This window comes from Euwallacea similis, chromosome 28, assembly GCF_039881205.1.
Source record: "Euwallacea similis isolate ESF13 chromosome 28, ESF131.1, whole genome shotgun sequence".
Lineage (NCBI taxonomy): Eukaryota > Metazoa > Arthropoda > Insecta > Coleoptera > Curculionidae > Euwallacea > Euwallacea similis.
The window spans coordinates 1,056,021-2,182,513 of NC_089636.1; the positions used below are offsets into that span (position 1 = coordinate 1,056,021).

Sequence of the window (1,126,493 nt, forward strand, 5' to 3'; positions counted from 1 at the left end):
GAAATAGGTGTTTCCATTTGAAAAAACAAAGTTGGTGGTTATTTAGTTAGATTTAAATTAGAATTAGAGGCGTAATGCAAAAAAAATTAAGGAGGAGAAGAGGGGCCATGACGACAGAAAAAATATCTCCCTGTAGAATGTCATTGCTATATCTAATGATGTTAGTCCCACGGGGTAATCTATATTCCAAATTTGAATTAGATATCTCAAAAACTATAGGAAATATAATGAAAAACTAAACAAATTTTGAAATTTCAATATCCTGTAGATCGGTAACGAAACGGTTGCGGACTTATATTTATATGAAGTTTTAATCATGAAATAAGCTAAAGAATTGTCCTCTTTCGTATATACCTCATATTTAGGAACACCCTGTATATATAGTGAGTAAAACTCTTTTTACGCTGTATATTTGGTTGTGAATTAATTTACAAAGAATTTTATAAAGTTTAATGATGGATTAAATTAAAGTGTAGTTTAGTTTTCATTAATTTTTCTTTTTCCAGTGTTGATTTTCCTGTTAGATGCCGCTAGTTTTCTGCAATGTCGGCAAGTCGAGATGCACGACCCACCGCCACTCCAACTCAAAGTGGAAGCACCATTGTGCCGCATCGAGGCTCTGTACGAACGCCTAAAAGGCCTCGACCACAAACTGAGATATTCGAGGAAATCAACTCAGACTTCTCTTGCCCCGTTTGTTTCAATGTAATTGCAGAGGCATATATCACAAAATGTGGCCATACTTATTGCTATGAATGTATAAAAAAGTCATTAGAGATAGCCAAAAGATGCCCGAAATGTAATTTTGCTATAACCCTAGAAGACGTGTTTCCCAACTTCCTATTGAACGATCTCATTAAGAAATACAAAGCTAAGGCCAATGCTTGTGAAGCATTGACAGTGAATAGGGACAGTTCGGGTGAATTTAGTACTGGGGCCGATGATTTACGGGAGTTTGTAGCGCTGGAGTCCCAGAACTTATCGCTTCCAGATGTCAATGTTATGTTGGAGGTTCTTACACAGAGAAAGCAGTTGTTAGAGGCCGAATCGGTCGCTCTGCAAAACCGCCTGCTGCTGGAATTTTTGAGGCATTTACTGAAGGACAAGAAAGAGAAACAATCGCAGATTGCCAAGGAAATGTCCGTTATAGAAAAGGATATTCTAGAGGTGAGAAATTGCTTAAAGTGAAAAGATTGCTTGTTTTTTAATTTCATAAGAAAAAATATATAAAGTAGCTATTTATGTAACTAGTTGTTTTTTATACTGAGCGGGTTTCCGCAATATAGTATGAGTTACACAAAATAGCATTTCCTAATGAGTTTCATACATTATCCTTTCGTAATTTTGTTGTACGATGAATAAAGCACAAGAAACTATCCTAAATTTGAACGTATCCAACAACTACTGTCCGTACTAATACCATTGTTGTTATTCACGATATGACAGGAAGGTACTTTCTTTAATTATATAACTAGTTGCGAAATGAAACTGGTTTAGTCACTGGTTTTGAGTAGAAAAAGTGATGCACATTTTATTTGTCAAAATTATAAAAAGTCGCATAACAAGTAGTGAAAACCTAATAATGAAAATGGATTTTTCTTTTATTTTGTTTTGGAATACCGCCTTACGCGCATAATAAAAGTAGTAGGAGCGGAAATTTGGATGCTATGCTCAGTTAATACTGCTTGAGAATGATAATTAGCATTTGTTCAAGAGTGCAACCCCTTTGTTGACGATTTGGTGACAAATTTGTTATCATCTTCAGGTCCTAGGAAAAAAAACGTTCTAAAAACACTCTAGGCCTTACATGAATCGCATTTCCCCGCGTTAAACTGCAGTTTAACGTGGCGAATTAACATGGGAGAGCATGGATGGATACCTTGTTTTACTTAGCTGTGAGGGAGGAATGCACCAAGAGTGTGCATTGAGTGTGTAATGAGCATTACTTTCATCCCAAAAGAAGACAAAAGATTTTTCACTTACTAAATATCAGCAAAGCGACATGTACTTTCGTTCACTAAATTTCAGCTGCATTAATAACGTATCTCACGAGTCTTTGAAAAACAGAATAGATGATTATCCCGATTATTACTTCAGTCCGTATGACAAAACCTCGTTTGCCGCCGCGTTTGAGTGAATCGTCTAAAAAGCGATATCGGTACGAAAACATATAAAAAACTTTACAGCCTTTTTTGCAAACCTACGGTTCACCGTTTAAATGCCAATACGCGACAAAAAAATAATATACAACATTCCCAGATTTGGGCAAATAAAAAAAAGTTGCATGTTCAAGGGAGTAATTTTACGATGCACCCGTCTAACAGGTTTTTTGCCAATTTTAAGGCAGCTTTTTATTACAAATTTTAGTTTATTACAATAGCGAACGCTATCGCATTTTAATATAGTAATTTTGTTTTAATCTATTGTTAATTATTTAAAGGGATTTGGAGGAAGCCTTAGACAATTTCCCGTTATTAAATTAAAAATTTGGCGGGCATGCAAAATAGTAAAAAAAGTAAAGAAAAATCAAAACATTGCTTGTATCACTAAGCGCGATTCAATGATTATCTTGATGACGAACACCTATCACGGCCACGTTCAGAAAATAGGCCATACAAACGATTAGAAAATAAGGTCAATGTTAAAACAGTTTTTACGACACAAAGCACAATGCGTTCAAAATGTACAAAGACAAAATTACAAAACGAGAATGAAAACACAGATATCATTTATCGTTACCTATAGAACTTTAAAAAAAATAATTAAAGAAGGCCGAAATTACATTAAAAATAGATAATTTTGTAGGCCAAACATATACAAATATACCTTTACTTGTGGTCATACAAATTAAATAGATAGTTTTCTAATAACACTGTCTTTTCGAAAGAAACTGTTTTCTTTTATATTTATCTTTTTTTGTTTTACTTTGTTGTTTTTAATTCTTCAGCGATTACGAATAGAAATTTTGGAGCCTTTCACATAATTTAAATATTCCCATATCATACATATTATTTTATTATTTATTTTCGTTCCTTCTGCTCTTTTTTCCTAGGTCCTGAAGACTGTGACCATCGAACCGTTAACACGAGTGTTCGCCCGAATCCTTAGCAAAGGGTTAACGTTATTCTCAGTTAGTTTTAACTTCGCACACCAGTAGTGGTGCAATTCCACCACTATTGGTGTGCCAGGCGTTATTTCGAAAAATTAAAAACAAAAATGAACGACTCGCCTCAAACATGTAGAATATATTTATAAAAAATATCCAGAATTACTTAAAGATATTTGAGATATGGCTATACTGAATGTAATTTTGATTCGTTACTAAAATTTACCCATTCAGCTTTTTCGAGACAGGAAAAGCTACATTGGCCCCATCGTGTCGTTTACTTCAAAACTGGCTGATTCGAGTCAAAACTACTGGGAGTCATACTGCTTTGAACAAAATTGCTATGTTCTCGATTTTTGCCACTTTGTGTTTTGTTGTGTTCCTACTTTTGCTTTCCGTAATTCTAGTATCTATCCATTTGTCAGCTCCCAAGGAATCAATATCGAATATTCTTTCTCAAGGAATAATATCGAAATTAATATAAACTGTTGAATGTATTATTGCGAAATAAATTTGTACAAACGTTACGAGTTCCATTTTAAGTTAAGTTACGAGAAATCTTTTAAATTAATCCGAATGAAATTTGGATGATTCTCAGGTTACGACTAAGCTAAAAGATGTTCATAATAAGTGTCCCACTTTGGAGGATGTAGAGAGAACGTCGGCTGCAGCTTCTGAGTTGGACGCCATCGCTGCCAGTGCCCTGAAGAAAGAGATGATGCAGATGCTCGACAACGTGGCTCCCACAAGTAAGCCACTTAATAACGAAATCATATTAATACTCTAAGTCCTTCTTTCATCAGTATTTTTTACAAAAAACAAAGATGAAGCCCGTCCGCCAGAACCACCTTCGAGATTCTCAACGACGCTGGCAATCCGCCGCAAACGCATGTACGCTTATTTTGACGATTTTGTTTCGTCCTATTTCAGCTGTAAATCTAGAGATATACTTTTCGGAAAAGTTGATAAAAGCAAACCCGGTTCGCAGACAGACGACTCTTTGGATCAATTCCGAGAGAGTTTAATCAAATTTTCGACTTACAGTGCGCTACGGTTGATGACTTCTTTGAATTATTCAAATGACTTGTTTAATAATTCCACTATAGTGTCCAGTATCGAATTCGACAAAGACAGTGAGTATTTCGCGATTGCGGGAGTAACGAAACGGATAAAGGTTTTCGACTTCGAAAATGTAATTAAGGATGTGGTGAACATGCACTATCCGTGCCTGGAAATGACATCGAGGTCGAAGATCTCCTGCATCAGCTGGCACAGTTATCACAAGAACATGCTTGCGTCTAGTGATTACGAAGGGATGGTTACCATATGGGATGCTTCCACCGGCCAAAGGACCAAAACCTATCAGGAACACGAGAAGAGGTGTTGGAGCGTTGATTTTAATTCTGTTGACACGAGGCTGATAGCATCGGGTAAGTTGAATTTTCTGTGTTTTGTATAACACATTCTCTGCTACCATTGGTCATTGTCATCATGTCGCAATGATTGAGCACAGAAATGATCAATCCATCTCTCAGTTCAGGCTCATACACAGGTATCACCAGTTGAAGTCGGAACATAGGAATTGCGCAAGAGGGAGAAGGACCGCATAAGTTTTAATACACCTCCGACAAAGATCAACGAAGTGCATTGCGAGGCTAGGGAGTGAAGGAGGCGGAGTCAGTCTGGACGGCTTCTCCACTTCAGAACAATTCATTTATCATTTAAAAATATGGTCAGTACCGATGTACTGTCGTAAGGAGAATGTTAATGTCATTAATAAATTCCATCAAAATAATACGTAAATACCCACATTCATGTTCGTTTTTATTTCTTATCATTGTTTAATTTTGTCTCATCTTAAAAGAAATTAACTTCTTTTCTGTAATAAACTAACCAAGCAAAATTTTAATAAAAAAACAAAGAAATTGTAGAGCACAAAATCCGAATTATTTTAGGAGATTGTCGAACAAACCACCTCCTTGTGCCAAGCAGTATCCCAATTTGTTACAAAATGTACGTCGTGGCATATTAAAACTTATGCGGTCCTTCTCCCACTTGTGCAGTTCCCATGTTTCAACTTGAACTACTGATACATAGGGTGTCCCAAAATCTGTATTCAGTCGATTTCTTTTTTGCAATTATAGTGTTTCATTGTCGTGGCGTCAGAGACCACACTTGGAATTCCATGATTTTAAGGGTCTCGAAGAGCTCCCCCCTACCAAGCCTCCTTTACACTCCTATCCCTTTATCAAACTCTCCTTCAAGAGGCATTATCAGACCTCTTTCAGATGTCTGTTCCTATAAGGTTCTCCTTCAGGAGACCTCCTGTAGGAGGTCTGACTTCAGCCCTCCTTTATGAAACTCTTCAGGTACCCATTTAGAAGTTTTTCTGAAGTCTCCAAATGACCTTTTTGGTACAAATGATTTAACTCCTTTTTATGAAGTCCCCACTCCGGTCTATTAGGTCATTTTAACTGGCGTAATAGAGGAGTCAGCACTTACGGTGTCCGAAATGTACATGTAGAATCAATTTGGGACACTATATACACTTGCATATTGCAATTCTTTCTATTGATGAAAAATCGCTCTTCCAGGCTCAGATGACGCCAAAGTGAAACTCTACTCCCTAAACGAAGAACACTCTGTGGCAACTTTGGAAGCCAAAGCCAACGTTTGTTGCGTCAAGTTTAACCCAAATAGTTCCTCTCAACTGGCATTTGGAAGCGCTGACCACGGTGTCCATTACTACGACCTCCGCAACATGAAGGAACCCGTGCACGTTTTCAAGGCACACAAAAAGGCTGTTAGTTACGTAAAATTCCTGGATGCGGAACACATCGTTTCCGCTTCCACAGATTCCCATCTGAAATTGTGGAATGTGGAAACGCCCTTTTGCTTGCGGTCATTTGTGGGGCACATCAACGAAAAGAATTTTGTGGGGCTTGCCACGGACGGTGATTTTATTGCGTGCGGCTCTGAAAATAACTCCTTGTACGTGTACTACAAGGGGTTGAGCAAAAGGCTGTGTCAGTACAAATTCGAAACTGTCGAAGGCGTTTTGGAACCGGAGAGAAGAGAGGACGATAGCAACGAATTTGTTTCTGCGGTGTGCTGGAAGCAAGATTCCAACATCATCTTGGCTGCTAACAGTAGGGGAATCATTAATGTTTTAGAAATGGTGTAAATATGATTTTCGGTGGATAGAGAACACGATCGTACTCATGTACAAAGTAGGTTGTAAAATGTAATATAGAGATGATCATTAATTGAGGCAGTTGTATTTTTCATTTCCAAATCTAACATAGAATTAAATCGCGAACGGTTGCACTACACTTCGATTTTTCCGGTGATTGATCACTTTAATGGAAAGTTTCTCGATGCCAATAATCAGCATTGCGATGCAAAAACCTGCAACAAATTGGTGAATCAATGGGAAATAATAAAGAACTTATTACCAATAATCAAGACGAAGAAGCTGCCTTGCATGTCATCCAAATTTACTGTGTGATTGTTCACCTCCAAGCTATTCTTCCGTTTAAAACACTTATCCTTTTTGGGAAGATAGTTCTCAAGCCATTTTTGGATTAAGCCCACTTGGTGCAATCTTTTGATTCTAGAAATGGACGGTTTTGAAGACGAATGTGACTCGCTTTATTTTACTTTGTGTTGGTTCTACTTTATTTGTTCTCATTATTTATTTAGTTATTTTAATATTTATTTACCTATTAGTTCGCCTGGCCTAGGTGAAAAATAGTAAATAATTTAACTCTTCATTTTTCTAATGTTAAAGTTAAAAGTGCTTGGGCTAACATTGCTCCATTGAATTATCCATGAACGCCCGAGGTAGTACTGTGCCATGATAGGTGGTGCGGTTAATGTTCGCATTTCTTACCGTATTGTGAACATATGGGGTTTATGCACAAAACTCAAATAATAATTAGGTTTTAGAGTAAATTAAAATGAGAAGAAAAAATTAATAAAAAAATCTGTCAGGATATTAGCGTGAAAACTTTGTATGGCCACCTTGTATAGTAATTTATACGTTAAACTTACTCTTCGTTTATTTTATTCAAGTATGGAGTATCTGGAGCCACGATCAACGCTATGTGTTCTTCTGAAAATTCATCAGTTCCTAAAAATATTCACTTACAGTTGAAAAAGTCCAGAAATCATGCACCAGGTAACACAGGAATTGCTGCCCAGCGAATACCTGCTTCAGTCAAAGGTAAGATTTTTAAAAATTTTTGAAGTGAAAATGTCCAGATTCCGCAGTAACAGAATTATTGTTTTCCTAAAAAGTGCGAAAAGTGAAATTTTCCCTGGAATAGGCAGTTCTATGTGAAATACGGAAATTGCCTTTATTTCTGGTTAAACCGAAAATGCGACTTAGGCATCCATCCGCATAACATGTGAATGTCAACATGAGTAATCGTTTGGATAGTAATTCGTGCATCACCTGGTATACTTTCTTTAAATCCACTAACCCAAAGCATAACTACACAAATCATCCCTCTGAAACTGTTGCTTTACAACGTATTGCAGTTTCATTTTCCAATCTATGTGCACATGTCTGCCTGCTTTGATTTCATCCAGCATTACTTGCCCATTCTTCAGATGCTGGGCTCCTTGGTAAATGGTCTTATAAATATAATCACTAGACTCCTGAAACAGCTTCTACTGCATTTTTGCTCCAGAGCACTCCCCATGTCTTTACCTTTATGCGATCCTCAAAATAGCTGTTTTCTGCATAACTCCAAGAAATTGACTGGCGCTTCGATATCAGATCTTGTAAGGTGTTTACTGGAACCTCCATTTTCGGAAACGTTAGATATGCAACAAGATTTCCGCAATAAGTGGTACCTATTACCAGAACTACTAACCACCATGATCCTACTATTATGCGAGCGCTGTCCGCGTAGGGTAAGTGCATGCCCCCTAAAGGCAACAAGGTGAGAACCATCAGCTATGATAAGTACCCAAATATTAACCTTGTTGGAGAAGAGCACCATACATGTACCAAATGCAGTTCTGGATAGTTGCCAACCCCCCTTTTTTGCGAATTCCTTTGTATTCGTACGTGGGGCTATATTTATGTATGTAGTAGAGAATCGGGCCCATAGAGATGATTGTCATGGAAAGGCAGAACCAGGTCTAACAAAAAATCATTTTTTTAAGATATATTTTTGTCTTGTATTGAATTCTACTTACGTCTCCGCCAAAGGGCGAAATGAATAGCAAAGCTCTGCTAAGTTCCCTCGGACGGGCAACTAAGAAGGTATAAGGCTGAATGCTTATAGCGTTGGTAAAATTTATTATTTTCTTGCTTTCTTCAGTTACAGTAAACGCGCAGGCTCCCATCGCAGCAGATTTATTGTGAACCAGATCTAGTACCACCTGAGGTACCCTGAAATTATATAAAACTCATTTGCAAGAAGAAAGATAGTCACCGTGAAACATATTAAGACTCTGGATCGACAATATCTGGACTTAACTGGATGTTTTGGAGCTCTGTTGATGAACCACATGGCAAAGAGTCAAGTTTCCAAGGACGACAAGATCCATTTAATACGTGAATAGAATATATTACCTTTTATTACGTAAAAAATTAAGTAAAAATCAAGGTAATGATCCGCGATTAAATAAATTGCACAGAACTTACCTGTAAGTGGACACGTGTGATTTCGCAGTGACACTCAAGTGCTCCTCATTATCGGTCTTATTTTCAAACAACGTGACTGAGGTGTTAAAGAAATAACGCTGCGTTGGGATTACCTCCACATTATACGTGAAATTTAAGTTCCTGGAAAGTTCCTTGATTACATCAAATACAACTCCCTTAAATTCCACCACATCTCCCGAGGCGTTAGTTATGAGTATTTGCCAAGGAGGGTTCTAAAATAAAAAATTATCGTAAATTCGGACTAGGTATATAAGGTGTGCGTTTCTGGGACTGAGCATGAGGATTTTGGTAATCATAAAAGATAGGAGGTCGATTAAATTGAGGCAAATTTGCAGAACTAGGCGTCTGAGAACATGTGGTTTCAAAATTTGGAAAATGCCATTGATTTTCGGAGTTACTCGAGAAAAATTTAAATTATGAAAAAGTGTTTTTATTTTTTCCCGAGCTTATTTGGCGAGATAATTCAAAACGATCGATACTTCATAATTGCAATTTTTCCTCTTCTACAACGTGGGAACGCCACATTTAAAATCCCACGTTTTAGTTTTCGACAACCATCATTAACTTTGTTTTTCCTTACGGGCGCCATTTACTTGGTATTCAAAAATACAACAACCTTTTCAACAAGGTGGAGCTTTTCCACTTAATTCTAAGAGAACAACTATGTGTCTAAAATATTTCCCGGTAGAGGCGTTTCAAACAATGGAGACATACGTTAGCCGCCACGTTCACCAGATCTGTCCCCTTTAGACTATCATTTATGGAGAATGTTTCGATTTTCTACAATCATCGTCAATTTTGTTTCTTTTTATGGGAATTATATTGAATTTTCACATTTTTGAATAATGTATTTTTTCATAACTCACATGAAATGACACCAGCGGCAGCTTGCTCCTTCTAAATCCATGAGCTATATGAGGAAAAAGGGCATCAGTCATGCGCGGTCCGTCGCTAGGCCTCCAGGTACCCACAGATATCAGGTCAACTCCCGACAACTCCTCACGGTTGAGGTATTCTTTCCCCCAAGTTTCTCCAGCTTCCAGTTTCCATTGGGTGCAATTGTCGCATTTTCCGTATTTAGTCAAATAACTCTTAAGAAAACTCGACCTAATCATGATGGTCCTATTTGGTTTTTGTTCCTACCTGCACTTTGGCCAACAAGAAATTCCTCCTCTGAATTTTATTGGGCCTTATCGCCTCCCATTCTTCTTCAGACAGCGGTTCCGCTATCTCATATTCCTCCAAGATCGCTTTGTGCAGAGAGTCAAATATTGCCCCTAAACTCTCGTTTATGTGACAGATTATTCCAATCTTCGGATAGGAGTGTGATAAAATGAGTGTTGCATTAGGCAAAAGTTATACCTGGCAAATATCAGTGAGGACAGTGGTGTTGTAAATGAAAGCTATATTGTCCCCTTCCCTCAACAGCGGCTTAAACCTGTTCAAATTCTGCACCTTCTTATTGTTACTGTCGGATATTACGTATAGCCATTTAGTGTCGGTGTTGACCAGATTCTCCCTTTTGGCGTATTCCATGATTTTTTCCACCAATTCCAAGTGGACCACGACTTACCAAAAATACAATTGCCAAACTTTAATTAAATCCACGAGTCTTACCAACGAAGTTTCTGCTCAATTTTCGTGAGCGAATCCCCGATAAGCCACTTTTCAGATTTGCCTCAAGTTCGGAGGGATCGGATGATTTACCCACAAGACTTATGAGGGAAATCCCTGAAGCTCCAACACTGGTTACTTGTCTTGTTATGGACCTAATGACCCTGGTCAGCAAGTCCTCGGCTGCAACACAAAGTTGAGTTGCGCTCTTTAACTACCGGTAAAGTATTACATATACTGTCGTCATATAAGATGACCATGTTCTTCCATGTGTACACGCCCAATGTCCGGAGGTCTAAGAGCATTTGAGGGGTCTCCTGCCCTGTTTCGATGATTGGAATGGTAACTGCAGAGCTTTGAGGCAGTCTTGCGCAATCCTGTTCTAAAGTTACCGTACAATAAATAATTCTACCAGGCATTTTCCCATTTTACCTGAAATAGCGACGTGCAACAAATTTTCGCTTCTGGCAGCGCGAAATAATTTCCAAGTTTCAGTGCATGAAGTGATGCTCAACAGAATGCTCAAATCTGATATTTATTTAAAGCAAATTATCCTCCGCGTGGTAACGGCCAGGAGGACCCAAACATACCCTTCTTCACGCTAATCGCTGGCCAAGCAAAGAAATGAACATTAACACCTCCATGTTTAAGGATCTCTCTCTTGGCGTACACCAAGTACTCTTCAATCCCGGTTTTGATCCTCTCATAATCCTCTGCTAGATACTCCCTATCAATCACTATGGCTAAAAGCTTACGCATGAACTCAATTATTCTTCAGTTTTAGCCTAAGAATACCCATTGTGGCATTGGTGGTAAGCAACGAGGGAAAGTCTTCGCTATGACTCACTTTGCAGAACAGGAACAAGAAGAGCGCCACTCCAACCCACATTTTATGAAATACTCACTCATGCTTTCCGTGGTATCAGATTTATCATTCGTGGGACATTAAAATTGGAGGACTCTAATGAAAGTTAAATGTTGCCCAGCTGTATGTGATTTAACTGAACTAATAACTCCGTAAGTAGGTGTGCATGTCGTGTATAGGCCAATGGTGAAATAACGCAAAGGTTAGTAATCAATGATTCATAGAAATTGTCATGATAAGAACGTGTGTTCAGGAATATTCTGCAATTGGCCCAGATACAGAATGTCCCGAAATGGGGTTGTACGATTTTATTCAACAAGTGAGAATCTCATACGTACAAACTCCTCGTTTTCGAGATACCGAATGCCAAAGCCTTAATTTTCCCTTAGAACTCCCAGAGTTTATCAGATACTTTAGCTGACATTTGGAATGCTTCATGCGATTCTTTGGGATCTGCGGCAGGCACATATGCTAAAGATCACGATGATCTACGGGGTGCGTCTTGAGCTATGCTCCCCTTTGCATCAACCTGAACTAAGAGCGCATTCAGGTCGTTGATAAATTACGACAAAGATTAAAATCATGGAGTAGATGTCATCCAACCAATGGACTAAAACACCTCGGTTCTGAAAAACTCGAGGTGCCTGGGGCCATTCTTGCCTACGACGCTTCAGGCCAACACAAGGCCAGATGTGGCAGCGAGGAGAGTGCCGGGGTAAATCTCACACTTCTGGTGGCCGGAAGACAAGACCGTGAATCTTGAGAGATTTCACCTGGTGAGGGTTGAAAACTCTCAAGAATCTTTTAACACGTTCGTTACCGATCATGCTCCAATGCATGATCCTGTAGTTCCCCTGAATGTAGATTCCATTCTAAGGCAAGAAACGACTGCTCAGTTCAAACTATACAGGGTGATTCACAACTTATTTATAAAATTTTAGGGGTAGGTGTATATTATTTAGTACGGCATTACCACTTATGATGGATATTTGAGAAGGCATTATCTGAAAGTGAGAAGACAGCGTTTTACTTAATTGGTTTTAGGTACATTAAAATATCGTTAAAATCGTTAAAAATATCGAATAAAAGTGTGAATTTACCAGGGTCTGCCACCATTAAGGGTAAAAAATACGACATGAAAAAGTCTCTAACAGATAAAGAGTTATCAGATATTCTCGACGGCTATGAATCTGACAACGGGTGTGATGATTTTGATTCGGGTAACGATAATGAATATAATTCAGCAGAAGTTTCTGATGAGAGCTCGGATTCAGAAATCGATGCAATCCATTTAATTTCTGAACCTGAACTACCACAAGAAGAGCAACTATCTGTAAATGCCACGGGAGAAATAGGTTCACATTCTATGAATTATTTTCTGTTTACAAATGCTGAAAACCTGTTGCTGGAAATGATCTTATTGATTGCTTTCGGCACATATTGACTGACAATTTCCTAAACGGAATTGCACAAACAAATTTCTATGCTATTGAATTGTTGTTGGTTTTAGGTCTGCTTCTTCACGTGGGAAATATACTACGTGACAAAGAAAGGTAAACACCCATTAAAAACCATTTTATTTTGATAATTTTTTGCATGTTGACTTATCTTAAAAAAAGAAAGAAATTATCAAAATTTCAAGTTTATCTGTTAATTTTTTTTAGTTTCCATGGGTCGTTCCTTAAAAAAATAAAATTTTGTTTAAACATTTTTGTTCACATTTGCATCGCAACTTTTGTGAAGTGTGTTGCAATCGGTCATAATTTTTACTCATTATGCCTAGAGTGCGTAGAATTGAACAGATCCGGCAGCTTAGTGACTTTGAGAGGGGGCGGATTGTTGGGTTGCGCGAAGCAGGCCTGTCGGTCAGAGAAGCGTCTAGAAGAACTAACAGATCCTTAGGAACCATAGTGCGGTGTTACCAGGCGTGGACTCAGGAAGGCCGTGGGCACAGAGCCAGAGGCACTGGGCGACTCAGAGGAACCACAGAGCGCGAAGATCGTCGATTGCGACGTTTGGCTCTTAGAGGCCGATTTAGCAGCAGTCGAGCTATTGCAAATCAGTGGTTTGAAGAACATGGGAATAGGGTTGGTATGCGTACAGTATATCGCCGAATACGAAGTTTTGCCCTATCGTCCGCATTGGGTGCTGCCTCTCACTCGCGAACATCGATCTAACCGCTTACAATGGTGTAGAGAGAGGATTCAGTGGGACCAAGAATGGACTCGGGTGATCTTTAGTGATGAATCCCGCTTCTGTCTGGGGATGAACGACGGTCGGGCAAGGGTGAGAAGGCGACGGGGTGAAAGGCGAGATCCACAATTTGACAGAGAGTGTCATGTCCACCGTACTGTAGGCGTTATGGTATGGGGTGCTATCGCATATGGTAGCAGGTCACCCCTAGTTTTCATTAGAGGCAACATGACTGCCCAACGCTATATCCAAGAAGTGTTGGAGCAATATGTGATTCCATATTGTCGAACTATCCCGAACGCTATTTTCCAACAAGACAATGCTAGACCTCATGTTGCTAGGCAAACAATAACGTTCATGGATCAACATCAAATCAACCGTTTACCCTGGCCACCTCGATCGCCGGATCTGTCTCCTATTGAACATGTCTGGGACATGATTGGCCGCAGACTGTTGAATTTACAGCACCCTCCACAGACTTTAGCAGCCCTTACTCATGAAGTTCAGATTGCCTGGAATGAGATACCTCAAGGAGACATTGACAATCTTATTAGATCCGAGCCCAGGCGTATCAATGAGTGTATAAGGAACCGTGGATGCTCAACACACTATTGAAAAAAAAATGAAGTTCTTCCTCTGATCTTGCTGAAAATGTAATCATTGAATAAGTATGTGGTACTGAACACGTACAAAAAAAATTATCAAAATAAAATTATCTTTAATGGGTGTTTACCTTTCTTTGTCACGCAGTATATTAGCTTGAACAGAATTTAAGCTTACTGGAAGAAAGACTATTTATTTGGATTCGAGGTGTTTGCCAATAACATGAGCAGAAATTGATTATTGCTGATTTTGAGGGAGCTGCATTTTGTTGAAAATCCTAAAGACGGCGAAACAGCTCCACCAGATCCTTCTTATAAAGTGATGGGCATCGTTAACATCTTCAATTCGAGGATGATCGAGATATATTATTCATGCAGGGAATTGAGGATTGACGATCGATGGCATTGTGTTGAGGTCGACTCAATTTTCGGCAGTATATAAAAAATAAATGACATAAATATGGTATTAAACTATACAGAGGGAATCGCAATGGAACTAACACAAATCAGGTTCATGTAGGGGACCTCAAAATATGACAATTTGTCGAATATATTTTTTTCTACGATTAATAGTTGAGGAGATGTTGACCTCCGAAGCTGGCTTGTAAATTTCTAAAAAAACGGCATATTTCAGTAATCCGTTATCACACTGCAACCTTTGTAACATATTTTATTCTTATCGACATCTTTAATTGGTAGAAATGCGAAATCGATAGATACTCAATAAGGATTAGATTAGGGGTAAAAGGTAAGGGCTAAAAGTGTTTGGATTTTGTTATCTGCAAGGTAACTAACAAATAACCAACACCGAATAAATACCAACGAATTTTCAGGGGATGTAGAGCTCATAAAAGCAAATATTTAGATAGAACAACATTAGATCCGAAATCGCTTGGTTTCGCAGAATGTTGAATTTTTTAAATATTTTAAAAACGGTTTGGAATACGGACATGAAACTAGGAACACGCTATGGCGGGGTAGATGTGTATGTTCTGGGGCAGGCAGAATATTTCCATCCATACCAATGGGGTCTGTACGGCCTTTCAATGGGATGTTTCTAGTGAAAAAAAGGATACGCCACTGATTTTTTTTAGTACAAATATTTTTTAAATATTCCATCAATTCTTAATGAAAAAGGCTTCTTAGTGTTTCGTTGCTCAAGCAGCCATTTTCAAGATATAAAATAAATTCTCATTCCTGTGCCTACCAAAAAACCGGTATAAGTTTACAAATGCGATTTTGTAAAATTTTTAAGAGAAATTAATTTAATTTTTTTTAGTGGGGTAGAGGACATGAAGACAGACATTTTTTGTCTAATAAACTACGTCTGCAAATTATCGATTTTAACTGGAGGAAATGAGAGTCATGTGATAGCAAAATGTACTATAATCTAGTGTTTTATGTGAATTGGATAGTGTTTGAAATCTGTTTTTTTATTAACCATTTTGCTCCAAAATGAGAAATAAAGGTAGTTTACTCTTGATAGTATTTCATGTGTTCGTAGTTCTTGGCCACCCTGTATAAAAAAAAGCTCAAAGTTATCTTCGTATTTTTTTCGAGAAGCAGAGACTTTCATCAAGAGTGACTTTTTGTCGAAAAACGACTTTTTTGTCCATTTGTCCTCTTGCGCTCTCTATCTGTGGACGTACTGTATAATCCATAGGAAATGACTTCCCAGATAGAATGTATGTTAGAAATAATAACGTATAATTTTAAAAGGTTTTAACCAAAAAAGGAAATATATTCACAAATATTTGGCATGGTGGGCGAGCAATCACCTACAGACTGGCACCGAAAGTGTTAATGAAGTAGATTGGATTCACGCGTCCTCGTTGGAGGCAGGGGACGGAGCTCGGAATTCAACTTTATTAAATGAATAAATTCTGATTAAAAATTTATCTAAACGTTTCCTTTATTTTCGCACATTTCCCATTAACTTATTTAGATCGCCTAACAGCCCGGAACACGGAAAATTTATGCGCATGTGGAATGAAATCCACTCCGTTAGTGAATCGTTTAGCCACAAGAAACTCTTGAAAAATGTAGAACTAATCAATTCAGTGTTTACCGGCAATGCGGGACACGGGTTAACTGTTGTTTAGCTTATTCACTGTTGTAGTATGTAGGACTGCAAGCACAAATTCTGGACAATCCAGGAGCTGTTGCTGGATATATCCCAAGTTTTACGTACATATCTATACGCCTTAGGTAACCTCCAGTTGTAGTGTAGTTCCTTGCAGCTAAACTGTAGTTACGCTCAGCTCCGGAAGCGAAGCATTTGCTGGAAAATCGTAAAGATTCTGGCTGAAGTGGGCTCATCAATAAATCTCACAGACACACACACACACACTTAAGGTATGTTTTCGTTATTTGATCATATGCTGCTCATGTACTGCTTAGCAACGATGAAATTCAAAGGGCAGTTGAGGGTTTGCTTAATAGGCATTTATCAATATTATTAAATTATTAAACTATTTAATTAAAAATTTTGGGATATTTTTTAACGCAGAGGATTCTTATCAAACAAGTCCTGTATGCAGGAAATTCCATTTATTTTACAAAAATTACAATGAACATTACAAAAATTACAAATAAAATCATGTATTTCACATAACTGTCAAAATAATGCTTAAGTAATATGGTAGCTCCGCTCTAGCGCACGCATAACAGCACCTCTAAGGTATTCTAATACGCATGACAGCGTCTCTAAAGTATTTTAGCGCACTGTCAAAATTTAACATCTCTCTGTGCGCTACTGAAGGGTCTTTGTAAAAAAAGGCTTTAAGCACTAGCGAGAAACCAAAAGTAACCAGTGTAAATAAGTTTTAATAATATTCGGTTCCATATTCACGGAATTAAATTTCAGTTTTGAAGCTTTTTACTTTAATTTTCTGTTAAATCGCTCTTTATTGTCGACCTCATAAAGCCTGCTCCAAGGGAATACACAGGGAGGAGCTTGGTTTATAATTTTCCGGTGGTTCTAATTCCCCCTGTGTTTTGAACCAATAAAAAACTGAAATATTTCATGCCCTTTCAACTCGAACAATCTCTGGATTTCTATGAAACTAACGCAAAGTCCAATTATTAACTTTGAATTTTAGGTACACAAATAGAAACAAATTCCGAACTTTCAGGACATTAAGTATTTATTCGATTTTTCATTTAACTTTAAATTAAAATTTACGTAAAATTTGTCGTCGGAGATGTAGGTACCATTTTTTAATGCTACACGTGAACATGTGAAAGTTTTGTGGATAAAGTCGATCCAAATAAATACATAATGTCGCGTAAGCATACAAACAATACATGTACGGGGTGCGCCAAAAATTACCTATACATGGTAATATCTCCTCTCCCATAATTACCATCATGGAAATATTTCAGGGGGTGATAGTCCTTTGCAAAATAATTTTAATAATGTTAATAGACTCATGGTCAAAAACACACCATTTTCAATGCACAAGGTGGCAAAGTTTCACGTTTTTCTTATATTTTGCGATTTTCTCACCTATGCCTTAGGTTAGATTTTTGAAATCTCGTACATCTATTTTTCTTAAGACCTTCTACAACAAAATATCAAAATCATTGGCAGTTACATACAGGGTGTTATGTTTTTTGGATCACGTACTACTTTTTGCTTTGTATCTTTTTTTGGAATACTCTGTATGAATTATGATGCCAAATTTAAGTCAATTTTTCAATTCTTTAGCTTTTCGGTCTTTTACGTCATTTTCGTGTCTTTTACCGTTGTCGTAGAACTTGCAAGAATAACCGTCGATGCAAATGAAAAACGTAAAGTAAGTAAGTAAGGAAAAAGTGTCATCAGGCTCAGTTATCAATTATCTGAAGCAATTCTAACATTTAACCAAATTTCTTGAAAAAAAGATAAGTCTGAACGAAACCAACATTTTAAAAATTAAAAACGTGGAAGTTTGCCATTCAGCGTAACGAAAATGGTGCGTCTCAGACCATGGGTCTATTAGCATTTTTTTATTATTTTGCTAAGTACTACCACTCTCTAAAATATCTTTATAGTATAATAGATAAAAATGTAAGCAAATAAGCATCACTACAATACCTAAACTCTTTCCTTTTCACTCTTGTAATTTCTTATATTAAATGGATCTATACAAATTACCGCACGTTTACCCCATAATGGAGCGTTTACTTGCATTCTCATCCAAACCGGATCAATTCCACAACAACCAAGGAAAACAGTTCCTGGAAAACCGTGCCGTCGCACATAGTATTTTCCCTGATACATATTCAAATTCGAATCGATATATCAGCCATCTAATTAGTTAATTGACCCCCCCCCCCTCTCCTTCCTTGACCATTGCCGAAATCTGGATGGACGCTTTCCAGCTGCCTTAATTTAAGTCTTACATGGGACAGGGGGAAGTGAAGAACGTTGTCCCAAAATCTTCGCGTGTGCGAAGCCATGATTTATAAATTAACGTGGTGGAAATAAAGTATAAAACCTTGGACTTGTGTTGGCATAGATTAATCAATATGCCGCTATAAAGGTCGGACCGCAATAAAGAGTCATCATAATAGAGTACCTCCCAGGCCTCGTTATTAGCGTTAAAAATGAGTTTATACTGTGAAATAAGTTTCTTATTAAAATTTCTATGGGGCAATATCGATTGCTACACTAAACAATGTCTGGTGTAAGAAAATAATAGGAAATGCTATTCTCCTGGGGATTAATTTACCATTTAACCATCAGCATGGAAATATGTGTAATAAGCCTGCTGAATTAACTAACGTTTCTTTTTCGTGTTTTAGGAAACAATAGCGGAAAAGGTAGAATGACACGACGTTGTTGGGAACAATTAAGCGATAGAAGACAAGCGAAACAAAGACACATTGAAGACGGCCTGTTCCAAATTGCCTCGCAAACCTGTAGCTTATTCTTGCAAATTAATAATACGAATAACATCAATTACGGCGACAATAATTCGAATATTCAATTAAATGGGTAAGTGGTACTCAAATTTGTAGACGTTTAACCCTCCTGCAGACGGGCCACTTGTTCGCGCCACTGTGTAGCGGCGCCCGCTGGTCTTTTTTAAAATACACGGGGTGTTTCAGTTAAAGTGACACGAGTGGTTATTTCCACAACCAAATTTAAAATTAAAAAAAAAATCAAACAAACATTGCCTACCATGAAAAGGGATATCAAACGCACACAAGTAAACTTTTTCTCAAGATCATTTAAAGCATATTTCAAGACCAACTTTGTTTTTTTTAATGCAACACTAATTTTTTTTAGCAAATTTGTAAAGAGCTTAAAAAATTAAGTATTTTTTGCTAAAAAAGTTTTTTCCAAAACTCCTCGTTTTCCAGATGTCAACAAAAATTGAAGTGGCACATTTAAAATAACATAAGCATGGCTTAAATTACGAAAAAACCTTATTAATGGAGAATAAAAATTCACAAATTCCAAAAATTAACCCAAAACCATAGTAAAAATTAAAAAAAAAATTTATCAGTCCCGTACTTGGGAATATTTTTACTCACAAAGTTTTTACTCTGCCATGACGACAAATATCTCGCTAAATGATCGCTCAACCCATCCACTACGCGTTTTACATCACCGGAAGACGACCAGACATTACGAGTGAAATCAAAATTCCTGTGGTCCAACCAAGAAGAGTCCGTTCCTGGATGCAGGGTTCCGGTTATAGAGGAGGTCACCACTTGGAAGTGGGCGTGGCAATGAACTAATGTGGCGTCGCATTTAGGAGTCCTGCGAAAAATATAGAACTGCCCAGAGGTCAATCTGGTACTGATGCACCCAAAAGCAATGGGTAGATTGATGTCTCGGATGGGGCAATTCTACGTAATATTAATTCCCAAATACACCTCTGTTGATGGGCAGACGCTATTTGTCGCGCGCGGCAGCTACTCGACGTATCATCTGGACGAATTAGTTAAAAATCAATGGATTTGAATCAAAGACGTTTTACAAAATGTCACCTCTCGGTGGAGTGAAGCAAATCTTCCGTCTGCAAGGGCTCTCAATCGCAGTTATTGTGATATCTATACAGATTTTGAATTAAGGAACCTCTAAACTGGCGTTTAAATAACTTTTCAACTAAAATAAATCTGTTTTTTTTTAATTAATTTTAATTCCAACTTTAGGGCCGGATCGTCGTTTAGAGAGCCTCAATTTCCTTCACAAAGTGCCAGAGCGAAACCAAGTACGGATAGCAGATCTGAAAGCGATAGAGAACAGCTGGTAGTCTTAATACCTCCTAAGCAGGAAAATAAACGGAGATTGTCGTATTACCCCAGTGGATTTTTTCACAAACCGCGGTTGTCGGTAAGTTCCAGATATTTTACTTTTCTTCTTATATATACTGTTCCAATTTAGTAAAAATCTCGTCTGCTCATGAATGTTTTTTCTTGTATAAAAAAACGGTGACAGAGAGGCCAGATTTGACAAATGAAATGTAATTAGAAACTTATAAAACGTAAAATTTGATTAGGAATTTGCTAAATTTTTTAATCGTTTGCATCGAATGAGCACATTTAGAATTTAAGTTAAAGTAGGTTCAGGGTTGGCAAATTTTGATGTTTCTGGAAGTCTCAGTAACATCGACGATTTTGACGATTTTGGATAAACCCTCGTCATTTAGTCTAAGCCGAGATTAGTGATAAGATGGAACAGCATATACACCCAATCACATCTAGGGACTACAATGGGCCACTAAGAGATTCTTGTTTGTCGCCCCGTTTTCCTCATAAAACAGCCATAGAATCCAAAATTATGAATACCCAATTAAGGCACCATTGCTGATTAAGCTTGTTATACCTATTTTTTCCTGTAGTAGGTTCCAGTGCACTGGTACCCTGATTCCATTGGCTTTTAAAGACAACAATGTGCCAATATCAGTCATTTTCTATATCTTTGACTATCCTCTATCTGTACTGACAATGGTAGGTACCAGTGCTCTAACTGATGCCCCGATTCTGTATCCGATTTTGAATGGCAACAACGTGTCAGTGTTAGTTATTTTTTATATTTTTCACCATTCTCTACCTGTATTGGCTCTAATAAGTACCAGTACACTGATTGGCACCTTGGTTTCCTGATTACATCGGTTTTTGGATGGCAACACTGAACGCACTAAGACACTTTGACATCTATATCAATTTTGCCGTCAGTTATGTCAGTCACATTGGGCGCTTGCGCCTATGCTGGATACCATCTAAATTAGTATTCAGCTGTTTTTTGTTTGGAAACAAAGCCAAGCTAATGATGGAAAAAGTACTTGTTCTTCATATGTGGCACACCTAGTAATGCATACTGTGCTATTATAAATACAAGTTATAGTACCTAATAAATAAGATAAATTTACAGTGAAAATAAAATAAATTGATGGTGTAAGAATTTTATTTAAAATTTAGGTCTATTTAAGAAATCACTTCTGATCTGTTTTGTGAGAAAATGCGTGAAGGGGTTTAAGTATGAGAATAAAGTTAAATAGTAGCTTTAAAGTGCAGGTATGTAGTAAAGTAGATCATAGCGGCACTCAATAGGTAAGAAATTGGAAGAAACGAAAATGGAAAGTTAGGAATAAATGTGTATTATCAAGAGAATTATTCTGCCATTGTACAGGGTGTCCCATTTTTGTCGTAACCGTGGGATATCTCGGTTATTAGTAAAGATAGAGAGATGTGGTTTTCGCAAACATATGTCACTTTTTAGTGAAATTAATGACGACGTTGACAGAACTGATCCAGCTGTCTTAGTTTTTGCACTACAGGGCGTTTTTGAAAATGTTCTATTTTGGGACCTCCCCTATAGTTTGAATATGCGTCAAGTTATTGAAAATGTAAAAACGGTGTCGGGTAGAGATTTTCACGCAAACTCCAGTGGCGCATTCAGCTTTTACTTATAATTCATACTTTTAGAGATATGGACCAAACTTATGTTTTTTTAAATGGGATACCCTGTATATATTTACCTATTCTCATTCCCCTGATTTTCCCCATTCTAAAAATACAAAACTTGATACGGTTATTTCAAATAATAATGTCACAAATTGGCAATTTCTGCTAAAATAGTTACTAGCTATATTTGCCCAGTATTTTCAATTTAACAGAAATTATAAATCTAACATATTGGGCATTTTTATTGATTTAAGCATTGCTTAAGTTAATTAGCAATTAAATTGGGTATTAATTATCGTTTATTATTGAAATAAAAATATTTCCAGACCGTTCCCGAGACGCCTACATCCTTAATTCCTCCAGAAAATGAACTTTGGGCACAAACTTATTCTTTAACAGACCATGACGGTAGCCCCGACAGGTATGTACTTGCGTAATGCATTTGCACAGAGCTAATATACATAGCATGCTGATCCAACTTGACCCCGGATAATTAAAGTCAAATTATGAATGTCTTGTCTTAACTTCCTTAACCATAAACGTTATTTCTTGCATCCTAAATCTCCATTACCTCCTAAAATATTACTGCAATGCAAGGTCTTATCACAGCCTTTATACAGGGTTCGCCTTTGGGAGCTGACCCATCCGTATGTGGAAAATTACAAGTTTCATGTATTTTTGAAGTTTGTACTTTTGTTTTATGGAGAAACCCCGACATTTAAAAAATATTTTCAACCTGATACGACTTCCGCTTGCGCCGGAAGAAAAATACATTAAACTTGTAATTTTCCATATACGGACGGGTCAGCTCCCAAAGGCGGACCCTGTATAGAGGACTTCTCATGTTATTCTCTTATTCATGTCGTTTTGTAGGTGGGGTGCTAGAAACAAATGGTGCCGTCCTTCGTGCATCCCCATAACAATCATTTGCACCCTGATCTTCCTTGTAGTGTTACTGCCAGTACTGGATCATGCCACCGAACGAGCCTTACAACAACTTAATAGTTTTGAAAAAGCGTGTAATACCTGCAGGTAAATCGATCTTCTATACTGAGGAATAAATTACAATTACAAACCAAATACTTCCTGAATTGTTTAGTGTGTCCTTAGTGGAAAGCGTGCCCGAGGGACTGATTTACAACGACTCTTCAATTACAAATCCGGCAACCTTCGATGTGTGGATGGGATTAATAAACAATGCGCAAAAATCAATCGACATCGCTTCCTTATACTGGACATTGAGGCAGTCTGAGGTTTATCCAGATCCTTCTTCAATTAAAGTACGTCATGTTTAGTCTAGTCGTTTGCTTGGATATCGTTTTTAGGTATATTCTTTTAGGGTGAAAAAATCTTTCAAGCACTCCTGAAAGCGGGCACCGAGCGTGGAATATCCATTAGAATCGCGCAAAATGCTCCCTCACAGAACTACCCTAACGTAGATACGGAATTTCTTATTAAGAGAAAAGCTGCCCAAGTGAGAAGTCTGAATTTTGTTAGACTGCTTGGTGCGGGTGTTTTGCACACTAAAATGTGGATTATCGATAACAAGCACGTTTATATTGGAAGCGCTAATATGGATTGGAGAGCTTTGACACAGGTGAGTTTATCTCTCTGGTTAAATTGTAGAATTTTGATTGAAGACTATTTATTGCAGGTTAAAGAAATGGGTGTGGGCATCTTCAATTGTTCCGCACTAGCAGAAGATGCTTCAAAAATTTTTGAGGTAACTACGAGCCTTCAGAACTAAATGTTTGGACGACCTATAAATATAATTTTTTTTAAATTATAAAAATTTTAATTAGTTAATTAAATTAATACATTTTTGATTAAACATTTTAGAAACTGAGCGTTCGAACATTTAGCTGTTGTGGCTCGTATATGTACTTGCAAAATAACGTCTGACTATCCTCAATTTCTTGGAAATTTTATCATACACAGGGTAATCAATTTAAAATTTTATTACAGGTTTACTGGGCCTTAGGTGCAAATAACTCTGTAATCCCTGATCAGTGGCCCAGCAATTTTAGCACGCACTACAACATGCAGTCACCATTAAATATGATATACGAAAACGAAACGTTCCAGACATTTTTATCCGTAGGTTATGAAAAAATTTCTTTCAAATAACACACTCTGGAAGCTACATGTACAATAATTCTTTTTTCAGAGTTCTCCTCTTCCTTTTAATCCTTCCGGCCGTACAAACGACATCGATGCCTTACTAAATGTGATAAAGCATGCAGAAAAATTCGTATACATTGCAATAATGGACTATATTCCTTTAATGGTTTACACACCGAAACGGTTGTTTTGGCCTATAATTGACAACGCCATAAGAACCGTCGCGATCGAACACAAAGTCAAAGTAAAACTATTAATCAGTAAGTGGAACCACTCTAGACCTGCTGAGGACAACTTCCTGAGGAGCATTCAAGATGTTAATCAAGCTTATCCAGGGGTTTCCATTGAAGTTGTATGAATTTTTCCATTAGTTTCAAGAGACAAATACTATTAAATCACTTTCAGAAACGTTTTGTGGTGCCAGCGAATAATGAACAAAGAAAAATCCCTTTTGCACGGGTGAACCACAACAAGTATATGGTGACCGACAATACGGCCTACATAGGGACTTCTAACTGGTCCGGAGATTATTTCACTAATACCGCAGGAGTGGCCTTTGTTTTGCATGATCCAATATTCGACAGGAATGCGAAACATACGACAATTCGGAGTGAATTGCAGGCTGTGTTTGAGAGGGACTGGACCTCCGAGTTTGCGCATCCTCTATAGAATTCGAGGTACTGTTTATATTGAGGAATATTGTGGAAATATTACTAATTATAATAGAAATTTGTGATTGTTTCCCTGCGTTTGTTATTTAAATTTTTTCGTGTGAGTAACCAATAAAGGTACAAATTTCAGTCAACTGTTATCTTTCTTTAGTCGCTAGAACAAATCACCCAATTGACTCCATCTCTAGAACGAGCTTAAGTTTGATTAAAATCAAAACCATTACGCACTCAGTACATACGGTATATAGTCGACTTGCATGGTAGATAGGCGCAGTTAGGTGTTTTCAGTCGTACTACCGGTGTGCGCCCGAATGTGCCATCAATCTGAAACAGCCAACAGTAAAAGAAAGACGTATACTCTGCTCTACCTACTTCTTTATTTATTAGATGTTTGATATCACAATTTTGAAATTCGGAAACGTTACAAATAACAAGTTACACTATCACTTACTAATTAGGTATTACATATTTACATACAAGTTTCAACTTTCTAAATCCGATTGGTAATTCTCGGCAAAACAGATAACAATAAACATAACCGTGAATGAAGACTTTTACTTTGATGATCGTTGTTAATATAACACATTATATATCCATATGCGATTCTCGGTAAATATCGATGGATTCAGCAGGTTCAATGTGCTAGAAACTGATGGTGAAAGAGAGCGAGACTCAGAAAAGTGCGGTAGTATTCTAAAATCCAGCACCATTGAGGAAGAGAATTCTGATTCCTGCAGTATTTCAAATTCAAATTCACACATTATACTAAGGAACTTAAAAATTCTAGTACGGAATTGTAAAGTGCAATAAAAGACTAAAATATCTCCTACCTTAAGCTGCATTATAATGTCAGACTTTCGGTTTGGATCCGGAAGTTTTCCGGATAACTAACGACAAACCTCAAATTGAATTCCACACTCGTGAGTGCATATACTAACTAGGACTAGAATAACCGAAAGGTCTAGCAGTAGACTCTATCGTAATAACTATTATGATTATAATCAATAACCTTATTATTCTACTACGTCATAATACAATATATTAGCGGTACATCTAATACAAGCAACGAAATACCGATTACTAATTTGATTGAAACCAAGTGGAGCACAGTTCCAATTTTCTCTTATCTCAAGCTCAAAAAGTGGCTGAGTAATATTATTTCCTGTCAATGAGTCACAGGTTTTATGATATTGAATATCGAGTAATATCGATTTTAGATTAATGAATAAATCGGACAGAAAATTTTTAAATATCTCTATAAATTGCATTTCTTGTGAGAATTTACTAGGTTTACTACAAAAAAAGTAAGTTTGGAATTTTTACAGTTCACACAAAAGTAATTACACTAAATATAAAGTGAGTAATAAATTACAAAATGGAAATTTGCGAACAAGCCACATTTGCGATCATTATATTGGTCGCAACTGACTATTACAGGTAGATACATAATGATATTAAACATGAATAATCTCAAAATAAATCAGATCATTAAAGAAATGGAAGAAGATGAGAATGAGAAAATTTGCCAATTTTCGGGCAGACTAACAGAATCACTTTCTGCAGACACGTAAGTTCGTTTGCTTTATCGGTATCCTTGAACTAAATTTTAACAATAAAAAATTGCCATAGAAAAAGTTGCAAAAAATAGGATAGACATGAACATGAAGAGAAGTAACAGTAACAAAATATAAATTCACAAGCAAAATTAACTTTCTCGCAGAAAATATATGTTCTATTCAGTCAAAAAACTGATTAAATAAATGAAAAATTGAGGCAATGAGTGAGTTCCTCTTCGACAATAAAAGGAAAATGAAACAGCATGTAAAAAAATGTTTCATGCATTTTGCTCCCCATTTTAATGTCTGTATTTGGTACAGCTTTTAAAGTGCACGTAAAGATATTGGAATAATCGCAGAGAAAATGACTCAAGCTGGGTTTTTGCATGAATTTGATTTAAATGAAGATTCATCTTGGACCCGTTATTGATGTCGCTAGGTAGAGGAATTTCATATGAACACATGAATAATTCCATCATTAATCAATGGCAGCTCATTCTAGCGAGGCCAATGACAAACGGCATAGAAAGTATCAAGAACAGTCAGCAAGCTTTACAGTAAAACCCGCCCTGCTCGTGATGCTTTTTAATATTTTTTGTACGACCAAAGCCGCACAATTATAACATTTTAATATTAGAGTTTTTTGACACATAATTTAATCGTTTTAACCATCAATTTACTTACAGTCTTGGAACCATAAGTAAAACCCTTTAAGAAAATGTGCTTTACTCACCGCCTTAGAACGGTAAGTAAACTTTTCTACTCTTAGCAACTAGGAAATACACTTTCCTACGTTCTAAACGGACAACGTAAACATTTTAAAAACAGGTCGTACAAAAAAGAAACTAGACACTTTAAAATTGGGTGGGATATGCGCTTCTTCACATCTAATATCTTACCACAACAGTTAAGAGGCGATCGATTAAGGTGACAAATACTCGGGCGTCAAACTGGAGGTGCCACGACCCCGTCCTCGACCCCTGCCTCGTCCTCTACCTCGGCCTCTCCCACGTCCGCGTCACCTCCGTCCATCCGTCAGGCCCCCCACATAATCTTTGAGATAAAAACATAAGAGATAGGAATAGTTTGAAACTGTTAACATATCTGTAAGTCTGCGGTTAAAAAGCGATAACAAGTAGCCCTAAAGGAATACCATAATGAAAATCTATTTGTCCGGAACGTGAATTGTAATCTTTATAATGTCTTGACAATTTTAAGTTTTCACTACTATGATTATCAAATTTACAATTAGCAAATTGCTTGACAGGAGCTGAGGCCCCTTAGAAAAACTAAGTAAATGTAGGGTGATGAAATCCGATTGTGCAGAATCACATATAAAATTGGACGCGCTTTCGCCATATAATCTAATAAACGAATAAAGTTGTGACTTACCTATGTTGCTAGTGGTTTTCTCCAAATAAGCCAAGGGGCCCTGAAGCATACCTCCGGCGCTAGCTTGACCGAAATGTCCCGATTGACCCATTCCTTGCACAAGCATACTTTGATGTGGGGAAAGCATACCGGGGCCAACAGTACCTCCGCTCAAACCAGGAGGGACCTTAACAAATAACAAACATTTCATGTTGGGTCTTTTCTTACAAAGCGGGTAAACGAGGAAAGATACATAATTTAGCTGATTGTATATTTGCTAACCAACCCTCCTGGTTATGGCACAAGGCCTACCCCCAAAAAATTAAAGCAGCAAATGAGACGTGCACGTATTAAAAAATAATTTATTTTATCCCAAAATTTCACAAAAATATGCTTCAAAATCAATCACTTTAAGTCTAGGAAATAGTTGAAACATCTTTAACTGTAAGTAAATAATCAAATGGAGTAGGTAGGTGCACTCCATATAGAAAATATTCGGAGAGGCAACAAGTGAGTATAAAGCAACTTTTAAAACTTTAACTCTGAAAAATTAAAACCTTGAGAGTTAGTACACAAATATACACCGGGTAAGTTGCAGTGTTGCTACTTACAAAATGTCTTGCAACTTTGCCTTTGCAACCAACACTTTCTAAATCATTTGAATCATTAAAAAGTCCAGTATACATCAACCTACAGTTAAGAGAGAGACATTTTAATCTATCTATCTTCTTTATATGAACAAATCACAAACTATATTTAAAATCTAAAAAACTCATTGCCATATTAAAAATCCAATGTGACTTCTCAATGTAATAACGAAACAAAACAGTCATAAAATTCTTGGAAGAAATTATTGTCCACAGATCAAAACCTAACACCTTAATAGCACATTACTTCTACTCATACTCGTAGCAATATGTTTAAGGTTAAGGACATGTTCACTAATTCACCGTCTATCTACCTGCATCTGCTGTATTTGTTGCATTTGTTGCATCTGCTGTTGCTGTGGCACTTGCATTTGTTGGTGTTGTTGCATTTGTTGCTGTTGATGGTGCAACTGTTGCATGCTTGTCGGCATACTAGGCATCATTTGACTGGGAGGCTGAATACCTGGTAGATTTGTAACTGGTGAGGGAGGAATTGAGCCACCACTGGTTCCAGCACCGGAAGGGGTTGTTCCACCACCTTGAAAATACAAGTACAAAATAAATATATATATACAATATATACCATACAATACAAAGCTTACCTGCTTGTGCTGGACTCTTGGCGTAACTATGTAAATCTGCTAAAAGGTTCTGCCACACGACAATTTTATCATAATGTCTCTTAATTAGTTCCTCTTTTCTTCCTAATTCCAGCTTAAGTTCATTTATATCTTCTTTAACATTCATTTCGGGTTTTAATGCGGAGAGTAGGAATCTCTTTTGAAGGAAAAAAGCCTCCATTTGCCTTGCCAAGTCAATAAATCGGTGCATTGTATGCTCTACTTCCACTTTTATTTCATCTTTATCCACTGTGGGAACAGCTTCCTCTTTTGTGAGTACATTTAAGCAAGACTAAAAAGTAAGGAAGGCTAATTATTAATCAATATAGTTCAGTAATAAAGTATTCTTTAAATAAAGTTTATGTAGTAAACTAGCATTGTTGTTGGGTGTATAAAATGTAGTAAAAGTCTTGCTACACAAAAGTGGACCATAACAAAGAATATTCGGCAAAAAAGATTTTTGTCTAATGAGAAACTAATGCAGCTACTGAAGGATTTAATGTAGGATTAAATTAAAAAATTCTACTTTTGTACCCTCTTGTGAAGATGTATGGCGATGAGGCATACTAAGAAGGCAATAAGGGTGCACAACCTGTAACAAAACATACCTGAAACGCTTCTTCAAATTCGTCAACTAAATTTCCATTACCATTCGTTGGGGTTGCCATTGCTGATACAGGGGGTGATGGTTCTTTGAGAGGATTCATGGGAAATTCGTTTGAGGGTGGAGATGGCTTGAAGGCTGTTGGAGTTTTTCTTGGTGTGCTATCTATAGCATTACAATAAAGTTCTTTTTATTCTCACTAGTCATGAAAGGACTCGCCGCTTTTGACCTATTTGTTGTAAATATAGAATATTTCTCTATTAAATTGGGTTTTTATTTCTCTTAAGAGGGTTTTCCGGGTGGAGTTATGTATTGATTTAAATTTAAAGAAAGAAAAATGGTTGAAAGTGTGACTGTCAAAGAGTTTTTGGCGCCGGCGCCCATGCAACATAAAATATGAGAGAGATTGACAGAGTGAAGAGTTTACGCTTTTAGAACAGCCACTCGGGAATCATTTAGCTGTGTAGATAGAGCATCTAGAACTGGCGGGTACTCTCAATGGTACTATATATAGGATGGCCCAAAAGTATGTCAAACCGCAAAATTACCCATAACAGTGGTGTGAAGTGTCAGTAATATTTTATAGTTGGCATATCTAACAGGTTTATATATATGTAGGAAAGTTGTTCCAACTTTTAAACATTTCTTCTTAATGATTCTAAGATATTTTGCTGCAAATAACTGAAAAATGGTAAGAAATAAAGAGACAACGTAACGTAAGGAATGAAAAAAAGGTTTTAAATAGAACAGAGAAGTTTCATATTTCAGAATAAACGATCAGTGCGCCATAAAAGTTAAGAGTTGTAAAAAAGACCTCTAAGAAAAATATCACCGGAAAACAATAACTTTAAACTTTGCTATTCTGTATACTATACACGAAATATTTGCGAACCCATATTTACATGAACTTTTTACCTTATTTCTAGCCGTAGAATATGTTGTTTAAATTATGCAATCTAATTTCGGGACACCTTGTAGAATTAAGTCTGATTTTTCACCGTCCTCCGGCTCTTGATTGTAAAAGTTGCTTCAAATGCAGCTGTAGCAGCAGAATAACTGTCCTTACTGCAGCTGCTGGATAACCTTTACCTTTAGTTTCAACAACCTTGTATCTACTTGTTAGTTCAGGTTAACTAACGGCGGTCGGTCTTAACTTAGCTTTTAAAGAATTGCGGTTCTTACCTACAACAGGGAGCTGCCCCCAAGAGAGAGATCCTGCCAAAAGAGATGTTTCGAATGGAACATCGCACATGGGCTGGTGTCACCCCCTAAACGCATTCATTTATTCAAAATTGCTTTAATATACCGCCAACCCCACTTCGCAATACCTACTTCCAAAGAGATTATTTTTCAGTCGCTGCGTAGCCTTACAATAACATGCAAATTCACACGGTTAATAACAACACTTGATGGCTTAATTATTGAGCAATAAATTACTTTAGGCGACTAAAGCTGTAGGGGAAGGTCCGACGCTGTGGGTAATCCGGCTCACGGCAGCTTATCCGCTTTCCTAAATCCGGTCTTCCGGCCTCATTATGCTGCTCCCTGGGAATCCAGATATTGTTTTCTTGATTGCATTAGAATCTGCCTACTCGATTCTACGATAAAACTCGAAAAAGGTGACGGCGTCGCAGTCTTGCTTCCGCAAAGGTATACGTCCCGTTTCTAAGGAAGAACCATGCCCATCTGAGTAACCAGGTCGGTTAAACTGGGGCAAAGGTCAGAGTTCAAGAATATGAGTTTGATGAGTTGTAACCGGACTTTTCACGAAAATTAAAAAAAACTTTTTGCCAATCAAGCGCTTCTTTTACAGCGAAGTCTCAATTTACGTGTTTGAAAAGATAACTCGGTCAGTTACGACTATGGCGTCGACTTTATCCACTGAAAAGATTTTAATATTATTTTCTTTACGCGTAAAAAATTAAGCGCGTTTTACAATATCGTTAAAAAACTTAGTTAATTAGCTGAGCTACTGACCTGGCTTCAAACCACTGCACTTTTCACCTTCAAATCGGACATCGAAGCTCCTCCACCATTTTTTGCTTGACCGAGAGATTTTTGATGTGACGTAAACGCGGTAACAAATAGTCAATTGTTTCGAACCATCATGGCGGTTTAGAGCCGCCGTCGATAAAAATGCCAAAACAATTCAATGCGCAGAGACAATGCACAAAACTTCAATTTCTCTAAAAAATTGCGGGAATTTTTAGTACAAGAATATTTGTTTCTTGCTAATGGACTTGTGATATTTAGTGATGGTGTGAAACTAACGAGGATGCACGGAAGAGTGACAAATAGTTCACCCTTAAAGCGCTTTATTACGAATTGCGTCCCAGAAGTGATTCGTGAAGGCATCGGGAACTCAAGGTTAGTTCAGGCTAGTTGAAAGTTAAGGTAACCACTGTTTGTAATCATGTAACGGCACTTTTTGCGAAAATCAGAAAAATAAACTATTTTCCGGCATCAGCACCAAATCCGCCACTAACATATGCAAATCGATCTGCAGACCACTACTGGGCTACGGACACACGCTGGGGACAAATGCCTCGGTCAAGACAAAAAAACGCACATAAATAACAGAACAAATTGCACTAAGACTGATAACAAAGATCAGACACCCTCAAAACCCCCCACACAACCCATTCAACGAACACAACTAAAATTACGGAAAACTTACTACAATTACAAACTAATTGGAAAAACAACTCTATCAACTGGACCATACTTAACCCCCTTTGCCAGACGAAAATCCCGATATCTCTCCCCTCCCACGGCCCTGTTGGAGCATTATTCAAACTGAAAAATGTTCACTTTTCTTCTATCGCGTTTTAACACCTATTTTTTCAGTTAAGCAGATTCAAGAACAGTATTATAAAACACAACTTATTGTAACATAGGCAGAAAGACCAGGCAGAGAGAAGTTGGTTGATAGCCTGTTTCTAATGAAATGAAGATTTTATATATATGTATATACAGGGTGTTCGATTTATCATGCACATGCGATTTTCTCGAAAACCAAGAATTTAATACAAAAATGTTTGAAATAAAGTTTGTTCGGGGTAAAGGAGCGCTTCTTTTGACAGAATTTTTTTCCAAAACGCTGTCATTTAGAAGGTCTTTTCAAGGTCATCCGCATTTTTTCTAATGGAAACACTAGATTTTTTTGACAAAAATGGATACACCACTAAAAACTGAAAAACATTTGTTTGAAACATTTTTCGATTCAAAGCTTTTCTAATTAATTTATTCAAGGAAATAATCAAAAATTAAGTAAAGCATGGAATTGGAGTTGTTACCTATGTTTACTAGAAGGATATTAATATTACTTTCTTTCCGCAGAAAATTGAATGCGTTTTAGAACATTGTGCTAAAATTCAATTTGTTACCGGCGCCACTGATCTAGCTTCGAACCACTGTACTTTTCATTTTCAAATCGGGCCTTGCAACTCGATTATTCGTTCTAGTTTCCCAGAGATGTTTAATACGTCATATTGATTTAATTCGGTATAAAACCTGAATTGCTTTCCATCATGGTGTCTCAGTCACCTTCGGCAAAAATACCAAAATAATGCACTGCGTAGAGATAATGCAAAAGACGATGCAAAACCTTAATTTTTCAAAAAAATGACTTGAATTTTTACTGTAAGAATCTATATTTTCTGCTAATGGATATTCAGCAATAATATCAGTAGATATTTCTATACTGTTGAGACGAAAATTAAAGTCAAAGCAAACGCTAAAATTAAACAAACGTGAATGCATAAAAAAGTGTCAAATCACTCACCCTTGAAGAACTTCTTTAGGTAGTGCGTTCCAGAAAATTCGTGCAAGCATCAGAAATTTAAGATTAGTTTAAGTTAACTTAACTATCATTTATGATCATATAACGACACTTTTCGTGAAAACCAGAAAAATGAACTTTTTTCCATGCTCTCCATCAATCAAGTGCTTCTGGTATCATAGTATACCCAGTTCAGACGACTCTGAATATGGATCAACTTTTTAATATATCATCTTAATTAGTTACACGATTATAAGATATTTCTTGCTTAAAATGGCTTCAAGAATACGTCTCTTAAATTTATCAAGTAACTCATGCAACTCCTTGTATAAATGATTATGCGTATACAGCGTGTCTCACAATTCATGGGGCCACTCTCATATCTCAGGAACCGCTTACGCGGATTATTCCAAATTTGAGTTATTTACGTATCTTTAAATTGCGACTTTGATTTGATCAAGATCATTTCCTTTTGCCATTTACGTACGTTTTTATGTTAAAAAATAATTTAAACGTTTTAGCATTAAATAATTATATCTGAGGTTGCTAGGAGACATCAGCCAATTATAATTATTTTATTATTTTCAGTTTAAGGAACAAACTAGAGCGCTGAATGTCCACGGTCCAATCCCTGCTACCTTCATTACTTTTTTACATTATTTTTGTCAATAACAATAGCGCTATTTGCTAAAATAATTAGATATAATAAAAACGATTTATTTGCCGCATTTCATAATTATTTAACGCTAGTAACAAGACAATGTTAATGATTTGCATATTAAATTAAAGATTTTCATTTCAAATTTCATATTTCAAAGACGGTCGATCCTATTTCAACAAAATTTTACATCAGGGGGTCCTTGACGATGCTCTTTCACAAAACGTAAAAAAAATGGAGTTAGAACTGCCCTAATGATTGTTTTCTTATAATCGACATCTATTTTTTCTTCTAAAAACGTACGCCAATGGCAAAAAGAATGATCTTGACCAAATCAAAATCGCAATTAAAATACACTCAAATGACCCAAATTAGAAATAAATCGCTTAAGTAGTTTCTGAGATATGAAGGTGGCTCCGTGAATTGTAAAACACGCTGTATATGTATGCAATTTGAGTTCCTTTGTACAAACTTTAGAAACGAGGAAAATTTTAGTATATTTTTGTAATAGATTATAAAAAATATGTATTATGTGTTGTTCATATAGCCCATTTCTAGGCGCATGTTAAGAATAACGTTTTATTTCCTATTTTACCTACTTACGCCTTTCCTTTCTCCTCCTTAATGCAGCATTATTAATGGTTTTTGCCCAAATCCCTTGTGATTTAACGTAGCTAGGGAGAATTGCAAAACCTTAATTGAATTATTATACATTTATCTTCAGGGGAGATGTTAAATCAAATGACGCAAATATGGTACATAACAAATATATTATTGAGAGCAAAATAAACAATTAATATGAGTTTGTATGTAAATTACATCCTGTGTCATCTTTATTGGCTAAATTTTAAATTACGATTTTTATTAATTTTTGGCTAAAATAGTATTTACATTTCATAAAGGTACCTACTTACCTAATTATTGTTAAGAACCTCATAGTATAGGTCTGTTTTACATAACAATAATTATTATAACGTCATAATTGAGACAATACAACACATATTGATAAAAAAAGGGTGAATAAGATTCTTTGAAAGACCATTAAAAATTTACTTATATGAGGTGTTCCACTAGAATATTTAGACCAAAGATCCTACTTATAAAATTAACAGATCAGTATTTTCCCTTTTTGTTTAAAAGTTCTTCATTTAAGCTTTATATCAAGTTTAACCAATCTGTATAAGTATTTCAAGCAAGGTACCATTTACGTAGAAAACATGTAGAATCGTTGCTATTGGAATATGACGCATCCTAGCAAAAATCATCAAGAGGCAAAAGATTTTCAAATGAAATTAAGAATCAAATGGCGTAAATAATAAAAAAAATCTTTTAAGATATTATGGGCCCTTAAGTCCTTAGACCGATAATTATGGAAGAGCGGTATATTCTTTTCTTAAATTATATGATCAAAAAAGTAAGGCTGGCGAAATATCATCTCAATACGCGGAAAGATATTAAAAAAAAATCAAAAAGAGGCCTTTGTTCAAAAACCCCTGGAGCCTAGACAAGGAGTTTTTAGACTAAAAATTCAAAATACCGACGTATTAATTTTATTAGTACAATTTGGTCGGAACTGTTGTAGTTTAATTTAGGACACCCTGTAGAATCTTATCGACGCATATTATGAACTGTCATTGTCAACAAAGTGTGTATCATACAGCTTCAAATTATTATTAAAACATTTAAGAATATACAATTAACTCAATAAGCGTTGCTTTAATGGATTAAAAATTATTCAATAGATTACGTGTGCTCTTTAATAAAAGCTGGAGTACATTATCTAGAACATGCCATTTAAATTTTTGGTTAAAACCGGAACCAGCATAAAAAGTTTATTTATCGGGGAAAGCCAGGGCTATGTTCAGTTGACCAGCAAATTTCGAGAAACTAAAAGAATTGTATATTCAGTACCTACACTTCACCTTTATACTGAATATACAGGGTGCGGCAGGCGTTAATTTTATACCCCCCTCCCCCTCTCCCATGGTACCACACCCTAAAGGCCTAAAGGTAACACAGTCCCCCTAAAGGTACTACTTTAGGAACACATACGGATAAAAAAATGTATTAAAGGGTATCATAATTTCGTGTTGTAAACTTTTCTGTATCCATAATTGGTATCAACCAACCTATTCCTCTATAAGAAACCTGCGCATTCAAATTAATATTTTTGGAAGAAAATAAACAAAAATTTGGTGACAAATTTGATCAATAAACCAAGTTTGAAAGTGAAATTTGTCCAAGTTTTACTTGGCGAAAGTGCCTATAAAAGATTATTTTGGTCCTACTAAACGCTAATGAAATACCAGCATTGTTCCGCACACCTGCCGTTCCTTATGCGCAAAACTTAATAGACCATATTACTTTGACATCGCATAATTTCCAACATCCCTTTAACTGCTGTAAGTGTCCAAGGGTTCAATGCTACCCCCAGCACAAGGCCAATATGAAGCCGAATGGAACAAGCCCTGCTGCTGCGCCCTGGGCGGTAAGATCCGAGGGATCATTGCGTTGTGCTCATGGTGATTGGCTGAAAACATGGTCAATCCTAAGTCACTTTGGTGCGCTTGGTACTTGTAATGGGTAGAAATATCGCCCTGCCCTTGGAACTGAGCTTGGCAGGCTGCCATCAGTCCGTGAAAGTCGAACTTGTAAGCGTATCGCTTTCCGTGCACTTTGGACATTATGTTCTTGTCGTAATAGTACCTGAAATTGGTTTAGGTTTTGCGGAAAACAATGAGAAACGACAGACACTATGATGGTATTTACCGGGTGGTTCTGCAAAGGGTTTTCAACCTCCGCAAAATTTTGCAGAATTTTCCGAATAAAAATTTTAGTTTTTCGTCCTGTAATTTGCCATTTTTTGACACACACGAAAGTTATATACGACTTCGGATTGGAAATGGCCGTAAAATTTCCTTTGCAGTGATGTATCACAAAGTGATATTTGGATTCAAAACGGCGGCAACAGACGCTTGCACGGATCGGGTAATAAATATCTGCGGCCACCCCGAAGTCCCGATCTAAATACCTTAAATTTTTTTTTTGGGTTTTTTTGAAACTATTGGTATACAAATCTATACCACTTAGTGAAAAATATTTCGAAAATTATTAGAGACGCGTGTTCTGTCACAGGCTCCCCTTTGATGTAAAATAGTTGGGAGTATCAACTTATCGGCATTGGTAAGGAGCTAGGTCGACTTTTTACCTTGCTAAGGCGCAGGTGGTGTTACCTATCGGATAGCTTAAAACACTTAATTTTAAGCACCATTGCTTCGAAGACACCCTGTATAATCTTCGGGTCAGGGCGCTACTCCTCATAATAAACGGTCGGTTTTACGGGGGTTGTAGGGGGGTTTCTTACCTGAGCGCCCGACTAAGTTTGTCATAATTCATGTTGGGCTTCGATTTTCTTTCCCCCCATCGTCGGGCAACTTCGTCTGGATCCGTAAGCTTAAATTCTCCGTTGGAGCCTTCCCAAACTATACAGCTGGCATTAGACGAATCGCCGAGCAGCTCTAAGAGAAATTGCCACAGTTGGATCTGGCCGCTGCCTTGTGCGACCAATCGCTGTGTAGCTGCGTTGAAAAGTTGATGCGACTCTGTGGGTGTGGCTGAAAAAGTGTCAGCTCATTTGGGAAATATTTAAATTTGCGTAATCCCCGCTTAGGGGGCCGCAAATTTTGCGAGAGGTATTTCCAGTTATTTCAAGAATAGAATAAGGGCATATCGGTAAATTTGTTAATTGAGGTGCTGCTTTTCGTCCTGGATTATAGTCAATTTCCACCAGGGATTCTAAACTTTCAGAGTGGCGCAAATTGGCGGTGTGCCATTGAGAAACGTATTAAATTTTTTTCAATTTTGTCCTTCTATCTTTACTCTTCTTGAGAACTGTCTGGATATATACATGTATATACAATGTGATCATGTTATAAACTTTGAGGCTGGATTTACCTCAATAATCCTCTGGATCAGATCTGATCGCGAACATCTCAATTTCATAATACAGGATGTTAAAGTTTAAAATTTATATATTTTTTTTTACCTAATTTAACGGTATGGGCATATCATAACTAGAATGGCAGAACAACAATGTAAATTACGAAAAACAGGACTGGGCTTATGTTCTTTTCACTGATGTGTATAGATTAGATTTGAGGTCAGATTTTAGTAGAATTAGTATGTGGAGGAGATTCGAAGAATTGTTTTAAAACTAGTTGAGAAGTGGATCAATACCGAAGGGCAAAAATTGTGGTTTAGGCTGAAATCTAAATTTTTTCTACTCCTCTTATTTTCTAATTTTCTTCTCGTTTTCTTCTAATTTTACATCCCGTTGTCTGGCCACACACACAGTTTGTTCTGATACATGATAATCGTCATCTACACGTAAAGAAAAGCGAAGCATGAGTATATCCATATCAGGGCCACCTGTATCCCCCGATTTAAATCCAACAAACTAAAACTCAGTAGTTTCAAATTCAATAGAACGTATTTGCTGAGATATGCCTAAGATATGCTTTGTGGCATAATATTTCAAATAATAGAGGAGCTTATAAACTGTTTGCGTGCAGAATGACAGAATACTGATTAAAATGCCATCAACTATCTAGCGCCTAGGTATGCTGTAATTAACAACAGTGGTAGCTATACGAGTAGTAGCTGAGTGTTGAAAAAAGTTGTTTTTTACTTAAATAATTGGCATTCCCTACACCTTCTATGTGCCAAACGATAGAAAAACACACAAAGCACATATTCGTTTTTTATTTTCTGCAGATGCTAAGTAAACCCTAAACTTCATCGAATTTGAACAAGAAAATCTCATAAAATTCGTATAAACAGTGGACGAGGTATTGAGAGCATCCCAGACTTTGGTTACAGACTATAAAATTATAAATAGTTTCAAATTTTTAATAACACAGATTGGATGTTTTGTTACACTTTTCCGACAAAAGAGATTGCTGCTTTTCCTCCCTCTATAATTATTTAAGTTAAAATAATTGAAATTTAACATAAAATTGTGGTTACGATTAATTTTATTAGCAAATGCGATTTATAAAGGTAAAAGAAACTTACATTAGTACGTCAAAATGAATTTATCTTTGACAAAATGGAGGAGGTCTGTTAAATTATTGTTTAGCCTTATTTAATAATTATTATAATTAACGTAATTGGAAAGAGAAACATTTCCAAAATGTTCCCAGGATTGTTGCAGGATTATACACTTTCCCTTCCCTAGTATTTTTCCTGTATTGATGTCTTTTAGTATACATATTTTGAAGTACATCATAGATTGGAGACTTATGAGGTCATTTTAGAATATACACAAAATTTCCAGTAATCTATTGAATTAGAATAGGATAACAATATAAATTGGGAATAGAATAGAAATAAAATTGGATAGAAATGAAACTTAAAATTAATAAGATTGGTTCAATTTAGCGAAGAAAATACCTGACAAAGACAAATCGCTATCGGAGAAAATGTCCTTCTAGGGACAGTTCTAAACAGTATTTATTTCCTACATTACTTACCATGATAAATCATATTAGTAGATAATTTCCCATACAAGCAATGTTGCTCGACGGACGAGAATCTCCTTGCCACTAACAAATCCTCGGGAAAACACCTGGACGGCAGCCGCCACATGGCTGCCACTAATTACGAAACATCATTAAAAGACCAACGAAAAACGCGAAGAAAAATAGCCGTTCCGGAAAAGCCGAATTTCTGCATCAGCACCCTCGACGTTGACCCTTCAGCGTCTGGAAAACAAATGTTTAGGCGCCAAAGCGTTGCATCACGTAGCTACAGCTACTTCCGATAGAACCTTTTATAGTTACTTGGGCTTATGGAATTTTCCAGGATATATGAATTTTTAAAATGTACTGTGTGACATATATTATTCGTTCAAGATAAATTAATCTTAGACTATTTTCAAGAAAGTGATCAATGTGCTCTCTTAGCCACCCACAGCCCCAGATTTGTCACCTATTGAACACGCCTGGGACATTGTAGGTAAAATATTGCAAAATTTAACCCATCCCTCGTAAACTTCATTAGCGGCCCTTTGTAATGTTTTACAAATGGTCGGGAATTAAATCCCTCTCATTAAGTCGATGCGTAAACGTGTTTAGGAGTAAATACGAAATCGTGGAAGGCCGACTCGTTATTAATTTTTGTTGAGGATTTAACACTCAAATTTCGTTAATTTTTTTATGACAGAGAAAAAGAGAGAGGGGCAGAAGTGGGGAGAGAAAGAAAGCGAAAAATTCATATCAGAAACTAATGAGATAAAACAATTATTACTGGGTGTTCTATTTTCTATGTTACTCGGTATGTGCATTTATATTTATAGGAATGTGAGAAATTATTTCCTTCGTTCAAGAATGGCACTTCGCTCCTTAGGGAGACTTAGATTTGGATTGGAACAATTTTTTCAATATCACATTTTCAGACCAGTTCAAGAATTGAATAAATAATATACCCAGTGGCCTAGTTTTTAACAGAACTATGTGATTTATGAATGCTCTATTAGGAACTTTACCTAATAGTGTTCAGACTAATGGGGCTCATCCTGGTCCCTGCAGTAGATTTCTATGACCAAATTAAAATTTGTCTATATGTATATTCAAGGCACACCCTGTATATTGGGACATTTTCTTTTTTCTCGAGATTCTCCGTACACTAGTCATCGCTTCAGCAGTAAATCCTTTCAAGTGTTTTATTGTAGTTTCACATTTATTTAACTTCCTATATTTACTTTCCCCAATTGATTATACAGTCGATAAGGAGTTACGGGTTCTTATCTGGAATTTGCTCTTTTCTTTAGCTTAATGCGATCGTTTCCAATTCCGCTCATTTTCCGAGAAAATCGTTTCATGGCCGGGGGTGAGATTATATCGTTCGCATGAACGTCAATTATGGGAAGAGCTCGTATTTTTCACTCGTGTGGAAAGTGTGGTAGAGTGTGTGAGTGTTATGCTTTATTGCTACATTTCCAGGACATAAAACTCATTATCTAAATAGAGAGAGTTCCTCAGAGCATACCCATCACACCATAATATTCTATTGGCACCCTCGTGTAAATTTTAAACAATTTTCTTCGGGAATCCTTATTAAGATATGCTTGAAATTCCAGGCTATTGGCGGGACTTTAACACGAAATTCATGAAAAGTTATCATCTTGCCTGTGGGGCAAAGGCTTCGCCCTCGCAGCGGGGGTCCATCTAAAAGTCAAATGGGGCTCGGCTCTTTCGACTGTTCGAGGGATTTACTAAATGACAGGGCGCTCTCTCATGCAGGGAACGAACTCATTGTATTTATTTATCCGTCACACTTACCCGGGTCTTATGAACTTGATTTATGGTATTCGCACTTTAGTGAAAAACTGTTATTTTTGTTGCGTGGAATTGTTGAAAAAATTGTTTGAATGCGCCTGAAACACAAAGTGAAATTTTTTTTGGCCATGAAGAACGTCCACGAACAGAAAATGGAAATCGGCATCTTTCAAATGATGTGTCTGATTCCTCTACTTTCAATTTGAATTGAATTTCAATTTTTTAAATTAAAATTTAGAGGTTGTAGCTGATGGGAAAGGGGTGGGAAAAAGCCCTGAAATATGCAATAACAAAATCTGTATACCTATAATTCGTCAGTTTCCATCACGTTCATACTAATCACACATTGGATGTTTTATTTTAGGGGACACACTCTATAACTCCAATCAAAAATCTAATAAAAACTCAAAAATCACCAGAGAAATGCAGCTTTACAATATCGGTTTACCTACTTTCCGGTACATACAGAGTGATTCCATCGACAACTTTTTTTCTTTTTTCTTTTTTGGCCCTGTATTTCTAGGTCTTTTGGATTAAGATGTCCTGAGTTGAGTTACAACTTGGGCAATTTTGAGCGTCGATATCTCGGAAACTTTGGCCAATTCACTTAAAAAACAACGAATTAATGTAACCCGAACTAATTTAGTTGCAGAAATAAGCGGAACAATTCATCGCTGAAAAAACTCCAAAAAAAAACAAACATGAATGCATTTATAAACTGTTTATTGCTAATTAAATGAACAAGGGAATACATTTTTCATTAAACGAAAAAGTCCCCAATTAAAATACAGCAATAAAATTTCAATAATAAAATTTATATGATACAAATAATGCGGTGCTACTTTGTATGTTCCATTTGCTACGTATGACAGTTCATCTTAAAAGCATTAAAGCGCCGCATAAACAACTACAGAGTGGTTAAAAAAAATTACAACCCACGAGATTAATTATTTTTGACATATAACATGAGTAGAATCTAACAGAAGTGTTAATAGTAGTTGGTCAGTTCTTCTGTGCGAAAACACGTTTTTTACGCCCACAAATGTAGGAGTAAAATTGTACTTTAAGCCGGGAGATGCCGTAGGGCGTAAAGATGTCTTCTTATGTTGGCAAATGAAACAGCAAAATCATATTATATGTTAAGCTGGAACATGTCCCAAAGCGAAAAAATACCATTTTACTAAACAAAAGTTTACCTTGGGACGTACAAAAAATTCTTTTAAAGCTCGTCGATATAAAATTTGGAAAATTCAACTCACGTGCGATGCAATTATTTCTGAATCACTTCTGTTTTTAGAATATAGTCCTATTGTGGCTATTAAATATATGAACTCAACAATGTTTTTTAACAAAAGCGACATCATAACTAGTATATACCACAACATAACTAGTATATACTATAGTATGTTGATATACCTAGTACTGTAAAACAGTTAAGATTAAGTGAGTATAACACCTTCAGGATTTAATTGTAGCTGATTTTAGATTAACCTTCTTCCTGTCCAGTGAAACAAGGGAAATTTGAATAGCGATAGAGAATCGTATAGAGGCTTTAGCGTGGCTCTACAAAAAGTCACTATTATCTTAGTATGAAATTTGTATACTTGCTGTAAGCGGGATAGCAAGGTTCAACTTCTTTAGTATAATAAATATGCCCCTTAAGAAGCTCACCCTCATTTATTATACTTACCTTATTGTGTAACATGGTTTTGAATGAAATGAAAACTTACCCTATTAAACATTTACACACTTGGACTTTAAGTAATTACATACATAGCTGACTTTTGCATTGTTACACTTAGGAGTATACTTAGAAATACGCTACTTTTAATAACGATTCAGTATGACTTACATCGAATCTAAACAATAAATTACCATTATTTTTCAAAGCTTTCAAGTGAAACACGTAAGCCATCACGATGTTTGTTTTCTGCTCTAAGACCAAAAATTATTATGTCATAACATTAAATGGTGTCTAATAATAATAATATTAATAATAAAGATATAAATTCGCTCTTACAATTAACGAGGATGTATAATATACTTAAAGAGATAAAAACTTTATTAATTAAATAATTTTTGGGAGTATTTTTTAAGGATTACTCGAGCTTCTCTCCTTTTTTCCCGATGGGTACTGCTGCTTTAACCCTGTAAAATAAAAAAAATCCTACAGTTTCTAAAATTCGTCTTGATTTGATACATAAAACTAATATAAAACACTTTAAGCATCACATACGCAAATTTAATCAATAAATGGACCCCTAGATCACTAGATTTGACGTCACTTGATTATTTTCTATGAGGTCACTTAAAAGATAAAATGTTTGCCATTCCGTAAACATAGCCTTAATTAAAAGTTTATCGCTCACTGTGTATATTACTGCAAGTAACAGAACGGTAGAACGTTTAAAATTTCTCAACTTTTGTAATTCAATCCACTGTTATCCGATTTGCGCAAGTTGGAAGTTAACTTTCCAAGTGCAAGTTAACTTTAAATTGATTCACCTCGTATAATATAATATTACAATGAACTGTGATCAGTTTTCGGCATCGAAAAACTTCCAATTAGTACTTTAAATTCAGACATTGTAAAAACTTACTTTTCAGTGATTTCAGCAATCTTCACTCTTACGATCTCGAGATTAGCATCAATTTGAGCTTGGTTTGCTTGGTAGATCTTCGGAAGGGTGAACAAAGCAGCCCAGGCTGATGAGATAAACCAATGATTTAAGATATTTAAATGCAGTGCAGGTCTTGGAATAAACCTACCTATGATGACCAAACTCATCCCATTGAACCATGATCCTAAATAAGTGAGAACCCACAACAGAACTCCGAACTTGACCGAATCCACCAAGTCCTCCACCAGGAACAATCTCCTGAGCTCGACGAGGGCTGCATTCAAATGGGCAGTAGCCACTCTGCAGAAGTCTTGTACTTTTTCTTGAGGCAAAGCCACGTCAACGTCTAAGTATTCTCTGAAATTGATTTTATCCAGACATCGGTCAGCAAAAATCCAAATATTGAAACCAATAACTTACTTGAATGGATGGCCATCTCCAGTCTTCTGAATGGCTTGAATGATGTTTTTGTAAATCCTAAAGGCAGTGGTTCCAATTAAGGTAAATAGGGACAAATAGGCGATGACGCTGATGAGGGAAAAGTAGGTGAGGGCGAGGAGAATTATGAGGACTCCTGCGAAGATCGGTGCTGATTGTTTCGGGTCTCTCCAGTAAATCAGATTCTCCACTGAAATAGATGAGTTTAGTTGTTTGTAAAATGTCGATTCTTAATGAAAATTTGTCAGTTGTACAGAGCATAGAGGCTAAATTGAACACGATTGCTTGTTCAGGTTAGTTAATTATTGATAGTCAATACCCAAATCACCACTGGTACTCTTGATCAAAGAATTTGTTCATTTTGGCTATTCAATCATTTTGGAGAACAACTATGACCTACTTAGCTGAGATTTTCCTCCGATGTTGTATAGACCATAGAGGCCCCTAGATCACCAGATTTGACGCCACTTTATTATTTTCAATGAGGTCACTTAAAAAATAAGGCGTTGTATTTTTGAAAAAAATAGCCGATTGAAAAAATGTGGAGAGAACAATAAAAGAAGAATACTTCTAAAATATTAGAAAATGTTAGTGACATGCAGGTTTTATTACAATATAGGCCATTGTTAAGCAATCCAGGGAGACACTTAGATACGTAATTAAAGGAAAGTAAGTTTGTGTTAAAAATATGGTTTAAAAAGTAAGTGAGAGTGAGGGAGATGATGAGGACTCCTACAAGAATCGGTATCTATTGTTTCAGGTGTGTCCAGTAAATGAAATTCTTCACTAGGTAGGTGAATTTAGTGGTTTATAGAATGTTGATTCTTAACAAAAATTTGTCAGTTATGTTATACAGAGCAAAGGGACTAAATTTAGCTCGGCTGTTAGTTAGTCACGACTTCAAATCACTGAATATTAAAATCTACGAAAGATAACCTACTTTGAAGCTTTTAGGTCAATACCTTCCTGGGATTGTCCTAAAGCCAGGAATATACACAAACTCAAAATTAGTAGTTTTACTTTCACTTGAAAAATATCCGCTATTAAGGCCCGACACGTCTTACACGCTCAGTTTAATTTTAGAAAATGCATCAGACACTTTGGGACGCACAAACTATCGACTTACGGTTCAGTCCATCAGTGGGAACAAACTGGAATATTTTATCCATAATTAAACAGGGATTTAAACGAGTACCTCGAATTGCCTTAAATTTAATTGAATAGATTCGCACACATATTTTCAGACCTAAACTCTCACACTGAGACAAGGTCTATCTTTTTGGCAACCGGCCGTGTCCTATTCCGTTCTATATCCGTAACTATTATAGCTGTAGGTCCCGTTTGTCGTTGAGGATGCAACTAAATTGATGATTAATGCTCATTTGCCTAATTTAAATACCAATAGGTGTTTGGAGCTAATAAAATAGTGTCCGTAAGGGTTGGGCAGTTATAATCAGAGGGGCTGTATTTTCCTCTTTTTCCTGACCCATCTAGTCAAATTCTAACGAGACGATTTAAATAATTGAAAACAGCCTTAATAAAATTTCTGCCATGAAAGGAATGAAACTTGACGAATAAATTAAAGTCAGTGCTTCGCAAATGAAACCGAATATTTTTGTACCATGGAAAACGCTAAGTACTATTTATATATTTGCTCCTTACCACTTTCTATTTCAGTTTGCAGATGAGATTTAGACAATGGATAATGCGCTGGAACAGAGATACATTAAAGTGGGAATTGAGGCCAATTCAAGGCGCATTTCGTTCAAGAATGAAGTCACGGTGTCAAGGTTCAAACCAATTGGAAATTGCGACTATTGAAAAAGTGCAATTTTGTAAACGCATATTGAAAATCGGAATCCCGATTCAACTCCGAAATGAGATCCCGCCGGTCCAGGAGCCAAGGGGGAACCCCGGCTCCCAAGCCCAACAGGAAAGAATAAAAAATTCAACAATATACAACTCACACATATGTTTAAAACCATGTTCAGCTTTTGGCTCTGTCTTTACCTTAGCTTTTATTTTTAAGTTGTTCTTTTATGTTTATGAAGTTTTGAGGTATTTAATTGCTATAAATTAAAATCTAAGACACTCTCGATAGAATTTTAGAAAATTCTGGAATTGTATGTGGATAAAATGGTGACGGAAAAGTAAGATAGCCATAAAATGTCCGTTGGACTTGAGGGGACAAAAAATGTTGTTGTTCTATATGTCAGTGATCAACAGTTTTGAGAGTGGATGGGTGTCTTTAGGGGCTTCTTAGTAGCCTTAAATTCCTCAAAATTACATCTGGAATCTTCGAAATCTGGACGCTCTATTAACTTATTTATACAGATCTAAGGTAAGTGAAAAACTTACCTTTAGGATTTAATAATTTCTTATTGAACCAGACGTCTGGAAGAAAAAAAATATATTAATTTTGTCCGTATGAATTCATGTACGTGACTTACTAGATTTACTCTACAGGCTATTTTTTTAAGTGTGTTCGCTATTGCTATCTCCAAAACGACGGGAGCTACAAGGTGCGTTAAAGGAATTAAAAGTTGTCTTGTGTAGTTTATTAAAGAAATTTGCGATAGAAAAATAGGACAATTGCTTGAAATTTCAATCTCATTCATATAGTAGCTCTCACCGTTTCAGAGATAGTAACTATGCGCATAACTAAAAGAAAATACCTGCTATACAGGATGTCCCACTGTGATGGAATATTAGACATTTTTTGAGAATAATTTGGTTCCTGAAAAATGTTTAATGTTTCTTCAAATGTAGGACATCCTGTGTAGTTAAATCATTTTCATTGAATAATAGAATAGTTTATTAAACATAACAGATTTTATGTTATATTGGTCACTGAATTGCAGTATCAAACTTACTTGGACATATCATGCTACATAAAACAGATTTTTTAGCTGGTTCTTCCGCTTGCGACGAATCCACAATATTCGTCTGCAGACTTCCTGAAGCAGGAGCAGTCTTTAGCTCTGTTTCCACACCATCGATAACATTATCCACGATTTCGTTTGCCACTTTCTGTAAATCTTCCGCCATGTTATTGCAATACTGAGCACCTACCGCTAGTTAAATTCTGGATGAATTTCACACTTGACACTATGTCAACCGGAATAGCAAATATCCAGTTTCTAGGATAATGTTTGAGGCCAGTTATATTACTTTTTATTATTTCGATAAATTGTTCTTTGAAATCTGGCTGGATCAGCGCATTAAATCGCTTTCTGGATCACTGGCAGGAATGCGCTCGCGCCAAAATACGGCACAATCGATAGAGGAACGTGTGCATGTTAGAGGAAAATTATGATATTCATTGAAAAGAGGCAGATCGTCCGATTGTGTAGGAGAAATAAGGTAATAAAATGTTATCAGTTTGAGCCATAGAGGCCATTTTTTCGGAATTATGTCTCTGACTTATATAGAGTGTTTTTTAAATGGTCCATACAAAATCTTGCTACAAATGCCTAAGGTTGAAATATGATTGAACCCAATCCTGGATCGCATTTCTGATATTACACAGGGCGTCCCCTAAACAGTCTGTACAAAATCCTTATTTTTCTAAATCTGTCAAATCCCATTTTTTTGGGCATAATGTCTTTCGAGATTTATTATGCTATTCATATACTATTCATATTCAATTTCTTCTTTGACTTATCTACGATACTCAATTGGAATCTATGGAATACCCACAAAGTAGGTTTGCTTGTAAATTTCCGTTTTGTAATTTGATTACATTATACATTAAAAAATATGCAAGCAAATCTGAGCGTTTTTATAAAAAATTACATTCACAATTTTATTGAATCTCCCTGTATATGTATACTTTATGAACGGACTGTATATATATGTACTTACACCAAGAACTGGTGCTAGTGTTTATTTGAGAATTTGATTCTGCACTGAAAGGTTTAAAAGATCTAAAATATATCTAAAATCACCTAAAACAAAAGTTGGAGAATGTCAGTGTCAAAAATCTAATAGCAAATGTCATTGCTTTTGAAAATATAAATAAAAAATACTTATTTCTTGTTTATTTTTCTAATAATAATTTAATTTCTCTTCAAACCCAAAAATGGTTAATTTACAAGGAGACCCTTCGAAGGAAGAAGAGCCTTTCGGTCTAGGCTGTGCCTTGGATTACTTCTCTGAATACGAAGATGTATTACAAATGATTGATAACCTCAAAACTCTGGTGGAAGCCGCTCGCTCGGAACAAGAGAAGGCATATGAAAAATTTTCCTTCATTCTCAGCCAATATATCGAACAGCCCCATTTGCTGGACAGCCACATTGATTCTATATTGGAAAAGTTCATTAGTATAGTGAGAAACAACGAGAATTCCCTCTATCTAAAGCATGTAGCATTCAATTATATGTTTGCGCTTGTCAATGTTCGGGGGTATAAAGATATTGTAAAGCACCTGCCTCATGAAGTAGCCGATTTTGAGCCAGTGCTCTGTTTCTTAGAGGAACAGGATCCTCGTGATTCTGACACTTGGACAACTCGGTATATTCTGCTTTTATGGCTATCAATAATCATTATGATTCCTTTTGATCTGTCACGCTTTGATGGTTTTCATGAGAGTGAAACAGGCAAGAGGTCTGTCATGGATAGAGTTTTAGGTGTGATCAAAATGTATGCAATTGTTCCTGATAAATGCAGAGATGCAGCTGCCTTTTTGTCTTATAAATTCATAAATCGGTAAGTGTTTTATTAATGTGCTTTTTTTTTAAATTAATTGGTTTTTATATATTTCTTCCAAGGAATGATGTGAAAGAGAAACATCTTGTACCATTTTTTGATTGGGTCAGGGAGCAAAGCTTAGCACAAGAAAGCAATGTTTTTGTCAAGTATGGTGCCTTAGCTTGCATTGCCATGATTATTAAACATGGCAAAAGAGAGGATATTTTACCACATGCTCAGAAGCTGCTAGCATGGATAATTGATTCAGAATTTAAGGATAGCTCTGGAACTAGTGTTCAGAAACTTGTATATAAAATAGTTCAGAGAATTGGTAAGTTAAATTAAGATGAAAATAGGGATTTTAGTCCAATTTCACATTGCATAAAGAACACATTCACTCAAGTTCTTATTGAATTGAAGGCTTGACTTTCTTGCCTCCACAAATTGCATCATGGAGGTATCAAAGAGGCAATCGTTCCTTGGCAGCAAACCTGAATGCAGCTGGAGATTTGTCTTTAAATATAGAGGGTAATCATAGTGTTGACAGGCCAGAAGAAGTTGTAGATGTTCCAGATGAGGTTGAGGAAGTAATTGATCAACTCATACAGGGATTAAGATGTGCTGATGGTGTTGTTAGGTAAGATAAGTATTTGTATATGCAAGATAAGTTGTTGTGTAATAATGCAAAAGGGAACATATAAATTTTGAGGACTATCTCAGCTTATCTACTAACTTCCAGTTTAAACTGTTCATCCTGTATATTTATATCATTACCAGGCAAAACAATATGTCACTTTCAGATGGTCAGCCGCCAAAGGAGTTGGCAGAGTTACAGCTCGTCTACCTAAAGAATTGGCTGATGAGGTTGTAGGGTCTGTTTTGGAATTATTAGGACCTCGAGAAAATGATGCTGCCTGGCATGGTGGCTGTATTGCCTTGGCTGAATTAGGTATAATATTATAAAATCTCCTCTGCAAAAAAAAAATTGATAAACTAAATAGTTTGAATTTATTTATATAGGAAGACGAGGTCTTCTTCTTCGAGAAAGGTTACCCCAAGTGGTACCTTTAATTTTAAAAGCCCTAGTTTATGACGAACCAAAGGGCTATTCTTCAGTGGGGTCTCATATTAGAGACGCCGCTTGTTATGTTTGCTGGTCATTCGCACGCGCCTATGAACCTAAAGACTTGGCTCCTTACGTCTGCGATCTTGCCAGCACGTTACTAATTGTGACATGTTTTGATAAAGAGGTGAGAGTTGAGTTTGGGAAGATTTTCGCTGTTTAGCTCTCGAGTTTGTAGATAAATTGCCGAAGAGCCGCATCAGCGGCTTTTCAGGAAAATGTTGGCAGACAAGGCACCTTCCCTCATGGAATTGACATCCTGACTACTGCCGACTTTTACGCTGTGAGTGTCCGCAATAATTCATATTTAAGCATCAGCATTTTTATCGCGCAATTCGAAGAATATGCTATTCCGTTAATTGACCATTTGGTGGCCAGGAAAGTCGATCATTGGGATTGTTCTATCAGGGAGCTTACTGCAAAGGCTTTGCATAACCTTACGTCGCAGGTAAAATTAGTTATTAAGATGTTGGGGAACTTTTCTAGGTTTTTGTGTCATTGTGTAGGCTCCTCATTATTTGATCGAGAAAGTACTACCCAAGCTCTTTGAGAAAACTGAGAGTATAGATTTAAATTGCCGGCATGGGGCTGTTATTGCAGTTGGTCAAATTGTTTATGCTCTCTCCGTCTTAGGAAATAGTTCTGAGTTCCAATTAACAGATGTTTTACTGGAGAAAGTAAAGAACTTAATACCAAAATTCCGAGATCATTTGTATTTTCGTGGGTTGGGCGGAGAACTAATGAAACAGGCTTGTGCTGATTTCATAGAAAAATGTTCTTTGTCTAAGCTGCCATATCACAGTGATGTGGTTATTGGTATTGTATCATTCCTAAACTGGAAAGACCATTTTCTATTAAATTAATATAACTATAAAATTTAAAAAAAAACATTTTTGGTTATCGTAGTTTTGGTGTAGATGTAGGAAATGGTTTTTTTATAACAATTATGTATTTGTTGACAATTATAAGCTAAAGTACATAATTTTAGATTACTGGCTGGCACTATTAAACGAGTCACTGTCTTACGAAGTAGCCAACATCCGTGTGGTCGCAGTTACCGCCCTTCCAGTTCTCCTAAGCGAATATTATGTGTCTCCAGACAAATCTGATGTTAACACACTTTTAGTGAGAAATTATGTAGCAGAAATGTCTATGGAAGTCAAACAGTCGTCAAGAATGGGGCATGCTTTGGCTTTGGGGTCCCTGCCGAAACATATTCTGCATCCTAACTTTCGACTTGTGGTCGATTCTTTGATAGATTGCACAAAGATTTCAACGGCCACTGCGAAATGGGCGGAGAGCAGGAGAGATGGCATTAAAGCATTGACTGCGATTCTGTCCACAATGGCAGATGAGATTGGAAATGGTAAGATAAGTTGCTTTTGCAAAAAAGAAAAACAAAAAAAGCCTCAAGCTGTTGCCATCCCGTCACAACCCCTATTAAAAATTACAGATTTTAATGAAGACTACATCACAAAAATCTACAATACCTTCTTTCAAGGATTAAAAGATTATACTCAAGACAAAAGAGGCGATATTGGCGCATGGGTCAGGGAGGCTTGCGTTACAGGTTTACAGGTACTGATCTTCAATCGACCTTTAGTTATTGCTATATTAAATAATTACAACCGATTTAGATGTTGACGCTCCTGCTTTCTGAACGCTGCCCTCATTTGTTAATTTCTGACCTGATGAATAAAGTTCTCTCACAAATAGCTCAGCAAGCAGTAGAGAAAATTGACCGTACGAGAGCTCTCGCTGGCAAAGTTTTTTATAGCTTTATTTATAAGTAAGACTGCCTTCATATCTTAAGCAGTGCAATATGTGATTAATTCTAGCAATCCCCGAGTACCTAACATTGAACACTACGATCAACTGTCTCTAATATTCCCTAAAGAAGAATGTAATATTTTAAACTGGAACTCTGCAGGATCGACATTTCCAAAGTTCGTTCAACTTCTACAGTTCCCTCCCTACACCTATAATGTTTTACTAGGGCTGATATGTAGTGTTGGGGGATTGACGGAATCATTGGTGAGATATTTCATGCATAAATACCGCTATACATTACTTGGTATATTTTAGGTGAAAAGTTCTGGTCATTCGCTGTTTGATTATCTCAAAGATCAGGAACTATTGAAAGGGTCTCAGGAAATTAAACGGATTTGTGAAACCATTATTGGAATATTCGTAGATAATCAGAAGCAGGATCGAATAACCGTACCTTTATTTAGATTCTTAGATAAACTTTTCGATTCAGGCTGCATAACGTCCATTATAAGCGATTCCAGCTGCGATTTTGCTAAGCGAATCTTAAAGTTAGTTCAATTGGAAATTTCTGGGTGTAAAGACATCTATAAGTTAATAGATGGTATAAACGTTTTGTGTCAGTTTATTCAGGTGGGTTAAGTGATAACTTATGTTAAAATTTGTGGAAAGAGAATTTTCCGCTCCATCTCCCCTAATTGTATAAAATTATTTCCGCAGATTTCTGGTGAAATATGCCACACAGCATTGGTCCAAATAAGCATTTTGCTGTGTCATCGTCAGGCCTATGTGAGACGTTCTACCGCAGCAAAACTGTATGAATCTCTGTTGGTCACTGGTGACAGTAGCAGTATTCCTCAAGAAAATATGGATGAAATATTACAGGTTATAAGCGACACTAATTGGGAGGGTGCAATGGAAGAAGTTAAAGTCACGCGAAACAGTTTGTGTCAATTGATGGGGGTGCGGCTGCCCACTGTTGTTAAAAAGAAAGCTTTGTAGGCACAAAATATATTTTTAGACGCGGTTTCGTGTCGGTTATATAAGTATGAGAAAAATAAAGTATGTGTTTGACCTAACCGCACTTTGTTTTCAGTTAAAAAAACGCTTAATATTTGACTGAGAGTAATATTATTAAGGTTTGAATTAACTGTGGGATGATTTACCATCATTCCTTGGTTAAAAGAATCTGTATTTTATAATTAATCTTTAGAAAAACGTACGTGTAGTACTTTTTCACCGCTTTGTAATTGAATTTTCCCTCGAATTGTCCGTAATTTGACGACTGTGATATGACCTGTTAATGCGAAAGAAATGCTAAAAATATAATCTACACCTTACACCTTATTTATATGGATAACTTTTAATGAAATAGTACCCTTAAAGGAATAACTGTAAAGTGCATATTCTACAATGTAATTTTTATCTGGTAACCTTTCTATTTATAAGTTTTTGTTTAATAAAATTTTTACACCTGTAAATTTTTTTATATTAAAATATTTCGAAAGAAAATTTGAAAATTTTGGTTTTGGAATAACTAAAAAAACAAAAATAATTTTGTGGATGTGTTTGCACCGTGAAACCATTCCCTTGAATGCCCAACTTTTCTCTCCAAGTTTTTAACCAAGTCTGTATCTATTACCATTTTTGAGACCCCCATGCTAGATATTCTTATCTGGGGTACACCATATGTTACTACAGTGTGACCAAGATCGTAAAACCATTCCCTTAAATGCACAGATTTTTTTTGAAACAATGTACATTATTTCGTGTCTTGTATCGATTTTTAGACCGATGGACTGTGCGTTTACAAAAGACTATTGTTTTGTATGTTTCGAAGCTATAATATTTCTTAGATGAATTAGTTGAGTGTCAGCGCGGCAACAAGCGAGATATTTGATATATGGAATAAAATAATAATCGGGTGTTGTTTTGTTTCAAAAACTCGTGAGACATGTCACTAATCTTGCTGACATTTAATGGCTAGTATGAGTATTAGTGTTACTGTCACTTAGTTCACAGACATGCGCACATCAATCATTGTATTATCAGTTCATGTACCACCGGTAGCCCCCATCGTCGTGAACGCGTTAAGACTGTTAAAAAATCACAATTTTTTTCTCCATTTAATAACATTGTTGATATTTCATACCCTAAACATTTCGAAGATAGTAATAGTTGATACACCTAAAGAAAAAACACCCTACATATAGCGCATTCATTTTCAAATGAATGGCTCTTAATTATCAAGATTTGTAATGTTGTTATTTAAGTAATTTTGGATAATTTTTTTAAGATAAATAAATACAAGTTTCTAAGAAACAATATCCTATATTTCATATATACAAAATCAAATTCGTATAGTAGTACTAACACCTAAACTTTAACTGCTGGATGATCGTAAAGGTACTTTCTAATCAAAGTGGGAACTACCTCAACTAAGCAGTAACTAAATTAGTCAATTCTTAGAAATTGGTTTAAAAATGTTTAGACAATGTTTACAAATCAGTCCTTATTAAGTATATTGACAAGAAGTGTCTTGTGAGCTAAAAGTTCAAGTGAGAAATAGATCTTCGAATTTAAATTTAATTCATAGACCAAAACTGTTAAGGGACACTGTTATTTTTATTTACAAAAACTGCTCGCTGCACTTCAACTGCTTGAACATGATAGGAGTTACATGATATAAATAAAAATATGAAAAATATATACTTAACTGAACAACCTGTCTTCGAGGACTATGTAAATATATAGGTACAGAAATTTAACAATATATGGGAACCTGAAAATGTTGTGTGAGGTATAAAAATGAGGCATTAATCTTGAGAAATTAATGCTTGGATTACAGATATTAATACTGCAACATATTTGCATCACTGAAAATGCTCTTGAAGTATCTACTATTGCTATACAATTACATTATTATGTTTGGTAGAAACTGCATGTATTCCATTGACAACCACACCACTTACTGTGTTCATCTTTCTGTTTGCAAAGCTTAAGCATACATAATTGACCAGAGCTTGAAGAGGGAACATACTGAAGGTTCATGCTCTGATCATTTGTTATAGAGAACTTGGAAGCACAATCAACAAATAGCACAGTGAGTGTTCCCAGTGGTCAATAGGCAATAAACAAATCTCATTGAGCACTCCAAGTATTTCAGATTGTAAAAATGAACACAGTAACTATTGAGTTTTTATTTATTGATATGTTGTCATATGGTACAGTCCAGAAACTAAGAATTGACTATGAGGGATTGCATATTACTTGATATCTATTTAATTGAATGGAATAACAAAACCTATGATGTCATGGTCAATGCTTATTTCCATAGGCCATAGTCACTTTTTAGAGTAAGAGTGAAAACTCTTCCTGCAGTAATCGAAATGACTTGTATAGCAATGTCCAATTTGATGCAGTACTTAACCTGATTAAAATGAGGTAAACTGTGGTTGTTCAAATTACAGAGCAAAAAACAGATAGATTGTTAAGCAACAAAGTCCAGAGGCCTGTTGAACCCACCTTTTCGATTCATGTATTGTCTATACTTTCTCTTGAGAATAACGTGCACTCCACCCACGTCGTTCCCTTCTACTTTTTTACCTTTAGTGGTATCAAAATTACAAAAGCCCATCATTCTCATCATTTCCTGTTCTTCTTCGCTTTTTCCCACCAAGTCCGCTGCTGAAACTGAAGGTCTCTCTGAGATGGAATTATGCCCTTTGTTCCTGCCTATGGATCGGGATCGGGATCTGCTTCTTGACAGAGAGACTCGTCGTCTTTCGTGAGAATGACGTCTCCTTTCCCTATCCCTTTCTCGCGACCTATCCCTAGACCTTTTCCTTCTGTGTCGTTCCTTGTCTCTATCCCGTTCTCTGTCCCTTTCTTTATCCCGTCTTCTCCCAGATCCATAAGGAGACCTCGACCTACTACGACGGCCCATTGATGATAGCTGGAAAAAAAACAAGAGGTTTTTCACGTTAGGAAATTTTTAAAAACTGAGAAAAATTTAGTATTTTTACCTATGATTTTTTCCAGGTTTTTATAACGACAACAACAACATGAACATGAAGGCGGACATGTTAAAAATAACGTCAAAAAGAAATGTCGATTTTAGTTGCGATTTTTTACGCCGAGCGCTAGCGTCTGCTTTGTAAAAATGGACCAAAATAGATCTTCTGTGCGGCTGCATAGAGGCGAAAATCCTCTGGTGAGACCTCTAGCGCGGCATTGCCAGTGGACCATGTTTCTCCCCATCAACAAATCAACCTTTCAGACAAAAATCAGTTTTTTTTTTTTTTAAGGCTCATAAGGTTAATAAATTTTATTCCCCCCATTTTTAGCGCAAAAAGGGTGAAAGGCAATATTAAAAGAAACTGTAAAAATTGAAAACTGCCACGAAAAAATCCTGTATATAGGGAAACGTGGCAATGCTGTCTTAAAAAATTTCCACCTAATTGGGCGCCTGCGCCTTCCCGTGTTCATGGGCGTTTGAAAATGTCAAAAATCAAAAGGAGGTGCAAAAGGGATCTGTCTATCGAGTGTCGGTGTTGTTCAGACGCATTTTTATCATTTCAAACCGAGATTTTCTTAAATTCTGTTAACTGTACATAGAGTTTATACTGATTTCTATCGTTTCCATCGAATAACCCGGTCCAAACGTGGTTCAGCGACGTTAATGGGGCGTAGTTAATCGTCGCCTCAGTGACATTGTGTGTTGTTAACTTTTTCGGTTGTGCCGCCCTATAATTGCTTAACGGGGCTTTGTGGGTGATTCACATTGAACGGATACAGTTCAGACCAAAACCGAACGGTAAGATCATTTTCCGAGATTCCATGAGTTTCTGAAACATTTTGCTTTTCCTGAATTAATTTATTCGTATATCTTGCATGTTTATTGATAACCGCTACTTATGTTTTCTGTGGATGGCATTAATTGACGTCAGGGTGTGTCGGCCGAGTATTCATGATTATTTATACTCCCTCCGAGTTCCATTTATTCGGTTCCAGATAAAAATCATTTGATATTTATGTAATATTTATAAGATTTCATTTTAGATCCTTGTTTTAATGCATGGTCCAAATGTTGCTGCTTCGACTGTAGGCGGCGGTTGTTGCATTGAAGATTGAGCAAAAAGAGAATTACTGACTAAATCACCAACCTTCAGTTCTCTTCAAATCACCAGCCCTCACTCCCTCTCGGTTGATAAGATATCTTGCCATGTGATAAGTTTTTTCTCTCCCAGCCTCAGGATAATTTACAAAGGTTTAAAATTTTGTGTGTGTTATTCTACACTTTGCTCACTGCTATCAACGAACAGTTTTCAATACTGGATGTTTTTTCTTTGAGTGAATACATGCTTTGATACTCAATGGGCAGCCAACCTTGATTTCCTGACTTTTCTCAAATTTATCTTTAGTGATATAGTAAAAGTATCCATCTACGTACCTATTTTTTCTAAGTCTTCTTTCATGGATTTGCAGATTTATAAAGCGCATAACACAAGGGTTTATAGTTCGAGTGGGCCCATACCTTCACTCTAATGAAAAACATTTTTATACCTTTTATTGTCGTTTATCACTCATTTTCCTAACTTCACAAGGGCACATTACTTTCTCATATGTTTAGAATTATTTTGAAGTCAATTGAGAAGGAGATTGAGCAACTAAGGGCTAAACTATTAAAATCATGCTACATTTACCAGGAGAACATCAATTTACATTGATCAATTTACATTAATTTACATTGATGTTCTCTTGGTAATGATATACACTCTACTTCAGTTTGCCAGCCCATTTCCCTCTATGTCAGAAAGTTAGTAGCCTAAGTAGCTCTCAAGAAACTACTTAGTTACTGGAGAGCTTTTTTTTAGGAATAAAACCAATAAATCATTGATCCATCCGTCTTCTGCCCATATGACGCCCCCTCGCTCCCATCGCCCAGCGTGATGAATAGTACTGCCTCAGGTACTGCACTTAATATGCGTGTAAATGTAAATGAGGCGTTGCAAAAATGAAAAGCTGTACCTTTATGTATCTCCTATCCGGTCGTCATGTCACCCATACCTACACCATAAAGCGGACATCGACCGAATCGTTAATTCTTAGTACTTAACTAGCTGTAAACTTCTACCGGAGTACTCCTATATTGCAGTTATGTACATAAAATCACCTTCATTGGTCGATTTCATAAGGCAACTTTGGGCGTTTTTGTTTTGTGTAATTAACACGGTAAATATAAACTTATTACTTCATCCAACAGCTTTCGTCTTAAGAACGAAATCATGTAACAAATTTATCATTTTTCAGTCAAGACCCGAGTCAAAAGCTTTCCCTTGTTATTAGGAGTCTTGAATCCACCCGGAATTCACATTAAGATAATATTGATCAGTAAAGTCTAAACGATTAATTGTCTTCAGAAACTTGATAATACATGTTTAATATTAATATCTGCCTGGATATCTGAAGGTTTTCAGGCCCGTTTTGATGAAAAATCCTCACGTTAAATACAGTATAAACGCTCCCATTCCAGTTCTTTGTTATCAAGCTCGTATTATAACGGATGACCTCATCTTGTTTCCAATGCAAAAGGTTGTTTATTTATTACACAGCATTCAGGTCCTCTCCGTTTCTTTTGCATTAGTGTTTAGAGATAGAATGCACATGTGCTCTATGGATAAAGGTCTCTTTAAGTGAAGTATGCAGATATACAGAAAAGTGTTTGCTATTATCGAGTTATTACTAATACAGAGTGTGAGTTCTAGTGTAAACTCGTACACTCTTCATTTCCACTATTACTACTAACACTACTAATATCTTAATATCATTGATTCATGTGATTTATCGATGTTTTAATGTAGACTAAATAACCTGTAATCATTAAAAAAGAAACCTCGCAGTAGTTGGTCAACTCATTTCGATTGAAATATACTGAAATTGCAATTTTTTAAAATTGCCGCCAAACATTCAAATTGCAGATGATTTTCATATTGAGTGTTCTCTGAAACATGTTTAAGTAGAGTGTATTTGCCTCTCTTCCTTTCGCACGCTTTTAGAAAAGGACGGGAATAAATGAAGGAATGGCAGGATGTGCTGAGATTTATTTATTTTTCTTTCATAATACTAAGTTCCAAAATGGCTGCGAAGAACTTTTTTTGCGGTATTTATATGATTTTTCATCGTTTTTAAAGTGAAGTTTAAGTGCGTTTGAGACCAAAATGCGTGAAAACAGTGCGTAACACGTGTGTTTACCTTTTGAGAGCTGTCCCCCCTTCTAAGTTGGGCAAAGATCCCGAGGAACTTTTCGCAAATTGAGTCATTGTTGACACCACTTTACAATGCAATTTATAACGTGTTTCAGGAGCTTTTTTTGTCGAAATTGCTCAAAAAATGAGCTTTATTAAACGTACTACCTGCAGAAATGTATTACGCATTCATTGTTCTCAAATTATTTTACTTAATTTACTAAAAACAACTTTCAAAAAGAAAGTATAGCAGTTCGTATTTTGTAGCCCAAAAAGGCCCTTTTGCAGCCCAAAGGTCGTCAAGAAAAGATATGATAAATTCTTGTTTTGTAAATAACCTTGTGTGAGCTATTTGTGAAATATTTATTGGTGAATTTCAATATTTGATTTTGCTTCTAATCATTTAAATTTAAGACCTGCAGTTGAGCCATATACTGAGCGTATTCTTAAAAATATTTGAGTAAAGCCATGAGTAAAAGTTTTTCGGCGTGTTTAAAGTGCAGTTTATGTGCATTTGGGACTAAAATGCGTAAAACAGTGTGTAGAATATTTTGCACGTGTTTTAAGATAGTACTGTTAAGTCGCCTAAAATCCTAAGGAACTTTTTTGCAATATTGTACACTACAATTTATTAAGGTTTTCACGAGCTTCTTTTACTTTCAAAATTCTTTAAAAGAAAACAGTGTCCAAGCCTCCAAACCTTGACCATTCACTTATTTTCCTTAAACCATTTTACATATCCGGTGAAAAATGACCAAAAGAAACTTACAACTTGTTATAGGCTTATTTACTTACTTGTTACAGGCTATTAAATATTTAAGTTGTGTTTATATCCATGTAGATATTCCTTATAAGAACCACTTGCTTTACATTGAGTGTTCCGGTTTAATGTAATCTAGTAAAAAGCAAATTACAAATTTGGTTTTTTAGTATATGCAGATAATTCTCACTTAAAGGTTCTTACCTCGCTTTTTACCTTATATTAAAAACTCTATGTGGTGAGCATTCAGGATAAATCAAAGATGCAGTCAGATTTATCCGCCAAGGTGTGCTATCTTGTCTTGCAAGGTTGAATATATTTTGAAATCTTATCTAACTTTCTTATCGACATTGTTGGAAAATAATTGTTTCAAAGACTCTAATGGTACATGTATTTACTTTAATGATAAAGATATTAATGACGTGTGCAAATATGATTACAGTCCAGGATACATGAGAACCATAAAACCGCTATTTTTCCTACTAATGATGTTTACAGAGAACTTGGTAAACAATAAACTTGAAAGAAACAACCATTTTAGAGGTGATACTAACATTACTTGCTTAAGCAGTAGTTTGTCTCTAACCCACACTCAACCTGCACAGCCTATTTACTGTCATAGGTCGTCTTTCTAGGTTTGGACGACAGAGGACCACGGATGCCACTGCAAACCTAGTAGCATGCTCTAAGACTCTGTTGAATCTTCATCTTCCATCTTATTCGAAATGTCAGCCAGTAATTTAAAAATGCTCAGCGAAGAAAGTCTGACCAGGCAGCCTGATGAGGTGTTTGACATTATTTGTAAGCTAGGCGAGGGCGCCTATGGTAGTGTATATAAAGCATTGCATAAAGAGTCTGATAGTGTTGTGGCAATTAAACAAGTCCCTTTAGACACAGACTTGCATGAGATCATCAAAGAGATTTCAATAATGCAGCAGTGTGATAGTCCTTATGTCGTCAGGTATTACGGTAGTTATTTCAAGAACACAGATCTCTGGATTATAATGGAATATTGTGGAGCGGGCAGTGTCTCTGACATTATCCGTTTGAGAAAGAAGACTTTAACTGAATGCGAAATTGCTACTATTTTATCTGATGCACTCAAAGGCCTGGAATATCTACATGCCAATAGGAAGATCCATCGAGACATTAAAGCTGGAAATATTTTGCTAAACACTGATGGTCACGCTAAACTAGCCGACTTTGGGGTCGCTGGTCAGCTAACAGAAACCATTTCAAAAAGGAACACAGTTATTGGATCTCCGTTTTGGATGGCTCCAGAGATTATTCTGGAAATTGGTTATGACTGTGTGGCTGACATTTGGAGCATTGGTATTACAGCCCTCGAAATGGCTGAAGGAAAGCCGCCTTATGCAGATATTCATCCAATGAGGGCTGTCTTCATGATCCCTACAAAACCACCCCCATCATTTCGCGATCCAGATTGTTGGAGTGCAGAGTTCATAGACTTCGTTAGTGTGTGTCTTGTTAAGAATCCTTGCGATAGGGCTTCAGCCACAGATCTTATTCAACACGTATTTTTACAGAAGTCTGGTGGAGCCCAGGCGTTAACTCAAATGATTGCTGAGGCATGCGAAATCAGAAAAAATCAGAACTATAGCAGGGTAATCATGCACGGCCAAAATAAGCCAGCAACAACTGAGGCAGACTCTGAAGCCACTCTTGTACCCAACAAGAATAATAGTCAAAGTGCCACTATGGTAACAATTCAGTCTGATCTAGGCACGATGGTGGTTATCAATAGTGATGATGAAGATGGGGAGAAAACTATGAAATCCGAGGAAACCAAGAAATACAAGCCATGGTTTTTGGAGCACTTCAACCAAGCTGAGTCAGAGCATGAAGCTCAGAAAGGTGCTGTTGCAAGCACTAGTGGGCTTGCACTGGCTGCTGGAGGAAATGTAGCTCCACAGAAGTCCCAAGACAGCGAACCTTTAGATGTAAAGCTGCAGAGAATTAAGCCTGTAAACACGGATTTTAGCTTCTTGAAAAACTTGAGCTATGAGGAGTTGAAGGAGAGATTTGACTTACTGGATGCTGCAATGGAGAAGGAGATTGAGGAGTTGCAGACCCATTACATATTGAAAAAGCAGCCGGTGGAGAATGTGATTCATAATAAGAGAGAGAGGAATAGGAATTTTTGAGTTGTGTGTTGCTAATTTGTTAATTGTATTATGGATAATGACTCTGTGACGTTAACTAGTTTAGTTGGAAGTTTGATATGGATTATTAATAAACTCGTTTTCTGAAATTATGAGTTTTATTTACTTATTTTGTGAAGAATATGAAATAAGAGTAAGGACGTCGTATTTTCTTGGTCGAATATTATAATATACAGGGGGAGCCCAATATCCTAAAATTGTGTAGGTGGCCGATAGAGAAAAAATTAAAGAACTAAAAAAAGATTAAAATGCAAAGATATTTTTATTCTATTTTATGTGTGTGTGTGCTATTTTATAACTAGAGACTATTTTAATTCATACAATGAGTCCCAAATTACATGGTATTGGGGCTTTAGACATTAAAATATATATAAATAATTTTAAAATTATTTGATTTAAATAATAAATTTAAAATAATTGTTATATTAACACGATAATTTTGCCTTGGGTGCACCTATTGGTAAATTCTTTTCTTTAATTTTTAGGGTATTCCAGAATCGATGATTTTACGGGGTACTTTAGTAATTATTGAAGTTAGAGACATACGGTTTTCTGAGTCCTGTGCTCAATTTTTACGAAACGACTGTTTAGAGTGACAACAAAGACGTTTCCATCTTGGTTTCGTAAATACGGGATGTTTAAAAACGCTGCTATAAGGTACCACCCTCGGTATTTAATTTTTTCAACAAAATATCGTGAAAAGAAAAACGAGCTTTGATAGAGTTTATGCCATGAAATATATATATATATATATATATATATATATATATATATATATATCGTCATAATTGATTTTTTTATGAAATCGCGAATAAACTCATAGGAGTCCGAGGAGCTGTTAAATGGACACCCTGTATATGCTTATTTCAATTACGAAACTTTTCTAAAACTGAGATTACTTCTGATGGCGTTATCATAATTCTATTTTAATTGAAGATTAATTATTTGCGGAATTACTTGTAAGGATTTTTGTTTTTTAAAATTGTTATTAAAACCAGATAAATAAATTGGTTACCAAACATGGAAATGCATTCGTGATCCTCTTGCTTCTCCGAATCATTGTACATGTTTATTTTAGAAGGGAGAATTTTATGATCACAAAAATATTTGGTCTGCCAAAGAAATTAGGATTGTAATAATTGGAAATGAAAACTGAAAATCACGATCTCTGGACCATGACTTCACAAGTGTCAAATGGAAGCGACCTGCATGACTTCTCCTGCCATAATTTAACTTGTCAAGCCATAACCTAACTGACCTAGTATGTCATATGTCATCTCATAATCAAATTATGTCTCCTGTCAAAATCCTCATTTTCAAGTCATAACCCGAATGACCTTGTATATCATGTGTCGTGTCATAACTTAATTACTTCTCATGTCATAACCCATAAAACCTTTCATGTCATAATCCGAATGAGTTCTCACGCCATTAGTAGAATTATGCCATTACACCAATTCTCATGCTATAACTAGAACCACTTCTCATGTTATGTCCAGCAATCTTTTTAAAAAAATAACCAAATCGTTGCAAAAAAATAAGCCTGACGAATATCTCAATTCCTAAATTGGCTCCTACAGACTTACCCAGTATTTGCACGATTACGTTTAAAGTTTAAACAAATTATGAGATGTTTTCTATTAATAGACATTCCGTAAATTGTAAGTGAAGTCTTGTAAATAAATAATTGACCTTGTCGCATCGCAAAAATTAAATCGTCGAAGCGGAATTTAACATGCAACACTTTTGTGAAAGGGCGATGAGTAGTCTTAAATCTAAAATTTTGGGCTGCTTCACGTCTACTGGACATCACGAACCGGTTCTCTGAGGTCCTTTTTTGTAGAAGAGATGGTATAGTTGCTAGATCTTTCTCATTATCGATTTATTTTGATGCTGGAAAAACAATATCGTAACAAAAGCATGAGACGTTCAGAATAGAGGTCATCGACATTTAAATGTATATTCAGTCTTTGGTTTTATTTCATTCTTATAGCCGCTTTGTTGCAGCAACGCCTTTGGAAATGATCGGGCTTTGATGAAGTCATTTCGTGCCAGAGCTTTATTCAGTGCTCTAAGACGTTTAGGATTTCATTAAAACTCACGTTTTAATTGCTTCATTCCTTATTATTGAATGCTGTTTCAATGAAAATTGAGCAACAGGCATACGTTCAAGTTGAAGGGGTTTTCTAGAGTTTTGGCTTTCGCCATGATCAATCTATTTTAAAATTCTATGTCTGGGCGTAGTAGAAAAAATAACGAGTTTTTGTTCATAGTTGCAACGTTCTTAGACACACTGGAAAAGGGGTTTAGAAAGCCCTAATTGCGGCCTATTGGACAATTCTCTTTTGAAGGCAGCATGCTTGTATGGGCATTCCCACGTTTTTTGATGTTTGAATATATCAGAATGTGAACAAAGGGTAATTGTTTCTGACAAAAAACCTGTGGATTTCGAGGTTCTGTTTTCGCCTTCTGACCTCTTTTTCCGGGATGAATGAGAATTGTGTACTTTGATAAATGAGCTCTTGAAGATTAAGCTTCATAAATAACAATTATGCATACATCATTAAAAGAAACCCGTGACGTATTTTCTTATTGTTTCTAATTTGCTTTGCCGGTCCCAGTTGATCTTCAACAATAGATAAACTCGTATGTTCGCGTTTCGTGCTTTCGTCATTGATATTTCAATGAATTAAATTATGTTGATGCCTATTTCTGCTCGCTAACGGGGTGTTTATTAAATTAATACCGTAATCACTTGCAGCTAGCACCTACGAACCTAACATAATCGATAAACGACCGCAGTAATTTTTCCTTCAAAGTAAATAGTCCCTGTCCCTGTGTTTTCCGAATATATTCTTTTATGAAAGCAAAGCGTTTTATTACTATGTAGTTAACGCTATGTTTGAACCCTTAGCCCTTGTTTAAAACATGTTTAAACCAATAGTTTTTCAAACCTGTTGGTTTAAACAACATAACAGGTTTGAAAAACTGTTGGGTTAAACATGTTTTAAACAACACAACACAACAAGCTTGAAAAACGGTTGGTTTAAACATGTTTTAAACAACACAACATGTTTGAAAAACTGTTGGTTTAAACACGTTTTAAACAACACAACACAACAAGCTTGAAAAACTGTTGGTTTAAACATGTTTTAAACAAAATAACAGGTTTAAAAAATTGTTGGTTTAAACATGTTTTAAACAACACAACACAACAAGCTTGAAAAACTGTTGGTTTAAACATGTTTTAAACAAAATAACAGGTTTAAAAAATTGTTGGTTTAAACATGTTTTAAACAACACAACACAACAAGCTTGAAAAACGGTTGGTTTAAACATGTTTTAAACAACACAACATGTTTGAAAAACTGTTGGGTTAAACATGTTTTAAACAACACAACACAACAAGCTTGAAAAACTGTTGGTTTAAACATGTTTTAAACAAAATAACCCTGATATCCTCAATATTAGATAATAAAAACAAACACATACCATATCGAACGACTGATACCGTACCGATTTGAATTACAAATAGAAAATTACTATTAGGCAGCAATCCGCCATGATCTTCCACAATTAAGAGTCGGTTCTTGTTTGGTTTAGCGAATACCAATTGGGCAATTGCATGTTGTAAATTTAATTGGTATCGTTTACAAGAAGGGAACTTCTTTATTTATGCGCTGAGGCTCGTTTTATAGCCGTCCTGTTAACTGACGAGGTATCGAAGGCGTTGTATCTACTAAACGTGTCGATTTTGGTGGCCTAATACCGTTAAAATGAGTTAAACAAATTACGATAAGATGCGAAACTGCTAATAAACACTCGTAAAATATCTGGGTCTACGAAGGTATAAAATGGAAATGGTTGTCATTTAATGTTAGTGTGGGATTGATTGCCAATGGGGGTCGTTAACCTTCTTTTTAGATGGTACAAAATTGTGCCTGCTCTACCCAGCATTGTCCATTTTTTCCCGATAGTAATTAATATCTAATATCCGCAAAACTATCATACTGGCATAAATACCGATATAGTATGTCTTGTGGTGTGACTTCCAAATCCCTGGCGGATTAGTAGTTTAATGGGATTGCGTGTTGATAACCTATAAAAGGAGGGGTCAGTATAGCTATACGGTTACAGCCAGCTTTAATTCGTCTAATTAACCCAGTTTATGTCATCGCCCTTTTGGGTGCCATGATACTAATACATTAGCATTTTAAACACATACAGATGCGAGCAAAAAAATAGCGTCACTTACTTTTCGTTCATTTGTTTAATAATTAGGAAAAACCCAAGTGAGGTAAGGAAGTTTTGACGTTTGAATTAGCTCCAGGTAGGTTTCTAAGTATATCCAGAGAAGTTTTCATCCTTATAAAAGCTTTGAGTAATTTATAAATTAAATATTTCGGTTGAACTGTTTTTTTTGCTGTAAAACACTCTTGAAGTTTGTAAAGTGAATTTTGTCGAAATTTTTGAAATTTTCTTAACATTTTTTTGGTAAGTACTCTACTATTCTTTGAACTAATCTTCGGTACTTAATAGTGTAATTTTCTTAGTACCTATTATAAAAAATGGGTCGTGGCAAGCATTGTACGCCTTCACAAAGAAAGTTAATTCGAAAGTTGAAAAACGAAGGATATTCGTTAAGAGCAATTTCCAAAATTATTGGATGTTTTTTAAAAACGGTTCAAAATGCAATGAAGGACCTTCCGGAACAAGAAAATAGAGGAAGGCCGAGGAAAACCACCCCAAACGCAGATCGAATCATAATTAGAACATCGAAGCGGAATCCATTTATGAGTGCTCAAGGGATTCTTACAGAAATTAATTTGAATGTGAGCATGTGGACAGTTCGCAAAAGGTTACGCGAACAAAATTTAGTTGCTAGAAGCCCGCGTCAAGTGCCCTTGTTAAAAGACAGGATAAAATTTGCTCGAGATCGCCTAAAATGGACTGGGGAAGAAGATCAGAAAAAATGGCGCAACATACTGTGGAGCGATGAAAGTAAAATTATGCTTTATTCTTCAGACCATTCTGGACTAGTTAGGAGGCCCCCAGGTACTGCCTACGACCCTAAGTACACGAAAAAGACAATTAAGCATGGAGGTGGAAACATTACGATCTGGGGATGTTTTTCGTGGAATGGTGTTGCCCCCCTTGTGAAAATCGATGGGATTTTAACAAAAGAGTTATATTTGGGAATTATGGTGGACCACATGCTTCCGTATGCTGAGGACAATATGCCTATTCGATGGGTTTATCAACAGGACAACGATCCTAAGCATACAGCGAAGATTGTTAAAAACTGGTTCACCGAAAGTTCCATCAATGTTATAAGTTGGCCCGCACAATCTCCAGATCTGAATCCAATCGAAAACCTTTGGCAATACCTTAAACAGCAGGTTAAGGCCCGAAAACCGACAAATTTAAAAGATTTGTGGGCCATCACTCAAGAAGAATGGTATCGGATTCCTGTAGAGTACTGTCAACGACTGATCGCCTCTATGCCTAATCGTTGTCAAGCAGTTTTAAATGCAAAAGGGCATACAATCAAATATTGAATGTACATTTTTATAAATACACTAAAAAAAGTAGAATTATTTGTTGTAAATTTAATTTAAAGTATGAAGTAGAGAACCTTAATTTCCAAATAAAGCAGTTTTTGTGTTTTCTTCTAACTTTCCTTAATATTTTCTTTAATATACGACAGACCGACGTCAAATTACTTGTAGATAGTTCTTAAAAGTGTTCAAAGAACGTGTTGTATTTATAATTTCAATAATCTCAACTGGGAGAAAAATATTCTACTTGAAGCTGCAAGCGCATAGGTGACGCTATTTTTTTGCTCGCATCTGTATGTGTGTTTAAAAGGGCGTGGCCATGGGAACGATTGTTAGTGATTTTAGTTGCAATTACTAAAAATGTTTCTAAAACTGTTAAAGAATTTTGTAAAAAAATCCTGTTCAAAATGTGACGCAGTTTTGTTTCTCCCTGTAGAACGCTTTGATGTAAATATTAAGCATTGAGATAAAATCGTAAGAGTTTTTTGAGTAGAGTATTTACAAAAGATGTTGGGCGTGTGTACTTTTGTGATACCTTTAGTTAGATAATGCATGCGTTTGTTTACCTTCATTATTAATTTGTGATAACAGACGTTGAGAACCATTTATGTAAGAAAAGGGCTATCTAACCGTAATTTTTTCGCAACTATAAAGGTTACACATGTTTATTTCACTTTTTGCAATCATTTTGCAAATAATTCTGGCAAATATTATGAAACGTTCTTAAATAACTCTTATTACAAAAATAATCGAAGAATGGAAATTGCAGAAATTCTTATTAATTAATTAATAGGGAATCCTAAAACTTCCTCAGTAATTATAAGGAGACATTCTTGTCGTATTTCCACACACTGTTTCTGTTTATTGGCTTCATCAGGCGTGCATGAGTACAAAAAGGCACACGTCACATTACGCACGTTCGAAGATATACGCGCGGTGCAAGAACGGGCAGTGTAACCTGGAAAGGCAGTGTAATCTGGAACGAAGTAATTCTTGATAATTCCCAATATTTTTAGTAAATTCTGTATAATTCTCCAAAATTGTTATAATAATTTCAAATACTGTCTATTGTTTTTCCCCTCGAAACGTCCCTCCGCAAATTCAAAAAATATCGATTTAATAGGAATTTTGGAAGGAATTATTTGACTTGAGAGAGTAAATAACTGCATTTTAAATAATCTGTTGAAAAATCTGTTTTTAACCAGACCGACCAATGGTGTGACAGTAAAAATCAAATTGTAGGCGTAATTAATTGAACCTTTATTTTTACTATCAACGATCGTTATATAAACCCGACAGACGATAGACTAACTCTAGATTTTTAGACCACTCTTATCGCTAAGCCAGAAAAGGGGAAAAACACTAACCTAAGCAATAATCATGTTTAGGCCGATCGTTCTTTGAGGTATTGATAGCATTGCGTCATATATCTGTGAATAGGAATTTGTTGTTGAGTTTTGGACTGAACATTCCAACGTAATCTATAGTCTATTCAGAACACCAATAAGCACAAATTTTTACTAACAGGGTGAGTCGCCAAAATTTGAAAAGGCAATGGACGGTTCTCATAGTAAACAGGCAATTTTTGCAATTTAAGGTCGTGCTTACCCTAGACCCTTAAGAAACACAATAGGTCATGAAATTTAAACAATAGTGGTGCGGATGAAATGTAGTACCAGTGGCAGAGATTAAGAAGGGTGCAGCTTGAAATTAAACAATTTTTTTTTAATTTCTCGTAATGTTTATTTAAATATAAATATTTAAAATAACAACGCGACATAGTACAACAGAAAAAATTTACACTTATAAAAAATTTGCTATTGTGGAAAATAAAAATAGAACAATGGGGACAAAAATGTGGGAAAAAAAAGAAGAAATACAAATTTGAAAGCATTTAGTTCAGATTGTCCCACAAATCGTCGTCGTCCTGTGGATTTCTTTGGAGGAGCTACACTTCCATTGTTCCGTCCTTGCAGAAGCCTGTACACTGTCCTTTCACTAACTCCTGTCATGTGAGAACATTTTGTCACTAAACTTCTAACGGTGTCCTGTGGCGATTGATGAACTAGTGCATCATGTACATTGAGCACGATAGATTTTGCTTTCACATCTAACGCACCTTTACACTTAACTGGCATGAAAGATGACATTTTCACTTAAAATTTTTAACTGTATTCGCTTTAACTTCAACTCCGTACAAGGATGACACAGATACTGTTAATACAGGTATATTTCAAATTCGTTTTAAAAAGGCGAAACGACACTGGTTTATTGGGGTTTTAGGGCTTTCGGCCCTTAGTTGTGCCCGCCAAACATTTCCAAATAGACTATCAGTTCAGGAGTCTGAGAATTAATTAGGATTTTTGGTAATAAATTTGCACAATTCTTTGTCTTTAAGTTCAAGTCCAGGAGCCTCGCTACAATTCGCAGTCTTCACGCTCGTCTATGGATATAAAACCAATAGCCGTTGCACCAATGATTCCGTGAAATAACACATTGTTTGTATAGACTGGAGATAGTGTCGAAGCATTATGCTCGACCGTTGATTAGTTTCCGAGAGATAATTATTCGTTTTGCATCAAAGGTCAATGGCTTCAAATAATCCACATATGTGCCTTTAAAAAACCATTACTTCTCAAGATTCTAGGCCAACAATACTGTAAATATAATTTGCCGAGAATATTGACCTGGACGGTCGCATGGTTCCCTACGTAGTTTTGCTGGAAATGCGTATTTGTAGGGGTTGAAACCCCCTCTTTGACCTGAGCCGTCGACCTCCACCTGTTGGTGCAAAACCCATTTCCGAAGGATCGATAGTCCAGTCGCGTCGAGCCTTGGCGCCTGAAGTCTTGAATAAAATAGAGCTTGAGGCCAGGACAAAGAAAACCTATTAAAATACAGTTTCTAGAAATTAGGCAGGGGGAGAGATTCTGTTAGAAACGTGTGTGTAAGTTGAGCTATAGAGTTGGCAATTTTTCTAGCGAGGCATGTCCTATCTTTGGTGCGAATTTGGTTCACTCTGTACATCAACTTAATAGTAATACAAGGCCTAACGCCGGTGCCTTTCAAATCTAAATAAAACCAGCGCTCCATTTTGGCCTGGTAACCACACCAACACAATCAGCCTTAACAGGGGACCTTCCTTTTTCAAAGTCACGGTATTTTTAATTCACTCCTGTTTATTGCAAGTGTTGTGTTGCGTTTTAAAAATAACCTCTGGAATTCGTTTTTTTCCCCTTTTTTAATGCTGAAATTCCAACTTCAATAAACCCACATTTCGGTGCAATTATTAGTCGTTTTGCGAATCCCGCAATCAGCCAACCATGCGTTTTGTCGCCCAGCCATGAACAAAGGACATGTCTCTCAGAGTACACATTTTATATAATTTAACACTCACCCAAGCTTGAGAATAATCGAGGTTTAACCATCAAACCAGTGACTAATAGGTTAACAGTAGTGTGTTGTTCTGTGACCTCCGATTGCTTTTGCTCTTTAAGGCACTAGCCCGCATTGAAGCACTGTTTGACTTCGCTTCGCAGCATAGCGATAACCGTTATAACACGGTTAGAAATTATCTCTGATCAATATGACTTCAAAGATTTTGATTGTTTACGTGTAAAGATGAATTCGTTTTGGCCACCCGGTTTCAGGCACTAGGGCGCATTTGGTCGGGGCAGCAGGGCGTAGCAGAGTAACCGGGCCTCCACCACAACCTCTGCCATTAGCGAAATTAGTTCCAACTGGCCCAATTCACTCCACCATAAAAATTCCCTCTTTTTACTTTTTTTTTCCCCGCGTCACTTCTTCGAAATTGTTTGTGCAAACCAGCGAGAAGAAAAAAATCTGCATAAGTAAATAATTTTTGCTTATTCATTCGTAAACGTTGTTTCAGATCGGCTAAATCCGAATCACAATGACAGACACGAGCACGGCGGATGAGCTGCCGCCGCAGACCAATGGCATAGTGGACAATGGTCTACTGGACGAAGAAGAAAGGGCCCGAATGCGTCCCGCTGACATCGACGCCGACGTGCGTGAAATGGAACGAAGAAAGAGGGTCGAGCTAATTATGAACAGCAAGTTGTTTCGAGAGGTAATCAGAATTTCAATCAACGCTACAACTAGAACATTCTTTCACACAAATCATTACTGTTGCTTGGTGTGGATCTCTCCTTGAACTGACGATGTCAATCAACACAAGACATATTGACGTCATGGTCTATAGGTCTAAAATCTTGTACCTAGTTACATCCAACTTATCAAAAACTTGCTTCACCGTGCAAAGCGGGTGTTTTTCCCGGTATGAGCACAGCAGGGAATTTGATGAAAGTTGGAATAACTTATTTTAGTTTTTCATAATAACTCAGAAACTAAAAATCATTTGGCAACATTGTTTTCAGTTCTTAGAAGAGTATGAAATTTGGCACATTTTTTCTAATTTAATCGACCCAGTAACTCTTGCCGTGTAAGAGATCGCAATCGTAACACATCGAATTTGGAACACCCTGTATATACGATTTTTTGCAAGCTCTGCGATTTAGCACAAAATTAAGTTATTTATTGAATGTTTCAGGAACTTGAGAGGATCATTGAGACCCAGTTACGAGACGGCTCAGGCACCACTGGTTTATTACAACAAATCTCGGATATGGTCGGAGTGAACAAGCAGGCAGGAAACGTTTTCAAGAGCTCTAATTGCGTGGTACCAATTAATGATATACGAGGTAAAGAAAAACAGGTTTTTATTCTTTTTGGTTTTGGAGAATTCTCTAGGAGATTTTTTTAATAAAAATTTAAAAAAACCCACTTGCTATGAGATAAATTATAATGAAAAACGTCTTGGCAGACGCCAGATCGGTGCTGGGTTCAGTTTTTAAACTGGTATCATCTCCTAGATGTTACCTACCAAAGTTAAATTTCGCTGTAATGATGAGCTTTTTCACTTCCATAAGATTCATGTAAATAAATCATAAATCATCTTCTAAGGTCCAGGTTTTTGCGTGGGCCGAAACAATAGCTTTAAACTTAATCAACAAAGAAAGGTATTCGAGTCGAGAACAGACGCGAGAAAGTCCTGGCACTTGATCTCATTAATGTAGTGAGTCACGGTTATGTAATGCTTTAAGCAAATAATAACTTAACTCATGTACTTTAGAGCATATTTAATATTGAGTACTCGATTGACTATCGTTATATCGCATCACACGCAAGATTGAGTAACATATCCATTCCTATTTCGAGTCTCCTTCAATCTCTGGTATCAACTCAATAGCTGATCCCAATGGATCGGGCTTTGGTCCGGATTATCTTCAAAATGCATGTGGAAAAGAACTTTGTAATTGTAGAAAAGATGCAGCATTGGAAAAGGCGGCGAAACCACGACCTAAGTTGAAAAAATTAAACATCTCTTTGGAATTATCCATGAAATTCGTCTACAAAAGGACGATACAATGGAAGGCACGTCACCTTGAAGAAAGTAGAAAAATGATTATGCTTTTTGAAGCGATGTCCTGCAATGTGACGCGAGTTAGATAAAATAGCATTTCTTAATTTAATAAAATAAAATAAAAAAACTCACTCCACTCGTACCGCAAAATCATACTCGTTACAAAATTATGCATTTCCTAACTGGCTTAACATTAAAATGTCTAGTAGTGACTTAAGCTTATTTGTTTTCTTGAAGAATTTAGACCACTGGCGCTGACGTTCGTGGACTTAACTATCTAAAATATTCGAAAACAAGTGGAAAATATTAATGTCGCACTTAAAAACATGCGCCCAATGGAACGCTGGAAATCAATTTGCGTTGATACGAATGGAATTATTTATCCATCTATGGGGGCTGTTAGTTTATTTCCCATTGTATAAAAATTATAAATCTGCTGTTTAAGTCCAATTTGCTGTATGATTTTAACCTCAATGTCAAGCCTTGCCACTTCACAATGGCCTTAATCGGCCATTTCCTAAGTCTGCTTTCATTCATGTACTATTTGTGTTGGTTCATTTGTGCAATCAATTGTGGACGCTTGCAGTTTCTGCCTGGAGAGAAAAAAATAATTGATTTATGTTTTATAATCGGGCGATTACAACCAGGGCTTACAACACCGCGTTCATGTAAACATGATGTAACAACTTTTTCGATTATGTTGGAGAATGTTCGAAGTCACAGTCAGAATTAGTCTGCTAGAATTTTTTTTATTGCTTTAATTAGGTATCGAGTCCATGGGCTATGGCAAAGGGGAGAAAATCCTGAGATGCAAATTAGCTGCGGTATTCAGGCTCATCGACCTCTACGGCTGGACGCAAAGCGCTAACACTCTGATCACTGCCCGATTGAACCAGGAAGATGAGCAATTTTTGGTTAACCCCTACGGCATGCTATTCCACGAAATAACCGCCTCAAGTCTAATTAAAGTTGGCATGCAGGTAGAACACTAACGTGAGTAATAGGAACAATTGCTAGAATCATTTTTCAATTTTAGGGCAATGTTCTCGAGCAAGGAACGATGAATTTTTCAGTAAATGTGACGGCATTTTCGCTCCATGCAGCGGTCCACGCAGCTCGTCCGGACCTGCGCTGCATCATCCATGTTCACACTCCGTCCGTGGTCGCGATTTCTGCACTTAAGCACGGTCTTCTCCCTCTAAGCCAGGAGAGCGTGGTAGTGGGAGAAGCGAGCACGTACTCGTATTTGGGTGGTCTGTTAGATGCTGACGAGAAAGATAAACTGGCTAGAAATTTGGGACCCATCAATAAGGTGCTGTTGCTGTCTAATCAAGGCAAGTGGTCTTGAATGAAATGTGTTTTACCTTTAGGAGATGTTGACACTGACATGCTACATTGTTTTTTACCACCTTTTCATAGGAAAACTACTATTTTGTCATACATCACTAAGGTTATAAAAAATAAACTTTCTATATGTTTTCTTGACCATTAAGGTGCTCTTTGCTGTGGTGAAACCATCGAAGAAGCGTTCTACAACGCCAGAAATACCATCCTCGCTTCCGAGTCGCAGCTCAAGCTTCTTCCATTAGGTGTAGACAATTTAGTGTTACTCAACGACGAAGCTCGAAAGAAGATTTACGATGCCGCCCACAAAGCACCGGAAAGCACCCCAAGGTAATAATAATGTGGCGAATCGAGAGAATTGCTTAACACATTAATATATCAGGCCTGACCAACCTTCCATCCTGGAAGGGAAGGTGGAACGAAAATGGAGAGTGGGAGGGACGGAATTCGAGGCGCTCATGCGTATGTTGGACAATGCAGGGTTCCGGACCGGTTACATTTATCGACATCCATTAGTCAAGGGAGAGCCACCTAAGCCGAGAAATGACGTGGAGGTACCACCCGCGGTTTCTTCTCTTGGATATTTGTTGGAGGAAGAGGAGTTGTATAGGCAAGGGTAAGTTTGTCCTTAACTATGTGCTATATGCTTTTCAAAGTTTTTCTATCAATCCAGCAAGTTCCAAAGAGGAAATAAAGCGTCTTTGTGTTAATTAGCATCGGAGATGAATTAAAAACCTCTTCTTAACTTCCCTACACTCAATATAGGGAAGTGATTCAATTCCGGTTCTATCCTAACCAATCCAACAATTCTTCACTTCCTATAATGTGCACTATTTTATTTATTTATGTCGTATTCGCTTTTTTCGATTTCAGGTTTTGGAAAAAGTTGGAAGGTGGTAGAAAAGGCCATGACCGAAGCCGTTGGCTCAACTCACCAAATGTGTACCAGAAAGTTGAGATTTTAGAGACGGGAACTCCGGACCCAAAGAAAATTACTAAGGTAGAGGTTATTAAATTCGAAGATAAGTAGCTTTTAGGAGCAGGTTTTGTAGTTGGTTTTAAGGTTAAGCGATTTGGTAGTTTTAATGGAAGACTTTGCTTCATTTCTTAGTTGCAAGCAAAGTTTAATAATTATAATGCGGGATTATTTTCACTTTAACTCATTCCAACCAAAGCGCTCTATCCAAGAGAGCTCTGATCATTCCATGCGTTAGAGTGTGAAGTGTTGTATTTATTACTATTTATATTAAATCTCTATATACTCATATTTAGCAAAAATATTAGCTTATTGGAGTTTGCAATGTTGCGAAACATCATATTCTAGTCCTCCGAGAAGCGTTTATCTATATTTAAGTGATATATAACTTTATTGCTTGTGCAAAATAAATATGTATTCGAACAAAATTCGTTTATGTGCTCGAAAAAGGCATATTTTGATTAATTTCATTCATTAGTTATTATATATTTACACCCTTTTGATTTAAAGAATTTGCTATAGCTCCAAAATATTTAATCTAATATATTTACATTTTATAATACATTTTTTAATTATTGTACAGGGTGTTCTTCGTAAGTAGGACTTTGTCATATCTCTTTAGTGAAAATATACAAGATGGCTGAAAAAAATTGGTAAAACTGCAACTTACGTTTTTCAAATTCTCAATATTTTAGAAATTGTCAATAGTGGTATATGCTTCATATTAATTAATGATAACAGCTTATAGTATGCAAAATTTAAGGCAAAAATATTGAAGGTGTCACTTCCTTGATGTCTTTTGCTAAAAGAGATTGTGGAAAAATCCCGCTTAGGTGAATCATCGAGTATAATACACCGTTTTCTAACCTTTCTTTTTCCATCATACTCCTCTTGAATGAATACTATGTTAATGAGAAATTATAAAAAGTGTGTCCGTAGTGCGGTGCCTTTGTCACTCTTCCTCTTTTTTTCCTCCATCACCCCATGCGATTCAACGGCAAAGCCAGTATATTGGAGCCTTACTGACATAGCACAAATTACCGGCACACCTTTTTATAAGAACTTCTCATTGTAAAATTGCGCGTCTGAAAAGCGATTTCTGCTATTGCTTTATACCTGATATGCTGGTTTTGCCGTTTCAGTGGGTCGCCGAAGGCTCGCCCAGTCATTCCAGTACCCCCGTGAGAATCGAGGACGTGTTACAGTTTGTGCCGAAGGGTACCAACCCCAAGGAATTTAAACAAAAACAACAACAGGTACGTAAATGACTTCTGCACACGTGAGAGATTAAATATAAGACCATCTGTAGAACTATTGAAATAAACGATCACCTCTTCGGAATTAGTTGTTTTATGCATGCGCAAAATTAGTTTAAACTTTGATTAAAATCATTTATTAACGATTTAAACTTAGATCAAAGACTACAGAAGGGCGGACAAGATATCAGCAGGTCCTCAGTCGCACATCCTCGAAGGCGTCACGTGGGAAGAAGCGCGTAAAATGCAGGACGCGGCTGTTACTCAAACAGGTATGAAATCGAGGGGCAAATTAAAAACAATGCTTGAGCGTGCTCACACACGCTCAATTGAATTCATCAAATTTATATTCAATCGGAACCATTTCTGAATTTGTCCTTTACTCGTGCTGCTAAAGCTATATTTACAATTAACGGGTCCATAGGTGATCAAGTGGTATTGATGGGGGCAGCCTCTAAAGGAATCATTCAGAGGGGTCATCAGCACAACGCCACCGTGTATAAGAGTCCGTATGCCAAAAATCCGTTTGATTGTGTGACCGACGAGGAACTGGAAGACTATAAGAAGGTGGTTGAGAAGAAGGCGAAAGGGGAATGTAGGTTTTATTGACTGATTTAATTCTCTTTTAAATTTTCGTTTTATTGTTCTCAGACGACACAGATTACAGTGAATCGGAAGGATTGTCTTCAGCTCAAATTAATAAACGCTTAGATAACTTCCATCTCAGGTCCCCTACGTCGGTTACAAGTGAAACGGAGGAGGAAAGTAGAGACGGTACGTAGAACAGATTATTGTTAATTTTAGTTGTAAAATAGCTTGTAATCATAAAAAAATCTCATAGTAGGTAGTTTAAACCGTAGACGTAGGCCGTTGATTAAGCCATTTCCGAAATTTTTTTTTATCTAAAACATGCTTCTGATATTTTATGTCTTTTTGAGGATTTATTAATGATCACCATAATTAAGAGTTTTCCAAAAGCGGGATTTTTGAGCGCCTGTATCTCGGTAATGAAGTGTTTCTGCTAGTAAAGACGACGACCTAATAGAGCGACCGTAATGTGGCAATACTTTGAAATGTATATTACTGTCTTGCCTAGCGCTACTTAAAAATCTATTAATGTAAAATGTAGCTTATCCAAGTTTAAAGCATTTACAGAACTTTAGTCGAATGTCTTCATAAAAATTAAAAAGCTGTAAAAAGAGGAAATGAGCACTGAAAATTCTAAAATTCTGATCGAATAGGTCAAAATACGGAATTACGGCTTATTCTTAAATTATTTTGTGTGTCTAGGAAATGTAAAACAAGGATGTGAAATCATTCGTTACCATCGACAATAAGCTCGATGTTTCACGCAAACTTGCCTCACAACTTATTCTCCTATATTCTCCTATTCCAGAACCCCAAATTCTTCGGATAGAAACCACCACAGCTCCAAAGCCGAGCCAGCCGGAGGTTGTGTTAAGTGATGGTAAGTTCGTTGCACGTACATTTTGTTTCTCATCCGAAAAGTAGAACATTTGCATACTGTGCAGTTTAGGAATACACCATAATTGTGCACGAAAATATCTTTATTTTGCATGTATAGTCGATTCGCCAGTAGATCAATTCCTAAGAGCTGAACGAAGAACATCTTTCAACAGTTACGCAAGTATTCGTAAGTAGTAATTTCGCCTTTATCTTGAAAGCTTTGCATGCCGCATAGTTTTGCATGATGTGTTTTCTGGCTTTACAACCCTGATGTTGCCCCGCTTGAAATCCCCTTAGAAAGGCAGACTCATAGGAGCACAGATACAATTCACTCCGTTTATAGCATTTTTGATTCAATTCCAGGTTATGAAACACTAAAATTCCGATTCCCAAATTCACACTGCTATCGCTCAAGCAGTCATGCTGGATTTCCCAAGGGCTCGTACGCAATACCCAATCCAGTCCATTTTCATATCGCCCGCATTGTCAGTCGCACTCCTACTAACAGACCCATTATTAAAACCATGGCTAAATGCGTTAACAATCCTTATGTTAAAAGACGGACAATGAATAATGCTGTATCACTTAACCTCAACCAAACCCATTCAGTCGCCCTTAACATTTCCTTGCAGAGCGTGCAAGATTTCATCAGCCCTTTTGCAAGAGCTTTAAATTTTGTTGAAGTACCAGTTTTAAAAAATCGAAGTAGTCAGACGTCTTATTTAAATAATGAAATACCTCAGGTTCAGAGTGATGTCAAGTACACTCCCTTATATGTCGATACCTTTTCTGAGACTCTGCACGTTAAATCGCAATCTTATTCGTTTGAAAGAAGCATTTTGAGCTCGTTACAGAACAATTTGATGGGAGAAATGGCCGTTTTTAACGAAACTGCGGAATTTAACGAAGGAGATCAAGTTGGAGTAGGAGAGAGTTTGGCGGAATTTGCCGATGACCTGGAGATGCCTCTGAATAGCTCTAACGACAGTTCATCTGAGGGTAATAGTGCCGTGAATAATGATGCCCAGTTAAATGCATTGGAGGAGTTGAAACAAGTCAGATCCACTGTAGAAAACGCTGGAAATGTTATTGATTCTTCACTTTTACCAGACCACAGCGTCCAAGGCGGAGAGATGAAATCTAACAGTAGTCCTGAAGAACAGAAATCATCAGAGATATCTTCAAGTATATTTGATGGTGTCTCCAATGGTAAGAACAGTCCAAATACAACTACTTTTGTTATAAAACGGGACAGAAATTCTGAAGAAAAATACTCTCGGAATAATAGTTGCATTGATGCAGTTAATGACACGTTAAGTGATATTGGAAAAGAGAGTTTAAGCAATAAATCAGAAAATAAAGAGGAAGAATTTATAGAAGAAACACAAGTGAATAAACAAGTATTAAATCACTCCCCCAGCAGGTCTCCTTCGTTTAAAACATATGTAGTTGATGCTGGAGAATTGAGTGTCAAAGAGATAGCTGTAGAGGAGAATATTGGACAGGATTCGCTTGGAACTGTTGATGTTAATGATAAGATGAGCGTTAACGATGAAATTATCAAGGATGAGATTATTAAGAAATCGAGTTTAGATGATTTCGAACTGGACGTAAAGTTGAACAATAGAACATGCGTGTTGAAAGCTCCAACTGGTCTGATCGCAGAGAAAGAAGTTGTCGATAATGATCAAAATGTTTATGAACATGAAATTTTGAATGAAAAAGTAGATTTACATCTAGTACGGCCTGAAATGATACCTATTAGTGTATCAGCTAGCAACTTTGCGAATGAGTCTCGCTTACCGCACAAAGAAAATCCCTCTTGTGAACCCCTGAAACTTCACCTCAAACGTAAATTCTCGGAATTTCCTGAAATTTCTATTGCAGAAACAAAACAAACAGATTTTACGTCAAATTTCAATCAACACGAACTTCAAAACAACCCTCAAGTGCAACTATCCTCAGAAATATCTTCAAGTGTACTCAGTAATGGCTCCAGCAATGAAAACAGTTTAAACGAAGATACTTTCGTTGTAGATCATGAAGCTGAGCGCTCTCAGAATGATGGAGAATCCACTCTAGAATTTTACTGTTTAACAGCCAATGACATGTTGGATGATATTGAAGAAGAGAGTAGTGAGAATGGACATGAAGAAATAGCAAGTTCATGCGAAGCTTCCTGTCAAAAATCCCTTAGTAGCCCACAGCAACAAATAGCTGTGAATAAAGTGAATAAAGATAATTTTCTTGAGGATCAAAGTGGCCATCCTGCCAAAGTATCGGCCGAAGCAGAGATATTTGATGCTACTCGTTTAGAACACACAATGGAATTCTATTATGAAAACGAAGAGGGTACACTAGAAATCACTAAAACCAATGACACTTTTACAACAGCAGAAGAAACCGACATAGTAAGGCACTACCCCAGTTTCGCATCTGAAGGCAACGATTCAGTCAACTTGATCCAATCTCAAATTGAGTTAATTCCTCGTCCAGATTTCGCTAACCTCAGGGGCGACTTCATGAAAGTTGTGGACGGTTTCGAGACTGCAGAAGCAGATGCCAAGGTAGCGAAGCGCATTTCGCAACAGGAGACTTCGAGAAGCATTGATGAGGGTTTCGAAGATCCTTCAACAACCACTGATGTTATTGGTTGCATGCCAAATGTTGATGAAAGGGTTGTTCGTCTCGCTACAGCTATTGCCGATTATTTGCTTGATCAAGGATTTGAGGTTAAGGAGCTGGTGGTTTTTCCTGAGATTGATTGCGATGAACTTATCGTTAAGGTACTGTCGAAATTGAAGAATCTTTATGGGGAGCTTTATCCTGATGGATTGAGCAGTGAAGAATTAAATCGTCTTCGCCTTTCTGTTGGGAATTACGTAATAACATTGCTCTCTATCGATGAAAAACGATCTGACGATAGCTCAGATAATTTGTTGAATGTCTCGGACAAGGTTTTCACCATCTCAGAGTACGTTTCGGAAATCCTAGACGCTTTTTTTGGGTCCCTGGACGAGGACTTCACAGCATTTTCGAAAGACGTCTCCAACAAAAGCATTGCTAAGTCGACTCCAGATAAGCAAAGATTTGCCGAAGACCTGGACATGTCGATAACGACCTTCCAAAAGGAGTCGAAGGGTTGTTCTGAGAGTTTGTGGATAACGATAAGTCCAAGTGTGTCTGGCAAGGCTAAATCTTTAAGTTGTACCACTGGCAACTTGGATCAAATCCCTCTGAGACCGCCTTCAGATTTGTGGGATGAAATAAGGCGATTGTCGCCTATTAAGGAAGAACCGCGAAGCAATTTATTTGAGATCAACATGGCTCCAGACTGGGACTCAAAATCTACAGATTCATCGTCATTTGAAGAATACGAAGTTTTGGGAGGTTTCAGTTCCAATTGTGCAGGGGTCTCGAATAAAGACTCCTCAGTTTTGCAAAAGCGAAGGTTTCCAGATGTAAATGTTATTGTTTCCAATGAAGTTAACTTCTATCGTACGAAGTCTACTTCTTCGAGTTTCTCTCAAACCAGAAGTATTGCGTTTACCGCTGAAGTTGCGATACAGAAGTTCCAAGATACTGAGGAAAATAAGGAAAATCTTGACGATTCGGGCGACTGGATGGGTTTCCAAGGTGCCAAATTTTAGCTTTTAAGTTCCATTAACTGTGTGTTTTAACTTTAGTATGACTCACTGTGTTTTTAGTTTTTGATAATAAAAGCGTGAATTCGTTGCTTTGGCGTTTTGGTTTATTTGTGTTTCACAAGGGCAGTAGTCGTGTTCAAAGTTGAGAGTTGGTGTTGGATGGTAACAGGTAACAACTTTATTGTTTTTTTTTTAGTTAAATATTTGTCGCAGTTATTCACTACTAATTCTTATTGGAAAATTATCATAATCATGTTTTGATTTAATAATTAATGAGTAACTGTTTTAGGTGAGAATACAGTGAATGGAGACCAGTCGGATGCCCATATGAGCACTTTGTCGCAGAGTAGTAAAGAGGTGAGTTGCCCACCACAGTAACTGGTGATCATTAAAAAAGAAAAAATCGAATTGGTGAACTGTAGCGCGTTAGGCACTATCAAACATATTGACATGCTTATTAAAGATATTTAAGACATACCTTCGATATTTTAACACTTGTTGGAGTTGACCAGAAAGTTCTTTAACCTTTTCACGGCGGCAAGTGTTTTATTGAGACGTGTCTCCTATGCGGCAATTTTCAGCTGGTGCTGATCAACACAGTTCCCGTAGCCATGCTAAGAAATGATACGGGCACTAATATGGTTCCCGCAGTGTATCAGTATAGCTTATCCAGAACCACATTTACTATAGTTATGTAATGAATCTTGAAACGGCAAACTATTTAAGAAGGAATTTATTTTATTGTGAAATAATGCACTTCAATCAGGTTTACAGAAATGACGTGGATAATTTAATGAGTAATAATAATAAATGCAAATTAGGGCAATGAAAATTTAAATAAAATCCGTAAAATTTAAATAAAAAAATAAAAAATATGTATGTCACTCCAGTGACTGAATATTTGTGTGTATTATAGTTAAGTACCTAGTCTTTATTTAGTTCTTTTCGCTCATGGACAGCATACGTTTTTAATTTGCTCTTACTGTGCCTCACGCATTTGTTTTAGCCTGATATGCAACAAAAGTCGACTCATGCACCAGTTGGCCACATACAAAATGCGCATTTTATTCAAATAAGACTTCATCAATGTATACATAATATTTCCTGTTACCCCCCATCATCAGAGAAGATTTTAAGTTCGGTGTTAGCTCCCATACAAACAATAAAGACTACATTGCAGCCTGTCTCACAGTCGCACAAAACGAATAATTTAATACCAACTCTATGTCTTTTAGAGGGTATAAATTGTTTACACGCCAATCTTCTCTTGAAAAGCATTAAGCTTTCATTGAGGCAAACATTTCTAAACGGATACTTGAATTGTTTATAAATAGACCTTAAATGATCTATAACCATTTGCAGTGTGAAAAGCCTTCTTCTCTTTCAATCTTATTGTTGTAGGCAAAATGCATGATTTGTAATAAAAGGAAATACCTGTCTTGTGGCATAAGTTGAGGGAAAATGGGTGTAGACAGAAAAGAGTCGCTGGACAATTAATCTGTTATTTTTTAACTTGAGTCATCAGTACTGACACAGTTAGAAAATAATACATCTCATCCACATTTGTATTTTTCCATTTTGTGACACGGGAGGTATTTGTAAAAATTGTTGAATTGAACAACAATTCATTCCATTTTGAATATATTGTAATAAAAAATAAAATAAAAATATGTAATAAATAAAATAAAATAGGAAAGGTAAAATTTTTGTGACATTTGATTCTGAAAATGCAGTGAGTTTCCACAACTCATAGCTTATTTTGACAAACTTCTAACTTGGCTCCACTTTAAATCTCGTCGTGTTTCAGGACCGCTCTATATCTGAAGGATCTCCGAAGAAAGACAAAAAGAAGAAGAAAGGCTTGAGAACTCCATCATTCCTGAAGAAGAAGAAAGAGAAGAAATCCCGCGATGTATAAGGTAAATAAGTCTATTCTATAACAAAATTCCATATTTAAAAGTTTGTACGGTTTTCAGGCACTGCCGACGACAATTAACGTTATAAGTAATTCTAAAACCGCCTCCTCCATCGAGACTGCCAGCGACATATTTCGTTCACATAGTACGTAGTGCAGCAGCTAAAAAGTCTTGCACTGCGATGTCGACAGCAGCGGACTGCTATGGTCTAATTTCATTAAAACAAACTTTATTATAATATATTACGACTATATTTTAGCTTTAATTGTACAGGGAAGATCAGAGTTATTTACTTTTTCAGTAGAACCTATTCATAACCGTTTTGTTCAGTTAGGGAAGCATAATAAACAATTTGAATTTTCCTGGAATTTACGCCTTAGAACTATCTAGGATAATGGCTAAGTCTAAGACGACTGTCACGAATGAACAAATTTTTACTCTTGTTGGTGCTTGCCATGGTAACTCAACCTTTAATACTCTTCATTGGTACATCTAAGAACGATTTGTTCATTTGCGGATATTGAATCCCGAATTTTTTGGTTAGCTGTGATTGACAGTGATAGTGATGAGTGTCATTATCACAGGGCATGTCAGTCCTAGCAATAGTAAATCTCTCTCCCTTTCTCTCTCTCTCTCTCTCTCACTGTAAAGTTTTGCGTGCAGCTCCTTGTAATCTTACATAGTTCTATGAGTTGGTTACAATATGATGGTCGCTGCCCTTTTTATTAGTGTTTGTTTTTTGGCTGAATAGGGGCTTTAAATTAATGCCTAAATTAAAGTCTAATGCCAGACTCCTGTAACATCCAATAACACGATTTAAGTTGTTTATTCTGTGCAATATGTTATACTACTGCTAAGTTGACAACGTGTCTCTATTTTTGGATGACATTTTTCTTCAATTAAGCTCGCTCGTGAGCGGCGCGTGCGTGGTAGCTGTGCTGTAATTTAAAGAAAGTTGAGACTTCTCGCTTAATTCGTGTTACCAAAAATAGAAACTTTAATTGTAACAATCGAAGACGAAATGCATTTATTTTTCCTTTTAATAATGCTAATTAGGTAGGGTATAACGTTTTTTATTATTATGTATTGTATAAAATTTTATTGCTTTCTGCGGACAGGATATTATAATTTCGCTGTTTTACGTTAAGCCTGATTGTGCGATGAAATTAAATTGTATTCTATTATTGTGCGGACGTAGGTTGGTATGACCGAAGACGTTGAAGTAATTAAAATGGCCATATTTGTAAGGGATTCGCAGTATCGTCGAATACGTTCGTCATTTGCATTGGGTGCGGGATTTAACACTTTTATAATTTTGTTTATATTTTACGTAGGTATTCTTCCATCTATAACAATTGATGTTTTGCACAAAACTATTCGTTTTATATATACAATATTTTTGTTTTTCTTAAAACATAAGAAATAAATAGCTTTTTTCTTGGTATTTAATATTTTATTTTCTCTTCTTTTATGTCCTTTTTCCTCAAACTACCAAAAACATTTTTACTATCAAACTTTCCTATGACAGGGGTTTTTCTCCCCTATCTGTGAAAAATACTCACTTAGATCACTTCTACATTACGAGGGTCAACGAGGAGCTATGCTACAATGCACCAACATGAGCATATGAAATATTACTAACCACTCTTCAAGAGGTTTTACGTAAAAACGTCGTTTCACATAAAAAAATTCGCCCTGTATTTCTTTTCACCTTCTCTTATACCTCAAACGCAAAACTACATTGATTTATCGTTATTACCGATGCTGTGTGAGTTTCTCCGAAAACGTGATTTCTCATCACTCCAATACTTACAGTTTGTTGTAGTCATCCGCGAATCCATTTAAGAAAAATCTAAGGTCGCCATTCTTATAACCATAGCGTCCTAAAACAGTGAATCGTCACGATAATTGTTTCTGGAGTGTTCGCCTAAGTGCAAGTTCATTTTATCCTGGAATCGATAAGGACGTCCCACAATAAGTGTGCCGTGCCTAACGTGACGATAGCCCATCTCTGCCCATGGTCTGAACCGAAGAGCCCTTGGTGAAATGATAGTCCGCACATGGATTTGGCCGAACCACACGAGGGTGGCATCTTCCTCGTCATTGCTGATAACTACAGTGGACGGATAAATCGGGCAGCAGTTATAGCTAGTTGTCGAATATTTACCTACAGCAGTTTTTCCCATGATCCAGCAAAAAGGAACGCTTTAACCCAGCAAACAGTTTTTCACCAATTTGGAGCTTCAGCCGAAACAGGAAGGGTGGTTATCACCTTGAAACTACACCTCCACAAGAACATTTTAAATTCGATGCAGTGTCAGCATTCTGCGGGGGGTTCGAGCCGCCTCCATGAAGCATGTTTTTAGTTATTTCCCCGCATGGGTTTAATAAGCTACTTCTAAGAAACAGATGGGCACCTGCCCAGCTAATCTCGTCGCACCAAAGTCATCTCATTTGCACTTCTATTACTTACTTTTGCGCTCGTTGGCAGGCGCCGACCTTAATCAATGTAGAGGTCACATCATTTTTATGTGTTATGCAGACATAAAAAATAATGTCTCTATAGTCCTATTAGCTCGTGCGTTGCATTAATGATTAATCGATACCCCGATAATCACTCAAATCGCAACTTGATTATAAAAACAATCAGTAGTTCCAGCGACATTTCAACGGGCTATTATGCACGAAAGCAGCCGGCACTTCCTCACGCTGGTTTATTCATGGAGTGGCTTATTTTTTATTCCGTTGGTAACTGTTTATATCCCATTATTCAGAGAAGTAATATCCGAAGTCATTATGCTGATCATTTATAACAATTGTTTTCCATGTGGCCCGTATCCATTATTGACGACCACCTGTATTTTTTCTATGCGCCAGAGGTTAATGCTTATGATCTCTTGGCGCCTTCAATCACACAACGTGTAATTAGGTGGCCCTAATAAATTATCATGTTTCGAAAAATGTGCATGTATGTAGAAAAACTGCCGTTCGTATGAAAGTTTAATGTTGGACAATCTAAAGGGTATTAGGTCGGCAAAAGTGTGGGTCAACATCCATCGGCCGGCGGGGGGTGAGGGGGGGGGGGGGGGGGGGGGAGAAGAGGAGGGGTCAGTTTTTGTGCCATTTCGGGGCTACAAAACCGGGAGTTTAATAATACCTCGTTAATAAAACCATTTAGCGTAAAATGACAAATGAGGGGAATTAATTGTAATTAAGACAGGTGATATGCAAAATATCAGGAAAGTCATTAGTGGGAGCCCTTAGGCGGTCCGCTTTAATCGGCGTGAAGAAATTGGTTCGACTTCGACCTCAACACGAGATAAAACGATAATTGTTTGCCACATTATAACGATTCGATTACCTTTTACAGTAATTAAATCAAATAAATACCTACAATGGAAATGATCAATATATAACTATTAATATTAAGGGATTTCTCGCTATCTTTCGCGGCTCAGAATGCTCCCTGTAATTAGATAAGGAAGGGTCTCCTTTGAGTGCGAACCAAATGGATGAAAGGTATATTTTTGATTCGCCCTTTGCGTGGATAACCACTAAGCTCGCTTAAAAAGGAGTCACAAAAGGACCCTTGACCCTTTGAGACGATAAAACTTTAAGCAACGACACTATTCATTATTACACGGTATGACCGAAGGGGTTAAATGAATACTACTGACGACGAATATGAATATTTTAAGTGTTTTTCTGGATTTATAAGGGATTCAATCAAAAGGAAACTCATGTAGGGTCGCCAAGTTCCTTATTAATTCCTTATTTATTATATATATTAAACATACATAGTGCCCGTTTCTGGAGCTCAACCGCGAGGATTTTGGTACCCATAAAAGATGCGAGATCGATCAAATGGGACGAAACTACGCAAATTGGAGTTTAAGAATGTGTGCCGTTTCCAAATTTGAAAAATTACCGTGACTTTCAGAGGTATTCGAAAAAAAATTGAAATTTTGCAAAAGCAGTTTTATTTTTTCCTTGACTTGTTTTGCGATATAATTCAATATGATCAAGTTGTCAGTGCAACTTTTTCTTTTCGACAATTTGGTGATCTCATGTTTGATATTCGACACCTACCATCCACTTTGTTTTTTTCTTATGGGCACCATCTATAGCGGTATTCGGGAAAACAAAAACCTTCGGTTCCAAAGAGACGGTGTTCCTCTACATGACGCAAAAAGAATGGCCGATTATTTGCCTGAAATATATTCCGGTAGAGTCGTTTGGCCGGCACGTTCACCAGATCTGTCCCTATTAGATTTTCTTTTTTAGAAGGAAACCTTGATAGGTACCCGGTCTGACGATCTAGTGCCTAGGTTATGTGGATTTTGTTCTTTTTCAGAACGCCTACTTACAAAAACATTCTCTCTTCGCCGTGCTTCCGACCGAAACTGCTGTTTAGTATTAATTCAAGCGGTGGTGGGTGTATCTACTGTTCTTAGTTTTTGGCTTTTCTAATTCTTTTATTATTTTTTGCTTCTCTGATGACTTCCCTTATGTAATTGCGGACCATCTCCTATGTATCCTCATTTTTAACATTTTATTCACTATCTTTTCAACATTTATTATTTTATTTATTTTTTCCTCCAGTTTGTCGTCTTGGACACTGGAACCTAGTATGCTTCGTTGTATCTACCGTCGTCCCACCGTACCAATACTCTGGCAACCGTTCTTGATCTATTCTGTATAGAGATTGTCCAAGTAATTAATCTGGCCGTGTCTCTGATTGTCCCATACTTTAACTCGCGGGACTCCAGGTTTTCTACCATTCATCCACAGCTTGCTTTCTTGCGTCCTTTTTTTCATCGTTTGTCCTTCTATGAATTTCGGCCCTATCTGCTATCAGAATGTTATCGCTTAATCCTGGTAATAACCTGCGCCGCTTTCATCGAAACGATTCAATATGCTGAACATACTTTTAATACCGCTTTTCTTTGCATTTTTCTTAATTTATTCTTATATTTGTCGACCTCGACAACTTCTTTCCGCACAGGCGAGGCGTGTGGTATAATAAAATAGACACTTTGTATGCACAATGTAAATGAAACAGAGAGACACATTTTTAAGACTGATGTTACATTCGAAAGTATAAAGAAAAGTTGGTTTAAACACGGGTCCGCAAAGCCTCTTAAGGGAGCTACGGCCTTTCGAAGGTGGCCTCCAAGAGGTGCAGAATGGCGTGCGGAACCAGAGGGGGCTATATATATTTATCACATGCCTGGATCCTTTAAGCCTTATGACGATTTGGCATCAGAATATGATTTCTTGTCTGAAATTACATAGAAAAGATTAGGATAAATTGTAGGGCGAAACGTTTAAGAGATATGCCGCTGAAAGGAAATTTTGCAAGGTGAGAAACAGAAATTGGAGAGCGAATTTGTCTATGGAGAAAAAGAATGTTTTTTTGATGGAAGGTGCAAAACGATAGCAAAACTTAAAAAAATCAAGTGCAAAATCAATTAAAAAAATTAATCAATAAAGAAAATTGCAGAACTATTTAAATTAAAAGTCTTAAAAGAGGTGTTCAAAATGGTCACCTTTCGGAGGGTCGCAACTCCCTTAGGAGGCGTTTGCGGACACGTTTGCACCTGCTTTTCTTCACACTTTCGAATGTAAAATCAGCCCTTAAAACGTGCCCTCCCGTTCCACGTACACTTTGTATACTACACCTCCTCATTTTACGCATCGCTCCCAAACTTTATTGCGCAAATAATTTGAAATTTAAAAAGCAATTTCATGTAAAAAACATGTTTTGCCCAGCACGTAACAACCTGCTCTTATTTACGCCTAACTTTATTTGACAAGCGTGGAACCCGAGTGAGTGAGTACCTCACAAACAAAACGTCTTAAATCAACGTGTTTACTTCGTACCAGCATAGAACTAGGCCACATTAATCATCGGACAATAACAAGAAAAAACAATTATTAAAATCACAATCTGACGGTCGACCTGCACGGATTGCAAGATAAAAACCAAAAAACTCATTAAAATTGAAAAATCCTCCTGATGTAATAGTCTGGGTGGATTGCTCGAAAAACGCATTCTTCACACGTATCTTTAACATAGTTTATTAATACGTCTCCAATTAATTTACATTCGAAATTGCACCATCATGGGTCGCCGAAAGGAGTGGCACGTCAGAGACCGTGATGGAACGACCATTTCAGGTATTTCGTAAGACCTGAAGATGCGGTTGAATTTCTTCGAGAGTGCGGAGTGTCATGTCTTCAAAGTGTCCCTGTTCAGGTAAGGATAGATTGGCGATTTCGTGGGAAATCAATTTGCCGGGAGTGAGTTGATTCGATGGAGAAAAGGGGAAATGTGTAAGAGCACGTGGAATAAGTTGGATTTTAAAGCGCCGCTTTCTAGGGGAATTTACCCAAACTAAGCTCCTTTCAAAGTCAAGGGGGAAAATTGCTCCACAGAAGGTCAAATTTTGCTTCCGCATTGTGGCCCACGGTCGACGATGTCGAAGAAGCTTTCAGGGTGCTGATTTTTAACCCAGGGTATTGCGCGGTTTCTAATCTCTATGCAAAGAAACAAATCAGTGGAACTTATTCAGATCTGAGTGCCCCACAAGGTCAATAAAAAAATACATCAAATTAGTCCTCGGAAGGTCAAATTTTAATTTCGCATTATTTTCCACATTTAATAACATTCTAGGGGTATTCAAAGCGTTGCTTTCCAATCCAGAATGTCGGATTTAGGAATGTGAGTGACTGAATAAGTAAGGAAGGCGGGAGGACAGCCTTATGTCGCGGACACCAACTGTCCAGCCATAAAGGAACATGCGTTTTATCATTAGAGCTTAATCCCTGGCGATGTATCAGAGTCGAGATGAAGCGCTAGATGTGTTAGAGTTAGATGTGTTAGTGATGTGTTAGAGCTCTCTCTTTTATTCCTTTCCTCTAGCACTGTGAGGAGGGACTAGACGGGGCCTCTTCGAGTTTGCTCGGGTGGGCTGCAAACTCTGGATGGCTGGAAAGAGGATTATCACGTTTACTCTTAAAGGGAAGTTAATGGAGGTGGGGAGGTACTGATTGGCAAGAATGCTGTGCGAGTTCTTCGCGTTAGAAATTAGCCACCGCGTAGGTTCCCAAAGGCAGTGGGCTCCATGTATAGTCTCACTATTTGGGCATCTGCGGCAATTGATAGTACTTTTACCAGGAGGACATTCTCCACCGCGAAGGCGCTTATGGTGACTTAGATGGAAGCGAATCTCTACCAAACCTCCTTCGAAGGAGTCAAATTGTTCTAAGTTGAGAGACGCCTGACTGGCCGCTTATCATACTGAGGGGAATTTTTATGAAGGTGTCCTCCCCACGTGCCAGCCATAGCAACAAGCACCCCGCTTCCTGATCATTTGAGGAATAATTACAGGTGGAAAGGGAGGTGACGAGCCTTCCCGACACGTGCTCCGAAAGACTTCTGTCCCGATCCAGGAAAACTTGTTCCCGACTGCAGCATGGAAAGGTCAATTGTGGGTGGCTTTTTGAGGGTCCTTCTGCTCCTCAAGTTCCCTTGAAGACGATTAATTCACGTAAATTTGACCTTTCAGTGCCTCGATGGTATAATTCATTTTTAATTTTTGTTTTGAAGAAATACTACCCTTACTGAGAGATCTCAATTTTTAGGGCTAGTTCAACCAAATTAGACCTTTTTGGGGCCTGCTTGACTCCCACAATTTGACCTTCTACAACACCCACGTTGTGTCGTGAAATTTCGAGTTCAAAAGGAAATTGGGGTGAAAAGAGGAAATTTACGTACGGAGATTTAGTTTTTGAAGACTCAAAATTCAGCCTCTTTTAGCTTTTTAAAAACACAAAAGCTTACGTTAGGAGTATTGAAGTGGACAATTTTGACCTTTTCGGGGTTATTTCCGCCCATATTTTGACCTTCATGCGAGAGTGTAAGAACGAATCAGCGCATGCTTGGCTTCTGGGCGCCCTTAGAATTTTGAACTTTCACGATCGAAATTTCGGAAATAAATTGTTTTGAGGGCAGTTTTGCCGAGCTGTTTTCGCTGCATTCGCATGCTTCATGACGGAACGGTCACATGCGAAACGTTCGGATCCGTAAAATACGTACAGCCCCTTCGATTACGTGCTGGGCGATGATCAATCACGCGTACCGCAAATTCCTACCGTGTGTAAAAAACAAGGCGGTCGGCGGCAATTTCACTAGAAATGATAAACTGTATGAAACAAACAGCAATAAAGTTATTAAATTCCTCCACATGGCCCTCCCACTTTTGCGTTGAATAACGTTTGTTTACATCAGGTAGAAGAAGCACGTAAACGTATAAAACAACCGGCAAATCCGCTCTTCAGTGCATTCACATATCACTACGAAAGTAGAAACTTGAAGTGTAATAATAGTGAACTATTTCCATACGTAATCTTTGGCCCCCGGCCAATAATAGATGAGCGGTTTGTTTAGTTATCTCACGCTTAAACAAAGTTTCACTTAAGTATGATGAATAATTTCATGGAAGAGTGCAGGAATTCGAGCATCTGCGACCTGCCGATCAGCGTGGCCGGACAGAAAATTACGGGAGAAGTGAGGGAAGACCTAGTGCAATTCATTAGGGGTCTAGGGAGGCTCTTCTACATTGTCGCTCCCGAGGACACCAGTTTCCCCGACGCCGAGGACGTGCCCAAATTCTTCTACAACGTAAGACCAATAAATTCCGAATAAAGTCGACGAAAAATCTGCCAGTGAATTGCTGCCTTCACCAAACAAACTTTCGATAAAAGCTTTATCTCGCGATTAGGAGTAAATAATTATTTTTGATTCGGGTATGACCCGTATTTATGCAAATATGCGGATAAGTCTCGGATACGTCGCCATGCAGTGCGTAAAGTTTGATTCAGTCTCGCTGGCATTTAAAAGGTCGCAACATGGAATTTTATCAGAATTTAGTAACCACAAGTGTTTTTTATTCCCATCAGGCCTGGCCGTACTTCCTCCTCTTTATGGTCATCGAGAACCTCGTTCTTTGGGTCGAATACAGGAGGACCGCACGGCTGAACGACAGCATTACAAGCCTGTCTCATGGGGTATTCCAAGAGTGCGGAAGGTGAGCTGTATTTTTGAGCTTTTAAGTTTGCCCCATAAACAATTTAATAAGCTGTTGTGCAGGGTGGTTGCAAGGGTTGGTTCGAAATTTAAGGGGGCGAAAGTAGGGCCAAAATTAGTAAAAAGGTTCTGGTAAGTATCGGTGAAGCATGAAAATGGTGGGGGTGTAAACCATTTCTCTTAAGCAACTGCCGTACATAAGTATCATTTGTCCTAAGCGACTGGATGGTCTTCGTACACTCGCAATGGGGTTGCAGCGCACAAACTCTTAAAATTTCTTCGTCTAAATCATGCCCACCTCTCCCTGGATAACCACATTCACCATATCTTGGAGTTAGGGCTGCTGATTGCATCGTTCTTGCTCGAATTTCCCTAAGCAATCTTGCAGAAGGTTGTCCTCTATCCGCGATACTCCCTTTGCGCCGCCAGACTATTTCCATTAGAGGATCCATGAATAAAATGCATATCGGCACGTTCGTGGCTAATAAAAGCTTGATGGTTTATGGTTGTGAAAAAATCAAATTAAATGGAAAATTGAGCGCAAAGATCACAATTAAGAGACGTAAGAATTTAAGTGATAACGCGCGAAAGTGACAATCACTACGGTGAAACTATCACCATCAAAGGTGTCTACTATGTGAAAACGTTACTGTTCTGATTATTTAAAAAAATAATATTTCTGAGTAAATTACGTGAACTAAAAAAAAACGTTGGGAAATTTTTTCTTTAAAAAAATCTAATTCGTTAAAAAATATTATTAGGTGTACAACTTTGCTTCCGCCGTTTTTTTTCCGAATTTCGCGATTTTATTGTAAAAAACTAATTATACCTTTAGGATCCAAAGTATTGTCCATCGCTGACCACTACTTTCTCCCATCTTTCGGGCAGCATACGAATCCCGTGTTGAAAAAATTGGACATCTTTTGAAGCGATCCACGATTCTATCCAATTTCTTACTTCTTCATAAGACCGGAAGTGTTGGTCAGCTAGCCCATGTGCCATGGATCGAAACAAGTGATAATCAGAAGGAGCTAGGTCAGGAGAATATGGCGGGTGGGGTAGGACTTCCCATTTCAATGTTTCCAAGTATTTCTTGACCACTTGCGCAACATGGGGTCGAGCATTATCGTGCTGCAAAATCACTTTATCATGTCTCTCGTTGTATTGCAGCCGTTTCTTTTTCAATGCTCGGCTCAAACGCATTAATTGGGTTCGATAAAGAGCACCTGTGATTGTTTCAGTTGGTTGTAACAGCTCATAATATATTACGCCGAGTTGATCCCACCAAATACAGAGCATGATTTTGGAACCATGAATAGACGGTTTGGCCGTCGACGTGGAAGCATGGCCGGGATATCCCCAAGTCTTTTTGCGTTTGGGATTATCGTAATGAACCCATTTCTCGTCCCCAGTCACAATACGATGCAGAAATCCCTTCCGTCTTTGCCTTGCAAGCAACTGTTCACAAGCGAACAGACGCCTGTCAATATCTCTTGGTTTCAACTCGTACGGCACCCAATATCCTTGCTTCTGAATCATTCCCATGTCTTTGAGGCGTTTTGAGATTGTTTGTTGAGTCACTCCCAATGATTGTGCCAATTCTTGTTGACTTTGACACGAGTCTTCGTCAAGTAATGCTTCCAAGTTCGCATCTTGGAAAACCTTCTTTCTTCCACCGCTATGTTGGTCTTCGACGTGAAAATCACCGTTCTTGAAGCGCTGAAACCACTCACGACATGTCCTTTCACTAATAGTGGCTTCCCCATAAGTATCTGAGAGCATTCGATGAGCCTCAGCAGCAGATTTCTTCATATTGAAGCAGAAAAGTAAAACCTCCCGCAAATGACGAGAATTTGGCTCGTACACTGACATTTTCAATCGCGAATAACTTTATGATGAAGACACAAATAGACTAATATTTTTATGAGGTTATGTTAACAGGTGCCCAAGGCTCCTGCATGCCCACATGGGGTTATTTATTTCGATCATTACTTACCGCTACATACATCTATTCAAAAACGGCGGAAGCAAAGTTGTACACCTAATATTTACTTGGTAATTCAAAGGAATTAAAAAACTTCGATAAATTTCCGTTAAGGGTAGTTAGAAAACTACCCTTATTTATAATCAACTTCGATGAAACTTACTTAATTACTACTACTTAGTTAAAGGTCCTTCTGGTGTACCTACAATTTTCATTCCATTATCTTAATCATAAGGAAAGTTATTTTAAAAAATATCCAAATGATAGGACTCCTTTGGAGGGCCACATCTCAGTAGCGGGGATTCATAGGAACTTTCTTTAGTATTTTTGGCTCTACTTCCACCTCCTTAAATTTTTCCCCGACTCTTTCAAACCCTTTTTAAAATTCGACCCGAACTGACCTATAAACTCGCTCTAAAGGTTGCTCTTCAGAGGCTCAGAAAGCTACCTCTACTTCTACATATACAAAAACTTCAGAATTTGCGACTTACCCTGGGACTGGCCCATCACATGGTACCTAGCAGCCATCGGGGTGGATTTCTGCTATTACTGGGTGCACAGAGCATGCCATGGTAATTTTTCTGCCGCTTTCCAGCAGCAAGTTCACTAACTAATCAATATCCTTGATCCAGAAGTGCACATCTTATGGGCTCAGCACCAAGTTCATCACAGCTCAGAAGACTACAACTTAGCAGTAGGTCTCAGGCAATCAGTGCTGCAGGGATGGTGCGGATTTGTAAGAATCTTCGTGATTATTTGAAATTCGCCTTGACTAAACCTTTTGCTTAGATATTCTACCTGCCGTTGGCCTTGGTGGTGCCTCCTTCGCAATTCATGACTCACCAATACTTCAATCTGCTCTACCAATTCTGGATTCATACCGAAACGGTGAAAACTCTGGGACCTTTGGAGTGGATCTTTAATACCCCTAACCACCACAGAGTGCACCATGGTAAGACTGTGCCTCTAGAATCGCTTATGGGTAGGTTAAGTTGGGTTATTCCAGGAAGTAACATCTACTGCCTGGACACCAACTACGGGGGTGTGTTAATAATTTGGGATCGCATTTTTGGAACTTTCGCCCGAGAGAGAGAAGATGAGGAGATTATTTATGGTTTAGTGTACAATCAGCCCTCCTTTAATCCCCTGCATTTGCAGGTGAGTTTGGCCTGTTAGCCCAAATAGAGCTTCATTTGACTCATAAGAGAAATTTCAGACTTTTTATACCAAATACGTAATTGACCGGTTTAGTGCCATGGAGGGCTGCAAAAACAAGCTGGCAGCCATATTTTATGGCCCCAGTTGGCAGCCTGGGAAGCCGCGTTTGGGGCTGGAGGAAGACAAAGTTAAAGTGACCAAACGGGATAAATTTGACGTCAAAATCCCGTTATGGTGCAACATCTACCTCCTCATCCATTTCACTGTGATGGTATATGGTTTTCATCAGTTGGCCCTCCGTTACTTGGTAATATGCCTATAAAGCCACTTAGTAAGTAAAAAAGTACTCAAAAGGGGCTTTTCCAGAACTTAAGCCCGGTCACAGTGCTAATCTTCGTGGTCTACATCATCGCCTCTCTGACCAACATCGGGCTGCTCTTCGAGAACCACAAGTACGCCCCTATCTATGAGGTTCTTCGGTGCATGATCTTAGTAACAGCGGTGCAGAGGTTGAAATTCCCCGACATCGAGTGCAGCACCCTGTTGGCTGCGGAGACCTTCTTTTTGGTCTCTGGAATTTTCTGGTTTTTGAAAAGTATCCGGATTCTGGATATTACTTGCACCTTGAAGCACAAGCCTACGTAGGAGAAATCAGTTCCTAGATACCAGGAAAATTCTGGTCAAGTGATATATTCCATGTGATTGATGTAAATAGTCGAAGTTAAGGTAGATTTAAGTGTTTCTGTTTACTAAGTAAATGGACGTAGTAAATTTAGTTTGTCTAATTTGGTTTGTTTTCCTTTAAAAATAGCCGCCGCAGAATAATAATCTATTGGGTCGTTTTGGGGATTACGAGGGTAAACAGCGTCACGTGCGATGATCCCACGATTGAATCAACCCCTAAGCAAAGGGTCTGATTGCTGTTTAAGTAATTTGGAACGTAAAAAATGGTCCGTTTCGGATTTTATGAAATCGCACCTTTTTTAGAAAGTTCAATTTGATTGAGATGGACGCAACGTCATTACGACGTAGTTTCGACGGAAATTTTTGCCAAAAAATCACGACAAGTTGACCTCACTTCTAGCACTTGACATTTCAGATAATCTCTAAAAAAATCGACTATTTTCCCATCAGACACTTCTTAAATTACACATCTTACAGCCACTATTTATCAAAATTTACCTTCAGTTTCAAGGCCCTAACATCCACCCTGCATAACATCATAAATGCGTTAGATCTCACACGACATCAAATTTGCGTCCAAGCTGATGAGTGACTTTAACGTTATTATAAGGTCGTATCAACGTCGCTTCAAGAGCTTTTAATGACATATTGGTTTTCTAGTGGAAATTTTCAAGTTGAAAATTGGGTCGAAAATGCGTTTCAAATTACACTGAAATTGGCCTTCAGGCGGTTAAATAGTGTGCTCTAAATAGTTCCCTTTCAATTATTACGTAGTATTCCTTACTCGTGAAAACCCAAATGAGTTTTTGCAGATTATCCTAAGTTACTCAGTGAGTATTTCTAACATTCCGCCTCAAGTTACTTAAAAATAATTAGAGATTATCAACTTATATAAAATAGTATGGTAAGTGGTATATGATAGTATGGTAACCATGTAGTATTTGCCAAAAAATGGCAACGCAGTAACGCTCCTTTGTTTTAAAATCATCAAGGCGATAAACTGCGTGACGTAGGTTGTCAAACGGTGACCAGTGTTACCGAAATAAGTTTTTCTTTAGCTTCAATCAGAATTGTTATTGCCAATCATTTACTGTAATAATGACCTCATGTTTAGCGTGAATTGAAAATGTCTGATTAATAGATTAATTATTATCGATTCCTGACGTTTGACGAAATTCATATATTTTTATGTACGTCCTATATATCTTTCTCACTGATTTGCATGTCGGAATTGGCAACATGGCCACGTTCTTTTGTTTCGAAACCGCAGTGACATAAGCTGTTAAGACTCCCACTGTTGCCAAACTGTTGGTGGGATTCACTGACAAAACAGTAGATTTTGCGATGCACTTAAGGAAAAATTGTCTTATTGTTCAAAATTCAGGGTCAATCGGATATCTGAATCCTTTTAAGATGGGTACATACTGAAAATTATTTCCTTAACTTTATTATGTCAATGTCAAAGCTCGTTGCAAATCAAATGTCTAGAAAAATGGCCTTCCGATTCAACCCACCCAATAGCGACGTTGGAAATTCGTATTAACTGACGTCCTGAATGGACGTCAAAGAACGTTACGTACGTACGTCACGTAACGTGATTTAGACGTCATCTTAATGCTTTATAGCTTTTTATAGTTAAAATTGATTTTCTAACTTTTCTGTAAGAACATCCTGGAATGTTTTCCGCCCAATTATCCACCCGCTTCACTTCTTTTGCTGTGTTGCCTCGTCATTATATGCAACACACGCAATCACTAAATTATGTCGCTATACGCTTTATAGTTATGGCACCAAACTCGTTATAATTACAAGGGAAAGTATTGAGGAAAAAGTTTTCTTTGAAGACGAATTTCTTGTTTTATTAATGCTCCTTATGGATTTTTCTCTCGCTCTTTTTCTCGCTTACTGCATTACTTGATTGAAGCAATAATAAAGAAAACAACCTTTAAGCAAATACTAATCAATTCGATTGAAGTGTTTTCGATTATATGTGGATCATTGTTCCAAAATTGAGCTTACATTACGTAATATTACACGAATGTTGATTTAACGATCACGGCGGAAGAATGTATCCCTAATGGCTATATAATTTTTTGAGGGGACAGACCAACAGGCTAATCAGATAAATATGCCCACAGTGTACCCACATAGGTAAAATTTAAAACTTCAGACTTCCTATCAGGCCTCTAATAAAGATCAATATTCCATTAACTATTCACACTGGAAGATTCAAATTTACCGTTTAAATGAAAGCTACTGTACAAAACTGCACCTAAAATATGTAAATCTGGGGCTCTAATGGGTAGTATTAGAGATGATGAGAAGTGAATCATATACAATGTACTTGTTAGGGATCCATGCCAGAAAGTCATAAGGCCTGAGAGAATATCGAACGTAAACAGGTGTTGCAGGTGACACGTAGGTTACGATCCCTTTTATTAGAGAAATCAGTCACCCTTCTATGGGGAAATATGCTTTTGACCGGAATTATAGGTTGAGGAGACGAAGAATTGTGAAAAACTCGCCTGACGGAAAAGGGATTGGAAATCATAAAAAAGAAATATACCTATTGCATATTAATAAAAAAATTCGAGTGATAAAACCTAAAAAAAAAAATGAATAATGTAAAATGAAAATCTCGATGGGTGAAAAGTCTGGAGATCTGGGTGGTCAAGATAAAAAAACTGATCTCATTTTGCTGAAAAAAGTGCAACGTAAGTCTAGCTGCATGTTATTGTGCGCTGTCTTGCTGAAGAACTGGATTTGGTAGGGTCCAAAGATAGGGTAGAATATGTTGTTCGAATACTTTCTGGATGTAACGCTAAGCGATCACGTTGATGAAGACCAAAGACAATCTGCTGCCATGAGCAGCTGATCCTCTCAGAGAGTCTGGTGCATAAAGCTTTATACTGAAAATTGAGGATTGCGTGTTTGACCCAACGGAATGCTTCCTTTTGCTCGGCCAACTTGCTATTCAAAGGGATTCATCGCTAAAGATAAAATCTGGATTAGTTACTGAAGATCACGGTATTCAAGTCGAAGTTCCATTTCAATCGTTCTAGTCGACTTCGTTAATGCTCGGGAGTATAAAGTATACTAATTATTGAGTTGTTCTATAAATGAAGAGGACGACGTCTTCGCCACGATTGGGGGTTTAAGGTTCAGCAGGTGTTGATGGCTAGGATCAAGGCTGAATTCATTTTGGGAATAGACCTTATCAGGAGATATTATCAGAAAACCAACGGAAACGTGGCAATTTCTCCCGAGAAATAGCAGATCAACAGGGGTTTGACGACGCACTCAATAGTTACACGAACTTTGACTGACGCGAAGAAAACTATACCACTGTGAAAAGCAAAGGACCGTCAAATTCGAGAAAGCAACCAACCACGAGTCTACGGAATGGGAAAATATTGGGAAAGGGAGCATTAAAATCAAGAAGGGAACCAACTATAAACCGGTGGAATGAGAAAATATTGGAAAAAGGAGTATCAGTCTTAAGGAAAAACCCGCTCTTGCAAACTATGAGGTTTTGCGATGACTCTGCAGGTGTCCAGGATCAAAACCATCTAAGATAAGGCCTGCAAACCGAGTTTGCCAGAAGGCTGTGGGTGTTTTCTGGCAGCAATGGCGCAACCTGGCGAAGCTTCGCTACTAAATTTATTACTAAATCCAATATTTTCAACATCAAGGGCAATCAACCTCAAACTGAGTGGGTGATGCTCGTCTCTGATGTTGATCACATACGTTAACACCCACGTAGGGTCTCTCTGGCTAATTAACAAGAGGTCGACAATTTATTGAATGAAGCGCTAGAGGAGGACGTCATAAGAGAAATTTTATGATTGTCCTTGTTAAGAAGAACGTTAGTTCAATACGGTTCTGCGTGGCAACTTCAGAAAACTGAGTGACGTAAGAAGGACAACTCCCCATTGCCCCCTAGAGATGAAGCTTTGCTAACTTCATGAGATTCGATACTTTAGATTCAAAGACTAAATTAATTGGAATCGCTCGAAATCGCAATAGCATGGAATGGAATCACTCCAAAAGTTTTTATCCAGCGGTAAATGGATCATAGACCTCCCTTATTTCGTAAACTATTGCTCTGCAAGCGCTCTCCTTGAAGTGAATCGGTCCCTTAAATATGGCGCTGATCCTAAGTTCATGTGGTTCTTCGACGACGTCCTATGCTTCTCTTGTGCTTCGCTTTCCTGGAACCGTGACCAAAAACAGCACAATGCCGTATTGAAACTTCTAATCATCTTCCAGTAGCAATATCTCTAAAGAAGAAACAATAAATGTAGAATGAGTAAATAAAATGATTACTACCTACTAGGTGCTCTGTTTTCTATGCTTTCATAATCTTTCATGAAGGATTATGCCAGGAAACAGTTATGATAAACATCAGGGATCATTAGTCTGAGTCAATTTAAACACCCCCACCCGACATTACGCCTTTACTGCACCTCAAATTGTGAGAATCTTCACCTGCCTCCCTTATAACCGAGTTGTGGAAACTTGAATTGCCATTAGGGGTGCTGGGGAAAAACTTTAATCATTAAGTAGGCACGTTATTAGGAGATTCTCATTAAGTTCAATAAATATTCATTAAATAAACAAATTTATTTTGAGCAGGGTGAGAATAACGAAGAGAAACACTTCCCAAACATAGTGGAGATTTGGGTAAAATCGCTGGGAGTGGTCAAGCCCTGAAATCCTGAAGTTTCAAGTAAACAGGACATTTTTATGTAATTTTCAGCCAATGAGGAGCGTTTCAGCTGCGCATAGTACAAATAGGCGGGCTCAATCTGTCCCCAACACTCCCCAATGGAAAAGTGGAGTTTTCGTATCACTAAAATTTAAACATGTTTCCAATAATTTACATTTTAGCAACAATTTTCTACAGACGCATTTACAACTATTGCTTTGTTTACGTGCAAAACAATGAATTCCAGGCCCTGCAGAGACCGTTTGCTTAAGGGTCGTTTTTAGGTAGTTGGTGTGAAAACTCCGCCTCTAAACAACTCTTAGCAACGTTATGTTTCTATAACATAATAATGTTATGACTTCTCAAAAGCTTGCATGATCATTCTTTGTCCAGTGTTTATTCAAAGGGTGATTGTTTGCTCGCGTCCCGGATTAATGGGTTTATGCCCTCTTCGCGAGTTTTTGGGGAGTGCTAGGATAGAGGATGCAGATTGCTTAGAGAGGATTTTAATGTTCGACGTAACACGTGGATTATGAACCCTGCGATCAGTGGGATAAGTTATCCTCTGGGAGGACTTTCCGAGTCCAATCCGTTGTTGTCACCCTCAATGGCTCACTTCTCCACCTACAACTTTATAAAGAATTGTAATTATTTGTTTGATACGCCTGGGCAAGGTAGGTTAACAGCACTATACAAGCAATATGCAGAGGGGTAATTGAAGGAAAAACAAATTGGTTTTTAACACCTGAGTACAGGGATGAAATCAGCTTCAATTAATGTTTAAGCTAGAAATCTTGGTACAGAAAAATACTCGAGTTTAAGTAGTTGACGCGACTTCTCGGAGTCTCGATAAGCACAAAAAACGAAAGGCGAATATTTTCACCTTCGTCATTAATATCAACAGAAACCAAAACTTTCCACAAAAATTCCTCCAAATTAAAGATAACCCTTGCAGTTTGGCAACACGCATCACCGCTTCACAGCTCACGTCACATGTCACATCGTTTGTGCAACAAAAGAACGTTGCCACGCTACCATTCTTTGGATGGAGTAATTTTGTAAGAAAAAGACGTCAACCCCGAGCAGATTATAAGATATCATAATTGCTCGATTAAATTAGGAGCAAAATTGCCACCTAGACCGTTTGAGTGATGATTTTGAAATGCACCATGATTTTTCGGCCGAATGTTGCAATGTTATCATTTTCTGTCCAAGATGTGTCAATATGTGTCTCCGTTTTTTCTGGATCGTGAAGAAATCCAGAAGAACTAAAGAACACTGCATGATAGTTTCTGTCAAAAAGAAAAGTGTAATTGCCTCTGAAGTTTATTGAAATATCCCAATTTGGCAACAGGGGTCACACTTTGTTCCACGGGGTCCCATCACATGTCAACCCTGAAACAAAAGAGTGTAGCCTCGTTGCCATTTTTCCTCTTGGAAAAAGCACACCAGGCGGCAAGATTTCACTGTGAGATTGTAAATTTTTGTACTTTAGAAATTCAATGGATGTTGGCTGTGTCAAGAATAGTTCAGAAAAGAGGATCAACATGGATCTGAAGGTGACTTGCCCGATGAAAAAGAAAAAAATGGAATATTAACATCAATTAATCACGTTAGCACGCAAAACGCCTTAATGTAATTTTCGTGCAAAATTCCAAAACTTAATTTTATTTTAAAGTTATCCGGTATCATCATAAAACATGGTTTCTGTCTGGTGTGATTTCATGTGACTGCATTAATTTGTTTCGGAACGAACCTATTTGCAAAATGTAAAATGATAGTCACGCAACACAAACCTCCCCAAGCTTTTACATCACATTATTTTCTCTATTTCAGAGGTTCATTTGAAGGCATTGAGGGAGATAGCGGCAGCAACTCACCACTCATCAAACACTGAAAATCATAGTTTATTTGCGAGTCAAGAAAACGACTCCGGAGTGCAAAATTTAATGCCAAAACACATATTTTCGCAGGCCAATTTACTACCCTATCCCCATCCCTTGCAATTGCTTCAAAGAGACTCTATTGGTACTTTACATGATTTTTTTCAAGCAGGAATTGTAACTGCAATATGATTGCAGGCTGTTCACTTAATTTAGATCAAAGCTTATCACCTTCTATGCCAGGCTACTGCGGTTTTAAGAAGCGTAGTGAAAAAAGGCCGATTCCAGATGATCAAAAAGATGATAAGTACTTTGAAAGGAGAAGAAGGAACAATCAGGCTGCCAAAAAGTCTAGAGACGCCCGAAAAATGAGGGAAGATCAGGTAAAAATAACAAATCAACGGTACAAACCTCTAAGGAATTATAAATGTCCTTAAAAACTTTAAAATCCCCTCAGATCAGGAAGCTTTGTGGAAATATTGATGAAAAACCATGCAAAATAAAAAAATATATATATGTAGATAGGAACGTGGCAAAACTCTATTTTTCTAACTTTTCCCCAGGAAGATACCTACTGAACTAAATAGGTACTCCTAAATCTGCAAACTTTGGATTTTCTGCATTATCAGGCAACAGTGCTTACGTATCTGTCAAAATAGTACTGAAACTGAAAATTGATATCCATATTTAATAACAAATGACAAACGCATTGTTGCCGGTTCTACCAGAAAATCCTAAACTGGTAGTTGATTCGATTCAAAGGTTATACCTTACACAAAATACTCAAAAACAGATATGCCGAACAAAAAGATATTTTGTGACGTTCCCCCTTTTTCCCTGTGCTCTTTAACTGATATTGAGATGTACTTTATCGTAGGTGGCCTTAAGGGCGACAATATTAGAACACGAAAATGCCATTTTAAGAGCTCAGGTGGTGACCTTAAGGGAGGAAGCTTCGTCTTTGAGGCAAATGCTCTTACACCGAAAGCCATATGAGATCAACACGACAGACGCTCAATTATGTGTGCTTAGCCAATAATTAAGGTTAATTTTGAATATTATGATAGTTAATTTAAATATAAATAACGTGTTACAAAGAGGTAATTTTTTAACATAGTGTTTATTTGGTGGCCCTAATTTTGGTAAATTCGTAGATTTTTTTCCAATAGAACTATGACAGTACTGAGCGCAAAGTAGCCCTCAAACGAGCCGAAATTGCAAGAAACGCCCGAGAACACTTTGTTTCCTTTAAGCACTTGTTATTTACCTAAGAGGTGTTTTGTTAGCTAAACAAACCCTGATTAAAAACTGCTTAATTTCTTTATTATATTAGATACAGCTCAGTCTTATGTAAGGGCTATAAATGTAGATAATAACGGGATAATAATTGTCGAAAACAAGAAATCGCTGAATTAACTCAAAGTCCAACAAATCGGTACACTTACTAATTCGTTTCCTAACGAATGAAGGTGTCACTGCGACCTCCGAAAATGCTTTTTAATTCATACATCCAAGGTGACTTTGGCAGCTTCTTCTGGGGATTTGTACGCCACCTCAACATTGTTCGTCAGATTGACCGGTGCTTCGTGCCCTTTTAAGTATGTCTTATGCAGCACTAAATGCGACACACTGCAAAGGACACCTAAAGCACTAAAGACCTGGAAGGTGTTTTTTCCACCTATGTACTTATAAAGTAGTCCTCCTATAATGCTCCCAATGGAATAACCTGATGAACAAAAAAACGAAATTTGAATAAAGGGCTAAATTACTTTCTCTCTAAAGAACAGCCGAAACTCCTCCATGTTCAAACAAGTTCTCATAATTTTTGGAAAATATCAATAACAGAGGTTCAAGAGTATCTAATTCCAGTCTCAAAGGTGGATTTTGCACCTTCTGAGTGGTTTTAATTCTCAGAAGGAGAATTGTTGTAACCATTTACCCTCTTCAACGCTAATGAAAAGTTAAATCTGCTGCCAACTATCCTGCCTTTATCGCAACTTCCAGAACAAGAAAGATTATAGGGAAAAACCAATCACAACTTACCGATGCCATCATCCATTCCTGCCGCAATTCCCTGCATTGTGGCTGACGCCCCCGGCGGGGCTAACTCATTGGCATACGCAACGATAGTGGTATACGTTAAAGCGTAAGTGGGACCCTGGAGTACCAACTCAATCGGCAGGACCCACCAGGGGTTGGGCACGATCGAAACTAACCCGAGCCGCAGCGCGTAGTTTATGAAGCACATGCTGAAGCAGTGAGTGTGTCCGAATTGTTCCAGAATTTTGCCTAAATGATTATATGGCATGTAATAAATGTTGTAAGGGGAAAATATGCGACAAACTACCTGAAATGGAGAAGAAAATAACTTCTCCCCCTAGAGTCTCTGCCGCGACAATTAAACCTTCCAGGAGTTTAATGTTTTCAGTGTTCGCAGTTACCGCGAGGTCTTCCACGTACCAGAAGAGAAAATAGATGATAAAACCGTCCAAAACCCCCACCAAAATTGCGTAACTCACGAATATGATTACATGTCTGTTATTCATTAGTTTTGTTATATCTTTTAAGAGGTTCTTCGGAGCCTCCATGATTGGCAGCTGCAATTGGGTCAATGTCGTGAATCATCTTTATTAGACGGTTCGTGGTATATACCTTCAATCTCAGGCAACATAACAAATCCATGGCAGAGAAGATAACCAGGACAATGATTGCGGGATTGTAAGAAATTGTCTGTTCGGAGAAAACATTGACGGCATATCCCGCTATTAGGGCCGTGATTCCGAAGCCTATGGTTCCCCATACACGCTGTTTTCCATAGTCATATTCATCGCCTGAAAAAAAGTCAGATTTTGTTCTATGCCTTGCTGGTAGTAAGATATCAATGGGATTAGAAAGGGGAGATATGCAGCGCTCTATACCTTACATCTTTTTCATATTTTTAAACCCCTATGTGAAATTCGCAATTGAAGTAATCAAGAGAAATACGAAACATGCTACGTGAAAATTGAAACGAACAGAATATCTCAGTTTTCTTGTTGAACATTTTCGTTAGCGATACTTAACAATAGTCTCCATCCTGACTTAAAAAATGAAGGCTGCTGTGACCGGATAACAAACTATGGTCAGAAAAGGTTGTCTTAGCCTTTATCACGTATATTTGTTCACCTGAGTGACATGTTGCGACAGGTACTTGTAGCCGGGAAGGCTCTTTACTCCATTGACCGAATTTTCACAAGGATTTTATCTGCAGTTTTCTACTGGATGTATTCTTTTCAGATATCTCACTTTCTTATAAAATTCTAATTGTACTCACCAATCACATCAAAGCAAATTGCATCGCTAATGGAATTAACCACATTGAATCCGATTGTCCCAATGGACATCAAGATCAAAAACCCCCAGAATGTCTCCGATTGAACGACAGTAGTGTCCTCCGTTTCCAAATTTTCCATACACCTGATTTTACAGCTGGAGTCTATGGCCGAAACATTAATTCTATCGTCAAGGGAGCAAAGCTTGAAAATTGACGATTCGGTCGAGTTAATGAAACCGTCAACGCTGCATGATCTCATATAGAAACTGTCAGGGTGGAAGAAACATTCTGAGTCACAGGTAACAGATTTAGTGTGGTTTTTGCAATTCAACGCATTTGAGTCCTAGAAAAAAATTAGTTTCTTCATCATTGTTCCGCAATTGATATACAATTAGATTACTACTATTAAAGAACCTCGGCAGTTTTCCACGTGTAAGTGAGCCGTTGAGAAATGGCTCTCTTTACATGTGAAAAGCACCTTGTCCCACTACTAACAACTACTGACTATCAAATTACATGTGTCCAAAAAGTAGTCCTGTAACGAACCATCCACTATGGCTCGGCTGATCACTTTCGGCACCGGGATGAAAGCGATCAAGGCATAGGACAATGTCATGATGAATATAAGGAGCATAAAAATGGTTTTTCTGTAGTCTCTGTAAACGTCTACCAAAACACCAAAGAGTGGCTTGGCAATGAGGAATGTTACGGGTAATATGCCGGTCACAGTGCCCATGACCACAGTTGAAATGCCCATTTCTTTACCGTAGACTGAGAGCTGAGGGAGAATTGGGCCCATGGCTAAAAACGTTAAAAGATGTGAGGAAAATGGAATATAAAAATATTAAAAAAAAGTAACCACTTACCCGACATGAAAAAAAAGTAGTGCGCCTTTATAGGCAATAAATAACGGTTGATCTTCATTGTGGCTTGATCGTAGTCATCTAGAAGCAAGATGCAGTTGCAAGAAATCGTTAAAAAATACAACAGGAAACTGACTCAAGGGTATGCGTGGAAATGTTATTAGCACAACCCCAAATTACTTATCTTATCCGTGATAACAAATAATTATGGGACTATTGTAGATTCTATACAGAAATCGCTATTTCGGGGAAAAAAAATGTGCGCAGATAATATAATATCGATTTTGTCGAGTTTTGAGGCAACTTAAATATTCTTATACATAGATTAGCTTATTGCTATGCAGAAGACTTGATTAACATTAAAAAAATTGGGAAATACAGAATTGTTGAAAACTGAAGGAAAAATCATGGTTGCAAATGAGGTAACATGAAGGAGTTCCTGCCAATTTATTGCGAAATGCAAATAACCACTTTATTTAATGAGCTGCTTTAGCTATATCACTACATTAATATTTCTCATTTGGTTGACCTTACTGATAATTTCATACAAAGCAAAATGCTTAAATAACTAAAAGAAACAAAAGACAAATTAATTTCCTTTCAAAAAAGTTATGAAATTCTGATGTAAATTTACATAAGTAGCAATAAATGGATTAATAAAAGCACCAGCAGCAGAGATCTATCCATCGTACCTTGCCCTCGTTTTCCGATCTCAACACACGAGCGTTCGTTCCCCCAAGGTCCAGGCCTAGTTTTAATTTCCGTACTTTTGCTCATAACCAAAATTACCCAGCATCTTTCACGCAACGTTCTTACTGTTAATATATTACTCACATCATTCGAGTTCCAATTCCTTAGCAAACAGAGGTCAAGCTGTTCTAAAATATGCTTGAACTTGACACCAAACTCACTGCTAGGCGCATGTGATACTCGCACCACGACACTAACTGACTGTTAAGTTTGCGCAACTAAGCATTAATATTTTCCATTTTAATTGAAAGGGGTTTTAAGCGGAACATCAAAGCATTAAATTTTCGTAAATGAGCGTTTTTATCTAACCTTGTCTGGAGATAGGTGAATGGTTATTTAAATGTGGAGGATGGTTATTAATAAGTGCAGGTGATAAAAACAGCTAATTGCAATTATTTAACGAAAATCAATTTCTTTTTGTGAGGAACGAGAACTGATATTGCTCGTGAAGCATTGATAATAATATCACTATGTCATTAAATCAACAGTATTAAACAGATATTATGTAGCAACCGATTAGAAGAGTAAATTTTGCATACAATTGCATAGGCAAGAGGGTAACAGTGAGATATAGGCTCCATGTAGGTTTTATCTCCTTAAATTAGTTTGTTAATACTTATATATGCCACATATAAGCATCATAAAACTTATGCTATATAAATTATACTATGATAAAATATCACAGTATGATTTATGACTCATAAATAACTGTAAACGACTGAATGATAGATCGGGAGATGAGCACATTAACCCGAATTTGTTTATTGGTAAACGTATCTTACCAACATTAAATGCAATATAAAGTCAAAATGGACCCTATTATGTACTAACATGTTCCTCTGTTACTATAACAGCTAATTACGGAATCACCAATTGGGAAATGCATAATTTTACGTAACGAGTTGGATTTACCGAGACATGCAAAGCTAAGTTTCGTAACATAACACGAGTTGCGGAGTGTTCACGGAACCATCAGTTAAAAATTGTATAATTTTATTTAACGACTTGGTCGAGTAATATCGGTCGAAGTTCCGCAATGACACGAGTTACACAAAATAAATTTCCTAACGAGTTTCATGCGTGATTTAAGCACAGTTGGCAAGGAGGAATATTAAACATTGCGCAAAAGAAGAGTTTAGAAGGGGTCAGGTTAGAGTCGAGAAGAGGTCAAAACGAGATTACCACGATTCTATAAATTCAGTAAATTTTTAAAGATAACAAGAACCATAACTTTTAAATTTCGAAGTGCTATCTCTAATAATTATGGACAATGCTTCTTACCATTCTCCAATTAATAGCAGCAGAAATAAATCTAGAGGCTGCGGCAAAAAAAAATAAATTTAAGCTATATCAAAAATAAATACCTTTTAGAAACTCTTTCATTTAAGACGAATTATGGAAAATGGCAATGCAAAACTGGCCTACTAAGAGATTCAAGTTAGCGTTCTAATGGTTCTTTGGTAAAATTTTATTCTATATCTATCTAACCATGTTATAAATACAAATAATCGGGTGTTTTAGAAGTCACACACGAGCTCTCTGAATCTGACTCAAGGCATGACTGAGCCATCCGGTATTTAGAATAATTGTCCTTTAAAGTATTCACACTGTAGTTCAATGAAGAATTGTTGTTAACAAACTAGTGCGCATAAAATGGCACTGAATTAACCCGATTTTTCATAATCAGTATTTTGGTGCCAGATTACTCATTAGGCACAGTAGATGTTCGCCCATTAGTTGCCAGAAAAATCAAAGTAGTAATTTTTAATTCTGAAACTAATTGTTGGATAAATTAGGTTTCTATTGTATCGGAAAATGTCCTCAGGAAAATTGCATTCGCCATATTCTCAAGATACATAATACAAACTTACAAGAAAAAAATACTTTTTTTATATATGATAATATTACATTATTTGTTTAGAAAAATATAAAAGCGCCCGTGGGATATTATTATTATTATTAAAGTACCCTTAAACCAGAACCATCACTGCCGCTTAGACGGAAAGTAACAAAAGTGCTGTTATTTTCTACCAGTGGTGCAAATTTGGTATTTTAATATAAATAGCAAAACATTTTCGGGATGTGCACATTTTCTGTTGTCACTCGGCAAAGTTAGAGTTTATAACAAGAAGCGCTCAATTGAAAATAAGAATTTACGAGCCTATACGATTGTGTCTAAGTGCGCTCTAGACTTCCTAGAGACTATTCATCATTTTCGTACAAAGCCATTGTAACTGAAGCCATCAATTTAAATCGTTATAATTCTACGCTTTAAGAGACATAATAAGATGTAAAAAACACAATTCCGAAGACCTCGTCAGTGACTGTTGGTTAACAACCTTTTAAGTACCTGGTTATACCAAACTAAATGTCAATACATATGCCGAATTCTCGGTAAAAGAACACTTGGGTAACTCAAAAGTTTAAAACCAGTAATTAGCGCGGAATTACCCCGGACCACATATACGAAGATTGGCATATCCGAGAATCCACGGTAGTTCCAGTCTGTGGCCTTCAAATAGACGCCTGACACACGAATAAATTGACCAGTGGTGATGAGCATTGACGGCGTAGATATTGTGGTCAAGAAAATTAAATATATTAGACGTATAATCATGATTTTTTTACTTAAGAATTTGCATGGGGACTATAGTCTTGTGTCCTTAGATACGTTTTTCATGATTATAAAAAATACCAAGGGGGACGTACCACAACCCCCTTCTGCAGCAGGTGCTCAAAATATTGGGGTTTGTCCGCAATCCCCCTAGGCACCAGTCTAAAACCACTATGTTACGCTCCTGCTCCGTCTCGGGAATAAACGTAAAAGAAATGAGCAACAAATCAAAACGAACGATTTGGAAGCATAATAATGAAAATTATCTGCATTGGCTTTCGGATTGTCCAGCCGGTCACAAGCAAGTACTTCTTGGCTTGGCGGCAACATGATCGCCTTCGAAAAAGTGTTTCAGGTCTGTTTTGTTTATTATATGTGTCTGATCGTGTCCACCCATGCTGAGAAATGTGAGTATATTTATTTAATTAATACAATATATTTAAATAATTATTTCTGAAATCCCGAGTCAATACGCCTACTTGAATGGTGTTTGTTAAATGATAATTAGTGATAATGATGTTAAATTAGCATTAAAACAATATAATTGGTGATCCCAGGGGTGTTGCAATTTAATACCAAAATATCGTTTTCGGATTTACTCCTTCAGTTCTTGTTATAGATTCTATCTCTTTTGCCACATTTTCGCTGTGTTGCTAAATACGCTTATAGCAATAAACACTGAAACCTGAACTACTTAAACTAAAAGAAATCATCTAATTAAGGCTGAAGATTATCGTATTCTTCATTTCTTCATTTATGGCGGGTTTAAAATTAGATATACCCCGAGATATGATTGTATGAAGAAATCTTTGTGAACGCAGTAGTACCTGCCAATATAGACTTTAATTAATCCTTTTATGCACACAGACAGAATCTGCGTGGTGGATGGCAAAGAGGATTACAAAAACTCAGCAAGGTACTGCCCAAAACTGGACGAACAAGATAGTCCAGTTGAGTGCGTCGTTGCCTTAGACAGGTCAGTTTTTACCATGATAAAGTTCGGCCTAGGTGTATTGTTAATACAATTTGATGTTATCAAGTTAGCATAACACCGAAGCGGAAATTCCATCTACAATAATATGATCTAATAAGAATAATTAAACCCGAGAGTTAATATGTGTGAAGGATGTCTGTCGACACACGGTTATGTTGATAGGGAAATACGTGTAGTTTTCCTTATTCAATTGTACGTAAGTAAAATTCTTGTAATTTATCAGGCTGGATTGCTTGAGGCGCATCCACAAAGGAAAAGCGGATTTTGGGGTCTTCACCGCCGAAGATCTGGTAGCAGCTTCAAATTCAGACATGGAGCTTTTGATTACCAACGAGCTGCGATTTTCCCCAGGTAAATATGTGCCCGCAAATGGTGTGAAAACGAGGCCCAAAATTTGTGTTTGAAAGTTTTGTAACTATAATTCAATATTCACTTTCCGCTCCGATAAAACAGGCAAACTCATATAGAGCGCGTTTCGGAAGGAAATATGTATTCAAACACTCAAAATCCAAAAATGAACCTGCTTCCTGTATATAACTTGGGTCAATTTAACGTCTAGTTGATCACCTAGAACCCTTCATTATTTCAGATCAGGCATTCGAATATGAAATTGTCGCTGTGATATCCAAGAGCTCTGGCATAAAAAGCAAGCACGACTTAAAAAGCAAACGGTACTGCCATCCTGGCTACGGGTATGAGGCTGATTGGACCAAGATCTTATCTAATGTAAGTCACTGCAGCACAAACAACTTTGAAGTTTATTTAAACGCATGCACAGTACTTTGAGGCATTAGTGGTTACCCCTCAATGCGACCCCCAGCTCACTATCGTTGAAAACCGCGTCAAAGCATCCTCCAACTTCTTTGGGGCTGCTTGTAAAGCTGGCCCTTGGACCAACGACGCTGTGTTGGACTTTCAACTAAGTAATTTTTGCTCTTATTTCATGAGAGAAACTTACCCAAAAGTCCTCGCTTCTAGAAAGAAAATATTCCAATCTTTGCAGCCTCTGTTATGACCCCAGAAAATGCTCCCAACAAGACAAATATTGGGGCAGAAGGGGGTCTCTGTTATGTTTAACTGATGGTGCTGGAGATGTGAGTTGGGCGCGCCTGGAAGATGTGAGGCAGCATTTCGGGATTACCCCAGGGGGGCAGGAAGGCAACCCTGAAGAATATAGTCTGTTGTGTCCTGATGACAGTGTGATGCCTTTAAACACCTCTTCGCCTTGCATTTGGGTGGTTAAACCTTGGTCTGTAGTCGCAAGTAGGATGTTAGTATTGATTTGCAGTAACCAGGGACTGGAAATTTGATTCGCTAATTTCCAGGTCAAAAACTTCAGGAGTTCAATCATTGATAGGCAGTTTGGACCATTCAATTCTGGACAAAAATGTTTCTTCATGGAAATTCAATCTTCTAAACCTTATAGAACCCATATATCTGACAGCTGAGATGATCAATCCTATCATATCCATTGAAACATACTTCCGCAGAGCTAAAGGTAGGTAGAATAATGCTTTTGCTGTCCCAGATTTTTTTTACTGTTTATTTAGGTTTTTTAAGCGCAAACAGCTTCTCGGCTTGTCACCCCCCCAGAACAATTCGCATTTGCACAACCTCTAACATTGAAACATCCAAATGCTCTTGGCTAAGGGAATCTGCAGCTGTTTATGGCATTGAGCCAGATCTTGATTGCTTGAAGGCAGATAATAAAAGCCACTGCATGATGGCGCTGAGTGATAGAGCTGCCGATATTGTGGTGGTACCTCCTGATTTAGTTAGCACTGCTACGAGGTAAGATGGGAGCCTGAAGAAACTATAAACGACATTTTCAAATTTCGTGAGATAACAGAGTTATCTATAATTTTCAAAGTTCGCTAAAATTTCAACAGTTTCTCAAAATTTAGGGCTTAACGATTCATTCAGCTTTTCTCTGTCAATTTCCAGAAACTACCCCCTGAAAACTCTATTCTATGAAACCGTATTAGAGCCATCCAAATACATCGTAGTGGCACTAACAAGGAAAGAGACCAAATTGAAAAGCCTCGAAGACCTACGAGGAATCAAAGCCTGTTTTCCCAGTTACGATGGAATCGCATGGCATTCGGTTGCTTATACCTTACAGCGGAACCATTTGATTGGTAAAGAACTTTAAATTCTTCACTAGATACGCCACTGAATGTGTCAATCTTACGGTGAAAAATTTCTAAATTCTTAAAAGTATATTGAAATTGAGGTAAATGTCGAAAATCAGGGACGTGCCGAAAGAAGTTGCTTATACGTACATTAGTCCTGTTTTGTTGCTTTCGAAAAATAAAAAACCAGGGGCGGTCCCCAAGGGGCAAATAGATATTTTAATAACAAAAATAAATTAATATTAGGATGCACCATCGACCGAGACATGGCTACTTTCTTTGGACCTTCTTGCGTTCCTAACAGCCCTGGAAATCTATCAGAAAATTTGAGAAAGGAATGCCAGCCAGACTTTCAGGGAGAAAATGGAGCGCTCCATTGTTTAGCCAGTGGAATTGGGGATGTTGCTTTTGTGTCCAGCAACTCTGTTAAAAAATTTGCAGAAGGTTTGTTAGTACAATATCATTATTCGATTTAAAACACGCCAAAATCGTTCCAGATCTGGTTAACGACTTTGATTATCCAGACATTCGGAACCAGGTTGAAAACTTCCAGGTCAACTGCCTGGAAAAGAACCAGCCCTGCCACTTAAGTTGGTCACCTCCGGGTCAAGCAATGATTAGGGCGTCCAGCTCGGACGTTTGGATTAAGGACACTTTAAACGTGTTTCTGAATCTGGATGGACTATTCGGAAAACACTTCAGAGACCCCACTAATGCGTTTACCATATTTGGAAGGTGGGTTTAATGTCCGGTGGGCGCTGGGTAGTAATTTTTGTGCATGTAGGTATGATGGGACTTCAAACGTGCTGTTTCACGATGCGACTGAAAAGCTGAGGGACGTACCCATGGTCAAGAACACAGATATAATGGATTTGTCTTTTGAGAGCGTTTTGAAAAGGGAAAAGGTGTGCTACCCTGCTTCAAGTAGCAATAGAATTGTATCTGTTGAAGAGTGGTTTATAGTAATATTAGGGGTTTGTTATTGGTATAATCATTTGTGATTGTGGAGACTCTATAGAACTCAGGTAAAAATTCTCGTCTGTGATATATGTATATAATATAAATATGATAATCAGCAAAAGATTGTTTTTGTTTGAATTTTCCGTGGAAAATTGCGGGGAGAACTCTATCCTCGGGAGCAGTTTAACTGTCAAAATTAGGAAAAAGCTTTAAGGTCAAATCCCCCAATAAAACAGTCCCAAAATCAGTGGATCTGAAATATCCCGGCTAAGCACTATTATATTTCATCAAAACGTTGAATATGAAAATAAACGACGCCTACGTGGCAACGCCATTGGAGGTAGAGCGCCTGCCACTCCAGACTCTCAGTTTATCCCAGCGATCGCGCGAAAAGCGGCGTCGAATTGACAGGTAAAAATCTCCAAAAAAGCGCTTTTTCATCCCAAAAGTGAATTATTTCCCTTATAACGTAATGTGATTGAAGTGGCGCGCGCACGTCGCTTCTTGTTCAATGTAACATTTGTGAATCACGTTATCGGCTTCTGATTGGCAGAGTACTTGTGATTGATTGGCAGGACACCGGACTGCTATTGGCTGCTACGCTTCTGACATTAGCAAATCCAGTAACAATTAACATTCAAATATATTTGTACCTAATCGGTTTGTCTGGAGTTCTAACTGGATGGTGCTTATTAAATCTTGCATAATCCAATAAATGTAATAAAAAACCCTTCCCTGGCCTTAAATTTATTTACTATACATAAGACTAGAAGTAAATTCGACCGAGCCTGGGAGCCAATTCACAAATTCTCCCTTGGTTCTAAACTCTTGAAATTCGATTTGGACAATTCTGTATTTGAATGATTCCAAAAATAAGAAGAATTTTACACCATATTAAGAAATCTTCATACTTTTGAAGTCATTTTCAAAGCGGAATTGCTCAATTGACATCTTCAGAATAAACCTCCTGGGATTCAATTCTGAAAATTTTAATTTAAAAAAAGGAATTCCCGTCAAATATGCATAAAAACTCACAAAATTGCATACTACAAACATCCATGTGCGTTACTGTGACATCTCTCGAAAATTATGTTCCTACTCCCATTTGAATCTACAAATTGGGTCCCTGAGGGTCAATTTGCTAAATCTGACTGGGATCAGTTTTATTGTACTGATGTCCAATAATATGAAATTAATGCAGTTTTGACGTGATTTGAATACATGCACATTTGCCTTATATGTACTGAAATTTCAAAAATTTGGTTTCTGAATCTCTATTTTCGAAATGCCATTCGAGCTCGTTCGAGCCGTGTTCAAATAATGTCAAAATTTCGCATTTTGTAGACTCTTATGAATGAATTTCTTCTCAATTTTAACGTCATTTAAATATAGAGTTGTCTTATTCGAATTTCAAGAATTTAGTGTCTAAAGATCTATTCTCGAAACACCATTCAATCAAATCTGACTTTGACTGACATCAACATGACGCACTTTCAAGAAATGTTCTTATTACTTTTGTAGTAATTTGAATAGGAAATTGTTTTCTTCGAATTTAAAAAATCAGGGCCTAGCCTCTTTGTGATATTCGAGTAATGATTTTAATTCTAGGGGGTCTACAGGTTCTTTAGGGGATCCTCTAAGCGAGTCAAATTACATCAAAATCTTTACGTTTTGTACGTTTCATTCATATCCATTACTTTCGTGTGGAGCTTTAAAAATATATCCATCTAAAATAATTCTCTTTTAGAATTTAGGTAGTAGAAGCTCTTTTTGAAATTTTAGTTTGGAAACCGAGAGTTATCACGTTCTTGTCTGTATCTTACCAGATTCATGCCATTTCTAAGCTTAATTAGGTAAACACCTACAAAAATGATTAATTATATAAATTTTTATTGGAGTCAGGTGCAAAGTGGAAAATTGCCCTTAAATTCAAATAGGCGTGTTCTTTTGCTGCAAAAATGATACCTTCATGTGGACACTAATTCTACTATTATCGCGTTTAAAACCAAAAGACAGAATTGAAAAAATCAAAGTCGGTGCCAAATGGTAGTAAAATCAACTACAGGGATTAGACAATTTATCAGACACCAACGCGAATAAGACATATGTATAACAAACCTTGAAAAAATGTAGGAATAAAATCTATAAGAAATGAAGTTTACAAATTTCAAATCAAACTATTCTTCTGTTCGCTTTTAAAATGTAAACTCTAACACCCAATTTTGAATCCTGAAAGTAGGCTATAGACCGCCACGTGCGTAACGAAGAGGAAATGCTGCAATAAAACGGCATTAAGAAATTTCATTGTGAAACTGCGGCAAATGTTTATGAAAAATGGAAAACTAGGTAGGTCCACACTATATCTATTTTAATGTCATAATAAAGTAGGTGGTCGTCGGAGACATTTGGTATTTTTAGAAACCATTTACGTGCGTACATTCTATAGGCACTCAGGTGTCCCAATTATATTCGAAGAATTCTTAGGTGGTAAACACGGGCCAAGATTTCAATGGCATAATTTGTCAACAGGTTAATTTCCCTGGAATGCAGTGACTGAATTCCAGAAACATTACCTTTTTTGCACAGCAGCTACACACAAATTACACAGACTTCGTTCAAAATTCAAAACATTTGAATTTTGATTTCACGGTACAATTTTTTTTATAACTACTACTCGCCAACGGGCATTTATAATGAGCAGCCATAATCATTTCTAACTTTAATTACTACAAAATTGTCATTAAAATGTGCATAATATCCAAAACTGATTGGACGCCCACACTATTTTGCAGGAAAGCTAATTTTAAATGCATGGGTCCAGGTATATTTATTTCAAGCTGGCATTGTCTCAAATTTGAAATCTCCAGATTCAAAACAATGAACTAAATATTTCAAGATTAAACGTCCTTTAAGCAGAATTACTCATTTAGATGTTTGGAAAAAGGTTGACTTTAAAGTGATTAATTGTATGACAAGCTGGAGCTATTGACAAAATTACACTGCAAGATTAGAATCACATTGGTTTGATATTTTTAATTGCAAAAAATTCTCAGAAAAATATGATCAAGGTTAGACAAGTCATTAATTTGTAGGACGTTTGTCGCATGATTGTGGAAACAGATGTTTGAGACGCAATAACACCATAATTCAATTTAGCTACAAAACGTAGCAGCCAAATAACTTTGGACGAAATATTCGACATTAAGTAGGTAACAGAATCTACAAATCTCACTAATGCAAAAATCATAACTCCATAGAATCGATTACTTCATAGAATCAAGACCAAATTTCACAATTTTCCATGATAACTTACCGACTCTGACCGACATCTATGCTCATTCTCGGTCATTGCGATTTGGAGTGCACGAATGGGTTTTAATTTTCCTGCACTGGCAGTTTCGCTTCTTCTTGTTAGTTCTGCTCCTTAAATTTGCTAACAAACATTTTTTTAGGTAGTTAAAAAACGAAACTATCCCCGACATGACGAACCAGCCCCGACTGGTGAACAAACAGTTCAATTCGCCCATCGGTCTGTACTCTGAGCAAAATATCAGGGAAGTACTGAACAGGGAGCAAAAGATTCTGGCTAATGGGGCTGTAGGGTAAGTTAAACTTCAAATTCTTCGCCATTTAAGAACCATAAATTTTGGCCCTAATATGACGAAAATGGCCATATTTCCTTGGATTTTGAGTTTTTGAAAAACACGTGCTAAACGATTTTATGTACCGTTGTGTAGACCTACTTAAGACCGCTAAATCGATGAATTAGAAAATTTACCTGGAAGATAAGTTCCATGGAAACCACGAAACTAGTCAGTACTCTGTCTTTATTTCAACGGAAACTAAGACAAGAATAAGAAGGCATGGATAGTATCCATGAGAATGTTATTCCCTTGATAAATTTGCTAAGACTTTAAGAGCCAATGGATCAAAGTCCTGGTAACTTTACTAACCAGGAAATTATCTATATGATTTCCGTAGAAACAATGAAATCGAAGCAGGACATTGGTTACTTTCTTCGCTTCTATGGCAATTATCTTCTTTGCCCATTTCACTTCCTTTGTCCGGGTTATATTTTTTACGCACAATTGTATCGAAACTGTTTCTTTACATTTTAGTTTCCATGGTGGAAACAATGAATTTTTGTGACTAGCGGATGTTGTTTTATTTCTACGGCCCGTCGCTCATGGCAGCGGGCCGTAAAGGTACAATAACACCCATAATTCTTGGCAACGGGCCGTTAAATATTAAAGTAAAATATGTTAAAGCAATCCGTGCGTAAAACTGAAATATCGTTGAAGCATAAAAAAAGAAGGCGAAAAGTCAGAAAAAATCGTCTCCGCAAGTATGAGCTGAAAGGAAAATAAAATTTAGGAAAACCCTACTGATGTACCAACATGCATAGGCAACCTGAAAATATCCAACCAAATGTGTGTTTTCAAGTTCAAAATCTAATTAAAAAATATTATTTGAAGCTTGAAAAAGAGAGGCCGCAAAGTTAAAAAATTGGAGGTAAATTTGATCTTTTTCAGGACCTAAACAGCAGCAAAGAACTGCAGTTTTCACATCTAATGTTAATCTTGAAGCAGCGCAAGGAAAGAATTTTACAACTTATATTTTCTGCGTTAAAAAAGTGTAATTTTTAAAAATAATTGAAAAGGAATTGTAGAACATACTTTGTATTATTCTATATAAAATTAAAGTTGAACAGAGAAAGAAACGGTGATTTGAATAGAGGGAAGAAAATAAGGTGAAATATTGAACTTCCAAACTTAAAAAGCAACGCGAATTAAGACATTTTTAATTTTGAAAATTCTTCATTTCCGGGTTGAAAAAGAGATATTTTTGAGGCTTCGATTTTCGAGTTCTAATAAATGTTGTTGAAAATGACATGCTGAAAAATAAAAAAGTAGACTGAAAACCTCAAAACAGTAGATTAAAATTTGAGTTAAAGATAAACTTTTTCCAAAATTGAAGAAGCTCGAGGGTAATCACTTGTTTTCGATCACAGCTGAAAGTGGGGTCGTTGTTGGCGAATTTGAGTTCCCTGAAGCCTAAGACTCCATCAGCTCGTGTCTAAACTAAGCTTTACCTGGCAAATTGAATGTCATTATTAATAAATTATTCTTCAACCCTTGAAATGTTCACTACAACATTGTAACGGGGTCATTATTTATTGTCCGTCATACCATATATTCACGAGTGAGTCACCGAGGAAAAATGTCAACCAGCAGCGACTCGAGACGAAAATTAATTACCAGTGGCAACGCGTAATTTACCTGGAACAGATTATGTTTACCTTAATTGAAAAACAATGACTTTTACGTTTTTCCATGCTCCACACTACGAAAACAATGCTTTTCTAATATCAAGCATATGTATATAGTGGAATGTTTATTTTTGCGTCTATGCAGAACTAGATGCCTAATTATTAACCGGCTAGACTTTTCTACAGTTCTAAGTGCTGCAAAGCCTTTCGAAATTTAAGACCTTGTTTATTATTCCCCAAAAACCATTTCGTAAGTTTTTGATTAAAATTTCAACAAGTCCGACAATCTCAAGAAGAGGTATAAACAAATATATACAGGGTTGGCATAAAACAATATAAAATTTTCGAAATGAGACTTTTGCTCACCTGGTCACTCAGTATGCACTTAATTTCTATGCATCCCTAGATGGACAAGTAAGGGTGGCCCCATCTGAAAGCCCGGTCCTGTAGGCATATTTCTGAAATTCGAAATTAGATCTGGAACTATTTTTGAGCCATTCGCGTATTTTTAGACCGAGATGTAAACGAACATTTGGTCAGGAGAGGCTTGAATTACAAAAAAAAATTGATTTGAGTGTTGTGGTGTAATATTTCTGGCAGTGAGAAATTTGGGTTACTGCACCGACTTCTTCTTGAGACCAACCGAAATTGTTAAAGCTGAGGAATATTCGCCTTCAGCTTTATGTTCAATTTAGGGTTCAAAATTGGATTTTTCACAACTAATAATCGCAATTCTACAAAAGTTTGGTTGAAAACCATTGGGCCCCTCTGTGGTCCCCTCCTAAAAGCCGTAGTCACAAACTGCAATTTCTCCCCTTTGTTTTTGATCTTGAACCCTTGTCACCACAATAATCATTATTTCGAGCCAAATGATTCATCGTGTATACTTCAAAAATAACTCACTCGATGAAAATCTGCTTACTTTTCTGGATCATGTGATCAGTCTACTTGGGATATTTGTAGAAGTTCCGAACCGACTTTAATGACCGTTCGACAACGAAAGATATAGTGTTAAGTTTGTACGAAGTTCGAAAAGCGTGTATCTGTTTATTTAACTTACTAATTAAACCTCCTATTTCGTCTGTGATATTGATTGTATCTCGAAACCAACATGGGGCCCGCAGTTGAAAGGTACTTCTTACGCAGTTATTTTTTGATCTGATGTGAGATGATTGAGTGCTTTTCCGGATTTCAGGATTGATTTCCACAGCTCACAAGCCGGGAAACCGACCAACCTGCAGAATTCCGCAGTGCTGCGCATGCTAGAGGAAGAGGAGCATAGACGTGGTGTCACTCCTGGTGAGTAACTTCATTAGCTCTTTCCCCCTCACTACCCTCCCAAAAAATCCCTCAACCAATTGCGTATTAGGCTTAAACCAGGAAGTTATGAGTTAAGTGTGCGATGGTGACATAGGTAACGAGGTTTACTATCCGAGACCCCTCCGAGACGTGTCCTGGCCACCCCCAGAACACGAGCAACAAATCCAACGATCCTCTTTTAAAGATGTCGTCACTCCAGGTAAAAACCATGAGCGTGCGCATCTGCATCACCTTCCACCACCATGTTCTCTCAATTATCCTTCATCTGAGCCTCTAATTGAAAGTGTTCGTTACATGTAAACCCAGTCAGTCGACGCAGCTACATTTTCTGTGTTAACCTAGTTCATTGATTAGGAGTGATATTTTTGTGCATTGTGTCCTCGTTATTGGATATTGCATAAAAAAGGTATAATTTTGTCAATGCATTAGCATTTTTTTGCATTTGCCATCAGTCATTTTCTGTTTAGTAACAATTACGCCAAGCAGATAATTTTGCAACGAAATGCGCTCATCATCGAAAATAAACGAAATATCCACCTATTTCCTGTTTTTCCTACAATGTGCAATAATTGCACCGTGTTGGTCCAGATACTACGAAAGTGACAAATAAGCGTGGTAATGAGTGAATAATCTGGCATGAAGGGGGATATTTGTTTCTCCCATATGAATCAGATTTTTTTGACACCCAGCCAGAAGTTTCGTCAGTTTGTTAGTCAGACCGCCCATTTTGCAGGATATTTAAATACGATCGCATTTTTGAGGCTTTGCTCGTTAACTTACGTTTTTTGTGAGGATAAAACTCGGATGAGGGCAATCCAATTTGGCGGAGATTGTGAGTTACTTCAAGGGATCATCTAGAGGTGTCGGCACCTGGAAATAAACAAATACTCAATAAGATTGAGAAATGAAAACCGTCTTTACAGAGCTGCACATGGTGTATGAAACCTTAAACCCTCACGCAAATAAGAGATTCTATCCTGCCAAGGCCGGAATGAAGTTGTTTTTGAAACTTGGAATTTGAATTTGGGACCTCAAATTCTGGAAACCTGGAAAATTGAAACTTCTTGCATTCAAAGAGTTGACTGTAGCGTTAAGTATCAAATTACTGGATGCCAACTTTAACTGCCAGTTAATTTTCATGGAAACGGTGAAATACTACATGTGTAGTGGAAACTTTAATTGGGACGGCTTGACGTTAAAGTTAACTGGAATTGATCAATGAGCCTTAACAGATATGCGATTAAAGGAGGGAAATTCTGGTGATGCGGTAACTGCCGGCATTATCTTATATTAGGAAGTTCTGATAAACAACAGTCATTAGCAGAATCGTTGCCAAGATAAAAGGTTAAATTTTTATTAAAAACATTAGAAATTTACTAATTTCTGCGAGACCGATTAAGATATTTTAATAAAGTTTTGTAGATGGAAATAGTTATGGAATACGCATATTTTGCAACAAAAAATACTGACATGTGTCGTTTGATAACTTTCAAGAAAAAATGGTACGCCAATGGTTTTTCGAAGGGGAAAAATTATTTAATTACTTGTTCAATTTTGATGAAAAAGACTCTTGATATTTATTCGGACGATGAACTATTTATGAGTAAAAAATTAAAACCACTGAAGTGAGATAATCCGTGGAATAATCAGTCATTATATTGCCAATGTGCTCCCATGTAAGAAAAAAACGAGGCCTAACTTGTAACAACTGGAACATATAATCCTTTTTTTTTATTTTGAGAAAACCCCCTTATGTTTCAACAAAACTTGAACACCCTGTAAATTTCTCCGTAATGATGCTACAAGGACGTTGGTTTTCAGAGCTTTTTATCAATAACGCCTTCCAATCATTAAGTTCATCAAACTATTTTCGAACTTTATAAGTATGCGAGCTTTTCGTTACCGAGATACGGGGTGTTAAAATTTTAAACTGAATTTAGATTTTACCTCACAGCGCCTACATATTTGTTTAAAATTCGAGATCATCGAGACAAAGAAATAAAACATACAGACGAAAAAATGAAAAAGAAATAATTGATGGAGACAGGAGTTTAAACTGCAAGAAAGTGATATCTATGCAATACCGGGAAGTACAGGTCTAGCTTCGAAAGTGCATAAATTTGCAGAAAGACATTTAAATTGAGGATTTTGTGTATTGAGGAGTCTGTTACTAAGATTAAACGCAAAACAGGTTCCTAAATTTTCATCCCATAAGGAAATATTCGTTCGATTATTTCTTCCACTGAAATTCACTTATTTTTTAGGCTCCAAGAGAGTCGCTTGGCCTCCACCACAAGAAGGCATCTTAGACCCGGCTGACGTGACCCAACAGAGTGCTGCAGAAACCCAGGTAATCAACCCATTTAATTGATAATTCAGCGATTTGTCCTAACTTTGTTTCACATATAAAATTAGTTTTGGCACTTCGCGCAGGATTAATTATGACTAACATATTTTTAGCACAAACCGAAATACCTTTGGAAATTCAATATAACGATACGCTGTTATTAGTTTGGGGTCGAAAGCACTAAAAATATCCCAAAACAGCAGGAATAATCAAATAAATTCTGTTTATACTATAGGGAGGAGCACCCCAATATTACACCCGATCCCCAGGTTTGCAGTACCAGAGCAATTCCGCTCCCCAACAGGGCGCCCCCTACCAGCAACCTGCTTCGCAACAATCCTATCGCCCCCTGAAACCTTTAGACGTTAGTTCCGTAAGCGCGGGATCGCCCCTGACCTCCCCCGCCCTTAATCAGAGTCCCCAAGGTTTCCGACCGGCAACCCCTGGTAAAGGGTGGGCTCCAGTGCAGTCACCTTTAGGGGCTGGGGCGCAGAAGTATTTCGGAGCAACCCCCGCTCAGTCATATTCTAGCCAACCACCCTATCAACAGGCAAGTCAGCCTTGGCAGCAACAAGGGTATCAGACTCCTGGACAGTATCAACAACCCGGAACTAACCAGCCTTATCAACAACCGGGTCAAGGGTATCAGACGCCCGGACAATACCAACAGTCAGGTTATCAGGTGCCTGGTCATCAGTACCAACCCGGTGGTCAACAGTACCAACCAGGTGGTCAGCAATATCAACCTCAGCAGCCAAGCCAACAGCAATTTAACCAATCACAGCAACAGTCCCCTTATCAATCCCAACCGGTAGCCCAAGCAAATCAGTACCAATCAAGCCCATCCCAAAACCAGTTTTCTTCTCAACCTAAACCGACGGTTGCTCAAACACAGGTACGGGATCTGTTTGATTTTGATTTTTGATGATGAATTTCGAAATTTTCAACAGCTTTTTTTTCATTTAACCGATATTATTACTCCCACCATTTCAGCGATAGCAACAGTAAACGCAATTAAAAAAGACACCCTGTATAATATGTTGCCTTCCAGAAGAGTATTTTTACCATTTACTAGCATTTCTTTTTGTAAACTATCAATAATAAGATTTAGGTTAGTTAAAAAAATAATATCCACATTTTAGGTAGCAGCTTCCAGACCACAGTCAGCCAAACCTGTAGAACCACCCCCATCTACCATCACTCTGAGGCAGACGGCCCCAGTGAGTCAAGCTCCAGCACCTGTTTTTTCAGCACAACCAGCCACGGCGTCCCTTAAAGGTTTGTATAAGGTCATACCTTATAACCACCCAAAACGACTTACTTCACACTACATGACTAATAGCCAAAATCACTTTGAGCATTTTAATCATAAGAATCAATACCACACTGAATCCTCTTGATTAATACAGATATCGCGAGTATAATGAACCCGTCTTTCATGGATGTGAACTCACATTTGATACAACTTTTGGCCTTATTTACAAACTATGTTCGGCGTTGAATCTTCTGACACGACTTAACCCACCTGTACCTAAACTCGCACATAATTCTAAACTAGCATAAAATTTTGATTTATGTTAGGTAGGTTATCACCATCAGGTCACCCAGTTAACCTCCCATAGTTCTTACAGGCATCTCCATATATGTTCAGAAAATCAAAATTTTATGTGCATTATATTTAATCCCTGCATACTAAACAGTCACCGTAGGAGGCAAGCACCTTCGGGGTGACCTGAAATGGCCCCCAGACAACGTCAGACAAAGAATGGCCGATGAAGAGAGGCATCTCGTGGAACTGTCCAAAGGGCCTGCCTGCAGGTAAGATTTAATGCTGCGTGACTGTGGGGCAGAGTAAATATTGTGAATTTCAGGCCTCTTAAGAAGGACAAGGACTACACTCCCTTCTTCGATGCGCATGCCTTGAACCACGCTTACCCCGGATACAAAATCCCCCCTGGAACCCAGTTCTACAGGCCGGAGTATTAAAAAATGTGATATTTATTAGAAGCGTTTTTATTTGTTGTGTTTTGATGAATAGAAATGCCATTTTTAGGAACTAGAAATGAGATTACTGTTCGGAAGATGCCACATGTTTTTGTAAATACTTTTGTGTTTAATAACTGAAAGCTGCAAAAAATCTTACAGCTAAAACGGTAAAAAACCATCTCTACCTACGGGCAGAAATTTTGGAAAATCATTTCTAAATAACAAATTTATATTGTCAGGGTTGCAACCCCAAGATTTCCGCCCTTGGTCTAAAATTGTCAAGTGAAAGCTTTACTACTTTTCATAGATCCTAAGCCCTCATACTATGTCGTTCAATATTGAGTTCTGCAGAATGTAGGTAGGTACTTGTATGTAGTAAACATTGTCTACTTATAAATAATAGTGTTCTGGCGCTGAACTAACACTCAATACGATTTTTAAGTTTGTAATGATGTATATTATAGCTAGATTACGAGTTTCGCCGCTTTTCGACAAATCAACGTATCGATACGAGCTTTTGCTTCATTTCGCCAAGTTCTCATTGAAATGGATTAAATTTCAAATTTATATAATTTTAAAATTAACAATGTACTATGTACGATACGAAATAAAGAAAAAAAGTTCCTGTTGCCTGTGATTGTCTAATGACCCAAAATGGTCTTAGTTTCTCAGCGTCCCTATTTTAGAAGACCTCTTCGTCCCATTCCCTGTCAGAATTACATTAATCCTTTCCTCAATGGATACTTCTCATTTAGAATTTTCCGTAGGTACTTTTTCTTCAATTTTTCTTTCTTCATTATCAGAATTAATATATACTATCTCTTTTTGACCTTCGTACAAATGTTTTTTCTGCTCCGCTTGCATAGTCCCGCAAATTGTACTCAAACCCTCAATTCAACAGAGATACGTGAATCGCGCACCTCTTTTTCCAATATCTCTGGCGTAATAATTATTATTCACTAGAGCACGCTAGTTTCCCCCAATATCGATTATTTCGGAGCAGTCTAGTTCCATGTTACAAACAAGAATGACACATTATTTTGTACCAGATCGTGATGGTTAGAAAAGCTTTATAAAGCGTTCTAATTACCGTCCTATCTCCCATTTTTATGTCCACCTTCAAGGTAAGTCGAGAAGATTAAACCACAGGCGAAATAATATCAGTTTCCACGGTGTTTGTATCGTCAACACCTCATAAATATTTTGATTATCCACAAACATAAAGGTTTCTTCACAAAATCAATAGCGGGGCTTGATACACATACATAGATCTTTTAGGATGCAGCTGCAAAAAGAAAATCGACAACGACCAAAGCCAAAACTTCAATATCGAAAACGAGCACACGTAAAACGAAGGAAGAAGACTCTATAGAACGAGAAAAGAAATTAAACGAGGGAGATCAGAAGGAGCTTAAAAAGAAAAAAGTTTTAGGCAAAAATGCTCCTTCAAGACAATCTGCCTTGGAAAAGAGCAAAGAAAATGCCTCTGCGGCATCCAAAAAGATTCAAGCTAAGTCTGAAACCCCGTCTAGCAATCGAGTACAAAAAACTCAATATTTTCCAAGCAAAAATTTATATTCTAATGCCCTCAAATCCATGGAAAAAACTGGCAAAAATTTTAGTGTATCAGACAAAAAAAAATCTCCATCGTTAGTGAAAAAACCCACTTCTACTGTTAGCCTAAAAACCACCAATAATAGAAAACCTAAAGAAGGTCCTATTTCGAGCAAAAGCAGCATAAAATCAATTACAAAAACTAGAGACTCGTCCCCAGAAACCACCAGCTCGTCTTTGGGGAGACCTAGAACTGCCACCTTAAGAAAAGGCAGCATCGTCAACGCCAACATAGTAGGACCAGATGCAGGAACTCCACAAAGTCTGTCTATGAATGAATCTGTAAACAATCCTGAAGAAACTTATGAGGAAGACTTCGAGTCCTATGAGTCAGACTTCGAAGCTGCAACCTCTAGCAGCGACGAAACGAATTCGGGCTTGCTCATTTCCGGTGCTAGCGGCTCTATGAGCACTAGCAGCGAAAATATTGAAGGCCAACCAGGAATAACCAGTATCGCCAAGCGACTTTCTTCAGCTGAAAGCGATGAAAGAAAACTGGATTCTGGAACATTCGAGCTTACAGATTTCAAGCATCGCCAAATCCTCAAGTACATTGAAGACACAGTTAAAAAGGAAGACCCAATCATGGAACTCCAGCAAGAAAAATGCGCTCACCACTCATTATCCGATGAAGGCTTTGAGGATCAAAAGTCATTGCAATTTATCAATTTTGCAGATGCCAAAAAGAAATGCGAAAAAAGGAGGGCCAGTGCCGCTAGAAAGAAGAGAGGCGAAGAACTGCTCAGTATGATTAAGCTAGATGCTATGAATTTCACAATTTTCGACTCGCCTTCAGTGCCTTATGAAGATTATATAATAAATTATGGACGGGGCTGTGCTGTGCAGGCCTCCGTGCAAACTGGAGAGGACAACATTAGCGAAGAAGTGCAGACGGAGAATGTTGAAGTGAGAGAAATGTGGACCCAAATGCCTGCAAGGTTTTCTAATTTTAATCTAAATGTGAAAGGGTTTTGGAATCAGTATAAATACGAACTTAAAGGCGTAGGTGAAAGCAAAAGTGTTGAAGACTTGCAATTGGACACCAATGAAGGTCACCTGGAAAGCTTTCTCAAACATTCTGCAAATTTAGTCATGGAAATTTTGTCTGAGGAGCGGTTTAAACAGCTTGAGACCTTTCATCAAAATAAAACTGAGCTGCCATTCAGCAGAGGTTACCTTGAGCTCAATACTTCTGGTGGCTTGCTCAAGGACACAACACTTCAAACCATGTCGGTACATCCACGAAACATAGGCAAAATCCTGACAGTCCACTCGAACAACAACATAAACTTCGACCCTGTAAAATCATTGGTGTGCATTTGGAACTTGAGCAACTTAGATACACCTTCGAAAACTTTGGTTTCTTTCGGAGAGGTGTCTTGTGCCACGTTTTGCTTGGATGGGGATAACAGCATTATAGCGGGTCAAAATGACGGGTTGGTATAATTAGATAAATTTTAATGGGACTAATTAGTGTTTTATAGAGCCCTAGCGGTTTGGAATACTGAGAAAAAGCACGGGGCACATGACATAATTAACAGAACTCCCTCGTTCATAACCCCGATAGGGACGAGCCATTTGTGGAGAGTTATGACGGTATGCCAGAAAGGGAGCGATAGAGAGGTGGAAGAGATATTGCCACGTAATGAGGTAAATAGGTATAAGTAGTAAACGGCATATTTTCCCGTAATATTTGATTTTTTTCTTTTCATTGAATATTCCCTACCTATGAGAACTGTCCACTTGAGAAATACAATTATTGAAAAATTACAGAGGTAATTGTGCAGCAGGTACCGATAATTGCCTCAATAATACAAAAACTTTATTTATACTGAGCCTTATTTTAACTTCTTTGAGATTCAGAGGTTATGGATTTGTTTGATATCACCTCATATTGAAGTGAGAAAGTATTCCCCGTGAAAAAGTCGAAAAATTTTAATAACTTAGGAACAGTAACATTCAGTACGATATTAAACTTTTAATCCAGAAATATGCCACCTAAAAATTTTGTGTCAGTTCATAATACGAGGCAATTGTCATGGATCCAAATACGTGAAAAATGGACTTATGTTCCCTAATTTACAGGTGCTCTCTATGGACGATTCCGGCAAGATAATAATATGGACTTTGTATTCAAGAACAAAGGATGTGGTCCTCCTTAACAGTCAAATTATCAATTTAACGCAAGTGTACCCCCATTTATCTGAATTTGTTTGTACTGATTGTTTGGTAGTAGACCACCATATTTATGTTTCCACAAGCAATGGATTTATTTTGCACTGTTTAGATAGTGGGAAACCTGGAAGCACCAAGATGTTTCACTCAGGTTTGTCTCCCATTTTAATAATTTTCCTAACATTTCACAATTTTTTTTCTCCTCCAGAATCCAAGAGTGAGGCTATCTGCTTAGAAAACTGCCCCTTCTCTTCATCCCACTTTCTGGCAGGGTACGCAAATGGGGACATAATACTGTTCTCTAAAACAACTGATCAACCGCTCCTGGTTTTGCAAAACAAAGACCAAATAGACATTTCGAAAGTGCAGATAATTCATTGGTCTAAAACAAAACCGTTCCTTTTTTATGCCAAAGATTCCACGGACACAATACACGTATGGGACCTGAGCAAAAGCGACATGTGCTCGCAATACTCGGTGCATTTCCCTGAGAAAATCAGCTGTTTGAAACTGTCACCGGCACTAAATGTGGAAGATAAACATGGGGAAATATCTTATATGGTGAGATTCACTTAGATAATTGGTCGAGTAGGATAAAAATATTTCTTCTTTCTAGTTGATTGGGACTGCAAGTGGAAAAATTTCTTTGCATTTGCTCCACAAAGAACACGGAAGAGAATCTATCGAGAAATACGAAGAGGACGTTAAGGTGTTTTTGAGTTATGTTAGTCGATTGTAAATTGAAGTTTACGTTAAATTTAAAATAAAGTAATCATTAAAATTTGGGTATATTTATTTAAATATGTAGGGGGAATTCGACCAAAGGTAAAATTAATCAGAATCCAAAAAAATCCTTTCCCTGAAGGTTTAATATTTTTTTTTTTTAATTTTTAGTTTTTTTATATTTAACTGCAATACGAGTAACATCAACTATATCAAGTCAACCTATTGGAATGACCACATGACTTATAGAAAAAATTGTCATGTTTCCGCGACTGAGCAGAAAAATTTTTAGTGATTCATCTATTTTACATATTCAGAATCCATACAATTTCATTGTTATTTTCTATAACTTTTTCATAGGTTTTGAAGATGGTGACATTTTGGATGGCAGTTATTTGTCATAGAGACGTTAACAAGGATTTTCACGCGAATTCTTACTAAAGGGTAAATGCTTACCTTCTAAATATCGAAAAACATATCCAATGAACTTGAAATTCCTCAAATTCTGATAATCGGCATACTAATCAAGTGTTCCGGCTGCATCAAAACGGCGAATGGTGGATAGACATTTTCGTGTGATGTACATACCTAGGCGAAAGGGACTAAGTTTTAGATATTTTTATACGCAGAATCGAATTAGACCCATTGAAATTCTAAAGCAAAATATTAGAAATTTATTAATCAAAATTAAAATTATCTTAATATTAAATGTTATTGGAAAACAGTTGCTGAAAATGTGTAGAAACCATGGAAAAAAGGTTCAAAGACTAAAAGGAAAAACAATACCTTTACAAAAGTTAAAATAATTTAACATTAGCTGTCGTGACCGGTCTGCAAATGATGCCGCCTCAAGGAACTTTTGTCTGTGAACGTTTTGTCACACTCTTGACATTTGAACGTCTTCCCCGTATGCGTGAGCAGATGTCTACTCAAACCAGAAGCGTGGCAAAATACTTTCGGACACAAAGTGCAATAGTGCAGTTGAATGTCGTTGGGGGCGTTGGCGTGCGTGCGCATATGAAGTCTTAGTAATTCTTTTTGATTGAAACCTACAAAAAAAAAACAGTTTAAAAAATCCCACCTGAGTCAAAATTAATGTCGTCATATAAAAACAATATAAAAAAACATTTTCCAGACCTTTCGGACAGTGTGGACATGTGTAAGGTCGTTGTCCCGTGTGCGTCATTAAATGCCGGTACAAAATTTCCTTCTGAGCGAAACTCTTCGAGCATACTTCGCACTGAAACGGTCGTTCACCTGTATGGATACGTTCATGTCGAACTAAAGCTGATCTTGTAGGAAACCATTTTTCGCAAATTCCACATGTGAAACCTGTAGCATGTCAGAAAATGTTCGATATATAGACCCAATTCGTTAAATGTTTGTTAACTCACCTCTCTGTTGCATATGCACTGAAGAATGTCTCCTAAGTTGAATTCTCCGTGCAAAAGCTTTCGGACATTCTGGACACTGGAATACCTTCAATTCGCCATCTTCATTAAATTCCGCTTGGTCTGAATGTAAAAATGACCATTTCATGTATTTACGATTTAACACAATTTTAAACAAAAAACATTGCCTTACCTTCAGGAATCCTGGCACAATCCTCCTTCTGTTGCGTTTCACGCTCTTCTGTCAAAATCTCCATTACAATAACATGACCGTCCTCCGTCGTAACTTCCACTTGAGTGCTTTTCCCCTCCAAAGGATTTAATTTCAACTGCAACTGCCCGCCAACGTTAATTCCTTTTGAAAGTAATATATAAGGCTTTTCAAAGAACTCTCTCTTTAACCATTAGTTTACCTGGCTGGCTGGCTAAGGTCGCCTTGACTGCATCCGCAATAGCGCCCATGTTCGCGTGTTCAGCACTAGTTTCATCGTTTTCCTCTATAATGAATATACCATCTCCGGTTTCTCCTTCCTCAGGTTCAGACTTTACTTCATCTATTGACTTTAATGTACAAGCTTCCCTATTTTCTACATCCGTTTCCAGTGACAGTGTAATGTTGTTCGGAGAATTTTCAATTTCTTCTTTGGCAGCTTCAACATAAGTCACTTTCGTGACACCTAATGCAATATTATAATTATCGGTCCTTCAGTGATAGCCAAAGATGAGCTTTTAGTACTTACCTACAAGATCCTCTTCAGTGCTGGGTTCAATACTTCTACTCTCAATTTCCACATGACTTTCACTCTGAGAAAATGTAGTATCTTCATCTAATGACTCCCCAGGTGGCACATGAGATGAGACTGCCATTTCATTTTCAACAAACACATCGCCCAATTTGTTTAACTCTTTCAAATGCGATCTGAGCTTCATGTCGGATTGTTCGCATTTTTTTCGAAAATTGTACGACTTCTCCAGCTGAAATTTGCATGGATTGCAAATCTTCTCTGGGAGACCATCACCTTCAAATACCTATAAATGCAGGTTAAATTTAATGAGTTGCCTCAAAATTGAAGTAGAAAATTTTAACACAATAAACTTCCTCAGAAAGTGGGGTAAAAGGTTTGTAAGGATATGGCTACAAACACTTCATTGATGATATATACAGTGTTAAAATTTAATTTCTTTTTGTTTTGATGGCTATACAGGGTGTCCAAATCAAAGAGGCACTGCATGAGAGTAAAGAAACTAAATAGAGGAGAGGACACTGTCACCTCGGCCAAGATCCATATTGATATCGGCCCCAGTAAGAGCTTAACGGAAAGTTGAGATTGTAAGTATAGAATCTAGCAAGGAACCAAGCAAGAACAACCTGTTTATACCACAAAACATTGATATTTTGTAGATTCCTTGCAGTTTTACAACTCTCTTTTACTGCATCCTCTCCTGTGTCTTAGTGATATCCTACTTCACTTATTATAACTTTCTGAAAATTGCCTAGAGGCTCCCAGAGTCAGACAGCCCCAGAGACAGCTACCTTTATAGAGCATCTTTGCTAAATCAATTTTTATTATTACTCACTTCAAGAGCGACACAAGCCATAATTCGCAAGGTTAAAGGTACAGGATCCTCGTTACTGAATATCGATATCATCTCGTCCTCCGTTTCCATACAAAGCCTACAGACCTCCTCAAATTCCACGATTTCCTCAACCTCAAAGGAATCTTCCATTTTTTTCCGGCTGTAGGTTTTCATTGAATCGTATTTATTTGTTGATAACTCAGAAACCTATTAGTGAAGGTGATTTTAAATCGTGTTTTTAGATAAATGAGAATTGTAAACTGTATTACCTTAACAATATTTTTCGAGGTGACACAAGTCCGTGCAGAAATCAACCTGAGCTTAGACTCAAAACACAAAATGGCCGCCACGAATGATGGAATCTACAAAACAATTAAGAATGTACAGGAATCGCTCATACCGGCCCTGCGCAGCACAACGAAACTGGGACTGGAAGGAAATTGTTTTAGAGATAAGAAATCGATCAATACTCTTTAAATTTTATGACACTATTCAATTTCTCCCGTAATTTTCAATTTTCTTAGTAAACATTCCAGGAGGTCTCGAAATAATTCAAATGTGAAATTGCCAGACGCATTAAATAACAATACATCCCACTCCAGTAGACAGATTTCCCTTCGGTATTCATTTTAAAAGATGGAGCCACAATAAATTTAATAAAAGTGAAGCAATGCCCACCTTCACCTGTTTAAAACTGGATGCTGGAACGTCGCACAGGGAGCAATAATGTCCTCAATAAGCTCCCAAATTCTATTCTATTTGGAGGATTATTCAGCAGAAACCTCAACAGTTGCACGTTACATAGTTTACTCTTACCCAATCAATCGCTCTCAACGTCACAAAATGTCTTTCATATAATTAATAAGGTGCTGCTCTCTCTCGACGAGGCTATCAAGCTCCTCTTACATTTGTTTTTTCTTCAGATTGTAGATCGAGACCAATCTTGACAGCTTGTAATTTGTAATTTTGTCTTTTGTCACGTTAAAGTTTCGTTGTGCGCGAAGGGTGTGTGTGGCAATTAAAAACCCCCTAATTTCGGGTTCATGTGGTGGTCGGGATACCTGTTAACTCTTTAAATATTTATATTTCAACGGTAAGTACCACTGTAACTGAGACTTGCATGATATTATTCCTTGGAGCGCCATTATAGTAAACAAGTGCCGGCAGCAGGTTTCATGGCCTTCTTGCTTAAAAATTCAAAGAATGTTCTGTTGGACAAAATTAACTGTGATATGAGGTGGCGATGGCAGCTTTTTTGTCTTGTTTCTATTTGATTTCTTAATTAATAAATAATTACTTGCTCACCTTCAGAATTTAGGGCTTAGGCCTTAAGGGTTAAAAACTCCTGCAAAGTCTTCACTGGTAGAATGTATCATCAGGTATTTCCTAATGGTAGTATATTTAGCTGGTCACGGGCCTTCAATTACCCGTTCGGATCAAGATGGAACCTACCAGAGTATTTACTTCTAACAAGTTGTAATACAAGTTAAAGGTACCTATAGACTTCTACTTACAGTTATTAAAATAATAACCCATGTTTAATTAGCAGTTAGAGCCTTGAGAAGTGGTAAAAACTGTGACATGGTATAACTAACCAATTTGTTCAAATCATGGGACCTAATAATGTGGAAAACCTGTTTTTAACGTCACTAAGTAGGTACCATACTGTGGTGTACATGTTGCCTATTGGTTTGATTTCATTACTAATTTAATCCCTAATGGATGAGACCCCATTTTGCCAAAACACCATTCTTTCCTTAAACAAGAAGAACTTAATTTTTCCTTGAAAATCTGTATTTAAATTTTTATATGTATAAAAAGTGATCATTAAAACAAATCCAATTAGGTCTTGAAATGTCAGCATAATCTCTTTGATAGACTCGTCAACTGTTATCTAGCTGTCAGATGTTCGATGGTAAAAAGCACATGGTTCAATCAAAGCCCTACAATAATGACACAGCAATATTGGAAACAAAGTGTTACAACATTAGTGAATTAAGTATGTGCTAAGTGGTTCGAATAGTAAATTGAAAAGAATGTAACATTTTTTTTCAAATAGAAGAACCTTGACATGTCATTTAAATATATTGTCATTTGAGTATAGTGGAGCTTGGCAGGTAACAAGTTATAAGCTTTTCTAGTGACATAGAGAGGGCTTTTTTTTTCAAAAAAAGGTACTGTAGTGAGGAAAGATGCTTGGCACATCACTATATCAGTTATCATTGTCATGTTTGAGCATATTCATCAGCATTCATTCTAAATAGTGAACTGACAAATGTTGCTAATGTCAAAAAGAAAATTGAAGGAACAAGAAGACTGTTGCATAATTGAGAGAAATATGGATGGTATGACTCTGCCACTCTCAGACAAAATACATTTGGAAGGATTTTCTTTCAAGCTCTGAAGATGGAAATTGAATTGGCTCTGAAACTTTAAAAAAGCATTCTATAACATATACATGTATAATTGAACATTTGAGAGGTAAAGAAAGTTATAATGTCGGTAATAAATTGACCTATGAGCCGTCAAATTAATCCACAAAAATTTAATTTTAATTTGCAAATATGAGACTCCTAACTTTAAACCTGGTCCCCCACCTGATTCTGAACTCAACTCCTCCCTTTAAACCTGAACTGACCTACATTCCCAGAGATTCGGCATTTCCCTCTAAAGATAAAAATCTACTGTACATAGACACATATTAAAGTTAGTCATCTTATGGTCCTTGAAATCGTCACACTTTACTCTTTTTATAATTACCCTATAAGAATAGCACTGCTGTGATTAAGTGTGACAAATGAAATTAATTTGACAGCTGAAACAGTTTTGGTTAAGCTAAATCAACTTTTGAACCCTGATTGTACAACTCGGTTTTAGAGCTACATTAATTGTTATTTTAAGTGAAACATTGAAAATTACATAACATTTTGTTTAATTTCAGGTGTGGGAACCCATAGAAGACTTTCAAGATGCCAAAACAGGTACGGAATTCCTTCCTTAAAAAGATCCTCTATTATTTTCCGATGCGTCTCCTTCATTAAGACCAAAATCAAGCTTCAACAGCTTTTGTTTTACCCAATTAAATTATTTCTTATTTTCTGTTCCTACAGTATCACACTGAGACTTATCTGTGTATAAATATGTGCGCTCGTAGGCCTCTGTTCAAATATGTATTCTTCCAACCAAGTAGATATGTCAGGTTATAAAACGAAACGACCTAGAAAATTTTTTGTAAAATAGTTTTTCCAGTGTGTTAGATTATTTGAGAGTCTGCGTTTTGTCTCACTGTTTTAGTCGTTTTGTCAATATTTTGGATAATGGTGTTATTTAAACAGAAAAATGACTGGTGGAAATGTGTAGTCCCCAATAGATTTTTCAGGAAAACCCCTGAGGCAGGGAACGAGTCTGCGGTAAGTTACAGAAGGCTAATAATTTTTGCCAAGTTTCATTGCATAAAATCATGATCGCTGCTCAACAAGGTTCGATTCAAAGGAAAATTCGCAAAAAATGAAAATATGCATCGCAGCAATCAATCAGCTAAAGCCGACAATAATAATATAGAAATATTGTCATTGTCTATTTTTACGCTTAGCTTGGCTCAACCATACAAACAGGTGGTTCAAGATCATCGGCATTTATTGTCAGGTGGTCTATCTATACCTATATAAGAGATGAACATGGTTGCCATACTGTCAACTTAGGACCAGATCTTCATGTTGAATATGGCATTCTGTGCATGCCCCAATCAACAGTTAAAAGGTTTATGATGTCTACTCTACAATAAGTGCAAAATAGATGAAGAAGTATTAGCAGAAGGTGGGCTTTGGATCCCGTAACCAACCACATGTAAAAACGCGTCTAACGGGCATAAGGATAAACCAAAAAAAATCATAAAAATTAAAAGATAAAATATCTGTCACTTTTTGAAAATTCCCAATAGAAACTTTGAGAAAGCATATATGCCACAGATTTTTCTGTAATTTAAGGCTTTAAAGGGTTGTTTACAAAATCCATATTTTCAGAGGAACTAATGAAAACCCATAATCTTCTCATGAAAGACTTGAAAAAGATAGTAAAAAGCGAAAAGTGTTGAAATTTCTTAGAAATACACCACTGATTTTTAACGGATTTGAAAGCCTACATATATATCTATAAAACGCAGCGCTTCATATTGGAATAGATGTAACAGTGTTTTGATAAGGGAAGTTAGAGAAATTTGATGGAACCAATGAAAACTGTCTATGCTACTGGCTTCTAGATTTTTATAGAAAATCTTCCTTTTATAAGCACAATTAGAGAAATTAAAGCCGTCCCACAAAGGGCTTAAAAATATCTTAGCAATTAAAAAAAAACCCGAGGGTTATTTTGAAATACCTGAAAGCCTGTATAGCAACCTGTACGACTCATATTCAACTCAAAAATGCTTAAATTGTCTGTACAGCGTCATAGTTTAATATGTAACTAAAATTTTAAAACAATCAAGGTCGTACCATAAGGAAATTTAAAAAACGGAGGTACGAAACACCTTGTTTTTTGAAATTTTTGGATTTAACAAAATTTTGAATCTGAAATGAAATAAAAATACAATTAATTCCATTAAAAGGATTCCAAAATCGTCCTTTTGTAGATAAATGGTTTGGTAAAACCAAAATATAAAAAAAAAATACCGGGTGCGCCATTTAAAATTCAAAACTGGGTAGTTTCGGTCGAGCCGGAAATAGTGTAACATTCAATTTTTTTTTAAATAGCAAAAAAGTGGCACTTTTTGTTGTCTTCCGGTATATCAATTGTTGGTGGCAACATCGCCATTCTCAATTATCTCGACCACTTTAAAAATTATCGTCGTTCCGCCATTGGCTGGGCCGTCAACATGTGCCGGTTATTTGCGGCTACGGTCCCCTTTGCATCCAACAAATGTGTTCCTTTACCTCACATATGGCCTCTGAGCACATCTTTCTCCTTGTCTTACCCATGGTAAAGATGGTTTATAGGTGAACGATATGACCACCAGCTTGCTTTTGGTTGGCGGTTACCGTTTGAATTTCGTATGTATTTCGTTGCTGGGCCTGGACTGACGGCTACTTGGCTATATTATTTTCAGTCCAAGGCGTACCGCGTTACAATTCAAACGAATTTTGATAGGTTTGGCTATTATCGTTGATAGTAGGACTTTGATAGTAGTTTATTGTGTAGGAGTGTAGGATTACCTAGGCCAGTGTAGTTGGTACTTACGGAGCACCGGATACAGTGGTTTTCGTCAGGGTCAAAATGGTGTCCAGTAAGTTGGTGAGTTCGGTTGTGACCTGATGGTATATTAACTTTTAGAAGCGACTCGAATTGAAATTTGAAACCAAATAAAATGACCAAAGTCCCAATCTTAATTTTCTTATTATAAATATATTTTAACTGAGTTGTCGATCAATTGCTTAAATTCGGTTCTGCTGAGTCCGACCACCGTACATACGATTACGCAAAAGGAATTTGTTTATATCAAATTATTATTATTATGACAGCAATGCATTTCTTATAGATATCATAATTTACGAAGGTCGGATTTAGTTGAACTAAGATTAAACCATGATTAAACAGCTCAGCCTTAATGTTTGCCCACTTGCTGCAACAGTGACATCATTCAGAAAATAAGACTTTAGAACGAACTATTAATTTTTTTCTCTCCAAATGGCAAAAACAGTCACTTTTCAATTACGTAATACAGGCTGTAAAGTGTCACTTTTAATGCCCAAGCTGTAAAATAACACTTTTGCTACCTGTTATGCGTTATTAGTCACGTTTTCGCAGAACAAAAAACAGATCCATTGGCACGAACTTGAGAAAAAATTATGTGTTTTATCCAACAGTATAACCAAATACCCCGCCTCTATTTCAACGTTTCTATGAAATTTAGCTTGTAGTTAAAAGTTGACAGTACATTAATAATTGTACCCTAATCGGTTAAATCCAAGGTGATGACGCAAATCTACTGTTTTAGGTTAAACAGGATTTGGAGGTGTATGGTTTATTGGCGCCAGTGTAATTAATGGTGCCAAAAAGTTCAACTGCTTTTTATCGCCACGAAGTATTGGCGTTAATTTACTAGAACTTGAAAATTTACCTATCTACACATATAAAACACTTGCACCAATAATTTATGCATGTCTGAACCCATTTTTAGTTCATAGCCGAGTCAAAGATGAAATGTCTATGGCGTGTAATAACATAAATTCAGATTCTGTGATTCAATATTCTATGCCCTATATCTAAAAGTTAACTTAAATTATGGTATGATGCTGATAATTCAGGGTCACTATTCAGATCAATGTTCTGGCAACATTACCCGGAAAACAGTTTAGGTGAAAACCACAAGACAGACTATAATACTCTGCCCTTATTTCAACATGTTTATGGATATTATCCCAAGTGTTATCCTCTTGATGAAGTTGTCAGGACTATAGTCTATTGCCCCTTTGGGGAGGATAGATTTTCTGATTCACATTTCTAAGAGCACTGGAAATAGTCTGATTGATAACTAGATACTTATAAGAATGACAAACATTTTTAGGAACATTATTTTAAAGAAGGGAGAATCTTATACAGGATGTCGAACATAAACAAGCGCTGGGGTATCAAGTGGGCAATATTGAACATTATGTTTTAACATTAAAAGATTGTCGGTAATTTAAAATTAAATTATTAGACCATCTTATATGGGAGAAAATGCCAAGTTACTTTTTGCCACATTAATGTGAAATTTACTATTATGAAATATATCTTCAAATAATATTTAAAAAGTACTCAAATAGAGCGAATCCTTAGATTAAACACACTGTAAGGGATGATCGAGTAAAAATATTTCTTAGAATGCTTTGGAACTTATCGGTTCAATGTATTTTAGAGACAAACTTTTATTCTAGAGGTTTTTTATTTATTTACTTGATCGCACATTATACTAGAGTGGACCTGCAACTACAACACATTCATGTTGCATATAATCATATATTATTTTAAATTCTGAAATAAAAATTTGTCTTGCTATTTGCAAGCTTTGCCCAATAATAATAGCTGTTATTGACAGTCATTAACATGACATCATCAGTTTCTAGGTAATACTATTGTTTTACAAGCAACAAATCGATAATGTTAGAAAAGTACTTCAGCCGAATTATTTTGGACATTAGAGTGATGCCATACAAAGCGATTGTTTTCCCTGCAATACTGTGTCCAATCATCGCTTTGTGTCAACTAAACAATGGTTTATCCCATTCCTATTTTCTGTATAGAGGGATTCACAAATTCGTGGGATTATACATATAAGTTATTAAATAAATACATGGGGATCCCTGGCCTTGCAGTCGCGAAAGCCAAACTCCGGCTGTCTGGGTCGAAAGGGGGAACCTTAGTCTGAAACTGGACCCCGGCGATGGAGGCCCAAAGGGGGAAGAGAGAAGTCAGGAATAATGTAAAAATGTTTGGAGAAATAATGTACGCCTTGGCCCAGACATATTCAAAAGAAACCTGCTGGATCCTCCGATTTGTCAACAACAAACTTTGCTTTACATGTCATTGCGTAGCATCATTGATTTTCTTCACTTAATTCTTATAATTAGTGAACTTCGCATCAGCCAGTGAAGGCCCGTTTCGTCCATATTTTTGTTACAAGTGACTAATTCCCGAATTTGAAAATCATTAAGTTGACCTTGAACGAAGTTGCTTTTAATTTATACACAGTGGAACGGGAAAAGGGCATCACTACCACCCATGTAACGATGTAGTTAAAAGCGCAAGAGAAGTTGTCTTGAAGTGAAGCAATAACGTCATCGCCACTTATCTTCTTGCATGGCCATACATGCATGTGCATTGAAAATTATCGACAAACTCTAGGGCAGTATGTGCAAATGCAATTTGGGACGAAAAAAGCGCGACTGTGCGTAGTGCACGAGTGTTTTCCTGATCCAGTCTGCATGAATGCATATTGGTCTAAAATTTTATCGAATTGTCGTTGCACGAGTTATATTCGGATGAGAACTGAATTAATCAAATGCTATATATTTTTACCATCTTTATGGAATTTTAGACTCGTGAATATTGATAGAAATTTCAGTCAGTCAGTGTCAAAAATCAGTCCTATCAATGTAAATTTTTAAGCTTATTTTTTAAGATTCAACAAAAGGTTTTCTAGAAATGTAGCTTGATAGGCGACCTCGTTCATATGTCATAGCGATAGCAGACGAACTACACGAGGTTGTCAGAGCGGTTATTAAAAAACTGGTTTTATTTGAACAATATTGTGAATAATGTGTCTGGCCACTGATTCCCACCTAAATATAACTAGAAAATAAATGATTAAACTTTCCTTCAACTCGTTTATTTTGAATTTCTCCCAATGTCCCTTTTTGTGCCAATTCTGCACCTTGATCAAACATATTTTGGCACCAAATAATTGCAATCCATCCTTGCCCACCTACGCAAGGCTGAAAGTCAGGCTTGAGAGCTGACCTGTTAGTGACCACTAAATTATTAAATCGACCTCGAGTAAAATTGTTTTTAATTTATATCCATTGAGGTAGTACATACTTCAATTAAAAAATGCTTGTTTAACGTGTGAAGTTAATTTTGATAGGAAGAAATTTGCATTTAGCTTGAACAATGTTGTGAATGAAAACCCGAATGGGGAATTTAAATGCTGGTTTTTTTTTTTGTATTAATTTGTATTGTCAGATGTTGCTTTTAATTTTTTCTATTGAAATTACTTTAGAATTATGTACACATCATAATTTAGTTTTGGTTTGATTACAGCGATTTTACAAAGAATTTTTGTCTTATATATTTTCCTGTTTTTGAAGGGAGTTTTTTTTTCTAGATGAATGTTCGGGTGACGACTATGGACGCGGAACTGGAATTCGCGATCCAGCAGTCGACATCTGGAAAGCAACTCTTCGATCAGGTGGTGAAGACCATTGGTCTTCGAGAAGTCTGGTTCTTCGGGCTCCAGTATACGGACTCCAAGGGGGACCTGACATGGGTCAAACTGTACAGAAAGGTAGGTTTTTATTGGATTTTGCTAAGCATAATGTTTTGATAGAAACACTTTCCGAGCGCTCCATTGAATAGCTACCAATTAGGCCACTTTATGCTAGTTTCGCCTAAAACGTGGATATTTTTCGTCCAAGCAAACGATTTCAAATTATCACAGGAAGTTGCGAACAAATAATCTTTATCTTGCAATTCTGCCGAAAAATTAAATTTTTGTTATACTAAATTATTTTTGATAGTCCGCCGACCACATTTGGCAGTTGCACCACATGTTATTTATATACGATTCATTGATGAGACGGAAATAGACTTCCAGACCCCGGTGGGTGATTTTAATGATGATGTCAGATACATATAAATGACTGAACGCTTTGAATGACGACTATGTATATTGTGTGTACTCAATAATGCGGGTATTCTAGAACTCTTTCACACACATTAGTCATGTTTGTTCTTTATTTATTCTGCCTGAATATATAAATCGCAGTAAAATGCATCGTTATTAATTACCGATTATTTACGTTCACAAATGGGATTAATGAGAAGTCGGTCATTGAAAGAAAGGTGCCCCTTCGCTTTGAGTAATGATGACGTCGCCGTATCAAGGTTTCTCATTGGAATCGAATTTCCATCGAAAAATTTAACATGTTCACTTTTTTTGTTACATTGTATCTGTTATTAGTAAAAACCAAAGCAACCTAGACTAACTGATTTATTCAGTCTCTTAGTTCTAGTTAGCAATGGCAAAAGTCACGTTTTCCTTAACGAACCCCGATAATTTATTTCGCACTTTAATTGCCGTTTCGCAAATATGTTATTATCCTGTTCTCAGGTTGCCACATTCGACAAATAACTCGGAACATTACAAGAATAGGCAAATTTATTATTATGAAAAACACTTGAAACAATTTAAACTGGAATTGACCAACATTTTAGAAAAACAAACTAAAGTCTATATTCTAATGATACCGACGAAAAGTGGTTCTAATATTAAGATATAAATTACAATAAATGGGAATACTAGTACTTCGTTGGTACAGCTTTGTTTTGTTCAGCTTACGTCAACATAGAGATTTAATTAGCACATTATACAGGAGCTGATAAAATTTGTGATAACCATGTGAAAAAATATGTAGTTTATCTCCGCTATAATATGATATCTATGCATTTTAATGTTGGCTAGTTTAAGAGGCGCAAAATCTTAAAACACAATATAGACGATTCGGTAAAGCGAAGATTATTCATTCGTGCATGATAAATGAATCATCACCTCCGAACCTGTTTGGTTTAACGACGGCGTCCTTTCGAGGCCAATCCCGTAGACTCTGATGAAAATACGAAGGTTTTTCTCATAGATTTAAACAAGTGGAATGTCTAGACGCTATTTTTTCAAATTTTTTTAAGTAAAACGCCGAACGGGCAATGCATAGACATTTATTCCTACCTCGTCGCCTTAGTACATTTCCAACTTTCTACAATAAAATATCCACAACATGTGCCAGTGTTCACATTCTAAATTGATAAATGTGTACACTCAGACTTAGCAATAGCTAGGTACTATCGTGTTCTGATAAGACACAACAATGCCCACGCATTATTTGTAAAATATTTAGAAGTACACCCATGCCCAAGTGGGTTTACTTAATGGTGATTCACGGGCACTGAATTTATTCACTCCCCTGTGTTGCCTTTTAATTCGTACAAATGAGGCATTTACCGTTTCGAAATTGGTATAAGTAATGGGATGTTCCTGATGTTTAATTCAAGTTTATTGCTTATGATGCCGTGGGTAAATATTAGTTTTGTTCATGAAAATTAGCGGTGCATAACTTTTGAAGGAACAATTAATAACTATTTTTTTACGATATCGGCAAGCATTTGAATTTTGATTAGGAAAAAAATTATATCTGGGTCTGGATTGCAGATTTTAATGCGCAAAACGGTACTTAAATACTTCGATTGATGTGTCATATAAAGTGAACATGCGTATTATTTACAGGAAGATCTAAACTTTGCATTCGGCCATCTGCATTTATTAAAAAGGAGCGGTAAATGCGATTTTATAACATTTAACCCCCATTAAAACTTACCATTTATATTCCGACTAGTAATATCCTGAATATACGATTTTACATTTAAAATTGGCAAATACTCAAAAACGTCAGTCCTACATGATATTTATTCTAAAACAACTTGAATAATATAATCAAGTCATGTTAATCAAAATTAACAAGTGAATTTGGATTATAAATAATCTAATATAGGTATATCTAACCGCATCTATAAGTTCGTAAAGCAGATTGTTCACGACTATCATTCACTTTGAAGCTAATACCTCCATTTGATTGGCCCGCTAGCAGGGTGCAGGCCAACTGCATAAAGATTTGAATATAGTGAAGTGATGTAACTTTATAATATTACAGTAATTTATCGTAACAGCGAAACTTCACATTCAACAGCATGTGCATTTATTACAAAGCAATTTTACAGTCGTTGAAAAGACCAACGCTGAATTTTTTTTGGCTACAATGAAATGTGGAAACCTACATATTATAGTGAAATTCCACAATAAATCTGACAACTGAATTAATAAATAAATTAACATAAAAAATATGGCAACAATTAATAATCCAAATATATTAGAGACGATCATAATATGTGATTAAACTATTAATAATCGAATCGAGAATAACGTGATTAATATCAGAGGTGGGACACAGGGTGTTAAAATTGTCAATAGGGCTATACTGGAAAATGTGAAGGTTCGCTAAAGTAAAGTGGAAATAATTACGCTTTCATCAGACCCGGGTAAATTTAGCCACATATATCTGCTTGTAGAGCAGTTTGTCCATGTCCATAATTGACCTTGACACTCAAGCATTGATTGGTCCGATTGTGGTCTCGTCATACATCTGTGGTAACGACCGCAGACAAACTATACGAAGTTTTAAATAGGTGATTATATTATTGTGGATTTTGGTGACCTATGGACTAGATTAGGCTCGATTAAAAAAATTGTTGTCATAACTTAGTCATTTTTAGAAAATGTATTTAGTAACTGTACTAATCAGTCTTCTTCATGCTTGATAGGCCTGGAAACTTAGTTGTTGGTAAGTTAGGCATGGCTTAGCACCCCAACCCCCCAACAACGTTTTTGAAATATTTTAACCGCTTTATTTAACTCTGTGACAAAAAAACTGCTGAAGTAAAAGTCTTATTAAATTAATTTCATGCAGCCGGATTCCTTAAAGTTGAAGTGCACGAAATGCTTAAAAAGTCTTAAAGATAAGTATGCGTCCAACGTTGATAGCGACGACAGTGCTGGGAGTGATAGTGAAATGGTAAGTTATTAGGGTTTTTTGAGGTATTAAAAACTAGAATAGTTTAGCTGAAAATTCCTTAGCTAGAAAAGTGCCCCCGAACTATTCCAATTTCAGCGCTTCAGGCCTGAAAGATAGAGGAAATAGGAGGAAAACGAAACAGCGGATACCTCTCTTTGGTGATGAATTCTGTAAAAGCCGACGATGAAATTTCATATCATCAAGCGATGCAGGTTGATTTTTTTTTTGCTTCAACGCATAACGGAATAACGGTCATTGACGACTGTGCCCAGCCAACTAAAAAAATTCTTATTGTGCCATGTTTATTTATAAAAGCTTTGAAGACACACAGTTTGTGATTGGTAGGACAAGCCAATAAAGCTATTTGTTAATGTACTCTTCTAGGGAAGTTCTAAAGTGGCCATCTTTGTATAGCCATTGACCCACTGACACACAATAAGGATCTGTTTAAAAAATCTCAATCGCTCTATATGTAGATTGTTCTTGTTGTGGCATAAATCAAGGATGGTGATTAACGTATCCTGCCATGGTGCGTTAAGTGGAAAACGTCATTAGGTATAAATAATTGAAAATAGTCCATGTACAAACAAACATAACTAGATAATCGATAACTGAAGCACGTTCTTTTAGGTTTTTAATGGTCATTTACGGTAGTAACTGGAATTTTCAGTAAAAAAAAATACTGGGTTTTTGTGAAACGAATTTCAAATGAGATTAAGTTATTGCTGATACTGGGTGGTTACTGATAGAATATTCTAGGTGATTTTTTGAGCTAGGGATTTCCTGCCACAATGGAGGAAACTTAGCACAAAAAGCTCCATATTTTTGTTCAAAAATATTCAATTCCTCGTCGGTACTCTCGCCACTGCTGGAATATAACTATCACCCTGTAGATTCTCAGCTCCATCTGAGATGCCATGTAGCCAATACCCTGAGAATAATACATTTGCGATGTTTATTTATTTATTTTGACAACGTTGAAATAAATGAATAATAGCGTGCGGTAAAATCTTTATAGATGCACGTGAAGGTTTACCGCACGCACGTGCCTCACGTTTCGTTTTGCGTGCGTTACCGCACTGATGGGAGGGTGGTAAGTAGTGCATTACCACACTTCATGCGTTAATGAACAATTGCGTGGTGTACAAGTCATGATATTTTATTACCGAACCGTGCAATTACCTCATTGCACGCCATTTTATTTTTAACATTGGTATGGTAAACGGTCGGTTTTTTAAAATTATTAGCAAGAGCTATTCCATAGCCGTATGCTGAGGCTATTAGCACTTCCGAAGGTATCAGTTTTGGTTTCAAATGGCAAACACACACAATTCGCATCTTCATTATTACGTAACAAGACATGGAACGAGGTTTTTATATAAAACTGCAATTAGCCACTACCTTGAATTATTATTGGCATGGCCACTTGTCGGTTACCATTCAGTCAAAGGTCATGCAGGTTCGATTCGTTGTTTGTTCGACTTGGTGTGGAAGGTAGTTTGTTAGCACAGCAGCATCACTAAACGAACGTTATGCATTTTCAGTTTTTAATGGTTTTATAACCGCAATAATCGCGACTTTTAATTAGGGATTCCGAGAAATGTACGTCATCAAGTCATGGCTGGCCTTTGAATAACACAGACGTGTGGGTTCTTCAAGCATGGGCCTTATTTACCGATACATCTGTATGCAACGAAGGTCATTTGACCTCAAACATACTCTCTCTCGCTGCATTTACATTACAATCACATATTACGAGATGATGCTTCGGACAGGGCCGGCCTTAACGGTACTACCCGGCATCTTTGTTGCCAGTTTATGCTACACCCATTTTCTCACATGTAGCTATTATGTCTTGCCGATTTGCTACTGATTTGAAATATCGGGTATCTGATATAATAGTGACTAGTATCTCGATTCACAGAATTGTACAAGTTGGAAATCAAATATTAGCATTATTATGCTAATGCATTGGTTGGCCTGAGATGATCTAATAGTTGGATTGTTATTAATTTGCAGGATTGTTTGTTTTAGCGTGAGATTTCATTGTCAGGATGTTTGAATATTTTTTCGTTTAAATGAGCTTTGAAGATCTCCGAATGAAGTGAGGACCATTGTGAACCTCTAAAAAGACAAAATATACAAATTCGTTTTAGTTTTAGCTCACTATTTGAATTTTGATATGCTTAAAGTAAAAATTTAAGGTGTCATCCTTTCTTATAAGTTCAAGTTTTGTTAACGCTGGCGGTGGGCGTCGTAGGTAAATGACCGATGCAAAAAAAAGAGTTTATCGTGGACGATACGGATATTAGAGTGTTTAGTAGTGAAAAAATTAGTGGACTTTTAGTTGGCAAATTGTAGTTTTTTTCATTTATTGAGTTAATAGTCAAAGGGTTCACGTCGAAAGCGAATATAGTTGAACCATTCGAACTCCGAAGTCCTAACAGTATATTAAGTATCAAGAACAATAAGGAAGTTTTACTGATTAAACACTAAGTTTGGAGACCAAGCAAAGCCTCCAAAGAAGAGCAGTCTATATACATACACTGTAACGAGTTGCATATTCTCCAAATTCCAACGCAATACCTCAAAAAGTGTTGCGAAATTGAAATTGAACTTAGTGGGTGGGTTTCCTTTTTCGGGATACCCTGTGTTGTTTATTTTGAATATTAATCCACATATTGTAAACCATGTAAATGTAGTCAATAATATAATGGGTACAAATAAGTTTCCACCGTTTGATATCAAAAATTAGGAATTTATTGTGAAAAAAGGGTGCGTTATGTTTTATTTAAAGTATTGTCCATCGCTAGCCACTACTTTTTCCCATGTTTCTGGCAGCATTCGAATACCACGTCGGAAGAACTCTTCATTTTTTGAGAGTATCCATGAATCAACTCAATTTTTGGTATCTTCATATTATGTAAAACGCTGCTCAGACAGCATGTGCCATCGACTGGAATAAATGATAGTCGGATGGGGCAAGATCTGGTGAATATGGCGGATGGGGTAGGACTTTCCAATTAAGTGTTTCCAAATAGGTTTTAACTGGCACCGCAACATGCGGACGAACATTATCATGTAGGAGAATAATTTTGTCGTATCTGGAGTAGTAATGGGCGCGTTTTTCCTTGAGTGCGCAGCTAAACTCATTAATTATGTTCGGTAGAGAGTACCAGTAATGGTTGTGTTCGGTTTGAACAACTCATAATATATGACACCAAGCTGATGTCACCAAATACACAACATGAGTTTTTTTCCTATGAGTATTTGGTGTGGCTATCAATGTTGAAGCATTACCAGGTGGTCCCCATGATTTTCTCTTCACTGGGTTATTGTAATGGATCTATATTTCATCGCCAGTGACTACTCAATGCAAAAAAACCTTTTTTTATGCTTGGAAAGCAGTATTTCACTCATGCAAAATCGGCGTTGACTTCAATTCATAAGGAACCCTATTTCCAACACTTTTAAACGATGCGAAATTGCTTGTTGAGTCGCTTCTAATGTAAGTGCAAATTTTTTTTGCGTTTGGGATGAATCTTCCTCCAATAATACTTCCAATTCCGTATCTTCGTATACTTTAGGTCTTCCACTGCGTTCTTTATCTTCTACGTCAAATTCCTGTTTTTAAATTTATGAAACCACTCGCGACAACTTCTCTCACTTAAAGTAGCCTCACCATATGTTTCTACAAGCAATCGATACGTCTCAACAGCAGATTTCTTCAAATTAAAGAAGTAAATTAAAAGTTTCCGCAAATGATGTTTATTCAGCGCAAAACTTGACATTATTGAACAAAATAAATTATGTGATGCCAATAAGGATTCACAAGGTTATGTTGTTACTAGATGACCAAACTTGCGATAGTACGTTTTACATCTGACAACTTCAAGATGATCTTCTGGTTGGGCTATGTTTTGTCAAATGACGGAAACTTACTTATACATCTTATAGTAAAAAAACAGTTGATGATAAGCTACTCAACATACTTACCTACATAGAAAAATGTTTGTTGAGCATTTAGCTACTTTTATTTTCAAAGAATTTAATTTCAGAATTTAAAAAATTAATGCTGGAAAAATATAAAAAAGAACATTTTTGAGGCAAAATAGATCTATTGGTAGCTTTCTGTGATTAATTTGACTTTGTGAATTAATTTGAATTGAATGATGTATATATTTTTATTCAGATTTTGAGGAATTAATTTTTATTCCTTCTTTGATATCAATGTTCTTAATAGTGATCCATTTTTTAATTTGCGTAACTCCAAAGATTGTAATGCATTAGGATCAAAAACCATGTAAATATAACTAATAATAGTGAAAACAGCTATAAACAACTTGAACCAATCATTTGTGCGCCACTACATGGAAGAAAGTGGATTTGAGCTCTTGGCAAGGTTTTTTGGTGGGTTAGATTTTTTGGAACTTGAAAATTTTAAAAAAATGAAAGAGAAATTATTGAGATTCATACATTTGTACGACTAAAATTCGTTTAAAAAAATCTGCTTGATCGTGCAGTTCCAACCTAGCCAAAACTGTAGATTCGGCAATTATTAAGGATGAAGGCCGTATTTAGTTATACTATGAATCAGTTTATTCTACAAATTTACAACCATCTAAATTGATTTATTTGATTATAGGTGATGGCCCAAGACGTCAAAAAAGAAAACCCCCTTCAATTCAAGTTCCGTGCCAAATTTTACCCGGAAGACGTTGCCGAAGAACTAATCCAGGACATCACCCTTCGACTCTTCTACCTCCAAGTAAAAAACGCCATTCTCTCAGACGAAATCTACTGCCCTCCTGAAACCTCCGTACTTCTAGCATCTTATGCCGTCCAAGCCAGACATGGAGACTACAATAAGGCCTCTCACAGCCCTGGTTTTTTGACCAATGATCGACTCCTACCGCAGAGGTAGATTTTCAAGTTTTTCTATTACAGTGTTTAATGTTTAGCGATTCAGAGTTATGGACCAACACAAAATGTCAAAGGAAGAATGGGAGAATAGTATAATGACGTGGTGGAAAGAGCACCGGGGAATGCTGCGCGAGGATGCCATGATGGAGTACCTTAAAATAGCTCAAGACCTCGAAATGTATGGGGTTAATTATTTCGAGATTCGCAACAAAAAGGGCACAGAGCTGTACTTAGGGGTTGACGCATTGGGTCTCAACATTTATGAAAAAGACGATCAGTAAGTTTCATTTTCTCACCACATAGCTACAGTTTTAGAGAAAAATATCTACAGGCTCACTCCTAAGATCGGTTTTCCTTGGTCGGAGATCAGGAACATCTCATTCAACGATCGTAAGTTTATCATTAAGCCCATCGACAAGAAGGCTCCAGATTTCGTGTTTTTCGCCCCACGCGTAAGGATCAACAAACGAATTTTGGCTCTTTGTATGGGCAACCACGAACTTTATATGCGACGAAGAAAGCCCGATACGATAGGTTTGGCAATTAATACTGTATTGGGTTTGTATATTTGTAAATTTGCCTTTTTTGCAGATGTGCAGCAAATGAAAGCTCAAGCTAGAGAAGAAAAGCTGGCTAAACAGGCTCAGAGAGAGAAATTGCAGTTTGAGATCGCTGCCCGCGAAAGGGCGGAAAAGAAACAGCAAGAATATGAAGATAGGCTTAAAGGTTGGATTTTGTTTGGTTTTTTTTGTCTTAGTTCAATCATCAATTTTTTTTTTAGCTATGCAAGAAGAGATGGAGCGTAGTCAAGCTAATCTCCAGGAAGCACAGGAAATGATTCGCCGACTGGAAGAGCAACTGCGACAGCTGCAAGCCGCAAAGGACGAGCTTGAAAAGCGGCAAAACGAACTGCAAGCTATGATGGAGCGACTGGAGGAGAGCAAAAACATGGAGGCTGCCGAGAGGCAAAAACTGGAAGACGAGATCCTGACCAAACAGCAAGAAGTGCAAAGGATCAAGGAAGAAGTCGAGGCTAAGGATTCGGAGACTAAGCGGCTACAGGAAGAGGTAGACTTTGCTTTTTCTCTTCTGTTTTACGTTTTTTTTTTCATGCCATCAATTCGAACCAAGAAATTAACTAAGATGATAAACATATTTAAGGTTGAGAATGCTCGACGCAAGGAAGAAGAGCTTAGGCAACAGCAACTGGCTAATGCGACCAAAGGCCACCTGGAGGAGAACAACCACGATGAGGATGATGAAATGGTGAATGGAGATGTGAGCAAAGACCTCAACACCGACGAGAGCATCGTGGATCCCATCGAAGACAGGCGTACGTTAGCTGAACGTAATGAGCGTTTACAAGATCAACTGCAGGTGAGTTTTCGTTCCTGTGACAGGGAATAAACTTATTTTTCACTACTTTTAAGAAGGAAAGGATAAAAATTTTCGATTTTCCATTGTAGGTATTGGCACGATTTTTAACTGTGGTTTAAAGAGAGAGAAAAAATAAATTTCCATTTTTTCGTGTTTTTGAGATGAAACGTTAATCGTTAATGGGAATTTAAAATCAAATATTCTGGGTTACCAAATTGGACACTTTAAAAGGAAAACTTTCTATGGCAAACATGTGAAAAGTGTCTGTAGCAAAATTGGGTACAGGCTCTGTACACAGAAGGTACGGACAATTGGAATTTTCAAGTTTTTTGTTTCCATTATTTTGCTACTTGCTGAGAAACTCTTAATGTTTCGAAATGTGTGTAAGCTGTATGGAAATTTTGATGATGGGAAAAAAAGCATATACAGTGTGGCCGAAATTGGGCCTACAAGTATGGGCACTCAAGATGCCCATACATATAGAACTCATTTGAGACACACTGTATAAAAATGACTTTCCTGACTTTAGCAAGCTATTATTTCAGGGCCCAATTTGTTGCAAGTTGTGCAAAGACAAAACAAAGAGATTGGAGGTATATTGCTTGTTGTTTGTATTTTTTTCTTACAAAATAGAAAGCTTTTCCTCAGTAATTGAACTATATTTTTCATGATTTTTAATAGCCAAGTAATGTCTAAAATTACTAAATTATGTTATAAGCAGATACACACAAATCTTATGTAAAAATATGGTTTAAACGTATATTGATAGACTAATATTATTGCATGGATTGTGTTGTACCTACTGCCTAATTAACAAAACCAAATACACATTTAGTTCGACTCTTGGCAGATCAAACAAACGCGATTTCTCAATTTATAGCCAAATCTAAACAAATAGCAACAATTAGTTCATTATTTGGCTTCTTTTTTTCTACTGATTCAAATTATGGAGTGAGACTGCTGCAATAAAGCCGCGATGGCCATAGCTTTCATACGGTTACTCAAAAAATAGTAGTTTTACACTTTGCTTTTACAAGTTAGCAGCTTAGGATGAGAAAGTTGAATGAAAACAACCTCTAATGAACTTAATCTGAGTGCCAAAGTATTGACTGCAATGGAATAAGATGGTACCATTAGTGATTATGTTCAAGTCACCGACTCATGCATCAACCATTTCTCCATGGTACAAATTCAATACCTTTTTCAGAATTAAGCCACCTCTGAATGTCATAAGTTCTATCTGAATCCAAAATTTAACATGGTTGTGCACTGAATTTCGCATATCTGTGTTGCTTAAAAATAATTGTTACTTTTTCTATCTATTCCAGGCTTTGAAGAAGGACCTCGCTCAATCCCGGGACGAAACCAAGGAAACCGCCATGGATAAGATCCACAGAGAGAACGTCCGCCAAGGACGGGACAAATACAAGACTCTCCGTGAGATTCGTAAGGGCAATACCAAACGTCGCGTCGACCAATTCGAAAACATGTAAAAGAAAACAATCACGATAAGCCTAATTTACGACCAACCTACTAACTGAATCCAAAATTGGAATTATTCATCTAAAGGAATTTTTCTGCTGCTACCAGTTCATTTTTAATCTGCGCAGCCTTTAGTACGACAGCTTTTTCGTAATGTGCAACTTAAGAATCAAAATTTGAATTGCTCAATTTTAACTGCTTTCTGGTTTATTTGGTCGTCGTTTTATGGGCACTTGTGGGTAAGTCAATTTTCCTTTCGTTTGTTGTACATTTCATAAGTGTTCGATAACTGTATAAGTTACAAGTGGCCTTAAATACTTTAAGACCAATCAGCATCATTTTAAATTTAGACATGCGTATTTCCAAGAAGCATGAAAATATATTCTCAATAGATCTGCGTTGGCGTATTCATGTTATATTTTTCTCTGTTTTTTTACTACTTATCGATTTTACTTAATAAAAATGAACGCATTCCATTCGACGGTAGTCTTCATTTTAAGTTTAGTGCCATTAATGGTAAAAGGGCGTTGAAACTAATCAAATAATAGCATTTCTTATTATAGTAAGTATGTATTTCGACTTAAGATTGTGCGCGGTAAAGTATTAGATCGTTACATTGCTCCGTATTTATTTTTAATAATGTAGGCAGTATTTTAGGACCCGCGTCGGTTCTAAATGGAATTTTTTAACCGTCAACGTTAGGTGTAGTTTTCTTTTACTTATCACTCTCTTATTATATTACTGTTCTAGATCTGTTGCACTACAAAACCTGGGGCTGTTCTTCGGCAGGACATCCCTAGAGTTTGCTTTTAAATTCCTACTTGGTGCATATTATATCTTTAATCATGTTAAATTTACTTAAGAGCTTCCATTGTGCATTGTAAATAACGAACTAATAAAGTGACAAAATTAATACATATTTTTCTATATAAACTTTTGCTAGAGTTCTGTGTATATAGACAAATCTATACCATGTTGCCTTTCTGTATTAACCTTAAGAGATTTTCTTTAGATTTGTAGTAACGCCAGGCTACTCAGTAAGGTTGAGGGTCCTGTCCCAGTTCAAGCACGTCCCCATTTCCTCATGTCGAATAACAAATAGTTTTGTTTTTTAATTCGTTGGGTTCCCGTTTAGATGTTTATTATTATTATTATTCGCGAGGGACCGTTAAAATTGTATTGTTTTATGATTATTATTTCGGGTAGTTTAAAAGCAGTTTACTTATTCATTTATATACTATAGGGTTATCAATAAACATTTTTATTAGGAATTTTGCGTATTTTTGTTCGCCTTCTTGGCAATCTGCAGCCCTAGTTTAATCTGTTGGTAAGAACGTAACTCCCGTACTTTTGTAAACTAAAATAAAATTGTAATTTCATTCGTCTGGAAAATATTTTGTTTGAAAAACTTTGTGCTTTTACCAGGGCAACAATCGTTATTATCAGCCCTTTAAGCGCTCTCCCTGTAGTCGATTTCTATAGAAACAGGAATATATAATTGCTGGAGCTGTTTTACATTTTTTTTTCAAGCTTTTAGTGTGTCTCCGCTATCTGTTCAATTTCGGTTTCAAACTTCGAGTCGTCTCGAGCGGTGTTTTCATAAGAATGTTGTCCTGTCTGATTTCTCGTAGTCCCAAGAGTTTTTTACGTCTTTTCTGTTGTATTCGATTCAGACTATTACATACAGTGTGTCCCACATAACAATTAATAACACGAGAATCTTGAAAACAATAAGAGATATAGAGTTGGTTGAATCGAAAAAGACCCTAACAAAATCCATCGTCTTCATTTTTTTAAATACTAATTACCTCTTATTGCTTAATTATCTCTTATCTTTTACCTGTTAAATAATATAAGGATAACTTTAATTCTTAGTAATAGATCAGAATTTGAGCATCTCAGCTATGAAAATTTCACAAAAGTTCAAGATACGTAACGTACCACGTGCTATTTAAAAAGTGGCTGATTTCCTGACGGCGATGAAATGCAACGCGTGCGCAGTTATTCTGTTTCGGTCAGTTGTAGACGATTATTTAGGATTCATTACTACCAGCTATATTTACAGTTTATTTACATTTGTCAATCAAAACTCGCGACAGTGACAGTGGACAGATTCGGCTTTGTATCGGCCATTTTGCTTTAAAGTTCTGTTAGCGTCCTTTTTTTTGGGAAAATCGGAATCGTTGTTTATGCAAATTTAAAGAATTTGGTATATTTTTTCATCGATTTGGTAAGTTTTCTATCCCAGTTTCTATACAAAACCTCCCCCATTTAGGAAGATTACTGAGTTTACCCCGATTGTGATCAAATTCTACTTTTACCAGGCATAATGAGTCAAGAAAGAGAAAGGTCTCGCGATCGTTCCCGGCGTGAAAACCGGCCGAGGGTCTCAGACTCCAGCAGGGACCGCAGTCCCGACAGGGGCCGTGATCGCGGAAGCGCAAAATCATCCTCTAGCAGAGTGTATGTATCCAATATTCCCTATGAGTTTCGTTGGCAAGATATGAAAGATCTTTTCCGCGACCAAGTCGGTGATGTCTCTTTTGTGGAAATGTTTGTCGATGATAATGATAAACCCAAGGGTGTCGGTATTGTCGAATTCACTGATCCTTCTTCTGTTAAAAAATGTCTGGAAGTCATGCAGCGATATGAGGTTAAAGGGCGGAAACTTGTCATTAAGGAAGATAGTGGCAACATGCGAGACAAGCAGGGCAATGTTATCGGACGGGGTGGGGGTGGTGGTGGAGACAGAAAGTCTCGCCGGGATGACGGGTCTCGCATAAGGGATGATAGGGATCGACGAAATGGTGGTGCAAATATTTTGTCGATGGATGAAGGCAAGTGGGGCAACACCTATGGTTTGAGTCCTCAGTTTCTCGAATCTCTGCATATTGACGCCCCCCTTTCTAACAGGGTTTTTGTCGCCAATGTAAGTACTCTTTATTTTATTTGCTTGATCTAAAGTGATGTTATTGAAAAGCCTTCGGCAGGCTGTTAGATGTGTTTTGTTTAAAGGGGTTTTGTTCAATTACAAACTGTTGTAGTTGTTGGTTTTGAGGTAAATTTATCATGTGCATATTCACTATGATTTTGGAGACATTTAGTGAGAAAAGAGTGGGTCCATAGAGCCATTCTACATGTGGTAAGGTGACCACCCAGTCTCTTTTATTTGGCGAGTTCAATGAGAAACTTCACCTACAAGGTTTGAGTTCATGTGAAATCTCTCATTGAACTCTTGATCTGTTGACCAAATAAATAGTGTCATTCAGAAGGTTATTCTATGAAATTGTGCTTAATAAGCCATATTATTTTGTTGACAAGTATATGTTGTGAATTCCTATTTTTTGGCAAAATCATTATACAAATTCTTAAAATGATGGGGTGGATTCTTGATACTTACCAATATGTTTTATGGTTGTATTTGGATCTGGAATTTTGTATTGAAATATTCACAATATGGAGGTTTAAGTCAGATATGTGTTGGAGATTGATGGGGTAATAATTACACAGACCTCTTGCTTGTTTGAATTCTGGACTCAATTATTCAGAATAGTGAGATCTAAATCAGATGTACCAGTTTGATCTTAAACAGAATAGGAATTACATTATATGTTTCCTCATATCCTATATGATGTTTTTTCGCAAATTGGTCAATTAAGTAGTATGGTCAATATTGCCCATGAAGTTTTTGTTTGAGGACATAGTTTGAGATGTTGAAAGAAGATTTTTATCTGTCTGCAAAGAACTAAAAGAATCAATATCATTGATGCGTTCGTAGAGGAAATACTTAGGACTGTCCTTTTCACCTTTGTACAATTTGAATTGAATCAAAATAGTGGGGTCCGTCAGATGTTGGTCAACTTACTCTCAGATGTCAATCAATTGAGAAACAAATCAAATGGGGAAGAAACCATACATTTGTGTGGCGCATAATTCAAGACTAAGTATCTTAGTGATTTGGCAACAGTTGAGTGCACTTGAAGTTTTGCCTTTCATTTTGGGTTCTATGACAAGTTGTAAGGATTACTTTTAAAATTGCCGCTGCAGTAGTGTCTTTGTCTAATCTAAATCAGATGTCTACCAATGGCTTAAAGATCTTGGAGGAATTTTATTCGGGGAATGGTCGGGGTTCTTTCAAATTCATAATAATGTTGATGTTTTTCCTACAAATTTTTGTGCAAAATACCTCATGCAACACATCAAACAAATATCCGACTGAGGGCTCATTCTGAAGGACTCATTCTAATCTGAGCATATGTTTCGAAGCCCATAGAACTAGGTAGGCTCATAGAAACATCAAAATTCTTCTCCCTTCTTTGCTTTTTTGATTGCTAATTTGCTTAAAGGAAATCTGGGAGGGGCTCCTCGCAGGATTGATAGATTAATGCCCTATTTGCTTGATTAGAGCAGAGATCGTCTTTTGATACCAAAACAAGATGAGCTTCTCGATGATTAGAGAAGGCTCTAAAACTACATAACTCATTAACCCCTGATTTCCATATCATTTATTATCCTATGATGAAATTGACGCAATTCTCATAGTGCTAAATTGACTTTTAATGCCCAAATAATTTCCATTGATGGTTTAAACTTTTTACACCATTTTCCTTAAACTTCATTAGGGCCACCATAAACTACAGTCTTTTGGTCGGTTCACAGTTTAGTCGTGAGGCAATTCCTTCGTGTGGACGCACATTCACTGATGTTAAATTGGCTGGACTACACAAGTACACCCCAGTCTGACTAAACTGTTGCCCAACTGTGAGAATGTGGGGGCCCTTACTATTCTTAACTACAGCAGCCTCTTACACCAGACTGTTGTTAATTCTTCTGTTTGTGTTATAGCTGGACTACAATGTGGATAAACAGAAATTGAAAGATGTGTTTAGACTAGCTGGACGGATTGTAAGTATTGAGGTGTCCTTGGATAAAGATGGAAGGAGCCGAGGTTTTGGTGTGGTTGAATATGATCATCCCGTGGAGGCTGTCCAGTCCATTTCGATGTTCCACAATCAAGTATGTAAAACTTTATCTTATAGGTATCTGAACAGATATGGAATGTGTTCAATGGGTCTTATATCTTAAAAGACAAATAAATCAAGGCAGTGAATTATGAATTTTGTGCTAAAACTTGCAATTCTGTATATAGAATATCAACTGAGAGGAGCTTGGCCCGATAGTTTTTTGTGTTATCAGGGATGTTCTTCATATGAGGTCCATGAGTCCCAACACTTTGACAAAATATCATTATGCTATAGCTTTACCACATAGTTAAATGAGAATATTGTAATGTATTGGTGTTCTTGATCAACCTGGTTATATACCCCAATTTTAAATTCAATTTAGAAGTAACAGATTTGACGCATATTGTATTGTTTATCTGTCAAAATCTCCATTTTAAGTGGTACATCCCAAACTTCACCTGAAATTTGAAATTAAAACATGTCATTGGGTTTTAAAGAATTTAGTCTCCGATCAGATCCCAATTTGTTTGGTCTTGCAATAAACGTACTCAAGAAATGGAAAATGGCCCTTCGTGAATCATCTTAACATAAATTATGACGTGTCACTGTGAGGTCTTTAACAGCTGCCAAATTCTCTTTGTTTCAGCTCCTTTTTGATCGTCAAATGACCGTGCGTATGGACAGAGTGAACGACCATCTCAAACTACCTGAAGGCTTGAAGTCGATCGGTATGGGATTAGGCCAGAATGGCGAGCCATTGAAGAATGTCGCCTACAACTTACCGAATTCCAACCAGGGCATTGGTCCTGGAGCGGCTGGGGCCGGCATTTTAGGGGCAGTGCCTGGAGCCAGTGCTCTGCAGGTCGCAAACGCTTTGAGCGGCTTGAACAGTGTGTCTGCGTTAGGCAATTTAAATCCATCCGTTTTGGGGGCCGCAGGCCTGTCTAGTTTAACCTCGAATCTTCTGCAAAACAGTTTAGGCGGAGCCTCGGATTTGCAGTCTTTGATGAACCAAAATACCAGCAATCTATTGGCGCAATCGCAGCAGCTATCGGCTTTACAAAACACGGGTGAGGAATGGAGATTTATACAACTAGTTGGGGAAAAGATTATTTTGTGTAAAAGGGGGGATTCCTGTGATATAAACATGTCACTAGTTTCATCCATAAAGTTTTCGATTTTTATGTTTAGGGAGTGGCAATATGGGGGCTTCGCAATCTGGAATGAATTCGCTTGGAGGATCTGGTGGCGGAAATTCCAACGCAGGGGCATTTTCCCGTCCTGCGTCCGACAGTTACAACCCTAACGCTCCTGTCACGTACCCCACTAACTACGGAAGCAATGCGAGGTAAGTTGGAATTATTCGCAAAGCGGCAGCCTTTTAAAATTTGACTTTGCCCACCGCTTAACAAATAAAAGTAACTGGAAATTTTGGTACACATTTCCAGAATAAGTCTCGAAATGCTTAGTCGAGAAAAGGGAAATTGTAGTAAAAGCTCAGCAAATTTTCGTTTTTTGCTATTTGAATCATATGATACTGCTGCATCTAACCGCAGTGGCAAATGAGTGATATTTTTGTTTTCCCGTCGTTGTTATTCCACGGAATTTTCCTGGAAGTCCATCGAATTTCAAGAAGATCTGTACTCGTGCAAATCCTTCTGTTCAGCACAAATCAAGAACTTAATATTTATCGTTTTTGAAGTAGTAAAGCAGAAACTCCTAATAAAAAATAATAATCGGATCTTATTAATATTTGCAATTACATACTGTTGTCATATACGGTTCATAGAGGGTAGAGTATGATTTTTATGCTACAAGATCAAAAATCAACCATAATATATTTAAATATCAGTTGTTTCTATTTAATAGTGGATAGTGGTTTTTACATAACGTTCGAAATGCGGAAAGCCGCGAGGGTCCGGAAATAGCACGCATAACATACTTATACAGTGACAATTTAAAAACTTACAATGGCTATATCTGAGGAACAAAAAGATATCAAATAGTTTCTGAAATATGAGGGAAGCACAAATGATTGTGGTATTTCGTGTTGAAAAGAGGAATCTAGTGAAAGTCTACAAGAATAAATGAATAATATAAGTTGCTATTTTCTGTAAATTCGGGAAATAAAATCGATATTTCGCGGCACTTATCAAAAGTGGGTTTTTAGTGTATAAATTTAGGTAACTGATCCTCCTTCTCGATTCAATCTGACAGCTGAAATTTCTTCTCCCTTCTAATACAGGAAAATTTTCATACGGTTAATACTGAATACACCTTAAACGATTATTTCATAATTTTCAAGTTTTCAGCGTGCGTTAACCATATAATTTGAGAATTTTCGAGAAATTGCATAATTAGAAATTACATCCCTTGCAATTTGAATGTGTTTATTTCAGAGGATCAGCAGGCTACGGCCAAATGGATATAAGATCTAATATGATGAAATCAGTAGCTGAAAATAAGCAGTTCTCCAGAAAAGTTTTAATCTCCAACGTAAGTGAACCAACTACCGATTTTTATGTGTAAGTCACATAGTGAGAACCTTTTGTATTACCTACGACGGAGATATTTTAAATGGTTACATTGTAGTGCTTGTTAAATGGGGAAAAAAGGTACACAATGCTCTTTAAGACCATGCCTGACATCCAAAATATCTATAGTGGGTTTTCATATGGTTTTAAATCCTCTGTGGTTAATTTCGATTTCAAGGCATGCTCATAATGAACTCTTAGCCATGCGTTGTTTTCTCTATAGCACTAGAACTGTAACTATGTCAGTATAAAAGACGTCAATAGTAGTACAAAAAGTTCTATATTACATATAGCGAATGTCGCTAACTAGGCTAGTAATTCCGTAAACATTTGAAGCTCACTAAAAGCAACGAAATATTTCTTGTTTTTAGCTGCCCCCATCTGCCTCATTCAAACTTTTGCAAGACAAATTGAATGAGTTTGGTGAAGTATCTTACTGGGAAGAAAAGGGTACCGGAAGTTATCTCGTGGTGTACGGAAATGAATGGCAGGCGGAACGTGCCATCAAAAATTTAGACAAAGCCCGAATTGACGGCAGATATATTGAAGCCAGGACATACTATTGAAACTCTGACAAAAATAATTTTAATTTAAAGTATCTTATCCATTTTGTCACATGTTTTTTCTTCCTGTCCTAAAAAGTTTAAAGCTCTTTAAATATAGCAAATATCTTTTGTTTCGTTGTAAGCTGACTATAAGTTTGATTATTTTATTATAAAAACTTTTTGGTAAATAAATCGCCATCTGTGGTATTTTTTGTAATTTTATTAAATCCTAAAACAAACTATAAAGTTTAGTAACGGATAACACTCAGAAATCACACTCCATTATAGATAAAAGGTAAGTATTTCCATAATTGATTTCCAATTGTGACGAAATCAATAAGATTTTTTCCCAATTTCTCAACGGGAAGGGAACCCAGATAAGGGTACGATTCTGTAACATACGATTAGCGGACATAAGTGGAGCAACAAAAGTATTTATGAAAATTCATTCTTTTTATAATGCCTCATTCAAACTTTATTACTATAAACATAAATTTTAAATTCAAATAAACAATTAAAAAAAAATTAGAGGATCATTTATATTCACAATCAAGTTATAGAAGAAAACACGAAGGACAAAAATGAAGCAACATCATCAAAAACAAGTTTTTATCTCTATGGTTAAATTTTTTTAAAAATAGGATTTAGTATTATTGTAAAGACTTTGCTAAAATGCCACAATAAAACATTCTCAGCAAATATTAAACAATGAATTGTAAATAAGTTCTTTTAGAACTTTGCACACTTACAAGGTCAGAAAAATGATTAAAAGCCTGACAAAGACAGGTTATCCCAGAAAAATCACTCGTAATCAAGACGATAAAATGTTTAATATTTCAAAAAATGTCCCATGTAAAACGGCAATGGATACCTCTGAAGAGTACAGTGAGTTTGGCATTTCTGTTAAAACTTCGAAGACGACTGAGAGTGAATATAATGACTAAACTGTTAAAAAATCCGTCATTTCAAGAAAAAATAGAATGGTCCGATTTCGTTTCGCCAACGAACAAATTCACTAGTCCATTGAAAAGTGAAAAATAGTGCTATTTTCAAATGAAAACAAGTTTAATGCGTTTTTTTTTATGGCATTCAATATATTCAACGTTCTCCAAAGAAACAGTATAATCCAAAGTATACAAAAGACAATAAAATTTGGTTGCGGAAACGTTATGGTTTGGGAGTTCTTTTCAAAATTTGGCATCGGACCATTAATGTAAATTCAGGATATTATAGACCACAGAGATCATATGTTGCCTTTTGCTGAGGAGAACATGTCGTTGTCATAGATTTTTCAATATGATAACTATTCCAAGCACACTGCAGATATGATTAAAGAATTTTTTTGGAGACAAAAAGTGGAGGTAATGAATTGGCCCGCTCAAAGTCCTGGTATCAATCCGATAGAAAATTTGTGGGAAATAGTGGACAGAAAAATAAGAAAAGATAATTTCAAAAAAATTGAGAAATTCCGAAGAATAGTGTACACAGTAATTTCAAATGCATGGAATTCCGTTTTCCAAAAAAAGGTTATTAAATTATTAGAGCACATAAGAAATATGTATGTAAATGCATAGAGATAATAGAAAACAAATGTTATGGCTAATATTAGTTGGAAAAACAATTTTTTTTAACTTAAATTGTTGCTCTAGTTTTGTTCGCGTTGTAAATTTATTTTTTTTATAATAAGCTTGAATAAACGTTTCATTTTTTGAAGTATTATTTCTCAATCCTTTGTGATAATGTTGGCAACATCAAGTATGAACAAAATTGTTGTAACATTCGAAAATTTACATAAAATATTTGTTGCTCCATTTATGTCCACTACTGTATCTTTACAGCGGTGTATGGCTGCAACTTTCCTCGTTTTACGTCCAAGTTACAGTTATACGTCGGACATAAATAATTACAGAATCCGAGCTTAAAGCACAGCAAAAAACTACCCAGCAAAACCACTCGAGCGTCGACGCTTTGATATTTTTCAGACACCACCAACACAACTAACGGTGCGGATGACATAACATATAGATTGCAAGCTAACTATCGTCAATATGCTAGGACCCCATTTAATAAAATGTTATTGTAAAGAGAAATTCGTCTAAAAACGAATTCCATCTCAATTATTCTTTAGTCTTTTATTTCCCTGAAATCTGAAGGATTAGTTCTAATAAAGTCGCTATCTGTGTGGCTTTGCTGGATGACCAGCCGTGCTTAAGGTTAAGCACAATACACACATTACTGGGTAAATGGAGACCGTTCAATTATAGAAAACCCTTGGGTAGTTTACTAGCTAAAAATCGTATAAAGGGTGATCATTAAAAAAAACAAAGTAGGCGTTAAGAATCTTGCCTTGGGCAGATTCATCAACGCTGTTGTATGATCACCCGTTATAACATGAGAACTCAGTACGGGACAGTGTTAATCATTTAATTGAATAAAAAATTTATTTTCTGCAAGAAATAATTTAAGTTTAGAATTTTCAGGGTTCACACAGAAACATTTATTCATATGCTGGCATTATTTCCAATCTCATATTTTGCTTAATTTCTTCAATTATCTGCTTTATTTTGTGGCTATTTTTGTTCAACTTCTTTGTCTATCGGTAATAGTCAACTGCGATCAATGGAATACTCGCTAATTATTTAAATAAGCAAATCTGCTCGCAAATTTCTATTTTCTAATTCATAAGTACTCCTCCGTAATCCCTAAAAATTCCAAACTTAAAGTGTTAATAATTTATCGTACAACCTAATTAAGACTAAAATTTGTGTTAGACATTTTGATTTATCCTAAAAATAGGAAGAACTCTCCGTTGTAACGCGCGCAAATAATTCAGCTAAATGTTACGTGGTTATGGGCATTTCCTTAGGTAATTTTTAATTGAACTTTTCTTTAATTCGACGGGTGCTTGATGGGTGCTAATGGGAAGGTAAAAATGTAACTCGAGCGAGTACAAAATTGTATAAAAATTAAAAATGAAGAAGTTGGATACCAAAGGATACAAGATTTTCACATTTCTTCCCTTTGCACATGTGAAGAAAATATGCAAAAAATATTGCAACTCATAACGTTTCTAACAATAACCTCTAATGCTTTATGAGAGTTTCATCTAAGTAAACTCTTATGTGAAGTTTACTTTTAACCACTGAAATATTCGCTTCTAGAAAATTGTAATTATTTAAGTAAAATTGTCTCCTTTCGTATCTTCCTTTGCTCAAAAAATACATCAACTTCCCACTATTCCTATATTTGCAACATCAAAAGCACCCCCAGCCGAATTTAATAGCGAATAAACGTAACCGGTAAGCCCTTAAAGTATTCTTTAAAACAAAAATATCACATTCCTAATCGTTAATGCTTTCTCGGCCAAAGTAAGATTTCAATCCGTTCTTGCGACTAGTTATTTGCACAAGAAGGGAGGAAAGTGCTACTTTTATTCCCGTAAATAATTTCAAGCCCAACGCAAAATAGAGGGCATAAATATTGCAGGGTGTAAAAGGGACTTTACTCCAGAGCTATGCATTTAATTTTTTCTACAACCAATGTCCTATTTAATAAAAAAGAAGCAGGAATTATGTATGCGTAGGGTGGAAATATTTTTCTCCTTAGGGCGCAAATGGTAGTAGACAAAAACCAATTATTCAACTATCCGAAACCCTCATTCGTTAAATACAGGTATAACTAGTCCCCAAATGTAAATAATCGACAGCAAATGAAAGGCCTCGACGCTCGGTACAAACTCTAACGGAAAGCAGGACCTAATACCTTAAAATGCGTACGGCCGAGTGTACAGGGTGCAGCTAAAATGAGCCACAAAAGAAATCAAGTTACGCATGATACTCTAATTAGGTCCACCCTGTACTTAAGTATATGACTAATTCAAGCACTGACTACGCTGAAATCTGGGATGTTCTCATTAGGACACCCAAGGTACATCAGAGATTGCGACTTTGTATTTAGAGGTACATTAAACCTAACAACAATTAAGTACTGACTTTAATGAATTTCAATAAAGGATTCTAAGGCCTTCGGCACCACCCCTCTGTACGGAATCTTGAACTGTTTGATAATTTTAGCGGCAGAGCACTTTAAGCTAGAATACTGCAGCACGTCAACTAATTCGTGGACCTGCTGACATCGCAGCAGACTCGAGAAAGTTTCCAAGTTATTGTTCACTTGATCTAAGTGCGCACCGCTCTCGAGCAGGTGATTGATTACTCTAGGGCATGGATTGGCTAGAGCGGCTAAATGGAGGGGCGTGTTGCCTTCGTCATCTTGCGCCGTGACGTCTGCCCCCACTGTCAGTAGTACTTTTATCAAGTGAGGAGATGGAAATGCGCATACTGGATACCTGAAGATACGAACTAATACCATAATATTCACACAAAACTAACCTATGTCCTACCTAACTAAAAGAGCAACATCTCTGCAGCAGGCTAAATGCAGTAACGTCCGCCCAAGACGCGCTTTAATGCCTAATTTGTTTAAACTGTAAACGGCTTTGTGGATCTCGTGTTGAACTTCTTCACTGACTGACTTGTGTTGCAGCATCCTGGTTAGTAGGGACGCAAGATGAAGTGTGATCACTGTGACCTGGAAATATGACAAAATCAAGGTCATTGATGAATTCGAAAAGTGATTTTTCAGAGTTTAGTAGTCAAAATTGTTCTCTGTTAAGAACTAAATAACACTTTTGTTTCGAGAATTTGATTTGGACTTTATACAGAACTTGGATAACTCATTTGAGGTCCCTAAGCTACAACAGGGTGATTTTAAACGGTTTTGACAAACTTCGGCAGATTTAACACCGCTCCATCCTGTATATCCGCAACGATAAGGAATTTTATTTATCATAAATTTTAATCTTAAAATAATGCAAGAAATCACTTCGTGAAGTCAACAAAGTTTTATATTTTTGATGAATCACCCTGTATAAAACCGTACTTAAATTCTCACTATCCCTCAATATACATATTTCTCTCTCGAAGGCTCCTCTTCAACTTACCCTCGTCAGATACGTCATGTCTTTCTCCTGCCCCGGCAGCCTACTTAACGCCTGATTGCCCAAATTCACTTCGTTGACGGCCTTCTTGAATACTCGCAATATTTCGTAAACGTCCACGGGCGGCACCAACCGGCCTCTGGTTGTCTGCTTCCCCTCCTCGCCCATCATGAAGGAAAACAACTCCGTAAAGCTGAACAAACTACTTTGAGTCATCGGATTTAGGCAGTCTAACATGTTCTGCTGCATGTCAAGAGCGTAATTCCATAATTCGATACATCTAAAAAATTAAGTTAAGTCAAGTTTTAGTTAATTAGTTATAGTAATTTTAATGTATTAAATAACTGCAGGACTCTTGGCTAGTAACTGTTTGAAAACAAATTTACCTGTCAAATTTTCCAGCATCTGCATACACCGCTCCTCTGTATCGAATGTAATAACTGGTGTCAGGATGTGCGGGCCCTAAAATTCGTTCCCGTATCACCAGTGCTTGCATACGCATTTCATCGGGATCAGCCATGAGATCATTTAAAGCCTGAGGATCTGAGATCTCTACCACGTAGTCATATGCGGCTACAGGCTTCACCTTCGGTTTTAGCATAGGAACTCTGTCTCCGTGGTACCTAAATACATGGTTGGTTATTGTTAAATTACATTTTAATCCATAGTACCTTTCGATCATGGCACGTCTCCACAGTTCCAACGCCCCTATTATATCTCTTTTTTTATCTACGCACGTGGCACCCAAAAGCTCTAAGGAGGCAACCCGCTCCTCCCGTGAAACTATATGGGGAAGTTTAATTAAATATTCTACTATGTGATTATGGCCGGTCACTGCAGCTGCCAGCAGTGGAGTCATTCCTAAAGAGAAAATAGCCGTTCACAAAAATATTAATCGAGAATCTGTGGGAATACCGTAAGAGTCCACATCCATCGTGGCGCCTTGTTCGATGAGCAATTTCAGGATCTCTAAGCTGCCGCTTTCGGCACAGTCGTGTAACGCCGTATTTCCTTTCACGCTTTTTCGATTAATACTGGCTTTAAGGCTTAATAAATATTTAACAATCTTGATATTTCCTTTGTAACAAGCTATCATTAGGCATGTGTGACCATGTTTGTTTGCTACCTAAAAGCGAATCATATGTGATAAGTTTATTTATTCGAAAGCCAGACTATCTTTTAGGACCGGTTGTGTACTACGCCTTTAAACTCTAACTGAAGTTTAAGTTCCCGGTTCGACATAGAGAAAGTTCCAGGAACAACACGTTTCGTAGTCTAATTCAATACATTTTTCATTACTCGCACAAAGCAATAGACATAAATCGAAGTCCGCACAAGATCCGAATAAATTCCCATCATGCTCAGAACCTCTCTAACGCCTTCCCGTATAAATTGCATTGATATGTCGCATCAACACAGTGCGAAGTCCGGAAGAACTTCTAAGGTTACATGTATCTCCCATGGTCAGGACACCTAGCTAATTAGGCAAATGGGGGACCGCTTTGGTCCCCAAGGCACTTCACATGTTAGGCCTAGTTGCACCGGATCAGTCTAAAATCCACCTCCACTTACCAATGGAGAGTTTTCTAAGTCAATATGAGAAATTCGATATTTAAATTTAAATTCAAATTTAAATTTTAAAATAGGGTACAAAACCCGGTCTAAAAGATATTTTGGGATTAATAAAGTTTGCTGAGCACTTACTTCTACGTCAGCTCCATGTTGAATCAGGTACTTAACAATTTCTAAATGCCCATCGAAACAGGCCGCTCTCAAAGGAGTCGAGTTAGTTCGCGTGGTCGTATTAACTCGAGACCCGTGGCTGATTAACAATTTCACTATGTCCATATGTCCAGCGGCTGCTGCACACCATAGGGGGGGCGCTCCTTCGATGGTCTCACCGTCGAACATAACTGGATGTTGAAAAACAATAAGCACAGGAACTTTTTTGATATTTCAGAACAATTTCAAAACCAAGGTTAAGCGAAGGAGGGAATTTGGTGAGCTTAGGAGAGCGATGCGACCCGGAGTGAAATATGTATCAAGTACTTTTGAAGAATTGTCTGATGGCAATAATTGAATGTGTATTTTTGTAACATTGTTTGTTGTTTAACGCATTTTTAGCTGTTCTGACGCGGAAAAATAGAAGCAGAGAGAGAGAGATTTGAGTCAACTGCTTAAGCCGATCCTGACAAACTGAACTTTAGTCGCCGAAGCCATTGTAATCAACGGAAGTGGGGTGGGTCTGTTCCGGTCCTGTTTGATTCAGGAATTTGACAAAGCAAACGCTCTTTATGGTCGTTTGCACTTATCACTGACCAACATCTTCTAGCCCCTGGCTATTTTTATTGTCTTGCTGTTGACACAGTGGGGCCCTAACTTGGCAACACCACCACTTAACACAGTTCGATAGCTACTTTTGCAGGAAATCTAACTACGTGCATCTGGCAAAATGAATTTGTGTTGAGCGTAAATTGCCGCATACAGAACCGTGGCTTTCTCGACGCAGCCACCATAGCAAACCTTCTAATCAGCCGCATCTATGCCCGCCAACTGGTATTCCGACACTCACCAGATCCAGGTTGTTCGATATCAGCATGGCACTTCTCAATCAGATATTCGGCGACGTCGTAGTGGCCATTTCGGCAAGCGATCACCAAAGGAGTGGCCCCTGCCGTCTTGGACGCTACCAACATCGAGACCTCGTCTTTTCCTTTGTTGCAATGCAAATATATCTGAAACAAAGATTTCCATTAATAATCGACGGCGCAACAGAATTCAAGTACATCATAGAACCCATATCGACTTAATTACTATCCAATCGCCTATCCGGGGATTAACGGAAATATTTTATTGCGCTGTTAATGAGCGATATATATCTTTTCTATCGGTGATCAATTTTAATGCGCACTCCACTTCCTATGTGCGAGAAATCTGAAGAGTGAAAAAGTGACGCTTCCAGCACGAAAAGTGAAATGTTAAGGTCAGCTGAAAATTGTATAATCGTTATTAACCCTGACCTAGCGTACTGCGAGTATCGAGCTTACAACACCTGCATTGGGAGATTGTGGTTACCACACGAATTAATTAAAGCGTCTTTTTACTGTCCGAATTTACCTTAAAACTATATTGCCAAACTGGCTCGTTCGGTCGCTACCAGATGAAAGATCTTAACAGCGCTAACGTGTCAGTGAGGTGGCAGCCACACAAAGGAACCCGTGCACTTACATTTGCAAAAAACATTATGTCCATATACTCGGTGGTACTCCTTTATAAGGCGAGTGTCCTTCGTGTCCCACACTGGAAGTCATTTTCGCCAGTTCCGCGTTCTCGCCCTTTGTACTACGTCATTGATGTTAATATGTGGTTCGAGCTTTATTTATGCACAATAAATCTATGAGATAGTAAAGGTCAGGAACACTGATATTTTGTTGCACGCAAGCGGTTCTCCTATATAGATATTTTGCATGTTCCTAATCATTTTAAGTCCTCGTTAGTTCAGGTGGTACTTCCCAAACTCGATAAGCACTATTTGACTGCGGTTAATTAAAATAAATTCGATTTCTAGAAAATAAATAATTTTTTTTAGTAATAATTCGCAAACGCCGCGCCGGCTAAAAATACCAAAATCGGGAAAGGACAAAGAAGTAGCGCTTGGCGTCCCAAATATAGTTGTCAGCGAAATAAAAGAAAAGTAGAGGTGCTTATGCCTTAAATGCCCATCTGCCAGATGAATCAGATTGGAGAAATTTCAGGCCTCCCGAGAGGATGTTCCAAAAATAGGCGGGTTGTTGGACAAAAGGAGCGATTTTCTATTAAAATCTTAACTCTTGAGTTGGACGCTAAAGCCAATGTTGACAATCGGTCACCTTGGGTACCTCTTGCTCGGACTAGCCAAAAAGTGCCAGGACTAAAATGATCCGTCCGAGTGGTGACGAAGTCAGCGGGATTTGACAATTTTCTTCTGTTAAATCTATAACTCAATCAAACACGTCACCTGCACGCATTAAAGGCTCGATTGGCGGATTGACTAACCTGAACTAACCTGAACCGAAAAACTGCCTAAGATAAGCAGTGGAAGGAAAGGGAAAAACGTCTATATTATCCTCTTTATTTTCGGTTATCTTACTTCAATCCTGGTGGATCGCTGGGACAGAACAGTTAATCAAAACCAAAAAAAAAAAGAGGAAATTGCGAGTCCGTCGCACTGTTTAAAACATTATGATTACATCACAATGTTTAAATTCTGTTAAAACCTGTTTTAAACTCTATTCCTTCTGTTTAAAACATACTTTTAAAACAAACTGATTTAAACAGAACAATCCTGACCATTGTCTCCTGAACAAAAACGACCGTTACCTGGGAGCATAAGGGAAATTCATAAGTGTCTCTTATTGATTTGTTTACTTAATGGCCTGTTAAGGCAAATTTTAAGAAAACACGTGAGATACTGAATACACCTCTTAGAACCTTTTTCTGACTATATTCACAACATATGGGGATAAATGGAGCTGAAGGGAATTTGTAACATTTATTAAATATCATTTGACATCCACTCTGATGAAGAAGGGAGTGAAAAGCGAGAGATCGCGGGGTATCTAAAAGGAGCATCTAAGATCTGAGGATGACAAGTCTACTTAAAAATTGATTAAATTCTAAACGCAAAAAGATAACGTTTCATTTGGCATTCACCCCCATAAAGAAAAGGAGGGGACGACGACGACATTGTGGTCAGCTCCCTGGTCAGCTTGCTTTCAGGAAATAAATAAATAACAGGCCATATACACGTCATTATTAACTTGTTGCATTGAATTCTTCTAGAAAAAAAGGTGAGAAAACATACTTCACAGCAATTCAGCACGCCCAATAATGGTGACTTTTAAATCTGGTAGTGGGAAAAATTGTTTTTCCTAATAATGAATACGAGTAAAGTACGTTTTGTGCCCATTTTTCTAAAACCATTAAATAATGGGACAATAATGACATAGATTATATGGCTCATTTTTACCAAGGATATCAAATGTCCCCCCCCCCCCCCTCCCAAGAGTTTAATATTGTGCTAAAACTCCCGCTGGGGGCGTTTTGGATTTAACCAAAGGAATAAGGATGAATTTGGGGGAAGAATGAAACTGGAAAAAAAACTATCGTAATAATATAAAAAAATTATTACCTCTCTTGAGAAATAAACAATATAAATCAAGAAAAACATATAAACAATAGCTACTTATGCAAAATTCCTACAAAACAAATGACTCATTTTAAATTATTGAAATTTTGCAGTCACTTTAAACTTCAAAACGATTTTGCTGGTGAGGAGGACTCGGAAGGGAGTGATTTCACCACAATTTTGCAGAGCTGAAAGAGACATGTGTCAAAATGATCATGCAACTGTTAGAAGTGATATATGGGTTGGTGCTAGGAGTGATATAATAAGACTTAAATTGAATGTAAATAATCGTTTATGAGTTTGCTTCGTCAACATTGTTGCATTTGACAATAAAGCATTTAAATGATAGATTCAAACATTTATGCTAAAATAACATCAAAGCGACTTAATTGTGTATATTTTTTATAAGTGTTTGGGCCCTTGCACTAAAATCTTTTATTGGTAATTCAACAACCAAATTTGCAGAGACTGAAAAAGCTTATAGTGGCTATGCAGTAAAAGGGTTAGTTTACAGCCTAGGTATTAAAGATAATACTTTACTGCCCATTTTATCACATTAAAACGTCACATTTTCTGTCAATCAGGGAAAAATGAATTAAGTATTATGCCTTTCCCTAAAACATAGTGTTAGGTAGTTGCACATGAAGATTTTTATATTAAGGTAGCTTCATTAATATTTTGGGTAAATTTACACTGTTCCCAATTCAGTTTCAATGACAACCACAATGCTTTGGCACAGCTAGGCTTAGAACTATTTGCAGAACGTGATCAAATGGACATGGGCTCAGATATGGGCCTCATAATGACTATTTCTGGATATTGTGTAGGTGTAACAGGTCAGCCAAGAGGTCAGATGTTGATTTCCTATATACCCAACTTCATATAGAAGACTCTATAGTGAAACTTTTTGAATGAAACATTTTTAAGGAAAGTAAACAATGGAGTTTTCAACTGCAGAATATGATCAAATGAATAAGGGCTCAGGCATGGGTCTGATTATGAGTAGATGCCACCCTTATAGCTACTTTTAATTTAAGGTACTATTTCCAAAACTATTTCTAATCATTGTGTAATAGTGTAATGGATCAGTCAAGGGGTCAGTTGAAGATATTTGTGTAGACTCAATTCCTAACCTCCATAAAGGTTTTTTTAAATAAGAAACTTCTAGAAAGTGCCAACAATAGTTTTCAATTTCAGAATGTGATCAAATGAATATGGCCTCAGACATGGTTCCCATAATGAATAATGTCACACTTAAAGCTATTCTTAATTTAAGGCACCATTTCCAAGACTATTTCTGACCATTATCTAGGTGTAATGGGTGGGTCAAGAGGTCAGATGTTGTTCTCCTATATACCCAACTTCATAACGGACCTTTGTCAATGAAAGATTTCTAAGAAAATTTAACAATAAAGTTTTCAATTTCAGAATGTGATCTAATGAATAGGAGCTCAGACATCAGTTTCATTATGAATAGTTGCCACACTTACAGTGACTTTTAATTTAGGGCACTTTTTCTAAGAGTATTTCTGACAATTGTGCAGATGTAATAGGTCAGTGAAGGGGTCAGTTGTTGATCTCTATGTAGACTCAATCCCTAACCTTTATAAAGGTTGGCGTTAACAAGAAACTTCTAGAGAATGTAAACAATAAAATTTTGAATAGCAGAATGTGATCAAATGGATAGCAGCTCAGACATGGGTCTCATAATGAGGAGTTCCCACGCTTCTAGAAACTTTTAATTTAAGATACTACTTCCAAAACTATATCTGACTATTGTGTAGGTCAGTCAAAAGGTCAGTTGCTGATCTCTATGCAGATCCAATTCCTGTCCTCTATACAAGGGTTTTTTGGACTAGAACCTCCTAGAGAAAGTAAACAATCGAGTTTCCATTAAAAACATGTGGCTGAATAGTGCTATCAGGTCATATCTAATAAAATTCCCAGGGTATTAAAGTATGTCAAAACAACTGGCCAAGTGTGCACTGATTACAACAGCATTGGGGCAACAAGAAAAACTTACTTTCAGTCTGTTTAAATTTCCATCTCGAGCGGCATTGTAAACTACACTTTTATAATCCATTCTTGGCAAACTGGTAACGGGTTAAATCCGCAGAAAAAATCGTGGCTGAAATTTGGTCTTGTTGGTCTGGTTTCAGTCTGAATTCTCACAAAGAACGAGCGCCGAATCTTCGCATAATGTAATGCAAACATCTACGCCGATCTACGCTCTTTAAAGCAGTACAAAGCAAAACAAATAAGCATAAGCGAGATTGGTATTTATTGCGTTCGGGACAACAACAAAGACTCGGATTTAAAAAAATAATAAGAAAAGGAATTCTCCGTTCACTGGTTCACTACTACCACTACCGTGAAGAGTCCATTTTCTACTTTTGCTGCGATTACAGGTCAATCTTCAGAGAGCATAATCTCATAACATAATCACTATTTGATCTTGATTTGATCATGAACATTGATCATATGGTTATTGAACAGTGAACACTAGACACTACTAGAACAGTGAACAAGCCATTTCGGTATTGCACCTCGAAGTTCGGAACTAACTGTTATCTCCCTCTTTGCTGCTATTCGTGACAAGTCGGAGTAAGATGGGTTGATGTGCGGAACGCTCGGAATATAATCACAGAACTGAATAACAGAAACACTTATTTACGGAACCAATGTTGGAATTTGACAGTGACAGTTATCACATTCGGCTTTTTCGAGAACGATTCAATTGATCCTTATCCACTGACTTTCAATCAGTCGGATTGCTCCCTTGTCGTAATCAGTTAATCCGATAAGTTGAAAATCATCTGATAAGGATCCAAAGACCTGATTTATGATACCGCGTTTCGATTGCCATTCTATCAAGTTTAATCACTTTATTCATTAATTTCCTATTTGAAAAGACAGTCAAATTTGATAAAATGAGAATCGAAGTCGAACAGAAGTTCCAGAAATTCGTCCTCAGATTACAGTTTCCGAAAAGGCCTATTGACGTAATGCCTATTATTTTATTCATGACTTTTATTTAAGCTGCGAATAAGAAAGGCAACAGCGCGCCGCTTTATAACTATCCTTTAACGCAGAAATAAATCCCGCGAAATAAGGTATCGTGTTTTTAATATGAATTTCAGTGCATATAGGAATGGGCGTCATAAAACAATATACATGGTGCTATAAACTGGCGGGAATGCATGGGGACTGTTAGTCTAAACTGTTAAGAGATACCGGATCGGTTAAATTAGTACCACGCGTAATCTAATGTTCGTCTAAAATACGGTTTCAGATTGGAAATGTTCCGAATGCTTTCAGAGATATCCGCAAACAGCTAAGTAATTGAATTTCGTGTTTTTTCATTGCATTATTGTTAAGACACGCTGTCTTTACAGGGAATCTAATATAATTCGCTGCCAAATTTTGTATTTTTTTAATTAAATTTCAACACCCTATAGTTTCTTAAAAAAAACATTTTTGGAATACAATTTATACAATGTGTCCGTTTCTGGAGCTCAACTAAGAAGCTTTCTCCAACACTTTGAAATATTATGACTGAAACATCACCTGTGTGCCATTTCATCAAAAACACTATTTCAAAACTCTAGAAATGGTGAAATTCGAACTGGTGTTTAGTTAAAGCTTAATCTTAAAGATTAATTGCATGAAATACAACGGATTTGAGATATAAATTTTTCTTTTGCACAAATTTTAATGCATGAGCAGTAAGATTTCGCGACATTTGTTTGTATTCGTCGCGCTTCTTGAATCCTTGCCCCTTTTTATCCAACGTTGCTACTTCATAAATCGTGATGCATGTATATTAATTATTATGTCTAAAATTTGCAACTGTCATTAATGTCAATGTCACTTCTGTAATTTTCAGTGAGTGGAATGAGTAATGTCTGAATTCTTATTTCTTAAAAACTAAAAACTAGATTTTTCACCAAAAAGTAGATTTTAAAGGTAAGATTTATCATATAAACGTTTCAAAAAACACATATTTACGCTTTTGTTATCAGCTCAAGCACCATTTGTAAGAATTTTTTTCAGTTTCCCACAGGGGATGTGTTCTTCATTGGCAAATTCCACTACATTTTGCTTCTGCATGTCATCACCAAAAAAATCTTATTCATTGCTCATGGGCTTAATATTCACATTTTTTATCGATTGATTTACACGACTGTTTTAGCGTACAAATCGGCAAAACCTGTAACTCACTTATACAGGTCAGGTCCATTGATCTATATGGACCACCTTACACCCTGTTCCTTATCTCACCTATATGTTTATTATTACAAACTTCATTTGATGCCCCAAGGCCCAGTAGATGTTAGAAGGCGGAGCTTTTTGTGCCGAGGTCTGTATTATTCAATTCTAACAGCTTATAAAGGGTGATCATTAAAAACACCCTCAAGGCTTTCATATTGAGGTCTGTATTATTCACTCCTAGCTACTTACAAAGGGTGATTGTTAAAAAACCTCGAGTAGGCTTTGTAAGTATTAAAAGGCCTCAAAAGTATTAAGACTTAATTATTAGGCTGTGAAAAAAAATAAGCAGTGTCCTAAATTGAGTTATTTGCTTTAAAAGTGGCAAGAAAACTGCCCTTTTCTTTTATTTGGTTGTTTATATTTACAGCCCAAATGGACCCCAAAGGATATTTTCCTGTACCTTTATGGAAAATGTGTATTTTTAATACACTTAATTAATTAAAAATTTTACAACAGTGTCACCAATATATAGCATTTGATTCATGAAAATCTCCATCAAAAATAACTCGTGCATCGAAAATTTTAGATAATATTAGACGAATGTGCATTCCGGATCTGGATTAGAAAAAACCACTCATGCACCTGCTGCTAAGAAAATAACTATTTTGATACTATGTTATTATGTTTATTGTCATATTTATTATTATATGTTATTAATTGAGATATTTTAGTGTGACCTAGAGACATAATGCCATACTCAGATGGTGTTATACCTCAAGTGTTAAGTATTTGTTTGCATTGCAGTAAAAAGCAATCAGATTAGTGAGGAGTCTGAGTTACATGGAGACTGCAGGGCATATTTTGGACAATTAGTCATAGTGACTTTGTCATTGATATGTACATTAAAGAATTACCCATTGTAACGAATATGCAATTTTGTTTTGTATTTTCAATTTTAATTTATAAGTTTTTAATTTTAATTGTAGCACAGCCACTGAAAAGAATTTTAATATAATCTGTAGTCCTTCCCATTTTGACCTATGTGCAATGTACCTCTTGTGATTTTTAACTACAAAAATACATTTGATTTAATTTAAGTTTATTTTAAAATTTTGTTTCTATTCAGATGTCAGGCTCAGGTCATAAACATCGTTACAAGAACACTGCATTGGACAGTGTGGAATTACGTAGGCGTAGAGAGGAGGAAGGAATCCAGTTAAGGAAACAGAAGCGTGATCAACAGCTCAGCAAAAGACGGAATGTCAACGCCACACAAGTGCTGCCAGATGAAGATAGTTTTCAGGTCGGTTCATTAGTTCTAAGATTAATGATCACAAGCTAACAAGTTTTTATCAGTTTGAGGGAAATACGTCATCTCCAGACATGCCTGGAATTACCCAGGAGATGGTTCAGGATTTGTATAGTTCAAATCCTCCTAACCAGTTATCAGCCACTCAACAATTCAGAAAGTTGCTGAGCCGAGAACCCAATCCTCCTATAGACGAAGTGATACAAACAGGCATTGTTCCGCGATTTGTGGAATTTTTACAGGATACCTCAAACTGCACCTTACAAGTAAGTATAGCAATTTCTGATGTTTGCTTTATTCAGGTTTTACTCAAGTATATAACACTTAAATTATACACATTTGTAACTTATATTACCTTATAACTGGGCCATATGCCAAATCAATTGTTAAAAGTATCTCTCCAGGTAAAATATTAATATACAGGCTATCTCTTTTAAAATTCAAGCATTACCTTATTCCTTTTTAATCGTATTTCTTTCAAATCATGAAAAAAGGGCGTATTTTATACATCAACAAAATATGGGGTGTTTCACTTAACAAATAAGCAAAAATGTTTCATTTAGTTCGAAGCTGCATGGGCGCTCACAAATATAGCTTCGGGAACGTCTCAGCAGACTCGGATGGTGATCGATGCGGGAGCGGTACCTATTTTTATTGCTCTTCTTGGTAGTCAGTATGAAGATGTTCAAGAGCAAGCCGTGTGGGCACTTGGAAATATTGCCGGAGATTCACCGGAATGCAGAGATCATGTATTAGACGCCGGGATTTTGGTCCCATTACTACAGTTTGTTATTTATGCTTAGTACATTAGCCCTTTTTAAGTGAGCGCGTTTGCAGATTATTGGGCAAAGCAACAAGGTTGACAATGATTAGGAACGCAGTATGGGCTTTGTCGAATTTGTGTCGAGGCAAGAATCCGCCTCCGGATTTCTCAAAAATATCGCCTTGCCTTCCTGTGTTGGCGAGGTTGCTCTTTCACACCGATGCGGACGTGCTTTCTGATGCCTGTTGGGCGTTGAGCTACCTGTCGGACGGGCCAAATGAAAAAATACAGGTATGTTTATCGATGAAACGCGACGGTAGTAAAGAAAATAAGCGATTTTAGGCTGTGATCGATGCGGGAGTCTGTCGACGTCTTGTGGAACATTTAATGGCCCCACAACCCAGTGTGGTATCGGCGGCGTTGCGAGCTGTCGGCAACATCGTTACCGGGGACGATGTACAAACTCAAATTATCCTCAATTGTCAGGCGTTGCCATGTTTACTACATTTACTCTCTTCATCTAAAGAGACTGTCAGAAAGGAGGCGTGTTGGACGATCAGTAATATTACGGCGGGCAATCGATCACAAATCCAGGTAAGTTCAAATTTTTTTATAAGGAACTAGCTTCATTATAATTATTTGCAGGCTGTTATAGACGCGAATATATTTCCGGTCTTGATTGAAATACTCTCGAAAGGCGACTTCAAAACGAGAAAAGAGGCTGCCTGGGCCATAACTAATGCCACAAGCGGAGGAACTCCCGATCAAATAAGGTCAGCATTTTGTTTCACAGAATCAACATTGCAGTTTACATTATTTTTCTTAGGTATTTGGTAAATCAAGGATGTATTGGCCCTCTCTGTGATCTTCTCACTGTAATGGACACCAAGATTATCCAGGTTGCCTTAAACGGTCTGGAAAATATCTTGCGCTTAGGAGAGCAAGAGGCCAAAGCGCACGCTGGCACCAATCCGTACGCCGTATTGATCGAAGAGTGTTACGGTTTGGACAAAATCGAGTTCCTTCAGTCGCACGAGCACATGGAAGTCTACCAAAAAGCCTTCGATATCATCGAACACTTCTTCGGCACCGAAGAGGAGGATGTAAATCTGGCACCCGCCATCGATGCGCACCAGGAACAATTCCAATTCAGTTCGGATCAGTCTGTACCGATGGGCGGGTTTCAGTTTTAAAGTGCTGCGCGAGAGTTCTGAGTCCTCGCGTGCAGCTATTAGGTCCGACCCTTCCTCTGAATTTGTTTAACGCGAGAAATAATTTAAAACCAAAATGAATGTTCGTATATGATGATATGTAACATAGAAATGTATAGGATATTGTTTAGGTAAACCAGTCGACCGATCCTTTTTCACCGAATTTTTTTCTCGTACTAAATGACACTATCTCAAATCGCTCCTTGTATATATACTTTTTTTTGAAGTTGTTTTATTTAATGACCAAGATACTAAACAATAAAATATTGATTGTTATTTAGTGTTTTTTTTTCTGTGATTGGGAATTCTTTGCTACAAATTGGAAGCGTATCTAGTTGCTGTTAAAAGACTAATCAAAAAGAGATGAATACTACAGTTCAGTGTAAATTTTATAGTTCAGGCTTAAACTCGCCATCCCTTAAATGTAACCGCGTATGAAAAAAAAACGCTCTTTGGAATTTGGAACACTTTCCGGCGGCTCAATTCGCTGTGTTTTATTCGATCGTCCATTGTCGTACCAGGTAAACGTCAACGGGACTGTCAAAAAGATGTAAATAAACAAATGGACCATATACACGCCCATTTTATGATACTACTACACATTACCAGATATATTATACTGTTATCAATGAATTGTTATTAATATTAATTAGTGATTTTCTCCAGGCTTTGTTTTGGTGATTTTTGTATTAATTCGCCTTACACGGCAAAGTTTCAAATTATAGAATTACATTTAGTGAAAGTTGCAGAAGCAAATAGTTTATGTTCACCAAAGATGTCCAGTGCGCTAATAACAGCAGACTGGTTTCGCTTAGGCCAAGATTTGTATTATAGGTTAAATATGTTTGTTTCTATTAGCTAATTATTAAATGCTCAAATGCCCAGTATTCATTAAGATACTACTATTTTGCCTCTGTATGTACTCAATCAAACACTCAAATTAGCAACTCATAAGTAAATTGGTATTACTAACGTAGAAATAGAAATATTTCAGGAATTAACTTCTATTCTAGTTGCACAGAACTAAGTAGTTCTACAGACAAATACTTTCATACATTTGAACAGATTATAATGATACAAAATCAAAATAGATCTATTACCAACAGAGTGTTTCAAATTAAATGATGCAAATCTGGACTTGTGTATATAATAGTAACTTTTTTCTTATTTTAATTCAAGGAATGCCCCCTTAAATTTGCACCATATATTTAGGAAACACTCTGTATGTAGTATAGCCAAAACAGAACAATTTATAAAAAAGGTCTTATATTCTTTGCAGAAAGATTGAAATATATTCCATGCAATGGAATCAGGAAATCAAGCTAGAAAACTTTATTGTAGTGTCAGCTTTATATGGTGGTCCTCTGGCAATCAGGCGAGATGAAAGGAAAGTCACCAAAGTCCGTGGACCTGGTCAATCAGTAATTTCAATTTTCTCTGGATCAGGACAGACCTTGACTTCATTTAAAGTAAATAATTATAGCTATCACATATTGCTAACTGTTAAAAGTTTTATAAATTTATTAAGTATCTTTTGGGCTTTTTCACCTATTGAGTAACAAATTGTTTGGCTTTTCCGCAGGCACATATATAATAATTATATTTTAGTGGACCCATCGACCAATTGTACACATGGGCTGGTCGAACGACGAAAATCTCATCTGCGTCCAAGACGACGGCAATGTTGTGGTCTATGACATGTTTGGGAAATTTGTTCACAAGTTTAATATTTTCCAAAAAGCCCATGATTGTAAAATAGTAGATGCCCGTGTGTTCATCAATACAAAGAATATTGCTGGCGTGGCTGTGATGACTTCCAACTTTAACGTTTTTATTGTCAATAGCATTACTACCACTAACATTAAAACTAGACAACTTAGTGATGTTCCTAGTAAGTTGTTGTCATAAATTTGTCGTAAGCCTGTTAACATTAAAGGCATTTTTAGGGTCAAACCTGGAACCCACTGCTTGGGAGGTTGTTTCAGATGAAATATCCACAGATGTGTTATTTGCCAGGGGTAAAGAGTTTTATAGGCTTAAACAAGATGAACATCATACAAGCGTAATGGTTAGTCTTGTTAATGTTCCTAGGACATTCTTAATTTTTTGACTATTATAGCTTCAACCAGATATTTCTGTTCAGTACACAGCAATATTGGAAATGTCAGTCTCATTTAATGCTCGTCATTTATGTTTTTTCACTGATTCAGGGCATTTATGGCTCGGTTCCACCGACTTGCGACATAAATATTGCGAAATTGAGACAGATACTATACATAGGCCGAAGCAACTTGTGTGGTATGTAGTTTTATAAAAATAAAATAGATATTCAGGTGTATTGTTCAATTTAGTAATGAGTGGTAGAGGTAATCCCTCTTTATACTTACTTCTCCATCTGTACTTGAAAAGTTCTTGGTAAATCGTCGATTGCGCAACACAAGTGCAGCCGGCGATTATCAATTTAAAATTACTTCAAATTTGGCCAAAAAAGTTTATAAGTCTATTCACATTACTAAATTTTGACTTTTTGATCTTTTCTTGATCATTTTCCCTCTTTTAGGTGTGGCAATGAAACCGTCGTGGCCTACTGGGAGAACGACAATTCCATCTTGATAGTAGGCAAAAATGGAAAAACTCAATCCTATACGTACGATAGCCCAGTTTATTTGGTTGCTGAAATTGACGGGGTTCGGATCATCTCAAATGCCCATCACGAGCTGTTGCAAAAAGTACCTGAAGTAGTTCAAAAAATATTTCGCATAAATAGCACGGAACCTGGGAGTTTTCTCTTAGAAGCTTCGAAGCAATTCCAAAAGGGCAGTCACAAAGCAAATGAATACATAACTTTGGTGAAAAGTAAGCTTGAGGAGGCAGTTAATCAGTGCCTTGATGCAGTGGGGTACGAGTTTGATCCGGAGATACAAAAAATGTTGATAAGGGCCGCGCAATTTGGGAAATGTTTCGTAGCGGAAATCAATCCGAATAAATATGTGAAAATGTGCCGGCTTTTGAGAGTTTTAAACGCCATTCGAGACGAAAAAGTGGGAATTCCTTTAACCATCGAGCAGTATCCTTTTTGGGGAAACATAGTTTTGCATTTTTAAATCCCCCTGCATGCTCCTTAACTTCTCTCGCATAGACTGCGCTATATGAAGACTAAAGAATCTGGCTATGGAGATGAGACAGAACCATTGAAGAATTTGCTTGATAGATTAATTGTCAGAAACATGTATTTTTTAGCCCTGCAAATAGCGAAGTATCTAAAACTACCCGAAAGCTCCGGTAGCAGTTATATTTTGGTACATTGGGCCAAGTATAAGGTGAGTAGTATAAACCAATCTTAGTATCAAAATCATAGGATTTTTTTAGGTTGGACAGCATCACGACGATCAAGAGACTGTAGCTAGAGAAATTGCCGAAAAGCTCGGTTACTCATCAGGCGTCTCCTATAGGGAGATTGCGGAAAAAGCTTCGGAATTCGGAAAAAATAAACTCGCAATTAAGGTATCAATTCGTTCTTAAGTATCTTACTTGTTTAATTGTTCTTTTGGCTTTTTAGCTACTTGATTACGAGTCGAAAGCAAGCGAACAAGTGGGCCTTTTATTGAAATTAAATGAGCACAAATCGGCTTTACACAAGGCCATCGAGAGCGGGGATACAGATTTAGTTTATATGGTTGTCTTGAAATTAAGGGAGAAAATGCCTTTAGGAGACTTCAAGGTGCTGCAGTTGTTTGCTAATCACTCAAGGACTGAGATATTTCACTTTTTAGATGACCATTCGAAATTTCCCAGTTGCCCAGTCGCTTTACATCAAGTACTGTAAGGAGTATTACAAACCTGCATTATCAGAAATTTACATCCAGGAAGACGATTTCGCGGCTCAAGCTCAGCTTGTACTAGAAGAATGTCTAACTGATAATGTAGGTGTATATGTAAGAAATTTTAGTTTAAATAAATGTAAAAGTAATGTTCTTTGTGATTTCCTTAAAAATATGTCATGGCATGGCTGTATAAGAACTTTATGTATCTTAGAAACTAAGCGTTTTCGGATCTGGGTTTATATGACCTTTTTTACTTAAAAAAAAACCTCAGCAATCACTCATTAAAATCTTTTGCACTTATTTACTAACACCCTATATAATAGACCTATTCTTCAACTGACTTTTAGGTATCATTCACCATCGATTCAAAACTGACTGCAGCGGCTGATTTTTACAAGAAAGGAAGAAAAGATTTGAATGCGAGTCTCTGCGAGGAAAACTTGAAGCTCTTAAAGCTGCAAAGAGAATTCGATGAAAGGTTGCAAGTTGAGGATAAAATCACAGGCAAAAGCGTGCATGACACATGCAAGATTTTGCTGGAATTGAAGGAGATCAAACTAGCTGAGAAAGTAAAGAACGACTTCAAGATTCCCGATAAGAGGTAATTAATTCTTGGTTAAGAGTTTACAATTGATGATGTCTGATTCTTAAAGATATTGGTATTTGCGAATCAATACGTTGGCGCGTCAGAAAGAATGGGTGGAGTTGGATAAGTTCTCTAAGCTAAAAAAGTCGCCGGTTGGGTATGGGCCCTTTGTGGATGCATGCTGGGCAAATGGAAATAGAGACGAGTCTCTTAAGTATCTGACTAAGATGCCCGAGGAACTGAAAGCCAAATATTATCTTAAAATTGAGTAAGTAATTAGCAGTTATTTGCTTATCGCTGGAAGTGCATTGTCTAATGATTAAATCACTACTATATTTTAAATGATATGCAACGAGTAAAGTTTCACGAAACCGAGACTTGAGTAATTTGGTTTTCAGTTTGGAACTTACAATTAAGTCTCGATATTGAATGTTCTCAAGGAAAGCTAGAATTTATTTGAAGTAAATCTTAACCCAGTGAATTGTTTCCCAATCCCATTCCGGCAATTTCCAAAAAAGTGATTGCTCAGAAATTATAAGGACCATTGGCTTAGGTTAGTTCAGATTAGACTGTTGATCCTTGTAATTTCTGAGTATTCACAACGAAACGAATACTTTAAGTTTTCAATAAGAAACCAATTTAAATTATTCCTATCTCTATGCTCGTATAACTTTATAAGTATCTCTTTATCACTCTTTATTACAACTCTAATTTGATCACTAAATATCTCATCATTGTATAATGTTGCTTCCAACGTACTTAATCTCGCTTTTCTTAGAAGGCCTCGAGTTGTTTATTAGACTTTCCGTTCATATCAGTTTACTATTTATTCATCGTCATATTGATTCAATTTTACGTAAATGGTCTTCCGTTAATTATTATTCCAAGAAAATGAGTCAAAAATATAATATCACTGAAATTTTGAGGGAAAATTATAAGTCACAGCTAATTTTGGTAGTAACATAACTATCATGGCAATAAAATAATTTGATGATTTGACTCGCTTATTTCTATAGAAAGTGCGAGGAAGCGGAAATTATAGAAATTGGTAGTTGTTTCGCATTAAAAATTGGATTTTACAGACTATTTAAAAAAAAACAACAAAATGTTGGGAAAAACATGTTTGAAATATAATGATAATATGTGAAATTTCTAAGTCGTAGTAATAATTCACATGCAGTTTCAAAATTTAAGAAAAAACATGCTATGTTTGGTTCACTCAGTATGTCACAAAGGATGCCCTAGACATATTTGAGTGAGTATAGCGTGCTAGTGAATAAAAGAACATTTCGACATTTAGAGAATTTACTTTAGTTGATTTTTCACGTAGGATTTAAAATGCACGGAATCACTTAATTGAAAATACCTTGAAAACCGTTAAAGATACGATTTTTTTGTGGAAGACCTGTAATGTACCTCGATGCTGGAAAAATAACGAAAACGTACTTTGGGTTTGGTACTACTATAATCAGCGTTTTGACGGTCTTAATTCTACATATATTGGAAGTGTCCTATAACTGACTTAGACCTATATTTATATCTAAAGCTACCAATTAGGAGAGTTGTTTTGTGCTGATATCTTAATTATTGTTGAATTTTTCCAAGCTAACCTTTGGTTTGTCTTAATTACTTTATTATTGAGCTAAAGATTGAGTTTGCTTATACTAATGGTGCCTTTTCGTGGGAAAGATAAATAGATCTGGATGGAAAAATATTAATAACCGATTTAGCTTATTCTAAGAACATTGCATTACTAATAGCATTCGATGGGTACACTACAGATCTTTTTGATGCAGAAGACTTCAGAGTATCAGAGTTCGTAAAAATATTGAAGTTATCGATACTGATGAAGGACAAACGTTTTAAATTAATTTATCGGAGCTAAAAACCCCCTGGCAGCAATTTCAAGTCTGTAAATAAAAAATTGTAAAAGAACACAATTCATGCATCCAACGGCGTCTCTCTTTACCTAAAGTAATCCCCCCAAAGGCAATAGCTCTTACATCCTATCGCACTCTCCCACGTCAAACCGCGGTTTAACATGGCGCTTTAACGTAAGAGCACGGGTAGAGACGTTGTTCTTCTTAGCCTTGAGGGAGAAGTGCATCTCCGAGCACCAACAGCATGAACACTACAACATCCACTTTTGCCACAAAAGGAGAAAAAACTACTACTACTAACTAAATATGAGCTACACAACACGCACTTTCAGGCACTAAATGCTAGCTACGTTAGTGATGTATCTCACGAGTTTTTGAAATAAAATAACTCCAAAATATCGAGTATTATACACGTTTCGGCTGTCGCTGCACTAATACTCGATTGAATCATCATCTCAAGGGCGATAAACATACAAAAACTCTTTGAAACATAAAAAAGACCTTACAGCTCACCTTTAGCAAAAGTTAAGTTTTCATTCCAAGAAAATTTCTTAAAAAAAAAAAATTATTTATTTCAAAAATAATAATAAGAATTACAATTGTTGGCAAAACTTTGTACTCGATGTAGTAGCAACTAGACTAACTGATGATTATGACAATAATAATAATCCTATGCTGAATACCTGACTTTATATAATAAAAAGATGCTGAAGGTGCTGAATTCTGGAGCGTGTTATGGTTTTTGTTTATACATGTGGTACATGTGTTATGGGTTCCTATGGGAAATGACCATATAATTCAAAGGTACAGCTCGTAGGTCGTACGGCGACGAACGATCGACACGCGACACGAAATTATACATTTATTGGAATTTTCTATTGAAACTTTTGGAGTTATGGACCGTTGATTTAGTAAATAATATTAAACTTGAAGAGAAGCAAAGAACGAAGTCTGGCAACGCCTTTAAACCTCTTACTAGAAAATCTCAAACACTTTAATGGCGGTTTGATAAGACCGCCAGGATTCCAGGTTATAGAGAATAGGGAAGCCACGTCAAAATAATTAAGTTTTTTTTGGTAATAATAAAATTTTTGGTTAAGCATTGGGGGGAACCCGCAATTTGAAAAATTCTCGAACGTAACTGACGACAAATTTACATTGTGGGCATAGACCGAGGTTAAATATTTTAAGCGACTGTGTTCCAAATGACACTTATGTTACCACACACACAAAATCAGCACAACCTTTTGTGTGGCGTCGATATCATCAATATTTTTACGAATTCCAATATCCTGAATTCATCAGTAAACCAAGAATTAAAAAAACAAAAAACTCATATCTCTAAGCATTTTCACGATGTTTTCAATTAAGTTTTTCGATGCACTGCTACAGATTTAAGTCTACGGTCAATTCATTAACTGCTTGCATTATGAGGTGGGCCATAAAAGGTCACACGGGCGCCATTTTTGACCTTTTGCCTGACGATTGAGTATTCCGATGTTCTATGATGTTGACGATAGTTATCCATAACGAACTCTATACTCGTTTGTACCTTTATTCTGTGACACCCGCATATGATAATGGCCTGTCGCTAAAAATGCAAGAATGTGAGGTGATTCATAGAGAATATATTAGATTTATGTGGTTTAGATTCAAAAAGGAATAGATAATAATATAAGGTTTTATTTAACAGCAAACTCATTAAGAATATTGACGATTAGATAAAATAAGCAAAAATGTTAAATAAGATGTATGTACATACCCCATGTAGAAGAGATTTGTTCGTCAGTCTTCGAAAAGACATTGCCCTCGCCTTTTTGATAATAAAACGTAAGCGCTCCAGTTTGCATTAACAACTAATGCCGTGTTTTATTAAACACCCATTTTCCTATGAAAATCAAATAAAACAAACCCGCAATTTAATGGCAATTCTATGGTAGATACTTTTACAAAATCCGTTTTTTTCCTCGATATCTTGCTGGATAAGTGAAATATAGAAGAGGGATCGAGGGGCAGTGTTTTGAAAAACACCCTGTATCTACAAAAACAAGATGGCGATGGCTTTTTGTCACTGCCACCTTTTATTTCATTCAATTCAGCGCATGTCTCTAAATGAGAATACTGCAAAATTATCGTATTTGGGACATCCTGTAAATACCCTTGCTCCATGCGCTTCAAGTTCCTACTATTTAAAAATGAGCTTTAATGGAAATTATGCAGGAAATCTTAATATGCTTTTTCAAAGAGCTAAAAATGTATTAAGTTCTGGAATAATATGTCGAAATTAAAAGTAAGCGTTTAGCAAGACCCTGAATGCGTTTCCATGAAAAGTAGCTATGTAAACATTGTGATTTTGACGATTTTATCTTCTTAAACAGTATCTAAAGGAGTAACATATTTTTGTTTACTCATTCATTAATGGGGATTATTCTTTCTTGCACCTGGAGGACATTACCTAACAACAAGATTAATTTATCGGATTAGAATTTATAGTACGCCTAATACCTTATTCCAGGTGATTATTTTCAATTAATATCATTCGTTAATAATGTTTATTTTAGATAATGTTCTTAAAATAGACTATAAATAGCATTAAAAGTAGAATTTGGATTGCTATTATTAGGCGTGCAAATTAATCAGAAGCAACATATAGATATCACCAGTTTGTTTAGGAATATAGGGATTGTGCAAGTAAAAGAAGGACCGCATAAGATTTAATATGCTTCCGACAAAGACCAACGAAGTGGGTTGCGAGGCTAGCGGTTGACGTGGGCGAAGTCAGTTCTGCCAACGTTTCCACTTCTATGCTTAGATTAGTATCGATGTCACTGCCTTTACAGCAATGGAGATTTAAAAAAATATTGAAGTAAAAAATAGTAATGTAAATTAATAAAAAAAAACGATGAATTCATCACTAGAACTTATATTAGTAAAAATTCTGAAACAGTGAGAAATCTGGTGACGTTGAACTAACTCCGCCCACGTCAGTCGCTAGCCTCGCGACTCACTTTGTTGATCTCTGGCGGAAACATTAAATCTTATGTGGTATTTCTCTTATTTGCACAATCTCTGTTTCCACTTTAACTGGTAATACCTGTATATTTCTGCATCAAGGACCCTCACAATCCCGCGATTTAATCAGTTTGCAACTGCAAATATTGAGTCATTCCTTCTCTTTTAAAATTTGCCAATTTAAATAAATTCCCCAGGATTGTTTTTTTACCACCGAAAAAAATAGCATTTTTAATAATATTTCAATTTCTGACCATTCGACGCATTTCAAATTAGTGAAAGATAGATATTTACAGTCCGACTGCAACCAGCTGAAAGGCAATACGTTACAAAAATCAAGTTTGGTGTGTCGCAAAAATAATAGAATTTCGTTATTTTTAAAGCTGCTATTATTTTTAAACATTGCAGTTTAATTTTAAGTGCTTTCAAATTTCACTTGCTACGCCTCTGATTTTTAGCGTTTTAAATAACAAATTTTAGAGTTTTAAGAGACGTTATGGTTCAGATGGTGACAGTGGCGTATTATGATTTTCGAAGCGTTTTTTATAGCAATAATTATGGCATCAAAGAATATATTTCTTTTTTAAGTGCTTTAAAATTCCCCTCGCTGCTCCAATCCGCCCAATGGCAGTGGCGTATCTTGTTCTTGGGTCTCTCATACATTTATAATAATACTCGTTTGTATAACGTCAATAAATGTTCCTTTATTAATTATCAAAATTTAGAATATCAACATTTTTGGTCTATAACTGAATGCTCGTTTTTAGTACTTTCCTTCTTTATTTCGATATTAGTACTCAATATCGGTAATTCCGCCACTGGCGGACTTGTTTATTTATTTTGGTGATACCTCATGTGAGCATCCTGTATATCGAATTTGGTTCGACGCGCTTTGATAGTTCTGAAAAAAATATATAAACACAATGGATGATGTGCTCTTGGAATGGGAAAATTAATTTTCAATCTTGTAATGTTTCCACGGTATATAATGGAAAATTAAATAACTCAACAGTTTAGCCCAGAAAGCATTTTTTTTAATTCAACAAAAACTTTTAAAAAAGATTTTAAAAAATTAAAAATTAGAAATTAAAAAAATAATTTTAAAAAGTGCCAAAATAGTTAATTATTTTCACAAACTCTTTATAAAATTATTCGCATTTTATAAAACTAAAATAAACCAAACTATATTGGTTCTTAAAAGAGACTCCCTGGCGTTTTCCTTTGCCTTTCTCTCTATCAAGGCGAAATATCGACAGGTGAAGGTTACTCGAGGCACTCTTAAGAGCGTTTTGGCGAGCGATTTATTAGGTCAAGTGAAGTCGATATTAAATTCAAACAAATTAAATTAAAAAAAAAAGGAAATTCAAGAAAGCTTATTACAGATCCTACGAAGAGGCCGCAGATACAGCGTTTCAACAGAGAGACGTCCAGACATTAATAAACATCCAATGCCGTTTGTCCAACAAGCATCCCGAACTTTTGGACAAAGTTTCCGATATGCTGAGCAGGCTAGACTACAAAAATTCGTAAAAAATTTATTAAATTGTCCGCAAACCAAAAATATTATTAAACGTCTAATGTATGTGATCGTAAATTTAAGTCGTATGTATCCTAATCGCCGAAAATTTTTGAGTTTTAAATTGAATTGAATTATATTCTAGTCGAATGTATCCACCGATTGATTTAAATTATCGAAATACATTTCTACAGGCTGAAGGAAGTTGTTTTTGTTCGCAAATGCCCCGATTTTTTTAAAAATGAATTTAAAAAATACCAAGCGAGAGAGCGCCCATAGCGTGAAGATCCGAATGCGACATCTACTTAATGTAATAAATAAATAAAAAATCCATAGACAAAGTGGGGCGAGGTGGAATGTTATCATCATCGGACATTCAACGGACATGGAGTGTTCTGCAGTTACCTGCACAGAAGAGGACGCTGGTTTTGCGATTTAGGAGCCCACGGTGTTTGGGTCCATGAGATTTGACTTTCTTCGCGAGGAGGCTGCAAGAGCATGTGGGAGAGAGTCGCAAGGGCGAAGCTGCTGCTCAGGAGTGAGGATGGCTGTGATGGGGACGCTCTGAAAGATCACGAGATTGAAGGAAATTGGGAAAAGAAGAGACGATTAGCCGAGGAAATGTTGAAGACGTCAATTAGGAGGTCACCATCCCCCTGAAAAAATGTTTCTCTGAGGTTTTAAGGGCTGGGGTGGTGGGCGAGATAGGAGTGGAAAGATGATAATGAGTTTTTAGTGGGTATTTCACAAAATTTCTCCAGTTGTGTTCCACATACCTAGATCACACTGCATAAGACCAATCATAACTTGAGATGCCTGAATGCATTTTTCCTATGCCTCTATAAAAATAGCTATTTAATAATTATAACTATTAATAAAATAATAAAATAAAATAAAATTGACAAATGAATAAAATAAAATTGATTAATAATGTTAAAATGCTAATAAAATTCTCCGTTGGCAATGTAAATTCCGAAATACTCATAATTATCCAGAATTGAATGCTGAAATCTAGATATTGCTAAGCGATGTTTCTGAAGTAGTTCGCAAATAGTACGTGTGGTTTATCTGGCATAAGTGCAACTTCAAAATGAGGACCTAAATTTAATCTCAGCTGGTATATCCATCCTTTAATTGATTAGATAACCGATTAGTATTAAGTGTCGAGTGCATGTCCGTCGCCAGTTAGTGTAGCTGAAGACTGAGTTAGCCGTAATTGAAAAATAGCAAACATGGCCGGTAAGTGCGTATCATATACTGGACCTCGAAAACTTGGATCCAAATGGCCAAAGCGATGCAGATAGTTTTTCAGTGACTAAGATGAAATTTATTTATTTTTAGCATATTATTGGGTAGACACTAAAGCTAGACATGGACACGTTCCATCCACAGCTCTGCTAGGAGGTAATGACATCGATGGTTCTCCAATCTACGTGGGAAGGGCTTTTCATGAAGGAGACTGGATTCCGGCTAAAGTTATTCCTTCGAAACATATCGCCTATGTCCCCTACGGAGGTAATGAGGTGGGAGTAGAGAAGTTTCAGGTGAGGAGAATTGAAAACTGAAAAATTGAAATGAATGTTTGTCGATATCTCAAGAACCGGAAAAAAGAGGCGGATGAAGTCATCAGGGCGATTAATCTGGACGGCATTTTTAGCGCAATTTCTCTTCGGGTTCCCAAAAGATCGGAATTTATATTTTGGAAAGTGGTTAAAAATGGGCACATCCTGCCGCTTTGAAAGTTTTCTGGAAAAATTCTGATCTTTTGAAGGGGTGTTATTAAAGGGATGTCTAATCGGCAGATGTGCTTTCTATATTGATCCTGGATACTTCCATTGAGGCTCTGAAAACTAAAAAATCCAATTTAAAAAACCTTATCAGATCTCGGGAACTGAACGTATTTACCCTGGATACCACCATTAAAGCTCTGAAAAATCAGTATCGAGGATAGTCCATATCTCGGAAACTGAAAGCAAGAAAGAAGTCCATCCAGTACAGGGTCTCCATGACCGTTACAAGTCGGACGGCTTCTTCTCTTTCTTCCAGTTCCCTAGATATGGACTAAGTTTAATACCGAATTCCCAGAGCTTCACTAGAAGTATCCAGGGTGAATATAAGATCCATATCTGGGATTAGATTGCACAGTAGGTACTATTTGTTCTGTTTAGGTCTTATGTGAACAACACTTTGAGTGGCTTCCTAACCATGATGGGCGAGTTCCCCCAAATGCTGTAGTCGGGGGAAAGACTTCTGATGGGGAGGATTTGTATATTGGGAGGGTTGGTCATGATGGGGCTTGGACTGTTGGAAAAGCAAGTATTTGTTACTACTCTAAATGAGTTTTTAGCGCCAGTGTTTCAATTAATTTAGGTGCAACCAAGTCATAACACTTGCTACATCCCCTTCGACGGTAAAGAGGTAGCGCACAAAGAGTACGAAATTCTGGTTTTGAAAGGATAATTATAGTATTTTTATACTTTGTTTTTATACTTTATTTTTTAATTAAATTTAATTAAATCGAAAAATGCACAAATGTAGTTTTTTCGCTATTCACAGGGTGTATTGATTCGAACAAGCTGATAATAGTCCAACATGGGACAGGTTTATGTTCTCTACTGGTTAATAATTATTGCGAGGTATTTCTAAACTGTCGCCAACCGTTTATCAGTTTCCATACGCATCAAAACTAGTGCCAGCGATGTAAAGCAGTTTAAATCGGTTTAAAGCAGAGTTCGCGAATGCATGGTTTATTGGCGCTAGGTAGCTACCAACGATTCTTGCGTGTGTGGACACGCAAATTTTGATGTAAATTTGTTTGAATAATTCGTGCCAAAAATTAATTAATTAAAAAAGTTAAAATCAGTTGAACTGTTTGGCGCCAGCAAGCCGGCAATGGTGCCAATAAACCATGCAGGTCTAAAGATTGCTTAAGTCTAGCTAAGTGCTTAAGTGCAAATCTTTAAAAAGGAAAGAGGTATGGATTTGTATTCTACTACCGATTGCTAGTATCCGATTACTAGCGACAGATTATTAGCCACTAGATTAAAAACCGGTATAGAATTGCGGTTTCTGCTAGCAATCGACGATACGACTTGTTTCTGATTTCGGAAATCGAGATGTACAGTTCGTGCCAAAATTTGCGGCCATTACTCTTTTGCATCGAAATTTTTATCTATTTTCCTCATCGTCTTTTACGTCCCCATCCTTCCTCCCCGTTTGAATTATATTTGGCCTTCTTGGCACTGTTTTCAGATTAAAATTCTTTTTATTTACAACGAAACGCGCTCTTTTGAAAAACAAAATAGGTCAAATGTCGTTTTGGACCTGTTCCAACACTAATGGACACATGATCTATGTTTGCCACGTTTTGATTGCGAGGGCTCTCTTCAGATTACAGTTTTGTGGCATGGCTGTGTGTGTATCGTACGAATTGCGATCCGATCGTACGGCAGTTAAGGGTAGCGTAAAAGTTGACGAGATTTATCAACTTGTCTATTGAAAGGTAGAATAAAAAAGGCGAAAAAAAAGACAACGAAGATGAAAAAAAAGACGAAAAAGATGGAAAAAAAGATGAAAGAGATGAATGAAAAAAAGGAACATGAGAAAGAAAAATGTAAAAGAGAATCTGGTTGAAATTTCTATTCTTCTCGTAATATTGATGTTTTTCAAGAGAATTGATCTTTATCTGATAGTAAAATCGGAACAGATTCCTAGACAAATACACGATATGTGTGATATTATGACTTTCAATCTTTAACCTTTTTGATTTGATGAATTTTTTAAAGGATCATAGAAGCTCAATGAGGCGCTTGAGACGCAGAAACGTTGGAAACATGAGTATAATTTTAAATGCTTTCTAGAAAATCGTATATTTAGATAAGATATAAGTTATGGAAGATAAATAGATACGTAAAACCTAGGAGAGTCGAATGATTATTACCATTTTATCATTGAAAGCGTAATTAGTACGTACAGCGAAGGTTCGATAGGGGAGTGGATTGGTAACTTGTTTTAGGTGGGCTTACCTGAAACTAATTTGCGGAAAGGATCACGATGGGTAAGCAAGCGATTTTACCTTTTTTTGCTTTACTCTACAACTTCATTTTTCCTAGAATAAAGCGTATACTTTATTCTAGAATGATATTTCTCATAAAGCACTTTAAGTCAGATTCGCGCTCTCTCCATCAAATCAATAAAACTTTCCTTCTTCGAGGAGATTTGTTGATTTTTTAAAACATCAAAGTCGGTGCTTTAAGTGCTGAAAAATCACATACTCGATAACCAAGACACATAAGAATGACGCAATAACTGCACATATTTAATTAGTTTCTTTGTTTCCATGGAAATTCTCTTCGGCATAAAGTTGCCAGAAAGCACCTACTTTTATCTGTTGACCCTAAGAGAATCATTTCAAATTTCACCTTCCACAGCTTATCGCTGGGTCGACGTGGCACCAGGTGCAATGTTCCCCGCCTTCGCAATCCAAGGGGGCAAAGATGTCGACGGATCCCCAATTTACGTGGGTCAAGGTTTCCACAATGGAGACTGGCTGCCAGCTAAAGTTATCCCCAACAAGAGAGCTGTGTACGTCCCTTATGGAGGAAAAGAAATTGCAGTGCCGACTTTTAAAGTATACAATTATTCAGCGTTGACGAGCATTGTTGTCTGATTTTAATTGCCTAAAAAGGTATTGACTGGAAGAATGCCGCACCGTTTCGTCTGGGTTTCCTGTGCAGGAGGAAATGTGCCCCCAGGGGCTGTACCAGGGGGCAGGACTTCGGGCGGGGAAATCTTGTATGTTGGGAGAGTTCATCATGGGGGATCTTTGACTATTGGCAAGGTAAATTGGCTAATTCATGGAATCAGTTAAAAAATGCGTAGTTGTAAATGCTGAGTTTCACACATTGGTTCCAAAATCATGGATAAAACATTTTTGTTGCTGGTCCTGTTTGCTAAGTGAGTATATGAAACGAAGATGCTGGTTTTTGGAATATGTCACTAGTTATGAAATGAATCCCATTCAGTCTCTAGTTTAGATTAGAAAAACTGTCGCTGTATCTATTGATCATAATTAGAAAAAATGGTCTATTAAAAGCTCGTTATTGCTTCACGAGTGCTTTCCTTACAGGTGCACCCCACGCATGGTTCGTGTTATATTCCGTTTGGAGGAAGGGAGCATCCATACAAAAGTTACGAAATCCTTACATATAGATAGAATGAAAAAATAATTTTATACAAATAAGTGAAATAAGTGAAATAAATAACTTCGCTTTTTTATGCCTTTTTTCTATAATTTAAATCTATAATTTAATTTACATATACAGCGTGTCCGCTCCAATACTTCATCCGTGATGGTTTCCACAACCATAAAATATAAGAGGTCGGTTAAACTGGAAACGTGTCGACCAGTACGTTCACCAGATTTTGCCCCAAGTGAATATCATTTATGAGCAACTATGAAAGACTTCATTTATAAATTTGCACTCCTCTATATTAATAAGCTGCGAAAGGTAGATCTTGGCGACTTTAAGGACCAAAATAAGTAGGGAGGTTTTAAGCTCAATGTGAAATTTAAGAGGTGCACGGAGCTGTGTTTGAACGTGGAGAGTAAACTTTTCGAGCATCTCTTATAATTTTCTTTATTTGCTCATTGCTTCACTTTTTGCAAAAACAAAATTTTTGATAATTCCAATACTGTGAATATCCTCTCTGTTATATGAGCTATAAAATATTTATTTTCTCTGATGGGTCGTAAAGATGAGGTGCCTTGTCAATAACTTTCCTTAACGATTTAAACATACATTTATTTTTATAGTAATCTAATTTATTATTAGAAAAAAATCACCATTTTATGGCTACATTAATATAATATCTTAATCTGTTTAGCTACACTTGTACCCTTCAGAAAGTCGTAATAAGATCGATATCCTATAAACTACACACAGTTACACTTACTCCTCCATACGGAGGTACTGATGAGGTACTGACAGTAATCATCTAGTAATAATATCAATTTCATCCTTAAAATCTACACAGAGTATTAACTGGCGTATTGACAAATTTTGAAAATAATACATTTTCTTCAACTGTTATTAAGATCAATTTCGAACTAGGGGGTTACTTTGGGGAGATGCTTAATATCATGATTCGTAAATTGTATGTACAGTCACAATGAATAATGTATAAGTTGAACACGCAGGTGATGACAATTTATACACGAAACACGAGAAAAAGTTTATTAATGGTCGAAGAACTTACTTTATATTGCCAAATCTTTGTTCTTCCCCATGTAGAAACAAGTGAAAAATTTTGACAGGCTCTATTGTCGGTTTACAATAACGCGTCAAATGTCTTTAACTTGTCAAAAATGTTTAATATGGCTTAATAAAAAATTTTGACAGGTCTTACTGTCAGTTTACAATAACGTATCGAGCGTCTGGAACTTGTCAAAAACGTTTAATATGGTTTCTTAAAAAATTTGACAGGACCTACTATCAGTTTACAATGGCGTAATGAGTGCTTTCAACTTGTCAAAAATGGTTTGGTGCTTTATCACCTTTCTACAGGGATCAGGTTTTTCAATGGATTTTTCGACAGATTTAACTTCCTTTCCATGTCAATGCTTTATGTCAATACTTTGTTGTTGGCAATTAAAACTTGTTAAAAAAGTTTTCATCTGTTTGATGATGCCATTTTAGTAGTAAATTACTCTGCAGTCTGGCAATGAGAGACCATTTCAGAGCATTTTTCCAGATTCTACCATTCTACGTAAAATTGTCCGTTTTGACTAACGCTGCCAGTTTTGGGTTGCTGATAAATGAACTGGTCAAGATTATTTATTGTTATCAAGATCTTTAACAACAAATTTCCAAAGCGTGTGAAACAAACAAGCGTACAATTCCTATGTAAAACTATGGCTGAGGATTATCGAGAAAATTCACAAAACTGTACAGATTTTGACTGAAACAACTCACCTTCAGCCTTAAAAGTGAGTTTCACCACCGTTGACAGATTTTTCTGACACACACAAGTTCTCTGTTTGACAAAAATGTTCGCTAAACGCGGTGATTCAAAAATACTTTGACAAGCTTTAGGAGGAAAACCAGTGGCGTACCAACAAACCTTCCAATCGATAATTTGAAGAGAACCAGTAGCGTACTTCGTAACGATGACTGCAGCAAAACCAGTGCCGTACTAACAAAACCTGAAGATCCTGCACCGATTACAGTTGTTTATCACAACTTTCTATCTTAAACTGATTCCAGCAGTGGCAACCTGAAATTCGTCAAAGTACTTTTGAATTACCCTGTATAGGGTCGGTGTACAGGAGAGGTGATCTGATAACCTTGTTCTCTCCTGATCCGAGATTTATTCTCCAATTATCCTATAGGACGGATTAATATCAACATTTCAACGAAGCCCCATGATATCAAAATTTAAAAAAAATTATTACTGAGTGTACCGGCGACCATCAACAAACTTCTAACGCTCGAGAAACAGGGATTGATTATACAAAATATGCAGTGGCGTGACGCAGTTTCGAACAATTTCCAGTCAAATTCAGTCTATAACGGAATGTTATCAATCTTCAAGTTGTCGCGTTTGCGTTATCAAATCCATTGACCAACGTTTCTATAATAAACTTAATCGTTAGTTTATAAATATTTTCTACGTTGGACGTGTAACGGTCTCCTAGCGTGGTCTCAACCGCCTCCAAGAAGGGCTTTTCGATCCTCTGGAAAACAGCCAAATACACCAAAAAGGGCGCAATTAAAAAGGCACTTTCTTACCCAAAAGTACTCCCCTTTGAATCCGGGTATCCTGCGATGACTGGCCCCCACTTGGTGCAGGTACTCAAAGAACGTATCTAAGTCGTCAAGTCCTTTGATGCCCTCATCCAATGTGCTCATGACGGTCGTGGCGTGTTCGGCTAATTCCAAACTCGTGGCCTGCTCCTCTTTAGACTTGAGCGTTTTGAATTTTTCAAAAAGCATGAGCAGTTCGCCATGCTCCTCAAAAAGCCTGAAATTACATGGATGCGTTAAGCACCAGAACGGTGTTGAATTATGTATTTAGTTCCCCCCTTTTGGCTCCAATAAAAACGTATTTTGTCTTTAAATGAAGATTAGAGACGCTCCGCATGGTACATCACAATCATTAAAGCTTTTGATACGAATATTTTGCACCAATGTACGGGCAGGTTTTCATTAAAGCTGAAGCGTGGGGATTTAGCTTGTACAAGATCTCGGAAAATTGTTCGGGGAACAAAAAACTCTCTTCGGGGTAGTTCAGGTAAGTTACAAGAAAGTTCAGGCTAGTTCAGTTTAGTGATTAGTCAGCGCCTCAGTTCAGGTTAAAGGGCGACCCATATACAGGGTGGTTCAAAAGTACGGGCCTCCGCGTCACGGGTATATTAGTGATATTTATAAATAAGAAAAAATTTGAAATTGAAATTTTTTCCTAAGTCGTTTCTTAAGGACGTTATGACGATTCACAGGGGGGGCCGTCGAAGCAGTTTTTCGACCCTAATTGGTGAACGAAGCGTCGAAATTTGGTAGATAGCTTTAAAATTGGATCTGAAATATTTTTACAAAAAGACAATTTTTAAATAATCAGTGGCGTGACGTTTATTTTTCGGTAGAACTTTTGTAATATAAAATTTTGGACGCGATTTCTTAAAACCCATTTTTCTGGAAAACCATAGGTTTAAGCGAATTTAGGAGAGCACCTTCTTATTGCAAAAAAGGTTATTTTCTACGAACGCGATCTTTTCATGTCAAAATTATATATCGCAAAAAGGTCTTTTTGTAAAAATATTCCAGATCCAATTTTATGGTCATCTACCAAACTGCAACACTTCCCGTTCACTAACTAGAGTCAAAAAACCACTTTATCGGCCCCATTCTTAAATCGTCATAACTTCCTTAGAAAACGATTTAGAAAAAGAGCCATTTAAAATTTCATCGTATATTAATGCGTAGAACACTCCCCTGAAGTAGCGGCCTGCACTTTTGAATCATCCTGTATACATATCAATCAGGTCCCGGTCCGATCGTGGTCAGTTAAAATATCCAATTTATATTATTTGACCGTGTTTTGTCGGATATTTGACGTGACTGTGACCGGATCGTGATGTGACTATGACCGGAACGTGACATGACTGATAATATCGCTCATCTTTATTTGATTTAGGAACTTTATGCTAAAAAAAATCATTCATGTTAGTTCAGTTGATATGACCAGATCATTAAGGGGAGTCAGAAATTATCCGAAACACTACGTCATTCTTATGCATTATATTTACTGCACATGCCAAGTGTCTGTTTCTGGAACCTCACCGTCAGGATCTCGGGAACCATAAAAGACGCGAGGTCGTCTCGTTTTACAATTTGAAAAGTTCCGATGATTTTTATGAAAAATACTGAAATTCTGGAAAAACCTCGTTTTTATTTGTACCTTTCCCTCAGTTTATTTAGCCATATAATTATTGACAAAATGATTGACATTTAATCAATGCAACTTTTCGTCTTTTACGACGTCAAACGTCAAATCAACGTCAAAGTTGAAATTGGACGTTTCGCCTTTCAACAACTATAATCAATTTTGTTTTTTCGTATCTGCAAAAAAATAATTAATTAATATAAAATAATTAAATTATTAAAAAAAATAAAATAATTAAATTATTTAACAAAATGAAATCATTGAATTATTTAAAAAAATGAAATAATTAAACTGTAGTAAAAAAACACGAACTTTTCTTATTTGCATTATGTTTCTCTCGTATCATATCAAATGTAAATGAGTCTCGGGAACGTACATCGAAATGTTACTAAAAGACCATGTTCATTCATTACATTACAAGACGACGGTAAGTTAATATTTGCTTATCCTCTGTTTCGTAAAGTAGGGGAGGGTGGGGTAGAGTGGAATAACTTACTCTTAAATTAGTTCAGGTAATACATAATTTAACTGTGAAATTCAAAATTTTCCAGGTTAGTTCAGATTATTATATATATATATTCATTTTGCTAGGAGATTTCAAGGCAATCTATTTAGGGTTGGCGTGTAAAAACTACTTAGGGTGAAACGATAACCTTTCAATTTGCCCCAGACATGCGGGCAAAGTCTTTGCTGAAGCCCCAGGACGTGTTTATACTTATTTCCTGTTCTCGTTCCATTGTAAAAACAGTTTTGAATCTACCTACTTTTTTCTCACTTTCCCCTTTTTCCTTTTTCCCCACTTTCATACGGCGGTTTTGGGTAAAAACAGGAACACTAAATTACTTTGAGGCAGCATTTTGGCTTAATTCGTTTATTCTCACAGATCTAATTGCAGGTTTTATTGTTTCTTTGGATCAGGAATTTTGGTTGGATTTTCTTTTGTAGTTTTACATCTAAACTGGGCTATAAAAGTGAAATAGTGTTTCGCTTTGTTCCTAAATAAAAATTCTAGTTTACCCCCAGTGCATCATAATTAAAAATGTTTAAATTTAATCTTTGCTTCCTTCAACTGCTTTATTTAAAGTCGGGCCAATGGGTAGCTAAAACCAACAACTTTCTCAACAATATTATAATTTGTTACGTTGGAAACTTACGACATAAATGGTAAATATCATATGAATTTATAAGAAGGGCATCTTGGAAACTAGGCAAATGGCAGTGATCTTCTGAGTAAATTGCAGCAGCTAAACGTTATTTACCTTAGATGGCACGATAAAAAAGACAAAATATGGCTACCCTTCTCTTCTTTTACCCAGTGGAGAGATATTCAAAAACTTTTGAGATCAAACTTGTTTTGAATATATCAAAAGAGTATTTGTTTGATCTTATGCCATTTTTTGCTGTACTCTTTGCCGTTTTTACTTAATAAGCTTTACATCTTGGTAGCGTTTTTTGCCGGCAAAACTAGTTTGCCAAGAAATTTTTCACTCAAAAGTAGAAAAGAGCGGATTTACTGCAATCTAGTGCAATTTCAGTCGTACATGAAATTTATGACACACTTACAGTGCGCTGTTGCAAAAATCATAAATTATGTAATTTAATTTTTGTTCAAATAGGGAAGCATCAGACGTAGAACATATAATATAGAAAAAAATCCTACTGACAAAAATTGTTCCTTTAACGCTACAAACACGCTGGAAAGTAACACTTTTCCTGCTTAAGCTATAATTTTTTTTAATTACTGCGAATTTGAGAGACAAGCGGCAGTGAAAGGAAAGAAATTAAAATATAACAAAAATTAAATAAAAAGGGACTTAATCTATATTAATAGGTAAAAATTGAGGTGTTTTCTTGGTGAAAACACAAATTGCTGCTTTAATTATTTAGTGATTTTATTTAATGATGCCTCTTTGGGATATAAATACCTATTTTGCGCAAGCGTCAAAAGATGCCCATGGGCAAGGTGAAAAATGGACTTAAAAATCTCTCGTTTTTTCTCTAACCTGTGGACAGTTAAAAAACTTCCAAACTGGATGAATTTTTCAAAAATGCCCGTTTTGAAAGTAAAATTACTCGCTTACTTTAAACAGAACGTCCTGTATTTTTTGTCACAATTAGAAATTATTTTACTGATGAAAAATGTATTATTGCCGTTAACTTAACGTCTTTCCCCATCCCTCGTCGCTGGTTGGAGAATTCTTCAGACCGAGACCGAGCAGTATGCAAGTTGGTTCAGCAGAACTGGTACTTGAACCATTACATTAGGACGGCAGTATTGTTTTTTTTTGGATGGTTCAAGCACCACTTCTGGTCTAACTTAACCAACTTCCATTCAGCCGGACCTGAAAGGCACCAAACGCTGCCCGGGCATTGTAATAAAATACGCTAAAAAAGGATAAATTTAAGATCAATATTTCATGATAGTAAACAAGGTAATTAGCGGACATAGTGACCGTCATGGAAGGAGCAAGCAAATCTAGAGTATATTAAAATTTCAATCATGTGGCGTTGGCTGCATTTTTTATGGGAAATAACCGTCCGGTACTCTGATACTCATAAAATATTCAGGCTAATTGATTTAAAACAAGTTGGCAGTTTTACGTATAAAATGGTCTTCTTCAGAAGGGCACCATATGCGGCCCTTTCGATGCAACACTCTATGTATGGATGGTACTCACTTCAGAAACATGCAGACTCCAGTGCTCTCCATTGCCCTGCTTATGCCTTTCCACGAGGCCATCATGCTGTACTTCTGCTTGGCGCTCAGGGGCAACCTGGGATCCACCTGCTGGGGCGGTGGAGGGTCCTCCAACTTCCGATCAGCGTTCCTATGGTCGCTCCCGGCTAATTTTCCCAATTCACAGCCCATCTTCCCTTTTCGAACACTTCAAATTCACTTTTCAATTTTCAAGTACCACACTCACTGAAATAACCCCGTTTAAAGTTCGTTTACGCTGGGACTATATGGACATTTGAACTTATTGGTCTTGGTCTTGGAGGTCTCTTATTAGGACAACATTTCCATGCTGCTGGCTTTAGCATGGCAGGAAATAGAAGCGTCCTTGTGTTGAAAACTTGCGTGTAGTTCGTTGTAGGTTGTTTTAATCATTAGCACTTTGTACCGACAGTGTATGGCCGACGTTACGTCCATGGTGAAATCCATATTTCAATTGGGCATCTGCAAGAGGATTAAGGATTCAATTAATGCTTGTTGTAACGAAATAGACGTATTCTTGAAAAAGGGCTCGATGTAACCTACATAAAAGCGTTAACCAATAAAACGTCTATTTCTGGCTATCGCAAAGGTGCGCCTCGGAGAATGTTACGTAATATATTTTAGGTATTTTAGTACTGTTCGATAATTAGCAAGTTTACTTACGACCTCAGAAATGGTTCAAATATTTACGTTAATTGCGGTTTTGTTATGTCGGTTCTGGCAGACCAGATGTTTTCTAATGCGAATACGTGGAATTTGGTAAACTTAACTTACTTTGATATGTTGACTATAACTGCTCGTCGATTTCAGGATGCAACACTTCCCTTTCTTACTCTATAATTCGCAAAGCGTAATTCAAAGAGTTAAATGTGCCTAATTCAGAAAGTGTCAAGTGCAATCCAGTATAGTCATATGTACCTCATTCAGAAAGTATCAAGTGTAATTTAGTCAGATGTACCTAATTCTGAAAGTGTCAAGTACAGTCACATGTACTTCATCCAGAAAGTGTCAAGTGTAATTCAGAGAGTCAGATCTACCTAATTCTGAAAGTGTCAAGTGCAGTCCAGTATAGTCACATGTACCTCATTCAGAAAGTATCAAGTGTAATTCAGAGAGTCAAATGTACCTAATTCTGAAAGTGTCAAGTGCAATTTAACATAGTCACATGTACTTAATCCAGAAAGTATCAAGTGTAATTCAGAGAGTCAGTTGTACCAAATTCTGAAAGTGTCAAGTGTATTTAAGAGAATTAAATGTACTTAATTCAGAAAGTGTCAAGTATAGTTTAGAATTGTCAAGTGTCATTTCACATTCTACTCGTAACATTTCAAAAGACAAAGAGATCGAAATATTGAGTGTGCTCCATTTAAAATAACGCGGTTTTAGATTGCTATTACACTTTTTGAGCCATCCTGTATACATATGTAAATCCGACAATATGCCTGCTCTCAAGGGAATAATGACACGTTGCGGTTAATAATAACTGGCACGTAGCGTAAAATTGTCTTTATCGTCCGGTGGTGCAAAAAGTAAATTTTCGTTCTTTTTATTTGGTGACCAATATGTCTACAAGAAATGGATTTAGGTGCTGCGCAAAAATATTGTAAATTTCTTAAATATTTCAAAAAACCGATAAGATATAGGGTGCGCCATTTAAGGAGATAGAAATAAAAATACCAACTATGTTCCATTAAAAAGAACGGGGGTTTAGATTGCCGCACTTTTCGAGTCGCTCAGTACAAACATTTCGCTATGATTTTGAAATATACCCCGCATTGATCCATAGATCAGCTCTGAATTTAATTTTTAATAAGAAATGTGGAATTGCCGAGGTGGAAAACCACTTATATCCTACAGGTGAAATTTCTTTTCCGAAATATGGACTGAAAAGCCTTGGGTGGTCTTGGACGACAGAAAAATAAACCATTTTAGCTACTATTAGGTGCTCGACAATCCCTATTACCCTTACCCCAGGGTTTCGGAAAGACAATTTGCGGCCTTCCAAGACTTTCCAGTCCGCGCTACCAAATAAATCCATCTACTTACGTTCAGGCGACTCCGAAGTGTTTAACAAAAAAACGAAATATGCATTGATTATTATAATACTGGATGTCGTAAAAGTCGTACCTCGCCACGGTGCACAGGCACAACTAAAAATAACAATTCGCTTAAGACTGTAGAAGACCGTGATTTGATATCCCATTAGGAAGTGAATAATAAATATTTTAATGTTAATAATATTACTTATACGCAAGTAGTACTTAAGTAGTGTCTCCACTATTGTTTAGAGGATCACGTAGGCAGCGCTTTAAATGGTTGCGTTTTTAATCAGGTGTTTTTGGGCATAGGCTCATTATCAGGGTCAGTACTTTCGTACGACACCCCCAGCCAATTTTGAGCGCAGACCACTCTCAGGATCGGGGAAGTTTCATCCCCATTGACTACTTTTATCGGCGCGCCCTCCCCTGTTAATGCTTTATCCAAGGAAGCATATTTTATTACCGGTAATTGCCAAGTCATTACTCACAAGAAAAACTCACCAATAAAGGAAATCGGAAGCCGCTAATCAAATATTTGCTTAACATACAATTATTGAGATCCCCCTACGTAAGTGGCGACTTATAAGGTTGTCGCGTATTTAGCGAGTCCTGGCGTGAAATGCAAAAAAGCTACGATAAATTGCATTGATGAGCAATTTGTCACGAAGCACTTACTGAGGAACCGACATTATGTGGTAAGAAAATAAGCGACTTTAATGCATGTGGGGGCTGGAAAAAGTTTTACGACTGAGAACGGAGAGAGCCCCTCAGCCACAGTCCTCCAGCCAAATTTAACAATTTATGGCCAGCTCCCAAGTTGGGGCGATGACGATGTAAAATAAGAAGGTCGAGTGCAATATTTAAACTTGTGTTTCATAAGGGAAAACAGAGCTGAGGTACATTTTCTAAAAATTACGTATACTTCATGTAAGAATTAACGAGAAGAGCGCCACAGCAAGGTGGCTTAATACGTATAATCAAGCGACGGTATTTGCTATAAGAAAAATGAGACTTTTCTGGGTGCTTCGTGAGGAACCTGAACGATCATCAATTACAGCGGTCTTTGCACTATCTCCCTAATGCCCCCAACAAAACGTCTTACTCTTTAGACCCGATCCAGGCTAGAGAAATCCATCATCACATATGTTTGTGCTCAGGGTATGTCGAATGCGTACAAATCTGAAGGGATTTCCAAAATAGATAAATTACTAAGTTTTAAAAAAGAGAAGTTTGGTTGATTTATGCACTGTTTATGGAGGGTGCGTAATAAAAAGTATCAAAAAATTATTCGTTATGTTTCTAATATTTTTTATTACTTTTATAATTTTTAGTCTCGCAAATGCGGCGATTTATACCAGACCCTCCTGGAGCTCCACCATAAAAATCTCGGTAACCGTTAAAGGTTGCCAAGTTTTATTGGGGTAAAGTTGCGCAATTTGAAATTCAAAAATATTCCATTTCGAAATTTGAAAATTTCCAATTACTTTCCGAGATATTTGAAAAAAACTAAAAATTTGGGAAAAACGACCTCAATTTGTCCTCAGTTTGTTTGAAATGGTAATTCGAAATTATTGACACTTCATCAAAGCAACTTCTTCCTTTCTACAATGTGGCGATCTAATATTTAAATCCGGCATTTTTATTTTCAATAGCCATCAACACCTTCTTTTTCTTATGAGTATGATTTTGAACTTGTATATTTTTGAATTCATCTTTTTTGCTGACTACGATGATACATCACATATCATAATACAGTTTCGCACTTTGGTTCAAACATAAAAACAGTTTTTGAAAATAATACTAAATATAATAGATATATTAATGATTAATAAGAAAAAAATAAATTAAAAAAAAATTACATTAATTACTGCATTTAATATTATAGGCAGAGGAATAGGCACAGCATAATTTTAAATGTACGAGGTGGCTCAAAAAAGGTAATTTTTTTGCTCTTGCATACCCTCAAAGAATCACCCTGAATTGCCCAAATTTGCTATTTCTAACTTTTAAATTTTGTTGAGAATACTTTAAATTTTCAGAATATACGAAACCCGTTGGTGATTTCTCTTATTTTTCCGATCTGCCAAGAATTAAAAAATATACAGGGTGTCCCAGGTTCCATTGTCCTTACAGCAATGATCTCGAAATCTAGAGATAGTGGAACAGCTTAAATGGAAAATGTAAGTATGAAATGGAAACTGATGTTTAGGCTTAGAACAATTTTAAATATACGGAGCGATTCAAAAAACTACATTTTTAATGCTCTTTTATACTATCGGAGAACCACCCTGAACTGCCCAAATCTACTTCTTCCCAGTTTTGAACTTTATTGAAAATTCTTTAAGATGTCAAAATAAACGAAATTTTTTTGTGATTTCTCTCGCAGATCTGCCAGGAACTTTCAAAATATACAGGGAGTCCCAATAATATCTGTTTTAGAACTAGAATTAGAGGTAAGTAACGTAAGTTAGGGTAGTAGAACAAAGGGCCATGCATATTTTAAAATTATGTTATACAGGGTGCCCCAAAAAAATCATGATATTCCAAAATGATATATTCTGAACTCAGCTATCCTCAATAGTATCATTCTTTTGTGTTATATTTCCGACTTTGCGCAATTCCCACGGCGCACATTTTATATCTTTTTACAAACAGTTTCAGAAATAATTTAGTGCGAAGTTTTCCGTTTTCCCGATTTTAAAGGACTGAAAGCTCTTTTAAATTTCCTGAAATAGCGAAAAACGTTTCCAATATCAGTTTTTTGAAGGTTTAAAAATGATGCTATAATGGGCCTTCTGGAACTAAAATAGAAAAGGGCAAACCGCTATTTTCTATTATTAAATTGTGTTCCACCCTATTTCGACCGCAGATAATCTCTCTAAATCTCCCCAAGACTCATAAAAATTGCAATGCCTGCATTTGCCATGAGTCTAGGGGGGATTTAGAAGGATTATTAGGAGACACGAAGTGAGGGACCCTAAATTTAAGTATCAAGCAAATTGAAAATACGTAATATCAAGTCAAGTAATGCTCTGGGAAAACCGCTTAAAGTCAAGTAGGTACTAAATAGATGCATGAAAATATCAAGCTAAGTGAGTTATTCCTATCCTTAAGCATCGTAATTGAGTTGATGTGGGCGAAAAACGTATAAAAATTAAGTACCTGAGGGAGAAAGGCTTGTTTAATAATTTCCGATTACACGTTAGCGCTATTTTCAGCACTAATGCTGAGTCCGACACGTAGTAGTAATCTGTAGCTTCGCTTTTAATTCGACGCATGTGTTCCCATGTATCAAAAAAATGTACTTTGATATTAAACATTTTTAGAAATGTTGCTAAAAAAAGAGCAATTGTTTAAAAAATTTGAAGAAAAAAGAGAAAAAGAGAGAGCACTGAGAAAAATTACAAATTAATCAATTAATTAAACAAAGTTTCGTCGGTTTAATCAAGTTCAGCTTTTTTAATCAAAATAAGAAAAAATAATGAAGAATCTCGACAAGCCTCGAGAGCACCCCTTCCACTCAAACTCTAATGAAAAATGGCACAACTAAAGTCGATGATGAGAAAGTCCCATTAATTTCCGCTGGAAGAATCTGCTCCTATCTGCTTGACCTACTTATTTTTTCCAGCTTTCCCTAAATAATCAGTTGCAAACAAAATTTCGCCCCAAATTAAAAAAATTTATTATGGACGCACATTTTTAACTGACCATGACCCAAATTACAAGTCCGCGGAAGATAATCGTAATGGACACAACAATGGAAGCGCCGAAAGTGGATTATGCCGAGTGAGGCCTTAGGGCAACGTCATTTGCAATTGGGGTGGAAATTGAGATATAAAAATAAGTAGAGTGTTCGCAGCACATTTAAAAGCATTGAAAGGTGGAAACGTTACCCAGGAAGAGTGAGTGATCGAAGATGGACGTTAGCATTTACATTTCCATCGTTCGTCGACGACACACTTCTAAACCACTCAAACGCGTCAGTGCCACGATTTATCGTGGAAAAGATGGAAACTTATCGTACAAAGGAGCGAGTCGCTTCGGAAAACTGCCGATTTTCCGAGGAAAATCCAGCCTGCTGGCCGGATATTTTCCCGACATGCGCTTTGGCCTGATAAATATGCGTAGGCATGGGCGATGTTTTAGGCTTCCTATGAGGGTGATTGGATTGATTTACATAACACTCTATGAGTAAACACATATTTTATGAATAAAGAGCTCCGAAACTTTGGATAAATGTATTCCTTTCTCTTCTTCGAGCAAAGAGAGTCTCCGAAACTCGATACGTATAATGTAAATTAGTCAACTTATGGCAAGGCTTTCAGTTGATCCAGCTTTAAAGCACAGGGCGAATTTATGCCGCCTAGATAAAATATATCCAGGGAGTGAAATGCCGATTTCCTTACTCTTTTTTAATGTAGTCCCACGCACTTCAAGTCGGTCTATAAAAGGGATTATTTCAGGTATGCCCAATGTCGCTATCTCCGGAACGGTGAGAGTTGCAGAGTTCGTTAAGCGAGACAGAAGATTCCCCTTGTGAAGCTCAATAAGGGGACAATTTATTTAGGAATAGCTGGAGAAATGTGAGAACTAGTTGTCACAGAGGAAATTTGTTAATATCCCGGAAACTATTGAAAATGTGGCGGCCTTAAGGGTTTCCTCGATAAGCTCCGCAAGGCGCAAATTTTTCGGTCTAATATACCGACTTCGTAACACTCATAGTTCCGATTGAACCAAAATACAACCTGTATAAGATGATGCATAGGACTATTTAAACACCAATAAACCGCTCATTCTTTGTATTATTCAAACTGATAAGATAAGTTTATTATATATAGCACCTATGATGTTTATAGATCAGGAACGTTAGACTTATGATAAAGTAAAGGTGAAAGCAATAATTTACGGACATGGCTGGTAAGTTTTTATGTTGTTAAATACATTTTTAAAGTTAACGGAAGTACAGTTTTCATCAGAAAATTTATTAAATCTACGTAAGACATTACTATATTTTCTCCTACGAGTAGCCAAATAAATAGTATAAATTTTAAAAAATAAATAAATAAAATAAAAAGTAACACAAAACTCTTAGTTATACTTTTCGATGAATATCTGTCAAATTACAACAAATATTACCTCAATCGATTAAACACGAAAAAGGTCCCTCTAAATTGTTCTAAATAACGATTAAAACGTGTTTTTCAATTAATTGCCTGAGTGATAGATAACCTGCGTATTATTTATTTTGTTATATGTACCTACGTATAATAACTCAGGAATACAAGATATTCAGGTCAATAAAAATATGATGGGTAGAAGGTGTGAATTTAAATTTCCATAAAAATTTTGTAGATATTATTGACCGGAATGCAGTGAGGGCGAAAAAAAATGTACGTTAAAATAGGTAAATTCAAAAGGGGTTGCTGAATTGAAAGCTTATCAACGCATTTATTTATTTCTTTAATTTGTTTTTATTATATTTTTTATATATTATCATTATACAGGGTGTTCTCAAAGTTGAGTCGCTTATTTTAATAGCTGGTAGAACTCGTAAAGAAAAGTCAATTTACCAAAAATTGTTTATATAAAAATTGCAGAATAAAGCAATTATTAACAATTATTTAGAAAAATTGGAATTTAAAAGAGGAGTTCGCGAATACTTAAACAATGAGTTTCCTAATAGATAGATGGAACGAAATGGACCCATTTCTCGGCCTGCACGTTCCCCAGATCTGACGCCCTGCGACTTTTTCTATGAGGCTATTTAAAACAGTTAGTTTATCACTATGGATAAGTAAATAATGTGGAAGAACTACAACACCGCATTGAAAATGCTTGTGATGTTATTCGTGGAACATCGGGATTTTATTTTTGATGCATGTAGTCACTCATGGGTACGCCGAGCAAGACTGCATTAACCGAACAAATGGTGACAATTTTGAACAATTTTTGTAGAACAGAATGCTTTTTACCGGTGAGCATAGCATTATTTTTTAATTTTTATTGCAACTTGGAGCTTACAATCTAATATTATTTAACTCTGTTATTCTGCAACTTTTATATAAACAATTTTTTGTAAACCAGCTTCTCTTTAAGAGTCCTATCGGCTGTTAAAATAAATGACTGAACTTTGAAAACACCCTGTATATATAATTTTATTTCATATTTATTTTTTTCTTTTCTTACTCATATTATGTTTATTTAAATATATATAATTTTAATTCTTGCCTACCGTAATGTGCTCTCCGTTCTCCCTTACACTTAATGCCATTTAAGTTTTGTACATTTTCCACGACTTTCTACACACGACTTCTTATTTCCGTCAGATTACGGGAATACCCTATGATTTTCCTTTATCGTTTTCCCAATTCTTCAGTATTACTCTGCAAATGTTCCGCGTCTTATAGCACCCAAACCGCATGTGTGTGGAACAAAATTACGAGTTTAAATCATTTGCAGACAAGGAACTACCACACCTACTTTAGTTTAGTTTAATTGTCTCTATATTCCGTTGTATCGTCTCCAGGCTTATCCCAGGAATGATCCCACGAACTACACATGTAGGTCCAAAATTATAATTAAAACTAACTTAATTTTAAATTTAATTAGTCCGAAGTTTTTTTATAAATGTAATTACGTACTGCTGCTACGACTGTGGTTTAATGAGTGATTTAACTTATGTAAGGACAAAAGAGGTTGATTAATAATTACTTAAGTCTCATGAGACTGTTGGTCCACACCTCGCCTTTTATTACATGCAGCGATCCTATCTAGGGTCGCGCAATACCTGCTCCCCAAAGGGGTTGCTAGAAAGGGGAATTTCCCCTCGCATTTCTTTTAATTAGACTTTAATTACACTTAATTTAAATTAAATTTTCTACGGCCCTAGTTACACAAGCAGATGATAACTAAATGCATAACATAAACAACTGTAAACACTTCATAACCGTTTAAAAAGAACATTTTTCCATGATATTTCGATAAGTTATCGTAGATAATTAGCCATTGCAAATAAAGATAATACCTCCAGTTTATTACATAACCCTGGCTGTTTATTGACTTTTCCCATTGCTTGTTTTTTTATTATCTTTGCACCTTATTTGAGGAAATTCATCCATGAAATCTAAAACAGAGTCTACTAAAATTGTTTTTTTACAATTCTTGACTAGATCATTATACCGAATTTTCATTTCGTCTGCCTCCCAATCCCGTAGCCAAATCCGGTCTTAATTGGTCCGAGGTTTAACGACGAATCACAGCTGGACAGACATGGACAATCAAAATGTCTGCCCTTATTCACCCATATGGCTAATATGCGATAATTAAATAACTAAAAACTAAATAAATGAAAACAATTAACTGAAAAAGAATTTAATTCGAGTTCTAAAGTAGTTTTTTTAGTTAATTAAAAATTCTATTGTCAGATAGCTTAACACGTCAACACGAAATCAGTCGCGATTGCCATTTTGTAGGTATTATACAGGGTGTCCGGAATAAACGTGTACAAAATTTTACTATTTATTATTTATTATTATTGTACAATATTAAAAAATCGCAAATTAGAGCAAAAGCGTTAATTTTAGGTATAGGGATGCTTAATAGTAATCGATTCGGAATTAAATTTAGATTCTAGACATATAAAAATATATGGGGTATTCCATTTGAAATAAGCGACTTTTTTGCTATCAAAGTTCTTTAAATATGACGTGGTTTTTTGGATACCCTGTATGATGTTTATAAAAACTTTTCACATTAACCAAATCTACCATATCTAGTTAACATGTGAGCAAATTTTCGTAAAGCCAGCTTCAATAATAGCTGAGAATTTTAAATTTTATAGAAATGGTGTTTTAGAAAGATTTTTCTTTTACACCAAAATATCTTCAAAACGGTTAGGTTTAGGTATAGGAGTACCTAATAAGAATTTAATCAGCTTAATCACTAGATTCCAAAAATGCAAAAATATACTGGGTGTTCCATGTGAAATAAGGAAGTTGACCTCGACTTCCGGTATAACCAGAAGTGATTTGACCTTCAAAATATTTAAAAAAAGTAGAGTATATCTATATTAGTTTAACCCCCAAATATGAAACATTTAGATTTGTTACAAGTACAAAAGTTTCTAATGAAACAGTTGCGTGAATCACCCTGTATTCTTTGGTCAAAAATAAATAGAACGATTCGCGTTAAGTTAGTTATGTCCGAAATTGCTTCCTTTAGCCACTAGAGATCTTTAAAAAAAATTTTTTTTTAAAGGATTTTTCCTATTTTACATGTCGGTAAATTTTATAACAACCCCGAAACTCTAGGAGCAGTTCAAATCTATTTATTAAAAAGTGTTTTCATTTTACTTTAGGTCCACTTACCTCCATTTTTAACCCCAGCTGATGTCTTTCTTCCTTCCTTGTGCAGAATTACACAAATCAAACTATTTCTTTCTATAGCATCTCATGTCATTCCACATGTTTGTAAATAGGTTTTTCTAGTTTCCTTTATTTTTAATCATTTTTTTCATCTCTTCAGCATACTATTGGGTAGACACTTTTGCTCGAAGTGGGATTGTTCCCTCCACAGCCCTTCACGGAGGCCACGACATTGATGGCACTCAAATATACGTGGGAAGGGCTTTCCACGAAGGAGACTGGATACCTGCAAAAGTCATCCCCGAGAAACAAGTCGCCTATGTTGCTTATGGTGGAGCTGAACATCCTAAAGACCATTATCAGGTAAAAAGGATACATGATACTTGTTGATGGAGAATTCCATTCAGAATTTTGTAAGATTCTTCAATTCAGAACTCTGGAAGATTCTTCAATTCATAACTCTGGAAGATTCTTCAATCCAGAATTTTGGAATATTCTTCAATCAAGAATTTTGGAATATTGTTCAATCCAGAATTCTGGAAGATTTTTCTTATAGATCTTTTTGGTATAAATAAAAGAACATAATGTTGGACTTTTGAAGAATTTTAGAGTCCGAATAAAGGCATTTTTCGGTACTCTATCTACTCGTAGTGGCTCTAGATTAGCACCATTTAATGAAATCTTTCATCCAATGTTCCAACTTTGTTTTCTTAACAATAAATTCATATTTTAAAAAGGTGTTTTTGGGATACTTAAAGATTAAAGGACAACCGATGACGATTTATCGATAAAAATTATTATTGGACACGAGCTAGAAAAATTTCAGTAGTAAGTTTACCAAATTTATGACTTTGCATTAAACAGTATGAGTTGTTTGCAAATTCTGGAAAAAAAATTAATGACCTCTATTTATATCTTCGAAAAGTAACTACTCATAGCTTATTTGAAAATTTCAGAATTTTCTCGTATAGTCGATAAACCTGTGGGTAATAAATAATTTTTAGTCCTTTTTTATTTGATTTTTTTTTCCATTAAACTACCAACCTGCCACAAAACAAAAATATGATTTTTCTGGACTTAAAAATAACATTCAAGTATGCAACAATTATTTCAAAAAGTCCTAATAAAGATGGTGGTTATGTTCACCTCAGCTCATAGACAAAAACGTTTATTCCATATTTTCTTTTAATAAAAATTTCTAATATTAGTAATAGTTTATAGTAATATTTTCTTCAAATAGATTTTGTGTGAACAAAGATTTGACTGGGTGCCCAGTTCTGGAGGACACATTCCACCAGGCGCAGTTGAAGGAGGAAAGACATCTGATGGAGAATCTCTATATATTGGTAGGGTCCACCATGATGGAGCCCTTTCAGTCGGAAAGGTAAATTGTTTAAATTATAAATTTTTAGATCAACATTTGATAATGTGAAATCACCGGAAACCCATAAAATTCCTCTTTACGCTATTCGTTCCACGTTTTCCTGCCAATTATTACAAATACCCCATGGGTTTATTTGATTTATCAAAAACCTTGAATTCGATATCTTATTTATCAGAAATGTATATTAAATATTTAATCAAAATTTCAGGAAGTCTTAATAATTTATTTTCGGTTTTTCCGACATATGTACCATTTTTTGAGTGAATTATTAAGAAATCTCGCTTAGAGATAACTTAAATATGGTTTACGCAATACAGTGCTACTTTTTCGAGAAATAAATCATGGTGTAAACAGGTTTTTCATGGGCCTCTTTGTATCTGTAATACAGAGTGAAATTGGAGTTGTTACATTTCGGAATCCTTTGTGTAACTTTTTTTATCTAAAAGAACTTTGTAATTTTGAAAACGGATTCTCATAAATTTTTTGCGTAGAATTCAGTGATAATATAAGATCTAAGATATTATCTAACCTGAACTAACCTGAACTAACCATTTTTGAGATGTGATGTACCTCAGGTTACGCCTATGCGTTTTCCTCTTATATGGAAACCTAAGGGCAATGTTATAACATAAGTAAAATGTATATTTATTTAGAAACACAATTTCTTTGTCTGATATAGCTAAATCAAATTATAAAGTTCTTTTAAATAAAAAAATTACAGAAACAGTGCCAAAATGTAACAATTTCAATTTCACTCTGTATTACAGAGACAAAGAGACCTATGAAAAACTTTATACTGTGATTTATTTCTTGAAAAAGTAGCACATTTTTGCGTAAACCACTTTGCAATATCTTTATTTCTAAGCGAAATTTTCTAATCCCATCAAAAACGGGTCACCCTGTATATACATGTGAACTTTCATAAAGAAAGTGATACAGGGTTGCTTATCAAATCGTTTAACGTAAGTGTAAAAAACATGATGTCTCATAAAGATAGTGTTGTGGGTTATCTCTTTTCATATACAGTATGTCAAAGGCACCTGCTGACGCCCTGTTGCACGTTGAAAATGGAACTTTCTACGTGCGAAAAGGAAACTTGTACTAGTTAAAATAGATCATTTGCGGTAAAAGATAAGGAAGGTCTGTTCATCATCTCGTCGAAAACATATGGAGGTGTGAAGACAATGATTAGGGGATGAAAGCATGTGGAGAATGTGGAAGGTTGGATGTCTGTTCTTGAGAGAAAAATAGATGCCCTTGGGGTGACTTCCACGCATTGTATGGGAGATTCATTCAATTCCCGATTTGGAAAGAGTAAAGAAGTACTACCTAGATTTGTGTTTGTTTTTTTTTCTACCTAAGGAATACCAATCTGACATACATATCTGTGTCCGATTCGTGCTAGTTGCGACCTTCTTTACGTGTTTTGGAGTGTAATTTTTCCATGGTTTTCATCCATGGTTCATTACACCCCATAAAGATACGTTTAGGGATAAGAACTTTAATTGATAATTATTACATAATTCTTGTTTATTTTCAGATTCAACCCAGTCATGGTGTCTGTTATGTCCCGTTTAATGGGAACGAGAACGCACATTCCTCCTATGAGGTGCTTGTGCTGAGAAGTTAAAAAAAAAGATTGCTCCTATAGAACGTAAATTATATGATGTTTAATAAATTTCTGTACTGTTAATCAACATTTTATACTACTGATTGCCCCCAGATTTCATTATTTACTTAATTTCATCACATTCCTAAATTGCGCTGCAATTAATAAAAATTCGTATGTCGAGCATTTTCAAGCATTAGAAAAAACTTCTCTTTTCCTTTCATGAGGTTCTTCAGCAACAAATGCGAAAGATCGTTAAGTCATTTCAAGTGCCCCCAAAATTAGTAGAGCCTTCCTTACAGGGTGTCCTAAATGCAACGTCCAACATACGGATTATGGGAACAATAAGAGATAGAGCGTCGGTTGAGGGGAGATAAAGTTATGTTTTTCAGTGGTGGTTAATCTCAGTGGTAGACCTTTTACCTTATTTCTAAAAGGGGCAGAGTAAAATACCGAATCAAGAATCGTCGTAAAACAGGAAGAGGCAAGAGAGCATGCAATTATGTACAATCTCCTGTGTATGCCTTGAGTTACGTGTCCAAACGTAGCAAAATTGCAAGAAAAACATGGAACTGGAAGATGAAAGACAAGCAAAATGGAAAAAACGTGAATAGAAAGTTTCCAAACGGTCGATTACATTATTTCCCAATTGGAATGTTTCCTGAATTTGGGTAAGAGTAAAAAGAAGTTCAAATATGGGTTGCAAATCAAAAATATGTAAAAACGTTTTAAAAACTGAATTTATTTTTTCTTACGAGCGTGTAACAATGCGGTGTTTCATCTGAAACCTCTTAACGCACGTGCTTTTTACCGCACGCAAAAAATTAATTGAACTTTCATAAGACCGCAAAGTTAACCCAGACGCACTCATCGAAGTACTATATCTAACACATTGGAAAGTGCTTTACCGCACTCGATTGCGGACCGCACTCCGTTTCGCATCGTTCAGTTGCAAGCAGCGTACAGTAAAGTATCACTTTCTGCGCTCGTTAGGTAAATAATGACTGCGATCACAAATTTACTTTTTGCCATCAACAAAAATCCATAGAATGTCCGTATTACATGGCAAACGAATCGTCTCTAACACTACTCGCGGACATGTCAACCTCCTCATCTTCCTCTTCATCACACTCCATTTCGAATAGCTTCACTTTCCTCCTGTTCTCGGCCAAGACTATGCTCACTCGTCGAGTTCCAGAAACTGAGAATTTAGATACGGGCATGTTTACGTTCTTAAAATGCGTCGGTCCTAAATTCCAGGCATTCACGCTACGAAGTGCCTCAGAACGATTCGAAAAATCGATCTCCTGCAGCTGCTCAATGGCTGCCTGAGCGGATAACTGGAAAATGCCTCCTCTCCGCGAATTGAAACTCTCTTGCAGAAGCACTGATAGACTGTTGGAGGAATAGAACTGAATGTCTATTACGTCGAAGGGTTCTGGTTGTAATTCTCTTTGATTTGAATCGGGTGCAGATTCTGGAGAGAAAAAGAAATTGGCACCAGTGGCGTGATAGTCGCCCTTATTGTTGAGCAATATTTGAAATATGTTAATGCTTTTAGGAGGTTGTAAGACTGCTAAAAGTGGCGATCCATTGGAGACGTTCACCGAGGAGAGGATGACGCGGGGACTGCCCATGGTGGGGCAATCCAGACTCGCAACTGGAAGAACCACTTTTTCAATCTCTCTCGAAGGGGCATCGAACACTTTTTCAATGTCACGCTTCAGCTCCTTGAAAACCTGTATCAAAGACTTCTCAGTGTAATGAGTCAACAGTTGTGGACAATTCTTCAGGCACTCATTCTCCTCGATAAATTGAGTCCAGTCGTTGCCGGTCATATCAGGCTTAATTGTGAGATTCTCGTCCATTAAATACTGTCCCAATCTCTCCATTACAAACTTCCCCCCGCCGCCGCTACTCTTCTCGCTTTGCCCATAGTTATCGAAGTTCTCAAGAAATTCAGTTATACAAACGAGGTCCTGCTGAGTCATTTTCTGGAGATCGGCGGGGATAGGTTCGTCCATTAAGTGCATTATGGCGGAATACAACCACCGGAAAAAGGCCTTGTAGGTGATCACAGAATGGTTGATGATTTGTTGCATTTCGCTGGCTTTGATCACGAAAGCGCCGTTGGATTGGATGGCCTTTTGGATTTGGACCTCGTTGAGTCCGATAATCTAGGAAAAAGAAGTTACATGAATGTAGGAAAGCAAAAATTTCTACAGCCTTGCGGCATAAGAGTTTTCACGAACGAGTTCGTGAATCTAGTAAACGGAAAGTATCTTACGGTGAGTTTTGCGTCTAAAAGCGTAAACATTTTTATAGATGAAAAAATTGTAAGGGGGAGTACAACGTTCCAGCACAATAAAAGGTTATAGCCAGTACTGCCAAGAGTTTCTTATAATAATATTCGTTTAAAAAACAAAAAAGGTCCGCAGCTAGCGAAGTAAAGTACATGGGCCATAAAATAACGCCCGAAAGTCTAAAATCAGAGGAGTCTAAAGTTGAGGCAATTAAAGACATGCCCGACCCCAAGAATGTGGGAAACGCACAGCGGTTTTTGGGACGTGATATATTTGGGTCGTTTTTATTCCAAACTTGAGTGAGAAAAGGGCACTTATCACAGAATTATTTTCAAAAGGTATATTTTTCACATGGAATGCACAGCAGCAGAATATCACATTTTCAAAGAAAGTTTATGGTCGAAATTGTTCGGAATTTATTTTTTGCTTGCCCCCAGTTTATTTTTCACGTGCTCAAAACAATTAAGTCAATTCGGATTGTTTGTTTACTTAAAAAACTCAAACGAACCCAAAATCATCAAGTTCGCTTTTAGACCCAGAAAAACGAAATCAGATAACGCTCTTGAAATGCTGTTCGGAGTTCAATCGACCGTCAACAAAATACTTCACTTAGCAATAATTCTATTATTTCTCAATTTCATTTATTTACATTATTGACCTTCAACCCTATTTGATTAAAATTAAACAATGAACTACTGAGGGAAAACCACTAAGGAAAAACCGGAATACTGCCTTATCATCGAGCAAATAATGCTCAATGAAGATGTTAACCTAAATTTCCTCATCTTTAATTAACGACCCAGCAAAACAACTACTTGAATTAATTTGAGATAATTGATGCAAAAATGCTGCTAAAATTCCCGGACCAAGAATATCTGCGTGCTTTGCGGCTTTGGGATTTTCACCAAGCAAAAATTACAATTATTTTCTTGATTGGCTTCAAACACATTGAAAACAATAAATAATATTAAAGAAACCCTTTATTCATTCTGACACGCGTTCTAAGCTGCGTAAACACGAACGTAATCAATGATCAAGTGTGAATCGTCGGTTCCCATATTCCACGTGGGTATCCATTGAGACTTTCCCTTCCAGAAGTCTGAAGGGGCCGTAGGTGAGGTATTAGACCAGGGTTTACCCCCAGCGTTGATGAAATCATCGCTAAAGAAGTTGACTCCTCCCACAGCCAAGTTTATAATCAAATAGAACTCTTGGTCAAAAGGTGCCATTTTGGACCCACCAGCCCAGGGGTTATCTACCGAGGTCTTGTCGAATTCGCCTAGTTCCCAGAAGCCACCGTCAGGCGGGGTGATGGTTCCGGTAGCTTCATCATCAATAAAGTACTTAATGCCTTCGGAAGTCCACTCCATCTTGTAAACGTGGAAATCAGTGTCGTAACCAGCAGCGTTGTTCTTCTCAAAGTGGGTCCTGTTCCATTGGTTAGTGGCAACAGAGGGTGCCCAGTGAAGGGTGTGGGAAACCTGCTGGGCACCCACGTTGACACCGGAAGTGTCCACCAGATCCTTATTTCCACGGCTTTCCATTATATCGATTTCTCCAGACGCGGGCCAAGTTCCATAGTTGTTGTAACGAGGCACAAGCCAAATGGCGGGCCAAAGCCAGTCGCCTGAGGGCAATTTAGCCTTGACCTCGATAGTTCCGTACTTAAAAGTGAAAGAATCTACGGTCCTAATTCTAGCACTTTTGATTGGGTTCAAAGCGTTGGTATCGCTACCAGTACGGCTGCATCCGTAGAAGGCTGCGTTAGTGCACTCATCCACAGGGAAACATCCGTTGATGTCCAAGGTACCAGAAAAAATGAAATCCTCACCATAGTCATCAGTTAACAAAGTGGGTTTAATGTGCAGGTTCCCATCTTTGGCAAAACTGTTGGTTCTGTTGTTAAGATACCACTCAAATTCCCAATTTCCTCCTCCCCCAAGGGTGCTCTCATGGTTCCACCGCGATAGGTCGAAAGTGTCAAAATTATCTTCGAAAATTAGATCTCCTGAGCAGATCTTTGAGGAGGAGAGGAGGTGGGATCCGCTAGCCACAGTTTGACTAGCGACATCACATTCAGCCCGTGAGGACTGCACCAGAATTAAAAATACCGACAAAAAGAGGAGTAATAACTTCATGATGAGGTTCTAGATAGAGCAGAGTAAAATCAAATTAGTACTGTTTAGCATCCCCCGATTCAACGCTTTATAGTGACTTAATCTCAACAATTTATCGTATCTCAAAAATATTTAACAATAGAGAAATAGCGTTTTTAATACAGCGTATGTAATCGAGTTATTTTGTTAATCGAAACACCTGATTAAATCAGTGAAGAATGGAGTTGCGTTCTAATAGATAAACATCCTCGAGATATGAGGATTGGTTCAAATAAAGCAGCAATAACAATTGGAATTTTATTTGAAGATTGATTTGGATAAAGTTATCGGAAGTTTATCTAATGAATATGAAAATTTTCCAACTAAGGAAATGATACGTAAAACGGCACTCCTGAACACTTCTAATCTACGCTGATAGTCTAACGGAATATTCTCAGCAAATGTGGGGAAAATGTTATAAAATAGTATATGCAGGGATTTTTTTATGTCAAACTAAGAAAAGGAAATCCTATATAAACTTCCAAAATCGCTTAATTTCCGAAATACAGAATGTTGAAGTATAGAAATAAATCGGTTTCCACTATTTTTGTCCACCATATATAATATAATGATGTGTCTGTTAGACATATCAGAGTTGATTCAGAAAATTCAGAGCCGTTCACATGGGGACGCTCTGTCAGAATTATACACAAATACAATAACGTCCAATAGATTTTGACAATTTTCATAATTATTTCTAATAGAGCAACTGAATATTGATACGCAAGAAGGAGTTATTGTTGAGAAAGTTATCACCCTTTCAATTATCTAATCACAAAATGACCTAAACTGAAGAAGGGTATAAATTTCAACTATTTAAGCTGACACTATATCGCCTACCAACTATTGACTGTTAATAAGGAAATCATCAAACAACTACTGAAAAACAAATACAAAGATTACATTGAATCTTCAGAGTCTGTGGCAGTTTTATCATCTGACAAGCAAAGAACAAAGATAATTACGCTCCAAAAGATTAATCCGCAGCAATGGGGAAGATATGGATACTAGATATGGTACATTATTGAGAAATTCATTAACTAACAATTCAAAACTGTGCACAATTTTGTTACAACTATTGAAAACATCGTAAGATCTGAAGATTCCTCATAGTGAATCTTCTTATGCAGGACAATCATCAATGACGATATCTCTCCTCAAAATTCTCCAATGAAGAAGTTTGAGCAAAATTAGAAATAACTTTTTGTCCACCTTACCTCGACCCCTTTGGAAAATTGTCTTTGTATGTTTCTTTCAGAATGCACCTATTTGAAATTATCTCTCACTAAATCGTTTGATATTAAAGTTCACACGGAATATTTACATAGATTCATAAACAGTTTATCTCTGATTGATGAAGGTGCCAATAACACTAATATAATTCATCTATAAATACATGCAGGCTCTTTTTTCCCATTATTCCGCAATATGCTCTTGTTACTTCCGAATATATTGCTGGTTCTGAAGGTGAAACCTTCAAAAGAAGCCTAGAACCTTCCCACCAAACTGTGCCCTGAAGACCTGATTTTCGACAACTTCGACAATTCCAACCTAAACAGAATGAGCCAGGAAATGATCCTTTTAGGGGGAGATAATGGGGAGTTTGAATACTACCGTGGCAATAAGAATAACAGCTACACTCAAGAGAGACACTTGCATATTATATCTGCATACTTAGCTAATGATTATAGTGAAGAGTTCCCATACTCGGATACTCTGGATCTTGGTGATGAGTGCAATAATCCTAGTTATGAAGGTTGTGTCCAAACTGAAAGTGCCAGCTACGTGTTGAACCCCATCGAAAGTGCCTGAATTAGAACCATCGACTCTTTTTCTTTTAAATACGGTACTGTGGAGGTTCGAGCGAAAATGCCTGGAGATGGTTTTGGCCGGCAGTCTGGCTTCTGCCTCATAACAATGCTTATGGTGACTGGTCCATATTAGGAGAAATTGATTTTCTGGAAACCCTTGGAAATAGAGACTTATCCAACACTTCAGGAGTTCGAGTGAGAGAACAGCAAGTTTTCAGTACATTACTATGGGTTCCATGTATGGCGACAATTCAGTGGAGGGTAACTTACTATGAATTAAACAGGGCTGCCAGACATAATGAAGACTTCCACACTTTCAAGCTGGTTTGGGCATCTAAGAGCGCGATTCTTTATCTGGATGATGAAAAAGTGGGTTCAGTGTACGCTCCAACAGAAGGCTTTTGGGAGTATAGTGGATACGACAAAACTGGAAATTCAAATCTGTGGAGCGGTGGAGGCATTATGGCCCCTTTCGATGGGGAGTTTTACTTGGCCATTGGGGGCACCAACGGATACTTCACTGCTAACTTCGCTAATAAAGGAGGAAAACTTTGGAGTAATGGTTGGCCCTCGAGTATCATTGAATTCTGGAAATCTCGGTCACGGTGGGAACCAACTTGGAATTTGTATACCGAGAATTCGAGAATTATCTTAGACTACGCTGCCTAATGCATAAATGAAAATAAAATCTTCTGCCGATGTTGTAAAATTATGATTTGTTGCCGTGCGGCTGCATATGCACCTATGAAGTTCTTTGAATTGTTTAAGTTTTCCCAGCTCGATAACCGAAGCTAAATCCAATAAACTCGATATGAAATTTAGCTTCGGCGTCAGCTATGAATGTTGGCACTGCATTAGCCGCGCAGCTTGACAGCCCAACGTATGTTCTTGAAATTGGATTTAACGTTAGATCGCTGACGAAGTTAGGCTATTAATCTGCGAGATTTAGAACTCTTCGGAATTAGCCCGAGAAGGATATGTCTCTCTATTTGTTCGCCAGAAAATTTCCACACTATTCTTTTTTATGGGCTAATCCCTAAGACTGAGCCCTCTCAGATGAATGGCCGAAATTTGCCACAAAAATACATGTTTCTTTCGTTTATTTAAAATTACAAACAAAATGGTATCAGGTATTCAATTAACGCACATGTTGGTTAACATGATTTATTAATTACTATTTATTAAATTAACGGATCTAGAATACAACGTTATAAGCACTATGAAGCAGTGTACCGTACAACAGAATTAGTAAGTGTGAAAATAAAGTGTCACAAGTGACCGTTCGTGATGTGTACAGAATGAATAGTCCGTTGGGAAGTGAGGTTTCAAATATCGGTGGCATTTTCCCAACCTCATCGGTGAGAAAGTCGGGAAGCATTTTATTGGACCCGAAAAATGGAATTTGTAGTTATAGACCAGAAAAGATCGATGTTTGATCTTAGGTGCAATTTGCAACGAGCCGCCCGAAACGTCAATGATAGTTACCCTGAGAAAGTACCCGATGGTACCACCAGAACATGCCTTCACGGGCCAAATTGTGATATTGTAGGCTAGCGATCCCTACTAATAGAATCTCTGTCGAAAGATCTCAATGAATTGAATATACAGGGTATTTCAAATTCGACCCTCACCATTGGAATCTCGGAAACTAGAAGAGATACGAAGAAGGTTAAATGGGGGCAAAGTTGCGCAGTCTAGCGCTTGATCGAATACCATTTTCGAAATTTTAATTTTCCGAGTACTTCTGAAGATATCCGAGAAAAACTAAAAATTAGAGAATCCATTTTTATTTTTTTCTAGCGTTATTTGACAAGGAAGGTTAAATCCGTAAGCACATTTTCATTGCCACTTTTTCTCAGCTACACGATGACATATTCAGATTTGCCATCCGACGTTTCGTCTTTCGGCTACCATTATCAACTTGATTTTTTCTTATGGATGCCATATTGGATTTTTCGACAGAAAAATAGTACGTTTCATTCTGATTTCATTGATATAAAACTTCTTATAATTTACTTTTATAAAAACCAAAATATTTAAATAAAAAGAAATATTATATAGTTGGCCTTGACTCCATCGAAAGACTTTCTTTTGTTCGCGCTATAAGACAGAACTCCTCAAACGAGATTAGAGCGTGCGCAGATTTCCAATGAAAATGAGCTTCAGAAATGAAGAGAAACAAGATATGTTAAGACTTTATTGCAAATTTGATAGGAACAGTACGAAAACAGCTCAAATGTATTTTGAGTTATATCCGAAAAGACAACAGCCGCATAGAACATTATTTAAAACTTTGGATGAACATTTCAAAAGCACCAAACTCACCAAACTGACCAAAAACCTTAAATGAAGTATGGATGCAAAATGGAAGATTTTAAAAGATACCAAACTCAGCTAAATGTTGATCCAAAGTTTTAAATGTTTTATGCGGAAGCGGAAGGCTGAAGCGTTTTTAAGCTATTAATGAAAAACTAAATTTTTTCTTAAACTTTAACACCCTGTATCTCGGAAACCTGTATGTGCGGAAACGAAGCATTTCCGCACTCATGTTCACATGAACTTTTATTCATATTTTGTTGAGATGAATGCTCCCTAGGCTTTTGGCACCACAACTCTGAATCACCCTGTATGTATACGGAAGTACGTAACAATATAACTCATACATATATCGCAATTCTTCAAAAATCGAAACACATCCATGTCGGGAACGACGAATTTCATTCATTGGACCATCACGCCATGCTGCGGTTTTACTACGAGCGCCAAAGATACAATTGGTTTGTGCTTGACGGCAACTCGATGGCGGATCAGCGATAAATCCGACGGCGAATATAAATGGAGCAAGTACATTTATTGATATTTACCTTTCAGTTCCGCAGTCAATGCAAAATCTGAATTCAACGTCAAGTGTACAACTCAGGTTTCAGACTTTTTAAAGCAAAATCGAGGCTGTTGTTACATTAGGAAATGTGATTTATCCAGACGTTGAAAGTTGTTTGACATCTTCCTATGATATGTGCAAAACGCATGCGCAATTTTTAAGTCCCGTGTTAGAAACAAATGACAAGCGCGGCGTTGCCATATCTCTAATTAGCCAAAGTGGCCGGATTTAGGAATTTGCTATTTAACTAGGTTTTTCAACAGTGTGCTCAAGAACTACGTGAGTTTTCCTGTTTCTGTATCAAAAATTATAAAACTTTTAAACCTTCAACTTTTGCGCAAGTTAATAAATTGTTAAACTTTGGGAAATAATTTCCTGTTGCCCGACTTTCTTCAAACACTGTATAAAATATCATATTTTTCCTTTATCGCGTCTATTTCTTATAAAATTTTAAGTATTTTTCCCCGAGTTTGAGCCAAATGGTGATCAAAAAACCTAGAAAAGATAAAAAAATCCATATAAAAAAAGGAATTTCCAACCAGTCATTTATCAAGTTTACACATACCGACTTCCCAATTGACACGTCAAAGAGGCCAGCAAAAACTACAATGAACCGTTTTGTTAATTAAACGATACAGCAAAATCCCAACAATGCCAATTACCCGGCAATAAACATACATCTCATCTGCATAAACTTGTATTGATCCCACCGACTGAAATACCAGTTTTACTACTATAGTAGTGGCGACTAACACATGTTAAGCTCGCATTAGAAGTGCTGTTCAAATAAACTATGATAAATATTTGCTATAGGGCACTGCTAGTACTGGCAGCTCTTTATCATACACGCGGCATGATAAAAGGTGAGTGTGACATACCAAGTGTTACCACCGGTAGTGGTACTCACTACCTCACCCACACCAAACTATGTCCTAACGACCTGATCTTTGAGGACGACTTCAAAATTTTTGATCTCTCGAAATGGCAGCACGAAATCACCCTCGCAGGGGGTGGGAATGGGGAATTTCAATACTATTTGAATAACAGAAGCAACAGTTACGTGGAAAACTCTCAACTGCACATTAGACCCACATTTTTATCTGATGATTATGGTGAGGAGTTTTTGCACTCTGGAATTTTGGATTTAGGAGCTCAATGTACTAACAATCACAGCTATGGTTGCAGGCGGATTGGATCCACGAAGCACATTCTCAATCCGATTAAAAGCGCCAGAATAAGAACCATCGAGTCGTTTTCTTTCAAATATGGGACTGTTGTTGTGAGAGCAAAATTACCCTCTGGAGACTGGTTGTGGCCGGCAATTTGGCTTCTGCCCACAGACTCCGTTTACGGAAATCATCCAGTTTCTGGAGAAATCGACTTATTAGAAGGGCGCGGAAATGCGAACTTTTCTACCCCAGACGGAGTCAACATAGGCACTGAACAAGTGGATAGTACCCTCCATTGGGGAGTCAATTATGCTACCAATCAATATTACCGTACTCACTTCACGAAACGTAACACTATTGGGTATAACCACGATTTCCATGTATTCAAGCTAGTTTGGAGGCCTGATAGGTTGGAGTTTTGGGTTGATGATGAAGAAGTTGGAAGAGTTACACCCCCTGAAGGAGGTTTTTATGAATTTGGAGAATTTGCTAGAAGCGGATTAGCAAATCCTTGGGCCAATGGTACCAAAATGGCCCCGTTTGATGAGAAGTTTCATATGATTATTAATCTTGCCATTGGGGGAGTTGGATATTTTCCAGACGGCAATATTAATCCTGGAGGAAAGCCTTGGAACAATACATCACCTTCAGCGATGACTGAGTTTTGGGAAGGTAGAGGACAATGGGAAAATTCGTGGAATGTTGGAACTAATGAGTCGCACTTTGTTATTGATTATGTCAAAATATACGCTGTTTAACAGGTATTTGGTTCACAAAAATGATATCAACACTTGAATTTTAAATGGGACACTCTGTATTTTTCCCTTTTTTTTAATGTTGTAATCCAATGTTATTTATCCAATTGTGTTTTCTGATATATTCTTTTGCATGATGTGACAGTAAAAAAACTCATCCAGGATCCCTTCTCGCATCCTGATGATTAAATAATAAATTGCGAAATATCGATAGTGAACATCCAAAATTTTGTTTTTTTGCTCCCTTACCACTTAAAGAAAGTCAGCTTAGAAAGCCTCTATGAAGCATGTGCGATTCACAATGAACCAATCTTAGAAATTTCAATTTCGGCATGTCGAAATACTGACAAATTCATAACACTTCTTGACACTCAAAAGCGTCAGCTAATAGTATTGTTGATGCATGTGCAATTAACAATATTGCATAATGCTCATATATCAGTCATGATTTTCTATAACTTTGCGTCTTCGATGCATCCTGATTTGTTACGCGCGTTCGGTAATGTCGTACGTTAAAGGCCTTCGTATACACTTATTATACCGCGCGATTCAAGAAGGTGGCTTACCCTTATAACTTTTTTGTTTTTGAACTTAGAAAGTTGAAATTTGGATGGAAGTTATATGAGAATAGGGCCGATTGATTGACATTAATGAAGTTTATCTAGCACTTCCGATATAACCGGAAATGACCTCAATCATAGTGGCGTAGCTCAACACGAAAAAACACATTTTTTTTTAATTACATACTTTTAGACTAAAAATGACCTCTAGATTCCAAAAAAGAAAAAAATTATAGGATATTATATTTAAAAATCAAAAATTGAGGTCATTTTCGGTTAAACTGGAAGTGCTAGGCAAACGTCATTAATGTCATTCAATCGGTTCTATTCTCATATAGCTTCCATCCAAATTTCAACTTTCTAAGTTTAAAAACAAAAAAGCTATAAGGGCGAGCCACCTTTTGGAATCGCCCGGTATAAAATACTATTTTTTTAACGTTTCAAAGCTGCATTACTATATGTATTTTATTTGTTGTCAAGGTACAAAAAATATTGAGCAATTCGATTTTATGCTAATAATAGCCGTCGAGATATCTTAAACTAACTTAATTGATACCTAATTTGTTTACATTTGAGTGAAAGATAAAAATTAAAATGGCAAGATAATTTTTAATTTCCTACATGCAGTGTTTCTCCTAGATCTACCTTGACATCTACTTCCTACATGTGCGACATTTCTAAATGGCATACACCTTAACGTAATCTATAATCAAATGAGTATCGCTATTCTCCATGTTCCACGTCGGCAGCCACTGTTCCTTACCCTTCCAGAAATCTCTATACGAGGTCGTCGAATTGTTTTTCCAAGGTTTTCCGCCCTTATTAAAATTATCATCTGCGAAGTAACTAACTCCGCCTACAGCCAGATTGATTATTATATAAAATTTCTGGTCAAACGGAGCCATGTAGGAGCCACCTTTCCAAGGGTTCTCTACATCAGTTTGGTTGAACGCTCCTAATTCCCAAAAACCCCCTTCAGGAGGGTTTACGACTCCGATCGCCTCATCATCTACATAGAATGTGATATTTTGTGAGGACCATTCCAATGTGTACTCATGGAAATCATCATCGAATCCAACTTTGTTGTTTTTCTCATAATGCGTGCTCGGCCACTTGTTGAATTGCGAGAAAGGCCCCCAATGCAGGGTACTCCCAACTTGCTGCGTCCCTACGCTCACCCCATTTCGATCCAACAAGTTCTTATTGCCTCTTGCTTCCAATATGTCAATTTCTCCAGAAGCAGGCCATCCGCCGTAGCTATTGTAGAGAGGCATCATCCAGACAGCAGGCCACAACCAGTCGCCGGAGGGAATTTTCGCCCTCACCACTACCTTCCCATATGTGAACCCAAATGAATCGCATGTTTTGATTTTGGCGCTTTTTATGGGATTTACGTAATAGGTTGAAGTTCCAGTCCTGGTGCAGCCATAATGCGAGGCATCGGTACACTGGCCTGCAGGCATGGCCCCATTTACGTCCAAAGTTCCAGATTTCAAGAACTTTTCCCCGTAATCGTCCATTAGGAGTGTAGGCCTAATGTGCAGATGACCCTGCTCCACGTAGCTGTTTGACCGATTATTGGTGTAGTATTGGAACTCCCAGTTGCCTCCACCAGATAAGGTGATATCGTGCTTCCATTTTTCCAGATCAAAAACGTCAAAGTTGTCCTCGAATATTAGATCTCCCGCACACAAGGGCTGTTGTGCAGATTTCCCAGTAACACTGGTTTCTGCAGGAATACAGTCTTGGGGTAAACTAAAAGTGCAACTGCACAACACTGAGAGAACTATGAGGAGAGACTCCATCTTTGGGTTCTAGAACCAGTCGATCGTTTTGGCTTTGTGGTAGGAATATATACCAAAAGTGTATTGGAATACTTCTTCATACTGTATTAGACATATTCAGCATGTTCAACACAGACTGAAGTGATCTGGTCTGAAATCTGGAATTTCTATGCTTTCTCGCGGAAATCACGCTCAACTTATGCGATTTGTTCGACAAAACTGCAATATAATGTGAATATTCTATATCCTCGTTACCGTCAATATATTCGATTAATTGCAAAATCCCTATCGGGAGGGGTTGCTTTAATGGAGATTTTAGCGCCGTTGAATTACCACACGTTGCGAAACTTCTCTATTAAATATTATTGATATAATAATGGTTTGATCCTTCTCTTTAAATATGTGCTATTCAGAAATGGGTGTTTGGGGAATTCTAATTTGCTGCATGTACTGTTAACGGAAATTATAAAACTTTATAACAATTTGACTCGAAAAATGCGTCTATTTAGCTATTGTTGGTCAATTTAGTTATGTTCTCTTTGTGGACTAAAAATCAGTAAACCAAAATAATAAAATGTACAGAGTAGGAGTTGGGGGTTATTCAAAATGTTGAGACTCCCAAGATTCAGATATGAGCTGTTAAACCAGGCAGGAAAAAATCACCTATGTAAGAAGGCGGCAATTTCTTCCTCAAATGAGAAAACAAATTCAAAACGTGAACAAATAAACAAATTACATTTAAAAAAATTGTTCCAAAACTAGCTTGTGAAAGTTTCCAAGACATAAAGCAATTTCTTAGTACTTTTTTCCAAAATGGTACATAATGATAACTGTTGATATCTTAAGACTCTGTGGAGTCCAAAATCGAATTCAAATCGACCTTGTTTATATAAACATCCATATAAACATGGAGCCATAAGAACAGCTCTTCCTTTCCAAAATTGCAATAATGAAATCGGGAACAGTACTTTATGTTATTTTCAATACATTAATGTTTTTTTTTTATTCTGGCTCTTCAGGCCAAGAATATATGTTCAAAAGCAATACATAATTATCGTTAAGATAGTGGTCAATGATACCGGTTTTCCCGCAAAAGAATATCGCTGGAGGTTGGTAAATTTTATATGTCGCAAGGTTTCTCGGTCTGCGCTTTTTCGACGTATAGTGAAGACCTCGAAATTACACATATTGGGAATTTGTGAACCCCTTTGGTTTATTGCTTTGCCACCAACATTCTTTTAGTGTCAGATTATTCTTTATCCCAGTAAAATTCAACGTACTATTTTAAACTCTGTCTGGCTTTAATAATGTTTTAACTATTTATGAAATTAAACTTTGAAATTGTCAAAATGTGAAGACCGACGCTGCATACATTTTCACCATTGAATTTATGTTTACATCATAAAAACAGACTTACACAAGGCAGTTAAATAAATATTGAAGATCTCAAATAATATCTAATTTACGACAAAAAATTCTTAAAACTTCTTCAGTCTCTTTCAACGACAATTATTATATACATGGTACCCAAGATAAGTATGTCCAGCCCGGTAACAGATGCAAAAGTTGCGCATTCGAGGGAGCATTTTCATGATGTAAATAGATCTACAATTTTTTCTTATTTTTCAATTATTAAAAAAAAAGCGAAATTTTCAAAATTTTTTTCTCGAGTTATGGTAAAAGATGAACACTAAAACTACTTTTCCATTAAAGTTTTTTTGAGTTCCAACATGACGGTTTTGGTTTAATTCTCTGGAAATTCATTTGTCAAAAGAAACATAAAAATGTCTCATTTTAAGACCAATTTTTATTACAAAATCGTTGATATATATATCACACTTTGTAGTTTTCAATTACTTTTCCGAAAATTCAATATACGCCAGGTATTTCAAAATCAACAGTGATGACCAAAGGCAAATAACGTTTTGCAAATGACAAACACAAAATAATCAAAATTTTCCACATAAGATTATTTGATCAGATGACACACAACGTAATTTTCAGCAGAAATACTTATTACTGACCCAAGGAAATCCCCCGTGTATACAGAAAAGAGTGTCACCAACATTGAAGTAACAGCTTTGATTTTAACATGTGGGTTGGAATATTGACATTCGAATAATTGGCCCTTTCTTTTTTAAACACTTTACTTGAAAAGCATTTCAAGGAAGCCTTAGATAGTCTCCCGTTGGCTTTAACACATATTTGTTGGTTCCAACAGGATGGTGCAACCGCACATAATGCAAGAGTTGTGCAGGAATATCTATCACATAGATTTTCTGGAAGACGGACAGACATCCACTCAAATGTCACACTACACACACGTGGCCAGCCCAAGTGGTCCGAAGACCACTTCGTTAGATTTTTTCTTTGAGGCTATATCCCTGGTGCCCGCATAGTAATCTTGACCTAAAGACCCGATTGTGGGGTGCAGAACATTTCCCGGGGAATGACGTCAAAATGCCCCAGCGAAAAAGAAACTCTGACATCAAGGGTAACAAATACATGCAATTCCCACGTTCGCCTTAAATTTATAACGTCGTTTTGCTTTGAAATTGTATTCCATTTCAGTTACAAGCTGTTGAAGTACTGCTACAAGAAAAAAACAAAAAACAGATACTTTGTAGGTATGGAAGTTGCACTTTGAGTGGGTTTGGCCTCGTACACTCCCAATTACACTGTATTACCACAAAAATTCCAAAATAATCTACATTAATCCCACTTGAACCCATTTAAAATGTTTGGCCTGTACATTCGTAACCCCACATCTCAAAAACTTGGGTTTTCCCCCCCATAGAAACCTGAATTATTAAATCATTCGTTAATTAATTCATTAGTCTCATAAAGATTTGCGAATATAAATTAAAAGACGCAAAGAAACGTCTAACATATATAATAAATTTGTTAAGTTCGGTTCTGTTTTACATAGTTATTTGGGCTGAATAAACCGCTTAAAGTATTCTCGCAAAGTTTTTCGCAAACCGCGGAGATTTCGGGACGCTTCTTTGGCTGTGTGTTGTGAAACCCTTGCCAACAGCAAACCCTTTAGGTGACGTACCAGTGTTAAAACACTTATACGCAAATTTTACTTAAGTGATCAATTTATTTAGTGTAATAGGCACCCTTTAACGTAAAAACACTCGGAAAGAAATTGGTCTAGATACGTAGGTAGAGCTACTTGAGATAAGGTGTCACATATAAAAACACTTTAAATACTTCGTGCGCTATAGTCGGTCCTATTAACTTCGTTCAGTTATTATATTAACCATCGTCAAATATGAAGTTGATTGTTACCAACTCACTTGTGGTGCTTATTCTCGCCGCTCACGCATATGCGGATTGTGACGTTGCTAGTTTAACTGAAGCTAGTGGTACTCACTATAATCCCCCTGCAAAGCTGTGTCCTGGAGACTTGATTTTCGAAGAGCAGTTCGACACTTTGGACCTCACCATATGGCAGCACGAAGTCACCCTGGCCGGTGGAGGAAATTACGAGTTTGAGTACTACCTCAACAACAGAACCAACAGTTATGTGCAAGACGGGAACCTCCACATTAAGCCAACGTATCTTTCCGAGGACTACGGAGAAAATTTCCTGTATTCGGGAGTTTTGGATCTAGGGAACGAATGCACTAACAACGACAACAACGGCTGCTACCGCCAGGGGTCCGAAACCAACGTTTTAAACCCCATCGAAAGTGCCAGAATCAGAACCATAGAGTCATTCTCTTTCTTATATGGTACGGCAATAGTGCGCGCCAAGGTCCCAGCCGGTGACTGGCTTTGGCCAGCTCTATGGTTCCTGCCCACCGACTTTTCTTACGGGGGATGGCCCATTTCCGGAGAAATTGACCTCATGGAAAGCCGAGGAAACAAGCAATTTACCTCGCCTGACGGTGTCAATATCGGGGTCACTCAAATGGGCAGCACCCTCCATTGGGGTACTTCCAGTGAAACCAACCAGTACCCCCGAACTCATTACGAGCAAAACAACGCTGCAGGCTACGACCAAGATTTCCACATCTACAAGGTAGTTTGGAACCCTGATGGATTCCAATTCTTCGTGGATGATGCATTAATTGGCACGGTTACACCGCCAGACGGTGGCTTTTATGAAATGGGACAATTTGCGGACAGCGGGATACCGAATCCATGGACCAGCGGCACCAAAATGGCACCCTTTGACAAGAGATTCCATATGATTATCAATCTCGCCATTGGAGGAACTTCCTACTTCCCCGACGGGTTTACCAACCCTGGGGGTAAGCCATGGAGCAATACTTCACCCACTGCGATGACCGACTTCTGGAAGGGTAAAAGCCAATGGGAGTCCTCTTGGAACAGAGGAACGGACCAGTCTCACTTTATTATTGATTATGTACAAATATATGCCATTTAAGATTGCTATAATTACGGGTGATTAATTAAACAAAAAAACCTCGCAATGAGTAGTGAATTGTAAACGTACGGCATTGTTCGCGCTAATTGCTATATACCATTTAAGGGTTTTTTTTAGTCATCATCCTTTATTATGCAAATAGATAATTGAGGAAATGTGCAGGTTTTTATTTTTTCGTTCACTTTTTATACATTGACATTACCGTTAAAGCCAAAGCCTCGTGCATTCAAATTTTTGTCCCTTTGTCATGTCATGAAAAGAAACTTTGATTCAGAGACTTATAATGCCAATTACGGTTATTGATATCCATGTTTATATTTATGTTATTCCTCTCATTTCGGTTTTTTAAACCATAAGGATTCCCATGATTTTTAAATTGATTTTTTTCAAGTCAAACCGGATTTCCAGCGCATGAGACTCCGGCTTCCCTGTGTATTATATAGGTACTCCTAAATTTAAAATTTGCTCTATGAGTGTTACTAAGTAAATAGTGTCACACAAACAACGATTACCATTTGAGCCAAATCAATGAATCATGGTATAAACATGATATACATCAGACCTTCAGCACTTCTTTCACATTTTGGCGAAGCCTCTGTACCTGGAAGAATACAATGGAGATATTTATGGCAAAAATATGCGAATCACTCCGAGTAGACTAATTTTTAAATCCATCGAAATCTGGCCCGAAGATATTTTCTCTACGCGTTTGGAGATCTTAACCCTTAAAACTACACCACTACTAATTTTGTTAAAATCCATTTTCCCTGATTTTTTACAAATCTAAAACCCTTATTTAATTTACCCTAATTTACCTTAGGATCCTGAATTATTCACCTTAATTTAGTCATTGAGCTTCTCTTGAAATTTCACTACACGTAATATCCAAAAAAAATTTAGCGTCCCATTGCGTGAGGGAAAAAAAATTCTCGCCGCTTTTTCATTCTTGAGAAGACTTTACTTAACCATAATACAAGAAAGTACAATATAATTTAATTTGTTTCTAGCGCGCTAGGTTTTGTTGGGGAAGACGCTTCTTTCTTTTAAAAAATCTATATTTTTAAATTACAAGGTATTTATTTAATGAATTCTTAAACTAATTGAACAGATTTTATTCATCTGCAAACATATAAAAAAACTATTTTTTTCTTTTTCCTCATTTCAAATAACTTAAACTATAATATTATATTCAGCTTTTAGCAAAAGGTAAAAGTGGCCTTCGATACATATACATTTTTTTACTTTTTTTTAAGAAATGCTTGTTTAGTTGACTTCCTTTTATGAGTAGTGTTTGTCGAGCTTTTCCGTTTGAGAAACTAGCAATAATCTACTATTACACTACCGTCTCACAGCCCTTTGTGTCTATGCTCCATCCTCTTGACATTTTGATGACTCGGTGAAAGCGTCCTCTCTTTTTTTGTTGCAGAAGAAAACTACCATAAACGTTGTAAAACATATATATAAACATCCTATTAGCAATATTTAGGGTGAATGCGCTAAAAAGCTGCTCTAAACAAACATTTCAACACTTCACTGATAAGTATTTCACTATGAAACGGTTCGACAAATTATACACGATATAATAATGGTAAAATTAGGTTTCAGGACCTCAATTGAGGCATCGGTGATCAATATAGAATTCACAAAAATAATTCCGAAATTTTTCCGACACTTTTCAAAGAGGGGGAGGTATCTACTTTTTGTCTGTTTTCAATCTTTAAACACTGATATCTCGAAAACTCGCGGAGCAACTGCCTTAAAAAATTGCTTAAATTAATCGAATCATTGCACTCTATGACCCTACATAAACAGATTTGTAAAACTTCTTGATTTCCAAGATACGGAGTCACATTAGTACCTATTTTTTTTATATTTTGACGGTGCTGTAAAATGAGTGTCACTACAAACGCTTCTTCAGGGACATTAATAATTAGAAAAAGGGAACTTACCCCAAACCTCTCTTCAAAGGCCGCCATTCCCTTTAACTCTGCCAAATGAAAAGTGCCGTTCTGAGAAAACTTGATAATGTGCCTGAACAAATGCGACTGCATATTTGAATAACTGACTTCCATGGTTTGTCCAAATTTCTCTAATCCCTTTTTGGTCAGGTCACATATAAGAAACTCCTGCATTCGATCTGAGCACACTCCAAACATCAGGAGGTCCAAGAAATCAGCAGTTACGCCTTAAAAACGCACATTAGGTACTCTGCATGGGTCATCTCTGATATCGTCACTCACCTCCCTCAGGAACTTGACTGGCATATTTAGCTAACTTCTTGTCAACCTCCAACAAGATACTTTCCCATGTCTCAGTGATATTAGCCAAAATCTTCTCTAAATACAAAATCAATTCATACAGTTTGATATATTTCATAGTCACATGGTAAAACTCAGCACTGTGTGCTTTGAATATGTTCGTATCAAACACATAAATCTTGATATTGCTCTCAATATCAGCCACAGTTACAAAAAGCTTGCTCAGGTTTTCAGTGAAGTGCACGTTTTGGATTTGGCATTGAAAGCCCAATTTATCGTTTATATTCAATTCCAAACAATTCCAGCAACCAAATATTCGGATACTAATCCAGCCAGTTTTAGTACCCACAACCAGCAGGTTGAAGTCAGACTGTTCCTGTAGAAAGCTGCTCAAGCCTTTGATGTCTTCGAAATTTATGGAACCTTCTAGATGTGAAACAGGGGGAGGGTCTCTTATGTATGGTTTTGATAAATCCTGCAAATGAGGTGGCAATTAGAAGAATGGTAACAAAATGGTGAAAATATATATTTCAACAGAAAAACACAATGAAAATTCCACTTCAGTGGCTTTTTCTTTCTTTCTATTCCCACTATTATATTACACATTTCATGGACTACAAAACCCCAACTTACCACAAAAGTAACGACTTCTTTATCTTCATCCTTAATTTTATAAATGTTCTTAGGTCGAATTTCCGGTTTTTCTTGAATCCAAGAAATGAAACTTACTTCGCCACTGACCTCAAATTTCGTTAGAGTGGACTTGGTTTCCACATTTATAAGACATACATTGCCATCACTGTACGCTATGGCCAGAACCTTCCCATCCGGTCTCCAGACAATTCCATTTACGATTATTCCTTCTTTTGGAGGTGCTAGAACCCATGCCCTAGTCCAAGAGAGACGATGCAGAGCTACTTCACCTAGAAAAAATTGACATTCTTACACTGCGTTCGTTTTTGCGCTCGCAAAGTTAGTGGACATGGTAGTCAACAGTGATTGCATCATCAAAGGTGTGGAACAGATATTCATTTGACGAACTGTTCATACAGTATAAAAAATAATATTTATACAGGATATTCCAGAAACAATAGTAAATATAAAGGACCTATATATGACAAGACGGTAAAAAAAATTAAGCAATTCAGCTAAACTTACTTCATAGAAAAGTTGCTTGTTTTTATTCTATAGGGTATCAAAATAATTTTTTTAATTCTGTACAGTGGGAATAAATCTCACGTAGACTTAAAATTGCTCCTTATGGAGTTTTGCATGCTACAAAAACTTAACTAAAGCAAATTATCAAAACGTTGAGCACCTACATCAATAATTTTCCAAGTTTGAAACCAAAAATTCGTCCCTATTGTCATTATTATTATATCAATATTTAATGTTTGATGAAGCCCTCAGTTAGTATTAGCTAAGAATGGTGAGTAGTTCCACTTTTAATGCTAATAGAGAGGGTGATCTATTTAAACAAAGCATTTACACAGGAGTGTCTAACCATACTTATTTTTTGAAGTTTATAAAGAAGTTTACAGGTAAATGTAACTCATTTCCATATTAAATTTTTCTCCTATCTCCATCTAAACTATATCAAATCTGTAAATTTCGTTTTCTTTGAAATAATTCAGAAATCAAAACTAATTTTATAGTAATTAAAAAAAAATTAAATAATATTACATAAATTTATGCAAAATATTTTGCATGGTGAAACTTCTCCCTTAAACACGCAACTTTTCTTCAATTTAACCGAGTTTGTATCTCTTACCACTTACTAAATCCCAATGCCAGACACCTGTATCTTGGACATATTCTATATGTACATGTTTGAGCCAGATTTGTAAATTTTATCATTTTCTGTGTTAGTAATTCTGTATGTGACATTTGCTAATGTATAGCATTTTTGTATGTGTCCATGGTTGACCTCTTGTTCCTCCATAGGTATCAAAATGTCATCCATGCCTACTCAAAGAGGATCCACACATCTTTTTTTTTAGTAAAATATATACAATTCCTTTGATTTCACAAAAAGAAAGACTATTCTTGTTCACTGTATGTCTACTATTTATATTAGTGTTGTGTTTCATTGTACTATATTTTTTAGTTGGGTTATTGCCATACTTCAAACACTGCTATACATTAGACAATTACTGTTCAGCAGCCTGCATTGGCAATTTGTTTGATAATATATAGGCGCTTTTAGGTTTATATTAACTTTACACCCTGTATAATAAATCAGATAAAGAGTGAATGAATTGTGTGTCACACCAGGGCTATTTGACCAAGAAGGCAAGGAAGTTGCTAATTACTGTTGCTATATCTTCATCATTTTTACCTTGCAGGACCTCCGTTGATTGTAGCTGATAACAATCATTTCTCATTCAAATAGCCCTATAGTGTTGTTGCAAGTTTTGAAGCTTCATCTAAAGGTATTGGCTTATTCTAAGGACATTTTCTTTATGAACGTGAAGTCATGTCCCACTCTGAATTAATAAATACTTAATTAATAATGACCTTTTGTGTTTGAAAATGCTACCAAGTCCATCCGACTGCTCCATACCATGTATGTGATTTCATTAGCAACATTTTTCTCTTCCAACTGCTTGATTCCTTGAAACATGATCTATTCAGATTGTGGCTCATAAGTGCTGCCTTCAAGATGTACATTAATTTTATGAGTTTTAATAAATAAATGGTAAAAATGTATCTTATTTTAAACTATCAAAGTTTACCATTTTAAGTTACAGATACGATTTAACCTATTATTTTTCCTATACCTGTTATAATTCTTGTTCCCGGTTTCCGTTACTTGACAGTATAAGATAATCCTGACATTTACTTGGAATAGGTGTATCTCTCTCGGGCTTATTACAAATGATGATGAAATGTGAAATAGAAATAGGCTCTGAGTTTTATTTGTTTTTTTGTTTTTTTTTAGGTTAAACTATTGTAAATATTTATTTAAGATCCAAGAAAAGATATCTGGTAAAAGTCTTATATTTATAAATTACCTGTGCCGTCAGCTATTCGGTTCATACCTTTATCAAAATGGCAAAAAACAATGAAAGAATCATACCAATCCAAATAGAAGGTCGAGATGAGTTTGTGGAAAGAGCACCTGAAAAAATTGAAACAGATAAAGTTCAAAACGAACTTTCAAAGTCCTTAGAAGAATTGCAAGTCACCACTAAGGAAACTCCAAATAACGAAAACTGTAACTCCCAAGAGGAAAGCTCTAAAGTTAAAGTAAAAGTTAAACCTGCGCCACCACCAGTCAATGATGAACATGAGTATCTGAAAGAATTTGATGTATTTGAAAAACGAGATGGAAGTATCGGGAACAATTCTTATCCTACAAGTGATGTTAAGGAGCACATTGTTCTTGTGATTGACCGAGCACAAGATGAGAATTTTACTTCTTTCGTAGTAGGAAATCAGAGATATACACCACTGAGCATGGTTCTAAGATCTATAAGCATCTTGATAAAATTGAAACTGGGCATAAACCCTCATCATGAATTTGCTATAATGGTAATGAATGGCAACAGAGCAAACTTAATTCAAGAGTTCACCAATGACTTAAAGAAACTAAACGATTGTTTGTCCCATATTAAAGAATGTGAGGCCGAAGACATTTTTGACTTGAACACTGTATTTGATATAATACAAAAATTTGATATGCCATCCCCTTTGGCTGAAGGCCTCCCACCACCTTTTGTACTGAGAACTATACTGTTTTATGGAAGATCATACACCCTGCCACAAATTACTAGGACCGAGTCATTGGAGGCATTTCTAAAACATCCGTTTACAGTCTGTGACATTTTGATGACACATGAGCCTGTGGAGGTCAGCAACCATTGTCAAGCAATCTTTGATAATTTGCAGACATTAGATCAGAAGGGCATAGCTTACTTTTTTCCTGTGTGCCGTAATATAAGAAGGATGCAGAAATGCATGGGCAAACTGTTGGGGCATCCATTTCAAAGACCTTTTCAAAAGTTAATTAAACAATAATTCTATTTCCTGTTACGGAAATAAAATTCTTAGGAGGATTTCTTGATGAGTTATTATTGTTTTTTCTTTTGTGCAAATATTAAAATTCAAATAAAAACAAGTTTGATTTATTATTTCTTATTATTTTGATCAGCCAATTTATGAAATTAATAGTCTTGACATGTATATTCTATGATTTCCAAAACTGACAACTATTTACCAAATATAAGCGCTGATCTTTCTCCAATTAAATAAGGAGAAACAGGAAACGTATGGTCAGAAAACTATAAGGCAAAAAAGAATGACCAATGGCAATAAAACACTCCATCTACTTTAAAAGTAATTAATTTATTAACTTAAATTACACCAACATATAATTTATCAACAACTAAAAACTTTAATTCACAAACTATATTACATTCACCAAGTTGGTGACTATGACTACAAATACTAACAAACTTGTCTTAACACAACAGCTATATGACTGAGTCTATCCACTGCTATGCAGTAATAAGAACAAGAAAGTTGTACTCACACCCTATATTTAGTGTCTTCGGCGCTAGCAATAACAGTTAACTTCAACGTGAAGGGGAGTAAATAAATGTGTATGGAGCAAAATGTATCATTTTCTGATTATATTAGTGGTTGTTGCCGAAAATGGAATGTTTATCAATATCAATTTTTCACACTGAAACTATAAAAACGACCACTTGTTACTGTTGATTCAGTTGTCTTTCTTCATTCTAGTGCTGGTCATCCTATAAATAATTGAATCGCGGCCAGGATCCATGTTAGCAGTAACATAGCAGATGGCCAATATCGAAAAGAACATAGCCACACAAAACCACAGGATAATATTGAAAATTGCAGGATAATCAGTTGAATAAGTTGATGCAAGGTTGTATGTGGACTTCTAAAATATCAATAAATACTAATCAGTATAAAGCTGGAAAATACCGAGCAGTGATACTTACATTATTATTGCTATCATAGAGAGTAGCAGCAAGAACATTTCTCCTTAGCCTGGTGTGACTAGCATCACTTGTGATTACAGTCACAAGAACATGGTTACTGTAATGTTTTATGAAGGCATTTGAAAGTGTTGCAATGGCTTCTTGTAGCAGTTGTTTAGCTTCTTGTGTTTCTGTGGCATTAGATCCATGCAGGTCAGAGAGGGCATGAAGAGATGAGATGCTGAACCAATAAACATCAGGTATGAAATCTTCTTTCACAGCACCAGCCTCAATCTACAGTTCATATATGTCAAAATACAGGTATAAATATTCAAATAAAGATTGTTTTCACAAATGATTCTTACCTTAGCTTCTATTTCATGAAGAAGTGCAATATCCTTCAAGAAATTTCGGTCCTCCTCCAAATCAACCTTAAGATGTTTATGAATAACAGATTTAGGATTTCCCCTTTTTATTCCATTGAATATTTCATACTGATGAATCTAAGGATGAGAAAAATATATAGAAATTCCATAAATCTCATTTATATAAAGCTAACATCATCTAAACCATTAGAAAAATCGACCCGAACTAAAGTGGGTTTCTCGTTCACATATCTCTCAGATATTTTCCTCGACAAGGCACTGAATACCTCACTCTCATCCTCATTGGTCAAAAGCGGATAGTGATGGCCATTATTCTGGCCTATATCCTGAACACCATCAATGGCAATAGTCACTATGGCCTCGGGGATATTGAAAGGGTTTTCAATGTAAAAACCCTGCCAATGCGAAAACTGCTCAGTTGATAATCCTAGGGCTGCACTATATACTTCAGGTAGGGCACTTTCCTTAAGGGAATCGTGCCCTTTGAATACCAAACTGCCTGGGTGATGAATGATGGATAGTTCTCCCGCTCCGTACACTGAGAAGTTGGTACTATTAGTTCGATTATGAACTATAAAAATTGTAAGAAAACTTACCTGAGCTTACTAAGCCTACAAGGAAAGCTGCTAACAACATTTTTAGAGGGGTAATTTGGGGTTGTGGTAGGATGAACTGACCAAGCCTCCGATTTAACTGGGGCTGAAGGAAATCATATGACTGATACGACTCGAAATGACATGCCTCCCACCTAGAGATCAGTCACATGGTTGTGATAGAGTAGTAACCGGTTATTTGAAGGTTATAACGCTGTTGCAACCGTTTTCTTTCCACTTTTAACTTCAGTTCAAAACACAGTACCATTTAACAACGAAGTGATCTTTAAATCTTACTAATATTAAATATCACTTGATTTTTGATCTTATATAGTAGCGGCGCAACGCCGTTGCAAATAAAAATGCAGTAAACCGTGAAACTTAACAAAAATTTATAAACCTTGATGAGAAATTTGAATTCCCATGTAAACACACGGTAACTAACTCGAACTAACCTTAACTAATAGGTTATGTTGTCCTTCCAGACATGCTAACTGCCAGTCTGTGACGTCACTTGCACTAAATCAATTACTATTTATCATTGTTTATTGTTTTTCTTCTTTCAGAAGAGAAGCCGCAAATGCACTTAAACTTCTCAAGGAAATACATAAATCCGAAGAGAAATAAGAAAAATTTGCGGAAAAATCTCGTTAAGGACCCTTTTTCAATAAAGTCGCCTGCTTGATTAATTGTAATTGCCACAAGCCAAGAAAAACAATTAAAACAATGGACAATCTAGAAGCAAACATCATGGACAAGTCCATGCGATCTGTCTTTGGTAAGTACCTTTCCCTTAATACTGAGTTAAAACTATTAAAATCAAGGGTCAAACCTTTTCTTTTCAAGTGGGAAACATTCCTTACGAAGCCACAGAGGAAAAGCTAAAAGACATATTTGGAGAAGTTGGTCAAGTTCTCTCATTCAAGTGAGTCAACATGCTACATTACTTCTTTAACTAAAACAAATTTTATTTACTGCACACTTATCATAGATTTACCCCTTTTGCTTAAAGAGGACAAAAACCTTTTATTTGAAGTGTTACATGACTCTTGCCCCCATTTGAATTCTTCTCAACATTATATTTCTTAAACTATCAACTTTCAGATGAGGAGTGCTTGCCCCAATGATTCACCATGCAGTATCTCAAGTTTTTGGACTTGGCATTGATAATGTATTACCCTGTATAAAATTGGGATTCTTAAGTTTAACAGAATTGCCATTTGGCCAAAATAACTTTAAGATGTTTTGGAGGTGTACTGTTACAGAGTACATTACCCCTACCTGTTACTTCTGTTAAAGAGCAAGCTCACACATACATATAATATAACCCTGTATATATACATATATTGCATTTTTGGATTCTATGTTCAATTTTAATACAAGTTTATTAATATGTTGGTAGTCTTAGAATTAATACTTTACAAGATATGTGCAATTGAATGTTGAAAGTGAAAGTTACAGATGTCTGCAAAATTGCAAGTTCTTAACAAACGGAAAGGTATTTTGGTACTCTTTTTTGCCACAATACAGTAGAAAGTCCATATTTCAGTATACTATTAGTTTCATGTAATACTTTCTGCAGAGCGTCCACAAAAATAAAACCAACCTGATCATTAATAAATGGTCAAAACTTAAAAACTCATCACCTCTCTGTAGCAATTATTATCTCTATGATAACCTCTGAATGTTCTCCACATGGCAGTGCTCGAGGCAAATCCCTTTATCTTAACCCAAGGTATTTAGAACATTCTTACCCCCATAACCCAGCAAAACTTGAAGTGTCAATATTTTTGGTTTAACTTGTCCAAATTTGCGCTCGTTCAATCACATGCATTGTTCCTTAGCCTCTAATAACGCGGTTAATACGTTTCGTGTAAAGACCGCTAATATGTCGTATAAAAGAAGTTGTTAGTTAACATTTTATTTTCATTTTAAAATAGGTTAGTGTTCGATCGAGAAACTGGCAAACCTAAAGGCTATGGCTTTTGTGAATATCGCGACCAAGAAACTGCACTTAGTGCCATGCGGAACTTAAATGGATATGAAATTGGGGGTCGCAATCTTCGTGTTGACAATGCTTGTACTGAAAAATCCAGAATGGAAATGCAAAATTTGCTTAACCAACCGCCTGTAGAGAACCCTTATGGGGAGCCGGTTCAGGCCGAAAAAGCCCCAGAGGCCATTAGTAAGGCAGTAGCGTCCTTACCTCCAGAGCAGATGTTTGAGCTTATGAAGCAAATGAAGGCTACCATACAGGTAAGCAACAAGAATGAAAATATTTCACACAAGAAAGTTATAGTCTCAATTCTAATTAAAAAAATATGTCAGTGAATTGGAAAAAGTTATCTAGCCTGACAGATTTTTTTTAGCAAATTCCTTGTTTTCTGAACCTTTTTTAATGTTTGTTAGAGTTGTCTACGTTGTGTCTTCTACGTTCTAATTATATGTTAGAACGAGCAGTTATTTTTTGAAATAAATTTCCTGCATTGAAATTTTCAGTAAATTTATTTTGTTAAAGTGGAAATATATAATTATTGACGTTTTAAAAACAGTTCTAAATCATTTTTGTTTGAAAATCATAAATATCTTTTTAAGTAACATTTTAAATAAGTATCTTTGTCGAAAATCACTGACAACTAAATATTGGAACAAGTAATAAATTTTAAATTATAAATATTAATTCATAGGATGTAATATCTCCTTTAGCTTTTATAAATGCTTGAAATTACTAAAAATCTCAGTCCAGAAGATTTATTTAAAAAAATAACTGTTTGTTCCAACATATAGTTGTTAAAGCTCGTATTGCGTTATTAGTTACTCTCTTTAATTTGATTCTCGGATGAAGAACAATCCTACCGAAGCGAGACAGATGTTGTTGCAGAATCCGCAGCTCGCCTATGCCCTGCTCCAAGCTCAAGTAGTGATGAAGATAATAGATCCCCATACAGCGGCGGTAAAAAAATTCCATTGCAACCCTTGCCGTAAGATTAATTCAGGTATTTTAGTCTTTGTTGCATCCTGTAAATCAAGTGCCCGCGACTCTCATGCCAGGAGATAAAAATGTTCCAGTGCAAGTGCCGATCAACAGAGAATATCAGGCACCGCCCGTTCCAGTCGCCCCGCCTCGACAGGAGTTCCAACCGGTTCCTCCCCCAATAATGCCACCTGTGAATTCTTCGGTTCCAGTATTTTCAGGTAAAATAGGAAGTCCTCAAGCAGTGCACGTTAGGTATTCCCTTGCGGCATTTATTATCTATCGTTAGCAGTTAAAGTTAAACTTTATTTCATGAGACTGCGAGAATCAAAAATTGATAGGGAAAGATCTAATAATCGACTGATTACATCTTCGTCGAATTGTGGATTACTAAGAACTAAATTCGAACAATCTGAATTACTTGTGTTCTCTAGGTCAAGATATCGATTTACGAGCTTTAGATCCCAGAGGAGCAATAGATCCCCGATTGAGCAGGATGGCAGATCAAGATATGAGGCAACTACCCTCAGTTCAGCTATCAAACCCATTGCCTCCGATAGGAGAAAAGTAAGTGGATTTAATTCATCTGTGCATAGCCTTCCATCGACGACATCAACTTTAAAATTAACCCCTAAAAAACTTTCTTCATTAAATTACTTTAGTTTCTTAAGGTTCTTATCGAAAGTTGAATAGGGCAATTCGGATTTTTTTTTATCTCAGAAATTGTCCTTCAATCATACGTAAAGATGCAAACACGTTTAATTTTGCAACTTTTTCACAGCTTCCAAAGAGAAACTAGAAATGGACCTGCAGCGTTTCCGAACGATCCACGCCAAGCTGGGAGAGTCGATCCACGTCAAAAAGCAGCACGTAAGTTTCAAAACAGAGCTTTAAAGTAGATATAAAATCAAGAAATTTTCTCCAATATCCCACAGCTCCACCTGTCGCTGCAGCCCCCACTCAACCTCCAAGACCTGCAGCGTCAACTGCTTCTCAGTCCCCGGTTGCGTCAGCCAGTGCCATGGGTGCCAATGGTGCTATGCCTCCAGGAGCCTCTGACCAAGAGAAGGTACCCTTTTACCGTAACCACTTCTTTGTTTTAATTTCTTTTAAATATTTTTGTTGCAGGCGGCATTGATAATGCAGGTGTTACAGTTATCAGACGAGCAAATTGCCATGCTGCCGCCCGAACAGCGGAACAGTATTCTGGTTTTGAAAGAGCAAATTGCGAAGAGTGCGCAAGGGCGCTAGTCGTTTTTTGATTGTTAGGGATATGGGTATTTCTGCCTAATGTGAATGTTTTGAATAGAGATTTGTATTCTTTTTGTTGTCTGATTATTTGAGAGTGGGGGTTTGAAGCTTTTTGCTCTATACCTGTTCCAGTTAAATTTTAATATTTTCAGTGAAATTAATTTATATATTTTCGTTTCCATCTTAATTTAACACATGTTTAATTGAGTTTCATCGCTACAAAAATATTCTGCTCGCTCAATTCGCGTAAGATGACCCTGTACATAATGGTCATTCACCCATAATTTGTTTATAAGCCATTCATCTTCGGTTTTTATAACTTATTACTTCTGTGGTTTAAGCCCGGTTTTTCAAATCCTGGTAACTTGCACCTAAATAATGTTTAAAGAAAATCAGAGCAAAACTTCTCAAGTCAATTTTTTCGTTTTTCGGTATGACGTGTCTTTTTTACATGTTTAAAGCGTGCTTTTTATTGGATTTACGCTAACGACAATGCATGTATTTTCTTTGTTTTTCGAACTTAAACAATGAAAAATCCTCTACACGCTACTCTTCAGCTAGCTTTTTTAATAACAATTATTATTCCTTCAAAGTTCGTTCCCCTTAAAAGTCATTAATGATAATGAAGAAGTTATACCTTTCTCACCGCTCGGAGAAATCTTTATACATCCATTTCAGCATGATAATTGCCCTCACCTCGAACCATTCCTCGAACCATTTCCTTTCTGTCGAGCCGACCAAGTACGATCTTCTTCGGTCTGCGCTCGGTACCACCTTCTTGTGGAACCAACGCACGTCACGACGTCAGGTGCTATTCTCAAGCAGCTTATAATCAATGAGGTGCACCTTTGTTTCGGTGAAAAGAATGCCGGAGTCGATTACGTTTTCAGTTTTTGTTCAGATATTTTCTGACTGGTCGCAAAATTAAGGCGTAACAAACGAAAATATTGTTTGTTTCGGTGCCCAGTGACTCAAACTGAACTCATCCTGGATTTTAAAGGTTTGACTGACACCGGTAAGTCCGTCTGTGTAACAGAGACCGTTATAGTTAGCGCTTAAGTTTAAAGTTCATGTGTACCTTTTTGCTTACTTACTATAGCTCTAGGATTATGTGTTATTTTTATGCTAATGGGGTGGCGGATGAGGAGTGCATTGCTCTCAACTCTATCTGCTACCTAAGGCTTGCGTTTCTTATCTATGTTATTGCGATCTCAAGTGTACAAATCACAATCTTGAATCTGGAGTACTACTGACAACCGGAAATGAGCATTTTTTATTTGTACCGAAGTCGCACAATTTTCCCACACAATTATTCTTGCGGAATTTACTTTCCAGTTGTGTAGTCAAATTGTTTAAAAAATTGTGTTAAAAGTAATTTAAAATTTAAATTTATAGGGCAATTAAGTGTAAGTAAGACCATATAGAGACTTTGCTGTTACTCGGCTGATTTAATTGATTTTATTCAATTTGCATGTTTTTGTGGGCGCATAAATAAAGATCTTTAAAGGCGAAATAACGAAACACTTCCTTTTCAGTGGTGGTAGGCTTGAAGTAGTAGTTGTAGCTTTAGCAATTCGTTAAAATCCGCATGAGTTACAAAGTACCCTTTGCCTCAAAGATTAATGGTTATTTACGTAACAAGCGAAGAAATGATCTTTTAACGCACGAGCCACAAGCAAGGGCAGCAACCATTCAAATTGCGACTATGCACTATATAAAAAAAAATTTTTCGAAAAGTTACCCGACTAGAACTCGAGTTGGAGTGGAAATTTGACTCTTATCGTTGCAGGTCTGCGCAAGATCACTTTCATAATGGCCGACTAAGTGATGCTTTTGACGTTTTGTTGATATCCCAAATAGCATCTTTTATCTATTTTGGAGACGCGTGGAATGTAGTTAAATTGTTGGTAGAGACATATTTTGCCTAGTTGACTCATACAATTGCATAATAATTCTTTTAGTCAGACTAGTTCATTGCGCTATGTCCATTTGTCACTCGTTTTCCCTAGCACACACGTGTGTTACCATTTTTATTTCCTAACGCATGTGTTTGTTACATTTTTTTCGACCACCGTTTTCGCTGGTTACGTTTACTTTCGGAAGGAGTCGTGGAAAAATTATTTTAATGGTTTTCATAGCTTATTTTCACCAGATAGTACTGGTTGAGATTTTATTACCGGGTACAAATACATTCAGATTATCCCCCAAGCTTTTCAAACGAAAGGCGATGCATGTTTGGTTAAAGCCATAAAAATGGCATGAAAAATCGATTTTCAAACTGCAAACCTTGAATATCAAGACTGAAGAAAATTGATTTTTCAATGCAATTTACTTTTGTTCCGATGATGAATCAGAAGTTCGCAAATCAGGCAATGATCTTTTTAATAGGGAGATAATTTTATTGAGTAAAGTTGGAATATTTTCAGCATTTTCCTTGGCAATTTAACGTTTTCTGAGCTTCAAAACGACATGAAGGAGAAGGAGTCTCGCTACTCTGTACATGCACAAACGCTGAATAATTCAAAATTGCTTGTTACTTATGTTAGGTAATATATCTTAGATAAAGATGTAAATGGCGTAGGTATCAACTAAAATTTCGCAAAGTATAATTAGTTCCATATATCGTTAATTGTGCAAGCAAACATTTATAGACTCTAATCGCGTGGGTACCAATTATTTGCTAGAAAAAAGACGCGAAATAAACCCTGAAACGGACTTCTAAACTTCATACAATATTACTGGATGCATCCTATCCTCTTTCATCTCTGCTCGCAACTATTTTCATTTTAGTGTACCGGGGCACGCACGAACCACCACAATCAAAAGTATCGGTACCTAAATCACCGTCTTATCGGATGCCCCCGCTTCCACCCTTTGCCGAACCTGGTATACCTGGATCTACAGTTCCAGCCTTTTCATCCTCTGCACAGCTATACACCCACTCGACAAAGTTCCCGGTAAGTGCGTTACTTCAGTTAAATCAATTAATCAACCCTTTAAACTCCTTAGATTGAACGCCAAATCACTCTCTCCAGCACCGAGAAAAACTTCAAAATTCCAATTTTAAATGATATTAAAAAGCGGTCTAAAGGAGCTGTGATTGCACCAGACGCGCCACCCAAGAGATTAACGGCCTGGACGTATGAAGAACATATGCAGCCACATCAAACTTACTCTGAACATGTAAGTGAAAAGAAGATCACCCCAAACACGTACATGCAACGTTCTCTTTTTTTCAAGACTCATGTCGGATTAAACCAAAGAACTGTGCAACATCCAGATGGTAACATGGTGTATCGAGCTTCGTATGTCCCGGAAGTGGAAATGTACGGGAATCACTCTTTGATGCGAGACAACTTACCACCAATTCCCCCCAATGAGATTCAGCCTGAAAACGAGGTACTGCAGAAAACAGCCCAAAGCGTAATCTATCAGACGCCTCAAAAGTACGAACCTCCTCGAGATCATGACGACAAAGCTATGAAAGGATCGAGGTGTGTATTATGTGGCCGTGGAAGAGGTAGATATTATACGAACGTTTTGCAGAGGTGTGACCAAGACTTATCACGCATTAAAAGACATAATTTCCGGGAAATTCCGCGGCAGAGACCCAGAAAAGGCGGTCTCTGAACTGAACAACATCACCGAGAACGTTAAAAATCCCATGGAGTCGAAAACTAGAGATGTTGAAGTTGCTCAACTCAATGGTAGTCAAGGTTTGGATCATATGTCTAAAGTCACATGTGTGATTTATTGTAACTGGAAGGAGGAGTTATAGTTGTGGTTTTAGCTTATGCATCCCCAGTAGCAGAACCGCAGCAATTTAACCAACAAGTAATCCAACAACATAACTTGCAGCAGCAGCAGCAGCAACCGCATCAGTTTTATGCACAGCAATTACGCAGTCATCAGCAACAACAGCAACTTCACCATTTTCTACCCGCCAGGTAGGAACATTGCTAGAATTTGTTCGCACAATATTTTTCTCCTTATTTCAGGCCTCAGGCTCAGGGCCTAAGACATAGACCTGATAATCAAATAACGTATCAAGTCCATGGAAATACCCCCTTTATGTATTCACCGTCCGCTCAAATGAGACAACCTAGTGGTTTCAGTAATGTGGAAAATATATCACAGGTATCATCAGAGGATCTTTACATATTAAGCAATGTTTATTAATTTGTTGGTAGGAGAATTTTCTCATATTCGAGGAGCAACTCAAAAGTTCGAATTATCCCTTAGGGTTTCTATTCAGACGAGATTTGTTAAACGAATACTTATCAGTTTTTTAATAGGGTGCCTTACCCGAGTTTTGTCCATAAGGACATCATCAGATTCACCCTCTAAAAGGCATTAAACAATAAGAACATATTATATAAAATGAGATAAAAACGGATTTACAGATGGTTAAACTACATGCACACAAAACTATGTATAAAAACAAATTTTGCTAACAAATTCTCCCCAAAGAACTTTAGTCTGTTTGCCAAGGAGTTGTTTGCTGTGTTTGAGCACTTTCGGCATTCTTAGAGCAAGCTTTTGATGTAGCTTAACCCGTAATGTCCTTTTAGGTTCATCAGACTGAATATTCCAATAATGGAATCTCCACGGGGTTCGAACGTCGAAGTGCCCAACAAATAGAGAGAGACAATCTGAAGCAAAAGAACCTAGAAGCGCGCCGCACACTCTCTCATCCACATCTACTTCTAGATACTGATGGGTCCGATTTACGTGAGAGATAAATAAAATAATCCAGGTTTGTAATGTGTAATATATTGGTACTTTAGATAGCGGACCCATGCAGCAGTCTGTTAATATCAGAAGGGGATCCCTGGGGAACATCCTTGACGCTAACATAAATTTAACTAACAAAATTATTTCAAATCAAGAGGATAAAGAGAGTGATGAAGGAGGTTTTGTGAACAGAATTGCCTCGAGGAGAAGTTGTGCAAATGTGCCTGCGGATCAAAAAGAAGTTCAAGGAGATAATAAAGGAGCAGCGACAGAGCATCCTCCTCCTGAAGTCAAAAGACGAATCGAAAACGAAGGTTGTTCTCATCAAATAGGAAAGTTCCTAGTTCTGGATAAATGAGTGTTTTGTAGGAGATCGGGAACGTGCTTCGTCAAATTTGGATTCGGGTAGAGGAAGTGCAGCCTATAGCAGTGGACGAAGGCCTCCTTTGGACGATGGTACTGATACTGCTCGAACCTCTCCGAGGGGTTACGATGACCCTAACGATCAAGGTAAAATCAAACCGATTTGCATACCTACTAGACTTCATTCATTCATTTTGCAGAAAATGATTCAGAGTGGGTGGACATAGTCGAAAAAGAGCTGAGGCACATACTTGAACCGAAATTATTGGAATTGTCCATGCGCAATAATAATCATGGAATTACAATGTCCACAGTCAGTGGAAGTATATCGTCCATCACTCCCCCTCTTCCTCCTTTGTCGGGAGGAGACAATTTATCGCCCACATTAACGCCAAAGTCCATTGGAAAGTGTAAAGGGTTAGTGAAAACTCTTGGGAACAAGGAGATATGTGTGTTTAATATATTTTTTTCTTCAGCTCTGAGAGAGACCGGAACGCGCATTATGAAACATATAAAGGAAAAATCCATCCACGAGACTCGATGTACGAGTCTAAAATGGATAAACATTCCAAGAAAATTGACTACAACATTGCTTTAAGAGGGAAACAAAGTAATGGGCAAATCCTGTAACTCGAACCACGCAGCAAATATATCATTTATTTCAGTTTTTGGTTTGGACAGCACCGACTTCACTTCGACAACGACGAGATCCCTTGACCTCGAATCAATTTTGGATGGCCAAAGCGATTCCGACGCAAACTTGAGCGTTGCAGACACCAAAGCAATTAGAAAACAGCTGGAAGGATTAGAAAATATGTACTCAGAAGTTCTAAAGTTTCTAGGAGTTAATAAACGAACAGGTGGACGATATCAACCATCTGATCCGAGGGTACATAAAAAGCGGTAAGTGGAATATTATCTGTTATGACGAAAGCAAATTCGCCAATTTGTGCATGTCTAAAATATTAGTTGCTTTTACAATTTTGCCAAATGAAATGCTCATAGTCAGGGGAGTATGTCTTCTCTACCAACATCTTCGGTAAGTTCCGTAAGGCGTGAAAGACGATATGTGAGAGGGTCTTCGGAAGACAGAAGAAGAGGTCGGGAACCCCGAGCCACAAATCGCCGGTTTCAGAGATTGGAGGCTCATGTGGTGACTCTCGCTAGGAGCGTCGCCCATTTGTCTAGCGAAATGAGGACACAACATTTAGTGATCCAAGAAATTGAGTCGGTGAGGCAGGAGGTCGCGGCCCTACGAGCTCAAACCAACATGCTCAACATCCGGTAATGAAAAAATATTAAATATGCGATGATTTTGTTTATTGGCGTTTTAGGTCTCAGTCCTCGAGACCCGCCATTAATGTTGAATTGCCCACACTAGCGAATCCTAGCAGGGTGAAAAAACTGACCAAGTTTTTCGGAGATGAGCCGCCCTTAGTTCGGTTATTCCTACGAAAACTTGGATATGAGGTATGCCATATACTTTTCCGTTTAAGTTATTCAAGACAAGAATAACATGTTTTGTCCTCAGAAATACGCGAACTTATTCGAAAATGAGAAGATTGGAATGGTCGAGTTGCCTTACTTATGTGAAGAAAGACTGCAAAAGATGGGCATCCCTCTGGGTCCCCGACTTAGAATTATGCAGGAAGCCCAAATATCTGTGTACAAAGACAACACGTTGTGTATTGTGTAAAAATATATCATAAGTTTATAAAGGAAAAGTAGAATTATAAGACATAAAATTTGTATATAATTTTATATGATCATAAAATAAAGATGAGTAATTTTTTATGTTAGTATTTATCTAAAGTTAGTGCAAAAGTATTCAAGCCTAAGGTTGACACCGCAATATGTTAGATATGTTACGATCGATACTTTTCTCTTTTATATCCGTTAAAAGCTTAGGCTTAGGGCCACCGTGAGATTAGGGTATTATCTTCCAAACACAATCAAGAATATAAGACTGAGAACTTTTAAGCCTCTAGTTAGAAATATTTCGATTATTAAATAGCTACTGTAAAAGAGGTGATGGAGATTGCAGGAGTGAATGAAAAAATTGAACTATTTGATACTTTAGTTTTTATTTTATCTTAGAAGTAGTCTTAGTTAGACTGACTAAAGTCTACTTCTAAGTTTATTAAAAAATATATATAAGTTAAATATATTTTAAAATATTTAACTTAAGCTGAGAGCACGCAAGCACCCCCTGCAGATTTAATTTTTTCTTCAGCTTTCCTGGAGAAAAATTTCGCTTTTACGATTACGGGCTGCTCTGGCAGACGCCCTTTACCCAAGAGTTTGTAATAGCCCTGAAAAATCAATTTTGTACATCAAAATTATTCTAGGACTAGATATTTCACTAACTTACAGCCTTCACAATATCAATTACTGGCGCTTTTCCTTCCGGATGGTCTTTGTATTTCAATCTCGTCTGCTCACTAACAAGGGTCCACAGTTTATCAATGTTAATTGATGGGGACCACTTGGTGTTCTTACGAACGTGGTAATTCCTCATACCTAACTAAAACAAAAAAAAGATTTATTTTTAACTTACTACCTCTTTTCAATGTTCTTTTGAGATTTAGACAGTTTACTTCAGAAAAAGAACATGAATCACAGAGCAATTTCATACCGCCCGTTCAAAAAATCATCATTATTGCCAATTTAATTGCAACATATTTGTAGAATGTAAAATTCATTACCTTTCCAAAATACCCAGGATGGTATTTGTCAAAGTTTATTCTATGATGGTGCATACCACCGGCATTACCACGACCACCAGGATGCTTGCGATGTTTACCTGGGAAACAATTCATATTAGATATGTGCTTATTGACAATAATTGCTAACAATTTTAATACTATAAATTTTTCAGAGTTAGAACATTAATCAGTGTATTTTCATACCGCCCGTTCATACATATCATCACAACATTACTTTTCAGTTTAGGTGATAAAAAAATCTTATAACATTATCAGAAATTGCCTTTTTCATGACTTGTTACAGAGAAATATTAAATTTAAATGGAGCAGCTTGGAAATATTTTTTACATAAGAAGAAATTAAATTAACCCTCAATTGGGTTGGCACACCAAAAACTGAACATTTTAATAAGAATTGGGGCCATTTGAGGAATTTTCTGAAGTAAAGTGTTGTAACACTTAAAACTTCAAACACTCAATTCTTCTTAAAATTAAATTTGAGAATTAAAGCCCTAAACATCTTGGATAATATTTTTAATGTTATTTGTCATTTCAACCTCTTTTCTTTTTTAATTTCTGGTAATATCAACTCACACACAAGAACAGGTAGTTATGTGAAGAAATTGCACATTATTCTCACTGAAAACTAAGAATAACATTCACCCTTTACTAAGGGCTTGGATAAACACGTTTGTTGACATACTATTGATGTCATTCTCAGTGAGTTTTAATTGAGAATAGTGTGCAATTTTACTGTAACAACAATGTTTACTGGTGTGAAGTGTTATTCCCAAAAATGTTTAAAATTTAGAAGTATAGCCCATAGTTTAAGTCCTTCACTCTTCCAGTATAATTTGATAGATTTAATAAGCATGATATGTCTTAGAAATTTTACCCAAAATTACTTTACTCCGAATATGTTTTATATTTTCTATAATAAATCACAGCTCTGTATATAGTAGAAAATATATGAAAGAAAGTGCTGCATGGAAACTTGGGAGTTTGAAAGCCAAACCATCACTGCTACAGCAGCTAAGAGCGGAAAATGTAACAGGAAGAATCAAAGACAAACATATTTAACGAAAATTGCAATTTCACTTACCAATACGTCCATGTCCATGGGATACATGTCCCCTCAACTTCCTAGTCTTTTTCTTGTGTGTGGACTGAAAAATTGAAGAAAGGTTAACGTACAAGCCGCTTTGCTGCTAGGATATAGACACAAATAATATCGTACAATCTCAGTGGTTGTTTTGCGAGCCTTTATGGCATATTTTATTAACAGATGGTTAAGATTTTTCCGAAAAATTAAAGGAAGGAACGGATAACCTACCATTATACACCCTGATGTTTTCAGAAGAAAGAGAACCCAGAATGAAGACAGAGACGGCAATTCAACATGAAAGTTTTTGAGATATGTCATAACGTCATTATTGACGTTAAAGAATCCATTCTCCGTGTCCAGGTGCTGCAAAACTAGATTTATCTCACTTGCACCTATAGAAAGACACAGAGAAATGCTAAACAAAACCCTCAGGGAAATGTCAATGTCATTTCAATCAACTTTGACAAACAAAACGACCAAAGCATAGAAAGAAAACAGAGGACGATCCCAATAAATAAATATAAATCAGAAGCCGGGAGAACCTGGTAAATCTGGATTCATCCTGCAAATTATAGCTTTAATATCCAGTTTTCGCGTGTGATCCAAATTTTCCATTATGACTCCACCCAAAGCTTCAGGAGATTCCAACCGGAATCGAAGTTTAGCTTACAAGGATAAAAGCAAACCCGCAGATGTAAGATCCAGTAACATTAATGCCGCTAAAGGTAAAATTAGTGATGCCAATTTAATTGGGTTTTTTTGGGGTGCTAAACGTGAATTGTGAAGTCAGAATATGGCCCCTTGATGCCCTGTATAGGTTGCTGAAAAGCTCTAAGAGCTCCTTGTAAATCAGCTCATTGATTTATTCCAGAACTATGAAACTCCTGACTGTAGGGTGTGGACGTTTAATTGCAGTGTGATCTAACTAAAACAATTTAGGGTCAAATTATCGAAGAGCTAGTAAATTTAATAGCAGGCCAAACCTATAGTTAAAGGGGTAAATTTTGTCACCCATTTCAATAGAAACCTATGCCTTTCACAAACCAAACTTACTGACATTTAATTTTGGCTCTTAAGACTCTTTAAGTTATCAACATATTAAACATAGCCATGTAGAAACATAATTCTGCTTGTCAATCAATAATTGTTTCAGCTACTTAAAGTTTAGGGGTTTTATTTAATCTGGAAATTACTGAAAATTTGGATAGATGAACACTAATAGTTATTGAAAAGTCATGTCTTCTTTGTTTCAATTCCCAATTGAGAAATAAAACCACTTTATTTTACCAATATAGTAGCTTTTGTGGCTACCTTCCATCAAACCAAACAAACTTTAATTTCTAAGGGGTCCAATATCAAAAAAATTATAATTAAGATGATATCATTAACAAGACAAAAGTCCTCAAAATAAATTACTTATTACAATTAAATTACGGTATTGATTATTTCTATGCCAATTTCTATAATTGTTTGTCTTTTTATGATGTAAATGGGGGTCCATTTTTGTATTCCTGAATTGTTTGTAATCCTAATAATGTGTCTTCCAATTTTAGCTGTATGTGATGCCATCCGAACAAGTTTAGGTCCACGAGGAATGGACAAAATGGTACGTTCATTAATAGATATTTTATTATTTTTATTTATATTACTGTAAGAATTCTGAATCAAGTATTCAAATTCCAGTAAATTTAATGGAGACATAAGTTCATGTTAACTTCTTCAATGTAGACTAGGCTTTCAAAACTAGTGCTAAAATAAAAGAAAATTCCCATGAAAGTGGAGACCAATGCATTCTTTTAATTGTTTCTTTTCTATGGAAATTATTTTGCTGGCAAAGTAATTAGGTTTTTAAAAAACTAAACCACTGAAAACAACGTTCTTGTTAAAGTTATTATAATTATAATATAAGTCCTTCAATCATTAGGCTGTTAGATGTTACATAAAAAAAATTCATTAGGCCCAAATTGTAATGTCTTTTAACTTCAAAATTAAGTCTAAAACCAGTAAATTCCTATGAAAACATCCAAGCCGACATAATGCTTTATTTTTGTGACAAATATATTGCAAATAGAGATCTGATATAATATTGTGTTTATATGTAGATCCAAGCTGGTAATGGAGAAGTAACAATTACCAATGATGGAGCTACAATTTTGAAACAGATGAATGTTATACATCCTGCAGCCAAGATGGTGAGTAGAAAAGCGTGTTTGTCGCTGAATTTTAATTTGAGGAATGATTCCAATTATTCCTATTATTTCCCTCTACATTCTCAGATTCAAAAAATAACACATTCTTTTTCAGTTAGTGGAACTCTCAAGGGCTCAAGACGTAGAAGCTGGAGATGGCACTACTTCAGTTGTAGTTATTGCTGGCGCCTTTTTAGATGCCGCTGAGAAGCTTTTAAACCGCGGTATACATCCCACTGTAATTTCAGAGTCGTTCCAAAGAGCTGCTGTTCATGCTTTACTGGTATGAAACAAAATATACATATTTCGTCTCTTTTTTGCTATTTTTCATCGATATTAATTAATGAAAATTTTAAACCTAAAAATTATATAAAATAAATCTTAAAATCGTTATAGATTTTAAACGAAATTGCCACTCCCGTTGAGCTCAGCAATCGAGAACAGTTGATCAAAAGCGCCTCTACATCACTGAACTCAAAAGTCGTATCTCAACAATCCAGTCAGTTAGCTCCTTTAGCCGTAGACGCCGTTCTAAAAATCATAGAACCAGGTACTATACCTGTATTTTAATTATTGACTATTTTTATGTTTTTCTCAAACGCGTCTCTAACAGGAAGAGAGAGCGCTTGCAATCTCTCCGATATCAAGGTGCTCAAACAATTGGGAGGAACTGTCGAGGATACAGAACTCATTAACGGTCTAGTTTTCCCCCAAAAGTTGGCTAATGTTTCCGGTCCGAAACGGGTAGAAAAGGCGAAAATTGGACTGATTCAATTCTGCATATCGCCACCAAAAACGGACATGGACCATAATATTATAGTGTCGGACTATGCGGCAATGGACAGGGTACTTAAAGAAGAACGGGCTTACATTTTGAATATTGTAAAACAGATTAAGAAGACTGGGTGTAATGTTTTGCTGGTGAGTTTTATTGCATTTTCATTGGAAATATTAGATATTCCTATAAAAGTACATTATTGATTTTGTTGTGGTAAGTCACATCTATAATTGAGAATTTTGTTTGTGTCTTCAGTACTAATTCGAAGTTTATAGCTGACTGTTATGTGTTTTCACCAGATTCAAAAATCGATACTTCGAGATGCGGTGTCTGACTTGGCTATTCACTTTTTGGATAAAATTAAATGTATGGTCATCAAAGATATCGAGCGAGAAGACATTGAGTTTGTCTGCAAAACTCTGAGCTGCCGCCCTATTGCCTCTTTAGATCACTTTGTCCCAGAAAATCTAGTCTCCGCTGAACTAGTAGAAGAGGTCGGATTTGGAGGAAATAGGATGGTCAGGGTAACAGGTGAGTTTTTTGAAAAAAAAGTGAAAAGTCCCTTATTTCAGACTTATAAAATGCTGATTCCTTCAAAATGTTCAGGAGAACGTTCAATTTACTAAACACTTGACAATTTGTTTTAGGAATTCAAAATCCCGGCCATACAATCACGCTCCTTGTCCGTGGCTCAAACAAGTTGGTGTTGGAAGAAGCTGAACGTTCCCTACACGATGCTTTGTGTGTAGTGCGCTGTTTAGTTCGGAAGAAGGCGGTCATCGCGGGTGGAGGCGCGCCCGAAACTGAGCTGGCTCTCAAATTGGCCGCTTTGGCGGATAAAATTGAGGGAATTGACGCGATTTGTTTGAGAGCATACGCTGCCGCTTTGGAGATAATCCCGTTTACGCTTGCGGAAAATGCGGGGCTTAACGCAATTCAGGTTTGTAGGTCTAAAAAAATCCGAGTTTAAATGTTTTGAAAGTGTTTTTCAACACTAGACAGTGACTGAATTACGAAACCGTCATGCTAAAGGGGAAATCTCTGCGGGTATCAATGTACGGAAAGGTTGTATCTCGGACATTCTCGAAGAAAATGTGGTGCAACCATTGCTGGTTACTACTTCAGCACTGTCCTTCGCCACCGAAACCGTTCAGTCCATTCTGAAAATTGATGACATTGTAAGTAATCTTAATCTAAAATATTCAGCTGTTTGCGATGTATTTCGTTCGACTTGGAAATTTGATTTTAACTGCTTCTTTCACGGTCTGTATCTCTAAAACTATTATAAAACTTGGTTTAGAGTATAATTAAAAAGTAGCGAGCAAAGGAATCTATTGCTGAAAGCTTAAATTTGCAAGGAATAAATGTCATATTATTTCACGAAAGGTCATCATCATATGTGTCATTTTAATAGACATGGGCAAAGGGCCATAGAGAAATTTTCATGAATAGATTCCATCGGAATACGTCGCTTCACTCAGTCTAAAAGAATATGTTATTTTATATTGGAAAGTTCATTGATTGTTTTATTTTCAGATCAACACGTTAACATAAACATCTGCGAATCTCGTATTTTGTAGTGTTAATATTAACTGAGCATTAAGTGGCAGTAATATTATATTTTTCACATTACAAACAGCAGCTTGTTCATATTGTTTCAAATTTCACATTTAACTTTATTAATAAAATTAAGCATTTTAAATACAATTTCGAGTTTTTCTTAACTCCTTATTTTGCTTTTGGTATATGTGCTCAAATTAAAAGTCTTCAAATAGTCAACATCTGTTATATTAATTTATACACAAAACAAATCTATTAATTCTATTTAACTATTGTACAGCAGTTTCTTGAAAATTTACCGTGTTAAAACTTATGATATATAAGTTAAAAAGTACTCTGCAGCTACGTAGTTAGCAAACTTAGAAAATACTATTCTTTAGCCTTTAACTGCTTAAGTATCTGCTCCGAGACTACTTTTGTGGCTTTATCGGCGTTTGGAATTAAAAACCGATCCATGTCTGAAATTTTAAGGTCTTCACCATCGGGTACCCCATATTTAAAGGTGATCAGTTCGGGATGCCGTTTCCTCGCAGTTATTTTTACAATTGCTGAGAGGGGACGTTTTACTATCACTTCCGCTGAACCTCTGGGCTCAAACACTTCCCGCAGTACGACCAGTTCATTGTCCGTGATCATGAGATGGCTTTTGAACATAGAACCATTCGTACGCACTTCTTTGCACGGAAAGTGTTGAATTATCTCAGGTTTCTTGAGGTAGGCTTGGATGTTCACCACTTCATGATTGTCATAGTCATCTATGGCCTGAAAAGGTTACACTTGGTTATCAAGCGAAGTATAGGTTCTTTATTCGAAAGTTTTTCAGTTTTACCCAACATTTTTTTAAACAAACATTCCTTATAGTAAACTTAAATTTAAGTACTGACCTCCAGACTGGCGACATTGTCGTGGTCATCGTCGATACTGAACACGGGGGCTACATCTCTATATCGTTTTCCGATTTTATCCGTACTGGAAACGTGTCGTTCCTGCAAGGGACTGCTGCTGGGGTTTACTATGTATTCAATTAGTTTCCCAGTTACTTCAGCTGATTTTGACCTCATCGCCGCAGAAAGTTTTCCTAAAAAATACATTTCTTCCCAGTCGCAAGGAAACTAGAGCAGGGTTTGGCCTTTCGTAATGATTGTAATTACGGCTTACCAATGAAATCACCACTGTGGCCCGTCTTCACGTTCGATGGGCTCTCAGCTTTAACGGGATGAAGCGGCGCACACACAATGCATTGCTGCGGATTGTGGTCTTGCAAGTAATTTAAGTTCTCTGATAGATATTCGTGCAAGGCTATATAGCCACCAGTAAGTAACGAGACGTATTGAGTGTGTTTTTGCAGGAAAGACGATACGATCATGTGCGTGTATTGGTCCTCTTCGTTACGGCCGGACCCAAGGAAGCATAGATGATCTCCACCTAAGCGAAAATACTGGAAATTATTTAGCTGAAACCAGGTACCAGTAACTTCTTTCTTTGTAGTTTTTTTATCATTTACGTGTTACGAAGTGCTTGTTACCTGCTGAAGAGTTATGTGCAATGGCCTGTTTTTGGGCGCTCAGCAGACCTCGAATTGCAGTAGCAAATGCGCTTGGTTCCTGCAACATCAGATTGCAGTCCAAGTGAAATGCCGTGGGTAAGTGTCCCGCGTTGTAATGTTCAACTGGTCGACAGTCCACCAGAAAGAACCTAATACAGACTGTTAATACTGCCCAAAACACTATTTTTGACAATCATTATAGGTCAATTTGGTGTCTGTTAAACTTACCTGACAGAATCAATGCTTGTGGAGTCTCTGGAAATATTTTCAACCAGTTCATGAACAGAGACTGGCAAACACAGAGCTTGGGATACCAAAACATTCGATACATTGAGACCTAAGAACGGATTAAGGAATAGATATAAATCCTCGAACTCCAGTCGAAAACTTCTTAGTTACCATTGTATATCGTTTGCATGAGATCATTTCTGAAGGACATAGGCGTTTTCAAGGCGTAATATTGAGCCAACGAACAAAAATCTGCCACATCATCCGCTTCAAGACCGCAAGGCATATTAGCGAGTGTGGCAATAACATCTTCCCTATTTTTACCCTTCATGGATATTATTTGATCTCTGGCATTCACCACCATTATCAGCGACAAAAAGAATATGAAAAACGGGTCCGATTGTTGGAAATAATAATCCCACATATTTATCACAACAGGTAGGCTGCATGTAGCTGCAAACAGTGACTGAAACCATGTAAGGCAGTAGTCCTCGGGGGTGACGCGCTTGGTGTCAAGAAACGAGCATAATTCCGGGTCGTGGTACAAAAGCAAAAGCCGCAAGATGTGAAACGAGTTCCCATCTTTCTCACAACTTTGTGGGATAAATGTATCTCTCACTGCTTCAAAAAGATTGTAGGTAGTTGATTTGGAAACTTTCAAGGTTAAAATTGGAAGAAGTAATTCGATCCATCCATTATTTCGAGAATATGGAAGGTTCCTACTCTTGCAATAGAAAGTCACAATTGATTCCAATTCAGAAGTGACCTGGATCTTATCTTCCTCCTCATTACCCAATTTTGAAACAAAGTTTTGACAGTCTTCTCTCAATACTGTTTGATTTGGTAGATCATATACTTCGTTGAAGTGGTCCAGTTGGTTTCCTTTATCCCTAACATCTAGGCATATCTGGAGAAAAAAATGCATTAAAATTGAGGCCCTCACTACAGAGTGTTTTGAGTTTCCTGCCTCCCGTTTTATGTAAAGAAATGAAAAATAGAATTGTTTATCATAATAGTGGAATTTAGTGGTCTTTCATTGAGACCTCACAATAAAATCTTCAATTTTATTGCTTATTTCTTCAAACAAGACATGAGGTGCAAAGTTGGAAACACCTTGTATCTTTAGAGAGTCTCATGCATCAGATGATGCATAACAATGCAGGTTTATACAGAGAAATTATTTAAATTATATATCCAGCTAGCTGTAGGATTTTTCACATGAGAAATGGAAAATAAAAAGTAGGTCGTAGCTTGATCATATGCCACAAAATAGACGTTAAAATTAATTTTTGATAAAGGAGCCGAGTGACGTTATGTTGCTTTATTTACTTTTAATTTTCAAGATTTCAATTAAACATTAAGGCTATTTTTTAACAACACAAATCTAATTGTTTGAAAAAATCATAATTGCTGAAAATATTGTCCATTCACTTCAATACACAAATGTACCCGACGCTTCATATTCTTGAAGACGTTGCCGAAAACTTCTGGGGTAACATTTGCACACTCTGCTCTAATCCGTTCCTTAAGGTCTTCGATTGTGTATACTGGTTGTCTAAAAATGTTATTTTTTTAAGTTGGGACCAAGAAGTAATCCAGTGATGTAAGGTCTGGGGATTGAGGTGCTAGATATGCTTTCTATGTGAACTTATCAAATGATTGACATAATATTCTCTTAGATAATCTAAGGTCATAGAAGCAAAAAGTTGTTGCAACTTCAGGGAATTTTTCATGAAATTCTCAAAAACGGGGTTGAACTTCATAAACCCATTCTCCATTAAGAAAATAAGCTTCAATCATAAATGTTTTCTGCTTGTCTGTGGACACCATTTTGCGGTGGGTACAGGAAACTGAATTTAAACACAAACGATACTGTGATCTTAAAATACACCGACTTTTTATAAAACGGATAAAATTAATAAAATAATAGAAGAAAACAAAAAAATGCAAAGGCCAAATGGCAAATAATCAGAATAATAAATAATGATTGGCCAAATGTCTCTGGAAGAAGTGTTTTGGCATGAAAAATTAGCAAATGATGTATGTAACCAAATATCCACAAACGATAATCGACATACATTCTTTTCTTCAACAAACTTTACAGCTGACTACAAATGAAATTTAAATGATCTCTCTGTTTAATAAAAAGGGTTATTAAAAAGATGAGGAAGAGTTTTCTCTATGCTAAAATGAGTGATATTCAGGGTGTGTCCAATGGTTGGAGCAAGCTTCCTTTGCAAATTTAAATTTTATACACACAATTATTGTTTCAGTCCCCAATATTTTCATTTCAATTCCAGGAACATTGGAGCAGAATCAAATAAAGGATTTGTCTGCTTTTGCTAGGTATCACAAGCTTTAAAAATGAAGTGAAATTATGTCCCTCACTAACGTTGCTAATATTACTCACTTGTCTCAGATTACTCGTAAGCCACAGATAACATACCTTTATCACACCTTTATTAAAAAAAGACTTAACTACCATTCCAAAGTACAAACCTGCCAAACCTCTGGGCGAAGACTTTCTGGCAACGGTTTTCCCTTGCAAATGCAGTAGATCTCCGTAGCAGAACATTCTTCTAACAGGGCATTTTCCAACTCAGTAACCCTTGTGAGGAAGATAAAGTTGAGTGAAAATGGGACATAGAACGATGAAATTTGTGTTTCACTTACCACAAATTTCCCTCGTCTCCTATCGCCATTTTACATCACTTTTTAGCTGTATTAAATTTACAAATTTCAGGAAATGGTGCAAAAAATTTCAAGAGCCCTTATCTATTAAAATCATAAATAAATAAATATAAATAACAATAAAGAAGCCACCGTCCAAATTACGTCAGTGTCAGTGACAACGTTCTGTCACAACTTGGCACTTCCCATATGACTGGAAAATAGGGGTATACGCTTTGATTACGCTCCAGGAATGAGTGACGAGTGAATATCATTAATCATTCAATCTTAGAGAAGGTAAAGCTACATAATTTGGGCTATATAGTTTATCGTCCATTAGGCCTGATATATGGAAATTATGGAGATAGTTGTGTAACGTGATAAAAGTCATAAAGAAATAGCGATTGGCTTATTTCTCAAGCCTTCTCTTTACTGCAAATGTCCATCAGGGACTCCAAGTAGTCATAGAACCACTGGGCCAGCATTCATATTTCTTTCTAGCCAAAACGTGTCACCATATCACTTTATTTAGGAAATTTAATTTATCTCCAGATTATTTATCATTTTATGTGGCCCAGAGACATAAAGAGTTCAACGTGTACTTGTAATAGTGCTAGAAGACAATGTTATCACTTAAAGGTCAATTGTAAAGTTTGGTATTTCCTCAAGCACCAACGGACCTGAAGGTGTGGAAATGTGCAACCAACGTAAACCTAATTGTGAGGAAGTGTGGGCATTTAACTCCTCTAGAAGTGAGGCAATCGTCGCTCTAGTGATGCGCTACTAAACTCACTAACGCATCACTAGGGTGGTGCATACGCCATCAGTCCTGACTTGTGATAACGAAGTCGAGCGCTTTTTGCTCTGTCTTCACCATAAATAGAACCGGCATTTTTCGAGAAAATTCGCCCCCTATTTTACCCCTTGCTCAGTCTTCTGAGTGTTTAACCGTGAATCTACGGCGTTTTCTATATCCTAATCTGAAGCTCCTCCGTGGATTGGAGGCTCTCCGGCTAGTTTCCTAGTGGGTTATCGGTTAAGAATAGTGAAGTTAAAATTCCAAAAAGCTGCCTGGCTTTTTTCTTGATTATTCCAGGTAAAGGATGTTTTATTAGCGTTGGTGGGGAAGTTGGCCCCTCCCGGATGAAGGGATGTGGGATTACAGTCAGAGATAGTTATATCCAGATTTTTGGGAATAAATTCACTCAATCTGAGAGGATTTGTCATCGGGAAGTGATTTGGTAGATGTCTCTTCTTTCTAGTTGGTCTTGGGTGGGACCACCAGCACCATAATTAAAGCGGACTAACGTGGTAGTTCTGGGTAGTCTAGGATCGAAAGACGTTAATGAGAAGTCTGAAAACAGGGAGGATTTATATTAATGTCGCATCATCTTTTCCATGAGCCACTTGCAGAGGACTCCGATCTAAGCCCATTGATATAGCACTAGCACCATAACTTCAATGGATTAATGGAACATCTATGATTGGCGTTAATGACGAATCTGGGCAAAAAAAAACAACAAAATTAGTAAGTAAATTTCATTTTACTGTTTTACTCTGTAGTAACATCGAATATCTGGAAGTTTTAATTTCCTAAAGCGCTGACCGATTACTCAAGGGACTACAATCTATACTGCGAATTCTCGGTCAGGATCACTTTTTTCTGCTTAAGTGAACTAACATTAATTCCTGTTGTGATTTAATATATTGCTGCAAGTAGACCAGAGAAAGATCTCATGATATGTCGTGGGTACCCAGTTTTAAACGAAATCTGGGGGTGGATCCCAAGTAAGCATTTGCAAGCTGGTCGATTTGTTCAAGCCGGAACTGGACGGCCGGTCAATGTAGCTGGGCATCGCCATATTATGCTTTTTGGTCGTTGATTTAAGACTGCGGGTGTACAATTTTAATATTTGACGGTTGCATGTGACCAACATTGTCATTAGGATCCCCTGTAGGGCCTGGAAAATGTGAAAGGAAATCCATATTCCTTCGGAATTCATCAACTTGGACAGAGTGGCCAGGGCAAGGTATATGCTACTCACGACGTTGATCTGAAAGCAATACAGAAATATTGGCTTTTTCATCTAGGTCGCAAAACAATATAGTAAAACACTCAGACATGATAAAACCAGCGCTTTTTAATGGGATTAAGATGAATATGAATAATTATTGTATATCTCAATTTAAGGCTAAAAGCGGATCTTTTTAAGAGATAAATTACCTCTATAAATATTGATAAGTTATCTCGAAACCGCATATAGATTACCGCTTCTAATTCCGAGCTAATGATGTGCGAGCTTGTAAAAATCTTCTTCTCCAGGAATTTCTTGAGCAGTTCATAGTAACGTGGGAGTAAATTTCCAAATTGGGAGGTAAGCTATTAGGGATAGCCATTAACTCTATTGAAAGATGATGTCCAAAGAAGATTTATTTGAATTTCTAACTCGTCTTTTCCTCGTTAAAAAGTCGTTACGAGTCTTTATTTTCAATGTAAGGTAAGCCAGAAAAGGTACCATTAAAACTACGTGAAACTCCTTTTCCCTGAAAGCCACTTTCTCTTTATTAACTTCGCATTAGTGTCACGAGAATGTCATGGGGAGCAAATAAAGGGGAAAGTTGGGGGTATTTATGCGGTAGCTGTACGTTAAGACCACACAAAGACACTTCAGCTTGCTTTATTGCTTAAGTTCCAATGTAAGTACGTGAGGATATTCAGGGCAGTCCCCACTTATGGACCGAACATCATCCACATAATATTTCCTCTAGAAAAATGTTACAGTTGAGCTAAAGTGGTCTTACACTTAGTATATACTTAAGGTTGTGAGTCTTGTATGTAGCCACATAATATTTTTTTCAGTGCTGCATACATCCACATAATACTTTTTCAAGCGCTTGACTCACACGTGACGTTGTGTCGCCAATCTTGCACGCGTCCACGTGCCACTTTTTCTTACTTTTAGTTCATCTTAACGCTTTGTTGTCAGTCTTGCATGTGTTACCGTCAAAACCCGATCTAATTAGGGAAAACTGATATTACCTATCAGTTTTAGAGAATTCTAGATTCTTCTAGCCAAAACTACAGTTTCCTAAGAAGGTTAGTTTAGGTTAGTGCCGGAATTTTCCTAAATAAAAACATCCCTAACCGAAAGATAATGGATGCAAGAATTGAGTCATTGTCAAGCATATTACCAAGAATGGCGGTCTACAGAGGCGTACCATAAGGGCACATTACATAATATGTTTAATAGTTACACAAAAATTCATGAGACACTTTTGTACATATTCCGAAAATTCTAAATAATCTACCAGTTAAAACTAGTTTTAACTAGATAAAACCGTTATAAAGTGAATATTCACTTTTAGCTAAGATTTTCAGTTAAATCTAGTTTTGACTAGGAAATTCTAGAACTGTCCGAGGCTGATGGTTAACATTAGTTTTTCCTAGTTAGATCGGGTTTTGACGGTAACACATGCATTCACATAATATTCCTTTTGCAAAAATCATCGGAATTTTCCAAATGATTCTTAAACGACACATTCTTGAATTTCAAATAGAGTTATTTTGAGTTATAATTTAACTGACCACCTATCGTTTACGGTTGCCACGGCAGAGCTCCAGAAATGGATGCCCTGTATAGTGTATGAGGTGTAAAAGTTTAATTTTTTTAGTTTTGCCCATTAAAAAATTTAAAACGTTTTAACAGTTTTAGAAATATTTAATTTAAATTTTGACGTGATCATATCCATTTAGGTTTATTTCACTACTACTTTTACACTCCATAAGTGCGCTACTGCTAGTATCCGAAATGTCGAATTCACTGTTTTGCCTAGAAACTCATTTGCTTTTTGCGCCGTTTTAAAATGCAAAAATATGCAAAGACAATACTTGTTGATTTTTTATTGATGCTTGCCTATTGAATTGTTCCATTTCTACATTCTGTGCCTTATTAGTACCGAATCCTAAAAAAATATATGAATAGAAATCTTTTGTTTCATATTTTTGCGAATAACTCTAAAACTGTTGGGAGCCACGCAGTGAAATGAAAAGGGGAAAAAAGGTTCTAAATTAAACATGGAATTTGATTTATTTTTTAAAAGAAATTTCGAGTGACAAACTACAAAAAATTGGGAAAGGAAAAAGGGCGTCTAATCCCATCGAAAGTGTCATCTTGTAAACTTTAATTTCTAATACTCCGCTTGTTCAGTCTAGCGGAGTAATAATTTTGATTCCATAATCTAAAATTTGAATTAGACATCTCAACAACAGTTACAGCAAAAGTAAAAGAAATAAGCGAACTCTGTATGAAACCCTATCTGTCGAAATCTATAAGGGAACTCGGAAAAGTTTTGTATAGGGTAAATTTACTGAAAGGGCAGCATTTTCCGAGAAATAATATGCGAAATTAGGTCCATTATGTGAAAATCACCCCGCATAAATCACAGGCATACATTAAGGGCGCCCACAGAGGACCGTGCAGCAAGGAATCATCATCTAAAGTAAACTTTTAATAAAATATCGAAAACTTTGAATTGATTTCCTTTTTGAGAAAAGTTTTGGGGCATATGCTACCTGCAGCTCTTGGCCAGGTCTTCATCCCTAAATTCTTAAATGAAAAGGGACTCAGTCGCACATTGTAAGAAAGGTCGCTCCATTCTCTTTACGGCCATACAGGGGTTTAGGCCCTTTTGCATAAGCGGCTTCCGAATTATTTAGTTTCAGAATTCTAAAATTTGTTTTTATTGCGCAAACCTTTAATGTATAAGGGGAGCTCGTTTGTAGTCTTTATTTTTCTTTTTTAGAGGCTAAAACCTCCCTATAGAGAGGGCCGAAGGAGGAAATGTTTTCTTTTTCATTATACATATACAAGGTGTCCCCGAAATTACTCAACGCTTCACCAAAAATTCTTTAACCGAACATAAGGCATTCTAGGCAAACTTTCCTATATCAAATGTTGCTTCGTTTTGCCGCTGCAGGACGCTAAAATTTTCAAATGAGTATTTTCACTAATTTTGGAATTAACAATTACTGCATAAATTGGCGTGTTTTGACGCAAGCGGGATCTTTTTTTTCATGCATGAAAATGTTAAAAATGGCGGCTGGTTCTTAAATAAAAGTTTGTACTTTTGCTACACCCTGTACTAATGACGTTCATTTTTTTTCTACTACTAGCTGACTTGATTTTGAAGCTTTTTTGTCTTTTTTAACATTTTCCCCAGACATGGAGTTTCTCTACAGAAAAAATATTTACGATGCCTTGCAATTCATCATTGTTCTGGAAACAACTTAAAAAAAATGTGTTTTGGATTCCCCACGCAACTCTAAAATAAATATTCCGTACATTTGACATACCGATAATGTTTTCTATGGATGTTTTTGATCGGAGTGGAGTTTATCGCAAATTGAATCATTTTCGGTCTTTTAAAACGGAACATCATTCTATAACTGAGAAGGTTTGATATGCTTCTAGTATATAGATTCTGCAAGGAAAATGAACATAAGAGTGTCAGAGTCTATCGTAACCAGTATCCAAACTGCAGAATTTCGAATAATCAAACTTTCGCGAGCATTTGAAGGCAACTTAGGGAAACGGGAAGTTTTAATCTAAATAATGTTAATCGAGGACGCCAACGTACAATTAAGACTATGGATCTCGAAGAGGTCGTTTTAAACAGAATTGAAGATGATTCCAAATCAAGCTGTAGACGCTTGGGGATCAAATTGACAGTTTCCAAAAATACCGTTTTACGAATTGCTTAAAATTTTGATGCATAAAATGTTAATAACATTTTACGAAAGCAGCTATTTGATTCGTGCCATGTGCAACACTTGCAAAATTCTTTTGAATATGGATCCTAAAAGTTAGCTGACGTTTTGCCATCTCATCGAAATAATAAGAATATCAAATATAACCTTTTCTAAGAAAATTTTATTTACGGTTGAAGCTGTGTTCATGAGATCGGAAATTACAAATGTACATAACGAACATTTGTGTGTAGCGATGAAAATTCTTTTGCAATCAGGGAAAAACATTTTCAGCATGAATTTAAATTTAATGTTTGGGCAGGTATGATTAACAATTTTATTATTGGACCAGTTGTAATGTCAAATCTGTGAAATTTAACTATTTATCCTTTTTGCAAAACACTTTACGTGATTTATCGGAGGATCTTTCGTTATTACTTCGTGTCGAAATGTGATTTGTGCACGACAGGGCGCTACCCCACTTGAGTGCAAATGTTCGTAAATTTTTAAATGAAACATGTCCTAACAGATGGATGGGAAGAGGCAACGATGCATCCGTAAATTGGCCAGTAAGATCACCCGATTTAACGCTTCTAGACTTTTTCCTGTGGCGAGCTCTTAAATCAAAAGTGCATACTTCCCCCATCGCTACGGAAGCTAAGTTACTGGAAAGAACTTTCAACGCTGCAGAATATTTGAAATATAAACCTGACACGATATCCATAGTGCAGATTAATTTTTTGAAACAAATTTATTTATCTATTCAGGAAAATGGTCAACATTTGTTATAAGAACTAAATTAAGTCGGTAGTTACTTGGAATTAAAACTTTTTTCACATTTTTGTTCCGACTAAACAACAATCATGAATTGCAAGGTATCGTAAATAATTTTTTTGTAGAAAAACTGTGTGTCTGGTGAAACTTTTACAAGAGACAAAAAAGTTTCAAAGTGAGGTCAGCTAGTGGCAGAGGAAAAATTAAAGTGATTGGTACAGGGCGTAACAGAAATACAACTTTTTATTTACAAACCATGTGTCATTTAAAATATTTTATCGCATTAAAAAATCCTGTTTAGGTCAAAACACATCGATTTATGCAATTTCAAAATTAGTGAAAATTGATAAAAGGGTTTAGCAATTATTTCGAAAAAACGATATTAATTTGAGAACTTTAGCGCTATGTAGTGCCAAAACGAAGCAATATTGGATATAGGTAAGTTTGCCTAGGACGCTTTATTTTTGATTAAGGAATTTCTAGTGAAGCGTTGCATAGTTACTTCAGGTTCGTACTGTATACATATAACATCCTTCACTTACCTTGCTTAAAAACACTATTTGTACATTGGTTTTTCTTTTGATTTTTTCACGCTTTCGCTCATCAGAATTCATCCCAATTATGTATCGGGACAAAAGGGCCGTTCGCAGTAAATAGTAGAAGGTAACCCCGACCATGAAGTAACTGGGAAGCACCAACCCGTAAATGAAAGCTTTTTCATCCAGGAACCTACAAATATTACACTTTTAATATACATGTTGGTTAATGAGCTTATATTATGATTTAGGGTAAGTTTCACGTTCTAAAAGTGCCTTGTTTTATTGTAGGAAATTGATGAATTGTTCCACTGCGATTTCACGTGTCTGCCAGCACCGAACTTTCACGTATAAATACATAATACATCATCTTTAACTAAAAGTGGCTGTTTCCAGATAAAAATACCTAAATAACTTTCCCATGTGGCGCAGACATTACCGGCGTTATTAGGTATTCTTACCAGCAGATTTTCTTCCTCAAATTCGACACGTCCATAGATATTTGCTTTTTATCACAGTATTGAATTAATAAGCTTGTCAAAAGCAGCATTGATGGAATTCCCCATCCCAGCAGAGAGCACCTGAAATAAATTTAAATTTTTGCAGAATATAGTTAGCAAATAAATCAATTGTTAACGTATCAGTAACTTTAATATTTAATTAAGGTTACTAACACGTGAAGGTCAGTTAAGGTTACTTGTTAGTAACCTCAATTTACTGTTAAGGTTACTAATAATACGAAATCGCATCCCGGAAGTCACGGATACCTAATTATTTATTTATTATTATAAACTCATGCTAAATCAGTACATTAAAAGGATAACTGTTGCTGACCTTCAATTTATCAACTAAAAATAGCTGAAACGATGCATAGTTAGGACGCGAAGCTAAAAATTAGAAGCGCTACTGTTTTGTATGTGCAAGTCATGCAATGAATCCTTTGTGTCAGTAAATTAGGTGAAATCGCCGGAGTTTCAGCAATAAGAGGTAAATTATTGATTTGCAAATAAAATTTATTGACCTAAAATCATTATTAACTAACGATATGATCGTTCATTTCAGTGTGCGAGCCTAACTTAACGCATGATTGCAGTCAAAGAATCATCCTGCGGTTTTCCTCCCATGTGAGTTATGGTTGTGTCATAGAGTTCACAATGGTGTTTTTTTAAATCCCTGGAAAAATGGGAAAAAAAGGGGATTGCGAGCTTCATCTTTTCCAGAGGAGAAAAAACACTTCTTTTAACACTAAAGCCAGACAAAGCCGCTGGATCTCTGAATCTTTAGAAGTTATGAAACCCCCTCGTTTAACAAACGTTGTCTTCGATACTTATTCTAATTTACTCCTTGGATCCAGATTCGACGGAGTCGTGTGACTTTCTTGTTTGGATATGTAGTGGAAATGCATGTTATTTTTCCATTAGTTCGAGAAAAAGGGAATACTTTGAAACTTTTAAGCGAAGACTGATCCTCAGGATTTTTCCTGAAAATCGAAAAAGGGGCGAGAGCTTCGGTTGTTTTTTCCTACTCCTTAAACTGCGCTTGAAAAATGTGGAATTTTTCCTAAACATCTCTAATAGGAGTTCAAAGTCAGTTTAGTTGCAATAAACGCCTACTTCAGTTAGTTTAGCATCTTCGATTTGTCTCTGCTCGATGTCTTCAGCTTGAACGATCGAGTAAATTCTTCATGATACATCATTTAATTCTTGAGCTCCAATGACCGATTCTTCGAGATCAAACGAGGTCGATTCTCAATTCAATTGTTTCAATTAATTCTTCAGATCAGATCCTGCAACAAATTCTTCAGACATTCAGTTGAAATTACTTGGTTTCTTCATTGCTATTCATTTTCTCATGTTTGGTCAGTCTTTGAAGTGATTCTTCTTCGTGATGATTGAGGCCACATCAGATTACTTCAACGCCATCTTCCACCTCAGTGAGCCCTTTAGGTTTGCCCTAGTCGAGTCAATGTCGTCAGCTTCGTTCAGTCTTCTTCAGTTGGTGTTTAATTAGTATTTCGATTTCCCTGGATTTTTCACGTTAGCCGGTGGTCACTTGCATTGCCTAATGTGTTACGATCGTGGACTCTCCAGCTTGAGAATTTTTCGTTGCAGCTAAGTCTTCTCCATTTTCTCGTGGTTCTTTGGAATAATTAAAGAAAAATTAAGAGTTCAACAGGTCTTTATCAATTTCAATGGGTTTTCATGGACTGATACGCTGATTCTGTGATTGATTCATTCCTCTCGGTGTCAATGGATTCCTTAGTGTTCCAGTTACAGTGGATTTTCAATATGTTCACTTTAAATTGATTTTTCCAGTTCTCGCTCCATTTCTTTAGTTTGAATGGCTTCACGACATGTCACTGCTTTCTTGGTTCCGAGGCGTCTCCGAAGTTTTTGGAAGTTTCAAGGGTTCGATTTTACAAAAAAATAATTACAAAATTCTAATCTTTTCGAGACCATTTGGAAAGCGTGATCATTTTCTATTTGCTGCATACAATTATTTAAACAAAAATTTCCATCTAAGTTCACATGTCGTTATCAGCAATAAGTTTAAAGATAATAATAAATATTTGGTACTTTATTCATAAATATGTGACACTGTTGATAATATCACATAATTTGCGTGTCTTGGCTTAAGCAGGTTATTGATACTCCATATTCAAGATAATCAAGTCTCTGGAACAAAAACCATGTAGAAAGGTAAGTTACTATTCTTCTTAATTACTGCTAGATGTTAGTTTCTTGCACAGACATATCTACATCTACATCTGCATCTATTTGACTTTTGTGGGTTTTATCACTGATATCAATAATTCATGACTTGATAAAAAATTATACTGAGTATGAGCAGGTTTTCTGACTAACTTTGCCAGAAGTGGTGATATTAAGGAGGATGGACCTTCAAATGATCAGATACTGTGTATTTGATGACTGTCTCCTTTCGCAATCCAGAATTTTTTACACAGTGGATATAATGAATTATTTATATCGGGCTAATAACGGAAGCTGAACATACGATTATTAATTTTTTAAAGAACTTTGAAAGCGATTTCAATCTATTATGAGTAATGAATTTACTTTCTGGTAACACCGTATGTATCTGTATTGAGTTACGCAGCTTTCATACATATTTTTGATAACACTGACTTAACTAACCGGAGTGAGTAAAATCTATTAGTCCCACATTTTCCATTTTTAGGCGAAGTGCTGCAGCAGTGAAAACGAGTTATGGGTAAAATAGAGATTCCAGTTTTCATTACCACTTTTGGTTTCATGCTAACAGGTAAAATCATTTACATTTCTTATTCCATGTTAGTTCAGGTTAGTTGAGGTCTTCACCTGTCGTCCATTCCGGAAACCGTCGCCAGGTACTGTAGCAAGTGAGGGGAGGTGGTAAAATTACCTCCATTTTTGGCTTCTTTCCAAGTCCGGCTTGGTCTTCATCATGCTGATGATCACGTCATTCACGGTTTCAAGACCGAAAGGGTGCTGGAACAGCGTGAGCAACTTGATCATCAGGATAATGAAGACCGAGATGCATTTCGAAAGAAACCAAGAATGGTGGTAATTTTACCATCCCCCGTCTGATGTAGTGCTTAGTGGAGGTTTCCGTGGAGCGGGCAAAGGGTGAAGAGCGAGAAGGGTGTTTAGTGGGTATTTCTTAAAAACCTTAGGGCGAACCCCACACTCGGAGGTCGAATAACATCGACAATGACCTCCGATTAGTGTTTACCGCATTCATCTCATCCGCTGGGAAAGAAGGTTAGTTCAGGTTAGTTTTCACAATCACCAAATGTCTTTTCCAGTTAGTGTGACCAACAATCTCCTGCTCTATCGAATATGCTACGAAACTCTGCATTTCAACAAAACTGAGTGCGCCGAACTGGGATTCGTCGTTAACAATTTTACCAAACATCTGGAAGAATTGGCAGAACCTACTGCTACCAATATCACTTTAGTCAAGACTATAATCGACTCGATTTTTGGGTCTATTTTGGGGTTGTTTATCGCACCATGGAGCGATAGATTTGGAAGGAAGCCTGCCATTGTTGTTGGATTTATTGGTTTGAGGATAAACTTGGAGGAAATGGGATAAAACGTATGGGATTTGTAGGAGGTTCTGTGGCAATGCTCCTGCACATTATTTTCGCAACCATCGAAAACCTCACTCCATGGTTCTTGTTGGTGCCGTCTATACCGGTTTTATTGACCGGTGGACAGGTCAGTATGCTGACCATTCTGTCTGCATATGTAATTGACACGGCCTCGAAGGAGTCAAGAGGATTAAGGTATGGTTTTTTGATAAATTCCAGCAGGTATCTCAACAATTTAAATGCTTTTCTTAGGATTGGTATTTTTGACATAACACTCGGAATAGCTACTTTGCTAGGAAATTCATTGAGTTCCTACCTATTAATTGCCACAAACTATGTAGTGTTGTATTCTATATCTTTAGCATGCCACCTTATTGCTATTGCTTATACTATTATCTTCATTCCAGAATCTTTAAGAGAGAGAGAAACTGAGGTGAATAGTTTTTGGATGTCAAACTGTTATAATACCTTTTTGTGTTTAGAACCTCGTTGCTGGTTTCTTTAGCATATCAAACTTGGCTGAGATGTTTAAAGCTCCTTTTAAGTTCAGGGAAAATTCAAAGAGAGCGATTCTTTTACTTTCAATGGGGTCAATGTTTCTTTTGTGTCTGACAGATGGATCTGGAAAATTGTTTTTTTACTTCTTGCGAGAAAAGCTTCAATGGACGTTGGTCCAGTACACGTGGTTCTCCACTGTCATTATCATGGTGGATATGGTTGGTAAGTGGGTCGTTTTGGAGTCTTCAAGGGGTTTAGAATTGTTATTTTAAGGTGCCTTTATTGTGGTTTATTTGATGCATACGGTATTGAAAATCAGAGAATCGGTGCTGATTTTGGTTGGAGTAGTTTTTGTAGTTGGAGCAAGTGTAACTTACGGGTTTGCCTCTCAGAATTGGCAAATATATTTAGGTAAGTCATACTGGGTAACCAGAAGTGTTGGCCTCAGCTCACAGCAGTTTTTAGAAATTATTTCTTCCTTATCTACACGTTTCGCTTGTTTCTCGACTCGAAATTTCGCCCAGTATGGCTCTGCTTTTACTAAACCTATAGGGTAACTTCTCAAATTATTGCAAACATTTATATTCACCTTTACAACATAAAAGTGATAAGCGATAACGAATGATATAGTACGGTCCTGGATTTTCCTATCACAGTTTTCATAGGCGCAGCCAGATATGTTTTAGAGGGGGAGGAGTTCAGGAAAGTATAGATAAAAAAATAACCGATCTTAATAAGAAATTAGAAGTTTCCCTTCGGATGCGAAGTAATATTCAGGAAGAATTAAATATTATCTACGATCTTGCCGCCCTGCCCTTGGCTGCGCCTATGGCGGTGCTCACAAATTAGAATTTTTGAGCTTATGAGACTCCGTGGTGTACATTTCTACATAATTCTAGGTTCGATATTAAGCGTGCCATCCTCGAGCCGCTTCACTTTACTCCGATCTTTCATTACAAAACTGGTCTGTAAGGAAGAAGTTGCCAAAATATTAACAGCTTTCAGCATAGGTTCCACTATTTTGGCACCTCTCAGCTCAGCTGGTTACACTGAGTTGTACAACGCAACTATACATTCTGATCCCGGATTCTTCAACTTCGTCACAGCAGGAATAATATGCTGTTGCTCCATGGTTCTCATGTAAGAATATGCCTCAGTTATGCGGCTCAGTCGATCTGAGATTCGTTTTTAGGGCTGTTGTTATTATCGAGTATAGATCGATTGTTAGCAGCTATTCGCGCTTGGAAAGTGAACCCGATGGACCGATTGCGAATGCAGAAGACGATGTGTCTAATGGCCCAAGTGACTCACATAGGAGAGACCTCTGAATACATTATTTTTGAGCAATGTGATAATTTCTTAATATACACATTTACAAGTTAAGATGGAAGTTGCTATTATACAGACATTTGTATTATTTGTAAATAAAAGGAATAAATATAATAAAAAAAGAGTAAAAATAAATAAAAGTGTTTTACCTTATGAAATGTTTCCTAATACTGGAATCGGTGTCCGGAACCAAGGTTCCGGTCTTATATTGTACGTACATGTCGTGTGTCAAGAGCAGCGTCCACGAAAACACACATAGCCGCACAAAATGAAGAGCTGAAGCCAGGACCATGCACAGACTCGAGTCCTGAAACAAGGAAATCCAATTTTTACGCTTAATTAACAATCAAAAATAATAAATTGAAGCAGATTTCTTCTTGTTCTTGGCAATTTCTGAGAGGCACCATTAAAACAAAATTTCCCATTCAACATTCAACTTTGGGAAGTTTTTTATGCGAGAACTGCTCGTATATCATAACTCATTTTTATTTCGTTTCTTATCTTTCGCATTTTAGCACACCGCAGACATTGCGATATATCACGAGAGCGGAATATCGCAGCATAGGAAATCAGTTTATAGGCGCGTAATGTATTTTTGCGAGCAGACGAATCGCAGACAGGCATTGACTATCTAGAGTCCTCAGGATTTTTTTCTGAGTCCGCTGGCTAGCGATGGGACGCGAAATGCGTGGCCGGGTCCAGGACTAGCCCTTAACTCCCATGGGAAACTTTGTGAGTTGTAAAGAAAACTCATTATGTGGACAAAACTTTTTCCAAACCATCGCGCATATGCTGCAAACGGATAAATGTTGGAATTATCCGAATTTGTGAGGGTGCGGAATGGTGAGGATATCCAGAGCGGGAATGACTGATCCATGGCGAAAATTGAATTGAAAAAAAAAATGATACGCCCTTCAGACTTTTTTGTCGTAAAATAATCCTCGATTATGTTTTCCCTACCCAAGAGCACAATAATTTATGTCGACATTTTCTTGTAAAGCCCCTCGATTTTAATCTTTCTTGCTTAATAAATTTGAATGTCAGAGAGGAAAGTGCCCAATAATATTCGCATCTGGTTGCTGGAGTAGATACCCATTTAACAGGGGGTTTAATCATTGTTCAGACAGTTTGTCCTAGATTAGGATGAACAGCATGGCAAATGTCATAAGTCCTGATAAACTGGAGAAAACGTCCGTATCGGCTTCCGACCGTTTGTTTGAATGTGATGGGCAATCATGCGATATCAAATGAGGACTTTTATTGTCTTAATTGAGTCTTTACATGCCGCTTAAAGTGGCGTGATATGCTCTTGAGTGTCTTCGACTCTTTATGGACAGGACTAGCAATGGCTCTCACCTTCCGGCCCTGTTCCGCACAAATGTTTACCTAAGATCCCATGTCCTGCAAACATCCGTGTCGCTGCATCATTGCACCGCATTCATCCTGCTTTGTACCGTTCATTCAGGCTTGGCACTAAAACTTTTGTCCATCCTTCGCATCGCTCAGGAATATTCTCCTTCCCATTTTCCCACATAAACCTTAATTTCCAGGCCCTTAGGTACACCCCCGTATTATGCAGTCTGTCTCAGATAAGAATGAACAGCATGGGAATCATAGATATAAAATCGCTTAAATTAGGAAAAAGTTGCGCAATTTAAAGTAAATTAATGATCTCTTTTTATGGTCGCTAAATTCGGAATGGTTACGAAGATATAAAAAAAAAAACGATTTTCGCAGTTTTCTTTTTTTGCAAATAACTCTTATACGGCTACAGTTAGAGGAATGAAAGTTTTACATTGTTAAGGTACTTTTTTTAGAACTTTTTAGCAGTGTTGCCAGTTTTCTTGTTATCTCCTTATTTTTCGAGATAAATTGTGAAACTTTTGATTTTCATATAGGCGCAATATCGAGTATTTATATTTTTAAAATCGTCATAAACTTTGCTTGTCAGTTACGCTCGTATATGCTACAATTGGTATGTTTCTCAAAAACTATGAATTATAGCCATTGAAACATTTTTTGATAAGTCGGTTACGAATTTGATTTATAGCAATGGTATACAATAAACAAATAAATGCCATGGAAACGATGAAAACAGCATATTTATGTTTGGAAAATAATGGAGGTTATTTGAACATTTGTTATAATTGAAACTTCCATTCGATCCAAATTTAGCCGTATTGTTCTTATTAAAAGCGTAATTTAATTAATTTTTTTTCTTATTTTATGCTAATTTTAAGAATTCGCGTAAATAGACATAATTACGTATACATCAAAGAAATTTAAGGTTTTACCACTTTGAAACTCTTTTTCATGGTTCTATAGCATTAGTGTACCATTGCTATAAGTCAAAACCATAGCTGACTTATCAAAAAATGTCTTAATGGCTGTAACTCATAGAGTTTCTCAGAAAAATATTAAATGTAATATATGGTTGAAAAGGGAATTTCATGACGATATTAAAAATGTGTGTAACAAATATTTGGTATTATGTCTATATGAAAATAAAAAGTTTAACAATTTATCTCCGAAAGTAAAAACTTAACAAGAAAAGTGGCAAAATTTTCATTTCTCTAATTGTAACCGCATAAGGGTTATTTGCAAATAACGAAAACCACCAAATTCGTTTTTTCCGAATATTTTCGTAACCGTTCAGAATTTAGCCAGTATAAAAAGAGGTTATTAATTTGCTTTGAATTGCGTAACTTTTTCCCAATTTAACCAATTTTCATCTATTAGCGTTTTCGATGTCCCCATGTTGTTCACCCTTATTTGGGACAGACTGTATAATGTCTTTCGACGCTATTATACAACATATAGGGCATCTGTTTAACAGCCTTTGAGATTCCTATGAGTTTATTTGTGATTTCATAAAAAAATCAATTAAGGAGATTTGTATAAGGCTAATGAAGGTATATTTTAAAAAGTAGGTGCAACCCTGTAGGGTGCTTCAAAAAGGTGGGAAGTCCTAAAATGTAATTTTTTTAAAATGGGACCACCTGTATTTTCTTCACGTGATAGAATACTCTTTTGAGTCTGTATTAGTTTCCAGATTTTTTTACCTTGGGGCGAAGTGATTCGAAACTATAATGTTTTAATAGAAATTTTAGACATTTGCTGTGCCTGATAAAAAAGAAATTATATTGCAGTTAGTTTAAGTTAGATTTTAATAATTTTAGGATGGATTCTTACGTAAAATCCCCTTAGCAAACACGATTACTCATTTAGCCAAAAATGCGTATAATAACAACTTTAAATTTCACCTTTTGAACTTCAGTTTTCTCGATTTTTTTCAAATAGGATTATGTATTTTTATGACGTAGGACGAAAGAAAGTTCAGTTTTCTTAATTTTTGTATAAATTGTCTTAAATGCTAATGAAATGATTACTTTTTTCAGGAAAACCTGCATTCATGGCCAAGTGCCTTAATGGTTAGCATGTGTTACCATGATTTCGATGTTGTTAAGTTTTGGTAGCTCATTGGCCTCCTGACTAACTTCTTTTACGCTAACACTTGGGTTTTCTACTACTAATAAAGTCATTTCCAGTTCATTTTCTTCTCCCAAGACCCACTTCTTTCGCCTTTTCTTTTCATAATTAACACTTCTTGTCTATTCAAAAACGCCACTTTAGATTTTCTAGGCTTCTTACATCAGGATGTCTTTTATTAGGACATTTTTGTGTGCAAACCTGAAATGCTAATAAACAATTTTTATTACATGAATCATTCGAATTAGTTCTTGTTGAGTATATTTCATACTGAAAGTTTTGAAATAAACAGATTCTGAAGGAACAGAAAACCGTCAAAATTTAAAACAAACAACGTCGAAACCATGGCACGCATGCTAACCATTAAGGCACTTGGCCATGAATGCAAGTTTTCCTGAAACGACTAATAATTCCATTACCATTTAAGACAAATATGGCACTATTTTATACTAAAATGAAGAAAACTGAACCTTCCTTCGTCCTACGTCATAAAAATGCTCAATCCTATTGGAAAAAAATTAAGAAAACTAAAGTTCAGAAGGCGAAATTTAAAGTTGTTATTGTATGCATTTTTTGCTAAATGAGTAATTGTGCTTGCTCAGGGGATCTTACATGAAAATCCGTCCAAAAATTACCAAAATCTAACCTGAACTAACTGCAACATAATTTTTTTTTATCAGGCACAGCAAATGCCTAAAATTTCCATTAAAACGTCATAGTTTCGAATCACTTCGCCCTAAGGTAAAAAAATCTGGAAACTGATACAAGCTCAAGAGAGTATTCTATCACGTGGAAAAAAATGCAGGTAGTCCCATTTGAGGAGGCTCCGCCTTTTTGGGACACCCCGTAGCTAATTTTAAAATCTAGCCTCAAATGCATCCCCGCAATTGATTTTTTTTTGTAAAATCACAAATAAACTCATAAGGAGACCGAGGGGCTGTTAAATAGACACCCTGTGTATTACTATCGGGACCCGGTAGCTTTTTGTGCTTAGGCCCTTTGACTGCCCGAGCGATTTCCCCAAGGGTGATTCCTTCTACTTCCCCCTCTAGAATCCGCTCAACTTGAACTAACTCGAATTGACCTGACCCAACCGGACTAACCTACAAGTTTGGATACGTTTAAGGCCCTTCCCTCATATGGGACGGAAATCACAGGATTTTTTAAATCAGCTAAACAATGCTAAACCAACCTTAAAATGCACAATGGAAACAGAAATGAATAGCTTTTTGCCGTTTCTGTAGGTATTGTGAGTAAAACGAGTAAAACCCACGCATCCGGGACAATACCTAAATTTCCTTTCAGCCCATTTTGCGCCAACAAAAATAGGAATAATCAAAACTTTATATAAGATTACCACCACAATATGCAGTCACAAAGAGACCATAAATTTGAAACTGAAAAATATGACTTTTTTTGGAACTAACACTTCACACGCAAGCAGGAGTGGCTGCGACGGTGAAATTGCATACAGGATGATACTCTCCAGGAGGTCGCGCGCCCTTTTCCCCTCCCTAACGTCTTTGTAGAACGTTATTGAGCATTCTTGCCGAAAAATCTAACTCACTGTTCAATTTAGAAACTTTTTCATTCGCTTCATTTTCCTGTTCAGTTGACACCGTTTTAGGATTATTTGCAAATATAGCTGGCAATGTGTAGTACTTGCAAATATGCCGTATACGTTTGAGGCGGATTGTTCATTTTCTCTTTCATTTGTGTGTTTTTATGTGTGTGTCGGTCCTTTTTTGCGTCCTCTTTTAGCTTAGATTTCTTGATCAAATTTGCCAGTGGGCATACATAAACTTCAATTTTCTGTTTAATTGAAATCCAATTTGCTGCCTCGGATCTCTTCACGCTCAAAGAATCAAATACAACTTATTTAGTCCAATTGACTGAGGAGAAGTGGTTCAAGACCGTGCACCACCGCTGTCATCCAATTTAATGATTCATTAGTTAGGAACCCGAAAAATGCTGCTCAATGCAAATAGCTGAAAATGCGTTTTTTACCTTATGAAAACAAATACGTTAATTGATTGCGGTTAGAGTCGAAAATTGCGTTGTTGTTAATTTAGCATTATCATTTTAATTTTTAATAAATTTCATTAGTTTACACTTTTTTACTCCCATAAATTCCTTATAAAATTAGCACCCAATTAAAATTCGAGTTAGTTACATACATGCAAATGAAGCAGTATGAGTTATTAAAATAAAAGTGAAATCTACCATGCATATTTTGGCCGAATGGGAAATATCAAGGGGTGCTCAAATGACACAAGGGGAGTGAAATATTTCAAAAGGGCACATACTCTTTAGATAAAACGGGCCATATACCAGGTATGTGAAAAAACCCCTGTTACACGTGTGAATTTATTCTTTTTGCCTCAAACCTTCTTGTGTGGAACTCACACATACAGATGGCGCTGCATGAAATAACTATCTGGCGGTACTGTAAAATCTGTGTTTGAATGTCGTGCAAGTAGACTTGGCTAGTGTCTCGACTGCTCGAAATGTCGTGTGAAGGTTATAAATTCTAAATCACTTGGGGAATCGATGGGCAAAAGTCTTTTCATGGGCTCTCTTACTCCTCAAAATATGTTTACAGTATGGACAATATGAAGGTTCGTTAGCTATAATTCTATTCTCCTCAGTTCTAACAAATGAAAAAAATCTCCCCGCAGATAAACAGCGGTTTAATTAACTTGTGTGTAAATATAATATTATTCCGATATTTCATTCTTTAGTGTATTTTACCTTTGTCGGTATCATTAATTCTGGCCACTCCTTGTAGGTACTAAAATATGATTCCGAATTTGCCCTTATTCCATTCAAGTGGGTCCACGTCACGAAAAAGATGAGCTTCCCACTAAAAGGTCGTTAGGGGAGTGTTATACGAGTGGAGGAAAGAAATGTCGTACATTCTTAGATTTTATACGTGACCGGATTATGGGAACTGTCCCTTCGTCGATTTCACATAAAACGCGGACATTTTTATGCCTCTTTCCCCATTACTTAGTGCACTAAATGTCATTTGAAGATACGACGTTTATAACCATTTGGGGACACTTTTGTAGGTATATTTAGTAGCTTTTCAGTTCTTTACGATAATATTAGCTTTTCCGTTTTGCATTTGAAACGACGGTTTTTGTGCCTTATCAGGTTCTCAAACTATGTAGAAATGGAGTGATTTCCGACACAGTCCTGCCAGTGAATTAAATATTCCTATATGTGCGAAGCATCTTCAAATTTATCGTCGTAAAGTTTTCTTTGTTCGAAAGTTAGAGGTTTCGGATGATTACCTTAATACGCACTAAAATATGGAACAAACTAAGTTATGACTTACCATAATTTCTCCAACCCCAATAACGTAGAGAAGTTGGGTCATGAATAAAGAGGACAATAAGTTCATCAGGGCCGTACCGGATAAGTTTCGCAGATCAGAAAACAGGCTGAAAAAAATAAACGTACTTGATATTTATATTCTGGGAGTTTGTTTTTGGAGAGCAGCAAGGGGGTCTCGGTATAATACGAGGTCGGTTAAATTGGAGCAAAGTTGCGCAATTCAAGAATTTGCTGTTTAAAAATTTTAATTGAAATTTCAGGCATATTCGAGAAAACGTGTTTATATTTTCTCGAATACCATTAAAGCCAAATTGGTTGAATAGTCAAAAAGGCGAGATAACAAAATGATTTATTCGACATTTCATCACTGCTGCTTTTCCTTTTTCACAACAGCGATGTTAAACTTAAAATCCGATGTTTTAATTTTTTTATAAAAATCTAATAGGGAAAGATCTAGTTAACATGCCGGCCAACGTATATCTCCATTGCTTAAATTCACTCTACCGAGAAATACTTTATGCAAATATACAGGGTGTAACATTTAACTTGGAATATCGAAATATCTCGAATACTAGGCATCCTATAAAGAAATGCTTAGTATCAAACTTTAATCACTCTGAGAGGGAAATGTATTGGTGCTAAAATTTATTCCCTTTCACCTTCCGTAGGGGCGGGGTGAAGGTTAATTTTTTAATTTTAAACGGCAATTCCCATTTTTTTACAAATTCGGATAATACGATTAAAAATAAGAAAAAATTGTCTGAAATATTTTTTTCGATTCATGCTAGAAAACACTGTAATTAACGAAATTCAATTTCTCTTATGATTTACCGAAAGGTTTGATGATATTTGCTTTAGAATTAATTAAAACGTGAATTTTTATATAGTTTTTATTTAAAGTAAATGTTCAAAATGGCGTCCCCGAACTTCAATGCACTTATTTGTCCGTACTTTAAAGAAGTGTGTCTTCTAAAATATTGACACAAGCATAGTAAGTAATTCGCAGAATCATATCCTCACGTGTCGTTAGTATTTATTTATAAACCTGTTCTATGATGCATCCTTAGAAAAAGTAATCCGGTGAAGTAAAATCTGGAGATCTAGCAGGCCGATTCACCGGACCAGATCTGCTGCTCCATCGACCGTTACAATTACAGTTAACAACTTTCCGTGCCACCGCAGAATAGTGAGCCGGACAACCGTCATGTTAAAACCACACGATCTAGCGCACTTCTAAGTTTAAGTCCTGGATTAATACGGACAGTTCATTTTCCAAGATATTCCGGCACATTTCACCATTCAGGCTGCTTTCAATTATCTGGGGAACGATAAGTTTACTGCCAACGATTCCACACCATACATTGGCAGTCCAAGCACGTTGGTGCTCAACTTGTCGAAGTCAATGCGGATTTTCGACACTCCAGTAATGCATGTCATGCCTATTAACTGTACCATGATTTGTAAACGATGACCCGTCAGAGGATAATACACAACGGGAAAAGTTGGGATTTCGTTCTCTCTGTCCAGATGTCCACTCACAAAAGTTTAAACGATTTTGAAAATCTTCCTCGTGGAGCTCTTGATGTAAAGAGATAAGGATGAAACTTGTGCATCCTCAGCATTTTTCACGCGCTCATATGAGAAATACCTGTTAATCCTGATATTTCTCTTGTGCCCACTTGGGGATTGCAAGCCACCGCACTAGGACTGCAATTTGATTGTTTTCTCCACATGCAGTAGACTTCTTTTCTTCTGATTTACAGTCCCTTTATTAATAAATTTTTTTATCAAATGATAGAAAGAAGTCCGGGATCGTGGTCTTTCAGGAAGACGCTGAGCGTAGAGATTGAGAGTATTATCCAAATGCCTACCAGCTTCTACATACACCAAAACCATTTCGACTTCTAAGGTCAGATACTCCATCCTGAAGCAGTACTAACAATATAATACTTGAAAGTCGATATTTTATTTATTTACGTCGTTGTTTATTTATTATATTTTATTATTATAAAATTTGTTTTGTCCCATAGATTTTTTTTTAAATTGGAGGTTCCCATTTAACCCTAGATTGCCAGCGTTACTCCGTAGTTGCTCGTTGCCAGCAATATGTAAATTTTACGTGTGGAGGTTAAAAGAGGAAAACAGTTCATTTAAAGATTTTATTTTAAAAAAAACACGTTATTTTTTACAACAAAAAAGTGAATATCCGAAAAAAGAACAATGGCTTCTTGCTTGACTTGGAAAACGCTTAATACCTCAACACTGGGAACATCTCTTATTTTGATGCTCACCACATGTGTATGTGCTTTTTGCATATGATGCATCCTACTTTTGTGATCCTTTTTTTATAGAGACAAAGGTAGCAGGGGGGTGAAGGGCTATATAGACAAAGGTAACAGTATTTTCTAGACCCAATCGCACCCTGTGCTGAAATAGATGACTGCTCTGTATTTCCTCCGGAAATCTTAGTAATGGTTTCCTTCAACTGACGGCTTAAAGTTGGAATGGTTAGTCTGAAATCTGAGGATGATTTTGTCACGGTTTTTAAGCATATTAGCGGAATAGTTCAAAGAGAGGATAGCTGTCAGCTGAGGTTAATTTAATAAGCGGATGAAGATTTACGCGCTATATTTGAAATTATACAGGGTGTCCGGAAATTAGGGGACCAAAAAGAAATGGTGGATAATGTGGTCGAAAATAAGAAAAAAATTCTTACAAGGATATTCCCAAAAATTCCTTCCAGAGGAGCTATAGTTCTTTGAAGGAGGATCTGTGGTAAAGATTTTTTGCGATTACAGCAAAACAGCAGCAGTTGAAATCACCTTTGGGGTATTAATATCACTTGACACACTGGAGAAGCTGATGTATCCTGTTTTGCAAAATGTCAATCAGAGGCGTGCATTTTGGGGGGATCTGAGAAAGATTTTGCTGCAACTTTTTTGGACACCGTTTTTTCAGTGGCATAAAGACAAATTATGAATTTCAAACTACTTTTCATGAAAAAGGTACTCTTTATTGACATCTCTAGGGTGCACCGTTTTCGAGTTAATGCGGTGTACAGAATTTGGAAACGATGTTGCTTAAGCAGTTCTTCACACAATTCCTATCCCGAATTTATTTCTGTTGAAAAAACTATACTCCTTATATTATTTATTTATTTGTTCCGTTGTGTTATCAATTTATTAAACGTTTATCTGCAGTGTTTCTTTCAATATCAAAAACATTTCATGTTTCAATATTTCAAATCATAATAATTAGGCATCAAATTAGACAAGAAATTTCTGTACACAATTCGAAAACGGTGAACCCTAGAGATGTCAATCAAGAGTACATTTTTCATGAAAAATAATTTGAAATTACATAATTTGTTTTTATGCCACTGCAAAACGGTGTCCAAAAAAGTTAGAGCAAAATTTTCCTCAGCCCCCCCAAAATGCACGCCTCTGGTTGACATTGTGTCAAGTGATATTAATATTCCAAATTTGGTGATTTCAACTGCTGCTGTTTTGCTGTAATCGCAAAAAAATCTTTACCACAGGTCCTCCTTCAAAGAGTTGTAGCTCCTCTGGAAGCAATTTTTGGGCATATGTTTATAAGAATTTTTTTCTTATCTTCAACCACATAATCCACCATTTCTTTTTGGTCCCCTAATTCCCGGACACCCTGTATACATCAAATTCATGTACATACACTAGCAAACTAGAGATAAGATATGAATTGAATTTCGTTACTGTGTTTTTAAGCATTGATAAAAAAAAATAGTTTCGGAGAATTTTTTTTAACATTAAGCTATATTATCCGAATCTTTAAAGAACATGGGGGTTGCTATTTGAATTTAAAAAAATAACTCTCATCGCACCCACACGGGGAGAGGAGGGTGAGTAGGGAGGGGCGGGGGGGGTGAGAGAAGGGGTGAGCAGGGAGGGGAAGGTAAGGGGATATGAGGGGTGGGAGGGGAGAGGAGGGTGAGGGGGTAGCAACTTTAGTACCAACACATTTTCTTCTTAAAGTGCTTAAAGTTTCATACTAATTATTTCTTTATAAGATGCCTAGTATTCGAGATATTTCGATAGTCCAGGTTAAATTACACACACTGTATAGACTAATGATCGTATCGCCATATAAACCAACCCATACATTTAGCCCGAAACGTGCTTGTGGTCAACGTCCTTGGTGTTCATGTGGATTTGCAGTGGACCGGACACGTTCATTGTGACGATTGAACGTGCCTGAGTAGGTAATCTTGCATTCATCCGTGAATATCACGTTGGAAAGAAAATGGGGCTTTCGTTCCAAAAGTGCCATGATATTCCTAGAAAACGCTTCGGTGTCTCTTGGATACAAGACTTGGGTGAAATGAATTTTAAACGGTCGATTTTTATGTCTTTTCGACACTCTTCACGTCGCCCGATGAGACGTGTGAATTTCTTCTGCTGCACCCCTCGTCGAAGCAGAAAGATTTTTCTGAATTTAACGCAAAACGAAATTCACTGCCGTTTTTTTGCCAAAATGTAGTTGATGATGGTTGCCGAAAATCGAAACGTCGGATTTCCGATATGGTATTGCCGCGTTGCATAAGTGGAAAAGTTACATTGACCAAGGGTCAATAATTTTGAATTGTATCGTGAAATAAGTTGAGGACAAAGTAAAAACGTTTTTTCAAAATTTCAGGTTTTTTTCGAATGTCTCTGAAAATTATCGGAATTTTGCAAATTGTAAAGCGGCGCCCTCTCGAACTTAAAATTGCGCAATTTCGTCGCAATTTAATTGACCTTAGACCTTTTGCGGTTACCGAGATCCTCATGGTTGAGCTTCAAAAAGAGACACCCTGTGAAGTGTATAGAGTGTAAAAGTTTCACATAGTTTTACCAATTTTCTAAAACATCTTGTATAAGCGAAAAATACTTGTGATGTTTTAGGAATGACACTAATAGAGAGAAAATTACGGTTTAAACTCCCAGATCCATTCATAAGTTACCCCAACACTGCCGAACCTGCTAAACTCCTTACAATAATCGCCCTTCAAACCATCGTTTCATTCCCCATTCTCTCTCCCGTCTATATGGCCAGCAAATTTGGAAAGCGCACAAAATGGTTTTCCCAAGAGATTATAGCAATGAGGTGACTACTGGTAATGGAGTTTAGCGTTTCCTACCAAAGGTTAACGTGTGAATCCGTCCTAAACTCTTAGTAAAGCGAAGGAAGAAAACCATAATTAAACCAGACACCAATTATTAATTAGTCGCAGCCATTATCCCCCTACAAAGGGTGAATAACGTTTTCCTCCCTTAAGGGCGATAATATCATCATCCCTCAAGGAATAAGCTACTCTGGTGGATCATGAAAAGACGTCATGCAAGGGCAATAGCGGACTGGGGACTAATACGGATATGCCTGGAATCCTTAGGTTTCAATGGATGTTTTGGTCTGGTCGGGTGTCTGTTGAGAAAAATTTTAATATGTTTTAGTACAGAAAAGAACATTTAATCATAACGAAAGAAAAAAGAGCAGAAATCACACGGTGGTTGAGGTAGGGTCCGTTTTTATGCCCTGAAATATATTTAACTTCTTTGTTTCCTACAAAAAACAGAGTAAGAAACGATGCGACGGCTCTCGAATCGATAACGTGAAACTTGTGTTGAATAAATGCGGATAAAAGCTCATGGCTATTTGAATGTTCCCTAGAACATTCCAATACTAAGTCTAGTGGCGCTTTAAAAGGAGAAACGAAAATAAAACTTTTCCTCTTATCCCATTTTACAACGTTCAACGACGATTTATTTAGCATAGAAAAAATAAATGGCATTTTACAGTGAAGGAACCTCTGTTTCAATGAGCTTAAGGGGAGCTTCAATGAGGTTTAAATATCCTTAAAAAAATATTATATAAAAAACCAGTATTTCTTTTGGCAAAAACCCGCAGATACTCAAGATTTTTGTTAAAAATCGTCCATCCTTGGTGCATACCGTGTTCAAAATTTCAAATATTCCAGCACTAGTGAGCTTTAGAAGTCGATTTCCGAAAGTGAGTGTCGATCACAAAAATTGAAATTACAAAAATTACATATTTTATTATTCAAATTACATCAAATTGTATACACGCGACAAAAATTACAAAAATATAGTCCTATTTGTAGGAAGTTTTGTGCAATTCGAGGAACAGGGCACTTACGAGGTTTACTTCAGTGGGAATCCCCAAAGATTTTTCTGCAAAGTCTCTGCATTTCACAGGATCCGAAACAGAGTAAAATATGTCTGATAATCACCTAAACATAATTTTATTTGTAGAAAATTGCATGCATTTTCCGGATTTGAATTTTCGAATATGCCGAGATTCTGATGGAAAATGCGAGTTTTTTTAAATAGATTTTCCCAAAGCGTCAGAGGTATTATAACAGGGTTTGACAATAAGAAGAAACGGGAATACACAGGGTGATTCATTAACAATTGGTTGACTGAAAATTGAAAATACTACTCATTAAATGGTGACGATTAGAAAAAATATGTCTTGTCCAAAAGTTGATAGTTTCGGATATACAGGGTATTGAAAGAAAAAATTTTAATTAATTTTTTTTGCCATTTTTCTGAAAATATCTAGGTTAGACAATTGAAAATTTGTAAAGTTATATTTTTTTAGGTGAGGAATAGAATACGTTTTGCAATTTCCGCATTGCTAATAAAGAGCGCCACTTGCGAAATGTAAATGTAAATTAAAAAAAAAATTTAATGTAGATTTTACACAATTTATAATTAATAACTTTTTATTTTGTATTTATAACATGAAGTTTTATTTAAAATTTGAAAGACCAACGATTTTTCTATTAATTATGGATTCTTGCTTAATTTCGAGATCTCGATGCATATTCTAGAAGAACCTATTTAACGAACATTATGTTGAAAGTTGATAACACGGGAAATGAAAAGCGAAACGAAGTGTATTTTCATTTTCTAGAACGCATAATTTGCCACCTAAAAAACAAAACTTTACAAACTTTCATGTATCTAACCTAGATATTTTCAAAATAATGGCAATAAAATGAATTAAAATTTTAACTTTCGACATTTTATCCGAAACTACCAACTTTTGGATGAGGCATATTATCTCTAATTGTCGCTCTTTAACGTGTGGTATCTCCAGTTTTTGGTTGTCTCATTATTAATGAATCACCTTGCAGATTAGGGAAATAAAAATGAAAATGAGTCCCATTCCAATTAACTTACATCGCTTCTTTATAATTAACGGTATCGCCGTTTTTTAGATTTTTTACATTTACGTATAAAAATGTCTTTACGCGTAAACAACGTAAAAAATGTAAATAATATAATAAACACTTTGATTGACAAAGACGGTTTTTAAATCAATCAAACAGGAGCATTACATGTTTGATCTTTTCCACATTCCTCTGTTTTTGACCATTTTGCACTATATGTGGTAGCGATCTCAGGCCGTTGTCACTTTTTGTCACATATAGTGGAAAATATCTAAAAGCGGAATGGAATGCAACCTGAAAATCCATTTTAAACCAATCAAATTTTTGTTTGATATTTCCGCGTTTGATCACTTTCCGCTGTATATGACGGCGGCCTCATGGATCCAATCAGAATATTTATTAGTTTCCTAATAGACGTTTATTTGCATTTTTCACGTGAATATGCTGAGAATGCGTATGAAAAAATTAATTGCTGATCAGTAAATACATTTTTTTTTGCGGCGTATTTGTTTACGTTCCCATCTCTGCTTTTGACCAGGGAATCCTTGATGCACCCTTTATGCCACAAGGGAGTAAAGATTTGTAGCTAGTTCCTACAGGTTTTAGCTGTACAGGGTGTCCGGAAATAACGTCGAAATATTTTGGGGGGGGTCATTCTAGGGATTAAAATATTAAAAAAGTTATAAAAATACCCCAAAAATTGCGCCTTAAAGGGACTAGAATCCCTTAAAGAGAAAACTCTGAAGGTGGCTTTTTCGCAATATTTTCGAAACGATTTGCGCTAAAATTATCAAATTCAGTACACTGTAATAAGTTGGAACGGATTTTTTTTTGTGTTAATAATTGCAGATTTTAGTCAGGGGCTTCACATATAGGGGGTCTCCTACGTAAATGTTGCCCTAACATTTTTGTTTATGACATTTTTTAATTTTTGAAATGAAATTGCTAAGTCGCAAATATTTTTAAATAGAGATTTTCTTACTTCATCTCGTTAGGATAGACCGTTTTTCAGAAAAATGGGTTTTTATGTCCAACGCACCATTATAAAGACATCGAAATATATTTTAATAAACATAATAGGCATTCTTGTAATATAATTTATTTTTATTAGCCAGCAATAACATGACTAATATTATTAAGGATTTATCACTTATTCATAACAAATGTTGAAAATGGTTTCCGTTCATCTCAATGTACCCTCTAATGCTTTTCTTCATAGATTTTGATATTCATGCAATCGTTCATCGGTTCATAAAAGCCCATTTTTCTGGAAATCGGTCTATTCCAACGAAATGAAATAAGAGGACCTTCTTGACTTAAAAATATTTGCGATTCAGTAATTTGATTTGAAAAATTAAGAAATGCCATAAACAAAAAAGTTAGGGCAACATTTATGTAGAAGAAGGCTCTTTGTGACGCCCTTGATTGAAATCTTCAATTATTAACACAAATAAAGTTTTCGTATTCCAACTTATTGTAGTATATGTCGGAGATTTATTAGTCCTTAAGTTTAGGAATGTAACATTAGAAGTGGCAATAAGATGAGGGGCAGGCTGACAGAGCTATCTTGAAGATAAAGCACTTTCGAAGGAGGTCACCACTATCGACTCAATTAAGCGGCCATGTGTGAGAGTTGTGCATGAGAAACAGGGATGAGCAGGTACTACTCCTTTGGGTCTGAAGGACCACCAGAACTCGAAAAAGTCAAGAAAAATAAATGAGAAACAAGCAGTTAATAGATAGAAGGGCGGAGAAGCGGACGCTTAGTAATATTACGTTAGTAGTAATATTACGCTTAGTAAAATTCCTTAGTTTGCCTTGCTACTTTTGCTTTTAAACAAATACAAGATTGTTGACTATGGAGAACGCCTCTAATATTACCCCGGTATATACTAAATTCCATAATTTGAATGAAGAGCGTTTCGAAAATATTATTAAAAAACTATCTTCAGAGCTCCCCCTTCCGGGGGTTTTAATCCCTTTAAGAAGCAGTTTTCGAGATATGTTTATAGGAACTTTTTTTATTATTTCAGCCTGTAGAATCACCTCCAAAAATATTTCAGTGTTATTTCCGGACACCTCGTATGCATGTTAGTGACCATAAACAATCAATTCCTAATCCATATTTTGGCTCAGAAGCAATGCAATATAGGATTGGTGAATGCTCGCACAAAGGGAAAATCCCATTTAGCATGGCCTAAGAGTTAAGGGTGGAAATATCAAAGGGGATGACAGGCAGCGTGTGGATATGACGGCAGCCCTGGCTATTCACATCAGGTCTCGAATAATGGCTTTTATATTTCAATGTCCTTTCGAAGTTATCCAAGAAATGTCAGGGCACTATAGTAGAAAATTGGATTTTCTCTGGAAACTAGCTACATAGCCTGACAAGGGACCGGACATTAAGGGATAAACGTAAACGTCACGGTTCTGATTGTTAGGAATAAGGGAATAAATTGGCTCGTTAGCTGCCTCAAATTTGAATCCATTTTGTCGGATAGATTTTTGTTTGAGGAAGGTTCTCAGTGGTGTCGCTAGGTACCTTAGATTTACAGGGTGTTTTAAGTGCCCTCATACGCGGTTAAACTTGCCTCCAAGCCTCTATTATTGGTTACGTAATAATTAAAATTTCGACAATGAAAACAACAGCTACCCTGGAATGTAATTATCAAAATCGATTTCCTGTTCAGTGTCCTGATAAGCAAAAAATTCCTTCCAATTTGTTAATTAAAAATTTTAATAAGAAGTTTAATGGAGGTATTATAACGCAATTCCAGTTGGAAGAGAGAAAGTGTATTTTCTAAATTTGTTAGTTAATCCTCTGCTCGAAATACGAGTTTTTTTTAATCAAAATTCGTGCAATTGCAGCTTGCATAATGTAAGTACAGATGGTATCCAAACATGAACTTCTCTAACGTTTGTGTTGCCGAACAATTCGCGTTCATATTCGTTCCAGTTTTGAATTTGTATGAAACTTTGAACATGGAATAATTTTATTAAAAAATACCCCGGACAGAGATAAACTGTATCTCCCTAAATACACCTACAACACCAACGAATTTCTATGACGACAACAAACATTTTATGGAGGTACGAGGAGCAATGGAGCAGGAATTTATTACAAATTTTTAGATTCTTTTTGATTCAAGATTTATGCTGCACATACTGCACAAAGGGCCAAGATGGAAACGAGCTTGTATGCCCCCCCTCCCCTTAAGCAAATCTAACTTCACAGACACCCTAATCATCTTATGGCATTTCAAATTGCAAAAGGAAAGTCGAAATTCCTTTATGTTATAGGTATGAATATTAAAAACGGGAAAGCGCGTTTTCAAGTAAAGGTACAGAGCATTAATGCAATTATCACTCTCCTACAATTGGTGTTAATTAGAACGATGCGAAAGACCGAATGCCCTCTCTCAATGGGCTTAAACGATAGAGCGCGCTCTAATTCATTTTTCTTGGAATGGAGAATGAAAGCTAACCAAAGGTATCGTCTCTGAAATTCCAATAAAGTTTTACAAATGTGAAAATTCTTTCAACATCGCAACAATTAATCCAGGCAATTTTACATACGAGTGCCTCAGTAACGTTAATTGTGGAGTCCCTGTTCACCCCCATCCTTTTCGAAGCACGCCATTGCCCGAAAAGAAAATTTAATTGCTTGAGCAATTAAGAAATTCCTATCCCTTCTGTTGCTTGCATATCAAAACATTAAAGTTTTAAAGATTTTAGGACTTCTCAAAGGAACTTTTGTCATTTTTGTAGTTTTAATTGCAGTTTCCAGAAGATCTAAGCAAGGTAATCACTGCGATTCCTGATTAAAGATTTCAGGGCAGTTTTGATGTTTCTTAGAACATTTTTCTGGCATTTCTGGACGTTTCGAGTAATTCTCAAAAATATGTAACGTTTCTGATGCTATTTAAATAGATTCCTCAGTCAATGAATAAGATGTAGATACCTGCGAAAGTATTACTCAGGTAGTTCAAGACGATTCTCCAGAGTCTCATAAATTTCGGGGACTTTCACATTTGCGAAAAATTTCCGAAAATTTTTGAGGTTTTGATTCATGCTCTGAACTCACATGTGTGTGCAAGAAATTTCGAAGAATGTTCGAGACAGTTTTTAGATTTTTAAAAATTTTTTAGAAACGTCCGGAGTTTTCTCCACAGATTTGAGCATGCACAAATCGATTATTAATTCATATTCATTATTTCGTTAAATGGTTTTATACGCGTTTATAATATTTCTTAGAAATTCTAGAATTTCCGAAAAATCTCACATTCTAGCAACAGCTTTTAGTAAAATTTTAAAACCTGGCAAGTCACATTTACTTAACTTTCTTTTTAATTATTGATTTAATTGCGTTTTCTCAGATTTCTCGAAATGTTTCTGAGAATTGTCAGGTCCGTTTCGTTGTTGAATTGAGATTTCTTTCATTTGTTAACGCCCCCAAATCAAGAAGGAATGGATGGTCGAAACAATAAAGCCAGTTCCCAAGAAAAATCGAGAGCATTAATCTACTTTTTACTCTCCTACATTGGATGTTAATTGGAACGACATGAAGAGGCACTTAAGTTCTCCATACGATTAAAATGATTCCCGGAATTAGGAATAAAATTTATGCACTCACACCGTTGCCGAGGTCCCAATGAAGTTTTACAAATTTCCAGCAACAAACTTCATCAATTTCCCAGAATACCGAATCGGATAATTACATTAATCAGTATCATTAATTTTATTCACGGGCCTATCTAGCTTTTCCCAAAGCGAATCCCCTTTGATAAGAACAATGACAATGGACAAATGGAACTCGGGAAATCGGTTGAAAGCAGAAACCATTAGCGCCTTAAAACCATTTGCAATTTGTCAAGTTTTTGGTACTTCATTCTAATGTGGTGCAATAAATTTAAGCAGCGAGGAAGAATTTGGAAACAATGAAAGAATTCGGGAACAGGAAAGAACAACAATTCAAATGATTCGATTTAGGCGCAAATTATGGCTGCTTTCGCTTTGGAATACCTAGCAAAGAGGTAGAATAATACTTATGATCATACGGAGGCCTTAGCTTGAAAGACAAAATCTAGTTCAAATATATTTCAGTTTTGGAGTTTAATAATTCCAAAATTTAATTACATTCTTGGATCAATATTTGACTCCTCTACATATAGGCTCGGGGTTAGGGAAAGATGGAAATAACTAAAACGAATTCGTGAATTCCCTCTTTTCGAAGGTAATGAAAAAATCCACAATTTATTTTATGAAATTATGACTATAAAGAAATCCAGGCAGAGGAAAGATCGGACGTTTATTTGAAACGACTTTGTTCTGATGTAAAGTTATTAACATAAAAGGGTGTTTGTTTGCTTTCCCACCCTTTCAGTCCCTTCTTCGGAGGATCCACTGGTGCACGACAAAGTAGCCTAATTTCGGGTTCAACCACCCAAGGGCTACGGCTACACCATGTTTTTATGTTATATAGGGTTGTAGATACGTCACGAAATTGCGCTTAACCAGATTGCTCCTATAATTTAGCCGAAGGCAACTAACGCCTAAGTGATATACTCGCAAGTGGTTTTCAGAGTGCTGTAAATTTCGCCTATTAAACGAGCCCCTTTAATATCGTTAGCAGTTCCCGCAATACCCTTCTAAAGCAAAACCACATGACCCTCTATTAGACGAGGTGAAAGGATCGAATTCGAATGTGAATATTCAATCGTCGAAAGTGGATAAGTTTTGTGAGCTAACACAGAGAAATAGAAAACGAGAATTCTCGCTTAATGGAGATTCGCAAATACGTGATATCAAAATGTGCCAAAAAAAAATTATATTGGGAAGACGTTTTTTTTGGAGGATGAGCCTTAACGCGGCCAATTAAAAATTTACAGGGTGGACCACTGCAACTACAGAATTTTTCTCTTAAATGTTTTTGACACTCCGGAAAAGAGCTTCGTTTTTCAAATCGAGGGATATCTAAATTCATTTTTCTCAGTTTCCAGCTTCAGTCCCATTTTTTCAGTTTTCTACAAATCAGTAAATTTATAAAACCCATATTCATCCTCAAATTCTATGCGAATATAGACTCGCGTTTTATCATCTAAAAGGGGTTTTCAGGCCTTTCAAGTATGTATTCATATACATGATTTAGTTTGTTTTTTTTAGGTTCACGCAAAAATACGCACAATAGATATGACAAAATAAAATTGCAAAGCGAAAATTTGCATGCAAATCTGCTTTGCGATTAGTTTAGGTGAATGAATTAAATTGGGCGGAAACGGTTCTTTAAAATATTGAAAAAATCTTTTGAACATTCTGAGAAATCTTACAAAACACTCCTCAATCTTTGATTACAAAATTGCGCAAATTGGTTGCTTTTGGTTTGTGGAAGCAGAAGTTACCGAGGTTTACAAAAATTTCTTGAAAAGTTAGAGAATTCCAAATGTTTCGATAATATCTCTTAAATGTCACCTGAAGTCTTTACAAATACTGCAATTCTTTTTTTACACGAATTTGATTTAACACGAGCTAAAGAGAAAAAAATTCTCTTTTTACACGAATTGTTTTGTTTTAATCCAATTTTCAATATTCTATGAATTTTTTTAATGAATTTTTCTTATGAATTTTTTAAATGTTTCTATGAATTTTTTCGTTCTCACTCCTCAGATATATGCATTGTAACTTCATCATTTTGATGGTAATTCTTTTTAACATGATTCTGATGAGGAACAAACTGCAAAATTTCAACGTGAAGTGAAATCATTAATGGCATCTTACAGGGAAGTGTATAACGGTTGATCACGAAATCAAACACAATTTTTAACGGTTGATTTTCTTCTAAAAACTACTAAATTATCAACACAGGAGATTAGAGATGATAGTACAGAAATAATTTCACAAAATGATGAACAAAATAATTATAGTGATAGCAGTGATATTGTAGTCTTACGTAAATGTGTGCGTTTATTGTCAAAAAGCGACAATGCATAAAATTCTATTATGTTTATATTATTTTTACTTTTTTTTCGAATTTTTATGAATTTCAGATTTTTTTAAGCATAATTTATTTTTTATAATATGTATTTAATGAATTAAAATGTGTAAATACGAAATAAATTCTTAAGTGAATTCTAACAAGAATTTTTTAATATAGTTTATTGTACTTTTCACTTGCTTTTTTAGATCTGGAACCAATCTACTATTTTTCCATTTAGCCAATATCTTTCTTTACACGAATTTTTTGGGAACGTATCTATCATGTAAAAAGAGAATTAGGTGTATTTACAAATACGAACACAATGTATTAGTCAGTTTGGATAATTTAGACACTAAGCAAATTTTCGAATATTTGAAATTCTCAGAAATTTATTGAAAATTTGAGAGAAAATTTTGAGAAATTTCTGTAATTTTATCCCGGAAGGTATTTTCGCTGAAAGCCTATTTCGGCTGCTTAAAATTTTGAGGATTCCTTTGTGTTTCTCTCGTACAGATTGGCTTCTCGGGTCCTGAAATACGGCTCGGATTCACCGCTGCATCCGCATCAAATAAGATTTTTTGTTTAAGCCTAAAAATTCAGAATGCGAGAAGTTGTGATGGTGCGAGAGGTGAATTTTAGGTACTAAACACAATTTTGCGCCAAAATGTTGAAAAATTTGCATTACTCATATTCACCTTCATTTCGCTACTGTTTCGTTGTCAATCAAGTTGCAACTTTAAGCCTTGTAAATACCACCCAGTTCCTTGGGTTCCCTGATTCAAGAATCTGACTAATCCCGAAACCTTAAAGCTTTTAAGGCAGCTCTCCGTCGCGTCGTGGCTGGCAGAAATCGTTCAAGTGGATTTATACTGAGATAGCTGAGCAAACTTTGTTGGAGCTAATAAATCATTACAAAGTTTGTTACAACACCCTTGCCAGTGGAAATTAAGTGGCATTTTTGGCCTCTTTCGCCGACCGAATGGAGCGCAATCAGCCGCAATTCAATTTAACTTTATTTAATTGCGGCTACGGATATTTCAGCAATATGGCCGGTTTCCGTAGGCCCGAAAGTGATTTGTGTCCCTGTATGAGCCCCATTCAATGGCTGAACCCATATGAATCACGAAATGCCATAGAAGCAATCGTGCCAAGCTAGGCATCCTACTAATCTTAATTTCCTCCCTAATGCACTAGAATCTGCTAATTCAGTCACTTCTAGCTGGAATTTCTTAATTGGTGCGAATGATAATAAACACTCGCGAATGCCAGGGCTTATTTAAGGGAAATGTGAGATAATATTGTCCGACTGGGTAATTGAAACCAAATTTTCTCTGGTATGAAATTCGAAGTGTGAGATGCACATGTGTATGTTAATGTGAAGTTTCACAGTGAAATATGCAATATTCCTGTAGAAACCATATAGAATTTCCCCGTCGAAAACTTTGATACTGAATATCATCCCCAATCGAATCAATCACATCAGAATCAATTTCATTAGTCCATTTATCAAATTCCCTAAAAATCGATTTTCTCCAATGTAAGTAGGTACGTATAAGGGAAACCGCTCGCTTGAAAAAATTCGAATATTATTCATAGCCGGGTTATTGCCAAAAGGCTTCCTTAATGTGCGTTTTCTTTTATGTGGGAAGCAGTTGAAATCCTACACTCGAGAATTCAATTTCAGCGGAGAAAATTAAACTGGAAAGGGGAAAGAAAAATGAATGTTACCTGAAGAGAAGCCGGAGAACCTCTGCGGTCTGCTGGGTATTGCCTTGGGAGCTCATTGCAAAGAATTACGGCTCGCTGCATCATCCACTCTTTGTTATACCCGTAAGAAACGTGTACAAAGCATCAAATATCTCAGACGTGGCTCATTCGATATTAACAGGTGTTTTCTTTATGTTCCTTCGATATCTCAGGGAAGTTTAAAGGACTCTGAAAATTCGGAGGTTGCAAAAAGGGCCTAATAAATCGAATTCATTGACAGTTAATGAGGCGAGTAATATCGCCCCAAGCCAGGTTTAAAATTTTAAGGATGAGCTCATGATTTTTTTTTCGGGGGGTTGCACCGAAACCTTTAAAAATGCGCTTATGATAAGCGTCTACCTACGTCATCTGTTAACTGAGACTATTCTATATAAATGGGACGATACTCTATATAGATGGGATGATATCCTATATAGATGGGAAACAGTTGGCACTATACCTGTCGGGCGACAGCTTACACTATGCACCCACTGTCGCCCAATATAGATTCATTGATGAAATCTAGATCCCCGATATGCTGAAATGGAGATTTTGAGATATACCTCGAAACCGGGATTTCTCTGAAAAGCTACTTGAAAACAAAATGATTCAGGGTGTTTTTTAAAACAAGAACAAGATGGGGTTGTTGCAGTAACGTTCAACAAAAACGTACTTAAGGCCCAGTTTTAACCTGAGCTCCTGGATAAGTTTGCTAGAAAAATCATTTTCATGGCAATGGAGAAATTGCCCAAGCTCTACTCTGGACGACATTGAAAAAGTGGACCTAAGGACTAGTTTTTCAAATTCGTGGTAACTTTGTCAGCAAGATAATTTCCGCTTAAGCGACGAAATCAGAGCCAAGCACTGGTCCATTTTTTTATTTATTTTTCTGTATGGACGCCACTTCCTGAAGCGTTCGCTAATCAATATCTAGACTTTTTCTTTCAAAATTTTATTTTGTGATCAGCTAGTCTTACAAGTAAATTGTTTAGCTGAAGATCAGTAGATCAATGTATTTGCAACTTTACGTGAAAAATATGTTTTCCTTTATTTGATCGTTTTCGTGGATATCATCCTTTTCGAAAAATTGCCAGCACTTGGGTCTGTTCCCATTAAATCAATTAACTCGGCATTGTTAAATTTTCTATCTCCTCTGGAAACATCATAAAAAGTAAAAACTGAACAAAAACAGAATTGCAGGATACTAAATTCAGCGGAAAAATTCCGTGGCCATTATATCCACTGCCACTTGATATTTATTTATTGATAAAGTCTGCATCCACGATATGCTGAAATTGAGGTTTTCAGAGATATTGAGAAGTTAGTTTTTCTGGAACGTTATCCGGAAATAAACTACAGAGGACTGTCAAACGGAATTTCGCCGGAAAGCTCTGGAAACTGGAATTTCTCTGCAAAGCTTCTTGTAAACAAAACAATTCATGGTATTTTTTAACAAGATCTACAATGATCTCTATGTGATGTATTTGGTTAATTTCACTAATTTTCCATTAGTTCTATAAAAGCGATTGACATTATTTCCAAGAACGTGCAATAGTTAAGGTTCGATTTTAACTGTAACTCCTGAGTAAGTTTACCAACAATACAGTTTCTATGGAAATGGAAGAATTCACCAAGCTCCACTCTGAAGGGGATTCCAAAACCGAGCCTGAAGCTTAATAAGGCCCAGTTTCAATCTGCTTGTAACTGTGCCAGAAAGATAATTTCTATCGAAACGACGAAATCAGAGTAGAGCAATAGCCAATTTCTCCATTTCCATAACAACGACGAAATCAGAGGAAAGAATCGGTCCATTTCTATGGAAATTATCTTGCTGGCAAAGTTACCAGAAATTTCAAAATTGGAACCAAGAGAAAATTCAATTCAATTCCTCATTAGCACCGAGTAGCAGCAAGTTAACACTAGTGTATTTATACAGTGTGGCGCAAATTGTGCCTTCATCTATAGGTATCTTGGGAGCTATAAGAGTTGGAGAAACAGTTAAGTGAAAAAATCGAAGTTTTCAACACGATTTTAATTTTTACATTTTTTAGTTTTTTTTTCAAAAAACCGAAAGCGTTTTCCAAAAAGTACTGAAGGATTTTTCTGTACTTAAAATATTTTTCAAATCCGTAAGAAGGTCTGTAAAAAATCTTGTTAGGGCAATTTTTTGTGAACTATGCTGTTGTGTCTTTTTTTGTGTGTATTCTGCCTCAGATTTCATTCACGATCATGAATAATTGAACACCTTGTATAATTGAGTCGAGTGAACATACCTGTAAGTTATAAATGCGAAAACCAGCGCTACCAGAGATAAACTACTTCCCAGCACAATCAGAAGCGAGATCACGCCTTCTTGGGTAAGATTTCCTCCCAGAATTGAATGAGATGAATTAAGGAATCCGTGTATGCGAGATGTATACATGGTATCCATCGTAGATCTGAAAATTGGAAAGAAAATTATCATTCCTTATTGAAAATATTTGAAAATTCTATTTGATTGATTTTTGCTTGTTTCACTGTCTTGTCAAAAAATTAAATATTTAAATAGAACACGCTGTATATTTTTTCTAATGTATGTTTAATGTTTGTGTTATGCCACTTTAATTAATACAAAAATATTTTGGACGCTCTGTAAGTCAGAGAAAGATAGGGATACTTCAACCGAAAATCATCTCTTTGGATTAGAATATATGAAAAAATATATATAGAGTGGTCAAAATAAATCTCAGGTCCTAGTGAAGGACTGTTACGAGACCATCTAGTACAATACAAATATAAATTCAAAAAGTCTATACAAAGGTATTTTTGCGTTTTAAAAAGCCTGAAACAATCGGAGATAAGCGTAGAAATTTTTGTAGTAGAAATCGTCCTGTTAAATCGAATAACAAAAGTATACAGGATGTCCTATATCGAATGTAGAACTGAAAATGTTGGTATTCTTCTTGAGGCTCTGCATCGTAAAGCGAATAGAAATAATGCCGAAGTCTATTCGTTTTGAAGTTATAAAGCTTCTAAGACACTTTTTGAATAGGAAAAATTAAAAAAGACGCCTGTTTCAATTATTTAAGCCAACCAACATATTTTTTAGATATGCAAAAACTTAACCTTACAAGGTGATCTTTAGGCCAGAAAGTTCTATATCTGATTCTAACCGTTTCGAAGTTTTTAAGGCTGAAAAATATTTTTAAATACCAAATGTCAGTTCTTTTCCTCATCTTCTACGACCCGAAAGTCCTCTATTTCAAATAGAGCACCATGTATATTTTTTGAAAGTCATAAACTTCAATTAAAAAGAATAATTTCTATTATTTTTCTTTCAGAGCAGAACTCAGTGTAGGGGCACTCCCGTAAAATTTTCTTGTAGTTTAACCAAAACTTCAATGCAAGGGGATGTTTTAATTTCTAATAATGGTTTCCTTTAGCACCCTCTAACCTCTAACTGTAGAGTTTTCGAGCCTCAAGAGGACTTTCCTCTAACGAGAATTTAGAATATTTTACCCTTACCTTCACGGAATCTGGGTAAAGTTATAGGTGAGGTAATATCATGGTAAAATATCAATTTCTTGACAAGAATAAAGCCCTATTTATAACTGAAATACGAGCAGGGGTGTGAATCTACATCCTTTTACTTTCCAGACACACAAAAGTGTCTTAGGGCACGACAATTTTTTTAGCTCCTCTTGGCAATATCCAAAAGGAGTGATAATGGCGTCTTTTATCTTTCTTCGTGTGCGGAAATAAAACGAATTAGGACCGAATAAGAATTCTACTACCTATTAAGGGTCTGAACGGTAATTGTTATTGCTAGCGAAGGACATAATAAGGAGAGCGACGAGACATGTATGAAGAAAATTATAACGAGTTTATGGCCCTCAAAATTACTACGAAATTGGGAAAAAAATGAAATTATTATTTTCGCTGTTAGAGATTTGCAAAATCCTAGCCAGATACACCCTCACAATTTTAATCAGTAATCAATGATGCAACGGTTAATGCAAATACATATATGAATTTTGTCTCATATTTCAAACAGCCGAATCCAGATTTTCAATTATGTCCAACAATTGGACTGTCAGTATGGATGAAACATTCGTCACATCTCATTTAAATTCAACGTGTCCGGTTACGGCAGGCCGCAATACATATACAATAGTCGTTGATTGAATTTTGTATGTCCATATTTCGGGGAATGTTTGATGACCTTAATAATAAGCTGGACCCTCAAAATGCATGGAACAAACCATAAAAAATACTCGTGTGGTTTGGGAGGCGGGAATGTATTTGAGCGACACCTGTCGGACGTTGTCCTAAATTGTAAAGCTGATGACTGGTTAATGGGGTTTCGGTCTAAAACGGGAAAATAGTAGTTTTGGTGATTTTTTTAAGGTTTAAAATCATGAATATTTAGCGAGGAAAATTTGGAAGACAACTCCTAATTTTATACTAAAACTCCTAATTTTATACTAAAACTTCTAATTTTATACTAAAACTCCTTATTTACCTTAGATTATTTTCCACTCCAACTTATTACACTATGACATCTATAGGTAAAATTTTAAATCGTTTCTTAAATGGCTTTCCAACACCTGACAAATCAGAAGATAAAATTGGCCTTATGTACATCGCACAATCGTCGGGGAGCAGAGAAACATCGAGTTCTCTCCTTAGCAAACGGACGCAAACTAACATTAGGAATTTTGGTCGTCGTCCGTTTTCGTATAGAGATAGAGATAAAAGCACGCTTTTAGTGCATTTAGTAGCCATGCGCTAAAAAGGGAAGCCTGTTACAGCCCTAGAGGTCACAAGAGATATAACTGTTTTCAACTCACAATCTTTGTGATTAATCATTGTTTTAATTGTTAATGCCATAGGATATTTTCCATTACGACCCATCTCCGGTTATTAGAAAAGTCTCAACCTGCATCGCTGTGATATAAAGTGTCAACATTGTGATTAATGTGTGTGATATAATGAGTTTGAAGTTTCCATATCGTTTCCATTACAATTGGCAAAATAACTCAATCTCGTCGCTTTTACAGTTTCCCAGTAGCCATTACACTTGCATGATTAAAGCCACTGCTTTTAATTAAACTTGCTGGAATAATTTGTAAAATTTAACCGGGTTGATGCCGAGAAGAGATTTACAAAGTTTAAGTCTACAAAAAAACTTTGAGAGAACTTGACCTGAATGAATAAAAAATACTCAATTTGTCATAAAATGAGCGTTGTGGAATTCATCGTAGAATGTCGCAATAAAATATATTTTACATCTATGTTTTGAGGAATGATAAAAAGTCTCAGAACAACACGATTTTGTAGGAAAACTGACCCCTAAAAAAATCCTTGTAGATTTTGGAACTGCCCTTGGGTGCCAGTTGATTTTATGATGATCGTGTTGATTAGAATGTATTCCACAAGAGATCGAGATATCATTCAGTGCCCTTAAATATTTTCCAATCTGCGCCACTGATGCTGCAAGAAGTTGGATTTCCGTCGGTGCGGTCCAAACTAGCGCAAGTCTGTCCATGCCGGGTATACAGAGTGATTCATTAAGCATTAAAAATCCGAAAGCTGGAGATGCTAGAAATCAAATGTTGACCATTGGCGCAAGCGTGCTTTATCCGCAAGTTACTATTTTTGAAAATATATAGAGTGTTGAAAAATAAATTTGAATTCATTTTTTCATCATTGTTTTAAAAACATAACTTTACAAATTTCAAGTGCCTAAGTTAGGTTCCAGAATATTAAAAAAATGAATTAAAATTTTAGCTTTCCACTTCCTCTATTTTGGACTCTGACCTTTTGAATCAACCATGTTTTCGCCACTATTTGACACGGAGTATCTCAAAGTTATTTATTGCTAATAAACCACTCTGTAGATGAATCGTACTTTATCGTGAATATCATGCGGTTATGAGCCAGCAATGGTAATTTAATGAAATTCATTCGATTAATAGCAATTCTGAAACCACAGAATTCAATCGGTTACAATATTATTAGTAAACTTTATCTACAAACACAGAGGGATCTCGATTTTAATTGAATTTCTCCAATTCGCACAGCGGAACTCTTTTGCGACCCAACTACAAGTTAAGAGATGCATAACGAGAGAATAAAATTTTAGAATTCAAAATCAAAAGAATCAGAAGATGATCCTTTAAAGGTTAAGAACTAGCAATATTCAAACTTCGTACTGAAACTCGTCAGAGCTAGTGAAATCGTGTTAAAATCTATGAAACGGACTTGCAAGCAAGATCTTGATTGTTTATGAAAATGCGCAAAGATATTCCCGAAACACGAGCTCACAAAACCGACGAGTAAATGAGTCGTTCTGACTATTTTGGCCAGCAGTTTATATGCAGGCATCACGATTTTAATCACCGAACATCCTGACCATTTCTGGCCAAATTGCTTCATTACTCTTGATTAATAACATCAGTCCCCAGATGAAATTAGCTAATTAAAAATTAATTATTTAGAGAATTCCCCCAAGCCCCCAAGCAATTTTTGCCATAAGTTTAGCAGTTAGGTTGAAGGGAAATTAAATATCGATTTTCTATAATATTTAGTATAAATGTAAGAAGCTTTGAATAAGAAATAAAGGGCTTACGCATTAGGATTTCAGTTCTTCTTGTAAGCTGCTATTTTAAGTATCTGAAAGAGATTTGCCTATTTAGACACGAGAAGAGGAATGTTGTGACTTCTTTGCTTGAAACGTGCTTAAACCCGGAAGTAAGATACAGTCCTAGATTAAGTCATAGATATTACATTCTATCAATGTGTACCTATGAGTTCCTTTATATTGTATCATTAGTTAATGACCCTCTTTAATTCGTAATTTTTCATTAAAACATTATTTTTCAAATTTGATAAGGCGTGTTAGGCGAGTAGAGCACACCGAAGAAACAGAACAATTATTAAAAGAAAAAGAATAATTATTTGAAAATATAACAATGGATTTAAAAAAACTATCTTCACTTCGAGTTACCCTGTATATTCTCATATCCAAATGTTGCTTAAACTCAGGATATGCCGCCGACTAAAAAAATTAACAATTCCGTTTCAAAAAGGCGGCTCACCCACATATCTTTATTTAGAGCCGCTCTGTATAATCCAAAGTCTTAGCAAAGATAAGCCTTTCTACAGCCAGAAACTTTTATATGAAACTTTCTTCTTAGTGTCTGTTTGCCGCGCCCTGTATGTGCATATGAGATTAAGAATTACTCCTCCATACGCCATCTGTTAAGAATTTCCATAGGGCTGACGGTGAGTTCATCGATCGGTTTTAGCCTTTAAATATCAAAATCCTTAAAAGATCTTTTTTATTATTATATATTATTATTATTATGTTTTCTATTATTATATTTCTATTATTATATCATTCTTTCTTTTATTGACTTTCTTAACCGCATGTTACAGATTTCTCTATTTTCTGACTCCAAAGGAAGTTCGATTTCTGCGGGAAGATTTTCTAGAGCTGCAGGAAACGGAGAATTGATGGCATTCGTGTAGCAGGATCGATAACGCTTGGCTAACAGGACCCAGCGACTGAAAAGTTGGTGAAATCTTAAAAATTCAGGACAAGAATTTTGATACCTTTGTTTTAATCAGTAGCTAAATACCGCTGATAATCTAATAATTGCGATTCAATAGTTTTAATACAGAAATAGAAAAAATAGCCTCTGATCGATTTTTTCTTTTTTGATGAGAGCGTTCAGATTTTAACCCGGTACTATTAGCTTTTGAGGTGAAAAGAAGTGTAATATGAGTGGTATGTGGAGAACATTTGCTCCTACTTTCCTGGATATTATGATAATAAAAACTCTTTTTATTTGGATTTTACTTATTGTTTAAATTCGATGAGATTCAAAAACTCTATTTCCACTTTCAGCGGTTAAATTCATGCCTGCTACTTCTGCGTATTAAGTCAAAAGAAAGTGTGAATTTTGTTTTTTATAGAGAAAATTTCTGCTTGTTTTCCAGGACATACGAAATATTTCTCATTCCGGGTGTGCAAATTCGATGTATTCCTCAGGTGTTCTATATAAGAGTTCTCAACAAAGACTTGAAGTTTGTAGAGAACATTTAATTTAGTCTCTCGAACGATATCACAAACAGAATATTCTCTTTTAGACATTTTCAGTTTTTGAGCACTTCAAGTTCATCTAATTTGTATAGTATCATAGAGCGCATCGAGATGATTAATTTGAGATATTTTTAAGGCAATTGCCTCACGTGTTCCTGAGATATCGGTGTTCGAAGTTTGAATGGTGGCAAAAAATAAGTACTTCCCCCTTTTTGAAACTTTTCAGAATATATAGAAATTTTCAATGTTCCGCTTTTCGGTGTAATGGAGTGATATGGATCCTATATTGATCTTGGATAACTCCATTGAATATCTGAAGATCTGCAAAAGCTTTCTTGGAGATTTTCAAGTTACAGCACCTTCAAAATCGTAAAAAATATTTGAATTTCAATTTGATTGTTTTTTGAAGTGTGTAGTTTAATGTTGATGTTTGGCTTTACATTTAGAACTTATCTCCATTCCAAGACGAACTCTATAATATTATTATTTTAAATTATAAAATATTCATAGTCACATAATCATCTTCAGTCTCTTCATTTGAAAACTTACCATCACAAATATTGTAAAAATGGAAATACATATGAAAGTATTGAGTAAAGTATCAGGTTGCAAGAGGGGACACTTGACATTATCTACGTAAATCTAATTGTCACTCCTTGCGACCTTGCTACCCCTATTTGAAAATTTTAAATGGCATTCCCCACCAAACTATGCCACATATTAAAGGTAATTAAAAGTACAAAATATCGGTGCATTAAAAAACTCGATTTTTCAAAGCGTTTTTTAAAAATTAAGGAAAAACGAAAAAAAAAGCCAATTTAATTCAATAGTCAATAGAACTGAAAACATTAACTCATTCGTAGCAAATGTGTAGGAATAATGTTTTTAGACTTGTAACTTTGTCACATTTAAGTCATTAGATGTTCAAAATGATTTTCATTTTGTGCTAAACACACATACAATTTGCTTTCGAATTCCTGTCGGATCCTTTGAAAAGTGTCTCTAGTAATGATCCGACATTCTGCGGTTACGCGATTTTTTAATTCATCAACATATTCAAGATCTGATTTATAAATAACTGATTTAAATTGGTCTCAAAGAAAATAATCAAGAAGCGTTAAATCAGGAGACCTTGGAGGCCAATCAATTGCCCCTCTACTGCCGATCCATCTACCGGGAAATCTGTCATAAAGCCTTGTCGCACCGGCTTGATAAAGTGTGTCAGTGCCCCGTGTTGTTGAAAGTACTAAATATTTTCTTTTAGTAGATAATTGCCATTGTGATCTACTTGCGTTGCTCTTTTACAAAATAATCAATTGATTCTTGTAACATATTAAGGTATATTTCATCATCAAGGTCGCTAAATAATGGTCCAATTACAACATTTCAGCCTATACATTATCTTTTTGAGACCCCTGAATATGGCTTTTCCGAAAAACACGAGGATTTTTGTCGTACCAATAACAACAATTCCGTTTACTAACAAAACTATTTAAATAAAATGTGCACTCATTGGAAAAATAGATATTTTTAACAAGATTTGCGGTAGTGGCAATCCGCGCTGTCATGCTTTCACAAAAGTTTATTCTGCGATCGGGATCATCCTCAGCCAGTGCCTGATGAATTTGCATTTTGTACGAGTGGAACTTGTGTATTTTTATCACTTTTGCAATAGAACCAATTAAAATTGCTGTTTGACGATACACTCTTCTAATTGATGTAGTTGGTTCAGCCACAATTTGCCCCAACACTTCAATTGTGGCAAACTCATTCAATACTTTCGTTTAATTTTATTTTAAATTGGCTACTGACCCTGTTGTAAATTTTTCTAGAAGTTGCTTTACGTAGACATGAGACATATTTTTGTGAGAATATTTCTTTGTTGAAAATTCTAGTGGTCTGCTAATTTTCATTCTTTCTTCCACAGAATATACCATGATTTAACACACACTAAATAGCTTAAATCTTGTAAAATGAATTTCGGTCCAAAAATGCTGAATGAGATTCGTTCCATCTAACGAGAAACATTTATTGATTTACTTGTTGAACAGAAAGGAGTGTCGAAAATTTATTATATGTATTTGAAAGAGTGGCATCAGTTTTTCCTTGATTTTTCGAAAACCCTTTTACAAATGGTTTCTTAATACACTAATATTTTGTACTTTTAGTTATCTTTGATATGAGATGAAACTCAGTGGGGGGTGCCATTTAAAATTTTCAGGTGGGGGTAGCGAGGTGGCAAGGGGTGAGAAATAGGTTTATGCAGATAACATCAAAAGTGTTCCCCCTCGCAATTTGGAAGACCACCTTCCTCAGTACTTTAAATATATTTCTGTTTTTACGATATTTGAGGTGGTGAGTTTTCAAATGAACACACTGTATAGTTTTGAGTAGGTTTTGTGGACTTATAAGAGTGCAAATGATTAAAGAGAATACACAGTAAAACCTAAAGTCAATACCTGATTTTCTAATGTTCCACTTGAACATGAAGTGAACATGAACATGAATACCATTGAAGCTTGCGACTGGGTAATAGTATGCAATTTTGGGTCTGAAAGCATCCAGTATTGCTTCGATATTCGGGAGGAAGGTGTTAATTTCTTGAGCTAAATAATGAGAACTTCATATTCAAAATATGTAAGCAACTTTGAGTTCAATTTTTCTATTTGATTAATGGAGTTATTAAAAGCTCTGAGCGTGCTTTAGAACCTTTGTTTCTGTAAATAGGAAATGAGATGAATGTTTTCTTTACTTAAGTTTCATTATCTTTGTTATTTGAAGGATTAGCAAGGTTCAGATTCACAATGGGAATTTATAGGTATCTACTTTTTGAGACCTACAATTAAGGATAATTAGAAAATAATTTATATTTTTTCTTCTTTTTGTCTGTTATTGAGATAAAGTACTATTGATGGGAGACACGCGACCCCCCATTAACTTCTTTATTCTGTTAGAAACTTCCAACTTGCATGCTATTGTCTCGTATCTCGAACACTAAATTAATTAATACACTTCCATTAATAATGCACATGCCACATTGAATTTCCACTAACCTCTTACAGTCTGCTTACAGGTCTTACAGCACAATGTATGGAATGCTACTGGAAGCCATCCAATATTACATCAAGGTGAGTTCTACCATTATTATTCTATGAGCTTGATTTACTATAAAAGATTTCTAGATTGAATATGGGGAGGAGCTATGGCATGAAATACTAAGAGTTTCCGACTGCAAACACACAGTTTTCAACACTCACCAGATTTATCCAGATAGTTTAGCTCTGGAGTTCGGGCAGGCTTGCGCTAAACTGACCGGAGGGTCTTACGACAAATTTGTCTCTTACTTCGGGAAATGTTTCATTAGATTTACATCAAAATTCGGGTATTATTGTTGCCTCGCTTTGGAAAGAGTATTTCCATATAATTTTTAGGTATGATGCGACTGTAAGAGCCACTGGCCGATATTTTACCGAGTTTCTTGAAAGCGTAGACAATATTCATCATCAGTTTTCCTTTACATATCCAAAAATGAGAAGCCCTTCTATGTATCTCACTGAAATTGATGAAAATGGATGTGTGCTTGTTTACAGAAGTAGTAGACCTGGGTACACTAAGTACCTCATGGGTAAGTATCTCTGTAAATGTGCCTAAGTAAATTCATGCGAAAGGTAGAGAGAACTTCATAAGTTTCCTTGTTTGGCTTTAATAAAAGATCTAAAATATTAACTTTAAAAAATTCAAGCTTTAAGATTCCATAAATTCCACTAGTCTGGAACTTTGAACCAACTGGGAAATGATAAACACTCAGTTCATATTATTTTTATCTCTTTTTCCTCTTTCAGCTAGTATTTTACGATAATTCCTGGATAATTTTCCCCAGGCAGTTTGATAACAAGTTCTGTTTAGGACATTTTGGATAATAGTTTCGTTTGCGCTCTCTTAGACGCTAATCCAGAGCTTTTTTAAATTAATTGTTTCGATGCGCTCTATGATCCCACATAAACGGATTTGCAAAATCTCTTTTATTTTCTAAGATAGGGGTTTGCGTCAGTACAATTTTTTGCGGTTTGGAAGATGCTGTAAAAGGCCGCTATACATGATATTCCAATGATTTAGAACCTTAATTGAGGTTTCCGAGATCGATATATTATAGGATTCACATCAATCCATTAAACTGAAAATCGCTTTGTCAAAAATTTCAAAAATAAAAAAAAAAAATTTCAAAAGGAGGAGAGGTACCTACTTTTTGCCAGTTTTGAAATTTTAAACGCCGACATCTTGGGAATAGGTAGAGCAGTTTTCTTTAAAAAAATGCTCAAATTAGTCGTTAAAATGCGCTCTATTATCGTACATAAACTGTATTCGAAGCCTAAAAGAAATATTGTAACCTTGTTCTATCGGACGCACTGGCAGATATAAAAGAAAAAAATCAATAAGTTCAATGGAACTAAATAAAGATGGTTTGGTCTCTGGTCTGTCTACTAAAGAATTTTTTGGTGAAAATCTCGTCAGTTCAATTATTTAAATGTCTCAGTGAAATAAACAGGTGAGACGTGGTTACTTATGAAGTTTGGCTGCGAATAAATTAAATTCAGTTCTGGTTAGCAACAAAAAACTGCCCGGTCGTGGCTATTAGACAATAATAAAGTACACTTTTTGCATATTAACATTACAACAACGTTCACCGTATGTATTTCCTTGTATTTCGAAAAAATTAAGTCTTGTTGGATTAGGTCGAGTTAATTTAAATCGTCGCATTTTTATTTCAAGCGTCTGTGGTAGAATTTGATATTTAGAGACACTCTGCGTATCGTGATATAGGGTGTTCCTGGGGTAATATGGCTGCACAATATTTTGTAACAAAAAGCAACATGCCTGATCATCTGCGGTGATGGTTAAAAAAAAAACAAATAAATTCAAATAAATAAATTTTATGACGCAATTTACATTTTAGTACCTTGAGCAGTCACAGTCAATTCTTGGATATTAACGTGATCTGGGGTGGATAAAACATACAAAACTGTGTCCCTGATATCTTCGCTTTCCAAGCCACGCATTTCAGCTAAGCCTGGAAATGGTGGCCCTCCGCTCGTAAAGGCACTAACGAATTCCGTTTTCACATATCCAGGACTAATGCTGGTAATCTTAATGGGCAGGTTCTCCTTAATGATTTCAAATCTGACCGTTTCAGTCATTGCTGTAAGTCCGTGCTTGGTGGCGGGGTACACGTTCAGAGTAGGAAGATCTGCGACAACATGCCCAAGTACACTGTTGATGTTGATGATGTGTCCTTTGATATTTGCGGATTTCATACTTGCAATCGCTTCTCTGATGCAAATAGTTGCTCCAAGTAAATTTGTATCCAACGCCAATTTCCACTTATCAATGTCTCCATCGATGATGGTGGTCATTCGCGACAAACCAGCGTTGTTAACCAAAATGTGAATAGGGCCTAATTCTGATGTGATCTTCTTGAATACGGAGATAATTTGATCTTGTTGGGAGACGTCGCATTGGTACGGGACCAGTTTACCTTTCTCGCCATTCAGTTGCTTGGACATTTGCTGAAGGCGATCAAATCTTCTGGCAAGTGCCGCTACCACCAGTCCTTGCTTCACTAATGACTCGGCTATTGATTTTCCTATGCCGGCAGATGCCCCAGTTACCACAGCCACTTTACCGACGAACTTGTTCAGTGAAAAAGAATAAGACATTTTTTATTGACTAAATCGACGCACCGCAATAACACGTGTAAAAACAACAGAAAATCCGTTTAGTATCGGTAAACATATGCGAATATGAATAAACTAAATGAATATGCCAGCTATATAAATGCTATACTGAGAGCGAACGATGATCACGCAAATAAATATTTGATGCGCCGTAGGATTAACAAGCAAGCTACAGGGTAGCTGAGTTAAATGCGTGCGCGGGTACTCTTAATGCCGCCATGCGATGCAGATTTTTACTGTTTCACGGTGTACATTGTTTATTTAATATCGGTTGGACCGGTAATGGCCGAGCAATTGCAACTTTGCTGAGTCACTAAAATTGTTTGTGTGCCTATTGCGAGGAAGCTGTCAAGGGCACTTACGTTTTTATGCAACATAACGTAATGTTTTCTCATGGAACATATTTATAATAGTTATCTTTGTCGGTATTAATTATGATTGAAGACACTGGTGCACAAAGGAGGCAGCTCCATTTTTATGAGTTTTCGAGGAACGCAAAAAAGTTATTGCCTGACCAGAAAGATTTTTTTATAATATTTAATTATGAATGGTCATGTGGTCCTACTATTACACACCCAAAATGAGTTGTAAAATTTGGTTTTGGTGCTGGATGACTTGCAAAAAAAAATAGCGGAGCTACCTATTTGTTGCACCGCAGAACTTGGTCGTTAAAAAAATTCAGGAAACAAGTGTTTATTAGAATGTTTAAACATTAAACGTACTTATTAGCTAATTTGTGATGCTTCCGTCCGAATCGTCCACACTTTCACGGGCGCCATTTTGGTCACTCCTTAGGCCGTAGAATCACAGACAATCCGGTGAGGCGTATTTTTTTGCAAGTTCAGTCAGAAAATCCGCCGGCGAATGTTGCAGAACTACGAGAAAGAATTTTAAAAAAATTCAACAGTTACGTTAACCATTTTTTATAAATATATTTAGAGGCTTAAAAAATCGATATGAAGCTTGTTGCGTTGAAATGGTGAACATTTAAGTTACAGAGATTAAAAAATAAATCTAATTTCTATTTTCGATACTATTTATTTTGGCGGATGTTGGAAATATGTATATGTATGTAAACAAATATATACAGCATATAAAACCCATTTAAAGAATATCCCCCTTGAAAATAAAATCGATGTGTTTTTGCATATTTTCCATAAGGACCGGAATATGGAGGGTGGTTCGTTTTCAAATTGACAAGCTGTATTTAATGCTAAAACAAAAAACTCGTACATTTCCATCATTTTCCAGAAAACGTACCGACTTTATTTATTTACGTTTTGATAAATCTTACTTAAAGCACCTGTCAGGGAATATTCTATTGAACTTAATCAACTTTTTATGATGAAAAATACTCCCTGGATTTTGTAGATATGAGAAAAAATGCTTTTCGCAGTCCAGGCAGTAAAAGCGACGCTTTACTCCCTATTTGATGATTTTAAAGAGTTAGTTTTTTGCTTCAAGCATATGGCTCAAATTTAAAAACAGCTTGTACGTCATCATATAAAACTTTTAACCCAAAATGGAATTAAAAAATAAGTTTTCTCACTTTGATTAAAGTTTCATGAATTCTTTAGGAGTGTTGGAACAATGCGCCCAAGACTTCTTTCAGCTGAAATTGAAGATTAAAATCCTTGAGGAGGCCAGTTCAGCTAATGGTTCCAAGAAGCAGATTTTGGTCAACTTCCGTCTAGATTTCGACAACAAGTCTTACGTAAGCTCACACTTTCATCTTCCCTTTTAAATGGAAATATTTAAATTTAATCTTCAGATGTTAAACAAGCAAAAGAAGGAAATTGACCAGCTCCACTTGGCCAAATTGGCCCCTTTTTCCGTAGACTTGATTATTACTCTGTTCCCGTTTGCGTTGCTTATAGACAGGAACCTCCAGATAATTGCTGTTGGTGAAAACTACGCCACCATATGGAACCCAGAGGAGCCTTGCATCAACAAGGCTGTGGGTCAGTATTTCCGGCTGCGAAGGCCTAAGGGAATAGCCTTGACATGGAAGAACGTAATTTTGCTCCTATATCATTATTGTAATGGAGAAGGTGAGGAAATGTGTTTGCAGATTAAGAATTTGCAAGCAGTCGTGTTTGAAATGGAGTGCAATCGAGGACATGAGTTGTTCGACGTTCGAGGAGAGGACTGTAAGGAAACTGAAGGACAGGGAGGAAACTATCTGCTGCTGAAGGGGCAAATGAAGTTTGTACAAGAAATAAACAGTATTGTTTTCCTTTGCAGTCCCATGTAAGTAAGAGAAACCTCTGGCCAGATGGGAGGTACCAAGCAACATCCCTTTAAAGTCGTTTTGTACGTATAAACGACATTCTGTATAAAAATTAATTCTAGAATCAACGACATTGGAGAATTAATCTCTCAATCACTCTGCCTCAACGACCTGAACTCACATGGATTGAGCAGGGAAATGGTCCTGGCAGGTTGGCAGCATAACTCTAAGTATGCAAAAACATTAATGCATATATTCTCCTTAACCATTTAAGCCGCCTTAACAATTAAAATTGATTTATGTTAATTCCAGGCCTAAGCCGGTTTTAATTAAATCGGCTTGTGACAATTATGGGCATAATCCGGCCTTTTTTTCGTCTCCTGTCCTAGAGGTTTACTTGTGAATTAAAATTTCTTTTTTTTAACCAAATTATTTTGGGACTTTGGGATTGTGTTTATTTGGATTCAGGACGCCAAATAATTCCGTTTTTTCCCGTATTCCACGGGATTATGCGTCTCGAATGCCGCGTTTCATACTTCTTTTTCGTTTGCCGTTTCAGGAATGGCGTTGCTGCATCAGTTCGATTTATCTTTATTTGTAAACAACGCCTCGATTAGGGGACTTCGGAGTTGGAGCTAAAATACGCACGTCCATAACTCGTTTCTTTGAGTTTCGAAAATTGGGCATTCGAAAATCGTCGATTCCGCATTCCTACTCCCGTTTTTCCGATGCGGCGGGTGAAAGCTCTAAAACTTCCGGGACCCCTCAGCTTCATAGTTAGGTAATAATTCAGGGGCTTGTGTTTGCACGAGACCCAAACTTCGAGGTTTAGGACTAATTTCTTAGTCCACTGAGCGTTGTTTTCTAGGTTTGTTCACAGCTGCTGCCATTTCTGAATGGTCAAAGCTCTGGTCGCTTTTCCAGCAGCCCCCGTTATTCTCGGAAAAGCGCCGAATTGCATCTTCTCTTCCGCCAGAAGATCTATGGGCGGAATGCCCGTCAATATTTGCACTGCTTTAGGTGCGTATGCTTTTCTTTGCCCGCTCATCATCAAGGGCGCGTATTTTTTATCTTCAACATTCGCGCCCAAATTGGGGCGGCGTAGAGGAACTCCAATTTGTTTGAGTGACTGAACCGCCCCGTAGAGCTTCTTATGAGTGATCGGCCCGGCTATCGTCGGCATAGTTCTTCGGAGCTGTCCTAGTTTATTTAAACCACTATGAGATCATTTAAATTTCATATCTGGCCAGCTGTGGAATTTTACACAATAAAAATATAAGATAAAAAGTAGGTCGTAGCTTGATCATATGCCGCAAAATAGACGTTAAAATGAATTTTTAATAAAAGAGCCGAGTGACGTTATGCTGCTTTATTTAATTTTTTCGGCATACGTTCTTTTCTTCGACAAGTTTTAAGCTGACTAGATATGAAATTTCTTGGGTATGGGGTTTAGAAACGATTTCACACAAGATATTTCAATTTAATTTTGCTTTCATTTAGTCGCAGTTAGAAGGCACGTTCGCGTTAGCGTTACAGAGACTTCTAACGAAACCGTTAGATTAGAAAATTCACCACCACTCTGTACTTAAGGACCAATATTGCAGACACCCTTTGATTTATCACTTCGGCCACCTGGTTCTCACATGAGGAAAAGATAAACTTTTAAGTGGTCCAAAAAAAGAACGATTTTCACTTATTTCTGTATAATAGAGAAAGAGTCATAAATTTAATAAACTTGACTCTTCCAGACAGTAAAGTAGAACAAGACATAAAGACTGTTGAATTTTGGACGAGATTGATTTTTACCAGAAATGCAACAAAATTTAAATGATCTCTTTGAATTTGTGCAAATATTTTCCACGTGTCGCGCGTGGCGCAGATTTTCATCACAGTTAACCCCCAAGTATCGTAGGGACTTTTTGAGTTTTATTTGTACTTCGCTTACCAGAAAAATTAAATTGTTCCTGTACTCTTTCCACTGAGAATAACCGCTCCGGTTTTTTCCGAGATTAACCTAAGTAAATGGTTCATCAACCAATGCTCGCAACGGCTGATAGTCGCATTCATTTTGCGCATTAGTTTTATCCCGTCCGCTCCGCAGATGACGAGGGCGATGTCGTCCGTATAGCCGATAGGCATGATTTTCTCGGATTTGTCCTCCTCCAAGATGGGGTCGTATATTAGGTTCTATAGGAGGAGACCGAGTATCGAACCTTGTGGTACGCTTATCGTCATATTAAACTCGGTGTCTGTTTATTTTCACTACTTTATTCGTGAAGTAATCTTTTATTACGTTCATCAGATAATTTGAGATGTTTCTTCTCGTTAATTCGTTTATTATGCACGCTTATGGAGTGCGTTCTTTGCGTCTAGTGTAATTAGTGCGCGCCGTCGTTTTCCGCGCTACTGATTTTTTGCTGCGCGGGTCACCTCTATTACTCGCTCCATGGCGTGCATTGCGGATCTACCTTTTCTGAAGCCAAACTGTGCTTCTGATGTTTTGCAGTCAGTTCCTCATCGAGACTGCTCTTGTTGAGGTGTTCATACAGTCTGGCCGCAGCATCGATTGGACAAATAGTCCTGTACTATTCCAGCTGTTCATTATCTTTGTTCGGTTTGAGAAGTAAGATCAGCTTTCGAAAATTCCTGGTTTTTCAGCATTTGATTTAGCAACCGAAGCCACACGTCCGAGTATGCCTCAAAGCTGAATTTGATCGCTTCCGCCCTTCGGCTGTCAAGTTCAGGGGCTGCTGTGTTCTTTAAATTTTTCGCTGCTGTCTGTAGCTCCTCTCGCACGAAAGGAGTGTAGACTACCGGCATTATTTTTGCCGGGATGTAGCTGAGGCCTCATGGAAAGAGGTGCTCCGCGACTTCTAATTTCCTTTTTGCCGTCAATTCGAAAGGATTTCCGGGTTTGAGTTGCCTCATGACGATCTTGTAACTGTCTCTCCAGATATCTTCGGTTCGCTTCTTGCACAACTCGGTCCAGTTCTCTTTCTCCGCGAGCTAATCTCCTTACGCAGGGACTTTCTGTCGTCTTTGTATTTTTGCTACAGCGCTTTTGTTCCTGCATCTGATAAATTTCTTTTATTAGAGGCCCGAAGCACAGGCCTTTCGGTCTATACACAATTTTTCCTAATCCGCTCAAATTGCTCTGACCATCAGTGCAGTAATTGGCTGCTCATCGCACCAGTCCGATTTGCATCGCACACTGTCCGAAATCCATTTTTCATGATTTTCGATAACTCTTTCCCGGCTGCTCGCTTCAGGATAACGGGTCAGGAATTAACGAAGACATTGATGAATTTTTACCTGTCCGACTTTGTTTAGCTTAGGCATAATCCGGCTTAAACTGTTAGAGAACATACGGGCACTTCACAACATAATCAGAATCTTACAAGGTATTTCGAAGATTGCAGACTATGTTTGACCATGCAGAGCAAAATACTGAAGATCTGGAAAATAGCCATGAACTCCTGGATCAGTGGAAAAAACGAAGCGATGATTTGTTGTATTCCATGATTCCAAAAGCTGTAGCTGACAGATTGAGGTCTGGGGACTCAGCACTAGATACCTGTGAAGTGCGTATAAAGTGTTCTGCAGTTTTTCATCTTCATTAGTCTCACGTTAATTTCTCTTTTAGACATTTAGCTCAGTTAGCATTCTATTTTGCGAGCTTGTGGGCCTTCAGTCTGAGACCGTTAAGGAAACCATGGAAATGGTATCTACGATGAACGAGGCTTTTTCCACGTTCGATAAACTCATGGACAAGTTCAATGTTTATAAAGTTCGTATTGATAAACAAACTTGCAATTCTTGTGCATATTTTTCTCTTTAGGTCGAGACTGTTGGTCAAATCTACATGGCGGCTTGTGGAGCACCAGAACGAACCGAAAACCATCCGGAAGTAATGGTAAAGGTAGCTTTCTCAATGCTTCAGGGTTCCAGGAGCATTAAGACCCCATCTGGGGCTTCAGTGGAGATTAAAATTGGTATTTTATGCTGAAAATTTTTAAACACGCTTTTCCATATTACTGTTAATAGGAGTACATTCCGGGCCTGCCGTAGCAGGGATTGTAGGAATCAAAGTGCCGAGGTACTGCTTTTTCGGGGACACTATCAACACAGCTTCAAGGATGCAATCTAGTGCAGAGGTTGTGGGATTATTCGATAGAGTTTTTATTAAGTAATGTGTGGAATGTGATTGTAGTCTGGAAAGATCCAGATATCATCTGATACTATGAAGCTGCTGCCCGCAGGCCAATTCAAAGCAATCAGCAGAGGGGAGGTGAATATTAAAGGAAAGGGGAATATGCGCACGTATTGGCTCTTAGAAGAGTAATTCGAGTGCTAGAGAGCAACACCTTTATTAGACAAGTTATCAACACCAAAAGAAATATAATTCATGTGGATTATTATAAAGGGTTTCCACCTGAACGAGTATTTCTATAAAACACTCCAGCTACATTAGTTCTGTTATTATTTTGTCCCATGGGGATAACCAGATCCATCGGAAGCTCGTCTAAAAACTACATTTGCTGGCAATGTAGCTGTAATTTGACATTGTCTTCGTGAAGAAGGTGAAAAGGTTCACGTTGTCTTGGGAGAGAGCGAATTGGTGGCTGCAAGAAACTGCAATCAGAATCCTTTAAAGTGGTCCATGATGAGCAAGTTTCTAGTTTGGTAGATGTACGAGTATTTTTGATCACCAACCTACCAGACACACCATAAAACTAGGATCATAATAAATTTTAATTTTTCAAATTAATACTTCACATTATTTTTATTTATTTTATTTTCTTATTGTAATGTTTGTCCTCTGAAAATAAGTGCATACTCGGTAGATGGCGCTGGTGAAAAATGTTTCTGCAGGCCCAACATACCGGTTGTTGGCATTGCCCTTTTCTGTGTGCGTTTATAATTGACTGACAAGTCCTAATAGGGTCGAAACTGGTCTTCGGGATGCTGGAGTTAGTTAAATTAATCTACGCCTCGCTTAGATAACAATATTTGTACATGTAAAAAGCAAAAGATCTTTAAGGAATAATCTATGAATAGTGCTTATCATTGATTAAATTTCACCACATCACAACGAGTTGCGACAATAGAAAGACATGTTTTTTTATTCATTACAGTGAAATTTTTCGTAATTTTTAACGGTTTGATTTTCTTCTAACATCAGAATCAGAGATTAATTTTAAATAAAAGCTATTTTTTTGACGACATACAAATTCCTGTTAATTATGGGGCTTCACTGCTTCACTACACACTTCACTACTCTCATTGTAAGAACATTTGATATCGAAGTTTTAGACTTGGCTTGGTTTATTGGAACCAGTGGCAGTATATTCGCGATACAGGGTAATATATCAGAGAGTGCGCACTTTTTAAAGACACTCTGTATTTTTTTTTGCCCAAAAAACTAAAAATCACCGTATATGTTTCGAGATATTAACCAAAGCAATTAAGCGTCATAAGACCTTTCTAAACTATCAAATGCAGTGGGGTGAAATGTAACGATTTCACAGTGCGGTTTACTTTACCTGGTATATCTTTAAAAAAATGATTTTTACTTAAAATCAACCACCGACCCTGATTCTAGAAGGAATCCTCTTTCAAAATAACTTTTACTTGTGAATTTCGGCTAAGGTATTTGTAAGAAAAAAAACGTCTTAAAAAAAGACGAAAAAAATTGTTTCATCTATCTCTTCCATAAGTAAGTTACTTTAACAAAGAAATCTGCGAGAGTTGATGATTGATGAGATGATTCTATGTAGGCGTGATATTCTAGAAGCAAATACACTAAAACTTTATAAACATATTTATTTTTCTTTCTATTCTTGCTTTTTATTACTTGTGCTGGTTTTTAACTAATCATACTTGCAATTTATTTTTAACTTCGTGGGCCATACAAAATTTCATGCAATTGGGACAGGATCTCCATTACTATCAGTATTACCATAAAACACGCCCGATATGTTTGTTCCATTATTATTTTGCCCCATTATAACAACTTCGTTACGTGAGCAAAGAAGGTAATTAAATCCCACGGGATTATATGCACATTTTCTTGAAGTATATTTATCGTTTGTAATGCTTTTGGTAAAGAATTTATGAGAGAACGTATGACTGCAATTCACTAAAAATCAAATGTTTACCTAAGCCCCAAATGCTGAAACTAAAGAAGTTACTTGCGGTGGTAACGATAATGTCGATGCAAAATGGCTGAATTGGACCTCCATTATTTAAATAAAAATCTTGGCTGCCAACTGGATTTAAATATCCCAGAAGCATTTTATTTGTGTGGTAAGCTTCCACGAAATCCGCATCTGTAGAACTGAGTCTGTCGGCATCATCAACCTTTATTGGATATTCAAAGAGAGGGGCAGCCACATCCAATCCTGTTCAAAATTCAGAAAATTTCCAAAATTTCATTTACCATGCAAACTTACCGGATATTCTCCCTACTTTAATTCCCCCCGTAAGATTAAAAATAGTTTTTCCAATAAATCCAGATACATGAGCTCCCAAAGAGTGCCCAACTAAATGAACATCACTGAAATTAAAATTTTCGCTCGTTTGAAGATCGAATAACCATTTTCCGACTAATTCTCCCACGTTTTTGGTTGCGTTAGCTGAACCGATATAGTTTTGATCCGCTGGGTTAGGCCAATTAACAGCCAAAGTATTGGTGATTCCAATTTGATGGTAGGCATTTGCCATATTTTTTACCCATGGGAAATATCCTGAAATAGAATTAGTTTGCAAGACTCTGTGATTCAGATTCATTCTACATACCGGATTCTGTATATCCATGAATGATAAAAACAATTGATGTACCAAAATCCAGGGTCATTGTGTTGGATCCAGATATTAAGTCTGATAAGACGAAAAATGTATTTGTGCCATTAGGTAAATACTGTATTATTGATATATCGTCTGTAGAAAGATCTGTGCGAAATTTGAATTGGGCTGCAATTAGGTTGATGTTTTCTGTAGCCGCATTGAAAAGATTTGCAAGGAACTGGGTTTGCGACGGAAGTGTGATGCTGACGGTGAAAGCTGAAGGAAAAATGTTGGTAAAATGCTAAATTTATTCAGAAATCCTTAGGGACAATAACAGTGACATAGATGTATCTTAAGGAAATCAAGATGACCAAATATAGTAGTAAACTGTTCTGCTAATACGATGCTGTAAGAAAAGATTCTGAAGGTTTTCCAGCAATTGATAATGAGAAAATCGTAACTACCTGTTTCGGAAGTTTTCTATAATTTTAAAAAGCTTTGAAAGAATTGTAGAAACGTTAGTAAGCCGAGGTAGTTGTGACGGTAATGTGCACTCAGTAGTAACTGAGTACGCCAGCAGATTTCCTCTTAAAAAATTGCCAGATCAGTAATATAATAATTTTGAAAAATTGAAATTTTTAAACAACCATTTGATTCAATTTAATTTTTGCACACAAATTTATAAATGTATCTTAAATGGTTTTAGAAACACAAAATAAAAATCAATTTCCGGTGGCCATCTTTGAAGGACTGTAGCGCTCTTAGTAAGCCTTTGTGGACACATTTTTATTTGAATTTTCTTGCTTAAAATGAAACTTCCAATGCATGATTTACATGTGACGGTTTAACTATGACTCACCCTGTATACAACACTTTTTTTTACAAATTTTAAACAATAAAAATCTTAATTAAGACTTGTAAAAACGAAAGTAATTATCGTTTTAAGACATTATTCAACAAGAGGAACAATTTGTGAAACTTCAAAACGATAGTTTCATTCTAAAGAATTTACATCTCTTTGCTCCAATTAATATTAAAAATTGAGACTTACCAAAGTGTAGAAGAGTGACTACAGTCAAAGCGTTTAAGGAAACTGTTCTGCCTTTCATGGTAAGTTAATATTTTAAAAAATTTCTATGAAATGAGTTGATATAAACGTCTGTAATAATATTTATATTATTTTCTAGAGCTAAAAACAATAATTTTTTATCAGTTTATCGATTTGTTAACATAGCATTTAAAACGCAGCTTACACGTTTTTATTGAAAAAATTGTTAAACAAGCACCTAAATTGACAAGTTAATTCGTATTTTTGGTAGGATTTTACTTGATAATATTTTCCTAGTAAGTACCAACAGCTATAGTTATTAAACAAGCAAAAAACACAAACTTATAAATTTATGTATAAATAAGAAATTTCAGGGTGTTAGATTATTTGGTTTTGAAATTCTCATTATTACATTATCACACCATATACAGGGAGACAACAGAAAGTGAGTAAGCTCTATCACTTTGTTGCTATTCATATATAAATTTGCTTTCGGGCCTTTTATACAAGACAACTTTACAAACTTTCCTGGACGCTGCATTTTTGGAAATGTTTGTATTCAGCAAATTATTTTAATTACGATACGGTCAGTTTGGAAATTTTTAATGAAAATAAGTTTTTCATTTAATTTAAGAATTATTTGATTTTAGGTTGTTATGTTAATTTTTTAACGAAATTTCTGGAGTTAAAATGTATATAAATAATTAGGTTTTACATGAGTCAACAAGAAAAAAATCATGTTTAGATTTTTCTCTCAAGGAGAACCAAAAATGGCGATTTATGAAAATGTCTGTTTCGTTATTAAGAATACTTAATTTCTCTAAAAAGTTTTCAATTTGTTCCCATCGTTGGTCAGTAAAATGATCTGCTGATCCGAAAAATGTTAAAAAATACAGAAGTTTCCATTAAAAAATAAAAAATTGCGGTCACTTTCAGTAAAACCGATAGAAGAATTATGGAGAAAAATTCATAATGTTTTATATAAGTTGTCCAAATTCCAAATTTTTACGTTAAATAGCAAAAAATCTTCAAGATGGACTATGTTCTGTTGTCACCCGGTATATATATAAATACTGGGCACATATATTCATTATCTGTTTTGTTGCATATATACACATTAATTACTACTGACAATACGACCAAAGAAAACTTCCATATCTACATAATTGATGTAATTCGGATGCATTATTATTAACTGTAGATGTTAATGACTCATTCTCTGACAGGTTTTTTTAAAATTTTGCAATATGTAAATAAGCCACTTTCAGATTTCAGAAAGAATAAATATCCGGGAAAGCTAAAATCAGCAATTATTTCAATGTTAAATATCTGGAAAACTATTTACTGAACAAAAATTAATAACTGTTCTTTGAAAACATTTCTTTCCATTTATCAGATTACATGGAAACATACTAACTAATTAAAAATAAATTTAACAATTTGGCGATTGTCAAAAATGCAATTTCATGACTTTTTTGGGGCTGCATACTGCAATAAAAAAAACCGTATTTCTTTTTTATTTTTGCGTCCTAAGAGATACAAATGATGAACTGTGATTAGCGATTAATTTTATTTCATTATATTCAAGAGATTGTATTTTGGATGAGTAAACAGATTTTTCTTTATGTAGTTAATATCTGTAGGTGTATGATAAATGATTTTAAGTTATGAAAAGCTTTAATTATTACATGGAAGATTTTGTTTGTATCAGATAAAAATTTTTAGACGTAACGAAAACAAATTCTGGGAATTAGAAAATTGTCTCGACACTTTTGGTTGATTAACCAAATGATCTGTTAAATATTATTAATTTAAACATAATTTCAATAACAATATGTTTATTATTCAGGCTTGCAATGCAATTATTTGCAGAATTATTTTTATTTAACACTTCCCCTTCTTGTCCTTTTATTAAACACTTTCATTTACAGCTGTTAATTTTTAAAAAATTAGGATTCGTCGTGATAATCTTTTGGCATACCGTGTACAATTTGAAAGATTGTTACAATGTGTCCCCTTTATAAACTCAAATATCATAACTCTTTAATTTCTACAAAATCAATAAAGTGTTTTGTATTATAACGCCAAAAAGAATTGTAGGGACACATTTTCTCTAAAAACACAAAATAATCGAGTATACATGTTCTAATCATTTGTGTGTCAACACTTATTAATTCACTATAAGTGGTTTAAAGTATCTTGTTTCACTTAAAAAAACACATACTACGGAGCAAGGATTTGGAAGTCATATTTCTTTGAATAATCTGGAATGCTCGAAAATATTATTAGTGTTAAATATTTGAGGATCTGAAAGCCTAATTTTCCGTTGTTTTTAATGGACGCTTCTGGAGTCCATCAAATATATATTTTAAACATCTGGAAGAGATTTTTTAAACATCGAAGCATTTATGAAAATTTCATGGACTTTAAGTAAGATAATCTTGGTTTCTAGAAATTCTTATTTCATGAAACTTTTAAGGGAAAACCGAGGTTACTCAGTTTTGCTTTTAAGAGAGAAGTCTTCATTGTAAACTGAATTTTCTGGGAATGCGCCGGATTTATTGCTAATTGTATTTAATGACTAGATTATTCTTCCAACGAATAGAAATAGAGTCAAGCGAACATTGAATAGAGAATTTAAAGGGACTTAGGTACGTCTAAATAAACATTTTCTCTTGGGTATGAATAATCAAAGGCAGAAATCACCACACATTGCTGTTTATCCAGATAATGTGGGACGCTTATAAATCCCAGATTTGCATATTAAAACAGTTCCTTCCCAGATTTCTCCTTCATGTAAATTTTTGCATTCGGACGTAACAATGCTTGATCAGCATAATTTTAGATGCATAAGAAGAGTATCAATAAGAAGGTCCGACGAGGAAATCAGTAGCATCCGTATAAAATGTTCCCCCAAAATTTGTCCCATTGTTATTTTCACCCATAATAACTGCTTTATTGTTCGAGTTCGCTTGAAGCAAATAAGAAACATCTGTGGCGTAAGTTCTGGATACATATTTAGTAGTCTCTATACTCTCGCTGAAGAATACACATGAAAGAGAGTGGCTACATATCACTGAAAGAAAATGGAAATAAAACTAAAATATGACTTAAGTTTTTATATAGAAAGGCTTTGATGATTCGGATTCAGTCACAATTAGCTTTCTGAGTAAACAGTTTCTGCAAGAGACATTGTCTCTGAATAGGGCCTCCAAGATTAACATAAAAATACTGTTTTCCAAGAAGTCCGGGGGAACCAAAAATCCCCTTTTCCGTGTGGTACGCCTTTACTTCAATAACGTCATACTGGGTAAACTGCCCTCTTGAAAATGGATTATTTCCGAATTGTATGCCAGCTGGAACTAACTCTGTAAGGAAATTCTGAGTAATTTAAGTAAGGTTTCTAGACAGTTTGTATATACTTAACTATTCTATTCGGTTAACGCTTCCCTAGTAGAATTTGATAGTTATCTATCTATATCTGACTCATGTACCTATCAGTTATTTTGCCCAGTTTTTTCCCACCTGAAAAATTAATCACTTTTTGTCCAATGAAGTTGGCGATATGCGCTCCAAGTGAATGACACACTGTATGGATATCAGGTAATGCTGTTAGGTTAGCCATTAAAAGACTTGTGAACAATAACTCTCTCACCAATTCTCCAATATTCTTCGTGGCACCTGCAGCAGCCAGATACCCGGTTCTGGCTATTCTAGGCCAACTTATAGCCAGAGTATTCTTTATTACTCCATCATGGTATTTTTTTGTTATGTTCTGGTTAGGTTCTGGACCAACTCACCATTAGTTGTTGATTTAATAGTAAAGGACTTTTCTCTAATACGAAACATTTACCAGAACCTGTTTAACAGTGAGTAAGAATCACGATTTTTAACTTCAATTGATGTCAAGAGACTCAGTATTTCCTGGTTGTGAAAGATTGAAGCTGTATCTAGTTTCATTAAACATACTGGATGACTGTGATTTCATCAGAAGTGATGTTTGTCCAAAATTTGAGTTGATTTATGCCATTTTCTATGTTATTTATGTTGATTCCCAGTAATTAGCAATAATAGTTCTTGCATCGACGTTAACCGCTGCGGATGTCCCTAAGGATAAACATTCAGTATCTCATAAAATAACCTATTTTATTACTCAATATTTAGTATATTTATGCACTCATAGTTCAGTTTTCCATAGTGTGACTATTTGCTTTACTTGAGGTGTAGAATATGAATAATATATGAATAAATCCATGATTATGAGGAATATTCAGTGTGAAATAATGCCACGAAAAAGTTAATAGGAAGTGAAGAAAAAATGGAGAATCTCACCTAACTGTAGACTAGCGATTAAGGCCAAAATGGTAAGTAAGGTGTTTCTGCCCTCATAGTGACGAATTTATCAAAGACTGCGGTTTAAGGAATTTTATAGGCATATACAGCTTAAGTGAAACTCCCATAGGTCGAAAGTCTATAATTCGGATATTTATATAACTCGAATTAATTCATAGACCCTTGTCCCTTCAATGTACTTTCCACGTTATTTCTTATCTATAACTCAAACTTCCATAAGTCGAAAGTTTCTATAATACAAAATAAATTACATGCACAACAACCCAAAAACGTTCATGATTCGAATTTTCACGAATAACATCGAAAAGGGTAGCGAAAGGGTTTGGCTCTTCGGGCAATCCCTCTTCAGAAATATTAACGGCGTGCGAACATAACTTATGTTCGGTGAGCTCATAACTACCAATTTTCAGTATTTTCATTTTATTTTTATGATTTGAAATAGCGCTTTCATGAAAATTTAAGTGCCTTACAATTGAACAAAAGCTCGAAAATTTTAAAGCGTAGATAGTAAAATGAAAAACAAGTTAATTACAGATAATATGAAATTCCGGCGAGTACCTTATCAACAATTATAAAAAATAGTATTTCTATGGTGGAATTTGGCGAAAGTGTTAATCTTAATAAATTCAAACGTAATAAGCCACAAAAAACTGTGAATACAGCTGTTCCAAGTAGTTTCTGTCTGTCACGCAACAGAACTTACCAGTTTCAATATGCAAGAAGCTTAGGTGATGGAAAAATCAAAGCAAGCAGTGGATGGCTTGACCAATTTAAAAAAAGGTATGTAGCATAGATAATTACCCATTTACATTACATAGATATCTAATTTTCTAATGTTTTTCTTATTTGAATCAAGTTATGGGATACTTCAGAAGAAAGAGAGTGCAGCTGTGAACAAAAATAGTGTTGAAACTTGAAAGTCAACCATTTTGCGGTCTAAAGCAATTTTTATCGCATTAGACTGCAAAAAATATTTTCAACACTGATAAAACCGTACTTTTTTTCAAATGCTTATCGGAGAAAACACTAGCTATAAAAAATGATAAATGCTATAGTGGAAAATTCAGTGATGAAAGAGTAACTTGTTTACTAGCAGTAAACATGGACGGCAGTGAAAAATTAAAAATTGTGTTGAAAAAGAAACAAAACCAAGATGTTTCAAAGGAGTGAAATGGTTACCAGTGGACTATTATAATAACAAAAAAGCTTGGATGACTGAAGGGATCTTTGAAAAATGGCTTCTGAAAATAGACGGTAAATTTATAAAATAAAAAGGAAAAGTTTTATCTCTAATAGATAATTGTTTTACTCACCCCCAAATTCAAGACAAACCTAAAGTAATTGAACTGAAGGTTTTTCCACCAAACATGATATCAAAACTGCAATTTCTTGATTAGGGCATTATAAAAAACTTTAAGGATCATTATAAACGATGAATCATAATTACATTGTTGGATTGATACGATCGATTCAATTAGGTACAATCTAGAATTGATCTATGTGATTGCGTAAAAGTTGCACAGTCGATGTGGCCGAACGATATTACAGAGAAAACTATCCAGAATTGCTTTAAAAAGGTAAATTTTGGAGAATTCTCAAGTGATGAAGATAATGTGAAGGACGACTTTCCATTGTCAGAATTGTGTCGCAAATTAATTTCTAACGCAGATTTATATATTGAAAATAATATTGAAAGCCTATTCAAAAACTGGATTAATATACGCAATAGATAATGGTTCAGTACAAAATTTTTTAAATGCTGATTAAGATATCATAATAATTCAATTCTGACTGATAGACATTATTGATAGTGTTAATGAAGCTTTTTCTTCAACCGAAGAACAAGAATTTCTATTTGAAGTACATGATGGCATCGAGGAAGTTGAAATGGCTAAACTGTCTCGTCAAGAAGCGCGAAGTGCAATTGAAGTACTAAAAAACTTTTTAATTATGAGTGAACGCAATAATTTCGTTTATTTTTTGCTAAATAATATTAAAAACTTTTTTGAAAGTACTAACAGCAAAATTGTTCGGTAAAGTTCAATTACTGATTATTTAATATAACTCTTGATAATAGTATAGCTTATATAAAGAGGCTGCAGTCATGCACATGTCATGTTCCTTGTGTTCTTTTACTCTTATGTTAATAAAACTTTCATTTAAAATTAAAATTTTATTTTTTCTCTAACTTGAACTTTCTATAACTCGAATGAATGTTGGCGGCCCTTGAAATTCAAGTTACGGAAGTTCAACTGTATTTGTTTCAGCTAAGAATTACAGTGAAAGTCGCGAATAACGACGTCAGTTATAACGGTAAGTCGCACATAGCGACAGAAATTCAAACGAAAATTTGGTTGGATTTGCATTTAGCTCATTGTAAAAAAGTTTGTCTATTACAACGTTCGTAGTAACGACGAAGTCATTTTTACGTTCGTAAAAAAGACATTTTTAGTGGTTTGCTAGCCGAGTATAACGACGCTACGGCATATAGTATAGTAATTGTAGTATGAAGTCGATATTGCGGGCATTCTTTGAAAAGTTTGGTTTCAAGATTTTTTTAAAGAATTCAAAGAGTGACCGATAGTTTTAAAAAAGTATTACCTTTAGCGTCTTTACAGAGAAATCCCAGAAAATTTGTTTTCAATATACATACATATATATTTGACACATCTATGTTATGTATGTATGATTTTTTTGCGATCTGTGTGTAAAGCTGCTAAAATACCGTTTTTTTATAAGTTTCGGTTTCTTTTTGCGACATGTCTAATTGAATGCTAGCAATGTCGATTTTATATTGTAATTACCATGAATACATAAAAAATTAATTTCTTTTAGCCATTTACCAATACTGAGTAATTAAAACTGCGACAAAGAGGTTTGTTGATTTAAGCCATCGAATCTGAATTTATTGTGTCGATATTTTCATTTACGTTTTGTGTCGGTAAATGGCTCAAAGAAATTGATTTTTAGTGTATTTTTTATAAAAGAGTGTTTAGAAAATAGAAATTATCAGGAAAATTCTTAAATTATGAACGAGAACTAAACATATACTATAAATTAGAATTAAAAAAAAATATATATATATATATATACAATATATAAAAGTATATATAACAAAAAAAAAGAAGAATTGTGTTCATTGTATGTATTCAGCGTATTTGCGGTAGTCTAATTTCGATGTGTTTTAAAAAATTACTTTAAAAAAAAGAAAAATTTTACCCATTGAGTAGAAAGTTATAATAATTTCCAGACTTGAAGCAGGTGAAAGGAACAATACCATTGCAAATGAGTCGCATTTATCGCATTCGACTGTTTCTACAATTTGGAAGAACCGAGAAGATATCAAGAATGAAGATATAATAAAAATGCGTATAATGAAAATTTGTTTTGTTGACTTTTACTGTATATGTTTTATAGGCTTAATATTTGCTGAAAGTTGTTTATTTTTAAAATCAGTACAGTGTCGTACATAAAGTAAAGATCATATGCAACTTTTTTGTTTATGAATGCTCATAAATTTAAGTGTTTTTGATTTTGCCTTCAGGTTCTGCTTAAAAAGCGACAAAAAATTACATTCAAATAAAAAAGTTTAAAAATTTACTCTTATTCTTCAAACAGAAAAACTACAAATGAAAAAGTTTCGTAATTTCTTACTTTTTACCAAATTCAAATTTGAAAGTTTCTAGAGAAATATAAAATTAAACTGTTTTTTGCACTACGCCTAAATTTTCAAGCTATTCAAACGAGTCTGCAACTTTATACCATAATGCTATCATATCAAAATAATTGTTTAAACGAATATAAACGGCTTTCATATCTACCGTTCCAACTAAGGCAAATATCATAGTTTTTAAAATAATTTTTCATTATTTCTTTGATATTTTAATTTTTTTGGTGTTTTTAGCTGTGAACGATATTCTTATCTCTCGGAATTTTTTACTCTAGACTATTTAGTAGAAATTTAGGGTTTAGAGTGCGTATGAACGTGCCCAATTAACGTTGTTTTCAAGAAATTGGCAAAACTGTGAATTTCACCCCAAACACAAAAGTTTCGACTTTTTAATGAATTCAAAACTTATCTTCCCATGTACAGTTTTATGATTTTAACATGTTGTCCTTAGCATAGTGCGACATCAATGTAATTTTAATAATGTAAGAATATTTCCTCATGAATAATTCTATCTAATTTCTAAAGTTTTAGTTAAAATGCACCGATTTAAATTCCGTATTAAAATTTCATTAGACTCTTACCAAACTGCAGGAAAGTCAACACAGCGAAAGTGGTTGATAAAACAGTTCTTCCCCTCATTACTATGCGTTTTTTCGAAACTTACTAAGGCCACGAACAAAATTCGAGTTCATATAAGTAGTTACAAGCTCAGCAATTTGAATCTTTTGTGCTATCAGTTTCTTTGCCCACTTCAGTTTTTATTGTGAGTGAATTTACAAGGTGTCTCAAACTCGATGCCTCTGTACCTATTTTATGGAAACGGAAAGTAATTTGAAAAATGTGAACTATGGGTCTTTAATGGAGGTGGATGACCTCCATTTCGACCTAAAAAATTCGTTTTTAAAATGTCGGAGTAGCGAGTTAGGACGTCATAAATGATATTTTTCATAGAAACATACCCAAATTGATCTTATTTTTCCACACAATTTTTGATAAAGAAAGTTTTTCTTATGGGTTATAGTTTAAAAGTTATAAGCAGAAATGTCTTAGGAACTCTCGCAAAAATATGTACAGAAATATCAACTTGGCCTTAATTTATTCTTATATCCAGTTTGTTAGACTCAGATTTCCACGGTTTTAAATTGTCATTAAAACGTGTTAGAATGTATTAGAATAAATTTTGAAGGAGAAAAGTTAAAAATTGATTCTCATGTGGAAAAAATGGACATGTTAATAATTTATGGAGAAGCAATTAAAAATTCTAAAAGAACTGTTAGTTTATACCAAGAAAGATATCCTGAGTGTCAAATTCTAGAACGAAAAATGTTTGCAAGGCTAGAGAGGATGTTAAGAGAAAATGAAAACGCATTTTGTGATTGAAGAGGGCAAGGAATATAACGAAGAGATCGAATAAAAAATAATACAGCTGCAGTATTACAATACTTTAACCAAAATCCATACAATTTAATAAGACAAGCATGAAATATTGATAAGTCAGGTATTCCGAGAATTCTGAAAGGGGACAAATATCACGATTTTAAAATTCGGAATCTGGAAAGTTTGTCAAAACTTCACCTGGATAAACGAGTTAACATTATCATTCAGATAATGGTGAATGGAGAAGAAGTAGACCACGACCTATCCTATTAGATTCTTTGGACGGATCAAAGCCTTTTTGTTAGCAACGTCTTACCAAATAAATGCGGTGAGGATTTTTGAGCCACTGAGAATAGACACTTTGTTAATGAGGTTCAAAACTAAAGTTATTTTGGAATTAGTGTATGATGTAGTATCGTTCGCAAATATCTAATTGGGTCTTACTTTTATGAAGGCATATTAGATAGTAGATATTACTTGAATTTTCTTCAAGAATAACTTTCAGTCCTACCTGAAGATGTTTCTCTATATTTAAGGAGCCTCCTTTGATTTCAATACAATGGTGCTCCATTTCACAAAGCTCGTATTGTGAAGCAATACCTAAATAACACGTTCAAACAAAATTGGATTGGCATCAACGGGCCCCCGCAGTGGTCAGAACAATCCCCCGACTTAACTTCCATGAACTTTTTCTTGTGGGGATTTCTTAAAAATAAAGTTTATAAAAGCTCTTTAAGGAATTTGGAACACTCAAAGACGAAAATAAGAATAGCTTGCAATGTGTTGATGTAAGAAATATTAAGAAAAGCTACTGAGGAGAAAGTTAGACGAAGACTCCAAATGTGCCTTGCAGAAGAGGGAAGTCACATTGAAAATATGTTAAATTAAATATAATATTTGTTTTGTTTCTTTTTTTATTTAGCTTTATTAAAATTAAATTATTACTGTTTGTTTAATTGTTGTTGTAGAATTAAATATTTTTACTATAATTCCTAAGACGTTTCCGCTTATAACTGTTAAACCGTAATACATAAGAAAAACTTTCTTTATCAAAAATTGTGTGGAAAAACAGGATCAATTTGGGTATATTTCTGGGAAAAATATCATTTATGACGTCATAACTCATTACTCCGACATTTTTGAAATTAATTTTTTAGGTCGAAATGAAGGTCATCCAAGCCTATTGAAGACTCATAGTTTACATTTTTTATATTACTTTCCATTTTCATAAAATAGGTACAGGGGTGTCGAGTTTGAGACACCCTGTACAGGATGACCTATAAGAGGGTATTATTTGATAGTCATACAACTATCCATAGAAATTTGTGATACTACTCTCTGTATAATGTAACTACTAAAAAAAGTCAGATTTAGAAGTTATAATTTTGTTCGCCATTGGGGTCCACCCTCTCTAAAATAATATAAATGCCTAACTGGTCACTTTTACGGATCGGTGCCCCTTTTAGCTACTTAATTTTCTCTCTGCTTATGACTAGAATTTACGGTAGAAGAATTGACATTACAAATGAACTCTAATGGAGCTTTTACCGATAAGGCTAAATCAGTAGGTTTCTTTCAAGGGCTATAGGAATTTATCGAAAATAGTCAAAATTGAACTTTTGCTTCTAGCTTAATACTTCAAAACGATTGAAAATTTTTAAACTCTCCACTAAAATTGTCCTCAAAAAAGAGGTAGATAGACGTTTCCCTTTTTCGCCTACAGTTACCGAGATTTCCTATATAAACATCGAAATTTGTCTACCCTGTACACCTTTCAAACATACCCAAAACCAACATTTATTAAACATTTTTTGGCAACGTTTGCTATGTAGTCTCCATCAAGACTAGACAAGATGAAACAGAACTTATTATCCAGAGTTCAAAATCAAAACAAGGATGAAAATCTGTTTTTTGAGAGCTAAATTTCTAAACCCATACTTAATGCTCCTGTCTGCCAATTTGAATACATATTCCAATTTTCGATTATTCGTCTTTATACTTTTGACGCTACAGCTTTCCCACTTTCCACGCACGTTTCCATTTCGAGGTCGTTGTCGAAAAATCTCTTCCTGGCGAAGGCGTCGCGTCTAGCGTCGCATAAGCGTTGAGGCGCTCCTGTGTGACAGTCGAAGTTCGCGGTTTGCAAAAGAAAATCTCGCGAGAGGATCGGCGCGAAAACTGAGATTTTTAAAGTCAATTAAATTATGTGGTAAGTACTTAGTTGTTGGTAAAGAATATAGTGTTTTTTTAATTAAATATTACTGCGGGAAACTGAGAAGAGTTCTTACCTGGTGATCGGGTTTGTTGAATTGTTTGTTTTTAAGGCTCACCATGAAAATTTAGCTTGTTTAAAAGCTATTGTAGTGTATGAATTACAAAAAACTGTGAGAAAGCTCACCATTTTGCTTATAGACATCTCAATTTCACAATATTGAGCCGCGATTTAGGCATCCTGGAAAAAATATTTTTTTGCTTTACCTTCTTATCTTCTTCCAAGTGACATATTATCGATTTTTCATACATTTTTCTTTTATTTATGTATTTGTTTTTTAGTGGTTCTCGTGAAAAGAAGATTTAAAATTTTAAAATCATCTGCAAAAAGAACATGTACGCGATTTATTAAGATCTTGAATTTAAAGAACCTCGGAGAGATAAAATTAGGTTTGATTTGATTTAAGTACTTTCAGTGGGTCTAAAGGGGCCTCGATCTGGAAAATCTTGGAAAATTTTCAACGCAAATCTGCTTTGTCGTCATTTAATAAATTGCAATTTATTATCGTAAATAGATAGAGAATGAAACTGAGCATAAACAATCGCTAAATAAAGCAAATAAAACATGAACCATTGACGGCTTTATTTCCAAATAAACTAAAAGAAAAAATGAACAATGTGTATCAACCGGATAGAGTATTTTTGAAAAAATCTGTCTTCATATTTTAAAACCTAATCTAATATTTTCCCTAATTTTTTAAATTATCTGCTTTATTTTGTGCCTATTCATGCTCAATTTCATTCTCTCTTTATCTTTAATAACCAATTTAAACCAATGCAATATATGCAAAACAGATCTGATTCACAAATGTTCATTTTGTAACTTAATTCCTTTATATTCATTGTACCTACTTCTGTGCAAATACTACACATTCCAAACGTAAATTACATTACAACTTGGGAAAAGACCATTATCCAGCGTCAGCTGCCTTGTGCCTTGAGACTCTATAATTTCCTGAATAGTATGTTCAATTAGGAACCCTTTAGGAGCTGATTTCCAATTTTTCCTAAACTCTTTTTCACTATATTTCATAATGCCTCAAACGTACCTGTAATAAATCCCTTTACACGAATTACTGAATGACCCCGTTCTACGTTCTAAACTTGTTATAGAATTATATACGCTCCAGCATTTCTGATAATATACTTACTATAATTTCTTTTAAAAAATAGGTCCTTTAAGGTGAAAGAAAATTTAATAATTGAAGTTCACAAAGAATGCAAAAGAAGTCGAGTATAGGAAAACTTGGATGGCATGCCTGGATATCTTACCAAACTGCAAACACATATTAGAATTGGGAAGAAGTTTCTTGTTTTGTTTTGTTTGTAAATCGAAGGAGGTGTAACGTCCAATGTTTTCAGGCTGTTTTCCCTGGTTCTCTCCTTCAAAGACGTTTAACTGTATTACTATAATTAGTCTTATATTCTTGATTCACGATTTACGATAAATACGATTAAATAAATAATCATAGATATGAACACCATACATAAAAAACTAGTACCACTTTACTCGGCTCAATACTTCACAACTTCACGTTGGGGATCGTACCATCCTTCTCCCTCTCACTTTTAAAATACACATTTTCGTATCCAGATTCCCTTACTCAGGCCCTTACTCAGTATTCAAATGACTACGAAGCGTTTGTACAACACTTTTACAGATCTTTAGCTTTTGTTATTTAACAGATAGTTACTTAAATATTATCTGAAACTTCTGCATTGTCAAAAACTGGTTTAATGATTAAAGTTAATAATAAATTAGTAAAATCTAAAGGTTTAGATGAAATATTTGCATTCCAGAACAACATAGCATTTTATCTAAAACACACATTTCGTATCTAGCACACCCATTTCTCTTGAAATTCCAGATACCCTGACCCTAATACTTTGAATTCAACTGAATACAAAGCGTTTCTTTTTCCTCTCAGTTACCTTAACACTTTTACAGATCTTTAGCTTTTGTTATTTAATGTTCGGCTTTCTTGGATATTATGTGAAACTTTTCCATTGTTATATGCTGATTGCATGATAAAATTTAATAACAAAATTAGTGAAATCTAAAGGTTTAATGAAATTTTAGATTTCATTCGAGCTTTTCTTTATCAAAAAATGTTATCAAAAATTTAGGATTTCAATTTTATATGGAATTCATAGATTTTACACGAAATTTTACATTTAATAGAAATATTAATTTTTTGCCATACACTTAAGACATCAGTCCTATAATTCGTTTCAGATTAACAACTGCTATAGACTTTGAGGTTCAAGATGTATGGAATGCTGTTGGAAAGTGTCCAGTATTTTGTTCAGGTAAGAGACGAGGATTTTTTGTTGAATATTTTTTTTTATTATTTCTATAAATATTTATTTATTTAGTTTGCTTACGAACAGCAATAAATCACAAAAATAAATTGTTTTTTCATAATGATTGCTGCTGAAAAAACATATTTTTGCAGTAGATATTTGAATTAAATTTTTTCGGGAATGTAGGTCATAAAAATAGTGAGTAATCACTTTTGGGTTCAAAGAACATGGCCTCTTTCAGGATAAGTTTGATATAGAAACCGCACATATTTCTATCTTCTGTTTTATTCGAAGCCTTTGACTTCCGGGGAATTATTTTCTCGCTGGTTTTATTGCCCCGTTTCCCACTTTGAAGCTCGACAATGTACGAGGAAAACTACTTCCTCATGAAATATATTCGCGTGAATTTTCATACCACCGGGATATAAATTATTTTAACTTTGTTCCAGAGTTTCGGGAAAGGTCCTGAATGGGAATTTCGCTTCGGCACTTTTTCTTGTTAGAAAATCATGCCTCCGCGTACTACATGTTGCAAGCTGAAAGGAATTAGATAGATTTCAGAATGTGCAGTATTTTTGTGGAAATCGCCTTCGATGTAGGGCAAATATTAGCCCTATTCGATATTCGTAACAGAAAGTCAATAGTAACGAATAGAAAACGAATTGAGTAATTGCCTTCTATTTTTGACTAAACTATATTTGGAACTTCCTTCCTTCGACTTTAATTAAATTAGCGTGTACCTTTGACCATCAGAAAAGCTCGTTTTATTGTTACGATTGAAATAAAACTAAATTAGGTACATTTACAAGCAAGGCGCTCACTTCAATACGAAGCTTAATTAAGTAAATTACCTCCTTCAATGGAAGTAATGAATCATAAATTATCTTTGGATATTTTTACGACCTACTTCCCTTATAATACCATATAAGACCGGATTATTTTGAGTGGTTTATAGTGCCATACTAGAACAATATATGTGCTAGTATAATACTCACTCAGTGGAGTATGGATTTAGCAGCTCATGAAAATTACTTTTTTGTAGAAAGAATATGGAGAAGAAATATGGAAAAAAGCTCTGGTGCTTGCAGAGTGCAAGCACACAGTCTTTAACACTCATCAGGTATACCCGGACTTCATAATGAGCAATATAGCTTCAGCCCTAGCGACACTTACTTCAAAGTCCTACGACAGTTTCATGAATTTTTTCGGACATTGTTTTGTACGATTTTTCAGCAACTACGGGTGAGTTGTATTTTCTCAACCAAAATTATGTTAACGACAAGTATTAAGTTAAAAAAGATTTCACCGAAAAATCTTAAAATCCCTTTAGAGCTTTTTTTAAGCTCAAAGGTGAACACTGACCCTGCTTATCTCGAAAGATTAGCAACTAAATAGGAAAGTTGAATTTTAAGGCGTCAGAAAAATCAGATTGGAACACATTAAGGGCACATTTAAGTGAAACTTTTTAGCATTTTTCGCAAATAAATCGCTTTCTCATTCCCACTTTTTTGTCCTTTTGTTTACACGGCAAAGTTATTTAAAAGAGGTAGGAAAATTTAAATTTCCAAGCTGCATTTTTCTTGTGCTATCAGAAGGGGTTTTCACTTGCTTTTGTTAGAATGAAAAATTTAATTTTCAGCCATCAATCAACCCAAAAATAGTTGTTATGGCTGAAACGTGCGCTGGAAGATTATTTATCGCTTATAAGCTAGGCCAGTGTCACCTTTGATAATAAAAACAAATAATGCACAACACCTGGATGGTTAATTATATACAGACATGAAATGCTATAACAATTAGCGTTCCTGCTCCTACATTAATTAAATTAATATTATTATTTGTGAAGGGTACCATTGCAGGCAAATGTTGATGGTTTGTACACAAACACATCTTCAGAAACAAAAAGTAGTATGTTCCTCAATGTAACCTTTCACTTTTACTGACTCACTAATCATATACACTCATTTTCCAATGGTTATTTCTGCTTATTCGAAGTTGGTACGTACTACTTTCAGTAGAGTCCCCACTACTTCACTCCGCTGTAAATAAAACCACGCTTCAGTGACTAGGCAGTAATAATAATTAGTCATTTCCTTGGATCTTGGATAAAATTTCCAACGCTGCCAGGCGCTTAATTCGATTTTTACACCTGAGTAAAGTTGATATAATGTATTTCTAGATGAAATGTAAGTGCGCCCTGTAAACGAAAACATATAAAAAAAACAAATATTAATGAAAGCTTTAAGATTCATTTTATTTTGCGATGAATGCCCGTCAATTCACATTGACAGTGGTGTTTCAATCTGAACCAACAGCAGCAAAGAGCAATTGGCCACATTCAGTAGAGGGAACAGTTGCGCAACTGCTTGGGAAAAAATGGAGGCAGCTCTCATGTAAATCTATATGGAAGGTACCAGAAATCCCAAAAGTTGCAGAACTCTTGACTCTGCTGAACGAAACCATTCTTTCCACAGGTTAAGGTTTATTAGACACTGCTCTTGAAAAATTTAATAAAATTTAGTTTGGTTCGAGTTACTGCTTCTGTAATTGAGAATTTACCATTTCCTGTAAAAATTGTGTCTGACGGAAGTCTGAAGCTTATTTACTATTAATTAAAAATATTCATAATTAAGAATTGAAAACTGTCGATCAAAGAGTTTAGAACGGCAATTTCAGCGAATAAATTCCTCTAAGTATATTCTACAAAAATTCAAATTTAGAATTTGTTTCGTTGGTTTATATTGGTCGTGGCCCTCTCAAGTTTCCGGTCGCCACAAAACCGCTTAAAATTGATTTGAGAGCGGAGCATAATTTAAAGTTTTCTAACTATTAAACCGAAAAAGTTAGAAGGATCGTATTTGGTCAATAAGGTCTTGTAAGTGTATGCTATAATAGTTGACAACTAGAGGTTGTTTTGTTGGTTTACATCGGAGTATCAAACTCAAGTTTCCGGTTGCTAAAAGACGCTGAAAACCTATTTGGGAGTGAAGTAAAATTTATGGATTTGTAACTGCCAAGCTGAAGTATTTACAAAGAAAAAGTGAATATTTCTTTTGAATTAAATAAGGAACTATCTTATCAAATATTTAAATTATTCCTCTTTATTGATGAGACGGTAGTAAAGTGCATTTTTAAATTCCTGTCAGATTTTATTTATTGTTTCAATGATTACCTGGTTTTTTGATCGTCATTACTTTGGAGCACACAACACCAGAACAAAAGAAGTTGAGGTGTATCAGATCCGGTGATCTTGCTGCCCACTCCGTAACACTTGTCTACCAATACATTTGTCAGAAAATCAATGGTTCAGTTACTTCTTAAGTGCTAAAGTGTAATGACGAGGAACTTCATCTTGTTAAAAATGGCAATTACTCTTATTTAGTTTTAGTTTTCATTAAAGTTTCATTTTGACCAACTTTTCTACAGATAAGGCTCTCAGTGCTTCTTTGATGTTTTCTAAGTTTCAAATACAAATGTTCTATTAGATTTTTTCGAAGAAAGAGTGAACCGATAATTTTTTTTTTCTAAAATGCTCTATCAAAAATTATGTGGATATTGCGCATGCAAACTTGATTTGGATATTATGTATGTTTATCACTGATTATGTGTGGATTTTTTTGCTTCACTAATCATAAATTAATTTAACCATAGATTTTTTGGCAAATACATTGTTAGATCAGATGACACAAAATGACCAGCCAAATCATCAGATCTGACACCTCTTAACTTTTTCTTTTACTGCTACTTGAATTATATGATTTATAGATACTTCCTGGAAATATTTACGATGCGAAAACCACAATATCACTGGAATTCTGGCGAATATCCAATGAAACTTTAATAAAGTTCCACAATTTAAGCTTCACTGAATGCTTAAATTTTTGTCTCTGTAAATAAATTACCTATGCAACAGGTATGACGCTACCATAAAAGCAACAGGAAGAAACTTCACGGACTTCTTGGAAAGCGTGGATAACATCCACTCTCAGTTCAGGTTATCCTACCCGAAAATGAAGAGCCCTTCCATGTATTTAACCAAAGTGGACAGGCATGGATGCATTCTGGTTTATAGGAGCAAGCGACAAGGCTTCACCCATTATTTAATGGGTAAGAAAAGCCCCTACATTATACTTATAGTCACGTTGGCAAACTTTCCTTAACTTTGTACTTAAAAGTGCAGGAGCTAAGGGTAACTTTCTTAATAATATTTTCCGTTCCCCTTTGTCTTGTAGGTCAGCTGGATCAGATTGCGACTGAAATTTATAACTTAAAGTTGGAGTGCCAAGTGTTATCGACTGAAACCGGGGAAGTAGATGGAAAGACTATTGTTATTGTTACTTTGAGGTTGAATTTCGATAATACTCATTATGTGCGTGTTTTGGAGAACTTTAATATTAAGTCCTTAAAGAGCATTTTATTAGGTTTTAGCCAAACAAGTAAAGGAGGAAGCTCACTTAAAGACCATAAGCAAACTGCCTCCATTTAACTGTGATTTGCTCCTGGTCCTGTTTCCATTTGCAATACTGTTTGATCCCGCTATGAATATTGTGGCTATTGGGGAAAAACTTACTCAGGTAAGTAAGATGTTTAAATATTTTCAAGCAAGCTCTAAAAACATCCAAGAAATTTCAAATTAATCATTAAAAGATAAGCACATTGTGCGGTATATCATGAAAGCACAGCGAAGAATTTAATAAACCTCAAACTTCCATAATTTAAGCTTGATGGATGCTGAGAGCTCTCTTAATAGGCAATTATGACTCACATTTACTTTAAAGTTTACAAAGTCGTGTTCTTTGCCAAAGGTTGCAGAAGGGGGGGACAAAATTTTGGGACAACCTGTCTCAAAGTTCTTCAGGCTTCGACGACCTAAAGGAATAACTTTCACCTGGAAAAATGTAAGACCATTTTTCATCAAACAGTTTGATATTCACGCTAGGGTAACTTTTATCTCTCTAAGGGTAGATTTGCAAATTGACACAAATTTCCATTTAAACTGGCTCCAGAAACTAGTTACGTGAGGGTACGTTTTATGCATGCACGTCCCTTCTAATCGAAAGAATATTGAACTGAAGTTAAAATTCTCATTTCGTTTTAGTGCTTCTATTTGAAATCAGTGATGTTTGAAATGGAAGTGCTCAGAAATGAATTAGTGAACCGACATCGAGACAATAAGGAGCTGCTGGTTGAGAAGGCGGAAAATTTGAAAGATTCGATTGAAATTGATGGGAAGAATATCTCTCCCTATGCCACCATTCGACGTGATAGTCAGCCAGGTCAGAAAAACATATTGCTGAAAGGGCAGATGCAATATTTGGCCGATGTAATTGGAATTATTTTCTTGTGCTGTCCTGTGTGAGTATCTGTGTTACACCATAAACTCTGCTTAGGGAGTAAATCCATTCCCTGAAGGTCAGCTAAAGAAGAAAGCATTATTGGTGACGAAATGTGTCCCATAAACAGCTTATACCTGCCATAACACTTATCGATTTTCCCAATCCCCTTACCGAATTTACTCATCTATCCAGATAATATTTGCTTTAATTGCATTTTCACGCTCCAAGCTCCCTCCTCTTCCCTCAATTTTCTATGCCCGATTAAAGCCTTTGGGGAATGTTATTATTTATTACATCACTAAGGGCTTTATTTTGAACGACGTGACATGGAAATGATTGAATAGAGCTTCGCTTTAGATTGAGTTTGAAATGTTTAATTTTTCAGTGTAAATGACATGGGGGAGCTCCCGGAGCAGGGGCTTTATTTGAATGACATGAATCCTCATGGATTGGCTAAGGAGATGGTCTTGGCAGGATGGCAGAACAACTCCAAGTGAGCAATCTGTTACTTAGTGTATTTAGAAAAAGAATTTTTGCTTTTTTTGTGTCGGTTAAGATGAAATTTAATTTTGAATTAAATAATTGATGATGATAGGAAATCCAGCGTTCTTTTAGATAACTGCAATGCAGGGCACTTGAAAAGTTTTCTACTTCCTGTTCTGGTAAATTCGATTTGCTTTTAATGGAATTTTCTTTACAGCAATGAGTGAGCGAATATTCTAAGGGACTTTACAACTGGAGCGGTAGATATCAAGCGAAATAACAGTTTTTTCAAATAAACACCAATACTGTTTGGTTTTATACCTACATAATTAATAAAATCTAAAAACATCTACTGGTTTGGCGTTAAGATCCTAGTATTTATGCCCTAAGGCATAATACTATACATTTTTTTTAGTAATTGTAAAATTTCCATAATAACCAAAATATTAAAATCAGAGCCATTATGGTTCCGCTTTATTTGGTCCATATATCGTTACTATATAGAAATTTCCGGGGTTTAAAACCACACTAGAGATAATTGCGCAACTTGACCCTAATGGCTGCGACGAGTTTTTAAGAATTTTGCAATTCTTTCTAAAAAATTTTTATATTGAAATTTATTTGAAAATACGATCTATTACGATCCTGCTTTTTCTATAAGAGAATAAGTATTTATAATATTCATAGCAAAAACAAAACGGAAACCTTCAGGGGTTATAAACATGTTAAAAATATTGGCGAAGGGTCACGCTCTGGGCAGTCATGAATTAATAAAATATATCAAATAAATCCTAAGCTTCTTTCAGATTATTCAAAAGAATTGAACGATTTGTGAAATACGTAAAATTTCCTGCATTATTTGAATACGAAAATTGGGAATTTCGTTCTATCAGGAAGTAAAACTAAGCAAATAAAAATTCTTTCTCTTGGTACTTTTCCTTAAAATATAAAAAAATCCACGGGGTTTAGCTTAGAAATATGCTTTTTAATACCTAAAAATGTTCGTTTTTTAAGTTTGTTTTTTGTAAAAAAAATACTTCAAATAAATATGCATTTCCAATGCAATTTGACTATGATTACTCATTAACATCGCTAATTTGAAATGTTTAATTAAATGAAATTTATTGTGATTTAGGTTAAAAGACAGCCGAATGCATTAAGAAGGTTTTTTCTTTCAACCTTTTCGAAATGTAGGCAACTCCAGAACTGTTTTCTTTCATATGAGTAAATTATCAATAGGACCTATAACTAAAAAATAATTTTCGAGGTTTAAAATCGAACCAAAAAGACCGTCCCACGTAGTTTCTTCCTAAAGACTATAACAAATTTTCCAAATCTGAATAAATTATAAATATTCATGATTAAAATCCTTTTAAAATCCCTTGCAGAGAGGGAAATTTGTTAGTGTCAGCAATAAGAGTGAAACCTCCGGAGTTTAAAATCATTCTAAAGTTTTGACTTTCGTATTATATTCTGCAAGATTTTAAAGTTTAAATCATTTGCTCATGAGTAATTGAGAAAATGTCTAATTCAACATTCTTGTCAAATGTACACCCTATATACAAATTCAGAGGTTTTGTAGATTGTACTGTAGTGATGGATGAGAACATTTTCTAATTAATTTATTAATGTATTTTTTAACAAATTTAATAAGGTGGCTAATCAATGGTCAATTGGCCTAAAACTGAAAAATAAATTTTGCAAGATTTCGTTCCAATCTTCAGCACAATGATTCTTATTTTGAATATTTAATTTTCATATAAACAAGACTATAAACAATCGTTACGAGGTGTGTATATACAAGGAGTTCGGTGAAGAATGCGCTAAAAAGGAATCTTATAATCTAGATATTAAAATAATAAGATTTAACCCAACTTGCTTTATGAAAATGTTATTCGTTTGGGATATACAGGGGGTCAAAGTTAATTTTTATATTTGAATTTCTTTAAATAAATCGAGTATTTTTGAAGATATATTGTCCAAATTTTGTATCTATGTTTTTTTTAAGACAAGTAAAAAAGAATACTTCATGAAATATGAGTTTCGCAAAAGAGGGTGCTAGTTGCAGCAGTTTTAAATGCAATTGTGATTTTAAGTAGTATTATTGATATATTTATCGCTTCTAAAGATAAAAGGTATATCTTATTTATTTCGCCATTCCAAGCTATTTTCGGAATATAACGAATTAAAATGTTCATAACTTGTTTAAGTAAATACGTGATATTTTATTAATACATATGTAAGTAGGTATTGCGGAATTGTAGAAAATAATTGAAAAGATATCACGTTGTTGATCAACTTAAAATTAACAACAAATAGTAAGTGGTTTATTTTGATTTGTATTAATACTTAAATGCTATTTTTTTAAAAATCCTAGGCATAATGATTTTTCTAATTATGGCATGAGAGACATGATTTGTGTTTACTCTGAAGAAAATTAGAATATTCGTGCCGCCGCAAGACGCTATCGACAAAAATACCCAAACAGGAAACAACTGGATCGTAATATTTTTCAACGAATGTTTACCAGGTTAGGAGAAATTTGATTATTTCGCTCTAAAAGTCAACATGGACCTGTTAAAGCAATTGCTGTTGACCTAGAAGAGGAATTGCTAGTTCGTGTTGCAGAAAATCCCGAAAAAAACATTAAGAAGTTGGTAAGAACTACTGGAGTAAAACAAACAAAGGTTTTTCGAATTTTAAAACAAGAAAAGTTATATTTACTCCTGTACAGAATTTACTGGAACACAATCTATCAGCAAGACTTCAATTTTCTCAAACAATTATTGATCGGCAAAATCAAGATTCAACTTTTATTAATTCAGTTTTATTCACTAATGAAGCAACTTTTACGAGGCGTGGTGTTTTCCACCGGTGAAATAGCCGTTATTGCTACTCTGAGAACCCAAGAGTAGTAAAAGAGCATTACTTTCAACATGAATTTTCTATTAATGTGTGGTGTGGAATTTTGGACGATTTTATTATTGGATCTGTTGAACTACCTGCAAGGCTTCACGCAGAACGACACTTAAAATTTTTAAGAACTGATTTAGGGAATTTACTTGAAGATGTACCGCTAAATTTAAGACAAAATATCATCTTTATGCATGACAACGCTCCTCCACATTATTTCATTATAGCTGGTAATTTTTTGAATAGACAATTTTCTAATGAATAATTTGGACGAAAAAGTGACATATCCTGCCCAACTCATAGCCCCGACCTTAACCCAATGAATTTCTCATTATGAGGATACATGAAATCCTTAATTTACGATAAAGATAAATACGTGTGACCAATTATTTCAACGCATCCAGGATACCGTCACAATGGTTAAAAATAATGACGGGAATTTATTTAGAATAAAACAACAATTAACAAAAAGAGTGCTTAAATGCATTAAAGTAAATGGTGAAAATTTTACACACTTGCTGAAATAAAAAATACTGTTTTGATAAATTAATAACTGTTACGAATAAATTGATTTTACTTAATATGGTGCACTTACTTAGGCACGTTATGGACATTTTAATTTGCCATATTCCGAAAATAGCTTAGATGAACGAAATAAATGAGATATACCGTTTATCTTTAAAAACGATAGATATATCAATAATACTACTTAAAATCACAATTGTATTTGAAATTGCTGCAACTAGCGCCCTCTTTTTCGAAACTCAAATTTCACGAACTATTCTTTTCACCTATCTTAAAAAAACATAGATACAAAATTTGGACAAGACATCTTCAATACTACTCGATTTATTTAAAGAAATTCAAATATAAAAATTAACTTTAACTCCCTCTATATCCTTAACGAATAATATTTTCATAAGGCAAGTTAGGTTAAATTTTATTATTTTAATGTCTAGATCGTAAGATTCGCTTTTGGCGCATTCTTCACGGAACACTCTGTATAACAAAAGCTTAATTTAAGCATTTTTAAAAGCTTTGTTGACATTAAGGAATTAGAACAAAGCTAGAAATGAAAAGCTTATCTTCACCAAGTTTGATAGCTGTAATTCATATAACATAACACAGTTCAACATGTGGTTAAAAATTTAACAAGTCAAATCTCATGTTCCTCGTTAAAAAACTGCACGGTATACGCTATAAGAAATTCAGTAAGGTGAACAGGGAGGTGAAAAATTTTAACGCCCTATTGAAATATAATATGAAATTTATTTTCCTAGAATTCCTTTAAAAGATTTTGTGGTAATTTAAAATTTTAAAAGTTAACGTTAACTAAAATTTAAAAATGTGAATATTAAAATTAACATAAAAATAAACTTGCAATCAAATATAATTAAAATTAACATAAAAATAAAGTTAAAAATACATACAACAGCACTGCGCTGCCGCTCTCTTTTCCGCCACACACTTTTTGCTGCGAAATGTAAAACTTATGTACTTACCATCAATGTAAGCTCTTCCCAGGCGTGTGGCTAAGCCCTCGTACGATTTCGGAGAACCGAAGGTAAACGATACGATCTTTCCAGTACTGTTAAGCAAATCGAATTTTAAATTTGCAGTTTTAACCTGTTTTCAGCTAGGCACAATTTCATACGAACACTCATTAGGCTTTTATGAAATTAACTTGTAACTCTGCACAAATTTTTGCAAAGTTTATCTACATTTTCACTGGAAATTTGCTATTTTTTACGAACGAGCCGGCAGGAAACTCGAAGACGCCATTAACGTTGACAACCCAAACGTTATTGTTTTGTTTCCAAAGGCTTCTTGGTAACAAATGTCGCTGGTGATATATTTTGGCAAAACCACGTGTTGATTTGTTTCTACCGATTTGAGAGTTGACTTCATTCAGGTTTTTTATTCTTCTTTTTAAATTTTATTTTTCTTCCTTCATATTCTTTTTGTTCTTTCATATTCCCATGTACGTATAAGATTCTAAAATGTAGGCTACGCCTTAAGGGATGTAATGATTTTTAAAATATGTAAAGGGTGTTTCTTCACAAAAATTGAAATTCTGAAAAAAACATTGTTAACGAAGACATATTCGTTCTAGGGCGGAAAGTCTGCACTTATTACACGACAAATCTTTCGTCTCACTTACGTGATTGCTTCTAAACACATTTGTGAAATGTAACCTAATTTCAGGTTAGAACTGATGTTCGACAAGGCCGAACAACGTGCCTCGGAGCTAGAAACCAACCTTAGCTTGCTGGAAGAATGGAAACAACGTGGAGATGACCTCCTTTATTCCATGATACCGAAACCTGTGGCGGAAAAGTTGAGAGCAGGGAATAATCCTTTAAGCACATGTCAAGTAATAAATTCTAGTAATATTTATATTCTCTTTGGGCTCATTTGCAATTTCGTGTCCCCTTTTTACTCGCAAACCCTTTTGGATCTCTTCGTACAGCTTTTTGCTCCGACAAAGCAAAAACGATTAAATAATTAAGTTAGAAAATCCAACTCATTGTCAACGTAGATGTACCATTGGAGAGATAAATTGTCTTTTATTAAATGGCCCTTTCAGAGTGTGGCTAGTTAGAGGAAATCCAGATGGGGTTAATTTTAATTCGCATTAATCGAAATACAGACTGCCACAGTAACAGCCTCCCTACTAATTAATATTCTATTGGCCGTTAGTTCAGGTTAGTTCAGGTTAATTTCCTGTTAATTAATATTGTATTGGTATTTACTAGTTAATGGGCTTTTTGCCTCAACAAATATTCCAGAAATAAGAGAATATGTAATAAATGCACAGACTTAAGTAATAAAAAATTGGATGGGCAGGTAATTCCAATTAACACTGTTCTATAAATAAATTCTGGAATCCTGCAATTTTCTTCATGAGAGTTTTAATTTTCCAGTCTTTCGATACCGTATCCGTAATGTTTTGTGAACTAGTGGGATTCAACTCCTCAACAGTGGAAGACGCAATGGAGCTGGTCAGTACTATGAATGCTGTCTTCTCCTGTTTCGATTCTCTGATGGATACTTTCAACGTCTACAAGGTACCAACCTATCTCAAGAATCCTTAACCAAAATCTATTATTTTTCCTGCAGGTCGAGACAGTGGGTCAGATTTACATGGCCGTTTGTGGTGCCCCTGAAGCGACCCCTCTTCACGCCCAAAATGTCTGCGATGCATCTCTATGCATGACGCGTCACGTGAAGCAACTGCAAATTCCTTCAGGAACTAAAGTCGATGTTCGCATTGGTATATTCGGTTAAGTAACGTAAATCTGCTTAATCTGCAAAATTATTCTTGTAGGGGTTCATTCAGGACCTGTGGTAGCAGGAGTAGTAGGAATCAAGGTTCCAAGGTATTGCTTCTTTGGTGATACCGTGAATACAGCTTCGAGGATGCAGTCTACAAGTTCGGTAAATATTTTGGGGAATGTAGAGGTGTTGCGTGATAATTAGGGATTGTAGCCTGGAATGGTGCATATATCACATTCCACTAAAATGATGCTGCCGAAGGAGAAGTACATAATCAGGAACAGAGGTGTGGTCAAATTAAAGGTAGGTGAACCGTGTCAATGTGATAAGTAAGTAATGAACCGCTGGCATAACATTTTTCCGGATTTTCTCCCGGAAGTTTCGGAGATTTTCAAGAATAGATTATGTAGTTTTGTTCGAATGAATACCATAAGAGATCAGAAAATAGGTTACTCAATTATATCCTGATCTCTTGGCTCAGATCCTTCAGATCCTAAAAACTCCTAATAAAGATAGAAATGCACTCTTTGTTCATATGGGGTTTTTGAACTTTCTGGAAAAAGTCGCCCTTCTAAGCTCTCCTCATGGAGGATTTCCTAGCCTCCTTGTGGATTTCCCAGATAATATTTTTGAGCACTTCTAGGCCCAAGTTTCGTCTGAGTTTCGGCTAATTTAAGAAGAATGTATTTCATAAATTCTATTCTCTTTTTTCGTCTTTTTTTAACGGTAAACATATCTGCATTATTTTTAGATTTTGACTCAATTAGACTAAAAAGCTTCTGATCCCATTAAATCCAGGTATTGAACATGCTTTTGAGCGTTCACTAGCTGGATTTCAGAAGTTCCCATGTCCTTGTAGGACTACGATTTCCTTTCAACATTTCGTGGGGTTTAGCAGGCCCGAGAACTTTTAACTCATTAATTTTCTTCTATGCCCATTTTTTTTAAATTGTATCTCTCTTCATTTTGATTTACATCATTTTCTAAGTATTTTCATAAATATATAAATTTGGATTTTTTTACCTGGAAAGATTAGCTTGTTGATTGGTCTTCATTACGGTATAAAAATTGTTATCTTAGTTGATACTTTTAATTCTGATAATTCCAGCAATTTCTGAGTAAATTTTTAAAGTAAAGAAACCGTTTTGGATAAAAGTTCGTCTGAAGGTTCATAAAAGATATTCTGGAATTGTTGAAGAAGGTTGTAACTTGAAGTGTTATTGTATAGTTTTTTTGATGATTCTAGGGGAAAGGAGATGTAGAGACCTACTGGATATTCGAAAACGACCTTACGGACTGTATGGACTGATTCCAGAAGAATTCTAAATACTGATTATTCATAAGCAGAATCATATTTTAATTCTTTATAGTAACAGCAATAGAAATTATCGTTTTCACACGTTCTTTTAATTCAAGTCATATGTTAATAAAGCTTTAATGTATTAAAATCATTATTCTATGAACTTGTTTCAGGTATCATAAACGTAGGATCATAATTATTGTCCTCATGTCGGGATAGCTTAATCAGAACCTCTTTAGAGCGCATGATTGCAACAAGGTCTTGAAAAATTTCGTTTTCCAATTCGAAGTTTTTCATATCTCGGGCAATATACACCTCCATACATTTCTGTAGCCAATTAAAATGTTGGTCGATTGATAACGAAATATTGATCGAAGAGACTTACTCGAAACAACTTATCGACACTGGGCAAATCTGTTATCCATATGTCACCCATATCGGCTCTACAGGCTCTAAATGCTTTAATGATCATCATAAAGTAAATGAGGTAGAGCCCAAAGATTCTGCAAAATAATATTGATACTGTTCGTGAGATATCGTAAGCCGCACATACCCTTTGCTAGCTATAACGTTTATAGTCCTAGAAAAGACTTTTTCATTGAAGATATACAAGACTAAGCTCTCACAGTCTTTATAGACCAAATTCGATAAATAATAAACATAGTTGTCGTCATCAGCTGAACACTTTTCCTTTACTTGCCACCTGCATGAATCAGACCTTTTAAGTTTTTATATTCTTTTAAATGCTACTAACCAGGCAGCTCTCCCTTTCTTTGAGAACAACTTGACAAGAACGTCTCTCAATCTTCCTCCATCCGGAGGAAGAGCTTCGTTGTCTTCATCATCTCCAGCTGCCAGACTTCCTTTAGGGCTGTGTGCCGCGCCATGATCTGTAAATACTCAATATAATTAATAGTTTAGTGATTCAGTTCTTACCTTTAAATGACTCCTCCATGAGAGTGAGTACTCGCGGATTCCCTTCTTTGCTGATGCTCATGAACTTGGGAAAAATCATCGGAAACCTTGCCACAATATCAGAGTCATTTTCGGATTTAACCATATCAATGAGCTTCTGCCTATCTTCATTGGGAAGAGGAGGAAGGTAAGTGTTCTGACCGAAGATTTTGTAGCCTTGTTCACCACCACCTCCAATGTGAACGTAATGGATTTCTAGACGAATTGGGAACTCTTGGTCTATCCAAAAGATATGTTAGGAGAGGAGTTGTATGTAGTGAATTTTAAGACAAACTATCAAGCAGTTCTTCTAGAAGTTCCATTTTACTCCCCAGGGAGATATCCCAGGTGGACAAGCTGTTTCCGGACCATTTAACCACAATGGTGTCTTCAGGTTGGAAGTTATCGAAAATTTCATTGGGTTGATATATATTGTTAAATGTGGATGACAAGTTCTTATAATCACGTTGAGACATCCTAAAATAAGCAATATTGCAGGAAATAAAGCCTCAGTATATGGAAAAAATATCACTGAATTATGTTGCTCTCCCGGACATAAGCTGTGAATATAGGCAGTGCTCTCCCCACGTAGAGCTCCAGCTTGATTTTTTGGGGCCGTGTGGTCACCCCCACTTTAGTGCTTAGGGAGAACAGCACTAAGGGAAATATCACTGTGAGGACCAAACAAACAGATAAAAACCCCCCGGTGAACAATTTGGACGTTCGGCTTTTGCATTGACCACTAGGAACGCTCCATTTGGATTCAAATTCTTGTTGACACTACAAAACAATACCCAATTATTTCAAATACAGGGTGTTCCTTAATGTTGTATTAATATTTGAGGGTGTGGTTTATCAGGTTATTTTATGAACAAAACTTCATATAAATATGTCCGCAACGGCCCCAATTTTTAGCTACACGGTGTTGAAATATTTCTTTCCAAATCGTTATTTTTAAATTTCTCAGGAAGTACTGTAGATATTAGTTTAAATTTTAATGTGTGTTAATGGGACATAAAACCCCGTATATTAATTTAAAAAAGTAATACTATTGCTCAACCAGTGGCATCCCTGCATATGTGTTTTCCTATATTATTTACGAAAAAAGTGGTGAATCATTGATATTTTTTCGCAGGAATATTTTTTCTGATTAAGCTAGTCATTTCTACGTGAAAAAGGCTTCTTACACTTTTTTCGTTAGATGAGCCGTTTTTGATTAAAGCAATAAAAATATCTTAATTAATTAGTTTATTTTAAGAGTTTAATATAAGTTAAAATTATATGTTAATATATTTTAGAATTTATTATAAAATACCTTTTTCATATAGAACTAGCCAGCCCAATCAGAAAAAATATTCCCGCAAAAAAATGCCAGTGGTGTACGACTTTTTTCGGAAATAATATCGGAAGATATGTATGTACCGACGCCATTTATTGAGCATTAGAATTGCTTTTCTTATTAAAATACTGTGTTTGATGTCCTATTAACAGACATTAAAATTGAAAGCACTATCTAAAGTACTTTCTGAGAAATTTAAAAATAACGATTCGAAAAGAAAAATTTCAACACCCTGTAGCTAAAAATTTAGGCCTTTGCGGATACATGTTCATGTGAACTTTTCTTCATAAATTAACCTGAGGAATCACATCCTGAAGTATTAACACGACATTAAAGACCATCTCGTATAATTCATTAGGAGTTTGCCTTCTGGTCAAACAAGCTTTCAGTTATTCCTTCAAATTTGAACCATGATTGAAACCCTAGGCAGCTATCGCTGCAAATCCAGTCCAGCAGGCAACGGATTTCCAGCAAGTATGGGATGAGGCGGTACATCTTGTAACCGATTCTGGAAGACGATTGATTTCAAATTGAAGTCCAGAAGGAGAAGAACTTGATTTGGTCGAAATGTCAATATGGAATGGAATGTTGGAGGGGCAGTAGTAGACAATTTGAGAGGAAAAACTCAAAAATTGGGGAAAAAATCCTAAGGAAGTAAAGAACTGAAACTCATGAGAGAGTAACTTGAGTTCCTTAAAATATAATGTGACCTTCAGGCTTTCAAGAGCTGAAACTAAACACTAGAAGACTGATCGTCTATGTACTTACCTATGGAATGAAGTATAACCATGCCAGAAGTAGTGATAAGTGATAATGGTTGGGTAGCCACTGCGAATCTGATAGGCCGAGAATAAGAAGTATAGGGTCTTAAAGAGGTAAAAACCCTGTAGCACCAACGAATCACGAAATTTTCTGCAAAACAGCAACTACATCCATTGAGCAATCAAAATTTCAAAAATTGCACAAACCTTTTCATCAATAAAGGATCCATGATGAAAAGCCATATGTGGATAGTAATTACTTGAAAGAAGTGGTAAACCAGTTTTCCATATCGGTTTTTCCTCATGTACAGGGCTCGATCTATCATCATGCTGAACATGTAAATGAGCATTATGATAATGTAGGAAATTGGCACAGTGTTGCTGTGGATGAATTGGATAAAACCTTGCGGCTTAGTAGAATTCTGGAAGAGTCCATTTATTCTCAGTTTCAAGCTAGTGCAAGTATTTACTATAAAGCTTCCAAAAGAGAAAACGATAAGGAATAAGTTCACTAGGTCGCAGAGGAACATGAGCATATATACATCCTTCGGGATCTGAGTTGAGGATGGGGAAATCAATTGCTGAATAAAAAGCTTAAACCCTTCAGCATATTTTGAGGCTCTAAGAAAAAGTAAAGATTTGTTGAAACGAGAGCTTAGGCTCAAAATGCGCCGCACCCATGGACAATAGATTTAGGGAAGTAATCTGTGATGGATATTGTCGTGGTGGATACTTGAATGATATCATCTTGGCTTCCACCAGTTTGCCTGGAATGTCATAGATATCAGTAATGTCAGGAAAGTCATCCTTACGTTAGAATTTACGGAGAAGTGAGGAGAAATTTTCCATTTTTGACCTGATACTGACCATCGGCTATCAAGGTAGTGGTCCTATATCTATAAGGTTTCCACAGTCCTAAATTCTGAAGGACGGCTCTATTTCAAAAGAAAATTATTTATACTTTCTACCTACTAAAAAATCACTGGTACTTAATGGGTTTCAATTGCAAGTTAATGAGGTGCTTCTGATCTGAAAATCTGATAACATTACTTAGAATTCTTGGCAGGGGGTTTACAGTCACCATGTCGTTTCAAATTATTCTTAAAAATTGAGGATGTGCGCCAATGTTCACACTAACTAATACCTTCTAATTTTCTTCCTAATTCTCTTTTTCTGATAGAATTTTCTAATAGAATTTTCTAATAGAATTTTCTAATACAGCCCTTGTAAAAAATATTTTAACATGTTTATAACTTTTTAAACCTCATATTTTTAAAAAATACTTAAAGTATAATTATTAAAACCAAAGTATAATTTTACTTTGGAAAAGGTATTTATTTCATAATTTTTGATTTTCATATTTTTCACCCCTATCCAGCTACTCCTACAAACTTTTTATTTTCAAAGGGAAAAATACCCAGTGTGGTACATCAAATGAAGGATAATTCAGTAAGGGATACAACGATATATTCAGAACTAAAATAGGATCTACAGTTTCCTTAAAAACAAAATAGAACAAAGTTCATATGTAAAAAAGATTCAAAGTTTTAATCTTTGTTTCCAAGATAGATAATCCGTTCTTATTTCGCTTTGGAAAAGAGTGCGACGTAGAAATTCCAAATAATTTTCAATGTAAACAAATTTTTTCCATCGAATTGTAGCAGTATTCAATTATTAGGCACCTACAGCAATTAGAATATAAAAAATGGATCGTTTTTCTCCGAAACAAAGAATTGGAATTTTAATTTTTTTAGGGTATGGAGATCACAAAAGAACTTATGAAGACGTGTATCTCATATTTAATGAGAAATATCGAAATCGACCTATTGATAAAAGTGTAGTTTGTCGAATTAATAAAAAGTTTCAACAAACTGGAAGTGTGAAAGCTGCTCTAAAATGTGAAAAACCTCAAACAGCAACTGGTGACTATAAAACACTAGACATTCTTTTATCTGTCGACAAAAAATCAATACAATCTATCAGCAAACTTGCCGATGAATTTGATATGTCTATAAAATCGGTAAGCAATCTCTTAAAATGAGAAAAATTTCATCCATATAAAATTTCCCTTACCCAAGAGTTGACGCCTGAACGTTTTGATCGTAGAATGGAATTTTGTGAATTGAGGCAAGAAAAAGGCTTTCACGATAATAGGTCCTTTTCTAGCATTTTATTTTCGGATGAAGTAACGCTTTGCTTAAATGGACCTATCCATCGACATAATTGTCGCTATTAGTCTACAGACAATCCTCGTTGCATGCAGACTCTGTATACACAACATCCGCAAAAACTCGATGCATGGATGGATATAATCGGCGACCAGTTGATCGATTTATTTTTCGTAGAGGGGAACTTAAATAATGCATTATACTTGCGCTTATTGCAAAACGAAATAGTTCCATCATTCGCCGTAATTTTTCCTGGGGAAAATGGAAAACACGTAGCCAATAATATTTGGTTCCAACAAGATGGTGCACCAGCACATTATGCTATGGCTGGGAGAATCTCTTGATGAGATTTCCCCTAGAAGATGGATCGGTAAAAGAGGCGAAATAGAGTGACCGTCACGATCTCCAGATCTTACGCCCCTCGATTTTTTTTTTGTAGGGGCACTTAAAGGGTTTCTTTTACAAAAATAGTCCACAAAATTTAGATGATTTACGTCTTACAATTCAAACAGAGTTAGAATTAATAACAGAAGTAACACTGGATAATTACATAAAAGATTTCGAGGAACGATTGAGTTATTGCCAAACTATTATTGGAGTCCAATTTGAGCATTTATTGTACGAATTTCAATTTTGTTTGATGTAATGGTGAGTTGCTTTATTTTGTATCTAATAATTTTATTTTTTAAAGAAACTGAAGATTCAATTTTAGTTCTGAGTATACCGCTGTATTCATTATTAAATTATTTTTCATTTGATATACTACAATAGGTACGTGTCCATTTGGAAATAAAAAATTAGTAAGGGCAGCTGGATAGGGGGAAAATTTTGAACAACGAAAATAATGTATTAAATGCCTCTTTTAAAGTATAATTATGTTTTCAAGCATTTTTAAAAAATCGGGTTTATGAAAGTTATAAACGTGTTGCAATAATTTTTATAAAGCGCTATGTAACATTCTAATAGAATTTTCTACTAGAACGTTAATCGTCGCGAAGAGTTCACAAGACACTGCTGCGACGCCAACTTACCTTACTTACACTATAGATATAATATATTTACGCTGATGAAGAAATAAGGGATTACTTCTTAAACGGTCCACTGACTGATAATTGAAAACCCATCACTAACTATCAATGATAACGATTAAATTGGAAACATCTAATTATTACATTAACCAGTAATTGAAAACTTATTACTAAACGCCTTAATGAATATTTAGGGATTTTGTCATTAAAACCTTATGGAAGCCGACTAGTTACCTGTGGAAAGACATGGAAATTAACATTAACAACGTCAATCCTTTTAAGTTATTGAACAATCCTATATGCCTCGGAGGAAAGAATGGATGATATTGATTCCAGTGTCCTTCCCATGGAGCTATTTCCAAATCGAAGAAGTTCTTAATGAGAGCCATGATCTAAAATTATTCCACATAGTAAGTCATGAGCTGGAAGGAGATGCATATGTGGAATCAAAATTCTACCAAAACATAAGCTATATTGATGGTCCAGTAAGTTTTCGAGGGCTTCGGAACTGTGAGAGCACCCCAGCAAAAAGTCATCAATAATATAGGAAGTGAGATGAAAGTGCTCCCCAGGATTTGGTAGACCAAGATCGTAAGGTAGCAAAGAGACTCTGAATAGGTCATGAGCAGGTACCAACAGGCTCTGAGGAGTTTTATGTAAATCGAATATTCCAGCAATTCGCGTTTCTTTTTCTGGTTTTGTCTCCTAAAAGATGCTGAGATAGAAGGATTTTAATGCTCTCAACGGGTTCTTACTCGTCATTTAAGACTTCTTCGTATGTCGCAGCTGGGTGCCAAATCTTGTTGGATCCCAACCTAACGCCTTTAGTATAATTTGTGTGTTCCTACAAGATAGTTCAAGTTCTGTCATTAACATCAGGAATCCAGGAGTACCTGAGTGGTATTTATCTAAAGCATATTAGCCTGCCTTAAGTGTTTTCTTGTCGAACTCCATCTCATCCAAAATCTTCCTAAAGTCCTTTGAGGCTTCATCGATAAGCAATATAATGCTGACTATCAGACTTTCAAATGCTCCCCATGTGAAATGCAGAATTTTCACTATTCTGATAGAATGGAAACTCTCTGAAATAAAAGTGTTTTAAGACTAAGGTTCAAGATGTTTATTACTAACCTGAATCATGAATCTTTTTGGCTTTAGCAGATTTTCCTTGAGCCTAAAGAGTAATTGTGTATGTGAATAGGTGCTTATTATAGAAAATCTACTCTCACCTTTCTAATCAGAGCTTCCTTGTTTCTCTTGCGAGTATCTGTAGTTTTTAAAACTGTGTCGATATCTGTGGTGTGGTACAACCCAAAGTACTGCAATAGAATTACAATCAATTGGGTTTAGTCAGTCAATAATGGTGTGTACCTCGCTTAAAGGCATATGATCGTACGATTCATGTTCACCCTCATTATCATTATCATTGCCATCATTATCACCATCATCATTATCTTCATTTACAGCAGGAAAAAGCGGTACATCAGTAGCCCGATCAACTTGATCAAAATTCGTGTAGATGCCATTTCGAATTTCTAAATAAAAATACTTAAATATCATATGCGATTTTCTAGAAGCATGCACCTAAAATTTTTGAAGCATTAGCTTTAATGGTCTCCATCTTCTTCTTTATGTTCTTCTCAATGATTCTTCTCTCATTATCCACTGTCTCTCTCTTTTTCCGCCTGTTTTCTTCTATCAGTTTGGCTCCTAAAATCGTAATAAATAACAATCCCTCGCTTTCTGCCAAGCCTTACCTCTGTCAGATAAAATGGTGTGGGCCTTTGCATCATTCACGATATGAATGAAGTAATATGATTTGAAAATGCGCTGCTGTCCTAGCAGGAAAAACAAATTAATGCAGTTCCACTCTAGCCCTAGAGGAACATCTGTGGAACACCAAGATGTTCTGGAAAGTTCAGCAGTTGTGTCGGTCATTTGGAATTTCTCCACGCAACCAACAGAAAAAAATCTAATAAAATCAGGAAAATTGGTCCTACATAGTATCTCACTTTAGTAGTCGACAACTGAAGTTTCTATGGCGTTCATGCACGAGGACACATCCGAAAATTTGGGATATAGTTTTAGCAACCATTACCAAGATGTTGTATGTCAGGAGCAGGTTCCATCTAAAAAAACTAGAACTAATTAGGGTGTAAGGCTAGGTCAGGGAAACCAACCTCAGTAAAATCGTCTTTGGGGGTCTTAAGAATATATTAGAACCTTCCCATAGAAACACAGAGGCGCCTAGGATGAATCCGTAGGAGTAGATTGAAGGACACATGGTGCCTACTAGGAATGTAACTAATAGAGATAGGTAAAACCAGATGGTGAAGAGGACGCTGGTGAAGTAATCTAGAGAGTTCCTGAAAGTTTTCTAAAATAAACATGAAGGAAAATTTACAGACATTTTGTTGCCTCTTGACGGTAGTGAAATCAGGTATCGGATTTTGAACGGTCAAGTCATCAATAAGATGATGAACGCTTGCGTTACTTCCTGCAAGCAGGTCTATTCCTGTCAGGATTCTTTCCATTTTGAAAGCCTTCCATTGTCTGGACATAATCAAAAGCAGGATAAAATCGTGGATAATTTTCTCTTTTATGGGCGGATTGGCCATGTTCATTAAGTGGCAGAAGTGTTGAAGACGGAGCAGGAAGTATTCCGAGTTCCAGTAAGAGGCCAAGGAGTCTGTAAATTTTGAATTTTTTTAAACATTTCGTAGCATTTTCTGATAAAGCTTACTATCAAAAAACGTAGGCCACCACCCCAAAGTGAACAAATACTGGATGAAAATTAACCCCACCAGAAACAGAATTGATGGTAGCCACAGGATCCTCATGAATTCTCTCTTGAATGGGAACATTGCCAACAGCCATAAGACCAAAATTATCGCTATAGCGTCCATTCTTATGACTATTACCACTCCGGCATACAACAGAGTAATCTGAAATATCTCATGATAATATTCTATGCATTTTCTTAGTAAACCCTACTTCACAGCCCAGCTTATAAAATCCATAATTTGCCAGAAATTTGAGCAAATTCTTTAAGTTGTCATGGGAATTTCCATAAGTAATCTCAGGAAAGATTACTGCCTGACGTGGCCTCTTTAACCTCCTGGAATCTCTATAGTTCTGCATTCTGATACTCACAATCCTACTTAGAGTGACTGTAAACACGAAGCCGAAGCACCAGACCAACTGCTGAAAATCTGCTTTGCTCTTTCCTAGTCTGGATTTGTGAAAACCCAACCAGTCCGCAGTGTTTAAAGTCACATTATATCGCACCCCATCCCTGGTCTGTATTTAAACTAGCTAGAGTAACTAAATGGAAAAATGATGATTGTCCTACGTAGTTGCCCACATAGTCCCAGTCGTGATGGTCATTGTACTGGTTCATGTAAATCAGTCTTAGGACTATAAAGACCTGGACAAGACATGAAATGGTGTACGTGATGATTTTGGAAAATCGTCTCCCCATGATGCAGGCCAATGTGAGGGGTAGTATCAAAAGGGCGAAAATTGCGCATAAATCAAATACGCACATCAACCACCCAATAAGGAGGATTATTTTTGGTAGATGAATTTCCAGAATGGTGAAGAAGATGTCTATGACGCTGTGAAAGGTTTTTGTCACCACTGCGAAATTTTTTGTGACAATGAACTCATTACTGGCAAAGAAAGTCATAATGCAAACCCTTCATTTCCATCGCCTTAAGTCTTTGAGTGAGTTCCTCAGGAGTTTTCGCCTCAGTAAGAACATTAAATGTGCTCTGGAAATAATTTTGCTGCACAGCTACAGCAATTTGAAAGAATATGGGAGTGGCCATTCCCACCAACTTTTCAGTATTGCCCGTCCAAATCCAGCACCCAAACTCCTTGTACCTGTTTAGCAATCACCATAAACGCAAGTGATTAATTACAATTAAAAAATATCACTGTTTTAAAGTGAACAGCTTGAGCATGTGACTTCTGATTACGTCGATCTGGAACATATACAGCACCACCAAGTTCAGCATGGCATAAACCATTACAATCCACCAGTAGAAAGGAAGGAAGTTTTTCCAAAGGGGGAAGGGGCATAGCTGAAGAGTAAAATGTTTGATACAGTAGATGGGGAAATTGACTGTTTTCACCTGAAAGGTCATCATAAACACTACAGCAAGACCGACGAAGGCGATTCTGAATAAGCTGCTGCTTGACCAGAATTCCATCCAAATCATTGTGAGTATAACGACCCACATCCACCACAAGGAAAGGAATTTGAGGCTGGCTGCTTGAATGGTATCCACAAGGGAAGGATCTGGTGGCTCTGGACCTTGATGAATAAAATCATGACAATCACAGGCAAGAAAAGGTAAAAGATCAGTAACTAGGCCCAGCTTCGGAAGCATCAGGTCTGGATTTTGCCAGTTCAGCCTCTTTTTTCCTTATAGATCTTTCTTGTATAAAATGCCTAAGTGTGACGAATATTACAAATCCCATTAAAGATTTAGCGAGCAGTGCTATCCACTTTTCGCTGTAAAATATCCGAAATCCTGAAAACCCCATTCAATGTTATATGATTAAACTGACGGCACTAGAAAGAACAACATCGATGCCCTTAATCCGGCATTCATTTACACGGTTTGCCGGATTTGTTCATAGGTGTACTTCAAATTTCCAGTGGAATACATCACTGAATATAAGCCATCTTTATATCCTATTCCTGTTGTAGGTTTCCGAACCAAGCACCTGAGCAGATGCTCATTTTCCTGCTCAAACATACGCATATCTTTGATGATCAATTTCTCATCATAACTCGCTAAGGAGTGGATGGTGCCGACAAAGCTGATTTATTTTTCCTTTTACATCCTCTCTCGTCAGAGTAAATTTACGAATGAGAAAGGTCATTCACGCTTATAAATTGTCCAAATTTGAGCCTAGACCTGCAAGCTGAAAGATTTGGTGGGTACAGCAGAAAAAATAGCCATTACCATCCACTCCAGTGAATTATGATGAAGAATTGTGCGCTGAAAATATGCAGATGTTTGAGCATGAAAATGAGCACCTGATCGAAGAACTTAACAGTATATTTACTGAGATAAAGGAAAATGGAAAAGTGTGCACATAGCAGCCATGTAGCAACCAAGAAAGCTCTTCCGCAGCAACAGGATATATAAAGGACCTCTGATACAGTAGCCGCTTCCACTGAGAATATGAACTATTCCAATGAAGCCTCGCAAAGGAATCTTAGCTTCAGAGTATAAATGCTGTTTTTTTTAAACTTTTGGTCAAAGTCTCACCAGGTCTCAAATCAAGAGCTCCCATTTTTGAGGGCAGCTCCTCCTCTGTTAAATTGAGAGAATAGAGATACTGGCCAAATAGCATTATGTACATGATAAGGGCCATAAGGGGGCTAATAGAAAGCATGGCCTGTTTTTTAGAGGGCATTAGCCACACGAGGTTGGCCAGAATTAGAAGGCCAAAGCTGGTCCAGGATAAGTAAGCTATCGCCCATATCTTAAATGTGAAAACTGAGATGATCATTTGATTCTATTGGCGTATTTTGCATGCAATAACCATCATCAAGAAGTTGCCCAGTAGTGGAGAAAAGTCGAACAAGAATGTTTGTAGATAATTCAAGCAAATTTTCAGTTTATCTACTAACAAGGCTTCTTCAGTAGCTGCTCCTTTCTCTAATTGAATCTTTCTCTTCAAGTGATATCCAGCATTAAAAGCTTTAATTAAATGATTAAAGCCACATACTTGCATTTCTTTGGTGACTAGTACCCATCCCTGTGTAGCCAGAGTTTCCTTTTTCCAATGAAAACTTGCCACCAACAAGTGGCGAATGCCATCCTGAAACATAAAAAATTTGAGCATATAGGGGTGTTCGGCGAAATATGGATAAAAGGAATTTGCGATAAATCAAGCTCGTATTAGTTGGATCGTTTGGAAAAATTATCTTTATTAATTTTATATTATTAAATTTTGAGAATTTGTAGATGTTCTGAGAATCCAAATACGTCACTGGTTTTCGAAAATACTGAAAGGTTATTACTACTAATTATGTAAATGATTTTGAATAAAAGTGAGGGGCCTACCTATGGGGATCCAAAGTCTCAAAATGTTAAGGAGAAAATTGTTTATTAGATACATTACTGATTTTCATGAAAATTTAAAGAATATTATATATCGATCTTGCGTATTGAACACTGCAGGATTTCTATCTAACTCGAATAAAAATAATTTTAATCAGTAAAACAGGGGCGTATAAAATGTTATTTTCAAGTAAGGACCAGCAAAAAAATCAAATGCGTAAAATAAATCATAAATTGGGAAAATTGTTGGGTTTTGCGATCAGATTTTTTCGACCAATTATTTAATGTTGGTTGAATACTGTAAAAGATCTACTGGGATGTGAGGTCTTATTCCCAAAATAGAATAAAAGAAAAAAAAAACAGGTTTTTGTAACACAATGTCGAATAACATAATTATTTTCCAAAATCATCATAAAACTTTATTTGCAATGTGCGCCACTGACGTGGATTAGAGCTACTACTTATCACATGCAATGAAATTCAATGGGAAAATGGGCTAATTTGGCTCAATCCAAAGGGTGAAATTATCAGTGCAAGTTTTGGGAAGTTTGCACGAATGCGAAAAAAGCACGCAGTTCTCGATTTCTTGACTGAACTTTAATATATGACACACCGTCGTAATTAGAAAAAACTGTAAATTTAAAAATGTAAAAGTCCAAAATGGGGCCTATAAGAAAAACCAAAGTTGTTGATGATGGTTGCCGAAAATCAAAACGTTGTGTTTCAAATATAACACATGCGCGTTGCAATATTTTTGAATTATCTCGCTAAATAAACCAAGGAAAAAATAAAGACGTTTTTCCAAAATCTCAATTTTTTAGAATATCTCTGAAACTCCTCAGGATTTGTCAAGTTTGAAAATGGCATGTCCTTGAACTCCAAATTGCGTAACTTCATCCCGATTTAACCGATCTCTTATCGATCTTTTATGGTTACCGAGATCCTCGTGGTTGAGTTCCAGACACACACAGCCTGTACAGGTAAATGTAATTAATCAATTAATGTAAAGCAAGAAAAAATAGAGTTCTAGTATCCCAAATGTAACAATTTTTTTCTAAGCACCCTGTATTATGAAACGTTAAATAGTTTTCCCGCAATTTCCCTTGTTAAATGGTCTGAACTACCTGGTAATTAAATGTATAGCTCTGATACCTCGGTTTGAAGCATCTGCCTGGCAATCAGAATGCTGACATGGTATATACCATACAAGACATATGGCAATGCATAAGTTGATTTTGGTTGAGAGTGCAAAACAAATATTCTGGGATCAGTGCAGTCTTTATATGTCCTCAAAGGCGCCAGCCCCAATAGTCTGCAAAGGCTGAGTTGAATATTTGGTGAGCTTTGAAGAAATCATGACGACCTAGCCCTAATAGTAGCAGCTTGAAACGCGTTGTGATCCTGCAAATACTGGAATTGGTATATGAACAACAACGTCAAATGGAACAAATAAATTGGGAAGAGGTAGGTGAGGGTGCACGCCAGAACTCTTCCCAATGGTTGGTTGAAGGCCCAATAGGTCACGATTCCCAAAAATGACAAGTAGTAGAAAGCTCCGATGATACTGGGGCTCAAGGCTGCTATCAAACATAGTAGAAAACAGGAGAAATACTTTCCTAAAAGTTAATGTCCAACTAAGCATAATCGAAAATGCTTAAATATATGAACCAAAGCTCAGGAGATAAGATACAATTTTCTTGCGTTTTCTCTCCTCCAGCTGGAAGATCCCAGCAGCAACAGCACTTTCTCCTAATTCTGCTGACACAGGTATCAATTTCTTGAAGGCTATGTATAGCCCTATGGAAGCAACCAGCATCAGAGGTTCTGAGGAATATTTCAGAATTAAAATTACCTTTTTTAATCGCTGATTTGGTACTCACCAGGAAGCACCCAGTTGATTGCGTCATTCATAGACAAACCGCTATACTTCACTATTCCCAATGTACGCATTGCCGTTTCCATGGGGCTGCAATACTATGGAGGGAAATAAGTTTTGCATTATCAGAGAAGACTATTCAATACCTCGACATCATATTTTTTGTTAGTAGAAAAATGCTGGATCAAATAGAAGCTGAGGACTAATGAAGCCGTGACAATACAGGAAGTAATTAGGGCTTTCATGTAGAACCCAGTTGCTTTGGTTATGGAGTCTTTTGCTGGGACCGAGAAAAACGGCGCGTAGCAGCCGAATATTAGGTAGATGTAGGAGGTCACAGTAGGGCGGTAGAAAGCAACTAAAAATGAGGAACCTTGAGAGAACCAGTTGAGCACTATAGGTCTATTTGAATCCTATTTTTTTCAGTCAAGACCACTAATGTTGCCTTTCCAAGCCATAAGATACTTGTTTCAATTTTGATCTTCTTTCTGGTCATCATTATCATCATGAGATAGTTTTTCAGCTATTCGCTAACGTTGGTTTGGCTCAGATCCTCTCTAAACTAACCTGCAGATTAAAGAAGTGCGAACTTACCAGTCACTATAATACTTGGTAAAACAATGCGGAATAATAGAGCACACCACCAAAAATGGTTTATTTTGTGATACATTTTGGGTGAATTCACAGGTATGGTTGACTGTAAATTCTAAAGGAGGTTGAAGTACTCTTGATAGTATTTTCAATAATTTGCTGGTGGTTTTTGATCGTCACTAATGATTACACGGGTGCATTGTGGAATGATAACATTCCTGCGGTTCATCTATTCTATCTGCAAGTTCGCATTAACAGCAGCACTTTCTTTTTGTTCTGTAGATGTAGATATAGAAATAGAATTGATAGAAATTGACAACGTGATGCACAGTTAATAATAGAATAATCGCTACTACAGTTATTAGAATTGTGGCACTAGTGAGTTCACTCCTAAGAAGACCAAACTATATTAACACAATTTATGTACTACATATGTATCATCAGTAGTTGTAGTAAATTTCAAAATCATCTAACTGATCTGGACCACCAGGGTCCATATTCAGACCTGGACAGTCGGGATGCCAGATTCGCACCTGACCGACCAGGATCCCTCTTTCAGGCTTGGACGATTGAGGTAAGGAATATTTGGGAATAGAAATTTTCTTCTTTAATAACTGATATGATACTTAACAGGAAGAAAATAGTTGATGGCATCACTCAAAGACAAATCACAATGTTCTTCTATCCCCAATATATAGCTTTTGCAAAAAGTATAGCAACACGTTTATAAATTTCATAAACCAGATATTTAAAAATATGCTTAAAGACGTATAGTTTTATAAAAAAAGGGCATTTAATGGATTATTTTCGATGTTCAAAATTTTCATCCCTATCCAGCTATATGTACCAACTTTTTATTTTCAAATGGAAAGGTTGGAAAGTAATTCAATAAGGGATATAACAGCATACTCAGAACTAAAATTGGATCTACAGTTTTCTACAAAAATAGAACAAAGTTCATATGTAAAAAAGATTAAAAGTTTTAATCTTTGCTTCCTAGATAGATAATCCGTTCTTACTGCACTTTGAAAAAGAATAAGACGTAGAAATTCCAAATTATTTTCTCTGTAAACAATTTTTTTTCATAGAATTGTAGTAGTATTCAATTATTTGGCACCTATCGCAATTATAATATAAAAAATGGATCGTTCATCTCAGAAGCAAAGAATTGGAATTTTAATCTTTTTAGGGTATGGAGATCACAAAAGAATTTATGAAGAGGTGTATCTCATATTTAATGAGAAATATCGAGATCGACCTATCGATAAAAGTGTAGTTTGTTGGATTAATAAAAAGTTTGAACAAACTGGAAATGTGAAAGCTGTTTTAAAATGTGGAAGACCTCAAACAGCAACTGGTGACGATAAAGCACTAGACATTCTTCTATCTGTCGACGAAAAATCAATACAACCTATCAGCAAACTTGCCGATGAATTTGATATGTCTACAAAAACAGTAAGCAATCTTTTAAAATGAGAAAAATTTCTCTTACCCAAGAGTTGACGCTTGAAGATTTTGATCACAGGATGAAATTTTGTGAATTGATGCAAGAAAAAAGCTTTCACGATAACAGGTTCTTTTGTAGAATTTTATTGTCGGATGAAGCAACGTTTTGCTTAAATGGACCTATCCATCGACATAATTGCCGCTACTAATCTACAGATAATCCTCGTTGCATGCAGACTCTATATATACAACATTCGCAAAAACTCAATGTACGGATGAATATAATCGATGAGCAGTTAATCGATTCATTTTTCATAAAGGGGAACTTAAACAATGCATTATACTTGCGCTTATTGCAAAACGAAATAGTTCCATCATTCGCCGTAATTTTTCCTGGAGAAAATGGGAAACACGTAGCCAATAATATTTGGTTCCAACAAGATGGTGCACCAGCACATTATGCTATGGCTGGGAGAGTCTCTTGATGAGATTTCCCCTAGAAGATGGATCGGTAAAAGAGGCGCAATAGAGTGACCGTCACGATCTCCAGATCTTACACCCCTCGATTTTTTTTTGTAGGGGCACTTAAAGGGTTTTTTTTTACAAAAATAGTCCACAAAATTTAGATGATTTACGTCTTACAATTCAAACAGAGTTAGAATTAATAACAGAAGTAACACTGGATAATTACATAAAAGATTTCGAGGAACGATTGAGTTATTGCCAAACTATTATTGGAGTCCAATTTGAGCATTTATTGTACGAATTTCAATTTTGTTTGATGTAATGGTGGGTTGCTTTATTTTGTATCTAATAATTTTATTTTTTAAGGAAACTAGAAAATTCAGTTTTAGTTCCGAGTATACCGCTGTATTCCTATTGAATTATTTTTCATTTAACATACTACAATAGGTACGTATACATTTGGAAAAAAAAAGTTAGTCAGGGCAGCTGAATAGGGGGAAAAACTTTAAACATCGAAAATAATATATTAAATGTATTTTTTTAAATAAAATTATACGTGTTTAAGCATTTTTTTAAAATCGGGTTTATGAAAGTTATAAACGTGTTGCAATACTTTTTACGAGCGCTATATACATACATATAGGCAGTGCTGTCTCTATAGGGTACCTCGAAGGGAAATAAATTCTCTACGATATTTATATAATTTGCTGGTACCCAAGCGCATTGTGGAATAATAATTATTTCCATGTTACATAACAATTGCGCTAAATTACCGATAAGACTTCGCTTTCACTTTATCAAAGTACAAGACTAATCACTTTAAGGTACATGTTCTTTGTAATTCTTCACTACACATTGAATTTTCAATGTATTTTCCCGCAAAATCTAACTTCACGCGCGTCACATTGTTATTGGATTTTGTGAGTGGTGTGCTAGTGCAATGCCATGGTAAGAGACATTTTGCTTTATATATTCATGACAATGTTTGATGCTGTTTCAGGTTGACACCATTTTTCTTTTCATTAGCACCGTCTTCACTATCAGTGTAGGACAATATGCTTCAGAGAATATTGGATATGATTATACTCCCCCGAAGTTAGTTTCAAGGGGATTAGACTTCCATCAAGGAAAATCATTTGACCCGGGTATTTAAGCTTTAATTACGGTTTAGGTCTGGCTTTCCACACCCCAGGTAGCTTTACCAGCACGATCACTTTCATGGCAATGGAGAAATTGATCAATGTTTTCTTCTGCTGTCGTCCTTCCTATGGAATTTTTTTTGCACGCTAAGTTATCAGGAGTTTGAAAAACAGAGCCTTAAGATAGCAATGTTGGATTTCTCTCATTTGAGATTTCAAATTTTAGTTGTGTCCTTTTATTGAATAGGGTCCATAGATCAAAGTCCTGACAACGTTAGCTGGAAAATAATTTTCATGGAACAAGGAATTATGCCAATAGCAACATGGCTTTAACAAATTTTTTTAGTTATGATTATGGTCCTTAACTTCTTGATAAAGTTATCAGAATAGTGAATTTATGTTCACTTCTGTTCTCAAATTATGCCAATAGCATGCTTTGGCATATTTTTTGCATATTTAATTTAATTTAATTGTTGTTATTATTATTAAATTAAACTTTCAGTTTATTATTTTTCCAGTTTATTAAATTTTACTTTTATTCGTCATCATATTTAAAACATTAGTAATCATTATTTACCTAAGACGTGCAAACGCATCTTTAACGCCTTCGACTGCAAACAGCGAGGAAATCCGCCTAACAAACACGTGTGTTAGAATCTGTTTTCACGTCGGCGTTGGTTATAGGGGTTATACGTATAATTATTTTCCAGCTGCAGGGTATCATCCCGTTGGAAATCCTTTGACGACAGCCCTTCTATTAAGTACCTTCTTAGAGGTTCCATCTACACAAATTGGGGTAAGCTCAATTTCTGCGGGTTCCTTAGTCAGTCACTTGGACATCACTTTTTACACAACTTAACCATAGTGTTTTAAATTTCTCTTATCATTTTTTATCCGCTTTCCAGGTTGGAAACCATCCAGATCAAGGCCCCGTTAACCCTTACATAGCATTGCTTTTATCTCAATATGGCCGCTATCTTCCCATACACATTGTGGGTTCCAGAGGTCTATATTACTATGCAGCTGCTAATAATTACCACAACAATAAGCCATTTGGGTCATATAAGGTTTATGAAAATGCTAAATAAACACTAGATGAAGAATACGTAGACTTTTATTTAAAAATTAATGCTAAATTGTCAAAACGTTTAGCTCTTTAGTTCCGCCATGAGTCACACGGCAGGCTAACATGGAATAATGGATTTGAGTCGGAGCTGGGTATGAACCCAATGAAACTTACACTGGATCTTTCATTCAATTAATCAGCTATCATAACCCAAAATCCAAATAGTATTAACTTAATAATTACCTTATCCAGGAGTTACCATGAAGCAATACCAACTGCAACTCATTTCACCTATAAAAAAAATGGCAGTTCCACTAGGAAAATTTCTTCCTCCTCTTGAATTTTGCTTAAAACATCTACCAAGTGTTCCGAATAACTCCTAAGAGAATTGAACAAAACATGTTCAATAATTATATTCTCAAACTAAATAACTGCTCTTCAGTTGTAGGACCTACTTGGCACTCATCCGGAAATTAGCAGCGTACATTTCCATCTGAGTTAATTAAACCAAGGATAAAAGCTTTCTAGAATCCTGGATAAGAGCTTTTAGGGCATCAAGCTCTAATGTTGAACTTTTGATATGAAGAATAATTCAAAGTTTAAGAAAAGACCGTACCTTTGGAGTTCCAGAAGTAATCGCAGATAAAGTCTTGAAAGGTGAAATTATCATGAAAATGTCTCCAGCGAGTTTAAGCTGAGGTACCACTTTTTCTATTCATCTAGCTTTCGTAAAATCTCAGGAAAAAAATTGATAACGCTGTTTATGATGACTTATTGAAAGCCCCTGCAAATGGAAACATTCCACATTATTTCACCGATGTCGTAACTCTCATCGGTTTAGCGATAGCAATAGTAAACAGATTTAAAAATATACCCTGTATATCCTTATTATTTAGTACATTCATGCTGCAAAAATTAACTCTCTTGACGAGATTTATCACTTCTCAATTTTTCGTCTATGAAAATTAATTTTATTTTGGCGGTTTGCCTTTATTTTGTGCGACATTTATTTGCTTTCAAGTTACGTAAGAAAGGAGATGTATAGTTGAAAAAATAAAATAACATTCTCTGTTGCAAGTTAATTATATCTAATGGTTCATTTATTTTTAATTTAGGAAAGTTTATTTAATTTGATGAGGTCTAGTGGTGGAAAAGTTATATCATATTGTTTACCATTCCTAGACAATTAACGAAGAATAAAAATACATTAGATTTAAAAAACTGCATCAGAGTATTGTCGTTTTTTACGCTACCTTTTTCATTGACTGATTGCGCCACTTATAAATTATCCTTAACACCAACTGTCAAACAGTAGTTTGGCAACTCACACATAGATGAAGATCTAAGAAAAATTACAAATATTTTTTAACAAAAAAGTAAAAGTGTATAGATCGCGCCACATAAAAAGATTCTTGATGAAATGGTGAAAGCGTTTTGGGCTCCGCCCCCAAAAATTTAATACCATATGACTACAACTGTATAACAGAAGGAAATAGTTGACGTAGCTCACCCTGATTCCATTTGATTATAAAGAATAATTATTTCTAGTGGCAAACAAAAATGGTTTTGACTCTTTTTTAAATTTGATAAACTACGGTTTAAAAAACGCTGAATTTTATGTATGTTTCGACCTAGAAGAAACATACATAAAATTCACACATACATACAAAAAACCAAATCAACTACAAGATGACTGAAAACCGTTAAAGACTGTAGGTACATCGATTTCAAATTAATAACTGGGAAGATTATGAAGGTTTTGGTAGTTGTTGAACTCATGACTTATGAAAAAAATATGGAAGGGACGAACGATGGACTGATAAAGAACAATTTCCCATAAATGTTGGTATGTGATAACACTAGAGGAGATCATATAAGATATCAAAAGCAAATTGTTTTTAAATTTTACATTGTTAAAGATGTTTGAAGTGAATCATTGATATCGATGGGATCTGTAGTTTTGAAACAGAGATACCCATACTCAACAGTGGAATAGGAAGTGGAAGTGGAATTATGGAAGCAATACAGGGCATGGCAAAAAAAACGTTTTTGGTCGTAAATTTGATTCAGATCGTAAATCAGAGAAACAGGAAAAACGAGCAGTATAAAATTTTGCTCTTTCGGGAAATTAAACACCAAATCGAATTCTTACAATAAAACGCAAGGACCTACATTATGAAAACTCTATTTTTAAATAAAAAAACGAATCTAGTTTCCCTCGGGATTATCAAGCCAGGGGTAGTTCTTCGGACACGGTACACAAGAGACCATTGTCCTAGTCTGATTCTTCTCATTCAGCAAGTTGCAGGTCGCTTCCACACAACCGGTGTCAATAGTTACTGGATTGGTCTTGAATTCCGAAACTGGAACTGGATTTTTCATCCATTCAATGACCTGTACAACTAAATATTGCACCTTCTATTATAAAAATCTTGGTAATACCAACCCTGGCTTGAGAAACCAAGAACACTTGTTGGTCCTTCTGAATCCTATCTAGAGCATCGACCAAACCATCCCAAGAGTTCTCAACTGATTGGAACAAGTTTTCCTCTACAATCAAAGTCATAGGAGCTTTGTTGCTCTTCCTCACGTTATCTACTTGTTCTACGAGCCAGTCGGAGAATTCTTCACTTGTAACACTATAATACAAATTCTCATTAAAATCAGTCTCAACAAAGAATTTCTTTATATACTCACGTGGAATTCTCACGGAAACAGCCGGCAATGGTGTTACATACATCTCCGTCACTACCAATCAAATCAATAATGGGAGCCTCCCAGAAGCCTGGATAAGATTCCTGAGGGCAGTTAGCACCAATGTTGCACTCTTGGTCGGATAGGTAATTCAAAGTGTAAGGGAACAGCCTATTCTTCGAAGGCCATGAGCTGTCGTAGGTGAACTCGCATGAAGTAAAGGCAGTGATGGAGTTGTCGCCAGCCAACTGGAGTTGGGGTGTTAGAACTCCATTGAGGTTCTCAACAGGAATATTGGCGAATTTCTCGATAATTTTACGTTGAGATCCGAATTCTTTTTCCAACAGTTCTTCAGAGGCTAACCTCCAGTAGGCCTGGTCATGGTAGTTGCTGCAAAATTCATTTAAAAAATCGCAAATAATTTTTGTATGAATAAACTTACGTTACTGAGTGAACCCCAATTTCAAATCCCATGGTAGCGAGATCGTGGACGATTTGGTAATTACTGTACTCGTGGTTGATGTAGAAGGAAGCAGAGACGAATTCACCATCTGGGTTCTTCCGCGATTCCACTAAAGGGGACCATATTTTCTCGTATATCTCGTCTTTGGCAGCATCGATGAATGCCAACACTATAAGCTTTAAAAATGCTTAAGTAAAAAATCTCTTTCTTCCTTGAAAACTAACCTGAGGAGAATTTTCAACATCTATAGGTCCTTCGGTGCTAGTACAACGGCAGTTATTCGCAATTTCACAGTCTGAAACGACACATTCCTTAGCTTTGTCTCCAAGGGACTTTTGCAGTAACACTGTTAACACCAACAAAGCAACAACGGCCACCTTCATATTGCAGAATCTTGAATGAATGAGCTTTCCTGGCTAAAGTTGCCTTCTCCACATGCACTGATTTTTGTCTACGCAATTTACAGTTTATATATCAAGGTTGTTACGAATCAAAGTGAAGTTTCAGTGTTGATTGGGTTTTCCGAGACCGCTAATACAATGACGATTGATTGGAGTCTTAAGTGCCCACTTAAGAGACTCAAAAATCAGTCCAGCGTAGGAAATTTTAATTGTGAGGTATTGCTGAATCTTTATGATTATGGAGGTTCTGATTTTTACAATATTGATCTTTGATCTGGTATGACTGAATCAACAATACTGTATTTTTTGCGGATTAGTGTGCCAGATAAACGAACTTTTTTCCATACATAAGTGACAAACTATCCGTCACAGTGATTAAAAAGGGAGCTTAAGGAAACTATACACCAATAAAAAAAGGTTACCTGTGTAGAATTTATTTCAGATATCCGCCAATCAATCTTTATTGATATTGAACGCAAATATTGAAATAACCATAAAGTACTTACTTGATATTATCATTAAAGTGATTTTTCTGACTTTGCCATCAGCACAAACAACAAACTTTATCCATTCAGACATTTTAAAAGCTTAATGTGACAAGAGGCTAATAAAGGGCGATCTGAGAGGCAGGTTAGTTTCTGCTGATGGATAAAGATGGTTTAAAATCCCTTATTGCTCTCTCATGAAGTTTCATGATGATTTCAAAAATTCGCACGAGAAAATCAAGCAAAGAGATGGTTGCAAATAACGCAGGTTTTAATGACTGAGATACATAAAGGAATCGTCATAAGAAAACAAAAAATCTAGTAACATACCTCTTTTACATATGATCATTTTCCACTCAATCTCTTCCATCTTGACTCCTCTGGGTTATCAGCAATCCACCAATCATGTCTACGTGAATCACTTTCAGTTCGAGCCTCACATCTTGACCTCTACAATTTCGGTGTGTTTCCTTTCTTATCTCAATAAATCTGTTAGAAAGAATGAAAATTCCAGGAACGAATTACATCAGTTCAAATCGAGTTTTGGATTTCGTCTAAAGGGGTGCTCAAAAACATCAATGGAGAGTTCCAACTCTTCATCGAATCGACCATGAATGTACTTTCATGGCTGTACTCAGTATCTATATACCATCAATGGCTCTATTTTGCACTGTGGGAACTAGAAAGTTTCCTGAAGAATGACGTCAAAATAGCATGTCACAACAACGCCCACATACGCAAGTTTAATAAACTCACGTCATTTTGACGTCATTTTGATGTCACCCCTAGGGGAACGTTTTGTACTTTACATAAAAGATCCACTGGATCCACACATGCCACGATTGTCATAACTCACCTGATATGACATACCGAAGCGACAGTAATACGACACTTCACTTAAGAGTCTATTTAAGCTTTTTACCTGACCCTTTTTCTGATAATGACAAATCTGCATCTTCTTCTATAAAAAAATGTTCACTTCTCACTCATCACCTCGCATTCTTATATGTCTTACGTTAACCACGGAGGACACGAGAGAGACATATGTGACACTTTCGAGCTTCCAGGAGCCAAAGTCTCTTCAACTCCCGGAAGGCCCGAGACCATTTTTGAGTCAAAAATCTTAGCTTTATATTATACAATGGAAAAAACTGCGCCTCAAAACCATTACATCCAGATCTATATCATCTTGATAAAGACACAGCTCAGCGTATAGGGTGATGCTCCCTTTTTTGTCTTGCAGAGAAACTAGAAGAAACACTGTTGCGTTTACTACCTAGCATGAGTTTCTGACTTATACGGGTACCGGAACTGGAATTGAAATTATTTCCCATGGGGATAAACAACGGTTAGATGGTGTCTTTGGATATATCGATCAAACCATATTTCAGGCTCAATCGATGTATTAGAGCGCATAATGAGCCATAATTTCACAACCTAACCTGGGTCCGACTCAGAGGTTTCGCGGTTCCCATTGTGTTCTGAAATCAAAGGTGCTGAATCTGAGGGTCCACTTGCAAGACTCAGAATGAAGGCGCCTACCCATATCAGCTTAGTGTTAAGTGAAACTTGTACATTCTTCATTTTGGATCTGCCTAGTTGTACTGCTTTAAAAGACACCGAAGAAGGTTTTTTTTTAATTTTTATCTTCGAAAATCTCCATTCAAGAATACTTAAAACAGGTGACGTGGTTAATCAGAAGAACAAAGACTACCTCTACCTTACAGAAGGCAAAGGGCGAAATAGAAAGGTGGTCAATGCAGAAACCCAGACCATGCAAATATTGAAGAAATCTCGAGGCACAGAAGCAGCAGCCATTCATGTGCACAATACAAAGTCTTTCGCTTCAAACTGGGAGATGTTTGATACTTACGATGCCTCGAGACAGCAAGCAGCGGAGTCCACATCACCTGAATGTAGGTATGTTGACAAATTAGCCAAAAGTTGTTGAGATTGCTGAAAAATAATTGTATTATCTTAAAAAATAGAAAGTGCATACTTAAAAATGGCGTAATTCGCGTAGTAGCTGAGTAAATATAATGATTTGATTCAGCCAGATAAACAGATAATGTAGTGTCTATTCCGCAGAAAGTGATAATTTACACGCCTTCTTCAACTTCATCTTCTCGAGATGTAACGAAAACATATGTTTTTTCTTGCAATGGAACATCCAGTTTATTATTATTTTCTAGATTTAGAGTTTTTCATTCTGACCTGTATTAATCATTTTTGTATAACAAACTTCGTTAAGCCTTGAAATAAATAAGATAAAGGTGATATTCATTCTCACATGAAAACCTTGTAGGTTAGTTTGCGTATTCTTATTTTTTGGGAATTATAATTATGATACGAATTTATTGATATTGCAATATTTCAAGTATTTGCTGTCGATGTGTTAAATATGTCTCATTATAGTTTTATAATTTTGACGTTGATGTTTTTAGTATACCTTCTCAAGTTCTGTAAAAGGGAGATGAATAAAAGAAAAATTAAGATTTCAAGCATAATGAAATACATTTAATTTTTAAGTATGATAAAGCAGATAACATCAATTGAAATTTTTTACTTATACATAATTTGTTTGCTATCCGATCCAGAATTCACTGAAAGAGACATTGTTATAGTGATCTTTTATATTGTAAACATCAGCCAACTGGGTAAATAGGAAAATCAAGACGAAATTCGTTAATATGCGCTAAAACCCTTAAAACCAAAATTAAACGTTTAAATGACGTAAAGTTGATATTTTCAAATCAAAAGGATCTACGTAGGCAAATCTGTATTACTAGACATGACGATGATAGGCACGATAAAAAGGCGTAATTTCCGTAACAATTAAGTAACAAAAATTATTTCATTCAGCAAAATAAAGAGGTTTAATGATTAGTTGGAATATCGCTTTTTCGAGGTGGGATAAGAATGTATACTTCGTGTATGTGAGACCTTTTATTTACAGAAATTTTCCTTCACCATCCGATCCAGAATTTTTTGAAAGAGGCATTTTTTAAAATGATTAATTATAATATATGAAGCTATATTAAGAATGTTTTTGAGTGCAACATCCAAAAACAAATAAATTTTTTATCAACAAACAAATTTTTTCCTTGTTTACGTACTATTTAACTGAGTTTGTATTGCATTTTTTACGAAATGTATAGCTGTTTTTCTCAAAAACTAATCGATAGATTTTGAATCGCATTACAGCATTGAATGTAGTTCTAAAAGATTTTTAATTTAAGGTGACCCCAAGTGTTATTTAAAATTTTTGAGAGGGTTGTTGTGATGCGCATAAAAGTGAAGTTTGGGGGTTGAATTTTATATAAAAATTCATTCCCCTCAAAAACTGTTTCGACGTATTTTGAACATTTTCCGAAAAGTCGTTATTTTTCAAGATTAAGAGGAGTCAAGTTTCCCCTTGGATAACACTGTTATTGAGCGATAATTTATATGTTCCTTTTAACGTTTTTATGTGGAGAATTAGAAACGTATGTTAAATACAAAAGCTGTATAATATAGTCTCAAGAATCTGATAGCGTTGAAGAAAAACCAACGGAAGAACCCCTTCTTGAGGTATGACAAACATGTGTACCTCTTGTGTGAGTTCAGACCTTTTACTTGTAACATTCCTTCGCCATCCGATCCAGAATTGTCCGAAAAATGCATGTTTGTAATGAATAATTATACGTTAAACATGTTCCAACTCAGTGTAAATTCCTCAGGATCAACTAAAACTTTCGAAATCAAAATCAAACATCAAAATGACATTAATTTGATATTCATCTAACATTTAGAATTAACATCTATGAACTCTTCTAAAACTATCAACACGGATGCACTAGCTGCCTGTTCAAAAATGATAGTATATTCATTATTAAAGAAAATTTGAAGAATTGATCATATTCTTTCATTATTTTCTCTCAATTTTAATTGAGAAGAGTATGTAATTTCATCATTCAATATCCCTTATATATGAGGCGTTGAGAGCCAGACCGGACCATCCAACATGTATGTAGAAACTAAACCAAACAGCTTATTCTGCATACCAATATTTAATTTACAAGGCGGAAGTGAATTATCCGGAATTCATATAATCTATATGAAATTACGATACTTGAACACCATAGTTCACCTCATTATTTTGTTTATGAACCTATGCCATACTGAATCATGAGGCTTGCATCACTTTAACTCGGTAAAATTTTTTTGTTTATTGTGATTAAAATTTGAATCTACTCTCATACAGTTTTATTTGTCTATTGTGGTTAGTCAGCTGCATCGTTATCTTTTGTAAAACAGCACCAAGTGAAACTTTGAAATCTCATCGAAAAATTAAACTTATGGAATCTAGTGGTTATGCATGTGAAACTGCAAACCAGAATTGAAAAGGTATAAAGAGTAGAAAGTTGGTCATTTGTTTCATTTAAGTACGATTTTATAATTTTTTCATTCTTAACAAGATACAGAATCTGATTCTGACCCCTCAGTTTTTGGAAATAATGGAAGCTCCGATAATTACCAACCGTCAGACTTAGAAGCCGAGAGTGATTATGATCATAATTATGATGCTCATGGTGGCAGTTTGATACTAACAAGCAAAGTGCAAGAAATTTTTTTTTTAATCAAGAAAGCGTGTCAGAGATGTGAATCAGTGGAAAAAAAAACCGTAAATTTCTTCTGGCAAGTGGTAAGCAATACACCAATGTATAGGGAAAAATTATGCCTGCTATGTAATTTTCTCCTGCTAAAAGTTGTTGTTACTTATTACTTACTACTTATTTGATAATCACGGAAATGGCATGAAAGTATATAAAACCTTATTCAAAAAAGTACTTATGGTTTTCGATGGTAAACTAGACCATGCTCTGAAGAAGAAAATTAATATGATAATGTCAAATGATCAACGAAGAAATCACCCACCTGCTAATAGAACATCTGCTAAAGAAGTTGATGTGGTTAGTAGGTTTATAGAAAAGTTTTCAACATACATTTCCCACTATTCTCAACATAAAATCGAAAGAAAGTACTTTAGTCTAGATGTAAACATACGAATTCTTTATGAAGAATACAAGAAGTCAGCTTCCAATCCAGTGTCGGAGTATAAATTTCGCGACATATTTAACACGACATTTAACCTGCATTTCCATGCTACAATTGTAGACTCCCGCAAGACATGTGATTCTTTACATAATAAAATAAAACACGAGGTTGATGCAACAACCTGAACTAACCTGAACTAAAGATTTCCTTAGAAATGCACCAACGCAAAGCACAACAACTGAAAGATGCTATGGATTTAGATTTAAAACATTTACAAGAAGACGATGTTACAATCATTGCTTTTGATCTAATGAAAACCTTGTTGACACCTATCATATCCACTGGTATAACTTATTATAAAAAGCAGTTGTGGACATTCAGTCTTGGAACAACTTGCGGACCAACGAAGCCGTTGGTCCGCAAGTTGTTCGTGTGGTTGAGTCCATTGCCTCACGTGGATTCCAAGAAGTCCATTTTTGCTTCATGTATTATTTCCAAAGTTTTGTAAATACAAAAAAAGTTAAAATGTATTCTGATGGTTGCGGAGGCGAAAACAGAAACATCAAAATGGCTTTATTCTGCCAGTATATCGTTCAATCTAAAGAAGTGACGGTGGAGGAAATTCAACATAACTTCTTGGTAGGCGTCCACTCATTTCGATCCTGCGATAGGGATTTCGGTGTCATTGAAAAACACAAGAAATTTTTCCCTAATATTTACGTTCCAAGAAACTGGGTAGATGTCATTTATAAAGCAAGAAAAAAAATCCACTTCGAGTAGAGTTAATGAAAAAAGAAAATTTTCGTTCTGCAGCTGGGTTGGAAAAACTCATAACGAACCGAAAAATATCATTAGATTCTACTAAAGTTGAATAGTTAAAAATACATACTATTACAATGACCAAAGAGAATCCATTCTTAATTTTCTATAAACATGGGATTGGCGAATTACAACCTTTACGAACATGTAACATCAGAAAATGTAATATCAGAAAAAGGAACGTTTCAGTAGAAAACTTACAGGATGCGCTGCCTTTGTTGTATTCTAATGGAAACTCTATAACAACTGCAAAGAAAAAAGATTTGTTGCAGCTAATCGAGTTTATTCCGCCAATCTACCACCACTTTTACCAATCGTTAAAGAGTTCGACAGTAGCGGAGGATGCTAATCCCGTTCCAGCAATTGATGACGAATAAGATTTAAATTTACAATTTTGGTCCTTAATAAAAAAAATTCTAAATACACTTTTGCTCGTTTTTGTTTTGATCCATATTGATACAATTTAATTTATTATAAAACCAAAGTGGACCAACACACAATAAAATTTTACATTGGCGTATTAAAATAGTGATTTTATAGTTTATCAAAAGAACATAAATTTCTATCTTGATCACAAAACTAAAATCTTGAAAAATCTCAATAGATATTACTAGAATAAAAAATAAATATTTCAACATTTTTCAACCCTTATTATCTCAATAATAAATAAACCGGGGATGGTCTGGTCTGGTTCTCAACGCCTCATATATGTAACACGTTATTTTCAAAAATGCACAATCCGGCCTCAAGGGAATAGAAAATGTTTACAAATCGCCATTTCAGTATTTTATTAATTAGAGCAGATGAGCACGAACTCTGTTTGATTTTCCTATCCACCTAATTGGATGATTTGTTCTGTATACCCTTTCTTATCACCACAAGTAAAATGTTCATTTCGAACATTTGGATTTAAAGCATTTTCTCTTTATAGGGACAGCGATTCTTTGATAACAGAAGTCTCATTGACCGATAGCGACAAAATGGACCCAAATGAGAGACAGCTATCCAAATTATTCAAAAATTCAAAATTCCAAGAAGCAGTTTGTGTTATTGAACGCTTACTAGCCAACAACTGCTTCAACGAAGAACAGAAGCGATTCAGAGGCCTCTCGGATCCCGAGCTCTTCAGAGATGATATCGAGTATAAGTATCGATTGAATTTGTTATGGACCTTCGCTAATAATTCCACCAAAGGTCTTGAACACTGCTTGAGACTCGGGAATGTTTTTAGAATTCATGAATTTTAGATCGTTGTGTGACAGCTTTTGAATGGAACCCCTGCAACCAAGACCTAGTAGCTGTAGGCTATGGAAAGTTTTATTTCGACCAGAATACCACTGGAATGGTCTATATTTGGAATATTAAGAATCCAGTTCAACCGGAGAGGACCTACAATTTTACCAACCCTGTTACGACCTTAAGTTTCTCAACCAAGGTTGGTCTTGCCTCGTAGTCTGCTTCAAAATAATAATAAGAAAAGCATTGAAGGATCCTAATCTATTGGCTATCGGCTTCCACAATGGTCACGTAATGGTCATAAGCATATCAAGCAGAGAAACCCATATAATTGGAAAGAACGTCCCAGGATTTGATCCTGTGTGGAACGTAGTCTGGAAGACCAACTTAGATACATCTAAAGCTTCTGAACAAATTTGTGCTACCTTTGATGATGGAAGAGTGGTGTTTTACACCATTGAAAATACTAAGTATATGCAGGTGTTTTCAACTAGTATTAGTCTTCGTTGCTCATAAGAATTTAAATACCATTTAAGTCTCAGCAAATGATGAGGGTAGCCAAAGCTGATGGAAAACTCAAAGGATTCAACGCCATGAGACAGTGCTCTAATCTCAACATCCCTGTGTCCAAATACGTTGGCGCAAGATTCCTGCGTTGGCACCCAGAAGATGATAATATTTATCTGGTGGGTACCAGCGAGGGAGTCGTTCATAAATGCTCTACAAATTTCTTGAACCAACACTTGGATCTTTTCTTGGCTCACTATGGACCTGTGAATGACCTGAAGTACTCTCCCTTCAGCAAGAAGATATATGCCACTTACGGGGATGACTGGCATCTCCGCATTTGGGCCGAAGGTACCATGTTCTTGTTTTTTTTATTTAAATAAAAATACATTGTCAGCATGTTACAGGCATTCCTGAGCCCTTACATGAACTATTCGTGACCATGAATTCAGTTCAAGGGATGGATTGGAGTCCTACACACTCAACAATTCTGGCGACAATCTACGGAACGACAATTCTGTTATGGGACTTCCAAAGGAAAGTTTGGAAACCGCAATCAGAGACACAATCTCCAACCGGATCTAGAAACACAGTGGTGAAGTTCATTGAAACTGGTCGTTGCTTGGTGGTCGGAGATATAGATGGGAATGTACATGTGTTTTCCCTGGAAGACATGCCCTTCCAGGCAGTATTTCAAGAGAACTTGCTTTTTGATGCTTTGGAGAAAAGTCTGACTATTAATTTAGCTTTGATGGAGAAGGTAAGGAAGTTGCGAAGGACCACTCTGAGGAATGTCGATATTAGTGCTTCCAAGGTTTAGTTGATGAATATAATTGTCTTGACAATATATTTATGTTGTTACACCAATTGAATTATATTTCTAATCTGCGAATCTCTAAAATTGGTCTGGATAAGGTCCAGATCCAGAGATTCGTCTATCTGGAGATAATAGGAAGAGTAAAAATTCTGGAGATTTTCTAGTATTTGAAATCGGCATTTGATGGACAATGTAGTCTTCGATGCAGAGTGATTCAGAACGCAATGGACACAAAATGCGAACGTAGGTAGAGGACCTCAACATAACTCAATTTTTCTCCCATGCCTATGGTTGCTAGGTATTGACCTCAGACCAGGTCTACAAAAAATCGAAAAACTCTGTATTTTAGCAATGCCTTAACATGTCTGTTGCTTCTTGATTTCAACCCAACCTCACGTATTTTCATGATACTTCTACAATCCAAATTTCCAGAATTTCTCACATACACATTCCATTGTCATCGCCTATGTTGTATTTTAATGGTCGGCTGTGAGGGTTTGACTAACCATTACAGAATAACATTCTGTAACAAGTGATGGAATTTGTTCATTGTGCAATAAGTTTTTAGCTCAGAACGGATAATTTCTGAGGTAGTGTGAGAAAATTAGTCTATTTGATACAATAATTACGATTGTTTAAAGAACAAAAAACAATTTTATTGTATGTATTTTAGTAATTACGTTATTAATTAATAAAGTAAATAATGAAGCCAATGCTCAAAAGGTATAAACTAACACCGATAGATGAAGCAGAATCTGGCTCTCTCACTTCATCAATTCCAAGCCATATTCCAGTCAATCTGTGAATTTCCGCCTTAGCATTTGCCAGATCCTCAGAGTCAGTTGATGATATAGCGTACAAACTGGCACAATGCGAAGCCCCTAAATATTATGATAAGTTCTTTAAGTATCTGATCATAAGGTTAATTGTAAAACTCTAACCATCAACTATGATAACCGAGTCTCCTACATCATCAGTGGTTTCCAGCTTTCCAAGAGCATGCCAAGGGTCGATTCTTCCATGAAAATGAACAACTTTGCTAACAGGGGCGGTGACGCCTCCATATAGCACGTTTGTAGCGTTAATGCCTGCGAAGATTTTTTCTTATGATGGTTTTATGTTACTTTTACTATTTTACCTGCGGAAATGAGCTCCTCATTGAATTGACTGCCGAATATGCCTGAACACAAATCTGTGAAGAATGACACATTGAAGCGTGAACCGAATATGGGATTTTCTTGTGAGCTTGTCTGATAGAATCCATATTCTGTACAGGTTTGGTAGTACCATTGACGGGCTTCAAAATATTTTTTTGCGTTCTGAGAAGCTTATGAAAATTAAATGTTCCTCACCCATCGAACTAGTTGATATGGCAGTGTTTTGATAATAAGTCACAATTTCTTCATAGCTATAGGAAGTGCAGTTGTAGCCAAAATACTGTAGTATGAGACTGTTTACTTGCCCCAATCTCTGCAGAGGAGTGCCTGACCATCCAAATCAATAGTAATTTTGTTGACAATTTTTTAGGTATTACCTTTGGATTCGTCATTCATAATATTACAAACACCATTCATAGAAATCGAAAGCATTCCGTTATATTGGACAATGTAAGCGAAGTTAGAACCAGCTAGGGTTTCGAAGAGGGAAGACAGATCTTTCTCATTGCCCTCGCTTTGTTCGATGGATGTGCACAACTGAAATTGTTAAAAACAAATAATCTTGAGTCATGATCAGATGCAGGATATCAATACCGAAAACATGGAGTTCAGGTCCTCATACACTGCTGTATCCTCTAAACATCCCCCTACCAATTCTTCCAATTCATCAAAAGCTTCTTTGATATTGTTGACGCAACTGTCGCTCTGAGTGGCCAGGCTTTCTCTTACCACTTGGAAGTATTCTGCGTTGAAAAAACTCATTAAAAACTAAATTAGCTTTGAGGAAGTTGGTTTCAGCGAACCATGGAAGTCGAGTTTTGCTTCTAAAGGACCGCTGGAATCCACAGCACCAGCTACAAGATGAGGATATTTCTGTCTTATCCAGGAAGCTAAAGTTCCAGCGTACGATCCACCGAAAACTATCCATTTCGCCTCTGTGGTCTCAATGTTATACTTTTTATTCATGCCTCTGATGAAGTTAGCAGCATCTTCTAGGGCTTGGGGTGCGTTTAGGTATCGCAGATTCTCAGTGCTCAAGTTTCTGTTTGGTAAAAATATATTTAAAATTGCGCGTTTAGATGGTTAAGATCTTTACTCGAATGGATGACTTTTGCCATAATATCTGTGCTCTAGGTAAAAGAGGAGAGCTCCATATTTTGTGGCACTCTGAATCCAGGCTCCAGAATTCAGCCAGTTAATCGTGGCTTCCCACTCGCCCCCGAGCATAAGGAACACGTGATTTTTGGAGCTTTCATTGTAGTAATCCTCGTTGATATGGTATCGCTGGAAAGGTATTAAGCAGATATTTATAAAGGATAATCACCCTTTAATAGAAATAAATCACAATATTTATTTGCGAGGCGAATAATGCTTAGCGCAGCTCATTTGGGGTGATAACAACTAAGCTTAGCATCTAATCATTCATCAAAGCATCCGTCGGTAATGCAGATATTTTATTGGCGATGAAAATATAATAAAATTTTGAATTGCTGCTAATTGAATATCTCCTATAAATGTTAATAGCGGAGAAAACCCTCATGTTCAGCTAAATGCAGAGGATCTATTGAGTTATGATTGAGATAATGCAGGATTTCTTTCTTTGGTACATGAATAGCTGTAAATAGGAGTAGTAATTACCTGATTCCAAACTCGTGTGTCCGTTGGGTTAAAATGATCAATTTTCTGCTCAAAGTACTGATCGGCGATTATTCTTACACCAACTGATGTAGTTTCTGGAGGGTCCAAGAGCCTCAACCTGGTAAGATCGATGAGAGGAATGTTTTCAGCTTGAACCGTGCTTAACAAAAATAGCAACAGATAAACGGAATATATGAGGGTCATTTCTATATCTTGGATGGCAGTGTGCATCTGCCGCAAATGAATGAACAGTGTTAAAAACTTATCAATATCTCCTTCTTATGATAGTACCTATAAAAATATTTATCCGCGTTGATCCCTAAATCTCTTTATGATTTAAAATGAGAACTATCCCTTCAAAAACACATCTCATTTAATCCAAATTTATGAACTATTTACCCTTTATGAATCATTTACATTAATTTTAAGTAGTTTGTAATACGAGATGATACAATTATGATTTAGAATACTACTTTTGTGACTTCATAAAAATATAATATATATATAAATAATATGTATACGAGGTGAAACATTGCACAATAAAACTTCCAAATTACTAGATGAAGTCATTGAATTTGTTGATTTCGTGGGCCATTCTTAATTAAGGTAAATTCAAATTAACCCATGGTAAGAGGTTATCTTCACTTTGAATTTGCCACTTCTTCAGAATCATGATCTATCTTTGAGTTAAGTTTGGTGGCTTCAGACTCGGAGGTATTCTTGCTCTGCAAGTTTGTAATGGCTAGAAATGGTCATTGTGACTGGGACGTCATTCAAACAAAAGTCATCAAACAAAACACTTAAGCGTCTTACCGCAAGACTAAACTTCTGGAACAACATACTCATGAAAGTAAATCTAAAAATAACGTTAAGAAAAAAATAGTCACTGTAAAAAATGAAAGTGCATGCTATTGCCGACTGATAAACGCGTCGAGACGGCTGTTGACCGCGATGCCGGCTAGCAGCTGTATTTGAAAACTTATTGCCTTCCTTCAAATACTCGAAGTTCCCATTTAATGGGCACAGGGTCAATGCGGGCGGTGAGTTGATATTGCTGTTACGAGTTTAACGCTGTCGATAATTTTTTTGCCCCATTTCAAAAATATTTCTGGTGGAATCATCGACCAATTGGTTTTATGAAGTAGCCGCCACTGTAAGTTTGGATAACCGGTGTCAACTTTATTTATCTGTGACGTTATTATTTGCTTAAATTACTTATTGTTGCATTGTTAGCCGTAGATTTATAACAAGGAAATGAAAGCTTTACTCCCTGAAGGTCATATCTCATACAACTACGTTGTAATATTTGTTTCATTTCCTGAGATAGGTAGTCACTTTGACACAATTTTTTACGAGTTTCGAATGCCTTTAGAATAAAAGTACCCGCTCAAATGGCTTAGGAAAGACTCCAGGACGTCAAGTGAGGTATTCAAATTCGATATAGGATACATATCTGTATATTAGACTGAAAAACAGCAACTCAGAAATTCCAATTTTATTCAGAAAATTTCCAAAAGTGGAATATAGCCATATATTTCAAAATGTCGATCAATGATATCTCGACAACCTCTAGATTAATTGTCATAAAAAAAATTATAAAATTATGGAATCATTGCGATTAGTTCGAAAAATCTGAACATGTCGGGTTTACATGTACAGTTTCTGCTTCACCTACGTCACATTTTTCCTTACATGCACGTAGTTTGTGCTTTACGCGACGTCATATTTTTGTTTACGCACACGTACTTTTTGCTTTACTTGCTCGTAATTTCCATTTTAAATAATTAAAGTCTGTACTAGACGTGCCCATACTTCTGGTGTCAGATGGCGGCTGAGGATGGCCAATCCACACACTATAGGTACGTAGATTAGAAATGTATAGTGACATCCCGAGCATTAACTACTCATTTTATACCAGGTTTCAATTCATTCATCTTCAATCACCATTCAACTCCGAATCATGTCCATGAAATCTGGATACATGAGTTTGTTGAATATGTGGTAGTCTTGCAGGAGCCTAAAGGAACCATGGCGTGGGTTCCTGTTTAGAAAGACGAAGAATTGTAAAGGACTGTAAAGGATATCCTAAATTAGTCCCAAGCGACTGTAAAGCTATGGATCAGATTTCGTTCAGACCTGGTTGTGATGTCTCTTTTACTTTCGAAGGTATGGGGCCAGTTATGTCTTATGCTATTTTACTGGAAAAATGAACCTTTGGGCGTCATATCAAACCCATCAAGTGATGATAAAGTGAAATTGTATAGATATTAATGCATCACATAAATAGCAATTAACCCTAAATGTATCATACAAAAAGTTGAAACTCTGGAAGTTGCAGAACTGTCTTCAGCGGTAACTCTCAGCCATGTTCCTATCAACCTATCAATTTCCTTCTGCGCATTGGCCGATTTAGTTCAATCCAGGTAGAACTCAGTATATCGTGTGTCCTGTTTACAGAGGGCACTGGCTGTATCTCTAAAACTATTGGAGCTGAAGGTTTGAAATAAAAAATGGTATCAGGTGTCCAGGCGAACACTGGACATAGGAGATTAACATGGGAAATCGGTTTTCATTTTTTTGTGCCTGCACGGATTATCCAAATGAAAAACTTTTACATAGAAGTCATAGTATTCAAGATCGGCCATCGTTCCGTAATTTTTCGAATCTTCTAATTAGAGCCGTTTTGGCTCAAAATGCTTCCAAATTTAAAAAAATTTGAATGTCCCGTGTAATCGTTTGAGGCCACGGTTGGTCAGAAGGAAATAAATACAAAGTCGCCAACAACATAAGCGTAAAAATTAAAAAAATGTGTACTTTGTACTTTTATTAAATTTAAAATCTCCCGCGGAGAGTCTGTCTAGTGAGTGAAATAAAAGATATAGGTTATGTGTTTTTGTTATCATCCAAGGTTAATAAGAAACGTGTTTATTTACCGTGGCGTCATTAAAACAAATCACATAGTAATTATCTTCAGGTTTTCTATTCATTTTTCACTAAATGAACTCGTAAATAAATTAAAAATTACTTAGAAATTAGAGAAAATTCATCACTTGATATGGAGTTTTTGCGCTTGTGTCGTTGACGACTTTAAATTTGTTTAATTCTGACCTTGACTCTGACCAATCTTGGCCTCGAACGGTTACGCGGAACATTCAAATTTTTGAAATTTCGAGGCGTTTTAAGCCAAAATGGCAACTAGAGTAAAAATTACAATCAGCGATAATAACGAAATTCCCAGTTTTTTCAATGGTTTCGAACTACCCTAGAATACGCCATGGGTCAGTTGTTCCATGGAAATGTACAATATTGCTAGAGGTCCTTTAGCTCCTTCATATCGAATATTGGTGTTTTTGATACCTACATTGTCGCTTAGAAAACCATATTTGGATTAAGATTTTGGATTTACTTGCCAAAGCAAGTGCTTTATTAAACTGACTGCCAAACACATTTACACAAAAATCCACGAAGAATGTTGCATTAAATCGTAAACTGAACATTGGATCTGCTTGAGAAGATGTTTGGAAAAAATCGTATTCGGTGCTAGTTTGGTACAGCCATTGACGACCTAAGTTCACCAGAAACTTGAACTTTAAATTCTCTGTTACTTTAAATTGTTTCTTTAAAGGCTTAAAGGCACATCAGTAAAAATCTAAATCAACTTACTTATTGAACTAGAGTACACAACTGCATATTAGTGAGGTGCGACCAAGTCTTCATACTTATATGAAGTACAGTCTGTGCCACTGTCTAGCAACAGAAGACTGTTGAAGTCAGATAATTTTGGGAGAGGAGATGAATCTGGAATATAGAAATACTGAGGTTATTCAGCCAGGTGGTGCCGTGAGTAAAAAATTACTATCGGTTTCGTTGGTGAGAATGTCACAGATGATGTCAATGGTGATATCAATCCTTCCATTGTATTGGAATACGTGCGCAAAATTATCATTGGATAGAACTTCGAGGAGATTTATCAGGCCCTTCTCGTTTCCTTCACTGACCTCAACAGGATCACAAAGCTGCAATTGTGAGTGAAATTAAGTGTTTGACAACAAATAATTCCTCATTGGTCAAACAGCTCGCATATGAAAGGGAAGTTTCGAGTTCGCAAGAGTTGAAGCTATATACAGGATGTTACTAAGGTAGCTAGATTATATAATTCAACCAGAACGTTTATTACTGCCTAAAATCATTACATCAAACGGACAATTGTGGCTATAAACAACACGTAAAAACTTGCAACAACCGAGGAAGCACTTCCTGTAGAATCATCAGCTACCACTTTTAGCCATACCCCAACCAACCTATCAATTTCCCTCTTTGCATTAGCAAGATCTACTGAGTCGGTATTCGAAATATCGTACATACTGGCACAATGAGATGCATCTAAAAACGAATGAATTATACGGTCAACTGATCATTAACCTCTCATAATCATCACCATCGACAATTATCACCCGGTCTCCTGCATCATCCGTGGTCTCCAGTTTTCCAAGGGCATGCCATGGGTCGATCCTTCCATGAAAATGCACCACATTGCTGATAGGAGCGTTAACGCCTCCATATTGAACATTTGTGGCATGGATAGCTACACAATCTCATGTAAGGAAATAAAAGCTTTATCGAATAGCAACTCTACCTGCGGATGTGAAAGATGGAGTGAATTGGGCACCAAACACATCAGCACAGAGATCGGTGAAGAAAGTTACATCAAAGCGGGAACTAAAAATTGGGTTTGTTTGGGAGGAGGTTTGAAAGAAACCGTATTCAGTGCAAGTTTGGTATAACCATTGGCGGCCTACAAGTGATCAGTGATTATATTTGGATAATTTTCCATCAAAGCTTTCTTACTCATTGAGCTACTGGGAAGCCTGGTATTTTGGTGAGAAAGCACAAATTCCTCATACTGAAAAGACAAGCAATCGGACTTAGAGCTGTTCAATACTAAACTGTTTACTTCGCCCAATCTTTGCAGTGGATCTGTGTCTAAAAGCAACATCCTCCTCAATACGCAAAAAGCATTACGTGGGCGCGCAGGTTCGTACCAGCCAAGTCATTAGTCATAATGTTACAAACAGTATCAATGGAAAGTTCTGATCTTCCATTGTACTGAACTGCATATGCAAAGTCGTTATCGACTATCAACTCGAATAGAGCTGAAAGGTCTTTCGCGCTGCTTTGATCGAGTTCTATTGAGTCACAAAGCTGAAATTATGTAAGTTTTCTACAGAGCATAAAGCCTTGAGGCATTGGTGAGAAAGATTTCGCGAAAGATCATTAGAGGATTCGTCAAATACTGAAAATTACCTGAAACATGCTTTTGAGCTCTGTGTATATTTCTGAATCCTCTAAGCAACCCTCCACTAACTCATCGAGTTTATCGAAAGCAGCCTTAACATTAGTCACACAGCTCTCGCTGTGAGTTCCCAAACCGTCTCGTACTACTTGTAAATATTCTGCCAAATTTTGATACCTTTAAACATGGTGATTGGGATGAAAATTCTAATTACTTACCATGGAAATCAAGCACGGCCTCCAAAGGCCCACTAGAATCTACAGATCCAGTAACTAGATGGGGGAACTTATGCCTAATCCATGAGGCCAAAGTTCCTGCATAAGACCCACCATACACGATCCATTTTGCTTCTGAGGTGGACATGTTATACTTATCGTTCATGCCCTGTATAAAGTTGGCCGCATCTGCCAAGGCCTGATGTGCACTGAGGTACTGAAGATTTTCAGTGCTTAAATCTCTGCAAAGGGCTTATCATGGAGCTGAGCGTGATGTATAACATTGAATTTTTACTCAAAAGGTTGACTTTGGCCATAATATCGATGCTCAAGATAAAATAAGAGTGCTCCATATTTCTTGGCACTCTTAATCCATGCTCCAGAACTGAGCCAAATTGTAGTTGCCTCCCATTCACCGCCTAGCATAAGAAAAACGTGGTTCGAGCTTTCATCGTAGTACTCCTCATTAACGTGATATCTCTAGAAAAACGTTATTGCTGTCTGTGATAAAGCCATTAAGTACTGGATGTGATTTAATTGGAGTAATGGTGTGTACACTCACGAGGTGCTAAAAATCATAGGAATTTTCATGGACGAAGCTTGGCCAAGGTGAATACTTTATTGGGTTGTTATTCGGAGTTTTTTGTGATATTATTCAAAAGCAGAATGTTGAAAAGTTAGTAAACGTTTATGAATTTATTTGTTTTCTTGCTCCTTTATTGCAGTCAGCGTTTGAATTTGGAAAGTTTGTACTTATTAGTTTATGAATATTTATGTGATTCAAGGTGATTGTTGGATTTCATTACATTTCCTAGGAAGATTTATCGAGAAAGCATAATTTGAATCAACGTTTACCAGCTGTAACGCTTTCACCATTAATTAATGCGAATTTGTTCAGTCCTCCCTCAATTCGACTGTGATTTCCACAAAAATTGCTCAAAAGTTTAAATACAATTAAATAAAAATAAATATCTGCCGTATCTGCTTTTTGTAAAGAGTAAGGAACTATCCTGACATACAGTGAGTCTTAAAAGATTTTTTCTACAAACATGCGAAAATTGACCACTTTCTGAACCCATTTCGGTGCAGAAACTTCTTTTCGCGCACATAGGGAGTCTGTGGTGTAATTCTGTACGACTAATTATGGATCAACCTGTATAAATAGTTTAGGATATTTTTAGTATTGTATGGTTCACTCTGATGCTAGTTATCCCTATGGAATAAATGGATCAAAGACTTAGCCATTTTTGTTCCCAAAGAACATCCGCACTTCCATAAAATAGAATATGAAAAATAGACATTGATTTAAAAACATAAATCTGCCTGGCAATTTCATCTGAGGGTGGAGGAAAGAGGGAGAGGAAAATATATGAAAAGGAGGTAGTAATGACACCCTGCAGATTAAAATAATATAAATTACTCAGCAATCAGCTCAATCAAGACCTGCAAGAGAAGACGTATTATTAAATATAGAAAGGGAAAGGATCAAATGGATAAAACTTTGAAATTGCTTCATTTACACAACACAGGAATTTCATACTTGAAAAAAAATCCATATGTTATTATCAAAAAAAGTTTAGGTCAATTTAAATAAAATTTTCGACGGTTAATAAAAATATTTTGATATGTCTCTAAGGCACATAAAAATTGGTCCAGAAATTTCGGGGGGGGGGGGGGGAGCTCTCTCGAAATTTTGCATGAAAACACGGTTTTTCTTTTTTCTTTGTCTACTCATTTACCCAATCTCAAATCTTCGAGTTTTTCATTAGATAATTCAATAATTCCAGATTCTCTGTTATAAATATATGTCGAAAACTAGATATTTACATGTTATAATCATGGTTTATTACCCATAAGCTATGATTCCATTATTTAGGCTACTTATCTTAAAAATTACTTTATCTACTGAAGATCACAAGATAAATGATCGTCTTATAATTTTTATTACCTCTAGATATAGGTGCCGAACGTGTGTTGTTATTGTCGATTACTTTCTATATACAGATTTTATTAAAATTCTGAGTATTTTGAAATTTTTGACTGACGAGTCTGACTTAAAAACAACAGAATATATAGAATCAATGAAAAATATTGACTACTAAAACCAGTCTAACTAACCTGAATTAACTCTAATATTTAAAAAGGTTTAAAGTCCTTCTTTGAGTATCTTTTTGAACACTTCTTTTTAAATACCGTAGTGAAAATTTTCACAAGACCATGTGATGCTGTTGGCAACATGCTGCTTAAATTATTCTGTCACGTGCAAACTCAGTGTTTTAGCAAGCTATAGATTTAATTTTAAATAATTATATGGAGTATTACTATTTATTGCAAGTTTACTTGCCAGTTGCAAGATCAGTTAATCATTTCGTAAAAATTTCCTGCATTTTCCAAAAAATCGGACATCGATTTTCCGTTCCATTTTCGTGCGGGTTTTCTTCTTTTTATTATTTATTTACTTATTTCTTTTTGATTTTACTTTAACTTTCAAGCTACTAGTAGAAACATACGTAAAACACGCAGAAAACGTACACAGTTTGTCTCAAATAGGGATGAACATCACGGGGATCTCGAAAACGTAATAGAAACAAAATGGTTTAAATTAGGAAAAAGATGTGCAATTTAAAGTAAATTAATAATCTGTTTTTATGCCAACTCAATTCAGAATAGCTACGAAGATATCTGGAAAAACACGAATTTGGCAGTTTTCGTCTTTTGCAAATAACTCTTATACGGTTACAGTTAGAGGAATCAAAGTTTCAGGTTATTAACACACTTTTTTGCGAACTTCTTCACAGTGTTACTATTTTTTGCTAAATTCTTACTTTTAGAGATACTTTTGATTTTTTGATTTTCATATAGGCGCGATATAGAATATTTACATTTTTAAAGTCGTCATAAAATTCCCTTTTTAGGCATCTATTACAGTTGGTATTTTTTTCACAAACCCCATGAGTTATAACCATTAAAACATGTTTTGATAAGTCGGCTATGATTTGATTAATAGGAATGGTACACATTAAATGAATAAATTCTGTGGAAACGTCAAAAATGTTTTAAAGTTGTAAAACTTTTAATTTGTTTGAAGTGTGCATAATTATATTTACTTATGCGTATCCCTGAAATCAGCATAAAATTTAAAACATAATTATATTAAATTATACATTTAATAACGACAATACGGCTAAATTTGGATCAAATAGAAATTTCAAATTATAATAAATGTTCAAGTAAACCGCAATTATTTTCCAAGCATAGATATGCTCTTTTCATCGTCGAATCTAAAACCCTTTTTAATATTTCTGGGGTAATAGTGTTAAATGTCTCTCTTACATGTATTTGTAATTGTTCTTCGTTTTCAAAACTTTGTTTTTTATGTAATCCTAGAGAAAAAATCCAATGGGGTTATATCCGGAGATCGCGCTGGCCACAAAACGTTATCGTGAGTTCCAATAGATTTTCCTGAAAACTATCCAGTAAGATATTTCCTTACTATCCTCGCATTATGTGCCGAAGCCCCATCTTGCTGGAACTAACAGTCACGAATTTCCGCTAATGGTAAATTGTCAAACGCATCTTCAAAACTATGTTGCAGTATGTTGAGATACCGGTCTGAAGTGAGAGAATTGTAATAGATAACTGGTCTGATAATACTATTTTCACATATTCAACACCACATATTAAACCCAAAGCTATATTGGTGTCCTAATGATGTTTTTAACCGTGGATTTTGTTGTGATCAATAATGAGTATGTCGGTTAAAAATTTCATTGTTGGTTTCATCCATCAAAATTATTTTAGAAAGAAAATTTATATTATCTTCATATTTTCTTGTATACTATTCACAAAAACTTCTACGCCTAACTTCATAATCTTGTACAAGAGCATGAGAAACTTTAAATTTATAAGGACGAAAATTGCTCTTTTTTAAAGTGCGATGGGCCGTTGACTTAGCAACACCAGTACTTTTTTCAATGTACCTAAATGATGTTTCTGGAGTTTCTATTACAGATTGTAAAACAGCATATTGTATGCCTCCGATGAACTTCTTTTGGTGAGCATTTACAGTTTGCTTAAATGAACCATATTTCTTTAAATTAGACCCCACTCTTCTAAATATGAATTTTCCGAGTTGCTTTCTTTCTGGGAACTGATTTAAAACATACAGTGCCATCATTTCGAAACTTCCCGCCCACAATATTTTGTACAGCAAAAGAAATTAGTTTTAGCCAAAAAATACGTCAACTTAGATATCGAGGGGGGCGTTTAAAACCAGCGTACGTTGTATTTTAGGTTTCGCTCCTTTGTCCTCTTTGTCGAAACATTAATGAATCGGATATTTTAAGACCTTTAAAATTATGTGCTACAAGTTGGGGGTGCCATTTAATAATTTGAAGTGGGGGTACTTGGGCACAAAGGGGCGAAATTTAAAATACAAGGCACGCTGGTTTTAAGCTTTCCCCTAGACATCTGACGTGTTTTCTGGTTAAAATTAATTTCCTTTGTTGCAAAAAATATTGGGAGTGGGAAGTTTTGAAATGATCGCACTATATGTTCAGCGTCTACACAATTTCTGTGACGTAATATGTAGCATGACAACATATCAAATATCTCTTCATTGGAGAAGCAATTTTGAGCCATAATTAATATAATATAATAAAATATAATAATATATAAATATAATAAAAATAAAACAACGCATCAAGCCAATTTAAAATTCTACAACTTTAAACATTTTTAATGTTTACATGGCATTTATTTATTTAATGTGTACCATTCCTGTAAGTCAAAATCATAGCCGATTTATCAAAACATGTTTTAATTGCTATAACTCATAGAGTTTCTGAGAAAAATACCAACTGTAATAGATGCCTGAAAAGGGAATTTTATGACGGTTTTAAAAATGTAAATATTCTATATTGCGCCTATATGAAAATTAAAGGTTTAACAATTTATCTCCAAAAGTAAGGATTTAACAAGGAAACTGGCAACACTGCTAAGAAGTTCTCAAAAAAGTGTCTTAATAATGTAAAACTTTGATTCCTCTAATTGAAACCGTATAAGAGTTATTTGCAAAAAACGAAAACCGCCAAATTCGTTTTTTTTTTCTGATATTTTCATAACCATTCGGAATTTAGCTGGTATAAAAACAGATTATTAATTTACTTTAAATTGCACATCATTTTCCTAATTTAAACCATTTTGTTTTTATTATCGTTTCTGAGATCCCCATGCTGTTTATCCTTATCTGGGACAGACTGTGCATATAAGCAAAGTTGATACAGGTATTATTTTCCACTTTATTAGTTGGACTTTATCTGTATGCTGTAATGATCTTGCATAATGCAATAGAATATTGACAAAATTGCATAAAACTTGAGTAATGTTCTCTTGGCTGCAAGCACCTAAACGAACTCACCTGATCGTACACTCTTGTGTCTGTGGTGCTAAAATGATCAATTCTCTGTTTGAAGTATTGATCGCTGATGATTCGTGTGCTGACCTCACCATCAGTTGGTGGGTCTAAAAGCCTAAGTCTTTTGGTCAAATCAAACGAGTTATAAGAACTTTCAATCTCGATGCTACATAGCAATAGCATGACTGACAGACAAATTAGGGCCATTCTTATTGTTTCAGTTATCTCTAGTCAACTGACGAGAATTGATGGAGATGAGTTATTAAAAATAAATCGATAACTGTAATAAAGTGATTTAAAATCATTTATTTATTATGCGATATCTGTGAATTTTTAGTCCCTTTTATGAACTATTTCAATCTCATTGTTAAGTATAGTCATCAGTAATTAGGAAAAACATGTAATAAGGTGTAGAATAATAATAACCGTAGACAAGTTTAATTTAAAGGAAAATGTGTTGCTTTTCACTTTCGTGATAAAGATGTGCTTGCGATAAATTAAGGTGATTAAAGCTTGAAATATGATTTATCATTTTGTCGCGTTAATTACTCAATGGGAATTACAAGGCAAGTCATAAAGATCACCTAAACTAATAAAACAAGCAGTTGAAAGGACTGGTGTGTCATATTATGCCAAATTATAACGTTAAAATTTCAAGTACTCAGCTCGAGTCGAAGAGCTTCAAATATTTAACAATGTAGTCATTTAGACTAAAAGAGATAGACATTTTTATGATCAAAACAAATATAAAATTTCGTAATTGCTTATCAGCGCTATCATCTTCCAAATCAAGACATAGATTGTTGATTCAGTCAGATAACATTTTTGGTTCTTTGTTTACCGTTTATTAATTTAATTTTTTTTAATAACTAACAAGCGAAAAATTTGGTAATATTCCCTAATCCTCTTCTTCTTTAGTTTTAGGAGTCAGATGTGAATCTCCCCAGACATGGGTGATGGGACTCAAAATGGCGAGATCTGACATGATTACTATCTGAACGTAGATACCAGAGGTAAATATACGTAAGTATAATAATGAACTCATTATTTCAATAATCTGCAACAATTGTGACTTTGAGTCATCTTAAGAAATAGTTACCTCATTACCTTAAAGAATTTAAAGACCTTCAAAAGGGAGATAGTCGGGATGTTAAATCATGTACGTCTGTAATCAAGTAAAACGGAGCTTAGAAAGGCCACTTTGCTGGATGTTAGAGCACATCTAGAGATTTATTCTAAAGATGAGCCCTATGGTATGGTCAGGAAAATGAGGAAGAAACTGAACAGGAGCACGACTCATCTTAGTACCACTATGGGGATCCAATTTCTGTATTTAAATCCCGACTAGGAAACACACTGAAGGAGAAAAAACTGCAATTCCACACACACAACAAGGATAAACTAGCTACAAAACTGTGTTAAGGCTGAAGCAATCTAAAATCTCTCGAAATCTACAAGAAATATGCTGGATATAAGAGGAAGATTCTCTTTCATGTTTGTGAAATAGAGGTTATTGAAGTAGTAAAAAAATTGTATAACGAATAGATTCAATTTTGATTAGCATAAATAAATTAAATATTTACTTGCGTAAACCCAGACGAAACTCAATATTAACACATCTTTGGTTTTTAGAATCAGGAATAGTCTCTTGTAAGCATCAAAGCAACTCGCTCACCATGGTGATTGGAGGATGAGGTGTAGTTGTGTGCGGGAGGAAATACTATTATCACTAATCTAATTATAGTCAAGGCGAATAAACTAGAATTTTATCTTGTGAATAAACAATACGGTTGGTATCTTCGAGTTTGAAAAACATGGTAATGTTGATAAAAAGAATGCTGAAATCATTTTTCTTATTAAAGCTTTGATTTTCTATGAACTTCTTCTTACTTTATAGTATAAAAAATCTAAAAATCTCAGCAATTCCAGTTTCACAACCTGGAAATGATGCTTGAGTAAATTCTACGATGTGGGAGCATTAACACTATCTTTTGTTGTCTGCCTGTCTATTATGATCGCCCAGGTCCCCATGGCTAAGCTCCAGAAACGGGCACCCTGTATAATGAGCATCGCTATTGTTCTAAGAAGAATCTAAGGGTTGTTCCCTTATTACCCTCTCCCTCATTTGAAAGTCACCGATTAGAGTTAAATCTTACAACTTAAAGCTTCCAGGCTCGAACTTAAGAAATTGCAATTTTGAGTGACTAGGAAGTGGCCTCCATCAAACACAATGCACCTCAATATCTTCCCTTTTGTTGGGGTCACATTTGCTTTATTTTCCCGTTACATTTCATTGCGCAATTTATCCTGGGATGGTAATTTATTCAGCACGAGTAGTGTAAAAGACATTATTCTAACGATGAATGAAAGCAATTAAAACTTTTCCAGTCCGTCATTCTTCATAAATACTCGTTATTTTCCAGATAATGTTTGAAGGAGGTAGAAAATTCGCTGCACATTAAAACCTTCCTAAAATAACAAAGAAAATTTCGAAAGAAAGTTTTGTAGAAACGAATATAATCCATTATAAATTCAGTTGTTGCCGTGATCGGTGTAAGTGGCAGTTTCGATTATATCGGGGCCGCTTTAACACGAGGTTCATTTATTTTGGCTCACTACGGCCTGAAATTAAATAATACATGAGTACATGATAAAGCTTGCTGAAAGTTCATATTTTATTCTATAAAATTTTAATAAATATCAAAAGGTCTTTGCCCATAAATATTGAAAACATTTTCTCATTTCGAGAAGCCCTTCTTTGGGCCCACCTCGATGCTCAATGAGTCACTGATGTTGAGGTATTTGTAATCAGTGGGCTCTATCACCGGCCATGTCGGGTTTTGGAGCAGTTGATCAGCCTCAAGGGTGAGATTTTTTTAACAAAAATAAATCCTAATAAATCGTGGATATTATCGCCTGAGGGAATCACCCATATTTGACAAACTTGGACTACAACTGGATCAGCCTATTGTGAGTAAGGGCATTGGATGGGCTGCTTTCACTCAGCCTCCTATTAGGTAACACGTAATAGAGCTCTTCTGTGTGTTCTATTTCTTCTGCGTCTAGAAGTGTACGTTGGGCTATTTTAGCATCAGAGAAAATACCAGAAAATATAATACAAATATGATAAAATATAATAAAATACAATAAAATACAATACGTTCAACTACAACGTCCTATCCTCCCACAGCCTCATCATAGAAAAACTGGTAGAAGTAAATAGGAAAGTGTTGGGATAACAGTTTTCCCTGTCTGATAATTGACTTGCGGAATCTTTGGTCACTAAAGTGCTATACCAGAACATAAAATAGTACTAAAAGACTAGAGGATCTATACCCGCACAACTCTTCCTAGATGCTCCTTCCTAATTTCACTACTTTTTGGGTAAATCTCCTTAATCGCCTCTACAATTCTATTTTTACCAAACTTCTCATTAGGGGGGAAAATATCAGGTACCACCAAGGACGTATCTGCAATCGTACCTCCAAGTTTCTTCAGGTATCTTTCAGCTAAATAAAGCTCCTGGATAAATTGAAAAACTAAGACAATTCCTTACAGCATGCTATGAATAAAGTTTCTTCTGCATGAATCCCCATGAGCACTAGAACTCTGGAAAAATCTTATGAGTCAAACATTTCATACATCGTCTCAGTAACTTTACCAGAAGGAGTTTTTGACTCGATTACTGTTACAGGTTGAGCCTGGAACAAAGCTGAATTAGCCTATTGTTAATTAAATTTGGAAATTTTAGCAATCTTTGGAGCCTTGGAACAGCTATCTTTAGTTTTTCCCTTACGGCTTAGCAAAAAGTCTCTTAGTTTTTCACTAGAAGCATTTAAAGTTATATTAGAGTCAATGGCTTGTGCCAATTGTATTGTATGTTTTTCAAGATTCTCTATGAAGGAATACATGTTTATTGGAGTACCGCTTTCAACTGAAAGTGGCATTCAGATCAGTCATAGTTATGACCATCATATCCGGTATCATACCATCATATCCAGTATCATACCATCATATCAGATCGGTGATAACTATAACCGATCTGAATAAACTTGGATTGGATATTAGAGTTGCTGGAATAGTTTTGGGAAGCTCTTTTATCTGCTAACTACTTCATCAAAAGATAGAAGCTAGAAAATACAGTTCCAGCACTCTGACCATGCATTGTGATTTTTTCTTTTTCTTCTTCGAATAAATGGACATTCTCATATGTCCATTGAAGAGTCAAATTTTGGTCCTTCAATCCAGCACTTCCTTCAAGTCAATATTCAGCATGTACAATGATATTAAGTAAAATATTCATCAGGAATAATTTCATCCCCATTCGAGAGATACTCAAAGATCTGTACTCTGTAACTGTGTGTGTCCAAGATAACGTCCTCACCTATCCAGTAATCAGACCTATAAGTCTGAAATCTGGCTGTTCCATTTCTCAATCCTCCCCCATAGATACAAAAAATTACTAGTAATTTAGAGTGATTCCCTTTCTTTGAAATTCCAGTCCATACAAGATAATGACTGTTGCAAACACATATTTTTCATACCCGGTCGAGGACAGGGATGAACATATTCACATAAAGACAATCTTCGCTTTCTCTGAATCATCATACTAAAGCTGACAGCACATATGGCTGTCTTCAGTGGCATTTATAACCTTTGTCCAGTTATTGGTAATCACTGGAGCTTTCAAAATGAAGATGATATAGTTGAGGAAGGTCTAAATAATTTTTGTTTGCATCTGAAACCGTAGATTTCCTGTTGGTGGTGAAGCAAAAGGTATGGCTTGGAAAATTTGTTAATGAGTAGTTCATTGAGTAGATTGACCCAGAATTGTGATTGCTGGATATGGGAAAGATAGTTCTTGATTAGGTGGATTTCTGAGAATGGCCCTGAATTTTCTGATGATAATTACAGATAGCGATATTAAGAAACTAAGAAATAGCACCACATTCATCTCGGGTGTTCTGGTAGCATTCAATGAAAATAAGCTATTGTTTGTTTTTCTGATTCTTTATGTGAAGTAAGTGAAATTGTTGATAAAATTTGCTGAATGGTTTTACATGGGATGATATAGGTCTAAGTAAAATATCGGTTTGAAATTGTACAGTGTATTCAAGACACGCTCCTCTAAAGCTGCTCATATAACGGTCATAAAATTTTTAGTCGCTTGACCGCTTTCGTAGTAAACTTTCCAGGAATGTTTTTATTTGTTTTTCAGGTTATTTTGTCAGGTAATTTAAAATGATTGATACTTCATCGTTACAACTTTTTTTTCTCTACAACGAGGCGATGTCATATTTGAAATCGAACGTTTTGATTTTCGGCAATTATCATCAATTTGGTTTTTTTTTATGGGCGCCATCTTGAATTTTCATGTTATTGTATTCAGCCTTTTTTCTAATTACGATGATTTTTACATGTTGAAGTTCAGCCTTGCAGTTTGATGAAAATATCACAAATTCTGTTTTTGCAACTAGTGGGTTCGAAATCATCGTTCATCAAAATATCCATACTCCATAGATCACAACCAGCTCATAATTATGTTCTATTTTTTAATAGAAATTAACCGAGTTTGGTGCATTTTTTAAAGATTGGAGTAATTTGAAACAATGTAGATCTACGTTGGCCGGTACGTTCACTAGATTTGGCCCCTTCAGATTTTTATTTATAGGGACCTCTGGACGACCTCATGTATAAATCTGTATCTGTATAGAGCTGTGGTTGGAAGTGGAGGATGAACCATTCAAGCACCTCTTATAAATTTATTTATTTAGTTGTTTCTTATTTTATTATTCCCAAGGCACCTTTTGCAAAATCAGGATATTTGATATTTTTTCCAAATTGCAAAGCAAAACATTGACAGACGTAATCGTAACCAGGGAAATAGTTGAATTTAAAAATGCGAAAATTTAAAACGACGCCCATGACAAAAAACAAAGTTGATGATGGTTGCTAAAAATCGAATCGTCGGATTTCAAATATGATATCGCTACGTCTCGGAAGCAGATGCGTTCAATACAGGTAAACCATTTAAAAGAAACTTTCAGGCACTATTCACAGCTCAAAAACTGTTCCGTAATTACCTATCTACATACACATATAATTAGTGCCTACCGAATTTAGCTTGTTCATTAAATATTACTGCACCTCTCTATTATATGCATATTATTACATAATCTATTTTTAGTTGTAAAACATGCATTCAAAACAGCTCAGCTATGTGTGGGAACGTTAAATAAACTAGCAATTCATCGATTCAGGACCGTACTTAAAACATTCGTAGACACGCACCTCAACAACTTCACAGTTCATATTCCTGTGTACGACTCATATACCTATTAAAAAGTATTAGTGTTGTTAGTTTGATAATTTAAAGATAAATTGGCCAAGGATGATATTACATGCATGCTGGTGTTTGACATAGTAGTTTGCCGGCGGTGGTCATACTGGTAGAACCTAAAGATGGGATTATTTTTGCAAGGGCTGATAGGGCTTCTAGCTTTAACAGTTGGATATGTGATTTACGAGAAATTTAATAATGTGCCGGAAGTTCCAAGTTTCCCTGATACTTGGTGGGGAAAAGGAGACCCCTCAAAGGAGGAAACTGCGATTAAGCCATTTAAAATCGACGTATCCAAAGAGGTATCTGATAATATTAAGCATTCTCTCAGCTTGTGCAATTTAAATTATTAGATTCTCGATGATTTGAAATATCGCTTAGACAACGCCATCCCCCTTCAACCATCCCTAGAGGGTGTTCAACAAAACTATGGAATTAACTCAAAACTACTACAAACCGTTATTGACTATTGGAAGAAGGATTACAACTGGTAAGTTCGCACATGTACAATCTACAAAATATAAACAGGGAATTTCAGGACTGAAAGGCAAAAATTCCTCAATAAGTTCCCTCAATATACTGTGAGTGTTCAAGGCCTAAAAATCCATTACATTCATGTCAAGCCGAAATTAAGCCCGCAATCCAAAGTGAAGGTGCTGCCATTGCTGCTACTCCATGGGTGGCCCGGTTCTGTAAGAGAGTTCTATGACATAATTCCCTTATTAACAGAGCCTCAGAAAGGTTTCAACACTTAACACTTTTTATTCCCCCCAAAAATTATATATTTTTAGGGAGAAATATCGTCTTCGAGGTTATAGTCCCACATTTGCCAGGTTATGGATTCTCTGAGGCTACAAGTAAGCCCGGATTATCTGTAGTGCGCATCTCCCAAATCATGAAGAACTTGATGCACAGAATTGGGTTTAAGAAGTTTTATGTGCAAGTAAGGTTTGCAGGTTTTGAGAGCTGATTTCTGGTAAAGTTTTGATTCAATTAGGGAGGCGATTGGGGCTCTGCGGTAGTCATGTTTATGTCAATTTTGTATCCAGAAGTTTTACTGGGAGCGCACTCTAATTCCTGTTTCTGCATGATGCAGTCGTGTCAACTTAAAATGTTTTTATTAGGTATCAGATTCTAAAAATGCGCCTTCAGATTTTTAACGCTTTCATCTCTTTAGGATCGACATTTCCCTCTTTAATAGCGAATAAAGAGGAAATACCTTTCTTCACTCCCATCTTAGACAAGATGGTGTTTTCAACTTTGTTGGAATCGGGTTATATGCATATTCAATCCACAAAACCAGACACAGTCGGTGAGACCTTCCTTTTTACTTACTTATGATCGTAGCAACTTCACTCTCTGTATATCCTCAGGAACTGCATTACGAGACAGCCCGGTAGGGCTTGCAGCCTACCTCGTCGAAAAATTCACTTCTTGGACTAACCCCGCGTGGAGAGACTTAGAGGATGGAGGCCTGACTAAGCGATACACCTACGAAAATATTCTGGACAATGTCATGATCTACTGGGTGACCAGGTCCATCACCACTTCGCAAAGAATTTATGCCGAGACATTTAACAAGGCTGTGATGGGATCTGGAATATTGGAGTCAGTATTGTTCAGCAATTGATAATGTGGTCACATGCAGATTTTGTTTCATATAGAATTCCATCCACGGTTCCTACTGCCTGTGCAGTGTTCAAAAATGATCTGCTGTCATACCCAAGTTCCCTTCTGAAGAAGCAATTTACGAATTTAGTGAAAGCGAGGTATTACACTGATGGGGGACATTTCGCAGCATTCGAAGTACCTGATGTGTTAGCTGAGGATGTATATGATTTTATTGAGCAAGTTGAAATTCTGTAGAAGCGGTTGTGATTGTGGTTAAAGTTTTTGTAGTAAATTATTATTTTTATTATATTTTAAAAATATTTTTTATATAATTATTTTTTGTTAGTGAGAGATTATCGGATCAGAAATACTGAATGTTGGAAAGAAACTAATTTTTCGAAGAAGGAAACGTAAAAATCTTTTTCAATTTTAACTTGCTAGTACAGGCAGTATCATACTTTTCTCTTTTCTTTTCCTATCTGATAGCTACTTTGAACGTTTGATTTGCGAGGGTTACATTTCTAAAGTTTATTGACATTATTTTTTATTAATTTTATTAATGTTCTGTTTAATGATGTGCGTTAACTCTAATTGATTCCTCTTCTTAATTTTTTTATAAATTTTATTCAAGTTAAGTTGAAATTTTGCCGGCAAACACAGGGTCAAAGTTGAAATTAAAATTTTGGGACAAATATCGAATGAGTTGTTTTTGTGTTGCTCGTCGCTTTTTTACAATTATGATTAAATTTTTCGATAAAAAATGCCACAAAATATTGCTCCTTTGTTAAGTTCGGTGAAGCCTGTTTCGTTCCTCAGCTTCTCTAGCAATCAGGTTGAAAAATTTTATATCTAAATAAGATGTTTCTGTGAAAATGATGAAGGAAGCATCGATTTCTGGTTCGTGTCAGTCCAGACTCGTCTTTCTCCTTTGTTTCTTTACAGAGTGAATCGAAGTCAGATAGAAATTTCGCCTCGGCTGCGCAGATCTAGATGTCGCTAGGATTAAAGTTTATGTTAAAACTTTAGTCCTAGCAATATTTAAGCCTAAAGTCATCGCCAGGACTAAAGTTTTAACACAAACTTTAGTCTAAGTTTTAACACAAATTCTAGTCCTAGCGATGTCTAGCAAAACAAGCGCATGCGTTCTTTTGGGTTAGGCCCTTCTCACTTTCTCTACAAATGTGATTAAAATTATTAAAATGTTTTGATAAAAAATGCGCCCAAAATTGCTGTTTTACCGCGTTAGTTCAAGTAACGTTTTTACAAATCAGGTTGAAAAAATTCGTCTACAAATAAAGAAAAGTTTATGCCATAGCGATGAAGCGAGTAACCTCTCTGGTCTCTCTCCATAATTTCTCTACAGATTTTATCGCATTCTTTAATTAAAAATATGGCACTACAGCATGTCAGTTTCGTTTTTTTTCGATAACTTTTTTACACCTCCTGTTGAAATTTTACCTATAAATCAACATCAAATTTTACGCCTCACGTATGATTTAACGACAGTTTAAGGTGTTTTCCCTCATTAACTGCCCAAACATTTAATTGATTTTTCAAGGGAACGTGTAACAAAATAACGCTTTCCTCTTAAATTATTTCAGGTTAGTTCGTGCTACATTTTTGCATTTCGCACGTTTTCCTGTATTATTAATTTGTTCGGTGCCTGGCATAAAGACTGAAATGTGTAATAAATGTTATTAAAATAGCATATATATTCTAAACGAGACTTATAAATAGACGCTTCTAATCAGACACAGTCTGAAGTGATCGTAAGCATGCAGTCTCCTTCTAGTGTTTGCAAACCTGCTTATCTCCTTTCAATTACATGTTTTCTGACTCGGACTTTTCAATCTAACAATCACATACTTCTATGTGTATCCGTATGATGTAACGCGTATTATAGCGGAATTTACGATCAAAACACTATCATGCATTCAAAATAAAACTTAGCAGGAGCAATCTTTGGCAGGAGGCTTGTTTATTTCTATACTTCATTTAATATTGACTAGTACGTGCCAACAGGGTCGGACTTAGCAAGTAATTCGTGATCATTTGGAACGTTATTTAGTATTACTAGTTAATTTTTTGTCAAAAAAACATCGAGTGAGAACTACCCAAAAGACCATTTTTTGGTCCGTCCAACCAATTTTAAAGGCTTAATTCAGTTTAAACGATCGTTCAAAAGGTTTCGGGTTTAATTATCTATTTGAACCCAGATTCCCCTAACAAGAACATAAGAGTAATAACGAGAAATAAAAAGAAAAATAACGAAAAAACAAATAACTAATTTCTGATATTATCGGTCAATAAAACCCGATTTCTTCGTTTTCACATCTAGTGTTGCGGTGACTGAATTACTAAGTACAGTCCATATCTTCTATGAGGAATATTAAGTAGTAGTATTAGATAAGTGGTTTGTAATTTTACGTAATTAAGGGTATTATTTTTTGCTAGTAGTTGGACTCTCAATTGTGTACCATGGGACTCCGGCAAGGATTATTTGGCTTTTTCCTTTTAGGAATATCCTACATGATTTACAATAAGTTGAGTTCGACCCAAACTCCCACATTTCCTGAAACATGGTGGGGCCAAGGGGATGCCTCAAAAGAAGATATTGAAGTTAGACCATTAAAAATCGATATCTCTAAAGAGGTGCGGGGTATATTATTTCCGGCAACCATCCAGTATGCAACTATCCATTACAGGTACTTAAAGATTTGAAATATCGCTTGGACAATGCTATACCCCTGCAGCCGCCTTTAGAAGGGGTCCAACAAAATTATGGCATGAATTCGAGGCTTCTCCGAAAGGTCATCGACTATTGGAAGAGAGATTACAACTGGTCAGCAATCCTTAATATAATTTTCCATTAAGTTTGGATTGTGACTGTAAAATTAGTTAACTGTAAAATTTCAGGACTCAAAGACAGCAATTCCTGAATAAATTTCCTCAATACACAATCAGTGTACAAGGCTTGAAGATCCACTACATACACGTTAAACCTAAATTAATCCCTCAATATGCACTTAAAGTATTGCCCTTGCTGCTACTCCATGGATGGCCCGGGTCTGTTAGAGAGTACTACGAGATGATACCTCTTTTAACTGAACTTCAGAAAGGTTTTTACTTCAGAACAGTCCAGAAGAAATATCTTCTTTATTACCTTTAGGTAGAAATATTGTTTTCGAAGCTATAGCAGCTAGCTTGCCAGGTTATGGATTCTCTGAAGCGACTAATAAGCCTGGAATGTCTATTGCTCGTCAAGCACAGATAATGAAGAACCTGATGATCAGATTAGGGTACAAGAAGTTTTATATACAGGGAGGGGACATTGGATCTGGAATTGCAACTCAAATGTCAGTCTTGTATCCAGAAGTTCTATTAGGAGTCCATTCAAATACGTGCCTGTGTTTCATGATGTCTTGTCAACTAAAATTAATGTTGCTGGGTAGGAAGGTGTGATAATTTGGTTTGGGACAACATTGATCTTCAATCATTAGGAACTACTTTTCCCTCCTTATTGGGAACTGAAGAGGAGCTTCCTTTCTTCACACCTGTAGGAGAAAAGTACATTTATAAGACTCTACTGGAAACTGGATATATGCATATCCAAGCTACAAAGCCTGACACAATCGGTGAGACCTCACTTTGTTTGTTAAAACTTTGCATTTCAGCTGACTGATTTAGGCACTGGCTTACGGGACAACCCCGTGGGACTTGCCGCCTATATTCTGGAAAAATTCACCACCTGGACAAATCCTGATTGGAAAGCTTTGGAGGACGGAGGCTTGACCAAGCGCTACCCTTTGGACAGTCTTCTGGATAATGTGATGATCTACTGGATCACTAAATCCATCACAACCTCGCAAAGACTTTATTCTGAAACTATGAATGCAGCTACATTGGGACTGGGAATTGATCAGTGGGTAGCTTAAGAAAAACTGGTTGCTGAGAGTAAAATATCTTGTCCCTTAGGATTCCATCTTCAGTTCCTACAGCTTGTGCAGTGTTCAAAAATGATATTTGGACTTATCCAAAATCGCTTCTGCACACGCAGTATAGGAATTTGGTTCAGGCGAATTATTATATGGATGGAGGACACTTTGCAGCTTTTGAGCTGCCTGAGGTTCTAGCTAAGGATGTTTATGATTTTGTAGAAAAAATTATTGATTAATAAATTTTTTAAATCGATTTCTAGTAAAAATTGTTTTTTTGCACTTAGTAAATTATTTACTCATAATAGAATGTATTAAATATTGTAAAGTGTTTTGTACTCTTGGAAAGTAGTTCGAGACAGTCAAATTTATGATCATTTATTCTTTGACCCCATGAGCTTCAATCATTTACGACTGAAAAAACCTACAGCATTTAAAGAAAATCACAGTTAATTTAGATCTAGAAGAGTAGCTTCTACTCTTCTCTTTCGGGCAATTTTCGAGTCAACAACTTTCCTCAACATCCTTTTCCCTTCATTTTCCTAAACTTCCTCTCTTCTTGGCTCTATTCCTGTCCAGGTTTTACTTTTATCTAATTTCTTTTACCACCGCTATCTGTGTTCATTCGCAATGCCCAGGATTAGCATGGATTAGTATACGTTACGTCCAGACCTTTGTGGACTTTGGCATCTTGGAAAATCTGAGGATTCTTCCGATTTTTATTTTCCACTTGATCTCTCGTTTTCTTTGATCCAACATTGTTGTTAACAATTGGCAGTGGTGGTGATTGGTTTCTCAATTCACGTGGGAGGGTATGAAATATCGGTGGCCAATTGTTTTGAATCCCTGCTTAGTTTATCGAGACTTCTGGCATGTTTTTCTGTTAATTTCACCTTACAAGAGGTTAAATTTTTTATTGTCTTATTTAATTTTTTTATTGCCTTATTTAATTTTTTATTGTCTTATTTAATTTTTTATTGTTTTATTTAATTTTTTTATTGCCTTATTTAATGTTTTTATTATTATTTTTTTTCATGTTTTGTTTTATTGTTCTTTAAGAATTTTTATTGTCTTGATATTGCTGACAGGTTTCTGAATTTCACTGGATGTTTATAACGCGTTTCTTTAAATTTTTGAGATCTGAAAAAACTTTTAGAAGTTTCTTTTGTAACTAAATAGAATTATATATCTACTCGTTGAATGAGAAAATCGTAAAATCCATTAACCTATAGCGACATAAATGTTTTCCTTGAAGCTATATCAATATTAATAACCGGCAAGTTATTTTTCACTTGAGTATCTCGAATACACAGTTCAAGTCATGACACGACTATAATTATTTAGTATTGTAAACAACTTTTAATCGACTACGGTTCACGCAGTATGCACGAATAGAGTGACACATATTCCTTAGAAGCTTAGTAGAAGCAATACCTCGTTGGTAAAATTGTTGTGTGGGAATACCTTAGTGCAAAAATATGGGCTTAATCTTGCAAGGCCTTGTCGGGCTTTTATTCCTTACTGTAGGGTATGTATTATTCAATAAGTTCACCGTTCAAGAGATACCGCAATATCCAGATACCTGGTGGGGCAAAGGTGATCCATCAAAGGAGGATACTACAATTAGGCCCTTCAAAATCGATATCTCCAATGAGGTTTATGCCGCTGAATTTGATTCAGGTTGTGAGTGATTTAGATGAATATTTCTAGATTATTGACGATTTGAAACTTCGACTTGCCAGGACATTACCATTGCAGCCCGCATTGGAAGGTGTGCAGCAAAATTATGGCATGAACTCGCAACTTCTGGGATCCATCATTGATTACTGGAAGACCAGTTACAACTGGTAATTTTTTATTTTGGCCTCCCTTCTCGAAATTAATTGTATTGTTTCAGGACCGACAGGCAGCAGTTCTTGAATAAGTATCCCCAATACACCGTAAGCGTCCAAGGCTTAAAAATCCATTACATCCACGTAAAGCCTACAATAAACAAACAAGCAAAGTTGAAGGTTGTTCCCGTGCTTTTACTCCATGGCTGGCCCGGTTCTGTAAGAGAGTTTTACGAGATAATCCCGCTGCTTACTGAGCTTCAAAAAGGTGAATTTCCAGTAAAAAGAACTCACAAAACTGATTTCCCCTTTTCGCTTATCTAGACAGGAGTGTCGTTTTCGAAGTTATAGCCCCAAGCTTGCCTGGATATGGTTTTTCTGAAGCTACAACGAAACCGGGATTATCACCAATGCGCGTGGCGCAAATAATGAAGAACTTGATGCATAGGATTGGATTCAAAAAGTTCTATGTTCAGGTACGATAAGGTTATTTATTAAAGCGAACGATCACGAAATTGCCCATTAATTTCTTATTTACAGGCGATATAATTTGTGTCAGTTCAAGTTAATTCAGAAACTTGCGTGAACGGCATGGTGATATGCCTCGCAGTTTTCCAAATAGTGAAAATGTTTTTCTTTAAGGACAAGCACTCTCAATTTCCAAGATCTCATATGATTCCTCCTCGCAGTCTAATTTCATTTAAAGCAACGCTCTATAGCTTTGTCTTTTGAATTTAAATATTTTAATAAATAAATATTTATTAATATTAATAATATTTAATATATCTTAAAAATTTCATTTGATAGGGAGGAGATTGGGGAGCTATCATCCTCACGTACATGTCAATGCTCTATCCAGAAAGTCTCCTGGGAGCCCACTCCAACATGTGTGTCTGTGAGATGACTTCATGTCACCTCAAATTATGGCTTTTGGGTATAATGATTATACGTAACTGGATTTGAAGTAAATTTCAATTGATTTTAGGCACAACATTCCCATCCTTGATAGCGGAAAAAGAGGAAATCCCCTACTTTACTCCCATAGGGGAAAAAATCACAAACTTTTTATTATTGGAAACTGGATATATGCACATTCAAGCCACCAAGCCAGACACCATTGGTAAAATGATTCATTTTTAAGTAATGTTGACTGGAATTTCAAAAATTAGGGGCCGGTTTGCGTGACAGTCCTGCAGGACTCGCAGCCTACATCTTGGAGAAATTTACCTCTTGGACTAATTCTGAATGGAAAAATCTGGAAGACGGTGGCTTAACTAGACGTTACACCCTGGACAAGCTATTGGACAATGTGATGATATATTGGGTTTCAAGGTCTATTACGACTTCTCAAAGGATTTATGCGGAACACTTCAATAAAGAGGTGTTTACGTCCGGATTGAACAAGTATGAGCCATGAGGATTCAGTGACGTGTGCAATAAGCAAATTGTGTTACAGCATTCCTTCGGAGGTCCCAACTGCATGTGCATTGTTCAAGAATGAGCTGACAATTCAACCAAAATCTCTTCTTCAGATGAAGTACCCAAAATTGATTCAAGCGACCTATTACCCCGATGGAGGGCATTTTGCCGCATTTGAGCAACCAGATGTTTTAGCTAAGGATATTTATAATTTTGTGGAAAAAATGGAGAAAAAGTAAAGAAAAAGCGGAAAAGAGAACTGTTTTTCAAAAATAAAATCTGATAATACCACCTATATTCCCGAGCTTCTAAATTTCTCCCACTGACAAAAAGCTCCAAATCAACTCTCTAAATCTAACCAGGATTTATTTCACTTTGGAAAACAATTCGAACATGAAACTACTGCTTTAAGCAATACATTTAACTGGCAATTTTCACGGGGTGCATCTGGAAAAATGTTCCCATCACAGTCGGATAAAATCGTTTCGGAATTTATAGCACCAGGAATTTTGCACGTACCAGCTGATACAAAGCGATAAGATTCATAATTTAGAAAAAAATCTATTTGCCTGGATCGCTCCGTAGGGAAATTTCACCTATGAACTCGGAGTTGAAATTCAGAGTCAGGAGACATTTTGCATGCTGCTTGAGTTTATTATTAATATGGGCAAAATTATCGGAGTTTAAAAGCGGCAGTGTTTAAAACGGGTAGAATGTCTTAAGTGAGGTAGAAGAAGTCGTGAAGGGAACAAAATTCTACACATCCTGCAACTGGGGTGTGACTTGAGCAACAAGGGTCCGATAATCGTCGTGAAATACGAGGGTGGATCAAATATAAACGAGACTTTGTTTATACAAAGTTTTTTATACATAGTAACAAAAAAAGATGTATGTATCATTTTTCTACATAAACTCCCCTTTATTAAGTCATTTTTCCCACCGTATTGGAAGTTTTATGATGCCTTTATCGTAGAAAGAAGAAGGTCGTGTCAGCAGCCAATTGCGCACATACACTTCTACTGCTGCATCATTGTCAAATCGGTGGCCTCCCAGCGCCTCTTTGAGTGGTCCGAAGAAGTAAAAATCGCAGGGGGAAAACTCAGGACTGTATGGAGGATGTTCAAGAGTTTATGTTCAAAACACCATACCGATTAAAAAACACAGTCACAAGCACTTTGCCAACTGAAAGCCGGGACTTGGCTTTCACTGGGGCTACATCCTCCTTTCTTCGCCACTCCATACTGGCTTGCTTGGACTCGCACATGTAGTGGTGGACCTAAGTTTCATCACAGGTGATAATGTGATCTAAAAATTAGTCACCTTCTTGTATAAACCGTGTTGAGAGTCGCTCACAAATCTGCAAACATGCCAACTTCTATTCGGCGGTCAAAAGACGAGGGACCCACCTGGCACACACTTTACGAAACCCTAGCTGGTCTATGATAAGGGCTTGAGTATTCCCATAACTTATTGCTACAACGAAAGAAATTTCGGCAACGGTTAAACGTCGGTCTCCTTCCACGAGTTGACGAATGGCACGAATATTGTTCTCTGTAATACTCGACCGAGGGCGACGATTGTGAGTTTCATTCTCAACTTTTTCACGGCCCTGGTTGAACTCCTTATGCCAGACAAATACACGAGGTCTTAACAATATTTCATTATCGAACTGTGCTATCAATCTATGCAAGATTTTGTCGGGCTTGATGCCTTCCCAAGAAAGAAATTTAATTATTATGCACTGCGCAACGGAAAACGGTACTTCTTTCTCCGATATTGCGCAACAGAGACCTGAAGCGATCGGCGAAGTTCGGAAAACCGATCCCCCTTCTCCTGACATTCCTCCACAACGTTACCTAAAGCCGCCCCACTGACCCTTGACTGTAAAACGCTCAGAACGAAAAATCTCGATTATATTTGATCCACCCTCGTATCCTCAAGGAAAATATAGACTTTTGCATATTATGTTGCTCCCTAAAAATAACAGAAAATAGCTACCTTGGCGTCATGTACACAATCAATACTGATCAATTCAAAGAGCAAATATGGTTCACATGGAGGACATTCTCCTTTTCCCGTTCGAGATCATCAACTTTCCTCTGGCTGCTAATTAAAATCTTGTGCAGCAGTACCTTCCAAAAGATTTTCTTCAGATACCATGTAAGAGGTTGTGGATTCAGCCCAAGCTAGTGTTAATCCTAGAAAGGATTATTCAATAAAATAATAATATTCCTGCAACACAAATCATCTGTAGAGGAAGAATCACTACGATATTCAGAACTCCTCATTAAGCGATCGTCTTCTCATTGCCTTGATTCAAGGTTTGTATGAGGTCATCATAAGCGCTCAGCCTTTGTATATTTTTCTCGCCTTCATTGATTAAAGGATGACCATGTTAAAGAATAAGAGAAGAGAATTTGTGATATTAAAGTTGAAGAATTGAATTTCAAGTAGTCGGTCTACGATTTGAAGAAGAAAATTCTGCAGTCAACGAGCTAACCCAGCAAGAGAAATGCTAATTTTATTTAATTTTTGTATACTACTTAATTTAATTTAATTATTTATTATTGTCTTTTAAATTTATAATTTAATATTTAACTGATTTTTAATTAAATTCCATGTTTAATTAAACAGAAGAAGTCCTCGAAACATCATAAAACTTTTCAAATTATTTACAAAATCTCAAAAAGCTCTGAACGTGCATAAATGTGTAGCATAAAATCGCAACATTTAAGAGTCTATAGAACTACTTGAATGCTAATTTGAGAGGACTTAAGATGACTTGAGAAAACTCAAGAAGCACTTAGAGAAGGGAGTCGTCAATCTAATAACCTGAATCAGTCTAATCTAAACGAGATAAATCTATAAAAACAAGTTTAAAGATATTTCATAACACTTTAGAATATTGTTTCGAAAATTATTATATATAGAAGAATTATATATATAACTAGTTGGACAATTTCAGGTAAGTCCAGGCTATTTTGAATACCTTATGGCCTCAAAATTTTTGAAAATGCATCTATTTTTGTACTTTTCAAAGAGATATAAAACTAATGATTTACAGACGATCAAGAGCTTTTCTTACCACATGAATCAGCTCCAGAGCTTTGGAAATCACTTCTTCAGCTATATGTCTAGCATTGGCATACCACCAAAAAAGAGGGTAGGTAATGCTAAGCATTTATACGTACGTTAGCCTCCACTTGCTGGATATTAGAGCATATCGATACTAGTGCGTCTATGGAACGAGGGTGTATTTATAGCATATAGCCATTATGACAAATCAAAACTAACCCAAAAAAAGGATCTAAATTCGGTAAATTACTTGTGCAGCAACATCATAATAACACTAAATTCCATAATATTTTCCAATATTACAAATTGTTGTTCATGCTTCCATTAGCCAATTTAGCCGATGCTCCGGTTTGATTTAAATTTTTGGGGCAGTAGATAAAAAGCTGTGAAGCATTAAAACGCGAGGAATGCTCAGTGCAAATTAGGTGCAACATGTGCACAATTTAGAAAAGCTGCACCAAATATGTATCTTGCCGTTTAATTAAATGCTTCCCACCACGTATGGCAAATATCCCGGACTCATAACGGTCTAATTAAAATGGGCCGGCTCAGTTATCCATAAGGTTTTGCGGTTGGGATATCAGGGTGGAACGATTTCGGGCAATATGTTGCTATGGGGACAGTGTGATGAATTTGCAGTATTTTCATTGAAAAATATAAAATAAATAATCAAATTAAATCGTCGAAATGCGGCAAGAGAATGGTTGACCATGTGGGCAGTTGGGTAGATGGAAGGAGGGGGGGGGGGGGGGGGGGGGGGGATGGCGAAAATGGTAGAAGAAAATAAGAAAAGAAATGGTTGACTAAATGGTTCGGTAAAAGAGAAATGAGAGAGGAAATTTTCTATTGATTTTTTCAAACATTTTACAGCCAATTTTTGTTAGTTCCGTAAGCACCAATATAGAAACCTATTGAGGGAAAGGTCGTGATGGAAACTGTCTTCCTACAAAGAAATATTTATTTCTGTTTCAGTGGGAAATTCAAATGTACATTAGATATTTTACACTCAGAAAGCTTCTTCTTATATTAATCTTTACACTATTAAACAATGTAGATACCACCAATACTATTTTGAAGGTACTACTTAGTATATTCAGTTCTATTTACATCTTAAGCAATAACTCTGAATTATCCTTTTCCTTAGGAGATATATACACGGCCTTAGAAAATACATTAGTTATAGTGGAATTTTACCGTTCTGATTACAATGCCTTATTCATCCGTCACCTCCTTCATTACATACTGTATAGACTTCAAAATATATCATTTTTTTACACTGAACTCAAATTAAGGAGGTATTGCCACACTTCGCGTAAAAAATTTTTTTTTACAACTCCCAAACTAATGCTAAGGCCTCATTAACTAAGTGTTAGTTATTGTTACAATAAATATTGCTAACGTGATGTGGAAGCTTAAATTTCGTCGTGTACATATAGTCTCAGATGAGGAGAATGTTAGACCCCCTTCAGAATCACTCAATTTTCCCATTTGTCGCCCATCAGATCTATCACTTGTGAGAGTGTGATCTAGAAAAAAAATAAAGTTATTGTTGTAACTGTTGAATTGGGGCGATATTTAACGCAATTTGTTATTTATCTGTAGATACGTAAACGTTTTAAGTTCTACCACGAAGTGCCAGAATTTAGGTCAAAAAAGAACACATTTTACTTTATATACAGTGTAGCCCAAATTGAAACTATGGGTATTTTAAGAACTACAATAGACAGAAAAACGATGGAATAAAAGAAATTGAAGGGAATTTAATGGCCAGTTCGATTACGTTTTAAAATCGTGTTTTGTTCTTTCGTTATTCAGTGATTTTTTTAAAAACTCAAAATTTGTATTTTCGAAAAAGCGCTATAAGTTTTCAAATAAAAAAAAATTAAAACTTGTAAAACAGGAAAAAGCAATTTCTTGCGAGCTATTCACTTGTACATTTAATTTTCAGTTATGATGTTTCTGTTCTAAGAATGACAGTGCAAGTACTATCAAAACCGCAAACGAAAAATCAAGTTGATGCTGATACTTAGAACCGAACCGTTGTAAGTAAAAGGTTAATGCACAGGTGACTAGCTCGCAAAATGTTACCTCAACAATGTTGTTACAGATTTCAAAATATTTTAAATTGGGAAAATTACAGCACTTTTTCGAAAATGCAACTTTTTTGATTTTTGAAAAAAAAATCAAACAGAAAAAACAAAATTTTTTTGTAAACCTACTCGAACAACCATTGAGCTTTGCACATTTAACCATTTGCCTATCTCTTATATTTTTCAAGATACACGTATTTCCAATTTGAACCACCCTGTATAAAACCACTTTCTGCACAAGGTTCAAGGTAAGTATTATCGTCAATGACATCTATTACCAGAATCCACGTGTTTTATTTTATACTACTCCGTTCTTGCTCTTTCTTGCGATCTTCATCATGTGGGAGTTATCATCAGTTTTATTTAATGTCTGTGACTGGTATTTGGCACAGACATTAAATAAAACTTGGCCCTAAGGAAATTTAATTCAACGCAGGATTTTTCTTTTCCTTCTTCAGAATTTCTTCCTCATTTCTGCGTCGTATTTCCTGTTTGGTAGCAACCCCCAACATTTTAAAAAGTGAAACAAAGAGTAAGACGTGAAATTCAAAAATGATTCGACATAAATGATTTTAAAGATCCTTTTAAAGCCACCACAAACTTTTCGTCTTAATTCAAATCCTTAAGGACTACAAGTTTTTTTCAAGTCCACCAGGAAAACGTGCTCATTGTCTTGGAATTACATAAAATAATGGAAGGGGTTTCGATTTTTATAATTTAGCCCTTGCTATAGAAACTTTTGTCAATTTGGCTTCATGTATTTTCAAAACGACTTCCTAATTTGTTACACAAAAACTCAAGGCTTGGGAATTAATTAAGCCTGTTTTCCCACCAATTTGAGTCTGTTATATTTCGCATACATTTGCATTCCTTAAGCTATATTATAACTTCCACGTAGTTTTCCAAATTTCCTTTTCCTTCCCTTCGTATTTTATTTATGGAAATGCAACTTGCATGACGAAGCCACCTTAATTAAGGTAGGTACTCCAACAAACAATGAGGAAAAATAACATATAATATGCAAGTAGAAGGGGACAATGTAATCAAAACAAGGGGACAGGAAAAACGTGACCCTATAACGGTGTCGCTAATTTCCGGGTCCTTTAACAGGGTCAAAAATCAGCGGACACATGAAAGCTTGAAATTTAGAAGAAAAATATACCATGTGTCCCCGGATAGGTAGGTAAGTTGGAGCTTGTAAAAGGTAAGAAATGCTCGATTTAAATTTTAATTTTCTGGGGGCTGCCTTACTTGGTTAAAAATTAATTTCTAACATAATTTCACTTTTAGAAAATCACGTATGTCTTGCAAATTTTCAAAAAACCTATTTTTCTACAGAACAAAGTTTTTTTTTGTGTCAAATACGACATAATGTTATTAAGGAAAGTTGTTTAGAATCGGGACTTACGCCTATAAATCAAATTTGATTTGTCACATTTTCTTGTATTTTTCAAATTAAAGAATTTAGCTTTTACAAATTTTTTTTTCATTAAAATGATAAACTATTATCATTAGGTAATTTAAAAAAAGTAATAATTCCGCATTAACTCTAAAGCTCCGCTAAATCTCCTCTTAAATTTGCATATTTTTCAATACGGTGTCGGAATTCTTTAAAAGCTGCCTGTACGTGTTCTCTAGGAATTAATCACGTTGCCTGTGTTATCCTAGTTTTTAATATTTTTGTTTCGTTTGAAATGTATTCTTCATAAATTATTTGTTGCATTATTTTCCAAATAAAAAAATCCATTATCGTAAGGTCTGGGGATCTGGGTGGCCAAGATGTCTGGTTCATTATCCCAAACCATCTTTTACTACATTGATCATATAGCTAATTAGTAATCATTTGTGAAGAATGGGTAAGGCAACCGCCATTTTGAAAGAAATGCGACTGTTGAATATTTCAAGGAAGTTTGTCAATAAACCTTTCGAGAATTTGTAAATAACTATGCTGAATTAATCTTCCTTCGACGAAGAAATGTTGATGCCTAGCTCGTATGACATGGCATATCAAATATTCACATTTTTAAAATATTGCCTTTTTGCATTAATTATATAGCAGGGGTTGCTTCACTCCAATATCGAGAGTTTTGCGACAACGGGACACCATTTGTGGTAAAAGTACCTTTGTCAGGAAAAATTATTAGTTTATGAAAATTTCTGTTTTCCAAAATTACCTCTAAAGAAGACAAAAAAAACTGGAACTGTTTTGCTTTGTCACCTTCTTTCAAAGGGTAACAAAATTTGGTTTTATGTGGATAAATATGGTTTGCTTTATAAATTGTTTGTAACTGTGTTTTACTTATGTTCGTATATACACTTTGCTTTTTTACTGATGTTTTTAGATTTGTGTCTATTGAATTTAAAGCAATTAAAGTACTAGCATCAGATTCATCATAGGTTTTTGGTTGTTTCTTCTTATAATGAACGTTTCCTGTTGTAAGAAATCTCTTGACTAAACGCCTATCAGTACTTTTGTTAATGGCAACGTTTGGATATTTTTTTATTAAGTAAAGCAATAACCATATTTATTGATTTTTCGTCAGTTTCATAGCACCAAATCAAGTAAATCTTTTTATCTAATGTTAATATTGTGTCTGAGAAATAGTTTAATTTTAATAAAGTAACGTGCGTGTCTTAAATTTAACAGATTCATATTGCTATGGATACAATACAATACAACAAAATGTGAGAAATCAAAGGTGGTCGAGGATTTTCAAATTTGGTGTTTGGGCCAAAGTCCCGATTCTAAACAACTTTTCTTAATAAAATTATATAGTATTTACCACAGAAAAGACACTTTGCAAAAAATAGGTTTTTTGAAAATTTTGAAAACATACTTGATTTTCTAAAAGTGAAATTATGTTAGAAATTAGTTTTTAACCAAACAGAGTTAAATTCCAAGAAATGAACGTTTAAATCGAATTTTTTTACCTTTTATAAGACTCGGTTTACTTATCTGGGGACACACGGTAAATTTTCTATCTCATTCACACTTATATGTCTTAATTTCGACCAGGCCATATTTGTTTAACGAGGTCTGGAGTGACGGAAAAGGGATCCTAAAATAGTGGCTTCCGCCGTCCGTTCATTTTATGAAGGAGATAGACAACGATCCTTCCTGCTTTATTTAAGTAATAAATGTAGTGATAAAATAGGCAATCTATTTATTTATTGGTGACAGTCATCTTGCTTTACAGGTAATATGCGAACCAGTACCTACTCTATCATGTGCAAGGCAAAGCTGGTGGGCTAAGAGATGTGGTGGGAGGGTGCTCCCATTAAATTCTCTTTGAACAAAACCTGTGCGAAAACTTGTGACTTAGTTTCAAGTAGAGAAGACATGGATTTGTACTTAAAAGAAAATCAAGTTTTCTTTCAGTTTGACAAAGGAATCAGCCCGAATTTCAATAATTTTCTCTTTAACATTCTTTTTAACCGCTTTACTACCTTCTTAGTGAACGTTTTTCTACTCGTAAGTATCTTGCTGCATTATTACCACGACAAGACATCTGTTTCGTACAAATTCTATAGAAAATAGGCATCCAGTAAGCAAATTACACACACACACACAGGCTTCACAACTTCACAGCTTCAGCAGCTTCACAGCACACAGTTACACAGCTTCTGAAGTGGATGGAGTTAAATAAAAAAATTAAGTACTGAAGAATCCAACCATCTTTTGGCAAAGTTTGCTATTAATTCTCTTGTACAGGGTGTTCCAAGTAAGATGTAAAACCTTTTCTAATACCCCTGCATTTAGAGCAAAGACCTACGAGATAAAACTGCGACTGTTATAACTTAACGTCCTGTGTATTAACGAGGTGAATATATTATTATTGTATTAGATGCGCATCTTTATCCTGATTAAAAAAAATGTTTTTTGGTATTAACTCTAAGCGTCTTCACTTGAACCAACTATTTTTGTTTCATGAAGATAACGTGTAAACCGAGGAATTTAAAACTTTTAAATTTAGACACCCTTATATAATTCTTCTTAAAACTGATACGGCTTCGTCTAAGCTATGAAAAGCTGCCTAAGTCCCACGTTTTTCGCAATTTCCACATTTAAAGCTCTTCTGAATGACAGATTTATTGTTAGACGACAAATAGATTTAATAATTTTTTAGATACGCACTAATTTACGTTTTATAGGCTCTAAAATATCTTCAGGTAAAGTTTAATTGGGTTTTTTTACCTTTTTCTTTGACGATTTCTTGGGTTTTGATTTCATTGACGTTGAGGTCTAAGCTGTCTTTCTGTTGCCTAATCCGAGGCTTTGGAACAGCTAAAATAAGATAGAAGTCTGATTTAAAAAAAAAACATACAAATTCTTGCACTATTTTTTAAATCATAATTTTTGCGGTTTCCGAGATCTGTGACTACTCATCGCGTTGTACTCACTTGTGCTTTTTGCAGATGGCAGCTTGGTTATCCTCGTGGTTGGCGGTTTTGTGGTTGATGGGCTAGGTAGGGCTGAAATTACCAAAAAAATTTGAGGCGATAAATTTTGCGCGTTCACCAGAGATTTCTGAAAGCTTCCACCATGTAAAGACCGCTTTTATAATCAACCTCCGCCTTGACAAACAGCTCAAAATTTAATATTAGCATGCCGTTGGAGGAGCACATATTTCCATATTATCTACATGCTCCAAATCAAATAAAAAGGAAAATTCGTTCCCTTAATGTAACGTTACGAAATAAAATACATAATATAAGTATTATTCATAAAAGTTGGTTTTATTATTTGTGCCTAAAAGCATCAGCACAGACGATCTTTTCATCTGACATTAAAAAATATGAATCGATATTTCATTATTTGACGTGACATTGTTTAATAAAAATATGAAAGTGCAGGATAAAGCTTTGTGAAAGTTTATTGTATCCCCGAGGGAAAAATCTTTTCCTCATGGGAAACAAGACAGTTTGAACAGGTTTTTAATAAAAATATATTTTAGCCCGAAGTGGTTTTAAATTTATGGCGCAACAGCTTCTTTATGTTTCATTCCGTTTCTCTTTTTATGAAATTTATACCCGGAATATGGAAACAAAATGAAATTAAGTTCACGGAGTCATTTCCTAGACTAATAAGCTGGCTCTATATACTCTATGATAAACGAATCATGACACTGCGCGGCCGGAAACAGTTTTATTTCAGCGCACTTGGCCATGTAAAAATTCATAATTATGAATTCGTTATACTACTTTAGGTATATGTTTCAATTTTATATGCAAATAAATTCCATTAACGAAATATTTTATTGCGCGATTCAAATATCAGTTGCTACAGGATTTATTATGCAGTGGCACTTGGAATATTATTGAAATTATATTTGAGCATTGAGCAATTACATTGGAGCATTGAGCATTTAATATTAATTCTCATTCATTATTTTTAACAAGATCGACGCCTATATTTTATCAGTTTGCAGGGACTTACAGTAAAGTTTTATAGTGCCATCAGTCTCTCCTAGCGAGTTTTTTGCCACACACTTGTAAGCTCCGTAATCAGTGGTGTTGACATCTCTTATGGTCAGTCTCATGAGGATTTTGTAGGCGTTGTCCACCAAAATTGGATCATATTTCTCATCTAAAGAAAGAATTGATTTTCAGTAGTTAAATTGTATCTTCGAATTTTGCGGCTTTGTGCTTGTAATTTTTTGTATTTGTATTACTGTACATTGAGGGATTCCGCATTGTACTCAAAGCAAAGCCGCTTTTGTGTCTTTTGTACTTTGTACTGCACCTATCTTGACGATGATCATAATCTTTATTCAAAAAAGTATGTTACAATATCATGTAATGGAGCTTTATCAGGAATCAGCATCGTGATCAAGCTTATTGCAGCCTATACTCGATATTAAGAAAATACCGCCATCAACATGGGTACTAATGGTACGTATCAAATCTAACCCAGTATGCTCCGTTGGGTGACTCCATGGTTGATTGTAAACCTTCTTGACATACTTCTATTGCAACCTGTATGAGTTACACCGATTTAGTCCCTAGCAAGCAAATAGGACTCTACCTATTTAAGAGGATTGCCCTTGATGCCAAGGTGTTCTATTAGAATTCTCTAGCTTATGATGTTGAAAGCCTTAAATAGAACTAGAAATATACCTGTGGGTATCTCTTTTAAGCATTGAAGGTCTGGCTGGAACTCCTCCTTTTTTGTTGGGGAGAATTAATCCATATTGCTTAGCAATGCCTTTTTGTACTGGTCAAAGCTTCTTTGAAACGCACGCACAAAATTTTAACAAAGTCGAAAAAGTAGGTAGAGAAAGTAAAGATATCCAGAAAATTCACAAGAAATTTGAAATGAAAAGAAGAGACTGCAGAAGCAAAAAGTATCATGGCAATAATGAGGATGGGGCTGGTCAAAAAATTTAACAATTTGAAAGGGACGTTTACCGCCAAATCTTAATGCCAATTCAGAGTCGGCGTTGATTCTTTAGACAGTAAAAGCAGCAAAGAGGAGAAAATTAAAAGTGAGCAAGAAAAATTGATAAAAGACAAAATGGACAAATATAAGGGAGAGATTTTGAAACTTTTAGGCAAAGTGACGATGCTGTGTTGATAAAGAAAAATAAAGAAAATCGTGTACTTCTAAAAAGGAACCTAAACTCAAACAGGAGAAACCCAAAAAACGAAAGTAGATATGTGGAAGAAGCATACTATAGAGGATGTTTTTGATGAAGCTCTAAGGAAGTTTTTGGATGAAAACTGAGTATCTTCGTTTCCTCTTATGAGATTAATATTTTGTAGAAGCGAACAATGCTGTTTGAGTTGATTTGCCCTTCACATAACTATACAAAATGCATATGCTTGAACTAGTAAATAAGTTGTTTAGGTGACTCTCTCAAATGCTTTCGGAAACGAATTGAGCAATACTGGAATAACTAATTCCTTTTCCACTTGATTTGGAAAAGCTCCAAATTTCAAAGAGCTGTTTAGAGAGTTTTAAAGGGTCTTCAAACAAAATCTCCTATTTAATGTTGATGGAACGTCAGTAAAGTTTTCGACCAAATTAGTTACTCCATTACTCCGCACTTACACCTCACTAACAATTTCTAATTGTGTGCGAGGCGTCAATGCTAAAAAAACCATAAAAACTTGACATAACAATTTTCTTGAACTCTGAATGAAAAATTGTCCAGTTTGTGGGTCCCTTATGGTTACGAAAAATTGCTTTGAAAAGCAACTATTTTCAGCCAGATCGAACAACTTCTAGCCACACTTTTAACCAATTTTGCCAGTGTTTGCTAGAGAATTTTCAATTGCCTATTCTGGTGGTAACAGCTCTTCTCGAACAATGCATGACTTCTGCTCCTCTTCATCATCACCATTATACGTGAGTAGAAATTCCACTCTAATTATAAAAATCCAGAACTGAAACTGACAAAGGGCAAACACTAATTATCCATTTCGAAGATATATCCGGTTTAAACTTCGGCAATGAATCACGTTTCCACTATTTCGCAGCTGCAGGTGTTGGATAAATAATATGAAGTTTACTTTAGCGAATGAGAGTTAGGGCAGAAAACGATGTGATAACCGAACTGCAATTGCAAACATCTCCCTCCTCCTCTTCTAAAAGCCTTTACTCAAATATTCCTCAAATTAATGCTCGTGCGTTCCGATTTCGCAGTATTGTCGAGAGTGGGTAAATACAACTTTAGTTGGAATTCGGATGTTGGGTGTTAACAGGTCTTATTTAGGTTGGTGAGGGGTTGTTTCAGGTTCTCACCTATCCGAATACTCACTTGATGAAATAATTTGTCCATTCTTATTGATCCAGTAGTTGATTGATTTGGGATAAGCCTCAGAGTTGCAATACAGGGTGATGGTTTGGGCTTGCTCAGCCCCCACCAGTTGGTTTGGGATCTCTATCATTGGTGGAACTGCAAGTTGGGCAAATTAGCTAAATGAGTTGTTGCAAAGTTATATTATTCCTGGAAAAGATGCAATTAATATTCATATCTAGGTCTCAGCTTCTCATTTTTAACTTCTAAGGGAATTCGTAATTTTTATTTGGACTTTAATTCAAAAACCAGACAAACTTTTGCCTAAAACTTCGAGGCCAAATCTTTCATTTTCCGCTCCGCAGTAAATAATTTACAATATGCAGAAGTTCCGGAATTATATGCTCCATGTGGATTAAAAAGTTTTATTGCCGTTATAAATTACTGCTCAAAATCTGAGAACTTTCTGCTTGTTTTATTTCGTTTTTCCAGGTAGTATTTCGAGTTCCGAAGCGATTACGGACTTACTATAATTAGACGAACTGGATAAAGCTAATTTACCCGGGAACGCTTTACTTTTCTTGCTTTGACGTAATTTTGTTAAATAAGAGATACTTACAATGAACGATCAGCATTATTCGTTTGCTCACTGAAGGAGGAACTCCGTTGGACGCGATGCATAAGTAGGGGCCCATGTGGAGGCGATTTACTTTAGTGATGTTCAGGGTGGGACCTTCGAAAGTTGGACCTGAAACGCAAGAAATTTTGGTTATTACAACATCGTATGGGTAAAAATTCTAATCCGCACCACAGTGTATAAAACGTTCGCAACACCTCGCAAATCAATTATTATACAGGGTAGCGATATCTCAAGTTTAAAGGTCTTCCTATCCTCATTTTGAAGTCTTATTGTGATAAATTAATTATTAACTAAAAACTTTTTTCCCCGCAGATTTTGACAAGGTGTCATATCAACGGGGATAATGGCAGTGACTTTAAACTTGGAGATTATAATAAGGGTACAACTACCTTAAAAATAAGGTATCACTCGACATCCCTTCCTATTGAAAATGTTGGAGGTAACTGTAGCCCCTGTTGAGGGATGGAAGTGAATGTTTGAGAGTACAATAGAAAATTGCCTCCTCAAAGCAAAAATCGACGAGTCTGAGCATTTTTACACATTTTCATTTTGAATACTGAAAATCGAGGTGCAAAGTTTTAATCGGGCTACCCTGTATATATTTTTGAAGATATTTAATATATACACTTCAGTATTAAAGTCCATAAGAAAAACTGTCAATTTAAGTCAATTCTAGACTCAAGATTCCCTTGTAGAGATATGGGACTATGAAGGTCATCATTTCTAAAATTATTTTTGTAGAAAATATTCAAAAGAAGAAATGATTCAAGATCAACTTAAATAGGAGTCTTAGCGAAAAAAGCAGAATCTTGGTTAAGAACAAAAAAAATCTAAGACTTTCACAGAAGAATAAAATCGATTAAAGAAGCTGCCAACGAAATATACCTAAGGATGAACGTTTCCAGTACATTTGGCCTAGCAGGAGCTTGTCGCCGAAAGGAACTTATCCACTTAACAAGTGAGAAAATTGAAGTTAAAGATCCTTTCGTCGTTGTTAAAATCCCGGATATCAAGATGCTCATAGAAAAGAAAACTGAAATATTGTAGAGACATTGAAAAACAAAACATGCCACTAATTTTGATAGATATTATAAGTTAATAATTTTAAATGTTGCACAAAAATCAATGCCGCGCCGAAAAAGGTAAAATATAAAACAGGCAAAAGTGTACCCCTAGCTCCGCCACTGCCTATAGAAAATTTAGCTTTTCCCTGTTTTTGACCGACTGAGGGGGTACTAAGATAGTGAGTATTAAAAAGGCAAATTCTCCCGTTATACGGGGAATACAAGACGCAATCGGATATTAAAACTGTAATAAAGCAGTGGCAGGTGCAAGGGATGAAAAAAATTACTTAAATCGATCTACGCCGCATACGAAAGCTAGAAAAAATGATGATACGCAGTAAAAAATATATTTCACTCGCTTGCAGAATTGGATCAAATGACTTTGATATTAGCATGTAATGGTGGATTTTGGGACGGATTAAGGGGCCATTAAATGGGGGCCCTCTTTTTATTAACAGAAGTTTCATAATTGCCAAAGGGGTAGAAAAGGGAGAATATTTCAACTTATGGAAGAAATACTCAAAGCTACGGCCATCATATGCCAAAGAACAGTTTTTTTTTGTAATGATAAGATGGGAAGACGGTTTAGGCGAAATTCTTAGTTTTCAGTGGTTGATTCCAAGAACTACCTCTGTACTTCTTTAAAGAATATGTCCTCTGCACAGTTCACTCCGACCAGTTTATGTATCCGAATTCCGCTTCGCGTCGTTCGGCCTTGCAGCCATCGCGTGCGCAAAACTACCACTTCCCACACTTGTTACGTATGTTTTTCGAAATAACTAACTAAAAGTCCAAATCGCACCGCGAAACGACTACCTTAAACGGACGACTTTTCTTCGATTTAACCAAGTCTGCATCTACTACAGTTGACGACATTCCCATATTGACTTTCTGCACGTCGGACACAGTATATAGAATGAAATTAATTGCAAATCTGCCCTAGATTTTTATCTCATTACACTAGTTGATTACTGTAAATAGCAAACGAGAACTGAAGCAATTTCGCAACAAGCTAAATTTACTCAAGCGGAACTAGAGATAAGTATTTCCTCCAGTTTACAAATTTCAATCGACAAGGAACTGTTTCTTGTTGGGGTACAAAATGAGTTAACACATTAGACAGTTTCTGTAAAGTAGTTTCGCAGGATGGTGCTTATTATAAAAGGAGAGTTCATTGGCGCACAAAAGGAAACAAATTGAAGGGTAAATTTTAACCCTGCTAACCAAAAAACGAGCCATTGTAAATTTAACACAATACCGACGGAGTTCGTTTCATTACTCCGTGTTTCATTACTTCGATATTGTAGGATAAAGCTTTCCCTTCTTTAAAAATTTAAAAGGATCCAACTCTAAAAAGCTTTTTGGGACAGAAATTCTCAAAGGAAATACTGTTTTATCAAGCGGATTAAGATTCTTCCACTGCCCGTGTTTCCACTCTTTATTCTTGGAATCACATCCCGATATAATATATTGTACAAGGGACAAATATTTGAAGTGTCGAAGCTGACTTTAATTTGATGTACAGGGATCTTAAGTCTCACTCCATTGTGCCGAGAACTTTGTTTTAAAACAAGTAAAAGCAACGGGAAAAATGTGGTTTCTTTGAAGTGGTTCCTAATTGAGTATAGCAAGTTAGGTACTTGCTCCAATTTTAGCGTTTTCATTGGACCACTCCTGAGAGATGAAGTCATATTGGATAATGAAGCACTCGAATATTCCCCAAGGGTATTTTGAATCCTGAAAAATCCCATTGAATTGATTTGTGTTCGGTCGAACTGAATCGCGGGAGCACATTCGTTATAAATTAGCACGAAATTCCTTTATTCTTTTGACGTGTTTCATTATCTGCCGCCGCTCAGGCGTTTCTACCAACTTAAATTGAAAGGCGCTTCTCGGGTTAAACGAATTTTAATGGGGAATTTGAGGATATTTATAAATGTGAATGGGAGAAATCGTAATTGTCTTGGATTAAGGACATCGATTTCCAATCAACTTTGGTTGAGTTCAAACAAGTCGTGAGAGGAAAAAACGTAATTGAATGGTGAAGCCCAGACGGATAACAGAAGGCGACAAAAACACGAAAACAAACTTTTTTTGTTTTAATAAACTAGTCCGGAAACGCAACTCCGGGTATAATAATAACTCCATGCGAGATGGGGAACTTTACATCTCATCAGGGCTTCCCAATTAAATCCGTGCAGTAATATTGCAAAGCAAACTTTTAATTAGTTAATGTATGTTTGCGTCGAGCTAACAATGTAAGAACTAATTCTCCAAAGTTCACCCTCCTACACTCTAACGCACTTGATGAGTTTTATTTGGGTTCAGAAGTGTGTATTAATTTTAAGTGAAACTTACCATCTTGACCGTTGGGTAAGGTAAGGACCTCTCCCCCCTCCCTCCTCCATGATATTGTGGGTATCGGAGAACCTGTTGCTGCGCATTGCAAAGACACATTCAAACCTTCCCTGACTACCATGTCAGCGCTTGTGGGGTAATCCAGGATATCCGGAGGAACTGGAAATTAATGGATTAACTCATCTCAAGCTAAGCAGCAAGAAAAAGGAGAAGAAATTATAGCTCAGGTTTTGTTTCCTAGAGGTCCACACAATTTACTCTTAATTACTATGCAGCTAGATATCTTACGACCCATGTTGTTGGAGGTGAAATTAAGCCTAGGTTTCCAGAGTTTACGAAGCTTAGTCCTCTTGAAAATTTAATTTCCAACGTAAGCCATTAAAACTTTGATTAGATTAAGAGGAGATTTTATATATTATTATGAGGATCTAGAAGCCGAATTTACTGTGATTAAAAAGTCGAAGTTTCGTATTTTAATACTTTTTGCATGCCGGGACATGGTATTACGAAATGCTCCAAAAAGTACATATTTTGTCTATTGTTGGATAGTTTTCTAGTTCGCAGATTTCAGCATCTTTTACATCCTGGCAAATTTCGTTTCCCCCTTCCTCATTTAATTCCTCAAAGGAGAGCTTGTGGAAACGTCGACAATAAAAAAAATTTACACCGAAGTATCTTGAAGCTTCCTGGAACAGGAGTATATTTGGATTGAGAAAAACTCATGATTTCCTGAGCAATTTGATTATGGAATGCTAAGGTTTTTTTCAAAATTTGTATACGATGTTGAAGTAAATCGATGTTTGACGGTAGTACAGCTCTGCAAATATCCATTTGGGAGTAGCAATTTTGCGAAAAATTCAGGATTTCCTGAACAGTCTGACTATAGAATGTTAAGAACATTTCAAAATCTTCTGGAAAATTTCATTTCCCTTCTCCACGTTTAATTCCTCAAAGGAAAACTCCTGGAAAAACCGACAATAAATATTTTTTTACATTAAAACGTCTTGAAGCTTACTGATAGGAAATAAACTTCGCCATGAGCTACTTAGAAGCAGTAATGTTGAGATCATTTTATGCCTTCCTGAATTTGTCGATACAAGATTAAACATTTTTCAAAAATTTTGGGATCGGAATTTTAATAATTCGATATTTCATAAGAACATAGCTATGCACTGATGTTTTTGGATTGAGAAAAGCTCATGATTTCCTTAGCAATTTGATTCTGGAATGTTAAGGTTTTCTCAATATTTGTATGAGATGTTGAAATAAGTCGATGTTTCATTGCTGCGCAGCTCAGCAAACAGCTATTTAGGAGTAGGAATTTTTAGAAAAAACTTATTTTCTAAGCAGTTTGTTTACAAAAAGTTTACAATATTTGGAAATTTTTAGGACATTGAAACAAATTGAAGTTACAATGCAGGACAGTTTTCAATGCAATTGCATATAATTCCATGTAAATGTTAAAGGTTTTTCAGCTATGAAAGAAATTGATGCAACTAGCTGGTTGAGAGGAAAAATGTTGAGAAAAACTGATGAAATCCTAAGCATCTCAATTATAGAATGTGAAAGATTCCCAAAATTTAAAAGATTTTAACCATCATACTATTTTACCCAGATGTGTTGAAATGCAGAGATTGTGAGAAACCTGTTGAAATCTTTAATCATTAAATTATAAAACATCAAATCAATGGAAACCTCATTGATGAAACTAAGAACATGGTTTTTACCCTTAAAAGATGTCTCTACACCTATCTTACGTCGCCCAATTTTTATAAAAATATTTTATGTTGCAACGGACTTATTAGATGAAAACTCGAAAAAAATGTTCTTATCACCCTCGGTTTTAGATAGAAAGCAAAAACGCACCCATATTCATATAAACTGTTTTTCTTAAAAGCATCCACAGATCCAACCCCTGAATTTTTGACATACTCTCATGATACTCTCTGTATAATAGAGGATTTTTAAGGATTTCTAAAAATCCATAATTTATTGGAGGGATTTGGAATTACAGTGAAGAGCAGTTTGCAGAGAAACGTTTAAAATAAGAAATGTTAAGAAATTATTGAAATTTTTTAAGTGTAAATTCAACTGTAGATGGTTTCTCAAAATTTCAGTGAAATCAAATTAATATGATGGGGGAGGTAAACATTTTTGAGAAAACTATGATTTTTTGAGATATTTAATTATAGAAGGTTATTATAATTTTTTAAATTTTGAAGATATTGAATTGAAATATTGCGTCATAGTGCTGTTGGTTTGGACAGAAGTTCTTGGAGGCAAAAACGTAAAGATATTCTCATGTTCTCTTGAGCAACTCGACGATGAAACCTTAATGCGAGTTTAAACGATGATTAAAAACATATTGAAGAAATTTCATTATTATCCGAGTAGTTCGATTTATTTATTTCTCAAATATTTGAGTATATTGGACTAAATTTCATGTTTTTTGGTAAAATAATTTTGTAGGTAATCAAAAGAAAGGGCAGTAATTCGAGTTGATAATTATACTAAGAATTAATGGAAAATGGAAAGTATAGTAATGGGAAAATTTTTAAGCAGGGCTCGAGTTTCTAAAGCAGAGGGGAAAAAACTCGTATCTTCTATAGACATTTTTGATTTAAACAGAAATTCATGATACTACAGCTCTGAAATATGGATTTCGTATGGACAAAGATGAATTATTTTTCCGTCGAAAATTCGAACAGTAGAAATTTTAGCATTTTCTGATTCTCTATCCACCTTTTTCTTTAACTTTGGGATTTTTTTGATGTACCTACTTAATTACTATTTTCGCTTCACCCCATTTGGTTGGGGCACAAAAACCTGAGGATCTTTACTGTCGAACTTATGAATTCAGTAATGATAGTGATGGAAATTAATGATTGATACCCTAAAAATGCATTTTTCATTTTCCCCCTCGTGTGAAATAAAATTAGAACAATCGTATTGTACCTGTCAAAGTCGTCGACCTCTTTAATAATGGGTTTCCTGTACGACACTATGGCCCTTTTTAGCAATTTTAGCGAGCGAAACTTGGAAGTTTTCAGTTTTCACTTCTCGGCGATCTAGGAGTGAAATTACCACTATCTAGCGTTAATGGTTCTAAAAGAATTGCCGCCATCGATATCCCACAGTACATTGACTAATATACACTGTTACCAGGTCCGTAGCACCCTCCAGGAAGTCATTATAGCGAAGTTTCGTCCTAAATGCCCTATTCGGCGGGTCCGTATAAAAGGGCTGCATAATCACATCAAAACCCCACGTATGAGCCTAACAATATACTTGCATGGAAAATTAAGCTTCGCCATGAAATAAAAAGAAAATTGAGGGCTGCTTTGTGCGTCAAATTGAAAATAATAAAGAAGCCACGATTTCGTAATTTTCCGATATAAGTTTCTGTACTTACCGACCACATTGAGGAATCCCACTTGGCTTTTCATGGGATCGGTGTTAATCTGACACATGTACCAACCCATGTCCGTTTGCTTAACGTCACGTATATGCAAATACCAATTCCGTCGTTCCGTGTGAGTGACCGCAATTCGGTGATTCTTCGTGATGACATGGCTGTGAATGGTTAGGATGGTTTGAGTGTCCACTCGAAGCCAGGCGACCTCAAATATAAAAATCTACTTTAGACGGCGCTCGAAACTTCCCAACTGGACACAAAAGAAAGTTTTCGCCATTGTCCCCCATTTATGCCATTTTCCAGGAGCGATTTTAAACTTGGCGGTTAAAAACCACAAAAAGCTTCTCCGACCGTGACCGAGCCTTGAAAAATGGCGCAGAGAGGAAGCAAAGTTTTTTTAAAATCCTAAAGCGCCCTTTAGTTACTTTTCACGGAAAAATTAACGAATTTAAAAAGTTTTCTAATTAAAGAAACGGCCTTAAATGCAGTGCCGGTATTCTTTATGGTGACAGGTGGAGTCCGACGTTTCCAGCTTAAGGAGAAATTAAAAGAATTTACCTGCAGAGGGCCAGGAAGCCTGGAAATTGTTAATTTAGAGACCGTGAATTAAAAATGGGTCTAAAAGGGGCTTAAAATTAAATTTTCCCTTTGAGGGCTCTTAGGAAAATTAGCCTGCATGATTGTTGGTTGATAACAAAATCCTAGGGCTTAAAACTTTTAATAGTTTGGACTTAATTAAAAATTGATTTATGCTATATTTTGCGATGCATGAATAAAATGTAGTATAAATACAGATTGATACTGATGGAATACGTGGATTAAATAAATACCATACGAAATATTTTTAATAATATTAAATAAATAACATAATCCAGCACTACAGATGATTTGTCTATATCCCGTTTTATCGAGCTTCATTTTTGTAAACTGAGTAATCTGAGTAATGGGGACTTAATTAAAATTTGCTGAGAATTCTATCTTTTACCAAACTGGGCTGACCAGAATGCCTCTCAATGAAAAAATTTTATTACATCCCCCTCATTAAAACGATACTAACCGAAATAACTTGATGCCCGATGGGCTCTGACTAACGTGAATTCACCAGAGTCATATTTTTATTAGTAACTACACACATCGCAAATGTCTGGGGATATTACTTCGTAACATGTTTTCGTAAAGTTAAAAATAATAAATTGTGGCTCCAAATATGAAATAACATAATTTCAAACCAAAGAACGGTTTTAAGGGATAATGGTCACTTTGAGAACCGCCATCAACTGTTTGAATGCCTACGTGAAGCATGGAGAGCTATCCCTCAAGATTTATTGGATAATTTAATTTTAAGTATGCCCGGCAGGTGTCAGGCGATAGCGAATGCCACAGGGGCACACACGAGATATTAATTTTAATTTCTTAAGTTTTTTTACGATGTTTCAAATGCTTCAATTATTTTTATATGAAAGAAAATTATCTTTTGTTTCACCCTTTATTTCTTTGGGGCACTAATAAATCCAAGTTTTTTTGTGTATCTAATAAAGAAATAAACATTCTTTATTAATGTATTCAAAATAATGTTTCATAATTGTTAATTATTTATTTTTTTAAACAATTCCTAGACATTTGCGATGTGTGTATTTACGCTCTTATTCATGGACGTTTGCTAATTTATTACGTCTCACATCTCATACACCACCACATTATCAATGCCTGATAATAATTTTTGCCATAAAAGTTGCACATTCAGGTGTTTTTGAGTTATTTCTTTTTAAAGTTTCAAATTTGCTTTTTTAGTTTTTTTCTCCGAGTTCTGTTGTGATATTAAAACTACAGCCCCACTGTACGTTCAATGACGTTTCGTTATTCAAGGAAATTCATCGGCTATCTCTTTGTTTAGATACTGCCCTAGTAAGTGATTAGTAGTAGAAAACCAATTATCGATAACGAGGATTAGGTCATAAAATTCTATCGTTTATTCGTTTTTATTGTTTGAGTTATGGTAAGAGGCTAAAACAACATTTCCACTGAACCCTCTACAACGTTTCGTTGCTCGAGCACCTTCATCAACTTTCTCTTTATCTAAATACGGCCATGGTAAGCTCTTTTCTGTATCCTTTGTTCTTTCTTTTTTTCCTGTACACTTATGAGGAATCTTCTTGAACAGCCCATTAATCGGTAACAGAAACTCAATTATCAAATACTAAAATACCAATAATGAGTATTAAGTAAGTCCTAAAATCGCATTACTGCATTTACCAATAATTGAAAGACCATTGCAGAATACCAATAAGGAGTTTTCAAGAATTGTGCCATAAACATCTCAACAACAGGTGATAGAAAACCAATTAAGTACCAGTCTTTGATAACCTTGAAGCAACTTTTTCCCAGATTTGGAGCAATTTTATCTAGAAAGCCTAAACTATTTCTTCAAGTATGGAATAGAGTGTCACGCAAGAGCGAAAATTTGTGCGCCTTCGCGAGTGCGTGAAATCAATACTATTCCTATATGAGCTAAATATTATATTACATACTTTCCGTAGCGCTACTTTCGAAAAATAAGTGATTTTGTTGTACGACTGGTTGCCGAACCAGCTGCAGTGAAAAGCAAAGCTTAGGCAGGGCGAAGTAAACAATATGTAGGTCCACAAAAAATTCAATTAAAATTAAATATTATTCAGTTGGTGTCATTACGTGTACAAAGTTTCACAAAAATCAAATAAAAAAGCCACAAGAAAAATAAAAATTCTTATTAACGCGCGAAACGTTTTCGTAACGATGTGACGTCACAGGGCGGTATGCTCGACTGTATACAGACAGCGTGACAGGTAATAAATTGGGGATTACGGGAGAAATTTGGATTTTACCGGTCTACATTTTCTTTGCATTATCTATAAAACCGTGTTTTAAACATTTTACTTCAAATTGCACAAAGTTTCAAATAATCAGATGTGCCGTGTGATCCTAAAAATACAAGCTTCCTTGCATATGACGCCTGAACTAACCTGACATCCGACTTAAAACTTTCTACAAAGATCTGACGGTATTCCACTAAAATTGGTACTACTTTTTGAATGGAAAACCGTAATGTATTAATGATTTTATAACGTCATTTTGAAACCAGTGATTTGGCATGTCAGGCGTAAGACATCCGGGTGACATCACTTTTTCTGATTTCGTTAACATGGACTAATATCTAATTTGCCAAAAAGGCCGAACAAATTAATAAAACATAATGCTACGTCCGCTTTTTCTGGAACATAATTTGATTCATTTATGAATAATTGAAATGAATAATCTAAAAACAACATTTACAATTTGTGCGTTATTACATTCAAAAACGAATCTCCCTCTTTCAAAAACCATCACATTTAAAACATTCAGTCGACCAGTGACGGCGTGACTATATTTCTTGTCCAAATATTTCATGAGCCGGTACCGAGGAAGATTGGAGCAACGAAGTTGCTACTCCACTGAAGTCGAAATTTGCAGCCTAAACTTAATTTGCTCATCCCTTAGATCTGAAATTACATTCTCAGAGTAGGTACTTTGGTAAATGTAAAATCTCCTTCGAAATCTCTAAAGAGATGTTAAGATAATAAGTATTTCGGACCCCTCTACTATATTTACACTAATGAAGAAACAAGGGATCATTTCTTAAACGGCCCATTGACCGGTAACTGAAAACCTAATGGCCATTGCAAATGCCAATAATGGGCATTAAAAGGTTGTGTCACTAACACCTTATTAACTGGCAATTAAAAACTCATTAGCTATCGTTAATAACTAAGAGCAACTCGCAGAAATTTTATGCAGAAAGCTCAAACTACACCTCCCCATACTTGTGATAGAATGTTGTGTTGTGGGAGGTATTTTCTATAAATGAAAAAAACGCTATATTTTCGGCAGTATCTTACGAAAATTATCTATTTTACTTAGAAGTGAATAGCTGCATTCATTGATATTTATCTTCAGTTTTTAAAATTTATTTCCAGATAAAACAAAACTTACTTTATATGCTGACAAATTGTCTATATCACATCCTAGTACTGCCTCCCTCCCTAACGGCACTGTCACATTCAATATTGGCCCAGTGAAATTGGGTATTTCTGAAAAAAATTATTAAATTAAAACATTTCCATGTAAAATTGCCAATATTTGACAAAAAATACAGAAATTCTTTATACTTTCCATCTCCAAAGAAAAGAAAACGCATAGTCAATAATAAAGCAATTAAGTTTAATTTTGTTTCGATTGTATACTGACAAACACATAAAACCAATTTCGACCATGTCGTGTAGGATTATGTAAATAGGAGCTGACCACTTTGGTAAAATTCAATAACGCCGAAAAACCCCGGATATAAATTCAAATGGACACAACCAGGCGTAATCGATTACGAAAAACGCTTTTAAATAAATACGGTTTTTTTCCAATTCATGGACATTTATATACTTTCAATTTGCCTTTATAAGGGAACGGTGGATAAGAAATATCCACAGAAAAGAAAAATTCCACAAAAAAGAAAAAACAAAAAAAAATGTATTTTTTCATATTTTTGAGGGTGAAACAGGGCATGCAAACAATCGTTAAAAGTTCTAGAAAACTTCTTTTTAGGCATGCCGATAATTTATACCTTTTCAGTTGAAAGATTATTTGAAAATATGCTTAAAAGATAATCTTATCATCACATTTCCTCCAAAAAAGGAGTTTTTTTTTGTGCCTCTCTGCATTGGATTATTTTGGCAGTTTTACCGAAGACGGCAATGGTGGTTGAAGAAAACAATTGAAGGTTTCTTTGCACTTTGACGTCATATCGAAAATTTCTCGGCCAGTCTAAAAATGATGTTCGTGCGGCAATATCTGAATTGAACGTGAAAATGCAGTGGCTCAAATGCAGGTCAGTAGCGCAGATAATGTAAAACAATATGTTTTTTTCTTTTATTCTATTTGGAATTCACATACGAACGGGAGTGGAACAACATACTATTCACAGTTGCCCTATACATTGGTAAATTCGCTGAAAGGCCATTAAATTGATTTTAAAACGACGTATCATGTTCCTATACCCGAAATTAAAAATTTAGCAAATAAATTCTGTAGCGTTTATTAGTGCTAAACGTTGGAGATCATTTTTGGTATATTTGCCGAAGGCGGCTCTGGAACGCCACAATGCTTGAAAACAATTGAAATTTGCGTTTGCGCGTACGGCTTCGAAGCATTATGACATATCAAACATCTCTCGGCCAAGCGAAAAATGATCATCGAGTTGCTGTTTCCCAATTGAGCGTGAAAAGTGCAGTGGCTCGAATCAAGTCAGTAGCGCAGAACACAAATTAAGTTTTATAACGATTTTGTAAAACAAATGTGTTATCTAGGGAGTGTAATTCATAAATTTTAGGTACATTCCTCAAATAACTGTATTTCGCTTTTAACGAAATAACTTCACTTCATATACAGAGTATCTCAGAAAAAATGGTACAAATGAATATTGGATGATAAAGGGCAAAAAATAGAGCGATTTAGCTAAATTTGTCCAATGCAAAAATTGCTTGTTTAATTTTACAAAGCGTTAAAGATTTTTTTGGTAAATGTCACAGTTTTTGATTTAGAAACTTGAAAATACCTCCAGGAATATTTTTTTGATTTGATAAATTTATTTAAAATATCTGTTTCAAGCTAGCTGATAGGTGGGATCACCTGCACCTTACCTAAGTACAAAAAAACGCCCTAAGCTTTTTATCATTGCCGATAATTTCAATTCTTTTACAAATTCTGATACTCTGGACTTTTCTACATAAAAAAAACATTATGCAAAAACTGCTACTCCTAACTGTTTTAGAAATGTTTTCAATTAAGTTTTTCGAGGCAAAGACTTATGAATATCATCAACTCATGCACATGGACGATATACAAATAGCGACTCCGATATATTAAATGGTGTGTATTATTTTATTTTTAGGTTCCCTACTTCCTTTTGATTATTTTTGCTTAATAATTCATAACTCAAGTGGCTTTCGAAATATGAATAAATGTTATTAGTTTTTAGTTCGGAATAAAGCTGTAATGAAACCTCTGACACGATGAGATTCGAATTCACAAAAAGCAGAACTTTTGAGGATTGTTTAGGAAAGATCCATGAATTTACCCCACGAATAAAAAAGTAAGTTTTTAAAAGTTAGTTAAATTTTTAAAAGTAAATCTACCTTGTCCAGGGTAGCTCAAAATTAATGCCTTCTCGGTTACATATTATACTAAAACTGTTTAAAGTAAGTTTATTTAAATTAAACACGCTGTATATTAGGAAATGTGCTGAAAAGCAATTAAATTTCCTTTAAAACCGATATATTGTATTATTCGCTAATAAATGCTGTTTTGAGTATCGACTCTAAACGTTGGATTATTTTGACGTTTTAGCCAAAAATGGTTTTGGGACGGCATGATGAGCGGCAAGTTATGAATGGGACAGAAATATTTCAGTGGCTCGAATCCAGACCAGTGGCGCCGACAAACAATTAAGTTTTATGACGATATGCAATGAAACGCATAAGTGCCTTAATTACACAACAGAACAGAAAAAAAAATTCAGCATTTGTTTTTGGAGTGAATTCAGATTCGCTCATATCTATTAATTCAGTAAAATAAGATTGAATTGTTTAATGCACTCTGGTTCTCAAGATAAACCCAAATACAAATTATTATATGTACATTTACTCCCCATGAAGTGTTTCGTTTACAGTATCCCGAGAGCAATGTTTATTGGCGTCTGAAAATTTTGCTTATCATAATTCATTTAAAGAATTTTATTGCTAAAAACTCTATAATTTAATTTATTTTTAGTATTGAGTGTTGCCGTCATTACAGAAAAAAAAAAGAATTTTTCACGTCGGTCTTGCGTTAATAATTCTGATCATTTTTGTTATATTATAAATATTGTCAATAAATAATTTAGTAAAAGAAGTCTATCAAACATATTTTGGGAAAAAAATTGGACAACAGGACAAATATTGGGTGTCGCACAATTTGCTAAAGTTGTGTAGAACACTTCGTTATTGGAGTCAAGGAAGGCGAAAAGGACTTTCACTTCGTGCTCCGATGACATGGCGTGAGCCGAGAAACCACTTTGATGATTGATTTTTGTGGCAGGTATGAACCTATATAAATAGCGGTCTTGGATTTATCCAAGCATTGAATAGGCCAAACCACCAACGCTGCATGTGAAGATTTAACTGTACCGGTATTTGATGCCTCATCAAAGGTTGATTGCGATGACGTTGAAATGTTAGACACTTAGAGCCGAAGTACCAGTGATGGTGAATTTGAAGAGTATAGTCCCATACCTCGGGTTTTTTTTTTTAAGTAAACTGAACGATTTGATTCGAGATTTAAATTTGTGGAAAAAATTAGCTGAGCTTTTTACGTCAAGACTTAAAGAAAAACGTTGTCTTCAACCTGGTGTTTCAATAACATCTTGTCAGACTAGAGAGTAAAACATTCTCCCATATTTATTGAAGAGAATAATATCGTATATTGTGAGAATGTTCCAGGGTTTTATAATTTAATGGGCCTCCAAGTTTATCGGACAGAAGATTGGCGGCTCTTTACAGAGAGCTTTAAAAAAAGGGGAAAGTTAACATCGTTCATAATCCATTAATAAGTCGAGAAAATATCATTTTATCGCCATTTCATATTAAACTTGGACTTATAAAACAGTTGGTAAAAGCTTTGGAGAGGAATGCTGATTATTTCAAATACATTTGTCAAGTATTTCCTAGCTTTGGTACAGAAAAATTAAAAGTGGGCATCTTTAACGGACCACAAATTCGTAGTCTTATAAAGAATATTAATATTAATTATATTATATATATATAATATAATAAATAATATATATAATTTTATTAATATTAATATAGAATAAAGAATATTGATTTTACAAATCACGTGACTAAGGTTGAATGGACAAGCTTTCAATCAGCGGTCGAAAACTTTTTGGGGAATTACAAAGCTGCAGAACATTCCAAAATAGTCGACAAAATGCTTGCAAATTTTAAACAACTAAGAGCTAATATGAGTATAAAACTGAATTATTTGCATAGCCATTTGGATAAATTTCTTGACAATTTGGGTGACTAAAGTAAAGAATAGGGGAACGGTTCCATTAGGATGCAAAGACAATGGAGAAAAGACATCAAGGCTGGTGGGATCGCCATATGACTGCTGGTCTTTACAACGGCACTGTCCTGATCAAAAATACAACAGACAATCACATACAAAACGTTTTTCCTAACTAACTAATGTTTGTTAATTTTTGTTAATTCTAATTAATATTGCAATATTCAATTATTCATAATAATGTTTCCATTAACGTTTGAATTCACATTTTCTGTTTAATTTAAATGGACTGCATTTATTTTGAAAAGCAGAATCAATTCAAAGAACCTTTTTTATTTTCGTATTTAGTAGATTATGGCAACCTAAACTCGATTCTGAAATGCCATGCTTCAATATTCTTGTTCGCCTGTGTTATTTGCGTATATAAAATGATATTAAAATTCTTCCAGTAGATAAAGATAACGTTACAGTCATAATGGACTGTATTGCCTATTCAAATACGTAAATTCAGATGTTGATCTTCAGTCAGGGTTATCTGATTCGTAGAGAGCATGAACAACAGTTTACTTTTCTGGTGTTCGTAATCTCATTACATGATCATGCATGGTGGTTACGTTAACCATAACTAACCTGAACTAACACTTTTTTGTGTACCTCTGTCTGTTTGTTTTCCCTTTAATATTTGTTTTAATGTTAAGCGGTCCACTTACATGCCCGCTTCTAACAGCTCCGCACCGGGTTCGTGCAATTGAGTTAACTAACTTTGCTACTTCGTTTTCTTTACTTGAAAAAGGCATTGACTTGACTTGACTTGAAAAAGACTCAATCTTAACAGATCATATATTATCGTAATCGGGAAACAAGGCTGAACTCAGAAATGTGAAAATCCTAGACTGCGTCCGTAGAAAAGCAAAGTTGATGATGGTTGTCGAAAATCGAAACGTCGAGTTGCAAAATGACATGGCTATGTTGCAGAAGAGGAAAACTTGCAATGTCGGAGTGCCAATCATTTTGAAATATCTCGCCAAAAAACCTAAGGGAAAAATAAAAAGGTTTTCGCCAATACCTCGAAACTCAACGGGATTAGTCAAATTTTGAACTGGCATATTCTTGAACTCCGAATTGCCCAAGTTTGCTCCAATTTAACCGACGTCTTACCTCTTATGGTTATCGAGATTCTCTTGGTAGAACTAGAGAAGGGGCTGTGTAATTATTAGGTATTTGCACCAACGGTCCTCTACATGTAGGCTGTAGGATATACTGAATGTCCGAATTCCCCCTGACAGCCTCGCTAGAAGCACCACTTTCCTGTTAGCCATTAAAAAGTTCCAAACAGGCGGGTTATGTGACGCCAACAGTGGTGGACAAAATTACTGAGTTAAAAAAATAAATAGAATTTCCAATATAATCTTTGCCAAACTGTATCCATGAAAAGTTGTTAGTTTTCTTTGAAGTTGGAAAATATATCTGTAGTAAGTATTGCAGTATCGGGGTCAGTTGTAGACCAGATAAATATGCAGCTCAAATATAACCGATGAAAGGACTGCGACCACTTTATGTTCAATCTTTCCCCTTTTGACTCTACTTCTATTTCTCTCCATTGAAAGGAATTTCTTTCATGTTAGCATTATTTCGCTGGATTCGCAGCCGTGCCCATATATTCCGTTAATATCCAACCGACATCTTAATTTGAAAGCAAATTGGAATTGAGTTCTGCGTACGACTTTTAATTAGACCCTAATCCGTGCATACAAAGTCTCTGAGCTCATTTTCTATTACCGGGATTTGCGAACAATTCGCGAGGGCTTAATGAAAGAATATAGGGAAATGGATTTAAATTAGTCTCCTAAATCCGCGCCCTGGAAAATGAATGGAATATGCGAAATTTGCACTCTACATTAAGCCGATTTTGAAATAAGTCTTTGATGAGAATTATCGGAAAACTATTATTGTTTGCCCTGTAAGATCACTTGTACCGTGTACGTTTTTAATTTAATTTGAAACTGTTGAAACTTGGGGCTATAAAGTTCAGGTTGCCACAGTTTCTAACTTGTGCAATGCAGCACGTAACTTGCAACTATTAGTGGTGAATCGCAATCAGGCATGGGAGAAAAACTCTACATTCCAATTTAAACGCTTCGTAGCCTGATGACAAAAACTGTGACAAATGCAAAATCTCCGAGAAAGCATTTTAGAGGGGTCTGGAACTAAAGTCATAAAAATAAGAAGGCCATAAAGCTGTTTCCTCGCGAAGGCACCACATTAACTAGATATTACATTTTTCAACTTCCTCGCTTTATCATGATATTTTATTTCACCTGGTTTACTGCAGCTTAATTCCTGCGCCCGAAGATAAAATCGTGTGCTGCTTATGTTACTGGGGCCTTCTGAAGTTTACTATAACAATAATTCCTGCAAGGACAAGAGCTTTTGCAGCCAGGAACTTTAATAGTTTGAGAGTTGGTTTTCCAATCATTGCTAGACTCAATATCCCTCCGATTAAAGCTGTCTTCCATAAGTCCCTTTCAAGACCGACGGCTGGCTTTTCTAGATACCAAAGCTCCTACCAGATTATATTATTCAAATATGAGAATAAATTTGTTAAAGTTCAGGGGTTTAAAATACAGCCAGTTGAAAAGCTGATAATTGAATCTGGAGAACTTTCCCTTAAAGATGGTGCACTGTCCTTCCGTTAGAATTTAGAGCATCTAGAAACGAAAACACATTTTTATTACTTATGCTTTGCCGAATGCTCGATTGAGAAAATTAGTTTCTGTCTTATTCGAATGGACGACATATTTTACCACAGATTTGGCCCCCCTTCTAAGCTGGGAAATTGCTTCTGAATGGAATATATTACCCCCATAAATGTCAGAAAAACAGAGCTTTTTCGTGGTGACGAAGAAACTATCTTTTTTCGATATACTCTATTTTCATTAAGGGATTCTTTCCATGTATCAGCAAACCTCAAGGCATCGCACGTAGGAAGAAGTACGTGCATTCGTTTAAAATAAACGTGGAGGAATATAGGTGGCTGCTTTATAAATAGCTGACAATTCTAAGGTTTTCGCAAAATTAAAAATATATCGAACTCCAGGTTTGATAGTTCATATGTTCCCACAAGTCGGTAATATTTCTTATAGCTGCTGTAAAAGTTTAGATTTACAGCAAAAATGGGAGATGATGAAAACGATAATTTATTCTCAGAATTTTTGCTTATTTTTCTGTATTGGAGCTCTATTTTGGGATCATTAAACCAAATTAAGGAGGAAAACTTAGGAATGTCTAATGAGTGATGAAATCTCACTCCCTTCTGAGATTCTACGAGATTCGACGTAATTGGAAATTACTGAAATCCAGAAGAAATATCTTGCTACTGTTGCTGCAAATGCCGAAATTATTTCATTAACTGAAAGTTCTCAGAACATTCTTCAAATTTTAGAGATCTGGGAAGTTCCAGCATTCTTGGATAATTGATGGTAAAATTATTGAAATAATTTTTACGAATAATTTCTTCATTTAATGTGATCTTCTTACCTAACTATCTTTCTTAAACTCGACGCCTCGAATGCATTCACTTCAATCATGACGATGATAAAAGGCCGGAACAGTGGGTATTTTTAATCGACATCATCATAATCAATTCCCTTCAGAATACAAGTAGAAGGGCCATCAAATAAGGTCCCTCTTTCATTTTATGCGTGATCCGGGCGTGTCTTCAAGTGTCTATAAATTCTGATTGACCCACAGATAAGTTCCCACCTTTTTCTTAAGTCTTTACTGAATTGGTCAAGTAAGTATCATGCTTTCTATATTTTGTGTATTTTTTTACCTTTTTCTAATGATAATTTATTTTCTTTTTTTGAGCTCTTGAGGAGTCCATTACATTTGCATCTGATAAAAGCATTTTTTTGAGCGTTTTTAACCTACACTAACATGGAATGCTATTTTGGAAGCAAATATTTACTGGCTTTTACCTGTAACTGCTAGTCTATGCTTGATCTCCATAATCTTCCGCCATGACTAAAAGTTTACTAATTGCTGTTGTTCATTTAACAATATTGGGAAAATCAATGTTAGGAAATCTTTTATGGATTACATGGACGAAAATTAAAGGATTTTCTGATCATTCCCGATTTTTTTAAAATTTGGTTGGAATTTGTTTACGTATGTAGATAATATAACAAAACCCGTACTCAATTTTCCTCTCTAGAATTTTTCGAAAATTTCAAACTAGCACCGTAATAAATGTGTTTACAGCCCACTATTCGAAGTTGTCAACACCCCCATACACTTCATTACACGCTTCATCCGCATAAACGCTCTTGTAGATTGTGCAATATAAATCATGTTTCATAAATAGTTGAGCGTTAATCCTGCAAAATAAATTTTCCACACAAATGGATTATAAATTGTTAAGCGCTTCCACAATAATAATTTCATGCGATAAATCACGAATCTTTCGCCTTTGAACATGTGTGTGTGCATATATGACAACCTGGCAAAATTTACGTTGTGTACATATTTTCTATGAAAAATGCAGAAAATGATATATTTGCCTCCAATTTTTGATGTCAATTTAAAAAAACGAGTCGGGAGCTGTGGTCAAGAAAAAAACTACAAAAATACTGCAATTCATCAGCATACGACTAGGAAGTCCGTCGTATACTGTCCGTCCTTCTTTCATTTTAGATGTCATCAGGGCGTGACTTCAAGTATGTTTAAATTCTGATTGGCCCACAGGTTCCCCGCCTTTTTCTAAATCTTTACTTAATTGGTTATGCATCTTTCATAAAGGCGGAGCACTGGGTGGTTCTAACACACCCTAGTTAACACCCCTCTAGAATACAAGTAGGGGGGCATCAGTTATTCTTGCTTCAATTTTTTGTGAGCGTGATCAAGGAGGTGATTCAAAAATTGAAATATTGATGTATTACTCGTATTTTGAACATGTCAATACATAAAAATGCAGCGAATGATATATTTGCTTCAGATTTTTTTGTCAGTTTAAAAGGAAAACCAGTCAGGTACTGTGGTCAAGAAAAAAAATTCCAAACCTATTGTGAATTGACAAATATTTCCAAGGAAACACCATTTCCAGATTACCAAATAATTGTTGCGTTTGGTTTAATTTATTCCCTGGCATTTAATGGTTCTATTGCCACAAAAGCAGGACACAATTTAAAGGACTAGGGCCCACCATTTATATTTACATTTTCCCACCTTTCACAATCCATTAAAAACCACTTTCTCCGCAATTTCCAAAGTAGCGCGCTCATAGCTGGAAAAGAAAAGTGGTTTTCTAATGAGCCAACCGGTTGCCCGGTTGCAAACCAGTTATTAATGGGAGGAGAGTGTCTGAGGCCCATTAAAATAATGCCTCTGCATCAAACCGGGATTCTGCAATCAATTTACGTCATAACTTACCCGACCAGAATGATAGATTAGCCGGCGACATTTTGAGGGCATTCCGAATTTGGCTGAAACGTTAATATGGGAAATGGCAATGGTAGTATCAATCGCCTCCATATCCGAACTACCTGACTTTAATAAATTTGATGTCGCCCCTAAGGAAGACCGGTGGGTTTATTTTTATAAAATAGAGCAGGAAAAGGGACACTTTTCGAGTTGTTCTCCTATAAATCACGGGCAATGAATGACTAACCGCAGTTTTATTGGGTAAATATGGAAATCTCCGCCTAGTTTCAATGACAAAGCTGAAATATATGCACAACAGACTAAGTTGCTTTTTACAGGGTGAAACTTAGCAATTTATTACTTTGAAGCATTTTGTCGCGATGAGACAAAACATGGCTAGAAATCACGCTGTATCTGCCCACTTCGTCCGATTATTTAGTAATAAATGGAGGCGGATGGTACTACATTACTTGAGGTGTCAGACCGGTTTTCCAGAGGAAAGGCTAATTTGAGTTGGAAATTTATTGCGGGCATCCTGAGGGATACAAAAGGTACTGTAATGATATAACCGTGTTAGAAACTTTAGCGTTGACCTTTCCTCGGCGAATAAATTACCATTTGATCACCACAAGAATTATTGGACAACACTAAATTATCGCCGAAAAAAAAATCTATTGAAAATAAATTCCGGATTTCAATTATTCAGATCACGCACCGACTCAGTACCTGACGAGCCGAAGAAAATCTGCAGATCGCACGATAAAGCTTCAAAACCTGGAGGTTTTCATATAAAATCTTAAATGTAAAATGTTTAAAATATACCAAATTAGAAAATTTACTTATAGTAGATTTTGTGAAAATTCATTGATAGAACTAACCAGAATTTTATGCGAATTAAAAAGAAAGTTCTTATGTGAGTTCTTGAATAACAAATTGTGGGTTGTGTTTAGAATGGTCCAATTTACCAACCCAGAAATAGCAAACATGCATTTGGCCTGCGGCATGGCTCACGGTAATGCTCAAGTTGCAAGACTAATGTAGCGAATGTATCAAGCGCGATTTCCCCACCGAGTATCCCTAAAGGTCCAAACTTTTATTAATATTCAAGCAAAATTTTGTGAAACTGGCAGTTTCAAAAGAGCAACATACATTTCAGGAAGGTCTGCAACTCCGTCTGAACAGTGGAGATTGAAGAAATTATCACAAATAAAATGAAGGAGCACCCTCAAACTAGCGCGCAAAAGTTTATAATTAATTGAATATTATACACGTAAATTTTAGAACCTCAACAACTTTATTTTTATCATATGCGACGTGAGAAAGCTTTACTATCTAGAGATTTTCTTCTCTCAGTAGGTTCTGGAACTTGGTACTCAATTCGCATCAAACCCAGATTTATCATTATTGGGCCCTTCCACAAATACTTCATGACGAACAGTATCGAAGGTTTAGTTTAGTTGCTTGTCAATTTCTGATTAACAACTAACCTAACCGTTGGATAGGAAAAGCAGGATCATCTACATGGCCTCCCAGATCACCCGACATAAACCCTTGGGATTATTTTTCCTGGCATCGCTTGAGATCACAAGTTTATAAAATGGCGGTCCCAAGTGAAACAGGCCTAAGATAGGGAATATTTGCGTTTCTTGCGATTATTAAACGTACACCAGGAATATTCGAAAGAGTTTGTCAATTAATGTAAGCTTATTAAGCTTTAACTAATCTCTCATGTCCATCAGTGCATTAACTCCCTTTACTCTTTTAATCTGATTAGCCCGAAATGTACCCTATAAATCTTAATTTATTTTGACAAAAATAGACCCGAATAAAGCAAAAAAAATCGCAGCAGAGAAAATATATCATTCAATCTGTCTCTCTTGGTCACCTTCTAACTTACTTTGCTGTAATAGATCACTTGTTTGGTAACTTTTAACCTGCTTGCTCTCGCTACGTTCGAGTCTCGTCGAATAGCTTAAAAATGTTTCGCTTTATAGATGGCGTGACGAATTGCAGCAATCCGGTCCGAAAAAGTTTCCCTTGTAACTATTTTACAGATTTCGCCCTTGGGTGTGTAACTTGGATAGATTTTCTTGCACAGTTCTGTGCATGAAGTTTTCATTTCCCCTTATAGGAAAGTAGAACAGAATTAAATAAGTGATTTGTCCAGGAAACTAATCGATATTTTCCAGGAAATCTGCAAAGTTTTCCTGTCTCTGCGGTATGGAAGTTTCAAAAACAGTATTCGCAATAAAGTTTTATAGAGAAACTTCAAGACTTAAATCAAGAAAGGAGCTATTTTTCATAAGGATAGCAAATTGAGGAAAACTATTGCCTTCAAGTTAAAGAAATTTGTGTGCTTTAGTAAACATGTGCTTAATGGATTCAGTAGATACTTATAGCTACAAAACGTTAGACAGTCGCGTTTAAGGGCAAACTTAAGAGGCAAATGATTTATTCGAGTTAGTTCAAGTTGCAGTGTAAATTATGGAATTAGTAACTTGTTGCTTTGACTAGATATAGTTTGGGCTCTAAACGCAGCATGGGAAAACTGTTAATAATCTGTTTTTGTTTGTGTTGTCCAGGTGTCACCTACAACAAGTGCCCCCTTTTAGAGGTGTTATATCGTTTTCGCGAATATTTTCACGATTAATAGGGGCACGCAAGCGATATTTGATTAAGTGAGATAAAAACTTGCTTTTATGCAAATCCCCGAAACTGAGCCTCTGTTATTCGGAATATACACGTATTCGTCTTATCTATCACCAGCCGTGTTGATTCATTTCAGAAATTTCTCCCCCAACAAAAATTTTTCTTCAGATGTATGATGCCAACCTGAATAATTACTAAAGTTATTTGATCATTTCACGCAAACGAACTTTCAGAAAAAAGAAGTACTAAGAGTAATTTTTTGTTAATACATTTTAAAAAATTAACAAATTAAAATAAGAAATAAATAAAAAATATGTGTAAGAGGGTCTTAGAAAGGTTTTATAAACGTTTTCTAGGTTAAATAATTCTTTTATCAATGATTTAAACAGGCTTTAGGAAAGACAGTAATACGGTTATGTGGTGGCTGACTTGAGAGTTTGTTTTACGATGGTGTCCTTCGGAAGCTGAACTCAGAATCTGATCAATGTGATAAGGCCACACACTTAATTGAATTTGTTGCGAATGCGCTAACTAAGCAGAGGTCGCAGTGGGGATGGAAGTGCATCATAAAAAAATCGCTTATCAGCTCCCACCAGTAATAAAGCCAGCTCTCATCTCTTATGCCTATCAACATTACCAAGTTAATTGAAATTCCGTAGCCTGATAAAAGCAAGCACAAGTTGGAACACGTGGGGAGTATAAAAAATAAAAGGAGAATCAGGCTCGTACAAATTATGCAGCAAATTCATTTAAAGCTGTTCTAGTGTAAAATGCCTGCAGTCCGTGTTTCGTAATTTATGCAAAAACCTGAGAATACAAAAACGAACTACACAAACCGGCATGTTTTTGGTTGGCTTTTTAAACTCTATAGAGCCCTCGAGATATTCCATTAATGCTTGAATGGGTAATTGGAGTAGGAGACATCCCAACGGGATCTAATGTGTAAACTAGATAGAAATTATTGAAATAATATAAATTTTCCAACTCCTTGGAAGGAGGTAAAGTTGCCGTGCTGAATTGTAAATTTCACCAACTTAGCACTTCGTTTTACCCGATGCGATTCTTCTAAGAATATTCGATATAACAATAAAAGTTTCTTTAAACTTGAAGTAAAATGGAATTGCCGCCATGAATCTTGTAGGAACTTATCGGAAAAGTTTAGAAACTTTAGAAAAATGATATACATACCTCTCGTATTGAGGCTGCTGCAATGTATTTCAGTGGATTATGAATGATCCCCATAGAAAGCGGCAGCTTTTCTTAACACCATCCGTCAAAATAAATCCAAATCAACCCATAACTTGAGCCAAAAACCTATAATCCCTTGCGACCAATTAATCATTGATTCTCTCTGCGGTATAATTTCCACAGCCAGTATTAAAAGCTTTATAAAATGACTGGACAAGAATGAGGAAGATGATTTATAATTCTCTCGATAACGCTTTCGCCGATTTTAAGCACTTTTTGTAATGATATTGTTTCATAAATTTGTCGGAATCCTTCGTCGGCAATTTGTCAACCGTGGAAAGTTTCCGATATTTTTTCAGAGCAAGAAACCAACTCCAGTAATTTATTATTTATCGAGGGAACAAATAAATAAATCTGAAAGCCGATTTTTTTCCTGCCACGATATGAGAGCAGCAGGCTTTATAGAGGTTTAATACTTAATGACCTTAATAATGGGGAGAAATAAATTATCAGGAAAACAATGGAATCAGGAAGATTTTGCCAAAAAAAACGAAAAATTAAGGAAAGTTTGAGCGAATTTTTTTAGTATTGCGTTAATAAAATTTCAATTTTGACATCCAATAAATTCTTCTTTCCTGGCTTGAACCGGGGGATTATGAAGGCTTAACCGATTTTATTTTTTACATTGTGGAAATTTTCTTTATTAATTGGAATTTTGCAGTGAAATGTCGTTTGACACGTCATTTAACCTAATCTAAAGTAAAATGAGGGACTTTTTGACCAAAAAACTGTATGAAAATTTAAGAAAATCTTTAGACTCTTTTCTTTAACATATATAGGTAATTCTTCTAAAAATGAAAAACCGTCGATGTATTTGGCATCAGTAAAATGGTGCTTAAAGCTCGGTAAAATTCCTCTGAAGATCGATTTAAGCGATTAAAACGTTGGAAACATTTTTCCTCGCCATTTAACTCCTCCCCTTTCAGAAATCTCTGAAATTTTAAGTATCCTCTAAAAAAAATATTTTAAAGTTGCTCAAATATCGCCACAAAATTCGCCGTGAAATTCTCATAAAATTATCTCGCAGCACGCTATTCAAACATAACAAAACCTGTTGTTCCATGTTGTTGTAAACAGCCATGTTGTTGAAAACAACATGGTCTTTGTATATGCCACCGAACATATAATCATTGAAAGTTCACCTGGCGAAACGCCTCGAAACGTCCGACGACAAAAGCAAAAAAGGTGTTATCGTCGCGCGCTCGACGAGCGATTTATTGCTCTTTTTTGTGTACGTATGTCGAATATTCTGTTATGTTTGTTTATGTTAATGTTCGTGATAAATTAGAATCACCAGGAGCTCAATCATGAGCTGTTTAGCCATGTAAGTGATACTAAAGTGGTTTAGTATTGAGATAGTGACTTATTACTATGCGATCAGTGGTGTTTATTTGTTAAGCTAATAAGTACTGTTTACGTTGAAAGCGAATATAAGGCGGAATCATCCGGATCTGGAAATCGCAACAATATTGTTGGTGGTAAAGTTCTCTGAAGTTCATGTTGATGAGTCGTGAGTACTTGAGGAGTGGGAGTAGTAACAACACAGATTTCTCTATAAATTCTAACACACTGCCTGTGAGGTCAGCGTATGTCAAGATCTCGTGTGAAGGTATGGGAATCAACGAAAAACATCATGGCCGCCATCGGAAAATATAGAAGTTAATGATGATGATGTCTCAGAACCGAAACGTCGTGACTGAGAATTAAATGCTTAGAATGCTAACTGATAATTGAATGTTTAGAATGTCAACTGATAATTGAATGCTAGAATTCGAAAAAATTTGTCTTAACAAGCGAGCGAAAATCGGAACATACACGACGAAGAAACAAAGAATTAGGAACGTTTGAAGAATTAAATTTAGTCAAAAGGACGCAAGAAAAGTGTCGAGACAAAGCGAGACAATGCTTCTCTTAAAATGCACAAGAGTTGAAACCACACGAGATGCATCCACAAATTTTTCTCGAAAAATTCCAGATTACTGGCAGCCCACCATTAGCGTTCCTTTATACTCCTAGCTTTCTGTCTGTTCTAGAATATCCCTCATCTATGAATCTTTATGCAATTCGATTTGAAAATAAAATGATTTCCACATTCCTCCACTGAAAGCTTTATTACAAAAACAATTCTGAATGGCTTTCTCGTAATCGATGCCCACAAGATACCCGAATAAGCCGTTGCGGTCAGCAGCGAGATTACCGAGAAGCCCTTCCGAAATAGAAACCTGCTGAAATGAAGTCTCGACCCAAGAGGAATGTAAACCTTATTGGGTGTAAAATAACAACGATTCGAATCATTTCTATTATGGCGGCAACAATGTTTGACGTCCGCCAGGGAGGATTGAAACTTGTCTGTATATCGTATTGTTAGAGAGCACTGATGTTCTGTGAATAACAAACAAGGGGAGAATGGAAACAATGGACTTACAGGAAGTGTGGTCAAACGAGGAATCAAAACAAAGTTCCATTTATACTGCCCAAAGTTCCCCTCTTGTTTACTTGTACGTTCATAATTGCCAGCAGAGCAAACAAAACTAGTCACAGTTCACAATAGTTGAAAATGTAAGAATTGAAATTCACTCAAGGAACATGTTCCCCTCTGTTACCGCAAATCCTATTTAGTTCCACTGAAATGATTTCGTATCGGTCCAAAATCGCCTTAGGTCAAGCATAATCTTGCAATGATCCGCACAAGCAGGATGGTGTCTGCGAGTTTACTTACAATTCGTTTGTTGGTTTATTGATTGTGGCTTAAAATCCAGGAAGACCGACAATAAAATAAGAGAACAAACGCTCGTATTAGTTCCACGTGGCTTCCCAAACCAGTCTAATGAAAAGCTCAAATGTTAGAAATACGTTTTTAAATGCTGCTGGGAATGGATGTTCCAACGACTGGAAACTGAAGTGGGTTTTTGCTATTGTGGCCAGTTATAGTTTTCCAGTTAATGGGAAAATGAGGCCATATATGTCTTTGTTCGTGCGGACTCCCTAACCAAATAATGTATGACTAAATAATGTAGACCGAACACGTAAAAAGGCAGATAATTAAAACACGAAATTTTAAACATTAAAAATAAGGTTTTATGTTTTGCCGGGGAAACTAGCTTCAACCGCAATTTTACTTCGTCAGAACGAGTTCCGAGCTACGTAAAACTCTTGCAAAAATTACATCTATCATTATTACGGAACGGGCTCTAATTACATACTATTAACAGTCAAAGTTATAGTATTAGTTGGTAGTATCTGGGGAGTTGCTTCGAGAAGTTTAGAAGTATCACTTGGAATTTATGATGTTAAATTACCTAGTTCAAAAAATTGGAATTCTGGTCGAGTTCATCTCTCAGGAATAATATTACATAATGGGAAGTGGCTTTGGACGTTAAAATTACAAAGAATGATGAAAATTTGTTCTATACGTTTCATGGGGATTGTTAATTTTTCTTCTGTTTTATTTGGAAATAACGGCTATTCTCATTATTCTGAGTTAAAACTAACGATTCCCAGTTAAAGCACTATTTTCAGTTAAAGCTAACTGAGAATAACATTCGCCTTTTACTAAAGGCTGGGGCGAGAAAACCCTTATTAATGCTTCGGAACCAAATCTGTGACCTTCAGCAAAACAGAAAAAATTCTCAAAAAACGAAAAATAACAAAAAATGTGTGTGGAATGCCAGCGTGTAAAATATGCGAAAAAGGATAATTTGAGGTAAATGATTGGTGTTTGCTCATATTGCCTTGTTTAACCCACCTTGCTTTAAAAAAGAAACTACTAAGAGAGGAACAAAAACTCGAGAGAAATCGTCAAATATTTCTAAATTTTCAAAATATTTGCTGCAATTCCCCTAAGTCACCTCCGTCCTCGATTTTAAAGGGTAAAGGGGCTCTGAAGATCGAGCTTCAGAAATTGTGACTTCCAAGAGATTCCAAGGCCGTGCCAGTTGGGGCTTAAAATCGGGTCAATAGCTCCGGGAAAATAACCAAACGTTTTCCTATTTCGTAAGAAATTTTATGCAAATCCGCAAAGGAATGTACGTTTCTGACTTTAGTAAGTGTAACACCCTGAAGATTTTGCTTGGGGTTGGAATTTAAAGAGAGTTTCTAGACATCAGAGTCATGCCAAACTGGACATAAAAATGGCTAAAAGCTCTAAGAAAATCATGGAATATCTCGCTGCTTTTTAAGATATTTGATATAAGTAATTTCCCCAAGAGAGTTACGCCTGTGGCTTTAGAGGCTATAACATCCTGGAGATTCAGCCTCGAAATTTAGGATTTACAAGGGAGGTTTGAAATATCAAGGTCACATTAAACACGGCGTGAAGACGGGTGAAAAACTCTAGAAAATGTATAAAATATTTTACTATTTTTAAAATATTTGATGCAAATTTTTAAAAGAAGCTACGCCTCTGACAGTTTTGAACATTCTGAAGATGCCGCTAAAAAATTTGGAATTTATAAGACAGTTTCTATACATAAAGATTGTACCAAACAAGCTTAAAAGAGGTTAAGAATTCCTGAAAAATCATGGAATATTTTGCAATTTTTAAAAAGTTGGTACAATTTCTCAAACAAACATATCTCTCATCTCAGACTTCAGCAAATAATAAAAATCACACACGTAAAAAGGCTTTAAAATGTCCACAAATTTTAAGATTGCTGTCAAAACACTGATATAAATTATTTTCAGCATTTATAAAATTAATAATGAATAAATAAATTTCAATTATATTTATTTTACTCAACCGAAAACTACTGAATCAATATATAGTTGTTTTGTGGGGTACCATTGAAAAGCATTTTTTGAGAGTTTTAAGATAATGTATCACAAATACAGTACAACCCCGATTATACGAAATAATGTGGACCGGAATTATTTCGTATAATCGAAATTTCCATTAATTCGAATTTTGAATGCTAATATGTGTTTATTCACGTAACAAGGTTTTGCATATTAATTTAAAAAAAATAGAATAAATACAAATTATTTTTACTTTGAAAATTTTGAAACTTTTGAAAGCTTTTTGAACATAGATATTTACGTACATAACAAAAATTTATTTCTAGTTTTAATTTTTTTAAAATGAGGTAATTTTTGATTTCACTCGTTTAGCGCTACTTCTGTTTTTGGCTGCAATGTCTCTCCATCGTTTGATAAGCAAAATGTCCGCGGCAGTTGCATTTTCTTGTTATTCATCATAATTTAAAGCTTTTTCTAGACCCTCTAGTCCTTCGGAATGTGACATTTTTATTGGAATGGCTTCTACTTCGTGATCATCATCGTCATCACTGTCTACTTCATCATTATTTTGTAAAACATTTTTGATTAATTCATGGTCAGTCATAACATCTTCCACACTATCACCATTTAACCATTCAGAAACATTTATTTCCGTAACAGTTTCACATCCTGATATTCTTGTGATAATTTCATATAAACTTTCATTTTCTTCAGTATCTGCATCTCCTCCTTTAGTTGCATTAATTTTGGCCAAGATTTCTGCAGGGTACTACTCTTTACTTGATTCCAGGTTGATGCTATCCAATAAACGACATTTCTTAAATTTACCTTTTTTAGACAATGAATTAAATTGCTGTCATTTTCATTTACTTCATCTAAAATATGCTTCAATAGCAATCGCCGGTAATTGTGTTTCAAATTTTCCAGTACACCCTGTTCCATGGGCTGGATGAGAGAAGTTACAATAGAAGGCAAAAACATTGTTTTTGTTTTCCCACTTTTAAGTTGCTCCACATTTGGGTGAGTTGGGGCATTATCTAATAATAAAATATATTTTCTAGGATAACCATTATTTAAAAAAAAAATGTCTACCTCTGGGACAAAATCATCGAAAAACCAGTTTTTAGAAAGTTTTGAATCCATTCAGGTACTTTTTTGATTCCTATATAGGACAGGAAAAGCATTGCGTCGGATATTTTTAAAGGCCTGGGGATGTGCAGATTTACCAACATATAATAATGGAAGTTTGTGTCTGCCAGAAGCGTTACCGCATGCAAAAACAGTGATATGTTCTTTGCTATGCTTGTGACCAAGTGCCCCAACTTCGGTTTTAGAAGCTAAGGTATTTGACGGCAACATTTTGTAATTTAAGCCTGTTTCGTCACAGTTGTAGATTTGGTCTGGTTGTAAGCCATGTTTTTTCATAAACATTTCAAAATTCTCTGCAAAATTTTGTGCGGCAGTTACATTGGCGGACAATTTTTCTTCACAGGCTTTCAGTTGGCGTACACCATGTCTTTTTTTCCACTTGTGTAACTATCCATCACTTGCAGAAAAATTTGCAGACGCACCAATGACCGGCAACTCTTCGCTTAAACTCACGGCTTTTTGTTTTAGAATGGCTCTGAAATTGGTATTCTCGACTTTGTGTAAACCATAAAAATAATGAATCATCCACTTTCGGATGATCTCCAATTTTCACGCTTCTTCGTGTCGGCGTGGGCGATGACAAAACACTACACCATTTTTCAAGTTTCTCGCGATTTTTTCTCCACTCTGCAACGGTACTAATGCCTACACCCAAATCTTTTGCTATATTTTTAAGCAGTTCACCATTATCCAAACGTCGAACAGCTTCAAGTTTTTCCTTTAAAATAATAACAACACGTTTAGGCTTAGTGTTATTATGACGTTCAACTTTGTAAAATATTTTATTTATTACAGCAAAACTACAACCTCTGCAATAATAACATGCGTTTTAGCTTATATGGTAAACCACCGAGCAATACTTTGTAAATGAACCTCGCGGCGAAATGTGAGCTTACGTAAAATGTGCTTTTAGGGAAGCTCCAAATGCATTTCGGATAATACGGATTTTTCCGTATAATTGGGATTTTTGATTTTTCAAATTTATTTCGGATAAACAAGATTTCGTATAACCGCGATTCGGATAATCGGGGTTGTACTGTAAGGGGTTGCTATTTTGCATTATTTATTTGGAGTATGGGGGGAATGAGGAGATAAGTGAGAACAGATTGGTTAATTTAGTACATTTTTGATTCCCCTTCGATATCGAAGAAATTAGTTGGAGGAATTTTTCATAACTTTTTTGTTCCTCACATATGGCCATTATAAGTTTTCAAACTGTTATCCCGTATATATTATATGTTGTACGTACAACCTGTCCGGTTTTCAATGGACAGCGGCTCTATCTCGGTAAGAGCAAGTAGCAACTTCGGGCAAAAAAATTTATTATTAAAGTGGCTATGAGAAATCTCTGGAAAATATTTTCTGCTTCGTGAAATCACCGTAAGGGGCCTAGGAAGGTCGATAGTTCCTTAAAATGGACAAATACTATACAAAATCACTAAATAAGTAGCATATTTTAATTTACTATTAATAAGATTATATAGTTCTGAACCTTTTTTGTTCGACACATAATTTCATGGATTTCATGACATGAGTAGGAGAAGCCGATGAATTATTCTGAATTCAAACTATTATATCTCCGTTCCTTATTATCCGATTTCAGTGATTCTGTGCTTCATCATGAAGTAATTACACGCTGATTTGATATCCACATAGATCAAAAACTCATAGTCAAGAACAAAATCGCTACAGGGCGTTTTTTCAAGTAGTGGCGATTTTCTTCATTTTTTTAAAATAAATCTAATGTGATCATACTATTTTCATAGAGCTTAAAAAACCTATATTTTTCCCAAAAACCGTATTTCAATATTCTTTTTCGTTTTCGAGGTATTGATAAACAAATGAAAATTTTAATTTATAGCGCGTTTTCCAATAAACGGTAAGTAGGCTTTGGAGTAAAACAAAAGGTTTCCATTATAATAAATGTCATGTATGTAAATGTCACTATTTTAGTTTCGTTAATATTATTGTTGAGTTGTTGATTACTGATAACATTCGTAATATTTCTAAGTATTTTGTAATGGCGTTTTCAAATGAAGAAACCTCCGATATGCGGGCGGTGAATTTTCAGTGTTATGAAAATGCGACAATTGTAGCAAGAGAATACCGTGTTAAGTATCCACTAAGAAAACATTAATGGAGAAAAGTTTTTAAACGATTGGGTAAAGGGCTTAAAGATATTGGAAATGTTTATTCTGCTCAACCTGTTACGTAAAACCGCAGAACCCGAAATCAGCAAAATGTCATTAACATTTTATCCCATATTAATTATGATCCTAAACAGAGTACAAAAGAGGTAGCACGAGAGTTTTCAAAAACAATAGTTCATGGAGTTTTAAAAGAGCATAAATTGCTTCCGTATTACATTGTTTTGCATCAAGCTTTGAGCGACAAGGATTTTGATAATCGACTAAATTTTTGTCATTTTGGTTAGAGAATATAATAAGCAATGAAGCTGATTTCGTGTCAAGACTACTTGGTTCGACGAAGCTACACTTTAAAGTAATGGACAATTAAATCTCCATAATAGCCATTATTGGTTGGAAAAAATCCCCATTAGATGCGTGAAGTGGATCATCAATATCGTTGGACTCTAAACGTATGGTGTGGAATAGTTGAGAGAAAAATTATTGGGCCATATTTTTTTGAACAACCTCTAAACGGGGAAAAATATTTGAAATTTTTGAACGATTTCTTACCCTCACTTTTCGATAATGTTACTTTGAGAACAAGACAAACCATGTGGTTGCAACACGATGGTTGTCCAGTTCATTACGATCGACACGTACAACGTTTTTTGGATGAGAAATTTCGCTATCGGTGGATTGGGAGGGGAAGTACTTTTCTACGGCCATCACGACCTCCTGACCTCACATATCTAGATTTCTATTTTTGGGGACGTATAAAAGATCTTTTATATAAAGAGAATCCTACAAGGACAATATGAAGATTCGAATGAGAAACGTCATCCTAAGGTTAAGTAGACATGAAATTGAGAGATCTGTAAACTCGGCTTTATCAAGAATTCGACGATGCATCGAGCGTGACAGAAAACATTTCGAACATTTATAGCTATGAATATTAGAACTAATTTTTTTTTTTTAACTTTTAAATTAACTTTTTTCTGAACATTGTTATAATTTTTTGAATAAAATAGATTAAGTTATGTGTTTGTAAATTAAGAATTTAATGAGATTTATTTGTCAAAATAATGGAAACTTTTTGTTTTACTCCAAAGTCTACTTACTGTTTATTGGAAAACTCGCTATAAATTAAAATTTTCATTTGTTTAACAATAACTCGAAAACGAAAAAGAATATTGAAATGCAGTTTTGGGGAAAAATATAGGTTTTTTTAGCTCTATGAAAATATAATAGTATGATCACATTTGATTTCTTTAAAAAAAATGAAGAAAATCGCTACTACTTGAAAAAACGCCCTGTAGCGATTTTGTTCTTGACTATGAGTTTTTGATCTATGTGGATATCAAATCAGCTTGTAATTACTTCATGATGAAGCACAGAATCACTGAAATCGGATAATAAGGAACGGAGATATAATAGTTTGAATTCAGAATAATTCATCGGCTTCTCCTACTCATGTCATGAAATCCATGAAATTATGTGTCGAACAAAAAAGGTTCAGAACTATATAATCTTATTAATAGTAAATTAAAATATGCTACTTATTTAGTGATTTTGTATAGTATTTGTCCATTTTAAGGAACTATCGTCCTTACTAGGCCCCTTAAGGTGATCTCATGAAGCAGAAAATATTTTCCAGAGATTTCTCATAGTCACTTTACTAATAAATTTTTTTGTCTGAAGTTGCTACTTGCTCTACTTACCGAGATAGAGCCGCTGTCCATCGAAAACCGGACACACTGTATATGCAGTAAGGTGTAAATATGTGAAATAAATTCATTCTATCTAAAATGCATGGCATTTGATAAAAATCCTAAAACACGTTTATTTACATTTTTAAGGGACCTCATTCTAGTAAATATTTTAGAGATGTGACGTCACCAGGATGGAGATAATGATATAATCAAAAACTTTTTTAAATATAAATAGGTGTCATGCGACACCTCTTTCGAAAAGTCTCCTCATCGCTTATTCAGCAGTATAATTATGTTTTCCTTAACTTTTGAATAAAACAATTTATTTAGTAAAGTTGTTTAATTTTATGATATGATGATAAGTTCATAAAATATCGTATAACTATTCTGTTTATGTTTTTGTTGGTTTTTGTGATTTAGAAAAAAAATACCTAAAAACATCGAAAAAATAATACCTATCTACTGACATGCAGAATGATAAAATGACAACATTCCAATTTCATATTTATTAGTTGATGTACTACGAGTAAAGTAATATAATTTTCATGAAGGTATTAAAACCATTAATCAAATAATTAAGTCTACAGAGACTGAACGAAGTGAAATTTTAATGATGATTGGCTATGGAGATAGAGCGAGGACTCAAGCAGATCTGTGTAATTTATTTAATGCGAAGTACCTTAACGGAGAACCCATTTCTCAATCAACAATTGATAAACTTGAGAAATTTCGCGATACCGGCCATGTTAAAGATCTCCCCAAAACTTCTAGAAAATCAGTTTTCGAAACCAAGAAACTTGACGTGTTTCTTGCCTTTCAAGATTGCCATACTAGCTCAAGGCAAGTCTTACTTGAGAACAATTTACATCATTCGACGAACCTTAAACCACGAAAAAAGGAAAAGTGGCATCCGTACAAAGTATATTTGGTCTAGAAGTCGTTAGGAGATGACTTTGATAGACGATTCGAATTCTGAGAGACCATTATGGAACATTGTAACAAAGATGAGGATTTTTTAGCAAAACTGAGTTTTTCAGACGAAGCTACCTTTTTGCTCAACGATCACGCCAACCGCCAAACAAACCAATACTGCACACGTGAAAATCCACACTGGGTGGAGAAGACTGGCCTGCAATATCCAGAAAAGGTGAATGTTTGGGCTATACTTATAAACAACCAGATCATGGGACCATACTTTTTTGAGGAAAGTTTAACTGGTGCTTGATATTTTCAATTTCTTCAGAGTTATATGCTGCCACAACTGAATCAGCGATTTCCAAGTAGAAATGATTTGTGGTTTCAACAACATGGGACGCCCTCACACTATGTCGTTGTTGTAAGCCTATTTAAATAATATTTTCCCAGGTAGATGGATTGGGAGGACAGGATCGATCTAATGGTCACCAAGATTACCCGATTTGACTCCGTTGCACTTTTTTACGGGGATACTTAAAAAGCAAAGTTTATAAAAAGTGCTAACACAATTTAGAAAACTTGAAGGTGTTCATCAGAACAAGAATTGGTCAAATAACCCCAGAGATTCTGGAAAATGTTAAAAAGAAATTTACTGCCCGCATTTCGCGTTGCATAATTGCTGAAGGTGGTTAGTTTGAGCATTCATTATAATATCGTAAAATTAAACAACTTTACTAAATAAATTGTTTCATTTAAAAGTTGAGGAAAACATAATTATACAGCTGAATAAGCGGTGAGGAGACTTTTTTAAGGAAGTGTCACATGATCCCTATTTATATTAAAAGAAGTTTTCGATTATAATATTACGGCTACCCTGGTGACGTTACGTCCCTATATTGTTTATTGCAATCAGACTCCCTAAAAATTAAAATAGATGTGTTTTAGGGTTTTTGGTAAATACTGTCCATTTTAGATATAATGAATTTATTCCACACATTTTCGCTACATTGTATGTATGTACATGTTTTGACGATTTTCCACTTTTGCTACCAAAAACAAGAATTTCAGAATATGGTAAGAACTTTATGCCATCAAATTTCCTCTATTTTTTTTTAACAAGCTAAACTGAACTAAACCAAGTTCCTTTAAATTTCTATTCCATGTTCCATTTCAACGGGAAATGGAGTATATTAAACTTATGAATTTTCCATGTTTGAATATACAGTCAGTGCAGAAAGTATTCGTACAGTGGATAATATTATATAAAACGTAGTGTTTCGATATTATTAGGCAATTTTTACAAAGAACACAAATAATCATAAATGTTCTTTTGTACGTTTATCATATATTTTTAATGAAAAATAACAAGTTAATAATATTGATTACTAAATGATTAATATAAATAACAAAATTGATTGGAATAGAAACGCAAAAAGTATTCGTACAGACCTAAATTAATAACAAAATGAGTAAAACAGCAACAATAAATTTTGCTTCAATAACGTGTTGGCTTTCCTTTCGTCTTTATTATTGCTTCTAGTCTTCTAGGCATGGAATTAACTAAATTTGATGATATTTTGTTCCGTTTTTCTTAGAGGGCATTCTTCAACCCTTTTCTCGATGAAATAACATGATTCCTAATTTTCTTTCGAGATAGTCCCAAAGATGTTCAATTGGGTCGCTGTCTGGTGACTGTGGAGGTGTTTTTAAATATTTTCGAGTATTGTACAAGATCAAGAGCCTGGTGTTGAGAGCTGCTTGTGTGTTTGGGATCTTTATCTTGGTTAAATATAAAATCACCCTTAATCCCCATTTTAGTTGCACTAGCATGGAAGTGGCTTTTTAAAATATTTATACACATTTAGGTTCATTATTCCGTCTATAAAATGAAGAGATCCTATTCCAGAAGCGCTCATACAGCCCCATACTAATACCGCACCTCCGCTGTGCTTTACGCTTGGTCGCAAATTTTCCTTATTAAATTCAGTGCCCTTTTTGCGCCATGCTTTAAAATGTTTTTTATTTCCAAAAACTTGAAATTTGCTCTCATCAGTGAAAATTACTTTATTCCAATATGTTATGGGGGTGTTAATATAAGTTCTAACGAACTCTAATCGTTTCTTTCGATTGATTTCGTTTATAAAGTACTTTTTACGACCTACTCTGCCATGGTACCCTTTATTTCTTAAATAATTCCTAATAGTATTGGCTGAGACGTTCTTATTGTTGAAAGTTTTTAGTTCTGCAGCGATTTTTTCTGCACTTATTCGTGGGCTTCCTTTTCTTTTTCGTGTGATTAAACGTTTCAAGTAATCATTTATTTTCCTTGGCCATCCTGAGAGTCGTCGATTTTTAAATTTTTTTCGCAGGAAATATCCGTCTATTATGCTTTGGATAGTAGATCTTGATCTATTTACTACTAGACTAATTTCTACCAATAATTTGCAGTCATTATGTAGTTTAAGAATTATTCGTCGCAATTCTTCTGATGTTTCTCTACCTTTACGTCCCATGATCACAATAGACCAAAAATTGCAAGTAATCACCCTGAACGAATCAAACTAACCACCTCTATTAATTGTTAATCAGCTTTTTTGGATAGATCACCTCTGAACTAGTTGAAGGTGCAAAATAGAGAAGTGTACGAATATTTTTTGCGAGCACATTCCTGTACATTTTTTTGCTTATATTGTTATTTTCGTATCGACTAAAAGTATTTTTTCTTTTTAGCAATTTTTTAATATATCGTAAAAAGGTCAAAGAACATTTATGGTTATTTGTGTTTTTTGTAGAAATTGCTTAATAGCATCAAAACAATACTATTAGGTCGTGTAGTATGAAATGAGTAGATTCTCGAAATGCCACATTCAACTGCGAATAACTTCACTCTAAATCTATATTTGGACTTGACTTTTTTATGTGGAAAAGGCACATTCTTCTTCTTTCGATCAGAGTTTAAAGTGTTAAAAATTATTGAAAACTTTTATTTTTATAAAAATTTTTGTGCAACCATGCAAAATAGTGAAATTCGTGTGTTGATGAAATATGAGTTCCACCGTGGAACCACAACAGCTCAGACGGCTCGCAATATTAATGATGTGTTTGGTACTGAAGTCACTTCACAGCAAACAGTATCTCGTTGGTTCATGAAATTTCGTTCTGGCAATTTTGACCTAACAAATGAACCACGTGGACGACCTGAAACTCAAGTGGATAACGATTATCTGAAAGTGTGGAAGCGTGGTGGAAGCGAATCCACATCAAAGTGCAAGCGAATTATCGTTAATATTCAGTGTAACCAAAAAAACAATATTGACTCATTTGGCTGAAATTGGTAAGGTGAAAAAGCTGGACAAGTGGGTACCGCATGAGTTGAGCGACATACAGAAAGAACGACGTCTCGAAGCTTGTTCTTTGTTGTTCTTTGTTGTGCCGGTATAATAACGATCCATTTTTGAATCGGATTGTTACTTGTGATGAGAAATGGATCCTATATGACAATACCAGACGTTCATCGCAGTGGTTGGATCAAGATGAACCACCAAAACATTGTGCGAAAAAAAATCTTCATCAAAAGAAGCTTATGATGTCCGTTTGGTGGTCCAACGCAGGTGTCATCCATCACAGCTTCATGAAACCTGGTGAATCGAATACGGCTGATGTCTACTGCCGACAACTGACCGAAATGATGAGGCAACTGACGGTTAAGCAGCCAAGATTAGTCAATCGAAGCGCACCGCTATTGTTGCACGACAACGCTCGGCCACACACCGCACAAATCACCTTGGCCAAGCTACAGGAGTTGGAATTGGAAACTCTTCGTCATCCACCGTATTCACCCGACTTAGCACCCACTGATTACCACTTCTTTCAAAATTTGGATAATTTCTTGGTAGGGAAAACATTCAACTCCGACGAGGCTGTCAAAGCTGTCTTCCAAGAGTTTATCGACTCCCGGCCTGCAGGCTTTTACAGCAGGGGAATCAATGAACTTCCCGTTAAATGGCAGAAGTGTATTGATAATGGTGGTGCATATTTCGATTGACAATAAAAACATTTCATATGAAAAAAAAATGATTAAAGTTTCAATTCAATTCTACTCATTTCATACTACACGACCTAATATTTATATAAAATTACATGGTGTACAAATACTTTCAGTACTTTCTGTACATATCTGCGAAGTCCAGTTTGATAGATTGGGTCCAATGAGAAGAATTTCGCCTTATCTTCATGATTCCTGGAACCTCTTCGACATCTGGTATATTTTTTTATTGGACAACCTGTACATTACTTTATTTTGCGCAGAGTTTCCGTATGGTGGGCTGCATGCCGCGAAAAAAGCTGGAAGTTTTTTGTATGTTTTCGTATCAATTTCGTTTTTTAGATGATTCAGCCGAGTAGTAGCGCAACAAAAAGATATTCGTTGTACGAAGTAAACCAATGATAAAAATAAAAGACTTGTGAGATACGTCGTTAGTGTAGTTGGCATTTACTGATTGAAAGTGTATGTCGCCATTAACTTTTTTTTCATTTTGGGGTGAAAGTGAAAGTTGTGGTGCCCGGAGGTGCGTTTCCCCCTCAAGGTAAAACAATAGGGACAATTGGACTCGACATAATAAACTAAACACCTGATTTTAGTCAATTTCTGTCCAAATTAAGACCGCTAAATTTCTAATGCTTGACCGGCTACCGAATCCCGGGCACAGACAGCCCCGGAGACCCGGCCTCTCGAGGTTTTTTATTTGCTGAAGGGCAATATTGGAATTAACTACATTGTTATGTATATTTACATATTCCTCTTATTTATTACTTATTTCTTATTACTCTAAGTGGTGTTTGTTAGTGTTTAGTTTTATCCTAAGTGACTCCTTGTTCAAGCATGGGTAACGGAGTGCCATCCGTGCTTACCAAACAAGACGGTTTTTATTAAGTAAAATATGTATGTGCGAATTATTTAATTTTACGCTTCTTTGATAATGGTTCCTTGCTAACGATGCAAGGGTCGTTGCATTTAATTCTTTGACGATTATCCGAGGCATGCTGGCATAATGTAACCTATGAAATTCTCTATTTTTAAATTAATTTTGATGTTTTTTAACGTTTCTAATTTTTATTCATTTCGCTGAAACGCCGATGGAACCTCTTCTGCCATCCAATTTGTAACAATCATTTTGAAACAGTAATACGAAATTGAAACATGGGCCGGTGTAAACGTGTAAAAGTAGTAGTCGCGAGGCACTCAGCATTGATCCTAACGTAGCTGTAAAATTCAATATGTCCAAAAAGGCAGCACGTGAATAATTTTGTAGACCGATCAACTCCGGCACCTACAAATTAAATTACTTACTTGACAATTTAAGCACAAAATGGTACAGTGGGCCACACATTGCCGCTATTAAACCATTAGAGTACTTGAATGTTCAAGTACAAAGTGGAAAAGTGAACCAATGTAAGCTATCCACATATTGGTCCACTTTTCCATTTTGTATTTTACTTTTCAAGTAGGTACTTGAAATGTATAAGTACCGGTGCCGAATGTCCCACACAATCACTCATTTACAAATTTTTTTGGCAAATTGAACTTTCGGGGCTTGTTGGGACTACTGCTGAGTGCTTCACCACTACGACATTTACACATCATTGTGCCACTGTGTAATCCACTCAGCACCAACAATATTTAAACTAAAAAGTTCTAAAAACTTCACATGTAGAAGCACATAATAATAAAAACCGTCCGCCCTATAGGGCGCCGAAGTTCAATGCACCACGGAAGGTCTGTAAATGGGCAAGTGGGTATCCACTTCAGCTCTTTCTATACAATATCTAAAGAATGTTTTTTAAAGGTCTAGAGGTTTCCTCTATATAAAATTCCTCACACTCATAAAAAAGTGTATATGTGATATTTTATGTATGTTCATTTCCGTTTTGTTATTTCGTCTTCGTAATTCTTAAATGTAGCACTTTCTTGTCCTAAAAACTAAAATTGAATCCTAACATTGAATTTATTCCCAAATGATTTTATTTGGCCTGTTACTCCTGTTATGTATCGCACCAAAATAAACCGAGAGAGTCCCTCATTTATTAAGGTAAAACCCATTTTCCATATTTTTCTTAATGTTTAGAATTTTAATAGAGCGATCAATTATTTCAATTTTATTATAATCCTGACTGTGTTCCAGAATTGCCTTTGAGTACTGAATTTTGTTTCATCCTAAGTTCTTCGAAAAATGGGCTGCTTTTACATATTTATGATAAAATCTGAGAGAAATAGTCTTTCACTAGTTAAATAAATAAACTTGATTTTCTGCCCGAATTGTCTGAAATTCTGATTCAAAATTTACTTCAAAGTTCACTCAGGCGAACATTCCTGTTCTGTCTAGTGTGTTTAACTTTCTATTAACTTTCATTCGGTCCAAAATTTTAATCTGAATCCTGATTAAAATAGACGTCCGATCTCGAATTAGTTCAGCTTTGTTTACTCCCTCTTTTGGATGTAATTTTGGGCCAGAAAAATAAGGAAACAGTCCTAGTCTGTCTAGTAAGTTCATCTTTCTCTTTATGTCTACAGTCAAAAAAAAAACAGAAACCTGATTAAAATGATCTTTCGACCTCTAATTGGGCCAGTTTTGTTACTACTAAAATGAGAGAACAATCTTAGTTTATTCAGTAAGTTCAGCCTTCTATTTATTCTTATTTAGATCAGGCGTATAGCAAAAAATCAAAGGGAAATATTCCCTCGCTTATATATGAAATCAATTCAATTTTGTACTCTCTCACACTTAGCTGTAAGAGGCAACTAAAATAGGGAAGGAAACAGCACTATTCTGTATAGAAAGTTCAATTTTCTATTAGCTCTAATTTGGGTCATGATTTGATTTTAAAATTTAAGGAAAATAGTCATTTCCCATCCAATCCAATTAATTCAAGTTTCTTCTCTCTCCTTCAATTGGCTATAGTTTTGAATTAAAACACCATCCTGGTAAATGTATGCTGTATAACAAGTTCAACTTTCTAATTAACTCTCATTTGGCTTAAGTAATTAACGTGAAACTTGGGGGAACAGTCCTTTTGGACCATCTTCATGTGGCGTTAATGCTCAATCAAAAGTAGTTAATACTTCAGGGATTTTAGTGAAATTTTCAAAACCAAAATATACCTCTTTCCTTGCCAGAATTCTGGATTTTCAACGAAATAGCTGGAGTTTAGATCTTTTAGGTGCAATATAGTCCCACAAGCTTCGGAAAGCAGGATTTCAACTAATTTTGTAGATGAAGTACTCATGTGATTTTCTAACTTCATGCGCCAAAAATTTCTTTTCGAGGAATGTAACTCAACATCAACATGTCGAATCAACCAATTTCCATTGGAGAGAAGAAGTATCTCTGTCACAAATCTATACTTACAATTGCTCTTACAGCCTTACATATTTTTCTTTTCCCTATCTATTTTATTTCTGATTAATCCTCCAGATTTTTTAGTTGCATCAAGCTTCCCATTTTATTTACTTAATAATTAATATTCTTGTTAGCTTTAAAAGTTTTTTTGAACGTCCTGCTTCAATAAGCCTTACCTTTACCTAAAAACGAGCATTCTCCTGCAGTAAGTTCGACATTTCTAAACAAGGAAACTTTGCGACAGCATCCGAGCAAAGCCGGATTAACCTGAATTTATGAACATGTAATTGGACAATCTTTTCTATCTTACTTTTTCTCGTCGAAAGGGATTTTCCAATTTAATGATTCCAGCGGCTTTCAAATCGCGAATGTTTATTTTCAGTAATGGAATTGAGATCTTTACAATCCAACGGCTTGCCCTCAGAGAGCAAAAAAGTGTATTAGAGGTACCTGTATTTGCAATGTTGGCTCTTAAATCTTTGTGTTATTATGGAAATTGGTTGTTGGGTTCTGGACCTTTACGTGATGAGGAAATAAAGTTCCTAAAAACGTTTTCAAATATCTAAACGTTTTAATGTTTATTGGGGCCTTTATCAATATATTAAAATATTAGGATCTCAAATCAGTAGTTCCAAAGGCAAAAAGAAAAAATAATATAACACATTTTTTTAAAATAATAAAAAACAATAAATAAAACTTATTACAAAACGCTTTTATGTAGCATCGGGTTTGATACGGTAAATATAGGATGATGCTTAAATCTTATAATGAAATCACAGGTCAGAAAAAGGATTATAAATGTGCGTTTATTAATACAAAGTGAATAAAGCGGGCGACAAAGTAACTTATGAATCTGAGAGCGCGGACGCGCCTTCTGAGTTGTCAACGACAACCAAACTCAGAAGAAAAGAGAGTTTGTATATGCCCTGCAAATCCTTAAATACTGAAACCCGTGGTGATAAACCATGGACGTATCCTGGTTAGGGTGCCATCTGCACCGCCCACATTATTAAACAGTGGCGTCTTAGCTGGGAATTGGAACTGCAATTATAAGGCTCACGGAATCTATCACGGGCAATTTAAATGCCGACAAAGCATATTACAGGCAGTTCTAATGCCGACCAAGTTTATTGGGGCGATTTCTAATGCCGACAAGGCATAGTGTGGGAAATTTCCATGCTCCAACTAATGCCTACCAGTGTCGTACCTCAGGGGTATATCAATCTTAAAGATAATATCTACTAACAGCTATCAAACGTAGAAGTAACACCTATCTACAAGAATACCCCAACAGTCAACTGCGATACCACAATAATGATGGAGAGAGGAATAAATATTTACTTCCCCTTTTTTAACCAATTCCTATTTTATCTTTTATTTTTTGGCAGGTATTTGAGAGTCATACGACCAAGAATGCTTTTATTTTAAATTATTGTAGCCTTTTTGATATGTACATGTTTAGCCCGCCACCACAATAATTTGTTTAAATCACCAGAACGTTGTGGCAAGCCGCAACTTGCGCTTTGTAGAATTAATTGAGAAATAATAGAGAATCGATAGAGATATAAAATAGATAATTGAGAAATGATAGAGTAAAAGTCATGGCATGTTTATTATCATTGATATATTTACTCAGGTGGCATGTCGCGTGAAACCGATACAGGGTTATTATAGCTATAAAATGCTGACACCTCAATTTACGAGCAAGATTTGATATCTATAATAAAATTCACTTTAACGTAAATTTTAAATTAACTAAATTAAAGGAATGAAAAGCAAAATAGGAAAACAAGTGGGCAGATGGGAAAATGTATTTCAGTTTATAGGAGTAAATTCTGGTTGAACCGTCAGTGACAGTATGACTGATTTTCTTTATATATACCATTCAATACAAATTTAATTTCTTTAATTCCAAATTTACCTTAATTAAACCGTAATTAAACAAATTTGATTTAAAGCTTGAGCATAAATTGAAATGTCAGCGTTTTACAACAATAAAAATTTAGCTTTTTATCAGTTGAAACTTTATTGATAATGAACTTGCCAAGATTTTAGGAAAAAACGCGCGTCTCTCCACGTTTCTCCGTCCTTTCTCAATTAATCTCCCAAAGTGCATGCTGCGGCCCGCCAGGACTTTCTTGTAATTTCCTCAGATTATGGTCATGGTGGGCCAAGCATGTAATTCACATCAAAAATTCTACAATAGTTTACATTAAAAGCATCTTCCAAGCAGCGCACATAGTTGGATGGCATGTTGTCTTGTAGCTTTCATCAGGCCAGTTGCCTGCTAAAAAAGTACTAAAATGAAGGAAACAATTAGGAAGTGGCTAAAAAAAGGAAAACAGGAAAGTTTTATTCGCGTTTTTATATTATTTGTTTTAGTTTATTTTCGTTTGTAATTTTATTTTTTTGTGCTTGACGTCACTGATTATGCTCCTTATAGTGTGACGATGCGGATACCATTCGGTGTCTAAGGATCTAAATACATATATGCAAAAGTTCGGAGGAATTTTATTTTCCCATTACACAATGGATCACGAGTCAAAAACCAATTTCCAATCGAAAAGATCATAATTTTTTCTTTTTTCAACTAGCTTGAGAATTTTGTTCACACATTCTGAAATGGAATGATGGCAGGTATTAAACGTCCCGTTTTGGAACTGGCATTCAAAACTCTCAATTCCCTATAGGAATTTATTTCCCTGGTCTCGTCTGTAAGACAGTTTCAGGGAAAAGTTCCTAAACCAATTATCTGGAGAACTGCAAATGTTCAAAATTCGACGCATATCCAATTACCAAACCGCACAAACAAAAACAAAGAGTTTAAACTGTAATCTCCCACGAAAGCCGGTTTCTATAAAATTTAATGCCTTTCCTGAACGTGCTTTTAGTTTTCGGGGTATAAAAAAATGATCCGTTTTATATTCGTATATCGGTTATGCAATTTTCCGGACAGAGAGTTGTAAAAACATAAAGCTAATATGGAATCAACATCCACTGTCATCTATTCGATTTTTTGCCTGTTTGTGTGTTTGTTAACATCCGTAGGACAAACAGAATGCAAATAGGTTGTGAAAATTGGCTTTGTTTTCCAACAGAGTTGGTCGTATGGAGCCAAAGAACCACAAATAAGTAGTTCTCTATGTAAAACCTTGCGTAAATATACAGAATTTGCATTCTAAAACAGAGCTTTCAAGCTCCCTTTAATTATATTCTAGTCAGAGCACTATAATATATCAGGAACGTAGTCATTTTGCATGCGTAGATTAAACTCGTAGTTTTAAACTCTTATTAACAACACTCACATTTCGCGGTAAGATCGTACAATTCAGGGCGAAACGACCGAGGTGCAAAAGCAACTAATTATGGTTCCTTTATATACCGAATATAAATGAGTTAATTTGCTCCCCGCGTCATTTCCATTTACGCACGTTCCTTTTTTAGGCCTATTTTTCTCTACTTAAAGCGCTATAAATAAAAAGGTACTAAAAAGATCTTAAGATGACATATTTATCTTTTTTTAGGGAGGCAGGAAGTTTTGCGGATCGTTCCGACGCCTATTTGCATTTTATTGCATTCGCGGATTATTTTTAATTGCAGGGAATTAGGTAAATGGATCAAGATGGACATAACAGTATATTTTGTTTAATAGCAGGTTAAAGTACCAAGTTTCAGAAGAGATGCGAAGCAACGAGGTGCCAATGCGAGAAAATTCCTATATCGTTCGTAGGTTTCTTTCAACAACAATATTACCAATCAAATTATTAGGGGTAACATAGTAAGTGCAACGAAAATTATCGATAATTTTTGCGAAACTTGCACCAATGCACATTAACTTGAAAACGACCACGAGTGCACGTATTGCACGAGTGCTTTTTTCAGTTTAACTTGCATGAGCGTAAAATCATCGAAAATCATAGATTAATTTTCGTTGCTCAAATTGTACTTAAGAAAAAATCTCATACATTCAAGAACACGCCCCAAAGGGTGAAATATTTTAGTTTGTTACAATATTGCCAGCGCGATCAAAGAAATTGTGGTGATAATTGCACTGGTGCAAATTATCGTTGTGCTTCGCCATTAATTGGTTCAGTGCAACAATGAGAAACCAATATTGCATTGTCGAAATATCAAATTTGGCAGATGAATTAAATTTTTATTGCTATAAAAGTACAATAGTAAATTCTACGAGTTCGGTAGTTTTCGTTTCTATAACTTTTAAGAAAGAGATTTATGAAAATCAAATGAAGGGCAAACTTCAAGAGACAGCATCGAAAAGAGATTTATTTTGGTTTTATTCTAGCTTAATAATAATGCCGAAAAATTTTAATGGAAAATATTCTTTTTGCAATTCGAATGGGCCAATGGGGCTCAAAATTATCTAAAATTTGCCAATAGCTATCACGGCCTCCATAAGCCAGTGAAAAATAAATGTAAATTTCCATACATAACATGACTGCAGAAAAATAATAATTACCTATTCAATTCCTGTTGTTGCATTTCAATCAGAGTTCTGCTCATGCCCTGTCGATTTTTGAACTTTCAGCGTTGTTTTAACTCAAAATGTTCTCAATTCAAGGGATATCAATTTCATAGATCATTTTGGAAGCTTTTAGGCTGTACTTCAGCGTTTTCAATCTATGTATTTTTCATCAAAAAATAATCAGGTTTCATTGTAATAATCCAGGTTGAACTATCTATACATTTATCTAAAGTGATGAGATAATAACTTAGGTATTTTTCTATTAAGCCCGTACGAACTTAAATAATCGAATGAACGTCTACATCCAAATTTAAAGTTGCACTATTTTACAGTGGTCAAATGAAAGAAGAAAATAGCTGGGAGTTTGATGCAGTGCGCTAAAGTAAATGAAATTTTCCAGAAAAAAAATTAAAATTTCTGTTCGTTAGCGAGGTACAGGGTGCTAAAAATTCACATTTTTACTGAACTTTTGCTCATAGATCCGAGTTCCTAGAACATTTGACCCAAATTTGGGTTGTAGGTTCTTTACGGCCTGCACACATGGAAATTTTACGGCCCGTATTTCACCACTGCAGGTTCCTTTGGAGCCCGTCATTCATTGTTTATTTTTCGACATTTGAATTTATAGTTTTACGTAGAACCTTTTTGGTCTCATGCATTTTTTTCTTATCTTCCATTGTTCATCAAGTGTCGCATGTAGTTTTCTTATTGATTAGGGTTATGCTCTATATGTTTACGCTCAAATTGCTCTTCTCTTGATTGTTATGCTTAAGTAAAACTTTAACATGATATTTTTAACACCCTGTGAAAATTTTCTTTTTCAACATTCGTCTTGGTTTAAGTCCCTGAGTCAAGTTCCAAGAGCTTGGGCGTGCCTTCTGAGACACTCTGTATTGTACCAAAAACTTCTAGAATATTTCAATATTTCCCATAATTCGTCGTTTATTGAAAACTCTCCAAAAAGCATTTCTTTCTGCTCGAGATAATTAAGTGACGTTCTGGAACTCTGAACCAACTCGGGAATTAATGGAGTTTTGACTAACTCTCAATTTTTCAATTAATCTAGAATGGCCAGAGACATTCTATATGATTATTATGCTTACTAGGCTTTGGAAGGAATATTCGTTCCAGTCATCTTTAAAAACTATTCGAATTCATGGAATCGTGATAATCCTCACTTTTTGACCCTGATTTGAAGATCACATTCGCATTTGAAATAAAGCCCTTTTTTATGTTTAATGCTCCGTCTTCCCAACCGTGCTTGAACGATCCTTTGCTGGAAATCGAAGTTTCGTCTAGAAACGCTGGTTTTAGGAGACATTCGATGTTTGAAGCAATTTATATTCTTTTAGAAGGTCTTGGGCTATGTTTGGATGATTTATGGATAAAAAATTTTCAATTCTCATCACTCAAAATGTCCCGTGATTTAATTATACGTACCATAGACGTGGACCCTCTGAGTACGGCACAATGGTTAAGCTACAGATATTTAACTCACCCGTGACATCTCTTTATGCCCAGCAAATATTTGTCACTAAGGAGGGCAAACATGTGCCATAACTGCACTAGTTCAATTTTCAGACTTAGTGTACGTTGTGGTAAATAAAACACATTCCGCACATCATATCGATAAATTTAATTCGCCCTTTTATCACCAGGTAACTGATGTCAAGTTCAAAAGAGTGTTGAATATAAATCTGGTCTGATGAAGCTTGAATATTTGAAAAATATGACGCAAGCTGGGTGCTCTATTGTATTTGGTATTCATTGGGCACATATTTTAGGGAAGGCCCATAAAAATGATCCACTTACCCTCTCGCTTTAGAATTCCGCTTTCATGGAGCTGACTCGGCAGAAGCAAATAACGTTAGGGCCCTTCCAACAATAGTTCACCGTAAATATTGATGATGGAATGAATAGGCTCTATTCGAAGAGTGGGTATTAAAATCAAATTTCTCAGAGACTCCGGAGCTGAAATATGAGATAGATTTCCTCTATGTTTGGGGCACCAGTCACGTATCTCGGGACAACTCAAACTATCGGACAATTCAAAACTTGCCAATAATCACAATGACTGATTTATGGTCGATGTGCAAAAGCTTGGATGCAATAAAGCGAGCTCGGTAATTCCACAATTTAAATAAAATTTGCTTTATATTCATGAAAGCATATTTCGAACTGGTTGCACCGCACATAAAATGGCTATTTCAGTTTATTTCGTCCTCGTATTCTACTTTTATAGACCCAATGTCGCAATATTCCTGCTACGTGGACAACGAGAGCACCGGAAGTTAGCTAAACCTTTGATTTAACGGACGATCGGCGAAGCTGAAAATTCGCATTGACGTGCAAATCTCTTGTATTCACTTTAAGCCCTCTTTGAGGAATAATAAAAAGTCGGTTTCATTATGCATGTAATCAACTGAGGGCGTAAAAGTGACAAAAACGACCTTTACAGGAAATTCCTGTCACTCGAACCCCTTGGAAATCTCGAAGGAATTCGTCGTTAATCTCGGTTGCCATTACGGACGCCCTGTCGAACATACCAATCAAGTATGTGAAAGAAATCGGACAATATCGATGTCACACAGTTCTATTCGGTTTCGAAATGATTATTTTCCTTTTGCATTGGGGAGGGTTTCACCCTCGGGCAAGTCGAGATGTGGTGGATGGCTTGGAAAGTGGGCCAAATCAACGACATATTCTTTAGAGATTTCTTTTCGAAGATATCGAGTCTCAGTAGTTATTTCTTCTGATGAAAATTAGTTTCAGTGAGTTTAAATATACAGGGTGATCGAGGCAGTTCGACGTAGTTGGCAAAACAGTCGTGATAGGATAACTTAAAGGGCGTATTTTCAAACATAAGAATTCAATGTGATGTATTTTGCCATTTTTTCCAATGGGCCATAGTCAAACTTACCCGACTAAGTTCTCGTATAATGAGAGGTGATTGCATAGAATGTGAAAGTGAAAACTGTGATTTGGGTCAAATCTCTCGGGAAGGCTAGTTGAGTTCAATTCACAAGATTCATACATTCAAGAATATTTCGAGGCTCATTTCAGTGTTCCTTTTGTCCATGATGATGACTGTCGATTTCGTAAGAAGCGATAGCTTCCTAGGAGAATTATCCAAAGGGAGAACGACTTTCAATTCTCGCGTCCCTTTCATAGAAATATTTTATATTTATCCTTAAATTACTTCGATCTACATTTTCATGCTCGAATGCACAATTTAAATGAATTTGACACGATACTTTGTTTCTCGGGAAGAAAGGAAAATTTTAAGATTTTTGTTTTAGTCCCTCGCACAAATTGTCATTCAAATAGCTTCAGAAATTTTCTGAATGGCGAATTTTTCTGAATTTCTGAAAAACTGCGCCCGAGCTTTATCATCCAAAAACGCTGATTTTAGTAGACACGGGGCAATGGTTTTATCGCCCACAGAGGACATTCTCCATTTGGCAACAAACGAGGGGCTCCTAGGAGAATAACCCAGAGAGAGGACGATCCTTACCTTTCCCACCCCTCTCTTAGGAACGCTCCACTGATTGATAGCATTATAGACAAATTTTCTCGCATAATTTCGTGAGAGAGGCAGAGAGAGTAGGTCAAGCATACGGTTTATTCGGAATCAATTGAACGCTGTTTCCCTTCTCAGGGTCCTTCTCATAAGAGTAATGTCAAGATTCGCAATCCAGGCATTGCTTCAAGGGCCGCATTTAACCTCTTCACTTGAACTGAAATTGAGAACTTATGGTCTGATTTCTTGATTGCGGCAGACTGATGACTTTATTAAGTTTAGACACCTGGAGTTTTTCTACAAAATTCTCTATTTTCTGAAACTATATAGAGGTCCAAACTTGGTGAACAAAAAGCGCCAGCTGTCCGAAAGTCTCTAAATATTCGGCATTGCTGGTGCGAACATCATTTAACACAGAAACGGTTTAGTTTTGTTTACTTAAAGTTTTAATGGACATACGGACCGTTTGTCGGGGAACGGAACGAAACCAGAAGGCCGGAAAATTTAGAGACACTGACACTTAGGGCAGTGCTTTCCGCTTTTCCTGTAAAACTTTATTCGTTCGATTTTCAATCACTTAAGTTAAGATTCATTCAGGGAATAAATTTAATTACACCTTAAATTAACGAGTCGAAACCTAAGGATTCTTCAAATTCTAGGAACCCGATGGTGTTAAAAATGCCATTGAACATAAAATTTATGTACATTTCGTTGAGTTTACATTCAAGTTCCTATCATTTGTGAGGACGTATGAGGCATGGTGAGAAGCATCCTCTCTCCGACGGAACTCACAAAGGAGGGAAAATTCATCCCATATTCCAGAGCGCCTCAAAATTGTTAAACTCCACATACAAGAACATATTCATTTATATTCATATTCAAAGTTGGCTCGAACCTTAAAACATTTCCCTCTTCCTTACCTAAAACTAGGAAAGTTGCCAACGGCAAACATCTTCGCGCCTCATAATAACGTTAATGTCAAAATTACTGTGGGAAATACAAGAGCGTGCTGTAGCAAAATTAGTCTCGTGTTCTCATTATGTTGTAAAGTGAGCAACAAATTGCATGCGACCTTTAAATTTTGCATAATATTTCTAATTATCCGCTCCTTAAACACGTTCACATGACAGATTCCGCTCCCATTTCGTCAAGAAAGTCAACAGCGGGATGTTCATACAATATAAAACAAATAGAAATTTAAAAAGTCATGGTAATTTTAGCCGAAGCGCACCTGCTCCGATGATGCTCTCGTATCCAGCTTCGCAGAATCTCAGTGCAAGCACTAAAATCAGGAATTCCGGGAACACGAGACCGCGTGTCGGCGTCGCAAGCGTTGCCGTAGAGAGCGTCGCGATGCCGCTATTCCAAACCGAACGGAACATGTCGACTGAATAGGGACGCACCTCGACGGCGACGGCAAAGGCGTCCAAGAAGCGACGCTTGCGTTGCTCTCCTGACCTACACAATCGGCCTGCAGGATGCAATCAAGTGCCAGAAATTGGGAATGGTGATCATTGTTATTAGGGCGGAAGATTGGATTAGGCCTGATTGTGTTAAGAGTGTTTAATATGTAACTATGTACCTCGATAGATTGGAAATGCTATAACGATCGTGTTTGGGGCTTTGGTTTAGTTTAAACACGTGCTCTGTTGTAATCGAGTGTGTGTATTCCATGGATTAACAGTGTATTTTAGATAATACTGCCAAAGCCTTGCAAGAACCGCATTTGATTTCGTTTCGATCGGGGAAGGCCGCAGGGTGGACTGGGTTAACATGGCTTGGTCTTAAAGTTATCCTATAAATTCAGAAACATAGAGCGCCAGTGTAGTGCACGCAGAATGCTCTATTTTATGTTTCATAAAAGAGCTCGTTAATCTACAGAGTGTCTGTTTCAAGCGCGGCGCAATTTTAAGAGGACATTCCTACGGTCAAAGCAAGGAAAAACTTTCTATAAAGAGATGCCTGAAATCGCTTCATTTCCAAAACACGTGCTGTTATAAAAATAACTTTTAGTATTTTCGAAAAAGTTTGCCAGCCACTTAGAAGTGTATTGCCCGGACCTGTCCTCTGGGCACGCGCCTGAAATTTTTGGACGAATTCCGATATATCGAAAAAGCGAAACGTTTTGTTTAATTGGCCTCAGTGACTTTCAAAAGAAATGTTAAAAATGATTAAAAAAAAAATTTTGACATCCCATATTTCGAAAGCGGAGCGCTCCCGGACTTCTTAAAGTTGCGCTATGTGTTTAGGAAACGCCTTGTATAAACGGTAGGAATTCCCCAATTAGGGGTCCCATGGTAGCTTGCCACCTTGCCAAACCACAGAACTACAGGAATGTTGCTTGGAACTAGTGAAATTTCCCTGACCATCAGCTTTCAACGTGCTTTAAGCCACTTCATTTCACCACCGTTTACAATAACACTAAAGCAATTCGTAGTAATTACAAAAGTTGTCACTTATGAGTAATTAGTGCGTGGCATTTTGTCAGCTACACCGGAGGGCTTAATAAAACGAGCTATTTAATGTATGAGGAATCTCTTCGCCTGTCTTTGTCGGGAACAGGTTTGCGTGATTCGCCCAAATTGGGTTTCTTGCGTGTCTAATTTTATTTACGACTCGGCTCCAGTGAATTCTATCATGTAGAGGTAACAGCAGAGCTGTTACGTAGTTAGACCTATTTAGACCGTTTCCTAGCTCGCAAATAGATTGAGGAACTGCAAACAGCAAGACAAGTTTGATTTAATAAAAATCCCGGAAATTGTCAATAAAATGACAAAATAATGATAAGGCTTTGCGTAACCCGCACATGAATTTGCCTTTATTCACCCAGGTCTAAAAGCACGTTTCATATGGAAACTAGAATTACGGCTTGCACCCCAAACCTATGAATATATTGGGAAGTCGTGTCAGATGCAGAGAGTTCAAGTTTTATGACATATGAAAGAGCTTTCCAAGTTATTTTTCACTTAGGGAGATAATCTTGTCGCATTCCGAGGACTGTCGATATCTCTCTGTCTAAATTTGCATTTTCATTGTGATGGGAAGGAATTGAAAAAAAATTACAACAAATGTCAGTTATTGCCCCACTAAGGCGCTTTTAAAATGCGAAGCAGACAAGATGCCTGCTTGTAACCCCACCATTTTTTCCCGGCTTTGCTTCCTTAGCGAATTTTAAAGGGCCAATAACGCTTTCCATAACCGTATCTTTTGGTCGTTATGACATACTCACAATCAACTTACACTCTACTTATTTTTTGAATAAATTGATATGAAGCTGAGTGGCTCGATGGAAGGGAAATAATGCGCCATTTTTTCGCAGTATTATACCCGTCTCAATACGCTCTTTTACTCAGACTGAATGGAGAAAAGGGCTTCAAAAAATCTTTCCATATATATACGAAATTCGATTGGGTGCCGCAGCTCAGGAGATTCGAGATGCATTAATCAGCATAGCATGTCTTTGGACAATTAATTTTCCACCCATTGGAGCACTGAAACTGCACATTGTTAATAACGCTTAATTGAGTTTAAGTTCACTCGGTTGCAGTTGAAACATCATAACTTTGAGAACTAACAACCCTATTCGGCTTAAGTCTGCCCTTAGATTATTCAATAAATTTTAGGGCAATCCGAAAATAGGTGGGTAGGTATGTTTTATGATATTGTACCTTGAAGTTTCCCTTCCAGCTGGAACAATTCCCGGTATCAACATGAGATCCCAACGCATTGTTTGCTAATAAATTGAACAAAACATTTCGCTTAATGAATGCATTGGTTTTATACTAAATTCAATTAAATGAGCACCGAATACTGCCCGTTCATCGAACGAACTTCCATCATTATTATTTGATTTCTAAATCGCAAATTATCCGTCAGATGTAATTAATCTATTAATTTCGAAGTGATTTGTCGATGACAGTAATCCCGGGTTTATGATGCCAGAGCAAATAACAATTTTATGTTACGTCCCCGTCGATAAATGCATTTTGGGTTATTAAACCGGGAAGCCGTCACTGCCATTTACCATGAAATAAAAGCTCCAAAAAGGCATTTTTGGACAAGACAAGATGAATCACATCTCTGACGTAAAATCCTGGTTGAATTGCTTTAATGGTCTTTAAAGACTGATGAGATAAGGTTTATTTAAACTTATAAAAATGCTTAGGAAGTGCCTTTCGGAAATATATTTCAACAGATTCCGTCGTGCGTGACTTTGGGACCCCCAGGAAATGTCACAGGCATGGCCTGGAATTGTTCTTGGCACGCGATATCTGGTGCTTGATTTTAACCCTAATAACTCAACGACAGGTTGGTATATTTATTTCCCAGAGACAGAGCAGACCAGACAAATAACAGATTAGAAAGATATCGTCCCTCCTAATTTATAACTTCAGTCCAGGCAGAGCTTTCACCATGGCCATGTTGACACGGAACCCAGAAATCACCAACTAGAGAAACTGGCAAATTTTTGGTCAGAATCTTGCAGATGAGCTTTCCCTTGCGAGACAATTTTGACAAAATTATGCATTTATTTGTTTATATGAAGTATTGCAAAAATTAAATTGAACGACATCAACAAAAAAATTAAACAATAAAATTAAAGTGTATAATTGATTTTTTCTAGAATTACAAATTTAATAATTCAGAATGGAAGTAAAATGCCTCTCAAATAAGGTATGATTCAAGCCTCAATGGAATGGATAAATTTCAAAGGGGTGGTCCCCAGGGGTAGAGGGATGAATATTAAAAAGTTATCCACTGAAAGATGAGACCCTTTCAACTTTAAAGATGAGGTGGTTTGACATTTTCTTAAAAAATTCATAAATAGAAAAAATATTCGGAGCGCTCCTTTTTCCCTGAAATACCAATGTTTTTATATACTGAGTGATTCTAAAAAAATGGGACAAGTAAAAATCTTAAAATCGAGAATATTTACAAAAAAAAAACGTTCAAATAAAGTCTTTGTTATTTCCGAGCGTTTAACTTTTTATGCTGTCAATTTTTTCTCTAAGCACACCTTCACGTGTCTTCTGGGATCAACATCGTTTTTTCAAATTGAACACTCAATTTTATTTGGTCTTTGTTGACAGTTAAAATGTTTTTACTTGAAACATTTTTTGCCAAATGATTATGATAAAACTCATAATAATACTAGATAAAAAATAAATGCTTTATTAAACTTTATTAAGATATTTGAGCAATATTATTTGTCATGTAGTAAATTTTACTTTCTTATAAAAAAAATCAGTCTAACAAATGTTCGGAATGGTGCCTCTACTATTCAAGGCCATTGACAATTCTGTTTTTAAATTATTGTTTCTGACATTTGAGGTGTTATTTTGACAAGCGTTTTTGATCCGACTTTTTATTTGTTCGGCAGTAGTTGGCATTCAGTCATAAACGATATGTTTCAAATGACCCCACAAAAAAATCTGGTGAAGTCGAATCAGGTGTTCGGGCTGGCTAGTTAGCTTCACTACCACGCTCAATCCATCTTTGAGGAAAATGTTCATTTAAAATTTCTCTGACATTTCGGGCATAATGAGCAGGGTAATCATCATGTTGAAACCATATTATCAACCTTCTCTCTAAATTAATTTCTTCAAGAAGGTGTGGCAAATATTCTAGCAAAAAATTTCTATATTTTTTATACATTAAGGTTTCCATCAATAAAGCATGCCCCAATCAAATGTCTACCTAAAATACCACACCAAATATTCAAAGTTCATGGTTGCTCTTTTTCTACTTCACGCAACCAATGTGGATTCTCAATCGACTAATAATGCATGTTGTAGCAATTCACCTGATCGTGGTTTGTGAAGCTTGATTCACCCGAAAATAGCACATTTGAAAAAAAAATACATTTTTGTGGAGTCTTTTTTGTACTCAAGTACGAAGAGATTATTTAAATTTCATACTTAGTAAGCTGTGGAATTTATTGAAGAAAAGAACGTATGTCGATTATCATTTATGTATATTTGGTTACCTAACTAACCCACATCACTTGCTAATTTTTCATGCCGAAACACTTCTTCCGGAGACAATCATTATTTACTATTTTGATTATTTACCATTCGGCTCTTGAATTTTTTCGTTTTTCTTTCTCTATTATTTTATTAGTTTTATCTGTTTCATAAAAAATTGGTCTTTTTTAAGACCACAGCATCGTTTGTTTAAATTCAGATTCCTGTACCTACCGCAAAACGGTGTTCACGGACGAGCAGAAAACATTTATGATTGAAGCCTATTTTCGTAATGGACATCAAATTAATGGAGAATGAGTTTATGAAGTTCAACCCTGTTTTCGAGAATTTCGTGAAAAATTCCCTGAAGTTATAACAAATGAACTGAACTTCGCAAATACGCTGAAGTATGTAGTAAATTCATTCCGTGAAACAGGCAGCATTCAGAGCAAGTCAGGCAGCGGAAGACCAAAAAAACGAACTCCGGATACTGTAGAAAACGTAAGACAGTTAATGCATGAAAATCCGAATACTTTCTTGAGGAAATTGTTACAGCAGATCGACTTATCTTATGGTACCTGCCGCAGAATTCTCAAAAGGGACCTAAATTTGTGAATGGATAAAATTTTCAGCAATTATTGTGAATTTTTCAAACAATGAGACTTTTGTTGTTAAAAAATAGCCTTAATGTTTAATTGAAATCTTGAAAATTAAAAGTAAATAAAGCAACATAACCTCACTCGGCTTCCTTATAAAAAATTAATTTTAACCTCATTTTACGGCATATGATCAAGCTACGACCTACTTTTCATCTTCTATTTCTCTTGTGTAAAATTCCACAGCTGGCCAGATATGAAATTTAAATGATTGCTCTGTACAAAAAATCGCACGAAAAACCATTTTCAAATGGATTTGTTTATTTTAGCGCAAATTTGATGAACTTGAACTTCTTGCACTGCCGCGAAAAGAATTTATTTTGTATCTAGTATTATTATGAATTTTGTCACTTTTAGCAAAAAATGTTTCAAGTAAAAACATTTTTATTATCAAGAAATAATTCGAATCTCCAAAAAAAAATTGGGTGTTCTATTTAAACAAACAAAGTTGACTCCAAAAGACACGTGAAGTTGACCTTGGGAACAACATAAAAACTTAGCCCTCAAAAATAAAAAAGACTTTATTTGAACATTTTTTTTGTAGATCTTCTTGATTTTAAGATATTTGTTTGTCTCATTTTTCTAGAATCACCCGGTGCAGTTAAGGTATTTAGAAGAGCCCAAAAACTCATAAATCCGAATATGGACCCCGGTCGTCCAGGTCTGAAGACGCAGCTCGGCGATTAGAAATTTTGTATGTTAGACTTGCCCTTTTAAGCAGATCTTCGGGTGAAAATCGATATATTTTCCCCTGAAGATTCCGCATCAGACCAAGGAACAGTTTTAAAATTGCGAAGTTGGATGTTCATAAATCCAGGGGGAAAGACCAGATTTTCAAAAAACAGTTTATTCACAATCAATTTTACCGTAAGTGCTGGTGCATTTGCGCCTCAAGTGCTGATTGAACGATCTTGACTTTTGTTCGCCCGCAGCAATCGAATTACTTGTCCTCATTTCAAGACAAAACTATGTAGCTTTGCATCAAGAAAGCCAGAAGCGTTTCAATTTTACGACACCCAATAATAAACCTGATTGGTCAATTCTCAGCGACATCCAGCTAAATAAGCTGCTGTTATCGCTGCCGTTGTGATGGTGCAATAGGAAATGAAATATTTATAACGGCACCAGCGATAAAATCGAGTCCACGTTCAATCGGAATTGATTCCCCATTATTGTGCTGCTTATAGCAATGTCGGTCCTGGATACTATCTTCTAATATGTAGCCGATTATATGCAGGAAATGGGATGTTGCCCGAATATGCTAAGAACTGTAATTCAGGCCGATGTAATAGAGAACTGTTTGTAGATACTTATTTCAAAGGAAAAGAAAATACAGAGGACCTAAACGCTAGTCATATCATCATCATAATTGATCAATGTAATGGAAATGATGGGGTGGCACCCCAGAGGATTATAGGGAGCGTTTTGTATTGAATCATGCAATCTGAATCCCCCTAAGGGAGTAAACGGAGCGTTACGAGGGAGCGAGAAAAATGAAATGAATTGTCTGTGTCAAGAACCATACGTATTATCTCCTGAAAAAGGAAATAACGAGTAACCGATATTTATATCGTAGAAATCGATACAGAATTTATTGTTATGTGCGAGAAATAATCATATTTTGACGCTCGAATTTATCAAAACAACACCTTTACGGTCTGAGAATTGAACTTGGAAAAAATATTTTTAACGCTTTTTGCCTCATAGAATTGATCTCATTGTGGCCAGATAAATGGGCCAACTTAGGAGGGAAAGAGGAGACAATGGCGAAATTGAAAACTGATTAACTGACTGAAAAATCATGAAAAAAAATTAGCGTGGATTATGGGAAAATTCAATCTCAAAATCAGCACTCTGATACCAAAGTAATCAAATTTTGAAAAGAAAACGAAAAACTAATGTGAATAAATGATATGGAAAGTAAACTTACGTACGCCAATGGAACGAAAATCCAAGGGAGACAAAACAGCTCTGCCTTCTGGTGCCCACACAATTTATGATGGGTAGTAAAACGATCATTTTTCTTAATAAAAAACATTTTTAGCAATGGAACATGTAAGAGTTTTTTGTTTTTAGACTTTGCTTCAAAAAAGACTTTTTAACATAATTGTTCTCAAAAGAAATCATTTTTGCTACCTAAAGTATGTTTCTTTTATCGGCAAAATCTACTAATACGAAAAAATCAGTTTGAAGTTAATACCTAAAACTGGTTTTCATCATTGTCGAATGAAAATTATTTCTTTTTTATTTTTACGTATCTTTCATTTAGATTCCTTTAGCTGTTTTAGAAAATCTTTTCTAAGTGTTTAATTTTTTTTCGCTCTATTTTCAGGAGCTCCGAAACGAGATATATCTCAAGGATAGTTAAAGCTTAGATGTCAAGGTAGCCCACTTATACACAACATGAAAAATATAAGTTATAAATTTGCAAATAGTGGTTGCTTTAATTAGAGCAAAGCCGGGCAGTTTAAAACCAGTTAAATAAACCCCCAGTGGTGGGGATAGTAAAACGAGCACCTTGTATACGCAAAATACATATATCAGCCACCAAGGAATTTCTCGTTTTACCTGTGGTTGTGTAAATATAAATAGGACAACACTATAAAATGTTTAGTGTTGCGAGGTTTGCAGTTTAATGAAGGTATGCGAATGATTCATTTATGCTTCCTAGGTAATTTATTTTAAGTGTACGCACTTACAGTGTGCAGGGGCCACGCAAGATGACTTTATCTGATGTGAAAGTATACTAAATGACATTGAAAAGGGAACACTTAGTATATGCCTTCTAATCTCAACAATTTTTTGTGAAGACATTCTTTAGGACTCCCGAAAAAAATTATGAAAATTTGAAACTTATCCGAGCAGTTTTTCTTGCACGCATTATTTTGTTGCAAAAATATACTACGTGACAAAGAAAGGTAAACACCCATTAAAAACTATTTTATTTTGATAATTTTTTGCATGTTGACTTATCTTAAAAAAAGAAAGAAATTATCAAAATTTCAAGTTTATCTGTTAATTTTTTTTTTAGTTTCCATGGGTCGTTCCTTAAAAAAATAAAATTTTGTTTAAACATTTTTGTTCACATTTGCATCGCAACTTTTGTGAAGTGTGTTGCAATCGGTCATAATGTTTACTCACTATGCCTAGAGTGCGTAGAATTGAACAGATCCGGCAGCTTAGTGACTTTGAGAGGGGGCGGATTGTTGGGTTGCGCGAAGCAGGCCTGTCGGTCAGAGAAGCGTCTAGAAGAACTAACAGATCCTTAGGAACCATAGTGCGGTGTTACCAGGCGTGGACTCAGGAAGGCCGTGGGCACAGAGCCAGAGGCACTGGGCGACTCAGAGGAACCACAGAGCGCGAAGATTGTCGATTGCAACTTTTGACTCTTAGAGACCGATTTAGCAGCAGTCGAGCTATTGCAAATCAGTGGTTTGAAGAACATGGGAATAGGGTTGGTATGCGTACAGTATATCGCCGAATATGAAGTTTTGGCCTTTTCTCCTATCGTCCGTATTGGGTGCTGTCTCTCACTCGCGAACATCGATCTAACCGCTTACAATGGTGTAAAGAGAGGATTCAGTGGGACCAAGAATGGACTCAGGTGATCTTTAGTGATGAATCCCGCTTCTGTCTGGGGATGAACGACGGTCGGGCAAGGGTGAGAAGGCGACGGGGTGAAAGGCGAGAGCCACAATTTGACAGAGAGCGTCATGTCCACCGTACTGTAGGCGTTATGGTATGGGGTGCTATCGCATATGGTAGCAGGTCACCCCTAGTTTTCATTAGAGGCAACATGACTGCCCAACGCTATATCCAAGAAGTGTTGGAGCAATATGCGATTCCATATTGTCGAACTATCCCGAACGCTATTTTCCAGCAAGACAATGCTAGACCTCATGTTGTTAGGCAAACAATAACGTTCATGGATCAACATCAAATCAACCGTTTACCCTGGCCACCTCGATCGCCGGATCGGTCTCCTATGTCCATATCCTATGTCCATCTCCTATGTCCTATATCCTCCAATATGTCTGGGACATGATTGGCCGCAGACTGTTGAATTTACAGCACCCTTCACAGACTTTAGCAGCCCTTACTCATGAAGTTCAGATTGCCTGGAATGAGATACCTCAAGAGACATTAACAATCTTATTAGATCCGAGCCCAGGCGTATCAATGAGTGTATAAGGAACCGTGGATGCTCAACACACTATTGAAAAAAAAATGAAGTTCTTCCTCTGATCTTGCTGAAAATGTAATCATTGAATAAGTATGTGGTACTGAACACGTACAAAAAAAATTATCAAAATAAAATTATCTTTAACGGGTGTTTACCTTTCTTTGTCACGCAGTATAAGTTAATCTCCATTAGTATTTTAGCACTTGATTTACACTCATTTAACGTTATTTGGTGATTTGTAGTGCTTTATTTCTCAATTTTTATTGAAACATTATTATGCCTCCTGTACGAAGACGGTCTAATTTTCATGAAGTTTCTGAATTTGATAGAGGTCGAATAGTCGGCATGAGAGAGGTTGGATTGGCGATTTGGGAAATAGCCCGAAGACTACAGAGATCGGTGCATACAATAGCAAGATGTTATCATACATGGTTCGTAGAAGGGCGCCAACAACGAGCTAGGGGTACAGAAAGTCGTGCAAGAACGACAGAACGTTAAGATCGTTATTTATGGTTGCTAGCAATAAGAGACCGTTTTGTCACCACAAGTGTCGTTGCTAATCAGTGGTTTCACGTGTATGGAAGGGCGATTCACATGCGAACGGTCTATCACAGAATAAGATCCTTTGGACTTTTTTCTTTTAGACCACATTTAGTTCTACCTTTGACGGGATATCACTGTCAGCTCTACCTAGAATGGTACAGAGAACGACTTCATTGGGATGTTTAGTGGAATAATGTAGTGCTTAGTGAAGAATCCCGATTTTGTGTGGGTAGTCATGGTGATTGCGCTAGGGATAGAAAACATCATGGAGAAAAACGCAATCTCGAATTTTTTGTCAAGAAGTCCATTTACCGCCTTGTGGGAATTATAGTTTGGGGTGCTATTTTTTATGGGCTTCTAGTTCACTTCTAGTCTTCATAAGATGTAGTATGACAACCCAACGCTATATCCGAGAAGTCGTAGATCCTTATTTGCTACTCTATCTAACAACTCTTGAAGCCCCTGTTTTCCAACAATGCACGTCTACATGTCGCCAGGGTTTCCTTACATCATTTGGAGGAGCGTCAAGTTCGTTTGTTGCCATAGCCCCCAAGATCCCCCGATTTATCGCTCATTGAACATTTGTGGGTATAACGGATCGAAGATTGAGATTATTGCCCGTGCAGTCATTGCCCATGGAGACACTAATACATCAGATCCAGGTAACATGGAATGAATTACCTCAGAAGAAAATCGATCACTTGATAAGATCAATGCCGAGGCGACTACATGAATACGTACAAAAACGAGGTACATCCACACATTATTAGCTATAGCAGCCAAACTCCTGCGTAAAAGCTTCTGATTTTTTCATCAATTCTATAAGTAGCAGCAATAATGAAACTATGCAACAGAAAGTTAATCTGATCATTATATCTGGGCGTTCCTTTTTCTATTTCACTTAGTATACCTGTATATCATGTCAAGATAGTTCTTGGAATAATGGTAACCTCTACATTTAGCCCTGATTTTAAGGTCAAACTGGAATTTGAAATAAAGCCATCTTCACAGTCATCGTGTAAAACAATGTGCTTGGCCCCATCTCTACTCTTCCTTTTCTGATGACAATCCATTGCTATAAATCCAAGTTCTACTTGAAAGAACTACTTTTAGTATACATTGGCTGTTTGGAAGTAATTTATGTTTCATTAAAGTGATCCTATTGAAATAGCAGATCTTTGATATTTAAATTGTAATTTTTTTAATGATTTGTGAAGTATTTACAGAAATTTCAATCTGGTGAATGTCTATATATTTAAATAAATAAATAATTCAATTATAATAAACTCATAACACTTATTGCATGTTTATGAGATTTAAATAGCCGTTGCCCACAGGATGATTTATGGGCAAGAAGTTTTGCACCCTCATCACTTAAAATATCCCATATTTTGACACTCCTAATACTTCCACAACTTTCTAAAGTCTCCAAAAAGTAGAACATTAAACATTAAGAAGGACAAATACTGGATTTCCTGCAATAGCATGGGAATCCCTCCAAAATAATTTATTAGTTTTTCCATTTTATTTAGTAAGTACATTTTAGTGGGAACGACAAACTATGCCACTGTTCCACAATTTCCATGTTCAGACTTTATAAAGAACAAATAAACCGACTGAGAATTATGATTGTGAATTGAACAAAAATATAAAAATGTACGGTGCTGCCTCACCTTGAATATTCGATATAAAAGTATAGTAAACATGTCTAATTGTAGGCGACTGCATCCTTTTTACGACTGTTTCCTGCATTTTCCACGAGTTCCCCATCTATACCATCAAAAGCAAGCTATTACCGCGTCAGTCGTAAAGTGAACATCTTACAACTTGCTTTGGAACTACTTTCCTAAGGACGTCAGAAATATACGGAGGAAACTGAATAAAAACTGTTCTGGATAGTATTATTTTTGAGGTAACATCCGAAAGTATGTCAAGAAAGAGATTATCATCTTTTAGCACGAATATGTATGTACATGGAAATTGAATCCAGAGTAACCCATGTCGAGGCAGGAAAAGATTACGAATCATCAAATCTCGTTGAGAGAGCCTGGGTGGACTATCCAATACAAATAAAGGAAACAAGGGGTCAAATAAGTGATAATCTCAGCAAATGCAGAAGGAAGGGACGATAAAGATAAATCCAAGCATGAAGTAAGACATTATTCGTCCAAAAAACTTCATTTTCGACCTGATGCACTACGAAATCAAACTATCTTTGTTGAGTCACCTTGCGCTTCATCACTAAATATTCTTCGAGGGATCATTTAACACTTCCACTGCCGGGTTGAATTTCAGTATTCATGGTATCTATCAAGATTAATGGTATTTTTGGAATTTCTGTATTTTGCATGCGCGTGTTAGTGATGTTCCTTACATTGCAATAAATTTAAATTAGTAGTACACGGTGGGTCTCACCGACTTTTCGCCGTTAGTGGTATACACGGTGGGCTCCGCTCGTGGAAACCTCACGGTACACACTGTATAACGCCGACGCTGAACGTGTTAAAAAATTTCAGCAGCAAAGAAGCGAAATATAGCACTCAATAATAAAAAAAAAAGGAATAAATAAATATTAATTGCAAAAAATACAATGAGAAGAACTTATCCAGTGATATTCAATGAGTCATATGTTTCTGATTAAGACATGAAGTCGGGCATCATTCATCCGAACCAATTTTATTTTTATCAGTTTGGATTCAATCTGTAGCAGTCGATAATTTAGTCAAATGGCGCAAATATCAATCAGTAGAAATGCAGAGAGAAGAAACTTAGAGATTGTGTGTGCACATGGCAGATAGAAACATGGGAAACAACGTCACTCATCCAAATGAATTTGATTTGTAGCTTTCTGGATTTAAACAATCCCAATGCGTCTTGTTCACTCATTATCATATCATGAGGATTATTCATCGCCAAATATCTTTGAGGCTTTCGGCTAGAAAATTGGACAGGCAATGATATTTAAATCTGGTTGTTAAAATCTACAAAGTATTTCTTTTTTTGAGGTCACCATTTGTTTACCCCAAATTTTTTTATGGTACGCCACTGGTGGTTCAGGTTCTGAATATTTAATTACTCATTCAACTTAACCTCTATTTATTTTTTTTTTGACTCTGTAGTTCTTTTTGACCTATTTGGGAAAATAATATGAAAAATCTCTAAATTTGAACCTAATTTGCTAGTATCCAGAAAACTATCGGAAAAATATGTGGACTTCAGTTCAATCAATGGAAAGACATCGTGCATGGTTTGCTGTTTTCGCTAGTAACTTGAAAACAGTTAAAGATAAGGAAAACAAAGGCAAAAAAATTAGAATTGAACAAAGAATTCGAATTCCGGGAGCGGAGAAGCCAGTGGCGCAGCACAAAAAATTTGGTATGGAAAAAAGGACTTGACCTCAAAACTAAAAGTTCCAACCTGTACATTTTAACAACGATTTTTTTTTCTTCTCTCTTCTTTAGTAGTTTAATTAAAGCAGTTCTGAATTTTTAAAAAAATTGAAATTTTAACACCCTGCACCTCAGTAACGGAGCGTTTGTGACTTTTTGCTTAAATGAAAAATCGTTTTTTTTTAACCTAAACACAAATAGAATTTTTATTAAATTTTAACGAAGAGCCGAAAAATATCCAATTACCAGGTATACCGGTATGAAATGAGCGTCACGATATAAATGTCTCGATATAGGGCATTTGTTGTAAACAAACCTATTTTTTTTGTTTGCTTGGTTGGTATACAAACTGACAAACATATTTAGTACAAATCAAGTCCTTGAACAAATAACACTATATTATTTCATTGTGCCAAAAATGTCGAATTTTCTACCACAAAATGATGATTTGCGGAAAGCATTAATTTTTTGTTTTCATTTGAAGAAAAGTGCTGCAGAGTCGCATCGCATGCTTGTCGAGGCATATGGTGATTATGCTTTATCAGAAGCAACATGCAAAAGATGGTTTCAACGATTCAGAAAAAACAATTTTGATATGCAAAATATAGAACGTGGCAGACCACCAAAAAAGTTTGAAGACGCCGAACTGCAATCAATATTGGATGAAGATGACACTTTAAGTCAAAAGCAAATGGCAGAAATGTTAAATGTTGCACAACAAACAATTTCTGATCGTTTAAAAGCTATGGGAAAGATCCAAAAATGTGGAAAATGGGTGCCGCATGAATTGAATGAAAGACGGATGGAGAACCGAAAAAACACCAGTGAAATGTTGCTTCAAAGGCACGAAAGAAAATCAGTTTTGCATCGAATTGTTACTGGAGATGAAAAATGGATTTATTTTCAAAGTCCTAAACGGAAAAAATCATGGGTTGATCCGGGACAACCATCAACATCGACTGCAAAACCTGATCGATTCAGCAAGAAGGCAATGCTGTGTATTTGGAGGGATCAGAAAGGTGTGGTGCACCACGAGCTTTTAAAACCTGGTGAAACTGTTAATACTGTTCACTACCGACAACAATTGATTAATTTAAACAATGCGTTGATCGAAAAACGATCAGAATGAGCCAGAAGACACGGGAAGGTAATTTTGCTCCATGACAACGCACCTCCACACAAAGCAACACCGGTTCATGATACCATCAAAACACTTGGCTGGGAGTTGCTACCCCATCCGCCGTATTCACCAGACTTGGCTTCTTCGGACTACCATTTGTTTTCATCGATGGGACACGCATTGGCTGAGCAGCACTTCGATTCCTACGAAGAAGTAGAAAATTGGGTGTCTAATTGGTTTGATGCCAAAGAGGCACATTTCTATTGGCGTGGTATCCATAAATTGCCAGAAAGGTGGTCAAAATGTGTAGAAAACAATGGTCAATATTTTGAATAAATTTTATTTTTCTTTCCTTGTTAAAATTGGTGTTTTATTTTCACAAAATAGCGCTCATTTCATACCGGTAGGCCTGGTATGTAGGGTGTTGTTGCGGGCTACCATGGCATTTTCCGATATCTGATGATTTTATTGGTGCTTCGGTTTTAAAGGTTATTGGAAAGCTTATTTAACATTTGTGGTTTGTGTGATAATATTTTCTATCGTTTCCATATATATATTTTATAACAAAGACCATGTATAGCCACGGTTTCATCTGTAGCAATTAGCCATTTGCTGCAGCTTAAACGTATCGATAGCGGAATTAGCCCTAAGGGCTGAACGTAACTCGACCCATGTGATTTCAGTTCCGATTTTTCCTTCTAGTTTCAGCTGTACTCCATTATTTACCACGATCTCAAAGTGCACACTCGCTCGAAATAGTTAACAGACATTATCTGGTGTTGTATTGTAACGGGACAACAAAAACATTCGCATTGCCAGCAATCCATAGCGACTAAAAGCTGAAGTCAGGAAAAGCAAACAGGAACATATTCATACCGTTGACTTCCATTCCCTTGACGTTTCCTCTATCGTGGCTTGTGAAAATAGCGCAGCTGAGAATACTGCAGCCGGTTAATAGACGTCTTACGGAAACCCTAAACTGCCCCTTGAGACAATCATTTAGTTCTTATAGGGCGTTTTATGTAGAACAACCAAATTGGAGAATAATTTCCTACCGCTCCGCTCCTCTGGCGTGTGAACTTGTTATTCTGATAAAGACGTAATCCGGCACAATTTGCTCAAATGAAAATTTAATGCTTCTGAAGTCACCAGTTTTACCATTAAATTAAGTTGTCCCATATGCATGACGTGAATCTCCTCGGCTAAAACTGGAGTTCTGTTATTTTTGCCTGCGTAGATAATTTTAATTCAATTTTAATGGAAAACCAACAGGTAACGTGTCAGACATTTTCAGAGTAAATATAAGTGTAAACGAATAATATATTTGCTAATTTTAATTTAGGATTAAATAAACAGAGTTTCAATTTACACAGAACACGTTTCATAATCTTGTTGCTCTTTAATTTATTGTGCGGATTTGCTTGCCCGCTATTGATCTTTCCCTTCGAGGAGCTCTGGAAACCATATTTCCGATATGTGATTTAATACGTCAAAACGGGGGAGGAGACCAGGAAGAAAAACTCGTATCTCCCCATTATATTTAAGCGAAAGAAGTAAAGGCCCATTACCTAAATCCACGAGTCGGTGACAGCCGATTTAAGGTAAATTTGCTTTATAGTATAAGCCTCAATGTTTCCAGGCTGCCACACTGGCCAAAATGGAAAATTTTCGTTTTTCACATAACTTAATTTTGGGGACGTTTACTCATTGCTAACAATAGAAAATGTGGAATTTGCTAACATACTGAAGAAACTATCCACTATTAAATTAAAATATTATCGAGCAAAGCCCTGTTAGCTTTACCCTCAGATTCATAAATTCCGTGGAAACCGCGAGACAGACCAATTCAATTCCAAAGCTAATAACAACTATGGATGTACTTTCCCTTTGAATTCCCAAAGAATCGGGGCTTAAAATTTGAAACTTGCTTAAAATTGGGTATCTTTCGTCAGTTTGGATATTTTCAGGAAAAATCCGAATTGTTTGAGAAGATGTTGGATGCATGTCTCAATGCCTCAAGGGATACAACCATGGAGGCTCTGGAATCTTAAAAATGCAATTTGAAGAATCCTGATTTCGAGACATTTTTAAAATGGAGAAAATCAGTATCAAAGTAAATCAATATCAGGGGAGCTGAAAGAGGCAGAGTAATCCGCGCAGTGCAAGCTGAGAGAACTCATCGACGCAGTTAATTAGATCTGTGTTTTTAATGAAATTGCTAGCCGGGTTCCCAATAGAGTGGATAAAACTGGCTACTTCCCGTCCCTTTGGAAATTTTCAGGAAAAATTCTAATCGCTTGAGAAGATGTTTATTGTTCTAATCGGTGAATACGGATTCCATGTCTACCTTGGATACATCTGTTGACGTTCTGGCACATTAAAAAATGCAATTTGATGAAGCTTAATTTCGAGACACTTTTAAAAGCGACAAAATCAAAATTAAAGTAAGCTAATATCACGGGAACCGAAAGAAACAGAGCAACCCGCGCCATACAAACTGATAGAGCTCATCGAAGCAATTAATTGATCTATGTTTTTAATGAAATTGCTAGTTGGGATCCCAATAGATCCACGCTTTGAAAAATTTGAAAAGTGGATAAAATTGGCTACTTTGCCTCCCTTTAACAATTTTCAGGAAAAATTGGACATTTGAGGCGATATTTATTGTTTTCATCGACAGATAGGGATATCACATTGACCCATGATGTTTCATTTTAAGTGAGTTTCAACATCCCTGCCAAACTAAGCAGAATTTGAATAATGTAGCCCTAGGTTCTCACTAGGTTAAAAAAAGCTGTTCTGAGCATTGAAAATACTGTACAAAACTCGGGGTGCGCATGGGACAACAACGCATAATCCTATCAGATATGTCCTCTTACTCTGTTCCTCCCCTCCCTCCTGCTCAGCTGATGAGTCAAGAATTCCATGATAACATCCTGTGGCCCCTATTCTTCCAATAAGAGCTTGTCAAGGTGCTACTTTTTGTGAGTTTTAAGTTTATTTGATATCGCTAGTAGTGTTCTTAAGAAAATCTAAACTATACCTGATCTCTCACAAATGTAAATATCACAATTTGCAGAATTTAGTTAAGAAGTGGGTTAAAAAGTCATGCTAACATTTTGTCTATATTTTTCTGGAACACTCTGAATGGGCGCGGCTGTTATATGTATAATCGTAAGCCAATTACTTTAGTAACTCCCTGTATGTGAACAGCTGTACCAGTAGCAATTTACTCGACTCGTTACTGGAATATCGACTAATATATCGGCCAGTTATGAATTTTTAGTGACTTTTTTGCCTCGAGGAAAATTTTCTAAACGTACCCGATATGGTGTTCTGGTGACTGGATGGTGCGGTATTCGCCAGGGCGCTAACCCACTAAAAACCTCGGATTTCCTTTTCCTGCAGCCTGCAACGATCCGGAACTGTGCCTGGAAGATAAAACGTAAGTGTCGAGGGATTTGGGGACTCAGCTGTCAATTTCCTTTAGGCCCGGGACTATCGCCTTTGTCACTTTGTTTTGCATCCCAACATTCCATTGATGAGGGATGTTGGAGCTAGGGTGCCCACGCATTCTTTTGGCACGTTTCACTGCTCTTCGAATAACGGACATTTGAAAATGCAGTGTACTGAAATATCGATCACTCCGTAGTTTCCGCAACTCGGGCCCGTTTTCCTTATTCTGTGGTTGTAGCTCTTGAAGCGGTCCGCTGAACACCTGAGTTAGATAGGAGTTCAGGCGCCTATGTTTGTACAACGCCCAAATGTCTTGGTCAGGGATCAATCGCTTGGCCCACTTGTCGGTCAGTCGTGACCATCATGTTTGTTACTTCTGGACGGGCGTTCGCCTGGCCTCCCGGCTATCTTCCTCCGTGACCTGAGGGAGAGCGCTAAGATTGGTGCGCTCCCCTGGAAGATGATCGATTGGTGGAGTACCCACCAAGACCTGGGTTGCCTCTAAGAATATCGTGCAGTACGCACAGATGATCCGTATCAGGGCTTTCCTTTGAACGCTCTAGAGGATCTGAGCGTACTTTATTACTGTTACTATATCTCCCCAAATGGGCGGCATAGAGAAGGGTCGGTTGGATGACCCCGTAGAGCATGTTGTTTCAAGAAAGTCAGCCCGTCTATCGTCAGCGTCATCCTCTGAAGCTGGCCTAGCTTTTTTAACTCTTCATAAGCAACATGGGCTATTGTAACATAGCTGGTGACGTCAGTCTCGTGCACAGCAGTATGGGGACAAAACGAGGCGAAAGAATAAAAATGAAAGAAAATATGTTAAATAAAAAAATTATGTATTTCTTCTCAACATGAAAAACAAAAAAATGAAAAACAAAACGGTTCATCTAATTAAGAACTAGAAAGTAAATATAAGAGAAAAATTGCTGCTACATTCACAGCATTTCTTTGAAGCAATTACTGCAAATAACGCTTGAATGTTCTAGACAAAGGAACTTATTATGTATTTGACAAAAGTATTTTATTTTTCTGTTTTGCTTGGAACTGCATACTTGACAACGTCCAAGTACTTGTAGTTCATCCCTTCTAAGTTTCTTATGGGGAAGTGTAAAAATTTGCTTAATTCTCTCTCTGATTAGATGAGTTAATGCTTGTCAATTTTTTTCCTTATCATGCAGTTTCTAGTTGAACCGACGAAAAGTTGGGTCAAAAATGTTCTTCTGAGTTGAGCTTTGCCTGCATTTTGTTAAATTTGTAAATTAAATTCAAGTTAATTCCGGTAACATTTAAGAGAGCATAAAATTTTATCATGGGCCACTTCTTACGGGCTACGCTGCATTTTGAAGATATCCATATCAACCCACCTCTCCACCATATCAATACAAATATTTGATTTGTTGCAGTTTGTCATAATCATTGGTTTTTCCGTGGATTGATGAATTTCATCTTTATTATGCATGGAAGATATTAGCAAAACCTTTTTCTTAGGTTTTGGGGCATGCGATACCAAGGTGCATCTCTAAATGCAAACATACTTGAGAGAATTTTCTTATCGCGGCCTTCTAAAAGCCTTACTGGTAGTTGCTTCTTATTTTTACAAATTGTCCCCAAAAACTTTAACTTGTGTTTTTTTAGTTAATAATTTCTCATAAATTTCAATACTTGTGAACCGCTGTAAGGTTCTTACGACTTCCGGTAATTGGTTAAACCATTCTGCTTACTACATTAATAGAAGATTTATGGATAACAAAAGGAGAATGTTCAGGTTGTTTGCCAACGTAAACTTCCATATTACCAGGATAGAAGATTTTTGCATCTGCTAATGCATAGATTTTGACACCATTGTTAGGACTCATAAATATACTTATCATCAAACACCGCCCATCTGATTAATTTGTCAACACGTAGGTCCAAGTTTGGTTTGGCAGTCATCTAAGAATGTTTTCAGTTATGGTCGATTTATTTTATTTCAGTTTAGTTTAGTCTATAAGTTATGCCCTTTGTATCAATAATTGATGAGTCTGGGGAAAAATTTAATTACGTCTCCTTCTTCGTTTTCCCAAGCTAATTTCTTGAGGGAAAAGTTAGTTAGGTTTGAGACACCATACGAAAGGTCTCCATCTTATTCTCTAATTCAATTGACAATTTACTCGATTTCTTAATAACCATTTGGTAATTAGTATTACGCAGTGGACTACAATAAACCTCAATTTAGAAAGTGAGAGTTGTAATTTCACGAACAGTGTCTCTGAGACTATAAAACTCAGAGTGGTCCGTGAGAGAACAATCCAGTCAAACTTAACTGCCAGGAAGAATCAACATTTGGTCTTCGAGCCGGAACATAAATTTGGTCCCTCGAATCTCTGTTCAAACCAAATTCTTCCACGGACCCAACAACTTACTTAGCAAGTTTTGAAGGTATACACTCCCTAATTACACGTCTCCTTCGAAACGTTTCCAGCATTTCATCTATGATCATTATTTGAGATAGACAGTTTATTTTGCAGTTCTCATTGACTATTACAAGCATGTCAGGAATTAGTGCTAATTTATCTGTTACTCTTCTGGTATTACTTGTTTCACTACCATCAAATCTTAGATGCCTCGAAAGGAAAAGGAAGCATTGCTGAGACTATCGCCAAACGAAAAGTTCTGAGAAAACTTCAGTAGTACTACACATTTCAAGGTAGTTAATCCTATTTATGTTCTTAGTCCCAACTAGATATAATAAGCCTATGAAAGTCTCTATTTCTAAGACATCAATTGGTTTTATATATGTTTCTCTAAAATAATTATACAGGGTGTCCATTTAATATCCCCTCGAACTTCTATGAATATATTTGTGATTTCATAAAAAAGTCAATTAGGGGGATGTATGTGGGGCTAATGAAAGTATATTTTAAAATTATTGACAATCATACAGGGTGTTCCAAAAAAGCGGAGCGTCATAAAGTGTAATTTTCGTAAATGGGATCACCTGCATTTTTTCTCGTGATAGAATCCTCTTTTAAACCTGTGTTAGTTCTAAGATTTGTTTTACCCTCGAATGCAGTGACTCAGAGCTATGCTGCTTTAAAAAAAATTTTAGACATTTGCAGTGCCTCATGACAAATTAATATTGTAGTTACCTTAAATTAGATTTTGATAATTTCTGAATGGATTCTCACGTAAGATCCCCTTAAAAGGTACTAATACTCATTCAGCCAAAAATATATACAGGGTGTCAACAATAACAACTTTAATTTTCACCTTTTCAACTCCATTTTTTTAAATTTTTTCAAATAGAATGGTGTATTTTTTTATCACATAGAACGAAAGAACATTCAATTTTCTTCATTTTGGTATAAAATAATGTCATATTTATCTTAAGTGTTAATGGAATTGTTAATTATTCCAAGAAAACTTGCATTCATAGCTAAGTGTCTGAGTGTTTAGCATGCGTTGTTATGGATTCATTGTCTTTTTTTTTAAGCTTTAGCAACTCCTTCACGGTTTTCTGGTTCTTCAAAATCTGCTTATGTTAAAATTTGCCATTAAAATGAAGTTTACTCAACACAAGAACTTATTAGTATGATTTATGTAATTGGTTCGCGTGATGAAAATTGTTGATTCGCATCTCGGGTTTACGCGCAACGATTTTCTAATTGAAGGCATCCTGATGTAGAATCTAGAAAGCCTAAAGGAGTGTTTTAAACAGTCAAGAAGTCTCAGTTATGAAAAGAAAAGTCGAAAGAAGAGGGTCTTAGGAGAAGGAAATAAACTGGATATTACTTTATTAGTAGTAGAAAACCCAAGCATTAACGTGCGAGAAATTAGCCAGGAACTGCAAATAGGAAAATCATCAGTTGCAAAATATTTGGAGGTCAATAAGTTGCATGCATGTCATTTGCAATTACATCAAGAATTATCTGATGCTGACTTTATTACTAGAATTCATTTTTACCAGTGGATGCAACAACAAAATAACAGGGAAGGCTTCTTAAAATTAATTCTTTTTACTGATGAGTGCACCTTTCATCGGAATGGATGAAGCAGAAAACCTCCATGCTATTCAAATAAATTATTTTCAACAGAATTGGAGTTTAAATGTTTGGCCAGCAATAATCGGCAATTATGTTGTTGGACCATATTTTTTTGAAGGAGTTGAGTGAGTGGAGATGTTTTCCTAAATTTTTAAATCAAGATCTTCCGCCTCTATTAGATCACATCCCGGAACACATAAAAGATGAAATGTGGCTTCAATTAGATAGAGCTCCATCCAATTTAGTTAACGTGTACAACAACATCTTTCAATACATTTTCCTGAAAAGTGGATTGGTAGGTAAGGTTTCGAACAAAAATACAGGCTTAGAATGTTGACAATAACATTATTAAATTCTGTTAGGCCCAGTTGCATGGCCACCAAGGAGTCCCGATTTAACTCCTTTGGACTACTAGTTTTGGAGCAAAGTGAAGTCAGATGTTTACAGAACATCACCAACAACGCATGAAAATATAAAATTGAGGATTCGAAAGTCATTTCAGAGTATTACTGCGGAAATGCTTTCTAAGATCAGAAGATCTTTTTTCTTAAGAGTTGCAGCGCGTTTGGAAGATGACAGAAAACATTTTGAACAACTGTTGCCCTAATTTTACGCTAATGCTTGGGTTTTGCACTACTAATAAAGTGATGTCTAGTTCATTTTCTTCTCCTAAGACCCTCTTCTTTCGACTTTTCTTTTCATAATTAAGACTTCCTGTTTGTTTAAAACGTTCCTTTAGACTTTCTAGATTCTACATCAGGATGCCTTCAATTAGAAAATCGTTGCGCGTAAATCCGAGATGCGAATAAACAATTTTCATCACGCGAACCAATTACATAAATCATACTAATAAGTTCTTGTGTTGAGTAAACTTCATTTTAATGGCAAATTTTAACATAAGCAGATTTTGAAGAACCAGAAAACCGTAAAGGAGGCAAAACTTAAAACAAAAGACATTGAAACCATGAGAGCTAAATACTCAGACACTTAGTTACGAATGCAGGTTTTCTTGGAATAATTAATAATTCCATTAGCACTTAAGATAAATATGACATTATTTTATACCAAAATGAAGAAAATTGAATGTTCTCGTTCTATGTGATAAAAAAAAACATACCATCCTATTTGAAAAAATCAAGAAAATTGGAGTTGAAAAGGTGAAAATTAAAGTTATTATTGTAGACACCCTGTATATATTTTTGGCTAAATGAGTATTAGTACCTTTTAAGGGGATCTTACGTGAAAATCCATCCTGAAACTATCAAAATCTAATTCAAGGTAATTGTTGAATTTGGGGGACCTATTGGTCGCGTTAACTTTTTGGGATGGTCGCACTGGATAGTTAAACTCATTGGTTGAAAAACAAAAAAGGGGTGGTATATCTAAGTGACTAAGTATATGTAAAAAAGGTATCAATGCGAATCATGAATGTCTCTCGCTCTCCCTTTGAAGAACGTCGCGTTTTAGATTGAGTGTCAGCAGTTTTTTAGTTCTCGCGTACGAGGACGCTTCGAAAACTGCACAGTAATTACGATATTATTTTTTTTATGAGACACTGCAAATGTCTAAAATTTCTTTTAAAACGGCATAGCTCCGAGTCACTGCATTCGAGGGTAAAACAAGTCTAGGAACTAACATAGGCTTAAGAGAGGATTCTATCACGAGAAAAAATGCAGGTGGTCCCATTTATGAAAATTAAATGAACTAAAAAGTGTTTATTATTTTTTGGAATTCTTGAAAGGTTTGTTATTTTGTTTTTTCAGCGTCGGCCTCTATTCCGGCTGTTAAATCTAAATGATCTAGTTCTTGCTTATTTGCTGAATTTTCATTTCTCGTTTCAACATATTTCTCTTCATTTCCGTCACTATAATCGTCGTAGAAAAATTAATTTTCTTCATTATCTATTAGAAATTCTCTTGCAAGTCTTTCTAAATGTGCTTGAGGTTTTTCGGGACTCACTTTCTTAGAATCCAATAAAAAATAATTAAAATTTATAATAATAATTTATCAGTCTATGTCATGTACGTTCTGGGGCACTGAAAGATGGGTACTATCCCTCGAAGTGCTCGTATTGGACTAAGACGTCGGAAAACGGTAGATGGTCAAAATTGATGGATGTGTCTCGACGCATATAGTCATCTAACGTGTACAATTACGAAATCAGCTTCATTTAACAGTGTTACTAATTTCTTACAGTGTATATCACTTATGGAGGGTTAAACTACTTTGCCAAAGGCAAATGACGTGCTGTGCAAAGTATATATTCTCTGCGAATTGAACCTTCAAATACCGAATGAATTTTTTCGGTTTTATCCGGAAATCGCGTTATTGGAAGTACACATTTTGTCTGTTTTTTTTCCAGTACAGAATGAGGGCCTCTATCTCTTCCGCGGCCAGCTTCAGCGAGTGATCTGAGACCCATTTCTCGTTTTGCGGATGACGGAGTTCCCTTTCTCCATCAATTCATATGTGTCGTCGTCATCAACGACAAAGGCTATGTCGTTGGCATATTCGATAGCAGTGATTTTTTGGGACTTTCTTGCATCTAGAATCGGGTTGTACAGGATGTTCCCCAGGAGAGGGCTGATGGCCAATCTCTGTAGAATTCCCATCGCCATACGGAACTTGGATTCTTTGATTGCTTGCTTGATAACGACACTAGTCTATTATGGGACTCCTTAGGTGATTCGATATCCGTTGATTGTCGAATTTTGCGACCAAACACGACCATAACGCACCATGACGCATAAGAACGCGCGTTTCTCACGCCTAGGGAGATTATTAACGCACACCAACGTTTTTCTTGACGTCTGAGGTTCTTACTTTTGACGGTGAATCTTAAGTGATTTGGTTTATTTACTGGCGCCAGTAGCTAGCATGTCATGCGTACGCTCCTTTCATCGGGGATGTTAAAAAAGCTTATAGGGAAAGTTCATAGGGGAAACTGAAAGATATTTTTCAACGCCGGTTTTGAAGGATACATATAAAACTGGTTAAAAACCGGATTTAGTCGCTCAATATTCTAATGAGGGTAATTATTCAGCTTTCCGCAAACCAGTGAACGTGATGTTAACTAGCAACACTGGAACACAATCAAATAGAGATTGTCATACCCGAGCGTATTTATCAATATATTGAAAGTTGGCCGAGGTACTGCATGACAAAATGCTGCTGCAAGAGCTTTGGAGGTCGTTTGACGATCCTGCTGATGACCATTCTTTTGGTAGCAAGATGGAGGATCCATGGCGCATAGAACTTAGATTGATTAAAAAATATATTATGTGTTAAATTTCTAGCTCTACCAAACGTTTAACTACGAATTATTGCCCTGGGTATTTTATTGAGATTTGAGGCATAAACTTAAAATTTCCAGGGCCGTTTTGGAGCAAAAACCGCGTCTGTAAGTACAGCTCGCTACGTAATGAAGCTGTTTACATGCGAGCCGTCAGATTCCGGTGAACCCGATAATTAGACCTTCCACTAAATTGCGGTTCCAGGAAGAATTAGCGATTCTGCAGGCGTGCTGGACGACACTTTTATAGCCTGTACTTCAACTTTCTTATCGTTTACCCTGTTTACTTCAAACCGAGGAAAAGCGACTTTCCCGAACAACATTGCGAACCAGATCCGTCTTTTAATATTCCATGGAAGTCCCTATTTAATTTATCAGGTTTTTAATACGGGCGGGATTTAACGCGTATTTTCCTTGTGTAAAAATTAATTAATGTAAAAGCAATAAAAGAGTAAATACTCTGCATGAGGGCCATTTGCCATTTTAATAATTATTATTGTTGCGGCGTGTGCGGAAAGAGTAAAGACGTACAAAGGCAATTTAATTCCCACTGTTAATTTCGGTTTATGAATACGAAATTGAAGGATCTAAGAAGGATTTTTTTCCAGTTTTCTTCCTCATTCAAAGCACTTTTCGAATTAACAGGCCTTGAAATGGAAACACCGCAAAGCTTTTAGTGATGTCGAGTTAAAACCGTGTAAAAAGACCGAAAAAATTCGTTCTCTCAATTGTCAATGGTAGAATTACCTTTTGCGGTAAAGGCAATTTGATTTACGGTTCTTAAACTTGGCTCTTTGATTTGGAAAATTATTTTAGAATAAAAACTGAAGAGCCCACCAACGCTGAAAGCCGAAATATGACTTTAGCGTCTGATTCATGTCAAGTTCCCATGTTATTTACAGTCAGCGGAAAGGTTTCTTTGTATGATGAAATGTAAATTTCAGACACAAAGCGAATGAGCTGAAATTTCATTGGATTTATTTCATCAACAGAAAAAGGAGAAAAAAAGCCTTATTGCTTAGGCGGCTTCGATAAAAACGAATTAAATGTAAACTTCAGGAAATGTAGAAATGCCGATACAAAAAGTTCGGTCCTTTTATGCCGAGTAAACTCTGGGGTATTGGTGCTACAGTCCATATCAATTAGTTTTGGAAATTCTATGAGTTTAGAGGAGAATTTTTATCGGGGCTTATGGGATTTCATTTATCGAGTTTAGAATTGCTGCTAATATATTCATTCAAACCCCCTTTTCTGCGCCTACAGAATTGCAGAATGTATATCGCAGTCTAAAATAGCAAAGGAATATTTTTGCCATTAAATAGTGAAGAGTTAAGCCAGCACGTATTTCTACGTGCTGGCTTAACTCTCAAGCGTGGCTTAAATTGACAATTTGGCATGTAGAAGTGTCACGCAACTGGAAAATAAACATGAACACATAAGCGTAATTTCGCAGATTGCCAATTATACACAAAAGTAGATCATGCACGCGTGCGCGCGCTTTGTACTCTCATATGCGAATGAAAAGTACACTTCACACCCGCTAATTAAAAAATAATAATATTACCCCTTTTCAGATTAAAAGATCTCGAGATAATCTTCCAGCCCTTGCTTAGTTGTTTAGGCTCCATACCCTCGTATATTTAAAGACTTTTATATTTTTATCAGTATTAAATTTTATTTTTTTCAAATTTTGAATTCAATCGAATTCAATTTCAACATGAAAAAACTCAACTTTTCAACGGCATTTATAACCACTCTATAAAATTTATAACTTCTCGCATTGTACCTGATCCCCGATTTTTCAGCGTTATTGTTTTGCTGCTATTTTTGGTATGCACGGTGTATAGTAATATTCGTTCGTTGTTCAATGTGGGTTTTTATTGGTCAAAAAATGATATATTCGCTAAATTAACAGATAATTAAAATTTTTTTGTCTAATCGTTGTGTGTGAAAGAAAGTGAAAAAATACAGTCATGTTCCAAAATGCAAAACTATGGCGTAAATAGCCGTCACAAAATCTCCTGTAGTGGAAAAATGTCAAGTGGTGTTTAATCATAAGTCTGTTCGAATATTAGTAAGAACTTGCCCACATGCATATCGGTGAAAGCAGTTATATGAAAGAGCGGATATTTAAGCAGTTAGTAAACTCACCAAAAATCTTCCTATAAGTTTATCGACTAACGCTCTGTAAGCATGAAGCATCGTTCTGTAATCTTATCAACCACTGACCTGTACGTTTACAGACCATCCTCCTGTAAGCAATACACCTATTAGCCGATATCTATTGACTTGACGAGATGTATTTTAATGTGTTATCTTCTCAGTTTTCACAATATTGCTTCTATTACCACCGATTCCATATAGTTTTACCCTTTATTTTCCTAGTCAATATTTCATCTAATTAGGCGGGGTACAGGCTAGACTATGTAGGAAATTAATCTGCTCCTTTGTTATGAAAAGAGTATTTGGTGTAACATCAAAACACACATCCTTCTCCCTTTTTCTCTTTTCTCCCTTTATGAGCTTATCATCAAGTATATATATATTTTACAGTTTCCATAATCCCACTACTTTATTTGAGACATCCTGAAGCTCTGACGATATAAAACTCACTCAAACGTTCACTCCTTAATAACCAGCATCCAATCTATATTAGCACTACTCCCGCACATTGTCTCCATGTAGGGAACGCCAGCCAGCACTTTCTAGCCCTCATATTGTCCATCCCGCTCACATTATTTTCAGGATGTTTAAAAATCCCCATATTTCTTATATCACTATATTCATAAAATCTAAAGTGCATTTCCGAAATTTTGTCGTAGCACTTGAACCGAGAATTGCATGAGTCATTACCCTTTCCATACTGAGGTCATCTTTAAGACGCTGCATATTCCGTTCAAACTCACTTAGACCAACGCGAATAATCAGTCTTTGCCTTTTCCTCTCCAGCATCTGAAATTTGCATAAGAGTCTCTAAATTACTTTCTTTCGACAGCAAAAGGCACCATTGTTGGGTGGATTGAATGACTGTAAAATACGACGCATTGACATCAATGGACTTAAATTTATGTTGTACATGCTTAATGAAAAGAATTCCGGATCCCGACGATTGCACAAGCAACTTACTAGCAAACATATGGTAAAGCAAATTGAGAAGAACCCCGAAAAAGTCGCATAATCTAATGAATTTTAAATGTCCTTGAGAGTTGATAAACATTTACTAAAGTTAAGGGATTAATTTTTAAACACCATCTTTGCGTTAATGCAGGCATATGATAACTGAGGGGATAAATCACGCTAAAGCGCTCAACTATAACTTCTTAGTACGTTCGTCTAGTGAATGCTCAAAACCTCTAGTTTCTATCCGGTTTTGTAGAATATCGTGGCACTATTAGAGCAAAATCCCCATTATCCCCTTAAATTCCGAAATAATTCCTGTTAGAGTCATTTTAAACAATGGAGGCATACGTTGGCCGCCACGTTCACCAGATCTGTCCTCATTAGATTATTATTTATGTTTAGTTGATTTCCAAGGCTTTTTCTGATTCAACTCTCATCGCTCTAGAAAGATATATGATATTTCATTCGAAAGTCTATAAAAATCTCGGCGGCATTGTCTTATGATATTGTAGTTAACACTGATTCAGCCCTATATTGCTAAACATTCCTAAATTGTTAAGCCCATAATAGGTGTGAATTTAGATAAATGATACACGCCAGATTATAAAGCGTTTCAAGCATATAATGACGCCTATTCCCTTCACGCCTCCATTGTTTTCTCCATTGTATTTCCCTACTACGTCCCGCTTTCAGTTCAGTCTGTGCCATATACTTCTTTGTTTACCCATGAAGTCAGTAATCAAGCATTTTTCGATTTTCCTTTTGGAGTCTAAGTGCTTCAGAAAGTAGACTGTTCCGTACTCAGTGCATTATTCGAGCAACATTCAATGAATCTTTCATTTAATTACGCTCGGAGGTAAAAATTATAAACTTTCCTAATAAACACAGAGGAGTCTTCAAAACAAACTGCAGCGAAATGCGAACTCTCATCTAGGGGAAACTTCGCTGATATTAGTTTTGACTTAACTACCTTATCCAGGACGTGCATCTCTTATAAATGTTGGTTTAAATTTCTCCCAGCAACTTTACGTCAATATGGCATAGGCCTGAATTTATGTTCATTACATGGATCTCTTTCTGTCAAGTTCGTTAGCCAATATTCCCCTAAAATAATGGCGGTTTCCTTTATCCAATTTAAATCCTGCTCTGGGGCATGCAAATGCTCATAACTAGAAATTGCATTTGTGGCAATCGGATTTAAGTACAATTGTAGATGGGAATTCATTCGAGTTGCTCCCAAAAGCTGCAACTACCAAAGATATGTGCTTTTGTGTTGAGTGTAGTTGGCATCAAAAATTCAAGGTAAATATTTTGTGACTCCCTACTCTACAGTCATGTCAGTCATTCAGAGTGGAATATTGAATTTTGAAGCGTGACATGGGCTGGGAAAGGAAATGGGAAATGAGAGGGTGTTTATGCAATATCCGGGATTTTGACGGCACTCAAATCAGGCTGATGCTTGAACCATTATCGGCGACTCTGGATATTCTATATTATTTATATTTGATACATTTCTTGATTGAACAGTAAGCAGAAACGCAATGCTTTGAATCCAAATAAAATTTGGCTGTAAATGCGTATAAGCAGATCATTTAGCGTCATTAGCTACGTAAGGGATGCTGATGATGTTGAGTTGATTTCAATTTAATTCGAGCACCTCGCATTGCATTCAGCTTCCGTCCAATTTCCTTCTTTGGTTCCGATTCATTTCCTGTTCTGTGTTTCTGGATTCCAGAAAACTTTCTGGTCAACAGACCCAAACTTCCAGGCATCAGTCCCTTGATGAGGTCTTATTGATATTGCGGTTAATTTCAAGGGTCTGTTTGAATTCCACCCCATTTCGCGTCCTTTATCGAAGTACATTGAGTGTAGAGGACTACCTTCTCGCAGAGAAAAACCTTTCATGAGATTTGAGTGAGTTCCGCTTACTTCAGATTAGTTTTTCACCAGAAGTAACACTTTGTGACGGCTTGTGTTGGGAGAAAAGGGAAACCTGAAGTGTTTCAGTGGGTAGATGTCTCGGGCGACTCTTGTCTACGATAAGTTTAGCCACAATAAAGCTAAAGGTGGCAGGTAGAAGAATGTCCGAGGTAAATCCCACTCTGCCCGATCCCCAAAAGAACAGACCGGGTATCTTAAGGAAATTTAATTTCGTGAGAAAATAAAAAAATGTTAGTTCTAGTTACTTCACTGTTTCAGGCGGGATTCTGGAAGACTATTTCTAAAAACGTCGCAACAGATCTATAATTTGGGAAAAAATATCATACGTAGCTGAAGGTGATAGCTGTTAGTTAACTCAGGTTAGTTCAAATTCCTCAGAGCGCATTCAGCTCTGTTAGCTCTCTATAATTGGTTACCTAGACTCGGGAAAGCTCATGGATTATCTCGTCGCAGATCTTTGATTCCCTAACTGAACTAACGTGCTACTGCTGAAATAGACCGGATACAGATCAATGCGGTTTAAATGATATTAGCGCCCAGTGCACATTTAAAAATTGATGTCCTTTTAGGCCAGATATCACCTGATGACACACCAAGGTTTCGCCATCATTTTTTGCCCATTTTGAAATCAGGTCTTGTGTACAAAAAAGTACAGCACGTTCCAAAATTGAGCACTGTATCTCAGGAACTATAGCACCCACTGAACTCTTGATAATTCAAACCGACTCATACCAAGTTCTTTATGATTAAAGTGTTTGGCAACTCCCTATCTTTGCACTTTCTAACCAAGTTGTCAACATAACGGATGTTTTTTTCATCACAACGAAGAACCTTATTAAATACTTCCACAGTTTCTGATGAAGTTACTCCAGTCGTTTCTTCTTCATCATTTTCAAGGTCATCTCCATCGTATCCCACATCCTCTTCATCTTCATTCTCATATTTATCACTGAAGCTTTACTGCTAATCTACACTATCATCGTCCCAGTTGTTGAGTCTGAAAATACAGTTTTAGAGCACGGCTATCACATAAAATCTGTTGAAAATTCATGGATATTCTTTTGGTCAATTGCTAATGCACCTGAATCCGGTTTTGACACTCAAGCTAGCTACATAATTTGGGAGAAATTTCCGTTCCACTCGCAGTTACTAAGAAGATGATTGTGAAATATTACTGAAGATGTCCTCTCACTCGATCTTCTTCACTATCAGGCTGATGTTTCCTTGACACCATTTGATGGTTAATTTTCGTGCGAGGACTCGAGTGATTGAATTGCAATGAAAACTGTTATTGACTGCAATGTTTATCCCCCAAAAAATGTTCACTTAACGTTCCTCTAACATTACAATTGAAATTCCTTAAAACAATGAGACAGACAAGGCTTTAAAACAGATAAAGGCTTTATGGCTGGCTGCATGCAACTTTAGGTGGAAATAGTTACGTTAATTAACAAAGTTCGTGTAGATGCTGTGTTGGATGAAATCTGATAAACTTTCTCATTCCCTTGTTGATCCGAGACTCCTCTGTTTATTAGCATGTTTTATGCCAAATCATTCCGTGCTAGATTAAGTCATTAGGGCCCCTATCAGATTATTATTAGGCCTATGGCGAGCGGCTAATATGCGCAATTTTCCAGAGGACGTATGCAATACGCGTTGCATGTAGGGGGGAAAGATAATACCCATAAATTCCCGAATGCACGTCCGTTTATTTCATTCCATAAATTATAAACATCTTCCTGTTGTATACGTACCCTAACTAGAACGACATGGAAATGCAAAAAATTACGTGCAAAGCCCTTTTATGCAGTTCCACTGATTTGCAAGGGCTGTTCAGGCGCGAATGGAAAAATCTGTTTTCGGATTGTGAACGATGATGCCTAGGTCGACACGACTAATAATTAGGTTAAAATGTTGCCTTTTGATTACTTTTTCGTCGATTCCCGATTCAGAAATTGAAGTATGTCAGCTGGAGCGGATGAGCTATTTCGCTCCGGCTTTAAAAAAAGGTAAATTTTAATGCAGCGTGTCTACTTCTAACAGATCTCTCGCAACACCTGAGGAATTTATTGCCTTAATTTTTCTGGAAATTGCATAATTTTAATCCTGTCTCCCTTTCGGTAACAAGTATCTTAGACCAATCTTCTCTGCCCGAGTTAAACCAATTATTATTTTCTACAATGGAACTATCCTCTATTAAAATGGAAATGCGAAGTGGAAGTTTTGCTAAGCCACAGCAACTTCTCATCTCTTAAGCCTTTGATAATTTTATTTAATGGAATTAACAGGCGACGATAACTGCTGTGGAATATTAGGCATTATATTCTATAAATTACCCGAGGCTTGTACGTATCGGTAAGCTTAACGACTACCTCTACAATGGCGCATCCAAGAATGGATATTAATAGTTTAAACGAGGAGCAAATGAGGAGATTTAAGTTAAATTTCTCTCTTATTATTTTCTGCAATTTCTCCATAACATGAGCATAAGTCTTGAACAATCTCTCGACGCAATACAGCACCTACAATGGCACTACAACCATGTAAATTGCCTCTAAATGTGTTTTAAACGTCTGGAGTAAATTTTATGAAAGGGCATTTACAGATGCTCCAGTTTGATGACCGCATTAAGCCCTCTATACATGAAACACTATATTGCCGCAACATAGCTCATAAATACGTTATTTAATAGCTCGGTGGTGTTAATTAGTTTGTGCTGCTATATGGGTAAACTTGCATGAGTAATATGTATGAACTTACGTCGGTTCAACCCTAATGGAGAATCAACTTAGTGGAATCGTGCTTTGAGTTGATTATTTTCATATTGTTGAGCGCATCGGGGAAGCCTGAAGTCCACTCCATTCTCCAGATTTATTCTCTTTTCATAGACTCAAGAAAATAATTTTTATCACCTGACAAATTGCAGAAGATTAAGAAAAGAAAAAGCGACGAGTTCCGAAAATCAATTTGAGCAGCCTTGGTTTGCGTGACTGGAATCATTCATCGATTTTCCCGTTAACGTGTTAAATCAGAAAGGATATCACCGCACGACACTGGCCTTAATGGTGGATATAACTTCGCTAGCGAATAAATAAATAGATTAATGAGGCCATTAAGGATCCCCTGGGTTATCATTTCGCAAGACGAGCCAGTTGACGTTTTAATATGAGGACAAACAAAGATTATTCTGTATTTATTTTTTCGGGAATTATTTCAGACATTTGTCCAGCTCGATGGGCTTACCGTCTTCCGTTTACCTTTTACTTGCTACCTTAATTACATCATAAACTTATAAAAATAAATATAGCACGTAGAGAGATGAAAAAGCAGATCTGGAGACATTCCATAACACTGAATATAAATTTACGAAGAAACATTTATCCAATTTTCCACTTTGAACAGCTATTTATGTAACTAATTAGGAAATGCATGATTTTATGTAACGCGTGGGATTCTGGGTACCAAGAGTTACATAAAACATCATTTTCTAACGAGTTACATACATGATTTTTTCTAATTTTGCTGTATGATTCAGAGATCACAAAAACTGGCGTTAATTTGAGCATTTTCAGTTAACAGCATGTATCCCTAGATCATTGCTTTCCTTGTCCCATTTGTTAACGGACTGGCATAATGAAGGTATCTGGTTTCATTATTGTGGTATCGCAGTTGACTGTTGGTGTATTCTTGTAGATAGGTGTTACTTTTAAGCTTGATATATGTTAGATAATAGGTGTTATCTTTAAGATTGATATACCTCTGAGGTACAACCCTGGTAGCCATTAGTTGGAGCATGGGAATTTCCCACACTATGCCTTGTCGGCATTGGAAATCCCCCCAATAAACTTGGTCGGCATTAGAACTGCCTGTAATAGACATCGTCGGCCCTATAGTTGAAGTTCTAATTCCCAGCTAAGACGCCACTGTTTAATGCTGCGGGTGGTGCAGATGGCACCCTAACCAAGATACGTCCATGGTTTGTCACCACGGGTTTTAGTATTTAAGGTTTTACAGGGCACGTGTAAGCTCTCTTTTCTTCTGGGTTCTTGGTCGTTGGCAACTCGGGAGTCGCGTCCGCGCTCGCAACTTAATAAATTACATTGTCCTCCGCTTTATTCACTTTGTATTAATAAACGCACATTTATAATCCTTTTTCTGACCTGTGATTTCATTATAAGATTTAAGCATCATCCTATATTTACCGTATCAAACCCGATGCTACATTATATAAAGGGGTAGGAAATGAAACCTCAGAAATTTTCATTAAAAATCTGCCACTTTATTTGCCAAAATTAAAAAAAGGCAAATTAGTTTAGAAACTTATACGGCGTGCCTTGTTACATAGAGTTGAAGGAAAGATGAAAATTGCGGGAAAACTATCAAAGAAATAGAAAAAGGAAATTTTGGAAAAAAGTTTGAAAAAATCTCGGAATATTCAGTTTTAAACTTGGATACTGCTGAAACTTACGAAAAATGTATGAATTATTGATTTTTGAGTGAAGATCAGGAGCGTAGTTTTCAATGTCAAATATTCCTTGAATTTACGAGAAATTTATGGAGTTTTCAACAGATTTTTAGAGTTTAGAAAAGTAGTTTTAGAATATCTTTTTCCCAGGACTTATTACAAATGTCTGGAGTTTTCACTTGATATATATGACCTCTATTCCGTTAAATTTGGAACTCGGCTATTTTTTAAAAATATTAAAAATTTATCGATTCATTTTCAACACATCTTGTTGGAGCTGTGAAAGGCAGTTTGGAAATCTCAGATTTTCCTTAAAATTTACAAGAAAATGTATAGATATTTTAACCAACTTTTTTTATACAGAAATGTTTTTTTAAACTGAAATATTATATCAAAGTGATTATAAATTTGGGGAAAAATTGCAATGGATTTTGAAAGCAAAAAATGTTATGTTTAATTAGGTGTCTAGAAAAAAATATTTTTTTGTGTATTCATGATCAATTTCCCAATAAAACTAGTGACTCAAGTAAATGCAATCATGGGAAATGAATTTCTGGACATGTAATGAACGTTTATTGCATCTAACGTTGTCTCTTTACATTTTGAATTGAGAATTCTGAATCGCAAATTTTGGAACTGAAACATTTTCAAAATTGATAAGAAATTTTTAATTTTTTTCAAAAAAATTTTTAGGATACGGTAGGAAGCTTTGGCACCCAGCTAATATTAGATATTGTTATTTAGAAAGGAGGGGACAAAGTTTTAAGGAAGGAGGCGGTTCAGTCAACATTTAGAAAGGAAGGGAAAGTAAATAGCATATTCTTGAGCGCTTGCGAGCAAATCTCATATGAGGCGAGCCATTCAAGGACATGCAAGTACGGGAAAGTGTATCTTTGGATGTGCAATGATCGTTTATTAAACGTAACGTTTTGTGTTCCAGTCTCAATGACTTTTTTTGGAACTTGGGATTCGAAAGCGAATCGCATTTTACAATGGTTATTTCCTTAATTTAGAGTAATTACATTAACGAAATATGTCCCAACAATAATTTCAAAGGCAGCGTTGTCTCCATCTCCTCCACTTTGAAGTCACCTACTTTAAACTAGAATTGCATCTCATCAAAATCATATTTTACTTTGATGCAATGCAAAGTCTAAAGTTATGTTATTAAGAGGACTTCTTTTGTTGCCGGCATGAGAGTACCCGACATAAAGTTGCTTCAACTTTGTAAACTGTGCACAATAATACAGCTCGTATGGTAACATCAGAAGCCATTTTCATTGAAATGAAACTTGGCCGAAAAGAATGCTCATTAGTATTTTCGCAACACTAATTTTTCGTAAAAATAATGGAGCATCACGTTTGAGAGTGCAGGTCCAAAACCAGAAATCATTTATCACAAGTTTAACACTTTAAGCGTGCTCCATGCAAGCGGCAGGGCTGAAAGCAAAAAGTCTATAATACAAGTGAAATTAATAATGCCGACTATATAAAATCATTAATCACTTGTCTGATTACCTTGCGAAATATTGCCCGCGTCATTCCAGGTCCGGTAATTAATCGATTTTGGATATGGTTCCGAGTGCCACTCGAAAATTATCTGCCGGCCCTCCATTAACCTGACCAGTTAGATTTGAATGTATTTTGACGAGGATTGAGATAAATTGTTTTCGTATGTGTTAACTAATGTCAGTCAGAATTTATTTGTTGGAAGCGATGGTGATGCTTTCCTGAAATCTACCTGAAATCCTCACTCTTGGCAATTAAGCGATAGTGCAGAAGTTTCCTCTGTGTTATGCCAATTTATTCGGCTTTCCCCTTTGAAATCCATTTTCGAAAAAAAACAGTCAAATCCTAACCATTTAAATGCATAACGTGGTCATTGTAGATTCAGCTATGCTGTTCCACAAGAGCCAGCAACTTCAAAGACATCGTTGAAATCACCGCGATGTGGTTTTCTTCAGTCCGACAGAACCAGTTCTAATGGCCGAAAGTTCCAGATTTTGGAGATACTTCTGCTTACTTCAGTATTGACTACACCTTCAAAACATGCAGATTTTCTCAAAACATCCTGAAGAAGTAGAACAACCTACCGAGTACGGCGAACTCCAAGAGGTTCCTGAGAGAACTCTCGCAGAGAAGTTCAATCCCTGATGCGATTGACGAGCAGCAAATGAGAATGATCATGGTTTGATCTGCTCAAACAATGCAATGTCCTAAGACACTCAAATTGATTCAGTGCATTGAATTTAACACGCGTTTCGTCACGATGTTCAATTTGAAATGAAACTCTGGTTGAACATGAAACAAGTTTCCTCAAAATTTTTGCTTAGAAACAATTCGGCTTCTGCAGAGCTTTTGAACTGCACAATGCTCAGCTTGAGAACAATTCTGGTTTAAATCTAGAACTAGTTCTTTCAGGATATTTTAGGAAATTTTAGGTTCAACCTGGCGCATATTCCTCAGCCAAGTTTGGCTTAAATGCAATTTTGACTTTACTTTGTCCCTTACAATGGTCCGCTTGATAGGAAGTGCGGGTTGAAGCTAAAACGTGTTTTTCTTCGATATTTTTTCAGAGTGCTCATGTTAAAAGAAAATTTAGGTTAGAAAATTCGTAATGCTCAAGTTAGCCGAGAGTTATGAATGAACCTGAGCCATGTTTCCCCACAAGGCTTGAAAGCAAATGATAGCTTATGCCGAGGTAGTTTATTTGAAAATGCTCAGTAAAAAAAAAAAAATCTTGAGCCTCAAACGTATTCTTCCACGATGATCGGATTGAAATTTATTCAGAGATTATTTCCCTTCTATGCACGATTTAAAAGTAATTTAAGAATGAAACTGGAACGTGTGTGGAATTAAGAAACGAATGAGAATAGAAACGATTTTTGGTTGAACCTGAAACGCGTTCGCCACGATGCTCGATTTGAAAAGAAATCCGAGTTGAAAGAACCTCAACCGAATCCGAAATAATAAATTTACTAAAAAATGAAAAATAGCGCACCTCTATACGTGCCCATTTTGACAATCAGTATTGCGGTTTACGTTGTTTTGAGAAAGGTCCAGGTTGGAAGGTGCCGTTTTTACGAGATTTACTGTTATAGCATATTTAACCGCTCCAAATGGAAAACATTGACGGTTTTTTCATTCAACGGAATCGCATGCCGTATATTAAAGCTGTTTACGTTCGGATTGCATCGATTGGTTCGAGATAAATATAGAGACCCTTTCCACATTTTCAAATTTCCTGCTTGGATTTGTTGATTTAGTATCCAGTATTTCCAGTCTAGTTTACTATTTAGTGCTTCAAAGGGATAATTTTCGATACGCTGCCAATTATGCATCGCTGAGTGTAGAATATAAAATATTCCATTCTGGAGGGAAGAAGAGCATAATAAAAATTTGTAAACTTTCCAATCTAAAACTTTCCTAAACCTTCGGCTTATACCTACATCGCTAACGAAGTGTGTTTTCCCGTCTTCAAAATTAACTATGAAATTGCAATAAGAGTTTACAAAGTACCGAAATCTCATTAAGCATATGAGCGAGAATTTTAATTATGTGCTTAGTTACTTTAAGCCTCGGCATCGTCAATGTCTAATAAGTTTGCTTATGAAGTTATTACTAAATTATTAGCAGGAACTCCGAGCGAAAAACCGGAACTGCTCAGAGATCAAACAGCCCGGAGAGATGGATACCGAATAGCTAAAAAACCGCAATAATTGCAATTAAGCGTAATTGCATCAAAGTTGCACCAGCAAGCCAAATCGGCTTTGTGGCGTCGGGACGCGTCTTTATTAGCGTCTCTTCTCCTAGATGTCAATTTCTCGTTCTCTAACAATAGCCAGATGTCCCATGGGATTGCGTCGCTTCGCTGCCTCCTTTATGCCAGTTCTCTGGAGCAGTCGCTGACTTAGCACTTGGTCAGATTTATTGTTACCAGAATAAATTAAGTATAAACGATTCCCAATCTATCTGGCACTTACCAATGCTTTTAATCATCGATGTAAGGAATTCGGCAGTTAATTCCAAAGCCGAAACTTTGCTGAAGCCCTTAGACTGTAATGAAAACAGTTCGGATATGCCTCGCATGTCAGTTCAATGGAGCTGAAGGCAATATCGCCATGTATATAGCTGAGTGGCTGATGCAAATGAGAAGTCTGTCCCTCTATTCTGTGTTAGAAAGTTTGGTCTTTGAGTGGCTCATGACGCAAAACAGATGAAGGTTTATTGGGTTCGAATTTCGTGGAACGAAGTTACGAAAGTTTGTAAAACAGTGATTGGGGAGTTGACGCTAACAGAAAAACGGGATTTCTTAAGGTGGCAGTATTGTAAAGCTCAAGTAGGATAAATGGATGGGCCCCGAACACCGAACGCAAAGACCGAGTTGGAAAACTTTGGATGTAATTGTATAATATCGTTTTTGGGGCGAAACCCGAACAATAATTAAGTGGATACTCCACCGGGGGTTGGGCATGATATATGAGTGTTCGCCATAAAGTTACTAGTGCAAAAAGCCTCTCACAGGATCCGCCACAGACATCCTCTTACTTCACAAAAATAACTTCAACTGTTTTAGGGAGATTAAACGAGATTTTTTCCGGGCTTTCGTTTTTAAAATCCTGATGGTTCATTTATAATTCTGCTTACTGAAACTGCGTCTACGATAATTAACTCTATCTAGGGAGAAACAAAGCCTACGATCCGGCCCTTGATGAGGTAAAACCTCTATTAGGCAAATATTTTAGGGAAATAGAAATTATGATTGATTACAACATAATGATTATTAATTAACTGGCAAACTGTAATGCATGAATTTATTTTGTGTATGTTTTCTACATTTACTGCCTTGGAAATCTGGATGGCGTGAAAATTCGGGTCTCGATGTAAAACCGGTGAATGCTGGGATCCATAATTGGATGGCATAATTACTCTATGTAGATACTAAAGTTTCCCGTAAAACTGTTTTTTATCTTATATCTATAATCGCCATTGATCGCCTATAAAAGGAACTCGGAATGCCTTCAGCAACTAGTGAGAGCGCTGGATTCGTCGAGTAATCACCTCGGAATGAACCAGTTTTCCAAAATCTCTCTTGCACTTTCTTTTGCATTATTAGCATTTAATCGAAACTTTAACGAGGGCATTAGTATCAAACATCCCTTAATTTTCCCAATTCGCTTCTCAAATAACCCGCTATCTTTTCTATTAAGGTTTCTCCATCTCCATGTATCTTTTATCGTAGAGCCCACGAATGTGAAAACATCTCTTTAAATTATGTAAATGCACCCAAGTTACAGTCAGACAACAATGTCTCTGCTATTTCCTCACGATTGAAATTTATGTTTGCTTTATAATATGAAATGTATCGTATGATTTAATTTGTCTATCCTGCCTGTTTCAGGGATCCTTCACGTTAACAATGCCAGTCTATTTGCATTTAATATGTTTAGCAGTCGGAAGAGGATTAATGCGGGAAAGTGGAAAGCATGAGTAAGATGATTAGTGAATTGGAAAATATTATTGCGGACACTTGACGCTCCATGGTTCTCGCCCTGTACACGTAGAACTGCCAGTAATTGAATTACATTAACTGACAAAAAGTAGTTCATCCACTTTCAGTCAATTGGACTAATTACTTTAATTCAATTACCTTAATCAGGGACTCGGGAAAAATACTTATAATTAGAAATTGCTAGTAGCTTTTATTCAGCAATTGTACTATTCGTACAGTTGTTAAACGTTCGTAGTATGATTATTGCATTACTCTCACGCTAATTCAATCAGTTTTCAAATGTAATTGAATTCTCATTGAGAAATTTTGACTACTTACTATCAGCAGTTTCTTTTAGTCTGTCATTATATCTAAACCAAATAACTGAATTTTATTATTTCACTGTAACATAAAACGAATTGCCAAAGCCATCTTTAGCCCGTCCTTGGTGTGCACTCCACAGCGTTTGTCATGCGTTCGTAAGTTTGTCCCTCTCTTTTATCCCGCAATCCCTTCCTTCCACGTGCAGTTTCTTTCGTCCCTTCACCAAGGAGTTTGGAAGGGGAACAGCAGTCAGCAATAGCGCTAAGTTGCTTTCGACGGTTCTATATGGCGATATACACTTAGTACTAATTCGCAGTCTCGGGCCTATCCCACTTATCGTGTTCCTATACAATATTTCCGGTATTGGAGTGCGTTTATTAGCACTCATCTCTTGTCTGCCGCGGACCCGCCTACATTTGACAGAACCCTTGATAACCCGAACTAACTCTTTAGTTAGCTGAGGAGACGGAAATCTTCAAAATACACTCGGCCGTTGCAGGTATTCCGCTAATGGCACGTTTGTAACAGCCGGGTAGTATGAGTTTCGAGACATCCCATCTACCCTCTGAAACCATCCCCTCTCTTATTTCTGATCTCAAAACGACCTTATCGGCAGTACTTAGAGACACAACATATGCAAGCTTCCTCTTGTTCCCTTTCCAGCTCTTTCCTCTATGGCGTTCCCATAATCGCCTCCACCATCTTTGTGAATGCCATCCACATCCCATTCTTCATGAGTTCTCTTTCTATTATTTCATGTTCCACTCCTACTGGAGAAACTGGAAATAGTCCTACTATCGCCCTACTAAGCTGGATTGGTCTGCCCTTCATCCATGAGGCTGTGATACGAGATGATATGAATGATGGCGAGAAGAGTCCGAGAGACCAAGATGACTGAGATAGGTGTATAGTAAAGATCGGTAGCTTAGAAGCTTTCTGCCTCCACAAGTCCGGATGAATCACCTAGGATTTCATCTTGAATACTGCAGTTGCTGGTTGGGGTAATTAAGGCATTCCAGGGACTGTGCATTTATTTTTAATAAATTTCTTGAAATTTCTTCATAGGTCTCTTTTTCTGAGTTCTTACTGGAACTGTATAACTTTTGTTCAGTGCCCCGAAGTACAATTACCCGTCCATATTCAGGAGCACGGTTCGTAAAATAAAAGGCTTCGAGAAAATTTAAGACAATAAACCCTTTATTTTATAACTACTGGATAAAATCCGAGAGAGTGTCGGTCTTACAAAATAACTGGTTAATATACTTATGTTAATGAACGTGTCACACCCGTGTTCAAAAAAGTGATTCCCTCCAAGGGCCTTGTCTGGAGGCGGCCAAGACTCCCGGCTCAGGCCCCCCCCTTTTGGGTACACCAATGAAGACACTCATAGACCAAACATATCACACCCGATGATTCTGTTTCCTGTCACTAATTGAGAAAACCAAAACCTTAAAAGGTTTTCGCAATTAGTGTCTGGTTATAATATTCACTGCAAGTGTCTGGTCAATGTAACAGACCTCCAGACTGTCTGAGGGCCACGTGTGGAATCCACCTGTGGTCTCTCATGGTGACTCCTAAACGACTCTTGGATTGATTTATCTACGGGCACTGATTATCAGTCAGTACCTATCACGATACCAGACATCTGGTGAAACGAGTTTCCCACATGGCTCTGACAACTTTAATAGAGAAAACAATTTAAGAGATCTCACGAATTCATTGTTTTCTTATACTTTAATTATAATTAATTAATCAACAACGAATTAATTAATAATGATTAACTAACGTGAACTATAACTACTTCGTCTGAGTACTTACCTAATTGGTAATTTAAATTAAATTAAAAAAAAAATTTAAATTAACAACTTTTTCCCTGGTACTTGCGACAGCTTGGGACGTTTATTTCTATGCAAAATGAACTTAATTCAAACTGAACCGATCCACCAAACTGATGACATTTGCCAAAGCAAACTTCAATTCACCGCAGAAATCATTACTTGATTTCATTAAGCAGATTCGCATTTTCGAACGAATACGGGTGACATTTAATCTCAAAAAGGACCTTTAAAGCTTGAATAAGAGAGTCGCTTTTGGTACATTAAGCACGGCCGAAGTCAGCAATTTACTTTCAGCTTAAATGTCAGGCTTCAATTTTGTCACTGTCGATGTTCCTTGGGGAAAATATTGTTTTCCACTGTTGTTCGTAGCTTGGGGAGGTTTCAAAGAACACACGCCAGTTACCAGACCTTTTGCTTAATGACATATATAAATTGAGTCCCGTGTGTTTTTAGCCCCCCGTTTGTTTTTAGGTTACGCACAAGATTTAAATTGTATAGGACAATCTTTAAGGAAATTCAATGAATAAATTTAGGAAGCAAAATATTTGATTTACAGTTACGTGGACGTAATGATAGTAACTGCTGCCTGTTCCTAATGAAAAACCGACCTCAGGAACTGATTAGAAAACGGTTATCGATTTGGCTTTAAACCACAGCACTCGACTGTTCATCCACTCATTGTTTTAACCGACAACCTACAAACCACACGTCTAAACGGCAAAAGATCAGCAAGCATATTTATTGCCATTAATAAGGCATTTGACAGCGTCTGGTGCAGTGGTCTACTTTGCGAATTACTACAAATTACTACAAATTACGAATTACTACGAACTCCGAACGGCAAGATATAATGCCTACTTCATTTCATTAAAAACCTATTGAAAAACAAACAACTAGAAGTAAGAATTGAATCTTCCCTTCCCATTTTCTCCTGCACAATGGCTCCCTGAGGGGTCGTTGCTTTCATCCTTCCTTCATAATATATACTTCCATGATATATACAACCACGGCTTAAAGGGCAAATCAGATATTGACAAAACAACATGCACGTAGCAATATGCTGACGATACTGCACTTAGTTTACGTGACAAAGCGACTGAGAAAGCGATGGAAAGAATTTGGACACTAACAGACAACACGAGAGGATTTATAAATGGAAACTAACACTAAGTGCAACCAAAAACCAGCCTCTTGTCTCAAGTCACCAAATTGTAACAGAATCCGCAATTTTAATGGCAGACACAACTAAAGTGAAAAGGATCCAAAATACTTGGGTAACAAGAACTCTATAAAAAAAAATTAAATTCGTTAAAAATGCTAGAAAGGTGAGAATAGAAGTTATTAAATGAGAAAAGGGCTTTCGGTGGCTGATGTACAAAGCTAAAGGGATTAGTGCGAGAAACGAGACAAAAATATATAGGTTCGTCTGCAGACCATTTATTGTAAAGCTATGGACACATACTGAAAGAAAATGCGACGGAAGAAACAAAAAATTACAGGAAAACTACAGAACAGATTGTCTTAAGACTAATGACCAGTTACTAGACGAACGCACACTCGTGAAAAAAATGACTGAAAGACAAATTCAGGCAAGAAGGAAAGACAATCATCACAATTTACCAGAGAAAGTAGGCAATCCTGCTACATTTTTACTTCAACCATCCTATTGGAACGTCTCCAAATTTTCTTTTCATTTTATGAACGATTATTTATGTATAGATGTAAGTGTTTTTATCACAAAAGCAGAAAGACCAAATGGTCGACAGCCCCTTTCTCTGGAAATCATATAAATTATCTGAAAATATAAATTTAGGGTGTCTTTTCAGGATCCTGAGCCATAAGAAACAGGAAATTTTCTGGATGACTATTTTCCTACGGTAACACAGCATTGTTGTAAATATTGAACGAGTCAACAAAATAATACTCAATGTGAAGCATACTTGTACCTTGGATGTTTGTTTCAAAATTAATTCCCGGATCGAAGGATTAACGTGGACGGTACACAGCAATTTAGCCACTCCGATTTGCAGGACGGATTACGTTTTAATTATTTTAGCCTTGTTATCCGTTATATGAATTCATTTTTTTGAGGCAACAAATTGAAACAACAACAAAGCTTTCGTGTATTTGTTTGTTAGAAAATTATGACCAAAAAATCGATATTGGAAATTGCATCCTCTTCCAGAACAATAAATATCAATTTTTATGGTGTTTTTGTTTAGCATAATATGATATAGGAAAACGTACACATAACAAAAAGAGCACATTGTGCGACCAAAAAACACTCAATTAGTTCCAAATGACCTCTCACCATTTGCTTTATGTTTTTTGGGAATCGATTTGTGACCGAAAAATATAGACAGCAACAGTACAATAGGCAGCATAAAAGCACTGAATCAGGCTCCAAATGATCCTTTACCAATGTTTTATTATTTTTTTTCGTTAATATTTCTTTTTATTACGCCTTTCCAGGTTTGGAAAAAGCAAAAACGCTATCCAAGAATTTTTTTCACGCCGAATTCTACAGCGTCACCCGTTTTCTTTTGTACCGAAAGGTTTAACTACAAAAAAACACAACAAATTGTCCAAAAACAAATTACATATATTATCAGGCTGGATATTGCTAGTGGTAAGCTCTAAATACTTCAGCATTGTTTAGTCCCAGTATTGCTATGAGATTAAGTGAAACAAAATGGTTTCAATTTATGTCTACTGTTCTCACTTCATAGTTGTCCCCTGCACATTCATGAAGATCCGGACATTAAATTTTCCCGGGATTTTGACATTGGTTAGTTTTCAATATTTCCGCGGGGTTTAACCAGAAAATTTCTGCTTTGCTGGATTCAATTAAACCAAAAAGGTCTTAGTTAGAACTGTTTTATTTTATGGTTTTGTATTTTTATTAGATTCTGGGCACTAAATTTCTCGAGATTCTGTTATTGGTAAAGCTCTAGTACTTTGCCAGAATTTTGTTGCATTCCAGTATTTAGAGTAATGCTATGGATTTCTATGCTCCGAATTTCCTACTTCATTAACCTTGCAGGGGGCACATGAAATATTTTTACATTAAGAGGCACATCAATCTCTGGTACCGACATAGATATGCTGAAAAATCCTACAAAGGTTAATATCAATAATTGTTCAGAATGAACATCTAAAGTTTTTAAAGTAGAAATTGTAGATAAATTTTTTTTTTTTTAATTTAAAACGACAACTCACAACAACTGAACAAAACTAAAAATCAATTTTCATTCAAAAATAAATAAAGTTCTAACTTCAACAACATATAACTAATCTTGCATATTATGTGATGCAATAGCAGACTTTACAAATCGCTATTATACCATGTGGCTCTACATTAACTTCCCCTGTTTTAACTGTGTAACATTGACTTTCCCTGTGTAAAACTTTTCAACAAATTATTATTTTAAAAAATTCAAAAGCAGCATTAAATTGGACAAAACACATTATCGCTTCACGTTTGTTTATTTTTTAAAAGTTGCTTACATCACCATTAACACGAAATGAACGATTTTTAAAAAATTAAGACATGGGTCAAGTGACATCTCAAATTAAAGGTATTTCAAAACTACGCTCAATGGTATATTGTGATACAAAATCTATCGATTAGTTCTTGAGAAAAACAGATATAAATTTGGTAAAAAATGCAATGTAAACTCAGTTAAATACTACGTAAACAATGAAAAAACTTGTTTGTTAATAGGAAATTGGTTGGTTTTCGATTTTGTACTTACAAACAGTCTTTGATTATTTTTATTTATTGATTTATTCTTTTATTTAACCAAAGACTTGTTTGTGAGCACAAAATGGAAAACAAACCAATTTTCTATCAACAAACAAGTTTTTTCATTGTTTACGTACTATTTACCTGAGTTTGTATTGCATTTTTTACCGAATTTATACCTGTTTTTCTTAAAAACTAACTGATAGGTTTTGAATCGCAATAAACCATTGAGTGTGACCTTGAAAGGTCTTTAATTTGAGGTATCGTTTGACTCACGTTTCAATTTAAATAAATCGGCCATTTTGTGCTACCAGTGCCGTAGCGAACATAAAAAAATAATAAAGGTCAGAACACAGTATTTTTTGTCGTATTTAATGCTGGTTTTCAATTTTTTGAAAATAATAATTTGTTAAAAAGTTATCGGGGGAAAGATGGGTACAATTTAGAGCCGCACGGTATATTATAAACAGAGGAACTGTGAGCATTCACAATAGAAATATCGCGTTTTTCTGCTCAATATGGAGCTGCATTTGGTACTTCTGCTTATTTTTTCTTGCCCCCTTTGATTTTGGTTACCTTCTTGAATGTAGCAAATCTCGCAAATCCTCCATTTTAATGAGTCTAACAGTTTAGAAATAGGGAGCCGTGCTAGCTTATTTTCGTTACGAGTTCGAGTGAACTTTCTGGGAATTAGTTTTGATCATTGAAATAATTTATTTTTCCAATACATAAAAGTTTATTAGTAGCCTCTGAACACTCATTGTCATTACAAGAAATCTCTTGTTCAGTTTCGCTATTGCCTTCTCTTGTTCCTAAAATATCTTTTATCTCCGAGTCCAATTCGTCATTATACTGTTTCTCGCTTTACGAGACATTCTGCATCAAACGAATAAAACGAGCCTCCTCAGTCTCAAAACTTGCCATTATCATTAAAACTGTTAAAATAATAGGTTAAAATCATTACCATGATATCTATTTCAAAATACAAACATTTTGTTCCTTTTTGTTGTAAAATGTTGTAGTTAGAAATATTTAAACACCAAGGGGCGCGTCGATTCCACGCACCAAAAATTAAAAAAAACAATATACCAGGTGCACTTCCTTTGAAATTTTACAGCATAATAAATTCAAATGGCTAAAATGGGCAGCTACAGCGTAGAAGAAGAAAACATAGACAAATACTACTAAAATAGATTAAAATAAATAATGCTCGGTGTGTAAAGCCGCATTCGCCTCCTGCGGAGTTAATAGCTCGCATGTGAATTTTTCATAGATCTTAAGCACCTTTTTCATATAACTTTTTTTATTTCATTTCATTTTTAGGAAATTACTTCATGGCATATACGGGATGTCGCAGAAACAATGGAATAAATGAGTATTGGGTGCTAGAGAAGTGAAACGATGATTATTTTGATTTTACAGAGTGTCAAATTTTACCAGGTCTAGAAGGGTTTTTTAGTTTGATAAATTCGTTTAAAATATTTGCTTCAAGCCAGCTGATAGGTGGTGTCAATTGCTTCTTACCAAGGTGCAAAATATCGATTTCTATCATGGTCGATAACATCGATATTTTTACGAATTCTAATACTCTGAACATCTAAAAGGCTTTTTGCAACAAAACTAGTATTTCTAATCGGTTTAGAGATGTGTTCGGGTTTTTTGTTACACTGCTAAGGATTTACGAATACCGTCAGTTCATGAAATTCGATATACAATTAACCACTTTTAGATATTAAATGAGGCACCCTGTATATTATTTGATTTTGAGAATCGGTATTTCCTATTGATAATTTTTACAGGAAACCCAAGAGTCTCCTACGGCTCTATCTTGCACTAGCGACGACTGACATATAATTTTTGTATTTTACTTTTTGGTTTTTATATTTAATTCTCACTAACACAATGTTGTCGAATCGCCTCACAAAAGCAGCTCGCATATTTTTCTCATAAATATATTACGAATAGGGCCTGATAAAAGTGAACTCAAACGAATGGTGATCTCGGAAGCCTGAATAGTTCAGCATCAAACAGCTCAAAATTGCTTTCTATTCCTTCATAGAAATTTAGTTGAGTTTGATGCCTTTGTTATTTTCTAATAGGTTGACCGGCTTTTCCGCCAGAGCTTGCCCCATTGGATTATTATTTATGGAAAGTTATGAAAGACCTCACTTATAAATCTGCATCTGTATAAAAAGAATCATAAGTTTCAAGATCAAAATAAGAAGAAGGGACGTTTTAGGATCAATGCCGAATTTAACAAAGACGCACAGAGTTATGCTTGAGAGTGGAAGGTGAATCCTTTGAGCACTTCGTACAAGTTTCTTTACTGACCTGTTTTTTTTTATGGCACAACAGCATATTTTATACTTCCATCGAACTACGAGACTGAGCCGTAACATGTAATGCATCATCCTAATCAGAAAAAAGCTTAATTAAATAACGAGGAAGCCCAATATGGCGCCTCTAATAAAAAACAAAGTTGATGGTGGTTGCCGACAGTCGAAACGTCGGATTTCGAATACGACATCGCCACTTTGTAAAAGAGGAAAAGTTGGAATGTTGACAAATTTTACATTTTACACAGCAAGGGAAATGAATGTCAACCAAAAAAAAATCTCCGAATTTTGCACACTTCTCCGAAGAAATACCGGTGAGTCCGACCTTGCTGACATTTCCATTAACACTCTGATTCATTCTTACTCATTAATAATCCATATCAACACGGCTACAGTTGTCAAGGCTAAAAAGTCACGGTGAATGCAAATCTTACATGAATGTGCTTTACGGAAGCCGGAAACCATTTATAGCGGGCCATTAACTAATTAGTTTCGCAGGATCGCCGGATATACCTACTCTGCGAAATTGGGCTTTTTAATTTTCCTGCTAGGCCGCAAATTCTCTAAAGAATTATCGCGTAAATGAAAAGGTGAATTTAGCGGAATGCATTTGAGTTCAAAATGGAACGTCGAGATGTGAGGGCCCTGATGTTTTGCATTTTGCAGCTGAAACAGGAAATGAGTAATTGGAGTTTGTACAGGTGCCAGGTGCAATTGTTTTATCCTGTAGGTCATAGAAATTCGGATTTGTAGTAGCTTTAATCGAATTAACAACTCATTGTCTTGCACAATTTTATTAGCAGTGTATCTTTAAAATTTCACTTTATTCCGCCTAAATTTGCATGAAGTCTAGAGAAATAATTTCTCTTCGGTGGGTTAAATTCAATTAGCGGCAGTTTTTTCAGTTTTTTACCCTCGAAAAATTACCTAATATTTTTGTCCAGATTTTGTTCTTCCGCCTATTATTTTGAAAGAGGAGCTTAATTGCTGCTGATGTATACATTAAGTTTGTAAAAATTTAGCTCTGCAATCCCATCAATTCCACCAACGTAATGATAAAGATCTCTCTTCTCAAATCACACTTCTTCTGGCGTCCTATAAATATCTCATACATTTGTCCAGCATAATTTTGTTATTGCACCCACTGTTATGACAAATTTCAAGCATAATTTCTACCATACCTTAAGTCAAAAGAAGTTCAGCACTCTCAGCTCCTAATTCATTTAGTAATTTCCTAGACGTCACTTTAGAACTCTGCTCAATCTAGAATCTAATAATTATTGGAAATATTCGTTCAAACATAATTGTATTATGATATTCTCTGTCGTGACAATTTGAGAATAATTTTTACTCAATTCACTCCTTAGGCTAACAAGAATTCAACTGAGTAATTCCTTCAATTCATTTAACAACTTTTGGGAATATCGCTGATATTTTTGCCCAGCACAATTTTGTTCTTTTACCCAGTGCCTTGAAAAGGTTTGCTTATTTTTTTCTAGATTGATATTGCATACCTAATCACTGTCTATCTAAATTTTAATTTTAAAATTTAGAACACATTGAACATTAGCATCCATATTTAAACAAGCATAATCTTTTTGTGAAGGTCGTGATCTCCACGTATTTTTCACGGCCACAAAAGTCACCTTATGATCTTCGACCTGCAACTTTAAAAAGTTGATTAAAATCTATAGAATATTTCCTATAGGGTGATTAAAAAACGTTTAAAAATCTATATGAGTGACTGATCTTGGAAACGTTAATTGAGGTCCTGGAGCCTCAAACCCTCTTTTCGTTACTATCAAACGGGGCTCCAGATAAAATTTTTTTGGAATCCATATCTACCAAGGTATTACTTAATCTTTCATTTCATGAAGGTTTCTTCATAGTCGATCCAGGTCATTTGGATATCGTACTCCTTGCCATTTAAAAACCAACTTACAGATTACAAGTTTCGCGTCCTCGGGCACGTCCACCAATTTCTACGTTGACACGATAACATAATCGGGAAAATCTTGTGATTTGTCATCTGTAGAGTCTGTAGACGTCTCAGTAAAAACAAAATTGGTGTCTGTTTGAGAACGCTCATTCCAGCTATCCTCCTCCGAAGCTATGCCCTCCTGAGTATCTTCGTTCTTGGGGTCGATTAAAATTGGGACGTACGTTTTCATCAATCAAGACACTTCGATTGATTATGGCGACGCCCTTTTCCGAATCAGATAATTGATATCCCTTTGAATGAGTCGCTATGGGCAACGAAAATCATTTATGTAGCTTTTTCCCATTTCATTAATCTGCCCTCCTTTGGAACGTGAAACATCACCGTAATTCCAAAAATTTCTGGTTTTAACTTCGTTGGACGCACAGACGAAGGCTCTCCACCCTGGCGGCAAAATCCGACCTTTAATTGGCTTATTATTTAACATAAGAGCTACATAATAAAATCAGAGAAAGACGTGCCCAATGGAGGAAATTCATGTGCTTACCTTGGTCGCACTGGGGGCATTCCTCTCCTCCATTAATCCATGTAATATATGGAGAGACATATTTTATATTACTCTCCGCCTTTATTGCTGATCGCAGGTGGTCATTTCCGTAAACACATAATTTAGGGGTTCAATATATTAGACCTCGGCAGCATTATAAGAGACTTACGAAACTCCGGGTGTAAGACCCGAGATTCAAGCAAAAGAAGTACGCTACACATCTGTCTTATTTTCTATTCTCGAGCCACAAGACATTTTTAGTGTGCTCACAGAAAATGATATAATAAAGAGTTTATATCACGTCTCCTATGGTTTTTGGTGTAGAATTTTTAAGTATGATTTCCTTCGGGGTTGTGCATATAAAAGTTTATTTTTAGCTCGTTATGCATAGGTACATATGGTCTCTATTAGATTCCGGCAAACAACAACGTATAGAGCACTCGAAAGGAAATCTTATCGAATCCATAAAATGTCATATGGAGTCATATTGAAGTCTGAATGGAGCATACATATATTGTTTTAACTTCGGCTGGGGGCAGATGTATATATTCTGCATAAGTCACTTTGTATTCCCTTTTGTCTCCAGTTGCCTAACAAATTGAGGAGTGTTTTGAGGTTTCCTATACCTTTATTCACTCAAATTTGCAAGAAAAATTGACTAATGTTGCAGTCATTGAAAATTTAATGGAACATTTGCATTAAATAATTAGACTCAATTTAACATGTTTTATTTCACTTATGCGTTAATGATATTTACACGTATGAACCTATATTTACATTTAACAGTTTAATTACAATTTTCGCGTTATAAAAATTAAACATCTATTAAATGATTGTAATTGAATTCTGAAATATTATGAATCATGCAATTAAGGCTAACATTTTAATTAACAAATATGCCTGCGAAGAGGAGCAATTTATGGATAATTTGGGAGTGATAAAAATCAAGCGCAGCTGCTGATGATATTGGGGAAAATGAATTGGATGGAGGAAGCCTCTCCAGTTTTTCCGTATTCGATCCTAAGGTTGACAAAACTAAAGTGAAGCCAAATTCAAGCCAAAACTCACCGTTTTTCTTTTTGCCTGGATTCTCCCTCACTTCATGACTTAAATCGTTTGGACCGCTTGCCTCCTTGACCTCCTTTTGTACACCTGAAAAACATCTGCTGAATATTTGGTATCGGATTAAAAGCTCTCTTACTTTTTGATGTTTCCGCAAGGCTGTGTGAGGTTGAGACTCTCGTGGAAGGTCTGAACGTTGAGGGCGAAGAAACCTCTTCAACAAACCCCTTTGGTTTTATCGGGAAAAGGAATTTTCGCCTCGAAACTTACCATACAATTTGATGCTCCCATCAGTTTCGCCTAAGGAGTTCTTCGCCACACATTTATAAATGCCGAAATCTGCCTTACCCACGTTCCGAATGGTCAACTTCATGTGGACTCTGTACGTGTTGTCCACGAAGATTGGTTCGTATTTGGTCCCTGAATTAAACGACATCCTGTCTATTACAACACCCTAACGACCCTCGTCATCACGCCTCAGCGAAGGGATTTCAATTTTAAACTTTCCTAACATGCAAGACATTAAAAAGCAAACTGTTATCGTAATCTCTAAGAAAGTCGATATTATATCGTTTAATGAGATTGCACTAAGCATCCGGAACACTCTGCGCCTGCATTATAGAATCCTAACCGAGGCTGTCGTTAGGTTTTATCTCTTCTATTACCCCTTGAGCATCACTATCGATAAACTGGCTTAAGAAAATACCTTGTGATATAATCCTGCCATCATCTCTAGTCCAGAAGCTAATGGATTTTGGAAATGCTTCGGAATGACATTCTAGGGTAACTTGCTGGTCCTCTTCAGCGCCAACTAGCTGGTTTTGGACCCATATCATCGGTGGAACTAGAGAGAAACGACTCCGATATATGCATGTAGTGAATTTTCATAATAAAGTCATTTGTTAAGGTTTTAATTTATTCTAGGGGAATGAAGCGGTATTACTGATAAAACTGTAGAGAAACCGTATTTGAATCGCAAATTAGAATCCACTTGATAAAATTGAGATTAGTGTTAATGTTTCAGGGAGCAGTGCCCCATTAACGGGACTGGAAAATTCAAATGAATACCATACAGTTCAGCTGATAATTTTTCATGCCAAGACGTGTGAAAATAATTTATTTAAATATATCTTGCAATCGTTTTGAGTTCATATACGCAGGGACAGTTGTAGATTGCAGGAAATATGAGGTGGGGAAATCAATAAGAGGCAAAGAAACGTAACGCATGTATTCAGAATCTTTCTATGAGGTCGCGGAATGCGTTAATAAACACGGATTTAAAAAGGTTGAAAGGAGAAATCCGGAGGAGCACAAAGAATATTAATAAAAGCTTTCAAAAATAATATCGTGACACTTCAAAAAGCTTGTGAGAAGTTCGAAGCACTGGACAAACAAAGACTAATAGCTGGGGCAAACTGCTGGAAGCTGTGTATTAGACCATCCCCTATGAATGACGTCAAACTGATGTGGTAAATAACCCTGCAATTTTCACTGCCACCAATTACACGTCACATAGACCTCATTCTTTGGTAAATATTCGGCCGTGAAGTTCCTTTGTGAGCTTTTTCACCGATTGCACGTAATAGGCACGTTGCAGACATATTCTATAAAAACCTTCCCTATAAGTACGTCGATTGAACATGAAAAGAACATGCATATACATTTTTTGTTATCTAAAATGGGCCTTTTCCCGTAAAAAAGCTTTTTCTCTGCGGTGATAAATTTTTGCACCCTGGTCCGCATTATTTATACTCCTTGTTCCCAAAAACTCTGGAATGGTCTTTGAGTTACAGTAAGTTCAGGTTAGTTACAATAAGAGTCAACATTGATGTATCGTCCTCATATTACCACTTTTTTAGTCAGACTATACACAACAGGTCAAAATAAGATTAGGATTTTCTTCTGGGGATATGAGTATAAAACAGGTGAATATGGAACTCACTGTTCTATGACTCTCATTTAAGACGCCTTTAAGTCGGACTGGAAGCGTGCGTTATGCCTTATCTGAGCCGACGTTGCTCCGATTTAACCTCATGTTATGTCTAATGCCCAGCAGAAACTTTCTAACCCCCTAATACATTGCAGAGTGATAAACTAGGGTTATTTTCAACAATTAGTAAACTGAACTTTGGTAGAAACGGATTTATTGCGGTATTACGTCCCTGTCTTCAACACAATAACAGAGAAAGAAATCTAAGGGGTTTAAGTCTGGCGACCTTGTCGGCCACTGCTAAGAAAATTCAGTTAACTAAAATTTGGTATAATAAAATAGAAAAAGCAATGAGAGAAAAACCTTTAACGAATGAAAAGCGACAACTCAAAATATCAAATGCGAGTCTCAAAGAAACTATCAAAAGAGAGACCCAGTTAACTATTCTTTATTCACTTTGTCCGATTCCGCATAGAGTGAAGGTTGCAAAAATCATAAAGGTAAGCAGCATAGTAACCATTGCGAAAGTTACAATTCATTATGACTTCCATTTTTGCTGCAAAGGAAATGTATTTAGTGTCCCGAAGGCTTCTTGTGGCTGGAGTGGAAAGGGCTCATAAACTGACTTGAAAGAACGGCCTTAAAGGGGACCCTCCTTGTAATCTCTTTGATTTATTAAGTAGGTTAATAAACATAATGTGGCAACTTACAGTGAACAATCAGCATAATTCTTTTGCTGACTGAGGGCGGTACGCCATTTGAAGCTATGCACAAGTATGGGCCCATTTGAAGTCTGTTCACTTTGCTAATGTTGAATACTGGCCCTTCGAGGAATGGAGCTGCAAAGCGCAAAAGAATTTTCCACGATAACAAAAGCTTGTTAAAAACACTTACCATCAAAATCTTGTCCAGTGCTCAAAAGCTCGCCACCCTCTCTTCTCCATGTGATGAGTGGTTGAGGTGACCCAGTGGCAGCGCACTGTAAGCTCACATTCGACCCTTCGCTCACCACCATGTCAGTACTCGTAGGATAATCCAAAATATCAGGAGGAACTGAAATGGCACATATATTTACCAATTTAATTAAAGCAGAAAACTAAAATTTAGCCTACCAACTACATTAAGATACCCCACTTGGCTCTTCATGGGGTCAGTGTTGATTTGACACATATACCAGCCCTTATCAGCACTCATGACGTCACGTATATGCAGATACCAGTTGCGATGCTCGGTATGAGTAACAGCAATGCGGTGATTCTTCGTGATAACGTGACTTTGGATGGTCAGTATGGTTTGTGTGTCCACCCGAAGCCAGGCGACCTGAAATGCATAAGGTCCGTATATCGCCGAAATGGAAGGGCCAATTTAGAGCGCCGTTTACTCGCTTTAACGGGAAATATATTCGGTCTTAAATTCTTTTAATGAATGCCCTTGAGGACCGTTCTTAAAGCTGTTTTCTCGGAGTTTACGTACTCTCGCAGGTGAGATATTGCAGTTTTATGCTTTACTCTTATATTATGGAAAGAATGTAGGTCCCTGTCGTAAAAACTATTATTGCCGGGCATAAGCAGAGGTTATTACTTGTGAAATTTGAGGGCGGAAAGCTTAATTTAACTGTAAAATTCTTGATCCGTTAAGGTTGGTATTATCTAGGAACGTTGGATGTCAATGAAGAGTTTGCGATTTGAGTTGGTCCAAGAATGAGATAAAATCAAAATAATTAAGTTTGCACGAAAAGTCGTTACAGATAGAGAGATGAAAATTTATTAAAATTATTTTAAAAGTTTTTCAACAAACGTCAAAAGAAGGAGCAAAAAATTGTTAATTTCTGAAAATGTTCCATTACTGTATTTAATAAAGCACAATTCTTTTCTCTTTGCTCGAATAGAGTACTCTAACCAAAAATTATATTAGAATATGCAGGATTTGCCTGCATTGCTTTTGCAAGTTACATGTTACCATATGCAAGGATTTTAGATCCATTTTGCGATTGAAATGTGTGCTACACTACTACTTCTTTTTGTCATAAAGTAACTTTAATTTTGAATGATGTTATGAATATTTAGATATTTGATGCCTTTAAAACCGTAAATATAGCAGCCAAGTTTTGGGAAACATTTAAGGTATTTTACAGAAACTAGTTTAGATAAAGGTTAACATAGCTTTTACGATTAAAAGTCTGTTACGGCGCTGCTTTTTCACAAGAGAAATAGTACATTTAAGTCCTGGTTACGTAAGGCAAATTTGGTAATTTGGACGCTGTAGAACCAAATGTAGACTAAAAGGTTTTAGAACCAAAGACTTTAGAGTCAAAGACTTGAGAACCAAACCAATTTTTTCAAATCATTTAAGGTATTTTTTGAAAATTACTGCACATCATATTTATATGCAACTTTTACGATTAAAACTGTATCACGCTGCTGCATTTTTAAGTAAGTTATACTACATTTATGTGCCAGTTATATTATCAAAATTAATTAACTCGAAGGCCTTAAAACCCTAGGCGCCCCAGCTAATTTTTTCTAATAATTTTAGAGGAGTTTCTTAATGTCTCAGATTATCAATCTAATCTCATAATTTGCAAGTCGAGGGCCATCTGAAATTTTTTTAATGGAATTTATGATTTAAAAAGTTAATAAAAAAAGATGAAAAATTATATTAAATGTACCATTGAAAAGCATGTTACTCCGTTGCGGTTATGCTTGGAAGATAGCACATTTAAATATCAAATATATAATGAATATGTGCTAATTTGGAGGCTTCAAACTTACAAATGTGGCCAGCCAAACTTGTCGGAATATTTAGAAATTTTCCGTTAAATAACTGAATTATAAAATTTTATAAAGGTAAAGTGTGTAACACCACTGTTTTTTTTTGCCTAAGGTTTTTGCCCAAGGCTAAATTATAATATTTCACGGCAGAGCAATCTATTTTGCTTTAAAACAGAGGCGTATTAATTAAGTTCTTAAACGATGAAGTAGATTTTGGTAAATTACTATAGCAGAATCTTTGGATAAACGTTACGGTTGAAAATGTGTTATGCTGCTTTTTGAATGGAATATTAGCTTTATATCTCGGTTATATCATGAATTTTCATGGATAATATGGATATCTTTGATATTTTCAGACCGATCTGAATTACCGTAAGGAATTTTATGATTGAAATTCTCACTCACCTTGAAAACAGAGAGATTGTCAACTTTGCATTCGAATACAGCCTCTCGCCCTACAGCCACAGTAACATTCGCTAGAGGGGCAGTAAAATTGGGGTTTTCTGGAAAAAACAAGGTAAGAAGGTTAGAATTTGCATGATTTAAATTTTAAAGAGACAATCAGGGTTAATAATGAAATTTACTCTAAAGATCGCTTCTGGTAGTTCTCTCATCGAGGCTTCATTCATTATAAATCAAATCTTTCCTTCCTCAACAAAGCTGCACAGAGCAGTCCTTGTTCCTAACACAAATATTCAATCATACATAATTCCTGATAAAAACCGCGTTTTCCACTATTTTGTTCACATAAACAAAGGAATATATTTGATGTTTAATTTAATTTTGAATACTGAAATCAATTAAATCCTAACTAAAAAGCATTACTCAAACAACCCTTCGCCAACGGCTGTTTTGCCATGTAATAAAAACTGAACGAATTGTAAATCCTCGTTGTTCTCTGTATTCTTCCATATACAATTTTTCACGTTGTCTGTATTGACAAAGCGAACATTGTTTGGAATCGTACTTCTGGTGTACATAAAAACATTAATAAATATATTGTTTCCCACGAGAGCTTTATAACTTTTCATGTTCATGTTTATCCAATAAACGAATAATGACAATGAAGGCCTTAAAGTATTAGACGTCAGTAATATTCATAATTCACTTTATGAATTTATAGCGAAGAAATAAGTGGTTTTCCTGGGCTCACCCACCTCAAAAGCTTTTTGCATCCGGCCCTTTGTCGAACCTTAATCTGGCCGATTCCCCGAGGATACCTAAAAGCCAGAAGAGAGATGTGACACCTCCCAACTTTAAATCTTTGCACTCTATTGATGTGGCGAGGAGGAAAATCTCGTCAAATTACCGAAGCTCTTGAACCGACCCGTCTAAAAGGAATTGCAAATATGTGGACCCAAGAAAACAAACCACATTTTTCTTTTGATTTAAGAGCGAGGAGAATGCCATCACGTTCAAGGGGATTACATTGAGGACATATTGGAGGTGCCACGATAAACCTGGATCGATTGTGTTGAATGGAAGTATCCAGGTATAACAATCATCTCTCTTTTTTTCAATTTTTTTTTAATTTCCCGGATGTCTCGAGAACCTGGGAAAAGGAGTGGATAAAGTGGAAATAAACGTTAAACCAAAATGCCCCAAAGCTGAATATTTAAAGTGCCTGAAACAAAAAAATTAACAACTCGTGTTGGAGGCATAAAACACTTACAATCACCTCGTTCATACATTGAAATAAAGAGCTCTAAAATAATTGAAAAATCACCTCACCAAGGCCCACAACTATCTTAGACGAAATCTTAATCACTTTCTGAACACTTTACAAACTCGATGTGTTTCGATGGAAATCGTTTAATCTTCAGAGCTTCAATGCCCCCTAAACGTGCTAATTCTCGCCCTTATTGGCACATGTTGCCCTGCGATACGACAACCCTTTGATGGGCGTGTATTTAATTGATTTGCATAAAGGCATGTAATGAACAATGATAAACAGACAAAGAGAACTCGTCTTTGAAGGCTGATAATGGACTTTTTGCGACTCGTAGATAATTTAGAATGAAGTGGCAATTGAGTTTCGATGAAACACCTGTGAGCTCGACTTTCAGAGTCATTCGTGAATGCGTATAATATGGAGTGAAAAATCAAGAAAACCGCTTTAAAGGGATCATGAATAATTTCTTTAGAATCTTATTGAAGGGAAAAAATGAAATTAAATAAATTATAAGGGGACATACAGTTTATTGACTGATAAATCATTTTACTCATTTACAAGACTTTAATACACTTTTCCCCTGCTAGCTGTAAAAAACACCTTTATTGACTGTGCTGAATGACTGTAAAGTAGTTTTCTCGCTTTTTTTCTAACACCAGTTGAACAACAGGTTAATACTGGCACGTATATGGCTCATTATTTACCTAGCGGGCTAATGGGCGGCAATGTCGTCATCATCCTTTGCTCTTTTCTTTATGGTGGCCACAGAAATGAAAGTTAAATGAAACATTACCGTTGATGTCCTGATTCAAGAATCGCCTTTTAATATTTCGGATTTAATTTATCTTTAGTTGAGGCAAGTTTATTGCAATTTTTATTTGATTGTTCACTGTAATTTATTTTGAATTTAAAGGTAATGTTCGGGTCATAATAATTGCCTTTACGACCTTGGTACATAATACGTTAATATATTATACAGACAACACTGGGTAATTATATAAGTTGTTACTGACATGATGGCATTCAAAAAATGAAGTTTGTTTGAAGTCGGAACTAATACTATCGCGTGACAACAAAGCATGGTTTAAATATTTAATATAATTTAGATGGGAATTGTCCATTTTATTTACAGCTAATGGCTTGTTTGTTAATTAAGCTGGTGCAGTTCTCATAGTAATAGAAACGTTTTAAAGTAATTTCTCTGTTTAGTATTTTATGATCTAGATATAATGATTATTGAGGTAAAAAATTCGCCGAAGGGAACTAAAATCTTATTTTGAAAATTTCGACATAAGAAAGGCCCTTAAAATTGCACACACCATACTTTACATCACCTCTTTATTACCCTCTTTATTACCCTTTCTCTGTCTAGCGTTTCGTGAATTGCATTGCCGCAAATATGAACAGTAACACCTGCTCTTTTCTCCAGAAATTCCCCTATTGATCCACAAAATCCTCTGAAGATACAATTTATTAGCGATCGACAATGCTGCTGAAATTGAACTTTATTAATGCGAACCTGAGAGTAATAAAGAAAGCATGACAACTGCCCACAATGCTTTCTTTCCATGAAGATGAAGTTTATACCACTTTTCAAAGACTGCACAAAGCCCCTTTGAGATCCGAAATCAAACAATCAATGTTCGCTTTAAATCGGTACTTCTTTAGATGGTTCTGAAACTTTTTTGGATGATTCGCACTCTCACGCCATATAAAAAGTATCTCGTCACTAATGCATTTGGGATCATTTTAGTTCATCAACCTCTATTCCTTTTTTATTAAAGGATATTTGGAATTTTCACCACTATGATATGCAAGATTTAAAATATTTTGTTTTGGACCCTAAAGATCCTTTGAGAGCTTCAAATCTTTTGGATTCAACATTAATTTTTTTAATTTACTTTAGTTTTAATGTTTATTTTCTACCACTGATGAAAACTATTCGTTATCAATTAGTGCTCCTTTGAAAGCTTCTAATTTTTACGTAATCTGCAGGCACTGCCATTTGTTACGTTTTCAAATTTTTGACTTTCAACAGTTTTTGACCATTGTCCATGAACGTATGGAGCCATCAAAGAGAGTGTGAAATAGGGGCTGGAAATCCGTATGTATTGATAGAACGCGCAGGCATTGACTCACACATATGAACTTTTAGGGGAATTTCTAGCTCTTATGGGGAATTCGCAAATTGGGGTCACCATTAAACAGAGCAAAGTGAAATAAAAAAATTCGCCACAGCTATAAATTCCATCTACTCAGTTCTATTTTTTTGCAAATTCCAGCTGGCATATGTGGAACATGTTTGAACATTTTTTAAAATTTCTAGTTCCTCATGTTCGAGACGTACAGAGTGGAATGTGGTGAAACGTCCACAATCGGACTTTGAAAGTGGAAAATTCAAAATTACCTGAAAAATTCTTCCGGTATGAAAGCTACACGGAGTCTGGCAATGGCTGGTTTTCCGAACTCTATGCCAGTACGATGGAATGAAATTTTTTCAGGTCCCTCGTGACCCTTGGCGAGCGAAAACGAGCTTAAAATTAGGTCAATTTTCAAGTCGAAATTTTCAACCCTGATTTGCATTCCTTAAACAGGCACCCTTGGGTAATTGCTAAATACGACGAACGAGAATATGCCCGGATGATGTCCTTTTCGGTGCCGCCGCACGGGCTTCCTGCGTCTCCCAGTAAGGGAGATGTTATGCCTCTGCGTGAGCTTCGTATTCGTAAAAATCTAAGCTTTTATGTGGTTTGTTTTTTTTTTTTTAATGAAACAACAACAAATTTAAATTTTGGCACGACTCTCTTTGCTCGACTGCCCTCATTCGAAGCATGCTAGAAAACCCAAACGTTTCTCTTCTTCAAGCTTCCTTAAGCCCCACACCCTCTGCGAACCCTTTACAATCCCCAAAGTTCAAAACTACACAAAATCGCATCAGAAGACCCACATATCGCATTATTACAGATAAACACTTCTCACAGTCATATAATATGTATGGGGAATTCAGAGAACAGACATAAAAAGAAATTTAAAAAAATAATAATAAAAACAGAAACAAAGATTACAATCCATGAAGAAACTGTTAAACTTGAAAATGTTTCTTAATGTTTTAGTAATAAGACTCTTTGGAAGTGCGTCAAGGATGATTTAAATCTCATGTGTTCACATCAATCCAGAAATTTAGACGGATGTGTATGGTAATAAGTTTGTGCCATCCCTCCGTATAATCTCCATGTTACTCCATTAATTTTATTTAAACGCATCATACCCCCGAGATGACAAACTATAATTTTTTAGAAATGGAAGATTTGAAGAGGAATTGAAAAAAGAAGAAAAGGAAGAGAAAGTTGTAGAAAACAGGAAAGAAAATCACAGAAAATGTGTTGTTTTATTGATCTCTAAAGTTTTTCTCAGTAGTAAGCAATTTAACCAATTTAAAATCCGAAAAGGATCCAATAAATTGTCATTTTCGAAGTTTAGATAAAGCTGTTCAGGAATTATTGGTGAGCTTTCTTCCTCATCACCCACATTGGAAGAGATTAAAATCTTTAAAAAAAATAATAAGACACCAAAGAGAATAAGAAACTACACGATCTTCCACGAAACCGCTAAATTAAAATGTGGCTCCACGTGTGAAACTCTAGCCAAAATCACCTTTCTTGGTGATCTCGATGATCTACCTAAGTCATAGAAAAAGTAGGGCAAATCCTGAAAATAGACTAATTGGCACTGGCTCATATATTTCACTCGGAAATTTTGTCAAGGAGAGCAATGATTATAATGTATGGCAAAGTGAACAAAGCTCAAAAATGATTTCGGCAATATTCAACCCTTTTAGGAACAATTCCTGACCTGCATTCAGGTGCGGCGTGCGGAACCAACTGCAAGAATGCATGCACATGCAAATTTTCGTGAACAAAATTACATTATCAACGTAACTACTTCTTTGATCCCTCGCATTCATACTGGGCCATTACTGCTACATAGGAAACCTTCAAACTTTCCACACCAATGAGTCATGCAAATTGTCTTATTTCGCCATCATTCAAGACTTCGCCCATGCTAATATTAACACTTATAACAAAATGCACAATATTTAGCACATTTACCATGTTACCGTTATTGCCCAGCAGCATAAACGGTAAATCACAGTTTGCCTTTATTGCGGAACTTTTATTCCCCACACACAATCTGCCCAGATCGCTATCGCTATTTACTGCTTTACGCTAAGTTTACGTTAATTACATATACGCCCATGAAGCAATAACAATATTTTCTTAATGTAGGAAAGGGAAATGTGCATTAGTGAATTCTTGCGTGTTTATTTTCTTGTGTAGGCACACGATCGATGAAGTCATTAGGCATGCATTGATAACACCCATTATCATGAAAGTTCGTGCTTATATCAGGGTGGATAATATGCTTGATGCAGAGGGAATAAATTGTTTTTATTGTAAACAAGGTATTGGAGGATTGTTTTTAAAGTTCTCTCCATTCTTGGTTTAGATTCAGCACCCCTAATTCCATGAAAATTGATGCTATAATCACAAGGCTTCCAAAGCTGGATATCCACATTGACCTGATATGCATATTAACTAACCCAATTTATAGTTCAGCATTTTGCATTTATTGCGGAAACAATACAATTAGCATTGTTTGATTGTTATTAAAATAATTTCGAATGTGCAAATGATGATGGATTGATGCATAATTTTACTATAATATTCTCTGGATAACAATACATCCGAAATCGTCACATTTCGTTTCAGGAACTGAATCTAACTGTGGGTATGTGCATTACCATACAAAAGGCCTTTACTTGTTTCGCCACTACCTCAATAAACTTGAACAAAGAGAAATGGAAAATGCCATTCTTGTGTGTCTTATTACAGCTGAACAATCCTTTTTCGTGGAGAGTATTTCAGGCAAGAGTGGTTATATAAAGATATTGATGGGACACATAGCAGCACCTGCATCTGGAACTTATGACATATATGCGGAGCCTTTCGGATCCAATAGGAACTTCTTATTGACTATTGAGTTTGCAGTTTCTTCCACTCGATACCTTAAGTTAGAATACAACATGTCATAAATTCCACTTGCGTTAAATTTATGATCTTTACTTGTTGGAATCCCTGGAAAGTTTATTTCCAGTGTTCGAAATTCGTTAATCAAATGTCTAAAAGGCAGGAAACTCTATGGCATACCTGAATACATCCATTTGTCAGAGATCATCTCGCGTCTGTTTATCTCCACAAGGAAAGTCGTGCCTATGATGCAAGAATCTTTCTGTGGGATTTTAAATGGATCATTTCTAGTGACTCAGCTGACGAGTAAAAGGATTCAAGGTGAATATAAAAGAGTTCCTCTTAAAAGCGATATTTTGCTTCTAAGCAATATTCCAAATGGCTTTCGGACATAGCTATATTTCTTCGGTTTTTTTAATGTTTGATAGGGCAGCTGAAGTACATGTAAATTATTTTGCGATGGGTTTGGGATCGGCAATGCGGTTTATACATTACACAGAGCCAATTTGCAGTAGCTGAATTATGGAGGCTTCAGAAGTTCAGAAAGAGATAAATTGAAAAGAATTGTTGCAGTTTTCCTACAGATTTCTTGCTATTCCTGAGGAATAGTTAATCTCAGTCATAGAAATCTACACTGCACGAATCGAAAAGTAGTTCAAACTACACATTATTAGGCCCTATATTGCATTTTTTATGGCTAACCACCACAATTGACCTAATGTCTTCAAAGGAGCACTGTAAATTTTCGCACTATGGCAAATCCTTTTCAATTGCAACTATTCGCTGGAATCTCGGTCGACAGCCGCCTCATCACGTCGACTGCGCTAATATGTAGCTTAGTTTCTTATAGTAACTATGTAGCTATGTTTTTAGATTTGGTTGTATGAGTGTGCAGTGTCTGGAGTTCCGTCTTGTGATAGAACGTTAATAAGTGTTTTTGCTTCGCTTAAATAACTCCAGATGCCCAATGACTGAAACTGCCCTGGATAATACAATCAAATAATAAATGCTTTACAAATAATGAATATAATTTATATTATACGAGGCGTCCCATAATTCGATCCCCATAGAGTTAGTTCTTAAGTTAACTTGGAGTCGAAAATATGTCATACACATATGTGCAAAAGTCTTTTATTTAAGCCTTTTGGACCGCATGAATTTGTCTGCCACAATGTATAACAAAAAAATTAAAATGCACACTTGTTGGATGCCACTAGACGCCTCGGAGGCGTGCAAAACTTTTTTAATTTGATGTTTATTTCACGCGAAATCACCTTTAAATGCATTTTTATTGAAAACCACATCAGACAATTGAAAATTATAAGCCGCACAGAATTGATCTATAAAATTCTAGAATGATCGCGAATCAATCCCAACGATGCTACGAGAGATTACAATCTGCGACGTAGTTAATATACATCAACACTGCATAGGCGGTCTTAACTACCCCACCCAACAGTCAAACGCCCATTACTACCCAAGGGGGCGTTTTAGGCGGTGCATATGTTAACATAGAATAGTTATCGGTTATATTAAAAATATAACAGAACATCATGATGTGTTACTAATCTTTTACTGAATTGGTTAATTTTCAAAAAAATTGTTTAACAAAAGTTACAGTACCTAATCGATCAAAATGATCTCCAGCTATCTGAATTCACCTTCTAAAAATTTCCGTCTCCGATTGCCTCTCACAAGTCTAACAGAAGCAAAAAAATAAAAGGTTTGGATATTTATCCATAAACAAATTTCGACTTGAAATTAACTAAGGAACTCACTTTTAGCTTATACAATCTGTCCCAGATAAGGATGAACAGCATGGGGATCTCGGAAACGGTGATAGATACAAAATTGTTTAAATTGAGAAAAAGTTGGGCAATTTAAAGCAAATTAATAAGCTGTTTTTATACCGGCTAAATTCCGAATGGTTACGAAGATATCCGGAAAAAAACGAATTTGGCGGTTTTCGTTTTTTGCAAGTAACTCTTATACGGTTATAGTTAGAGAAATGAAAGTTTTACATTATTAAAGCACTTTTTTGAGAACTGTTTAGCAGTGTTGCCAGTTTTTTTTTATTGAACTCTTACTTTCGGAGGAAAATTAGTAAACTTTTGATTTTCATATGGCTGTGATATCCATTATTTATATTTTCAAAATCGTCATAAAATTCCCTTTTCAGCCATGTATTACATTTAGTATTTTTCTCAGAAACTCTATGAGTTATAGCCCTTAAAGCATTTTTTGATAAGTCGGCCATGATTTTGACTTATAGTAATGGTACATATTAAATAAATGAATGCTGTGGAAACGTCAAAATTATTTAAAAGTGGTAAAGCCTTAAATTTGTTTGACGTGTGCATAATTATATTTACTTACGCGTATTACTGAGATCAGCATAAAATTTAAAAAATAATTGTTTCAAATTATGTATTTAATAACAACAATGCAGCTAAACTTGGATCGAATCGAAATCTCAAATTATAACAAATGTTCAAATAAACCATCATTATTTTCCAGGCATAGGTATGCTCTTTTCACCGTCGAATCTAAAACTCTGTTTAACATTTCCGAGGTAATCGTATTGAATGCCTCTCTTACACATATTTGTAATTCTTCTTCGTTTTCAAAATTTTGAGTATACACTTTTCCACAGCATTCATTTATTTAATATGTACCATTACGATCAGTCAAAATCATGGCCGATTTATCAAAAAATGCTTTAATGGCTATAACTCATAGAGTTTCTGAGAAAAATACTAAATGTAATACATGGCTGAAAAGGGAATTTTATGACGATTTTAAAAATATAAATAATCGGTATCACACCCATATGAAAATCAAAAGTTTACTAATTTTCCTCCGAAAGTAAGAGTTTAATAAAAAAAACTGGCAACACTGCTAAACAGTTCTCAAAAAAGTGCTTTAATAATGTAAAACTTTCATTTCTCTAACTATAATTGTATAAGAGTTACTTGCAAAAAGCGAAAACCGCCAAATTCGTTTTTTTCCGGATATCTTCGTAACCATTCGGAATTTAGCCGGTATAAAAATAGATTATTAATTTGCTTTAAATTGCTTAACTTTTTCCCAATTTAAACCATTTTGTATCTATTACCGTTTCTGAGATCCCCATGCTGGTCATTCTTATCTGGGACAGGCTGTATACTCAAGTCACCGGGCATCCTCTATATTCAGGTATCCCGGATTTTAAGATCAAGATTTCAGGAATGGCTAGAAAATGGAATTTTAAGATAGACTACTTTAATGAACATAGATCCTATTTCTTTTAACTTTTAAATAACAGGGTCAAAACAAGAGTCAATAATTTCAATAGCTTCCAGTCGGGACTTTCGGAGCAAGAACGAGGAGAAAAGAAAACTGGAAAGGGGGTTAAATCTGATCAAGTCAGAGGTGTAAATGAAGGTCTATGTGGGCTTATAAGAGGATCTACAATGAAGAGATACTGAATAAACGCTCTCTGAGATATCGTTTGAACACGAAGAGCCAGTTGACGGAGACTATTATGTACTTACTAAGAATGGAGATAGTGGGGCTGGCAGATATTAATATAGACAGGGGAAATGCCTTCAAAATAGTAGCAATTTTTTTCCTAAACTTTAAAAATCATTACAAACGGTTTTTCCATGATAGCTATAATCTTTATGATATCTTGGTAATTCATAATCATAGCTCAAATGCTACTGGCTCATGTGTAAGTTGAGCCAGTAGAGAGAGTAATTTGAGCTTAAATAACGGAAATCATGTTTACAGGGAAAACGGTGATAAGTGCGAAAAAATATCTAGGGACGTTATTGGTTTATAATTGAATGCTCTATCTTGTGATAATGTTCATTTTTTTTTCTGCCAATATTATTATTTTAACGAATTATTGGTATCCAAACCCATATCTCCCCGACTGGGGAATTTGGTCGCTCAATATTGTTTATGTTTGTGTCAATTTTTTTATATGATGAACCCATCCTAGTATATACTTTTTTGGCTATTTCCAATTTCCTGGTGGTGAAGTCTAGGCCACACTGTATATTATATTTATTTTTTTGTAAATAGCCATTAATCAATTTTCTTAAATCTTCCTTAAATCATTAATCGATTGAAGCCTAATCTCCAATTGATTAAAGGGCAGTCTGGAACTGCCCTGCTATTTCCAATCTTACTTCACAAAAAAAAATCTCTCAAAAACAGAGCCTGGGAAAATCTTCATTTCCCTCAGTAATTCAGCTGTAATATAGTTTCCAGTCGATGACAATCCAGCGTTGGATAAATTCGCTTGTTTATTGTGCATTAATAACTATCAAAATGGTTGGTTGGAAATTATTATTAAACAATGGATGGCGAACTTGTTTGTACACTAATTAAATATAATTTATCTCGTGTGCGTTATTAAAATAAATAGTTCATTAGGTTTTATTCCACTGTCAGGAAAATTCATTTAGCCGTCAGAGTAATGCTACATTACTCAGCACGTGCCTCGTGCTACGCATCCAGGGATTTTTATTAAACTTTTGACAATTATTATTTTAAAGTTTCTCTTATGGAATTGATCGCTGGAAAATAACGAAAAATAGGTAAAATCCTAGACATGCCAGGAAAGGAAGGATTAATTGCAGGAGCATTTTCCCTACAAGTTCTTTCTTAATCGTCTTGTTTCTTCCATTTTTACCTGCGCCTATTAAGTCAACAGCTGCACGAGTCCTCAATGAAGAAATGTCCGAGAAGCATAGAACCAGATTCACGACAAACAGTCCGCGTGGTCTTAAGGCCATGGTGGTAAGAGACGCGTCGAAACGCCCGCTGCATGTCGACTGGACGCTTTTGGTAGTTTGGAAACTCTGGACCGCCGGCATGTTTGAATTTTGCGACTGCGTCGTCGAACTGACCTACAGCAATGTTGCGGAGATTTTGCAATGCTTGATTTGGGGAGTCGGCATTATACGTAAACGTTATATTTTCAAGAAAGTGGATTCCGAAAGATGAACTATTTAAAATCGTTTATAAAATAATATACTTTCCTTCCTTCATTTCACTGATGGCACAACTTCATATCCCGATGAGGGCGTTTATTCGATTTGTACACGAATTTGAAATAAACATTATTCTATACCTAATATTGAATTTGTATATATAAATATTAGCTTAAATAAGATATGAGCAATATTAAGTTAAAATATTTTTTTGGAAGAAAGAGAATATTGATAAAGAACAATAAAATATGAAAATGTTCATTTATTCCTTTTTTACCTCTACTATTTATAATATAAGGCCTTAATTTTTTAATCTTTTCGTGTTAAATACGTGTTAAGTAACGTAAATCATGCGCACCAAAATATTTCATATAAAAAAATTAGATCTCATATCTACATAGTTGTAAATTCTAAACTGATTTATTTTTTCTTCATTGTTAATTCTTTTAAATATTTATTTAGCCCATATCTTTGCCCCATTTATCTTTGTTAAGTTGAATAAATGTATATTTTTATAAAAATGTTGGTGTAAATATTTTCCATGTCCAAAATACTGTGGGCGTGTCTATAAGGGTAATGAACACAGAAACCTAAAACAGTGCGATTATCTTTAAAGTATGCATAATACTTATAATGTATAATAAATGTGCAAGATAAATGATTAATGAAAAGACATTTTTAAATGACCTAAGAAAAACTTAATATTTTCTTCTCAGTTTTCAAAAAATAATCAAAATAAATACCCAATTCTTCAGTTACCGGACACCAGTAAAGGGACAAGGGACAATGAAAATTTGGTTCTTCCAGATTTTGAGATAGATAAGATTGAGGAGGCAAGTAGAAACATGACTCATCGGTACAATAGGTTAGAGTTATCAATTTATATATTTTTCTTCATAATTTCTTAAATTAACTTCGATGGGCCCACAAATGGTTGAATAACCTGGATAAATCCAAATTGTTATTGGAATTTTTTCGATTTTTTTCTTTGAGTATTGAATTTCGATTCAAACTGAGAAGAGCACAGCTCTATAAAAGCTCTAATAAGTCGTGAAAAAATGACCAAAGAACGTAGATTTTCTTGTCACTTTTACAACAAAATTTCTACAAAATTGGCAAAGGAAAGGAAGGAAATAAATTCGAGTCTAAAATAGCCCAAAAAAAGACTTTTGGGGTACCTAACCTGAACTATACTTTACTATAAGTGTATGGATCTGTAGACCAGTAGTCATAATTCCGATAATTAAAATACTTATAGAATTAGGTTCTGTTGTTGCATTTTGACCCGACTAGAAGCTCTGAGACTGAGTGAATTTTCTATGATAAATATATTTTCAATGGTCTTACCTTCTTCCTTCGACATAAAATTTTAATCAGAAACGAAAAAAGTAAACCCAACATCAAGCAATCGAAATTTACCTAAAAATCAATAATATTTAGTCGACTCTCTTTGTATTTTAAACTTGACCTGAAACCTTATTACCTAAAAAAAAATGAAGGGACAGATTGGGTGTTAATTAACTTAGAGAAAAGCGAAGTTTTTTCTTGGTTTGGTTAGAAACAGTTTACAGGATCCCCAAATATTATCAATATTTTCTTTTTTTTTTCTTTATTATTTAACAATTTGAAACTGAACTAAATCTTAAGAGAAACAGAAAACAGAAATAAAGCTGAATTATGCCAGCAGAGAACTGGAATTTGTCTCAGATTGTTAAAATAATATTTGAAGTCATTTTGAAAGAATAAAACCAGGAAAAGCGTAAATGTTCATTTTTTCGTAGCAATCCTGACATAAATATTTTACAAATTTTGAATAAAATGGATAATATTTAAAAGTAGAAATGAAATATGACGCAAATTAATTAACAAAAAAATGGATTTCTTTTTCACAGAAAATGGATTTTTTTGTCACTTCGAATAAAAAAAATGACTCTTTGAATAAAAATAACCAAAGTGGACATCAAATAATTAGAATTTCCATAAAACAAGTGCGAAGTTCTTCACTTGTTGGCCTCAAAACTTGACTAAATCTGAAGAAAATTGAAGGCTAACAATAATCCAATCTCAAGCAAAAAACCCAGCATCAAACAACCTAAATTAATTGAAATGAAGAGCGTTATTTTCTCCTCATCTTACCCCTCGGTCGCCACTACATATGAAGATAAAAATATAAAGGGACAAATCTCCACTAACGCTCGAAGAAAAAAGTGATCTCTACTGGCTTCTACGATCAAATCTATCACTATCGAAGATAAATGACGCATGAATAGCTAAGTCCACTTACCCTGAATTGGTCTGAAAGAAAAGCCATCTTTTCTGGACTGATTAAATTTTAAATTCGACTAAACCGGAGAACAAAGGAGAAATAAGCTTGAGCTGGCTTTGTATTTTCTCCACTTCCCTGCAATTCTAAGCACTGATTAAATCGCAATTTGACATTAAGTAAAACACAATTTCAGTCACAAAATTAACAATACCGTACCGTAAAATGTGCACCTTGCGAACACTCCTGCAGAAACTGCTGATGGATCCTGATACAGCGATGAGTGAGTGAAAACAAGATAATAGCTTCAGTCTCAATGAAAAGAATTTATCATCCCTTTGAAGAGCCATTCAACTGGTATGAAAATAGATTTTTATTAATTTCCTCACAGCCCAAATACCTAATTAATTATTTACCAAAGAATGTCCCTTGACAGTGATTATCAGCTTTAAAATATTTTAATAGCTCCACTCAAGCTACTTTCTAATAGGTTCGGAAACTTAGACTCTCATGCAGAAAACTTCCATAACGAAGGGAAGATTTATTACGCTATTTCCACTAACTCCGCTCTTCGAGTTATTAAAAACCCACCTTGTCAGAAAGAATTTCGCTCTGTAATTGAATTCAGTTGCGGCCCGGCTCGTATTTTACTTAAACGGACTTAGAGTTGAGGCTGTTCGACTTTCATAAGTTTGATAAGGCCTTTTCGTACTTCGCTGCCAAGCAAAGCAAAAACACAAATTTGATTATGTTTTGGAGAATTCCTGTCCGGCATCGCTCTAAATGGAGCCTCAGAGATATCTCAAAATTCGTAATTTGCAGAGGGAAGTTCAATTATAAATTTCAAATTAGGATGCCGCCCTGAAGCACGGACCTGTGCATTAATGACGACCATAAATATTCCCTTATCGTTCGTAGTTACAACGGCAAAACCAATTAAAAAGCCCCACTGCGTGCGGCGCAAAAATCAGCGACTAGTTGTAATGATTTTTCAGCGATCAGCTACCACTATTCTCAATTTTAGATTTAATCACGAAATTAATTGGAACGTAATCAGAACTAACTTTGGCTGAAACTGGTATGGCGAAAAAGGAAAATTCGATATCGACGCTGATGGTTTTTAGGTGCGAGTTAGTAATTCCTGGCATGGCCCTCTAATTCATCTGAAATATTCATAAATATAAATGACATAGAAGCAACACGAGGGACTTACAATCCCAGACGCATTCGATGGAATGACACACCATTACAATACATTGTCAGGCTGGTACTTATCTCTGACGTAATCATTCACGAACGGGTTTTAAATAAGCATTTAGATGTTAATGTGGTAGATTTACCTCTCGAGGCTTGAATTTCATTCGGCTAAAGCGTGAAACCCGTGAATGTGGTTATAAGCTAAATAAGCCACGCCGTCGGAGTCAATATAAGCTTATAATAGAGGCCCGGAGGAATAGCGTAGACAAAGGGCCTTATCGTGTCGACTCGTAATATCCCTTGGAATGCTGCTCTGACAACCCTCACCAAAGGAGACAATAGAATCAGCACGAGTGGAGAATCTCGATAACTGTGAAAATATTCTTATCTCCAGGTTATACCTATGGAGTTCAAATGCAAAGCGCCTTTGTGGATAACCAGGGCGGGCCCTGGGGATATTTTTGTTTCCAAATGACCCAAAAGGCGGGTAGGTAATCGAAGAAAAGGATGGGGAAAAATGCCCCACTCTACCCATTTAAATGAAATGAGTACCAGGAAGCATAGAAAACACACATTTATTCATAGTGTCAATACGTCTTTCTTAAAATTCTTAATCGAGGCGTTTTGTCTTCTCACACCAAGCTTGACCCTCAACAGAGTTTTGCACTATACATGGAAGAGAAATTCTTCAGATATACAGCAGCTGTTTCCAGAAACAATTCTTCCATGTTTAGTCACCCGATTTGGCCTTCTGGCGACCGGGTATTTACCGGTTGTGGGTCTTACCCCGGGCCCTCTCCCTTTCCTTTCGAAAAGGAAATTTTCCAATTGAATAAATACATAGACTATGGCTAAACTGAACAAACCAACAAAATATTACGGCTTTAAAACGAAAATTCAAGTTTTTCAGGAGTTTCCAATTTTTGGAAAGTGGAGGTTTTTTCAAGGATATCGTTTTTCCCAAATTAGACTCTATTGGTGGAAACGACTGAAATATATAAAATATCCATGGAATCCTTGAAAGTATAGTGAGGGGAATAAATATATTAATGTAAATTGTATATGTATATATGTAAAACATATTCCTCAATATAAGCAAAATACCACTGGTAACTCAATCAAAGATTAGAAATTGGAATCTGATCCGAAAATATCGATGAAGCTTTGAAGCAGTTTTTTTGCCGAATAAGAAAATCCTGTTGAAAACTACATTAATGTAGATTGACAAATATGTCGTAAGATGTCCAAGCTGTCGTTGATATCCATTAAATCCAAGCTCGGCTGGACCGCGTTGATGCCCAGGGGATTCAACTCGGTACAATAACATAGAAAAAGAAATCTTTTCAGATCTATAAGATTTCCCACTTAAAATCACCGTTGATAGATATTTTGTGTTAAAAAATGTACAAAAAAAATCTAAAAAAGTATCAAAGAGATACTTGTTTCTTAGCAGCCATAGAAAGCGGGTCACTCTGTATAATGAGATTTTTATCTGCATCAATTTTACTTGCCTCTCGTACATAATGTTGCCACAACATATTAAAATAAGTATGTCTATCTGTTTCATTGCAAACCATTCAATTTTCAATAGGTTCATTTCTGCCCAATTCGTATAAACATAGATAAGTATTCAATTTCCCACACTAGGCTCTCTATACATTGAGAAGTGTTCGGAAACTTTATTTCTCTAAGTTTGACCTAAACTACATATCTGGAATTTTTCACCTAAATGAAAAGTGTTTCATCAATTTCATGAACTTTCAGAAACATGAATTTGATTTAAAGTTTTCTAGAATCCTAAAATGATCTAAAAAGTTCACTCTTAGGACCTTTTTTGATTTTTCTGAATTTTTTTACTTCTTTTAATTTTTTTATGAATTTTCACGAAAATTGCAACTTATTGTTTTTCTATTGGCATTCTGAACTAGACATAATATCAGTTAACTTTAATTTCCTCGAAAATTTCCCGTTAACCTAGACGGACCTATATTTGATCCAAAATTTGCTAAAAAACCGAAGGGTCGGGGACGGGTGACGGATATGTTAAGAAATTATTGGCCTAGCACAGGCAGATGTAGCCTGTAAAGCAAGGAAAAGAGAAAATGGATATCTTCGGTAGACATTAACTCCAATTCATTCATCATTCATCATCAGAAACATTCAACATATTTCTATTTGTTGGAAATTTATCTAGGGCCTTTATGGTAGCATTGCCATGGATACCGGCGAAAGAAATGTTTAAGAAAACTGATTAAGATTACTGGGACAAAATACCAAATAATCTGAATAATTTATTTTCAAATGATTAATATATTTCTTAGAAACATCTGGAAACCACAGATTACCTTGAACGAGGATCACATATCAATTCCTTCACAAAAATTAAACGAATGCTCACCAAGCCAGGGGTATGCTGAAACTTTTGAGAAATCCAAAGCATGATGTTAGCTGAGTCATAAGAATTCAAAGCTATGAAGAGAACAATCCACCCATTGAGATCCACCCCAAAACGACGATCTACCTGCCCAATAGTTTGGATAAAGGTGGGCCTTGGGATGAAGGAGGTCTATGAGCCGATTTTTTTTGTTTAAATCGATCTTTCCTACAGGTGTAGAAATTGAGAGGAAAAGGCCTGAATCTGTGATTTTTAAGGGACTCGTCATTTTCATGTATTTTTTAGAGAATATAAGGCACATGTTGAGAAAAGAATAGGTATTAAGAGCAGTGAATTTGTTAAGATACTTGACATTATTAAGTACACGAGGTTGTTCTAGATTATCTTCTTCAATTATCTAGAAAAGACCACTAGAATATTTTTATTTTTCTTCAATTTCTTTAGTAACTCTCTATTCTATATTTGAGTCAGCCTTTGATCTATTAACTTCCTGGAAGTTTCAATTTTCTGACACCAAAATTATCTTAATCACATTCATTTTACACCAACATTTTGACTCTTCGTCCTTTATAATTAATTCTTCACTTTGACGGTCCAAAGATTAATTCATAAACTTGTAAATCGGTAAAGGTGAGTCACAGCAGTGATTAATAGTATCGCCTTGTTTGAGAAAGGTTCCTTGCTGACAAAGTTGCGGCCATCGTGCTAAAGAAGCAATGAATCTGTAGCCGCCATAACAAACTTCAGCCCTTCTTTAATAATAACTTTTCCTTGCTTATAATACCAATTAACCTCGGACTTTATTTCAGAAAAGTTTGCTAGAGACATATTTCTATACTACTAAAACTCGCGGTTATTTTTATCCATCTTCACCTACCTTAATGACAGTAAAAGTACTTTCGCCCAAGAAGGCGAAGTTTCATCCCCCAAATTAACCCCACTTTCGCGACAACACACTTTTATCATTCAACACTTGGCTTGATCGTCCGCAAGAAATCAGCGCATGTATTTCCTCAGCGCTTTGAGGTTGCTGAGCGCTGCTTTTAGCATCCACTTCAGTCGACATGCGGCACGTTGCTGGACCGTTGCTGGTTTCATGGCGGTCGCACGCAACTTTCTCGCAGTTTTGTTTACTTTCTCCTCTGTGTTTATCGCTGCGGTCGATTGTGTTGGTAAGTGCTTACCACTTTCTATTTTCTATGCTAATATTTGCCTGGTTTAGTTATTTTGGACTTGCTTCCGTCGAAGTTCGAACGCGAATCTAGTTTTAAAGCCGCCTGGGGGCTTTTAAATTAAAAATTAGACTTCAACACTATTAGCTTCCGGATGGTAAATTTATAATGAAAGTAGGAATTCAATTCATGTCAAATTTCATGTTTCTGCCCATTGTTACGCCAGGCCAATTATCGGTGAATTTCAGCAGTAATTTGCAGAAGTGCAATTATGTACATTGCGATTATTTTTGACAACTTTGCGCTCGTGCAAACTACCCAAAAGTTATACATTATTTTCGCTGCAATTATTATATTCTCCCTGATAATAAATATCTTCATCCCTAGACAAATGACACAAATGGCGGGCTTTCGCGATGATGCTCAGATTGAAATTCCACACTGAACCAAGAGTTGCACATCTCCATAATGGATGTCTACATTGTATAAATTTACTCGGAACGTCACGGCTAATGCATATCATTATTTACCGACCAAATACCGTACATTTCGCCGGATGTATTGAATGTGTCAAGTGTTATGTATTTCCTGTCGGATAAACAGGGCTGGACATGTTAAATGTTGTGTAAACTTTCGATGACGATGCGCCCTGCACATTGAGTTCATTTAGGATTAATTTATTTATTAGCCTTTAGAGGTCCAATCATTCTCATCCAGCTGGATTTGGCTTGATGTTACATTTTCTATTGAGGCAAACTAGGACTTCCGGACAAAGTCGCCTTTATACATGATTTTTGTTGCCAAAAAAGAAGAAAGGAGTTCTTGGGTTAATTAGTTTCAAAACCAAATTGAAAACAATCTCTTAAATTACTGAAGTTCTCATCATGTGTGCTAGCACTTTACCCAACAAGATTTATACCATTTTCTGGAAACATTGAAAGTTTTGTTCAAATTTACCTCTCGTTAATAAGGATGCAACAAGTCCAGAAATGTGATACTTTTATGATATATTTCGTTTGATTTAAAAACTGAATTATTTGAAACTTAGACACTTGACTTGGCTCTTCTATAGTAAAGTTTGACTTTATTTCGTTATATCTCACTGTTGTGTGCCTCGGATGATTTTAAACCGTTTTGGATTAGAAAGTTCAGGTTTTTTTAAGTTTCCTTAAAAGATTTATTCAAAACTGATCATAACACCCAGCTGTTGCATATCACAGACATGTGTTCTATAGAAGTAATGTAAACCTGAGTTCATCATATGTTTATAATGTATATTTATTATATTTACCATATATTTATTCATATTGTTTATCAAATTTTTTATATAAAATTTGCTATAAAATACTAACTGTTTCAATGTTTGGAGTAATTTCCTGAAAATGAGGAATCCATTAATGGTAAAGTCTTTTTGGATCTGGAAGTGTGAGACTCACGTACTCACAGGTGACTACCTACTAAAACCCATTCGTTTTGCCACACTTTCATATTCCCCTCGGTGCTTCGCAAAAGAATGTCAAACATCCCATAACGTTACAGATTCTTTTATTAGTCACGAACTTTTCTTTCGAAGAAATCGCGGAAGTGGACAAAAGTACCAAAATAGTCTTTTAGGTTATGTGAATTCAACATTTCGCAGAAAATTCCAAATTTTTCATAGACTGGAAATTTACCTGAAGGGAGGTCTTCCAAAGATCTACATAAAAGGACAAAACTGCTGGATCATTTGTAGAAAAGTACGGGAAAATTAATCAGGATTTTTGAAAAACCTTTAAAAAATGATAAAAATCACTAACAAAATTGTAAATCCCTTGAAAACTGTAACGTGCAGAGATGAAGTTCCCCATGTCCTTAAATATTTTATGAGGAAACTCTGTTAATTCTTTTCCAATAACTGCCACACATTCAAGTGTCAAGTAACACTACTGTGGACAGTTCTTGGAGACTTTGAATAAATTTTCAACGTGTGGCAAGACAGTGGAAGAATTCACAAACTGCTGTAACTGAGGGCTGTCTTTGATTTTCCTATTTTTTTGTGTCAGTGCATGTTTTTTAGAGAATATATCTCACAAGTAGGTGCTTCCCCTCATGAAATAAAATCTGAAAAATAACATACGAGTTCTACAGGCAGTAATTTATATTTCATCAATCGCTCTTCGAGGTCTTATCATTCCAGGATTTGTTGGGCTTAATCCAACACCCCTGCACAACTCGAACAATAGAACTCTCGGCATGTTTAATTTCAAACCAGCATTGTCTGTCCGAATTAAAACCTCTTTGAAGGTACTCCGACTCAAAACACCTTTTTATCCCTTTGAAGTTGCTGTCGACGAGTTGGAAATTAACTCTCGGTGTACTCTCTATTCTCACGTCCGTAACTACGCGAATTTCGATCCGATGAATGTGTTATTTAAACTTAATTTTCTTCAAATTAATTATCTGCTCGCAGGTGATTTTTTTTATTAATAATCATTGCTAATGCAGAGCAATGTAGCAACACGGAGCGCTTGTCAGCTCCTCATCATGTCTATTTAATGTAAATTGGATGTGCATGTTATAACATCCCTGTTCGAACGGGATATTGTGTTTGGTAACGGAATAACTATTTTGGATAGACATAGTGCTTTGTACAGGAATATTCAGTAGTCCGCTGAGGCGAGATGTGTAACTTCTTGACATTTAATATCTCACAAAAGCGCTGGATATGAAATGACCATCTAATTGGATTGTGTAGTAAACCTTTTTGTTGCCTTACCAGTTAAGGATTCATAATGTTTCCTTCCAGCTGGTTTACTACCAAAAAAAGTAAGAAAAGATAGACGACATTTGGCTTAGGGCTAAATAGGATTCTTGTTAATAAAAAATCCGATTTAACATGTACAGAAATGGATAATTTCATTAATATTTTCATCTTTTTGCTTGTTATTCGTGTAGTTTAATAGTCACTTATTTGTTTAATAAAAATATAAGCAAAATCGCAACGAACAAATTGGTTTACCTAAATTAAGAAAATATCGAATTTTACAAACTTATGAACTTAAAAACATCTAATGTTGTCCATTAATATTTAGTTTACACATTTACTTTTTTCCCTTTGTATTTCAGCTATCTAATTTTTGTATTTAAATCATCCTTCCATCTCTACTTGATTTTAACGTACTAATTGTTGGCTGAAGAAAATTTGTGCCGCCTTATCTAACGTTTGATGACCTTTCTGATACAGAGTGCTGAAATTTCTACATCTAAATTACTACAGTAATTTGTTCTTATCTATCTTATCTCATCAAATCAAAGTAACAATAAAACAAGTCCAGTGGAAACTTTTTCTTGTATTACAATTTGAATTTAAATACCGCTAAAACTAGGACACCCTGTATAATAAAAGTTTAGTTAATTATTTTTTAAATTTAATTCATAAGTTAATTAATATTATTAAATTAAAAATAAATATAGCAGACAAACCAATAACTAGATTTAAGTCGTAAATATAGCAATTAAAAAATATTGCCAAGTAAATAGATGGACAATCGGAAAAATTGTACTTTCAAAAAATAAATTAAATTTTTCTCTTCTAAGGCCGTAATCAAAAAACTGCCAGAAAAAGTCTAAAGGTATATGGCAGATCTTTACATTTCATCCTCGATGTTCATCATCAAATATGTAGCAACAAAATGCACCCTACTTGAATTTTCTTATTGTCTGTCGTAATTTTTTTGTCAATCTTGTACTATTTCGAAAAAGCCATAACACCACTATTATTGATCTTAGAAAAGTTAGATGCGATATGACCCAAAAACTGTTGAAAGATGAATTAAATGGTTTCTGAGTGATCTATTTTTGTGCAAAATGCAGCGTAAAATACCAATATTCGGACTTATTATTAAATTGTTAAACGACTGGAGAGAGCTTTTTCCTTAAAAAATGAATAGCGAATCCGGAAATATTTTTAATTTCTTGAAAAATTAATGGTATATTAATTGTTTTTTAAAAAACTTGGAATGAGCTGCTACTGCACGCGAAAAAACGTATAATTTTTAATTTTTTTATTGCAACCTAGGTCTATTTTTAGACGTAGAAAAAGCTTCTAAAGTTTGTGTATTAAAATTTCAAACACCCTATATGTCAATCATCGGTCGATAAGATTAGTGGTGGCAAATGAGAGTCTATAAAGAGAAAATTAAAGTTTTTGTTTCATTCACAACGAATAAATTTGCAGATATTGTTTTTTGAACTATTTCAATAAAATTGATGTGTTATTTTATTTGTTTAAATATTTACTTACTTATTTTTGGTTATCGCTACCTTGAATGCTAGATAAAATTCACGCAGAAAATGTCTTGAAGTTGGAATAAAAAGACGACAAAATGATTCATCCTGTTCGAATAGAGATTTCGCAACATTATTCAATTTGACAATAGTATTAATACACTTAACATGTACATATAAATTTGGCGAAAATTCATGCATGAAGGATTGTATAATGTAAATTATGCATAAATTACCATATACACATTTTTAAAATTTTGCCAAATGAAGCTATAGTTTTTGTAATCGAAAAGAGGTTCATTCTGCGACTATTAGTGAATATTTCTCAATTCAGTTAATAAACGAGCCCAACAACTTGACAATTGCGGCTGTTCTACACATACCGAGCGCAGCTCGAAAAAGGTTCTCATTTCTTCATCTTGCCATGAAATTAGCAAAAATCGTGTGTGAAACTCTCAAGACTAAAAGCTATTTTGCGCAACTTACATTACACATGACCATGTGATCAGTAATTACTTACGTAAACAGCTATTTCGACAGTTCAAAAGAAGCTGACTGATGAAGTAGTCGCTAATGAAGTGACTGAGGAAATGAATGCCTACGCTTGTTAACAGAATTTCGCGAAAGCTCCTAAATTACGATAGTAGATAGAGTGATTCACTAGAGGCAATCCGGAACATTGTAAATGCCTTTATGTTACTTTATGCTGTATCTCGAAAAGCCCACCATCACGGAGCTTTACGAATGGCGGCACAAATACGCCCGGACAGATAGCGAAGCTCGTATTCCATGGTAAATGCGATGTTAAAAATTTAGATGCAATATTGCAGCAGCTTTTTATTACCAATTTCGGAAAGTGCAGTAATTTACTAGTTAGTATAGGTGGGCGTATCGATCCTGAGCCTGAATTTCTGGCATGAAAATTTAGAGCTTCAGAGAGATTTTTGTTTCATGTTCGATAAGCACCATTTATTTTCAGTTCTACTTCGCAATTAATCAAAACTTGAGCAGATGCTAATTTGAACATTAACTCGGTTAGCAAACTTCTTAATTATTATTTCTTAACTGACGAAGCTTTGAATTGAAGCGTTACAAATTTCCAACGCTTTTAACTCTTGCGAATTTGTTCAGAACTTTAAACTGATGCCTTTGATTAGGGAACAAAAAAGCCTGGAACTTGCCTCATCTATGAAAATCAATTAAACTTGTATTGCATATTCAGCACTCAGTAATTTCGTATTCAACGGCCGAAGCTGATTTGCCAATAGAACAGTATTAGATAACTTGCTTTTGAAGCTGGCGAGGGCTGATATATTAAATTCTCGCTCCGGGATCCCCTTCAAGTTAACTCAACCGGAGTTTCTATGTAAGTTAGTAATTAAGTAAGTGCGGCGATAAAACTTGGTCTGTGCCCTCGAATAAATTTGATTCGAGTAAACACCAAATACTGCGGTTATTAATTAATTTCTCCTTCCACATGTTAAAGCAATTTAATCGAGTAAACCTGGAACCTGACAAAAAAGCTCCCCACTCACTTGAAGTTAAGCATTTATTAGTGAAACACAAAAGAAGTGTTTAATTTTTCATGACGACATAATAAGTTCGGGCTTCATTTGATCCCGCTGTTTTTCCTGGATAAAAACAGGCTTTGTTTGAAGACCGTGCAAACTGAGTAATTATTTTAGAAGCTGTCCTTTTATTTCCAGTTTTTAATACGCTACAGAGGAAGCTTTTTAGTTAATTACCAAGATGTTTTGCTGTTTTTCACTCAACAAAAAGTGAATATTTAATTAGAAATTTTGCAGAAGCTATTTGGTGAAAACATGTCAGCATCAGCAAAGATTTCATGGAAATGTATGTTCCGTTATTTCTGAAATCAGCTCCACTGTAGCATTTCTTCTTGCCTTTATTCGGCCTTTAGAAGACTTGAATTTCCTCGGTTATTATCAAATTTTCAACTCGCCAATTTTGCAGGCTTTAGGGCCGAGTTACAAGTGTCCTCTAAAAACGCATCAAATTTCCTTATAAAATTACTGAAAACTCTGAGGAGTCTTACTAATTTAACGAAGTTATCAACTATCCCAATGGTTCTGCTTAAATTGTCTCAAGAATTGCCAAATTAATAACATAAACTTCTGACCAATTTTAACATATTTAGGTTTATATTCAGTTTTCTTTGTATTCTCTATATAAATTTATCGCAAATTTTCAATTAATCAAAGCTTTCTACAATCTCAAGGATAGTTACCAAAAGTTCCTTCTTCTAGGATTAGGAAACTTTGAAGCGAAGCTGATAACGTTTAACCTGAACTTTGATTATTGTTTTAGAATTATTTGAGCTCGACAAAATCCTGCGTAACCATCAAAAAATCATATATAGCCAGGAAGATGTCTCAATAGGTTTTTATATTTCACTAGGAATATTCAAATTCCTAAGCAGATTCCGGCATTCCTAGTACCAGCTCAAAGCTACTTAGATATTGAAAAAGAATACTCATAATCCAAAAGGAGTTTGCCAATATTTCCATAACCCCAATAAAAACCTCAGAATTTCTGAGGAATTATCAAATTATACCGGCTGCCTCATAAGAAAAGGCGAAGCTATAACTCAATTATTTATAAACGGATTTTGATAAACTAAAAACTACATAAAATGATATTGTTCGGACTGCTAAATAACGTCAAATTTGATTCTTTTATTCAATTTCTTCTGCTTCAGATAACAACTTCAGAATTTTAAATAGAACTCTTTTTTTTTAATATTTTGATAAAAATAATTTTTTAAAATTTAATGACGTATAACGAGTTAATGTAAAAACAATTTTTAACCGAAAAAAATTGAAACATTTGAACAGTATGAGTTATATAGTCATCTATAGCTTCGTGGGACCATCTGTGTTATCCTGTAGTGGTCATCTGCATTTCATCCCATGTTATCCCGTTGTTTTATTCTGTCCAAAGATGCCTGGCGTCAGGAACAAGTGGAGCCCATTAGGATCCAGCGAAAAGGGACAAGATAAAATTGCCCTTAACCATTGGAATCACATAATTCTTCACAATAATTTTCTGTGAGCAGTTGTAAGTCTGATAATTGTAAAATAGTTGTTTACTGCTATTAAAATAGTTATTGGTGTCATTATTGGCGAGAATTATCAAGTCAATTTCAGTTGAAAATATTTGAAAATGAACAGTGAAATTACAGATGTACTTAAACCATATTTCCAAAACTATTTGGGTATGAGAGAAAGTAAGTTCCATTTTTTTTTGGTAAAAACAAACGTGTGTTTAGCACTTATATGATATAAGTACATTATTCAAAGTATGCTCCATCTGAAGCTACAATCTTTGCCCATCTTTCTGGCAATTTGCGGATTCCATCCCTGAAGAAGTGCTTGTCTTCGGAAGCAATCCAATTAATAAGCCAATATTTGATGTCTTCATAAGAACGGAACCATCCTCCACTAAGGGCTGACTGCATCGATCGAAATAAATAGTAATCTGAAGGAGCAATGTCGGGTGAATATGGCGGGTGCTGTAATATTTCCCACTTCTGCCCTTCTAAGTAGTTTTTAACCGGTTGAGCAATGTGTGGCCTAGCGTTGTCATGTTGAAAAATTACTTTGTTGTGTCTATTCTCTCATTCAGGTCGTTTTTTTTTCAATAGCTCGCTTTAAACGAATTAGTTGTCGTCGATACACATCGCCAGTAATAGTTTCGGAAGGTTTCAGCAGCTCATGATATACAACACCTTTCATATCCCATCAGATATAAAGCGTAACCTTGTCACAATGAATATCGCGCTTTGGCTGCGATGGACCAATCACACCAGGCTTTATTCAAGCTCTTTTACGTTTAGGATTCTCACAATAAATCCATTTTTCATCTCCTGTAATTAGTCTATGTAAAAAACCCTTTCTTTGTTGTTTGTGAAGCAGCCGTTCACAAATGCTTTTTCGATTCATTCATGTGGGACCCAATTTCCATGTTTTTGAACAAGTCCCATTACTTGTAAACGTTCTTCAACAGTTGATCGTTCAACATTTAATGCTGCTGCCAATTCTGCTTCATTTTGACAGGGATCTTCATTATGTAATGCTTCCAACTGTCCATCAAACTTTTTTGGCCTATCTTCACGTTCTGTGTCTTCAACATTAAAAATATCTTCTTTGGATTGTCTGAACCATCTTCTACACATACTATCAGATAGAGTATGTTCAACGTAAGCTTTTACAAGTAGACAATGACTTTCAGCAGCGGATTTCTTTAAATTATAGAAATATGACAAAACTTCCCGTAAATAGCGCTTACTAGGTTCAAAACCATCCATTTTCAATCAAAGAAATATTAAATGTTTTAATACTTTCATTGAATGATCGATAGTGCAATTTGAGATTACCATTAAGGTCTTTCAAATACATATTAAGCCGATTCACACGAAATACATACAGTATGCGTTAGGCCCTTTATTAGAAAACGGAACTTACTTTTTCTTATACCAAATAAGAACTCTAAGGAACCAGTACATCTTTATTTTACCCGTGTTCCTAATAGAAAATAACGTAGTTGTAATAAATTTAAAGGTTTAGAAGACCATTTACGACGCTATGGATCTTTTAAAAAGCTATTTGAAATATTTAAGACAATATATTAGTGCCAAAGAAATCAATGTTTTCATTTTTTCCCAGTGAAAAGTGGTTTAAACATCAACTTGCCATACATCATCAAATCCAGAAAAATACTTTCTATTAAAAAATTTAAAAAAATACGGAGATCTATTTAAAATTCTGAAGTTGACACCTGAAGTAGAAGAAATTGAATTAAAAAATATACTTTGAAGTTATTTAGTAGTCTGAACAATATCATTTTATTTAGTTCTTAGTTCATCAAAATCCGTTCGCAAATAACTGGGTTACAGTTTCACTCGTTTTTTATGAAACATCCTGTATATACAGGATGGTTGATAGAGCGATAGAACATTTTCAATGCGAGATAGATTGGATCATTTTGAATCTATATAACCATATTTATCCTTATACAAAGTCTCATCGTTTTTGAAATATCGGACTTTTTAGATGTTTATATGAAATTGTTGAGTTGTTACAAGTTTTTTTAGCAAAATATTCTTAATGTGCATATTGGCAAACCAAACTAATAATTAATTAAAAATTATTATTACAAACAAGTGTATAGATAAATTAATGCGTTAAAATGCTTTGGTTCCAATTTATTCTTCCATCTTAAACAAAATTTTCTCCAATGCGGTGCTAGCTCAAGAAAACTGAAATGCGAAATAGAGTACGTAAATGCATTAGAAATGGAGGGTCTGATTTTGAAAATAAAATTAATTAGTAGTATTATTGTTTAAGTTAGAACTAGCGCTAGAAGTTTTCAAATTCTTAATACTTACTTAAATTTAATGTCGCTTATTTTCTTGTTGTAATATTTCAATTTGGTTTTAGTTTTGTCATCTATAATTAGGTCACAATGTCATACACAATTCGAAGGAATATACAATAGAAAAGTTTTTAAGTATATTTAAATTTCTTAAGTTAGAGCTGCATTGGAGAAAATTTTATTTAAGACGAAAGAATAAATTGGAACCAAAGTACCTTAACACATTAATTTGTCTACATAGTTGTTTGCAATAATAATTTATAATTAATTATTGTTTTACTTTGTAAATGTGCATATTGAGAATATTTTTCTAGAAAAACTTAATTATATTAATTCAATCATTTCAAAAAAAAATCTAATAAAGCCGATATTTTAAAGATAGATTGTATACTGATAAATATTATTATACATATAGATTCAAAATAGTCCCATTTATCTCGCATTGAAAATATTCTGCCGCTGTACCAAACACCCTGTATATGTAAAAGATCTGACCTAAAAATTTTTAGAAAGCATCAAATTTAGGGCAGCAACTTTGAGAGAGAGGTGAATCCTAATAATTCTTATTGATCTCAAAACGTCCTCGGGGTATTAACTAAGAATTCGCTTACTCCCACAAGCAGGTAATTAGAAATCTTATTACAATTCCCAAGACATCTCCAAAAGGATTTAATTTCTTTGAAAATTATGAAGCTTTGAAGAGAAAAAGGAAAATTTTGATGATTCTTAATGGCAGAGAGTTTCACAGGTTTAAGTCGCAGTTCTCCACTAGTTGACAAAGAATTCCTAAATGTTTTCAGAAAAAAATATTCGCCAGGGCGCTTTAAACTTACTGGGGAATTGTGGAACTTTCAGGACAAATTGATAACTAAATTTTAGAAAGAATAGGGTGATATAGGAGCCGTTTCTGGTTAGTTCAGGTTAGCTCTATGTCTCTGACTACAACGCACAATCCATAAAGAATTCACAAAATGGCAAAAGTTGGTAGAAAATTTTCTACTCTCAAAACATTTGAATATTTTGTAAAATCTTCGAAAACTGCGTAAAATTAAAAGAGGAACTTTCCACCAATTTTAGATGCTTAACAGCCTAGCTAGAAGTGTCTTTCCTCATTACTTTCGACGTTCATAAAGCTCCTCAGGAATTGATAAAAATTCGTATAACCTTAAAAATCCATAGAATGCTCCCTCTAACCCTGAAGACACATAAAATGGTCTTAAATTTCCTGGATAATTATAAAACTTAGAATTTATAGGTGCTCCTTCGTGGTCTTAAAGTTGAAATTGCGAAACATGCAATGACATAAATCCGCATTATTCCAAAATTTCTTTCTTCTCTACAATTCTGAAAATCAGAAGCTGCAGAAATAAAAATAAGATTCATCAATTTTGGATATTTCCTTTTCTTCTTCTCTTTTAATGTAGGATATCAAAGTTCCTTCAGGAATTCAGATATGTAAATTCGTATATTCCCAGGAATCCTTGGAATGCTTGTTACAGGCTCAAAAAAATTGAAATCCCTTAAATTTTCTCGGGATTTTTTTTCAGGAATTTTAGATGCTGAAGGGGAGTTTGCAAAAAAATCCTGTCTAGAGTTGCAAAGGATCCTTTCAGAAATTCTTCAAATTTCCTTGGCAATTATCTGTGAATTTTATACATAGTGACGTTGATTTTTCATAATACCAAATTGTTCATTAAAATTGACGTAAAAGTTGCAAATTTTCAATAATTTTCGAAACTTTAGAAACGTTATTAGAATCCCAAAAAAATCCCTTACAAGCCCCTTCAATTTTCAAGGTAATTGCTAAACTTAGGTAAACAGACTCTTGCTACTGGTAGGCTTTTTAGGGACCACTTAGAGACGCTTTTTCACATCTAGTCAAATTATCATATATTCTAAAGTGATTTTAGATGAGGAGACGATGGGCGAGGAGGCAAGGGATGACGTGACTTTTACAACTTCTCAACAATGACAGAGGCCACATCTCAACCGACCGTCATATTTACACTCCATATATCGGCGAATTAATGTTTTTAGGGCGTTCCTGACTAATTCTTCATGATGGTACCCTAAGAGTGCCTTCGAACCTGCTTACTCCCATTATAAACGTTCTATGTTTGGTCACTTCATTGTGAATCTTTCCATGACCTACTTCAGACACTGTAGAGTGCACCAATAAAATATCACCAGTATATCGCACACAGTACTTAAATTCGAAACATTTAATGGAAATTTAATCTTATTACCCGTAGCAAACAAGACGGATGTGCTAAATAACATAGAAATAAAGCAGGTAGGTGGATTTAAAATAATTATCCATGGATTGATCGTCCTCTGGAGACCATAAATCACTAGTCCCAGATCGAGGATAATTTACTTTTCGTATTGCCTTTCTACCTTATATCGTACTATTCAGGCTCGTTTGTTAGCGCATTGGAATAATTTAATTATTTTGAATACTGGCAACTGTTGCGCCCTGACAAAGTGGTCAAGGGAGCGTGGTCCTTAAGTCGAAAATATGCCGTTTTCTAACCATCATAACAGGGATGTTAGATTCTAAAGTAATCTCTTTACCTGAACATGCCACTTCAATCCCCTTTCAATCTCCTCCCTTTAATTAAATCTCCCCTTTAAACATGTCGTTTTGCCGAAGATCTTCGATGAAAGGGATTTTCGAAACCGAAGCCCCCAGATATATAATAATTACATTTCATGAGAATCATTACATTTTTATCAGTAAATCCCCCGAAGCGATAACTATTCTGAAATGAGCGTCGAGCTTTGTGAAAACGTAAAGGTAAATTAAATCGAGAAACGATTCCATACCCTTAAAAGGCTTTTATCTAAATTAGTTTTCCGTTAAAAGGGAGCCCGAATAAAATTGATAAACTCAGTGTTGAATTAAAAATTGAACAATTGAACACTAGCAGCCAACAAGGTTATTTGTAGTCAAGCTCTGGATTACGGGGATTTAATTAGAACAGAAAGCGCCTTTGATCACTCATTTATTGCTTAAGTGATCTATGTGGAACGCATTATCCCATTATTGGAAATTGCGATACTAAATCTCCATACTTCGCCCTTTGAGGTTTCTTGAAACGAATGCCCTGGCAACTTTGAGGTTAACGGTACCTTACTATATTTCCATTTGGATAAATTGGACGCCTTTTGCGAGAAGGTTACATATATAAATATACAGCGAGACGGGGAAGATATATCTTTAGAGGTATCTAAAAAAAAATCTCAAGAATATCTTGTTTTTCAGAAGGGCCAATGTTCGTCCAGCCCATCGAAAACGTGACTGTCTCGATAGGACGAGATGCCATTTTGAAGTGCGTGGTACAGAACCTAAACGCTTACAAGGTACGTACATTTTTCATTTACATTAAATTTTCACTTAATGCTCCTTTCTGATTAACGACTTAAAAAAATTACATTGCTTCTTCTTCGCAGGAGCCGTAATGTGTTTGTGTGGGTTTATTCCTGCCTCCAAGGATTTATTCTTCATTAGACCCAATTTTCATGGAGCAGAGGTTATTAAGATAAAGCTTTTGTCTGAATAAGTGCTTTCGTTCTATTTTTACTCAAAAAGGGTCGTCTTACTGGGCTGTATTACCATGACACCATGAACGTGTGTTTATGGAAAATAAAAAGTATAAAATGGCAAGCTGTGGGTATGGAGATAACAGCTTCGTGGAAAACTCGTGCCCCAGATTATAGGGAAATGTTATTCTAAATTATTGGATTCACGTAGTTGGAACGAAATTTCCATTAGCACTTAACCCAGGGCGAGTTGCATTTTTATAAAATACGCCACCCTTTGCATACGTAAGTAGGAATATACCGAGTGATTTAGTGTATAACTTGATTAATCATATTTGTATGTGGGAGGAACCTCAAAGAAGGATATTAACCTACAACTATTGGGAAATTTTAAATCTGCGGTTTTTTCTTTTACCCTTCAAGTTCTTGCTGCCCACTTTTTCCTTTAAGAAAGAGCTCCCAAACCGAAAACTCCATTTCTTTCGAATTTAACCTACATATTTATAAATCAATAATCAAGAGATTTTCAATTTCAAACATTCAATATATTTTGTGACCTCTAAATGATTTTTAATGATTTTAATGAATTTTTGAGGCGCTATGTTATTCATAATTCCGGTAACGGCCCTTTAGCACAGAGATTTAGAAACGGCTTACCTAGAATTCACACTATATGAATGCAAGGCATATAAAACTGTAATTTACTTAACTTAATTTTGGGCAGGAATTGATTACCAAAAATATATTTGGAGTCATAATTAATTTTTTGAGCACACTGGGTATATGAAAACTACTTAGGAGTCAGGTACCTGGTGAGTTAAGTCCACGCCTTAAACCATAGTTCTTTAGCCAAAATTTTTTAATAAACTCAATAATTCTTTGAGTTCAGTGCTTTTTCAATGAAAAGTGGATATCCGAAACAGCATGTAGTCTAATGGGTGAAGTCGCCAAAAGGATAAAATAGCCAAATTTTGCGCTATTTCGCCTTCCTATATGTATACATGTGCCATTTTAAGAATCTAAGATATTTTCGAATGTAACATATCGCAAATATATTTTTTGCACTTCGAAGATTAAACTTTCACTTTGCTCCTTCCGAGGAGGGACCAAAATGGATCATTTACTCTCAAAAGCTGTAAAAAAATTTTGCTCCCCTCAACGTAATCATTCATTCATGTAACGAAATAAAAAGTCAATAAAACAAAAACACTTTTGTCTATTTCTAAATTATATTTACAACAATTCTCAAGTGGTCTTCGTCGAATCACAATTACAATCGCGTCACAGAAAAAGCAGAAGAAATCGAAATATTGGAAACTCAACAAGTTTTCTGAAGTTCAGCACTGAATTCTTGATCTAAAGGGTCGATGCTTAAGCTGCTTCGATTCTTACAAAACACATGCCAGGAACAGGCTTGCTGTATAATTTTCGTTTATTTCCTTGAAGTCTATAAATCGTTTCTCGTATTATTTTTTATTTTTTCCGTAAAAGTCCTGTAGTGGCTTCTTCGGCAGCGTTTTCAATAATAAAATTCATGACTTTGGACTTATGTAATTCAGCCACCATTTAATCGATTTAATTATGTCTATTTGATGTTTATTATTGATTTTTTTTAAATTTCCTATTGTTTTAGAGCAATCTACAATATGCCTTGCAGATACCTCAGAATATCAATCTACGGGCCAGCACTCAGCACTCAACATTAGTTTAGGTGAAAATGCAAGTGCAAAAAAGCGACTATGCCTCTAGACTAAAGTGTCTTTTAATCCCTTAGCGATTTGCTGCCTCCCTGTAGACGGGCGGTAAACTTCACCGCGGGATTAAAAGACTTACTTTAGTCTCTTGATTTATAATGCGCTCTGTAGCAAACGCAGCGAAATCAAGCCTGAACGTGTATTGATGCAAATGGGGCTGGCCCTGAGATAAATTTCTTTAGTTTTTACGTTATTATTTGTTAAATCTCACAAACTAAGCTAAAAATAGCGACAAAGGGCAAAACTAAAAGGCCAGATTCAGGTCTATTCGACAGTCATTTTAGTGCAAGATGTTTCGAAATTTTAGTTTAATCCTAACAAATCTGGTGTAGTCCTAGACGCCTGATACCAAACACAGAAGGATCTATTATACAATTCCACATGTTGACCCATCCAACTTTGCTCTATTTCCCGAATCTCTCACCATCTGTGCCTTTTCCTATCAAAATTGACCCATAATTAAATTCAACCAGAGGGAAGGCTTAATCATATTCGGTCAGTAGATTTCTATTGTGTTCAGTTGATAACGCTCCAATACTCCGTCATTGTTGCGTAGCGGAGTTTCACTATTCGGAAACTGTTACGTAACATAATAATCTGCGTACGCCAGTGAAGTTGGGACAGGTATTCAATTAATTCATCGAAGCTCATCAATGCTCCAATAGCTCGTCAAGGGTCCTTGCTTTTAACTTGTTTCACACATATTTAGTTAATCAATATTTTCATTTCATTGTTTGCGAAATTATAATGAAACTCTATTTGATTTCCTGCTCTTTTTCTTCGGCAATTTCAGAGAAGCGAAACAATTTCCTTGCTAATAATGTGAATTTTGTATCTCGTTTTATAGAAAACGAGGTAGACTCTCCCCGAGGCATTTAATTTTCCTTCCGCAAACAGCAGAGAAAAATAAACAATTGCGTTTTCTATTTGAACCAGGTTAGTAAGGAAAACTAAATGCTTCACCGAATTATTTATTATTAAATATTCCTATTTTATCGAAACTCTCTCTAATATAAACAAAATTGTAAAACTAATCAACTCGCTACTTTCGCCAACATTGTCTGTTCCTTTTAATTACTTTAACGACATGTTGAGCTCGCCCTTTGCTTATTCGAGCACTTAATCAACGCTTTTACGACTACAAATTAGAATTCGTAAATGAAGACATGAAATCACAGTTGCACGGATAAAAGCGCGAACTGAAACGAGTCAATTGCACGCCATAGGCTGGAAGGGCTCTCTCGTGAAGCTAATTAGCTTTCTAATTATTGGGAATTATGAAAGGTGCTTGAATAGATAAACGACTCTTGTTTTACATGGTTGGTAGACTAGGTTTGCTTTCAAAGGGGGCGATAATCACGTAAATAAATAAATATCACATGCATAACATGTATAATACCTTATCAACATTTACCACACTGGTTCATTACGGCATGCCGTACGGTTTAAACTTGGAATTGTATGATATCGCACTACGCACAGTAATGAATCACAGTGGCGAATGCTATTTATCGCACGCATAACTAACTTTGTAATTACTGGGAATTATGCAAGATGAATAGATAAACGACTCTTTTACATGGTTGATGACTAGCTAAATTGGGAAATAGATATTTATTGGGGTAGATAACATTTTAACTCCCAGTCCTCTCTCTCTTTCTCCCTCTTTCTTTCTCCCCTCTCTCTTTTTTCCCTCTCACCCCCTTTCTCTCCCTCCTCTCTCTTTTTTCCCTCTCACCCTCTTTCTCTATCCCCTCTCTCTTTTTTCTCTCTCACCCTCTTTCTCTCTCTCTCTCTCTCTCTCTCTCTATCACGAAATTATAAGAGAAGATTCATACTGCTATCAATTAGTGATTTGTTTTTTTAAGGACGAAAAAAGTGAAGATTGTTTTCTGTTTCAACTATTTCTTTAGGATCCCCTGGCTTCATACGAAAGGAAAAAACGCCACCATGGTCGAAAGGAACACTAAAATGAATCCTAAAATGATAATATAAAGTGACACATACAGGGTGTTAAAAAAGAAGAGTAAAATATTTAAAGAGGTAAAATTATAAACCAAAATAAACAAAAAGTCTTAGCAAATATGGGTTATTCTTTTATGAAGCATTTATTTGCAATTATTTTATATTTATTTATTATGTACAAACAAACACAAATTATTTCTTTTTACCTCCTTTTTTTGAAAAAACCTAGATATTCTTATCCTAGTATAAACATCAAGTATTAGTTTATTATCGCTGCATACGTTTTAGTTTGCGATCACTATTTACTTTAACGCAAAATTAATCGACACGCATTTTATGTATGGTCATGCTAATTGCATTGTCACCAAAGCGGAACGCCTTTATTCTGAAACTTATCTAAATCACCAAATTCCTTCACATCGTATATTTGGAAACATTCACTAAAGATTGCTTGATACCGGGTCAAAGTCAGTATCTACTCCTAAAGCAGAAGAAGAAATTCTAGCACAGATATACTATAATCCAGGAATGAGTGTACGGAGAATATCAGTCGCAGTAGGAATTAGTGCTCCTTTTCTTTAGAAATTCCTCAACGAGTAGCTGCTTTATTCGTACGATGTATAAAAAGTAAAAGTCTTAAATCCACTGAATCATCAATGACGTTTTATTTTTTGTTGCTGGTTTCTACGCAATGATACTGAAGACCTCCGTTTTCTTGCCAATATTCTTCTTATTGATGAGGCCGGGTTCATACGAAATGGAATTATTAATTTTCACAATACGCACGTTTTCGTCGACGAAAATCCCCATGTTTTAATGGAATCTGGACATCAGATACGTTTTTCATTAACCACAAAAAAATTTTTAAATTGGTATCGTTGGCAACAGGTTTTTAGGTCCTATTGTTTTACCAAATTGATTTAACAGGCGCTCCTAACTTAAACTCTCTGCAAAACACAATGGGTGATCTTTTGGACGACATTCCTTTATATCAAAGACAACAAATGTAGTTCCAACACGATGGTGCTCCAGCTCATTTTTCAATTGCTGTTAGAGAGCATTTACACCAAATTTTTCCATGTAGATGGGTAGGAAGGGGCGGACCTGTATTATGTCCTGCAAAATAGCCTGACTTAAACCCTCTAGATTTCTTTTTTTGAGATATTTGACAACACTAGACTACAGTACCCCTATAAATAGCCTTAAGGGGCTGCATCTACGAATAAATAAAAAAAAGCCAACAAATCCGAACCAACGAGAGAGTTTTAAGTAGAGTTCCAATATCCTTCAGACAAAGATGTTGTGCTTACGTAGAAATGAAAGAAAGGCACTTTGTACGTCTTATGTAACTTTATTTTTTGTTTTTGCTGAAAGCTTCTTTTGTTTGTTCATACATTATAAATACATAATAAATAATTGCAAATAAATTTTTCAAAAAAGAATAACATTCCATATCTTTGAAATTGTTACTTTACGGACCCATATTTACTAAGATTTTTTTGTTTATTTTGATCCATACTGTTACCTTTTTAAATATTTTACACTCTTTTTTTAATACCCTTTATAGAGAATAGAATTAAGAAACTCCTTAATGTCACAATATTGTTTATAGCTTAGTATATAATAAATGTGGTAAAGAAATTATAACCACATGCGAGTGAAATTTGCAAACCTAGATAGGAAAACTATGTTTAACAGGACAATAATGACGCAAATAAATAGATATGACACACATTATAGCTATTATTTTGTTAGTAACTATATTAACTTCATGAAGTTCCTGAATAGTTCAAATTGATGCGGTCACCGTGCTAAATTTAAAAAGAAAATGTCATGCGGAAAAATGGCATTACTGCACGCCATGACTGTTCAAACTTATTAACTTCACGAAATCGTTAACAAAAGGCTTCAATTTTCCTATGCAAATTACCATGTAAACCTAAATCTGGTACAAATGATTATCTGCAATATACAGGGGGTACTAGATTACCATGCAGATGCATCAGAGGGTGGTAGTACTCGATAAAATAAGTAGAAAGTACTGATATACTCATGGTTCAAAACGCATAATTTTTTATATACAGGGTGGCAAAGTTCGATTTTTTTTCATTTTTTGCTATTTTCTTTCATATGCTTAAAAAGAACTTAATGAAATTTCGTATCCCTATGTTTTTTAAAAATCTCTATCACAATCGTTGATTTCCATATACAGGGTCTTATGTTTTCCTGGGTCATGTGCTATTTTTTGCTTCTTAACTTTTTTTGGAACACCTTGTATGAATTCCAATTTCACATTTAGATTCCTTCTTCATTTCTTTAACTTTTTGATCTCTTGAACTATTCTCGTATTTTTCACCATTTACAAAAAATGTGCATAAATAGCTACCGATGCATATTAAGGAAGGAGTAAAAGAAACAAGTAAAGATTTGAAGCATTTCTTAATAATGAATCATATGTATTAATTCAGTGAAGTAACAGTAAAAGTAAGTGAATCTAAATAAAAACAAAACTATAGAAACTGCTGAAAATGTCTTCCTCTTCCTAAGATACAAGATTCCACTGTGTGCCTCATAGACCGACGGACTCTTTCAAAAATACTAGGAGTAGAGAGGAGAATTTTAATTCGAAATTTCTCCAGACTAGCAAAAATGAAACATTTAATGTTGCGGCAATTTTTCTCATGCTCGTAGCAGGGTCGGTTTCAACAATACTTACTGCTTCCTCGATTTCTGGAGTTCTCGTAGTTTTGTTTGCTCTTCTCAAACCACTGGACTTCTTAAATGTTCCAGTTTCATATAGCTGAATGTGAATATTTGTATATGTTCTTGAATCGGGTAGTATCTAATTAGTATATTTGCGTATGTAAAGTCTGCGGGCTTCATAGGAATTGCCATTGGTTTGGCCATAAGTCAAATGTACGTCTGTATACTTTTGGTTGGTGAACTCAACCATTATCGCTTAATAAACACCTTAAGAACACTTTGGAAATATCAAACGAAAAAAAGTACTGAATGATAAACGCCATAAAAACATAATTAATCTCGAACTTAACTTAAACTTACCCCACTCTACTTGGTTCTTTACCCTTATATTTTAATATGCATCGGTAGCTATTTATGTAAATTTTTCGAAAATGGTGAAAGGAACGAGAACAATACAAAAGATTAAAAAATTAAAGAAATAAAGAAGGAATCTAAATGTGAAATCAAAATTCATGCAGGGTGATCTAAAAAAAATTACGAAGAAAAAATAGCACTTGACTCAGGAAAACATAAAACCCTATACATATACAGTGTGTTCATTTGAAAACTTACTATCTCAATTATCATAAAAACGGAAATACATATGAAAGTACTGAGTAAGGTGGTCTTCTATTATAGGTATCGAGAGGGAACACTTTTGACATCATCTGTGTAAACCTAGAAGTCACTCCTTGCCATCCCGCTACCCCTCTTGACAATTTTAAATGGCACCCCCCACCAAGTTGCAGCTTATTTTAAAGATAATTAAAAGTGCAAATTACTGAAGTATTAAGAAACTCGATTTATCAAAGAGTTTTCGAAAAATCTAGAAAAAACTGATACCACGACTTCCAATACATGTAATAAGCTTTTGAACTTCTCAGATGTTCGGGCATTCTTTTCTGTTCAATAAGTAAATAAATAAATGTTTTTCATCAGATCAGACAGATTCTATTCATAATTTTCGGACAGAAACTCATTTTGCAAAGATTTTACCATTTGGTATTTGTTAAATGGTGTGCGAACATTAATATTTCGATTGACATGGTATATTCTGTAGAAGAAAGAAAGAAAATCAACAGACCACTAGAATTCTCAACAAGAAATACTCCCACAAAAATGTCTCATGTCTACGTGAAGCAACTTCTAGAAACATTTAGAACGACAGGGTCAGTAACCAATTTAAAATAAAACCAAACGAGAGTATTGAATGAGGCTGCCACAATTAAAGTGTTGGAGCAAATTGTGGCTGAACCAACTACATCAATTAGGAAAGTGTCTCGTCAAACTGCAATTTCAATTGGTTCTATTGCAAAAGTGACAAAAGTACACAAGTTCCACTTGTGCAAAATGCAAATTCATCAGGCACTGGCTGGGAATGATCTCGATCGCTGAATAGAGTTTTGTGAAAGCATGACAGCACTGATTACCACTACCCCAAATGTTGTTAAAAATATCTGTTTCTCCGATGAGTGCACATTTTATTGAAAAAATTTTCTTAACAAGCAGAATTGTTGCTATTGGTGCGACCAAAATTCTCATATTTTTTGGGAAAGCCATACTGGCCTCAAAAAGTTAATGTAAGTGCTGGAATATTGAGAGATACTGTAATTGGACCATTATTTATCGATGATAATTTTGATGGTGACATATATAGCTCAATATATTACAAAAGTCAATTGGTGATCATGTAACGGAGATATAGCTACGCAAATAGATCACAACAGCGATTATCTACTCAAGGAAAATATTTTACACTTTCAACAAAACGTGGTACATGGTACATTATATCATGCCAGTGCGACAATGGCTTGATGACCCACTTCCAGGTAGATGGATTGGCAGAAGTGGAGCAATTGAACGGCCTCCAAGGTCTCCTAATTTAACACCTCTTGATTTTTTTCTTTGAGGTCATCTTAAATCGGTTGTTTATAAATCAGATCCTGAAAATATTGATGAACTAAAAATCGCATAACCGCAGAATATTGGGCTATTACTAGAGATACTTTTCAAAGGGTCCGACAGGAATTCGCAAGCAGTTTGTATTTAGCACACAATGGAAACCATTTTGAACATCTAGGAACTTAAATGTGACAAGATTACAAGTCTAAAAACGTTATTCCTACACATCTGCTACGGGTGAGTTGATGTTTTTCGTCTCAGTGATAAATACGAGTAATATTAAATTGACTTTTTTTTTTAATTTTCCGTGATATTTCAAAAACGCTTTAACAAATTAAATTTTTTAATGCGCTAATATTTTATATTCTGAATTACTTTTAATATGAGGTGCAACTCGGTGGGGGGTACCATTTAAAATTTTCAAGCGGGGGTAGCGGAGTGACAAGGGGTGTCTATTAGGTTTACGCAGATAACGTCAAAAGTGTTCTCTTCCGCAACCTGGAAAACCATCTTACTAAGTACTTTCATATCATTTACATTTTTACAATATTTGGGGTGATAAGTTTTCAAATGAACACACTGTATGGAAACCTACGTCATTTTCTTGTAGAAGCTCTTAAAAAAAATAGGAATACGAAAGAAAATAGCAAAAATTGAAAATAAAATCCAACTTTGTTACCCCGTATATCAAAAATGGTGCCTTAACCATGGGTATATTAGCATCTTCTCATTTTACCGAGTACTACCACCCCCTGAAATATCTGCATGATGATCTGTTACACCTTGTATAATATAAAGACCAATACCGGTTGATTGTAAATGAGTGTTGCAGAATCTTAGTCAGAGAAAGGTTTAAGTGAATCACCCATAATTCCAGTAAGGGACGTGAAATATAACAAAAGAGAAATATTTGATCTGCCTCATAGTGCTCATGTGAAGCCGATCCGATGAGGAGAGCCGGAGGAGTCTGGCACAGGAAATTCCAAGCATTTAAACATCCGAAAGTGTCGTTTCAATAGACCCTTTCTATACGTCGCACATATCCCTTCATTAATTCATTCCTGTATAGCTGAGCATTGAAATCGTTCGAACAAGGAATTTGTAAGAAGCTCACAAAGCTTACGAACGAGTTCGTGAAATTTTTGGTCTTGCAGAGCTCGATCTCGGTCGCAGCATAAAACCTGGAAAAAGTCTCGAAAATTTCAATTTTAGGCCACATTGTAACTTTCTGGTTAAAGCTATCATAATACGTCCAGCTCTATAGAAATATTTCGAGTTTTCTCCATCGATTATCTATCTGTCACGTTTTCCGCAAAATGTCTAAAAATCGCTTTAAATTCAAGTCGAAGAAAAAAAGTCGTAAATTTTACCATTTATTGGACCCGAAGAAATTCGAGAGAAAATCGAGACATCGGGTGGATCATCTTTATACACCCAAGGGATTCTGGAAGTATTCGGGAATCGCCTTACAGATGGAGATGGCTATTGTTTGCTTATCATCAGGTGACAGTTCGATTTTATTCTTGTATTTACTCGCCTTAACATATTGTCAGACGAAAATGCGACCCGGAAGTGGAAAAAACACGGTAGATGCATTAAATTTAAAGTCTTGCAAGTTCTCTGCAGCAATCCCGGGCATTTGAGTCGCATTTTGACAAGATAATTCGCATAATAAATACTCGGAGTGTCGAAACGAAGAACATTCGGACTTAAGTCTCCAGTGTTTCGCGTGCATTAAACTGACAGAGCTTACTTCCAAGAATTAAAATAAGGAAAGCGGAGATTGAGAAACTGAAACTTTGGGACTTTAAAATCGCAGTATGTTCGAGTCGGATTTGAGGAAGAAATCATCTAATCAAAATTCAGAGGGTGCCATCTTCCCCCGTGAAACCTTCAAAGCACGCAATTATACACATTAGATCAAATATTTTGACGCCCTGTATTTCAAAAACAGTCAACTTTCGAACTAAGGCAAGTTTGGTGGAATCGTCGTGTGTCGACCTCAGGAATCGGTGGTAGGGATTTGTGCTTTTTGAGAGACACCTGAGACATAACCAGGATTACTCATTAACGATCAAATATTTAGCGGTGATCCCCTCACATAACTTTTCGCCTCACTGAATATTTATTATTTAAATGCGTGCACTCAGTTTTGCACGAGTTAATAAACCGAATTAAAAAGTTTTAATAAAGCTGAAAATTTGTATGAAAACGGCTTCTTCCAGTGGAGCACTTAATTATGTCGGGCCAGGTATCAGCTAAATAGACTCCTTTCTACATCAATAGCTTTAGTGTAAGGCTAATTTCAATTAAAACTTTTGCTCAGCTGCAAAGTGCAGTTAGGGCAGAACAAAAATATGGAAATATTGACCTGAGCTTAAATTAGTTTCACTACAGTGAAACTTGCTTTGAAGCTCCCCATTTTGCTGAAAACTTTATCCCACGCAGGCTGACAAATCGCACTTTCACACGAAGAGTCTCTGCATAAAGAGTGCACCCAAACATAATAAATTCGAATAAGGTTATTGATACAGAATTTTCGAGTGGCAGCCAGCATTATTTGCCCTTCTTGCAGACGCTCCTCCATTTTTCATACACGTCGACTCTCTTGGATATATTCTGGATATATTCAAAGGTTGACACACATGGCGAAGTTCGCAAATCAGCTTTTTCGATAGTAACTGGCAGGGCTCGATCGATCATCTTCCACTTTAGAGGGCTGTCTATTTGGGAGGTACGACGTATGATTTACCGTTTCACATCGGGAAGAGGGTAATGGGATCTGATTCAACAGTTTCCCCGACCCAAAGAATATATATGTATCAAAGGAAAGTGTGAAATAAATTGGTACTAGGAAGAAGTATTGATCAGGGGTATTTTTGGTTCGCTGACGTAAACTTAAGAAAAACGTTATTTTTCTCAGTCGACCGGCGAAAGAGTAATTATTCTCAGACACGAGGTGGAAAACTCAAAGATTAATTGCTTATTGGTGTGGGGTGACGTGGCAAATGGAAAGCACTCAGCCGCAAGATTAAATCTTATTTTAACTTTACACCTTGCCTATCAAAAGGATTACCAGGGAATCATTTATCGCCCTGTTATCAAGCCATTGAGGAACTAATTTACCAGAACTGTCACCGAATTGACGCTCAGGTAACACAGATAAAAGCCTTTAGTATTAACATGGGCAAGGAATCAATTATCTAGAACTACGAACAATGCAACTCGATTTAATCTACGAGTCAACAAATCATGTACTTATTGTTTGTGATAAGGACTAGAATACAAGACTGCAGAAACAGGCTTAGAGCTTAAGCATTATTATATAGACTTTCCAGATATTCTGCTCGGTTATGAATTTTATTATTATTTAGCTTTATCTCCTCCTTATTTCCTGCATATTCAGTTTTTCTATTTACTAACGGGTGATCATTAAATATCACTCTTTATGTCTCAACTAGTAATTCTACTCTTATACAGCAAATCATTATCTCGGAAATTTTATCAGTATCATGTGTGAACTTTGTTTCTTAAAAGTCTTAAACATAATTTGTATTTCAATTTTACTCTCTATTAGTTTCATCCTTCCCTTATTTCTCATACTACTTCTATTATACCACTATCATAGACTTTACATTGTTCCAGAACCTATCCTCTTTTTTTAATAACTAAAATTGTACGTTATTTCTATAGATGCAATTCCGCTCTGAATTATGCTAGTATCACATATAAGTTTCTCATTTTTTGTATTTCCACCTTCTTCAATTTCCTTATTTACTTCCTTGAATAAGATTTTAGGTAAGCTCTCCGAAATTATATTAATATCACACATGAATGTGTTTCCACTTTCTTTTCTCCTGTCTACTTGCACCTCTTGATCAGATATCATTTCTTTCTGTTGTTTAAGTACCCTTGCGTTCGTTAAAGAGTATCATTTTTACGTGAGCTCTACTACGGTTTGCAAATGAGCCACCGAACTTATACTATTATCATACCAAAAACTTCTTTTTTTCCCGTTTTTCCAATATCTCTGTATAGTAATTTAAATATTGCTCCTAGAGGGGCAATTGCCTCTAAATTTACACCGGCATCATCAGCAAATTGTTCAATTCAATATATACTACTATCGTACAGGTGGCTTTTTCACGTGATTACATCCTATTTATTTAGGCTACCAGACTATTACAAGGTGTTGGTGCAATTTGCAATGATCTTCTAAATTATACTATTATCATGAATGAAACTTTGCCATGCATACACATAGTCTTCATTCTCGCTCCCGGTGCACTCCTTTAAACGCTAATTCTAGGTGAGTAATTCTCTCTGCGGTTGAGCTGTAATCATATACCGGGTGATTCTAGATAAATGGGGCAAGCAAATATCTTAAAATCCAGAACATCTATAAAAAAAATTTTCAAATAAAGTCGTTTTGATTTTCGAGAGCTCAAGTTTTTATGATGTCAATTATTTTCACGTGTCTTTTGGGGTTAATTTTGTTTTTTCAAATGGAACACCCGATTTTTGTTGGAGGTTCAAATTCCTTGTTGACAGTAAAAATGTTTTTATTGAAAACATTTTTTGCTAAAAGTGAGAAAATTCATAATAATACTAGTTACAAACTAAACTCTTACCTAGGCAGCGCGACAAGTTCAATTTCATCAAATTTTTGTTAAAACAGACAAACCCAATTGCAAATAATTTACTATAGTTTTTCGTTGATTGTGTGTACTTGTAAAATCGACAAATCCATCGATGAACGTTTTAGGTTTTATTTTGTGTTTATTTGATTTGTTTACACACAGACCAAAGTTAGTCTAGTAATCAAGTACTCTTAAGTATATGTAGTTTATGCAATTAACATCAGAGAAATTTTAAATGAACATTTTCCACAAAGGTAGGTTAGCCGTGGTAGTGAAGTTTACTGGCCAGCCCGATTACCCTATTTGACTTCACCAGATTTTTTTTTGGGATCATTTGAAACACATCGTTTACGATCGAGTGCCAATTCCTGCCGAAGACATGAAAATTCTGGGCAAAAACGCTTGTCAAAACATCACACCTGAAATGTTAGAAAATACCACATAATCGTTTCAAAACAGAATTGTTGACTCCCTTGAACAGCACAGGCACCATTTCGAACATTTGTTTAACTGATTTTTTTTATAATGAAGTAAAATTTACTACATAACAAATAATATTACTCAAATGCTTTAATAAAGTTTAATAAAGCATTTAATTTGTATCTGATATTATTATGAATTTTATCGCTTTCAGCAAAAAATGTTTCCAGTAAAAACATTTTAACTGTTAACAAACAAATCGAATCACCTAAAAAAATTAGCTGCTCCATTTGAAAAAACTAAGTTGACCTCAAAAGGCAGGTGAAGATGAACTTGAGGAAAAAAATTGAGAGCATAAAAAGTTGAGCGCTGGAAAATAAAAAAGACTATTTGAACATTTTTTTTATAGATCTGCTCGATTTTAGGATATTTACATTTATCTAGAATCACCCGGAATCATGAATGAACACTCAGTAATATAAAAGACTCCCGAGTTCAAAAAATGTTGGCTTAATATTTCATCTAAATATATTAAAAATTAGGATCTGCCAATAAAAGTTTAATGAAAAAAAACATTTTTCACACCTTGCGCCTCGTGAATGATGTGAAATTTAAAAGTTTTTTCTGAAGCAATCGATGTGTTTTAGCTCCCTGAATCAAATTCCATTGGCTCTATTCTTCCTTTATTCGATTGCTGTAGAGTGAGGCAACTTTAAATTGGGATGTGGGCGTTTATTCGATTCGTATACGAACTTGAAATTGAAAAAAAAATTAAAATCCATTAATTTTTTTTGATTTCCTGGATTCTCGGAAATTTCTTTGGTAATTCATGGCTAATATTTAATTGAATCCTAAGAAAATTTCGTTCAATTTCTGATAATGTTTGCGAAGGACTATACATCTCCAGCAACATTAATCAAATTGGAAATTAATTAACAAATATCCCTTTCCAGGTCGCCTGGCTCAGAGTGGATACACAAACAATCCTGACGATCCACAGTCACGTAATCACGAAAAACCATCGAATCGCTGTCACCCACGTGGAACAAAAAACGTGGTATTTGCATATTCGAGATGTCCAGGAGTCCGACAAGGGCTGGTACATGTGTCAAATTAACACCGATCCCATGAAAAGTCAAGTCGGATATATGAACGTTGTGGGTAAGTCGAGTGGACACCGCAAACGTCCCAATTGGAATTTTTATTTCCAAAAGTCAAGACACGCCACACAGTATCATCAACTAATTCGGAATTCCTTCCCCATCGAAACTGAAATCATGAAAGAGAAACCCTTTAGCCAATTCGCCTTCAAGTTTCAACCTAATTTGAGGTGTGCCATCAAACAATGAGAGCGGGCTTCTGCATTTGCATATCGCATTTAGGCTCCTTTGAAGTACGTTAAGCATGCAGTCAGAAACTCAAACTGACGAACATCCTCAAAGGAATTTAGTGTCGAGTTGACAACACCCTAATTCAGTGCATGTTCCCAATGCCAGGTCAGATTGGAAATTTATTAGGGGTTTTGCCAATTCGGGGGTTGTCTTTATTGACTGAATTTCGACTTTGGAGGTCTAATGTCCTTTTGAATATGCAATTTGGTATTTACTTAAGGTTGCTTGGAGAGTATTGGGCACACTTATTTCGACTTTCTTTGACGTGAAAGTATGGAAAGATAAGTAATATCGAGAGCAACCCTGGTTAGGAGTTTCAAAGTTTGCAATTCCAAACGTGCCATATTAAATATCGAATACTTGGTAATTAATATTGAAAGTTTTGATGGCAGGAGCAGCCTGGGTATCTCCTCATGTGGCTGTTCCCTTAAAGAGCTGATATATTTCAGTAATATGAAAAAGGAAGGATTTATGATGGAGGGCTAGAAATAATGGGGCAATGGATAGCGGAGATGACTTCATTTAGTTCAAATAATATTTTCGATGATGTATCAGCTTTTAGTGAAATGTCAAGAATTAAATAGAGGAGAAGTAAAAGCAAAGTAAAGTTTATTCGGTAAAAGGGTAACCGAACCAGAACCGAAATATATCATATTATTGATTTTACCATTAGGTAGAGAAGCCTAATAGAAGAAGCCCCAAAAGAGGGTTTAAATGCGGCTTTAGAATTAAAATCAAAAAATGTACTTGGCATATGAATTTGTAGGAAATAGATACACATTTTGCATAAATACCCATTTCTCTAATCTATCCTCCTTAACATCCTGTATTTTTTGAACAGCGACAAAAAAAGTCCAAAAGATATAAGTCTGTAGATCTTGCTTGCCACCAAATTCGACTTCATCTCCCAATGACCTGGTCCGGAAAATGATTGTTCAGAAACTGCTTTACTAGAGTTACATAACATAGTGCTCTATCTTATTGGAAGCTATCACTGTTTGTGCCATGATTTTCTATTAATTCCGTAATTAATTGTTCTTCTATATTTACCAACATGATCAAGTACAACTAGCCCATTTAATTTCCAGGAATGAAATAAATTCTACAATATTACTCCTTAATATGCGAGTCCATAGTTTCTAAGGATGTTGCGAACGGACCTGTCTAAACAAACTTGTAATACCGTGACAACACTGTGTAAATAGACAATGTAAATATTTACAACACTGGACAATACCGTATAAACAGAACGTGCATTCATTCGAAAAACAAATATTATTAACAAACTGATTTCGATTACTGATTAGGCGTTTACTAATTTCTTCGCCAAACTTGATCCTCCTATCAATAGTTTTATCTTAGAAGGATGAATTTTATGAGCTTTAAGACTTCTTCTGAATCTTCTGATTGGTTCAAGTGTGTCTTGTCATTTTTGAAATTATTCGGGTACGGGGTTCTCTTACGGGAATTTTAGGAATTACCTGATTTCTGTGCAGACACCAAGTAGGTAATTGAGTCAGAAAAGAGAATTCTGAGTTAACGCCTAACATGATAATCTACCTGTGGTGAACATGCGATTTTTAAAATCCGAACTTTGTCCATTCCCCCTATCTTGTTCACCACCATTCCTCCCGCACTTCTACGAACAAAAACCGACAATAGCTTCATTGATATTCAGCTGTTCCTGTTTCAGTACCTCCAGACATTCTGGATTACCCTACCAGTGCTGACATGGTCATCGACGAGAACTCTGATGTATCCATGCGTTGTGCTGCTACTGGTTCTCCAGAACCCACAGTGACTTGGAAAAGAGAAGATGGAGTGCTGATTAAATTAGCCAACGGATCAACAGGCAAGTATATCCAGGTCAATGCATCCTAAAAATTATAAAACTCTCTGTTATAAAAGTGAATAGAAATTCTTGCTTGCACTGTAAAACCTTCCAGCCGTATAATTTATAGGGCCTATAAAATATTTGCGCACTTTAATGGACCATTTCAAAACCGTTTTCACAGCTTTACGAAGTACAAACGGATTCCAAAATTACGTAGAAAAGGTGCTGTTTTCTCATAACGACTGGACCTAGAAACTGAGTGAAACTGTAAAAAGCTGAATATAAATTTTAGTTCTATCGCCGGTACATACTCGAAATGTGTTCAATTTAATTTCTGCCGCTATGCACCAACAAACACAACAGTTTATTATTGAAATGGGGCCAAAGTTGGTCCCACAATCGCGCATTTGTTCTCTTTTCTTTTAATGGAATTGGACAGTTCACCGAGAGGGTCGCCGGATAAAAACATTTTGCTTTTTAACCCTTTTTGCTGGTAATTTATTTTATGATATAGCTTAAAAATGTTTTTAACAAGAAGACACCGCAATATCTAAAAAAATGGATTTATGTTTAGTGCCAAATATCACGGGGGAGACGCTAAATCTCACTAAAGTTGACCGGGAACATATGGCCATCTACCTCTGCATAGCATCAAACGGGATTCCTCCTTCAGTTAGTAAGAGGATATCACTTCTGGTTCAGTGTAAGTATCTGTTAAATGAGTTTCTGGAGTGCTACTGGCAAAAATAGGCAAAATGTAGAATTTCTAATATACTTTGAGGCGCAGCCACTATTTTTTGACAACTTCAATTGTACTCCACGTTTAAGGATTTGTTTCTAAAATTTCTGTGTAAAAATTGGAAAAAAATATCAAATTTTGCTTTCAAGCATCAACGTTCCTTCTTTTATTCTATTTTGTAATAACGCATATAGAATAATAAATAATAGAATAAATTTGTAAAACATATTTTTTTAAATTTCAACATAAGGTAATAAGGTCTTAATCGGAAAAATATTCTATTCTCTAGTGACTGAAAAAAAGGTCATCAAGTTTGCAATTCAATAATAACATTTCTGCTTTAAAGAATATATCGGTAAGCAAAGCAAAAACTTGAAAGTAACAGCTACTCCGAGCTGCAACCAGTTTTTGTTCTGGCATTAAAATTATGAAGATTTGTGACCTAAAAAGTCAGAAAAAATCACAAATTTTGAATTTCACAATCACATAGTCTTTGCGCAATGGCATAAAGCAGAAAACAATATAAAAGAAATGTTATGTATAAATATCAAAGCTTTTCAGCTACTTGTTGACAGCTTTAATCACACTCAAACTTTCTAGATTTGTGCCTCAACGTATTCTCGAAATACGAAGAAAAATTCACAAATTTTGATTTCAATATCGCATAATCTCTGGGCAATGGCATGAAAAAAAAACCAATGTAAAAGAAATGTTATATGTAAATATCAAAGCTTTTCAGCTATTTGTCAACAGCCTCAATTACATTCAAATGTTTGAAATCTATGCCTCAGCATATTCTCGAGATACTGAGAAGAATTCACAAATTTTGCGTTTCATTATCTAAGTCCCTGGCTAGAGAAATGTGGTTTTAAAGAAAGAAAATTTGATGAGAAAGATTTGCATGTTTTCATGACCCGTTATTAACTTTCCACAAACTCAAAGGCTCTCAGAAAAATTTTCCAGATCATGATCAACATTTTTATATTGGGCATTCAATGCAAAGAGTTCTGCTCCATAGAAACTATCCCAATTAACTTTTTAACGAAGGCCTGTTTTCAACTACTGCTTAGCTTAGGGAGGTGGGGAAGCTCGGGAAAAATTAAAATGAAAAGCCAATTAGTTTCTTTTATTACACTTGTATTATATTTTCCTCAGCGAGGAAGCTGTAATATTATTCAGTCTTGCTAGCACGAAAGAAGAAACCTTGAAATATATCTTTTCAGGTGAAAAAAACGTTGAAATAAATTAATTGGAATCCTGTTTGAAATTGGCTGCAGTAATGAAATGAGGAACCAGTCGATTGCTTTTTTGACTCGATTATAAACTTGCCAATTATCTTATTAATTCCCCATTTTTCTCAAAGCACAAGATGCTCGAAATATGCATTGTCAGCTTAAGCAAGCTTTTATAAGTTTTAAAACTTTCTAAGAAATCTCCATAATTAACAGCATTTATGCAAATTTCTCAGGACAATGAAACAAAACGAAACTTCCTGAAGGCTCAAATGATACCTAACACTAAACAAAACGAATTTTCCAGTTCCTCCTTCGGTTTGGATCCAGTTCCAACTAATAGGGGCGTATCAAGGGCAAAAAGTAACGTTGGAGTGTCACTGTCAGGCTTTCCCTAAGTCGATTAACTACTGGGCACGAGACAATGGAGAAATTATTCCTCACAGTAAGTAATTGTCAAGAACTAGTTTTCCAGAAGACGAATTGAAAATTTAATTTTGGCTAATCTGTGTGTCATTCCAATAAGGCGACTTATAAATTATATGATACAGAAACCGACGATCTGATTTTTAAATTGAGGCATCAAGAGGATATTGTTAACATTTTTCCTAGTCAGTTATTTCAGCTTATTGAAAGTATTCATTATTTCAGGCACGAAGTTCGTTCCTGAAATCATCGGAGACAATTACAAGGTTCACATGAAGTTGACTATTAACTACCTTGGCGAGCACGACTTTGGCATCTATAAATGCATATCTAAAAACTCTTTAGGAGATATGGAGGGATCAATCAACGTCTACAGTATTTTTTTAAAATTTAGCTATAGCACAACTAGTAATCGTTGTTCTCTTTCTAGAAATCCCCCATCCCAATTTGGCCGTACCAACAATCAAAGACAAGAGTAAGTAGGAAAGTTTCTCTGCACCCTAAGCTTAATCTTCGTTAACAGAAATGAAATATGTGAAACCTTAATTTCTTTCAGGTGCTGCTCATGATAAAGTGGACGAGCTGAGTTATCGGTCCGAAAATAATGAAAAAGGTATAGCAGTAGGAAACTGTAATAGCCCAGGACTTCATATAGGGCGTTATTGTTACAGATAAAGTGGGGAAACTTTTAAAGGAGACTCCTTCGAGTAGCGCTGGCAATCACTTCCGAGAGATTGGCTCCTGGAAACTTATTGGCATGGTTTTGTGCCGAACATTCCTGGATCAGTCTAAAATTTTTGTTATTTGAAATTGGGATTTCTCCGTAGGTGGATAATTTCGTCAATAACATTAAGTTCATACTCACCAGGTTTGTGATTGTCAAGCTATGGGCATTGATTTTGCCAAGCTTATAACTTTTGACGATATGATACGCACCTTTTGAATGATTGAGGAGCACGTTTAATTTATCGTAAGGGAAGCACCCAGATTGTAATATTTCAGAGAAACGAAGCCAAAAATCAAATTTAAAAGCGAATTCGCTGCCTACCAACTTACCTGACTAATATTTAATTAATAAATAGTTAAAGACATTAAAAGAAAGCTGGATTGTCTCTATGTGAAGAGTTTAGCGGCAAAGTAGATTAAGGACGTATAATATTTAAAATGTAAATTTAGGAAAATTTTCTTGGCTCATTATAGATATTAATTAATTATTATTTTTAAATATGTGAACTATAATTTAATGGCAATAAGGACGTGACAACTTAATCTAAATTGGGTAATACTACCTATGAGGAAAAGTATGCAATAAAGTGTTTCAAAGATATATTATGCCCGTTTTCTTAATTTCCCCATCTAATGGATCAAACCTCATTCGCATATTCTTTTTACAAAAATATTACTATTTGATAAAAATATGTCTCACATGCAAGTTTTTAGCGACAGCAGCAGTACATGTGTAGTTCAAACACAAAAAGTTAAGAAACATACAATCTGGAATTCTGATGTATGGAATGAAATAAAAAAAAGAAAAAGTCACATATCAATGTACTATATCCAGATTATTTGCATAACTACTGAATGACGCATGAAACTGGCAATAACTTGCAATACTTCTCTTGTAAATTGTAACGCATTCACTTGTAAATTGTTCGATTTGATCGTAAACGGTTACCACGTCTTTTCAGCGTTCAATTGAGTAACTTTTTAGTTCCGGACAATTTACTCATATACCGGGTGTCTCTGACAGGCCGCTTATTCTGAATAACCTTTTGGTGTTTTAGTCGATTCAAATGACTCAGAGCAGATATTTAGCATACGGCTGCATAAAATGAATATCGAAATAATTTTGTAACATTTCTGATTTAAGTGGATATAACACCACTACTTAAATTTTAAATGGGACGTACCCTTTATTTTAGTTTGGGATTTTATGCCTTTACACATAAGTACAATTAGAAATGCAATATAGTTACTAGATAGAATTTTACGAGCAAATGCGGCCATGCGATTAGTTGCTGTTAATAATTACAGATACATGGAGATTAAAATTGAGTATAAATAGTCATAAAATAAAGCAGATAATTTAATAAATATAACAAAAAGTAATGTTTTGCTTTTAAATGTAAATTAAAGTCTATCATCTAATATTACCTACAGATGTGTAAGTGAGCCTTCAGCAGGCGCACTCACGCATACTTTTCCTTACAAGCAGGCACCTTTACACACCTCCAAAAGTGAATAATTTTACAGTCACTGTGCCTAGCAATGGGTCAATTTTTTGTTTATATTTTGATGATATCTTACTGAATATTAATCGGTCTGGTCATCCTCAAGTGACGATAGAGGCGAAGCTCTACAAATAATTATCGATCACAATGGGTCGCCTAGGTAGAGGAATTGCTACCAATAAAAGAACTGCAAACAACTGTATAATTGGGAAGATGATATTCTTTCTGAATGTGATGGAATTTTAGGCTTATAGTTGAGGAATATTGTAGGAATGAAGGTCTCTAAAATCTTCTTAAGTCAATAGTCACTGACACCTTAAAAACAAAATTTGACAAACTCGTATATATATAGGTAAATAGCTTGATATCCACGCCTCTTAGGACATGAAAGGCAAAAGATAAATTCCAGAAGAAAATGAAGTCTGGCCAATCCTTGCTTGCTTAGCTACTTAATCATACTCATATTTTAGTTGACAGTTTCGGCTTAAATTGAAAACAAGATGAATGCTTATAATAATGCATAATAACGATAATAATTCTTGAATAATAGATATCTGTATATTTACAACCACCATTGTTCATATTCAGGTTCTAGCCTGTCCTCATGCATGTTCATGTCAGTTCGCTTTATTTACTGCATAATAAATTGCATCTTTTCCATGAACGCAATATATTCATATAAAACTGCGGAAACATTTTCCAATTGGCTGCAGCCAGCCTGGAAAATAAACAACAGCTTATAATAGTTTCTCGGCGCTGCATGTGCGCCATACTTAGTGTCAATGTAATCGTCCTCTAGAACCTTAACGTCCGTGCTTTGCAGCTTGTCGCAGTGAAATTTAATCTAAAATTAATAAAATTTCGAAGTGTTTGGAATTCCAATAGCAATGTTCGACTTTTTACAATCATTTTATACGAAGTGGCGGAAATTAACACAGAAAGACAAAATTTAGACCAGCTACATTCCGGGTGGACATGCAACTGTGTCTAACTACGTATTCGAAAGCAAAATACATAATTTGAATTCGCAACGTGACTGAAAGAAAGTCGTCGAACATACTTTGAGAGTTTAGTCAGTGTTCCGGAAACTAACACTAACTCGGTCAACTAAGACCCGAAGAGCGCCATGCGGAATATTTTAAGGGTAAATTGGCACAGTTGTCGATAAACCAGGAATATTATTGGCCAATAAAGGCAAATGTCGTAACGTGCCACAGGGAAAATTAACGTGGTATTGCACACGATGCAGGTGAGTGGAAAAATCAATGGAAAAGTGAATTACTTCAAGGTTTAAGATAAGTATACTAATTTCATTACCTGCATTGGACACGAAACTGTTTCTAGATCGAATGGCTCAAAGCAATCTTTCAGGACAGAATGGTGACTGAGAGTTTCCGCGTTGTTGGGATACTCTCGACCCTCATCAATCTAATATTTTTTTCTTCGAAAGTTTTTAAGAAGAAACACTAAGTTTTCCTGAATTCTTTATATTTACAAATAATAATAGGAATGTAATCACAACACTGTGTCCAATTGGTCATGATTTTTACAATGAACATGGAAGGTCAGTCATAATGATCTATGTAGAATGACTATTATGCTATTTCCTTAAAATTAGATATATTTACACCAGAACTATCCCTATGCGGCGTAATGTCCTGATAAGCAAGGAATTCAGAATTTTAGTATAAAATATTAACACAACAAACGTCAGATCTGATCTGATATTTTTAGTTATGAATCACATATTACAATAAGGAATATCGGCAATATTATCATGTAGGTAGATATTGCAAATTCCTGTTTTTAGCATTCGTTTTATGTACATTTTATAATTAATAGTTAAAATATACATCCCTACATTGGCGCTTGATAGCCACATAGCTATACAAATGGCGATTTTTACTCTGATGAAAACTCGAATTTGTCGAGTTAGTAAATTGCCCATAACATACCACATTATATTTAATCAATATCCTCAATTATTTTACATACAGTTGTGTGTGCCGGTTTAAACAATAGCGTCAAACGAGACTAAGAAGATTTGATAGAAACCAATGAAACTTAAGTCATAAATACCTACGAGCTATGACTGAGCTTTACTGAGCTCTCAACAAAGAGAAAAATGGTATTTTTAACCAGTAAAGTGGAGAGATATAATCATCTACATAATTTAACAATTTAGCTAAATAGCTAACAAGGGAGGGATGGTACTCTCAATCTCATAGCAAATTGAATTTTTTTTTGGTAGATTGCCAGGCTCTAGGATACGCCTCACATATCCTGAAACTCAGGAGGGAGAGAGAGGAAAATTCTTTTATTCCCAGGTGAAAAAATTGAGTAGAGTTTGTGCTGAACGAATTACTGAAATTATGATGCACTTACTCGCAAAATTCCAAGGGTATAATTTAAAACATTGGCGTCCCAACTGGGCACTTTATGTAGCAAACCTAGAATTTGAAAATTCATTACTCGGAAAGGTAATGTGCTACCATATTGCAACTTTGCTCATATCAGACTATAAATCAGTGGTATATGTAGAAAAGTTTCTGAAGGTGTGCGATCTAAATCAGAGGCCTGCGATTTGGAGAATTTCGGTTATGAATTGGAATTACGTATCGAAGTTATCTAAAATAATGTTTTGAAAGTACATAAGTCGGGAAATGGATGTGATAATAACTTATGACATTGCTCAGATTCGCTGTAAGTTAGACGTGTACGTACAAAGATCCCTGGAGGTATTCAATTTAATTTAGAGGCGTAGGATTTGAAGAATTTTATCGCGATCTGAAATTACACATCAAAATCCGATCAAACAGTAAATTTGAAAATTCATAACTTGAAAATCAAGTGTGGGGCCAAAATACGTCTTGATTAATTAAATGGTCGATGAAGTGTTAAGCATCTGCGTTCAAGAACTGGTCCTTCAATGTCCAATTGGACACTTTGGCTGACGTTACTCTTGACTGTAAGTTACTTCACGTGCAGTTTTAGGAAAACATTGAAAAATCGTCCATTAAAGCAGCTGCGGAATTTGGCTCGTCAACATTTTTTTAGCACATTTGAAAATTTCACTTTCCGGAAAAAAATTATTCAGGTCAAATCGGATTACTTTGTGTGAGTCTAACTTAAGAATAAGTTTAATTCAAATCTGGTATTCTCAATTCAGTTAGAGTTATTCCAGTTTAGTTGGGATTACATTTGTCCATTTCAGGTTTAAAATAAGGAAGGGGAGTATAAACCAGCCGGGAGAACTGCGTCCAGCTAAAAAATACATATATTTCCCAAGTGGCCACGATCAAATACCCGACAAGACCTTCTCAGTCCGATAGGTGTTTTTTATGAGAGAATAAATTAAACCTTTCATGAAAAACCTGAAAACATCGAGTGCCCCAAGATGAGAAAAAATCATGGTGTAAGTAATAAAGACACCTGTTCAAACTAACCAAGAGATGATATTGAAGGTTCTAAATCAGCTCCTAAAAGATCAAGAGTTTTCCGAGATCTGAAAAATAGCTCATCATCAAAAACCCAGAATGAGGTTGAAGATCCCAGCTTATTCAGATCATTATACCTAATTAACTACATAACCAAGATATACATATGAACATCTGATTGTGGCCCAGACACATTTAGGTGATATTGAATATTTCATGAATATTCTGTGAACATATTTTCGGGCTATTCAGCGTACCATGAATCATTTTAAAGAATATTCCATGGAGAACTGTTTGGAATCTTTTTGACTGTACCTAGAATATTACTTAGAATATCCAAGAATCTTCGCGTATAACACGTATTGGTTATTACATGTAGACACTACTTAACTGAACTAGCTATATACTAACTGATAAAATCAACAGGAAAGAACATTAAACACAATATCTGCCAATGCTGAACAAAATAAATTCACAAGGGAGACTTGAGCGTACATGCAATGTAACATTCCGAATATTCTATTAATCTCATTGTAAGCAACAGATAAATATATTCCAAACCAGACATTAATGGAATTATACCTGAATATCTTATAGCATTTCGAACACAGTTTGGTTTTCGAGGCTTTTAATGAAGAAGACATGGCAAATAAAATTCCAAGTCAGAGGGAAATGTAGTACATATTCATAACGTTGAAAATGTCGCAGACAGGAACGCATTGTGATATTTCTAATGTTTGATGCTGTTCCTAAATGGGCCAACTATTTAGAAGAGGCTGACGCTTTATGAAATGGTTCAATCAGCCCTCCTGTATTAGATCCCAATATGGAACGAAACGAGAGAATTTAAATACGAATATATGTAACATAATGCTTACAAATGAAGGAATTCCTCAGGATCATCTACGGATATACGACAATGATCCGAAAGGCGATGCAGGTCATGGAGTGCAGGTCATTGTAGGTGTTTAACCTATTGACCGTTCCTGAAAGACAAAACGAAAGTGAGCGACCTGCAACGCGTGACAAATTTCAAAAATCAAGAAATCCGAAAACAAACAATCAAAAATAATATGTAAAATATAAGAATTTCGAAGGGAAAGTCCAATAGACAAAGCGACTTATCCTGGATTTACGTAAATTAATAGACTGCTATTACAAAGCTTTAAATTATCATGTGACTGAAGTTTTCAGCGGCCCTGGAAGTTTTCGAAGATAGACGAGTCGTATAGGAGAGACCGAAGAGCCACTGTGGAGCACTGTGTCTTCAATTAACATCGAAGGACACAACCTAAAGAACAATGGTCAATATTCCGTCGCCACCTAATATACTGGACCGAATCAGGAGATATAGAGGACTAAAGGACAGTTCCGGAGACGATAAAGAAAAGAAACCCCACTACTAACCCGATGTGTTTTAGTCCGTAAGCGCATCGGGAGCATCTGGGGGCTCGTAAAAAATAAAATACGGGCACGTGATAAATAAACCGCGGGCGTATAGAAATGAACTACGAACATGTGAAAAATAATCTGGCGGCTCGTGAAAAATAAATTACGGGCACGTGGTAAATAAACTACGGGTACGTATAAATAATCTTCGGGCACGTACTCGTAGAAATAAACTCCGGGCACTTAGAAGTAAACTAAGAGCACGTGAAAAATAATCTGCGGCACATGAAAAATAAACTACCGGCACGTGAAAAACACACTGGAGGCACTTAAAAAATGAAGTACTGGCACCTTGAAATGAACATACACGTGAACTCGCGACACGTGATAAATAATCTACATAAATTATGGACACGTGAAAAATGTTCTGGGGACACGTAAAAAATTAATAACATAATAAATAAGTTACGGAGACATCTAAATAAACTAACGACACCTGAAATTTCATGTAATTTGGAGCAAAAATGGATTCTAGTTTAAGGGCAGTTTTGGTTCTCCCAGTAGAATGTGGTTGCTCTAAAATATTTAAACTAGTTGAATGATTCAAGTGAGTTCCGGAAATTTGAAGTGAGTTCGGGTTGTTTTAAATGAATTTGAACTTCCTCAAAGCCTCATCCAGACTTAGTTTTTTAGAAGCAATTAAAGCGATTATACCGAAAATTCTTTAAAGTGTTCAATTTCAGGCTGTATTCTTCTAAAACTTAGTTCTAAAGATATATATCTGAAAATTCCCTAGAACTGATGGAGGCATGTTCTATATGTTTGAGGCAGATTGTTCAATTTTTTAGAACATTGTTTGAGAATAACGCCTAAATAGAAGTTATTTAAAAGGTAACATTGCTGACTATTCTCAATTAACACTTCCTGAGAATATTCATCCTTTACTAAGGACTCCTAAAACATGGTAATAGTAAATATTGATGTAGAGGTCTCATAGTTTACTTAATTACTCTTTCTTTCACGAACACGATTAATTCCCGAATCTGCCTGCTATACTCTCCTCTTTGCTGGATTGTTTTTTCATTATTCTCCATCTTCCTCTCTCCTACACAATATTCCTCAATGTGGTTAACCTGGGCTTTTGACTACAAATCTCTAGTATTTTCTTAAGATTCAATATGGTGCATTGATGTATTTGGACGCAAGAGGAAAGCAAAATGGAGAACAATGGAAAATAGCATACTTGGTATACTCTATTTGACAATTTTTGACATAACTGGATGATAATTTACAGATTAACATAAACTTATCGTATTGCCATTATCACAGACAATACGACTAAATTTAAATCAAAATGGAAATAAAGCTTAAATTGGACTCAGGAGTTATTTCCCTCGAGTAGTAATGTCAATTAGATTCACAGGCGACTTCTGAGGAATTTGTATCTGAATCAGTACAATTTGCGACATTGGTACGGCTGCATAGGGCATTTTAATATATATTAATGTTCGGACTGTACTGATAATTTGTGAATGTCCGCATAGCCAACATAATTCCGTCTCGTTTGACTCTCATCTTCTGTTTAACACAACCTGTAGCTACATGATTGTCACGTCTTTTTACAGCACTGCCATTATGGAACCAATATTATGAACTTATATAACTAAAATCCGCAACTACATTAAAGGGAACGGAAGTTCCCAAAAGCGGGAAATATGGAACAAATCCTGTGTCGCCGCTACAAACGCATAAGCACAGCTGTAACACTGGCTCGCATCCTCTGCGCCAGTTGTTTTGAAATGTTCACAGAACTAAAACACATTCCCCAAATTAACCGGTCCACCATTCAGCAACACTTGTTACAGATCACAAAACCAAAGAGCGAATTTATCGCGCCAGGAGGAGTAAACTAAGGCACAGCAAAAAAGAATCCGTCCAAATCGTATTTCTGCCGGAATTCATATATTTCGCCTTGTCTTGGAAGAGGGAGCCCGTCTGGTCCTGGACATCTGGAAGCAAAATTTTTATTTATGATATTGTTAATAAAAAGGACTGTGCCTGAAAGGTGTGCAATAAATTCTCTGATATTATGCGGGTTATTATTAGGGAACAATTGAGATACCGAGGAACGATTGTATAAATCGCTTGAGGGACCTTTTTTTTATTAAGTTTGATTGATGATTTTTTTCCAACCGAATTAAGCTTAAAAAAGGTGATAAACGGTTTTGCATTGCACACTCGATCATAATAATATGATTACATAGAGAAATAATGGATGACGAACAGAGGGCTGGAAGTATAAATCAAGCTATCTGTTTGCCAACAAAAAGGCTGAAAACGATGTGAAAAAATGTCCCTTTATTTTAGCGCGAAAATTGACTCACCATTGGATAGTCCACTTCCAAACAGAGCTGGCCTGGTTATCCCTGAAGAAAAACCTAAGTTACATGCAACTAACTTTAACCAAAACTAACTCACTGTACAACTGAATAGTCCCATCAGTTTCCCCCAGAGCATTTTTGGCTACACATTTGTACTTTCCATAATCGCTTGTGGCAACTTTATTAATGGCCAGCCTCATATGGGTTTTGTAAGCATGCGTTTTCTGAGAGGCATCATATTTATCACCTGAAAATAAAGCCCTTAAGATTTTCATTACTAAAATACAAATCAATAATAAGAAGCTAAATATTAATTGGAGTAATTCGAAAGTTAAATAAACTGACCTTTTCAAATATTAATTAGTAAAAACCTTTCAAAGTGAAAAGTAAAGTAAACACTTCTGAAAACTGCTGGCAATACCTGCAAGCTTTAAAAGAAAATTAAATTATCGAAATGGAAACATGTATTTGGGTCAATGCATTCGTGTGTTGTATGGGAGTGTTTTGACAAAAAATCAAACTAACGAAAGGGTTCGAAAGAGATTGGATACTCACTATTGTGCGGAAGAATATCGCCCTCTTCGTTAGTCCAATAGTTTATGGGTTTCGGGAACGCTTCGGTGTGGCACTCTAGATGGACAGTTTGGCCATCGTAAGCTCCCACTAGTTGGTTTTTTATCCATACCATTGGAGGAACTAGAATTGCAAACAGAAGGAATGAATGTTAAAAAAATTGAAAAGAAAACAATAAAGGCCAAACTATTGAAACAGAAGAGAAATTCTTTTTCTCTTTTATTATTTTTTTTAATTCGCCTGAGACGTACAGTACATATTTAAGGGAAAGATTGACACGAAACGATACGTTTAGAACCATGGAAGCGCAAAATTGCAAAAAAATTAGAAAAAACGTAGCGAGAGCAGGAAATTAGGATGAGATGATACTACGACGATTGATTAATCTAATTAAATGTTGAACTTCTAATTCTACATCACACGAGGAATATTACAGCTAACAAACAACAGCAGGGGAGAAGCAGCAATAAAGGGAAATAGGAAATCCAGAGGGTTCTTGTCTTGCATATTCCAAATGATCCAGAAAGGTAACTGCCCTTGAAGCAGCAAATAATCGTATTTCATGTGAATCAAGGTTACTTTCCAGTTCCCATAAAATTGTGCCTGCAGATTAAGGAGAGAAAACAGTTTGAAGTCGTAGTGAAGATCAGTCATAGATCAAAAGACTCTTCAATAAAGCAATTTTAGTAAATTATTTTTCACAGATCAGGGACATAAATGAAGAAAAAATCTTTAAAATTCGCAGACATTCAGTTTTGTGGTAAACTGGCGTGGACTCGAATCCGAAGAAAAGGTGTGCGGATAAATAAGATTGTCTTGAGAGGAACGAGCCTGAAATTGGAGTCGTTGAAGTCGAAACATCCTAAGCTTGACACAAATATCCAAAACTTCCATTTTACATTCCTAATGAGGTATTAAGACGTTAAATGCAAATGAATTTATCCCTGGAAAGCTGTGGAGTCCTGGCCTGTCTGGGGCATGTAGAGACAATAAACCATCTCCATCCTCGTACAGTATTTGATGCTGAGTTAAAAATTCTAGAATTGCTTTCGCCAAAGCAAAACGGGCACTTACAGTTTGTGATGAGCATAATTCGCTTGCTAACCGAAGGTGGAACTCCGTTGGAGGCGATGCACAAATAAGGTCCCATGTGTTGCCTGCTCACCCGTGTCAAGTTCAGCAATGAGCCCTCAGCAACTGCAACTGAAACAGAAACGGGCAAAATTATAATGAGGTATTACGCACACTAAACTGGACCCAAAGAGATGTTTAGCAATTAAGCCCGTGCCGAACCGTTCCAGGCTTAATTCACAGGAAATGCCCTTTTAAGCTGTGAATTGGACCTTTTAATATTTATTTACCTCGATGGTGTCAGGAGTTTGCCTCAGCGATTTGAACGCTCTTGTATTTAAATTTGTGCATTTGCTTTTTAAACGTCCCGCAGAACAGGAGGAAATTGCGTTAAAAATAACAGAGCCGTATAAGGAAGTTAAATGTTCTTACGTAAAAATTGAAAACTCCCTGAGCGATCTGTTTATTTCCTTCTATTCCCGTCAGTTTTCGCGTTGAGCAAGAAATCTAAATTGGAGCCAAGTTATTTATTATTTACTGAAAAAGTGTTTTTCAACTTTTAAGATAAATTAATTATAACATCTGGCTCCCGCAATCCCTGCCAAGGGAGGCAATATAATTAAATCAAGTCGGAAGTGGCACGAACTCTTTTTCACGCGGCAGAAGTTGTCCGGACGGAAAACAGGATTAAACAATTAAAGTAGCCTTTCTGTAGGTAATTCGTAATTTCATTAACTTTATACAGTTTTCTATTGTACTCTTTCCTTGTCTGTTTTGTACCTGGATCTACAGCCAATTATCTACGAACGAAATTGCGCGAGTTTTGAACTTGACGAGATGTTCAAGTTTCAATTCCGTCCTCTTTAAAATTACTTGTTTATTGCCTTTCCTGAACATACAGAAATTGATGAAAGTTGAGAGGGGCTTTGAAGAAAAAAATTAATCCTTACCTTCCTTTCCATCGGCTAAAGTGATCAAATCCCCAGTCTCCCTCTTCCAAGCGATGGTAGGTCTGGGGAATCCCTCAGCTTCACATCGTAAATTCACACTGTCTCCCTCTCGCACTTCGATATCGCCGCTAGTGGCCCGATCCACGATATCAGGAGGAACTGCAAATGCAACATCATCTTATTTGAATAAATCTCAAGCTAAGGGGTAATATTGGCTAATGGAAGATTCATGCCGGGCCACTTCTTAATTAGAGGTCTTGCAGTTTAGATATCCGCAACCTGCGCGGAAATCCCAATTACGATATTTCAGAATAACCTATTTCCTATTCATTATATTTAGTGCAACTGCGGAAACCCTCGACGGTCAGCAAAACCAATGCTTCTCAAGGGAGTTTCCGTACGTTCGCAAACTGCCATTTCTCTTCCTTAAAACCTCCAGCAATTTCGCTTTTAGCAACGCTTTAGTTCTCATGAAATGCTACTTTATTTAATTTCGCCTCTGACCAGTTTGTGTCACGTTTTGTCTTAATTTTCATAATAATGTGACTAGCATAAACAAAAGTTCTCCAGGTGAAAACTGCACTGTTTAGGAGTAAAATATGAGTTTGTTGACAAATTTTCTATCAGCGTTGTAGAGACCAACTGTGAGAGAGAGAACCAATGGACAGTGGAGGCTCTCTTATTAATCATCAACCAAAAAGACCATAATAAAAGCTGCACAATAAAAGAGATATTAACTGACAATTCACTGGTATTTTGTACTGTCAAAGCGATTAAACGGATATGATTAATTATTTCTTCTGCAAGATTATTTGCAAGAGCTCTTGCAATGGCCTCCTCGATCACCCGATCTGACACCCCTCGATTTTTTATAGGACCGTTTGAAGAGTGTGGTATACACCAACGAAATATATGATATCGAGACAAAATAATTCCAAGGCAAAACCTAAGTTTTGTAAGTTATGCCCGATTCTTACTGTTAATTAGATAATCATCATTTACTTAAAAATATATAATTGAAAATTGTTAATTGATAAATTGTTTAAAAAATCAAATCTGTATTATGCATTTTTTATTATGCTGCTTCTAGTTAATCAACTTAATACGTTAAATATAAAATGCCAAGGCTTCATATACCCTGTACATGAAGAACCTATAGCCAGTTCAATTTATCTAAATTATGGAAAAAATCAGGCCTATTCTTCAGGTTATACGGATGAATTGAAAGTGTTGGAAAAAGTCTGGCAAGGTTCCTTTAAGGCAAATTGAAAAAGAGTAGGAGATTCCAGAATGTCGACAAGAAGGATTTTACATCGAAATAAATTTAAACGTGCTGCTGTCGAAAACTTCAACATTTACGATTAATTGATTACCCGAGAAGAAGAATGTTTTGTCGATGGATTCATGAACGAAGAATGCACGATTCTAATATTTACTGAAAACTTTTGTGAACTAACAACAGTAGATTATGCCATGAAAGTTAGTTTAACAGAAACATTCATTATCGCTGGACACAGGAAAATGAACACTTCAATTGAGAAACGGTTTTCCAAGAAGTGTTCGAGATAAACGATTGCTTGAGCTACTGGATTAAAAAGAAGTGGGTCCTTTTCTTTTTTGAACGAACACTTGACGAGCACGTTGTATCTAAATTTTTTAACAGATGCTTTGCAAGATTTGTTAGATGATCTTGGCTTTAATGTGATTAAAAATTTTACGTATTTTCAAGAAGATGGGGCAGCTCGCTACCGCTGACGTGGATAATTTTTTATTACTTTTAAGAGAAATTACTGGATTGGCAAAAATGGACCCACTAACTCGTCCACCCCTTCACCCGATCTTAGTTCCTGGACTTCGCAGCAAAATAGCACCCCTCGACTTGAATTAATTAATTTTAAAAATTTGAAGCGTGTGTAATAGAACCACTTAATGCAGTATTTTTGATAATTTAAAAAGCTTTATAAAAAATGCGCTTTTTGAACATTGGAACAAAATAGTGTTAAAATTGTTATTCTAAAAAAATGCAAAATACTAAGGATCGATTTTGCGCTCATGAAACTTCACGAATCATAATAGTTGTGCACATGGTTAGATTTCAAATTAAATGGGCTTCGCTTTAAAGTAAAAAATGCAGATGTGTATTCAAACAAGTCTGGTGGTACTGGTATTTCAAGGGTTAACTATTATTTTGAAAAAGTGATATGTAAAGTGGAAAGGAATGTTCAATATTAAACATAGTTTGACTGAACTTCTAGTTTTGGAAATTAGTAAAGTTTTATTAGGCAGCGCTGTGTATCGAAAATTAAGAGCTCAAAAAATGGCAGCTTTTCTCTAATTTCATCTTCGTAGCTTTTACCGTGTCAAAGACAGCATAACATTAAGGGCATTCTGTATTCTACCTACTTACTTCGTGTGCATTGTACCTTCTCTTGCGTAAACGCTAAAGAGAGATATTTCATATGTTAAATATTTGAGTATCTGGTAGCTCCAAAGAACGTCTAAACTATATTATCAAGTAAAGTCTGGATTCTCCGTTAAAATATAACCTGCAGAATCCTACTCTGACGCAGAAGTAGGAATTTCATTTAAAAATTTTCAAAAGAAATTCGAACCTACTTGCGCTTATTCCTGCGAGTATCTACATCGCAGATTCCAGATCCTGATTGAAGACAATATCCCCCTCAAATAAACAGTCTCCTCCATCTAAATTCTTGCACAGCCCCGTTACAATCCAGGTATTAAAGTATTGATTTTCACGCATCATTGTTGTTAGGGATAATTAGTGTCGAACTTAGTATGGTGTTGATAATACAGCCGCCCGATTAGATTTAATTCAAACCGCTTCAAATTGCAACAAACAATCAACGACAATTATCGCACAATACGTTCATTATGCAAAGGAGAGCTTTTCGCATGCACTGACGTTCAATAACCGATTCGTTCAATAGCTTTCCAAACTCAATTGTTCAATTATTCACCCCTGTTTAAGTGCCTTGCGTGGCTTTTGGGGCGCCAAGCGAAATCCAAGAAAAACATAAGTGGGCAATAAACCTTATGAAGATTTCAGTGATTCAAGTTCACTAGGACAACGTGTTTTCATTGAAATGTCGCATAGTTATCGAAGTTTACTGGAGATTTGAAGCGTGAACATCAAACATCCCTTAAAGTAGGATTAATCTTAATTACAATCCAGAAACTTAGGAAATATTCCTGATATCTAAACTAGATCTTCGGGGTTTAGATAAGTGCCCTAGTCAAGACCATCTTAAGGTCTTGGGGTCTAAGGAAGTTGCACCTTTTCAACTTATTATTAGCTCTATTAGAGCAAACTTACTGACGACGTCTAGGAATCCCACTTGACTCTTCATGGGGTCGGTGTTGATTTGACACATGTACCATCCCTTATCTGCAGCCTTGACTTCCCTTATGTGCAAGAACCACGTTTTATGTTCGCTGTGCGTTATTCCTATTCGGTGGTTTTTCGTAATGACGTGATTCTGTATGGTCAGTATCGTTTGCGTGTCCACTTGTAACCAGGCCACCTAAAAACACACTATTTAATGCATTTGCATTTTTATCAATTAAGCTTGGGCAAGCAGGGTTGGCATGTCGGCATTATAAGTTTCTTAAAAAAGCTTGTGACATTTTTAAGGGTTTTTGTTATTATTTATAGTTGCCTATTAGTGGGGTCCTTTACACCCACGAATAAACCGATATTTTCTCAATTAGGGTTGGTTTTTGTACTATGAAGGGCAAAAACTTGGTTACGGCCCTGCCGGGTTTAATGATACTAGCGATTACTATCACCCGCTATTAAGGAAAGCAGCAGAGAATTATTGTAATTTAGGCTTATATATATTTCCTGAAGGTCCACTTGATGTTTGATGTGTTTACAAAATGGGCCGTTGATTTCTAGATATTTATTTTTATAGGGCAAGAGCATGGCATAGAGCTATGTATTAACCCTATCAAACCCATTTGGTATTTTCTGATTACCTTAAAGTTCCCCAAATCGTTGACCAGGCAGGTTAGAATTGCTTCCCTACCTACTGCAGCAGTAACGTTTGTTATTGGGGCAGCAAAACTTGGACTTTCTAGAAAAAAGAAAGAAAATTATTAGTACAAAAGTGCAGACAAAAAAAGAAAAACAAGTTATGAAATAGAATTCTAAATTAATTTTTTTTACCTAATTAAGAGTAGAAAGAATAATATGGGAGATCCCATAGGATGGGCCACCTATATTATTATGCAACAGACTAGGCATGTCTATCCATACTACTTTTGAAGTGGTATGTTTTTTCCTATGACTTCCACAGTTTTATTATTTTGAGGTAAATCATTCTTAAATTTGATTTATTAGCACGGTTTATATTAAACGCAGTCGCTGATCGGTAACACACACAGATGGCGCCACTGTTACTAACTGTCTGATGGGGCAATACATCTGTGTTTGACTAGCTTATTTTGATGGCAACCAAAACTAAGAATAAAACTGTAAATGACAGTTCTTCAGAAAATTAAAAGCCGATAAATTTTAATTATTAAGTTGATTTTTCTTTAAAATATTGATGATCACAGGGGGCATGATCCATTTTTTTAAATGTAAAACAAGTTGCTTTTTGCTTAAAAATTGGAGTTCCTAAAGCTAAAGGCGTCACCTGTTCATTTTCCCCTAAATTTATGGTGGCACTGGGTTTCTACGAGCTACGGGGTTTGTGGTTTTCCACGTCCAGCCTTAAAAAAATATCTAACCACTTGCAGGGACAAAATGGCACTTTTATGCCTTATGACGTGAACTTCACAAAAAACCCTAATAAATCTATTTTTAAATGATTCGCGGACGTAAAATGTCATTTTTGCGTGCTGAAGCGTAAAGTTACAAAAAAGGCGGAGAAACTTATTTATTTATTTTAATTTGACAGCGTTTTTGCAAGAAATTTGTAGGAAAAATATGTACAAAATAACGTGATGGTGAAATCATCACGTTTGGTGTTCACGTGATATTGCCCAATCTGTGCGACTTTCCGCTGCGGGCGTAAAATTTTAGCTAGACTCCCTAAGAAAATAGCTATTTAACTGATGGCAAGAAATATTCCGCCATGGAAGAGCTAGTAAATGCACACAACAAAGGCAAATACTTATTTAACCTTTTTAGATTCTCATCCATAAACAGCTCATGTAAATTTATTTAAAGCTAAGAATGCTCCATATAAGTAAGCAATTCTCAGCTACAATGCCAAAGTACATTTGAATATACATATCGTTATTTCCGACATCAAAGAGCATCTCAGAGGCGAAACAAGATTATTCAGATGTTATTCTGTAGCACTTATCAGTTATCCCTTTTTATTGTCGAGCATAAAATTGAAGCTCTTTTTATCGTTGTCGTGTTCCGCCTATTATCAGGCCGGCAACTTCACTCTCTTGATAAGGGGGATGAAAACGATCCTGTGCTATTGTAACTGAAATGATGGCCTAACAATGGAGAATATATTGGAGCATATACAAGAATGGCCACAGTGATAAAACCAGATGTGTTAAGTAATGCGATATGGCTACTGGGTGGTCTATAGAATTTCGTAGGCTCTCTAACAACTATGGTGTTTAAAAGGTATTTCGAACCTCCAAACCACATCTTTATTGTTTAAATCAGGAACAAAACGTAATTATTTCCCTTCGAGGCAGATTTAAATAAATGTGGCTTTTTCAGCCGCAATAACATTTTTGTCAAATAGCCTAAAGGCACTGGAAATGATTAAATTCTGTTTGCTTCCGTACATGCATGATTACATTCGAATTCAAAAATAACAAACATATCACTAATAAGTCATGTTTAACTAAACAAATACCCATACTCTTTGTTATTTCCATTTTCCTATTGAATAGAAAAAGCTTTTATTGTTTCGTACAGCTCAGCCAGGTTGGTTAATTAACTTTTTTAATAAATATTACAATATTGGGATATTTCCCATTATCTGCCTCACAGGCAACTCTGGAAATGAATAAACATGTTCGTTTTAGAATCCCATCAAAGCTATCGATGCCGATTTAAGTATACATCGGGCAAATGGTGTCGACAAGCACCATCAACTTCTTGCTGATGTTATTATTCACGCTAATGCCAATTATCATGCAAACCGAATTAGAAAAGCAATGGAGAAATTGGAATTTCTGAAACTACTTTGCGATTCAATCAATATCGTTGATGTTGTCCCATTTTGCTATAATGGAGAACTCTAGGTGTTAATTAATCATGTGGCCCATGGAAATAACTCTTCCATTAATTTTTTCTCAGATTAACTTCTGATTAACCGGCCAAACTGCTTTTCGGGAAATGCAAATTGGAGTTTTCTTAACAGAAACCAGTGCAGGGAGCTAATGGCCCATATTCCAAAGATTTACGCAACCTTGTTCAAGAGTTCTAACTACAACAAAGGCCAGGTGCGATCTGTAATTTTATAGCAGGTATGGCGAGATATAAAATTAGGGATAAAGCTGAGGGCCTTTGCGGTGTTTATTATTCAATTATGTATAAGTTCGGGGTTTAGGGTAACTTTGTTAGTGCCAATACGGACAAGTATGATTAATAAGCGTTGTTAGCTGCTATCCGATTTGCGAATGCAAATTAGACAGGAAACTGAGAGGCAGGCAGTAGTGAGGAAGCAGGTACTTCTCCGCTCAATAGTTATACTACACTGGTATTCATGATTTTATTATATTTATTGGCCTATAGAGGCCAGTCGAAGGCTCTTTTGCCAAAATCTCACATCACCAGTCCACTCGTTACGAAAATGAAGCCTTTCCTAACTTTTTTTTTACCTGCCTAAAAATCTTAAGGTGTAAAGAATGCAAGATAAACAGATGCGATTTTGTGAATAACCACATAATTATTTTTCAAAATCGCGAACTTACAGCTAATTTTTTTAGCTGGGTTTGACCGTGATAACTAATTAGAACTTGAACGAAAAATTCTGGATTTCCTAGCTGGTTGCGTATCTAAGCAGCACACAAAGTTATTTTCGAAAATATCGGAATTACAATCCCTTTTCACCAAATTTAGAGGCGGTGTGCCCGGAAATCCGACAGATCCACTTAAGGTCCTCTCAGACTAGCAACTTTTCGTCGGCCGACAGTCGGTTGCTTAGTAGACATGGAAACATGCATGAGTGCGCACATAGACGAATTTCAAATGTACGCACGCAGGTGACGATGATGCATGATTCCGACTAAACTATTGACCGGCAAAAAGAGATTTATTGGGATTTTGTTTGGCACAAACGATTGACACAAAATAAGTTGTCACGGTGTTCCTTGGAAAATTCCCGAGAAAATTGAATTATAGTGCACTAACGGAAAAGTTCAATACGGATAAACATAAATGTAGGAAAAGGCAAATTCGCAAAAGTAATAGAGCATTCATGCAGAAATGGAGAGACAATGCTGAGTAAACGCGTGTTTCTACTTTTTGACTTCATCAGGCATGTACGCGTATAATATAAGATACCCACACGTAATGTTGCGCATATCCAAAAACATACGCACATGCGGGGGTAGAGTTGAAAAGATAAAAGATAAAAAAAGAGGGGACCACAAACAAGCATTAGTGCAGCCTATTGTGAACGCACCCCCCTAATTTCGGGGATGAGTTCAAAATATCCACAGCAGTTTCGCCATGGGGAATGTTAATGGCAAATCCGTAAAACTAATAGAGCATTCAAGTTCAAGTGTTATTGTGATTGCCTCTTTTTTCTTTCCATCCTTTCTAGGCACTTCCTTCGCACCTGCTTATACCCTCTTCAGATATGCGCAACACGAGCAACGAGTACTAAACGCCATTTAACAAATATGACGTTTGCCATCAAGCCACAAGAGAGCCACAAGATCACATGAGTCCAAATCTCTGTTGCCACAATTTGTACAAAATAACGGGAATTTATTGCCTTAAAGCTTTTGATGTTTGGTTACTTAGTCTCGTTGCCATGGACGCCGATACGAAGTCGTGGGAAATAGGCTTATTTCCTTACCGTTGCTTGGATGGGAAATGAAAGTATATAGAAATCGAGGGTTTTTCGATACCATTTTTCAGTCGGTAACGATAATATTTTGAGTTCTGAAAATTACAGAAGTTCGAATCAGCTGTTAAATTCCCTTAAACTTTTCCAGAATCCAGAATTCCTCCAGTGGTCAGGAGAAATCCGTAATCCCTCCCTGACCACAGACCATTATTAATTTCAGAAAGAAAACAGGCAGGTATTACTGTTATTGCTGTATATGCGCATGTTTTGCTACATAACAGCAATTTTCCACCGGGCAGTAATAATTTTCAACAATGGAATTTGTAGTCTACCACATTAATAGTATACATTTTTAAAACCCATTCATTGAGGATTTAACATTAATATTCTGTAAATAATTAAAAGAGGTTAATTAGGCCAATTAAAACATAAAAGTTCAGCTTAAACACTGGAAAAAATTTATTTCAAAGAGGTATTTTTCTAGTGCGATTTTTCATTGCTTGCAGAATTACTAAAATTTACTCTCAATTGAAAAATGGGCATTCCTTGATATTTCCTCCCTGTTGCCCGTATTGTTATTTTTCTATTATTCGCTTTCACCAAGAATAAACCAGCAAACTTGACCAATCCCTTCTAACTCCAGTATCATGTCTTCCTATGGATTTAATTGAATTACATTTCTTTTTCCTTAAAGCGTACGTAAACACTTTTCGGTTCTGTTTCCACAATTTATCTTCCAAATAATTGCAAAAATAAAATCTCTAACAACAGAGATTAATTTATCTAAGCCGCTTGAAAGTGGAAGAATAAATTTCGCCTTAATTTGGTGACAACAATGCCAAGATGCCCTCGCTCAAAACCATTTTTTTCTCTAATTTAAGAAAAATGGGATTTAGCAATCTTACTTTTACCGAGCATGGTACTGTGAGTAGATATTCAAATTGAGAACCACTGGAGAGAATTTACTCATGCAAGTTTCAACTGAATAATGCAGCCAACATTGTGGAAATTTATTACTTACTCACAATCCTTCACAATTCAGTCTTGACGGATTAGATAAAACTAAATGGAGCGATGATTACGGTCCCCAATGGTGCATTATTTATGTGTGATTAAATTCCAAGTATATATACTTTTTTGCTGTTTATGAGAGATCTATCAGAGCCGCATATTTTAGTCTATAACGCCAAAATATGTGTATAATTAAATTTTAATTAAATGCTCCAATGGAGTAACCAATACCAGTAAATTGGCTGTCAATGATTTATTATCCCTTTATTAACGCGTTTAATCACGGCAAAATTAAATACCTAATTATTGCGTCCGGAATGGGATAGAATTTATACAACTACATGAATCCTAACGCCATAGCGTTATTTTACAATGTAAAAGGATCTGAAGGAAAAAATCCACCCTCGTGCAAAATACGCGATTTATAAGTTATTAGTAACGACCAAGATATTGTTTTGGGATCGCACATTACGTGCAACCTAATTCCCACATTTACGGAAATTTAATATAAACTGAAAGAGAATTTTTCCCTATTTAGTAACCGAATATTGAGAATTCTCGCGGCGCAAGCTTCATTGAAATTTCTTTACTTGCCGGAATTTCAATCAAAAGGTGAATCGGTTGTTGAATTTCCAATCAGTTTTCATTCCTCTCTTTACCGAACTATGCTGAAAATTAGATCGTTTAAAAGGCAATCTTAATTAATATTGACATTAGAAATAAACATGATGGAAAGAATTTAAATGAATGTAATGAAGAAGTCGATTTTAAGCTCAAGGAGGATGTCTAGAAGCAAATTACTGGTGTTGCTGTACCTAAAAGAAACGGATGCAACTAGAAAAAGCAATATTTAATATAGGACTTAGGATCAAGAGCCAGAGCATCTAGACTCCACTTTCAGGATTACGGTAAAGAACAAAATCAGTGGAAAGCTCAGGTTAATAAAGGTCTCAAAAGCGTGTTCTTGAAGATTTTTCGATTTATATAAAGTTTGTGTCTGAATAAATTCTCTAATTTCTGTTGCTTTAATTTCCCACTAATTTATATTATTATTTTATGGGCAAATTTTCAAAACGCCTTCAACTAAAAAATATTTTAATAGTTTAATGGGCTCGTGCACCAATGAGCTTGGCACGGGCTTACCTGTAAACTCGGTTAATTTATCAAATTTGTAATGCAATTTTTGAGAATAAACCGAGTTTGGCGGTAAACTCGTATCGAGTTTATGATTTACACAATGTAAATGACAATGTAAATTTGTCGTACAGCTACGTTCGAAAATGTATCTTTCTAAACTCTGGATTCACAACGTTTAACGACAATTTAATTATAATATTATGATAAAAATTCAAGCGTTGCAACTTCGACCTCTTATGCTTTTTAACGTAGAAACCTCACTTATTGATTTCAGTGACACCTTTGTAAGTATTTGTGATTTTCCGATGAAGGGTTCAAAGAAGACGTTTTCCAGATTTTGCTTTTTGGTACTTGTCAAGTTAACCTTTATTAATTTATTTATATTATTAATTTTACAAATCTTCTCTTCATTGGCGCCACAACCCATTAACACAGTAGCATGACATCATGACGTGGAAACTGAATATGAAATGAACTATGGAACAGAAGCTTGACGTCGCTGAGGCCAGTAACCTTACTAAGTTAGCAAAATACTGAATTTGATATCGGTTCGATACTCATAATAAGCCGAAGAATGCCTTTGTAGTTGCGTTACCGATTATTCTTCCCATTGCTTTTTTAATATGCCACGTATGAAAGTTATAGCTATAGAAAGCTATAAATTTCTAACGAAATTCAAGCGACAGTTCAAATTTTTATGTTGTTTCAAACGGAAGTTGTAAATTTTGGAATTGAAATTGGAAATTAAATTTTTTTCATTTTTAAAAAGAAGACAATATAACCTGTAGTCGACCGGTTGTGTGGGTGTTTCTAGATATTTTCTGTGAAGCATGTTCTAGCTCTTACAACTTTTAGGTCAATAATGTCTAAACTTTTTACGACCTTAAGGATCTGTAACTCCTCAACGGTGTGGCACCTGTAAAACCTTACAAAACCAGTACCGAAAGTGATTAAAATCTTACCACCCTCTGATTGCAATTGCCCAATCTCGTATGGTAAAAGTTATTTACTTAACAAGTACGAAAAGTAATACATTATCACACGCTGATTGCAGTCCACTAAACGAACGCGAAGCCCAGTACGGTCAATAGTCCAGAGACCTTTACACGTGTTAAGCACAATATTTTTTGGTATGAGAGAACGTGTGGTAAATTGATGATTGTCTTTTGTAAGTTCAATTAGATAGTCAATAAACTATTTTACCGCACAAGAAGTTTCGAGGCCGAGACATGTTCCTTGGATTTAGGTGCGGCTAAAACTCAAAATGAAAGTGCTTCTTTCAGCGCCCAAAAATGTGCTACTTTCAGCTCACAAATGCTTGCGGTAAAACCAATTTACCATGCGCTTGTAGGAAAAGACGCTTTTGCACTTACTTCTGCGTAAACGCTAGAAATTCCAAAATTAAGCTATTTCTCCCTGAAAATAAATCTATTCAACTACATTAATAACAGCACTAGAGCTGCAGTTGGATTATTCAACGAAATGCATCTAAATACAGATTTATCTCATTAATATATTAATGTCGGATTTGATTAAAAGGGTCGATACTGGGTGAAAAATAGAGAATATTGAAATTCTAACAGGGATGGATCATTTGTAGATAACGTTTGTGTGTTTGTGTCTTTGTGCCATGGAACTTACATGAACAGAGAGGAAATTTCAAAAAGTCATCCCTAATAAATAGGTGTAGGAACAATCCAGAAATATTTAGAGAATAGCAAACGTCCGTATCGAGATTTTCAGGCCTGTTCTGTTAATATTTTTGTATGTCAAGAAAAAATTTTTTTGTTTGATGGAGTTTTAGTTGCAAGATGAGAAATCAACTAATGATGCCATCGTTCCTACACCTTTTCTTGCACTTGCAGTTCCGCATTCATAATTTATTACAATTACTGCGAACTTCGGTGACTTTTTAGTAACATTAAAGGTTGTATCATCCTGCAGCGATTTCCCCTTAAACTTCAATATTGCAATGTTGCAATAATAAATTGCAAGTGAGAGAATTGTAAACTATAGAGCTCCATCTAAAAAAATGAATCTAAAATTTCGCAGGACCTATTGCAACATTTGGTCGGAGCATTTAATAACGATGTTGCAATGATGCATTTTCGAGCAAAGTTGCAGGTGAAAAGCCATTCAGAACTACGAGGTAAAAAGACACATCAAATCACAATTCGTGCAAAAATAAACGAAAGGACATTGGAAATTCTGTAATATGCCATGCAATTTCTTGCTGTAAGAATTGTTGCAGTAGTGAATTGCACATGAAAAAATTGCCAAATTTAAAGTTTGAAATCTTTTCACGTGCAATTTATTGCTGCAACTTTTCTTGCAGCAGGGAATTATAGGGCTGATTTTACAGTGGGCGATTATTCTTTCCTTTATTTCGGCAATAAAATACTGTATCCAACGTGGTAAGTAGGTTTGAATTTGTAGTTTTGGGAGGAAGGAAGAAGGTTTTCCTTGAGTGTTTGTTCTGAGAAATAAGTTTTTTGTAGTTAAATGCCATAAAACAAACAACAACAGGAACTGACACAGATAAGTGACAAAATTGAGTAATAAAGTTATAGAAAAAAGTCACACCGGAAAAATCAAAAGTTGCATGTGTTGCAGTAAATTGCAAATCCAACACTGCAACTTACAAGTGCAAGATAAGATTGTTTCGATTTGCGTCCAATGGCATGCGTACAATTAAAATTCTTGCAATTTGTAGGAAAAAATGCAACCTATAAAGCACCCTAAACTACAACTGCAAAACAAATTCAGATCCATAGAAATTCAAAATTTTAATGGACTTTTTGTAACGCTAGTTCTTTAATATGCATATTTCAGAAAGGACAGAGAGCTCGGTTGCAAATTGTCCAAATATCACGGTAACCATATTGATCCAGAAAACATTACTGGCATCAAATTGGAAATAAAAAAGCAATCCAAAACTGCGAAATCAAAATTTCACCAGGCGATTTACAAAGCTGGCAAATACGAAGCAAAAAACACTCGCAAAATGTAAGTCCAGTGATGCATTTTCTTGCTGTATTGTAAATTGTGGTAACGTGGTAATAAGTTAAACATGAAAAAGTCATTCATCGGAAGAACGAAGTTAAAGTTTCACCAGTCTCTTTGCACCATTGGCTATGGTGTTTTACGATATTGCAAAAAAGACTGTAAAATAACCTGAAGCCATCTATAATTAGAGGTTCAATATTTCACAGGATTGTTTGCACTGTTGGTTACACCGTTCTACGATATTGCGAAAAAACAAGGAAAAGACAATCATTGCGATCCGTAAAATTGGCCATGGAATTCTTGCTGCGAGAGAAATTGCAGCAAAAGAATTGGTGGTGACATAATTGGAAACTTTGAAGGGTGCACAGAAAAAGGCAACCTGAAGAATGTGCTTGTACCTCACATTTGCATTTAGTATCACTAGAAAATTCTAAACGCCAATTAATTGTGATTTTATTGATATAATCGGCCAAGCTGCAAGGCTCCAAGGCAATTAGAGAGTTCCTCGACTTCCTCTCGAAGAGTTTTCGCCTCTTATTGCTTTTATCTCGGTACTTAGTTTGTTGAATAATGATATCCTCATGTTCCTTCAGTATTCTTGGTTTATGGTTGCTTTAGGCTCAGCATAAGTACAATTGATGTATGGATGCTTTACACGGCGTCCGTTTCTGGAGCTGTACCAAGCCATAACAGATCCGAGAACGGTTAAATTTAGACACAGTTGATGATGGATAATCGAAGGATGAAGCCATGACTTTGTTCAGGCACTTTCCTTATAGGCAATTTAAATACGTCGCAAAATTCAACCCCTGCTCGTGTGCGAGGCCTTATTCCCAAACAGAAAAAATGGAAAACAAAGCAGGTTGTTACATAACAATGTTGCACCATCAAAAAATTTTATTTGTTATCTACGCCACTGACCTGATTCAAGCCAGTGCAGTTTTCACGCTCAATTCGGAAGTTGCGGCTCGCCGATCATTTTTAGCTCGGTCCAGAGATGTTTGATACGTCACATCCGCTTTGAAGCCATATAAACGTGCAATTGTTTTCAGCCATCATGGCGTTCCAAAGCCACCTTTGGCAAAAATGCCAAATTAATCCAACATTTAGGGACAGTAAACAAACAGCAATTATTAGCGAAATATGTCGATTAAAGTATAGCAAGGTGATAAATCGTTTTAAGGGAAGTTTAATTGCCTTTCAGCGCATATACTAATCTACAGAAGATTCTACTTTAAAAAACGCGCTTTAGGCAGATTTAGTGTCTAACAAAAAAAACGTTAATTTTTAGCCCCGCTGTACAAGGTAGATCCACTTTTTATGCATGGGACAAATTCATAGACAAACAATTTCCAGAACTTCCGCTTTTTACGAATTTAAATCGCATTGCATCAGAAGTTTTATCAAGGCCTCGTTTTGGCCAAAAAAAAAAGGTTTTTTTTATATTCGAAAACCGCTACAGCTAGAAATTATTAAGTGAAAACGTTCAGAAGGAAATAGCGAATCTAAAAATCAAATAATGTACAGCATGTCCTATTTAGCATATCGGAGTTGCTATTGCTTTTTTCTACAAGGTGTCCCCGACCAACGCTACAAATTATTATTGGGTGCTAGAGAGTATAAAATAGAGGGTTTCAGCTACACTTGCCTTAAAGAGATGTTATTCGTTCTCCATCTATAGGGTCAGATTCTACAAAGTAGTAGAATTCTTTTTTGTTTTAAAACGACATATACTTGGACTCCAAATTGCGAGGCAACTTTGCTTCAATTTAACAGGCTTCGTATTTTCTATGATTATGGAGATTCAGAAACAGATGCCCTGTATAGATACAGATTCTACTGTTATTAGCTTTCCCATTAATTTTCCCATTTTTCACAATCTCTCCTTCAAACCTGACCTTCACTTTATCCACTTACAGTTGAGAATTTTCTTATTATTTCATGGAAATTTGAGTAGGGTTGTTTAGATTATATCTCTTCCTGCGTTTTGGTTTGAATATGTCCCTGGCGATTCCCTTTATTTCATATTAAAATTTTTATAATTGTATGTGATCTATCCATAGACTGAATATGTTTACGATAATTTCCTTAACTCTAAATTATCTCAAAATTATCCCATTTCGCAAATTTCTCACTCAAAACCGAACTTCATTCCAAAAGTTTCTTAGTCATTTTGCGAAGGTTTGTTCAAGCCATACTTGTGACCTCTTCGACCTGAATATGTATATATGCATGATGCCTTCCTTGATACATATATGTACATATGTACAATGCAGAATGCACACAGTTTCTCAAAGTTACCCTTCAACATCCCTCTTCGCTTGACTGGAATTGTAATGATTTCATGTTAATTTTGGTGAGTTTGTTCAGATTATATGATTTCATTATACAGGGTGGCGCATCGAAAACGAAACAGAGGCATTTTCAAGTATTTGAAAATTTATTTTCAAAAATTACACGGACACATAAACTTTATATTCGAGGGGAACACATTATGAACGTATACTCACTCCTTTCACATCAACCCTTTAGCCGGGGTGACTTAAACTCCTAAAATCTTAAATAAAAAATAGGGTCGAGTAGTACCTTGTTTGAAAAGTATTTCGATTCTCGTTATAATAATTCCCAATTTGACTAACTTTGATTCAGCACATTTCGAGAAATTTAATCAAAAGATATATCATCTGATATGAATTAATAATGTGAAATTGACAACAACTGAGGTAAAAATAACATAAAGCAGGTACTTTTGACTAATTTTTCAAAAATAACTCTGATAATTTCAACTACTTGAGAGAGTCAAATCCACCCGCAAAAGAAATTAATTTACAGTATTGAATTATTTAACGAGTGATGGTTTATTCATTTATTAACGCAAGACAATTTTTGAAAAGCACACATTCAATATTTACCTACGTATTAATTAGTTAGTTAAGTGTTCGAAGTGGAGACCACTAGTTTCTAAACAGTAATACGAATTTTGCTCAAATCGCTGTCGCACATTTTAGAGCATTTGAGGATTTATTTGACAGCATTCATTTATTATTCTTTGGCGAAGGTCTTCTAAAGAGTTCGATTGAGTCGCATAGATTTTGCTTTTTAAGTGATCCACAGAAAAAATCCAAAGGTGATAAATCTGGCGATCGTGGGGCCACTCAATGACGCCTCTCCTTCCCATCGAACGACCTGGAAACCGTTCATTTAAATATTTTCGGACACGTAATGCGTAATAGGGAAGGGCACCATCCTGCTGAAATTGTTTGGTCCAAATTTGGCGCGTGTACGTGGTTGGGTCGATTCACCCCTTTCGATACGATGACCGTGAACTACGTAGATCGTGGACTGGATTGATTGATTATGAAGGACCACCCTGAGTTCGCAGTCTCAGAGACACTGTTTTCGCGTATAAGAGAAACTAAACCTTCTTAACTTAACAAAGGTTTATTGGTAACATTAACAACTATACAATATCGAGAGATACGTTATTTAAAGAATGTTGACGAGAAGAATCTAGCGCGCACGAGTCCGTGATGAAGTAGCGAGAAAAGAGAGCCTCTTCAGTTTCGCACCCTCCTTAAGTACTGAGACGGAGGTGTAACACCCATAGACGTACTCCCAATAAGGCCCCATTAGCGGCTTCTAGGCTACCTTGTCGCGTTAAAGCGTAGCACTTAGAGGCATGGTCGCTGGGCTTTTATTGGAGCTCAGCCATTGCATTCGTTTGGCGGTACCTTTAATTTAGATTCGCAATTTTACTCCGACAAAGAATAGTGCTGGAAATCCCAATCATAAAATAACTTCCCTCGGCCGAAGATGGGTGTTAAGCGCTGGGAATTCCAACAGTATTACCCAATGGCTGGGGTTGTCCATGGTCGTAACATCAGTTTCTTAAACTCACTTTGAACATTTAAACTAATAAATAACATAACTATAATCCATGATATAACAATACGTCGCAGGTCCTAACAGAAATATCAACTGGTCCTCAATGTAATTTTCATTATTTCACATAATTCTGTTAATGCCGGATCAATTGATCTTGTCTTGTAATAATTCTAAGTCACTAGTGAGATTTGCGGGTAAGAAAAAAAGACCAACAAGATAATTGTCAAAGATGCCAGCCTAAACATTTAATTTTTGTGGATACTGGATATGAACCTCATGAAAAATTCTTGGATTTTCATCAGACCAATATCAACAGTTATGCCGATCCACCATACCGTTTAGAAAAAACGAACATTCATCAGAAAAGCAGATATTAAATACATGATTATTATTTCCAATTGCTCGTTCATTTATAAGTTCGCAAAATTATAAACGGCGGTCACAATCATCCTCGTTCAATTCTAGCAATAAGTGGATCTTATACGAATGAAAGTGATGGGCCTTTAATATTTTTTGAATATTGCGTGGACTGACTCCAGTTACAGTATCCAATTGACGAGTACTTAATATAGGATCCAGATGAACCTGTTCTAAAACCGCGACATCGATTTCTTCATTTCTGAGAGGATTTCCATCATTTCTTTTTTTATTAGCCACAGAGCCGGTCTGGCGAAATTTATGAACTAATTCCAAGAAGTATTTGCGTTGCATTTGATTATCTTCATGATTCTGGTTGAACAGTTGAGCGGTCCGGTTGGCACACTGATAATTTTCCAAAAATAATTGAATGATTTCTGCTCTCTCTGTAATCGAATGAACCATTCTTTATTTGAAAAACGTAAACGGAATTATGCATGTAGCCTAAGACGCGTTTATTTTGTGAGTGTGTGCCAAACAAGTTTCTTTTCTTCTTTTTTTCTAAAAATATTCAAAACATGAAAACGATGCATTATTTCTATTGTGTATCTTTACAGAATTTTTTTATCAGTATAAAAAAGGAGTCAAAAGTATCTGCTTTATGTTATTTTTACCTTAGTTGTTGCCAATTTCACATTATCAATTCATTTCAGACGATAAATCTTTTGATCAAATTTCTCAAAATCTGCTGAATCAAAGTTAGTCAAATTGGGGATGATTATAACTAGAATCGAAAGACCTTTCAAACAAGGTACTACTCGACCCTACTTTGCATTGAAGATTTTAGGGGTTTAACTCACCCTGGCGAGAGGGTTGATATGAAAGAAGCGAGTATACGTTCATAATGTGTCCTCTTCGAATATAAAATTTACGTGTCTGAGCATTTTTCGAAAATAAATATTCAAATATCTGAAAATGCCTCTGTTTCGTTTTCGATGCGCCACCCAGTATATCCCTCAAACAGGATATTAATTTGAAAACTTCCCGCCCTTATTATTTGGAAACGAGATAGATTTTTTTTAAATCCCCAGAACACGTCGATTTTATTATCGAGTGGAAACAATTTTTATGTAGAATTCACTGAGGCTCTTTCAGCCCTCTCAAGTATCTTAAATGGCACAGAGAGTTAAGTTAAACATAATTTTAAAGGGCTTTTGATTCTTTACATTTTGGTTCCTCATTTGTTACATTTGACTGTTGCGTTATCAAGTTAGGCTTCTTTAATCATTCTAAATTCATTTTTCCTATTAATATTTGGATAGCGTTGAAATTAAGACTTTTTTATTCAAATATGTCTTAAGATTAGGAAATTGTTGTAATAAATCTATTTACTATCGTATTGAGTTATTGTGTGTCGAAATGGCCATTAAAAGAAAAGATGCATTAATCACTAAAGCAAATGTTGATCAATCTAATAAATTTAGTGCGTACAGTCGCAAGTCAAACTAGAATGTCATATGAAACTGCACGAAAAGCACTGAAATTAAATAAATGTCATCCCTATCAAATGCAAATTCTACAGGAACTTTATGACGACGATTTTGATAAAAGAATTGAGTTTTGTGAAAGCATGACCAACTTAATTAATAATAACCACATTTTTTTAACAAACATTTGCTTCAGTGATGAGTGCACCTTTTCTCTTAATGGTCGAGTCAATAAACAAAACTGTCGATATTGGAGTGACGAAAATTCCAACATTTTTAGAGGGGGTGCTACAGAGGCCAGAAAAAATTCATGTTTAAGCTGGTATTCCCGGAAATGCCGTTATAGGACCTTTGTTTATTGAGGGAAACTTAACTGGAGAGCTGTACTTAAACTTACTTGAAAACATAAATGATCCTTTAATAACAACTCATTTAGAAGATTAAGTTGGTGGAAACATCTTGCAAGAAAACCAAATACATTTTCAGCAATATGGAGCTCCACCGCATTATTTTCGCCTAGTATGAAAATGATTGTATGACCGATTTCCCGACAAATGGATTGGTAGAAGGAGACCGATAAAATGGCTTGCAAGATCACCAGACTTAACGCCGTTAGATTATTTTTTATGAGAGCATATAAAATCGATTGTTTACAAAATCCAGGGTGATAACTTTGACGATTTGAATAGAAAAATCGCAGAGGCAAACAGGGCTATTCCAGAAGCGGTATTTGATAATGTCATGGAAGAGTTTCAAAATAGGTTTATTAGTATTTGGAAAACAATGGAAAACATTTCGAACATCTAATATAAAATATGAATTTCAATTTTGAATGTGTTTCTTTTAAAGACCAATAAGAAGAAAACTTATTTGTCGTAACATTTAAAACGACTATGTAGAAATTTATTTCAACAATTTCCTAATCGTAAGACATGTTTGAATAAAAGAGTCTTACTTTCAACGTTATTAAAACACTAATAGGAAAAATTAATTAAGAATGATCAAAGACGCCTATACTTGATAATGCAACAGTCAAATATAATAAATGAGGTGCCAAAATGTAGAGAATGAAAAGCTCTTTAAAATGATGTATCACTTAACTCCCTTTACCATTTAAGATATTTGAGAGGGTGCCTCTGCAGAGTAGAGGGTTGAAAGAGGCGCAGTAAATTCTACATAACAATTGCTTTCCCTCGATAACAAATTCAACGTGTTCTGACAATTTAAAAAAATTCCGTTTCGTAGGAAGTTTTCAAATTAACACCTTGTATATCTCCATAGTTGAATTCTAGAGCCGGAGGCCCTGTGTAGGTACAGATTCTAATGTTATTAATTTCAGCTTTGTTCTATATATTGAAAAAGAATTACTTCATAAATATATGGAAAATAACCAGTAGACAGAACTTTTTTTTAACCTTGTTACCCTCTATAGGGCTGCAGTATAATAAAATAAACGTAATGTCTGATATTATTCGATTTAAAATTATTACAGTAGACACACGAAATAAATCATGTCCGGACCCTGTCCCTGCCATTTTTTCAGTGGCATAGTTTTTTTCCAGGCATCCAGACGGGACTAAAATGAAATACGATAAATTATGAGACAGGTAACGCAAATGTTCGCGGATCGCATGCCACGGCGATTTTAATGTAGTTTCGATAAGGAAAAAATCAAATAAACCGACAGGCATTTTCGCTGCTAAACGCTTGATTGACAAGACATTTTGCCGAATCAGCGGAGTTAATCCTGAACGGGTGAAAAGGGAAATTCCAAATAGGTGTTGAGGGATGAATGATGACCGATTGATTTTTCTTTTTAAGTAAAATATGCTTTGATTCATAAGGGCTTTGTCCGTCAGACGACCAACAGCCGAAAATTCGCTTCGTGTCCAGAACTTCAAAAACTAGTTTCAGTTTTTATTGGATAATGATTCCGAGCTTACCGCGAGGATTAGTTCTTCTGCAACATAAAAGCAGGGTGTCTGCTAGCAAACATGTCAGAATCGGCTGTAAAACTTATCTTTACACCTTCCACGTATCAGTTTTATGACGTCTGTTTCCTGTTTTATTTCCTTTTACCTCATTTTGTTTCGCGAAATGCGCCATAAGACCTATTGGTTCGCTAGTGCTCAACTACAGCAAGAAAATTTAATTAGGCATCATCGAATTTTCGTTTCAGTAGCTCTTGTCGTCGTTCCTTTCGATTGGGTCTCTTTTTCAACTCATAAATAATTCCCTTTTGGTGGCTGTTTTATTGTTCTTGACAATTTTGTTACGATGTGTTTCTAAAATAGAAACTTAGTAGCTGCAACTCCCGTTCCTTATTTTTATATCAATATACAGCGCATTTTTTTTCGTACTTGTGGCAAGTTTCGTGACTACAACTCTGATGGGACAGATCTTAAAATAAGTGACCCTTAGGGCTTTTCTCTAAAGCTCCGCTCCCGTTTTGGACATAACCAACGTCCGATTCATGCTTTTCAAACAAATATCATAACAGAAATTGATCTGAGGCACTTTTCTTGAAGACCCATCCTAGATTCAACAGCCACTATGATGATCAGATCATCGGCATATGCAATCCGATTCACTTCTTCTTCTGTCTCCCTCTTTCTAACCTTAATGAGTCTGCATGACTTCCTTCTCCGACTCTCATGATGAATAAATTCATTTAATATTCAAAATTCTTTCACTTTCTCGTTTAAAATCTGCCTTCATTCAGTTGAAAATGTTAAAATCTCGTGCTATTTTAAATGGGTTTGTTTATTTGTTGTTGACCGCTATCTCGCTTCATTCGACTTGAGTATATCCTTTGATATTATATAAAATAAAACATTTTCGAATTTTCTTAATTTCTTGACTCATAAACGACCATTTTTTGGCTGAGAATTTCATAATAACTTCTGTGGGTTTATTCAGGTAATACGATACTTCATTTTTTTTCTCATTTTGAATACCTACTCGTATGTCCCGATTCCCATATTCGATTTCTCCAATCTCCATTCGGCTGAAAATTTGAGGATAATTTGAGTGAGTTTATTTAGGTTGTGGTTTCTCCCCCTTTTCGACCAGAATACGTTTCATCAAATATCACGTTCAATTCATTCACCAGAAAATTTCATTTGTTCGGGATATACTTACTCCTCTCTTCGATCTGAATATGTATATACAGTGTCCCCTATAAAATCTGCATCATATGGAAAGTTTTTTTACTTATCAATTTGGGTAAATTTCGAGTTTGCCTTCGATTTGCGCTTCCTCAATGATGACAAATGACATACAAATTCAATAACAAATAACTGTCTATAACTGTTAAATTGAAATATATTTTTTTAAACATTTAAAATTTACCATTATTTTTCAAAATTTTGAAAAGTCACAAAGGAAAAAGTTTCTTAGTTACTTATTTTCTACCCATATGCTAATTTGCAATTTTCTCGGACAACTTTCGTTTCCTTTAATCTTTTTGTATTTCTGCTTTTTCGATGTATTCAAATCGGCCAGCAATCTTCGAAGAATGATCATTTGAGTATATATCTAATTTTATGCCAATCAACTTTGCATCAAGACATATGTAGCGTCTATAATACATTTTACATCTTTTTTAAAAAAATGTATTTATTATAACTTTAACTAATAAGACTCATTCAAACAATTACTTTGATATACCATAATTGTTCTTACAAGGTTGCTGACCGATTCAAATATCTCGAAAATGCAGAAATACAACAAAAAATTTAAAAAAACGAAAGTCGTCCGAGAAAGTTGCAAATTGGCATATGGGTAGAAAATAAGAAACTAAGAAACTTTTCCTTTGTGACTTTTCAAAATTTTGAATGTTTTTGAAAAAAAATGCAATTCGACAGTTATAGGCAGTCATTTGTTTTTCAATTTGTATATCATCTCTCATCATTTGTGAAGCACAATCTGAAGGTAAAATCAAAATTTACCCAAATTCATAAGTAATAAAAGTTTCCATATAATTCGAACTTTATGGATAACACTGTGCATCTGATGATTACCTTGATATACCTATTCAATATATGTATAATGTTTACAGTTTCTCTAATCTATGGTTCAAAATCCGCCATTGCTTTTATGAAAATGAATAAAGATTTCGTGTTAATTTTGATGGGTTTGTTCAGGTTATATTATTTTGCCCATTTTCATCATGAACACCTTCTGGTATATTTACGATGATTCCCTTTATTTATATTCAAAATTTTTTACATTGTCGCAATCTATTCTTCAAAATCTACCTTCATTCTATTCATTTACGATTGACTTTTAAAAATGTTTTAATGATAATTTGAGTGGGTTTATTCAAGTCATGTCTCTTTCCCTCTTTACACCTAAATATATCCGTGACGATTCTCTTCATTTAATATTAAAAACTTTATCATTTTCTCTAATCTATCTGGGGACTGAATATGTCCGCGACAATTCCCTTAATTTAACATCCAAAATTACCCCATTTTCTCAAACCTCCCATTCAGAAGAGACCTTCATTTGGCGGGAAATTTCATGGTTATTTCAGTGGATTTGTGCATCTTATACTTCCCCCTCTCTTTTAAATTGATATGCTCATAATTAAATTCCTTCTAAGCTCATCTAACTTGTATGATTTAGACTCTTCTACTTTTTGGAATCTGCGTAAACTCAGCGCAAACATGTCGGTAAAAGTATCTGCTGGGGCAAAGTAGAGAGCTACATTGCTGATAAGTATTTCTTAACAATAATTGGCAATTAACTAACTTCGTTACAGGCGACCTGAACACTAGGGCTGAAACTCCTTTCAGGCAATATCAACGCAACTATTTATTTGATAAAGAACAATTTATGCACGATTGTAATGGAAATTCGATGCAGTCGCCACTTGAAAAACAAATTACCTACTATTTTAACCTTTAAGGGGATAGACCACTCTAAGGTTTAAGTTATGCGAGTCTTTTTGGCCGCACTAAGCATTACAACTGCGGAGATTTATAAGCATAATTATTGTCCTAAAAGGTACATTATAAATTGACTTACAATATTCTAGAGAATAAACTAGGGAAATAAAAAATTCCCAACGATTTTTCCCTTATGAAGATATCCCTTTAAAATATGCATCCGAGTGGTAACAATGAAGTCGGTTACACACGCGATATTATAATATTGCTGTATGGGAAATGGTCAGGTTAGTTGAATTTAATCGGGCTTATGTTTCTAAGAGTAGCAGTGGATTATTAATACGAAATAAATAACATGGGAGCCGATAAACTGAGCTAATTGACATGAAAAATGGGAAAGTTCTTGTATCTGCATACTTGTAAAGGTAATTTTCTTTCCTTTGAATTGGGAATAATTCCACAGGTCTCAAATTTATTTCTGTACGAAGGTCGACTTTTTTTGTAATATTATTTTATGGGAAGCAATGACGACTATATTAGAACTGGATAATGACATACCTACTTAGCATTTCCTCTACACGAGTTTGTCGCACAGATACTACTGAAATCAACAATATTTGATCAGATTTCAGAAAGCAGAAATTTCTCCCCGAGATTGTAAAGAAACCTAAAGGCAAAACCTGTTTTTCTTTCACCAAAGTGTGTAATTTATACTCCAAAGATTTCTAATAAGAAGTTTCTTTCACTTAAACTAACATGAATAAACCTGGAAAATAATCAATTCACAATGATTTTCTACAAAAATACTTCAATTTAAAAGATTTCTAACCAGAACAAGTATGTTTCTTCAATATGTTTTTCGCCTGAAGAAGTGGAAATCTTCAAAAGATACCCGTTTAGGATCCTCCGCAAATGGCCCAACGGTAACAATCAGGATTTGGGATAACCTCACGTACTTACTCAAACCATTCCCTCTTCTCTTCTTGTTCCCGGAACTGCTTAGTTGGTAGTACTTCAAAACAGAATACACGCATATTTACATATTTTCTCCCCCTATTCCCTTTCATTCTCTTTTTTTCCACGACTTTCCTTCTCAAAATCTCCTCCACTATCCTTTTCAACGCCACCCATGTCATCTCTGTTATCTCTGTCCTGTGCGTTATCTTCTCATTATTTCAAGTTCTTGTCTCAATCTACTCGCTTGTGCTCTTTTCTCCTTAGTTTTCCATTCAAAACCAACCACCAAAGTATAACCTGAAGTGTCTTCAACTCTCTCCTGGCAAAACTAGTAATGGGCCTAAGTTACCACCCCTATTCTATACAGATATTTGCCGAAAACTTCAAATCCTGTAAACATCTGTGTTAATGCATCATTGCACTGCATCCATTCTACTTTGTACCATTCATTCAAGTTGGGCACTGAAACTTTTGTCCATTCTCCGCATCTTCCACGTTTTTTCAATTTAAATTGACCTACACTAACCTGAACTAACCTAAATATCCAACGTGTCCATGTTAAGGACTTACCCTTGTAAAATCTTTATTTTTTGGCCGATTTTGAAGTTTTTTTTTCTTTATTAAATTTTCAAAATGCGCATTTATCTAGTGGATACGATAACGCTTCATCCATAATCGTGGCCAACTGCATGCATTTTTTTGAAATCAAATTTCAAAAAGTACTATTAGAGCCTTTTTAGGATAATGATGAAGGTAGATTCTCAATTCGAATGACCTAAAACCCACCTATACCGATTTTCATTTTTCTGCTATACAGGGTGTTCGAGAAAATCGATAAAACATGCTGTAAAAAACCTTTTAAACGAAAATTTCTTCATACACTTAAAACCGAACATCAAAATCTAAGAATGGAGTTCTATTTATGGCTGCAGAGTATGTATCTAAAAAATCCTAACTTTTTAAAAAACATCTTGTACACAGATGAAACTACGTTTATGACAGACAGTGTAGTATCGGTACAAAATATAATACTAGAATGTGGAGTATTCATAACCCGAATTGGACAATCGAATGTAAACAACAATACTTCTCAAAAGTAAACGTTTTCTGTAGAATTGCAAATCAAACGATTATTGAACCACATTTTTTTTTTTAAGTTTGAATGCTACTCATTTTCTGAGATTTTTACAAAATGAATTTAGTAACGTACTTGATGAGCTTCCTCTTAATTATCGCTACAGTTTACATTTCCAACTTGATGGAACGTCCATTCATAATGCGGTTAATGTTAGAAATTGGTTAAATGATAATTTTCCCAAACGCTGGATCGGGCGAAATAGTCCTCTTATTCGTTGGCCGCCGTAATCTGCGGATATTAAGCCCATGAACTTTTTTCTTTGGGGAACAATAAAAAATAAATTTTATACCACAAGACCCTAGACCCGCGAAGAACTTTGTGCACGCATTAGAGAAGCTTGTCGGGTCATAACTCGACATCAACTAAATGACGTATTGAGAAATAATCGTCGACGTATTGAAAAATGTATAAGAGAATTTGGGAAGTAAATTTAAAATACTAATATTTAGTCCAAAAACCTTTTGTTTACTCCCAGTTAATATTTTATTAAGCTTTTGATAACGTCTGGAACAGCGGTCTTCTGTACAAACCACATGAACTCCAAACACTAAAATACTTACTATACCTAATTAAAAATCTACTCGAAGAACGACAACTTGAAATACGAACTGATACCACTCTCTCTTTTCCTTTCTCTCCTGAACAAGGACTCCCACAGGGTTCGCTACTTTCAGCCCAACTTTATAATATACATATATTGCTACGACATATACAATTATGATCTACAGGATAAAATACATACGGGCAAAACATCATATACATATTATAATACGCTAACGACATCGCACTTATTATGCATGACAAAAGTACGAAGAAAGTTGTAGCAGGACTACAAACGCTGGAATAACAATCGACCAAAAAATAAAATTCACTAAACATGTACGAAACGTCAAATTGCAAATTATTAAAAGGACAAAACATTTCCAAATATTAACATACAAGGACCAAGGGATCAGCACTAAAACTGCTACACAAACATACAAAACCATCTGTAAACCACTGTTAGACTACGGACACATATTAACGACAAATGCAACAAAAAAAACTAAACAATACATGCTGACAACAGAACAGATTGCACTAAGGCTAATCACAAAAATAAGACACCCAGACAACTCGTTACACAACCCACCCAACTAATTACCATACAAACGCACACACAGGACAAAAATGACCGAAAGACTCCTACATCTGTAGAACAAATGAAAGGACAATCCTCACAACTTGACTATACTGAAACCGGTTAGCTTAACAAGACAGACAAAGTAATCCTGCTTCCTCTTTTCGTCGACCACCCTGTTGAAACACTTTCAGATCTAGATCATAAGTTTCGTTTGTAATAATGTTTTGTCTAAGTTAAAAATATGTATCATAGACAGAAACACCAGTTTAGTCAACAGCCTTTTTCCGCAAAAATAGAAATGGTTTATACAGGGTGTTTCCTAAATACGTGTAAAAAATTTAAGGGCGTAATCTTCGATTAATTTTAAGTAAAAAATATCTAATAAGCATATGTCCGCATATGCTTTGTTTCCAAGATACAGGGTGTTGAAATGTAACAAGAACAAACGGCTTTATTCAATATTTCCAAAATGACTCAAATTGGGTGTTTCAATTTTAGCACACAATTACATAGTAAAAAGCCCAATATTTACGCTTGTTTTGCTTTTCTTGTTCTTTTTTGATAGGGGCACTCCTTTTCAAAGAAAACACAATTTTTTGGGGGAATGCTTTCATGATTAATTATAAGAATTACTGAAAATAACCATAGTGGTTTTAATATGCATTATTATTTACTATCTTGTTTATGGTTGTGGCAGTAGCAAAAAAACAATAATAAACTTTATTTTGAATATCTAATAAACAAAAAAAAAATCGAAAACGTCCAAAAAACAAAGATTTTACAAGGATAAGTCCTTAACCCGGACACACTGTGTATATCTGCAACGTTTTAAATACACACACCGTCAAAAATCTTGGACCCTCTGTATAAACAAGATTTATAGTTTATTTATTTGGTTATACTTTATAATGGATAAAAGTTTGTTATTTTGCAAACAAAAAATAATAATAAACATGAAGGTAAAGATGTTGTTGGGCATTAGAATTTTTGTTTGCAAATATGGTTAACACGTAGTTGTATAATAATTAGGGGGTCTAAGATTTTTAACGGTGTGTATATTATAAAAATTCCTTGCAAGAGCTTCTGAAGGCTTTTTCAGTTGTTTCTCTGAAAGGAATTGCGTTGTTTGAATTTCAATGACACACCCTGTATTAAGCACCAAATTCAAATTACTTGCTAGCACTTGGCCTTCTGTGATACCATCCGCATTTCTCTATTTTGACTAAAGGTAAATTTACATGAACCTACAACTACTCTCCCTGGTGACCTACTTTACAGGGTTTTTCAGATATTTTAACTTTTCATAAATTTATAGTGCAGGCGATAAATTCGTAGCGTTACTATAAGGGATAAATCAACATCGTTGTATATTTCACTTATGGATAAAACCATCGGGGGATACTGGAATTTTGTAAACAATGGATGAATGTTGATTAGATCTGCGATAAGAGGAAGGGAAAAATGTGTGTCATGATGCACGAGATTATGGCTTTAACGGCGGTATTAGTCAGATTATAAAGACTCTTAGTAGGGAGTAAATATATCGGCTATAAGAAAAGGCGGAGTTGTTAGTAAATTGTTTCTATCCCCAAGAGAAATATAGTATAAAGGAGCGTAGCGGTGATAAGGCGGCATAAAAATGGAAACTGATACCTTAATTTATCAGATTGAACAAGGGGCCATGTTACTTTTGAAAACGTGATAAATATGTAACGTTTTAATACTGCTTGAGGAATAAATTACCAGTTAAAAAAGTAGGAAATCTCCACTGACTGAGGCGTTACCTCTAAGCACCTAAATTATACACTAGACATCGTTAGAGGTTTCCTCGAAGAAACGAACAAGATAAAAAGATAATTTGTTTTATGAGGATCGTGGCGAGCTTAATCAATTATTTTTATTCTCCAGGGATATATTTGGAGAAATCGTGATGTTGATAAAACGCCATAATAACGCGAACCGCTACTTTTATTAAGCAGATAGTCCATGCGGGAAATTTATGTGGATCATGAAGCGCCGTTATTTTCCTCAATGGCATTACTATATTTACGTCATAAGGGTTTAGAAGGTCCGTATTAATCATAAGGAAATCTGAAGACGTTCAGCTAACATTAATTGAATCCAAAATGAAAGAGCTTTCCCCGCTAATACCCGGTAGGATTGCCTAAAACGAAGTTATTGCAGCCGAATGTATTAATTTGGCCAGCTAATTAAGATGAATGCTGAGCAAGCTTTAATAACTCCACTAGCTGGATAAAGCGTTCTCGTTTCAACTAATATTGAAGTTAGTGAAGATTGAAATGCCAGCTAGTTTTCTGCCTACCCCTTTCGGTTGCAAAAGAGTCATGTAAGTACTGCAATGTTTCGCTTAAGTTAGGAAAATGAATGGTTAAATTAAAAAATCCCCGCGTCTGCAAAATACTCTTACATGAGACAAAAACTGATATTAAAACACCATTATGACCGTACGTGGAAGAGAGTAAATCCTACGCTTTATAGATCCACAGTGGAGCCTTTCCCAACCACTTATCCAGACGGAATTACCTTCTATGCTGTCTCCCTGCGATAGTCCTTGTGATGTAATAAATAAACCTAGTTCAGTAGAAACACCGTTTAACGAGTATATCCGCAAAGAAACCAAGCTTTATTAATGCCTAAAGAATTTTCCTGAACATCCTCCGTTCGCAGGAAATAGGCCAGGAATGTGGAATTTCTGAATATACAGTTTTAATGGTTATGTAATGTAATGTAATGGAGTGTAAAATCTGGATCCACCAAATTCTCGAATTTGTGTTGACTTATAATATTATTTCAAGAGGGTCATCAAACATTCATCAACATCAACTAGGAGGGTCATCAAACAAGCAGTTTTCACTTAAAACTTTATTTTCTCAAGTTCTCCCTTAGCAGTGATCTGCTCCCCAAAGTGGAGAATCTGACTCCAGGGAGGTAATCAAAATTCTGTTCTCACAGGAATCTGTCTTCTAGAGATTCTCAATCCATCTTGAGTGAGGACAAACATCAAATTGTGTCTTGTATTGATTACCTAAACTTGGCCAAGTCCTCATCTGTATTAATGATCGCGATTGAAAATGGTGGTAATTCGATGCCCTATTGATAGACGCTGTTGATACAGAACTATGCAGTTCGTTTCAATGATCAAAATATTCCTGGTTATTCACGTACAAATTTTTGAAAATATTTCACGCCAAAGCACACACTAGAAGCATATCAAGTGGCATCATTCAAACAAACACTAAACTCATTTGATTAAAACCTACAATATCCAATTAAAATTCATTAAATTTCCCCCACCAATATGTCCATTTTGGGAATATTTAGGTCTCTTCAGCTCCAAATTTGACCTCTAGAGATCTAAACTAATGTGGTTTTTTAAAGACCAGTTTTTTAGTCACTTGAGGTTTGACGTTAGATAACTTAAATTGTAACTCTCCTGAAATTCGCAACTCTAAAAAATCCGAATTCAAGTGCTTTTCATGCATATCCTCCTTTCTCTTTACAGCAACCTTTTCATTTAACAGCCACTAAGACATTATATGGGAAAAATGGCTGAACGGGGCTATAGAATATTGACCTACCATCGCAAATAATGAAACGTAAGAGGCTGATCTCATCCCTGTTCAATGTAAATTCGTCCTTAATTTTAAGAATGTCTTTTTTATCCCCGGGTATCCTGGAAAAAAACGGCCAATCATCTGAAGCATCTACGACCGGAAAAGAACACGCCGATGTGACCCTGTTCCTATTCCCTAATAAATTCAAAGGGTCCCTGAGGGTCTAGTTAAATTTTATCACTTTATGGCTCTTTTAGAGGCTTTACATACGATCTCAAATTACTGGAATATTGTCTGTGGATGCCTCACATCAATTCTACTTATCCCTATTTGGGTGTTGTTAAAATAGTCATTTCGGAAAAGAAATATATTTTTTAGAATCAGACATAAAGATCGTAAACTACGTCGGGGTTTCAGACCTTTTATGGAGTTTAAAGGGTGCATTAGGTGAATGGGAAAGAGGTTTCCATATATTTATTCTCTATAAATTTCTATTTCATAGGATGGCTCTCTCGGCCTCATGCAGGAACCTGTCCTTTTATAGATTTGTGTTATTGGCCCGGAATAACTGATGAACCGTGCTAAAATGTCGGAAAACAATTTTTGAACTGAATACAGTCAAACAGGACATAAACGATGCTGACATCGTTCCGGTTGATGCATAAAATATACACTGATATTTTGACACCGATAAAAATCCAGATTGAAGGTTTCCAGAGAACTGAGACCTGGATGTGACAGAGTGAAAATAATCACGTGAAAATTTCGCCAAGGAATCAAGTTGCGAAAGATGCAGAATAAGGTAAAATCCGGAAAACCGCAGCTAAATTATGCGACGGACCATTAAGGCTAAAAGACACGCGATTAAGATTTACACGGCTCGTTAGTAGTTTGCGAGTCTGCCAAGGCGTTAACCTAATTCCTTTTTCTCATTATTAGCATTTTTTATGACAGGACGAGGAGATAATTAACTGAGAATTGTTTTTCTATTAGGGTGTTTATTGTTTATATCCCCTTTGTCTCCAGAATACATCATTTATCCCCTATTGGGCTCATGCTGAGTCAAAAACGCCACCCATACGGACTACGGAATTATTGAAAATCCCCTCCCCCGCTACAGCCCATGGATGAAATACTGGGAAATTATAAATCAATTTATAACCGCTGGCAATCATACATTTGCAGCACACTTATCTACCAATCTCAGGTCTGGCCTTGGTAAAAAAATGCAACCAACCAATCATTCCTTGATATCGCCCCATTCGTGGTAGAATCGGTTCTTCACAGATTTAGCCAGCATTTCAGTTCCCAGCTGGATCTGATCTGTGAATAATAGAATCCCAAAATATGTGAATTCCACAATACTGCATGAGCCAAAATTGAATTATGAAGGAAATGCCGGAAAAATATGTGCAAAAGCAAGAAATAAGCTGGGCTTGGAGTTAGTGCCCGAAAAGGTCACAACATTGCATTATGCAATAAATAGGTCTATGGAATACTGGTTATATCGATTATTTCACATTCTGAAGATTTATGGTATAAACAGTTTACCCCCACGAAACTTCATTAAAACGAATTTTTACCAAAGGAGACTTTGAAGTGGCAACAATATCTCTTAGAAGTGCCTCGCTGTTGTTTCCAGTGCCTGGAAGGAAAACGGCATTTTGTATCGACTTTACAAAAAGTTACAAATTCCTCAATAAGTACCAAATTAATAAAAAACGTATAACATTGTTTTCTTGCTACCTAAAAATAACAAGACAAAACATAGCGGGGCCTTCCGATCTGGCTTGGGCGGGGGAGTTCCACGGTTACGCCTGAACGGCGGGGGGGTTCCCCGTTGATGGCTTAATTCTCTTATTTTCTGTCTTCGTTTGCATAATATTAGTTAAACTTCCAATAATTTATTTGATGTTTTGTCCTCGCGTCTCGTGGCACTCCTTGGAAACATTCGCGATGTTCTTGCAATCCTGAAGCTAAATCTGAGCCATTCACAAGCCTTAAGCCCTATAAAGCGTACAGCAACCTGTCTTTGCTAAGGAAAAATTACAAAATTCTGTAGGTTTTAAATTGCGATTTCGTATTGTGACTTTTATCTTATCTCTTGAATTTATGATTCTCAACAAAACTTTTTACGCTGTAGCGATCAATTCCACGTACTCTTTTGTCATAATTTTCATTTATTCACGATATCAGGCCACTGTTCAAACTTAAGCACCTCATATTGCACGCAACTGAACCTTTTTTAGAGGTCGCTCCACTTTGTGTCTTTATACACATATTATGGAAGCATTCGAAACGCCAAAGAACGCGACTTGTGCAGTCTATTAAATGCACTCTCCGGAACTTGAAATTCGCTTTGTTTCACTAATGCTGAAATATGCATCCACTTGCTTTATAATTTGCATAATTTATCAGTCCAAATGGGATTTCAGTCAACTGCAATTACACGGCGAATGCCTAAATTCAAAAAGCGAATAAGCAGGTAATAAGATTTCAAATCTAACTGAATAAGGATCCAGTAATTTTTTATGAGGAGCGTCCATGAGATTGTGTGAAAAGTGCCAGATAAATGCATTTTTTTCGCAATCAGGATTAAAACAGACTTGTGAACTTCTAAAAAAGATCACAAGACAATAATTTTACGAAGCAGGTTATCTATCAGCTTTTGGATAAGATTCTTCGCTTTTTTATAATTTAGCGCGCCTTTAAAATGTCGTGACCCATATTTAATATTTAACATTTTCATTTATTTGCATCCAATTTAATCAATTCAATATTATTTCGAAACAGACGATGGGCCCTACATAAATTATGTGGCTCCGGACTTGTCTAGCGTCTCATCGCCCACCAAACTTATGATTGCCCGATCGGTGCCGAATGGCCCAACATCAGCGCAACATTCTCAGGAAAAAAGAAAAAACTATGCAAACAGACGAAGAATACAATGAACGATAAGCGACGTAAGAAATCAAAAATAATGCGACATAGATACGAAGCTAAGCATCAGATATCCAAGATGCAACAAGAGAACCGGTCATATTTCAACAAGAAGAGGTGAGTGGCAGTTAATTACGTTGGAGGAGAGCTAGTGATAATAAAGCGAACACAATTAAAACTAGGACTGAAATTAAAAGATAAATACTTGAAACCATACAAAATTACATATGGCAAAAGTGCAAATAATACCTTGGACATCTGATTGTCCATTAAAGTAACAGGAAAACCTGTACCACAGACAGAAAGTGCACGACATCCAGGCAATGTATTTCAAATAACGATTTGAGCGACTCTCTACCTTGATAAAGGACAGATGCTAAATTTATGAACAAGTACAATGATCAGGCAGATGGTAATGACAAATTGGAGCTCAATTAAGTTAAGGTTAACCGAGTTGTAGGTTGCGGACTTGTGTAGCAATGATTGTCCGACCAACCATGGGAGCCTGAACAGCCCCAAACACGACAAATGACAAATAACGCAAAAAATTTTAAATAATAAGGCTACGAAGCTATTATTTACTTACGAAGTGTGTTTGGTGCTTTAAAAGTTATTTAGCGCGGAATTATGTACGAAGAAACGAAATAAATGCGCACATTCCATTTGTATCCTTTTATTTCAGTTACGGAACATGGAATCTCACATTAATTGTACGATTCGTTGTCGGTGTTTTTTTTTAAGAAAAAACGGATATTTCCAATGAAGGTAAAGCCAAGAAAGCAGAGGGATTGAGATTGTACGCCGAAAAGTCCATATCGTGTATGTAAAAATCTGTCGTTGGATGCTTAATGGAAACTTATATAAAAATGGATATTTCCAGTTCAGGTAAAGCCAGGAAGGCAGTGAGATTGGGATTGCGGCCACAAAAGTTCAGATAGCGCAAGTAAGTACTTTTCGTTGGGTGGTTAATAGGACCGGCGTGTAACATGCGGGCAACGTGTTAGGCATGTTCTCCAAGGTAATGAGAGGTTTTAATGTTATAAGTTTTTTTTTATGTAGTTACACAAATTAACGATTCTTCTTCTAACTCAATATTTACTTGTATGCTTCTAGAAAAAATCATGTTTAAAATTCAGGAACACACACAGGGAGGTTCTTAAGGGTGTTCCGATATTTAAGGAGCCGATTCTCTGGATTATTCTAATAGATGTTCTATAAACGTATGTCCTAAAATGAGCCATTTCCGAGATAGTCAGTGTTAAATGTTAAGGAAATTGAAATCTTTTTCATCGTATTTTCAAAATGGTGCAAGATATTTTGTTGAAACTCGGCTTACCTACACAGTAGTCCAAACACAGTACATTTCCTTTTCTGTTTAAGAAAAAAAAGAGACATTTTTGGTGTATTTTGAATCGGTTATTTAAAAAAAATATATCCAATTTGGAAAACACCAGTGGCGTATCCTCATTTCCCTATAAGAATTAGCATGGTAACCCCTACGCACGACAATGGTTACAGCATTTTTCTTTAAATAGAAGGGAAATGTACTGTTTAGACTACTGTGTAGGTATGCCTAGTTCCGATAAAATATCTTGTGCCATTTTGAAAATACGAAGAAAAATATTTTATTGTTCTTAATATTTAACACGCAGTATCTCAGAAACGACTCAATTTAGGATATACGTTTACATAATATTTTTGTCTTAGAACAATCCAGAAAATCAGCTCGTTAAATATCGGAACACCCTGGGGATCACCCTGTGCATTCATAATTTATGTGGTCAGTCTACCGTGTACCTTTTCGCATATAATACACAAATAGTTATCCTATCGTATTCTAAATAACAAATAATACGGCTAATGATAAATTTGAGAAGAATGTTTGCGAGATTCGTTAACGAGCTAAATTTAAAAAAAAAAGAAAAATCTTTCATTTTTTCCTAGCATGCCCAGTATTTACCTTACCAAGCAAAGCATTAAGACCTGGTCCAGTTTGAAAGACTAAACATTGCAGACAAGGCATGTTTAATTAGATCTTGAGGGACCCTAAAACAGCACGCAAACAAGTTTATATTTAAATACAATTTAACTTTCATAATTGGCGAATAAACAAACACGACTTTTGGTTGTTCTCAGAACTGACGGAAAACTTTTCCTAACCGCGTTTACATGTAAAAGTCTCATTAGTAATTTGTCTAGGGAATTAGGTGCAAGTCACCAAATTTTATTGGTAGTAGGCTTACAAAGAGACTTGAGTTAACATAGTAACATAGTTCTCAGCATCAAACATTTGAGATCCTTTGCCACAATTGTCCGGATTTGCATTGATTTAAGTCCAGGTTGCGGTAAATCAGATTATGAAGCAATGGAGGTTTACAAGCAAAAGTTTTCCTGTTTCACCGAAACTTTAAGCCGAAAAATATGATATTGTATCCGAATCAGAGACGTGGAGCAGCGGTAATTGGATATTCTCTATGTTTGCGAATTATACTTTTTTGCCACTCAACGTCCATGTTGCTTATAATAGCACTAATTACGAGGTACGAGTCCGGTGAAACTCAGCCGCCAATTTGGGAATAAAAAAGCTAAAAAATCATGCAGAAAAGAACACTCCCTCTCGGAAATGGTAATGCAGATCTTTCGTTTTCCACTACTACATTGTAATTCAAGGCAAATATTATTATTTCGAAACAAAAGCAAGATTTGGATGCCATAAAGTCCCTAATTGGCTGAATATTATTGTGTATACTTTCATACTCAAATTACTGCTTGTTTAACGGGAAAAGTAAATACTCACTTAATTCATTATTCCTCTAATTAGGACTTAAATACTTCTGCGGCTTATTATTTGATCAAACCAACTTCGACGTAAAATAAATGTTTCGCTAGAAAACTTTTCAAAGAGTTACTTAGAACTTGCGGTCGGAGATTATACAGCGGGTTGGTTTGATCTGGCAATAATTGTCCCTGATTGTCATGCTAATTACCTCCAGAATTTTCTACTTATGTTACAGCAAACTTCCTCCTCTATGTGCCCAAAACTTTTTCCTGTGGAAAACCTGTTTATTTTCGCCCATAATTCTGGAGCATAACTTTTAACAAATCTCCTATATGTAGAGTTGAAATGTTCCGATAGCTGAAAGCCATTTTAGGAAGTTTGCTAGTTTGTGTTTAGCGTATATGTGACGTATATAATTAAGCTTTAGTCATTCTTCACGTTTCCTGAAAGTTTTAATTGTTGCGTGTAAACTGTTTTATAATCTGAGCTGCATTACAACCTGTTAGGCTATTTGTTTATTACCAGCAGGTTAATGACTGTAATTAAAAGTCGTGTGTGTTTAATACCACTCAGGGTATGTTTTTTCTGCTTAATGTACTCAAATATTCAGCAACCCCATATGCATGTCTGTGACTGTAAGTTATACCATCAAGTAGATGATTAATTCGCAAGGTGAAAGCTACGTCGGTCTAGATATTGTAAGAAGTTTGGAATGTACGAAAAATCAAGATAAAATATATGCAAAATATTTCCTTTCCCTAGTTCCTTAACCGCTTAAAGCATTTGAGGGAACTTTTGCAGGTGCTCATAAACACAGGAGACGCAAATTTTTCAAGAAAAAAATCACTCAGATCAATTAGTGGCGCGAGCTTCAGCAGCTCAGTAATAACAGTAAATGAAAAACGATACGAAGATATGCAGGCTAAGGATTTTTGGCTTAGACTCCCTATACCTCATCATATACGGGCTTTGTTGCTTCGGCGAAATAGTTTATTAATATAATTCATAGACCTACATCCATCTCTACTATTTTACTCTAAAATATTTACTTGTGTTTGGGCCAAATTATTAATGTCCTGTCGACTTTAACTGCAGGCTAATTTCCATAGAGACGTGGAAATGGATCCCATACATAATTAAGTACGTAGACAAACTTCAAGGGGTGAATGTTTGACATATCTTAAGATAAAAACTCGTATTACTCGTAATACGTGTCTGAAACGTCTAAGTTCTCGAGATTCAGGGTGTTCAAATTAAAATAGAAAGCGTCGCAGACTGGGATTACCGGTACGATACCTGAATTTAAGTACTCACTACTTTTTTGCAGCTTACTGCATTTTATTTTGAATAACAAACTCAATCTGCCATCAATTTCGCATAAGAAGTCCTCTCAGTATTTCTCCTCAAAGGCATCCGTTCTGGAAAGAAACGGGTTTGAGCTGTGAACTTTAATTATCAAAATAATTAAACACAATGTATAATCTACCTCTAAAGCGCTGATGCACGAGAACGCACACGAGTCCATGGCAGCAAAATCAGAAAATTTATTCATAGTGGATTTGAAAAACCTGACAGTGATTATCAAAAACTGAGTTGTATGGGTCTTTTTTTAATTTTTTCGCGGGAGTTTTTGAGTAATAAATCGTGAGTTGCGCTTAAAATGCTCATTTTGCTAACGCACAAATGACAGATATGAATTTTGTCTACAGACATCGAGTGCCTCCAAACGTCCAAACTTTTATTAATATCCACGCAAGACGTCGTGAAACTGGCAGTTTCAAAAGTTTCAAATTGGAGAAGCTGTGATAAATAAAATCGAGGGAGACCCTCAAATCAGTAGACAAAAAATTGCCAGTGAATTTAATATTACACATGCAACTGTGTGACAAAAGGTTTAAAAGATCAACAACTTGTGCGTTATCATATGCAACGTGCGCAGATTCTATTATATAACCTAATACTTTCTATATAACCTAAACACTTTCCTCCCAGGGTAGATTTTTGAGCTTAGCAGCAACCCTGGATTTTATAAATAATGCGTTTTTTTTAAACACATTACGCCTTGATTCCTTGTAACGCCCAATTTTCGCTCAATAGCCACATTTGGATTCCAGAAAATCCGCACGCTTTAGTTGTTGTGCACTTAATGTTGATTCGATGATAATATGGTTCATGCACGATGGTGCACCACCACATTTTAGTTTGGTTGTGCGTTAATTTCTGGGCGGTAACCACCCTAACCGTGTGATAGGAAGAATATGGCCTCCCAGATCACCCGATATGAATCCTGTAGATTATTTTTGTGAGGACCACATGAAGTCGCTGGAATTCAGTAATGGAAAAGATATTTTGAAGGACACTGTTGTCCTGATATTATATACTTTTGGCTGGTATTGATGTTCGGCGCTGAGTCCCTCAAGAAAACATCCCCTCGTTGATATCTAAACACAAGCAGAATAAGTTCATATAACCCAATTTGGCGACGGCCTTGGGGGCTTTTATCCCATTCGTAACTTATTATGATCAACGATTGCCTTGGTCTACTTAATATTAAGTAAATACTAATCCTGATGGAGTAGATTAGACAGATTCTGTTTCCGTATGGTGCTCTTTGATTATGTTGGCCACCAAATTATTGTGAGGATTTGACTTAGCATGGAGAGGGAGGTGAATTTTTTGCTATCTTTATTGGAGATTGCACTGTTGATCGACAGAACCCCCACTCACCCATCATAGCAATGCTCTCCAACAATATCCCCCTCCCGCCGAATCTTCATCTCATCAAAATTGTTGAAAAGCCATTTTTTTAGTGCATAATTGTTCACCGTCTTCCCAAAGTCATAAGAACTGTTCAAAGCTTTACGTTAAAATTGTTGTCATCAGAACAGCATGCTTTTCTTATAATGTATTCTCGTCACTTACTGAACTTGTTGCAGCATGTTAATCTTGACTTTTACAATATCCGGATAGATTTTCTGCCTTGCGATTTCAAATTAATCCACTCTCATGTTATCTGAGAATTTCCTTCAACTTAAGACTGAATTTAATATGGCGCTATTGTGATTTTTCTGCCTCGCAATTTCCTAACAATCTTCGGAAGTAGAGTCGATTCTCAAAAAGAATTTTCGTGGATTCTCGAGTTAGAAAGTTTGTTGCAGACTTGTCTCACCTTGTGCGAAAACTTCTGTTGATATAAGTGAAGGAAGACAAATTAAAAAAGGTTAGTTCAGGTTAGGAAATTGTGTTTGTGGGTTTCTTTGAGATTTGAAATTTCGTCGAAAAGAAAATTGTGAGAGGTGTCGACTAAAGTGCAGTGTGGGGTAATTTATATCAACCAACCACATCAAGTTAAAAATGAAGGACTTTTAGAAAAATCGATGAGAGAAAGTTGGCAATTTTAGTTCAGGTTAGTTAAACATTCGAGAGCTGCTGATTCTGGATTAGTTCAGGTTAATACACTTTTCATTAGGTCGAAATGTAAGAACTGGCCTACATGGGTCAAATTTGTGACTTGCATAGAAATTGCCCTCCAAATTAATAATTTGGTCCTAAGCACCTGCAAGAGGTGCCAACACATACCCAATTTCGCTCATGAAATCGTCTAGATAACTTTAAACATAAGATTTCTTCAACATCATAGACGTCAGCCATACAGAACACTAATAGTGGAAAACTATAAGAAGGCACCTGTCGATTTCGGCTTCGGTTAAGATTTTCCTTTGCAGAGTTTCAACATTAATGTAGTTTCTGAGTTTTAGTCCCTTCTATTAACCGATGCTTTCTGCATATAAATGTAATTTTTAATGGAAAGCCATTCAGGCTCTTAATTTGTTTCAAAGGGATTTCCATTGCGTTCTCAAAGAGTGCGTTCGCAAGAAACGATACCTACGCGTTTTTTCCCATCGGAAAGCCCTACAAAGCTGCTTGTTTACGAACGTAAAAATACGAATGTTGTTAAGGAAACCCAAAGACATCAATTATTTTTAAATCAAATATGTATTGAGGAAAGCTTACTAATTTTAACGCCATGACCACGGAGTTTCCGATTTCCCAAATATCAGGTTTCCCCATTGTTCCCTCGATTTCAAGGCGTTTTATACCACCCATGTTTGCCCTGTTTATAATAATAATAACGTTTTCTAGTAATTGCTAAATAATATTTGTTTTGGACTTTGTTCAGTTTCGTTTAATTGGGAAAGTTTACACATTAGAAATTTGTGGCGACTCAAAGGCATAAACTTTCCCTTTCTAATGATTCCTATTTTAGGGGAAACACATTGTTCGTATCGATTGAAATAGATGAATTTACCCTTAAAGACATTGTTTACAGCAATTTTTCATATTCACTTTTCCAAATCAGCAGGTAAATCGAGGTTTCGTGCCATTGGAATTTTTTGACTTCTCCGTCGACATTTCCCCTTCAGTATTTTAGGCCGTCAGAGGAATGAAAAGCATAATATGACAACGTCCATGTTGTCCGTCCAAAACGGATAAACAACTGAAAGTTTTGAATAACGAATGATCATGGACATTGCTGCGTTGCGATTTGAGTTGTCCTGATGATGACTTAAAATGTAGAAGTCGAAACGTCGGCGAAGAAAACAATGCAGTTTCCATTAAGAAGTCCGGTGCTAGTCCCGCGGAGCGTCGATTTGTGCATTATTTATAATATTTTAATTGTTTTTCGTAAGGTGGCTTAATCTAATTTGTCACTGTAGCTGATCTCGGCTAATTAGCTGCTTGTGCGTAGGACGTCTTCGTAATTAAAGCAAATTCCTTAGAAGTCCTTGCGCTGCAGAGTAGGCGAAACGTTTCGACTTCTGCTTTGATATTTGATAACACTATTTTCCTAATTAGGGACGCTTAAGATCCTTTAAACGATGTAATTCACCTGTTTATACTTCATTTCAAGTTTGAGCAGAAATGTCGGAGGTGAATTTTCAAGCAGTCATCGGCTGTGAATATGTCGAAAAGAATGCCGTATACGTTTTACTTTATTGAAAGTTTCCCTATTTCCCCATATTTCACAATTTATTTCCCCACATATCATGACTACATGCAGGTAACACAGAGAAAACCACATAGCGAATTATGTTTTATGGCACTCCGCAAACTTGGTATTAGGTTCCTAAATTAGAAAGAAAATGCCCGGTTTTATTTAGGTTCTTATTTCAGTCGGTCACGCCAAATTTTAATTTCAAGAGTATTACTTTAGCTGTTCGTGGTTTTACCTCGGTCGGAAACTTTTCCGATTACTTTTGAGTGATTTTTATGAAAGGAAGCGTTATACTGAGCGATCAAACCAGGCACTATAAACGTGGATATTATTAGTGTCATGAATAATTCAAATGCAGTGTATATCTAGACATTATTACTGAGAAAACGAATTGTCTAGAGTCCCAAAAGTGACAATCGAGACTGAGAAACCGGTACGAGAACATCATTAACTAAATTGTTTCCCCACTCAAACGAACCGGTCTCGGGTAAAATGAATCAACTTATTATGCCATGCACGTCGATATTCGGTTTGGAGGTAAAAAATAATGGATTAATTGACGCCAAGTTAAAAAATTAGATTCCTGTAAAAGGTTCATTTGAATGATTGGTTGGGAATTGATGGTGCTTGTGTCTATTGGGTATATTAAACTTGGATAAGTTATTGTAGTGGTTTCACCGTAGGCTTAAATAGTTCTCCAGAGAATCAACTCATCATAGTCATAATCCTTTAATGACGGAAATAAATTAATCATGTTAATTTACCTAATGACCAGCTGCAGGAAATGTTTAGTTCCTAATGCAGGATGGATGTAAAGACAACTAAATGAGACCGCACAAAAAATAATCTGAAGGATTCATATCGGGTCATCTGGGAGGCCATGCAAGTGATCCTCCTCTTACAAACCAGAATCCCAGACATATTTAATTGATATTCAATTTTTTTTAACGGACATCCTTTGTTATGTACCATCACAAGACTTTTTTACTTCGAGTTGGGTATAATCCATCACCATCAGTTCGCTTTATTAGCCCAATGTCCCCCACAGCCCCTTCGGCAAGGAGGCAGTGGTTTCAACCTGCGCTGATGATGTGTAATCCAGAAATACTATAACCCTCAAAATGACCCATAAATATTCATAACGTTGATTTATATTAGTGGTCAAAATTTGAAATTTCTATAGTAAAAACATAGCAATGCGTACCGCCTTTTCAGTTGTCACACGGTATACATATTTCTTAAGAAACTTAAAAAAAGTCGAACCTTCTTTTTCTTCACAAGGGGCTGTAACTTGTAATCCGCAGAACGAGCAAGTTTCTTCAACCTAAACTTTCTTTGAAATAATCCTTAGTTCAGGTTAGTTCAGCTAGATGTAGAACGATGGATTCACAACTTTTCTTATAAAACCATATAGATTTGGGGCTGAGAAAACTCTTAAAGACTTAATTATTTTCTTCATAAGAAGATATAATCTGAATTCCTAAAATGTATTTTTTTTTCTTCCTTCACGAAATATATATTCCTTCACAATAAGCGATTACCCTTCAGCCAAAAGTTAAGAATTAGTAAGTTTCTTCAACGTGAAGTTACCTTAATTTAGGCCAAATAGATATTTGATCCAAAAAATCTAAATAAAAGATATAATAAATTTTTCTATAAGCTGGAATCCAAATGTCTATAACTTTTTTTAGATTTAAGCTAACCGGAAAATAAAATTTCTCTTAAATCCAAATAAATCTTTGAATAAAGAAACCTACAGGCACCGAACATACATAATCATAGAAAGTTTACTCAACTACGGTACTTTGATCTAGTCAAGTCAGCTGGCAACGACGACAACCAAAAGAGTCAGGCATGTGTGGGCTTGAAGTAGGCAAATTTTAGCGTTTATCGAAGAAATTTTGGTTGGGAAAAATGAATAGAACGCTCTCGAATTCTTTTTTAGATATAAGCCCAGTGGAGCAATTAGGAATGTTTGGCTATTTTCGACAAACTCTCATCATTTAGTTGTTAAATTAATTAGATAAATATAATTCTTGCGTTATTAGGACCATTTTTTGAGTAGATTACAACGATAAGAAAATTTTCATAATTCCACATAAAATTGTATTTTTTTAAATATAAGTCGTGGTTGATTTAGGAATTACTGGAAAGAGGATGTTTTCCCCTCCAAAATGAAGTGCGACATGTTGGAACTAGTGAGATACTCTCATTCTCACTCCTCCCCTTGTTTAAGTTTACAGCAGGTTTTATGCGAATAGTTAAAAATAAGATAATGAACGGGATATAGGCTTTCGCGGACACGTAAAAAAGCTTTTTATATAAATTTTATGACTACATAACGGATGGGTTTTATTATTATGCTCACTTTTACACTCAACTTCGAGTTTTAGCTCGGTTTTATTACCTCATTATACTCCAGTTCAGCAAATCTTTACGCTCATCAGATTAAATTTTTACTGCAATCGCCGTTAAAATTTGAAAGTATTATCATTATTTTAAAAGCTTGTTCGTCCTTCGATATGCATCATTTGAAATAATAACAGTAGCAGAGCAAAAGCAATTTCATTTCTATAGCTATCATCTACGTCAAGAATTAGATAGACATCGATTCCATTTATATGTGAAATGTATGTATGTCGCGTATACTTTCCATGGCTTTTTTTGTATAAGTAGAAAAAGCTGATTTGTTTGCTTTACAAATGTAGAAAATGGAATCAATATTCCATATTCAAAATTATATTTACCCCCCTATTTTGCTGCGCTGATGTGGACAAACATAAAAAAGTGTATCAGTTGAGATGCGTAGCTTGGCAGGCGGAAAATTCAATAAAGCATACGAGCTAAAAGCAACTCAACGCAAAAGTTATAAATTTCATCCCCTCTCAAACTTTATGAATTTTTTTAAACTAATCTTAAAAACCAATTACGGACTCAACGAGAATGTAATTTAAAAATAATGTCATAAAATATTGGAAGATTCCATGTAATGGGCAACAATAAATCCGTTTTGTCCACCCGGAATTCGAGTTTTATTATTTTCAATTTCATACAGCAGATGCTTGGAAGTTTATAGTAGTTAGTTATAACCTCGTAATATATGATACATACGATATTGTAAATTTCATTATCACGTAAATACAATTTTTCCTTTCCCCCATTCTATCCATGAACACCGACTTAGTAACATTCATGTCTGATATCTTTATTTAAATGAAGCGTTAGGTGTGAAAAGTTCTTGCACACTGGAGAACTTGTCTACCTATTTCATAAGAATTTGAATAGGTTGACGCCATTGAATTGGAATTAAGCACATGTTAAAAAGTTTGAGAATTCGAAAGGTGTTCGGTACGTGTTTGAAAATTAAAGCTTCAAACCCAATTTAAGTTTAATTAAACGTTTTCGTAGTGTACGATTTTAAAGTTAAAAGGAAAGGCAAATAATAGTTTAAATGTAACGGCGAAGTTTTGGTAGTTTAAAAATTTGCAGCTTTTTCTCGAGGTAAAAGGAATTTGCCAAGGGATCTAGAAAAGTGGTTCATGATGAGATGATAACACAGCTTTCGGTGGTCTAAGGCGAAAACAAATAATAATGTTTTGTGTGAGCTTTACGAAAAATGAAATTTTCGTGAGGTTTAATTTTCAGGGATAATGGATATTATTTTGGCTAAACGACTTTCACGAGTTTCCTTCGACTTCAACACATTTGAACATTAAACTAATTCGGAATTCACGACTTAACTTTTCAAACTTTTCGAATTGACTGCAAATTAAGATACATTAAAAGTCAGGCTTTGAACTAACAAAGAGTGGTGGAACTTATTTCACAAATTTATCAAAATTTTTCAAAATATTGCGAACATATATACAAATTATTTTATCTATAAAATTTCTTTTTTTTTAGTACTTAGTGCAATCGAAAATGTTAAACCTTTTTTTCTACTTAATGGTACATTTCACTACGAGTCAAGAAAATATCATTTGACCGTGCACGCCTGATGATAATTTTCCGTATGAGGTGAGGCCGACCATTGAAAAATCATGTAAGCACGAGAAAGCGCAGTTCAGACCTGTAATGAACGATACTTTTCCTTATCAGATTGAGAACGATAAGCAATGCCTCTAGTTGAGTTACTTGCTCCAGAAGTGATTCTTTTTGTTTATAAACTACGTTTTAAGACAATCCTGCTGTTTTAGTTTATCCTGCTGTTCATGCATATTTACCACAGGTATTGGCAGATTTAAGGCGTATTTTCAATACAGTTCCAACTGGGAAATGCTCATTTTCGACCTCATGTAATGAAAACATAATCATAGTGGTTGGAATAATGTTCTGGCAAATATTGCTTTATGGCAAAATTATTGCACATGGCCTCAATAAATTATTTTAAATCTACAAAAGGATAAATTTAGATTGCGTTACTTGGCCTACACCATAAAGAACGTAGACACATTTACAATTAAATTATTTACCTCCCAGGTATTTAAAGTGATTACTTTACCAAACACTAATTTTAGTTAACCGAACGAGACAAGTTCGATCCGCAATAGAGTGTGCTAAAGATTTTTTCGCCAGTTTTAAGCACCTACAGTAGCTTTTTCCAAGCGGGCTTAAACTGTAACATTATTTACCATAGAACATACAGATAATTGCTGTTTTTACGCCTAGGAAAAAAATAGTTTCATGAATTTCTGGATGCACTAAGCAGATTATTTTCAATTAGCAATATGGAAATGTTCGTTTGTAGTCGTCGAAACAGAATTTTCAAAAATTTACAGGTTGTCCTTAATTTCCCTTTTTAAAATCCAGATAATTTTGGACGTCCCTCCAATTTTGTATTTGACGTGGGACACCCCGCGTCGTTACTGTACTTTTCATTAAATTTTGGATTGTAAATTGGTTCAAAGTTACTTCTGTGAATTTCGAAATTAAGAAACAAAAACTTGAAGATACGCTTTTTGTTGAGGTTCTTGTCATTCCTATTTTACTTTTCTGTTTTGGGGGAAAATAACGTATGAACCTCACTTCATAATAAATTTTGATGCTTCATTCTATAGCGATGCTTCCGCTCTATACCAGCAAAGTTCAAAATTTAACGCTTCAAAGGTAATCATGGTGATCACATGAGAGGGGCGTCACGTGATTGCTCCCCAAATGAGAGCTGCGCTCATACGATTATGAGCGTCGTTTGACCAGTAGTATGAAACGGGCTCTATGATATTTAATTTGAAAATATGTGAAGATGAGTAGCTGCTATTTATCATTTTGCCATTACCAGCAGAGATTCGAGGAGAGTTTAGCATGGCCGGAAATTAGGGCCTAATTTCCGGCCATGAATGTGAGAAGCAGTTTGAATTTTTGGGTATATTGTCAAAAATGAAGGAGAAGGCATTTAATGAATTGGGAGGGGAAATTAATGAGAGTTAAGTGACTTGTAAGCCTTTTTACTATTGACTGTGTTTTCTCCTGCGTACATACCTCAAACGCACCCATAAAATAATATTCTATGCATTAAGTAAACGCGGCACATTACTTAATTCCCGAGGGTGCCATAAACTGGTACTAAGATGAACAAGAAACAGTGAAGAGGTAATGCAATGCCATAAATCAAACAAAGCAATCAGCCAGACTGGATATAAATATTCCAGGGGCTTTTCTGAAGGTTACTCGAGTTACTTACCCGAGTTAACTGTAAGAGTGTTAGTAACCTCAGTTCTACTCTATACATTTTAAATTTAGAGCAAATGAACATTCTAAAGTTTCCATGACGATTGAGTTATACAGATTATCATTTACCCGAGAACATCCTGTGGGAGTTTGGAGGTTTAGTGATATTATGTTACTTGGAGTAAAAGATTTTTACTGTGCTTCACCCTGTTGCCGGCCTCAATTTCGCTTCGCCCTTTAGTCACTGGGCTCAGCTCAAAAGAGCCATTTTTACTCCTGGTGGCATAATCTACTATTCTCTGCAAGAGCGGGTGTGAAATAATAACTTTTTTGCCTTCTGCAATTGTAATGGATAATAACGTTGAAACATTTACACGTACACGTGCGGTAAAAAGTTTTAAAGCGCTCCTGTCAATGGTCACGGCCTCACATTAACCACAAAGGTTTTTGGTACCTGCCAGGTTGATTTGCATGCCGCACACGTGCGGTATAGAACGACTTTCACCTCGCAAATGCATACAGCGCGGCCACTTTACCGCACACTCATGGGGGAAAACGATAGAAAAGCGCCTAGGAAAAAAATTGTGGGAATAATTGAGTGTAATCGATCAATAAATTTGCAATAAAAACTTGACAAAAATGGAACATCATGCAATGAAATCAAGGTCGGCGTGTTAAAGCTTCATAAAAAGTTTAATGGAAAAGCGATTCGGATTTTATTTATCTCTTTACACCACTCGAGAAAAAAATAAAAGATAAATTCTATCTTTTTTCGATATATCTCAAAAATTTTAAAAGCCTTTGTTGGGGTGTTTGAACCATGAAACTACTCCCTTGAAAGCGCAACTTTTCTTAGATCTAATGTCTGGGTCTATTACTGCTAACGAGACCCCCATACTGGCCCTCATTATATTTGACACAGAGTATACTTTAAATGGAACTTAAAAAGCGCTGAAGCCCTGTTAACTAGCAAATCATTCCTGCTTATGCACGACAGGAAGTAAAATTCGCTAAAATAAAATCTTTTAATTATCAACCGTTAATTAGTTAATGGGAAGAATCATGCCAGAAAATCAAGTTGAACTTTACAATGGAAAACTTTTTCCGCTAGCGCTGAAAAGCATCACAATCATCCGGAAAACTGCCGAGACTTTAAAACTTTATTCTCTTATCAGCTAAAGAAGAAGCAAAGAGTTTTCAAAATAGCAAAAAATCGCTTAACAACATTTTGTTTTTGTTTGATTTGATTTGAATCTTACGAATTAATTATCGATAATAACTGGGAAAAACTTACCTAAAGGGAGAGTGGACCCTTGCTGGAAAATCAACAATAGAAAAACGAAAATGCCGACCACAAATTGACGTAAAAATCGCGCTTTTCGCGCCATGGGCTTTGCGGGCTTCCACCCTTAGGATAGACGGCTTACTAACTGGAACAATTTCGCGCCAGAACCGTGTTCTTTCCAGCGCTTGCGTTCCAAATGGGCCCAATTATATTACGAAATCTGGAGACATTTTTTCTTTTACTTAAAATTGTCGTTAATTTCTTCTGCCGAGGGCGTTTGGCACGTATCGAAATAATATTCTTTAGAATTGGGTTGGGGGTATTATTGGTCCTGTTAAGGAGTGATTGAAACTTGAAACTCTCCCTCTTCGTTTTCCTTTCTCGCAAGCACGGAATAAAGATGACAGTTATAAAGGAGAAGAATGGTCGGAGCCGTAATTGGGCTGCTTTTTATGTTTTATATTAAAATTTTTAATTGATTTTTTCTAGCAAAATTCCTGTGTTGAAGCAAAAAAAACCTATAATACTTATTAATACCCTTGTTAAATTACTTATAATTAGCATAAAGTCCAATCCCCAAGTTAAACATTGTCTTGCCTCTGTAATGATAATTGGAAATACCTACATATGCCCTTCCATTAACTAACACTCAAAGTAAATTTATTCCTCGTAATCCACTCTCCGGTCCTTAATGTTATATTAATGACGTATTATGATTGGTTCGCTTTTGTTATTGGATGGAATTAAATCGCAACTTGTTGGCTTTGAATAAACCCTCTTATGGGTTTGTAAAGGACGACCGAATTGCTTTAGCCTAAATAAAAATTACAATAAATTAGCTTCAAACGAGGTGAGTAACTTAGCCGGGTAAAGCTCGATTTAACTAAATTAGGGAAATGTGGTGATTTCATGACAGGAGGTGTGAGAAGGGTCCAGAATAAAGACAATCGCGCAATGAGATAGAGAATATATATGCATGCTCTATCACTCATAGAGTACGACGGTATGTATGGCCTTCCAGATCACCCGATCTGAATCCCCTAGATTTTTTTATGAGGTCATCTGTAGTCGTTAGTTTTGTAGAGCGGCGGTCCCAAATGAAGGAAATCTAAGAAACAGGATGTTTGAGTCGCATGCCATTATTAAACATACATTAGGTTTATTTGGAAAAGTACGTTAATCAATGTTAAGGCGAGTTGACACATGCATTATGGAAGACGGTGGGTATTTTCACCAGCTATTGTGAATGTTATTAGTTTGTTATTGGTGATAGTATTTTGTTTTGTTATTTTAAAATAAAAAAAGGAAAAAAAAGGGTGATTTTCAGGATTTCCCAACCATCTTCGAGCACCAAAAATTACATACTTCTATCCCGACGAAATAAATCTCTCTAGCAACTGTTACCCTGTATTTATGGAAACATAATTTTTTCCTCGTGTAAGTGTAACATAAAAATTTGAAGGGCTCAGACGCAACGGCCTGTCCTGCGGCTATATAAATGAGGTAATAAAAAATACCTTCTGGACATATGTGGCCAATTTTATTCGAATAAATCGCTTGGGCCAGGATTTGGGGCCCACCAATTTATGAAAAGCTCGCCGACTAATCTTTTATTAAGTATATGGTTCGTTGCGACATGTTATCAGTATTGATAATTCAACTTTGAGGCTCCGTAGACAAGAGAAACTCCAGGTTTAGGAATTTAGAGCGTTGTGCGGTATTAGGCTAGAAGCCCGTGTAGTCACGACATGTTCCATCCACGAAATTCGCCGTCATATCAATTAAACGGTTATTTCTAAGCTTTTTTTAATGGGAGTTTACGCTCCTAACTTTCGGGGCGAAACGCTAAAGAAAACTTGGGAATATACATGTTCAGGGGACATTAACGTCGACATTCTCCGTAAAGGCATCATTAAGACGAATGGCGTGTAACCAGAAATCACGAACGTAAGGTATTTGGCTCGAGTTTCCTAAAATACCGCATTCTTGGAGTGTTTCCTGCAGTCTTTGAGTTCAAAATTGTCAATAATGATCAAGAGCACGTCGCGATTTAACAGATAATTCTCCAAAAGGAATTCACAATTTTATTTCCTACAAAGAGAAGTTTTCCAATAGCAGAAATTAGACTTGAGGTAAATCACAAAAAAAATCCAGTGTACAACTCAATTATGTAAGAATATGGCCTGCATAGGAATCCGCATATTCTATAACAAACTCCTTTCTACTATAACATTCTCTTGTATAAGTTTTTATATTTGGTCTTTATACGTTTCCGTAAAGCCCCAACACTAGCAAACCCTTTCATATACAATCAGAAGATGATTCTGTTGGGGAATATAAGCATCATCGTTAAGGTTGTATAGCACCACATACAAAATGGCAAATATGTTATCTATTGCATATTATTCTCATAATATGCAACGTTAAGGGCGGCATTCTCTGAATATATGAATATGCTCCAAGAGGATTTGAGTATAAGACAAAATTAAATTGAATTCTGGATAGAATGGTTACTTTCCAAAACTCAATGGATTAAAGTCAATAGTTAAAAGCTAAGTAACATAGCTTCAACTAATGGGTGAAATATTGCATATTCTTTACTTGCATTACTTAATTACAAGTACTCAGTGGTCCAATCACTTTCGAAGATCTAGTACCACTAACTATGTGGGATTCAATCTTCTTCTGAATTCTAATTAATGAATAAGTCGATTCCAGACATATTTATAAGAATTCCTTTCGCTATTTTACCTAAGGAATATGCTTTTAAATTTGAGCGTCAGGTTTACACACACTCTCTATAATTTTTCGCAGTACCTACTTGTATCTTATAAAATTCAGAAAAGGTTGGAACTCCAAATTAAGATTTCATTCAGAGTGAATTGACATTTTTGGCGTTAATAGGCGCACTCACCTGAATTACAGGGTAGTCAAAGTGAATTATGAGGCCAAGAGCGGTTTTCTTAAATAGAATTTCCTTACTTTCACATTCTTTTCAACTACTGCTAATATTTGAAATAATTCTTATGTAGCATCCTCTATACCGATTTTCGATCCTTTTTCTTAATATTTTCGAAAAAAATGCCGCTTAAATTTGTACATTATTTATGTTCTAAGGATCTGTACTTTTTAAATAATTTGCGAAAGAGCAATACGGCGTATTTTGGTTCCAACAAATTTATCAAACGACGCTAATTTTACAATTTTCAAAAAGTGTAAAAATTTTACAAATTTTGAAAATTCAAAATTTGTGTTATTTGATATATTTCACAAAATTAATATAGAACAGCGCAAGCTATCTCACTCTATCTCTAGCCGTTTAGAACCTATAGATCATTAAAACGTAAATAATTTCAAAGTTTAGGGGCTATTTTCTGAAAATAGTTAAAGTTAACTATAAGAGGAGGTACTTACGAAATAGTTGAAATATTGAACAACATTCAAAACTACTACGAAAATAAGGAAATTCCATTTGAAAAAATAGGCCTTGTGGTAGTAACTTTTTTGCTTACCCTGTAAAATTTCAAAAGGTGCCCCCATTAGCCCCAATATGTCTGTTAAATTTTATCAATCAACTATAAATTGCTTTAGAGTAATTGCCTTATAACACACACACACCTAAAAGAGTCACCCTTTATAATATGTCTAGCGTGTTTCAACTTTGACCCTCATCATTAGAATCTTGGAAACAGCAAAAACTGCGGGACTAAATGAAGACTAAATCCAAAAATATTCCGTACTTTTTCTAAAATATTGAAAAAATACCAAAATTGAGCAAAACTATTTACATTTTTTTCAATTTATTTGAAAAGATACCTGTTTACAGATGGATCTTTGATTTCAATTTTCAACGTTTCACTTATTAATTATCATCATCAAGTAATCAATGAAATACTCAGCATAGGTATAGCTAGAAGTAAAGAGAGCAGAGAATGTAAATATGTATAACACTAGATGAAAAAAAACTCAGTGAGAAGCCCTAACTGGCACCAAACATTAACTCAACCATCACTGAGATCAGTAACTGCATATCGATCACAGTTCACAATGACGCATTGTGGAGATGTGACGACCGTCACGGTGTCATCACCAAACTAAACGCCAAATGAATTGAAACACCCAAAAATTACACACAGTGTTTCAGTATAAATCTACCAATTGCTTATTGTGAGTTTGTGACTGAAATTAGAAAAAATATTCATACAAAACCCTTTTTCGCGTCTTCTGAAATACAGGATAATTAAAAATGATTGTTTTTTTAATTTTTTTTTAATTAAGTCCATTCCGATATTAAACATTTTTATGAAAACAGAAATCGTAAAATAGGTGCAGAAATACATTTTTTAAGAAGGATAAAATATTTTTCATTTCACCAGTGGCGTCCTCATTGATATAATCTGGAACATTTTAAATGAAAAATATACTACACCACTAGTTTAAAAAAATTAAAAATAATTCTCTGAACACTTCATATTTCTGTGAAAAAAAAGGTATTTTAAATATTTTTCATAACGTTAACCGTTTTTATGAAAAAAAAACATTATTTGTTAATATTAAAACTGCAGGACAAAAGAAGGTGCATTACGTTATTTATAAAAGAATAATTAAATAAGATGTTTAAAATCTCCTCCACCTGCAAGAATACATGCCTGGGCCGTTTTTCGCATATCATCGCGTACTATTTGAAAAATGTCTAGTGTATTTTTTATTGTGTTAAACGAATGAATTATACAATTTCTCAGTTGCAGATTGGTGCGTTTTATTTTTTCCATGAAAACGATTAACGTGGAATGAAAAATATTCAAAAGATCTTTTTCTTCACAGTAATATGAAGTATTCAGAAAATTATTTTTACTTTTTTTTAAGCCAGTAGCATATTTTTCGTTTAAAACTTTCAGGGTCACATCAATAGGGATGCCACGAGTAAAATTTAAAACACTTTTTTCCACTTAAAAAATTTGTCTCTACACCTACTTTACGCTCCCCAATTTTCATAAAAATATTTAACGTCGGGATAGACTTATTAGGAAAAAAAAATGTTTTAATTAATTTTTATAACCCTGTATTTCAGACAGAAAGCGAAAACGATCCCATATTTGTATGAACTTTATTTTTTACTTCGATCACAAGAACCTACAGTAAGCACGTGGCAGATTTATTCAGAAACACTCTATATAATTTTCACTCCCAATAACTTCAACATTTCTTGTTTGGTAATTTTTAGCAAAGACGCCGGGTATTCTTTCTCCTTATACTGGATTGTACAGGATGTGTCGTTATACAGGAACCACGAAACATTTCGAATCACTCATCCATAATTTGGGAAACATGGGGGATGCTAAAATTTCTTTTCGTTGTTGGATAAACTGGCAAGCCTCTACCACGGGAGAGAGAAATGCTTATGATATGTTGCGCTAGCACGCACATATCACCATTTTATGATGTTCGTCTTGACTATCTTAAAATATGTCTTTATTAATTAAACTGTAAAAAAAACAGGGTAACAAGGAATTATTTCAACATGTGTTTATACGAACGTTTTATCTTATTCAGACCAAAAGGAATATCTCCTAAAGTGACGTCGCATGTTTAGGAAGCACCTTGCATCAACAAAGAAAATGAGTACCACCGCTTTGTATAACAAAAAGATAAAGAGGTACAAGATGGCACGCACGATATTCCTGTTTATTCGTCTGAGAAAGCAATTCCATAAAACTCACTGGTTTATGGGAGGAGAGTCAATTTTTGCTAAAAATGTAATCAACAGTATAAACCAATAGAGCGGGATTTTCTTGCAAAGTAGTTTATTCAAATTAAGAAAAAAAACTAACTTCTTTGGAGCAAATACTTCACTTTAAGATATTGCTTATCGTTTTCAAAGTCTAATAATGAAAAGTATAGTTCATTACACGTCTAAAATGTATTTTCCCGTGTTTAGATCTTTTCCAAGAAATTGTCACGCACGCACGAGAAAATGCTATTTTCCGAACACGTCATGAAAATGCTATTTTAAGATCACACTTCCCAAACTCTTGGTCAAAAATTTGAAATGTATTATCACTCGAAATTCACACCCTGTACAATGGGAATAAATAATACAAAATATTCTAAGCATGGAAAAATAGTAATTTTCTTCTTTAGATGGAAATCTAATATCGGCGAGTTATAAGTACTTGTAGTCAAACTTAGACAACACAAACATAGATTTTTTCGTGGCAATTTATAATTCATATGTAATTCAAAAAAAAAACTATACTATGGGTAGATAGGTAGAATAAAGTAAACTCAATTATGGAGAAAACTTTAATACAACTTTTTCTAAAAGTGCCCCTAATGAAGGTAGGACTGTGCTCCCAAATATTAAGATCCTCAAAACTACTTTTCTCTAATTTATTTCTTATTTTTTGATAACAAAATTATGAAATCGTGTAACCATTTACCTGCAATAAGGTGGAACACATATTCAGCAATTAAAATTTTAAAATTGTAGTTGTAATAAAAAATATAGTTCTACCAGTGGCGTGCCCATTAGCAGGTCAATCATTTTTTAACACGATCACTTTTCTATTTTTGCTAGTTTCTCGAAAATGTTATTTGGGCTTGACAAATTTGTCTTGGAAAGGTTACATATAAAACAGCATGTACCTTCTCAGCAAATCTTTTATTTGAGATAATAAATAAAATCGTGCATTAAATGCTAACAAAAATATTGTTGTAATACGTTTAGGAAATATTTAAGTTTCAATTCAACATAATCAATAGTTTTTCTGGTAAATTATAGAATTTTGCAAAAAATGTTTAATCCAAATAAACCATTAAACTAGACACAGCAAATATTATACTTATCTAAGTTTCAGAATCGTTTCGAGGGGTACAGTTAACTGAATTAGAGGATTTTGCAAATAATAAGATAGTTTGATTTTTGTCATTGATTCTGCCCCACGATGCTGTACCCGGCAAACTCAAATCCATTTAAAAACTATCTCCAAGATGAACTCCGTAACCAAAAGTGTGTTTCAAGGCCTCCCAATAATAGCGCTCCCAGTTGGTCTTGGTTACTTCAATTTCACTAGTGGGAACTGCTGATTGAGTTAATAATACGTCTGTATGATCACTCTGAAAAGGAATAATAATCTTATAGAACCATAGAGAATTCGAAAACTATAAGAAATATACTTTTCTTTTTTCACCTCCTTTTTTCATTTATTGAAAGACATGCTAAACATGTCACAGAGAAAATCCTACAGGTAACAAAATGCTCTTAAATAGATGCAGAGCAAATAATTTTAATTAACTATAAAACATATAATGTTAACATTCTTTTAATTTCTGGCACAAATGGTGAATCAGACTTGAATCTGTGTAAACTCACTTTTTGATCTATATCAATGGTGACCAAAGAATAATGTCCCTCAGGCCACTGTTTATACCTCCAATGCTGCACAATCTTTTTATTAGGTACCAACTCTTCAAAACTCCCAGTAATATTACCCCCAAACAACTCAAATTTGCCTCCCTTAACAGCATCTAATTTCACATGTCCTCTTGTAAAAGCAGTTACCATTTCTATTCGAGTCAATGCACTATAAAATTCCTCAGCAGTGCATTGGAACTTGTTGTTTTGTTTAATAGTGGAAGTATCAACTTTGATGCCTACAGTTTTAATTTGGGACATTACTGGGGTCATGGTAACCTTTTTGTCAAAGTTGGTTGTCAGTGATTTCACATGGTCAGGCTTAGTTTCATCTTTTTTTGGAAGGATCATGCCTTTTGAGAATTCCTCTTTTAGGCTGGTGACATATTTGCCTAGCAGCTCTCGTACTACATTCCTGCCTTGTTGGAACATAATTTCTTTAAGCTTTTCAGCCTCTTCGCAAAAGTCCTTTACACTAATTTGAATCTAAAAATGCCTACTTGCTACAAAATATTTTTTTTAATACTAAATAACATATACTTACATCTAGATCTGACATATCATTTTCCTCAGATAAATTTGGTACTTTAATGCTACCGCTATATGTGCTACCAGTGCCTCCATTTAATCTTCCTTCCCAATTTAAAGTAATGTCCCACTCATAGAAAAAAATCAACTTTCCTTTCCTGTTGTTCGCGCATGCTTCACCCTCACACTTCTCAACTCCCTTAATTTTTAAATCTGCCAGGTCAGATTTTACTGGAAACATTAAAGATTGGGATGCTCTGATTACCCATGAATACAGGATGGCAATGAAAAAAAGAGTACACCTTATAATTGTTGTATCTGCAAATCTGTATTTAGTGGGTGCACACAGGTGCACCTACCCATTTTCCATTATCATCCTGTATAAAGCTTGAGATTGAATTATTCGACTACAATTTATTTCTTCTGATATTAACACACTCTATTTCCTAGTTCCTTTTATGGCTACCTGGGATGTTGTTAAACAGTTCCTTTATTCGTTCCTGAGACCATGGACTTGCATTTTTTTCTGTCCAGTGCCAGTTGTTAACATTTGTCGCATCTGGCCGCTCCTCAACAATCCACCTTGGGTCTCCTTCACCCCACTTGGCCATAGTGACAACTTAAGTAATAGATGTATTTGAAAAATATGTGTATGAGGTGCTGAAATTGTTATTTTCATAATAAGTACAAAAAGTGATATGTTTCTGCAAAGAGAAATGCAATCTAATTGCCTGAATAATATGAAGTGAAGTTAGGGCAAGCACTCAAGTGTAGGGAAGCTACTTCTGGCATCAGTTAGGAACAATAAGTTTTTCCTACTGCAGCAAATTATTTTCTTAATTTTTACAAAAACTCTAAATTTAGTAAAAAAACTGCTCTTCTTTTCAAGTAAAAATTAAAATTACAGATGTCCTAAATAATTTACCCATCTAATCTCAAATGGGAAAGATAATAAAGCTTGATTAATGTAAGAAATAAAAAAAGAAGACCGAATTTATACTCACAAAAGATAAAGCACAGTGTGAAGAAAAATTTTATAAGAAAAAGGAAAAGACTTTCTGCACTCAGAATAGGATAATACCAGCTAATAAATAATAATGAAACAAAAAATGCTCAAAAGAAGAACAGAGATTAATGCATCTCTGAATTGCTGAAAGAATTCCCACAGGTCTCATCACATTCAATTTTCTTTGCCTTTGCAGCTATTTAATCAAGGTAACGACAATATCAAAAAAATTCTCTATAAATAAGCAATACTATGTAATCATACCATGTCCCAGTAAGTTACTCTTCTTACTTTGGCGATAATTAAGTCAGACCAAATTGGTCATAATCTTTATTTAACTGGGATCTATGACAATACCAGATCTGGGAATGACATAATTAAAAGATTTATTTTGGATGACAAAAATGGTATTTCTCCCTTTTCAGGGTAAAACCCCAGGTTTTCAGGCATTGTAGAACCATTTGAGAGGCTTATCAAAGGTAGGAGTGGCAATAATAATATATTTCAAACACATCTGAACATAAAGTTCCAATTCTGGACCCAAAATTGACTTAATAAGACACTAAAAGTAACCTTAAAAGCAAAATAAAAGATATATTTAGCTGAACAAAAGATACAGCATCCACTGCTAGGCATCCTAGTACTGTGGAAATTTCACATTAAGGAATAAAAATTAATTTTTGTTATAACTTACAGAATATGGCATTCTCAGTAGATATAGTGATGCAAAAAATAACTACTTATTCTTTATTGCTGTTATGCAAAAGAGCATTTTATTCAGCAACAAGTATTAGTATTTTCAAGAAGGTACGAATATGTGCCAAGGGCTTCATTGAAATTTTGAAGCACAATAGTTTGAACAAATATATTGATTTCATAACTATGATGATATGGAAAATTGTGAGGTAAAAATTTGATGGTATTTTCCATGCAACATCAAATCTATAAGATATCAAATTTTAATATGGCTTGTATTATCATTAAATTTTAGGTTAAACACTAGGATAAAAAAATAGTGAATGCCTCTAATATAAGTATAACAGACAAATCTAACCTATATAAATTAACACATTAGATATTACTTAATAGCCGCTTTGGACTAAAATGCAACCTAACTTCTGCAAAAGTCAAAGCCCTATAAACATAAAGAATTCATATAGTGAATAGGCCTCACCTGAAGCAAATTGTGTATTTTTTAAGCACTGGATGAAAGGCTAATGAGCGTTTACGGTTCCAACAGTAAATTGAGTTTGCTCTATCGAATTGCGAATGAACACAACTTTCAGTATTATTCTAGAACCTCTAAAGGGAAAAATCTAGAATAATGAACATCCCAGAAACTCCAATGAAGTAATGTGGAAAGCTAGTCGGCGTTTTTGTCAGTTCAGTGTCAATTTTGACATTTATCAGCTGTTCACAGGAATGTTATCTTACTTTGTTTCTATGCAGTAAACAAAGATCTACATATAATACCGTTCACGCTTTTGATTGGTCTGCGAAAGCGGGGGTGGTACATTAACGCGGTTGCCAATTTTGCAGCAACGCGAGTTTAGCCGGTTTTCCTTAATAACGAACTTGTCCCTTTTTTATTTTTTATTTCTTATATTTTTTGCATCATAAATCTTCATTTATGTAACTAAGTACTTTAGTGCATTCATATAGCTCACCATCGGTGTATATCGAATACCTACTAAACCAACCTTAATTGATTTGAAGAAGTTATGAACCGCAAAACCTGAATTTTTGTAATAATAAAAAAATGTTCGAGGAACCTCGAACTTGGAAAAGGAATCGAGGAACGTAACCAGGTAGGTGCAATGTTCCAGAACTAGAATCAATCTTATATAGTAGATGAACAGGAGGTAAAAATTAAAAACAGAATTCTGGACTTTATGGCGTCCGACATCTGGTCATGCACAGGCAAATACGAGATTAGGTCAATGGTCTGCAGAAATTTCCGAAGTATAACTAGTTGAATATATATCAGACTATAACAATAAAGTATGATACGAAAATAGTATGAAAATAACACATTAAATAGGGCTTACGCAAAATATAATACAATACAAATTATATCACGACCATTTCAGCGTGTGAAGATTTCTTATTTCCTTAGTGGAAAATCCTGAAGAACGTAATTGTGAAGGAAAAACTTAATCTGGAAAGCTGCGAAGTTTTTCAAGTTAGCGGGTCAACAATGAAATTCCTAAAGATATCCCAAAGGAAAGATATTCCACCCCTTTTGTCAAAGGATATATGATTTACAGCCTTTCGGCAATTTTACTAATTTATCGCTTCCTTTCGAAGTACGAAGATATTTTTTAATACCGACCCGTCCGGAGCCCATAAATAACGAAACTAGAAACTTCTGTACATACGTTCTAAAAGATTATAATGAATCAAGAGCAAACCCGTTAAAAAACGAATCCAGAATTGTTTATTTTATAGCGACTACAATGTTGATATCTACAGGTAAATGCAAAATTAGCTCAATAGTCCGTAAAAACTCCAGAAGTACGGTTAATTGAACATATAGCGGACAATAACAGCAAAATAATATATATACCACATGTGTGTTAAACAAATACAATATAGAAACAACATTACCAATTCAACGTGTGAAGATTTTTGGTCTTGTTCAAATGAAAATTCTGAAGAAGCACTCACACATAGGAGGGAAAATTCGACCTGGAAAACTGGGAACCATGGAAAGTCCCTAAGAGACTGGGAAAATGAATATCTCGGGCGTATGGCAAATTAATCAGAAATTCAAAATTGAAAGAACAAACCGAATAGCCTCCGAGGAAAAATTAATGAAACAATTGATGATGCTTATGCTTTTGGGATTCGATTTAGAGTTCCCAAAGATGTATTTCTTTTCAAGAAGTCGCAACCAGCGTGCTTGCCACGCCTTATTTTCCTACAGTACTGCCTTTTTTTGTAAATAGACGATGGGCATTGGTTTAGATCTAACAAATCGAGAGGAATCCTATAAATTAGAATTTTATTGCCCCAGGTAGCATTCGAGCACGTTCGACCGATAAGTCATTTCAATGGATTTCATCCAAAAGCTTATGAAAAAATCGTTAAAAAATCAGAAACTAGAAATTTCTGTATGCAGTTGAAAACATAAAATTCTGCACTTTATGGCGACTGCGATTGATTGCGTATAGATAAATGCAAAATTAGATTAATAATCCCTTAAAAAGTCCATAGCGAATCAATTGCGCACCGCGTTGCCACATATGCATTGGTTACATGATTTATCATATGCCATATTGTGTTGTGTGTATGACAGTTTTGACACAGACAGAATTTAGTCCGTGCCGGCGTCATTTAGAAGTCATATCACAATGAAATGAAATAAATGTCAGAGCTTCCATAGCGGTCAGGTCAGGGAAGCCTATAAAATTATCTAGTTTTTTTTGCAAAATAAACTAAAATGATAAATAAAAATCTAAGTAAAGAGGACTAAAGTACATTTTAAACTGTATTTCACATTTAATACATCTTTCCGTGTGTCTGAAGACGCGCCCAAACATGACTGCTGCAGATGAAAGGGGCATCTTTGCCAAGCTGGAGGCCATTAAAGAAATCAGGTGCCCAAATATCCTACACCACCTTTCCTTATGATTTGATAAATAATAATATTCACTATCCAATAATCGCTAAGTTTTCTTTTTCATTTAGAGCAAAAACAATTCAACTTGAAAAGCTTAAAGCTCGGCTTATATGTGAAGTTGAGTCTCAAGACCAGGAGGAAAAGTCTCTCTCAGAATTCAAGCAGGAGATGGACCTCTTATTACAAGAAAAAATGTCTCATGTTGAGGAATTAAGGCAGATTCATGCTGATATTAATGCGGTAAACAAGCATTTTTAACTAAATATGTAGATAAATAAGTAACACTTAACAACATGATGATAACAGTTGATTGAGTTTATATAGTGCATAACACATAATGTAATGCATAAGAATTAGAAAGAAAATTACAGAGTTGCAAATTTTCTATCACATATATTTTATGTGTTATATATATAAATGGTAATAAGTGTAAATATATATAAATCCAACTTTCTATCTTAGGCATTATGTGCTGTATAAACCCCATTTTAGATACAGTACTCTTCATACAAGCATGTGATTTACCTTTACAATTTTTTTAACTTCAGTTAAATATTAACATGTGGTAAAAGCATACAAGTCCTTGCCTCATTTATCATGCAGCATTTCATTTGTGATACAAAACTATGCATTTCCTAATTTTCTGTTTTAGAAATTAAGGCTATGGTCAATTACCGTGAATACCCCTTTGTTCTTTTCAATTATGTATAAAAATAGCAGTATTTAAACATTTGATTATAAGTCACCAAGGAGTCAAGATATTGGGAAATTACTAGGTGATACAGTAGTACAACTTTTCTCCAATTTAATTGTTGTATGTTTCCAAATTATCCATAGTGGGTGTCATAATTTTCACAACCCTGTATGATCTTCGTTAGATGGAAGGCGTTATAAAACAGGCTGAAGAGAACCGGCAGAGGGCAATGAATGCAACTTTGCGTTTACATGAGGATTACATCCCATTGAAGAGTGAAATAGATCGATTGAGAAGGGATCATTTGGGTTTAGAAAGACTGCCAGAGCTGCATGAAGAAGAGGGCTCAACAATAACTCCAGAGTAAGTGTTCTACTGTACTCCGAATTAGAATGCCAAGAGAGATCTTTCCACACTAATTGCAAAAGTTTCATAAAAAATTTATAAATACAATATGGGACTGTTCTCTCTATTTCACATCTTTTCAGGAAATTTTCTCAGTTGTACACTTCAGTCAAGAGCCAAACACCTTCATACACTAAAACTGCTGACTGGACAAGACCCATTGCTCCTACTGAAAGTTCTTTGGGCTCTTTAGGCCCTCCACTGCCTCCAACTTTTCTGCCTCCTCCTAATCCTTTAAGATTAGTCACTAGCAAACCGGACCCGGGAAGATCAGCTGGATTGGGCCACTCTCCGCATCCTCCTACTCCTACTTTTAGGTTTGTTTTGGTTTTTCCCTGCTTTACCGTGTGAGATTGATTGTTAGTTGCAGGCAACAACCTCCGCCCATGAAGTCATGCCTAAGTTGTCACCAACAAATACATCGGAATGCCCCGATATGTCCGCTTTGCAAGGCCAAGTCGAGGTCGCGCAACCCTAAGAAGCCGAAGAAAAAGGATCATTAATTACGATCAGAGAATTTCTTCTCGTGTTTAGTTTTAGGTTTAAAGGTGAATATGTTTTTAATATTTGTAATTTTTCCTACGGAAAATGTTTATTATAGAATAGCTTTTATGTGTTGCAGACTATTGTGCTTTAACTTCTAAACTACTGAAATTTTGAAGTGAATGAAGGTAAATTTTGCCTTCATGCGCTTTAAAGTTTGATTGGCTTTACATAGGTTTGAACGTTTGATATATTTTGGGCTACTGTGCTTTGACTTTTCAACCTCTGGAACTTTGCAACATATGAAGGCACATTTTTTTCTTTATGCGCTTCAAGATTTATAATTTGCTTAATATAATACAGACGCCTTTATATGTTTGTGGGTTACTGTGCTTTGGCTTCTGAACTGCTGGGACTTTGAAACGCATGAAAGCAAACTTTTCATTCACATATTTTAAAGTTTATATTTTGACTAATATCATATGAGCGCCTTTATGTATTTATGGGCTACTGTGCGTTAACTTCTAAGCTACTAGAACTTTGAAGTGCATGAAGGCAAATTTTGCATTACTTTATTTTTTATCAGGTATTTTAGAATTAAAATTTCTTTAAACTAAAGTACTGATCTATTTTGTTGTATTATACACTTTAATGTACAGGATGGTTCAAATTCGAGGCGTATCATTAGAATCTCGGAAACTATAAGAGATACGAGGTCGCTTAAATTGATACAGTTGCGCAATTTAGTGTCCAAAAAAAATTCCATTTCAAATGTGGAAAAATTCCGAATTTTTAGACCTTTATTTTCTATTTTAAAAAGTATATAACATCTTAACATTTGGTTTAGCCGTTTTCGTGGTATTTGCATTTAAAAATCAGGATTATATTGTTTTCCCAAATCGCAGTTGTCATGAATAAAGAAATGGATTGAACGAATTAGTAATTATTGTTTATTAATTTGTTATTTTCATTTTGGAAATAATAAATTAATTTAGAACTAACATAAACAAATTATATTTTAAATCATGGAACCAAGATAATTTTTTTAAAAGAAATTATTTAAGGAAATTCAAAATTTACAAGTGCTGAACGTGTCCACTTTATTTTCAAAACATTTTTTTTTGTAATCTTCATTTAACTTAAACAAAGCATTACAAATAAACTCAGGATGTTCATTTAATAAATCAATACTTGTTTGGATTTTTTTTCTTAAATTTTCCAAATTTTGACTTTTTTCTTTATAGACTCCATCCTTTAAATACCTCCATAATAAATTATCTAAAGTGTTAGGACAAGACTATTTAGATACCATCCTGATACCATAGAATGTTAATATATTTCTTGAGAGGAAATCTTAACAAATATTCAATTTTACCGTTTAGAAATTGTAGGTATCTATTTCCTGTTAACAAGTGTTCAAATATAATAGGTTCAATTATTCGGTTTCTAAGAATACCAACCCAAACACTCAATGACCTATGACCCGGAGTTTTTATTTCAACATAAGCATGAGGGTTCCCTGTTGCCCACATGAGTAATTTTACTGTTATACATTTTTGCAATGGTGAACGTAACTTTATCGTTCCACAATATCTTATTAATAAGTGATTGTTTCCATATTTCTTCAGTAATATATCATTACAATATGCTACTCTTATAATTTTGTGATTATCTGTCAATTTTTGTAACAGCAACATTTTATAAGGATGATATCCATATTTATGTAAAAGTGTTCCTATATTTTTTGTAGATTTATCAAAGTATTTACTACCATTTACCGTACATAGATGTGGATTTTTTTTCAAAAATAATAACATATTTATAAATCTGATAAAAGAATTGCCAATTCCGTTCCTTCCTTCAAAATACAATAAAATTTCTAGTTCTTCATCGCCATTTGTAATAATTGTGCATTTTTTCCTTTGAAAGCTTTTGCACCCCCTTATGCTCCTTTCTGTATAATAAAAAGTAGACTTAACAGGAGCTGGCATGTGGAGATGAATGCACTGCTACCCCGCTTGCGCTTGAGCAACACTATTGTTGTTTTTGTAATACAGGCGAATTATTTCTAACTTTCTTTTTTTGTATAGCTCATTTTAAGGATGTGAAGAAGTAAATGTGACAGCCGAGTAAATAAAAATTACTAATGATGTTCGATCCATTTGTTTATGACAACTGCGATTTGGAAAAACAATGTAATCTCGATTTGTATATGCAAATATCGCGAAAACTGCAAAAGCAAATGTCACCATGTTATATGATATTTAAAGCAGAAAACAAAAGTCTATTCAATTTTTATTAAATATACAGGATATTCCATTATAAATTTACCGGTTTTGTATTCTTTTTTAACTTTTCAATGTTCATCTGTTGTGTTACGTGACATTTTCTGGAGATTTAAGATAAATCCTATAATTTTTATATTTAAAATTTTTCCTTTTTTATAATAAAAATAGTAGGCGTTGACTATATATATGGAGCATCCCTGTACATCAAATCACTTTTATGAAATATAAATATAAAGCTAAATAGGTTTATATTATGGAAATGAGTGCCAAAGTTCCAGCACTGTATTTTGGTTAATGGTTTTCGATGATTAATAATACCTAAAAATATGTAGGTTGATATAAATTTTTTATTATTATTTATAAAATTGTGTGTTATAACCTTGTTTTATAGCATTGATGGTTTTCTAATGTCTTAATTGTGTGTAACTGTACTGATTGTCTTAATTATTAATACGTAGTTGCAGGGTGTCCCATAGAAAAATGACCAGCGTGGAGATTTTGAAAATCACTAGAGATACGAAGTGGATTAAGTGGAAAAAAGTTGCGTACGTTAGAGTTAAGAAATGCTATTTTAAAATTTGGAAAAATTTTAAAGCACAATGCATGCCTAGATATTAAAAAAATGACATTTTCGTAAATTATTTATATCTTCCTGATTATAATGTGGTGCCCTCTGCCAACCATGGTTATTGTGATTTTTTAAATATGGTCTTAAATTTTTTGCAGACACTTTTCCATTTCACCGATCTTGTTCAAGATCTCCGTGCTTTTTATTCTTATGTGATACACTTTGTGTACATTAAATACTTTGTGAAAACTGATCTAATTGTTTTTGTCGATAATCTGCATTTAGTTTGATTAATGTCTATACGTTATTGATTATTGGGCTTCATTTATACAGAGTTGCTAGTTTTCTCATCAATCATATGTGTAAATTAGACAGGTCTAATTTGATATTTAATAATAATAATAGTAGAGAATTCCAGCTTCGCAATAAACATAAAAATGCTTTAATTCATGGTTAATCTTCTAACTGGCCTAATATATCTTAGGGAGGTCGGGAGAGTGGTGTAACAACGATATACAATGTGTAATATTTAACCGGGAATATCGAAATATCTCAAATATATATGCTATAAAAAAATGTTTAGTATTAAGCTTTAATAATTGAGGAGGAAATGTATTGGTGCTAAATTTGATTCCCCTCCAGCTACCGTATAGGCGGGGTGGGGATTAACTTTTTAATTTCAAATGGCAGCCATAATTTTTATTACAGATTCAAGTAATACGGCTAGAAGTAAGAAAAAAATTTCCGAAACATTTTTTTCGATTCATTCAAGAAAACATTAACTAACGAAATTCAATTTTTCTTTCACTTATGGTTTATTAAAAGATTTGATGACATCTGCTTTAGAATTAATGAAAACGTGAATTTTTGTATAGCTTTTATTTCAAGTAAATATTGAAAATAGTGTCCCTGAACTTTAAAGCACTTTTTTTATCTGTGTTCTAAAGGAGTCTCCACATATATGAAGTATGTTTTCTGGAATATTGGCTCAAAAGCTTATAATTCGTAGAATCATGCCCTCACGTATCGTTGGTATTTCTTTATAAACCTGATTTTTGAAATATCCCTACAAAAAGAAATCCAAGGAAGTAAGATCTGGAGATCTAGCAGGCCAATTCATCGAATCAAATCTGCCGATCGTTAAAATTAAGATTAAGAACTTCCCTTGCCACCGCAGAATAGCGAGCCGGTCATCCGTTATGTTGAAGCCACATGTTATGACGCACTTTTAAGTGTAAGTCCTAGAGTAACATAGACAGTTCATTTTCCAAAATATTCCGGTACATTTCACCATTCAAGTTGCCTTTAATTATGTAGGGACCGATAAGTCTACTGCCAATGATTTTACATTATACGTTGATAGTTTGAGGACGCTGGTGCTCAACTTGTCGAAGCCAATGTGGATTTTCAATACTCCAGTAATGCATGTTATACTTATTAACTGTACCATGATTTGTAAACGATGACCCGTCAGAGGATAATACACAACGGGAAAAATTGAGATTTTGTTCTGTGTCCAGATGCCCACTTCCAAAGTCTAAACGATTTTGAAAATCTTCCTCATGGAGTTCTTGATGTAAAAAGATAAGATAAGAATGAAACTTGGGCATCTTCGGCATTCTCCACACACTCACATGAGAAATTCTTGATAATCCTGATATTTCCCTTGTGCTTACTTGGGAATTGAAAGCCATAGGACCTAGAACTACAATTTGATTGTTTTCTCTCCACAAAGTAGCTGGAGGACTTGTTTTCTTCTGACTTATAGTCTCTCCATTAATATATTTTTTAATCACACAATAGAATGAAGTCCAGGATCGTGGTCTTTTAGGAAAACGTTGAGCGTAGAGATTAACAGCATCATCTAAATGCCTTCCAGCTTCTCCATATACCAAAACCATTTCGATTTTCTCTTCTACGATCAAATACTCCATCGTAAAGCAGTATTAACAACAGAATGTTTAAAAGTAGATGTTTTATTTATTTGTGTTATTGTTTATTTATCACACTTTATTACCATAGATTTTTTTCATCTCTTATAAATTTTTTAAAAGTAAAAATTACCATTTAAAATATGAATTGAATTTCGTCAATTACAGTACTTACTAACATGAATCGGAAAAATATTTCGGGCAGATTTTTCTTTTTTAGCCGTATTAGTCGAATCTGTAAAAAAATGGGGGTTGTCATTTGAAATTAAAAAATTAGCCCCCACCTCACCCATACGGGGGGTGGAAGGGAATCAACTTTAGCACCAATATATTTCCCCCTCAGTGTGATTAAAATTTGATACTAAACATTTCTTTATAGGATGCCTAGTATTCGAGATATTTCAATAATCCAGGTTAAATGTTAAACACTGTATATGGGCATGTCCGCGTAGCTTTTAAATTCAATCGTTATTTGGCGAATAAAATTTACTTGCAACTTGAATGAAATATCCAATAATCAGTGCAGCTGCAAGAAAATGTGCTAATGCCCTTTAAATTCAGGTTTTTAAAACCAAAATGCAGAATTGTGTGCAAATGTGCTCCACTCTCAGCTTATATCAAACATAAATGGATTTTCTCCGACTTAATACAAGAATTATTCTTTGACCTTAATATTAGAACTCTAATCTTGTATGATTTCAATTTATTTTCTACACGATATGTTTATTAAAAATGAGTATAAATACTTATACTGTTTATTTAACATGAAACATAGGGGTTTTAATACAATATATTTCACATTTTTTTTTCAAATGATCCATAGCCGGAATTACCTAACAGGTCACTATATCTGTAGGCGGTCCAGCTGCTCCTGCGGAAAAATAATGCTATAGACGTATATCGCAGGTGGGTAAAATACCTGTAACTTACCAATACTAGAAATATGTCTTGCGATATCCACTAAAATTATATTTAAAATAGGAATTACGTTTTCTGGAAAGAAGCCAGCTTTATTTTAGACCCAGTTAATTATTTTAATAAAGAAACAAGGGCAGGATGACCTCTTTCATCTCTAGCTGCAGTGCAGGAAGTAAGTACTTTCCTACCTATTATCTCACTCATTTAAATATTTTTGTTTTGGATTATTATATTTAATTTATGTCAAGAATGTTGAGAATTGAGGCATTCCAGGATATACATACATGTAGTTACTTTTTTTCTTAATTTTTTATGTTTGAATTTCTAGAGAGGTGCTGATGCATACTGGCTTTGAAGATGGTTTTGTTTCAAATGCCAATTTAGTCTTGCAAGCAGAGTCGAAAAATGTAGACGATTCATGAACCCGGAAATATTTAGAAGGGACGACAGTTCTTTCTAAATGCAGAAGAATTGTTTAGAATAATTATGGGTAATACATCTTATCATAGTTTTTATCATTGAGAGTTGGTCAAAATTCCAATTAATAGCAGAATCAAATACCTTTCAGAGAGTCTTGAATGAAAGACGCATTATGGAAAATTGTGATTCAAAATTTATTTACGAAAAGCTAGAAGTTAATATTCTGGGGCTTTGTGGTAAAATTATATCCGACACCTCCCTAACCAAATTATTTTTAGTCTAATTACAAATACAGGGTATCTCAGACGTAACTTCTGTGCTTTCTTCATTTATTCAAATACCCAACACTTGCTTTTTTTCCGCAAAACAATATTGGCTTGGAAGAGAGACACATTTGGTGAAAGGTGGCCTGAAATCTGAAATTATTTGAGGGAGTAAAAACAGTACTTTCCTCTCTTGTCGTGTATAAATAACTATTTTCCATAATTTTCTTTCCTCGAAATAACTTCACTTTATGATGAATTCTTTTTGCGACATTGAAAAATTGTTTTTTATTTTAAGAAAAGTTTTTATTTTTGATGCAGCGATGTTATATGCATGTAGGGTGTTTCAGGTTATATGATCCGCATGTCTGAGCACCTACAGTATGAGCACCCCAACTTCCGCTTTCACAATAAAAAGAGAAAAAGGTTTTTGGCGGCACCCATTTTCACTCACTAAATATCAGCTACACTAAAGACATATTTGAGAGTCTTTGAAACGATAGAACACCCGATTATTCCGGTTCTTATTTCAATCCGTATGACGAGCACCTTCTTTGCGGTCGAGCTGGCACTCGAATGAATCATCTAACAAGGAATTTCGAACGAAAACATACAAAAAATGTTACACTTTGGCTTTTGTAAAAGTACAGCTCAACGGTCTAAAAATCGATACGTGATAACACATTTTGCAAATGAAACGATTACGGATGTTTATATTCCTAGGAATTTTTTTCCTGATTGTGACCCGAGGAATATCTTATGGGTATAGTATGTTAAGTAAACGCCCTGTTTATGCATTTGGGGCTTTTTAGGTGCACTGCTGCAGATTTCGAGCTCAGTGTTGAAATATCTCGATTTTAGAGCTGTTCTCTAAGTACATACAATATTCTTTCTTGAATTAGCATATTTAATTTCATGACAAGCTCCTCAGACGTATTTCTTATCCTTTTTCTTCCTTAAAATTAAACTTCTGGGACTTCCTTGTGATTATCACATTTGAGGTGTGTCCAGTCGATCTCATTAGTTGTCCGAGTGAATGGTTGATCTCATCTTCATTCTTCAAAAAATCACTCCTTCATCAACTTAACACTTTTTTGTCATGCAGCAAACTAACTTGCTCCACCCTGTATATACCATGAGTATTATTTAAAACAAACGATTACAATTAATTTGCATTAGGTTCTGCTATTGGACTCTAATGGCAGAAGTCCCAGAAGACCTATTATGAGGTGGACTAATTGAATTAAAACTGTTAGTTAAATTTCCCATGACGGGTATCGCTCAAATTACCTCATGTAAGTAGGAAGCTAATGCTTGCTGCAATACCAACAGTTGTCCTTCCTATTTTTTTATCCTGCCACTGTGTATTTCTGTAGTAATAATGTTAAAACCAAAGAGCATTTATAAACCGCACGTCCGATTTAGTAAAGGTTTTGTTCAAATATGGGTACGTCTGGCAAACAAAAACGAAAAATTTGTTTGGGCAATACAAATCTCCCTCTCGATCCTACATGTTGTGATTTTGATATATAAATTAATTGGAAAATTCACTTATCTTTATCCAATGTCTGGAATAACGGAAAACATCGTTAAAATCGTGGATGTCGTGAGAGATGCTATTATGACACTGACCAACGTAGTAGGCCTGATTTGCCTGGGCAATTTTATATTGTACTTAGCGAACGGTTTCCCGATCCAGCCAAAAACAAATTATTTTGCCAAAAGCAAAATGGATATTCTAATGGTGATCTTCGTTCTATTAACTTTTGTTATATCTGCAATGCACGTATTTTATTTCGCCTATAATCTTGGAAGTTGGATAGCGTTTCAATACATCCTTCCAGGAAAAATTGAGTACATTTACTCAAATTTCGCAATTTTCTTCATTCTCCATTTCACTCAAATTGCCAAGGATTTCACAGAAGACATCAACGAATACCTTAGAACCTCAGTGTGCCCATATTTTGAAGGCAACTCGGTGCATTTTGTGAGAATAGAAATGAAGAGGTCACCAAACAACCTAAAGCACATGCAGAAGGGCATTGCGGGCTGTTACGAGATTTTGCAGGAAATTACCAGGCATCATGAGAAAGTTTGCGATTTACTGGATAAGATTAATGAAACTTTTAAGTTTGTTTTGGTTCTAATTATAGTGAGCGTTACTTTCAACATTTTATGGAATATAACTATAATCTTCCAGTTTGCAATGAAGAGTATGAATGTGCTGAAGTATAATTATTATATTTTTATGGTGTTTCCGCTGATGCTGATGGTTGAGGGGGTAAGAGTGAACTGTGCGAAGGAAACTGAATTAACCAAATTAAATACTAGGGCCAAGGAGCTTTAATTGCCTGCATAGGAGAGCAAATCGAGAAGCAGGCCCACCAGACTACGAAGATTTGCTATTCTCTGTTGAATAAAATTCCAAATTCGATACCTAAAGACTATCAAAATGTAATAGAAAAGCAACTAAAAATTTTCATGGATCAAACACAAGCTAGAAAAGTTTACCTCCACGCAGGAGGCTTCTTCAGGTTAAACTGGGGCATTCTGAGCTCAGTCGCCTCAACTGTCGTCACATACTCAATTATACTCCTACAGTTTTTGTTCAAAGGCACATTTTAATGCTCAATAAGTCCTATGCACCTTTGTTCGCTGTAGCTATTAATAAGTTATTCTAGGTAGCTCTCGACAAACCACAATACTGTTGACAAAGACAAGGAATCGAACAAAGATTGAACGGCGCAACTATGCCAAGAAGAAAGGACCATTGAAATCGGTGCAAAGCCCAACCATTGTGTCAACTTACATTAATAGCCACAATACGAGAAGATAAGATTGTCTTTATTTAACGAGCAACAGCGGCGGCGTAAGTGACAATAGGCTTAGGCGGAATATGCCTAGCGAAAGATAGCTACTCACCTATTATTAATACCAACCTGAAACTGGAGAATAAAAGCACTTCATATAAAGAGATCTGGCAATAGAGGACAATGCAAATATGCAGCAGGCTATTGAGAAATGCATGGTTCTTGAATTAAGTTCATTTTATAATGTAAACTGAAGAGCTGCGTATCATATATAGTCAGATTATGGAGAATCAATAGAAGTGTGTATCATATGCTTACAGATTATGATGCATTAGTTTTGGGGCTTCAGTCGGGATTTCAAAATTTAGTTTTTCTCCTTATTTCTGTTTTTTTCACCCTTGGGACAAAATTACAGTGCGGTAAAGACGAGAATTGATTCAAGTTAAAGCAAATTGCATGGCGAAACGAGAGAGGGCGTTTTCATCCATAACTTACCTTTCCATACCGAGATAACATTCCAGTTTCATCGTGCACATCGAGGCAATATAATCTTTTTCTCTTCTGGTTGGAGTGCAACTATTCCCTTAAGACTTTAAATTGATCATATTAATAGCGTACATTATCTATTGTCGTATCTGCAAGGTAATTTCAGATTATTCAAAAATTACTATGTAATTGGTCTTAAATTTCCATCAGGTCTCAAAATTTTATTGCTCACTAATTGGTTTGTAATTATACCCTCGTATACTTTACGTCCTTAGCTGGAAAAGATCAGAGAGACAATAAAACGTAAAGCTTAAACAAATTGTTTTCCAGTACTCCAGTGCAATCCTATTTCCCAAACAATTGCATTGTCAGGTCTATATGGAACGCCCTCTAGCTGGAAAATCGTCACCGGCAGCAAACGTTTAGGGCCGAATCAATGCACTCAGTGCACTGGAATTTCACGTGTGGGTGAAGGTTGAGCATAGTTAATGGGCTCTTTTTCCAGTTTTTAGGGCTAGATTGGGTTAATTCCAGTAACAAGCTTGATACTGAAGAAACAAGTTTGATATTCTATTAACTTATGAATCACACAAACAAGTGTGTATCATACCTTTTCAAAGTATGATGGATAGTGGGGTGAAGGTCGAGCACACTGAATGGACCCTTTTTTCAGTTTTTAGGGCTAGATTAGATTAATCCTAGTACTATACTTGATACTGAAGAGAAATGTTTCACATTCTCTCAACTTATTAGTCACACAAATAGATTTTTATCATATTTTCTCAAATTATGGTACGACTTTTTTGTTCGCATATGAAATAATTTTTAAAAAACCCAGTGCTGTGAATATGTCGAATAATGTTGATTATATGGGAAGTTCAATCAATTTGCGCAAATAAATTTCTGTGTTATTGTGTTTAAATTGGCAATAGATCCTCTGCAAATGAGTGCGTATTTAGTCATTATGGAGTTTATTAAATTTTATAGAATGTGTTATTAATTAATGTATGAACGCTTTCAGCAGGTGGTATAAATTTGTGAAATAAATCCCTTTAAAAAATTTTAATTAACATTTTTCATTTATCACTAAACAGTCAAAAACCTCAACTTGATTTCAACAGTTATGGACAGTACAGCAAGTAAAACCTGTTGCATTCTTTCAGAAGTGCTCTCCTTGTGGAGAGTTCGCAGTAGACGAAAAGGTCGAGAGATCTTGTAGAAGGACTTTTCAGCTTTCGACGGGACAATATGGGATAAGGTTTCGGTGCTCTTTTGAGTGTTTTGAAAGTTTTAATGTAAAAATTATGTAAGCTGCATCATAATAATGTACCTACTCTAGGTATTATCTTCTAAGTGAAGTTAAGCCCTATTGTAATGCAATTACGAATTTAACATTGACATAGAAAGATCTCATCATGATAAATTTTCAGCAATTCGGTATGACCTGCTTAAAACGGGAATTTTTAGGAAAGGATTTGACTGTGAATTCCCCGAAATTATTAAGTCTGTTTTTTAATTATTTTTGTAAGACATTTTTGATCTCATTTTCTCTAATTCATTTAATTCTTTCTTGTGCCATTTTCTGAGCATCTAGATTTGATATATAAACCATCATCTACTAATCGGATCAATCTGATGTCAAAACCGAAGAGGATCTAAGTAACCCCAACCGATCTGAAAAGGTTCTTGAATTTTCCTGGCAAGCCCAATCTCCTTGCTCATAACTCATCAGTTTTGGGATAATCCGGTCCGGTCTCAAATAACCGGCCTTATTAGGAATTTTTAAAATGTTTAATTTCACATTAAATTTCAAATTTCAGAAATCATGACGATATAAAAGAGAAAGAGAAACGGAAGATCATATGTCTGTAAGTTATGATATTTATTCCAGGGATTTTTTTGCCGAATGAGGAGAGGCACAATGACGCATTGAACTTATAAAAAACACCTTTTCAGGTACATTCTTGAACATATCCTATCTTCCTCATTTCAGATACGTTTTCTCTAGTCTTTTCTCATGGAGAAGCCTTATTTCAATATAAATTTATTTTATCCAGATTTTGCAGAAACGCATGAATCATTTGAAGCGTCCTTACATTCAGGAAGGTGCACTTTCTAAAAGTGTTCCTAACTATTCGCTACCTACGCAAATTTTGTATTCCCGAAAATCTCAACGGGGCCATTTGGTGTGGTTATTGCACCAGGAGTAGATATAATACGTCTATAAGTTATGGTATCTTTCCCCGAAATTTTTCCTCAGCACGAGCAAAAACAAGCCACAACGAAGTATTTAATTTATACTAACATCTTTTCTAGCATATTTTCGTTTGCACTTCGCTTTTCCTTCACCCTTTTCTTAGAAAGTCGCTAAATTCCTATACAAATTTATTTCAGACGTATTTTGCGGAAACACATGAATCACTTGAAGCATCCATATGTCCAAAAAGGTGCACTTTCTAAAAGAGTTCCTAACCACCCGCTACGCAAAGTTTGTATTCCCGAAAATCTCGATAGGGCCGTTTCAACCCCAATGCGCCCGTTCGGCGCAGCCTCCCAGGGAAGCGAGAACGCCCGATCTGCCAGTTCCCACTCTGGATGTGTATCCAGATTCCGGGAGGACGAAAGGGGGTGGGGGGCGACGACGAGCGACCCGCATCATAGTAGGCGCCCAGCCAGTCCACGCCTATGGACCGAGCTGCATCCTGGCAGCAACGTTGCACAGCAATTCAGCTACAGACACTCAGTGATGTGATGTGTGTTCGTTTTTGATCATGTCGGAACTATGTCCCGGACACAAAATGTGAGCCAGCAGGTAAGTTTCAAGCCTCATTTTGCACCGTTTTTGGGGGTTGCGCCTCGTGCAAGCAGATTAGGCAGCGCCTGGTCCAGGGAGGGTTGCTGCCCGGGAACATTTCGCGATTCACATGTTATTGTTTAACTTCGTTAACCCACACCGCATAATTGTTCAGCAATCCGATTAGCGCTTTTGCTGCCCGATTGGTAAGCCCTCTGTCCAAAGAGGAACGTCGGATTACATCACCGGATTCCTTAAAGGGATTGGAAATGACCGCCGTTTGGCGTCTTAATCAATATAAGTTTTTAATGCAATAATTTAATTCATGGCTTAGTTTTCCGGGGTTTGAATGGATGGCGATCCTGGACAAAAGCATAAAAAGGCAAAATTGCATGCATTAACCTTTTGGGTACATAATAACGATCTAGTGTAAAGTTCAAAAAGCCCACTCAAATATTTTTTGCAGGGTCCATTTCTCATTCATTAGTATACCGCGCAATTATTGAAATGTGTGTTATACATTAATAATTTATGAAAAAGTTCATTGATAAAAACCGACAAGCTCACTAAAATTTGGATGATACAAAATTTGAGACCACTAAAAACCCAAATGTTTTTGCAAGATTTATTTCTTATTTGTTATTGTACAGCACATTTATCGAAATATGTATTACATGTTAATAAGTTATAGAAAATGTTAAAATCAAGGATGCTAAATAGTCAAATTTTTTTTGTTTCTTGTTTATAGCTGATACAGTTTTTGAGATATTTAAGTCAACTTTTGAGTATTTCACAGATTTAGAACCTGCATAATTAAGTTGTCTGAATCAGAACCCAGGAAGTAATCATTTTTCTTCGATCTACCCCCTTTTATAACCCTCAATTTTTTTTTATAGTTGACGGATCATTTCTAAAATTAAAAATTTTTATTTTTAATATTTAAACATCTGGCTGAACATTGGATCTCTCTTATCCTAATCGTTTTTGAGGTATTTTAGTAAATAACCTCAATACATGAAATTATTATATTAATTCTATTTGACGAACATTGACTGATTAGAGTAAACATTGTGTGTTAGTGCTATTTTTAGAAACAGCCCAAAATGGTTACACATACGAAAAAAACTAAAGGAACAAGAAATTTCCTGCAACTGATGATCAATCGCGTACCACAAAAAGTTTGGTATGGTAAAAGGTTGCATATTTCTAAAAATGTGATCATCCTGCAGATTTTTCCAATGAATTGAATAACTTGATGATGTAAATTTCTTAAAGCTTATCAACTTTTCCTCATTAAACTAATGGTAATAAAAAGGATAATAATAATGTGTTTGTTGTGATTCAACTTTCATGAACAGATCTGCAAGTTCTTATAATGAATTGCAGTTCCCTCACTTTTTCGTCATAGTTTCGAAACTACCACCTATCAAAGTACAACAATGCCGTAAGATTCGTGCTCTCACAGCTTACAGCTTCTCTATCATTCCTCATAACATCACTATCACAAATGAATAAGTGGGCAGTCATTTGGTAATTGGTTAAATAATCTAAAAAAGGCTGTTTTTTTTTGTAAAGTTAACATTACAATTCTGTATTTAGTTTCTGTTCGCTGTTCACATCTTTCAAAATAATTCATCGTTTATTTTTCTGAAAATAGACAGCAATAATATCTGTCAAATTTATTATGGTAATTGAAAATATTTGTAGGTTAAAAAAATATTTTAAGCAAATTTTTAAATTATTCTTAGATCAAATATGTGCACATTGCATGAAAAGGAATAATGTTCTCCAGTGAACAAATTCATTACCGGAACTTAAAAAATTTAGGATTAAAAATTAGTAGACACAATATTTCTAACACAAAGTCTTTTAGAAAATGAGGCCCTGAATCGGACTGATTCCTATCAGCAAATTTCTAACCAATTGAACTGATCCCCGATAACTGCCAGCCAATCTCGTTCGTTCAATGTCAGCTGATAGGGCTCAATCGGGTCTGGATCAACTTTTCCGAAAAATAAACATGATGCCAAGATCACAATGTTACATCCCCTCGGTGAATTTGAATCAAAGTCTCAATTTTTCCATGATAGCCAACAATTCATATTTTTATGGTGAAATTCTTCTATATCTTACATTCTTTTTCAATTCAAAAAGCTTGGTGACCTTTAAAAATATAAATTCTTCGAAAATCAAATCATCACCAATTATCATCACTTGTCATGAAAAAAATATAAAACCTCATGGGTGTAAATCAGAATATTCAAAAGTTAATCATTTCTGAACTTTCACATTTATATCACACTAACAAGTTACTTTCGTATCTCATCATAATAATTAGAATCGACTTATAAAACCGCTGCACTATCACAGGTTATATATAATATAAATTAGTTTTACTCTATCATTTCTACGTTATCACACCCACACTATCACTGCTGTTATGATTAAATACTTACAAGATCATCACCTATCATAATTCGCATATATGTACCAAAAAAAAATGCTGACGATTCAGCTATATGTGAATATACCACAAAATATCTTAAAACCTGGAAAACAGGGGCAAATGTGGCAGTTCCTATGAATAGTGTGTGTGTATAATAGTGTGTAATAGTGACAACAAGTTGATATCAAATGTGAATTTAATTTAACCGAATTAGAAGCCAACAACGAAGTGGACTTCTCAAAGAGTTCATCATCGAGGAATAAGGGCGGTCTATCCATAACCAGCAGAATCTTGTAGAGATATTAAAACAACAAATCTAATAAACTCAATTCAAATAGCATATCCCCACGAGGCGAAGGTAAACGTCGGAATGGCAATTTATTTGTAACTTCGACAAGGCCGGGCATTAATTCCAAGTACGATGATACCTACGTTGACCTTGACAGTGAAAGTAATCATCCAACTGAAAAGGACCTAGGAGATATTGCCATTGATGGTGGCATAATCGCTGGCTCACAAGGATCTAGGCGGTGTTGCTGCTAATGACGACATAATCGCAAGCTCACAAAGATCTAGGCGGTGTTGCTGCTAATGGCGGCATAACCGCAAGCTCACAAGGATCTAGGCGGTGTTGCCGGCAATAGTGAGTGGATCCGGATCCGAATATTTTTTTTAGCCGCTGAAATGAATTCATGTGAAAAAATTTGGTTTGACTTCTCTAACTTCTCTAACCTGAACCAAACCAGAAGAAATTGAAAATGTTCTCATCAACAAATTTCCATCTCGTAGTTTGTCATAGAGCATTTTTATGAACTGTCTATTCATTACAATGCTTCGAATGTATCTTTCAAGATGGGTGAAGACATAAACCTGATGAATATTCTTTTTGACGAAGCAACCTTGTCGGAGGGGGTCGCTGTGAAGAAACTTAAGTTTTTTCGTCCAGGAAGAGAAGGCTCTCGAGGCAGTCATGAAACTCGTTTATGCCTTACTTCAATTGTCTTAGTTAATGTGCAAAGTTTGCATCATAAGGTAACTCGAACGGGATTTTTTCTAGGATAAGAAAACGCAGATATAGTTTGTTTGACAGAACATTGATGCTCGAAAGCTGATCACAAACTTTCGTAAGAGGAAAGGTAAGCATGGGAGATCATCAATATATCACAAGAAAAATTCTTGCAAATTTTCTGCATTTAGTGCTTTAAACTGTGTACTACATTAAAGGGGAGCATTTTTTCTGGATACCTTAATATGGCCATGATGTTGGATGGAAATTTTCTGCTGGACCTAGCTGAGGCTTTTTAGTTAGAGAAGGAAATTTTTGACCTGACAAGAGTACAACTGTCGTTGGCAGGGTGACCGCTACTTAAATACATTATTTTTTTAAAAGTTTTCAACACAAGAGCAATAGTTCTACAATTATTGCTAAACGGCTCAATCCCGGCGATCACATGATTATTACTCATAGTTTTGGGAAAGAGTACAGTTAGGAAAGATTAGCTCCCATAAACTATATCGTACTACACCTAAATTTAATTTATATATATTAAAATCATAAATCGAAAAATGATCGTTTGAAGAAGTGCTCAGCGCTTCAGGGGACGTAAGCCGTGCATACAACGCATTTATTTCCGATATATATCATGCAATCAGGGGTAATTGCCCATTAAAATGATATGATGGGCGATCAAAAATAAACAATAATTGGGTTAACAGTCACATAATCCTAAAGGACCGAGACGTGAAAAATGTATTCTGGCTATATAGGAGTTTTATACAATTGAAAATAGAGGCCACATCAATTTTTGGGTTCCTACAGAGCTTTGGCGGGAATTAGAAAATAAAACATCAAAACTAAGAAAGAAATGAAGATCGTAAACACCAAAGGAGAAATTTGGAAAAATATTATTTGTTTGTAACATGAATGAGCGTTACCATGAGTGAAAAAGCAACTTGGATTTAAAGCGTCTTGAGAATTTCATTTATCTTCCTCCTGGATCTTTATAGCCTTAATAAGCTCACAATGCTAGACTTCACATTTTCTATTTTCTTTATATTTAGTTCACAATTCAGTTGTTACAGTTCCCCAAAATCCCAAATATTCCGAAATAAGTGGGATGTAGAGGTCCAAATCGGTACTGGATAACATGTAAGCGGAGTAAAGTTCCAGACAACAATTTATCAAGAGACTTAAATATTCCTTGACCGCTATTGAACAAAAGGCATTAAAGGAAACTTTACCTATTTCTACGAGATATGTAATAGGAGTCAAAGATTTTAGTCTGAATATTTCTTCTGCTGCTCAGTTATCCCGAAGGGATTATTGGCGCTATTATCCCTTTGGGATAATAGTTCTCCACATCTTCAGCTGACGTTTCCAAGTCTGAATTGCTGCTATACGAAGGACTTATTTGTAAGAATATGCAATAGAAAATGAATATAAAACGATTTTCCATGTAAACCATCAGCATGTAGCATGCACCACAATTTATGTTCGATAATTAGAATGCATGCATTTTAATTGGTAAAGTTATGTTCGTGAATTAGCCCGACTATATAAGTTATAAATTAGTTTCAGGAGACGCCATTTTCGATTGGGGGTAGCTCGTGGCGTATAGATTTTAATATGATTATTCGGCCAATCCATCAAACGATTCCCCAATTGAAAGCCTTGACTTGTTAGTGTGGAATTCGTCTACACAAAGTTAACTTTATTCTTAATTTTCTCCGCTGACGGAGATACCTTTCAAAGCGAAACAATTTCGGAGTTCCGTGTTCCATAACAAAGTAACTCAAAAGTTCGTACATGGAAACATAAAAGTTTCTTGGCCATTGATAACAAAGTCTTGTTTCGCAGATTGAAGTGATTCGGACGAGAAGGTAATCGATAGTGCCGGGCAAATAAATAAGCTTAACCTAGAATGAGATGCAGCATTGATATACAGGGTCTCCGTTTTGGGAGCCAGCCTTGGTGATTTCGGTAACTATAAAAGGTACAAGGACGATTGGGAAAGGGCAATGTTACGTAATTTGGAATTCAACAATTCGCTGAATGATTTCGAGGATAAGTTCGAAATTAGACCTGAGCTGTAGACTGCAAACCTAGTAACTTAGACAGTTATTAGTTGCTTTGAACAAAATTGGTTCGTGTCTCAGAATAGGTTTCAGTATATCGATTAGCGGGTTCAGGACAAACAGCGAAACTCCTTGTTATTGAAAGAAAATCAACGTTTTGACTATATATTTGGTCTTTCTTAGAGCTAAAACACATACATACAACGGAGCGCTTAATAGCCAAATAACATGACCACGAGACGTAGAGGACAGAAAATTTGATATTAATTAAAAGAATAATTAACTTTTTTAACTAATTTAAAAAAATAAAAAACCTTTATACAAAAACATAAAAAAAATCAAACATAAAACAAAAAATATTTAAACTAAAAATTCATTACAAAGTGGTTGATTATGACTGACTCACAGAGTGAATTTCTCCATTAAAAATTTGGCAACCATGGGTCCAATTTTGTATTTTGAGAAACGGAACCTTCCCCAGAGAACGATGACCGAATGACTTGGGAAAGTAGCACCGACACGTACAAGGTTAACAAAGATCCAATGTAATTTTCGAAGAACATTGTAAATATAATATTTCCAAGGACCAAGAATTTTACCACTGAAATGTTGACCGGACGGAGAATTTGGCAACATTTTACATGATTTAATAAACTAGAGGCATCAACTTCCCATTCCTTCACCTTTCGTTTAATAGAAAGCAAATTTAAACAGAAGAGGATATACAGGGTTATTCACTCAACACATTAATTAAAATGTTTCAAGGATTTAAAAGGGATACGAATTTGAAAATTTGGAGTTAAGTTAGCTTCGACGTGAACAATTTTTAAAAAATATTTTAACTTTTTGTCACTTACGCTTTAACCGGAAATAGCTGTTAACTTGTTTATTTCAAATGGGACCTTGGAATGGGATACTGCTTAAAATTATAGGGGGTTGTATTAAAAAAATAGACTTCTGCAATTTAAAAAATGCGAATATTAGGGACTGAATTTTGAACACCCTCTATAAAAATAGCAAAAGTGTAAATTTAAGACTATGTATTGATATTCTGCAAAATATGAAGATTATGTCTTTAATAACTGCGTAGATATGCAATTTTAAATTTGATCATTACGGAGGCACTTAATATAAGGTCAAATATCTCAAAAACGGTAAGAGCTAAGTATAGGAGATTATACAGAAAATACGTATCAACTATTACGTAGAATCTAAAAATAAAATAATATACTGGGGTCCCATTTTAAGTAAGCAAGTTGATAGTTATTTCCAGTTAAACTGAAAGTGACATAAAGTTGAAAATATTTAAAAACGATAGTGCACGTCGAAATTAACTTAACTCCAAATTTTCAAATTCGTATCACTTTTAGATCTTAGTAAACTTTTAAATAAACGGGTTGGATGAATAACTCTGTATACCGAGTGTCCGTTTCTAGAAATTGATCATAAACACCTTGGTAACTACAAAAAAATGCAAGGTTAGTTGAATTGGGATCAAATTGATGACGGTTTCTGAAAATCGAAACGTAAGACTTCAAATATGACATCGCTTCGCCGTGGAAGAGGAAAAATTGTGATGATGCAGTCAATAACTTTTAGTTACCTCATCAAATAAATCGAGGAAGAAATCAATTATATTATATTTTATTAATAGATTTTTCCAAAAATTTCAGTTTTTTTTTAAACAACCCTAAGTCATCGAAATTTTTCGAATTTTGAAACGACATATTCTTAGACTTCAATTTGTGCAACTTTTTCCCAATTCAACTGTCCATCATATTAATTAGAGACACCCTGTATAAGGACACACAGATATGTAAAATAAGCCAAAAATGTTCTTTTAGGAGAACTGTCAGGCTTTTATTTTTACCAGGCTCGCTCCAGTGGATGAAATCGTTAATGTCAATTTGCTATAGTCTTAATATCGGATGACTACCTAAATCTTAGTAAAAGCCCAGACATAATGCATGCGACTTTGCTTTTCATCAATCATAAGAACGACAGCGAATTTGTCTTATGTGATATTGGTCAGGGTTAATGGTGTCATTAACGTGAATTCAAGTGAAGTGTTACTTAAAACAAAGATGTTTTCAGTGAACATTTCACGAAAACGTCTTTAAAGGCAATAAAATTAAATTCAAATTGAAAACTGTAAAAGCCAAATGTCTGCTGGCATACTCACCTCGTTTATTTGTCCAATTGTTGGACACGCGTGCGCAAATGTATGCAGGAGTAGAATCAGAGACGGTTCCTACCAAGATATTTGAAACGACTAATAATCTTATTAGGAAATACTGAAATGAAGGAAAGAGATTATTCGAAAATTAAGGAAACGAGAATAAATGGAATTTTCTCCTCTTTCTGTTTCCATTTCGGCTTAAGCGGCAGGGAAAAATAAACCGGCCTTTAATTGAATCGGGAAATCACCTATTTCCACTGACTCATATTTGTGAAATAATAAGACGTCTCCGAAAGTAGTTCAGAGGCGAATTTACGATTTATGTGGTGGGTTTGTAACCTTAATATGTATCGTTTTCATTGACAATCTATTGATCCGCTCGAGCTCGCTTAAGCTGAACAGTACTCGTACAAGCTGAATAGTACGAGTCCCTCTGACTTTTTAGCTCTTTGACGCAGTGTGAAAACTTTGACTAAGCCGAGAAAATGTATAGGGTATCCGTTTCCGGAGCTCAACTTTGAGGATCTCGATATTTACAAAAGATACGAGGTCAATAAAATTTAGGTGTAAAGTTGCGCAATTTAGAAACTGCACTTTAACGTGTAACACATCTTTATAATTAGAAAAAAATTGATTTCAAAAATGAGAAAATTAGAGATGGTGCTCTTAATAAAAAGCAAAGTTAATGATCGTCGTCAAAAATTAAAACGTTGGATTTCAAATGTGACATCGCCTCGTTGTGAAAGAGGAAAAGTTTCTATGATAAAATGTGAATAATTTTGAATTAATACGCCAAATAAGTTGAGGAAAAACAAAAAGGTTTTTTCCATAATTTTTTTTCAAATATCTTCGAGAGTCATCGGAATTTTAAAACGGCACATTCTTGAACTCCAAATTGCGCTATTTTTCCGTAATTTAACTGACCCCGTATTTTCTATGGTTATTGGAATTCTCAAGGTTGAGCTCCAGATAACCCATATACGCCTTAAAGTAAGGGTTTGTATCATATGCCTCAACCTTGTTAGTATAAATTGACTCACTATGTATAATAATACTTATTTTTACTGATACATAAAGAGCAAATTGGGTGTATAACATTCTCAAAATTAATCATAATCAATTAAACTTGGAATTAATAATACTTATTAGATTTTGATGACAGTGTGGCACATTTCACCGGATGAGGAGCATTTTCCATTTACGGGTGGCAGAGATGAACGTTAGTGTTATCGATTAGACCTAAAATTTCATTGCTGCCGGAACTAATCAACTTTGAAGGTCGTTTAATGTGAAATCAGGTGAATTTTAAATTACGAGAGGGAAAACTGTTGATTTTGCCCAAGGAAATCTCGGTTGAAAGAAGTCATAACTAATTTGAGATAAGCGGTCCTTGCAGCTTTAAATGCACATGTGCATTCATACTTTTTTCTGAGCCTCCAGGCGATTCGTAGGAGCCTCTTCATGTTCCCTGCCATTTGGGTCGTTTGCGTACCGGTGATTTTGAATTGGTAAGCATTTTTGTTTTAACACCTTTTATGCTACCATAAAAGCTTAAAAAAGGCTGATAAAACTTAATGGATGTTGCAGTTAACATTTGCTCTGCAAATTTCCTGATGAAAAAGCCCGACTGCACAACTCGTCAGCTCGTACCGTCATTAATAACAAATCAACTGTAAATCATTTCATTACATGCGGGATTGGTATCGTTTGTGTGTACTCATTAGAGCTTTAGCCAACTATTCTGTACATAAATCCACAAGTTTTTAATGGTTTTCCAGCTTCAGCGAGGGCGAGCAGGCGACATGCGGCGACATCCAGCCATAGGGTCCTCGTGACAACATGAACACCTCGTCACCGACGAACTTATCTGTCGACATCTTTGCTACCCACGAGGCAAAGTATACTATCACTCAAGTCGTCTTCTTAGGCACCATAGGTAAGAAGTCGAACAAATTATCTTTAAATCCGTACGAGGTAAATTTTCACTCCAACAACGCCACCCTATATCACCAAGGCAAGCAAGGATTCATGCTAGAAATATATCATAATATAAATATCCTGAAGAACATCTTTATTCAGATTTCTTAGGTATAACACCACTGAATTTTCCTCTCAAAGCAAGAGTAGGTATGCTTTTTTTTAAGAAGTTGATTTTTTCCTTTCGGCATGCCGATAATCTAAGGTCCGTCCCTCTCCTCGACATGCTGATAGCTTAAGTCCTCTTCCTCCCCTCACAAGGCTTTTTTGTCTGCCTCTTATATCAGCCATAAGTACCGAGATTCAGCATCGTTTACATCACTTAGTTAATTACAATCATCGATTCTCCGTTCCTTCTTCAACTTTCGTTTAATCAAAACGAAAGTTCAATTAGGAGTGAATATACAAGGTACCCATTTCTGGAGCTCACTCATTTGGATCTTGCTAACTATAAGCTAACTAAAGATTTGAAATCGATGAAATTGGGGCAATATTACGCAATTTGCAGTTTTCCAAAATTGAATTTTTTTTAATACCCTCGAAACTCATTGAAATTTTTCAAATTGTAAAACGGCATATCTTTGAATTTCAAATTGTGCAATTTTATCAGAATATAACCAGCCTAGCCTCTTTTATGATTATCGAGATTCTCATGGTTGAGGTTCCGAAACGGACATCCTGTACATTTCCACTCCTGATAGGCTTTCTTTCGATTAAACGAAAGAGCATGCCTTCTATTATGAGTCACATGATATTCTTTACATTGTAATAAAAGTATTGAAAACTAGTATCTTTTACGTATCTATTGGCGCATTTATGGTATCAGTAACTGCATACTACAATACATTCTCTAGAAACAAAAATTCTTGATTTGACAACTCCCGACCTTCATCGGTCTGAAAGTTTTAACCTACTAATTATAAATATATTTTAAATAAATGAATTAATAAAAAGTTCCTATAGAATTTTGTTTCCCTTTAGCTGCAATTTTGTCACTGGTAACAGTGGTGGGAAATATTATGGTAATGATTTCGTTCAAAATCGACAAGCAACTTCAAACAATAAGCAACTACTTCCTGTTCTCCCTCGCCGTCGCTGATTTCGCAGTCGGACTCATTTCAATGCCGCTCTTCACCATTTACACTTTACTAGGTAAGTTTCCTTCACCACTAAGCACTTTTAGGAAAACATTATTAACGTGTTACTATTAACGAGGAATTAATAGATTCTTTCTGCGGTAGACAGCGTATGGGCGTATGGCCTACATTAGCAGATTTAATTTTGTTTTCCCCCATCCAATTATGCACTGCCCTGAATACATAATATGACCTAAATACCTACTGGGTCGCATTAACAGCTCAACAATACATTTTTATTGACAACAAAAAAAATATGTCCATGACACGAAATTACTGCATTATGAATACTACTTTGATTTTCATGGTTTCTTAATTTTTTATCCTTTTCTTTACAATTTTCACTTTTTAGGTTATTGGCCCTTAGGCCCTTTAGTCTGTGACACGTGGCTGGCTCTGGACTACCTCGCTAGCAATGCTTCGGTGTTAAATCTCCTGATAATTAGTTTCGATCGTTATTTCTCTGTGACACGGCCACTTACTTATCGTGCCAAAAGGACCAATAAAAAGGCTGCATTTATGATAGGGTAAGATATACGACCTCCTTCTTAAGTCTATGCCCCGGATAACTTTCCGATTTCCAGGAGTGCGTGGGGTATAAGTTTGCTTTTATGGCCTCCGTGGATTTACAGCTGGCCTTATATCGAAGGACAGCGCACGGTGCCCGACAACGAGTGTTATATTCAGTTTATTGAAACCAACCATTATATCACATTTGGTGAGAAACCAAAAAAACTACCAATTGGCAGTGATGCTATGGTTATATTGTAGGTACGGCGATTGCGGCCTTTTACGTTCCAGTTTCAGTGATGATTTTTTTATACTGGCGAATCTGGAGAGAAACAGAAAAAAGACAGAAAGACTTGCCTAACCTGCAGGCGGGTAAAAAGGATAATAGTAAAAGAAGCAATTCTAGGTAAGGCTTGACATTAGAAAGGTCTGAGGTTCAAATTGATCATTGTATATGTTAAATGTCAGACATCGACAAGTTGGTCCATGTCTCGTAGAGTGTAGGCGATAGAAGAATGGTGTAGTTGCCCGTTTTTCATGTGTTACACAGACATTTAGAAACTGCACTCACACCTATTTGCAATTAACACCCTAAAGAGAAAATGTTGAGGACAAAATGATGTTGCCTATAATAATCGAAGTATCATCGAGAAAAATTTTAAGTAAATCCTTGTTGACGCTTTATAAAAAAAACATCATAGTTCTTGGTAAATTTTACCACTCTGAATGATCCAGGAATTTCCAAATTTAGTTTCTCAGACACCTTTTATGTTGCCTTTGAGTTCCTGGCGCAGAAAGATCCAGACAGTTAAAGTTTCAGGCAAATTGGGAATGCAGCAACCACCCAATCTGCTTTTATTGAAGTGTGGAGATCAAAATGTTTTGTGCCAAAGGTAAGAAATAATCACTGACCTACTTTAACTCGGAATAAATCCTAACATTCCGAAGCTCATAAACCTTGAAAACAACGGAAAAATATTGAATATTAAGGACCAAAGTCTATGGAAAGCAACAAATTTATGTCAAAAGCATTTGCATCACATTTATTCGCGCGGTTCCAAAAACCTTCATAGGCGAGCCATAAAGGTTTGTCACATCCACCGAATTCCTTTGATCGTCCAATGAGTACTCTTTTCGGTTTCTTGAAGTGAATCAAACTGGAAAAAGCATTAAGACCAATCAATTAGAAATAGAAAATATCAGGGAACAAAAGTCTTTCTATATTGGTTAACTGGTAATGGAGAGAGTCAGGGAAATTATATAGAGAAATGTCTACAGTTTTTAAGTTATAAAAGATGTTTCTCAATCCTGATCAGTGCTTTGAGGGAGTTCAATTCTATTGAACAAATGTTAAAATGTAAAAATTAAGAATCAAGGAATAAGAGTTACGATAATCCCAGTTCGTATTTGTTATTTGATCATAGAGAAAGCCAAGCAAGTCATTTATAGAGAATCCTCTGCAATGACATAAGATGTTTCTCAACTCTCCTCAGCAATTTGAATGAGTTCACTTCTATTCAGCCAGTTGAAAAATGAAGCAAGGCACCTACGTAAGCCCTAATGATGTTACATTAATCATATGAAAATCAAGCAGCAATTTGAAACTCACAGAGTACTCAAGAGAAGGCGAACTACAACCAGTTCCATTTAGAGCTTCCAGCACAGTCATTTAGAAGTTAATGTATTTGACTATCATCGTCATCAACAGTATTGGAAATTGCCGAAATTGGATTGTTAACTTCAAATAATTAAAAAAAAAAAAGAAAAATCTTTCTCGATGAACACCATCTTTTATATTTCATACTGGAGATAGAAATATAAAAATTGCAGAGGCCCTGGATAGGGATCGCCATAGGGGTGATTTTAGCGGCCTTAACAAAAATTCAACTATAAAAAAGCTCGAGAAGTAGCTTATTTTCTTAAAATAGTTATCCGCCATGACTTCACCAATAAGTCTTAAATGTAGAAAAAATATTTTGATGCCTGGCAAAATGATCAAAGATTGATTGACTGAAAGAGAGAAAACTTGATGTGGACCAGATGCAGCGCCTTGACAACAACCTCTGTTCCGTTCCAAAGATATTTGTACAGGGTTATCCAGGCAAAGGTTATTTTTTGAATCATCACTTGTCACTCTGCAATACAGTGTGTCCTCGGACTCCTATGAGTTAATTTGTGATTTCATAAAAAAAATCAATTATGGGGATGTACGTATATGAGGCTAATGAAGGTAAATTTTAAAATTAGTGATAACCTTACAGGGATCCAAAAAAAAAACGGGACATTATAAAGTGTTATTTTTTTAAATGGAACCATCTGCATTTTTTCACATGACAAAATCTTCTCTTGATTCTTTGTTAGTTCCTGGATTTTTTTTGCCCTGGGATGCAGTAGCTCGAAACTACGATTTTAAAGGAAACTTTAGATATTTGCACTGCCTCATAAAGAAATGCAAGTCGCAGTTAGCTTAGGTTAGATTTTGATAATTTTAGGACGGATTCTCCCGTAAGATCACCTTAGCAGGCACGAATATTCATTTACCCAAAAATACATACAGGGTGTTCACAATAACAACTTTAATTTTCACCTTTTGAATTTCAATTTTCTTGATTTTTTCAAATAGGATGGCGTGTTCTTTATGATGTACGACGAAAAAAATTCAATTTTTTTCATTTTGATACGAAATAATGTCATATTTATCTTAATATTAATGGAATTATTAATTATTTCAGGAAAATCTGCATTCATGGCTATGAGTATTTAGCATGCGTTGCTACAGTTTCGATGTTATATGTTTTAAATTTTGACAACTCTTTGACTTCCTGAATAATTCCTCTTATGCTATTGTTTGGGTTTTCTACTACTGATAAAGTGATGTCCAGTTCACTTTCTTCTCCTAAGATCCTCTTCGTTCGACTTTTCTTTTCATAATTAACACTTCCTGTCCATCCAAAACGTTCCTTTAGGCCGTTCAAGATTTCTTACATTAGAAAGTAATCTATTTAGAAATCGTTGTGCTTTGTTAGGAATCGTTATGTTGAGATATTAATAAACAGTGATGAACCAATTATATAAATCAGATTAATAAGTTCTTGTTGAATATACTTCATTCTAATGACCAGTTTTAAAATACATAGATTTCGAAGGAATAGAAAACCTAATAAAAAATATACAAGCTGCCAAAGTTTAAAATAAAAAACATCAAAACCATGGCAACGTATGTTTAACACTCAGGCACTTAGCCATGAATGAAGGTTTTCCCAAAATAATTAATAATTACAGACGTTTAAAATACAACAGACGTTTAAAATAAATAGACATTATTTTATGCCAAAATGAAGAAAATTGATTGAATTTCTTTTCGTCCTATGTCATAAAAACACACCATCTTATTTAAAAAAAATTAAATAATTCAAGTTGAAAAGGTGAAAACTAAAGTTTTTATTGTGAACACCCTGTATGTATTTTTGAACTAAATGAGTATTTGTGTCTGCTAAGGTAATCTTACGTGAAAACCCATGTTAAAATGATCAAAATCCACCTTAAGCTAACTGCGTTATTATTTTTTTTATGACGCACTGTAATTGTCTAAAATATCTTTTAAAACATCATAACTTCGAGCCACTGCATTCCAGGGTAAAAAAAATCGAGAAACTAACATAAGATCAAAAGAGAATTCTATCAAGTGAAAAAATACAAGTGGCTTCATTTAAAAAAATTAGGCTTTATGACGCCCCGCTTTTATGGTACACCCTGTAATAAAATTTAGTTTCATTAGTACCATATACATCCCCATAATTGATTTTTTTATGAAATCACAATTAAATTCATAGGAGTCCAAGGGTCTATTAAATGGACATCCTGTATAATAGCAGCCTTACTATATCCCATTAGAGATGAAAATTGGTAATAAAAGTTATGGTATATTCAAATTTAATCTATTGATTTGTTAGGGCAGGAATTTCGTATGCTTATTGAATTTCTGGACAAATCCTGGTTCTCTAATACAACTACTGACTTCTTTCTTCCCTTGAGGTGACAATTGTATTAATGGGGGCACTTTTCAACTTCTTGTACGGTAGCTTGCACATTTAGAAGCTTTCTAGGTAGCACTTTTAGACGTTCGATGTTCTAAATGTGAAAACTAACCCTTTTATTAGCTAATCACATGTATACAGTGTATTCGTGTGCAGCGACGAAGCGACCAACGTCTGTTCCACGGTTGACGTGGACGACTGGAGGAGACCAAGGTCGGAGTCTTCAGCTGCAGAGACGGACTCTGCTTACATGCAGGGTTCGGTCAGTGCAGGCCCCTTTCGCAGGAAGCGAGGGGTGAGGAATCACCAACAATTTGAGTCTTAATTAATTTGATTGTTGAGCTGCAGAGGACTCCTGCAGAGAGGGGTTTCACTGGAAGTGCAAGACGTTTGCGTGCCTGGTGCATCGCGTGGTGGCACTCTGGGAAGGACGATAGTGACACTGAGGACGAAAGTCCTAGTGAACAGGGTCAAGGCTACATCACTCCCATGTCTTTGGACACACCTCTGCCTAGTTCGGTTTCGAGGTGTACATCGCTCAATGTTATTAGGTCAGTAGAGTCCCAAACTCTCTTCCTGCCTCACTGTGATATGTGTTAGATCTCCCTACAGGGACCCGTACGCGACTCGTGATGGTGGTTGGTCAACCAGCAATCAAGCGAACATAACTCCCACCCGTTATACTCCCCGTGAATCGCGAACTCTTCCTATGGCCAATCGGATGGCGGGCAGATCAGGGTCTTCAGACAGTGTATATACTATCGTAATTAAGTTACCTGGGGACACGAAAGACAGCCACCATTCCGAGCAACCATCGATCAAAATGATTCCGGAGGATGGGACAGAGCAGACCTACAACAGTGCCAATAAGCTAAATTCAAATTCGACTGTCTTCTCCAATCATGTAAATAGGAGGCCGTCTGCCATGCCGGATGTGAGGATACCGCTAAATGCAAAAGGTATGTTTTTTCATGAAGGTTACAGTGTATTTATCAACCTGAAAATGAACGTTTTTGACGTACAGGGTGTCCTGAAAATGCATGCCAAAAATGGTACCGTGAGATTATCTGGGTCAGTACATTAAGATTCGGTTAAAAAATTATTTGAAAAACTATCTCGTTTAGACGTTATTGACGATTAAAGTTATTGAAAAAAAAAATGTTTTTTGCTATATCTGGAGAATGCTTGAATGGATATACAGGGTGATCCATCGGGAATGGGACATGGCGAAACCTGAGATAGAGGGAATATTTTTATTATTGTAACAAAATTATTTAAAAAATAATTTTTAAATAATTAAATTTAAAAATTTGTTTATATTTTTTTATAAAAATTTTTATATTTTTTTAATAAAATTTTTTTAAATAATTTTTTAAAAGTCACTTTACTTTTGTAAAATTGGATAAATAAACAATTTAAGTCTTTCTTTTATTCATGTTTTATTTAATGACTCCGGCTTTTTGTCTTAATAATTTGCATGCACGGTCAGCTTTAGATGCGTTTTTCTCGAAAACCGTTGCTTCTAGCGATTCGACTAAGGTATATCTTTTCTCAGCAGAAAAGGTGGAGAAATAGTTTTTTCTACTTGAAAGTGACATACATCGTGACACAAAAAAGTTGTAACTGTTTAAAGGCGTCCTAGTGGTCGCTGGTGGCGCCCTCTAGAAGATGCAGTCTAATCGTTCATAAATTTGAATTTCACATCTTAAGAAATCTACAGATACAAAATTTCATAAAATTAGTTTGATGGAGTTGAAAGTTATTAAAGAATACGTGATTTATTTTTTCAAAATTAACACCCTGTATCTCGGTTATTATTAACTTTTGGTAAAACATAAATTTATGCAAATCGGATTATTTTTACACCAAGAATCCGTCTATGCTCTGTGTCTCATTAATTAAGAACAACCCTGTATAGTGGAATCATATCACAAAGTTCTCTATAATTAGGTACTGGTAGCACCGAGGACTTAATTCAATGCAATAACTTGTCCTTATACTTCCGTAACTCCAACCATTTAGATATTTTTGAACCTTAAAAAGGAGTATTCTATAAGAAAAAAATATATATATTATAGAAAGGCGCAGACGCAAATAGAAGTAACTTTTCTATATTTTCCAGCTCATTAAAAAGTCATTCGTATGTATTTCCATAAACACCAACAATGCATCCAGAATGTCTAGTTAAGCAATTGCATAGTGAAAACAAACGTCTAGATCTTGCATAAAATTCTTAACAAAAAACAAAATTGTTGATGCAAAACAAGTCCATCATTAATAATGCAAACCTTCAACACAATAAGAAATAAAGAAAGCGACTCCGGGGATTTCAAATTTTGCATTGCAAGAGTCTTGCAGCTGGACCGGGATCAGACCTAGACTTAATCAAATACAAGGTGTCCGCTTCTATAACTTAAACATCTGGATCTCGGTAGCTATAAATGATACGAGGTTGGTTAAATTAGGGTAAAGTTATGCAACATGAAGTTTAAGAAAATGCTTTTTTAAAATTCTAAAGATTCTGATGACTCAGGTGAGTTCGAAAAAATTGACATTTTGGGAAAAAGTGTTTATTTTTTCGGCTTATTTGATGAGGTAACTCAAAATGATTGCTACTTCATCAATACAATTTTCTTCTTCTATTGTACAACGCGACGATGTCATATTGGAACCAATGTTTCTATTTTCGGTAACTATCATCAACTTTGCTTTTTATTATGGATGTCATCTTGAATTCCTACATTTTTTAAAGCTTATTAGGTTGATATAATGCAAAATGAATGCAGAAATTAAGAAGATGAATAATGCTTGGAAGTGGAGGGTTAAAGTCATTTTTTCAAATTTTGAAACGGTATATTATTGAACTCCAAATTGTGCAACTTTGACTCAACTGAACCGACCTTGTATCTTTGATGGTTACCAAGATCCTCATGGTAAGGCTCTAAAAATGGACACTCTGTATAGAAAATCGGGATTAAGATAAAGAGTCGAATAGGACCCCAAGGGAAAGTTCAATAAATAAATATCAATATCAAGATTATACATTTTATTCTTGAATTTGATTTAATGCCGTTTCACCGAAAAATCTTTGGTTTGAAAAGAGGTAAATTGAGGAGAAAAAAGGGCCCCTAAGAGGCTAATCGAAAAGCTCCCCGCCAAGCGTTTATACTACTACTACTGCTTTCACGGGGTCAAACACATTTTTATCCTTCCCAATTTTTTTGTCGTTTATCTCTGGCCATTTTTCCCGAAAATTAGAAATCCCATTCCAATTTACGCCTTTTGCTTCAAGATCTAAGAGACATTAGTAAGGGAGTGAAAGAGATATTTCTCTACAAGGTACCAGGATTAATCGAAGCTTGACTATTGGGTTCCGTGTACAATGGACATTGAATTTTTCCAGGTATTCCGAAACATTTGGCCGGGAAAGCATTGCTGGCAAATGCGACGAAGAATCACGGCAAGAAAAAGAAGAAAACTCAAGAGAAGAAGGCTGACAAAAAGGCGGCCAAAACGTTGTCCGCCATCTTGCTGACGTTCATCATCACGTGGACGCCGTACAACATATTGGTGCTGCTCAAGCCGGTCACTTTTACCAGCGACCGGATCTCTCCTAAACTGTGGGACTTTTTCTACTACTTATGCTACATAAACTCTACAATAAATCCCATGTGCTACGCCTTGTGCAATGCGAGCTTTCGCAGGACCTATCTGAGAATTTTGCAGTGCAAATGGCACAGTCGAAACCGGACGGGAGTAAATCGTGGGTTTTATAATAATTGAATTTCCTTTAGGTGACTTTTTAGAGAATATTTTTCTTTTTCGTCATTCTTGTAAAAGTAATAATCGATTTGTGGCTATATTAGCTAGAAAAGTGAGATTCTGTGACGAGGTTCTATGATAAAAAAGTTCGAGGTAAATGTTGATTTTTTCTTCAAAATTTGCTTCGAATTCATCAAAAATAACCCCCACGTAAGTGTCGTGAAACCACTCGTGTACCTACCACGTGATCAGTGTCACCCTCATAACCCAACCCACGAAAACCGCAAAAGTACCCAAAACCAATAGTAATTTTCCAAACCCTACCGAATAATTGGCTCTTTCTAGATGTTTTTTATATTTGTAATCGTATCTGACGCTCAATAAGTGTTCTAAATTGTGCGTAAAGGACTGAGAAATATTTTAATATAGCCCTTATTACGGTGCCCTCTTCAGGCTGTAAGGATTTTGCAGGGTTTACAGTAATTTAATTTAAGGAGCTTTTGGAGAATGAACGGTGGTTAGCTCAAGTTTAATGTGCCAAAAAATTGTCTTTCCTAGCAATATTGTACAGTAAGCGGTAAATGAGATGGTTCCTGAGGATCTTATCGAAAGTGTGCAAAACCCTTAGACCCTCCAGAGGTCACAGTACTATTGATTAAGCTTAGAAGTAAATAATGAAAAGAACAAAGATATTTATACTTATAGAGGCTGTGTGTTAGATTTAGTTTTGTTTGACAGTTTACGACCAAAAGAACAAGAATTGAAATGGTTAGTTCTTCCGCGTCCATTGTCCCAGGCAGGCTCAACTAGGACAATGGCCAGCGATCTTTATTTTCCAAGAAAGTAGACCCACTGAAGCAGTTCTCTGGCGAATAACAATAATTGAGGAGCTTTGGAGGAAAACGGCGGTAAAGACCATTTTTCTAAGTTGCAAAAATACTATACTTTTTTTTTGCTTTTACACGCGGATATTCGTTGAAGTCATTGGTTCGAAACGTCCAAATTAAATGTTCTCCTGTTACATACCGGATGTGCCAATATAGCATGTAATCTGTCGCTGTCTCTTTTCATCACTAGAGTTAAAGCAAAAAATTCAATTCAAGAATTGTAGAAAAAATGCATGTTTCAAAGTTACAAGAGAGCTTGCAGGTGGTTGCAAAAAAGCGTGGAATTCCAAAAATAGACTCTTTTTAACTGGGAAAAACAAACAGTTTTTTACTAAGTTATTTCCAAAATAGCTGAGGATAGGTGCAGAACATGCTCCATAAGAGTTGAACAGAACGAAGAATAGAACATCATAGAAGATGCAGAACATACATAGAGCGAACCATTGCGATCTGAGACCTATTGTAATTTACTTAATGTAAGGCGCCCTTTGTGCCTTACTGGTCGTCCCCTAATAGGTTCTCCGAGAACCTTAGCACGTTTCTGAAAGACGTCCTGTTTAGGCGTTCTGGCACGATTACTGCGGTCCTGAAGAGATCAAAATTTTCTCTAATAAAATAAAAAATTATAAAAATTCGTTATACCATTATGGGAAGTTCGCGCCACTTGCCACGAAAACAAGTTTCATTTTGTCTATCAGTTTTTTCATCCCCGGACAAATGAGTTTTTACCCTTTGCAACGTAAATTTATAAAATGAATTAAACCTACCGTCTTACTGTCATAGGTCGAATTCGATTATTTGCAACAATAGGCAGTTTGCGGTAAACCGAGTAAAATACAATATTTCTAGATAGGAAAATGTAAATCGGTAAAAACCAAATTACTCTCGTAATCTCTCACTTGCCACGATAATAAATCTCATTTTAATTATGAGTTTTTTCGCTCTCGAATGAATTTGGGATTTTCAGCTTCTACCACAAACTCCGTTTTATTTCAAGCTCAGTCTGATCCAGGTTAATCGACGAAAAATAAGAATTTTGCTGCAAATCTCCTCAATTGGCCCCAAAGCTATTCAGATTTTTTTACTATGCTCTTAAACCTGTGCAGAAACTTAAATCTGTTTTTGAACGCACTTTCACTATGCCTCAATCCGTCAAACCCATGCAAATTTCCATCATGCTTTTTCAAGAAATTGTCTTCCAGTGTTTACAAAGAATCTCTTTCAATTCTGTTCAAAACAAAAAAAAAACGATTAAATTTACTTTCACGAAAGTAGTTTTGAGGTTTAAGCCAAAATAGAATTTAACTGTTTTTACCACAATTAGTCGTGCTCGGTGCCACATTTCCCCTCTAATATTTTCATTTGTATAATTTGTATGTTGTACTGTAACTAGCTCTTCTCGTGTAACGTAATTTCTTACGTAATGTTAGAGGCTTCTTGAATTGATTTTGTACTTTTCTTACACTGTGAGTAACCAGATCTTTCTCGGAGAAAATATCATGTAAATGAGATCATTGACATTTGACCTAAAACCGACTTTTGATGATTTATTGGTAGATAATTAGTAAGTGAGATGCGGTGTACTTGCTCACTATATACATTATGATACATGGTACTTAATTTTAAGGAGCAATATATTTTTCAGCTGAATTAATATCAAGTATTATTAAACTATAAAAGAAATATCCCAAGGTTTTGATTTCACTATAGAGAAGGCCGTTCGGCCCGGTATAGTGTACTATAAAGGTAAATATAAAGAAAAATCATTCCTAAAATAATAAATACTTATTATCTTGTATAGCGATCAGGTAAGCCTACCATACTTACAAAGCCATTTAACGCACATTAGGTACACCAAAACCATTCAGAATGTAAACCCTTAACAAATATACTTTTACCAAAGTATAACGGTAAACTAGTGGTTTGTAAAAATGATGTTAATAAATAAAATGTTGTTTTATATATTAATTTTAAAAAGGAAATTTTATTAAGACTCCCACAGAATCACTGAAACTTATTACGGGTATTATTAAATAAATTAATATGTAAATGATTATTGAATTATTGTATAAAACTGAAGTAATAAAGGTGAAAAGACATCTGCAACACATTTTATTCATAATAGAATAAGGAAGGTTTGAACGATAAGTATAGGGCTTGATACTTTGCATGTAAGGACTAGCGACAGTGATGATCTTTCATTATAGTCCGGATCTTTTATTACACCATGAACTTTTGTGTGCAATACAGTCATCTTCTGTAAAATGGTACTGAAAAAGAAAAATCATATTGCAAGATTTCCCATTCTCGTACTGAAATGTTTGCTAATCTGGCCCATGGACTCCTTAAGTTACAAGCAAAATTTGTACCTGAAAACTTCTATTATTTGCTACGCTGCTATGAGTAGTATCCCTATATTTTCAGGAGTGATATACCAGGTATTTTGCATTTTCCAACTAATTTCCATTGCACGAATTAAATTATAGTTTTACATGGGTATTGACAGTCCCAACGTGTTGTTGGAACTTCTGGTTGGCTTGGGAGACTTAATGGGCTACGCAGTAGCTTACTACTGCTTCCTGAGACACCACCAACAAATTGAGAAGCTCATCAACGATTTCGAGGATTTTGCCCAATACAGTACCATTAAAGTTATCGAGGATACCGAGGAAAAGTCCACACGTTACACTAAATGTTAATAAATACACATGAAATTTTTAAATAACTAATTAATAAAAGTGTTTGTTTCAGATATGCTCTATTGCGTTTTAGGGTCCCTGACTTTGACTTATATCTGGGAGCTGCTTTCGATTAAAAGCTGCATTGCTCAAAGAGGTAAATTTTTTGATATCTAGGTACCTAAGGGATTTTAAGTGTTTCTTAAGGGTCTGATTATTATGTGAAACACGACCCTTGCGGGATGCCTGTGAGGAACTGGTATCCCTTCGATGCCAGACAACCAAGAATTTTCTGGAGTATTTACGTTATTGAAATCATGTTGGGCTACCACGTCTCTGTGTTTTTCTCTTTGGCCACTATTTTCATTATTGGTGAGTATCACAATTTCTAATTAAGAATAATATACACCAATGTTGTGAAATATATTATTATGACCCGAACGTGCAGCGCTGAGGGATTTAAAACGTAAGGATCAGAAATATTTCAAAACCACGCAATATATTCCATTTCTTTCACTTCTAGATTTAACTAAAGTTTTTTGTGAAATTGCAATAATCTTACCTAAACTAAATCTAAATTAAATACAAAGAACAAAAAGTTAACGCGTCTTGACCGTAACTTCGACGGTGACATTTGCTTTGACATTCATTTCCATGGCAACCGTAATTAAAACAATGCAATGATTATCTTCCTAGGTAAATAATAATTGATATAGTACTGTTATTCAATAATCTTAGAAAATAAGGAAAACACGTGTTTCCCATTCATTCGACACCCAATAATGGTGTCTTTTCATGCTAGTAATGGAAAACATATATTGTTAAATTTGAGGAATCGATACTACAAGGATATAATAGTATGCCTCTAAGGTAGTCCGCGGGATAAATAACTTACTCTCATTGCATTTTTTCAAGGTTTCTTGATGCATATAACCTCTCAACTTCAATGCTGCGCCAACAAGTTTGAGTACATTTTTGACTCTAATTCGCCCCCTGATTTAGTGAAAAAGGAATTTATTTACCTCAACGAATACCATTCAAAAATCCTAAAGTGAGTTTCCTCAAGACTGCATTAAAAATTACTAATGCATTGATTCTTAGGTATGCCGAAAGAGTGTTTAAGGTCTTCGACATCCTCATTATCGTCTACATAAGCCTGACTTCAGCTCTTATGGCCGTTATATCCTACCAGATAATTAATCCTGATATAGACACACAAGATAGGATTAAATACGCCGTGTTGTTGTCTGTTTGGTGCGCCTTGGTCTATTTAATTTGCTACAATGGGCAAATTGTTCAGGAGGAGGTTGGTTGTTGCATTATGGGTTTTAGGGTTGATTTTCATGGTTTGTTTCAGTCCATGAAGGTGGGTCGGTCCGTTTACAATAGCAGTTGGTATAAACATGATGGTGTTGCAATTAAGCTGAAATCGAACATAGTTTTCACGTTAGGCCGCAGTCAAAAGCCATTGGAATTCAGAACTCAGCTGTTTGGGAGTATTTCTTTATTCCAATTTATGAGAGTAAGTAGGTAAGTAATACATTTTACTTAACTGGAAAAAGAGGACATTTTCTTTTTTAGGTCTTAAAATTGGCTTACACAAGCCTTACACTCCTACTCGCGATTATTGGTGAAAAATGAAATTCGTAAAAAGTATACGCACAAAAGCATATTTAGCAGATACAGAAAAATTACAATGATTAAGAAATGTTCAACAACAGTAGTGATACAACAATAGTTGTACAATTATAGCGCAATTGCTTCCTTTACTGAATACGGCTAATTTTTTCCTTTCTTTCTTTTTATAATTCTAATTTCCTCAGCACTTTGTTTTAACAGACCTTCATATTTTATCATTAAACCAATTTTCTCCTCATATTTTTATATGTTATAATTATTAGCAGTATAGATGGAATTCAAGATATTGCTGCATTGAAATTGTAAAATTTTCATATGAGAGTTAATTTTTGATTGAAACAACACACTGCCATCAGCAATCCTCTTGGAATCTCCAAAAATAGAGTTAGAAATTCCTAATAAAGCTGCATGAAGCACTCAGTGTGAACAAATTGAGGGTCACTGTAGTAAGAACGAGCCATAAGTCTTTTGCATCATTGCGTAAAAGCTCCTGCAGCTTTTCACTTTTTTATAATGAACGCAGAGGGTCTGGATTAGAAACATTCTAAAGGCCCTTATTCATAGCTTTTTTCCATATGTCGGATAGCTAGAGCAATTGCAGCTGATGAAGTTGAAAAATTTACATTAAACTATTTTCCAAATCACAAGAAGAATCCCGATTAGCACGAATGATATCTCTTGGAGTTACCAGTTGTAACTGTAGCTAGAGCTCCAACAGAGCGTATCTGAAATTATTAAATGAATATTTTGCTTTCAAATGGCAAGAAAAGGGGCCTGCGTAGAGCTTTTAATGCACATGAACAGCCAATGCGTAAATTTTTAAAAATCATAACAGTATCGTGCAACAAACGTGTTGAGGCACAGTTAAAACTGACCGTTAATTTAGTCTATTATAGAAGGAGTTTCATAAATAACCACTCAAAAGGCGATTCCTCTCCATATATTGTAAAATTTTAAATAAGTTGATTATTAGAGATAGATAGAGATTAAAATTGAGAAACAATTTTTTTTATGGCAAAATAAAGTCATCAATTAAATTTAAATTAAATAAAAATTAAATTTAGTTCTGAATTAGTAATCAAGATCAACATATGCAATAACTAGATAAAAGCTTACACATTTTTAGACAGAGCAAGCATAAATTGCTTTCCGTAAATGCATAAGCGCGTCTGCTTCATCAAAGACTTTTTTAACACTTTGAACGCCAAGCCCATTTTTTTAATTTGGTAACCACAGGCCAACATATTATTTTTACGACAAAAGTTGTATTATGAATTTTTATGAATATCTTAAAGAGTCTTTTTGCCACGTTTCTTATTAATTCCGAATTTTGGCAGGTGTATCGCTGACGATCCACTCGGCGTGGGGTGAATTTTTTTTATGCTACGCCAGGTGTATTCCTAGCGATACTCTATACCAGCTTTGTTTTTCTCTCATGAGTATGTAACTCATGAAGCAAAAAAAAGAGCTAGATGTGTTAGCTGCTACAGCATGTATGGCAAGAATGGAAAAATCGTAGACGGAAAGAAAAAAATGGCATCACAAGTCATCACAGTGTTTGATGAATGTGAAGGAAACCCTCACTTTTGCAAAGATTGTTTCGACAATAATCACTAGCAATTAAGATTGTTCAAGATTTTTTTTATATTATCCTATTATTTATAGAAGACTTATTTGTTCCTACTTTTGGTTAGAAGTGAGTTATGTTTTCTTTTTATTATGCAAATATATACACAAAAAAAAATATTTGTTTATTTTTTTAACGATATAGAAACTTGCCATTCCCTCAGGCCAAAGTTCTCTATGCCATAGTATTTCGTCAGGCCAACACTACTATATGGCAATGCTAAAGGAACGGGACGGTGAGATCTAGAGATACACCGAGTAAAAATGCAACTTAATTCAAGTGTATCGCTAGAGATACACGCGGCCTGTCCTGGCCAAGCCGCGTGTATCATTAGCGATACACATGGCGTTCAAAGTGTTAACTATATTTCAATAATAAAATTTCAAGTTAGGTTTAACTTTCATGAATATTAAAGGTGCCATAGAAAAGTGACTAGAAAATATAGGATAGAAATAAATGAAATGAAAAGAATAGAATGAATGAAAGAAAAAAAATCCAGAATGAAGATATGCCAATAAATTATAAAGTAATTGGTTGGTAATTATATTTTTTCAACTCTGCAGAATATTCTAAATTGAAATATTCAGTTTACCCACCAGAATATCTCTCAATATATCTGGTATTTTTTATTTTTTAAAGATATTCTAATTTAACATTCAAACGCAAGTAACTTTCTCCCTTTAATCTTATTTCTAGTAATTTTCACAATTTAGAAGATTCCAAGATGTATCATTAAAATGTCCACCCTGTATAGGACATATGGCAGATTAATATCTCATAAGAGTACAAGGAGTACAAAACTCATGAATATTACAGTCACGCACGAGTCACAGGAGAGTCATATGAGTAGGAAATGCGAAAAGTATCATACTTCGGTCATTAAAAAAATTGTGTCCACAGAAAGGGATTAAAAGTACACATCGAGTAGGACCAGAAACAAAAACGAAGGAATATGGAAAAGAAATGATTGATTATGGAAAAGAAGGTAGACAAAGGCGAGCAGGATTGAGTCTGGAGATCCATTTTCACTCATTCAGGAACGAAAAATGGATATTCTGATTTATGGCCCGAAAGAAAAATATACGTTATATTCAATTATTTCAGACAGATGCATATCATTTCAAATTGCAGTGGTTACATTTCATCAATCATATCCGATTGCAAAGAGCGAAATACGTAAAATGATGTCAACCATACCCTTCTTCAAATATTACTTGACGCTGAACTTCAATTATTTAGTCCATCATTTTCATTTTCCATTTTTACATTTTATCTGTAATTTTTCATGCAATGAAACTTTAAGTGAACCATGTCATCCCATCAATCACCATAATTTCCTGCATCACTTTAACCTTCAATCAGCGTAGCATGCATATTTCAATTTTCACTATTTCCTCCAAAAGACCTACATAAGTTTAATTGGAGTTTTATTATCGTGGAAGAGAAAGCGTACAAAATCATGTATCTCCAAACGAAATTATTCAAATGGCTGTTTTTATGGTCTATTGACAATTTCGGCCAAAAACTGAGCTTCATCATCATTTACGGTTGGTTCTGCATCAGCATGTTATCCTCATTTCCCGTAGTGTGAGCTGCAGGACACCCGGTGACCACAAAATGATCAGGAACGTCCAGAATTCCATTTTTCCATGTTTCAGTTATGTCTAAGTTGGTGATGTTGGGATTCCAGTGGAGACTTCAACAGAAGTGCGTGACATTATTGGAGATACTGCAGCTTACATTTGCTTCTTGACTAGGCAGAGGGACATTCAAGAAATTAATGAAGGGATGAATGGGTTTGCTATGTATTGCGAAACATTGTATTGTGCAGGAATTATTCAAAAACTTGACCATCAGGTTACTAAATTTATTTGCAGATATTTGGGACTGTTTAGTATTTCCTTCTAATAGAAAAAGTTTTTGCACATGCTTTGCTTCATGTCACACTTGAGGTTATTTGTAATTTGTCTTAGCCGTTGCTGAACAAGCAAAACTTATATGGAATTGAAATATAGGAAGGCAGAATTCTTCTCTTAAAGAAATAAGTACTTTTTTGTGACATCAAAGTTTTACAAACAACACGATCTATGCGAAATGCCCACCCAGAACATATACCTATTCAACGCCCATCATCCCAAATTCTTTTACTTTATCTTTCTAATTGAAGCATATTACTGCCCAGCTCAAATGCTGCTGGTTTATGTTTGAACATGTTTTTGACCGTGAAACCAATCTTTGAACAAGGGACAGTTTATCTACATCATCAAGTACTACCAGGAAAATTTAAGATGAGTGTGCTTTATTTGACGTTAACGGGACGAAAAATGCATTTTTCAGTTATGCCTAAAAAATTTTTAATATCTTCGACATATTGATAGTGGTTTATGGACAACATATACCCATATATCAATTTGGATTCAAACGCAAACACTCAACGATCCACCCACTGTTTGTCCTGACGAACAACATACAGACAATACATCTAAACGGACAAGACAGAAAGCCTATTTATGGACATCAACAAGGCCTTCGACAGCGTCTAGCGTAGGGGTCTACTATACAAACTATACCAACTTCAAACACCAAAATACCTAATTCTTATCATCAAAAAACTGCTTGAGAACCGTCAACTGGAAGTACGAATCGACGATACTCTATCTTTCCCCTTCTTCCCCGAACAAGGACTCCCTCAGGGGTCCCCGCTCTCACCATTCCTATATAATGTATACTGCCACGATATGTACAATCACAACTTACATGACAAAAAACACATAGACCACAAAGCGTACATACTACAATACGCCGACGACACAGTGCTTGTGGTACACGACAGAACGACAAAGAAAGCCGTCAAAAAACTTCAGACACTAACGAACGACATCATGAAATGGTTCTACAAATGGAGACTATCACCAAATGCCACGAAAAACCAGCTATTATTGACACCCCACCAAATTAAAGAAAGCTCCCCTACAATTATAACAAATGGTCACATAACGATACCAAAATAAAACATAAAATACCTAGGAATAACACTAGATCAAAAATTAAAATTTACAAAACATGTACAAAACGTAAGAATAGAAATCACTAAAAGGATAAAGCACTTCAGGACACTCACGTACCAAGAGAAAGGAATCGGTACCAGAACCGCCGTTAAGATATACAAATCAATTTGCAGACCACTACTAAACTATGAACACACACTGAGGGCAAATGCTTCAATCAAGACAAAAAAACATATACAAACAACAGAACAAATTGCACTGAGGCTAATAACAAAGATCAGACACCCCAGGAGCTCCCTATACAACCCGCCCAACGAACTCCTATACGAACGAACTCAAATGACTAAAATTACGGAAAGACTATTACAACTACAAACTAAGTGGAAAAACAATCCTATCAACTGGACGATACTTAACCCGCTTTGCATAGAAAGACAGTCGAAACAATCCCAATATCTCTCCCCTCCTACAACCCTGTTGGAGCATTACTCCAACTAAAAAAAAGTTCACCTTCTCCTACTACTCCTAACACCGCTCCCTGAACTAAGCATTTCAAGAACAACACTGTGAAATAGATACATATAATTATATCATATAGTATATATTACAGATATTGTAACATAGGCAGAAAGACCAATCGGTCGATAGCCTGTTTCTAACGAAATAAAGACTGTATATACACTCACTTTCACATGAAATGCACCACTCAGTAATAATAATAATTAAATCTTGTAATTTTGGCAAAATAATGCTTCATAATAGAGTATCAAATGATCAGACTTTCAGTAAAAAAGAAAGAATGCTGGTGGTTTTTTTGTCATCGACCTATTAGATTTTTTATTCAATTGTAAATAAATAAAATAATATTTACATCGAAATATCAGTTTATTTTGTTGTTGAACTGTGAACAAGACATCTCTAAATGCCCCCAGTGAGACAGCGTCGAAAGTTTTCCCACGTTTCGGATTTTGATAGAGGGCGAATTATCGGCATGAAGGAGGGTGGACTTTCTTTTCTTGAGATTGCCCGAAGATGAATCGGAACCACACCACGATTGCGAGAATATGGTCTTCGTGGTCTGAAGAGAGGGTTCAGCGACATCGTCCAGCTGGACGTCCTCCCCGTAGCAGCAACGCCCGTGAAGATCGACTTCTTAGACGGATGGCCATTGGTGATCGATTTCAAACAACAATGTCTGTTGCAGTAGATTGGATGGGAGCTCTAAATCGTCGGGTGTCGATGGCAACAGTTTACAGAAGAATTTCGTCTTCTGGCCTGCATTCATACCGCCCAAATCTACGACTGCCACTAACCGCCCAACACCAAGCTTCCAGATTAGCCTGGTGTCAAGAACGAATTGATTAGAATCATGAGTGGAACAATATCGTCTTCAGTGACGAGTCGCGATTTTGTTTATGGATCAATGATGGTCGTAGAAGAGTAAGACGATACCGAGGTGAAAGAAGAAATTTGCAATTTTCTGAAAGGCGCCACACAGCTTTAACACCTAGTGTTATGGTCTGGGGTGCGATATGTGTTGGCCGAAGATCTTCTCTTGTGTTCGTTCCAGGCACCCTAAACGCATGTCGCTACATTGACAATGTTCTGAGGCCAGTATTAGTACCTTTCATGCAAACTTTACCAAATGGCATTTTCCAACAGGATAATGCAAGACCACATAGTGCGAACATTACTCGACGATACCTGGAAGAAGCACAATTGGAAATACTGCCTTGGCCTGCACGGTCACCGGACCTATCGCCCATCGAACAACTTTGGGATATGATGAGTCGCCGTCTTCGAAATTTACCGAGGCCTCCAAACAATGTGGATGACCTACGACATCATTTTGAGGTAGCATGGAATGAAATACCCCAGCAAGATATTGATCATTTGTTGCAAAGCGTACCGCGAAGACTACGTGCTTGCATTGCCGTACGAGGCGATGTCACTTATTATTAATTTTTTCATTATCAAATGTTGTATCTTTTAACTGAAAGTCTGATCATTTGATACTCTATTATGAAGCATTATTTTGCCAAAATCACAAGACTTAATTATTATTATTACTGGGTGGTGCATTTCATGTGAAAGTGAGTGTATATGATGTGGTCTATGTTGGAATGATCTCCTTTACATCGGTCATCATAGCCTATTATATTACGAGTCCAGCATCCAAACAAGAGGATAAACTAAGGAACACATTGCTTTCTATGGAATGGATGTTTCTTCTTCGGTCTATTTTCTTTTGTGGGCAGCAAATTTGTGAAGCGGCAAGTATGAAAATTCTGCCTCTAATAGATGAATGAATTGGATCTATTTTGTAGTCTAGTAAAATTCGGGATTCAATGTATAATAGTGACTGGTACCAAAATGTTTGTTCGTCAGCTTATCGAAGTGATACAATTATTCTAGTATTGAGGGCCCAGAGGGCATTGAATTTTAAGGTGAGGTTGCTAGGAATCCTTTTACTTATGGTCTTTGTCGCAGTGAGTATGAAAATTTAGCAAAAAAGCGTAGTTTTGAAGAAAGCTTTTTTCAGATGATGTAGCGTGCATTTAAGGTGCTGCATAACCTTGATGCTGACAAACACATCAAACGATTGGGAAACTTCTTTTTTAATAATTTTAGTGATATTTTCAGATATTTTTATATGCTTGATGAATTAATATACTGGACATTCAGGTTACGTCAAATTAGTTCATAGTATATTTGCAAATCCGTAAGAGCCAATGGCACAATTCTCGAAATTTTAAAGCTCAAATCCAGACTTACCTGCACTCCTAATACTTGATAGATGATTGTGTAATCTCCGAATTACTGTAAATTAAAACATGGGATACCCTGTATATATAACATAGTACTTAATTTTAACGAGCAATATATTTACAGCGGAATTAATATCAAGTGTTATTAAACTATAAAAGAAATATTCCAATGTTTTGATTTCACTATAGAGGGCCATCAGTCCGGGTATAATGTGCTATAAAAATAAATATAATGAACAATCATTTCTGAGATGATAGGTATTGTTATGATAGCGATCAGGCATTTAATTATTTATTTTCTTTCTTACTACCCGACTGGATTTGTTTACTCTGGGCTGCGATATATTTATTTGTTATGTCAGTAACTCGTGCATTACGGCCCCTGGTACTATAATACTATTGCTAAACAAGCTTTTCGGACTCTAATCATGGATGTGCCATTTAAAGAATTGCACACGCTGTTAATACGTCATATTCAATTTTCGACGTGCTTTCAAAAAATTATCTTCTACAAACTTTTGAATAAACCATTTATTTATGTCATACAACTTATAAGAATACAAGTACCGGTACGACTTTGGTTGAATACACTATGGCTTGTTTAAATAACTCCCTATTTTTCTATTTATTTCCATTAAAATGCTGACGTTTTGAACAGAGTGTAACATTTGATTTGGAATATCGAAATATCTCGAATACTAGACATCCTATAAAGAAATATTTACTATCAAACTTTAATGGCGGAGGGGGTTAACTTTTTAAATTTTAATGGCAAGCCATAATTTTTTTACAGATGCGAATAATACGGTTAAAAATAAGAAAAATTTGCCTTAAATATTTTTTCTGATTCATGCTAGAAAACACTATAATTAACGAAACTCCATTTTTCTTTCTCTTAGGATTTACCGAAAGGTTTAATAATATCTGCTTTACAATGAACGAAGACGTGCATTTTTGTATAGCTTTTATTAAAAGTAAATATTTAAAATGATATCCCCGAACTTCAATGCACATATTTTTTCGTGTTTTAAAGGACTCTTCACATGTACATATGAAGTGTGTCTTCTGAAATATTGGCACAAGCGTCTATAATTCTCAGAATGATATACTTACATGTCATTGGTATTTCATTATAAACCTGATTTTTGAAATATCCCTACAAAAAGAAATCCAAGGAAGTAAGATCTGGAGATCTAACAGGCCAATTCATGGAATCAAATCTGCCGATCGTTAAAATTAAGATTAAGAACTTCCCTTGCCACCGCAGAATAGCGAGCCGGTCAACCGTTATGTTGAAGCCACATGTTATGACGCACTTTTAAGTGTAAGTCCTGTTGGCAAAATAAACCATGCAGGGTGTGAGTGACCAGAATGATACACGTTGATAGTATATAAACTATTAGTATATTAAACAAGGAAAAAAGAGCTTGGTTGAGGTGACTCCGTAACCTCTTACAGACGACGACTAACTATTTCATATTCAAAAAGGTAAAGGGTACATAGAACCCGAAAATAAAAACACAACCTAGCCAGGAAAGAATCAGACTAAACATAAACAGTCTCCCTAGACGAAAGGTAATTAATATCAAGTATTTATTACCGAGAAAAGGGAGACTGTTCCCATAAACCATCTTTAATATTGTTATTTCTAACAAGTCCTAGAGTAACATAGACAGTTCATTTTCCAAAATATTCCGGTACATTTCACCATTCAAGTTGCCTTTAATTATGTGGGGACCGAGAAGTTTACTGCCAATGATTCCTCATCCGAGGACGTTGGTGCTCAACTTGTCGAAGCCAATGTGGATTTTCAATACTCCAGTAATACACGTTATGCCTATTAACTGTACGATGATTTATAAACGATGACTCGTCAGAGGATAATACACAACGGGAAAAATTGGGATTTTGTTCCATGTGTCCAGATGCCAACTTCCAAAGTCTAAACGATTTTGAAATTCTTCCTCACGGAGTTCTTGGTGTAAAAAGATAAGATAAGGATGAAACTTGTGCATCCTCGGCATTCTCCACACACCCATATGAAAAATTCTTGATAATCCTGATATTTCCCTTGTGCTTACTTGGGAATTAAAAGCCACAGGACCTATAACTGCAATTTGATTGTTTTCTCCACATACAGTAGTTGGGAGATTTCTTTTCTTCTGATTTACAGCCTATTTAGTAATACATTTTTTAATAAACACGATAGAAAGAAGTTTGGAATTATGGTTTTACAGGAAAACGCTGAACTACAACATTATCTAAAATACCTACCGGCTTCCCCATGCACTAAAACCATTTCGATTTTCTCTTCTACGGTCAAATACTCCATCGTAAAGAAGTATTAACAACATAATGTTTAAAAATAGATGTTTTATTTATTTATGTTATTGTTTATTTATCACACTTTATTACCATAAATTTTTTCATCTCTTATAAATTTTTTAAAAGTAAAAATTTCCATTTAAAATATTAATTGAATTTCGTCAATTAAAGTATTTTCTAGCATGAATCGAAAAAAAATGTTTCGGGCAGATTTTTCTTATTTTTAGCTGTATTATCCAAATCTGCAAAAAAGATAGGGGTACCATTTGAAATTAGAAAGTTAACTCCCACCCCGTCCACACGGGGGTGGAGAGGAATCAACTTTAGCTCCAATATCTTTTTCCCTCAGAGTGATTAAAGTTTGATACTAAACATTTCTTTATGGGACATCTGATATTTGAGATATTTTGATATTCCAGAATAAATGTTACACACTGCATATTAATTATAAAAAGGAAATTTTATTAAGTCTTATAGAATCACTGAAACTTATTACGAGTATTGTTAAATAAAATTAACAGGTGCAAATTATTATTGAAATATTGTTTCGAACTGAAGTAATAAAGGTGAAAAGATATCTAAAACACATTTCATTGATAATAGAATGTTTACTCGATAAGTATAGGGCTTGAACCACTGTATATAAAGACAAGTGATATTGATGATCTTTCATTACAGTTAGCATTTTGCATTCGGCCAACAACTTTTGTATGCAATACAGTCCTTGCCTATAAAATAGAACTAAAAAAGAAATATCACATTGCACAATTGCATTGTGCTGAAATGTTTGCTAATCTGGTTTATAGACTCGTTGAGTTGCATGCAAAATTTGCACCTGAAAACTGCTTTTATTTGCTGTATTTCTAAGCAGTTTCCACATCTTTTCAGAAAAAGGTTTACCAGGTGCTTTATACCAGTACTTTCAAGATGATACCCATCATACAACTTAAATTACAATTTTGCATGCATTTTGACAATCCCAATGTGTTGTTGGAACTTCTGGTTGGCTTGGGAGACTTAATGGGCTACGCAGTAGCTTACTACTGCTTCCTGAGGCACCGCCAACAAATTGAGAAGCTCATCAATGATTTCGAGGATTTTGCCCAATACAGTACCATCAAAGTTATCAAAAATGCTGAGAAAAAGTCCACACGTTACACTAAATGTTAATAAATACACTTGAATTTTTTAAATAAATAATTAATAAAAGTGTTTGTTTCAGATATGCTATATTGCGTTATAGGGTCCCTGACTTTGACTTATATCTGAGCTTATATCTGACTTATATCTAAGCTGCATTGCTCAGAGGGGTAAATTTCTTGATATATAGGTACCTAAGGGATTTTAAGTGTTTCTTAAGGGTCTGATTATTATGTGAAACCCAACCCTTGCGGGATGCCTGTGAAGAACTGATATCCCTTCGATACCAGCCAATCAAGAGCATCCTTAATCATTTATGTTATTGAAATTATACATGACTACCACGTATAGCTCTCTAATTTTCTCCTTAGCCACTAACATCTTCATTGGTAAGTATTCGAGGTTCCAATTAAGAAAATGTATTATTCAGATTTTAGTACACTCCTTTAGTCGTGGGGTTAATTTTACAAAGTCATATTTTCAAGGTTTCTGTTAAGGACTTTAGGTTATTCATGTTAAGGACTTTAGGTTATTGTTTCTTGGCGTAGTTTGCTTAGTTAATTTGTTTTGTACTTTTATCCCTTAAGTTACGCCCATGGTCATCGATACGTATTTGAAGGATTCCATCTGGGCGCCAGACCATCGTACCCATCAGGCCATATCGAAGGGCTCTTTATGGCTGGGAAATACGCTACTAGTCAAAGGAAGCTTTCTAAATTGGACCTTTGCCGCGATCCGCAATTCGGCGGATCGCAATACTTCAATGAAAGCGACTTGTATAGGTATTTGCCAGATGGCGGCGATTTTATGACCTTAGGGGCGACCATTGCCCGTAAGGACTTCTGGTAATGGTGCGCCCCTGGTTGGAGTTCCTCGGGTTTAGTACTTAAGGGATGATCGCAGTAATTTTGCTTTCTTTGACCAGTGCTCGCTCTAGACATGTGATCGTAAACGTAACTCGTAATCTTCCCAACTAAGCAAACTCCCACTTCATACTTAGACCAATACTTTACCATTATTTATATAAGTGAAATTTAATACAGTCCACTTTCGTAAACCAAATTGTTGTTTTCGTGGTTTTCGTTTATCGAAGGAACCTCAACAGTTTCTTAATGCACATAGCTTCTCAACTCCAATGTTGCGCCAGCAAATTTGAGTATACATATGTTTGACTCCAATGCAAAGTCCTTACTATCAGTGGAAATGGATTTTAATTATCTTAGTCAATACTATTCAAAAATCCTAGAGTGAGTTTCTTTAGTAGGCAGACTTTAGCCTTAAAAGGTACTACATCAACAATTTACTAAAGTGTTGATCGTAGTTATGTCGAAAGAGTTTTTAAAGTCTTCAATATCCTAATTATCGTCTACATAAGCCTGACCTCATCCCTCATGGCGGTGATATGCTACCAGATAATCAACCCTGAAATCAACTCCCAAGACAGGATTAAATATGCCATATTGTTGGTAGTTTGGTGCGTTTTGGTTTACTTGATGTGTTGCAATGGACAAATTATTCAAGAGGAGGTTGGTCGTTGCTTTATGTATTTTCGGTTGGTTTTCACAATTTATCTCAGTCTATTAAGGTGAGTCAGGCAATCTACAATAGCAGATGGTATAAACATGATGGTGTTGCAATTGAGCTGAAATCGAGCATAGTTTTCACGTCAGCTTGCAGTCAAAGACTCTTGGTGTTCAAGAGTCTGCTTTTTAGGAGTATTTATTTATTCCAGTTTATGAACGTAAGCAGTACTAGTACAGCAATGTAAGTACTAAGTAGTATTTTTATTAAATTTGAGAACATATTATCTTTGTAAGTCGTGAAGTTGGCTTACACATACCTTACAGTTCTACTTGCGCTTACTGGTGATAAATAAAATACATTCATGTGCATTAGTCGTTAAAATCGTATTGATGAGACACAAAAAATTATGTTTAAAAAATGCTTAATAAAAATGTAGAGAAAAAATACTTTCCCTACAAGTTGCAACTAATCCCACATTCTATGCACTTTTGCTAAGTTAAATATCTAGAATAATTCACATGACTCATTGGATTCAGTTCACGTAAAATATCATTTATAAAAATTACTGAGCAACGCCACATGCAGGCTGCCTCATTTACGTGTGCCCGCTATTCCAATCTGTGAAATTATAGGACTTACAAAATCGACTAAATGAAAAAAAGTGTTCATTTCCTTTGAGTTTTTTAATAGGTAGGCAATTCAAGGTTTTTATTCGTAAATTTGGGTCTTTACAAGCAGCCTTTTTAAAATATTTTGAATACTCGAAAGGCATTTAACAAAACAAAGAAACATGAAAATATTTAAAATTCCGATATAGCTCATTACAAGAATTATTTCTATACAAAGAGGTAAAAAGTTTACATCAAGTACGGTCAGAAACAAAAGTGGGAAAAGAAAAAATATATATTCATCATGAATAAAGTTAGACTTTCGTACATTACTCATATGAACAAAGGCAATGGAGAGCAAGATTGGCTCTAGAGATCCATTTTAATTCATTCAGGGACGAATTACGAATATTCTAAAATACGTCATGAAAGCAAAATATCCATGACTTTTGATTATTTCAAATAATTGCTCACAATTGCAAGTTGCATTACAAGTATTCCATTAATTATATCCGACTACAAAGACTCAAATATGTAATGATGTCAACTATGTCCCTCTTCAAATATTACCTGACCTAGAACTTCAATTATTTAGTCCATCATTTTCATTTGCCATGTTTGCATTTTGTCTGTAATTTTTCATGCAATGAAACTTTAAGTGAACCATGTCATCCCATCGATCACCATAATTTCCTGCATCACTTCAACCTTCAATCAGCTTCTCATCCTTATTTCAACAACTTTCACTACCTACTCCAAACGATTAATGTAAATTTAATTAGAATTTTGTTATCGTGGAAGATAAAACATACAAAATGAAATTATTCAAATGGCTGTTTTTATGGTCTATTGACAATTTCGGCCAAAAACTGAGCTTCATAATCGTTTACGGTTGGTTCTGCATCAGCATGTTATCCTCATTTCCCGTAGTGTCAGCTGCAGGACACCTGGTGACCACAAAATGATCAGAAACGTCCAGAATTCCATTTTTCCATGTTTCAGTTATGTCTAAGTTGGTGATGTTGGGATTCCAGTGGAGACTTCAACAGAAGTGCGTGACATTATTGGAGATACTGCAGCTTACATTTGCTTCTTGATTAGGCAGAGGGACATTCAGGAAATTATTGAAGGGATGAACGTGTTTGCCATGTATTGCAGTACAGAAAATATTCAGAAACATGACCATCAGATTACTAAATATATCAACTCTATTTGGAGATATTCGGGACTATTTATTATAGTTTCCTGGGGCTTTTTAAAAAGCTTTTGAACATATTTTGCGTTATATCACACTTGGGGTTATTTGCAATTAATGTTGACCGATGCTGAACGGAAAAAACTGCAGGAATCCAAATGTAAGAAGGCAAAATTCTTCTCTTAAAGAAATAAGTTTTTTTTTATGGCATCAGAATTTTACAAACACGATCCATGCGGAATGCCCATACAGAACAAACATACTGGGTAGCGCATATTAAACGGAACAGGCATTTTCAGATATTTGAATATTTATTTTCGAAAAATACTCAAACACATAAATTTTATATTCGAGGGGGACATATTATGAACGTATACTCACACCTTTCACATCAATCCTCTAGCCGGAATGAGTTAAACCCCTAAAGTCTTGAATGGAAAGTAGGATCGAGTAGTACCTTGTCTGAAAGGACTTTCGATTCTGGTTATAATGATCCCAATTTGACTAACTTTGATTCAGCAGATTTCGAAAAATTTGATCAAAAGATATATCGTCTGATATGAATTAATAATGTGAAATTAGTAACAACTGGGATAAAAATAATATAAAGCAGGTACTTTTGATTCCTTTTCTATTCTAATAAAAAAATTATATAAAGATACACAATAGAGATAATGCATCGTTTTCATGTTTTAAATATTTTGAACGGGGCAAGTTGACGTTTTGCTTGCTGTCTCACCCCAGACACAAGGGGGGCACAGTTGGTTGGCATTGCCGAGGTGAACTGCATCTCTTTTGTGTATATCTTATTTTTGTTCGAAGGACCACAGCTTATTTGGCGCTGAACCAATGCAGAGCAAACACACTTGATAACAAAACACTTATATTTATTTAACTAAATGTCCAACACTACTGCACAAGTGGCAAGAGTCATAACAAAGTGTAAAGTTAGGGTAAACTAGAGAACCACAAGCGACCACCGGTTATCAAGAACTTTTGACGATCGGGAGTTTTTTTTGGAACAAGGCAAATGTTATGTTTTAATTGAGAGCAGTATTGAGATCCTACTAAGGCTGTAGGAGTATAAAAAGAGAGTTGGAGAGGTGTTGAAGAGGCGTTGTGTGTTGTATGAGAGACTATATATGACTGTCTGAGACTGACTCAAAAACTTAATTTTCCCACCGAATGTGAACTTCATCTTATCCACATATATTTTTACCACCTCATAGTCATACCAATTAGTGTGAATTATTAGTGCAGGGGAATAAGGATTGCTTATCAATACGGTGCCATGAAGGTGTGAGAAAAATGATGGGTGAGAAGAGTTATGAGCGTGGGAAGAGTGTGGAATGTGTATGCATTTGGATAATATAAACACTGTCCTTAAGGGTGATTAAGAAGGGTTTACGTTAGCAAAGAAACAAATTTATTATTAGGTGAAGATGTTGGGTATTTTCCCAACATATTTTTACAAAAAAAAAGAAGAAAAGAAACCTGTTTGGCATACACTCACAAAGTAAACGCGTTTTAGACTACATGCATAATTCAGTTTATGTTTTGCAAATGAAAAATGGTTCATTCGATTGCAGAGAGAGCAGAAATCATTCAATCATTTTTTGAAAATCATCAGTGTGCCAACCGGACCGCCCAACTGTTCAATCAGAATCATGAAGATAATAAAGAGCAACGCGAGTATGTTTCGGAATTAGTACATAAATTTCGTCAGACCGGCTCTGTGGCTTATAAAAAAAGAAATGATGGAAATCCTCTTAGAAATGAAAAAATCGATGTCGCGGTTTTAGAACAGGTTCATCTGGATCCTATATTAAGTACTCGTCAATTGGATACTGTAACTGGAGTCAGTCGACGTACTATTCATAGAATATTAAAGTCCCATCATTTTCATCCATAAAAAATCCATTTATTGCAAGAATTGAACGAGGATCATTGTGGCCGCCGTATGCAATTTTGCGAACTTATAAATGAACGAGCAATTGAAAATAATAATCATGTATTTAATATTTGCTTTTCTGATGAACGTTCATTTTTTCTAAACGTACGGTGGATCGGCATAACTGTCGATATTGATCTGATGAAAATTCAAGATTTTTTCATGAGGAGCATACCCAGTATCCACGAAAATTAAATGTTTGGGCTAGCATCTTTGGCGTTCATCTTGTTTGTCCTTTTTTCTTACCTGGAAATTTCACTAGTGACTTAGAATTATTACAAGACAAGATCAATTGATCCGGCATTAACAGAATTATGTGAAATAATGAAAATTACATTGAGGACTAGTTGATATTTCAGTAGAATGGTGCCCCTCTCCATATTGTGGATATGCCTACTACAATATCTATAGTTCTTAACTAATCCTATACTTTTATCAAAAGCTGAAGAAAAATACTCGCTACAGGGTACCGCCTAGAGTTTCCCATGATCTAGTGAATTTCCCTGTTGAGTAACAGGATAGGGAGACTGTTAAAACCATTATAGTGTAAATTCTTGTTAATTTAATGTAGTTACGTATAGGGCAATTTAGAATTAAAACGTACAATTGTCGGGCACAGAATCCTCACGATACGTTTATGAGCGCCATTAGTTTCAGAGTCACTCTCGCTAAACACAGGGTTTTTTCACCCATTATCCTTGGATAATGGATGGGCTAAGTGGTGGAATTCCCTGCGGTTTCTCTAGTACTAAGGTGCAATCACGGTTACCGAAAGACTCAAAAAGCCAAATCGTGCTTCCTATGAGTTCCTTTTTAACGCGATAAGTAGTTATTGAATCAATAACTACCTATAGTGTAAGTACGCCTATGGTTGTTCCCCAATAGATTAAGTATTTAAGAACTCGCAACATGGGACAACTCTCTCTTGAAATCTTGCACTCCGTGACTTAGGACTTTGCTCTTGGTTCTTAACTACCGACTCATGTGTCCTCTTACTCGTTAAAAAAGTGCCTCCCGTAAATTAATCTGTGAAGTGGTTCCCGGAGGGTCGAACGGAAATCCCGGAGGAAGTAACTGATCCCGACTGGTTGGTCTTATGACAGATTCTTCGAAAATTCATGATCGACGCGCCATAAACAGTAAATTCGGGAAGTGTTAGCGCGACATCGGGCAACAAAGAAAAAACACAGGTTAGTTGTAGTTTACATAGCATAAGAACGCCCCCCCCCCCACACACACACACATTGCACAGTTAATTTTAAGTTGTAGAGTGTCCTAGAGAGAACTTTCTTTCTTGTAATTCGGTAAATTTCCAAAGTTTCCTAAGTTAAGCTGTAAAAATACCATTAAGGAATCTTTTAGAAAAATTTAGGGGGTACCTCTTGGCAAACAAAGATTATACACGATAAATTTTTCGTTTCATAAATAAATTCGTTATACAGTAAAAAAAATGGCTTACGATAATTCAAGAAGCAGCAAGCAGGCTTCCTTCGATTCGTTAAGAGGCGAGGGGGGTGATTCCCCAAGTACCATTGGGGAAAAGGTAAGTGTGGTCGGTAAGGCAGGGACAGGTTGGCCCGGACGACACCGGTGCCCCACCCGCCACGGTCAAATTTCACAATATACGCATTACGTATCCGAGAGTATTTAAATGAACGGTTTCCAGGTCGTTTGATTGCAAAGAGAGGCGCTATTGAGTGGCCCTCGCGATCGCCAGATTTTTAACCTTTGGGCTTTTTCTGTGGAGTTACTTAAAAATCATATTCTATGCAACTCAACTGAATTCTTCAGAACACTTTCGCCAAAAAATAATAAGTGAATGTCGTCAAATAAATCCTCAAATGCTCCAAAATGAGCAACAGTGATATGATCAAAATTTGTATACGCCACTTCGTCACTTCAAACACTTAATTAACTAATAAATACGTAGGTAAATGTTGGATGTATGCTTTTTAAAAATTACCTTGAATTAATAAATTAATAATCTATCACTTGTTCAATAATTCGGTACTTCAAATGAATTTCTTTTGGAGGAGGGTTTGATTCTCACAAGTGGTTGAATTTATCAGAATTCTTTAGAAAAATCAGTCATAAGTACTTGCTTTACGATATTTTTACCTCAATTGTTGCCAATTTCACATTATTAATTCATATCAGACCATACATCTTTTGATCAAATTTCTCAAAATCTGCTAAATCAAAGTTAGTCAAATTGGAGATCATAAAGAAAATAGAAAAACGTTTCAAACAAGGTACTACTCGATCCTACTTTCCATTTAAGATTTTAGGGGTTTAACTCATTCCGGCTAGGAGTTTGATGTGAAAGGAGCGAGTATACGTTCATGATGTGTCCCCCTCGAATATAAAGTTTACGTATCCGAGCATTTTTCGAAAATAAATTTTCAAATACCTGAAAATGCTTCTGTTTCGTTTTTGATGCGCCACGCTGTATCCGCATTCGACACCACTCTGCTTAAGTATTTTTGACTTACCTTTCTAATTGAAATACATTACTGCTGTCACATCTGCTGATTACTTTCTTTGGTTACAGTGACTATTATAGGTAAATACAGAAAAATACAATTTCGAGGCCCCAAAAAGTCGCAAGATTCCTAAAGGACATTATTAACCAGGTCGAATACTGCAGTTTTAAATTTGAGCACGCTTTTGATCAAAAGATCAATGTTTGATCAAGAGGAAGTTTACCTACATCATTAAATACGATCTGAAGATTTTAAGATGAGTGGACTTCATTTGACATTAACGGGACGAAAAATGTATTTTTCAGTTACGCCCAAAAAATTTTCAATATCTTCGCCATACTGATAGAGGTCTATGATGGAGTGACCTCCTTTACATCGGTCATCATAGCCTATTAAATTACGAGTCCAGCATCCAAACAAGAGAATAAACTAAGGTACACATTGCTTTCTATGGAATGGATGTTTCTTCTTCGATCTATTTACTTTTGTGAGCAGGAAATTTGTAAAGCGGCAAGTATGAAAAGTCTGCCTCTAATAGATGAATGAATTGGATCTATTTTGTAGTCTAACAAGATTTGGGATTCAATTTATAGGAGTGGCTGGTACCAAAACGTTCGTTTATCAGCTTATCAAAGTAATATAATTATTCCAATATTGAGGGCCCAAAAGGCATTGAATTTTAAGGTGAGGTTGCTAGGAACCCTTTTACTTATGGTTTTTGTCGCAGTGAGTACGAAAATTTAGTAAAAAAGTACAGTTTTGATGTGAAAATTTTTTCAGGTAATGAAGCGTGCATTTAAGGTGCCGCATAATGTTGCTGCCGATAAATACATCAAACTATTGAGAAATTTCTTTTTTTATAATATTAATGATATTTTCAGATATCTTTGTATGATTGATGAATTAATATACTGGCTACTCAGGTTACGTCAAGTTAGTTCATAGTATACAGGGTCTTTTTTAATGATTGCAAAAAATTTTAATCACAGATTCTACATCGAAAAATAATGCCAGTTTGCTATATAAATTATAATCCGACAATGCTTCGTTGAAGAAATACAGGGTGTTACAGATCATTTTATCCAAATGGTACCGTTAATAGACAGAAGAATTGTAGATATTGAGCTCCTACAAATCCATATTGGTTTGTCAATCATAAAACGCAATATCGGCAAAAAGTGAACGCCTGTGCTGGAATTATTCATGATAGGATTATAGGATCATATTATTTGGACGGCACATCGACTGGATCACGATATTTATTTTTTTTTACAAATAGAAGTAAATTCTTATTTGACTGCATTTTTTCCAATGCCGAAAATCCAACCATTCCTACAGATACATTGTGATTTCAACAGAACGGAGCTCTGCCATATTTCGCTCAACCACTAAGGGAGTATTTAAATTATGTATTTCTAAATCGATGAATTGGCCAAAAAGGTGATGTGGAATGGCCGGCAAGATCTCCTGATCTGTCATCTCTTGATTTCTTCTTATAGAGACATATAAAGAGCCAAGTCTATAAAGAGAAGCCAAATAATGTGGAGCACTTAAAAGATAAAGTTACAACAGTAATAAGAAGTATTATTTCGCAGGTCGTTCACATCGCAATTTACGAATTTGAAGCTAGACTAGCATAGTGTCAAAAAGTTAGTGGGGAGCATTTTGAATACTTACTGTAATAATGATTTTTGTTTTCAAAAGTTGTTTCTGTACATTTTATAGTGGTTTCGTAATAATTTTTTAATTAAAGAAATTAATTTTTTGAGTTTATATCAAAAATGTTATTTTCATTTACCATAGATTTTCTCGCAAACTAATGATCAAAATGAAAAAATAAAAACGTCGTTCGATAGAACAGTAAATTCTCTTTGACAAGAGGTAATGCACAGCCCCTATTCCCATTTAAAAAATTGTAAGGACTTGTTACCCCTCTTAGGGGGTTGAAAGCGATGGTAAGATATTTACATTAAAACAACCGTATTTTCAAAATAAAAATTGACGTGTCTCACGGTTTTTTCCAAAAGTAACAATTTCACATTTTATTGAGTTTAGATGGGACTTTACAATCTTAGTGTATATACTGTAACTTGTTTAAATATTTCCCTCAATTTTATCCATATACTTCCTTTTATTTTCATTAAAACACTGTTTTATATATGAATTTTAAAAATGAAATTTTATTAAAACTCTCACAGAATCACTAAAACTTACTACGGGTACCGTAAAATAAAGTTAAAAGATGTAAATTATTATTGAAATATTCTGTCAAACTGAATTAATAAAAGTGAGAAAATATCTGAAACACTTGTAATATGCCGTTGTGTTAAATCCATAATCATCGCTGCTTTTTTAGGTGATATACCTGACATCGCTAGATTTTAGTGCTAATTATCTCTAAATTAGTGTTGCCCTGTATAATCTCACTTTTACCCTTTTCCTTCGTAAACATTAGAGTATAAGCACATCCACGTTTCATTCAATTTATATGGCTGCAACACCCCAATAAAAGATCTTAGTCATAGCACGCCTATGTGTGTTAGCTCTCGGCTTTAGTACTTAAGAACTTTGTAAAACTAGAAAACTCTCTCTCTTGGTCGAATTAACGCGTTGGCATGTACTTTGTTAATCGAGTTTTTCATTTTGTTCACATGAATGAAGAGCATTATTTAACAGTGAAACAAATTACTTCGTAAGTTGCTCTTGAGTTTGTTGCTCCAAGATTCATTACACACTTTATTCATAATAGAATAAGCAAAGTTAATCGATAAGTGTAAGGCTTGATACACAGTACGTACGAACAGGTAATATTAATGACCCTTCATTACAGTTAGCATCTTTCATTCAGCCAAGAACTTTTGCGTAATACAGTTCTTATCTATAAAATGGCTCTAAAAAATAAAAATCATATTGGAAAATTTCACGTTCTCATACTGAAATGTTTGCTAATCTGGCCTTTAGACTCCCTAAGTTATATGCAAAATTTATTCGTGAAAACCGCTTTTATTTGCTACGCTATTATAACCAGTTCCCCTGTATTTTCAGGAGTGGTTTACCAGGTGCTTTTTACTAGCCCTTTCCAAATAATTTCCATTGCAAGATTTAAATTACAGTTTTACCTAGGTATTGATAATCTCAATATATTGTTAGAAATACTGGTGGGCTGTGGAGATTTAGTGGGCTACGCAATTGCTTACTACTGCTTCTTAAGTCACCAGCAAGATATCCAGAGTCTCATTGATGATTTTGACAAGTTTGTCCAATATAGTAACACCAAGGTTATCGAAGAAACTGAGGAGAAATCCACACGTTACACTAAATGTTAATAAATACACATGAAATTTTTAAATAACTAATAAAAGTGTTTGTTTCAGATATGCTCTATTGCGTTTTAGTGTCCCTGACTTCGACTTATGTCTGGGAGCTGCTTTCACTTGATAGCTGCATTGCTCAGAGAGGTAAATTTTTTGATATAAAGGTACTTAAGGCATTTTAAGCGTTTCTTAAGGATCCGATTATTATGTCAAACACGACCCTTGCGGAATGCCTGTGAGGAATTGGTATCCCTTCGATACCACCCATCCAGGAAGATTCTTGTTCCTTTATTTTATTGAAATCGTAATAGGCTACCACGTGTCTGTATTTTTTTCTTTGGCCACTATTATCATCATTGGTAAGCGTTCAAGGTTCCAATTAGGAAAATGTATTATTCAGATTTTTAGTATACTCCTTTAATCGTCGAGCTAATTTTACAAATTCATATTTTCAAGGTTTCTTAATGCACATTGCTTCTCAACTCCAATGTTGCGCCAGCAAATTTGAGTATATGTTTGACTCCCATGCAAAGTCCTTACTATCAGTGGAAATGGATTTTAACCATCTTAGTCAATACCATTCAAAAATCCTAGAGTGAGTTTCTTCAATAGGTAGAATTTAGCTTTATTAGGTACTACATCAAACAATTTACTAAAGCGTTGATCGTAGTTACGCCGAAAGGGTTTTTAAAGTCTTCAACATCCTAATTATCGTCTACATAAGCCTGACCTCATCCCTCATGGCGGTGATATGCTATCAGATAATCAACCCTGAAATCAACTCCCAAGACAGGATTAAATATGCCATATTGTTGTCATTTTGGTGCGTGTTAGTCTATTTGATATGTTACAATGGGCAAATTATTCAAGAGGAGGTTGGTCGTTGCTTTATGTATTTTCGGTTGGTTTTCACAATTTATCTCAGTCTGTTAAGGTGAGTCAGGCAATCTACAATAGCAGATGGTATAAACATGATGGTGTTGCAATTAAGCTGAAATCGAGCATAGTTTTCACGTTAGCTCGCAGTCAAAGGCCCTTGGTGTTTAAGAGTCCGCTTTTTGGGAGTATTTCTTTATTCCAGTTTATGAGCGTAAGTAGTACTTGTACAGCAATGTAAGTACTAAGTAGTATTTTTATTAAATTTGAGAACGAATTTCTTTTGTAGGTCGTGAAGTTGGCTTACACATACCTTACAGTTCTACTTGCGTTTACTGGTGATAAATAAAATACATTCATGTGCATTAGTCGTTAAAGTTGTGTTGATAAAACATAAAAAATAATGATGGTTTAGAAATAATCAATAAAAATTTAGAGAATAAATTGTTTCCCTGCAAATTTCAACTAATCCCACATTCTACGCACTTTTGCTAAGTTAAAAATCTGGAATTAATCACATGGCTCATTAAATTCAGTTCATGTAAAATATCGTTTATAAAAATTACTGAGCAACGCCACATGCAGGGCGCATCATTTAGGTACGTCCGCTATTGCGATCTCCGAAATTATGAGACTTACAAAATGGACTAAATGGCAAAAAAGTTTCAATTTTTTTGAAGTTTTTTAATAGAGAACAATTCAAGGATCATATTGAGAAATTTCTATCTTTATAAACAGCTTTTTTAAAGTTTGGCATTTAATAAAAAAAAAGAAACACAAATCCTTCCATGAAAATGTTCAAGATACTAATAGAGTTCATTATAAAAATTGTTTCCATAGAAGGGAACAAAAAAAGTACGTCAAGTAAGGTCAGGAGCAAAAATGGAGGGGAGAAGGAAAAAATGCTTCATTACGAATAAAGTAGGACTTCCATAATATATTATTCATGTGAACAAAGGCAAAGGATTGGGTCTAAAGATTCATTCTCATTCATTCAGGGACAGATTATCAATATTCTAAAATATGCTTCGAAACAAAATGTGTATGATATTTAATTTTTTCAAATAATTGCCCATAATTGAAAATTACTCTGCATGCAATTATATTCAACTACAAAGACCCAAATACGTAATGATGTCAATCATGCTTCCCTTTAAATACTACCTAAAACTGACCTTCAATTATTATGAAATTTTAAGTGAACCATATCATCATATCAGTCACCATAATCCTCTGCATGACTTCAACCTTCAATCAGCTTTTCATTCCTATTTCATCTTTCACTACCTACTCTAAATAACTTATGTAAATTTAAAATTTTGTTATCGTGGAAGATAAAACATACAAAATGAAATTATTTAAATGGCCGTTTTTATGACCACACCGGTTAAGAAAAAAATATGGGAGGTACAAAAAATCAAAATAGTGGTGTATATGTTAGAAAAGACCGAAAAACTAAGTAACAGACTTGTGACCATTGCAGTGGAATTTTACAGTTCTTACTGCAGCATAAAGTAGGGAACAAACTAAGCCGCGGTGCTTTTAACGAAGCTGCAACCAAATTCGACGTTACTCGATTAAGTGTGTCTCGTATTTGGCAAAGAGCTAAAGAGCAATATGATAAAGGATCTTTTTATGCAGATATTTCATCTAAAAAAAAATAATAAAAATGTGGTCCAAAACGTAAAAATTACTCGGAAAATTTGAACAAGATCCAGGATATACTGTTCAATAGTCGCAGTACAATCTGTAGTTTATCTTTTTTATCAGACATTCCAAGATCAACTCTGTTTTTCCCGTATGGTTGTAAACGAGATGATATTAATTGTTCAATCAATTCACAATGTTGGTAAACACTATTTATTAATTATTACTTATTATAACGTTAGATCTAACATATGATATGTTCGAATCACTATAATGTAAGCACTTATAGCATTAGTGAGTGTAAATAAGATGTTGTGAGTGTCCGATCGTGATGTGTACCGTCCGAAAGTTCTTGGAGAAGAGAACGAAAAAACGACTTGTCCCATCCCTTCGACCCTGTCAATGAAGGATCGGGAGGGAGGTTTATTGGATTCGACACTGGAAATTTTGGTCGTAAATCAAAAAAGCGGAACTCTTGTAATTAGACGCACATCTGTCCTCAATTCACCTTCGTAACAATAGCGTGAATAGGACAACAATCGGTATCTTCAAAGAAACTATATGACGGTACGAAACTGGGCGTGATATACTGTCTTGAACATCTTACGCTATAGTGGGAATATCAACCCCTATCAATGAACATTGCCGAAATAGAGATCACTGGACTGCAACCAAATTAAAGCATGTAACAACTCTTTTTCCCATATTTAAAGAAGGCACAGAGTTGAAGCGAATAACATCAACAGTGAAACCATTGCTAACAGAACAAAACAAATTAGCTCGAATGAAATTTTTCTTATCGAAGTTGAAGCCAAGAGGATTTTTTGAAGACATGTATGACTATGTACATATTGATGAAAAATGGTTTTACCTGACTGAAAGTAAACGATCTTATTATGTCTTGCTTGATGAGCAAGAACCTGAGAGATCTTGTAAAAGTAAGCGTTTTATTACTAAAGTTATGTTCATGGTTGCAGTGGCCAAACCGCGTTTCAATTATGCTAGAAAACAGTACTTTCACGGAAAGGTCGGAATTTGGTCTCTTGTTTATTAAGACCCGGCTCAACCAAACAGCAAAAACCGAAAAAAAGAATCGTTAATAAACAAACATATTGAATCTATCAATGCCGTTGAATGTAAAAAAATAATTGTTGAAAATATTTTGCCAGCTATTAAATCTAAGTTTCCAATGGCACATAAACTAAAACCCATATAGTATATTCAATAAGACAACGCCAACCACATGTACGTGATAATGATGAAGTTCTACTGGCTGAAGGATCAAAAGATGGATAGAACATTCAATTCCAATCACAGCCATCAAATAATCCAGACTTAAATGTTTTGGATCTTGGTTTCTTCAATTCGATTCAATCGCTCCAACATCAAGGATCCCCAAAAACTATCGACGAATTAATCGAATGTGTGCAAAATGCTTTCAATGCGTTAAGTAGAGACGAATCAGGTAATGTTTTCTTAACTCTTCAAAAGTGTATGGAGTCTATGTTGATGGCTAGGGGGGACAATAATGACAAAATTCAACACATGAACAAAGGAAAACTTCGCCGTGAAGGATGCTTACCAGTGTCAATAATGTGTAATGAAAGGGCTCTTGCCATAGCCCGAAATTTCGAATAACCTAACAAGTAGATCTATTTTATGTAAATTATATATTTGTAAAAAAAATGAATTAATTTGTTTTGTATACCATAATTTGGGACAAAATTAAAACAGAAATGTATACCATAATATGGGGTAGAGGGAGTAATAAATAACTGCTTTTGTTATTAATAGTATGTTTTTTTTCTAATAAATGGAAAGTAAGATCCTTTTTAGTAAAAATAAAAATAACATTTCCAAATACTCATGTGCGCAATTATATACATATATTTACAGAAGGGTTAAAGCGATCTGACCAACGGATCCCTCATTTATTTTTTCATTTCTATCGTTAATTTGCGAAAAAAATTAATTATAACGTTTTAAGAATGTCCGTGTCTAAAACCCGCACGTTTATCTTTTCATTTTCTGTTTCCTTTAACAAGTTATTTAAAAAATAAATTGTTTATTAGGGTTTGGAATATTGAGAAAAAATTTTAAAATATTTTGTGAGAAAAACAACGAGACTTTGTAAGTCAAAATTAAATGTTACTGTATTGTAAATCTTTACGTTAACAAATTGTGAATTGTTTTATCTATAAACACAAGTTTATTATTTTATTAGTTATGGCTAAGTTGAGTGAACGAAAAAGTATTGGAATTTTAATAATGATCGAGTATGGTGATAGAACAAGAACGCAACAATAAGGGTGCACTTTATTTAACAAAAACCATCCGGAAAGAAATCCTATCCGTCAATCTACTGTTACTAGAATTAAACAGAAATACCGTGAATTTGGTCACGTTAGAGACTTATCAAGAACAGCAAGTTCTGAAATAAATTAAGATACTCCTTTAAATATTTTGTTGAACTATCACGAAAATCTGCACAAGGCCAATCGAGCTGTGCCTGCTGATCAGAATGTTTGTCAAGCGACAGTATTAAAAACTACGAAACAACACAAATTGCACTCATACAAACTCACTTTATTACAATAATTGAACAAAGATGATTCCGATCAACGTTCATAATTTTGTGAAACCATGATGAATATGTTACAAATTAATCAGTTGCTATTAAACAACATACTATTTACAGATGAAGCATCGTTTTATCCAAACGGTACCATTAATAGACAGAATTGTAGCTATTGAGCCCCTAAAAATCCACATTGGTTTATCGATCATAAAACGCAATATCGGCAAAAAGTGAATGTCTGGGTTGGAATTATTCATGATAGGATTATAGGACCATATTATTTGGACGGCACATCGACTGGATCATGATATTTATTTTTTTACAAATAGAAGTAAATTCTTATTTTACTGCGTTCTTTCCAATGCCAAAAATCCAAACATTCCTACAGATACATTGTGGTTTCAACAGAACGGAGCTCTGCCACAGTTCGCACAGCCATTAAGGGAGTATTTAAATTATATATTTCTGAATCGATGGATTGGGCGAAGAGGGGATGTGGAGTGGCCGGCAAGATCTCCTGATCTGTCACCTCTTGATTTCTTCTTATGAAGACATGTAAAGAGCCAAGTCTATAAAGAGGAGCCAAATAATGTAGAGCACTTAAAAGATAAAGTTACAACAGTAATAAGAAGTATTATTCCGCGGGTTGTTCACATCGCAATTTAGGAATTTGAAGCCAGACTAGCATAGTGTCAAAAAGTTAGTGGGGAGCACTTCGTATACTTACTGTAATAATGATTTTTGTTACCAAAAGTTGTTTCAGTACATTTTATAGTGGTTTCATAATCATTTTTTAATTAAAGAAATTTGTTTTTTGGATTTATATCAAAAATATTATTGTCATTAAACACCGGTTTTCCCGCAAACTAATGATCAAAATGAAAAAATAAAAACGTCGTTAGATAAAACATTAAATTCTCTTTGATAAGAGGTGTTGCACAGCCCCTACTCCCATTTAAAACATTGTAAGGAGTTGTTACCCTTCATAAGGGGTTGAAAGGGATGGTAAGATATTTATAAAACGGATTAAATTCAAACATTTACATTAAAAAAACAGCGTTTTCAAAATAAAAATTGACGTGCTTCACTATTTTTTTCCAAAAGTAGCTGTTTTACATTTTATAGAGTATATGTAGGATTTTATAATCTTAGTGAATACAGGGTGTACCAGCTAAACATAATTATTAGAAATTTATGGACAACCATCAAATATAAAAATCTGAAAATATTCACATAAATCTTTATTGACCTGATCTACCTCTGGAATACATTTTCAACTTTGTGATACTTCCGGTTATACCGGAAGTAGCTACCAACTTCGTTATTTTAAATGAAACATCCCATGTTTTTGCAATTTTCGGATTTATCGTCAAATTTTAAGGTCACTTTATGTAAGGTGTCTTATCTTTAAAATTTACAGTTTTTGAGTTATTTCTGAAAATTTGAAAATTTTCGGAGCTGGAAGGTCCCGTAGAAATCAATGTTGTGCGCTAACTGTTATGAATTTTACAATCGGTCTTCTGGGATTCCAAGAGGACTTCACAAACTGCGTTTTGACGTATTTACAGTTCAAAAATTGCCCCCCAGAGCCCCTGAAATGGGCCTCCGAAATAGCATGACTTCAAACTTCATTAACTTGCTTATTTAAAAAGGAATGCCTCAATTTTTTCCACTGAATCGGGTTCATAATTCAAAAATCTACAACTTTTGTTAAGATTACCCTATCATTAAACTCAGGCATTTCCGAGTTTTCGAAAATGTACCCCTTTTTGGCCCCTAGATGTTTTGATAGGTGCACCGATAACGTCAGCATAAACAAATAATTAAGTTACCAACCGGAAGTGTCACAAAATTGAAAAAATTTTCCTGAGGTAGATCAAGTCGATAAAGATTTATGTGAATTTTTCAGATTTTTATATTTGATGGTTGTCCAGATACTTCTAATGATTATGTTTAGCTGGGACACCCTGTGTTATTCCCGTATGGTTGTAAACGAGATGATATTAATTGTTCAATTAATTCACAATGTTTGTTAACACTATTTATTAATTAATAACAATAAATCTAAAATACGATATGTTCGAATAACTATAATGTAATATATCTAGAGCATTAGTGAGTGTAATTTAAGGTGTTGTGAGTGACCGATCGCGATGTGTACCGTCCGAATGTTCGTGGAGAAGAGCCGAGACTTGTCTCATCTTTTTTAACCCCGTCGATGAGAAGTTCGGAAGGGAGGTTTATTGGACTCGACATTGGAAATTTCGGTTGTAAATCAAATAAGGCGAACATCTTGTAATTAGACGCACATCTGGCCTCAGTCCATCTTCGCAACAATCGCGTGAATAAGACAACAATAGGTGCCTTCAAAAACTGTATGACGGCATGAAACTGGACGTGCTATTCATGGTCTTGAACATTCTACGATATCGTGGGAATCTCAATCGCTATCAATAAAACCTTGCCGAAACAGAGCTCACTGGATCGTAAACTAATTTAAAGCATATAACACCCTGTATACTTTGTCTTGTTTACATATTTTCCTCAATTTTGTTCATATATTTCCTTTCATTTTCATTAAAACATTGATGTTTTATATGTGAAATTCAAAAATGAAATTTTATTAAAATTCTCACAGAATCACTAAAACTTACTACGGGTACCGTCAAATAAAGTTAAAAGGTGTAAGCTATTATCGAAATATTCCATCACACTGAAGTAATAAAGGTGAGAAGACATCTGAGACACTTGTAATATACCGTAATGTTAAGTCCATAATCATCGCTGCTTTTGAGGTGACATAACTGACAACGCTAGATTTTAGTATTAATTATCCATAAATTAGTGTTGCCCTGTATAATCTCACTTCCATCCTTTTTCTTGGTAAACATTAGAGTATAAGCACATCCACGTTTCATTCAATTTATATGGCTGCAACACCCCAATAAAAGATCTTAGTCATAGCACGCCTATGTGTGTTAGCTCTCGGCTTTAGTACTTAAGAACTTTGTAAAACTAGAAAACTCTCTCTCTTGGTCGAATTAACGCGTTGGCATGTACTTTGTTAATCGAGTTTTTCATTTTGTTCACATGAATGAAGAGCATTATTTAACAGTGAAACAAATTACTTCGTAAGTTGCTCTTGAGTTTGTTGCTCCAAGATTCATTACACACTTTATTCATAATAGAATAAGCAAAGTTAATCGATAAGTGTAAGGCTTGATACACAGTACGTACGAACAGGTAATATTAATGACCCTTCATTACAGTTAGCATCTTTCATTCAGCCAAGAACTTTTGCGTAATACAGTTCTTAACCATAAAATGACCCTAAGAAATCAAAATCACATTGGAAAATTTCACGTTTTCATATTGAAATGCTTGCTAATCTGGCCTTTAGACTCCTTAAGTCATATACAAAACTTATACCTGAAAACCGCTTTTATTTGCTACGCTATTATAACTAGTACCCCTATATTTTCAGGAGCGTTTTATCAGGTGCTTTATATCTGCCCTTATCAAACAATTTCCATTACATGGTTTAAATTACAGTTTTACCTAGGTATTGATAGTCTCAATATATTGTTGGAAATTCTGGTGGGCTGTGGAGATTTAGTGGGCTACGCAATTGCTTACTACTGCTTCTTGAGCCACCAGCAAGATATCCAGAGTCTCATTGATGATTTTGACAAGTTTGTCCAATATAGTAACACCAAGGTTATCGAAGAAACTGAGGAGAAATCCGCACGTTACACTAAATGTTATTAAAATACATATGACATTTTTAAATGACTAATTAATAAAATTGTTTATTTCAGCTATGCTCTATTGCGTTTTAGGGTCCCTGACTTCGACTTATGTCTGGGAGCTGCTTTCACTTGACAGCTGCATTGCTCAGAGAGGTAAATTTCTTGATATCTAGGTACCTAAGGGATTTTAAGTGTTTCTTAAGGGTCCGATTATTATGTCAAACACGACCCTTGCGGAATGCCTGTGAGGAATTGGTATCCCTTCGATACCACCCATCCAGGAAGATTCTTGTTCCTTTATTTTATTGAAATCATATTGGGTTATCACGTGTCTGTGTTTTTTTCTTTGGCCATTATTATCATCATTGGTAAGCGTTCAAGGTTCCAATTAGGAAAATGTATTATTCAGATTTTTAGTATACTCCTTTAATCGTCGAGCTAATTTTACAAATTCATATTTTCAAGGTTTCTTAATGCACATTGCTTCTCAACTCCAATGTTGCGCCAGCAAATTTGAGTGTATGTTTGACTCCTATACAAAGTCCTTACTATCAGTGGAAATGGACTTTAACCATCTTAGTCAATACTATTCAAAAATCCTAGAGTGAGTTTCTTTAGTAGGTAAGGCTTTAGGTTTGAAAGGTACTGCAGTTGCTACAAAAAGTATTCGTACACCAAGTGTTTTATCAGTAGAATTAATATAACAAATCTTAATGATAAAGTTAATTTGATTGGATACTTTATTAAGGTTACCACAACATTTTCTTACTGCAATATTAAAATATGGGACAGGAAAAACAATAGGTATTTCAGCATTACATAAAAATTTATTGGAAAGACAAAATCCGAAACCAAAAAAATATTCGTACATCTACTACTATAAGAAAAGCATAATAAATTAACAAATAAGAATATACTTTGTTGAGTACCCTTTGGAATCGATAATACTCTGCATTCGTCGTGGCATTGAAGAAACCAAATTTTCAGTAACTTCCTGAGGAATTAAGTACCATTGCTGCGAAAGAACTCTTCGCAAGGCTTCGTTGCTTGTTATATCATGCTTCTTAATTTGTTTTTCTAAGTACGACCACAAGTGTTCAATAGGATTGAGGTCTGAGAACTGCAGAGACATTTTTAATATGTAAGGGACGTTATACAGTAGCCATTATTGAACATATATTGAATAAGTTCAGAAAAGTGCTTGGGGTAGTTGCCTTGTTGGAACCAATAAACGTTATGAATTCTCAATTTAATGGCTATCTGCTTCAGATTTTCACTTAAAATATCTCGATACATAAACCTGTCCATGATTCCATCAATAAAATGAAGGTTTCCAACACCCCCTAGAGATATACAACCCCAAACCGTTTGGCTTCCGTCATCATGTTTCACAGTGGGTTTTAAATGCCGTTTTTTAGAGCTTCTCCTGGTTTTCTCCACACGTACAGATGTCCATCTGATCCAAAAATATTAAATTTTAATTTATCGGAGAAGATTACTCTACATCAGAACTCCATCGACTTATTCAGGCGCTCTTTTGCAAATTGAACTCTCTTGCGATTGGTTTTATTAATCCAAGGTTTTTTCTGGCTACTCTGCCATGGAATCCAGCTTCTTTTGGAAGATTTGTAATAGTTTGTGCAGATACTCTGGAGTCAGTAGCCATTTCAAGATCTGATGCGAGTTTAGCAGCACTAATTGAAGGATTTTCTTTTACTTTACGGATAATAAAATTGTGATGCCGATTCTTTATCTTTCTTGGTCGTCCTGTACGGACAGTTGATAGGACGTTTCCCGTATACGTAAATTTGTTTATGACGTACTGAACGGTGCTATGAGTTTTTTCTTCTACACTTTTCGCAATTTGGCGTAACGATTTTCCTTCTTTATGAAGGTCAACAATTAGATTACGCATATCAAGACTTAATTCGGACACTTTTCGAGGCATATTTTTAGTTGGTACTAGAGTTAAATTATTTAACATGTAGAACTCACTAGCAACAGACTTGTTCAGGACTGATCTTAAGGTTGTACATAGTGATTAGATAAGCACTTTAGCATAAAGCGAATTAGTACTGCTGTTTGCATTGCAACCTAGTAGCTTTATTTTAGTTTATCGTATTTTATCATGCACCCAGAGGCGACGCCTATGAACGTTAACAAATTGACACCATTCCAGAATGCCCAGATGTGGGGAATCCTTTGTCCTAAGAATGATGGTTCCTCGAAAGGGACAACTTTCTCTCCAGTAGCTTTGTTTTGCCATAGCACCACGTTTCTAACGGCTGCAATTAAGAGCACCCTCTTTGTCCACAAGGTTTCTACTGGAGTACGCCTATGGGTGCCGATTCCTGAATGTAGTATTTAAGGTTCCAAAGGGTAGTTTTTCGCGCTCTCTACGATTCGACTACACCGTGACTATCCCTTAATCACCATATTTATTGTTTGAAAGAGTACCCAAATATATCATCCTGAAGTGCAAGGAGAAACGTTTTTTTCTACAGTCCGTCAATCCAATAGGCAAGGTTTCTCTAAAGTAAAAGCAAGACTATTAATGCAGAAATCCAATACTTCAAGCAAGTAAAAAATGGCAAAAATTTATTATTTATTTTGTGTACGAACACTTTTTTGACGAGTGTTTTTGATGTTCATTCAAAAAAATATTATAACTAAACTCAGTGAATTTAAAATATGGTATTGATATGAAATATTACTGTAACAATAGTTAGAACGGATAATTTTATAAAATACATTTTCAAATACTTATTTCAAGGCAAATAAAATATTTACTATTTATTAGTCAAGTGTACAATAATTTTTGTAGCTGTTGTACAACAAAAAATTTATTAAAGAGTTGATCGTAGTTACGCCGAAAGGGTTTTTAAAGTCTTCAACATCCTCATTATCGTCTACATAAGCCTGACCTCATCCCTTATGGCGGTGATATGCTACCAGATAATCAACCCTGAGATGAACTCCCAAAACAGGATTAAATATGCCATACTGTTGGTAGTTTGGTGCGTTTTGGTCTACTTGATGTGTTGCAATGGGCAAATTATTCAAGAAGAGGTCGGTCGTTGCTTTGTGTATTTTCGGTTGGTTTTCACAGTTTGCCTCAGTCTATGAAGGTGGGTCAGGCAATCTATAATAGCAGATGGTATAAACATGATGGTGTTGCAATTAAGCTGAAATCGAACATAGTTTTCACGTTAGCCCGCAGTCAAAGGCCCTTGGAGTTCAGGAGTCCGCTTTTTGGGAGTGTTTCGTTATTTCAGTTTATGAGCGTAAGTAGTATCAATACACCAATTTAAGCATTAAATAGTATTTTAATTAAATTTGAGAACAAATTTCCTTTGCAGGTCGTGAAGTTGGCTTACACATACCTTACAGTTCTACTTGCGTTTACTGGTGATAAATAAAATACATTCATGTGCATTAGCCGTTAAAATCGTGTTGATAAGACACAAAAAATTATGTTTAAAAAATGTTCAATAAAAATTTGGAAAAAAAATGGTTTCCCTGCAAGTTCCAACTAACCCCACATTCTCCGTACTTATGCTGCGTTAAAAATCTGGAATTAATCACATGGCTCATTAAATTCAGTTCATGTAAAATATCGTTTATAAAAATTACTGAGCAACGCCACATGCAGGGCGCATCATTTAGGTACGTCCGCTATTGCAATCTCCGAAATTATGAGACTTACAAAATGGACTAAATGGCAAAAAAGTTTCCATTTTTTTAAAATTTTTTAATAGAGAACAATTCAAGGCTCATATTGGGAAATTTCTATCTTCACAAATAGCCTTTTTGAAGTTTGGCATATAATAAAAGAAAGAAACGCATGTCTTTCCATGAAAATCTTCGAGATACTAATAGAGTTCATTATAAAAATTGTTTCCATAGAAGGGAACAAAAAAAGTACGTCAAGTAAGGTCAGGAGCAAAAATGGAGGGGAGAAGGAAAAAATGCTTCATTACGAATAAAGTAGGACTTCCATAATATATTATTCATGTGAACAAAGGCAAAGGATTGGGTCTAAAGATTCATTCTCATTCATTCAGGGACAGATTATCAATATTCTAAAATATGCTTCGAAACAAAATGTGTATGATATTTAATTTTTTCAAATAATTGCCCATAATTGAAAATTACTCTGCATGCAATTATATTCAACTACAAAGACCCAAATACGTAATGATGTCAATCATGCTTCCCTTTAAATACTACCTAAAACTGGCCTTCAATTATTTAGTCGATCATTTTCATTTTGCGGCATATTCATTTTGTCTGTAATTTTTCTTATTATGAAATTTTAAGTGAACCATATCATCACATCAGTCACCACAATCCTCTGCATCACTTCAACCTTCAACCAGCTTCTCATTCCTATTTCAATTTTCACTACCTAGTCCAAATGACTAACGTAAGCTTAATTGAAGTCTTATTATAATGGAAGGCGCACAAAGTCATGTAACTCCAAATCAAATTATTCAAATGCCTGCTTTTTTAACCCATTGTAAATTTCAGCTAAAACTGAACTCCATCGTCATTTACTTTTGGTTCTACATCAACTGTGAGGACGGATTGAAAGGACCACATGTGAATTGAGGTTGAGGAACTAAATTTGTGTGGTGCGACGTGAGCATCACTTTGTTTGATCCTTCTTGTGGTCGAAATATAAGGCATCCACAAAGTAGCAGCCTCGATAATATTGGACTGGATATCACATTCGAACCATCTTAAACTTGCAGCCTCAGAGATGCTCTTTCATGTAAAATTAATCGACAAACATCACTATTTTAATTAAGGTTTATTGATTTCATGATACAATAATTCGAGAAATTATTTAAACGTGAGGACGTCTACAGGGTGTTTCTGAATAAATGGTAAGCATATTAATGGGTGAATCTTGAGATAAATTTAAGACGAAAGGTTCATATAAAGATATATCCAAAAATGCTTGGTTTTCGATCTACAAGATATTAAAAAACACTTTTTTCGTTTTTTTTAATTACTTGTTTATTTTTTATTGAAATTTGCTGAAAATTTGTACATATCATACACCGAGTGTTTCCTACAAATGGAAATTTACGGACTTTGATTCTATATACGGGGTAATGTGGATTGATGGGTCTTGACCTCTCATTTATCACACATTTTTTTCTGTTAATATTTTGATTCGTTTAGACAAATTTCTGATATCCACATTGAGTTTTCTAGCTTTTCAGTCTCCTGCAAAATTTCACTTAAATCGGTGGTTTAGGTAATATTCGCGATAATAAGAAACTGCTTCCTGCAGATGCAATTATTAACATCAATATTAATCAACCAAGCTTAAACAAGATTTTAACTTTATTTAATATGATAGTGTTTTAATTTTATAGCGGCTGCTGAAAATGACCCCCACCTGTTAATGTACATGAATCAAAATATTAACAGAAAAAAAAATGTGATAAATGAGAGCTCAAGGCCCATTAATCCGCATTACCCCGTATATGGAATCAAAGTCCGAAAATGTCCATTTGTAGGAAACACTCGGCGTATGATATGTACAAATTTTCAGCAACTTTCTATAAAAAATTCATAAGTAATTAAATAAAAAACGAAAAAAAAAGTGATTTTTAACGCCCTGTAGATCGAAGACGAAGCATTTTTGGACATGTTATTATATGAACTTTTTGTCTTAAATTTGGCTCAGGATTCACCCATTAAATGTTTTTATCATCTATTCAGAAACACCCTGAATATTCGAGACTAAACGCTTATCTAAACGTGTTTGAGTATAAGGTGTTACTAACTACTTCATAGAAATCTGATTGCCCATTTAAACTTAAACTAAGCATAAAAACACAACTAGACATTTTCCTAGGCTAACTAAATTTTAAAAAATGGTCTTGACTAAATCTAAATTTAAACAGTGATGAACTTAAGAAACGGCTGGCGCTAACTGCGTCCACTTGAAGCCTGATTGATTAATGGTCTATGTTAAATCGAAACGTAAACAAATTAATTATACACAAAAATCAAATGGGTATCGACGGATTTGTCGATTACTCAAGTCTTAACTTCAGCATATTGTATTTAATTCCCAATGTCAGCTGCAGGATACCAGGTGATCAACCAATCATCAAAAAAATCATATTCCTATTTTTCGATGGCCCTGTTGTATGTTGCAGTTGAGGATGTTGATATTCTAGCGGAGGCTTCAATAGGTTTGTATGACCTCATTGGAAATATTGAAATTCAAGTTTAATTTATGCTTAATGTAAGAATGTTTATGGTAATTTTATCAAATTTGGTTAAATCTAGTGGTGAAAAAAATTGCATATATACCGCCGTTGTGAAATACTTATGACCCTCACGTTTTAGATCTCTGAGCGCTGCGCGCTTCGGGATTTAAGCTTGACGTCCTGGCCATAATAATGTATTTCACAACCTTGGTGTGTAATATACTATAGTGCCAGTCTTGTCGCAAGAAACGGGGCCAAATTTATCGTTATACATGTACTCGAGTTAATGGGATTTTTTTATTTTTTGGATGTGCCAGTAAGCGCTGTGGTCTTTATGGCTGTAAATATGAAAATTTCGTTAAAAGTTCAGCTTTACTGGATATTTTTTTTGCTAACGATGAAGCATGCATATCAGATATTTGCCCCGCTGCTGGCGATCACATCAAAAATTGAGTAGCTCACACAGATCAATTTTTAAATTTATTTCTTTTGAATGTTTTTAGTGGTAGTTCCTAAATATCTTCGTGTGATTAGTGAATCGATGTACTGACCATTTGCCTGATTCGTGTAGGGAAAAATTCTCATGTTGTCATTGAATGGGGTAAAATCTACTCTACAAATTGCTTCAAAATTAGACCACCCAAACAAACCTATAGATACAGCATTAAACTATTCAAAAATTTAAAAAACACCAAAACTGCATAGACTGCAATAATTTATTCATATTTCATCACCTACATGCAAAGTGCTAATGGTTAAAATCGTCTTTAAAATAAATGTTCTTATCATACTGATGACACTCTCCGACGATCATCTATTCATCGTCAGTAACTGCCAGAAGTAAAGTTAATCCCGAATACGCCCATTTGACGACCTGAAAACGAACTGTAAACAATATCTCCAACCAACAACCATTGGGTTGGTTGTTTGTTGCAACATGTTGCAAGTTGAACAACCATTGGGATTCCTGCTCAATAGAATGCTACCCTTCACAATAGATTCACGAGGGAACTAATGTCATTTTTCCTACAAAGAGTACCCCCCATTAAGATAGTCAATATTGTACTGATAGACTGGTAGGGACAGGAGCACCGGCTCTGAAGATTCCACCCTGGTCCCGAAAGATCACGGACATAAATCCTAACGGTTTCGAAAATTAGTCTGGTTTGGATTCACCTCTAGCTGGATGAGTTTGAGCACGAGTAGAAGGAAGGATTCTGGTCTTTCTCTTCAATAGTCATGAAGTTCACGTGGACGAGCGACCAAGTAGAGGTGAAGTTGAGAATGATGAGGAGCATCAAAGGAAAAAAAAGGACGATAGGACACGCAGGAGCAAAAAAGGACAGCATTAAGGGGTCTAAAAGAGAACATCAACGGCCCCCCCTGCAATCACACTATCAGCCTACAGAAGGACCACAGAAGGAAACGCTCTGTGACGCAACAATGCCCTTTGATCTAAATTGAAAACCTAACTGAGTGGGCATATAAGTACATAAGTTATAATCCTCTAATGCTAATCAAAGTTTTTATTTTGTTTTCTTTCAAGCATCTTCTTATTCATGTTTTTATCATCTACTTTCTCTGAGTATATTAATGTCCAAACTAGCCACTCTAATACTATTTTGGGGATTGTCGTTAAAATATTGCAAAATTTGTATGTAATTTTGAAAAAGTTCACGACGTCCATTTTACTTCGTTTTAAGCAAATTTTTGGAACCCGATCCAGTTTCATCGAAAATATTATTTATGTGCTACACAGTACTTTGACTGACTGGTTTATTTGGACGTCTGATGTTGAATTCTGTTGAAACTTCTGCTGCCAATCCCATATTGTCGTCAATAAGACGAATAATTCCTATTTTTACTCTTACACTTAAATTTTCCATCATTATAATGATTAATAATTTTATTTGTATTATACAATCAAGTACAATCAAGTTCTAATATCGATTTATACTTTGTTTGACAGTTAATATAAATACTTCAATTGTTTCCATAGCCAGCTATGAATTTTTGAAAATAAATAAGTACTTAGTGTGCATTTTTAATTATTTTACAAAATCGTTATTACTTAAAATTTTGTACAGGTCCGATTTGAAGGGTGCTCAATCCAGTAGCGTGCACAGAATTTTTCTAAAAAATCGCTAATATGATTTATTAAAATTTTGCTTCTAGAAACTGTCATAGTAGGTACATAATTTTATATCAACCAGGCCATTTTTACCGAAAATGTGCAGTTTATCAAGATCTATAATTAAAGAAAAATCCGTGCTAAATCACACAATTAATAAATTTTTTACAGACTGACCCCAAAACAAATGGGTCTCACTGTATGTGAGATTTTTTAAAGATTTTTCGAAAAACCAGTTTTCAAGTTAAAAATTATAATTTAGAAGATAACGGTTTAAGGGTTTTTTGGTCTAGGGGTGGGTGTAAGGGTATTTTGCACTATTGATTGGCATTAAAGGGTCAACACTTATATGCCCATTCAGTTAGGTTGTCAATTAGATCAAAGGGCATTTTGACTGTGCTAATGGGGGGTACTTTTTCAAAGAGTTGCACGCAACTGTTACCAGTGTTGAATGTGGGTGATGATTCAACTTACCGCCATGAACTGAAACAAAGATATTGAGCCGAATAAATCAGTTTTAAACTCCACTCTTTTCTGCGTTCTGGCCAAAGTGAAAATAATGTACGTTTTCAACTTGACATCGATTCCATTCCTGTACCACTTGCTTTTGAAAATTCCCTCTCCAACTTTGACAGCCTAACAAACTACATATGAAACTGCCAAAGAATTTCAGCTTAGCCCACCTCATCCTGAACTTTTTGCCCATTATAGCATATCAAGTACACCAGCAGACACCAAGCAAACAGTAATATTGCATATTTGATCCTATCCTGAGTGCTTGTGTTCGGATTGACTATCTGGTAACAGATGATGGCCATCAAGAAAGAGGTCAAGCTGATGTACACCACTATGAGAATGTTGAAAATTTTAAACACCCGTTTGGCATATCTGGAAATGTGCTAATAAAATGGTGATAATGGAGTATTGTGGTGGAGTACTCCAGAATGTGAGTGTAGTATTTAATAAGGGAAATGTATTTTTGCTTTAGCTCTGTACAGGTTTCGACATGAACTTTGTCGAATATGTGCTCGAAGTTGTTTCCGCAGCATTTTAGTTGGGAGCTGATTTGCATTAAAAGACCTGCAAAGGAAAATCAGTGAATCAGCAATTGGCTTCAGTACTACCTACCAATTATGGTGGCAGTTGCCAAGCAGAAGAACATGCAAATGTGATACCCCAATAAAACTTCAACTGGAAAAATGATCCAGAACGTCTTTGATTTGCTCGCATTAAAGGGGTACCAATTCCGGACTGGTAGCCAACAAGGGTCATGTTTGACGTAGTACTGAGTGCCTTTAATGGATTAATATGGGTGAGAGAGTTTTAAGTTATTGACTCGGATACCTCTTTGAGTAAGGCATGTTTCAGACGAAGACATTTGCCATATGTATGTTATAATCTGTCCAATTGTAGCATAAGAGAGGAGGTCTAGAAAACGATAACAGTGAATGTACTTTTTAGTTCAAAGCCGAGTACCTACATTTAGCATGTTTTGTGGCCTTTTTCTCAGTTTTTTGTATCAGCTCTAGTCCGCTATACTGGATGAATCCTTGGAAATCTTCAACGAGCTCTCGTATTTTGTCCTGGTTCTTCAAGAAGCAAATGTAAGCGATAGTGTAACCCGTAATGTTCCCTACTCCTATAAGGGCTTCTAGGAGAATAGTCACATTGTCGATTCCCACATAAAACTGGTTAATAATTTTTCGTGGAAAATACAATTCGGTTTAAATTTTACCTGATACAAGGCCCCAGAGAAAACCGGGATGCTGCAAAACAGTGCATAGCAAAAGCACCCATGAGTGAGATAAAAATTCTGCCTTTCATTTAAAAAATCTAAAGGCCAAATTAATAGATATTTCAATACTCTTGTGTGATAACTTAGAATTTGGGTTTGACTAGTCCAAGACATTTCGAGGATGGCCCAAAAGGTAGTTTCAACTAATATGTTGCCCAGTGCATTAGGTAAGGATATCTCATTGTGCAGATATCATAAATTACATGCAAATTGTAATAAAAATTCTATAGGCATAAGCCATGTAGTCCCTTCGACTCTTTTATATCTGCAATAAATCACACATTTCTTTGTAGAGGGCTGTAATTCATGGGTTTTTTATATTGAGTTAATGGTATGATTTGTTATTCTCATGGTGCTTTGTGATCATAATGTCACCCTAATTTTAACATAATAAGCTTCTTTTAGCGTTTAATTTTGCAGTAGCGGGCCTTTTAGAGCAGTGCGCTGTTAAAAACAAGAATTAGAGTGCTCAAAGTACATTGAGTCATTAACGTCTCAGAATGTTTTTAAAACCAGCAAATTTTAGAAATTGTTTTTTCCATTTCTAATTGTTCACCCAACTTGAAAAAAATGCGTCCAGTACGCCTCTGCTTTCATTATACCACATTTTTGAAATTTCAGACAACCTTTACAACATTCAGTATACACTAATCAATTGAATGTCATAGTCTTTTAAAGTGCAGTAATTTTATAAACTTACATTTCATTTGTTTTATCGCTGATATTTCTTGAAATGAAATGAAACGTTGCTCTGATGTGCAATATCTCGTGCGACATCCATATGAATGTTCCTTGTGCTGGAGGGTCCATTTTTACACTAATACCCTGATGAAGCTTGCGAAGACCAATTTAATATGTACCGTTATTAGCTTATATTTTTAAAATTTAGAGAAAAGAAGTGGACTAAATAAGAGTATTTCTATAGCTCCTTATGCCCTCTCAATAGTAAATTCTGGACATTATCATTTTAAACGTTAGTATTGTAGGGAAAAAACATTGCCAAATAATAAATGAACAAACGTATAATGAAGTCTATCATCCCCGACAGGGAAGTTTGCACCTCGAGTGAAGCGAGCGACGCAGTTCTCCTTAGGGAATATTATTCATTAAGCGCGAGTACAATATTATAATAATTTGTTCACAGCTAAACATGCGTACGTTCAGAAAATTAGCTAAAGATACAATTTATGTAAATCGATTACAGAAAACAATTGCTGTTTGCCGTTTAATGTCAAATTCTAAAGCATAAACATACCACAAGTAAATCAACTTTTACTGACACCAAAAATCACCAAAACGTTAAAAAACTGCATTGTCATCAACAAAAGACACCACCATTCCAATTTACACATGAATATCAAAAAAAAGATATGGACCCAAGACGGAACCCAGCGGGACCCTAGCGTCGAGCCCCCTTTCTACGAAATTACATATCATTTTAAAAATAAAAGTAAAGGGTAAACAAATCAGATAAACCAAGTGCAATGAAAAATGGATTCTTAAGAGAATTCTTCCTAGGAGTAGCTTACTTCATGGAAATATCAATGAAGAAGATCTCTTACAGATTTTACTCGCATCTAAGCGAATAAGCATTTTCGCTGTGATGAAGAATAAGAGGGTCTTAATGTGACATTATTACATTTTTAGAGGGAGGTGGATTTCAACCAATTTTCAAAGTTTCTATTATATATTATATAATAAATGGGATATCAAACGATCTTGGAGAGTTATTTTTCCAAACTCACTGTAATCTTGTTGGGTTTATGAAAAAACCACAAAACAGAAAAATGTCTTTATCATCGTCATGCGCACTATTTTCTCGTATAAGTTCTCTCTGTCTGACTCATTGCCTTATGAAGCAAATTTTAACTGACACATCGAATCCCCGAGAGCTTTATCCAATTTTTGAAAACAAATTACTGCATTGATCCTTTAACATTCAATTCATTCGTAATCAACTAGACATTAAACTGATAGTTCTGTTTTTTAGAATTATGTCCTTGATTCGTCACGCATAAATACCAAACGTTTCCATTCTTAATAAGCAATATTACACATTTATTACACCCCGAAGGGCGAAAGGGCTCCATAGCGAGGGCCGTCAGTTAATATTACGGACAGTAACCTTATGTGATGGAATTAATTAACTTTGCTATCTAATGTTGCGATTTATCTCTCAGTATGGCACCGGAGTAATAGGGAACGTCACAGATAGAGTGTATATTAAGAGCTAAAATACAGGATGGATCATCATAAGGGATGAGCCTGAATCCCTTCTAAAAGAGGATTTTTGTAACCCCGCTTCAACGCTATTAATTTGAAATTTTGACCATAGACATGGAATGATATTTTTCAAGTCATAATTTCAGTTCAATGTCTGTTTTTGTTTTATTTTTAGTCTTTTGGTAGTTATTAGATACATGTGTGTCTCTCGAAATTGTTTCTGTGTTGTTCCTTGAAATCGCTTTCCCTGTGTGAACCCCATAGAAGGAGAGTTATTTTTCGGGAAAATTATGTGAATGAAGAAGTGTTTGATAATGCCTGGGGGGGGGGGAGGTAAATTCTGAAAAAAAATCTGGAAACATTATACAAATGACACAAAAATTATCACATTTATATAAAACATTTTATTATTTATTGTTATACGTATTATAATAAAGTTTCTTATTTCAAACTGATGGACATGAACTATTTTTTTATATGTTAAATAAATATTTTATTACTGCTTTGACATCTGTACAATAATGCAACTGAATGTATAATTGAAATTGCCTATTCAAACTTAACTGATAAACAGAAATTGAATTACATATACTATTTACACTTTTGTGCAGACAAAAAGTGAACTATAATACAGAATATAACAAGAATAATTTTAAAAAATCAAATTACTCGTAAACATCAACAAGGCTAAATATCTATTCGTAAAAGAGTATTAGGTATTATCAACCAACAAATTACATCCACATTTTTTAAAAACACACCTATATCTTGAAGACATTTACACCCAGCTTAAGATTACTCCTTAGTCGAATATTCTTTAGAAAATTAGGGCCACATCGTCGGTGGGGTGAGTACAGTCTATGATGTGCCTAGAAATTGCGGCTAATAATGAAGAAAAAGAAAAGTTAAGATAACTTACTTGAACAAATCCGGAGGTTGATGGACCTCCGGTCAAATCTCAAGGACGGAGTCGTGGTCTGGACGCAGGCTATCAGAGAGTGAGACGCTACTTCCGGGTATTGGGTCTGGGATGCCGTCATCCAGGACTTCGGTGATTTCTTCGAATCTACTACTGAAATATGAGAATTTTGCCACCCAAAGACAGTGCTGACTATCGGAAACGTACCAAACGAAATTTGTTATCGAATGTGGAACTTTATGGGTCGCCGCAAGTGATATAAATGATGCGGATTCCAAAAAGAACTTGGAGGATTTTTAAAATGCCGGAGATTTTTCAGGTTAGTTAAAATAAGTTTACCAACACACTTATGTGATTTTTGGTGAAATTTCTCCCCTGTACAATTTTGAAACAAATTGATGGAAATTTGAATAGTGGATTAAAGTCGACCTGGGTGTTCAGCGATATCGTGACATGGAAATTTTATTTAACATTGACTGCTATTAATTACCTTTTGCGTATTTTTTAATCTGTGAAGACAGAATTGTCCTGTTCCAATTTAGGAATATTCAAATTCGGATGTTCTAAGGAAAACTGTTCTAATTAAAAAAGCGTAATGAGGTTAAAAATGAAGAAGAGAATATGTAGAGGATGTTCTTCGACAAACCAAATATAACGTAATCTTAAAAAAAAGTAGATACTTTGAAGCGCTTCTTTTTTTTTATTAGACAAATAATTTTTAGAATGGAAAGACTTGAGAGAAGAAGCTGAAGATGGGTAATGATATTAGGGAATTTCTAGGAATGCCAGAAAAAGAAGGGAAAAGAATAAAAATCTTCAATAAAAAAAGCTCTAGAGCCTTTCTTGAAGTCATTGAGAAACTTACTGCAATTTGCATTTGTTTTTTAAAAGATGAGTGTGAGGCTTCTATAAAAGGAAAAAAAGGAGGTGAAGATCGAATAGAAGAAATACTAGAAAGATCCTCTTTTCTTTGGTGGATTTAGATCCTAAATCTCTCAATTTTCCAAAATTAGTAAGATCTTCAAATTGCTAAATTCAGAGGTAACAATTGCGAAAATAAAAAAAGTAATGTGTAAAGGGGATTCTACAATAAGTAATGTTAAAATGGACTTCGATTAAAGTACATTCACCTTAATATTTGTATGAGAAAACTCAGTTCATGATTTAATATAAATATAATTTCTTCCCAAAATTATTGTGCAGTGGATGAACTTGCACAATATTAAATTTATTTTTTACAAAAACTGTCAGTGTACTCGTATCTGGAAAAGACACACAATTTTTGATTAGTTCAGGTTAGGTTCTGAACGCAGTGGTGGTTCTCTGAGGTTCTCTGAACGAAGAACAGTTAGATTTTTGTACTAACATTCCCTTGGTTCGTTTCACATTGTCAGCAATTTATTTATATTTTGGCATCACTTTTAATTCAATAACTTTCACATTTATTTGACACTACATAAAACAACAAAATCGTTTTAACTCGCAGTGCATAAATATCAGAAATAAATGGAACTAATTTATGTTAATGTAATATAGCAACATCACTAATTGCATATTGAAATATTAACTCTATTAATGTTAATAAAGGAGAATAATAAAGGGTATAATGGAACGAGAATTTAGAATCGACGAGTTAATTCCATGCAACATTCACCTATCCATACATAAACCAAATCACCTCGCTGTTATGCTTTCAGCAATTTCAGCAACAAATCCATTCAGCGCATAAAACCGACCTTTCCAAACTATCCAAATCACTCTGACCCGATCTATGGTCCTTCTTTTTCCTCCGCCTTAAGATCTTGTGGAACATCGACATGGACAGATGAAGAAACCCCAGCAAGACGGTGCAGCCCCCAGCGAGGTAGACCAACCATAGTTTATATGGTTTGTACATGGTCATCAGTCCCATAAAAATGTAAAGGGGAGATTTCTTCCAGTCGTCTATAAGACTGCAGTACTTCCATATTTGCCATATTCTGTGGTCAGGCCTGAAATTAGAATTCACTGTTGGTTTTGGAATGCGACTAATTGCAAATTAAAATTCCTCAAGGGTGCAGTCATTAAACTTCGAGCTTGGTCAATAAAAGTAACCACCTATCCGATTAAATTAATGTGGCGTCTTCGTGACACAATTTTCCAGGCCATATTGTGCCTGGAATAAATAATGTTTGTAATTTGTCTGGGAAGTACTACGTGATAAATAGTACAATAAAATGGTGGTAAAATAGGTATTTCGTATTCTAGTTGTCTCTACCCCATTCCGTTTCGATTTACTCTCTATATCTGTGGCGAATATCAGTCCTTCTGTTTGAGAAAGGAAAACGCCTTTTCAATATTGAAAATCTGTGTTTTACTGGCAATAGTCAGGACTTGATAAAGAATTCCAATTTCCGAAGAGTGTCAAAATCCCATAAGAATCTCATTTAAACTTTCGAATACGGTAGGAGTGCATGTTACAAGTTCTCTCAGGGGACTTACATTGCAAACGCGTTTTTGCATTCATTTCCTCAACTTTAATGACTTTGGTGCTCTCAGTGCTGAAGATATTAATTAAATTTTCAGGATGACGAGCTTTCGAAGGAGCTTTATACTGGATTTGACTTATAAGTAAGTAATTATCAAACTGCTCTTACGCTGATTAGTATCCTAAGATAATGTAGTTTTTGGCGTAAATCGATCTGAAGGGCTAGAGACGAGAAAAGGGAACATTTTTTGTTATTGACTTTTACTGTCGGGCAAAGAAGGTCAGCAATTATGTTGAGTGACATGCTGTAACACGCTGTAACACGAGGAAAATTGGAAAAGATGGTGCGTTCTGCTGAATTAAACTGGCAAGTTAGCAGCTGAATTTCAATGTGAACTTACTATGAGAGGGAGAAGACATTATGATGAAATTATGTCTTTTTTTGAGATAATATATCGAATTTTTAGGTTCACGAGACTCGTCAGGAAATCATAATTTCTTGTTCAACAACACATCTGCATGTTTTTGAACGAATCTCACTATTCCCTGATCTACATTCCATTTAATACAAATACTCAATCTGACTTCTTATCCTGAACTCCCTAACCTGAACTAACTTCAGCTCTCCTCACTCTGTCTTAATTTCTGATCCAAATCGAACGTTGAACTCACTAACTTATTAATAGCGAATAACTTCGACATCAAATATGCTTTTGATTCCTCAATGCAACGCGAAATAACCTCACCACTTCCTCGCATGCAATTAGTAGTAGAAAATCTAACGCAAACTACTCTCAATGGGTCAAAATTTCTGATCTACTTCAGATTTTTTATTTGACTGACTTATTAATCTCGAAATGGAGTTGAAGCGAGCTTGGTAATATGAAATAACCTCGTATTCTCCGAATTATTTTGCACTAATAACACATAATCCAACCTGGAAGACTAACCTGAATTGATTTGAAAGAGAGTTATGTTATTGTGCCAAAATTTCTGATGTTCTTTGCATTTTGGACTCGTTTCACTAACTTGCGCTAAGCTCATAAAAATTATATAATTTCCGATTTTTGAATTCATATTAAGAGGGTTTTTTAAGAGAGATTAACTAATCACTAACCTAAATCCCCTACTCCTGCTACTATTAAGAGTAAGTGAAAAATTCTGGATAAATTTCATCATGACTTAAATTCCGATCCTTTTCCCTGATATGATATGAAACTATCTGAAATCTGAAACTTAAAGACTAACTCGATGTAAACTCATTGAAAATAACCAGTTTTTAAATCTTCTCATAATTCAGATTTGAGGATATTCCGGACGAACGTAGAAAATATAAATTTCAACGAATTTCATTGCTAAACTATCAAAGTGGTTCAGATTAAAAGGAAACATATCAATAATTAAAATGTCGATTGACTGAAGCTGATAATAAATGATCGCTGCAGACTTCTTCAGTAGGCACATCATATACAATGTCCCATTTAAAGCTGTGATTGAAGATTATTCAAAAACGGTACGTCATATGAAAAAAACTTTCAAAAAAAAGTTGTCCGGTAAAGAGGAGGACATGTCATGAATATAGTGAGTTAGCCAAAACGTCATTTTAAGGTAATTTTAAGGGCAACTTTTTTTCTAATGGTAACCCTGTGTTTTTTTTTACAGATCCTTGTAGACCTTCAAAAAATGAATATCTTTTATTTGAACAATTTTTTTATTAGACGTTTTGCTGCAGAGTTACCCTTGAATTTTGTCCAATTTTTGAGATTATCGAATTTATTGCATTTTTTTTCTAGAATTTAGAATATAGATATAGAAAATTTGCAATGCATATTCTGTTTAAAACTCGTAACAATGCTTCTATCTACTCAAAAAAAAATTATTTCTATGAACATTTTTTTTTATTTGACAAATTAATTTAAAATCCTGATTTGAGAAACTTATGGAAGCAAATGTTCAAAAGAATGTCCTTCCTGCTTTAAAGACATCTCAACTTTAATTCGAAAAGAATTAGATATTAGAATTATCAAAAAGAAAGTTTACTCTATGCAACATCTCCTCGTTTATCAATTGACACGCATTTTCAATGTCTTCTGCAGTTGTTGGTACTTCTGCATAAACTTTATCCCTTAAAAAACCCGAGAGGACAAAAATCTGGTGAGGTCAGATCAGCCGGCCTAGGAGGTCAGTTCACTGGATCGCCTTGTCTAATTCATCGATCTGGATACATTTCATCGAGAACCTCACGAGACACTTTATGGACTGTCCAGCCCATTTTTCTAGAGTCTGATACATCACCTGTCTAATCGCAAGTGGAACATTTTTTTAACAATTCCTGAAAATTATTACGCAAGAAATTGCGGTACATTTCTTCATTCAAGTTTCCTCCAATGAAGAAAGGTCCAATCAAGTATTCCCTACTAATACCGCACCATACATTCTCTGACCATAGTCTTTGATGTTCAACTTCTCTAAGTCAGTGTGGGTTTACACCACTTCAAAAATGCAGGTTATAGTGATTCACTGCACCATGGTTTGTGAATGTGGATTCATTCGATAACAAAATGTTGGAGAAGAAATTTGTATTTTGATTTAATTGCTGCCTTGCCCAACTACAAAAATTGACTCGGTTTTCAAAATCAGTTCCATGGAGTTCCTAATGTAGAGAAATATGGTAAGGATGGTATTTATTCCCTTTCAAAATTCTTTGGACACTTGTCTTTGATATTCCTGACGAAGCAGCAATTTGACGACAACTTATATGGGGATCGAAGGCAACAGGTGCAAGAATTGCTATTTGATTGCCTTCATATGTTGCACTTCGAGAATGATTGCGTTTTTTTGTTTCCAACGTTTTCGTTCCTTTGAAATTTTTAATGACACTGTTGAAAATCGTCTGATAGGGAACTCTTTCATCAGGAAATCTTTCAGCATAAAGTTCTACTTCCCGACTAACATTTCTTCCAGCGTTTCTATAAATAAAAGCCATTTCTAATTTTTCATCCAAAATGTAGCGATCCATTTCAATCATTGAATTTTGAAATGAAAATAATAATTTTTAATAATTTCACACAAAACAATTAGATTGATTGTCGAAAAAAGAATATGTATTTCCTGTAGACTTTGTTATAAGGTAGACTCTAACAAGAGGAAATTTAAGAAAATATTTTTTTCATAGAAATATTTTTTTTTGATTATATAGAAGAATTGTTATGAGTTTTAAACAGAATATGCATTGCAGAACTTTTCTAAAAGAAAAATGCAATAATTTGGCTTATCTCAAAAATCAAGGATAACTCTGCAGCAAAACGTCTAATAAAACAATTGTTGAAATAAAAGACATTCATTTTTTAAGCTCTACAAGAATTTGCAAAATAAATACAGGGTCGCCATTTGAAAAAAAAAGTTATCCTTGAAATTACCTTAAAATGACGTTTTGGCTATGTCACTACCTTCATGATATGTCTCCCTCTTTACCGGACAACTGTTATTTAAAACTTTTTTTCATACAACGTACCGGTTCTGAGTAATCTTGAATCGCAGCTTTAAATGAGGCACTCTGTATATTTATATCAAAAAAGGTATTTTCAAAAAAATTACGCTTGATAAAAGGAATCAAACTGTTGAAACTTAAGGGTGATTTTTTGCTCAAACAAACATGTAATTAAGCGTACAAAGTAAACTAAATTAGACCCCTATTTAAAAAAGCACAACGATCCATCTGTGAAACTGGCCACTTATATTCCCAATTTTCTTCGCACGCTATATCCCAATTAATCTTCGGGTAAAAACCAACTTTCCAGCCATTTATCTTCCATAGATTCCACGTGTTCTCGACTAAGGTGTTGAACTTGTACACTTCTAGTTGGAAAACTAATAGAAAGTTCTAAACATTCTATACGCCATTAATTAAGGCGGGATCATCTCGGCTTACGTACATGTTCTGAAACCGGTTGGAAATAAAGTTTAAGTATTGAAAAGTATCTGGAAACTGCGCAAGTAAAGGCTTTAAATTACCGTGCCAGGAGTGACATATCAAAATGGCGTAAGCAGCTATAATTACACACCTCACCTTTGGCAAATAAATCACCCGAAACCTCCACTGTATTACATCTGCCTACAACTGTTCTTTGGGGGACAATTTATGTTTAAACCCTAAGATTTATATATTCCAGTAGCGTCAGTGAAGAGCTGCCTTGCTTGTACGAAGACAGGACAATAAATTTTCATAAAAGAACAGAAAACCTTTTAGAGGAATAATAATTTATGATGCCTGTAGGGGAAACGTATGATATATGTTCAATTTTTTTAAACCAAATTTTGATTTAAATGTATTTTCACTTACCGGACTGTCAGTTTTAGGAAGAGGGTCAGCACCCATAAGGTTTCTACTAGGAAGATGGTTACTGCATAAGCTCTGAAATGAACGTATTCGATATAGTATAAAATTGAGTTAAAACGGTTAAGAAGTAAATGTTACAGCCCTGATATGAAATATAACAATAAAGTAAAACGAATCGCTTTAAATTTAGTGGAAATTCTTTGCTGATTGCACCAGAGAAATATTCAATAATTGTGTTTATAAAAGAATCATCCCAGGAGAAATGACTTCATTTCACAGAGCGATGAACGCCACTAGTTTTCCAATAATTTCGTTTTTGGGAGATTCGGGGGTCCATTTTTAGTCTCTTTTATCGGTTATAACATATATTCTGATAAATTTCACGAAGACATTTTAATGATTTTTGAAAATTTCAGGCAGCCGACATACAAAGGAAAATCTCCAGTCAGGGAAGGGCCCATTCTGCGGAGAATATTAAACAAAATGATATATTTATTTTCTTTCTCTCGTATAAAAGAATTTGCAGAAAGTACAAAGAAATTGCGAATATCTCTAAGTTTCTCATAGATTTTATTAATATCTTTAATGCCTGAAATAATAGTTTCACCTTCGTCTTCACTGTCTAAAGAATTTTCACTTATAGCGATTAAATTCGGTAAATCCAACCTTCTGAAAACCGTTATTGATAGCTCTTTCCACATTTTTCCAATCTGCACCAATCCGGATTAAAGCACTCAAAATATTGATGCTCCTCTCCAAATTTGCTGTCGATTCAGAGGACTACACGTGTATCAAAACTCTTCTAATTAAAAACTTTCTATATTTGTTTCTAAAAATTTCTGCGATTCTTTGATGAAAAGATCGTCAACGTCATATATAGTATTTGGCGCGAAAAACATTAGTCCTGCATTTTTTACTCAAGTTTCAGACCGCATGCGGCTTTGTTTTAGAAGAGCGGTAAATTTAGAATAACAAACCGGGAATTTATTTTTTTCTGTACTTCGCAAGCAGGAAAAAGTTGTAAATCTTTTCTTAGAAGCCTTCCTATCTGAGCAGTCCTCGCCTTTCGAGGTGAACGTATTATTTGCTTAAGCAAGCCGTAAAATCGCTTGTCGCCATTATAATTTTTTGAACCTAAATGTTAAGATTTTTCCAAGAGAAAACCAACTTACACAATTGAATGTTTACTCCAGAAAATCTCCGTTTTAATGTGGATTTTAAAATTCTCAAAAGGTACTATACGCGGGGAGTCCATAATTTCTGGAACCAACCCTCATACTATACTAAGCAGCATTCTCTTATTTTCCTCGTATAATTTAATTTTTATTTAAGGAAATCATTGACTGAATGCGTAATTTAAAACTGTTAAAAAGGTAAGACGCCTCAGACGTTCATCATTGTGATCAAATGACTTACCGATATATGTTACAACTTAAAATCGCACATACTCGGTACTTGCGCCATCACTAGTCGCAGTACTTTTTCGTACAGACAATATTACCAAATTTTCGATCGATTGATATTTTAAGTATTGAACTCTTATTCTAAAATCACCGTCGTTGGGTAGAACTAAAACTGCTCAAAAACGATGTCAAAAAGCGGAGTTTTTCCATGAAATTAGCATATTACATAATAAAATTAAAATGAAATTAAACAACTTTTTTCATAAAGAGTCTGTATATTTCTTTCTAAATCGTAAATTATTCAAACATCATGCTCAGCCCTTTCTGTTGAGCCGCCGATCACTCCAAACATGCGCTGTGACTGAAATTCATGCGTTTCATCTTCCGACTAACGCATAAAGTAGGTATTGTCAAGCACTGATATTCATTATTGAATTTTGTTAAAATAATTGGGAAAATGACTCTAATTTTATCGGAATTCCACTGTAAACTCTAGCTAAGACCTTAATTAAAAATTGCATAGTTTGAAGATTTTACAAAGGAACACGGCACAGTCCGAATTTTGACCATACCATTCTCCTTCAAATACGCCACAAACAACAAAGACCAAAGGTGACACGTCAGTTTTCCATATCTTGGTTCAGTTACCATAAAAAAATTTTCTTTAGGTTCGATGGTAACTATTTATGGATTGGACTACAGGTATTTTCAATAATCGTTTTATTTATAGAAGCACCATCCCTCAAGAATTTGGCAAAGTTTATAGAGCGATAAAGGCTAAAAGTTCTATAATTTTTTGGCCTCAAACATGGACACTTAAGAATTTTCCTCAGTCTTTTTTATCGATTATAATACACTTCTTCTAAAAAGTTTTATCAATTTATTAAACGTTTTTTTAATAAAGTGGAACTTTCGTTAATCGAAACTAAAAACAATGAGTTCTTAACCACAAAATCGTTAAGCATATTTGCGAAATGCATGTTAATCAGGTTATCAGAAATTATTAACGCAAACTTGATTCCAAAGTTTCCCTGCAAACTTTGAAAGTTTAACTCCCGACGTCCCACTCCGTTTACTTTCCAATAAAAATCCCTTGATATTTCGTTATTCTTACAAAATGTGAATCTAAAAAAGAATATTAACGTCCAATTTGGATGCAAAAACATATGCGAGTTGTCCAATTTTCATATGAATGCATCGTTGGCAAGAAATAAGGGTCGTCTTTCGTGTGGAGTGCAAAGTGTTCTTAGTGGAGGGGTTGAAAATGGCTGACTATGGTAATCCCGGCAGAATTTCCGCATGTATTTGTGGATTGTTGCGAAATTGACTCGAGTGGATGCTTTTATTAGCAACTACTTCTGGGAATATCCAAGGAAAAGCTCTTTCCGCTCACGCTGCAAATTAGGCATGTGCACCTGTTAAGGCTGTCCTCGGTGAACATAATGGCATTAAAGGTCATTAAAAATCCTCTTTTGTCAAATTTTACAATATTTCCGGTCTGCAAACAGCTTTTTAATTCCATTACAACGTAGGAAGCGTCCGAAAAATAGAATTAAAAATTAATTGGCTCGCTCCGTTCTCCCGAAGTTTACCCAATAATAGAACTTTTTAATTGCATTTACGATAAGATTAGGATTAACGGCATTGTTTATGGCAGATATTAAAGAAAACGTTTTTCGGATAAAGCCTGCATCTTCCATTGTATCTGCGGGGACGAAAAATTTGTCCATTTTTTTCCATTAAGCCCTGTCGTATCGACCAATAATGCCGAAAGCTCGAAGCGTCTTAAACCTGGACCTCCTCCGGTGTGACCTCGATTAAATGTTTTTCTGATAACCCCCAAAGAGATGGGTTTTGTAAGGAGGTTAGGATCGGATAAAGGGAAAACCTTCCTTAGGACCGTAATCAAATATTGTCTTGGAATATATCAAGGAAATTCTCGATCATACCTTTATGACTGAGAAACTGGGATATTTTCCGATACGTTGAGAAGGAACAGTTTTACGTAAAATGGGACTAAAGAAAACCAAACAATCTTTCATTTTACATTCATTGCATATTAACCAGTACTTAATACAGGGCATCTCAGAAAAATATGGAGACAAAGTTACCGCCAACGACTCGGTTAGATGTCGGCCGTTTAATTTAGAACGAAAATACTTAATTTTTGTCGAAAAATAGGGTTTTAATATAAGAGTGCTCGTTTCTTGAGTTTAAGCATCCCTGCTAACTGAAAAAGTTATGAGGTCGGTTAAATTAAACTTAAATGAAGATAAAAAAATGAAGGAAAATAATTCTAAATTGGCCATGAATAAAGGTTGCGATTGCAAATAGGCGGCCGATTGTTTTCTCCTTTTTATACCTTTGAGAGAATACTCTTACAGATGGATTTAAAGATATATCATTGCAACAAAGGCAAATTCTCAACAAACGCACCTAATGGATATTAAACGAAGTGTGTATAATCTTGCTAACACTCGTGTGAATAATGTTAATAACGTCTTCAAAATGACGTATCTATAACATCAAGTTTCTGATAATGGAAATTCTTCAATCTATAGATAAAATTGATTAATTTAATTCGCAATTACCCTCTGAGCGTAAAAGCTTCGTAGTCAACCTTTCTCTGAAGACATTCATTGAAGTATTATAATGTTATTAGATAAATTTAATTTTCTGTGTTTCTATCATTCCCTTTGCTTTCTTCCTAATACTCAGTGCATACAACTGGTAATATTTCATATGCTTTTTTAATATATTTAGGTTTTTATATCGTTCTCTAGGGTTTTGATATAATGGATATACTATTTTGATTTCTGCTCCATGGATAATAGGTACAGATGAGCCGCTCGAAAGAAAGAGGACCTTTTCGGCTCGGGGTGCTCTTAAATACTAAATCTAAGGGTAATAAAATAGTGTCGTACCCTGGCTAGAGAGCAATTATACATTTATAACATTACAGCGGTACTGATAGCTCTTGGTCGGTACTTCCTCATGAATGCCGACAAAAAGTGTAGTTAGGCATCAATCACCAAATATCAATATTACACGAAGATAACGATCGCAAAAACCTCTTAATTGACGAGAATGCTTCTAACCAGGTTGCGACACACATGGGTGTCCTATAGGGATGCAGCAACCCCCTCACATCTCTTCTCCTCTTAGAACTAACCGAGATAACTTAACACATAACTTAACATTTAACTAACAATACTAACGCTATCACTACATACAACTTAGCGATTTCCCGATCGTGCCTCGACCTTGTTGGAAGAAGGGAAATTATTTACATACAGGGTGTCTCAGAAATAAGTGCCATAATTTTAACAAGTAACAGAACTCATCAATAGTAACAACTTTTGTCAAAGAAGTTTTTTTTTAAGTCACATTTACCTCCGGTATTTTTACCTATTAAAGCCACTCTATGGCACCGCTTATGGATTTTAAAAAAATCCAAATACATACTGGATATTTTGTTGATGTTTTCTTATCGTAAAGTTTTTTACTAACGATGAGTCCAGCTCGATGCACCGCAAGACTTGTATTGTTTACGATTGATACGTGTCGTTTCTGTTGTGTTTGAAAGTGTTAAGAAATTTTCGTGTGAAATGCCGCGTTTTATGAACAATAAGTAGACTGATATGGTGTTAGCTTATGGGGAAGCCCGTGGAAATTCTAATCGGGCTCGTAGGAGGTTTAGGCTCGTAGGGTCTTTTGTAGGTAAGTCAAAAATTTAAATTATTTTAACAGTAAATAACGTAAAACCCCAATAACCTGTAACTCCTCCTACTTCGCTGTACGCGTTTATTGAATATTCGCAAAAAAAGACATGCACATCAGAAAGCAAACAAAAAATTCGGTAGGTATAGTTTCATCTCAGATTTGAGATTTTTCGTTTTTAAAAACTTTTTAACTAAAGAACGATTACAAGATTTAAGCATCTTCATCAAAGTCGACTTATTAACTAACTGCATTAAGGCACTCTTAGCTTTTATAATAAAATAATGCTGATTCCACTCTTGGTTTCATATTCTGTCTATCGTCACGTACACTGTGTATACAGATTGCGGCGACGATTAGTGTCTTTATCTATATACAGGATGTCTCTAAAAGGTCTTTACAACGCTCTACCATAGGTAGCTGAGATCAAAATAAAACGATTTAACCACATTTGCCTTAGTCCAAAAGTTGATAATAACCGAGTTACAGGGTGGCACACAGCAACACAGCAACAGAGCAATAGGGGTTAATTTTATTCGTCGCATTTTTGTGTGCGTATAAATGGTGGGCATTTTGAACAGTTTTTTAAGTAATTTTTTAATGTTATTTTTAATATTAAAAAATAAAAATTTAGAAAATTACATTCCTTTCCATTTACTTTACAAGCGTTTCTCTCGAAAATTATTACAGTTAGCGACTTGATTAAGGTATACCTTTTTTAAGCAAAAATACCGCACAAATACGTTTTTTTATCCAAAACTGGTTTACCGTTAAAAACGAAAAAGTTTGAAGGACCTAAACAAGCACCTAATGCGTATACGTGGGGCCCGCTGCGATTTACCGAAATTTTGTTTGTAGATATGAATTTCTCATCTCGAAAAACCCCCTTGTAGAAAATTTCATGAATTTTTCTCTTGCCATTTAATAATTATGGCTAAAAATTGAATTTTACATTTCAACTATGCCACCCTGCAGCTCGGTTATTATCAACTTTTGAACTAAGGCAAATATGGTTAAATCGATTTATTTTGATCTCAGCTACCTATGGTAGAGCGTTGTAAAGACCTTTTAGAGACACGCTGTATATTGTGACGTTTAATATCTATGAACGCGCATCCGGTACGATCGCTCTGAAGAAATTCCTGTACCTCTCGATTATTGTGGGCACGACAATCATCCTGTTGGAACCAGACGTTTTCTAACCAAATCTCCGAGGTATTAGTAATTTTAGTTGGGAAATTAGTATTTTTGTTTATTTTCGATATAAAAATAAACGATGTTGTCTACACGCAAATTTTTAATAGCGAACTCAAAATTTATTGCATTATTTGGCGAGCCATAACGCACCTCCTTCGAAAATTTTGGGTTTACTAAATTCGGTTCCCGTCGCTGCTGCACCACAAATGGTACCGGATGCGCGTTCATAGACATTAAACGTCACAATATATATAGATATAGACACTAATCGTCGCCGCAATCTGTATATCACATAGGTAATGCAACATTTCTAGGGGTAAATGGACATATAACTGTATCTATGCGAAGGATCCGAAATAGGATAAACAATTTTAGATGCCATAGGCGGGTAACGGAATAGTAATAAATCTTTTAATGAATTGAACTGGACAACTATACCTCTTACGCAAAAAATGTACTTGAAAAAAATTTTGCTTTTTACGAGTTCTATTATTGATTCAAATTATGGCACTTATTTCTGGGACACCCTGTATATACAGAAGGGCTAAACCGATCTGACTAACGTATTCCACATATTTATATTTTCATTTTAAGTTCTGCTTAGTTGTTATTTATTCCCTTCTATGATTCTTAAAGTGATTAAAAATTCAACGCAATTATCCACGTTCCAATTTATTATTCCTCTAGTCAACTGAAAAGGGCATTTTAAAGTGATCTTCTAGATTCCTTCCTGTTCTCAGTTTTTGGGTTATTCAAGGCAAATGGAAATTCCTACTGAATTGTTTTTGGATATTTCCAGAATATAGAAAATTTACTTCATTTTTTCTTGCTTCGTTTCATTTACGAACGGAGAAATGACGGCCCTCCATCCAGATTGAAAGCTCTATGCTATCTTATCCATCGCGTATGCCGAAGCCCTTTCTAGCATCGCGCACGCACAAATGTGCGCATGCACCTAGTATAAATATGACGAATTATGCTATTGCCGCGTTAACCATCGACGAGAAACACGGGAGATTTTTTGTCCATTGTCTCGTTGGCTTTGAATTGTAGTCCACTTCACATATGACCCAAATGTAGCAAACTTCTTTCGACCACAACTTCCAAACCCAGAACACATTATAGCATATTGTTTTACCAGTTGTGAAAGCCTTCACAGCGTGAGAACTGATATAATTTTTACGATTTCTGTGGTCACCTAAAATTTGCTTATAATTCCTCATAATGGATTCTCCTAGCTCAACCCTTTTATGTCGGATTTGACAAATATTATGACTCATAATTCTCCTTACTATTTCGTTACACGTCCTCTATCGTCGTAACTGAAATTATTCCCATCAAAAACAACGTTTTTTCCCTGTTTTAATAAAACTAAAAGCGCGGACAGAAAAACACATGTGTCTCTCTCTTAAATGGTTTTAGATAATCTCCAGTGATAGCCCCGTTCTCGAACAAGAAAAGGGATTCGCTTTGGCCTCTCTTTGGCCGGATAACTTTTTTCTGCCGGCAAAAACAACACATTTCATTTGTTAGAGTTCAATTTAATTCTTTGAATATTAGAAAGAAATACCGATTAAAGGACGTTCTGAATCGACAAAAATAATCAGTAGACAGGCAGCTTCGCCAGGAAGATGATTTTACTAGCAACACATTGTATTTTCTTAATTTTGCACTTGAAACGTGAATTGGAGCAAATTTTATCAAGAAGATATTTTGATTGATTGCTCAACAGTTCGCCTGAAGAGACTCCCCGATTACATGAAGCTTTAGGAAAGCAAATTCGATTTGACTCAAAATATTCCTGCGTTCTCAAAATTAAGGTTTCTAAGCTTCGGCGGTGTTAAAGCTCCTTTGATAACTAAATTGCCCGATTGATCAAGCCCGAATAAACACCCTATAAGCAATTTAGCGTAGACCCAATTAAAATAATTTCATAAAAAGGGGTGGGAAACAGGTACAAGAAAGCTTTTATCTCCCTTCTCAGAGAAAAACTCGATCCGATAAGTGAAGAATAAAATTTCAGTTGCAGGTAGACGAGGCGGTAAATAAAGATGAAGCCGACGTTAAACCTAAATAAAGTTCACGCTCTAAAATATTTATAGTCGTTCCAAAAGCATCCTATTTCCATCTAATATTTCTGATTATTTATGTGTATTACTGTTCCGGAGTTTCAATGCAAAGGGCTATGTCTGGATTTTTTGGAGAAAAATTCGGAACTCCTAGCAGGAATCCAGATGATAGCCGGAAGGCTAGATATTTTATACTATGAAATCGTATTAAATCATATTAAAGCCGATGGATTTTTGAATTTAGCCGCCGCTAAAAATAAGTTTCCTAAAACTTTACTGTTAAATAGATAAAGTTCTGGCATTTCAAGAGTTGAGGAGTCTTCACAAGAAATTTCTTCAAAAGTTTGAAAACTCTTAATTAATAAATTATCAAAAGTCACGGAGATATTTTTCACACAAATTTGAACTCTTGTCATCCGATAAATTCGCAAAACTGATAATGTCGCTGAACATATTCCTGTGTATTGACCCAGTTCGAGTTTACCTCAAATATTAAAGTAGAACCAGGGTGTCGGGGAAATAAAACTATAAAAAGACATTCTTTGAGTTTCTGCAATTGAAATGGAACGATATGTTTGCGGTGTCTATTTTGTTTCTGGTTGAATTTAAAAATCCAGTAGGAACCTATTCCCCCAGCTAGGATGGAGTGGGGTTATAAATCTCTGTTCCAAAGAATGACCATTTACCGAGTTGAAAATGTTATTACCTCTCGCGCCCTTTGGTGTATACATATAGAGCATGATTGAAAAATCCCTTTGCAAGAACCATGTGGTAAAAGCTGCAATTCCTGTTCTTGTTTAACGCATTCCATTTTTCAGCGCACTGCGTTGAAATCCTAGGGGGATGGATGTTTCAGAGTTGATACCCAAAATGAGAACTGCCGCATTCCTATACCGAACACGTAAAACTCCCATTAATAAAAATCACATACTTGCCAGCCCTGACTAGCACATTACAGCTACAAAATTGCTTCATATACGAGGTGACGCTTTTGCCATGATCTCAATAATCGGATCAAAAGGTCATGTATTCGTAAAACCGCCAAAAACGGCTACATTTTCACAGAAAATTATTCCCTCATTTGCTAAAACCAATTTCGCCCATCGCTGGCAGATTACAAAAAAGTACATTGCTCTGGCAGAAAAGGGGAAATTAGAAATAAAAGTGTTCTACAAAGTGGTTCCATTTATATAAACCCGTTTAATGCGTGTTGACGCTTGAAAAAGCGTCGGAGTGGGTCCGACCTAAAAACTGGCCCTAGGCGAATAACAAGAAGTCTAATTAGTGAAGAAGTTCTTGGGCTTTTTGGGCTCTTGTCATGTAAATTGTTTCAGTTTTAAGGGTTTTATACGTCCTGCCCTCAGGGGCGAACGAAGGAGAAACAGCTTTAAACAATATGAGCATGGAGTTCTTGCTAAGTAACCTTTTTGCCAGTTATTCAGCTATGTGCTTATCTACAAGATTTTGACAGAGAGAAAACACAAAAATGCTTTTTTGTTCGCAACGCAGACACATTTCAGCGGGGATAGAATTTCTCATTTCATTCCATGCCGGTATAACTATAATACATTTCCTGCAAAAATTTAGGATGCATTCAATTCACACAATATCTACCGAATTCGCGCAACAAAAGCGAGCCAAATAGCGCGTGACAACTCCATTTTATACAACATATTTCAACAGAAATTCATTATTTCAGCAGCCCGAAAACATTTATAAAACACGACAAATTAAAGTCGTTTTATATGTCCTGGCTAATTGTAAATCGGGATATTAATATTAATGCAGGGAATCGTGTCGCGCTGAATCAGGAATTAAGAAATGTTATTTATAAAAAACTCTTTATTGCAAATTATTTGAGAAATTTGAACAGACCAGAATACTTTTTTTAATAAGAGAACATATTTGGATATAGGGAGAGAGAAATAAGGTTCAAAACAGATCAGAAGAAATTTAAATTAAAGGCAAATTACCAAACTCTTAGAAAAACAGTCAATTTAGAGCATAAAGAAACAATTTGTATGGGGAAATAAAGAGCAAAGTAATTGAAAAAAAAAGATAAATTTGGTGTGAAAACAAAATTTCGGGAGGCCCAGTGCACGGTGATAAAACCCATGAATCGCTGTAGCTATGATCATTTAACGGAAAAGTGATCCAATAAAGATTGACCAAAAGCATGCTGCATATGCGTTTAGAACAGCCACTCTGCCTCAGAAGGTAAAAACGAAGAAACTTTTCCAATATAAATCATAAGTTAGACAGGAAGGAATGCTCTGAATTCAAGATACAGCTCGTCAAAGATCGGAAATTGAACCGCTTGAATTCATATACTAAACACAACTACGATACTGAAACTTCTAAACAAAATGGCAAGTAGGATCGTAAATAAAGGATTTATAAGAGTTCTGCAAATCCAATTTACTCATAAGAAATAATTTGCATTCATTTCGCCTTTAGAGGAGAAATGCTTTATTTTTTCACCGAGGCATGCACAATTTGGGAGATTATGATACACATGTTTTGTGAGAATTATCTTTGTCACTCACCATGCACTAGATTATCTCAGAAAGCTGTATATAAGCTAATGTGACAAAATGAAAAAACGAGATGGCCCTTCTTGCGAGACGTCGAAAAATCACAATTATGCAACTGGAACTGAACGGTGAACGAATTGAGAGTCAAGAATGTGTGAAGCTACTGGGTGTATATTTAAAAAGAAACATGAGGGTGGGCGCTCACGTGCAAAAGACGTGCGAAAGGGCGAACGCCATGATAAAATTGTTGACGAGGCCGATGCCTAGAACTGGAGGATGTTCCTCAACAAAGAGAAAAGTTCTATCGAGTGCGGTAATATCGGCAATCCTGTATGCGGCGCCCATATGAGAGGCCGCAGGGGAAAATAAAGGTGCATAAAGATGAACTTGCAAAAATTATAATAACAAAAGATTGGCTATGGAAATCACCTCAGCTATATACAGGATGTCCAAGATAAGGAGGGCCACTATGAGGATCTTCGAAACGGTAAAAGATACAGATTTGATTAAATGGGAGAAAAGTTGTGTAATCAAGGGCCTAAAAAAATGGCGTTTAGAAATCCCCGAAATATTTTTTGGTTTTTGAGATATTTGGAAAAAATTGGATTTTCCAATTTTACATATTATTTTTTTCTGGCGATAATATTAGACCTAGACCAAAACTGATGGCACTTCCCTACAGCAACTTTTAATGCGCTTTAACGTGGCGCTGTCAGTTTTTTAATCCGACGTTTTGTCATTGTGGAACCACCATCAATTTAATTATTTTTTTAATGCGGTCTGAATGTTGTGATATCAGATTTTGAAAACCCTTTTTATTCTGAATTTAACGATGTGTGACACTTTACAGTTTAATTGCGTCTTTTTTTGGCCCCAAACAAAAAAAAAATTGGGCACCTGTACATAGTTTTTTAATTTTTAAAAATAAATAATTAGCTATATCAATTAACAGTTTATGTCATTTAGATGTTTAATGATAATCTGATGGCTGAATTAATGCACTAATTTAATAGAATTAACCAAGTACAAATAAGTATTCCACTTGATTTACTGATTGAATGGAGAGCCACTGTATAGCGAAAGCGCGAAGAAGCAAGAAGTGAGACCAGGGAAAGTGTCCTACTCAAATGGCAAAAGAGGTGGAATGCATACCAAGAACACGCCAAAATATTTGTAAAGGTCATAAAGTCGTAGATGAGTAGGAAATTTGGAAACACCAATTATTATATAAGGCAGGCCATAAGCGGACACGGTATCTTTGGCAGTTACTTAAAGAAGATAGGCAAATTAAAGGATGACATATGCTGGTTTTATGGTGCTGTTGACACGCCGAAACATGCCGTTTTCGCTTGTAAACATTTTAGTAAAATCAGAGAAAATGCTAAGTCGAAATGTTTCTCAAACGTCAACAGGGAAACCGTGACTTACTTATTATTAAAAGACGAAAATAGCGGGAATATCATCGTCCAGATGTTGGAAACTATTATGCGATCCAAGGAAAAAGAAGAAAAACGAAGAGAAACGGAGAATTTAGTCACGCGTGAACCCCATGGGGCTGAACCGTAGGGGGGATGTAGAGGCTAATAATACTTAAGGGGTACACCTTCCCCCACCCGAAGGAATGTCTGATCGACGGTGCCGGGGGGGTTTTCACGGTGAAGAGGGGAAAGGGGGTTTAGTCGATCGGTGCTCCCCGGAAGAGGACGCCAACCCAACATAAAGTGGGCACACTAGACCGCCTTATACCAGGCCCACAATGTCTACTTGCAGATTCCCCTAAACCTCTATTAAAAAAAAGGAAAAAGAAAAGATTATCTCAGAAAAAAAACAAAAACAACTATTAATAAGTAGCATTAACTCCATAATTGACATGATGGCATTTAATTATTTTTTATCGCTTCTCATAATATTATTAACTATGATACGTACTGTTCTTTCAATCATTTGCTTGGAAGTGCTATCAATTAAAGCACATGAATGGTCATTCAGATAACCTTATCTAAGACTGAACTCCTAAAAGAATTCACGTTATCCTTTACAATTAATATTTTATCATTAGATAATAAAACAAAAGTTATTTAGACATAAGCAAAAGTATGAATTAACAGACTGTGTATATATGAGTAGTGGATTTTTATCGTTTTTTACTTTCTAAGTGGTGGAGTTATTGGGGTACTGCATTAAGATAATTCTAACATTACTAATCCTTCACGATTAAACCACTATCATCTCTCCAGATTTGGACGTTTGCTAAATTTTATATTCATCCCTGATCATCATAATAACCATCACCTTTTTACGGCGTAGTCGATACTCCACGAAAACCTCTTCCCAGCTGCTCAACATGCCTCAAAGGGTATAGAACAAGCGTCAGAACTGAAACTTTATTTTAGTAAAACCTTATGACGGTCTGGAAAACTTCATCTTAAAGTTAATGCAATGCAAAACCCTGGGTTTTAATATAAATAAGCAGAGTGAGAAAGCTTACCTATTCACTACATCTGACGTGGTTTAGTAAAGCATATTTAATGATATTGCAGCATATTGAATCTTGCAGGTATAATTTTGTTTGTTTTGTTAAAACCGAACCCCCCCCCCCCCCTCCCCCTCTCCCAACAGGTAGGTCTACATACTCTCAGCATTACTTTCCAAACTTATGCATAATTCACGCAAAACTTTCATGGTTTGAGGTGGAATCAACTTTGAATTGTAGATATAAATCTTTGTTGCGTCAAATCGTATTTTCAACCCAGTCTTTGTGCCTCAAAATGTTCACTGCGGAATTTTCAACAACTTTCCAAGTTGCATTTGGCCTCTTTGATCTCGGAATAACTGTTGGTTAAGGCAAAACAAGAGCACAGGTACAAAGGTTTTCGGAAGTTGCGGTTTTTTGCAGTTGGGGATTTTATTATCAATAATCAGAATTTGTTGGCGCAGTCTTGATATTTTGTAACATCGTTAGTAATGTCATATTTGCTGCATGAAAAGGACACTTCTTAACATGCACATTTCCAACTTCTGAGTAATTTCGCAAGAGTAAACAAATACTCCTCGCTTAGGTGACGGCTTTAACATTAAATGCTATTCGTTTGCTTAATTTGCATCCGAAAGCTTGTATTTGTGAAACAAACATACTAAATTGTGTAACATTATACGCTAGGAACGTGCTGCACGGACGGGTACATTTATTTATGAACGTTCCGAAGAATCAGCCATAGAGGAAACTTGGCTTGTGCATGAAAGAACATCAGAGCATAAAGTAGCCCAGCATAAATCATATCAAAACAGCTTGTGTAAGTAAGTGTTCCTGCCTCAGGATAGGAGAAATACTGAATGAAGAACCAACCCGAGTTGATCTTTGACTAACTAATTTAATATCGTATACGTATGACTTTAATTGCTTTGAAATAAACCGCTCTTCCAAGGCACTCAAATCAAGTCAATATTTCTAAACATACTGACACCACTTTTCCGGGTCGATGAATAACCTAAAATTCGATTTAACGACAAAAGTGTTTATTCACATCATTAAAAGATTTTTTCCTATAAATTTGGAATGCAAATGGCAGCGAGGAAATCCCGTATGCGCCTCAGGTATTGATGCTGCTAAATAAATTAAAATATCCTGCAACATTGGGATCTATGAGCTCTAAAATACCATGTTTGGGAGGCTTAATTTTGTTTCTTTCATATTCCAACACGTCCGCCTATATCCCAGAATATTCCCGGGCGAATTTGCCGTCGGATTCTCTGGAAATTCTAGGAAGTTATAGAAAATCAGTCGGCCGGTGAACGTTTGAGACGTGTGGAAAAACAGCGTTTTATCGCCCCATTTAACTCTATTCAAACGTGAAAATAAATAGTATATCTCTGTCGGTGGCATTTATTTGCGAGAAGATATAATTTATAGATACCTCCTCAAATGCACGTCATCGAAACTGAACTCTCGCATAGAGGAAATATTCCATTACCTAAACCAATAGCGTATTCAAAAAACAAATATTGCGACAAGACTAACCTTTAGAATGTGTTTACCTCTAGTTCAGTTTGTTTTGGAACAGGAAGAAAAAAGCGCTTTACCTTCCAATAACGTGAAAGAGCTGTTTATAGTTTATACGTTTACGTGTACCTATTTAAGCAAAACCCACATTAAGCAGGTTTTTGCCTTTACTACAGGGTGATTCACTGAGAATGGGACATGGCGAAACCCGAGATAGCGGACACCAAAACATGACGATTGGGCCCAATATTCCTTATATGTATAAATGTTGCGTGTGTCGGAATTACAGGCTGTTAAAGATTGAAATTTTATTTTAAAATTTCTTAATAACTTTTTGTGTTTTTGTAGTATCAACAAAAAAATGGGTATACTAAAGTTTTGTAAGATATCAAGTAAGAATTTTAATCTTATTTTTATGTAGCTCTTGGAGGGCGCTAGTTACAACTCACTGCTTTGGTATATTTGGTCATATCTTTGTATGAATGCAACTGAAAGCAAATTCTATTCCACATAATGAAAAAACGTCTATTTTTACTCAAAAAAGGTATTCTTATTTAATCCCGATATCTCTCTCCGTTTACGAGATTTTTACCCATTTCGTGTCATACCATTTGAAATCTTCAAAAACCATAGTGACTGTAAGTGCGTCAAGATTTCAAAAATATTTTTTGAATTTCCATGGCCCGCGACAAGCCCAGACCTAAAGATCAAATGCCATATCTTTATTTAAAAAAATAAATAATACATTTATTAACTTGATTTTATTGATTTTCAAATAAATCTTTTGCAGCATTAAAAACAAATGAAAAATAATTCTTATTTGAGCAGCTATTCAAAATGACCTCCTTCCACCTCAGTACACTTTATTATTCTCTTCCTCAAAGATCTTAATACTTTTTTATTTGAAATGGTACGGCATGAATTTGCTTATGGGTAAAAATCTCATAAACGAAGAGAGATATCGGGATTAAATAAGAATACCTTTTTTGAATAAAAATAAACGTTCTTTCATTATGTGGAATAGAATTTGCTTTCAGTTGCATTCATACAAAGATATGACCAAATATACCAAAGCAGTGAGTTGTAACTAGCGCCCTCCAAGAGCTACATAAAAATAAGATTGAAATTCTTACTTGATATCTTACAAAACTTTAGTATTCCCATTTTTTTGTTGATATTACAAAAACACAAAAGGTTATTAAGGAATTTTAAAATAAAATTTCAATCTTTAACATCCTGTAATACTGAAACACGCAACATTTATATAAAGAATATTGGGTCCAATCGTCATATTTTAGTGTCCACTATCTCAGGTTGCGCCATGTCCCATTCCCAATGAATCACCCTGTATATATATGTATATATATACATAGCGATTGTTCCAAAAAGTTACGATTTACTATTGTTGTTTTCAAGATTCACACTATCTTGCTACACTTATTTTAACCATTTTAATAAAAAATTAAAAAATTAGTCAATAAACATGTATGGCCTTGTATCTAAGGAACAAAGCATTTTTCCTAAAATTGTCACAGGACAAAAAATTCTTAAAATTACTCAGAGAATAGCCCCCTAAATTTTTGCGTAACATTTAGGAAATACCCTGTATACAGGGCGTCTCTAAAAGGTCTGTACAAAATCCTACTACAAATTTCTGAGGTTAAAACATAATGATTTAACCCAAATTACCTTAGTCCAAAAGTGGACGGTTTTCCTAATACAAGACATTAAAGTGAAAATTAAAAAAAGGAAAAAAATTAATTACTTCGTTGGTAATGCTACTATCTGCACTAAATATCGTAATGGGGGGGTTTTTAGGGGCGAGAAATCAGAATCCGTTGACATTTTCGATACACATTGTAGAGGACATTGTTAGCGCTAGATGAACTCTCTTTAAAAAGGCATCAATTTTTTATCACTCGGTATAAAATTTATTTATGATTAAATTTGTGTTTTCCTACATCTTTTGCGAAAAAAAGTTTTGTGGTAAAAGTCTCTACGGGCCTTCCTTCTTGAGATATTGAAAACTTAAAGTTTATTGCATTGTTTTGAACAATAATTTTAATATACACATTTATTCATACAGTTGGATCGAAATAAATCAAAACTTTCAAATAGTCTTCAATTCTTATTATCTTATTTAAATCTTCATGTTTTTATTTGACTATACCATTTTTTTATTATTTATTTTGTTTGAAGGAAATTACATCCGCTCGTACCTATTAAGAGTATAGGTGTTGATATGAAAAGTGTTTCAAAGTAGGGGATATATTTTCAAATTTTGGGCAATTTCAATTTTTAAAATGGCCGAAATGTACACAAAAGTAAAAAAACAGATATGTTATTAGTTTACGGATTTTGTGAAGGAAATGATCGCAAAAGTGTTAGAGTGTACAATGAAAGATTCCAAAATCGACGCATACCAAACTACCAAACATTTGGTGTCATCGAGAGGCGATTTCGCAAAATCTTATTCCTGTAACTACTAATTATGGACGGGAACATAGAATAAGGATTCCTGAAATTGAAGAAGAAATTTTAGTCGCTGAAAATCCAAAACTAAGCACCAAGCGCTTAGGTTTAAAAGTGGGGTATCGAAAGATGTTAATAGAATTTTAAAAGAACAATTGCTTTATCCATACCACATCCAAAAAGTACAAAACCTTTTATCTCCAGATCTTAATCTGCCACTGATTTTCTGCCGATTTATCCATGAGCAAAGAGAATACAACATGAATTTTGGTACTAATATTTTATTTACGGATAAAGCTTGTTGTACGAGAAGTGGAATTACTAACTTACACAATGAACATGTTCATGCTGATGAGAATCCGTTTGCTACGAAAGTGGTACATTATCAACATGAATTTAAGATTAATGCGTGGGCAGGAATAATTAATAATTTTATTATCGGTCCTGCCATTTTGCCGCTATGATTAAATGGTAAAAGTTATTTGGAATATTCAAAATACAATGCCAGAATTACTGGAAGATCTACCTTTACAACTTCGGCAAGATATGTGGTTTATGCACGACAATGCTCCACCACATTTTACTATAAATGTGCGCAACTATTTGCATTAACAGTATCCACGTCGATGAATCAGTAGAGGAAATGATGCTCCGGTACCTTGGCCACCGCGCTCACCGGATTTGACTCAGATGAATTATTTTTTATGGGAATCTTTAAAAACCATAATATACTCCACGGCCATTAATAGTGAAAGGGAACTGTGGACTGTGGGGACGAGTTCAAAATACAGTAAATATTTTAAAGAATGTCGAAAAGTTGATGAATGAAGTACATTTTAACTTTTTACGACGGATTAATCTTTGTATGAAAGTCAACGGAGGTAATTTCGAACACCTACTAAAAGTGTAATTATTTACGCAATTAAATTTATGTTTTCAAATAATTTGCAACGTATTTTTAAGTTTTCATTTCTTTCGATCCAACTGTATAAATAAATATGTATAATATATTAAATTTATTGTTCAAAACATGCAGTAAACTTTAAGCTTCAAATATTTCAAGAAGGAAGGCCCTTAGAGACTTTTTTTTTCCTAAAACATGCAGGAAAACACAAATTTAATCATAAATAAATTTTATACCGAGTGATAAAAAAGTTATATATATATATATATAAATAATTTTTATTTCCTAAAGGAAAGGCTATCGATCGTTGGATCTTTCTGCTCTTGTTACAATAGTTTGTCTAATGGTATATTGTTTTACTCAAATGTTCCATAAAAGTAATTGAAATGGAGGTTGAAATAACTCTAGCTTTGCTCAAAATACTTCTCTAGGTTAGATGGTGGGGTAATTATTCACTTATTGGAGTTTTTAATTCAATATCACACACTTTTCTATTTACGATTTTACAAGTTTTCACTTTTATTCAAGTGCATGTTCCGCCAAAATTTAGAAAGATTTATTTGATAGTTTTGAATAAGCAATTTTAAATAAGTAAACTTTCCATAAAACCCTATTTAATACAAATCTTTACAGACGTATAGCTGATCACAACAACATTTTTAAGTGGTTTTTTAACTGCAATTTTATATAGAGAGACGAGAGATTTAATGTATGCATTTGTATGTATTTAATGCATTTCAGACTTTTCTTAGAGGGTTTGAAAGGGTTTTTTTCGTCACATTTTGAGTAAAATGTAATGCATGAAATAAATAGTGAAGAAGAGCTTTTTACTTGAAAGTGACGGTAATTGAATGTTTAGATAAAAACTCAAGACGTATTACATTTTCTGTTGTTTTAATATAATAATTAAAAATTATATTCAGGCTAAATGGAAATATTGCAAAATACTAAATTTCTTTGAAAAATTAATTTAAAAAAGCATAAAACCTCAATGTGAAATCTATCTCAGGGCTAACAAAACAGCTACTCGTGACCGTCACAATGTCCGCGCCCTGTAAATTTTCAAAGAGATTAGTTCAGGTTTGATACACGTTTCGTTAAATTTTAGTCGAAATTCAGGGGTGCTTTGAGCTAATCTGAAATAATCTATATTAATTTCGTCTTTGGCGTCAAGATTTTTAAACTCTCTGTCTAGTCGTGCACAATCGGGAGGAGTATAATACACAGTTCTTTATGGATCTTATGCTTGGCAATTAGCATGCACCAAATTATCTCTGAGAAAACCTAAAATAGTCGTATTGTTCTCGAATGAAAAAAAAAGACACCGTAGTAAAGGGTGAATGTTATTCTCAATTAGTTTAAATTGAGAATAGTGTGCAGTTTCACCCCTACTAGTAGGTGAGACGTTATTCCTAAAAATTAAATAAACAAAAGTTTGTCGCATCACTCCTATTTATTTCATCTCCCAATCCCAAATGTCCTCATTCCTCATTCACTTTTAATGAAATTCTTTCTCGACATTTCTGTTTCTCACTTATTCAAACTTAGACATTCCATTGTATTTTTTCTGAAATTAGATATTATTCTTTTGGAAGATCTCTCTCAATATGAAAACTTTCAAAGCTGCGATAAAGGTATATGTAAAATAGATAATACACTGCGAATGTGTTCTCTTAACCTTGTGTTCGAATGACCTAGTTCGAGTTTGCCTCAAATATTAAAGCAGGCGAACGTGCAGGGCAAATAAAAGTACGGCAAAAGAGTTTTATTCCTCAAAATTGAACAATTTCACTGTTACGATGCTGTTTAGTTCAAAACAGAAAACCGGGAGAAATTCTATATAAGATGATTAAAAACCTCCTGTGTCCCAACATGCAAAGGAAACTCTTCCGCGATCATTAATTCAATTAAAACGTTCTTTGAAGTAATGGAGTGTCCCATTGACAAAGGTACGTATACCTTTTATTTATCTCGTATTTCCACCAATTCCACACAGTAAAACTTTAAAGTTTTAAATTCCCTTTCCTGAATAAATGAAACGTCTTTGTGCAGTGTTTACGCTGCAGTTTGTTCCGAAATAAATTTGGAACAGAATCGATTTCCCCAAAGTTTTATTATAGTTAAATGGGGCTTTGTTTGAGAAAATTGTTACAAGTCTCCTTAAATTAATATCTTTCATTTTTCCCCCTTTAATAGTTAGAATTTATTAATTTGAATTACACAAAATTCTACAACTCGGACTTACATGAGCCAATATCCAGGGAAACGTCCATGATATATGAAGTCCACCCCAACTCCGGCCAACACTGTAACAAATAATGAAATAAGGGTTAAACACATTATCAAAAATACTTTGGAATAATTCCGAGAGGTATGCATGAATTTCCCAATAAAATATACAATAAAATCCCCTATTTAAAAAGCTCTACATGTTCCCCATATATTTCCCGATTTATAGTTCAATATTTCCCAGATAAATGAAAATGTCGTTATATTTTCCATGTGAAAACCGTTTCCATCGCACCTCTTTGTTTGCGAAGCCTTTGGTTCTGACAGGTTATTGGCGCATCGCTAATGAATTAGTAATCTCATTTCCGTTCAATTAATATTTTACGAAAGCGAAGGAATTATCGTTTAGAACCGGATAATAAAAAATCCACTCCCAAACGGATCATTTAACCAGATCTTTTTTCTGATAATAGATCCAGCCGAAAAGATCCGAATATCGCTTGGCGAGCACAAAAAGGGGCCGGAAAGAAGCAAAGTGTTCAGTCCGCTAAATGACTGAGATAACGATTAAGTCTATAAATCAATCGAAGTCGAGCTGTATGTTGCATTTTTATTAGCGATCCCGAAAGAAATCGGTCCGTAATCGAATCTTATGGGATTTGCTCGTAATTTATATTTCTGTTCGAAAATTCCACGGGGAAACCATTGAGCTGAAAAAAATCGGTGAGGCATGCAATATGAAGATCAAACTCCACGAAAGGTCTTAATGAGAAGCGCAAGGGCTTTTGTTAAAATTTTGCGTTTGGGCAATTTTGCTAAAATTTAGATTTAATAATGATATCGACAACTTTTCCCAACTCCTCAAAATGTGGTTTTCATTAGTTAATTATAGCCAGGACTGCGGTTTTCGGCATCTGCTTTGTCCTATATTTCTCCCATAGGTGTAATTATTAGTAAACAAAATAATACAGTTATTGCTGTAGTCCAGAAATTAGAAAAACGTGAGGTCTTGAAAATCAAATGCGAGCCTTTCACGAAATTCTCAATACCGAATCGAATCATTCCATGCTCCATAATTTCGTTTTTAATGTCAAATTATTAGATGCGGCTCTGCAATGCTTAATTGCCAGTTGGTCTGCTCTGGCTTGAAGAAAGTAAATCTTTGACTGGAGATTATATCGTAGCAATATTATAGGATGATCCACATCGTAAAGTTTTCACCATTTCACTCAAATAACGCAGATTAAGTTAATAGCAATGAGAATTCCTTTGGTTTGATTAACTTCAAAACTGAAAAGGAGCTGCTGAGATTCCCCAAAATCTGTTATGTATAAAATTATTTACAATATCCACTAAAATATTGCGGATTTGCCGAGCCCCAGTCACTTTTACGCGATAAATTTCCACCAATATCAGCTCCCTCGTGGGACTTTTTCCAAGAATTTCGAGGTGCTAAATTCACAAATCACAGTTATCCCCTTATCCGATTAGCTTTAAAACTGGTCTGAGCCGTGAATACCAATCAACACGCTTTATTACTTTAAGTACTCAAAATATGCTTACTAGACAGCAGGGTGTCAATAGTATATTACATAACAAGTATGGTAAGTAGGTTGTTATGTCACGCGAGTTAAATTAAAACTTCAAAAAGAGATATAATTGCCGGTTTATGGTTCAATTCCCTTAAAAACTTCTGTATACGAGTTGCGTAATTGGGGAAAATGCGCTTTGTTTCGTTTTCGAGCATTAAAACGTAAATTAGAAAGCTTTTAGTAAGATGTGCAAGGAATTATGGTAGAGTACTGAAGTCTTGAGCATATGGTCTTGAATGGAAAGCCGTCATAGAAAAGTCCATACTTTCTGCCTTATCATATATAGTAGCAGTAGTAGTATAAAAGTGGAGCAATAAGCATATTCTTGAAAATATTCAAGAATTGTTACGACTTATTCATAAATTAGTAATATCAAAATTATGTTAGAATATCTAGAAATAACGCTGCAAAAAATTATAAGTTTATTCCTGAATTCAAGGCATTTAACAACAAAAACGAATAAATAATATATTAATAAAATTAATAATAAAAACGAAAAATGTGGCGGACAAAAGTAGAGCAACATATGAAATTTTGAATGATTACGAAAATTTTAACTAATACTTAGTAGCATTGTCATTGTTTTTAATAACTTCAATGCATCTATTCCTCATAGACTTTATTAATTTATTGATGGTTTCTTCTGAAATGGAATTCCATGTAGTTGAAATGGCAGTGATTAATTCTGCGGAGTTTCTAAATTTTTGTGGATTCTCTGTCCTTATCTTACGGTCTACTATCTTCTATAAATTCTCTATTGGATTAAGATCAGGACTGTGGGCAGGCCACTACATTACATTTACTCGTTGCTCTTTCAAATATTTTTTAATTATTTTTGCAGTTCTTCGGGTCATTGTCAAAAATCCATGACAATGACATGTTTTCCTCTGCAAACGGAAGCATATGATCCATTAATATCTGTAGATATTTAAACCGGTCCATAATTCCCTCTATTTTTATCAATGGTCCTATTCCAAACCCGGAATATGATCCCCACACTAATACGTTACCTCCACTAAATTTAATTGTGCCTTTAGTGTACTTTGGCTTGTACCTTTCATTTGGAGGACGCCTAACATATCGAATTCCATCCGAGGAATACAAATTAAATTTACTCTCATCGGAGAATAGCACAGTTTTCCATTTTTCGAAAATCCAGTTAAGATAGTCATTGGCAAAGCGGAGCCGGGCCATCCTGTTCTTCTTAGAAATGAAGGTTTTTTTAGCGGGTCTGCGGTCATTCAAACTTTTTTCTTGTAAGCGTCTTCGAATCGATCTTACAGAAACACCAAAGTCACTACATTCCTGTGCAATATCAACTGCTGCTTTATATAAATCCCCTTTCGAAATGTTCACAATTTTATTGTCTTGAACTCTTGTTGTCTTTTGAGGACGACCTGCTTTTGGAGGACTCACCACACTTTTGCGAATCTTGTAGGCACTCAATACTCTACAGATTATAGAGCGATTAAGATTTAATTCTCTAGCAATATCATTTTGGGATATTCTAGATTCAAATTTGGAAACAATTAATTGTTTCAATTGTACTGAGAGAGATTTAGCACGAGGCATGTTTGCTGGTTTTCACCAATAATACTAAACACAATAACTCAAAAGTGTTTGATAAAAAAAGACGTCAGAAAGAATTTTTATATCTTGTTGCTCTACTTTTGTCCTCTACATTTATTCGTTTTTCTTGTTAAACGCCTTGAATTCAGGAATAAAGAAACTTATAATTTTTTGCAGCGTTATTTCTAAATATCGTAACATAATTTTGATATTACTAATTTATGAATAAGTCGTAACAAACCTTGAATATTTTCAAGAATATGTTTGTTGCTCCACTTTTGTCCGCTACTGTATATCAAGCATATGTCGGAATAGCGTCGGACACGTTTTCCATGTTTGAAGAAAAGTATTTTTTAATAGCCAAAGGATGAAAAGACAGACCAGCGAATTCACTACTCCACGAGCGCTCTTCTGCCCATCAATCTATTAACTGCTTGTTCTTTGTCCCTGTTGTCTTAACTTTCCCAGCCCTGGTGAGCCCTTCAGAACCGTGGGAAAAGTATCTGCCAGTCCCTATTACAAAGGGACCAATAGTTTAATGTCACCCAAATAATTAGCACACATGGCCACTTAGGAGCGTCGTGGTATTGGTGACCTCGCTCGACAATGCTTTTTCTTAAGAAGGCTGTCAGCCTGCTTGCTTCTCATCTTATTGTCTCTTCTAATGTCGCATTCGCAAAACTTAAGAACTAATAAATCTCCGACGCATACAATATGCCATCAGGCTAGACCAAATTGCGAGTGGTATTCAATGCTTCGGCCCCTACAGACTCTGGGCTCTGGTGATCGTGAGTATGTGGGGGGATGACTTGATACATGAATTGCAGGCGTATGCCTTGAATATTATTACATATGGTACTAAGTAGGCCCCATATTCCGCTGCGAGATGTCTAGAACAATTGCGCAGGCATAAGCAATTACCTCAAATTTCCAAAAGCTTCAGATGTGATCATATACAGGGTGTTCCGGAATGATGGTCAAATCTTTTAACGTTGTATTCCACCAGCCATTTTAGAGGGGGATCTTCATATGAAATTTTTCAATTTGTGTCCTTCCTGTCGAGATATTCAAATTTCAAAATGGCGGGAAATATTAGGTCGTGTAGTATGAAATGAATAGATTCTCGAAATGCCACATTCAACTGCGAATAACTTCACTCTAAATCTATTAGGTGTACAACTTTGCTTCCGCCGTTTTTTTTCCGAATTTCGCGATTTTATTGTAAAAAACTAATTATACCTTTAGGATCCAAAGTATTGTCCATCGCTGGCCACTACTTTCTCCCATCTTTCGGGCAGCATACGAATCCCGTGTTGAAAAAATTGGACATCTTTTGAAGCGATCCACGATTCTATCCAATTTCTTACTTCTTCATAAGACCGGAAGTGTTGGTCAGCTAGCCCATGTGCCATGGATCGAAACAAGTGATAATCAGAAGGAGCTAGGTCAGGAGAATATGGCGGGTGGGGTAGGACTTCCCATTTCAATGTTTCCAAGTATTTCTTGACCACTTGCGCAACATGGGGTCGAGCATTATCGTGCTGCAAAATCACTTTATCATGTCTCTCGTTGTATTGCAGCCGTTTCTTTTTCAATGCTCGGCTCAAACGCATTAATTGGGTTCGATAAAGAGCACCTGTGATTGTTTCAGTTGGTTGTAACAGCTCATAATATATTACGCCGAGTTGATCCCACCAAATACAGAGCATGATTTTGGAACCATGAATAGACGGTTTGGCCGTCGACGTGGAAGCATGGCCGGGATATCCCCAAGTCTTTTTGCGTTTGGGATTATCGTAATGAACCCATTTCTCGTCCCCAGTCACAATACGATGCAGAAATCCCTTCCGTCTTTGCCTTGCAAGCAACTGTTCACAAGCGAACAGACGCCTGTCAATATCTCTTGGTTTCAACTCGTACGGCACCCAATATCCTTGCTTCTGAATCATTCCCATGTCTTTGAGGCGTTTTGAGATTGTTTGTTGAGTCACTCCCAATGATTGTGCCAATTCTTGTTGACTTTGACACGAGTCTTCGTCAAGTAATGCTTCCAAGTTCGCATCTTGGAAAACCTTCTTTCTTCCACCGCTATGTTGGTCTTCGACGTGAAAATCACCGTTCTTGAAGCGCTGAAACCACTCACGACATGTCCTTTCACTAATAGTGGCTTCCCCATAAGTATCTGAGAGCATTCGATGAGCCTCAGCAGCAGATTTCTTCATATTGAAGCAGAAAAGTAAAACCTCCCGCAAATGACGAGAATTTGGCTCGTACACTGACATTTTCAATTGCGAATAACTTTATGATGAAGACACAAATAGACTAATATTTTTATGAGGTTATGTTAACAGGTGCCCAAGGCTCCTGCATGCCCACATGGGGTTATTTATTTCGATCATTACTTACCGCTACATACATCTATTCAAAAACGGCGGAAGCAAAGTTGTACACCTAATATATTTGGACTTGACTTTTCTATGTGGAAAAGGCACATTCTTCCTCTTTCGATCAGAGTTTAAAGTGTTAAAAATTATTGAAAACTTTTATTTTTATAAAAATTTTTGTGCAGCCATAATCATTTTTCTCTTTTTTCTTAAAAATGGTAACACTTAGAAACTTCAATTTTGGTACACATTATCAGCTAATTCAACTCTATTTTTTAGTAGTGCTTTTTCTATGATTCACGTTTCTATAGAGCTGGAATCAGCAACTCCTAATTTTAAATCTTTCAGAATTTTTTTCTGCAATAGCCAATTTCGATAAAACTTTTTTTAATACTACACATAATTTTAAAACTTTTTTTACTCTTATCATTTTTGCATATAACCAACAGTTGGTGTAAAAAAAAATAAAAATCGTTTTTCTTACCCTATTAGGCATCTTCTCTACTTATGCCAAGAATGTGCCGACGACCATTTTGAACATTTGATGTAAATTTTATTATTATTCGGGGGATTAGATAAAGTTATTTCAATTTGTTCATATTGCTAATAATTGATTAAATTATTTATTTCTCAATTTTTGCTCTTAATTCCTGATTAGTTAAATATCGGCTTCATCTCTTAGATCTAAACTTAAAAAAATAAGAAAGACGTAATTTGGACAATTTTGTTGACAACACCAACACTCTCTACATAACAATCGCCCGCTGCATTTATCAGTAACCGGTGACGAAAAGATGCCTAATAGGGTATGAAAAATGATTTTTATTTATTTTACGCCAACTGTTGGTTATATACAAAAATGATAAGAGTAAAAAAAGTTTTAAAATTATGTGTAGTATTAAAAAAAAATTATCGAAATCGGCTATTGCAGAAAAAAGTTCTGAAAGAAATAAAATTAGGAGTTGCTGATTCCAGTCCTCCAGAAACGTGAATCACAGAAAAACACTACCAAAAAAATAAAGTTGAACCAACTGATAATGTGTACCAAAATTGAAATTTCTAAGTGTTGCCATTTTTAAGAAAAAAGAGAAAAACGATTATTTTTCACCATTTTGAAACTCGAATATCTCGACAGGAAGGACCCAAATTGAAAAATTTCATACGAAGATTCCCCCCTAAAATGGCTGATAGAATACCATGTTAAAAGATTTGACTATCATTCCGGAACCCCCTGTATGATTTTTACATGAATTTTCACTTTTTTTCACGACGTTTATCAAGGTTTTTTAAGTCTCATGAGAAAGTGGATCTTAAATTATGGATCTTAAGTATGTATATACTTCAGAGATTGACACATGAAAAAATTGATGATGAAGTTATTTTAGAAGAAAAAAGACAACAGATGTCTAGGAATCTTTTAGTCTTTCCAGAGTGACGGTCTAATATATCATATAAATCCAAACTCTCATACGAAATTTACAAAGCGGACAGTTCTCTCAGACATTGGAAATTCACAAAGCAAATATACATATTCAAAAGGCTTGGACGTGGTTACCAAATAAGTTTTCGCTATTGAATAAGCTTAATATTTCTCGGCAAGTAACGTCTAAAGCTCCTGTGAAAATTCAGATACACGGGTTTTATTGAATTGAGTTAAATTTAGAAATTTCTAACTGAATTTAACGTTATTGCCTCGTGTGACGGTAGTCATTTTAGAATTATATGGAGTCTTTGCGCAATTACTGGACAAAGCTCAGAAGTCAGAGCATTAAAATATCTCCAAAATGTGTTTACGATCAGATTCCATGGCCAGTTTTAGCTGGTTAGCAACGTCTCCTAATACAAACCAAACATTCATGGGCAATTGTGTTGCTAAAATCTCACCTCCATAACATACTTGTCTCTTTGACTAGAATTTTATGGTGATAGAAGAACTCATATTGGTTAGGGCTATTTCCAATCGAACAACCATCATCAGTAATAATCATTGGATTAAATTGCTGTTTGGACACTAAATTAATGTATTTAAATCGAATCGTGGCCTGCTCAGGGTGTGAGGTAGAGTTCGATTACATTCCGCAGTATTGGAAGCAAAGCATCCACTTATCCAGTGTCCATTTGAACATATTCCAGTCTTTCATGCTGACCCACAACTTTTATTGACATCATTTAGAGAAAATTTGAGAATATAAAATTTAACAAAATGGTGATGGTTTATCAGTGTGTTAGATGATTTAGAACAGAACCGACGATGGCCAACAAAATTATGGGCATTTACCAGGATTACCTGTTCGTCCAATGCCAATTTTTCGTACTTGTGAAGTAAATCGCGGTGGTCCCTTCCTCTTAAAGCGAAGAGACGGCGCAAGACCTAAATTGATCTAAATTATATAACAAACTTAATTTTTTTATTTTGTAACGAAGGCTCGACATTTGCAATTAGTGTCTGATGAGTACAAAAAGTTTTACAGCTCCGTTCCGCTGGTTTGTAGCTCGCGGTAAATTTTTGTTGGTGATGGGTGAAGGATGACAAGGTGAATCTCTTACCAACTTGTTTAGAAACGGAGGCAAAATATGAATTTATCCCATACAACCCACCAAATTTTACAAAATTAGGGGAGTCAGATGTCAAAACAGTATCCCAAGTGAGTGAAGTTAAACGCATCACCAACGGCGACGTTTACTTCTTAGCCTTGGATATGCTTGTCCTTAACCATTTTCTCATTGATCGTCGACCAACATTTTTGTCAGATCCTCACGTTATGGATATCCAAGAATTCAGACTTACCAAATTTCAGCAGATTCAGTAATTATGCTACTTTTGGAGTATATAGCTTGAGAAGTACTATACTGAGAAATAGTGAAGATTGAAGTGACCATCCTCTTGTTTTGTTTTTATTTAGATTATTTTTTTTGTTACAATTGGACAAATTATTCACCCGGAATGATGATCAGCTACCTCCATTGAGGTGGAAATTTATTTGGCAGATTACTAAAAGTCTTCGAGGACCTCGATAGAAAGTGTGGAGGAGCAGTACGATGATGCTTGAAAGTATGAGAGTTTCAAATTGTTCATTTAAGTTTTTTTTCGCAAATTTTTAGTCATTTTTATTATACACTTATCTAATTTTTGCTTTTATTCATTTGATTCATATTTTTATTTAAATTAATTGGTTTTCACATTAAATGGTGGAACAATGGTGAAATGGAGGTTCAGCCCTTGAAATTTCACATATGAATATTCATGGCAAATTTTCTGTTTATGAGAAAGGGAATTTGGTCAAAGAAAGAAGGTATTCGGAGTCATTAAATCTGGATTATGGGATCCAGAAACGAAGTAGGTAAACAAAATTTGAACTTCGTTTCCTCTGCGCCCCATTTCTCGACCTTTTCAATATGATTCGGTGCGTGTAATTCCTAAAATCCCGTCTTTTATCGTTAAACCTCCAGGACATGTTCAACGAAATATTAAATAAGTAAACGTCGGTAGTTCAACATGAACGATGTCGGCCTGTCTCGTGAAGGCAAACTTTTGTCGAATGATGGATTACCCACGCTGTCGCGTTTGATGTTTGCCAAGATTCCTCGGAGGAGTTTACGACTTTATTTAAGATCATGGAGAATCCTTTCTCAAACTTTTCCGTTCTGCAATTTGCAGTGCCACTTACAAGTTTCCTTCGCTATTTCGCTCTTGAAATTCGCAAATTTGTAATTTATGAAATCCCACCTTTAAGCTTCGCAACATCGTGCAATTTGTCAAATTTGAAGCTTTCCCTTTACTAGAGAAGTTCCTCTTGAGCTGCAAATAAAGTTATTGGCCAATTAAGCCTTTCAACGTTGTTTATGTAAATATTTATTTACACAAGCAAAATATTCATAAACTCCTAATTTACGAATTTCGAGAGTAGCAAGAGTCTCATTTCAGAAAGACGGCTATACGGTAAAGTAAATTGACGAAAAAACTTACGGCCGTCATGTTGTTATGATAGAACAAACTTCGCCCTCACGTTGAAGCGCAAAGTTGAACATAAACTTTGTTGATTTATATCTAAGGCGCCAGCAAAAGATAATAAACGTCTTTTAAATACTTTCATGGAAACATAGTGTTCTCGTTATTCTCTAAACAGAACCAGCAGTTAAGTGATTTTCTGGTATGACATATATTTAATTAAATACATGAAACTTTATCTCTCAGTTTAAAACACTATTTAAGCTCGACTTGAAGAATGAAAGTTGTAGTTAAGAGCTAAAGTGCCTAACAAGCAATAGAACTCAAATAAGGGACCAGTTTTAAACTTGTAAAGCGATATTCAGAGGATCAGCCACTTAAGCAGTCGTTTTATTAGGGTGAATAGTTGGAAAGTGTAACTACTCAGGACGAGTCCTCCAGTAATTTAACACGTTTCAAATTAGCCTTAAGGCCTACGTTATTACGTTTAGTGAAGTTGCTGCAGTCTGTGATCATCCATTTCCGCGGACTACAACATGTCAGGTTGATTTCACATACAGGGTATCATTTCTGATGCTTAGCCCTGGGCATTTCGATAAGATACGAGGACGGTTAAATTGGGGCAGAGTTGCGCAATTTGGAGTTCGAAAATATGCCGTTTTAACATTTGAATCATTTTAATGGTTTTCAGAGATATTAAAAAAATTAATTATAAATTGAGAAATTATAAGTTACATCATTCCTAGTTCCCCATAAATAAAAAATATAATGGAGAAAGATCTGGTGAACAAGCAGGCCAACTTATTAAAAATTAAAAAATACATTAAACTCAGCTAAATTCGTATAATGGAATGGAAAATACTTCTGAGGTGGTTGTTGTCTTTCTGGATACCGCTGTAAATATATTTCCATCCATGTAACTTCCACATTTTTATGCAAAGCGTAATTTATTTTTAACGTATTTCGTTTTTCTTCACTTCAAAAATGGAATTTTGTTAAGACATTTTTATCAATTTTGTAGCTGTAGGTGGCGTTAAGCGAAATTCAGTCAGCCTGTTAAAAAATCTTTATTAAGTAAAAGTATGGACGTATTTCCAAAGCGCTCTTTGCAAAAACAGGTTTTTGATATTCACATCTAACTACAGGACTAAATCTTAATATGTGATATATCATTATAACCAGAAAAACTGAATTAAAAAATGTGAAAATCCAACATGGCCATAAGGAAAAACAAAGTTGATGATGGTTGCCGAAAATCGAAACATCGGGTTTCAAATGTGACATCGCCACGTTGTAGAAGACGTAAAGTTGCAATGATAAAGCGTCAATCACTTCGAATTACCTCTTCAAATAAGTCGAGGAAAAAATCCAAAAGATTTTCCCAAAATTTCAGGTTTTTTCGTGCATCTCCAAAAATCATGGGTTTTTTAAAAATTTTAAAATAGCATACTTCTTAACTGCAAACTGCGCAACTCTGCTCTAATTTAACCGACCTCGTATATATCGAGATCTCCATGGTTAAGCTCTAAAAACGAGCACCGCGTATAAAACACATTAGGGGCACTAGTTTTACAATGACTTTCTTTTCTGCTGGTCAAAATGTCCCTGAACTTTTACCCTACGTGATAACTGGAATGGAATTAGCAAAACTGGACGTAGCTCCGAAACTGCAATACGCAATTCAAACTCCATATGGAGCTATTTGGGAAAGTTTCGAGTGTTCAGACCGTCATTAAAGGGTTTCATCAGGCAAAGCTCTCACATACGGCGAATTTCATTATTTTTCATGAATGGCCACTGAATTTCAGGAGCTGTTTGGAATTAGTAATATGGCTAGTTTTGAATAGAAAGTAGGATCTGGTTGTTGAGGCCACCCATTCAAACGAAAATACTTTACTAGCGAAGTTTATCATTGGGCGGAAATAACAAATATTTTAACAATTTTCAATCCCCCAATAACACGCGGATACGTTCCGAATTTAGTTTGAATGGACTTTCGGTGTAATAATGGAGACGATATCGAATTAATAATACTGGATATATTAGGCCATTCCAGTTATGACATTTGGATATTCTCCCAGGGCTGTACCGGCCTCCAGCTATATAGCATTATGTAGGAATAAATGCATTAGCCGCTGGGTATTATATCGAAGTTAATAGCTGAATACAAAGATAAGCGTGTAACACCATTTAACTGACGCTTATTCCCACTATTTGAATTTCGAGGGTTCTACGATTTCGCAGGTCTTAGAAATTTAAAGTCGGTTAATTATGAACCAAGCTCCAGTGCAGCCTCCCGTTTCCATAGGTCTAATTAATCTTGATAGCATTCGCTAGTGTTTCAATTAGCCACAAACAAGCAGACTTTCTTACCTACAAAGTTATGGAACACTTGCAGCACATCTTCCATCATAAAACACACTTTACTCCACAACAGCATTATCTCTCGACTTAATTAACAAGTCTGCAAGGGCATCAGCCCTAACGACCCTAATTAAGTTCCAAAACATAATTTTTACCATGCTGCCCGAATGCCGGGAACGCACAATGAATTCTAATTATTTAGAAGCAAAGCTTAAAAGCCCATTTTGTGAAACTTCTTCATGGAAGCTCCTTGACTTTTTAATATGGGATTTTCGAACAAAGCGAAAGCTTTTCTTTGCTAGTTCGGTTGCATATTTTACCCATTTCTCGTCTGAAAAGCATAGTTCCTAAGTTAGTTTACAGTGTAATTTGCTTGAGGCATGAGGCAGGATGTGTGTGAGTACGTATATATGATAGGAAGCTAAAGCTCTATATTAAATTCCATATTCAATGTTGCCAGCATGTCACGCTGATTTGGAATATGCTGGTAGAATATGTTTTGGTGGAAATAGCAAATTAGCATTTCCTTTTCCTCTCTTACCGAAAGTAGAGCGATATCTCAAAACTTGTATTGAGCTTGAATTGCACTATACATGTGTCAATTAGTTCATTCAAAGTAGATGACTTTGAATTACACAAGTTTCGTTTCCGTTCAATTTACTGAGCAGACCTCATTCCCCATTGCTCAGCTACCAAATTGAAACTAAATCCAACTTGGACTTACTAGTTGTTTGGAACATTTGAAACTTGTTTTCCCCATTATTCCCCATTCCATTAAATCAACAATTCTTTAATTTATTGGCTCGATTTGATAGTGGTTCAAATTGAAATAACATGGGAATTCTCTTTAATGAGAGAAGTCACAAAGGCCATTAAGAGCTATTTCAACTTACCGAATAAAATCACGTTAAAATCAGCGAGTTGTTTCAACGAAGGCAACATCGTCCTCAAAAACGCTCGATAAAAAATAATTTATTTAATCAATCCGTCGTCTAGTCAAAAAGCAAAATCTTGTAAGCAAATGATTCCCCCCCGTGCCCTGCGGGCTGAAATCTCGAAAATTTCCCTGAGGGGATCAAATTAGGTTTTGCACCAACGGAAAAGGCTTTTATTTAATAAATACAAAAAGAGATATTATGGCTTAACGTCTGGATATTTAAGGAAACGAGAGAGAGAGAGAACCATCCCCAGAGCTTCAATCCAATCATTATTAGTGCAGCCGGAATGAAATTCAATGCTGAATTTAATAAAGCGTCAGAGAGGACATAGATTCAATTTCAATCCAATTATTAGGTAAATTAATGAGGAATAATAGTTGCTCTAAAGCCGTAAAGATATTGAATAAAACTCATTTTTGAGCTCACGGGGAGCTATGGGATTTCATTGATTATTATAGAGCTTTTCACTAACGAAAAAAAGGATCTCGAAGTAAATGAATTTAATATTATCCAAGACCATCCGGTTATAATAACGCATGTAGAAAATAGTTGAAAAGACAATGTTTTACTAGTGCACAACAACTTTGTTCGGGTTTCCAAAACGTCTAAAAGTTCTTTCTCCCCGGGATGTTCGAAATTCCCAAATAACGGGAAAATACCTATCCGTAATAAAATAAATTTGTTAAATTCCTACAAATCCCCGTTAGCCCGACATATTCCTAAAGTCTATTAAATGTGACTAAGGGTTCTTAAGAGTTTTAAAACACAAGTTCACACAAGTGTTCCGACGTTCCAAAAATAGCTGACTCATGAATTGCTAGAAATTCCCGAAGCTCAGGAAAAGCGAGGATTGTTGATCAGCTTCGCTGATGACCTCCCCCCCCCTTAATCCAGACATGATTTCGCTTTAACCTGAACTAACCAAAATTCCCTTCGATTAATTTATTACATCAATATATCGAAAGATTGAAAATTCCCTAGTAAAATTTGTCAAAATCGACATGTGGATATAATCACTTCTACATCTTAGTAAATGTTAGCTTTAAAAGACATATCTGGCGTCCATTAAATCACTATTTAGCTATGCTTGAATCGTGTGCTCTTCCACATCCAATCCCAACATTACAATACACGTCGACGGGTTTGGTTATTTGCTGCAAAGGAAACAGAGATGAGAGGCAACGGAGCAATTATCCTGGATGTTAATTAATAGCTATTTGCTCTAGAAAGTTACACGGAGCTTATCAAGATAAATGGGAAATTATATAGGGTGAAACAAGTTTGGTTTTATTAATTGATTTCGGCTTAAAGGAATTTTTCGTTGGTTCTGGTTAAAATTCTGCAGCGGTGCAGGTATTAAATTTGTCTCGTGTCGCAGATCTTGTGCACCAAGTGCTACTATTGTCATCTCGAATTTCCATAACTTTTTTGCGGGTCGCGTCTAAAATAAATCTCCGGACCAGGCAATTCCGAGGAACTCAATTTGTTGTGGAAATTGTGCTTCCTTAAGTAACAGAATGAATAAACTTTATTCAATTTTATTTCGAATTCGTATCCAACTTCGTCCCTCCATTTTCATATATTAGGAAACTTGTTTAGAAGTTTAAAAGCGCCTCCGGAACTTTTCTTATTTAAGCATTAAAATGACACACCTGTCTGAAAGTTACAGGGGAGACGGGAGTGTTCCCTCCAAATGAGCCCCTGTATTTTATCCCACATTTAGAAGATAGAGCCCGTATTACGCGGAAAACATACGGTGTAAATAACTCAATTAAAACTCAATTTCCGCTATAAGCTATTCCCTCCCAGTATGGCGTAAGTAACGTCGTTTATGGTGCAGGATTCATTACTTCCTGCTAAACATGCTATGTAATGAGCACAAAAGAATTTATGTGGCAAAAATACCTTCCAAGCTTTATTTTACAGTGTTAAAAAATAAAAATTTTGCTCCAAATAGTCTTTTCTGTTCCACTGAACTTTGCAAACAATTTTTAGATTAAACTGGAACATTCCTCTATTTCTGCATTGTTGCTGGTGGAATTTAAGAGGAAAATTAGTTGAATGTAGTCGGAAAACCATAGTTCTGACTGGTAGATGTTCTGACCTTCATTGTTATGTAGTCTATCTCCCTTTTAAGGTACACTGATTTTCAAATTGTTGCTCCCATTCAACAGGATCCACTTTGAAAGGGATAATTTTTTATTCCATTACTGCAGCTTTAATATTCATTTAGGATTTAAATTTGCGGTGTCACTCCTCGGTCTGATAAACAGTTGTCCAATTTACGTGATGCGAATAATTTAAACGTTCTAATAATTCGAGAGGCAGTACCTACTTTTTTGTAGGCCCATCGAGCTGGGTAGGGAAATTATTCTCTAATTTGTTAGCATTTGATTTGCATTTTATCTTCGACAATGATGGTAATTTCCGCGACATGTTCATTAGCGTCATGCAATGGTTTTCAATGCGAACACAACTAATTTTTGATGCAAAATCAATTTTTTTTTCTTAAACTTTTTATTCACGTGTTTATTTATTCAGGTCTAAGTGTGATTTGAATTTATTATTTATAATCATATAGATTTGCTAGCGAATAACTGTGTCTGCCATCGATAAATGCACGATTTTTAACGCGATAAGGAACAGGCTTTTATTAGTGTTGTTAAAGTAATATGATCAGTTTGTTCTTTTTCTAAGTTAACTTTAATTAACCCGAACTAACCCGGTAATCGCTTATTTATTGTCAAACATTACGTCTTATCATCAGATAATCTTTCGCATAATGATTTCCACCATCGAAGGCATATTTCTGGCATCATTCTTCTATACCCTTTCTGGTTTTTGTTTCAACTGACCAAAAAATTCCGGAAATAGAGTAAGGACTGTTAAAACGTTTGCCCAAGAGGAGAGAAGATTTTTCAGGCATTTGTCCAACCGCAGATAACTCAGCCTCACGTTTCATCTCATAAATTTCGTTTCTATGCTAACTTAATGCCCTGTATCTCTAGACCATCGCTGTTGCTGACCCCATTTATTAACCGAGTTATGAAATGGAGATATCTGCTTTCATTATGGAACTAATAACTATGGACTAATACTTAACTAATAATTATGGAATGAGACCTGTTGCCAGTACAAAAACTTTGCTTAATGTCAAAAATGTGTTTAACAGGGCTTCCAGAGCGAGTTGGAGGGAAAGTTTGGCTCGCCCTGCAAAACACTGTTTCCGCTCTCGTAACGTAAATAACATTTTTATTGATATCACAATAACGTGTTGTACTAGAACTCACATCGTTTTTAAATCTAACTCTAGAAATATCAAAATTTCCAGCATATGCCTGAAGACATTTTAGAAACTGAATTTTAAGTGTCAGACTGCTACCTCAACATTCGATAGAAAGTAATAAAAATCGAGAAGAGAAAGGAGTAGCGATCCATTTGACAAGAAGAAAAGGAAATGTGAGATTATATGAACGGTTTTCGTGTTTACATTCATGTCTTTAGAGACAAAAGCCATGTTCATACACGTTTGGAAGGAAATTTAAAGAAACCTTTTGCTTTATGGAGTCCATTTTCGCTACTTGCAAAAAACTGGTATCAAAATGAAAATAATGCCAGCTTTTCTAAAACTGCAGAATTCTCTTGCAATGCTCCTTACAAGTAAACGAAGTAGTTTTCAGAAGTATCATTCATTAAACCACCCAAAATATATTTTCTCGGTCTCACAGGATTTTTCATGTTCGCTTTTCCCGCACATGGTTATTTGTCACCCGCGTACAGGAAAATTCCATTTTTCGGACTCCTAATGAATTATAGGTACCTACTATTAAAGTAGTCGAAATTATTTTAAACTGTGAACTAAGAGGGATATCAGAAGTCTTGCTAAGCCGTTAGAGAGATCTTACTTGAATGAATCCAATTGAATCTTTGTAATGTAGATAATAATCTTATATTGTGCACTGTTTAATGAGATAAGTACCCGAAGGAACTTATAGTGACATGATTGACCTAAAACATAATTTATAGAATGAGTGGACATGTGTGAAATGTAATGGAATAAATTGCGTTAAGTAACATAAAGAAAAATTACTAATCTGAACTGACCTCATATTTTTGTTGCTACCGTTGAAGTAATCTAATTAACTTTGAGAACTTGAATGCAGTTTAGAAAACTGAAGTGAACGTGACAATTTCAAGAGACTGAATAACATGAAACTCATTAGAACGAACTCGTTTACTAAGCTCAAGTAATCGAACAACTGTGAGCATTGAAACGACATGTTGCTGAAAGAATTCGCAGATTTTTGCATAGAAGAATCGTGCGATGACCATAATAAAGCCATATTTCACATCAAGAACCCCAGGCAGCGTTGTTGGTAATATTAAGCTGAGATTAATGCCCAACTGTAATCTAAATTAAAATCTTTCATGAAGGAAATATTCTAGCATTGTTGCTGAGTTTTATTACTAAGAGATTTCATTTGTTTTATTACGAGGTTAACCGTGGACAATCAAATTTTTACTTGCATGAGCTCTGAAAAATCCTTTGCACAAACATGCAAACACAATTAATAGACTAATTGAGTTTACACAACGTAACACGTTATATTTTAATCAATCGAGGCTTAATACAACAATCAGATCGATAGAGCCTAAAGAATATTAAATAGAGCCAATTAATGAAAAGCGAAATAATTACAATTTGAAACCATCAATGTGAGAAATAATGGAACAAGTCTTTAGCGAAACCATAAATAATGGAGATTTAAAAACTTAAAATTAACTTTTACAGAAACAAAGTTAAAATAGCATACAATCACCATAAAGTCGTTTTAAAGTCGCCTGAAGAATTAAAAGTTCCAACCGGAAGTCAAAAGTTGAGACCAAGAAGTTCGCTTTAATAGGATTTGCAAGGGGGCATGACCAAACTAATTGTTTGTTTGCCTGATTCTGTATATTAAACCCTCAAAGGGAAAAACTTTTAGTACCACATCGAGTTAGGCAAGCATGGAGGTCACTTTGAGCTGTAAACATCCCAACTTAAATTGACAGTGAAACTATTTTCATAAAGTTAACAGCTCAGCTTAGCAGCCGCTACTAAATTATCCAAAACTTGACACAATTTCGCCAACACAGGAACAACGTTAGTTACTAAATTGACGACGTGTGGAAAACAAACCAATTTGGAAACATAACGTGCCCTAAAATTGCTCTTGTTCCCTCTTCCCTCCACATCCAGCACTGGCAACTAGTTTCAGGGCTGAGTCACTTAAAACTTGATTAAGCTGGCAAACTCGGGATCTGATTGGGTTAATTTCATGTTTAATGGGGCATTACCGGAGAAGTTTGATTTGATTTCGATGTCTGGGTTGTGTGTTGGTTTGACAGATCGAAATTGGATTGGTTTTACTCGTTCAAGAATGAATTATTGAAATAGTTCCTCAGTTGTGAGTTCAGCATGTGCCACATCCTTTTTCACCTTAAAGGAATATATGGTGAATCGTTGAGATTATGACAGTCTTAAGTGCCGAAAAAAGGCATAAAACACATTTCAGGAGAAGCTCGATTTGTTTTTCTCCAATTGTGTCAAGCAAAACCGCTGAACTGGGGACTACTTAAGGAAGAACACAAAAGGGAACTGAGACAAGATAAATGCGGAATATTATGGTTAACCGCAGTGTGGGGCGAAACCTGACCTGAAAAATAGCAACCCAATAAAGGATTCTTTTAAATTCTCGAGAGGTATTGTGGCAATCTGTTCGGTTTCTAATTTGGGACCTCTTGGCAGTCATTTTTGTCACTGCCTTTGTCTGCGATAAAATTTAGTTCCTGCGGCAATTCTCCGATATTATCACATGATGTTACTAAAGGTGAAAGTTATAAAACCGTATTCAATAACAGCAATATCCCTGTGCACAAGCGGCTTATATGTTCGGATCGAAGGGTTTAGAGAACAGAAAAATGAGTGGCCTTTTCTGTATCTCATTCGGTGGAAAACGAAATAAAAAGGATTTGCCGGTGTTTACCGGAAAGGGAAGCGGAAAAGAGGTAAATTAGATCGGAACTGAATGAAATACAGGGAGGATTTCTATTATTACGACAATAGAACGACCCTCCTATGAGAACCTCTCCTTTTTCGGGCTAGAATTCGCATCAAAATTCCTTTGTAGAACTCACACTTTGTAAAATATGCCATTTATTTCTCACATTAAACGCCTGCTGCTCTAAAATATTAGGAGATAAACTCCATACGTAGACGTTAAGAGTGGTAAAATATGCGCGCTAGCTTCGGTTTCCATGGAATGCGATGTTTATACTTTTGTCGGATGATATTGCCTCGTTCATTATTCTTGCATTCTTGAAGCAGAAATGCTAAGAGAATAGAGCAAAATGATTTAGTGCCGCGGTTTTATTGTCGTTTTGCCCTAAATACGTAACAAATTGCTGTAAGAAGGATGCTGTGAATTCGTAACCATGAACGTCTCTAACAGATACCGCTTCCACGGGATACATTATGTCCATATGGAAACCATTTATATGTATAGTTGTTATCCGCCATTTTGACTCGAATCTACCCCTTTTCATTATCCTCTTAAAATTAGCCATGCTTATCTATTTATACGACCTGTGCGGGCAATAGTTAATGTAGATGGACGGGTTAGCATAGGTTAGTTTAAGTTAGTACCAATTCTATGATTTTAAACGTGCGAAGGAATTTTTGAGTAATTGATGCGGGCAATAAGCAACAAGAAAGATATTAAAGAGCTCTATCATAGTTCCTCATAAATAATAATCTAATAGGGAAAGACCTAGCGGGCGGGCCGGTGAACGTATTAAAAATTAAAAAATGGGCCAAACCTGGCTAAATTTCTATAAAGGAATATAAAGTAACTTTGATCCAGTTTTCGTCGTTCTAGATATTGCTTTAGATACAGTCTTGAGTAATGAGTACGAACATGAAGGCGCTAAATATGTTTTTTAAACGTGAGAGTTGCGACATGATCAAATTACCAGTGCATTAACAAAAAAATTACTCAAGTTATTGATTATTAATTTAGTTGTTAAAATTATTAAAAGTCAAATTATACATTACATCACACGCCCAGGACAGAACACCAGAATAAACAACAGATTAAAACTAATTTTACAATTCCCCGCGAATCGAAAAAGGCAGCATGTTGTTTGTTGTGGCAACAATTGATCAATTAATTTAATTGTTGAATTGTTGTGAATTGATGAATTGTTAACATGCTGCCTTTTTCGATTCCCGGGGAATTGTAACAAAATTAGTTTAAAACTGTTGTTTATTTTGGTGTCATGTCCGTGTGTCCTGTGTTAACTTTTAACGATTCTGACGACCTTAATTTGCAATCAGCAACGTGGCTAGTTTTGTAATTGGATTAATACACTGGTAATATAATTGCGACTCTCACCTTTAGAAGAAATATTGAGCACAGTTATGAGGTGCTCACTGCCTGCATCGATGACTGAAGACTATCCACAGCGATATCCAGAAAGATAACACCTAGCTCAAAATTATATTCTGTTCCTTTATAAAAATTCAGCTGAGTTAGGAGCATTTTCTAATTTATAATGCGTTGACCGGCACGTTCATCTTTCCCCATTGATTATCATTTATGAGGAACTACCTCATTTATAAACCTATGCCTACCGATATTAATGAGCTACGAAGGAAGATCATCATAACTTTAAGGACCCAAATAAGGAAAAGGGACGGTTCAAGATCAATGCAGAGTTATTGTTTTTATTTTAGTCTTTAGCCCCAATTTAACTGACCTCATACCATGGTGAGCTAGAACCCATGATTGAGCTCCAAACATGAACACCTTCATAGAAGATAACACACGGATGGAGGCCAGGAGTTTTCAAATCATAACATCTAACAAAACTATTTCCATTAAAAGGCCTGTTAGCTTAAGTGATATCAGCCGAGACTCGAAAACTTCGCTTGCATTTCTCGATTATGCAAGATAAAAAGGTAATACTGATTAAACAACTTTTAAGAAAAACATTTCCTCTGGCATCTCTTGCACATCAAAGAAGACATTCTTTTGAGTAACTTTTTAATGCAATCAGCCGTCAGTTTAAATTATAACTTGACTTAAGTTAATTTTAAAAATCAGGAAAATTTAAACGAGGTGATTACGAGGTTTATCCATTATTCATTATCTTCAGCTTGTTGCACTGAAGCTTAAAAATTGGGGAACGGATTCTTTGCGTCGAGAACACTAAAAAGAATTTTGGCCTACATCTAAGAAAATCTATAGTGGAGGCTAATAAAATGTTCCTTGAAAGCTTTCCAAACAATCTTCAACGAACGTTCGAATAAACAACTACGTTTTAGGCGAAAATCCTCAAGAATTCTTGATTAACTGAAATTTACACGCTTAATTAATGTATTGACGGTTAGTTCGGTTCCTCAGTTTAACTTTTCCAAGAATTAACTGTCACTTTAGCCTCTAGCCTAATAATTGGCCCTCATCAACAATTTTCAAAGGTGAACTCACTCACTTTATACAATATATTAATACAATATATGTATATAATTATTAGAAGCCAGTTCACAATGAGAGTCGAAACTTCAAATCCAATAACTCGAATCTACTAATAAATCCAGTATTAAATCGCGTTTATTACAGTGGAAGCACGCTGAATTCAATAGATTCTCACAATGTATACACGGGATACAAAATTGCTTCCATTACTTATAATTAGGCTTGGAGAAACAAAGCAGGACCCACAGCAGGAAGATAAGCAACAATAACAAGGTAATTTGTAGCGGTATTAGGTGTTAATATAGTATATTGCTTCGGACGCCCCCTGCATATGTAATATTTAATATGATTTTGAATGTAGGTCTGATTTACTGAATGATTAATAGAAATTGTGGTAAATTTTGTGCGTTTTATCGATACAGGAACCTAATTCAAACAGTCCTGGGAAAAACTTGAGACTATTAAGGTTTATTATGACATTATTCCTCATTCGAGTTCTGCGCTTAGGTGACTCGACCGTACCAAAGGCCGGATTTAACCCTATTAGATCTTGTCAGTAATATCACCGGTAAGTATATTGGCCCTACAGGAAAACATCCTACCAGTGTCATCTGCCATGTCGTGTTTATTGCATCTCGACCAAATCTTCGAGTGTAAACAGCCGATCTCAATGCATAGAGCCGCAGGTGCAGAGCAAAGAGTAACAAACATCAATGCAAATAGTCGTAGGAAAAATCTGAGAAAATTAAAGTGCCCCTCTTCATTGCATCTCTAGTTAATTAAACGCAGAGCTGGAATGAGGGAAAAAATTGTACAAACCTTAATGACATTGAAAAAACTGTATTAACATTTTGTCAATACTTCAGAATTGAAAAAATCATTTTTCGTTTTACTAAGAGTAAAGTGTGGTGGTGGTGATGATATGGACATAATAAAGGCAAGCTTCTGGGTATTCTGGATTATTTAATAATCAAATTTTGTCTGGAGGCACTACATGTCCTTAGTTTATTGCTGACTTACGTAAGGACACGTAACTCTCCTTCCTAGTATGTTTCTGGTTTTTTACATACTAAGTAGACTAGGTGTTCCCGACCCGAAAAAAAGTATCTAGGGTCAATACAAGATCCAATTATATTCATTACTCTAACGATATCGAATAATTTAATCTTTGCAATTCGAACGACTTGCCCTTCGCTATGTCAAAAATGTGTTATTTTAAAAAATAAATCAAATTTACCATCCTCGTGAGCTCCATGAGCCAGCACAGACGAGGTTAAAATAACTAATTTAGATCAAAATTATTAATGTGCTGTCAACTTTAACTGCAAGCTAGTTTCCATAGAAATGTTGGAATACAACATCGTTATTGGCCATATTCGTGGTTTATTTATAGCTTCACCATTCATTAAAATTAAGAGCGCATTAATAATGTGTTATTAAAAAGCTTGGCATGGAAGGCAAATGATTCTCTCTCATATAAATAATGGGGAGTGATAGTGGCCAATGTGGACAGATAAGTGAAGTTGAAAATTTAACAAACGTCAAATGATATTAGGTGTGTTGAATTTCTAACCTCATTCACTCGGTTAAACAGTCAGAAATTATTTATCACCTGACATATAAATTTGAGAGTTATTAAATTTCTAACCTCATTCATTTGTCAAATTCGGCCACTGTTACAATCAATTATTTATGCAAGGGAGAAATATCTTTTTCTTTTAAAATATTACCATAGTCCGATTTTTAAATCGTTTACGTATTATTGACGTTTCAAATTACAAGGCCAGAAAGCAGTATTTTTCAGGGCGTGTCGTAGGCGACACCGCAAAATTTGGAAAGCCCTGCTAAGCATATTTTCAGTCGCATGACATGTAACCTTTTCTTTTACAACCGAGTTTAGCTGGTATTTTATTCGATTTTATGTTGGTTTTTTTTTTTCAAAGTTGTACAGTATTATTTTGCAGACAGGAATTGGGAAAGCAAAATAACAGAGATCTAAAAATGGTTTTTCCGATTCTGGATCAACTTTCTGTAGGAAATGTTATTCTCAGGCAAAAAAACCCGACAGAAGGAGTGTGCTTTTCTTCTAATCATAAAAAAACCATTTCGCCATTACGCAACTCGTTCGCAAATTAGCGCTGCGTAAGATTAAGATAGAAAAGAATCTGAGAGGGAGACAAACAAAAACAACTACTTTGGAGCAGTATTTACCACATATTTCTGTTTGTCTCCTCAAATTTATTTCTGTCCTCTCTTTTACTGCAATCAATAAAATGGTCGAAAAGCAGATTTGCTTGCTAATTTTCATTTTATATTGTAATTTCTCTTGTTGCTTCCTTCATAAGCAGTTCTGCTCTCTATTTTCTAACTTTTTTCCTGTTACAACCCTACACACATGTAAATAAGTGTTTACGTGTAACGAAATTTAGAGAAGCGCTTGCTGATTTCCTTACAGTCAATGAATCCAATATACGGCGACTACCTATACTTTATTACGTAGGGCTTCATAGAATCTAAAACAGCGAAACTCATAGAGTCTAAAAGAATCCAGAAATGGTTCTGAAAATTTTGTTCGTTGTCTTGTTTTTTAAACTTTCAACTAATAATTATAAAATATTCAGAGCTCTTAGAATCGTCGATAAACAATCCACAGTTTAAGAGATTTCAAGAAGCACTTCCTGAGAGTTTTCTTGGATTCTACGAACCCCTATAAATTTGCTATAAAACGGCTCTTTCTTAAACCCTGGAAAATTTCTGGAATTGATGACATTCCTACTGAGGCTTGCTTGATCTTCGCTCCTTCAGACTTCCCTTTTAAATACTCGCACTAACTTTAGCAGTAACCTTCCGTTGATACTGAAATTTTCGTATTTACGGCAAACTCTCTCCGTTCAATAAGGAAACCCTAAATAAGTTATCAAAGCCGAGGCACTTTTAAAAGAGCAATATTTCACCTGAATTCTCCCAGTCACGAAGAATCCAATCTTTTTGCAACAAACTGGGTTACTTTACACTTCATTGGTCCCTCTCTAGCCAGGCGAGTCATATGACCAGTCTTATTACAGTGACGATCCCCATTGCAGCCCTCGTGAAATACCAAACCCGTAGGGAAATTTTCCTGCGGTCTATCCGGGACAAGTTCTTTTTTGCTGAAATTTACAACCAGCACGTTCCAGTTTAAGGGAATGAACTTGGAGACCTTAATCTGAACAAGTCGTCTTTTTTATTCAAAGCCATTTTCTGCTTTTCTAGAAAAAAAAATGCTTAAATAAGTTAAATGTATCTGTTTGATTTCACCCTGATCTCTATAGGTCAACGGGGAGAAATAAAACTACTGATCCCTAACAAAGAACGCTCGTTATTGGCAACGTAAACAGAGATTTTTCTTCTTGGCAATAATCCCTTGTCCAACAAATGGTTTGAGGAAATTTCCCGAATTTAAATGTTCAACTGACCCTTTTCCTTTTTTATTACAAATCGTTGGTATTTGATCCTAAAAAACCTGGCTTTCTTCACTTTACAGCGACAGCAAAATTAAATTAATCCGTTCCACTCGTCGAAGGAAGATGAATTCGAATCCAGCCATCGGGAAAATTGGCCTGTCCGATGTTTGAATAATTTGATGTGCTCGCTTCCTTGTCAATTTAATACCTCAGTTTTCAATAAAAAGAAATAGAGCAGGAAGAACGGATATACGACTTCAACTTTTCCGCAAAAATATCGAATTCAATTCTTCGTTAAATTGAATAAACAATTCGCACTTATATGAATTAATGCAGAAAATCCATTGAACAAAGCTTTGTCGCTTTTAAATGATGAAAATAAGCCATAAAATACATAGGTACGTTTTAATCCACCCAAAAGAATAACATATTTTTGTTGGAGGCGTAAAATGGTATTATATGACGTATTCCCTGTTTTGCAATTCAAATTCTGAATTTAGACTTTTAAATCGACCCCAATAAAATGGAAGATTTGTAATACCGACCTCGTCGGTCCCCTCACGAGCAAAAATATCTATCTTGAGGTGGCAAATTTGGTTTTTGAAATTTATGCCGTTTTCCACGTATACGGATTTATGAGCTGGAGTTGGAGATTTCGTACACGCGAATTTTCTTTTTTCAGTTATAGCAGAGAGAAGAGATAATGCTCAGCAACGATTCTACCAATGGCCAGAGGGAGATAAAGCAAGAATCGTCCTTTAGAAACTGGAGGCTACGTCAAATTTCCGGTTGCCTCAATCTCAGCCTTTTATATCCCATTTACTCTTCGAGGCTTTTGGCAAATAAGTTTATGGCCTATTTTATGGCTCTTCAGTCATTTCAACTCGAAGAAGTCGGTTAATAAACCCGAAATGGTAACAACACTTCTTTTTTTTAATAATTATTAGAAAACTTCGAGCCGGGCCCAAGTAGAGCAATTACTTCACATAACTGAAAGACCAGAAAAGGATTTTTTGCACGTTTTGAGGTTATTAGATTATACCGATTTTGTGTTTTTCCTTTGCAGCACAATACAAATTTAAATGAGACAATTCCTGTGCTGAAATTTCCAACAAAATCTTGAAGACTGGAACAATGTTTGTCGCGTTAACGGCCAATTCTCTGATATTCTGGATGTAGATAAATAAAAATAGTAAAGCTGGATTTATAAAATATGTTATTCCCGTTGCTCGTTATTCGTGATTACCACTGTTCGGAAAATAAACATACACGAAACCACGCGCATAAGTTGGCAATTCTTCATTGATGTATTGTTCGTTGTTTCCTTGTTTTTCGGCACTGTTTCCAATTATTGTTGTTCGTTATTCTCGTATTCGACAATGAGAAGGAAAGTTAGATCTCGTGATATTAATGAATTAAATCCTCACTACTTCCCAACTCCACAACAAAACAGTCTTGTTGGCTTGGTGTTCATTCTCCTTAAAATAATTTTCATGTTTTCATTTTTTGTCAATTCTCTGAACAATCTAAAGTCAGCAACTTCAATAACGAATAATGCAACCAAAATCATAACGCGACCTTCAATACAGGAACAAGGAACTTGGAGCAAATTGGAAACACCTGGAGCAGCCAGCAAGTTTAACACTTCAGCAAGATAAAGTAAGAAATAACATCTGCCAATTATGACGTCTAAGCAAGTTAAGGTTTTTCTTTTTTTTTAAGGTTTTTTAAGATTAACTTTAAGGTTAATCTTGCTTTAATGCGTCAGCAAGTTAACGTGAGAAATGATATATGCTAATTCTGAGATCTGAACAAGCTGAGGTTAGAAATCCAACTTTTTAAATTAAGTTTAAATTAGGTTTAAGTTAAGTTTAAGCAAGTTGACGTAACAAATGATACCTGCCCATTTTGACATCAATATAATAATCCCCAATCTCCTCAGAGCCACAACAAAACAGTCTTTTTGGTGGATCTTGAGTTTTAACTTATCATACCACTAGTGCCTGAATTATTTCCGGAAATTTAAATGAGAACACGGTGCCTGAATTATTTCCAGAAATTTAAATGAGAACACGAACTTAATTTTACCGAGCCGAAGGCGAGGGTAAATTTTATTACATAATACAGAATTTTAAAGATACGTCTTATGGCTTACGTGAACCAAAACTATAAATCCAGGGTTAGCGTTCAACATATTTGTTTTTACGTAACTATTTCTCTATTATTTGAGCATCTGTCTTCAAAAGAATTGTGCCGGTATGCGGCCAACGGAATACGCTTTGAAATTATGCTTGAAATGCGTGTGCAAAAGGGTAAAAGACACGGGACACCGGAAAAAAGTGGAAGAATTGCGCTTTGAGGCGTAAAATAGTCTGGAAAAAATTTACATCAGTCTTCAAAAGAATTGTGCTGACATGTGCCCAATGAAACATATTTCGGAATGCAAAATGATAATCCCGTGGAAGAAGAAATTGTTGCTTTTCCAATGCTAACGAAGCAATCGATATGGTTTAAAGATTACATCTTGCGGCTTATGTTAACGAGACTATAAATCCAGGTTACCACTTTACTTTAATAAGGTTTTCCTTTGTTTTGGAGCGTTGAACGCAAACATTTTCGTTGTATAATTTATTTATTCTGTCTTTGTGTATTTTACCAAGAATTGTAAAGAAGTCATAAGGTAGAAGTGTTAAATAATCTCTTAAGATCGTTCTTGATATTAAAGTTTTGAAGATAGACTTTTCTTACAAAATTTATAGTTGACCATTTTACAATAATTGCAAAGAAACAACAAGATAGGGAGAAGTGTTGACTTCGAATATTCTAATGGCTCTCCCAGCATTACTTTCTCCAAATACATGCAAGTCATTTTAAAAAAAATTTTTCGCAATTCTACAGAAGACAAAGAAAACCTCTTTATACAAAACCTTCGCAGTATTGTCCCTCTGCCTCATCAAAGGTTCAAATCTTCGGCAATGGAGCCTGAAAAACAAAATTGTACCTATATTAGTAAAGCGGAAAACTCATATTCAGTTCTCAATTTTCTCATCAGTTCTCATCATCAGTTTTTACAATATCGGGCTTCTTCCGAACAATTTTTCAGTTTTCTATAATATGTTCCACTTCGAAGAGCAATTCAAAAATCTTCATGGATTTCGAACAAAACAGATCATTGCATTTTTCATGCGATTCGTAATCATTATTTTGCACATCTGGACAATTCTTTTGAAGAGTCTTTCCTTTGATGTCCAATTTTCCACTTATTCTAATATTTTGCACTTCAAAACCGAGTTTTTGCAACTCACTCTCCAATATCGCGTCTATTTCACAGTATTGCCTCTTTACACTAGCATTTTGAGAATCATTTCAAAGAATATTTCATAGGGGTATGCCAGCACAACTCTTTTGAAAAGAGATATTCAAATATCCATATATTTCCAATATTTACACTTCAAAACGTGGTTTTCCTTTTTGCACACATATGTCGAAAATAATTCCAAAACACATTCCAATGGCCGCATGACTGAATAATTGTATTGAAGAGAAATGTTTAATTTTTCACTGTTTCCAATATTTTGCACGTCGAGATACAGTTTATCCATTTCTTTCCAATGTTGGAAATATTTCAATAAATTATCTTTTTACGCGCTCAGTTCGAACTTAATTAAACAGTAAATACTACTGGAAGCCTGTCGGCACAATTCTTCTTTTAATGAGAGATATTCAGTTTTTCAATGTTTTTAATCGCATTTTGTAACTCGAAACACAGTTTCTCTGCTCTTTTCCAACATTTCGTGTCGTCGATTGTGTGTCTCCAATGTGCCCTCATTTCGAACATGTAAATCCAAAGCTTTTACATAGGCGCATGGTGTCGGTACAATACTTTAAAGAAAATTATTGTTTTATCTATTTTTTCTATTTTTCTTCAATCTTTAAATTTCAATAATATCTTTACTTTTCTATTGTTGTTTATCTATTCTACGTTAATAATCTATCAAATATCTATCTAATTAAATAATCAATCACATTCGTTAGACGCAGGCATGATATCGCACGTCCAAGGGTTTTTGGATGCAACAAATTCGTAATTGAGAGAGGTAAAAAAATTGATATGACTTCGTTAGTGCCACTAACTTGAGTTTTTTTACGAACTCTGACACTTCGAACTCGTTGACATTGAAAAAGTATACTACATAAAACCTCATCTTTCTAAAGAATCTTGAGATATGTGAAAATTAATCCATAACTGGTGAGGTCATTTTTTGGAACATATGTAATCGTCACGGCCCCCATTTTTGTTTAAGATTTTTGACGAACAAAATTAAAAAAGTTCTTTTTTTAACAAAGTTTAAGCACTTTTAAGTATAGGTATAAAAACCAAAATTGACAAATAATGATCCTGTTTGTTCTTGATAATATAATAACAAATATCATGCCACTACATATCAAATCAAATAAAAAATAGTGTCACTGTTTGTCCTTGAAAATTTAACAAATATTAAAACTACTACATATTAAAAAAAAACATAAAACTACATATTTCTATTTAACAAATAAAAAAACAGAATCCTGAAAGTAACACTGAATTCATAAAAATTGCAACTAGTCATTATAAACAATCTTCACAAATTGCTTGTTGGCATGTACAACAGATTGGCTCTTTAGAGGCAATGCACAAAATTTTTGCCTTTTGTCGTTTACACGGGGACACTGCACATCTCACTCTTTTTTTATATTTTGCTGCATGTTTTTAAACATCTCTCTATTTAGAATTCTAGCTATATTTTGCCTTAATTCTTTTGGAAGATACCCGTAATTGTAAATTTTCTCTCCAAATGTTCTTTGACGAGCTATTGTTTGAAAGATTTTATGAAATCATATTTAGACTTGTTGGGATTTCCTGGAAGACTTGAATAGAATACAAATGCATTCACTGATGAAATGTTCAAAATGGTAAATAAAATGATAAGCGGCCATCTTCGACTCCTTCAGTTTGTGGAGTATACTGTAAACTTTTCATTGAGTGCATCTACACCTCCTTTGGTACAGTTATAAAACTCGATAATCTCAGGCTTCTTTGTAAGGTTGTTGAGATTTTTAGTGAAATGCATCGAAGATATCAATAAAACTGCTTTTCGTGGTTTTAAGGCATATAAAACTAACATTACGTTATTTCCGAAGCCAAACAGAGAGGAATCGGTTACTCTGATTGTTGAAGACAAAAATGATACAGAAATTTCTCTATTGTCCTTTTTATCGTTCCTACATAAGTCAGTCCCCGGGTTGATAGTTCTTGGGTAAGTTCTATAGATGAGAATCAATTGTCCGCAGTGACGTTTCGGTTACTTCCTTCCAGGCTCTTTACTAGACAAAGAACTCTTTGGGTAGGTATTCCGAGTTTTTTGCCTGTTTCTGATAAAGTTTTACCATCACTACCTGCGCCTGTATAGACATATTCATGCAAAAAATCTTGACTTCGGGCATCATTGAGGATGAGGATTTTAATGCCTTATTTATGAAGTTTCTGTGGCACATAGTACATATGAAAAGAACATTTCCCACGAAAACCAATTAATGTTTCATCAATGCAAATGTATTCTCCAGGAGAATAATTCTTTTTGCAATTTTCAACAAACTTATTGAATGTTCATGAAATAGGCGCCAGCTTATCGTTTTTTTTCTATTCTTCACGCGTGGTTACGTCGTTAAATCTAAGAAAAATTAGCAATACCTTGAAACGTTGCTGAAGCATCAAAAAATACTTCTGCTGAAACCATCACTTGAAAAAATTCAACTTACGTCTTCATTACTTGGCTTGAAAATGGCAGAATAAAAAAAATAACCCTGTAAAAGCCCCGACTTCTATTACATGTATAAATTTCGGTTTTAGTCTGCTCTGTTCTAATTTTATTCTGAGAATGTCCAGTTTCTCGTTACTTCTAAATACACTCACTTTCACATGAAATGCACCACCCAGTAATAAAAATAATTAGGTCTTGTAATTTTGGCAAAATAATGCTTCATAATAGAGTATCAAATGATCAGACTTTCAGTTAAAAGATACAACATTTGATAATGAAAAAAATAATAATAAGTGACATCGCCTCGTACGGCAATGCAAGCACGTACTCTTCGCGGTATGCTTTGCAATAAATTATCAATATTTTCCTGGGGTATTTCATTCCATGCTACCTCAAGATGATGTCGTAGGTCATCCACATTGTTTGGAGGCCTCGGTAAATTTCGAAGACGGCGACTCATCATATCCCAAAGATGTTCGATGGGCGATAGGTCCGGTGACCGTGCAGGCCAAGGCAGTATTTCCAATTTTGCTTCTTCCAGATATCTTCGAGTAATGTTCGCACTATGTGGTCTTGCATTATCCTGTTGGAAAATGCCATTTGGTAAAGTTTGCATGAAAGGTACTAATACTGGCCTCAGAACATTGTCAATGTAGCGACATGCGTTGAGGGTGCCTGGAACGAACACAAGAGAAGATCTTCGGCCAACACATATCGCACTCCAGACCATAACACCAGGTGTTAAAGCTGTGTGGCGCCTTTCAGAAAATTGCAAATTTCTTCTTTCACCTCGGTATCGTCTGACTTTTCTACGACCATCATTAATTCATAAACAAAATCGCGACTCGTCACTGAAGACGATATTGTTCCACTCATGATTCCAATCAATTCGTTCTTGACACCGGGCCAATCTGGAAGCTTGGTGTTGGACGGTTAGTGGCAGTCGTAGATTTGGGCGGTATGAATGCAGGCTAAAAGACGAAATTCTTCTGTAAACTGTTGCCATCGACACCCGACGATTTAGAGCTCCCATCCAATCTACTGCAACAGACATTGTTGATTGAAATCGATCACCAATGGCCATCCGTCTAAGAAGTCGATCTTCACGTGCGTTGCTGCTACGGGGAGGACGTCCAGCTGGACGATGTCGCTGAACCCTTTCTTCAGACCACGAAGACCATATTCTCGCAATTGTGGTGTGGTTCCGATTCATTCTTCGGGCAATCTTACGAAAAGAAAGTCCATCCTCCTTCATGCCGATAATTCGCCCTCTATCAAAATTCGAAACGTGGGAAAACTTTCGACGCTGTCTCACTGGGAGCATTTAGAGATGTCTTGTTCACAGTTCAACAACAAAATAAACTGATATTTCGATGTAAATATTATTTTATTTATTTACAATTGAATAAAAAATCTAATAGGTCGATGACAAAAAAACCACCAGCATTCTTTCTTTTTTACTGAAAGTCTGATCATTTGATACTCTATTATGAAGCATTATTTTGCCAAAATTACAAGACTTAATTATTATTATTACTGGGTGGTGCATTTCATGTGAAAGTGAGTGTATATACTATTTTTTGTAACATTTCTTTAGGTATTAAGCAATTCCAGATACTTTTCGCAGAGGACAAATAACCAAGAGATTTAGTTGATCCAATAACACCCAGAAGATAAGATACAATATTGAATCGTTATTTTTAATTTTGTGTTTTTGCAAAAAGGCCATTTTGACTAGAAATAAGAGATTAGCTATAGATTTCAGAGAAAAATTTCTAAGACATCTCGTTTTATGAAAGAATAACATAAAGAGTGACGCAGGGTCAGTCGGTCACCCACGCCCCTATAACTCGAAAGTCTCAGAAAAACGCTTTCCCGTCGAAAAACCGCTGCCATGCTTAAAAATGTTCGGAACATTAACGCGAAAGTATATAGAAGCGCAAGTACCTCTAACGAAAACTGTAAGAACTATGGTAAATTAGAGAATGACTGGGATTCCACATTTTTTTTTCGCTTCACCAGTTAAGTGTGCATTTTTCCATGCCTGACAAATTTCGTGAGGAAATATTCACGTACGTTTCATTTCCGTAATACAGAGTGCCAACTTTTTCAGTATAGGGAAATTGACTTGATGATCCACTAAATATTTTGAACGTTTAAAAGGCGGTTTTTTGTATTATTTTATATTAAATTGTATAACAAATGTAAATATAAATTAAATGAAAATTATATAAATACTGTTGCCATCAAAAAAGACCTCTATAAGGAAATATCCTTTTGCCTAAAGACAAACCACCCCTATCACTCATCCGTATTAGTGACTGCCGTCTGGGCTAAGTACGAAAAGTTAAAACAAAGAGAGAGAATGAATAAATATGAGTGTAGCTGAGAAGGGTCGCTATTTGCGATAAATGTCACGAGCTCCTTGAATTGGGCCCCTTGATATAAACAGCAGTCACAATTCATCCAGACGGCGGCCTTTTCAATATTAATTTTCCACTTTCCAGCCAGTCTGAAATTGAATGACACCCTGGAATTGTTTTATTTGCGAACATATCATTGTCTACTACAAACTTTTAATATCTTTGTGCACAACAGAATTTTTACACTCATCATTTACATCACTCAAGTCATAATATAATTTTAGCCCTATTTTCGCAGCATGTATTCGTCTTCCATCTAGACACCTCACTTCGTCTAGATATAACATTGTTTTCCTCTGTTCATGCGGAATATTCATGAATTATCTCCAAATTAAATTAGTTTAAGCCAATATCCAGGTCTCTCCATCACGAGTTATATTCCGTCTCGGGCTGGTGATTTGCGAGGATGAAAAATGCTTATAGAGCCGCTCATCTTCTTATGGATCACAATCTTCTGCACTGTGAGATAATCCATAGACACCTTTCAAATTCCGCTCATGCTTCTGGTCACCTTTTTCAGATCATCACCCTCCAGCTTCTTTTTTAACAGATTCTAAAATAATTTGAATTGCTCTGAGTGCGTTAAAGTAACCTCTTCTCGTGAGCTTATGGAGATATCACACTATGAAAAATGCAACTCAGTTTTTCGAATCGAGCAGATATATGTTTATTGCTGACTTATTGCTGAAATTCAGAGAAACGATACTTCACACTATATACAAAATTTGAAGGAATTCGAATAGCTCAATGGAACCGGAAAGCGATGTTTGTCGAAAATGCCGGGTTCCTGGAACAGGGATGAGCGTAGAAAGAAGTAATCACGAACATGAAAACAATAAGGAAATGATTAATAATAATACTATAGAAAATACTCAGATCAGGGATTTTATCGTATCCAAATTAACTTTTTCAGGATTTAAAGCAAACTTTGAATCAGTCTGCGGTCCTCACCAGATCCATTTCATCGTGTATCTCTGTTGGGAATTCTCGAATCGTTTTTTTCTGCACTTCTCGATATTTTCCAGTTTTGTTCGGTGCCGAGGAATTCTCTGGAAACTGAGTTAGGTGTCGGTCATGAATTTTGATAGATTACACTCTATTTGACTCAATTGAAAAGGAGATGTTTCGGCAGTGGGAAACAAGAATCCCCAATAGCGTGCAGAATATGGCTGGCAAAGCGAAGATTAGAAAAATACATTAAAGAGGTAAGAGGTCGTCCTAATTTAACTGTAATGGTTATATTGTGAGAAAATCCACATTTGATTGCAAGGAAAAGCCCCATTTCCGCATTTGAAGAACCCTTGCGTTTAAACCCGAGCTTCCATTTCCACTACGCCCATAAAATAAGGAATGACTGTCCCATTCCAAAATCCATTCCGAAAGCGCAGTTTCCAATCTAACAAGCAATATTTATTAGGTTTGCGGTGCTACTGGACGTTTTCTTTATGTTGTTTGTTGCCAGAATGCTTTTTCAAGCCTTGATAAATCAGACCCAACAACAGGCCCCGGTAACTAATGGGGAGGTATTTTGTAACTACCACAGGGCTCGATCGATGTATTCATGTTCCCGGATTATCCTCTAAAAAAACTGGGATTATTGGATTAAGGTTCTGGCTGCATGGCAACAAGGCTTTTTTACGATTTAAGCAGGGAATATGGCTGTTATTCCCCATCGAATCGGCGAGATCAATCTACAAGAAAATTCAATTTCTCTCCTCGATATCTTCGAGATTTTCAATCAAGCTATTCTTATTACCCGAACAATCGAGGAACTTTTCCTTAATTTAAATTGATAAATCGGACGCAAAATTTAAGTATCGTTCCGGATAAATTTTGATTTATTGCTAATGAACCGATTTTTATGGGAAGTTCTTTGAATTGAGTTGATTTTAACCAAAATATTTCGATTTAAAGTATATTTAAATATTTAATACATTTTTCGACAATCCCAAAAAACGCTTTTCTAGGAACTACCAATGGCAACGCAATTTCATTCCATTTTGATGGATTTCCTTTATTTGCTAGTTATTCCCGGCGAAACATCATTCATTTCGATTTAATTAAGAGTTTTACTTTAAATCAGCAAAGCAGTTACATAATTTAATTATTTAGTTAAAATATCTGAGCAATCTCGGTGGATTCATCTGGCACCAGGGTTGTTAAGAAGTTTAATCTATTAGGCAACCAGTGCCAGTGGCGTGAATGCTTTTCCAAGGCACATTCACTGGCTTCCTAATAATTAATTGTTTGTATTATTTGGTAATTACTTTTAAATCTAGATATGATATTCGAAATTTACAACTGAGTAAGTCTCACTGCGAGGATTGAAGTTATTTCAGATTAGTCCAATTGCATTAGATCATAAAAATTCCTATCAGTGGGCACAATTTTATGAAAAAATTGTGTGCCTATTTGATGGATGCCATCAAAAACCACATGGGTCTTTGACCAGCTTTTAACTGTGCAATGAATTTAATACCTTCGACAGATCAAGTGGACGTCGACAATATTGAAAATAACAGGTTTAATAATGCCTGTTTGGATACTCTGATTATGATAGATGGATAATACCCAAGCGAAATTAGGGGTTTAATAAACTTGAAATCGGATTGGTAGCTGTCACAATACTATAAAGGGATAGGAACGAACTTTATGTTGGAGAAATGATGAAAACGTTGGAATATTGAAGAGTCTTTACATCCTAATCGAGGTCATCAAGTGCAACTCCAGAAAAACAAGTAGATTCGGGAGATGTGCATAATGTTAAGGAAGTGAAAATCCAGAGAGCCAGAAAAGAGTTTAAGGAAGCTAACGTGGAGTTCAACTGATGTATCAAGATAAAATCAAATTAACGTTAATTGAAATTAACTCTCTTAAAGCACCAGTTTTCATTTATTCTGATAAATGTGAGACTACTCAAATCTCTAGCGTTGTTTATTTCGAACTGTAGAGCTAAATTGTTGCTGATTCAGATTCACTGAATTGTGGGCAATCCAAAAAGTTGTCATTTAAAGAGAGATATCGTTGATATTGTTGAACTGTTTGTTAAATATTTACTGTAACTGGAAGAGTGAAGTTTCTTCATGTTTTATATTAATTTGGTCAATATGTTTCGTGTGAATTAGAGATATTTTGCTAATAGATCTACCAGAAAAATGTAAGCCTATAGACATGGAATTGAAATACTTCGAGATTCCAGTAATTGCCGATGCTAGAAGAAAGAAACTGCTGTAAGATGTAGCGTATGGTATACCCAACAAGCGACTAAGGTCAAGAGGTAATCTCGACCTCTATAAGAAGTTTAACTGAGAGTTCAATGCAAAGATGGTTCGAGCCTTTCAATGTAACTAATATGAGCATATTGCAAACTATTTTCGAAGTAGAAAAAACGATGATGAACATGACGATAGTGGAACAAAATCCAAACATTTTATTTTAAAATTTTTTGTTGGAAAACAATAAAAAAGTGTAGGCAAAGGAGTAAAGGAAAAAAATGTAGGAAAAAGTGCAAAAATACTTATGATATCTTGGCTGCTGCAACGATGCATATTTCTAACGAATTGGACATTATTTACGGTATCACGGAAACTTTTCAGTGCAACATTTTTTAGTTTAGTTATAGTTAGGAGTGGTAGTGATGAGATGGAAGTTGGGAAGTATTCTGCAAAGAACATCTTAGACACATGTTCATTTTCCAGATCTACTTGGCCGCTACAATTTTAGTTGCTGAAATTTCTCGAGAAACTTCTTAACCCTGCACAAAATATTTATAAAAAATTCATAAACACATCCCGGAAACTTCACATTCTTCTGTTGTACGTCTTATTCTAGAAATATCCAACTACAAAATATCGAATTCCATCGAGAACACCGGAAAGGGGAAAGGTCTCGGTTAAAGCGCGTTTTCCTCCGATCATTTATTTCTCCTCTCCAAGAATAAGAGTGCATATTCCACTTGGAATTACTTCCATAACAGCCATTAAGGACAAATTTTAATAAATCTAAATGCGATGAAACGATGCTGTTGTGAAACCAAGTTATATTTAGCATTAATGCACTGGGTGGAGGAATTTCTCTTCATATATTATTACACTCTATTTGATTTGAATACGTTTTAAAAGGGAATTTTTCATTTACATTTAACGAGTATTAACTTTAGTTATTTTCATATCACGAGCGACTTTTCATACACCCTTCTCGGTGTTTTCTCTCCAATTGTCCATACACGAACTAATTCGACTTCGAACTGTATCTAAGCAAGACTGAAATCGATTATTATTGGCCATATCTATCAATACACCTGCTGATTTTATAGAACTTGCGTAATTTTTTTTTTGTAATTTTGTTTGCTATTAAATTTGATGAGGTTTTATAGGTGTCTTAGACCCCCTGAGCGCTTCTTTAAAAGTCCCTTATCTAAATTGATATTCTGGAGGAACGCTTTTTACAGAGACATGAAGCTGCTTGATTGGAAAACTTTCTTTATTTCAAACTTTATCGAGCTTAGTAGAAATTTTTGGCGAAAAATGTGTTTCCAAAACATATTGAGTTTAAGTTGAAAATGATTTAATGAACGGAATCGTTCGAATCAAGCTTTGTCTCTTTTATCACGGAACTTTTATGGAATCTATCGTTTTTTTTTCAGGTATACTGGTACCAACAGTACCTCCATTACAAAATTGAGTCACAGAAGTCATCCATATCTCAAATTCTTAAATTAACGAGAATTTAATCTTCTCGAAAATGTTTTGAAAAAGAAACAACGGGACAAAGCATTGTTTAATTATTTTTAAAAATTTGATGTTTAAGAAATGCCATGTTTTGAGAAATCGTTAGAAAGAAAAACTGAGAAATTATCCGTCAGTGCTTTAAAGTGGTTCTTGCCTTCAGTTATGATATATAGCGTAACGTATTTGACTGCATTTTTATAAAATTCCACTTTTACTGAAGATCTAACTTTATATTGTTTTTTATTATTTGAAGATAGTCCTTGACAAATTTAGAAAAAAAGGGGTTTCGTCATTTTCATGAATCGGTCTTCTGCTCGAAACTTCTCCCGTATTTATAAATAAGGAATATCTACGATTTTTGCATTTTAGCTCGCTGTGGGTCAGATGCTCTCGGCGACCTTTATAAAACTTTTTTATTAGGGTTGCCCGAAGAAATATTGGCTATTAAATTTGTGTACAAGATGTTGCGACTCAAAACCCCTTTAACCATTAATATCAATTAGCATGTTTTCTCACCAATTCCCTGACAAGTGTGTAATGACATGGTATCGAAAAAGTAATTTTTTGCATTTGATCTTAATGAGTTTGCACAGAAAATGGGGGATCTTAAAAATGCTTTCACTAAGAAACGGTGTAAATATCCAATGTAGAGTTGAAATGCTACAAATATCGAAAAATAATTAGGAAATGCATTTTAGACTCCTAAATGTGGAAAATATTTGAACACTGTCAGAATTATGCGGTCATCACTTCATACGGGATGAGTCGAGAAAGCGCTGGCTAGGGTGGACTAGTTGAATCTACAGGAAGTTCCAAATATAGTAAGCTAAGCTATATAGTCTCTCGAAACGGTGAAAAAAATTGTCGTCTCTAAGACTTTATTACCCTGTGAATAATCAATTCACTATTCGATGCTTTCCCATTTATTTTTCCATTCTCTCTCGCCAACACTATAGTTATTTACATTCTCAGATTTACATGAAGATTGTCATATGTGACACGTGATAGTTTCAATAAAATACTGCCCTTCTTACGTTTAAGAAAAAACATGTCTTGACAATAATACAGAATTTGTTATTATATTAGACTATCTGTCGGCCATACATCTTCGGTACTTTGGTGATAAATGATTGTGAGTGAAGGTAAGGTTCTTGAAGAGATGGACATCCATTTTCAATATCCTTTAACCTCGTTTTTCCAAATACTATATACAATATTTCTAAGAGAAGGATTTCCATCACGGGCATCTCCTAAGCGGTAAGAGCTACAGACTTGGTTAAATACGGGACAAGTTACCGATTCGAGGGAAGAGTTCCATGGTGTAAACAGATCTACATAATTAGTTTTGGTTTTTCAATTATTTAGAAAAAAAAAACATAAATAGGAGGTTCTGATTGTTATTTTTTGCTGTTTACAAGTAACTTTTGATGCCACGCCAGGATAAGCGTAAAGATCGAGCGTTTATGGTGTAAATTAAAAGAAAAGATTCTGATTGCTATGTTTAGGTTTTAAAGAAGAACAGCAACGAGAAGCTAACAAACGAAGTTCTCGTTGGCAGGTTGACGAGAACGACTTAATTGGAAATCTGGAGAAAAGTAGAAGTGTTAAATACACAGTCGGTTTGAACAACTGACAATGGCCCTATGCCGACAATGTAAATTTGTTTTTCAATGTTTGAGTTGTTGATCGTCAAGTTTCCTGGTATGCAAGCAGATTGCGATATTATCCAAAAATGTAATTAAAAAGCCAAAGGAAATTTAATTTTATTACCCCACATATGTTCTTTTTATCTTAAAATCCATCAAAGATTTACCTATAAAAGTTTTTCTACATACCTAAATGGCACTCTGTATTAAAGATCTATCAAGCAAGATGAAGGAATTAACTAAAGTAGAGTTTACCAGTAATAAATGAACCCTCACTCTGTTCTAGCCCCAAAAACAAAGGACGATTATAAAATATAACTGAAGGTAATCCAACAAAAGTCCTTTTTCGTATCTCTCCATTCGCATCTCACGACGTCTTTGTTTACTAACTTTAGAAGCTTAATGCTTTTGCTTGAGCCTGATTCAGCGACAAGGTTTCAATTTGTAGCTGGTAGCAACAACGGCAAGAAACAACGAGAGCTGTTCAGTGTAATGTGTCCGTAGAAAGTTGTTTGGGCGTGGTTGTGCCATTAAAAATGCATTGTTTCCTTAAAGTGCTATTGTTTTTTAAGTGATAAATTGCCCCTCAAAGTTGGGACAAAAACCATTCTTGGCAGCTCTGCTCATATAAATCAGCGACGTTTTCGGCTGAAAATGTCGAGTTATCAGGGGAGGATTGTTAGGAAACACACTCAAGGTGTTATTGTGCACGAGAAAATGGCACGTTTCTACCTGACATCAAAGCTTTAGACAATGTCTCTAAGCGACGGATAACTAAATTCCAGAACCCTTTCAGTTGCAACGACGTTAAAGGACATAATGCGCTCCAGCTTTATTCGCCCAAGGTGAAGTCTCTCTTCGCTCTATACAGCTCATTTTATTTTATGTTGGAGTATTCATTATTGTCCTTTCTGAGTGAACCGCTTTGATGAAAATGGTAAAAAAAATAAAGACATCTTCAGTCAATCTCTTAAATCGCAATACTTGATTAACCTAGAAAAGTTTCTCCGAGTTTCAGAGATAATTAATGGCCATTGGCGACAAATCAACTGCTACATAAATCAATCGCCATGTGGAAAAGTTCGGTGAACTCGTCTAGAAAAATGCACATGTTTTGAATCAAAGTAAATCAGAATTGCGAGAGGAATCGACGATCCAACTGAACTTTTAAAGGTAAAGTTTATGTGACAGTTTCAATAGGATGGAACGCATCACTTTCCTGAAAGCTTTATAAAATCATGGATACAATTTCTGTCTGCATGCTACCTTGATCCCAGACGAGAGTTAACGAGGAATCCTGCAGGACATTTTCGTAAATTTCATTCAAAAAATATCAAAACGAATTTTCACCAAACGACATCTGAAGTAAACAACTCACGAATTAATTGCCATCTGCGACAGTGTTAGATGGGCAATTTTGAATTTTATATTTGAATAGAATAAATTATCCGTCATTTTGTTACGTTTCACTTCATCTGCATGCGAGGAAAGTTCTGTGGCAATTTATGCTCAAATGGTAATAATAAGATAATAAGATAAATGAACGAGAGATGTACTTCGGGTTTCTTCCATATTTCTTGAATTCTGATGGCCAATAAGTAAATGAAATATAGAAGACACGATTGAAAAATGGGGAAAAAATAATAATCATCTAAGTAGAAGGTGAAAACTACATCAGGCAAAAGTCGCTAAAATTCCTCCACTCTTATTACTTCCATCCTGTTGTCTTTTTCTCGGAAAAAATAATATAAACGATAAAAATAGGGAGTTATAACCTAGATTTTTTTCATTTCTTCTCAGCCATTGTTAATACTTGAATCCTATCAGATCGATGTATTAGTTGTTAGTTGTTCAGTTTATAGGTTTAAGTCTATGTTACGCCCATGTATATCGCCATCTGTTTTAGAAATATTCCCAGCATGACTAAATTGCAGTACCATTCTGCTCCCATAAGGAGGTTCTTAGGCACTGGAATTTCAGCCACTTTTCTTTGGCGGAACTTGCTATTTGGGAGTAAGCACGTTTCGTAAAGTTAGTGAGACTGCAATAAACCAATGAAGAGTTAATCTAGCTTTTAACCTAAATATTTCGCTTTGAAACGATAAGAAGCAAGTTGGCCGACAGTACGCCTATGCCTGGGTTGCTCAGTTTTCGGTATTTAAGAACTGAGTGAAGCGACCGGGATGTCTTTCTCATTTCTCGTGAATCGATCGCATTACTCGATTTTGTCATTTTGTTTAAATCATTTTTTCTTGTAATTTTTGTCACGGAGACTTAGTCGACCGCTAATGTCATATAGTGGCTTGATATCAACTTTGTCTTACTTGTACTCGTATATATCGATACTTTTCAAATTAGTTAATAGTGCAATCAATAAACCTTGTTATCGTTACACGGGTTGTTGATTAATTTTGACCAGAAAATAGTGTTCCTGAGACTGCGACTTCAAGGTGGTTCGAGCATGAGTATCCAATCCTCGATTATTTTAAGGCCACGGGTGGATCCAACAAGCAATCCAAACCAAATCATTTTCAAACCTTCGTCCTGAACAAAACAATTATCAAGAAGAAACTTCGAGAAAATTTAGACTAGAACCTCAAAATCTTATAAAAAATTATAGAAAAAATAACTGAAAAAAATATAAATTTATATTTCTTCATTTTCTTTGAGAGAGGACATGTGAACATTTTTTCCCTCGAAAACGGGAAGATTATAAATATTAAGAGATTAGAGCTCATAGTTCTTCAATTTTGATAAGCAAGAATGCTAAAAACGGAGCAAAAACTCGGATTTCATTTTAATGACCGCGAAGGCAGAAAAACAAAAAATAAACAAGAATAGAGAAAATCAACAAACCATTAATCAGAAGATGGAAGCTGTAATAGGCTGAACTTATTCAAATTTCTTTAATTTTGAGGCAATGAGAATAAGATAAAAGAAGTAAAAAAGGAAATACGAAAAACAAGGATTTACAACAATCGTGTTATGAGAGAGAATAAAGAAGAAAGACAAAATAAATATAAGCATTTAGATTTAGAAAATAGCCATCTAGAATCAGATTTCCTTCATTTTATCCAGAGGGTAATAATAAATAGAATAGAGTAGAGAAAACCAGCTAGCGAGAGAAGTCAAACGCGAAATCTGAAATATACAAAACTTATTGAGGTGTATCTAATTTTTCTTTTCCGAGAATGAAAGAATATTAGAAAAAACAGATGAGAAGAAACAAAGAATTATAACTCGAATATCTTATCATTAGTTCCTTGTATTTATAAACGAATGTTACAATAAAAAAAATCGAACTAGTCCTATACGTTTAATTCTAATGTTCCTTCACTAATCTCAAGCAATCATAGCAAAACTATCTTACAAAGCCCTCAAGCCATAATTTCCATATTATTCATTAACAAAGCAATTTCAGCCCTGCTAGAGATTCCAGACTTGCAGAGAATAAAAGGCTAGTAAAAACAAAAATCACCTTCAAGTTAATACAAAAGCGACCTGAATATAAAGTACCTGCCCACGAGCACTATAACTAAAATTTGTCTGTAAAGGAAATGGCAGCAGAGCAATGCATATTTTCGAAAATTAGAATGTCCATTAATTTCAACTCGATAGTTACACAAAGAAACTCCTGTCTCCATGTCCTTGATTTCCCAGAAGATTGCTTGCCAGAGTTGTTTATTTTAGCATAATATGCCAGGAATTTGGGACAATTATGATTTATTTTTCTTGATCTAGTTTGTAGTCTGGTTTTAACCTCCAGCCCAGTTTAAATTGGAGGCAAAGAGACCTTATTCCAGAGGCTATCGGGATAATACGTTTAGTTATTCCCAATATACGTGGAGCAATTTCCTGAACTGCAGTTTGCCTTGGATGCGATTGAATGCGCTCTAAGCTAATTTCCAATATAAATTACTATTGATTGTGAGCTGCAGTGTACCTGGTGATATACACGAATTTTAAAAGCCTTCTTTTCAATTAAACAAGATAATGAGATATATCCTATTCATTACCATTCCATCCGCACACAACTTCTTCAAAGAATAATAAAAGTAAACTCTTGCATCCAGAACGATTCCATTTAAAACGTAAATTGCCTTCAAAGAAAAATAAGCATTACTATGGAAATATGGTGGCAAAAGTTGGTTGAATCTATAGAAAGAGAAAGGTTCGGAGTGTTTTAACAATCTCTAACAGGATGTGTTCCCCTTTATGTTTAGGTAAGTTGTTTCGACTAGGGGAATAAGAAACAACAATAAAGGTGAAATTCCACAAATAGCTTGAAACTGGCCATAGTAGCAAACAACATCATAAGACTTTTAACTTTATACCGATGAAAAAGAAAAGGAGAAATTCAGGTTAGTTCAGGTTACTACAAGATCGAAAAAACATCACGCCAGTCCCGGTTGCTACAATACCAAATGAACCTGAAGCTACATAATATTACGAGTACTAGGAAATCTAAGCCAACAAAGCATTGGAGTTAGTACAAAAGAAGTAGTTCAGGTTAGTTTATGGTACTACCCAAAAAACTCATAGAAACTGGACGGCTCAGGTTACTAAAAAATTATGTTAACTGAGTTTGCCACAAGAGTAAACGATAAATTCAGATTATTTCGAGTCAGTGCAAAATCAAAGAGATAATTCAAACGGAAGCAACAACAAGCTTAAAGCACAACAATTCCCAATAAAAGTTTATAGCTCTCTACAGGACTATAACGGTCGAAAACTCAAGAGTAATCTGTAAATAGGCAAATGTGTAGTCCAGCAAACGTTTAAAATCTAAAATAAAATGGAAAAAATCGAGCTTAAAATTTATAAATGGGTGAGTAAGTAGACCTCGCGAACCCATAAGCTTTCAAATAAGTTTTACACCATTTTGACTTTTATTATTATTAACATTTAACTTTGTTCATAATTAGATATATCCAGTTCATCATTATTCCATCTGCACGCCGCCTCTTCAAAGAACAATAAAAGAAACCATTCCCTTCCTAACGATCCAATTTAGAGGGTGAATTGCCTCCAAAGAAAAATATGTACTTTTATCCTTCAGATTTAGCAATTTTTTAGCATTTTTCATAACGAATTCTATATAATTGGCTCTCTACATTACAACTGAATCTCTTGAATTTTTCCCTGACAATAGGACGACCCGCTTGTTTACCTTTTAGCTCTTCAAAGCGTATATTTTATAGATGTTCGGACCCAAACAAGGCAAAAGGTAAAAGTTACAGGACCAAAGCTGTTAGAAATTCCCCAGTCACCTGAGAGTTTCACAACTTTACCCAAAAAGCAAAAACGCCGCGATATCCTCAAAGGGAATCCAATAACGGACATATCGCGATTGGTTTAATAAAAGTTACACAGAGTTTCCCTGAAACTTCATAACTAAGACAAGTCATGAAAGTTTCTTATATTTCCGTGGAAATGTCAAATTACCAGAATTTTGTACTTTTGCAAAGTTATTCGAAAAGCGCTTGCAAAGATGGAGCTTGTTAAATGTTTATTGCACTAGGAGTAAAAAGGCTTAATTTGGCTTAAAATTTCCAAAGCTTCGAGCTTTTAATAAAATTAGTTGTAAATTTGGGCTACTTTGTCGAACCCTTTTCATACTTCTGGGAAAACTTTTATCAAAGACTGTTACATGAAATACGGATTATAGTCGTTTGGTGCCTGGAAAGAGGAAAACTTTTCTAATAAATCCCAGTAAATTCTTATTAACATCCAACGAAGCGAGGAACCGACCGTGACATTAATTTTATTGTTTTAGGATTGAATCGATTTTTCTTGACAAGTTTGCGTTATAAGAAGATAGCTTTTTGAATAAATTTGTTTTTATTCTAAATAGCAAAATAAAACAGTTATACTTGAATTGTTTTAATTGAAAATCCGGAGATTAATTTTCTCGAAGATCCTTCCTTTTGCTTAGAGTTGCTCTTTAACCCAAATTAGGCCCCATTAAGGGATCTTATCTAAGTTCTGTAGGATCTCACTCGTGAGGAGTTTTCCCACGATTCAACCCCTGTTTTTCAGAAACAGAAAAGTGCTTTATATCAGTATTCAATATCTCGCATACTTTCCTGAAACCTCAGTCTATTCTCCTCATTTCCACGTGAAAACGTAATTTGAGACCCACTTAAACTCGGAGCGATAAAATTAATGGGAAACTATTTTAATGAACCCTCATCTTATTGGGACTTTCAAACTGTCCTAAAAGCATGGAAAGAGGTCTTTCCAAGACAGAGTTTTACAAATATTTATTAGGGAAGTTTCGCCAAGTTCCTTGGAGACACGTATTTATATACTAGGCCAACGTAACTCAAATAGTAATTTTTTTCTAGTCGAAACATAATCAATTAAAGTACGATATTAATATTTTGTTAAAACCTTCACCTTCCAGAGTTATCCCGAAATGAATTATCCGTAATTGAGGACCTTTATACGGTCGTTAATGGTTCTAGGCCGCGTTGGAAACCTAATGCCAACCTTAGCAAGCCCTATGCCTGTTTAAACGTGGAAAGCACTTAACGTTTTGATAATTAATCAGTGAAGTCGATTAATCATCAAGAGGGAAAGCGTTCAAAATTAAAAAATTGGTTTAGTAAAAGTACCACTTGTCAAGTTGCAGTGTAATTTTCTCCTACCCACAATGTTTTTATCCCCAGATTTTCAGTGAAGCAAAACTTGAGTTTTTAATTATTTCGGTTAAGACCTAACCTGAATTTTCATAAATATTTTATATCAACCGAAATAGCAAAGCATATTCGTGTAATTCCCCAGATGCCAAAATATATATTATTTCATTAACAACCACTGGTAATTCGGTTTGTCACACTCTGCCAGACAAAATGGTAATTTTTATATTAACTTGACTGATATAATCTTCGCGCAAACTATATTAAACCTCACAAGTGAGCGGCCACTGGAAAATACGTAGTAGAACTATCGGGAAATTTTCAAATCAAAAACACAAGATGAAGTTTCAAATAGGATATTATGTTCTTGGCACAATTAAACAGCCGATTATGCACTGATAATTATTTCAAATTCTAACTAACGCTCGAATTGCACTTCAAATTGCGCTTCACTATTTCAATCACAAAAAAGTGTAAGCGGAGAAACACGAGAAAATTAATATTAAGCCCTTTAAAGTTCAGGAAATATTATTTCGGAACGGGATAAATCAAGAACATTTTTGTTTTAGAAATATGTCTGTTGGCTATTTATAACACAGTGTTTACTCACAATTATTATTGCTCCACTTTATCCTTGAGTTAGTAAACAGATGTCTCTTTCAAAACTTTCTCCATTTTTACTCGTAACTATGTCGGACGTTAAATGCCCCTTAGTTGCGCAGTTTAAAATTGGAAGCAATAAAGTTCCAAGACAATTTATAGAATCACCTCGGGGAATCCAAAACTTGAAAACAACTAACGTAATTACTGTATATTGCCCCGAGGCATCTGCACTCAGTCTGCCTGTCTCTAAATTAAATGTTATTGTCCGAAACAGCGTTAGTCAACTAACGAAATAAAGGAGTTTCGAACTTACCTATTGAGGTGAGAACTCCCCAGGCTCTGGTGAAGTAATAGAGACTGTCGTAGATGTGATCACACGTCACCATGCAATGCTTTGGTGGTCTGATAGGATCCAGGTTCCTACCCCCCACACTGGCATCGATGTTGATGCCTATTGGATTGGTTCCTAGAGCTGGCAACATCGAACCACTTTCAAGCTTTCAGTATAGTTTTACACCATTTTTCAAATCACAAAGCACATTCAAATATCACAACATCCTATCGTCTCCATCTGAAAAATAAAGGATAAAAAATAGTCGCTTGAATCTCTGCAAGGAAGTATTTTTTCCAAATGAATGGATGAAAAAATGGCAATTAAAATTCATATAACTGGCTATGTCAACATAACACTCTTCCCTCATGAGGCCCACTGATTTAATTAACAGCAAACAATGTCAGCATAGAAGGTCGATACGGTTAAAGCCATTCAATAAACGACACAAACGATTTTGATGGCTATAGGGTCCGATCTTGAGCTTTGGAATCCGATTTTCATTGGCAGAAATTAAAGTGCCTTTTTAATTTGCTTGGTTTGGTGTTTGCTGCTATTGAGAATATTCAAATTACTTTAGAAGAAATGAAAAATATGTTTGTAAAACTTCGTTGACTCTATAGGGTATACGGAGTGATTAAGGTTGGGAGTTTTGTAATAATTTACAACATCGCCTTAAGTTGTAGTTAAAAAATTGGATTAGGAAAGTTAGAAAGTCAAGTAGACCCTAAATTGAGAACATTTTAAACTACACTATCGTCTCTAGAAATGCCTGAAAATTCAATATAAAAAAGGTCATCTAGTTATAGAAAACTATGGCATCCTGAGTTTTGGGTTTATCCCGATTGCGGGAAAATTTAGACTATAACTTAGAAACTTCGAAAATCATCTTTGAAAATATAATGAAACTTATAATTACTCTCGAAAAATAAAGATCAAATTGAATAAATATCACATGATTTTTAACAACGAGATCAAAAGGATAAAAAATCTAGTAAATAAGGACGGCAAATAGACGGTCTTAGACATTTTAAAGCTAAGTAAAATCTACATGAAGAAAATTGGAAGAGATCTATATCCAAGAGTGAAAACTTGTTTATGGTGTATATATTCTGAGAATATCTATGGATCAAATAATAATCAACTCTAGGGATTCCGTAGTGCAAATGAAAGTCGGTTTGAGTATGGAATATTTCCATTATTTTTAACCTTCTAAACAATGTTGCAGCATTCCCAGTAGTTAAACAAAGCAACCCTTTCTGAATCTCTAGAAAATATAGGGATTTGACAAGTAATTAACTGTTTAAATTTCTTTTTTAAAAATTGTCAGATTGCAGAAGAGCTTTTCTTTATTCTTCCACCCACATCTTGGAAATGAATTTCTGTTATTCAAACACTTTAATGAGGGATTAAGATACAGAAACCTTTGTATCCTTTACTAAGAATTTCTAGAAACCTATTTCTATTGAGAATTTTGATGTGAAAAAAAATGATTGAGAAAATTTGAAGAATTGAAATGGAGAAAATTGACAGAAATTAATTTTCAATTATAATGAATTGTTCTGAAGATACACTCTTTAAATATTTATTCGAACGGAAATCAAATTTTCCAAGCTTTCCGTAGACGAAGAAGCAGGTGAGTTCATTTTGAAATCAGACTTTCAAATGTTGATTTAGAGACCTGAAATAGAGGAATTGCATCTATTACTTCGAATTTCCGAGAATATATACTTGGTGAGTAAACGATGCTTGAAGATTAAAAAAACAGGGGTACAAGGTACGTTAAGATGATAAAAAAGAAACATAAAAGGAATTTTAAACAAAAAAAGAAGAATCAAGAGAGAATAGACATAGAAGGAATATGCAGGTGGCAGCATCCAAGAGTGGATAGAAAAACAAAGAAGAGTTATTTTAATTTTGCGCTGAGGCCTTTGTATATTCACCATCATACGCAATAACAGCATTGGAATTATGAAAAATTTTAAGGCAATACGCACGATTGCAATTTAGAATGAAAAAAGCGAGAGAACACAAAGGGTATGAATGCTTTTTTTGGTGTGAATTGCGTGAATGCATACTGATCTAAAATTATCTAGAATTTTCGATACACAAGCAATATTCAAATGAGAAGTTCATGAACCAAGTGCTACGTATTTTTAGCTACTCTGGGATTGACAAAAATTTAATTGCGATAAAATTTATATCAACAAATCTATCAGTGTATGGTACTGTACTTACAATTGTTACTTATTAATGAAAAATCTCATTTTTAGTATAAAGCACGTGGTGAATGAAATTCTCAGTAATTAAGCTCTCGATGGGTTCCATAAACTTAACAAAAATATTTGACAAACTCACAGCAATTAAAACTCAAGCAGGACAATAGCAGCAAACATTCAAATAGACCATTAATTATAAATTTAGCAATCCGTTGATGATTAAGTTGACCTCACTCTATAGCGAACTTTCGAGTCATTAGAGCGTTAGATCAATCGTGTAAATCCGATATTCCATAAATGTCCTGTATAATGTTGGTTATATAATGGTAGGTAATTTACCTCAGTAATGAAGAGAGATAATTAACAGGGATAATGCTGATCAGGGAAGACATATGTGTATCGATTGATGATACTGCCACCATTAATTAGAACGTGCGATTCGCACATTGGTTTACAACTTACGAAGCAGTTTATTTCGTTGTGTACTAAATAAATTTATTTCAATAGTGTCTGATACGAAATTTGATATAAAACTCATTAATAAAGGATACCTGGCCCGGCACACACTGCCAATAAATCAGCAGATTTCTCACTGGTATTGGTATTAAATCCTCTAAAATTGAAATATCAATTAGACCGAATCTGGCAATTTTTCTGGGAATATGCGGAATAACAGGGCCATATTTCAAACCGTATCAGATATGTATGAATTATTCGAATGGGTTAAATAGGAAGAGTGAAAGCAAAAGAATTTTTCCGTAATCAGCCATGAGTGAAATTGATGTTTTGATTAACTGAAACTGAATTTATCTGAAGTTAATAACTGGTCTGGTAATTCAACTGAATGGAAATGGCGTAAAACAGGTAATTTCCAATCAAAACTCGGCCCAATTTTCTGTTTATACAAATGAAATCTATTTCTGTGCAGAGGAAAAATCGTCAGAAATGTTATAAAATTTGAATAAAAAGGTGCCTTTTTGGATTGCTTTTGTTACAAATGTTTCCATGTAATTTCCATACCCTATATGCAATGAAACTCTGGACTTTGCCTTGAAAACAATATTATCCCAGTGCATTAACTTTTAGAGTCAAGTTATTGAAATTCTGATAAGTTTGGCACCAGTATAGAAACACAAAAATATGAAAGTCCAGGAACGTTACCAGAGGGATATAAATTCTATGTAGGAACTACGCAATCAGAAAGTTATCTTCCAGATAGTCAGCAATTTGATGCCTTTTCCGTTGCAGACGTAAAGGAAGAAATATAGTGCCATATTTATGCTTATGCCTACTTTGCAACCAACGAGAAACCGTCTGTTTATCCCTCAGAGATATATCACATTGTCTCCCCTAAGTCAAAAAGTCGTAATATTTCAGGAATCCTACATTGAAATATTTTATGGAGATAACAGACTCGGGTTTGAATGGGTTGTATGGGAAAAGCGATAAATGATACTGTCCGTCCGAAACATCAGCCTCGTACACCGCTGTCATGATATTTTGTCAATTTTAATGTCCGTTTTCCCAGCTTCCAGTTAAATGTCCCTTATGGAAAATAAATAATCAGGGCTGGCAAAGTTGTCCAAAACCTACTCACATGTGCAAATTTCTAATCTCAAAGTCCAACACTGCACTTATTCACTTGGCACTTGGTTTCCAGAGAGTTGCGAGTTTCGCGGTAGTTTTACCCAAAGTGAAAACGCCGGTCCAGAGGCGAAAGGTGCAAAGGGCATCATCCAACTGACATCCGTGGAGCGATTTCAAGACGCGAAAGATTTTCCGGGGTGGGGAAAATCTGATGATGCGGTCGGCGTTTTCCCACAGGCTCTACAATGGAGCGAAGGGTGGAGATTGTTTCGGGAAAGTGGAATTTGTCGTACGTCCAATTTTTCCATTAAAGGAGGCATAGTTGGTGAGAAACATGTTCATTTTCCTATACGTCGATGGCATTTTGGCCCACTGAGGGTCGCTCGTAGAGCATTTATCGTTCTGCCAAATTAAAAAAAAAAGGAATTTGGATCTGAAGAATTATTCATTTTAATTAAATCATTCAAAAAAACGCCAAATGATAAATATATTACTTTCATGTGTAGAATGGGCATAAAATTTATTGTAACGAAATAGTTATTTGAAATACGCATTTCACGAATTTATAAATTCTGTTTTGTTTATTTTTATTTTTGTTTGGAACAAAGATGGTTTCGCAAAAAACAGCAATTAATTGTTTTGTTAGAATAATTAGCAATTTAGTTCAAATTAGATAATTTACTATGATTAGACCCTGAGGTTAATATTCCTTGTCTATAATAATCCGAACTAAAGGGCCCAATATTGACTGTAAATAAATCTAACTTAACTCTTAAAGCGTTGTGAAGGTATCTCTATCATTAATTTGTTTCTAATGAGCCTGTGCATTGCCCTGGTGGGACCATTGAAAAAAAAATCAAACACTCTATAAGAATTTGAAAGGAATAAATATAAAAAAGTGAACGTTTCTCTCCAAGTTATGTAGATTTCCGTAACATACTCCTGCAAGTAATTATTACCTTGAAAACAATTTAATATACAATTTAGTAGTAGGTCTTCTATAAACATTCCAGTTGCTTAGTGGGACCTTTGCCACTCGTACTTTTCTTTTCCTCCCTCAATAAATGCGAATAACTCGTCCCTTGGGTCAAACATTTCTAGCATTGGCTGGGTCAACTATCATCACCATAAGGGTTTTCGAAAATACAACCCTAGATCGAATTGATCCCTATCAGCTGAGATTCAACCAAGGGGATTGGGTTGTTATATATAGGGTATGCCAGAAACAACGGTACAGATGAGCGTTAGGTGCTAGATGAAATACTGAAGTTATTATCACTGATGTAAAAGTTAGATTAGGACACAGGTGGGATTATCTATTAAATAACTTGAAACAGAGATTTTCAATGAATTTATCATGCTCAAAAGCCTCCTGAATGTATGGAAGGTGAACAGGCAAAATGCGTGATATACTATGTAGATTGTTTATTTAATAGAAAATTTTGGTTATTGGTCAGTGAATGGCTAAAAATGGGACTATTCCACGTCTTGTTGTAGCTCAGAGTCTCCTCTATCTGCAAGGCTCAAGCTTTCGCATCCTATCGTACTACGCCAAATCAATCCGCAGTTTAAGATGAGAAAGCACGAGTAGAAACCTCGATAGAAGAACAAACCTCTGAGCACCAACTGGAATTTTTTTTGTTCAATTCGAAACTTGCAGCTTGATCGGGAATTAGATCTCGGGCACTCGATGTCTCACCCCAAATACAAAAGGGGGCACAGTTAAAAGACAAGGCCAAAACATTTAATTTATGTCTTTACTCCTTAAACACTTGCCTAAGAACCACAGCTGATACTGCGCTGACCGGACACAAGAAGACACTTGGAACTTGATTGCATCCTAAGTTTATTTAACAAAATACGAAAACATACACTACACTAAATTAGTTAAACTAAATTGCTAAAATAGTGCTATGATAATTGCGAGGAAAAACAAGTGACCACCGATAACTCAAATTTTTCCAAAAATTGTGCTTTTCGTTTGAGAGAAGCGTCGGCTGTTAGTGGTAAAGAGCGAGTAATAAGGTCTTTACTAAGGTCGTCAACGAAGAAAGCGCAAGTCGTGATCTATTTTGTGTTTTCTAAAGAGGCTCAGGCCGCCTGTCCCTTTTTCTTCCCACTGTGTCATCATAAAGGGAGAATAATGACTAATTTATTTTGTCTAGGCCATAAATTAGTCTCATGGGTTGTCTATAGTGTGAATAGTGTTGGGTTTGTTTTCTTTCAACAAGTAGATTTATATCACTTGTAGACGGTGTTGGATATTTTTCCAACACAGCTCAATCACCATTTTTAGCTTTAAAACGCTTTAAATTTTTAACTTGGCCCAGAGATATTTGATACGTCATACTGCTTACGAACGCGCAAACGCAAATTTGAGTTGTTAATTTTCTAGGCATTTCAAGGCCACCTTTGATAAAAATGCCAAAATAATCTAATGTTTAGAGACAATACACAAAACTGGATTTATTAGTGAAACCTACCTTAAAGCCTTTAGGGAAAATACGTCTTTTAGCGCATTTGCTAATATAAAAGGTAACTGAAAATAAAATACAATTCTACCCCTACTTGTATATAAAGCCTTATTTTCAAACAGAATAAAAGAAAAAAAAAGATTGTTCCATAACAATTAAATAACACAGTTGTTCGACAACAACGTCATAAAACTGAATTTGTTACCTGCGTCACTGATATGGATTCGAGTCACTATATTTTTCACAATGACTTCGAAAATTGCGATTCGACCATAATTTTCAGCATGGCCCAAAAATCTTCGATGTCACGCGTTAACGAATGCTCACAATTATTTGAACGGTTGAATTATTTTCAACCATCATGGGCCACCTACGGCAAAATTGCCAAAATAATAAAATGTTTAGAGACAATACACGAAATAGCATTTAATGGTGAATCGTGACGGTTTAGGTATAGGAACATGATTCATCGTTTTAAAGTAAATTTAATTGTTTATCAGCGCGTTTACCAATATACAAAGTGTTCTATTTAAGCAAGCGCGCTCCAGGAGAAAAACAAGTAACTTTTTTATAAGGCATATTTAATTGAATCGTTTTATTCTTTTTACAAAAATGTCTAATACACTTTGTATAAAGGGATCAATCCGATCTAGATCGTTGTTTCCAAAAAAAGCTTATATTACCTTCGTTACGCGCATACGTTCTGTACACCTTAATACCATTTGGATCTTTTTACCAATGGGTGCAAGTCAGTTACGTGTTTCGCAGAATTATTGTCTGAAGACATCTAACATTTTATTCTTCATCACCATCTTAAGACTTCAATAAACCTTTCCCAAACTTTTCCATATGTGATGTCAGTGGCGGATTCAAATTCCATTTTATATCACAAATTTCTAGTTTCTGTTTAATTCAACGATTCTAACTTCCTCCTTTTCTGCTGAAAAGTTAGAGAATAAATCATGAAGCTTCGCATGATGTTTCTTGTAAAAATAGTAATTGTCCCATCAAAGGCGGCTGCGGCTGAACTCTATTGGTTTTGATGAAAGAAATTATTCTTTACTGCCCTTTTAAGTCTCAATTTTTTTTTTTCTTAATTTATTCACTGACTTCTTAGGCCTAATAAGAATTCTTTAGGCGAACATTGTCCCATCAAAATATAATTGCTTTCAATCCAAGTGAATTAATAAGTATGGCTGCTTTCCCTTTGTGTTCCACCCTGAATTTTAGGTACTTCCAATGAAAGAATGAGAAAAGTACTAGTCACTATTTTATCAAGAATTGGAAACCACTTCAAAAAGTTTGGAGTTTTTTAAATAGATGGCGCTAAAAATGTTATCGATTTATCTAGTTGCCTAAGCATCGAGTAAAATTGAGGTTAAAATCGAATTTGTTCTTCGCTTATAATTCATTACAATTTCCAAATTTGAAAATGTCCATTCTAGAAGAAAACTCAACTTTAAGCCAACGTAGAAAATTAAACAAGAAACTAACGAAATACCACCAATTCCTAGAACAAGATGCCAATATCGAAGTGTCAGATGCGCCAACCAAAAACTTAGTAATATGCAATACAGGCCTCGTAAATGGATTAACTGAAGAAACAATTTTTGAACATTTCGAGAAACATGGAGCGTTGTCCGGTATATGGATGCTCCCTGGAAAGTCCTTTTGCCACGTGTCCTACGAAATTCTGGACTCTGCTATCCAGGCATATAAATCATTTAATGGGAAACTAAAAATTGCACAAGACAACAAACCGATTTACTTACTTTATACTAATAAACCTGCAATCCAAAATTCTGCAACAACGTGGGGGGAATTGCCTCCAGGGTTGATACTTATCAACAATTTCATAAACCTCCATGAGGAACAACAACTGTTAGATTTGTGTATATTCAATAAAGATACCTCTAGCACAATGAAACACCGTCAAGTAAAACACTATGGATTCGAATTTCTCTATACTATTAACAATGTAGACAAAAACAAACCTTTAACTGAAGTCTTGCCTTCAGAAACTAACTTTCTATGGAGCAAATTAGGAAAGCATAAAAAGGATTTTGAATATTTTAAACCAGACCAATTGACAATAAACCATTACCTGCCAGGTCAAGGAATACCACATCACATTGACACTCACAGTGCCTTTGAAGACCCAATAGTATGCCTTTCACTTGGATCTGCAATAGTCATGGAATTCAAGACAGAAAACAAACATGTTAACATAATGTTGCCTCAAAGATCCCTACTTATAATGTCCAAGGAAAGTCGCTATAACTGGACTCATGGAATTGTGCCCAGAAAATTTGATGTGGTTAAAAATAAATCTCAAAGTGGCTTTACTTGCTTGAAACGAGGCACTCGTGTTTCGTTCACATTTCGAAAAGTATCAACTCAGCCTTGTTCTTGTGCTTATAAATCAAAGTGTGATTCTGCCAAAAAAGAACTTGCCATTGGAGAGGAAGTAGCTTCTCAATTAGAAGAATTGCATGTGCATAAAGTTTATAACAATATAGCTGATCATTTTAGTGATACTCGTCACAAGCCATGGCCTAATGTGTTACAATTTGTGCATTCATTCAAATCTGGTGATATTCTTGTCGACATTGGCTGTGGCAATGGCAAGTATTTAGCCAATAATCCTCTAATTTATGACCTAGGATGTGATCGAAGTGTAGGTTTAATTGATATATGCAGAAATAGGAATTTTGAAGCATTCATTGCTGACTGCCTATCCATCCCTTTAAAAGATAACAGTGCCGATGGAGTGATTAGCATTGCAGTTCTGCATCATTTGGCTACAGAAACAAGAAGAATTAAAGGACTTAAAGAGATTATCAGGATATTGAAATTGGGGGGTCAGGCTTTGATTTATGTGTGGGCACATGATCAGATGAATAATTACAAAAAATCTGCATATATCATGCAAGACAGAAAGAATAGAAAAAGTTTACCAAAAGTACAAACAGTAGAAGAGTCACAATTAGTTTCCTTATCTGGAGGGGAAATATCCTTACCTGTGCATACAAATAGAAGTAATTTTCAAGCAAACGACATTTTAGTGCCATGGAAGCTGAAGGATGAAGAAAAAACCACATTTTTACGATTTTACCATGTTTTTGAAAAAGGCGAATTAGATAATTTATGTAGAAAAATAGATAATGTCGAGATTGTTAAGAGTTATTATGATCAGGGAAATTGGTGTGTTTTGCTTAAGAAGGCAAATGTAAAAAGCATAATTGAAAATAAACTGGACGATCAAATTGAATGAATATGTCAAAATATATATATAAAACTAATTTTATTTCGACCTTATAAAACTAATTAACTTCTTTAATAACATGTTTGTCCCTTTCAGCCACATAAGGAACTTTCCCCTTCTTAGAATGCCTCCTTCTATTACTCTCCTTCTTCTTTTGCTTCTCCTTAATAGTCCTTAACTCCCTCTGTGCATTGTAAATGTGTTTCGGCACTTGCCTGTGTCTGCTAATCCTTTTAATTTGTGGGTAGCTAGCAAACTTCTCTTTCAATGCTTCAGCACAATCCAAAGCATTTCGCTCCTTTGTGGTTAACTAAAATAACAGCATAGTCATTAACTTCTCTTCAAATAATTACTTTTACACAAATAGATTGAAACTGTTTATTCACATCTTAGTTTTCAGTTATAACCAGCAGATGTTAAGTTTTTACAAACCGTCACTCACGGCAATGGGTAGGTAAAGTAAAAATAATGCCTTTCTTCCTGCCCTTAATCAAATAACTATGTAGGTAAATTATTCTACTGGCTTATAGAAGATTAAGCAAATATCATTTGTTCATAATATGCTGTATGTGTCTCACATTGAAAGATGGACAACGCCCTTAACTAAGCAAAGGTCCTCTGTTTTGCATTGAGCCTTAAGCTTTGACTATTGGCATAATCTTTTTTCAGGCCTATACACATAAATACCTAATAGTGTAATATAATAATAGCTTACCGGTCCTAGTTTTTCAGATGCCCGAGCCTTCCAAATACGAATATTCATTTCATCTGAGCCACTAATGATGAATTTATTATCTAATGTCCAGTGGACGCAGGTTAGTCTTTGCATTCGCTTTGTATGGTAGATTTCACGAGAATGTCCATGATCTGTTGGGAATATTCTTATGGTTTTATCATAACTACCAGAAACAAATTCTTTTCCAGTAGGAGCATAGTCTACAAAAGTCACTGCTTCCACATGATCCATATGAACATTTGCTGGTTTTTTTAAATTTCGACAGTCAAATGTATAAAGGCTGCAATAAAAATATACATTTTTTATTAAGTTAACTTTTCCATTTAGTACTTAAGATAAATCTTCACTGGAAAACATGCAGTATGACACACCAACAAACAAGGGCCCTTTTCTATCAAACCATGTGAGAATAATAATGAAAATTCTTTTTTCCATGAAATTGGCAATGACACTTTTTGGTGACCTAATGAACAAATATTTCTGAAATTTATGACTGCCTAACATTTGCAAAAAATGGTTAAGTTACAGTTATGAAATACTTCAGAGGTTGCTAGTATCACAGATTAGGTTCAAATTTTTACCACCAAAATTTATACTTACTTGTAATCTTCATTAGCCACTGTAAATATAAAAGCTTCCATGGGATTCCAAGCCAATTTGTTGGGTCTAAGCTTCATAATAACTTTCCTAAGAGGCCCATTATCTCTTGTGTCATATAAAATAATGCTTCTATCACTTGCACAAGCTCCAAGGACATTAGGTTCCACCATATTAAATGCTATATCATGAAGACTGTCTACACCCCACTGGTAGCTCTTCAAAGGCTCATTCCTAGTTTCCTCCCAAACTTGCAGCACTTCACCAGCAGTAGCAAACATGGCACTCTTTTTATGATGTGTAATTGATGTTATCACAGTCTTACTGAGAACTGTGTTTAAAGGTTCTTCCTCCTCTCCAAATTGGGGTGTTAAAGAGTTCCATGTTTTCACAGTTTTATCATCTCCAATAGTGATGAAATGGTCACCTTTTGGAGTGTAAACAATGCCTCGAACTATACCATTATGGGCAACAAATTCCCTGAGGCACAATCTTTGGGGAATATCCCAAACCCTCAACTCTCCATCAAAGGAGCCACTTGCAATTGTAGCAAGATGCCTTGGATGTTTTGCAATGCAAGACACACTATCACGGTGTCCATCCAAACTGCCCAAAAAGGGCTTTGCAAAAACTTTTTCCAATTTGACTGCATTCAAAGCTCTAGTGTATTCTCTTGCCGCTTCAAATGGATGCAAGGAAGGATCATAGTTGTGAAAAACTGTAAATGAAAAGGCGAAACAGGCGGTTTAAAGGGCTGTATTATGAGGTGTTATAGCCTCATAGTTTACCTTTATGGTTTTCTTTCTTGGTGCCCCGCAAATAGTCGTCTGCAGAACGGCTGATTATCTTGACTTTCATTGTTCTACTTGAATTTAAAAATGACTAATTATTATAATTTTTTGCACTTTTTCATTAAGTTAAATCACGGTAACACAGACGAAAACGAACAGACAAATACCAAAAAAGTTGGGTTAAGACTTAGAACAGGCCATGCCCTCTACATCACAAACCACGAAGTGGAAAGTTCATACAGTTTAAAGCAATATACAGGGCGTTCCAGTCCAAAATTAAAACAAAAAAGTTATAAGATAGAGTCAGAGGTATGGGTTTTAGTGCATTATAATTCGAATTTTTATTTTAATTGGAACCTCCTGTATATTATTACATTTTTGGATTGTCTCTTAAATTTTAAGATTATTTTGTTTAGGGTACTTTATTTCGATTTCTAACTATTTTCGAGATATCCATGCTTAAAATAGGGCAAAAATATACCAAAGGTTCTATTCAAGATTAAAAAAACTTGAATCCTAGTCTACTATATTTTGCCACCATATATATTGGTCACCACTTAGTTCTGTGGTGCCCCACTCAAGAAATCATCCATTCCGAGAACCTGCACCGGCAAGTGGTACTGTCAGGAAAGTATCAATTCACGGGTGACAGTGGCGGACGAACAGAAAAGGTTGCTGGCCTTTAAAAGCGAAAATAACCCCTTGAAAATCTTTCTTTCTGCCCTAAACTCTCTCGAGATGAAGTACCATAACATCACCCTTAGTATCAGAGATACCAAGCTGTGGTAATTACTGCAAACCTTAACTCTGTGCAAAATAAAGTAACTTAATAGGAAAAGCGCGTATTTAAGCTACTGGATCAGTTTCTCTGTCGGGTTAAATACTGATCCTTCCTGCATGTCTACCGAGAACTATAACACAGAACGAATCCATTCACTCCAAGTGCACGCTACACTATTACCGACATCTCAATCGGTAAACGCTTGCACACATAACCCCAACAGTTCATCCAACTGTCACTGTCATAATGTCAATGGTTTGAATTTTTCTTTGGAGGGATTTTTGTTTGGTTATATTTTCTTTCTCCGAACTCGAAACCCTAAAGTTTTCTTTCCTCGTAAAAGATAAATAATTGTTAAATTGTTATATTTAAACACTCTCATCTAGAAATGTTTTCTGACCGCAGTTCAACGGCATTGTCCCATAATTTGCATGGAACATTTATTTCACAAAAAGTGAATAAAATCCGTTGGAAGCCCGAAAGAATAGATGAGGCCCATTTCTTCGTCACAGGAAGTGTGGACAACGAAACAAACAAAATAACACTTTGGGATTTGTTTGAGAACCAAGAAGAGGAAGACATTTATCCATTTACAGTTTCTGAGTTCCCTTATTGTGGAGATGTCACAGAAATTAAGGTAAATACAGACTTAAAGTTCATCATAAACGTCAAGAAATCAGTTTTTGAATTTAATTACCTTAGCACATCTAATACTTTGTATCCCTCTATTTAGTTTTTAGACTATGATCATTTTGCCTGTAGTTCATCTTCAGGCTCTGCTCATTTAATGAAAGTAGCCATATCAGAAGTTGGCCTGTACAGCATTGAAAATTATACTAAATGGAAAGATATTCATTATTTTAAAAATGGAGAGTCAAGTCCCTGTACAGCATTAGCAACACATGAAAATGATGTCGTAACTGTGGGGGAAGATGGGAGGATTAATGTCTTGACTGCCCAATCTGCAGATGTGGTTAGATCTATTGGTTAGCAAATTTATATATTTTAGTACAATTTAATTCATAGAAATTAAAATATAATCTAGATCATGCAGATAGCTGTTCAATTCAATGTGTAATTTTTTTAAAACACAATGAAATTCTTACCAGTAATTTGAGAGGACAAATGAAGATATGGGATTTGCGATCTGGAAATAAACCATCTGGTGCATTTATGCTTAGTGGGGACCAAGTGACTGCCACATATTTAACATTTCATCCTACACAAAGGCATATTATAATTGCAGGTATGTTTGTTCTACAATAACTACAAAAGAGTTTCAGATTTAAGTGGGTACTATTGAATTCAGCATGGTAGAAAATAGAATATAGAAACTTAATTTTACTCTATTTATTTCACATCTACAAATGCATAGAAGATATCTGGAAAATGTCAAATTTACCCCTTATCTGGGTTGTCTAAGTAGTTTATGCAAAACTCTACCATTTGATGATTTATCCAAACTTGCCTTAAGTCAAAAATTGATGGTTTCGAAAAAACACAAAGTTTCAAAGTTAAGTTTTTGACCAGGGTCGCTTTTTCCTTTTATATTTTTCTAACTACAGTCATTACAAAAGGTATTAAAAAAAATTAACCATCAACTTTTGATGATGACTAAAGCAAGACTAAGAATCTGTTGTAGAATTTTGTATAGACCACTCTGTATTTATACAATTTCCATTAGGAGATGAACTTGGGGCTTTAACAACTTGGGATCTGCGCCAAAACACGTATCCAGTAAATGTATTAAATGCCCATGAAGGGTCAATAACAGAAATTCAATTCCATCCAGATAATCCTGACAATTTACTGAGTTGTTCCAGTGCAGGTGAAATTTGGCATTGGTTCACTAAGAGTAGGTCAAGATACCCTAAAAAGGGGGAGGCCCCAGAAACAAACGTGTGGTTGGCTCCTGAAAATGTTAAAAGTAAGATGGACGTATTGACACTAATGCCCACCTTGGGAAAACCAGTTAATTCTTTGGATTTAAATCGGAATAAGGTCGTATGTGGTTGTGACAATGAGGCCATTTATTTAATTAATGGGATTACAATTCAATAATAAAATCATTCTTATATACAATGTGGTTTTTATGACTTAGAAATTCAAGTTTATAACTGTTTTAGGGAAAACTAGAGATTTAAATATGCTACTTCTATGTGAGACTTTTGGCCGATCCACATGGGCAACTTTATCCTTTATATCAGACCTTGACAAATCTCCTCTCAAACTTAGAAGTCGCATCAAATGATCCTCAGTTATATCTGGGTATTTTTCAAGCACTCTGTGTAATTCAAAAGACACCATATCATCATCGCTTTTTAATACTTCAGACAACATGGTAATTGCCTCAAAATCATCATCACCATCTGCCAAATCCCCATTTTTAGATAAGTTATTAAATAAGTTATTCAATCTATCCACTTCCCTGACAATTTTACTTGCAGCCTTTATACAGTCCTCAAAGGTCTTAAATGAGGTCCTTCTTAACAACATTGCTGTTAAATATCTTTTGGCAACAGTGTTTTTGGCCTGTTCCACTATGTAGTTATAATTGGGATCTGTTAACCTATTGTAATCTTGGAAGTAGTCCTCTAAAGTAGCATAGATGGTTTCCAAAGAATCCAAACTTGCCAGCCATTGGGAATTGAACAATTTGTCAAAGTGTTGATCTAAATCAATGAACAACTCCTCTAAGAGATAATTGCCAGTTTCATTTCTTAATTGCAGGAAAGTGCCTCGTAACCTATTGAAATTCTCACCAGTGTGGCCTACAAACACACTGCTTGAATACTGTTTTTCCAGGTGATTCCCCAAATCAACAAACTGCAAGCAGTGATTCACGATAATGATCATGTATTGAGTGAAATAAGGCACCTGCTTCCTGTCCTCAAAATATTTGTTTTTAAAGTCGATGATAGCATCTCTAAAAGAGTCCCTGAACTTGATGACTTGCTCCACACTTAATATCAGCACTTTCAAAGCAATTTCATCACCAATGGTTTTGGCCACATCCAAATTTTGATTAATCATTTGGAAAATAATAATGGGAGCTGCAGTTCTTGTATAGGACTCTGAGTCTGGAGGATTTGTGGACCTCCATTCTTCCTTTTCTGACCTTAAAGCATTCTGCATCCATTCTAAATAATTTGACTCAATGTCTTTCAAGTAATTTGAAATTAATGACTCCAACAGGGGAGAAGGCAGTAAACAACCAACTTTTTTGGTATACTCAATTAAGTCTGGATGTCCTAGCATTTCCTCTGAATGATATGTTTTAAAAACCAGTGAAAGCATTGTCACATATTCAGTTGATTCTAAACCATTCTGGATGATTTCTTGAAGATGTATGGACAGTGATTTATGATACATTGTAACATACTTGCTTACAATTTCATATTCTGGTGGAAAGCAAGGAAGACACAGTGTTTTCACTACACGCAAGTCCTCCACAATAAGTTGTCTTATGAGCTCTAGATATCTTATTAACCATCTCTTGTTGTCTTTCCTTTCCTCCACTTGAGTGCCTTCAATGCGGCTTTCAACTGATTGTTCTAAGATATTGAACATCATTTGCTTCCACTTTTTAGGTCTCCCAGGTGCCAAAAACCCACTTTGCTTCTCCTGTTTCAAGGCAATTTCATCTGCTTTTTCCTCTCTCTTTATTATCCTCAGGACAGTAACCAGCTCAGCAGGATTTTTTCTTACAGTGTTCAGTGTTCGTGATAAAACAAAAACTAACTGTTTTTCCAGTAACTTTGATAGAACTTCTACTTCAGAAAAATATGCTTTTAGAAGAGACTTGTCATGTGGGGACTGGTTAGGCAGTTTGTGCAACTCAAACAATAAATCATCTCGAGAGTTTTCGAGGTCTCTTAAGCATTGATGTGTGTGCAATAACTTCCCTTCATTAATCCATTGCTTCGTCCTATCAACACTATCTGGTACTGTAAAAATGTGCTTCAAGTTCTCCCTGGCAGTGACATACTGAGAATGTCTCATATTTTCGTCCCTAACATCACCTAAAGACTCATAAAGTCTCTGCACTTCTGAGAACAAATTAAAGGTCTTTTTAACATTTGTGTTGATTTCTTTAGACTGCTCTACACATAAATGTAATTGGTTTATTCCAGTTCGAACTCCATCTAGCTGTTGCTGCATAGCTGATTTCAGCAGTGCTTCCACTGAACCCTTCTTTCTAGTGAATCGTTGATTAATTTGCTCAATTTTCTCTAACTGGCCAGGTCGGTTGAACATAGTTACTATTTTATTGGTGGCTGAAGCTTTTGCATTGGCCTCCCATTCTCTCATGTTGATCCCTCGAGATGTCATGTTTGGTTTTTATAAAGTGATCTGAAATATTTTATTTATTATTAGAAAGGGGATTTTGCATGACCTTACCTGGTGGTACTTTATTATGGTAGTTATAGGTAAAGGCGAAAGGTAGTAATATTTATGCAGGGATGTAAACCTGAAATATTTTTTTCACGAAAACGATTAGAGAGGTTTAGGGGTTTTTCGATATTCAGAATACATTGAAATTAGTAATGATCAATTAATTAAATAATTCGATTTGTCTACAATTTTACAATATTTACATGGCAGTTGTTAAGTTTTTTAGTTTGTTTCTATTTGAAGCTGTAGATCCGGAAAAAACTTCTTTTTCTTTTTACCATATGTAAATAAAGTAGTATGATTAATAATTTTGATTCATCACAAAACGTGCGAAATGTCACTAGCCTTAGTAGGTGACATTTATTATTTAACCTCAAAAGTTTCTCCTAGTGTTGGTTTTACCTTGATTTTTAGTGCATTTTGATTCAAAGAAAATTGTTTTTTTGTTTAATAATCATAGTTAAAGTACGATCCTTTGTAAATCTCGACAAATCAAAACTCTCACAATGCAGGTTCCGCCAGTATTCATTGATATTGCTTTAGAAGATCAGGTAAACATATTACTTTGCCCTGTAGGTATTTGCTAACACATGGGGCCCTAAAATGGGTGTATTCGTGTTTATATTCCTTTCCTGTATAACTTGAGTAACATGCTAATGCACAGTGTTGCTGTAAAGTTTATTCCTTTAAAAAACATTATTAGAAAGATAGTTATTTTTTTATGGACATTACTCAGTTCTTAGATATATTGGGGAACTTACAGATTTATAAGAACTATTCTCACATTGCCATTACTCTTCATCATCCAGATGCAATCAATAACACTAATCTGATATCGCAGGATAAACTGCTACTGAAACTTTTGAACACTTGTCAAAACTTTGTCAAAGTGTCTTGGAAATACCTTGAAATACCTTACAATATCTTAAGGTGTACACTCAAAAATATCTCAGCAATCTGCTCCTTGTCAGAAACAACTTGATGCCACTGGAGGAGCCTATGATAGAATCAATTATTATGATCCATCAAATTTTAATATTGTTTATATTGCTAAAAACTATGCTGTTTTTAACAAATTAAGCAATTATATTGGAGTGATATAAATATTATTTTTTTTAGACTCAAGAGCTCCGAGGGTATCTGAAAAGTCTAGGAGCTGAAATATCAGAAGAGAGATCACCAAAAGGAATTGAAGATGACTTACACAAAATAATTGGAGTTTGTGATACTTGCTTCAAGGAAGGCAATGAGCCTGAAGTGGAACTTGTATTAAATGACATTGTCTCCATTATGGTTCTTGTAAGTAGTGTACTGATTGACTCATGAGAAAACTGACTATGAAATTGAGCAAAAATCTTAATTAATTATGATCATGTTCATATTGTTAGTAGTTAATGAATGGGAACAACACTAAGCAGTTTATTTTTCCAAATTAGGTATCACCTGAAAGGGCAGAAAATATCATTTTGGCCTTCTGTGAAAAACTCACAAAGGCGCAAGGGCAAAAACTTGGAGAAGTTTGTTTAAAAGCGTAAGTTTAGAGCTTTATATCTCCTTTTGTATATAACATGAAATATATAATATGTATGTGATATATAAATACATTTGCAGCTTGTGGTTGTTGTATCAGTCCCTAGATGAGAAGTCTCCTATGAGGTATCCTGTTTATTACCATTTGCTTTTAATAGCCAAACAAACAGATCAAATTAAAGCTATTTTCCTGGATGTTGCTCGTTTAAAACAAGAATTTAGTCAATGCCCCCCTTCCAATGAGGATTTACAAAAGTTATACCGGCTTTTGCATGAAGTTTTATTAAAGGGTAATCAAAGGTTAGTGATTCAAATTGTGTTGTACAATGTAAATACAATAATTCTATAAACATTTTTAGTGAACAAGCTGCCAAAGTAATGATTGAACTCTTAGGAACCTACACAGACAAAACGGCTTCTCACGCCAGGGACGATGCGATTCGTTGCATTACCACCGCAATTGCCGATCCCAAAACGTTCTTATTAGACCCTCTACTTTCTCTTAAACCTGTTCACATCTTGAAAGGCCAACTAATTCATGATTTACTCAATATTTTCGTTAGCGAAAATCTGGCCGCTTACTTAAAATTCTACCAGGAGCACAAGGAGTTTGTGACAAATCAGGGGTTGAATCATGAACAGAATATGCGCAAAATGAGGCTGTTAAGCTTTATGCAGTTGGCGGAAGCGACACCCGAATTATCTTTTGAAGCCGTTGAGCAGGAATTGCAGATTAAAAGAGATGAAGTTGAGGCGTTTATTATTGAAGGTATGTTTTTGGTTTAATTTGTTTTCTGTTTGGGCGAATACCATGTATTTCTGCAGTATTAAAAACCAAACTCGTGTGTGCGCGTATGGATCAGTCAGCGAAAAAAGTCTATGTGTCGAGCACGATGCACAGGACATTTGGCCGCACTCAGTGGCAGCAACTGAGGGATTTGCTGCAATCTTGGAAGAATAACCTTTCGGTTGTTCAAGATGGAATGAGGTCTGTAACTGCAGAGCAGCTATAATCATGGTGCAATAAGCACACATAATATGCTTAAGAAAGTGTGTTTTTTTTAACGCATTAAGTAAGAATAAATGCCTTATCCTTAGAAAGTGTTTTGTTTTATGTCCTTATCATTTTTCATAATTCGTCACGTGCCATGAAAAAGATAATCTCTCGTATTTTTAAGCTCCTTAAACAGATTTCTGTTTGGAAGTGATGATTTCATCTTCTCGACGATGTATTTACAGATTAGATCTTTGAGGAGATTCAATGTTAAATCGCCGGCAAAATTCCCTGATTTAGGATATTTGAATTTCTCACATGCGGATATTTCAAAACTATAATAATAATATTTATTGTGTAAAATAAATGCTACTATATTTCTGAGCTTAACAAATTTTTCATGTTCTATTTTTTTTCTATTTAATTTAACTATTCATTTTATAGTTTTTGTTATATGTACAAAATAATTCCACAAACTGCATTTTAGTGAAGGAAATATAAACATTATCAGTATAATGAAATATGTTTATTGATTACATTATATACACGTTAATACAGCTCTATTAATCGTTTACCCTTTCTTTTTGCCTCTCCTGCCTACTATCATTAGCATTGTTGTTGTAACTGTCAAATCTAACAAATATTCCATGTTTGTTTATTTTATTCGTAAAAAATGATCGGAATAAGAAAATTCTTTTCTTTTAGAGATTTCTCATATTAATAATTTACAACAATAACTTCTAAGAAATAATATTGTGTTACTTCATGTTGATGTTATAATTTTGAGAATATTCGACGACGCTTTATCATTGTATTGTTTTTGTTGATGTAATTTGCGTCCCAAAGCTTTTCTCTGTGACTTCAAATTCCTTTATTCAAATTCGCAGGTACAGTAACGTAAATAAATATTATTTTGTTGTTTTGTTGAAACCACTGAATGTACGTTTATCATAGAAGAGTCGCTTTGCTTAGTACGGGAGTGTGTCCTTGATAACTAGATTGCACCTACCTCTTGCGTTGCTTACCCGCTGAAAGCAGCGAAAGCAGTGACCATTTACTTGTAAACGAAGGTGTTATAAATACAAGTCTTTGCAGATTATATCGTCGTTGCGCTTTAATCAGACCAGTTCTAAGCTTTGAAGCCAACTGAACTTTCTATGATAAATATATGTTTGGTGGTTGAAACGCGGCAATTTGCCAAGAAAGAAGTGTATTTTCATAAAAATAGACTGCAAGTTAGCCTTGATAATAGCTTTGTTCCAATAGGAAAGAAAACCTATTTTGGCTCTTCAAAGACCAACTGGCAAGTGTTTCAACTGGTGTATGTTTATCTGACTCTATAATCTGTTTTCCTCTATTGGAACTCACCTATTATTGTGTAAATTCACCAATGAACATCAAACACTGCTCTGTAACCATAATTTTGTTATACAAACAACAAACAAACTTATATTTATATATTAACTTTATTAGGTTTACTCAGCTGCATAAATTAGTCAATAAACCTGTAGATAAACCTATAAATCTCCTGGAAGACTGCAGGGCAATAATTTAACAAATCACTAATATGATACCAAACATCCAAATTAATATCTAAATGTTTCCGATGTATCCATTATCATGAAGTTTACGTTGAGAATTTTACAAAATATTATTGGAAAAATTTAATAATTTGTAATGTGTAGTAACAGAACATAAATTTTTAATATTCCTCATTTCAATGTTTCCAAATTATGCTTTCAGTGGGGGTAAATTTACAGTTCAAGTTCCCGAGGCAACCCCATACACCACAAAATGATGCAATCTTGCAATTGCCTTAATATTGTAATAGAAGTGGAAAAGGGTGATGAGATAATTAATAAGGAATTTTTGGAGCTCTCCGATGATGAGGATGATATTTTTGATGAAGTGAGTGTTAAGTTAATGTATCTATTGTTATATTACAATTGTGCCACATTTAGTGTAGACATTAAGTCTGTGATATTACCTGATAGAATTCAAAATACCTACACCAACCTACAAGAAATTTTTAGGATCACTGGTACATAGGTAAACTCTCCAATGTTCAGAAAATACTTCCAGGATTAATCACCACAAAGCATGTTGGCTTGTGGACTATTACAAAATGCTTAAATTGTGATGTGCATACACATGCTATACACAAGAAAAAAGGTGCCAATTATGTGCTAGTTTATTCTAAATTGTTGGTAATAACTTATCACCCTCCTTAAGTGATTTTTAATTAACTTGTTCTTGGCTGTTCTTTTAGAAGCGAGAGGCCATAAACAACATTAAATCAACTGATTTGGTGTCATCGATTTTTAATGTAGTAGTTAATCCTAATGCTCTAGATCTTGAGGGTTCTGCTATAAATAATTGTAAGAATCTGTTAGAAGTGTTTTATAGGAGTAATTATTAACATATTTCATGTGGTTAGATTCCAACAGAAATGTGGAAAAGTCGGTGAAAGATTTAAATGATGTGGTCTCAAATTTTATAAGGAGAGAACAGGCAGCTATAGATGAGCGAATACGGAAATACAGTGACGAACAGTTTGAACTATTGAATACCTTAAAAGATAAGGCATATAAAGAAAGAGAGGCCTTAGTTAAGTAAGTTGTATATGCAATTTGTATTGGTTGTAAATTTAAATTTCTAAAGTTTCCAATCAATTGAAGAAGGTAGGTATGTCAGTTGTTTATATTGTCCCTTTTAGTGTCAAATTATTAACATGCTGGCGCCTTTAACTACAAGCTAGTTTCTGTTTAAGGCCAATAAGACTTGACTATTGGTCATATTCTGGATTTTGATAAAAACTAGTTTGATGTTATAATCAACAGTAATTAATAGTATATCCTAATGGTAAAATTTCATTGGCAGAGAACTTAAATAAAGATAATAAAAAGAAAAATGCATATGGACTCAGGATGCCAAATGCTCCATTATTGGATGAATTAAGCATAATTTATCGCCCTATATTAATTACTTTGCATTAATATTAGTTGCTTTTTCTAGAATAGTCCAAAATGCAGCCAAAACTAATGATTTTGACTTATCTCCTAAATCCCCAAAACTGTTTGGAAATATGTCTTCCAACAGACATTCAAATACATCAGTAAGTAATTATGCATCAAATTATGTAGGTACCTGTCAAAAAATTATATAGCTAAGTGGTAATGTTTTCTGCTCTCTAATTCTCATTTAAATTATAAAGATGTAATTATTTCAATTTATTTTCATTAAAATTGTTAATACCTTGGTAAACTTTAGGATATTCCATTCTCTCCTAAAAGACCAAAGAGTACCAGTACAGACAAATCCAAACAAACTAATCAGAAAGATGATGAATCAGATATGATGTTCACTTTTGAAAATGAGGACTTTTCAGCAATGAAATCTTCATTTCATGAACGAAGCTTGGAAGATAGTGAAAGTGAGGAAATTGAGGAAGCAGAAGGTAAATTTATTGAACTCTATTTTCTGCGGGTTTTCATGTTCTTTTGAAATGATTCTTGTTAGTTTAAATTATAGGTTGGTTAAATTAGAAAAGAATTAGTAATTTAGAAAATAGTAGTAGAATATCTCAAATTTACATATTTAAGTCAGTCGTTTTTCCAGATGTTGTTAACACGGTTCTTGGAATCGAGATATCCCGAGACAAATCCAGTTCCACGCCCACGGTTGCTAAATCTTGCCCAGTTGATATACCAATATTTTCTCAGCCTGTTAAAATTAAAAGTAGTCGATCAGGGGTTGCGGAGGACGGGCACGGTTCGGTAAGTTTTCTATTTATTATTATTATAACTAACAAATCGGAAGAAAAGTGTTGATTACAAAATATTCCTGCCAGATACAAAATTCTCAGGAGCATAAAAAACGGGTACCTTAAAATTTTACTAAAATATGACCTTAATGTAATTTTTTGATTCTTTACTCGATTTTAATGATTTATTCAATAGGTAAGAGAAAAAATGTCCTGATTAATTTTTATTCAAATATCTGAATGAACCTGAATCTATATGTATTATACAAGGGCAAACAAAAGTATGTTTTCCAGCTAAATTAAAAATACTTTGCAATTAAATTTAGTCTTCCGATATCACTTAAACCGGGTCTACACAGGGTGGTGGTTTCACATTGTATTTGAGTAAAATTTTAAGGTGACGATATTTTTTGTTATCTAAATATACATATTATGTATATTATCGTTTCAGTCTCCGCAAGAAAAAGAAGAATTTGATATAGCAGCCAGCATCAAAGCTTTAGCGAAGAGTGTTCATGGAGATGCAATATTCGGGGAGCTGCCGAGGCCAAAATTCAGCACACAGATCTGATCACTTACGTTTCTTCCAGATGTCTAGGTTTAGGTCCCTCGTACTTCCCGCTAGACCTTTTAATTGCTTTTCTTTTTGTTAAGTAATAAGTTGTCCCCAAGTTTCGGAATGAGTTTGATATAATTCTTGTCAATAGGGTTATCATTTTGTGGGCTGAATTGTGTTATTTTGGTTAAGTTAGAAAACCATGTGCCATCGCGAGTTTTGTTCCATTAATTTCAGATAAGGATGTTCACAGCGAACATTTCTCGTTATCCGTTATCGGTTGGTCTGTTTTTCTTTATAGAATTTTCGTTTAATTTGGAACGTTGTTTCTGAGCGTGTTTTTACGGTTGGTGCAGTTTTCAAAAGCAAAAATTACCATGACATCGTTACGTATTCTTCAAAAGATTTTAGTTAATGAATTTTCACAAGTATTTGCTTTTGGACTCAGCATCGCTATCCCACCTTCAACATAATTTTGTTTCCAGCCAAAAATATTGTAAATACTTAAGCGATACCACGATAAGTAAGTGAAGTTATGACTAAAACGTACAACTTTTATAGTTTTGAAGATTTTACAATAAAATTACTGGTTAACTCTCTACAATATGAAAATTTTCTATTTTATAACACTAATTCCTTCATCTATAATTGCCAAAAGACCCGAAGAAGTATTGTAAAAAAACCATTTGTTACTGCTAGGTCCCGAAGACCAGTTGCGTGATTGATTGCACCGAAATACCATTAGTTAAGGTGAACCAGTTCATACTAGTAAGAATGGAAAACTTATAGATAGAGAAACAAAGATAACATCCGCTGAGATCGAATATTATGTGGGAAAAGATTCTGATAACCTTAAAGTGGCAGATTTTTAAAGAAATTTAAGAGGTTGGTTGACGCCAATTGTCTAGGAAGGTAGAGATCCAGTCGCGTGGCTTCTATAGTTCTGGGATTTAACATCGTTGTATTAACACACTTAATATCTCTTTTACTTATATTTAATTTTGATAACACATAAGTACATTATAAAACAGTTATTTACAAATTAATAAATACAACTCTCCACATTAATCAGTTGTAAAATAACGGCGTGGGGTGGCTTTTTTAGAAAAAAATATATAAGTATTGTTAAATGAGTTTCAAATGCTTCGCAGTAGTAGCACTACAGCTGCACTTGGTGAATTTCAATAAATCAATGATTCCTTTCTAAATCTTCTAATAAATTTATGAAAAAGTTCGTTTTAATTGGCCCCACCAACCGCTGTCAAGTAAGTACTATTGTGGTCCCATCATTCCCACCTGCATGTGAGACGGATATCCCGGGTTGCCACCTTGACCCGACATGGCCATGGCTGGAGATTGGATTTGTTGTACACCTTGTTGTGGATTCGGTTGTTGGGGATCAGATGGGAAAGTCAGATTCATCAAGATTTCCCGTAGCGCGGGAAAGACGGTGCATTCGACTGTACCGGCCTGGAAATTGATATAAATTTATAGTAAAACTCAATCTTAACACGTTGACTGCGTAAAACGGATCTGCGTTCGGTTGCAACTTGTCCAGACACGACAGACGCGAATCCGAGTCCTGGAATAGACTTGTATTCAATGCATCATTATAGATTTAGAGCTTGCATTGAGCGCACAAAATTTGATTAGCGTATAACTAAAGAGTTATTTTTTTTCAACTCCGATGCTAACGACGCTGATTCGTGTCCCAGTTCTAAGAACTGTCAAATCAATTAATTTGGCCATATATACATATACTATACGTTGAGATATTATGGTCATACGAACCCTTTATAGCCAAAAGTCTATGCCGTATCTAGCACGCGTATACATATGGTGATTCGTAGTCAACTGTGTTAACTAAATAAGTCTGAGATGCAGTGCACCCAGTGAAAACGAGCCATGAGTTAAAAGTTACAGAATGATTTGTTTTAATTGCATTCGAAATAGTTCACTTTGCTGCACATAAGTGAGAAACAACTCCTTAATTTTTCGATACAATGCATATTCAAATTCGTTCGTAAAAGTATGTACCTGCATTTGACAGAAATGCCGCAAAACTTGGCTGGCTGCAGTCATTGCTGGTGGAGATCCTATGTCGCGTTTTTCAGCTAATTGCGTCATATTACCCGTAATGTCGTAGATTAGGGGCAATACTATTGAGGGAGGATCCGCACTCGCTGGATACCCTAATCTGGTTATTTGAAGCTGAAAACAGTGACAAAGAACTTTCAGAAATGGCACTTGAATGAGATTACGGATCGGATATTTGACGCTTGCTTTAATAACCAGAACATTTTGAAACTACTTACGAAGAACAATATTTTATTCCTGATTCCCATAACTCCTTGCGTCCCTGTTGGAACAATGGGTAAAGCATTCGGGGGAATCCTCAACAACCATTGAACGGACCACTTCATTCCCTGTTGCTGCGCTAAATGCGGCCCTGCAATATCCAACCTCATAATCTGTATAAAGTCCTTTAGGACATTGGGCGGACTGTTCAGCATACTGCAAAATGTGAACGTATTCGTCGGCTTATAGGGCGGAGCCGCCACCCTGACCTCAAAGAACCGCTCCAAGATTTGAATTTCCTCGGCAGTATATATCTCTTTATGCTCCGTTACATGGGAAATCTTTATGTGCAAGCTCTGTAGGTATTGACTGTTCAATCCCACCCTGCACAGCAGCAAGTCGTTAACTTTAAAATGGTTCATTCCGGGTTCGTTTGTCGGAATGTTCGTCAAATATTGTTCGTTATGAACGTATCGTTGCAGTTGCTTTCTCATATAGACACATCCTAAAAATCGCTCAAGTGGACTCATTTCCGGACCAGGGATACCCAAAGGATGGTGCGAAGGGCAGCATAAAGTTTCCAAAGCTTCGTGACTGAGGAGAGTGGGGACGGCGCCTGCCCAGGAGCGCTGGGGTAGCACACGAGACAAGTGATTGCCAGCCCTCAGGTCTACTTGTTGGGGGCTATGCAAAATGGGACCACCAGGAGATTGGCCTGGTCTTGCGGGCGATGGTCGCGGCATACCGGGTGAACCTGGCCAGTTTGAGGCTGCGGGACTGTGAGATGCGGGGAAGGGACTTCCGTCGGTGTGACCTGATGGAATGTAGCTACCAACTGGTGAATGACCTAAAACATAAAAGCAAATTGCATTTGGGAACTAGGAACTCAAGATGAGGAGCGAGAAAATTTAAGTTAGTTTTATAATATACAGACTTACCGGGAATATTTGCGCCTTGTTGAGGTCCTGGGCTGGAGTTGTTCAGTAACCCTCCAGGACTAGCCAACTGCGGATTGAGAGGAGAATTGGGCACTAACCCCGAAGGACTTGGATGCGGCATCGGACTCGGATTAATATTATTCGAAATCGAAGTGGGCGAGGCTAAATTAAACGAAGTGGCGGGACTCGAACCGAACCCGTTATGAGCATTTTGCGTCATATTTGCAGTATGTGGCGATGCTGGTGTGTGCGGATTAGATCCCGAGGGAGGCGTTAATGGAGGGTGAAATCTGAGTCCCGGCTCTGCGCGAGACCCACTGGCTGGAGACTGTGGAGCTCGATGAGATCCTAGGAAATTCCCGCCACCATCGACTTCCATAGGACTTGGCGGGTTGTCGTCCTCGCTGTGGCTTCTTCGTCTAAATACAGCATTTTCGTCGATATATTTGGACAAAAATGCCTTAAGTAAGGGTGTGGGGAAGAAAACGCTGACAACATTGCACATATCGAACCGACTATAAGCTCCATCACGAATGGATACCAAACCGCCACCGCGTATCTTCAACTCCAGACAATACAACCCTTGATAAGTAATGCGAATCAGGATACATGACTGCGCCATAATAGTGAACGTTTGTACCGGTACTTTCTGGCTAACATTGTGTACTCCTAATTGCGGCAATGTAGGAAGCTTGCTTAAGGACACTAATGGCTCGTAAGTCTCACTCAACAACTGCACAATTTGGGCCAAATTTCTAAACTCATTAAGGTGAGATTCTAATTGTTCTTGGATTATCGAGTGGGCATTTAAAGAGCTCTGTGTTGCGCCGAAAGTTAGCTTGAACATGTTTAGTTTACAGTCCCACACTACTTGTGCTATTGCACCTTTATCTGGGCCATAGCAGAGCACCAATTTTCCGTAATTAAACGATCGCACCGAAAATAAATTGCTGAAGAAGGTGAATTTGTCGATTTTCAAGTACTCGCTTAGGTCGTGCACTAAAGTGTATAAATGCACTATTTTCCACCAGTCGTTTAGCAACATTTCCACGGTTTTTGCGGTCTGATCCGCAGTCAACATTTCGTACTGAAAGTAAATTGGCCTTCGCGATCCTTGTTCCTTGGCATGCAGACTGTTCAATGGAGAAGAGTAGAAAACGAACTCTACCAGCCAACTCTTCGCATTATTCTTCCCTACAACTCTTATTGAAACCGATAGAAGTCGCTTCAGCAACGCCTTCCATGCAGGAGAATGGCCAATTTCCCGTGTTGGTGGAGGTAATTGAATCAATTTTAACACTAAACCAGTGGCATTTGCTTCCACTTGTAGGCCTTGATGGAAGATTTCCTTTTTTGTCAGCTCTAAAGCCAAAGTGACATATGGTAATCGCTCGTCACACATGGCCACCACGTGTGCCAACTCTGCCATGAAATAAGCGGGCTGTTTGGATCTTCGGGTGGCCGATTCAGGTTTGATGCCCCCTTTACGTTTCAGCGAATTGATTTCAGTGTGGTCCGGATCAAAACTACCTGAAAAATACACAGTTGTTGATAAATAATTAAAAAATTATGAGAGAATACCTAATAAACTGACAAAGGGGTAACAACTTACCATCTATTGAAGTAAATGGTCCATGTGTTGCCACAAAGGAGTCAAATTCTATAAGAGTCTGAACTTTTAAAAAGACTTTCGGAATTTCCGTCTCTATAGTTTCATCTTTAGGATCGTCCTCAATGCTCGAATGCTTTACTACGCACATATAAAATGAACAATCAATCTCACAAGGATTTGCCTCTTTTTCTTTAAATTCAACAATCTATAAATTAAACATTATTATTCCAAAGACGAAAATTTTCCTAACGAGACATTACCAAAACCACATTACTGTGTCTATGGAACTGAATATATGTCTGATGTTTCCCAATTTTGTTGATGGGATGGTCAGGAGAATGCAACAGAGGCAATCTTTCGTGGGCCGATGCCGGTAAATGTTGTAAAGTTTTCTCACATCTTCTTTGTGTAATCCAATACCTTTATAAAACATTTATTACTTTATTTTTAAAACTATGACAAAAACCTACCTTAACTCCGAAATGTATGACGGAAGTTTTGCGTGATTTCCATTTAAAATATTGTTAATTTCCGGTATTAATGGTGGATCATATTGGGGCACATGGCTTTGCAACATTCCAGTATGAGTATCGACTGTAATCAACAATTGCTCTGCTCTAAGACAGGGTTGCAGAATAGCTACTGAAAGTATGGCTGGTGAACCTTGCAAGGTACCTTCATATGTCAAAAAAAATAATACAATTAAAAAATATATGCTACTGTAAAACGAAGAATTAATCTTACACTCAACATCTTTAAGTAAACCCTGCAATTCTAACTTAATATCGTCCAACCTGCTACGAGTTCTAACATAAATTGTATGTACTAATAGTCTTTCCATTGAAAGAACCTCGCTTCTGATAGCTCTATCGGCAATTTCCGACTCCTAAAACAACACATGCCGACATTGGTTCACTTTTTAAAGTATAGACCAGTTATTAAAACATGAAATTATTAGTTAACTATTTCAAAAATGAAAATGTACCAAAAGAAATTTCCATTACCTTATTTCCTACAGACGGAACATGAACAACCATGAAAGGTCTGGCAGGATTGTGTTGATCCACTTGAATAGACAATTTGTACCCCAACTCAGACCTTAACTCCCTCCAATATGATACTGTTAAAGTTCTTCCAGGAATATATTCATCCACATGAATGTGATCATCCAATCTATCACGCATTAATCGAAGAGTCTGAGAATATAGAACTTCCAGCTGCAATGACTGGCAGAAAAAATGCAGACAATTGTAAACTTCACCCAAAGGCTGGAGATTATCGACAAGTCTGGCCTGAATTAATTGGTGAATGTATTGTATTTGTAAAGAATGAACTAATGCCTTTCCGTCCCCAGTTTCCTTATCTTCAACAAGAATATTAATCTCCAGCAACCTCCATGGAATATTTGGTCCATCACCCATAACGGTCAGTGATACTTCAAATTCGTGATGAACTGTGAAAATCACTCTGCCATTCTCGATTTTTAAATTTCTCATTTGCGGCAACAGATTTCCAGTTACAAGTCTGTGCTGAATGATCTGATTCAATCTCAAAAGAGTGTTTTTTTTCTCCTGAGTTGTTATTGGGTCAGGGGGGACAATTTTTTCTTTAATACATGCCGGCAATCTACCATAGGTTCCAGTGGTTAACACTTCGACAGCCGCCGGAATGTGGAAATTGGGAAGACGGGCTTGTACCAGAGTTTCCCTGGCCATTCTGGCCAACATGTCAGCTGTCTCCACAAATAAAAGTGATTGCTTGTCTAGGAATACCATAATTCTCTGAAATGTTACATTACACGTAAATAATGTAAAACAAAGGTTCTTTTCTTTTTATCTTAAAAAAATGATATTTTACATAATATTTTCGTACAAAGAATTGCACTTTTATTCATTTGCTAAGCTTATATTCTACCCCAATACAAACCATTATTTTATACTTACGGCTGATTTTTCCACTTTTGAAGCACTGTTTGCCCATTTAACTAAAGCAAGAAGTCGAACAAACAACTGCCTTGTTCTTGTTGAGAAATTATATATCTCAATCTTCCTCTCCATGTCTGTTTTTCTTGGTAATCTATAGGTAAAGATAATTTTAGGTTAGTCTGGCAATATATTTAACCTTGAGTCACCCTGTACTTCATTGCTCTAAGTTCATTATACTTTAAAGAAAATGGGAAGGGTAACAAGTACCAAGATATTGTTCCATTAGTGCCAAGATAATCTAAATCTATGCAGCTCCGTACATGTAATTCCTTTCATCTATCCATTTCGTTGCAAATAAGCAATATCGTTTTTTTTTGTATGAAATAGTGTCTCTAAAACTGCTAACTCAAGATGGTCTAAGCATAATTCCATGGTTAATTTAATTGGCCATTTTGTAAATCTCAATCTCAGTAAACACCATCTGAATATGTTATTTTTTTGTTATTCTAAAAACCTTTCTGTTAAAATGTGTCTCCTGTGTATTTATAGAATCAAGAAATTGTACATTGGTGTGTCTTCAAAAATGAAAGGGTTAATCATATTATTTACTGAAATAATTTTAAATAGGGTACCCTCACCCCACCCAGATGGGTTTCAGGTACCTATACTTCAAGGGATATAAGAGTTTGACAAAAACTAAATAGTTCAAATTAATAATAATTAAGTATTCCTAGGTATTAAGGTAGCTAGTTATTTTCATATTGGAAAGAGTACTTACAATTCAGCCAACACAGTCAATTCATGGTAGGTCCTTTGGATGATAAAATCGATCAGCATGGCTAGAGACATCATTCCTCCTCGGTTTCCCTCTTGTGGCCCACCCAAAGCTCCCTGACCCAGAGTGTTGGCCACTGGAGTCTGGAGTCCTTCCAATGGCAACGGGGCCATTCTCCTTTTTTTTCAAATTATTAGTTATAATTTTTATTTATTGAGCTCACACCAGTCACAGTTAATTGAGAATAGTGTGCCTTCTTAAATTAGTGGCAAGTGAATTGTGAAGTTTAACTCATGCTCACGTTTAACAGGGCCACTACATACTTTTGACACTCTTATTATTAAAATTTAACCTTTTTAATACAAATTTGAAAATTTTAAGAAAAATGGAGTCCAACAATTGCAAAAACAAACACTCTGACAATGACCAGTGACGGTAACCAGTGAAACCAAACAAGTGAAGTCGAATATATGGAGTAGAATGACGTCTCGGAGGGATTGACAGATATGAAGTTAAATTAAATAAATAATAATAAAGTAATGATAATTAAAATATTAGAATTGCCAAACTCAGTTTTATCTCGTTTAGTAAACTGTGCTCTCAGAGACAAAAATGCTATTTTCATCAGTAGTTGAACAATACATGGTTTAACTTTTATACTGAGTGATCATTCAAATTTTATATCTAGCCAGCTGTGGAATTTTACATAAGAGAAATAGAAGATAAAAAGTAGGTCGTAGCTTGATCATATGCCGTAAAATAACATTAAAATTAATTTTTCATAAAAGAGCCGAGTGAGGTTATGTTACTTTATTTACTTTTAATTTCCAAGATTTAAATTAAACATTAAGGCTATTTTTTAACAACACAAGTCTAATTGTTTAAAAAATTCACAATTGCTGAAAATGTTGTCCATTCGCTTCAATGCACAAATTTATCCGACGCTTCATACTCTCGAAGACATTGTTGAGGACTTCTGGGATGATATTGCACACCCTGTTCTAATCAATTTTTTAAGGTCTTCGATGGTGTGTACTAATTATCTAAACATGTCATTTTTTAAAATTGGGAACAAGAAGTAATTCAGAGGCGTAAGGTCTGGGGACTGAGGTGGGCAGATGTGCTCCGTATATAAACTTATCAAATGATTGATAATATTCTCTTAGATAATCTAAGGTTGTACAAGCTGTATGACCTCTTACTCCATCATATTGGAAATCACCCTGTTGTAATTCGTCAGGGTGTAGTTGATTAATGAACTCGCCCAACATGTTTTGATAACGTTCTGCTGTAACACTCTTGTTGAAAAAAATTGGTCCAATTAAACGTCTTTGGGAATAACAGAAATCCAAATTTCAATTTTTTGGGGACGTAATGGAGATTCTTGAAATATGTGAGAATTATTTCCTCATTTGCGTATTTTGGGAGTTCACATATCCCAACAAATGAAATCAGGCTTCATTACTAAAAAAGATGATCCGAAAGATTGTTGTTCATAGTCTTGTTAAACCAGGTGCAATAAGTTATCCTCGTTTCATAATCTAAAGGCTAAATTTCTTGGAACAATTACATTTTGTAAGAAAACAAATTTAGATCCTTTTTGAGAATTCTGAGACAGATATCATAAGATAAGTTGATCTGCTGTGACAATTTCCTCAAGGAAGTATTCAGGTTTTCTTGCATTATCTGTCTTAGATTTTCTACAGTGTCTGGAGTTCGTTTTTTTGGTCTTCTGCTGTTTGACTTTCTCTGAATGTTGCCGGTTTCATGAAATAAATTTACAACATACTTCAGTGTATTTACGAAGTTTAGTTCATCTGTTACAATTTCAGGAAATTTTTCATGAAATTCTCGAAAACAGGATGAACTTCATAAACTCATTCTCCATTAATTTGATGTTCATTACGAAAATAAGTTTCAATCATAAATGTTTTCTGCTCGTCTGTGAACACCACTTTGCGGCAAGTACAGGAAACCAAATGATGCTGTGGTCTTAAAAAAGACTAATTTTTCATAAAATGGATAAAATTAATAAAATAATAGAGAAAAGAAAACGAAAAAATGCAAAGACCGGATGGTAAATAATCAAAATAATAAATCATGATTGACTAAATGCCTCTGGAAGATGCGTTTCGGCATGAAAAATTAACAAATGATGGAGGTTATTTAGGTAATTAAATATACACAAACGATAATCGACGTACGTTCTTTTCTTCAAAAAATTCCACAACTTACTAGATATGAAATTTAAATGATCACTCTGTATTTTAAATTACATGGTTGATTCCAAAACGTCACTGTCACTCCCTTATACTTTTGAAATTTTAAGGTTAGATATGTGAACATCATATAATACTTTCATCAGTCAAATTTTTAATCATATCGCATGTTTTAAGAAACCGTTTAAGTAGTCAGCTGCGTTTGCTATATTGCTGATGTAACATTTCTGTACAGTAAACTTCCTATAAAAGCGAAGATCGGAATTCGTGGCAATTTAACTAACATGTCGAAGAGAGTGCAGCCCCCTTGGTCGCCACCTCCACAGGAGAAACAGCCTGTTTTGAAGCTGTACAACAGCCTAACTCGACATAAAGAAGTGTTTGTGCCTTTATCTGGAAAGAAAGTTTACTGGTACAGTTGTGGACCTACGGTCTATGATGCTTCCCATATGGGCCATGCCAGGTATTGTTCTACAGATGTTATTTCATTTTGAGTCCATATAGGCATAAAACTGGCTGTCAAGGAAGGTTAATCATTTTTTTCTGTACTTTATATTATTGTTTACTAAAATAAGTACTTGGAGTTCAAGTGGTTGGCTTCCGTTTAGCTAGTTAGCAACAGTTCTTTTATTTACTTTGATTGGTTTATTTTAAGAATGTGTAATTTTTTGGGACTTATGCAGTGTAAGTCTGAGAATACTACCAGTGCAGTACAAGCAAAGCAATAAAAAGAAGTGTCAGCATTGACTTATCTATATTTCAGATCATACATTACATTCGATATTTTGAGGAGAGTCCTTACTGATTATTTTAATTATGATGTTCTGTATGTGATGAACATTACTGATATTGATGATAAAATAATTAAAAGAGCTAGGCAGAACCACCTTTTTGAAAAGTATGCTTCTGAAAAGAAAGATTTGCAAACCATTATTAATGATGCGACTAATGTACTTAACAATATAACAAGGAAGGCTAAGGAAAACACTGATCCTGACAAAATGCCCATGTATGAGAAAATTCTTACCAGGTATGTTACCTACTAGTTAAAAATTTTAAAAACTGTATGAGTATACTATAGATTAAATGAGTCTATTGAAAACTTGGAAAATGCTGTCAAAACTGATTGCAAAACTGCTCTAGAAGAGGCCCAGAGAAGATTTATTTCTGAAAGCAAAGATCCTTTATCAGATTGGCTGGATTGCAAGTTTGGGGCTACTGTCACAGACAATGCCATATTTTCTGCCTTACCCAGGCATTGGGAGGAAGAATTTCATAAGGATATGGATTCATTGAATGTAAGATTCATATGACAGTAAGATATTTTTTAGCTGTTTTGCAATTAAGTGTATGAGAAATTTTTTATAACCTGTGATGTTTGCTTTAGGTTTTGAGACCAAATGTGCTTACTAGAGTAAGTGAACACATTCCTGAGATTATCACTTTTATTGAGGGGATTATGAAGAACGGGTTTGGATATGAAGCAAATGGTTCTATATATTTCGATGTTGCAGCTTTTGCTAAGAAAGACAAGTATCATTATGCCAAGCTGGTTCCTGAAGCATATGGGGACTTCAATAGTTTGCAAGAAGGGGAAGGTGAGCAAATTCATCTTTGTTATTTTGATGGATGGTTTCATGTGGGATTAAGGGATTTTGGTATACAGTATATTTCATGACACTAGCGATATAAAGGCGTGTATGTTTCCACGTATCTGCATTTATAGTAAACAAAAAAAGAAGCAAACGTATTAGAGATCGGTTGTCGTACTATATGAGCTCTGCAATGTTGCCAGCTTGCTTTATTAAAAAGAATGTAATACATATCATTGTCGACATTGTATTTGCAATTTCTTTTAGTTTATAGAATTATATTTTCTTCACTTGCTATCGAAACTTTGGGCTAATTTTATCTCCCACATATTGTTAGAATAGCAAATAAAAATATAATAAAATGGAAATTTTTACTATTGAAGAAAAAGTCTTCATAATCAAACAATTTTATTCAAGACAATCCTTAGAAGGTTGTCACTTATTTTTTAGGAAATTTTGAGAATCAGCCCGTTCCTAGTGTTGACACAGTGCGTTATTCAAAATTTCGAGACTATTGGACGTGTTTCGCTCCTGCATCATAAACTTCCCCCACAAGATAACAATAAAAGGGCAGAGCAGAAAATTGATTTGTGCCAGTGTTGAGGAAAGTCCTGATCAGTTTCTTAAGAAAATAGTGGACTAAATAGATGTATCACATGCAATCGCCTAGAGAGTTTAGAAGAAAAATGGGAGTAATTCATACAAAGTGCAAAAAATGAATGAAATTTTTCCTGAAGACCTAGAGAGATGGCTGGTTTTTTTGTAAAACAATAATGGAAAGGGCGAATAATGATGAAAATTCCATCAAAAACATCTTTTTTATGGATAAATCAACATTTTCATTATTGGGTCACGCTAATCCAGCTGTTACTCGTTACTTGTAAAGAGAAAATTTGCACAAAATGTACAATGCACGAACCCACTATCTTCAAAAACTTAATGTCTGGGCAAGTATTTTAGGTGACCATATAATTGGTTCATTTCTCTTTAAACATACTTTGAACGGATTGAGATACCTTGACCTATTCTAGACACCAATTATTCCGGCAATCTAACAATTAGGAGTTAAACTAAGGAATGTATGGTTTCAGCAAGATGGTTGTCCCGTTCACAATGGCGCTCTAAAGAGTATGTCTTGATGATTTTCGAAACAAAGTGATAAGTGAATGGGGCAACATTTTGTGGCCAGCAAGATTCCCTAATTTAAGTTTCGCAGATTTTTTCTTATGGGGTTATGTTAAATCTGCAATTTACAGATTTGGGGATGATAGGGCTAATAATTTAAATAAGTTATGAAAATTTGAAATTGCATACAAACTATTAGTCCAGAAACACTTACAAATGTGCGGTGAAACTTTTATGACCTAGTGTCATGAAATATACTGTATAATAAAGTGGCCTAATCAGGGATAAGTTACTAATTCTATAACTTATCTTAAGTTCTCAAATTTACTCTTTATAATATAAACAATTTTAATTAATTAGTTAGTGAAGTAAAGGTCAACTTTGTTATTTTGAAAGGAATATCTCACCTGTTGAATTTTTTCAACTGTTGCCTACCCATCATTGAAATTGTTTTTCTCAGTAAGACACAGTAATTTCTTGCTGTGATCAAATAAAATTGATTTCACATAAATTCAACTTTCATATATCTTCAGAATGAGCTATTCAATCAATTTCTTTTGCCTATTAAAATTTTATAGATTGTTCATTGTTTGATTGTTGGCGCCAGGCACATGAAAAAAATAGACGACATGATTCCTCTTGAAATAGATGTCAATGGGATTAGGAGATCTCGAAATTATCATTTTATGACCTGATTAAATCAATCACGTCCCATCCTAAATATCTCCAAAATGTTTATTAAACGCTTATAATTGGTAGGTCACTTGATAAGTAGTAGGTGGAGAGGTTAAGTGATAAGTGGACAGGTATGCATTTCCATCTTAAACAAGAGCAGGTTAAAAGAGAAAAATCCAACCATCTATCCTGGCTTACTGCTAATATTTCTGATGACACAGCAAACTTGCTGTGTCATTATTCACCTTTATTTCATCAGTAGGAATTTCGATGACGCGGCTTGTTATTATTGTGGTAATCCTAATCTTCTTATTTATTATCAGGTGCACCTTGCAATGATAATATTTAATAAAGTGCATCCACAACTTTAATTATTTTAAATTTATAAATTATAGAAATACGCCCTTGTTGAACACATTTAAAACCCAAACTATTCGGAACTGGCGTCGTACTTAATTAAAATGTTTTGATTCTGAATAACCAATTTTTTACTGTTAATCTAAGCTGATTTTTATGTTTACATCAACTATTTACTATGTGGATCTCCAACGTGGTCTCGAATTATATAAATAATGTAAACAATATTACTAATATTTCATTGATTTCTGTTTTAAACTGTCTCATCATTGGTCATGGCCAAAAGTTTAATTATATTCCTTTAGTGCTTATAAATGTTTCGCCTTGATGAACGTGGCTACTAATTATATTTATCTCCAAGTTTATATCACATAAAATTGATAAAAAGTAGCTTGTCCTTTTTAGCATGGGCCACTTGTAATTTCCTCTCAACGTTTTCTCTATATTATACTTTTTTTTAAGGTGATCTTATGACTGCGGATATGCGGAGTGAGAAACGCTCTCCCAATGACTTTGCTCTGTGGAAAAAGAGCAAACCTGGAGAACCCACTTGGCAGTCTCCTTGGAGTTTAGGCAGGCCTGGTTGGCACATTGAATGCTCGGCTATGGCATCTGCAATTTGCGGTCCTTATTTGGATATTCATACAGGGGGAGTGGATCTTAAGTTCCCGCATCATGATAATGAAATTGCTCAGAGTGAGGTGAGTTAAACATAAGTAAAATACGAGTATTGTTAAAAAAAAATTAACTTTGTATTCTTCAAAAAAATGAACTTTTGTATATTTTCCCACTTTCTATACCTTCAATTATTATTGAAATCGATGGTAATTGGTAAAATTTTATGTCGTCTTATTTTAGGCACACTTTGGCAATCCTGAATGGGTCAAATACTTCTTGCACTCGGGCCATTTAACGATAGCCGGATGCAAAATGTCGAAATCTTTGAAAAATTTCGTTAGTATACAGGATGCCTTAGCAAAATACAGTGCACGACAACTGAGATTTGCTTTCCTCTTACACTCTTGGAGAGATACTCTCGACTACAGTCAAAATACCATGGAATGTGCTTTGCAATATGAGAAATTATTTAATGTAAGCTTAAATTCGCCTTAAGTTAATTATGTATTCTACGCACCAAAATAAAACAAAAACGCCATATAAACATATATCGAAAAACACTTCGTTTTCAATGTACAGGGTATAAAAGGTTAGTACCTAAAAGTTTTTGTTTATATGGAGCTTTCATTCTATTTTGAGGCTAAAGACATTTATGGCACTATTTTCACAAACACCATGTATAACGATTTTTTGATCAACCTTTTTTTATTTATTATATAATTTTAGGAATTTTTCCTGAACGTGAAAGATGCTACTCGCACTTTGGGACAAAAGCGTACGACATTTGAAACTTTTACCAAATGGTCGGATCAGGAGTTGGCTTTGAATAAAAAACTTTTAGAAACCAAAGAGAAGGTACACTTAGCGTTGTGCGATAATATTGATACGAGGTCAACCTTAGACGTTCTGCGGGACCTCGTTAGCACCGCCAATATTTATCTTAGGGAACGGAAACCTCCTAATCAAGTGTTGTTGTACGATTTAGCCGCTTATGTTACCAAAATGTTAAATGTTTTCGGTACAACTCCTGGTATGCATAAGATTGGTAGGATTTTCCCTTTATATCCTTGTTGTCTTCTATTTTTAATTTATTATATCAACAGGTTTTAACAGCTCTTCAGAAGCTTGTGAATCGACCGAGGAGACAATATTGCCTTACATAAGTATTTTAGCAGAATTTAGGGATAAAGTTCGATCTCAAGCCAGAAATATAAATGCCACTGAGATTTTAAAAGAGTGCGATTATATCAGAGACGAAACATTACCAAACTTAGGAGTGCGATTAGAAGACAAAGATGGTAAATGTTTGAAAAAGGAGTCAATACTAGAAGATTAATACAAACCATTTTCCTTCTAGATGGAAGCAGTGCTGTAAAACTGGTATGCAAAAATCAGTTACTGAAAGAGAAAGAAGCAAAGAAACAGGCGGAACTAGAGAAATCACTGGAAAAAGAGAAGAAAAAGGCTGAGCAAGCTGCAGCCCAAGCGGCTAAAGAAGCCCAAATGAAAATCCCTCCCAGCGAAATATTTAGAATTGAAACCACCAAGTATTCCAAGTTCGATGAAAGAGTAAAAACCTCCTCCTCTTTGCATGTTTCATTATTTTCATTCTTTGATTAAAACAGGGATTCCCCACGCATGATGTGGATGGAAAGGAGATCAGTAAAGGGCAAATCAAGAAATTGCAAAAACTGTACCAAGCCCAGGAGAAGAAGTTTGCTGAATTTTTGGCATCGCAGAATTCATGACCATAATTTTCTGATTACGCCTAAATTATCTGAAGTAAATCAATAGTGACTTTAAGCCTTAAGAACTAAAATACCTAAAAAACGTTTAAAATAAATGAAATATGCAGGTATTTATAATACTACGTTTCAAGTTAGGAAAAAATACTGCTGGAAGTATTTGTAATAAAAATTGCAGTGGCCAAATTTGGGGTATGAATGCGATTAAAACTTTCACAAATTTTTTGTTAAATTTCTTTTGTCACGCACTTGTCAAAGTATTTCTTTGTTATTTTATTAGCCTTTGAAACGCTTGCTTGACCTAATCCCAGACAACACATTCCAATTCCATGCCTAAGCTAGATGCCGATATTTATTGAATTCGAGCGATATCCATTGCTGCAGTGAAAATTGTTTTATTTCTACGGCTTAAAGTTATCTATTGTTGGATTGGGGACTTCTCGTTGAAGGCGATATATTATGGTGCTATAGGAGTCCCTGGATACATGGCAATGCTTTACTACCCTGAAGAAGAAGGTTATATTAGTTTTATTTTTATAATGCAATTTAAACCGTTTTGTTTGTGCTTAAGTATTTATTGATTACAATTAAGTTTAAACATCTTTAAATATGATAAAGTTTTTGTAATAAACATGACAATGAGCTGAGCAACAGTATCAAATGAGTTTTTATTTAACAAAACCAATATACAGATTAAGCGAATTAAAGATCCATCTAGTTGACATCCACTATCATTAATGCTTAATCGCAGATTATATACCTCCATTAATTATTAATTTTATAATGAATGTTGAAAAGTTTACATGCGAGAAATCTTAACTAAGTACATATTGTAATATCAAGTTTAAAAAAATTAATGAAGATTGATTTTCGACTCGAAACGTCGGAATATTTATTCGAATGGTGCATGGTTCAGTTGGAAATTTAATTTACCTTCCAATTTGAGAATAAAAACCATGGCAATCCAGGCAAGCATTTAAAAAAATGTGACTTGGTAGCGAAATTTGAACACTGCGACCTGCCGAATATGACGCACTCCATATGGATCCTCACGGGATCATCGAAAAAGATAGTTCAATCTCTAATACGGCTGAGCAGGCAACAAGTAAGAATTGCCATAGAGGTCTTTGCTAGTAATCAAATATAAATCACTTTAAGAGGCATTCACCTCAAGTCACAATAGAGGTTATCATAATATAATACGAGTGTATTGGCACACTTAGTCCTATTTATTGATATACATTATTTTCGTCATAGTTTTTCCAGTAGAAAGAAATATTAGATTCCGCCTCATGCATTTGTCATCCGACGATATGATAATATACTGGGGTGCAACATTAACCGAGCACTTATATTTTTTCAGGAAACAAGCATTAAAAAAATATTTACAGGGTTGACTACAGAGTATTAGTTGAAAGTTTAATCAAATTTAGTATTGGAAAGTTAACATTTTTTATACAGTAAGAAAAAAATTGAAAGAAGAAAAAAGAAAACAACATATCAAAAAGAAGGAAGTCTTACAAATCTGCTACCAAAAAAGATATTTTTTTTCTATAAAACATTTTCTAAAAGAAAAACAACGAATACGTCGGCTCATAATATTCCTTGCATGTTCTATCGGGTTTAAGCTGCACTCTTCGGAGACCATGGTAATAACGGAATACTAATTTCATCCAAATACGCTTGCAATGTGTAGACGAGTATTGTTGTGAACTAAACAAGTATGTTCACCGATAAATGACGCAAATGGCACTCTATGTTCTTCCAAACATTATTCCTTATTTAAATTACCATTACGAATTGTGACAAGTTCTATATGTACCTTTAAGGAAATTCCTGCTCACATCATTACGCAACCACCACCAAATTGAACTCTAGAGAAAAAACAACATCCTGCAAAACGTTCACCAACTTTTCTCCAAACTCTATTCCACTCATTAGATGGGTATCTGTTGCATCTGGATTCATCCGTGAAGTGTACCACACTCTATTCCTTCACCCCTTAATGAAGATGTTCGTGAACAAACTGTATACTTTCTGGTTGGTGATCTACAGTCAATAGAGGTGCCGGGGCAGGGTTTCTGGAATAAATTCCAGATTCCTCAAGAGCCTACGAATTGTATAAACGGAAATGGCGTTTCTATGGACGTCTTTTAATCCTTGGACATCTGCTGGAGTTGATAATGTGCAGTTGCGTAACACTTGCATTGGGATGAAACGACCTTCATTTAAATTGGTGGTTCTTGATCTATCTTGTTCTGGCCTTTTGGTGAATTGTCCTGGTCCAAGAATCCTTGTAATGCATATGATATAGTACTTCGAAGAATTCCTAAGACATTTGTGATGTAACGAATATTATGTCCATCATCTTGCAAGGCAAGAGTTTGCCCTACTTGTTCAGGTATCACAATCTTTTTGTTGCAAAAGTAAGAAACTGACAACTATATTTTCACTAGAAGTAAACTTGTTAAAACTGAAAATGGCACAAGAATTTAGAATAATATTGCTTAATTTAAGACGCTCCTTTTGCCCTGATATTCAATAAACTATAATATCATAAGTTTTTCTAAACTATACAGGCAAAAGTAATTTAAACAAGATGAAACAGGAAAAAAGGTTGTAGCTAATAAAATATAAACAAGATTTTAGAAAAATTTCCAAAACTTTTTTTCATGGTAAAAAATATATATGTTTAATTTAAGTATTCGGTTAATTTTGCACTTCAGTGTATATTATAATATAACGAACAGTCTGATTTTTCTTTAACTCCGATTTCTTGTTTACTATTGTGTTACAATAATTAATTTACAGCATATTTAAAGAAATTATGCCGATTTCAGGAGAAAGGGGTGTCTACGGATGAAGAATGCATTTTCAGACGAATGGTGCATCAGGGGCATTTATACTTCGCAACAACAATCAATATCTACAGTCATTCTAAAAAGTCTCCATACACCACTTTTTATTTAGTATTTTTTCGGTGTAAATATTTTTTTGAACCGAAATATAAGTAAATTTTGCAAAATAAGTATCAGCAGTCTCTTCAGAAGTAATTAACAATAAATTCATTTAAAACATTTCATTTGAACATTAGAAAATGAAACAGTTGTAACAACAAAAATTTACGTCAAAAAAGTTTTCGTACATTTATATATTGAATTTTAATTTCTACCTTTTATAAATTTTAATATTTTGTGCAATTGCCATTTGCTTTGATGATAGCATCAAGTCTTTTTGGCATTGACAATACAAGCTTTTTTTGCAAATTCTGCTCGAATATTCTCTCAGTCTTGAATTCTTCTTTATTTCTGTTCTGGTATTTTCTAACCCGACGCTTCAATTCTTCCCATAGGTGTTCGATGGGGCTAATATCTGGTGATTGAGGAGGTGTATGTAGTTGCTGGTGGACATTATAAATCATCCATTCACGAACGAGCTTCGCTGTTTGTTTTGGGTCATTATCCTGTTGAAATAAATAACGACCTTCCAGTCCAAAGTGAATTTTTGGAATTAAATTGTTTTTAAAAACGTTTAAATAAACATATTGGTCCATAATTTCATCAATAAAAACTAAACTACCAACCCCACCAACTGACATATGTATACCCCCATAATAAAACATTGCCTCCATCTTGCTTAACTGTAGGACAACCATTTTGAATTTTCAAGGCTGTATTTTTCTTTCTCCAAACTTTGTTACGTCCATCCGATCTAAAAAGATAAATTTTTGTTTCGTCGCTGAACATGACTATTTCTCAAAATTCGTTTGTTTTATTAAGATGTCTTCTGGCAAATTCCAATCGCTTTTTTCGGTTTTTTCAAAAATTAAAGGCCTTCTTCTTATAACGCGACCATTATAACCAGCTCGGTGCAAACAATTTCTAACAGTTTGTGGCGTAACGTTCTTTAAGAATTCTTCCCCTATTTCATTTGTGAGTTTTGGAGCGCTTATTTTAGAATTAATTTTAATTTTCCTCACAATACTAGTTTTCCTCTTGCAGTTACCTTTCTAAGGCGTCCAGGAGGTGGCCGTACTTCATATGAACCATTGGACTTGCACTGATTTGTTATGCACTGTGTAGTCGCAAATGATTTTCCTATTATTTGACCGATTTTTCTCCAGGAATTTTTTTCTTCCATAAATCTATTACGATTTTCCTAAGAGAAATTGGAATTTCACTATTGGTATTACTCATTTTGCTTCAATTGAAGTCAAGACAACCTTAAAAATGACGCTAGTAATGAAATACGATTTTCTTTTGTTAAGCACAATCCAACGGAAGCCAACTTGATAAATTATTAGATTAGTGATGACGCTGACCGCCATTTTCTTGTAATATTTGTAGATTTTTTTGATTTCCCAACTGTTACATTTTCTAATGTTCAACGTTTTAAATTAATTTATTTTCAGCTTAATTATTTCTCAAGGATACTTATTTTACAAGATTTACTCAGATTTCAGTTCAAATAAAAATTCATACCGGAAAAAATACTGAATTAGTGTTTGGAGACTTTTTTGACTGACTGAAAACCACATACCTAAATGGGGCTTTTTATCCGAATTGTCAATAGTTGTTACCTGAGCGACGAGATAATAAATTTGATTGCAAGTGAATGGCACGGGATCAAGTAAGATTAAAGGCAGGTAGATGACACGTAATTTATTGCTGCCTCGTCCTGACTTTAAACCGATAATTTAATGGAACACCTGTGAGACCAAATTGCGCGTGTTTTTTACCTGCCAAAACGCATTGTGAAAAAAAGGTCAACTAAATACCTAATAAGTTATATCGACAATGCGGTAAAGGGCTGATACGCGGATAAAAGATCAGATTATTTGCTCTAAACATCTGAGGTGGATTGTGTTTTTTATTTATTTTTTTGGGAATAACGCCTTACTTACCAATAGGGATTGTTGTTGCGATTAAATGGCCCACTATTCTCAATTACAATTAGCTGAGAATAACATGCGCCCTCAAAGTGAATGGTGCGGTTTAGAGGGAAAAACGAGCCTTTAGTAAAGGGTGGGGGTAATTTGTGATAATCATCAGAGTTGGTGTTAATATCATCTATTGTCAAGCTCGTCTTTTTCTTCATGATCTGTCGTATCACCTTGCAGCAGAAGTTCCATTTTCGTTTGTTCTCCATCACTTTTCTGCAGAATTTCGATTTGTCGTCCGTTTTACTGGTACGGTTTACATACTGCTCAAAGCTGCCATGGTCGTGAAAACTTGAGTCACATGGTAGTTGGCGACTCTGTGTTACTATTCGATCAATTTCCTGATTTCTAGACTAAGTTTGTTGTACTTTGCCCCCCTGTCTTTGCCATTTCTCAATTGAATGCTGTCTTGCGTTTTTCTTGTCTTTTTCGTGTGCTATGTACAGTGTGCCTCACTCGCTCGGTTCCTCTGTGCGCAAATCGATCGCAGGAACGTCGCTATTTTGTTCTGTATTAGGGCGATAAATTTTCTTTTAGTTCCATTTCCATTATACAAGATGTTATTTAAGTACGTGGCCAAACTTCAGGGGATAAGTTTTTAAGTGATTCTAAGACGAAAAGTTTATATAAATATGCAGGATGTCACAGAGTGTTGTAAGGAAAATTTAAGGACAGATTGTACATCTACAAATATGAAAAAAAGCTCATGTAAACATGGGTCCGGAAATGCTCCATTTTCATGATACGGGGTGTTTTAATTTTCCCATCTTTAATAGTTTATTGTATATTTATCGAAAATCCGTTGAGATATTGAGATGAGTTTTGTTATACGCAAATCTATAATTAAACATTTACATGTACAAAATTGGTTTCTAAAGCACTTACATCAGTGGCATTCGTGCTAGTAAGTCTTTATGTTTAGTAAGAAAAACTGTACGCCAATGGTTTTTGCAAAAATTAGTGTCGCCTTCTTAAAGTCATATTAATTTTGCTCAAAAAGTGCTTCTTGTACTTTTTTATTGCGGCGCACCGTTTTGAAAAATTATTTTATTAATCTAAAATAAATTTAATTAAAATAATAAAATAAAATTAATTAAGTACAATAAGCTGTTTTCGGAATCGTAATTAAAAAATAGTCATTTAGTTGGCATTTTTTTGTAAACGTCATAAATTTCTTGTCAAACTAAAACAAAAATAAATGTCACCACAAATTCAAATCACTATGCGTTTTATGTCATTCGTTTTCGTTTTAATTTGACAAGAAATTTATGACATTTACAAAAAATTATAACTAAATTACTATTTCATAATTACGATTCCGAAAACAACTTATTGTATTGATTAATAAAATAATTTTTATTTACAAAATGGTGCGTTGCAATGAAAAATACAAGAGGTACTTTTTAAACAGATTTGATCTGGCTTTAAGAAAGCGACACCAATTTTTGCAAAATCCAGTGCCGTTTAGTTCCCACTAAACATAAAGACTTATCAGCACGAATGTCACTGATGTAAGTGAAACAGAAACGGACCCATGTTTACATGAGCTTTTTTTCATACTTGTAAATGTATAATCTGTCCTTAAATTTTTCTCACAATATTTTGTAACACCCTGTAGGTCCGGTAACATTTCATTTTCAAGATACAGGATTTCAAACTTTTTAAAAAGTCGTTATATATACAAAAACTCCTAAATAACACGAATACGCAAATTAATATGATGTTAAAACTTGGTGGCAGTCTTTAATGTAGTGTAAAGGAATCTTTTTAGCTAGAAATTGTTCATCTCCTTTTGCTAGTGGTGTGCATAGGGGTAACATCGGAAATTTAAGAAAAATCAAACAAAAAAAAACGTTATATGAAAATTACACATGAAAAAATGGCACGCAGTTTTTTTAGTATGAAATATTTATCAATAAGTAAATGTCAAATTTGAAGATAATTGGCAGAAGGATTATTAAGATTTTTACGAAAAAACGATTTATAAAAAAAGTTTAATACCCCTTATTTTGAAAACGAATTATTACCGGACCTATGTTTATATAAATTTTTCGTGTTAGAATCACTTAAAAAATCACCCCTTGAAGTTTGGCCACGTAATTAAATAACACCCTGTATTTTTAATTAGATATTTGTCCATTTTTATCAACGAGTTTATTAGACAAAATGGTCTATAGGCGTTCGCTTGGTCGGTGTTTTTGTTTGGTTTATTTAACAGGACCCAACTTTCCCCTTTCCAAGTTCTTGTAAATTTTTGATTTTCTAGATGATGGTTAACTGTTTTGAGGATCATAGGTACTTGGACGCAGATTTTTATGAGTTCCGTTACAGATTCATCCAATCATGGCGCTTATTGCGCTTGCAGTTTTACCGTGACTGCAATAGGTTTTGTTAATGCAGATAAATTTGAAATTTTTCCTGTTCGGTCAAGGTGTTGTTGAGCAGGAAGAGATCGATAAGTTGGCCATATTCAAGCGGTGTATTTAAAAAAAAAATGATTTAAACGTTTATCATTTCATCAGTAGATTGAATAAATTTGACACTGAGAGGTAGATCACTGATGAAATTTTTGTGCCGCAGAACTACTTAGAAATATTTGGAAAATATCGCGAAATGACTTAAAAATACCTTTACGCTACTTACGCACGCGTGAGCGCGCATAAAACGTCGATTATAATGCATGAATAATAATATTGAGAAATATAAGCGATTCCTACGCAACAACATAAACCCTTAGTGGTGTAAGGCGTTATTAAAAAAAAAAAAACTGATTTTTGGGTAAGGGGTTTATGCCGCTTTAAAAATGAACATTTTTTCTATTTTGTCGTGGTGTGCGTGTTCATATGGCGCTTCTTAGAAACTTGAAATGCGTAAATTACTAAACAGATTTCCTCCGGCATTGACAAGAATACCGGCATTTTCTCTTAAAAAAACCTCCGCAAAAATTGTTTTGTTCCTTTTCGTTGAACCGATGTCGAGTCAATCAGAAAAGCGCGAAAAAAATTTCACCCGTCCGACAAAAAGTTGACATTTGAAATACAATACCCAGTAATAAAGACATGCGAAAAAGGGAATAAAAGAAAGTGTATAACTGTAACAGGGTAAATTGGAAGTGCCATCAAAACAAGCATCGAGATAATATGGGGCGTAAGCGGGAAATACAAAGATTGTTTGGCTCCCTCTGATGGCTTCAATGGAGGTAATTTTATATAGAATTTAGGTGCTCGAAAATAGCTTATTTGCCATATCAGTTACAAAGTCGATTTTTAGAGAATTGGCTGCTAATTTCTGACATTTCCCATTAGCGTTCTGTTGCGGAGCCCCGAAGAAGTACCCGTTTTTCTCACAAAAAAATCCCTTTCCATCGGTGATAATTATCGAAACCTAACGAACTGCGACATTTCAAAAATCCCATGTTAATTTAATGCCTACAAAAGCCAAGAAACTCCTCCCATGCCGCAACTATGCGACGATTGCGGCAACTTCCTCTAACGTTAAATAACGGCCATTCCTTTGACTCATTTTTTGCGGTCCTCATTAAAATCCAAAATTATACATATCGCAACATCAGATCGGAGTCCAAAGACTCAGCAGTTACATGCAAATTAAAAACTCTCGAAGGAATAATGAAGTATAAAGTGTCAATCTTTGTCATGTTTCCGCCAATTGACTTCCTCTTGAAATCCCCTTAGAAAGCGTATGCATAATGGGAAATAAAATATTATAATGGGCACTCCTAGATTTTACCTATTTTGACCAAAACCGTCACAATACAGGCACGTCAGTATGTGCATAGGGGTCCGAAGAATAACAATTTTTGGGTGAAATCAGTCGTTACACAGATTTCAATTATTCCAATTCGATTCAATGGAGTGGGCATAACTTCCGTTTTAGGCGAACCTACTTGATTTTATCAGCAAACGGCAGTTGTGGTAAATCTCTTAAGAGTTGTTGAAATTCTTCGGATAGGTACTGCGAACGAACCGATTTAAGAAGACCGCTGCTTTATCGTCCGGTGGTCAAATTTGATTTTTATCCGAAATTCGTTCCCTTGGTTCCCATGATTTGCATAGAACTGGGAAAATCTCACATTTGCAACAACCCGGCTGTCACACTCATAGAGCCCGATTTCTTTGGATTAATTTCGCTCCAGCAATTCTCGAGATATTAGCGCTCAGATTTTCAAAAGTGCCAGAAAATAACGCTCGTTTCGAAGAAAATTTTGAGTTTTCCAGTACCTACAATTGTTTGCTTGTTTCCACCAATTTCCATCCTGCATTAACCTCAGGTAACTCACTATAGGTCTTAAATGCATTTTTTTCACATTCATATTTGAAAGACTATACAATAACACACACCGTCAAAAGACTTGGATCCCCTGTATAAACAAGGTTTATAGTTTATTTATTTGGTTGTATTTTATAGTGGACAAAGGTTTGTTGTTTTGCAAACAAAAAATAATAATAAACATGAAGATAAAGATGTTGTTGGGCATTTGGACTTTTATTTGCAAATATGGTCAACACGTAGTTATATGATAATTAGGGGACTTTTGATGGGTACATAATACTTTAAGCGCAAAGCAGGTTGTAATATTACAACAATATTATAACACGCTTTCCGAAGGATTATAGAGCTTATCGAATCGATCAGTGTGACCAATTGCTCTAGAAGTTTCCGAGATGTTGGCGATAAATCTTTGAAAAGTGGAAAAAGTAAGTTTCTCCCCCACTTTCAAAATATTCAGGAATACTTCCATTTAGGATTAAATTGCCGATCTGAGGAACCGAAAAATTATAGCATTCCTTTTCTGGAACTGTAATAATTTCCAGTTCTTTATTCAGAATTGGTGCAATTATTAGCACTCTTACAATATGGCATAAAATTACCATCCGCAAAAATGAAGTTCATCCCAGTTTCATTATGCAAAGGATAAATAATGCGCCTAATAAGACTTTCTATGTAAATTTGACTCCCATTGATATACAGAGTGTCTATATTTTTAATGAAACTGTTCTTTGGATTTTCAAAAGATCTCTAGTTCTCTATCATTCGCTCATTTGGAAAATTTCAAGAACGTTTTTCACCTTTCGAGGTAATGCTTATTGCTTTAGTCGACAAATTTGGCTCCTATGTTCATCTCGAATCCCTCAATGGAGGCTCTAAAATCTTAAAAATAAAACTTGAAAAATCTTCTTTTTGAAATTGAGAAAACTCATATCTTAGGAATTAACAAAAAGAGAGCAACCACCCAGCATAGGTGGAGGAAGTTCTTCGAGGCCACAATATCTGGAGCTGTGACCTTCTAGACTTAAAACGTACGAAGGCTGTTTCCTCACAGTTGAAAATTAAATTCTTCAAGCTGCATTAATGATCAAATTCACTCACAACGTACTTCACTTAGGCTCCATTTCTGAAATTACTGCGCCAGCATAACCAACAAGGTGTCGTTCACATGAATAATAACATTTTCCGCACAAAGAAACCCATTACTCAGCACTGCGGAATTCAAGTTCGAATGCTTTATCGCTTCGAGAATCGGGCTCTAATCCACAAGGAGAAATAATTATCAAGCATATAAGTGTATAGTGTGTCCATAAAGTTAGGAATACATTCAATTAGAAACCAGGGAAATTTCTTTCATAAAAATGCTCAGACATGTAAGTGAGCATTTTTTGAGAAAAAAATTTGAATATATAGGGTGTTCCAAAATTGTGATACGACCCTCAAATGGAAATTTGCAAATGAGAGCACCCCCTTTTTGTTGAATTTATGGATTCTACGTAAAATTCCGAGTAATTTTATTAAAGTACCCTATGTCGATATTCACTTTTTTACGACAAAATGGCGGTTGAAAAAAATTATTTATGATAGAAGAAAACGAGATTGTATTAGAAACATTGTATCAATTTCAGTTTCATTATTTAATTAAATAAATAATTATTGCTCCTTATTAGTAAATACAATGTTTCTGATACAATATTGTTATATTTTATCACAATTTTTTTTTACCGCCATTTTCTCGCAAACAGATGACTATCGACATAGGATATATTAATAAAAAATACTACGAATTTTACGTAGAATCCATAAATGCAACAAAAAACGGGGGTTCTCATTTGGAACCTTCCGTTTAAGGCTTGTATCTTAATTTTGGAACACCCTGTATATTCAATTTTTTTCTCAAAACATGCGTACTTAAAAATAATAAAATACGTGTCCGAGCATTTTTCTGAAAGAAAATTTCCTGAATTTTAGTCGAATTTATTCCCCACTTTATGGACACACTGTATAATAAAAAACCATTTCCAATCAATCAAACGCTTGTGTCATATCGAGAAAATGTACCGGTGGTCCAGCTATTTCCAAATTTACTCTGTGTTTTAGTGAGAAATTCAGTCTATGCGCTCATGGCAGAACAGTCAATAAATCTAATCTAATCTAATCTAATAAGTAAATTTTAAATAAAAAAGTTTAAATAAATTTTCTCCACAATTTTTCAGAATAGAGTGACGATACCGAGTAATAAATGTCTCATTATTGTTTGTCGCTTTTTTTGTACTTTATTTTGAGTTTTAAGTTTTTTAAATTTATTCAATTTCTCTTTCAAGTCCCTATAATGTTAGTCCAATTTTCTCAGACACTGCAGAAGTTTGACTTAAATCAATCTTTTTTTGGATGTGCAATACGTAATAAGCTTCAGGTAGTATTTTGCTTCACAAAATGGACGATTTTCATTAAAATTAAAAAAATCTCTTTTAGGTGTTACACTATTGATACAAGTGTTTTTTTTGATGTAATAGACCTTTATAGGTCGTATATTAAACCCTCATTTGAGGTCCTGCCTGCAGTTTGAAACGCTTTTATTATGAGGCACTTTCAAAATGGAAATCAAAGCCGCTCCAGATCTCAGAAACTGAAAGAGATATTACATCTCATTCGATCGAGATTGTAAAATTGGTGGGTTTTTAAAGAATGTTGCTCCACTAGTTCCCGAGATATAGACGCTGAAAATTTGAAAAAGTCACAGGAAGTAGGATTCTACTCCTTTTTATTGATCTTAAGGAAAACTTCGATATAGTACAAATGAATATCGTCTAATAAAATAGAATTTCTTTGAGATGCTGATAGTTATCAGGCGAGCAACATCAAATTTTCCAATATTCAATGATTTTTTTGAGATTGAAGATTGATGTCTAGTGATAAAAAAGAAAAGGGGAGGAGAAGAAATCTTGTATTCTTCAAAAGGAAATTCGACCATGTGCAGTTTAGAGCAGCAAAGTAGAACTATAGAAGCAGTAGGGAGATGGTAGGAGGGGAGAACTTTTCAAACCAAAATTTGAATGTGCATGAGTAATTTCTTTCTTTAAGAGGTGTGCGGAAGAAAACAACACCATGTAGCAGAATGAGAGATTACACCATTTGACTGTCATGTATTTTAAAAAGGATGATTTTAATTAAATTTACGACAAAACCTTATCTACCCTATTTTTTTACTGAAATACCATTTGGGGTGGCTTGTCTCGCCTCCGGAACAATATTCATGGCGGCGCCCAGTTAATATAAGGCGTTGCCCTTAGGGAAATTAAGGAAGTAAAATTAGCATTTAGAAAAAGTGTGCGTAACCTTCTCTTATATTTTATGGGAAATATTAAGATACCGCCGCGTTTGTGTATCCCACTTACGTACGCGATGTCAGGATTCGAATCGAAAATTACTTTCTGCGGATTATTTTGGAGCTCCTGCTTTATAGCTTCGGGTTTGATTTAGGAAGAAAGCAGAGGCTCAATTCTTTAAATTCGCAACGGGATGACGTAAATATGAAGTAAATTCAGTAAACTGTTTTCTGCCTCTTAATTTCTGCAGTTCTTTCTCTCTGTTCCATCTGCTTTTATTCCTATTTACGTTCCTGTCCTCATTTGTGTCTCCGTCTTACTTTTGTCTTCAGTTAATTTTGCTGTTTTTATTATCCTTATTTGGAACTTACTTTATTTTCATGCCTTGCCCCTTTTCCTGATGCTCAATCTCCCTAACTTTAAATTGGTTTACTTTTCTATTTCTCGTTCTCTGTTGTCTTGTTGTCTCTCTTGTCTCTGTTGATCTTAATTTCTCTTCATGTTTCTGTCACCGAATTTCTCCCACTTTATGTTTAATTTTTTAATGTATTTTTCAAATCGCTGCAAAGAACACCTTATAAATCTAAAATACATGTGTATAAAATATAATTGTTCATTCTTTAATTGGTTCTTATCATTCTTCGTCATCCCCGTATCTTCCTCTCTTTTCTAAATTCTCCCTTAGCCTATCGCATGCCTGCTTGCTCCCCGCTACCTTGAGCCCGGTTAGTATTTTCGTCCTCCTTTCTCCTTTTTTGAAATTGAAGTAAAATACGTTGCTGTCTTCTTTTATCCCATAGTTTCCTTTTTATCCACCTCAATGCCCTGCTCCTCCCTATGTCTCCTTTCATCTCTCTTTTCTCCGGCTTTTGAAATTTTTGACAATTCTCTTTGTCTTGCTCTTTTTTAAAGATGTTTAGTACTTATATCAAACTCCTCAAATTATTGCAGGAGAAATTTGTTTTGGAAATTATGAAGGAATCATGGATACAATGGAGAAACGCCCAATGGACTCATATTTTTCAAATTCTATTCTTCTACTCTTTGTTACAAAGATTCACAATCAAGATCTAATCTATAGAAATTAACTTAGAAAAAACTCCAGTAATGAATTCTACAAGAACAAATGTAGGTGCAACTATGTTATTTGCAATTACTCCCATATTCGCTAGAATTTTCTTATATTTACTTTAATGTGTGAAGCAAAATTGGAGCCCTCCATTATTTTCGATCATTATGTGTAACTCTGTTTGTCTGGATCATCCCATAGAAGTCTGGATCATCTCAAGTTTTTCACATAGGTTCTCTGAACCAATCCTCAAATCACAATTATTCTCTAATTTTCTCCGTTTTCTTTATTCATCTTTTTACCTTTTGTCTCTCCTCTATTAGATGCAGAGTCTTACATCTATTCATAATTTATTTCATTAGTTTCTTTTTTAAGTGATTTGAAATTAGGTATTGTTATGTTGATGAAAATGTCTTTATATTTGGAAAACTTTGTAATTCCATATTTTTTCTATAGTATGCCCTACATGCGAACGTCTAGCGTAGGGATCTTATAAGAGGCAATAGATACAGATTTGGTTAGACAAAAGTTGCGTATTCAAGGAAGTAGGATCGCGATGTAAACAGATCAACGAAATGATTTTTTGTTTTTCAATTTTCGAACACATTTCGTAAAAAACGAATTTTCGAATTTCCCTAAAATTTTTTACCGAGTAATGTTAAGAGATTAATGAACTAAAACCAGTTTTTTTCTAAATACGGTCCTGGTAGGTTTTTTCGCCAACTTAACCATATCCTTAGACGCCTTTGCAATTTTCAGAAGTTGTTTTTGATTCAAAGGAAACTGCTAACCCAATTCGCATCTTAACCTTCTCCCACTGAATTCGATTAGCATGTTAAACTCATCGTCAATTAGTCGGTTAACCGTAGCTCTACTCAGGCATTCTGTAAACTAATTAAAGCAGAACTGGCTCAGAAAGAACTCCTAATCCTGGAAACAAAGAAGGATAACGGAGAACGCTGCTCGCGTTTTCGATTATCTTAAAAGGATTTAAATCAAGATACATTGAACGAACTACGAGCGCGGGGTTAAAAAACTGAGGGCACGATTTTTTATAAGGATTCGTGTGGGGTGGACCGGCCTCGGGGTAAACGTCGGCTACCCACGATTTTAATTCTTTGCAGAGCCGGCTTCGGTAATTGTTGAATATGCACTGAAATCATGTTTAGCTGACTTCTCGTTTTGTAATTAGGTTCAATATCTCGGATTTATTTGCTAGTAAGGCAAATATTCCACAGTCCTACTCTAATCGTCTATTTGATCTTTAATCACTCTTTGTTAAAATATCAATTTAAAGAGTATATCAAATGAGACCTTTTAAGTAAGTTTGAAAGGACCAGATGGGAATGGATAAGAAAACGATAATCTTGATTTCTATCATAAACAGAATTAAAAAAAAAACAACAAAATTAACTGAGCCTATGCTATCGGTATTCGCAATCGTTTGCTTTACTTAAGATGATTTTTAGCTTTACTCATGGCTTGGAACTTCCCTCATGAATCAATTTACCAACTGCTGTAGAATAAAAGTACATAAAAGCCTATATAAATTACAAAATTAAAAATGATTGGCACATAAATCATTAACAATAATAATTCTCCTCTGTGGTGTACAGGTGTCCTTTCTTTCACTGAGCGTCACGCCATTTCATATTTCTTGGTGTCATCCCCAAAAAGGGCGCCTTTTTCCTTCGAGGCTTTTATAAATTTATAAAGTGACGGGAATTCATAAGGCCTAAAATGTATTGTGCCCTTCTTATCAACCTACTTTGTCCTCCGGGCAAAAAGGAAAACGCTAAGGAAGATAAATTAAAAAAATGTAATTAGGAAAGCGGGGAATGTGTCCTTCTCCTCTTACCCCCTGCCCTTACGTTTTCGTGGCGATGCTACCCTTGAATTACTGATGACACCCACGCTGGATCGGCCCTGGAAGGGACGAGCGGTGTTTTTTTTAAGCGGAAGGAGAATTTAATTACTTTAGAGTCAAAATGAGAATTTAATAAGAGCAACCCCCTCCTTTTATAGGTTTGAAGTTAATTGTTATCGAATATTAAAAATTGATTTTCATATGTAAAAATATGTTATTCAGAGGCGTTGCTCACCATTAGAATTTCAAAAACCGTAAGTGATGTGTGTGAAGTCCGTTAAACTGAGGCAAACTTGCGCGAATTCAGTTAGTCGAGCTGCCCCAGAAAAGAACGTAGGAGCGCGTTCACAATCTTTGTCGAGCGTATGCCGAAAGCATCTGCTGCTCGACAAAGTAAATGAAGGACAAAACATTGTGAATGACTCAAGTTACTCGCTGGATGCAATCGACATACGCCCGGCAAGGAATGCGAATTTGTTCATTATTAATGTGGAATGAAAATAGAGCACTCGAATGACCAATTCCAAATCTCCGAAGTAAAAAACCATACTTGAGAGCTTACCGTAGCCAATCAACCTCCATGACCTTTAATCCAATCTAAGAATTTTACTGTGTGGATCAGCTAATGCCTCCGGATTCAAGTTTCCAAATTTTAATAATCTGCAGTCCATCTATGCAGAAATTTTAGTTGTGCACGTTACATCTACACCAACAACCGCACTGTCTCTTTAAGGTGCTGCCCTCAGATTTGATATCTTCTTGCCCATTTATTCGATAGTGTCCATTGATGCGGGCTGTGTTACATTGATTATTAAATTGGTATATTTGTTCAAAATCCCTCTTCAAACTTTCCCAAGAGTTTCCAAATAATAATTTTGGTAATGGAGGAAAATCAGATCTTAAATTATTGGTCTTCAGGGAAACATCCCCGATGCCCGAATCACCTGCTCACCCGATTCACGTACCTACACTTAACTATACGTACCTATCACCTTTGTAATTCGATTTTTAAAATGAAGTACTTAGTGATGGCGGGAATTTCAATTTTCTGCTAGCGAAAAAAATTATTTTGTACCCAAAAAGTTTTCGAAACCCGATAGCTGAAACAAGTCACTTTGAACACTTCGACCCGGTTTGTCCAGTCTTCCGAGGAGAGTAATTTCTAGCGAGTTTCTCTTTATTTAATATTTGTTTTTATTACCAATTATATTTCTAATGTTATTACGAATTTCAAAATCAACTTAATTACAAAATTAGGTGGTAATTAGCAGCAGAGTGGCCCTATGAAAAAAGTTTGAAATGAATTTGGAAGTCAATAATTCGAACTTTTCATCTCTTTAACTCTATTAATTAATCAAAAATAATTAATTTTTTTGTACTTTATTAATTCGTTAATCGAAGGTAAATACTACTTTCAAAAATCAATTATTTCTTCCCAATTTGTCGCGCTCGCCTCCTTAATCACCCCCAGACAACGTTTGTGGGGTAAAAGTCCCTTTGTTAATCGAAATCGCAAACATTATTTATGCGCCCTTGACGTGCCTCCATTGTTCCACCCCGTCATCAGGGACGGCAACTTAAAAATATAAATCTTCTCCCCAGCTACCGCACTAATTAAAAATGCTAAATTGCGCATGAGTCTTTTCCTGGAGATGAGCGGTTCCGCGGGGGGATTCAGCCCCAATTTTTTGCGAAAGTTGGTTTGGGGGTAAGTGCCAAAGGTATTATTTGTGATTTATCTATTTTCTTAATGTTTTACTTTTTTGTTTTCAATTTTATCTTAAGTTTAGATGTTTGCTTCATATGTGGTACAGCATGCAGAATTTTAGAATTTTGACTTTTTTGCTTTCTGGACAATTTAGGGTATCGACGCAATTATCAGCGTGTAAATCGCAGATCGAAAATCCAAAAGTACTTCTGCAAATTTTGGAACTTCAGCTTTAATCTTCATTCTCATTTAAGATGAAACATTTGTTTATTTATAGATAAATTATATACAGAGCGTCTGTTGGAGCTCAACCATGAGGATCTCGGTAACCCTAAAAGATACCAGGTCGATTTAACTGGGGCAAAGTTGCGTAATTCGGAGTTCAAGAGTTAGCCGTTTCAAAATTGGAAAAATTCCGATAATTTTCGGGAATATAAAAATATATAAAGTAAAGGACTGAAATTTTGGGAAAACCTTTTTTTGCAAATTATTTGACGAGATAATTTAAAATAATTGACACTTTAGTACTACAACTTTTCCTTTTTTGCAACGTGACGATGCTATATTTGAAATTCTATGATTCGATTTTCGGTAGCCATCAACAACTTTTTTAACTTATTCTTATAGACGCCATCTTGGATTTTCACATTGATTTGATGAACTTGACGACTCGAAAATTTGATAAAATCTATTGGAAACAGAAAAAATGCTTGAAAAGTAGAAGGTATTCTGTCATTGGTTTTCTGTAAGAAACTTGAGAACAAAATATCGAAGGAAAAGGATCCTTAGAAGTCTAGATGAATTTTCTTAGAACTTTTCAGAAATTAGAAATTTTTAGTAATTAGAAGAGAGAAAAAAAATCTTCATAAATCGACATTCAGAGAGCAACACTAAAGAACAGGTGATTAGAGGCAACATGAGAGGCAGCTTTTAAAGATCTAGTTAAAAATTTTATTACTCTAGCAGCTCTTCTCAGATCACAAAAAAAAATGTAATCTTCAAAATTTCACACGCTCAGTGAAGAATGTTTCAAGAAACCGAAAAATGAAAGAAAACTTTGAAAAATATATGTAGTTAAATCTTCATTGAGCCTACTAATTCTTCTCGTACCAAAAAACGTAGCTTATCCATACGTGTGATTGAATGATTAAACTTCGATTTAATATATTTTTAAATGACCACAATTCTTTTGTGACCTTGATAATTATCAATTTTGAAGCTATTGGGACTCAATAACTCGTGAACGAATTCTTGTGATTTGTGAAGATTTTATCTCAACACCAGTGTGGGAGTCAGAAAGAAATAGGTGTATCCGTTCTTAGTGTGCATTATTTACTTTTATCTCGAAAAAATACAGTTCGATATACTTAATAGAAGTTGTACGTTGGCACCCCCCAGGGGCAGGTGACAGGCTTGCGAGCACAAAGCCGGCAATCGGCACATGCTATTTTTTTTATAGTCAAACCCTCAAAAACGATTGCATGGGGCCAGCCCCACGCTTTTTCCACGTTTTAGATGTTTTTTAGGCCCGACACGATTATATTTCTGCCTTAGAACGATGACGAGAGCCTGTTTTTAGAGAGCTAAACAAAGAAGACAATACTTGGTACCTAGTCAGTGACAGTTTCAGAAAGATGCCCTTCAGAGAGGGGGTTGGATGAATTTATTTTTAAACTGGGGCAAAAACGAGGCTCGTGCTTCGCACACTGTGTGCGGTTTTCATTAATGATTTTTTGGCCCAAGACCGAAAAGGGTAATAAATTATGATTTTTACCAGGGGACTGATAATAAATTAGTTTTATCGCATTTTATTAGCTTGCTCTGTTCTTGGCTTGTAATATTATTTCGTCAACGTGTAGATGTGCTTATGGGGCTTAAAATGACTGAATAAGGGGACGCTTGATTAAAATAATCAAATATTATAGGCAGTGGTACATCTACGTCTCATACTTCATGGTGAACAAATTACCCTATTATCAACAGAAGAATTTGACTGTCTTTTAAACCCGATAAAGCTATTTAAATGTATTCTTATTTTTTAAATTTAATCTATTTAATATATTTTTGCTAAATCTAAAATAAAAATATATGTTAGTAAGTCATGCATAAAATCGTATAAATCTGGGAAACTGTCCGCAAATAAAAAAAAAATCACATCTTAACCCGCCGTTAAGATTTCGATTCAAAAATATATACAAGGTGTCCAGAAATTAGTAGACCAAAAAGAAATGTTAGATTATATGGTTAAAAACAAACAAAAAATGCTTATAAACATATGCTCAAAAATACCTTCTATGGGGGCTATGGCAAAAGTTTTTTTACGAAACGGTAGGAGTTAAAATTATCAAATATGGAATATTAAGGTAACTCAATACATTGAAGAAGCTGATATATATGGCATTTAGCAAAATGTCAACCAGAGTCGTGCATTTGGGGTGGGGGGGGGGGGGGGGGGGGGGCTGAGGAAAATTTTGCTGTAACTTTTTTAGACACCATTTATTCAGTAGCATAAAGACAAATCATAAAATTTCAAACTACTTTTCATGATACAGGACCTCTTGACTGACATCTCTAGGGTGCACCATTTTCGACTTAACGCAATTTGAAATTTTCGTGCCTAATTTGATATCTAATCATTATGATTTAAAATATCGATACGCGAAATGTTTTTAATATTGAAAAAAACACTGAAGGTAAATGTTTAATAAATTGATTTATTTAAAAAAATCTAATTTTACTATCGGCTATAACAGACTAAAATGTTACGATTACATTTGTTTTAATAAATCATTAAACGTAAAAAAATATTATTTTTTGTAGATTAATTTATTGTAAAAAGCTGTTTGAAGAGTTTTTAGTTCTAATCAATTATGGATGCATTTTCAAATCGAGAATTAGTAGATAATCATTTTATTTATGGTTTTTGTAATGGAAATGCTCAAGAAGCGGTGCGGGAATACCGATAAAGATACCGATAAAGATACATTTTTTAACATAACGTTTTCGTTTGACCACATAAAACACTTTATCATGTCACATTTTTCATAGTTATCTATCATTTTTACTTGAAAAATTGGCACCAAATTAGCACTGAAAATTAAAAACCCAATAACTTGACACATCCAACTGTTGTCATAGAAACATACAAAATAAATAATGTTACTTTGAAAGCTGATGCCAAAACTATAATAACTTGAATATAAACACAAAAAGTCTAATACTTCAGCTATTTTTGAAAATAACTATAGACAAACTTACATAGTTGAAAATGGTTTAAAATGGATATTTTTTTGAAGTCATAGCCGACTGTAATTTTCATTTAAAATAAAAAAATTATGCCAGTTTTTGACAAAACAGTACACTGTAGCAAAAAACTAAGCATGCCACTGGAATCACATCGAAAAAGTTATTAAGAATGTTTTTGTTTTACTTCAATATTGGTTTAAATAAAAAAGTTATGACGAATTTTGAAAATGACCGAAATTTGAAAAACGCCGTCTACCATCGTGGACTGTAAAGATATCGAAATACGGTTTTCGCCATTAATATTTTCTCAAAAATCGAGTTCTTGACATGTATGCTAGTTTTTCCCTATCTAGTCGGGAAATGGGATTTTCCTGTCAAAACATTCCAAATCCGAACACCCTGTACATAATAAACGTTAAAAATATGTACCGGGTAGAAAGATTTCGATGTGTATATAGGAAATCTTGGAAACTACAGGAGATTTCTCTGGATGTCTTTTTTGGAGACAAGTCTAGTGGAGTAATTAAAAATGTTCCATATTTTTTAACTAAAAGGAAAAACTCGATTTTGATCATTTTTTTAATAAACCCTCTCTTATGTAGTAATTACGTTAGATACATAAATATAATTTTATTAAACACATTATTTTGCGCGAAAATAGGGCATGATCCTCTTTCCCGCACTCAAATGTCTGCCGTAAAGTGCACTTCTTTGCAGGCAAATAGAAAAACGGTATTATTAATTAGAATTCAGTATTATTAAAACATTTTTTAAGGAGATTACGATAATGTTAAGGAAAATTTTACAAGTAAATTATTTCTTCGGATATAACATAAAATTGCATTTTTCAAATATAAGTCGTAATTGATTTAAGTATGGTTAGAAAGAGGATTTTTTCCCTTACAAATTAACTATGAGTGATTTATCTCATCATACATAATTTGTTTTGTTGGTCGCTTGTTTAAACTACAAACTTTATTAATTTTTAAGATTTAAAATGGTTTAAATTTGAAATTTTCAAAAATTCTATATTGATTATACAATCTCAATATTCTCAAAATGCCTTAGGAAAACTTTATTCAAAGTAATATTGACTCCGAAATTGCGCTCAAAATTTATTTTAATAAGTAAAAAAAAAATCAATAGAACAAACAAAAAATTAGTGAAAAGGACCGAAAGAAAATTCATCTCATTATGGAGCAGTAAAAACTACCCTTGACAGTTTAAAGTTCAGGACACCCAGTTGCTTTACCGTCTTGTGGTATTCAAGCAGCATGCCAGAAAGGAAAACTTTATAACAAAGTGATAGTTTTAGATATTCATAAAAAATATTGAATTTTCCCGGGAAAAATGCAATTTCTAAAATAGATGTGTGGTGTATGAATATTTTCCACCCCTAGAAAATACGTCGCATTCTTTCACCTTCTCTGGCAAAATGCGAGAATGCTAAGAGAAGTGGAAATGGAGAAGCATTTATCACAATTTTCTTTAATTAAGAATAACGATTAGCTTTTTAATATCAAGACCAACAATATTTATCTGAGTAAGAGAAATAAGAAAAAGCAGAACGATTATTTGTTTTCCTTCTGAAGTAGGTAACTTATCTTTCAAGTATATACCTGCGACAAGCCAATTTTAAAAACTTCACGGGGACGTCCATTTAAAACCTTTTTAAGCAATTTTAAGACGCTCAAGAAGCGTAGGCATGGAAAGCAATTAATTAACGGGACATTAAGCAATCCATCAAGGGCTTTGTAGCTCTAAAAGTGCTCTTTCTCTGTGTACTGTAAAATTAAATCCCTCCGCTTACGATGAAATGGAGGCTGATGGAACCGGAGGAGGAAAATTGCTTTATTTTTGTACAGCAAACAGAAATCCAGATTTCAATGTTTTTGGGTCGGATTTTCATTGAAATTAAGCAAGAGTTTAGATAGTGGTCTTAGATGAGAATTAATCTGATGGTATCATTCCTATGTCTGATGTGACTTGATGGGCCCATTTGGTGTAGGTGAGTTTTACCTGATTCTAACCACCAATGGTTAGTGATGCAATTGGTTTTACACGTTATTGAGACACCCTATATGAGTGAACTGGCCATACGCTACGCTAAGCAACATACCTTTAATGGAGTAGATATAAAAATCGTGATAAAATTATCCCAACCTTCTCGGGGATCATTAGGGGACTTCAAAAAGGAAAATTAAAATAATTACCATATTTTCCTTAGGTACAACTACCAATTATTATTTATCTTCCCTTGATGAGACCTATGAATTTTTCATGTAATTCATTTTTTATGCGGACCGAAAAATCCAGTTGTTTTTCATTCCCTCTTTTCTTCGCTTATTAGGCGATGTAAAATTTCTTATTCGAAGAGTTCCACTGGGGTCCTAAATTAATTTACGCCCATCCCAAACAATGGATACCCTTCTTTAATGGCCCTTTTTTAAGAAATTGCCTTTGAGTCCTTATGCATGGCCGTCCTTAATGGCAAATTTTAGTTTTGTCGCCCTTCCAAAAAGGGGACGATCTCTTTTTCGGCTCCGCATTTTAAATCTCTTTATTATTCGAAGTCAGCAAAAAAACTATATAAAACGAATTTCTGCAAAAACATCGTTATGATGTAACAGAATAAAAAATCTTAATCTCCGGGCATTGGTTGAGTAATAAAATTGAAATTTTGACTAAGTGGTTTTCTTGAAGGCTCCTTAGGAGGGAAATGCGATACCCCATCACCTTATTGCATCAAATGATTAAAAAGTCATTAATCTTGCGGATACAGAGTATCATTAGAAGCCTCGCCGTGTTTTTATTTTCAATAAACCATCTAATTTCCATAATGAAATTAAATTTGCCCAGCCAATCTATCTGATTAAAAAGTTGAGAACAACAACGAAGAAAAGGAAGTCTGTGGATAAATTGCTTGGGGAAAACTAAACTTCCTTCTTTTGAAAGTTATTGAGTTGTAGCAAAATTTGGAAGTTCTCTGTCTGGTAATGAACTATCAAATTTCTCACTTCTTAACAAATTAGCTTTGAGAAAATAACACCCATCGAGACGAATTTTATGTCTGGGTTTCCCTAGAGAGATTTAGTAGATGAGGTGGTTTTCATAATGGTCAAAGAACCTCTCATTGGCTCAGCTAGATTCGTTTAAGTATCTCAGGGTATTTGATTGGGAAACCATTGTAGTAACTTGACTCAAGATGAAAAAGATAGAGAAGAGGATCAGTGAAAGCAAATGATAAAGGGATATAATGATAAGGAAAAAATCAAATTATAAAAAATAAAACAAAACATTTAGGGAAGAATGACAACGATTTGAAGCGTAACAAATCTACCACCATAACCCCCAATTAATTAAGGGCGATGATCAAAAATGGCTCTGATATGTGATCATTTATTTAATATACGTTTTCAGCATATTTTATGCGGATGCGGGAAACAAAGCACTATGGCATTATTGTCAATTAAGGCTGAGTATAATGGGTTAAGAGAAGAAGTTGAATAAGAAATTAATTAATAAAGAAACAGTTGAAAACGAAATTAAAAGAGTGGATAATGACGCATAAAGTATGTACTACATATATATGTACATACATATGTGACTTTCAGCGAGAGTTCGTTTTGAATGGAGTTTTAATGAGTTTTTGACTCCTTTTTACGATTCAAGTTTCTTCAGGGAGTAGTAAAAATTTTACTGTGATGTTCCCTTACGTTACTGAGAACTATTCATTGACCATTTCTATTCGCATTCAATGAGTCAAGAAAGGAAAATCGATAAAAACCTTACCCCACATCATGAGTATGTCACCCACAGTTTTTTCGTTCTTTTTTTTTCGAACTGCTTAATGAAACGGCTTGCAAGCGTTCGAGCAAGCTACTCGGAGCAAAGTTTTCAACCCTATTTTTTTCCAACCCCATCTAATTACGTTAGGGGTTCTTAGAAGGAATTACTTATCCTTCACTGTTCCTGCTTCCTCGGGTTAAATCCTCTTGCAGACCGTCGCATTGTGGGCCTGAAAGTTAAATTTTTCCTCTTTAAATGGGATTTCAGACGTGCAGATTTTTTTGATCAATATATTTTATATTCCAGGATGTTCCAGGGCTTCAATGAGGGTTCATTTCGTCAAATAAAAACCCCATAAGTATTAACTGATCGATTTGGGTCAAGTCATGGGTTTAAAAGGGTGAATAGGATTCCACCCCTTTCAGCATTTTTTATTCGGTTGATATCGATTGAAGGTCAATGCCACGGTTGACTTCATTATTTTTTTACTTCATGTTTATCTAGTAATTTCGTAAAATTGAGCCAGGAAGTGCGTTAAAGGGGATAACGAATAAAAAATAGTTTGATGGATCCGTAAGGGGTAGAAAAATATCGATTAATCATGATTAACACGGTAATAGTGTTTTTCGGGTGAAATAGGTTGATCAGTCGTCAGGTTTGGGGGTGTTTTTAACGAAATGCAGTCATGTGATATGAAAATACGTTAACATGATTAATTGGCCGCGGTCTCCTTTCCTTTTCCAGTTAATCATTTTGCCGGATTTTTTTTAAACGAAAACATGATTTTTTTATTACAAATGTTATTTTGTTCGGGATTTGGCATATATGCCCCAAGTACTCGATTTGCTTCTGGAACAGGCTTCACTTCTAATAGCTAAATTTCAGGTGTGAATTCTATAACTCTTCGACTATTTCCCTCATATATTTCATATGTTCCTTGAAATTCCTTTCCATGACGATTATATTAACTAAATATACTAGGTAAGTTTCCCAACTCAGTCCTCTTAAATCCAGTTACATCAGACGTTCAGAAACTGATGGAACATGGCACAATCCGAAAGGCATAAGAGTAAATTGATATAGTTCAGAGGCGGTGAAAAATGTGATCTTTCTTTGTTTTCGGAAACCATCTTCACTCACCAACATCCAGTTTTTAGATCCAAAGTATTGAACCATTTGGATGCTGATAAAGTTGCTAAGGTATCTTCTATATGATGATATATCATCTATACGTAATAATTAGTATCTGTCATTCTTGATTACGCCTTTAAGGTTTCTGTACTCAATATAGAACGGTGTTGAACCATCTTCTCTCTTCACCAAGACTACAGCAGACCAATATGGACTATATGGTTCTTCTATAATATGACCTCTTCCTCTTGGATTTCATTATTGACTTCCTGCCGTATAGTCAGAGGTACCCTAAGTAGGTGTTGAAATATTGGTTCTATGTCTCCAATATTGATTTCCTGGCGCACTACATCAGTTTTTGCTTTGTAGTTGTCAATGTTGAAAATGTACGATTCAACCATAATAAATTGAATGCCAGGTTTAAGCTGTTGCTTCGACAGGACGCATCAATGTCTCCAAACCAAAAGCGTCCAAAATTTCCGGTAAGGACTAGTCCTTAACTTAGAGGGTTAGGATTTTTCACACTTGAGTGCCCTTCGTGTAAGCTTATAGTTTACAAAAACGGTTCCTTCCTTGAATTTGATATCCCTTTTCCAGTATTTACTACTCGCAATTGTGCAGGCCTTTTCGGTTTTCGTCTACCATGAAAGTCGGTCCTGGGGGTGTTGGTGAATTCCACTCAGTTGCTTGTTAACTACATTTAGTTCCAGGGACCTTCTGTAGTTACCATCACTGCTTAGTCTTGTGAACAACGGTGAATGCACTTCATGGTCTCAAACGGCAGTTAATTTTGATGCGTCTGAATTCTGGTGTCGCTTCTGACACTAATTGTTGCGATTTCTGGGTTTGAATGGCTCCAATATATTTGCTTTCAAGGCAAACACTGTATATTAAATGAATGAATGAACACAGTTACAATTTGCTAAAACTTTAACAAAAGAGTACTAATATCATCATTTCCGTTTAGTGGTGATGCTAGGCACTTTAATGTTTTTATTACAATCCTTTTATTCTTGTATCGGTGCCAATCTAAGTTTCTATAACTAGAAGATTTTTTCTTACAAACTTGCAAATATTAACGTAAGCAAATTTACCGGAATATTCGACATACATAAAAAGAAGCAATAAATCACTCGGCCGAGCGCCCACGATAGACTCTTTTTGCCTCTGTCTTTTACCTGTGGCGTCCGCGCGCCGGCTCTGAAAATATATTTAATTTTTATTTATAAGGTCACATAGATTTCCATTCGGAAATTATTTTCTAGAATCTGGTTAAAAAAACATTTTAATTATTGTGACGATCATCCAACCTAGCCGCTGTAATTAGCAAATTTTCAGCGCTCAGATTATGTTTTTAGTGTATTTATACCTCTCTCTCAACTTCCACTTTAGAGGGCACATATTTTGGATTCTGCCGCTCCCGTTTTTCTCTTCATCTCCAACTTCGATCTTCAGGGTCTCAAAAAGAATAATTCGGGAATGAAATTTATGCAGTTTCGCGAGCCGAGGCCGTAGCGACGTCGGCAACGGCAGGAAAGAGTTAATATTGATCCGTTTTTTTATTTGAGTCACCCCCACGTTTTTTTTCACCCTCGTTTTTTTCATCCCCGGATGAGTGTTACTATAGCAACTGTACAGCAGGTGCCAGCAGGCACGCAACAAGAGTATCATGTCACTTTCGGTTTCTTAGGTGCTCCTCAAACGGGCAATTACGCGTTTTTGGTTTGTTGACGCCGACACAAACGAGAACAGATACATGTTTTCTTTGTTTTGCGTCCCCAACGAACCAACAAAAGCTTTAAAAATGATGTGCGTTTGCGGGTTTCAGATTATTTCTCAGGAATTCGACTCGACATCCTCATCTTAATTATAGTCTTCCACTATTAATCTTCACCTAATCAATTTTTGGAGGTTTATTGAAGGGAGCAGCTAGGGGGCGGAATGTTCATTCTCGTCTCTTGATTTGTGTTTTTCATTAAAGTGAACCTTCATTACCTAATCATTCTTGATCGATCATAAACAGATCAATTAAAAAACCAAATTACCTTAAAACGGCCAAAAAACATGAAGTAAAGTCGTCCAACGATTTCGCTACTTCATAACTGACCATTTAATTAAAGGTCGAACTTCGTCGCAGGTCGCATTTCTTCACAGAAAGGTTGATTCCCACGGCGCACGATATTGACGCAAATAGTCGGCTTCCCACGGCATTTTGTAAGTATCCAGAGTCGGAAAAATTGAAAAGCGCTACGAGCATTGAGCGTGATTTGTAATTATGGTTGAAGGACTCTCACTAGGAGGAATCACTCCTGAACAGTTTCTATAATGCTCAATTAATTTACGCTAAGAATGTGCTCTTCCTACACTCAATATAAAGCAATCTCAGTTCACTTAGCCTCTCATGGGGAATCAACCTGCTCTGTCTGTACTTTTCTTACGTTTCCTATGCTGAAATTGAATCTCACACTTTCACAGCAAAATTTCAACTCAAATGAATATGCGCCAGTCTTGCTGAAGTTTGTAGGCACGATTATATTCTTCTTAACTCATGTTCAGCTTCGACACGTCACGAAAGTCGAAATACCTACTGATTTCAAAAATGAAATATAGGCCAACCTTGCAGTTTCCTGGAAACGACGAACATATGCTAGTCATTATATTAAGAGAATTCGGACAAAAAAACCTTTAAAAACCACCGTGACGCGTTTGCGGGACCCCATAACGGGTGCAAGGGGTTCGCAAGATAGGCCCATAGTTGCGCTGCACCATAGCCTCAGTTTTAGTATTATAATGTAAGAAGAGACGTATCTAACTAGGCTGAACTAATTCTCAGGAAATAGATATGTCCAGGTAATGTTAAAGTATTCTAATCTGCCTTTGATATGCTATAGAAAATACAGGGGGGTTAGTAGAATGTTGATCGTTCTATTCCTAATAAAAATTGCTATTCACGGAAATGCAGAAAATTTTAGTTCGGGCTGAAATTTCCGATCTTGCCCCAAGAATGCATCTGTGAACGCACTCCAGTACAGGCTGAGTTCAGAAATTACGTACCGAAGTGAGCACTTTGTAGGATCTTGGATTGGGACACATTCACTCCATTAGGAACTATCGCTCCAATCGGTGCTTTTCCCAGCATATCTCGGTGTAGATCAAATAAATTCTTTTCGGGCATGGAAATTTTAAGGCCAAATTGATCATAAAAAACAACGAAATCATTCTGCTGTTGAACTCTTTGCTGCATCAGCTAACCGCTCTTAGAACGTATAAGCGAACGCATCTCACTGCAGTTGCTTGCAGAACGCGTTCAGAAATTACGTACTTGGGACACAGTGATGTTTTTACGTTAGTGTTAGTTTAGGTCATATTTGTACTGAATGAAACTAGCTCGAACTTTTCTCTTCAAGAGATTCTTCATTGAGAATTTTTTTTCCCGAATATGCAACAGCTCTTTTACATCGATTGGTGCAGAAAGGCAAAAGCCCAAACTCCGATAACCAAGATTCCGTATTTTACACGTATGCCGTTTCGCTGATGCATTCTTTTTACCTCCTTCACCTCATATTACGAGGCGAATCGGTTAGAAAATGGAATCGTGTGCCGAAGAGCGTCAGATGACTTGTGGTGGCTCAAGGGGGTGAATGCTACATGCTGTTATATTGCCGTTTTCTACCTTTTTCGCCTTTTTTATTATGAAGGGTAAAAATAGGTCATTGGTTGCACGCGCCCATCATCCTTTCACATATATTTTTTTACATTCAATTCAGGACCTTTTGATTAAATTTTGAAACATGTTTTCTGCGATAGAATGAACAACAGGTGTTAATAGTCCATCGAGTTAAATTCAGTGTATCATATAATTTTAGAACACTATAAGCTTAGCATTCCATTATTTCTATTTGGGGGAAAGTTCAATAGCGCATTAGCATTAAATTGCGATTGAAAACGCGTGTTGCAGTGGTCATGTGGGTTAAAAACGATTTAAATCGCTCCATTTTTTACGCCTGCCACAAACATCTGAGATATTTGTAATTGAGTTATCAGATGTCGGTTGGGATTGCTGCAATAATACTATTCCATCATACGCTCATGAATTATGTGTATTAGATAAGGAATATTCCATGATCCCTTCGTAAGAACACAGGGAAAAATTTATCTACTTTTGAGCGCAAACGCCTCAAATAATGAAATTTGAATCACCAATTTCAATTAAGAAAATACCTGGTAAGTTCAAAACGTGCGTTAACGTGACCGGAAAATTTTTAAATGTGCATGATCAGTCAAATCGATGTAGCCAAATTTCAACAGTACTGTGGAGCTTTCAAGGCAACGCTAACCTTCCAGGATCCAAAATAATAATGTTAATCTGTTGCGCATTTTAATAATTTCACAGTTCCGGAGAAACATGAATAGATTGAAATTTGGAAATTATCGGCCGACTTAGGAAAATTGATCATTATCAAAGTCTGGCGTAGGTCCCAGGAAGTCCAAAAATTGATGCGACTTCTGGAGGGTAAAATGTAAACTTAAGAAAGCGAATAGCTCTGACATCAAACTTGATGTCAATCTCGTTTGAGGTTATGGCTTATAATTCTTTTTAGGGTTTTCAGTGGAGTCAAACGACTATTTCTTTTTAAATTACATATGATGGACTAGGACTGGTCTGGCTGTCGCCACGCTGGTGCTGAACGGTCAATTGAGATCTGGTTAAAAATAACGGAAAACTATTCCGCTGGCTGGATATAACCAGTCGCTATCAAAGCCCGGATCCAGTCTTTGCAGATCTATACCCCAGCTCGACCACACGGTGACCCCGCGGACATAGATCAAAATCAAGGTACCCTTGTGAATCACTATAACCTAATGATGATATTTACCGATCTCTTCCCTCTTGGGTGGACTTCTTCCGGCCGAGGAAGTCATAATCATGTCTCAAAATCACATGTACATTTGATCCGATCTCAGAGATGAAAGTACACGCAAAATTTATGCTGATTATTAAATGGTCAACGTGGAAATCTGTTATAGCTCACTTACGTTCATGAGGACCCACTAAATGTCAGAGTTTGACGTTGACGATTTAAAACAAATGCCAGGCGCGGCGTTGCCATTTTTTGGATTGAGACGCTCTGGTGCTACTAGATAGAAAATTTCACTTCGTTATCTTGACTGTAGAATATTCAGGCCTTAAAATCAGCCCATTATTTTTATGCTCGATAAGGGGCATTTTGATTAAAATTCCTCGCGGAATTTGCTTTGCAGAATTTAATATACCATCGACGAATTAACATTATAGATGGATGATTGATTAACTTTGAGATACATTGTAGGTATAAGTGCTTAGTGGTACTTTATTTATGTCCGCACAGTAAGGTCTGAATTACGTTCCACGCACTTAACAAATAAATTGTTTTTTAAAGATAAACGAGCCTCAAGAGGGAATCTTCCGGACTCTCGGTCTGTAAATGTCGTATATCGATAGTTCTTTAGGGGGGTAACAGATTCAGCTCTCTGGGTAGCACAATTCACCCCACGGACGCTTCTTTCACCCCACGGAAGAGTTATATCGATCTCTTGTCTTATTCCCCGCGACGATAGGGTTACCCTTTATGGCCCTCTCTTTTGCGCAAGAATTCGTTCAGCGACGGCGAAAACCGTTTTAATTATCTCCGAAATGGGCGCGTTTTCTCCCCCTTTAAGCCAATGTTCCCAAAGATCTCCATCTTTGAGGCAGTAGCCAAAAAAGCGAATTTTAGGTGTTAAAACATGCTCAACAACACGATATCCTCAACTATTCTCATACGAATTTGCAGAGTTTTTGCTAATTTAGGAGATATCTAGAGACAAAACTCGGGCTACTGGTTGAAAATCAGGACAAAGAGGGTTGTCTATATGTAGTTACTGCTACAATATGACCAATTAATAAAACTCAATTTTCACACTAATCCAGACTCTCCGTCACTGATTTGACTCCCCCACAAGAAAAAAAAACGGGCTCACTTGCCTTTAAAACCATAAAAAAATCGATAGAGTGCAAACTCAAGGGGATAACAAATCTTCAACCCTTTTTTAACCCTCGTTTTTTTTTCGGTAGTGCGTGCCGTAGTGTAGACCCTCGAAATATGAATAATGCAATCAGGAAGAAATAAAACACAATGCGAACGTCGCTTCAGGTTTTCCGAGTTTATAAAGCACACTAATATTTGTTTGGTTTTTCCTTCTGTTACATGTTTGTTTTTCATTTTTATGTTTTTGTGTTCGTGCATTGAACGTCCTTGTGGGGACTCTCGCTACATCTTCGAATTATTCGTAAACACTGTAAACAGAAATAAGGTTGCCGGCAATAAACCAGAAACTGAGTATAGGTGACTAGAGGTTATTTTTTTCTTATGTTGACTTTGGACACCTCAGTTGAGGTCTTGGAGCCATGGAAATACATCTTGAGGCAATTTTATTTCACAGGCACTTTACCCCGTGCATGTATAAGACCGTAATAGAACTCATCGGAATGACGAATTTTTTAAATATATTTTAACGCCATTGTTCCACCGATTCCTAAGTATCGGTGTTCAAAATTTGGGACGTGACATAAAGTGGGTGTTACGACTGATTTGGATCTTACATTGTATCCTTCAATTGAGATTCTAGAGATTCCTTCTGGAGAACCACCCTCCTTAATGAAAGTTGCATGGCCCCCAACAGCTGAAAGTTGAGTTTTTCGAGGAGTTTTGGGGATTGTAACCTGTTGAGACGGCGATTGACTTTCTCGTCGATTTGCTTGTTGAGGTAGTAGTTTCACAAAACGTTTTTGGGTGAGGAATATGCCTGTTTTTGAAGCACTTTCAAAATTTGAAAAATTGGTATTAAAGTAATGCCGTATCTCGTAAACTAACGGAAAAAATACGAGATGATTTGAACAAACTTACAGAGCTGATCGGAGATAATTCAATTTGATATATTCGTTTATAACAATTGCTCCACTGATTTTCGAAATTCCGATTTCTCCAAAAAGTAGCATAAAGCCCTTTAGATTATTTACGACCTTTAGATATTTTCGAAAATACTGATGTGGTGTTTTCAGCTTATGTCGTCTGATTTAGATTCACCTGTAATTGAGCCTGGATACCTCAATTACGGTTCTGGAGCATTTGAAATACAGTTTGAAGAACTTGCACTTTGGAGCGCTATTTTTTCGCAAAAATATGAATTAAACCGACGCGACCACGTTCGACCAGGTACTTCTGAAACTGAAGGAGATATTATAACCCTGTTAGAGCATACATAAACTCATAGAAACGATTAATTTCTAACATATTTTATGTATTTGAAAGATTATGACAAAGAACATTAGAATATGCCATGAAAATCCTGAAAAGAAATATTACAAGCCGATTTGAGAAAGTTTATAGAGCTCATTGGAGATAATCCAATTTGATATATTCGTTTACCGCAATCGTTTCAATAATTCCCGAGATATCGACAGAAACAGACTTCGAAAGGTAACGTAAAGTGACCCTGACCTGGTGACCTTCCCTCTTTAGATCACATTTTCGAAATTATTGAGGTGATGTCTTTAGCTTATATCGACTGTCATGGATCCTGCGTTGAGTCTGGATATCTTAATTATGACCATAGAGTCTTCGAAATGTAGTTTGAGCAAGTTCCATTTTGAGGTACTTTCAATGTCTCAAAAATATTAATCAAACTGATGCGACCATGTTTGACGGCGTATCTCAAGAATTGAAAAAGATATTGCAGCCCCGCTAAAGCATACACAGAAAGGTAGTTGAAAGATAATTGTACACATACACATATATAAGAAAAATCCTGAAGAATTTTATTTTTGGTTAAGAAAATAGTGAAATTCTGCTTAATTGCTTCCGGATATGGCTTCAAAGGATTGTTATTTTCTGAGACAGCTTTTATTATAAAAACTGTAAGTTATAGGCTTCTTTCCATTGTTGAAAGTACCACTTACTCACAAAACCTTTTTTAATGGAACACCCTATTGAAAATCAAATCTATCATTGTAATGTTTAGTGCTTAGACAGCTTAAGGCCAAGATGCTTTAAAATGAAAAGTAACTCAAATAACCTTAACCACAACTTAATCAGATAATGATCTAAACAGGCCAAAGGAAATTAACAACCACTTTCTGTTTATTGTGAACTAATTAGGCAGATCCGCACGTTCTATTTGAATCAGTTCTGAAGAAGTTGGATTTTCCAAAAAGCTAATTAATATTATTGAGAATGCTCGACTTCTTGATAATTAAGTTATGTCTGAATCAGTTTTATTTCGCGGTTAAAATGACGGGTCAAGGCTGACCACACGATAAGTAGATTTCGAGATACTGCCGGAGACTTTTCTTAATGGGGCGCCCGATATAAAACTTTTTTATCTGCTACCTACAAATTGAAGTCAGATAATCTGTCCTCGATTAACGTAAATTTCATCATAATTTACTTACCTGGTAGCAATCTACCAGGCATGTCAAAGGAGTTGTGCTATCATTAGCCTGGAAAAAAACCACAGAGAATAAAACGCCATCAAATAACGAACAATAGTTTAATAATAAAATAGGTATATTGACATCATGGAATACCCGGAGGTGCTTTTTGTAATTAACACAAGAATTTTTACATAATTATTCAGGCAAATTGCGACAGATCACAAAGATTTCTTGTTGGGTCGTGAGGGCGTTAACACTCAGAAATACGATACTAGACAAATAGTAATTTCAAGAAACACGATATATTTCATCCTATTACTCGACATAGAGAAGAGATAGAACAAATACACTATTTTCGGGGGAAATCTTATATATTTTTAAGGAATCAGAATCCTTAAAACCTACATCCACCAAAAAACATTAAACATCTTTAATATTGTTTGTACTCACATGAGGTAGTTGGGTCGGTATAGCGGAGAATGGCTTTGTTTATCTTTTTATATACATTTTTAAAAATATGATATTCTTATTAAGAAAATCTCTATAATAAAAATCAGTCTTATGGATTCGAGTTTCTTAATTTAAATATGGGTTTAGGTACAGTGTTAATAACGTATACAGGTTACTGCGAACTCAAACGGGCAGATACACTAATCCCCTTCAGAAATAAACCATGAACAACCCTGTATCAATTTGATAAAGTAAATTGCAGCAAGCACTACGTGTCAATTATTTTTCTAAATAATTGACACGTAGTGCTTGCTGCAATTTATTTCACCTAATGTTAATTATTAACCCAATGTTAATTATTTAGAAAAATAATAACCTAATATAGTCCTAATTTGTTGGTACGTTAGTTAGAGCACCTATCTAAAATTGGGATATAGTGTGGACACTATAAACCAGTACAAATCTTGCTAAAAAAAATTATATTTCTTATGTACAGTAACAAACAAAAATTAACATACTACATGAAACAGCCTCAATTTACATACATGTATTCTCTAATGCATGTATGTAAATAGAGGCTGTTTCGTGTAATTTGATAATGATTCCTAATCGAAAATCATAAACAGCCATACATTTATATTAGACTATATATACAGTTTATACACATTACACACATTATCTACCTATGTAGAGATGTCCACTCTCAGAGTCGCAGATGCCACGTAAGTTCAAAAGAGGCATTCTGATCTTACGTAGCATCTTACTTTCTTCACAGCAAACACGTTCATATAAATATGACCAATTTGCTACATGGCTGAACAGATTAAAATGAGACACATAAAAAAACCGTTAGGGATGCCGAATAGGGTAAATTACCAAGTAGATCAATTTCAGGTGTCGTTTCTTGTGTGGTGTTAGGACAATGCAGTCTATGAATAGAAAAAAACTAGTTTTTGACCCGGTTAAGTGTCGGAAAAAATAATAGAATTTCCAGATCAAATTCTAACGCCGCGGTTTCGCTGTTACAATAGATGAAATTACAAATAAAATATGTAATTTCATCTATTGTATATAAATATGAAACGTATAACCGACAAATCTATCAGGTTTGTGGTCATGAGAGTTCAAGAGCGAGAAATTGAAGACTTAGTTTTTACCAAGTCTTCAATTTCTCGCCCCGAAAGGGTTTTTAAGCCGTGTGCGAAAATTTGACCACAGCTTGCAACTATTGGACTTTTGTAAGTCATCATTAACAAAGAAGGATATTTCCTTCTTTGTTAATGATGACCTCCGCCCCTTATTACTTTGGTGGCATGTGACTGAAGTATCGTCAGGAGTGACAAGGGTTTGGTAATTGTTCGGCGCCATTAGCCATTATCTTTAAAAGGACTTCAAATTTTCTTAGGATTTGCTCCATTATGGGGACCTTTAATTAGGCACCACTAATACGGCTTGCAGAGATTAAATTTGAGTGGCAAAATTCCAAATTATGACATTTGGTACTCGAATTTAATTTCTGTCAAAATCCCGAATTTTATAATTTGGAATTTTTCGACTCAAATACGTTTCGCTTCGTGGGCTGAGGAATTTTAATAAAACATTGTATTTATAATCAATGCCATATTTCATTAAAATCCCTTACAAAGAATTGATGTGGGGCGCAGTAAATATATTTTTTTGCTTTACCCAGTGTGTACTGGCATATCTTTAGGTGCTTTAAATGTGGCGGTTCAATGTTGTTTCACAAAACAAAATTTATTCGCTCAAATTGCTCAACATTTTTTTAACACACTATCAACATGTAACTTTTCCATTAGCTTGTGCGCAAAAACTAAAAACGATAGTTACGAAGTTCCGACAAACAAATCCTTTTTTAAAAAACTTTGGAGTTTTTTTATAATCTCACGAAAAACAATTTAAAAGAAGTTTTTGAGAAAAGCCTTTCGAAAGCCTTTTTGGCCTAATGAAAAATAAATGCCCTGTAACAATCTGTGTAGCAATTTACATTATATACCCATTATATATATATTATATATAAATTGTTACACAGCTTGTTAAAATATTTTTATGGTGGAATACGCGTTTGAACTTACGCAGCTGAAATTCAGGCCAGCCTGTATATTCTCTCATTCTTCATCTAGACCATAAATCAGAAAATTGCGAAATGTATTGAGTCCCAGAAGTACAGTTAGGACAGAATGATGAAGAATAAAGAACTAAGAATCTGTTGAAAATCAAGATGAACTTCCTTTGAGGCATAAATGTCCGTGAAACCGATGTGCCACTAATTTCGGGCCAAATAATAGCACTTTTCCCAAAAGATGACCAAACCTTGACTTTATTGCACTCTAATTCGATGTAGAGTGCAATTTTTTTCCTTCAAAAGATCGGTCACTTGAACCATAAAATTGGCAGGTACGCAACAGAAATGTCGTAACTATAAATTTACAGCTTGCATTGAGTGGGCAGATTTGCACTAGTTTTGTGCAATATTTTACGACTGCCTGGAAAAAAGCGAACTTGGCAATTTACCCGGCAATAAAATAAAATTAAAAAAATATTAAACAGGACTCAATAAAATTTTATTGAATCCTGCCTAATATCTAGCTTTTTAGGAACTTATATACCTAACTAACAAATGAAGGACATTTTAACGAATAAAAATTCCAACAGCACCACATTCTGGATGGTGGTATATTTCTTCTTCTTCACAGTCCGTCTTGGAGCTGGGACTTCGGGACATTGGGGAACCCACTCCGCTGCTATTCGAGTTCATCCCAGTGCTCATGCTCAAGTCTTCAGGTTCCGTCTGCTCTGGTAAGTGCACCTGCAGAGGAAGACTTACCAGAGGACTACTAGGAGGATGCAGGATTCGCGGTTTGCTCGTTAGATCCTCCGGTTCTGGAGTCATCACATCTTCGATTTCTGGTGTAATAACACCAGAAGATGGGCGGTCCGTCATAGGTATCCCGCACTTGTGGTGCATCAAGTGATGCCTCCTCCGAAACCGGCTGTGGCACTTTTCACACGAAAAGGGTTTCTCGTTGGTATGAATTAATACGTGCGCTTTCAGTTGGTTAGAGTCCGAGAATTTGGCAGAGCAATGATCGCAAGAATAGGGCCTTTCTCCTGTATGTACTCTTAGATGCCGTCGAAGATTAGCAACTTGAACAAACTGTCTATCACAATGGTCACAATGATATGGCCTCTCCCCTGTGTGTAGTCTCATGTGAGTCTTCAAATGGTGATCTCTAGTGAACCTTTTGTGGCACTCCGGACATTCGAAAGGCTTCTCCCCTGTGTGTGTCCTTTCGTGGTTTTGCAGGACATGCTTGTACCCGAAAGACCTATTGCACACTCCGCAAGTGAACTGCTTATCCTTGTTCACGTCTTTGGAGTCGCTTCCAGAAGGAGGTGATACACTACTGGTGGGCGAGCTCAAAGGTAATCGTGTGTTTGTATCCTCAGCTACTCTCCACTTCTTTTTCCTGGCCTCAGCGGAAGTGCTACTGGAAGTGTCTAGTAGCACTTCCGCTGATGTGGTGATATTGTTGTTGTTATTGTGAAGTTTCGCCTTCCTCAGCTTCGAAGATTGAGATAATTGTTCGCTGCAAGTGGGCGATGGCGAAGAGTTGGCTGACCAATGAATGGGGAGCAAGCTTGGATGGAAGAGCGCCGGATTGGACATAGAGAGACCAGAAGCAGCCATTAATTGACTAGCAATCATTAGCTGAGAAGTTGTAAATATTGAACCGCTGGCGAATGGTGGGTATCCACCACGCACCACTGGGGGGAATGAGGGGTTGAGGGTGTCCTCCTGTTCGACTTTTATGTCCATTGTGTTGAGAATATCTGGAATTAAAAGGGTTTTATTAAGATTTATTACCATTAAAATTTCTCGATTATTAATCGGAGTCATAAACGTATTCGTTTGTTAAGTAACTATTTTCGTCGCTTCACATACAACACGTTTCTTTAATGCGTGATTTTTCATTAGAAAACGATTTTGCAAATTCTATTGGACTTCTATTCTATTAGAATTCTATAGATAAGTCGCGTCTGCGCAAATTGAGCTCGTTATGACTAAAAAATATTTTTTCAAAAATTCAGTTTTTTCTTCGAATATTTGCGAAGTTTATCGGATTTTTTTAAAATTCTAAAACAGCATATTTTTGATCTACAACTTAGACCCAATTTAACCAACCTCACATCTTTTATCGTTACCGAGACGCTCATGATTAAGGTCCAGAAACAGATACATTGTATATGTACTTTTTGAATAGGATACCAAAGTACCACTCTTTTTAAATGTTTGCAAAACTAATGCGATATAAATATATGGATGTCGTCGTCGATTGCACACACGGCATTTCAACCCCATTATTGATCTTCCATGTAGCGTGATGTGTCTAAACACCCTACTCCTCAAGACGATTGACAATGGGACTTAAGACGTTGTATACATAATAGCAAAGACGTTAGGTTTTGCATTACGGCCGCTTGAATGGTTTTATAAAGGACCGTTTCTGAAACGTCCGGGTTTTGTGTCATTTTTCGTAGAAAACTAGAAAAAGCACACCCGTGCCTTGATCGAATGTGCATTTTATTGATGGAACAGGGATCGATCCGGGAGGGGATAAATTATTTACCCACGTGGATGGTTGAAAATTTTTTTAACCCAACATGCAAGCAACACATCATACGCGTGCGCAAAGTGCACTTTTCACACACTAACCTGAACAAAATCGAAAAATGCATTTTTGTTTTCTACAAATGCAAGAACCTCGTTTTTGACGTGGAGATCAGACATATGAGGTTTAATGAAGACATTTGTTCGAAAATCTGAGGATTTCAGGCTTTCGAAATTGAAATTTTCCACACCCACCAAAATGATCAATATGGAAATGTTAATCTACAAGTGGAAAACGATAAAATTCTATATCTGCTTTCGAAAGCGTCTTTCGCAAAACGATATCGTTGCTCATTGATGCCCTTTTCCACAATGGAACTCCCTCGTTTTATGGAGAACGCGTCTGACTCGACGATTTCCTATTCAAAACTCGGTTATGTGGATTTTATTTGCATTGTGCCATCACGTTCGATTTTCAATAGTGTGACGGGTTTCGTCTATCACGATAAATCGTTTCTATTTTTCAGCGTTTGTGGCAGACAGCGCGAAGTAATCCATCATCGTTCCCATATTATAAGGGACATGATGATGCAGAGAAAACTCTTTGGGGTGTGATTTTTATTAACTGTCTTGCACTGGCCTGCTTGGGCATCCATGGAGATGACGAAAAATCTCAGAAAATTCTTCTAATGATCTTACCTACCACAGTATCCTGAACGTCAAATTTACATAATGAAAAAGTGAGAGTCATAAGTATTTCAAAATCGCGGTGTATACAGGGTGTCCGGTTCTCGAACTTAAGTGTGGGGATTTTGGTAATCATAAAGATACGAGGCGGCTCAATTAGTACGTAATTTGGAGTTCAAGAATATGCAGGTTTAAAATTAATCTGATACATAATCGTGAACAGAAGAAAAGCCGAATTCGAAAATGTGAAAATTCAAGATGTTGCGCATAATAAAAATTACAACAGGAAAATATGAAATGATGAAGTGTAGCCATATAAGCTAAGAAAAAAATAAAAACGTTTTTACAAAGTCTCAGTTTTTTCGAATACTTGCGGAAGTCATCGGAATTTCAATATGCTCTCGATCTTCAAACTGCGAAATTTTACTTCAATTTAACAGACCTCAAATCTTTTACGGTTACCGAGTTCTCCATGATGGAATTCTTCAAACTAACACCGTGTATACAATTTTTTCCACTTTTAGATTTAACTGAATTTTAGAAATCACTACCTAAATTAAAAAAATGAAACGTAAAATAAATTCAAAACGGCAATGCATTTTAGGTTATTACATCAACGGCGACGTTTCATTTAACATTTACTTCCATGGAGGCAGTAATAAAACGATGATTATAGCGTTGTGACCCATTAGTCCGGTAGCTAAATAATGCATGTCATCATAATAGAAACACACAGAATGGTACAATGACAGAAATTTTCATCACAGGATCTCAGAGTTGATATACAGTGTGGTCCGTTCAAAGGCGGGTGGGACTCCCCCATAAAATTTATATCAGCTGTTTAATGTTGTCTAATTTTTCTGGTATCTAGGGCGAGAAAAAACTGAATTTTACGACGCATATTTTAGGATAATTTTAAAAACGGACAAAAGTAAAAATTCTGGAAATTTTCAACGAAATTTTGAGTGAAGTATTAGAATTTTAAATTTAATAGGGAAAACCGAAAAACTTCACTATCTGAAATTAATTTAAAAAAAGCTGCAGAAGACATTGAATTTTCCAACGCTTTTTGAGGCAAAAAATTGCAAAACTTGGTGTTTGAACAGTGAGTAATGAGAATCGGATGTCCTTACTAAGCAGAAGTGACTTACTGAGACGAGTTAGAAATTGTTCAGTGAGGTTTCAATGCCTTTTACGGATGACGCGATTTTATGAGTTGTGCCCTGCTTTGCGGTTAATTTTTACTGACGAGTAAAGGTGTACGGTAAATACAGTAAGGGTTAGTTTACCAACATAATATGAAGCTACTTAGGAACAAACGGACTTCATATCTCTGCGTAAAAGAATTTTCCTCAAAGGGATTGGGCTTAAGTTAGATAAATATGGTAATTTATGTATGTACATAACTAAAATAAGGGAGAATAAGATATTTATGTGTTTAGATGTAGTATGTTGAGTTGGTACTGCATAGAGTTCAAAGTTTAGCTCTACAAAGGTCTGATGTTTATCGAATATAAATATATATCATTTCTCTGCATTATTAAATACAAAGGCTAGAAAAAGGTTCATGTAACATTGTTATTTCTATACATTTGATATCAAGATAGACGAGAAGCTTTATTAAAAGTTTTCAGTAAGTCCGATTTCAGTTGCTGTTGAGAGTTATTGAAGAACTGGCCTCGGATCGCAAAAAACACCGATGGAAACTAACCTGAACTAAACTGCGGCTGTAAGAAACCCATACGCCCTAGACTCTATATGCTGTATACTATAAAAAAAACATTTTACGCCTGAAGAAGGTGCAGGCTACAGAACGTGTTAATTAATACCCGGTTCATTAGATACTACGTAAACGCCCAACAAAAAGGCAATTAGAAGATACGTTTTCTAGCATAAAATATGGCATAAAAATTTAACATTTACGTAGCGGTGCCTTCGCCAACGTCGTTTAGAAAGCCAATAAAGTCATCGAATCCGACATAATCCGAGACGTTCTAATAATAAAAGGGCAGCTGTAATGAATCATTAACGATCAGAACTCCTCCCAGGAGTCCAGGAGCAAAAAGAAGCGCAGTCGCGAGCCATTATCCTTTCTCATTTATCTCCTCCCTTCATTAGTCCCGTCTTCCTTTTACGAAATAACCCTTCCGTTGTTGAAATTCGAGCTTCCATTACGGCGAAACTCCTTTCAAAGAGGAAACCCTGATAACTTCTTTTTAGTCTGGGTGTAGGAACACTTGAAAGCGTCTCGACGATCCTTTAATATCTCGAATTTTAGCCATGAGTTTCCATAAACATAGATAATGATAGTTAATTTTGAATAAAAAAGAATGGCCCGCTTTCTCTTCTCCAGACGTTGCTATAATGAGAAACTGGGTGTTTACAGTCGTGCAGTACCCACTGAACTCGCTGCGTAATGCAAATATTTAGGTGACTTAAAAAATAATTACCTCTTTAATTAAACGAGTATTACACGCGTGTAGGCACTTTAATCACAAAGTCTGAAATGACGTCTTTTTTAACGCCTTATGCATAGACCAGGCAAATGGGTTGATGGAGATTTTTTTCCAAGTCGGACGATTAAGTCGGCATTATTTAAAAATGCTTCCTGTTCGCCAAATTAATATTAAATTAGATCCATTATCGGCCCGCAAAGAAGTACTTTCAAATTTTTTCAGTTAAATTAAGTAACACGGCAAATGAAGGTACCATAAAGAAACAAGTTTACAATCACTATCGCGATGCCTTATCTATATCTAGTTTAATTTTTAATTAAAATGTATTACACTTTATCCGGACGTATGCGATGGAATAGACACCTAGAATGGGTTCAGTAACATCGCAAAGCTAACAATCCTTTCTAGAAATTACTCTCTAAATTGGTAGTAATTGGTATTTCCCAACACTGGAGTGTGATGTCTGAAATAACTTAGTTGTTTATCGTAAAAATACGCTAATGTTCTCAATGAACCTCGTGTTTTTAACAATTTTTTGTGAAAATTGAAAATCGAAATAAAAACCCTTTAAAGTTAATTTACCAGAAACTTCCACTCGCCATAAAGATATTATCAGATGCAAAAAGGTTATAATACGACTACAGACGTACAATTAGTCACATAAATCTACTTACATCTAGCAAACTTGTATTATTTCGTAGTTAGAATCATAATTTAAAAAATATAAATATATATAAATAAAAATATATATTTAAATATATTTAAATATATATATGTATATATATTATAAAATAAAATAAAATATATATATTTAAATATATTGAAACACTTTCATAAATGATCATTATTCGTAATTCAAAATTTGGGTTTTGATTAATACATTGGAAAAAAATTAATATCAAAATTTCCGATCTTACAAAAGTGAACGTAGAGCAAAAATGCCACAAATACTACAATTTTTTTTGGGCTTTTTATCTTACATATATGCACAAATAATATTTTAGTCTGGTGTAAAATTTTCAATAAAACACCTTAAATCGAATTTTGAACCTCTAAAATCATGGTGGGAAGAGAAATTGGAGAATTATTAGTTTCATTATGAAATGAAAGAAAATCTCATGGTGACATAGCAAAAACTGTTAAGTTAGCTCGATGTACAGTGCACACAATAATAAAAAACTTTAATTTAACAAATTCAACTAATAATGAACCCCGATCTGGACGCCCTAAAAAAATAATTAGAAAAGTTGCATTAAACCCGAAAATTAGTGCTTCGAAACTGGTAAATGTGTCAGTGCTGAAACTATAAGAAAAATTCTGAGGTCAAAGGGATTTCATGGACAGGTTCCTAGGAAAAAGTCCCTGATCTCCCAACAAAATAGAAGAAAACGCCTAGAATTCGTGAACAAATATTTAGAAAAGGGCCTTGAGTTTTGGAGTTTGGTCTTGTTTATTGATGAAAGCAAGTACAACATTTTTGGTTCCGATAGTAAAGGAAAAATGTGGCAAAAAGCTGATAAGAGCTGAAACCTGAAAATTTGTCACCCACCATCAAGCATGGTGGAGGCAATGTAATGGTACGGAGCTCAATGTCTGCGGCTGGTTTGGGAAATTTGGTTTTCATTGAAGATGTAATGGATCATCGGAAGTATCTTCAAATTTTACGTGATAATTTATTGCCTTCAGTTGAACCTCTACGATTAGAAAACCAATGAATATTCCAATAAGACAACGATCCCAAATATACCGCCCTGGTTGTCAAAGAATGGCTCCTTTACAACGTGCCCAAGCAACTTCATTCTCCTTCACCGTCGGCAGACATTAACCCTATCGAACACCTATGGGACAAATTAGAGCGAAGGGTGCGAAATTACGAAATTTCAGGGAAAGAATTGCTAAAAAGAGCATTAACTTCGGGTTGGGGTGAAATTACCCCAGATATTACAATAAATTTGGTTTCATCTATGCCCAGAAGGTTGCAAGCAGTTGTAGATCCAGAAGGTGAACCAACAAAATATTAATTTGTTTTTTATTATTTTTCTTTCTAAGTATAATAAAATTTATCTGGTGTATGTTCACTTTTGTGAAATCGAAAATTTTGATATTAATTTTTTTTCAATCTATTAATCGAAACCCAAATTTTGAATTACCAACAATGATCATTTATGAGAAGGTTTCAATAGATTTAAAAATATTTTTTGGATCATGTTTCTAACTATAAAATAATACCAGTAGAGTTATGTGACTGTATAATCAAGTACGCTATCATTTGACGAATGGAAAAAGATGATAAATTTTAAGTGGGTTCGGGTTTTTAATGTATTTTTTCTACTACTAGTTTTGAACGACATCATTACTGGATGTGATCAATACCAGTAAAGCACGTTTCCGCGCCTTTTTGCTTAAACAGCAGTTAATGACACGAATATGGGTCATTCCTTAGCTAACGAGTTAATTGACCACAAATAATCCCCATTATTGTTCTATTTACCAAAAAATCGTTTATACATTGCGGTTGTGAAATAGTTCTGACCCTCACGTCTTAAACCCCTTGGCGCTGTACGCTTCAGATTTATTTTGACCTTCGGGTCGTAATCATGTACTTCACACCTTTGGCGCATAATAATACTATTTTACGTTGCAAAAGCACAAATTATTTTACAGTCTTTACGGTTTTATTGGATGCTTTACTCAAGTCTCACCCCTAAGAGCATCATCAATAGCCTCAAAATTTAAAACCAATTAAAACAGTAAAAACTATAGTATATAAACGAGTTAAAATCGAACTTACAGCCATCCAGTTAAATTCGAACACAGCTAAACTAAAAGTGAACGGTCTCGAAAAATTAGGCGGTGGGCAGAACTGAGTGTTTATGTTTGGTTGGTTTGTATGATTTTTTGTACAGATTTTAATCAAATTCCAAGCTATGACCTTCCAATTTGCAAAATATTGAATGCGGTTTAAGTGAGCCTACGATTGTTTTTGATTTTATCATTTTCTACTTTCCCTAAGAAGTCCAGCTTCTTCCCAATTTCGCACTTTTTGAAGGATACATCAGTGATTTATACAAAGTGTTTCGGGTTTTAATCGGGAAAATTTAACACATGAGAGAACTCGGAAAAATTATTAGAAATAATTCATATGATGTACATTGTAATTGTAATTGTAATTGTACATTCTAAACCTTCATTACTGAAATACAGGGTGTTAAAATTTCAAATTAAAAAAAAAATTATTTCACAGCTGCTTATGTTTTTCAGATATCAACTTGAAATTTTGCAGGTACACTACTATCTAAAATCTACATGACTTGATTTAACAAGTCGCTGTGAAAATCTACAGGGTGCTACTTTTTCGGGGGTGAAGCTTCATTCTACTATCCCAAACTTTTTTGTGAGGCGCCACTGATCATCATTAGCCCATGTCTTGTTATTTCTTGTACAATTTAGAATTTTTTTTGTCCTTTGGATTTTTTTCACATCTACCACCGTTTTCCCGCCATTTAGAAACGTGTCAGCAATTAGCTCTAAAGATTTTTGGTTAGCCTAACCATTAACCAACCGATGGTACGGTGGACATCATTTTAGTTAATTTGAAAGGTTAAAACAATTTTGTATCATTAATTGACAGAAAATTCACTTCAAATGAATTCGCATATACATATTCATTTTATCTATGGACAGGCAAAAGAAAACGCTGAAAAAACAGTACGAGAAAATTCAATATGTTTATAAATGGCGGAAAAATGATGACAGATACGAAAGAGAGGCAAAAAGTTTCAAAATTGAACAAAGAATTCAAAACAAAAGCCACTAAAGATCAGTGACACACCACAAAAAAGTTTGGGATGGTAAAATGAGGCTTGATCCTCGAAAAAGTAACATCCTGTAGATCCTCACAGCGATTTATTAAGTCAAATCGTGTAGATTCTAATTAGTGTACCTGCAAAATTTCAAGTTGATATCTGAAGCAGCTGTGAGACATAATTTTTAAAAAGTCTGAAACTTTAACATCTGTATTTTGGTAATGAATCTTTAAAACGTATAAGTTCATATGAACTTTTCTCATCATTTTTCCTACTTCTGTCGCCTGTTAACTTTTCCGGATTAAAACCTGAAACATCTTGTATATAGCCGCTGAATACTAATCATATTGTAGGAGTTACCTTTAATTGAGCCTTTAAGTACTTTTCTTTATTATTTTTATTATATTTTATATACATAATTAAATACTAACTACTCCACTGATATTAGTGTATAATGAAATATCATAATTATTAATTTTTTAAGAAAAAATCAGAATCGTATAAAAAAAATCTTCGTTTACCACATAAAGGTTGGTAAAAACTATGAAAAACGCAGAAAGAATGAAAAATTAGTAATTAATAAAACCAAAGTTTTCTTCGCATAAAACTTTTTATCTTTTATCCTACTAATTTTGGAGAAACCACTGCTAATATTCAAAAATATGGAAGAATCATAAATTTGGCTTCTGTAAATTAATGCAAATGAAAAAATCAGGGATGCACTTCAATAATTTATGGAAACTCCAAGAAACACGACTGATTTTCTTCTGAGGTTAGCGCTTCAGGGGTCGTTTGAAATAATTGGGAAGTCCCCAAAATGGATCGGAATTCTCTGCTTTTCCTTTTATAGGGTAAGAATAGTTGAAAAATATCGTATTTTTATGTGAATTGATGACATTATACCCGACCGTTCTCAACCGATTTTCAAAAGCATCTAGAAGGATTCTTGAAATCTGAAAAACGCCTATCTTGCTAAAGTACTCTTCTGTGTTGGAATAAAATTTGGAATGTAAATTTCATTTAATAAAATAATTGTACATTTTAAATGGTATACACAAGTTATTTTACACATAAGACATCTTTAATACACAAATGAGATCTTCAGTACAGGTGTGCGCCAGCGTGACTACATTAAACCTTATGAGAATGTATTGGTATCAGTAATTTCTCGTTAAATATATGTATATGAGATCTTTTATTTATTTCTGGAATTGGAGACATACCATTTGACGCAATACTGAGCTATATTCTGGTGAGATGAAAGTTGAAAAATCGTCGCCATCTTAGTTTAAGATAGCGACACGAAGAGTATTTTTGAAAATTCGGGTATTTTGGGACTCACCCTTTATATCGTGTATCCAACAAAAGAGGAAAAGCAGTCATTTTATTGTGCCTACACCATACGATACCGACGTAAATTGCGATTTTTTAAAATTTACATGCAATCACAACTCGCAGGTGCAGGAAAAATGGTCATCAAGTACAAGTATCATATTTCAGTGAAATTGGTCGCAAACTCAAAACTACGAACACAACACACGAACCACCAACTTTTTCTACAAACAGATTGCTTCATATCCTAGAGTTAACAAGAGGGCTCAGAATGTACCTGAGTAAATGAGGAATCATGCCATTACCAACAGGTTTAAATTTAAGTATCAATTTTCCTGTGTTAATAAATTAATTTACTTCGAACGACTTCTGTAAAGATAAACCTCCAAACACATTTTTAAGACAAAAATTGTAACATGGAGGATAAGTCGAAGTTGATAGGGATTTGTTGTTTTCCCAGTAAAGGGCATTAATGGACAATTTTTAAGAGTTAACAGCAAAAATGTGCTTGTACCTACAGAGTTCCACAAATCGAATTTTTCAAAAACTTGTATCTTGGAAATAATGGGGCGATTTGGCAGAAAGCAGACGAATTTGTCAAGTTCTAGGTATGTTGGGGAATTACAAAATAAAAAACTTTTTCTAATGAACTAACCTGAACTAACCTCAGTTTCAAAAATCAGTTAACAAATGGGAAAAGCGACAATATTAATGGCTGTAATAGGATTTTTTTCTCGTAATGTATAAAATAAATAGTATAAAAATTGCATACATTTTCGATAGTGAAAATATTTAATTAAGACAAATGGTTAATCCTGTTGCTTATGGAATGCGGCTCGGACCATGGATGCGCGTTGCGCTCATCCAAGGCGGGAAAATATTTTCCGTCGAAAGCTTTTCGCGGAATTTGAAATTAAAAATAAACCACAAGCAGATCTGTTTTGTCCTATTTGTAAAATTTGTCCATAAACTAAAAACCAAGTGGTTAAAAGGAAAGCTTACCTCTTTTTGGAGTGCTTTCTTGTAGCAGTGGCATCTTTGCCCACACAGTCTCAATAACAAACAAAACTTCTTAAAGTCTAATTAAAAACAGGTATCACGAAATCATCAGTTTTAACATAAAACTCCAAACTTATCGTAAAGTAGCACGACCGCTACAATTGGAAAGTGTTGCACTACTAGTTCTTTTGGCACATGAACGCTTACTGACTATGAAAATTTTTACACACTCAAGGGATGACCTACGCTAACTCCAACCCCCACTTTTGGTGGAGGGGAGTGGTAGTAGAGGGGAGAATTAGAGCAAGCGAGCACCCCCTTTGCTAACCCCACTGAGATTCAGACAGAGACGGCGAAAAGAAGGGATGCGGAAAGCATCGGTTTACAATAGCAGCCTTTTACCGGGGGTGGTAAAGTGTAAAGCTGCCCTTTACGGACTTGTGCAAATATTAATTAGGGGGTGTGGAAACTACCAGAGCTAATTAACCGGCGTAATGAGGTTTTGCTATTACGGACAACATTGAGAAAAGCTGACACTTCCTTGATTACCTCATTAGAGATAAAAGGGTCAACGTCCATATTTCCGATAATTGCCACGATACATTTAATTCTGGTGAATTCATAGAGCAGTTTACTAATCAAAAGAACCCCAAACACACACATTTTTGCGAATTTATTATTATGATCCTCAAAGAGTATCAATTTGGCCTCCTTTTTCCCTTCATAAAAGAAGTTCTAATACTAAGTACTTACTTTCAGGATCCAAGACAAGAGCACAAAGCTGCTTTCTCATTAATGATTAACTGGGGAAGAAGATACGAAGTAAATTACATCAAAGGCAAGCCTGTCAGGAACAATATGCTTTTGAAGGGCGTATTTATATTTCGACGAAAAAAGAAGTTGTTCCTTGCTGCCTGACTAACTTTTACCCGAACTGAAATTGGTTTTAATAATCTTATAACATGTAGAAGTTCTTTTTGGCAAACTTTGTTAATTACGCTGTGTTTTCCTTTGCTTACTGGAAAAAAGTTTTTTGCGAGAGGTCAAAGGTGGGTTTTAACAAATGTTATCCATGGAAAGACCCATTTAATGAGAGTTTTGAATCGCCCTATTTGTTTACTGTAATTGAACATAATCTACAGATTATGTAGAATCTTGTAGATATTAAGTAGAATTTTGTAGATTTGACCATTGCGTTAGAAGTCGAATAAATTCAGTGCTTTACTTGCGATGTCCCAGATTAAAGCAAGAACTATTTGTTTTCCTGTCTTTCTCTGACTTTCTTCATTCTTCACATAATGATCCTGAACTCTTTAAATCTACATTTCAATATCGAATTTTGTAAATAATTATTTAAGCACTAAAACTCAATCAAACACAGTGGTGCGTATTTAATCTCAAAGAGATGCCATCAGAACTCTTCAAATTATTGAGGGAAGTCATTAATTTTCCATAAAATTTATGACATTTTTTAATCTCCTCCTAGAACGACCCCGAACCCCTCAAAACAGGCTTCAATCTTAGACCTTGCGAGGATTTATTTTGGCTTTGAAATACAATCAAATGCAGCGGTTTTCGGGAATATTTAGTGTGTATTATATTGTTTGCATGTATGCTCAATTGTAGCTAAGTGTTTATTGTATTAAGTTGCATTATACTAAGGGCGATCAAGTGGCACAGCCAGAAACGTGCCTAATTTTCATTTTCAACTAAAGATGGAGAGCGCCATCCTTGGATCAATGCATTATCGGCGTCGGGTATCTATTTTGCATTTTCTTCTCATTATACAAAGTGTGAATTTATAACCATGCAAAATTTAAAATTAGTCACTCACCAAGAATTTGGGAAACATAATAGACCTAGAACTTTGTTTCGATGTCGGGTAAATCGCAGGGTCTATACCTCGAGGTACCTTTGAGGGTTTTTTATATATTTTTAAATGTATGTTATCGTAAAATATCGCCATTTTATTTAATCGTATTTTATTACATACGGTTTTTTAAATTAAGGAATTGCATTCACTATCGAAACAATGAGAAGGTATTCATTCTAATGAAAATGCTGAACGCTAGCGGCGTGCAAAAAGGAGTTTATTGAGATTTAGCCTAAAACTCTTTTATTTAAAAATTTAAAAAGTTTCAATAAGTGTTACGGTTAAAACAGTGCAATAACTGTAATTAGCGTAATTTTTAGAAATTCAGAGGTCGCATAAAAAGCATTTATCATACACGGTGATCAAAAAAGTTTGATGATGTGACAAAATTTGTAATTCCTTTTTTAAGCGTGAGGGATTAAATACTGGGCAAAGATGCCCATTATTAACAAACCTTCACTTGGGGCAAGAACAATCAGCCCTGAATAATAATGTTAAAAATGGTTCCATTTTTGGATTGACCTGTATAAAGTGTTCTCTTTCGTACGTCGATAAATTACATGAATGGATCACCTAAATAAATAAGTAAAAAATAATGAAACTGGGCATTTTTTAAAATTATTGTATCTCCTTTTGTAGAACTTTCAATTTGTTAACATGTTAATGTATGTTTTAAACTGTAACAATCAATGAAACTATTAAAATTTGTCAATAGAAACGAATTTTTCGGGTTTAAATTCCATGAATCCCGTTAAAGAAGATGATATTGTGGAAGAAAAAGGAAATTTCATAAAAATGGCGATATTTCCTTGGCGACCAACATTGAATAATAAAATTCTACAGTCTCTCACCTCACACTCCTGATGAAATTCAGAGTCTAACACCTAAAAGTGCATTCATTATACGCCTCGTAATTCATTTTCCCGTGCTTGTCTGACTTCCCGAATCCTTCCGAAAATCGAGAGTGATCAAGCGCGCACGGGAAAGTGCTATTTTTCGGGCTCTTAATGAAATATTACACACCTGTCGCAATTCTTTTCAAAACCTGAATCTAAGCTAATCCATTGACGCTAGTAGCGATGGAGTTTGGGCAGTAGTTCAATTTTGGAAGGGTTATACTTGGTGGCATAGGCGAGAAGTCCGCGGGGGAGCAACTGTGGGATCCGCCAGTATGAGCACTGGGAGGAAGAAATCTACTGTTGTTAAACGTCTTTGTAAGGCCGTGGGAGAGACTGAACCAAAACTCGCTCTCCAACGAACCAGGTTCTCCATGGGGATCTCCACCGCCTCTGCTATCATATTTATATTATTATATATATCTTCGATATAATGATTTACTTCTTTCGTTTCGCTTATGTAATTCCCAAATTAACAATATTATCGAGGGAAAATTCACTGCGAAGTTCGCTTTTTCCTACCGCATTCCTTCTGCACTCTAAAAAGCAGCCACAATAGCAGTCTCATTTTAATAATAGTGCGAGAGCTCGGGCTTAAGGCGGAAAATCGTGCGTGAGCCCCTTTTTATCGGATGCGTTTTTTACGCACACGTCGCGGTTTCGGCAGCCACGTGGAGCACGCGTTAGGTAGCCAGGTGTAGCCCGAGATTCCCGAAAAGTGGAAATCTTTTATAGGGAGGTTTCGCATGTATTTTAAACGTATCAAAATTTTTGAATGAATTAAAATCTCTCGGTGGGTCATGCCCTTGAGGGTGGGCGACCCATCGAGTCGTCGGACCATGCAGAAATTTCTTTCAGGGGCGAACTAGAATAGCACCTACAAAAATAAGTTCTTTCGTCCGGGGCTGAAGTGTCCTCCGAATAAATGATGTCCTTTCGATTTATCATTTTAGGTGAATGGTTGGATTTATACGCCATGTCACTGACAACTGCACAATTGTGTGGCTTGAGTGATTCGACGAGAGTCTCTGTTAATAGGAAATATTGAGTGCAAAGGAAGAGCTCCCATTTACATCCGAAATTGTATTTAATGGTGAGAATAATATGCAAATTGAGATACGAGTAGAGTTTAATTTCGAAGGTGTTAGAGCCATAAATCTGAGGGAGACTTTTAGGACAGATGGCTGATAAGCAGACAGAACTGCACCCAGGTCAAGAACAAACAATCAAAGAATGATACGGCTAAAGGGCTAATCGGAGACAAATTAATGTAATCTTGTCCTAACAAAGTTGTTTGCAGAAGATAAGTCGCGTTTTGAGACGTACATCTGACAAATCAGGTCATCTTATAGGTTTAAAATAGCGCTACTAAAAGAGAAATGAGGCTCGTTAAAATCAGTCCGTTTTTGTCTAAAAAGTCCCCTTTTCTATTTCCGTAAATGTCTAACAATCGTACATGTGTACCGAATTTTACAGTATCCGACCAGACGAAAAGGGCTTTAAAAGACAAAAAAACCCTCCTCTGTTTTCAGGTTTTTTTTCTAATGGGGGAGGTTCCTTTTGGATCTAGGAAACGCTGTATCACGTGTGCGTGTTGATTTTCGTCTGTTTGAGTTATTTGATATTTTAATAATATTAGTACAGCAGTGGAAAGGACTAAATTCTCAAAAATAAAAAGTGCTGAAAGAATGTAACGGCGATGCGCTTAAGGCTCGTTGCAAACCCTCCAGTTAACGTTAACTGTCGCATTGCAAGTTGATCTTTCATTTAACACCAGTAGTTCTACGGCTACGCCAACCGATTGAAGCCTTACTTAGGAGATCTAAGAGTATCTCACAATTAGTGCTTTCAAGGAGAAAAATTATAGGCGATACTGTATCGTGGAGCTCTATAGGATGCTGCTTCAGTGAATGGGAGAAAGAAATTTAATAAAAACTAAAAAATTGTTAACGAAGAATACCCCAAATAGGTATCAGCCTAATTTTTTGAGAAACACCTAAACATGGTGGAAACGTGAAAACCTGAGTAATACTTGAGTAATGTTAAGTAATACCTGAGTAAAGCTTCGGATATCCGAATGCCGATGAAGCTATTAAGTCGCAAAACATGCCGCCTGATTGCCAAATATCTTGTTTCCATTTTTATCAACACGCTCCATTCGTTTAAAAGAGTTGCCACTAATTCTTCCTAAACTTACATTCATCTGCGCAAAATTTCTCCATTTTGGCACCATTGCCGCATTCTATATCTCTCATGGAGAAGCTGCCGTGGATGTCACGAAGTTATTTTCGGAAATAGGGAGACTAGATATTTTGAAAAATGGCTGAGCTGATGCCTGTTTATGGTTTCTCAATTTTTTCTCTTCCATGATTTCAGGCTACACGTATCTGCATATGAAGTATGATGTCTGTGTACCTACCTTGTGCGCATAAATGCCTGATGAAGCTAATAAGTAGAAACAGGTACCGGCGGATTGCTCAGCATCCTCTTTTCATTGCTACTTGAATGCTGAAATTGCAGAAATTTAACGGGGACCTGTTTCTGAGACACCCAGCTTTTTGGTAAAAGAAGAAGGGGTTCGCGAGAAAAAAAATTGAAAAGGAAGTCTCGTTGAAATCTACCCTAAAAAATCTAAATCCGAAGGACTTCTCAGAAGAAATTGAAGCTTTCCAATTCTAATGAGTAAGGGGGACAATTCTTTGAAGAAAATTAGCGGTTATAGGAGTTTCAAGAAATGCAAGAAAATATATGATCCACTCATGAACGAATTTGCTGAAGATATTTTCCCTGACCCTGAAGAAATATCAACTGAAAAAATTAAACGAGGGCGAAGGCTAAGGAAAGCCTGAAAAATTAGCCGCAAGGAAATGTTTCTGAAAAATTTAAATTGAGTATCAGGTGAGCTCTTCTGAATCATGAAAATTTCAGCTCCAAATTTGGAAGCGAAAACTTGAAATAAGGTTTATACCGCTTACATAACTTCCCTTTTATTCATTTTTCACGTCACTTTCAGCCAATTTCTTTTAACAAATTTTTACATAAATTCAGAAATCGAACCTTCCGGGACTCGAACCCAGCTCCCTCCATATGGTGGGCACCACGCTGCTAGTTTCTTTTGGCATGCACCTTCTTACTTGGCCTTACTCTTGCATGAAATAGCAATTTTGAAGGTTCCTTTAACCTAATTTACAAAAACCTTGTTCATAAAAAGGGGTTGCAAGATTATAATATGAGACCTCCATGAGTGTGATATTATGTAAAAAATGCCAGTAAAGCTATAAAAATGGACTGGAGATAACACTTGTTTAAACAAAGTGGTTGCCTCATATCTACAATTAGAGGTAAAGTAGAAATGAAAGGAAGATATTCTTACTTTAATCTGTTGCCCAGTTTGTTTAGGCATTTGAAGATAACTTGCTACACTAATGTTAGATTATCACCCTGAGAAGGAAGTTTGCACCCAGTTAACGAGAGTAAATACGTATCCCTACAGAAGACACATTAAAACGTATCAATGTGTAGTTTAAATCTGCCATGCATCGAAGACTAATGAAACCTCATGGGTGATTGTCTTCGGAAGTGGTTTCATCAAAATTTCCTTAAAGTTTGAAACGAAAAACTGGTCCTCTGTAACGTTCAAGATCCCAATAGATCACCAGGGCTTACAGACATCCGTCTGTAAGCCCTTTCGACTTATTTCTGTAGCGCTTACAAAATATTCCAAATAATTTCATTCCAGTCCAAAAGGGCCCTAAAACGAAATTGTCACGTGCTTAAAAACTGTACATCTGCCATTTTTTGCGCCGAATTAATAAAAGAATGGGCACTGGCTAAACTTAACGTCGAAAAGGAGCGTGTCCGTCAAACCGTGAAAAAATAAAAATATCGTACAATGGCATTTTTATGCAAAAAAAAATTCTTTGGGATAGTTTAATCCCGGTTTGCCACCGGTCAGCTTCGGTCGTCGAAAAGAGACCCGGGGCAGGTTAAAAACGGCATAAAAACATCGAAATCCGGAGGAAGGAGATCGCGACAGATGATTACATTATTCAGAAAATAGGAGTGATCGACAAACGGTCACTGTTTTTATTGAAAAAGGTCCTCCATTGTCCGAATTTAGGGCTTACTTTCGGTTTCCTTTATCGGAATATTCCCTTCTCTATGCTGCAGTTGTTTGTTCGGGGGTTAATCTTACTTTTTGACCATCGATGGATACTTCTAACCGATTTCTGAAGGTTATGAAATACCCTAAAAAAACGAATGCACATTTTAGCTCAAAATCTTCATAATCTATTATTGTTCAGTTGCTGTAAATACGTATACGAATAGGGTGATAAGCCGAATAACTTACCTTGCCCTGCTAAACGGGGTAAGTAGATATATCCATGAATTCTGAAATAAAATCATAAATATCATGAGTAAATAGCAGATTTTTGGGACAAGATTGTGTTTGATCAGTTGATTTGCCAAAAAAATCTTTTGCCAGAGTATGTATAGATTGCCAAAAAATGTCAGTGCATCAGACGCTGGGTAAGAGAGTCGTCTCCAATAAAGAGTCGTGGACAGTAGGTAATAAACGATTCCTTACAGAAATTTCTTCAATTTAAAAATTATTAAAATATTATGAGCATTTTTCAATTGATCTTCATTTCTCCCTTCTCCTTCCTCATTTCTTCTTCTTCTACCTTTCTCCTTCCTTCTGCTCCTGATTCCTTCTTTCTCCTTTTTAATTACTGCTTGTTTCTGCTCGTTCGTACTTTCTCTTTCCTCGTTCTTGCTCATTTCTCTATTCTCCTTCTTCATTTCTTCTTCCTCATTCCTCTTCATTCTTTCTCATTTCTACTTTCTTCTTCTTCATCCCTCCCAGTTCGTATAATTATTTAACATAAATTTCGTTATTTTTTCTTTACAGATTAAACCACTGACTAGATATAAACCTAAAAAATGTATAAACATACTGCACCACTAAATTATCCAAGTAATAAATTACAAAAAGTAGAGCTGCACGTCAACATTGCACCGCATACCATTGTGCGAAGGGGTGCAACATTCACTACTGCATATTGCTTCCTTTTGTCACAATTTTTTATGAGACTCTATTGTGTTTTACGACTCTAAAAAGACAGGGAGTGAGTTTTTTAAGTGGAAGGGGAGGAACGTAACCCCCATGGTCCTTTTTTACTGGCTCAAAATCGGACTATGGCTACCTATATAGAATAACTGTCCATCTAGAAAAATGTTCTTGTTTTTTCGTTTCGTCACTCAAATGGCTTCGCGAATTCTGAAACAATCTCAGGAAGTTTGGTAGCGGCATTAACCCTACCGCCGCCACAAGAGTCTACATCGATCTACAATCGAACTATTAGGAACCAAGGCGTCAAAAAACTCAGAGAATAGTCTCCGAAAAAATGTCTTCAATAACTTGGACGTAGATATCCCAAAACCTAAATGGCAAAAGAGGTATCAACGAGGGAGCAACCTCGAAATTTTGAGAAACAAATAGTATTCATACACGTGATAAAAGTAATAATTGGGATGGACGTAAAGAGTCAATAAGAAATGACGAGGGCTGTAATATTTGCTGCAAACTTGCTGAAAAATAACTGGGAAGGAATTAGGTGCACATATAGTTTGTTCTCTTTGCCTTAAAATCTGGGTAACCTGAACTGACCTACCGCCTCAACAATATTCAAAAATATAACCATGGGATGCCTAACAAGATCCATGATAACGTTTTAACAGGCAGCTCCTTTACGGGGGCCCTTAGGGTTCTACAAGGAATCATTTGTATATTTAATTTCATTTTTCATTGGTCCTCCATTCGGGACGGACGTTAGTTGTTCTGTTTCAGTCGTTGACGATGTTGATGTAGAAGCAGGCCAAGCATTGAATTTTTCAACTAAATTTGCCTATTTCTACTCAAATGAAAGCCCGTAGTAAAACGCAAATCAGGAGAATATTGAAAAAAATAAGGTTCGAACCTTACTTATTCCAAGTAGCATTTTTTACCTAATTCCGAAGCCCTCTGCTCTTTATTCCGAGAATCTCCAAATTAGAGTGGATTCATTTTTCACATTCACTTTCATCCTGTAGTGGGTGACCAACAAAGGGCAGTCCGAAGCTCTTATTTCGCATAATGATTCGATTTTCGAAAAGTATCGGATCCGCTCGCGTGAAATCGGCCCATTGTCAGACTCAGGAACAAAGATGCCGATATCAAATTATGTTTTTTCGTTCCATGTGGCACATTGACCTGGGAAGAAGATTTGTGCAAATATGGCCCTTTTTAGGTATTTCGGGTGCATTATTGATGGATTGCACATGTTCGAGCCCTTATGGGTTTCTTTTTTTTCTTTATTTGGGTAAAAATCCGAACTTGCGGGTGAGGCATTCAAGAGCTTCCGCATTTTTTGTGGTCACCTGGGGTGAGCGAATATCGAATTTGGGTTTCCAATTTCACTTTCAATATCGGCGAAAAACCGTAATTATCGTCGATAAGCTAAAACAAGATTTATTAAGTATTGTTCCGGGAATTGGTTTCCTGCAATACTGAAAGAAACTTCCATTTGAATCGCCTCCTTATTGGTATTATTCGCCGCCCTTCTCAGGCAAGTAAGCTAAATTCAGGTATACAAAACCGTTTTATAAGAGTTATTGACAGGCGACCACTGGTCTCTGACAGCTTTTGATTTGCAGTCCGGGGTCAAAGATTATTTTTCCAATTCTCTATGAATGTTTTTCAATTTCAATATCCCGCGTATTAAATTGGTTATTCAGAAAACGTTCGGTGCAGATCCAGGTCGCCTATACGTTTTTATATTACAAGTAGTGCTTTGGGGAGTAAAGTTTGAAAGGCTTCATTTCTGGAGCCTGAAGAGGCCCACTTACGCAAACATGTGCATATTTCGGTCCATTGACAAGGAGTTTCGATTCACTTTAAAACAAACACAAAACAAACTTTTAAATATATGAAATTCGAGCTTTTTCGTCCAAAAACTCCCACGTTGTCCAGCGTTAGGTCGGTGATATAATATTAGACCAGACCGTACCTATATAGGATGACGGCTTCCCTTTCCGGGTATGCCACCCTTCATTTTTAGTGATTTTAGGGAATATCGCTTGGTGTTTAGACAGGGTCGAATTGAGGAGCGCTGCATTTAAACCTCTTTGTTATTTTTTAAAATAATTTAGCAGCGTGGTATAATTCGAAAAATATGACAAAATAAATTTAGAATGGAACACAGTGCATTACAAATATACGGGGTATTGATATTTGACAAATCTATCTAGATAATACCTAACTATATTGATAAAATAAAAAAATAGAATATAGATAAATACGAAGTAAATGAGTTATTTAATGAAAAAAGTTTCAATGTATTAGAAAGGCCCCCCTATCATCCTGATCTTAGTCCTATAGCCAAGAGAAAGGTTTATTTTAATTTTGGCAAAATCATTCACTATTGTGTATAATACGTAAAACTTCTTAGAAAATGTCATTTTGAGTAAATCTAGTCATATTCCGAGCCTTCGTTTAGAGGTTACCTCACCAACCTATGGCTGCAACAGCTTCCCCCACCTCCATAATTTCTGAAGATGTTTTAGCTAGTTTTTCATAAGACATCAACATTTTGGACTTAATCTCTGATTTAGCATTTAACTTTCTAGTAGCTTAACCAAAATAAAAATAAAAATAATCAGCTTGTTGAAAAATTGTAATTTTAGATATCGAATCGGTGGGAATATAAAGGGAGAAAAATTGTGCATGTGTAGTTACGTAAATAGTTATTTTTTAAAATTTGACAAATAAAGTGACAATTTTTTAAAATCAAACCGATGACTAAACGAGTTTCATTTCGTAACTAGCTATATAAGAGATTTTCGGAAACGATGATATGGATCAAATTGATTAACAATCTACATACATATGTGATAGCCTTGTTGGTCACTCCAAAGAGATCGAAAAACTAACAAAGAGCAATATGCAGTTTTAGCAGGACATCGGCTCTTCCTCAGCGAGGTAACCACCTTGCACCAATCTCAACTCTAAGTTATCTAGAGAGAAGCCATCAAGACTTTTAAATACGACAACAACTACAAGAAGATGGAAGAAGTTACAACCCTTAACCCAGGTTGGAAGCATGTGTTACCCTACGTCATACATCGTGTGTGCCTAAGCGCCCCCCACAAGTGCGCACGCATGCACATAGTACAAATATGCCGGATTCTCCAGTTGGCGCCTCAGTCATCGTTGAGAAACATGTGAGGTTACTTCACTCGTGGCCTTTGCACACTGCAATTAATTCATACTAATTTCGGATTACCCTGTATAGATAAGTAAATCGCGATCTGTCTTAAGTTTCTTTTTGTATTCCTCGGCGGTAAACTAAAGGTTCGCATAATTTGACGCGAGACTTTTCTTTCTATTGTATAAATTCAGCTTAGAAGTAATTTTAATTTCATGAATTTATCTTTTATTCCGGTCCTGTCAAATCGAAGCTCCATCCCTGGTCCAGCCGAATAACAATTTGGAATCGAAGGGTTCTTTCCACTCTCATTTAATACGTCTTTATTGGAAACTCGACTGGGGCCGTGCAGAAGGGTAAAAGACCGAATTTGGGGCTCATTGTGTAATTTCTGAACTCGTTTTTGCACATTGTTTTAATGCGACTGCCAGGGGTGGTTGGTTCGAGGGGTTGCCGCTCCCACTCGCCATCAATGTTACCATCAGTCTACCCTTTGCGATCATCGATAATTGATTCGTTAGATTTGCTGACGTCATCCTTTTGACGGTTATCCGCTTTTTGGGAATCAATTCGACTATTAAGGGTTTCATTTTAGAGCTAAATTTCCTTTAAAATACACGTTTAATGACTTTCCGGGGTACTGAAGTGCCTCGAGGCCTGGAAATCTGAATGAATTAAATAAAGTTGCTAAAGCTCTCCTCCGAGCTTCAGGTTACCGCGGGTTACTTCAGCTTAAAAGTTTCAATTAAGTAAACATTTGTTAAATTTCCGTTTTAGGGTTCAGGTGTCTACAAATTAAATGAGCACACTTATGGTTACTTATGCGAAAATGCTCTTTGCTTTGGGCTGCTCTAGTGGCTCAAATGTCTCAAAACTTTTACATTTGAAGTAAGTAAAATTTTCAAAATTTCGAACTAATAATTGATAAATTTTCCCGTCAGATTTTCGGTTACTTCAGATTACTTCCGGTTACTTACCTGTCTAAAAATCTTTGCGAAATGTGCTAAAATAGAGTTGTTAAAATTGTCCTTATCAGGCTTTATCTCACCGAAGGACACTCAGATGAAGAATTCGTGCATTTCTGTAATTATAAAATGTTTCGTTGTATCTTCCTTACTTCCAACGTCTTAAATCAAAGATTGAGGGGTAGCTCTGTATTTGATCCTGGATCTGAGGTCCCGGAATTCGAATGTTCAGGCAAAGTTTTAAAACTCTAAGGGTTTTTTCGGACTAAGGGCTGGAGAATTTGACTCTTTTCTGCAATGTCTCTGACGAATTTGGAAAATTTAATTTTTCGAAAATTCGAAGGAATTATTTTCATCCCGTATTTCGATACATCTGGGGCAACCCAACAATGCTTCATCTATTCGGCCATTAACGCACAGAAGAATGGCGGTTTTTTGCGCAAAAGCCCGCTCAAAAGGGATAAAGTAAAGTGAATGGTGTTGAAGAGGAAATCGTGATCAGCACTGCGCTCCTCAGATTTGAGATTTTGTTGAAAAAGACATCATCGCATATTATCACACAAGGTGCAGATTTTTTAAACCATTGACACCAGAGCAGATTAAACATTTCATGGGCATACTCAAGGTTAAACGCAATCAAACACGTGCAATGGCTTTGGTTCCGTCGATATAATGCAGAAACCCATATGGGTATTCATCGAAGGAAGAAATAATTTCGCCTAACTAGTCAATTCCGAAACGGATCCAATTTTACGTAACCCGGAATAAATCTTTTGAATAGAAGAATAATTGTGTAACCCGAACACAAAAGTGTTTTTGAAGAATTTCTGCCTCGTCTTAGAAAAGGTTAGACTTGCAAATCTTCGCCCCTTCCCAGGTAAATTTGTGTTCTTTCTCTCCTTTGACCATCAGGTAAACGTATGAAAAAAAGATTTTTAAATATGTCAGAGAGAGAGGGATTTGGTTGACGATTGTATTGGAACCAGCATTGTTAGAACCATACGTGGGAAAATATTTTTAGCTTCTTGTTGTTCATGGCAAAAACAGTAACAATTTCAAGAAGCATTTTTCACGACGATCGATTAACCATAAAAAAACCTCACGAAATTTCACCCTATATCCTAGATATAATTATAAGGAGAAAACCGACTTTTTCCGGGAAGTCATCAGACCCTTTTAAAGGTTTTGACCAACATTTCATTGATGAGTAGCCGCAGAGCGATTTAGCACGCTATCATTCTCTTTTGTTAGAGAAAATTAAATTATTGCATATGTGTGATTATGGACCGTAAATTATTACTGCCCAGTGAGACGTGGTTCTCACAGCTCGAATGAACTTTCAGAACCCAATAATAGCCCTAAAACATCAAACTCCAATGAAACCACAATAAAACGTACTCCATCGAAAGTGAAAGGGTTTCGAAATGTCGGCTTACAAGGGTTGAACGAACGGCCAATAATAAGGGCGCAGGTAGAGGAATTCCGCTTCGCAACCAGAAAGGGTACACATGTACAATAAACATAAAAGGGTTGAGAATAATTGGGGTGGACGACAGGTTCTATTCAACGAGTCGGGCGTAGAATGAAGCTCCGCTTAAAAAAAGGGGTAAATTAAAGGGAAAGGGTTATTAGTGATGGGGCGCGAATCGACCAATCAGGACAATTCAAGGGTGTGATTCGTCTGATTAAGTTAATGATATTGGAAAGGGTTGTGTGTTTTGAAATGGCGGGTTTAGGCTTTTAATTATTAGTTCTTCCGATTTAATTTTAATTTTAATTCTAATTTTAATTTTTCTTACTCTTGAAAATCACGCCTCATACACCATTAGGGGTTGTTGTTCTGATGCAATTACACACAACTTTCAGTTTGAACTAACTAAGAATAACATTCACCCTTTACTAAGGGCTCGGACGAACACCCTCATTAACGTCTTCAGAACTTAGGAAAAATGAATAGAAAAGACGGAAATAAGCGGCAAACTGAAATTTATGATAAGTGAATATTTATGTACATGGTCTGAAACACTCGGAAATTCCTTTTCTTAATTGCGGAGAGGGAGCAGTTTCTTTTAGTTATTAATTTGAATGGTTACGCTTGAACGCCACCATTTTGCCGTAATGGAAACTATATCGCTGGAACAAGGGAGACAAGACCATGCTCAATTGTTGAATTTAATTTATTCAACATTGATCAGCCTCTAGATAAGACTACCGAAGGCTACACAAAAGGCCTTGACTCCAGTAAATAAGCGAAATGCAACCATCTTTTTAATCAAATCTTAAAGATTTTATGGCCATCAGGCACTGATTAAAATCATGGACAATGAGTCAAATTTAAAAAAAAACATATTTTTCTATGAAAAACAAACCTCAGGCGTGCAAATATACAGTCGGACGGTGACTTCGTTGCCTGACCCTAAAATCCCTTTCGCTTTCACAAATCCGAAAGTAGGTAAACTGCCGATTTGCCCATGCATGGGAATCTATTTCTGGGTCCTGGGCGTTGTTTTCGAATTTTGTGTAATAGTTATGCGTGGGAAGAAGTAGGTAACTTTACGTCAGGTTAATGCAGATGATTCAAAAGGGTCCTTTTCGAAGGGCCGATTTTGCTGAACCCTTCGAGAGGCCGTGAGAATCAATGTATGCGTGATGGATTTTAATATTTACACCTTTTCGGAATATTATGCGAATGGCATTTGACGAAAGGTGTATGTTTGGAGAGTTGAAACTGGCGAAGTATTTCTCATGGGAAATAAATTAGGATATTGCGACATGTTAGATAATTAGATGATAAGAAGTACCACCTCAAAATAATGGCGAAAACATTCTCTGAAAATGGTCTGTTAAAATCGAAATCTACCCTTCGACAAACAATGGGTCCAGGCCCATTAATCATTGCCGTGACATCGCATTATTAGATATATCTCAAATTATTTAATATATTTTGAGGCTGGCCTTTGTCCATACTTTGGCGAGATATATGGGCGAGGGCCATCGGAATCCTCTTAAGGAAACCTCTTTCTTTTCGCCGAAAGTTTGGCTGTAAATGAGTTGGGCGCCACCTCCTACCGGGATAATGTATTTCACACCTTTTGCTTTTTCAATTAGAACCAAGGTATAATCTTTTAATATTTGGCTTAATAGTTATATTGAATAGAATTGGCTTTATGATGGAACATGGTCTGTCCATCATAATGAACCAGAGAAACCCATCAAAGAGGCGCAGCGTTGCTTTCAAGCGCAAGATAAGTTTAGCCTGTTCTATCAGGAACTCTTATTACCGCAAGGATAAAAAGGCTGTTTCAGATTCGCACAAGTTTTTTCCAGTTATTACACAAATTCCATTAAGATTTCTTTCATGCACTTCTGGTTATTTATGCGAACTTCATTAAGGTTCGTTAAGTTACCCCAAGTTACTATACAAATTTCATTTAAATTGCTCTAATTATCTAACTACAGAAATTTCATCCAAACTGTTCGCAATATTTCATGTAGCTTAATTCAAGCTCTTCAGAAGAGAACTGTTTGAAGAAAGTGTCTTTACACTCGAATTACTCCAATACGCAAATTCCCTTCAAATTGTTCTAACCTGAAGTTAACCTAAATTAACCTGAATTGACTTGAAATGTTTTCACGCTGGAATTAATTCAATACCCAAATATCTTTCACATTAGCCTTACTTGAACTAAATGAAATGTTTGCACCCTCGAATTGTTCAGCTGACTGAAATTTCACTAAGGTTACTCAGGTGATTTTTGTTGATGTAGTAATTTCAACCGCCTTACTAGAAAAATTTCATGCAGGCTCACTTCGAATCGCTGCTAAAATTTAATTAAAGTTATTCGGGTCACTTAAGGTAAAAGCTGCATAAATATGCAATCAAGCTATTCAGGTTTCAGGAAAGCTAATCTCATTTTTATAAAACTGATCTACTAATTCTCAAAGATGATCCTAGTCCCTTGGTATGACGATAAGAAAACCAATTACTCCCTTTTTCTGCAGAGGCATCTCCCATATTGAATAATGATTAAATAAGCTCTGTACTCTCTCTTTAAAAGCATCTTAAGAGATCGACGGAGTCCCGTTTTAAAAGTTTAGAAATTATTCATGATTTCTTTTCGAACTAAATTTCCCACTGAACCCTCTAAAAGCCTTTTTAATATCATCGTAGCTGTTATTCCTCCTTTGTTATCTACGTCTCTGTTTTTCCGAATCATATTTCGCAGCAGGCAAAACTGTAACAGGCATCCAGTTCTAAAATATTCCCTTTGTTCTTCCACCAAAGAAAGGGCTGTTTCTTTCGTAAAAATCAATCGTTCAATCATTCCAGCGTGGCCTCATTTAGATCTGTTGATAGTGAGTCATTAATTTTCCTGCTTTCGAGACAATTTAGTGACTTTTTAGTAATCCAGGAAGCTTCTTGTTAGAGATTAATAGATGTCCAATCGGCCAAAGTTCAATTTTTTTTTTGGTTCGTCCTAGGCACAGCTCTATTCCAAAACCGATATTTCCTGAAAAAACTTGTCATTAATCAAGCAGGACACTAACTATCGATTGAAAGCGAAACCCTTATTGCAGCTACCATCCCGCCATTGGCCAGTAGTCGTAGGGGAAACTAACCCTACGTCCATGGGGATTGACCCTTCCAAATGGTTTTTGTGGCTTTTTTGACCATTGCACCGCACGTGCATCAGACAGAGAAGGCTAGACTAATATGTATGTAAACCAGAGATACATATATAACAAATATGGTGGCGTAAAAAGATGGGGTGCGAAGGTTGAACCAAGGGCGAGTTGGAATATTTAACAGGAATAATGGACCCACACGAATTTTCTGAAAAAAGCCATATGTGCATAATGGTCAGTTATAAAGCGTATAAAAGAGTCTGGATGTAATTGATGGTCTTTGTTAGCGTTTCTGTATATGAAATGTTCCCGCGGATAATGGGTGTAGTCGAACCAATTGGAATTACATTTCGGCATTGTCATTTAAATCCCAACTTCGGGAAGGATTGATTAACATAATTGATATTAGTTAGTGCAAGATATGGGTCCTTGTCGACGCTCACAGTTAATGGCTGTTTTAAGAGGGCGAATGGGCCGATTCCACGTTGGTCATAGAATCAATTTTTTCGTTTCCTTTCAGGGAATATGTAGACATTCAATGACAATCTTCTATGCCTATTCTGTAAAAAAGCAACTTCCTCTCGGCTAATTCAAAAGGCACGATCTCGGCACACCTATAATTACCCATCTATCCGCTGCCATATCAATTAATCCGCCCATTAAAGACCTAAACCCCTTTCCATAAAAAAAGCAGGCAGCTACTCCTTTTTATACCTGGTCGCGTGTCTCGCTATAAAACAGCGATAATAAGCGGTTAACCTCTAATAACTTAATAAAAAGAACTACCTCGAACATGTCTTGGTTCTAATTCGACACCAACCCTTAAGGGAGACCGGTTTTTAATACTTTTTTACCTGAAGAGCCACGCGCTCATCGTATTTTAACAGTTGAAGGATTTGCAATGGTTTTGGTTTATGGTAAAGGCACTTTGTTTTACTCGATTTATAACCTGAAGTGGCTTGCGAATTCGTCCGTCCTTTATTTTAAGCAATTTTTCGGCGCTACTGAACAATCTCACCAGTTTTCTCAGTCTTCACAGATCCAATTTTCACCTTCAAATCAAGCTCTTCTTCAAATTCCTCATTGGAAATCCCCTTTAAATAACATCTTCTCCTTGTTCTCACCAGTCTTCACTTCAATCTCACACTTCTCTACTTTGAGTTTGATTTCACGCAGCAACTTCTCTATTACTTCTGGAAACGCCTTTTTCAGCTAACCTGCTCCGCAAACGAGATATTCATTTCGAATTTGGCCAAAATCTTCTCATTTAAAATTCTCCAGTTAACAACCTTCTGGGGAATTGCATGTTTTGGAATATAGTTATGCAGTTCCTCGGGCTTTGGATAATGCTTCTTAAAAAGTTCAGTCTAAATCACTGCATCTGAAGAGTCTCTATGTTAATTCTTCTTTTGCCTGGCAATTTTGTGGTCGTCGATCCACTGGAAGAGGTCGTCCAACTGAAATTTATAATTTATTGAAGCAGAACATAATTCCCGATAATGAGTAAACGATACTCCACCAATGAATGAACGATACTCCAAACTTCACAGAAAAATACACATAACTTTGTTCAAATTTCATTCAGTTTCTCTCAGTTTTGTTTAGTTTTCTTCAGTCTTCTGACTTGACAGAAACACATAGCTTCGTTACAAAATCGTTACAGAACTTCTGACCTTTCCTATATAGACCAAACCAATGGATCTGATTAATGTTAAACGACCGTCTAAAGCCGTGCTCCCACGTATGCAGTGACCGTAGACCTTGAATCTGACTGACCTCGACCCATATTTTTTTTGACTTGTTAGTTGTTTGAAAGAGTTGGTTGAGTTGTTTATTTACTTCAGCCGTTTATTTCCTGGATAAAAGAGTATACCTATAATTTCGCTGCGAATTTGAAGCTATCCCACTTTGACTTATATGCACGGTACCTAATGATTAGCTTCACTCTCTCTCGTCCAGTCCATGTCCAATTTAAAAAATAGTCCATTATGGTCAGGATGATTCGTATAGGTCCCACTTCGACCACCAACAGTTGCGGCCGACAGCAAATGAAGGCAGCATCTGTCGAACTGGGCGATAATCAATAGGTAAAAGAAACTAGATACCTATAAGCATAACGAACCTCGAACAATTCTTAGTTAATAGCTTCGGTAAATGCCTGTTATTTGCTTTTTTTCTTAGGGAAAAGGTAAACTAAAACCACCAATTTCAAAACGGAACTGGGCGGTGCCGAGCGATTTTCGCAAATCCGAAGTGTCCCTCGTCGGAAGTTCGAACGTGAATTATAATTATTCTTCTTGAGCAAAGACTCAAAAACAAATTAAAGGCTGCTGCCTTTATATTGTGGTGATTGCAGAACCAAAAACCCATCAATAATGTCGCCCACTTTTAACCCTACTTACCGGGACAAAAGAAGAGTCAGCAGTGTCATACCCCGAATTCACAAGTTATTATATTTACACTGCAAAATCATTAGCCGTAATAGCGTAAAAACACCACAAAAGCATCGATCATATTTGTGTTGCAATTTGTCGAAAACCCTTTTGTGTCGAACAATAACCCTTTTATGGGATACCCCCATCAGGATACCGCAACCCTTGCCATTCTTCGGGTAGGTCAGAATTCGTTTGTGAATGTTTGGGATGGAAGGACAGGCTCAGGTATTAAGTGTTTTAACCAGAAGAGTGGATTGAAAATAAAGGGTAAATCGCCCTTTTTTGGCATAAAATGGGGCGTTGTTGCGTAAATTGTTTTGATAGGAATTAGTAAAGGGAGCTTTCGAATGTCAAATATCCTACCAGTTTGGATTCTTCTTAGAATTCGAATGCATTTGGTTCTAAATAAAGCAATTGAATACCAAATATCATCGACACTAGATTTCAATATATACAGGGTGTCCACATGTAAATGTAGAAAATCTCAATTGTTATTGAAGTTAAAGAAAAACGGTGTTAGCAATAGCATGCTCGATTTTTGCGAAACAAAAGCTGATAGAGACAGAAAGTCTTACAATTAGTCATCTTTGTTTAGTAGATATAGCATGTTTTTGAAAATCATATCCAGCAAGATATTGAAAAAGTAAAACCAAGTCCTTTTTGCTGTATAATTTTCAGTAACGTATCTAAATTGATTGTATCTGTGACTGTTGTCCAGAAATAAACTAAATTTGCACTTTTTATTGAAACACCCTGTGTATTTTTTTTATTTTAATAACGCTCAGTTTCATGCTCCAACCATTACGAAAAGTCCATAATTAATTTAAAAAATAAATCTATAATTTACCAAAAAAAGAAAATAGCTCAAACTAAGTACTGAATGGATTGTAATTTAGAATAATAATTCTAATAGTAAAGGAAATAAAATAAAAGAATAATAATATTAAATAAAAAGAAGTGATAATAACTAGAAAAAGAAAAAAAAAGTCAACAACTGTGTATCGTTACTACATACAGGATGTCAATTTGAAAATTTCCCACCCCGATTATCTGGAAACGGGATAGATTTTTAAAAAATTGCTGGAACACGTCAATTTTGTTATCGAGGGGGACTTTCTACCCCCCAGAACCACCTTCTCAAATATTTTAAATGATAAAGGGGGTTAAGTGATATATCATTTTAAAGTCTTTTTCATTCACTACATTTTAGTACCATTATTTATTACATTTCACTGTTGCGTTATCAAGTTAGGCGTCTTTGATCATTCCAAATTCATTTTTCCTATTAGTGTTTTGAAAGCGTTGAAATTAAGACTTTTTTATTTAAACATGTTTTACGATTAGGAAATTGTTGTGCTTATAAATTCAAATGTGAGTTACGGATATGTTTTAAACTAATTTAAAAAAATTCTGAAACAGGTTCTCCATAATTTTTCAAACAATAATAAAACCTATTTTGAAAGTGTTCTGTGACAGTTTCAACTACCGCTTATGGAATAGCCCTGCTTACCTCTGTAATTCTTCTTTATAAATCGTCAACATTGTCAGGCTGGGTTTTGTAAACAACCGATTTTATATGCACTCATAAAAAATAATATAAGGGTGTGTGATCTAAGTCTGGTGATCTTGCAGGCTATTCTATCGGTCTCCTTGTACCAATCCATTTGTCGGGAAATCGCTTGTTCAATCATTTTCGCATTAGGTAAAAATAATACGGTAGCGCTCCATTTTGCTAGAAATGTGGTTGGTTTTTTTGAAAGATTTTTCCACCAACTAGATCTTCCAAATGGGTTGTTATTAAAAGATCAATTACGTCTTCAAGTAAAGGCCGTGTAAGGTTAAGGGGTCAATTCGGCCCCCACGGGCGATCGATCTGAAATTTTTACCAATTGTCCCTATCACTCAAAGGACTTACCACATAAAATTTCAACTTCCTAAATCTCACCATTCAAGGGTAGGACGGGGTTGAGGGTGAAAACTTTAAAACGCCATATCTCGGGAACTATTCATCGTACAGCGTGGGGCAAAATGGTGCGTCCTTCAGTAACCACCTTCTTATTTTCATATACTTGGAGATTTATCGGTTGATGCCAAAGGGCCAAAATCTCAAAAAAAAACTTAGGTGATTTTAGAGGAGTTCGCACTTTGATACACTAACCATTTTTGCACACTGTATAGAGCGCCTCTCGAAGTATCTACCCACGTTGAATCAGATTTGTATCAAATTCAGTATTTGGGATCTAACGATTCAAAGTATAGGTATACAGGGTTATTCACTCAACCCATTCATTAGAAGTTTACTAGGATCTAAAAGTGATACGAATTTGAAAATTTGGAGTTAGTTAAGTTCGACATATACTATTTTTTTAAAATATTTTCATCTTGCTGTCACTTCCGGTTTAACCGGAAATAGCTGTAACTTGCTTATTTCAAATGGAACCTTCAGTATATTATTTTATTTTTAGATTCTACATAATATTTTAGGTACATTTTCTGTATAATGTTCTATACTTAGTTCTTACCGTTTTTGAGATATTTGACCTTGAATTAAAAACATGCCTCTGTAATGACCAATTTTAAAATTGGTTATGTAGAATCTAAAAATAAAATAATATACTGAGGGTTTGTTTATTGACTCGGTCATTAAGAAAGAAACTGTACGCATCACTGAAGCAAATGTTTGTTAAAAAAAAGCGGTTATTATTAAGTTGATAATGGTTTCGAAAAACTCGATTTTTCTATTAAAATCTTTGTCATAAAGTTTCTGTAGAATTAGCATTTTATAGGGATAAAATATATTTAATTTCAGTGCTTTTCGTATAATTTGATGTGACATTCCAGTTTGATTTCCTACTGTACGCAGTGAATTGCTGGGTTCTGCAACGAAGGTTCCCAGAATCTCTATTTGAGCAGCTTCCTTTAAAACACGCTGAACAGTCCTTTTTTTTGTTTACAATAAAACTTGTTTCGGTAATTTTTTTAATTAAATCTAAAACGTATCTGTGACTCAAATTTGAATTATAATTTATAAACACAACAATTTCTTAATTGTAAAATATATTGAAATAAAAAAAGTCTTAATTTCAACGCTTTTAAACATAAATAATAGAAACAATAAATTTTGAATAATCAAAGACGCCTAACTTAATAACGCAACAGTCAAATGTAACAAATGAGGTACCAAAATGTAGATAATGAAAAGCCCTTTAAAATGATGTATCACTTAATTCCCTTTACCATTTAAGATATTTAGAGGGTGGTTCTGGGGGGTAGAGAGTTGAAAGAGGCGCACTGAATTCTACATAAAAATCTTTCCCCCTCGATAACAAAATCGACGTATTCCGGCGATTTTTAAAAAATGTATCCCGTTTCTAGATTATAGGGGAGAGAGGTTTTCAAATTGACACCCTGTATAATTTTAATATTAAAACATGTCTCCGAATCAAGTAAGATTTTAAAATTTAGAATCTACGAGATGCTGCCGTGTTTTCTGAGAATGTAAATGTTGCATTTGAACTTTATTTAAAAAGGTATCATTTTTACTTTTATTTATGTTTCATGTAGCAAATAAACTTTTTACCGTCTTAGATATCCTCAAAAGAGTTAGCTAGAAATTAATATTAAAAGACCAGAATCTATTGCTGCTTTTTTATTATCAGTTACTTATTTATACTCAAGAACTTGAATTCAACTGAGTGCAAATTCATATCTCTGACCCTTTCGAGATATCCGTACTTCACTGCTTGAATTTGTGGAAATCTGCATAAGAAGAATTTCTGTTTTTTACTGTTAAAACCTCTTTTGTCACCATTGTGCCAATGCCATCTCACTGCACATCACATAAATATCTCTGTTTATTAAAAGCTCTTTGTAACGCTAAGTCTTTAGTATAATAAGCTTTGGATGTAATTGTCACACACGTACGTTATACATTCTCTCTTTTTTTAAGAGCGTGTAGGAGAAGAGGTCGGTTATAAGCTGCGTTTCATAATTTAAGGATATTTGTACTTCGTCACCATATATGCATTATACAATTATACGGGTGATTTTTTAAAAACTATCCACCCGAAAAATCTCAAAAACTATTGCAATATAAAAAATTTTTTAAAAACAAGTGAATCTTTGTTTTTTGGAGGCCAACTTTTGACCCATAAATGATTGTGTTGTTACTCACCCTCACACCCCCACGCACCCCAACTTAAAAAAATTAAATGGGAACACCCCTCTTGTGACACATCAATGAATAGTTAAAATCATCCTAAAAATAATTATGTACGCATTTCTGATTTTTGAATGTGTGGTTTTTTAAAATCACCCTTTAAAACTGGTAGGGTCTTATCATTAAGTGAAGGAATTGTACAATTGAATTTTGCTTTATTTTTTAAATTGGATTGGGTCTGAGTCCACGTTCGCCAGATTTATTAAGTTTAGGCTTTTTCGTTTGGGGTCACCGTAAATCTGTCGTTTATAAGATTCAACCTGTGAATTGACGATTTACGGCAACGAATAATTCAGGAATGTAGAAAAATTTGAATCATGTTTGTATTACTGTTTGGAGCAAAACGGTGCTCAAATTGAAAATTTGTATGACTAATTAATAAAACTTCACTACTTGAACCTTACTTCCATTTTTTTTATTCCACTTACTAAAATCCCATTAAATAATTTGGTAAGATAAGTAGCTTTAAAGGGTGATTTAAAAAAAACACACATTCAAAAAGTAGAAATGCATAAATAATTGTTTTTAGGAAGATTTTAGCTATCCATTAATGTGTCACAAGAGGGGCGTTCCCATTTAATTTTTTTAAGTTGGGGTGCGTGGGAGTGAGAGGGTGAGTAGCAACACAATAATTTATGGGTCAAGAGTTGGCCCCCAAAAAATAAAGATTTACGAGCTTTTGCAAATGTTTTATACTGCAATAGTTTTTGAGATTTTTTGGGCGGGTAGTTTTTTAAAAATTTCCTGGTACGACCATTTGCTCAAATTCATGGAAGGAGCCTTGTTTAGGAGGTAAACAAATAACACATGCCCCATAGTCATCTATATTTTTATATATGTAAATAAGCATTCCAATTAATAGATAAGCTAGTTTAGTTTAATCTTAATCCATGTGTAAATGAATTGTAACTTTGTCTTGAATACATATCTGTTCTTTAAGACATAAGTTCTTGCAAAGTTAATAAAATTATACTTTGAAGAAAACGAAGACAAAATTTTAGGTATGAATTGTTTACAAAAATGATAACATTTTTTGTAAGGCAAGAGCCTTCTTTGATACCACTATTGTTAAAAATAATTTAGTCAACAACGAAATGCAAATTTAACTTTGAATTTAAAGCGTTTTGCCTTAAAAATTTTTGGTGTCATGGCTAGAAGAAAACTAAACTCCGGCGAAGCTAATAGAGATGATTTAAGCTGGAAGAACTCAAGCCGAAATCGCTGCATCGTTCCAAGTTTCACAAAGTGTAATTAGTCAGTTGGTGAAAAGGTATAAAAATACAGGGTCTGTTGTCGAAAGGCATAGAAGAGGCAGGAGTCGCAAAACAACTTTCCAACAAGACTGTTATTTAACCATTACTGCTCGATACTTTGATACTACTTCTTCAACTCTCTGCAAGGCTGTTTGTTGCTTCTGCAATCAATATTAGTCGCTTCACAGCAATGAGGCGATTGAGGAAAGTAAATATTGTGAGTAGAAAGCCCTGCGAAGGGTACCTCTTTCTTAGGTTCATAAACGTAACCCTTTACACTGGGCAAGAGAACACCAAAACTGGGACCTCGAAGGGCGCAATGTTCTCTTCACTGGTGAGTCCAGATACACCCGATTTACAGATAAGTACGTGTTTGGACAATGCCACTGGTACCAAGAAATCGCCGATATTGCCGACCAGTGCATGCATTTGGTGATGGCTCAATAATGGTCTAGGGAGGAATATATTTTGGAGGACGTACAAATTTGTATGGTTGTGAAGGAAACATGTATGGTCGATAATATGAAGAACACATCATTAACAACGTATTGACACATTTTTTTTAAGGAATTGGAAGAAATTTAATTTTTATGGATGATAATGCACGACCACATTGCAGTAAACTGGTGCTTCAAGCTATATAAAATAGGAACATTGAACATTTACGGTTAGTTCAGATCAGATATCCCCTGACCTAAAGTGTATTGAGCATGCATAGGGCATGCTATAAAGGGCTTGACAACCATCATCCTCGATCAGAAAACTTGGAACAATTACGACAACTTCTACCCCAACTATGGCGATAATATCCTCAAGAACAATTTGATGAACTAGTAAATAACATAGGTAGGAGGTGCTAAGCAGTTGATAACCATGGAGGTCATACTTTGTATTAAGAAAGAAAAATTACAATAAATCGTGCAAATTTTTAATAAAACATTTATGCGTTTCTGACCAGAACTACGTTTTTTCATTTTTCACAAGTTAAAATATTAGAAATGTATATGATTTTCCTATGAAATTCTTTCACCATGGAATAAATACTATAAAATTTTTTTTTTTTGAAAACACGAAATTTTCATTAATTTTTCACAATATCCTTAACTTATGAAACTCAGTTTATATGCTGAGAAGCAACTTTCAAACATAGGTCAATAAGAGTAATGATTGCAAATGATAGTTTAAACAAACAAAAGTAAATGTTTCCTTTACACTTTTATTGGATATCGAATAATTTTGGCAGTGTTTTAATTAGAAAAGAAGTCACCTCTATTAGATCTTTCCGTAAAAAAATTAGGTCAAAGGAAAAATAGTTGGTCGGTTGATTGTAAGGAATGGTTTTGGTCCTCACCTAATTTCTTTTAGGAAAGTACTAAATATCTCTAAAACTAGTGGAGCTATGAACAAAAAAGAAAATTATCTCGAAAGTACCAGTACGTACATACATACATATATGTGTGAGTAGCACTTTATTTTTGAATGTCAAACCTTTAAATCATACAAGTTTATATGAATTTATCTATTCATTTTTCTGCCTTCTCTCACCTGTCAAATTTTCCCGGTTAAAATCTGAATCACCCTGTATACCCTTTGAAACCCAACATTATTGATGTGTTCTCCACTAAATAGCCAAAGTAAATTAATCCAAAAATACGTATACGTATTACAGGAGGCGTTCATTTTTTCTGAAGATCTCGAGGGCCCTTCTAGTTAAGAAAACAGAAGATATTTCCGTAAATTCGGTAATCCGATAGTTATCAAAAGGAGCAGGCCACGCAGGGTGGAAAGAACATGGCATGTGTGCAGGGGTAGACGAGTTCATTGCGATTATGTTGGAAAAGATTAGAACAGGATCGGAATTAGGCGGAAACCCGAACAAAGGAGTAATAAATGTCGCACATTCTTCCCGGTGAAATTCCCTTTATCGAACGAAAAAATATTAATTAATGACCGATTATAATTTAATAGTGCCGAAATGGTCTTTGGTAACACACCACTTCTCACCCTCGAAGCAGTGTGGCAAATGTGTCTTTACCACACGACTGTTCAGTGATTCCTAATAAACTCTAGGAGCAGTGAAAAAAATCAGGGCCATTGTGCGGTGTTCTTCAAATAGAAGCTACGGAGTTACATTGACCTTCTCATTTTATGGATTCTTTAACAATCCTTCCATTCCAATGGAATTATTGCAAATCAGATTTACCTGTAAATTGCAAAAAAGTTCTTTGCAAAATACAAACGCACTGATGCCTCTTCGGAACGTGATTTCGCAGTCGCTCTGTCCAAAAACAAACTGACTTTTGAACACGAAAATTTCTTCCTTTTATTGTTATAAATATGCCGACAAGTGATCAAACATGGAGTCATTCAGACTCGCCAACCCAACATTTAAATATCTCCATCATGAGTTAGGCGGATGGGTTCAAAAGACAACATTTAGGACAATCGGCCAGTAGGTACAAACTACGTCACTCTCAAAGGACATCCCTTTCTCATTTGCCAAAACTGGTACAATTTCTGCAATCTGAAAGACTTGCATATAATCTACGTCTGTCCGCTTTATATGGGGGGTAATAAACCACCGCCGAATGTTGCAATAAATTTGCACAATAAAAATCACTTTGCAGCCCTATTTTCGGAATTTTTATAGTTTTATTTTAGTTTTATGGGGCTCCCTTTCGGAAAGAGATGTCTCAACACGTTTGATGAGGATGGTTTCTTATTCTAAGACACTTTTTTTGCGAGTTTTTGCATCTATTGTGGCACTACATTTCTCATTTTATTGCCGTTTATGGCCCTCTTTCGCAGTTTTTAGAGTGGCAACCATTCAAGAACTAAATTCAAATAATTTTGATTTCTCCAGCTGCTTCTTGGATTTAATCTGGGAATATAATATCCCGAAATATATTTTTCCAGAACGAAAACCAGGAGATAAGCAAAAGCATTACAGAAAAGGCAAAACCAATTATAAAAGTTTTAAAGTGAAGGAGTAAACTTTTTTATGGGCTTTTACAAAGTCAGAAGTTACATTAAGATTTCATATTATGATACTTGCAAAAGCTTTCGAACTTTCCTCGTAAAAGGAAAGTTTGGGAGTAATAAAGGCCGATGATCAAATAAATAATTCACCGAAGTGGTCGGTAAATAAATAAAAGATCACTTGCTTAAAGATCCAGGAACGATCAAATTTTTATCAAGGGGTTCCGCGTTAAAAAAACTTTGATCAGATTTTAAGTTTCCACGTTACATTTTAGCAACTCAGGGCGCAGATCATTTTATGCACCCCATGTAGGCCATTATTATCTTAGGGAGTGGTTTGGCCACCAATGTCCAGCGTCCTTTGAGACCATCGGCCATGTACGCGTTTGCTTTATTCACATGTTGGGGTTGCTTTACTCGCGTTACTCATAGAGACGCCTTTGATAAATTACGACCTAACCCTCCGAAGGAATAGGTAGGAGAGCAACTAAACAGAGCCGGATTTAAGCTCTAATTGCAAAAGGTTAAAAGCATACCAATCCATTCCTGCTGTGTATACGAACTTAGGATTCTGATGAAAGCTTAGAGCTAATGTTTCTTGAAACTTTCCATTAAAATTTGTGCCAGAACGTATATATAATGCTTGGTAGCAGCAATAATATAGTAAATTTAGGCCTCTATCGTCGTGGCTACGAAAATAGACCGAATTTGAAAATTTGAGACTTAGGAAAATTATTGATGGGAAATGAAGAACAAACGAGCTTTGGGAGTCTTAGAATTAGGATCATATTAGAAGCAATTTTGCAGTAAATGCTCCCTATTTATTTTTATATTATATTGTTTGAGGGCGGTCCCATGTAAGTGGTTGTTTAAGTATATAGATATGAATAAAAATCATCTACTACCCCCAATGACATGATAATCAATAAGTTAATAGGAAAAATAATTAAATTAATTTTTTTGTGTATGTATGTATTTTTATGCATTTATGATAAATGTGGTAAATAAACTGATTACAAAAATATTGGAAACAGCTCATTTTATATGCGAGAAATATTACCGCACCGTTGTGATTATTTTTCTCTGATATATTGGCTATGATTAATGCATGCTATTTAAGTGGTAAATTGAAGAAAATGGAGTTTAAAAACTTTGACTATTTTCCTGCCGTTCAGAAGTTTTGACCGTTTTTGTGCCGTCCAGAAGTTTTAAAAATTTCTCCGTTGTCCAGAAGTTTCAACCATTTTTCAAAATATATAATTATTTTTGAACTTTAATTGTAATTTTTAGGTTTCGATAGAAAAAAAAACTAAATAAACCAAAACTATAAGAGACACACGTTCCAGAAGGGCACCTGATTCATTATACACCCATCGCCACGCTTCTCGTCTTGTAAAACTGGATTCGTGCGTCAAAGTGTTGCCTAGTCAAACATATATCTTAATGGAGTATTACTACATGGCATCACATAAATACCTGCATAAACTTCTGCTCGTAATATTTATTAGAAAAATACTGAGTTGCTAAATTATCCAGATCACATGTCATCTATAGGAGAAGCCATTTGTAATATCCCAAAAAACGTAACAATTTCCATCCGGCAGCAAACAAAACTGCTCCCCCAGGTAAATTAAGTTTCTAAGAACAGCTCTATAAATTCCTATCTAATAGACTAACGCGACGCATCCACTATAACGTATACTGAGCTCACACACGCGACAACCCCTAATAAAACCACCCCGAAGGGTTGTTTTTTACTTTCCCTTCCGGACCTTCTTCACCGAAAAAATGTACGAAACTGCATAATTTTAACAAGAAAGTCGATTTCTGGGTACCGTTAATAGGGTTGCAACCCTTAAGACAGGTGGTTAAGGGTTAATTTTACCCTTCTGCAAGGCAGGTGGTGGATTTCCTTGCGATGCGCCGCAAAAACGGGCTGCATGAAAGGGTGAACATGTCATGAAACCCCTTTTTTATTGTTGGCGCCTTGATCGAACCTCGGGGCGCGGTTTAATGCCACTTAAGGGTTGAATGGGAAAGTGTGGCGCTGTTTATTTACCCTTTTTTGTTGGGCCGTGTAAAAACTTTTTTTTTGAGCCATCTTGTTAGGGGGAGGTATATAATTTTTTTTCTCTTTAATATTCATAGCTTGATGGTATGGGGAATTTAAAATTTGTTTGTGAGCAACCTCCTAAATAGGAGCAGTTTCGGACAGTTCAAAGTATTATACAGAGTGTCGCTGTAATGGCATGTGCGGCTTTCCTGAATCGTCATTTTAATACAAATTCTCTCCTAGTGTTTTATTAGTGGTTCTGCGCGATTTTGATGAACCATGTCCTGTGCCTTCGAAATTAACGACTCGATGAGTTTCGGAGATATGTTTGGAAGCTAAAATAACATAAAAGTCAGATAAATATGCCCAATAATTCTATTTCACCCATATTAGTCTGTAAAGCTCATCGAAGCCCTTAATGGCACTCTTTAGACAGGAAACACATATGTGACTTATTGAGCCCTTTTGCATCATGTGCTCCAAACGAGGAACCGCATCGGCATTTTTAACAGTTTCCGTAGCGAAACACAAAACAGAAAGTGTTTTTCGGCCTTGGAAGTTATAACTGTCGTGAGTTATACCTTTCGAGTGGTATATAGAATATTTTATTGGTTTCTAAATGACAGATGTACCATCTGGCTATTTTCTAATATTCTCTATATCTGAAACACGTAAAGCTAAAATAATTACCCTATACAGATCCGCCTTTAAAGCTCAATGAAAAAAGAAAGCAACGTAAGTACATAAATCCTAAAAATTGGGGTGGTACGTGCCACTCGAAAACCACCAGATCTTAAAAACCCAAACTGATAGATACATTATTAAAAATCCATTGTCGGGGGTTGGACCATCAGAAGGACTACAAAAGACATGTGCCGGTATTAAAAAACGTCATGTATCATTATGTCCATGAGCCCCCGTGGATGGTTATTCAAATTATTTTATCTGTGGGAAGCTGTTTGTTTGGCTAGGGGATCTCCTGTAATGGCCAAATTATGGCCAGATGCGAAATCTCGTTTTGGTTTTTGCGTTTCTGCTGAGCACATGCCAAAAATAAACGAAAAAAAAAATGACATTTTGTAAGTATGAATTTGGTCAGAAGGATTTGCATACTATACAGAGTGTCCCATACATATATCAGGATTCTCTAGAAAAGACGGTTAAAATCAAAGCGATGAAGATTTAGAAAATATCGTTATTTTAGGAAATCCACAACGTGCATGCGATTTTATCTTTGTTTAATTCCAAATCCAAAAAGTTGTTATACATACTGAGTGTTCTGCTACAAAATTTAAAATGCAGGGTGGTCCACTTTTTTGTAGCAGGACTTTAACAGTCGATAAACGCTTTATTTTAAAGGTGGAGGGCGTTGAAAACTTTTAAAAAATCGATTCTTTTTTATAATACTCCAACTTCTGAAGGTATTTAAACCAAATTTGGTGTACAGCATCACATTGTATGCTGCCATATTCAGTAATAATATGACGGCCCACGAGCAACCAGTTCCGGCGTTGTGGGATTTTACTACCATAAAATTCAATAAATTACTACGCTCCTGTCTAAAATCAAATTTAAATTTTTCCTAAATGAGTAATTTATTCTCTACAAAAAATATTTCTTGACATTTTTTCGTATCTAGCTCAGTTGCGTAACAAATTCAATTAAAAAAAATTAAATTAATAAATTCTCCCGACCTAACCCTGTTGGACTTTTTTGTTTGGGGATTTTTAAAAGAACAAGAATATGCAACTCCTGTGGAAACAAGGGAAGAACTTATTGGCTGCATTAGAGATGCGTGCACTGAATTTAGAAATCATAATTTATGGTGTTCTCCGATCCATTAGACGTTGGTGTGAGTTATGTGTGCAACAAAATGGTTCATATTTTGAACATCTACTTTAAATTAAATGAATTTTTGTAACTGTTTTTCACTTTTAATTATGCAATATGTATCATTGACAATAACAAACAATACAATTTTATTTTAGATAGAACTGTATTGGTAATTTATTAAATTTTATGGCAGTAAAACTCCAGAACTCCGCCGCTAGTTGCTCGTGGGCCATCATATTATTACTGAATATGGCAGCATACAATATGATACTGTACACCAAATTTGGTATAAATATCTCCAGAAGTTGGAGTGTTATAAAAAATAATCGTTTTTTTTTTAAAGTATTCAATGCCTGATATTTTGAAAACCAAGCATTTATGGGCCTAAGTTGATTTGAAATTTCCTTCTTAAAGTAAGTTTTTCTATCGACTGTTAAAGTCCTGCTACAATAAAGTGGACCACCCTGTATACAGGGTGTTTCTTAATTGATGATAAAAAATTAAATGGGTGAATCGTGGGCTTATTTTAAGATAAAAACTTCATATAAAGACATGTCCTAAATTGCTTTCATTTTGATTTACGGGGTGTTGAAGTTTCATTTTTTTTTCGATTTTCTTTAATTTCTCTGTTAGTTGTAAGAAAATTAACTCAAAATTGGTAATAACAATCATTTTAGCATTATGAACAAACTGAAATAACAATCGTTTAAAATATTCCACAGGGCGTTACTTTTCTCGTGACCGCTCTCAATATTTTACATCAGAACGTTTCTATGACATTTTTAGATTTTAATCATTAACTTCATTTAATCCCTTATAAATAATTGTTATTTCAGTTTGTTCGTAATGCTAAAATGATTGTTATTACCAATTTTGAGTTAATTTTCTTTACAACTAACAGAGAAATTAAAGAAAATCGAAAAAAAAATGAAACTTCGACACCCCGTAAATTAAAATGAAAGCAATTTAGGACATGTCTTTATGTGAAGTTTTTATCTTGAAATAAGCTCACAATTCACCCATTTCATTTTTTACCATCAATTAAGAAACACCCTGTGTATATTACGCAGCAGGTCATGGACCGTTGGCAAAGCAGCTTGACATTTGAACATTCCTCATCAACGGGATGTTGGGATGCAAAATAAAGTAACAAACACAATAACCCCGGGCCTAAAAGCAATCGACAGCCGAGTCCCCAAACCCTTCGACACTTACGTTTGTCCCCCAGGGGCAGTTCCAGGTCGTGGCAGGCTACAGGAATAGGAAACCCAAGGTTTTTAGTGGGTAGTCGCCCCGTTCAATCCTACACTATTCGGTCGGCAGAACACTAAACCGGGTGTCTTTGGAAGATTTTTCTCAATGTAAAAAAAGTTCATGCTAATTAAACCTGCTAATTAAACTGAGACAAGTATTGACGAGCACTAACTGGCTACAATAAGGAAATAAGAAACACCAAAAGAGAATCGTGGAGAAGGTTCAGCGGAAAGATCGAAATTCTATGCAAAGAAAGGATCATGCACAAAACCCTTTCCAAGGAGCCGGGATAGGAGCTGGGATCGACCAAACACCCACGTGGCTCCCATAGTTCCATTGAAAGAAAATGCTAGAACTTCTAGCAAAGTGCCATTTCTCGGGCTGAAAGGGAACTGGAAGCCACGTGTTCAGGGCCGGACAAAACCCTTGAAAAGGTGAAAGAGAGTGCCCTCAGAACCCTTCGTTTACTGAGCCGAACAGTGTATGTACGTATCAAACCAACGAATGGGCACTCAACAACCTGATACGAAGATCAGTCACACAACAGTGGAATTCTTTTTGAATATAACAACGTTCAGTAATGCGCTGCCAGGTCCACTACTTGATACTGTTAAGAAGTTGAAACGATAAGCACCAATTGAACCCACGACATGTTGGAATCTAGAATGACTGCATCACTCGACATGAAGACACAAATAGAATTAAGATGGCTATCTGCAGGGTGTCCTCTCTTTTTTTCTGCGGGCACTGCTGAGCGACCTTCTGGCCACTCTGACCTCTGGGACGCAGAAAAAATACAAACCTATGTATGCAGAAGACGTAACAGTACTCATAAGGAATCAACTAGACAGGTGTATCTGCACTATCATTTAGGAGGTGCTGGACGTAGGGTTTCAAAAGGGAAAATCTGACAGTCAGTCCCGGGAAAATTTTAGTTATCATTTCGTTTCACGAAAGGGGGAAAATAGCCTTCCTGAAAAAAATCCGCACTCTTTGGGGTAACAGTTCCGTTATGAGAAGAAGTAGCTGGAACTTGACCTAGATAAATCACTAACTAGATGGGCAATACCGTGAAGAAAGCATTAGTTTTAAAAATCTAAGAAAAACATTTTCGTGCTCTGCTTGTTGTCCTCAATTCACATACATATTATTTGCATAACTTGACAGGCACTTTTAAATACACCATGACTGTAAACGGTCCCATCAGCCTTGTTAGCAAACATAAACAGTGCCCTTTGTCGTTTTTGTAAAACAGTAAACAGTCAAGGACAAACAATAAACGAATCTGATACTTATTTATGGCCTTTTAAAGGCGACCAGAATTGCATAACTTTTGTGCAATCTTTGGTTCCACTCTCAATTTTTAGGGCATTTATTGGTGCAACCCGCACATTTTAGACCATTTCGGACTTTCTTTTTTATGACGCTTATGCAAGATCAAAGCAAAGTCCTTGCACAAATTACGGTATTTTCGGTCATAGAAAAATTGTTTCACAGAATAGAGTCGGGAAGGCCAAGACGTTTTTCTACCTGAAAGGAATATACAGTTTTAGGATGATATTATATGTATATTAGGAAGAAAATCAAAATATTCAACAAAGGAAAAAGTAGCAGATTCAGGCCAAAATGAGCGCCTAAGGCAGACCACCAAAGACGCATGCGTCATGACATGCAACATGTGACATGTAGTACGCATGCCTCAAGGCATAATGGCGCAAATCAATTGGATTTAAACGCATGTGGTGCGAAGTACCCCCTGCTAAAAACCTACGGAAACGTTGCTTCAGTGCATTATCAGTTGAAATTAAATTTATTTGCTCCATTATATCTCCAGATAGTATTTACGCCATGTCCCATGATGCATGTCTTATGTCTCGTGCACTTCTGGTGCATGGCGGATCTAAGACATGTAATAAGCAAGTACATTATAGTGTGCAATTATGGAATAAATTCGATACCTCTAAAAATTTCCCGGGAAACCTGATGTTGGGAAACACGAATATTTACTCACTTTTATGTTTATCGATAGAGGACGCCGCATACGCTTGAATTTAAATAACAATAAGTCTTTTGTATGGCGTCTTCTATCGGTAAAGAAAAAACTGGATAAATATCTGAGTTTGTCATCATCAATTTTCCTCTTACGAAAAAACTTCGTGGGAATGACGTGTTATCGCCAAAAATTATAATCAAACACGAAATTAAAATTATAATTTAAATACCGTATATCTCGAAACTTAGTCGTTGCGGACCCACGTCATTGCTGTCCCATGTGTATATGGACTTTTTGTCTTAAAACTCTTCAAAGTTTCACCCTTTAAAATATGTCCACATACTTAACTGGCATCTTGTATAAGTAGGTATACATGATGTCGGTTAATACCTGCATCATTTGGGTCCGCCCCCATATATTTCAGACATGGTTTCCAGGGATTTTTGCTATATATTTTTTCTCAATGCATAAATTGTTAGTTCTCAAATTCACACCCTATATATTGATTTTATGTCTAAAAGTGCGTTGGATTTAAAGAAAAAATTGATGAGGACGATTTTGCCAAATTGCCTCCATAATTTTGCCGCCCTCTATATATCCTCTGTATACTTGGACTTATCTGTATTTCCTTATTACCCCCTAAATCATCTCTGATAAACGATTCATCCACACAAAGAAAACAGAATTATTATCGGTTCTAGTTAAAATTTGCCCCGATCGCAACCGATACCGCCTGTTTGCACATTTCAAGTTGATTTCCAAGAAATTCCTTCTCAAGATGCGGAATAGGGATCCTTCTACGCCAACATATGTTACGTCATATCCTGTCCTGACCCCGGTCAATAAGCATATCCTTTTAAATCGACGACTTGCATCCATCCCTTCATGATTGGAGCCCCATTCCTATGTAAACAACCACGTGTTCGTTTTTTTTTCGTTTTCACACATTTCATTTATAAATCCAAAAATATATAACAAAATTCATTTGTAAGAAAATAGCGATGAAAAAATCGCTCTCTAGTTATTACCTCTTTCAAATAATAGTGGCGAAAAACCCTTTTCGCCAGGGCCCGTTCCGCCTCAGTAATAATGACGGTCATCCGTTGGGTCGCATTTTGACTACCTTCACCCTTTTCGTTCATTATTTTCTATTACACGCCCTTGAATTGCGGTAAAATGGCCCTTTGTTCCCTTGAATGATGGTTTCGCAATGCGTCCAGTCAGGTATAAATACTACCCCTTAATGATATGTTTGAAAATTGACTGGTTCTGTTTCACAATTTTAAAAATAATTAGGTATAAATCGAGGTTGGGCATAGATAGTTTCAAGGATTAGGTACTCTACTTCTGTGTGCTCTTCAGAATTTACCAAAATTTGATAATTTACTCTCAGTGATCTCCTTCGACAGGAGGTCTCCAGTTTTCATGGTCAAGCATTTTGAGACTATTGCTGACATCAATGAATTAGACCAAATTTCAATCCCCACTTCATTTAAGTGAGAAGTCCTGTGACTACCTTACAATTTGTAGATTGGGGTGTAATGCTTCTAATGCAAAAGTAGTTGCTCAAAAATTTGATGAATCTCGAACTGACTACCATTTATACATTGAACCCAAAAAACGCCCATGTATTGAGTGATCTCGTACATATCTATCCTACCAGTACCCCCAAATGATATTGCCTCACTATCTATCTTAAAAATATTAAATCTTCTAATAAGCTGAAAACAAGTATTTTCTACAAAAAAGCTTTATACCTTTAGTGCAGATAAATTACTGCAAAAATCCTTTAGATAACTGCTCCCGTGGGCTCAACATCAATAGTCGGGAAACACGTGGGAACACGACTTCTCTAAATCGACAAAGGAATTAGCCCAGAATGCCCTTCCAGTATAATGAAAATTAAATTGAAAATTTTTATGCAATATGTCTCAGATAGTTCTGTAGCTAGCACTTCCGAGTCCAAACTACAAATGCTCATTACATTCACATCAAAAGAGTGCTGTAAAGTTTTATTTATTATCTTATTTTAATTTAAATTTTTCGCACTTGGAATTATCTACTTTTACGCGATTTATTGGTTATACAGGAAATGTCAGACACCCTGTGTAGTACGTACATACAATCGTACTAGTTGTCAAACTTCTCATCAGGATCAGGTACTTTTTGTTTTGGTCTTAATTTTGCCAGATTTGACTTAGTCTTTGATTTGGAGTTGATCATATGGATTTGATTAGGTAAGCCTTTTTTAGGTCATTTTGGAACATCTTCTTTGGAAATTTGCGAATCGAAGTTTTTCAGAAATCTAGGATAGGCTCGAAGAGATTAAAATACAATCAAAAATCAAGAAAACCTTAATGGATGTTCAGTTTTGAGAAATTTCAAACTAAGTACTGCACCGAATTTAGTAGCTTTCAACAAATCAAATTTATTAGACGATTTTTTTAATTCCAGGGTCGTACCGAATATAAATGATATGGAAGTTAAGAATGAAAGACGCTGAGTGTTGTGACATTTGAGATCTGAGAAAAAAGATAGACAAACTTTAAAAACCGGGAAAATTGGTGTCAAACTGAAAGAGATATTCTAAGAAAGCAAGAAAAAAAGTGTCACAAAGTAGGTACCTATTTTCTTCTTCTTCCTTCCTCCGAAAATATTCTGAAATTTCTTCCCATTTTTCAATATAATTAACCGAAATTGCTCTTTTATTAAATCTGAATACCTCAATTGAGGTCTTAAAACATTGAAAATGTAGTGGGCGGCACTCATTCTTAGTGCACCTTTAAAACTAAAAAAATTAGAACCAAAGCAAACTGAAAGAGATATTGCAGACCGGTTTCGCTTATAGAACTCAAAATGAAGAGAACTGTTATTGAAGGCAATTGCTCTAGGGATTCCAGACATATTGACACTCAAGGTTAGAAAATTGTCCCTTTGGAAATTTTCAGGAAATTTCAAAATTTATTGGATAATTTTTTTTCGGAATAATTGACGATCTGGATATTGACTCTGGATATTTCAATTGAGGTTCTGGAGCGTTTGAAAAGGCAATTTGAGCTCTTTATGTTACAGAAAAAAACTTGTAAATTTGATATTAAAGAGCGTCGATTCAGGTGAGTTCAGACTGGTTGATGTTTTTTTGCGGTCTAAGATAATATTTTTCGATCTGACCATGGATCCGATAATGACCCTGGATATCTCGGTTGAGGTTCTGCAATGTTTTGGAAATGCATTTGCATCACTTTTACTTGATAAAAAAAAACCATGAGAATGAACATAAACGAGCATTTAGTGCTGAGCGTTGTGTGCGTTTGGGCTCAAATTGAGCATTTGACATAGAAAATCGAAAATCTAAATCTTCAATACGATTTGGGAATTTCTGCGAGCTTCAAGGCGGAAATTCAAATTTACATCATCGTTTTACATCTGCTTTGAAAGATTAGGAATTCTTTTTCCATCACTATAATAATATTCTCGAGCAGATTTAAATGGATAGAAAAGTTTTCTTCGTGCTTACCGAGTCCTATAAACAGTTTTGAAGACTTGCGCTTGAAGTTGAAGTTAAACAAATCTAAATAAATCTAAAAATTGTTTTTTTTCCCTTAAAAAAAACCTGAAAATTAAGGTGGAACGTTTTTTCACATATCTGATCACCTACATCTAATAAATTATCAATAATTACAGTTCGTTGTCGTCACTTCTTATCTCTTTTTGTGTGAAATTGCAACTTCCACCCTCAGAATAGACCATTTTTTTTATCTGAAGGAAACGAAATATAGATAATAAAATCATACATTTTGAGCCTCCAAATAACATCTGCGTTTGGCACGTTCCCGTTAGGATTGAAGACAAAAAGGCAGATCGACAAGTCGTTTTACATAATTTTTCAGACCCACCTGTAGCATCGCCGATAGTGGAACGTTATTTGGCCCCAAAACACATTTTTTTTGCAGGTGAAATTCAATCAGGTCGTTTTTTATTTACCTACTCAGGATGTCCGTTAAAGAACCATCTAATAGACACTTAACCGCGAGATAAATTAAGGTGAATGGTGACCATTTCCTTCGTCTAACAAATTGTTCCTCGTTTTTCTAGTCGTTTTAGGACTATGGATATCAGCAGCTGAAATCAACTTATTAAAGAAATAATATCATTTTGGTTGTCTAGCTCATCAAATTTATTAAGGATATTAAATTGAAATTCCAGCCCAAACTGCCTGAAATAACTTTTCAGAAGTTGGGAATTTCACTCCCTCTCGTTGTCTGACGCTCCGCTTTAAGGGAAAATAAGAAACTAATTTCCCTCTCCGTAACAGTGATCAATGATTCCAAGATGGCCGCCTTCCAAATTAATTATTTATCCTTTATATTGCGTTTCCCCCTTTTAGTCATTTTGTCTCCCGGTCGACCCCTCGCCCTTATTATTTCGTATAACGTTTCTAAAGGCGTATTTTGAGCCGTTCGCCTCAATTTATTTTAGCGAGGAAGGTATTTAGATAGCTTCCTTTATCCAATTTATTTGGGACATTCTAACAGTCATTTCAGAGACGTTTTTTGAATTTTCTGTTAATTAAGAGCTTTAGGTAAATTACAGGTTCGATGTCTAAATTTGATTAAGCATTGAAGTCGTAAAAGTCGCACGCAAATGTTTTGGGCAAAATGCAGATTATGATTCAGATCGATTCCAAGGTGCAATACTAGCACTGGAAATATCAGGTCTCTAAGATTTCAGAGATACTTGAGGGCATAAAAACTGGTTTTTGGTAACCACTGCCATCGGGCGAAAAGTGCATCATTTTGCACGCCCATATCAAAGTGGAGTGTGTTTTTTCCTTTTATGCTAAGGAATCGCGGAAATGGGTCTTTCTACAGTCAGTTGGGAAATAAATAGGCTTTTTGCGTAATGAACGAGGTTCTATGGGAGGAGAGAGCTTTCATTATACATATAACTAGTTACGGAAGAGAAACCCATTTCGTTTACCGTTTCGCCAAAATTTAGTAAATATTTTATTAATCGCTAAGGACACGAGCTACGGGAAATGGAATCTCAGCAAGTTTCATAGATGGTTATTTTTCCTATTTTTGCTGTACATAAGTCAAGAAAAAAATAAGGAAATAAATTTTTTCGTAATTTAAAGAATGGATTGGCGGAAAAACCCTGAAATTTCCACAAATTCCGATGAATTCTGGAGCAATCCTGTAAACTTTAAAATCTTCCCAAGTAATAGCAAATTCTCAGAAGAACCTCGAATTTAGAGCACCTTTAATTTTTGGAATAGCTCAATATTATCCTCCTTCAAGACTATGTCGATAACCTGATGAAAAAACTTCGTAGATTCTTTAAATTGAATACCTGAATAATTCTGGAATCTTTACAATCACCTCACACAGTATTAAAACCGCAAGACAAGTTCCAATTTAAAACAACTTCAATTTTTGGAAATTCCCATAATGTTTCCACGCATAAAGAACGTATTCAAACTACGCCCTGTACGAGTAAAACCACAACAACCATTTGCTGCTTTTAGCCCTATTTATTAACTGAGTTATAAAAAGAAAGTACCTGCTCTCATTACACAGTAGTCTCCGGATGGAAATGCCAAGAAGAGAAAGTTTCTTATTTTTCATTTTACGAGAAAAATGTCTTCTTCATGAAATTTTTGCTTGTTCCGAAATATATCACAGAAATATAATCAGTTCTCACAGTTTCAGTTTTCCTTTTCGTTACAGAAAAATTTCGAAAAATTGATGCAATTAGGTGAAAGTTTTTTTAAGTCTCAAAAATCAATTTTCGTTTTAGCCGAATATTACGAGCGATTCGAAAATAGGGATTGTACAGACTCCAGTACCTTCCATGCTGAGATGAAACAGTACCATTGATGGAGAACGTGGCTTCATCAGAGAATACAATGTCCCGATAAAAATACTGGTTATCCATGATTTGAGAGCCCATCTACAAGCAAAGATCAAAACGTTTTGCTTGATCTTCTAGCTGTAAAGCATGATTAAAAGTTGGTTTGAAAAGATTAATTTTCAATTGTTTCAATGCTTTTGTATATGCGTTTTTACTTATTCCTAATTCAAGCGATTTCTTCGCTGTAAAGAAAACTTTGGATTATCTTGAACCGCATTCATTATAATAAGAGCTCCAGCGTAATCCTCATGTCGGGCTATCTTAGTTTTCTTTACTTTTAATACGGAGCCAGTAGGTACGAATTTGTTAATGGATTTTTATGCATCACATTTTGAGATGTAAATATACCGAAACTTTTGATTAAATTTCTGGTTAATTCGACGAATTGCTTTATCGCCTATGCTATGGCACTGTACAAGGTAAATCCATTGCTCTTTCGACAATATTGTCGTTTAATTTCAGTCTTATTTATGGCTGCCATGAAAACGAAAATTCATTTTCGGACCTACTTTTCGATATTTCTCTGTAACGAAAAGGAAAACTGAAACGGTGAGAACTGATTGAATCATTTTGGAACAAGCAAAAACTTTCATAAAGACTACATTTTTCTTGTAAAATGAAAAATAAGAAACTTTTTCCTCTTGGAAACCCCATCCGGTGACACACCATATATAACAAGTTACGAAATGAAACCCATTTCGTGCCAGTTTCGTAAATATTTAATGAATATTTTATGAATCGCAAAGAACACTTAACCCCCTCCCACCTTTTCGTTTGCTGGAGGCTTAAATGGTGGTTTTGGCGTGGAGATGAAGAAGAATCGGCTTTACAGTTTCGGTACAAGTAACACATAGGGCCACAATAGAGAAAGGATTTTGACAAGGTTGTGACTGATATTTATTCGGTTGACTTACACCAAAAGGCCACATTTCGCCATTGTGCCTGCTGAGGTATTCAAAGGATTATTCGAGCCTCATAATAATGACAGACACACCGCAACAACAATGCTTTTTCATTCACCTTTTGCGGCAAACGGATTTACAGCAAACCGATCTGTAATCCTGCGTGTAAGTATGTGTAACTCGATCATCGACAAAGATATGGAAATAAAGAGTTTTTAACACTTTCTCTTTCTCTTACTTTATACCGCCGACCCTCATAAGATGTGCACATACGTCAGGTAGATACCTCCGCAAATTTCTCCAAGACTCCTCATATTTTCTTACCATACAAAGAAATTTATAAGTGCATTGAACACTGTACAATGTCCATCAGAGATTAGCAAAAGGGTCGCTTTTCAGAAAAATGGCGCTATCGTTACGTGCAGAGGGATATTTTTTATGGGGCCGGCTGCAGAGAGACACCCTTTATGTGGACGAGGTCCAGCGGATGGCCATAAATTACAAAGACAGAGTGGACAACCCTTAGCGAGAGGGTGCACATCGATATGCAACTGCTGCCCAGAGGGTCGTATTGGCAAGGGGCGAAATTGCGACGGGCTTTTTTGGCAGATAATGCGTCATGGAGTTGCGTCACTCGATGACGCCTTTATCGATGGATCTCGGGACGCCGGACGTCGATCTGGGGACCTCCTCACATTTCTTGCAGGGTTATTTCAATTATAACAAGATACAATATTTTGGCCATGTTTTAAAAGTAGTCCAAGTCATCCGATATGACATCAATTTTGCTCCAAATCAGTATCTGTAATAACTTTGACGTCATCGAATTCTGCACCAAATGTGGGCCACCCTGTATAAGTTTTCAGGGAACTCGCGTTATTAGACAATATTTGACGACTCCGCATTGAATCAGAGTTCTTTTTACAGAACTCATGTAAATGCGACAAGTAAAGTTATCATACGTTTACATGCTAGAAAACCATTAATTCTATCCGATCAGACCCTTCCATCAAGGCATATTCTCAAAAACAGGAATAATTCACGTCTAGGAATAGACATAATAAGCGAATATTGGAATATTTTCTCAATAATATTAACTCCAGTTTTAGAGCGACTAGTGTATACTAAAATATTCCTAGAGAAATTGGTAGAAGGTCTTTTGTAAGAGTGTTTTGAGTCTAAATTTATGCATCTTTCTGAAATGGGAGATGAGGAAGGAAGAGTGAAATTGTAAATTCAAGGAGAAGCGAATACCTGGAAAATAAGAACTTCTTAAGGGAAAATTTGTTCAGTGATGAGGCCACATTTACCACAAATGAGATAATGTCACCTCAAAATTCCCGATATTGAGCTACTGAAAATTTTGAGTGAGCCATAAACGCAAAGACAATATTCACATAAAATAAATGTATGATGCAGAATGCCTCAAGATAGAATTATTGCTCCTTTCTTCTTTAAGGCCAACTTAAATGGACATCTGTTTTTGAACATTCAGTAGAAATGAATTTGGACCGCACTGCTTGACTTGCCACTTCTGGTTCGCCTGAATTTGAAGTTTCAATTAGTAATATACATAATGCAGAAGAGGGAAGGGAATCGCTGAATGAAAATTTTAAAAATCGATGGAAATGAGAGAAAACAATCCTCTTATTGAATGTCCTCCAAGGTCACCGGACCTGAAGCCACTTGACGTTTTCCTTTAGGGCGTCTTTAAGCAAGATGTTTATAAAGGAAAACCCCAGTCAATAGAAGAATTACGTGCGAAAATAACAGAAAAATTTGCAAATGTTACCCCAGAACAGGCAGGAAAAATAATCACGAACATACGAAAAAAATGTTAAGGTATGTTGCTATAAACGGCGGATTGATGGAAGCAACAAGGACTTGATTATATTTGATTTCTCTTTTTGGGCTCCAAAAATTTTGTTGAGTGTTGTTCCGAATAAAAATTGGTTATTGACTTTTTATTCCATAACTTCAAGCGGAATAAAATCATAAGAAAAATGCGATTTTTAATTTTTCCAGAGAAGTGTTAATATGGTATATTTTTTAATGAAAGTTAACCAATTTCAGAGGTTGCTTAACCTAGTGGTATTCACAGATTTTTTGCAAAAAAAATCGCTATTACGACGTCTTTCATTTTCATTCTTAAAAAATAATATAGTTCTTGTAGCAAATATGTGACACTCCTCTCTGAAGAAAATTTTTCCCGCTTAATTTTTTTTTTCAAAAAACGACCGATAAACGCGTATTTTATAAGGGTGTTTAATGTGTCACACTGTATATGAGTATTACAAGCGCAGATTTGCTAATCCTGGGAAGCTGTAAATGATGATTGTACTGTTAATAAGTTCTTGCCCTTCTTGCGGCCGGGAGTCAAAACCGGAACCGGGAAAATTAATCATTGACACAAATGCGTTGAAATATTATTTTGTGCACCTAAACCGCGCAGGAGTGTTTGCAGGGAGTTTTCCCTTTCACTTTCTTTTTCAAGTCGACGTAGTAAAATGTCGGGGTGTCCTAAGTAAGTTATCCCCCGTTTACGGTCACTTCCAAATAACGTGATGGTGCACACCTTGATCTGGATTGATCAGTCCCAAAGGGTGTAACTCCTTACAGAAACAACGTTCGTCCACTTATACTGAAATTTAAAACATCTCCCAGCAACGTACAACAAACGAGACGTCATCCACAGGTCTCCTTTTCTTTATTCGTTAATACCGTGTCCAGCATCGTTTCGTCGAGAAGTTCTTTTATTTGGCCGTTTTTGGAAACTCCACTAATAATAGACGACATCGGACATCATTAACTTTGCAAGTGGACATTAATACCATTAATATCTGCCAGACATCCTCTTAGAGGAAACAAAACAAACATCATTAACAAGAGTTAAACGTGCTGGCACCCGGGACATCTCCTATGTTCCTGGCAAAACCCTTAAACTGGATCCAGTGTTGCCAAATAGTATAGCCCTAAATTTTAAGGGTTGATAAAGGTTTTTAAACCGAAGTTATCCGAAAACGTCCGCATTACTTGGCAATGGGCAATACCTCACTGGCTTAGCAACTTTCCACTCAGAGGTTGCTGAGGAGGCCTGAAGTCCTAATCGAAACGTGTGACAATAAAATTGGCAACAACGGAAGAGAAACCGAAAATGGGAACGATCATCAATGTCAACTAAGGGGTTATAAATGGCTTTAAAGATATACCTATATCTTTGAAAAAAATTAATAGCCAAAGGGCAACAGGAGCCGGGCGTTTTGCCGGACAATACCAAATAATAAATGTCCGGGTTAGAAGAATTATCTAACCCATTGTGCTGGGGGTGTGTAGAAGAAATCCTTGCAGTTGCATATGTCCTTTGACGAGGAATAGATTTATGTGCTTGGTGTCGCTTTCTTGTATTATATTGCGAGAAACTGGGTTTAAGATTCTCGGCCGCTTGAACGAAAAATGACCTGTTTCTATGGTGTATTAGGAGGCTTTTGTGCATAAGAAAGTCCTCCTCGGTTTCGAATAACGAACTTCTCTGAAACACTAGAGCTAATTTATTTCCTCACTTGACCAGCAAAAATATGCGTTGCAGAAAGTTGACTAATAAATAACAGCAGCTGCAAAACGTTAACACGAATGGTGGTCCGGTAGAGGAGGAACACCCCTTAAAATCCCAAAATAATGCCGTTTATTCAAATCGCATTCAAATCAACGCTGGACTATTGCGGAAATTTCGTTACCCTCTCTTTATAGTGCAAATCGTAAGGGTAAAACTTCATAGGGTTTTATTCATAAGGGTATCATTCTTTTGGGTCTCAAAAAGGGAGATTTAATAGAAAAACGAATATTCAGGCCGCAGCTTCATCGTTTATGTATCACTGATTAATGATATGTGATAATTAAGCCTTGATGGCTCGCTAATGATATGAGGATTGCACATGTCGCACAATCGTGGCTACAATCAATGCAAAAAAAGGCTGTTTCCCGGACTGTCCATTTTTACTAAATAAGAGATATTGCGATGTAATACGAGGACATCGATGATTTTTCCCGCGAGTGCCGTAAATGTAAAACTTAGCACGGGCCCGAACATTATGTCGAATAATCAGAGAAACAAGGAACTGACAGGCGAACGGAACTGTAAACAGCCTCAACGTGGTTCTCGATTTTGACGAATAAAATGTATAAATCGAGTTGAAATCTTCGTACAGATATTACGCCGAACACGAAGAACGCAACGAACGGATCAGCAAACGGAACCGCAAACGGAATATACTAAAGCTCGCGATTGAGTTGTAACTGAACGTTGCAATGTTACGCGAGTATTTGCTGGTCAGTGCAGATAAGCGAGCGCGAAGCGAACGCGAAAACGGAGCATGTTTGTGTTGTTCTTATAAAATCTTAGTTCTTCAGAGCCGACAATTTAAAAAGGGAAAAGTCTAACTGGAAGGAATTTCGAGTAAAATCCTTTTATTCTTGATACGTTTTAAATCGTTGAGACTTCCAGAACAACTCTTATTTTTGATGTCAGAACATCGAGCATTTAATTGGAGACACTTCTTTTCAGATTGTACGTTAGCAAAGTAAACATTCAAATTCAAGAAAAAAATTACAAAAGTCCTCCCTGCGCTGGCTAGCTAACTGCCTTTTGTTCGTGGTTTTGTTTTGGCTCCCGCCAAACTTTCAACCGCCTTATTTCCTTTGATGTTAAAAAAAATGCCGACCAGTAATAGAAACAGCGCTACCAGTTTGCAGAACAGAATTAATTTTCGAACTTGTCTGCAAATGCGCCCGTGCCACGGTCCGAATTAATATTTCCTTGTGTTGCTCATCATGCAACGGTATGTTAAAATCTGTACGAAATCTAAATTGTAACGTTGTTCGGCGCCGAACAGCGTTACAGCATGCGCGCTTCTCTTGATTGTCGGTTGTTTAAAGAATCCGTTTGATTATCATGTTACTTAAATCAGTCATTAGGCGTCGCTGTCTCGTTTCTCAGTTGGAGAATTATTTAGTTGATATGCCAAATTTAAAATGATATCCCGGCAATCTGTGAATTGTGCAATATGTATGTGAAATAACGGAATGGTTTCAAAGAAAAATTTTGTTGTTTTTTATTGGTCTTTATCGCAAAAAATGTCGTCGCGCAACAACTTGAACACCTCCCGCAGTCTCCCAGTCGGACCTGGATAGTGGTTCCCTCTGACGGGCCAGTGCGACCGAGGTGAGCTAAACATTCAATGACAGAGTTGGCGCAATCTGCTGGGAAATAGTAAAAGGAGTAATGAATGAAGTAGCTTAAAGGTTTCTGTAATATTCAAATCCGGAATGATCATCAACACTCAGATGATCGATACGAAAGTGTGGTTAGCGGTCTAATAACCTTATTTTATTTGTGTTAAAAGGGAAATAAAATTAAGATCGCGGAAATTTCCACGATTATCTGTAATTTTCCGCCGTAAAACTTCCCAAATAAACCAGTTAAAATAATGTCGTCAGTGACACGAATTGCGAGACTCACCGCCACAAGGAACTTCCTAAAATATGCTGAAAATAGTACAAGTAGAATACGCAATTACATTTATAAAGAACAGAGGCACACCGGTAAGATAAATTCCGATAAAGAGTGACACCTAAGAAGTACAAAAAATAGAAGACTTAAACAAATAAATAACAATACACATTTTTTACTACTAAACATTATAGTGTTTTGGTTCAGTTGTCGGACTCAGTAAGTACTGAAAAGTGTTTAACTGAATGTCAACCTTTTGCCTCATCAGTATTAAGAGTACCAACATCAATAATAAACCGAGTTTGTATGTGTTAAGTAGCTAAAGCGAGTTACTAAATCAAGATACAATTTAGTTGTTGGTACAAGGTCTTCTGGTAATTAGTAAAAATGAAATTTTAAGAAAAAGATCAATTTAATTGAAGAACATATTAGAGAATAGGTTGGTCCCTGATCCACTTCAATGTGGATACTTACAGAAGATAATATTGAGTAATATGTATAGGAAAAACTTTTTTAATGAAAGTCAATAAAAAAAGTGGCTGTTTTTGAATATTAAGAAAAAGATGCATATTACAATTTTAAAAAGTAAAAAAAAATAAATTGTTTTTTATAATAGTAAGGCTTCTTAATCCTTGTTTGAGACTTCTTGCAAATAATTTAATTAAAACAAACTCAAAAATTTACATTTTTTGTGTTGATCTTAGTGTACTATGAATTTATTGATATTTAGGTTTATTAATCCATGCCAGGTTCCAGCATACAGAAACACAAACTAATGATAAAGATGATTATCACTCAATTATTAAAAATACTGAGAAAACTATTGGTAAGTAAAAGGTGATTTTGTTTTATACAAAATTCAGAAACTTGGGTTATTTAAAATACTCAAATTCATAAATCATTATGTACTAGAAGATTATAATATTTCATAAGCATTCATTAGAATTTTCTTCATAGGTGAAAGCTCAAAACATGAATTCCAGGCTGAAACTCGAATGTTGCTTGATATAGTGGCCAGATCTCTCTATTCAGAAAAAGAAGTATTCATTCGGGAACTGATATCAAATGCCAGTGATGCCTTAGAAAAATTTAAGTACATTGCATTATCTGAAAGTGAGGGTCAGCAAATCTCAGACAAAGATCGTTCTCTTGAAATACACATATCGACAGATAAAAATTCTCGAACTTTTACCATCCAAGTAAGGCTTGACTTCAGAATCTTTTTTTGCTTGTTACTTTCAATTTGATTATTTAAGGACACTGGTATTGGTATGACAAAAGATGAATTGGTGCAAAACTTGGGCATAATTGCCAAATCTGGGTCCAAGGTATTTCTTACCTATACAACTTTTTTTTTAATCATAATCTAAATTGCTCATTTCAGGCTTTCATTGAGCAAGTAAAACAACAGCAAGCTACTGGAGACAACAATATAATTGGTCAGTTTGGAGTGGGTTTTTACAGTGCTTTTATGGTGGCTGATAAGGTGGAGGTATTCACCAGAAGTTCCAAAGATGAGCATGGTTGGAAATGGACGTCTGATGGGTATAATATTCAGGTCTTCAGTGTATAATCTACTAATAAAAAAATTCTTATCTAGGACGGGAAATTATGAAATTCAACCGGCGGAAGGTGTGTCATTTGGCACGAAAATCATCTTACATTTGAAAGGAGATTGTCGAGAGTTTGCTGATGATGACACAATTAACGCCATTATTACAAAATACAGCAATTTTGTAGGAAGTCCCATATATTTGAATGGCAAAAAGGCAAACATTGTTCAACCGTTGTGGCTTAAAGACGCGAAAAGCGTTAATAACAATGAGCATATTGACTTTTATAAGTTCATTAGCGGTAGCTATGATGTCCCACGATATATTTTGCATTATAAGACTGACGTTCCTTTGTCTATTGCCGCTCTATTGTATTTCCCTGAAGGGAAACCAGGTATTACTTTAATGTCTCAAAAAATGTTTTTTAAATTTATATGTATTGCAGGACTATTTGAAATGTCCAGGGAAACTGAATCAGGGGTGGCTTTATACACCAAGAAGGTGCTGATTAAGAACAGGACCGATAATATTTTACCAAAATGGTTGAGATTTGTGAAAGGGGTAGTCGATTCGGAGGATATTCCTTTAAACTTGAGTAGGGAGCTTTTGCAAAATAGTAATTTGATAAGGTAATGTTGGTGTTCAGCCATCTATTAAAAGGCAATATAGAGGTTTTATTCTAATGATTCAAGCTTACTCTTTTGTATCCTTTCAGAAAGCTAAGAGATGTTCTAACAGGCAGAGTTACAAAATTTCTGATTGATCAGCTTAAAAAGGATCAAACAGAATATGAAAAGTTTTACCAGGATTATGGAATTTTTATCAAGGAGGGAATTATAACAAATCACAACCAGACAGAAAAGGTAAGGAGTATCACTGTGAAGAACTAAATAAAGTCATATTAAATGAATAATAATAAATACTTGAAATACATCATATGGTAGGTACATCCGTGTAAAAGATAATTCAATTGCATCCACTAATCACATACATAAAATGACAAAATAAGATAAACAACTAAACAAAAATATGAAACCCTAGAAAACTCTAACTTCTGTTACAAATCTCCTAAAAAATCGCATTGCTGTGAAGAATGATATGCTTGGGTTTTAGGAAGATGCGGCAAAGCTTCTTCTTTTTGAATCTTCTCATTTGGAGCCGGAGAAAAAAATCACGCTTTCCGATTATATTACAAGAGCCAAGGAAGGACGGACTATATTTTATCTGGCCGCCCCAAGGTTCGTTTTGTTATAGACAATGAATAACTAATCGCAGACGATCTCATTAAGTCAGTTGCCCCCCATTCTCCACTAGGTTAAGACAAATACTCTCATATGTTTTAGCCGTAATTTGGCAGAATCATCGCCTTATTATGAATCATTGAAAAAGAAGCAGCAGGAAGTGCTCTTCTGTTATGAGCCCTACGATGAGTTAGTGCTAATGCAATTGCAACAGTTCCAAGGCTACAAGCTTATTTCGGTTGAAAAGGATATGAGAGATGACAAGGCTGCTAATGACCTCACTAACTTAGGTCTGTATAAAGTTAATTGGGGATAAGGGATATGAATAGGATATGGGGCCCATATCTCGGAAAATGTTGTTATGTTTATAATTACGTTTTCCATTGCCTAAAAGAATATCTCTTGAGATAAGAATAAACTTAAGAGTTTTCTCATATATTGAGGTGTTTCTGTAGCAAGGATATCCACAACACATAAGCAAAAAAATTCGAACTCTAATTTTAATTATTCATATGCAGGAGAAGATAGTCTGAAACGAAGCGAGATAAATGAACTCTCAGACTGGTTAAAAGAAAAACTGGCTGGTAAAGTGATGTCAGTAAATGCCACAACTAGACTAGAAAGCCATCCATGTGTGGTAACAGTGGAAGAAATGGCAGCGGCGCGACATTTCATCAGGACGCAGAGCCACGGCTTACCAGAAGATCGCCGATATGCTATTTTACAACCGCAGTTTGAAATTAATCCCACGTAATTTGAAAAATTGTTATTGTCATCGATAATTTGTAATTTATAGTTGAATTTTCAGCCATCCAATTATTAAAAAAATGTATAAACTGAAGAGTAGCGATCCTGAGTTGGCGGAACTTTTGGCGAAACAAGTGAGTATTGTAAAAATTATATATATATACATATATATAGCATTATGACATTAGAGTTCAAGCCAAATGTTAAACGAAACTTATAGAATTATAGGATTATTTTATTTATTTTAATTTTCTGACCCTATATTTTTTCCTAAAACAACCTGTGTAACCAAGTTATTAAACAATTTATTTTATTTTTTAACTTCTTTGTTACAGCTATTCGCCAACTCTATGGTTGGAGCTGGTTTAGTAGAAGATCCAAGAGTGCTATTGACGTCCATGAATGATTTGCTCGCCAAAGTGTTAGATAAACATTGATACAAAAAAAATTATATGTCTATGTATATATATTAGGTAATATTGCCATTCCTGTTTTTGTATAAAGTGAAAATAAATACTTCAATGAATCAGTTAGTTGTTTTATAGCGTTCGCTAAGGTAAGTGAATTTAAACTCAAAAGTAAAAAAAGTTCAAGATTGAAATTTGAATCTCATTACTTTCCCGCCTCACGTAAGGAGGGAAATAATTTCCATGATTAAAAGGGAAGAAAGAAACTATAGTTAGGTTTTGAAAATTGTAATTATCTAGCACATTTTTGTAAAATCCTATGTAAATCGATAAACACCATACTGTCAAGATCGAAATCGTTCTTGACAGAATAATGAAGGAATATTAAGTGTTAATTAAACTTTTGCATAACATTTTATTTACAATTATTTCTTCCTTTGGGTTCAATTTAACTATTTTACTAATTATGACACGTTTTTATGTCACTAACGTGCAATGTAATTTGTGAGACGAGCCCTAATTCGAATCCAAAATATTTGCCTAGCAATATTTTTTGCTGAGCAACTATAGGCAAGTAGTGGAACCTGAAACCTTGGATTTATTTGGATTTTGTAACCATTTAAATGCGATCAAACGGGTGCCTACAGTAAATATACTATCTTATAGCTGTTCAGCAAAAAAACTTCACGCTAATGTACATCATCTTAGTGAAATTTTTGTTAAAAAAAACTAATTACTTAAATGCAAACTTTATATGCCCCATTTCTCTCTTATTTTATCATAAATACTTAAGTAGCTTGCAAACATTTTCTATTTAAAATTAGATTTAGGTACTTTTGATACTTGAATAAGTATGTATTACATATATATCTTAAGTATATCGTTTTAAAGTTGATAGATACATATTAAATAAAAAATGAGCGTTAAAAAACTTCAAGATAAATTTATCAATTGTTATCTAATTGTCAGGTATTTGATGGTACTACTACTGTTACTACTACTACTACTACTACTATGTTTTTTTTTTATGATCACCCGTTATTATATATTGAGTGAAAAATAAGCGATTATAAGTATGTACCTACAATTTCAAATAGGTGGGTCCTTAAGTTTAATCTGAACTTAAACTTGATATGCTTTCAATTGATAGATCAATAATTGGGTGCAACACTTAGCTGCAAACACTTACCTACTTAAGTTTGTTTCTGTGTAAAACCAAATAAAAAAGGTTTAATTATTCATTTGAAAGTAAGTTATAGTCAATTGCATTGCAATACACATTCAAACTTGCCGCCAGAAAATTACCTACCGGAAACGGACATACTCGACTGTCATGTGACTGGCACATAAACTTTTTACAGGAAAAATAGGCGAAATTCAATAAAAATTACATAATATAGACCTTAGAAATTCCTCAAATTATTTTAAAATGTGAAAATTCAGTTTACTTATATGAAATAATGAGCATTTTGTTTGACGTAAAAGCGTGACATCATCACTCGACTGCTTCGCCGGCACGTGATTGGCTGATAATCGGCCTTAAAATTTAATCGGGCCAATAGGAGTAGCGAGTTTTCTCGCACTCCACCTGAACATTTTCTTATCGTCATATGACCCATTCTTGCTGGTGGCAGTCCTGTAAGCCATATTTGTCACAGTGGGTTCGCTGGTTCCGTGCCGTGTCGTGCACTTTTTGAGACCGTTCTGACCTGTAAATACTCCCCCAAATAAGTTAACACCATGTCTGAAACACTATCAGAACAATATCCAGTCTACGGACCTTTCTTTGGAGTTATGGGAGCAGCGTCAGCAATTATTTTCAGCGGTATGTATAACTTCTAGCCTGCCTTGCCGCTACGTTATCGATTTTATATGATGAATTCACATTTTTACTAGTTAGTTACTTTATTTTGCTAAATTCAGCATTTGAGTTTAATAATCGACCCTTTGGAGCCAATTTCAGTGTGGTTTTTATGACGTTTCGTTGTGATTTTGCCTGGGAATTCCACTTTATTCTGAATCTATTCATGGGCGTAGTGCGGGTCATATGCCAAGATTATACACAGATCCAGCCTTTGTCGTCTCAAAAATCAATGCCTTTAACATTCTCTTCTGTCCTGCTAATTTTTCTCCAAAACTCTCCTTTAGGATGCATTTTACTTAGTTCTTGACTCTCATTGACCTCATTGAATGAATGGTCACATGTTTTTAGACCCACCCTCAAGGAATTGGGAAAATCATTATTCTTATTCATTTTTAAGCACCACCAGTCTAATCAATGAAATATTATTTTGTAATTGTTTCGCTGAAGTGGCACTTTTGTACAAATACCATTAATTACTCACCTGCCATGTTTAGGACAATAACTTTCTAGTACCTGATTACTTATATTTCAAGAACTGACATGCTTAGTTCAGTTTTATGCTGTATTTAGATATGTATTAGCACATATTCAAGTACCTCTAATTGACTTCTCTTTAGATTCAATTGCAGCCACTCAAAAAGCCTATTTAAACTCAGTTTCACTTATATGTAAATATCTGGTATTAAAGGCCTTTATGCTTTTTTCAGTTTTACAAAAAATCTTGAAATTTGCACGTAAAATTTTATGAAAGACTATTTAGAAGGATGGGAACTTGAAATCTCATGATCCTAACCAAATCATGTGACTTCAAGGCTCCTCATTGAATCACATGAATTGGTCTTGTGAATGGAAATCAATTGAAATAAGTAACTATTGGGTTGGTTTCAGTTGTAGCTTTTGTCTTAATGAGGATTTTTAGTTACTTAATTTCAGGATTTTTATTTTACCCATGACGCCCCTTTAGTGCTAGATCCAGATATTTATATTTACTGTAGAAAATGTGATTGGATCCATCATGTCACATGATTTTCTTTCTGAGATATTTACCTATATCTCCCATTTCCTTTTAGTTTTGATAACAGGTTATTCATGAACAAACTAAAGAATGCAAACATGACTTGAGGGAATGAACTCAGACTCATTTTATCCACATAAAAAAATTGAGAAAAAATATACCAATGAGTGGTGATGACTCTTCTTATTTTTATGTGCCTTTCAATGAGGTAGTAGAGACAAGCAAATGTTTCAAATTTCTTTTCTGAATATTCAATATTATTGCAGGAAATATTCCTATGAATAAACATATAGTTTCCTTTTAGTGATGTGAGCCTGGTCATATGATATAGTTATGTATAGTCCTAATGAAAATAACTGTCATCTGAGTTTCAAAATAGTTTTATTATTAGTAGCTGGAAGGACAATATTTTGCATGTGTAAATAATCTTTTTGACAAATAAGGGGTCCTCATCATAAAGAAGCACCCTGCTTCTTTATGATTCTGCTATGTTGTACCTAAGTATGAACATTTTACATCACTATTTGTTCTATTGTTCATCAAAATGGTGCTACTCTTGATATCATGATGATTTCTGCCCTCTAAGTTTTTAAAAAGATGGTAGTTATTCCTTGTAAACATGATACATTCATAGATGTAAAAGCTGGGCGATGTTGATTGTAATTTTGAATAAAAATAAGGTAACAAGAATTTGTTAATGTAAAAATTCCTTAGGTAGCTTTTTGTAGGAAAAATATTATGCTTTTCACTAAATTGCCCAGAATAGTATTTCATATATGATACAGGAGTGCTAATAAGAAATAATATAAACCAGAGCTACTCTGAGCTCCACATAGTTGCAATCATTCTTAGCACATTGGACTATCTCGCTACATCTCAGGCAAACTTATCAATATGTTTCCCTCAATCAGGTTTTCTTTCAAAATTTTCAATGTTTGAATCTTCAAAATTGATAGTATTTATTATCCTTATGAATCTCCAATCTTAAAAATTGTGTTTGTGATACATTCAGCTGAAGACCATTACTAGAAAAGTTTATACAGATTACAATATAATAATAATAATAATAGTAGTAATAATAACAATACTACAGCACAGTAACCAAGCAACATCAAAAACATGTGCAGATGATAAACAATTTGTATACGACAATAACACTTATTTTGCAAATGAAAAGGTTAAATTGTCAGTCTCTGAAGTTAAAATTATAGGTATAAGGATTTACTAGGGAGCCAGGTTTTGACATCTTTTTGAATAGTTGTTTACTTCAGTTAGGTAATCAGTTGAAAACCTTTATAGCTCTGTATGCCATATGCCTTTACAGCTAGCATAAAAATTTATAAGTGCACTGCGGACCCCTGCACTCCACTCCTCCACATCCTCCCTGCACTATGTTGTGTCTTCAGCAAATAGAATTTGTGTTTCACGGGATTTACAATATTGTTCAAATACAGGAGTGGGCCATGCACAGAACCCTGGATATATTCCTGGTGACAGTCTGTGAGATATGATTCAAACCATCTGTTTTAATCTTATATTTTTGTCGAAGTACTCAGTATGTTTAATTTTCAGTAACCAAGAGCTAGGAAGATACTGATTTGATAGTATGGAAAAATTGAATAATTATTCAATTATCCATACTATGATTTACAAAATTAAGATTAACTATGGCATAACACTCGTACATTTCAATTTACATCCGTTTGATTGAAGACATAAACAGAAACGAAAACCTGTGATGTCACAGTAAATTTTTCCTAATCCAGTAAAAATCCTTTCAATAAAAATGTTCTAAATTTTACATCAAGTATTGCATCTCAGAAACCTCCCTTCATATATATTTAGTCAGTCAATACGTAATGACCTCGGTAAAGACGATCTCCATGTGACTTAATTCCCACGAACAAGTGTGTAATTACCTGCTTGCCTTATCTTAGATAAGATTTTTGTGGATGGATTTACGACTTACAAGTTCTATGTCACATGATGAACTGCAATACTCTATTGTAATTAAGAAAAGAGATTATGTGTTAACGTCTGATGACTAAAGTCTGAAAAATGATTGAGAAAGAAATTCATTACTATAACAATTTGTTGTTACTGGATTATATCAGTTAACCATTCTGAACGTAAACAAACAGTCACTAATAACACAGATAAAAATACATTTTCACCTGAAATATCCAACATAAAAGTTTTAAGTTTCCTGGCGTATTATAAAGGTCATGTGCAATATTATGAATTTTCTTAATTTGATGGTTTCAAAGTTATTAATTGTTCATTACATTTTTTAATTCATTTAAAAAAAAAATGTGAACCTGCCACATAAAGCAAAATAACCAATCTATTTGGTTTCACCTCAACAATTTCAGGATGGATCTCTATAATGGCTTGCAAATGACCTATAGCTGGCCTAGTGCCAAGCGTCTGTAACATTTGTCTAGCCTGTTTGATATATGCGATTTTGTCATCACTACTTAATGTTTGCTATTCGCATAATACTCAATACAAAGTTGAAACTTCAAAAACAAAAAAGAAAAACGTTCATTATTTACCCTTACACCAAGCTTGAATGCTGAGTTCAGCTAAATTGGATTAAACGAGTATTTTAAAGTTAATTCAAGTGGCATCACTCGTAAGTGACGGCAAATTTGAAGGTTTAAGCTACACGCAAAGAATTACTAAATAAATTAATGATGCTGATGTTAATAAGACTGTTTAAAACATTTTATTTTTTAGCTCTCGGTGCCGCCTATGGAACAGCCAAATCAGGAACCGGTATTGCCGCCATGTCGGTGATGAGGCCGGAGTTGATCATGAAGTGTATCATTCCCGTCGTTATGGCGGGTATTATTGCCATTTACGGGTTGGTTATAGCTATCCTTATTGCGGGTAATATTGGCGCTCCCACAACTTATTCACTCTACAAGTAAGTGTGTTTGGTAGTTGGGAAATAGTTCCCGTAATAGATTATGTTCACGTAATTTAAATTTGTTAAAAAGTAAAAGTGGGTTCTCTTTATTCAGCTGCATTGGCAAACATTGCTGAATCCTGGTAGCTGAACATAGTAGTGGATATAAAATTCATGATTTAGTGACAATGACAAAAAGTTAAATAATTCTTTTATAAAAACATATCCAAAGCTATCTCTGAAACACCCTACATATTAAATAAATAAATGGTATTAATTACATAAAGAGCAAATATCCCTACTGATATTGAAATATACTGCCAGTTTCAGTGATTTTCGAGATGGGGGGGGGGGGGGGGGATTTCAAATCAAAGAAATTGTTTAAATCATAACAATGTATTGTTTTGTTTTTCAGAGGATTCTTGCACTTGGGTGCGGGGTTGGCAGTAGGATTCTCTGGTCTTGCCGCAGGCTTTGCCATTGGTATAGTGGGAGATGCCGGTGTAAGGGGTACAGCGCAGCAGCCGAGACTCTTCGTAGGAATGATTCTTATTCTTATCTTCGCCGAAGTATTAGGTCTTTATGGTCTTATCGTAGCTATTTTCCTTTACACCAAAAATTAAATCGCATCCTAGTGTATCGTTTGAAAGTTTCCGGTCCTTCTCCTCCATAAGTATCCCGTTCAAAGTAAATTACCTTTCGTGGTCGACCGAATTTTGTTCTCAGTGTTATCGTGTAAAAACAGATGTAAAAATGTAAACCATAGCGAACGTGACCACGCGCGTATGATAGAGTCGGCATGCGAAGCTTCTTGGTGCTGACTTTATCGTATTGTAAATACATTTTCACATCATTTTTAGTCAGTTTCGCGAGGTATACTTCTTTCTAATTATTGTATAGTCTCTAGAACCTAGGTTACCTTTATTTCTTCTTAAGGTTAAACATATTTAAAAAATAGCGCTCTATTGATCGCCTATTTGAATAAAAGTTGGAAAATAGCACAATTTATTTTTAATTTCGTCGATACGTATTTAGTAGATTTTTATTTTTGTCGTCTGGTAGATCTACGTCAACTCGTTTGTTATTCATTATAGCCTCAGAGGCTGAAGGTGTTCTCTTTGATTTCATTCGTTCTACATATCATCAACTGTTAGATTCCACTACTTACAATTCAAATTGTCCCATGTGTTGTGCTATATATATATGTTTTAATTTCATGCATCAATGATCGTAAAACTATGTAATAGAAATAGAAGAGCAGCGACTACTATACCATCTTTCGAAAAATGCATCTGCAGTATTAGATTATCTTAAGTTAAACCTAAAATAACTTGATTTAATAGTAACATAGTTACACGTGCTACTGGCGAATTTTTCTCATTCTAGACGATTTCAAATCGATTATCTTAACAAATTTGTTGTAAATAAAATAGCGGCATAATGTATCGATGGTTTGATGTCCAGTTATTCGTGTTAGCTTCTGATGTAGCTCAGCTCGGACGGGGCGAAAACTCGGTTGAACTTCACTCGACAACGAACCCGAAAGGGTGCGTTCAACCCCGTTTGTCGTTACTAACATTAAGATGGTATATATTTCCTGTTTATTTTAGCCACCTCATAGCTAAATGTAATGTTGAGGCTTTGTCGTGGATGCCTTTTGTCTTGTCAGCTCATTTCTTAGAAACCATTTGCTTGGTTTCACCTCGAGTCATGACAATTTACTACAGTTTACCGTATTTTTAACATGGTGCTGATTTGATCAGTAATTGTCTTGATCTCTGTACCGTAAATGATTTATCTATTGACAAATCGCAAATGTAATACACAAAAGCGTTGCAACAATTTATTATTCACCGACATGGCTGGTTGGTGCAACAAGAGATAATCGGTTTTCAAAGCGTAAAAAGGAGAAGGGCAAAAGGCATCCAACTTGTTATAGAATGTTAGGATGTAGTAGGATGGTTTCTGTATTGAAGGGAACAGCAAAATTATGTTGAAAATAAATAATTTGTACATTCCATTACAATTTCTGTTTATCAATTGTTGTTTTTCATTTAGTCCAGCTCGTTTGTGCGGTTGCAGGAACCTACCTCAAATCGGAGTTTAAACAACTTGTAAAAGTAATCGCCCAGTGGTATTCTTTCAGTTTTAACTCTTCCAGAGACACATTCACAGTTGTCGGGTGATTGCCGAGTGTACCCATATAGAGTAGGTCGAGTTGTTTACAGTGTTTATCGTCCATTTATATTTACCGGGCATGTGGCCGACAACGACTGTGGAGCCATGCTTGAAATTAAGCTCGAGATTGGGACGGGCATTGAATAAGATATACATCAAGTCTGGAGTTTAAACTTTGGCTATACAATTCAGTCCAAAAATAGAATTGGGCAGAATACCTTTTCCTAATGGGTTTTATACATGATTTTGTCAAATTTTAATAAAGTGACAGTTTTCCCAGTGATTAAACGGGGTTCATTTGGTAACTAGTTACATAATGAAAGCAAGTATTTACCTTGATTTATTATGAGGGAACCAGTAGTCAATCACTACAATGGTTAACTATTTACATTAGTTCTATGGAAACTAAGCGCAATTTCAACAACTTCAAATGTCTGCCCTTTTTTCGGATTGCTGTAGTCAACGGCTAAACTAGAAAGATTCATTTATGTATAAAACTTTAAGAAATTCTGTTTTATGTAAGTCGTTTGGGCAATTAAGTTCATAGGAACCATATTCACGTTCAGGTCCCAACAATAATATGTATATAGCTCATTATTGACCTAGTGAGCTAATCGCCCGGAATATCATCACCTCATTGCTGTTTTATTTTTGTTTGCCATGGAAATTAATATCAAATGAATTGTTGATGTTGTGATTCAAGATATGACCCTCAAGTCTTAGACCCCTCAGCATTGCGGGTTTCGGAAATTGGAACTTAACCTTCGGGTCATAATAATGTACTTCACAACCTTGGTATATAATATACTATTTATGCATGACGAAACGTCACGGCAATACTAGTTTGCTTAGTTTAAGACCAACTTATTAATCTTTGTAGTATTACTACTGTAAACGAAGCCCTAGCCGGTGTATTTTCAGAGGTCTCTGTAAAACGTGCTATCGGAATTGTTCTTTTTAAAACACTGACAACGTTGTGCACTAAAAGGCATGTTCGTGCCCTAGATGCCATATGATATAATAAAGTGAGTACCTAAAATTAATTTAAATGCCAAAAGGTGACAATTTACATAAGATTGTTTACATACATATATGTATCTATAGTTGCATTTGCATTGCAGTTACTGTTTGAACAGGAATGGTTCCAAATGAGAAATAAAACATTTTTTTCATTATTGTATTATGATTAAGTAATGAGAAAGTATAGCGGAGATTATGGTGAATTGTTTCTGTCTTAAAAACACTCACAAGCCACATTCACACCCGTTAACTGATAGATCCTGAAATCGTTTGAATACATCAGAAACTTCTCCAAACTGGGAAATTTCAATAAAATATTAGAAGATCTCAAAGATTTTTAAAGACAGAAAATTTCTTCAAAATTTCTGTGAATTTTTTAGAAATTTTCCTATTAAATTCTGGAACTTTCCAAGCTCTCAATTCAAGAGACTTAATAAGTACTTAATAACAACTTTAATAAATTAATTGAAAATGAAACTTGCTCCATTCCAGAAAGGGTCATAAATATTGTGAATATTAGCCTTACAAATATAAGCCTTCCATTGCCTTCTTCGTCAAAATTCTGCTTTCATGACTCATTGAAATTTCTGGAACGATTGGTTTTTCTTAATTCCGGCTCTATTATTAATGCCATTTTTATTCTTGCGACCAATATTCGTAACTGACTGATGAACCATTATTACGGTAGTCTCTTTAGTCGTAATCTGCAACTCATTATTTGTTTCTGAAACAGATTCACTCGCTCGTTCTTCTGGAGTCTTTTCTTCTTTCATCTACGCTCCACCGCATTCGATCTATGTGCTTTCCCCAACTCCAAATCTATATTATTCTCAGATACCTCCTGAGCTACATTATGTGCTACAGGAATGGACATACTGTTGCGTCGCAAAAGCCTCATCTCCTTCGAATTCGAACTTATTTCTGTATTATCCATTTTATTCAAAGTAGAATTGGTTGTCTTGTCGTTTCTAATGGATTTGGCAAAGAACTGGTAATTTTTCGGGAGCTTGATGATGCGTGTGGAACGACGTAGGTTCACCAGCGAAGATTCTGCAGATCTTCGATTGTTGGTATTGAGCCTGTCGAGGATGACCATGGAAAAACGACTTATGGTTTCAGTTTGGGTAGAGGAGTGCCCCATGCTGTATTAAATTTGAAAGTTTGACATGGAATGTTGAAAATCGGGAGGTGGCAATAATTGCCATATTTGATGGGTTAATAAAACTATAGCTAACTGTGAGTATGGTGGATGGAGTACCGCTTTACGTGGGTTCTGAATTAAAGTCGCTTTTTACATAGTCATAGAAAATTTTTATTGTGTGTACAGGGTGCTCCAACAATGCAACAAGAGTGAATATTTCTTTTAGCCTTAGAGATACTAGATGGAGCAAAAAGCTGAATTGTAGAAAGCAGTACTAGATATATTTTAAAGGTACAGGAAAATATATAGGATGTCCCAAAAAGTGTGGCTTTCCTAAATTATGTTTTATTTTTTAATGAGATGTCCTCAGTATTATTACTTAGAGCGCTTGATTCTGCATATACAGGGTGGTCCAATTGCTATGGGCCACTATTGCTATCTTCTAAACCGTGGACATTACAAGTTCGGTTAAATTAGACAAAAGTTGTCAAATTTGATGACAAGTTAAGATCTCGAGACACTGTTGCCAAAATTTGTTCGGTTTCGGAAATATTGGAAAAAAATAAAATTTTGCCAAAAACGTTTTTTGTAAATAAACCGAAAACTAAGGGTTTTAGAAAAAAGTTTTTCTCATAACATTTTATTACTTTTTAAGGTTCTACACACTAATGATAAATTTTAAAAAATAACACTTTTAGTTTCTGAGATATCGACACTAACTTCAATTTTTTAAATGCGGACCTGGATTTTTCTTTTGTTATTTTAAATGCATATTTTATCCTAATTTCACTGATGTATTACATGTTTACATTTGCCGACGTTTCGTTAGAAAAATTCATCACCAGAGTTTATTCCCTAACAAATACGAGTCCGACCCTGGATTTGAGTTGTAAATTACATGTAGGCACACTTGCTACAAATAATTACAAATGTTGAAAATGTCCCCCATTACTTTGAAGACATTTTCGAGCGTTTTTTATAACTCTTTTTTGTAAATTATTTAACATAATAGGCGTTAGTTTTTCACAGGCGATGATAAAATAATAAAAATAGAATTTTCTACTCACTCAATTCTTTAAAAAACTGTGGAAGACAGGTATAGATCACAATAACTCTACTATGATAAAGTGTACTGCATTTAAATTTTATGCATCAACTTAGCCAAATTTCTAATAAGATCTGCAATTGACTAGCACGTTTATCTAACTCTTCAAAAGCAAAATAAATTAATATATATAGGTAGTGCCATATTTTTTTCCTATATTTACACTCAGTACACAAATTTATTCTTATCAGTGCGTTGTTACATTACTAATAGCGGCAACACCTAAAGGGGCTATGTTGTGAAAAAGCTAAATTTTTAACATTTCTATTTTAGCCGCAGTGCTTTTTTGTTTAGTCAGGTGATTCATTTATTTCTTCTGTTTGTAATAAATCCTTTTTTTCTGAATTGGAAATAATCAGTTAAAATATGTTGTGAAAAATATCAAAAAATTGTTAGACACCATAAGAATTACCAGAGTAAGTTTATTAGAGTCAATAGTAAGCAAGTGCATCTAATCATATTAATATAGCAGCGATTATTATATATTATTAATGACAATTATTTTGTAATAATTGTTCATTAATATTTATAATAAATGCCTTTCTCATGACTTTTACATGCTCTTACGTGCTTTATCAGTATCACTGCCGACATTATAAGCGAAAATCTACAGGGTGTTTTTTTATTATTATTTCTTATTCTGTTTGGAAATAAAACAAAATTAAAGTGTGTAGATTGTAAATATGTAAAAAATGTGAAATATTTCTTGTCTTAATAATTGCTGAGAAATAGGAGCTTTTTTCTTTTTTTTAGAAAAATTTTACTTAGGTTATTATTGAACATTTTTTGGAACGAATAATGGCTAAGTAAGCATACAAGGTGTTCCAGAACACGCAAGCGACCAAATGCAATTATGCGTTATGTAACATTCATTTTTTATATAACAATATTAGTCACATCTACCTTTTACGGTGCTTCCTCGCTCAACATCACCATAAATATTGCGGCGTTAAAATTCATTCCTGATTTCTAAAGTTTTTGGCCCTTTATCTAGGCACTTACGTACATTATGAACGCTGCCCTTTTGCCGATCAATATTAAATGTAGGTCCGGACTTGCGTTATCCGCCTTCCCAAGCAATTGTACATTACACAACATACATTTAGAAGTGCAGAGTTAATGGTTAAATGTAAGTACAACTGATAAAACAAAACTATTTTTTTAAAAGCTCAAAAAAACATTTCCGGAGTATTAAAACCTATTAGATTGCACTATAAGTTACGGGGTGATCTAGCAGACTGCTATACGGTGTGTTTTCAGTGTAAGCTGAGTTCAAGTGAAATAGTGAGTGTGTTTATTAGCAAGAAGTCATGGCTTTTAAGGCTAGAAGGCAATATCATCAAATATCGGGATCAAAATGACAGGTAACATTTATGTAGTAATAGCTATCATGGGGAGGGAGCTTAAGGACAGCTTAGTGGTTTATTAATTTTTGTTGAACTTTTTTGTTAGACCGGGTTGGAATTTTTCCCAAAAAGACACTTATTTGGACGAATAGGGACATACAGAATACCTTTTTCACTGTAAACAAAAATCTTAAAACTACGCAATGCTAGGTATTAGGGTAAACAAATTTACTGATTTATTGAATAATTCAGTAGTAACATATCATTCTCACTTCAGCGCTTATTCAATTTTCAAATAACATAATTGTAGCAGTAGGTAATTAAATTCCGAAAACAACCCCTATGAGCAATTTTTAACCATCTTTCAATGAAACGTGGTGAAAATGGTTCCATCATCTGTTCTACTAATGATCATACAGAAAGCTTCATCATAATTCGAAATCTAAAATCGTATTTGCTCTCCAAACTTTGCCAATAATCTTTGATACTTTGACCTCTTTTATCAGCTTCACAAATGATTAATCTTCAGTGTTGTTAAATTTTGAAGTACTGGTAAGAGTGGCAAGTGACTGTATTCGTCTACCAGGAGAATAGGTACTGTATTTTCAATTTAATTTTGGTCAACTAATTTTCGGCCTTAAAAACTAAGTTCGATCGAGTTTTAAAGCAAACTCGAAACTTTAAATCATCCATTCTCACATAATGAATATTCATGACAACATAACTGTTAATCACATCTCTCGCGTTAAATAATCCTAAGTATTGGAGAGAGATAAAGGGTTTCTCATCGAAGCAAATACATTATAATTTGTTAAACTGCGACTCATCATATGCTCAAATCCGAATCGTTACAACTTAAACAATTTGAAATCACTTACATCCATCATATGGTATTAATATTAGTTAATTGTTTTATTTATGATCGCCTCACACAGTCTCAACAGCAATAACAATAACATAAACTGTGTGTATAAAACGCTCTTCGTTTGGTTCGTACCATCCAGTGCAGCACTTCGTAGGTAGGTACGTTGTTCGGTGGTATAATACCAAAGTTGAAACAATCCGTCTACGTAATCAAATAAAAGTTAATCATTTGTACTATCTTCTAAGTAAGAGATATCTCTGTTCATAAAACGTATCACTCAGTCAGCCGACCCCGCGTAGTTCATGCGTGCATGCAGCTCACTCGTTACGTCTCATTTTACCTAATTTTCTTAAATATAATAATTTAATTATTTGCTTTTCAAGTTGTGGTTCGAATTATGGAAAACAGTCATCAAGGTTTCGAACATATCAGTGTTACGGTTAACGATAACGATCTTGAGAGCGGCGCCTTGAAGATTTTGCAGATTATTCGACCTCAGTGGCAAGTGGCGAGCATCAGATTTAAGGTGAGATTAGGGATTTATTCAGAACTAAATGTTTAATTCTGTCATTAAAAAGTGTTAATAAATCAGGCTCCATTTAATCCTTAAGAATTCCATGTGTAATCAATATCGATTTTATACAGGGTGTCCCGAAATGTAATTCGAAAAATATATGTGCTGTATTGGAAAAATTCTTTGCTAAGTAAATATCTTGTCACATGAAGTTTTGCCATAAGAGGTGACTGCATAAGCCAGTGTTGAAGTTGCACTAAAAGGTTCTTTTCGCTCCAAAAAACGGTGCGTCTAACAGAAATCTAAAGACTAAAGAAAGTTCATATAGCTTTATATAGCCTTCTAAATTGAATGGAAAACCCACTGGTTTTTATTCTAAGTAACGGCCTATCAATTTTTTCTTAAAAAAATTTCAGAAACGTGCTAATACGGACGCCACTGAGAAAACCAAAAATTATTTTTTTTTAATTTTAAAGCGTTCTCTCTCGATGGCGGCTAATGCATCTAAAATTTTGATGAAATATTCCTAGCCGTTTGGCAACAATTAATAAATTAAAATTTTTAAAACCAGACTTTGACCCCCTGTATATCGGTAACGAAGCATTTTTCCAATATAATTTATATAGGAAGCGAGAAAAATTTTCCTATGTAGAATACGTGGTCGTGAGACCCTGGAAATAGACAATTTTATTGCGCCTTATCTGAATATAATTAGTTACGAAATTGGCTGATAAATAATGAATATTCACTGATGCATAATGAAGTTGAGAAAGACTATTAGGGAATTCGTATAACTGTGATAGTTATGTATATTCTGCGTATAAATTTAAGGAAAATGGAAGTTTCGTAAACGGTATAAACATAGATGTGTTTTGAATGGGAGAAAAGTTGCGCAATGAAGAAAGTGGTGCACAGTTCCATAGTGCGCAATGGTTCTTTAAAATGGCATTACCACGGGTGATCATGAAAAGAAAAAACCTCACATTAACCATTAGTCTAAGGCCCATGCATATTAATCAATCGAATTGCTCACTTCTCTACACAAGAAATTGGTACCTACAGAAATTATATGGTTTCACCAAGTGTGGTAACGCACATTGGTAAAGAGGGTAATAAAGTACGAAATATTCTCTAAAATTTAATCTGAAAAGCCTCTGGCTTTGAGTCGATTAAGTTTCAAATAAAATTTTTCCGCACTTACTTGCCTTAATTCTATGCTGAGCTTTAGAACAGTGGCGTGTCATGTTGGTTAAAAAGTTAATATCTTCAGGAATGTGCATTTTTTAAAAATTTAAAATATACATATGCTAAAATGTTTGCAAATTTAGCGTGTGACGCCTCTGGTTGTTAGTCGTTATTAAGACACATTTTAATGTTTTTATGGAAATTAGCCTGCAGTTCAAATTGACAGTTTGGCCCTTTGAACCGGTTTTTGAATGTCCAGTTAGGTTAGTTCAGGTTAGGCTACAGTTATAATAGTTGCGTTTTCTCACGAACCATCTTTCTGATGAATATGTCCAAACGAAGTTCGTCAAAACCTTGTGGTTACAGTAGTTAGATTATCTGATGAATACCACAGATTAATCTGGTTCTTTAAATAACTACGATAAACTTATTGTGTATATTTGTTCCTTGAATATTAAATTACTATTCGAAATGGTTTTATTATCAGAAAATGCTGATGATTACTACTTTTTATTAAATAGCAATTTACTGAAAGTTTTACTAACTAGAAAGCGTGGATCAGTACGTCAGAATAAAATGTTTGCATTAAGAAAAGTAAATGGGCAATTCCATGTTTTATTTGAAGAAGTGATATTTGAAGATTGAAGATTTCCATAAAATTTAGCGAATATTTTAACATAACGCCAGAAATATTCTTTTACATTTGAGAAAATATTTATAAGCAATACAATTTCAGAGAATACATATCAGCAAAAGAATTTCCTTATTAGTTTCCTTCCACGTGTTTCGTGATATATCCCTGTTATGATGTTTATTTTTCATATCTCACAAACATCTATTTTCATAGACAAGCGTTATAAGTTTTTTGCTATCCATTTTGTTTCAATATTTCTAGCGAACAAATCAAACAAATTTGAACAACTATTGGTTCGTGCGTACTCTGAAGAACTATTCGTGCGTAATTTAACCGCAAGTATTGTAGGTACGTATATGTTTGATTACGCGTGCGTATTCGGACGTATTCGTCAGAACGATAGTTGATCAGAAAACGCATCCACTGTGACTGTGGCCTTAGGGGGTTAGAATCTAGAAAGTTTCAGTTAAAAATTAAGTAAAATGAAAGCTGAAAAAAAACATAAAAGAATATTTTCTGCCATCTCTATGAACCCAGTGAAAAGGTCCAAGAGTCCCTTTTCATGAATGCCTAAAAGCGATCTTTTCTCATTTTAAAAATACTCCGCTTTACAATTAATAAGAAAATGCTTGTTTTTTCCGCTTTGCTGAGAATTATAACAAAATATGACCAGATTTGCTCTACTGATGTAATTCATTTCGTCTGAACACTACTCCGATAACTATTAAGTCGTTAACAGCACGTTTTTTAGATATATCAATTTAACTTCCATAAAAGACATTTACTGAATAAAAGATGAATATATATAGCTGTTAACAGATGGGATCACCAACAAACTCATAGGGTGTCTTCCAGACGATGCTCCCGAAACCGAAACTGTCTTGGTTCGCGTGTATGGCAACAAGACCGACCTTCTCATCGATAGAAAGGCTGAGACAAGGTTAGTATCGTTATAGTGACACCTTTAGTTTGTCCTAGGATTCTCCTCAAATACACCATTTTTCTGAAATTATATCACGACACGTATGAGTATATGTTCCACAAATAAACCGAATAATAGTTGGCATCCTCTCATGTATTTTTATTAATGTTTCCGTTTGCGACCAATTTACCTTTCGGCCTCTCTGCTGACCCACCGTACATTACACTAAATAATGACATTTACATGTTATTATCTCGTAAAAAAACGATTTTTCTTATTTCTAGAAATATTCTGCTTCTCAGTAAACATGGTTTGGCCCCGAACCTCTACGCCACCTTTGAAAATGGATTGGCTTACCGATTTCAGCCTGGATGCACCTTGACTAAGGTCTCTGTGCGGAGGCCAGAAATATACTCTTTGGTTGCTAAAAAGATGGCGAGGTTACATAAGGTCAAGGTTGAGGCCGTTGACAAACCGAGCCCGTTTATCTGGAAGAAGAGCAGAGATTTTTTGAATTTGGTTCCCGAGGAATTCTCTGCGCCGAAGACTAGGAAAAGGTTGGTATCAAAGACATGGAATATTTAACCTGAACTAAATTGCACAGAAAAAAGTAAATACTTTTTCTGCGAAGGCAAAATTTGGCCCTAAGTGTTATTAAAGATCAGTTTTTGAAATTCCCGGTAAATGTTCGTAAGGTAAATCTAAGCAGGGCATTGGAAATTATTTTACTGGTAAAGTTACCAGGAATTTGAAATATGCTTGAATATCATTTGTCTGGGAGATCATTTTTATAATGGAGATACTTTGTTGTCATCAAAATTGTTTTCATGACTTTACTAGGAAGGCAACCATACCTGTAGGTACCAAGACTTACCACCACTACTGTTTTTAACCTGTTACCTGAACATAGAGGTTCCCTATTGGACTGTATTTCTAGTTCTATATATATTATCCTTTGTTATATCCAATTAAATTTACCAAGAGAAAAATTTGCAAACAAACGCCCAAATAGATAAGGGCAAAGGATTTAACTGGTTTGTTCAGTTTCAAGGACATCATATTCAAGGTACTGTCAGTACGATCAACTTTAGACCCTTAAGGTCAACCAAATTGTTTAATTATTTCTTTGATTTTTTGGGAATACCGCCTAATATACCAGTAAGCGTGGTTGGAGCATTGCTACTGGCATCTGAGGCGGTTTTCCCAAAAAATCAAAGAAATAATGGACAATCTGCCGTAAACACATAGAATAGATTAACAAATTATTTAAATTGGTTAACATAAAAATAGAGAGTATCTTTTATATTTACCAGTATATTGACCTACGCCCTAATCTTTATTACATCATTTCCATGGCACTTAACCATTTAGGCCATTAAGGTCTAATTCTTGTAATAGTCTGGTTCTTAAGTATGTAATTTTTGATCATTTGTCCTACTTTTATGTGGCTGCTTTTGAATTGCACGCCTTAAAGTTATTGTGTAGAACGTAAGGGAAGGTTTTTGCCTGGAAAAGTGACTTCTTAAGATTCAGAAGATTACTCATTTTTCCATGCAATATTTTCATTTCTATTTTTATGCTTCAAAATTCACTATAGGCAATTACCAGCAAAGGGGAGCTCTTAAGGCTCAAAGTATTTCAGTGTTGTTATTTGGTGTCTAGCATTTTTCATTTTTTATCTTCGAAATCTACACAGAATTTATTTCATGAAAGAAGGCTCAAAAGATTTTTCCTTCTTCCATGGACAATTTTCCTTTAAGGATTTCCTAGTTTTATACTTCAAAATCTCACTTAAATGACTAATTCTTTCTCGGAATTTATCATTTTCAACAGTTATCTACCATCTAGTTACTTCCAGCAAAAAAATGTACTAGGCAAACGCTTGTGACGTATGACCCTTAAGTTTTAAGGGCATATTTCTCTCCCGTTATTTGCTTTTGAGCATTAAGCGTTGTTTTCCACATTTTTCTCAAATAACAAATTATATAATATTAATTGTGCAAATTATAGTTTTTTTTTGAATCTCTATTGAGAATTAGGGTTAGGTAGGTAGGTCTTCACTTGATAACTTACTTTCAATATTAGGTAGCTAGGTATCCACTTCATGCTTACCTTTAGTAGGTAGATACCTACTACATTAATTTACTATAATCCATAAGAGAATAACAAGAACATTATTTAATGACAAGTATCATTTACCACTCTCGACTATTCGATAACATTGCGTCCAAAATTCTTAACAATTATCAACACTAGATGAACAATAGAATAATAATTGATAATGCGGCAATATCTATAGTTAAAGAGTGATCTTGTATAAATATCCGGCTTAACAATAAGATAAAAGGAATGAATATATGATGTTTGTGGTGAACAATATTAAACGTTTGTAAGCAAAATATAATAGAAGAGGTTTAGAAATTTAATGCCGTAACAATTTTATACAACTTACATAAAAAATGTATGCAGACTCTAATTTGTCGTCCATATAAACCGCTAAATACGGGATTTCGCTCATATACTACTCATATAGATTTAGAGACGCCTTGTATACCAAAAGGGAGTCACAAAGTGTCATTGGCTAAGCTCCTGAAGCCATAAGTCTGACGTGGTTTGTATGTATGGGCCAGGCAAATTTTAATGTTTATATAGGAAATCTTGGTAACTATAAGAGATTAAAAAAACGAATAGAGCTGTATAAACATAATCACAGGCTTCAGGTGAGTCTGGAGAAAGACTGGATGTAGCACTACATTTTATATCTGTAGTCCCCCTTTTCGGCACTAATCTATAGTGGAGAAATCGGAGGAAATGACGTTAGTATGAGTATTAGCTTTTATATGTGCCGATTCATGACATACCTCTCCCAACAAACGACGGAATATATGGCGGTTTTCCATCCAAAAAATGAGACCAATTTTACTAGAATGTTGGTAATTTTTGGTACCTCATTACATTAAATCCTATGAGGAAACCAACAGATTGACTTTGGTATAGATTTCTAGTCATAGAAGTTTGGAGGGCAATGAAGAAGCTACGAGCGCTAGATTAGAGACAGTAGTCGGAATATCCAACGAAATTGCAAGGAGGGCCATCGTCCACTCAAGGATCGAATAGACCGAACGTTACACGAATAACGGCCCTAGCCTTGCCCATTCAAAGGTGTATATTCGAAGGTCCTTTGATAACAAAAGAAAAGATTTGTTAAATCTAGTCAGGCTGGTTTAACAGGTCTTCGACGATTGTAACAGTACATGTATTATATACAGGGTGTTCTCAAAGTTGAGTCAGTTTATTTTAACAGCTGGTAGAACTCGTAAAGAGAAGTCGGTTTACCAAAAATTGTTTATATAAAAGTTGCCAAATAAGAGAGTTAAATAATATTAGATTGTAAGCTCGAAGTCGCAATAAAAATTAAAAATTATGGTATGCTCACCGGTAAAAGGCATTCTGTTCTACAAAAATTGTTCAAAATTGTCACCATTTGTTGGGTTAATGCAAAGTCTTGCTCGGCGTACCCATTACTGACTACATGCATTAAAAATAAAATCCCGATGTCCACGAATAATAACACAAGCATTTTCGATGCGGTGTTTTAGTTCTTCTACATTATTTACTTCTCCTTCGTGAGAAACTAACTGTTTTAAATAGTTCCATAGAAAAAAAAACGCAGGGCGTTAGATCTGGGGAACGTGCAGGTCAAAAAATGGGTCCATTCCGTCCTATCCATCTATTAGGAAACTCATTATATAAGTGTTCGCGAACTTCTCTTTTAAATTTCAATTTTTCTAAATAATTGTTAATAATTGCTTTATTCTGCAACTTTTATAAAAACAATTTTTGGTAAAGCGACTTCTCTTTATGAATCCTACCAGCTGTTAAAATAAATGACCCAACTTTGAGAACATCCTATATACAAATCACGTAACTTTTTATTCACGTCGCAGGCTTTATATCAGCACTGATGTCACATTTTTTCAAAATTAATATGTTGCACGAATTCATCAGGTATTGGTGTAACGCTATCGATATTTAGTACCATTTAACGGTATTGTCAGATTTCCATTTATGGCTGCTAATATCTTACTTACAGCAAACAAATTCAAGTTTAATGCATTCACTACACGCTAAATAAAACAAGAGTTTACGATACTCAATTCCAAAAGATTAAAATTCAATTTACCTCTCTAACTGAATTCAATGGTAATAAGGCTCCATTGTTTTCCAATTCTCGTTCAAAATAGTTGATAAGGGACTCTACAAGCACCTTACACCGACTGTTTAAAAAATCGGGCATTATACCAACAATAACAATAGCAACACGGATAATGAATAACCAAGTAGCACTATTTTAGTTCTCAAAAGAACAGTTTTTTACCGCAAAAATTGATGAACGAAGGAGACAAAGGTTTAAAACACCAAAAACAACAAAAGTTAATGGAAATTGATACCTTTAGAAAACCAACTGTCAGGTTAATCGGGAAACGTCAACAAATTAAGCGTCAAATAATGAAACAAAATACTGTTGTGTTTAGACATTAAAATATGTCTTTATTCTTTTTTAGCACATTAAATTCATACGACTTGTCATTTTACGTAAGACGACTCTCATGCGTTACATTTTATGACGTGTAAAGAGTTACGTGATTTGTACTATACAGGGTTGGTCCGTATAGAGTGTGTCCATAAAGCAAGAAATAAATTCGATTAAAATTCAGGGAATTTTCTTTCAGAAAAATGCCCGAACACGTATTTTATTATTTTTAAGTGCCCATGTTTTGAGAAAAAACTTGAATATACAGGGTGTACCAAAATTGAAATACGATCCTCAGGTGGAAATTTTCAAATGAGAACCCCCGTTTTTTTGTTGCATTTATGGATTCTACGTAAAATTGCGAGTATTTTTCATTAACATACCCTATGTTTATATTCACCTGTTTGCGAGAAAATGGCGGCTGATCGTATTTAATAATAAGGAGCAATAATTATTTATTTTATTAAATGATGAAACTGAAATTTATACAATGTTTCTAATACAATCTTGTTTTATTTTATCATAAATAATTTTTTTTCAGTCCTAATTTTCACGCAAACAAGTGAATATCGACATAGGATATGTTAATGAAAAATACTCGGAATTTTACGTAGAATCCATAAATACAACAAAAAACGGGAGTTCTCATTTGAAAATTTCCACTTCAGAGCCGTATCTCAATTTCGGAACACCCTGTATATTCAATTTTTTTCTCAAAAAATGTCCACTTAAAAACAATAAAATAGCTGTCTGAACATTTTTTTGAAAGAAAATTTCCTGAATTTTAATCAAATTTATTCCTTACTTTATGGGCACACTGTATAGAATGAAGAAAATATGACAGCCGAATAAATAATAATTACTAATGACGTCCGTTCATTTGTTTATTCATGGCAGCTGAAATTTGAAAAAACAAGATAATTCAGATTCAGAAGATAAATGCAAATACCACGAAAACGATTAAATCAAATGTCAACATGTTATATGTTTTTTAAATAAGAAAATAAAGGTCTAGTCAATTTGTATAAAATATACAAGGTGTTCCACTACACACATGAATCAGTCCTTTTTAGAACCAAAGAAATTTTAAAAGAAATCAAAAGCTTTAGTTTTTGATATGTTCAATCATAAATTTCTCGAGACCTGTTGCGTTTAAGTGTAGGACATGGTATATGAAACACACTTAGAATTTTGCGTAGAATTAAAAAATGAAGTAAAAAATAGGTGTTTCTATTTCAAAAATAAAGTTGGTGGTTGTGCCTTATTTTTGGACTACCCAGTACATATGAATTTACTGTAAAAAAACCGCAAGAAAAAATAAAAATCGACGAGGATTTTGGCCGCATGTGTTCGGCATCTTAGTTATATGGACTCCTTCATCCAAAATTTCCACACTGTATGGACCCACCCTGTATATATGAGATATATCTGACGGATAATGCTGAATGCAAACTGTGCATGGAGAATCAGAAAACTACTACTGAAAGAATTCAGATGTTAGACACTAAGGGGTAGCAAACCTGACCATCGGATTTCTATAAAACCTCATTCAGATTCGCAATTAAGTTTTCTAGGGCCACTAGATTAGTAAACTAGTATCTTTACATGGAAAATAATTTCCAAGAAAACCATGAAACCAACGCCGACAATCAATACTCAATTTTTATTTCAAAGTTGTCATGGATATTACCTTTTTGATAAAGCTGCCAGGACATTAACGTATTAGCCCTCAAAAAATAGAATCTGCTAGGTAAACTGCAATAGATGTTGAGACTCAATTTGATCTTCTAGGTCGCGTTAGAAGAGCAATTTCAGGCCTATTCATGATCAGCCTAATGTAAACTTACTCTCAAGAAAAAATGACAAAAACTACCTGTCGAAATATACAGGAGTTTTTTAGAATAATTGCCAAAATCTGTTATAAGAAAATATGTTATTAACAAAGACGAATCTTCATTTCAGATATAAGGATCTTGCCTTACCATCTCAAACAGACCTCAATGAAGAAATAATCGAGTTGCAAAAGATATTGGAGAAAACAAAGGCCCCCGTAGTGTTCTGTCACAACGATCTTCTCCTAGGCAACGTCGTCTTCACCGAAGAAGAAAACGATGTAACCTTCATCGACTACGAATATGCGGCATTCAATTATCAACCATACGATATTGCTAATCATTTTGCAGAGTTTGTAGGTATGCCAATCGCAACCAAAAGACCAAGATTTTATTTTTATCCATCTACTTCTCTTTCCGCATTTAGGTATAGATGTAAACCAACTGGATTACGCCAAGGACTTCCCTTCCAAAGATTTCCAAAAGGCCTGGATCCGGGTATATCTGCAGGAATTCAATGGAAGCTCTCCTGATGAGAATCAAGTCGAAGATCTCTGTATCGACGTAATAAAATTCGTTCTGGTGTCTCATTTGTTCTGGGGAATTTGGGCCTTAATCCAAGCCGAGCATTCTAATATAGAATTTGATTATTTGTTGTAAGTATTTTTTTAACATATTTCGAAAGAGTTTGAGTTTTTATTTATTTATTTTATTTCTTTTAGATTTGCTAAGGTGCGTTTAGACGAATACTTTGCGAAGAAAAAGGAATATTTGTCTGCAAATCCCTCGAAAACCACTTGACTGCTGATGGCCATTAATCGCGAAAAAAGCAATCGCTCTGTGCAGCGGTTCTTTTATATCATTACCGTATAAGTTCTAAAGCTCTTATTTACTATTTACGAATAGATACTTTTATTATTTGCAAAAATGTATACTATGAAACGTAAAATAAATCTATTCTCGATAATTATTGTTTTAAATAATAAGGCAGTTCAGGCAGGTTTCTAAGAGGAAAGGAAAAAATTTAAGGAAAAGAGAATATTCGAGAATAAAGTGTGTTCCAAAAGAGAAACGGCTTTAAAACTGTATGTATTGGAAAATGATGTTATGCAGGAAGATAAGGAGGACGGTTCCAAGAAACACAAGCACCGCAAAGACCACAAGGAACTAAACTGCAAACGCCACCCAAGAGAAAGTTTTGAATGTTTAAACAAAAAAAATGCACAAGTAGAAGAAGGAAGAAGCAAAGATTACAATTTATCATGCTCTACTCTTCTTCATCTCAGCATTAGCAGGAAAGAGAATTAAATAAAAAGCTATTAGGCTGAGAAAAATTGATTTAGTTCAGTTCATAGCAACAAAAACCGCTTAGATGTATCAAGCATTAGCTACTATCACAGTTATTTACTACAAAAAATGCAAGAATCTGGAAATTCGACAGTCGTAATCGCCACTGGCACTTGCATTTTTACAAACTTATTGTCCCTACTTAGTCTAAGTTTTGGAAAAATAGGAAACTTGGCGTTCTCGTTGTTTTTGGCAGCAATTTCGTCAAGTTTGCTTATCTGCCAACTAGCCATGAAGCTGTTGACGATCTGTTTCCCTGTGATCTGCGTTATCCTCTGACTGGGCAATATCTTATGTTTAATCATATATTTTTTCAACTCTATGATGTGCCTAGCACTCTCCGACCACCATCTTTTGTACTGAGACGTGGGCACTCGCATGTTATCTTGTTCTAGCTGGCATCTGCGACAGAGCTGAATATCGTGTGTTATATGAGAGAGGAAAGTGTGGGTGGGAGCGGCAATGCGATCAATCTGGAAAGGATAATTTTTTGTAAAATATAGGGTGATTTAGAGTTGTGGTGGCAAAAGCCTAAGGGGTATTCATTTCAACAAAATATCAAAAAAGTTCATATGAACATGAGTCCGGAAATGCCTCGTTTCCGAGATACAGGGTGTTAAATTTTAAGAAAAAATTAAGTTTTTCATTAATAGCTTAAAAACGCTTCAGCCGATTTGAAAGAATCTATCAAAAATAGTACATTTTAGTCTCTTGACTTTTTTCGTACCTCGTTTAGTTTTAGAGAAAAAAATACAATACCATACTTTGACACGTCTCTGAATTCGAGAAGGAAAAGTAAAAAAAAAACATTAAAAGAACTTGTCTTAGTATTAAAAATACAGGAATTTAAGATCTTGTCCACTCTAAAGATTATTTGATTTTGTGTGTTTATTGTAAACGTTCTGCATTTATTCGAGTTGCAATTTAACAACGTTAGTTCTTAAATTGCAAGAATTAAGCAATTAAGAACTAACGTTGTTAAATTGCAACTCGAAAAAGCAGGGGGTTGTCAGTTCGAACATTTGTTGTAATTTTGTTAGCACTTATTAATTTACAAAATTGTATTTTTGATGTGTACCTACTCTGAAGATGGGAAGTACTTAGAGAGATTTTAAAGACAAGTTCTTTTGATGTTTTTTTTACTTTTCCTTCTCGAGTTCAGAGACGTGTCGAAGTATGGTATTGTATTTTTTTCTCGAAAACTAAGCGAGATACGGAAAAAAGTCAAGAGACTAAAATGTATTATTTTTAGTAGATCCTTTCAAATCGGCTGAAGCGTTTTTAAGCTATTAATGAAAATCTCAATTTTTTCTTCAACTTTAACACCCTGTATCTCGGAAACGACGCCTTTCCGGACTCATGTTCATATGAGCTTTTTTCCATATTTTGTTGAGATGAATGCCCCCTAGGCTTTTGGCACCACGACTCTGAATCACCCTGTATAATAAGTCTAGATTTTAAAAATATTTGAAATTATAACTGACCAAATAAATATGAAATAATGCCCTCTTTTTCGGTCTTTTAGGCCGGTCCCACAACTTACAACATGAGATGTGTAGCAAAATATTACGAAGCTAATTAATTGAATTGAAACCGATTTCGCATAAGGCATTGCCCACCAGAACAACGTACGTAAATGTTGCACCATCACGGATCTCGCATGAAGTACAGAAATGTTGCTTTAATGACGCAACATTGGCGTATGTTGGTTTGGTGTGTAATACTTTGTGCGACATACGTTTAAATTTCATAATTGACTTGTTACAATGTTTTTAAGCAGTTTTCAACGCATATCTTGAATTCTTGCGTCTCATGCATCTCTGACGTGCGACCCATCATCATATAGGTAGGTATCCCATGTTCGATTGCAGAAGTTTTCCTGATTAGGGTCGAAGGCGTAACAACTTTTTTTTACCTTTCCAATTATCGTATTTTTCGGACGATAAGATGCACTTTTATTATTTATATATAAATTTGAAAATTTATAATATAAAATAAAATTTTAATTTAATAAAAAATTAATTAAAATTAATAATTTAAATTTAATATTATACTTTAAATTTTTATTTATTGTTAACATAACTCGTACTAGCAATATTCAGTTCATCTTCATTCTCGGTACTATCACTCATCTCGTTAATATCTCCGTTCGTATTACTTTTATCTGAGCTATTGTCGCTCCTTTCAAGAACCTCGTCATCTTCAGTACCATCTATAGCATTACTTATTCCACATTTTTAAATTACTTTATAATCGTCTCTTCTTTCACAGCTTCCCATGAATTTTTCACAAACTTCTGAAATTGTTGGTCGTTTCATACGTCCTTTTGCGGTGACATCATGATTTGGCTTTGCCATTCATTTATTCCACTCTTTTCACACAAAATTTTTAAATGGTTTATTGATAGAGGCATCTAAGGGTTGTAATTGGTTTGTGAGGTCTCCAGGAATGACTACTATTTCTGTATTCATTCTTTTCAGAAGCTTCTTGGTTGATTCTGTTGTATGCGCTCTGAATTGATCCCACACTAACATCGCAGGCTTTTTAAACAATGCGCCTGGTTTTGTCTATATCTTTTCTATCCATAATTTCATTCCTGTTTCATCCATCCAGCCTTTTTCTTGAACGTGAATAATAATGCCACTAGGAATTTCATCTTTTGGTAATGTTTTTCTCTTAAAGATTATGGACGGTAATTTTCTTCCGTCCAGGTAACAAACTAAAACTACAGTGTAGTGAATTTTTTCACGACTTTTTGTCTTAATCAGTATTAATTTGGTGCCTTTTGAATCTACAGCTGATTTGAAGGAACATCAAAAGCTAGAGGCACCTCATCCACATTCGCAATTTGATTAATCTCGAAATCATATTTCCTTCTCGCTGATATTACAAATCTGTGGAATTCCATAAGTTTAGATTCGTATTCAGCCACATTTTTGGGCTAGTGTGGTTTTTGTGCGTATATGTATTATCGGCCACAAAAGTGGTCGACTACGCTAAGGTTCAAAATCGCTTGACGCGTATTCCGAGCGAAGGCGCCTATCGCGAAGCGCTTATCAGTTCACAAAAAATGACCCACAGACCTAACAGACACGTTGTGTTGAGCGATAAATTTAGAATTTTACATCGAATACCAAGTTTGTCGGAATATTTTCAGGATGATAATTTCAAATAAATCAATTCGACTAGTAACTTCCCATCTCTCATTTAACAGTCAAGTGATTTCCATGTCGCAAAAGTTCTTTAGACAAAAGATGACATAAACGGCGTTTTTCGTAATGCGTACGTTAAAAGGGAAAATTTCTAGACACACTTTTTTCGGAAATACAGTACGATCGAGAGAAAATAAACTTCAAATTTATATAAATAAATGACAAAATTAAAAATAAACAATTCTAATAGCGGGTTACTCCCCCATTGGCGTCGATGACGTCTTGTAGCCTCCGGCCCATTGAACTCACAAGGTTTTTGACACAAGGGTGAACCTCTAACCGCATTCCAGATTTGGTTGCAATGTGCCACCAAATCTTTGGTAGAACGTTCATTATTATTGTGCCACCTTTGAACCATTAGGCCCCATAAATTTTCTATGGGGTTTAGGTCTGATGAATGTGCAGGCCAGGGAAGATTATTTATGTCTGGATGCTCGTGATACCAGTACCTCACGATGTTTGCGCGATGTATCCTACAGTTGTCATCAACATAATTAATGATAGGCATTTCTGCCACAGGATACAAAGTACGAACAGAAGGAAGCATAACTTCGTCGAGCATCCGAACGTACTCAATAGAATTCGCCCTTGTTTCAAAACTTGCCAGTTCGCTGGGACCATCAGCAGACATCCACCCATAGAAGTTAACCCGTATTCGGTCGGACCTTCTGTTCGATACAATATAGCGTTCATCGTACCGTGTATTATGAGGTCGCCATAAATGTAGCCTGCTGTTTTCGCTCGACAAAAAAGTTTTTTCGTCAGCAAAAATAGCATTTGCCCAATCGAAATTTAAATACTTTTGGGCAAATGCTAAGCGGGCCTGTTTATGTTGCTCTGTCAGTGCAAGTTTCGTTGCTGGTCGCCGATTATGAAAACCCTCTTTATGAAGAGTCCTTCGGGTGGTCTCCATACTTACATCCCAATGTACAGCGTACTGGGATGTTCGTCGGAAATCACATTCCCGAAAATCGGCGACCAGTTCCTGCCGCTGATCGTCCGATAACTTGGGGGGTCTACCAGGCCTGTTTCGCTGGTCTACGTGACCCTCGAACCCATGACGGGTGATCCAGCGACGGACGGTCTCCCTCTGAAACGAGATCAAAACTGCACGGGCACAATAAATTTTAAAAACCTTTGAAATTTGAGTTTCTGCACAGAAATTCTTCCTATAGTATAACACAGCCGACGTCTCACAGACTTTTCGCTCAACTCGAGCCCTGTATGTACAATTATTATCGTACAATATTAAAAAATCGCAAATTAGAGCAAAAGCGTTAATTTTAGGTATAGGGATGCTTAATAGTAATCGATTCAGAATTAAATTTAGATTCTAAACATATAAAAATATATGGGGTGTTCTATTTGAAATAAGCGACTTTTTTTGCCATCAAAGTTCTTTAAATATTACGGTTTTTTTAGATACCCTGTATGATATTTATAAAAACTTTTTACATTAACCTAATCTACCATACCCAGTTAACATGTCAGCAAATTTTCGTAAACCCAGCTTCAATAATAGCTGAGAATTTTACATTTTATAGAAATGGTGTTTTAAAAAGATTTTTCTTTTAAACCAAAATATCTTTAAAACGGTTATGTTTAGGTATAGGAATATCTAATAAAAATTTAATCAGCTTAATCACTAGATTCCAAAAATGCAAAAATATACTGGGAGTTCCATTTGAAATAAGGAAGTTGACCTCAACTTCCGGTATAACCGGAAGTGATATGACCTTCAAAATATTTTAAAAAAGTAGAGTGTATCTATATTAGTTTAACCCCCAAATATGAAAAATTTAGATTTGTTACAAGTACAAAAGTTTCTAATGAAACAGTTACGTGAATCACCCTGTATATACACAAAAAGGAGGATCCAACAAAAAGTAATCTAGGTCAAGTGTAACAAAAAAAGGTATCCGACCCACAGCACCGCAAGTGATTTTGATTTGAAACTGGTCGGCCACTTTTGTGGTCAATAGTACATAACCCACGTCTTTTCATAAATCTAAAGCACCAAGACGGTGATCCAGTGAAATCTAAAATTCCATTAGCAGTTGTCCATCTTTTTGCTTTAAAAATTATCATTTTCGTAGAAACAGATATTCCCATGCTCCGATTGTTTGTTACCCAATTTTTCACTTGTACTTCTAATTCTGGCCATTTTTCTAAGCGCAAACGGAATGTTTTCTTGTCTTTACTTACCAGTTTTAATTCTCTTTTTCTCCTCTTGTTTTCTCCATTCGCGAACCATTTTCTCTATTGGTGGTGGACCAAAATGTCTTTCTGCTGCTCTGTTTCCATATTGTATTGATCACACTTAGTTTATACCTCACGTTATATGAAAGTCTTTTTTGTTTTACGCTCTTTTTTTTTAAATTTTAGAATAAAAATCTTAAAGATTTATCAAAATAATTCAAATGAATCGTACAAAAACGCACATGATTACAGACTAGGCTTAATACTACCTATCGATGATCATAGATAAAGAGTGTAGGTAAATCGGTAATTCCCCCGCTTGTCTTGAGATAACTTGCGTCATACCTACCTTCAGTGACGTACCATATTTTTCGGATTTTAAAAGGTACCTCAAATTTAGGTTTATTGAAAAAAATATTTCAATGTTGTCTTCGAACCATAAGACGCATCCAAAATTTGAGTCCATTTTTCCATGTAAAAAGATGCGTCTTATAGTCCGAAAAATGCAGTAATCTAATTAAGTCTGACCAGTTGTAAAACCTTAAATTACCTCCGTTTCCTTTAGTTTTTTTCTGGATTTTCCTTTTCGGTCAGATTGGTCCTGCCTTCTCCTCAATGTTTTGCCCTTCGATTTTGTGGTGTGTTGGTTGGTGGTGCTTCCAAAAAGTCCTCGATTCTCGGCCATTTGGATCATGTATTTGTCATCCAAGCGAATAACTTCCTAAAAGCATTGGTAAGATTAAACGCTTTGAATGTAATGTAGATCCAATTCAACGTACTTTTCGTTGAATGAGTGATAGAAAACAACCCTCCTTCCTAATATTAACACACGAGTTTTCGTTTGGGCACAGGTTGGGTAGAGCAGGGGTAGTAAATATGTCCGTATCTGGTACCTTCAAGAATGCAACTTATCCAGGGTATTCTATAAGCTATATGATAGCTAAGGTAATAGATAACTGAAATGGTGAACGAACTTAGTTTTCTGTTTAAAATTTTGGTAGTAGCTGCGAAAGACGCTTGCGAAAACATACTCAAAAATTTGTCATGGAACTCATATACCTGACACCCTGTGTAAATGATTATTATAAAAACACATCATACCTCGATGCTTTCCAATAGTTTTTCTCTGGAATCCAACATGAATTTCTTTTGAGCTAAATCCATGGCTTCTGCGTTTGTAATATTTTCGCCAGCTTTGGTTACTTGCATATTCTCATCAATTTTAGAATCAATCATCTCCTGTAATTGATGCAAAGTCAATGAGACCTTACTTGATATTCATTTCATTAAAGTCTAATTATTTAAGTCTTATTAAATTTAGCAGTAAAATAACCTCCATGGGGTATCGACTTTCTATTATGTTTCCAACTTAACAGGAACCTTATTCTCCACTCAAATTTTATCTTGATCTGGTTTTATTACGCTCAATTACCTCATCGATCTGCAATTCGGATACGCCAGTTTTTCCCAGCAAGGTTGCATGTTGCAATTTAGCCATTCTATTGATATCATTAAGCGTTCTGTTGACCATTCCATCATTTTCAGCATCCAAGTCAGAGTGAGTTTCATACAACACAAATTGAATCTTAAAACACATTAAATCATTTTCAAAATAGTCTCAATTGAGTGGCAGAATCAACCTGAGGTCTCGACATAGCAAAGCGAAGAGTTTTCTTTTGCTCATCTAAGATATTCATTACTCTCTCTCTGGCTTCCATCGTCTCCCCTGATTCGGTTAAAATTTCCAGCATTGAAAGATCACCTCCTCTGCTACAAACCTGAAGCCAAATTATATGAAAATATACCTATAACGAAGTTTTGAAGTTTTTGAAGTATTTATAAATATTTGAGTCTGCAACATTCTGAAATAACGCATAGGGAAGAGGAAAGCACTGTGATTAGATTCTTAGCGGCACTATGCGCTCCCCAATCAACCCCCTTTCAATCCATGTGAACCTACTTCTCTCCTGTAAAACGGCCCCTTCTCTTTATAAAAGAGGGACTTTCAAGGTCTATTAGTTTACTAGCCACTAAACCCTTTGTCTGATTATCTTAATGAAAAGTCAGTGTTACGATGTGTGCAGGAATTTTCGGAAGTTTTAGAGTAGGTAACTCATCAGACCTTTCTAAAGAAAAACTTTCGGCAATTTTTAAATGGTTCAATGTCAATGGGACTATTCAGAAATTGGGGACTGACCATAGTGAATCTGAGGTGGAGGTTTATTGGACTTATAATTTTGATAAACCTTGAGAGTAAAGAAAAAACAAACACAATTTCTGTTAATCTTTCAAAAAAAAAAAGGAAAAAAATACCATTTTTGTCTGTTTATACTCTTATTTGCCACTACTGGCCGGATCGACGACTTAAATCTAATTTTAACTGATGAGTAGTAGGATGAAAGTCATAACTTTCGTCTTCGTCTAAGCTTGTACACCCAACAAAGATGGTTATATCACATGAAGTAGATTGCGCTGGTTATGATTTGCTGATATTGGCGCAGTGGTAGCAAATGAGAGTTTTAATGGCAAAAACAGGGCCGTTTAAAGGGTTACCATAAATTCCAAAGATTCGAATCCAAATAACAGCGATATATAGAGCATCGTTAGGTGAACTTTGCGAAAACCTACCAAATCGATTGGGTCCGTCACTGCTGAGTAGCTGTTTGGTGGAGTGGCAAATATTGCCACCACCTCCTCCATATATGAAGCATCGGCAGGGGTCTCGATCAGACGATCAGAAAAGATTTTAATGTTTGTTACACCCAGTTCCGTAAAATAAGTTTCGTATTCAAGTTTCCTGCAAAACTCCAAAGAGTACTTTTAAATTGACCAAAGAACATGTAGCATTAGCGTTAACCTTTTACCAGCGCTAAAAGCCATCAACTTCTTTATCTTTTCGTTTCTAACCAACAACATTGCCAAGTAAGCAGTGGTCCTAGGGGAGTTTATGTGAGTCTGAATTACACTCCCAGATAAGCCTAAGTCCATAAGGATTTTACCGAACGTCGCAGGTCCTCGGCAAAACGATTTATCCTGAAATTTCCTAATTTGAATTCATATAAATAAAGGAAACTCAGTACCTGAACAACCAATAGGTGATTTTTGATAAAATGGCTTTTTGATAGAGCACCTCGCATCGACGAGTGAAAGGCCATAATATAAGGACAGTGTTTGTCCCATTTAAACGTGGTTTTCTTAAGACTATCATTGTCGTTGCTCATGTTAAGTTGGAGGACCTTCGCGATCTCATTGGTTAATTCTTTGATGTTGCTAAAAACATTTATTTTTAGAAGCAAAGTTTTAGAAGGTAAATAACAATACTGACTCCACTTTACTGCAGTTGACCCAACAAGAGACGGGATTATTCTTTGCCTGCTCAATTACCCTTTCGTCTTTCAAATGGGAGGGCAGAAGTTCGTCCAGTGAAAGAGCGTTATGCTTTATCCTAAAAAGCATTTTGAGTTGTATCGGCACGCATTATGACTTACAATACCTTAATCTGGAAACTGCAGCTGCCAGTCGCACTCTCTGTGTCCACAAAGCATTTTCGGTGGAAGACAAACCAACTGATTCGAATAATTTCGAAGCGAGGGCTGCAACTTTAGCCTCGCGCTTCTTGAAGCCTCGATGGTACAAGTCATAAAACAGCAACCATACGTGATGAATAGAATCTTCCAACTAAAATTTTACAAAAGAAACTTAACGGTTTGGCATGCAACTCAGTTCAAATTCCATTGAAATATCCGATTTGGTTTAAAAAAGCTTTATTTTAGCTTTAGTTGCTGTTGCATGTCTAATATAACACCGGTGTAAAGCGAAAGGAAGGTATGAAAACATAGTGGGTAATTGCATGCAATTAAGTTGTGTAAAATATACAATATACAGGATGTTCGTTTCTACAGCAAAACCTTCAACTGCAACGTGGAGTTTAAGAATATGGCAGTTTAACGTTTGAAAAATTCGTATCAATCTCTTGAGATAACCGAAACCCTACCAGAGATTCCAATAGTGGAGCTCATGAAACAGGCACCTTGTATAACAGATTCAATGAAACGAAAATTGATTTTCATTGGTGTTATAGGTATAGTAAAAATATACTCCCATGATCAGCGTGTAAAAACTTCATAATGGACATGTTCTGCGATTTTCAAGTTATAGTTTGCACCAATGCATTTTACTCACATTCGAAAATCTCTGGAAAAATGCCACATCATTTAACGCCTGGGTGAGAATATTTTTATCTGCAAGACAATTTAGTTTCTACTTACAATTACAATTAGACTACAAATAGAGATTAAATAGAAACTCGTTGCAACTTACAGCGGAACACGTCATAAATCAACGAATAAACCCTCCTCATTTCTTGCTCATCTTCGAAATTTACCAACTGAGGTGGTATGGACAGTAAACAGCCGGCTTTAGAGATATCTCCCACCGTCCAAGTAATAGTGGACAAGAAGTTCTTGGGTTTAGGAATTCCAAGCTGTTGAGGTTCTGGGGAGCAAACTTCATTTTTCGGTAATATGTTCCAGTCGTGGAGCTTTACGTTTTTTGATTCTTCGTCTATAATCATGCTAAGGAAAGAAAATAGGGACATAGCGCAATGAGCAAATTAACATTGTGGATTTCAAAAATAATAATAAATAGCTATCTTTGGCTACCGCAGAGTTAGGTAGTAGGATTAGATACGCTTTCAAGAATTCGTAGAATCAGAGAGCTGTTTGGTCATCTCAAAACGATTGCATTCTGATTGAATTAAGTATACAGGATGTCCTCAAAGTTGAGTCAGTTTATTTTAACAGCTGGTAGAACTGGTAAAGAGAAGTCGGTTTACCAAAAATTGTTTATATAAAAGTTGGAGAATAAAGCAATTATTAACAATTATTTAGAAAAATTGAAATTTAAAAGAGAAGTTCGCGAACACTTATATAATGAGTTTTTTCATAGATGGATAGGACGGAATGGACCCATTTCTTGGCCTGCACGTTCCCCAGATCTAACGCCCTACGATTTTTTTTCTATGAGGTTATTTAAAACAGTTAGTTTATCACGATGGAGAAGTAAATAATGTGGAAGAACTACAACATCGCATTGAAAATACTTGTGATGTTATTCGTGGACATCGGGATTTTATTTTTGATGCGTGTAGTCAGTCATGGGTACGCCGAGCAAAACTTTGCATTAACCGAACAAATGGTGACAATGTTGAACAATTTTTGTAGAACAGAGTGCCTTTTACCGGTGAGCATAGCATAATTTTTAATTTTTATTGCGACTCGGAGTTTACAATTTAATATTATTAAACTTTCTTATTCTGCAAATATTATATAAACAATTTTTGGTAAACCAACTTCTCTTTACGAGTTCTACCAGCTGTTAAAATGAATGACTTAACTTTGAGAACACCCTGTATATGCCACTGATTTACTAGCATCTGAATGCCTCAGATAATAATATCACCTGAGGCATTGAAGCCTGATGCTATTTAAAAGCATTAAAAACATGTATCTGAATACAAGCAACAAGTAACAGTTTCTTAGCTTATGAGTAGAAAATTGCGGTATTTCAGCAGTCACATGACCAGTTTTGACTGGTTAGTCCGATTCCAACCGGTTAGTCAACCATGTGACATTCACTGCATAGCCGGTTATTATTACTATCATTAGCATTAATAATATTAATTTATTATTATTATTATTACTGATGATTATTTATAATTATTTCCCGCCGTTTTTGCCATTGATTCGCCTAGAGTCGCTCTGATTTTCTACTCGCATTCCAAACCTTTGGAATATATGGTATTTTGATGCGTTCTGTGTTTTAATCGATGTTTTTCACATTGCTGGAAAAGACAGAACAAAAGCAAGGTCAGAGACGGATTAAAATAAAACGCGAGAGAACTGAAAGTTTCAAAATTGAACAAAAAAATTAATTTTGAGAAATGACAGGCCGAACACAAAATCACTTTGGAGAGCTTGACCCTAGAAAAGGCAATAACCTATAGATTTATTGAATCATTTTACTAGTATTTCTATGTAAACTCTAATAAATTCAATATCTGAATAACTATACTAAGAGACACAAGGAATATATGTAGAAAAAAATTAATACTTAACATCTTGTATTTCACTAACGAGGTCTTTATGAACTGTTTTCATGGGAAGCCCTGACCACCTTTTTTGACGCAAATACTCCGTTGAAAATCTCTCACACTAATATTTGTACCTACCTCAGATGATATGATCATTAATGAACGATCTTTTTCCGGGATCATGATTATGTCATGCAATAATTACCATATCGGCTTGCGTATCACCTAAAAGCGTTAATATCTCCTTTCCATGTATTTCATCCCCCCAACCTTCATCATCCATTCATTATTCTTCATCAATCAGTTCTCTTTCATCCTCATCAATTGAGACATATTTTCCCCTCTCACACTTGACCTAAATCACGTCAAAAAAGACACATATGGGGAAAAACAGTGTTACGATGATTGAACCTCAAAATACGATCCCATCAGTGTCAAAAAAAGTCCATATAATTATGCTAATCATCTTTTTAAATTCCAGAGTGTAACTAGCGTTAACAAGAGTAAAATAATGTATAATGCAGGTGGAAACAACACGAAGTCTTCTCCTAGAAGACGGCATACACTTGACAACAAGCGTCGATGGTCCAGTTCGTTGGTAAACACTGTGAAAAAGTACCAAATTGATTTTCTTAGAGGCGGAGATCCTGAAGTGAAGAAACAAACACCACAGGATTACGCAGTCAAACCCACTTTTAAATTGGTCTTGGCTAAATACACAGATGGGTACTTTCGGCTGGGGAGTATAATTGGACGAAACAAGAAGATAAAAGTTTTCATCATTCATTTCTATCATACCAAAAAGTGCTTGTACGTGAAACCTATAGATATAATTTTCAATCATGGAAATCTCTTTGGAAAGAAAGTCACGTTCCACTTGCAAGGAAAACCAGTTGTGGGCATGGTGTACGGAAACAATTCCCCTGCTAACAATGGATTTCCCTCCATGTTTTATATTCGAAGGAAGAACAAGTGGCACAATATTCCCTTGAGAATGGTTTTTCTAACTAAAAAGCAATTCGACGAAATTAAACTGGACTCAGCTGCTTCTAAATGACCAAACAAACAGTGCACCAACGACCCGGATGTTGGGCAACACTTGCAATACTTCGAGTCTTCCAGAAAATCCCAGGAAGAAAAGAACTTTCATGGGAATTTGAAATTTCCTAAACCCATCATTATTCTCGATAAATGTCAATAAAAAGCTACTCACCTTAATTTAAGTAACTTCTGGTCAATCTCAAAAGCCATGAATATTAAGGGCGATTTAATGCGTATAAACTGTTGTATGGTCTTTATGCCACTGAGCCGCACAAGAAGGGAAAATTTATGATTCAACATTGCCACATGCAATGCCAATTAAAAGGCACGTAACGTATTATTATCGCTGCATGAATGCGTCTTCATGCCTTGTACTTTGGCCAAAATAGTTTAAAATTTAATAATGCAAGTTTAAGTTGGGGTGACAGTTGAAGCTTCTGAGTTGTGATCTCCTGTGTGTATAATTACTAGGAATAACTTACCCATCAGGAACTCCTCGTTCTAACAAACGTTGCTTCTCTACAAGTTTATAATAAATTTTCGCTTGCCAGGCATTATCACTGGGCAGGGTGAGCTCAAAGGACTCATCATCCATTTCGTCATCTTCATCTGGGAAGTAATGCTCAAGTACCTAAGAAAAGGCATGAAAACGACTCAAGGGATAATTCGCAACTAAACCCTATAGTTTCAGAAGCCAATTGCACAATAACTTTAGTTTTGACTGCAATGTAATAACCGTTCGTTTGATCATGAAAGTGAGTTCGGGAAAGTAATTTTATTTCGACTTGACACGTTTTTCAAATTGAATTTAAATGGAAGAAGCACAGGAGCTACAAAGTTGACATTTACTAGCCCTGCTGGTTCTAGGATGATGAAAGAAAATATTTACTCTTAAATCGAGTATGGAAGATTGTGAGCCGAATCAAGGAGATAAGCACTGACCATGACATCATAAGTTTTTGTCTCTATTAACATGTTCACTTAAATGGACGTGCAATGTGCCACATCATGGGCAAAGCTTATTTCCTAGACTACAGTTATTGTGTTAAAAAAATGGGTTAGAGGGGCTTCTAAGGACATCCCATAGATATCCGTAGCAATCCATAGGATAATCTATGTTTATGCCATTTATCGCCGAGTAGTACATCTTGAGGGCACATGAATGCGGATATTCACGTGTATCACATTGGAAGCTTACGAAAAGTGTTATACGTCCCACGTAGCAAAATCGGTACGAATAAGTGGATTGCTGCTGCATATCCCTTGAATTTTCGCAAATTACGGCAATAAGTAAGCTAAATATATTCTGGAGATGTGTTATCATAGTTCTTATCCATAGAAAATATCCTTGACCTAGAATTCCTGGATCAGACTGTTCGGAGAACTCTCAAGTGAACATGCTAAAATTATGTAATTTTGGAAAAATGTTAAAATAAGATTTAAATAGGATCCTTTTTTGATTACGTTTTGTTAGAATTCGAAAAGTTAAACATAGTAACGTAAAATTAACGTTATTTCATTGTGAGCATTTCAAGTGTTTCTTCTTTGTATATACTCTTTTTGCAACGTTGATATTTACGTCCATCATTTGAGAATATTAAGGTCAATTATGGTTTTTTCCAGCTCTGCATTTAATTAACTTGAACACCTCAAAGACCGGTTTCGATCTTATAAGATGTCGTCGTTGCGCCTCCAGGAAAATATCCTACCGGCTCCATCTGGCGTGCCCTTTTTATTGCATTTCCACCAAATCATCTTCTGAAATTATGCATGAAGTCGTAATAGACATTAATCTTCTTAGATTTTTCCTATAACTTGCATTTATCTTGGTGTAGTTCTGGATCGGCCCTGCGCACCTAGTTGGAACGTTGAGGATTTTTGATTTTTTTGCATTTACTACATCAATTTCAGCACCTATTGACAGACTCCTCTGCTGAGCAGAAACTAACCGATTCCAATACATTCATAATTCTCTAACCTTCTTCAAATTTGACATAGATAAATATCTGAAATTTCAGCTTTTCGCATTAAAGCGCCAGCCATGCAGATCAAATCAACTTTACAAATGTTTCACCGAAAAGAAAACTTAAACATTTTTATGGCGATTCCATTTAAAATACACAAGAAATTGTATTTTTTATTTTTTCAAATTGAACAGCCCATGGAAACTATCTTCTATAATATTGCCCATTACGACTTTCTTCAATCTGGAACGAACCGACAATTACTCTTATTACAAAAAATTAAAAAACGAATTAAAAAATAATTAATAAAATTAATTGAATCGGTGAGATTAGAAAGGGCACGAATCGAATTTTGTCAAAAAATGATATTACGTGTAATATTGTACCTTTGTACGTAGACGCATATATTAATATTATATATAAAAAGACATGACTTCTTCGGATCTAACGCTTGTCTATGGGAACTTTTAAAATATAATGAGCACAGAAACGGCTCCAGTCGGTGACTTATCCCCATTCTGCTTCCACACGAATACACTCAATACAGCGGAATTTTAATAAGCAGAATCGTGTTGTTTACTTTAAAATATAATAAACAATAAAAAAAATATATTTTTTTAATAAGGGCTGTTGAGAGCTAGAGGATTGTTTTGTTGTCAAAATAAATATTATATTATGTCTAATTCAGACAGTGATACCGACGTTGATAATAATGTATTAATGCGATAATAATATTATTAACAATACTTATCATTATTTTATTAATATTTTATTTTTGTTTTATTTGAGTGCAGAAAGGGCATGTGTCTCATTTTTAAAATTTTTTTCTCCTACTAGTCTGATTAACTAAATACATTTTTTCTTACTTTTAAATATCCACTGCACAATATTGTATGACTACAAATAAATTTACATTGCAATAAATAACTTTTACTTGTTCCGACATATTTTTTTTAAGTTCCTAAAACTATAAAACCAATGACTTACGCCCTTTCTGATTTCACCACTTCAATTATAAGCGAGTATAAAACTCTTGCCCTCCATCAGTCTAAAACATTCTTACTTAAATTCCAAAATTTTCGCAATTAAGCATAATCGAATTGAGTCAGATTTTTAATCTTGGCTATAGTAATAACATGTAAAATTTCGAATTTTGTAATGCAAGTTTACTTACCGTTGTCCAAATGTCAGCAAAGATATTAGTGCCCTCTCCCAAAGTACTGCTCAAATTTACCCATAGTTGATGATCTCTGGATGAAGAATCAACTCCCTTTAGTTTTGGAATGATTTCTTGCTCAATTTTAATGTCCTCCATTTGCTCAGTAATATTTTACTTTATTTTTAATGGTACATCTTTAAGAAGACAAGTCGTCTAAAATAAAAAATATTATGGTTTTAAGTGATTGAATGCAGGAAAAGAGTCAATACACATGTTATGAACCATTTACTACCGTTTTAATTGAGGTACATAAATATTGAAAGAGATAGAAGCATTTATTGGATATAGTATTAAGGAAGGTATATCTCCTTAAGGCCATTACTGATGCTTAATTCAAAATCAATAAGAATAGGTACCTATCAAGTTCATTTATTTAAAGAAAGGTTATTGCTTATTTCTCCATCACGCGAATCTAATAAAAACCCAAATAAATTGCGAATAACATAACATAAAGCCCTTAAATTATTCAAAGCACCTATTTCTACAATACAGTTACTCTTTCATTTTCTAGATCTTCCTATCTTTAATCGCAGTACTATTGTAGAAATGATCTAAATAAACAACTATCTTCGTTGGCAAATAACAACAAAACTACTTGTATTTAGCTTCGCGTGTTCAATAACGATAAGAAATTTTAATATATCGAATTCATAACTTTTTCTGAAAATAGAGGATTTGTATGGGTTGGAGATATTTATTTTACGGCTATCATGCGAGAAATAAATCGCTTTTCTGGCATATAGGTATTTCAGATATGTTTTTAAATTCATACTAAACTATGGATCAAACTATGCTAACCTGCATGTCTGGTTAAAATTTATAGTATAAATTCGCATTTAACAGAAATAAGAATGTTTTAAAAACGCCGAAGAAAATTCAAATGCGGGCTGTTTTGGCGTATGCTACAATTTCTCCTTGGTTAAATTTTTACTAATATACAGGATGTCTCTAAAAGGTGCGGAAAAAATGCTAATACAAATTCCTGAAGCTAAAATATTATGATCTAACTCAACTTACCTCAGTCCAAAAGTGGATGATTTCGGAGATATAGAGTGTCAAAGGTTCAATTTTGTTTTAGTTTTTTATAAATATATTTTTTAATAACTGGTATAATGCCACAATATTCGGCTAGGAGTGAAAAATTGAAATCTGCTTTTATTTTCATTGTAAAATTTGGAGGACGCCATTTGCAGTACTTTGCGCACATTTAAAAGGAAATAACTTTTTTGAATCACACTGTATTTTACTTTTAAATAAGATTTCTTATTCTCCAATGTCTTTTACCTAAAAAAAGTATACCTAATAAGAATTGATTTGAGCAGGCGTTTTTGGGATATCTGGATTGAAAAAAGTTATTTCGTGTATAGCCAGGTCTAAATTATTGTAATAATGAAACACAATTTGAAGCAAAAGCATTATAATAAATTAACTATTACTAAAAACTGACTGGAGTCAAATCGAATCTAAAACCATTCGACCATTATTTTGATCAGAATAGGAAGAATTACAATTTATCTTTTGGTAGGGGAAATTCCCGAAAAGCCTCTGATTGTGAGCGGTGTTGTTGATGTTTTTGATACTTTTTTGCTTTTTTTCCGGTGTTTATGTTTTAGATTGCGAGTAGTACTGGAAAATCGTGAAATTGAGAATTAGCAAGCACCGATGAATTGTCAAAGAACTTGAAAATTACATTTTCGTCATGGCCGTACAGTATACCAATGAAAAAATGACCGATATGTTATTGGTTTTTGGATATTGCCAAGGAAATTGTTTATAATCTTACAGAGCGAACAGTGAAAAATTTCCGAATCGTCGCTTACCAAATTAAAAAACTTTCGCGGTAGTTGAAAGATATCTTCATGAATTGGGTAGGTTTGCGCCTTTTTTCTATTAATTATGGTCGCCCACGTACGGTAAGAACTCCAGAGGTTGAGGAAGATATTTTGAATCGGATTGAAGAAAATCCAAAACTCAGCAGCAGATGATTGGGCTTAGCATTAGGGGTAAGCAAAGATACTGTTAATAGGGTGACCAGAGAACAATTACTGCATCCATTTCATGTTTAATGTGTACAAGATCTTTTACTCCATGATTGCGAATCACGTCTAGCTTTTCAAGATCCAAGAAAACAAAAATCAAGATATGAAATTTACACGAAGAATTTTATTCACAAATGAAGCCTGTTTTACACGGATAACTAATGTGCACAATGAACATGTCTATGCTGGAGAAAATTCTCATGCGACTAAAGTAACCCATTATCAGTATGAGTTTAAGATCTATGTGTGGTCCTATCATTTTACTACCTCGACTAAATGGCGAAAATTATTTGGAACATCTGCAAAATGAATTACCAGACTTATTAGATCCCCTGCTTTTCGAACCTTGCGAAAGAATGTGGTTTATGTACGACGGTGCTCCTCCACATTTTACGTTAAACATATATGATTATTTGAACAAACATTATCCAAATAGATGGATAAGTAGAGGCAATGATGCGCCCACAAATTGGCCAGCTCGATCTCCTGACATGACCTCGACTGATTACTTTCTATGGGGAACTTTGAAAACCCTTACGTATTTTAGGCCAGTAGATACAGAAGATCAATTAAGGAGACGTATTCAAACTGGAATTGACGCTTTGAAAAATGATATCGAAAGGCTCCAGAGAGTTCAATTTAATTTTTTACGACGTATTAATTTTTGTGCACACGGAAATGGAGGTAATTTCGAACACTTGTTAAAAACGTTTATTTTTAATTAATTTTTTGTTATTGATAAATCTTTTATTGACTGTTTTTACTAGAGAATTAAATTAACAACACATTTACTTGTTTTTGTCATTTTTGGTGTTATTCTTGTGACAATGCAATGCAATTGTGAGTTCGTGTAAGAAATCAAAAATGTATATCCAAATATCCCAAAAACGGCTGCTCAAATCAACTCTTATCAGGTATACTTTTTTTAGGTAAAAGACATTGAAGGATAAGAAATTTTATTTAAAAGTAAAATACAGTGTGACTTAAAAAAGTTATTTATTTTTAAATGTGTGCAAAGTACCGCAGGTGGCGTCCTCTAAATTTTACAATGAAAATGAAAGCAGATTTCGATTTTTCGCCCCTAGCCGAATATTGTGGCAATACACCAGTTATTAAAAAATATAGTTATGAAAAACTAAAACAAAATTGAACTTTTGACACTCTGTATCTCCGAAATCATCCACTTTTGGACTGAGGTAAGTTAGATCATCATATTTTAGCTTCAGGAATTTGTAGGAGCATTTTTTCCGCAACTTTTAGAGACACCCTATATATTTTAAAAGCAATTAATTACCAATCACTTCCTATTATCGCAGACCCTTTTTGATCATACTAAACAGTTTTTTGAAGTTAGGTAGATTTCACCAATTTTTTGCAGTTTCAAAATATATTTACATTTGAAGTGCAAACAGAGACATATTGTGTTTTTGATTATATCAAAAAATGTGTAATTTATTGCCAGACAAGTTCTAATCTATTCCGTATAAATGCCCAAACTCGTAATGGACATTTTATAATCATCACAAACAAGACGTTCATTTTATTTTTCGTCGAATCTCGGTTTGCAAAACACAGTGATGAAGCAAAACTCAACTAATACATTGACATTAAAACTTCAATACATGGCCATTGTAATAATTAGAGCCATGACCTTTGGAAGTTTGTATTCAAGTTATTGTCGCGACGTTCCATGGAAGTTAATTTATTTTAACCGAACTTTGTCAAGGTTGTTAAATGGTGTTTATTACGACTGTATTAAATCTCTTGTGTTGAGTACAATTCGACGATTAACAGCAATTGCAGTGCAGGAAATAGTCATTTACATAATTTAGCTGTACAAGGAAAGTAGCGGTGCAACAGACACAAGTAGCATCAGCTCAGGTATTATTGGAATCGTGAATTTAACACAGACCCTGAAAATACCAAGAAAGGCAATAAAAAAATGCCAAGTAATCTTCAGCAGATAGCGGATAGGTACCTATAAAGGTGTGTATTACCGTAAATGACCACAAATATGTATAATTTCATTTAGAACACACATCTATTTAGTTTATTACTATTTTCGTTGTTTAAAATTTATTTTCTTAAATTATGAAAGAGATCAATATTACTCACCTGCTTCAAAATTGGGCAGATCTGCAATGTTAATTTAGGAAAATTAAGCCATCCATGTAATACGAAAAAGAAGATAACGCTTGATTATTTACTTGTAATATACGAATAAATTGGCGTAATTGCGGCAACTTTTAGGACTAAATGTAGGGGGCGATCCAGAAATTCTGGAGCGTCGCACGTGATGGTATTTATTCACTGTCGATCCCAACACCTGTTCGAGTGTCACGAAATATATATCTACCCTCCTGTCCCATTCTGCACCCATCTTCCCACGATATCTTGATATGTAGTTAGATTTATTTATTTTCCAATGGCGTATCAAGGCTAATTTCTTCTGTAATTCTTTGTATACGAATCCATGAAATTATGTGGGTCAATCACTTAAAAAGTAAAATCGAATATCAAATTCACTCTGTTAAAAATGCTTAATTCAACCTAATAAAAAATGATTTATAAGGTTTAATACGTTTTAAAATGGATATCTCTGACATGAATTCCAAATTTTTTTGGTTCAAGAATTGCTATAAGGAGTCAACTCATTGGCCATAATGGAAACATGGCGGTTTGTATTTGAATACGTAAGTCTATTAGATTTAATAAGTTTCATAACTAACTCGAAATAACCTTTTTGTTAATTAATAGAAAAACTATTCTTTTTAACTTCAACATTATTTAATGTAGGGATATAGAGTGAAGATTTCGAGGGCAGCGAAGACAACATATTTACAGACGAAATCTGAAGAGGAAGGTTCTCTTAACAATGGTGAATGAAACATTTTATAATTATCATTTTTTTTGGTACAGTCATTTATCGAATCCTACATAACTTAATTGCAATGAGAAGTAGGCTACTCGAACGCACCCACTGCTAATTTTAGGTCTGAACTAAGTTCCTCTGAATTTTCTAGGCTGGTTTTGAAGAGTTTTGCGTGAAGGTAGTACATCTTTGTCTAAAAACACAACATTTTAATACACTCAGTAAAACATTCAAATCTATTCCGGGTAACCTATAGACATGATGCACATGAATTTCGGAAATGAAGTGATTCCGTACATATGTACGAAATCGTTATGATTTATAACTTCATGTTGATTTTACTAGCTACCTACTGCTATGAGTTTGTCTGTAGACTACTGTACAAAATATATACAGGCGATATTCAAAAGAATAGGTATGTTGTCACCATTGCAATTAGCCCTTATTTCGATGTAAAGAGCCTAGATATTATCGCATACTTATGTTTAATGAATGGAGTGCAATGCAAGCAGAACAATCTTTGGTTGAAGACGAGGAAGTCTATAGGCATGACACTTATGAATGAAAATAAAAGAGTTTTTCCTACGAAATTTATTCAAAAAATATCACATTTTTCACGAGTTAATACTTAAAAATAAATTGTAAATAACTCATATCCAGGTTGAGCTCCAACGGTCTTCAACTGCCCTTTTCTTTATGCTTCACCTCATGTTGAACTGTCCCCAGACATTGACCCATCAGTACTTTCTGCCCATGGTTTACGTTGAATTTAAAGTTAAATGGTGCTTCAAAAATAACGACTATCGTAGATCCCATGCGGAATTCTCCGACAAGATCGCCTTTGTGTAAATCTATGGCACTTCCTAAACAGTGTTCTTTGAATTTGTGAGTTTTCTTTTGATGGTTCGTTTGAAGGGTTTTGTCGAAATATACTTTAATAGAGCCCACGTTGGTAGCTCCTAAAAAGAAACGGAGAAAATTTCACGGTAAATTATAATTTTGAGTTAATTTGATTTAAGTCTGACCTAGGTTTCTACTGTTTATTCTGTTCCACAAACTGTTTAAAATATTCTTTTAATTACTTCATTAAATCGAATATAACACAACACGACTTATGCAACAAATTTAATGAAATCAACATTAATATTTGAATGTAGAAGCATTACTTTATTTATTCAAACGAGATGACCACTAGTAAAAAAAATACATACCCACAGCGCTGTAGGAAAAGAACCCATGCTCCCATTCCCCCAAATAAACCGCTCTCTCGTTCAAAACAAACAATCCTGGCAGCCACTTCGCAATACGTGGATTAACAGACAACAATTCACCGGAAAAATGCCTTCTGTGCATCGGTTTCCAATTGGCTGGCGAATGGAACCTAAAACTCCGTTCTAATCAGTTAAATGCTATGCAAAGCAAAAATATAAGAAGTAAGAAAATAACCTATTGTGGGGCATAAGCCTCGGGGGTACTATTCTCGAGGTTGGCACAATTTTGTTCTACCAGAGGGCTGGGTTTAAGCGAGAATCAAAGCGACCTTGGCAGAAGAGATATTTCGCATTGGGCATCTGAAATCGGTAAATGTTACCTTGCGGTCTGGGGAAGACCTTTACATGGTGATTCAAGTTCACCAAAACGGAATTTCCGTTATGTAGTGTGCTCAAAGCAGTTGAAATAAATTCAGTTCAAATGTAAGCATTACATTTGCATTACATTATACAGGATGACACAAAGACTAGGTGTATATTTTTAATACAGAAAGCGCCTATTTTTTCATTTCGAATTTAAAAAGACAATTTAAATACATTTTTTTGAGGCGATATGTTCGACTGTCTTTTAGATAATGTCAAAGGAACATCGTCTACTTTCAGTTTTGAACTACAATAAAAGTTTAGTGTGAGGTTGTAAATTGTTCGGTTATGCAAATATATTTCACCTATCCGAATACTTGGACGGTATATTAGCGGATAATTTTAGTCTATTTTAAAAACAGAGAAAAAAATATTTTACTTGTTAATTATCGAAGTTGATGGTCAACTTCAGAAGTATCCGGATAATTTCAATTTGACTTGTCCGTCTTGGTCAAATATTCCTGCGATAATTTACTAGTTGGATAATGGTCATCATACTCTAGTTAATCGAATTCAGGTCGGGAACATTAACACCGCATATATCACCGTAAGTCCGCATTTTTTGCAACACCCGGAATATTTTTAGCACAAAGCTATAAACCAAACTAATTACAATTCGGTGCGTAGCCACATTCCTTTCAGATTGATTATTTTGGGTAAGCTAATACCAGTACAGTTAATTTAATATTGACTACTATCATTTCACTAATGATCTTTATTGTTGTCAATTTTAATACATCGATGGACTAAATTTGAAATGAATTTATTCCAACTTTTTTAAACTCACTATACAGAACGCTTCCTACCCATACAGCTCAACTTTAAGGGTATATTCCTTGGGTTGAGATAAGAAAAAAGATCAGATAAACACATGTCTGGAATTACTGTATTTTGGAAATACAGGGTGTCGAAATAAATTTTTAGAAAAACCGTTATTCATTATTAAAAAAAATTCCTAAGACAATTTAATTTAAAATGTTGTCGTTTAATAATACTATTTTGGTGTCTTTGAGACATATCAAAGTTCGTCTAGAAATTTCAGGAGCATACCTACAAGGCAGGTCTATCGGAATTTTATACAAAAATAGTAACTCCTGGTAAATTTTTGCAATTTTTATAATTACTCTGATTAGAGCAACTAAAAATGGAACTTATCTGTCCCTTGTTTTTGCTGGCATCTCGCTAAGTTTCTTCGATTAAAATAAAATTGTAACATATTGTACATATTTGAACATTTAATATTTTTATTAAAATTAGCACCATAAAGAACACTCAATATAATAGAAAAAAACAAAATATAAATCGAATTCAAATTTTAAAATTGAAACAATTGTTTAAAATGATTCTCACTAACTAGGATGCATGAATCCAATCTACTTCTAAGTGACTGTGGAACTCTTTTAATAACATTGGGGCTGTTTTTTTACCACTCTGTATTTTGGAAACGAAGCGATTCTGCGTAACATTTATATGAACTTTTGTTCTTATTTTTGGTCCAAAGAATATGCTCCTAAAGCTGCGTCGCATGTTTAAGAAACGCCCTATACAGGGTGTCCCAAATAAAGTGAGTTCCATGGTGATTATGGAAGCGGTAAGAGATGCAAGGTGACTCAAATTAGAAAAAAGAAGCGCATTTTTGTGCCCATTCAGAAAATGTTCTAAATTTAAAAATATGCACAGGGGTTGTCAAAATATGAGCAAAAAACTGAAAACTGCGATTTTCGAAAATCATAAATTATGAGTACACTGTTTGAGTAAATTGTACCAAATTTGGCAGTTCTTTATTATCGACAACTGCCAATTGAATGACTTTTTCAGAATTTTTCCAGGCCTTCTAGATTTCGAGAAATTATATCCAACTTTGTTATATCTTATGGCCGCCATATTGGATTGTGGTGCCATCGAATAGACAATAAAAAAAAAGTTTTTTAACCATGTATCACAAAGGTGCCCTTGGACCTACCAAAGTAAGAAAAATGAATAAAAACATTTTTCACCTTAGTAGGCTTAGAAACAAGTGCTTTAGTGTTGCTATGGATACTTTCGTTACATGCAACGAATGTCAACAAAAAGTCTTCACTATTGTTGTATTTGAGGTCAATTTTTATTTTTTCCATTTCATTTTTATCAGTTTTACACTTTCATTCGGCAGAAATTTTCAAGTAATAAAATTATGGAACGGTTTTCAAATCAAGAAAAGCTGGAGATTAATGACTGCTACATTTTAAGTGGAAGAAATGCAGGTAGAGCTCAAAATATGTATATTAAGTTTTTATTGTCCCATTAAACAGAATACGTCGTACATTACTGCTCTTTGATTAGCAACACTAAAGTACTTGTTTCTAAGCCTACTAAGATGAAAAATGTTTTTATTTATTTTTCTTACTTTGGTAGGTCCAAGGGCAGCTTTGTGATACATGGTTAAAAAACTTTTTTTTATTGTCTATTCGATGGCACCAAAATCCAATATGGCGGCCATAAGATATAACAAAGTTGGATATAATTTCTCGAAATCTAGAAGGCCTGGAAAAATTCTGAAAAAGTCATTCAATTGGCAGTTGTCAATAATAAAGAACTGCCAAATTTGGTACAATTTACTCAAACAGTGTACTCACAATTTATGATTTTCGAAAATCGCAGTTTTCAGTTTTTTGCTCATATTTTGACAACCCCTGTGCATATTTTTAAATTTAGAACATTTTCTGAATGAGCACAAAAATGCGCTTCTTTTTTCTAATTTGAGTCACCTTGCATCTCTTACCGCTTCCATAATCCCCATGGAACTCACTTTATTTGGGACACCCTGTATAAAGTATGCTCCGAGTAAAGAAAAATCGCAGTACCATGGAAATTAAGTGTTTGTCCCCTGTATATTTTGTAATATGCAATGAACGAACTTGAAAAATTAATACAAATATTTGTTACATTTCTAATCTCACTCATTGCTGAAATTCAATCGAGACCCCAATATACAGAGTAAAACAAATCCTTGATACTTTGAGATTTTTATACTTAGAACATAGTATGAAAACCCAAAATTTCAAGTGTAAGTAGCAACCAATACTGCTCGAGACTAGGGCAGTAGAACTTCAAATACTTACCCATACACTCCAGATGAGTGAAATGGTAACAAGCAAAATTACTAAAGATGACCTACCTGTGGTAATCACCAGGAGCTAAGTAGATGACACATTGATATAATGTGTTGCCCTCATGAGGTTTGTGCAATAAATGTTCGTGCATCTCCTTTATGTTTTCCGATTTAACGCTAATACTATTAATATTGTTATTAAGAACTTTTTCCCCTAAAAAGTCTTGTACGTAGTAACTAACCCCTTTTACCTAAAAATCACTTTATTGTTAACTATCTATTCATTTGCTTAAACCAAAAAGTACTAACTTGCTCTACTCGGCCATTGTTGACCGTTCCTATGCTTAATACCGTCCCATCACAGGGTGAAACAAGACAACTATTGTGATCAATCACTCTCACTCCTGCTTTAAGGGCTCTTGCGAAGAAATCGGCCAAACTAGGATATGAAGTCAGATCTTGATGAAGAGCTTCGGAAATGTTCACTCCAAACGTTTTCGAGTAGGCCTCGTACACTATTGGCCTAGCAAATTCTGGCAATTTTTTGTCTGGAACATGAGTGGCGTAGGTTAAGTCGGGATGCTATGATTATTGATAGTAATAGAAGTCGTAAAAATTAGGGCTGTCACATATTAAAATATTGTTGGGATAGTAAAGTACTCTTAAGGAAAAAAAAGGTTTATCGCAACGCTGGTTCGATGGTTAATTTGTTGAGCCTTTTTATCTATGTCGTATAATTTGACATGATTGTTAGCATGTTTCTAAAAAAATCATGAAATCTTCTAGTGATTCAATTTTAGCTACATATATGCCTAAGGAGAACGCTGTTAAGTAATGTGTTAATCTACGAGGGTCGTTTGATAAATCAGTGAGTTTTTTAATTTCGCGCATAATTGCTTTAAATGCAACACTACTCCCGTCAACTGTCATCTGTTAGTAGACTACTGTCAAATTTTGAGCAAGCTACGTCATTTAGTTTATGTTTAATAATCACTGAAAGCAGACGACTTCGTGAATTTCGACGAAAATGAAAAAAAGTGAATTTCGTGTGCTGATCAAGCATTATTTTTTACGTAAAAAAACCATCATCAAAACCGAGGAAAAGCTTGATAAATACTATGGGGACTCTGCATCATCAATTTCAATGGTTAAGAAGTGGTTTACTGAGTTTCGTTGTGGTCGTACCAGCACAAGTGACGCAGAACGTTCAGGTCGTCTAAAAGAGGTACTCACGCAAGAAATTATTGAAAAAATCCCAATATTCAATTGAAGCAAAAACGATCGCATTTAGCGAAAAAAGCGCTGTTCTATCAAGACAATGCACGGGTGCAGACGTGTGTAGTGGCTATGGCAAAAATTCATAAATACGAACTACTACCCCACCCAGCATATTCTCCAGATTTAGCTCCTTGCGACTATTTCCTGTTTCCGAACCTGAAGAAATGACTGGGCGGGAAAAGATTTGGGTCCAATGAAAACGTCATCATTGAAATAAACGCCTACTTTGAGGATCTTCATAAAACCTATTATTAGGAAGGGATAAAAAAATTCGAAAAACGAGGTAAAAGGAGATTATGTTGAGAAATAAAACGTTTCTTGGCCGAAAAAAATATCTTTCATTCAAAAAGTCACTGACTTATCAAACGGCCCTCGCAATACCAGTACAGCTATAAGAACGAAGCGATTATAATAAACGATATTAAAGTGTTTAGCCACCTTACTCGAATACAATATTTGATCATTCAACTTCCCAAAGATATCACGGAATCCCTTAATTTTCTCGGGAAATTCTCAAATTAAGGAGTTGTTAAAGCTTAATGGCCTTGAGAACTAATACAAAAATTACCAAAGCTCACAGAAATCTTTAGGGAATTTTCTAGTATCCTACTCACTGAATAATTAAAACATATGAGAAGAGGTTGAGAAACCTCTGAAAGTTTCTCCCAAATTCATAATAATTTAAATCGATTGCTGATGAATTTTATGACTCTCGATTTTCCAGGGTGTGACAATGAATAAAAAACTTTACAAAATATCTAGAAGTTTCTATATCGTCCCGAAAATGTATCAGAGTCCTTCAATTTTCTTGGGGAATTTTCAACTTTAGAGAGCTTGCTAAGTAATCGGTTTTAAAGAGATTCTAAAGCTCTAAATAAATAATACATAAATTCCCAGAAATCTTCAAAATGTCTCTACAATCCTAAAGGTGCATACGAAGACTCTTATTTCTCTTGGAAAGCGTCCAAATTTTAAGAAGTGTTACTGATCGGTTTTAGGAACATCAGGTCAACACCAACTCTCGAGAAGTTGGCATTTATTGATAACAATTTTATCAATAATTTCAACAATAAATTTTTTTGAACATTTGTGATATTTTTGTACTATAAAGCTTCAAATCAATTTTCAAATAATATCTTGAATAACACAAAATCAAAAAATGTTCGTAAAAATTACTAACCAAAATTAATTTTGGAGCTTGTAAACTGTACCCTACATGAGCAGAATGATCATATTAAGAAAAAAATCTATTTTAGCTAACTTCATAATAGGGATGTTCAAATTGAAATGTTGACAAATTCGTAAAATAGCTCAGAATAGTTTAATAAGCCAGACATTCCACAAAATCTAACAAACAATGACTCTAATTCATTGGTTATTCTACAGATAACAGAAGCGTCATATAGTCTATAAAATTGTAAACACAAACTGATTCCTTGAAGGTACAACTAATAAATATTGTTGATCTCAATTTGGCCTGCGTAAGGTCAAAAGAGTAATTATTCATCAAATGCGACTGATCGGAGATAAAGACTATTGGAATTATAGGAAATGTTTTATCCTTAAAGGATGTCATTTTACATGGCTGATTCATGTTTAAAAAATTTGATCTATCTAAAATAGTTCTTAGACAATAGTTAAGGGAAAAATATCTGAATCGTAATCAAGATTACGCTCATGTATGAAGATGTGACCCACAAACAAGACCATAAAGTTATTAATGAGCAAGTGCTTTACTATAGGCAGAGGCTTAAACATCAAAGGGTTACTTTCTGGTTAATTTAAAATTGTTAAAAAACTTACCGGCTAAATATCCCCAACATCGACTCAAAGTTCGCAAAGGTAGGAAACAATAAAAATTAACCTCCCACTGATTGGCCACAGTGCCTCCTCTTATTTTCTGTCGGTAAGCTCGCCACTGCATGACAGCTATAAGACATATTCCCAGAGGAACAAACTTTTTGACTACACCTTCCCATTCTGTCCAACCTGGAAGAGAAAAAGAAAATTTAAATTAAGCTCAAAAGAAAAAAAAAACGTTTAATTGTTACATAGTAAAAATGTATGCAACCGACCTATTAACAATAGAAAGTCAAACTCGATGTAAAAAAAATCTCCTGTAACGTCCTGTTTCGCTGCTTCCATTCTGAACGTGACACATTAAACAAATAATAAGAAGCTTTTTGCCGTGCTGTTTCGCTTTTATACAGCATTGTTATCAAGTTCACGACCTCTGAATTATATCAGTAGTGAGCTTAAAGGGAGAACACTTTGTGATACAAGAAAAACATAGTCAGATTACGCACATAAGCCGTCTAGAGTTTAATTTGTTTTAAAATATGTCGTTATTAGTTACCCCCCTCGCCCCCGCTTAGGTCCATCAATATTACGAATGGTACGTTGGCCGTTGGCGATTTCAGTAGAATGCTCAGAGTGTAGCTGGATCAGTTAATTAATTTTATGTTTAGTATTTGTGTTATGTCATGAATATATGCTCTACTGAATGATAAAATAAGGATGAATAAATTAATTTTGTGGTAGATATCTGAACGAACATTCCCCACACAATTAAAAGACAAAATTAAACCTAACAATAGCGATAATAGTCAGGGCAATGCCAAAGACATAGTGTCTAGAACCCTATATTTTATTCACATTTTCGGAGTCGCCTTTCTCCTTCGAAAGAATCTTCAGATTCTCGATTAGGATAGAATTTAACTGCAGGCCTTCCTCCTTCACCTTGCTACTAAAAAAGAATCTTGTGAAAAGGATGGATTAGAGAACAAAAAGAGTCTCAAAGAATATAACCACAGAATTCCCTCCCTCACTTTACTATTACTACTAACTAACAATAGCATTAACAGCCAAAATAAAGGATTTCACACTGTTCATTAAAGCTGCATTAACAAAACTTTAAAAACATCCTTATGAAGAAAAACCTACTTTCCGCTTTCAAAAGACTGTAAAATTCGCTTTATAATCATTGCACAGCAGCGCTACATATACGCCTCCTCATTAAACTTAAGATGTATAAATAATATTAAAATAACGTTCGTTGATGTTCCTATGAATCAATTTTACTATTTTATCTAGAGCTGCAACCAGAAGGGGCCATCAGCTTTACTCTGCAAACATCTTCCAGAAGTTTCTAACAAGAAAAAATAGATATTAGCCACTGTGCACGAGGTCGCACTTCTGAATCAAATCATGGTGATAATAAGACCGACAAGTGATTCAAAGTGAAGAGCACTTTCACATAATATTAGGTTGGTAGGAATGAAATTCACGATTTCAAATCAATACTTTACTTATTAATTTAAAAAAAAGATACACTCAATCAAAGTACTCGCCATTTGCGTCAATACGCTTCTGCCACCTTAGCGGTAGCTTATTTATGCCAATCGCAAAGAAACCTAAAGGAAGGGAAGCAAAAAATTCACGAAAAACGTTTTCGACAGTCTCTTGAAAATCGAAAACTTTCCCGATCAAGTGCCTGAAATAAATGATATTCTGTAGGCGAAAGGTCGGGTGAATAAGGTGGATGAGCCAAAAGTTCAATGTCCAATTCCTGAAATTTATATTCAAAAATAATACGAATTTTAGACTTATTCATTACTTTACAAGAACTGTTTCATTAGCAACAAATCGACTAATATTCATATATCTAAAGATACGTTTAATAGAGGAAAAATATACCTTTCTAACAAAAAAAAAGAGATATCGGTTATTTTTAAATACCACAGTTATCTGTTGTTCAATTTGATACTTCACAGAATCGTACGTTTTATTCCCACCAATCTAATACATATCAATTACATACTGGATTTTAATCAAAACATGGCGAATTTAGATTTGACGAAACCAAATAAATAATAACGAAAGACCCATTTATTAAAAAGAGGCTGCAACAAATAAGAACTCAAACGTCAGTCTAAACGCCCTTCAGAATTTCTCAATAAATTTGATTCAAATTAAGTAGGACGTTTTAACAAACACTTTACTTACCAAATGTTTTTTGTTTATTGTTTTGTGTGGACATTTGATTGCCAGGCATCCGGGGGGATGAATAAAGCTTGACCTTACGATACCCTGATAACCAGCGTTCGTGCTTGAGTACTCTTGATAACCTGTCAAGAAAATACCGTAATCAATGATTTACACTTCTGGGTATGAAATAAATGATTGTTGATTATGTTAGCTTATCTAATGTTGTAAATGTATCGAAATTTGTTTCATTAAGCCTATGAAAGAAAAACATTTAATTATGTTATCAGTTACTGGAAGTTTTTTGTAAATCAAATTTCAATTGATGTTTCGAAGACACTTATTCAGACATTTATTCAGGCACTAATCAACACATGCTTTTAACCCACGATTCTAGTTTTACTTTTATAAATGTTATTAAATAATAAATAACGACTGATATCACACCGAATCATCCGTATAATAACATCTCCAGATAGAGCCTACTATGTATAGCAATCTACTCCCAACATCTAGGGTGTCCAACAGCCATTGAAGACAGAATCAGTTGAAGTAAAGTGCTGTCTTTATTAGAAAAGTGCTAATCCTCCTAATTAGTTTTGGGAGAAGTCCTTTTTAAAACTCTTAATTGGAGTGTTTTACTACTTAGTTTTTATAAACATTAAAAACTAAGAACAAAAAATACTGGATTTCATGCAATAGCATAGAGAACCTGCTTCAAATTTGACAATTTATTAATATAAAATTTATTATATTATTGTTTTACTATACATATGAAGTTGCAAATAAAAAGTAACAATGTGCTAAAGTTTAGATAGCTTGGATACCTTAGTCCTGAGGTAATTTTATAGAAATTAAATATGATAATTTAAAACATAAACATTTAAATAACTGAGATCATAGGTAAATGAATACTTATTTCGTGCACTGCTGCTACAAATAAAAGAAGTCGTCCTGCATCTTTTCCATTACTAAAATAATTTATTAGGTTTAAAATAAACTTCTGCTTTTTCTTAAAAAAATCTAGTTCCCATTTTAATTTGTTTTAATAAAATTAATAATAAAATTGAGAAGAAACTCACAAAAAATATTTTTGGCATTGCAAAGTTGGAAGTATTTAACCAACTCATAACATATATTTATGGCTTTATTTATCTATTTTATGCTGTAAATACATATAATTTAGTGAACCAAAAAGAAATGGTGGATCATATGGTTGAAAATAAGAAAAAATTACTTATAAACATATGCCCAAAAATACTTTTCAGAGGAGCTACAGCTGTTTAAAGAAGTAGCTACGGCAAAGGTTTTTTTGCAATAAGGGCAAAACAGTAGCAGATAAAATTTAAAAAATTGGAGTCTTAAGGTAACTTGACACGTTGAAAAAACTGATATATCCCATTTTACAAAATATCAACCAGTGGCGTGTATTTGGGGTGGAGGCGTCTAAGAAAGATTTTGCTGTAAATCTTTTGGACATCATTTTCTCAGTAACATTAAGACAAATTATGAAATTTCAAACAACTTTTTCTTGAAAAAGATACTCTTCATTGATATCTCTGGGTGTATCGTTTTCGAGTTAACGCGATTTGAAAATTTTCAATTTGACACCTAATCATTATGGTTTAAAAGTTTAAAATATCAATATATGAAATGTATCAGAGGAGCTACAGCAAAATCTTCCTCAGACGCGCCTATCCCAAATACACGCCACTGATTGATATTTTGCAAAACGGAATACAGTAGATTCCGTTTATAAAGTACTCTCTAGGGAGCAAAAATAGGATACTTTATAACCGGAGGTACGCTATAAAAAATACATTAAAAAATTCATATTTCTTACATATTGCGTATGTTACGCATACACACCTTTATTCATCTAAAAGTCTGAACAAATCTATTAACACATAGTAATCTAGGTACACTTAAATTTTGAATGTAATACATACGTACATGAATACAAAAAAATGCTAATGCGTATATACATAGTACATATCTATGCATGTGTATAGTATATGTACATATGTATGTATTAAAAAAATGGATGATGAATTTTAACAGAAACATTGTAACAACATAGAAATAGAATACCATATAAACTGTAATGTATTTATTCTGTTTCTGTTAAAAAATTTATTTTTGTTTGCCGACTACTTTTCAACAATTTTGTATTCTCGATATGCCTTTCAACTTTTACCGGGCCGCTTGAAGAATATCATCAGATACATTATTAGTAGTTTCTAAAAAATGTATAACACTTTTAATAGCATAAAGTGCCTCAGAATGACTCGTTGGTTTTTCTCCATCCTGTTGAGCATCGTCGTTTTCATTATCAGAATTTTGATAATCATTTAATGTGCCTAAAACTTCAGCAGTAATATCATCCGTTAAGGTTTCCGTTGCTATTACATTATCATCAACTGTCGAAAAACCGTCACTCAGCAAGATATGTTTCAGCACTTGTTAGATCTTGATAGTTAAGGCGCAGCCAGTTACTAAGGGGAACATCCCAGTCATTACAGTCCATATCAGTATTTTTGTACTTTTCGAACCACTGAGCCAGGAACAACTCATCATCTGAATCAAACTCCTCAGTCGATTTTACAAGACCTGCATATCGAAAGCAGTTTGCAATAGTTGTTGGCGTAACTTCATTACAAGATTGGTCGATTAATTTTATCGAATCCAGGATGGTTATGTTGAAGGGCTCTTTATTATCTAATGATTTGATCAGACGGCACATAAAGGATCTACGATAATATGCTTTATGACATTTAATTATGCCTTGATCCATTGGTTGTACTACGGAGGTATAATTTGGTGGCAAAAACTCTAATCTGATATTTGTTAGATGTAGAGTTTTTGAGTGAGCTGCACAATTGTCAACCTGCAGCAATATTTCTCTATTTTGCCGTCGCAAATTTTTATCCCAATCTTTTAAATAGTTTTCAAAAATCACTGAAGTCATCCATGCTCGAGTGTTTGATTTATAAATTACTGGCAGACTTTTTACATTTTTCACTACCCGTCATGTTTGCGCAAACCCAAACGGTGTACCTCAACTTTGATTGTTTCCCTCCCACACATTTTTCTCCCCTAAATTTAAGGGTACGATCTGGAATCATCCTGTAAAATAACCCACTCTCGTCCCCATTAAAAATATTTTCACTTGCTATAATTTTTCGATATTCCAGGCCACTTACCATCTAACCACTTTAGGATAACTTGTCTGTCAACATCTCCTGCTTCACCAGAAACTTTACCAAAATTTAAGTTGTGTCGAGTTTTAAAACATTCGAGCCACCCTGTAGAATACTTACAATCGTCACCTTATAATCCCCTGGACAAATTTTCGGCTTTTGCTTTTATAACTGGACCTATTGCAGTATTTTCGGATCTTCGAATTTCAAACCATCGTAGAAGAGCTTAATCTACATTTTGATGTATAGGGTTTCTAATTTTTTAATCTTCTGGGATTTTTTTTCGCTGCCTAGCTTAATTTTTTGTCGATTGCTCCAAATTGTAGAAACCGTTGTTTTTGCCAGACTTTTTCGTTTGGCGATTTCTGATTTCCGAATGCCACTCTCAATACTTTTAATAATGTCTAACTTGTCTTTAACAGTTATAGACTTACGTTTGTCTGCCATTTTGAGCAAAAGAAAAAAGTACCAAGCATTCACTAATATTAGGTCGTGTAGTATGAAATGAGTAGATTCTCGAAATGCCACATTCAACTGCGAATAACTTCACTCTAAATCTATATTTGGACTTGACTTTTTTATGTGGAAAAGGCACATTCTTCCTCTTTCGATCAGAGTTTAAAGTGTTAAAAATTATTGAAAACTTTTATTTTTATAAACATTTTTGTGCAGCCATGCAAAATAGTGAAATTCGTGTGTTTGACACAATGAAATATGAGTTCCACCGTGGAACCACAACAGCTGATGTGTTTGGTACTGAAGTCACTTCACAGCAAACAGTATCTCGTTGGTTCATGAAATTTCGTTCTGGCAATTTTGACCTGAACTAACCTGAACAAATGAACCACGTAGACGACCTGAAACTCAAGTGGATAACGATTATCTGAAAGTGTGGAAGCGTGGTGGAAGCGAATCCACGTCAAAGTGCAAGCGAATTATCGTTAATATTCAGTGTAACCAAAAAAACAATATTGACTCATTTGGCTGAAATTGGTGGACATGTGGTGAAAAAGCTGGACAAGTGGGTACCGCAAGAGTTGAGCGACATACAGAAAGAACGACGTCTCGAAGCTTGTTCTTTGTTGTTCTTTGTTGTGCCGGTATAATAACGATCCATTTTTGAATCGGATTGTTACTTGTGATGAGAAATGGATCCTATATGACAATACCAGACGTTCATCGCAGTGGTTGGATCAAGATGAACCACCAAAACATTGTGCGAAAAAAAATCTTCATCAAAAGAAGCTTATGGTGTCCGTTTGGTGGTCCAACGCAGGTGTCATCCATCACAGCTTCATGAAACCTGGTGAATCGAATACGGCTGATGTCTACTGCCGACAACTGACCGAAATGATGAGGCAACTGACGGTTAAGCAGCCAAGATTAGTCAATCGAAGCGCACCGCTATTGTTGCACGACAACGCTCAGCCACACACCGCACAAATCACCTTGGCCAAGCTACAGGAGTTGGAATTGGAAACTCTTCGTTATCCACCGTATTCACCCGACTTAGCACCCACTGATTACCACTTCTTTCAAAATTTGGATAACTTCTTGGTAGGGAAAACATTCAACTCCGACGAGGCTGTCAAAGCTGCCTTCCAAGAGTTTATCGACTCCCGGCCTGCAGGCTTTTACAGCAGGGGAATCAATGAACTTCCCGTTAAATGGCAGAAGTGTATTGATAATGGTGGTGCACATTTCGATTGACAATAAAAACATTTCATATAAAAAAAAATGACTCAAGTTTCAATTCAATTCTACTCATTTCATACTACACGACCTAATATAAAAGCATCAGACTAAAACTACCGCTTTTACCCATATCTGTTCCGTACGATCGAGTATTGCAAAATCTCCGCCGCCTTAGGGAAACCACCGGACCACCATGCGGCTATAACGTACAAATGTACTTTACACCCGGAGATGGCAACAAAATAAAGGAAAAATAAAGGACGCTATAAACGGAGTTTATATTATACATGATACGTTATAACCTACAAAAAATCAAGAGTATTTTGGTGGGACCAATAAAATACGTACTTAATAACCGGAAATACATTACATCCAATGTACGTTATAGACGGAATCCACTGTATATCAGTTTTTTCAACGTGTCAAGTTACCTTAAGACTGCAATTTTTTAAATTTTAACTGCTACAATTTTGCCCTTGTTGCAAAAAATTTTGCCATAGCTACTTCTTTAAACAGCTGTAGCTCCTCTTAGTATTTTTGGTATATCTAGGTGTTTTTGGACATATGTTTATAAGTAATTTTTTTTAAATTTTCAACCATATAATCCGCCATTTCTTTTTCGTTCAATAATTTCCAGATACCCTGTATTTGTAAATAAGAAGGGCAAATCCGCAATGCAACCTTACAAGTTCAATACTCAGACTATATCTCCCAATTACATATGTTGAACTCTCGTCATAGCTATCGAAACCTAAATGAAAAACCTCAATAAATAATAAATTCGTCTCCAATCCAGAAAAAAAACATAATTTGTATCATTTTGGGTACTGATGATGATAGCAAATTGCAGGTCTGATTTAAAGTGACCCTCAGCCATTGACAGCTTAGTCTTGCCTTTAAGCAGAGCAAAGGTCAAGATAAAGATGTCTAGAAGTATGCTTTCATGATAATAATTAAATAATCAAAATAAATATTGCTTTAATTGTAATTCATTTAATAATTGCAATACACAAATAATCAATCATTGCTTTTTCCAAATATTTACAGTTTAACTATTTGACATACGCTTTAGCAATTTCATCTTAAACGATAAAATCTGTAAAATCCCACATCTTTCACCCACATGTGCCATCAATTTGATCAATAATAGTTGCATAAGCATTTAAATCAACCATTTATAATACCAGATGAATTAATAGAAGAAGTACCAACATCAATTTTAATACTAATCTAATTTTTGTTTAGTACAGCATTCTGAAGATAACTTGATAACTTACATTTAACTGAGAAAAAATCAATCAACTGGTACATGATTTACACAAAAGTACAAATGATGATATCAAATAGAATGTTGAAGAAAAATATGTTTGAAATTTAACATTTTAGATAATGAGGTTAATTCTTGACACAAATCTTCCCATCCATGTGAGCTATTTGCTTGGATACACAAATATTTAATAGTAATGTTTTGCAAAATTGAAAAAATATTCTCTTTTAGAATATCTGAGGTCATATTCGGTTGTCTTTTACAGGCCGATCAAGACAATTTGTTTGTTATTTATTAGATATTCTAAGAAGGCACATGATGAAATAAATAGGAAAACATTATTTGGCTCTTTGGTTCACAATATTTGCATATTTGTGCATAAAAATGATTAAAACAAAGTACCTACTTAGCCAGGAAAGAGAGGTCTGTCATATGTGTCTCTGTGTTATATTAACTCCTATTAACTAATTCCTAGTGTTGAGACTTACTAATACTCACTGAGACTGACTGTAAGACATAGTCTGAAACATTTCAAAGAATTTCAAAGGTATCTTTTTGTGCAAAAATTTATCCCCTCGCTAGTAACTCAAGCGAAAACGACTGCTATTCAGAGTTGGATACTCATTGGGGTATGTACATTTGTCGACAATTGTCGAGATATGGTCCATGAAGCACTTAGAAATTTAACTGCTGGCTTAACATACCAATAAACTAGACATATGGAGTAAATTATGGGCGCATACGTGGAATCAAAATGCAGATAGTCTTGAAGATAAGGCCTCAGTTGAGCAAATTAATAGAATAGAGAATCGTGGATTCAAAAGGAGACATGATACTAAAACCAAAATTTGTAGTACTTACATATTAGTTCGTTGTAGCACAATAATTTTTCCGTTTCTTCAAATATTAATACAAAAATCAATAAGAAAATCCTCTTTAAAGACCATAGAAAACGAAAATGATTATAGTTAACAACACTAACACCAACATCAAAACAACTTTTGTTTGGTTAGAATATGCCCCGGGTATATCACGTCACTTTTCATCATAGTACGCAAGAATTATTAATGAGAATATCGAATATCAAGATTGATCCGTATTTATTTGAAACGTCTGTTTTTCACCTATTTGATCATAGGTCGTTCATAGGTTTGCTTCTATAAATCAATAAATATGCTTAATTTTTTTTCTCCTCTTTTATTATCGATTATTGAATTATCGATATTGAAATCATCCCGAGACTAGAAAATCAAAACAAAACAAAATCGAAACAAAAACAAAACAGAAAATAGATTAGCCGGGGGGATAGAGCTGAGGACCGGAAAGGGTCGTTTAAGAATCTAAATTTGATTATTATTGGAAACACATTATTCGATCTTGGACCCACATTATTTCATCAAGTTTAGTTAATGTTATTAAAATGGACTTTTCTAGGAAAAGTGGCGTTAAAAAGAGCGTACAAAAGCGGTCTTCTTGTACTTCTGTAAAACCTATGGGTAAGTGTAAAGAGTAAAGTATTTGATGTTACTGTATAAAGCTTGTTTTTGGATTCGCAATAACGTGATGGAAAGTTAATGCAACATAACATAAGGAGTAACATAGTGTGCAATTTTCTAACAGACTTGGATTGCTTTCCTAAATTATAAACTGCCCACTGTGTCAACTGGTTTACCCATAAACCCAACTTACCACATTTGTCCATAACTCTACATTCAGAGACAGCCATGTAAGGACAGGACTGCATGTAAAGACACTTTATTAAACTAATAAGGTCACACGATTATAAATGCTTTCATATCAAGTTTCTTATAATATATGGTTACATTCATGTCCCACTTCATTAAAATAAATAGTAGAGAAACGTTTTGGAAAATTTTAACATCACAACCAATATTCTAATAAAAAGCTTCTTCTAATGTGATAGGCATGTCTGGAACTTACTATTATATATGCACTACCTAGGATTCATAAGTAATACCTTCAATACATACTATTGCTTTTTCCTTATATTTAGCTTCTTCTTTGTCTAAAACTGTTTGTTTACTGCTTCAGGTTAGTTGGAGTTAGTATAAGTATGAGTAGTATTACTATAATGAGTATTATACTTAATAGTCTTTTTCATTCTTGAGGCTTCCTTCCATGTATTTATTTGAAAGTATTTACCTGGTTTGCCAATCTGTTAGGCTTCACTTTTGCTTATGTATGCACAAGGAGTGACAGAATCTTTGCTAGCTTGCCTTTCATAACTCTCAAGGCATTTAATAAGTATCAAGCTACTCTTAAGTACTTAACAAAACACAGGGAAACAGTTTAGAAGGGGTGTGGAAGATTTGTTGAGTGACAGTGCCTTCTACAACAATGACAACTTTTTTGATATTTCTCTTGTGTAGAAATGGATATTTGGATACTATTTTATTGTCCTATATGTTTTTAATACTTTTTGTCTATAGATTATTTTTAATTTTGTGGCCTATTCCAGCAAATCATCATTTGTTACTTTTTGTTTCAGTTAAATTCTTATTTATACCACTTTTATATCTTTAATACTTGTATTGTGTCAACAAGATTGTTATCTTCAACAATAAAGCATATTCTTCTTCATCTAGCATTAAGCTTATGAGTAGGAGAGTATATTTAACATTACTTCGACATTGATGTATTTTGTGTAATTAATTACCTTATTTTCATTGAAGTACTTTCTTTTTTTGCAGTATCAAGCAATTCATCACATGAGTTTCCTCCCAGGAATCAAGAACTACAGGCCCAGAAAAAATTCACTTTAATTCGAGGTATGTGGAGGTTGAATCACAACCAAGCCTTGGTAAATAAATTTAAATACAGAAGTTAAGTATCTTTAAAAATGTCCTTTCTCTTCAACTCAATACGTATGTATAATTCAATACGTATGGTAACTAGTAAGTACTTGCATTTATTTAAAAAGGCCTCAGGATTTTTTGTTTATGAAATATCTAGAACAAAAAAATTAAAATTAATATTTCCTCTCTTTTTAGCGTGTTCTAGCGGCTTCGGATCTATCAATAGTGAGGATTATGTTATTGAAAACTGTGATAGTCCAATTCACAATATTGACGAAAAATATGAAGCGTCGTCCTCAAAACGAGCTCCACCTGTATATTCAGCTATGTATCATGCAAAAAAGATTAAAGTAGATAAAGAAAACAATACACCTTCTAACAAACCAGATACATTAGGTGCCATGTTGGATAATAAATCTTTAATGTTTAAAGGCAAAGACCCAACAACTCAAGCAGAGTTTGACGCTTTTGCCTGCTTCTTAAGTAAGGAAAGTAATGATAATACTAGCACTCATAATACAACATCAGCCTCAAATAGCAGTCAGGACAATGATGAAGATGATCTATTTTCCCAATCATTTAACACACAAATGATTAACCAAATTGATGCAGCTATCAGTCAGAATGAGTCATTGAACAAAAGTGCAATTGAAAAACGGCAGCTGGAAACTTCCAGATTGGAAAACACAATAAAAAACATTAATGAAGATTTTAAAATGCCTATTTTGAGATCTTTTGCTGATAAGATATCAGCATCTAAGGGAAAAAAAGACCAGGACATGGATAGATCTCTTATATTTACTGATAACTGTGTTACCGACATTTACAAGAGAGAAGTAGATGAGTTGTTTGAGCAAATTGAGCAATCAATATGTGAAATGGGAAATGGACATAAAAGTAAAACCATAGCAGATGAAATCTTGGATGTATTTTTTGCCGACGACCTATCGAAGTCTATTGTAGATTTGAATGAAAGTAAAATACAAGAAGAATTGAACAAAAACCTAAATGGAAGGCGTCCTAGAGAGGATAGTTTCTATGATTCAAATTGTAGCTTAGGATCAGTTATAAAGCAAGCTTTGCTTAATAACGCTGCTAAAAGCCTTCAGCCAACAGATAATGACAGTCAAATATCAAATATCACCCTAAACAGATCTTTGCGGGAGAGCACAACGGAATTTAAAAATTTAGGTAATTTTTATGGCCTTCCTATCAAAGTCAGAGATTTGATTAAGCTCTACAAAGGAATAGATAAGTTGTACGATTGGCAAGATGAATGTTTGAAGCTGGCACTTGCTCGAAAATCAAATTTAATATACGCCTTGCCCACCAGTGGAGGTAAAACCTTGGTAGCGGAAGTTCTAATGCTGCGCGAAATTATTTGCCGTCAGAAAAACGTCATATTTATTTTACCCTACGTGGCAATAGTCCAAGAGAAAGTTTGGGACTTTTCTCCCTTTGGAGTAGCTTTGGATTTCCTGGTCGAAGAATACGCGTCCAGCAAAGGTTCCTATCCTCCAAGGAAACGCCGCAGAAAGCGTTCCGTCTATATTGCCACTATAGAAAAGGCTTTAGGACTGGTAAACAGCCTTATAGAGACTGGTAGATTAGATGAAATTGGCCTTGTAGTGGTGGATGAATTACATTTAATTGGGGAGGAGGGTAGGGGAGCCACATTGGAGTCCTGTTTAACCAAAATGACTTTCTTGAATGGTAAGTGAAATAAGCACATACATATATATTATTTGAAAATGAACCATTTTTAATATCTCTAAAACTTACTACTGTTTCCATTAATTTTAGCAAACCTTCACATTGTTGGCATGAGTGCTACCATTGGGAATATACAAGAGGTGGCCAAATTCCTGAAAGCTGAGGTGTATTCTCAGGATTTTAGGCCTGTGGAGTTAACAGAATATGTGAAGTGTGAGAATCAAATTGCTAAGGTCAACTGGAGTTACACCAATGAGAAGGATTTATTAGTTGATATTAAAAAAGTGGATTTCAAAGTAAAATTGCAATTGATCTAATCTTCAATATTCATTTTTACCATTCTCCTTTACAGTACTCGGAAGCTGTCTCCAAGGTAGACCCTGACATGTTGGGGGGACTAGTATTGCAAGTTGTGCCGAAAGAGTCGTGTCTGGTCTTTTGCGCTTCACGTGCTAACTGCGAAAATGTCGTGCATTTGTTGTGTAAGCTCACAAAACCGTAAGTAAGGGCATGTGTTTACTTATGCTACCATTAAATAAGGGTTTCTAGACATTTAAAACTTCACAAAAAGGATGAGAAAGATCAGCTACTTCACGCTTTGAAGGTAGAAGCTGGAGAACTTTGTCATATCCTTAGGTTATCTGTGCCATATGGAATTGCTTATCATCATTCGGGTGGGTATTTTATCTGCGATTTCTTTGTTTGAGAATATTTAATTTTAAGGCTTAACCAGTGAGGAGAGGAGGCTATTAGAAGAAGCTTTCAGATCAGGAACTATTTCCGTTATTTGTTGCACTTCAACTCTGGCAGCCGGGGTAAATTTGCCAGCAAGAAGGGTAATATTCCCAATACACAAAGTGTATTTACATAATTCAGAAATTGTTGAGAGAGATATTGATTGTAGGTAATTTTGCGTTCGCCCTATATAGGAAGGGAATTTTTAAACCTTTCACGTTACAAACAAATGGTAGGAAGAGCTGGTAGGGCGGGCCTGGGCGAATCTGGAGAAAGTATAATCTTAACGTCATTAGTGGATCTTCCTAGAGTTAAGGATCTATTGATGAGTCCTATGAATCAAGCCATTTCAAGTCTGCATCGTGATGAAGGCCGGGATTTGAGGTAACTCTTGTCATTTTTTGCAGGTATAGCTTTGAAGATTAAACTAATTATGATTTATTTATTGCTGCATCAGGAATTAACTTGATCATGTCAAAGTCAAAGGTTTGTATTGAATGTTCCAACATGAACTGACACCCTCCACTTTTTTATTCACATTGTATTTTGAAGTAATTAAATACGAAATTTCTAGTGAGAAAATTCACGGTAATTGCTTTCAAAATTGGTTCAAAATTCAATCTAGCTACTATGTGAATTCAGTAGAATGTCCATAAAATGTCTATTAAATTCTGTATAAATTGGCAACTGTTACTGTTTTTAGGCAGTTTCTTCTCAGTTGCATAAGTTTGGGTATAGCCAATACGAGAACTCAACTTCATGAAGTGACTCGATTCTCTCTCATGGCTGTGCAAGTTGATAAATTAGGTGTCGATATTAAGCGACTGACTGATAGCGTTATTAAGAAACTGTTTAAATTAGGAGCATTGCAGGAAAGTACTGCTAAGGGGAATGAAGGAAGTGTGCAATCGCAGTGCAATGTTACTGTTAAAATGGATCAAACGTTTGAGTGTCTAACTAATGTAAGACGTTTGAAGTAACAATGTTGTGTATAATTGAATATATGATTGACTTGATGATTTTAGACGTCAGATTTGGTCTCTCAAGTTGTTAACACCAAAACGACGACCAAAAAAACCATAGTTTTAACTAGCAGCACTAAACTAATTGTTAGCAGTTTGGGAACAGCAGCATCTAAAGGTTTGCTTTATGAGTCGATTCACTTATGATCCTATATTTGTACCATTCTATAGGTGGATTACATTTAACACGTGCTCACCAATTATACGATGATTTATACCAAGCTCAAAAGAGTCTAGTTTTATTGAACTGCCTTCATTTGCTTTATTTGGTTACTCCTTATGACACTTCGGAACAAATAAGGCCAAATATTGAGGTTTATTATGATGTGGTAAGATTTTTATCATCCAAAACTGGTTTGATTATAAATCCACTTTTCTAGCTTACGCATTTAAACGAAAGGGAATTGCAAACATCTCGAATACTCGGATTTGATGAATCTGTTACTCTTAAGATGGCGACAGGTCAAACTCCCAAGGTATGTAAAGTAATAGAACATGTAAGCTAATAGAACAATTTCTTGTTAAGGCTTCAGACATTATATCGAAGATGTAAACACTTTTAATTTAGAAACTTTTTTATCTCTTGCATTGTTGCAAAAATAAAACATCTTGTATGTTATTATTTATTAATTTAATTCTGTTTATTTTTACAATTTAACGTTTATAGCAAATTCCAGAGAAAATTCTCAATAGGTTTTATGTAACATTGATGCTTTATGATCTTTGGAACGAAATGCCCGTATTTAGAGTATCCGAAAAATATCAGGTAAGTTTTTATAATGTTTATTATTGTTTTTCTAACCGCAAAACCGAGTTATTGAATTATGACTTAAGCTTAATAGAAATAATACTAATTATTCTTATAGGTCAATAGAGGGATAGTTCAAAATCTCATGACAAATTCGGCTACGTTCGCATCAAATGTAGTAAATTTTTGTGAACAGCTTGAAGAGTTCTGGGCCTTTTCGCACCTGCTCAAAGGAATGAGCCAAAGACTGTCGCACTGTTGCATTAAAGAACTGGCCCCTTTAATGGAATTGCCTGCAGTAAAGCAGGTATACTTTTTGAAAACCAAATTTAACTGCTAATTCTTTAATGTGGCTCAATGTTTAGAGTCGGGCGAAACAATTGTACACTGCTGGTTACAAAAATCTGCAGAGCATTGCCAAAGCAAACGTTAACGAACTAATGGAAAATATCGAATTTATGTCCAGAAAAGTTGCAAGTCAGCTGATTGCTGCTTCAAAAGTAAGTAGGTTCGAAAGATGGCTAGCTCAGTACCGACCTCCTTTAGCATTTTAAATGACTTAGACATGAGCTTTTTAGTCGCGAATAACTGAACTGTTTCGGTAAGAAAAGGGGGACCTAAGCCCTGATAAAATTCTGTCTATTATATCGTATTAATTCTATTTAAAACTCTTGTATTAACTATTTTACGTATCATACAATTTTTTTGTTTACCCTTAGATGTTACTTCTAGAAAAAGTTGAGAATCTTAGAGAGCAGGCCGAAGATGTTTTGGATGGAATTGAAGATCCCAGAATATTATTACACACGCCTACGCCTCCGGTAAAATAATTTTTAAGTTCTAAAACCATTTCTACACAGGAGATACCAATCGCTTAATGTAAAGGTTTATTGATTTCAAAAGTTCTAATGCAGTAATCGAGAATATTCTATGAGTTGAAGACAATCAAAGTTACAAAACTGCTGAATACTACTCAGAAATTATCCGGTATAATAAATGCCTCTTTGACCTCAGCCTTTCATGGTATTAAGGAAAACGTTTGCAATAATGATATATTTATGATATATATGAGATAATGAGAAAGAATAAATGTTAGTTTTGTATTATCTAAACGTGTTGCACATTATTTTATGTTATTCCGTTTGTTAGCCCAAATTATAAGTATTATTTTTTTGTACATAAGATTTTGTTGCTATCTTACACATGTTAAAATAAATAAATTCGCTAGAATTATATATATTTCATAATTTATAATTTTATTATCGTTTTTTATAAAGACAGGGTTGTAAAGCAATAGCCGGCAGTTTCTTTTTATCTCCAACACTTGCGATCTTCCTAAAATCTATAAAATAAAACAGGTTATAAGAGAGATCCATCCAAGTCTTCTTAAAACCGTATTTATTGCATTTCTTCACAAAATCGTCGACGTCTTCAAATCGGCTTTCGACTTCGCTGATTTTAAGCAAACCTCTAAAATTCAAATATACCTACTTAGACCTTCGTACTTTCATCTGAAATGCACTTACCCGTTTTTAAGAACTCTATTAGCTTCTAGTAAATAATCTCCCAAATTTGTGCCCATCAAAGACAAGCAGAATACTACAATATCTACCGAAGAGTCACTTAAGGGTACATGGGCCATATCACAAGCAGTGACTTCTTGGTTTGCTGCCACCAGGTCAAAGGAGTGAACCTTTTGATCTACTGATTGAGCTAGCTTTGCTTCTCCACAACCAAAGTCGGCTATTACCAGATTTTTGTCCCTATTACGACACTTTATTGTATCATCAAATATTACACTCAAAGTACAGGATTAAATAGTTTGATTCAGTTTTTTTATGAATTGCTATTGCAACTAGACCAAAGTTGTAAATGTAAAAATGTTCTATTTGAAAAAATTTTGAAGAGAAATTTAATACTATAACACAATCGTCATCAAAAAATCATGCGGACATGACCTTTAGAAACACCAACCACCGTTAGTTGTCAAAAGCAGGTTGATTATGTGGGTTGTAAGTAATCATTTATAAATTGCCTGTATATATTTTAGCTACTTACATTTTCAATACAGATTTGATAATCTTGTCTAGTGGATTTAGGGGCCACCGCTTCACCTGTAACTTGTAACCTTCGTGGTACGCCTTGAAGGCCTCCGGATCCCGCCTAAAAGCCTTTTCTGTTTGATTGCCAGTGGTAGTATAAATTTGCTCATTTAAGTATCGAAATCTAGCTGCTTGTAGCTTCCTCATCATTCTTTCTCTTAACGGCAAATTGGATTGCTTTTCAGTCAGTTTAGGCCGAGGAAGCTGCTGTTGTCCTTTTTTTTCTAAATATTGTTTTAGTTTTTTGAGCTTTTGTTTGCTTTTTTGGGTTTGGGGAGTGTCAAAAGACGTGTTCGGATTTTGTCCATTTTTGGATGAGCATGATTCTTTTGACTTCAAGTTTTTCTGTTTTGAATTGTTTGCTTTTTTTGACACTTTAGCTGCAATTTTTGGGATAACTTTAGTACTTAATCCAGTTATTTCCTTTTTAGCTTTTTTAGCGGTGGATTTACACAAGATAGACGAACCGTTGCGCTTTCTTTTTAAATTTTTTTTGTTATGTCTCATATGATAATCTTCTGGAGAATAAGAATTATTAAGGGGAATTTCGTCTGGACGAGACGGTTTTAAAATTTTTTTTTTCATGGTTCTCAACATTTCATCTTTCTTATTTAATAAATTTGCACTAATTCTGTTAATAGTGCCTTTTTTGTCTTTTACTTTGATTTTTCTTTTGCCGTTTTCATTATTTTTCTTGTCCTAAAAAATTAAATGAGATATTATAATAAGTGTAACCACAGGCAGAAAAAAGTGTTACATTCTTAGGGTGTGGATAAAGTGGATACTTCAACATAATGGAACACTTTGTATTTAAAGCTCAAATTATTGTAATTTTGGCAGGAACAAAGTTCTTATTGAATCTAAAATAGAGTCTAACCATAAATTTTTTGCTCAATTTATCAAAAACCACTCCTTCTTATTGTTTATCTAGAGAGCAGAAGCTATAAACGAACAACCAGAATCATAGATTCACAAATAACAGTTCTGACACTTGAACTGACGAATTATTCAATTAAAAAAGACTGTTCCTAAATTCAATCCTCAATTTACATATAGAAACCAAAAATATAAAAATTTATTTTCAACTCAACAAATTCAATTTATGTTAGACTTGAACTTTAAAACCTTATAAACAACATATTTAATAATCGCTTCATATATTCATGAGGTTACAGAACTGGTTTCTTTTGTTCTTCCATATACTCAATTTGCTTTTCCCTAAACTTGTCTAATGGGTCTTTAAACTACTTATAAAAGTTAAAAACTTCTGCACATCCTCAATCTCCATTTGAGGTATGGCCTTAAGAAATTCAGTGAGCCCTATTAAGGTGCTGTCACTTTCACTCCCATTTTACTTTTCGACTTTAAAAAGATTGTCTGGTTGAAATTTTAAAGACTGTGTGTTCCAATCAACTACAATTACTTTCTTTAAATCTCTGTTTAGTTTTTCTAAATTTTTTATATGGTGACCATTGATTAAATAAGTGGAATCTCAAACAAGTTTGTGTGAAATTAAACCTTTATAATCTAAAGCTTCAAGCATTGAGAAGATAATCATTCTAGGCTCTGCAGTGAAAACTATAATTTCTTAAAGGTCAGCTAAATTTTCTAGTGTTTCATGCCAGGCCGCTTCTTAAACTTCCAGCCAGTCTGGTAAATCCAATTAGGGTGTGCCAGGACATCAGTCAATTTTAAAATTAATATGTATGGAAGCTGGTAGTATGAATACGGCAAAGGGTCTGAGAGCAATTTATCTTTAGATGGTTCTTGAATAAGTCTCCCAAATTGTACTTTTTTCAGAGCTCCCAAACATGCTGTTTCTAAAGAGGCAAGTGAGTGAACTTATCAGGAACTAAATGGCTTCTTTCGTTGGTTGGGTACTTGCCATACATAAACAACACATAAGAACTTACTTTAACAAAAAAGTCCCAGAAACAAAAACATATTCTTCATGTTTCTGATGGCCAAGAAGGTTTTATTGTTGAAACTTGACTTTTTTTTGTAGTTTTGTTTTTCTACATTAATAAATATGGGAGCAGTTTTCTTGACGTTGCTTTCAGACACCAAACATCTTGTCAAGAAAATGCTGGTTGTTTTCAAAAAACATTTGTGCTCAGTTGAGAAAACCTTCCAAAGGTTCTCCAAATCCTGGCGCTTGATTAAAATATTCGACTTTTGGGTGTATATTTAAATTTTATGTGAGAATAGAATATGAATTTGATAGATGTGCTAGACATAACAAGCATTGACGGATACAGTTAGTTCTACAAGGAAAACCCTGGGTATATAAACATTTGTACTATAGTTCTATAACTTGTAATTGCAAGTTTAAGAATTATGAGAAAAAAGGATTCTTCACCTTATTAAACGTTTCCCACAATTTTTCCCCCGCATCAGTAGTCCCCCAGTCTTTTGAGCCGGCAATGTTAAAAAATGACATTTTAAATAAATAAGATGAAAGGCTACTAACAAATTTGCTTTCTATCAATTTATTAATTTACTTTTAAATGAAAAAGCACTAAAAACGGTCATATATTTTTACATGTAAATGTGAATATATTTGGTGTTTGAGTTTTTTGAGTAAAGTATATGACCGCAATGTCCGTACAATTACAAAATATTGACAAATTGGCAAATGCATGTAAACTACGTTAACTATAGTAGACAACGCAATAAGGAACAGGCTAGTGCAAAATATTGTTAAGAAAAGGAATTCTCAGGTAGACCCTGCATCCAAAAATATGAAAAAAATTGTCATAGGCATGAAATGAAAAATATTAACTATAGCAATATTAAGTTAATACTCCAAGCCTAAATCTCAAAATATTCTGAACTCTCACGTGTCAATACATAAGATAGTTCTAACCGCCGTGACTTTTAGCAGTTCGAAGACAACTGCTTTATTTTCATTTTGATTTGGAAATGTGACTTGTTAGGTTAGAATTTGAAATTCGAAAAAATGAAATTTTATACTAGAGAAAAAACTACATAGTAATTCTCATCTTTGCATCCGCTAAACAAATAGTCGTATTTCCTAACCGCTTTTAATACGCTGTTTCTCATCCACCTTCACTGGACTGGAATTTGTAGACTACTTAAACTATAATCTTGAAATTTAGTAAATTATGGCTGCAAAACTTGAAGTAATGTGGAGCCCTATAGCAAACCGTTTCATTCTTTGGGGTGGCGATATCATCACCTGCTATCAAATAAAACCAAGCCGAGAAAGAATATTTACTGCTGGTGTCTATAACGTGTCAAATACACACATTGCTGAAATGATCTGTGTGGCAAACAATCAACATCAAGTAAAATGCATGGATATCTACCCACATTCGCAAGGCGACGAAGTGGTAGCTTTAGGAGGCAGCGGTGGGAAAATCACAGTAACTTACATGGCCAAATTGGCTTGGGATGGAAGTGGATTACCCAAACGTGAGTTCAGTTCAAAGTTCCCTAGACCATGCACGTCAGTTCATTTTAATCCAGTGGACTCAAATTTATTAGCAGTGGGCTTGGAGAAATACAAACCAGACAGTTCTGTGATGATATTTGATGTAGCCCAGGTGTGTGCAAAAAGGGACATTACTATAGGTTTTGTAACATCAAGCAACATATCTGAATTGAGTAAACCTCTTTATGAATTTGGTTTATCAGATCATTGCCAACACTTATGTTGGTTTTATAACAATAGCAAAATTCTAGCCACTGGAATTAATATGAAGTACATAAGGCTGTTTGATATCAGAGATCCTTCTCGAATGGTCAGTTTTACAGTGACAAAGGCAGCTCTGGGGGTATGCACAAACCCAAGAGATGATAAGTACCTCGCCTCATATTTTGAGAGTCAGGTCTATGTGTGGGACACTAGAAACCTTGAAAAACCAATACAGGTTTTGCCTCAAGCAAGGCCTGTGCTGAAAATGGGCTGGTGCCCCACTAAATCTAATGTGTTGTCAGTCCTGCAGCGGGACCATGGTTATATTAGTTTATATGACATTCAAAATCCATCAGTGGGAAATCCAGATGTAGAACCAGTTATAATGGAAAGACTTATCAATCTAAAATCTTCAGGACCAGTAGCTTCATTTAGTTGGCACCCAACAGATGAAAACAGAATCTTAAGTTGTAGTTATACAAATATATCAGGAAAATATGAGATTCAAGACTACCCTGTTCATGATCGAATCACCCTGAATTTGACACCATACTTTGAATTGTTTTGGCCTTGTGGGAAGAAAATGTTAAAGTGTTTGCAACTCAAGACTGTTCCTGAGTTTAGTGATATTTCTATGAAAATTCAGGAACGCGCGAAAGCCCAATATGGATTAGAAGAAGAGCTATACAAACATTCCCAAATAGTCAAAGAAGATGAGATATTGTCAAATGTTTGGAATTGGTTGCATTTGAGTGCAAAACTAGTAGAAGACGGACGAGTTGTAGCAACAAGTCTGAGCACCAGTTATAAGCATCCAGGCGTTTTGTCAGTCTTAACATGTAATTATGAAACTACCCCCTCAGAAGTTGTTACCATTCCTTGGCTAGAGTTAGCTCACCAAAACTGCAAAGGCTCTGTGAAATTTTATGTGCGCACTGACCGCAGTATGAGCTTGCAATTGTGCAGTTGGCCAATGAATAATGACATCAATGGAATCACTACATTTGTGGAAAATCTTGAGCGGGAAGGTGCTTACTCCCGTGCAGCTGCTATTGCAGTTTTCAATTTGCAAATTTCTTTAGCAATAGAGGTGCTGAATAGGGCACCAGTGGAGATTGGTCTCAACTATGTTGGTATTGCCCTAGCTGGGTTCTCAAATGATGATGATAGCAATTGGAAAAGATTTTGTGGAACTGCCTTAAAGAAAATCTCAGATCCGTACCTGAAAGCCATGTTTAGTTTCTTACTTGCCAGTTCAGGGAATTATGATTGTGTTTTGAAGGAAACTGACATTATTGTGGACGACCGAGTGGGCTTTGCCCTTGTATTTTTACCTGATCATAAGTTGTTAGATTATTTGAATAAACTTAGTTCAGATTTATGCGAAAAAGGAAATTTAGATGGTTTATTGCTAACAGGGAATACTTCGCAAGGCCTAAAATTACTTCAGAATTACTTAGATTGTACTGCTGATATCCAGTCTACAACCCTTATTGCCGTTCGGGCGTTTCCACATGAACTAGATTCCCCTCACGTGAAACGTTGGATAGAGGATTACCAAGAACTACTAAATCGATGGAAGTACTGGTTCGAGCGTGCCGACTTTGATCTCATGCTTGTGAAAGCCAAAAACGAAAGACCGCTCCCACAAGTGTATATGTCGTGCACTTATTGCGGAAAAAATATTTCTGCTCATTTGAGATCCTTGAAAAACCAACAGTTTTCAAGAATAAGCGTCGCTGGAGCTGCAAATAAACTCACTGGCTGCCCGCATTGCCGCAAACCGTTGCCCAGGTGCATAATATGCCTGATGACCATGGGAACACCAGTAGAAGATGCGGATGATACCAGAGGCCAGTCTTTCGACAATTGGTTCACCTGGTGCCAGAGCTGCCGCCATGGGGGACACTCAAAACACATGACTAGTTGGTTTGAAGAACATCAGGAATGCCCGATGGTGGGATGTTCTTGTAAGTGTTTTTCTCTCGATTTTACTACTCCTGCAAATTAAAAATGATGGCCCCATTTTTAACCAGGATACATAGGTATTTAATGGTGTGATTGTAAGGTTAATTAGAGTATTGTAATTAGAGTATCTATTAATTAGTTCGGATTTATTAAAATCTCTAAGGAAAAGGTTCAATTAGTAATGCAGGAAGAATACAGGTATCACCAGTTCAAGTTGGAACCTAGAATTTGTGCAAGTGGGAGAAAGACCGCATAAGTTTTAATATGTCTCCGACAAAGACCAACAAAGTGAATCGCGTGACTAGCTGTTGAAGTGGGCGGAGTCAGTTCACGTGGAGTTGTCAGATATCTTACCATTTCCGAATTTTTACTGATATAAGTTCTAGTGATGAATTAAATTAGTTTTTTACTTATTTATAAATTATTGTACATTTTCCTATTATAGCATAATTTAGGTACTTCATTGATGAATATGATGATCTGAATTCGCTGATATTTGTTTATGATTTGTTGCTGGGTCCACGACTGACCGGCGACACTGGCTGTAAACTCAAGGTCAACTAATAAACGAAAAAGAACGATTAGTTTCTCGTTTAAAATTATATCGGAAAATAAATAAATTAACCAGTGCATGTAAAACATCTAAGAAATTTCGATTTTAACGCGCAGAGTTCATTTATTTGCATTGCTGCTTTTTGTTCTGATATTTGAAAAAAAAATTATTGCCGTGAAGATAATGAAATTGATACTAATCTGAACATCGAAGTGGAGGCACCGGCCGACTCCGCCCATTTCATTGTTGATTTGTGTCGGAAGAATATTAAACCTTGTCGGGTCTTTTTCTCACTTGCACAATTCGTATGTTCCAATTTGAACTAGTGTACCTGTATATGTATGTACAAATGTAAATGTCTAATCCCTACATCCAATTTCTGATGAATTCAGATGTGACTGATATCTCTGGTACGCATAAGTAGCTAATGATTAACTATAAAAGGCTCGTGACTCGTAATTATTACTTATATCTTTCATATAATCTCAGTCATTTTAAGTGTAGGTATATGTTTATATTATGTAATAGAAACTCTTGTATATTTGTTATGCTATTCTGGTATGTTCCTCTGTGTCCGAAACTTCAACTTTAACTAAAATATGTACGATTAGCACAGTTTATTATAGGCAATTCAGTTTCAGTTGAGGAAATCAGCGTTGTAGACAACTTCATTCATGGGTGCCCCTTTAAGAGCATTGCACTGGACTTCTTTAATCTTTCCCCAGATATTTTATTTGTAGCACAATCAAATCCTAGGCATATTCGAAATCGACATTTTTAAATATAACTACACGGTGAACTAAGAAAAAGTCCACATTTTATTCTCATTTTTATGTTTTTTTTATTACTCTATGTATACACTGGCTCCCATAGTCCTTTTACCTTTCTATCTATTATATTTCTGCCTATTTCTTTTCAAAAACAAATAAAATTTTTATCTACACTTTACTTATTAATTCATACACTTTTACATCAAATAATATAATCATTTAAAGATATAATTATCTACACGTGCAAAAAAAGTTTAATATTCTGTCAGCGGACAAAGTAAAACCTTGCAAAAGTTTTGGTACAAATTAAACTTATAGTATATATACAGGGTGTTTCAATTTGGAGTGTTTTGACAGGAAAAACCTATTTTCTGACTAGATAGAAGAAAACTGATTTAGGTGTCACAGGCTCGATTTTTGAGAAATGTTTAACGCCAAAAACCGTTTCTCGATATCGTCACAGCCCACTAAGATACAGAAGGTTTTTCGATTTTTGGCCATTTTGAAAATCGCCAATAACTTCCTCATTTATTAAAATATTGGTTTTGCGTAAAAACATTACTATAGCACTTTTTTAAGAGGAATCTAATAGAGTACTCAAATTTTTTCTGTTGTCCACCGTTTTCCTACAAATTGCTACAACTTAATTTTTTCAAATATAAATCATAGGCGGTCACGGCTTAACAAAATGGACAATTTTAAACCCTTTTCAACGATGTATATACTTTAATATTTATTATCGATAATGACGGAAATTAACGTATAACTTTTTTTGACATAAATTGGCTACGAAAATTGCTGTCAAAGACCTTGAAACCTAAAAAAAAAGATAATTTTAATGCCTTCTAATGAAATGAAATAAATTTTAAAACATACTTTTAACGTACAGTAATGGACAAAAGTATATAGACAAATAAGATTCTTTATAAAAATGTACCAAGTAATTGAATTTGAACTTCCTTTTTTGGTAAAAAATATGGGTAGCTACAAGGAATAATATTTTTAAAATGTTTTTATTTTTTTGCATGGCAATAAATATTTAATAAAATAATATAGTTTTTTGCTTGGACAAAAGTATATAGACTGGCAGTTCATATCGTTTATTTGTTGAATATACAATATTAGAATTGTTTCATTTTTTCAAAAAATTAAGTTCTACAATGCCCCGCGGTGCTCAAGTATCTTTTGAAATCAGAACAAAAATTATAGAGCAGTATAATAGTGGTTTACGACAAGTAGACATCGCAAAAAGTTTAAATTTGAAGCGGAAGACAGTTTGGGCTATTATCAGTCAATTTAAAAAAAAAGGCTCCGTGGAAGTTGCTCACCGAACTGGTCGACCTAGAAAACTTCAAGCTAGGACCCTTCGTTTGATTAAGACAATTTCTTCCAAAGATCCATTTAAAACGCCAAGACAAATTAAAAATGAGATTACCGCTGAGGGCGTTCCCAGTGTTTCAACTAAGACCATAAAACGAAGGCTGGATGATCTTAATTTATTTGCACGTCGTCCCATCAAAAAGCCATTGCTTAGTAAGAAGAACCGGAAGGCCCGACTAGAATTTGCACGCAACCATCTGCACTGGACCTTTAACGATTGGAAAAGAGTGTGTTTTTCGGATGAATCGAAATTTAATCTGCATGGAACTGACGGGATCAATTATGTGCGACGTCCATGTGGCAAAAGAATGGATCCCAAGTACATGTTGTCCACCGTTAAACATGAAGCTGGGTCTGTGATGGTGTGGGGATGTTTCTCGGGATTTGGAATGGGTTCGTTACATCGTATTGAAGGAATTATGGACAGATTTACGTATAGGGATATACTAAGAGATGTCTTGTTACCTTATATGGAAGATCATATGCCCCTACGATCCACCTTTCAACAAGATAATGACCCAAAACACACTTCTAGGCTGGCAAAACAATACCTGTTAGATGAAAAAATTCGCATTTTACAGTGGCCATCGCAGTCACCGGATTTAAATCCGATTGAAAATATGTGGGAACATCTCAAAAGACTAGTTGAAACCAAACACTGCTCCAATAAAGATGAACTCTATAATCAATTGGAAGAAACATGGAAGAAAATCGATCTGGATTACATCAACAAGCTTTTAGAGTCCATGCCTAGGCGATGCCAAGCAGTAATTGACAATAATGGGTACTCCACTAAGTATTAGAATAGAATTTCATAAAAAATAATATTTTGTTAATATATTAATTCATGATAACCTTTTATTTTAGAAATTTCTGATTTGTCTATATAATTTTGTCCAACCAAAATTGATTAAATAAAACTTATTTTTTTTAATTGAAATGTTTGAAAATTGGGGTTTCTGTCTCAACACGCACCCATTGCCAGGCAACTTTATAAATAACCATCTTTTAAAAAAATCTCTGGAAATAAGAATTTTTCCCAAAATTTATTTGTCTATATACTTTTGTCCATTACTGTAGCTGTTCAAACTGAACTCCTCCGTTTTGAATACATTGCAAACATCTTTTTCGCACAGAATTACAAGTATTTAACAGTTCCACAGCAATGATTCTTGCAAAAGCACGTCGAGTGGCTTCTTCTAATTCTGCTCTTGTTTGAATATTTCTTCCCTTGAAGATGAGATCTTTTAATCTCCCCCACAAGAAGAAATCCATAGGAGTGAGGTTACAGGACCTTGCCGGCCACGGTATGGGACCATTCGTTCCGATCCACTTCTGCTGAAACTCTTCATTTAAAAACCTAGTTGCAATTCTAGCGTTATGAGGAGGACATCCGTCTTGCTGATAATACAAGTCTTCAACATGAGTGAGAGGTACATTTTCAAGGAACGGAATAAGGCAAGTGTTCAAAATGTGTAAGTAGCTTCCAGCCGTTAAATGTCCTTCATAAAAATGAAGTCCGACAAATCTCCCTCTAAATATTCCCACCCATATATTAAATCCAAACCGACCTTGCCGATTTTGGGAAATAACCGCATGTGGATTTTCTGCGCACCAGTGGTAAGAATTGTATCTGTTAAATATTCCAGAATTATCAATTCTCGCTTTATCAGTCCAAATAATGGTTAATGGAAAATTCATATCTTGGTTACAATTCTCCAAAAACCAGTGATAAAATCTCAACCTCCTAATGGCATCCCCCTCGTGAAGTTGATGAATACGTCTTGTGCAATAAGGTTTATAATGGTGTTTCTTAAGCGTTCTTAAAATGCTTGTTGTATTATTACTTCTTTCAGCCAGAGTCCGTAAGGATATATTCGGATCTTCTAAGACTTCCCCAATGATTTTAACTCTTCAATTTCCTTTTCGTCGTTTATGTTGTAATGTTTCGGTCTAGGCTTTTTAAAGCTTCCATAATTTATTAAATTATTTTTTATTGTTTGAAAAATTCTCTTCTCTGGTTGACGACGTTCAGGATATGTGTTAAGGTAAAGTTCGTTTGCTACCTGAGAATTTTCATTTGATAATATATAACATTTTAACATGTCATATTTTTCAAAATTTTCATACATTCTAACTAAATACTAAATATCAAATGCTAAGAGTCTCTATATCAAGAGAAAACTCAAAATAAATTTTGGAAATGACAGTGACACAACAGTAGTGATAGTAAAACAAAAGACTGAATAGTTGCTTCGTTGCGTTAACAGCAATTTTCATAGCCAACTTATGTCAAAAAAAGTTATACGTTGTATTTCCGTCATTTTCGATAATAAATATTAAAGTATATACATCGTTGAAAAGGGTTTAAAATTGTCCATTTTGTTAAGCCGTGACCGCCTATAATTTATATTTGAAAAAATTAAGTTGTAGCAATTTGTAGGAAAACGGTGGACAACAGAAAAAATTTGAGTACTCTATTAGATTCCTCTTAAAAAAGTGCTATAGTAATGTTTTTACGCAAAACCAATATTTTAATAAATGAGGAAGTTATTGGCGATTTTCAAAATGGCCAAAAATCGAAAAACCTTCTGTATCTTAGTGGGCTGTGACGATATCGAGAAACGGTTTTTGGCATTAAACATTTCTCAAAAATCGAGCCTGTGACACCTAAATCAGTTTTCTTCTATCTAGTCAGGAAATAGATTTTTCCTGTCAAAACACTCCAAATTGAAACACCCTGCACATATCGTCGGCGAAACTGCAAAACCAAGTAATTACAAAAACCAAAATTTTCAGGAGACACTAAAAAGTTTATATTTTTGGATTCATAATTCTGATTTATTAAAAAATAATTGCCAATTACTTGAGACTTATTATCCTAGCATCTGTACAGCAATTAGTAAATAATTTGTTGGTTTTTGTGTTCAATGTTAGATATTTTGGTTTTGACATTTAGATTTGGTACATAAATGCTGGTTAATGGGGTTTACATTTATTCTAAAGTACGATTTAATATTGTTTTAAAATATTTATTTAATGTGAAAAGTGCAAAAAATAAAAAATATTCTCTCAAAATAAACACAAAAAACATAAATCAAAACAAATATAAATGCAATCAGCTATAATCTAATATTCATTTAGTGAGGTAACGAGTCATAAAATTCGTGTACATCTAAGAATAAGACAGTTTTAAGTTGTTGTAGATGTTGATATTTTTGTTCTTTATTTTTATACGAGATTTGTATAATTAGCTAATCTGTCCATTTATAGTCTTACGCCTTTGTGGTAAGATAATCCAATCATCAGAATAATGACTCTTAAATGAGATTACAATATTTTTTTCGTATTTGAGTCATCTTACGTCGTTCAAATGTAAATCAGTCGTTTTTTTGCCAGGTCTAATACTGCTATAATATCGCAAGTTTGAGTGTCCAGAAATCACGTGTGATTCAAGACTTTTACTTCAAAAGGTTGCTTTAAACAAGCCTTTTTGCAAATTTCAATATAATCAGATAGAAGTTTATATCTTTATTTTTGAGCTTTCTATCAAACTGTGCACACTGTCCACTTCCATTTGAGTATGTCCTTTTTCTAAAAAAATTTGGATTATAATGGCATTCTTGTCGTTAGCAAAGTGGTGTAAAGAATTACTCAACGTGCATTTATGGTTTTGATAACCGCAGCTATCGCTATAAAGTATGATAGTTTTTGTATGTGGATTTTTATCCATAAGACTGGAAAGATGTTTGGTAATTAGCGTTGCAAAAACGTTAGCTTCGAGACCATCTTCAGTTTTGTGCCATTAATAACAAGAGACTTCTTTGTCAATTAAGTTAAATGTAAAATTGTGCACACATAACTTAGTTTTGTAGTAAATAGCGGAAGCTTTAAATACAGATACAAGCTTTACAGACTGGGGGTCCATAGTTAAAACTGCAATCTCTTTACTTCCCATTTTCATTGCCAATTCTTTGTCTGTTTCTTTCTCTTTCCTTGTTTCCTCCTTTCTTTTTATGTGGCTATTGTAATGTTCTTGCAAATATATTTTTGGTTCTATATCCAATACACATATCACATTGGTCTTTCCTTGGTTTGTGAATAAATATATTTTTGATTTTCATTCTTTTTTTAAATGAACTAAAGTTAGTGCTTTGGCATCATTAGTATCACAATATTCTTTGTATAGGGTTATTCACGCTATACGGCGCGGAATATTATGGCTAAAATACGAGGCTTTCAAAAAGTTTCACTTTTGGGCTATATGAGGATTTATTATGGCTACTTTTAAAAATTATTTTCATATTATACAGGGTGTTCCAAAAACCCTAAAAGTATCAAAGTTGTGTTTTTTTAAATGGAACCCTCTGTATATTATTGCATTTTTGGATTCTCCGATCAAAACAAGTGTCTGTTTTAATAAGGTTTACTATACCTAAAACTTAAGGTTTTTTAAATAATTTGAATTTTATCAAAATTTTACCTAATTTTTATGTTTTAAACACGTAAGAAGTATTTAAGTTATGCAAGTGTAATTTACAGTGTAGTGTAACAATAGATCATATTTTATATCCCAATCATGATAAACTTGCCATTTTATACAGGATGTGCAAAAATTAAAACTAATCAAATAAGAACTTTAAGTGGCTATAACTTGATTAATTGATAATAAATTGATTAATTTAAATACAACGCTATATTTTTTTAACTTACCAGGATATATAATTTTGAATTACCTATCGAATGGTATTTTGGGTGTTCGTAGCTAAGTCTTCGCGTTTTTACAGAATACGCTAAATAATTGTTATTTGCGCCATTTGGTGTTATTTAGTTCAAAATTCCAATGTATAATTTCAAAATGTCAGATAATTTATTTAATCCGTCAGTTTAGTCTGCGTAGTTTGTTTTTCGTTTTTGCTAGAATGGTATTATTTTTCGTAATTTTGGACGCTTAGATCGTTTGTTATTTGAAATATTGTTGTGGTGTTACATAGTTAAAATGAAGATTTACCTAACAGAATTTTGCATGTGGGTGTTAGATAAAGTGGCAGCAAATGAAAACTTTTTCGATGAAGTTCTATTTAGTGATGAATGTACTTTCCATAAAAATGGTCTTGTAAATAGACACAACTTTCATTACTATTCTGATTCGAACCCTCATGAATACAGAGTCATGAGAAATCAGAATAAATAGTCCGTTAATGTATGGGGTGGAATACTGGGCTCATATTTAATTGAACCGTATTTTTTTGAAGTACCTTTAAATGGTGTGATGTTTCTAAATTTCCTTTTACACCAATTTCCAGTATTATTAGAAAAAGTCACTTTAACTATTAGAATCACCATGTGGCTTCAATTGGATGGAGCTCCGCCTCATTATCATCGCGAGATTCGGCAATTTTTAAATGCCAATTTTAAAAAAAGGTGGATTGGAAGAAATGGATATTAAAATTTGCCCCCCAGATCCCCGGACTTAACTCCACTAGATTTCTTTTTGTGGGGATACATAAAAGAAATTGTCTACAATACGCCTCCGACAACTTCACAGGATATGAAAACACGTATAAGAGACGCGTTTGAAACTGTTACTCCGCAAATGCTTTCCAGAGTTAGTAGTGGTTTTAAAAAAAGAATTTATAAGTGCCTAGAAATGGACGGTAGACATTTCGAACATCTATTATAAATACTTTTTTTCTGTTTTATGTTATTGTTGATATGTGATTTAGAACTTTCAACTAAATAACACCAAATGGCGCAAAGAACAATTATTTAGTGTATTCTGTAAAAACGCGAAGACTTAGTTATGAACACCCTAATACCATTCAATAGGTAATTAAAAATTACATATCCTGGTAAGTTAAAAAATGTAGCATTGTATTTAAATTAATCAAGTTATAGTCACTTAAAGTTCTTATTTGATTAGTTTTAATTTTTGCACATCCTGTATAAAATGGCAAGTTTATCATGATTGGGATATAGAATATGATCTATTGTTACACTACACTGTAAATTACACTTGCATAACTTAAATACTTTTTAAGTGTTTAAAACATAAAAATTAGGTCAAATTTTGATAAAATTCAAATTATTTAAAAAACCTTAAGTTTTAGGTGTAGTAAACCTTATTAAAACAGACACTTATTTTGATCGGAGAATCCAAAAATGCAATAATATACAGAGGGTTCCATTTAAAAAAACACAACTTTAATACATTTAGGGCTTTTGGGACACCTTGTATAATATGAAAATAATTTTAAAAAGTAGCCATAATAGATCCCCATATAGCCCAAAAGTGAAACCTTTTGAAAGCATCGTATTTTAACCACAATATTCCGCGCCGTATAGCGTGAATAACCCTGTATAACCGGAAAATATCAGTCTTTGTTTGAAACAATGGTTCCAAGTACGGTCTTTGGGTTGATTGTCTGCAATGGTATGATTCTAACTTGGGAAGTTCGTCTAAAAGTCTGTTTAGCACTTCTAATGTTTTTTTTATTTCTATGGGTACTCTTGATTTACTGGGCATAGCTATATTGTTTCTATCACTCACATTATTATTTGTTACTTGAATTACCTAGTTTTTTACCATCCATTCCTTTAAATATAAAGTGTTTAAAAACATCTTGCATATCCGGAGATTTTCACCATCTCTTTTTAGGTAATATTCAAATGTCAATAGAAGACTACAATTATCGTTTTTAAGGTGTCAAGTAGTTGCCATTTGGATTAAAGATGAAACATACACTTTTCGCATATCCCATGACATTTTCTAGAAATTTGAAAATATTTCTTGTCTGTCACGGTGGTTAAAGTTACGGCAAAATCTATCTTTTGCCTTCTTGCGTAAAACAGATTGACAGGTTTGTCTTAGTTTTCTCTCTTCATTTTCGTTTACATAAGAGTATTTTCTAGTAATTTTACTTTTCCTTAATGTTTGATATCTATAGTTTTTTCTCCTAGCTTCTTATTTCTATTTCTTAAATCCTTTTCTGTTTTGTATTTATCTATTTCCTCATCTATTTCCATGAGTTCGGCTTCTTCCATAGTCTTATCCAACGGCGATACATTTTGCTCCTCATCTGGACGGTAGTAATTTTCTTCAAATTCTAGGATATCGTCATATTCAATTTGAATTGAATCAGTGATGTTCAGAAATTTAACAGTTGGTAAAATATTGCCTTGACTTGAAATATTAGTTATTCATTAGTGATATATTGTGTTGTTTTTATTACATTAATTGAATTGATTTTTTTAATTGAGCTCGAAACTGTCAAATACCAAAAAATCTTCAAAGAATTCATCGCTCTCTAGAATTTGCTGCAATTCCAAGTCCGAAAGTGGTTTATCCCGTGCCATGTCAAAAACAAGTATCTGCAAACATAAGTAAAAATGTTTCAGAATTGTAATTTACAAAAACACCTAATTGCGTTGTATTTTTTAAAACGATTATTAAGGTGTTTTTGTTCTGCGAACACTACATATTCATAAAGAAGTTAATAGTATATTGTCTAACATTAATTTAACAGTTTTTATACATTTGGTTTAAACAAAATAACGTACTTATCCATTAAAAATTGAACACAACGACAATTTGAGAAGTAAATCACATGGCAAACTGTTAGATACTTTTTTTTGCTGACTCATTTATTTTATCATTTAGGCACTTGGTTTCAAATATACGTATTTCAAAATCTTAGTATTTTTTGTCCATTAAGAAATTTTGTACACGGATGCGGCTTCATATGATCAAATAAATAGCGCAAAAAACTCATTTTTTAATTTTTGTTAGTAATTTGGTTTCGCCGACGATATATTGTTATTAACTTATTGGATATCTCTTGAACTGAATAACTTCTAGAAGCCTATTTGGCATTGAATAAACAAGTGTTTTTGTTATACCGGCGGTTATCTTAGGACACTTTCAAAATAACCCGTTTAAAATCTACTTTGCCTTGAATGTGATGCTGACGAATTTTAAACTTAAAAAAACTCCATAAATGTTCAATCGGATTTAAGTCCGGACTTTGAGGAGGTGTTTCTAACATATGAGGGGTATTACATCTATGGTTGATACAAGAAGTGGCTAAGTTATAAATTGGTCATTTTAAAGGCCAGCGGATTTGTTAAACTGAAAGCGTAAACTATGTATTGAAGCATCATTTTGCATAACTGATTTTAATATCCTACATTTTTGTAATTTGGTTCTCTTTATACAGGATGTTGATTTTAAAATGAGTGATCCGAAATATCTCTTGGTTGGAAAGAAAATTTAACATAATAAAAAGAACGTTTATTTATTATCGATTAAATATCTAGGGGGGAAGTTTAATTTGACAGTAGAGAGAATTGAATTAGCCATCCCCTCATCCCCAGCTACCCTCAATTTGATATTTTAAATGGCACCCCCTATCGAGTGGCACATCATTGCAAACAGAATTCAATTTACTATGTAACTGTACTAAGAAAATTGAAATCAGTTAATGGAGTTAGAAGTTAGAAGGAAAAATGTATACTAGTGCAAGCCTAGAATACATCTGCTACAAAAAAAACAAAATAAAATATCACAAAAATGCATGCTTTCGATACTTTTACGAACAGTTGAATTTTGTTATTTGAATGGTTCTGATATTGTATTCCTAACAACTGGATATATGTATCACTTTTAAAGCTCATGAAATTTGCATTCTAATGCGATAAATTTATAATTATGAACATTAAATTAACGAACAACTGACATTTTTGTTTTTATTTTGATGTTCAACACTTTCAAATGTCATTAAGCGCAACAATTGTTTTTCCCGGACCTCTTGATCTCCGCTGTCGCAGATTACGAGAATTTTTACTTACTTCATAAATGATTTAAAAATGATCACGCTATTATTTGCAACGAGAACTATTTTTAATTCATGTAGGAAGTACTTATTGTATAGTCAGTATAATGTAGATAAACAATATTTATATTAGAAATTTAAATGCGAAATATGAAAGTATATTTTAGGGATTCTCATAATTCATGCAAGAAGTGGGTATATCTACTACCTTTTTTAAGTGCACTTAGAGACTTCTTGCTCGAATATTTATGTTTCAAATGACCGACATATACGTACATTTATTAGTGCCGGACAAAATGATAGGACGTTTGATATTTTTGTATATTTCGTATAACTTATTAAGTTATATGTACATTTCGCACGTCCTATATACAGGGTGTTAGCGAAATAACTTTCGTAGATTTAACCTGTGATTAAGAACATCATTTTGAACAAAAAAGTTCCTTACAACAGGGGTCGAAAACTTGATAGTTTAAAAAAAAAATGTCAAAGTTGGTAACCGAAAAGCTATAATAAGGTGTAAAATTTGAATAAAATGTGGAAAAATGTACTTGACACATTTTTGTTTGACATGTAACAAAAATTTTTTTAACTATTCAACAATAACATTGCTAAAAGCAATTGAAAACTTAATTGATAACTTAAGCGGTAAAAAAAAACGTAAGCGGCAACGCCGCACTGAACGTGACCGAGTAAGAGAAGTTTTTTTGTTATGGTTATTTTTATAGCAAAAAATGGGCAAAGACGCCTGGCGCCATGAACACGTGGAGCCCATTAGGGACCATCGAGAAGGGACAAGAGGCGCCATGGATATGTGGATCCCATTAGGGACTATCGAGAGGAGAGAAAACAAAAACCACCCTTATTTTTCAAATTTGTCATGGACTGTATGTCCTTCCATACTTTTAACATTTTAGCGTGATTTCGTTCACGCTGAATGCATCTTCTGTTGGTACACGCAATAGATCATCCGCAAAGTTAATTTGGGCGAGCTTTAAGTGATTTTATTCCGACTTATTAACAGTACCTATGTGACAATGATAGATAACTAAACCCTTTTTAATGGTGACATCTGCATGGACTTCTTCGTAATTTTGTATTGTCGAAAGGGATTCGTGTTCTGGGGTTCAGTTCTGAAATGATTGTTTGTAGCCCTCTGTATTTAAAAATACTGTGATGCATTACGTTTACCTCAACGAAACTAATTGCAGTTTGTATGTTTATTCGAATTTCATTGATTATACGAAGATTGTTTTCCATATTATCGAGTAATACGATAACATACATTGTGGTAGACATGGACTGGGTCATTAGTGTAAGGCCGTTTATCCGGTTTTGTATATCGTTTTAGCTCATCTTAATATCAGTTAATTGAGAGTCAACGTCTCAGCTTTTTTACTATTGTTTGTGTAGAGAATATATAGTGGATGTCAGAAATATTCGGACGCGCCCTTTTTACAGATTTCACGAGTCCTAATTAAACATATTAGTTATTATTTTATTTTTTTTCACCGGAAATGTCTTTATCAATCATCTATTTAGAGGTCTGCATAAAAAAAACACGAAATCATAATCATTTTTATTGCAATTTCAAGAAAAAGTTTAGAGAACCATTAAACGCGTCACAAAAATATTCGGACGGTGCGCACCACAAAACGATTCATAGCAAAAAAATGAATTCTTACGCATCTGTTGCTTGCTGAATGCAGATATCGCAAAGGAAAGTTAGAAATAATATCCATCATGGGTCGGGTACCAAACAAAAGTAATGTTAAGTTCGATAAAAGGCAATTAGTAATATTTCATTACAAAAAAGGTATAAAATATATAAAAAGATTGAGGAAATGCTCCAATTAAGTAAGAGCACAGTTGGAGACATAGTAAAACGTTATAAAAATGAAGATAGAATACTTCCAAAGAAACAAACAGGTCGACCAAAATTAAGTGAGAGGGACAACCGCTTCATAGAGAGAACCATTAGGGAAAGCCCTAAAGTTAGTGCTCTAAAATTGAAGACCCTATTGGAAAATCATTCCAATAAAGTAGTTAGTACTGAAACCATTCTTCGGTGTGTCAAAAGCCATGGATATCACAGCAGGGAAAAAAATATGGCTTAGCAGTAAAAATGTTAAAGTGCAATTCAATTTTGCTAAAGAATTCATTTCCAAACCAGATAATTATTGGAATGATGTAATTTTTTGTGATGAGTCGAAATTTAATATTTTTGGCTCAGACGGGCGTCAAATGGTATGGAGGAAAGCAAATGAAGAACTACAGAAACAACATCTTTGTCCAACGGTAAAACATGGAGGAGGTTCAATTTTGGCTTGGGGGTGTATATCATCACTAGGAGTCGGTGAATTAGTTTTTATTGATGGTATTATGGACAAAAATGCATATTTAAATAATCTAAGACAAAATTTACGGAAAAGTGTGGGAACATGGGCATGTCAAATTCGTTCAAGCTATACCAAGACAATGATCCAAAACATAGCGCCCATATTGTTCTTGAATGGCTGTTGTACAATTGTTCTAAAGTCCTTAAAACCCCTCCCCAATCTCCAGACTTAAACCCGATAGAAAATGTATGACATTATTTGGAAAAACAACTTAGAAAACATGAAATAATATCAAAAACAGTATTAAAAACCAGGTTGCAGGAAGAATGGACTAAAATTGATTTAAATTATTTAAGAAAAATTGTATCTTCTATGCCTAAACGTTTGAAAAGTGTAGTTGAAGCGGAAGGTGGCTATACAAAATACTAATTTAATAAATTAGGTTAATTATTTATCTTTAAATCAATTATATAGATATAGTAGTTATATATTAGTTATTACTGTCCGAATATTTTTGTGACGCGTTTAATGGTTCTCTAAACTTTTTCTTGAAATTGCAATATAAACTATTATGATTTTGTGTTCTTTTTTTATGCAGACCCCTAAATAGATGATTGATAAATACATTTCCGGTGTAAAAAAAATAAAATAATAACTAATATGTTTAATTAGGACTCGTGAAATCTGTGAAAAGGGCGCATCCGAATATTTTTGGGATCCACTGTATCTTGGTGTAGGGTTCCTTGGTTTTGTTATAGAATACGAATGTAATTTTCGTATCGTTTTCCGTCGTAAGCATCTAACGTGCCATAAAGATAATTTTGAGCTTTTCCTGGGAAATTGAATAATCTTCTCTTATTTCTTTTACCTGGGGTAGTATAACGATTGATGAAGTATAATACTTGGTTAGTTTTGTTTGGCCAAGTAAGCTTTTTGCTCTGGCAACTAAGAGGTTGTAGAAAGGTATAGATGAATCTCCTATCGTTTTGTTTGCTTGTAATAATGTATTTTCCGTTAGCTTTAAGCATTCCTTTATATTAGTAAGATTTATATGATAGTAATTTGTTATTGGGTAACCGATTCCTTGGGAAATTAGCAATAACGGGTTACTCATTTCTTCGTTTTTGTACTGGGCGTTGATAGCCGATGGAAGAAGGGCCAGGACGATCTCGATTTCCTGAAATTATAATTGATTTCTTTTTATCGTCTTTAGGGTTTTTTTGATTTTTGAATGTAGTAAGTACATATTTGAATTGCAATTTTTTTGATAATTTCCATGGGATTGTTAACAGTTGTTTATTTGCTTCAGGTATTTCTGGATTACTATTAAGATTTTTGTTCAATTTACTCAAGATGTTTAGCTTTTTCGCATTTAATTTTAGATAAATATTTTCATTAAATTTCTGAAAAGTTTATACTACTTCGTGCACATAATCAATTTGTATTTGATTCAGATTTTTTTCGAAGTTTAATTGATAATTAAAGTTGCCCTTAAGTACATATTTGGAATGGAGTATACTCGCGCGAGAAATGTATACTATTATTATAGTTCGGAATGGTAATATCGACCAACTCTTGATAGTCTTAGTTCGATGGTTACTTCTGAGAGCAATGAGACTTTTCTTAAGCGCAGAATGGAATCGTTCGATCAGGAAATTTGAATTTGGGTTAGAGAGAGTAAGAGTCGTCAAATGGCATAAAGTTTGAATACTTTACGTGAATTTCCACGGCATTCCCTCAAGATCAATATCATATTTCCATATTTACAATTGGTGAACATCCTAGAAATAGGTAAATAAATAAATCATTAAATATGAGCACCTTGTAAAAAAAATTATTTTTTTAGCTTAGTACCAATTAGGTACTAATGTAATTATTGTTTAATTGTAAAAACATCGTTGTCAAATACAATTTCAGAACGCCTGTATCGAAAAATCTTATAATACAAATTTAAAATTTGAAGTTTATGTTGAAAATTTCCAATTACTTCAAGTCTCTCATATCCAGAAGTATCGAGTACTACATTGTAACGATTAATAATGTAAAGAAAATTGGAAAATACAGAAATTAAGCTCTTCACTTTAACACCTTAATAACTCCGTCAATTTTTCAAATAGAATTTTCCTATTATTTTTTCCATACTCCCTGAGGGTCGTCCTGCAACGTACTACAGAGCTGATCTGCCATTTAAGACTCATCCTGTATAGGTTTAAGGGAAAAAAATAACATACAGGCATCTACAGGGTATTTCAAATTTGACTCTCACCATTAGAATCTCGGAAATTGGAGAAGATACGAAGACATTTAAATGGAGGCAAAATTGCGTAATTTAGGGCTTGACCAAATGTTATTTTCAAAATTTGAATTTTCCGAGTACTTCAGAAGATATTCGAAAAAAGCTAAAAATTGAAGATTTCGTTTTTATTTATTTTTAGTGTTATTGGACAAGGAAGTCCAAAACCACAAGCACATTTTCATTGTCACTTTTTCTCTGCTACACGATATTTTCAGATTTGGCACCCTACGTTTCGTCTTTCGTCCATCATTATCAACTTTATTTTTTTTTATGGGCGTCATAGTAGATTTTTCGATAGAAAAGTAGTGCGTTATCATTCTGATTTTATTGATATACGAGCCCTAACGCATAAATGTTCGGACACCGACGTTTAACTTGATAATTGACAAAAAAATTAAGAGCACAGTTGAAAGTCTTGTTGAAACGAAAATATTACGTTTATTTGTGGTATAAAGTGTATTTCTTTAACACCAAAAATATACTTGAAGCACAAGCTGAGTTACTATAACGAATAAAAGAAAATAAACAATTAAATTGGCAACACATAAATGTTCGGACGCTTCATATTTTTTGAACAAAAACTAAAAATGAGTAGGAAGTTACGTCACCTTTTATCAGTGGTCAAATCAATGCTTCTATACGTTTAGGCATTTTAAACACATTTCCAGCGAAAAAAGACCCCATACATCAGTTATTTTACTTTTTAACTCAAGAACGATTCGTTGTGGGTCATTTCTTAATTTTTGCTTTATTTTATGCCATATGTCTTCAATAACAGTCAGATCGGGACTGTTGGCCGACCATGAGAGAACTTTTAGACTGTTTTTCTCAAACCATCTTCTTGTAGATTTAGCTGTATGGGATGCAGCACCATCCTGTTGGAAAATATACCAGGTATACCGGTATGAAATGAGCGAAAGGATATAAATGTCTCGATATAGGGCATTTGTTGTAAACAAACCTGTTTTTTTTGTTTGCTTGGTTGGTATACAAACTGACAAACATATTTAGTACAAATCAAGTCCTTGAACAAATAACACTATATTATTTCATTGTGCCAAAAATGTCGAATTTTCTACCACAAAATGATGATTTGCGGAAAGCATTAATTTTTTGTTTTCATTTGAAGAAAAGTGCTGCAGAGTCGCATCGCATGCTTGTCGAGGCATATGGTGATTATGCTTTATCAGAAGCAACATGCAAAAGATGGTTTCAACGATTCAGAAAAAACAATTTTGATATGCAAAATATAGAACGTGGCAGACCACCAAAAAAGTTTGAAGACGCCGAACTGCAATCAATATTGGATGAAGATGACACTTTAAGTCAAAAGCAAATGGCAGAAATGTTAAATGTTGCACAACAAACAATTTCTGATCGTTTAAAAGCTATGGGAAAGATCCAAAAATGTGGAAAATGGGTGCCGCATGAATTGAATGAAAAACAGATGGAGAACCGAAAAAACACCAGTGAAATTTTGCTTCAAAGGCACGAAAGAAAATCAGTTTTGCATCGAATTGTTAGTGGAGATGAAAAATGGATTTATTTTCAAAATCCTAAACGGAAAAAATCGTGGGTTGATCCGGGACAACCATCAACATCGACTGCAAAACCTGATCGATTCGGCAAGAAGGCAATGCTGTGCGTTTGGTGGGATCAGAAAGGTGTGGTGCACCACGAGCTTTTAAAACCTGGTGAAACCGTTAATACTGTTCGCTACCGACAACAATTGATTAATTTAAACAATGCGTTGATCGAAAAACGATCAGAATGGGCCAGAAGACACGGGAAGGTAATTTTGCTCCACGACAACGCACCTCCACACAAAGCAACACTGGTTCAGGATACCATCAAAACACTTGGCTGGGAGTTGCTATCCCATCCGCCGTATTCACCAGACTTCGCTCCTTCAGACTACCATTTGTTTTCATCGATGGGATACGCATTGGCTGAGCAGCACTTAGATTCCTACAAAGAAGTAGAAAATTGGGTGTCTAATTGGTTTGATGCCAAAGAGGCATATTTCTATTGGCGTGGTATCCATAAATTGCCAGAAAGGTGGTCAAAATGTGTAGAAAACAATGGTCAATATTTTGAATAAATTTTATTTTTCTTTCCTTGTTAAAATTGGTGTTTTATTTTCACAAAATAGCGCTCATTTCATATCGGTAGACCTGGTAGTCTTTTTCCGGATACAAACATGACGCGCTCGACAAAAGATTTTTTGGAAATTTTACTGTTCGCTTAATACAAGCTTTTTGTGGAATGTTTCTGATCTAGACCTAATTACTCGTTTGCGATAATCCCCGACACAAACGTCAAATTTTGACTCGAATATGACATTTGACCAGTCCTCTACACTTCACAAACGTTTCGATTTTGCCCATATTAGCCAATTAATTTTTTGTTTTTCGGTAAGAAGAGGTTTCTCCTTAGCCCAAAATAATTCATTTATATTTTAATTTTGGCAAATAGAGTAACAAAACAACTTACTTTATGAAAACCTAAATCGGACTTGTGAATCCATCTTCTTCATGTTTCTCGCGAAATATTAAGCCCCGCTTGATTGTTCCATTCTGCAGTTATTTGGCGCAAAGTTCCTCTTCGAGATGTTTTGCACACTTTTACAAGTTTTCTTTGAGATCTCGATGTTATTTTCACCGGTCGCGTTCTTGATTGCCCTCGATTACCTGTTTTGGCTGTTTCCCCATACAGTTTATTTATATCATAAACAGCAGATTTTGCCAAATTCAGCTCTGCAGCGATCTTGCGAACGCTATTATTTTCAAGGTATTTTTTAATTATTAAATCGCAAATTTTAATATTTGTTGCTGTATCACGTGCCATTTTCCCTAAATTATGATCAATAACCAACAGCAACTGTCAGTAAACAAAAATTCCTTATTTTGTTTTTAAAGCCTACTGTTAAATATGGAATTTTTAGACGATGTTCGAACATTAACGTGCCACGATTTTTTTCTGAGATTCAGCAATTATTTATGCAACTTAGTTAAATATTTTCTAAAATCCACACTTATTATATAGTGGTGGACAAAAGTATTGGGACAGCACACATTTTTTGAAATAAAGCCTTATATCTCATAAATAAAAAGGATACGTATCATGTGGAAAATATTTTATTAAAAACATAAGAATAATTCGTAATTTTAAGTGGACAAAAGTGTTGAGATTATTTGGTCTGAAAGGGTGAAGAATTGTGATGAAGGTAAAACAAAAAATCAAGAGGTTTTCGTTGAGACGTTTAATACCGAACTGAACTCATTTTTGTCGGTTATCCAAAGAACGTTTTTTATCATCAAAAATGGCCACTCAGCAGTTGGCTTAATCGCACAACTGCTTTGGCGGTCTTCTCATTGAAGAGGAAGGAACATAAACTATTATTATTTTTGTTCAAGAGCTTACACTATTTCAACAAAAAGTGTTGGCACAACGAAATAAAAGAATGGTACTAATATACATAGAATTAATATTTCGTCGGTAGACCTTTTCTTTTTATAACTTCCTGAAGCAGTCTTTGCATAGAATAGACTAATTTTCGACTACATTCTTCACTCATAGAATTCCATTCTCGAAGAATATCTTTAACCCGCCATTGCTCGCGTACTGAGCTGCGCGCTCATTTCGCGATTTAAAATGCATTATTTTTAAAAAAATTTTAAACATAATATTGGGCTTTATTGAATTCTTCAATAATAGTATATAGAATGTAAATTTTATAAGCGACCTTCAAAGCATGTCTTTGCTTTTCCTTATCACACTTTTTTTGCTGACCCTGCAATTAACTGAACACAGAGCTCAGTATGCTACTAACAGTGGAATGGTATAAACATATTGCATTAATTTTGTTATTTTAATTATTTCGTGTGTTTATGCATTTTATAAATTAATTATGGATGCAAAGAAAGAAAAACAATTGTTGGGGTGGTCGTCAGAGATAGAATCTGAAGAAAAGATCACTTTACAAGACGATGACCACAGCGAAGATTATTGCGAATTATTAGATCATGATACGGACTCTGAGGTTTCTGCTAAATCGGATGATACTGAAAATGTATATTCCCGTGAAAGAGAACTATCGTATATTGGTAAAGACGGTAGAACAAGATGGGGTGTACATCCATATCGAAAGAGCAGCCGCACAAAGAATCACAATTTGGTTACGCATTTACCAGGCGTAAAACGATCTGCTAAAAATTGTAAAAACCCGTTGGATTGTTGGAATCTTTTTTTTACCACTGAAACTATAAGTGAAATTGTACAGTGTACAAACATATATTTGGATAAAATGCGTACTAACTATTCACGCGAGAGGGATGTGACAAGTACCAATTTGGATGAAGTAAAAGCATTATTTGGTTTACTGTGCCGGTGTTTTAAAGTCATCCCATGTTAATTTGGAGGACTTATGGGCTACGGATGGTACAGCTCCGGAATGCTTTCGTACAGTCATGTCCAAAAACCGTTTTTACATTCTACTACGTGCTTTACGTTTTGATAATATTCAAGATCCGACTGAAAGACAAACGCTTGATAAAATTGCTCCAATAAGGAAGGTATTTGATAAGTTTGTCGAAAACTGTTCCGGATCTTACCAAGTTGGAGAATATTGCTGCATTGATGAAATGCTTGAAGGTTTTAGAGGCAAATGTAGTTTTCGGCAATACATCCCAAGTAAACCTGCTAAATACGGCATAAAGATATTTGCCCTTGTTGATTGCCGTACTTTTTATACTGCAAAATTGGAAATATATCCTGGAAAACAACCGGAAGGCCCTTTCCAACTGGATAATTCTGCAAGCAGTGTTGTAAAGCGTATGATACTACCAATTGTGCATACTGGTAGAAATATTACATGCGATAATTGGTTTACTTCTGTACCATTAGCAGAGGATTTGCTTCATAATTATAAACTGACGTTGGTGGGAACAATTAGAAAAAATAAGCCTCAAATTCCTCCTCTCTTTATTACTGGGAAGGGGAGGCCATTGAAAAGTAGTATATTTGGATATGGTAAAGATTGTTTATTACTATCGTATGTGCCAAAGAAAACCAAAAACGTCCTTATGTTGTCTACTTTTCATGAAACTGACACCATCGATAAAGAAACAGGTAAAGAATATAAACCGGAAGTTATAACGTTTTATAACTTGACAAAGGGTGCGGTCGATGTTGTTGACCAAATGAAATCAAATTTTTCTGTTTCAAGAATAAGTTGCAGATGGCCCCTTACAATTTTTTTTTTCGCTGATGAACATAGCTGGAATAAATAATCAAATAATATATTTCTCCAATACTAATGACAAACTAGCACGCCGCATATTTCTAAGGCGATTGAGCAGTGAACTAATTAAGCCTCATTTAGTAAATCGCGCTTCAATTAGCACTTTACCAACCTTACTGGGACTTCAAATAAGGCAACAGGCAGGTCTTACCAACGAGGGACAAGTAGCAGCCCAAGCAGCAGGGCCTAGAGAAAGAATCGAATATTCTTACTGCCCCGAAGCAAAAATAGAAAAACCACTTCCAGGTGTGTTGACTGTTCTACAGCGATTTGTGGTGAACATTTAGTTACAATCTGCAGGAAATGCTACAACAGAGAAGAAGAAACTCACTCTGAATAAAATTATTAGATTTTATAATATAATTTTTATGTTTTCAATATTTTTATCACTGTTTGATTTAAAATATTTTTATTAATACTAGTTATTAATTTGAGTTCAGTTGTAATGCATTTTTTGTTAATATTTTTATACATATCAATTAAAATATGTTGCAAGAACTTTATATATAGACATATTCCTTACCTTTAAATGCGTAAGTATTGGTTAATAGTATAAATGAGCGTCGCGCTCATATGCGAGTAACCGTAACCTAATCTTATACGCGGGTAATGGCGGGTTAAGTTGCTTTTTATTCGAAAAAATGTACTCGAAAAATGGTACTTTCTGATGCGTTTTTCTAAATCGTTCCATGAATTCTCGATCGGATCCATGTCTGGTGACTGAGGAGGTGTTACTAATTGATGGGGAACCCTGTTAACTATCCATTATTTAACAATATAAGCCGTGTGCTTTGGATCGTTATCCTATTGGAAGTAGTAATCGTTAATCATATTCAGTTTTTCAGCACTCTGTCTTAAATTGTTCTTTAAAATGTGTAAATAAGCCATTTTATCCTTTACTTCGTTGATGAACACCAAATTTCCAACACCTCCTGCAACCATACAACGCCAAACCAACACACTCCTTCATGTTTAACGGTTTGTCTCAAATTTATTGCATCATGCTCAGTATTTTGTTTTCTCCACATTAAAGATTTTCCATCTGAACGAAAAATGTTGTATTTGCTTTCGTCTGAAAAATAACTTTTTTCCAGAACTCATTTGATTGGTTTACATGTTGATTTGCAAAACCGTTTCACCATATTGATTTGTAACCTCTTCTTCTGATTGATTTTGCTGATGTATGGTTTGCTTCTAGCAACTCTAGATCTGTAACCGGCCCTATGCCACACTCTTCGAACAGTTTTCGCGGAAACGTCTTTACCTTCGTGTTTTAACATAGACGTCGTGTAGTATGAAATGAGTAGATTCTCGAAATGCCACATTCAACTGCGAATAACTTCACTCTAAATCTATATTTGGACTTGACTTTTTTACGTGGAAAAGGCACATTCTTTCTCTTTCGATCAGAGTTTAAAGTGTTAAAAATTATTGAAAACTTTTATTTTTATAAAAATTTTTGTGCAGCCATGCAAAATAGTGAAATTCGTGTGTTAATGAAATATGAGTTCCACCGTGGAACCACAACAGCTCAGACGGCTCGCAATATTAATGATGTGTTTGGTACTGAAGTCACTTCACAGCAAACAGTATCTCGTTGGTTCATGAAATTTCGTTCTGAACTAACCTGAACAAATGAACCACGTGGACGACCTGAAACTCAAGTGGATAACGATTATCTGAAAGTGTGGAAGCGTGGTGGAAGCGAATCCACGTCAAAGTGCAAGCGAATTATCGTTAATATTCAGTGTAACCAAAAAAACAATATTGACTCATTTGGCTGAAATTGGTAAGGTGAAAAAGCTGGACAAGTGGGTACCGCAAGAGTTGAGCGACATACAGAAAGAACGACGTCTCGAAGCTTGTTCTTTGTTGTTCTTTGTTGTGCCGGTATAATAACGATCCATTTTTGAATCGGATTGTTACTTGTGATGAGAAATGGATCCTATATGACAATACCAGACGTTCATCGCAGTGGTTGGATCAAGATGAACCACCAAAACATTGTGCGAAAAAAAATCTTCATCAAAAGAAGCTTATGGTGTCCGTTTGGTGGTCCAACGCAGGTGTCATCCATCACAGCTTCATGAAACCTGGTGAATCGAATACGGCTGATGTCTACTGCCGACAACTGACCGAAATGATGAGGCAACTGACGGTTAAGCAGCCAAGATTAGTCAATCGAAGCGCACCGCTATTGTTGCACGACAACGCTCAGCCACACACCGCACAAATCACCTTGGCCAAGCTACAGGAGTTGGAATTGGAAACTCTTCGTCATCCACCGTATTCACCCGACTTAGCACCCACTGATTACCACTTCTTTCAAAATTTGGATAACTTCTTGGTAGGGAAAACATTCAACTCCGACGAGGCTGTCAAAGCTGCCTTCCAAGAGTTTATCGACTCCCGGCCTGCAGGCTTTTACAGCAGGGGAATCAATGAACTTCCCGTTAAATGGCAGAAGTGTATTGATAATGGTGGTGCACATTTCGATAGACAATAAAAACATTTCATATAAAAAAAAATGACTCAAGTTTCAATTCAATTCTACTCATTTCATACTACACGACCTAATAATTTCCGAAGCTGAAGTATGAGGATTTACCTTAATCTATTTAATAATTTCTCTCTTTTCTGGCTGACAACTTTGGTGGCCAACCAGATCGTGGCATATTTTTAAAATCACTGCAGTTTTTAAATCGTTTGATAACACTACGGACTGTAAAACGGTTTTTTTCCATTACATTTGCTATTTCGAAATACAATTTTCCATCTCGACGTAAATTAAGAATTATTTTTCCTTCGGACTCTGATTTCTTTACCTTTACTACCCATTTTGCTACTAACAACAATCTACAGTGCAGACTGATATTCAAGCGAATGTCTTATTGTTAATTATATTGTTAATTATTGACATATATATAAACAACGTTTTGCAATTGTTTTTTTTCAATTCAGTCAATGAGTTAGAAATGTTCGGGAGAAAATATCAAGAGTGCCAATATTTTTGTCCCTGTAAAATTACATGTTACTTTTGTGTTTGTAATAAAATACACTGAGTTCCAAAAAAAGTGGCTCACCCTATTTTTTTGTCAAACTCGAAGCTTTATAACTTTTAAAACAGTTATCCGAATTCAATAATTTTTTTGATGCTTTGTAGCCTAGCCTATTGGCTATTAATGTAAATGGAAGAAATGGATTTTGTTTCTATATTCGTGGAAATTAATGGAAAAATCTAGATTCATGTTCTTTATCATTTTTTTACATCACTCTACGGATGACTGCGGCACTTGTGTTAAAAATCTTTAAACGTTGTTGGAAAGTGCCCTTTTTAACAAACATTTTGGTTTTAAGTTCATTGTCTTATCTTTAAAATTGTCGAAATGACAGCATTCTTATTGGAATCTTGCATTTAGCAAAGAATCCACTCTTACCAATACATTGCTGAATTCAAGTAGGCTGTGAAAAAACAATTGCCTCCATATTTGACGTTTGATAAACATTGTGGTGGTGTCGTTATTGCAACAAAAAGTAATTTTGCGATTGAAATAAAAAAAATGCCTATTACACCTAAAGAAACGGTGAAATTGGTTACTTTAGTGAATGATGGTCGTAGTAAACGATATGCTGCTCATGCAGTAGGAGTTTCTTTTACCACAGCGCGTAGAGCTCTTCAAAAATATGAAGAAACTGGAAACGCAGCTCGAAGGGCGGGCTCTGGTCGCCCCCGAAAAACAACTCGTAGAGACGATCGCTTTGTGAGGTTACAGGTTTTACGTAATCGATTTAGCACCGCAGTAGAGGCGCAACAAAACCTCCGACAAATTCGAGGGACCACAGTTAGCAAACAAACTGTTTGTAGACGACTGCAGGAAATAAATCTTAAAGCAAGAAGGCCTGCCAAAGGTCCTAAATTATCTCGAGAGCACCGCACAGCGCGAAGAAACTTTGTTGCAACCTATGGACAATGGAACATTCCAGAATGGTCCTGTGTCTTATTCACGGATGAATCAAGGTTTTGTCTCAATATGGTAGATGGCCGGAAGCGAGTGTGGCGAAGATTGGGAGAAAGATTCAACCAAGAGTTGTTTATGGAGCACCAGAATTTTAATGGAGGCTCAGTCATGGTCTGGGGTGGAATTTCGATGAACGGACGTACACCGCTTCATGTTTTTCCTCCTAGGCAATCAATGACAGCACAAATCTACATTGATGACATTTTAGAACAGTATGTGCAACCGTATGCTGAATTAGTTGATCCTAACTTTATCCTAATGCACGATAATGCCAGACCACATGTAGCAGGAATCGTTAGAAACTTCGTAGAAGCTGCTGGTATAAACACATTGCAATGGCCTGCGCAAAGTCCAGATATGAACCCAATAGAACATCTATGGGATGAATTAGGACGCAGGGTGCGTTCCCGTGATAGGCCTCCAGCAACTCTAGAAGAAATGCGTGATGCATTAGTTGAAAAGTGGAATATCATACCTGACCAAGTCATACGAAATTTAATTTCCAGTATGCCAAGAAGATTAGAATCTCTAAGAACTACTAGAGGTGGTAATACCCGCTACTGAGTTTATTTAATTTGGTGATTTTGCCTTGTTCACAACACAATTTTATAGTAAACATGTTAATTAAACTACTGCCTTTTGTATTCATAATACTTTGCCTTTGATAATGTTTAGGAAAGAAGAAAAATAATGGTTCCAGTAAAAATGCTGTGATTTAGACAATTTTAAAGATAAAACAATGAACTTAAAATCAAAATGTTTGTTAAGAAGGGCACTTTCTAACAACGTTTAAAAATTTTTAACACAAGTGCCGCAGTCATCCACAGAATGATTTAAAAAAATGATAAAGAACATGAATTTAGGTTTTTCCATTAATTTCCATGAATAAAGAAACAAAATCCATTTCTTTCATTTACATTAATAGCCAACAAGCTAGGCTATAAAGCATCAAAAAAATTATTGAATTCGGATAACTGCTTTAAGAGTTATAAAGTTTCGAATTTGACAAAAAAATCGGGTGAGCCACTTTTTTTGGAACTCAGTGTATTTCCCATACTAACGTTTTAAATTTTAGTTTGTATCAGAAATAAAGTTAAAGATTGAAGGTATAATGTAGCATTATCTATATGATACATATCCGTTTTATTTATGAGATATAAGGCTATATTTTAAAAAATTTATACTGTGCCAATATTTTTGTCCACCACTGTAGATTATAGACGGAAATATATCATAATAATTATAACTTAGCATTTAAATGAAATCAAATTTAATTTATTTATTGTTTCAAACTGATATATTGCATTAATTGAGGTGTCCGAACATTTATGTGTTAGGGCTCGTATATAACTTATTAAAAATATTTTAACAAATTTTGAGCAGTTTCAATTGCTTCCAGATTTCATTTTAATATGACTGGAAGTTGATCAATTTTTCGCAATCCTTCTTTTCCAATATGTGCTAGCGTATAATTATTTCCTCCTCCAACTAACATAGAACTTTCGAACACTTTCTGAATTGTAAGAAAAATATTTTCAATTTTTCCTACGTTGGATTGTTCTTCCCAAGAACGTTGAACAACGTCAATAAGATCGGAAATATTTTTCGGAGACTTTTAATATTGAAGAAATTGAATAGAATTGAAGTAACCTAAGTCCAGTATATTTAAATCAGGACTATTAGGAGGTTGACAGGTTAAGGTAATTTCCCATCTGTCCGTATGCCCGGCTTCTATTATTGCAAGATCATCAGTTTTAGCACGAGGACGAACATTATCCTGTCGTATCTTAATTTCCATATTTTTTTGTCCTCGCGGCCATTTGCTTTTAATTGCAAGAATCACTTTTTCTATAATAAGTTTTCTATACATTTAGCGACTTATTTCAATTGATTTTGTCATAAGTGATCCTTCTGGTCGATTCTTAGAATTGCGTTGCGCAGGTTCGTGTTCAACAATTGGCCAAAGACCAATTTTTCCGCCAAATTAAATTTTTCTTTAATAATTCCACTATGGTTTAGCCAAAGCAGCGAGAAACATCACTTTACTAATCAAACATTTACTTTGTACTTAACGATAAGGTATTTCTTTATCGAGAAGTAGATAAAAATTCATTATGTTTTTTGAAACATCAAACTATTTTTCATCCACATGCACTGTATCCTCCATGGATTTTAAATAATTTATGGTCAGATCAATCTGTAATAAAGCAAACCGTAAACGCTCTTTCTTATTTTGCGATGTTAACAATGGCTTGAGAAAATTATTGTGTCGCTCGAAAACTTTCTCCTTTTTTAAATATTAAATAGTGTTCCCAATGAAATTGAGATTTTCTTACTTATTGTTCTCATAGTTGTTCTGTCGCATTTTAGAAGTGCTACGATCTTGTTTTGGAGCGTTTGTCTACATAACTTCTTGCGGGCAGAATTTTCTTTAATTTTTGATCTAACATGGGCACATTTTATACCCCAATCTATACATTGATTAGCTCTTTTTTTATTATACCAAATCCTCGAAATGATTTTTGTGTATTTTTTAAATTCTTTGGCAACTTCTTTAATCACCCCTTTTGGCAGCTTTTTATTTTTAGATCGTGCTAGGAGTGTTTGCAGAATGACATTTCTTTCGTCGCCACTTCAGTTCTTCTTCATTACTCGGGAACATCGAATTTCCATAGGCTAAGAGTATTTAAACCTCCAAAAACAAATATAGCGGTTTAATTTTTCAAGCGGCCAAAAATTACGAATTTCAAGTAGTAACGCAAGTGCAATAAAATTACTCTGTACTGTATTTTCAATTATTAAAATTAGATTATATTTTTGAGATTTTATTACACACAAATAAATGACATGTTGTCAAGTTATACGTTTAATTTTGTATAAAGTGTCAAATAGGACAATCATTTTTGAACAGAAGAAATATATTTTTTTATTTTTAGTATAGGATTTTTCTTCTTTATTCAAATTTACTGCGATTTTTCGTTAATCTTCCTAATACCGAATGACTTTATATCCCATAAAGAACTAACCGACATCATTTTGCACCTCAGCTTATTTTTCTATTTTCATAAAATTTTACATAGTATTAAAATAATACTGTAATAAAATATGTTTTCAAAATATATTATATCAAAGTTTCCAATAAAAAAATGCTACTCCAAAAGACTAACATATCACTTTTTAAACCAAAACGTTTTTTCAATATTCACACTGCCCGCAAACACCTTTCTTCTTACTGTGGTCTTGGCAAACAAAATTTCCACAATTTTTGAAATTATTACGGGTTTTCCTTCTTGGCGAGGGAAGATAACAGCGGCCAGATGATTTCTTCTCTAATGGTGGTACACGATGGCTGTTGAACTCAGAAAGTAATGTAATCATGTGATCGCGGATTGGCTGCTGGATCCTGCTGGATCTTTGTTGTTGTACGTTCTAATAATTTGATCTTTTACAAGTTCTTTTTCAAGGTATAACAGGAGTTTGCACTTAGCATCTGAACATGATTTGTTTCAATCAGGATACTTCAGTCTCCATAAAATAAAGGAATTTAGGGCTGCAGTATCAATAAAGTAGCTAAAAATAATTATTGGCCATCTGTTTGTCGTTCGCCATGTAGTATCTTCCTTCACCATTTTATTCGCTGTATCAACGGTACCTTTAATCATATTGTAGTGAAGCACTATTTCAGGTTTATACGATTTTGTATCATCACTGACTTCGTCCAAAGTATGTTTACTTTGTAATTACTTAAATCACATACAACTTTAATTTTTTAATAATACTATTAAAAAAATATACTGCGTGACAAAGAAAGGTAAACACCCATTAAAGATAATTTTATTTTGATAATATATTTTGTACGTGTTCAGTACCACATACTTATTCAATGATTACATTTTCAGCAAGATCAGAGGAAGAACTTCATTTTTTTTCAATAGTGTGTTGAGCGTCCACGGTTCCTTATACACTCATTGATACGCTTGGGCTCGGATCTAATAAGATTGTCAATGTCTTCTTGAGATATCTCATTTCAGGCACTCTGAACTTCATGAGTAAGGGCTGCTAAAGTCTGTGGAGGGTGCTGTAAATTCAACAGTCTGCGGACAATTATGTCCCAGACATGTTCAATAGGAGACAGATCCGGCGATCGAGGTGGCCAGGGTAAACGGTTGATTTGATGTTGATCCGTGAACGTTATTGTTTGCCTAGCAACATGAGGTCTAGCATTGTCTTGCTGGAAAATAGCGTTCGGGATAGTTCGAAAATATGGAATCACATATGGCTCCAACACTTCTTGGATATAGCGTTGGGCAGTCATGTTGCCTCTAATGAAAACTAGGGGTGACCTGCTACCATATGCGATAGCACCCCATACCATAACATCTACAGTACGGTGGACACGACGCTCTCTGTCAAATTGTGGATCTCGCCTTTCACCCCGTCGCCTTCTCACCCTTGCTCGACCGTCATTCATCCCCAGACAGAAGTGGGATTCATCACTAAAGATCACCTGAGTCCATTCTTGGTCCCACTGAATCCTCTCTCTACACCATTATAAGCGGTTAGATCGATGTTCGCGAGTGAGAGGCAGCACCCAATGCGGACGATAGGACAAAAGGGCAAAACTTCGTATTCGGCGATATACTGTAGGCATACCAACCCTATTCCCATGTTCTTCAAACCACTGATTTGCAACAGCTCGACTGTTGCTAAATCGGTCTCTAAGAGCCAAAAGTCGCAATCGACGATCTTCGCGCTCTGTGGTTCCTTTGAGTCGCTTAGTGCCTCTGGCTCTGTGCCCACGGCCTTCCTGAGTCCACGCCTGGTAACACCGCACTATGGTTCCTAAGGATCTGTTAGTTCTTCTAGACACTTCTCTGATCGACAGACCTGCTTCGCGCAACCCAACAATCCGCCCCCTCTCAAAGTCACTAAGCTGCCGGATCTGTTCAATTCTACGCACTCTAGGCATAATGAGTAAAAATTATGACCGATTGCAACACACTTCACAAAAGTTGCGATGCAAATGTGAACAAAAATGTTTAAACAAAATTTTATTTTTTTAAGGAACGATCCATGGAAACTAAAAAAAAAATTAACAGATAAACTTGAAATTTTGATAATTTCTTTCTTTTTTTAAGATAAGTCAACATGCAAAAAATTATCAAAACAAAATGGCTTTTAATGGGTGTTTACCTTTCTTTGTCACGTAGTATACGTTTTAAATTTGATTTTCAAATAAATGGCTAATAATTTTGAACTGGGAATGATAATGAATAATTGAATATTCTAACCATTTAATTAGTACACAGTGTGACCCAATAATAGTGAACTCATTATAATTTAAAAGATAAATAAAACTAATTGAAAATATAGATTATGTTACATCTAGGATATGACACAAAAAATATTCCCTGTGGACCATAGGCATCCATTTAAGCATTGAGCTTATTGCTATTATTGATTTTTTTCTTTACTTAATATATTAGTTTTTAGAACACATCGAGGAGTTCTCAATTTTCTTTCAAATGGTTTTCTGGTGGTATTGTGATTTCGCACCGAAACAGTTCCTTAACAGCAATTCTGTTTATGGGATTTTTTATAATTAATATCAAAAATGTTTTCCGATGAAAATCTTAGAAAATTGACTATTGCAAAAGGTACAGTTTTATAATCGTAAAAAGTCGTACAGGACTTCAAGTAAAAAAAATCGGCAATAGTAATTTTGTATGTTTTGCTGCGGCAACTTTCTCCAAAAGTATCATTAGCGATACTGGAGAATAATGTTTTGCCTTCGATAACACTTTTTCAATACAACTATGAACATTATCTACTTCCTGAGCACAGGAATGGCCCGAATTAGAAAATTTCATAGTTACTGTCGAAATTTCTAGATGTCTATACAAAAAGTAACTAATTGCATATGACACTATAGAATTTTTGTTTCTTAGGATGCAGCCGTAACTCCATAACACTGGATTTTTTTAATTTGGATGATCCGAATAAACGTTTACCAAAGTTTTCAATAAGGCACTAGCAATATTATTACCATATCTTTCCCGATAGATGTTCACTCTACATTGAACAATAAGCCTGCTTCGTTTTTGAAAACTGTGCTGTTAAATTATATACAGAATACTTAGACTTGTAATAGGAATTGATGACTTCAGCTCTAGGACAGCTTAAGACATTTTGCAGGCCAAAAGTTAAAACGTATTCGTCATTATCTCCTCTGTCGCGATTCTTGTCTTCACGCGCATATACGGGGTGTCCCATTTAAAGCTGTGATTGAAGATAACTTAAAAACGATACGTTGCATGAGAAAAGTTTTAAATAAAAGTTGTCCGGTAAAAAGGGGGACATGTCATGAAGATTGGGACTTTTAGCCTAAACGTCATTTTAAGGGCATTTCAAGGATAACTTCTTTTTTTCAAATTTTTTTCAAAAACCCCATATTTTTTTACAGATCCTTATAAATCTTCAAAAAATGAATAACTTTTATTTGAAGAATTTTTTTATTAAACGTTTTGCTGTAGACTTATCCTTGATTTTTGTTTAATTTTTGAGATAGTCGAAATTATTGAATTTTTTTTTTCTAAAAAAATTTTGCAACGCATATTCTGTTTAAAATTCATAACAATCTTTCTATCTAATAAAAAAAAAATGTTTCTTAATTTTTTTTTTTGTTAGAGTCTACCTTATAACAAAGTTTATAGGAAATCAATATTCTTTTTTCGACAATCAATCTAATTGTTTTGCGTGAAATTATTTAAAGATTATTCTTTTCATTTCAAAATTGAATAATTGAAATGGATCGCCACACTTTGGATGAAAAATTAGAAATGGTTTTTATTTAAGGAGAGGCTGGAAGAAATATTAGTCGGGCAGTAGAACTTTATGCTGAAAGATTTCCGGATAAAAGAGTTCCTTGTTAAACGACTTTCAACAGTGTCATCAAAAATTTCAAAGAAACGAAAATGTTGTAAACAAAAAAACGCAATCGCTCCCGAAGTGCAACACATGAAAGCAATCAAATAGCAGTTCTTGCAGCTGTTGTCTTCAATCCCCATGTAAGTTGTTGTTAAATTGCTGCTGAGTCAGGAATATCAAAGACAAGTGTCTAAACAATTTTGAAGGAAAATCCTTACCACATTTCTTTACGTCAGAAACTCCATGGAACTGATTTTAAAAAGCGAGTCAATTTTTGTAATTGTACAAGGCAGCAATTACATCAAATGCAAATTTCTTCACCAATGTTTTGTTTTCGGACGAATCCACATTCATAAACCATGGTTCAGTGAATCGCCATGATCTGCATTTTTGGAGTGTTGTAACCCCACACTGGCTTAGAGAAGTTGAACATCAAAGACCAGGTGAATGTATGGTATGGCATTATTGGACAATACTTAATTGAATTTTTCTTCATTGAAGGAAACTTGAATGGAGAAATGTACCGCCCTCTACATGTAAGAGTGAAACTAAGATAAAATTAAATCTTCTCATGTTACAAAACCCTTAAGTACCAAGTTTCGTCCAAAGTCGATACTATTTCAAAAATTATTCAGAAAAAACAAAAATAAAAATAAATTTTTAACACCCTGTAACTTGATAAGTAAGGTCTTGCGGACCTTTGCTTATATGGGCTTTTTATCTTAAAAATACCCGAGGAATCGTCCTGTGAAATATCTGACACTTATTAAAAAACACCCTGTAGATCTGTAGTACGATCCTTCACCGGCAAACGATTTTTTTCCTCACGGAATACTGTATATAATTTGTATATTTTTTTAATGTTTAATAAAGAATCTAAAAACTTTTTTGAACTTGTTACTCGGTAGTGATGTAACTCAACACAAGAAAATTACTTGATATATACTTTTACAAAATCAACATTAATTTCAGGAACAAATCTTTTTCGATGATTTCCTTATAATGAAACCGTGGGAACATTGGAAGTGACTTTCTTCTTAAAGTAAGCGTTAAAAATTATCTTTTCGCCGATAGATAAAGTTCCAATATCAAATTGTTTGCAGACTTGTAACTTACAGTTACCGATTTTAAAAAAATAACGATGAGTCCAGTTTTTACGCCAAATTTCCTCTGCTGTGTTGCGTTTCCTCACTAATACCTTTTTGGATGCGGAAATTATGTAATTTTTTTTCACATTCTATTAGACTGTAAAAATGTTTAAAGACTGTCTTGCGCTCTTCTTCAGAAACAAATTTTTGCATTCGTATTTACACTGAGAACAATCTTTCAAAGTTCTAACTTTTCTGGCGGGTACAATTTTGTTCCTTACTATTCAATTCTGGGGTCATGCGCATAACAGACTTCCAGTTAAACGGATTACGTTTTCTTTTTCGGAACGTTCTAACTTCATTTTCAATTTCTTCTTCAATCATTTCGATAGTTTTTTCGGATTATCTCTGCAATTGAATTATGTATTTATGACGTATCAAAAATATCCAAAATGGGATGGATTATATCGTTTTTTGCCAAACAAAAATGCAAGAGACATGATATCTTCAATATCACTCTCAAAGTCTGAATGAAGAACTAAAGACCTAATTTCTTGATACTTTGAAAAATTAAAATTGAATCACGTGATCTAAAATCAGTTATTGACGAGAATTACGATTGAAAGTCAGTCGCTTAACAGCAGCCGATTAGATTTTGTTTGTTGTGACACATGTGCTGCAGGCAATGTAGTGTTTTGATTATTAATTCTCAATTTTTCCTCATATGGCTATGTTATTTCAAAATCTGTGCTTTTTAACACATACGATTTTGTAATTATTAGTGTTTAACTATATTTATAACAATTACCGAGTGATAATTTAAATTTCATATCTAGCCAGTTGTGGAATTGTACATAAGAGAAATAGAAGATAAAAAGTAGATCGTAGCTTGATCATATGCCGCAAAATGACGTTAAAATTAATTTTTGATAAAGAAGCCGAGTGAGGTTATGTTGCTTTATTTACTTTTAATTTTCAAGACTTCAATTAAACATTAAGATTATTTTTTAACAACACAAATCTAATTGCTTGAAAAATTCACAATAATTGCTGAAAATGTTGTCTATTCACTTCAATGTACAAATTTACCCGACGCTTCATACTCTCGAAGACATTGTCAAGAGCTTCTGGGGTGATATTTGCACACTACTCTAATCAGTTCCTTAAAGTCTTTGATTGTGTGTACTGATTGTCTAAAAACGTTATTTTTTAAAGTTGGGAACAAGAAGTAATCTAGGGGCATAAGGTTTGGGGACTGAGGTGTGTAGATATGTAAACATATCAAACAATTGATAATATTCCCTTAGATAATCTAATGTTGTATAAGCAGTGTGAACTGTTTCTTCATCATATTGGAAATAAGCCTGTTGTAATTCATCAGGGTGTAGTTGATTAATGAACTCATCAAACATGTTTTGATAACGCTTTGCTGTAACACTCTCGTTGAAGAAAATTGGTCCAATTAAATACCTTTGGGAGACAGCAACCTAAACTCGAATTTTTTGCAGATGTAATGGAAATTCTTGAAATACATGACAATTAGTTGCACTTCATATTTGCATATTTTGAGAGTTCACATATCTCGACAAATGAAACCAGGCTTCATTGCTAAAGAATTATAGATCCAGAAGATTGTTATTCATAGTCTCATTAAACTAGGTGCAATAAGTTATCCTGGTTTCATAATCTAAAGGCCGCAGTTCTTGGAACACTTGCATTTTGAAGGGAAACAAATTTATATCCTTTTTAAGAATTCTGAGACAGGTACCATAAGACAAGTTGATCTGCTGTGACAATCTCCTCAAGAAAGTATTCCGGTTTTCATGCATTATCTGTCTTAAATTTTCTACAGTGTCTGGAGTTCGTTTTTTTTTTGGTCTTCTTCTGCCTGACTTTCTCTGAATGCTGCCGGTTTCACGAAATAAATTTACAACATACTTCGGTGTATTTGCGAAGTTCAGTTCATCTGTTACAACTTCAGGGAAATTTTCGCGAAATTCTCTAAAAAGGGATGAACTTCATAAACCCATTCTCTATTAATTTGATGTCCATTACGAAAATAGGCTTCAATTATAAATGTTTTTTGCTCGTCCGTGAGTGAACACCGTTTTGCGGTAGGTACAGGAATCTGAATTTAAACAAACGATGCTGTGGTCTTAAAAAAGACTAATTTTTATAAAACGGATAAAATGAATAAAATAATAGAGAAAGGAAAACGAAAAAATGCAAAGGCCGAATGGCAAATAATCAATGATTAGCTAAATGTCTCTGGAAGCAGCGTTTCGGCATGAAAAAATAGCAAATGACGTAAATTATTTAAGTAACCAAATATACATAAACGATAATCGACTTAAGCTCTTCTCTTTAACAAATTCCACAGCTTACTAAATATGAAATTTAAATGATCACTCTGTACAAAGATATACCTTATAAATACGAATAATACCTCTTGTGTTAATTCCCTAGAAGCAATTATAATATATATTTTTTTAATTTTGGCACTTACATCTGTGTAATTCTAGATGAACGACATAATGTTCGTTAAATACATTTTTCTCGAAAACGGATTAAGATATCGAAGAGAACCAAGAGTACATAGGTAATGGGAAAATAATTATTTTTTCTGATTTTGAATCCAATTTCATGTTAGACGTAAAAGGAAAAAGTTATGAACTATAAATTCTGTAAAATTGACAGTAAGTGACGCCCTTTATTAGCAACAGGGAAATTGCAAAACGTATCTTATTAGTCACCTAAAAAAACGTAATTTTTCAAATTTTCAAGTGTTTAACTTAGATGTTTTTAGAATAATGGCAAAAAATGAATTAAAATATTAATTTTCAACACTCTGTATATAGCCGAAATTATCAACTTGGGGATAAGGCATATTCTCTCCAATCATTACCATTTGACATGTAGTATCTCCAGCTTTCGGTTGTTCCATTGGTGGTCCAATGACCCTGTATACGTTTTTGATAACTCGGAGTTAAAACAAATTTTCATACAGAGTATTTTAATGTTAAATTTTAAAATTATGATTATCCAAAAATGCAAAGTAGTGGGTGTGATAAGAAGACAATTTTAACGTGAGCAACACTATTATTGCAAACAAATTAGTTTTTGACGGTTTTATGGCCCAATTTTCAAAGGATCACAATAATGGAAAAAAATTGGATTGTTTCGGTTTCAAATAAGTTTTCGGCAAAAACACTTTAAAGCTGCTAATTACAATTATTCGGAAATAACTAAAATTATATTTAATGCAAAAACTCCGGTATGCTTTATGCGGAGAGGGGTAAGAAGCCGATTGAGCGACGTAGGTCTCTTTAGCGCGTGCCGCCTAAGAGCGCCGACAAAGAGCATTAGTGGTGTAGGTGCCTTTTATATTTAAATAATTCCTCCTCTTTGCCAGAAAATGCACTATTATTTAAATTACAAGTCAGTTTAAATTTTACTTAGTTGTAAGCTGATCTCCGAAGCATGAGCAGTGCTTATACGGACAATAATTCTGTATTCTAGTATGTTTACTATGGATATTATTTTGTCGCAATGGGGAAATGCCTTCTCTCGTTAATTCCTTAGTTATTACAGTCCACTAAACAAAAATGGTTAATGTACAAGTAAGAAGTATCATTTGTTGTGATGGGAATTTAATAAAAACCTTAATCCACCGCCCTGGAATTTTATTTCCGAGGTAAAAAGAATATTAAATATTCCCTGAACTTCGAAGCAATTGGTTGCCCTTCTCAGCTTGAGGGCATAAATTGAGAGAAGGTGTCAACAACAAGGCTAGAAGGTTCCATAATATATTAAACAAACATAACCCTCGTCGAGATATCGCCATAATGCAGTCTTTTTTTGTTGGATTTAATCTGCGATGGCAGGCTACCACAACAATATAATGGCAAATCTTCCGCCTGAAATTGAATTGAAAGACCTATAGATACTAAATGATGTAGGTCTAATTATATAAATAAGGCTTAATCTATGATAAACTTAAACTTTACTCCGCCTAATGAGAACAACATTCCTAACACGAATGAAGCTAATTTGATAATAATACATTCCTCATGGGAAAAATAAGTTGACCCTAGTGTAAGCCTTATTTGTAGTACAATCGGGCCTAAATGATAAAAATTGCAATTTTTGCTATACTTTTGTGAAGAAATCGAAAAATTAAAAAAATTTAATGAACTAAAAGGAATAAAAAATATTCTTATAGATCAAAAAATTCAAACTTTATTCTGAAACTCTGAAAATTTGTAATTCACCACAAAAAGTTACAGGTGATAAAAAGGATGTTTGAAAATTTTACCCTGGAGATGTTCAATAATTTTTAGAAAGTAGTCGTGTTTAATTTAAAGTGTGTATTTAGGTATAACATTTAGAATGAATACTTTCAAAATTGGAGTAGCTGAGAAATAAAAGAATTAAAAAAAAAACTCAAATTAAAACGCTGCATGTCAGCGTAGGGAAAAATTCGACTTTATGTGTATCCACATGTGCAAATCCTCTTTAAAATATTTGTAACTTGGGACACTCGGTATAGGTATGTTTAGTTTTTTTATATAGGAAAATTTTATTAGAGATTTTCTTGTAATAAATAAAGCTAAAAAATTAGAGTTTTTTCCTTGAGTCCTTTTCTTAACTTTCAAAACTTACGTAAATATGCAAAGTGTTAGTTTTATTAAAAAATAAACATTTATTTATTTCGGCGACTCTCGTTGAGATATTTGAATAACATTTCTGGTCTTGATAATGTTACGAAGATTGTCACTTTAGGATTTCCCTAAGTTTAGAGAAAAACCAGCGACGCAAATACATAATTTCCTTAAATCTTGAGAAAAGTTTAACAACTTGATAATACCGCATTAGGAGATTAGTCCGGTTTGTTATTATTTCGGGGTGTCCCAAATTCAGCCCCTTAATACGAAGTCTTAACCCTCTAGATCTTCAAATAACGGAGATACCTATACAGGGTGTAACTTAATGTCATTAATTTTAAGGGGAGATTTCTTGTCATATTTTATGAAAAATTGTTCATATAAAAACGTGTCCTAACTTGCATCATTAAAAAATCAATTTTTTAATAAAACTTTGACACCCTGTATCTCGAAAATGATGCAAGGTAGGACACATGTTTATATGAACATTTTTTCCTAAAATATGACAAGGAATCATCCCTTAAAATGAATAACATCACTTAAGTTACACCCTGGATAATATCTATTTTGCATCTTGTATAGGCTGTGGGATTGCTTATGGTGACTAAATCAAAACTTTTGATTGGTAATAGTTGTTTTCTTAGTTCAGTTTAAGAACATATGAGACACCTTCGACATATTACATGATGACCCTGGCACCTCATAATACATTAAACATCTTCAACATTATTAGGATATTAAAAGTTATGTGGATCAAAGACGAATTGATGTACTTAACTCTAAATAGCGCCAGGAATTACGAACTTAATTTTAATAAAATTAGGAAATAAGTAAGGATATTCAGGGTGATATTGGTGTTTGAAGGATATTTGAAATATTTCCCGACATCAACCCTCTGCATAAAAAATTACCCACCTTTATTATTAATGAGTGTCCCTGATATTTCAGTCATTACCCAGGACGGCATCTCTTGCTTTAAACATCCACATACTGTGTGTTGGATGTATATAAGCTCGTTAGCGAAATGAGTAAGCAAAATTCAATTTTATTTAATATTTGGTTTTAAATATGACATTTTCCAAGGGTTGTTTGCAGTGAGGGCAATAATTGCTAAAAAATATGTGTTTGGGGTATCTAATAATTGATAGTATACAGGGTTGATCATTAATGAGTCAAAGTGCGATATTTCAGTAAACATAAGTTTTATAAGAAAATGTTTCTTATCAAAGTTTTTGGCCATTTAAAATTATTTTTAAATGTTCAGAGACTGTCATAAAAGTGTGGTAGTATCAAGTTATGTTTTTTTAAATGGAGCGTTTCAAATTTTTTGCAATTTTCGAATTTATCGTCAAATTTTAAGGCCAGTTTATCAAAAAGTCTTAAATCAAAAATTTATTATTTCCAAATTATTCGGGAAAATTCGAAAATTTTGATAGCTGCAACGTCTCACGAAAATCAGTGCTGTAACCTAACTGTTGCGAATTTCGCAATCGGTCTTATGAGGCTCCAAAAGGAGCTAATAAGCGACGTTTTGATCTGTTTTAATTTTTTAAAAATCCATAACCTCCAAAATAGATCTGCGAAGTTGTATCACTTCAATCTTCAATAACTTGCTTATTTCAAATGGAATGTCCCAATTTCCTCGACGGCATCGTGTCCAGAATCCAAAAATCTATAACTTTTGTTAACATTACTCTATCTCTAAACCCAGCCATTTCTAAGTTTCTGAAAATTACCCCTTTTTGGCTTCGAAATATTTTAAGTCACATCGTGTGTAACACTTGCGTATGGCGTCACCATACGCAAGTGTTACGTGATGTCCGGTGACGTCCAGTGTCATTTTGACGTTTTTCATGAGTATCGAAGACTGTATTATTATATTTTTATATTATTTATAATAAATTATTATTATTTACTTTTATAACATTGTTTGTATCTACAATAAATTTTCAAAGTGTCCTCTGTTTCGATCAGGCACCACTTGCAGGCTTGCCAGAAAAGACCTATTGACTTCTCATAAACATCTCAGTGCTTACGGTCATGCTAAACGCATGAATTATGTGTTGTTTTATATCTTCTGCAGTAGTAGGAGCAATTTGGTATACAATGTTTTTTATGGGCCTCCATAAAAAATCTATTTTTATTAAGTCTGGCGATCTTGGTGACTAAAAAACTGGTCCGCCACGGCCTATCCATCTACCTTTGAATTCTAGATTTAAGTACTTTCTGACATTTGCCGCAAAGTACCGTCATGCTGTAGCTACATATTTTCTTTCAAAACTAGAGGAATGTGTTGAAAAAGTTGGAGCAGGTCATTTAGTAAAAAATGCAAATATTCAATACCATTCAAATGTCACTTAAAGAAATGCGGACCAATTATTAAATGGTCCGTAATATCACTCTAAACATTTACAGACCACTGCTGTTGCTTATTCATTGACCTTACTATTTTAAGGTTTTCCATTGCATAATAATGAAGTTTATGACAGTTTGGACTACCACTCTAAGTCAAAGGTTGATTCGTCCGAGAATGATACTTTTCGAAAAAGTTAGATGTTGTCTTTTCCATTTTTAATCCCTACTGGCAAAATATTCTTCTAATCTCCAAATCAGGCCCTAATAGTTCTTAATGAAAGAATATACTGTAGTACATGAAACCTGTTTCTCTTTAAAATTTTACTAATGGTAGATCGGGGAACATTGGTTTCCTTGTATATTGTTGTCGTACTGGTAGAAAGCTCTGAAATTACAAACAACAAAACATTTAACTAATCTTCGTCGCTTGTCCTCTTAGTCCTTTCACATTTTTCATAATTGACATTGCCTGTTCTAAAAAAATCTTTCCTTAAGTTTTTCTAAATTTCTAACCGAAGGTTGTCTTCTATCAGGATATTTTTGCGCGTTCATCCTCTAAGTTAGCAAACAAGTTTGATCATCAGATCCCATAATAAAGATCATGTCAACCAATTCCATTATTTCGAAATTCGTATGTATTTATTTAACTACAAACATTAATGCGAAATAAGAAGGAGATGTGAAAAACATCTCAGTAACTACTCTCTAGTGGATAAGAATAAACAACCTAAAAAGATTGTGTAAAACAAATTTTAAAAAATATGTGGATTGAAAAGACTAAAAATGTACAACGTAAAACTAATTGTAAAATACAAATACCCTACGACATTTATGATATTTTCAAAAGCAAATACAGACATGAATAAAAATAAACAAAACGTTTGTTTTTGTTTTCATGATAAAATGTAGCTGGTAGAATTGATCAAAATTAAAATTAAATACTTTTCAGTTTTATGGTGGAAAAGTGGAAATATCGACATTTGGTATAAGATAATATTAACGAAAAAGAAATAAATTATATAAATATATAAAAATATATAAAATTATATAATTATAAAAAATACATTAGAATTAACGTGCGATTCCGAAAATAAAATAATAATGCAGTCATCGATACTCATGAAAAACGTTAAAATGACACTGGACGTCACCGGGCATCATATAACATTTGCGTATAGTGATGCTACCGCTGCGACTTTTGAATTATTTCGAAGTCAAAAAGGGGCAATTTTCGGAAATTTAGAAACGACTGGGTTTAGGGGTCGAGTAATGTTAACAAAAGTTATAAATTTTTGGATACTGGACACGATGCCGTCAAGGAAATTGGGACATTCCATTTGTAATAAGCAAGTTTTTGAAGATTGAAGTGATGCAACTTCGCAGAGCTATTTTGGAGGTTATGGATTTTTAAAAAATTAAAACAGATCAAAACGTCGCTTATTAGGTCCTTTTGGAGCCTCATAAGACCGATTGCGAAATTCGCAACAGTTAGGTTACAGCACTGATTTTCGTGAGACGTTGCAGCTATCAAAATTTTCGAATTTTCCCGAATAATTTGGAAATCATAAATTTTTGATTTAAGACTTTTTTCCTAAACTGATCTTAAAGTTTGACGATATATCTGAACTAGGCAAAAAAATTGGGAAGTTCCATTTAAAAAAACATAATTTCGTACTACCACACATTTATGATGAATCTTGTATATTTGAAAATAATTTTAAAATGCGCACTTTTTAATGGCTACAAACTTTGATACGAAACATTTCCTTCTAAAACTTATATTTACTGAAATATAGCATTTTGACACACTAATGAGCAACTTTGTATAACCACAGATTCTTTGTGAAAAAAAAAATATTTCATAAAGATTTAACATAATATATCCTGAAGATAATAAGCTAAATACAGGTAGGCATATTTTAAAGTTATTATTATTAAAAAATTGCTCATTTCCGATTAATAAAAATAATAATTTTCAAAGTTTTTCTCCTCCTTACAATTTAATTCATAATTAAAGCTTATTAAAGTTTATAAATATAAATATTTGAAAACGATTAGTCCGAGAGCCATTTAAAAAATATAACCTTAGTAAGAATAAATATATTATAATATAAATAATTATAAAAACAAAATATTGAGTTTTATAACGTGTTCTATTGGTTTTCCCGAATTATTTAAGAAAAACGTTCTACTGGTTCTAGATATCTCAATTGAGGTTTTCAAATCTTGCAAAAGCATTTTTATTAACCTTCATTTTACGGCACCTTCAAAATCGCTAAAAATAAGTACTAATATGACCCTGTATCTCAAAAACAAAAAGAGATTTTGCAAATCGATTTGTGTAGGTACATAAAGCTTATTGGGGCGATTAATTTCAGCTTTCTCTTTAAGGCAATTACTCCACGCGTTTCCCAGATATCAACGTGTAAAATTTAAAAACCAGTAAAAACTACATATTTCTTTCCCTTTGGAATCATTAATTTGAAATCAGTTTCAGTGTCTTACTAATAAAGGAACATTTTCCTGGCAAGGGTTAAGCTTCAATTCTGAAAAATTTAGAAAACTCTCTGCCCTCAATGTATTTTGAAAAAATTGGGACTCAAATAAACAGTTTCCTTCCAGTAATCAAACATTAAGCGGGAATTGACGTGAGCAATGGAAACAGCATGTTGCGAATGGATTGCGAGTGGAACTTTTTGTTCATGGAAAGAGTGCTGACCATCTGACCAGAGTGTTCTATCGGTCATAGTATGAGGAATACTAAATCTCCTTGTCACCCCCTTGTGTGTGCTCTTTGTAAGATCTTCTTCAAAAGTTCTGATGATGTGTTTCTCAAGATTTTTATTTTCAATAAGATCTCGCACACCAAGTGCTCGGCGAGAAAATCTCTGACACGTGTTCTGTTATTGGGAATGTATCGTTCTAGGAAACGACCTTCACGGGACGGGAAACGAACGGGAAACAGCTTCAAACGCATTACCGTTAGCGAAGCTATAAATAAAGACCATGTCAGCATACTGAAATTTAATCGCGATAAATTTCGCTGACCAAAATTTTAAACTTTTATAACGATAAAATTTTTTTAATGTCTATTACACTGAAACACTGAGAATTTCGAATGAATTATGTAGCAAATTTTATTGTAATTATCACTGATTTGAAAAACTGGGGCCACAACTGCCCTCTGCAAGTCTTGAAATTTCGCCAAGATCTTTCGAAAGAGGCAAATATTTAGTTGATTTTATTAAAAAGTTTGCTATATGGGTGAAGTAGATAAATGTTGTCCAGCAAGATTCGTGAACAAATTTGAGGTTTTTAGGGCACTTTCAACAAAACCATTTCTTATATTTACTGCTCTTACGTAAAAAACAATTGTTCCTTCTGAATAATTCCCTCGCGCCGGCACTTACATCTAATCCCTCAAATATGAAATAAGTTTGAAGTATAAGGGGTGCGAATTGTGGCTCATACATCTAAAGGGATAAAAATCAGAAGCGGCTTGCCGTCGGAACATGACCGAGTGGCCGTACAGTAGGATGATATCAAATGTCATCGTACAAGGAAAACCACTAAGGGAGTCTTAAGTCTTCTGGAAAAGCAACAGTACGTATTTAATTGATTACCTGTTTCTCATTTAGTGTGGAAGAAAAAGGTTTTACGGAGGCTGGCTGTTTTCAGTCTTGAAAGTGAAAGGCATTAATCCCAAAATAGGCTTATCAGATGCAACGTAACAAAGGTTTCTTATTTCGACGCGAGCTTTTGCGTTAAATTAACCGTATTGAGGAGCAAATTTCAAAAAATCGCTAGTGCACAAGGTGACAAAGCAGAGTTTTTAGATGTCCTCATAATTATACCAAGACGGATAGGTACCTATGGGCATGTATATTTAAAAAAAAATCCTTGCGAGAAAGTGTTTATAATATTCAAAAATATAAAGGGTGTTCTACAATAATATGAAAAAGTAACCAAACGAACGCACAAACATGACAAAGATAACAGAAAGAGTGATACAAATACAGGAAAAAGGGAAAACAACTCCAGCAATTTGATCGTACTGGACCCTCTATGTTTAACCAGGCTCAAAATATTCCCGCTTCCGGTTTCCTAACACAACCTTATTCGAACATTTTCATCAATAAGTTGAATAATCCAATTTATTGTTTATAAATGTATTTATAAATAACTTCAAGAGCAGAAAGACCTAAAGGTCGATAATCCGCGTCTACTTGTAGAAGAAAAGATTTCAATAAATAAATACATATAAAAAAGTAAGTTTCAACATGAATAGTATAAAGAAAGCAGATATTCAAAATTTTAAACACGTGATCTCATAAAAGTTTAAATTACTTGGAAATCCATAATTGTATCCATATAATTTTGTTACAGAGAGATGTATTAAGAAATTACTTCTTGGAATTGATTATGTTGTATTATGTTATGTTACATTACCTCTTACGTTAAGTGTTACGTTGCGCTGTGTTACGTTACGTTACGTAAAATTTAATTTTGCCGTTTCGATTTTTTTCTGAGATAAATATTTTTAAAAAAATTTAAAAATCGGAGTAAAGTATACTTCAATTATCCTTCGAATTTCTGGGACAAATTAAAAATTATACCAGGTGTTCCATTTATAAGAAAATACGTGTTTAAATCGCCACAATTTTTTGGATTAGTGCTCTTTCTTTTTCAAATTTAGCCCAAGTCATCTCCCATAATATTATTTTAGTTTCATATCAATTCAATAACTTTGACGTTGTGGGATGCTCCCTCGAGAATGGGCCACCCCGCATTCAACAATTCACAGGGTATAAATCTGACAATATCGATTTTCTAGGAGAACTTGAAGAATGGCTTCTTAGTAGTAAAATTCTGGAAACATCTCTGGATGTTTGGCACTATAAAATATCTGACACCAAGTAAACCATACAACTATCTGTATGAGAGTTAGGTGGTTGCTGAGGTGTCGCTTTCCTTTTTTGAAACATCCTATTTAAGCATACATAAATACATTAAATATTTATTTCCTTGCTTTCGTAGCCTAGTTTTCTCATCCAGAAGGCGTTTATTTCATCAAAACGCAAGATCAAATTCTCACCTTCTTGGTAAAAATTTGAACATCCGACAGATTTCTCTTTATTCTTAAACCGAAACATTGCTGTAGGTAAGCCACTTGTTGTAAGAAGCAACACGGAAAATGCCCTTTTGAGTAACCATTTTTCTCGATTTTCACAATTGATTTCCTTCAATACGGCCAAAATGTCGAGCAATTTGCAAAACTGGAGAAGAAAAGAATCTTTCGAGGCCGCGTTGCGTTGTGGCTCCAATCATTGTAGTTCAAATTGGTGCAATTTAAGCGTCAAGAGAGCAGACACAACCACCTGACTGTGGAGGGCTCTTCATCGTCGCCGCCCCTCGCCCTGCCGTTCTGGAATTTATCCGCCGGCAATTTGCCAGAAGGACTTGGCGCAAATTGAAATGTAAAAGCCCTCCCTTATCTTGACGCCGAAAATCAATAAGATCAATTAACTTGTGTGTTTTGTCCAACTTATTCTGATTTTTCGCCTGTCGACAATGCTCTTTGTGTTGTCTCCAATCAAATAAACGCGGACAAAGTGCGGTTTTTAAATGAGCTGGGGCTAGATTACCAAGCTTTTAAGGCTCTACAGAGCGAGAATGGGAACAGTATAGATTATTCCTCCAGTTTATTAGTGCTCGAAGAATTTCCGTTTTTAGCTGTTTGAGTATTAACATGTTTTTTTAATAATGTTTTAAAAATAATTCATTAATTTCCCCCATTAACGTATGATTTTTTTGCATCTAACTAATTGTAATATATGTTTGTCCCGTGATCAACATATATCTTATATACTTTAAAAATAAAATTAATAGTTTTATTACTTTTTTTCGCGTTACAATCCACGGAAAATGTAACCAACGCATAAAAGAGCGCTTATTAACCTCCCCTTCTGTCAATGTATGCGTTACGCTCAAGTGTTAAAACATCTCGATTATTAATTGCCCTCATTAATACTGTTAAATACTTGGGTATTTGAGAATTGAAACAAAGTAGCTGGCTTCAGTACCAGACACAACTTATCGGTTCAAAAACTCAAAGTATATTGATTTTCATAATCATATTTCACGGGGATTAAATAATAAACTGTGGATGGCTGTTAATAGGCGTACCCTTGATAAGCATGGCAATTTTGGCTACTCAGCCATGAGTCACCTTAGCGCCTAACAGTTTAGATTACTGGACAATGATTCCTTTTAGTTATTGCCGGCGAAGCGGTCAGCAATTAAAATCGGATGTTTGGCCAATAATGAAATTGATGTGATTCCCAACGTAAACTGCTGATGCAGCATCGAAATACACTAACATACTTAATTATAAAAAAAAAAAATACTAAACAAATACACTTATTCGTAATCATTACAGTAAGCCCAAAACTTACTTGAATTTCTTCCAGTTTTTTATTTTTTTAATTTTTTTTATTAATCAGTTTTACTTTTTTATGATGCCGTAATGAGAACTCAAACGGAAGATTATGCTTCCTCCTTTGGATCCATCGAAACTGAAATAGAACCAGTAAATGAGGCAAATAAATAAATATTTTATAAAATGCAGCATTTTGAATAATTAAATTGTTAATGTGCTGGCGACTTTAACTAAACGATAGTTCAGTTCAAAATGTCCATAGAAATCGACCTAGTAAGTCCATAGGAGTCGACCTGGTAAATTTGCCTGTATATTGTATATACAGGATGTTTTAAGACATGTCTGTAAATAAAGGGTGTAATTCCTTGGCTCATTGTAAGAAAAAAAGTTGCCATTAACATGGGCCCCCAAACGCACAATTTTTGAAATACAGGGTATTAAAAATAAAATATTTTTCATTTTTTTGACAATATCTCAGGAACCGTTTGAGGTACAGTTTTTGTATACATATCACCATTAATATTAGCTACTTTTGAGCACTAATTCTTTATTTTTATAGACCAGTGTTTATATAAGGTTTTTTGACACTAATTTCTACCCCACTGGGATAATTGGCATTTTGAAACCTTCTTTTAAGTCGCCAATGTTTTTTACTTAAAAAATTACTCTTGGTCAAAAGCTCTAAAGCGAACCGTATTCCAGAAAAATTGCATTTTATGATGAAAAACACGCAAAAAGTAGCAACAGGTTTTATTACATCTTGCAATACGATCCGCAACAGTCTGGGCATTTGCGAACGTGTACGCCAGTCACTCAGACCTACGTTGAAAGCCTGCATTAGCGTAAGAGGAGTTCATTTTCAACAATTGTTGTCATTTTTATTGTTTATTTTCTTAGTTTGGATAATAAAATATTTTTGATCATATTGCAACTTTTTTTTGTGATTTTTCACCATAAAATACCATTTTTTTGGGATATGATTTACTTTAGAGCTTTTAATTAATAGCACTTTTTTTGTGTAGAAAATATTGACGGTTTAAAAGGTGATTTTAAAATGCCAATTGTCTCAGTGCTCTAGAAATTAGAGGCAAAAAACCTTACAAAAACCTTAAAATTTCCGCCATTAGCTTATAAAAAAAAATTAAATTCGTGCTCAAAAGTAGCGAATATTCATGATAATAAGTCGTCAAAAAACTGAAAAGAAACTTCATATTTAACACGCTGTATCTCGAAAACAGTGCGATTGTGGACCCATATTAATAGTAACTTTTTTCTTACAATGAGCCAAGGAATTACACTCTTCATTTGCGGGCATACGTTTTGAAACTCCTTGTATATTAATAATTTGACCTGAAGGCGAGGCCTATATGCGGAAATGTCGATGTTGAAGATCTATACTGAATTTTTCCTTGCTTCAAAACAAGTTAACTTGAGCAAAATATCGGAAAATATCGCTGGAGTAATAGACAGCTCGATATTGTAAGGCAATATTGTAAGGTAGAGCAAAAAAATATCTTTTCTTATTAAATTATATAGTTTTAAGTTCTATTTACGCATTGAGAGTAATATCTTAAGTACTTTAAGAAAATTTTACAAATTACTAATAAATGATTAAAAAGTGTTTTTAGACTGATTTACAGAGATATTAGAAGTGCCATACAATTATGAAGTAAGTTTCTACAGGGTCTTATAAAAGCAGATGGGACAATTTTGATACCCAACTAATACCTCCATTAAAATACACCACTGGCCAAATTTAAGTGTACAATTAAAATTTTTCCAAAATTTAATAATTTTAGTATTTTGTTCAAATTTTTTCGGTTTAATACTTTGTTGACACACTTTTAAGAAAAATATATAATGTCCATCACTTATTTGTGTATTAATCTTTAATAATTTAAATGAGAATGGGATTAATAAATAAACAACAGATTCCTGGCCAAATTAAAGTGTACATATATAGCATATGTCATATGTAAACATGAGATTATTTTTTATATCAGTCTAGTTCTTTCCTTTTATGTGAAAAGAACAAATTAAAAATGTATTCTTTCGATTTAATCACTAGAGTTAAAAAAGATGTTGACCGTGGTATAAGTTATCGTGCTGTTGCTGAAAAATTTCGTCTGTTTCATTCTACAGTTGCAAAAATGTACAAAACGGATTACAATCGAGTGAAAAAGAAGAGAGGACCAAAATCGAAACTAAATATGCGAAGCCAAGAGCGTATTAAAAAAGAAATTCGCCGGTTAGCAGGGGAAGGTGAGTTGGTGACTTCTCGGAAATTAAAATAAAACTTGCAATTGGTCGCGTCTGCAAGAACCATAAAGAGTTCCCATCCTCGAATGGGAGTTAGATGGAAAAAAGTTCACAAATAAATTCCTCTCACGAACGCCCACCGTGAGTTTCGAGTGGCAAAAGTTCGAAAGTGGTTATATTTAGGGGACTTTATCTGGACAGAGGCAATGTTCACCGATAAAAAAAATTCTCATAGAATGGTCCTGATAATGAGTACAGTTACATGGAAATTAAATCGTTTTACTGCCCAAAACGCTAAATGAGAGATGGAGGAGTGATGATTTGGGAAGCAATAACTGCTTCAGGGCATTTTCTGCTGGAAAGAATCTCTGAAAGAATGAATAGTCAAGGTTATTTAACTCTTTTATGGGAGAAAGTTTATCCATGGATGGCGTCATTGTTTTCAGATGGAGATTTTTTACTTTTTGCAGAACAACGCACCCATTCACTCTTTCAGAGTTACAAAAGAAGGGTTAATACAAATGGGATTGAAGATTTTTAATTAGCCGGCGCGCTCTTCTGACCTGAACCCAATAGAAAATTATTGGCAAGCACTCTCTTGGAGAAAGTGTACAAGAAAGGGGCGTACAACTCTGACTCGGAACTATTGGAAGAAATTTTAAAAGCAGTGCAGAGAGTTAAAATAAACAAACCCAATCTTTTGAAAACTTTGTGTTATCCTATGAACCGTAGATTGTTGAAAGTTATTGAATCTAAAAGAGACTCAATTAATTACTAATATTGTTTTAAAGTTCATGAAATTACATATTTATTAAAATGAAAAAAATGCATATTTTGTTGCTGTACACTTTAATTTGGCTAACTTTCACTTTCTGTGTAATTAACATGTATGACTGTTTTGTTAATAAAGGAATAAAATTATTAATGAATCAAGTTTTTGTTTTTGTCCTTAGTATAGAAATTATACAGCAGTAACCATCTCAAATTTCTATTTCTTTTGTAAAGAAATCAGCTGTACACTTAAATTTGGCTAGGGGTGTACATGTACTTATATAGAAATTACTATCTCACCTCAGCACATGTTCGGACGAATTTCGCTATGGAAGCGATCCGATATTATCAAAAATTGGCTGTGGTTTGGACGTTCTGAACACTTAAATCAACTCGTTTGAAGTCGTTGCTTTGAGAGCATTTTAAGCAAAATACAAAAAGAAAGTGTTTGCAATTTAATTTTATTGCTACATATTATATAACATAAGTCGGCACATAGCATTACAAAAACTAAAAATTTTATTCCATTCAATCAGCAATTAAAATATTGCCGATTTTGCAATGCCGTCTTCTAACTTTTCATGTATAATTTGGAGATAACAAAAAATCGAAAAACGTCTTGGGATATTTAATATACCATACACTAACTACTAAATACGACAGCCGAAACACTATACAAGATGTTTTTAAAGAATCTAGCTTTAGACTTGATATACATATAGTGGTGGAAACAAGCATAGAATATTTTTTACATTTTTAGTCACTACTTTTAGAAATATTTACAATTCCTAAATTAGGGCCTTAAGTGTTCTTTAATTTATGTTTATCAAATAAACGAGGTGTCCCACCGGTAATCGTCATTAGACGTTTTGGGAAAACTATGAATAGCAAAGTTACGAAAGTTTAGTCGTTTGATAAGAGTCATGGGGCAACCTCATCTAAAATATCTTCATTGATGTCACACTTCGAGTTGGACCGGAAGTCGATGCTTGCTTATTTGAAATGGAACAACCTGTACATTATTTCAAATTTGGATTGTACGTTTAATTTTAATACAGGTTTATTAATACGTTCGGTTTTTTAAAATTTATAGTTTTCAAGATATATGCAATTGAATGTTGAAAGTAACAGGTGCAGATGTCTTCAGAATTGTAAGTTGTTAACAAACGGAAATGTATTAGGTGTACAACTTTGCTTCCGCCGTTTTTTTTCCGAATTTCGCGATTTTATTGTAAAAAACTAATTATACCTTTAGGATCCAAAGTATTGTCCATCGCTGGCCACTACTTTCTCCCATCTTTCGGGCAGCATACGAATCCCGTGTTGAAAAAATTGGACATCTTTTGAAGCGATCCACGATTCTATCCAATTTCTTACTTCTTCATAAGACCGGAAGTGTTGGTCAGCTAGCCCATGTGCCATGGATCGAAACAAGTGATAATCAGAAGGAGCTAGGTCAGGAGAATATGGCGGGTGGGGTAGGACTTCCCATTTCAATGTTTCCAAGTATTTCTTGACCACTTGCGCAACATGGGGTCGAGCATTATCGTGCTGCAAAATCACTTTATCATGTCTCTCGTTGTATTGCAGCCGTTTCTTTTTCAATGCTCGGCTCAAACGCATTAATTGGGTTCGATAAAGAGCACCTGTGATTGTTTCAGTTGGTTGTAACAGCTCATAATATATTACGCCGAGTTGATCCCACCAAATACAGAGCATGATTTTGGAACCATGAATAGACGGTTTGGCCGTCGACGTGGAAGCATGGCCGGGATATCCCCAAGTCTTTTTGCGTTTGGGATTATCGTAATGAACCCATTTCTCGTCCCCAGTCACAATACGATGCAGAAATCCCTTCCGTCTTTGCCTTGCAAGCAACTGTTCACAAGCGAACAGACGCCTGTCAATATCTCTTGGTTTCAACTCGTACGGCACCCAATATCCTTGCTTCTGAATCATTCCCATGTCTTTGAGGCGTTTTGAGATTGTTTGTTGAGTCACTCCCAATGATTGTGCCAATTCTTGTTGACTTTGACACGAGTCTTCGTCAAGTAATGCTTCCAAGTTCGCATCTTGGAAAACCTTCTTTCTTCCACCGCTATGTTGGTCTTCGACGTGAAAATCACCGTTCTTGAAGCGCTGAAACCACTCACGACATGTCCTTTCACTAATAGTGGCTTCCCCATAAGTATCTGAGAGCATTCGATGAGCCTCAGCAGCAGATTTCTTCATATTGAAGCAGAAAAGTAAAACCTCCCGCAAATGACGAGAATTTGGCTCGTACACTGACATTTTCAATTGCGAATAACTTTATGATGAAGACACAAATAGACTAATATTTTTATGAGGTTATGTTAACAGGTGCCCAAGGCTCCTGCATGCCCACATGGGGTTATTTATTTCGATCATTACTTACCGCTACATACATCTATTCAAAAACGGCGGAAGCAAAGTTGTACACCTAATATTTTGTGGCTCTTTTTTGTGACAATACTGTATAAGGTCTAGATTTTAGTATACTGTCAAGCTTCGCCTAACATTTTTTATAGGGTGTCCACAAATATAGAGCCAACCTGGATTTCAAAAAATCATCAAAACTTAAAAATTTTAAATTCAACCTTACTATTATTTTGATTTATTATAAAACTACAAAAAAAAAACTATGTTCATATGTAATTACCTATAGTAAAGGTGCATAGTTTTTGCGTAATTTCGTTTTATAAGGTGATGCAAGAATATTACATCCCTAAGCTGCGAATATGAATGCGAATACTTTTTAATAAATATGAATACTTTTTCTTTAAGTATGTATGATTTATGTTACATAACAATAGCATTTTGCTGCTATTTCCCTTTTCCATGTCTATGTCCATCATATTTGCATTACACCTTAGAATTAGGGAAATATAATCAACTTAAAAAATGAAATTACTCAAAAACCATGTAACTTTACTATAGGTAATTAAATATGAACATAAGTTCTTTTTCGACGCAGTTTCATAATACATCAAAATAATAATAGAATTCCATTTAAAATTTTTAAATTTTAACCATTTTTTGATATTCGAGTTGACTCTATTTTTATGGACACCTTATAGAAAATATTAGGCAATGCTTGGCGGCATACTAAAATCTGGACCTTATACAGTATTTTCACAAAAAAGAGTTACGAAATACCTTTCCGTTTGTTAACAAGTTGCAATTTTGTAGACATCTGCACTCGTTACTTAAAACGTTCAATTGCGTACTTTTGAAAACTATTAATTCTAAGAAAACCAACGTATTAACAAAATTGTATTAAAATTGGACGTAAAATCCAAAAATACAATAATGTATAGGATGTTCCATTTCAAGTAAACGAGCAAGTATTGACTTCCGGTACAACAGGAAGTGTGACGTCATTGAAAATATTTTAGAGATCGCCCCATGGCTCTTACCAAATCACTAAACTTTCGTAACTTTGCTATTCATAATTTTCCCAGTTCCTGGTGGGGCACCTTGTATACTGTTTTAATATAGTCGCTATTGGTGTTTAAAATTTTTTGCTTGGAAAAAATATGAAATATTTTGTTCGTTTTGATTTATTTAGCTTCAGCTCGCTTTAGGTCTTAACAATTTGCTATAATTTAAATGTATCAGAGTGCAATTATAACTAAACACGTGTATTTTCCAATACATTTTAGAAAAAAGTAGATGGGCTTTATTAAAGTGGTCGAAGGCAATGTGATGTGCAATGTGAAAAGCTTTAAATACTAGTAAGAGTGCCATTTTGGAGATTTTGAATAAACTTCATAGTCAGGGAGGTGTTCAGAATTGTCGTTAGCCAGGATGTCTCAGAAAAACTACACTCAAGATAGATACATATATTTGACAAATCTCCCTTAAAGATCCCCGAAACATATCAAGACAAATCACAAATGAAATCACCACACAATTTAACATTGAAGTTTCTAGTTGAATCGTAAGAAATCGCCTAATTGATACATGGTGTACAACTTCATGGTAGAGTTGCTATTAAAAAGCTATTGCTGTCGAAGAAAAATAAAATGGCCTGTCTGTAATTTGTGAAGTTTTACTTATCACGACTACGGAAAAATGGAACACTGTCCTTTCGAGTGACAAGAGGAAATTTAACTTGTCCAATTCTGATGGTAGAAGATATGTAAGACGCCCAGCGGAGCAAAAAGTGAGTATTAAATATTCCATACTTTTCCACCGTTGCAAGTGAGACCCTTTTATTATGGCTTAAATTTTAACTTACCTCGTATATCTTAGTTAGATTCATACCGCTTGAGCTGGAAGATGAAAATCAAGAAACCATCCTCATCCATAGGATTTTAAGGAGTTGCAAAGTAAGAAGTAACATAAATTTAGAAAATCACTCCTAGCTGCGTTGCTATTAAAGGTATCGAAAAAATTTCAAAATATCTTGGAGATATTATGCCTCTCAACATATTTATTCACAGTGGCGTATTGACAGAAACTCATTAGAATTCCTGTTAGTGTCTATTACTGTGGTCAGAATTAATACTTAATAATAATTTTTAGTGCAGGGTAGCTAGTGATTGAAATTCTCTATAATTCACACAGACCTAACTGGAACTTAGAGTTAAAAGTTTACGCAATGTTTATCATGAAAGTTTACTAAAACTGAAATTTCGCAACAACTCCAAACCCTGAAATATTAATTCGCCTCCGGGCTTCCTTATCGCTTGAAAGGCCAATTTAATGAATTCTGAAGTTAGAGGTATATAATAATGTTTTATATAATGAGAAAGTATGAACTTTCTATTAAATTTTTCTATCTGTACGTAACGTTTCCCCGGTCAAGACAGAAAAGTTGATCTCAGAGACCGTCAAAACTATTTTCCGATCTTTGTTTTATTTTTCTGATTCCATCTTGGAAAACTCCTTGATTGGTCCTGTAAAACGCTTCTTTGCGGTTTTACGTACCTACGTAAACAACTGTTAAATAAAAATCTCTCGACAGTAATGAAACTGTTTCCACTTCGGTACCTAAACATCCAAAACTTTTGCAGTTGGCTTTTTCAATTCTTGCAGAGTGGCATGGTTGATTTTAGTCTGGTTGATGCATAGATAGTTTTGTTCTTACTATCACTTACCCGGTCTAGATGTTGGTTTTCCGTTTGATGCACGATGAACACCTGTTCTCTTCATTATACAGGGTGTTAATTAAGTACGTGCAAATACTTCAAGGGATGAATCTCTGACCGATTCCAATACAAAAAGTTCCTATTAACATAAGGTCGCAACGGCTCGGTTTAAGAGATACAGAGTGTTTTAATTTTAATTTTAATTTGGTTTTCTGAAAATATTTTTGGACAGAGATGAATTAATCGGACGAAATTTAATATTCGGGGTTTTTTATGATACAAAACCCAAATATTATCTTAGTTTTTTGATTACTTATAGGGGGTGCCACATACGGGGTTTCAACACATTTAAATTGGCCCTAACTTTTTTGCCCCACACTGGAGGTGACTTTTGTATTAAGGGCATTATTGTACATTTAGTTTTATTTAAAAAAGTACTGTTGGAAAATATCTCTAGAAGCAACCGTTTTGGAGATAAATGGGCTTGTAATTAACATAAGTTTATAATAAAGTTTTACTAAGAATTTAACGAAACCAAAGAAAATTACCGTACAACATTAAATGAGACTAAATTGAGAATTATAACTTTATTTAAGAAAAATATGCATAAAAAAATTGCTATAATAATATTAAACCAATTTTGTTATTTTCAATCATTGTTATTGATCAATTTTCTCCAAGACATGTTAATTGTCAGCCCATTTATCCCCAAAACGGTTGCTTTAAATATATTTTTCAAGAGAATTTTTTTAAATAAAACGAAATGTACAATAATGCCTTTAATACGAAAGTGACGTACAGTGTGGGGCAAAAAAGTTAAGGCCAATTTAAATGTGATAAACCCTGTATGTGGCGCTCTCTATTAGTAATCAAAAAATTAAGATAACATTTGGGTTTTGTATCATAAAGCACCCCTGAATATTAAATCTCGTCCAATTGAATCATCCCTGTCCAAAAATATTCACAAAAAACCAAATTTAAATTTAAATTTAAACACTCTGTATCTCTTAAACGAAGCCGTTGCAACTCTATGTTAATAGGAACTTTTTGTATTGGAATCGGTCAGAAATTCATCCCTTAAAGTATCTGTACGTAATTAATTAACACCCTGTATATTTACTCATCACGACTTTTCTTTGGATGATTTTCCATTTCCGTAGACGAATTTGATATCCTTTGATAGTTGCTTGACTGATCTTTTTTTTTGACGGATTTGGTGATGGTAAATGAGCTGTGGAATTCCTCGGTTTGAGAAAGTCATTAATTTCCCATCTGTTTGTCCGACATTATAAAACTTATTGCCGTCCCCCAGTATTTAGCCCTCCACCATACCAATGTCGTTTAATGTTGTTCCCTTCGCCTCGGTCGTGTTTGTTTCCACTAGATCTGATTTATCTTTTCTATTTCACTGCGTTTTAGTTCTCTAAGTAAAAATCTTCTTTTTCTTATTTGTTGAATGTGTTTTTCATGAAAAAACCCATATAATGACTATCGTTACTACCGTCATCCATATTCACAGATTACTTATTAATCCCCAAAAAAACGACAAAATTACAAAGAAACAATAAATTTGTGACTGTATCAGCTAAAATATTCCTCGAAACCATGAAATCAGCTAGATTTACGTCTGTGGGAGTTATGTGAGAAAGTAGCTTTGAAGTGTTTGTATTTTCAAGTAAATTGATAGAGATAGGATCCTGCCTGCTCACTACAGTATTTATTTTTCAGGTCTCTTACCATCTCTAAGATCTTTTTAAAGATTTTATCTTAACGGTCGGTAAGGTTCAAACGAATGCATTGAAGCTTTATTTTTGCTTAAAATGCTCAGTACTTTTGACCACGTAGGCCCAAGAGGTTATTGCAGGATGATATTCTTGCAATAATTTAACCTCACACATACCCCGTTTTCACACTGAAATCCGTCATCTGAAGTTTTTCCCATTTACATATCTCATTATCTCCCGGCAAATGAAAATGCGTAATGACAACTCCTCTCGTAATGAATTTCCTTCCGATAAAAAGAGTGTAAGTAAAGGCCGGAGACCGCAATATTAAGGCACATAATTTAGAACATCTCTTTATTACTCGAATGCTTCGGCGTCCTTATTGCTGAGAAGGACCTCGTCGAGGGTATGCAGGCTATGATGAGCTTTTATTGAATTGGAAGCGTCTTCGCGCTTCCACATTCCTGACATATCTTTCCCAAGCAATAAGCAATGATCGCTAGGTCGGTCCTGAATTTTTAAACCAGCTTGACGACTATTCGCTACGTATTGAGGGGTCCATTATGTGCGAGTAGAGAAATTTTCCTGTTATAGATAAATAAAATATTAGAGTGCATATATCTTTGGGTCCTAAAGATCGTGACAAGCGGAGAGGGAGCTAATGACAAAAAGATGCAACAACAGGAGTCTCCAGATAACGACGTTGAATCACCGTGCTGAAAAGCGGTACAAGCTAATTTCAAAGATTCTTACGGAACTGTGAAAAGTTGTCTAACGAGCGGTGATATTATTTCTTGAAAGCGGAGATAATATTTCCTCTCGGCCCTTTTGTGATACAAGAAGACTGGGAGGGAAATAATATATTCAGTTTAGGTTGCAGCTCAAGTTCATCCACGTTCGTAATGAGTTATATTTTCATGCAACTAGTTGATGGTTTCAACAGCATAACTGGCTCACAAGTTGTATCTTCGAATTTTAATAAATAAAGTCCGTTTCATTTCGCAACTAGTTACACGATGAAAGCACGTAGCTCCATTTCGTAACATAGCTAGTAGATCGGCCCAGTAGCAACAATGATTGTTCTAGTTCTACAAATACAGAGCTCAACTTGAATATATTCAAATATACAAGGCGTCCGTTTCTGGAGCTAAATGAAAAAACTGCATTTATTTTTTCCTCAGCTTATTTGGCGAAATCGTTCAAAATGATTGACACTTCTCCACGGTAACTTGTCCTCTTTTACAACGCGGCGATATCATATTTGAAGTCTCACGTTTCGACAACCAACATTAAATTTGTGTTTTCTTATGAGCACCATCCCAAAATAAAAATTTAATAAAACAAATGATACAAACTGTCAGAGTTGCGAAGTTGCCTAAATGGGGAAAATGTTTTAGAAACTCAAAAATAATGTTTTTTTTTTAAATTTTATTATTCAAATTTAGTTATGAGATGGACATTGTTGAAGGTTATTACACATTTGTGAGAAGTGATATTTCCTTGACTCTGTCCAAAAAGAGTTTTGCTCACATATCAAAAGAAAATTTAATTTTTTGCATAATTTCTTCTATTATCTGCTTTATTTTGTAGCTGCTTATGTTCAATTTCATTTTCTAGAATAACCGCCAAACAGAGGCTTATTCCAAAGCACATTTATTTTATGATTCGTATGCAAGATAATGAAAATTTCTATTTTTATCACGATCCTCTTAACTAAAAATACTCCGTTTTCCACGTGTCTAGCCAGTCAAGAAAATGTATTTGACTAATAAAACACATTTGTGTTACATACCACGCACGACGACAAGGAACGTTTTGCCCAATCAGCAGTAGGTAGAGAACTTGTACACACATCCGAAATTGTAATTCTCAAATTCCTTGCGAATGCTGATGCTGAGACTTCCATGATATAAGAAAAACTATAGTGCAGTCCCAGACAAAAGCTTATTCAGGATTTGAAACACAAACCTAGTACCCTTAAAAATGGACTTTAGCCGTCTGATTTATTTACAGTGGTATCTGACTGATCATCCCTAATCACTAAGTGGATATTCTCGTTACCCTAAAATCCAAAAAATGCTGCTTCCTTGTCTTCTAATGCAGAGCCCCGGCCTTTTCCCGGCATCGCGTCCATTCCCAAGACATAATCCCATGAAATACGCTCCCCGCTCCTTCGATGGTAATATATCAGTGGGTTAGGAGGGTGAACCGTCAAAGAACTGGTAAAAATCCTGAACTCCGGAGTTTCAACAAGTGGCGTAGCACGCGGTCGGCACCAATGGGGCTTCAGGGCGGGCCGGAGCACGGTATCAGGGGCCCCCCGAGGCTCAGATGGGGGGCGCAGACGCGAGGCAGAGCGCGAAGAGGAACCCGCGACGTTGGCGTTAGAGTCAGAGGCTGTCCGACAACAACGACGAGGCGGTGGGACTCCGGCAGCCCCATCGCGGCGGCAGTAGATCGCCGCCGACGTTGACGGCACCACTACGTATTGATACTAGGGGACACCTCTTCGGTGGAGGCGACGAAATTTCGGTGAGTACCCTCCATATTCTTCTTCTATCCGTAGAGAAGTATTTGGTTTTTGACATTCTCTGGTGCGAAACTTTCAATTCACTTCTTCAAAAAATTGTTTGGTTCATGACTCACTTTAATATTGACGTTGAAGGATTAAAAATATTTTCTATGAGCTAAAATTTTCCATTTAATTTAATCTTTCTATTAGTTAAAAACTTGTTTTTACAGAAAAGTTTTTCTTTAGAAATGTTTAAAAAAATCCTGTCCCTCATCAATGCGAATATTAATCACTACAATATTACAAGTTTTTCAAGTTCAACTCAATCACAACTCAAAGTGAATAAAAGTGAAGAATAACTTTATTTTAATCTCCAATACCTGATATATCTGTTTGTTTGATTGGTTATGATAGAAAACAGGTCATCATTATGTATAAATCTGAACTAACCTGATATTTAATAGAAAACCGTCAAACCTTCAAATTCTTTTTTATCCAATGTCCTTTGAATATGTGTCCTAGATGACGGCGTTCGGTAAGGGGAGATCGTAAACAGCGATAAATACAAACTTAGTTAAATGGGAGAAAAGTTGTCCATTCAAGTGAGTGACGTCATGGCGCACACAGATTTACAAAAGTATTCGTGATATATTTCGAAAAATAAATCAATTTTCGAATCTTATTTTAACTATTTCCCCGAGAATTTCTATTATGGTAAGAGGCAGATAGAAACCTAACTTATCGTTCTATTAAACATTTTAAAATGTTTTAACGTGGCAGTCTTGGTTTTGTGCTATGACGCTTTGTTTGTTAAGGATCATCATCAACTTTTTTTTCTAAATGCGACCATGGTAACTTTTTATTACGTTTTAAAACAACGTTTTATTACCCCAATTTGCTTCAAGCTATCAAAAATTTGATTTACTACTTAATAAAATCAATATCTTATTCCAGAATTAAGGCAAATAGAATTAAAAATAGAGAGTTCAAAAATTCCTGAAAATGTTCTTACTGCATGGCTATTATTATCCATTTCATGTTCGTTAGAGACAATCGAGACTAATTCAATTTATCTTGAAGTGTACGTAGTTAACATAGATCTAGCTTTTTATAGGCACTTAAAAAGGTTTTATTACATGTACAGGGTGGTGCAATACGAGCGCCTCAGACGAGTATCGCTTTATTATATGTATATGTTTTTATTTTTAATTTTACACTTTAGGAGCAAATGTCTCTCTCTACTTCATTTGAGACATCGTGAAGCAATGCTTTGTTAATTTTTATGAAAATAAAGGATACCATCATAACGATGATGACAGTAAACACTATTTTCACATAATTGAATAATAAATGTCCAGAGTACTTGCAAACCCAGAAGAGACAAAAAAATTTTTGAGAAGAAAATTTAATTCGAAAATTTTCCTAATTTTAAAATTTTGGGATATTGTTTTTTTCCTAATCAACTGATATAAATTCTATATTTAACATGGGAGCCACAACTGAATTCCTAAAGCATTGAAAGCCAGATTGAAACAGTTGTATTTTACAGGAACATTCAAAATCGTAGAAAAACGTACTCATCAAGTAACACACCAATCAAAGTAATTCCATATTTCATAAACTAAACCAATTTAAACAAAAATGACTAACATTGATTGTGATCTAAATTTTTTGCAAATCTCACAATAAATCGACCCCTTCGTAATAGTCAATAAATTCCAAAAAATAATTTACAATGAGTCCGTTTATAGTGATCAAAAGTATTCAAGTAATTATCTCTTTTTAGAAAATATGAATAATTTCTCAACCACTATCACACGAACACGTTTGACCTTTGTGGAAATCTGCCAGCGAACAAATCATGAAACATATTTAGAAAACTCCTGGTCTAGATCAGTCTGAAACTGACTTGAAAATAAATGGCAAAAAGAGAAATGAATGAACTACCACTGTAGTTTCCCTAGAGAATGATCGAAACGAACCAACTGAAAAACCTTCAAATCCGTTGAAAAACTCTCTTCCTGCATCGGTCTGATAGATTTATTACTGATATGGTGAATTTTAAAAGGAATATGTCAACAATAAATTTCTATTTCAAATGAGAACTCTATTGGAAGGTTTCATGAGATATGGTTACAGATTAACTAAAAAACGAGAGGTGGATTATTCTTAACATAATTAGTTTTTTAATTAGCGAGCTTAATTTAAATCTAGATTAAGCTCGTTTTAGATTACTTCATTTTTTAGTATAATATGTATATTGAACCGGAAATTCGTATTTTAATCTTATTCACTAAATCTATAACAAATTGAGCCAAATATTGCACGAGTGACAAGTGCGTCTAAGTATTGTAGAACATGAAGAGCAAAAAAATGGGTATAAAAAGTCTAAAACAAGCTGAATACATCAAAATTTTCCGCAACATGTTGCATTGAAAGATAGAATAAGTTGACAAGAAACTTTTAATCTAAAACGAGCTTTAATTCGATATGTACACATGTTTCATTTATATTTAAATCACAAAAATCTTCTGTTGATCCTTTTTATCAGTATAGTAAATTTTTTTTCGATTCGCGAAGATTTTTGAACGAATCTATCATTCCGCTAATAAGACTTATTTTATTACTTCCGGCTCGTTGATCCTTTAGTTCTTAGGACAATAATTGGCGATGGGCTGTGACTGTAATTAAAGCGAGATCTTTCCCCGGAAAAGATCGAGCCGGATTATTTCAAAATCCTTTTATTTCAGTTTTAATGGAGAAAATACATTTTTCAATGAAGTGCGACCGCAGGAAAAGTTACTACCTTTATTTAAGGGTTCGGCTCGGAATTATTTCAGTGAGCATCGCAATCGATTTCTTTTCATCAAGTTAATTTTGCATTATTCGTTCGAATATATTAGGAATGTCATTAGGCAACAGGAATAATTGATATTTTCCATGTTGCAATCGTTGGTGGAAGACACTTTCGCAATTGTTGGGTAGGTAGAATTTTTTGCTAAAAGCCATTGGGTATAAACTTCTCTGCCTCTAGTAAGTTAAAGATAAATACTAGGGCGCGGTAAAGTTTTTACACGCACGCTTGCGGTAAAAAAGTCAACGTCAATTACCTGATTGCCCACAAACATTTTTAACAGTGATACATGCCACTTTGTTTTGCGTGCGGTAATAACTTTTCCAGCGAGGTACAATTACTTTCCTGCATGCTCGCTGACTAAACTCTGCTCCATGTGATTCGTTCACTGACCTTGTTCTTTGACAGGAAATTAATTCGTCAAATAATTTACATATGAAATATTTGAATTTTATTTAAAAATTTAAAAAAGTTTGATTTTTTGTTTGTTTATTCTCGCTGTAAATTTCAGTTTAGGAAGAGATAAAGTAAACTTGACGAAACCACGAGAGGCTAAATCCGAAAGGTTTGTGCGACTAGAAAATATATCCAATTGACGAGTATACTTCATTTTGCTAAAATTTGCATATTTTTGATAGGTTTCTTATTAAATGTTATTAAACTTTATCGAGGACATCATCAACCACTGTCGAAGCTTGATTAAATTTCAACTTCAACAAGTCAGTTGCAACTAGTAAACACGATCTAACACGCAATCTTGTATAATAACGTTACCCTAAGCCAGTTAATTTCAGGAAATCTGTGAGAGATTCAATTAGTTCAATATCAGTTTGAATGAGAGATCTAATTGTAGGCTTCCATAGACACACGTCCTCGATTTCCAGCATCTTCCCTTTGCAAATGTAAACTGAATCAAAGGCTTTTCAGCCTCCGAGTCGTTTATTAGACTTCAGCAAAGTTATAAATCAATTTTATACTCTAGGCGGGAAGGATGTAATATGCAAAAATGACGACTTTGGAAGATGGATGTTGCCCTCTTTCAATTCGATATTATTTGATATTGCTAAGCAGAAAATTAAATAAGACTTTGATTGCAGTTTGAAACGGTACGCCTTCGAATGACAAAAGGAAAACAAACGTTTTCATATCCTCGTGGTTTTTAGAGTGGAATTGCTGGGATGTATATTACCAAATGGGCCGAGATTCAGCAACAAGTTGGGAATCGATAGTTCAGTCAACGGTGACAAATGGCTTGGCAACTGTGGGAAAACTGTTTTTGTAATTCCACGGAGGGAATTTATAGCCACCATGTGGCAGATCAAGCAAGGTTAAAATTTTTTGAACACAGCGAATATAGCAGAGAATGTGGAGAAACTCCAATTAACCTGAACTAATCACGAACCACGTTGAACTAATTCCCTCTTCTCATGCACGAAAAAATTAATCATATGTGGTATTTCCAAGATTAATTTCAACCTTTTTTTGTCTTAGTTGGCATCGATTTAATTTCCGGTTTCTCTCAATCGGTATTTAAAGTAAAAATAGACAAGTTAGGTATGCTTTTTGTTACCTACGCAGAATAACACTGTCTGGTCCCAACGGACGCTGACGACGACGAGGAAAGCAAGTGGATTACTGATTACCTTTCGGTTACCTCAACTTACAACTGGCTACAATATCGGAAACAATGGAACAATTACTTCAATGAGACCACATTGATTACTTGCTACAACGTACTTCGAATTTGTGGGCATTAAGTGAGATTGAAGGCAGTCGCTACATTTTTGTTAGTGAACGCTGAATATTTACGGAGCAAGATCTAAATCATGCAGATTTATGTAAAAATTCCATTTAGGGGCTTTAAAAATAAATCCCCAATTTATTTGTTGCTTTCTCCACAAACTTACTCTTTTTTGTCAAAATCTCTTACACAGTCTAAAGATGATTTAACTGAAAAATAAACTAATTTAACCGCCATTTAAACAAATTTATTCCCTCGTCTCTTGGTCTCTCAATTCTGGAGGAATATTCCTTTATGGCTGCAACTAAATGCTGCTTTATTTACCCAGTAGGCCAGAGACAATCAAATTAGGATAAAAGAGCCGTTTCAATCCCATATAATTTCCTGCCTTGATTTTACGAGGTAAACACTTATTATTGTTAGTAATTATTTATGGGTGGCCGTAATAATCCCGCAATTAGGAACTTTATAAGATCAGAAAAGAGTAGCAAATGATAAATAATTAGGTGAAGTGTCTCGAAAAAATCTTTTATCTCTATCATTAATAGAGATGTAAAAATTCCCAAATAAAAGGTGCTTATGGTCCATCTATCAAGTCATTTGGATCATACAAAGCTGTTTCAAGCACCAGAAAAATAAATCCATGCAAACAACAGAAGGAACAAAACCTCAAGTTTAAGGCTCATAGAAAGAAACCATCAATGAATAAAAAAAATCATTTCAGCACTTCTATCATGAAGGAAATTGTGGTGAGGAGGTTAAGATATCCTTGACGATGATGGAAGACACGAAACCAAGACATAATGGAAATGAAGATCAAAATAGAGAGCGGTAATCCGCAAACAGTAACCTTTTTAACCTCCATTAAAAGATTATTTTTAATCGTGTGATAAAACTCAGCAAAGTTTTTTTATAGATGGAAAATGCGCAGTTGAGTGTTGAGGAATAGTTCTGAAATTGAGGCTAAATTGGTGGCAAGAAAGGAACCGTTTGACCGAAAAGAATGTAAGACAGGTTTTCTAAGAAAAGAGTGAAGTTTCCTATAGGAGAAGCATTAATTGAAGGAGAATTACGAGAGGAATTGGAATTGAAAGCTGAGGTAACAGTAAAATTGAGGTAAAGGAAGAATATACTATAGAGCGATGGAAATTAAATAAATTAGAGAAAATTTGTAAATTAAGAGCTCTGAAATATTCAATCTTTATTGAAAGAAGAAAGATTTCAGTTAGAAACCGAACAGAAAAAACGACTCTTGAACTTCCATGAAGCATTGAATGCTCTTGGGGATATTAACAAAATATTTTATGATGAAAAAAGTAAAAAAGGAAAATTCTAAAATAAAGACAAAAAATCCCAAATAAAATATCTGCTAATTGCTTTTTTTTTGGAAAAAGTACCCGAAAATGAGCCCAAACTCGGCCAACCTACTTGATAAAATAACAAGGCTATTAAAGTAGAAATTTATAAAATATCTCCAGAATGATCTGTGGCAATTTCGTCATTATTAATTGATTTTTTGGGAAAAAGTAGCTTAAAAAGGAGCCCAAATTCGCTGATATAGCTTAAAAATGAAAATATTACCAAATTTAATATTTATAAAATATCGCCGAAACAGTTAGAGATGTGTCAATTTTGCACTATTAATCGACATTTTGGAAAAAGCTAGTGGAATATGAATTCAAATATAATGGATTTAACTGGAAAAATAACCATATTATCAACATTTTTTTTTCTTTTTGGAACTTCATGGGAAAAAGAATTTCACGAATCAGATACTACATATTTTAGACAACTTTGTGGAATTTTAGGGTTGAATTGACAGGAATTAATTAAAAATTAAATAAAAAATAAAAATTATTACTTAGTAATGAATTACATGAATAGATGACTGAAATATAATGATAGGTGACTAAAATTCTTTCTGGTAACGAAGCTTTTCTCTGAGACAACGCATATTCCAACAGTCGTTTTTCAATAACTAGAATCCTTATTCTGCAGACTTAAGAAGCGAATTTTTCCTGTACCGCTGTTGTTTGATCAGAAATCTTTAAATTGAAAATTAAACTTAAATTATTTTCCTTCTATCGGGATTTCCACTAAGTACCAAAGAAGAATTCTTATTTCTAGAGCATTATTTGGATTGCAGAGTTCCCTAGAGGGATTCCGATTGCCTTCCATTTAATATAGTTAAGCAGCCTACAGACTTAGGGACAAAAATCAATTGCTGAGTTGATGACTAAGAGATTTTTCTCGTATTTTAATCTGCATATTTGCTTTTATTGTATTGAGAATGTAGAGGGTCACTGATTCAATTTTCGCGCGTATTCGAAACTGAGGTACCTGATTATTTATTTACACTATGTGGTAAACTAATACAGAACTAGTGTTTCGAAGAATTTTCCCAATTGCATTCGCTATTAAAAAACCATTCCTAAAATTCGCTCGAAATAATTAAGTGCAGGCTCTTATCGGAGGTTCCATTATAAGTTTTAATGACTATGGGCTTTACAGTGTTGTTAGGATAAATGAGTAGGCATTGTTGTCGCGGAACATGCGTATGTTTTTTACAGGAAAAATCGTGTTACATTTTACAATTATTGATGAAATGCCTGCTGAAGCTAGTTTAGTAGCATTAACACCTTCACTGAGTTGAGTACCTGTTTGTTCAGACGCTTTAACCAGGTAATTGCAATTGTGTGGGGCCTTAAATGGAAAAACACATGATAATTGTTTCTGTGTTTGGGTTTAGGAAATTGTTTTTAAAAATAATTCGTTGCTTCCTCCGAAAGCGTTAATTGTTTGCTTCTTCACTTTGCTATTAAACAGCTATTTGCAACATAATATACTAATTAAAATAAATGAAATCAAAAAGTACCAAGACTAATTTCAATTCTTTAAATTCTTTCCATGCATCTGTAAGTTTCTCATTTTTTTTCTCATTTTTCTTATTCTCATTTCTCATTTGAGACATATGTATTAGCCACATCCAACAGGCGACTCTCAAGTTGTTTTTACGGATTCCACTTACACCTCCCTGATTGATTCTTGTGCCTTTTAAAATAGTTTTCATGTTCAAACGTTACTAACAGTTCAGGTAAATTCTGATAATTTCTTGTGACTATCAGAGGCTTTGACTCGCACTTTTTCTGAGGAGGAACATTCAGAAATACCAATTAAAACGTCATTAAATGGGCAGCTACTGTTTCAAAACATTTACTAATGTCTTTTCCATACTCTATTTCCATGTTCTATATTTCTCAGGGACTGTTTCTAATGTGATTAATAATTTATCTGTTGTATCGCTCCTTCTCAAACATAATCTGTGTAACTCTGTAATTTTGAATCTCTTCATACGCCTTCCGGGCTTCTTCCTGCCTCTTATTAACTGCGCTAACATACAAATTGTCCTTTTGGGAAACATGGAAGATTCGCTAAATCGAGGCAAATGCGTGCAATTACTTAATGCCGCATTTGAATATCTTTTAAAACTGGAAAACCCTTAATACTTAAAGCTACTTACTTAAAACAAATATTTCAATGGCATATCTAAAATAATAATTATTTTAACAACATCGACAGCAATAATTGTTTGATAATTATAGTTTAATTATGTACTAAAGTTGTTGACACTTTATTGAATTTCATCAGCAGTTAGTTTACTATGTGTGATTAGCAGGTATACGAAGCAAGTCTCCGTTAAGTTTATAAAAAGTTTCAATGCATCAACCTTTTCATTAATGGAGAACCACATTTTAAAGATAAGTAGTTACATAATTGAACACAACTGATAATATACAGAAAAGCGTGGTTTTAAAAAACGGCTAATAAAATATTTTTTAGTTCAATATGGTATAGTAATTGTCAAATTACATCTGTATTTTGTAACCTCCTATGTTAAATAAATATAATTTTTAGTGTGGAAATGATGAAATCACATAATTACACGTTATATGCGATATCATCGGGAATTATTTTTTAAGTGGAGTTATTCCCACTTAATTTCAATATTTAAATAAATAATTTTTCTAAGAAAAAGATTAGGAAAACCTACGAACATAAAGAATCTTGATTTTTAATAAAAATTTCTTTTTTTTTGCGTCGAGGAATACTTGACTTTCAGGCTCTGAATACGATATTATCCAATACGTGGGAATTTTTCTATGTGAACTTTGTATTTGTTATGTATTAATTTATCATTAATTTCACCTTCTACAATATCCCTCTCAATTTTAATTCTATTTATTTATGTCTTTTCAAAATCTGTTTTATTTTTATCTGCGTCGACTTGCAACTCGTACCTTGTATCAAAAAATACATCTATTTATAGATTTACTTTCTACCTCCTTATCGAAATCGTATATGCCCATCTGTCTTTTTTGCCATAAGGCTTGTTTGTGGGTCGGTCTGATTAAACGCAACGAAAGAAAAGGAAACGGAAAATATTTATTGTGAATAAATCTTGGAACCCGCCAGATAAAACTCGAATTTTAAACAGTTGAAAAAACGGTTACACAACTGTTATCTCTGCTGAATGTGGTGAATGCAATTTTACTAGAATTTTTCCCAACGAAAATATTCTCAAATGCTTATAAAGAAATAACGAACATTAAACTCCTTACTAACTTCAGATAATCTTCAAAGACTGTCCCAAGAAATTCGAGACTATCGATGCGTAAAATGTACCCTTAAGCGAAGGTAAGTGCAGAAAACCAGAGGCAGGAAATTAAAAAGTTCGAACTAACGTGCGTGCGACGGATCCATTTTCCTTTGCATTAAATAGGAGCAACGATCAAAGCTTCGGATGCTCAGAGGAAAAACTGATTTAGCCCTTAAGGTGCGAGAATTTAGAATATTGAAGACACCTTGTATTTGAATAATGCCGCTGAATGAAATAAGAAAACCCGGGGCTACGCCTATGACATTTTAGGGCCGCTCGTCATTGAATTTTCGTTTTCATCTGGCGGATATGGAAAGGCATAAAATATAAAGCGCAACGCCACTTGAGGGGATTTTCTTTCCCTAGTGGACATACGTACATTTGAGCTGCAAATATGGAGCATTATTACTCGGTTTTGGGCTTTTCCTGCCTTTGCACTTAAAAGATCCAGCCTTTGTTTGATCTCTTGGTCAATTTCCAGTACCATTGCAATTGTTTACCTTTGTCATTACAGTATTAACGATCTAACAAGGGTAAAACATTAATTGTTATATTTCAGAAGATTTCGCATTAAACCCATCACCATTCCTGCATTTGGGTGCTCATCATGACGGTGGTGAACGAATGGTTGAGTGGTACCAGAGTTGGTAATTGGGTGCAGCGCTGCCGCGAGTCCCGCCGCCTCGTACTCTTCATCGTTGCCATTGCTCTTCTCTTGGATAACATGTTACTCACCATTGTTGGTAAGTTTTATCGATGTTGGGGCATGCCAGTGTTTACGTGAAGTAGTGGGTTTATAATGCATGATTGTGCGAGTGTGGAAGGTCGGAAGGTTGTTCATTATGGGGAAATATGGGTTCAAGTGGAACCAACATAATAAGTTATAAAATAGTGTTGACGGTATTTTATTTACGTTTATTTGATATTATATTCCATTTAAATTCATCAATATTTTCGCAAATCAAAACTGGCACAATTAAATCGTTAGAAGGTACATGACTGCGAGCTAACTTGCCAAATTTGATAAGAATTGAAATTAATATTAATTCGCAATTAAGACTGCCATGCAATTACCGGATTATCAGCCCTTTTCCATGAAAACTATATTTCTGGTAAAGTCACTAGCACCAACGTACTGCAACAATTTGACCCTAGGAAACATAAAAAAACTTCAGCAGCCAACTGATCACTATTGGTTGAACTTAAGGGTATTACAACTATCATTACAAGTAGGAATTATACTTTTTAATAAAAAAAATTCCGGAACATTTACCACAGAAGATTCCGTTTATGCCCTGAAAATATGAGTTATCAGATGGTCTGAGAGATGTTTTACACTCAGTTAAACATTTAAACACAATTAAAAATTTTATCCTCGAAGAAACACAATTTGAGCGTAAAAATGTCATAAAATATTTGTATTAAGAGAAATAATTTTGTACACCCATAATGTCTACCACACCTGAAATGTTTTTAACATGCAGTGTCCTACCAACCCTCCTTTTTCAGGGTTTTCTCATAAAAGTATTCATTACATCCTAAAAATAAATAATTTTCATGTCAAACTCTTCAAGATTATTTTAAAATGATTTTGACCTATTTTTTTTTCTGAAGAAAGATTGTTGTGTAGTAAATATGCACAAACGGCAATAGCCACAGATTTGAGTCGATTTTAGCTCTATTGGCAAAACTCTATTTTCCCGTAGTTTTCCCCTATTTTAAAAAAAAAAGGCCGATTTAATTTCAATTTTCTCCCTTTAATAACAATATGATAATGTCTTCCAAGTTCCAAAGTTCATCCAGAGATTTCAAGGCCGTGCCCGCTAGGTTGATCTGTCGAAGCTGTACGTAAAAATACTAACGCTCAATAAATTCTGGCAATTGCCATAATTATTTTCAATAGAACAACTAAAAATTCAATTTTGTTTTCAAATTAAAATTTAAATCCAAACTTCTGCGCGTCTTTGAACCATCTCAACACAAAGATTTTCATTGAATAGAAGATTTATTTTCTACGAGAAGTGGTCGAGTTTAGAATTTTATTGTTTACGTAGAAGTAGGTACTATGAATATGAAGCACGTAATAAAATTACAAAATAGAAATTTGCAAGCAAATCGGCTAATAAATTTTATTCTTGAAATATAGTTAGAGAAAGGGCACTGCTGCTGCAGGCGCAAAATTATGTATATGCAAAAAGCCATTTTATTATTATTCTGTTTATATAATTATTCGATTTGTTGTATTTTATATTCTATTTCAAATAACTATCACCAACTAGATTACATGAATACTATATTCTTCTAAGCTACTGCCGAATTCTTCCGAAAACATTAGGGTTGTTTTTTTTTTAATCTATTTTGGAAGTATATTTATTTTTTTCTAATTTTAACTCAAAGAATATTCTCTTAAATAAGGGCCATATACAGCGCTTGTAAAAAGTATTGCAACACATTTATAACTTTCATAAACCCAATATTTAAAAAAAATGCTTAAACATATATCATTTTATTTAAAAAAAGGCATTTAATGTATTATTTTCAATGTTTAAATTTTTCACCGGTATTCAGATACTCCTACTAACTTTTTATTTTCAAATGGAAAAGTACCAAGTGTAGTATATCAAATGAAAGGTAATTGAATAAGAAATACAACGGTATAATCAGAACTAAAATTGAATCTACAGTTTTCTTTAAAAAAAGAAAACAGTCCATATTCTAGAAAAATTAAGTTTTAAGTGAAAAAATAACAATAAGACGTAGAAATTCCAAATCGTCTTCAATGTGAACAATTTTTTAAATACAAAATGTTTAATACAAAATTTTTAATACAACTCATTAGTGGTTGGAGTCAGTGTTAGATATGTACCACAATTAGAATATCAAAAAAATGAATCTATTTCTGAGAAGTAAAGAATTGAAATTTTAATGTTTTTGAGCAGTTGTATGCAAAATACCTTATGAAGAAGTGTATCTTGTATTTAATGAAAAATATCCAGACCGACCTATTAATAGATATGTAGTTTGTCGAATTAATAAAAAATTTCAACAACCTAGAAGTGTGAAAGCTGCTCCAAAATGTGGAAGACCTCGAATAGCAATTAGCTGTGATAAAGCACTAGACAATTTTCATCTGTTGATTAAAACCCCATAACTACAGTCTATCCGCAAACTTGTCGATAAATTTGATGTATTTACAAAAACAGTATGCATTCTTTTAAAACGAGAAAAATTTCATTCATATACAATTTCCTTTTGATGGTAGGATGGATTTTTGTGAATTGATGCAAGAAAAAGGTAATCAGGATAATAGGTTCTTTTCCAGAATTATATTTTCGGATGAACCAACGTTTTGCTTAAATGGACCTATTCATCAATATAATTTTCACTACTGGTCTACATACAATCTTCATTGGATGCAGACTACATACACATCTACAAAAACCCAATCTATGGAGGGATATAATCGACTACCAATCATCGGTCTATTTTTCATAGAAAAGAAATTAGACAACGCATCATACTTATATTTATCGCAAAATCAAATAGTTCCGTTAATTGCCTCAATTTTTCCTGGGGAAAATGAAGAACAAATAGCCAATATTTGGTTCTAAACAAGATGGTGCTCCTTCACATTTTACTATGAATGTGAGAGAGTATCTTGATAAGATTTTCCCTAGGAGATGGATCGGTAGAAGGCACACAATAGAATGACCGCCACGATTTCCAGATCTTAAACCTCTTCATTTTTTTTCTGGGGTCACTTAAAAAGTTCCGTTTGCAAAAATAGACAACAAAATTTAGATGGTTTATGTCTTAGACTTTTTAAGTCTAGACAAAGCTATTGAACTACATTTTATTTAAAATTTTGAAGTTAGCTCAAGTTAGTTTAAATTAATATGGTTTAACAGAATTTTAATTAATTGATTTTGGACATAAATCGAGGAACATGTACTCGCTATATGCAACAGCAAAAATGAAATGAAAGTACCCTGTAATTCTTTGCGGCTAAAAGAATAAAAAAACTTAGTACTTTTTTAGGTTTCAGTAGATTAAAAAAGTATATTCAAGATTGGGTTAGTTAAAATAGTTTTCTTGTTTCAAGTATCGAGTATAAACCAAACTGAGTAGTTTCTGAAATACAACGCCTTGAAAACGATGCAAATTATGCCTCATCGATATTTTTTGTTACAAGTTTATTTACGATTATTTAACTGAGAACAAATTGTTAAACTTTAAATTTTGGATTCCTAGAAGCATTCGCATAATTTTTTTTGGATTTATCTCAAGAATTTGACCCAACTGTAAAGATGGCACTGTAAACCGCTACCAAATCGGCTTATTTACTTCCTCAACTGACCTTGTTCCTTCATACCAATTGTAAAACCAGGAGAGCATTAGTAAACATTTAAGAGGTGTTTGCACATGAATAAAAATTGTAAAATTCGAAACTCCCATGCATCTAAATAGCTGAGTTCGGGATAATTCTTATAAGGGAATCTATCACCTTGGACAATGTAAATTGATATTTGCAGGACCTAAAACCCCAATTAATTTTTCGCTCGCGCCCTTTGCAGTGAAGCTGCCTGTGTCAACAATACCCATCAGCCCTAGTGAAACTTACCTAATTTGTTAAATACACACAGAGTTAACGCTTTCAGTAAATAAGTTTCTAAAATAAAGGGTTAGCTGAATTTGTAAATTTCAAGCAACTACCGATATTACACACACAAGCTGTGAGGAAATTTATCCTCTTTCGGTGGGCTTTACCACTCGGGCGTACCTTTTGAAGCAAGGCGCCATTAAACCCTTGCAAGAATATTTCAGCGTTGTAAGATTAACTGGTAATTGCCAAAGCGAGCGTTACAATTATTACTTTTCGTTTGTGCCGTTTAGTTCGCTGGGTAATTGCCCGACTACTCCTCAGACATACTTATCTTACGTCATTTGATGAGATCGTAGAAAATCAGGTCGCCAACATGCCTCAGTTAACCCATTCAGATTACCACAAAGGTTCCTTAAGGCATTGTTTCGAAATACTGATATAAATTAGGAGGAGTTCTTGTCAGTGATACGGCAAATTACCTAAGTGAATAACGACCTCGTTATTATAGTGGGGAAGGACGTTCAGGGGTTCTTGTGATGTCTGCAAAGGGCTAAACGTGTTTACTAGTAAAACGTTTTAGAGGATGTCTAATAGAGGCACAGAAAGTCCTGTGGCCTTCAGAGTCTCAACTTACATACTTTCACTTCAAGAATTCTTCATAAACAGCAGTTACGAAAGTTCAAGAATATTCGTTATTATCCAGATATCAGCTCCTCGATATTATTTCAACGTTTCGAGAATCTTAATGAAAACGCCTTATAGATCAAAATCTTAGAGACGACTTTCCCGGAATCCAGAAACTCTTTACTTTACGCGCCGGCTGATTAGTTAACTGCTACTAAATCTCCTTATTAACTGGAAAATTTTCTACGAGAATTTGTGCAGGAGAGGGCACTTTCCCACGCAGCATACTTACAAGTCATAATGATCAAATCATAAGCACCATCGAGTATACATTTATCATAGAAAACGTCTGTTTTTACTGCTTCCAGCAGGTGCGCGGGGCAAGGGGTGGAGACAGTCGGGTTATCAAGGACGTATTTAGGCGCTCCGCCAAGTGACTCTTCCATGAAAAATATATTTGTTTGGTGACAGCACAACTTTGTATTTTCCTACAATAATGCAGAAAAAGAACCAGATGCTATTTTCCCGCACCAGTGTGTCATTGATGGTTATTTTCCAGCAGTTATTACCTTAAAGTCATATCTGTTTATCAAACAGAGTATCTGAGGTCAATATACTCATAGAAAAAGTATTATTCTTAACTCGTAAGTAAAGTGTGTTTCGATGTTATTATTCGATTCACGGTATTTGTTGTGTGAACATCGAAATTTGCTTACCCTGTATATGTAAAAGATCACTTTTGCTACTGCTGCTGTAATTATTATTTCTACCAACACTTACCATACTAACCAGTATACTACTACTAGAATAATATTGCCTCCATAGCTTTGCTGCAACTGTTGAAGGACCCATACTTGCACAAATTGCAGATAGCAATAAAAATAAATATATTTGTCTCTTTACCTTTTGGATTTATTGTCTCATAAGATTTTCTTGGCAACTGGGCTATCACGCACGCGCATTTCGAACATTCTCGGGCATTCTCTGTCGTAATTTTAGGGCACAAGGTCCGTTCAATGTCATCAACTTTTTCGCACAACTCGCAGCAAGGTTTTGACTTACTTAGTTGGACAGTACGTCACTGTGCGAAAAGTCCCAATAAAATGATACCGGGAGTCTCTAAAAGCTGAATAAAAGTCCACAATTAGCTCCACAAAGACCTTTTTCCTTCAAAAAATAATTGCATTAGTCGATTTTATGTACGCTTTGATTGCCGCTGGAGATTCATAACTTGATTTTAATGTCGTAATAAAGTCTTACTCGTAAATTTTGCTTTCAGTGTAAAGCCTTCTGGTCATTATATATAATCTAAAACGTTTGATAGGGATTTCATTTTTAGGGTGAATAAAACTCTATAATTTTATGGCTCTTTATATTTCACGCTGCGGATGGAGCCATTATGCTGCTCAGCTACTCTCTTAGGCATTTCTTTTGCTTCAATGCATCGCCCATTCGACCTTTCCCTGATAATCACTGCATGATGGATGTCGTTTGAAAGTATGAAATTGCACTTGTCGGAGGGACGCCATCGCTCTGCAAGAAGGCAAAATTTAACGAAATTGACACTGTTGTCGTAGTTTTGAATTGATTAGCTAGGACAACAATGTCACTTTTGATAACTTTTGCGTACTCTGCGAACAGTCCACGCTTCAGATTAACGGTGAGAACTAGTCATAACGTACACGCTAATTCTTGCTTCTTGTAGTAAGTGTTCATTTAAGGGCCAAATTGTTAATGCGCTGTTAACGTTAACTCCGAGCTGATTTCCATAAAAACGCTGAAATAGAGCCTTGGCATATGCGAATTTCTATCATAACTAGGTTGATGTTAAAGTTAGCCGCATATTAGTAATTGGGCTCTTAGTATAAAACTTTTTGATAACTTTTGCGTACTCTACGAGCACGCGGTGCTTCAGACTAACGGTGAGGTATAATCATAGTATACATGCCAATTATTGTCTCATGCAGTAAGCAGTCACATAATGGCCAAATTATTAATGCCCTGTTAACGTTAACTCCGGGCTAATTTCTATAGGAAGGTTGAAATAGAGCCTCGGTAATGGCCAATTTCTATCGCAACTAGGTTGATGTCTAAATCAACCGCACATTAGTAATTGGGCCTTTACTAAAAGAGTATGAGAAAGAAATATTGTCCCAGATCGATCATTTTTTATTTTGCAAAGCGAAGGGATGTAAATTAGGCTAAAATGGGCCCCCATTAACAAGCAATCTAGCCCTGGAAGGCTGGAAGCAAATAAGGAGGCACTTCGCTTATTAACTGAAGGTACTCGAGATTGATTTCAAAATAGATTATGATGTTGGAACAGGGGTTTAAATTACAGCAGGGCCTTGACGCAGTTTCAATTTAAGTTACAGTCTTAATTAACTGACCGTTTAGAATAGCTCTCGACGAGGCAGAATCGTACAACATAAAATAAACGTAGGCATAAAGTTATTTTTCGTTGTACAATCGCCGGTTTGTCTACAGCAAAATACAACCTTAAATTTTCCCAAACAGGTCGAATTTTTATTTCTCGCTTCGACAATTTTATCTAGCACCGTTTCGGTAACATCAAATTTCTCTATCTTCCCGTCGTAGCTCGCTAATATTATTGCATTAAACATGAAAAGGGAACTGCTTTCCAGACTTATCCAGGCGCGAGTCCCTACGCCATTCAGGCCCTTTGTGCGCCCATATCCAGACCGTCCTCTGATATTAGACGGGGGTCTGTATTTAGTCGCTTTTCCTAAACCATTCATATGTATAATTTACACTTTAGTTGACAAGTGGATAAAATATAGTAGAATTTTACGATGACAATTACTTGGAACGTTCAAATACGCACAGGATGCGGCGCCCTACAGTCTGAATTCAATTTTCATGTTTTTAGTATGAGAGTTTCATTAATGGATTTTAATGGCTTCTTTGATGGTAATATTTTCACGAGAACGGCGTATTACTTTCGTCATATTTTGCGAAGATTTTCTTTTTTGTCCCCTGAAACAATAATTAATTTCAGGATTTCACGCCTTGAACTTCTTCCGCTGAAACTCATTCGATGTTGTATTTTCTACACCTATAGGTGGAACCATTTGAATTTTGAGAGTTGGAGTGTATAGTTACAAAAAGATGACTTATCCTCGTGGCTAGAGTTTGATGTTCTTCAGAACGAAGGAGCTCTCCTGAAGGTTTCCTGGCGTCTGTTGAAGCCTTTGCAGCTTTAGGACTCTTTTGACGAGTTTAAAGTAACGCAAGATGATGTCTAAGATGCTCTGGAAATACTCAAAGTTGATGATTCCTTAGGAACTCTATCGAGGATCTTTGACAGTTTAAAGAGCTCTGAAAGTTTGTGTCAATGCTTGAAAACAAGTGTTTCCTAGATTCTTGAGATAGAGGTGGTCGTTTCCAGGGTTGTTGGCACTCCGAGGATCCACTGTTGTAATCTTATGGAACATGAGTCCATCTTGAAGACATTATCATCCTTGAAACTCTCTAGAAGTTGTTACAGGAGGATTAGATTCTAAAAACTCTCTCGCCGAGTTCTTAACAGATTGAAATGCTTTCAAAAACAGACTTAAATTTCAGGTTTTTGATATTTATTCAGAGGAGTATTTTCAAGATTTAGGAAACCTTTTTGAGGAGTTTTTGAGCTGCTCCGCAAAACGTTGGGGGTCTTTAGGTTCTTAAAAAATACTTCAGGTTTTTTCAAATTTTTAAGATACTTTCACGTGTATTTACAAGAATTCTGAAGTTCTTATGAGACTATTTTGAATATCGGGGCCTTATTCAAACGTTCTTGATGTCGGAACGGTACGACCCTCTAAATCCTTTTACGCCACCTAAAAATTCTCATAAAAAGAAGTTTCATTAGAATAACAGAGAGTACAATTTTAATGCATATTAGAAGTCACTCTTCTGTTCTCCAGGTCGCATTCAGGCTCATAGAGTTTTTGTAAATCGCTTGTGAAATTTTTTCAAGTTTCTTTAAATTTAATTAAATTTAAGATTTTTGAGATACTTTGAGGAACTGGAGGCTACTAGCTTCTTAAGATCGTCTCGAAAATTTCATGCTTAGCGAGTATTTTTAGCTCCTTTTTGGGATCTCTATACCTCTGCATTTGGATTTCTTGACACACTCTTTATGTTAAGGACTTTAGGTTATTGTTTCTTGGTGTAGTTTGCTTAGTTAATTTATTTTGTACTTTCATCCCTTAAGTTACGCCCATGTGTATCGATACGTATTTGGAGAATTCCATCTGGGCGCTAGACCATCGCACCCATCAGGCCATATCGAAGGGCTCTTTATCACTGAGAAATACGCTACTCGTCAAAGGAAGCTTTCTAAATTGGACCATTGCCGCGATCTGCAGTTCGGCGGATCTGCAATACTTGAATGAAAGCGACTTGTATAGGTATTTGCCAGATGGCGGCGATTTATGATCTTAGGCGCGACCATTGCCCGTAAGGGCTTCTGGTGTTGGTGTGCCCCTGATTGGAGCTCCTCCGGTTTAGTACTTAAGGGATGATCGCAGTAATTTTACTCTCTTTGACCAGTGCTCGCTCTAGATATGTGATCGTAAACGTAACTCGTAATCTTCCCAACTAAGCAAACTCCCACTTCATACTTAGACCAATATTTTATCATTATTTATATAAGTGAAAATTAATACAGTCCACTTTCGTAAACCAAATTGTTGTTTTCGTGGTTTCGTTTATCGAAGGAACCTCAACACTTTATATTGTGACGTTAGTAATGTTATGAAGGGTCCTGCTGAATTGTATTTTTGTTAAAACACGCTATATTGAGTGACATCTCAGGTTCTTAATCAATCAATCAATTGAGTTGCACTGCCATAAGTTAAGGAACTTGAAAGCATAGAGCATATAATAGAAGCCTATTTTGGTAAAATACAAAGAGCAAATTTAAGACGCTATAATAAATAAAATAAATTGATAGAGCTTATTTGCCTTAAGCTCCTCAGGGTTTTGAGACGTTGTGCAGTTTTACTGGATTTAAATTCGTAACTTGTCCCTCGTGCTTTAATTAGGTGTTCAGATCGTGGGAAAATGTGTTATAATAGGTGCAAGAATTAGGTACTCTCGTGATCTCTCCTCATCAAATACTGACATCGTCGAGATATTCAGGAGTGCGTTTCTTCTAGGTGATGTGGGCCTGAATCTTTCTTCCCGAACGCCTCGAATAGGCATTATATGGGTTTAGGTGCCTACGTAGGTACTTTTAAAATACATCTTAAGAAATCTCCCGAGCGTATAAATCTCTGTAGGCTATTTTCGTTTAGAGAAAAAGGCTTTAGATAGCCAAACTTTCTATTTACACTTAAATAAATAACAGTACATCTCGGACTGAAGGTCTCCTGCCACAGCTGAAAATCTGTCGATGCATCCTGCCTAAATTACAATTTTATCTTGAACAAAATGAATTAAATATTACGAATAAAATATCTCTCCCCAAGAAGCACGGGTAACGAATCAACAGATTGTACATTTAGTTGGCCGGATTCTCGGTGTGAAAAATCACCCTGAGATCGTTGACAGCCTGTTTAAAAATTTATGAGTGCATTTGTTAACTCCGTTTTAGTTATCTCCTGGTTCTCCCGAGGAATAACCCGAGCCATTAAGTTGATAAGAGTGGAGAGTAAACATCAACCTCGGTAGCCACTTGGCGAAGATGGCATTTGCAATGCATGACGCCTTTCCGAAGGCCTTATAAACTGGACGGTTCTTATCGTTTACAGCTCCAGAGTAATGGATTAAATCTTTACCGATTCCGCTTTTGACGGTCGGATGCATTATACATTTATATGGGTTTAACACGATTTAAACATGTAATTTATTTTCTTTAGTCCCCATAATCCCCGAGTTCTTGTACGATATCGACCATCCAGACGCACCATTGGATGGAAGACCGGTGATCACCACCACCACCACCAAGCAACCTCCTTGTGACAAATACATCAACATAATTAGGCAGCTAAGTCCTGATTTTAACGAGTCGTTCTATACTACCACGAGTAATTATGGTAAGTTTGTTGTATTGCTATCTACTCGATTGACAAAACGAAAACGATAAAGAGGCCTTCGTCCTCATTTCTGCAAAACCGCGCATAAAAGGGGAACCCCTTTGTTTCCATTTTTTCGAGTCTTTTATGTATGTCTGAAAGGCAGAAAAATACGACGCGGTGGGCTTTTCATTTATCAAGTCAAAGCGATATTATATAATTTCCTTGCAACGTTAAGCTATCGAATCGGCCATATGCGAACAGAATGAGTTTGATTAATATTTTTAATTAAATGATGTGATTTTCAGATAATTTGACTCAACTGGAAGAGACCCAGTCCAAGAAAACCAAGAAGCATGAAGATTTGGTTGATGAAACTGTCGCTGTGGGAATGCTCTTTGCTTCGAAGGCATTCGTGCAGTTAGTGGCTAACCCATTTGTAGGACCGTTAACTCACAAGTGAGTTTTCATATTACTATTAAGATTGCAAGCGTTCAATATTTATGATACAGACTTTAAACATATACATATATGACATACAGGGTGACCTAACGAAAGCTTTGCACCTCGATTTTCAATATTTAAAATGAAAATGTGTAAAAATGCTTGGATCCGTTGATTTTTGATTCCAGAGGGACAATTTTTTATTGTATTTTCAACCCTTCAACTTGAACCCATGAATAGGGATGGGAATTACCCCCCAAATTTTTAATGGGAAGGAGTGTCGAGCAATACTTCAATATAAAAATAATTATACCGTGATTATAACTTCCAAGTTAGAAAACATCGCCACTATCACCGTTAATATGACAGCTTGCCAAAGTTTGTGGAGGAAAAAAGCTTTCAGTTAATCATTACTTTATTAATCTACTTTACTGCAGAATTCAAAATGAGGGTAGGAAATCTTTTAAAAGTGGCATATCACTGAATAGTTTTGACACAGGTGAGTTTTACCCCTAATCGTGAAATTCATAAATACCATCTTATTACACCCGAAATTTTATGTAACGTAAGACAACGCTTTTAACAAAATTTATTTTACTGTATAGAGGTAAAGGGTGGTCATTTCTAGCACTTAATAAATTGACGAGAAAAATAATGTGAACGCTTTTTTCAATTATCCACCTTCTTTAAGGAAAAACTACAAATAAAAAACGCCCCTTTTAAATTTGAGGAATAAAACTCACCTCTGTTAAAATGATTCAGTGATATCTGACGTTTAAAGGTCTTTCTACGCTCATATTGAAGTCTGCAGCTCTTATTATGATAAATGAATTATAGACTTTAACAAACTATCATATCAACGAGGATAATAGTAGTGACTTCATACTTAGAGGTTATAATACCTTACAAATACCTTTAAAATGAGGTATCACTTAATGTCCCTTCCCATTAAAAATTTTGGGAATAACTGTCACTCCTGTTCAGGCGTAAAAGTCGAAGGGTTCAAAATACAATAAAAAATTGTCCTCCTCGAATAAAAAAACGACTGGTCTGAGAATTTTTACATATTTTCATTTTAAATACTAAAAATTGAGTTGCAAAGTTTTCGTTTGGTAACCCTGTATGTTGTATACATTTAAAGCGGATTACTTTATTTGGGAATAGAGCTCCACACACGAGTAGGGGCAGTTGGGAAGGTGAAATCACACATTATTTTCGGTTATAACTAACTGAGAATAATATTCACTTTTAGTAAGCACGCGAACGAAATCTTTCTTAAAAAATAAAAGACAAAACAAACTAAAAAACAAAACAAAAAAATAAAAAAATATAGAAATAAGAAACCTATGAAACTGTTGAAAAATCATCTTAATTTTGTCTTTAAATTTACATTATCTTATAACTATTATGTTTTGATTTGTCTATTATTACGATACGATTACGTTAATTTTAAATTGAAATGGTTTAGGCATCATTTTTATGGATATTGCATAGAGTATTGCAAAATATTTTTCAACGAATTCAAAAGCAGATTCTGCATTCAAAAGTATGGAAAAGGTTTGTTGTCATTTACTATTCAAATTTTGAGACAAAAACAATATTATGGCTACAGTTTTACATGTTGAAGTTCCAATTTATTGCTTTTATTAACTGTATGTGTGCATTTTTTCAATTTATACCACTATTCACAGCACTTATTTAGATTATCCCTAAAAGAAAGTTTTAAGGATGTCTTCCTTTTTTCATACTAAAATGCACAGTGTTTTAAATATTTACTAAACACAAAAATCGGAATACTGAATTTTTCTTGGATACTTCAGGAAATATTCGAAATTTTCTGAAATTTAAAGAGACTCAATATCACACAGCACACAGTTGTTCCAATTTAACCAATTTTATATCTCTTGCGGTTTTCGAGATCCTCGTACTCACCCTCGAATTGGTATAACAGACTAATGTAAAAGAGAAGGCCATAAGCACTTCACAACTTCTATGTTATAGGGTTTTTACCATTACTAGATTTAACGGGATTTTATAAAATTACAAGAAAATTGTCTAAATTAAGCAAAAATTAAATCCTAAACAAAAAAAATTAAGGAGTTTCGAGTCAATGGTGACGTTTCATTTGACTTTTATTGTCATGGCAACCATAAATAAAACTAGAATGGGAAGAATAGTGACGTTATAATCGATTATAACTCGGTCGGTAAATAATGCGCTATATAGCACGTGTCATTTTTTAACCTGTTATTCCACTATTTTGGAAAAAAAGGCGAGAAAACTTATTTCACAGTCATTCAACAGACCCAATAAATTCAAAGCTAGTAGTGAGAAAAATAATTTCCAGAATTTAGAGCCCACAATAAGACAACGTCCGATATTTAATAATTAACAATAAAATTCTGGAATGTGGCCCATGAAGTTTGAATAACGAGCTACACCTAGAATAACTAGGAATAAAATTGGGAGTCTTTTAAAACTGTAATGTAAATTTAATGTGGTAACAGGACCCCTCAAATCTGTATCTGTTAGTACACCGGATATCCGGAAACTCATACTCCAACCTTCGGTAGTATCTAAAAATGTACCCTCCTACATTTTCGTTTTCTCGCAAATTAAGATTAATGACTTTTCTCTATTCTCATCTTTGCTTATTTTATTTTCCAGAATTGGCTACAGTGTCCCCATGTTCGCAGGTTTCATCATTATGTTCCTTTCTACGATAAGTAAGTAGCGTCATCGTTCTTGATTAAGAACTGATTAAGGGTACATTGCACAAAAAAAAATAAATTAATCAACTGGGGCAACTCTTCCACCAGGTGTTTGCTCAACTTAATATAATATTTAATTAATGAGTTAAATATGTCAGTGAGATTTCCATTAGTATCGACGTCGACCTAATTCGCGTTACGTCCCAGTCTAATTCGATTAGGACCACTTAGAGCACGGTCTTGTCACAAAGTGCTCCCTTACTCACCCAGGTAATCAAATTGAGCACCATCAATTTATGTGAGCCAGTTTTTATACTCACTTGATGTCAGGGACAGGGATCCGACCCTGTAAAATGCACTTAAATACATATTAAATTTTTTGTTTACTCCGAATCAAAGTTTTCTGTTTGTCTTTAGCTCCGGCCCGGTTTAACGGAGGAGTACACATTATTAACACATTATTTATCAAAAAATAAGGAAAAATGAATGAAAATGGGCTTGAATTACCCTCGAAACAGTCCAACATCTCCGTGACATTCGAGTTTAATGATGCAACGTCGAATTTCGATCGGTCCAACAACAATGAACACTCGAGGGTTGCTGCTGATGACATCTGAACGGGGAATCCAATAATTAATTTAACTCACAATGAAGATTTTAAATTTACCATAAAGTGCCGGATGTTTTTCAATTAACGTCCTTTATGTTTAGAAGATTCATTAATAAATTAATTAGGAAACTATTTTATTCACGAGTTGTAACTATGCACGTATAGCTGGGGGCGAGATTTCGTATGGATGGGGCAATTAGGGGCGAGAAAGCATAGGGGGTGTCCTACAGCGAATTTGGTCTCGAAAGGAAAATTTATTATGCGGAAGTTATAAGTTGAAAATTTGTCTTTACAGGAAAAGTAACTACGCAAAATAACTGCCAAAATTAAAAGAAATACGGCCTCATATTGGGGAACATTCTAATCAAAAAACTTTCGAAATCTCTTTTTCTCTGGATCACTGAAGTTACAGAATCATGCGAAAAAGCTTGGGCGCTATTTTGTATACACATTGTATAGAGTTTCCAGGAGAAGCATATAGGAATCTGAAAAACCGTGAGAGATGCGAAGTCGTTTAAAGTAAAGAAAAGTTTATGCATGTTTAAGCGATACGAAATGCTGTTGTAAAATTTAAGAATTCCGAATGTTTGATGAAAAACTAAAATTGAAAAGAGAGCTGGGCTTGCAATTGGCATTTTGACCCACTAGAATGTAAAACCGAAAAATTCATCTTCTGCTCTTCGTCCTTGACCAACTCCCACAAATTCTACAGAGGTGGCAATATACTGTTGGTACGGGGCTTAATGAGACTGCAGGAATTGATAGAATCCCAAAGTTTCGACCTTTATTATAGTCTCCCTCAGGGTTATCTACTTTCTCCCAGTCTTGCCACATGATAGACGCTCTTATGTGGAGCGTATGAGCAATTTTTCACGCTCGTGTGCTACGAGGTATTTTTTTGGCCTATTATGAAATTTAATATAGTATTAACGAACGAGTAACAAAAAAGTCTTTGATTAAAGGTGCCATGAGGAAAGAAATCATTAGCTACTAAAATCAGCAACCGCAGACACTGCGTATAAAAAGTCGGAAAATAGTGAATTATCTTGTAAAATACACAACCTATTAAAAAACGTATTATGAAATTTCTCACAAATTCATTTCAAATGAGTTCAATCTGACGATTTTGCTGCATTCGCCACCCCTTATGCTCTAAATGGTTCTATTGGAAATCATCAAGGGACGTCAAATCTGGTGATCTAGGAGTCCATCTTATACAAAAAGTATTATCTAAGTTGGAACGTACCTACTTGTTGCCTAAAGTATGGATCTCCAAACAAAATGCAATTAGGTATCCAACATTTGTTTATTACCCGTTGCTGCTTGTCGCTTTCCGAAGCGAATTGTATTTTTGCGATTTTCCGTTCTTTCGCATTTACACACGGTTCCTAAAACTATAGATTTCTATTCGAAAATGGCAATAATTCGGAAGCGAAACATTAAAGAACTTTGCTGTTTTAATCTAACGATAAGTAACGTTATACGTTCCTTTTTTGTAAGAGGTAGTAGAGAGTAGGTAATCACTCATTAACACTGATACTTGATGACTATCATCTAATCTAATCTAAATAAATCTAATCAGCGACCTAATAATCGGACAAAGTAGTCAGGTGTTTGTATTATTAAAAACACATAACATTAAAGACAGGATTCTGTTAGAATACAATAGCTTCTAGACTATTTGCATTATCTGTAGGACATGTATAAATGTAATCTGCTAGTTTGTGACTCACCTTGTATATTTCCAAACATCACCGAATAGTAAAACTTTCAAAATCTTTAAATTTTTTAGGCGCTTTTTCTATAGATTGTGTCTTTTCGAGATAATTCACAATATATTACAATTTATTCACAGAAAACAATTTTTAATTTCTAGTTTTTGCATTTGGAAGAAGTTACAGTGTGCTGTTCATCGCCCGAGCCCTCCAAGGCATCGGTTCGTCATGTTCGAGCGTCTCTGGAATGGGAATGTTAGCTGAGCGCTATCCAGATGACAAAGAACGAGGCAACGCGATGGGTATTGCATTAGGAGGCCTGGCCCTAGGGGTGTTAATAGGACCCCCGTTCGGGGGCCTCATGTACGAGTTCGTCGGAAAATCAGCCCCCTTCCTAATACTGGCAGCACTGGCACTTGCCGATGGATGTGAGTATCCCTCAAAGTATACAAGGCTTCATTTGATGCATGATTACGTTCCGAAATCTGAAATGACCTTAGAGCTGCAAAAATATCGCTGGGCCTTTTGTATTTCACGCCTGATGTCTTCCTTCGAAAAGGACTGATAATAGTGTTTGCTTAGTGATTTTCCTTTACAAAGCGTTATTTGCAGCTTTAACTTTATTGGATTTTTATTTAAGATGCAATAAGTTACCATACAGTGTGATTTTATTAGGGTTTAGAGCGAGCTTTAGAGCTTCCTCGATCCGATTACAGGTTTTATTCGCGCTTTTTATTTCCTAACCGATATAATGGAAGATCGAATGAAAGGCTATTTACATAAAAGCCACAAATTGAAAAGTTTGAAAAGTAAAATCAAATTTGCTTAAAATATAAAATTAGTTTTTTTTGTGAGCAGTATGTGAGATGGTCATAATGAGAATCTGATTCTTAATGAAATGAAAACACGACTAAAGGGATTTAATCCGAAGGGATATGGAAATAGATACCTTCATCACTGGAGAGATAGAGCTCTAAATAGAATGTTGGTGATAATGGGAAAAAGAACGCCTGGAAAATGAGACGATTTGCGATAAGCCATTGGATTTGATAAAAACGGACCTTTGTTTAGGGTTTTCAATCGACTGGCTGACTGAATAATATTGAAAGGGAACAATCGTTTCAGTATTATTGAGACTTAACTTTTTTTTCTCTATCTCCTTTAATTACCGAGATTTCCTATATAAACACCGAGATTTGCCCACACTGTACAAGCACCTTCAATGAATACAAAAAGTGCATTCCTCACTATACAAACAATCATTTTCCTACCCAAAACAAATGTTATCTCTTTCCAGTACTGCAACTCCTTATGCTCCAACCTGCAGTAATCCATCAAGAATCAGATCCACCCTCTTTAAGGTCTCTAATCATGGATCCCTACATAATGATTGCCGCAGGTGAGTACCCGACGTGTCATCGAAAAAATGCACCGATATTTTGGACGAAATTCCAGGAGCAATAATTTTCGCAAACATGGGTATCGCGATGCTGGAACCCTCTCTGCCCATTTGGATGATGGACACCATGGGCGCCGAACGATGGAAACAGGGCGTAACGTTCCTGCCTGCCAGTATTTCATACCTTATAGGAACAAATTTATTCGGGCCTTTGGGCCATAAAATGGGTCGGTGGCTTGCAGCTCTTATAGGGCTGATTGTCATAGGAATATGTCTTATGTGTGTACGTATTGAGCTTTGAATTAGAAACTTGGCCACTCTCAGCAGAGGTAACAGCCGTGCGATAGTTATGCACGTGACTGAAACTTCGAGCAAAAATGACCTCAGGTCCAGTTAAATTCTCTTTGATTGGGCATAGTGTCATTTATCAGAAATCCCAACATTTGTATGCCTACTGACTCTTCGAGTTTAAATATTCACATATGTAAGTTTTTTTAACGTTGTCTAGGATTTTATAGAATTTATTGATATTAACAGATACACTAGATTTCTGCTCGCAGATAATAGGTTCAGATGAGCCACTCGAAAGAAAGAAGACCTTCTAGATTCGGGGCGCTTTTAAATACTAAAACTAAGGGTAATAAAACAGTATCGTACCCTGGCTAGAGAGCAATTATACATTTATAATGTTGCAGCGGTACTGATAGCTCTTGGTCGGTACTTCCTCATGAATGTCGACAAAGAGCGGCTGCACTTCCTCACCAGTGCCGACAAAGAGTGGCTATCCTTTCCCACAAGTATCGACGAGGGGTGGTTAGACGTTAATCATAAAATATCAAAATCACATGAAAATAACGATTGCAAAACCCTCTTAATTGACGAAAATACTTCTAACCCGGTTGCGACATACATGGGTGTCCTATAGGGGCACATCAACACCCTCACAGCTATTTCATCTTAGGTCTAACAGGCCTAACTTAATTAACAATATTAACACTATCTCTATGTACAACTCAGAGATTTCCTGATCGTACCTCGACTTTGTCGTAAAAATAGAGAAGTTTCTACATATATACAAAAGGGTTAAAGCTATCTGACTTATGAATCCCACACATATATGATGGGGGGTCCCGAATATTCCATTTTAATATTGTCCATTCGATACTTTTCTTGAAATGGCAGACTTCCTGAATAAAACATAATTCACCTAAATTATATTGGATTTAATTTAAATTAACGAATTAAAACGCAACTGCCTACTACTTTACCAGTAAAACCTCCAACCGTTTATTCAGTTCTACTACTCGTGCAGGTTATATTTTATAACTTTGCTATCTATTCTAGACTTTTCTTAACTCAAAAGAACTTTTCAAATATATTTCGAGAAACTTCGAGATCCGGAATATCTAGAAAACAAAAGTCCAAAAATTTCTCGAGCTCTTTATTTGCTCAGATATCTCACAGCAGGATCTAGCGTTTCAAACAGTGTTGTCTTGCAATTGTGTGATTTTGAAGCGACTTTTAACTTACACAAAAGTAGTGAAGCCACATGTGTTTTTTACAAAAAAAAATTAAATAGTTCTGTTCCTGTCCTGAAACTTAGATCTAAAAGAAAATATCGCATTGACTCTTATCAGGCATTAAATGGCAAAAAAATCCGAAATAATGAGTATACAGTATTCTAGACGCAGTGTGTTATACAGGGTGTGACATTTAACTTCAGTCATCGCAATATCTCGAATAATAAGCGCTCTACGAAAAAAAAACTATTATGAAAGTTTAATTATTTCGCGGAGAAAATACATCAGTGCTAAAATGGGGCAAAATGGTTCAAATGCATCGGTGCCCATCTGCCCTTCCATGTGGGGGGACGGGGGGTAACTTTGATTTCCTGAATGGCATCCCCTACTTTTTATTGCAGATTCGAATTCTACGGCAAAAAACACGTAGAATTTATCGGGAACATTTTTTTCGACTCACGATACATGGCGCAGTAATCAACGAAGTTTAATTTTCCTTTCGCTTATGATTTTCCGGAATGTTTGGTGAAATCTGTTTAAAAAAAACCTTATCCTCATGCATTGTTGGAGATAAAGAAAAATTACACATTTTTATTTGTTTATATTTTTGGTTTAAAAGCATAAAAAAAAGAAATAACTCGATCAACAACTAATTTTACTCAGATTTATTTCGGATTTAATAACACATCAGCGCGTCCAGCAGATGCACTTCTCAGTGGTGTTCGGTCGTTCGAAATGCGGATTAATAACTGCATTGAAGTTAAAGGCCATCATTTTGAGCACTTTAAAAACTAACCGCAAAAAGTTTTTGTTTACATTGATTTTAAAGCAGATTTCACCAAACATTCCGGTAAATCATAAGCGAAAGGAAAATTAAATTTCATTGATTAAAGCGCCATTTATCGTGACTCGAAATAACTGTTGCAGAGAAATCCTACGTGTTTTTTGTCGTAAAATTCGAATCTGCAATAAAAAGTAGGGGATGCCATTTAAGAAATCAAAATTTACCCCCATCCCCCCCTCTTAGGGAGGAGCAGAGGGGCACTAATTTTAGCATCGATATTTCCTTCGCGAAATAATTAAACTTTCGTAATAGACATTTTTTCCTAGAGCGCTTACTATTCGAGATATTGCAATGTCCCAAGTTAAATGTTACCTCCTGTAGAGGTTTCACTGTGTTATTATCGCTTGTTACAGATTCCATTAGCCACCAACATGAACCATCTGATAGTACCCAATGCTGGGCTGGGATTTGCGATCGGCATGGTGGATTCATCAATGATGCCCGAACTGGGCTATCTGGTAGACATCCGACACAGTGCAGTATACGGCAGCGTTTACGCAATCGGAGATGTGGCTTTTTGTTTAGGGTTTGCCATTGGTGAGTTTCAGTTGGATTCCACGTAACACAGGTACTTTCTACTTTTACCGGACATTAAAAAATGCTTACTTAGTAAGTGAAAAAAAAATGCCGACGAAAACAATTATTCCGATTTCTATGGCAGTGGGTCAGACAATAACTACTATTGAACTATTAAGCGACAAAAAATCATAGCAGGAAGTAAGATTCCGCTATGTAACACTTGCAGAGAACGCCCATTTGAGCTCGATCGTATGGTCAGTTGGTCGTTATCGTAACCAAAACTGGCCGAAACGACCGCACACTAAAATGAATGAGTGTTGGTAAAAAATAGCAAAACGAGTGTTATGTAATCGCGTGAATTGACTGCCCGTGCCTTATTATACCTACACTAATAATAATTGATACGGTAAATGTGGGGAAATTATGTAAAAGCGCCTATATTTGCATAGGTATTTAGATTTTGGTACCTTACATGCACTCGTACTTTTCGAAATTTGCATTAATTATGTGGAACCTACCTATGAAGTCCAGTTTTGAGAAAGCAATTACCAGAATTGTTTGCGGTCGGTACTGATATTATAATGTTTATTTTCAGTAGAGCCTTTTGTTTTTATACCAATTAATTCGATATTTGCCTAAAACTGTGCGGTAAAGTCACTTTATCATAGGAAAGCATAACAGCATTGTCACCTCCACATTTTACATATTTTTTCCTTCATCCACCGAATCCCCAGTCTTTAAAACTCTAAATCCCTTCTTATTAAAAGGTTTAGTTTCCCCGCACGTTTATCTTTATTTTAGTTTTAGATATAAAAACAAATAGCTGGAAACACAAAAATCTTGTTTTCACAATACAAGGAACCTAAGGGCCAATACACCAATATCCCGTTAATTTTATACCTTATTGAGATTTGAACGTGATTTTGCTTCCCCATGAAAACATTCCAACATTAACAACGATTTCCATAATAGTAATAATATTCCATAAATTCATAAAATTTTCCAGAAATGTGCGGTTTACAATCACAGAGGAGTCACCAAAGCTTCATCAACATAGTTGCATATTTATATAGGGTTGTCTAATTGCTATTGGCCAGTATTGCTATCTTCTAAACCGTAAACGTTACAAGTTTAGTTAAATTAGACAAAAGTTGTCAAATTTGATGACAAGCTAAGATCTCGAGGCACTGTTGTTAAAATTTGTTCGGTTTCGGAAGTATTAGGAAAAAACGAAATTTTGCCGAAAACATGTTTCGTTTTTTATACTTTTAGGTTCGTCTTTTGGAAACTATAAATTTTATTTTGCTCTAATGTTAAAACTCTAATGTAGAACAAAATAAATTAGGTACCTCTGTTGAAATAAGAAATTAAATTTGTGATCCGGGTCATTGTTGAATTTAATCCAAGTCCGTATTTAAAAAATTGAAGTTAGTGCCGATATCTCAGAAACTAAAAGTGATATTTTCTAAAACTCAACATTAGTGCCAAGAGCTTTAAAAACCAATAAAATGTTGTAAGAAAACCCTTTTTCGAAAATCCTTAGTGTTCGGTTTATTTACAAAAAACGTTTTCGGCAAAATTTCGTTTTTTCCCAATGCTTCCAAAACTGAACAAATTTTGGCAACAGTGCCTCAAGATCTTAGCTTGTCATCAAATTTGACAACTTTTGTCTAATTTAATCGAACTTGTAACTTTTACGGTTTAGAGATAGCAATAGTAGCTCATAACAATTGGACCACCCTATATATTTTATATCATGCCGGATTCTTTCATGTTGAATTTGGTTTTAAGTTAAAATTCCACACCAAACTACAAAACTTGTATTGCTTTATTAGTGATTTTCCTGTTGTTTATATATGTTTATCACATTACATATGTATTTTTTTAACTCTCAGGTCCTGCGTTGAGCGGCACACTAATAAAAAATATCGGTTTCGAGTGGATGCTATTCGGAATTGCCATGCTCGATTTCCTCTACGCGCCGCTACTGATCAGTTTAAAGAGTCCGCCTACAAAAGAAGAGAAAAAGGTAATTGCAGTGTTACATACCACAAATTAAAAAAGGAACTAACTAATTCTGTAAATTCCTTTGCAACTGTTTATTTCCTGATTAAGTTTTTGTTATTATTTGTTGTTACAGACAATAAATGTTCTTACTATTCCTTTTTAATGTTGAGTTTTGCTTTTAATTGCCCATGCTGTGCATTTGAAGATAACAATTATTACAGATGCTACTGACAAATTTTTTTATTCATGATAAATTACATTTTTGTATTATTTCTTTTTTGCTTTGTCCTTCAATCCTTGAATTTCCCCAGTCAAAAAATTTTCTATGCGCAGATAAATTTATTAGGAATACCTAATGTAGGTACATAAGTATGTTTGATACAATTTACTACTGAATGTTCCAAAAGTAAACCGCCAACCTCAAAAAGGAGGAAATGTGAAATTTTGACATTTTTGGAAATCCTGTTTTTCACTCTAAACCACAACTATGGATTGACTTTCAATTGAGGCCCAGGAATTTCGGAAATGTAATTTTTGCCACTTCAATCCGTCTTGATTTAGGGATATTTTCAAAATTCAAAATAAATATTAAAATGAACATCTATCTCAGAATATAAAAGATAAGAGAAAAAATAAAATTTCAGGACATTGACGAAATTTCTGATGTGCTATTTTTTGCCCTAACCGACTGACGTGGGTTCTGTCGAATTTATTAAAAGTGGATACATCAGTTGAATTGTTGATAATATGAATGACGAGAATATTTTCGAGATTGATATGGGTCCTGTATTGAACTTGGATTCCTGGGAGACACTTTGATTTTAAACCACTTTGATCTCAGAACTCTATACGACAGTTTGTGCAGACTCACAGAGACCTCATTTAGATTCTGCTCACGACGATATCATCACTCAAAGGCTGAAAAGTTGCCAAAATAGTGAAAATTCGCGACAAATTCTGACATCTGATTTTAGAGAGTTCATTCGAAGCTTTTCGCAAGCTAAAAATCTTCCTTTCGGATCTCCCTTATTCCAACATTTAATAAGCTTTCTGAGGAAAAATCCACTGAGCGGCCCTGCTCCATTGAGACAATGGATACTTCCCGCCATTGCCACTTTTCCTTTTTTTAAATATAACAAAATTCATATTTTCCCGTACTTACACATATAAACGTGTTATATTTCAGTCACTTATCACAGGAGATCACTCGTCAGTTAGATACGTCACTTACCAAAACGAAGAAGAAGAGGAATAAAGCAAATGCGATGCGGCATGATGGATTCAACTCTTGTAAAGATATTGTATAAAAGCGTCACAAATTCATAACAACTTTTGATTTTTCCATATAGTGCTTTGTGGAACAATTTGAGGACTTATTAATGGAATAGTGTACAAATGCGCTGTATATGAAACCGAAGCATGGAACAAGGACACACATGTTAATTTCCTCTATTAATTATTTAAAAAAAGAAAAATATTAATTATATGTCTGACTGTCTATAATCACATAGATGGTGCAAGCTCTCTTGATATTTATATTGGATGGAAGCAGCAACTCAATCAAAATTCAAAATTTGCCTTCCGTAAGGGCCCTCGTGTGAACCTCAGTGAATGGCTGCACTGGATTCATCCCTCACAAGGAAAGGGGCGAGGCAATAAGAGTCCCTTAAATTTTGGTTCTAGATTGTTGGAACATTCTAATGGCTACCGAAAGCTCTTCCACCTACACCCAAAAATGCGATTGTCATATTTAGGAATTACATACTATTCGATGTCTATTTAACCGTAATGTAGCAACTAATATTGACAAAAAACATTGAAAAAAGAGAATTGCTGGGCCAATCAAAACGCCATTTACCCCGGAAAGAGGCTTTTTGTGCGTCTTTAAAAGTTAAAATCGTGACGTTGAAGGACTTTGTATATTTTAAATTTTAAAGACAAGTCTCAATTAATTTGGAGTATGATCGGGCAAGGGACCTAATACTGTTATAATGCTGCTGCTATTTAATTGTATTTATATTTACCAATTTTGCGTATTCCCTATCTAAGTCCCGCTAATCAAATGTTTTTACTTCAATGGGAGAAAAGTTTTGTCTCCTTGGAAGGTTATTGTGAGTAGACAATAATCCACAACTAATTAATCGATTCTGACCTGATTATTTATGTTGAAAATATTTTAAGCTGGTGAGGGTCCGAAATACAATAATTGGGCAATATCGTAAAATCTAAGCGATTTTTGCTTCAATTCTTTGATTCAATCGGTAGCGTAGAACATTTTAGATGTTTAAAAGACACAATGGGAGGCTGTTAAAGTTTGTCCCCCAGATTTAGAATGTTATTCGATGTTATAAATGCATGCTTAGCTGTTAAAACTCTAAGAACTTTATCTCAGTTAGCCAAAGCATGAAGGCAAAATAATTTTAAGGTAGTTTGTCTAAATGTATTGATGTATGTACAACACCTGTTAGTGGTGCAAGTATCAAATAAATTCAGTTAACTAAAAAATCCCGATAATGATTCTTTTCATCGACTTTTTCGGGTTTGGTCCAAATCAACATTAAAACCGTTGGCTCACACTTCCACTGATATGGAACGGCCTAACCGAGTCAAGCCGAATTTCCAACAATCTACTGGACCTTTAATATTAGAGTTTTTCAACATTTGAACCAGAAAATTCACACTTCGTATCGACCAAAAATGTAGAAACCGATCTACCTACAATGCAAGACGTGTTGTTTTCTAATACAAATAGTCACTCTATTTCTATTTTTGTATTTAACGCTATAGGTTATTTGTACCATTTTTCGTCAATACCTTTGGCTCCAATTTCGTAAAATGTCTGCGAAAGCGTATACGAAGTGTGAACATTTTTGGGTTGCACTTGACTTAACATTATAGCAATGTTCGGTGGAGCTACCGAGTGATCACTCAAATTTCACATCTAGCCAGCTGTGGAATTTTGCACAAGAGAAATAGAAGATGAAAAGTAGGTCGTAGCTTGATCATATGCCACAAAATGACGTTAAAATAAATGTTTGATGAAGGCGCCGAGTGTTTCATCAATGTTATATCTCTCGGGACAGTTCCGGGTCGGCGCAGGACAAGTGGAGTCCGAGGTTTTTTAGTGGGTAGGCCCAGTAGGCGAATCCCACACTATCCAACCGCCGGGACAACAGGCTGGACGTCTTTTGAAGATTTTTCCTCAAAAAAAAAGGAGCCGAGTGAGGTTATGTTGCTTTTTTACTTTTAATTTTCAAAATTTTAATTAAACATTTAGATTATGTTTTAACAACACAAGTCTAATTGTTTGAAAAATTTACAATAATTGCTGAAAATGTTGTCCATTTACTTCAATGCACAAATTTACCCAATACTTCATACTCTCGAAGACATTGTCAAGAACTCTATGTAAATTTATTAAACGATTGATAATATTCTCTTAGATAATCTAAGGTTGTACGAGCTGTATGAATTTTTGCTCCATCATGTTGGAAATCACCCTGTTGTAATTCGTCACGGTGTAATTGATTAATGAACTCGTCCAACATATTTTGATAACGCTCTGCTGTACACTCTCGTTGAAGAAAATTGGTCCAATTAAACGTATATGGGAGACAGCAACCTAAACTCCAATTTTTCGTGGATGTAATAGAGATTCTTGAAATACATGAGAATTATTTGCACTTCATATTCGCATATTTTGAGAGTTCACATATCCCGACAAATGAAACCAGCCTTCATCGCTAAAGAATTATAGATCCAGAAGATTGTTATTCATAGTCTCATTGAACTAGGTGCAATAAGTTATCCTCGTTTCATAATCTAAAGGCCGCAGTTCTTGGAACACTTGCATTTTGAAGGGAAACAAATTTATGTCCTTTTTGAGAATTCTGAGACAGGTACCATAAGACAAGTCGATCTGCTGCAGCAATCTCCTCAAGGAAGTATTCGGGTTTTCATGCATTATCTGTCTTAAATTTTCTACAGTGTCTGGAGTTCGTTTTTTTTTGGTCTTCTTCTGCCTGACTTTCTCTGAATGCTGCCGGTTTCACGAAATAAATTTACAACATACTTCGGTTTATTTGCGAAGCTCAGTTCATCTGTTACAACTTCAGGGAAATTTTCACGAAATTCTCTAAAAAGGGATGAACTTCATGAACCCATTCTCCATTAATTTGACGTCCATTACGAAAATAGGCTTCAATTATAAGTGTTTTTTGCTCGTCCGTGAACACCGTTTTGCGGTAGGTACAGGAATCTGAATTTAAACAAACGATGCTGTGGTCTTAAAAAAGACCAATTTTTTATAAAACGGATAAAATGAATAAAATAATAAAGAAAGGAAAACGAAAAAATGCAAAGGCCGAATGGCAAATAATCAAAATAATAAATAATGATTGGCTAAATGTCTCCGAAAGAAGCGTTTCGGCATGAAAAATTAGTAAACGACGTAGATTACTTAGGTAACCAAATATACATAAACGATAGTCGACTTAAGCTCTTCTCTTCAACAAATTCCACAGCTTATTAAACTTGAAATTTAAATGATTACACTATAATTACAAAAAGCGATAGGGATCAGGAACATCCCCTTTGATTAAGGCTTTCGAGGAACGTGTTAGCACAGACTCAGTAAATTTCTAAAATTCTCTACGTAAAAAATTGCGAAAACTTCTTTCCTTAGGCAGTCAAAATTATTAGAAAGAGGAGGAAAGGAAGCTCTTGTGAAACTAAATTATGTTTGGAAGTGTCACTAAAAACTGTGTTTTGTGAATTGAACACGCCAAAAACCCGGGTAAAAATCCTCAAAAAGAGAATTTTCAGGAAAGATTAAATTGATTGGTTCAAACTGAAATTAGAAAAATGTGCCTCTTTGAGGGGATATTTCCGAGAGCTTTATCTACAAAATAGAACTGAAGGATCCCTTCTAGAAGTCTCATCTGCAGCTCCTTCAATTTCTAGAGTATTTTGTACATCTACGGCCTGTCCGAGGATACGTGCATATATTTCAGGGGACGATTTCTTAAGTCAGAAAAAAAAGTATGAACAATTTTGAGATGTACTTGACTTAATATCATAGTATTGTTCGATTAAAGTGTTACAGAGAGTAACATGGACCAGGAAGATCTTATTCGATTAAGACATAGATATAATGTGTGTATTAGCAAGTAAATTTCTAAAACTCCCTACGCAAAAATTGCAAAAACTCCCTTCTATGATGAATGAGCGTTATCAGAAAAGGGAGGAAAGAAAGCGTCGTCCCTTCCTGTGCATATTTCGCAATAGTTATGAAACTCAATTTTATTTGAAAGCGTCAGCAACATTCAGTAACACAATTGCAAGTAAAGTGAATCGAATCACAATAAAGCAACAAATCAAACGTTTCAGAAAGTGGTCGAATTGAAACCCAAAGAGAGTTAGCAACCCAAAGAAGACTAGAAATATGTTTTGCACCCCAAAAGCCCTGGAAAAAATCCGCAAGGGAAGCAGAATTTCCAGGAAAGTTTAAATCGATGCTGATTGGTCCAAACTGAAATTAGAAAAATCTGACCTCTTTGAGGGGACATTTCCCGAGAGTTTTACCTACAAAATAGAACTAAAGGACCCCTCCTGGAAGTTTCACTTACATCTCGTTCAATTTTGAATTTAACTTTACGTACATAAAGTTAGCACCCAAGTGTGTTCCTTGTCACGAGTTTATGTACAGGGTGTCCGGGAATAACTTGCATGTACTTTAGAGGGCGATTCTTAAAGGGGAATTACAGCGCTTTAAAGATAGGTAGCGCTCAACTAACATTTTTTTATATACAGGGTGAGTCATGGACCAACACTAAAGAGGAGATGCTAGTCACCAAAATATTGTAATTGAGCTCAACATGGCTCATACCAATGTCACTAGTTTAACAGTAGTTATAGTATGTTCAAAGCTTAAATTTTGTTCTGAAATATCTCAATAATTAAGAAAGTTTTGATAGTATAAATCTGAAAAGTGGTAATTCTATATTTTTTGGTGTGAGAATTACGAATTTTAAGATTATTTTGACGTTACTCCTAGAGGGCGCTAGTTTCACGTTATTATTTAAGTAATTTAAGACATATTTTTTTATCTGTTGAGCCATGCTTAAAACAAATTAAGAATTTAAAAGAACGCTCAATTCTACGGAGAAAATTTACTCTTATTTAGGTTGTGTATGATATATCTATCGGTTTTTAAGTTATTTGTATTTAAAAGGTTCAATGTATTTTACTGTGATTTTTTAATTCTTAAAAGATCGAAAGGTAGAAAAAGTAATCAAAGCAACAATAAATAACAATAACAATTATTGGTAATTGTGATAATGACAAACTTCAATTCAAATGCTGGTAGTGTCCACCACCTACCTCAGTACGTTTTAAAATACACTTTCTTAAATGTCTCTGAATGTTAAACAAACTTTCCCTCTTATTTTTAAATACATTCGCGGTTTTTGTATTCTCTGTCGTAGCTCCTGACGAGTATAGAAATAAATAAAAAAAGAAAAAAATGAAAAAAACTAATAGTAAAATACATTAAACATTTTAAATGCAAATAAATTAAAAATATAGGTATATACAGTGTGACCCACTTAAGAGCGGGACACCCCTGTAAAATTTTTATTTGTGGTTCGATTTTGATCATTTTTTTATATGTTGTAGGGCATCAAAAACTCTATTTTGTGACAAGTTCTTGTTACGCTCGCTTAAAATCTAAGGTCTACTTTGCCCCTTTCTTATGACGAAATTTTAAGAAAAGACATTAGGGAATTTTTTATTTTAAATTTAGCTTCAGTAATAACTTTAGAATTATTCAAAATGGCTGTATTTCAAATTTCGTTAAAAAATGTTTATCCATAAAAAAGTTGTAGAACAATTAAATTTTATTTAATTTAAATTAATTAATGATTCAATGTGAAAAAAAAATTGTAACGAAAAGAGATTTAATTCATTTTAAAAAACACTTGCTTC

The 1,126,493-nt window shown here is 35.3% G+C and overlaps 82 protein-coding genes, 1 long non-coding RNA gene and 5 pseudogenes across 116 annotated transcripts; 48 read left to right on the forward strand and 40 right to left on the reverse strand.

The window, feature by feature from the left end:
- Positions 1-503: 503 nt before the first annotated feature.
- Positions 504-6,376, forward strand: LOC136417486 (E3 ubiquitin-protein ligase COP1-like). Its single transcript, XM_066403190.1, has 4 exons — positions 504-1,167; positions 3,705-3,855; positions 3,910-4,536; positions 5,701-6,376. Exons 1-4 carry the CDS (start codon positions 544-546, stop codon positions 6,288-6,290), a joined length of 1,992 nt encoding a protein of 663 aa, XP_066259287.1. The 5' UTR covers positions 504-543; the 3' UTR covers positions 6,291-6,376.
- Positions 6,377-6,382: 6 nt separating this feature from the next.
- LOC136417481 (ionotropic receptor 93a-like) lies at positions 6,383-11,491 on the reverse strand. Its single transcript, XM_066403185.1, has 15 exons — positions 11,196-11,491; positions 10,991-11,143; positions 10,833-10,928; positions 10,633-10,782; positions 10,404-10,583; positions 10,149-10,354; positions 9,930-10,097; positions 9,653-9,877; positions 8,766-8,998; positions 8,315-8,510; positions 8,095-8,257; positions 7,821-8,041; positions 7,591-7,768; positions 7,160-7,238; positions 6,383-6,719 (listed from the first exon to the last, which is right to left on the reverse strand). The coding sequence occupies exons 1-15, from the start codon at positions 11,287-11,289 to the stop codon at positions 6,533-6,535; spliced, it is 2,529 nt and encodes an 842-aa protein (XP_066259282.1). The 5' UTR covers positions 11,290-11,491; the 3' UTR covers positions 6,383-6,532.
- A 7,339-nt stretch (positions 11,492-18,830) lies between these two features.
- On the forward strand, positions 18,831-24,888 carry LOC136417416 (5'-3' exonuclease PLD3-like). Of its 2 annotated transcripts, XM_066403092.1 has the most exons (10): positions 18,831-19,041; positions 20,208-20,388; positions 22,289-22,383; positions 22,836-22,994; positions 23,062-23,242; positions 23,302-23,559; positions 23,617-23,685; positions 23,928-24,059; positions 24,130-24,435; positions 24,489-24,888. In XM_066403092.1, the coding sequence occupies exons 1-10, from the start codon at positions 18,872-18,874 to the stop codon at positions 24,750-24,752; spliced, it is 1,815 nt and encodes a 604-aa protein (XP_066259189.1). In that variant the 5' UTR covers positions 18,831-18,871; the 3' UTR covers positions 24,753-24,888. The 2 variants fall into 2 exon arrangements, with proteins under 2 accessions (XP_066259189.1, XP_066259190.1); XM_066403093.1 differs by lacking the exons at positions 18,831-19,041; positions 20,208-20,388 and adding an exon at positions 21,369-21,572.
- A 219-nt stretch (positions 24,889-25,107) lies between these two features.
- MED28 (mediator complex subunit 28) lies at positions 25,108-96,365 on the reverse strand. Of its 3 annotated transcripts, none has more exons than XR_010752816.1 (6): positions 29,557-29,886; positions 28,931-29,240; positions 28,643-28,866; positions 27,703-27,868; positions 25,585-27,363; positions 25,108-25,485 (listed from the first exon to the last, which is right to left on the reverse strand). XR_010752816.1 is itself a non-coding variant. In XM_066403220.1 (6 exons), exons 2-6 carry the CDS (start codon positions 29,653-29,655, stop codon positions 27,329-27,331), a joined length of 834 nt encoding a protein of 277 aa, XP_066259317.1. In that variant the 5' UTR covers positions 29,656-29,833; positions 96,350-96,365; the 3' UTR covers positions 25,108-27,328. The 3 variants fall into 3 exon arrangements, 2 of the variants coding, with proteins under 2 accessions (XP_066259317.1, XP_066259316.1); XM_066403220.1 differs by adding an exon at positions 96,350-96,365 and having other exon boundaries at positions 25,108-27,363; positions 29,557-29,833; XM_066403219.1 differs by having other exon boundaries at positions 25,108-27,363.
- Positions 36,214-41,450, reverse strand: LOC136417401 (transcriptional regulator ERG homolog). Its single transcript, XM_066403076.1, has 4 exons — positions 41,332-41,450; positions 39,523-39,753; positions 37,356-37,605; positions 36,214-36,697 (listed from the first exon to the last, which is right to left on the reverse strand). Exons 2-4 carry the CDS (start codon positions 39,635-39,637, stop codon positions 36,385-36,387), a joined length of 678 nt encoding a protein of 225 aa, XP_066259173.1. The 5' UTR covers positions 39,638-39,753; positions 41,332-41,450; the 3' UTR covers positions 36,214-36,384.
- Positions 42,037-47,631, reverse strand: LOC136417388 (reticulon-1-A-like). 3 transcript variants are annotated; one of them, XM_066403058.1, is made up of 6 exons: positions 47,261-47,631; positions 46,746-46,781; positions 44,370-44,577; positions 44,098-44,306; positions 43,929-44,034; positions 42,037-43,476 (listed from the first exon to the last, which is right to left on the reverse strand). In XM_066403058.1, exons 1-6 carry the CDS (start codon positions 47,433-47,435, stop codon positions 43,428-43,430), a joined length of 783 nt encoding a protein of 260 aa, XP_066259155.1. In that variant the 5' UTR covers positions 47,436-47,631; the 3' UTR covers positions 42,037-43,427. The 3 variants fall into 3 exon arrangements, with proteins under 3 accessions (XP_066259155.1, XP_066259156.1, XP_066259157.1); XM_066403059.1 differs by lacking the exons at positions 46,746-46,781; positions 47,261-47,631 and adding an exon at positions 45,514-45,712; XM_066403060.1 differs by lacking the exons at positions 46,746-46,781; positions 47,261-47,631 and adding an exon at positions 45,328-45,708.
- On the forward strand, positions 48,411-53,450 carry TBCD (tubulin folding cofactor D). The gene is made up of 13 exons (XM_066403177.1): positions 48,411-49,097; positions 49,160-49,410; positions 49,500-49,716; positions 49,880-50,028; positions 50,100-50,329; positions 50,381-50,650; positions 50,709-51,018; positions 51,191-51,568; positions 51,656-51,780; positions 51,840-51,991; positions 52,041-52,236; positions 52,288-52,602; positions 52,690-53,450. Exons 1-13 carry the CDS (start codon positions 48,469-48,471, stop codon positions 52,969-52,971), a joined length of 3,504 nt encoding a protein of 1,167 aa, XP_066259274.1. The 5' UTR covers positions 48,411-48,468; the 3' UTR covers positions 52,972-53,450.
- ytr (yantar) lies at positions 54,281-56,116 on the reverse strand. The gene is made up of 2 exons (XM_066403173.1): positions 55,995-56,116; positions 54,281-55,924 (listed from the first exon to the last, which is right to left on the reverse strand). The coding sequence occupies exon 2, from the start codon at positions 55,913-55,915 to the stop codon at positions 55,460-55,462; it is 456 nt and encodes a 151-aa protein (XP_066259270.1). The 5' UTR covers positions 55,916-55,924; positions 55,995-56,116; the 3' UTR covers positions 54,281-55,459.
- On the forward strand, positions 56,464-85,213 carry hts (adducin 1-like protein hts). 2 transcript variants are annotated; one of them, XM_066403187.1, is made up of 17 exons: positions 56,464-56,785; positions 71,610-71,810; positions 72,291-72,441; positions 73,929-74,143; positions 74,200-74,497; positions 74,657-74,837; positions 74,890-75,123; positions 75,381-75,507; positions 76,626-76,739; positions 76,897-77,011; positions 77,164-77,334; positions 77,391-77,513; positions 78,136-78,207; positions 78,325-78,393; positions 82,143-82,210; positions 83,661-83,772; positions 83,830-85,213. In XM_066403187.1, exons 2-16 carry the CDS (start codon positions 71,631-71,633, stop codon positions 83,769-83,771), a joined length of 2,229 nt encoding a protein of 742 aa, XP_066259284.1. In that variant the 5' UTR covers positions 56,464-56,785; positions 71,610-71,630; the 3' UTR covers position 83,772; positions 83,830-85,213. The 2 variants fall into 2 exon arrangements, with proteins under 2 accessions (XP_066259284.1, XP_066259285.1); XM_066403188.1 differs by lacking the exon at positions 78,325-78,393.
- LOC136417355 (serine/threonine-protein kinase 3 pseudogene) lies at positions 60,702-62,141 on the forward strand (annotated as a pseudogene).
- Positions 91,964-96,773, forward strand: LOC136417494 (alkylglycerol monooxygenase-like). The gene is made up of 8 exons (XM_066403205.1): positions 91,964-92,455; positions 92,734-92,861; positions 95,265-95,416; positions 95,477-95,580; positions 95,634-95,796; positions 95,851-96,002; positions 96,061-96,309; positions 96,369-96,773. The coding sequence occupies exons 1-8, from the start codon at positions 92,255-92,257 to the stop codon at positions 96,645-96,647; spliced, it is 1,428 nt and encodes a 475-aa protein (XP_066259302.1). The 5' UTR covers positions 91,964-92,254; the 3' UTR covers positions 96,648-96,773.
- A 5,064-nt stretch (positions 96,774-101,837) lies between these two features.
- LOC136417402 (transcription factor ces-2) lies at positions 101,838-104,316 on the forward strand. Its single transcript, XM_066403077.1, has 4 exons — positions 101,838-102,068; positions 103,231-103,422; positions 103,476-103,660; positions 104,155-104,316. The coding sequence occupies exons 1-4, from the start codon at positions 101,927-101,929 to the stop codon at positions 104,314-104,316; spliced, it is 681 nt and encodes a 226-aa protein (XP_066259174.1). The 5' UTR covers positions 101,838-101,926.
- Positions 104,317-104,510: 194 nt separating this feature from the next.
- LOC136417489 (major facilitator superfamily domain-containing protein 6) lies at positions 104,511-108,448 on the reverse strand. 2 transcript variants are annotated; one of them, XM_066403195.1, is made up of 8 exons: positions 108,146-108,245; positions 107,457-107,534; positions 107,096-107,391; positions 106,591-106,933; positions 105,930-106,108; positions 105,625-105,874; positions 105,321-105,566; positions 104,511-105,003 (listed from the first exon to the last, which is right to left on the reverse strand). In XM_066403195.1, exons 1-8 carry the CDS (start codon positions 108,228-108,230, stop codon positions 104,780-104,782), a joined length of 1,701 nt encoding a protein of 566 aa, XP_066259292.1. In that variant the 5' UTR covers positions 108,231-108,245; the 3' UTR covers positions 104,511-104,779. The 2 variants fall into 2 exon arrangements, with proteins under 2 accessions (XP_066259292.1, XP_066259293.1); XM_066403196.1 differs by lacking the exon at positions 108,146-108,245 and adding an exon at positions 108,288-108,448 and having other exon boundaries at positions 104,513-105,003.
- A 2,626-nt stretch (positions 108,449-111,074) lies between these two features.
- On the forward strand, positions 111,075-114,996 carry Tsf3 (Transferrin 3). The gene is made up of 12 exons (XM_066403189.1): positions 111,075-111,224; positions 111,685-111,793; positions 112,035-112,162; positions 112,401-112,537; positions 112,590-112,734; positions 112,790-113,081; positions 113,137-113,309; positions 113,362-113,602; positions 113,756-113,949; positions 114,190-114,387; positions 114,441-114,678; positions 114,728-114,996. Exons 1-12 carry the CDS (start codon positions 111,146-111,148, stop codon positions 114,942-114,944), a joined length of 2,151 nt encoding a protein of 716 aa, XP_066259286.1. The 5' UTR covers positions 111,075-111,145; the 3' UTR covers positions 114,945-114,996.
- Positions 114,997-115,197: 201 nt separating this feature from the next.
- On the forward strand, positions 115,198-126,455 carry LOC136417490 (uncharacterized). Of its 7 annotated transcripts, none has more exons than XM_066403197.1 (9): positions 115,219-115,314; positions 118,356-118,505; positions 121,368-121,471; positions 121,587-121,691; positions 123,757-123,842; positions 124,075-124,734; positions 124,982-125,117; positions 125,540-125,657; positions 125,711-126,455. In XM_066403197.1, exons 2-9 carry the CDS (start codon positions 118,384-118,386, stop codon positions 125,823-125,825), a joined length of 1,446 nt encoding a protein of 481 aa, XP_066259294.1. In that variant the 5' UTR covers positions 115,219-115,314; positions 118,356-118,383; the 3' UTR covers positions 125,826-126,455. The 7 variants fall into 7 exon arrangements, with proteins under 7 accessions (XP_066259296.1, XP_066259299.1, XP_066259294.1 ...); XM_066403198.1 differs by having other exon boundaries at positions 125,549-125,657; XM_066403199.1 differs by lacking the exon at positions 118,356-118,505 and having other exon boundaries at positions 115,198-115,314.
- Positions 126,456-126,736: 281 nt separating this feature from the next.
- Positions 126,737-130,395, forward strand: LOC136417474 (cytoplasmic dynein 2 intermediate chain 1). The gene is made up of 6 exons (XM_066403176.1): positions 126,737-126,949; positions 127,104-128,875; positions 128,924-129,089; positions 129,525-129,765; positions 129,823-130,175; positions 130,231-130,395. Exons 1-6 carry the CDS (start codon positions 126,935-126,937, stop codon positions 130,351-130,353), a joined length of 2,670 nt encoding a protein of 889 aa, XP_066259273.1. The 5' UTR covers positions 126,737-126,934; the 3' UTR covers positions 130,354-130,395.
- A 535-nt stretch (positions 130,396-130,930) lies between these two features.
- LOC136417493 (zinc finger protein pita-like) lies at positions 130,931-133,686 on the reverse strand. Its single transcript, XM_066403204.1, has 8 exons — positions 133,576-133,686; positions 133,307-133,513; positions 132,469-132,757; positions 132,142-132,405; positions 131,922-132,083; positions 131,732-131,851; positions 131,475-131,669; positions 130,931-131,386 (listed from the first exon to the last, which is right to left on the reverse strand). Exons 2-8 carry the CDS (start codon positions 133,478-133,480, stop codon positions 131,151-131,153), a joined length of 1,440 nt encoding a protein of 479 aa, XP_066259301.1. The 5' UTR covers positions 133,481-133,513; positions 133,576-133,686; the 3' UTR covers positions 130,931-131,150.
- A 556-nt stretch (positions 133,687-134,242) lies between these two features.
- Moe (Moesin) lies at positions 134,243-154,730 on the forward strand. Of its 2 annotated transcripts, XM_066403194.1 has the most exons (10): positions 134,243-134,399; positions 136,248-136,287; positions 142,164-142,343; positions 150,323-150,597; positions 150,647-150,877; positions 150,932-151,134; positions 151,192-151,326; positions 151,382-151,668; positions 151,762-151,977; positions 153,306-154,730. In XM_066403194.1, exons 2-10 carry the CDS (start codon positions 136,276-136,278, stop codon positions 153,468-153,470), a joined length of 1,704 nt encoding a protein of 567 aa, XP_066259291.1. In that variant the 5' UTR covers positions 134,243-134,399; positions 136,248-136,275; the 3' UTR covers positions 153,471-154,730. The 2 variants fall into 2 exon arrangements, with proteins under 2 accessions (XP_066259291.1, XP_066259289.1); XM_066403192.1 differs by lacking the exons at positions 134,243-134,399; positions 136,248-136,287 and adding an exon at positions 138,248-138,592.
- An 836-nt stretch (positions 154,731-155,566) lies between these two features.
- Positions 155,567-161,709, forward strand: rump (rumpelstiltskin). 2 transcript variants are annotated; one of them, XM_066403309.1, is made up of 7 exons: positions 155,567-155,689; positions 155,784-156,388; positions 158,305-158,475; positions 159,070-159,493; positions 159,615-159,771; positions 160,823-160,919; positions 161,329-161,709. In XM_066403309.1, the coding sequence occupies exons 2-7, from the start codon at positions 155,789-155,791 to the stop codon at positions 161,521-161,523; spliced, it is 1,644 nt and encodes a 547-aa protein (XP_066259406.1). In that variant the 5' UTR covers positions 155,567-155,689; positions 155,784-155,788; the 3' UTR covers positions 161,524-161,709. The 2 variants fall into 2 exon arrangements, with proteins under 2 accessions (XP_066259406.1, XP_066259407.1); XM_066403310.1 differs by having other exon boundaries at positions 160,823-160,948; positions 161,329-161,468.
- On the reverse strand, positions 161,705-174,225 carry LOC136417554 (protein fem-1 homolog CG6966). The gene is made up of 9 exons (XM_066403308.1): positions 173,692-174,225; positions 169,074-169,236; positions 168,206-168,414; positions 167,417-167,627; positions 167,173-167,362; positions 166,888-167,124; positions 166,505-166,781; positions 165,905-166,092; positions 161,705-165,850 (listed from the first exon to the last, which is right to left on the reverse strand). The coding sequence occupies exons 1-9, from the start codon at positions 173,749-173,751 to the stop codon at positions 165,496-165,498; spliced, it is 1,890 nt and encodes a 629-aa protein (XP_066259405.1). The 5' UTR covers positions 173,752-174,225; the 3' UTR covers positions 161,705-165,495.
- Positions 174,226-175,548: 1,323 nt separating this feature from the next.
- Positions 175,549-179,439, forward strand: LOC136417397 (importin subunit alpha-7-like). Its single transcript, XM_066403071.1, is given in 9 exon segments — positions 175,549-175,634; positions 175,861-176,028; positions 177,007-177,190; positions 177,193-177,455; positions 177,753-177,973; positions 178,027-178,243; positions 178,295-178,546; positions 178,598-178,725; positions 178,779-179,439. Coding segments are annotated over 8 exon segments (1,662 nt in total). The 5' UTR covers positions 175,549-175,634; positions 175,861-175,998; the 3' UTR covers positions 179,146-179,439.
- Positions 179,440-179,764: 325 nt separating this feature from the next.
- Vps16A (vacuolar protein sorting 16) lies at positions 179,765-190,181 on the forward strand. Of its 2 annotated transcripts, none has more exons than XM_066403183.1 (13): positions 179,765-179,997; positions 180,443-180,632; positions 180,772-181,054; positions 181,110-181,231; positions 181,283-181,461; positions 181,724-182,230; positions 182,303-182,483; positions 182,533-182,667; positions 182,723-182,884; positions 182,937-183,098; positions 183,335-183,588; positions 183,641-183,841; positions 189,848-190,181. In XM_066403183.1, exons 1-13 carry the CDS (start codon positions 179,939-179,941, stop codon positions 189,993-189,995), a joined length of 2,583 nt encoding a protein of 860 aa, XP_066259280.1. In that variant the 5' UTR covers positions 179,765-179,938; the 3' UTR covers positions 189,996-190,181. The 2 variants fall into 2 exon arrangements, with proteins under 2 accessions (XP_066259280.1, XP_066259281.1); XM_066403184.1 differs by having other exon boundaries at positions 182,937-183,086.
- Positions 190,182-191,109: 928 nt separating this feature from the next.
- On the forward strand, positions 191,110-195,244 carry LOC136417356 (uncharacterized). Its single transcript, XM_066403025.1, has 7 exons — positions 191,110-191,220; positions 191,323-191,525; positions 192,150-192,293; positions 192,352-192,430; positions 194,412-194,611; positions 194,669-194,821; positions 195,110-195,244. Exons 1-7 carry the CDS (start codon positions 191,214-191,216, stop codon positions 195,194-195,196), a joined length of 873 nt encoding a protein of 290 aa, XP_066259122.1. The 5' UTR covers positions 191,110-191,213; the 3' UTR covers positions 195,197-195,244.
- Positions 195,245-195,769: 525 nt separating this feature from the next.
- LOC136417430 (neuroglobin-like) lies at positions 195,770-208,241 on the reverse strand. 3 transcript variants are annotated; one of them, XM_066403109.1, is made up of 5 exons: positions 208,071-208,241; positions 202,347-202,600; positions 202,101-202,296; positions 197,772-198,003; positions 195,770-197,716 (listed from the first exon to the last, which is right to left on the reverse strand). In XM_066403109.1, the coding sequence occupies exons 3-5, from the start codon at positions 202,289-202,291 to the stop codon at positions 197,570-197,572; spliced, it is 570 nt and encodes a 189-aa protein (XP_066259206.1). In that variant the 5' UTR covers positions 202,292-202,296; positions 202,347-202,600; positions 208,071-208,241; the 3' UTR covers positions 195,770-197,569. The 3 variants fall into 3 exon arrangements, with proteins under 3 accessions (XP_066259206.1, XP_066259204.1, XP_066259205.1); XM_066403107.1 differs by having other exon boundaries at positions 202,101-202,600; positions 208,071-208,240; XM_066403108.1 differs by lacking the exon at positions 208,071-208,241 and adding an exon at positions 204,679-204,697 and having other exon boundaries at positions 202,101-202,600.
- Positions 208,242-209,000: 759 nt separating this feature from the next.
- LOC136417507 (natterin-4-like) lies at positions 209,001-215,619 on the forward strand. Of its 2 annotated transcripts, none has more exons than XM_066403223.1 (4): positions 209,001-209,094; positions 212,701-212,903; positions 213,781-213,924; positions 215,465-215,619. In XM_066403223.1, the coding sequence occupies exons 1-4, from the start codon at positions 209,088-209,090 to the stop codon at positions 215,552-215,554; spliced, it is 444 nt and encodes a 147-aa protein (XP_066259320.1). In that variant the 5' UTR covers positions 209,001-209,087; the 3' UTR covers positions 215,555-215,619. The 2 variants fall into 2 exon arrangements, with proteins under 2 accessions (XP_066259320.1, XP_066259319.1); XM_066403222.1 differs by lacking the exon at positions 209,001-209,094 and adding an exon at positions 210,124-210,151.
- A 797-nt stretch (positions 215,620-216,416) lies between these two features.
- Positions 216,417-238,468, reverse strand: APC4 (anaphase-promoting complex subunit 4). Its single transcript, XM_066403186.1, has 5 exons — positions 238,127-238,468; positions 236,243-236,532; positions 235,592-236,084; positions 235,301-235,536; positions 216,417-217,710 (listed from the first exon to the last, which is right to left on the reverse strand). The coding sequence occupies exons 1-5, from the start codon at positions 238,230-238,232 to the stop codon at positions 216,592-216,594; spliced, it is 2,244 nt and encodes a 747-aa protein (XP_066259283.1). The 5' UTR covers positions 238,233-238,468; the 3' UTR covers positions 216,417-216,591.
- On the reverse strand, positions 218,799-220,016 carry LOC136417496 (beta-1,3-glucan-binding protein-like). Its single transcript, XM_066403207.1, has one exon. The coding sequence runs from the start codon at positions 219,972-219,974 to the stop codon at positions 218,838-218,840; it is 1,137 nt and encodes a 378-aa protein (XP_066259304.1). The 5' UTR covers positions 219,975-220,016; the 3' UTR covers positions 218,799-218,837.
- On the forward strand, positions 221,553-222,472 carry LOC136417349 (beta-1,3-glucan-binding protein-like; annotated as a pseudogene).
- On the forward strand, positions 225,318-226,658 carry LOC136417497 (beta-1,3-glucan-binding protein-like). Its single transcript, XM_066403208.1, has one exon. The coding sequence runs from the start codon at positions 225,478-225,480 to the stop codon at positions 226,609-226,611; it is 1,134 nt and encodes a 377-aa protein (XP_066259305.1). The 5' UTR covers positions 225,318-225,477; the 3' UTR covers positions 226,612-226,658.
- LOC136417498 (beta-1,3-glucan-binding protein-like) lies at positions 227,829-229,009 on the reverse strand. Its single transcript, XM_066403209.1, has one exon. The coding sequence runs from the start codon at positions 228,971-228,973 to the stop codon at positions 227,846-227,848; it is 1,128 nt and encodes a 375-aa protein (XP_066259306.1). The 5' UTR covers positions 228,974-229,009; the 3' UTR covers positions 227,829-227,845.
- LOC136417500 (beta-1,3-glucan-binding protein-like) lies at positions 232,093-233,508 on the forward strand. Its single transcript, XM_066403211.1, has one exon. It carries the CDS (start codon positions 232,230-232,232, stop codon positions 233,349-233,351), a length of 1,122 nt encoding a protein of 373 aa, XP_066259308.1. The 5' UTR covers positions 232,093-232,229; the 3' UTR covers positions 233,352-233,508.
- Positions 238,469-238,612: 144 nt separating the features above from the next.
- Positions 238,613-239,684, forward strand: LOC136417374 (BRISC and BRCA1-A complex member 1-like). Its single transcript, XM_066403043.1, has one exon. It carries the CDS (start codon positions 238,661-238,663, stop codon positions 239,627-239,629), a length of 969 nt encoding a protein of 322 aa, XP_066259140.1. The 5' UTR covers positions 238,613-238,660; the 3' UTR covers positions 239,630-239,684.
- Positions 239,685-239,937: 253 nt separating this feature from the next.
- ATP6AP2 (ATPase H(+)-transporting accessory protein 2) lies at positions 239,938-241,745 on the reverse strand. Its single transcript, XM_066403212.1, has 5 exons — positions 241,544-241,745; positions 241,121-241,485; positions 240,927-241,064; positions 240,583-240,855; positions 239,938-240,521 (listed from the first exon to the last, which is right to left on the reverse strand). The coding sequence occupies exons 1-5, from the start codon at positions 241,581-241,583 to the stop codon at positions 240,333-240,335; spliced, it is 1,005 nt and encodes a 334-aa protein (XP_066259309.1). The 5' UTR covers positions 241,584-241,745; the 3' UTR covers positions 239,938-240,332.
- A 66-nt stretch (positions 241,746-241,811) lies between these two features.
- Positions 241,812-245,837, forward strand: CstF64 (cleavage stimulation factor subunit 2 CstF64). The gene is made up of 10 exons (XM_066403206.1): positions 241,812-241,976; positions 242,107-242,318; positions 242,387-242,465; positions 243,481-243,796; positions 244,386-244,493; positions 244,546-244,735; positions 244,949-245,081; positions 245,296-245,384; positions 245,450-245,583; positions 245,643-245,837. The coding sequence occupies exons 2-10, from the start codon at positions 242,267-242,269 to the stop codon at positions 245,763-245,765; spliced, it is 1,224 nt and encodes a 407-aa protein (XP_066259303.1). The 5' UTR covers positions 241,812-241,976; positions 242,107-242,266; the 3' UTR covers positions 245,766-245,837.
- Positions 245,838-246,521: 684 nt separating this feature from the next.
- On the forward strand, positions 246,522-252,616 carry LOC136417479 (uncharacterized). The gene is made up of 16 exons (XM_066403182.1): positions 246,522-246,780; positions 248,556-248,722; positions 248,775-248,948; positions 249,006-249,259; positions 249,312-249,481; positions 249,556-249,712; positions 249,764-249,902; positions 250,337-250,496; positions 250,553-250,813; positions 250,869-251,009; positions 251,063-251,279; positions 251,339-251,472; positions 251,528-251,765; positions 251,868-252,146; positions 252,197-252,332; positions 252,394-252,616. Exons 2-16 carry the CDS (start codon positions 248,621-248,623, stop codon positions 252,556-252,558), a joined length of 2,727 nt encoding a protein of 908 aa, XP_066259279.1. The 5' UTR covers positions 246,522-246,780; positions 248,556-248,620; the 3' UTR covers positions 252,559-252,616.
- A 311-nt stretch (positions 252,617-252,927) lies between these two features.
- On the reverse strand, positions 252,928-254,972 carry RpL27A (ribosomal protein L27A). The gene is made up of 5 exons (XM_066403224.1): positions 254,900-254,972; positions 254,669-254,732; positions 253,568-253,665; positions 253,234-253,386; positions 252,928-253,174 (listed from the first exon to the last, which is right to left on the reverse strand). The coding sequence occupies exons 1-5, from the start codon at positions 254,900-254,902 to the stop codon at positions 253,046-253,048; spliced, it is 447 nt and encodes a 148-aa protein (XP_066259321.1). The 5' UTR covers positions 254,903-254,972; the 3' UTR covers positions 252,928-253,045.
- A 184-nt stretch (positions 254,973-255,156) lies between these two features.
- On the forward strand, positions 255,157-259,342 carry CCT4 (chaperonin containing TCP1 subunit 4). The gene is made up of 10 exons (XM_066403321.1): positions 255,157-255,396; positions 256,225-256,277; positions 256,774-256,863; positions 256,976-257,143; positions 257,257-257,410; positions 257,474-257,781; positions 257,938-258,169; positions 258,286-258,578; positions 258,637-258,816; positions 259,175-259,342. The coding sequence occupies exons 1-10, from the start codon at positions 255,288-255,290 to the stop codon at positions 259,190-259,192; spliced, it is 1,605 nt and encodes a 534-aa protein (XP_066259418.1). The 5' UTR covers positions 255,157-255,287; the 3' UTR covers positions 259,193-259,342.
- A 68-nt stretch (positions 259,343-259,410) lies between these two features.
- Positions 259,411-263,778, reverse strand: TBC1D23 (TBC1 domain family member 23). Its single transcript, XM_066403320.1, has 8 exons — positions 263,646-263,778; positions 263,472-263,580; positions 261,144-261,879; positions 260,973-261,081; positions 260,724-260,893; positions 260,357-260,623; positions 260,083-260,276; positions 259,411-259,960 (listed from the first exon to the last, which is right to left on the reverse strand). The coding sequence occupies exons 1-8, from the start codon at positions 263,672-263,674 to the stop codon at positions 259,568-259,570; spliced, it is 2,007 nt and encodes a 668-aa protein (XP_066259417.1). The 5' UTR covers positions 263,675-263,778; the 3' UTR covers positions 259,411-259,567.
- Positions 263,779-265,171: 1,393 nt separating this feature from the next.
- On the reverse strand, positions 265,172-304,066 carry LOC136417406 (putative adhesion G protein-coupled receptor E4P). The gene is made up of 7 exons (XM_066403084.1): positions 303,877-304,066; positions 301,649-301,813; positions 283,448-283,553; positions 276,768-276,925; positions 271,160-271,279; positions 270,705-270,891; positions 265,172-265,696 (listed from the first exon to the last, which is right to left on the reverse strand). The coding sequence occupies exons 2-7, from the start codon at positions 301,804-301,806 to the stop codon at positions 265,403-265,405; spliced, it is 1,023 nt and encodes a 340-aa protein (XP_066259181.1). The 5' UTR covers positions 301,807-301,813; positions 303,877-304,066; the 3' UTR covers positions 265,172-265,402.
- LOC136417405 (probable peptidoglycan muropeptide transporter SLC46) lies at positions 273,196-276,673 on the forward strand. Of its 2 annotated transcripts, XM_066403082.1 has the most exons (9): positions 273,196-273,397; positions 273,897-273,980; positions 274,504-274,761; positions 274,812-274,986; positions 275,044-275,224; positions 275,274-275,511; positions 275,563-275,700; positions 276,189-276,429; positions 276,482-276,673. In XM_066403082.1, exons 2-9 carry the CDS (start codon positions 273,926-273,928, stop codon positions 276,615-276,617), a joined length of 1,422 nt encoding a protein of 473 aa, XP_066259179.1. In that variant the 5' UTR covers positions 273,196-273,397; positions 273,897-273,925; the 3' UTR covers positions 276,618-276,673. The 2 variants fall into 2 exon arrangements, with proteins under 2 accessions (XP_066259179.1, XP_066259180.1); XM_066403083.1 differs by lacking the exon at positions 273,196-273,397 and having other exon boundaries at positions 273,837-273,980.
- Positions 304,067-310,548: 6,482 nt separating the features above from the next.
- On the forward strand, positions 310,549-319,819 carry LOC136417519 (soluble guanylate cyclase 89Da-like). Its single transcript, XM_066403237.1, has 12 exons — positions 310,549-310,589; positions 310,644-310,843; positions 310,893-311,086; positions 314,771-314,907; positions 314,965-315,207; positions 315,265-315,443; positions 315,546-315,653; positions 318,836-319,004; positions 319,067-319,210; positions 319,262-319,415; positions 319,468-319,577; positions 319,634-319,819. The coding sequence occupies exons 1-12, from the start codon at positions 310,557-310,559 to the stop codon at positions 319,763-319,765; spliced, it is 1,803 nt and encodes a 600-aa protein (XP_066259334.1). The 5' UTR covers positions 310,549-310,556; the 3' UTR covers positions 319,766-319,819.
- Positions 312,377-313,277, reverse strand: LOC136417395 (farnesol dehydrogenase-like). Its single transcript, XM_066403069.1, has one exon. It carries the CDS (start codon positions 313,173-313,175, stop codon positions 312,405-312,407), a length of 771 nt encoding a protein of 256 aa, XP_066259166.1. The 5' UTR covers positions 313,176-313,277; the 3' UTR covers positions 312,377-312,404.
- Positions 319,820-321,267: 1,448 nt separating the features above from the next.
- LOC136417520 (phospholipase A1-like) lies at positions 321,268-323,360 on the reverse strand. Its single transcript, XM_066403238.1, has 5 exons — positions 323,261-323,360; positions 322,222-322,485; positions 321,876-322,169; positions 321,615-321,824; positions 321,268-321,562 (listed from the first exon to the last, which is right to left on the reverse strand). Exons 1-5 carry the CDS (start codon positions 323,316-323,318, stop codon positions 321,342-321,344), a joined length of 1,047 nt encoding a protein of 348 aa, XP_066259335.1. The 5' UTR covers positions 323,319-323,360; the 3' UTR covers positions 321,268-321,341.
- Positions 323,361-326,423: 3,063 nt separating this feature from the next.
- Positions 326,424-329,134, reverse strand: LOC136417421 (uncharacterized). Its single transcript, XR_010752808.1, has 3 exons — positions 328,924-329,134; positions 326,685-327,364; positions 326,424-326,625 (listed from the first exon to the last, which is right to left on the reverse strand). It is a non-coding gene; the product is annotated as an uncharacterized lncRNA (long non-coding RNA).
- A 5,638-nt stretch (positions 329,135-334,772) lies between these two features.
- Positions 334,773-350,952, forward strand: LOC136417431 (soluble guanylate cyclase 89Db-like). The gene is made up of 15 exons (XM_066403110.1): positions 334,773-334,866; positions 337,165-337,238; positions 338,275-338,474; positions 341,146-341,339; positions 341,465-341,601; positions 341,654-341,806; positions 342,038-342,130; positions 342,331-342,587; positions 342,954-343,061; positions 348,170-348,338; positions 348,889-349,032; positions 349,085-349,238; positions 349,293-349,402; positions 349,454-349,543; positions 350,487-350,952. The coding sequence occupies exons 2-15, from the start codon at positions 337,197-337,199 to the stop codon at positions 350,547-350,549; spliced, it is 1,914 nt and encodes a 637-aa protein (XP_066259207.1). The 5' UTR covers positions 334,773-334,866; positions 337,165-337,196; the 3' UTR covers positions 350,550-350,952.
- On the reverse strand, positions 350,697-353,711 carry LOC136417357 (piezo-type mechanosensitive ion channel component 1-like). The gene is made up of 9 exons (XM_066403028.1): positions 353,602-353,711; positions 353,200-353,341; positions 352,027-352,274; positions 351,790-351,971; positions 351,477-351,734; positions 351,295-351,430; positions 351,094-351,243; positions 350,926-351,043; positions 350,697-350,867 (listed from the first exon to the last, which is right to left on the reverse strand). Exons 2-9 carry the CDS (start codon positions 353,326-353,328, stop codon positions 350,697-350,699), a joined length of 1,392 nt encoding a protein of 463 aa, XP_066259125.1. The 5' UTR covers positions 353,329-353,341; positions 353,602-353,711.
- Positions 353,712-357,708: 3,997 nt separating this feature from the next.
- LOC136417358 (piezo-type mechanosensitive ion channel component-like) lies at positions 357,709-365,419 on the reverse strand. Its single transcript, XM_066403029.1, has 23 exons — positions 365,344-365,419; positions 364,896-365,107; positions 364,754-364,847; positions 364,542-364,697; positions 364,237-364,489; positions 364,026-364,185; positions 362,353-362,631; positions 362,076-362,292; positions 361,164-361,328; positions 360,927-361,108; positions 360,730-360,875; positions 360,488-360,675; positions 360,143-360,429; positions 359,785-360,090; positions 359,534-359,735; positions 359,209-359,479; positions 358,971-359,156; positions 358,548-358,762; positions 358,375-358,500; positions 358,162-358,325; positions 358,020-358,109; positions 357,922-357,964; positions 357,709-357,872 (listed from the first exon to the last, which is right to left on the reverse strand). Exons 1-23 carry the CDS (start codon positions 365,417-365,419, stop codon positions 357,709-357,711), a joined length of 4,182 nt encoding a protein of 1,393 aa, XP_066259126.1.
- Positions 365,420-367,974: 2,555 nt separating this feature from the next.
- On the forward strand, positions 367,975-369,485 carry LOC136417423 (uncharacterized). Of its 2 annotated transcripts, XM_066403099.1 has the most exons (4): positions 367,975-368,199; positions 368,252-368,396; positions 369,101-369,186; positions 369,296-369,485. In XM_066403099.1, exons 1-4 carry the CDS (start codon positions 368,197-368,199, stop codon positions 369,476-369,478), a joined length of 417 nt encoding a protein of 138 aa, XP_066259196.1. In that variant the 5' UTR covers positions 367,975-368,196; the 3' UTR covers positions 369,479-369,485. The 2 variants fall into 2 exon arrangements, with proteins under 2 accessions (XP_066259196.1, XP_066259197.1); XM_066403100.1 differs by lacking the exon at positions 368,252-368,396.
- Positions 369,486-371,625: 2,140 nt separating this feature from the next.
- On the reverse strand, positions 371,626-373,088 carry LOC136417499 (chitin deacetylase 8-like). The gene is made up of 5 exons (XM_066403210.1): positions 372,838-373,088; positions 372,593-372,789; positions 372,154-372,540; positions 371,903-372,095; positions 371,626-371,850 (listed from the first exon to the last, which is right to left on the reverse strand). The coding sequence occupies exons 1-5, from the start codon at positions 372,994-372,996 to the stop codon at positions 371,665-371,667; spliced, it is 1,122 nt and encodes a 373-aa protein (XP_066259307.1). The 5' UTR covers positions 372,997-373,088; the 3' UTR covers positions 371,626-371,664.
- Positions 373,089-374,995: 1,907 nt separating this feature from the next.
- Positions 374,996-381,944, forward strand: LOC136417390 (dynein axonemal intermediate chain 4-like). The gene is made up of 7 exons (XM_066403061.1): positions 374,996-375,127; positions 375,182-375,419; positions 380,287-380,549; positions 380,603-380,790; positions 380,844-381,071; positions 381,128-381,449; positions 381,506-381,944. The coding sequence occupies exons 1-7, from the start codon at positions 375,028-375,030 to the stop codon at positions 381,916-381,918; spliced, it is 1,752 nt and encodes a 583-aa protein (XP_066259158.1). The 5' UTR covers positions 374,996-375,027; the 3' UTR covers positions 381,919-381,944.
- A 639-nt stretch (positions 381,945-382,583) lies between these two features.
- LOC136417385 (putative serine protease K12H4.7) lies at positions 382,584-384,959 on the reverse strand. Its single transcript, XM_066403055.1, has 9 exons — positions 384,711-384,959; positions 384,169-384,356; positions 383,876-384,114; positions 383,667-383,815; positions 383,450-383,609; positions 383,268-383,399; positions 383,054-383,212; positions 382,857-383,003; positions 382,584-382,796 (listed from the first exon to the last, which is right to left on the reverse strand). Exons 1-9 carry the CDS (start codon positions 384,939-384,941, stop codon positions 382,600-382,602), a joined length of 1,602 nt encoding a protein of 533 aa, XP_066259152.1. The 5' UTR covers positions 384,942-384,959; the 3' UTR covers positions 382,584-382,599.
- Positions 384,960-388,864: 3,905 nt separating this feature from the next.
- LOC136417386 (putative serine protease K12H4.7) lies at positions 388,865-395,865 on the reverse strand. Its single transcript, XM_066403056.1, has 9 exons — positions 395,638-395,865; positions 390,514-390,698; positions 390,222-390,460; positions 390,015-390,163; positions 389,753-389,912; positions 389,559-389,693; positions 389,347-389,505; positions 389,149-389,295; positions 388,865-389,093 (listed from the first exon to the last, which is right to left on the reverse strand). Exons 1-9 carry the CDS (start codon positions 395,839-395,841, stop codon positions 388,900-388,902), a joined length of 1,572 nt encoding a protein of 523 aa, XP_066259153.1. The 5' UTR covers positions 395,842-395,865; the 3' UTR covers positions 388,865-388,899.
- A 2,459-nt stretch (positions 395,866-398,324) lies between these two features.
- Positions 398,325-401,946, reverse strand: LOC136417359 (carboxylic ester hydrolase-like; annotated as a pseudogene).
- A 109-nt stretch (positions 401,947-402,055) lies between these two features.
- On the forward strand, positions 402,056-403,894 carry LOC136417433 (juvenile hormone epoxide hydrolase 1-like). Its single transcript, XM_066403113.1, has 8 exons — positions 402,056-402,276; positions 402,328-402,464; positions 402,513-402,715; positions 402,766-402,917; positions 402,972-403,098; positions 403,152-403,286; positions 403,348-403,582; positions 403,639-403,894. The coding sequence occupies exons 1-8, from the start codon at positions 402,097-402,099 to the stop codon at positions 403,838-403,840; spliced, it is 1,371 nt and encodes a 456-aa protein (XP_066259210.1). The 5' UTR covers positions 402,056-402,096; the 3' UTR covers positions 403,841-403,894.
- A 2,035-nt stretch (positions 403,895-405,929) lies between these two features.
- Positions 405,930-407,776, forward strand: LOC136417403 (juvenile hormone epoxide hydrolase 1-like). 2 transcript variants are annotated; one of them, XM_066403079.1, is made up of 8 exons: positions 405,930-405,998; positions 406,104-406,237; positions 406,291-406,427; positions 406,502-406,704; positions 406,755-407,033; positions 407,086-407,220; positions 407,273-407,507; positions 407,561-407,776. In XM_066403079.1, exons 2-8 carry the CDS (start codon positions 406,115-406,117, stop codon positions 407,757-407,759), a joined length of 1,311 nt encoding a protein of 436 aa, XP_066259176.1. In that variant the 5' UTR covers positions 405,930-405,998; positions 406,104-406,114; the 3' UTR covers positions 407,760-407,776. The 2 variants fall into 2 exon arrangements, with proteins under 2 accessions (XP_066259176.1, XP_066259175.1); XM_066403078.1 differs by having other exon boundaries at positions 405,933-405,978; positions 406,040-406,237.
- Positions 407,777-408,817: 1,041 nt separating this feature from the next.
- Positions 408,818-411,068, forward strand: LOC136417419 (juvenile hormone epoxide hydrolase 1-like). Its single transcript, XM_066403097.1, has 8 exons — positions 408,818-409,175; positions 409,231-409,367; positions 409,418-409,620; positions 409,677-409,828; positions 410,160-410,286; positions 410,338-410,472; positions 410,522-410,756; positions 410,809-411,068. Exons 1-8 carry the CDS (start codon positions 408,999-409,001, stop codon positions 411,008-411,010), a joined length of 1,368 nt encoding a protein of 455 aa, XP_066259194.1. The 5' UTR covers positions 408,818-408,998; the 3' UTR covers positions 411,011-411,068.
- A 3,722-nt stretch (positions 411,069-414,790) lies between these two features.
- LOC136417360 (lachesin-like) lies at positions 414,791-494,569 on the reverse strand. Its single transcript, XM_066403030.1, has 11 exons — positions 494,404-494,569; positions 475,841-476,080; positions 435,158-435,255; positions 431,150-431,357; positions 427,738-427,896; positions 424,295-424,423; positions 423,697-423,834; positions 421,374-421,523; positions 420,338-420,409; positions 420,132-420,221; positions 414,791-415,372 (listed from the first exon to the last, which is right to left on the reverse strand). The coding sequence occupies exons 1-11, from the start codon at positions 494,567-494,569 to the stop codon at positions 415,209-415,211; spliced, it is 1,614 nt and encodes a 537-aa protein (XP_066259127.1). The 3' UTR covers positions 414,791-415,208.
- Positions 494,570-527,715: 33,146 nt separating this feature from the next.
- LOC136417444 (neurotrimin-like) lies at positions 527,716-551,290 on the reverse strand. Its single transcript, XM_066403134.1, has 11 exons — positions 551,162-551,290; positions 544,129-544,345; positions 533,154-533,251; positions 531,090-531,297; positions 530,872-531,030; positions 530,688-530,816; positions 528,754-528,891; positions 528,318-528,467; positions 528,187-528,261; positions 528,054-528,137; positions 527,716-528,005 (listed from the first exon to the last, which is right to left on the reverse strand). The coding sequence occupies exons 2-11, from the start codon at positions 544,310-544,312 to the stop codon at positions 527,869-527,871; spliced, it is 1,362 nt and encodes a 453-aa protein (XP_066259231.1). The 5' UTR covers positions 544,313-544,345; positions 551,162-551,290; the 3' UTR covers positions 527,716-527,868.
- On the forward strand, positions 551,179-585,020 carry LOC136417471 (neurotrimin-like). Its single transcript, XM_066403172.1, has 10 exons — positions 551,179-551,456; positions 564,382-564,479; positions 579,036-579,243; positions 581,152-581,325; positions 581,882-582,010; positions 583,586-583,723; positions 583,930-584,079; positions 584,135-584,179; positions 584,261-584,317; positions 584,376-585,020. Exons 1-10 carry the CDS (start codon positions 551,288-551,290, stop codon positions 584,510-584,512), a joined length of 1,305 nt encoding a protein of 434 aa, XP_066259269.1. The 5' UTR covers positions 551,179-551,287; the 3' UTR covers positions 584,513-585,020.
- A 6,953-nt stretch (positions 585,021-591,973) lies between these two features.
- Positions 591,974-644,102, reverse strand: LOC136417448 (lachesin-like). Its single transcript, XM_066403142.1, has 9 exons — positions 643,996-644,102; positions 599,733-599,830; positions 599,071-599,278; positions 595,737-595,895; positions 594,790-594,918; positions 593,698-593,838; positions 593,240-593,389; positions 593,146-593,187; positions 591,974-592,770 (listed from the first exon to the last, which is right to left on the reverse strand). The coding sequence occupies exons 1-9, from the start codon at positions 644,087-644,089 to the stop codon at positions 592,649-592,651; spliced, it is 1,143 nt and encodes a 380-aa protein (XP_066259239.1). The 5' UTR covers positions 644,090-644,102; the 3' UTR covers positions 591,974-592,648.
- A 6,526-nt stretch (positions 644,103-650,628) lies between these two features.
- Positions 650,629-654,252, reverse strand: LOC136417456 (activator of 90 kDa heat shock protein ATPase homolog 1). Its single transcript, XM_066403154.1, has 5 exons — positions 654,109-654,252; positions 652,395-652,588; positions 651,945-652,159; positions 651,359-651,886; positions 650,629-651,102 (listed from the first exon to the last, which is right to left on the reverse strand). The coding sequence occupies exons 2-5, from the start codon at positions 652,537-652,539 to the stop codon at positions 650,959-650,961; spliced, it is 1,032 nt and encodes a 343-aa protein (XP_066259251.1). The 5' UTR covers positions 652,540-652,588; positions 654,109-654,252; the 3' UTR covers positions 650,629-650,958.
- A 2,101-nt stretch (positions 654,253-656,353) lies between these two features.
- LOC136417464 (zinc finger C4H2 domain-containing protein) lies at positions 656,354-661,254 on the forward strand. 2 transcript variants are annotated; one of them, XM_066403163.1, is made up of 5 exons: positions 656,354-656,533; positions 656,625-656,796; positions 657,435-657,613; positions 657,739-657,972; positions 658,020-661,254. In XM_066403163.1, exons 1-5 carry the CDS (start codon positions 656,475-656,477, stop codon positions 658,156-658,158), a joined length of 783 nt encoding a protein of 260 aa, XP_066259260.1. In that variant the 5' UTR covers positions 656,354-656,474; the 3' UTR covers positions 658,159-661,254. The 2 variants fall into 2 exon arrangements, with proteins under 2 accessions (XP_066259260.1, XP_066259261.1); XM_066403164.1 differs by having other exon boundaries at positions 658,026-658,648.
- On the reverse strand, positions 659,517-662,928 carry LOC136417361 (uncharacterized; annotated as a pseudogene).
- Positions 662,929-670,259: 7,331 nt separating this feature from the next.
- mAChR-A (muscarinic Acetylcholine Receptor, A-type) lies at positions 670,260-692,731 on the forward strand. 4 transcript variants are annotated; one of them, XM_066403126.1, is made up of 10 exons: positions 670,260-670,634; positions 680,095-680,252; positions 681,275-681,445; positions 681,782-681,956; positions 682,014-682,147; positions 682,201-682,345; positions 686,118-686,271; positions 686,325-686,527; positions 686,577-686,935; positions 689,380-692,731. In XM_066403126.1, exons 2-10 carry the CDS (start codon positions 680,156-680,158, stop codon positions 689,757-689,759), a joined length of 1,818 nt encoding a protein of 605 aa, XP_066259223.1. In that variant the 5' UTR covers positions 670,260-670,634; positions 680,095-680,155; the 3' UTR covers positions 689,760-692,731. The 4 variants fall into 4 exon arrangements, with proteins under 4 accessions (XP_066259223.1, XP_066259224.1, XP_066259225.1 ...); XM_066403127.1 differs by having other exon boundaries at positions 686,589-686,935; XM_066403128.1 differs by having other exon boundaries at positions 686,133-686,271.
- Positions 692,732-692,813: 82 nt separating this feature from the next.
- On the forward strand, positions 692,814-696,558 carry LOC136417362 (odorant receptor 82a-like). Its single transcript, XM_066403031.1, has 8 exons — positions 692,814-693,075; positions 693,112-693,319; positions 693,377-693,460; positions 693,511-693,675; positions 694,219-694,354; positions 694,405-694,609; positions 694,661-694,825; positions 696,346-696,558. The coding sequence occupies exons 1-8, from the start codon at positions 692,890-692,892 to the stop codon at positions 696,556-696,558; spliced, it is 1,362 nt and encodes a 453-aa protein (XP_066259128.1). The 5' UTR covers positions 692,814-692,889.
- Positions 696,559-712,537: 15,979 nt separating this feature from the next.
- On the forward strand, positions 712,538-718,121 carry LOC136417350 (odorant receptor 65a-like). Its single transcript, XM_066403022.1, has 8 exons — positions 712,538-712,630; positions 715,510-715,525; positions 716,721-716,891; positions 716,945-717,028; positions 717,079-717,243; positions 717,539-717,759; positions 717,810-717,974; positions 718,050-718,121. The coding sequence occupies exons 1-8, from the start codon at positions 712,538-712,540 to the stop codon at positions 718,107-718,109; spliced, it is 975 nt and encodes a 324-aa protein (XP_066259119.1). The 3' UTR covers positions 718,110-718,121.
- Positions 718,122-725,586: 7,465 nt separating this feature from the next.
- Positions 725,587-729,153, forward strand: LOC136417351 (odorant receptor 67c-like). The gene is made up of 6 exons (XM_066403023.1): positions 725,587-725,887; positions 725,938-726,102; positions 726,152-726,338; positions 728,599-728,803; positions 728,854-729,018; positions 729,094-729,153. The coding sequence occupies exons 1-6, from the start codon at positions 725,806-725,808 to the stop codon at positions 729,151-729,153; spliced, it is 864 nt and encodes a 287-aa protein (XP_066259120.1). The 5' UTR covers positions 725,587-725,805.
- Positions 729,154-732,646: 3,493 nt separating this feature from the next.
- On the reverse strand, positions 732,647-736,030 carry LOC136417427 (putative odorant receptor 92a). The gene is made up of 8 exons (XM_066403104.1): positions 735,834-736,030; positions 735,579-735,786; positions 735,443-735,526; positions 735,227-735,391; positions 735,037-735,178; positions 734,782-734,986; positions 734,573-734,734; positions 732,647-732,841 (listed from the first exon to the last, which is right to left on the reverse strand). The coding sequence occupies exons 1-8, from the start codon at positions 736,005-736,007 to the stop codon at positions 732,782-732,784; spliced, it is 1,200 nt and encodes a 399-aa protein (XP_066259201.1). The 5' UTR covers positions 736,008-736,030; the 3' UTR covers positions 732,647-732,781.
- Positions 736,031-738,545: 2,515 nt separating this feature from the next.
- On the reverse strand, positions 738,546-817,270 carry LOC136417465 (uncharacterized). Of its 2 annotated transcripts, none has more exons than XM_066403165.1 (7): positions 817,116-817,270; positions 813,282-813,539; positions 766,386-766,446; positions 745,845-745,916; positions 740,772-741,026; positions 739,036-739,185; positions 738,546-738,985 (listed from the first exon to the last, which is right to left on the reverse strand). In XM_066403165.1, exons 2-6 carry the CDS (start codon positions 813,448-813,450, stop codon positions 739,068-739,070), a joined length of 675 nt encoding a protein of 224 aa, XP_066259262.1. In that variant the 5' UTR covers positions 813,451-813,539; positions 817,116-817,270; the 3' UTR covers positions 738,546-738,985; positions 739,036-739,067. The 2 variants fall into 2 exon arrangements, with proteins under 2 accessions (XP_066259262.1, XP_066259263.1); XM_066403166.1 differs by having other exon boundaries at positions 739,036-739,182; positions 817,116-817,268.
- A 3,710-nt stretch (positions 817,271-820,980) lies between these two features.
- Positions 820,981-822,864, forward strand: LOC136417391 (alkylated DNA repair protein alkB homolog 8). The gene has a single exon (XM_066403062.1). The coding sequence runs from the start codon at positions 821,012-821,014 to the stop codon at positions 822,851-822,853; it is 1,842 nt and encodes a 613-aa protein (XP_066259159.1). The 5' UTR covers positions 820,981-821,011; the 3' UTR covers positions 822,854-822,864.
- Positions 822,865-822,866: 2 nt separating this feature from the next.
- On the reverse strand, positions 822,867-825,123 carry LOC136417392 (DDB1- and CUL4-associated factor 13). The gene is made up of 4 exons (XM_066403064.1): positions 824,966-825,123; positions 824,181-824,895; positions 823,560-823,860; positions 822,867-823,154 (listed from the first exon to the last, which is right to left on the reverse strand). The coding sequence occupies exons 1-4, from the start codon at positions 825,033-825,035 to the stop codon at positions 822,903-822,905; spliced, it is 1,338 nt and encodes a 445-aa protein (XP_066259161.1). The 5' UTR covers positions 825,036-825,123; the 3' UTR covers positions 822,867-822,902.
- A 901-nt stretch (positions 825,124-826,024) lies between these two features.
- Positions 826,025-827,831, forward strand: Nup43 (Nucleoporin 43kD). Its single transcript, XM_066403047.1, has 4 exons — positions 826,025-826,386; positions 826,483-826,735; positions 826,795-826,995; positions 827,434-827,831. The coding sequence occupies exons 1-4, from the start codon at positions 826,138-826,140 to the stop codon at positions 827,808-827,810; spliced, it is 1,080 nt and encodes a 359-aa protein (XP_066259144.1). The 5' UTR covers positions 826,025-826,137; the 3' UTR covers positions 827,811-827,831.
- Sec6 (Exocyst complex component Sec6) lies at positions 827,762-830,328 on the reverse strand. The gene is made up of 2 exons (XM_066403046.1): positions 830,151-830,328; positions 827,762-830,102 (listed from the first exon to the last, which is right to left on the reverse strand). Exon 2 carries the CDS (start codon positions 830,079-830,081, stop codon positions 827,847-827,849), a length of 2,235 nt encoding a protein of 744 aa, XP_066259143.1. The 5' UTR covers positions 830,082-830,102; positions 830,151-830,328; the 3' UTR covers positions 827,762-827,846.
- A 209-nt stretch (positions 830,329-830,537) lies between these two features.
- On the forward strand, positions 830,538-832,722 carry eIF3m (eukaryotic translation initiation factor 3 subunit m). The gene is made up of 6 exons (XM_066403143.1): positions 830,538-830,695; positions 831,264-831,443; positions 831,581-831,675; positions 831,756-831,974; positions 832,034-832,443; positions 832,500-832,722. Exons 1-6 carry the CDS (start codon positions 830,651-830,653, stop codon positions 832,685-832,687), a joined length of 1,137 nt encoding a protein of 378 aa, XP_066259240.1. The 5' UTR covers positions 830,538-830,650; the 3' UTR covers positions 832,688-832,722.
- A 653-nt stretch (positions 832,723-833,375) lies between these two features.
- On the forward strand, positions 833,376-837,585 carry PRAS40 (Proline-rich Akt substrate 40 kDa). Its single transcript, XM_066403144.1, has 9 exons — positions 833,376-833,555; positions 834,412-834,576; positions 834,702-834,875; positions 834,938-835,046; positions 835,106-835,280; positions 835,684-835,783; positions 835,939-836,125; positions 836,287-836,444; positions 836,883-837,585. The coding sequence occupies exons 2-9, from the start codon at positions 834,463-834,465 to the stop codon at positions 837,000-837,002; spliced, it is 1,137 nt and encodes a 378-aa protein (XP_066259241.1). The 5' UTR covers positions 833,376-833,555; positions 834,412-834,462; the 3' UTR covers positions 837,003-837,585.
- A 386-nt stretch (positions 837,586-837,971) lies between these two features.
- On the reverse strand, positions 837,972-844,867 carry MED14 (mediator complex subunit 14). Of its 2 annotated transcripts, XM_066403115.1 has the most exons (11): positions 844,539-844,867; positions 843,779-843,911; positions 842,840-843,616; positions 842,580-842,721; positions 842,306-842,510; positions 842,096-842,255; positions 841,836-842,040; positions 840,224-841,753; positions 839,303-840,132; positions 839,025-839,198; positions 837,972-838,457 (listed from the first exon to the last, which is right to left on the reverse strand). In XM_066403115.1, the coding sequence occupies exons 1-11, from the start codon at positions 844,706-844,708 to the stop codon at positions 838,260-838,262; spliced, it is 4,524 nt and encodes a 1,507-aa protein (XP_066259212.1). In that variant the 5' UTR covers positions 844,709-844,867; the 3' UTR covers positions 837,972-838,259. The 2 variants fall into 2 exon arrangements, with proteins under 2 accessions (XP_066259212.1, XP_066259211.1); XM_066403114.1 differs by having other exon boundaries at positions 842,306-842,721.
- Positions 844,868-846,971: 2,104 nt separating this feature from the next.
- Positions 846,972-853,398, forward strand: CysRS (cysteine--tRNA ligase, cytoplasmic). The gene is made up of 10 exons (XM_066403125.1): positions 846,972-847,217; positions 847,518-847,784; positions 847,836-848,052; positions 848,142-848,352; positions 850,966-851,204; positions 851,362-851,595; positions 851,848-852,166; positions 852,225-852,419; positions 852,479-852,690; positions 852,747-853,398. Exons 1-10 carry the CDS (start codon positions 847,039-847,041, stop codon positions 852,867-852,869), a joined length of 2,196 nt encoding a protein of 731 aa, XP_066259222.1. The 5' UTR covers positions 846,972-847,038; the 3' UTR covers positions 852,870-853,398.
- A 34,025-nt stretch (positions 853,399-887,423) lies between these two features.
- On the reverse strand, positions 887,424-901,175 carry LOC136417447 (protein krueppel-like). Of its 2 annotated transcripts, none has more exons than XM_066403139.1 (2): positions 901,047-901,175; positions 887,424-890,985 (listed from the first exon to the last, which is right to left on the reverse strand). In XM_066403139.1, exons 1-2 carry the CDS (start codon positions 901,078-901,080, stop codon positions 889,784-889,786), a joined length of 1,236 nt encoding a protein of 411 aa, XP_066259236.1. In that variant the 5' UTR covers positions 901,081-901,175; the 3' UTR covers positions 887,424-889,783. The 2 variants fall into 2 exon arrangements, with proteins under 2 accessions (XP_066259236.1, XP_066259238.1); XM_066403141.1 differs by lacking the exon at positions 901,047-901,175 and adding an exon at positions 897,698-897,723.
- Positions 901,176-947,834: 46,659 nt separating this feature from the next.
- On the forward strand, positions 947,835-952,059 carry Trap1 (TNF receptor associated protein 1). Its single transcript, XM_066403081.1, has 13 exons — positions 947,835-948,081; positions 948,720-948,815; positions 948,947-949,188; positions 949,246-949,317; positions 949,374-949,534; positions 949,590-949,936; positions 949,988-950,171; positions 950,258-950,405; positions 950,656-950,780; positions 950,886-951,073; positions 951,302-951,533; positions 951,592-951,664; positions 951,866-952,059. Exons 1-13 carry the CDS (start codon positions 947,967-947,969, stop codon positions 951,965-951,967), a joined length of 2,085 nt encoding a protein of 694 aa, XP_066259178.1. The 5' UTR covers positions 947,835-947,966; the 3' UTR covers positions 951,968-952,059.
- A 1,490-nt stretch (positions 952,060-953,549) lies between these two features.
- Vha16-1 (Vacuolar H[+] ATPase 16kD subunit 1) lies at positions 953,550-959,767 on the forward strand. The gene is made up of 3 exons (XM_066403168.1): positions 953,550-953,762; positions 957,556-957,745; positions 958,143-959,767. The coding sequence occupies exons 1-3, from the start codon at positions 953,678-953,680 to the stop codon at positions 958,348-958,350; spliced, it is 483 nt and encodes a 160-aa protein (XP_066259265.1). The 5' UTR covers positions 953,550-953,677; the 3' UTR covers positions 958,351-959,767.
- Positions 959,768-964,387: 4,620 nt separating this feature from the next.
- eas (ethanolamine kinase 1) lies at positions 964,388-975,930 on the forward strand. Of its 4 annotated transcripts, none has more exons than XM_066403148.1 (7): positions 964,388-964,535; positions 965,766-965,908; positions 968,525-968,655; positions 968,922-969,194; positions 975,134-975,363; positions 975,431-975,659; positions 975,726-975,930. In XM_066403148.1, the coding sequence occupies exons 1-7, from the start codon at positions 964,529-964,531 to the stop codon at positions 975,802-975,804; spliced, it is 1,092 nt and encodes a 363-aa protein (XP_066259245.1). In that variant the 5' UTR covers positions 964,388-964,528; the 3' UTR covers positions 975,805-975,930. The 4 variants fall into 4 exon arrangements, with proteins under 4 accessions (XP_066259245.1, XP_066259248.1, XP_066259247.1 ...); XM_066403151.1 differs by lacking the exon at positions 964,388-964,535 and adding an exon at positions 965,089-965,111; XM_066403150.1 differs by lacking the exon at positions 964,388-964,535 and adding an exon at positions 965,372-965,540.
- A 401-nt stretch (positions 975,931-976,331) lies between these two features.
- LOC136417437 (uncharacterized) lies at positions 976,332-992,221 on the reverse strand. Its single transcript, XM_066403118.1, has 15 exons — positions 992,032-992,221; positions 989,376-989,524; positions 986,082-986,335; positions 985,944-986,002; positions 985,255-985,439; positions 985,087-985,206; positions 984,842-985,031; positions 984,619-984,794; positions 984,390-984,558; positions 983,402-983,539; positions 983,194-983,346; positions 982,863-983,000; positions 982,541-982,654; positions 982,312-982,482; positions 976,332-976,823 (listed from the first exon to the last, which is right to left on the reverse strand). Exons 1-15 carry the CDS (start codon positions 992,170-992,172, stop codon positions 976,404-976,406), a joined length of 2,577 nt encoding a protein of 858 aa, XP_066259215.1. The 5' UTR covers positions 992,173-992,221; the 3' UTR covers positions 976,332-976,403.
- Positions 992,222-997,563: 5,342 nt separating this feature from the next.
- Pisd (phosphatidylserine decarboxylase) lies at positions 997,564-1,005,218 on the reverse strand. Its single transcript, XM_066403145.1, has 6 exons — positions 1,005,066-1,005,218; positions 1,004,794-1,004,979; positions 1,002,022-1,002,260; positions 1,001,779-1,001,963; positions 998,199-998,368; positions 997,564-997,946 (listed from the first exon to the last, which is right to left on the reverse strand). The coding sequence occupies exons 1-6, from the start codon at positions 1,005,133-1,005,135 to the stop codon at positions 997,666-997,668; spliced, it is 1,131 nt and encodes a 376-aa protein (XP_066259242.1). The 5' UTR covers positions 1,005,136-1,005,218; the 3' UTR covers positions 997,564-997,665.
- Positions 1,005,219-1,014,451: 9,233 nt separating this feature from the next.
- On the forward strand, positions 1,014,452-1,021,393 carry mus301 (mutagen-sensitive 301). Its single transcript, XM_066403117.1, has 16 exons — positions 1,014,452-1,014,632; positions 1,015,848-1,015,925; positions 1,016,148-1,017,665; positions 1,017,756-1,017,961; positions 1,018,018-1,018,163; positions 1,018,215-1,018,339; positions 1,018,389-1,018,501; positions 1,018,570-1,018,784; positions 1,019,104-1,019,362; positions 1,019,426-1,019,540; positions 1,019,594-1,019,751; positions 1,019,803-1,019,898; positions 1,020,090-1,020,188; positions 1,020,289-1,020,477; positions 1,020,536-1,020,670; positions 1,020,890-1,021,393. Exons 1-16 carry the CDS (start codon positions 1,014,557-1,014,559, stop codon positions 1,020,998-1,021,000), a joined length of 3,639 nt encoding a protein of 1,212 aa, XP_066259214.1. The 5' UTR covers positions 1,014,452-1,014,556; the 3' UTR covers positions 1,021,001-1,021,393.
- A 2-nt stretch (positions 1,021,394-1,021,395) lies between these two features.
- LOC136417445 (ribosomal RNA-processing protein 8-like) lies at positions 1,021,396-1,024,827 on the reverse strand. The gene is made up of 4 exons (XM_066403135.1): positions 1,024,632-1,024,827; positions 1,022,229-1,022,971; positions 1,021,697-1,021,933; positions 1,021,396-1,021,640 (listed from the first exon to the last, which is right to left on the reverse strand). Exons 1-4 carry the CDS (start codon positions 1,024,710-1,024,712, stop codon positions 1,021,430-1,021,432), a joined length of 1,272 nt encoding a protein of 423 aa, XP_066259232.1. The 5' UTR covers positions 1,024,713-1,024,827; the 3' UTR covers positions 1,021,396-1,021,429.
- Positions 1,023,442-1,024,518, reverse strand: LOC136417352 (mitochondrial import inner membrane translocase subunit TIM50-C-like; annotated as a pseudogene).
- Positions 1,024,828-1,025,295: 468 nt separating the features above from the next.
- On the forward strand, positions 1,025,296-1,029,186 carry mio (GATOR complex protein mio). Its single transcript, XM_066403226.1, has one exon. The coding sequence runs from the start codon at positions 1,025,398-1,025,400 to the stop codon at positions 1,027,939-1,027,941; it is 2,544 nt and encodes an 847-aa protein (XP_066259323.1). The 5' UTR covers positions 1,025,296-1,025,397; the 3' UTR covers positions 1,027,942-1,029,186.
- Positions 1,029,187-1,087,121: 57,935 nt separating this feature from the next.
- On the forward strand, positions 1,087,122-1,122,007 carry Vmat (Vesicular monoamine transporter). Of its 2 annotated transcripts, none has more exons than XM_066403130.1 (11): positions 1,087,122-1,087,261; positions 1,097,053-1,097,236; positions 1,107,585-1,107,761; positions 1,108,049-1,108,199; positions 1,110,852-1,110,910; positions 1,113,382-1,113,648; positions 1,114,518-1,114,619; positions 1,114,676-1,114,902; positions 1,117,337-1,117,520; positions 1,119,398-1,119,531; positions 1,120,696-1,121,944. In XM_066403130.1, exons 2-11 carry the CDS (start codon positions 1,097,101-1,097,103, stop codon positions 1,120,762-1,120,764), a joined length of 1,506 nt encoding a protein of 501 aa, XP_066259227.1. In that variant the 5' UTR covers positions 1,087,122-1,087,261; positions 1,097,053-1,097,100; the 3' UTR covers positions 1,120,765-1,121,944. The 2 variants fall into 2 exon arrangements, with proteins under 2 accessions (XP_066259227.1, XP_066259228.1); XM_066403131.1 differs by lacking the exon at positions 1,087,122-1,087,261 and adding an exon at positions 1,094,440-1,094,518 and having other exon boundaries at positions 1,120,696-1,122,007.
- Positions 1,122,008-1,126,493: the final 4,486 nt, after the last annotated feature.

Coding starts and splice junctions, on each gene's coding strand:
- LOC136417486 (XM_066403190.1), top strand. CDS start 544: ATGTCGGCAAGTCGAGATGCACGACCCACCGCCACTCCAACTCAAAGT. Junction 3,856..3,909: donor CGACAACGTGGCTCCCACAA/GTAAGCCACTTA, acceptor TTCTTTCATCAG/TATTTTTTACAAAAAACAAA. Junction 4,537..5,700: donor CACGAGGCTGATAGCATCGG/GTAAGTTGAATT, acceptor TCGCTCTTCCAG/GCTCAGATGACGCCAAAGTG.
- LOC136417481 (XM_066403185.1), bottom strand. CDS start 11,289: ATGTGGGTTGGAGTGGCGCTCTTCTTGTTCCTGTTCTGCAAAGTGAGT. Junction 8,511..8,765: donor TCACACGTGTCCACTTACAG/GTAAGTTCTGTG, acceptor ATATAATTTCAG/GGTACCTCAGGTGGTACTAG. Junction 8,042..8,094: donor TGGTGCTCTTCTCCAACAAG/GTTAATATTTGG, acceptor TGTTGCCTTTAG/GGGGCATGCACTTACCCTAC.
- LOC136417416 (XM_066403092.1), top strand. CDS start 18,872: ATGACACGACGTTGTTGGGAACAATTAAGCGATAGAAGACAAGCGAAA. Junction 19,042..20,207: donor TCGAATATTCAATTAAATGG/GTAAGTGGTACT, acceptor TTCCAACTTTAG/GGCCGGATCGTCGTTTAGAG. Junction 20,389..22,288: donor TTCACAAACCGCGGTTGTCG/GTAAGTTCCAGA, acceptor AAATATTTCCAG/ACCGTTCCCGAGACGCCTAC.
- MED28 (XM_066403220.1), bottom strand. CDS start 29,655: ATGAATCCTCTCAAAGAACCATCACCCCCTGTATCAGCAATGGCAACC. Junction 28,867..28,930: donor CAAGAGTCCAGCACAAGCAG/GTAAGCTTTGTA, acceptor TGTATTTTCAAG/GTGGTGGAACAACCCCTTCC. Junction 27,869..28,642: donor AACAAATACAGCAGATGCAG/GTAGATAGACGG, acceptor TTATTTGTTAAG/GTCCCTCCTGGTTTGAGCGG.
- LOC136417401 (XM_066403076.1), bottom strand. CDS start 39,637: ATGTGGCGGCTGCCGTCCAGGTGTTTTCCCGAGGATTTGTTAGTGGCA. Junction 37,606..39,522: donor TACTAATATGATTTATCATG/GTAAGTAATGTA, acceptor ACACTTTTTCAG/CCACACCCACAGAGTCGCAT. Junction 36,698..37,355: donor AAACTTAGTCGGGCGCTCAG/GTAAGAAACCCC, acceptor AACCAATTTCAG/GTACTATTACGACAAGAACA.
- LOC136417388 (XM_066403058.1), bottom strand. CDS start 47,435: ATGGCGGAAGATTTACAGAAAGTGGCAAACGAAATCGTGGATAATGTT. Junction 44,578..46,745: donor GAAATTATTAAATCCTAAAG/GTAAGTTTTTCA, acceptor CATCTATTTCAG/TGGAGAATCTGATTTACTGG. Junction 44,035..44,097: donor GATGAGTTTGGTCATCATAG/GTAGGTTTATTC, acceptor TTATCTCATCAG/CCTGGGCTGCTTTGTTCACC.
- TBCD (XM_066403177.1), top strand. CDS start 48,469: ATGGTTAATTTACAAGGAGACCCTTCGAAGGAAGAAGAGCCTTTCGGT. Junction 50,029..50,099: donor TATTGCCTTGGCTGAATTAG/GTATAATATTAT, acceptor TTATTTATATAG/GAAGACGAGGTCTTCTTCTT. Junction 50,330..50,380: donor TGACATGTTTTGATAAAGAG/GTGAGAGTTGAG, acceptor TCGAGTTTGTAG/ATAAATTGCCGAAGAGCCGC.
- ytr (XM_066403173.1), bottom strand. CDS start 55,915: ATGGGCCGTCGTAGTAGGTCGAGGTCTCCTTATGGATCTGGGAGAAGA.
- hts (XM_066403187.1), top strand. CDS start 71,631: ATGACAGACACGAGCACGGCGGATGAGCTGCCGCCGCAGACCAATGGC. Junction 74,144..74,199: donor TAATTAAAGTTGGCATGCAG/GTAGAACACTAA, acceptor TTTCAATTTTAG/GGCAATGTTCTCGAGCAAGG. Junction 82,211..83,660: donor TGTCGCAGAGTAGTAAAGAG/GTGAGTTGCCCA, acceptor GTCGTGTTTCAG/GACCGCTCTATATCTGAAGG.
- LOC136417494 (XM_066403205.1), top strand. CDS start 92,255: ATGATGAATAATTTCATGGAAGAGTGCAGGAATTCGAGCATCTGCGAC. Junction 92,862..95,264: donor GTATTCCAAGAGTGCGGAAG/GTGAGCTGTATT, acceptor CTCGCTCTAAAG/GTTGCTCTTCAGAGGCTCAG. Junction 96,310..96,368: donor AGTTGGCCCTCCGTTACTTG/GTAATATGCCTA, acceptor GGGCTTTTCCAG/AACTTAAGCCCGGTCACAGT.
- LOC136417402 (XM_066403077.1), top strand. CDS start 101,927: ATGAACCCTGCGATCAGTGGGATAAGTTATCCTCTGGGAGGACTTTCC. Junction 103,423..103,475: donor GCTTCAAAGAGACTCTATTG/GTACTTTACATG, acceptor ATATGATTGCAG/GCTGTTCACTTAATTTAGAT. Junction 103,661..104,154: donor GAAAAATGAGGGAAGATCAG/GTAAAAATAACA, acceptor ACTTTATCGTAG/GTGGCCTTAAGGGCGACAAT.
- LOC136417489 (XM_066403195.1), bottom strand. CDS start 108,230: ATGAGCAAAAGTACGGAAATTAAAACTAGGCCTGGACCTTGGGGGAAC. Junction 107,392..107,456: donor CTACTTTTTTTTCATGTCGG/GTAAGTGGTTAC, acceptor TAACGTTTTTAG/CCATGGGCCCAATTCTCCCT. Junction 106,109..106,590: donor AATTTGCTTTGATGTGATTG/GTGAGTACAATT, acceptor ACTTTTTTTCAG/GCGATGAATATGACTATGGA.
- Tsf3 (XM_066403189.1), top strand. CDS start 111,146: ATGATCGCCTTCGAAAAAGTGTTTCAGGTCTGTTTTGTTTATTATATG. Junction 113,310..113,361: donor ATACTTCCGCAGAGCTAAAG/GTAGGTAGAATA, acceptor CTGTTTATTTAG/GTTTTTTAAGCGCAAACAGC. Junction 114,679..114,727: donor GCGTTTACCATATTTGGAAG/GTGGGTTTAATG, acceptor TTGTGCATGTAG/GTATGATGGGACTTCAAACG.
- LOC136417490 (XM_066403197.1), top strand. CDS start 118,384: ATGACGAACCAGCCCCGACTGGTGAACAAACAGTTCAATTCGCCCATC. Junction 118,506..121,367: donor CTGGCTAATGGGGCTGTAGG/GTAAGTTAAACT, acceptor TCCGGATTTCAG/GATTGATTTCCACAGCTCAC. Junction 125,658..125,710: donor TCCAAAGGGCCTGCCTGCAG/GTAAGATTTAAT, acceptor TGTGAATTTCAG/GCCTCTTAAGAAGGACAAGG.
- LOC136417474 (XM_066403176.1), top strand. Junction 129,090..129,524: donor AGATATTGCCACGTAATGAG/GTAAATAGGTAT, acceptor CCTAATTTACAG/GTGCTCTCTATGGACGATTC. Junction 130,176..130,230: donor ATGGGGAAATATCTTATATG/GTGAGATTCACT, acceptor TCTTCTTTCTAG/TTGATTGGGACTGCAAGTGG.
- LOC136417493 (XM_066403204.1), bottom strand. CDS start 133,480: ATGAAAACCTACAGCCGGAAAAAAATGGAAGATTCCTTTGAGGTTGAG. Junction 132,758..133,306: donor TGGCTTGTGTCGCTCTTGAA/GTGAGTAATAAT, acceptor CTGCATTTATAG/GTATTTGAAGGTGATGGTCT. Junction 131,387..131,474: donor ATGTCCACACTGTCCGAAAG/GTCTGGAAAATG, acceptor TTTTTTTTGTAG/GTTTCAATCAAAAAGAATTA.
- Moe (XM_066403192.1), top strand. Junction 151,327..151,381: donor ATATGAAGATAGGCTTAAAG/GTTGGATTTTGT, acceptor TTTTTTTTTTAG/CTATGCAAGAAGAGATGGAG. Junction 151,978..153,305: donor GTTTACAAGATCAACTGCAG/GTGAGTTTTCGT, acceptor TATCTATTCCAG/GCTTTGAAGAAGGACCTCGC.
- rump (XM_066403309.1), top strand. CDS start 155,789: ATGAGTCAAGAAAGAGAAAGGTCTCGCGATCGTTCCCGGCGTGAAAAC. Junction 158,476..159,069: donor TTTCGATGTTCCACAATCAA/GTATGTAAAACT, acceptor TCTTTGTTTCAG/CTCCTTTTTGATCGTCAAAT. Junction 160,920..161,328: donor GAAAAGTTTTAATCTCCAAC/GTAAGTGAACCA, acceptor TCTTGTTTTTAG/CTGCCCCCATCTGCCTCATT.
- LOC136417554 (XM_066403308.1), bottom strand. CDS start 173,751: ATGGATTATAAAAGTGTAGTTTACAATGCCGCTCGAGATGGAAATTTA. Junction 166,782..166,887: donor GATGCTGGAAAATTTGACAG/GTAAATTTGTTT, acceptor TTAATTTTTTAG/ATGTATCGAATTATGGAATT. Junction 165,851..165,904: donor GATGTTGCTCTTTTAGTTAG/GTAGGACATAGG, acceptor TCGTATCTTCAG/GTATCCAGTATGCGCATTTC.
- Vps16A (XM_066403183.1), top strand. CDS start 179,939: ATGTCCAGTGCGCTAATAACAGCAGACTGGTTTCGCTTAGGCCAAGAT. Junction 181,232..181,282: donor AACATCATACAAGCGTAATG/GTTAGTCTTGTT, acceptor TGACTATTATAG/CTTCAACCAGATATTTCTGT. Junction 182,484..182,532: donor TACATTGGGCCAAGTATAAG/GTGAGTAGTATA, acceptor GGATTTTTTTAG/GTTGGACAGCATCACGACGA.
- LOC136417356 (XM_066403025.1), top strand. Junction 192,431..194,411: donor AGAGTACGAAATTCTGGTTT/TGAAAGGATAAT, acceptor CACCTTCCACAG/CTTATCGCTGGGTCGACGTG. Junction 194,822..195,109: donor GATCTTTGACTATTGGCAAG/GTAAATTGGCTA, acceptor CTTTCCTTACAG/GTGCACCCCACGCATGGTTC.
- LOC136417430 (XM_066403109.1), bottom strand. CDS start 202,291: ATGGGCTGTGAATTGGGAAAATTAGCCGGGAGCGACCATAGGAACGCT. Junction 198,004..202,100: donor GGAGTCTGCATGTTTCTGAA/GTGAGTACCATC, acceptor ATGTAATTTCAG/GCTTTTTGAGGAGCATGGCG. Junction 197,717..197,771: donor TCAAAGGGGAGTACTTTTGG/GTAAGAAAGTGC, acceptor GCTGTTTTCCAG/AGGATCGAAAAGCCCTTCTT.
- LOC136417507 (XM_066403222.1), top strand. Junction 212,904..213,780: donor ATCCTAAAGACCATTATCAG/GTAAAAAGGATA, acceptor TTCTTCAAATAG/ATTTTGTGTGAACAAAGATT. Junction 213,925..215,464: donor GAGCCCTTTCAGTCGGAAAG/GTAAATTGTTTA, acceptor GTTTATTTTCAG/ATTCAACCCAGTCATGGTGT.
- LOC136417496 (XM_066403207.1), bottom strand. CDS start 219,974: ATGAAGTTATTACTCCTCTTTTTGTCGGTATTTTTAATTCTGGTGCAG.
- LOC136417497 (XM_066403208.1), top strand. CDS start 225,478: ATGATAAATATTTGCTATAGGGCACTGCTAGTACTGGCAGCTCTTTAT.
- LOC136417498 (XM_066403209.1), bottom strand. CDS start 228,973: ATGGAGTCTCTCCTCATAGTTCTCTCAGTGTTGTGCAGTTGCACTTTT.
- LOC136417500 (XM_066403211.1), top strand. CDS start 232,230: ATGAAGTTGATTGTTACCAACTCACTTGTGGTGCTTATTCTCGCCGCT.
- APC4 (XM_066403186.1), bottom strand. CDS start 238,232: ATGTTTCAAGGAATCAAGCAGTTGGAAGAGAAAAATGTTGCTAATGAA. Junction 236,533..238,126: donor AGCATTTTCAAACACAAAAG/GTCATTATTAAT, acceptor AATTTTTTCTAG/GTGAAGTAGCTCTGCATCGT. Junction 236,085..236,242: donor AAGAAGTCGTTACTTTTGTG/GTAAGTTGGGGT, acceptor CCTCATTTGCAG/GATTTATCAAAACCATACAT.
- LOC136417374 (XM_066403043.1), top strand. CDS start 238,661: ATGGCAAAAAACAATGAAAGAATCATACCAATCCAAATAGAAGGTCGA.
- ATP6AP2 (XM_066403212.1), bottom strand. CDS start 241,583: ATGTTGTTAGCAGCTTTCCTTGTAGGCTTAGTAAGCTCAG. Junction 240,856..240,926: donor TTCATGAAATAGAAGCTAAG/GTAAGAATCATT, acceptor TATGAACTGTAG/ATTGAGGCTGGTGCTGTGAA. Junction 240,522..240,582: donor TCTATGATAGCAATAATAAT/GTAAGTATCACT, acceptor TTGATATTTTAG/AAGTCCACATACAACCTTGC.
- CstF64 (XM_066403206.1), top strand. CDS start 242,267: ATGGACAATCTAGAAGCAAACATCATGGACAAGTCCATGCGATCTGTC. Junction 245,082..245,295: donor TTGCCTCCGATAGGAGAAAA/GTAAGTGGATTT, acceptor ACTTTTTCACAG/CTTCCAAAGAGAAACTAGAA. Junction 245,584..245,642: donor GAGCCTCTGACCAAGAGAAG/GTACCCTTTTAC, acceptor TTTTTGTTGCAG/GCGGCATTGATAATGCAGGT.
- LOC136417479 (XM_066403182.1), top strand. CDS start 248,621: ATGCCCCCGCTTCCACCCTTTGCCGAACCTGGTATACCTGGATCTACA. Junction 248,949..249,005: donor ATCAAACTTACTCTGAACAT/GTAAGTGAAAAG, acceptor CTTTTTTTCAAG/ACTCATGTCGGATTAAACCA. Junction 251,766..251,867: donor CCGAGGGTACATAAAAAGCG/GTAAGTGGAATA, acceptor AAATGCTCATAG/TCAGGGGAGTATGTCTTCTC.
- RpL27A (XM_066403224.1), bottom strand. Junction 253,666..254,668: donor CCATGGACATGGACGTATTG/GTAAGTGAAATT, acceptor ATTGTTTCCCAG/GTAAACATCGCAAGCATCCT. Junction 253,175..253,233: donor TAATTGATATTGTGAAGGCT/GTAAGTTAGTGA, acceptor TTGATTTTTCAG/GGCTATTACAAACTCTTGGG.
- CCT4 (XM_066403321.1), top strand. CDS start 255,288: ATGACTCCACCCAAAGCTTCAGGAGATTCCAACCGGAATCGAAGTTTA. Junction 257,144..257,256: donor CTGCTGTTCATGCTTTACTG/GTATGAAACAAA, acceptor AAATCGTTATAG/ATTTTAAACGAAATTGCCAC. Junction 257,411..257,473: donor TCTAAAAATCATAGAACCAG/GTACTATACCTG, acceptor CGTCTCTAACAG/GAAGAGAGAGCGCTTGCAAT.
- TBC1D23 (XM_066403320.1), bottom strand. CDS start 263,674: ATGGCGATAGGAGACGAGGGAAATTTGTG. Junction 263,581..263,645: donor GGAGACGAGGGAAATTTGTG/GTAAGTGAAACA, acceptor CTTCCTCACAAG/GGTTACTGAGTTGGAAAATG. Junction 260,277..260,356: donor CCACAGTGGTGATTTCATTG/GTAAGCCGTAAT, acceptor TGTATTTTTTAG/GAAAACTTTCTGCGGCGATG.
- LOC136417405 (XM_066403082.1), top strand. CDS start 273,926: ATGGGTAAAATAGAGATTCCAGTTTTCATTACCACTTTTGGTTTCATG. Junction 274,762..274,811: donor CATTGTTGTTGGATTTATTG/GTTTGAGGATAA, acceptor TGGGATTTGTAG/GAGGTTCTGTGGCAATGCTC. Junction 275,512..275,562: donor TATCATGGTGGATATGGTTG/GTAAGTGGGTCG, acceptor TGTTATTTTAAG/GTGCCTTTATTGTGGTTTAT.
- LOC136417406 (XM_066403084.1), bottom strand. CDS start 301,806: ATGGATACCATGTATACATCTCGCATACACGGATTCCTTAATTCATCT. Junction 276,926..283,447: donor TTGGGGTTGGAGAAATTATG/GTAAGTCATAAC, acceptor TCCTTGTTTCAG/GACTCGAGTCTGTGCATGGT. Junction 270,892..271,159: donor TTGAGGAAGAAAATCTGCTG/GTAAGAATACCT, acceptor TAATATTTGTAG/GTTCCTGGATGAAAAAGCTT.
- LOC136417519 (XM_066403237.1), top strand. CDS start 310,557: ATGCTACTGGAAGCCATCCAATATTACATCAAG. Junction 311,087..314,770: donor GTACACTAAGTACCTCATGG/GTAAGTATCTCT, acceptor TGAATTCTTTAG/GAGTGTTGGAACAATGCGCC. Junction 319,211..319,261: donor ACAAGTTCAATGTTTATAAA/GTTCGTATTGAT, acceptor TTTTCTCTTTAG/GTCGAGACTGTTGGTCAAAT.
- LOC136417395 (XM_066403069.1), bottom strand. CDS start 313,175: ATGTCTTATTCTTTTTCACTGAACAAGTTCGTCGGTAAAGTGGCTGTG.
- LOC136417520 (XM_066403238.1), bottom strand. CDS start 323,318: ATGAAAGGCAGAACAGTTTCCTTAAACGCTTTGACTGTAGTCACTCTT. Junction 322,486..323,260: donor AGTCACTCTTCTACACTTTG/GTAAGTCTCAAT, acceptor TTTTTCCTTCAG/CTTTCACCGTCAGCATCACA. Junction 322,170..322,221: donor TCATGGATATACAGAATCCG/GTATGTAGAATG, acceptor ATTCTATTTCAG/GATATTTCCCATGGGTAAAA.
- LOC136417431 (XM_066403110.1), top strand. CDS start 337,197: ATGTATGGAATGCTGTTGGAAAGTGTCCAGTATTTTGTTCAG. Junction 341,340..341,464: donor CTTCACCCATTATTTAATGG/GTAAGAAAAGCC, acceptor TTTGTCTTGTAG/GTCAGCTGGATCAGATTGCG. Junction 349,403..349,453: donor GGATGCAGTCTACAAGTTCG/GTAAATATTTTG, acceptor TAGGGATTGTAG/CCTGGAATGGTGCATATATC.
- LOC136417357 (XM_066403028.1), bottom strand. CDS start 353,328: ATGTACCGCCTCATCCCATACTTGCTGGAAATCCGTTGCCTGCTGGAC. Junction 351,972..352,026: donor CGGGAGAGCAACATAATTCA/GTGATATTTTTT, acceptor TGCTTATTTTAG/GATGTCTCAACGTGATTATA. Junction 350,868..350,925: donor GTGTCGATAAGTTGTTTCGA/GTAAGTCTCTTC, acceptor AATTGGCTACAG/AAATGTATGGAGGTGTATAT.
- LOC136417358 (XM_066403029.1), bottom strand. CDS start 365,419: ATGTATCACAAAATAAACCATTTTTGGTGGTGTGCTCTATTATTCCGC. Junction 364,186..364,236: donor GCTGCTACTATTAGGGCTAG/GTCGTCATGATT, acceptor CAGCCTTTGCAG/ACTATTGGGGCTGGCGCCTT. Junction 358,763..358,970: donor CCAAAGACGATTTTACTGAG/GTTGGTTTCCCT, acceptor TGATTTTATTAG/ATTTTTTTCTGTTGGTTGCG.
- LOC136417423 (XM_066403099.1), top strand. Junction 368,397..369,100: donor AGGAAAATCATTTGACCCGG/GTATTTAAGCTT, acceptor ATTATTTTCCAG/CTGCAGGGTATCATCCCGTT. Junction 369,187..369,295: donor TTCCATCTACACAAATTGGG/GTAAGCTCAATT, acceptor TCCGCTTTCCAG/GTTGGAAACCATCCAGATCA.
- LOC136417499 (XM_066403210.1), bottom strand. CDS start 372,996: ATGAAGGTGGCCGTTGTTGCTTTGTTGGTGTTAACAGTGTTACTGCAA. Junction 372,541..372,592: donor ATTGGGGTTCACTCAGTAAC/GTAAGTTTATTC, acceptor TGAATTTTGCAG/CAACTACCATGACCAGGCCT. Junction 372,096..372,153: donor TGTTTCCGTGAGAATTCCAC/GTGAGTATATAA, acceptor TTTGTATTATAG/TGTTACAAGTGAAGAATTCT.
- LOC136417390 (XM_066403061.1), top strand. CDS start 375,028: ATGAAGGCGCCTACCCATATCAGCTTAGTGTTAAGTGAAACTTGTACA. Junction 380,550..380,602: donor CGCTAATAATTCCACCAAAG/GTCTTGAACACT, acceptor CATGAATTTTAG/ATCGTTGTGTGACAGCTTTT. Junction 380,791..380,843: donor CCTTAAGTTTCTCAACCAAG/GTTGGTCTTGCC, acceptor AAAGCATTGAAG/GATCCTAATCTATTGGCTAT.
- LOC136417385 (XM_066403055.1), bottom strand. CDS start 384,941: ATGCACACTGCCATCCAAGATATAGAAATGACCCTCATATATTCCGTT. Junction 384,115..384,168: donor GGCAAAAGTCATCCATTCGA/GTAAAGATCTTA, acceptor TTTACCAAACAG/AAACTTGAGCACTGAGAATC. Junction 383,213..383,267: donor CATATCAACTAGTTCGATGG/GTGAGGAACATT, acceptor AATATTTTGAAG/CCCGTCAATGGTACTACCAA.
- LOC136417386 (XM_066403056.1), bottom strand. CDS start 395,841: ATGGCCCTAATTTGTCTGTCAGTCATGCTATTGCTATGTAGCATCGAG. Junction 389,913..390,014: donor AGCTCAAAAGCATGTTTCAG/GTAATTTTCAGT, acceptor ACATAATTTCAG/CTTTGTGACTCAATAGAACT. Junction 389,694..389,752: donor TATGACTAATGACTTGGCTG/GTACGAACCTGC, acceptor TGTTGCTTTTAG/ACACAGATCCACTGCAAAGA.
- LOC136417433 (XM_066403113.1), top strand. CDS start 402,097: ATGGGATTATTTTTGCAAGGGCTGATAGGGCTTCTAGCTTTAACAGTT. Junction 403,287..403,347: donor CACAAAACCAGACACAGTCG/GTGAGACCTTCC, acceptor GTATATCCTCAG/GAACTGCATTACGAGACAGC. Junction 403,583..403,638: donor ATGGGATCTGGAATATTGGA/GTCAGTATTGTT, acceptor TGTTTCATATAG/AATTCCATCCACGGTTCCTA.
- LOC136417403 (XM_066403078.1), top strand. CDS start 406,064: ATGGGACTCCGGCAAGGATTATTTGGCTTTTTCCTTTTAGGAATATCC. Junction 406,428..406,501: donor TGGAAGAGAGATTACAACTG/GTCAGCAATCCT, acceptor GTAAAATTTCAG/GACTCAAAGACAGCAATTCC. Junction 407,034..407,085: donor ACTAAAATTAATGTTGCTGG/GTAGGAAGGTGT, acceptor TTCAATCATTAG/GAACTACTTTTCCCTCCTTA.
- LOC136417419 (XM_066403097.1), top strand. CDS start 408,999: ATGGGCTTAATCTTGCAAGGCCTTGTCGGGCTTTTATTCCTTACTGTA. Junction 409,621..409,676: donor GCTTACTGAGCTTCAAAAAG/GTGAATTTCCAG, acceptor TCGCTTATCTAG/ACAGGAGTGTCGTTTTCGAA. Junction 410,287..410,337: donor CCTCAAATTATGGCTTTTGG/GTATAATGATTA, acceptor AATTGATTTTAG/GCACAACATTCCCATCCTTG.
- LOC136417360 (XM_066403030.1), bottom strand. CDS start 494,569: ATGCTCTACGGGGTCATCCAACCGACCCTTCTCTATGCCGCCCATTTG. Junction 435,256..475,840: donor CGAGAGCATCATCGGAGCAG/GTGCGCTTCGGC, acceptor AATTTTTTTCAG/AAATACCCAATTTCACTGGG. Junction 420,222..420,337: donor GCCATCTGCAAAAAGCACAA/GTGAGTACAACG, acceptor ATCTTATTTTAG/CTGTTCCAAAGCCTCGGATT.
- LOC136417444 (XM_066403134.1), bottom strand. CDS start 544,312: ATGCCGGCGGTCCAGAGTTTCCAAACTACCAAAAGCGTCCAGTCGACA. Junction 528,892..530,687: donor AATTATGCTGATTGTTCACT/GTAAGTTGCCAC, acceptor GTTTCTCTCTAG/TTCCACCGATGATATGGGTC. Junction 528,262..528,317: donor TGGGAGCATCAAATTGTATG/GTAAGTTTCGAG, acceptor GGTTTGTTGAAG/AGGTTTCTTCGCCCTCAACG.
- LOC136417471 (XM_066403172.1), top strand. CDS start 551,288: ATGTATTTCCTCAGCGCTTTGAGGTTGCTGAGCGCTGCTTTTAGCATC. Junction 582,011..583,585: donor GATATCACTTCTGGTTCAGT/GTAAGTATCTGT, acceptor CGAATTTTCCAG/TTCCTCCTTCGGTTTGGATC. Junction 584,318..584,375: donor GTCCGAAAATAATGAAAAAG/GTATAGCAGTAG, acceptor TTATTGTTACAG/ATAAAGTGGGGAAACTTTTA.
- LOC136417448 (XM_066403142.1), bottom strand. CDS start 644,089: ATGGCGCGAAAAGCGCGATTTTTACGTCAATTTGTGGTCGGCATTTTC. Junction 599,831..643,995: donor AGGGTCCACTCTCCCTTTAG/GTAAGTTTTTCC, acceptor TCTTTTTTCTAG/AAAGTCCAAGTTTTGCTGCC. Junction 593,390..593,697: donor CGATATTCTTCCGCACAATA/GTGAGTATCCAA, acceptor CTTTATTTTCAG/GTGATAAATATGATGCCTCT.
- LOC136417456 (XM_066403154.1), bottom strand. CDS start 652,539: ATGGCCAAGTGGGGTGAAGGAGACCCAAGGTGGATTGTTGAGGAGCGG. Junction 651,887..651,944: donor ATGATATGTCAGATCTAGAT/GTAAGTATATGT, acceptor AGGCATTTTTAG/ATTCAAATTAGTGTAAAGGA. Junction 651,103..651,358: donor CCATTGATATAGATCAAAAA/GTGAGTTTACAC, acceptor ATTCCTTTTCAG/AGTGATCATACAGACGTATT.
- LOC136417464 (XM_066403163.1), top strand. CDS start 656,475: ATGACTGCTGCAGATGAAAGGGGCATCTTTGCCAAGCTGGAGGCCATT. Junction 656,797..657,434: donor TTCATGCTGATATTAATGCG/GTAAACAAGCAT, acceptor GATCTTCGTTAG/ATGGAAGGCGTTATAAAACA. Junction 657,973..658,019: donor CCTCCTACTCCTACTTTTAG/GTTTGTTTTGGT, acceptor ATTGATTGTTAG/TTGCAGGCAACAACCTCCGC.
- mAChR-A (XM_066403126.1), top strand. CDS start 680,156: ATGAACACCTCGTCACCGACGAACTTATCTGTCGACATCTTTGCTACC. Junction 681,957..682,013: donor AAGGCTGCATTTATGATAGG/GTAAGATATACG, acceptor TCCGATTTCCAG/GAGTGCGTGGGGTATAAGTT. Junction 686,272..686,324: donor CCTTTCGCAGGAAGCGAGGG/GTGAGGAATCAC, acceptor GTTGAGCTGCAG/AGGACTCCTGCAGAGAGGGG.
- LOC136417362 (XM_066403031.1), top strand. CDS start 692,890: ATGGTACTGAAAAAGAAAAATCATATTGCAAGATTTCCCATTCTCGTA. Junction 693,461..693,510: donor AAGCTGCATTGCTCAAAGAG/GTAAATTTTTTG, acceptor GTGTTTCTTAAG/GGTCTGATTATTATGTGAAA. Junction 694,610..694,660: donor GGCAAATTGTTCAGGAGGAG/GTTGGTTGTTGC, acceptor GGTTTGTTTCAG/TCCATGAAGGTGGGTCGGTC.
- LOC136417350 (XM_066403022.1), top strand. CDS start 712,538: ATGGCTTACGATAATTCAAGAAGCAGCAAGCAGGCTTCCTTCGATTCG. Junction 717,029..717,078: donor TAGCTGCATTGCTCAGAGAG/GTAAATTTTTTG, acceptor GCGTTTCTTAAG/GATCCGATTATTATGTCAAA. Junction 717,244..717,538: donor GGCCACTATTATCATCATTG/GTAAGCGTTCAA, acceptor AAACAATTTACT/AAAGCGTTGATCGTAGTTAC.
- LOC136417351 (XM_066403023.1), top strand. CDS start 725,806: ATGCTCTATTGCGTTTTAGGGTCCCTGACTTCGACTTATGTCTGGGAG. Junction 725,888..725,937: donor CAGCTGCATTGCTCAGAGAG/GTAAATTTCTTG, acceptor GTGTTTCTTAAG/GGTCCGATTATTATGTCAAA. Junction 726,339..728,598: donor TACTATTCAAAAATCCTAGA/GTGAGTTTCTTT, acceptor AGTTGATCGTAG/TTACGCCGAAAGGGTTTTTA.
- LOC136417427 (XM_066403104.1), bottom strand. CDS start 736,007: ATGTCTTGGACTAGTCAAACCCAAATTCTAAGTTATCACACAAGAGTA. Junction 735,179..735,226: donor GGCAACTGCCACCATAATTG/GTAGGTAGTACT, acceptor TTTCCTTTGCAG/GTCTTTTAATGCAAATCAGC. Junction 732,842..734,572: donor CTTTGTTTCAGTTCATGGCG/GTAAGTTGAATC, acceptor GTTCGTTTTCAG/GTCGTCAAATGGGCGTATTC.
- LOC136417465 (XM_066403165.1), bottom strand. CDS start 813,450: ATGTTGCCAGCTCTAGGAACCAATCCAATAGGCATCAACATCGATGCC. Junction 741,027..745,844: donor TTCCTAAAACTGACAGTCCG/GTAAGTGAAAAT, acceptor TTCTAATTTCAG/GCCTGACCACAGAATATGGC. Junction 739,186..740,771: donor GATTTGGATAGTTTGGAAAG/GTCGGTTTTATG, acceptor ATATTTCAGTAG/TAGATTCGAAGAAATCACCG.
- LOC136417391 (XM_066403062.1), top strand. CDS start 821,012: ATGTCCATTCTAGAAGAAAACTCAACTTTAAGCCAACGTAGAAAATTA.
- LOC136417392 (XM_066403064.1), bottom strand. CDS start 825,035: ATGAAAGTCAAGATAATCAGCCGTTCTGCAGACGACTATTTGCGGGGC. Junction 824,896..824,965: donor CAAGAAAGAAAACCATAAAG/GTAAACTATGAG, acceptor TTTCATTTACAG/TTTTTCACAACTATGATCCT. Junction 823,861..824,180: donor GTGGCTAATGAAGATTACAA/GTAAGTATAAAT, acceptor TTTTTATTGCAG/CCTTTATACATTTGACTGTC.
- Nup43 (XM_066403047.1), top strand. CDS start 826,138: ATGTTTTCTGACCGCAGTTCAACGGCATTGTCCCATAATTTGCATGGA. Junction 826,736..826,794: donor AGATGTGGTTAGATCTATTG/GTTAGCAAATTT, acceptor AATATAATCTAG/ATCATGCAGATAGCTGTTCA. Junction 826,996..827,433: donor AAGGCATATTATAATTGCAG/GTATGTTTGTTC, acceptor AATTTCCATTAG/GAGATGAACTTGGGGCTTTA.
- Sec6 (XM_066403046.1), bottom strand. CDS start 830,081: ATGACATCTCGAGGGATCAACATGAGAGAATGGGAGGCCAATGCAAAA.
- eIF3m (XM_066403143.1), top strand. CDS start 830,651: ATGCAGGTTCCGCCAGTATTCATTGATATTGCTTTAGAAGATCAG. Junction 830,696..831,263: donor ATATTGCTTTAGAAGATCAG/GTAAACATATTA, acceptor TATTTTTTTTAG/ACTCAAGAGCTCCGAGGGTA. Junction 832,444..832,499: donor TGAGGCGTTTATTATTGAAG/GTATGTTTTTGG, acceptor GTATTTCTGCAG/TATTAAAAACCAAACTCGTG.
- PRAS40 (XM_066403144.1), top strand. CDS start 834,463: ATGATGCAATCTTGCAATTGCCTTAATATTGTAATAGAAGTGGAAAAG. Junction 834,876..834,937: donor TAGTTTATTCTAAATTGTTG/GTAATAACTTAT, acceptor CTGTTCTTTTAG/AAGCGAGAGGCCATAAACAA. Junction 836,445..836,882: donor CGGAGGACGGGCACGGTTCG/GTAAGTTTTCTA, acceptor TTATCGTTTCAG/TCTCCGCAAGAAAAAGAAGA.
- MED14 (XM_066403114.1), bottom strand. CDS start 844,708: ATGGCCCCGTTGCCATTGGAAGGACTCCAGACTCCAGTGGCCAACACT. Junction 841,754..841,835: donor ACCATTTACTTCAATAGATG/GTAAGTTGTTAC, acceptor TGTATTTTTCAG/GTAGTTTTGATCCGGACCAC. Junction 840,133..840,223: donor ACAAGGCGCAAATATTCCCG/GTAAGTCTGTAT, acceptor TTTATGTTTTAG/GTCATTCACCAGTTGGTAGC.
- CysRS (XM_066403125.1), top strand. CDS start 847,039: ATGTCGAAGAGAGTGCAGCCCCCTTGGTCGCCACCTCCACAGGAGAAA. Junction 848,053..848,141: donor AGGATATGGATTCATTGAAT/GTAAGATTCATA, acceptor TGTTTGCTTTAG/GTTTTGAGACCAAATGTGCT. Junction 848,353..850,965: donor TAGTTTGCAAGAAGGGGAAG/GTGAGCAAATTC, acceptor CTTTTTTTTAAG/GTGATCTTATGACTGCGGAT.
- LOC136417447 (XM_066403139.1), bottom strand. CDS start 901,080: ATGCCACTGCTACAAGAAAGCACTCCAAAAAGAG. Junction 890,986..901,046: donor AGAAAGCACTCCAAAAAGAG/GTAAGCTTTCCT, acceptor TTTTAATTCCAG/ATATTCTCAACACAATGGAC.
- Trap1 (XM_066403081.1), top strand. CDS start 947,967: ATGTCGTCAGTGACACGAATTGCGAGACTCACCGCCACAAGGAACTTC. Junction 949,189..949,245: donor CTCGAACTTTTACCATCCAA/GTAAGGCTTGAC, acceptor TGATTATTTAAG/GACACTGGTATTGGTATGAC. Junction 951,534..951,591: donor CAGTTTGAAATTAATCCCAC/GTAATTTGAAAA, acceptor TTGAATTTTCAG/CCATCCAATTATTAAAAAAA.
- Vha16-1 (XM_066403168.1), top strand. CDS start 953,678: ATGTCTGAAACACTATCAGAACAATATCCAGTCTACGGACCTTTCTTT. Junction 953,763..957,555: donor GTCAGCAATTATTTTCAGCG/GTATGTATAACT, acceptor TTTATTTTTTAG/CTCTCGGTGCCGCCTATGGA. Junction 957,746..958,142: donor ACAACTTATTCACTCTACAA/GTAAGTGTGTTT, acceptor TTTGTTTTTCAG/AGGATTCTTGCACTTGGGTG.
- eas (XM_066403148.1), top strand. Junction 965,909..968,524: donor TGGCGAGCATCAGATTTAAG/GTGAGATTAGGG, acceptor GAATATATATAG/CTGTTAACAGATGGGATCAC. Junction 969,195..975,133: donor GCGCCGAAGACTAGGAAAAG/GTTGGTATCAAA, acceptor TCTTCATTTCAG/ATATAAGGATCTTGCCTTAC.
- LOC136417437 (XM_066403118.1), bottom strand. CDS start 992,172: ATGGAGGACATTAAAATTGAGCAAGAAATCATTCCAAAACTAAAGGGA. Junction 983,347..983,401: donor TTGCTATGTCGAGACCTCAG/GTTGATTCTGCC, acceptor ATGTGTTTTAAG/ATTCAATTTGTGTTGTATGA. Junction 976,824..982,311: donor AAAAACTAAAGGAAACGGAG/GTAATTTAAGGT, acceptor TATCCTTTCCAG/ATTGATCGCATTGCCGCTCC.
- Pisd (XM_066403145.1), bottom strand. CDS start 1,005,135: ATGGAAGCAGCGAAACAGGACGTTACAGGAGATTTTTTTTACATCGAG. Junction 1,004,980..1,005,065: donor TGACTTTCTATTGTTAATAG/GTCGGTTGCATA, acceptor TTTCTCTTCCAG/GTTGGACAGAATGGGAAGGT. Junction 1,001,964..1,002,021: donor ACAATGGCCGAGTAGAGCAA/GTTAGTACTTTT, acceptor AGTGATTTTTAG/GTAAAAGGGGTTAGTTACTA.
- mus301 (XM_066403117.1), top strand. CDS start 1,014,557: ATGGACTTTTCTAGGAAAAGTGGCGTTAAAAAGAGCGTACAAAAGCGG. Junction 1,018,502..1,018,569: donor TAAATTTGCCAGCAAGAAGG/GTAATATTCCCA, acceptor TATTGATTGTAG/GTAATTTTGCGTTCGCCCTA. Junction 1,020,189..1,020,288: donor GAGTATCCGAAAAATATCAG/GTAAGTTTTTAT, acceptor TTATTCTTATAG/GTCAATAGAGGGATAGTTCA.
- LOC136417445 (XM_066403135.1), bottom strand. CDS start 1,024,712: ATGTCATTTTTTAACATTGCCGGCTCAAAAGACTGGGGGACTACTGAT. Junction 1,021,934..1,022,228: donor ATCAAATCTGTATTGAAAAT/GTAAGTAGCTAA, acceptor GTGTCGTAATAG/GGACAAAAATCTGGTAATAG. Junction 1,021,641..1,021,696: donor AATAGAGTTCTTAAAAACGG/GTAAGTGCATTT, acceptor TTTGAATTTTAG/AGGTTTGCTTAAAATCAGCG.
- mio (XM_066403226.1), top strand. CDS start 1,025,398: ATGGCTGCAAAACTTGAAGTAATGTGGAGCCCTATAGCAAACCGTTTC.
- Vmat (XM_066403130.1), top strand. CDS start 1,097,101: ATGACGGTGGTGAACGAATGGTTGAGTGGTACCAGAGTTGGTAATTGG. Junction 1,097,237..1,107,584: donor CATGTTACTCACCATTGTTG/GTAAGTTTTATC, acceptor TATTTTCTTTAG/TCCCCATAATCCCCGAGTTC. Junction 1,107,762..1,108,048: donor TACTACCACGAGTAATTATG/GTAAGTTTGTTG, acceptor TGTGATTTTCAG/ATAATTTGACTCAACTGGAA.